Below are 1138109 nucleotides of genomic sequence, written 5' to 3' on the forward strand. Positions count from 1 at the left end.
CCGCCTGCCGATGCAGGGGACACAGGTTCGTGCCCCGGTCCGGGAGGATCCCACATGCCGCGGAGCGGCTGGGCCTGTGAGCCATGGCCGCTGAGTCTGCGCATCCGGAGCCTGTGCTCCACAACAGGAGAGGCCACAACAGTGAGAGGCCCCCATACCGCAAAAAAAAAAAAAAAAAAAAGTAACAAAATTGGGTCATTTTTAGAGATGTGGATGGACCTAGAGTCTGTCATACAGAATGAAGTAAGTCAAAAAGAAAAAAACAAATATATATTAACACATATATATATGTGGAATCTAGAAAAATGGTACAGATGAACCTATTTTCAGGGTAGGAACAGAAGCACAGAGGTTGAGAACGGACGTGTGGATGCAGTGGGGGAAGGGGAGGGTGGGAAGAATTGGGAGATTAGGTTTGACATAAACACACTACCATGTGTAAAATAGATAGCTAGTGGGAACCTGCTGTATAGCACAGGGAGCTCAGCTCAGTGTTCTGTGATGACCTAGATGGGTGGGATGGGGCAGGGGGAGGGAGGTCAAAGATGGAGGGAATATATTTATACATATAGCTGATTCACTTGGCTGTACACCAGAAACTAACAAAACACTGTAAAGCAAGTATACTCCAATAAAAAAATTATTTGATTAAAAAAAATGTTAATCCCATCCCCCCCCCAAAACAGTTTAAAGACATAAATATAAGACATGAAAGCATAAAACTCCTAGATGAGAACACAGGCAAAACATAGTCTGACATGAAATGTAGCAATGTTTTCTTAGGTCAATCTTCCAAGGCAGAAGAAATAAAAGCAATAAACAAATGGCACCTAATCAAACTTACAAGCTTTTGCACAGCAAAGGAAACCATAAGCAAAACGAAAAGACAACCTATATACTGGGAGAAAATATTCGCAAACAATGCAACTGACAAGGGCTTAATTTCCAAAATACACCAACAGCTCATACAACTCAATATCAAAAAGCCAAACAACCCAATCAAAAACTGAGAAGACCTAAATAGTCATTTCTCCAAAGAAGACATACACATGGCAAACAGGCACATGAAAAGAAGCTCAACATCACTAATTATTAGAGAAACGCAAATCAAAACTACAATGAGGTACCACCTCACACCAGTCAGGATGGCCATCATCATTTACAAATAATAAATGCTGGAGACTTCAATTAAAAAAAAAAAAAAAGAACTCCAATAAATGCTGGAGAGGTGTGTGGATAAAAGGGAACGCTCCTACACTATTGGTAGGAATATCAATTGGTGCAGCCACTATGGAGAACAGCATGGAAGTTCCTTAAAAAACTAAAAGTAGAGTTAGCATATGATTCAGCATCCCACTCCTGGGCATATATCCAGGGGAAATTCTAATTTGGAAAGATACATGCACCCCTATGTTCAAAGCAGCACTATTCACAACAGACAAGACGTGGAAGCAACCTAAACGTCCATCAACAGAGGAATGGATAAAGAAGATGTAGTGTATATATACAATGGAATATTACTCAGTCATAAAAGAGAATGAGATAATGCCATTTGCAGAAACATGGATGGACCTAGAGATTATCATACTAAGTGAAGTAAGTCAGAGAAAGACAAATATATGATATCACTCATTTGTGGAATCTAAAAAAAAAAAGATACAAATGAACTTATTTACAAAACAGAAACACATTCACTAACATAGAAAACAAACTTATGGTTACCAAAGGGGAAAGGGTGAAGGGATAAATTAGGAGTTTGTGATGAACAGATACACATACATTATATATATATAATAATATACATTATTATATAGTAATATATAAAATAGATAAACAACAAGGTCCTACTGTATAGCACACGGAGCTATATTCAATATCTTGTAATAACCTATAATGGAAAAAAATCTAAAAAAGTATATATATGTAAAACTGAATCACTTTGCTGTATATATGAAACTAACATGACATTATAGATCAACTACACTTCAATAAAACAAAACAAATAACAGAAAAAAATGTTTAGAGCAACAACCTACAAAATATAAAAAACGTAGGATTTAAATTCGTGTGTAAGACCTATATGAAAAAAAATGCAAATATTTACTAAAAAAAGAAAAGCTATAATTTAAGCTGACCTTGTTCCTGAATTGGAAGAATCAGTTTTGCAGAGATATAACTTCTTTCTCAATTTGAAAACTACTTAAGTGTAATTCCAATCAAAATGATCATAAAACTAATCTGGGGGCTTCCCTGGTGGCACAGTGGTTAAGAATCCCCCTGACAATGCAGGGGACACGGGTTCGAGCCCTTGTCCCGGAAGATACCTCGTGCCGCGGAGCAACTAAGCCCTTGCGCCACAACTACTGAGCCTGCGTGCCACAACTACTAAAGCCCATGTGCCTAGAGCCCGTGCTCTGCAACAAGAGAAGCCACTGCAATGAGAAGCCCGCACCACAACAAGAGTAGCCCCCACTCATCACAACTAGAGAAAGCCCGCACACAGCAACGAAGACCCAACGCAGCCAAAAATAAATTAAAAAACAAAACCTCATCTGGACTAATAAACTTATAAAAATAGTCAAAATATTCTTAAAAAACAAAGAATTTTGAGTTATAATTATCAGGTGTTATAACCTCTAGTAATTAAGACATTAAAATGGCAAATTAAAGTACGATTTCATTTCATTTCTCCCGCAATTTTTTTTTCAAGATGAATATAAAAATTAAATAAGTCCACAAAGACAGCAACAGAGATTTTTCTTTTGTCTTCATCATCTTGGGAAGTAATCTGGGATTTTGAGAGGTCATTTTACATGTATAACTACCATTTATAGAATGATTACTCCATGCCAGGTGCTGTATTTTGCATCTTACACATATAACTTCATTTGATCCATACAACCTTAACAGTGTATTATCTGGTACTATCTGCATCAGCCATTTGAAAAAAATTTGTGAGAAATTAAATAGAGTAGTAACTGATTTCACAGGGCAGAGGAAGCAAACCAGTTTGCCCCAGAAAACCCAGGAGGGGCTCAGAACTGACCTGGTATAATGGATGATGTAGATAAGGTTCCATATAACAAAGAGAGGTTGAAAGACTGCATGCAGGAGCCATAAATCCCTCCTCCTACACATCTCCACATCTCTACTCCCAAGACATTCTCTGCATTAAGTTAAAAGGAGACATCCAGGGCCCAGGAAACCAGGTGCAGTTGTGAGCATGAGTGAGAGCTGAAAAAAGAATTCACTGAAAGTCTGTTTTGGGAACACGGTCACTTCCAGCCCCTTTTCGCTGTCACATGTGCAAAGTATTAACAGCAGCACCAAACAAAGGACTCAGTCTCAAGACTGATACGTAGGATAACTACCCAAACAGACAGCTTTCTACCCAGCGATTCAAGAGTGAAGTTCCCCATAACATTTAAATATGAAAGAACATCCAAGGATCAAATGGAAAGGCCCTGGGGAGAAAAAGTAAATCTAAGGTAACGAGAAAAAGAGATCTTGGTTCCGTGAAACAGATACTGCCCAGAAAATAATATTTAAAAGAATTTTTTTCTAGAGGGATAAAGGGCATCCAGAAATAAACATAGTATTTTAATGAAAAAGAAATAATCAGGGAACAAGAAATAGGTCTTGGAAATTAGAGTTCTGACAGTTGAAATTAAAAATTCAATAGATGGCTGGAATTTACATAGGCAAGGAAATGTCCCAGAAACAGAAAAAGCAGCTTGGGAGACTCACAAAAATTTGCAGAAAAAGATATAAGACAAAGAGATTCAGTTCAAGGTAACTGGATTTCCAGGATAATTGGACTTCCAGAAAGAGATAAACTGAAGGGTGGGAGAACATTATAATTTGTATAAAAAGTAATAAAATAAATTTTCCCAGATTTGAGAGATCCATCATGTACCCAGTACAATAAATTTAAAAAGCTAAACAACAGGCACATGTTCTTCCAATTCCAGTATATCAGAGACAAAGATTACAAGAGCCCCAAGGAGTATGAGGACACAGGTTCTGAGTAAAAGAAGGAGAATCAAAGTTGCACTGGGCATCCAAATAGCAACAGTAGATGTAACTCTGGTATAAACGCTGGTAACCTTGCTACCTCTTTACTCCTCCTCTGAGAAAGCAAACAAAACAATGAGGAAAAATAACAAATAAGTAACCAAATAAAGATTCTTTTTAAATGCCCCACTTTTTCAGCAAACAGGTGACAGAAAAAATCTGCAAAACTCTAAAGAAACATGGACTTGCCTGGTGGCAACAGTGGTTAAGAATCCGCCTGCCAATGTAGGGGACACAGGTTCAAGCCCTGGCCCAGGAAGATCCCACATGCCACGAAGCAACTAAGCCCGTGCACCACAACTACTAAGCCTGCGCTCTAGAGCCTGCGAGACACAACTGCTGAGCCCGCGTGCCTAGAGCCCGTGCTCTGCAACAAGAGAAGCGACTGCAATAAGAAGCCTGCACACCACAACAAAGAGTAGGCCCCCTGCTCGCTGCAACTAGAGGAAGCCTGCGTATAGCAACGAGGACCCAACACAGCCAAAAAGAAATATAAATAAATAAAATAAAAACTGTAAAGAAACGCAATTAAAATTAAACAGAAAATGCAAAGGAAATGTCAAGGGGCCTCATGAGTGGCAGATCTCAGAAACTACCAGGCAAGTATACTTCCTGAAAGGCAGAAACTCCTCCAGAAATGCAAAATCTAGAATCTGTAAATCTAACAACTGAGGGGGGAGGTGAGCTGAGCTTCAGCAGAAGTCAGATGCAGAGAGAACAGGCACAGAGAGTATTTGGAGGGCTCCCGGCAGCAGATCTCAGAAAGGTCCAGCAAAAACATACCCCCTGAGGTGCAGGGCTCATCTGGAAGAGCAGGGGCTCTGTCCTCTGTCTGCTGTGCTGGTGAAGGACCTGGGGATGCAGGACCAGTGACAAGTCCTCTCCGACTGAGCCTGGGTCAGACGACAGAGGAAGCAGGGCTACACAAAACATTCCTCAGAAGAGCCACAGTAGCGAGTCAGTGGTCTCTGTGAAGCAAAGAGGGCCCCTCCTACCATCCACAAACCCAGATGCAAATAGCTGAGCTGGGAAAAACCAAGTCATTAAGAAACAAGTGTTCATGAAAGGCTATGGCACAGCATCGGTAAGTGATTTTGTAAGAAAAAATGTGGGAAGGAGCTGCAAAATTGTCAAACGCAAGAAAGCCATTCACAGAAAAACATTGTCATAGAACAGATGAAAACACTGAGCGCACATTCCAGCACAGGGTAGAACTCTCTGTGAGACTGTCATCTCCACGGAGGACGCAGAACACAGGGCAGGAACTCAGATGTTAATAAATTTTTCTTTGGCACTTTTGCTGCACTAACTATAGACTTAGGAAGTCCTTTTCCTTTAGAGAACATAAAAATATCCACCACTGTTTACTTTTCTGATATGGCTTCACTTTTAGCTCTTTACTCCATCTTTAATTTTTTTCTGGAATTTGGTTTGAGGCAGGAATATACTTAAATTTTTTCAGTATACCTATTTTATTTGGGGATGGGGAAATGCGTATTTCCAAGATATTGCATGCTCATGGGCCTGCTAGAAATTCTCTGGTTTGATGCGTCACTTGTACTGAGGGTGGAATCTACTTGCAGCTTCTTCATGAGTTTGTGCTCCGATCAGCACAGCCCAGCGATGTCATGGGTGTCTCCCAGCCTGTCACTGCACCTGTCCTTGTGCTCACTGCCAGGGAGGCTGCAGAGTCTCCAACAAGATCCAATGTTAAGACTTACAACTGAAGGTGCTTTTGTTTCAGGTACCTGTAAAACCCATAAAAAGCAAATTTAAAAAAACAGGGCAAATTTATGGCAGTTTTATAATACTTTTAATAGTTACATGTTATTTTTATATCTATTTTTATATTAGTAGATATCTACTATATCTACTTTTGCTCAAAAATGCAAATTATTAATAACTATTATTCATGAGGAGAATTGGGAACTGTATAATTTATTCAGAGGAATTCCACCATAGAAACTAAAGTATTTTAGATATATTTTTATCTCAAGTGACATTAAAAAAAAGTATTACAAAAGTTTTAAAACACAAAGTAAAATGAACCCCCAGTACACCCACACATAACCATCATCTTTAAAAAGTTATCAACTATTCTGTTATTCTTCAAGTCACATTTATTGATTGCTTGTTAAGTTTCTGGAAAATGTCCAAGCCTCCCTTACCTCATTTAAAGCTAACAAACCCAACGAACGAGGTTGTGGCAGAATTAGTGTAAAGCTAACAGTTTACTTGCATTGGATACCTTCCAACAAAGGGGCCCTAGAAATATGTTCACATGGTTATGTTTTTGTAAAATTTACAAAAATCACACATTTTAATCATTAAGAGCGCTGTCTCTTTCCACTTCAACTGCTCCTTTGTGCCTTCTCCTGCTCCTCCATAAAGTGGCAGTGAGCACTTCTAAGATTTTATTAAGGGTTGACTGGGACATACTTTTGTGTTTTGTAATCTCTTCCATGTGTAATTAATTACATTATTGCTGGCCATCTCAGTTTGGGATGTCTTCTAGAAATACTCTGAATGTGGTCAACCTGAAGAATATTTAAGAGCACTCATTCTGTAGAAAATTTAAAATGCACCAAAGTCTTACAGCTCAGATTTCAAAGAAACTCAATAGAAGTTTCCTCAAATTTGACAACAATCAAAAAAAATTACACCGTATTACTAAGAAATGGTTGAGAATTTGAAAGAAACCTCTGTAAACTGTCAGAAATAAAAAGCAAATTTCCATCAACTATGTAAAAGATACTCAAAATGAGCTTCCTATTACTCCTATTACTATAGAAAAGTATATTACAAAGTTGTCAAATGAAAAGACAATATGCATGCTTACCTTGGTCTAAATAATATTTCAAATTGCATCTAATACTGTATTCATAGTTTTGTGGAGGTTTTCTTAAAGAGCTTGCCAAATTCAATAAGCAATAAGCCCCACAAAACCTGGAACCATTTATGAGGTTAGTATATTATCCTTGTTGAAAGATCAGTTCTTCAAGGTCATGTAGATATTAAAAGGCAGAACATGATTTAAAATCACAGTTTCAAAATACTGTATAGTAAATACAAAAAACGATATGGTTAAGTGTTGGTTATCTGTTCATGACAAACTCTGTGATTATGGCAATTCATTTAACCTCTTGAAACTTCAGTTTCGCTGTGTACAAAAAAGAGATCCTACTAGATCATCTTTAAGTCGTCCCTTCAAGACTAGACCAATGACAGCTACCTTGAACTCAGTACTGGGTGGAGGACACAGTCTATCACAGGGCATGGGGCATGGGTTGCTAGGCTCTTGGACACGTTAAAATTTGTAGAAATTATGGTGATTTTTTGGTTTATATTCTTTCCTAATAATAACTATAGGAAAACAGCCTGCCCCCCCCACCAAAAGGAATATATAGGAGTAACGAAGTGTAATTACACTTAGGGTTCTGTTGAGTTAACCAGCCTAGAAGAGAAAAAAATACAGCCATATACTACTGGTCAGTGCTGTATTTGACTAACTCATGAAGTATGTCTAGATGAGGGCTTTTTCTTTTTTAATTGAATTTATTTTTGAGATAATTTAGATTCACATGCAGTTGTAAGGATTTCAATACCCAGAGACACCATGTATCTTCTTCTCAGTGTTCCCTTGGTGAATCTTGCAAAACTATAGTATAATATCACAACCAGGATACTGAGTGACACAGTCAAGATACAGAATATTTCCATCACCACAGATCCCTACCACTGTCCTTTTACAGTCACACTCACTTCCCTGACATCCTCGCCACCTCCTTAACCTCAACTCCTTAATCTTAAGAATTTTGTCATTTCAAGAATGTTATACAAATGGAATCATACGATACGTAATCCTTTGAGATTGACTTCTGTCACTCAGAATAATTAAGTTGCTTTAAATAACAAAAATCTGTTCCTCCTTACTGCTGAGTAGTACTCTATGCTCTGGAAGCACCACAGCACTCTTGTGCATGTGGATGTTTGGTGGTTTCAGCACCATTTGTTGAAAAGACTACCCTTTCTTTGTTGAATTGCTTTTGCTCCTGTCAAAGGTCAGCTGATTGTATGTTTGTGGATCCATTTCTGGGTCCTGTGTTCTGTTCCATTATCTATTTGCCCACTCTGTCACTACCAAACTGTCATTTTTTGGTGAGTCATGAAGCTGGGTAGTCACTCCTCCAACTTTGCTCTTTTTCTTCAATACAGTGTTGGCTATTCTGGGTCTTTGCTTTGCCATATAAACTTTAGAATCAGTTTGTTGATATCCACAAAGTAACCTGCTAGAATTCTCATCTGGATTACACTGAATCTACAAATCAAATTGGAAGAACTGATATCTTAACAATATTGAGTCTTGCTATCCATGAACCCATAATATCTCTCTACTTACTTAGATCTTCTTGGATTTCTTTCTTCAGAATTTTAGTTTTCCTCATACATTTCTGTACACAATTTTTCCTTACATATATATTTCCTAACACATATATTCCCTTACACATATTTTGTTGGATTTATACCTAAATATTTCTTGTAGAAAACACACAGCTGATTCTTACTTTTTTTAATCTACTCGACAATCTCTTTTAATTAGTATATTTTGACCATTCACATTTAAAGCGACTATTGGGGGAATTCACTGGCGGTCCAGTGGTTAGGACCCTGTACTCCCACTGCAGGGGGCCCAGGTTCAATCCCTGGTTGGGGAACTAGGATCCCGCAAGCCGTGTGGTGTGGCCAAAAATAAAAATAAGAAAACAAAGTGACTATTGGTATAGACAGATTAACATACACTACATTTGTAACTTTTCTACGTGTTACCTTGTTCTTTCTTTTTTGTTTTTTAAAAAAATATTTATTTCATTTATTTTTTTGGCTGCATTGGGTCTTCGTTGCAGCACGCAGGCTTCTCTCTAGTTGAAGTGTGCAGGGTTTCTCTCTCTAATTGTGGTGCAGGCTCCAAAGCACGTGGGCTCTGTAGTCTGCAGCTCGTAGGCTCTCTCGTTGAGGCGGGCGAGCTCAGTAGTTGTGACATGTGGGCTTAGCTGCCACACAGCACGAGGGATCTTAGTTCCCCAACCAGATATCAAAACTGTGTCCCAGTCACTGGAAGGCAGATTCTTTATCACTGGACCACCAGGAAGTCCCCTTTTTTTTGTTTTTGCTTTTGTTTTTGTTTTCCAATCTTTTCTCCCTTCTCTGGTTTTAATTGAGCATTTTATATGATCCTATTTTATCTTCTTAGCATATCAATTATACTTAAAAAAATTTTTTTTTAATTTTAGTGGTTTCTCTAGTGTTTGCAACATATATTTACAACAAATCTAAGTCCACTTTCAAACAACACAATACTGCTTCATGCTTACCCTTTTTACTTACTATATTTTCTTCCTTCCTGATGTTCCCAGATTCCTCCTTTAATGGTTTGTTTACAGAACTTCCCTTAAAGGTTCATTTTAGCATTGGTCTGTTGATGACAAATTTCCTTAGTTTTCCTTCACCTGAGAATGTTTTGATTTCTCCTTCATTCCTGAAAGATATTTTCACCAGATAATCTATGTTGACAGTTCTGTCAGTATTTGAAAAATGTTGTGCCTCTTTCTGGCCTCTTCTGTCTATTTTTCTCTATATGTAAGGTGCCTTTCTTCCTCAGTGCGGTCAAGACTTCTGTCTTTAGTTTTACAAAGTCTGACTTTGTAACTGGTGTGGATTTCTTAAATTCATTCAGCTTCTTGAATTGAGATTTGTCTTTGCTCAATGGGGAAAGTTTTCAGACAATGTATCTTACTTTTCTAGCCCTGCCCTCCTCCTTTCCTTCTGGTTCTCTGATGACATGAATATTAGCTTCTTTGTTAGAGTCCCACAGGTACCTGTGGCTAGATTCTTTTTTTCCCCAGTCTATTTCCTCTCTTGTTCAGATTGTGTAATTTCTATTGTTTACCTTCAACTTCACTGATTCCTTCCTCTGTCCCATCCATTCCTCTCTTGAGCCAATCCATTAAGTTTTTTATTTTGGTTATTGTATTTTTCATTACTAAAATTTCCATTTGGTTCTTTATATCTTCTACTTCTTTGCTGAGACTTCTTCTTTTTTGTGCAGAGACATTCTATGTTTTCATTCGTTTCAAAAACGCGTCTTAATTTCTTGTTGAAGCTTTAAAATCTGTGTCAGATAATTCTAGCATCTATGGCAGCTCAGTGTTGGTATCTACTGTCTTTTTCACTCAAGATATTCCTGGTTCTAGGAATGACATGTGACTTTTTATTGAAACAGACATAGACATATTGGTTATTATATTATGAGACTCTAGATCATAAACTTTCTGCTTCAGTTGGTTTCCGCTGACACCACTTTAGGAGCAGAAAGGGGGATGTTGTTTGTTGCCTGGTTACTACCAGGTAGTAAAGAAGTCCAAGCTCCCTAGTTAGCTTCTGTTAATACCTGAAGTTGGGGGAAGGGGCTCCTTAATGCTGACCAAAGGTAAACGTCAGGACTCTCCATGAGGCCTCCTCTGACATCAGCCCAGTGGGATGGGATTCAGGCCAGTGGTACTTCATTATAAGCTGGCAAAGGTGGAAGTCCAGGCTCCCCACTTGGCCTTTGGTGGTTTGGGTGAAGCTGCAGTGTTCTCTGTGGTATTTGGCTGAAGCAGAGAGGTTATTGTGTAAAATAATATGTCTTCTGTCTTGCTAACCTGCCCCTCCCTGATCTTTTGAAGAGAAGACAGGCTTTTTGCAGGGCTTTCTTGTCTGCATCCATTGGCATTTCCAGGTTGCTAGCTTCTTCAGCTCCAAGCCTGAGATATGAGGCAAACAGAAAACTCAGGGAACTCACTATTCTATCATTCTGTGAGTTCTAACGTTCATAGCTGGTCTGCCTTCTCTCCATCTTTCAGTCTTCTTACGTTTATAAACAACGTTCAGGGTTTCTAGTACATAGCAGGAAGAATCCCAAAGTACATTCCCCATCTATTTACCCTCAACTTTTGATTTTATATCTATCTCCTCTAGGCACACATTATTGGGTCTTGCTATTTATTCATTTTGGTTCATCTCTGCCTTATTAACTGGTGTGTTTAGACCTTTTTTTTTTTTTTATAAATTTATTTTTGGTTGCGTTGGGTCTTCGTTGCCATGTGTGGGCCTTCTCTAGTTGTGGCGACCGGGGGCTACTCTTCATTGTGGTGTGAGGGCTTTCCATTGCAGTGGCTTCTTGTGTTTCGGAGCACAGGCTCTAGGCGTGTAGGCCTCAGTAGTTGTGGCACGTGGGCTCAGCAGCTGTGGCTCACAGGCTCTAGAATGCAAGCTCAGCAGTTGTGGCACACAGGCTTAGTTGCTCTGTGGCATAAGGGATCCTCCCGGACCAGGGCTCAAACCCGTGTCCCATGCATTGGCAGGCAGATTCCTAACCACTGCACCACCAGGGACGTCCAGACCATTATTATTTAATGTAATTATTGCTATGGCTATATTTAAACATAATTGTAAGTTTTGTTTGTACGCACTGTTTTGTTCTTCTGTACCTTTTCCTGCCTTTTAAAAAAATATTTAAACATTTTTAAAACTTCCATTTTATTTATATTTTTTAGTTATACAATCTTTCCTTTTTATGTAGTTAATATTGTACCACTTCATGTAATACATAGAAACTTTGCAACCATATACTTCACTATACCTAACCCCTACTATTTTATGCTCTAGTTCAGCGGTCCCCAACCTTTTTGGCACCAGGAACCGGTTTTGTGGAAAACAATTTTTCCACGGCGGTCGGCTGGGGGGGCGGGTATTGTGTGTGTGTTGGGGGTGGTTCAGGCGGTAATGCAAGCAATGGGGAGTGGCAAATGAAGCTTTGCTCGCTCACCCGCCGCTCATGTCCTCCTGTGCGGCCCAGTTCATAACAGGCTACGGACCAGTATCAGTCCATGGCCCAGGGGTTGGGGACCCCTGCTCTAATTGTCATGTGTCTAGTACAAATGACAAAATAATGTTACAACTTTTGCTTTCTTTTAAAGAAATTAACAAGAAAAAAATGGTATTTTATATTTGCCTATTTAACCATTTCTCATGCTTTTTGGTCAAATCTGCACCACTTCTCAAAACTTGAGGATTACCAAAGTGCACCATTTTCCTCTAATGTGGATGAATATAAATTTCATATTAAGACTGTTCCTCACCTTCCTCATTAACTCATGACAAGTAAAGAAATATCACTTGGCACCAACATGCTTGTAAATTAAAACACAAACTTAAGCAATAAACCAGGTAGCAGTACTGATTATAAGGTAAGTTGGTTATAAGATGTTTTTGTTTTTCACACTATCAATTGCAATTTTTAAAAAATGCTAAATATAAAAATCTTGTTGAAAATTCTCTGTCCAAACCCTGAACATCTCTACAATATTAAAAAAACAGGAAATATTTTCAACTCATTTTTAAGAGTACCTCAATTTCTCTCCAAAGTAAACATGAAAGGTTATATAAGGCGTAACTATATACCTGAAATTTAAAACAGAAGAGTATCTTTATTTCCCTTAGAAGTTCACTGGGAAATAGGAATATTTGGAGATGTAAACGATTCATAAAAATGAACTGATATGTAGGAAATGTCCAATACTATGCAAGCATTTACTGAGCTTCTACTATGTGCTAGACATTGCTAATAACCAGGGTTATGGACTCTTTTCAAGAAACTCACTACCTAGTAGGGGAAAATGACAAAAAAAATGAACTCTTATTATAAGGAAACCAGAAAGGTTGAACTTTACTATCTTGAAGAAAGTGGGGAACTAGTGAAGGATTTTCAGTAGGGGAGAAAAATGGTAAACCTCACAGACTGGCTAAACTACCATCCACTCCCCTTGCCCCCCTTGCTTACCTTTATTATAGAAGCTAGGAAAGGTAAAAAATCACATTCCAAGCCTCTACTGCAATGAGGGATGGCCACATTGATACAGTTCTTGCCAGTAAAATGCAAATCTACTTGAAAAGGCTTCTGGCAAACCTTTTGATTTTTTGATATCCAGGGCTTGTTCCACCCCTTGCCTTCTTGCCTTAAATCCAGCATGTGTAAAACTGTGCCAGTCATGCTATAACCCTAAGGGAAAGGCCAAAATCATCCCAGGTAACACAGCAATGATACCACTGAGCTACTCAAGCAAAGCCTGCAGCCATCTCCAGATTTCTTGTTATTCAAAATGATAAGTCCATTCAAGTGATTTAGTTGGGTTTTCTGTCATGAGTCTGAATGTCTTCTTGACCAATAAAAGTTATAAGAATAAATGTCTATTTCAGAATAGCCATTTCTGAGTTACTGTGGAGGATGGATTAGGAAGGGACAAGAATGAAGGTAGTGAGACTTGTTATGAAGTTATTATTGTACTCTAAGCAAGAGAAACAAGGGCAGTGATGACAGCGAGGAAAATATAGATTCAGAGATATTTAAAAGGTGAGAGAGAAAAGGCAAGATAAAGAAAAGGTTTCAAATATCTTCTAAGTTTCAAGTTTGAGAAACTAGGTGGATAGTCATGCCATTCTCCAAAACACATATGGTGAGGCATAAGTTCAGCTTTGGACCTATTCAGCTTGGATACCTATGGGACAACACGTGAAAATGATAAGGCAGTTGACTATGGATCTTGAGGTCAAGAGTGAGGTCTGGATTAGAGAAACCCAGATTTGAGAGTACCGTCAGATACAGAGTACTGTCCAATAGAATTATAATGTAATTCTAATTACATATGTAATTGTAAAGTTAAAATAAATAGATGTATTTAATTTTAATATTTTATTTAACTCAGTTTTTCCAAAATATTATTTCAACATGTTATCAGTATAGTTATTAATGGGGATGATTTACATGCTAAGTCTTTAAAATCTGATGTGTATTTTATACTTAAAGCTCATCTCAATTAATCTGAATGCCTTTTTCATCACAAATACTTGATCTATACATAAATTTCATAAAACTTACACTTGAAAAAAGTAGATTCACATACCCATACTGTTCCAAACACATTTAAGTTTGCCAGTACCTGAAAGAAAATTTTTCCTTTACTTTTTAAATCCACACTGGAAAAATCCTGTTTATCTGTTTTAAAAAAATTGATTTGCCTTCAGAGCAAAAGCACATCAGTTTGAAAACTACATTTGTCCAAGTTAAGTAAATTCAATAAATCTTGTGTCAGCTCAGTATTGCTAACACTGAAGTCAGAGTTACTGAGTAAACTGAAAAGCAACTTTAAACTTATCAATAAGTAACATTTTTCAAATTTTTCTTGTAGTTTTTGTAGCAAATTTACCTGTCAAAAACAGTTAAAATCTTATGCATACCAATTCATATTAGAAAAATGTGTAAAGTTATTCTGACTTTTATTTTTTAAAGTTTCAATTTCAAAATAAATTCTAGAGGCTTCCCTAGTGGCGCAGTTGTTAAGAATCCGTCTGCCAATGCAGGGAACACGGGTTGGAGCCCTGGTCCGAGAAGATCCCACGTACTGCAGAGCAACAAAGCCCACGTGCCTAGAGCCCGTGCTCCCCAGCAAGAGAAGCCACCGCAATGAGAAGCCCACGCACCGCAATGAAGAGTAGCTCCTGCTCACTGCAACTAGAGAAAGCCCGCGCACAGCAATGTAGATCCAATGCAGCCAAAGATAAATAAATATTTTAAAATTTTTTCTTTAATAAATAAATAAATTCTAGTACTTGTCTAGGTAGCACAAGTAGGCTTTTTCCCTTACTTGGAGCTTCAAATTTAGATCATTCATATTCTGTGTAATACTGAGCAGAAAACAAACGGCCCAATTTTCTCTTTGATTATTTTAATATTTGGCTAGCATTTCTGTTGTTGCAAGAACATCTTGAACTGGTGTTAATGGTACAGTAAGTTTTGTAGAACTTTTCCACAATTCAACCAACTGGCAGAGTACACAAATCACTAAATTCATTGTCTTTTAATCTGTTCAGCAATCCTGTAAGCTGATGTTGACTCATAGCGCTTAACACGTAACAACTGTACCCATGACAGCATCATAGAGATCATTTCAGAAAACTGAGCACAAGTACTCTCAAACTGTATCACACAGTGGAATGAAGAAATAGGGGAAACACCAAGCTCATTTAAAAATTCCAATGAAATCTGACTTTTGACCTAACCTAGCTGGAATGCCATTTATTGTGACAAGAAGTACTTTTTTCTCATCTAGATGAAACTCTTGATAATTTAAAGATTAAAATATAGCTATACAGGCCATGAATTGAAATTATTTCTTTGTAAATTTTTAAGTCCTATGAGACAAAATGCACTCCAAGTATTACTTGGACAGCACATTTTCTATTACATAACTCAACTAAAGCTAAAGAAAAGTACTTGTAATTTTTCAGATTTTGAATCAATTAATCTTTAATATTGTTAAAAGTTCCTATATTCTACAAGCAACATTTGGTGACAACTGAAGACTCTGTACTTTTTTTATAAGATGTTTTTAGGCTTTAACTCATAAATTTCTAACAATTTCTATAACTGAAATAATGAACTTTACTTTCCATCTATATCTAAAACTAATTCTTTTTCATGCAAGAATCCAAGCTGTTTTATATCTGGCCAAACTTAACAAACTCAATCCTTTTAAAAGTTGTTCAAAAAAATTCTGTTGGACATTTCATTGTGATTTCAGGCGACTAAATTTCAATTCTTTTTTGACTTTTGAAAGGTAACTTCATTCACTCATTCATTATGCATTTGCTGGAACTGTCTCAATATTGTTACTTTACTGTCTTATTTTTTGTTAAGTTATAGCTTGTTTTTCTCTGCCACAACAAACTGCAATCGTCATTCACTGTGAAATCTGCAACATACCTTCTTCCAGTCTTTGTTTACTGTCCCAGTTGTAGGACTAGCTTCTGCAGTTCTACTTGTTGCTTTTTCAGTATGCCTTCATTTTAAAATTTAAAGTTCGTTCATATTCATGTCTAAACTAAAACAAGTATATCAATTACCAACTATGATTTACAGAAGTATCACTGTAATTCCAGTTGTCCGCATAAAATATTCAGATAAATACACTACGTTACATTGATTCACAGTAAAAAATAATTTACATTGAATCCAACACCAACTCAATCAGTGATGTTTATATATAATACCAGACATAGCACATGGAGTCTGACAAGCACATTCCAACAATCACACCTTAAGCAAGATAACAAAGTTAAATGTATTTTTAAAAAAAATAAGTTGAGTTCAACAAAAATATTTCACACTGCTTTAGTTTTTATGTTTAATTAAAATTAATTTAAAAATCTACTTTCTTAGTCCTACTGAACTCATTTCAAATGCTTAATAGCCACATGGTCCTAGTGGTTACCATATTAGATAGTGCAGATATGGAAATGAGAAAGACAAAAGTCACAAGGCTTGCAGTTTTTATTCCATTTCTCTTTTATTTGATATAACTTCCAGGGCTTAGAAGTTATTTGGGTTATATTACTCTTTCGTATCCTCACAAAAAAATTTAAAACAGCAAAAATGGAATTGTTGGATGTTCTGTACAGGATTCCCTGAAATATGTATTTGGCTCACTCTAGCAGACATGGACCAACCTCTAAAAACCCATTGCTCCTAAAAACAATCAACTTTATCTCTTTGGAGAATGCCTTTTAAACAGCAACGTGCTGAATAATGTTTAACAACTGGCTTTTGAAATAAAAATGTATGCATTTAAAAAATGTGCAGCATACAATTTACAAATGATAAAATCATATACAATACTCTTTTCTCTTTGGCCGCACCACGCGGCTTGCAGGACCTTAGTTCCTTGACCAGGCATTGAACCCAGGCCATGGCAGTGAAAGCGCCAAGACCTAACCAGGGAATTCCCACACAATACTCTTTATTGTACGTTCCATATAGCCAACTGATTCTCATAGACTTTTGTTGACTTTTGTCGAACTCTTGTATCTGTAGCTAATCTGTGATTGCAATTTGACCAGGATCTTACAAAGGGAGTTGCATCCCAATCAGCTAACTCTTTTCCCAACAAACTTATAGTCATTAAATCTGATATATGACCTACTGTTAAACTATTTCTCACCCTTGTACAAATTATGTTCATTAAATTGAAACCTCTTTCAGCTTCAGCACTATTGACTGCAATGGTGCTAACTATCTTTTTAGCTTTTTGTAGGAATTGAAACATTGTTTGACTTTACATTATTATTTACAAATTCCCAAAAATCATTCAAATCAATTTCGAATTTTAAAATTTCACACAAATGAAATAATTTTTTTCACCAGTTATCCATGGTGAAGTTATTTCTTCATAAGGCCATGTAGAAGGTTCTAGCAAATCAAAATAATTAAAAATACTTTCATCATGGTTCCTGTCAGATAAAAGATGTAAGTTCATGTGTTGAATTATATTTTCTAGTAACATGTTCCTAGGAAGGGCATTAAATTTATTATTTTTATTAAATGGAATATCTTTAAACATATCTGACTTAATCAAACCTTCAATTTGAGATTCATGCTTTCCAGCACCAATTTTTAAATTTTCCAAGGCTTTTATGGTACGTTTGATCAATTTTTGTGCTTTCTGAATGTTAGCTGAGCTTGACTGTAATGCAGTTGAAAGTAGTGAAAATTCTTCAAGAATGTCAATCATTAAAGCAAGGTCTTGCAAGAAATTAATGTTAGCTAATCTCTTTGCCAAACCAGAATGAGAATGAGAAAAATGCATATATAATACAGGATATGCACGCCATACAGCAGCAGCAGCTTGTAAACTACATGCTGCCCATTTTGGTCCCATTATCCGGCCAATTTTAACAATTTCAATTTCAAGATCTTTAGCTACATTTTCTAAAAGCTTGTTTTGATTTTTATTAGATTGATGATAATTAGAATAAATTTTATGGAGAAATATTTTTAAATTATTCACTGTTTTATTTCAGATATTGAATCATCAAGGGACAAGTGCAATCGATGGTTTAAAACAGTTCCAAATAATGATTTCAGGAAAATTTTCTAACAACTTTGTAGCTACTCCAGACTTTCTTCCCAGCACTGTATTAGCACCATCAGAACAAAATGCAATTAAATTTGCTTTCAAATATTCATTAGTGAAACCACAATCATTTAAAGTACTCAATAATGTATTGAAAATACACTCTGCTGTGGTTGACACCAATTCTTTCAAAGCAACAAATAACATAACGGGTGCAGGAACCGACTGAACTGTGCACTGGAGATAAATCACGAAGGTCCTTTTCTTTGAAACTGTGGATGACTCATCAATTACAATACAGACTTTGGCATTTTCTTCTATAATATTCTTAAATATCGTCATCTTTATTTCTTTTGCAATATGCTTTGCTATTCTTGTTGCACCGTATCGTGTATTTAAACAACTGACCTCTCCATTTTTCTCTTGTAATTCTATTGCCCCTTCAATATCAGATAAAGGTCTATTATGTTTTATTAAACTATAAACAGTATTGAAAACTTTCACAGTAGCATCAATATTTTTATTACTTTGTTTATGCACTAAATTAGAAACTGAGTCATTAATTGATTCCTTTAACAAATCCTGAATTTTACCATGGGCTTTAGAAACATCATGTTCCCTAATTTTTTTTTGCAGAGAAGCTTGTCTAGTAGTTTTATTACTGCCGTTAGGGGTTACTAAATATGCAATCCACTCCTTGGACACATGGACATGCTTTTCTGCTTTCAATCCCAAATGCCGAACTGTTGAGCAATCCTTACATCCTAATTTACTTTCTTTTATTTCAAGCCATTTGTACTGTTCTGTAAACATAAATGCTTGTTTTTCATTCCAACAATCTGCAAGCACAAGATTATCCATTTCTTCCTTTGATGAACATGATGGCTTTTCTTCAATGATTGGTTGTTCAACATATTTGAAATGTGATTCCTTAGACTTAGACAATCCACAATAGTTTACCTTTAAGTTTTTATATACTTGAATTTTTAAATTGATGTATAGTTGATTTACAACGTTATGTTAGTTTCTGGTGTACAGCAAAGTGATTCAGTTATATATATTCTTTTTCACATTCTTTTCCATTATAGGTTATTACAACATACAGTAGGACCTTGTTGTTTATCTACTTTATATACAGTAGTTTGTATCTGCAAATTCCTAACTCCTAATTCATCCCTCCCCTATCTTTCCCCTTCGGTAACCATAAATTTGTTTTCTATATCTGTGAGTCTGTTTCTGTTTTGTAAATAATTCCATTTGTATCATATTTTAGATTCCATATATAAGTGGTATCATATGGTGTTTGTCTTTCTCCTTCTGACATACTTCACTTAGTATGATAATCTCTAGGTCTATCCATGTTGCTGCAAATGGCATTATTTCATTCTTTCTTATGGCTGAGTTATACTTGAATTTTTAAGAATGGCTATGTTTAACAATCAGCTCAAATTTAACAAACAATTCTTGCAAGCCAGTTCAAGCCACCTCCAGCACACACTGCACTTAATGACACAACTGAAGAAACACAAATATAATATACTTACATCACTATGATAGGTGCTACGCTCTTTATCATCACCACAGACCAGATCAATGTATTCAAGAACAGGTCTTGATGGTCCCTCCTAAAAAGGAAGTCAGCAAATTTACAAGTCATTAACAATCATTCAAACCAAATGTGCCTTTACAATCACTAGGGGTTTTTTGGTTGGAATTAGCAAGATTTCCTGTGAAGAGGTGGCCTCACCGGTGGTGCAAAATAATCAGAAACAGAACCAGCAGTGGTAAAGATTCAGAGAAGACCAATATGCAATGACGACAAAACCCAAAAAGAGCCTAAATCTATATAGAGGGAAAAAGCCATGTACTCCTTTGGAAATGGGAAATAGACCAGGGATAATGTTAAAAACACACAGATATCACGGTACACAGTATTTTTTAACTGGGATGGTTATCAATAATCTTTTACATATCTAAGCTCAAAAGCATGGAGTTCTTTGGTATCTCTGCTTCATCCTCCATATCCTTACGCAACCAAATATCAAATCTCTTCAATCTTTTCTTTACACACATACTACCTTCAACATAGACCAGGCCATAAATACCCCAGTTGAAAACCTAGATTTTATTTTACAGGCAAAGGAATCAACTAGTAGTGTTGAGACGGGAACCACATTAAAGCTGTGCTTCAAGAAGATTAGGAGACAGGACTTCCCTAAGACTCCATGCTTCCAATGTAGGGGGCCCAGGTTCAATCCCTGGTCAGGGAGCTAGATCCCACATGCCATAACTAAAGATCCCATGTGCCTCAACTAAAGATCCTGTGTGCCACAACTAAAAAAAGATCCCGCATGCCGCAACTAAGACCCAGCACAGCCAAATAAATAAATATTTTAAAAAATAAAAAATAAACTTGAACTGCTAATTATTTTTTTTAAAAAAAAGGAGAAGAAGATTAAGAGAGTATGAAATGTGGGATGATCAGTTAAGAAGAAAACCAATGCAGACAAATGGTAATTTAATGCTAAAGTAGAGTGAGGGCAAGGAGAATAATAAGCAAGTGCCCTCTTCTGTATGCACACTGCACTTCAGGAAAATTTACTCCAAAGATAAGGGCTCTTTCTGTACTCCCCAATTTTCATCATTCCTTTCTTTCAGCATACTGTGTTTAGTTTGGGGCTTATATATATGGCAGCATACAAAGAGGATGCTGTGCCATAATGCAGACTGAGGCTGGAAAATACGATTTATACGAAAAAACTAAGAAATCCAAACCAGAATACGTCAAGTAGTAACATTCTTGATAAAAGATATAAAAAGAACACAAAAATTTTTTTGTATCTGAGAACCCTCAAGCAGAGCATTGTACCCAGTAGCATTTCATCTTTTTTGGATGGTACTATAAGAAACATAGTAATAAACACATCCTAATGGAACCCAGCATAGGATGGGGTGAGAGGAAGTAAATTCTGATCTGAATGTAGTTTAAAGGAGAATTAACTGATCATTTTTATGTGGTACCATTTAAATGCAACAGGAATATTTTTACTAGATTCTTCTCGTACTGCAATTCCACTCAGTGCATATAATTCATTTCTTATTGAGCTGTCAAATCTTCAATCCTCTAATTGTAAACAAGGCTATTTCTAAGAGGTTCTATCAAGCTGGATGTACACTACTCTGGATGCAAAGATACAAAAAATTCTCTATATTTAAAATAAAATTTAAATTAAGATTTCTAAACCTCACCTTAACACAAGCTAATATATTAACTTAGTCAGAATTTACAACATGACTATGCATTTAATCCTGAGAGTATGACACAAAATTACACCCATTTATTTCTCCAACCTTAATTTTGTAGAATCCTACTGTGTTTCTCAAAATAAAGCACACAAATCATAAACACTTGTGTCACGCCTAGCTAGAGCTGCACAAAACACCATCAAGGTCATCGTATCCTATTCATTGTCTTTATACCACGGTCAGGAAGAACCTAAATTATTTTTCCTAATGACCCCTGCAATCCTCTTTCCCAATGTTTTTCAGTACAAAAACAGACATCATGGCTCTTCAATTTCCACAGCTACATCACTTACTCCCCACCACATGGGGAGGCAAAGTCAGCATACAATCCTTCTTGGTATCCCCAAATTTATAAAAGTTCAAGTGTCAAGAAAAAAAGTACTACATGCACTATTGTGGCGAAGAATGTCAAGGAAATGATCTTGATCTTTTTAAAGAATTTCTATATAACCCTACTAGAACATAAAAACAATGTTACCACAACCTTTAGGGAGGGAATTTTGTTTGATTTAAAAACAAGTCATTTGCAAGAGGAAGGAGATATGGGGATATATGTGTATGTATAGCTGATTCACTTTGTTATAAAGCAGAAACTAACACACCATTGTAAAGCAATTATACTCCAATAAAGATGTCAAAAAAAAACTGAAAAAAAATATAAAAATAAAAACAAGTCAATTACATGGTTGCCGTAAACCTACAGTAACTAAGAAACACACAAACATTAAACACGCAAACCTTTAAAAAAGATTATACACCTTTAACAGCAAACCTCAACTAACCACAATATTCAAAAACAGTCGTTCACAGTAGAAATATTTTCTAGCTAACTAAGATACTACTTTAAGCAGAGCCTTTGTAAAACTTTAACAGTGTGGGGTGGAAATTATCCTCAAATGTATCATAGCACCCCCTTCAGTTTTTGCAACCAATGATTTATAAAGTGTGTTCACAGCTTCATACACCCCTGCATTTGCACCAACATCAAGATTCCTGGGCCCCACCTCCCATTTCTGATTCCATAAGTCTGGAGTGAGGTCCGGGAATCCACACACTTCTACTTACTAATGCTTGAAAACTACTGTCCGAAGGGAATAAAAACAGAAAGATACAGGATGCTCCTGGTGATACGGGCCCTTCATTGTGAACCTCGCCTGCTGGACTGTGCTGTAACAGGATGAGCTCGGAGCTTAGTGAAGTCTTCAAGCCACCCGCCTTCACGTTATGGAGACACACAGGCTCAGAAGTTGAGTTCCTGCAGCCCTTCTGGTTTTCTACCTCATTCCTCATCACTAGCCACCCTTCTCCCTAATCTGTGTGCTATCTTTTAGAAGTTACTCTTGTCTCATTTCAAAGCACTCTTAGGAGACCACAACCCTCTGCGTACATGAATGGCTCTAAATGCAGGGGGAGAGGCGAGATTCAGGGTACAACACGCACCGCAGGCCACAGGCTTTGTGATGCCTACTGGGGCTGCTCAGACACCTCTTCGGGCAAATTCCCTACTCCTATGCCCTACTCCACAGTGTACAGTCCCTATCAGACATTCACACACGTTTGCTGCATGAAGAACAAACAGGTGAGAGGTAATCACATCACGGCTTATCACGCATAGTCTCTGACTCGGAAAAACCCGAATATCGTCGCTACTTACACTAACAAACTGAATGTCATCTTCATTTTCCTCGGGTGTTGACTCGGACGCCTCAGGCCCAGCTGGAGGGACACATTCTATTATCTATAAAAGTAAGCCAAAACACGGTTATCTAGACAACCCCGCACTTACAGGAGATTTTTCCTAAGGGAACGAAGAAGGAAAGCTCTCGCGGAGACCTAACGGAGCCCCAGCCTCCGCGAGCCCGAGCTCGCGTCCGTGGAACCGCAGGGGCCCCTCCGCATCCCTTCTCCCCGAGGAGCAAGGAGCACGCTCCCCCAAGAGGCAGTCGGCCTCGGAACCCACGCCGCGCCCGCGCCGAGCAGCGGTCCCCGAGCCGGGCGGCCACTGTTGCTGCGGGGCCCTCTCCCCCAGGCCCACTAGGTCCCCAGGCCCCAGACTCTAGGCCCCAAACTCTAGGCCTCCAGACCCCCAGGCCCCTAGTCCGCCAGGCCCCAGATCCCAAGCCCCCCAGGCCCAGGCCCCCAGACCCCCTGGCCTCCTAGGCCCCAGACCCCCTAAGCTCCCCAGGCCCCCTAAGCCTCCCAGACCCCAGGTACGGCCCAGCACCCCCCGGACTCTTCACAAGGCCGGGCCCAGCCAGCTACTCACCTCCGACCCTGGGTCTTCCAGCTCCCCGCCGCCGCCTCCGCCACCGGCGGCAGAATGGGCTGCAAACCGCTTGCCCTGAGCAGCGGCCCAGTAGGCCCGTGGGACCTGGCCTCCCTCCCAGAGTTCCGGACACCCTCGTCCGCCGCGCGGGCCGCTGGGAACTGTAGTTCCGGCCGCGCCGAGACCGCTCCGCGCGCGGAGGGGCGCGGAAAGACTGAGCTACTGCGCATGCGCTCCTCGAGAAGCTTCTGCTGCTCAAGTGGAATCATTAGGTGACCTTTCTCTCCCAACTTCTCTGTTTTCTGTTTTAGAACAAAATTGTGGCTTATATAATAGATCGATGGTGTTAAAATGCTTACTAGTGAAATCATGACCAACCGTTTTCTTTAAAAAACACAAACGATTGTGAACAGATAAAATGTGTGAAAACAGGTATTATCTGAGGACATGTAAAGCTTTTCCTCCTTTCCCCATCAGCCTAAGATCACCTGTAGTCCGACGAACCTGTATTCCCACAGAATCACCTTTATGATTCTGACCCTGGCCTGCAGTGAGCGAGGCCATACAGCGGAATAACCTCGGGAGACAAAGGAATGGAGTTATGAGATTTTAAGGAAGGGTTTAGGTAGGTGAAATGTCAGTGAAACTGTTCTGATAGGGTCAAAGGCAATTATAGGGCCGCGTGTAAAGAGTTCAACATTAGGTCTGGACTGCAAAGGTCTTGGTAACTTGGGAACTACAAATTAAGATAGATACTAAATGATGTATCCAGAAACCCCTGTGCCAGGTGTGAGATATGAAGCTGGTTCTCTATATCAAAGAGATATACCGCAAAAAAAAAAAAACGATTTTCCTAGTCTGCTGGTAAGAGTTCAATAGAAACGCACTGTCATAGGTTGCCGTTGGGAGTTTTTCAGTTAAGTTCTTGGTAAACAGCAACACGTATGTGCCTAGAGCCCAAATGTGCTCATGCCCTTCATTTCGGTAATTGTTGAGGGGATGGTCTTTTCCATTTAAGATACTCTAATAGGTATGTAGTGATATTGCATTGTGATTTTTTTTTTTTTTTTTTTTTTTTTTTTTGCGGTACGCGGGCCTCTCACTGTTGTGGCCTCTCCCGTTGCAGAGCACAGGCTCCGGATGCGCAGGCCCAGTGGCCATGGCTCACGGGCCCAGCTGCTCCGCGGCATGTGGGATCCTCCTGGACCGGGCCACGAACCCGCATCCCCTGCATCGGCAGGCGGACTCTCAACCACTGCGTCACCAGGGAAGCCCTGCATTGTGATATTTTTCAAAAATATGTATTTATTTATTTGGTTGCACCAGATCTTAGTTGCGGCAGGTGGGTTCCTTAGTTGCAGCTTCAGGGCTCCTTAGTTGTGGCATGCATGTGGGATCTAGTTCCCTGACCAGGGATCGAACCCAGGCCCCCTGCATTCGGAGCTCGGAGTCTCTTATTCACTGCACCACCAGGGAAGTCCCCTGCGTTGTAATCTTAATTTGCATTAACCTAATGACTAATAACGTAATAATGTCGAGCATCTTTTTATGTGTTCCTTTGCCATCGGTTTGTCTTCACTGGTAGTGTCTGTTAAGACCTTCTGTCTGTTATTTAAATGAGTTATTTATTTTCTTATCGAATTTTGAAAATTGTTTATTTATTCTGGGTACAAGTCCTTAACAGATATGTGATTTGCAAATATTTTCTCCCAGTCTATGGCTTTTCTTTCCATTTTCTTAAAATTGTCTTTCAAAGGGAAGTTCTTACAGTTGATGAAGTCTAATTTATCAATTTTTTTTTTTTTGGTGGTGGAGTATCTAAGCAAGATTACAAATATTCTTCTTTGTTTTCTTCTGAAATTTTTTAAATTAGGTTTTAATTTTAGGTCTGTGGTCCATTTAGAATTCATTTTTGTATATGATGTGAGGTATGCATATGTATAATACCATTGTTCCAGGACCAGCTGCTGAAAAGAATAGTTTTCATTTGAATTGCCTTTGCACCTTTGTCAAATACCAGTTGTCCATATTCGTGTGGGTCTGTTTCTGAACTTTCAGTTATATTCTACTGATGAATTTATCTATCTTGACACCAGTACCACACCATCTTGATTACTGTAGTTTTGCAATAAGTCTTGAAATCAAATAGTGTTAGTCTTTCAGCTTTATCTTCTTGTTTATCTAATTGTTGTAGGTGTTTAACTTATCTCAACACCGTTTTGTAGTTTTCACTGTCAGATGTTATCTTGTATCTTGTATTTTGTATCTTGTTATCTTATATATCTTGTCAGATTAATTGCTAAATATTTCATATTTTTTGATGGTATTGTAATTGGTATGATTTCTCAAATTTCAATTTCTGATTGTCCATTATTATTACAGAAATAAAACAGATTTTTCTCTAGCTTTATTGAAATGTAATTGACAAATAAAAATTGTATACATTTAGGTGTGCCACATGATGTTTCGATATTATTACACATTGTGAAAAGATTACCACAATCAAACTAATTAAGATATCTGTCAACTCACATAGTTACCATTTTGGGTGTGTGCGTGGTGAGAACACTTAAGATCTACTCTCTTAGCAAATTTCAAGTATACAATACATTATTGTTAACTATAGTCACCATGCTATCTATGTTAAGTCTCCAGAACTTACTCATCGTATAACTGGAAGTTTGTACCCTTGGACCAACATCTCCTCATTTCCCCCACCCCCACAGCCCATGGTAGCCACCATTCTGCTCTCTGTTTCAATGAGTTCATCTTTTTTAGATTCCACACATGAGATCATGTGGTATTTATCCTTATGTGTTTGGCTTATTTCACTTAGCATAATGTCCTCCACGTTCATCCATATTGCTGTAAATGGCAGGATTTCCTCCTTTTCTAAGGTGGAAGAGTATTCCACTGTGTATGTGTACCATATTGTCTTTATCCAGTCATCTGTCAACAGACATTTAGGTTGTTTCCATGTCTTGGTTATCATAATAATGGTGCAATGAACACTGGAGTGCATATATCTCTTTGAGATACAGATTTTATTTCCTTTGCATATATACCCAGAAGATATATGCTAGATCGTATGGTAGTTCTATTTTTAATTTTTTGAGGAATCTCCATACTATTTTCCATAGTGACTGTATCAATTTACATTCCCACCAACAGTGCACAAGTGTTCCCTTTTCTCCGCATACTTGCCAGCCCCTATTATTTCTTATCTTTTTTATAATAGCCATCTTAACAGGGGTGAGGTGATATTTCACTGTGGTTTTGCTTTGCATTTCCCTGATGATTAATGACATTAAGCACCTTTTCATATAACTGTTGGCCATTTATATGTTTTCTTTGGAAAAATAAGGTCAGGTCCTTTGCTCATTTTTAGATTATTTGGTTTTGTGCTATTGAGTTGTATGAGGTCCTTATATATTTGTATGTTAATCTCTCTTTAAAGAGATTTGGTTTATGGTTTACAAATATTTTCTTCCCTTCTGTAGGTTGCCTTTTTGTTTTGTTGATAGTTTCCTTTGCTGTGGCAGAAACTTTTTAGTTGGATGCAGTTCACTTGTTTATTTTTGCTTTTGTTGTCTGTGCTTTTGGTGTCATATCCAAAAATATCATTGCCAAGACCAATGTCAATGAGCTTTTCCCCTACATTTTCTTCTATTAGTTTTTCAGTTTCAGGATTTACATTTAAGTCTTTAATTTAGTTTCAGTTAATTTTTGTGTATACAGTAAGATAAGGGTCCAATTTTATTTTTTGCATGTAAATATCCAGTTTTCCCAACACCATATATTGAAGAGACTATTCTTTCCCCATTGTGTGTTCTTGATGCCTATGTCAAAGATTAGTTGTTAATATATGGGTGGTTTTATTTCTAGGCTTTCAATACTGTTCTGTTGGTCTATGTGTCTGTTTTTATGCCAGTACTATATTGTTTTGATTACTATAGCTTTGTAATATAACTTTAAATCAGGAATTGTGATGTCTTCAGCTTTTGTTCTTCTTTCTCAAGATTTCTTTGGCTATTCAGTGGCTTTTGTGGTTCCATAGGAATTTTAGAATTGTTTGTTCTATTTCATGAAAATGCCATTGGGATTTTGATAGAGATTATAATTGAATCTGTAGATCATTTAAGGACATTTTAACAATATTATTCTTACAATCTATGAACAGACCAGTGGGGGTGTCCTATTTGTGGGGGTCTGCATGTGAGGTGTCCCAGGGGGCTGGTGGGCAGGCCTCCTGGTGGAGGATCCTCAACAAAGGATCCTCAGCCCTTTGTTGAGTCTGGGTCCTGGTTTCTGTAATTCCCATCTCTCTTGCCTGCACCCAGCCTCTCCCCTATCTAGCCATGTCAAATACCTTGGGATTCTGGGCAGGCAAGAAAGAAGTGGGCCTCTTAGGCAGCGTTCAGCATGGCTTGGGTGGACCAGCTCATTCACTACCTCTCACTTACCCCCATGGGAGAAATTATGGTCCAAGGGGGTTTCTCTTGGTACTAAGCTGTGCCACCTTGGGGGAGTGGTGATGTGGGTAAAGTGAAACTGTTCTTACCATCTTCAGTCCATCTATTCTTGGATTATTTTGTTCAGTGGTGTGCTGGAACCTCTCTGCTGGACCCCTGGGCTCCCACAAAGATAGTCTCATCCATGGATGAAGATGATGGTAGAAAACTCCTATTCTGCCATCTTGCTAACCCGACAGCTGAAATACAATGATTTCTGTAAATTGATCTTGTATCTTGCAACTTTGCTGAACTCATTTTTTAGTTCTTTTTTTTTTTTTACACTTTTTTTACTCTTTAGTTCTAGTACCTTTTTGGAGATTCCCTTAGATCATCTGCATAGATAAACTTGTTGTCTATGAATAAAGAGAGTTTTTTGCTTCTTTTCCAATCTGAATACTTTTTATTTATTTATTTTTAAAGACTTTGCACATTCCACTTACTCTTTTTTTTGGTTGCACCAAGTCTTAGTTGTGGCAGGCAGGCTCCTTAGCTGTGGCTCGCAGGCTCCTTCGTTGTGGCTCGTGGGCTCCTTAATTGTGGCTCATGGGCTCCTTAGTTGTGGCATGCATGTGGGATCTAGTTCCCTGACCAGGGATCAAACCCAGGCCCCCTGCGTTTGGAGTGTGGAGTCATCCACTGCACCACCAAGCAAGTCCCCTGAATACCTTTTATTTCTTTCCTTGGTTTATTGAACTAGTTAGAAGCTCCAAAATAATCTTGACTATAAGTGGTGAGAATGAACATTCTTGACTTGTTTCTGCCTTTAAAGGGAAAGTATTCAGTCTTCCATCATGAAGTATAATGTTAGCTGTAGGTTTTAACTGCTTTGTTAATTTTCAGATTTGGGACTTCCTGAGACACGTTGACTTTTTGACCCTGTATTTGACTATAACCAGGGAACAGGAGCACTGATATTTGTTACTGACCCCCAGGATGATTAGCCCTGCCCAGGCTCCACCTCACAATGACCAGAGCCCACAGAATGAACATGGACATACACTTCCAGTGGATGGTCTATCAGGTGACCACAAAATTGAAACCCAGAGAGCAGACAATGACGTTGCAGATACTGAATTAAAAAAAATTCACCTCAGCTCTTATTTGACAAGCATATATGATCGTTCAATATATGAAGCTTTTTATTTTTATATTTTTAGGTTTTTTAAAATATTTTTAATAAGTCTACAAATAATAAATGCTGGAGAGGGTGTCGAGAAAAGGGAACCCTCCTACACTGTTGGTGGGGATGTAAATGGGTGCAGCCACTATGGAGAACAGTATGGAGGTTCCTTAAGAAACTAAAAATACAGTTGCCATAGGATCCAGCAATTCCACTCCTGGGCATATACCCAGACAAAACTAATTCGAAAAGATACAGGCACCCCTGTATTATGTAAAGAAGCCATCAGCCTAGAAAATGATTTTCTCCCTGGATTTTATACATTAATAAGAAAAAAGCAAATGCTTTTTATGTTTTCAATGGGATTTATTTATATTTAAGTAAAAGTAGCAAATGTTAACATAAGTTATTTCCTTAAGAATATTTATTTTGTACAACCACATTGTTATCAAGCAACATTTATGGAATGTTCCTGGGTCCACAGTGCTGGACTTTTTAACCATCATATTCATCCTCCTTTCCAAGTTTGAACATGGCCTTGTGCACTGAAGAAGCATGGTTTGACATTGTACAGTTGTCACGTGTGACAACCTGATATCAAACGAGAAGCCTGTTGATAAAGAATGTTTTATCTTTTATTCATTTACAAAATGGTATTTGTATATATGTGTGATTACTAAACCCATATGATTTTGTTTTCAATTATTTTCTCTTCTGATACTATGAAAACAAATCAGTTAAAACTAAGCAATGTAGCAGTTTGATGTTTTGTATTACACATGCATATTTAATATACTTTGGGCAATAAAAAGTTAGAAGCATGTAAACAAACAAACATGAAAAAAGATTTTTTAAAAACTTGATGCATTGTTTTAGCAATCACGAAAACTTGGGTTTATTTCTTTTCAGGAGCACAGTGGAATAGTTTAATATTCAAATAAAAATGTCTTGCTGTTCTCATTTTTTCAGATTCTTATTTTATACAATTTTATGTAACAGAATAATCCTGTAATCTTATTGCCAAAACTCTATTACTTCATTAGATATGATTATCAGATTTTAGGCTGATTTTGCTGCTGTCATGTTTGTGAACATTGATTATTTCACTGTTTACTTTTCCAAACATGTGCGTATACTAAAGATCCAAAAGCTAAAATGGAGAGTCATTGGTAATAATAAACGTACAGGGATTCATTAGAACAATGATGAATCTTAGGGGTTAAAGTTTTTGTTGCTAGGATAAGAGCTCAGGTTGTCCTGTTAGTTTAGCTGTACAAAGGATCACTTTGGGGTGGGAAAGTGCATATTTCCAAGAAACCATATTGCATGCTCATGGGCCTGCTAGAAATTCTCTGGTTTGATGCCTCACTGGTACTGAGGGTGAAATCTACATGCAGCTTCTTCACAAGCTTGTGCTCCATCAGGGCGGCCCAACAATGTCGCAGGTTTCTCCCAGCCTGTCACTCACTGCACCTGTCCCTGTGCTCACTGCCAGGGAGGCTGCAGAGTCTCCAGCAAAATCCAATGTTAGATTTACTACTGAAGGTTCTTTTGTTTCAGGTAACTATAATACCTATAAAAAGCAAGTAAAAAAAAAAAAAAACAGAGTAAATTTATGTTAGAGTTCTTATAGTATTTTTAACAGTTTTTAGGTTATAATAATATGTTATAATAACAGTATGAGTTATTTATCTTTGTGTCAACTACAAATTTTTGCTTAAAAATACAAAATTGTTAATAAGAACAATTATTCTTGAGGTGACTTAGGAATTATTTTATGATCTATTCAGAAGAATTCCAGCATAGATAACAACTAAAATATTTAACATATATTTTTATCTCACAAAACTTAAAAAAAACTCAAACACACAAAGGAAAATTAATGATCCCCACATACCCATCTTAAAGTATTATCAACAATTCTGTTTGTCAATCTTTGGTAACACTTATTGATTGTTTAAGTATCAGGAAATTTCCCAAATCTGCCTTGCCTCTGCCATATATATATCTTCTTTATCCATTCATCTATCAATGGACACTCGGGGTGCTTCCATATATTGGCTATTATAAATTATGCTGCAATTAACATAAGGGGTGCATATATCCTTTCAAAATAGTGTTTCTGTTTTCTTTGGAAAAATATCCAGAAGTTGAATTGCTGGATTTTATGGTAGTTCTATTTTTAATTATTTCAGGACTCTCCTTACTGTTTTGCATAGTGGTTGCACCAATTTACATTCCTATTGACAGTGTATGATGGTTCCCTTTTCTCCACAATTTGTTATTTGTTGTCTTTTTTTTTTTTTTTTTTTGTAGTACGCGGGCCTCTCACTGTTGTGGCCTCTCCCACTGCGGGGCACAGGCTCCGGACGCGCAGGCTCAGCGGCCATGGCTCACGGGCCCAGCCGCTCCGCAGTATGTGGGATCTTCCTGGACTGGGGCGCGAACCCGTGTCCCCTGCATCGGCAGGCGGACTCTCAACCACTGCGCCACCAGGGAAGCCCCGTTGTTGTCTTTTTGATAACAGCTATTCTGGTAGGTGTGAGGTTATCGCTCATTGTGGTTTTGATTTGAGTTTCCCTGATGATTAGTGATGTTGAGCATCTTTTCATGTGCCTGTTGGCCATCTGTATGTCTTCTTTGGAAACGTGTGTGTTCAGGTCCTCTACCCATTTTTTTTTAACATCTTTATTGGAGTATAATTGCTTTACAATGGTGTGTTAGTTTCTGCTTTATAACAAAGTGAATCAGCTATACCTATACATATATCCCCATATCTCCTCCCTCTTGCATCTCCCTCCCACCCTCCCTATCCCACCCCTCTAGGTGGTCACAAAGCACCGAGCTGATCTCCCTGTGCTATGTGGCTGCTTCCCACTAGCTACCTGTTTTACATTTGGTAGTGTGTATATGTCCATGCCACTCTCTCACTTCGTCCCAGCTTCCCCTTCCCCTTCCCGTGTCCTCAGGTCCATTCTCTACATCTGCATCTTTGTTCCTGTCCTGCCCCTAGGTTCATCAGAACCTTTTTTTTTTTTTCAGATTCCATATATATGTGTTAGCATATGGTATTTGTTTTCCTCTTTCTGACTTACTTCACTCTGTATGACAGACTCTGGGTCCATCCACCTCACTACAAATAACTCAATTTCATTTCTTTTTATGGCTGAGTAATATTCCGTTGTATATACGTGCCACATCTTTATCCATTCATCTGTCGATAGACACTTAGGTTGCTTCCATGTCCTGGCTATTGTAAGTAGAGCTGCAATGAACATTGCGGTACATGACTCTTTTGAATTATGGTTTTCTCAGGGTATATGCCCAGTAGTGAGATTGCTGGGTCCTATGGTAGTTCTAATTTTAGTTTTTTAAGAAACCTCCATACTGTTCTCCGTAGTGGCTGTATCAATTTACATTCCCACCAACAGTGCAAGAGGGTTCCCTTTTCCCCACACCCTCTCTAGCATTTATTGCTTGTAGATTTTTTGATGATGGCCATTCTGACTGGTGTGAGGTGATATCTCATTATAGTTTTGATTTGCATTTCTCTAATGATTAGTGATGTTGAGCATTCTTTCATGTGTTTGTTGGCAATCTGTATGTCTTCTTTTGAGAAATGTCTATTTAGGTGTTCTGCCCATTTTTGGATTGGGTTGTTTGTTTCTTTGATATTGAGCTGCATGAGCTGCTTATGAATTTTAGAGATTACTCCTTTGTCAGTTGCTTCATTTGCAAATATATTCTCCCATTCTGAGGGTTGTCTTTTCATCTTGTTTATGGTTTCCTTTGCTGTGCAAAAGCTTTGAAGTTTCATTAGGTCCCATTTGTTTATTTTTATTTCCATTCCTCTAGGAGGTGGGTCAAAAAGGATCTTGCTGTGATGTATGTCATAGAGTGTTCTGCCTATGTTTTCCTCTAAGAGTTTGATAGTGTCTGGCCTTACATTTAGGTCTTTAATCCATTTTGAGTTTATTTTTGTGTATGGTGTTAGGGAGTGTTCTAATTTCATTGTTTTACATGTAGCTGTCCAGTTTTCCCAGCACCACTTATTGAACAGGCTGTCTTTTCTCCATTGTATATTCTTGCCTCCTTTATCAAAAATAAGGTGACCATATGTGTGTGGGCTTATCTCTGGGCTTGCTATCCTGTTCCACTGATCTATATTTCTGTTTTTGTGCCAGTACCATACTGTCTTGACTACTGTAGCTTTGTAGTATAGTCTGAAGTCCGGGAGCCTGATTCCTCCAGCTCCGTTTTTCTTTCTCAAGATTGCTTTGGCTATTCAGGGTCTTTTGTGTTTCCATACAAATTGTGAAATTTTTTGTTCTAGTTCTGTGAAAAATGCCATTGGTAGTTTCATAGGGATTGCATTGAATCTGTAGGTTGCTTTGGGTAGTATGGTCATTTTCACAGTGTTGATTCTTCCAGTACAGGAACATGGTATATCTTTCCATCTGCTTGTGTCATCTTTAATTTCTTTCATCAGTGTCTTATAGTTTTCTGCATACAGGTCTTTTGTCTCCTTAGGTAGGTTTATTCCTTGGTATTTTATTCTTTTTGTTGCATTGGTAAATGGGAGTGTTTCCTTGATTTCTCTTTCAGATTTTTCATCATTAGTGTATAGGAATGGAAGAGATTTCTGTGCATTAATTTTGTATTCTGCTACTTTACCAAATTCATTGATTAGCTCTAGTAGTTTTCTGGTAGCATCTTTAGGATTCTCTATGTATAGTATCATGCTCTACCCACTTTTTAATTGGGTTGTGTGTTTTTTTACTGTTTGATTGTATGAGTTCTCTGTATATTTTGGATATTAACTCCTTATTGAGTATGTCATTTACAAATATTCTTCTCCCATTCATTAGGCTGCCTTTTTGTTGATAGTTTCCTTCATTCTTCCTTTTTTTCTTTTTCTGTTCTTTTCTTTGCTCTTCTTTTGCCTCTCTTCCCATGTGATTTGCTGACTCTCTTTAGAGTTACATTTGGATTCCTTTCTCTTTTTTTGTGTGTGTATATATTATAGATTTTTGCTTTTAGTTACCATGAGGTTTATATATTTTATATATACAGGTGATTATTTTAAGTTGATAGTCTCTGAAGTTCAAACACATTCTAACAACCCTGCATTTTTACTTCCTCCTCAGCATGTGTCATGTTTCTGACATCATATTTACATCTTTTTGTTTTGTGTACCCCTTAACTACTTATTGTGGATATAGATGATTTTGTCCTTTAACTTTCCTACTAGCTTTGTAAGTGGTGGATATACTACCTTTACTGTATGTTTGCCCTTACCAGTGAGATTTTTTTTCTTTTGTAATTTTATATTTCTTGTTGTGGTCTTTCTTTTACACTTAGAGAAGTCCCTTTAACATTTCTTGTAAATGTTAGTGCAGTTTAGTGGTGCTAAACTCTTTTAGATTTTGATTGTCTGGGAAACTCTTTATCTCTCCTTCAAATCTCAATGAAAGCCTTGCTGAGTGGAGTATTCTTGATTCAGGTTTCTCTTTTCATCACTTTGACTATATCATGCCACTCCCTTCTGGCCTGCAAAGTTTCTGCTGAAAAGTTGGCTGACAGTGTTATGGAAGTTCCCTTGTGTACAACTAGTTGGTTTTCCGTAGCTGCTTTTAAGATTCTCTCCTTATCTTCAACTTTTGTCATTTCATTTATAATGTGTCCTGGTGTGGCCCTGTTTGGGGTCATCTTGTTTGGGACTTTCTATGCTACCTGGAAATGGAAGTCTGTTTCCTTTCGTAGATTAGGGAAATTTTCAGTTATTATTGCTTCAAAAAAGTTCTCTCCCTCTTTCTCTCTCTCTTCTCCTTCTGGGACCCCAACAATGTGAATGTTAGTATGTTTAATGTTGTCTCAGAAGTCTTTTAAACTGTCCTTATTTTTTTTTTTATTCCTTTTTTTTTTTTCTCTTCAGCTTGGGTGATTTCCACCTCTCTGTCTTTCAGTTTGCTGATCTGTTCCCCTGTATCACCTAATCTACTGTTGATTCCTTCTAGTGTATTTTTCATTTAAGTTATTTTATTCTTCAGCTCTGTTTGGTTCTTCTTTATATTTTCTAAGTCTTTGTTAAACTTCTCACTGTGTTCATCCATTCTTCTCCCAAGTTTGTTGAGCATCTTTATGATGATTACCTTGAACTCTTTATCAGGTAGATTGCTTATCTCCACTTCACTTAGTTCTTCTTTGGGTGTTTTATCTTGTTTCTTCCTTTGTCACCTCATTTTGCCTAATTCTCTTTGTTATTTGTGTGGTATGTAACCTAATGGTAGGTTGGTTACATTTCATAATCTTGGAGAAGTGGCCCTTTGTAGGATCATTCTGTGGGGCCCAGCAGCACACTCCCCTCTGGTCACCAGAACTATATGCTATAGGGATGCCCCCATGTGGGCTGAGTGGGCCCTCTGTTGTGTTGGGACTGACTACTGTGGGTGCCCTGGTACACAGGACTGGCCTCTGGTCCAGTTGGCTGCCAATCCCTACCTCCTACAGAAGCTACCAGCTGTTGGTGTGTGGGGCCACATCCTGGCACAGCTGGCTGCATGGCCTGGGGAGTCCTGGGGATGGTGCTGGCCCACTGTTGGGTGAGGCAGGGTCCTGGCAATTCTGGCTGCAGGCCCAGGGTGTCCCAGGTCAGCTGGCTGCAAGGCCCAGTGGGTCCTGGGGTTTGTGCCAGCCCACTGGTGTGTGGTGCAGGGACCTGGCATACTGGCTGTGGGGCTTGGGGTTCCCAGTGCTGGTTCTGGCCTGCTAGTGGGTGGGGCCAGGCCCCTGTTCAGCCTGAGGGTGTCCCAGGACTAGGGTTGACTGGCTGGTGGGCAGGTAAGCCCCAGCGCTAATAGGCTAGAGGGAGGACTCCAAAATGGTGCTTACCAGTACCAGTGTCCTCATGGTAGAATGAGCTCCCAAAAGTGGCTGCTGCCAGTGCCTATATCTCCAGGAGAGTTCCAGTTGCCTCCTGCCTATCCTGGAGGCTGTCCAAGGTTAGCAAGTGAGTCTGACCCAGGCTTCTTTCAGATTGTTGCCTCTGAGCTGGGACTTGGAGCATCTGAGATTCTGTACCTGCCCTTTAAGAACGGAGTCTCTAATTCCTACAGCCCTCTGGCTCTCCTGAACGCAAGCCCTGCCTTCAGAGCTAGATGTTCTGGGAGCTTACCTTCCTGGTGCAGGACCCTAGGGTTGGGAAGCTTGAAATGGGTCTTGGACCCCTCACTCCTTGGGAAGAACCTCTGCAATTGTGATTATCCTCCTCTTTGTGGGTCACCTACCCGGGGATGTGGGTCTTGACTGTACCACAACTCCGCCACTCCTACCCTTCTTGTTCTGGTTCCTTCATTATATCCTTAGTTGTAGAAGGTCTTTTCTGCTAGTCTTCAGGTTGTTCTCATAGACAGTTGCTCTGTAAACAGTTGTAGTTTGGTGTGCCCCGTGGGAGGAGGTGAGCTTCCTACCCTGCCATCTTCGTGACCAGGAAATCATTTAGATCAGGATTTCTAAACTTTGGCAGAACTGACATTTGAACTGGGTAATTGTTTTGTTGTGGGGGCTGTCCTATATATTGTAGGATGTATAGCAGCGTTCCGGGCTCCTGTCCACTAGATGCCAGTAGTATCGCCCAGTTGTGACAACCCAAAATATCTGTGTTTTCAAACCCCCTCTTTCAGGGGCAGAGGACAAAATCCGTCCCACTTTGTTTGAGCACTGCTGTGTTAGATCACCTTTAAGTTATGCATATGTAATATTATGGTAGAGATTATGTAAACTGGGACAGCTTTGGACATTTCAGGAGAAGGCTGTTAGAACACTTAGTGGAATGTTATAGAGGTGATCTTCTAATATTCTGTAATTCTTATAAATAAAATTTTCTTTAGCTCTCGTAAGAAAACAAGAAATGGAGAAAGGTCAGAAAGATTGGCAACATCAAGCTCTAGGCAGAGTGCGAGCTGCTAGCAAGTTGAGGGCAGTCACAGGAGTGAGAACAAACAGATGACAAAGGAGGCAGGATGGGATTTAGCTCTTGCTTTCACAGAAATGAATCTTAGCAGGGAAATGGTTGTCCTTTCAAATGCGAGCCAGTGGCAACTTTGAGCTCAGTCCTGAGTGGAGGGCACAGTCTACCAGGGCCCCTGGTGGGGTTGCTGGGCTTCCTGGATGTATTGGAATTTGTAGAAATCTACATGGTTTCACAGTACCTATTGCCTTGCTTATAGTAATGGGAGGACAGTTGTTTTTCCAAATACTTCTGAGGGCAGGGGGAGGAAGGGTATGGTTTGCCTGAATAAATGTGTTCACTTTAGGCTCCTATTAGTTAAATGAGCAAGAAGAGAAAAGTATAGCAGCATTCCACCAGGTGGTGCTATATCTGACTCATTCACCAAGCATGGCTGAATTAGGTTTTCTGTGACCCTGTCTCTCCCAGTGTATTTCCTCAGTCCTTTTGAAATAATGTGGATTGAGCTATACTTCAAATGAAAGATATCTGCTGGTTGAAAAAAAAATTCCATTCTAGTGTTAATCTCTACTTCTGACTCAAAATATATGCATTTCTATTCCAAGGATCTATCTTGACAACCAAGCTCAGGCACAGAAGGCGCTAGAACATATTGTGTTCATAACAAAAGATTTCTCCCTTTCTTCAATTTTTTTTTTTTTTTTTTTTTTTTTTTTTGCGGTACACGGGCCTCTCACTGTCGTGGCCTCTCCTGTTGCAGAGCACAGGCTCCGGACGTGCAGGCTCAGCGGCCATGACTCACAGGCCTAGCCGCTCCACGGCATGTGGGAATCTTCCCAGACCGGGGCACGAATCCGTGTCCCCTGCATCGGCAGGTGGACTCTCAACCACTGCGCCACCAGGGAAGCCCTACCTTTTTTCAATTTTATTTAATGCTATCGCCAGGTGATTTGATAACACTGCGACTGGCTGGTACAAGCAAAACTGATATAAAAACTTTTTAACTTCAATTTCTTCAATACTCTGCTGACTTATCAGAGATGAATTTCATGCCTACCCTCATCAGCCTGGGATATAAAAAAGGCAGAGGTTAGGATATTAAAATGTTTTGCAGAGCTCTGAAATACAATGTGCTCCAGAAGACAGCCCTATGACCTGGAGGTCTGGTTACATGGCATTTAAACAGGGAACTTGGCCATGATACACCAGGACAACTGGATAGCCTGGCATCAAACTGAGAAGTTCTATATATTCAGTATACTGTGATAACCCATAATAGAAATGAATATGAAAAAGAATTTTTATATATGTAAAATTGAATCACTTTGCTGTATAGTAGAAATTAACACAACATTGTAAATCAACTATACTTCAATTAAAAAAACAAAACAAAAGAGAAGTTCTAAGGGCTCATTTAAGCAATTATCTCTTAACTGGCAAGTTGTGAGATTCACCATCTACTGAAATTTTTAATCCCTTGGGGAGGAAAAGGATACAAATATGTTTATCTTTTATAAATCTTCAGGTCTGTCTACCAGTATGCATGAGCCAAGAGAAAGAATTCCCCTTCAGCTGTTATAAGTAGGTTTTTTGGTTATTTTGTTCTGTTCTTTTTAAGGAAGAGAGACTATTATTGACCCTCAGCAGAGGTAGCCTTAATTGAATAGTAACATACTAAGGGACCCTCAAGGAGGATGGGGCAGTAGTTAAAACAGTGGGTGGGGGTGGGGTGGGTCCATATCCTATTTAAAAGATGGTCAGAAGAAAAAGACAAGTGACATGGTCTCAGGCGAAGAGCAGGCAAAATGGAAATCAAAGATAGAAGTAAAGAAAATGGAAGGAAAACCTGCCCTCATGTGTTTATCATATACGTCTGTTTATCAATTAAAATATTAATAGCGCAACAATGCATATTTGTCATATATTTTCCATCAAAATAAAGGAGAGGAAGGGTGAGGACAGGTGGAATGGCCAGGACTTTGAGTTGCTAAAGCAAACACAAAGTTCCTCATCACAGGCTTGCCTAAGGCAGGGCCTGACCATAAAGTGTATTTTCTTTAGAACTCACTGAAAACAAATATTTCTTCCTTTTAGTATTTTAATACAAACATATTGGTAAAAATCCTTATCAAACAAATACAAACTATAACAACTGACTTAAAGATTTAAAGACGTTGAGAAGCAGGATGGGGATGGTAGAGTGCACTAATGTACCTCAGAGACCTCCTAAAGGTCTGTATTTCCCTTATTTTAGAGAAGCACTTCCTAAATTGCCACGTGTCCCTCCTTTGGCTGCTTTCTACCCCTCCCCACATGTTAACATGTGTTGTGTGAAGAAAAAGAAAACCTCCTTAGTGAAACACATTTGGAAAACACTATACACTATATGCCCTTCTTAGAGATTTCTGGTGCACTTGGGCATATTTAAAGGGCATCAAAATATTTGAGAGGCTCTGGGAAAGGAGAATCCGTGTAACTGACTCAGCATTTCCCAAGTTTAAATCCCCATCCCCGTCCCTACCTTCACCCCCAGGAATACTCATTAGCATCTCACAGGCCTCTAGTCTCCTCTAGTAGAGTGTTTGGGAAATGTTATTCCATAGATACAAGTATTGTGTCTTCTTGCTACATTGAAAGGATCGTGAAGATTTACAAGACTTACCGAAAGGATCTACTTAATATCCTGAGAGTTCAGATTTTTGCTCAAATATGGCTTCTTGGTACAATTGTTTAGCTTTTGCCCTATCATTCTCCTAATTGAAACATCATCTGTGTTGGGAAATAATTGTTTTGTGATTCCTGTAAAAACAACAACAAAACACAGAAAAACACTTTGTCAGAAGGATGTAAACTCACAGATGCAGAGAACAAACCAGTGGCTGCCAGTGGGAAGGGATAGGGGAGGGGTGATATTGGGTAGGGGGGTAAGAGGTACAAACTACTATGTATAAAATAAGTTATAAGGATATATTGTACAACTGGCAATATAGCCAATATTTTATAAGTATAAATGGAACATAAACATTAAAAATTGTGAAATACTATATTGTACACCTGTAACTTATATAATACTATACTTGAATAAAAATAAATTGATTAATTTTAAAAAACCACTTTATCAGGCCTTTGCATCTTAAGGTATGAACTGAAATAAAACACCAAGCAATTCACATTATAATTTTGTCTCTATTTTGAAAAAGCAGCCCAACACCCATGAGATATTTAAATAGATGAATCTGTAGGCAGATTTTTCAAAGCAAAGCAAGAGATAACAAAAGTCTATATCATAAACTGAGAGCATATGTATATGTCTTCCTATGGTACCATTCAGCTTTAACCTTGCTGCTTGCTCTGAATGCTAAGTGCCCTTGATCCAAAATGCTGGGAATTTATATTTACCCATTCCCAACATCAGTTGAAAAAAGCAGATTCTGACTGACTCTTTTCCAACTAAGAAATGATGCACTATTAAAATATAGAGAGCTGTGATTCAGTGAGTCCTTAAATTTGTTGGATATTTGCAAAAAAATTACTTGATAACCTAAATTTTTATATTTAAGGAGGTTAATCAACTTAAAAACCATAAGTAGGATGGTTAAATTAACCTCTGTTTTTTTCTGAGTAAAAGATAAGGGATATTTCTAACCAAGATAAGAAAAAGAAAATAAGACATAAACTGTTACTAAAATTTTTTTGGAAAGGATTTTGAAAATTTACTTTTCTAAAGCTATGAATTTTATGAATCCAAACTTTTCAGTGATATAAAATTCATTATTATTTTAATAACCATTTTTAATGTAAAGTTTTTATACAAAATTCCCCATATATCATAAGAGGTTTAGGCTATCCTCAGATTTTTCTTTCATAGAAAAATAAACTTGAAGAATAAAAAAGATAATGAAAGAACAACTTAAAGTTGAATGGTAAAATAATTTCAGATTCATGTGACAATATAAAACAAACACATTATCACCTATGATTTCTTGAACTTCATTCTGATTCATAGCTGGTTTCACTGCCTTGTCCCTTGAAGTAGAGGATTTTGCCCCCGTCAGGCTGTGTGTGGCCATGTATTCATTTGTGTAGAGCACTTGCATTAAATCATTAATAAACTTCTGAGGCTTGCTCTTGTTGCAACGGGCAATCTGCCATTTTTCAATCTTGAACTAAAAAATTAAAAATAATAATTGAAATAACTGAAAAAGGAAAGGAAAGGAATATCTGAGGAATATATTACTCATTGAATTAATACAGACCAGAAAACAAAACCAAGTCTTTAAGGTGATGTATGATACTTTTAATATATATTGTACATTTCAGGGGTTAGAGTTAGATGTTAACTTTGAGATAATTCCCAACATATATGAGGTATTTGTTCTAGAGTGTATACAAATTCTTGTCATGTAATCTGGATTTGGTGCTTTAAGGATTAATCCATACTTAACATTTCCTACTAAGCATGGTAGCATAATAATGGCCCACTGACAATATTCACATCGTTATCTCTGTAACCTTTGAATACGTTACCTTATATGGGAAAATCAACTTTGTACGTGTCATTAAAGTACCTTGAGATGGGGAAAATATGCTGAGTTATCCAGGTGGGTCCAGTCCAATCACATAAGCCTTTTTGTTTTTTTTTTTACACTTAAAATTTGTGTACTTTATTGCAGGTACGAATATGTATATTTACATACACATATAACTTTATGTTTATAAATATATACACACAGTATCTGGTACGTAGTAAGCACACCATAAATGTTAATAATAATAATGAAAATGGCTAACATTTATTGAGCACTCACATGAGCCCTTAACTGCAGAAGAGGGAGGCAGAAAGAAGACACAGAGGAAGGAGGAGAGAATAGAAGAGTGAGAGGGCTTTGCCTGCCCTGACTGGCTTTGAAGATGATGGAAGTGGACCGTGAACCAGGGAAGGGGGATGCCTCTAGAAGCAGGAATGGCCTTCAGTTTATAGTCGACAAGAAAACAGAAAACAGGGAACTCGGCTCTAGAACCATAAGAAACTGAGTTCTACAGCAACCCCCATGGACAGGAAACAGATTCTTCTCCAGAGCCTCCAAAAAGGAGAGTACCTGCCAACACCTTGATTTTACCGCATTTCTGACCTGTAGAACTCTGAGGTGGTAAGTTTGTATTATTATAAATCACTAAGTTTGTGGGAATCTGTTACACAGCAAAGGAAACCGGTACACTAAGATTCAAATATTCTGAATGTTAGATAGTGAGCATTTAATTACTGCTCTTGAAGGTATAATTTCCCAGACCGATTCTAACAAAACTTGTATTTTTAGCTTCTATTTCTTGATTAAGAGAAGTCGGGAAAGTAGAAGAATTGTGTTCTGCCAGCATGTACAGCCTAAAATTCACCTTGTCTCAATGATACAGTTTTATAACCTTTAATGCATAGTTGTCCTTCTGTCACTGGTTTAAGAATTTCCTAGTTTAATAACTTCATTGTTGTCCACCATTTGACTTTAATTTTCTGAACTGGATATTCATTTCACAAACATTAGATTTATTGTAAAAGACTGTTTTACGTAGTCAGAATATTATGATTGACCTAAAGTTACATAAAGTGATCTGATAAGACAGTGATTATGTTGTACAGTAATTTTAATTTTGTAAGTAACTGTATCCCAGAGAAAGATGCGATGGTCTTCCAGCTGACCTGTTTCTCGTCCACGTGATGCTCCTCCTCAGCTTTCAAGGAAATTGGTGAACTGTAATTAGAATTAGAATTACTACATGTGGAGGCAAATGAATCTGGTGAGGAGTTATCTGTTGCTCTCCAGAGGGTGGACGCAGACGTGGACAGGGTTCCTCCACCCTTGAGCAGGGCCTCCGCCATACCAACCAATTCTTCAAACTGGGTGACGGCCTGTGGTAAAACTAAAATGGCAAGAAAAAGTAGTACTTTACAAATACTTGGCATAGCAGCATAGATACATATTTTCTATGATGTGTATATGCATAGAAGTATGTAGACCAAGCTGTTAACACTTGCTATCTTTGGAAAATAAACATGGTAAGAAGAATGGTTGGAACATATTTACTTTTTTTTTTTTTTTTTGGCGGTACGCGGACCTCTCACTGTTGTGGCCTCTCCCTTTGAGGAGCACAGGCTCCGGACGCGCAGGCCCAGTGGCCATGGCTCACTGGCCCAGCCACTGCGCAGCATGTGGGATCTTCCCGGACCGGGGCACGAACCCGTGTCCCCTGCATCGGCGGGCAGACTCTCAACCACTGTGCCACCAGGGAAGCCCTAACATAATGTTTTTAAGACTTGATTCTTTTTCTAATTGCTAATGATGTTATTTGAAGGTGTTTAAGGAGACATTACTGATTCTATCACCTTCCATCAGGCCAGTTTAAGTGACAAGATAAAATAAACCGTTTCTCACAGATTGAAATAAATTTTCTATGGCCTTAGTGCGTGATTTGCCAGGGAGTCAAAGGCCATCAAATTAGTAAAAATTCATGGCCACAGTTCAAATCTATGTGTTCACATATTAAAGATGGATTTTGGTAGTCAACTGAATGTTCTCTTTGTTCCTTTTTTTAAATGGAAACTTACACATTCAAAGCTTTCATGCCTCCATGTTAAATGGTCTTCTCTTGTTATATCTAGTTTCTTTCCTAAGGACAAATAACATTTTGTTGGAGTTGGAAGACACCTTGAACCCTGTGTAATTCAACTCCTCACCCTATGGTTGCGGGTAATGCCTGCTGGAGAGGTGAAAAGACTCTGAAACTTTTTTGTACTTTTCTAAGCATATTATTGAGCTATATAATCTTTGGAATAATAGCTGATTGGAGACCTGAAAATCAGACATATTGATGACATGTCCAAATCAATACATTTAGTACTACGTTAATAGAAAAAATTTAAAATCTGCTAAAGAAGAAAATCTTATTTTATATTTTTTCAATTAATATTTGCTAAGCACCTCTCATGTGCCAGACAGTTGTTCAATCAGCAATTATTTATTGAGCACTTAATAATATTAGACATTTATCTAGCTTCTACTCTGTGCCAGGCACTATTCTGGGAACTTTACTGATGTTCATTTGTTTACTCCTTATTGCAACTCTCTGAGATAGGTATTATCATTACCCGCAATTTACAGATGAGGACAGTTAGGCAACGAGAGGTTAAATAACCCATCAGGGTCAACTCAGTGAAAAGAAGAGGCAACATTCAAATTCGGACTTTGCCAATTCCACGCTATAAACTTCTATGTCATGCCAACTCTCAACATTTGCCCACCACTCTGTTAGGTGCCAGGGATGAGACTGGGAGCAAAACCAGATGTGATCCTAGACTCTTGGAACTAGGAGAGGGTGGGGGGTATTGTTTACCTAACCATGCTGTGTGTAAAAATTTGGCCCGCTCAAAGAAGGTCTGGCCACCTGTCCTAACCGCCACCCACCACCCCCCAGTTCCTGAGAAGTAACCTCTCAACCCTTGACTTTCCCGAGCGATAGCAGGAGTGTCTTTGTTATTCATGGTGAGCCCCTTAGAACACACCTGATTTATGTTTATGCTAAGGAGTTTCTCAGGGTGGGGACAGTCACACCCAATAATCTTAGGGTAGGAGCTGGCCATAGCCAGAAAGCCAGAAAGACCATGTGGGCAATCAATCAGTGAATCAATCATGCTCACGTAATGAAGCCTCAGTAAAAACTTTGGACACCCAAGCTCAGAAAGCTTCCTGGGTGGACAATCCTCTGTGCATTTTGTTGTAACATATAAAGACTAGTATGTAATATATCCTGAGGACAGAAGTTCCTCACTTGGAAACTAACCAGACTCTGCCCTATGTGTCTCTTCCAACTTTGCCTGGTTCTAATTTTTATTCTTTCCCTGTAATAAATGTAACCATGAATATAATAGGTTTTGGTGAATTAAATTTCTCTGGCAAATTACTGGACCTGAGGGTGGTTTTGGAAAACCCCTAAACTTGCAGTCAGTATCAGAAGTCTTAGAAGACTTGGCAGTCTAGAGGACTGTGCCCTTAACCTTGCGGTTTGGCTAACTCAAGGTGCATGCAAAGAAGTAAAAATCACAGTTGTTAAGGTCACAGAGGAGAGGCAAACAGCCTAGAGAGAGAAGGGCCACAGAGGGCTTCTCTTAGGAGGTCAAGATTGATCTGAAACCTGAAGGCTGAGCAGGAATTAAATAGCCGGAGGGAATGAGGAGGTCATCAGAAGCATAGGAGACATAAGTTCTGTATTTGAGGAACTGAAAGAAGGCCAAAGCTGGAATGTAAAGAGAAAAAGGGAATTCTGCATTAAAGTGGGGTTTAAAGAATATTCACTGTTTTTTCTGATAATGAAAGTTATACATGTTCATTGGAATATATCCTTCTTGCCATTTCTATTTTTGTATATCTCTATCTATATTCATGTATTTTCTTTTGCATAATTAGGACAATGCTATATGCATAGCATTGTATCATGGTTCTTTTTTCCAATTAAGACCATAAATTGAATATTTTACCTATTTTATTAAATCTTGGAAAATATGATCTTTTGATGTCTAATTTGCTTAGAATCAAAGTCAAGATCTTATGTGAAGTCTGAGCAGAACTTAAGTAGGTAGAGGGGGATGAGTTTGACAAAAGGATATACCCAATTAGCTCACACTAATATGTTCGAGATATAGAACATTTCTGTCCACCCAGAAATTTGCCTCATGTTCCTTCCAAATCAGTCCCTGGACTCACCTCAGGGGAAACCATTAATGTGACTTCTTTAGTCAGAGACACGTTTTACCTGTTCTAGAATTCCATATGAACGGATACAAACAGTATATTCTCCTTTTTTTGGTCTGACTTTTTTGTTGTTGTTGTTCTGCATAATGTTTTGAGATTCATTCATGTTGTTGTGTCAGTCATTCTTTTTTCAGGAGGATGAATATTATTTTTATTTTTTATTGAAGTATAGTTGATTTACAATGTTTCAGGTGTAGAGCAAAGTGATTCAGGTATGTGTGTATATATATATATATATATATATATATATATTCCTTTTTGTTGCTGAGTGATATTTCATTACATGGATACTCCACAATTAAAGTATCCATTCATCTGCTGATGGGTTATTTTCCACTTGAACACACGACTTTAAGGATTTCCTAATATCTCAAGGTATTGATGTCCTCTAATTTATTCAAATGCTCCTTTTATTCTTTTTGGAATTCAGGTTGCTTCCAATTTTTCTTGATTACAGACAAAACTCTTATGAACCACCTACCACACACATCTTTATATGCATCTCTGATCGTGTCAATGCTATAAATTCCTGAAAGCGTAACAATAGGCTCAGAGGTATAAATGTTTCCAAGACTCAGTTAATGTCATTGAATGGCTCTCTAAAAAGAGTCTTCCAACTTAAATGCCCACTAGCAAGGTAAGAAGTCAGCCACATCACTGCATCATCAACAAGAAGTGTTCATTATTAACAACAATATTCACTATTTTGATAGGTTAAAATTTTAGTACAATTATTTAAATTGTAATTATTGCAATTATTTGATTATTGTGAAGTTGAATACATATTTATTTGTTTATTGATTATTTGAACTTATTCTATGAGATACCTATTAGACCAAAGAATGTTAGTACTTTTTAAATTTTATGATAGCTTAGATGGTTTTTGTAAAGTGCTTATAGGAATGCCTAGTGCATTATAAACACAACGTATTAGCTATTGTTATTAATTCCCTTATTCTTAAGCACTTTAACTTTTAATTTGTCGTAAGTTGCAATTATTTTTCTTAGAGTATTTTAATTTTAGTATGTTTTAAATGTACACATTTACAAAATAGGTAACTAATAACAACCTGCTGTATAAAATAAATAAATAAAATAAAATTTTTAAAAAAGCACACACATATTTTTAGTTTTTACTTAATTAAAAGTAGCAGTCTTATGGAAGCAAACTAAGTGTCCATCGACAGATGAATGGATAAAGAAGATGTGGCACATATATACAATGGAATATTACTCAGCCATAAAAAGAAACGAAATTGAGTTATTTGTAGTGAGGTGGATGGACCTAAAGTCTGTCATACAGAGTGAAGTAAGTCAGAAAGAGAAAAACAAATACCGTATGCTAACACATATATATGGAATCTAAAAACAAAACTGGTCATGAAGAACCTAGGGGCAGGATGGGAATAAAGACACAGACCTACTAGAGAATGGACTTGAGGACACGGGAAGGGGGAAGGGTAAGCTGGGACAAAGAGAGTGGCATGGAAATGTATACACTACCAAATGTAAAACCGATAGCTAGTGGGAAGAAACTGCATAGCACAGGGAGATCAGCTCCGTGCTTTGTGACCACCTAGAGGGGTGGGATAGGGAGGGTGGGAGGGAGGGAGATGCAAGAGGGAAGAGATAGGGGGATATATGTATATGTACAGCTCATTCACTTTGTTATAAAGCGGAAACTAACACACCATTGTAAAGCAATTATAATCCAATAAAGATGTTAAAAAAAAAAGTAGCAGTCTTTTCCTTAGTTCTTTTCCTTAGTTCATTCATTTACTTTATACTTAGCAAGTCATTCAGATCAGTTAAATATTCACTCATATATTTCATACAGCTTAAACATCTTTTCACAAGTAAGTTTTTTTTCTCCCTGGATATATTTTTTTCTAACTTTTAATGTAAAAATTTAAACACATACACAAAATAGTAAACTCCCATGTACCCCATGCCCTAGTTTCCAACTCATGGCCAATCTTGTTCCACCTGTATCCCCACCCACTTTCTTCCCACCTCCAAAATTACTTCAAGCAAATCACAGGCATCATTTCATTTTATCTGTAAATATTTCCGTGTATATCTCCAAAGGTAAGAAATTTAAATATATATATATATAATATATGGTTATATATATATATATATATATATAAAACCATAACACCATTGTCACAGCCAGAAATACTTAGCAATAGTTCTCAAATATCATTTAAAAAAAAAACCAAACTAGCAAGTGTTCAAATTTCTCTGATTGTCTCGTTTTTGTCCTTGTTTTTAGCTTGTTTGAATCAGAATCCAAATAAAGTCCATACATTACAATTAGTTGCTGTCTCTTTTACAAACTATAGGTTTCCTTTTCATCTCCTAGTTTTTTCCTTGCAGTTTATTAGTTGAAGAAACTGGGTCCTTTGTCCTGCAGTGTTTCCCACAGTCTGGATTTTGCTGATTGCACCCCTAAGGGGGTGTTTAACATATTCTTCCCTGTAGTTAGATCTAAAGGCTTGATCCGTGTTTTAACTTCCAGCAGGTGGCATTGAATGCATGGTTACCTTTTGTTGCGATATTAGCGGTCACTGATGATCACTGCCTAGATTCATCAGGGGTTGCAAAATGGTGATATCCTAATTCTTCATTTAGCTAGAATTCTACCAAGGGAAACTTTCTCTCATCAACTATTTGGCTACCCTGAGGTTCATTTCATATAATAATGGCAGGATAAATGCTTGATTTTTCAGTCTGTATTTGCCAGTTTTCAAAATAATGAGTTGGTTCTTTCAGATGGCCATTAAATTTTTTCTCTTTTGAATGAAATCATGCATGTAAATATACATGATAACCAGTTGCCCTGATCATTATTATTGATGCTCCAATAATAATGATCTTTAGCCAGTGGGAATCTCTTCCAGTTGACACATCCACATGGTCTTTGCTGACCTCCTTGCTTTCTGGTAGGACAAGATTTTCATCTATATTTCCTGTTTGAGGCTCCTGACAAATCTTGTCCATTTCCTGTGCAAGTTCTGGAATCAGCCGTTTCTCCAGGGAACCCCAGCTCCCTTTAGTGGGGACCGGTATTTCAAGGCCACACCCAAGTGCTGGGAGTGCTCTTTGCTATTGGGTTCTTGTTTCTAGGCCTCTTCGGTGAACAGTATTAGAATATACATATTATTAATTTTTAAAGATAAAAATTCATCCTGTGTCAAAACCAGTACTCATTCAAATTCAGAACATGGAGTTTTAATTTAAACTGTACAGTTATGTTTTTAGTACGTCACATGGTGTGAAATGAGAACCTAACTTAAACCTGCCCCGCCCCACCACATTGGAATATCAGTTTTCCCAGCACCATTTGTTGAATAATTCATCCTTGTCCTAAATGGCTTGCAGGCACTCGCTATGTAAATTGTCAGGCCCATTGCAAATGGAAAATGCAGGACTCCTTGTTCAAAGCTTCTTCAGAATTTTAATATGGTGACAGTATTTTTAACCAGTATGTGGGGCCTTCCTAGGAGTAGGGCCCGGTGTGACTGCACTGGTCATCCTACAGTGATAAGCAGACACTATATGGCACTCACCTTACCAGGTTCTGCTCTGAATACTTTACATGTCACCCAGGGAAGTACTTTTATCATTTCCATTCATCTCACACTCAGTTACACAGCTAGTAGGTGGCAGAGCCAGGATTTGAACCCAAGTGACTTGGCCCCTGTAAACCCATGCTCTTGTCCTCTGTGCCACAGGGGCTCCAGGACATTTCTTCCCTGTATGGGAGGTATTATCCAGGGATGTGTGTTCTGTTCCATCGACCTGCTGGCTCTTATCCTAGTAAGTTGCTTTTAATTATCAGAACTTTATATGATTTCATGTTGACAGTTATGCCCTCAGATTCTTTTTCAGAATGTTCTTAATTGATTTTGCCTATTTATTCTTTCAGGTTAACTTTAATATAATTATTGTCAAATTACCACAAAAATAAAAATCAAAACAAAACAATTATGGGCATTTGATTGGGATTCTAGTCAAACTGTGAGTTATTTTGAGATGAATTGGCATCTTCTCATCTATGAATTTGACGTCTCTCTATTTAGATTTGTGTATTTCTCCATTGACTTTTTAATTTTTCATCATAGATCCTACACATTTCTTGTTAGGGTAACTAGTAGATATTTTATAGTTATTTGTAATTAATGTGTAGATTCTTTTTAATTATTTTTTTTAGGAATAAAACCAGGAATTTCTGATCTATAAGGAAATTACTGATTTTTTTTTTAAAAAAATGGTAGCTATTAGATTTGGGGCACCTATTATGTACTAGGCATTTATTATTTTTTAAATACAATAAGGCTTATAATGAAAAATAGCAGTCCTCTGCCCACCGCTCACCACCCTGGATTACCTACTACTCCTAGAGGGAGAACTTCTGATCCACTTACCTGTTTCTCTGGTAGTTACCTTCATAGTGTTAAATAATAATAAGCATATACAACTATTCTTTTATTTTTTCAGATTCATATAATTATTTATTGACTTTCAACTACGTAACATGACAAGGCAGCCCTCTTTCAACTCCTCCCTCAGCCACACAGAAACACACACACGTGGTACCCACATGTGCAAACACATACACACTCTTCTTCTCTCCATCATCCCAGGATAGTTGTAACACAACTGCTACTTCAATAAATACTGTGCTTACATTATTATAGTGATGTAATTCTCAATTCCTTTCCTTTAAAACATGACGTTTTTCCTAGAGTTAAAATGATCTCATTTTTGAAAGCTTGCTTATTATTATTTAACTGTTTCTCTGACTTAAACATCTCAAAACTTCCTACCAGAGGTGTAAAATCTCCTTGCAGTATGTTTGATAGATGACATCATGTCATCTATCAATTTCATGTTTTTTTCAGTGATCTCTCTCCTGTAACCCCTGTACCTGTCCACCTCTAGACCAGCTGCTTCCAGGCTACTGTGGACCTGTCACCCTGGAGTATCCCGTCACTATTATTCTGTGGCTACATCCTGTCCCTCTCCTGTACCGGACTACCTGTTTTCTGATTGACTTTCTAGATTCACTCTCTCATTTTGAAGGAGCACACCCTCCCTCAGCTTTTGAAAAAGAAAGCACAGGAAGTACATTGAGACTTCATAAGTAGGAAAATATTATCATTCTGCCCTCACACTTGGTTGATGGTTTCACTGGGTATAGAAGTCTAGGTTTAAATCATTTCCCTTTAGAATTTTAAAGGCATTGCTCAATTATCTTAGAGCTTCCAGTGTTGCTGGTGAAAAGTCTGATGTCATCTGACTCCCATTCCTTAGCGGATAACATTGCTTGTTCTCTCTGAAAGCTTCTAGATTTTCCCTTCCTGGTGTTCTGAAATTTCACACTGTCATGGCTTAGATAAGCCTTTTTGCTTTTGGTGGTATCTTTTTGATGTGCACACAATAAACTTTTACTAATTACTACTTCAGTGATTCACTGGTTTTACTTTGGCTATTTCTGAAACTTTGACAGCTTTCTACTATATTTAAATGAACCTGGGCAAAACTTAATTGATTTTTCCTTCTTTACTGAAATCTCATTAGTTAATAGAGTGGAGTTTTCGGCTGAGGCATTGTTTTCCCTGGGTGTACATTCATTCTTTACAAATAGTGATAATTTAATACCCTTTTGTACAATAGACATACCACTTTTTTCCTTTTATATCTTATTGTGCTGGTCAGTTGTGGTCCACAAGATATGTTTCAAATGTTTAACACATGCACGTAGAGCACACACATGTCTGTCATTCTGAATGTCTAGAATGGCATATACATTCTGCTATTTTTCTTAGTTAGCAGGCTTTATAGACAGATAAACAGCTTTGCTTCATAGTTCAAAGAGGAATATTGCTGAGGAAAAGTTAACTAACCACTCTGCACTCTTCTCTCAGACCCCTTTCTTATTTGGATTATACATTAAATTTCAACTTTCTGACATCTTCCTAGTTCCCAACTGTAGCTTCACAAGGAGGCCTACTATGGCCATGTTATTTTAAACTGTAAAACACCCCCTCTCCCTCAAATCCCCATCCTCCTTTACCGCTCCTATTTTTTCCATAGCATTTATCACTAGCTAACATATTGTATAATTTACTTAATTTTACTTAATTGTTATGTTTCATGATTTTGACTGCTTGCCTCACTGGAATGTGAGCTCTGTGAGAGTGGCGATCCTTGTTTTGTTCACTGGGTTTTCCTAGGTACTTAGAGCAGTGCCTGACATATAGAGGACCTTGTAAATATTGACTGAAAGAAGAAATGCATGCATGAATACTGCAGTGGCAGTTGGCAGTTCCTGACTCTTCTTGTTGCTTGAAGTCTAACCAATAGCCAACTTTACTTTGGTTTCTAAGGGTACATACTAGTGTGTGTGCATGCAGGGGGGCAGACGATATTAAATACAGAATTGAGGATGTAGACTTTTAAGTGCCAAAGAGGAAACAAAACGGGAAGGGATAAAAAAATGTTGCAGGGGGAGAGAGGTTGAAAGTTTAGATGGAGGGAGGAGGTCAGGGCAAAGATGAATTTACAGTGAAGATTTGAAGTACGTAGGGTGCAAACTATGTGGATATCTGGGGAAAGAACATCCCAGGCCAAGGGAACAGCCGGTACAGAGATGCCGACATCAGGTCACGTCTGATGTCTTTGGAGGGAAAGCAAGTGGTCTGGTGTGGCTGGATCACAGAGAAGGATGGGGAGAGAGTAGAAAACAAGGCCAGAAACGTATGTGGAGGGGAGGTGGCCGGATCATGTAAGGACTCAAAGATCATAAAGCCGACTTCAGTTTTACCCCATGTGAGGTAGACGTGCACTGGAAGGGTCTGCAGAGAGGAGTGATGTGAGCTGGCCTACATTTAGCAGGATGTTCTTGCTGCTGTGTTGAGAGTGGACCACACAGTAGCATGAGCAGAAGTGGCAACACCAGTGAGGAAGCCACCATGATAACCTGGGTGAGAGATGCTGGTGGTTTGGACCAGAGTGGCTGTAGTGGGGGTGGTACAAAGAACTGTATTCCAGAGATATTTTGAAGGTGAAGCCAGTAGGATTTGCCAATGGACTGAGTGTAAGGTGTAAAAGAAATACAGAAATACAAGACAGCATCGTGGTTTTTGAGTTGAGAAACTGGAACAATGACGTTAGCATTAACCGAGGCGAGGAAGAAAGAGAGGAGCAGGTGGCAGGGGAAGGGTGGGAATGTGGTCGTGGGTAGTGGTGTTTGTCTGAGATGCCTGCCAGTCTTGTCAATACACAGTTAGCCCATGACTCTGGAACTAAAGGGAGAAGTCCAGGTTGGAGATAAGTCATAGTTATTGATGGATTTAGCACCATAGAATTGGATACGATCCCCTATGGAGTGAAAGCAGATAGAAAAGAAAGAAGTCCAAGGACTGAGCCTGGGGCATCAATCAAATATTTAGAGGATAAGATGATGAAATGAGGCAGCCATATAAACTGAGATGGAAAGCTCAGCAGTGGAGGAGGAATGTGGTGCCCTAGAAGCCAAGGAAGGAGAGGTAGCCAAGGTGTCAGATGTAACAGGACACTTAATGTGATCCTTGAGAAATGACCTTCGGGGTTAGCAACATGAAATGTTATGGGCTGAATTGTGTCCCCCCCAAAAAGAGGTGTTGAAGTCTAACCCCCAGGACCTTAGAATGAGACCTTATTTGGAAATAGGGTCTTTATAGATGTAATCAAGTTAAAATGAGGTCATTAGAGTGGACCTTAATCCAAAATGACTGACATCCTTATAAAAAGAGGGAAGTCTGGACACAGAGACAGACAAGCACACAGTGAGGTCATCACATGAAGACTGGTCTTAATGCTGCCTCAGGCCAAGGATCAAGCAGAAGCTAGGAGAGAGGCCTTCCCCAGCGCCATCAGAGGAAGCGTGGCCCTGCTGACACCTTGATTTTGGAATTCTGCTGTTTAAGCCACCCAGTCTGTGATACTTTATCACTGCAGCCCTAGGAAACTAATACATGGAGGTCATTGGTGATCATGAAAAGAGATGTTACAATGGAATGACAAGGACCTAATTGAAGTGGGATCCAAAGGGAATAAGAGGGGGAAAATTGAAAACAGTGTATAGGGTCAACATGTAAGGAGTTTTCCTACAAAGGGAAGGAGAGAAACAGGGTGGAAGGCAGAAAAGCAAATGGCCTGAGAAAGGTGGTGTTTTTTTTGGTTTGTTTGGTTTTTTTAATGGGAGAAATAATTGTATGTCTGATGCTAATGGGATGATTCATTAGAGAGAGTGGGGAGGATCTCTGGAGTTCTGTCCTTGATTAGCAGAAAGAGGACGCATAGATGGACATACTGTCTTTGGCTGGACAAGAGGACAGGTCACTCATGGGTGACAGGAGAGGAAGTGGAGGTTAATACAAGCACAGGTGCAGGGAGCTGATAATCTTTTCACATCCTCCAAGTTCTCCGTGAAGCAAAGGCATCAGCTGAGAGTGAGGATATGGAAGGTGTGGGAAGCTGGCAGAGAGAGGAGAAAATGAAACAGCAACTCCAGAGTGAGGGACAGAGAGAAACTGTTCATAGTGATGATTCTTTTCATATACTATTTTTTTAATTTTATTTTTTGTCTGTGCTGTGCGGCATGTGGGATCTTAGTTCCCGACCAGGGATGGAGCCCGCATCCCCTTAACTGGAAGCATGGAGTCTTAACCACTGGACTGTCAGAGAAGTCCCCTTCATATACTATTGAAACTGATTTGCTCCTCTTGCATTTAGAATTTTCTCATCTAAATTTATGGAAAAAATAGATCTAATTTTCTTTTGGGGGGGGTCCATGTGTCAAGTTCTGGTGTTAATAAAAACAGAGACAGAATCAATAACGATGATTACTGAGCACCTATCATGTATCAGGCCCTGGTAAAGCATTTCTTCCAATTATCTAATTTAATCATCTTGGCAAGAAGGACATGAGAGATTGGCTCCACTGTGTAGATGAGGAAAGTGAAGCTGGGGCTGAGGGCAGGACAGTGACGGGGCCAAGGCTTACAGCTAGTAAGCAGGGTTGGGATTCAAACCAAAGTCGGTGACTTCAAGATCAATACTCGAACCAGCAATGTATGCTAACTTTATCAACTAGCTTTTCATCTTACTCTACGTTCTGGAACAGATGATATAAAAATAAGAACAATCTGTTCTTCGAAAATTGCAAAAACCTCACCAGGAAAAACCATCAGTTATAAAGATGCAATATTTAAAGCGTAAAAAATAAGGAGAGAGTGGCTTGTTGGTGGAATAAACATCTTATTTCCATTCATGTGTGCCTGTTTCTACTTAAAACTAGGAAGCCTTCAATTTAATCAATATCTGTAGGAACTCATCTGAGCCATTACTCTGTCAATCTAGCTCACCACAGTGTTCTGTCTCCTACCATTTCTGCCTCCCCAAATATTGTGGAATTGTCTTCTTTATTTCCACAGCCATTGCCCTAGGCAAGGCTGCCATCCTGTTAGTCCAATGACTGTAATACCTTTCAAAAGTGGTTCTCCCCGGCTCTCCTTTCTGTGCCCCTTGTACTCATTTTGTACACAGAAGCCAGAGGGATTTATTTTTAAAATACTCTGTGTATTCACTGTTTTATAACAGAATGCTGCCCCACATAGGATATATTGCCAAATATTCAGCAGTACAAAATAGTGCATGATGCCTAACTACAAATGGAAAACATAATTTAAAAAAAATAAACAAACACAATATAGGATTCTGCAAAAAGGTATTATTCCAGGTTGTTTTTAATTTTCTTGGGCCTGTCTTTCCCCTTTATGTCTTCAGTGGAATGTGATTATTTTCCAAACCACTGCTCCCAACCCCAAACCTGAAATTTAATATGTGGAATCTTTAATTCCAGTAAGTCTATAAGAGATCACAACAGGCCCCATTTTCTAGTGCTTTCCTTAGCAGAGGAGAATGAGATAAGTACATCATGAACCCCTTGACATATTTGTTGTCTTACTGATCTTTTCTCTCTAAGCCTATATTAAACACTCAATAAATATTTGTTGGACAGTATTAAATGAATATGACATTTGGTATTTTGTAGGAATGATCTAAAATTTTTTAATCAATAAACTAGAGGCTTCAAAAGAGTACATCCATATTAAATTATGTAATCATAGATTTTCTTAAAATGTGGTTTTTGATTTTTTTTCTCTAAGGTACTGAGTTTTTCATTCTTGACAGCTGATTTCAATACTTTCCCTCATCAAGTATTTTTCCTTTCATCTAAAAATGTCAATTTTCTCTAAGTTTACCTTGAAGCATGACCAAAGACTGTCGAAGGCGGCTGTTTTCTTTCCGGATGTTTGTTAGTTTTTGTTTCAGGCCTCTTATTTTTGTGCACAATTCCTCCTTCGACAATTCTGCTAGAGGCTCTTCATCCTCACTGGAGCTCTCACCGGGCAGAAAGGCATTTCCCGAATATGGGTCTCTCTAAAATACAAGGCAGGCACAACAAAAGCATCAGGGCAGCTCCCGTGGTTTATCCTGTGTTCTGGATGCTGCTGGGACTTAATTAGACCTACAGGCTCCTGCTTTTCCAGGAGGGGAGCTGGGCCCTTGCGAGTGATCTAGCCTCAGCTTGGTCCTCCACTATACAGAAGAACTCAGAATAAAAGAGGACATCAAAGTTTCACGCACACGTCTCTTTCAAAACAGTGATCAGGAGCTTCCCTGGTGGCATAGTGGTTGAGAGTCTGCCTGCCGATGCAGGGGACACGGGTTCGTGCCCCGGTCCGGGAAGGTCCCACATGCCGCGGAGCAGCTGGGCCCATGAGCCATGGCCGCTGAGCCTGCGCGTCCGGAGACTGTGCTCCGCAACGGGAGAGGCCACAACAGTGAGAGGCCCGCGTATCGCGAAAAAAACAAACAAAAACAAAAACAAAAAACAGTAATCAGGATTCTGACTTTCAGCCTAACTTCAATGAAAAACACAAAGTAGAAAAATAGTATAACAGAGTAGAATCAACCAGACCACCATTCAGATCTTTGTAACTCATCTACGTCCTCCATTTCTCTACCGACACCTCATCCACAGCCTCTTTGTTGAGACTATGCCATGAGGCTAATTTGGGGGTTTATTCCATCAGAGAAAGGAGAAAGATTTACCCAGAACAAAGCACTGACGTCTACCTTTTAGTTTCAAAAATATTTTTTAAGGACAGCAGGACAATAGTCCAAAAACGTATGCCTTTGAGTCATAAAACCCAGGCTTTGTTGAGGCAGAAAAGAATTTTCTCAAATTACTAAGCTGGCCTTTATATTAATCCAAATCTGGAAAATTGGAGCACAGAAGGAAATTTATAAAGATCCAAATCTAGAAGCCTGGAGTATCATGCTTATAAAAATAAACTTTAGGGCTTCCCTGGTGGCGCAGTGGTTGGGAGTCCGCCTGCCGATGCAGGGGACACGGGTTTGTGCCCCGGTCCGGGAAGATCCCACATGCCATGGAGCGGCTGGGCCCGTGAGCCATGGCCGCTGAGCCTGTGCGTCCAGAGACTGTGCTCCGTAACGGGAGAGGCCGTGGCGGTGAGAGGCCCGCGTACCACAAAAAAATAAAAATAAAAAAATAAACTTTAGAAGAGATAAAGGCACATGTACACCAGAACACAACATTGTGAATCAACTACACTCCAATAAAAATTTTGAAAATAGAGAGAGATCAAGAAAGTTCCTGCTGAATAGGAAGCGAAGAGACCTCCTGGGGCCAGGCTGAGGAGCAGGAAGGACAGAAAGTCAGATTCCAGTGTCTGCTCTTCCTGCCCCGACCTTTGTGGGGAAGAGAGGTGGATCAACAGGGTCAGGGTAGATGATAGAAACATCCAGATGAATGAGGGGCAGTCCCAGGGCAGCAGGGCCGGCTCCGTGCTTCTCAGCACATCATAAATGCCCTAAAGGGGCCCCATGTCCAGCAACATCAGGGCAACACGGCGCCTTCTGGGCCATGGATCAGAAATGGACAAAATTGGTGTCTGAACAAATGGACCAGAGACAGTGTCCAGACTCCCCAGAGCTCATGCAAAGCAGCTGGAGAATCCAGAGGATCCCTGTGTCCCGGTCAGGAACTGGGTAAGTGCTGGGGGAACTGGTGAACAGAGAGGCTACAGGGTGCCAAAACCTTACAGAAGATGGCAGCGGGTCCCAGCACAGCAAACATCAGCAGATGGTGCCAACAGAACCCCCTGGGAGCTGGAGGGAATGCTGTGCCTCAGCAGTAACGGTACTGGACACTAAGGAAACAGGCAGAAGACTTAGAGCCTGGGCAGAAGACCAGCAGTCCCTCCCCAGATGCTGGATGATATGTAAGACTCCTCAAAACTTGAAACACTTCCCAGGAAGAAAACAGGAAGTGGAGGAGAGTGAGAATCTAGTCTCCATTGAGACTTAAACCCTGAAGTGACTGAAACTATACTAACACCTCAAAGGGATTTTAAACACCAGAACACTCTAACTGGGCTTCCCTGGTGGCCCAGTGGTTAAGAATCCTCCTGCCAATGCAGGATACACGGGTTCGAGCCCTGGTCTGGGAAGATCCCACATGCCGCAGAGCAACTAAGTCCCTGCGCCACAACTACTGAGCCTGTGCTCTAGAGCCCGCGAGAGACAGCTACTGAAGCCCGTGCACTTCTCCTGTGCTCTGCAACAAGAGAAGCCACCACCATGAGAAGCCCGTGTGCCGCGACAAAGAGTAGCCCCCTCTCCCAGCAACCAGAGATAAGCCCATGCGCAGCAACGAAGACCCAATGCAGCCAAAAATAAAATTAAAATTAAAAAAAGAAAGAACACTCTGTAATTCACTGTCAATGGACAAGTTCAAGCTTTCCCCCCTCCCCCTTTTCTTATCTAGCAGGGATGGAGAATTGAAAGCCAGATGAGATCAGTTATAGAAAATACAATTATATTTTTGTGTGATCAGTAATGTATATATTCAACCTCACTCCTTATTTTACAAGTATACAAATCTATGTATGTATACATATTTCATTATTCCACGTGTGTGTGACATATATAATATATATAATGGTAATGAAAATTACTATTGTTCTATGTTGGCAAGTAGCTAAAGTACTCATGCTAGATATATAAATCTTTAATAAAAAAACATGCATTTGGTTAAGTAGAAACAAAATATTTATTTAAAAAAACTGAAGGATGCCTATTGAGATCATAGTTCTATGCAGAGTAATTGGGAAAAATAGAATATATGGTCTAGTTCTTGCAGCAATTTCCCACAAGAGAGAAATGAAATCAAGCATAAATCCATTTATAAGCATCATTGGAAGACAAAGTTAATAGACAACAGATTGGGATAAGATATTTGCAAAATCTAAAACCACACGAAACTAATTTCTACAGTAGATATGGTATATGCACCAATCAATAAGAATGGAACAGGAACCCACCAGAATCGACTAAGAAACCCAACAGAAACTATAAAAACTCAATAGAGAAGTGAACAGTGGCAGAGACTGCTGGCTATCACCAGGTATTTGTTCTCCCATTCTTCTACAGTAATAGGTTTTTAGCTCAGCAGATAGGTGTCAGCTAGATTACATTTCCCAGACTTCCGGACAGCTCAGTGTGGCTATGTGACTAAGCTTCCGCCAATCAAATAGGAGTAGAAACAATGTGTACCACTACTGGGTCATGACCTTAGGAGGAATGGGCTGGCCTTCTCCTGCCTGAATTCTATTTTTGTTGGCAGAGACGAAGGCATGCAGGTGGGAGCTGGAGTAGTCACCTTGACCCAGAGACAGAGGCTGTGTGTTCAGGAAGGTAAATGAACAAGATAAGAGGGATCCTCAACATTTTGGCACTGCTACAGCAATCAGGACTGCTCTTGCTATTATGTGAAAGGGAAATAAACTTCCATCTTTATACGCCACTGTGATATTTGGGTCTTTGTTACAGCCTTTACAACATGCATCTTAACTAATGCAGATTTTGGTACCTAGAAGCCGGATACCCAAAACTTGACATATGTTTGAATTACTTAGAGGTCAGGTTATGGTCAAAAAGAGCAAAGGTATAACATGCTGGAAGATTGTTGACTCTTGTTAGACCTTGGTGATGACACATTTGGTAAAACCGTCACGGGCAATGCCTTGGAAGGCACACCATGTGCTTACTGAGACTGGAAAAAGAATGTCTGTGTGTATCAGTGATTTCTTGTCAGTGCTAGCTAGTTTGCAGAAATGGAAGGCTTTCTCCTTCCATCTGCATTTAGAATGTAGCATGCAATTTAAACTGAGTCCAGTAATGTTAAATCTTCAAGGTTTGAAAAAAATGAATGACGTCTACATCTAAATTGTAAGAGATAAGAAAAAAAGCCTGTGAACTCAAGGCTTTCGCAAGAGCTTCTCTTTAAGTGTTCTCTGCCAGACACTGAAATCCATCCCAACGGTAAGCCTCAGCTTCAGTGCATTACCTTCAAGCTTTTTGTTTCATATGGCAATTAAGTCACTGCCAAAAGTTGGAGAGAAAAGAGGCTGAGCAGCCGTAATAAAAGAGGAGAGGTTTCAGGCTTATTTATGACCAAATAAGATCTCTGGCTGTAGCTACTTGCAATGAAACCAAACAGAAAGAAATAGTCTGGAAAGTTATTAAGTTTTTGAGAAACACAAGTTGCAGAAGAAACCATACTACTGGCCTGCTAGAGCAGGTGACTATTTTGCCCTCAAGGAACCACCGGACAACCCTCCCCCTCCAAAACCTGCACCAGCAAATTGAAACAAGATATCATTTTCTCCCATCAATTGCCAAATATATGAAATAAGGACATAAATGCTAAGTGTTGGCAGGGAAGCACAACATGGAATCCCTTATGCACTGCTGCTGGGCATGTGGACTGATATGGACATTCTGGAAAGCAATTTCATTGCCATATGAAAGCCATTACTCACCCTTCTAAGTGTTTATTCCAGAGACATTCTCACGCTGTTTCTTAAATGGACATGTATGCGGACATTTATTTTGTCATTGTTTGTAGTACCAAGATGCTGGAGGAAATCTAGGTTTTCATCATTGGAGGAAAGGATAAGTAAAATGATGCTATGCTTTGTTAGACACAACGTATCATATATAATAGCAATATAAATGTTAAAAACAGTGCTGATTGAAAAATCAAACAGATTGAGCTATATATTATGATACCAATGTACTACTAAATGATGTGTGAAATGATGGAGCCATAAAGTTGTACAGGGCAGCGTGATTTGTAAACAGAAAAAGATTGGAAACAAGCCATATCCATGCTAGGGGACAGTGGGTGATGATGTACAAAAGAGAAAATTCTTTGTATACTAACGGAAAGATTGTCAGAATGCATTAAGTATAAAAGCAATGTACAAAGCAGCCTATCTAGCAAGTTACTTTTTGTGCAAAAGAGGGAATAAGAATATCTATATTCATATTTGCTTTATTTGAACAAAGAAACAGTGGGAGGATAAACAAGAAAGCCATAAATGTGGTTACATGTGGTAGGGGGCCAGGAGTCAGGAACAGGGCGGGTGGGGACAGCTGTGTGGGAGACTTTTCACACACACGCTATGTAGATATACAGATATATAATTTTTAGGCTTTTGATTTTTTTATTACTCAAAACTTCATTTTAAATTTAGCTTTCTGACTCTGTGCTTGTGCCTTCAACACTTTCACAAGGATTTTCTGCCCCTCCGTAGGAAAGCATATGTGACCGGTCATGGATGTGCTTAGCAGACATGGACCCACCATGGGCCCGGCTGACATGTTTCGTTTCAGGAAACCTCATAAGAACGTTAGGTCTCACAGCAACAACTTCTCAAAGTCGGCCTGGGCACATTCCACATGCAGATTTTGGTGCTTTCCCAACCTTCTGGGTTTAAGAGTAAACAATTCTATTGCCAGGGGTTCGGGACAGCCTCATTTTGTCAGAGGCCGTGTTGTGGGGCAGCCTAGGATGTGCGGCATGCCAGATGCTGGACCGTTCTCAGTGCCTCCAGACACTATCCCAGGAGAGTAAAATATATTCTAAACCATGAGAATGTACAGTATGTATTTTAAAAATTAAACGAAAATACATGCACGTAAGCACTCCATGTATTACAAAGACACACAAATAAAAAATAAAGGATAAACAGGTGGATAGTTTGTCCAAAGTGTAAGAGGAGAATGGGAGTGGGGAATTCAGATCAAAAAGGAATAAATGAATAAATACAAATAAGAAAGGGGCCCTGGCCAAACCTGTGATGAGGATGGGCTGCAAACCGGAGTCAAAAAAAAAAAAAGCAGTAAATTCTAGAAGAGGTGTTCCAATTTCTCCAGTGGTTTTGGGAGGAAAAGAATATTTTCTGACAGTTTGCTGATCTTTAATGTCCCAGGATATCAAAGAAAGTTTGGACAATGTATAATTGGCCACACTTCAATAGAAGCTGGTAAAATGGCTTGTGAATATGTTTCTAATTCAACTTGCTTAACGTTAGAAAGAGAACATGAAATTTTATTCCTTCAGTTGAATAAAGAATTAAAGGGAAGAATCTATGAATACAAGAGGGGGAAATGCACTAATAAATTGTGAAAAGAATTATGGAATTATGGCAGAGCAAGGGAAGAAAGTACCACCACAACAACAGCACACCAACCTGCCCTTTATCCAGGTCACTGTTCGCATTCTCTGAGTCCATCGTCTCCGTCCTTTTCCTCTTTCCTTTTCTAAGAGCTTGGGTATTGGTAATTTCCTCTGTTTGCAAGATCTTCTGCATTTTCTTAGTTAGTTACCAAAGGTTTTCTGAAATTGTAGGAGGAGGGAATGCCCATGAGATGGTGCTACTCTGGACGTAGTCCAAAAGTTAATGTTTTTCCTTAAAATGAAAAACAAACAAAAGGATCCATAATATGTTTACAACTGTATGTTTCATAAAGGGACTAGCCACTCAAGTAAATTATTTTACTCAATACTTCCTGTCATTCTTTCTCCCACTGGCTAATTCAGGACACACTTTCACTTGGTTCAAAATCATGAGGATAACATGTTTCCAGAACGTGGGATACAGGAAGTTGTCATTTATAAAATCAAATAGTATACACTTTTTCCATCTTTTCAAGTTTTTTCTTGTCAATCAGTTATGAGGAGTCTAAAAAACAAAGTAGAAACCTTGTAAAATTATGCAAATGATTTGAGGACTGAAGTTATATAACTTTAGGAAAAAGACATTAATAATAGCAGATCTAGGGTCTTCCCTGGTGGTCCAGTGGTAAAGAATCCACCTTTCAATGCAGGGGATGTGGGTTCGATCCCTGGTCAGGGAACTAAGATCCCACAGGCCGCGCGGCAACTAAGCCCACACACCACAACTACTGAGCTCACGCACCTCAACTAGAGAGCCTGCGTGCCACAAACTACAGAGCCCACGAGCCCTGGAGCCTGTGCACCACAACTAGAGAAGAGAAAACCTGGTCGCCACAACTAGAGAGAAGCCCACGTGCCTCAACGAAGAGCCTGGGCACCTCAACGGAGATCCCGCAGGCCTCATTGAAGATCCTGCGTGCCGCAACTAAGAGCCGAAGCAGCCAAAGATAAATAAAATAAATAAATGAAAATAATAAATAAATCTTTAAAAAAAAAATAGCAGATCTCATCAGGACAAAAAATATTCCAAGGGAGATCAATAAGAATGGCCTAGAAATTTGTTCTGTTTTTTTTCTGAAAACTCTAAAGTTTTGAGATGGAAGATTTTCTTTGGTGTAAACTTAAGAGTAGCACCATAAAGAATGAAAAAAAATCTCAAAGGCAACAATGCATTTCATTAAAATTTTAAGGTAGAATCATTTTTTCAAAACCTGATAAAACAGATGATAGTTTTTAGGTTTAATAGTTTTGAAATGATCAAATCTAGCTTTTGCTGTGTATGGATGATTCAACACTTTTGGTCATAGCATCTTTTTTTTTTTTTTTTTAATATTTATTTATCTGCCTGTGCTGGGTCTTAGTTGCGGCACGCAGGATCTTTCTTGCTGCGTGCGGGATCTTCATTGTGGCATGTGGGATCTAGTTCCCTGACCAGGGATTGAACCCAGGCCCACTGCATTGGGAGCATGGAGTCTTAGCTACGGGACCACGAGGGAAGTCCCTGTAGCATCCTTATTACTTGCATATGTTGGTTTGTTTTCATGAAAAGATATTTAATTGTAAATAATAAAACTTTACAGAAGAGACTAGCTTAAAGGGAGTTCGACAAATATGTGGATTGTTGAGTAGAAGGTAACTATACTCTTTACCAAATTACACCAAGTAATCCTTTTAGAAAATATGGTTCTTTTACCTATTTTAAGAGAAATTCATTATTCTCTACTCCAAGCATAAAATTATATTTAGTCTTTCCAAGATTGCTTGTTGTGACTTTTGGAAAACTTACTTTATGTTTTCAAATACATGAATAGTGCTTCAGCTAACACACGGGACTGGACTGTAATATCTAACTCACAAATATCAGAGGTCTTACTTAGTATCAAGCTTTATTAATAATTTCAAAGATACAAGCAATCAAAAGCACAGGCAGAATGGGGAGGTCTAGGACATCCTGGCTTTGTAGGTTCTTCCTTCTAAAATAAGAGGTGAGGCCTCTAACTGAGGTTTGGGGGTCACCTCACACAGTGGGTGTGTTTAAGTCATGACACTTCTCCATTTTATACCTCAGAGTTGTACAGCTTGCATGACCTTCTCTAGGGAGTTATAAATCCATAGATCCTAGGTATGTTTGCCATAGGCAATTTTAAATCAGGGATACACAGTTAAGAGCATTCCATAGACAAAAACTCCACTTGTAGCAAATATCATTCATCTGTTTACTCAGAGCAAGGTCAACACACATTTTCTGTGAAGCGTCAGATAGTACATATTTTAGGCTTTGCAGGCCAAGGGGCAAAATCAAGGATATTATGTAGGTACTTATAAGCAAGAAGAAAATAAATCTTCACAAAATTTTTATTCATAAAATTGAAACTATACTACTAATAATTGAGTATAACTTTTTGTCAGACAGGCCTACAAATGAGACTGGAATTTAAAAAAAAATCTTGTTTAATTAGGGTTCAAAGTGTTCCCTACCATCAGAATTAATGGCAAATTCTCACTTGCCAATGCTGACCCATTATGAGATTTTATGAATTTTGTGACCTTGGGTTAGGCAATGATTTCATAGATATGACAACAAAAATGTTATTTTCACAAATGATACCATCAAGAAAGTAAATACAACTTACACAATGGAAGGAAATATATGAAAATAGATCTTACAAGGGACATGAATACAAGATATATAAAGAACTCTTACAACACAATAATAAAAAGACAAATGCTCCAGTTTTTTTAATGGACAAAGGATTTAAACAGACATCACTTCAAAGAAGATATATAAATAGCAAATAAGCACAGGAAATGAGGCTTAGTATCATTAATCACTACATAAATGTTCATAAAAACTGCAATGAGAGGCCCCTTCATATGCACTAAGATGACTATAATAAAAAAAGACACAAAACAAAAAGTTTTGGTAAAGATGTGGAGAAATTGGAACCCTTATATCTTGCTGGTGGGATTGTAAAATAGTGCAGGCATTTTGGAAAATTCTGGCAGCTCTAAAAGTTAAATATTATGTCATCATATTACACATCAATTTCATTCCTACGTATATACCCAAGAGAAGTGAAAGCATACATCCATACAAAAACTTGTACACAAACCTTCATAGCAGTATTAGCCATAATAGCTAAGAAGTGGAAAAAAAACAAATGTCTATCAACTCATGAATAGATAAATAAAATGTGGTGCATCCTTACAGTGAAACGTGATTCAGCAATAAGAAGAAATGAAGTTCTGATACATGCCACTACATAAATGAGCCCTGGGAATTTTATGCTAAGTGTAAAACATCAGTCCCCAAAGATCACACATTGTATGATTCCATTTATGTGAAATGTCAAGAATTGTCAAACTTATAGAGACAGAAAACAGATTAGTGGTTTCTTAGGAGTGAGAGATTGGGGGATTGGGGGAGGAATGCCTGCTAATGGGTTTCTTTCAATGGGGACAAAAACGTTTTTTAAAAATTGGATTGTGGTGTTTGTTGCACAAACCCTGTGAATAAACAAACAAACAAACGAAAAACCATTGAAATATGTACTTCAAATGGGTGAATTGCATGTGAATAATATTTCAATACAACTATTTAAAAAATACATAATAGGTTCAAATATTTTCTGCAAAGTACCTTCTGATGAATAATAAAATGAATAACTGTAGGCTTTAAGGACCTTACATTTTCTCAAGTTTTGTAAAATTTTCCAGCAAACATTTCTCCTGCTCCACACACATTTTTATCCACCATCAATTGTATCAAGTCTTAGCAGATTCCACCCAGGTTGTACTGAATTAGTGTTTTCTCAACCGTTTTGGAAATATTCTCTCCCACAGTTGTTTCACAGGCTATTTATAATGGCTAATTTGTGAGTCACTCTAAATTAATCAGCAATTACTTCTCAAATAAATAAGAACTGAGCAATATCAGTAACACCTGTTGATTTGTCAAGCGCCAAGAAAAACTCAGTCATTTGCCATGTGTTTTAATTATGTTGCTCCTGATGTCCTCATTCCTTTGAATAACTGTTTTTGCTGAAAGGCAAATAGTCTTAAGTAAGTTTATTTTTCTCTGGGCAGGCACATGCCTTAAGCTACTGCAATAAAACACGATTTAATTAACTCACTATTGGTAAATGGCTTTCCTTAATTGGCTAACAAACAAACCACCCAGAAACTTATTTTGGTTACAGACTCATTTTTGTGAAGAAACTCTGCTGTGATATTTCATTTAAAAATTTCTAATTGTTGTGACTTGTCCTGTGAGTTGGATGAATGCTGAGTTTGGTAATGTGACATATATATGTTTTTTTTTTTAAGCACAGCTATAGTGTCAGTGTATAATACACACAATGCTTTGCCATCTAGTTTGGTGACAAAATAATCCACATGCCACTCTGCTTTAAAAGCACTAAGTCAAATTTTCTCTTTCTTTTCTTGCTTTGGCATGACTGGCATACACTGGTAGTAAAAAAATAAAATGCAGTGTCATACAATGGTATGACGATATGCACGACACTAAAACAATGTCAAATTATTACAATGGCATCACTGTGGTTTGTGCTGCACTGAGCGGGCTACCCCGTGTGGTCTCTGTCACAACTACTCAGCTCTGCCCTTGCACCATGAAAGCATACAGGCAATCTGTAAACACAGCAGTGTGGATGTGCTCCAATAAAACTTTACCTGTGGACACTGAAACTTGAATTTTATACAGTTTTCACATATCATGATTATGCTATTCTTATATTGGTTTTTTTCAACTATTTAAAACTATAAAAAACATTCTTAGCTTACAGGTTGTACAGAAACAGGAGGCAGGCAGAAGGGCAGCAGCTTGCTGAACCCTGACCTAGGGGCTCAGTTATCACATTGAAAAGGAATTCAGATGTGTCACATGCTTCCTTTTCTGTCATCCTCATTTCTCTTCCTGGCAAGCTTCTGTACAACCGCTTTAACTTCTTTCTCCCCAGTGCCTTACTTCACTGCACATTGTTACTAAACATTTAGAGCAGTACTTGAGAGACACAATATATAGCCAGTTAGATCCTACAGCAAATTGTTATTATTTGATAAAAGTGGATTTTGCCAGATTTAACTGGTCACCATCACTAAATAATAAGTATTATTTAGTGATGGTAACAGAGCCAGAGTCCTGGTTCACAGGGGTTGCTGATAAGCCCAGGGTGGGAGAGGGGAGACTGGGAAGTTACTGATTAATGGGTATAGAGTTCAGTTTTGCAAGATGAAAAGCGGTCTGGAGACGGATGATGGTGATGGTGACGGTTGCACAACAATGTGAATGTACTTTAGGCCCTTGAAGTATACACTTAAAATGGTTAAGATGTAAATTTGATGTTATGTGTTTTTACCACAATAAAAAAGTTTGCAAAAATACAGATTTTGTAATATCCTAACTGTACTAAAATTTTCTCCTGCTGATATGATTTCATTAAAGAGCAAATCCTCAAGTTTCTTCACAAACACACAATTCATTCAAGACCAACCAGAATGGACATATCAGACCTCTTTTAGAAGCTCTACTTTTCAGTAGATTTCAGGTCACTGTTCTTACATCCACAGACAGGTGGGTCAAAGTTTGTAATACCTGCCAATTAGCAAATTCAGAATGGGTATTATGAATATGGCTCTATAATAAACACTACTAGTTCCTATAGCTGGTAAAAAAATTTACCATGGAGTTATCTGCCACTCTTTATTTATTTTTTTAAATAAATTTATTTATTTATTTTTGGCAGTTTTGGGTCTTCACTGCTGCACGCGGGCTTTCTCTAGTTGAGACGATCTCATTGCGGTGGCTTCTCTTGTTGCAGAGTACGGGCTCTAGGTGCCTGGGCTTCAGTAGCTGTGGCACGCAGGCTCAGTAGTTGTGGCTTGTGTGCTGTAGAGCACAGGCTCAATAGTTGAGGCACACGGGCTTAGTTGCTCCACAGCATGTGGTTTCTTCCCGGACCAGGGCTGGAACCCGTGTCCCCTGCATTGGCAGGCGGATTCTTAACCACTGTGCCACCAGGGAAGTCCCTGCCCTGTTTTATATTTTATTTATTTATTTATTTATTTTGCTAACAGAAACCATTTGATTAATTCCCAGGTAGTTGTAAGGGGCAAGATTAAATATAACCACAGCCATGAGACTCTCCCAAGATATGTGGTTGGATGAATAACATGTCAATGACTTTCAATTTTTTTCCAATCTTTTGCAGCTCATGGCAAAATATACATTCTACATTTTGATCCAGAAAACACACATACACACATACACCCACACACACAAAACTAAAACAAAATTTCAGAAAACATACTCACTTTTACTGCATGTGATGTATTCTTTCAGTTTCTATTCTATCTACTGTATTTTATTTCATTTTAATAAGTGCTGACTGATCACAGCATGTTAAGTTGATTTCACAGCTCACTAATGGGTTATAACCCATAGCTTGAAAAATGTTCTAACCAGCCTCCAAGTTATGAAAAACATGTATGAGAAATAAGACATAGAGAACAGAGAACTTTGTAACTAATGAAAGCAAATGAAATTAATAAAAATATAAATTATTAATGCATTTAGGTTTACTTTTAATGTGTCAATACTACAATTAATGCAGGAGTTCAAAAATACAAAAGCCGCCTCTGAAATTCTAAGAAACAAAAGGCACCATATATATTTTTTTAAATAAATATTCAGCACTTTTTTTTTTTTTAGATGTTGGGGGTAGGAGTTTAGTAATTTATTTATTTATTTTTGCTGTGTTGGGTCTTCGTTTCAGTGCGAGGGCTTTCTCTAGTTGTGGCAAGCAGGGGCTGCTCTTCATCACGCTGTGCGGGCCTCTCACTATCGCGGCCTCTCTTGTTGCGGAGCACAAGCTCCAGATGCGCAGGCTCAGTAGTTGTGGCTCACGGGCCTAGTTGCTCCACGGCATGTGGGATCTTCCCAGACCAGGGCTCGAACCCGTGTCCCCTGCATTACCAGGCAGATTCTCAACCACTGCACCACCAGGGAAGCCCGAGGCACCATATTTTTTAAAAATAAATTTATTTATTTTATTTTTGGCTGCGTTGGGTCTTCATTGCTGTGCGCGGGCTTTCTCTAGCTGTGGTGAGCAGGGGCTACTTTTTTTTGTTTGTTTGTTTTGGTGTGTGGACCTCATCACTGTTGTGGTCTCTCCCGATGTGGAGCACAGGCTCTGGACGCATAGGCTCAGCGGCCATGGCTCACGGGCCCAGCCGCTCCGCGGCATGTGGGATCTTTCCCAACCAAGGCACGAACCCGTGTCCCCTACATCGGCAGGCAGACTCTCAACCACTGAGCCACCAGGGAAGGGGCTACTCTTCCTTGTGGTACGCGGGCTTCTCTTGTTGATGAGCAAGGGCTCTAGGCGCGCAGGCTTCAGTAGTTTTGGTGCACTGGCTTAGTTGCTCCGCGGCATGTGGGATCTTCCCAGACCAGGGCTCGAACCCATGTCTCCTGCATTGGCAGGCGGATTCTTAACCACTGTGACACCTGGGGAAACCCAAGGAACCACATTTAAGGAAACTAAATGAACATCAAAATATCATTCAAGTATCTCACCTCCTTTTGTATTTAAATAAAAATTCTCTGTTATGAATTAAATAAAAATCATGAAAGGCAAGTACGGCAGTACAATAAAACTTAAGTACCCTTTCAAATTGCCAAAAGTTTTGGATTGTTTTCGATGCATATCGGTTTTGGAATATACAGACATAGAAGGTCCTCTTCAGTACTCCAGTCCGAGTATGAACTGAAGACTCCCCTCTAAATGAGTTCCAAAGTGCCAGAAAAAAAGTGCCAACATATTTCTAAATATCCAGTGGCTGGTTTAATGTTCTCTGTAAAATGGGCTACTAGTTTCAGCTCAGCCTTTGGCAAGGCATGGAGGAGGGACATGTCCATGTTATTATTTTTTAATTATATATACACTAGAAGAAGGCAAATCAGGATTGGAATGGCTCTGAATCAACTACACTTCAATTTTTTAAAAAATTGAAACTCTGCAAAAAAAAAAAAAAAAAACCACCAAAGATCAGAATGGCTGTGAGGGGTTGAGCGCCCTCTCCTGCAGCAAGCACAGCGCTCTGCTGAGCAAAGCAAGTGCTTCCTCATCCAAGTGTTCTTGACTTCTGGAGAGAAATTACAGGGTTTTACTAATATCTATTAGGGAGCATTTCAACTCACTCTTTTTCCTCGCACCATTTCCAAATGCCGTCTAACGTGTTTTCAATTTCCAAGTTGTTCCAGAAATACCCCAACTAAAAAGGTGATCAATATACTTTAGGATGATTCGTCAATGCTGCCAACCTATGATTGCATGGCTTAGACTGATTGGAGACTGTGTGTGAACCTCAGAAACACTAAATACGTGTGAGGGACTCTAGACCTGAATCATTTTCAACTTCCCATGATGAGAAAGGAAAGAAAAACAGTCTCATCAGGCCAGAGTTTGTGGATGCACTTTTACTAAAGCTAATTTAACCAATGAGCTGTGATGTCATGCACTGTCATGCATGTAACCATTATCTAGGAAAGGAATTCATTTAGCTCCCCATCCTGCCCTACCTGACATCCTTAGATCTTTCCAATCCTGTCTCCTTCATTTAATAACAATAAAAATATAGTTAATATTTACTGAGTACTTACTATACCATTCAAAGCATTTAACCTGTACTACCTCATTTAATTCTCACCGTCGTGCTCCAGGGTAGGTCCAAGGATTATTCACACTTAACAGATGAGGAAACTGGGGCCCCAGTGGACCCTGGCAACCAATCCCAGTTGCTAACCCATAAGAAGGACTCGAGCCAGAAGTTAGAAACTAATCATCAAGTCAGCTTTTCAGCAAATTCTATCATCTCCAGTAACTAGCTTTTGCTTTCTTTGCTTGATGAAGCTCTTACAGGGCCCTCCTTGCCAAGTTCTGCCTCGTAGTCCCATTTCCCCAGAGACTGGAGTCTTGACAGGATCATCAGAGCTTCTCAGGACTCTCATCCTGCTCAGCCACCAGGGCTGGAGACCCTCTCTTTGCCCCTCTGATCCCTTCTCCCCCTAATCTTTAAGCTTCTCTCTAAGCCTGGAGGTTGACACGCTTGGGCTCCCTTGCCCCCGTCCCAGCTGGGTTCAGCCAACAGCATGTCCAAGCAGGAGATCAGAGGGAAGGAGAACAGGGAGTTAGGAGGATGTATCCTCCTGCCTCCCTTCCTGTGGGGTTGCCTTGTCTATGTGACCCTCTCGTGTCAGGTTGCGATAACCACTTCCTTCCCTTCCCTATAAGCCTACAGCTGGTGACATTTCCATTATGACGAGCCCTGAGGTACAGCACTGTTCCTCCTGGTTTGCCTACACCCAGCTGCTATGGTCAGAATGGGTTCTCCCAAAATCCATATGTTGAAATCCTAACCCTCATAGGTGATGGTATCAGGTGATGGGGCCTTCGGGAGGTGATTAGGTTATGATGGGGGGAGCTGTCATGAATGGGATTAGTGTCCTTATTAAACAGTCTCCAGAGGGATCCTCGGCCCCTTCTGCCAGGTGAGGACACAGTGAGAAGTCAGCAGTCTGCAGCACGGAAAAGGGGCTTCGCCAGAACCCAACCATGCTGGCACCTGATTTAGGACTGCCAGCCTCCAGAATTGTGAGAAATACATTACTGTTGTTTATAAGCTACCCATTCTCTGGTATTTTGTTACAGCAGTTTGAACAGAGAAAGACACGAACTTCATCATGTGAACCAGAGTCTCTCTGCTGCTCCTGACTTGGCAGGAAAGCCAGATGCCAAATGGCTCAGCCTCTGTCTCATCTGTAATGAGACAGTGAGACCAGCTCATTTTCATCTCGATGTGGTCAGGAACAAGACACCTACAGCAGAGAGATAATAGTGCAGAAATCAGAGGCTGAGAGCGTTGGAAGATAATCTTCACCTGCTCCACAATGTCACCTGTCCCCTCAAATGTCTACAAAAAGCCTGTAGCCACATAGAGAACAGACTTGCAGTTGCCAAGGGGGAGGGGAGTTGGGGGAGGGATGGATTCGGAGGTTGGGGCTGGCAGATGCAAACTAGTATATATAAGAATGGATAAACAACAAGGTCCTACTGTAGAGCACAGGGAACTATATTCAATATCCTGTGATAAACTATAATGGAAAAGAATATGAAAAAGAATATATATATGTATAACTGAGTCACTTTGCTGTATAGCAGAAATTAACACAACATTGTAAATCAACTATACTTCAATTAAAAAATAAAAAAGCCTGTAGCTGTGTGTGTGTGTGGGACCACCTGCAAGTCTGCACAAAAAAGTATATGCAAAACTCAGAGGGACTCTGGATAAGTTTTCCTATGGTTCTAGGGCCTCCGAAACCTTTTCTGAGGAATATCAATTTTTGTGAGTATTTTTCTCCTTGGCTATTCTTATGCTATTACCTGTCCCCATCCTTGATATTTATGTGCCCTTTCCCCATTTATCAGAAACACAAGTGCAGTGTTATGTCTAAAGAAGAGTAAGAACAATGAAAAGTTCTATTTTAGGATGACTGTTAAGTCATGTAAACCAGCTTCCATTTCACATTTTTTTGATTAATGTAGAACATTCTATCCATCTTGAAAGTTGAGTGCAAGATGAGATCATTAAGATTTTTGCTTTAAGGAACCATATTCTAGAAAATTAATAAGTTTCAGACCAATTTTTAAAATTCACAAAATGTAATAATTTTGATGCAGGAATCAATGCCTATGCATAAAAATCAGGAGTGATGCAACTTTCAAATATTAATTTATCTTATCAGTTATAACATGAAAGGACAACCTAATTTCTCTTTGAAATATCTGCCATGTTAATATCGTATACTAATGAAATTAAGTGTATACCATTTACCAATGTGTCTATTAATTTTGTACTTTAATAATCTTGAAAGTTTAGGTCAACATAATCTGCTGAGTCACATATTTCAGATAATTTACTTAATCAATCATCTTAACTGCTTTGCCCCCTCATCTACTACCAATATTAGATACTAATATTATTTCAATACAATATTATTACTACCAATTTCTTGCTCTAATATTCTTTTGTATCCTGTTGAAGCAACATTACATTCCCTGATGAGGAAACCCAGGACATGGTCCTGTACCCTGTGAGTGAGGAGAAGTAAACAGGGACCATACCAGCCGACTCCCGGGGTGCTGGTGGCCCTTAATCCAGGCACCTAGACCCAGACTCCATCAGCTCACCTGGGGCAGACCGCCAGGACATGGGGGACACTAAATGTGACCCTGCAGTGTCTGCCCAAGGTGGGTTCCTGCCTTCACTGCGGGTGGCCCCAAAATGAAACTGCAAAGAATAGACCCAGAGGGATCTGAGACGCTCAGGAAATTGTGGTTCAAAGGCTGTCTCTGGGTGGAATGCATGAATATTGTACGAAACCCTTCACAGCCTACGGGGTCAGCAGGGAACCTGGAGGAGATAGAACCACCAGACAGAGAGAGTAGGACACCCTGGAAACTGGACTTGCCCACTGGAGTGAGGAAGTCCCATGATGAAATAACCAGTCTTGTAATGTGATGGAATGTGATCACAATGACAGGACATGGGGACCTAGTGTCCTGGGAATATGGGGGGCGGGGTTCACAGGCACGGCAAGCGTGGGAAGCCAGAGACAGTGGGTGGATGGAGCTCAGCCACTAGGATGGGTGGGCGGTCTTCCACACCACAGGCAGGGTTATCCTGGTAGGATCCAGGGCCCCAGCTCCCAGGTGTCCGGGGAAGGCTGGATGTTGAAAAGCCTCACAGCCGAGGCTTAGGCAGGATGTAGGAGGAGTGGCTGCTACATTCACCAGGATATCCAGGAGTAGTTTCTGGGAGCCTGATACTAAGTCCTTGCCTCTCTTTTAGCCTTAAGACTATGGAGATCCTTGCAGACTCAGCTGAAGACTGAATTCTAGGACCAGTGTTTTTCTCTCAGAATGGGCTTATGCATTCCAACATCTGGATGGTTGTGGAGTGGCCCTAGATAGTTAATACTTGGCTTCCCTTCTCAGGGCTGAAACTGACATTCCAATGAAAGTTACAAAGTGAACTCTCTTGCCCCTCTCCCAATCTGTTTAAAGTCTCAGGAAGACAAGGAAACTCAGAGAACACTGTCTCCACTTAGCCGTAGGGTGGGCGGTGTTCGCCTGCATTGGGGAAATGTCCCTGAACTTGTATAGGTTAGAGCTGAGTGCTTCCTCAGCTCATCCCAGGCTGATGGTGCTCCAGACCCTTCTCCTAGTCTCAGGGGAGGCACTTAGGTGATGTGATGCCGATGGATGAGAGAATGATTTGATGCTGCAGAAGCCTTGGTATCTGTGTGGATTTGTATGGTTTTGAGGATTCTCTTTTTCTTTTTGGTAACAACTCCTTAAGAACCTGGTGAAAACTATGGACCATGTCCCTCTAAAGAGACTCACACTTTTACATATAATTTCAGGTCCCTAGAATCCTGTTCGTGAATTCCAGGCTAAAAGCTCCTACAGCAGAGATAAGACCAAGAACAGGCTTTAGGTTTTTGGCTTTCTTCTTTGACATGTAAACTTTACTGTATTCTAATTCAGTGAGTTTGCTATTTGTTTCCCTGTCTTACTCCATAAAGTATTTTGGAACCACAAAGACATTTTAAGACATATTTTTCTTTCTGTTCCTAAATCCATGAGATGTCATTACACTGGGATAATTTCAATACTCTCTGGAACTGTGTGTGTTTGAAACATCTTTTACTAATTTTCGGTTACTCATCCCATTTTCCTTGATACACTTGCTATCTCTGTTCTCTTAGTGACATTCTCACAGGCCATCAGCATGCTGATGCATTAGCATACAAAGCTACTACCACAAAATATTTAACGCAAAAGTCCTACAAAAAATTATTGTAAGAAATGGAGATAATTTAGCTATTAAATGTTGCTGTTGTTTTATTAAGACAATCTGGAATTTAATTCATAAACATCAGTTAATCAAGAATTTATTCATCTCATAACATATTTACTATGTAACTTATAAACCTCTTACCTTTTTTCCATTTTTTCACTTAAGAATGTTGAAATGCTTGTAATGAACATGGCAACTCTTATCTTGGATCTAGAAGGCAATGACTTCTGCTTTCAAACTGGCTTTGTAAGTTGCCCATTCTTAGAAATGGTGGAAATATTTCACACTATCTGAATAATAATGAACAAGACTGCACAGTGATTTATAACTCTGAGAGCTCTATAATTTGATTTATGAACAGCTCTCAAATTTTCCATTGGCAGTTCATACAACTCTGAGTAAACTTTCTGGCCAAATGACTTAGTATTTTGCTGTATGACTAATCCCACACTCATTGTGGAAACTGGAAATGAATTCTATTTGCTTGTGGATAATAAATGATTACTTTACAAAAACTGTCTGCAAAGCATTATAGAGTAGATGAATTCAATTATACTGATGTTTTTAAAGTCTCAAACTCAGCAGACTTTTTTGAGAAGTCTGTAATGTTCACAAAAAAGAACAACCCCTCCCTCCAAGCATTATCATGGATTTTGCCACCCATAGGATAACAAATCCTAATTAGGCTCTAAAATTTCTAAAACATTAAAAGAACAATTTGGGATGATGTCATTTGAAATATTTTCTCTTACAATGATGCCTTTAAGTTATTTTCCAAGTTTTTATTATTGTAAAATAAAGTCCTTTCCTGGGATATATTTGCTGCAAATATTTGATATTATTGCAAATAACAATTGTTTCTCCTTCATAAATGCAAAATTTAAAAAGACAATAGTGATGCATCTATATGATGGCTCCCCTGATTCTGGTGGCGGGAAATTGCCTCCAAGATTATGTTAGTTGCTGTAGGTGCTCCCAAATGATGTAGCTCCTTGAACTTTCAATACAAGAACATGTATGTGGTTGGCATAGGCCCTGGTCTCAGACTGCCATGAAAACTATTTGGGAATAAACAGGTATACAACATGTTTCCTCAGATTCCTCCCAATTCCTTTCATGCCATTGATTTCTGAGAGTAAAAAACTTCACTTAGGATCAAGAAGGTTGCCGGTCCAAAATCAGTATGGTTTACTTCAAATCATTTATTGCTAGAGCCATTCTTACCCAAACTTTTTGTTTTCAAGGGGGTAACATTCCAATGGAATGTCTCTGTGTGACTACCAGTTGGGTCATCTACTACCTTCTATCGAGGTTTGTAATAAACGCTTACAAACAGCCAGAGCTACATTCCAAGGCATTCGTTCTCTTTCCCTAAAAATCCTTCTTCTAGTCAGCATGAGTAGTCAGGGCTGGTGGGGAGGGGCCCAGGGGCAGGGAGCCATCACAACCAGTCAGGGTCAGTTTTAATTCTGCAGAGTCAAAGGCAGTCTGAGAGCAGAAAGAACTGGTCTGGGGTACCCAGGGAGCATGAGGACAAGTATCTAAACCACAAACGCATTGGAGAGGTCACCTTCTCCCCTCCCTTCAACTCTCAGTTTCTCTCCCACTGCTGGCTCCATCTCCCAAGTTGTACCTCTGTCCTGACAAAAGCCCATGTGTTGCCCTTTACTCAGGCTTTACTTTCATTTCTACTCATGCATTCTAGAGTTAAATTTCTCCAAAGACTGTAGACAGCGCTCTTGCCTCTTTCCCACGTCCTCGTCCCTCTCCAATCCACTCCCGTCCAGGTTCAGCCTCTCCCACTGCGATGAGCCAGTTCCCCGGAAGGTGTGCAGAGGGCTCATCATCACTGGTCCTCAGTCCTCAGGCTCCTTACCCCAGATGTGCATCTGTCCTGGGAACCCCTGAACTGGAAGCACTTCCCATGTGTCATCTGCTCTCCTTCTCCAGTCCACAAGGGGAAGATATCTCCAAAGCTCTGATTCCAGTTTATGGTTTTTTTTTTTTTTACTTTCTGCACAAAGTGTAAAGGTTTTTTTCTTTTTATTAAATTATGTGTAACATAGGCAAACTTATTTCAGTCAATAAATTTTTAAGGAATTTCACATGTTCTGATTTTTTCCACTGCCAATCACCTTTGTTTCACCAAAGCCAGAACCTTCAAGATAAGGTAGCCCTTGCTAAAAGAAGTTATGCTCAATCCACAGTTGTCATGTCAGTCCGTCCACAATCCTTTTAGTTGGGCTTCTTTGATCTCCAATGGCATATGGACAAACTTCAAAATTCCCCACTTGTAATCTTTGGGATCCAATTTCCTCAAGCAGTTTTCTTTAGGACCATGTTTAGGGTCAGGAGATGGATCTGCCTGGTTCTGAATTTTAGATACCCTTTAAAAATGCATTAAGTTCAAATCATATTCACTCCTAAGCTGTCACACCCTAGAACAGTAGAGATCATTGGGATGTGCCAAATACCTAAGATAAAAAAAGTTTGACTGTTTGGCTTTTCACAGTTCACTTGGCAGCTCTGTCTTGTAGTTCTTCCCCACAGATCTAACACGTAGTTCTATGAGTAAAGGAAACCACATAGTTACTCTACGAGGCGTTTTCAGCGATGTAGGTTTATAGAAAAAGCCCCATCAGGACAGACCTCAACTGATACCAGTTCTTTCTACACTTTCTCTTCCATAGTCATTTCGTCCACATCAGTGACTTCAACTATAATTGATGTGGGTGATTCCCGACTGTCTCTGGTTCTCAGTCTCCAGCCGTGTTTTCATGGTAATTTCACACGGATGACCTTCTGACACCTCTGCCCCTCAATGGGTCTGAAACTCAGTTTGTCACCTCTGCCTTCACAACTCTTCCTTCACCCGAGCCCAAAACTTGAGTCCTCTGCAATCCCTGCCTTTCCCTCAATTGGTCACCACACAGCTTAGATGGACCCTTCTCTTCTTTTCTATATTTCTCCCTGACCCAAACATCAGGAATTTGTGCCATAACTTCCTACCTCTAGGGAGGTACTGCAGAAGATGTTTCTGTCATGTTATTAAAGCCCCTTACTCTTATCTTTGGGAGCAGAATGACTCAGTGATGAGGGGCCTTGGGGAGGGCCTGGGGCCACCAATGGGCAGGGCTGGTATATGAAAGGTCCCTCCTCACACACGGTCCTGCCTCTTGCTCACTTGTGCTGCAGGCCTCGTGGATTGGAGAGTGTCAGGCTCTTTTTAGCCTCTGGTCTTCAGGTGAGAAGTCGTACAGGTAGGGTTCTTTCCTGCTTTACTGATGGGAAGGACTGTAATTCTTTAGCTGTGACTGGGCGGGGGTGAAGAGTTAGTGGAAAAGGAATAAGATGCCCCATTTTGGCTTTGAGCCTAAGCTATGGTCTTCAATCTGACTTCACCCTGAATAGGGTTAACATTTTAATTTCCTTTCGGTTCCTCGTGTGTGTTCTCAATTTGGTTGAGCATCTAAAGGGAAAAAGGGCTGCAGGGTGGACCATCTTCTACATACCAGATACCAAACTCTCTTAACTAATTTCCCCAACTCATTTGTCTTCTGTTGTGTGACAGTGCTAGCTCACTATCATAAAAAGTCAAAAAATTATATATACTTTTCCATTTTCATTTTTTCATTCTTTAGTATGAAAGATTCGGCCATGGACTTTCCTCCTCCACCCCTACCTCCAAACTTTAAATTTGTGAATTTGATATAATGTCAATTATTCTTTTTTAATGAAAATCTATCAGAAAGAAAAGGTATGAATTTTACTAAATTAACTTCCAAAAAGGATTGATTGGTTGATTTAATATTTATTGAATTCCACAACGCATTAGCATCACACAAACACACAGAAAGAAGCAATGAGTAACATGCCATTTGGAGAAGGGAGTGATAAATTAGCAACAAACAAAGCAGAAAACAATGAAACCTAAATACTAAATTTTTTCAACAATTTGGTTTGCTTATTATTATTATTAGTATCCTTGAGATAACCGATGCAAAGAACAGAAATGAACGCATCTAAAAAGAAATATCTATAATCCTACTGCAGGGCAGTTAAGTATTTGCCTGCCAAAAGAGATAAATGATGTTCTTGTGTGCACTTCAAACTTACAAACGGCTGCAGCAAGACTCAGAGTGATAACAGTTGTGCTAAAGTCGTAACTCAAAATCATAATTGCTATTTAGTTGCTTTCTGTTGTTATAAATGCACAGTTTGGGGCAAAATGGTTACTATGCTGTATTTGCGGTCTTCGGCATGTTTCAAGGATATTTAGGGCCATTTCAGCTCACTCACAAATTTTCCTCAATAAGTATAAAGCAACGATGACCTTCCTCATTAGTTATTTCTCCCAATGTTTGCAAAAGGTTAATTCAGTTTTGTTGTTGTTTTAAATTACTCCACCAGGCCACTGTGAGGCAATGCGGTACAGAATTCTTCCTTTCCTGTTGTGCCCCACACAGCAGGCTCCCAGGCTTCTCCTCAATAACCCCTGCACAGTGGATGGGAATGTGGTCTCCCACTGCAGTGGCTGCGGTATCAGGAAACCTTTGAGCTACCTGCACAAATGCAGTGCTACCTGTCAGCCCCAGAGCCAGGGACCTTGTAAGCCCATCCTGCAGGCACTCTGATTCACCATTCTCACTTTATACAGCATATGCAAGCAAGGTCCACCTTCAAACCAGTACAACTGAATGAGATAACGCTTATTTTATCGTAGGAAACAAGATGTACATAAGAAAGCTCAATCCATTGTTTCCCATGGTGATGAATCTGGCATTTAAGACGTGCATTAGTCAATGCCTTTTTGAGTGTCCTTTAATGCTTACACGTGGTAATACATTAAAGGCCTTAAGAACATCAATGGTAAGCCTTTATGCAGAGCTGAATAGTGTATTTTGTATAGTTAGAAAACCACACTGATCTTGAGATCCTACAAACAAATAACAAAATTAAGTATTGTCATCGATTTTTGAACTGCTTTCCGGAATTTTACAAAATACTTTATTAAGACACAATTTCTTCAGTCTCCGAAATATTCCAGAGTCCACCCTAGTAGTTACTAGCAACTCCACAAATGCAGTAATGGGTTACCTTGTCGCTATAATTGCAGTTTCTCTACGCGAGCAAACAAAATAAGCAAAACCCAGCCCCGCACGGGAAAAGCCAGCACTGGCTCAGGAGCAGCAGAAGGCGACAGAGCACCGGCCGGCTGAGGTCACTGTCGCAATTGGTCCGGGCCAGGTGGCCCGGCGGCCGCAGGGACAGAGGCCACTGCAGCGCCCCCGCCGCGCCTCCCGCGTCCGCACTGCGCCAGCGGCCCCGGGAAAATCTCCAACTGCAGGATTCCTTTTGCTGATTCCGAAGAAAGGGGAGGGGGCAAGAGGGAGAAAGGGAGTGTGGGCGTTTTGAGTGTGATAGATCACTACTTCCTCACTCGCCCTACAAAATCTCTCCTCAAAATATTTACAAGCCAATCTCCAACTTCCTCCATCTGCTGGTTCCTCAATCTGAAATTGCCTCTCCCTCCAATTGCACTAAAGGAGGCAAGGTTTTAGGGTCAACATGGATATAAGAGGATGCAAAGTGCCCCCTTCTCGGCTGAGTGACAGAGTTCAAGTCTGCAGACCCGAGCGCTCCGCCGGGGAGCGCGCCCAGTTCAGGGGGGACGGACGGGACGGGCCCCCCGTTCCGGGGGACCCCGATTCCCAGGAAAGGCCCTGCCCGGGGCTCACGCTTCGGCGTGCAGGAACCCCCCCGCAAGCAATAGCTCACCCAGCTGCATCCTCCGAAGCCCCAGCCTCGGGGTGGGGCGCGGGGAGGTGGGAGGCAGGGGCAGCACCGCCTGCAGGCTCCAGTCGGCGCCTCGCGGTCTCCCCGTGGCTCCGGGGCGCCCCCTGTCGCCGGGCTTCCAGCGATCTGGGCACCGGAGGCTGGAGAGGTGGCAGCCCGGGCGTCCGGGAACGGAGGGGCGCCCGGCCCGTGCCCCCCGGACGGTGCGGACCGGCGGGCGGCCCCGCGGGATGGCGCTGGGCGCTCAGGCCCGGGCGCAGCCCGCGGCTGCCGCCGGAGCCGTAGCAGCCATGTCCGCGCGCCCGCGCTGCCGCAGCTCGGCCGTGATGTCATCCGCTGAGCCCCCGCCGCGACGCCCCACGCCCGCCCCCCGCGGGCCGCCGCGTCCCCGCCCCGCCCCACGTGCTCCCGGCTTCGGGGATGCAGAGGCCGGCGGTGGCCGTGGGACGATGCGCAGAGTCCGGGTGGCCCCGTTGCCGGCGGCGCTGCCCCTCCCCGTCCGCCGCGTCTCCGGCGGGGCTGCGCCCGGGGGCTGCGCACGGGTGGGGGCGGGGGCGCCCGGGGAGGGCGGGGTGGGCTACCCGCGGCCAAGTCCGTGCCAGGTCGCCGTCTGCTGAGTCATGGCCAGCGCTGCCCGCAGCCCGGGCTCACTCGCGTAGCGCGGCGGACGCGAGTGCGCAGCCATTGGGCCGGGCGCGGGGCCGCAAGCGTCGGGCATGACGCGCTGAGCTGCGCTCGCCCGTGCCCGCAGCTCAGCGTGCGCCCGGCGCGGGTGCTTGTGCCGCCGCCCTCCAGCCCCGCCGGCAGCCGCCGCCGCTTCGCCCCGCACCATGATTGCCGCCGCTTTCCTCGTCTTGCTGAGACCCTACAGCATCCAATGTGCCCTTTTCCTCTTGTTGCTTCTGCTGGGCACCATCGCCACCATCATCTTCTTCTGCTGCTGGCACCGCAGGCTCCAGAAGGGGAGGCATCCGATGAAATCGGTCTTTTCGGGTCGTTCAAGGAGCCGAGGTAAGACACCCCGCGACGGGCTTACTCGGGCCGGAAGGAACCTTTAAGCCGATTTGAAGAGGGAAGCGCGCTCTCTGGCTTCCGCGCTGCTCCCTCTACCCTATCCGCGCCCGCTCCCCTAGCCCAGTGCGTTTCTGTGTTTAGCGTCCCTGTCCCCCTCCTCGGGTCGGCCGGATTGGGGTGACCGCGGGAAGCAGAGCGCCGGGAGGTTGGGGGAACGCACCAGATGCTTGGTGTCAGTGTGCTTAAGCCCTGGGGATGACTGGAGCGGAGTCCGGGCTGCGGCAGCCTCGTCCACCCCCACCCTCCGGCCGGCGCTGGACCGTGGGGCATGGAGAGTTCGGGGCTCCCCAACTCCCCCAGAACTTTCCCTGAAACTTCTCGCGGAGAAATCACCTAGAGACCGATGGCCTAGTAAACAGCCCTCCCAGCAGGCTGTCCCCACTGCGTTAGAGGCGTCCGGAACGCGCCTCCCCGACCCTCGTCTCTCGGGTAAGTCGTCCGTGACTCGGCAGGTGAAGAACAAGGAGTTAATTGACGTCTCGTTTTTCTTTTTTTTTCCCGCAGATGCTGTTTTGAGATCACACCACTTTCGTTCCGAGGTAATTTATTTAGCGCGCACGCTCAAGGTCAGAAGAAGTTCTCTTTGCTGGGTACCAATATTAATCATATGGGTGTTCAGAAGCCAGTAGGGCGTTGAATGGCCAGCATGCTACCCCCAAGCCGAAAGGGACGTGTTTCCTTTTAAGTGACTCCCCAGCATGAGTGCCTAGTGAACGGTATTGGCAGATCTCTTGTGTCCTGGAGCCGCTGTACTGGAAGGGGTGAGACAGCCCTTAAAAGCGGCCAGACCTTATGAACTGAGCCTCGGGATGGATCTCAGTTTCCTTGACAATCTATAAATCGCCCGAAGCTTTCTGGGTGCAGGCAGCTGGCTGCGGCTGTTCACTTGGGTATCTAACCTCAGCTGGGAGCTTTTAGGGAGCTGGTGCAGAGCAGTTTGATCCATGTGAATTTCCCTTTAGACTTTCAAGTTTATATTCCTATTCACCCAGAAAGAGCTCCATGTTTTACTGGGGATGTCTGATGATTTTTGCAGAGCGATGGTGGTAGTGATCTGGCTTTACTAACAAGATGTGGACCATCCCTCCATAAACAGGTGACCTGGCCTCGCAGCAATTCAGTGGAACTGTTGTAGGACTAGTTCCGCTGGAGATAGACCAAAATGAGAAACACAAGCTCTCCCTGACCCAGCATTTCTTGATGAATTTCCAGGCCAACCCCCCGCTTAATGCGAGATGATTGTCCCTCTTTTCCCACGAGTTTCACACAGCCAGGAGGGTGCTGGTAGCAATGCTTGATGCCCTTTGCTCATTTTAGCGAAGACTTCATAGTTAGAAACGCTCCATTGACTTGCCATTTACCTGAGAAGTTATTTTACATTTCATTTCACTAGTTAATCCAATGTTTTATTCCACCCTAGATGTTTGATTGGACTCTGGTTGCTTGAAAGCTTTTACTGCATTACTATAACATCGTTATAATGTGGCACAATGAATAATTCTACATAGAACCCCAGTGGGTGAGAACTATTAACTCAATATAGGACTGTAAAGAGAATAAAATAACCAGTCAGATAATCAGAGGTTCCATTGCTGCCTTTACACTAACTAGCTGTGTGGTGCTGGGAAACTCTCTCAACTTCTCAGCCCTTCAACTATAAAATAGGGCCAATAGTACCTTATAGGGCTGTAGGGGGAGGGCAGGTTTACCAGTAATCATGTTAACAAAACCCCACTTAGTTCATAGTAGCTATTCAGTACTGGATAGGTATCATTACATTTTGTAAAAGTGAATTAAAAATGTGTAAAAATAAAAGATCTGTCCAGAAATCTTAAAGTCTTTATTAGATTAATTAATTCAAAGTTATGTGAAACAACATAAGCTGTGCCTGTTATGAACCAACACTTTTTGAATACCTGATTAATTTAATAGAATAACCCATTTAGAGGTGACAAAAAATAAATCACAGTCAGGGTGCGAACACCAAAATTTAGGATTTTCATTTTAAAAGGAGATCACCAGTCCAGTACGTGTAAATGATAGAACCAGAATAAGAATCCTGTTATGGGTTGTTAGATTAGTCATCAAGTGATTCAACTAAAGCATAGGCAGAAAAAATGAGATAGGTCTATGTTTTGTTTAGTTATCTGTCAGTTAAGCATTTGTCCTGAGCTTGCATTTGGTTAGGAAAGCTGGGAGTGATTGTTTAATGCCATAGCTCATTTCACAAGATTCCTGGTACAGGTTGACATCCTGTGTGTGCTTCGTATTTGCCTTGTCTGCTGGGCTGGGAACATCTTGACGGCATGGACCAAGTCTCTCTTGTTTAGGGCTATATCCCCACTGCCTGGTGTATAATGGGCTCTTAATAAGTATTTATCAAATGAGTGAAAAATTCTCTGTGAGTGCCAGTTCTTGTAACTGGGCAAATACAACTCAGAATTGGGCCAAAAAGAAAAATGCACATTCTCAGGACGTTGCTCAGAATTCAGCATTTGCTGAATCCCAACTCTTATTTTATCTTTCTAGACTTTAAAACATTGCCCTTGAGTTTGTGTTAAAAAATGTAAATCACTAATTATAACAAAATGTATTTGGTTAGATTTTTTTTCTCAGAAAGTTCAATGCAGTATTAGCTTCATTTGTTGATAGGCCCCCCCATGTTCCTTTTCATACCAAGTCCCTGTGTTAAACTACTCAAAGAATGTCATTTTATAAGTAAAAATCGTGAGACTGTTCCATGAGAATGTCATATTTCATCATTGTTTCATGTTCGCCACAAATAAGACATTTTCCTCTACGGAAAACAGAGGGGATTTTTTTCCCTTCTCCGTTTCTACCAAAATGCCATTTCCAGCAGGATTTTCTCCTTGAGAAATACCTATGAAGTTTTCGGATTCTAGCGTGTTAGAAAATTAGAACTTGTGTCACATAATGGCTATTCTTGTTGCTTTGTAGCAGTAGCTGCTGCAAAATAAGTATCAAAGAAAATGTTTTGATTTTCCTACAAGTTATAGTCCTGTCGAGTATTCTATTCCTCATCCCAATCTCAGTCAGTAGATAATTCACTCTCAGTATTTCCGTAGCTGTCAAATGAGGAAAATGGGTTTAGGATCTGCGGACTTATTTTGAAATGTGAAAGAGCTTTGGGAAAGCCCTGGAACACGTGAGGAAGTTCAGTTAGCTCTTGGCTGCTTTACTTGGCGGAGGATATTGCTTCTGCTTTCCACACGTCCAGGAAAGTCCAATTGGAGAGGAAATTTCAGGATGTTTCTTCCCAGGTAGAGAGAGAAATAGTTCTCCACGGGGGAAACCATGGCATCAGGACTCAGTGTGCTTTGGGGAGGTTCTGCAGCAGGAAAAAAAGCTACGTATCTCTTGTGAGGGGCTGCAGCTTTTCCCCCCTCACTAAGTGGATAATAAACACCTTGCTTCAACTCAGTTTCTTCCTCATGAAGCTAGAAATAAATGATTCAGAGATTTATGAGATGTTTGGGAACCATAACCACCAACAGCCCCTTTTTATTTTCATATACTTGCAAACTCATCTCTACTGGCTTAAGAGTTCTCTAAATTTTAATAATAGCATATGAGAATGTAAAATTATTAATCTGCTCACCAAGGGCTCAATCTCCAATTCTCAGACAGATAAAAGGCCCAGTTAGATAGCTAGAAATATGTGCTTTGTATATGAAAATAAAATACTTGTACCATATATATAGTAATAAACAATACATATAGTGATGAGAGGTGATTTCACATTGAGATGGGATGCAGTCTGGAAACCAAGTGTTCATTCTGGGTCTCTAAGAAGGATATTTTTCCTGGGGACTTAATAATGTTTGATGCTGTGACTTTACACAATGCTTAACTGTTTCCCTAGATGCCTGTGGTGAAGATCAGACAGTGACAGTCCTGATTTTAAGGAAATCTCGGAAAGTGATATGGGTAATTGAGGTACCATTAGATTACAAGAAAGAACCTTGTGAGCCCTTCAGTAGAGTGAAGACAATTACATATAATGCCCTTGGAGAATACCCAGCATGAACAGTGGTACATGATCCCTATTCATCAGCTCGGTGGAATAAGGGCAGCCTTGTTTGATATCAGTAGAGGCAGGAGGGTGTTTTGTGTCCATCAGGACTGAGTAAATATCTTCACTTCCTGTTTAAGGGAAAGGAACCAAAAGAGTTAACTAAGTCAACTCAAGTGAGATAAGGACTCAGTAAGACAGGAACCCCCCAGCTACATTTTGTCTGCTGTGTGGTGTTTAACTGTGTCACTCACAGCTCAAAGAATCATATGCCCAAAATTCTCAATGAAAGAGAGAGGCTAAGTGGAGTGAATTTTTAGTGGTGATTTCTTACAAAGCTGAATGGGCAAATCCTTTGGGTTTTTCCAGTAATTTTCCACGTTATCGTAGATGAAAGGATGGTCCACACTGACCCTCTTGGCCTCATCATGTTTCCAGAGAATCCCTGCACCAAACCATGGAAAAATGGTCAGTGGAATACCCATAGTTCACAGCTTGTTGTGGAATTTGCATCTTTCATTAAGGGTTACTCAGTGGATTAGAGAAACTGATAGTTTATTATTTAGCTCTCTTTTACAATTAGGTTATCTTTATAAATAAATTCTTTGCCTAGAGTTAAATTCTAGGTCTAAGTTAGTTTATGCTAATTAAATCAGTCTTAAGTTGAATTCCACACATGATACAGGGTTCATTTTGTTTCACACAATTATTTTAAAAACAAACATTTACTTTTTCATCCTTTATGAGGTATGGTATTAGAGGATAGGAATAAAAATGGGTCTGAGGTGTAGTCCCTGCCTTGACAATGACTTCCAGGTCACTCCCAATATCAGTGCTGAAATTTTATAGTTACTGGTTTCTTCTGCTCCAGTAACTGAACTGACATCCAACTATGAATCACAAATCTGATGGGAGCATCAGAGGCCAAGCTGTGCAAGTAAAGCCAGTACATTTGTGAAAAAGACAAATTCATCCCATTCACCAAAGTCACTACCACCATATAATTTACCCTTACTTCAGCTACGTGGCAACAAAGCAGAATGCTAAAAGCAAAAGAAGAAGAAGAAGAAAGAAAAAAACCCACTTTTTTTTTCATGCATCCAAACCTTTTAAATCCAGTCTAGATGAAAGTGGAAACAAAAGCTTTTTTGGAGAAGTCTGAAATCTTTGTCTAACCTCAAGGGTTAGGAATGACTCTTTTTGAGACTGCAGTTACAACATAGAAACAGGCTAATAACAAGTATTTGTTTAATGAAAGGATTACAGGAGTAAGAGTTCAAAGTCCTGGCTTTGGGTTCCAGCTCTGCCACTAACAAACTGTGCCATCTTGGTCTAGTCTTTTAGGGTCTCTGAGATTCAGACTTTCTGTTTTCACTGGTAACATGAAGATGATCTCTGAATCTCCTTCAGAGTAAACAGGCCCTGTTTCTGCTATGTGCAAAAAAGCATCCTGCTAAAAAAAGGCATCATGTAAAACGTGATTCCTTCTAGGAACTGAAGGCAGGTAAAGATAAAGATATAATTAGCATAAACACAAAGTAACAAATTATGTATAGAAAAGGAATGGTTGGAATACTTTTGATGACATGATTGCTTCTGGCTGGGGTGATCAGAGAAGCCTTCCAGGAGGAGGTGATATTTCTGCTGCAGCATGCAGGCTGAGTAGTACCTGGCTAGACAGACAGGGGCTCAGAGCAAACCCCCAGGCCAGCAGAACCGCTTAAGAATAGGCAACGATTAAGGAAACACACCTGTTTTCAGAGCTCAGAACACGCCAATATAATTAGAAGAAAGGGGTCTTGAGATCACATCAAGATGGAAATATAAATAGGTGCCAGCTATAATAAAAAGTAATTTTTGTGTACCACTTGACAGCTGACACAGGCTTTGACAGAACATTATTTTATTTGAATGCCTTAGGAGGGCACCTGCTGTGAGCCCTCTCAAGAGAAGGAAAGACTTTTGATTTCTTTTCTAGTAACTACGGCCAAACAGCCTGATCACTCTTTTTTCTCTGTTACGGAGAGTGGAGAGTTGTGGCCTCAGCTGCGGAGGCCTGGGACCATGATTGGCTAGGGGCCTTTCTGGTCACGCCGAAGCTGTACTCTTGCAGGGCATTGCATGTTTCAGGTCTAGTGCTCAAGCATCACTGGGTTATATTTGACTGCAGACACCATATGTCCAGGGGTTTGTGACAGCCTGCTCCTGTGGTCATTACAACTCCTAATGCAAAGCATAATAAATTTGCAGGCAATTTATTATGTACAAGGCTATGTAATATATTACAGTTTTTAAAAGTATTTGAAATGTGTCTCTGCTTTTAAACTTCTTCCTTGAAGAAAATCCCTCTCCCATAATAATCTGAATGTCTATTTCCTCCTCAAATCCTCAAGCCTAGCCCTTCGCCCTCAGCCAGTGACTTTTGTCTCCTAACTCACAGAGAACAACTTCTTGCCCCTACAAACTAAGTGGCATCTTAATCTTCCCTCCCAGCCCAAAGAAAACTTCATCTGTCCTCCCTATGGGTATTTTATGCTTACGCCATGAATTCCTTGTCTTCCTGTGTCTTGGGGGCTGCTCTGTGAGTCGTCCCCTCCTTTCTCTTCTGATGCTCCCTCTCTCCCGGCCCCTGTTTCTAACACATAAACATCATAGGTGCGTCCTTTTGAAAACAACGTAAACCTCCCTATACCACCAGCTCTTCTCTTAAGAAAAGTTCTCTGAAATCTGCCACCTCCTATTCCTCGCCTCTCATTTACTCCTCAATTTAGTAAAATCTGGCTTCTGCTGCTACGACTTGAAACCACTCACCCTTAGCTCAACATTGAGTTCTAAATTGTTACATCACATATTTCCATCTTAGGTTTAATCGACTTACCTTGCATTGGACTTTGTTGGCCACTGATCCCTTCTTGAAACTCTCCCCCACCCCCAACCTTTTTTCTCTGGCCACAGCTCCCTCTGTTCCTGCACTGGACCCTCTTCCTACTTAGATGTTGACATTCCCAACGTATTCCCTTGCTCATAATTTTTCAAATAGCTTTATTGAGATATAATTCACATACTATACAGTTCACCCATTAAAAATGTACCATTCAATGATTTTTAGTGTGTTTACAACGTTGTGCAGCCATCACACAATTTAAGGAGATGATGCAACAATGCAGTCATGCATTGTTGGTCAGCTTCTGGCTGACTCACAGTCTGCCTCTACATGATCTGTCCTCTTCCATCAAGCCAACCCAGGTTGGTTCACATGCAGTTAGATTCAGGTTCCAATAGCAGCAAGACTGGAAGTGCACTAGGCCTCCTGAGGTCTAGGCTCTCAGCTCATAGACGGCCTCTGCTCACACATTGTTTTTGGGAGTAGGGGAAATAGAGGGCTGATGGGAGAAGTTAAATAGTGTTGTGGCCACGTTTGCAATTTTGTAGCTAATCTTTTGATTTATGTCTAGTTTGCTGCTGTCTACTATCTCTAAAACACTCATTTTAAGCTTTTTCTGTCATTTTCCCTGGGCAGTCTTTTCTAATACCTTCGCTTACATCTGTATAAAAATTACTTCCACCTGAAATTTTTAAGCCTAACCATTTCAACAATTTTGGGGGCTATACTTTCCAGTTTTAGAATATTTTCCATCACCCCAGAAAGATTTCTCATGCCTGTTTTCCACTGATCCCTGTTCCTACCCCTAACCTGCAAAACCATCAATCTGCTTTTGGTATCTGTGGATTTGCCTTTTCTGGACATTGTATGTAAGTGGAATCATATAATAGGTAGTCTTTTGCATCTCTGGCTTCTTTCACGCATGTTAATGTTTTCTAGGTTCAACCATGTTGTAGCATGTATCAATAGTTAGTTCATTTTTATTGCTAAATAGTACTTTATTCTATGACTATACCACACTTCATTTATCCATTCACCAGTTGATGGACATTGGATTTCCCCCCAAATTTTAGCTATTATAAATAATGCTGCTGTGAATATTTGCTTGAAATCTTTGTGTGGACGTATGTTTCTATTTATCTTGGGCAGATACCTAGGAGTAGAATTCCTAGCTTGTATGGTAAGTATGTGTTTACTTTTTAGGGGAAATTGTCAAACTGTTTTCCAAAGTGGCTGTTCAGTGTAACATTCTCAACAGCAGGGTATGAGGGTTCCAGTTTCTCCACATCCTTGACAATACTTGTTATTGTCTTTTTGATCATAGCTCTTCTAGTGGGTCTGAAGTGGTATTGCTTTAGTTTTCATTTGCATTTCCCTAATGACTAACGATTTTGAGCATTTTTTTCGTGTGCTTGTTAGCAGTTCAGAGATCTTCCTTAGTGAAATGTTCAAATCTTTGCCCATTTTTATTTTATTTTATTTTTTACTTTATTGAAATACTGAGTTTCGAGTTCCATCTTTAAAAACGAAATGGGCATTTTGGACAATACATTCGTTACAGAAACGAAATAAAATGGAAAGTTCTAGCAAACTAAATCATCTTCTTAAAGAAATTTCCTCCACTGCAGGAAATCTTGAATAGTCTCCTGGCCAGTCATCTGGAGCAATTCTTCACAAAACTGATGATTTTAATTTAAAATTTAAGTATTCAAATTCTTTATATATACCTCTTTAAGATTTTCTATTTTTTCTTGAGTCAGTCTGATAATTTGTGTCTTTCTAGAAATTTGTTCATTTTATCTAAATTGTCTAATTTGTTGGCCTAATAGTGTTCTCTTTTGCTCCTTTTAATTTCTGTAGGGTTGGTATTACTTTTGTTGGTTCCTTTTGTGTTCATCCAGCCAGAAAGTTGGGGTTTGCTCTCCTGTTCGTTGCACACTTCTGTGACTATGCTTGTGTCCAGGGCCACGTGGCAGGAAGAGAGGGAAAGAATACAATGGGAGTTTGTCCTAGTTTCTTGGGATCAGAAAGGAAGGTTTCCTTCCTAAGAGTTTTATTTTCTCCTCCTTTGGGATTTCTAATGTCACTGCTCGTGGGATTGCTTGAAAGCTGAGGCTTAAGAGAACTCAGAGAAGAAAAAGATGGGGGATTTCTGCACTTTGAGTCTTAAGAATTCTCTTCTTCACTCCTCAAGCCAGAATGAGGGGACTTTTCCTGGAGCTGTCTCTGCCTCAGCTCAGTACCCAGCTCTGGGTTTCAGGCTGCGCTGCTTGCTTGCATTCAGTCTGGGGGATACTGGAGAGCAAACATGGCAAACTCATCACTGGTTTGGTGGTACTTCGAATTCTGGCCTTTTTACTTCAAGCCTCTCGCTACTCTTTGCTTTTCAGGATCCTCAGAAGCTACTCAGTGCATTCTGTCCAGGTGTACAGCCATGCTCAGTGGGAGGCATGTGCTTGTTCTAATTTATTGTAACCAGAACCAGTCTGTTTAAAAAATATTTATTTATTTATTTATTTATTGTTGGCTGCACTGGGTGTTATGGCACATGGGATCTTTGTTGAGGCATGTGGGATCTTTTTTAATTGTGGCATGTGGGCTCATAGTTGCGGCATGCCGGCTCATAGTTGCGGCATGTGGGATGTAGTTCCCCGACCAGGGATCGAACCTGGGCCCCCTGCATTGGGAGTGCGGAGTCTTACCCACTGGACCACCAGGGAAGTCCCAGAACCAGTCCGTTTTTAATTAGTCTATCCACCCTCCACCTTAAGCCCATTGCTTTCCTTCTTTTATTATTTAGTTTTTGGAAAATCTCATAGCATTTTGCCATCTAGTTAAGATGAGGTTGGCAGAAATGTGTATTGCTACATATAACTCATGCAGTACTGAAGAGTCCCCCTATTTCATTATTATGCAGAAGTTTTAGAAATCTAACTTCAATACATTGTCATTTGAAAAAAATTTCTTTTCTTTTTGTTCAGTCTTGTCATTCTCCAGATTTTCTGGATTTTCCACTAATTCTTGAAAACCAAATAGATTGCAATACCTGCAGATTTTATTTACAAAGAGAATAGAACTCTCACATTAAGAAGTAATTTATCAGGGGCTTCCCTGGTGGCGCAGTGGTTAAGAATCCACCTGCCAATGCAGGGGACACGGGTTCAAGCCCTGGTCCGGGAAGATCCCACATGCCACGGAGCAACTAAGTCCATGCACCGTGACTACTGAGCCTGTGCTCTTGAGCCCACGTGCCACAACTACTGAAGCCTGTGTGCCTGGTGCCTGTGCTCTGCAAGAAGAGAAACCACTGCAATGAGAAGCCCATGCACGGCAACGAAGAGCAACCCTCACTCGCCGCAACTAGAGAAAGCCCACGTGCAGCGAGGAAGACCCAATGCAGCCAAAAATAAATAAATAAATTTATATATTAAAAAAGGAAGTAATTTAGCAATAGACTGTTAGGTTTCAATAACTAACTGACCAGCTCTGGAGAATCAAATCCCTGACCTGACCCAGCCTGTAGTGGCTGCAGCGAGGAGGCAGCAGGCCTCTGCGAGCATTTCCAGCAGATCTAGATTGTAACTCTCTTGTTTTGAAAGCTGCTGTAGGGCGTCCCGAAGGAATTACAGATATATTTGGGAAGATTTGGTGAGATGGTCCAACTTTTTTTTTTTAAGTGAGTAGTCACAAATAGAAACAAAATTTTTAAAAATAAAATAATAATAATGAGGTCTAATTAATTTCTGTTGTTCTGAAGTCCTTCTACAGGATTTTAACTCTTGGTGAGCATTCTGAGAATCTCGTGAAAGCTCTGGTCCACATCTCCAGAAAAATTAGAGCGACATAGACGTATACTTTCTCACATACTTTCAGGTGCCTTCAGGGGCCCTCTTCATGCTCATCTGTGGATCCTGGGGCAGAGGCAGACCCCAGTTAAGAACTCCTGCAGTGAACTGACCAGATATCCTGCCTAGTTAGGGTCGCCCTGGGCAGTGCCTTGGCAGGGCGGATTGAGCTCAGGTGTGAGATGTGGTAGAAAACCTCCTGTAAGTTACCCGTGATACTTGGAGAAATAGTAATTCACAAAGTTGTCCCCAGTCTACAACTTGAAATGCCAGCTCAGATCTTTTTCCTGCAGCCAGGAGGTAGGAGGTACCCTTCAGGCTGATGCGATTGCTCCAAGTTTGTTTGTTTGTTTGTTTGAACTGAAGAAGTGTGTGTTCAGGAATATATGGGGCTACAGAAGCTCCCTGGGGAGATGTTTCTCAGCCCCCCTTCATCATGCTGCAGTGATAGGGCCGCGTGAGAGGTGTAGTGGGGAGGGTCCTGACCACACAGAGAGGTGGTAGGGAGGGTCCTGACTTAGGCATTGAAGACCTGTGGTCAAGCCTGTTCCTTAGCTCACCTTGAGGGTAAGTCACTTATTATTGCTGAGATTCCCTTTCTCTTTGGGTAAACTAGAAATAGCAATGCCTGTTCTTTTTTTTTTTTTTTTTACAATTTTATTTGTTTATTTATTTCGGGCCACGCCTTGTAGCATGTGGGATCTTAGTTCCCCAACCAGGGATCAAATCCGTACCCCCTGCATTGGAAGCGTGGAGTCTTAACCACTGGACCACCAGGGAAGTCCCTCTGTCTTTTATCAGGACCTGTGAGAATCAGTGACAGTAATATATGTGATTTTTAAAATACCTAAGCCACTCAGATGGAAAGATAAAGGGATGCATAGCATAATAGCTATGACAGAATGGCACCTTCATTCACCACGCATTTATTCACCACATTAGATGATGGTAAATACCTGTCATCTAATACCACAGGACATATTTAATTTCCCTGTGCTCCGGTTGGGAAAATGGCCTTTCTATCTCTCAAATACTTTTTAGAATCTCTTCATTGTATATAGAAGAGAGAATAAAAGGAAGTTTGGTGATACAGAATGAGAAAGTCAAATGATTTATATGACATTTAGGTTGGAAAGATCAGTAATTGAGTAGTTTATATTAGTTTTTTTTTAACATCTTTATTGGAGTATAATTGCTCTACAATGGTGTGTTAGTTTCCACTAACACACATATGTATACATATGTATACATATACATATGTATACATATGTATACATATACATATGTTCCCATATCTCTTCCCTCTTGCGTCTCCCTCCCTCCCACCCTCCCTATCCCACTCCTATATTAGTTTGTAAAATGATAGTCAAGGGGAGCAGGATGCTTTTAGGCTCTTCTGAAAATAGTGAGATCTTACCCTGCTCTACATCCTGTGCTGGAGATGACCTACTTATGGGGAATGATAATAGCTGCCATTTTCTGAGAGTGTGCCTGTCTTTATAGATGTTCTATCTCATTTAATCAGCCCTTGCCCAGTGACTCCCAAAGCTGAAATCCCAGCCCTGGCTCTTTTACCTGCAGAGCCCATGCTCATAGCTACCGAGAAACAGGAAAGTGGGGCTGAATTACAATGAGCTGAACTGGCATTTGCCCTTCCTAAGGTTCATAGAGATCAGTGTTAATTCACAGCCTTTAACCTTGAAAACTGAGAATAACCTTTGAGCTTGCTCTTCAGGACTTAGAGATAGTGGTAATTGCCATCTGAAAGCAGGGTGGGGACCCAGAAGCAAGTTTTCTTTTTTTATTAAAATTAATTAATTAAATTTTGGCTGCATTGGGTCTTCATTGCTGCGTGTGGGCTTCTCATTGCGGTGGCTTCTCTTGTTGTGGAGCACGGGCTGTAGGTGCGTGGGCTTTGGTAGTTGCAGTACACAGGCTCAGTAGTTACGGCTCACGGGCTCTAGAGCGCAGGCTCAGTAGTTGTGGCTCACGGGCTTAGTTGCTCTGTGGCATGTGGGATCTTCCTGGACCAGGGCTCGAAAGCGTGTCCCCTGCATTGGAACGTGGATTCTTAACCACTGTGCCACCAGGGAAGTCCCGGAAGCAAGTTTTAACTTAAAGAAGTAAGGTTCTCTGAGCTCCACTTGTTAATTTTTGAAATCCTCAAAGAAATGAATTTCCATTATTTAATCTATTTTCTGAGAGCTTTTTTTCCAACATATTGGAATTTACATTTCTGAGTTATAAGATACAGAGCAATAAGATTATAACAACATGCAAATACAGTGCATTTTCTCCATTATTGTTAGAAAGAAAATGTGCTGGTGTTTCCACAGATGCAGTCAGTGTATTTGTTAGGCTGAATTCCCCCTCATTCTGGGTCTGCTGGTTACATTACCGACGTGGCAGAACAGAAGAAAGCAAAGGCTGAATTTTAAGTAACATTCCTAGTTGTTTAGACTCTCTTAAAAATATTCGGAATACCTAGCTACATGTCTGAGTCATCTGCTGTACTGGGTGGGAGGTAAAATTGGGAAATTTTGGCTGGCTACTGCTATGTTACAATTTCTCTAGAAACCTCAAGAAAATAATGGACTCAAGAATGCCTTGAGCTTTTCTCTGAGAAACTATGGCAACGGGCCTTTTAATTAAAGCTGAAGTAGTGTGTGTGGCTTAGGAAAACAGAGAGATGCTGCCAACTGATAGGGAGAGTGTACAAGAATAATCCAGACAACTAAAAAAAAATTCATCTTAAATCTGTTTGGTAATTCTTTGTTCTCTATATTGTTCAAAGAAATGGTAGGAAACTTTTTTTACTGGATATCAGTATTTGACTTTGGAAATGTTATATATATATATATATTTAAGAGAATATAGTTTCCTGATCATGTTTTTTAAGATTATTGTTCAAATGAATTTATATTTCCTGAGTACACGTTAACTGACAGATGGAAGGCCAGCCCGGAGGGCAGCCAACCTAGGGTGGTCACAGAATGGATGCTATTTCCATTTTGATAATGGAGGTTGTTTACATTCCCCAGTGGAATGCACTGGTGGGTTAAATATCAGCGAATTAGTAAACTGTTCCCCTCTTGAGCTGAACCGTTGACAGCCTACATGCTAGAATTTATAAACTCAGAGCATACCAAACAGTAATTTAAAAAACAGAAACTAAATGGAAAAGCAAGAGTTGCCATTTTTCTCAGATCAAAATCTGTGTTGTGCTAACATGCCCCCCTGCCCCAGTGATGGAAAGATTTTATCACCCTCTTTGCCAGAAAGAATTTGAGTTTATGCCTATTGTTTTGGTGCTTCCACTCACTCTTAAGAATGTACCTGTTTGGAAGATGAATTGTGTAGTCACCTGATAAGGGCAGTAGCTGGAGAGGGGAGGGGCATCTGATGAAATACAATGTCGTGGTGACAAACATAAAGCTGGGGACAGGGAAGGAACCGGCTCTTACAATAGTCTGTTATCTGGTCTCCTTGCCTCTGGTTCCAGTCCGCCTCTTGCTATACTGTTGGCAGAATTAGTTACCTGTAGTCAGATCTGACTTCCCACACTGTCTGCCTGCGAGATTAGTAATTTTTTTGCAGCCTCAGCTCCAACCACCTCCAACGGGTGCATACCCTAAACTCAGACAAGGCTCAGCTGCCTCATGTTCACTGTCCTGTGTTTTCATACTGTTGCCAGTGCTGGAATTCTACTCTTTTTTTGTGTGTGTGTGTGTGGTAATTCCTACTCCTACTTCAAAAGGAGGATTAAACATTGCCTCTTTCCTCCGTTTATCTCACAATCCTCCTTTAATCCTCCTGAACATCTCCCTCCAGGACCAGATGAGGACCCCAGGTGTGGGGACTGACACATCTGTCTTCTCAAAGCAGGTACTGTGTACTTTTCATCTTGTTTCTCCATAGCCTTGTGTGGCATTTGGCGTGTGATGGGTCCTTACTCACTGTGTGTTGAATATTTGATGTTCGGTAAATGTTTGATGAAACAATGAATGGGATTAAGTGCGTAAAATAGTTGGAGTCACTAGGGCACATGTGAGAAAACACAAAGTATTTGAAATTTGGTTCTGCTGTTTTCCCTCCTCTTTCTCAGCCTCCTTCTCCTCTGGGTACCACTGCTCTCAGGCTGTTTTTTGGTTTCCCAGAGCACTTTTCTCCACATCTAATAGGCTTGCCCTACCCCAAGTGCCCCTGATCTCCTGCAACACCCTTTCCTCCCCAGACTTCTACCGTCAACTCCAGTCAGAATGCCATTTCCGTACTGAAGAATGCAGCTAGACATAATTAGAGGATAATCACGTCAACCTGATTCATTCCACGTTATAAAAGACTGACAGGGAGGCCCCAGGAAGTGTCTGAAATTTGGATTTAACAATACACGGGGTTGCTTGTCTGTTCAAATTTCTGACTGAGTATATTACCTTCCCTTTCATGCAGTATATTAATGCCCTCTCTACACAGGTTTTTATGCCAGGATTTTGGATTATGTCACTCAGTCATGACAAAGGAATATTTTGAGAGCTGCCTTGCCTGTGACCCATTTCAGTAAAATTGCTGCCTTTGTTCAGCAGCATTTGTCAATAATTTGAATACTTTTTTGCATCTTTTTTTTTTACATAAATGACTGAACATTGGAAAAATGACTGCTGATGCTGGTGTTGGGATATTAAATCTCATACAGCTGATGCACTTCGGACAGAGATGTACAAAATCATCAGGTGAGGCAAGAGAGTCAATTCTTAGCCTCAAATGTCTGCTCATGGAATTGAAGACCATCTACAGTCATTTATTACATAGGAAAAAAAAGCCAAAGCAAGGGACCTGTCTGGAATTCTGGAACTCTGTCCTTGAAGGGTGTGTGTAAAAGGGGAGCTATTACTAAGGATTTTTTATCTTATATTTTAGTTTCTGGGCCTCCAACCTAAATATCTCTTGTGTGACTTCCTCACATTTCATTTCTTCTGTGCTTTCACAAACACATTTTGTACAGAGGAGGGGCTGCCTGTAAAAGGTAAGGAAGATGTGCCCGGGTTTCCTTTAAGCTGCCCCCTCTTGGATGTTATTTACTCTTGGTTTAAACCCTTCTAACAGCTGGAATCTCGCCAATACCTTTGCTACAACTAATTTAGTAGATCCCAACATCAGGGCCCTGTAAGCCAGGCTGTGGCATATGCCCTGGGTTGGGTACTGGCACCCACAAGAGGAGGCCAGAGGCTCTGCAAACCGTCACCACTTTCCTTACCTGTTTTCCTTATCCATCTGGGAACCACCAGAGCCTAGAGGACAGCTTACTCTGGACCATTGGCTCTGAAGGGCTCAGTCTAACCAGAAGAGTGAACCCAGCTGACTGAGAGAGGCCTTCCATCAGAAACCTTGGAATAAAATCAAGTTGAATAAGACCTGCCCCTACCTTTGAAGAGCTCTCTTTTTCTTCTTCTTCTTTTTTTTAATCTCACAGTGATGTGTAAGCCGATGAGAAATTTGTCATTCATTGAAGTTAGTGTGAATGCTTCCTTTCTTCTCTTCTTTGGCTGTACCTGTATTTCCCCAAGTTTCTGTGTCTTGGGTGCAGAGTCAGGGTGTAAACTGGGATTATTGTGTGTGTGTTTTTTCTGACTCTACATGTAAGATTTTCATAATGGGATTGGGGGAGTGGAGAAAGGTAACAGGAAAAACTTTTTGTGTGCTGGTGTCTCTTCCCTGTGGGATTAAAGATTTAGTTTGGTAGCATTTGCGGTTACTGTTTATTTTAATTTTTGCATAGGTATTCAAATATTCAATAGTCAAAAATTAGAACATATAAAAATATATCAGTGAGAATTCTTTATCCCATTCTTGTTCCTCACTTTTTAGGAAATTTAGATAACCACTCTTCTTAGTTTCTTGTGAATCTTCTCATTATTTATTTTTCTATATATGAGGAAGTAGAAATTCATTTTATTTTTCTCTTATATGAATAGTAACTGTGTATGCTATTTGCATCTTGTTTTACTCAATGCACCTAGCTGAACTTTCCATTAGGAGTATTCTATTTCTTTTTATGGCAACATAGTATTCCATTAGATGCAAGCATATAAGGCAATTAACCATCCTCCTGTTACTGACACTTGGGAATTTTCTAATCTTTCGTTGTTATAAACAATGCTTAAATGTAAAACCTTAGTCATTTCACATGTGTGCAAATATTATCTGTAGGATGAACTCTCAGAAGGAGAATTATGGGGTCAAAAGTTAATATATTTCCCTTTTGATAAATGTTACCATATGGCCCTCCATAATGGTCTGTTTTAATTATTGAGGCTTCATAACACATTGTAGTCCTCTCTTATTAAAATACACTTTTGCTTTGCTATTCTTTTGAATGATTTCTTTCTTGCAGGTTTTCTAATTCTAAGGAAAAATACAGTATTTTTATTTGAGACCACATTAAATGGGAATTTTGCTAAAGGAGAATGGAATCTTTATCATTTTGAGTTTTCCTATCTAAAAACTGGTATCCTTTTCTATTCAATTCTTCTTTTGTGGAGGAGTGTTTTTCATGTAGTTCTTTCACGTTTTTGGTTAAGAGTATTTCTAGTATTTTATCTTTTTGGTTGTGATTAAAAGTGAGTCTTTCTTTTCCATTATATCTTCTATTTGTAGTTCTGTACAAACTGTTGGTTTCATTATCTTAATCTTGTAATCTTCTAACGTACTTCATTATTTCATGGTTTGTAGTACTTCTCCGTGGAGTCCCTTTGGGGTTTCCAGGTATAAAACACATCATCTGAGACTAGAGATTATTGTACATCCTCCTTTCCAACTTTCACATTTCTTATTCATTTCACTTGTATGTTTGCATTGGCTAGGACATCCCACAAAATGTTAAGTAATAGTAATAAGAGTAGGTATCCTTTTCCTGTTCCTGACTTTATAAGAATGTTCCTGGGGTTTCCCTGTGAAGCTTTTGGGTTGAGATAAATACATTTTATCATGCTTCAGAAGTATCCCTCTGTGCTGGTTTACCCTTGGCCTCCTGGCTTCACCTCGCCCTTGTATACTGTACTCCGGTGTGGAGCTGGGGCTCTGTAGACCACATTTTCCAGATGCCTGTGATAGCTGCTTCCTGATGGGATCTGTCATTAGGAGGGAGGAACACTTCCTGTCTCCTCTGCTCCTAGCAGAGGTGCCCAGTAGAGGCTCTCAGCACAGCCTCCAGCTTTTTCTCTAGATTTTGAGAACCAGGCTCACCTCTGCTCATAGGTACAGCAGCCAGGCTGTGTCCCTCCCTGGAGGTGTGAGCCCTCCTCTGAGCCCCTGAGGGGCTGACGGCACCTGAGCAGTGGGCTCTTCTCACAGGTCCGAGCTCCAGCTTTGTGGGGCCTCTCCTCTGAGCCCCGACATTCTTGTAACCTGATTGCTTCCCCTCCCTCCAGCTCAATGGGTGTTAGCGGCTTCCTGCATTTGTTATCGCTAGGTTAACATTCTACCGTTCCAGTCCTCTAGCACCTGTTTCACCAATTCCCTTTATTTAATCCCCTCTTTTGAAATACTTTCTGCTTTCCTGAAAGCACCCAATCTGATGACTCATCTGTTCCTGTTTTATTGAATGTTTTTATCAAGATTGTTTCCTGAAATTTTTTCCCCAATGCTTTTTCTGTGCCAATGGAGGTGATTGTGTGTGTGTGGTTTTTTCTTTAGACCCGTGAAATATAATAATGGATTTTCTAATGCTGGACTTTTCTTGAATTACTGTAATAAATCTCCCTTCGTCATGTTGTATTTGTCTCATGGGCTGCTGATTCTACTAGCTGATATTTTCATTAATATTTTTGCATTAATATTTGCATATGAGACTGGTCTGAAGTTTTCTCTTTTTGGGTGATCTGTGTCAGGTTTTCATTTCAATGCTGTTAGTTGCTTTGTAAACATTTGGGGTTTCCCATGTTTTTTCTAAGCTCTGGAACCATTCAAATAACATTTAACATTAACCATTCCTGGTTTCTGTTACTGTATCTCGTTTTATTTCTTAAAGTTTGATGGCATTCCTTTATGAGATTCTCTGGGATTGGTGCTTGTTTGTTATCATATAATGGGAGATCTATGATGTCTGATGCTGCATTAGCTGAGCTAGTTGAGAAAAGGTTTTGTGGGTGCCAGAGCTGGTCCAAACCAAGCTGTGAAACCCATAGTGTGTCTTTGGTGCCCTTTTAATCCCATTATCATTGTACTCATGTCTCTAAGTAATTCTCCCTCTTACCTGCTCCTCTTTTCTGTCCTATTCTGATGCCAGTCCCTGCTGAGGTTTCCTGCTACTAACTGGTACAGTTTTGGGGATATGACCCAAATGCTTACATTTTTTTAATTTTTAAATTTATTTTATTGAAGTATAGTTGATTTGCAATGTGTTAGTTTGTGGTGTAGAGCAAAGTGACTCATATATATATATATATATTTTTTTTTATATATATTCTTTTTCATTATGGTTTATCACAGGATATTGAATATAGTTCCCTGTGCTATACAGTAGGACCTTGTTGTTTATCCATTCTGTATATAATAGTTTGCATCTGCTAATCCCAAACTCCCAGTACTTCCCTCCCTGCCACCCCACCCTTGGCAACCACAAATCTGTTCTCTATGTCTGTGAGTCTGTTTCTGTTTTGTAGGTAAGTTCATTTGTGTCATATTTTAGATTCCACATATAAGTGATATCATGTGGTATTTGTCTTTCTCTTTCTGACTTCACTTAGTATGATAATCTCTAAGGCCATCCAGATTGCTGTAAATGGCATTATTTCATTTTTTTTTTTTTTTTGCGGTACGCCGGCCTCTCACTGTTGTGGCCTCTCCCGCTGCGGAACACAGGCTCCGGATGCGCAGGCTCGGCAGCCATGGCTCATGGGCCCAGCCGCTCTGCGGCATGTGGGATCCTCCTGGACTGGGGCACGAACCCATGTCCCCTGCATCGGCAGGCGGACTTCCAACCACTGCGCCACCAGGGAAGCCCTATTTCATTCTTTTTTATGGCTGAGTAATGTTCTATGGTATATATATGCCACATTTTCTTTACCCATTCATCTGTTGAGGGACATTTAGGTTGTATCCATGTCTTGGCTATTGTAAATAGTGCTGCTATGAACATAAGATTGCATACATCTTTTTGAATTATAGTTTTGTCTGGATATATGCCCAGGAGTGGGATTTCTGGATCATATGGTAGCTCTATATTTAGTTTTTTAAACTGTACTGTTCTCCATAGTGGCTGCACCAATTTACATTCCCACCAGCAGTGTAGGAGGGATCCCTTTTCTCCACACCCTCTCCAGCATTTATTATTTGTAGACTTTAAAAAAAAATTATTATTTATTTTCTTTATTCTTTTTGGCTGCGTCGGGTCTTAGTTGCAGCACATGGGATCTTTTTTGAGGCATGTGGGATCTTCCGTGTGACGCTCGGGCTTCTCTCTAATTGTAGCCCTCAGGCTTCTCTCTAGTTGTGGCGTGCGGGTTTTCTTTCTCTGGTTGTGGCATGTGGGCTCCAGGGCGCATGGTCTCTGTAGCTGTGGCTCACGGGCTCCAGAGCGTGTGGGCTCTGTAGTTATGGTGTGTAGGCCCCAGAGCGTGTGGGCTCTGTAGTTTGCGGCACGCGGGCTCTCTCATTGAGACTCACGAGCTCAATAGTTGTGGCACGCGGGCTTAGTTGTCCCGCAGCATGTGGGATCTTAGTTCCCAAGCACGCATCGAACCTGCGTCCCCTGCGTTGGAAGGCAGATTCATTACCACTGGACCACCAGGGAAGTCCTTATTTGTAGACTTTGTGATGATGGCCATTCTGACTGGTGTGAGGTGTATACCTCGTTGTAGTTTTGATTTGCATTTCTCTAGTGATTAGCGATGTTGAGCATCTTTTCATGTGCCTGCTGGCCATCTGTATGTCTTCTTTGGAGAAATGTCTATTTAGATCTTCTGCTCAGTTTTTGATTGGGCTGTTTGTCTTTTTGTTATTGAGTTGTATAAGCTTTTTGTGTATTTTGGAAATAAAGTCCTTGTTGGTTGAGAAATGCTTGCATTTTAATAGCAGAATCATGAATGTGGTCATGACAGATTCTTGGGTCCTAGTACTTCATTTTCTGTGTCCCTTCTGTCTTCTCTTTTAGGTTCTCCAAAAGTCTGAGGTGAGGCATAAGTGTACCAGGTTGGGGAGAGTGCATCTTCCCATGGACTCAGTTAATAAGCTTTCCACTCAGGAACGTTAGCCTTCTTTAAAAAACCCATCAGGGTCACCACGTAGCTACCTTGGAGTAAGTAAAGGAAAAGATGGAAAATAACACCTTGTCAAGTTTCTGATCTCAACTCTAGCCTCCTATCTCATCAATTATTTTCACCCTTTCTCTGGCCAGCAGGCCTTTCCTTGCCCTTGACTCATTTTTGAAGCTGTGACCCTGGCTTCTCACCCAGTGCTTCCCTCCTCCATGAACTGACCATCTCCTCAATTGCTGTGCAGTGTCTCCTGAGCACGCTTCGTGTTACCTTCATTGCATCCCTTGCTTTACGTCTCCATTCCCCTCTGGACTGGCCACTCCTGAGCTGCGTTCTGTGTCTCTTTACTTTTGTTTCCAGGGCTTACAGTGCTGCACATAGGAGGCCTCAAATATCTTAGTTGAATTATTGAATAAATGAAACCCAAGTAAATGTGGACACAAAGAAAGATGGATAGCAAATGGATAAATGGACCCTGAAGGGGCTTCAATACCATGTGCCAGAAACTAAAAGGATTTTTAAAAATAGTTCACTTGCAACTGTATGAAAGCAAACATGGTGTTTTCATTCAGAGGGAATTTAATTCATATTTGATGTGTTTACATTGCAGATGCTTTCCTGGCAATACACGTTTTAAATCTGCTTACTCAGAAGATGTACATCAGAATAAGTCAGAAAGACAGTTTTCAAAATCTAAAAGCCTCCAGCGGCTTTATAATAATTCACCTTTTGTATCAGGAAATTTGTGTTTTTCCTTCCTGCTTCAGGAAATGATGATAGGAGAGGTAAGGGACACAAAGGGAGTAATATGGGGGCTAAGTATAGATCTTTGGGGAGATGGGCTGACCTGAGAGTGGAGGATTAAATTGAGGGGTTTGCGGGAAATCAAAGCTCTTTCCATGATGCTTCCACCTGCAAAGTGTAAATATAAATAGAACATGGGATTAGGTTTTGCTTGAATGTGTTCCCATCTTGAGCTGCTGCAAAAATTTTATCTTATTTTATTTTTTATAAATTTATTTATTTATTTTTGGCTGTGCTGGGTCTTTGTTGCTGCGCGCAGGCCTTCTCTAGTTGCAGCGAGCAAGGGCTATTCTTCCTTGCGGTGCGCGGGCTTCTCATTGCGGTGGCTTCTCGTTGCGGAACATGGGCTCTAGGTGCGCGGGCTTCAGTAGTTGTGGCACGAGGGTTCAGTAGTTGTGGCTCACGGGCTCTAGAGCGCAGGCTCGTTAGCTGTGGCGCACGGGCTTAGTTGTTCCGTGGCATGTGGGATCTTCCTGGACCAGGGCTTGAACCCGTGTCCCCTGAATTGGTAGGGAGATTCTTAACCACTGCACCACCAGGGAAGTTCTGGAAAATTTTTAATTGGCAAGTGCTGTTTGGATAACAAAGGGAGGAATTTCAAATTCCTTGGACCCACTTTAGCCACAGAAATTATTCCAGACCATCAGAACACTTATCCTTATCTTACGGCTCCACTAATGCTACCTGCCCAGAGTACATCCCAGTGTATTCGTGTGTTCTTTATTCTTACTCTCTAGGTAGATATTTTACTTGCCAGTTTTTCTTATCGACGTACTAAATTATGTTTAGTCATGCTGAATCGTGTAGGGACAGTTTTGGAAGAGATTTGCACCTGTGTCTATGCTTATTATTGAATTGCATAAGTGGTCAAAATTAATCTTTATAAAGAGTTTAGCATCACTCCAAAATGAAGGAAAATTATTCGATGGTGACAGTATGAATTTGCTGATTTTATAACTTGGCTTCACAGGTGTTTTTCTTTTTCACTTTATCCACTGTGATAGAAGAAGGTTAATTCTTTTAAAATATTTTATTTATTTATTTATTTTTGGTTGCATCAGGTCTTTTCGTTGCACAGGATATTCGTTGAAGCATGTGGGATTTTTCGTTGCAGTGTGCAGGCTTCTCTCTAGTTGTGGCCTGCGGGTTTTCTCTTCTCTAGTGGTGCTTGGGCTCCAGGGCATGTGGGCTCTGTAGTTGTGGCGCGCAGGTTCCTGAGAGTTTGGGCTCTGTAGTTTGCTGCACGCAGGCTCTCTGGTTGAGGTGCGTGAGCTCAGTAGTTGTGGCACGCGGGCTTAGTTGCCCCGTGGTATGTGAGATCTTAGTTCCCTGACCAGGGATTGAACCCTCGTCCCCTGCATTAGAAGGCAGATTCTTTACCACTGGACCACCTGGGAAGTCCCAAAGAAGGTTAATTCTTACCTGTAAATCAATATGAGTGCTTCATTCTACCCACCAGAGCTTGTTTCTGTCTTCTCTTGGTGGGGGATGAGGGCTGTGGGTGCAGGATGGAGCCTGTAGGGGGTTGATCTTGTGGTTTCTTCAGACAAAGTGTCCTCCCCTCGTCCCCAGGGAGACGCTTCTCCTCTCCAAGGGCACACAATGTGGCCACCCCTGCTGCCTCCTGTTCTTGAAATCCATGCACACTGGATCCCAGTAAGATCCAATAAGGCTTTAGCTGAATGCTCCAAAACGCGGGGGGTGGGAGGAGAGAGGGTCAAGGCTCTGTCAAGGGCCAGCCCAGGCCTTGCTGCCCAGACCTTTGGATCTCTTTTACCCTTTAACTCTCGTTGCTTTTTGGTCTCTCTACATCCTAAGCACAGGTGTTTTCTCTTCTTGTCTTTGTCCTAGACTTTGTATCCCCCCTCCCGCCCTCACCCCTAGCATCAGGCATCCTGTGAAGGTCAGTGCTTTCTCCTTTTCTCATTCTCTGAGAAGGGCAGGGTGAGCTCTGGCTCACGACTGCTGGCTTTGACAGTCTCTGCAGGGTCTAGATGAGAAAGTCACACTCTTCCTGCTTAATGCTGCTTTGACTGTATATTTTTGTGACCAGTTGGCCTCACATTACTATGCTAAGAAAGCTTTTTAAATTAGCCAACCATAAGGGTACCCAAATGAATTATCCTTAATCCCTATAAAAAAAAGTACATACAAATACAGTGTCAACCAATTCAATCAAAGTTTGGCATGAGGGGGAATGTTGTGGTCCCCCTTCTCCTTCCTCATAAGATTAAGGGAATAATTTTTTTTAAAGCAATCATTTGAATTTTGGGTTTTTCTTTAAACGCAAATGGCCACATATAGAACTCGGTAACCCTCACAGTGCCCACAGAAGTGTGATGCTCACTGTTCTGTCAGAGGTGTTCTAACCATACAGGTGAGAGAATCAGCCCATTCCCATCGTATAAGAGCAGAGCCTCTCATTTTAGCCTCCCTTGATTTAATTTTTTTTTTTACTGCAATGAGAAGTTATTTAGGAACATTTTAGGGCACAGAAGACACGGTGAAGTGAGAGACCGTTTCTCTACTGTGGAGGTAGCCCATACTTTTGATGATTACATTAAAATAAGTGAGATACGTGTTCAAAAACAAGAAAAGATCACTTTTCTAGTTTGGACATTTTCAGTGATAAAAAAAAAGTCTGGCTTTCTAGATATGTTTATTGCCTTTGTCACATTTCCTTTGTTTTTTTTCTTAACATCTTTATTGTGGTATAATTGCTTTACAATGGTGTGTTAGTTTCTGCTTTATAACAAAGTGAATCAGTTATACATATACATATGTTCCCATATCTCTTCCCTCTTGTGTCTCCCTCCCTCCCACCCTCCCTATCCTACCCCTCCAGGCGGTCACAAAGCAGTGAGCTGATCTCCCTGTGCTATGCGGCTGCTTCCCACTAGCTATCTACCTTACGTTTGGTAGTGTATATATGTCTATGCCTCTCTTTCGCTTTGTCACAGCTCACCCTTCCCCCTCCCCATATCTTCAAGCCCGTTCTCTAGTAGGTCTGTGTCTTTATTCCTGTCTTACCCCTAGGTTCTTCATGACATTTTTTTCCCTTAAATTCCATATATATGTGTTAGCATATGGTATTTGTCCTCCACCAAAAAGAATATTAGTAGAAACCTAAGATGACCAAAGCTGAGAAGAAACAATATAAATTGTGTCAGCAAGACACTGTCCTCTCAGATCTTCTTGTTTAAGCATATTAAGAATGCTGTCAGGTCGTCCTTGAACACAGGAAAACCGGAACTCTTTGTGTGTGTGTGTGTGTGTGTATATATAAATATATATCCGTATCAGTATAAAAAAAGTTAGAATTAGTCTCCATCCAGTGGTGGTCTGGAGCCGGCTTCTATCAGAAAGGGAGCCACTTGTATGCATCTCTTTTCCATTGTGTGTTCAACGTTCAGAGCCATCATGGCCGCGATGGGAATATTTACACCATGGAAATTGGCAAACACTCCATCATAGCCTCCCCCCCCACCCCCGCAACCAGTGAGCCCGTTTACCAGCAGCCACTGTCTCCATCTAATCTAGGGAAAAAATCAGATATTCCCAAATAAGCACCTGCTAGTTACAAGATTGGTTATTGGAAAACAGAACTGTAACAATAAGCCAGTTAATATTTCAGTGAAATGCTTATTGAATTTTCTATATTTATTTTTATCCCTTTATCTTACGCAACTCAATGATTTCTGATTTTTTAATTGATTGCTTAGATTTTTCTGCTACTCAGACACATTCGTAAATGATAACTTTGACTTTTTTTTTTTTTAACTAATGCTCACACTACTTATTTTTTCTGTCTTATTTCATTAGCTATTGTCTCCTAAAATTTTTAAAATAATTGTGATAGTGAGTACCCTTGGCTTGGGTTTACTTTAAGGTAATGCCTTTACTATTTCACATTTATCATAATGTTTGCTGTTGATTCCTGATAGGTAATCCTTTTAAAATTTAGGAAGTTTCCTTCTATTTCCATTTCACTCAGTTTTTCATCAACAGTTGCTCTTGAATTTATTTGCAATTTTGGTGTACCTATTGAATCATTATTTTTTCTATAACTTATAACTGTAATAAATTATGATGATGGGTTCCCTTTTGTTGAATCAGCCTTTAATCATTGGAATAAACTATTTCATCTTGGAATGTTATTGTTTTCACTCACTGCTTTAGTTTTGGTAAGATTTCATTCAGGATCTTTCTATTTAGCTCCCTGTGTTAGATTGGTGTAGTTGTTTCTTTTCTTGAATTTATCAAGTTTTGTTTTTACTGTGTTAGCATCTTGAAATTAAGAAAACATTTCATATTTTTCTATTCCTTGGAGTAATTTGAATGATAAAGTAATTATCTGTTTTAAGGTTAGATAGAACTTGAAGGTGCCCCTTTTAGCATAAAGTATATGAGAGTGTGAACTGAGTCAGTGCTGTTGGGATGTGTTTCCTGCCTCTGTAAGTTGACAGTCATTCTCCCGTTCTCCTCAGATTCTGTGGAATAAATAATGTTTTGTAGCCATTCTTCTCTCTGTGGTTCATCAAGTTATTGGTTAGTCCTTCCATCAAGGATATCCATCAGGTTGCAGTTAGTTTCACATCTCTGTTCTCTGTTTCTTAAGTTGTTTCTTTCAAGGTGTCTTGAGTCTTTGTGACACTTCTACTTTGTTATTCAATGTATCCTATTTTGTTTATCTTGGCACACAGGTCTAGAATTTTCACTGGCACACTTCTTGGTCAGTAATTGTGGGTCAAAACTTTTAGCCAGAACACAAAATAAAGACAGACCAGAGTGGGATAACTGTTATATGTTGTAGTAGCATATGCTTAATATGCTACAAAACCCTCTGTGACTGGGAGAGCCTATGGCAAAGTGCACGGGTGCTTATCAGCTTGAAGTGTATGTACTGCCTGGGAGCTACACTGGCATATAGCATACGGGAAACACAGAAATTTTAATTGTTAATGGCAGTAGGAATTTAGAGTATATATATATATATTTTTTAAATATTTATTTTTAATTTATTTATTTTTGGCTGAGTTGCGTCTTTGTTGCTGTGAGGGCTTTCTCTAGTTGTGGCAAGCGGGGGCTACTCTTCGTTGCAGTACATTGGCTTCTCATTGCGGTCGCTTCTCTTGTTGCAGAGCACAGACTCTAGGCATGTGGGCTGCAGTAGTTGTGGCACATGGGCTCAGTAGTTGTGGCTCATGGACTCTAGAGCACAGGCTCAGTAGTTGTGTTGCTCTGCAGCACGTGGGATCTTCCCAGACCAGGGCTGTAACCCACGTCCCCTTCATTGGCAGGCGGATTCTTAACCATTGAGCCACCAGGGAAGCCCTAGAGTGTATTTTAAAAGGGATATATATGTATATATATCAGGGGTCCCCAACCCCTGGGCCATGGACTGGTACCAGTCCGGGGCCTGTTAGGAACTGGGCCTCACAGCAGGTGGTGAGCGGTGGGTGAGTGAGCGAAGCTTCATCTGCTGCTCCCCATTGCTCGCATTACCTCCTGAACCATCGCTGCCCTCCCCTGCACCCTGTCCATGGAAAAATTGTCTTCCACGAAACCAGTCCCTGGTGCCAAAATGGTTGGGAACTGCTGATATATATAATCTATTATTTTAATTAATATTATAATTAATATTAATTTCCTTAAATACATACATACTCATAGATTTATATCCATATATATCCCTTTACATAAAGGAAATTATTTTAGAAACAAACTATAGTATAATAATTCAGTGCTCTGTGGGTGGAATTGAATGGGGGCCATGTGAATAAGTCTTTCTGCCTAGAACTTTATTTCATGTTATAGTGTCTATCCTTTTTAGTATATTCTATGATTATTGGTCCATTTAGATTTTTCTTCCTCTTTTATATGTTGGTTTTTTTTTTTGTTCGTTTTTTTGCAGTATGCGGGCCTCTCACTGTTGTGGCCTCTCCCGTTGCGGAGCACAGGCTCCGGACGCGCAGGCTCAGCGGCCATGGCTCACGGGCCTAGCCGCTCCATAGCACGTGGGATCTTCCCAGACCCGGGCACGAACCCGTGTCCCCTACATCGGCAGGTGGACTCTCAACCACTGCGCCACCAGGGAAGCCCCCTCTTTTATATGTTAAAGATAAATATACAAGATAATGAAGGTGTCCTTTTCTACCAGTAGTCCTCACAAATTTGCCTATATACTCCCCAGTAAGATATAAGTATGTACACTCAATATATATATGTATTCTTTTATAAATTATATACACATACCTCTATGTTAATGTATTATGTATATTATATATTATAACAAACTTCATTTGGAGAAAAATGTAAACACTCTTAATTTAAAAAAAATCTTTGCTTAATACTGTGTAATTCAGCAATTCAAATGTCAGTTATTTTAAGCTCAATTTATTTTAATATTTGGTTTTAGCCATTGTTATAGTTGAAAAAGATAACCGGAAAAATAGATTCAAATGGAAAAAGTGCACTGGTAACTGCTCTTACTAAAGATGACATTCATTTTTCAATTTCATTAGCTGATTATGCAAAAGTATTTTAAAATAAAATTTACTAGTAAATTTTCATTTTCCTGATGTCAGTTTGTTTTCTTATAAATGAATCTGATGGAACTGATTTTTGTGTTTTTAACAAATGATGCCAAAACTCACTGAAAATCTTCATTTGGGTGGTTTTAAGCAGATTGAAGAACTCTCTTGAAAAATTAAAAAATCTGTAAAATTAGAGCTTTTCTAGGTAGTAAACTTACATTTTTTAGGGGAGCAAAGTCCTGTGTTAGTAGAATTGTGTTCAAATATCTATTTTCAAAACACTCATTCTAGTCTACAAACTTAAAACAGCAGTTAATTTCTCATTTGTTATTCAAACATCACCTTTATTTGTCTGATTTGTTTGGAAATATCTGCTACTCATGGCTTCCTGTCATTACTTGGAGTTAGAAATTTTGGAATTCTTGTCTTTCTATGATATGAAACAGCATAATTTGCTTTTAAATTTGATGACTCTTTTAAGTGCCTTTAAAGATAATCAATGCAGGTCTATGGTACACAATTTTTACACTAAGAACTGTGACTTTTCCTCAAAGTTCATCCTTCCCTTATTTTTGTAATATAAATGCTGCGGTTATAACTGGGCATATGGTGAACTAGCGACAGCCTCCATCTCTCAGCCTCTCCTGCAGTTTTGTTCAGTTGGATGTTAGCAGAAGTGATGCACGCACGTTGCAGGTTGAGTTCTTCAGAGAGAGTTGCTTGTCTCCTGTGGTACCTTCCTTTCCTCTGTTTGGAAAGGAATTGTGGTGGTGGGTGACCAAGTTCAACCATGTGGACAAGGCATGCCTTTGGGGAAGGCACAGCAGCAATGGAGTCGGATCCTGGTCCTTGGCTGATCTCATGGGTTAGAGGCACCTGGCAGCCGCAAGAATTAGCCGCGAGGAAGGTGAATTTCTATCTTATTTATATCACCGTAGTTTTGGATTTATTTGTTACAGTAATGGGCTTGTATTTTACTATATTTTTCAGCTCATTATAATGTAGTATAAAGAGTATATTCCTATTGTTTTTACAAAAATTTTTATGTGTTTCTATATTTTTATAAAAATAACCATGTTGATTAAAGCGGAACAGAGCAGATTGTTCAGCTGTATGTCCAAGTATATGTAGAGGTTTAATAAATGATAAAAACGGCATTTTGAATCAAAAGGGATGGATTGATAGTTGCTGAGGCTAGGTGGTGGGTACTTAGAGTTCTTTATACTCTTTTGTTATCAACCTGGGTCGTTGGACCCTTTAATCAATAGAAATTGATAAGAGGCCAGACAAGAAATTCAGGCAAGGCCTTATTGGAGTTCGAGCAGCAGCAGGAGGGAGGGAAAACAAGTAACAGGTGCCCTTGCTCACTCCCTGAGGTGTGGAGCAAGCTGGTCCCTTAAATAAGGTTTGGGTGGGGGCAGTTGGATGGCTGGGGCCAGAGGGTTGGCTTAGGTGGGCTGCCCACCCCCTTGGTGGTACCCCCTCTTGGTGATGCAGGGATCATGTGCAGTACCCTGCTTTTGCTCCCGGCGCTTCAGAAGTTGATTCTTGGCCGTTTTGTTTCTTATTGTTCATAATTTGCCCCAACTGGGCATGGGTGTAGTTATTTTTAGTCCCTTATATAAGTTTCTTTGTATCTGTTGCAGGAGGAGACGTTTGTCCGGGTGCATGTGCAAGTGTTCAGGTAGAGGGCCCCAGGTCCCAGCTTACCTGACTTCTACTTTGTTTTATATATTTTGAAATTTTCTATAATAAAAAATAAACATTTAAAAAATTAAAAATAAAATAAACTCTGGAGAAAGAATAGATAATTCAATGGGTGATATTACCCATTGGAAGTAAAATTAGTCTATACTTCACACTATACTCAAAAATTAATTTCAGATGGATTAAAAATATGCATGTAATTAATTCCAGATGGATTATAAATGTGCACGTAAAGGAGGTAAGGAATCGAAGAAGATATAGGAGAACATTTTGTAATCTTGCAAGCTGGGAGAAACTTCCTAGGAAAAAAACAAAATTTACAAGTCATAAGGGAGGTGGGGGATGGTTAAATTAGGAGTTTGGGATTAAAATATACACACTACTATATATAAAATAGATAACCAACAAGGACCTACTGTTTAGCACAGGGAACTCTATTCAAGGAACTATACTCAATATCTTGTAATGACCTATAATGGAAGAGAATGTAAAAAAGAATATATATTCATATGTATATGTAAAACTGAATCACTTTGCTGTTAGCTCCTGAAACTAACACAACATTGTAGATCAACTTATTATTTCAATAAAAATTAAAAAAAAAGAAATCATAAAGGAAAAGATGGGCAGGTTTGAGTAAAAGAATTGTAGACTTATGTACTGTAAGATTAAAAGGCAGGTTGTAACCTAGGCAAACATACTTGCTGCATATATAGCAAATAATTGTATTCGTATTATATAAAAAGCTTCTACAAAAAAAAAAAAAAAAGCGGGCTTCCCTGGTGGCGCTGTGGTTGGGAGTCTGCCTGCCGATGCAGGGGACACGGGTTCGTGCCCTGGTCTGGGAAGATCCCACATGCCGCGTAGCGGCTGGGCCCGTGAGCCATGGCCGCTGAGCCTGCGCGTCCGGAGACTGTGCTCTGCAACGGGAGAGGCCACAACACAACAGTGAGAGGCCCGCGTACGGCAAAAAAAAAAAAAAAAAAGCTTCCACAAAAGCAATATGGCACATACATACAATTTGTAGAAAAATGAGTAAAGGATGTGAATGGACAATTCAAAGAAGAAAACAAAAAAAAAGGCCATAAAAATATGAAAAGATTTCCATATTTTTTTACTAATAAAAAATACAAATTAAGACTTGTTTTTTACCCATCAGACTGGCAAGAAATAAAACGATTGATACTCTCCAGTGTTGATGGGGATAGGAAACAGGGCTTTCAGAGCATTGCTAGAAATGTGGTTGGTTCAGCATTTTTAGAGACACATTTGGTGGTGTCTTTACAATGTAATTTTTCTGTGGCCTGGTAATTCCATTTCAAAGTAAAGATTTAGTTAAAGATATATATATATACCTCTTGTTTATTGCACTGTTTATAAAAGAGAAAACCTGAAATATCCCATATTTTAAACAATAGGAGTATAGCTAACTAAAGTATGGCATACCAGTATACTGGAAAATTATTCAGCTGTTAAAAATAATGTAAATCTGAAATGCTATCTCTATCATTGTTAGATAAAAAGAGCAAACTGCAACCCAATATGTATAGCAAGATGTTATTTTTGTGAAAAATTATTGTTTGTCTGTAAATATCTGGGTAAGCATAGGAAAAAAATCAGGATGCTATTTACTAACTTCCCAGGTATTACTCTGGAGAGATGTGTTTCGAGGTACAAAGCAGGGACATCCATTGATTTATATACTTTGAAAAGAGTGTGGTATACTTGTTTGGGAGGGTTTAACTTTCTAATTTGTTCTTGTCTGCAATTTTTAGACAACTAGATCTTTAAAAAAGAAAATCAAACCCCAAACTTAATGAGAATGGACTTTGTGCCATGTACAGGTAGGAACAATGAAGGACAAAGGAAAAAGAAGCCTGTTTCTGGCTTCATATCCACAAATACATTTTAAATGAGTCAAACTGTGGTAAATGCTGGGTTGTTTTTTTTTTTTAAAAAGCCACATTGAAATAAACACCACTTTAATCAGTCTACTGGGAAAGTCAACAGGATCATATGATCTAGGTTAAAAAGTTCCTAGCTCTTGCCCAAATAACTGCAAGAGCGAGTAACCAAATCTCTTTAAAGCTTTTAGCTACTATTCAATAACATCATCTCAGGAAAAACAGTCAGTACAAGGTGACTTCTAATGCAGAGATTTTGCTGATGTCCGTGTGATATAGGTCAAAGACAGAGCAGAAATGCACCGTAAGTGATGCCGCAGCTACCCTCAGACTGGACTAGCTCGCGTTTCTCAGTGTCTGATTAGCTGTTTTTGTTTGGCCCTTGGTCCTTTTAGCTCTCTGCTCCTTCTCTCTCTCTCTTAGTATCAGTTATCAGAAGATATTAGGTTGTGAAAACAATTTTTTTCTTCTTGCTGATGAGTCGGTCTTCAGGGTAAGCAGACTTTGAGAGTAAATGTGCTGCCAGAAAAGCATTAAAGACTTGGAACACAGACCAAGTACACATTCAGTTAGTTTCTTTGGGGGCAAAGGTTCAACCTTCAGTGTGATTGGGAGCGCCCTGCTCATCCCCAGTGGGGACTGGTGATACTTCGGAGACATTTCTGATCGTCGCCTTGTGTGCTGGGAGCTTGTACCCATCGAGTCTCTGGCTTGCTTCCCAGGCATGTGCCTGGGGCTTGGTGCTGAGCTTGGCAAGCATCCATCCCCTACTCCTGGCCCAGGGCTCAGTAAATGCCTCCTCCACTTCCCTGTGCTAGTGCTGTAGCTCACCTTTGGGACTTGAAATCCTGCCCTGAGCAGTGGGCACTGATCAATCAGAACAGGTGCCGACCGAAGGGCTGATGCCTTTTAGCTGCTAGACCCTGGGGGAAGTTTGGGAGCTCAGAGTGGGAAGGAGGTGGGCAACGGAGAGGACACCCAGGGGTCTTGGGGCTTCTACCCCACTCTGCCTGAGCTAATCAGCCGGTGCCCTAATACTCTTGCACACCCGACTGGAGACTCCCACGGCTGTGCCCACCCATGGGATCTTTGCCTGTATAGACTCGTGACCCTTGGCAGGCCTGGTTGCTACACCATCTGTCTCATGCCTGAGTTGTCCTGAGTCATATCAGCCTCAATTTAGGAATTTCTCACGAAACAATATCATATTGGGATTAAGTTGGACCTTAAGACTGAGCTGTTAATTGAGAATAGCTTGTTGGGGACGCTGTTGATATAACTGTACTTGTAAGGTTAATTTAACCACCGTTCTTTCTTTGTGTAGAGTGTTAGTTATTCAATTTGCATACACATTTAGGTGTTTTCTTTTGTCTTGGTCACACGTAGGCCGCTGCCCTCACCTGTGTCTTGAGTGGTTTCTGCCGCACTGTCTGATAAATGGACTTTAGTCTCTTAAAGACTCTGATTTTGTAACAGGTATTGAAGATGCTTACGGATGCCCTTGAAAAGACTGAGTGACCACTTGCTAGGACTTTGCTGTGACTTGTTGCAAATGAGCACAAGTTGGATTCTTCCTCCCTTTCCTATTTTCCTTCTTTCCTTTCACATCTTCGTTTCCTCCTGCACACTCAGTGAGCACACGGCGTCACGTCTCCTCTGCCTTTCCTCCCTGTGCCCTTTTGTTGTTCCTTTGGGCTGCCTCTGGGCTGCCTTCTTTCTTAGGACTGATGTTTATGACCTCTGCTTTGTGTGACTGTTCACCACTTTGTCATCTCGCTGTTTGGGTGCTGTTTGGCATCTTAGCAACTGGCGAGTTGTAAACACTCCACAAAACACGCTTCCTGTTTTATATTATCTAGCTTTTTATCTTGAAAAGGACGGTGTTTCTGGCATATTCCTATTTTAAACTGACAATGTAGTAGACACAGTGGCTGGTTACTGTCTGTGAGTGGGTAGCTTAGAAAAGGCTGCCTGCAAGCCGACCCTGCTCATATCTAAAGAATCATCTGTGAGACTCCCTCAGTGTGCAATTACAAAGGCTGGGTTATGATTTGCTGGTTGCTTTGCTATTTATAGAGACTGCTACTGCACATGACTGTCTGCTCCCGGGAGCTCCGGCTGCAGGAGAGCAGATGGCAATGACTCTCCTGTTTTGCCCTCCTTAGCCTTGCTCTAGACCTCCATCTACTCCCCACCTCACTTCCCAGATGCCTGCTCCTTCTCTATCCTGATGCTACCTGTGTTCGATGTACATACTGCCCAATGTTTTGCTGTTGCTGTCATTTTTGTACTGATGGATTTGCTGTCCCCAGAATCTCTTTACTGTTGATTCTTTGCTGTCATTGGATGTTAAATATGGTGCATCAGTTGTTGATGGCACTGCTTAGGAAATCAGACTTCATGTTTGTTGCAGGTCAGTTTCCCAGGGAAATAGGCTTTGAGATGAAAATTAGGTGCACTTCCGGGGAGGGTGCCCTCAGGAAGAACACTTAAAGGGAACAGGGAAGCAGGATCCGGCAGAGGAGGAAGTTGAATTGTGATGCATTATGCACCAGAGGCCTCAGCTGATCCCACAGAGTGTTCTGGAGCTGAGGGGCCCTTCAGAGTTGTTTCTAACTGAGGCAACGATGACTCGCCATTTCCCCTGACCAGCGTTCGCCCTGGAAGGGGGGGTGATGGTGGCCAGGCAGCTAGCGCTCAGGCTGAGGGTAATTCCCACATAGGGGTTCAGCTAAAAGTCAGGGGCTGCCAGCAGTCTTAGCATCTGGCTCATGAAGCTGGAGTTTGGGTGGTGCCCCACAGCATCCACTAAAATGCCCTTTTTCTAGTTTTGAGTAAGTAGATGCAGTTTCTACCCTACTTTGAACTTGATTTTAATGTGAACGTAATGTAGGTTCCATATTCTGAGTCTTTTAAAAGCCAAGCATACTTATATTCTTTTTATGGTTCATTTTGATAAAAAAAAAAAATGATGATGAATTCCATCAACAAGGCCAGTTTCAACAGAATAAGCCTTGCCTTACTGGACAGCCACTGCCCATAAAATTCAATGTCGCTCTGTGCTGATGGCTTTATCTCGAAAAACCAAAGCAGGAGGTGGGAATGGTGAAGGCGTGAAAGCTGTCGTATCAAAAGCTGTAGGGTTGATAAATTTGTGCAAACCTTTGGCTTGGTGGTTACAGTCCAAATATAAAAAAATCGTTGGGGAATAGGCATAATCCTTATAAGAAAATAATGCAGGTGCATCCTTTGATAATATCATCTATGTGTTTGATGAAACAGTGTAACAGATGTTGTTAAATCTGCCTGTGAAACCACAAACAGACGGAGTAGACCAGGCTGCCAGAGGGATATTAGACTGACGTGTATATTTCACAGACCCACAGGTTGTTGGGGCAGAGCACAGATTAGCTGACCCAAATGGCCGAGTCAGAGTTACTTCTCAGTCTATGAAAGAGGCAGAGTGCTCCAGGCCCTACAGGATACTGCAGAGCAGGGGCTAGCAAAGATTTTCTGTAATGGACCCCCTGCTAGAGATTTTTGACTTTGCAGGGCATGTGAACTCTCCTTTCTAGCGCGGAAGTAGCCATGGGCAATAAATGGGAGTGGGCATGGCTATATGCCAATATAACTTTGCAAAAATAGATAGTGGGTCAGACCTGGCCTGAGGGCTGTAGTTTGCTGACCCCTTATGGCGAGGGCAGGTCTGGTTGCCTGAAGGCTCAGTTGTAGAGCAGATACTTGCTAAGACTTAGGCAAACTTCTAAGTGTATATTTTTCTTTAATCTGTAAAATGGCATTAAAATATTTACCTCCTAAGAATACTACAAGAAATAATGAAATAATGCGTGCTCGGTCTTTGGCACATGGGAAATGCTTGATAACTGGAAATTATTATTATTTACACAACTCTAAAGAGTTAGAGTTGGGTGAAGTTAACCAGCTGAACAGTGTTGGGAAAATGTTCGATAAATGAGGCTCAAATTATGTTTGGCTGTGTAACAAGACGTGTGTAGGGAACTCTTTTTGTCTTAGTTTGTCTGAGGCCCCAGGAGTTGTAGTTGGTGAGGCTCACACTGCCAGAGAGAAGAGGACTAACAGAGGAGGTGGCTAGCTGGGGAATTGGTTTTGCGACCAGCTCTATGGCAGAGTCTGCTGCACTCACTGACACCAGTGTGTTCTCTTTGTTCTGGGCATGTGGCCTAACCACGTTTTTCAGCTTCCCTCGCAGTTCATTGATTGCCCACATAAATAGGTTCTGGTTAATGAAGTGCGAGAAGTCATGGTTGCTGTTTGCAGGCCTGGCCGATGGACACATCTGCACACAATCCTGGCTTTTTCTCCATAAACTGGCAATGTGGAGAGGACATTGGGCACCTCACGAGCCACAAGGTGGAAGGTTCCTGGTGCCCTGAATGACTGTGTGAAGCAGAGTGGCTGTCCCACTGGCTAATCCTGTGTGACTGTATCTTTTTTTTTTTCTGAAAAAGAATATATATTGGACTGGCCACAAAGTTTGTTCAGGCTTTTACGTAAGATGGTTAAGGAAAACCTGAACGAAATTTTTGGCCAACCCAATGTATGTATAAGTATAATTGAATCATTTTGCTGTACACCTGAAACTAACACAACATTGTAAATCAACTATACTTCAATTAAAAAGTTTTGTCTGATATGAGAATTGCTACTCCAGCTTTCTTTTGATTTCCATTTGCATGGAATATCTTTTTCCATCCCCTCACCTTCAGTCTGTATGTGTCCCTAGGTCTGAAGTGGGCCTCTTGTAGACAGCATATATATGGGTCTTGTTTTTGTATCCATTCAGCGAGCCTGTGTCTTTTGGTTGGATAATTTAATCCATTTACATTTAAGGTAATTATCCATATGTATGTTCCTGTGACCATTTTCTTTATTGTTTTGGGTTTGTTTTTGTAGGTCCTTTTCTTCTCTTGTGTTTCCCACTTAGAGAAATTCCTTTAGCATTTGTTGTAGAGCTGGTTTGGTGGTGCTGAATTCTCTTAGCTTTTGCTTGTCTGTAAAGCTTTTGATTTCTCCATCGAATTTGAATGAGATCCTTGCCAGGTAGAGTAATCTTGATTGTAGGTTCTTCCCTTTCATCACTTTAAATATGTCATGCCACTCCCTTCTGTCTTGTAGAGTTTCTGTTGAGAAATCAGCTGTTAACCTTATTGGAGTTCCCTTGTATGTTATTTGTCGCTTTTCCCTTGCTGCTTTCAATAATTTTTCTTTGTCTTTAATTTTTGCCAGTTTAATTACTATGTGTCTCGGCATGTTTCTCCTTGGGTTTATCCTGTATGGGACTCTCTGCACTTCCTGGACTTGGGTGGCTATTTCCTTTCCTATGTTAGGGAAGTTTTCGACTATAATCTCTTTAAATATTTTCTCAGGTCCTTTCTCTCTCTTCTCCTTCTGGGACCCCTGTAATGTGAATGTTGTTACGTTTAATGTTGTCCCAGAGGTCTCTTAGGCTGTCTTCATTTCTTTTCATTCTTTTTTTTTTATTCTGTTCCACAGCAGTGAATTCTACCATTCTGTCTTCCAGGTCACTTATCCGTTCTTCTGCCTCAGTTATCCTGCTATTGATTCCTTCTAGAGTATTTTTCATTTCAGTTATTGTGTTGTTCATCTCTGCTTGTTTGTTCTTTAATTCTTCTAGGTCTTTGTTAAACATTTCTTGCATCTTCTTGATCTTTGCCTCCATTCTTTTTCTGGAAGGTTGTCTATCTCCACTTCATTTAGTTGTTTTTCTGGGGTTTTATCTTGTTCCTTCATCTGGTGCATAGCCTTCTGTCTTTTCATCTTGTCTGTCTTTCGGTGAATGTGGTTTTTGTTCCACAGGCTGCAGGATTGTAGTTCTTCTTGCTTCTGCTGTCTGCTGTCTGGTGGATGAGGCTATCTAAGAGGCTTGAGCAAGTTTCCCAATGGGAGGGACTGGTGGTGGGTAGAGCTTGCTGTTGCTCTGGTGGGCAGAGCTCAGTAAAACTTTAATCCCCTTGTCTGCTGATGGGTGAGGCTGGGTTCCCTCCCTGTTGGCTGTTTGGCCTGAGACGACCCAACACTGGAGCCTACCTGGGCTCTTTGGTGGGGCTAATGGTGGACTCCGGGAGGACTCACGCCAAGGAGTACTTCCAGAACTTCTGCTGCCAGTGTCCTCGTCCTCACGATGAGACACACCGCTCCTCTCTAGTTGTGGCATGTGGGTTTTCTCTCTCTAGTTGTGGTGCGCAGGCTCCAGGGTGCATGAGCTCTGTAGTTTGTGACACGTGGGCTCTCTCGTTGAGGTGCATGAGCTCAGTAGTTGTGGTGCGTAGGCTTAGTTACCCCACGGCATGTGGGATCTTAGTTCCCTGACCAGGAATCAAACCCATGTTCCCTGCATTGGAAGGCAGATACTTTACCACTGGACCACCAGGGAAGTCCCAGCAATCTGTGTTTTAATCAGCTTTCCTGGAGGATCTGACACTTGATAAAGTTTGAGAACCACTGATTAGGTCATGGAAATTCCTTTGGCAAATGCACACTTCAATGTACAATGTTCAATGGCTCAAACAAAATAGATGTATATTTGTTGCTCATTTAGAGGTGCAGGTGGTTGAACAGGTTGGCAGAGTGGCTTCCTCCAGGCAGTTATGCAGGGACCCAGGATGATGAAGTCACTGCCGTCTTTAATACGTGACTTTCAAGCTTTCTCTGAAGGTCATCCCAGCCCAAAGAGAAGAGCCATTGGAGAAATGGCTGTAGGATTTGTTTATGGGCTGGGTCCAGAAGTGGCATACATGTCCGTATTCCATTGGCTAGAACTCAGTCACATGACCCTGCCTACCTGCAAGGGAGGCTGGGAAATGTAGTCTAGCTTGTGCCCAAGGAAAAGAGGCAAACACAGATTTTGGTGAGCAGCTAGGAGTCTCTTTATGGACATTTCTGAGGTTCTCTGTATTCTGGACCTCTTTTATGTCACAAACCCCTTTGACAGTCAGGTTGAGCTCATGGACTCATTCTCAGAATGTTTTTAAATGCATAAAATAATAAACAATTACAGAGGAAACCATTTAAATTGAAATATAATTATAAATTGTTAAAAAAAATTTTCACCTAGAATTGCCAAATCAATCTTGAGGAAAAAGAACAAAGCTGGAGGCATAACCCATCTAGGCTTCAGACAATACTACAAAGCTACAGTAATCAAAACAGTGTGCTATTGTTATAAAAACAGACATACAGATCAATGGAACAGAATAGAGAGCCCAGAAATAAACCCACACACCTACTGTCAATTAATCTTCGACAAAGGAGGAAAGAATATACAATGAAGAAAAGACAGTCTCTTCAGCAAGTGGTGTTGGGAAAACTGTACAGCCTCATGTAAATCAATGAAGTTAGAACACACTCTCACACCATACACAAAAATAAGCTCAAAATGGCTTAAAGGTGTAAACATAAGATATGGCACCATAAAACTCCTAGAAGAGAACATAGGCTAGACATTATCTGACATAAATTGTACCAATGTTTTTTTAGGTCAGTCTCCCAAAGCATTGGAAATAAAAGCAAAAATAAACAAATGGGACCTAATCAAACTTATAAGCTTTTGCACAGCAAAGGAAACCATAAACAAAATGAAAAGACAACCTATGGAATGGGAGAAAATATTTGCAAATGATGCGACTGACTGACAAGTGCTTAATTTCCAAAATATACAAGCAGCTCATACAACTTAATAACAAAAAACCAAACAACAAAATCAAAATATGGGTAGAAGAGTCCAAAGAAAATATACAGATTGCCAACAGGCACATGAAAAGATGCTCAACATCGCTAATTATTAGAGAAATGCAAATCAAAACTATAATGAGGTATCACCTTGCACTGTTCAGAATGGCCATCATCAAAAAGTCTACCAATGATAAAATGCTGGAGAAGGTGTGGAGGAAAGGGAACCCTCCTACACTGTTGTTGGGAAAGTAAATTGGTGCAGCCACTATGGAAAACAGTATGGAGGTTTCTCAAAAAACTAAAAATAGAGTTGCCATGTGATCCAGCAATCCCACTCCTATGCATGTATCTGGAAAAGACAAAAGCTCTAATTTGAAAAGATACATGCACCCAGTTTTCATTGCAGCACTATTTACAGTAGCCAAGACATGGAAACAGTCTAAATGTCCATTAACAGATGAATGGATAAAGAAGATGTGGTATATATATACAATGGAAAATTACTCAGCCATAAAAAAGAGTGAAATAATGCCATTTGCAGCAACATGGATGGATCTAGGGATTATCTTTAACTAAGTGAAGTAAGTCAGAGAAAGACAAATATATGATATTACTCGTTTGTGGAATCTAAAAAATAGTACAAATGAACTTATTTATGAAATAGAAACAGACTCACAGACATAGAAAACAAATTTATGGTTTCCAAAGGTGAAGGGAGGGAGGGATAAATTAGGAGTATGGGATGAACAGATACACACTACTCTGTATAAAATAGATAACCAACAAGGACCTAGTGTACCCCACAGGGTACTATACTCAATATCTTATAATAACCTATAACGGAAAAGAATCTGAAAAAGAATATATATATGTATAACTGAATCATCTTGCTGTACACCTGAAACTAACACAACAGTGTAAATCAACCTTACTTCAATTAAAATTACAATTAAAATTTTTTAACATAGCAATATATGTATTTATTAATGCATTAAATAACAAGATCTAGTGACAGATTTAATAACTATTTTGATTTTGAAGTAACAATGAATATAAGTGGTATTTCAAGATATCTTCAGCCACTATAATTTAATAGTTAAATATCTGTGATTTCTTTTAGGGGCAAAAGTCAGATATTGCTAATAATACCAGGTTTATGGCCCGCATTTATAATTGAGGGATATGCTAAGTTTGTTTGTTTTTTGAAATTAATTTATTTTTGGCTGCATTGGATCTTTGTTGCTGCGTGCAGGCTTTCTCTAGTTGTGGTGAGCCAGGGCTACTCTTTGTTGCGGTGCATGGGCTTCTCATTGAGGTGGCTTCTCTGTTGCGTAGCATGGGCTCTAGGCACGTGGACTTCACTAGTTGTGGCACGTGGGCTCAGTAGTTGTGGCTCACGGGCTCTAGAGCACAGGCTGAGTAGTTGTGGCACATGGGCTTTGTTGCTCCGCGGCATGTAGGATCTTCCCGGACAAGGGCTCGAACCCATGTCCCCTGTATTGGCAGGCAGATTCTTAACCACTGAGCCACTAGAGAAGCCCTATGCTAGGTTTTAATTAGAGTTTAGTGAAAATAAAGACATATTTTTCCCCATCCGAGTTCATTGATTGCCTGCTCCATCTCTCTTGAATTTTATCCATGGATTCAAGAACTTCTGCTCTGTACTTTATTTCTAGCCTTGGATGAGGAGAATTGTAGGGTTTTTATGGGGCATTACATGCTTTATAAACATCAGCTTATTGAGCTTCATAATATTTGAATATGGTAAATCTATGTCTTTACCTATAAACCTTAGCTTTTCAGGTACACCAATAACACAAAAACAATTCTATATAAAATACTCATTGCATTAAGTTTCCATTTGTTCAGATGCTTCATCAGTAAACTGGATGGTGCTTTGATCTTATATAACAATAATTCTTACTTGAAAATGTTAACTTTTTCAATTTCTGCCTGACTTATCTAAAATGTTTATAGACATTTCTTGTTTTAATCAGTCAACATATGTTCTGAGTATATGTAGAAGATTAGCTCTGAATGCATTACTGCCTTATAACCTCACTACCTAAGAGCAAAGTGGAGAGGGCACGGGTTTGGAGTTAGAAAGACGAGCTTTTCTATTTGTGAGTTTTGGCCTTAGGTAGGTTACTTACTCCTGGTAAGCCTCAGTTTGGTTGTCTATGAAGTGGATATAATAGGCTTAGCACCTAAATGGTGCTTAGTAAATTATTGCTATTAATATCTTCTCCCTTTTTTGACAGTCTAAACAAACGCCTGGTTAAGTCTCAGTATTTGATGTGTGAGGAAAATAGCTAGCCACGTGAAACCTAACAGAAAGAGTATGCATCAGGGGTTTTGTTTGCAGGCAATGGAATTTGACTCTGACTTAAACCAAAAGAGAATTTATTACAAATGTATGGTAGAATTTACAACCCAAACTGAATTGTTATAACAGAAATAGGCAGCTTCAAAAGGTCTTTGGTGCATCCACTAGACTGATGAATTCCTTCTGCTATTTTCAGTCTTTACATCCCTCTGCTTAACATTCAGTGTCCAAGCAGAGAGACTGCAATGGGTTGATCCTTGACCGTGAGCCTCCTTGGGAACTATACCAGGTTATTGAGAGGGAAGATGTAGAGTGGGCTGTGGAGAACCCGAACTTAGCTGTGTATCAGGACTGTGCATCTGAGAAGTTACTGCCCAAAGGGTGCTGATAAAACAGGGTGACCTAAAGACATGAAAGCAACCTAAATGTCCATTGACAGATGAATGGATAAAGATGTGGTAAATATGTACAATGGAATACTACTCAGCCATAAAAAAAATGAAATAATGCCATCTGCAGCTACATGGATGGACCTAGAGATTATCATACTAAGTGAAGTAAGTCAAAAAGAGAAAGAAAAATATCATGTGATATCACTTATTTGTGGAATCTAAAAGATGGTACAAATGAATTTATTTACAAAACAGAAATAGACTCACAGACATAGAAAATAAACTTATGGTTACCAAAGGGAAAAGGGAGGGAGGGATAAATTAGGAGTTTGGGATTAACAGATAACATACTACTATATATAAAATAGATCATCTATAAGGACAAGTATACGAGTATAGCACAGGGAACTATACTCAATATTTTGTAATAACCTATATGGGAGAAGAATCTGGAAAAGAATATCTATATCTATGTCTATATCTGTATCTATGTATATATATCTGAATCACTTTGCTGTATACCAGAAATGAACACAACATTGTAAGTCAACTATACATCAATAAATAAATAAATTTAAAAACAGTGTGGCCTAAAAATGGCAGAAGTCCACTACCAAGAGACTGCCAAGTTCCCATCACCTACTGGTTGAAGGGCATCCGGGCAAGATCAAATGGCTAGAGGGAGAAATGGACTTTATACTGACTCCATCAAATCCCGTTAACACCTGTGAGAGCTTATAGCACCACCTACTGTTTTAAAAGAAAATTTCCTTCTGTTAAAAGTCATGGCTTATTTTTTATAATACTTAGGACAAGCAAGTGTAATAAACCCCAAACCAATAATTCTCTGCAGTGGTTTAGGGAGATTAAAAAAATGCCTGCTCAGCAATGACTGTGTGCTGTTTGCAGTGTTTGTGATCATAGCTCTGAACTGCTGGCAGGTGAGTTGCTGCTGTAGCATCCAGGAAGTGAAACCGTAATAATAAGGGGGTCCATTGACTACTTACTGTCATCTGTGTACTGTTCTAAGAGGCTATCTCATCTAAATACCATGTAACTCTACTAAAGGGGGAATACTGTATGCATTTGGCAGAGGAAGAATCTGAGGCTCAGAGAAGTAACTTGGCCAAGATCGTACACCTAGTAAGTGGGAGAGCTGGGGTTCTAGCCCAGACAGTTGGACTCTCAGGACAAGAAGTGCCTGGGATTCTCTAGAGCAGGGAACTCTCTCCTGATGACCAGGGTGGTTGGTACCTCATGTGTCTATCAGCAGGGCACACCTGCAGTGTGATTCATTTTCCTGTTTACATCTGATTAATAACACACTTTTGTCTTTAAGAATATCTTTTATTCACACAAGCAATATACCTAATAATCATAGCCAACCCTTATATATTGCTGTGTGCCAGGCACTTTTCTAAGTACTTTACATTTATTAATTAATTTATGCTTCTCAACATCCCTGTGAATTAAGTACTGTTTTGAATCTCCATTTTACAGATGAGGATATGGTTCAGTAACTCTTCAAGGTCACACAACTAGGAAGTGACAGAGGCTGTGTGTCAACCCAGATAGCCTGGCTGCTTGCTGTCTGTGTACTGCCCTGTAGTGTTTGTAAGAAGTTATTTTAAAATAGTCCATGTGTATTTGGATACAAGATAAATCACAGAGGTGTGTATGATGGTGCTCAAATCTTAGAAAAATGTGAAGGTGGAGTGAAAGTGACAGAAGTTTAGGAAAGACTGATTTAAACAGTTTCTAATTTTTATTGTAAGCAATGCTTGAATATCTACTTGGGCCTGCTTGCCAGAGTTTCTCCAGAGTAGATACAGGGGTGTGGATTTACTGGGTTATTGTTCTCCAGAATGACTGTACCAACATGTTTTACTTTTTTTTTTTTTTTGGTCACTATAAGTGAGTTTTATGTAGTTTTCCTAAGAGTTTCTAGAATTTGTAGGCCCTCGAGGACTATTGGTAATAATAGAAATTAAGTAGAATTTTGTTGTTTGTTACTCCTAAGAGCATAAGAGAAGGAGAGTCTGCATATTTACCGAAGAAATATGCTTAGCTCACCCCACTGGGACAGAAGCTAGTGTATCATCAGAACACTCAGTTCATTCCACCAGAGCACATGTTTCTGGAAATCAGTGCCACCTAGTGGTGACTAAACCCCTCAGTAGCTATCAGAGTGTGGTGTATGTGTGCGTGAGTGTGTGTGGGGAGGGAGGGCATAGGGGGAGGACATCCAGGAACCTGCATATTTAAAAAGCAGCCCGGCTTAGCCATTGGCCCAGTTTCCCCTTCTCCATCCTTTTCACGGCACCTGCTGCACAGCCCTGGGATTACATGGGAGTCTGGACATGTTCTGGGCCTGTTTGGGGTTGAGGACCACCTTCCTCCCAGGCCTGCACACAGAGGAGACATGGAAACAGGCTCATGTGTTTGGGGTAAGAAGAAAGTGCCCAAACTGTGACCTCAGTTCTGCCAATTCCATTTGCATTTCCTCCCTTGTTGATTTCTGTTGACCTCTGCCCTCCTTTGACTTTGTGGCTCACCTGGAACTTCTGTCTTTTTCTCCTTCATCCTCAGCCTGGTGTCTAGGGCCCCATCATCACACCGCAGATTCTCCCCTCGTCCGTTTGTGTGCTCCCCTGCATCTGGGTGTGCACATCATCAAACAATGTTTCTTATTGCTACATAAACATCCCATCCATCCATCCATCCATCCATCCATCCATCACTTTACTTCTTCTTTCTTGACTTACGTTGTTTCCTTACCTGGAACATAAATTCTATCCCTTCTTCACATTCCACTGGTCCGATGAGCTCAGCTTCATCGATTGATTCCCCCTGTAGGGTCTGTCTGCACCTCACGCCCTCCACTGCCCCTCACCCCACGTCGCCCATCCCAGTCTGCTCGTATACTCTGCAGCAGACTTCTGCTCTGAAGCAAATCGTCAGCTACTCCAGGACAGAGGTTATTTTATGTAATTCTTTGGTATTTTCCAAAACCATGTGCACATTCCCAGATGCACAGCTGAACTTGTTTCCTTGCCCAGCGAGTCATCCTTATACTCACCATACTGTAAAAAAGAAGGAAAGTTAACATTTCATTGAGCACCTGGTATCTGCCAGATACTATTCTTAGAATTTTATGTCTAAGCATAGTATCTGCTTATGTTTGCTTTTACATCTGTTACGTTATTTAAAACCTAAAAACCCTGTGAGGAGAATGTTATCCATTCCTTAGGCTGGAAAAATTAGATCATCAATGTTTAATAAATGTGTAGCTATAATGAACAGGTCAGCATTTAGACCCAAGCCCATCTGACCCCCCAAACCCATACCGTTTGCTGCAGTGTCCTGTGCCATTTGGTGTTAGAGCCTCCCTTTAAGGTGTTTCATGATGATGCCTTGCATTCCTGACTTCCTTCCTGCACAGTCCACTTCCAGGGGAGCAGAGCATCCTTTTCCCTGGGGTAATACTGGGTCCTTTCCCTGTACCATCCTGACGCCCACCTGGAGCCCCCCTTCTTCACACTTAGTTTGACTTATATCCACATAAGTAAAGCAGTGTGCCTGCCTACTTTTTTTTTAAACTAGCATTTCTGGATTAAAACATCTCTTAAGGTAGAATAACTCTGGGTCCCGGAACACGAGATACTTTGCAGGACACACAAACCTTGCTACACTTTGAGCTCACTTTTTGGGTGGTCAGAGAGCTCACAGAGCTGGTGTCTTTGGACGTCTCTGTACAACTAGCCCCAGAGAACTGCCCAACTGACTCAGGACCAATCTGCATCTGTTCGCTTGTGTTTCCTGCCCCAGGGATTCCGAGCCAGCCCTCGGCACCTTAGGAGACGGGCCGCAGCGGCTGCAGCTGCCCGGCTGGAAGAAGCCAAGCCTGCCGTGGAGGTTCACCACCAGAGCGAGCAGGAGATCTCAGTGAGGAAACGAAGAATCAAGAAAAGCAGCCGCGTCCAGCCAGAATTCTACCACTCCGTCCAAGGCGCTTCCACCAGAAGACCTGTAAGTAGGGAATTGTCTTTTCAAAGAATATTAAATACGTTGTCACATGGGGTGGTCCTTCTTTTAGTCTTCAAAAATGATCAGATTGACTTTAAGTAATTCGGTTATTCTCTTATTGTCCCAGCAAGTAGTCGGGAACTCACATGAGTGCCAGCGAGGAATGTGGTTTCCCAGGAAGCGCTGGTCAGCAGTGGGCGGGGGTATTGAAATCTGGTGAATCCTGACCACATGAGAGTGGGGTCTAGAGCCCGGATGGGGCCATGGAGTAACCCAGCTGAGGCCTGCAGTGGTGAGAGCTGAGTTGGCGGAGGCGGGTGACAACAAAGCAGCATCGGGATGGTGAGGTGTGGAGGGAGGGGCCGATCCCCTCATCTGCAGCTGTCCTCCAGGTGATGCTGAGGGAGCTGGCCCCTCCGGGTGGCTTTTATGTTGCTCCCAGGCGGCACTGCTGTCCTCTTCTAGCAAGTGCCCTGGGTCTCTGTCAGCCGAGCTGCCTTACCAGTTACCAGGGAAGTTACCTGAATAGTTACCTGGGAAGCTTGGTGCCCACCTGGTCTTCACCCCTTCTCGTCTCCTGAGCACACTGTTCCATGTGCTCTGACCTTCTGTCTTGGTTGGGGCTCTTACACAGGGACTTGTTGCCGGGGCTGTGACAGTTAAGGATTTGGGGCTTAGACACTGACATTTAAAAAACTTTCAAGGAGTATTTCATGACTGCAGTAATCTTGCATTGCTTCAGCATTAAAAAAAAGTTTCCCTATGAGTCCTTCCTGTGCTGTGGAGAACCCATGATTGTCGTGACTCATGCCAGCTGAGGGGAGCCAGCAAGATTTGACGTGATAATATGTCTCTGTACATTATTAAAACAGACCTGCCCTTCTGTGGGGTAACTGTGTAGCAGACGCATGTGGAGTTTGCGGCCAGGCCAGCAACAATGGGAAGAAACTGAATTCCTTTACAGAAAAGGTCCTGTTTAGCCAATGGTAAAATAAGCACATACTTAGGGATGAGAGCCTTCCTTTCATGATTGAATAAAACAAAGGCTAAGTAGAATTTGGTGTCTACGTGGAGCAACAGGAAATTGTAGGAAAATTTATTCATTCAACAAATGTAAGCTTTTTTATACAGGAAATAAGAGATGCACAGGTATGTATTAATAACTAACGGTTATTGAGGGCTTACTTGTATAACTGGAATTATTCACCTTCTGAATGATGAAACTGAGGCCCAGAGAGGTAAATAACTTGCCTAAGTTGACCCAGTTGTTTGGGGGTAGAGTCTAGGCTTTGGGTCTAGGCGGCGGACTCCAGGGCCCCAGCACTTCCTCTGCAACCTTCTGCCTTCCTGCGCCCCAGCACCTCACCGCTGAGTCCATGGACAGACACGCACACGAGTAAACGGAGTGCAGGCCTGTGTTAGGGAAGTGCTGCCGTGGACTGTGCACCCGGCATTAGGGAACATGGCGCATGGCCAGAAATACTTGCAGAGAAGTAGACGCCTGAGGCGCGTCCTGAAAGAGGAGGAGTTGATCCGGTGGGAAGTGGAGGGAGGCGTCTCTGACGAGGAGAACGTGTGCAAGAGCACAGAGGCATGACCGCGTGGCAGGCCTGGGGGACAGCTTGAGGTGGTGCTGGTAGATGAGACCAGGGTCATTAAGGGATACATTATGCTGAATCGTTGGGTTTATCTTCTGTGACAGGGCTCTGTTGAAGGTAGGGCATAGGCACATTGTTTCTCCTGCTCAGAATCTAGCTAATTCTTTCTTCTAATCTCCCCATGTGGATGGAGAAGTACGTGATCATCATCAAAGTTTAGGAGCCCTCCACCCCCCCTTATTCCCTCCTGAGCACTGTACCTAACTGCCTTGGTAATAAGACATAGTTCCCATGCCTGGTGACTCTGCCCTGGAACACCTCTCCTTGCTCTCTGTTTACCTGGAGAATTCCAGTTCACCACTGAACACTGACTCGAGATCAGGCGGCCTGTTCAGGAAAGTCTTTTCTGATCCTTCCCATCAGAGTGAGGTGCGTTCTGCTTTGGTCCTCGGCCCTTTGTATAGATCTCCAGCAGCGCAGTTACTCAAGTGAAAAAGGCAGGCTCAGTAGTGAGATGGACACGGGTTCGACTCCCGCTCTATGTATCCGGCAGGAAAACAGCGGGCACCATAAGAGTTTAATGGAAGGACTGTTTCCAGAAGCATGGGCAGGGCTGAGATTCTCCAGCAGCCTTCAGGTGGAACCTACCTACCTACCTACCTACCTACCTTCCACCCCTCGCCTGCAGGGGTGGCAGATGGCAGGGGCCTTGCTGGGTCCTGGTCAGAGGGCTGGAACCAAGGAAGCAGCCTTCCCCAGGAGCTGTGGCCGAGGCATGCAGCCCGGCAAGAACCCAGTGAGTCAGGAAGGGGGCAGGGCAGAGTCACCAAGGATGGGCAGAGTCTGAGGGGACAGACAGGGACCCTGGCAAGTAAAAAACATACTGGTCATCTTTGCCGAGCTGTTCAACTCCTCGAGACTCAGCTTTCTTACTGTGAAGTGATAATAACAACGGCGACCTCACTGAGGGGTGAGGATGAACTGACGTGTGGAATTAGGTGGCCTGCTTGGCATAAATACTCAGTACATGATAATTCCTTCCTCTCCTTCCCCCCCAGACCTTGACTTCCTTGGGGTCCATATCGTCTGGCCTAGCATATTTCCTGGCATATGACATCTGATGCATTTTATTGAACAAATGAATGAATGATATTTATACATGACGTGTAGGTTAGGCACTATAGGAATTCAGAGAATGGAGAGGTTTTTTTCTTTTACCCCCGAAATAAGGTGGTTAGGGGGTAACTACTTCACGGAAGAGACAGGATTGAGTTGGGCTTAATTATGGGTAGGAATTGGAGAGCCAGCAGACGTCAGCTCTGGGAAATAGAGTAAGCAGAAGTGCTGAGAACCGTTTGGCTGGATGTGGGGGATTATGAGAAATGTACAAGATAAAGCTGGAAAAAGATGGGGCCGGACTACCACTGTGTTTAAACTTCATTTTCTGTGCTTCATGGAGACCCTGGAAGAGATGAGTAGCATCATCATAGCAGGATTTTAGGAATTAAACCTGAGCAGGCTGGGTCAGAGGGGAGCAGGACAGGGCCGGGTCAGTGTCTGGGTGTCCGGTGATTAGGACCTGAGCTTGGACATTGCCTGTAGCTCTCTGCCGGCATCTGGTGGTCACTGCTGGTAGGGAACCTGAGGAAAGCCTTTGCCCTCTCCTCTTCGGAAGGATCATTTGGAAGGGAGCAGGGTTAGAGGACAGGAAATAGCAGTGGAGGCTGCCTTGTTGCTAGGGGCAATAAAAACATTCCAGGAGCTTCTTTGGGGTGGGTAAAGCTCACTTCCTCCGTCTGTGTGCTTCTCCTAGGGTCATTGTTTTGTAGACTGGAAATCGTCAGAGTTGGTAGGAGGCTGTTGCCTTCGTATGTCATGTGATTCCTGCTTAGCCTCTGCTGACATTTCCCTGTTTTCATGCTGTAGGTGGACTTGAGCGCCAGCCTTGGGTCCTCTTCTGGGTTTGGTTAGGTGCAGCCAGTAGGGCCAACACATGAGCCCGGAGCCTGTGCCTTTTCCAGCTTACACAGTGGGAGGGAGAGGGGGGACGAGTCAGTGTCAACTCTGATGGTGGCCTGGAGATGAAATAAAAATAAATCAGCTGTGGTGACTCAGGATTATTTGAATGACTTTATGTGAAGCACTCCAGGCGTTTCTAGCAGCAGTCTGAGTAAGAAACAGGCCCACGAGTCAAAAGACTGACACAGGACGTAGCAGTGAAGGAGATGACTCAGAAGCTGTGACAGTGCACTTTCAGCCAGGAAGCGGGCCCCGAGCCACATGGAATGCATTATACTTTAGCATCTCCGGCTGCTCCAACCTATTTACTTTTTCTGAATTCATCATTTATACTCCAACCTGGCTATAAGAATTAGTGACGGAGATCACTAATATAAACATAATTAGTAATATATGTGTTTTCTTTCCCCCTCTTTTGAAAAATGAGATGTTTCTAAGAGTGAGTAAGCCAAACATTTATCCTGATTTTCTCTTTTAGGTCTTGGGACTTATCCTATATATTGAGACATGTCACTGGAACATTTAGGAATTTTTACCACCTTGGAGCAGAAAAGATAATTAGGTCCACATTTCCCTTGGTTCTTTAGTATTTTGACATTGCAGTTGGGTCTGAATCCTAGAGCTTGAAACATCCATCATCACCACCATCACCGGAGCGCTCACATCACTGCACACTCGCTACCTCGGCAGCCCACAGGCAGCAGGTGTCTCTGTGCTTCCCTGTTTCCCAGCAGTTCTCTGGGGCAGGTGCTCACTCTCTGGAGGAGGAGGAAACCTGTCAAGGTCACACAGCTGGTGGATGATGGAACGAAGATATAAACCCGTGTTCCAACCGGAGCAGTTGGAATAGATTCAAATGATCATGTTTCTAGGCCTAGAGGTTTATCCTAATGAACCCTCCTAAAGTACTTTCATCAGTTTGAGTCTTAGGTTTCCTAGCTGCAAAGAAGTTTTTTAACTTTTGCATCAATCAAAACCTATTTTTAAATGGTACTGGAAAGCATAGATAAGCCCCAAACCTCACTCTTGCCATGCTTTTCGTTCAGCCTCTCCTCCTGGGGCAGAGGACCTGGGAGGCAGCAAGAGTCTTTCTACCTAGTGCCCTCACTTGAGCCTGTTAATGTAGAACAAAAAGGGGAAGTCAAAACTTTAGAGCACCTGAAAATAACCAGGCACCCTGACTCTGTCCCTGTTACATTTCACTGATTCCAGTTTTGTGCACATTTCAACCCCATCGCCTGCATTTCCTGGACTTAGAGTCTCTGACACTAGCTCATAGAGGTGAAGGACTCTCTGATTAAAAACTGCCAGCGCCCCCAGGTACCGGCCAAGCGGTAGCCCTCTCCCCGTGCTGCCAAAACTGAGGCCCACGAGCTTCTGTCCTTCACTCTGGGGCTCCTGCCCCAAGTAACTGGATTATCAAGCCTGATACTTAAAAAAAAAATTTTATTGAAGTGTAGTTGATTTAATGTTGTGTTAATTTCTGCTGTACAGCAAAATGATTCAGTTACACACATATATATATATATATATATTCTTTTTCATATTCTTTTCCACTCTGGTTTATCACAGGATATTGCATATAGTTCCCTGGGCTATACATTAGGACCTTGTTGTTTATCCATCCTTATATAATAGTTTGCATTTGCTAATCCCAAACTCCCAATCCTTCCCTCTCCCACCAACCTCCCCCTTGGCAGCCACAAGTCTGTTCTCTATGTCTGTGAGTCTGTTTCTGTTTTGTAGATAGGTTCATTTGTGTCATATTTTAGATTCCACATAGAAGTGATATCATATATTTGTCTTTCTCTGACTTACGTCATTTATGATAATCTCTAGGTCCATCCATGTTGCTGCAAATGGCATTATTTCATTCTTTTTTTATGGCCAGTATTCCATTGCATCTATGTACCACATCTTCTTTATCCATTTATCTGTCAGTGGACACTTAGCTTGTTTCCATGTCTTGAGCTTGGTACTTCTGACTCAGGCAGGCTTAATGCAGACGATTGGTGGTCCTGCTTTCTGAAAGGTGAACACTGGGGAAGAAGCTGGTGTGGCCTGAGGAGTGGAAAGCAAATTTCCAGTTTGGATATGTTAAGTCTGAAATATCTACGAGATTTCCTAGGGTCTGGATTTCATGGGGTTCTCAGTACATGGATATTATCAAATCCAGGAGACTGATCAGGATAACCCAGGAAGTGGATACTGATAGAGAAGGGCATTGAGGGCTCAGTTGGGGTCCTCCAGAGCCAAGAGGTTAGGAAGAGGACGGAGGTTCCCTTTAACTTCTGACGCCTTCCTTCAGAAAGACGGACGCAGAGAGCAGATTGGTGGTCGCCGGAGGTAGGGGGTGGGAGTAGGGGAAAAACACAGTTTAAAAAAGTACACACAGCTGAATACATCTGTTGTTTTCAGTGACACAGAAAAACAAACCCTTGAATACACCAAAAAAAAAAAAAAAAAAAGAATGAAAGAAAAAAGGAAAAAAAATTACAGGTGCCTTAGGCAGAGGTGGGTCCAGGGCTCTTGACTTTCACTGAAGGATGTTCGCCTTCCTCCAAGAAAGGGCAGCATCGCAGGTAGAAACTTTAAAGAGCAGCAGGAAAGGATTTCCTATGCAAATGCATTACTCCTCCCCAGCCTTGCCCTTTCTCCTACTAGACCACTTCCTTGACCTCACCTTCCTTTTCCTTCTGTTGTTGGATTTTGTTTTCGAGTCTTGGGGAAATTTTCTGTTTTTCTCTTTGCAGCTTAAGGTCATTGTAAGGCTGCAAGATACTTTGGAACATTGCACAGTTATTTATTTATTTATTTATTTATGTATTTATTTATTTATTTATTTATTTGGCTGTGCCAGATCTTCGCTGCGGAATGCGGGATCATTAGTTGCGGCATGTGGGATCTAATTCCCCGACCAGGGATCAAACCCAGGCCCCCTGCATTGGGAGTGCGGAGTCTTACCCACTGGACCACCATGGAAGTCCCTTTTGCATAGTTTTTCTTTGCTTTAAATTAATATTAACAGGTTTCAGGTCATCTTTGTAGTCGGCGGCCTGCTGCTGTGTAGAAAAGACTAGCCAGACATCCTCGATCTTGTTGAGAATGTAGGATGTTTCTCTGTCCCTTTCCTGCTTAGGTTGTTCAGTGGTCTTCCCTTTCCCTTTCCTTTTCCGGTGTGTAGCCCCATGCGGCTTTATTTGCATAACCTCAGGACACTTCCCTTTCTGGGGAAGGCTTGCTTACAGCTCACACCTTCCTTTGGGTTAATTAATTGGCGAATACAAAGCTCCTAAAGGAAATGTTTGTTTCCTTTTCCCTTTGGAGTTCTAGATAATGAACTGAATGAATAAAGTCAAATTTCTTTTGCTAACTGCTTCAGAAGGATTTTGTGGAATAATGCCCATTCAGCTTACTGAGTCTGTGCTCATTGCTACACCTCCCTTACAGGACCTTACCAAAGGTTTCATTTATTATAAAACTGCTATCAGTAGCTATAAGAATAATTGGTGCACAGGATCATGCAGCGTACGTGGTCTATATTAAATGAATGGTGCTAATATAGATAGAGTTTAGTTTCTCAAACAACTCATGAAACCAAAATGAACTTGGTGAAGGGGTTCATGTGCTCTGCTTGGAGAAAAATAAACACATTCTTCTAACTGATGATTCTTTTCGAAGCCAGCATTTGACTGAAGCAAGGCCTGTTGCCATTGTTTCTGTCTTCCTTGTACTCAGCACCACTTGCTGTCTTGAAAACCTTAAATTCTTTAAGCTCCAAGCAAATAAAACTTACAGAAAAAAAATTTAATTAATTTTTTATCTTTTTATTTTTGGCTGCGTTGGGTCTTCATTGCTGTGCACGGGCTCCCTCCAGCTACGGTGAGCAGGGGCCACCCCTTGCCGCGGCCTGCGGGCCCCTCACCACGGTGACCTCTCCTGCTGTGGAGCATGGGCTCCAGGTGCGCTTTAGTCCTTTTTTTTTTTTTTCCAGAAAATTTTTAGATAGCCACTTGTGCCTTCAAAATTTCCATGGATGGGGTGGATGAAAGAGCTGAAAAGATAGCTCCTCTAGAGATGGTCTAGTTTATTTCTTTACTTCTAACCAGAACAGTCTTTACTTTATTTCTAACCTAACCAGAATGTTAAAATGTTCCGGGAAGATGGGTATAAATTTCTTTATTTTAAAGGACACAGCTCTTCCCTTGGAATTCTGTTTGATGTTTAACAGCAGTGTTTGCCTGGGGTGACTCCTTGACCTTTGCCTAAATCCTGTGGTTTACAACTTAAAACCATTTCCTATTGTACCACCTGTGAAGAGGTACTGTGAAAGATCTAGAGCTTGTCTCACTTCTCTTCATCCAGTGCTTTCAATGATGAGGTCTCCCCTTGTCTGATGGCTTGTATTCATAGCCAGTTCATTGTACTTAAGAATCAAAGAGCTGCTTCTTTTCTGGGCTCATGGTTCCATCTCTCTGGACTTTTTCTCCTAGACCTAATTCTCAGTTCTTCCAAATATCACTGTTGTGCTCCTCTCAGCCCCCTCCTGGTGAGTGGCAAGAATCCATCTGATTTCTCTCAATAGTGCCTCTTTTTTTTTTTCCCAGTTGTGAGGTGATGAGTGTGGTTCAAAAAAATCAAACTGTGGAAACTGAACAATCGAACATATCCAAACAGAATTTAGTTTGTGCCTTGGGAGAAAAGTGGTCAGTTCTGGAAACGACAGTGATGTTTCAGGAAAACTGCTGCTTTGCAGTAACTCTTGTGAATGAAAAATGCCACCTGCCATATTAGTAAGCAAAAGATGTTGCAGCCATCAAGCCATCACATTACAGCCACCTGACGGTGAGCCCTGGGGGAACTCAGGATGGAAACAAAGAATGCCTGCCATCTAGCTGTCAGTCACTGCAGTCTCCCCTCATTGTGCACCCCCACAAAGGGACTCAGGATGAGAAAGCACAGGATACTGGCCCCAGATAGCTGAGGTACATATCAAAGGAAGATTTCAGGTAGCCCAGACACAGGCTCTTCCCATACATAGAAAAGTGCTAAATTCCTTAACTTGAGATGTCTGGTTTTCTTTATTAACAATAATCTTTTGATGTTCTGACTACCTGGTCTTTGTTGCAAAAACTCCTGTATATCCTGGCTCCCCGCTTGCCTCTTTGGAGCCGTCCCTCAGAGCTAGCTGAGAGGCTGTGTTGCTGGATTAAGTCCTCAGTTTTGTCTGCTGAATATAACATAACTCTCAAATTTTAGGTTGTGCATTTTTTTCACACTTCATATTTTGAAAAGTGTGTTCATATTCATCATCTCATTTAATCTGCACAAGCAACTTGTACCTTGAGTGGGGCTTAATATTGTTAACCCAATCTGACAAAAGTGAGTTTCAGAGAGTAAGGACTGGCCCAGGTCATCAGTCTAGATGGAAGCAGACGTCCCTTGTCCCTGCCGTCTGTTAGGAAGAGCTTCAGCTCCAAGAGCACTTGGGGATTGGGTGGGAAATTTCAGGGACAAGAATATAGATTCCAGTAGACTGGAGGAATTATGCATGTTTTCATCCTGACTCATTCCTGAGGAGTAGCTATATACCTTTGAGAGCAGGCTCACAGCCTGCATTATCTGTACCGCCACCCCAGGGTACCAATGTATTGGCAAGTCCGCTTTGGTCTAATACTACCAAGTCCATGCCGCAGGCTCCACACTTTGTGCTCAGTTATCACATGGTAAAGTAGCTAATTAACTCTGATGCTGGGGAATATCCTTGACCTGTCAGCACTGACCCCCCCACTGCATGCAGCTCAGCATCTCTGTGGTGGATGAAGATCAGATACCTAAATTAATCTGATGTTAAGATGAGGTTTAAATACTTTTGTGTACTGTTCCTGGGAACGTGGAATGGTGCAGCTGCTCTGGAAGACAGTATGTCAGTTCCTCAAAAATTAAAAATAGAAATTGTAAGGTCCAGCAATTCTACTTCTGGATATATACCCAAAAGAATTGAAAGCAGGGTCTGGGAAAGAGATGTTTGTACACCCATGTTCATAGTAGCATTATTTGTATTAGCCAAAAGGTAGAAGCACCCCAAAAGGTGCATTGATGGATTAATTATAAACAAAATGTGATGTATCCATACAATGGAATATTATTCAGCCTTAATGAGGAAGGAAATCATGACACCTGCTGCAACATGGATGGATCTTGAAGACATTATGCTGAGTGAAATAAGATAGTCACAGAAGGACAAATACTCTGTGAGGTTCCTCGAGTAGCAAATCGTAGAGACAGAAATTGTTAGCGCAAGTTCCTGTGCCTAACGCACAGTGAGGCCAAACAAACGGAAACATCAGAGTTTGGAGCAGAGAAAGGTTTATTGCAAGGCCATACAAGGAGATGAGGTGACTTGCCCAGAAAAGCCTTGAGCTCCCCGAAGGGTTTTGGCAAAGCATTTTTAAGGACCAGGAGAGGAGGGGTCTCAGGGTATGTGATCAGCTTGTGCACAGTTCTCTGATTGGCTGATGGTGAGGCAGCAGGGTGGTGTCACAGGGGTTAACATTATCAGTCCTTAGGCTCCAGGAGGCCTGGGACTTGTGCTCATGGTCATCAAGTAGTTCTTCCATTTAGTAGTGGTGGTGGGGTTTCTCATCTGCAAAACCACTCAGGAAATTTGCATTAAATACTATTATCTAGGTACTTCAGAGAGGAGCTAAAGCGGAGGATATGGGGGAAGGCCTGTCCCAGGAAGGCCCCATAGGGTCCTGCTCTGTTACAAAAGTAGAATGTGGTGGTTACCAGGGGCGGGGGGAGGAGGGAGTGGGGAGTTGTCTGATGAGTATGGCCTTTTAGTTTTGCAAGATTAAGAGAGTTTGGGGGAAATTCCCTGGTGGTCCAGTGGTTAGGCCTGCTTTCACTGCCGTGGCCCTGGGTTCAGTCCCTGGGTGGGGAACTAAGATCCCGCAACCTGCATGGCGTGGCCAATAAATAAATAAATAAATAAATAATAAAAGAGTTCGGAGATTGGGTGCTCAACAAGGTGAATGTGCTTAATGGTACCGAACTGTACGCTTTAAAAAGGTTAAGATGGTAGGTTTTACGTTTTGTGCATTTTACTGCAATTAAAAAGAAATTGAGTTTAAACAGCAGCTGCAGGCAAGGAGGCAGAAGAATCACAGTAAAGGTTCACAGAATAAGGGCCCAAATGATAAGAACATCAGAGAAGATACATTTAGCTTCTTTTAAATAAAAAGCTCATGGAGTGTGAGAAACATAAGGTAGCAAGGTACAAGTAGCAAATGCTAAGGAAAGACTCACTTACTAATTGGAGGACGTGTTCTTATATACATGGTGCAGGCATGACTGTGGATTGAATGTCACATGGCAAGACATGCTGTTTCATATGCATGAAATGACAGTTGATATCATTCTTAGAAAAAAACTCCTTAGAATGTAAAGTCTTAGTTGAGGTTTTAAGGGCTATTGTATAATACATTTGCATGAGTTAAAATATTATACTCTGGAATAAGCAAGATTGATCTAAAACAATGTAAACTTGCATTTTAAGTCAAAAGATTGTGTTATTTTGTGATCAGTTTGTGTTCTTGTGTCAGAAAAACTTCAGAAATAAAGTAGATATGTTGATGGTGTTCAGAGCCAGGATTTTCAGTTGGGAGAGAGAAGAGATGCAGGTGTGAAATCAGGAAAGTTAAGTAAATCCTTAATTGAATTGGAAATATCAGTTTGAACACACAGTGAGGTTTTTTCATTAAAAAAATAAATTTCCTGGCTCTGACCACTGAACAGGACTAGAAACAGTGACCAATCCAGTAGAAATGCCCATACAGTATTACGGTATCCTAATGTCATTCCTTTTTAAAAATTAATTTTTTTTAAATTGAAGTATAGTTGATTTACAGTATTATGTGAGTTTCAGGTATAGTGCATAGTGATTCAGTATTTTTGCAGATTATACTCCATTGTAGGTTATTACAGGATAATGACTATAATTCCCTGTGTCATTTCCTTTTTTTCTTTTTATTGGTGAATTTTATTTATTTATTTTTAAGATTTTTTTTTTCTTTTTTTTTTTTTGGCTGCACCACGTGGCATGCGGCATCTTAGTTCCCCAACCAGGGATCGAAACTGCGCCCCCTGCCTTGGAAGCGTGGAGTCCTAACCACTGGACTGCCAGGGAATTCTCTTTCTTATGGAAACAAATTCAGGCTGTGTCTTGGGTCTGGTTCCTTAGGCACAACCTGAGAGGGGTGCTGCGGTGTAAGTGATGTATTGAGGGGGAGGGTCAGGAGAGGAACAAGGGAAGCAGGGAAGGTGGGGGCAAAGTCATATGCTGGCTTGGCAGGGGCTGGCTCTGCCTGGTCCTGCATTGGCTCCAGGGAACCAATGCACAGAGTTCATCTCAACTGGAAGCCAGCCTTTTGTCCCACCTGAGTTAGTCACAGGCTCTGGGCTCCTGGAGAGGGAGGGTGTGAGGAAGCTTGGGGTAGCCCAGGGGAATGCTGTGAAGAAGGGGCAGCTGTGAGCCATTAGGGTCAACAGCTGGATAGAGGGATGGAGGGATGGGCGGCCAGGTACTCGGCAGCCATCACAGGCTCCTTAGAGAAATGGCTGATTCCAGGTCTAGAATGAGAAAGGGAAGATGAGCCCGACACACCTTTTTTTTTTGCCTTTTATTGACAACTCTTTATTTTTTGAAATTTCAAACTTACAAGTTCAAGAGTAATAACTATGAACAGTATAATCTTCCTCTAGATCATCAGTAAGCCTTTTGCCATTTGATTTCTCTGTACACATAAACACACACACACATTTTTGGGAACAGTTTGAGGAAGTTGCACGCATTATAACTCTTCATCCCTAAATATTTAAAATATATATCACCTAAGAACAAGGACTTTCTCTATATGTTACATTTCAGTTATCAAATTCAGGAAATTTAACATTGATTCAATACTATTGTCTAACATGTATCCAGTTGTTCCAGTATTGGCCTTTGTTTTTTCTATCCAGGATCCCATTCTACATTTAATGGTCAATAAACTGACCTCTTTACTTAGTCTCCTTTAATATACACACTGGCTACCAAGTTTGGAACCATAGGAGAGTATGTAATTTGTGGTTTGTTAATATTACATTAAGATACATGTAAAGTAATAGTACCTGTTTCAAGAGTTCATAAAGCCAGGCACATCTTGTCAAACCAGAAGACAAGGAAGCATCAAAGATTACTGTGGTCTTGTCAGAAGAATCAGGAGTTAAACTTGGAGAGGCTCCTACTGCCTAGTCAATAAGAATAATGATCACAGTGGATTGAATATCACATCAGTATATTTAAAATCCGTGATATATGACATTTCAGAAAAAACCAAACTCTCATTGTTGACCTTTGGAGAATGCTAAGTGAACTAACTCACTTTTCTGGAAAATAATAAAGAGAAAGAATCAAGCATTGTCGTGTCTTTGCTGTAAGAGTTTATTCTACATGGTAAGCAAATGGTGTTGTGGAGGGAAGGAGTGATGGAATTTGATGTCACCACTTTGCAAATCCAAGTGAATAATGACCTAGACGGTGATGGTGATCGTCAGTGACGCTGACACTGCAGGAGAGACATCAGGTGCCTGCTGATGAAAGGACCGGTAACAGTATCAAACTGCTAGCACTAATTACAGAGTTACACAGAACATAGGGTGGAGCTATGTGTTAGGTGATATACTGAAGACAGAGTTAGCAAAATGCAGACTCTGGGGAACTTCGGGGCAAACGCTCCAATTTCTTTGACGAATAAATTGTAAGAAATAAAAAGCAGGAGGAGTAATCTATAGATTAAAAGAGATTGAAGGGACCTACCAACCAAATGCAATATGTAAGCCTTGTTTCAATGAGCAAACCAAATGTAAAAAGAATTCTTGAGAAAATTGGGGACTGATTGGATATTTGATGGTATTAAGAAATTTATATTAATGTTTACATTGGTAATGGTTTTGTGATTTTGTTAAAAAGTCATTATCTTTTAGAGATATGTACTACAGTATTTAGCAATGAAATAATAAGATCCTTGGAGTTTGCTTCAAAATAATCCAGTAAGGGGCGACGGAGAGAAATGTGGTTTAGGGTCTCATTCAAACAACACTGACCAGGAGATGGTAATTGTTGAAGCTGGATGTGTGTAAATGGTAGTTTAAAAAATTTTTCTATTGTTGTATAAACTTGAAATTTTTTCTAATGAAAGGTTTAAGACCTTTAAAAAAAAGAAACACATCTTCATTTAAAATTTACCTCATCAACACTTTGCTTCATCAAGTCCCTCTTCTGGCTTTTGTTTTCCATAGAGTGAGCCTAAATTTTTGTAAATATCATTTCCAGACTTCAGATATTTACTTAGAAAATTTAAAGTATAGTTGATTTACAATGTTGTGGTAGTTTCTGGTGTACAGCAAAGAATGTACATATTCTTTTTCATATTCAGATATTTACTATAAGGAGGTTTTTAGAAAGACAGAAGGGGGCAATATTCCCATGGCTATCTTTTGATGCTTTTTACTTCTTTTTTCTTTTAATGAAGGACTATTGGCTTATTTGTTGGCTTTTTACTTGGAACATTTTATAAAACCATGTTCATGAATGGTGGGAAAATGTCCTTATTATTTAAAATTTAAACAACTACTCTAAAACAGATGGGGCAATTATATAGGCATATTCTTCCATTGTAATATCTAAAAGCTGATTTTTCCCTGAGATTGCTATTTTTGTTCTTTGTAGATTTATTAATATGAGAACAATCATTACTGAAACAAAACTAACCCGAAGGCAACATGCCATCACATGGCATGACTTTATCTTGCTGAAACTCAAATAATACCTAGTCTTACAGTCTTTTCATAGTAAGTGGAATTCTTCCATCCCAGTATTACTTTACTACAGCAGATTGCACTTATGTCTTCTCACAGAGCTCATGAAATTTTGATGAGGGCTGAAATGTGAGCAATTGAGTCGCCTAATCGATTTGAGTTAATCTTTAGTATTGACATCACGTTCCATTATGTGACTCTGCTCAGGAGATGGTTTTCCGGAGGTAGATTATTGCTTTCATTTTGATGCTCATACTTGTACTTCTTTGTTGCTAAATAGGGCCATGAGCTGATCACATTTCCAGTTCTGTTCAAAGCTTACTTAAGACAGCTTGAAATTCTCATTAACTCTGTGAATTTTATTTAGCCCTATTAGAAATGGGCATGGATAATTGAGAATGGATTATAATTTTCAGCTGCTTTGCCAAATGCAAACCCCCCCCCAAAACAAACAAAAAAACCACCTCTGTTTACTTTTGCTAAACTGGACAGCTAAGCGTGGATCTTTAAGAAGCAATGGAGTTCTAACAGGATGTGTGCTTTCATGCTATTAATTTTTACAACTTGCTACTGCAGAAAAATAATTCTTTTTAAATAGGCAGCATAAGTGTTGAAAGTGAGCTCCTTTTCTATTTAGCTGTCAGAGTAACCTTTCCCTTGAACCGTGATTGTAATCAGTTGTGACAGTTCACTATCAGCCTTTCCTCCTCCTGCGTTCCAAGAAGGTTAAACATTTTTGAGCATCAACCTTTGTCCCGAGTTCAGAAGGACAAAAATTATCTATTCAACCTGAACATACACTTTTGAGTGGGGTTCCATTGAGCTCCTGGGAATTTTAAAGAAGGGAGGTCAGAAAAGTCATTCATTGTTGGCACCTTTTCCATCCTTTTGTTTGATGCTTTTTGTTTTTTGGTCTCTGTGAAACAGATTAGCCTCCCATTTATTTAATAAAGTGTGAACTAGACTTGATTTTTTCCACTGATGACAAATTAAATTTCACCAATAAAAAAAATCACATGGTTTAGATATATGATTGTTGATTGCTTTTGAGTTGTGTTATTATCTGTTCTCAGGAGTAAAAAATTGAGTATGGCTGGAGAGTTTTAGAATTCTAAACTATGGCCTGATCTTAAAAACCTGGATGCTTCCTTTTTTTAATATAAAAATAAAATGGGTCTGAAGGTGGAGGCAGAGTGGGAAGATGAGTCAGTTGGATGTCAGGCATTGTCTGATTCTTCTGAGAGTTACTTGGTGTTTGCTTTAGATTCTTAGTTATTTTCACTGGTTCTTTTTGTTTCCCTAGGTATATATAATTTGAGTAAGAGAGTATTTTATATTGCTAGGCATTGTATAAGTATCTTATTAGCTGATGTTTTAAAATCTCTCTTTCCCTAATTGTGGAGCCAAGTAAGTTGAAAAACAGGACAGTACTGCTTTCTTAGAAACATGCGAAAATTGTCTTTACAAAGCCATTGCTTCATTGTAGTCTTGTCTCTGCTCTGACTTTAATAATGAGAAGAATGGGAACTATATTCAATATCTTGTGATAAACCATAATGGAAAAGAATATGAAAAAGAATATATATATATATAAATATATGTATAACTGAGTCACTTTGCTATACAGAGGAAATTAACACAACATTGTAAATCAACTATACTTCAATAAAATTAAAAAGAAAAACCTGAGAGGAATGATGTCCCCTCAGAAGAAAAAGGCTGGACTTTGTGTTCTAAGCCTCAGACCTAGGGAATTGTGGGGTTTCAATAAATGTTTAATAATGAACCTCTGATCGCCTTCTTTTCTGAATAGTTATTGCTTAGTCATCATGGAGTAAGAGAAAGGTGAGAAATCAGGGCAAGGAGGCGTGGAGCAAAGGAAAATCATAGGCTCAGTTATCATGGCAAATAGCCAAGTTAGATTGTAGTTTATATATCCAAATGTACCTTTCCTGAGACTCTTTTGAAAGTCATCTATTCATCCTGGGACCCGAAGTTTGAACATTTGTATGTAATATGCTACAACAGCACCTGGTTTATTAGCAGGCTGGGCCTAATTTAATTCTGCTTGAGCTAAGACAAGCTTTTGAGCAGTGTAAGCAGTCTGATGGAGACGCTGAGAGTGTGTGTTCTGGAGCCACGTGGCTGTGTGAGTTTCACTTCTGGCTTTAGCACTTTGTAGCTCAGGGCTGTGGGTGCTGTGACTTCGTTTACCTCCACTGGGCCTCGATTCCTCAACAATAGAAGGGTGGCCATAACTTCAGCATGTTACTGTGAGCGTCATCTTTTCATTGTGCTCAAAAGAATACTTGGCACATAACAGTGCTGCATCTATTTACTGCTTTTCCTCATTTACATCCTGGCTTGGGATAGGGTTCCAGATGGATTGGATCCTGGAAACATGGAGGGTGAGTGACATAATGCCCCGAACTCCAGGACTTTCGAGTCTCGTGGACGTGGACAAACAGCTTTTACAATGTAGTAGGATAGGGGTGTTCTAGGAGAGTTATTAGACACTTAGCTCTAAGTAGGTCAGCAAAGGCCTCTTGGGAGAAGGGGTTGGTGAGCTGAGTAGGGAGGGACTAATTGAAGAAAGAGGGACGAGTCTTCCAAGCAGAAGGAGCTGTGTGCTTGAAGGAGCATGAAAAGGAGAGAGCTCTATCCCTTCGGGGAGCTGGGAGCAGTTCCTAGTGAAGCTGGTGTGGAGGGTGAAGCTGGGTGGGTCTGGTCATGAAGGACCCTGCTTGTCCTGCCACAGAGTTCGGGCCTTTATCCTTTGGCTCCAGGGTCCCTGAAGGGCAGTGAGGAAGGTGGGATGATGTGTTGTGATGGGAATTACAGTTTAGAAAGATTGGTGCCAGTCTGGCGATTGGATTGGAAGGGACAGGGTTAGAGTCAGGGAGACAGGTGCTTTGGTCTGAGTAAGAAATGATTAAGGCCCGAATTAAGATAGTAATAGTGTAGGTGAAAAGAGAGGAATGAATTTGAGAGCTATAAAGGAGTAGAATAAATAAAACTTGGTAACAAATAATATGAGGGGTGAGGAAAAAAGAGGAATTATATATCTATAATATATATGATGATCATATATATATATAACTCATATATACATATATCTTTTTTTATCTTTATCTCTCTCTATATATTTGGTTTCTAGCTTTAGCAAATGAATAGATTCTAGAGTTTCTCACTAAAATGGGATTAAGCGAGATGAGAGGCATAGGGTGGTGTCTGGCGGAGAGCTATGTTGGATTTTGTGTGTGTTGATCTTGAAGTGCCTGCCGGAGACCTGAGCAGTGACGTCTAGGAAGCATTTGGGTATTAGAATACGGAATTCCCGGGAAAAGAGAAAGTTGGCAAGAGAGATTACATAGTCACTTGTTGTTAAAGCTGAGAGTGAATAGATTAGTCAGGGTTGTAGAGTGAGAAAAGGAGATGAGATCCCAGATACTATGCTGAGATTCCACGTAATAATATATGAGGGTATACACGAGGGTTCAATGGTGGAAGAGAAAGTCATCAGGGTGAAACAAACAGAAGAAGCAACCAGAGAAGAAAACCAGGGAGAATGGTATCATGGGGACCAAGAGAAGAGTGAATTCCAGGAAGAAAGTGGTAATGATAGAAAATATTAAAATATTAAAATTTAATTTATATTTTAAATTAACAATAACATTATTGTGCTCTGGATTTAAGCCACAAAGAGGATTTGTGTGTTTTGCAAGGAGGAAATTTTAGTTGTATTTCAGTGGGTTAGAGTACACGGGACTTTTGATTTCAAGACAGCAAGTGAAAACCGTCTGATTCTTCTTGCAAAATCACTCCAAACAACAAGGCCAGCAAGACACTGAGACAAAGTCAGTGTTTGATGAGCCTGAGAGACACTTGTAATCTTGAACCACAACAGGTGAAGATAAAAGAGAATGGAGAAGGTGAACGACTTCTCCAAGAAGAGGACTTGTTTACAGGGAATCCAACCATCAGCCCTCCCAGCTTCCCGGACCCGTCAGGAGTAGGAATCATCATGCTTTGTTGCAGGCGGAAGTGAGGTGGGGCCTGCAGACAGGAATTGTCGAAAAGTCTCCACAAGGAACATCGTCACCAGGCACCTTCATGACTCAGTCAGACACCTTCTTCCTCATTCCCGCAGGGGACGAGAAGTGTATTCTCTGAATTGAGTCAGAGAGGCTGTGGACTCGAAAACAGGCACTGAGGAAGGCGGGAGTGAATTGTGGGCATGAGTAAATCTGATAGGGCTTCTGCTCCTTTACCCCCATCCAACTCCCACACCCCAGATGCTGGCCTCCAGGCTTATCCTTCCTAGGAGGGGACTGGAAGACACAGAGATGAGTGGGTCTCTTATGAAAAGGCCAACTGCCACCTAGTCTCCTGGTCATGAACCCCCTGGTTGACAAAAACTTCAGTCCTGAGTGTGAATGGACAGCTAAGCATCACCAGAAATTGGAGAAAGCCTCCAACATAAAGGAGAGAGAAGGGACTTCCCCGGTGGCGCAGTGGTTTTGAATCTGCCTGCCAATGCAGGGGACGTGGGTTCGAAGATCCCATATGCTGTGGAGCAACTAAACCCATGTGCCACAACTACTGAGCCTGTGCTCTAGAGCCCGTGAGCCACAACTACTGAGCCTGCGTGCCACAACTACTGAAACCCACGCGCCTAGAGCCTGTGCTCTGCAACAAGGGAAGCCACCGCAATGAGAAACCTGTGCACCGCAACGAAGAGTAGCTGTAGTTGTAGCTCGCTGCAACTAGAGAAAGACTGCGCACAGCAACGAAGACCCAATGCAGCCAAAAAAAAAAAAAAATTAAAATTAAAACTAAAATTAAAAAAAAAAGGAGAGAAGAACAACAAAAATCCCGACTTTATTAAAAGAGGAAAAAAAGAGGAACTCAAAAGAAAGAGTGATGATATGGGGAGCTGAAGGAAATTCCTAACCATTCTTAATGTCCTGAAAAGGGTAAGAGAAGATATTGCATCTATTAAAGTATAAAGTATAATTTTCATAAAATTAAAACATGACCTTTATGCAAATATAAAATGAGCATGCATTAAAGATTTTATTCCACTCATTAATTAGTGGGGGAGCCAGTCAGATAGTAAGATCAATTCAAAGGAGAATCTGAGGGACATATATAATCAGTCAAGAGTGCAGAAATGAATCTGCTAATAGATGCAAAACAGGTTGATATCCTATAGGGGGATAATGTGTAATATTGAGGTTATCATTTTTATAGGGTAGAAATTAAGTCCATTAGATAGATACTGGACAAAACTCATTTGCATTGCTTTGGACAAGAATCCTTTGCTTTACTTCAGTCCTTTATGCTTACAGGGATGTAATAGCCTGGTCTTGTGCTTCTCAAAATGTGGTTCCTAGTCCAGCAGCCTCAGAATCACCTGGGAGCTTGTTCTTTGTTCTTATCTATGCATTAAGAAATTCTGGGAGTGGAGTCCAGCAGTCTGTGTTTTGGCAAGCCCTCCAGGTGATACTGATGCATGACGAAGTGGGACAACCACTGGTTTAGTCAACAGAAAGTCAATCAGAGGTGCCCATTCCAGAAAAAGGAACCCTCCTACACTGTTGGTGGGAATGTAAATTGGTGCAGCCACTGTGGAGAACAGTATGGAGGTTCCTCAAAAAACTAAAAATAGAGTTGCCATATGATCCAGCAGTCCCACTCCTGGACATTTATCTGGACAAAACTATAATTCAAAAAGATACATACACCCCTATGTTCATAGCAGCACTATTTACAGTAGCCAAGACATGGAAGCAACCTAAATGTTCATCAGCAGATGAATGGATAAAGAAGATGTGGTACATATATACAGTGGAATTCTACTAAGCCATAAGAATGAAATAATGCCATTTGCAGCAACATGGATGCAACTAGAGATTATCATACTAAGTGAAGTAAGTCAGACAGAGAAAGACAAATCCATATAGTATCACTTATATGTGGAATCTAAAATATGACACAAATGAACCTATCTATGAAACAGAAACATACAGACACAGAGAACAGACTTGTGGTTGCCAAGGGGGAAGGGGGTGGGGGAGGGATAGACTGGGAGTTTGGGATTAGCAGATGCAAACTATTATATATAGGATGGATAAACAACAAGCTCTTACTGTGTAGCACAGGGAACTCTATTCAGTATCCTGTGATAAACCATAATGGAAAAGAATATGAAAAGAATGTGTGTGTACATGTGCAGAAAAGATCCTCAGGGGTCAGGGAAGGGAGGGGGCACCAACCCATAATATGTCCTGCCAACCTCCCAGAGACTCTTGTGCTGGAATCCATCTTGGCTAAAAGATGCATGTGCACATCAGATAGCGCCCTGAGTCAGACCAGATATGAGCAATGAGCGAGATGATTGGCTAGAGGAAACCTGGAAAACTGGAAAACTGCCCCCATATAAGCAATTTAAGCCACCCCAAAGCACAACTCTCTCTCCGAGCCCACTCATGTGTCCTTTTCATATGTACTCTGCTTCTAATAAATGCTTTACCCACTTAAAAAAAAATGTGTGTGTGTGTGTGTGTGTACATAGTTTCTTGCTGTATAGCAGAAACTAACACATTGTAAATCAGCTATATGCCAATAAAAAAAACCAAAAGAAATCATTAAAAAAAGGTGCCTATCCCTACAGAATTAGATAATCCCCAGAGTGTTCATTGGACAGTGCTCCACACTCCATTGAAAGAACAGCTAACAGGCTTTTTTGCTTATTTCCAAGTCTTGGGCACATTTTCCTGACACATCCATGAAGGAAAAACAATATGGAATTAAAAATAATAAGGAGCCATCAAAAAAGAAAAAAAAAAGAACTTCTGGAAATTAAAAATGATAGTATCCCCTCCCCAGGTGATAGTTGAGGAAATCTTCCAGAAAGTAGAAAAACAGACAATAGGAGAGAAGAGATAAGAACATTATAGAATGGCCCCAGGAGAGCCCATATCTGAAAAAAAGGAAGAGAGAAGAGAAAAATACGAGAAAATTATCAAAGAAAGAAAACAACAACAAAAGTTCCCAGAGCTGTAGGATATGCATCTTTAGATTAAATAGATTTACTGACTAAGGGAGGAGGGGGAGGGACAATTACAAAGTACTATACGTAAAATAGATAAGCAACAAGGATTTAGTGTATAACACAGGGAATTATACCCAATATCTTGTAATAACCTATAATGGAATATAATCTGCAAAAAAACTGAATCCGTATGCTGTATACCTGAAACTAACACAATATTGTAAATCAATTATACTTCAATTTAAAAAAAAGAAAGACTTATTGAGTGCCTAAAACAATGAATGAAACAAAGACCTATGCCAAGGCACGTTAATATAATTACTGGATGCTAGGGGTAATAAAAAGATCCAAGAAACTTAGCGAAAAAGACAGAGGATGAGGAAGGATAGATAAAGCAGGGCACAGTAAGGGAGGAAGGGGGAGGGAAGAGGACATCAGATACAAAGAATGACTTGAAATCAGTGCACTTATTGTGTATAAACTATTCCTCAGCAGAGTTGATTTAGAAGAGGACACCAAGGATGAGAGAATAGTTTCCTTGGACTTAAGAACAATACTGGAAGCTTTAAGATGATGGAGAATTGCCCTTGAAATTCTGAGGGAAAATGATTTCCAACCCAGAATGTTATATCCAAGCTGTCAATAAAGTGTGAGGATAAACATCTTCATTCAGGCTTGTAATTCACCAAATTCCTGTCAAGTGAACCCTTTCTCACAAGATTAATGGATGATGTGTTCTCTCAAATGGTAAAATAATACAAGAAAGAGAAAGACACGGGATCCAAGGAATATTGCATTGCTGATACCCACCCATACTGTTGTGTATCACTGTGGAGTTGAGGTCAGAGGTAGATGGGCCTGTGGGCTGAGCATCTGGAGTTCGTCAAGCAGAATAAATTGGAGCTTTGTTTTCCCTGGACACTCCAAGGACAAAGCTAGTGGCAGGAGCTGAGCTCTGAGGGGGAGTAAAGAGATAAAACGACCACAGCTATCACTACTGAAGTCAAGGAAACCTCCCCAACTGCACATGCACAAGAAGGCTCCTCGGGGGTCGAAAAGGGAGGGAACATCATCCCATAATACGTGTTGTCAATTTCCCATAGGCCTCTGCGCTGGAATCCATCTTGGCAAAAAGAAGCGCACACATAGCTGAGAGGGCCCTAGGACAGGTCAGGTGTGGGAAAGAAGTGAGATAATTGGTCAGAGGAGAACAAAGAACCAGAAGAACTGCCCCATATAAATGATTTAACCGCCTCTTTATTGCACTCCTCATTCAGGAGGATGCCCGCACTCTTCTTTGGGTGTGTATCTCTGCCTTGCTTCTGTTTTAAGTAAACTGTTTCTCTGTGTGCTCTCCCACATGTTGTGCTGTGTCTCTAATAATAAAGTTTGTACCTGTTTTTACAGTTTTTGCCTCCTTGAAACATTCTTGCTTTCAAACGGGTGTAGGAGCCAGGGCCCCTTTGCTTCTAACCTTTAGCCCCTGGTGGCCTAGCAGCTAGGATTCTTAGTTTTCACCCATGCTACCCAGGTTCAGTTCCTGGGCAGGGAGCTAAGATCCTGCTTCAGGACTGTTCACTGCTGTCTCTCTGAGAACAGTGTCTTCATTTCTACTTTTGTGTGCAAGTCCCACAGTTTGTTCACACTGTCTTGTGAATGGGTGTTGGTTTCCAGGCCTTTACTCATTTGAGCACTACTTTGAGTTTTCTTGTACGTGCCTCTTAACTCTCCCTGTGCAAGAGTTTTTCTTGGGTTTGTGCTTAAGGGAATTGCTGGATCCTAGAGGAAACATGGAAATAATGCCAAGTTTCTCAGAGCACTTACCCCACTTAATACTTCATCAGCCACATATCGGCAAGCAGGAAGAGCCATGTTCTTTTCAGCACATCATTATGTAATATTTCAAAAGTTTTTGCCAGTTGGATACAGGTACTATGTTATCTCATCGTGGGTTTGATTTGCTTTATTCTGGTCACTAATGATGCCTTTTTTTTTTTTTTTTTTTGCGGTACACGGGCCTCTCACTGTTGTGGCCTCTCCCGTTGCGGAGCACAGGCTCCGGACGCGCAGGCTCAGCGGCCATGGCTCACGGGCCCAGCCGCTCCACGGCATGTGGGATCTTCCGGGACAGGGGCACGAACCCGTGTCCCCTGCATCGGCAGGCGGACCCTCAACCACTGCACCACCAGGGAAGCCCCATGATGCCATTTTTTAGTAGGTTCATTAGCCATATGTGTTTTCTCTCCTGCAATATGTCTGTCCATTTCACTTGTCCTTTTCCTCGTTTGGTGTTTGTGCTTCTCTTATTGGTGTGTAGGAGTTCTTTATTTCTGTTCACTGGGTTTGAATTTCAATTATACTTTTCATTGCTTGGTTATTTTTGATAATCTCATTTTCTTAACTCCTACTTTTGATACACCTTTCTTTAAAAATATAAAATACATTTATTTTATATTTAATATCTGGTAATTAATCTACAGATGCTTGTGTCTGTTGTTTCTGTAGTCCCACCAGTTGTGTCCTTATCTGTTCTGCAACTTTGTAAAAAATGAGGTATAATTGATATCCAATATCTTAGTTTCAGGCATATGACATAATGACTCATATTTGTGTATATTGCAGAATAATCACCACAGTGATCTAGTTGACATCTGTCACCATGCACAGTTAAAGAATTTTTTCTCTCTGAAGCTGTATTCTTAGCAACTTGCAGATCTACACTACAGTATCATTAACTATAGTCCCCATGCTCTGCATGACACCCCCATGGCTTATTTCTTCTTCTTTTCTTTTTTTTAATTGGAGTATAATTGCTTTACAATGTTGTGTTAGTTTCTGCTCTACAATGAAGTGAATCAGCTATATGTATACATATATTCTCTCTCTCTTGGACCTCCCTCCCACCCCTATCATCCCACCCATCTAGGTCATCACAGAGCACCAAGCTGAGCTTCCTGTGCTTTATAACAGGTTCCCACTAGCTGTCTTTTACACATGGTAGTATATGTATGTTGATCCTAGTCTCCCAATTAGTCCCATCCTCCCCTCCCCTCACATGTCCACATGTCCGTTCTCTACATTTGCGTCTCTATTCCTGCTCTGCAAATAGGTTCATCTGTACCATTTTTCTAGATTCCATGTATATGCGTTAATATACGATATTTGTATGACAGACTCTAGGTCCATCCACATCTCTACAAATGACCCAGTTTCGTTCCTTTTTATGGCTGAGTAGTATTCCGTCTTTATCCATTCATCTGTCATTGGACATTTAGGTTGTTTCCATGTCCTGGCTATTGTAAATAGTGCTGCAATGAACATTGGGGTACCTGTGTCCTTTTGAATTATGGTTTTCTCAGGGTATATGCCCAGTAGTGGGATTGCTGGGTCGTGTGGTAGTTCTATTTTTAGTGTTTTAAGGAACCTCCATACTGTTCTCCACAGTGGCTGTATCAATTTACATTCCCACCAACAGTGCAAGCGTGTTCCCTTTTCTCCACACCCTCTCCAGCATTTACTGTTTGTAGATTTTTTTTTTTAAGGATGGCCATTCTGACTGATGTGAGTTGATACCTTATTGTAGTTTTGATTTGCATTTCTCTAATAATTAGTGATGTTGAGCATCTTTTCATGTGCCTCTTGGCCATCAGTGTGTCTTCTTTGAAGAGATGTCTATTTAAGCTTTTGCACAACAAAGGAAACCATAAACAAGATGAAAAGACAACCCTCAGAATGGGAGAAAATATTTGCAAATGAAGCAATGGACAAAGGATTAATCTCCAAAATATACGAACAGCTCATGGAGCTCAATATCAAAGAAACAAACAACCCAATCAAAAAATGGGCGGAAGACCTAAATAGGCTTATTTCTTTTGTAACGGGAAGTTTGTACTTGTGGATACCCTCACTCACTTTGCCCACCCCCACCTTTGTTTTGCAACTTTTTATCACGAGCTTTCCTTGGCTGCAACTTTGTGGTCAATTTTGAGGCTTGGATTGAAGGTACATTTTTCCAGAGAGGATTTTATTTAATTTCTGCCAAGCTTTATTAACCCCAAGAAATGTAAAAATAAATTCCCAGCATCAAAGCCCTTCATCCTGCGGAGGTGTGTAATTGGCCACAAAACACACCTGAGAACCAGCCTGTGCTTTCCTACTCTGTCCAGTCTCAGGCTTGAGACAGCCCACTGTCTGGCTATCTCAGGGTGCTTTGTTTTGTTTTCCGAATGCGTGCTTTCCCTGGCTTTATTTGCGAGTGTTCCAGCCAGACTTCCTTGCTTTTGTCTCCTGCCCCTGCCCAGGGGCTTGGCCATCAAAGAGAGGCTTTAGGTCACAGGAATTAGCGAATCATCTCTGTGATTGTGCTTTTGCTTCATCTCTCTGGTTTTGAGTATTGACCTTACTTTCCTGCCACCTCACTGATGCATTAAAATAACCATAATATTATGGTTATTTTATCCATAATTTTTAGGTATTGTGTAGTGGGAAGGCTTGTTAGGATGTCATATCTGCAATAAATCTGAGAAACCCTTGTCTTATTTTTGTGTGACTAGAGAGGTGTCCCCAAATGGGTCTCTTAGATCAGAGCTACATGTCCCCAAAGTTCTACCCTCCATCCCTATAGCTGGGTTGTGCCATCCTTATATGTCCAAGTATGCCCTGCCCCCCATCCAGGAGCCAGGGCATGACTTTTAATTCTCATTTCCAGTATAGCTTCATTTCCCTTCCAGCTGGGCAGTATGTTGAGGCAGTTGCTGCTTCTCTCATCTTGAAGCAGATGACACAGTACCTTCATTTCCCGCAGCTGAATTCATGCTTACAGAGGGTACTGAGAAGGACTTTAGTGACTTAACTTATTTTCAAGCCTCAAATCTCAGTACAGATTTGTCATTTCAGTGGGGCCAAATCGACTTCCTAACGGCACAGTGTTTGTTATATTTTAGAGTTGAACATAAAAACCTCAAGTGGAGAAAATATTGATGTAATATTTTTATGACCAAAAAAATGTAGATAAATCATGAAATAGTAATTGTGGTTGTGAAGCTATTTTATTTCTTAATTTTTATTAATTGTTTTTGGTAATGAACAACTTTGTGAAAAAAATGTTGTAGTCAAAAGGCACTTGTTTTCAGAGGGGAGGATGATTTATGGGATTAGGAGAGGGTATTTTTCGTTTTCTTACGTGTGATACTCAGTACCTGATAACTCTGATTCATTAGCTTTAAAATTTGGTTCAGGATAAGTATATACTTAGGCTCTGTTTGAGGACAAAACATTAAAATGACTGGAATTTGGGCAGCAAATAAACTTTAGAGATGATGGACTCGTGGACAATTTAGGGACCTCAAAAATCATCCAGCCCGGGTTGCCCCTTTGAGGAAATGAGGCCCAGAAAAGTGATCTGAGATGCCAGACATCATATATTCTGTGACTTTTCAGACTCACAACTGGAAACAGAAACCCTCTTTGAACTCACTCTCTTGTGTGTTGGATTGTTTCTCGGTTTATATGCCCAGTTTAGCTAAACATTTCAAATTCTTTATATCTATAAATTTAAAAAAATGTATATTTATGTTTTGTAAAATAAACTAACCCCCCCACTCCACATTTGAAATTAATTTAGAAAACCCAGACATCTTACATTAAAAGATGTCTACAGTAATCTTTGGTATTTATGAGAGTATTATGCAGACAACACAGATGCCTTAAGTTTATTTCTAGAATACATGTAATCACCATGACTCCGGGCAAATTCATCTTGTTATTAGAGCCTATGAATCAGGAAGTCTGAGATGTAGACGTTTCAGGATCCTGGGGAAGTGAAAAGTGGCTTCTGAAGTGAGAATGCTGCTTTTTATGAACAAAGGACTATCATTATTTCCCGTTTTTAGATCCTCTTAAAAACTGTTTTGGGACATCATTAGCTCCAGAGATAACCATAAATAAGTGAAACCGTCCAAGAAAAGAGGCTGCAAAGACACGCAGACCTTTCATGTCGACAGCATTTTTATTGGTGGTAGTTAATGATAACAGTAGCTGGCATTTCTCAAACACTTCCTGGGAGCCAGGAGCTGGGCTCACTTAATCCCAACCGCAACCCTAGGAAGTCGATTCTCTTTGTAGATTAGGAAACCAAAGCTCAGAGCAGGTCAGTGGCTGGTCCACAGTTGTGTGGCAGGTGAATGGTGAGGCGGGCGTGGGGCCAGTGCCCTGCGTCCCCCAGGGCTGTGTCTGACCTCGGGTCTCTGATCCTCCTCTGTGAGCTTGCTAAGAGTGGTTTCACTTCTGCTGTGTGGTTAGAAAGTTTACTGTGGGTTGTGACACTAGGTGATGCTTTGAACCTCTTTTTCCAAGACAAGCTTCAGGGCAACTATGACAGGCAATGATTGTGGGAATCATGAAGAAGGGACTGATATTTAGTGAAGGAAATCAGTATTTACTGAGCACGTACTGTGTGCTGGGCAGGACAGATGCTTTTGCAAATTCCACTTATTATTTATTTTTCCATTCCACAAATACTGACTAAGCGCCTGCTATCGGTTTGTCACTGGGCCAAGAACTGGTGACCAAACCAGGAAGAAAACAAAGTCCCTGTACTCCTGGAGCACATTTTCCAGCGGGGGGAGACAGACAGCACACAGATTACCATGGATGTGTACAATGTGTCAGGTAACAGGTGCTGTGGGGAAATTGAAGGAGGTTGAGGGGTGTGGAGTGATGGGGGGGTGGGTAATGTTATTGTATCAGATTGTTCGCAAAGAACTTTCTTTAAAAAGTTGACATTTGAGGGCTTCCCTGGTGGCGCAGTGGTTGAGAGTCCGCCTGCCGATGCAGGGGACACAGGTTTGTGCCCCGGTCTGGGAAGATCCCACATGCCGCGGAGCGGCTGGGTCCGTGAGCCATGGCCGCTGAGCCTGCGCGTCAGTAGCCTGTGCTCCGCAATGGGAGAGGCCACAGCAGTGAGAGGCCCGTATACCGCAAAAAAAAAAAAAAAAAGAAAAAAAAATGACATTTGAGTAGAAAGCTAAAGACAGACTATGAGGCCTTGTGGGCCAGGGCACAGGCTTTGGGGTTCACCCTGAGCTCAGTGGGACATCGCTGGAGGGTTTGAGGACAGGCCTGGTATACTCTGACTGGTGCTTTTAAAGACTCAGTCTAGCTTCTGTGTGGGGAATATACTGTTGAGGGACCTGGGGTAAGAACAGCATGGCTCTCATTTCTTCATTGCCTACTATGTGCTTTACATCACTTCTGATCTTTTCAGTAAATCCCGTTGAATTAAGTTATTAACTAAGATAGGAGTGAAGAGCTCCCAGTGGCTTAGAAGTTTGCTTAAGGCTGCACAGCTGTCTGTGACTGTAGGACTCTCTATCCAATGGTTTTGGTGTAGCTCTTTAAAATGACAGCCGTCATTTGGAGTGTCCTCCTGTGCACTAGATTTGGTCCTCAGTACCTTGGGTATATTCCTTTTCTGTAACAACTCTGAGAGGTATGTGTTATTCCCAATTGTAGATGAGGAATCCAGGGTTCACAGAAGGTGTGACTTAAGACTTCCTACAAGGCCACGTAACTAGTTAAGTGGCCGAACTGGGACTCGAAGCCCTGATCTGTAGGCCTTCTACTTCATAATGGTAAGGCAGAGAATTTACAAAATTGTAAACAATTTTACTCTTTTCACCCTTCTACCTTTTCCCTGTGGCTTTGATTGCTTTCAGGTGATCCGTACCATTCTTTTTGGGGGGAAATTGCCTACGGTACTAATAGCTTAGGGAGCCTTTATGTGTTTTATTAACCCCCCTGTAAGCATGTGCAGTTTACAAGCCTATCACAAGGAGAGGAACACTGAAGAATGAGTTCCTAATAGAAGGATTTCAGACACTGTGGCACCAGGTTTGGTAGCAGATCTTCTGACTCCATCAGATCGCATGAGAGATTGTGTTCTCCCTGGACAGTCAGAAGGCAGGACAGAAGACGAGTCCGTCTGTCTGTATGGCTCAACAGAGTGGGCGCGAGAGTCTGAACTCTGAGCCAGGGAAGCAGAGGAGAGGATGGTCACATCTGAATTAAAAGCATGTACCTCAGGCAGTGTTTCTCTTAAGCTGCGATCTGAATTAGGACCAGGCTGTGGTTCTGTTAGGACAGAGACTCCTTCCGCTCCTTGAATCTCTGTGAGTCAGCACTGGCTCTAGGGGAAACGGTGAGGCAGACAGAGTTTATCTTGCTTTACATCTAAGAGCTTCCGTGTTCCCTCTTCCTTTTATCAAAATATCCTTCAGGATGTACTCTGATGACCTTATTCACACTAAAAGGTAAATGACTGATATCACTTACTGTTTCCTGTCTATGAGAAGCTGGATTAGAAATAAAAAACTTTAAACTAAAAGAATGAATCTTTATTTTAACAGTCTTTAGAGTTACTATATGATCATGCAATCCCACTCCTGGGCATATATTTGGAGAAAACTATAATTCGAAAAGATACATGCACCCCAATATTCATTGCAGCACTATTCACAATAGCCAAGACATGGAAACAACCTAAATGTCCATTGACAGATGAATGGATAAAGAAGATGTGGTATATATACAGTGGAATATTACCCAGCCATAAAAAAGAATGAAATAATGCCATTTGCAGCTACATGGATGGACCTAGAGATTATCATACTAAGTGAAGTAAGCCAGACAGAGAAAGACAAATATCCCATGATATCACTTATTTGTGGAATCTAAAAAAATGATACGAATGAATTTATTTACAAAACAGGAATAGAATTACAGACAGAGAAAACAAACTTATGGTTATCAAAGGGGAAGGGGGGAAGGAATAAATTAGGAGTTTGGGGTTAGCAGATACACACTACTATATATAAAATAGGTAACCAACAATAGCTTGGAGAACTATACTCAGTATCTTGTAAAAATCTATAAGGGAAAAGAATCTGAAAAAGAATATGTATGTATAACTGAATCACTTTGCTGTATACCTGAACCTAACACAACATTGTAAATCAACTACATTTCAATTAAAAAAAAAAGAATGAATCTTTATTGCTGGAATTTTAGGCTTCAGTATGCAGGTGATGTGAAGGGAGGTGAACAAATTCTTCAGGTCCTCAAAATGATATACTTTATATAACTGTCTATGATCATTGCTATTCTAAGTACTTTCTACCTGGCTTTCATTTTATCGTTTCACTGTAGGATGAAATGCTGTAAAAATGTAATGAGGATCATGTGCAGGGCAGGCATTGTATTAGATGCTCTACATGCATTATCTCATTTTAATGCTGTCTAACATCCAAGGAGGTGGGTTTGATTCACCGCGTTTAGAATATGGGCAAGTAAGAGAGACTAAGTGACTTTCTTATGGTAGTTTGGGTGGTGAGCATGGGGCTGGAGGAAACACCTTCTACCTCAGCCTGGTTTGGGTCCTACCTCGTCTTCCTTCCCGGGAAATGTGAATTATATGAGGTGTGAATCAGGTTAGTGTTCTCTAGAGAAACAGAACCCATGGGACACACACACACACACACACACACACACACACATTTATTTTGAAGAATTGTCTCACCTGATTGTGGGGCTGGAAAATCCAACATGTGTAGGACAGGTTGGCAGCCTAGAAATTCAGATAAGAGTTGATACTGCAGCCTTGAGTCCGAATTCCGCAGAACATCAGGCTGGCCACTCAGGTAGGGTTTCTGTGTTGCATTCTTGAGGAAAATTCCTTCTTTTTCAAGAAACCTTAGTCTTTGCTCTTAAGGCCTTCAACTGCTTGGATGAGGCCCACCCACACTATGGAGGGGCTTTGCTTGAAATCACCTTTAAAAAATACCTTTACAGCAACATCTAGACTGGTGTTTTGCCAAAAACTGTGCCGTGGCCTAGCCAAGTTGACACAGAAGGTTAACCATCACATTAATAAACAGTGGTTTTCACTGAATAGATTTTTTTTCAAGTTACATGGATTCTTTACCGGCTAACCTTCCAGCTGGTTCTTGTTGTGCTGTGGATACAGACACAGGACCAGTTCAGGAGGAAGTGCAGTGGGGCCACCAGGGAACAACTCTTCATTTCTTCCATGGCGTGTATGTGTTTCTGATAGGAGTCATCATATTGTTTTGTGGACACAGATGTCAACTTAAAAAACTTCTTGATCTTAGTTATTGTTGGAGGGAGCTCTCAGACTGGCTGGGAAAGCACCAGTTGAGGAGAAGGGAGAAAAACCCTCAAGCAATATTTCAGAGTCAGAAGTGCAGCTGGGAAGGGGAGGAAGGTGGGGTTGGAATTCACAGAAATCCCAAGTGTACAGTATGACTCATGGTGTGGGGACACAGGATTTGATAAGAGCACCGTGTGGTCGGCTCTGTGAAAGAGGGAATGAATTTGCTTTATAAGTGCAGGGGAAAGAGTTTGCCTGTTTTCTTGTTACAGACAATAGATATCAGAAAAATTATGGGTATTGTTACTATTTTTAAAATGTTATTGAAGTCTAATTGATTTACAATGTTGTGTTAATTTCTGCTGTACAGCAAAGTGATTAAGTTACATATATATATATATATACACACACACACACACACACACATTCTTTTTCATATTCTTTTCCATATGGTTTATCACAGGATATTGAATATAGTTCCCTGTGCTATACAGTAGGACCTTGTTGTTTATCCATCCTATATATACTAGTTTGCATCTACCAACCCCAAACTCCCACTCCATCCCTCCCCCACCCCTCCTCCAATATTGTTATTTCTGTGTTTTTAAGTCGTGTAATATCATGATTCATAAAATGTTACAAGAAATATGTGCGAACGGCACATCCATTAGCTTCTCCAGTACCATCTCCGTGTGAAAGGGGACAGTGAGTCCGAGGGCAGCACACACCTGCTCTTCGTGTGTGGGAGGAGGGGACGAATGCAGGATGCTTTGGTGCACGTGATGCCATCTCAGCAAAGCCTTGCAGCATCCCTAAGGACCGGGGGCGGGGGGGGGCCAGGGCCTGAGTGGGAGGGAAATGCAGGTGAGTTGGAGGGTGGTGACCAACCAGCCTTCTGCTCAAGCCAGTCTGGGTCAGCATGCACTTGGTGGTTCATTGGAGAGTTGGCCATCTCGTGCCTCCTTGTATGACAGGCCTGTGGGACCCTCTCATTTCTCCTCGGCCCGCCTCTGGCTCCCCACTGGTGACACTGAGGCTTGACTCCTGACCTTCCTGCTTCTTCCAGGTGACTGCCTTAACCTCTTCCCCATCGGCAGCAGCCCAGCCTACTCTCTCCTTCCCTTTTTCCCCGTCTCTAAATACTTTTTGTTTTTTAACATCTTTATTGGAGTATAATTGCTTTACAATGCTGTGTTAGTTGCTGCTTTACAACAAAGTGAATCAGCTATACATATACACATATCCCCATATCTCCTCCCTCTTGCATCTCCCTCCAACCCTCCCTATCCACCTACACCCTCTAGGTGATCACAAAGCACAAAGCTGATCTCCCTGTGCTATGCAGCTGCTTCCCACTAGCTATCTATTTTACATTTGGTAGTGTATATATGTCCATGCCACTCTCTCACTTTGTCCCAGCTTACCCTTCTCCCTCCCCGTGTCCTCAAGTCCATTCTCTACATCTGTGTCTTTATTCGTGTCCTGCCCCTAGGTTCTTCATAAACATTTTTTTTTAAGATTCCATATATATGTTAGCATACGGTATTTGTCTTTCTCTTTGTGACTTCATTCTGCATGACAGACTCTAGGTCCATCCACCTCACTACAAATAGTTCAAATTCATTTCTTTTTATAGCTGAGTAATATTCCATTGTATATATGTGCCACATCTTCTTTATCCATTCATCTGTCAGTGGACACTCGGGTTGCTTCCATGTCCTGGTTATTGTAAATAGAGATGCAGTGAACATTGTGGTACATGACTCTTTTTGAATTATGGTTTTCTCAGGGTATATGCCCAGTAGTGGGATTGCTGAGTGGTATGGTAGTTCTATTTTTATTTTTTTAAGGAACCTCCGTACTGTTCTCCATAGTGGCTGTATCAATTTATACTCCCACCAACAGTGCAGGAGGGTTCCCTTTTGTCCACATCCTCTACAGCATTTATTGTTTGTAGATTTTTTGATGATGGCCATTCTGCCTGGTGTGAGGTGATACCTCATTGTAGTTCTGATATGCATTTCTCTAATGATTAGTGACGTTGAGCATTCTTTCATGTGTTTGTTGGCAATCTGTAAATCTTCTTTGGAGAAATGTCTATTTAGGTCTTCTGTGCGTTTTTGGATTGGGTTGTTTGTTGTTTTGATATTGAGCTGCATGAGCTGCTTGTAAATTTTGGAGATTAATCCTTTGTCAGTTGCTTCATTTGCAAATATTTTCTCCCATTCTGAGGGTTGTCTTATCGACTTGTTTATGGTTTCCTTTGCTGTGCAAAAGCTTTGAAGTTTCATTAGGTCCCATTTGTTTACTTTTGTTTTTATTTCCATTTCTCTAGGAGGTGGGTCAAAAAGGGTCTTGCAGTGATATATGTCATAGAGTGTTCTGCCTATGTTTTCCTCTAAGAGTTTTATAGTGTCTGGCCTTAACATTAAGGGCTTTAATCCATTTTGAGTTTATTTTTGTGTATGGTGTTAGGGAGTGTTCTAGTTTCATTCTTTTACATGTAGCTGTTCAGTTTTCCCAGCACCACTTATTGAAGAGGCTGTCTTTTCTCCATTGTATAGTCTTGCCTCCTTTATCAAAAAAAAAGTGACCATATGTGCGTGGGGTTATCTCTGGGCTTTCTATCCCGTTCCATTGATCTATATTTCTGTTTTTGTGCCAGTACCATACTGTGTTGATTACTGTAGCTTTGTGGTATAGTCTGAAGTCAGGGAGCCTGCTTCCTCCAGCTTCGTTTTTCTTTCTCAAGATTGCTTTGGCTCTTTGGGGTCTTTTGTGTTTCCATACAAATTGTGAAATTTTTTGTTCTAGTTCTGTGAAAAATGCCAGTGGTAGTTTGATAGGGATTGCATTGAATCTGTAGATTGTTGGAGGTAGCAGAGTCATTTTCACAATGTTGATTCTTCCAATCCAAGGACATGATATATCTCTCCATCTGTTTGTATCATCTTTCATTTCTTTCATCAGTGTCTTATGGTTTTCTGCATACAGGTCTTTTGTCTCCTTCAGTAGGTTTATTCCTAGATATTTCATTCTTTTTGTTGCAATGGTAAATGGGAGTTTCCTTAATTTCTCTTTCAGATTTTTCATCATTAGTGTATAGGAATACAAGAGATTTCTGTGCATTAATTTTGTATCCTGCTACTTTACCAAATTCCTTAATTAGCTCAAGTAGTTTTCTGGTAGCATCTTTGGATTCTCTGTGTATAGTGTCATGTCATCTGCACACAGTGACAGCTTTACTTTTTCTTATCTGATTTGGATTCCTTTTATTTCTTTTTCTGCTCTGATTGCTGTGGCTAAAACTTGCAAAACTATGTTGACTAATGGTGGTGAGAGTGGGCAACCTTGTCTTGTTCCTGATCTTAGTGGAAATGGTTTCAGTTTTTCACCATTGAGAATGATGTTGGCTGTGGTTTTGTCATATATGGCCTTTATTATGTTTAGGTGAGTGCTCTCTATGCCTACTTTCTGCAGGGTTTTTATCATAAATTGGTGTTGAATTTTGTTGAAAGCTTTTTCTGCATCTTTTGAGATGATCATATGGCTTTAATCCTTCAATTTGTTAATATGGTGTATCACATTGATTGATTTGCATATATTGAAGAATCCTTGCATTCCTGGGATAAACCCCACTTGATCATGGTGTCTGATCCTTTTAATGTGCTGTTGGATTCTGTTTGCTACTATTTTGTTGAGGATTTTTGCATCTATGTTCATCAGTGATATTGGCCTGTAGTTTTCTTTCTTTGTGACATCTTTGTCTGATTTTGGTATCAGGGTGATGGTGGCCTCGTAGAATGAGTTTGGGAATGTTCCTCCCTCTGCTCTATTTTGGAAGAGTTTGAGAAGGATAGGTGTTAGCTCTTCTCTAAACGTTTGATAGAATTCGCCTGTGAAGCCATCTAGTCCTGAGGTTTTACTTGTTGGAAGATTTTTAATCACAGTTTCAATTTCAGTGCTTGTGATTGGTCTGTTTATATTTTCTACTTCTTCCTGATTCAATGTTGGAAGTTTGTGCTTTTCTAAGAATTTGTCCATTTCTTCCAGGTTGTCCATTGTATTGGCATATAGTTACTTGTAGTAATCTCTCATGATCTTCTGTATTTCTGCAGTGTCAGTTGTTACTTCTCCTTTTTCATTCCTAATTCTATTGAGTTGAGTCTTCTCCCTTTATTTCTTGATGAGTCTGGCTAATGGTTTATCAATTTTGTTTATCTTCTCAAAAAACCAGCTTTTAGTTTTATTGATCTTTGCTATTGTTTCCTTCATTTCTTTTTCATTTATTTCTGATCTGATCTTTATGATTTCTTTCCTTCTGCTAACTTTGGGGTTTTTTTGTTCTTCTTTCTCTAATTGCTTTAGGTGTAAGGTTAGGTTGTTTATTTGAGATGTTTCTTGTTTCTTGAGGTAGGATTGTATTGCTATAAACTTCCCTCTTAGAACTGCTTTTGCTACATCCCATAGGTTTTAGATCATCGTGTTTTCATTGTCATTTGTTTCTAGGTATTTTTTGATTTCCTCTTTGATTTCTTCAGTGATCTCTCGGTTATTAAGTTTTGTATTGTTTAGCCTCCATGTGTTTCTATGTTTTACAGATCTTTTCCTGTAATTGATATCTAGTCTCATAGTGTTGTGGTCAGAAAAGGTACTTGATATGATTTCAGTTTTGTTAAATTTACCAAGGCTTGATTTGTGACCCAACATATGATCTGTCCTGGAGAATGTTCCATGAGCACTTGAGAAGAAAGTGTATTCTGTTGTTTTTGGATGGAACGTCCTATAAATATCAATTAAGTCCATCTTGTTTAATGTATCATTTAAAGCTTGTGTTTCCTTATTTATTTTCATTTTGTATGATCTGTCCATTGGTGAAAGTGGGGTGTTAAAGTCCCCTACTATGATTGTGTTACTGTTGATTTCCCCTTTTATGGCTGTTAGCATTTGCCTTATGTATTGAGGTGCTCCTATGTTGGGTGCATAAATATTTAGAATTGTTATATCTTCCTCTTGGATTGATCCCTTGATCATTATGTAGTGTCCTTCTTTGTCTCTTGTAACATTCTTTATTTTAAAGTCTGTTTTGTCTGATATGAGAATTGCTACTCCAGCTTTCTTTTGATTTCCATTTGCATTGAATATCTTTTTCCATCCTCTCACTTTCAGTTCTAAATACTTCTCAAACCATCCTCTCCTCTCCATCCCCTAGAACAGTGGTTTAGCTCAGGTGTCATCATTTGCTGGACATAAGGCCCTCATCTGCCACCTGCTTCCCCAGCCTCACCTGTGGCCACTTTTACTGGATCTTCCTAAGCACCCCATGCTTTCCCCATGTCTGGTTCTGGGGTACTGGCTGGAGAACTCGTGGGTCTCAACCACTTTCTCCCCTCTTCCCACTGTCTCCTTATTAGTTACCTTAACATCGTTTTGGAATAAGGTGGCAACAGCAAGCAGGTAAGTTCCCTTCTTCTCTGGTTCTAGAGTCATTCAAACAGCCTTAAAATGAAAACTGGTGCTGGAAAGGAGGAGATCGAGCAGGAGGTGATTTTGTTGGTGGACTGTGTGTGTGTGTGAGGGAGAGACAGACAGACAGACAGACCCTCAAGGTATTTCTAGCCCTCCTTGGCAGGGCTTCCTCCTGAGTCTCTCCTCCCTTGGGACCTGCTGCTGAGGGCAGGCTGCTGAGCCAGTGGCTCCACTTGGCAGACAGTTGTGGGGTCCACTCCTGAGACTGGGGTTCTGACGTCAGGAAACAGGCAGTGTCCACAGAGTGAGTTTGAAGCTTAGTCTACAAGATAGACCCCTTTTTTTCTCATCTCAGCTTAGTTTCTGACTCTCAGTCTCCCCTCTAGCTGCACCTGGTGGTCCTCACTTCTTCCACCTCCACCTTGGTGTTGTGTTAAGGTTCTGGGGTCTTAGAAAGATGCCAGAGTGGCAGTGGATAGGAGGGAACATGTGTGTCTCCAGGTTAGGGTGCCCCCCGCCCCCGCCCCCCGTAGCTGCTCCCCAGGCCCAGGAGGCCACTCCAGGTCACTCTCAGGACAGCATTCTTTTGGAAGGTTGACCAGTAGTCTGCCCCCTGGACACACCAGGCACCACCCGTCTCTGGGGCGTCTTCTGGGATTCAGGAAGCTCCCGTCTCCAGGATCCACAGATGCTCCCTCTAGCCTAAGGGCACAGTTTTTAGGCTGGGAAAATCTTCTGCTCCAGAGCACTCTGCCTTTTTCTTTTTTAGGAAGTAAGAACTTTATTACTAAGGAGAACTTTTTTTTTTTTTGCCTTAGGCATTATTTTTTTTAATTGAAATATAGTTGATTTACAATGTTGTGTTAATTTCTGGTGTACAGCAAAATAACTCAGTTATACATATGTATATTCTTTTTCATATTCTTTTCCATTATGGTTTATGACAGGATACTGAATATAGTTCCCTGTGCTATACATTAGGACCTTGTTGTTTATCTGTTCTGTATGTAATAGTTTGCATCTACTAACCCCAAACTCCCAGTCCACCCCTCTCCCACCCCCTCCCCCTTGGCAACCACAAGTCTGTTCTCTATGTCTGTGAGTCTGTTTCTGTTTCATAGGTAAGTTCATTTGTGTCATATTTTAGATTCCACATATAAGTGATATCATGTGGTATTTGTCTTTCTCTTTCTGACTTCACTTAGTATAATAATCCCTAGTTCCATCCATGTTGCTGCAAATGTCATTATTTCATTCTTTTTTATAACTGAGTAATATTCCATTGTGTATATATACCACATCTTCTTTATCCGTTCTTATGTCGATGGGTATTTAGGTTGTTTCCATGTCTTGGCTATTGTGAATAGCGCTGCTATCTGCCTTTTTCTGTAACCTTAGCCTCAACACGTTTAGGTTTGTGGAAAATAAAAGCCAGGTATGCATGCAGGCTGTTTCTGCTTCCTGCCTGGACACCTAGAGTTCCCTAAAAGTGAGGAAGATTTTCAGATTACCTTCAGATAGAGAGATCTGTTACAAAGACCAGAGGACACCTGGGCAGCCCTTATTGTAGATGTAGGGTCTTTGGACTACATGGTTGTTCTGCCTGGATCTGAAGTGTTCTGGGGTTGGGATCTTTGGGAAAACTCAAATATCAGTGAAGGGCATTTGGAATGCATGTAGCACTGTGATTGGACTGGGTTGCCACCCTCCAGGTTGAAGCATCCTGGTTGGGCAGAGTTTCCCATTCAGCCAGCTCTGCGGCAGTGGCTCTCCTTGTGTCAGGCCCTGCTCCCTGGTCCCACTTAGGTGTAGCTCATGGCACAGGGTTATTTTCACTGAAAGCACATGGAGCCATGGAGCCAGCCCTGTCTTCCTCAGGTGGTGGAAGCCAGGTACTTAAAGTTTCATGGACTTGGCTTCGGTTCAATAATAAAAGCTTTTTTTTTTCATGAAAAAGTAATTCTTCCACTTCATTGCAGTAGTAACTGAAGTGAGAGAATGGCTGTGTATAAGCTGTTATCCGGAGTCTCATTAATGAAGACATGTAATGAACATGAAGGTGTAAAGACATAGCCTTGCTTATGTTTCAACAGGGAAGAATTGAATAGAATTGCTTTTTTTATAGATTGTGTTTGTCTAAGTTTTTGTTGTTGTCTCCAACAATGGAGACAATGAATTTAAAAGAAAAAAAATTGAATTTAAAAGAAAAAAAAAAAAAAGGGAATTCCGTGGCTGCCCAGTGGTTAGGACTCCACACTTTCATTGCTGAGGGCCCGGGTTCAATCCCTGGTCAGGGAACTAAGATCCCAAAAGTTGTGTGGCGTGGCCTAAAAAAAAGAAAAAAAAGAGGAATGCATTGGAAAGATACAAGGGCATCCCAAAGGGCTGAAGGCTCAGTAACCAAGGTTGGGAAGGACAGATGTGGGGACGACATGGGTCTGCCTCCTGAGAGCGGCTGTTAATGTGACCTAGTTTGAGTCACTTCCAGTCTCCGTGTCTGTTTGTTGTTTCCAGTTTCCTGGAGTGACAGTCGTATAGGCTTAACTGGACTTAGTGCTCTGCTCCTGGATCACACAGCCTTCTCCCCACTCCCCACCATCTTCTTATTAGTTACCTTAATACTACCCATTGTGGATAAGGTATGTTAGGGTAAGGATGTGAATAGGTAACATCACGTGATGCTCAGGTTTGCTGAATGGTCTCTATGTGTTGGGCGCTTTTCAAGTATTGCTTATTCTGCCACCCCCACAGCCCTGTGTCTTATGTACTGTTGCATCTCCTATTTCTCGGATGAGCAAAGCAAAGCCCAGAAAGGCCAAGCAGTTTCCCAAGGTTGTAAAGCTTTTCCCCGACATTCAATACTTGGCAGGTCATGCACATATCTTTAACTTTATGGCTAACAGTGTGGATGGTAGTTGAGGTTTGGTCTCTGCAAACATCCTGTGCTAACACCTTAGGGTTCCGGGCGTGATCATAGCCCACGTCTTCTTACCAGTGGAAGTCAGAGCCGTGTCCTGGCTGTCTGAAGAGCTTGGCATCCAAGCCTCCCTCTGACCTAGATCAGGGTGGGAAGAACATGTGGGGAGCAGGCTTGTGCATGGGGAGGGGCAGGAACAAAACCAGAGGGCTCAGCAGTAGTTGGGGGCGGGGTGGTCCAGCTAGATTCACAGAGCTCATGGGCCAGCACTTCCAGAGTCATACAGTGGGTCCTGTTTCCAGGGTTACTGGGGATGGAGCAGAATGAGATCAGCACAGGGGCGTCAGTAGGAATGGCATCACCCATTTCTGTTTGACACTAATTTAACTGAGATCTTTGGTAGCCTTCTTCTTTTGGTTTTGTTTTGTAGCCTCCTCTTCAGTTCTCTTCTCCTTTATTTGTAAACTGCCGGCCCCTTTTTATTGATTACCATTATACCCACATTCCACCCCCCAGCCCCGTCATTTTGTAATCTCTGAGTGCAGCAATGTCACCCCTGCCTTAATTTATGGCAGGGGCCCAAAGTCAGCTGCCTGCAGGGGCAGGTGTCATAAATGGATAAAGAAGCTGGTAAGCTCTGTATCAGCCTGGAAAGCATGCATTCCTTCTAAAAAGGGGAAACTACCTCTAGGATCTGTATTTTCATGTAAAATTCCCAATTTTTAAATTTTGCCAATAGTTAGTTTTTAAAAGTGGGCAGGCCAAAGACATGGAAACAACCTAAATGTCCGTGGACAGATGAATGGATAAAGAAGCTGTGGGACATATATACAGTGGAATATTAGTCATAAAAAGGAATGAGATAATGCCATTTGCAGCAACGTGGATGCAACTAGAGATTATCATACTAAGTGAAGGAAGTCAGAAAGAGAAAGACAATACCATATGATATCACTTAAATGTGGAATCCAAGATATGACACAAATGAACTTATTTATGAAAGAGACTCACAGACATAGAGAACAGACTTGTGATTGCCAAGGATTGGGAGTTTGGGATTAGCAGATTCAGACTATTATATATGGAATGAATAAACAACAAGGTCCTACTGTAGAGCACAGGGAACTATATTCAATATCCTGTGATAAACCAAAATGGAAAATAATATGAAAAAGAATGCATATGTATGTATAACTGAGTCAGTGTGCTGTACAGCAGAAGTTAACACAACTTTGTAAATCAACTATACTTCAATAAAATAAATTCTAAAAATTAAAATAAGGGACTTCCCTGGCGGTCCAGTGGTTAAGACCTCACATTTCCACTGCAGGGGGCACAGGTTCAAGCCCTGGTTGGGGAACTAAGATCCCGCATGCTGTGCTGTGTAGCCAGTAAATATAAAATAAGGTAAAATAAAATAAAATGGCAGGCCAATACAACACATCTCTCAGCATTGCCAGTTTTGGATGATACTGTTGGAGGCAGGCAGGTGGCAGGGAACACCTGCATCTCCATCCTGGCTTCCAAAGGGACCAGAGATGCTCCAGACTGTTCCTGAATCAGCCCCTCTCTCCTAATTGACTTTAGGCTATAAACCATATTTTTATGTATGTGTTTATGTTACTCAGCTGGAAGACTTATTTTTTCAGCCTAATACGTGAAGATAAAATGAAAATATTCAGTTATAAGTTGGCTCTCTTATCACCTTTACTCTCCCAATTGGATGTTAAACTCCTCCAAGGCAGAAGCTTATGGGTGCTTAAGATATATTTTTAATTGATTGATGTAAATAAACATGTTTGAAATATAACATTAAGTATTCTCTAGGTAAAGAGATGTTTTCAGTGTTTGTTGGTCTTCTTAATGTGTTTCTGTGTTGTGGGACGATTTTCAGAGTTATGTTTTGCTTTTCTTTTAGGCATATTATTTAAAATGTCCTTCCTCAGGAGTTTTCCTTAGGTCATTTTGTCTTCAAGGGGTTAAACACATTTTCTTACATTTTCCTTAACTCTTCTTCTATACCTGTATCTTTGTGGTAGAGATGGTTTTCCTTGGGATTTCTAAAATCAGATAATGTGCTCTTGCTTTTGGACTTATTTCCAAATAAAAAACTAGTATAGAATAATAGTCTTGGGCCAGATTGCATATTTTTATGCAATTTGCAGGTGCTCAAATGCAAACTATTATTTTCTTTTTCATATTCTTTTCCATTATGATTTATCACAGGATATTGAATATATTAGTTCTGTGTGCTATACAATAAGACTTTGTTGTTTATCCATTCTATATATAATGGTTTGCATCTGCTGATCCCAAACTCCCATTCCATCCCTCCCCTATCCCCCTTCCTCTTGGCAACCACAAGTCTGTTCTCTGTTTGTGAGTCTGTTTCTGCTTCATAGATATCTGTGTCATATTTTAGATTCCTCAAACTAGTTCTTGATGTCTCTATTTATATAATTTTAATATAATTTCATTAAGGTGGACTTGCAAAAAAATTTTGAAATATTTTTACAATTTTCATACAGTTTCATGTTTTGATACTTAACATGGTCTTTGTTTTATTTGTCCTGTTTGGAGAGAGGATTTGTGGAAGTGTGAGAGCACCCAGGACCAGAGAATCTTGGTGTTGAAAGAACAGGGAGTCAGTGTGACGTTCTCCTCAGTGAAGGCTTTGGTCCCTTGGGTAGGAGGGAGCTCCCTGCCCCCCACAGCTGTCCTTTCCTCTTCTGAGAAGTTGTATCTTTTTGGATGGTTTTTCCTCATTGTGAACTGACACCTATCTCCTGGTCATTTCCATGCTTTGAACTGAATTAAACACAGAGCAAGTCTAACCCTTTTGGGCTCTCCACATCCATGGTAAGATCGTTGAGGGCTGTGAGCATGTTGTGTATTCCTCTGAGGGCCTGGGACCACATTCTAGGGCACTTGGGGGTCCAAAGGACCCAGATGGAAATCCAGGCTCCACCTCGGACTGACAGAATGGCTGTGGACAAGTGACTTAACCTCCCTTTAAGGGAGGTTTCCTTATCGGGTTATGGTGAGTATCAAATAAGATAGTGAAAATACCCAGTACAGCCCCTTGACTGCAGTCACTCAATAAGTGATGCGGGGAGTTAGAACTTGCTGGTTAAACTGAAAGGAAGGAAGTCTTGCAGAATGCCTTAGAGCTGAGCCAAGACAGCCTAGAATCCAAGGCCAGGCTCCTCGGGAAATGAGTCTTTGGTGCTTACCTTGTAGAGCGTCCCACACAGCTGCCGGAGAGTGATGAGGAGCACTTCCTCCTGCCTGGATCCCATCAGTGAGCCCGGATGCCCCGGAAACCTAACACCAAGGAACACTCTAATCAATGCACAGTCTTACACCCTAGAGAGTGTAAGAGAGAGAGAGTTTGTGTCCTGAATCCCAGCGCTCTTCATTCAGAGGCTGATGAACTGGGCTTCTCTGTCCAGAAGGAAACCTTGGTTTTCATTCACTCTCTCCCCCCAAACTCCTCCCTGATTCAGATGCAAGAACCTTCCAGCTTCCCCTCCCTTTGACCACTACCTCCATCGTCTTCTGTAGCTTCACCAGGCTCCCCTTCCTCTTTGGGGTATGGCTCCTGCAAATCTCCCCTAAAAGGAGAGAGTGAAGGCCAGCCTAGGCCCGGCCAAACCAGAGTCCCCCCTTTACTATTTCAAGGTGGCTTCCAGTTAAGAGGCTGATTAGGAGTTATTTATTTGATGAGCAAGTACCTGAATTGTTCAACTAGTTTTGAAAAAAATTTAAAACTAAAACAAGCACGCAGCCCCCAAAGTTTTCCTTAGGTCATTTTGTCTTCAAGGGGTTAAACACATTTTCTTACATTTTCCTTAACTCTTTTCTTCTACACCTATATCTTTGTGGTAGAGATGGTTTTCCTTGGGATTTCTAAAATCAGATAATGTGCTCTTGCTTTTGGACTTATTTCCAAATAAAAAACTAGTATAGAATAATAGTCTTGGGCCAGATTGCGTATTTTTATGCAATACGTAAGAACTTAGTATTTGTACTTAGCGAATCAACGGAATTTTAAACAAAATTAGATCTTCACTTTGAATTTTGGTGGTTTCTTTGGGTTTATATAAAATGTAAAAAATTATGTGATATTATACTAACTTTGTGTTCACTGGATTGTGTAGTAAGTGGATAACACAGAGGTGCTTTTTTAATATTCTTCCATCTAAAACTGTGATCCGGACAGAAGCAGGCAGATCACCTTGCTCTGGGGTCCCCTTGAAGTCGGTCCCTTGATTCCTCCAAGTTTCTATGAGGAGATGCTATGGGAAATTACTTAGCTGGGTGCTGTCACCGTGGATGTAGACCCGGGTGATGTGATCTTGTGAGAACAGGCCTAGACTAAGCAACACTTAAAAAAAAAAGACCTTGCTCTCTGTTTCCCCAACCCTTCGTTTTGAAAATATTCAAATTTATAGGAAAGTTGGGAGAGTAGTACAGTGAAGACTTACTGTTAACCTATTGCCACATGCCAATATAAACACAATTCTGTTTTCATTGAAACAACTGAGAACAAGTGCAGACAGCATGAATAAGGATGTGTTCCTACATAACTGAAATACCATTAGCACACCTTAGAAAATTAACAGTAATTTCCCAATATCAGCTGATAAACAATCCATGATCCAGGTTCAGATTCTCCCAATGGTCCCTAACATGTCTTTTCAGCTTAAAAAGAAATACAGGCTCCCATCAAGGTTCATAACTTTGTTGTTATGCTTTTGTTTTCTTTTTAAATTTAGAAGAGTCCCTGCTTTGGGGGTGTGTATGTTTTGTGACATTGACCTTTTTCCTTTTTGGAAGAGACCAGGATAATTATCTTGTAGAATGCCCCCCAATCTGGATTTGTCTAATTGATTCTTCATAGGCTTTTTATTTTTACTTTTTGGTTAAATTTTTGGAGCTATGCTTACAGCAATGTGCATAAATCTCAGGTATGCGGGTTTGTGAAATACCACGTTCCAGCCTCTGGGATTCTGGGAGCCTTATCTGGAAGCCTCCCAAGACCTTATCTCTGCACTTGTTTCTTGCAGCTTGGGGCAGAGGCAACTTCCTGGCACTTTCCTCTGGTTCATGGTACTGAGGCTGGGCAGCTTCCAGGGTAGGCAGCTCCATTGTACTTCTCAGATCCCCCACCGGGGTTTCAGTTAGAGGAGTTATTGTTTAGTTCCCCTTCTAAAAATGTCACATTATGTAATTATCCTGGCTTTAGGAGATTTGGGTTGTTTTTATACCACGTGAATGAATTGGCAATTAGGAAAGTCATTTTAAAGCTTTCGGTGATCTAATTCAATTGTTCAAACTGCCTTAATAAGTAGGTTGTAATAAGACACAATGCTTGGGTTTTTAGTTTCTCACAACCTAGTGGTTTTTTTTTGTTGTTGTTTGTAGAGATCCAATATCAGGCCAGAGGTATTTCACAGTCCTTTATTTAAAAAAAAATAAAAAGCCAAATGTTAAAAACGATGACCTGGGCCAACTTTGTCTTTACTATCCTAATTACCTTTCTCCTCTTCTGAATACTCCACATTCTTTCCCTTTTTTTTTCCATTTTCAACACACATGCCAAATGGGGTTGACAGTTCATGGTTGTAAATTGGGGGCTTAACCTGGGGCAGTGAATTCCATAAAATCACATGCAAAGTTTGTGTGTATTTGCTGATGGGCTTTGATCTGAAGAGAGGCTTCCCTAGATTTCCTCAGCTTTTCAGAGGTGTCTGTGAGCCTCAAATAGTTAAAAACACTGACTTAAATAATTATTTCCTCCTACAACCTTTGATATTTTCTCTGACCCTTGACGTAGTATCTTCTTCTTCTTAGTAATCTTTTTGTGTACTATTTGTTTTGGATTAAAAAATTATAAGGAGTACAACTAAATTCATTCATAGTAATAGTCATCACCCAGAAATAGCTGCTGTTTACACATTGGTAGATAGTTACCTATCTACCTATCATGATCTACCTATTCATCTATAAATCATCTTACTGTCTGTCTATCTACGCACACACACATACACACAGATATTTTTGAAAGGAATCATTCTATATGAACCCTTCCCACTTTGCTAAATGTAGACCAATAACATTTTTGTTTAATTGCTGCAGGGTAGTCCACTGTATGGGTATACTGTCATTTATTTAACCAATCTTCTATCATGGACATAGATATTTATATTTTAATAGGAATCAAACCTTAAGCAACAGGAGTAGAGGAAGAGACAGGAGGAACTCGGGGTTTTGCTGGTCCCAGGAGCCCACTTCCTTTGTCTTACCTTCCAAGCCCCACATCAAAGGTTAGGCTCTGGACTTTGGGTCAGAGAATATGTTTGCTTTTTCCATAAGAAAGGAGAACTGTACTTTCACACTCATTCCTCTTAACTCCCAAGGGTAGAGACGTGAATTGGCAAGTCATTTGAAATCAATAAAGAATAGTTTTAGAGGGTCAATTTACTTCAAAGCAGCTTCATTTTAATCCATTCTCAGAGAAAATAATCTGAAAAAGAATCCTCAAACTAACACAACATTGTAAATCAATTATACTTCAATAAAAAAGGAATTAACAACAACAAAAAAGAAACAAAAAAAGTCGGCTATCTGATCAGCCAGTTTGCCTGATACTAGGAAAGAACAAGTTAGTGACAGAATTTACAGCATCCCACCTGGAATGCTTGTTTTATGAAATCTACGTTATTCATTGATATGAATGCCACCGACATAACAGTAAATGAAAATTTATTAAGATTCCAAGTATAATTTCCCCAAATTTGAAGACAGAAACCACAGACAACCTTTCATTCACTGAAGTAAGCTCATGTACTGAATCACACACTTGTAGCCTAAAAGACTAAATTCAGTAGCCCTTAAAAGGTGGCCAGTTTAGTCTCTACCTCACTGGCTGCTAAAGAGCCAACTTCAAACAAACACTACCGAGAAAAAAAAGAAACTTCAAATTAAATAAAGCAACCAAATAAGCCTAAAAAAAAAAAGAAATTTCTATACCGAAGAGTGCATATGTCTAAAAATTCAAGTGAATTAAAAGGTTAGAATACAATTCTCAGAATACAAAACATATAAATGATTTAAAAAAATCGATTCTCACTTTCCAAGGTTCAAATGGGCCTGATTTTGTATAGTTTACCTTATATTTAAAAAGTCTTCATGAAAATTATTGTGGGGAAAAATTGAATACTTTAATGGTTAAAACGCTCGAGTCACGTAGCCAGGGGAGAGACTTTGTCGTGTATAAGTCAGCGTGCTTTTCCTCTGTCTGCGTGTGTCCGTATTTCCCTGTGCCATGTTGTTGAAAGAGGTATTGCCGATTTTCTTGTCTTCCTTTCTCTCTTATCCATTTACCAAGGACACGTCCAGATTAGAGGCTGCACCATTCAACACCCTTGGGTCCAGGGTAGTAACTGTTCCCATCTGGCTATGTGTGATGAGTGGTGTTTATGTCATGGCATAAATCACATTTTGCTGTTCCATCAGCTGAGATGCTAACCATTAAAAAAATTTACTCTGTCTACAAAAATCAGGAACCAGGGATTTTTGTATGGGGGCAGTCCTTTAACAGTTATTCCCCAAGTCTGTCTGTAAAGATAAACAATCAAATTACTATCCTCACTGAAAGAGTATAGGAAACAACAAGAAATACAAGCTCACAGATAAAAGATGACCTTTCATAAGGACAGGTAGGAAGCCATTTTAAGGAAGACAGAAGGCAACCAAGGAAACCCAATACCCTTTTGAAAAAGTCTTTAAGAATGTCATCCTTTTTTACCAATCCAGCCAGCAACACAGCCTCAGAGAGCTCAAGATGAATTTCCAGAAAAGCATGGAAAATAAAGTAGGTTGATAGCATCCTGTGACTGACTTAATGCTCCTCACAACTCTCTGTGGACTCCAGCGAATACAGAAAATCAATTTTATTTATTTATTTGCATAGTACATGATTGCCACTAGGAAAACACACAAAATCTAAATAAGTTAATAATTAACCAAGGTGATGACATTTCATGTAAAGTAAAATGGAAGATTGCTTTTTTGGGGAAAGAATAAAGCTAAAGGTAAATCTTAGATACTTTACAGGAAATAGTATGTGTACTTTTAAAATGATGGTGTTGGGTTCCTTAAAAAACTAAAAATAGAACTACCATATGACGAGCAATCCCACTACTGGGCATATACCCTAAGAAAACCATAATTCAAAAGGACACATGTCCCCCAGTGTTCATTGCAGCACTATTTACAATAGCCAGGACATGGAAACAACCTAAATGTCCAACGATAGATGAATGGATAAAGAAGGTGTGGTACATATATACAATGGGATATTACTCAGCCATAAAAAGGAACGGAATTGGATCATTTGTAGAGATGTGGATGGACCTAGAGTCTGCCGTACAGAGTGAAGTAAGCCAGAAAGAGAAAAACAAATATCGTATATTAAGACATATATGTGGAATGTAGAAAAATGGTACAGATGAACCTATTTGTAGGGCAGGAATAGAGACATAGACGTAGAGAATGGACATGTGGACATGGGGTGGAAGGGAAGGGTGGGGTGAATTGGGAGATTAGGTTTGGCATAAATACACTACCATGTGTAAAATAGATAGCTAGTGGGAACCTGCTGTATAGCACAGGGAGCTCAGCTTGGTACTCTGTGATGACCTAGATGGGTGGGATGGAGGGGTGGGAGGGAGGTCCAAGAGGGAGGGGATATAGGTATATATATAGCTGATTCATTTCATTGTACAGCGGAAACTAACACAACATTGTAGAGCAATTTTACTCCAAAAAAAAAAAAAGACAAAAAAAAATGATGGTGTTGGCCAGTAGAAGTGAATAAGGACTGTCATGCCTGAATAGATGGAGGCGAGGTCCTGATTCACTTCTGGTTTATTCCACACGCCTTGGGATGTTGTCACAGAGCCTGTTTTTGCTGTGTCACCACTGCTTTTGTGAGCAGCCCAGGGTTTCTACTCTGATGGGACCATGCCACTGATTCCTGCCTGCCACCGGCTTCGTAGGAGTCTGAGGCCGCAAGTTCCATTTCAGGAATTCGAGTTACACCAGTTTTGCATCTTGAGCCTCAGCAAAGTTCTAAATGGGGAAGTGAAGATTTCCCTTGGATGCTTTATCTTGTTTAGAACTCTGTTCACAGCACAGATAGTCAGCATCCTCGTTTCCATGGTAAGCTGGTGGCTCCCTGAATCATCACAAACTTAACTCAACCAAGGAGGAAGGGATAACGTCTGGTGCCTTTTCCCTGTGGGGAAGACAGACCCTTTAATGCGAGATACGCCCTGCAGACCGGCTCCTGTTCCTGGAAGGGAGACTGAGGTCAGGCCAAGCATGTGGGTCAAAGCCTCACGTTTCTCATTTCACTGTGTGATGACCAGGGGCGGAGGGGAGCTGCTGCATCATTCTCATTTCCGTCACTGGCAGCTGTTACTTTGCTAGTAGTTTAAATGATCTCAAGAACTCTAAGCTGAGTTCAGATGTTTGTTTATTGGCGCTGCCTTTGGCTTCTGAAAACAGTCTTTTGTGTCCTCCCGGTCTTCAGAAAAGGCTCTTCTCAGAATCAGCCCTTCCTCCCTCCTTGCTCTCTTCTGGGAGCCAGCTTCAAGCTCAGGAAGAAAATTAACTAAAGGGGACGAGGGGCTCAAAACTGGTTAGAGGGGAGACTCCGACTGGAAACGGAAAGGAATTGGGACTCAGCATCCTGCATTTGTGCTTTGTTTTTGCAACTTGGAGTGAGTTGCGTTAATGAATTAAGCAGCAGGCTAGTAATGGAAAATATCGGTCCTGGCCTGGTGGGGGAGCCAAATACTATAGGTTTGTAACAGGAAGGCTGTGGATTCTGGCTTCATTGTTGGGCCAGTCATTTGTGAGCTGGTGGCAGGACCGCAGGCCACACACTTGGGTGCAAATCTTCCATGAACCGGAGCTGCCCGGGGCGTGTGGCCGGTGTCGGAGCCGTGGCCGAGGGAAGATGGTGAGCCTTGGGTGTCGGTTCTGGTGTGGGTCCCACGTCCGCGCTGAAGAAGATGCAGGATGCCGGACTCCGTTTTGGGGCAGGGAGGGGGCTGCTGAGATGGACGAGCCGATGTGAGTGTTTTGCTGTTGATGCTTTTTTTCTGTGTCATCCCCTGTAGAGTTCCGGGAACGCGTCCTACCGCTGCTCGATGTCTTCCTCTGCGGATTTTTCCGATGAAGATGATTTCAGCCAGAAATCTGGCTCTGCATCTCCAGCTCCTGGAGATACCTTACCCTGGAATTTGCCTAAACATGAGAGATCGAAAAGAAAGATCCACGGGGGCTCGGTGCTGGACCCTGCGGAGAGGGCAGTGCTTAGGATAGCAGGTAAGAGCAAGTGGGGGCGGGGGCAGGGGATAGAGGGAGGTGCGAGGAGAGTTGCGGAAATTCACCCATGGAGTCCCCGGGGGCCCTGTCTGGCTGGGAGCTGATGCGCTGGGCAGAGATCTGCGCTCAAGGTGGAGAAGGAGGATGACCATGTTTACTTTCTGTCCTGATTTATCAAAAGAGCGATTGGCCCTGCCTGCTGGTGACTAAGCTGTTTGGCCCTGTCTTCTAGTTGGAGGAATCGATACCTTTGAAACCAAGGGGATATTTACAGGCATCTGCATTGAAGTTTCCTATTTATGTGCAGTCGCCACCGTGCCAATCTGAAAGTATTAACTCAGTGATTCCCGGTGTGTTTGCTGGAAGCTTCGTTTCCATGTTTGCATGGGAGCTCTGAGCGACCACATTTAACGGGGGTGGTGGGGTAGATTCCTGGGTTCTGGTACCCAGAATTGCGGAGGGTATTTTAGCAACCTGGATGCGGTTTTGTGTGTGTGTGTGTGTTTTTTTTTTTTTTTTTTTTTTAAGTGTAGCATCTCTGTCAGCATCATGTGTTTGTAGCAGCTTCTGCCCCTGGTGCTCTTGAGGGTTTAGCCATCATGCATCCCTGATTAATTAATACCTGGGAGGGGCCAGTGTTTCTGTTACCCAGGGTTCCCTTGCACTGCCTTTAGGTCCCAGAAGTGATGGCTTGTTTTACTTGGCTGAAAGCTGAGCCTGCTGTGGAAATCTATCCCCCCGCCTGCAATGCCTGTGTGGTTTGTGTGTATGTGAGCTGTGCTTTCTGGGGTGGTTGTTCCTCAATTTTTTTTTTCTCGGAAATGGTAATGGGGTAGATTGGGGTGTGTCTTCGGGAGCTCTCTTGCAAAGGCCAAAGGCCAGGTGTTTATTGGAGTTGGTTTCTGCAGTGGATCGGGCCTCTCTCCCCTCCCCCACTCTCTCCCCCAGGCCCCTTCCCACTCAGTTTCTTTTGCCTCCCACCATCATGCAAAGTTGGTACTTGTACTCCTTTGGGGGTGGGGGTGGGGGCTGGAGGGGACTAGCTCAGGTCCCAGCCATCATGGTGGCTGAGTCCCCCTAGTGTCCCCCAGTGGGATTTTCTGATTACGGGAAAAACAAACAGGGCCCAGCCAGCCATTCTCTAGTCCAGGTTTCTGGGGCAACAGCTTTGAGCTTCTTCTGGCTTCTGTTGTGAGATGCTGGCTGGTCTCACCCAGGCCTTCGAAGAGGAGGGTGGAGGGGGAGAATGGGGTGGAGGGAGGATGGAGACAGCTTGGGAGCCAAGTGAGAGTGGGCAGGGGTGGCCTGGGAGAGGTGCAGAGCTGGGCGAGTACCAAAAAGTGTTTGGCCACCGAGGCCTGATTCCTTGCCCTGTCAAGATACCGCCAAGGGAGTGGAGGAGACAGTGCCAGAACCAGGGTACCAGATATTTGGCTCAGCAGAAAGGGAAGATGGGTGAAAGGCGGGGGCGTGAGAAATTGCTGGGGCTTAGTAGAAAGCCTGGGATGCCTGTCCTTTGCGTTTTTACGGAAGGTACAAGGTCCTTCTGTCTTGAGAGTTTTGATAAAGGTGGCAGAGACGGGTATTTTGCTTTTGGTAGTGAAGGAAGGTTTATGAGAGAAGGAAGGGCATATGTTTGTCAGGGGGAATGAGGTTATATAAACTAACAGACAGGAAGTCAGGAGAGGCTGGTGGTAGTAGTGGTCAGTGTACACTGACGGTAGGGAAGGAATGGAGGACCTGGGGGTTCTGCTGGGTGCAGTGGACAAGTGGGTGCTGGGGTCAGTAGACTGTAGGCTCTGGGAGGGCAGGGGCCATGTCTTACTCGTTGTAAAAGGTTTACTATGAAGTTACTGGTAGTTGGTGCACTGGAGACCTCTGAGTTACATACTTTTAAGATTATATTAATTCTTCAAAAATATAACAAAACAAAATAAAACAACAAACAGAATACGCAGCCCTAGTATGGACATGTACTACTTACTGTGTTTAAAATAAATATTGGTAAATTGGCTGTTGCCACACAAGTCATAATCATTTCATCACTGGCCCCAGCATAGGCTCAGGGGCCAGTCTGCAAATATCTGTTTCATTGTCATGTGGCTAAACTGTGAAATCCAGATAGATTTTGTGTTAAATTTGCCACAGATCATCCAGCGTGAGGATAAGGGAACAGGGCATCTGAGGGCATTTGGTGCAGTGGAAAACATACCATTCAGATTTCAACTTCTCATTTTATTAGGCATTTTCACACTTGGCCTGAAACTCGGCCAATCGGTGAAGTTCATCCCTAGTAGGAGACGGGGCAAGGGTCAGAAATGGTGTGTGGATGTCCATCCATCATGTTCGTTATTTAGTAATAAAGGAATTGAAAGTCTCATATTTTTATTTGTTTTTAAGGTCATAAAAATAAAATAGAATGAAAATGTCTAGAGTCAAAAAGACCATATGGTCAGGGGGAATCCCTTAAGTCATTCACATTTAATACATATTTATTAAGCCTCTGGCATAAAATGAAGATAAGCACACAGTTCTGCCTTGAAAGAAATTCTAGTCTAACATGACCATGGATGTGCTGTGAGACAGTTACAACACGGGTGAGAGATTAGCTGTAATGGCTGTGAGTACCTGTATTATTTGAGGGGAGATTTAACTAGCTTGATGGACTAGAGTGAAAGGGAAGGCCACTACCGAGGGATGGAGCTACAGGAACACAGGGAGGTGGGTTCAAATGGAAACTGCAAGTCATCTGTGTAGCTAAAGCCTGGGATTTGTAGGGAAGAGCAGAAACTGTAAGGGTGCTTTTGGGCAATTCCAAGGAGATTGGACTATTTATGCTGTAACTGGTGGGGAATCACCTGAAGATTTTTAAGCAGTGCAATGACATAATCAGATGTACATTTCTGAAAGTCTTTTTGGTGATGGTGTCACATGTCTGATACTTATATTTTTAAAAGTGCTTTTGCATTTATTGTAGTATCTTCATTTTAAAATCTGAGACTATAATATACGCCCTTCTGATCTCTCAGGGTCAAGGTGAGAATGACATGGTAACATGGAAAGAAAGGGGCTTTGTACCCACTGTAAATGCCTTTAACATCATCGTAAGACAGATCTGCTGTTCTTACTTGCAGGATACTGTAAGTTGGGGTTTTCAGTCTCGAAGTGCCTGTAAAGGTACATGGTTTGTTAGTGACAGTGTTATTATTATTTTTTTTGCGGTACACGGGCCTCTCACTGTTGTGGCCTCTCCTGTTGCGGAGCACAGGCTCCGGACGTGCAGGCTCAGCAGCCATGGCTCACAGACCTAGCCGCTCCGCGGCATGTGGGATCTTCCTGGACCAGGGCACGAACTCGTGTCCCCTGCATCGGCAGGCGGACTCTCAACCACTGCGTCACCAGGGAAGCCCAGTGACAGTGTTATTTTAAAGTATGGATATTGGACCCATGTGAATTCTTTGACGTTAGAATGTAAGGACCTTGGCAGAGTCGGACTTTGGACTTTAATTCTTCCTCTATCATGAACCAGTTGTGTTTTCTTGGACAACTTACTGAACATTTCTCAGCTTCATTTTCTCTATCAAAAGATCATGGCTGTGGTGATTAAAGTAGTAAATGCAAAACATTTTGCAGATTCCCTGGCACAAGGAAAATGCTCTATAAATGATAGCTGACTGATGGCTGGATGCTCTCATAAGCACCTAATATGTTATTTCATTTAGGTTTCCCAACAATTTTATGAAGTAGGTACTATTATTTTCTCCATTTTTCAGTCCAGAAATCTGCTGAGAGAGGAGAGACTCTTCCCAAGGTCATAGGAAGTGGTTGAGCTAGGATCTGAATTCAGGCCGTCTTGACTCCAGAGGCCAAGCTCCTAACTGCTCTGCTTTTGCTGCTTCCCTATAGAATACACTATTATTATTAGCAGATTGATCCTTTATTATCTTTCCAAGAACGCATGGGATAAAGGCTGTTTTTACCAACAACCCCAAATGCTGCTTGTTCATTTTGACTGGTTCCTTCAACAGACAGTTAAAATCACTGCAGTGTGCAGTGATTGTATTCGCAAAACTGGGTGCTACTGGGTGTCAATTTCTGATGAAAGATCAGACTATGCCCTTAATGACCTTACTCACTGTGAGGGAGACAAGACAGTTTTGAGAGATCTTCATTTGTATATATGTGGTCTGTATATGGGATGACTCTTAGGGATCGAATTGCTAACCCTTTCATTTCCAGAAGGTGTCCCATATGATCCCTGTTTGTTACTTCATGAACTAATGTATACATAAATACATGACAAGTTGCAAGAAAACTCTAGTGATCCTAAAGGCTTAGTGGATCAAACTCAGATCAGTGGTCAGGACAGAGAAGAGAAGTGTAGTCTTGCTCTGTTTGGAGTAACAAAAATAGGCCAATTACTGATGAGAAGTAAAGCTTTCCAATTCTAATTCAAGTAAGTTTTATCAAGAGTATACAGTTTTCCAAGAGTACTCATTCCCATCTGACATTTCATGGAAAATGATCCAGATTCACATCATTGAAAAAGAAAAAAGAATCATCAAGGACAAAAAGTCAGTACTTATGAAAGAAGAAATAGGAAGGGGAGATGTGGGCAGAGGTGAAGCTGTCATAAATCAGAGAGTCAACAATGAGATGGTTCATCTAATAATCATAACAACAACAACTAACACTTATAAAGTTATCATAAAGTTGAGATATCACAACTTTATGATATGATGATATATGATGAACTTTATTTTATTTTTTATTTTTATTTTTTTTTTGCGGTACTCGGGCCTCTCACGGTTGTGGCCTCTCCCGCTGCGGAGCACCGGCTCCGGATGCGCAGGCCCAGCGGCCATGGCTCACGGGCCTAGCCGCTCCGCGGCATGTGGGATCTTCCCGGACCAGGGCACTAACCCGTGTCCCCTGCATCGGCAGGCGGACTCTCAACCACTGTGCCACCAGGGAAGCCCATGATGAACTTTATGATATGATTATCCTGATGAAGACAGGATAAGTAACTTGGCCACGTCACATAGTCAGGAGCCAGGATTCCTTCCAAGGCCGGCTGACTTCTGTCAGTCCTCTTAAACACACCTGTTTACGTGTCTGGGTACCAACCGGTTTCTCCAGTGGACTCTTAAATTCACCACTTTAGTATATGATACATGCCAAAGTGAAGGGAATTGTACCCATTTTACTCACATTCAGTGGAGACCAGTGCTATGTGGGGTGAATAATGGTAGGGAGAAGGAGGGAGGTGACAACGTGAGACGGGTGCTGTGAATCGACTCGGGCTGTGGCTGCGGCAGATGCGCGGGCCGGCTCTGGGGGGCGGAAGGGAGGGACCGCCGGCTGGTCCCCGGGCCGCGGGGCGGCGGGCGCGCAGGCGCAGGCTTCTCCAGGCTGTCAGGACCCCCGCCCGCCCCCAGATGCGCCAGGGGCGCGGACCCCCGGCTCTCCCCCCGCGCGCTGTCCCAGCGACCTGGTCCTTCTGTGACAGCGGCCGGATCGAAGAGTATTTCCCACTCTTCTCCCGGGAGCCGCGCGGGGGCTGCGCGCGCGGGTGGCGCGATCCGCGGCTTTGTTTCCCAGGCACCTGTTGTGGGTCCCAAATAGAAACCTCGCCCTTGGGACCCGGGCCGGCCAGCCAGCGTCCAGGGTGGGCGGGCTTGGCCGCGCGGTGGACCGGTGGGCGGGCCGGAGAGGGGCCCGGGCGCCGCGGCGCTGCCTGCGGGAGGGGCCGGGCGGCGCGGGCCGGAGCCGAGCCAGCCGGGGCGCTGACCGCCGCCTCGCCCCCTCCTTTCCGCCCTCCCTCCTCTCTTCCCCGCTGTGCCCTCCCTTCCTCTCCCAGGGGCGCGGGCGAGTGTCTGCGGCGCGGCGGCCAGGAAATGCCGCAGATGCGCCGCGCAGCATCCCGGGCGGAGGCAGCGCGCGCGTCCTCCCGGCTCCGAGCAGGCGCCCAGCGCAGAGCCAGGGTGGCGGCCGCCTCGGCCTCCGAGGGTCCCGGCTCCCGCAGCCCTCCGCCTGTCCCCGCCGGGTCCCGGGCTCCTCAGCGCGGCGTGGCGCTGCAGGTCGCCGCCCCCGGGCTCGCCGAGATTGGCCGCTGCTGAAACCTGAGAGGACTGTGGCTCCTGCGGGCCGGGCGGCCCCGCACCCGCGGCCCGCCAGGGGGCCTGGGCGTCTCCCCGGCCGGCTCTGGCTCTGCTCCCCCGGGTCTGCGTCCCCGGCTCTGCGCCCCCAGCTCTGCGCCCCGCGCTCTCCCCCAGCCTGCTCTCCTTCCGCGTTTCCATTACCAAGGCTGCATCTTGCTGACTGCGATCCTGTCCGGGGTTCGAGCGGGAGAGGGGAATTGGCCAGTCGTCGCTTAGGTAAACTTGGGCATGGCGGGGTACCTGTCCCCAGCCGCTTACCTGTACGTGGAGGAGCAGGAGTACCTCCAGGCCTACGAGGATGTCCTGGAGAGATACAAAGGTATGTGGTTCCCCGCGCCCGGGCCGCGGGGCTTGGCAGGGACCAGAGGGGTGACCGTCGCCTTTGCTTAACCCGAGCCACCACTGCTTGGGCACAAGTAAACAGGTGTCTGGACCAGTCTTGGGAATGGACCAGGTCTTTTTGAGATGGAATTCCGTACCCCAGCGCAGGGAGGGTAGTGGGGTGGGCGACGGCCCGTAGACGCCCTAGGACGAGCAGTACAGTGCGGGGGAGGGGTTTGGTTTCCAAGAAGCACGTTGCGTTTTCTCTCCCTTGCAAAAGCTTTTAAGCACTACGCATCATCATCATTCTTCCTGGGAGGGTGGAGACCGATTAATTCTCCACAGGATTACTAAGGCGTTGCTGCTCTTGCTTGGTATGGCGTATTGGTTAACCCTATCAAAAAGGTCCTTGGCTTCTTAAATAAATGGACTGTTTCACCACTGAGAGCATCACCAAATCATTTTTCTTAAAATGATCTTATATGAAAAAAGTTTATGGTTTGTGACTATATATCTATTCTTACGTATGATAAAGATTACTTGATAGTGTGATGCATGAAAGACTTTCGTCAGTGAGTCTGTGGTAAATTTAAACGTAAAGGAGTATATTTTGAGATATTTTTCTGCCTATCCTTTATGTTGGGGAAATTCTACGATAAATAGTATTGATATTTTAGTATCATGTTTATTTTGACTTTATAGTTAAATGTGACGTTAGATAAAGAGCATCTTCTCATCTTAAAGGGTATTTTTGTCTCTGGAAATTATTTTTCAGTGTGTCCAGACGGTCTCCTAACTGTGGCTTCTAAGCGCTCCACACCCAGGGTAGCTCCCAGAGCCTTAATATATTCATGGTGAATAGTGGCCTATTTCATAGGTTGCATTCAAGTGGTTTTGCATCTTTTGAATATTTGCTGTCGTCTTAAGAAACTCAATTTCTGTAAATTGAATGGGGATTATATGGTTAAAAATGCATGTATCACTAGTTTTCCATTTGTAAAAAATAGAAATATAGAATCCCGAACTGAATAATTAAATTCCCAATCCCCCCAGAGCTCAAAATCTACCCATGAATATATTTCATCTCCTTCTAGAACATGTTTTATTATTGACATTCCTTTAATCCATGTAGAATTCTGTAAACAGCACAATCAGAATTCCTTTGTGCCAAGACTCTATTGTGTATGACACTACCACTGAGCAAGTGCAATGATATTTTAGGCTAAAGCACATTTGTAGCACCTGTGTGTGTGTTCATGTGCAATACACTCACGTTTACATCTGTCCTCCCGTTTAAAAATAAGGTTCTTAATCAGTTGTTCCAGAACCTTAAAAATATTGCAATATACTAATAAACCTCATGGAAGATGTACACCTATGCTCTTTAAGGTCAGAAAGAAAAATGTCTGAAAGTTTGAAAGTATGTACCTTTTTTACTTTTGAAGAAAATGATAGCTGTATGAATTTTTGTCCCATCAAGTTTTACCTCTGTGACACACGGGTGATTGCAGGTGACTCGGAAAACAGACATAACTGAGGTGATTTGACTTGCCTTGAGGAAGTGGATGTTATTTAAAAGATGGTTTTTATTTGCGTTTGGAACTAAAGGGAAATTGAAGACCGGAGGCCACTGCAGTCGTCACTACACTTCATTTTAATTATAACCTAATGATCAGTATTGCACTTACATGTGCACTTTTTCAAACATATAGTCCCGAATTTCACCGAAAAAGTGAAGGTCGTTTCCTTCATTTTCTTTGTGGTTTTAAAATGCTTAGGTCATCAATTTGTCCCCGACTTTATAGATGTTCTGTGTTTCATCTGGTCTTGGAAAGGAGAGTAAGAGTATTGGCCAGTGTATTACGTGGAAAGCTAGAGACCTGGAAAACTCATTGTTTCCCGATGTGTTTTGAAGCCGGTTATGATTTCCCATCAGTATCCAATTCGATGACTTCATTACAGAGCTTATTATCCCGATGACTTGCTGTGGGGGCTGATCTAATCAGAAAAGAATTGTAGGCTTTGAATAGGGAGTGTCAGATCACTCAACTCTCAAAGTACAGTTGTTGCATTTTCTGAAATCATGCATTGTTCAAAACATTTTCCATTCCCATTTGAACGTAAGAGAGCTTATTTTGATTTTCATTTCTGCCCGAGTTCCTTGGTTCCAGGATGACTTTGCATTTGGCTGGAGTGTTATCAGGTTGCCAAGTGATCATATGCCCCAGCTGTTGAATGTGTAAGTGGTGGGGTCAGCTGTAACAAATTCAGAATCTGTGACAGAAACGTAGAATTACAATAACCTATAATGTTAGCAGTTATGACTGTTAGGTTTAGAAGTTGAGAGTTTAGTCCTCAGATGGCTTTGGAAGGACTTCAGACCTAGCCTTCTGGAGCAAAACAAGAATAGCGGCAAGTGAGCGAGCCCTAATTATTTATGGTGTGGTCTATTCTTGGATCTTACTTTGGTCCTTTACTTCTGAGTGAAAATAGGCAACTGTTTGCTGAATTAGAATAACACAGAAAGAGCTATTTGCTGCAGAGAAGGGTGCAGTGTCCTGATTCATATTCCAATCCCTTTGCTTATAAAAATTCAGGGCATCTGATTAAAAAAAAATCTCTACTTCAGCAGATTACCACAGACAGGGAGAATAAAGGCATTTACTTTCGAATAAAACATATTTCTTTGTTATTGTTTATGCTAGAAATTGCCCGTGTCAGTGGCTTCCTTTAATATCTATAGTGAATTATGCAGTTTATTTACCATGTAAATAGAAAACATTTTTAGTAGGTTAGCACAAAAGATGCAGAACATCCCTCTTGTCTTTCCTGTCAGTATAAGGAAACTAACCTACATACTGTTATTATAATTATTATATATTATTATATTATCAATATTAACTAGATGTCACTCTAATCTATGAAATTCTGCTGTTTGAGTCTATCATTGGAAGATTTTCTTTCCTCAACACATTGTTACTTTTTAAAATTGATACTAAGTGTGAAAATGAGATCACTAATGTGAACCCAATAAATTTTATTCTATACATTTTAGACTTAACGGACAAGGAAGGTAAATTATTTTGGTCCAAGAAAATGGATATTTTTCCATTGACCTGGAAATTAATCAGTTATCCCCAGACAGCTATAAAAAGGGTTTCATTATTATTCTCTATGAAGGCTGAGTGGCAGATTTTGTACTTATCTATATCTATATCTATCTATCTATCTATCTGTATATCACTAAAAAACCCTCTTCGATTAAGAAAAAGGCAAAATTTTCTGTTTCTCATGAAAATGTTGAGGAATTGCTAAAGCAATTGCTAAAGTCCCTTCTCTCATTAGAGCCGTGTGATTCTGCTCATGCCCATGGTGACAAAATGAACTGAGAACTACTCACAGCCAGTAGTTTTCATTTTCACTTCAGTTTTAAGTCCTTTCGTAGATATGTGAATGGTCAAAATCCTGTCTTTTACTGTGTAAATTAACTCTGGTGCCTGTTGAATTGAAGCTGGAGTGTAAAGGTTTCTTTGCTTTGCTTCCTTCATACAGTGTGGCCTCAGTGGTTTTCAGCTGGCTTTAGGATTCTGCAAAATCTTGATTTCAGATTTCATCTCCTCCTGGGGCTTCATAGTCAGTTGTGTAATAAGTGACCTTTAACAGGGTTATATCTTAATAGTGTTGCATTGTAGCTAGTTATGACAGTATTAGTCTGAACTTTTTTCTTTTAAAAAATGAAATAGGCTTAACTGGTAATGACTTAGTTAAGATTGTGTTTGGCTGTTTGTAGCAGAAACAGATGATAGTGTTTTCTTTTTCTCAGGGACTGAGAGGCCTCAGGTAGGACTGGGAGGGCTGTAGGGCACCTCTATTTGCCAGTAGGACCCAGACTCCTATGTTTCTTCTTGGCCACTTGTAGTACATCATGTGGTTGTTCTCTCATTATAAGATGGCTGCTGCTCTTCCAGCATTTGTGTCTCAATTCCAGATGGGAAGAAGGGGAAGTACAGGGACAAAGGACAAAAGATCCAGACAAGTTGATTCAGCCTCCTTTTAAAGATCTTATTTAGAAGCCCACTTAGCAGTTTTTACTTGTATTTCACTGGCCAGAACTGTTATAGGGGCCACTGCTGTATGCAAGGCAGATTAGGAAAATAGACATTTTAGCTGGTCCCACTTAGTGCCCTGAACAAAAGTGAAATTCTGTTGGTAAAGAATAAGGAGAGAATGGATATCGTGTTTGCAACCTGCAATGTCTGTCCTGAAATTGGAAACCTAAACTCTGGACGCATTAACAACCATAACACAATGTTATGCGATTTCGCTCTAGTTGGAGAGAATTTGAGAGCTCCCTTGACGTCTCTGAGGATTTTCCAGATGACACAGTTGAGTGTTTTATGATATTGCAACATGGATTTGAAAAGTAATTTCCACTAAATAATTAGGATTTAAATCGGCCAAAGATCTTGTTCATTGCCTTACACTATAAGGAACACATATCAGTTCAGGAATGGTAATGGGTTATTAGCTACTGTTAGTGAATTTAACTTTGAACCCAAAACATCACACTCATGCTCCTTTAGTTTTTTGTTGTTGTTGTTGTTGCTATTCTGATTTAGCCTTATATGGTTATCTCAACATTTATTTAGTCAGGGACTTTAAAAAAAGCTTTATGCTTTTAAAAACTTTTTATTTGAACAATTTGGAGATGCTTGTTTTTCTGGTGTAATGATGGTTTCAGGTACTAAATGATATGTAAGGAAAGGTGGTGAGAGCAATTTGTCTTAATGTTAATCTGCAGCCAGGCAGAGAAGTGTTTGTGTTTCTGTCTCTGGGTCCCGTGTGCCCAGCAGCCTGGCTTTGTGGTGAGCTGGGGGGTTTGACCAAAGCATCTCGAGACTGAGATCCTAAGAACATCAAAAGCTACAGAGGTAACACAGAGATGGAATTTCTAGGCTGTCATGTGTTCCTTTCCATTTTAGCTCCACAACGGAGTATACAAATGTATAAAACACACTGAGGCTGTCTTTTCTCCACTGTATATTCTTGCCTCCTTTATCAAAGATAAGGTGACCATATGTGTGTGGGTTTATCTCTGGGCTTTCTATCCTGTTCTTTTTGTTTTGGTGCCAGTACCATACTGTCTTGATTACTGTAGCTTTGTGGTATAGTCTGAAGTCAGGGAGCCTGTTTCCTCCAGCTCCATTTTTCTTTCTCAAGATTGCTTTGACTCTTCGGGGTCTTTTGTGTTTCCATGCAAATTGTGAAATTTTTTATTCTTGTTCTGTGAAAAATGCCATTGGTAGTTTGATAGGGTTTGCATAGAATCTGTAGATTGCTTTGGGTAGTAGAGTCATTTTCACAATGTTGATTCTTCCAATCCAAGAATATGGTATATCTCTCCATCTATTTGCATCATCTTTAATTTCTTTCATCAGTGTCTTATAATTATCTGCATACAGGTCTTTTGTCTCCTTAGGTAGGTTTATTCCTAGATATTTTATTCTTTTTGTTGCAGTGGTAAGTGGGAGTATTTTCTTAATTTCACTTTCAGATTTTTCATCATTAGTGTATAGGAATGCAAAAGATTTCTGTGCATTAATTTTGTATCCTGCTACTTTACCAAATTCATTGATTAGCTCTAGTAGTTTTCTGGTAGCATCTTTAGGATTCTCTATGTAGAGTATCATGTCATCTGCAAACAGTGACAGTTTCACTTCTTCTTTGCCAGTTTGGATTCCTTTTATTTCTTTTTCTTCTCTGACTGTTGTGGCTAAAACTTCTAAAACTGCGTTGAATAACAGTGGTGAGAGTGGGCAACCTTGTCTTGTTCCTGATCTTAGTGGAAATGGTTTCAGGTTTTCACCATTGAGGACAATGTTAGCTGTGGATTTGTCATATATGGCCTTTATTAAGTTGAGGAAAGTTCCCTCTATGCCTACTTTCTGCAGGGTTTTTATGATAAATGGGTGTTGAATTTTGTCGAAAGCTTTCTCTGCATCTATTGATGATCATATGGTTTTTCTCCTTCAGTTTGTTAATATGGTGTATCACGTTGATTTGTGTATATTGAAGAATCCTTGCATTCCTGGGATAACCCCACTTGATCACGGGGTATGATGCTTTTAACGTGCTGTTGGATTCTGTTTGCTAGTATTTTGTTGAGGATTTTTGCACTATGTTCATCAACTGACAAAGGATTAATCTCCAAGATTTACAAGCAGCTCAATAACAAAAAAACAAACAACCCAATCCAAAAATGGGCAGAAGACCTAAATAGACATTTCTCCAAACACATGAAAGAATGTTCAACATCATTAATCATTAGAGAAATGCATATCAAAACTACAATGAGATATCATCTCATGCCAGTCAGAATGGCCATCATCAAAAAATCTAGAAACAATAAATGCTGGAGAGGGTGTGGAGAAAAGGGAACACTCTTGCACTGCTGGTGGGAATGTGAATTGGTGCAGCCACTATGGAGAACAGTATGGAGGTTCCTTAAAAAACTACAGATAGAACTACCATATGACCTAGCAATCCCACTACTGGGCATATACCCTGAGAAAACCAGAATTCAAAAAGAGTCATGTACCAAAATGTTCATTGAAGCTCTATTTACAATAGCCAGGAGATGGAAACAACCTAAGTGTTCATCATCAGATGAATGGATAAAGAAGATGTGGCAGGGCTTCCCTGGTGGCGCAGTGGTTGAGAGTCCGCCTGCCGATGCAGGGGACACGGGTTTGTGCCCCGGTTCGGGAAGATCCCACATTCTGCGGAGCAGCTAGGCCTGTGAGCCATGGCCACTGAGCCTGCACTTCCAGAGCCTGTGCTCCACAGCGGGAGAGGCCACAACAGTGAGAGGCCCACGTACCGAAAGAAAAAAAAAAAATGTGGCTCATATATACAATGGAATATTACTCAGCCATAAAAAGAAACGAAATTGAGTTATTTGTAGTGAGGTGGTTGGACCTAGAGTGTGTCATACAGAGTGAAGTAAGTCCGAAAGAGAAAAACAAATATTGTATGCTAACGCATATATATGGAATCTAAGAAAAAAAAAGTCATGAAGAACCTAGGGGTAAGACGGGAATAAAGACACAGACCTACTAGAGAATGGACTTGAGGATATGGGGAGGGGGAAGGGTAAGCTGTGACAAAGTGAAAGAGTGGCATGGACATATATACACTACCAAACTTAAAATAGGTAGCTAGTGGGAAGCAGCCGCATAGCACAAGGAGATCAGCTTGGTGGTTTGTGACCACCTAGAGGGGTGGGATAGGGAGGGTGGGAGGGAGGGAGACGCAAGAGGGAAGAGATATGGGAACATATGTATATGTATAGCTGATTCACTTTGTTATAAAGCAGAGACTAACACACCATTGTAAAGCAGTTATATTCCAATAAAGATGTTAAAAAAAAAAAACAAAGAACACACTGAGATTATTTGCCTCTATAAGCCTGGTGTTTGAGTGAGAAGATTTGTAGTTTGCAGTGTTTAGTATTTCATATTAATTTAAAAGAAACTCAGGTGCTTCTGTTACATGGGGCCCCTCTCTTTACAGTGGCTTTTGAAGAAAGTCTTCTGTGTTCATTTTTCAGCTCTTACTAATTTAGAGCACATATCTGCCTTTTACCAAAGAGGAATTTCACGTAGCTATCTGCTGACGTATATCATTATTTTATAAGCAATCAAATAAGGCTTTTATATATATATATATTTGGCTTATCTCTTTTTTTATTGGAGTATGGTTGATTTACAATATTGTGTTAGTTTCAGGTGTACACCAAAGTGATTCAGTTTTATAAATATATAAAACTCTGTATATATATCTCCATTCTTTTTCAGGTTCTTTTCCCTTATAGGTTATTACAACCTATTGAGTGTAGTTCCCTATGCTATATAGTAGGTCCTTATTGTTTATCTGTTTTATATATAGTAGTGTGTATGTGTTAATCCCAAACTTCTTATTTATCCCTTCCCACTCCCCCATTTCCCCTTTGGTAACCATAAGTTTGTTTTCTATGTCTGTGAATGTGTTTCTGTTTCGTAAATAAGTTCATTTGTGTCACTTTTTTTTTTTTTAGATTCCACATATAAGACATAGAATGTGGTATTTGTCTTACTCTTTCTGACTTACTTCACTTAGTGTGATAATTTCTAGGTCCATCCTTGTTGCTGCAAATGGCATTTCACTTTTTTTATGGCTGAGTAATATTCCATTGTATAGTCTATCCCTTTAATGCAATTTTATTTGCTATAGTTTTCCACCCTACTTTCTTCTCTCTCAGAAGAGGGAGCAAATAGTTCTGCTGGGGTTGGGTGCTGGGGAAAGCTTTGTCCTTTGAGTCAAATGGGATTTTACCCTGAGAGAGGCTGAAGGCAGCAGGGCAGGAATTCTCAGGAGGAGGGGCTGGCAGGGCTATTCCATTTCATTAGCAGAACCCATTTGGAAAGTTTGGCTAAAGTGCACAGTAAGCTTTAGTAGGTTTTAGGGATGGGATTGGATGGAGGTTATGGGAAGATGGATACGGGTGAATATGGAGGGTTATGTTGGACCAGACTGAAAAGAGCCTGGGATGCCACAGCCAGCACCGAGTTTGGGGTTTCTTCTTTAGGCAGGGAGGGGAACTCTAATGATCCTTGGCAGGATGTTACCAATGAGATCAGTTTTAGGGAGATGACTCTGGTAACGGTGTGGATGGTTGAATGGGAAGGGAGACTCAGGAAGCAGGGAGACAGGGCAGGAGGCCACCATAAAATTGGGGTGGTTTGAATGGAAGGCTGGATCGAGAGAAACTTATTTCAGAAGCCGACAGCACAGCTGATGGTTGGTTTTGTGTGTGGGGACAGCATGGGGTGCAATGACTTCGTTGTTGAAGTTGTAGTCGAAGATACTTGGAGTGTGTTCTTTTTCATTTGTAAAAAATCATTTGTAGTATGTGTTCATTAGAAAATATGGTTTTGAGTTTTAAAAATTCATTTAAAGCTGCTATTAAATAGACATTAACTTAAGCCATAGATAGATGAATCCAGTAAATTCAGTAAATGCATAAATATTTCTCAGAAAAAAAGAAAATATGGTTTTGAAACAGCAGTCTTTTCTTTTTTTTTTTCCTCTTTTTTTAAATTGAAGTGTAGTTGACATAACATTAGAAACAAATTCTTAATATTAATCATTGCTAGACCTTCCTTTTTAGAGAAATGGAGTCAGTGCTGTTTGCTTGACCTTGGAAATACAGCCATAGAGTGACCTAGAAAACTGGAATGTTCTATTTAATGTAGGTTCCTGAAGAAATATCTTACCAGTCTTCTTGTTGGCAATCCTCTCAGCATGATTTATAGTATCCTAGAGCAGTGAATCCGTTTTCTAAAAGCAAATAAAATGATAGGTTTCAGAACCTTTTTAAAAGTATTAATGATTAAAAATCAATATTTTAATATATTTCAACAACTTTTTTCATTTGGTTTTATTTCAGAACGCCTTAATTTATTTGTTGTCTTTTTCTGCATAAACTTACAGCAAATTTTTAGAGTCAGTTTTGTTTGGTCTATAAGAAGGTCAATGGTTCTATGATCATTTACTATAAGGTCTAAGCCATTCTTGAATTTATTGTTAAGTGTTTAATTTTTAACTTAAAATAGTCAAAATAATAGCTACCACTTATATTCCTACCTACTTATATGACAGGCACAGTGCAGGGTCTTGCAAATGAGTTATCTATTATTTATAAATCTCGTAACTCTTTATCTTGACTACAACTACCACTGTTTTGCCAATATGGACATTGAGGCTTAGAGAAGTTAATTTTCCTGAAATCATATAGCTAAAAGCGGTAGCAGTGACATTTGAACATCAAGTGTATATTCGATATAAACTACGTATTTTGAGTTTTGCTACATTGACCAGGAAATGTTGCAGAAATAGTGTTTATAAGCATATTTTTTATTAGAATTATGATTTCGATTAATACTAAAACTTTCTGAGGTGTGTTAAATGGATACATGAACTGGACTTAGCTGGACTATAGCTGGACTATAAATTCTAATGAGTAGATACCCATGAAAAGAAAAGAAAATTTTAATATGAGCTTTTCCAGTGTGTATTTAGGTTGAGGAGATTTTTGAAAACAATTAAATTCTGTAAATGTCACTGATGAATGTGGCTGCTTTGATACATGCCTGAGATGTTTCCTGGAAAGAATCGTCAAAGGGAGTTGACAAAGTCCTGATTTTTCTCTAGTGGGTGAAAATATTTCCCAGTGAATCCTGGTATTAAAGACATTATACAAAGATATCTTTGTCCCAGTGAATTAAAGACATGCCCCTATATTCAGTGTTACAGTTCTCTCTGCTGGCTTTGCCAGTGTGACAATTTGTATTCTTGATGTCGGGCATGAAATGATACTACTTGGTGGCTTACTTCCTGCAGTGAGAGGCACATCTCCTTTACTCTCTACCTCACTGGGTTAATAAAGGTGGGATAAAATAGGGCATATGAAGTCTTTTGAGCAGTAGAGATTACATAGTCAGTCAGTGAATGAGGAAGACCTAAGAACGCAAGTTCTCTGTCTGCTCCTAGGGCAGTAGCCTTAAAAAAATAGACTTTTTAGAGCAGTTTTTAGAGCAGTTTTAGTTTTATGGAAAAATTGAGCAGAAAGTACAGAGTTCTTCAGTACTCCCTTCCTTCCCCACAATTTCCCCATTTGGTATTTTGCATTGGTGTACATTTGTTTTAATTGATGAAGCAATATTAATACACTATTATTAACTAAGATTCAATTTGCATTAGTAACATTGCACAGTTCTTTCTGGGCTCTCTATCCTGTTCCATTGATTTATGTGTCTGTGTTTGTGCCCGTATCATACTGTTTTGATTACTGTAGCTTTGTATATGGTCTGAAGTCAGGGAGCCTGATTCCTCCAGCTCTGTTCTTCCTTCTGAAGATTGTTTTGGCTATTCAGGGTCTTTTGTGTTTCCATACAAATTTTAAAATTATTTGTTCTAGTTCTGTGAAAAATGTCATCAATATTTTGATAGGAATTGCATCGAATCTATAGATTGCCTTGGGTAGTATGGTCATTTTAACAATATTAATTCTTCCAACCCCCAAACATTGTATATCTCTCCAACTGTGTCATCTTTGATTTCTTTCACCATTGTCTTATAGTTTTCTGAGTACAGGTCTTTTACCTCCTTAGGTAGGTTTATTCCTAGGTATTTTATTCTTTTTGATGCAATGGTAAGTGGGATTGTTGCCTTAATTTTTTTCTGATTGTTCATTGTTAGTGTATAGACATGCAAGAGATTTCTGTATATTAATTTTGCATCCTGCAGCTTTACTGAATTCATTGATGAGCTCTAGTAGTATTCTGGTGGTGCCTTTAGGATTTTCTATGTATAGTATCATGTCATCTGCAGACAGTGACAGTTTTACTTCTTTTTTCCCAATTTGGATTCCTTTTATTTCTTTTTCTTGTCTAATTGCTGTGGCTAGGACTTCCAAAACTATGTTGAATATGTACAGTTCTTTGGGAGTTGACAGATGCATGTCACGTGTCCACCACTGCAGTATCATATAGAATAGTTCAACAGCCCACAGATCCTGTGTTCTGCCTGTTCATCCTCCCCATGCCCATGCCTCTGGCAACCCCTGATCGTTTTTTGTCTCCATGTAGTTTTATCTTTTCCAGAATTTCCTGTGGTTGGAATTGTATAGTATGTAGCCTCTTCAGACTGGTTTCTTCCACTTAGTAACATGCATTTAAGTTTCCTCCATGACTCTTCATGACTTGATAGCTCAGTTCTTTTTATTGTTGAATAATATTCCATTGTATAGATTTACCACAGTTTGTTTATTCATTCACCTTTTGAAGGACATCTTGGTTGCTTTCAGCGTTTGTCAGTTTTGAGTAAAGATGCTTAAACGTTTGTGTGCGGGTTTTTGTGTGGACATAAGTTTCCAACTCCTTTGGGTAAATACCTGGGAGTGTGACTGCTGGATCATAGGTAAGACTGTGTTTATCTTGTAAGAAACTGCCAAACTGTCTTCCACAGTGGCTGTACCACTTTTCGTTTCCCCCAGCAGTGAGTGAGAGTTCCTGTTGCTCCACATCCTCACCACCATTTGGTGTTATCAGTGTTTTGGATTTTAGCCATTCTGATAGGTGTGTAGTAACATTGAATTGGTTTAATTTGCATTTCCCTAATGACATATGATGTGGAGCATCTTCTCGTATGTGTATTTGCATTTTTGGCGAGTTGTCTGTTCAGATCTTTTGCCCACTTTTTAATTGGGTTGTTTGTTTTCTTCCTGTTGAGTTTTAAGAGTCCTTTGTATCTTTTAGATGTCAGTCCTTTATTACATGTTTTTCAAATGGTTAGTAGTCTTTTTATTTTTTTAAAAGTTTACTTAAATGTCAATTTTATTAATTAAGTTTGAGTTTTGAAATTTTAATTCCATTTCAAAAATTTTTTAATTTTTATTTTATATTAGAGTATAGCTGATTTGCAATATTGTATTAGTTTCAGGAGTAAAGCAAAGTGATTGAGTTATACATATTCATATATCCATTCTTTTTCAGATTCTTTTCCCATATAGGTACTACAGAATATTGAGTAGAGTTCCCTGTGCTACACAGTAGGTCCTTGTCAATTATTTATCTTATATATAGTGGTGTGTATATGTTAGTAGTCTTTCTATATTCTTACCTCCTCTTGACACTTTGAACCATTGCATATTATAGATATTATTTAAATAAATAAGGCCCTGGGTATTTCCTTTCATATGGACATGTTATTTATAAGTACTGTTTTGTTTTGGGTATGTACACCCTGTGGACCTCGTAATGTGGACTTGCATGGGGTGGCTCAGAGTTCAGCAATCTGACAGTTTGCTTTGGTGTATCTACATGTGCTGCTGCTACAGTTCAGGTATCTGGCTCGCTGGCAGCTATGACGCTTTATAACACTTGAGTCTAAAATTAGTTGAACTGTTCTATTTTAAGGATAGGCTGACATTAGTAGTCCAGGTCCTGCAAAATATGGAAAGTTGAACTCTTAGGATATCAAATTACTTCCTTTAAAATGTAATCAGAAGTAGGGCTACATAGATAGTAGTTTGTATAATTTTTTAGAGGATTTTTGTGATGGTGATTTGATTATAGCCTGGGTGTCATGCCATATATATATATATATATATATATATATATATATATATATATAAAATGTCTAATAACACAAAGTTTTATGTTACCACTTAGAATTAAGCAGCAGGTAAATGATCATCTTTGAGTTTTAAAACCGTGAGTTATGAGGTACAGCAAGATTACTTGATTTTCTGTTTTGGTTGTTCATTTTGTGATCTTTGTGATAACTTTATCTGCATAACAGAAACTAGAGAATATTGAAAATACTTGGTAGATAAAAAGCCAAGTGGTTGAAATTTGATTTTGCATATAGAGTAAATTTTATAATCTTTTTAAGGGAGGGCTTATGGTTATGAAGGCATTTGTAGTATTACTTGAATGTGTCTTTCAAGCAATCTCAGAAGCTAGAACAGCTTAGTTACTACAGATATCTTAGTCTTTATACTTTTCTTTGAAGAACAGAAGAAGGATTGAAGAATTCTAAATTACAGAAAGCAAAATGCAAGGGTGCTTTATATTTCTTGTGGAAAAACAGATGTACTTAATCTCCATGCTTTCCCATTTAGAAAACTATATAGAAATTTAAATTTGTGCTTCAGTAGAATTAAAATAAACAGAATAAAATACTTTTGAAATTAGTCTTTCATTGAAAACATTCAAGCAATATTGTTCCCAACCTCATCTTTCTCATATTTCTCATCAGGAATTAATTGATTACATGCTCAGTTGCACAAATTACTGTGTCACTTACACCCTCCCCAAGCCTCTGTCACATGTTCTAATCAGCTTTCCTTAGGAAAGCTGGACAGAGAGGAAGCACTGGGACCAAGAAATTGATCTTCACCAAATTGAAATATGTGGTTTAATTCTAAATGGTTATTGATCATATACTTAAAAAATGTTCAGAGGAACTTGGGCCTGTGGAAAGAAGAGGAACCCAGGCTACAGGGCTGTAGCCTCTGGAAGAGCAGAGATGGGTGAGGATGCACGGCCAGCTCCACGCAGTGTAAGTCAGAGCCTCAGAGAGGACCTAGCCGAGCATCCAAAAGTCTAAGGAGTGGGGCTGGCATCTGAAGGGAGGCAGATACAATGGGAGGAGGCTCTGTGTTGTGCGTGAGGATGGGCAGTGTTGATGGAGGGTTTTCTGCACCTGCCTTTTCATCTGCACAGTCTGACCTTGCACTTCCTGCTTTGCATTGTGGGAAGAGTATTATCATAATGATTTAATCAATACTTTAAACCAGACAGATTTTGTTTGTAGGTAATCAGTGTTAAGCTGTAAATTTTATCCTCTGCTTTTAAGAACTCTGAATATATTATCAAATATATTATCAAATCTGAGGCTTCGGTCGTGAGAAATAACTTTTAGGCATGGCTCAACAAATGTAAAGACTGATTGAGACAGCTTGTTTTTGAGGAAGGCCTGTATTGCTATGAACTTCCCTCTAAGAACTGCTTTTGCTGCATCCCATAGATTTTGTATGGTTCTGTTTTCATTGTTGATTGAGACAATCTTAACACAGTGTAGGAAATTCTGAGTTAGATCGATGATCATAATTATAACACCTTGCATATTGTTCGTATATTTATATACATGTTACAATTTCATTCTTACGCCTCCTCTCTGAGATAGGTAACATAAGCCTCAGTTCCCTTATTTTGTAGCCAAGGAAACTAGGTTCCCATGATTGCATTGACGGGTGGCCGATTGGCATTCTGACAGCCAGTCCACAGAGCCCTCTACTTTTGGTAATTGTGGCCCATCTTTATATGCATTCACAGTTTATTATTAATGTATAGATTATAAGTAATGTATGTGATGAGAGGTGAATAGTCTCAGTTTAAGTAAACAGCTATTGAATATGTCCTGGAATTATTGGTAGAGATCTATATTTAGGAAGGAGATAAATACGGGTTCCTTTTTTGTGTAACTTTGTTTTGGACTATCCTTAATCTATAAACTTCAGTGAAAAATTCTCTTGCTGGCTATTGGGGATTTAGGTACCTGAGGGAAAAACTCTGTTATCTTTTACTTCCATTGTTAATTGAAGCAGCTCTTAAAATTATAGGGTTTTATGTTTAGACAGAAAAACTATCCCATTGACTAAAGGTATAATTTCTGTATTAGTGGAAAAGGAAGAACTATGTAAGTTTTGTGTGGAATGTGAGAAGAAAAATCTATGACACAAACTAGTCAGCATGTTTGGAAAATAAAGAAATGGACAAAATGGGAACAAAATAATCTGTAGTTCCATAATCCAGTATACTAATTAATGTTCTGATGTGTTTCCTCTCCTTTTCCATTTCTCTTTTCTCCTTAATATGTAACATTTAAAAATTTGGACCATGTGTGTAAAACTGTATCCTGCTTATCTACTTAATATATCATGGTATTTTCTAATGCTATTAAATATTGTTTCAAAATATTTTTAATGACTGATGCATGTATTCTGTTATGGATAGTGATAAATAATGTCATGACACCATTTAAGTAATTTTGTATTCTGATGGATTTGGTTAATATTACTACATTGGTATCATTGGATCTAATTACAAGCTTCAGAAATAGAAGTTTTCAAGATCAGAAAGAAATCATATGGATTATATAAGCCAGTTAACAATTAACTGTTTATAAGGTACTGCCTAATTCATGACTGAGTAGATTCTTGAGTTATAGATCCAATTAAAAATTCTAATCAGTCTGAATTCTAGAAATTCCACAATAAAGGAAGCAGTGACTAATAATGTAGAGATCTTGTTTCTATTCCTGGATCTTGATATTAACTAGCTAGTATTGGATGGGCTTATAAATTAAAGGAATGATTGCCTCCTAATCCTATAATACTTTCTTTAATGAATTAATCATTTATTCATTTAGAAAACATTCATTGAGTATTTCTTGTGTGATAGTAAGTATGCTAGATCCTTAGGGTGATAGACATAAGGAAGTCAGTGGTCTTTTATTTTTCTTGTAGAGTTGTGGATGTATCACTTTATTCTGATGTGATGATCTATCTGGTTCTCCTTGACATCACTCTCTGACATACTTTCCATTTACTGTTTTTGGCATCCACGTCATTTTTTATTTGAGATGATCACCATATTCATAGTTTTAATTTATTTATGGAATTCTTATTGATTCCTTTTGAAAACCTTTTGAAAATGCCTTCAGGACTTTTGATATAGGCTGTAATCGTTGATTGTATTTACCTTTCATTACTTGTGCTGGTCTTCAAGATTATACTCTTTGTTAATGGTACTGAATTTAGCAGTATTTGGGGGGACTAGGTTTATTGGTAACATTGATTGAAGTAGAACTTTGGAAGAAATTCATAATTTAAAACCTTTTTCTACTTTCTTCACATGCATTAATGATATGTAAACTTGGTGCCTTCGAGTGTGTGCAAATGACCTTTTTTGGGAGGTTTTAAAACTGTTCTCTGTCTTAATTGCTGTGTGCTGTACTTGTATGTCTAGCTCTGCATTTCTTCAGTGTTTGGTTAAATGATGGCCTTATACAACTTGAGAAAGGCCTAAATGTCTTCCCCTCCGAGGCTTCTTCTTCCATCTCTAGTTAAATGGAAGATTTCTATTGTACTTTTAATTCTTCACTTTGGGAATGAACGTGAACAGAAAATTCCTGGTTGCCCATTCTTTGAGCCTGAGGTGAAGCTCCCCCATCAGGACTGGTGGCTGTGGCCTTCAGTTTTGAATGCCTTCAATCTGGGGAGTTGCTTAAGCTGTTTTGATTTGTTTTTCTCTTCCCTCATTAACCGCTCCCCCCACCAGTGAACAGAACTGTACAGTAAGTCCCCCGCATACGAACCTTCAAGTTGCGAACTTTCATACGAACACACGTTTCAAAGATGCAAACGTGTGTTCATATATCCAGTCACGTAAGCTAGTTCACGTGTCTGGCATACATTGTCACGTGCATGCATCCTCTGCAGGTGGTTGTGCTTTTGTGTACTTTACTGTACAGTAGTGTATAGAGTACAGTATCTTTATTTCAAGCCCAGGATGTCCAGAAGCAAGCGTAAAAGTAGCAGTGATGTAGCTGGTACTACTGTACTTTTCAAGGTACTGTACTGTAAGATTAAAAATGTTTTGCTTATTTTTTGTTTGTTTTCTATGTATTATTTATGTGAATAGTATTATAAACCTATTACAGTACAGTACTGTATAGCCAATTGTGTTAGTTGGGCACCTAGGCTAACTTTGTTGGACTTACAAACAAATTGGACTTAAGAATGCGCTCTTGGAGTGGCACTTGTTCCTATGTAGGGGACTTACTGCAGTTCTGCATCTAACCCTGATTCTGCTCTCTTAACGGCCCATCTTTGAGAATTACCATTGCTTGTGGTTGATACAGAGAAAAGATAGAAACGGTGAGTATGCTGATTTTCCTTCCTTTCATTTTATACTGGAGAAAGCTGAAGTCCAGGGAAGTGGGGATCAGCAGAGGGAAAAGCAAGATCTGCATTGAGGTCTCCTGATCTCTGCATCTCCACACCACTCTGTCTCCTTTTCTGCTCGCTGGTAGATAGAAGAGGTGCTTTCATTGGCTATGTCTAAGCCACTTATTGAAAAAGCCATACCTTATGAGAGAATTAGTAAGGAAATTAATGTAGAAGAAACGAGTGGAAAAAGTGAAGCACCAGGGAGCCAGAAGTAGTGTGGTAGTGTCATTCTAGACATGCAATGAAAGGGATGCTGAGTTTTCAGTGTTGCATTTGATGTTTATGGACTTCGGGGACCAGTGGGATGTCAGTGAAGATAAATTGCATGCAGCAGGCTCATCACTGTTCTGGAGCTTTAAGAAAGAGATTAGGCATAATGTAGATTGGATTCATAACATGAAGTTAAAATATTCCTCCGTTTTGAAAGGTTCAGTGACAGTTTGGCTGCAGCTTTGGGTCAGCCTGTGGATACCTGGCTGTTTCCTAGTTAGCTACAGGATTCAGGCTCCAGGCAGGCAGATCTGGGCCACCGACCACTCCCACCCACTCTTGCCCCTTCCCCATGGCCTGCCTTCTGAGAATGTGTGGGCATCTGGGGCAATCACTTCTGCTGTGGATCAGGACTGACAGAGGAGGAGGTGATGCTTTATGACCTCATTTCTAGTCTGTGTCCAGAGTGGGAGCGGCAGTGGAAGGGATGGGAAGTTTGGGTTTGCTCACACCCCAGAGGGGCATGTGGTGTGTGTGGGGGGTTGGGGGTGTGTGTGTAGAAGGGAAGGGAATGGAAAGAGGAGAGGGAGCTTATCTCTTGGTGATTCTGAGAAGTTGGAGGTGTAGGTTTTAGGTGAATGGTGGCCTGACTCCATTGCCCATCTTTGGTTCTGTGTACTTAACATTTACATCCCCCATACCCTGTATGCTCAGGTGTGCTTCTACTGGCTGGTCCAGGCTCCTCAGCCCCCCTGTGACAGCAGCAGGCAAGTATGTGGTTGGGAGGATGTGATTTGGAAAGTGTGTTTCCAATAGGAACATGTCTATTGTATGTATTTATTAAAATTTATTTTTTATAGATCCAGTGTTATATATTTTAATTATTCTAGATAATGACTCCAAAATGTCAGTGTATGTTGTACAGCAATAATGTTGTTTTACCATTTTTAAAATTAAAAATAGAGCTTTGTACTTCCAGGGTTATCTAATCTTTATTTAAACAGCATTTTTAAGAGAAAATGTGTTCTAAGTTGGTTGTTTGGAATTTACAAGTAAATTTCTATAGTAAAATTTTCACTGGCAAATTTTTGACCGGGGGTAGATCTAGGGAGAAATTAAAAGGATTTTAGAAAAAAGTTAGAAACAGTATATTTTTAAAGTTAGTAACCACTTTTATTCTTATTACCATCTTCCAAAAGCATTTAGTATGACATCCAGGACTGGCAAGGAGGGGGAGGGGCAACAGTACTCCATGCATTGCTTCTGACATGTGCTTCATTACCATCTTTGTGGAAAGGAGGTTGCTGCTGAAGTCACACCTACTGTGACCCCAAATTTCAGCATCTTCCCTACAGGTAGAATTCAGGATATTTATTGTGGCATTGTTTATGATAGCAAAATACTAGAAACAACCTGAATGACTAGGGGATAGTTGAATAAATTTAGATACTTCTGTACCTTGAAGTGTTAAGGAACTAGTAAAAAATATGAGTTAGATGTCTAATTATTGACCCATAACATTTTACCGATGTATTATTATTATTTAAAAAAATATTTATTTATTTATTTGGCCGTGCCGGGTCTTAGTTGCAGCACACGCGATCTTCGTTGCGGCATGCGAGCCCTTTAGTTGCAGCATGCAAGATCTTAGTCGCGGCATGTGGGATCTAGTACCCTAACCAGAGATTGAACCTGGGCCCCCTTCACTGGGAGCATGGAGTCTTAACCACTGGACCACCAGGGAAGTCCCCCAATGTATTATTAAGAAAAATTAAAAGGCAGAGGAATAATGTGTATGGCATTTTTATTAAAAAAAAGGAAAAAGAAAAAAATTTATACTGAAACATAGGGAGAGAGATGAAGGTTAGGAACTGAACTGTTAACAGGGTTAACTCCAGGGGGTAAGATTTTTTTTTTTTCAATCTCGGTATTTGACATTTAAAAAAAGTAGCTATTACTTCTGTAATAAATATAAATACCACCACAAATAAAGTAGAACGTTTAAAAGAAGAAAATTATTAAATATTAGCATGTATGTGATGAAACAGTGCTGGTTTTTGAGAATAGCTTCCTCCATGTGAATCGGACAGGTATAATTTATAAGCAACATTGTGGGTATTAAGTGACATTGGCTTAATAGACCATCTGGCACTTTCATGAACAATTTACAGACTTATGGTTTGTGTGGTCCTTATGGCTGAGGTGGTTCATTATGACCTCAGCTATCATTCTTAGCATCTGATTTGATCAGACACTTGCAGGCAAAGTCCAGTGGGGCGAGAAGGTGCTGACTCAAATAGTCAGGCAGATGGAACCATGGTCTCTAAGGAGTGCTGTCCTTAGCCACAGTTCTGTTTGTTTTCTTATATGGCTTCATTTTTTACTCATTTATTTAACAAATTATCTGAAAATGTATTGAGTGCCCACGACATACACAAAGATGGAAAAAAATGGTGTTGCTTTTTGTTTTAGGAGATCTCAGTCTGTTGGGGAAAACCAGCAAGATGAATTCTGGAACAATTACAATGCTGTATATGCAGTATGAATAAAGTATCCATTGAGTGACTTTCTTACACCCTTTACCTGGTGAGGCCAGCATGCCCTGTATTTCTTAGCTTCTTTCATAAGGTTTTATTTCTTTGACAAGCAGGAATACAGAAATTATAGGAGAGCCCTATAATTATAGTACAACATGTTGTACAAAATGTTGTTATAGTACAACATTTTCTTTTTCTGTGGATTGGAATATAACATAACCCCAGGGTTATAAGGGAATACCTAATACTAATAGATGATATAGATATACAGCAGGGAGACTGAGGAAAATGAATTGCATATTTGTTTATAGGATCATCACATAAGGGAATATTGAATAGTTTTGACAAGTTGGGAAACTATAGCAAATATTTTTTAAGTCTTTTAAATATTTCTAGTGCTTATCATGGTACTTGGAATATTGTAAATGCTTAATAATTATTTCATTTTTTAACTGATTGAATGAATGAATTTCTGTTGAGTGTTTGGGCTTTAAGATTTTCTGAATTCAGTTTCTTAATAAAGCTAAATAGAATTACTCTGTCTTAAGGTTCATTAATACTTTCTTTTCAGTTTCTAATCTGTTGTTAATGCTCTACAGTATATTTTTCATCTCTAGAAGGTCAGTTTGGGGTTTTTTTCACTTCTTTTGTATCTTCTGTCTCTCTCCTTAATATGCTTATGCTTTTCTCTATCTTTTTGGGCACGTGGAGTATATTAATAATAGCTGTTTTAATATCCCAGTCTACTGCTTCTACTTTTTGTGTCATTTTCTGGGTCTTTTCCTTTGATTACTGTTTCTCCACATTATGGTCACATTTTCCAGCTTCATTGCATGTCTGGTAATTTTTTGTGTAGATACCAGACATTGTTAATTTTACTTAGTTGGGTGCTGAATTTTTTAAATCTTAAGTGTTTTTGAGTTTTGTTTGTGATACAGTTAAGTATTCAGAATAGACTGACCCTTTTAAGGTTTGCTTTTTAAGCTTTGTTAGGCAGGACCAGATCTGCTTTAGCCTAGGGCTTATTTTCCCCACGACTGAGGCAGCACCCTTTTGCATTCTGCCTGCTCTTTTCTGGTGGTTCTTCACCTGGCTCTGGTAGTTTCCTTATACATATGTACACACCTCAGGTAAATGCAACCCCTTGTGTATCTCCAGACTTGGCCTTTGTGCAACTCTTTCCTGTTCTCTGCACTGAAATTTCTGATGGTCTTGACCTCCTCAGGTGAGCTGTCTCCTCCTCTGAGGGAGACCACCTTCTCCCTCCCTGACCCCAGTTCCCCCAGCGCCTGCACTGTAGCCTGGAAACTCACTCCACGCAGTTCTCTGGGGTGGGGTGTGATAAAGACTCACCTTGTTTGTTTCCCTTTTCTCAGAAATCACTGTTGACTGTTCTGTCTATTGTGTAATGTCCAAATCTGTGGTTCCATAAATTTTGTCTCTCTTTTTAGAGACAAATATAGTTGTGTCAAGTGGGAGAATGAATCCAGTTCCTATTCCTCCATCGTGCCCAGAGGTGGAAGGTCCTCCTTTTCTCTGTTTTTATTTTTTTTTAATTTATTTATTTTATCTATTTGTTTTTGACTGCATTGGGTCTTCATTGCTGCATGCAGGCTTTCTCTAGTTGTGGCAAGTGAGGGCTACTCTTCATTGCAGTGCACGACTTCTCGTTGCGGTGGCTTCTCTTGTTGCAGAGTACGGGCTCTAGGTGCAAGGGCTTCAGTAGTTGTGGCACATGGGCTCAGCAGTTGTGGCACACGGGCTTAGCAGTTTTGGCGCATGGGCTTAGTTGCTCTGTGGCATGTGGAATCTTCCTGGACCAGGGCTCAAACCCATGTCCCGTGCATTGACAGGTGGATTCTTAACCACTGTACCACCAGGAAGCCCTCCTTTTCTCTTTAAAGAAGGCTCATGTGCATATAGCTTGTGCATACATTTTCTTTTGTTACAACTAGATGGATTATAGAAATGTAGACTTAAAACCCTCAAAGTCCTGCATATACAGTTCATCTAAACGTTTATTATGTTCTTTCTGTTTGGTGGGTGCTCTGAACTTGGCTGGTGAAAGTTTGGGAAGGAAAAAGCATGGTCCCAGTTCATGTGTTGCCTTCGTGTTAGTATGACCCTGAGACGAGAGAGCATCATTATACAGCCAGAGAATGAAGACATGACACAGAGATTTCAGTATTTTCACATTAACATAAATGTTTCTATTTATGTGATATTTAAACTTGAGTCAGTTTAATAAAAGGATGTTACCACAGTCAGGTGGGGAGGAGAGAAGGATTCTTTTTTTAGCAACAGCACATTTACTCAGAAAAATAGAGCAGAATCATAGAGCTGAGATTGCATCATTTAGCATTTGCATTTTATGACTGAGAAGAATTGGACTCAGAGATATTAAGCTCTTTGAACTAGTTAGAACTAGAGTTAGAACTGGAGCCCAGGAATTCTACTTTGTAGCATTTCCCACTTAATCATGCTGTCTTTGTACTTCGAAGCACCCAGATGCATGTGCTGTACTTCTCTTCTTCCTGGGCCCGACCACGTAGTGTGAGTCTTAGGGCCCAGCAGCCTGTTTCCTTGCAGGCTTTGTTCTGTGCTGTGTAGATTCTGCCATACTTTTGGCTTGAATTGGAACATTTAGTTTGTCCCTCTGAACACATTATCCTGTATTGCATTAGGTCCTAACAGAGATAGACACTGAGCAGTTGGGAGACAGTTGAGTGCTTGACCATTATTCTGGAAGTTTATATTTGTGTTTCAGCGGAGTGACTGTTTGATATTGACTTGACTTGTGAAGTAATGTCAGAAGGTCAAAACAATTTTCAGATATGTATTGATTGTATCTGATGACGGTTTGGCACTTGACTTTTACCTCCTTAAGGTGGCCTTCGTATTGAACCATGGCAAATTAGTCCTGTTATTTTTAAAGAATATTGACTCCGTCTGGCTTTGGCAGTGCAGAAAAGGCAAGGCTGGCATAGTTATACACAAGGGTATGTGGTTCTTTGGGGACACAGTTTCGAAAAGGAACCTGAACTTGGCAGTCAGGTTTGTATACACAGTACCACGTAGGGACAAGGAGACTAGAGATAACTAACACTTTGATTTGCCACCCTTTCTTTTTTTCCTGTGAAAAGGAAAGAAATGAAAGATGATTTATTATAATAAATCTGTAATAACAGGCAGTAGTGTGCTGGTAAATTTTTGACAACCGATTCTTCCAGGATAAAGTCTTGATTTATAGCATTTGTGCTTTCCCATGGTGTAAGTATTTTCACCGTGATTGATTTCAGGGTACCAGCTTGACATCACTGAATGCAGAGTTGGAAAGAGAGGTATAGTATCTCACCATGACCTGGTGCTTCCACCAGGCAGGTGCCACAGATGTAAACAGTAAAATGTAGTGACATCATTAGTAAGTGACAAGTTGTGAATATTTATTATCTTGGTTTTAATGTAACTTGTTTAATTGTAGTTTTAGGTAATTTAATTTTTTAATGATGGCTGTAGTTAACAATTGGCTAACAAAATTCTGGAAATTCAGCAGTTCACTCAAGCTAGCCTCCTGCTGAAAATAGGTAACATTTATTGAGCACATACTATCTGCCAGGCATAGTCTAAGTGTTCTGCACGAATTATGTCATCTTCAAATTAACCCTATGAAGTAGGTGCTTAGATAATCTCCATTATGCAGTTGATAAAGTGGAGGCACATAGAAGTGTAGTAATTGCCCAGGTCACGGTTTGAGGGTAGCTGGTTCAGAACCAGACCACCTGTTCCTAGAGCCTGTCCTCTTAACCCTCTTGCAGTACTGCCTCTTGAGGTTAAAGATATTCTTGAACATGAGGCCATCGTAGCTATGATAAATTTTAAGTAAAACTACTCATTCTTCAGAGTTATTTTATGACTTGTTTCAGTAATTGTTTAGATTTGATTTGAATTTTCATTTATGACAAAGTGTTACTGTCTTTAATATATGAAGTGTTTATGTAAATCAGCAAGAAAAGCAGCACTCTCTCCAGTAGAAAAACAGTCCAGTGATTTCAATAGGCAATTCATGAGAACTGGCCATGGCCTGTGGGCAGTGAAAGCAGGGACAGTGTCCATTCTCCTCACTGTGTTATCAGTCCCAGCCTTGCAGAGTGCCTGACCCAGATCAGGGCTCCATAAAGACCATTTTATTCCTGTTAATTTTTTACATGTCTTAATGAAGCATATATAAAGATTTCTTGACCTTTTCCTTATATAAGGCTATTTTCTAATGTTGCCTTAATTAAAGAAAGGAAAATTTTCAGGAACGTGTTTCTTACTGTATTGTTAGAGACATTTTATTATTAAAAAACCCTAAGTTCAAACAAGGATGAGGAGGCCTAATCAGGTTTTTTCTTAATTATAATTAAGAATCAGTATATGCTGTTTTATGTAATTTCAGTATGTAAAATTGATATTCCTAAATTTGAGACCTAGTGGAATTATGAGAAATTGCTATGAAATGTCTAGAGCCTTTAGGTTACAGGTAGTGAAGTTTTAATGCATCGAGCTGCTTATCTACAAACCTTTTTGAGGAATGCACAGTACACCCTGGACCGTTCAGAGACTGATGTTTCACAGTGTGTCTTTCCTCAGCTTTCCATCTCTTCCTTCTCTCTGGAAGATGTAATTTTGGCCACCTCTGAGCTCACCGGGACTTCTGAAGGATGTTGTGAATTACCTCGAGATATGGTGAAACATCAGAATAATGTTTTTGGTGCTGACAGCTGAATTTTGGAGATTAGGAATTAGAGCTTTTTGAGTTGGTTTGAAAAAAGCGTTTTGGTGATGTTAATAGACTTGTCATCTCTTGGTGTGGGCAATCAGGGACTTACAGTAGTATTTCCTTCTGAAGATGGAAAAGGCAGTAAGGGGAAGAAGAAGGAAAAGGGACAAACATTGATTGAATGATGGTGACCCGGGGTCAGATCCAGCCCAAGTGTGTACATGCATTACGATTAAAATGAAAGCTGTCTTTTTCAGCACCTGGGGGAGATGGCATGGAGCGGGTTCCTTTAGAAAGTATACAATTTACTGAAAGGTAATCATATTCCCTCTGTCGGGGCTTACGTATCAGAGCACTTGAAACTCTTGGGGTCTGGACCCTTCTCTGTATTCCAGAAACCTCCCAAATAAGGTTGGTCAGATTATCAAGTTCTTTTTTTTTAAGCTGAAGTTATATTAATTTATTCTGAGTTCTGTGTTGATGAACGTATCTGATTGACTATGCAATATGTCTAATTGAAAAGAAAAATTATTACTTATTAAGTGTAATTCATTTGGGAGGTGGTGAAGGGTGGAGCACAGATAGAGTAAAAGGGGTGTTAAATCCTGCAGAGGTTAATGGCTCTTCTCCTTCGTTCTGTCCTAGTCACTCCTCCTGCCGTAGACTAGCCCATCACAGGTAAAAACACTATGCTTTACTCCGGTACCTGTTTCCTTTGCTGAGTCCTCAGGACAGGAACCTTTCCTTCCTACCCTTACTTTTCCTCCCTCCCGCCCTTCCTTTCATGATAGATAGCACTGGTTCTTGTTAAAAAGCAAAAAGGGCAATTTTCTCCAGAAGGAACTGGTGTTAGTTTCCTACTGCTGCTGTAACAAATTACCACCAACTTAGCGGCTTATATAACACACATGTATTATCAAGCAGCCTTGGTGGTCAGCAGTCCAAAGTGGGTCTTGTTAAAATCTAGGTGTCAGCAGAGCTGTCCCTTCTGAGTGTTGGAGGGGAGAAGAATCTGTTTCCTTGCCTTTTCTGGATTCTAGAAGCTGCCCTCATTACTTGGCTCATGGCCAAACCACTTCCACCTCTGTGTCTTTGTCACATCTACCCTCCCTCTGTGAGGACCCCTGGGATGACGCTGGGTCCTCCCAGGTAATTGGAGGCTGATCTCCCTGTCTCATGACCTTTAGCTTAATGATATTTGCAAATTCTCTTTTCCATGGATGGTAATGTATTTACAGGTTCTGCAGATTAGGGTGTGGATATCTTAGTTTTCTGCCTGCCACAGAGATTTTTAGAACTTTCTGATAAAATACCAGATAGCACAACTTCTTCTATATTAGTTGATCATAATGGAGACCAGAGGTGGTGTCCTCTAACCTTTAGAAAAATCATCATGATTTCTTTTAACACATAAATATGATTTAATTAAAAAAAAAGTATGACAGGGGCTTCCCCTAGTGGCGCAGTGGTTAAGAATCAGCCTGCCAATGCAGGGGACACGGGTTCAAGTCCTGGTCCAGGAAGATCCCACATGCCACGGAGCAACTAAGCCCGTGCACCACAACTACTGAGCCTGCGCTCTAGAGCCTGCGAGCTACAACTGCTGAGCCCATGCGCCACAACTACTGAAGCCTGCTCGCCTAGAGCCCGTGCTCCGCAACAAGAGAAGCCCCCGCTCACCACAACTAGAGAAAGCCCACACGCAGCAACAAAGACCCAATGCAGCCACAAATAAATAAATAAATTAATTAATTAAAAAAAATTTAAAATGTTTGACAAATATGGCTAATGTGCATTGTGCTGTTTTGAGTTAAAATGGGGGAAAATATTCAAAGGAAATATGGAGTTTGGAAATATTGGTATTTGGAGTTTAGTGATAAAATACTAAGGCTATTGAAAAAAAATGAAACATCAGTCCTGCAGTATCGCATCAGAAGTCTAATTTTCAGAAATTGCTTTTCAGTTATCCAAATACGTATATATTAAGAACATCTTTCATCTTCATCTGGAAAGCAAAATAAACCGTTTCTTCTTCTACTTATAATATATTTCTGTAAATACGACATTTGAAATTAAGGGAGACATAGACTAACAGGCGGGGAACTTCGAGGCTTGTTGAGTGTTTCCTGCTCACCGACCTGTGCGAGCCCTCACACAGGTGGGGGACTCTTTTGGCCCTTTATTTTATAGGTGAGACTCGTTGATAAACTGCCAGGAGGCCAACGAGCAACCAGCATGGTTGTTACTGGAGGCTGTTGCCACACGTCAATGTGCAGGCCTGTAATGATGCTTGTGGAACACAGGTGAGGGCTGTCACATGTGACCTAGCTCTTGGGGGCTCTGCCAGCTCACTGTGCTTGACCTGTGTAACGTGAAGGCGAGGCAGCCTCCTCTCCTTGTGAAGCAGGGTGTGTCTAAGGGGCTGTAGAGACGCGGGTCTCACTGTCCTCCTGCAGGAGTAGTGAGCTTCTTTCCGCATTCATTTGGCTTTATGGGATGCTAAAAAATATCAGGTAAGCTGTTTCCCAGGGATCATAAATTTCCATCCGTTCATTAACACCACATTCCCTGTGACTTTGTTAGAGAACTGAATTCATTAAAAGGTGATAAAAAACTGGAGCGAAGTCAGCAGGCAGTTTTAGGGAGAAAGGAGTGGGCCTGTGACATGGATGAGACCTTTTAGGGTGTTAATTTCTCTCTCCTAAAGTTACCCCTGTGATCAAAACTCAGGGATGCCCTGTACAGACATTTATTATTGGAACCATAAATTCTCATGGAAAGCAGAGGAAGAAAGAAAGATGAAGTAAACTACTCAGTCCTCATTTTGTTCAGGGTTGGGGCAGGAGGCCTTAACCTTTGGTCATTTTACTACCCAGCACCTAAATCAGATGAAGGAATTATTGTGTCCTGAATGTCTGTATCTGTTTAGATGCTAGCAAATATTTGTTAATAGGTTAAAATACATTTTATATAGTGACTTTGCAGTGCTTTTTATTTTAATATAGTTGATACTATTATTTGAGTCATTGACTAAAATATTTTTTTATTTTTTATTAGTTTTTTAATTTAATTTTTATTTTACATTGGGGTAGAGTTGATTTACAATGATGTGCTAGTTTCAGGTGTACAGCAGAGTGGTTCAGTTATACATACGTATACATATATCCATTCTTTTTCAGATTCTTTTCCCGTATAGGTTATTACAGAGTATTGAGTAGAGTTCCCTAAAGAGTGGGAAATCGGATGTTTACAATATTTTATAGTTTACTTTCAGGGTTCGCTGTTCCAGTTCAACCTCATTTGCACTCCCCTTGTCCTCAGCAGTGGCCTCAAGCCCTTAAGTTAGGAGAGGTGGAGGTGCCTGGTTTGGGGCTTCAGGGGATCTTCCATTCCTCTTTGTGGGGATCATCTTCAAAGGGCATGTGCACAGACCTTTCACCCAGTTCTAAAAGTGGAGCATTCCCACTGTGCTGTCAGAATTGCCTGAATCAGTCACACTCCTTTTTGGCAAGATGTGGCAAACGCATGTCAGCTGTAGACAGTGCTTAATTGATTTGGCCAGTCAAGACATCATATACTAAAGCTGTCTTGTCCTGTAGCAATAGGATGGGTACAAATGCCCACAGTTTTAAATTTGAATTTTTATACCTTGTTTCAATGGTAAGTATGGATAAAATAAAAATACAACTTATTACATAGCACATTAGAGAGGGCTGTGTGCGCTGGTCCTATATATGGATTGTTTTCTGTTCCTAGTCTTGTTCCCTCCCCACCTTTCCTCCCTAGGCTGATATTTCTGTAAAAGATACGACTTGCCAGGCACTGTTCTAGATGCTTTACACATGTTATTTTGCACAACGGCCCCACCAGGTACGTTTCATCCTTCCCATTTTTCAGATGAGGAAATGGGTATGCAGAGAGGGTGAGGGACCGGCCCAGCATCTCCCGAGGTCACACGGGGATGTAGCGAGTGGCAGAGTGGTGATTCCTGCCCCCGTATCTCCTGCCTACACTGCTGTCTCTACCCCAGTCCCACTTCTGTTTTATAATGTCTTGCTGTAATTTTGTAAGTAACTTTAAATCATTTTTGGAACATGGTGGGGGTATCACTAAACAAACAGATGAAACCTTGCAGTGTATATGTTGCCTCTATTTTTGTTCAGTAATATTTTGATTGAGCAACTCAGCTTCTTAGGATAGCATGAGATACCTTGACCAAAATATACCTCTAGAATCAGCCTTGGAGTCCTCTTAGATTCTGGCTGATATCAGATTGGTTTCCCGTTGTTCAGGGTTTGCTTTGGGTAGTTGTGTTGTGTGGTCAGTTAGGGTTTCTTTCTCAAAGAACACAGCTGTGAGTGTTGTTGACAAGTACTGTTGTGAGCGGGGCTGAAGGGGAGGTGGCGGTAAAGTGTTTCTCTGGTCCGTCATGGACTGAATAGGTCAGATCCTGCTTGGAAGGACTGTCAGTGGCAGGTGCCGCTTCTGTCACCAGGATGTTCTCTACTCATTTTTAATGCAGTGACAGCCCCAAATAGAAGCATTCTGTCATTCTCTCAATCCGTCCATTTGTGGAAGGATTTTGATCAAAGAGTGCTTTTTGCTTCTTGTTTATTTAGTGAGACACAGCGTCGTATTTCACATAGAAATACCCTGTGTAACAGTAAAAATAAAATTTAAAGTGAAATAGCTCATTTTCTTTGCTCATTTTTCACAGACATGAATTTTATACTTCAAAAATGAAGTCACGTAGAAGCACACTTTCCCTATATTCACTTATATTTACATAATAAATGTAATAATAAATCATAATGAGTGATTTAGTTTGTGTGTTGATATCATCACAATTATATTCATGTCCTTAATTATTTTCTCTTTGGGAACCAGCTTGAGTTAGTGATACAGAAAGCATGTTTAGTCTCAACAACTTTAAAAAATGAGTAATGAAAGATAGTGATTTCACTTATGTTATTTGAGAAAATTGGCTGTTGAGGGATAAAAGAGCTGGAATATTTTTAGTGTTTGTAGTTTGTTTAGGCAAATACATATTTAAGTAGCATAAGAATTAAATATATTAAAATAGGATTTAAAAATATTTGCTTCATAAGTGAACAGCTCAAATGAAGTGAGTATAGTTGCATCAAGAGATGTTTAAATGTATGTTATTCTGAGGTTTGAAGATACTCAGACTGTGTTGTAACTGTTTCTATTCAGTGTTTCACAGAAGAATTTGAGGTCTTCGATGATGTCCCATATTTAAAACATTAGTCAACTCTATTTAGCATAAGTGTTTTAGAAGATTAGAAGTTTTTTTTTGGCAAATAGATTTTGGTTTAGATTTGCCCTTTGAAAAATTTTGCCCCTTATCAGCCTTAGATCAGGATTTTTTCTCCTTTTGTGGAATATAGTTTATGTTTTGGGGTTACATTTTCTTCTGTTTTTAGACTTTTTTCTGAAAAAAAATTTAGACCTATTAGTAAATTCTTATCTTAATTAGAATTAGTTATGATCTTTTTTAAAGCAGGTAAAAACATTTGAGTTTCTTTTACTTATTTTTTATTATTTTATATTTAATTGAAGTATAGTTGATTTACAGTATTATATGAGGAGTTTATTTGTAAAAGTGTAATTTTAGTTTCTAAGCAATTAAAGAGAAAAGCTTAATTTAAAATTAAGTAACTGGGCTTCCCTGGTGGCGCAGTGGTTGAGGGTCCGCCTGCCAATGCAGGGGACACGGGTTCGTGCCCTGGTCTGGGAAGATCCCACATGCCGCGTAGCGGCTGGGCCCGTGAGCCATGGTCGCTGAGCCTGCGCGTCCGGAGCCTGTGCCCCGCAACGGGAGAGGCCACAACAGTGAGAGGCCCGCATACCGAAAAAAAAAAATAAGTAACTGACTCACAGATGTAGAGAACAGAATTGTGGTTGCCGAGAGGAAGGGGGCTTGGGATGGATGGATTGGGAGTTTGGGATTAGTAGATGCAAGCTATTATATATAGAATGGATAAATAACAAGGTCCTACTGTATAGCACAGGGAACTGTATTTAATATCCTGTGATAAACTATAATGGAAAAGAATATAAAAAAGAATATATATATGTATAACTGAGTCACGTTGTTGTACAGCAGAAATTAACACATTGTGAATCAACTATATTTCAATTAAAAAAAAAATGAAATTAAGTAACTGTTTAAAAGATATGCCTCCCACGTTGTATATCTGCTGAGGACTTTTCTTAGACTTGTATCCATCACCGTAATCATTAAGAAGTGCTATATTTGTTGTTTTCTTACCAAGGATCTTGTCTTCCTAATCACATTATCTATTAGAGAAGTAAGTGCTTTTGTCTGTTTGCAACACAACCTTGAACTTGATGTTTCAGATTCTGACAATGAAGGCGTCCTCTGACAGGTCACTGAGTTTACCTGGTAAAGGCGAGAATGAAGTTGACAGCTTCATTACCAGCTTGTAGACCCCCCCCCTTTTTTCTTTAAAGAACATTCAGTATCTAATTAACAGATGGGTTTGTTTCCAAGTTTCTCGTTAAATTCACTTTCTGGACCTTTGCACGGTTCCTTATTGCTGTTTAGGAAACCAGGGCAGCCTGTTGATGGTGCTACTGCCTCCTGTGTTTCTATGGAAGAAGCAGACCCTTAGTTCCATTCTTAGTCAGACACCTGGATGCATGGCCCTGCCTTGCAGCCCAGCCAGCCAGCCTGGGTCCTTCTGGAGCAGGTGGAGAAGGGCTGGCTCCTCTCTGACCCCTCCCCATGTCTGCCACCTGAGATGCCCCCCCAGGGCCCAGTGCTTCTTGCCTCCTTGGGGCTGGGAATGTGTCCCCCACCGCATCTTCTCCCTGGCAGCTGCAGGGGAGGCAGGGCTTCCTGCTGGGGAGGGTCCCTGTAAATTGGAGGTTGTCCAGCCAGACGAGGGCTGCCTCTTATTCTGCTTAATTAGACATACCATGTAGCAGGAGAAATAAACCACGTGGAGTCAGCCCTTGTTGGTCGCTGTTTGTATATTTTCCAGAATATACAAACAGCTCATACAACTCAACAACAAAAAAACAAACAACCCAATTGAAAAATGGGCAGAAGATGTAAATAGACATTTCTCCAAAGAAGAAACACAAATGGCCAATAGGCGTCACCATGGCTAATTATTAGAGAAACGCAGATCATAACTACAATGAGGTATCACCTTAACACCAGTCAGAATGGCCATCATTAAAAAGTTGGCAAACAACAAATGCTGGAGAGGGTGTGGAGAAAAGGGAACCCTCTTACACTGTTAGTGGGAATATAAATTGGTGCACCCTCTATGGAAAACAATATGGAGGTTTCTCAATAAACTAAAAATAGAGCTACTGTAAAATCCAGCAATCTCACTCATGAGCATATATTCAGACAAAACTATAATTCAAAAAGATACATGCACCCTATGTTCACAGCAGCACTATTCACCATAGCCAAAACTTGGAAACAACCTAAATGTCCATCGACAGAGGAATGAATAAAGAAGATGTGGTATATATATACAATGGAATATTACTCAGCTATAAAAAAGAATAAAAAAAACATAAAGGGGACTTCTCTGGTGGTGCAGTGGTTAAGACTCTGTGCTTCCACTGCAGGGGGCATGGGTTCGATCCCTGGTCAGGGAATTCCTGCATGGCTTGTGGTGCAGCCAAAAAACAAACCAACAAACAAAAAAACCCCAAAATAATGCCATTTGCAGCAACATGGGTGCAACTAGAGATTATCATACTAAATGCAGTAAGTCAGAAAGAGAAAGACAAATACCATATGATACCACTTATACATGGAATCTAAAATAGGGCAAAAATGAACTTATCTATGAAACAGAAACAGGGACGTGGAAAACAGACTTGTGGTTGCCAAGGCGGGTGTCTGGGGGAGAGATAGAGTGGAGTTTGGGATTAGTAGATGCAAACTATTATATAGAGAATGGGTAAGCAACAAGGTCCTAACATATAGCACAGGGAACTATATTCAGTATCCTATGATAAACCATAATGGCAAAGAATATAAAAAAAGAATGTATATATATGTATAACTGAATCACTTTGCTGTACAGCAGAAATTAATACAACGTTGTAAATCAACTATACTTCAGTTAAAAAAAACAACAACCAAAAACCCACTTGGAGTCAGGATACCTGGAATTATCCAGTTGCTGCTGTTTCCCTGCTGTGAGACCTTGGACACATCATTTAACTTTTTTTTTTGGTGGTTGTAGTTAGTGTGTCTGGTGAGTAGATTGTATTAGGTTACCTCTAATGTTCCTTCCTGCTTTAACATTGCAATGATCACATAGTTCAGATGGGAGTTTACAAATGATTTGGTTCTTAAAAGTTCGGAAAACAGGATTTTTTAAACATAGAATACACAAACGTTTACCCATCATTGAACAAGGAGCTCCTTAGAATTAGGATGTTTAGAATTGAGTATATAATGAAAAACTGACATTATAATCTCAGTGTATTACTAATGAAATGCCACGACGTCTGGTGGGGCTGATCTCATATTGTACAGAAATATTGATATTAATATATCAATAATATCTAAAATATGCTCTTTTAGCTGTTTACTGAAAGTACAGGTTGTCATTCTTTTATTTTCTGTAACCTAACATATTAAGTGCTCCTGGGAGGCAAACATGTAAGAAAGTGAAGTAATATTTATCTATAAACATGTTTAAAATTCCTAAAAGTTTGCAGAATTTAAGTGGTTCATGGAATTTCTTATGTAAACGTGAAGCAGAGAAAAGATTTTTAAAAGTTAGACTCTTGTGATTGAAAAACTATTTAAAATATGATCTCTCTCCTGGTGTTCCTTAATTCAAGGTGGTAAACATCACTGACGCTTTATGTTGGCAGAGGACGAGTTATCTCTGGAACATTCACTGTGATTTTACCAGCTGTCCATGTGCAAGGTGGGAGGTTAAACTAAATGTCTGCTGACATCCACTAACAATCAATTTGTATTTAAATCATTTGCATTTTTTCCTTTCAAGTGGAGCTGTGAGGGATGGTATACTGGAGGCTGTAGTTTGTTGGGTTTCTAATGTTTTTTTTTGCGGTACGCGGGCCTCTCACTGCTGTGGCATCTTGCGTTGCGGAGCACAGGCTCCGGACGCACAGGCTCAGCGGCCATGGCTCACGGGCCCAGCCGCTCTGCGGCATGTGGGATCTTCCCGGACCGGGGCACTAACCCGTGTCCCCTGCATTGGCAGGCGGACTCTCAACCACTGCGCCACCAGGGAAGCCCTCTAATGTTTTACTGCATAATACATTAATTATAAGGTGGCAATATTTAAAAATTTAATTTATGCTACCACCCAGATGGCTAGGCTGGGAAACAGGGTTGTTTAATGTAGTCCTGAAAGGTTTGTATATCCCCTTTCAGACAGCACCCTGACTCTGGAGAAGATGCTAGAACCCTCTAGAAGTTAGCTTTGCTCAGGGAGAGGCAGTGCAGGGCTGTGCCCTGGGGCCGCCCCATTCCTTGCATGCTTGTGACTGGGGAGACTGCCTTGAAGGGGAGAGATGGAAGGAATTTGGGGTGGGGTGGTGTCCTGGAGCCTGGAGGGAGGGCAGAAAACAGCAAGTCATGGGGGCAAAAGAGGGATTAGTGTCTCCCAAGAGAGGGATTTGGGAGGAGTGACCAACAGTGGATAGAGGTGGTCATCACACCATTCTGCGTCCCAGCTGTTGCTTTGGCCCCTAGCTGGCCTTGTAGGGCGGTGGGTGATGGGGAGGGCCATGCAGCACCAAGGGACCCACATCACACAGTCTGGCATCTGCCGCCGTGTTGGGCCTCATGTAACACATTTGCCAACCAACCATTATTCAGAAATTATTGAGATCTTCATCACTGACTAATAACCACAGACTACTAGCAGGTGGTAGAAAATGTTGTCCAGTGTCTATTATTAGATTGTGCTTCATCTGCTAATTATAAAAATATCAGTGGTTCATTGTTTTTAATCTCTCAGTTAAAGCTGACTAAGGTAGACTGTTTCTTACTGGTTATGGGAAATCATTTTAATATATAATTTGAATAGCAGTTAGTAAATAGAATGATATTTCAGGCTAAGTAGCCACATCTGTAGTTTTATTTATTAAAAAATGTTGGTTAGATTCAATTGCATATAATTTCATTATTTAATTTAGGAAATTATCACAAAGTATTATCCTTTATTTCTTTATAATTATGGAAAGCATATTTTAAGGGTTTTTTCCTCCACTGTCTTGGATTTTGTTAATTCGTGATTATGGTTTTCTTTGTTTTCATCTCAAACCATTCATTTCTCTTTGTCCTTTTTGTTCCCAGACTTGCTGGAGCATTTAGTAGCAAGTGTTAATTCTTCCAACAGACCTAAGCAAACTTTTTGTATCTTTGAAAAAAAAAAATCAGTGTGGGAAAGTTCAGTTGATTTCTTAAACAAAGTACAGATTTTCAAAAGTACTGTTTCTTATACTTAAAAAATAGATAGAGGGAGAGAGACTTTACTAGGTTTGGGTGGGTGGCCTAGGAGTAATTGGGCTGTTACTCGGATGAAGGCATCATAGCCCAGGGTCTAGGTTTAGTTTTGTGGGAGTAGAAACTGAGTCTTATTCATGCTCCCCGCCCAGGGAGAATGACTTTTTCTGGGTGAATGAACTTTCAGGACACTGATGTGTAAACCAGAATGTCAGTTTATTAATGTACAGTGAAAATAATCCAGCTGTCAGGTGGATTGGACTTTTGTGCTGGATTCTCCCCATCAGAAAAGCTATAGGAGAGCTGTGCTGTACATGGAAGTGGGAATTACATAGATCATTTTGAAGAGCAAAATTTTTTATTTTGATGACGTCCAGTTAATCAGTGTTTTCTTTTGTGGTTCATCTCTTGATGTCATATTTAAGAAGTCTTTGCCTAACCCAAGATCATAAAGATTCTCACCCATATTTTCTTCTAAAAGTTTTATAATTTTGTCTCTTCAATTTAGAACTATGGTCCATTTTGAATTAATTTTTTAAAAGTTAATTTTATTGAAGTATAGTTGATTTACAATCTTGTGTTAATTTCTGCTATACAGCAAAGTGATTCAGTTATACATATATACACATTCTTTTCATTTTGAATTAATTTTTGTATATGGTGCTGGGTACGTAATGCTAGTTGTTCCAGCACCATTTGTTGAAACGACTATCTTTCCCCCACTGGGTGACCTTGGCACCTTTGTTGAGGATGTATTGACCATGGATGGTTGGGTCTTTCTGGTCTGTTCTTTTCCAGTGATCCGTGTGCCTAATTTTATACCACTCCCACACCATTTTGATGATTCTAGGCTTATTAAGTGTTGAAATTAGGTAGCACAAGTCGTACGATTTTGTTCTTTTACAAAATTGTTTTGGCTTTTCTATTCCTTTCTATTTCCATATACATTTTTTGATCAGCTTGTTCATTTCCCTAAAGAAGTTTGCTGTGGTTTTGATTGTGATTGTATTGAGTCTCTAGGTCGCTTGGGGAAAATTGAATGTTACCAGTGTGAGCCTGCTGATCCATGAATGCAGTATTTATTTAGATCTCCTTTAATTTCTCTCAGCAATCTTTACAGGTATAGTATTTTAATGGGTAGCAGAGCATAGACTGTGAAGTGTTCAGATCATGGCTCTGCAGTGACCATGTGATGACCTTGGGCAAGTGACTGAGCTCCTGTGAGCCTTGATGTCCTCACCTGTAAAATAGGGATAGTGCCTCGTGATTTCGTGGAAGGGTTAGATGAAGTAATGTACGTAAAGGGCAGAGTCCAGTGCACAGTAAAAGTTAGTTGTCACCATCGCTGTCCCTGTTGTCCTTAATGCCCAGGCTGCCCTTGCTCAGCCCCCAGTCGGTTTGGGGCAGCTGCTCAGGCCCCCTTCCTGGTTGCATGGCTGGTGACCACTGCACCTGCCTGCTCTTCGGGCTCTCAGTGGGTTTTCTGACCTTCTCCAGTGGGTCCTGTGGCGTCTCTTTCTTTGTACTATGTTCATACCATTGATTAGACTTCAGCTTTCCTTCGCGTTCAGTCCAGTCTTTTCCCGATTTTCCAGTTTTGGTCTCTGCTTTTGCTTGGAAGATTTTGTCCTAAGTGTTTTTCTGTCCCCAGTGTGCGATGAACCCTCCTATCATGTGTTTGTTGGATGAGTTTCGCTTGTGGAGTCTGGGGGCTGCCTCACTCCCCATCACCTGAGTCTCCATTTGAATGTTTTGTAGATTGTGTAATAATTTACATTGATTAGGATAGCATATTTTAAACGTTTATGCAGGATACGTATTTGTAAATTTTGCCTCATTTTTGGGAAAGTGGGGAAAAGCAGGATGAGATTTTTATGTATTTTTCTTCTAAAATGTTTTAAAGATGTGAATGCTGTCATAGAAAATAATTTGATGTTGTCTCAGTCAGCTTGTAGTTTTCGTGTTCCTTCCAGTTGTCCGGATCCAGGAAGCCTGCTGTTTGGGAGTTAGACCCTGCCCTCTTACCCCATCCCCGGGGGGTTTACTGGTGGCACTGTCCCTCCCAGGGATGATCCCAGGGCAGGGGTCATGTCTGCCTGTGTGCACATACTCAGGAAGAGTGCTCTGCATTCAGCACTAGATATTCTACTCTTTTCTGAATCGTCAGATATTATGATGTTTATTCAGTATTGATTTTATTTATTTATTTATTTAATTGAACTATAGTTGATTTACAATGTCAGGTTAGTTTTAGGCATACAGCAAATGATTCAGTTATACACACACATATGTATATATGTGTGTGTGTGTGTGTGTGTGTGTGTGTATGTGTGTGTATTCCTTTTCAGATTCTTGTTCATTGTAGGTTATTATAAGATATTGAATATAGTTTCCTGTGCCACACAGTAGGTCCTTGTTCTTTATCTATTTTATATATAGTGTTGTGTATATGTTAATCCCAACCTCCTAATTTATCCCTCCCCCACTTCCCCTTTGGTAACCATAAGTCTGTTCTCTATGTCTCTGAGTCTGTTTCCTTTTTGTAAATTAGTTCATTTGTATCGTATTTTCTGATTCCACATATAAGTGATATCATATACTTGTCTTTCTCTGTCAGACTTTTCAGTATTGATTTTAGAACAAAATATGCTACTCCCTAACCATGTAATTCTGGGGGAGGCATGTATCTCATCTGTGCTTACTTCCTTATTTCTAAATGGGGATAAATGGGAACTCGTACCCATCTATTTTGAGGATTACATTGAGTGAAACTCTCAGAACAGCGCTGGACCACAGCAGGTTCTCAGTAAATGTTGGCAGCCTATTTTATTCCAGTTCTTTGAAGAGGGACATCCTGTATTTGCTTTGTTCAGTAAAAATCATTTAGCCAAATTGATGGTTTAACTAGTTGTTTCATTGTTTAACCATTCTGCTTACATAGGAAATGCTGAGGGTTTTTTCCATTTAAAATGTGAATGTCCTTGTTTTTACCTCTGAGCTCCTGTAGTAGCTCAGAGATAGTCTTTTGACTCCATGGTGCTATTATTTTTCAAATACTAGGTCACATCAAGTTCAGTTTTATTTTTTAAAATAACATGGAAATTTAACATTCAAATATTGAACCTGATTTTCCAAAGATCCTGTGTTTCACCTTGTGAAACAGAACTGGATTTCAAAGCCATTGCCATAACTTGTTCAAGATCAGAAATTGTCTAAATCCTGCAGATTGCCGGATTACAGATGATCTGTCTGATTACCATCCGTTCAATCCTTAAGGTCAAAGCTAGTTGTAGTTAGAGCCCCTGGCCTGCTTTGGTACTTAAGTTTTCAGTGTATATACATGAGTGTATCCTGTATCTTGATAGCTGGTTTCACGAATGAAACCTGTAGTTTAAATGATACGTTGAAATTCATGCGGTAAAGAAAATGACTAAATTGTAATAATTTGGAAGACTGACTTTGATCACATGTTCGGAGAGTCAGTGAGATGGGGTCTTGGCCTTTGACCTCTGTTCTTTGCGTTTATGTGATGAGAAAACTGTCTCCCTTTCCAGCGCCCTGATTCCCACTTTAGATAAATGGTTACAAAGAAATTGTACCTGTGCTGCCAGACTCCCCATGAACCACACAAATCCCTGTGTATTGCATCCTGGGGAATTGTCTTAAATTTTTAACAGAGGAGGGTGACGTCTTGGAATACTCTAAAGGTCTGGGTCTCCACACTGTTAGTCATTGTTTGATCTTTTGCTCTGTTAGGATGGGTGTCAACTTGCTGGCCAATTTGGCCTGCTTGTAAGATTCATATCAGGGGATGGAACAGCATTTCCTCCTAGCTTTCTCATTGAAAGAGGTCCTGTCTCTGGCAGTCAGGGAAATGTTTGGTAGACGTTCGAGAATTTTATCAAAAGAAAATAGCATGGATGAACTTCCATAGAAGATGCTTATACTCAGAGTATTTAATTTAAGACGAGCCTATAAATTCTTCCCTATTATATTTTGCAGTCTCTTGGACAAATAGAAGATGCTTGTACTCAGATTATTTGATCCTATAAATTCTTTCCTATTATATTTTTCAGTCTCCTGAACACTTAAGAGACTGAAGGTGTATTTAAGCAATAGTGTCACTATTATAGAGATTAAGGAGGGGAAAGTAAAAAACAGTTCCCCTGGAAAATAAAGGAAGGTATCAACTAAAATTGTAGCATACATTTAAAAAAGTATTTCCAAAGAATAGGCTAGTTTCAAACAGTTAATGTCATTACCCATGTTCTAGAGTTAATGGTAGATAGACCATAGTATTAGAAGAGTACCAGAGTTTTATAATCTTAGCTCTGCCAGTTTACCTCTCTAAATTTACTTTCCTCACCTGCAAAATATGGTTCATAACCACTTACAGGATTTTTGTGGGAAGGAAATGGGATGATATAATACATAGCAAACACCCCCAAATGGCCACTATTATTGCGTAGATTTTCACGTCTGCTACAGTAGAGTATTTTGGATCATTTGTCAGTATTGTACTTATACTGTGTGATATTTCTATGTTCTGGGCCTTCTTAAATATAATGATTTGCTTCTTTTCAAATAGAATTTTGACCTTTTCAAAAGTCTGGAATTCACAGAAGACAAGGAATTTTCCAGCACTTCATGAATGGTGATGTTTATATTGGATTGGCTGGAAGCCAGGTGGCAAACATCATTGAAAAGGAGACATAAATTTTTCCCTTTACAAGAGGCTGCATGGTGCCCCTTGCCTGCCCTTGCCCATGGATATCAATGGGTGTTATGTGTGTAGAGCAAGGGAAAGGTCTTGCTGCTAAACGTAGGGCCATGTGCTCTATGAGATAAATTAGTATGTTCCCATGAGCTCATGTTTGTCCTAAAAGGTGTCTTTGTCTTGAGGTCCTTAGAGTCTAGCTAGTAGTAAAGAATCAATATTTGGTACGATTTTCAGTGGTTAAATGTTACTAGGATATACTGAGTTTGTCAAAAAACTAGTGGTATTAAAGCCCAAACAAAAATATTTATTAAAATTTTACATGTTAACACTTTGTTAAAATGACCTTTGATAAGAAGTTAATTGTTGTTACCAAATTTGAAAGATTGATTTAATTAACACAACACTGCAAATCAACTTATACTTCAGTAAAATGTAAAAAAATAAAAATTAAAGGTTGAATTAAATCTTTTTCCCAAGAGTTTTAAGATAAGTGTAATTGAACCCATAAAGTTAAGGAAAATTTTTCTCATTGTCCATGGAATCAGAAAATGTAATTCTAATTATTTATAGAATTCTAAAATTTAAATATGTTCTCATTGTCATTTAATTCATGTCATAATTCATTCTACTTATAATGCTCAGTTTTCAAACCCATTTTCTGACTATTCCTTAAATATAAAAGATAAGTAGATTGATGAAAAAACAAATAATCAAGAAGTAGAAATGGGAGTAGATATTAAGAAATTAGAGATCAGCTTTAGTTTCTCCCTTAAGATTTATTATGTGACATATATTAGCAAGATTGGAACATTTGGTAAGTTTTACATCGTTGTTTCTCCAGACTAATTGTAACTTTTTCCCCTAGAGTTTCTCAAAAATTTCATTATATACAAGTCCTTTATGAACATGTCAAGAGTCTTTGATTTCTCCATGTTATTATAAAGATGAAGTTGCATGATCTAGGGAAAAAGGAGGGTTTTAATTCTTTTCTGGACATTTTATAAGATATGTCTTTTTTATATATATTTATTTATTTTTGGCTTCTTTGGGTCTTTGTTGCTGTGTGCGGGCTTTCTCTAGTTGCAGCGAGCAGGGGCTACTCTTCATTGTGGTGCGCAGGCTTCTCACTGTGGTGGCTTCTCATTGCAGAGGACAGGCTGTAGGTGCGCGGGCTTCAGTAGTTGTGGCACGCAGGCTCAGTAGTTGTGGTGCATGGGCTCAGGTGCTCCACGGCATGTGGGATCTTCCCAGAGCAGGGCTCGAACCTGTGTGCCCTGCATTGGCAGGTGGATTCTTAACACTGCGCCACCAGGGAAGTCCCAAAAGAAGATATTTCTGATCCTTGTCTAGCTTGTGAATGATATATATTAAGCAAATACATACTTCGGGTAGGGAAAACAGTTTATAGGGCTCTTCATATCATTATCTTATTAGATATTCTCAAATAATGGAATTTGCTCATTTTACAGCAAAGGACTCAGAGAGGTTAAAATGATTTGTTTTGCTTTAACAGTTGGCATTGCTTAAACAACTTTCTCCTGAGTGTAAGCAAAAACAGCCCTTGAGACTGGGAAGATGTGTAAATGCATTGTTAAATGCAGCATTGTACTCTGGATGGGATCCTGGAACAAAAAGAGGACATTAATGGGAAAAGTACTGAAATCCAAATAAAGTCTGGAGTTTCGTTTTTTAAAAAAAGTATAAGGAGTTAAAAAACTGGGGGTGGGGAAACACGAGGCAAAAAGTGTGAAGGCAACTGAACAGATGAAAATATCACATGTGTGCAAGTAGATACAAGACATTTTTATTGTACTGTTGCTTTTAATAGGGAAACTTTGGAAATAGCCTAAATGCCTGTCAACATTATAGTGAATAAATAGAGGGCGGTGTAATTGGGCAGTGAGTGCTACATATCAGTTAGGAAAATGAGCTAGAATTGTGTCAACAGAGGTAACTCTAAACTTAATGTAAGTAAATAAAGTAAGTTACCAAAACAAGCCTTCTTTTTGAATATTTTTAATACACTTTCTCTATACTATGTGTCCATCATTACAAAGTCCAACAGTACACAGCATTTATAATGAAAATGAATAGTTTCAGCTCCATTTCTTCCCTTTTTCTTTCCCTAAAAGCCATTTGGAATCATGTCTTGGTTTTTCTGGTGGTTCCTTCCAGGTCTCTAAATAGGATGTTTTTGATGCTATTTTAACAACTATACTAACTGTAGACATTTTCTGTTAATTCCTGTTATGATAGATGAAGAATTACCCTGCTTATAGAATTCTTTTTTGTAATTTAGGGTTTTTTTTAATTTAATTTTTATTTTTTTAACATCTTTATTGGAGTATAATTGCTTTACAATGGTGTGTTAGTTTCTGCTGTATAACAAAGTGAATCAGCTATACATATACACATATCCCCATATCTCTTCCCTCTTGCGTCTCCCTCCCACCCTCCCTATCCCACCCCACTAGGTGGTCACAAAGCACTGTGCTATGTGGCTGCTTCCCACTAGCTATCTATTTTACATTGGTAGTGTATATATGTCCATGCCACTCTCTTACTTCGTCCCACCTTACCCTTCCCCCTCCCTGTGTCCTCAAGTCCATTCTCTACGTCTGTGTCTTTATTTCTGGCCTGCCCCTAGGTTCATCAGAACCACTTTTTTTTTTTAGATTCCATATGTATGTGTTAGCATATGGTATTTGTTTTTCTCTTTCTAACTTACTTCACTCTGTATCACAGTCTCTAGGTCCATCCACATCACTACGAGTAACTCAATTTCGTTTCTTTTTATGGCTGAGTAATATTCTATTGTATATATGTGCCACATCTTCTTTATCCATTCATCTGTCAGTGGACACTTGGGTTGCTTCGATGTTCTGGTTATTGTAAATAGAGCTGCAATGAACATTGTGGTACATGACTCTTTGAATTATGGTTTTCTCAGGGTATATGCCCAGTAGTGGGATTGCTGAGTCGTATGGTAGTTGTATTTTAATTTTTTAAGTAACGTCCATATTGTTCTCCATAGTGGCTGTGTCAATTTATATTCCCACCAACAGTGTAAGAGTATTCCCTTTTCTCCACACCCTCTCCAGCATTTATTGTTTGTAGATTTCTTGATGATGGCCATTCTGACTGGTGTGAGGTGATACCTCATTGTAGTTTTGATTTGCATTTCTCTAATGATTAATGATGTTGAGCATTCTTTCATGTGTTTGTTGGCAATCTGTAAATCTTCTTTGGAGAAATGTCTGTTTAGGTCTTCTGCCCATTTTTGGATTGGGTTGTTTGTTTTTTTGATATTGAGCTGCATGAGCTGCTTATAAATCTTGGAGATTAATCCTTTGTCAGTTGCTTCATTTGCAAATATTTTCTCCCATTCTGAGGGTCGTCTTTTCATCTTGTTTATGGTTTCCTTTGCTATGCAAAAGCTTTTACGTTTCATTAGGTCCCATTTGTTTACTTTTGTTTTTATTTCCATTCCTCTAGGAGGTGGGTCAAAAAGGATCTAGCTGTGATCTGTGTCATAGAGTGGTCTGCCTATGTTTTCCTCTGTAGAGTTTGATAGTGTCTGGCCTTACATTTAGGTCTTTAATCCATTTTGAGTTTATTTTTGTGTATGGTATTAGTGAGTGTTCTACTTTCATTCTTTTACATGTAGCTGTCCAGTTTTCTCAGCACCACTTATTGAAGAGGCTGTCTTTTCTCCACTGTATATTCTTGCTTCCTTTATCAAAAGTAAATTGACCATATGTATGTGGGTTTACCTCTGGGCTTTCTATCCCGTTCCATTGATCTATATTTCTGTTTTTGTGCCAGTACCATACTGTCTTGATTACTGTAGCTTTATAGTATAGTCTGAAGTCAGGGAGCCTGATTCCTCCAGCTCCGTTTTTCTTTCCCAAGATTGCTTCAGCTATTCGGGGTTTTTGTGTTTCCATACAAATTGTGAAATTTTTTGTTCTAGTTCTGTGAAAAATGCCATTGGTAGTTTGATAGGGATTGCATTGAATCTGTAGATTGCTTTGGGTAGTATAGTCATTTTCACAGTGTTGGTTCTTCCAGTCCAAGAACATGGTATATCTCTCCATCTGTTTGTATCATCTTTTATGTCTTTCATCAGTGTCTTATAGTTTTCTGCATACAGGTCTTTTGTCTCCTTAGGCAGGTTTATTCCTAGTTATTTTTTTCTTTTTGTTGCAGTGGTAAATGGGAGTGTTTCCTTAATTTCTTTCAGATTTTTCATCATTAGTGTATAGCAATGCAAGAGTTTTCTGTGCATTAATTTTGTATCCTGCTACTCTACCAAATTCACTGATTAGCTCTAGTAGTTTTCTGGTAGCATCTTTAGAATTCCCTATGTATAGTATTATGTCATCTGCAAACAGTGACAGCTTTACTTCTTCTTTTCCAATTTGGATTCCTTTTATTTCTTTTTATTCTCTGATTGCTGTGGCTAAAACTTCCACAACTATGTTGAATAATAGTGGTGAGAGTGGGCAACGTTGTCTTGTTCCTGATCTTAGTGGAAATGGTTTCAGTTTTTCACCATTGAGGACGATGTTGGCTGTGGTTTTGTCATATATGGCCTGTGTTATGTTGAGGTAGTTTCCCTCTGTGCCCACTTTCTGGAGAGTTTTTATCATAAATGGGTGTTGAATTTTGTTGAAAGCTCTTTCTGCATCTGTTGAGATGATCATATGGTTCTTGTTCAGTTTGTCAGCATGGCTTATCACATTGATTGATTTGCGTTTATTGAAGAATCCTTGCATTTCTGTGATAAACCCCACTTGATCATGGTGTATGATCCTTTTAATGTGCTGTTGGATTCTGTTTGCTAGTAGTTTGCTGAAGATTTTTGCATCTATGTTTATCAGTAATATTGGCCTGTAGTTTACTTTTTCTGTGACATCTTTGTCTGGTTTTGGTGTCATGGTCATGGTGGCCTCGTAGAATGAGCTGGGGAGTGATCCTCCCTCTGCTCTATTTTGGAAGAGTTTGAGAAGGATAGGTGTTAGGTCTTCTCTAAATGTTTGATAGAATTCGCCTGTGAAGTCATCTGGTCCTGGGCTTTGGTTTGTTGGAAGATTTTTTATCACAGTCTCAATTTCAGTGCTTGTGATTGGTGTGTTTATATTTTCTATTTCTTCCTGGTTCAGTGTCAGAAGGTTGTGCTTTTCTCAGAATTTGTCCATTTCTTCCAGGTTGTCCATTTTATTGGCATATAGTTGCTTGTAGTAATCTCTCGTGATCCTTTGTATTTCTGCAGTGTCAGTTGTTGCTTCTCCTATTTCATTTCTAATTCTATTGATTTGAGTCTTCTCCCTTTTTTTCTTTATGAGTCTGGCTAATGGTTTATCAATTTTGTTTATCTTCTCAAAAAACCAGCTTTTAGTTTTATTGATCTTTGCTATCGTTTCCTTCATTTCTTTTTCATTTATCTGATTTTATGATTTCTTTCCTTCTGCTAACTTTTGGGTTTTTTTGTTCTTCCTTCTCTGATTTCTTTAGGTGTAAGGTTAGGTTGTTTATTTGAGATGTTTCTTGTTTCTTGAGGTAGGATTGTATTGCTATAAACTTCCCTCTTAGAATTGCTTTTTCTGCATCCCCTAGGTTTTGGATCATTGTGTTTTCATTGTTATTTGCTTCTAGGTATTTTTTGATTTCCTCTTTGATTTCTTCAGTGATCTCTTGGTTATTTTGGAGTGTATTGTTTAGCCTCCATGTGTTTGTATTTTTTACAGATTTTTTTTCCTGTAATTGGTATCTAGTCTCATAGCATTGTGGTCGGAAAAGATACTTAGTATGATTTCAATTTTCTTAAATTTACCAAGGTTTGATTTGTGACCCAGGATGTGATCTGTCCTGGAGAATGTTCCATGAGCACTTGAGAAGAAAGTGTATTTTGTTGTTTTTGGATGGAATGTCCTATAAATATCAATTAATTCCATCTTGTTTAATGTATCATTTAAAGTTTGTATTTCCTTATTTATTTTCATTTTGGATGATCTGTCCATTGGTGAAAGTGGGGTGTTAAAGTGCCCTACTGTGATTGTGTTACTGTTGATTTCCCCTTTTATGGCTGTTAGCATTTACCTTATGTATTGAGGTGCTCCTATGTTGGGTGCATAAATATTTAGAATTGTTATATCTTCCTCTTGGATTGATCCCTTGATCATTATGTAGTATCCTTCTTTGTGTCTTGTAACATTCTTTATTTTTTATTTATTTATTTTTTTTGTGGTATGCAGGCCTCTCACTGTTGCGGCCTCTCCTGTTGCGGGGCACAGGCTCCGGACGCGCAGGCCCAGCGGCCATGGGTCACTGGCCCAGCCGCTCCACGACATGTGGGATCCTCCCGGACCGGGGCACGAACCCGCGTCCCCTGCATCGGCAGGCGGACTCTCAACCACTGCGCCACCAGGGAAGCCCAACATTCTTTATTTTAAATTCTGTTTTGTCTGATATGAGAATTGTTACTCCTGCTTTCTTTTGATTTTCATTTGCATGGAATATCTTTTTCCATCCCCTCACTTTCAGTCTGTATGCGTACCTATGTCTGAAGTGGATCTCTTGTAGACAGCATATATACGGGTCTTGTTTTTGTATCCATTCAGCCAGTCTTTGTCTTTTGGTTGGAGCATGTAATCCATTTACATTTAAGGTAATTATCTATAGGTATGTTCCTATTACCTTTTTCTTAATTGTTTTGGGTTTTTTATTGTAGGTCTTTTCCTTCTCTTGTGTTTCCTGCCTAGAGAAGTTCCTTTAGCATTTGTTGTAAAGCTGTTTTGGTGGTGCTGAATTCTCTTAGCTTTTGCTTGTCTGTAAAGGTTTTAATTTCTCAGTTGAATCTAAATTAGATCCTTGCTGGGTAGAGTAATCTTGGTTGTACGTTTTTCCCTTTCACCACTTCAAATATGTCCTGCCACACCCTTCTGGCTTGCAGAGTTTGTGCTGAAAGATCAGCTGTGAACTGTATGCCGATTCCCTTGTATGTTATTTGTTGCTTTTCCCTTGCTGCCTTTAATATTTTTTTTGTATTTAATTTTTGATAGTTTGATTTGTATGTGTCTTGACGCGTTTCTCCTTGGATTTATCCTGTATGTGACTCTGCACTTCCTGGACTTGATTGACTATTTCCTTTGCCATATTAGGGAAGTTTTCAACTATAATCTCTTCAGATATTTTTTCAGTCCCTTTCTTTTTCTCTTCTTCTTCTGGGACCCCTATAATTCGAATGTTGGTGCCTTTAGTGTTGTCCCAGAAGTCTCTGAGACTGTCCTCAATTCTTTTCATTATTTTTTCTTTGTTTTGCTCTGTGGTAGTTATTTCCACTATTTTATCTTCCAGGTCACTTATCCGTTCTTCTGCCTCAGTTACTCTGCTATTGATTCCTTCTAGAGAATTTTTAATTTCATTTATTGTGTTGTTCATCAATGTTTGTTTGATCTTCAGTTCTTCTAGGTCTTTGTTAAACGTTTCTTGTATTTTCTCTATTCTGTTTCCAAGATTTTGAATTATCTTTACTATCATCACTCTGAATTTTTTGTCAGGTAGACTGCCTATTTCCTCTTCATTTGTTGTGTCTGGTGGGTTTTTATTTTGCTCCTTCATCTGCTGTATATTTCTCTGTCTTCTCATTTTGCTTAACTTACTGCGTTTGGGGTCTTCTTTTCGCAGGCTGCAGGTTTGTAGTTCTCGTTGTTGTTGGTGTCGGCCCCTGGTGGGTAAGGTTGGTTTAGTGGGTTGTGTAGGCTTCCTAGTGGAGGGGACTGGTACCTGTGTTCTGGTGGATGAAGCTGGATCTTGTCTTTCTGCTGGGCAGGACCGTGTCCGGTGGTGTGTTATGGGGTGTCTGTGACCTTGTTAAGATTTTTAGGCAGGCTCTGTGCTAATGGGTGGGGTTATGTTCCTGTCTTGCTAGTCGTCTGGCATGGGGTGTCTAGCACTGGAGCTTGCTGGTCATTGAGTGGAGCTGGGTCTTAGCATTGAGATGGAGGTCTCTGGGAGAGCTTTTTTTTTTTTGCGGTACGCGGGCCTCTCACTGTTGTGGCCTCTCCCGTTGCGGAGCACAGGTTCCGGACGCGCAGGCTTAGCGGCCATGGCTCATGGGTCCAGCTGCTCCGCGGCATGTGGGATCCTCCTGGACCGGGGCACGAACCCGTGTCCCCTGCATCGGCAGGCAGACTCTCAACCACTGCGCCACCAGGGAAGCCCTCTGGGAGAGCTTTTGCTGTTTGATATTATGTGGGGCTGGGACATCGCTGTTGGACCAATGTCCTGAACTTGGCTCTCCCACCTAAGAGGCTCAGGCCTGACACCCAGCTGTGGCACCAAGACCCTGTCATCCACATGGCTCCAAACTCTGGATTTCCACACTCCAGAGGCCCTCCTTTCTACGTCTGTAAATTAGTTTTCATTTTTATCAAAATTGTTCATGTTTATAGTTTAAAAGTCTACACTGCTTATTATAGAAATCAGTGCCTTCTTTAACTGCTCACCCCACTACCCCAGCCTTTTTTAGTATTTAAGTCATGTCATTAGATAACATGTTTGTGGATGGACTTTTTGAGTTTCTGTTTCATGTGTTGTCTGTTGGACTCTTTCTGTGGAAGGTGAGTGTCTGTTCCCCTCCCCACCCCCGGCCATCAGATGCATCCCGCCCCATCCTCTGTCCTCCTGGTGTGATCAAGTCATTCATTTGTCCAGATCAGTATATTCTGTGTTCACAGTGTTGTGATGTAGTAAATGCTATTCACAGCTGAGGCACGGAATAATTGTGATGACTTTTCCTTCCGTGGACAACTTTTTGAATTGCCTGGAGTTAATAATTGTCTTATTTTTTGCTTAGTTTTCTATGTACTTATCTCACGTATTGTCTCCCAGTTAGAATTTTCTCTCAGTACATTCAGATACATAGTTTTATCTGTTTGGATACTGTTCTCTGTTCTGGATCAGTTGACCTGTGTCCTGGGTTGCTCAGCCATCATTCAGGGACCGTTAGTCTGTCCCCTGGTTGGATCCCTGTTTGCAGGGTCCCATGCCTTCCTCTTTCTTGCTTTGCAGCCAGGCTTTGGTCGACTCCTTTCTCAAGAAGCACCCTGAGGAAAGTGGCAGGGAGGATAAATTTTGTGAGACCTCAGGGGTCTGGAAACTTTTATTGTGTGTTACACTTAATTGCTAATCTCTAGGTTGAAAATAAGTTTCCCTTCACAATTTTGAAAGTCTGATCTGTTGTCTTTGGGCTTTCACTATTGCTGTTAAGAAATCTCAAAATCTTTCTCCCTCCTTGTCTCTCTCCTTTTTTTTTTCTGAGCAATTTTAGGACAGTGATTCTCAACCCTGGCTCCTCGTAAAATTGTCCGCAAACTTTGACCAAATCCTAGTATGAGAGATTTTGAAATAATACTTAAGTTTGCAGCCCAAACATAAGTATTTCTGGAAAGTTCCCTGGTAGTTCTGATATGTAGCCAGGGTTGAGAACCTCTGTTTCAAGGTCTTTGTCTTGAATACACTGACTTTTCACAGTACACTGTGATGGGGGTCTCTTCATCCATCGTGCTAGGTGCTTGGTTGTCCCATCAATCTGGAAATTTATGTCCTTTAAATTCAGGAATGTTTTGATTTTCTTCCTTCAAGTTCTCCTGTTCTATTCCTCTCCTTCTATCTTCTGTTTTCTTTAACTTTTTCCTTTTTGTTTTTTTAAATGATTTCCTCAGTTTGATCTTACAACCCTTACATTGAGTTTTTCTTCTTTATTATATTTTTATTTTCCAAGAGTTTACCTTTCATGCTCTGAATATTCTATTTTTATACACTCCTATTCTTACCCACCCACCCACGTATTTATTGAGATGTATGGTAATTGATATATACCATTGTGTCAGTTTAAGGTGTACAAGGTGATGATTTGATATATGTGTATATTGTGAAAATATTATCACAATAAGATTAGTTAACACATCTGTCACCTTACATAGGTATCTTTTTTTGTGTGTGGTGACAACACTTAAGATTTACTGTCTTAGCCAGAGGGATGGATTGGGAGTTTGGGGTTAGTAGATGCAAACTATTATATATAGAATAGATAAACAACAAATCCTACTGTATAACACAGGAAACTATGTTAAATATCTTATGATAAACCGTAATGGAAAAGAATGCGGAAAAGAATGTATATATATGTATGACTGAACCACTTTGCTGTACAGCAGAGATTAACACCACAGTGTAAATCAAGTGTACTTCGATAAAGTAAATTTTAAAATAATACTCTCTTACCACCTTTCAGGTATATTATGCAGCATTGTTAACTATAGCCACTATGCTGTACATTAGATCCCCAGAACTTATTCATCTTATAACTGAAAGTTTGTACCTTTTGACCAATACCTCTCCATTTCCCCCACCCCTGGCAACCATCAGTCTACTCTCTATTTCTGTTTGTTTTTTTTTAGATTCTACATGTAAGTAAGATCATATAATATTTTTTCTCTGTCTGACTTATTTTACTTAGCATAATGCCTTCAAGGTTCATCCATGTTGTGGCATATGGTAGGCCTCCCTTCTTTTTAGGGCTGAATAATATTTCACTGTATACATCACATTTTCTTTATTTATTCATGGACACTTAGGTTGTTCCCATATCTTGGCTGCTGTGAATAATGCTGGAACAAACATGGGGGTGCAGATAGCTCTTCAAAATAGTGATTTCATTTTCTTCAGATATATACCCAGAAGTGGGATTGCAGGGTTCCATTTTATTTTTTTGAGGAACCTCCATACTCTTTTCCATAGTGACTGCACCAATGTATATTCCCACCAACTGTGCACAAGTGTTCCCCTTTCTCCACATCTACACCAACACTTGTCTTTTTGATAACAGCCATTCTGACAGGTGTGGTGATACCTCATTGTCGTTTGATTGGCATTTCTCTGAGGATTAGCAATGTTGAGTATCTTTTCATGTGCCTGTTGGCGTAGATGGCCTCCTATTCTTATTTTATGGATGCAATGCCTTCCCTCCTTTCCAAAGATGTTAATAACTTTCTGTTAAGTTTTCACGTCCCTTCCTGGCTCTTTTTCCTCTAAGTCCATTTTTAAACATCCGTCATTTGTTTCAGTGCCCTACTTTCCTGTTAGAGGCTTTCCTTAGTGCTCTTCCTTGGCTGCCTGCTTGCTCATGTTTAAAAGGTGATCGTAAAGCTCTGTCTGTGTCAATTTTAGCCTTTCCTCTGGGGTGATCTGGCTGGGCCACTGCATCAGGGTGGGGGTGGGGGAGTCCCTGCTATCAGTGTCTTAGGGTCTTTTCTCTTGGGCTGCTCAGATTCTTCAGAGAACACGGTTTTCAGCTCCAGCTGAGGGAGCCCAGTGGGTGGAAGGTGGTGGGAGGATGTCCAGTTTTTTTTTTTTTTTTTTTAATTTTAAATTGGAGTATGGTTGATTTACAGTGTTGTGTTAGTTTCAAGTGCACAACAAAGTGATTCATTTATACATATACATAGGTCTGTTCTTTTTCAGACTCTTTTCCCATTTAGGTTGTTACAGAGTATTAAGTAGAGTTCCCTGTGCTATACAGTAGGTCCTTGTTGATGATCTGTTTGTATATAGTAGTGTATACATGTTAATCGCAACCTCCTAATTTATCTCTCCCCTCCAGCCTTTTCCCTTTCATAACCATAAGTTTGTTTTTTAAGTCTGTGAGTCTGTTTCTGTTTTGTAAATAAATTCATTTGATCATTTTTTTTAGATTCTACATATAAGTGATATCGTAGGATATTTGTCTTTCTCTGACTTACTTCACTTAGTATGATCATCTTTAGATCCAAGAGGATGTCCAGTTTTTGTGTGACCTCCTTTGTCATCTGTGTCTCTCGTGCAGATGAGACCCTGTCTCTCTAACCCTCTCTCCAGGGGATGAGCCTACAGCCTTTTTGTCAGTTGGGCCATCATGGAGGGAGGGGTATCTGCTTCTGAGGCTGTCCCTTCTGTTTCAAGGCCCGCCCCCCTTCCTTCCAGAGCTACCTGGTCCATTAATTTCTGGTGGGGACCCAGCGGGGTTTATGAACCAGGCTGCTTCTGCTATTGGCTGAGGATTCAGCTCTTTGTCGGGTCGGACATCACCAGTTCTTTTGCTTTCTGGCTTCCAAATCTTGTTCTTTTTTTTTTTTTGAATTTTATTGAAGTATAGTTGATTTACAATGTTTTGTTAGTTCCTTCTGTACAACAAAGTTACTCAGTTATACATATATTCTTTTTCATATTCTTTTCCATTATGGTTTGTCACAGGATATTGAATATAGTTCCCAAATCTTGTTCTTAACAATTCTTTTTCCTTTCTCCTTGTTTGTAGGGGGATATCATAAAAGTAAATGCCCTTACTGTCAATGGTAGTGCTTTCAGGAGACGAGAGGAGAGCTGGGAGGTCAACCTGCCCTATTTAATCAGAACTGAATAATGTGATTGTGACAAGTGAAAGATAAAGAGATGGTAAAAGGCTTCAGATTGTCATAATGATTCGACTTTGCACATCAGCTCTGACCTCCAGTCAGGTTACTTGGTGTATAAGTGTCTGCAGAGACCTGGCAGGAGCTTATGTTTGGTGTTCTTTCGTGGTGGATCTAGCTGCCGTTCGTTGGACGGAAGAGTTAAATTTGGAAAAGTTATTTAAACTCTCCTGCTGCAGTGCAGGTTGACAGCCGGTATTAAAATAAAATGTTTAGTTTAGAAACCCTAAAAATGCTGTGTCGGTTTCCACCAAAAGAGCTTACATTTTCTCCTTAAATTACTTGTTGCCTGTGGCATTTTAAACATTTTTTTTCACAATATCAGGTCTACCTCACCCAGATGTCACAAAGAAAATTTAGAAATTACAACTCATGTCGATTCTTTTATTGTATATTTAAAATAGAAACTGTGTAATGTAATGTTTCATTTTAAGACCTTTTTCTTCCTTTAGGGAATTGATAACAGCATCTCAAGGAACTTTTAATAAGAATATGTTTTGGGTGTAAGTTTTTGTCATTACTTACATATCAGGGACAATGTGTACATTCTTCACTGCGTATTCTTTTAAATTGAGAAAACCAGTGTGAAATTAGGCTGTATTTGCTGAACTAAGAAAAAGCCAGATTTTTAATGTTTATACTGACCAGAAACTTCCTTTTTCTGGTAAATATTTTTCTCCTCTTCGGTGTTCTTGCCTATCTCAGAACCTCTTTTGGTTGTTAGAATTCTCTGTGGGTAGTTTGTTTTCCCTCTATTTTATTTCGCAAAACTTAAAATCTGTAGGAAAGTTGAAAGAAGAGTTAAATGAACTCTGTGTATACCCTTCACTTAGGTTCACTGGTTATTAATATTTTGGTGACTTTGTGCTCTGTCTCTATATTTTTAATTTTTATTGAACCATTAAACATTGTTTACACATCATGCCACCTTGTCCCTAAATAATTATGTATGTGCTCAGAATATGGACTTTCTCTTACATAATCAGCATACCATCTTCATCCCTAAGAAAATGTCTGTAATAGTAACTAACATATAACATACATTCTTCCCTCATTTTTCCCAACCTTTAGCTCTCCACCCTCCCCTGGCCCCCAGGACCCCAAGATCCAGACAAGGATTACATATTGCACTTGGTTGGTATATATCTTTAGTCTCATTTTATTCTAGAAAAGACCCCCTCCTCACCAGTTGTCTAAAAGAATGTTCCACATCTGTATTTTTATTATGATCCTTGCTTGATTCAATTATTGTAAAAATTATGAACATTTCTTTCTCATTGATGAGCTGGTACTCTTCTGTAAAGAAGAATTTTCTTCTCCCCACCCCCTCTCTTCTTTTTTAAACATCACTGTTGACTCATGGATTCTTTTTTTTACTCAGTGTGTTAGAATCCATTACCATTGCTATTCTTTTTGATGCTTAAATTGTCCCAGGTCTGGCTAGTGGGAGCCCCTTGCAGCCGGCTTCTGTGTCTTTTTACCACATTCTTGTTAATCTTGAAGCATCCCTTTGCTTTCTGGCACAAGATGTTTACAGCTCACCTTGTGCTTTACATGTCCCAGACCTGCAATCAGTTATCTCTCTAAGGAGTCCTGGTTTATTTCAGTGGCGATTTGTTTTCAGAAGTTGAGATCTGGGTGCTAGATGTGTTTATTGTTACCTGGTTACCACTGCTTCTAGCTCCTTTCAATGGAAAATAGCTAGGAAATAGATACCTGTTTTCAAATCGTAAGTTTATTAATGATGGTCACTATTTGAATCTGGTGTCATGGGGTTCTTCTGTGGTTCCTAACAGCATTTGTATATTTACCTAGTTGCTCTCTCACACAATAGTGCCTCTGTTGCTACATCTCATCCTTAACAGTCTTATTTGGTTTCAAGGTACAGAGACTCACCCAGGCTACCTACAGGAAAAGGATGAAAGGATAAAGGATTTAGTGTAGGGATACATGGTGGCCCGGATCTCAGGCAGCTTTTGGCATCAGCTGCTTCTGTCCACCTGCTCTCTTGGCCTTGGTTGGTATTTCTTTTTCGTTCTAGGCATCCCTGCTTCTCTTCTCCCACCTTCAGCCTTCCCAAGTGTGGAGGAATTTATCAGGTTGATTATTTACCTGCTCATCAGTAGCATCTGTTGGATGGTACCTTTGGTATTGTTGGCCGAGGGCAGGGCGGTGGGATTTCTTTTCTTGAAAGCATCTGGCTGCTTCCTCCTATTCCGGCATTGTAATCACTGGACACTTTCAGGTTTTGTGAACTGGTACAAACTGGCTTTTATTTTTCTTAGAATGGCTGTATATTCCTTCCCCCAGAAGTATGGTTAATGGTGTATTTATTATTATTTTTTTCTGCGGCATGCAGGCCTCTCACTGCCGTGGCCCCTCCCGCCACGGAGCACAGGATCCGGACGCGCAGGCCCAGTGGCCACGGCCCATGGGCCCAGCCGCTCCGCGGCATGCGGGATCCTCCCAGACCGGGGCACCCGCGTCCCCTGCATCGGCAGGTGGACTCCCAATCACTGTGCCACCAGGGAAGCCCCGGTTAATGGTGTATTTTAAGCTCATGAGTAATTTAGAAAATAAGGTAGTAAAATGTGTTTAGTTTCCAGCTTGCCAACTAGCAAACTGTAGTCTCTTTCTGAACAAATGAAAGTCAATACACAGGGCAGATATATTTAGCTACTGACGACATCTTAGAGGGATCCCAAAGGAGGAAAAGGGTGTGTTTCCTCCCTAGATTTCTGAATGAGAAGAGAAAGTAAGTGCCCAAAGTGTGTGAACTTGATGTTCTAAGAAGAGTAATTTTTAAAAAATCTATTATAGGTGTTAGTGACTGAGAATTAACAAGACAATTTGTGAAATGTAGCATAAAATAGTGAACATAAGCTTTCAACTTAACAGACTTAAGTTCCAAATTTGGCTTGGCTTATTCACACTTTGTGACATTGGGTAGTTGACTAATGCAGTCTGAGCCTCAGTTTTCCCTTTTGTAAAACAGGCATCCTAACATCTACTATCTACCATAATAGGTAGTAACCGTAAGTGAGAAATCATAGAGGATTAGACCAAAAAATTTTTATTAACCTTACTTTCTTATAAGTCAGAAATCCCAGCTCTGGAGAAATAATGGATCCCCAGTGAAAGCAAGTAAAAGCATGGCCAGGAAGGGTAGTAGAAGGACCGTCTCTAAGAGGTGTGATCTGGACACCCAAGGAGCAGCAGTGAGAGAAGTTGGGGGCAGCCCTGGCTGGAGGTGGACTTGCTGGGCTGCATGGTGGAGGCTGGAGCCAGACACCTTGTCAGGGCAGGTGAGGCGAGTTCCCATTCCCACCAGTGACTCTTTTTTTTTTTGCGGTACGGGGGCCTCTCACTGCCGTGGCCTCTCCCGTTGCGGAGCGCAGCCTCCGGACGCGCAGGCTCAGCGGCCATGGCTCACGGGCCCAGCGGCTCCACGGCATGTGGGATCTTCCCGGACCGGGGCACGAACCTGTGTCCCCTGCATCGGCAGGCGGACTCTCAACCAGTGTGCCACCAGGGAAGCCCCCACCAGTGACTCTTGAGTGACTCCTGAGTGACTCCATGCTCAGTATGGGAGCTCCAGGAGCTGAGAGGTGCGAGGGGTAGACTGTCTCATCCTCCCCTCCCCCCACCCAGGGAGATAATGTTTGTTAGTTTTTCTTGCCTAATGTGTGATTTGTTTCTAAAATGTGTTGAATGCCCTCACAAGTGGCACATTCTGGTCTAGCCAGTAAGTGGAAGTGGTAGGCCATGTCAAGTGGAATTACCCTCTGTCCTTCATGGGATAATTGGTGTTCTTTGTGCCAAGGACTTCTCCCATAAAGTTTCACTGTGTTGATGAATATTTGTAAATAAGCACAATATTTTATATGGCAGCAGCATTCACAATAGCCAAGAGGTGGAAGCAACCCAAGTGTGCATCAACAGCTAAATAAACAAAATGTCATCTATACAGGCAATGCGATATTATTCATCCTTAAGAAGGAAGGAAATTCTGACACCTGCGACAACATGGATGGACCTTGAGGACATTGTGCTGGGTAAAATACGCCAGACACAAAAAGACACATACTGTATGAGTCCACTTATATGTGGTACCTGGAATAGTCAAATTCATAGAAACAGAATTACCAGGAATGGTGGATAGAGTAGGGGCAGAAATGGAGGAGTTGTTTAATGAGTATAGAGTTTAAATTTTATGAGATGAAAAGTTCTGGAGGTTGGCTGCACAGCAATGTGAATATATTTAACACTAATGAACCATACCCTTAAAAATGGTTAAGATGGTAAATTTTATGTTATACATTTTTTAATAAAATAAAAAAGCACAGGAGTTTAAAGATACTGTTTGTATTTATATATAATAGAGATATGTGTATATGTAAACATGCACTAACATATGTATCTATATATGTATGGTTATAATACACAAATATTTAAGAACTAGTGTAGACATATGTATTTCATATTGTGCTATTTCAAACAGTATTTCTAGAAGATAAAAGGCTAAAAGATACACAGACTAAAAATGATACAATCTTTCCACAGGTTAATGTACATATTCATGTTGACTGAAATTTTACTTTTAAGAATGTATTCTAAGGGAGAAGTCGGTATGCATAAAGGTTTAATAAGGGTATTGGTTACAGCACTATTTATAATAATAATAAAAAGTTGGAAGCAATTCTAATTGCTAATTGGAGAATTGGTTAGATTATGGTGTATCCATCATTTCCTTGGAATAGATGGTTGTGGAGATATATCTTGACATTGAAGGATATCTTGATTCTGTTAATACTTGAAAAAAATGTAGGTTTCATGTATAAATGGCAGAACTCAAGATTCTTTACATACTGTGCTGTAGCCATTGTAACAGAGGGATTCTCTTGATTATGCAAATTATTCTAGCCCTTTTTTCAAAAGCTGGGCACCAACTAATAGTGTATTTTATACAATTCAGTATTTCATAAGCTTTTGCTACTCAAAATATTTGAGGAGGAAGAACTTAATAACATCTTGCTTTATGACTATATAATTAAATTAAGTGTTGTTCAGGTCTGATTTTTAAGAGAGTGTATATTTCATGAGAGTTGCCTTTCTTTCCTAATATTCATTTATCAAGTTAACATTATTCACTTGTACAGAGAAAGTTATTAAACAATTCCATGTTAGAATCTCTTCATAGACATGCTTTTTCTTTCTTTTTTTTTTAACAATGGCATTTATTTGGTCATTAATAATCAGCAAATAAGATGATCAAGAAATACTCATGATTAATTAGTGTGCTTCTCTGTAAGCTTCCAGTTTCATTCTGAAGAGATGGAAGTCTAATTTTATCTTTTGTGGTATATGTTACAGTGTTTTTATTTTTCCATGCTAACTCTGGTGAGAATTGCAGCCTGTCTTAAATAATGAAATACTTAAGCCCATAAAATACCTAAGCTATTTTGCATCATTTTGTGCAGTGTCTATGAATGCAAAGCATTTAGTCTAGTTTGTTTTAGAGAAGCCTGACCTTCCAAGTCAAGTCTTGATTTAAGTGACCTTGGTTAAATTACTGTCTCTCTCTGAGCATCAGTTTACTCATCTGAAATTTAACTTCTGTGAATAAAGTATTGTTCATCTGAGGTGCATTTATCTTAGGCAGTTCACTGTACATGCCCAGTTGCCGGGTCCATTGTGCCATCTTGTGCTCTGAGAGTTTGAACATCCTCATGCCTCACTTACAAAATGGGAGGAGTCATTGTATGCATTTCATAGAGTTATTGTGAAGTGGATGTAAGCTACTGCATGTAGATTTCTTGGAAGAGTGCCTGGTAACTCAATCATGGGATAAATGCTATTGTTATTATCTTAGTTCAGAATCTGTGATGGTACTTTACAATTTAAAACTTTTAATGTTTCAGTAAATAAGAACTTACCAATTAGTGGATATATATATATTTTTTTTACTATGCAACACATCAGGGTTTCAGGGAAATTGCGCTGTGCCTAGTCATCAATTTAGATTTCCCTTCTCCAGGGAGCTGATGTCCTATTGCAGTGGACTAAGATCAAAAAAAGGAGCAGAAGATTCCTAAAAATCAGGATTCTGTCTGACCTTGGAGTTGAGAACTTAGGCTGTTTTCTCCTGAAGATTCTGATGGCCATCAAGTCCTCCTTGAACCCATTTTCTCAGCCCTTGCTTTCTGATCCTCTAGTGCGGGAATTTTAAGAAGGCAGCACGTGGCTCACAGTCAGGCGATGGGGGATGTTCTGCCCCATCACTGATGGACCTTTGGTTTCCGTGCTTAGGACAGTTTGCTATTCTTAGGTACATCTCGGGTTAAAAATGTACTAGGACTGGGATGCTAGGAGCATGATATCAAGGGAAGGAATAATCCAGCTCTTCAAGGCTTGGTGATAAATGCAGAAGTCAGCAAGTAGGTCTTTGGCTCTTGTCTTTGGACTGATCGGGAACTCCAACACTGGAACATGGTCAGACAAAGATTAGGGTTAAATGCTGAAGAATTTAGGGTTGTTACCTGCTAGTAGAACAAACACATGTTTATCAAATGCGAGGGATCACTAAGAAATGGGTGAACCTGAAAGTTGTAAGGATTGTATCTTATCACAAGCCACATCTTGGAGGGGGGATGGGATCACATCCTGGAAGCAGCTCTTGTTGCTTTCTTTTCTTTTTACAAGATTTAAGACCCAGAGGCACTTACTTTAACTCATGTATGACAGGCACTGAGGTGAGTGGTGAGGATGAGATGATTCCCTAGAGGCTGAAGGATAATGGCACAGAATGAACATGTAGGTGTAGATGAAGAGGCTCATAGCTGCTGGGTGTCCTTCAAGTATAAGGAAACCGGGCTAAGAGCAAAATAACAAATAAGGAAGACTCCGTCAGTAGACCTCCAGATCTGTAATCCTTTTGTTATATTCCTGCCTCAGTTCTGTACAATGAGATCCTGGACAGTTTTGTTTTCTTTTTGTTCTAATTCATGGTATTGCTTAGAGGAGGCAGAGATGAAGGGAAGACTCCCAGTTCCTTGGAATCCAAGGACTTCTTAGACTGACTCAGTCTGTGATTTTACATCCATGGAAGAAATTGGCCGTCATGAAATAGGCACAAGGAATATGGATATTTAAATTGTTAGACTTTCGTTTGCATTTTTATTTTAAAGTTTTTATTTTGTATTGAAGTATAGTTGATTTACAGTGCTGTGTTAGTTTCAGGTGTAGAGCAGAGTGATTCACTTATACATGTACATATATCTATTCTTTTTCAAATTCTTTTCCCATTTAGTTGATTACAGAATATTGAGTAGATTTCCCTGTGCTATACAGTGGATCCTTGTTTGCATTTTAAAATATTCTTTAAAATATTCTAACACGATGCAGCAAAATAAATGGTGATTGTTTCCCTGTTCCCTGGTGGGGGAGATGCTTCTTCCCTATTCAAGATGTGTGCTTCACATGGTGGAGATGCTATCATGTAGCCCTCCCTGTCCGTTTCAGGGGAGTAGAGGTAGCCTAGCCTGTCTGGTGAGTTTGGGATGAAAAGGCAGGCATGTGCCCCTCCCCCCACTTTCTCCTCTGTGTGTCGCCCCCCCCCCCGCCGCCAGTGCTACAGGGCCATGCGGTCCCACCCCCAGGGCACCTACTGCCTGCAGCTGGGAGGTCAGTCTGTTCAACCAGGGGGTGGGGGTCAGTGTTTGGAAACCAACTCGCAGTGTTCTCCAGTTTAGGTTTTATGGGGAGTAAACGTGACACTTTGGTCTCCCGTTTGCCTTCTCATTTCTCTCCTCCATCTAGCTATGTTATTTCTCTTAGTGCTCATCAGGTTTATTTCTTTTCTGAATTGGTTTAGAGTTTGGACAGGAAACAGTGTTTCTCCTATTTGCTGGTTCTCCTGAAGACATAGATCCTTGCTTTCCTTATGCCTTGCATTTCTGAGTTGAATTCCATGCCATTTATGATTTGTGTAGAGAAACCACGATTCATTCAAGTAAAGTATTAGGAGCCATTGCCAAGGAAAGAACAATCAGCTGTGAAGGTGCATGTTCATCTCTGCATGAAGATGATCAAGATTCATTCTTAATTTCTAGTGAATTAATCTGTAGAGCGTAAAGGTCCCTGTGAGTGCCTGTTAGTACTGGCCCAGATGTTCCACTACCATAATTATCAGTAACATTTCAAATGAACTGTCATGGTGTCTATATCCTTGAAACTTACTTTCCTCTAGGTCTTGATTTGACTGTGATCTTTGGAGAGACAATTTGTTTTTGTAATACTATTCAGGATAAAATCTCTGGATGTGATAAAGGGGGTTTAGTGAGCAAGAAAAGTTTTTTAAAGATTTTAAAAATAAAAATGAATAACAGGTTAGTTTTTAGTATAAAGGTTTAGTATAAAGCTTAAGTTCAGAGTCCTCTTTTTCACTCAGAAAATAAAAAAATTAATCACTTAGGAGCTCCTTCAGGGTGGTTTCTTTGTGCCTTTGACATGTCCCCTATGCTTTGTGTTTTGAGTACTACCTTCCTTTTCTGACATGACCGAATGTTCTAGGCTCATTTTGTATCTTCCCTGCCCCAGCCTTGGGATCAACCATTTCTCCCAGGAGCCTTGGTTCCTTTTTTCAGAGATGGTTTGAGAAACCAATATCTCAGCACTGGGCCTTTGAAATGTTTTGTCATCTGATTTTAAGAGTACTGCTAGTATTTTGGAATCATATCTTATAAAACGTTAGACTGGTTTTCAGTTATTAACTGACATAGTTACTGGTGGGACTTCCCTGGTGGTCCAGTGGCTAGGACTCCGAGCTCCCAATGAAGGGGGTCCCAGTTCGATCCCTGGTCAGGGAACTAGATCCTGCATGCTGCAACTAAGAGTTCACATGCTGCAACTAGGACACGGTGCAGCCAAATAAATAAATAAATATTAAAAAAAATAGGTGAAATAGTTACTGGCACCCGTTATATGCATAATTATGATGGTTATATTTTCATTTAGAGGTAAGAAGGAGACATTTAAGGTTAAGCTTCAAATTATGTGAGCTGTGGGATGCTGGCTGTGCTTGCGGCTGTGACCAGACGCTCCCTCCTTGCTGAGCAGGGTTGGGGGAGGCTTCTTTATTGCGGTGAACCTTTGACTAGTCCCAGCCCCGCTCAGCTGTAACCTTTTTTTTTTTTTATTGAACTATAGTTGATTTACAATGCTATGTTACTTTTGCTGTACAGCAAAGTGATTCAGTTATACATATATATACATTCTTTTTATATTCTTTTCCATTATGGTTTATCACAGGATATTGAATGTAGTTCCCTGTGCTATACAGTAGGACCTTGTTTTTATCCATCCAATGTAAAATAGCTTACATCTGCTAATCCTAAAACTCCCAGTCCAACCCCCACCCCCCCAGCAACCACCAGTCTGTTCTCCATGTCTGTAATTCTGTTTCTGTTTTGTAGATAGGTTCATTTGTGTCATATTTTAGATTCCACATATAAGTGATATCATATGGTATTTGTCTTTCTGTTTCTGACTGACTTCACTTAGTATGATAATCTCCAGTTGCATCTATGTTGCTGCAGATGGCACTATTTCATTCTTTTTTATGGCTCAGTAATATTCCACTGTATATATGCATCTTCTTTATCCATTCCTTTGTCGATGGACATTTAGGTGGTTTCCATGTGTTGGCTATTGTAAATAGTGCTGCTATGAACATAGGGGTACATGTATCTTTTTGATTTAGCTTTGTCTGGATACATCCCCGGGAGTGGGATTGCTGGGTCATATGGTAGTTCTATTTTTAGTTTTTTAAGGAAACTCCATACTGTTCTCCATAGTGGCTGCACCAACTTACATTCCCACCAACAGTGTAGGAGGGTTCCCTTTTCTCCACACCCTCACCAGCATTTGTTATTTGTAGAGTTTTTAATGATGGCCATGCTGACCGGTGTGAGGTGGTACCTCATTGTTGTTTTGATTCAGCTGTAACCTCTTCTTTCTCTCATTCTTGAAAGAGCTCCGTTGTTGCTTCACCTGTTACCCTCAGCACTGATCACACTGTTTGCATCTGGCTTTCCCAAGAATCTGTGAGCTCCTTGAGGGCAGGGATTGTGTCTCACCTTTGTATAATCTTTAGCACAGAGTATAGTAAATGAGCACTTTTGGGTGTTATGGATTGTGAATGAACTGAATTCAGAGAATCATATATACAGTATTACAGAATCGTCCCTGAACAATATGCAAGTTTGAAAAGCTGAATAAATATACCAGGTTCAAATGAAAGTTCAAGATGGTAGTAAGAGTCACTGACCTGATCCGGGGTTAATGATTACATGAATGTCCTCACAGTTCTCTGCTGCAGGACTTGAGGAGGTGGCTGGGAGTTGGGAGACTTTGCCAGAGGAAGTGACATTTGGTTTGGTTTTATTTTTTTCCTCGTTAATGATTTTAATATGATAGTATTTAGATATATTAAATTATTTCACTTGTTTCTTTTTTAAAATTTTTTTATAATTAATTTTTATTGGAGTATAGTTGATTTACAGTGTTGTGTTAGTTTCTACTACGCAGCAAAGTGAATCAGTTATATATATATACATACATCCACCTTTTTTAGATTCTGTTTCCATATAGGTCATTACAGAGTATTGAGTAGAGTTCCCTGTGCTGTACAGTAGATTCTTATTAGTTATCTGTTTTATATATAGTAGTGTATATATGTCAATCCCAATTTCCAAATGTTGTGTTAGTTTCAGGTGTACAGCAAAGTGATTCAGTTACACATATACATATATTCATTTTTTTTAGGTTCTTTTCCTTATAGGTTATCAGAGAATATTGAGTAGAGTTCCCTGTGCTATACAGTAGGTCCTTGTTGGTTACGTATCTTATATATATGTAGTAGTGTGTGCATGTTCATTCTAAGCTCCTGATTTATCCCTCCCCCCACCATGTTTCCCCTTTGGTAACCATAGGTTTGCTTTCTATGTCTGTGAGTCTGTTTCTGTTTTGTAAGTAAGTTCATTTGTATCATTTTAAAAAATTAGATTCCACATATGAGTGATATCATATGATATTTGTCTTTTTGTGTCTGACTTACTTCACTTAGTATGATAATCTGGTTGGTTTTAAACATGGATGGGGTGTGGATGGGGCAATAGTCTGGAATGGCATGAGTGGGAAATGCAAGGCTGTTCCAGAGGGAGTTGGACAGGCCTGTCTGCTGTAATAGAACATTCCAAAGGGGGCTGGAAGGCTGGAAGGGTAAGTTGGGGTCTTGGGGTTGAGGTGTGTCAAAGTCGGGTGGAGTGGCTTGGTCTCAGTTAAGTAGCTCTTGGGTGACCGTTGAAGATTTTGAGCAGGGGAATATGGATCAGAGAGAAATTCTAGAAAGATTCATCTAGAGTAGAGGTTGGAAATTGGTAGCTCACAGGCTGAATCCAGACGGTATGTATGTTTTATCCCATATACTGTTGTAAAATTTTAAACCAATATTTAAAAATTGGGAAATCTAAAAAAAATTCAGAGTCTAGGCTCCTCTTGAAAAAACAAGCCATCTGGTAACACTGGGCCCACATGCTCCAAGGTGACAATTGGCAGAAACTGAGCAGAAGATGCCCCTTAAGAAGGTCAAACATCCTGACTGTCACCCTGGCTCCCCACATCCCTGTTACCTTGAACTTAGCCCACATCACCTAGGTAGGTCATCGACACTGCCTGTGTGTCTCCTGTGTGTATTTGAACATGGGGTCCTTGGTTCAGAGGTGTGTAGATGGCAACCTTTTGTGTGTAGGGTGTAGGCTTTTGTGGTATTTGTAATGGTGAGATACAAGGGACCAAGGTCTGGGTGGTGGGAGAGGAAGTGAAAAAAGTGTATGTATGTATGGTTATATAGGACACATGGTGAAAAAAAAGTTAACTGGTGACCGATTACTTATAAGGGCCAGGAGGCTGAGAAAAGAATGCAAAGATAACTGTATTAGTTTTCTGTTCTGTATAATAAATTTTTAAAATTGAGGTATAGTTAATTTACAATGTTGTGTTAGCTTCAGTATACAGCAAAGTGATTCAGTTATACATATATATATTTTTATATCCTTTTCCATTATAGGTTATTACAAGATATTGAATGTAGTTCCCTGTGCTATACAGTAGAACCTTGTTGTTTATCTATTTTATATAGTATTGTGTATATGTTAATCCCAAACTCCTAATTTATTCCTCCCCACCACCTTCCCCTTTGGTAACCGTAAGTTTGTTTTCTATGTCCCTGAGTCTGTTTCTCTTTTGTAAATAAGTTCATTTGTATCATTTTTTTAGATTCCACAGATAAGCAATATCATATGATATTTGTCTTTCTCTGTCTGACTTCACTTAGTATGATAATTTCTAGATCCATCCACGTTGCTGCAATGTTCTGTATAACAAATTACTCAACAACCTAGAAGCTTTACACAATCAATATTTATCATCTCACCAGGCATCTGTGGGCGACTCAGCTGGGAGTCTATGGCCCCGGGTCTCCAGCTCAGCGGGAGCCCCCGGAATCCACCTCCAGGCCCCCATGTGCTTGTCCAGGCCTCAGTCCTCGCTTGCTGTTCCCGGAAGCCACATGTGCTCACAGCAGGGCAGCGGGCTTTCCGGGGAGCCAGAGACCCAAGAGGAGGGGGAGAGAGTGGGCCCCCGGGAGGATGGCTCTGTCGTTTGTAACCTAACCTTGAAGTGATGTGTCATTTCTGCCATGTGCCGGTAGTCACACATGGGAATAGACTACAGGCAGTGTGAACTGCAGAAGGTGGGGAGTACCAGGGTGACCCTGGGGGGATTATTGGGGGCCACTGGCCACCACAGTGACTCTGACAGACCACGTACCCTTGGCTGCTGCCTTCTGAGGGCTCTGTCCCCTGTATGTGATGCCACTTTAGTCACCCTGGAACAAAATTATTTGTGATTCTAATTGTTCTGTTCTGCTAACTGACCCTGACTGTCATTGTTTACTTTTGATATACTCATAAATCTAAAATAAAAATAATTAGGAGTTTTAAAGATCATGTCATTCATTCCCTTATTTTTATAGTTTTTTAGAATTGAGAGACTGTGAGATAAAGAGTTGATCAGAGTCACGTGACTGCAAATCTAGTAACAGACAGCAGACCCTTGACTTGCAGGAGAATGTGATTTGGCCACAGCCTCATACCCTCCAGTACAGGGAGCATTATTACATAAAAACGTTACTTTAAGAAACTTCTCATGATTCAGCTAATAAATAACTTACGTCTTTTGGAAATCTTATTTTCCCTGCAGTGAAAGAATACAGATGTTATATTGAAAATTTACCTTGTGTCTCTTAATGTATACATTTGACATTTGGTTTTACCAAATGATAAAGTGCTTATAGAGCAGAAGTTGGTTAAATGTGTAAAATTATACCTACTTTAAAATTTGAGATTTGGATGGGTCAGCATTCTTTGCCTTGCCTAACACTGATGTTTAAAATAGCCTGACCCCACAGGATAAGGTGTACTTTTCCCTGCTTCCGTTGTGATTTCTCTTTCAGAGTGCATTTTATTAGTCATGCTGGTGTTCCTTTATTCTCTCACTGGAATACTAGCACTTTATGTATAAGTCACTGTCCCATGATCTTACAGACCGGAGCACTAGCCTAGTGACTCTGATGTAATTATTGCAGTGGGGTTCTTCTCCAGGTTTAAAGTTTTTAAGCTGAGGTTAAAAAGTCATGCCTTCCCTAAACTTGTAGGTAAAATTTTGTGTTTGTTAACCATGTGCTATGTGCATTTTGAAGAAAGCCCACAGGTTTCATCAGATTCTTGAAGGAACCTACGATCCCCAAACTACTAATGACTCTCAGTATTTAGTGCAGTTTTGTCCCCTAGGTGTGATTAATTTTGCTGTTATGTATGTGTAGTTTGTGCACAGATATTTCTAATTTTCGGATCGGAAAATGGAGTCTCGGCATTTTGCCCATAAATACTCAAAACCAAAACATGACTTGAATATTTTGACCCAGGGGTTTTGCACTTCTTTGATGATTACTTATATATTTAGAATGGTTAGAAATAATAATTTTTACAATTTAATGTTTTATATACATTTTAATACTCTACATTCAGTTCAGGAAATTCTAGTGTCTCCTTAAATGACACCACATTCTTTAACTATTACATTACAGACACAGCCAGAATGTCAGTTGAACAACTGCTCTTTGCAGACAATTTTAGTCACATAACCAGTGTGAGGATTAGTGTTAGTCTAAATTGGGGGCCCCATGGAAGAGAATTTCTGAGCTTCTAAAGTAGTACCCAGTTTTCTTAGGTAATGTTTATCATTCTCTTCCCTTTTAAAGAGACTTTATTATCTAACAGGAATGCTGTTAAGATGTCTCCTGGTAATTGTATAGTCAGAATCATTTTAAAAGATAAGTTATTCTGGGATGTGGTAGCTCTAAGGTTATGTGTATATTGTCCAGAAGAGATACTTTTATAAATAGAGCTCTCCTTTCTCCAGCTCCTACCTTACTCCTCAGTAATTTAGTTTCCTGGCTGGTTATTTCTTTGTTTCCATGTTTAAAGGCAGCAAGGTTTTACCAAGAGTCCCATTTTAAGGGTGCAGCCAAAACTAGTCTGGGGAACGTTTTAGTTCATCTTTTCAAACCCTTATTACCTTGCAGGACTGAGAAAATCAAGCATGGCAGAGTTATGTCCTGTCAGTAGTAGACCCAGCTCTGGGAAGATGTAGGGAATAAAATAGGGCATCTCACACTCTGGGTTTTAATTTTTTAACAGGCCTTAAAGTTAGGGGCAATTATGATCTTTTTTGATTAAATTAGGCTGGTTTCCAGCTTAACCACTAAGTTATGTTTATTTTATTTTCTAAATTTTATTGGAGTGTGATTGATACAATGTTGTTAGTTTCAGGTGTGCAGTGCAGTGGTTCAGTTACACATATATCAGTACATATATCCGTTCTTTTTCAGATTCTTTTCCCATATAGGTTATTACAGAATATTGAGTTCCCTGTGCTATACGGTAGGTCCTTGTTGGTTATCTATTTTATATATAGTAGTTATGTTTATTGTATCACTACCTCTGAGAGCTTGAAGGTAAAATATAGTACAAAAATTATATCATACTTTATGGTGCAACACCAGGACCAGGAGGCCTTGGAGTCTAACAGTCCAGGTGTGGAAATCCTGGCTGTGCCTTTTTTTTTTTTTTTTTTTTTGCGGTACGCGGGCCTCTCACTGTTGTGGCCTCTCTCGTTGCGGAGCACAGGCTCCGGACGCGCAGGCTCAGTGGCCATGGCTCACAGGCCCAGCTGCTCTGTGGCATGTGGGATCTTCCCAGACCAGGGCACGAACCCATGTCCCCTACATCGGCAGGTGGACTCTCAACCACTGCGCCACCAGGAAAGCCCTGGCTGTGCCATTTTTAAGCTGGGACTTTTTGTTATTTATTTAACTTTCCTGTACTTCACTTTGTTTACCAAATTTATGGCTTCTTGGTTACTATGGTGTCACTAAACTCCTTTATCTGCTCTTAAGGAGTCTAGTATGGGGCAGACATTGATGAAATCATCACATAACTGTAAAATTATCACTGGAGTAGGTGCTGTGAAGGGCAGATTCATGCAATGATGAGAGAATGTGATGGAGTTTGATGGAGGGAAGTCAGTGAAGGAATATTGAAAAGTAACACTTAGCTTGAATTTTTGGAGTAATTGTATTGCTTTCCTTACTCGTGGTTTTTAATTTTTTTATAGTTTTTTTTTTAATATAAATTTATTTATTTATTTTTGGCGGCATTGGGTCTTTGTTCCTGCGCGCAGGCTTTCTTTAGTTGCGGTGAGCAGGGCCACTCTTCGTTGTGGTGCTCAGGCTTCTCATTGCGGTGGCCTCTCTTGTTGTAGAGCATGGGCTCCAGTAGCTGTGGCTCGTGGGCCCTAGAGCGCAGGTTCAGTAGTTGTGGCGCATGGACGTAGTTGCTTCGCAGCATGTGGGATCCTCCTGGACCAGGGCTTGAGCCCGTGTCTCCTGTATTGGCAGGTGGACCCTTAACACCGCACCACCATATTTTCTTTTACTTTTAGTATCCTTCTTCTGTGTGTGTCATCTGAGCTCCATTTTGGAAGTGGGCAGAATATGGATAATAAAGTAATATGAGAATAAACATTTTGAGGGCAGGAATCATTTTTTAAATTGATAGACTTTTAGAGCACTTTTAAGTTTACAGAAGGGCTGGGCATAAGGTATAGAGAGTTCCCATGTACCCCATCCACCCCCACAGTTTTCCTTGTTGTTAACATTTTGTGTTAGTTATGGTACATTGATTATAATTGATGAACCAGTAAGGATATATTATTATTAACCAAAATCCACAGTTTACATTAGGGTGTTGTAAAGCTCTGTGAATAGAGATGCGTAATGTCTTACACCTACCATTACAGTATCATAGAGATGCATTTCACTGCCCTGAAAATCCTCTGTCCTCTGCCTGTTTATCCCTCTCTTCCTCCCTGCCCTCACTGATCTTTGTTGTCTTTATAGGTTTGCCTTTTCCAGAATGTTCTGTAGTTGGAATCGTGTAGCCTTTTGTCTTCATTCACTTAGCAATTTACTATTAATGTTACTCTGTATCTTCTTGTGGCTTGATAGCTCATTTTTTTTCTTTTTTAGCATTTAAAATGAAAAAGAATAAATTTAGGGCTTCCCTGGTGGCACAGTGGTTGAGAGTCCACCTGCCGATGTAGGGGACACGAGTTCGTGCCCCGGTCTGGGAAGATCCCACATGCCGCGGAGCGGCTGGGCCCGTGAGCCATGGCTGCTGAGCCTGTGTGTCTGGAGCCTGTGCTCTGCAATGGGAGAGGCCACAACAGTGAGAGGCCCACGTACCAAAAAAAAAAAAAAAAAAAAGAATAAATTTATACCCTGTTCACTCATTTTTTTCTTACTGCAGAATAATATTCCGTTAAATGGATGTTTGTTCATTCACCTATTGAAGGACATCTTGGTTGCTTTTAATTTTTGTCAATTATGAATAAAGCTGCTATAAACATTCATGTGCACATTGTGTGAGGGCATGAGTTTTCAGTTCATTTGAGTAAATACCTATGAGCATGATAAATGGTTTGTATGGTAAGCCTATGTTTAGCTTGGGAAGAAATTGCTGACCTGTCTTCCAAAGTGGCTGTACTATTTGCATTTCTGTCAACAATGAATGAGAGTTTTTGATGCTCCACATTCTTATCGGCATTTGGTGTTGTCTAGTGTTTTAAGATTTTGGCCGTTTTAGTAGGTGTGTAGTGATATTTCATTGTTGTTTTAATTTGCAGTTCCCTGATGACATATGATGTGGAGCACCTTTTCAGTGCTTATGTGCCATTTGTGAATCTCCTTTGGTGAGGTGTCTGTTCAAATCTTTTGCTGCTTTTCGGTTAGGTTGTTTGTTTTCTTGTTGAGTTTTAAGAGTTCTTTGTCTGTTTTGTATAATAGGCCTTTTATAGATATGTATTTTGCAAAATATTTGCAAAATATTTTCTCTCAGGATGTGGCTTGTCTTTTTGTTCTCTTAACAGTGTCTTCTGCTGAGCAGAAGTTTTAAATTTTAAAGAAGTCCAACTTAACGGCTTTTCTCTCTCATGAATTGTGATATTGTATTTATAAAGCCATCACCCAATCCAAGGTCACCTAGGTTTTCTTCTGTGTTATCATCTAGAAGTTTTACAGTTTTGCATTAGGTCTGTGATCCATTTCGAGTTAATTTTTGTGAGAGGTCTGAGCCTAGATTCACTTCCTTTGCATGTGAATGTCTAATTCTTCCACACCATTTGTTGAAAAGATTCTCCTTTCTCTGTTGAATTGCCTCTGCTTCTTTATCAAAGATCGGTTGACTGTATTTGTGTCGTTCTATTTCTGGGCTCCCTGTTCTGTTGCATTGACCTGTTTGCTCTCTCGCTGACACCACACCATCTTGATGACTGTAGCTTTACAGTAAGTCTTGAAGTCCGGGAGTGTCACTCCTCCGACTTTGTTCTTCAGTACTGTGTTGACTGTTCTGGGTTGGGATGGTTTTTTTTTTTTTTGGGGGGGGATGGTTTTTTTATACCTCAAGAATAAGCGCTTGGTAAATATTATTTGTCGAGAATCTTTTTTCCAATAGAGCAGCTATAGTGATCTTTTAAAAACTTAAGTCCGATCTGTTATTCTGCCAAAAATCCCTCCAGTAGTTTCGCATTTCAGTGAGGGTCAAATTGAAGGTCCTTGAAATGACTTGCTGGTCCTCCAGTTCTCGGCTCTCCTGTTCTCTCTCCAACCTCATCTCTTCCTTCTGGACACTGTGGCCTCCTTGGTCTTTCTTGAACACACCAGGCGCACCTTGTCTTAGGGCTTTAGCAGGGCTGTTGCCTCCACCTTGAATGTCTTTCCCCAGATGTCTGCATGGCTAAGTCCTTCATCTCTTTCAAGTCTTATTCATATGCAGCCTTCCCAACAATGATCTTTCTGATGATTTTATTTGAAATTCCAGCTTGCCCCTTCCTCTCCTTCAACCTCTAAACTCTCAACCAATCTTTTTATTTTTATTGGAATAAAATTACTTTACAATGTTGTGTTAGTTTTTGCTGTACAATGAAGTGAATCAGCTATATGTATACCTATATCCCTTCCCTCTTGGACCTCCCTCCCCCCCTTACCCCCCCTCCCATCTAGGTCGTCACAGAGCACTGAGCTAAGCTCCCTGTGCTATATAGCAGGTTCCCACTAGCTATTTATTTTACACATGGTAGTGTATTTATGTCAAACCTAATCTCCCAATTCGTCCCACACTCCCCTTCCCCACTGTGTCCGCATGTCCACTCTCTACGTCTACGTCTCTGTTCCTGCCCTACAAATAGGTTCATCTGTACCATTTTTCTACATTCTACATTTATGCGTTAATACACAACATTTGTTTTTCTCCTTCTGGCTTATTTTACTCTCTATGACAGATTCTAGGTCCATCCACATCTCTATAAATGACCCAATTTTTTTCCTTTTTATGTCTGAGTAATATTCCATTGTATATATGTGCCACATCTTTATACATTCATCTGTAGATGGACACTTAGGTTGCTTCCATGTTCTGGCTATTGTAAATAGTGCTGCAGTGAACATTGGGGTACATGTGTCCTTTTGAATTATGGTTTTCACAGGGTATATGCCCAGTAGTGGGATTGCTAGGTCATATGGTAGTTCTATTTTTAGTTTTTTAAGGAACCTCCATACTGTTCTTCATAGTGGCTGTATCAATTTACATTCCCACCAACAGTGCAAGAGTGTTCCCTTTTCTCCGCACCCTCTCCAGCATTTATTGTTTGTAGATTTTTTGATGATGGCCATTCTGACTGGTGTGAGTTGATACCTCATTGTAGTTTTGATTTGCATTTCTCTAATGATTAGTGATGTTGAGCATCCTTTCATGTGTTTGTTGGCAATCTGTAAATCTTCTTTGGAGAAATGTCTATTTAGGTCTTCTGCCCATTTTTGGGTTGGGTTGTTTGTTTTTTGATATTGAGCTGCATGAGCTGCTTGTACATTTTGGAAATTAATCCTTTGTCAGATGCTTCATTTGCAAATATTTTCTCCCATTCTGAGGGTTGTCTTTTTGTCTTGTTTATGGTTTCCTTTGCTGTGCAAAAGCTTTTAAGTTTCATTAGGTCCCATTTGTTTATTTTTGTTTTTATTTCCATTTCTCTAGGAGGTGGGTCAAAAAGGATCTTACTGTGATTTATGTCATAGAGTGTTCTGCCTATGTTTTCCTCTAAGAGTTTTATAGTGTCTGGCCTTACATTTAGGTCTTTAATCCATTTTGAGTTTATTTTTGTGTATGGTGTTAGGGAGTGTTCTACTTTCATTCTTTTACATGTAGCTGTCCAGTTTTCCCAGCACCACTTATTGAAGAGGCTGTCTTTTCTTCACTGTATATTCTTGCCTCCTTTATCAAAGATAAGGTGATCATATGTGTGTGGGTGTATCTCTGGGCTTTCTTTCCTGTTCCATTGATCTATATTTCTGTTTTTGTGCCAGTACCATACTGTCTTGATTACTGTAGCTTTATAGTATAGTCTGAAGTCAGGGAGCCTGATTCCTCCAGCTCCGTTTTTCATTCTCAAGATTGCTTTGGCTATTCAGGGTCTTTTGTGTTTCCATACAAATTTGCAGTGACTTCTTACCATAGTTCTAGGATGGTAATTTGAAGATAACATTTGCAAGTACTAAGTGTTGGCATTTTGGTGTTCATAACTGTTATGAAACAAAAACTATTCTTGAAAAACAAAATTGGGATGGAAATGGCATCTGCAGAGATGTGAAGTGGCAAAGGTGGTAGAGGCTTGGCTTTGGAAAATCTCACTGAAAATGGGTGTTTCCTGCCTGACCTTCACAAGCATGATGAGCATTTTTGTAAGACAGTAAGATACTGGAATGTACAGATCGGGGGTCTCTGAGATTGTGGACCACAGCCCAGTCAATCTACAGATGATGAACCCGGGCCCAGTGACTAAGCTGAAACTGCCCATCCAGCAAGCCAGTGGCCAGCGATCACGCACAGACTTGCTGAGTCTGAATTTGGTGTCTTTTGCTGCTTCCCTTGCCTGCCTCTTTCCTGACATTCTTCCTTCCTTCCTCCTTCCTGTCCTAATTTTCTTCCTTTTTTTTTTTTTTTAACCAAATATTTGAATATCTTCTCTCTGCTGGGTAGTGTGCTTGCTGGGAACATAAAGACGAATGAAACAAGATCCTTGCTCTCAAATTGTGTTGTGAGCTGTGAGGCGGCTGGGCTTCTTTGCAGAGACCTGAGCCTGCAGTTGGGGATCCCAGGACACTGGTGCTGAGGGAGCGAGGGAGGCCAAGAATGTGATGGCACCGAAGTTGGAGAAGAGTGGTAGTGACCAAAGGAGGTGGCCGAGCAGAAGAGCAAACGTTATTTGCTATTGAAGTGGTTTGACCAAAAAAAAGAAACTTCAGGCATCTGAAGATCTGCTTGTTGCTTTGCTTGTTGGTCACTTGCATTTTTCATTATAGCCACTAGGGGGCGCAGGACAATTGGGCCTTGACTTTCAGAGAGCCTCCTGTCCAGGTAGGAGTGGTCATACCAGGACAGTGTCCCTGTGTCTCTTCACAGGGCATCTGGGACTGAGTGTGTGTGTGTGTGTGTGTGTGTGTGTGTGTGTGTGTGTGTGTGTGCGTGCGCGCATGCTGGGAAAGGCTTTGCCTTTAAGGAACAGGTCGGTAGACTGGCAGGGGACTTCTTATTGACCTGTAACTACTGTTAGGTTGCATTATTATTAATATGTGTATTTAGTGCTCAGTTACATTACATTTTTGTTATAATAATAACAAAAATATTCCCAAATCTTAGGTAATTGTGTACTTACTGTAAGTACATTCTTGAATGGTAAACAATGTAGGTGTTATAGCACTAGAGTTCCTTGTTTCTTGAAGTAAATGGTAGTTTACAAGGTGAATCCTTTAGCCTTCCTTCTTTCTCTTTTTCTATCAATTAAATTGATTGTAGAGAAAATCTAGGACATGTTGACTTGATCCAGGCAGAGAGAGGAGGCACTTTGACATAATTAGACAAATGATCAGAGGGATGAGGCCTGAATTAATGCTTATGTGAATATGCCTAGAATATGTAAGGAGAAAATTAGAACACATGGCCACAGATGTCAAATTCCTAAGGATAAACAAGGAGGAACTACTTTCTGTAAAGGTATTATTTTCTCATCAATTTGTTTTATCCGTGTAATGGGATATAGTAGGTGTTAAAGTAAGTGCTTGTTAAGTGAGTACAATAATCAAGAAAAAATCGCTTTCGTTTTGTTTTTACTGTGTCTTGTTCAGCAAACATTTATTGAGTGAATGACGCTGAAAGAAAGGAGTACCAAGGAGTTAAGGCAGGATTCCTGTATTCGAAGAGGTATGCTGAAGAGAGACAGCCATGCACAGGTAGTATTAAGGGATGCAGTACGAGCTATGAGCAGAGGTAACCGTGTTTAAGGTTTGCAGATGGCAGCTTGGCATCTAGAGCCTTGAGGAGCTGTGTCTTTGCTGGGGGCGGAGGAGGTAAGCAGACCACACAAGGTGGCTTCTAAAGCTGCTTCTCACTTTCAAGTTATGTGAGTCTGTTTTAAAATTTCCACACCATTGCCTAGGGTTGACATCTGTGCCCCGAGTAGGCAGAAGACTGGGTAACAAATAGATATTGCTTTTGGGGTTTCAGATGCTCGGCTGTAAGGTGCCTTAAGTAGTCATCAATGAGTACTGAAAGCAAAAGCTGTATTCAGTTTATAAGTCCAGTTTCTGTATACAGTTATTTGGTAAAAAGTGATTGTGATATAAGATCTTATTTCTTGATTTGAAGTGTCAGTGAGTGAAAGCCTGATTAATCCTTTTCTTAGTTGTCAGAAGGAATTTAAGTGCCATTGGTGAGAGTTCAAGCTTGTTTTTTCACAGGTTTTAACCTGCAGTGAAGATGCCAGGACCCTAGCCCAGACGTCTATGAATCTTTGAAGGTGAAGCTTAGGCATCTGTATTTTTAAGAAGTTGCACAAATGACTTTCCCAGCTTTATTGAGATATAATTGACATCTACCATTGTGTGGATTGAAGGTGTACTACGTGCTGATTTGATACACTTGTATATTGCATGGTTAAAGGCATTTGGTACCAGGGTGATTTTTGACTATAAGCAAGTATTATATTTGCCCCCGGCTCTTGCCTGTAGGACAGCAGTGAGATTGAATTCCCTAGACCACAGTGCATACTTCCATGACATCTTGTGAGCAGTATCTGACAGCTACATTCGATCTACGGGTACAGCTGGAATTCCCATTTAGTAATTAGCCAGAGAGAAGCCATTAAAAGAGTATATTGTTATTAAAGGCCACGTCGACTTCTGATCTCCCCATTTCCAAGAAAAGCTTGGGATTTATGGAAATGGAGTATTTTTCTTTAATAATTTTTTGCTTCTTCTGTTACATAATTTTAGGCATTTTATGTTATTTTAGTGGGTAGCTAATATGATGGAGAAAGATCTTAACATTTGGAGCATGCAGATGAAGCGGTATGTGGGAATTTTTTGTATGACTTTTGTGACACTTTTGTAAGTCTGAACTTATTTCAGAATTGAAAGTTAAGAAAAAATTGCAAACGTAGTATCTGTAAGTAGATTTGTAATATACAGTGATTGCACATCTTCATGTATTATGATGGGTTTTACTTGAATTAAGGGAATGAGAGTCTGTCACTTTTCCTATATAAGAAACTAAGACAGAACTGGCTTTTCTCTATGTACTAAATTCATCAGTTAAGTCCTTTTTCTGTACTCTTGTTTGGAAGTATCATCTTTCTATAGTCAGAATCTCATTTTAAGCATGAATTAGTCTATATCTTTGTTTCTGTAAGGAGCATGTGTATAGAGAACTAACTACCCCCTACTTCTTTATTTTGGTAGTAGATTTACTGAGCTACAATTCGCATACTATACAATTCAACCGTTTAAAGTGTACAATTCAATGGTTTTTAGAATATTCACAGAATTGTGCAACCATCACTATAATCAAATTTAGAATATTTTTATCACCCCCAAGAGAAACCCTGCACCCTAGGAGAGTTGATCCTTCAACGAAAGACTATTGCTATGATGGGAACACCAGGGATGCAGGAAGGACGTGATTGACAGATGACATCTGAATGACGCTCGCTGTGTGTAGGAGAACCATCCTTTGATTTTATTTATTATTTTACATTATTATTTCTTTATTGGAGTATAATTGCTTTACAATGGTGTGTTAGTTTCTACTTTATAACAAAGTGAATCAGTTATACATATACATATGTTCCCATATCTCTTCCCTCTTAAGTCTCCCTCCCTCCCACCCTTCCTATCCCACCCCTCTAGGTGGTCACAAAGCACCGAGCTGATATCCCTGTGCTATGCGGCTGCTTCCCACTAGCTATCTGTTTTACATTTGGTAGTGTATATATGTCCATGCCACTCTTTCACTTTGTCACAGCTTACCCTTCCCCCTCCCCATATCCTCAAGTCCATTCTCTAGTAGGTCTGTGTCTTTATTCCTGTCTTACCCCTAGGTTCTTCATGACTTTTTTTTTCTTAGATTCCATATATATGTGTTAGCATACGGTATTTGTCTTTCTCTTTCTGACTTACTTCACTCTGTATGACAGACTCTAGGTCCATCCACCTCACTACAAATAACTCAATTTCGTTTCTTTTTATGGCTGAGTAATATTCCATTGTATATATGTGCCACATCTTTTTTTTTTTTTTTGCGGTACATGGGCCTCTCACTGTTGTGGCCTCTCCCGCTGCGGAGCACAGGCTCTGGACGCGCAGGCTCAGTGGCCATGGCTCTCAGGCCTAGCCGCTCCGCGGAATGTGGGATCTTCCCGAACCGGGGCACAAACCTGTGTCCCCTGCATCAGCAGGCGGACTCTCAGCCACTGCGCCACCAGGGAAGCCCTGCCACATCTTCTTTATCCATTCATCCGATGATGGACACTTAGGTTGTTTCCATCTCCTGGCTATTGTAAATAGAGCTGCAATGAATATTTTGGTACATGACTCTTTTTGAATTATGGTTTTCTCAGGGTATATGCCCAGTAGTGGGATTGCTAGGTCATATGGTAGTTCTATTTGTAGTTTTTTTAAGGAACCTCCATACTGTTCTCCATAGTGGCTGTACCAATTCACATTCCCAACAGCAGTGCAAGAGTGTTCCCTTTACTCCACACCCTCTCCAGCATTTATTGTTTCTAGATTTTTTGATGATGGCCATTCTGACTGGTGTGAGATTATATCTCATTGTAGTTTTGATTTGCATTTCTCTGATGATTAATGATGTTGAGCATTCTTTCATGTGTTTGTTGGCAGTCTGTATATCTTCTTCGGAGAAATGTCTATTTAGGTCTTCTGCCCATTTTTGGATTGAGTTGTTGTTTTTTTGTTATTGAGCTGCGTGAGCTGCTTGTAAATTTTGGAGATTAATCCTTTGTCAGTTGCTTCATTTGCAAATATTTTCTCCCATTCTGAGGGTTGTCTTTTGGTCTTGTTTATGGTTTCCTTTGCTCTGCAAAAGCTTTGAAGTTTCATTAGGTCCCATTTGTTTATTTTTGTTTTTATTTCCATTTCTCTAGGAGGTGGGTCAAAAAGGATCTTGCTGTGATTTATGTCATAGAGTGTTCTGCCTATGTTTTCCTCTAAGAGCTTGATAGTTTCTGGCCTTACATTTAGGTCTTTAATCCATTTTGAGCTTATTTTTGTGTATGGTGTTAGGGAGTGTTCTAATCTCATACTTTTACATGTACCTGTCCAGTTTTCCCAGTACCACTTATTGAAGAGGCTGTCCTTTTTCCACTGTACATTCCTGCCTCCTTTATCAAAGATCAGGTGACCATATGTGCATGGGTTTATCTCTGGGCTTTCTGTCCTGTTCCATTGATCTATATTTCTGTTTTTGTGCCAGTACCATCCTGACTTCAGACTATACTACAAAGCTACAGTAATCAAGACAGTATGATACTGCCATCTTTTGATTTTATCAGTCGTGTTGGAATCTTTACGATTCTTTGATTCTTTTTTCCTTAAAAAGGTAGTTATAGTTTGTGCTATATTGGTGTTTATTTACCTGGTAGGTAGATTTTGGGTTAATCTGTATCTGAATTCTGTTTCTGTAGGATATGTTTACATTTTCATTTAAAGGTTCTGAATGAATATTCCTTTGATTTTTTCTGTTAGAGTCAGGTTCCTTTTGAATTCATTCTATCACAGCTGAGAGGAATATCTTGAGTTGGTGGGCTTTAGTGACTTCCCACCTTCATCTGGACTCAGGGCCCGCAGGGTGGCAGGGGCCAGTGTGACCTGTCTGTCAGCACAGCTTCTGGCTTCCTCCTTGTCTTTTCCTCCTCTGTGACTCCTTCAGTGACTCAAAGCCAGAGGTGGTAGCTTTCTGGTCGAGCAGTTTGGATACACAGCCATAAATTGCTTTATTGCTTAATAAAGGTTTTTAAAAAACCCTTATTTAAATACCAAACAATTTTGTAATGTAAGTCATTGTTATACCATTTAAGAAAGCAAATGGGGGGCTCCCCGGTGGCGCAGTGGTTGAGAGTCCTACAGCCAATGCAGGGGACACGGGTTCGTGGCCCGGTCCGGGAAGATCTCACATGCCGCGGAGCGGCTGGGCCCGTGAGCCATGGCCGCTGAGCCTGCGCGTCCGGAGCCTGTGGTCTGCAACAGGAGAGGCCACAACAGTGAGAGGCCCGTGTACCGCAAAAAAAAAAAAAAAAAAGAGAAAGCAAATGGAAACATTTCAGAGCCGTGGTGCATACCTTTTTGACATATAGGGCCTGTTGTCTTCTTAAAAGGAGGGTTAGTTCTTCCTTTGAGGGTCTCTTACTGTGCAGAATAAAAGATGTTAGCTTATCCCTTATCCTGTCCTGCCCTGCACTGGCTTAGGAAGTGGTTTTGTAGACTTTTGTCATTTTTCAGCCATCAGCACGTCAGCAGTGCCCACAGAGGCCTTGGAAATTCTCCTTTGTCTCTTCAGTGCTGGCTTATCATGGCAGAGATGGCCTCTCAGCATCTGGAAGTAAAGGAATCCGCCATCATTCTTGGACTCTGCAAATTGCGTAGGTTGTAAATCGTTGCTCTCAGTCATCAGCTTTCAGTTTGGAAAGCAACACAAATTTGTCGCAACAAGCAGAGTCGTTTCCCTCTCTCCCCATCCTGCTTTTCCTGTGATAACTACTATAAATGTTTTATTTACATTCTCCCCTTAGTTTCTCATAAGATGTATGAAACCACGCATTCACACATTTTTATTTTACATGCACACACACACACACACAGTTTCTTTCGAGAAACAAGATCATACTCTTTTTGCAGAGTATTTTTTAAAATTAATCAATTTATTTATTTTTGGCTGTGTTGGGCCTTCGTTTCTGTGTGAGGGCTTTCTCTAGTTGCAGTGAGCGGGGGCCACTCTTCATCGCGGTGCGCGGGCCTCTCACTGTCGCGGCCTCTCTTGTTGTGGAGCACAGGCTCCAGACACGCAGGCGCAGTAGTTGTGGCTCACGGGCCCAGTTGCTCAGCAGCATGTGGGATCTTCCCAGACCAAGGCTTGAACCCATGTCCACTGCATTGGCAGGCAGATTCTCAACGACTGCGCCACCAGGGAAGCCCTTTCAGAGTATTTTTTTTAACTTACCACTTAAAGGAGGAAGGAAAAGCCAACACATTATTTTCCAAAAGGCAAAAAATCTTTTAGCTTCTTTCTAGTTTTGTCAAATTTTCCCTTAGCAATTAGCATCTGGTTTACCAGAAAGATTTACTAACTATAAACCAAAGAATATATACCAGAACCAAAAAGCTAAAATGTAAAAGAAATTTAGACCAGTGTACCCACCTGTTTAACTTACTGTGGTTGGAATGGAGTATTTTCTTCCCTGTTACACTTTTCTTCTGTTTTCTCTAACTCAAAACATGGCTTATCAAAACCTAGAACTTAGGGAATATAAAGCTCTCCCCCTTATTTCCTCCTTCTATTTGTCTGTCAGTTACCTAGTCCTAGAAGAGTCTATGGAACCAACTTATTATTCTGAAAACTTGAAATAAAGGGAAAGAATCAAGCATTTACTTGTATGAACTGTACCTATACCTCAGGGCAAAAAATTTAATGAAAGATATCTTTATAGAGATAATTTAGCTTTCAAGTGAAGAATGAGTGCAACATCTAATGCTGTCTCGGCTGCTAACTTACAAAAAAGAGATAACCAGATTTTATGTGCTTGAATCTCACCATTGGTCTCCATCCAACTTCTAATTTACAGGAAACATTAGGAATATTCTAAATGACACCATGGGGATGCAGTCACCAAAAGTCAAATTTGGAAAACCATGGGACAAATGGTCCCGTTACTTCAACAGATAAGCTGCAAGGAGATAAAGATGGAGAGAGAGGAGGGGACCCCATAGATTGGAAGAGACTGAGGACACGTATCTGGCAGCTGCAGTGTATGGACTCACCAAGACCCTGAGTCAAAGGAAGAAACGGGAAAGAAACTTACAGATGCTTGGGGAAGTTTGGACACTTTGTTTCATGATATTAATGAAGTGTACTGTTAGAGATAAATGCTGAACTATTCCTGATGAAATAACATGCTGTCTGAGATCTACTCAGACAGTTTTTGGTGGGAAGGACTAGGTGGGATATTGATGGACCAGGGTGGTCTGTGCATTGATAATGGTTGGAGCTGGTGATGGAGATCTGAGCATCCATACATGGCAGCTCATCGTACTTTACTCAGTATTTTCATTCAAATTTTTCTGTAAAGTTCTTTAAAAAAGATCTTTCCTAGGCAGCTAAATGCATAGTCATCTTGCAGGTGAGGTCTCCTTTAAACTAGGTAATAAACCTCCTTTAAATTATGTTCTACAAACCACAAACACAACTCTTTAAAAAATTTTTGTTTTATTTTTTATTTACAAATTTTTTAAATTTTATATTGAACTATAGTTGATTTACAATATTGTGTTTCAGGTGTACAGCCAAGTGATTCAGTTATACATATACCTATATCTGTTCTTTTTCAAATTCTTTTCCATTTTAGGTTATTACAATACTTTGAGCAGAGTTCCCTGTGCTATACAATAGGTTCCTGTTGTTTATCTATTTTATATATAGTAGTGTGTATATGTTAATCCCAAACTCCTGATTTATCCCTCCCCTCCACAAACACAACTCTTAAGTTCAATTGCTAAATACAGGTGGACATCTGGGAGAAAGATGAACTCCAAAGCCTCGTGGAAAAGCAGTGCTGGCCTTACTTGACCACTGTGCTGTCACTGGTCTGTTCCAGCAGAAATCACCACATGGACCCTTCGAGGACCATGTTAGTCTGCGGATGACACAGTGTTCTGCTGGCCGCTCTGTGATGGGCAGATAAAGGCAGTGGAGAGGATGCAACATGTTGGCTTTTTCTTGAGAAAAAGATAGTGTGTGCCATCCAGCAGCAGCTCACGAGATGGTCTAATTCTAGCGCCCTGCTGTCAAAGAGAATCTGTGCTTTTCTTTTTAAGTAAACATTGCCTCTATTGTCGGTTGGTTAAAACGCCAGCATAGTCGGATACAACCTTTTGGAAGTGAGGTGGGTTTTCTGTGATCTGGGAAGGAAACCGTGGAGAGGTTGTGGGGTGTGCCCGGTCATTTAGTGAGTCAGCGGTCCATGAATTGAAGAGGGTCTAATGCAGGGGTCCCCAGGTCCTGGGCCGCACAGCAGGAGGTGAGTGGTGGGCAAGCGAGTGAAGCTTCATCTGCCGTTCCCCATCGTCCGCCTTACCTCCTGAATCATTCTGGTCTTCCATGAAACCGGTCCCCGGTGCCAGAAAGGTTGGGGACCACTAGTCTAACGTACACTGTGCCAGGCATGGTATTTAGTCCTGGCATCTCTGGCGGTTGGTTCCATCTTACAGACATGGGCGAACCAGGGCTCAGGGAGGGTTGGTTGAGTCACTTCCCTCAGGTTGCACAGCTGGGAAGTTGTGGAACTTGATTTTAACTCGACCTGTTTCCGAAGCCCTTATTTTTCTGAATTCTACGTTCATAGATTTTGATATTAAAGTATTCTCCTCTAGGGACATATTTCAGAGTTGTATGTGGTTTTGCATGTATTTTGAGATGATCAGACTTTCACAATTTTCTGTGAAGCTAATGTGCTCTCAGAGGTTGGTTTCTTTTTTGTTTTGTGGGGACATAAAGGAACCAATGTTCCTTTTACACGCTTTGCTGTGTATGGGTTTGGGGAGGTAGAAATCCTATTGTCTGTTGATTTTTTAAAAAAGAATAATGGGGCTTCCCTGGTGGCGCAGTGATTGAGAGCCTGCCTGCCAATGCAGGGGACGTGGGTTCGAGCCCTGTCCGGGAAGATCCCACATGCCGCGGAGCAGCTGGTCCATGCGCCACAGCTGCTGAGCCTGCGCTCTGGAGCCTGTGAGCCACAACTACTGAGCCTGCAAGCCACAACTACTGAGCCTGCGAGCCACAACTACTGAGCCCATGAGCCACAACTACTGAAGCCCGCGCGCCTAGAGCCCGTGCTCTGCAACAAGAGAAGACACCGCAGTGAGAAGCCTGCGTGCCTCAAGGAAGAGTAGCCCCTGCTTGCCTCAACTAGAGAAAGCCCACGAGCAGCAATGAAGACCCAGTGCAGCCAAAAATAAATAAAATAAATAAATTTATTAAAAACAAAAAAGAATAATGACGTATCCAGTGTGTACTAAATGATTAGAATATGATGTGATTCTGTGAAGCTATTATATTTGTAAGGATTTGCTTTGCTTAGTTGTACGTAGATGACAAGAGAGGCAGGGGAGTGGGTGATTTCCTTGGCCTAGGGTGGGGTCTTTGAGAGACTTCAGAGTCATTTAGCACATTCGCATCTGGAACTCCTTGTTTTCAGGCTGCAGTTTCTCGGCTACATCAGCATCCTTATTGTCTGGGCTCAGAAACCCCACAGTGCCCCAAACCGGGAAGGGGAATTGGCAGCATGCAAGTGACAGAAGAATTGTACTGTGTTGGGGGTTTCTGGTATTCATGAACATTTTTTGGATGAAGAAAATATGCCAACCACTGATAATATAATATACATTATAGCTACAAAGTGATTCTAGTAGTTACAACATTAGTTTCTTGAGATAGACATTGTTGTTACTCATGTTTGATGATTTATTTTTAAATATTGGGGTACATTAGTATTTCCTAAAATTTTGCCTCAGAGACCCACAATAACAGTGGCTTAAAAGCGATCGCTTTTGTTTGCACTTAGGTAGGTGTCCAGGCTGGTGTGCTACTCAGGGTCACGTACTGTGTTAGTTTTAAAACACCTGTGCTGTTTCTTTGCTGCTTTTCCCATTGATGGGTTGGTTCTTGTCTCCTCCCCTTCAATCTGTGGGTCACCTGCTCACTTGTAACCAGTAGACAGTGGGGTCAGTGATGCTACATGACTTGTGAAGTTAGGTAGGAAAGGTGATGCCACTTCTGCCTTGTTCCCTGGAACCCTGAGGCCACCGTTCTGTCAGGCCACATGCCGCGGCCACCTGTCAGTGGTCTGCCTGGCTGCTCCCCAATTGAGGTCCCAGCTAATAGGGAGCCTCAACCACTAGACATATGAGTGAAGATGCTTCCGCGTGATTCCAGCCTCCAGCCGTCAAGCCATTCTAGCTGTTGAGTTTGACCAGCTGAGGTTCAGACATCCCAGAGCAGAGACAAGACGTCCGCCTTGTGCCTGGTTAGAATTTCTGGCCCACAGAGTCTGTGAGCATAATAAAATGGTTGTTCTACAGAGTTCAGTGTTGGAATGGTTTGTTACCAGCACCAGTGACTGGGACAGGGACCCAGGTGTCTTCTATCACCTTGCTTTGCCTTCCTAGGTTGTTACCCTTGCGTGGTTCTGAATGTTTTGGCCACCACAGCTGCTTCCCAGTCATCTGGACCAAGGATGTACAGAAAAGGCACTGCCTTTCCCCTGAAGGACACGCCCCAGAAGTAGCATAATCACTTCTGCTCACATCTTGTGGGCCAGAACTTAGCCACAGCACGGCCACATCTAACTCAGGGAAGCCTGAGAGGGGTGTATTTGTTCTTGGTGATCATGTACCTAGCTAAAAATTAGGGGAGCTGTTTCTTTCCTTGAGAGACAAGGGTACATGTAGAGTTGTGTTGGCTTGATTATACTAAATTCTTTTTTTAAAAACTGAAGTATAGTTGATTTACAATGTTGTATTAATTTTTGCTATACAGCAAAGTGATTCAGTTATACATATATATACATTTTAAAAAGTATTTTTTCCATTATGGTTTATCATAGGATATTAAATATAGTTCCCTGTGCTATACAGTAGGACCTTATTTTTTATCCATTCTCTATATTATAATAGTTTGCATCTGCTAACCCCACACTCCAAATCCATCCACCCCCTCGCCTCCCCCCGGCAACCACAAGTCTGTTCTCTATGTCTGTGTGTCTGTTTCTCTTTCATAAATAAGTTCATTTGTGTCGTATTTTAGATTCCACCTATAAGTGATATCATATGGTGTTTGTCTTTCTCTTCCTGACTTACTTCACTTATATACTAAATTCTTTACTTTGTACTTTGTAAATGGTGTCTGTTTCTTTCCTAGGAGATTTTCCATTTCAAAGAGCTCTCAGTAGCAGATATGCTGGAAAACTCTGTATTTTGGTTAGGATTAGAATCAGCTAATAATAATGGTATTTTACAAATGAAGACAAAATAACAGCGACTTAACAGGAATGAAGTTTACTTCTCTTTTATGTAGAATCCAGGGCTGGCTCAGCACAAATACTGGAAACACCACCACCGTCAGTAACCCAGGCTCCTTGAACCTTGCTCCTGCAGGAGGCTTAGGGAGCTGCCTTGTGGTCCAGGATGGCTGCTTGAACTTCATCCATCAGGTCAGCTTCCCAGCCAGTAGAAAGGAAGAAAGAGGGAAGAAGGGATAGAGGGGAACCAGGTATCTTTCAAAGAAAATTCGTAGAAGTTGCTGTATGACACTGCTACTTTCATTCCGTTGGCCAGAACTTCATCATTTGGCCATGCCTGCCGAAGGAAGGCTGGAAAACGTGGTTGCTATTTCAGGCAACAGTGCGACCCATCAAAATCAGAGTTTCTATTACTAAGGAATCAGGCTCTGCTACACTCTGTCAATTTGGGAAGAACTATCATCCATGTAATATGCTGCAACATGGACAGAAAATGGTTAGAAAATGCAGAGTAAGGGCTTCTCTGGTGCCGCAGTGGTTGAGAGTCCGCCTGCCGATGCAGGGGATGCGGGTTCGTGCCCCGGTCCGGGAAGATCCCACATGCCGCGGAGCGGCTGGGCCCGTGAGCCATGGCCGCTGAGCCTGCGCGTCCGGAGCCTGTGCTCCGCGACGGGAGAGGCCACAACAGTGAGAGGCCTGCGTACCGCAAAAAAAAGAAAAAAAAAAAAAAGAAAGAAAATGCAGCAGAGTAAGATTTTGTTGATCTACATTTGTGTTCACATGAGGCTCTCAACCGGTCCTCCCCCATCCTTTTAAACACTTGGGTTTGTAGGGACATCTGATGTTTACTGGCCGACTACACACGGCTGTGTACAGACTGTCACTGTTTTAGCTTCGACCCTCAAAGCCTTTCCTGAAAAAGAACAATCCCGTTTCTAGTATGTACATAATAGGGCTGTCTGTCACTGTCTTTCAGTGGTCCAAAGTTGCTTTGTTTGAGGTGCTGCTTTTCTAAAAGTGGACTCTTTTTTTTCTTTTTTTTTGCTCCCTGGAAAGATTTTTCCCCTTTGTTTTAGAATTGAAATAGTCTGAATGACTATTTTAGCCATTTCTGGCTCAAGACTGAACTAGCTGTGAGATACTGATTCTTCCCCGGACCACATACAGTGGCTACAGAACTTTTGTCTTAAGACCTCTCCTGAGAAAATACCATGACTCTTTGTTGTTCTCTGTAAAAAGCAACTTTCCTGCCTGTGTAGCAGGGTAGAAAGATTTGATTCACAATTAAACTTGGAAATGCAAAGAAAATATTTTCTTTCAAAAGGGAACCCTCCTACACTGTTGGTGGGAATGTAAGTTAGGGCAGCTACTATGGAAAACAGTATAGAGGTTCCTCTGAAAACTAAAAATAGAATTACCGTATGATCCAGCAATCCACTCCTGGGCATATATCCAGACAAAACTCTTGTTTTGTTTTGTTTTGTTTTGTTTTGCGGTACTCGGGCCTCTCACTGTTGTGGCCTCTCCCGTTGCGGAGCTCAGGCTCCGGATGCGCAGGCTCAGCGGCCACAGCTCACGGGCCCAGCCGCTCTGCGGCATGTGGGATTCTCCCGGACCGGGGCACGAACCCACGTCCCGCACATCGGCAGGCAGGCTCTCAACCACTGCACCACCAGGGAAGCCCCAGACAAAACTCTTAATTTAAAAAGATACATGCGCCCCTATATTCATAGCAGCACTATTCACAATAGCCAAGACATGGAAACCACCTAAATGTCCATCTACAGATGAATAGATAAAGAAGGTGTGGTGTGTATATATATATATATATATATATATATATGTACACACACATACATATACACACAATGGAATATTACTCAGCCATAAAAAAGAACAATATAATGCCATTTGCAGCAACATGGATGGACCTAGAGATTATCAAACTGAGTAAATTAAGTCAGAAAGAGAAAGACAAATACCATATGATATCAGTAACATGTGGAATCTAAAATATGACACAAATGAAGTTATCTATGAAACAGAAACAGAATCACAGACATAGAGAACAGACTTGTGGCTGCCAAGGGTGAGGGGGGTGGGGGAGGGATGGATTGGAAGTTTGGGGTTAACAGATGCAAACTGTTACATATAGCATAGATAAACAACCAGGTCCTACTGTATAGCACATGAAAGTATATTCAATATCCTGTGATAAATCATAATGGAAAAGAGTATAAAAAAACCTGAAAATATTTTCTTTCATTTTCTAGCTGCTCTGGTTGTTCTCAGTGAGTCTCATCTCCTGACTAGTAGAGAAAATGTGCAAAGTTGAACCTGTTTTGAAGCTTAGTTTGGTGTGCTCACGTGAACAGTCTCTGCGGTCCTGTGTCTCCTGGTTAGGAATGCTTGGTCTGGCGGTAGCACCCCCCCCCACCCCTTTCTTCTGGGCACCTGTGGGGCGGGAGGTGGCTTCTGCATCCTCGCCTTCCTGGGGAAGCAGTGTGCCTGCACCACCAGAGTCTTTATCCTGCCCTTTTAGTGCCTCTCCCTCCCAGTGATGCCTCTTCCCTCCCTGATGCCTGGTGCTCTGTTGGCCACTGATTCCAAGTCAGTAACCATGAACTTGGGGCCCATTGTTGTGGTTCAGGCCACATCCTTCATTTACTTGACTTCACCTGGGATCCCTTGGGGGCTGCAACCCCTGGGAGGTCTGGCTGGGAGCTCCCTTGTTCTCGTCCCATGTGAACTGCTCTGTAGCCCAGTGACAGAGCCCCTTCTCCCTGCCAGGTGACCTCTGGCCAGCGCCCCAGCCAGGCTCACAGGTTCTGCTGTGTTCAGTCTGAACCAAGTAGAACCAAGGGTCCCAAATAGGGAGGAAGGCCAGGAGCCACCTTCTGCCTCCAATGACTGCACACCCCCTCCTCCCACAGCCTGGACAGGGGAAGTTGGTCTGGCCCCTGACTTCGCCTGTCTCCCACAATCTGTCCATTTCATAGCCCACACCGTGCTCCTTTTTAGCTGGCCCTGGCTTTGCTGTCAGACTGGAAGGGTATCTTTTCTACCCTGGAGGAGACTTCTATGAAATCCTGATGCAATGCAGGCAGGGAGGAGAAAGGAATAAAGCAATTTGTAAAATTCTCTAGATAATAGCATGGCTAGCAGAGTTATGTAGTTTTGCTGAATAATCCCAGTTTGTAAATTGGAAGTGATTCTCCATCTTTTGGTAGCATTTCTATAATTTCTTTTGTTTTAGGGTAATGAACACGTTATGTCTAGAGGCAAAGGAGAACATATGAATATTTTTCAAAATATGTTATGACACTTGATTTTTTTTTAATAAGTATTAAAAAACATGTATTCTTGAACAGTGATTTGGATGGAAGTAGTGTTCTGAGAAACTTTTTTTTTTTAGGATAATGAAGCTATTTTAGTATTATTTAAAATAAGAACAACCTTTAAACCGTATGAAGTGGGCAATAGGGGAGACGCACGCCTTCCTGAGAAGGGTCCTCCGAGAAGGGTCTTCTCAGGGGCAAAGGTAGCAAGGGTGGTTGGGCAGGAGGGAGTGCAGGCCTGGATGTCAGCGGTGCTTCCTCGGGGTGGGCTCTGCAGGTAGGAGAGGTGGCTCTGGGGCTTGGCAGCTCCTGGCTGGAGTGGAGGGAGCTGGCCTGACGGTCTGTGCCAGTGACTCAGGCAGGGGTAGGGCAGGGGTCAGCTGGGTAAAAGAAATGTGGGTTTGGGTGTCAGGAGGAGGTGGCCTTGGCTCTCAGGACTCAAGGGGGACGTCAGGCTGCAGGAGGCCCAGGCCCGGGAGTGCTGATCCGCCCCCATCTCTCCAGCGAGGCTCTGTGACTGTGCCCTGGGCGGGTGGGGGGTGGGGGGGCCTCACAGCAGGGTGGGCGGCAGACAAGGAAGACTCAGGCAGAGCTGCTGGTCAGGCCGGGGCTCAGTGTCCTCTTCTCGGAGGCGCTTGCACCCGGAGCAGATGCTTCTTCTCAGAGGCCCCGGCCTGGGCACAAAGACAGGGACCACTCCATTCCTTATCACGGGCCAGAAGGCCGACAGCCTGGGCTCGGGGCTCTCAGACCTGAGAGGCCCGTCGAGCCGCCTTTGTCCTTCCTCGCATCGGCTGAGGGCCCTCAGCGCGGTCTCCTTGGTACAGGGGTCCGGGGACTCCTGGCTGGGCGGACACGTGTACAAGCTGCTTAGGCTTTCAACGGGGGCGGTACAGATGTCCACCAGGCTCTGCGTGTGGCAGGAGAGGCGGGCGTTCCACTGGGACCTCATCGTGAAACCGTTGTCATGGCTGGAAAACCCCAGCCCCAAGGAGGTGCGGAGGGGCGGCCCGCTGGGAAGGCGCCTCCAGCACTGGGGCACCGAGGACCCGCGGACCGGGTAGTACTTCTAGCTGCGCAGGGCAGTGGGGAGCGGCCGCCTGCTGCAGAACCAGAGCCCGCGATCCTGGCCGCGGCGGCGGTAGCACAGGATTTGGCACCCGTCCCGGCCATCGGGAGGCAGGTGCCGCGGGCGGGCTAGGTCCATGGGAACCACGGGGACCGGCGCTTCCGGGCGTGGGCAGGCTGCGTGGCCTTGGCCGTGCCCAGGTACATGCTCAGGTAGCTGCCCATGTTCGCGGGTCAGTGGGGTCAGACCTTCGACGGGCTTTGGCTTCTGGGCGGCCCCGAAGTCTGTAGACGCGAAGCTTACAGCAATGAGGTGACCGTTGGCATCGGGGTGTGGGACGGTTCGTGGGGCGTCGGAACCTCTGGGCAGGAGGTCCTGCGTGTGCCAGGCTGGGGCCTCGCGGACCCGGGGCCTCGCGGGGCACCCCTGTGTTCTGAGCACAGGGGATCCTTCAGCTCCCACTGCTGGCCCAGTCGCTTGGCTCTGGGTGGCGGGAGAGCCCTCCACTTTTTGCCCTTGACATTTAAAGGGAGAAAATATAATAATTTGTACCAGGTCCTGAAAATTGACTGAAGGGCACTCTCTTTCATTATTGTAAAAATGAACAAAATGCACTTGAATGCTCCTTTAAGGAAAAAGAGCAAATTTACTTGTATTTCTACAGAGGCTGTGTGCTTCTTCTAGAATGGTTGCTAATGTCACTTTTCATAATTTTATTCTTTTTTTTTTTTAACATCTTTATTGGGGTATGATTGCTTTACAATGGTGTGTTAGTTTCTGCTTTATAACAAAGTGAATCAGTTATACATACACATATGTTCCCATATCTCTTCCCTCTTGTGTCTCCCTCCCTCCCACCCTCCCTATCCCACCCCTCCAGGCAGTCACAAAGCACCGAGCCGATATCCCTGTGCCATGCGGCTGCTTCCCACTAGCTATCTACTTTACGTTTGTTAGGGTATATATGTCCATGCCTCTCTCTCGCCGTCACAGCTCACCCTTCACCCTCACCATATCCTCAAGTCCGTTCTCCAGTAGGTCTGTGTCTTCACTCCTGTCTTACTCCTAGGTTCTTCTTGACATTTTTTTTTCTTAAATTCTATATATATGTGTTAGCATATGGTATTTATCTTTCTCTTTCTGACTTACTTCACTATGTATGACAGACTCTAGGTCTATCCACCTCATTACAAATAGCTCAATTTCGTTTCTTTTTATGGCTGAGTAATATTCTATTGTATATATGTGCCACATCTTCTTTATCCATTATTCCGATGATGGGCACTTAGGTTGTTTCCATCTCCGGGCTATTGTAAATAGAGCTGCAATGAACATTTTGGTACATGACTCTTTTTGAATTTTGGTTTTCTCAGGGTATATGCCCAGTAGTGGGATTGCTGGGTCATATGGTAGTTCTATTTCTAGTTTTTTAAGAAACCTCCATACTGTTCTCCATAGTGTTTGAACCAATTAACATTCCCACCAGCAGTGCAAGAGTGTTCCCTTTTCTCCACACCCTCTCCAGCATTTATTGTTTGTAGATTTTTTGATGATGGCCATTCTGACTGGTGTGAGGTGATATCTCATTGTAGTTTTGATTTGCATTTCTCTAATTATTAATGATGTTGAGCATTCTTTCATGTGTTTTTTGGCACTCTGTATATCTTCTTTGGAGAAATGTCTATTTAGGTCTTCTGCCCATTTTTGGATTGGGTTGTTTTTTTGTTATTGAGCTGCATGAGCTGCTTGTAAATTTTGGAAATTAATCTTTTGTCAGTTGCTTCATTTGCAAATATTTTCTCCCATTCTGAGGGTTGTCATTTGGTCTTGTTTATGGTTTCCTTTGCTCTGCAAAAGCTTTCAAGTTTCATTAGGTCCCATTTGTTTATTTTTGTTTTTATTTCCATTTCTCTAGGAGGTGGGTCAAAAAGGATCTTGCTGTGATTTATGTCATAGAGTGTTCTGCCTATGTTTTCCTCTAAGAGCTTGATAGTTTCTGGCCTTACATTTAGGTCTTTAATCCATTTTGAGCTTATTTTTGTGTATGGTGTTAGGGAGTGATCTAATCTCATACTTTTACATGTACCTGTCCAGTTTTACCAGCACCACTTATTGAAGAGGCTGTCCTTTCTAAACTGTACATTCCTGCCACCTTTATCAAAAATAAGGTGTCCATATGTGCGTGGGTTTATCTCTGGGCTTTCTATCCTGTTCCATTGATCTATATTTCTGTTTTTGTGCCAGTACCATACTGTCTTGATTACTGTAGCTTTGTAGTATAGTCTGAAGTCAGGGAGCCTGATTCCTCCAGCTCCGTTTTTCATTCTCAAGGTTGCTTTGGCTATTCGGGGTCTTTTGTGTTTCCATACAAATTGTGAAATTTTTTGTTCTAGTTCTGTGAAAAATGCCAGTGGTAGTTTGATAGGGACTGCATTGAATCTATAGATTGCTTTGGGTAGTAGATTCATTTTCACAATGTTGATTCTTCCAATCCAAGAACATGGTATATCTCTCCATCTATTTGTATCATCTTTAATTTCTTTCATCAGTGTCTTATAATTTTCTGCATACAGGTCTTTTGTCTTCTTAGGTAGGTTTATTCCTAGATATTTTATTCTTTTTGTTGCAGTGGTAAATGGGAGTGTTTTCTTGATTTCACTTTCAGATTTTTCATCATTAGTATATAGGAATTCCAGAGATTTCTGTGCATTAATTTTGTATCCTGCTACTTTACCAAATTCATTGATTAGCTCTAGTAGTTTTCCGGTAGCATCTTTAGGATTCTCTATGTATAGTATCATGTTATCTGCAAACACTGACAGCTTTACTTCTTCTTTTCCGATTTGGATTCCTTTTATTTCCTTTTCTTCTCTGATTGCTGTGGCTAAAACTTCCAAAACTATGTTGAATAAGAGTGGTGAGAGTGGGCAACCTTGTCTTGTTCCTGATCTTAGTGGAAATGCTTTCAGTTTTTCACCATTGAGGAGGATGTTGGCTGTAGGCTTGTCATATATGGCCTTTATCATGTTGAGGAAAGTTCCCTCTATGCCTGCTTTCTGCAGGGTTTTTATCATAAATGGGTGTTGAATTTTGTTGAAAGCTTTCTCTGCATCTATTGAGATGATCATATGGTTTTTCTCCTTCAATTTGTTAATATGGTTTATCACATTGATAGATTTGCATATATTGAAGAATCCTTGCATTCCTGGAATAAACCCCACTTGATCATGGTGTATGATCCTTTTAATGTGATGTTGGATTCTGTTTGCTTATATTTTGTTGAGGATTTTTGCATCTATGTTCATCAGTGATATTGGCCTGTAGTTTTCTTTCTTTGTGACATCCTTGTTTGGTTTTGGTGTCAAGGTGATGGTGGCTTCTTAGAAGGAGATTGGGAGTTTTCCTCCGTCTGTTATAATTTGGAAGAGTTTGCGAAGGATAGGTGTTAGCTCTTCTCTAAATGTTTGATAGAGTTCGCCTGTGAAGCCATCTGGTCCTGGGCTTTTGTTTGTTGGAAGATTTTTAATCACAGTTTCAATTTCAGTGATTGTGATTGGTCTGTTCATATTTTCTATTTCTTCCTGATTCAGTCTTGGCAGGTTGTGCATTTCTAAGAATTTGTCCATTTCCTCCGGTTTGTCCATTTTATTGGCATAGAGTTGCTTGTAGTAATCTGTCATGATCTTTTTTATTTCTGCAGTGTCAGTTGTTACTTCTCCTTTTTCATTTCTAATTCTATTGATTTGAGTCTTCTCCCTTTTTTTCTTGATCTGTCTGGCTAATGGTTTGTCTATTTTGTTTATCTTCTCAAAGAACCAGCTTTTAGTTTTATTGATCTTTGCTATTGTTTCCTTCATTTCTTTTTCATTTATTTCTGATCTGATTTTTATGATTTCTTTCCTTCTGCTAACTTTGGGGTTTTTTTGTTCTTTTTTCTCTAATTACTTGAGGTGCAAGGTTAGGTTGTTTATTCGAGATGTTTCCTGCTTCTTAAGGTGGGCTTGTATTGCTATAAACTTCCCTCTTAGAACTGCTTTTGCTGCATCCCATAGGTTTTGGGTCGTCGTGTCTCCACTGTCATTTATTTCTAGGTATTTTTAAATTTCTGCTTTGATTTCTTCAGTGATCACTTCATCATTAAGTAGTGTATTGTTTAGCCTCCATGTGTTTGTATTTTTTACAGATCTTTTCCTGTAATTGATATCTAGTCTCATGGCGTTGTGGTCGGAAAAGATACTTGATACAATTTCAGTTTTCTTAAATTTACCAAGGCTTGATTTGTGACCCAAGATATGATCTATCCTGGAGAATGTTCCATGAGCACTTGAGAAAAATGTGTATTCTGTTGTTTTTGGATGGAGTGTCCTATACATATCAATTAAGTCCATCTTGTTTAATGTATCATTTAAAGCTTGTGTTTCCTTATTTATTTTCATTTTGTATGATCTGTCCATTGGTGAAAGTGGGGTGTTAAAGTACTCTACTATGAATGTGTTACTGTAGATTTCCTTTTATGGCTGTTAGTTTTTGCCTTATGTATAGAGGTGCTCCTATGTTGGGTGCATAAATATTTACAATTGTTATATCTTCTTCTTGGATCGATCCCTTGATCATTATGTAGTGTCCTTCTTTGTCTCTTCTAATAGTCTTTATTTTAAAGTCTATTTTGTCTGATATGAGAATTGCTATTCCAGCTTTCTTTTGGTTTCCATTTGCATGGAATATCTTTTTCCATCCCCTTACTTTCAGTGTGTATGTGTCTCTAGGTCTGAAGTGGGTCTCTTGTAGACACCATATATACGGGTCTTGTTTTTGTATGCATTCAGCCAATCTGTGTCTTTTGGTGGGAGCATTTAGTCCATTTCCATTTAAGGTAATTATCGATATGTATGTTCCTATTCCCGTTTTCTAAATTGTTTTGGGTTCGTTATTATAGGTCTTTCCCTTCTCTTGTGTTTCTTATCTAGAGACGTTCCTTTAGCATTTGTTGTAAAGCTGGTTTGGTGGTGCTGAACTCTCTCAGCTTTTGCTTGTCTGTAAAGGTTTTAATTTCTCCATCAAGTCTGAATGAGATCCTTGCTGGGTAGTAATCTTGGTTGCAGGTTTTTCTCCTTCATCACTTTCAGTATGTCCTGCCACTCCCTTCTGGCTTGCAGAGTTTCTGCTGAGAGATCAGCTGTTAACCTTATGGGGATTCCCTTGTGTGTTATTTGTTGTTTTTCTCTTGCTACATTTAATATGCTTTCTTTGTATTCAATTTTTGACAGTTTGATTAATAGGTGTCTTGGCATATTTCTACTTGGATTTATCCTGTATGGGACTCTCTGTGCTTCCTGGACTTGATTGACTATTTCCGTTCCCATATTAAGGAAGTTTTCAACTATAATATCTTCAAATATTTTCTCAGTCCCTTTCTTTTTCTCTTCTTCTTCTGGAACCCCTATAATTTGAATGTTGGTGCATTTAATGTTGTCCCAGAGGTCTCTGAGACTGTCCTCATTTCTTTTCATTCTTTTTTCTTTATTCTGCTCTGCAGTAGTTATTTCCACTAATTTATCTTCCAGGTCACTTATCCGTTCTTCTGCCTCAGTTATTTTGCTATTGATACCATCTAGAGTATTTTTAATTTCATTTATTGTGTTGTTCATCGTTGCTCGTTTCATCTTTATTTCTTCTAGGTCCTTGTTAAATGTTTCTTGCATTTTGTCTATTCTATTTCCAAGATTTTGGATCATCTTTACTATCATTATTCTGAATTCTTTTTCAGGTAGACTGCCTATTTCCTCTTCATTTGTTAGGTCTGATGCATTTTTATCTTGTTCCTTCATCTGCTGTGTGCTTTTCTGTCTTCTCATTTTGCTTATCTTACTGTGTTTGGGGTCTCCTTTTTGCATGTTGCAGGTTCATAGTTCCTGTTGTTTTTGATGTCTGTCTCCAGTGGCTAAGGTTGGTTCAGTGGGTTGTGTAGGCTTCCTGGTGGAGGGGACTATTGCCTGTGTTGTGGTGGATGAGGCTGGATCTTGTCTCTCTAGTGGGCAGGTCCAGGTCTGTTGGTGTGTTTTGGGGTGTCTGTGGACTTATTATGATTTTAGGCAGCGTCTCTGCTAATGGGTGGGGTTGTGTTCCTGTTTTGCTAGTTGTTTGGCATAGGTTGTCCAGCACTGTAGCTTGCTGGTTGTTGAGTGAAGCTGGGTGCTGGTGTTGAGATGGAGGTCTCTGGGAGATTTTCACCGTTTGATATTATGTGGAGCTGGGAGGTCTCTTGTTGACCAGTGTCCTGAAGTTGGCTCTCCCACCTCATAGGCAGAGCCCTGACTCCTGGCTGGAGCACCAAGAGCCTTTCATCCACACGGCTCAGAATAAAAGGGAGAAAAAGTAGAGAGAATTAGTAGAAGTAGGAAGAAAGAAAGAAAGAAAGAAAGGAGGGAAGGAAGGAAGGAAGGAAGAAAGAAGAAAAGAAGGAAAGAAAGGAGGGAGGGAGGAAGGAAGGAAGGAAGGAGGGAAGGAAGGAAAAAAGACAGAAAGAAAGAAAGAAGATACAGTAAAATAAAATATAATAAAGTTATTGAATTAAAAAATAATTATTTAGAAAAAAAAAAGGGACGGATAGAACCTTAGGACAAATGGTGGAAGCAAAGCTATACAGACAGTATCTCACACAGAAGCATACACATTCACAAAAAGAGGAAAAGGGGAAAAAATCATAGATCTTGCTCTCGAAGTCCACCTCCTCAATTTGGGGTGATTCGTTGTCTATTCCTGTATTTCACAGATGTAGGGTACATCAAGTTGATTGTGGAGCTTTAATCCGCTGTTCCTGAGGCTGCTGGGAGAGATTTCCCTTTCTGTTCTTTGTTCTCACAGCTCACAGGGGCTCAGCTTTGGATTCGGCCCTGCCTCTGCGTGTAGGTCGCTGGAGGGTGTCTGTTTTTTGCTCAGACTGGACGGGGGTTAAAGGAGCCGCTGATTCGGGGGCTGTGGTGCACTCAGGCCGGGGGGAGGGAGAGGTACGGCGTGCGGGGCGAGCCTGCGGCAGCAGAGGCCGGCGTGACGTTGCACCAGCCTGAGGCTCGCTGTGCGTTCTCCCGGGGAACTTGTCCCTGGATCCCGGGAACTTGGCAGTGGCGGGCTGCACAGGCTCCCCGGCAGAGGGGTGTGGATAGTGACCTGTGCTCGCACACAGGCCCCTTGGTGGCGGCAGCAGCAGCCTTAGCGTCTCCTGCCCGTCTCTGGGGTCCGCGCTTTTAGCCGCGGCTCGCGCCCGTCTCTGGGATCCGCGGTTTTAACCGCGGCTCGCGCCCGTCCCTGGGGTCCGCGCTTTTAGCCGCTGCTCGCGCCCGTCTCTGGATTTCCTTTAAGCAGCGCTCTTAAACCCCTCTCCTCGCGCACCAGGAAACAAAGAAGGAAGATAAAGTCTCTTGCCTCTTTGGCAGGTGCACACTTTTCCCCGGACTCCCTCCCGGCTAGCTGTGGTGCACTAACCCCTTCAGGCTGTGTTTAAGCCGCCAACTCCAGTCCTCTCCCTGTGCTCCGACCAAAGCCCGAGCCTCAGCTCGCAGCCCCGCCCGCCCCGGTGGGTGAGCAGACAAGCCTCTCGGGCTGGTGAGTGCCGGTCGGCACCGATCCTCTGTGCGGGATTCTCCCCGCTTTGCGCCCCGCACCCCTGTTGCTGTGCTCTCCTCCGCGGCGCCGAAGCTCCCCCCTCCGCATCCCGCAGTCTCCGCCCACGAAGGGGCTTCCTAGTGTGTGGAAACCTTTCCTCCTTCACAGCTCCCTCCCACTGGTGCAGGTGCCGTCCCTATTCTTTTGTCTCTGTTTTTTCTTTTTTTTCTTTTGCCCTACCCAGGTACGTGGGGAGTTTCTTGCCTTTTGGGAGGTCTGAGGTCTTCTGCCGGCATTCAGTAGGTGTTCTGTAGGAGTTGTTCCCCGTGTAGATGTATTTCTGGTGTATCTGTGGGGAGGAAGGTGATCTCCGCGTCTTACTCTTCCGCCATCTTCCCAGCACCCCTCGACACTTGATTTTAAGGTGTGTGGAAATTTCACTGTTCTTTTTTTTAAAAATGTATTGCAGTATAGCTGATTTACAATGTGTTAATTTCTGCTGTACAGCAAAGCGGCTCAGTTATACATACATATATTCTTTTCCACATTCTTTTCCATTATGCTTTAATACGGGATACTGAATATAGTTCCCTGTGCTATACAGTAGGACCTTGTTGTTTATCTACTCTATACATAATAGTTTGCATCTGCTAATATCATGCTCCCCATTTCCCTGGCGGTCCAGTGGTTAGGACTTGGCACTTTCACTGCTGTGGCCCCGAGTTCAATCTCTGGTCAGGGAACTGAGATCCTGCAAGCTGAATGGCATGCCCCCGCCCAAAAAATGTCCAAATCAAGCTCCCAATTCTTCCCTTTCCCACCTACCCTCCCCCTTGGCAAACACAAGTCTGTTCTTTATGTCTGTGAGTCTGTTTCTGTTTTATAGATATGTCTATATGTGTCTTATTTTAGATTCCACATATAAGTGATATCATATGGTATTTGTCTTTCTCTTTCTAACTTACTTTGCATAGTATGATAATCTCTAGGTCCATCCATGTTGCCTCAAATGGGGTTATTTTATTCTTTTTTATGGTTGAGTTGTGTTCTATTGTATATATGTACTGCACCTTCTTTATCCATTCATCTGTAGGTGGAGATTTAGGTTGCTTCCATGTCTTGTATTGTAAATAGTGCTGCTACATAGGGCTTGAATTATAGTTTTTTCTGGTACATGCCCAGCAGTGGGATTGCTGGATCATATGGTAGCTCTATTTTTAGTTTTTTAAGGAACCTGCATACTGTTCTCCAGAGTGGCTGCACCAGTTTACATTCCCACTAACAGTGTAAGAGGATTCCCTTTTCTCCACACCCTCTCCAGCATTCATTGAAATTTCAGTCTTCTTAAACTTGGCATCCTCTAAGTCAGTTTCTTTGCTGGTAGTTTAAGCAAGAATATGGGGTTTGGTGATCCAGAAACGGGGTTCAAGGCCCGGTGGCCAGGTGGTGGAGTTGGATAAATCACTCTCGTCTATTAGGGCCTCATTTTTTTGCCAGGAAGTGTAGGGTGCAGTGTGGCCTCACTCATGCTCATTCCCAGCTCACGTCTTTTTGTCCCGGGGCGACTTCTGCTGGTGGTCCTTCTACCCAGAGGGTCGCTGCTCTAGTGCCCACAAGTCTTCACAAGTGCTCAGGATGACGCTGGCCACCCCACCCTGGTTCCCCTTCCTACTTGTGGTCAGTAGGCTTCTCATTCTGTTGTCAAGTATCCTGTTTTCTGTTTTATTTCCTCTGTAGATATGAAATGCCTTGATGGCAAGAGCTATATTTTAAATACTTATGTCATACGCCACAATATTTCTGTATCATAAGCTCCTTAAGTCCTTTCCACTTCTTATATATTTCATGCTTTTTGGGGTATTTTCTGTAGTTCTGGGGCACACTTTGTAGCTGAAAAAAAATAGGCATTGGTTGGTATTACCAGAAATTAGTGAACTAGAAAGGACAATCCAATCATATTTACTTTATAATCCTATTTTCTATCTGATACCTTTTGCATTCTGAAAAGGACCCAATCTCTGAATAAGTTGTAACTAGCTGAAGTTATTCAGGACTTATAAAATAAAGAACATACATCTCAATTTAAATACTTTTACCATATGCAGTTTTGACTGAAGTATTTTTAGGTTTCAGAAATTTATCTTAGGACTCCGAAGTCATTTCTTTTATCACACTAAAATATTTATGCCTCTGAGGTATTTTTTGGCAGTTGGTTTGTGTGACTCCAGATCTAAAATATGTGACGTTTTGATTTTGGTGGCCATGTTTACATAGCTCTTGGATCTTCTCAAGGACTGTATCCTCAGTTACTGTAATTAAGCCATCTCAGATTTCACATATATTTAGCTAATAAATATTCATGAGGCTCAGGGGAGGATAGAGGAGATGGCCTATGTTCAGATTCAGTTGAGCACATTACTCTTCAGGCCCTGTGGTGGATGATGTGCTAAAGTAAAGTAAGTCTAGACCTCTCAGCAAAGAGCGCAGACTCCAGAAAGAATGAGTCCTACAGACCCCATCTGCAGAAATAGAATTTAAAAATTGTATGGATATAGAGAACGAACTAGTGGTGGAAGAGGGAAGGGGGGAGGGGCCAGAGAGGTGTAGGGGATGAAGAGGTACAAACCACTATGTATAAAATAAATAAGTTACAAGGATATATTGTACAGCACAGGGAATATTGCCAATATTTTACAATAACTATAACTGGAGTATAAACTTTAAAAATTGTAAATCACTATTTTGTACACCTGTAACTTGTTTAATACTGTACATCAACTATACCTCAAGAGAAAAAACTATCAATAAAAAGAAAGAAAAAAAATTTTATGAAGTCAGACAAAAATCTGCCTTTATTATGAACGTCAGGTTATTTATACTTTTTAAAAGGTCAGCATCTACAAATAAGCTTTATATTTCTTCTGTTGAGTTAATTTCTTTGAAAAAGTTTCACTTTATAAAAATTATAATATTTTCACTTAGAGGGCATGTATCACGATTTAATACTTTCATTTATTTTTCATTCCTATTGCTAAAAGGTACAGAAAGTTTTATTTCTTTTGTAATTGAAAATTTCATTATCAGTAGAAGTGCATTTCTGAAATGGTTCGTTTAAACAAAAAGTTCTGTTTTAAGAAGCATTACTGTGTTCTTTGATGCATTTTGGAGCTGTGGGCATTTAAGCGACTTTGCTGTTGCACTGTTCCTGGATAATCAGACTTGTTTTTCATGGCAATAGTAACCTGTGATCAGGGTCGAGTTGAATATGTAGCCCTGATTCATGTCCTATTGCTACTCCAAACTTCATTCTGTTCACTTGCGCTCACTCTTTTTGTATCTTCTTAAAAATCTTCTCCAGAGAAAATTGGTTAACTTAATTCAAAAATAGGTTCAAAAATTGGTTACTAGAGGTAAATCTGCAGTTTCTGAAGCGGTGTGAGATTAGCAGAGGCTCTCCAGGGTGCTTCTGATGGTGCTGTTGGTTAGATTCCAGCCCTGTTTGAGGTGAGTGCATTTAAATCCATCCCACAGCACTAGGAGGGGCTCCCATTTTATGCTAAGTGTTCTCTTAGCTGTGTGGCTTTCATGATTTCTTTTTAGCCTCTTTACAGGTCTTTGAAATGGGTGGCATTTTCTCCATGTTACAGATGAAGAAAATAAATCTTAGGGAGTTTTACTAACTTGCCTCAGCCCACAGAGTTAGTAGCAAGAGAGGGATTTGAGGCCAGGTCTTTCTGCCTTCAAAATAAGTGTGCTTTGAAACCACCTCTCCGAGGTTGTAAGGAAAATTGAAGTTCTGTTCACTGTTCTTGATGCCTTACTCATAGAGTCCCAGCTCCTTAGCTTGTCCTGTCTTTATAGGCCTCTGTCCTGCCCAGTCATCCAGGACTCTTTTACACACATCCTGTACTTAATCCACGCCTAACATCACACCTTTAATTCTCTCAGGATTTTGCCTTCTCCCTGATCTATCTTCTGTGCGAACCCTGTTGGTTCCAACCGTAGCACTCTCTGCCTCCTTGCCCCCTACATTAAAGACACATACAAATGTAAATCAAAGAGATGAACCAAAACAGAAGAAACTCAACCTTAATTGTAGTAGCACAAGTTGCTACAATACTGTTGGAAAGTGCCCAGCCTCCATCAGCAGGTGAGTGAATAAGCAAACTGGCAGGTCCATATGGTGAAATGCCTGTCAGCCATCACAGGGACCAAATCATGGATACACGCAGCAACACGGATTAATCTTAAAAAGCTAGAATCAAATAGGTTCTATTTATGTGAAATTTTAGAACATGAGAAACTACGGTGATAAAAATCATGTTGCCTATGGGAGGGGTGTGGGGATAGACCGCAAAGGGGCACAAGGGGGTGGAACTGTTTTCTCTCTTGTTTTGGGTGCCGGGCATAGGATGCAAACAACTGTCAAAACTCTCTGAACTGAACACTTAGTATTTACCTGTTTTATTTTGTTAGTTAAACCTCGATTTAAAAAATGAAATGAAATCAGGCTAAGGTTCTTTTGCATAATTCTGTCATAGCACTTGTCAGGCAGTTTTGCGAAGTCTTGGTTCTGGGCCTCTTTCCTGCTGGACGGTGGTAGGTGTGGGACTCTTCCCATTTTGTAGCACCAGTGCCTAGTACTTGCCTGACACCTCGTGGTATTGGGGAAGAAGAAATATTCCTCTGTTCTTCTAGGTCTGGCTGGTCTAAGAATTAAGTTGATAGGAAATAGATTAACAGGAGAAAATCAAACAAAATTTTAATAACGTGTACATGGGAGAGACCCAAGAGAAAACTTGCCTGCGTGGCTGAAGTCCTCCCCTTAAATACCATCTTCAGCTAAAGACAGAAGAGGATGTTGGGGGTAGTGGTTTGGGATTTCAGAGGGGAGGAAGGCAATTCCCATGAAGATGGAAAGGCAAAGGTTTGATAAATGTTTGCTGGGCCAGGCAGAGGCAATGGGACAGAGTGGACTCTGACCTCTAGGCCCTGTTCTCCTGACCACACGTAACCCATATTCTTTGCAGATAACTCTGGAGATTCCTCTGTTCTGGGAACAGTCCATCTATCTGAATTCTTCAGACAGTTAGAGGGAAGGTCAAAGTTTCTTCCTGAGTCTTGTTTGGGCCTTGATTGTTTTCAGCTGGAAAGAATCCACAGGCCAAAGAGACATGTTGGGTTTGCAAATTTTGTTCCTCTACTCTGGGTTCTCAAGAGATGCTTGTTGAATGCATGGAACGCTACCTTCTGAAGAAGCCTGGCTCATTAAAAAAAAAAGAGTAGGTTTGGAAATAGTGGGGGCCCCAGGAAGAGGTTTAATATGATCTTTAGGTGCCTGGAAACCTAAGCTTCATGGGAGATGTAGTTCAAGCCATTATGAATTTAAGTAGTTACAGAGATTTGCATACAAAAAAATGGAGACTGAGTTTGTATATTTTTAGTGGTTTGCTTTGAGTGTTTTAGTCTCTAAATGTCAGGTGATGCCCAAAGTTTAAACTAACATAATTTCTCTAGTCATCTCTCCATTTTTTTAAGGAATAGGTTTGGGCTGGAGCAGATCGCTGAGTCACACCTCTGGCCTTAGGGGCCTTGAAAGAACTTCATTATTGAAATAAATTTGAGTTTACAAATTTCATTTCAGCAGCCAGGCAGAGGGACTGAATGCTCAGTTGATTTCTGGCTAATGAGTCACGTGGTGGTGCTCTGCTTTCTGGGGGAACCCAGTAGCTTTAAATGGAAAAATTCCCCAGCATTTTAAGTGTCTGCCTGAGTCTGGCGTTTCAGTGTCAGCCACACGTGTTTAAGGTGACACCAGGAGGAGCCAGGAAGGGAAGGTATAAGATATTTTTTAAAAGTATTGTGCAAATTGAGAGGTTCTCAAAGCAAAACTCTCATAATAATGCCTGCTACACAACTCTTCCTTCCAGTTGTAAAAAAATAATGTATATTCCTTGAAGAAAACTGGAAAGAAAATAGTGATGTTGTAATTGGTATATTCCATGTCCTGGAAACGGTGCATTGTTTATTTAATGAAAGCACAATCATTTTGTGGCCATGCCATAACTGAGTTGCTCACTTTTCTGTCCTTGGATATTGAGATTATTTCATATTTTTCTATTAATAGGTAATAAATACCTTTATACATTTTGAGTATTTATCAAGCAAGAATTATATTTAGTGGTTTTTTTGGTCATTAGCAGCTTTTTATTGTTACCCTCAATTTATAAATGAGGCAAAGAATTTGTAATTATCTAAAACTTATATGGCCAGAAATTTGTAGAGCCACACATAATAAACAAGAGAGCATGGCATAGAAGAAAGAATGTATTCTTTTTTTTAAATTTATTTTTTATTGAAGTGTAGTTGATTTACAATGTTGTGTTAGTTTCAGGTATATTTAGTGTTGAGATGAATATTTCCTTATGTAAAACGTAGTCTGAATTTTGGATTTTCTATAGACTGTATTCTAAAAGCAGGGTGTCATCAGGGATTAAGAGTATAGATTGTGGGGCTTGATCCCAGATTCTCTACTAATCCAGTTAGTAGGAAATATAAGTATATAAATTTTATTTTATTTTATTAAAAAAAAATTTTTTTTGCAGTATGCGGGCCTCTCACTGTTGTGGCCTCTCCTGTTGCGGAGCACAGGCTCTGGACGTGCAGGCTCAGCGGCCATGGCTCACGGGCCCAGCCACTCCACGGCATGTGGGATCTTCCCGGACCGGGGCACGAACCCTTGTCCTCTGCATTGGAGGCGGACTCTCAACCACTGTGCCACCAGGGAAGCCCAAGTATATAAATTTTAGATTAAAAATCTTATATATTAGGAATATTTCTTCTCTATTGATTTTCTTATATTCTCACTTGAAATATTGAACATACTCAGGGAGAAACAGGGACAGGAGAGAAGCAGGTCCCTTACCTTTCTTGCCTTACTGTATTCCTTTTTGACCTTGACCAAATAATGTCCCGTGCCTTAGTTTCCTCCCCTGTGAAGGTGGTGGAGTAATAATAGACCTCCACGGTGAAGATATCAAATGCTTGGGGCAGGGCCTGGCACAGGAAGTGCTGTATAAATATCAGTCATTTTCCATCTGTGTCAGAATGCAAGAATATTATGAACATTCTAAAGGCTCCTTTATCACTGTTGCCAGATTCCCAAAGATCATACCAGTGGGGTCTCTCATCAGCACCACCTCAGGGTGCCTGTTTTCCCACACAGAATCAGCTATTAGCAAAACTTCCTTGTGAGCATCCATCGCCATTGGCACGTGATCATTAAGTTTCTCCTCTTTTCCCTTGGAGCCCTGACTTTCGTTGTATATCATTAATAAAAGTGTGCACTGATTAGCTTCTTATATTTTCTTCTTCTTTTTAGGGACTAGGATAGACACATTGCTTTCTCATTAAAGATGGGTGGAGGGGTCAAGGAAGTGGAAAGTTTGGGACCACTATTCTAACAGTAGATAATAAAGGTACGTAGAGTATTTAAAAATGCTTGGAAGGATCTCTGAGGATCCACTTCTTCAAAATTTGCCTTTGGTTTTCAAGGAAAAAAAGCTAGTGGACAAAGCAAGAGTTCTGCAGAAAGCAGAGGCATGGAAATGATCAACCCAAGGTGATACTCTAGTCGGTAACTTGGCGAGAAGCTCTTTGCTCCTCTGACTTCAGTCAGAGCTATTTTATGTCTGTCTGTGTCATCTGTGATGTTCTAGGTGAGCTCTGGTTGGGAGAATGCAGCCCTGGCTAACTCAGGTTTGAAGGTCTTCTCTGTGCAAGAGGAAGTAAGGCCAAGGGAGAACTCTCCTGGCACCCCAGACATTTAGTCATCTGCCTGCCTCTCCTTTTGCTCATCAGTGGTCCTGGGAGGGGTGTGGTGGTGGTGATGGGGTGGTGGCAGAGCCTTTCTGGGATGGGTTGGGTCACCTGGTGTGTGGCTCCTAAAGCCTACTAGGACATGCTTGGTGATCCTGTAACTAAGGCACGTGTCCCCACGAGCTGTAAACTACATTTAAATAAAGCGAGGGAGGGAGGCACAAGAGGGAGGGGATATGGGGATCTATGTGTACATGTAGCTGATTCACTTTGTTATACAGCAGAAACGAACACACCATTGTAAAAAAATTATACTCCAGTAAAGATGTTAAAAAAAAATAAAAAAACAGCCCTCCCAAAAACTGAGGGTGTAATTAGACTAACATTAATTCTGTTTTAACCAGCAGCCCTGCTCTGTTTTAAGTTGAGTTACTGCCATAACTTATGCAGACAAGAGAATAAGGAAGCTTTTCTTTTTAATTGTATCTTCAAGTGTTTCAGAGGCCTGGAAAAGTTTGTCCGTTTCTACAGACCTTAAAATCCTGACTTTTCTTTCCATTTAGATGAAAAAATAAATAAAAAATCAGTATGGAAAGAAAAAAAGAAAAAAAAAAAACCTTGGGCAGGAGGCAGTCTCAGTGTGAAACAAGCCTAGGTTGAAGGTTTCCCCAGGGCTTCAGAGTCTTGTCTTTGGTGATCTCCACCTTCTTATCCCTGCTGCTGACTCACTCTGTGTCTGGCCAGGCTGTTACAGGAGGGAAAGTGTTGTGCGTGTGAGTCACCCTATATTTTCATGGACTTGGGAAGTTAGTGTAGCACAGACAGAGAACTGCAGAGACTTTCTGTCCTGCACAGTGACGCAGAACGGCAGCAGTCAGCTCGAAGACAGCACTTACCTTCCAACAGTGTAGCTGTAACTGGAAGGTTCTTTATTCTCAGGTGGGAGAAAGATAAAAAGCAGATACTAGGAGTTTTATGTTCAATTCTTGGACAATCTTGAGAACAGATACCAGTAAATTCTTCTTCAGAGCAGAACCCATTAGCACCTGGTACTGTTGATCCGATTCTGTTGGTCCGCAGCCGCTGTCCTGAGAGCGGAGCATGTGATCTGATCATTGATGGGGACAGGGCAGCAGATACACAAAAGGGTGTTTGTGGGAAGGATTTATGGGGTCTATTGTTCTCCATCATCTATGCCTTAGCTTACTTATCACATTCTACCCCTGTGCTATTTCTGGATTCCTGACTATCAGCACAAAACCAGACTGCATTTTGCTCCATGGCAGTTAAACTTCGACTGAGGATGCCCTCCAAGCAGGGTAATTTCTGAGTAATTTCTCAGTTACTGATCCTTCTTTCAGAGACTCTCTAAAGACTCATCCTTTAGTATCCCAGCCTGGACAGCCATCCTCTGAAGAGGTGTCACCAGCTGCCCCTGCTGTTCTTCTCCCGGCCTCTGACTCCTCCCCTTTTCCCACCTCCTCCCCTCCCCACCCCTCCCCCTTCTCCCTGTCCCTCCCCCTTCTCCCTGTCCCTCCCCTCTCTTCTTCCTCCCCCCTCTCTTCTCTCTATCCCCTTCTCCATCCCCCTCCCTCCTCTTCTCTCTTCTGCCCCCAGCAGCCTAAGAACAAGCCTACCCACAGCTGAGGTGTTTCTCTCCATCTTCGGATCTGAGTTGGGGGTGCTCCGGCTGTCTGTCTTTTCCCTGTATCTTCCGTAGAGTCTACCGGAGTATTGAATACCTAAATGAATAAAATAACTTGAAACACTTTTTTCCTCACAGTTATTGTTAATAGTAGTACACAGATACATCTTCCTTGTAGAAGATTGAAACACTCTGTCTAGAAATATGCAGAATGAAATGTGAAATTTATGACCCCAACCCCCTCCTCTTTTAGCTTCCACTCTTACGATGAAATGGCTTTCTCAATTTGTTGTGTCTCTTTTATGTGTATTATTTTGCATTTTTTCCACTTAACTGTGTATCTTGGAATCTTTTTATGTCACTATGTACAAGTTTTCCCTTATTAATATTCTAGAAGGTAGGTGAAGTATATATAGTTCATTCATCTAGCTTCCTATTGACTGACATTTAAGTGGCTTCATATATTTTGCTACAATAAACATTCTTGTATGCTGATCATATATATGCAAGTATTTCTTTAGTTTTACTACAGGTAGAATTGTTCATACAGAAAGTTGTATGCATTTTAATTTGTAGTGGATCCTGACAAATTGCCCTCAAAATTTTTTTTGCCATTTTACACATGGGGCTGCCTGTCTCTGCATTAGTTATTGTCATTCTTATAAAACTTTTGCCAGTATGAAATCATTTGCTTCATGTGCATTTCCTGATTGGAAGGCTGGGGGAGCCTTTCCCTGAATCTTTTTCATTCCTTTGAATTGTGTAGTTGGGGAGGGGCTGCCTTTTTCTCTTACTGAATATTAATAGGACTTATTCATCTATTTTGGATATTCTTGGTGAGTATTATATATGTAGCATATATTTTCTTTGTTGCTCATGTTTTTTTTTAAACTTCATTTATAGCATCTGCTTTGTCAAATTTGTCAGCCATTATATGTCTAGTTTCTTTTGGGTTTTGTAACTTTTTTTTTTTTTTTTTTTTTTTTGCGGTACGCGGGCCTCTCACTATTGTGTCCTCTCCCATTGCGGAGCACAGGCTCCGGATGCGCAGGCTCAGCAGACGGGCCCAGCCGCTCCGCGGCATGTGGGATCTTCCTGGACCTGGGCACGAACCCGTGTCCCCTGCATCGGCAGGCAGACTCTCAACCACTGCGCCACCAGGGAAGCCCTGTAACTTGTTTTGAAACACTCTTCCTACCCAACTATTTATAAAACATAATTTTCTATACTTTCTTTTAAATGGTTTATTTAGAATTTAAAATTTTTTATTTAAAATTTTTTCTTATTCTCATTTCTAATATTGTGTAATTTCCGCATGTACTGCCAGGGAGCATAAATCTGAAGATTTTATTGTACTGTGTTTCTGAGATGTATTGTCAGTTCCATCTCCTTTTTAAGCTGCCTTCGTTTCCTTGGCAGAAGGTTTAAGGATTTCTGAAAATGTAAAGAGCTTTTCTATGAAGATTATCATTTAGATATGCAAATAACTCCTTTTTAAATTGGTTTTTAACCATGCTTAGATCTAGCACAGAAGCAGTAGGTTGATCATGCTCTGATCAAGGAGGGATGATGATAGAAAATAATGTCAATTTCATTTAGAGTCAGATCTTAACAAATAATAGTTATAAAAATTAATGCTAAGAAAATCATCAGCATGGGGAATTTAAATTGATAAAACCAGTAATGAGAAAAGGACAGCCCTAGAGTTTTTGGTGCTGTCATTTCTTGTAGAAGAGAAAAAATTCTGTTTAAGCTAAGAAGAATTGAACCTTGAGAATGAGAGAAGAGAACCTCTCTCCATCAAAGTGTTAAAGTGTGTCTTTGCATCATGCAAAAGCCCGAGGTCTGCTGTGGCCAGAAGTAAAGACAGCAGATCTGGAACAGGCCTTCTTATTGGGAGAGCGGCTATAGGCTTGAAGTATTGATATATGGGACTTTGGAGTCGTGACTAAGCTAAAGAATTACTGGGAAATAACACTGGTATACTTTCATTCATGATGTTTTGCAACCTTTTATAAAATGATGGATAGATCAATGGCATAATTTTAGTGGAATTGTCCTGAAAAGAGTCTTGCTTTTAACAAAATAAGGTAGGGGTGGGCGTGGCTATGCCTCAGAGATGTTCAGTTTCTTCCTCTATGTCCGTGGTCCCACAGACCAATGGGTGAACCGGAAATGGACATCAGCTGTATCTCTGTGCTCATGGGAACATGATGCGTTTGTGGGAATATTTGGGAAGCATTTTCAACCAAAACAGGAGCAGGGACTCCCATCTCTTATCCATTGCACTTCCAACCTCCTGTCCCAGTGATGTTGGCCGAGACCACTGTGGGTGAAAGTCCTGTCAAGTGGGCAGGGCTGTTGTTACTGGGATGAGGCCAAGGGGCCCCAGGTGATGAGGGGTGAGGCTCACGGGGGGCCTGAGGGGTGATGATGGCAGCAGGTCTGACCCCTCTCACCCAGCTCCCTGGTCACAGCTGGACATTGTCTTTCAGTTTTCAGGAGCTAGTCTTCTCACTGATCCCAACTATTTCTTCCAGCCAGTTTTCCTTCTTCTGTAATGAAAGAAATCTTACAGCTTTCCCCCTGTTGTTTTCACTGTATTGTATTACAGAGCTATTTCCCAGCAATAGCGGGGAAATTGCCTAGATCCCCTTTTTCCTTTTCCTTCCATCTTTTTTTCCCACAAAACTCTACCACTTCATCTTTTCTTTTCCCTCCCTCCTTTCCCTTCCCCCCTTCCTCCTTCCATCCTTCTGTTCCTTCCTTCCTTTCTTCTTTTTCTCTCTTTTCTTAGATAGAGCCTTTTGCCAAGTGTTTCCCAGTCTTCTTCTAAAATTCACACCTGACCTTTATTAATAAATGCAGAAGTCTCGTCCTTATCCTAAATTCTGACCTCCTTGGGAACCATCCTGAGTACCTTCCTCCACTCTCTACAATCACTGATGTGCAGAGTGTGAATTACATCTTTTGTGTATCCCCACTACTGAAGATTTGGCCAAGCCTCAGGTTTTCCTTTTTGTTAACTTATTTTTTAAAAGTTAGTACTTTGTTTTCTGAGTATGAAATTATAATATTGAACATGCTTTTGCAAACTGCATCTTCTCCCCACCCCCTGCACTTCGTAGCTCTGTGATCCCAGGCAAATGTTTTTTGGTGCGGAGCACAGGCTCCGGACGCGCAGGCTCAGCAGCCATGGCTCACGGGCCCAGCCACTCTGCGGCGTGTGGGATCCTCCCGGACCTGGGCATGAACCCGTGTCCCATGCATCGGCAGGTGGACTCTCAACCACTGCGCCACCAGGGAAGCCCCCAGGTAAATGTTTAAGCTTCAAGTGCCTCGGGTCCTTATGTGAGTGGCGTGATCCTATTATGGTTGTGAGGATGCCATGCCGTCTGTGTTACATGCGTGTGGGTGAAAACAGTACCTGGCACATAGCAAGCGCTCCGTGAGTGTTTACTATTATTATTACCCTCTTTCAGGGAGATAGGTAGGCTTAGGCTTTTTGGTAGTGGAGGTCAAGGCTCTGAAACAGACAATTGGAAAGGGAGAGAAAGGGAGAGAAAGTGAAGGATACTTTAAACTTTTGCAGAAGTTGATATAATTGTCATTTACAGTCTATTTAGAGTAGAGTTAGAAATCATACTTGAATGTTTCAAAGCACATTCAAAGCCACTGTTAATATGGCATTGTCTCTTCCCTCAGCATGATCAAATTGGCTGATTCCCTGTTGCCAAAAATAAGTAGTGATCATTTCCTGTTTGTTGTTTGTGGAGTTACTGTTTGTACAGTTTCTGTTCGGGCAGGTCTGTTTGTGTAAAGTCTCAGGCAAACAGTTGTGCTGGGGACACTTGGTCTGGTGCTTCTTTAGAGCAAGGATTCTCATTTCCTGACATTTTTCTTCATGCTCGAAAGTGAAGTCCTTATAAGCTGGAGACTCCTTGTTTTTCCTGCAGTATTAGATTGGGGGCTCTGTTATTTGATGACATAGAAAAGTTCTGTTATTTGATGACATAGAAGAGAAGTGGGTTTTAGAATCAGATTTCAGATCTCACTTAGGCTGTGAAATCTCAGGCTAGTTTCTTCATCTCCCCAAACCTTGTTTGTTACATCTTTAAAATGAAGATGTACCATCCAGGTCAAAGAATCGTTGTGAGATTCATGTGGAAATGTGTGAAGGTGCAGAAAGAAATACCTGATAGTGGTGTTTCCCCTGAAGGAGGTGTGTCTAGCCTATAAAGTTGGGCTTCCTAAACCACCTTCATAGCACACATATCAGGGATGAGTGAAACTAGTTGAGCTGGTTGTTGGTTTGTTTTTTTTATCCCAGGGGAATCCTGCCTGGGGTGTTAGAGGAGGGAATGTGATGAGCTGGTGCAGCAGTGAAATCTAACATCCGATTGGTTTGCCTCGTTGCAAAAGAGTTAGGCAATCAAAACTCTCTTTGTAAAGGATTTCATTTGAACAGCTTTAAGCGTCAAAGGAGAAAGAGATGATTTAGTTTCTTTTTAGTAAGTGTTGTCTGTGTCCCCTGCAAAGTAGTGGCGGAGGCTGGCTGGCTTTGCTCATGTTTGTTTAAAAGGGGGAGTGGACTGGTTGTCAGCTTGTGAGTGGGAGTGTCTAGTCAGTGTTTTCCTTTCTACCCAGAAACTTACCAGGACTCTGACACATGAGCTTTGGTATGGAAAGTTTAGGGAGCTGCTGGACCGATTTCCCTCGCAAGGATGGGGCAGGTCCTGAAAGATGATGGCGACTGGAACGCGAGGCTGGTGGGGCTGATGTGCTGCATGGGTCAGTAGCCTACCCATTATCTCACTTTCGTACTGCAGGATTGGAGAGGGAAGTTGCAGGACCTGAGTGGGTTCGCACAGCGGGGCTTTAACAGACTGTGGGGCACCTTCTGGAAATCTGGACAGGCTTCCGTGACAACTCCTGAGGCTCCCTGGACAGAACTTCCCCCTCTTGTTGGGCATAGGATATGCATTGAAATAATAATAGTTATTTTGTGTGTGATATGAAGTGGGTTTAGCTTTGATTGGATTTTACTGAAGACCAGTCAGTGTAAGTTGTAATAATTGGTGCTCTTTTTGTACTTTTTTATTTGTTTTTTTTCAAATTCTGTTATTGTTTGTATTCTGTGTCCTTATAGAATGTTCAGCCATGTTGTACTTTATGAGTTGATCTTACATGTATATTTTCACTTAAAACGTACTCTCTAAATGAAATAATTTTCCAAGAGAGGGATGTTATAAAGCTTCATTCAGAAAAATAGATGGATAATCTGTAAAACCAGTAGGATTAGTTAAAAACTCAGAAGTGATTTTTCCTTTTTGTTGTCTTAGCAGCGTCGCCCTAAATATAAATCTCAGTGTTAGGCAACTCTCACTGAAGTGAAATAAAGAACCATTACGAGACTTGGAAAATTAGATGGTGTCATCAGGAATATTCCCTTTTGAAATAATGTGTATGGAAAGCGGTAAATCACAGTCTCCCCAGGCTTAAAGTATTCCTGGATTGTAAGTTGCTTTCCTGAAGAAAGTTGAGCGCCTAATGTCCACATTAACTCTTTCCTCATTCTTGTAGCATCGTGGGAACCTTCACATGTTAAAGAACCTCCCTTGGCGTACTTGAAGGGGAATCATCTAGGTTTATTGAAGTTTAAAAGAAAAGATTAGGTTGTTACTGTTAGAAGACAGTATCAGAATCTATGAATCACGTGTTATTTAGTTCACTTTAGTCTTTGTACCTTAGCCAGTACTTTAGCTGTGGATCATAATCCCGAGGTATTACCTCAGTATTAACCTGCTAAACGTTTAGCTCCCACCTTACATTTTCAGCAGTGCATTTGAAAAGCTGCTAGCAACAACCACAACAAAACCTCAGTGATCAAAAAAGCCATCTTATGGTTGTATAATTTAAGTGAGTTTCTCATTATTTGATCCTTCAATTGAATCAGCTTTCTTGATCTACCACGTGGCTAAAAAATTAACCATTAAGAGATTAGTTTTTAAGAACGTGTGTTCTATTCTTCATGTTCCTTAAAATATAGGACCGTTTTTTATTAATTTAGAAAGAAGTAAATATATATATGTACATATATATATTTTTAAAGGACAAATCAGAATTTAATAATCATCAAATATTAGATAATTAGATTGCTTCTAATTTTTCCATCATAAATCATACAATTAACATATCAATGCATATGGCTTTTCACAACCCAAAGAGATATATTTTATTTTTGTAAATTTATTTTTTAATTGAAGTATAGTTGATTTACACTGTGTTAGTTTCTGCTGTACAGCAGAGTGATTCAGTTATACATATATATACATTCTTTTTTTAAAATAAATATATTTTATTAACCATTATGTACCAAGAGGAGTTTGTATAATACACATCATATGTTAAATTTAATGGGACAGAGTAAATTTGTTAGAGTTCATATTATTATGCGCTGATTCAATAAATTAATAAAATTTTGGTAGATAGTTATAGGAATGCCTTTCATCTCATATTTCATAACTTGATATGGAAGCTATCTATTCTTGAACAAGAATTTTTAATAGTACATTTTGTTTTTTACTTGACAATTTAACATTAGGGTCCTAGGTTATTAATTGGATGGTATTAATGTGAATATTGCCTAGGAAGTACTCTTTTTTTTTCCCCTCACTCTGTTTTCTTTGCTGGAGGTTAGAAAAGCACTGCCGAAATGTGATAGGAGCCCTAGACTTTGTTGAGGAGGTTCTCTTGTTTGCACTCGCTTGTCCGTCCAAAGTCCACAGCCGTCAGGAGGGCCTGGCTCCCCAGCACTGTCTGTGATTGGGGTGTGCTCAGTACTTCCTTTTGAAAGGAAAGGTGGCAGGATCTTGGGGTAGTGGAAGCAATTCTGGGGGGAATCACGACACTTGAGTTCTAACTAAGCCTCTTTCAATCTGAAATTATGAGATCAGGGTTTCTTTTTTTAAATTTATTTTTATCAAATTATAGTTGATTTACAGTGTTGGGTAATCACAACACAGTTTTTTGTGTGTAAAACTGAATCACTGTGCTGTACACCTTAAACCAACACTACATTGTAAATGTATTGGGTTGGCCAAAAGTTTGTTCGGGTTTTTCCATAACATCCTATGGAAAACCTGAACGAACTTGTTGGCCAACCCAATATTATATCTATTCTTTTTCAGATCCTTTCCTACGTAGGTTATTACAGAATATTGAGTAGAGATACAGTAGGTCCTTGTTGTTTATCTATTTTATATATAGTAGTGTGTATATGTTACTCCCAAATTCCTAGTTTATCTCGACCCCCCAACCTTTCCCCTTTGGTAACCATAAGTTTGTTTTCTATGTCTGTGAGTTTATGTCTGTTATGTAAATAAGTTCATTTGTATCATGTTTTTAGATTCCACATATAAGCTGTATATATTTGTCCTTCTCTGTCTGACTTACTGTACTTAATATGATAATCTCTAGGTCCATCCGTGTGGCTGCAAATGGCATTATTTCATTCTTTTTTATGGCTGAGTAATATTCATTGTATATGTGTATCACATCTTCTTTATCCATTCATCTGTCAATAGACATTTAGGTTGCTTCCATTGTTGGCTACTGTAAACAGTTGTGCTATGAATATAGGGGTGCATGTATCTTTTTCAGTTATGGTATTCTCTGGATATATGTCCGGGAGTGGGATTGCTCGATCATATGGTAGCTCTATTTTTAGTTTTTTAAGGAACCTCCATACTGTTCTGCATAGTGGCTGCACCAGTTTAAATTCCTTAATTATTAGGGAAATGCAAATCAAAGCTACAGTGAGGTATCATCTCACACCAGTCAGAACGGCATCATCAAAAAGTCTACAAATAATAAATGCTGGAGAGGGTGTGGAGGGTTTCTTTTTGATGGAGAAGTCTGCACCAGGGCTGGCTTCTGTCTTGCTAATTAATCTCCTTGCCCTCCTTCCAGCCCCACTTGCCTGCCCTGGACATGGGCGGCCTTTCTCTCCTTTGTACTGCTTGCGTGGTGAGTGCCACATCCTTTGCTCAGCTGGCGTGCTTGTCACACTGCCTTCCTGTCAGGTACCCTCTCTAGGTGACAGCTCCAGAGAACAAGGGCCAGTGCTCTATCTGTCCAGTCTAGGGGGCCCAGCACTACACAGCACTGGGCTCATCCAAGGATCTGATGGATGCTGGGATGAGTGAGGAAGGGAAGCTGGGACTAGTAGATTGCTTCTCTTTCTTTGTTCTTGCCTTACGTACTAATTATTTAGGTTCATTCTGACCTCTTTAGGAATAGCAAGTCTGAAAGACATTTATGACATCATTATTACTTTAAGAGATGCAGTAATATATACCACTGTGTCTAAGTATATAAGGAATTATACCTTATTATCCTGAGTAGGATTGTCCTTTGGGAAACATAATTAATTCACATCATGGGCATTTGTTTGTTGAGTGCATAGAAGCATCATGGCATCTACTGTGGGTAGACAAAGATGACTGAGGTCGAGATCATGCCCCAGAGGGGCCAACAGGGGAATTCATAAATACTTTGTGGATGATAATGTTGGTTAACAATTATTGATAAAATTGGTCTTGGCGGAGTAGTTATATGCAAAGTGCCTGGGGATTTTATGTTGGGGATCAGGCAAGTTTAATAATTTCAGCGTAAATTCTGAGCATTTATATTCAGATTTAGCAAACTTCTGTCTTCTTGGTCAGCTTTTCCAATTTTTAATACCCAAAGTGAAGTCCAGAATGAGACTAGAGGTTTGGGCACTGAAAAGGAATGTGTTATTGGCGGTACAAAATGCAAGGCCCTATTTAGGTGCCTTTTGGGTTCTCCCTGATGGTGATGGGAAGTGGGAAGGGTTTCAAGGGGATACTTTGGAGAAGAAATGCTTGTGAAATACAAGGGAAATTACAGGGTCCCTCCCCTGCACTTTCATGTTGGCATTAAAGTGTAAGAGAGCTCTAAATAATATGCCATCACTGGGTAGCTTTGCAAAGAATCGAATCTGAACAAACCTTTGGATTGCTTTACTAAAATTTATTTATCCATTTTTTAAAATCATTGAACATTTATGTTTTTTCCTAAACTTTTATTTTGAAATAATAACACTGATTTATATTCTCATAGATACATTTTGTGCACAACCATGATGATAGTTTTAAGATAAATTTTAGAAGTGGACTTACTGGGAAAGGGTATTAAATATAATAATACCCTTTATTATTATAAAGGGTATAAAATATAATTAAATATATTTTTAAGGCTTTTGATATTTATTGGCAAATTGTCGTAGAGCAGCACTGTCCAGTAGAAATTTTTGTGACAGTGGGAATGTTCTGTATCCGTACCCTGTCCAGCGTTAGTTAGTGCACACTTGAATTGTGACTGGTGTTACCAAGGAACTGAATTGTTAATTTAATTTTATTTTGATTAATTTTGGTTTGAAGTTAAATAGCCACATCTGTGACTAAGGACTGCAGTATTGACAGTGCAGGTCTAGGAGATCTCAAACAAATTACATTTCCACTAGCCATATATATATATATGTATATATGCATATGCATATCCACAGATATATATAAATATATCTGTTCCCTGTGCCCTCGTCAACATGAATTTTTTTTTCATAAAATCTTGACAACTTGATAGGTGGAAAAGCTTATTTTTATTCTATATTATTATTTGTTAGTGAGGTTGAGTACCTGTGGGCATTTACTTTTTTTCATTTTTAAAATTAATTTCATTTCATAAAGTTTTAATCATTTTCATTGTCTGCTTTTGCCCAGTTATACATTATGTTCATCTTATTCTTTTTTATTTTTATTTTGTATTAATATTAGTAATCTGTGTCTCAGTTTACAGATATTTTTCCCAGTTGACATATTTAAGTATTTTTGTTTATGTTTAAACTAGTGTAAAGCACGTAAATACTTTTCATGAATAGGACAAGCATTTTCTTTTTTTCTTCTTTTTTAAAAATTTTATTGGAGTATAGTTGATTTAGAATATTGTGTTAGTTTCAGGTGTACAGCAAAGTGATTCAGTTATACATATACATATATTCATTTTTTCTCAGATTCTTTTCCCACATAGGTTATTACAGAATATTGAGTAGAGTTCCCTTTGCTATGCAGTAGGTCCTTGCTGGTTATCTGTCTTATATATAGTAGTGTGAGTGTGTTAATCCCAAGCTCCTGATTTATCAACCCCCCCCACCCATGTTTCCCCTTTGGTAACCATAAGTTTGTTTTCAAGATCTGTAAGTCTGTTTCTGTTTTGTAAATAAGATCATTTGTATATTAAAAAATTAGATTCCACCTAAGAGTGATATCATATGGTATTTGTCTTTCTCTGTCTGACTTACTTCACTTAGTGTGATAATCTCTAGGTCCATCCATGTTGCTGCAAATGGCATCATTTCATTCTTTTTTATGGCCGAGTAGTACTGCATTGTATATATATGTACCATGTTTTCTTTATGCATTCTTCTGTTGATGGACATTTAGGTTGTTTCCATGTCTTGACTATTGTAAATAGTGCTGCTATGAACATTGGGGTGCATGTGTCTTTTCGAATTATGCTTTTCTTCGGGCATATGCCCGGGAGTGGGATTGCTGGATCATAGCATTTTCAAAGAAACTTTCGTTCCATTTAAAGTAGTTTATGGGGCTCAGGGATGAAGAATGAGAAGAGAAAGAGATGAAGAGAGCGAGGCCTATCTGCCCCTAGGGAAAGGATGGAGATATGGACCAGGGGTGGGAAAAGAAAGAGGACCACGGGGAGAAAGAAGAGCCGGCCCCAGATGTAGAGAGGAGGGAGGAGGACACAGGAGAGTGGGGTTTGCTGCCTGGGAGCAGGACGGGGAGGGAGTATGGCTTCCAGCATCCTCTCTAGATGTTGGAGATTAGGATTGTCTTTGAAATAATAACTTGATGAACCGGAACGTTCCAGTGCTCTTCGTCCTACATCATAAGACCTCCCCTCACCCTTCTCTGCACCATGTCTAGTAACCAGGACAGTATCACTATGGCAAGGATCTAGTGGGGCGTTTTGTTGTTACCAGATCGTTCAAGACAGGGAATCTAGGAGAAAAGCAGCATGGTTCGTGATTAAACCAGTGTCCACTTCCAGCCAGAAGACCTGAATTCAGTCCTGCCTTTTATCACAGCTTTAAGTCTTTTTCTGAATAATCGTCGACAAGTCCTTTGACCTCTCGACATCCTGGTTTCCTCTTATGTGAGATGGGAGTGACACTGCCTCCCTTCCCTCTTGTGGCTGTGAAGACCAGCTGGGATGTAATCTGTGGTCAGGTGCTTTGGGAAGTTCATGCAGGGGCTCAGTGGAGGCTGGTGGTGGCGGTGGAGGTGAGAGGACTTCCTGGTGGTGGCGGCGGTGGGGATGATGCAGCAGAGCATGTGGAAGGCAGTGCTGGCAAACGCCACACTGGGAAGAGGCCAATCTTTCTCACAGGTAGTGTCAAGGTGCCAAAACTTACCAAGAAAATTCAAGTGCACCAAACCGTACTTTTTGAACACCTTACTCTTCTTTATTTGCATAGTGATAATGAAAGTCTCCTATTCATAGATTTTTACCAACCTTCTTTTATATCTTTTTTCCCCCTTCCAGATGAACGGGACAAAGTTCAGAAGAAAACATTCACAAAATGGATAAATCAGCATCTCATGAAGGTCAGTGTATATTTCTTTTGCATGTTGGAATTGTTTTGCAGGTTTTAATTTATTGTGCAGTACTTGGTTGTATGGCTGTGAAGCACAGCTTTTCCGTATCAAGTGGGAAGTTTCAGTTCTAGAGCATTTCACATGCATTTCAGGCATCTGTTATTATTTGGTATATGGCCTGTGGGTCATGATTGGGGTGGTAGATGAGTGCCCAGTGATTGCAGTGTCTTCTGTGACATGAGTAAAACCTCTTATTATTGGACTCTAAAAAATCTCAGCAGGTTAAGAAATATGTAAATATTTACGTGTTAGGGCATTGAAAAACTGCAGTTCTCAGTAATGTTTTTTCCTCTCAAGATTCCAAGCAAGTTCTGGCATCAGATTTTATGCAGATGGCAGAGAGTTAGGTGGGACTAAGGATGGTTTATTTAAAAAAAAAAAGAAAAAAAAAAAAAAAAGGGACTACCCTGGTGATTCAGTGGTTGAGACTTTGCCTTCCATTGCAGGGGGCGGCGGGTTCAATTCCTGGTCAGGGAGCTAAGATCCCACATGGCTTGCGGCCAAAAAACCAAAACATAAAACAGAAGCAATATTGTAACAAATTCAATAAAAGACTTTGAAAATGGTCCACATCAAAAAAAAATCTTTTAAAAAAAGATAAAAAGGACGGATTACAGACAGAAGTCTAGACAAATCAGTTTATCTCTTGTATTTAGTATGACCCAGAGATTGGTGCTTATGTGTATGTTTCTCTGTGAAGCAGTTAATAGTTGTGGTTCTTAAATTAATATTTATTTGTGTGCCATGGGTCACTTTGAGAATCTGATGTAAGCTCTTCCAAAAAATACACATGTGCACAACGTTTGCATACAATTTCATGGAGTTATTGGGTCCCAATTCCAGTAGAATTATTGGATCGGTGGGACCCAATATACTCAGCTAAAGAGCCCATGGGATTTCACAATTAACCCTTAGTCACTTTCTTCCCCTTTTATGGACAGTCCTGAAGTCGGAGAGAAGGTAATATTTTAAATCTGTTGTTTGGGACTTGGAAAGAGTTTTCTCGCATAGAAACATTATGTTAATGTGGTTATATCCCTAAGCTATCCTACAGATCCTATTCAAACCATCATTTACCCTAGGGGGATGGTGCCAGTACTGTAATAGCATTTAATAACCTTCTCTAAAAGCGATTCTTATTTCAGGGAGCATATCAGATTACCTGAGAGAAGTTTTAGTCCCCTCTCTCTCATCACCCATGGACAGAATCCTTTTCCCAAATCTGTTACGTCCTTCTGGGGGGCCATGTCATTCACCCCCTAACCGAGACTCACTTCCGTAAGGATTTCTGTTACTACTGGGATTTCTGTTACTAATTCTCTGATGTGTTGGCTGGAGATAAAAGGTGGAGACCCTCTGCTTTATGATGCTCTCGTGAGGCAGTGTCTTGTGAATTCTGAGGAAGGTATCACACCAGCAGTTTACCTGCCCTCCCCCAATCTTTTGCACTCCGTGTAAGCAGGACTCTGCTACAGGCTAGGGCAGAGGTGGGCTGATGTGAGGGTTGCATTATGGAACGTTGGAGCTGAAGGCTCTGACAGGACTTCCCCATCTCTGAGCTGAGTCCAGGGGGAGCGAGGTTTTGGATGAAGAGATGCCCCTTTGATGGTTCCTGACCTAGCAGTCTTTGTGGCTGTGGCCATCTGGGGGTGGCACGTCGGGGACACAGAGGGCTTCCCTGTGTCTTTGGGAGTGTAAGTCACAGTGTTGGCAGTGGAGGGTAGAAACCCATGAGGATGAGGATGACTCCTGTGGGAACGCAGCACTGGTATAAGACGGATGTTCCTTGGGGACCTACTGGGTACTGGGCGTGTTGGGCCGGGCCACTCACCTTACGAGCAGCGTGTATATTGGATGAATGCGTGTAAGGAAGCTGCCTTTGCTCAAAATTCAAAACACTAGTTGAGCTTTTTGAGGACAAGTCTGCATTATCCACTCCTAGGGCACATCATGGGGCCTGGCAAGAGTGTTCTCACCATGTGTAATGCCCATGGCAAGTTTTAAATCACTTAATCCTCCAACAACCCTCCAAGGTGGTTTAATTTAGTGGTTAGGCCCACAAAGCCAGCACAGTCAGACAGCAAGTGTTCAAATCCTGATTTACTTGGAGTATGTGACCTCTTTTTTTGATAAAATGACACATCTAGGAGATTTTAGGCTTACTTCTGCTGCAACCCAGTAAGAAATAGGAAAATAAGTATTTTATGTACAACAGCCATTAGATAGATGCCAGTCTAACTAATTAGGGTTATAATCAAATTAGCTTATTTGTTTCTTGAAGTAGGGCAGAATTTAAAATTCACTCTTACTGAAAAATTGTGCACTGAAATTTCTGACCCAAAACTCACATATGTGAGAACATAGGTTTGTTTGTTTGTTTGTTTGTTTTAACATTTATTCTTTTATGTCTGGAAGCTAGAGCATTACCCTCAAGTGAAGAAAACTCATCAGATATCCCTAAACGTTTTGGGGCACCAGGCTCTTCAGGTTTGTGTTGTGAGTTGACCAGAGAAAGGCCAGATTTCGTGTCATCTTTTCCACGTTTCACCTACATGATGATAAGAGGAATGTTGGATACTGTCGCTGTTGGGGGCCATTTGGTTGTAACCCAATTAGTAGGAAATGCAAAGTAAGTAAATGGATTTTAGATTAGAAATCTCTATATTAGAAAGAAATATTTCTTCTGTGTTGATCTTCTTATACTCTTCCCTTGAAATGTTGAACATATTCAGGGAGAAACAGGGACAGGAGAGAAGCAGATCTCTTACCTTTCTTGCCTTACCTTATTCCCTTGCAACGAATGAAAGTATGTTATTTGAAGAGTTTTTCATAAAATTAGATTATGTTATATAAATGTTAAGGGAAAGGGTGACCATGAAGAACGAGTCAGCAAAATGAAGGAAAAATTGATGGGTAAAGAGAGAAAAAAAGTGGGAATAAAATCATTTAGATAATATTCGAGTAGTTTTATGTGTGTACTCACTCTGTTTTGTCATTTTAACTGTAGACCTTCCCCTTAAACAATGGGGAAGGGAGGGGGAAAGGGGGTTAGAAGAGAAAAGAGAGAAGAAGGGGTGGAGGAGGTTAAAGGGGGAAAAGAGGGGAAGGATGCCTACCTTGTGCCCTGTGCTGCCCCCCATAGCCCGGGAGTTGTATGCTGGGACCAAGTTCTGGAGACTCTGCCCTGGGCTTATTAGCTGCCTGGACTGCTGACGCAGGCCAGAGTGTGCTCCCCATCTTTTGAAATAATTCTTAAAAATTTTGACCTTTCTAAGTGATTATTTTATGTGTTTATTGTGGTTTAATATTATGTAATTATTTTACCCAAGTTGTGGCTCCAAGGAGATCTGTTGTTAGTAGTTCTGCTCCTTTGAGCAGTGAGGTAGTTGAGAGCTTAGTTCCACAACAGACCTTCTTCACTGGATTTTCCTTTTCATTTGATAAATAGTATATTTTGTCTTTGAAAGAAGACTCTCCTACAAGGTTGTCAGTCTGGGAGATGTAAGGCAAAGATGGAAGGTAGACATCTCTGCACTTTATTATTGGTGTGACCGTAACCTTTTTCTGCCTTATCTGTAAATAGTGGATTAGTGTGAGGATTTGATGAGATTGTCCATCTAAGCATAAAGTATGGTGCTTGGCAGATTGTCAGCACTCAGTCAGTGAGAGCTGGTGGAAGAGTGGGCTGATACGGATGGCTGCAAACCAAATAGTAAAGCAGGGGTGGGGTGCCTCTCATGCCCTGCTACCTGCCTTATCCAAATCTCTTCTTTACCTCAAGTACTTTCCCTCTTAGTACATCTGTTTTAGAAAAAGCTAGGGTTTGGGGGTCAGAATCTGTGGGGGAGATAGATTGGCTGTTTTGCCTTGGAGTCCTGCTGGGTCACTTGAGCCGCACCCTCTCTACACACCCCTCCCTTGTGGTCTGTGGGTTGATCTTGAGGGCCCAAAGGCCTGTTTTCCTCTTCTCCCACATACTCCCCTCACAGAAAAGGTGTCTGTGAAGACTCGGCACACTCCTGGTCCTCGGTTGTACCTTCACTTGGACTTGCGCTTGGAGGATAGCTTTCAAATTGTCCAGTTTGCTTCCCTGATTTAAGGGAGGGGGCACCCGCCACAGCCCCTCCTGGTCTAGCTGCATCAGAAGCCACATAGCGAGAGCAGGACTTGGCTGGGGGACCAGGTCAGCCCTGGGCTCCTTGGTGCACTGGGACGTTTTGCAGATGCCAGTGGGTTCCCCTTGGCTGTTAGACTGTTTACTTTTCTCCACTTTATACTTTCAGGTATTTGCTAGTTAATCCCCGTGATTTAGGAAGTTAGGATTTATGCAGCAGTAAACTAGCGTATACCCAGTGCCCAGGGGATGCTTCTAGCAAGGTCAATTTTTAAAAGTTTATGTGACTGAGAAAAGTAAACATCGTGGAGCTTTTAGATGATTGCTTAAGTTACTATTATATCCATATGTGTAAACACTGTTTCCTTAAAATACTTGGTTAGGATTTTTTAATATAGCTTTTTCTCCAGAAAAAAATTAATATAGACTTATATTTATCAGAACTAAAATTACATTTGTTTAAACAGTTTGCTTAATTAAAACTCATGTTTGTTGGTGAGCAGACGTCTTTGGCTTTTTTCCAGATGTATCTAAATTTTAGTGCTCTGGTATTTCAGTTGTATGACTAAGCCTGTCCCTATTTAAACTGATTGCTCTGGCAAGAATGTTTTCCTTTCGATTCATCATTCTGCAAAATATATTTAAGGATGAAGCCCAGTTAACACATTCACATTTGCTGCCTCTACAAGATTCTTCCCATGCTGAATATATTGGATTGTTTACCTTGCAAGTTATGATCTCTAGGTAAACTATGGTTGTCAGAAACAATTATGTATTATTCTTTAGCATAATTTAAATTATAGTACTAAAACATGAGTTGGTTGTTATTGAAAATACCTGTGACTTCAGTTAGCTAAATTTTACCCAGAGAGTTGTTCTAAAGTATAAAATTGTTGGCCTTCTTCTATTATTTACAGTATTTATTTATGCCCATTCTACCTATGGCACTTTATAAACTAGAGGGTCTTAGGTCACTATTTAATTTTTGTTATTCCTGATCACATGCAGTTCTGTCTTGCTGTCTAGAAACTGATGAGTATATATAACAGATAGCACCCAGATCTAAGTACCAATGATGTAGCTTTTGCCTTGCTCTGAGGAAACAAGAAGAAAGGAAGCTCTTTATTTTCTGAAGCACTTTAAAGATCAGAAGATTCCTTTTTAACTCATTGTTTGCCTGGGCCCAGAATTAGAACTTGAGCTGTGAATGAGAGGCTGCATTGAAGAGGAAAAAAAATTTAAAGGGATGAAAAATTTTTGCAAGATTGCGGTCTGGAGAATTCATATAATGTGCTTTACTTGTGTTGGATCCATCTAAACAACCGTTCATGGTGGAAATATATTCTTCAGCACTGGTTAGCTGTACTGTAAATGTATTAATTAACATTGTGTAATTGGATGTTTGGTCTGAGTTTTACTTCATTGATACATAAATGCATTTGGAGAGGAAGAGGCCCTGGATTCCGTATTGAACCACACCCTCTTAGTAACCTGCTTGGTTACCACCTGTGAGATACCCAACTGATGATTACACTTTTATCTCTGTTCCATCTTGTCTTTGGAAAGCTTGATTTGCTTACAGCATAGACATCCTTTGCACACATTGTAAAGGCAATGACTTCATGGCCCTGCTGAATCAATCACACTGTTCTTTGTTTTGTGATTTGGTGGCTGGGAGGAAATGTAAATCCCTAAGCTGAGAACACAGTGATAACTTTTAGGGAATAGGAAGAAATCTCTATTTGCTCTGTGTTCTCGACCACTGCATACTTCTTGAGTAATTTTACCATTTGTGGGCACAGATGAGAGAGGAAAATTTTTGAAGCATCGACTTTTAAAGGGCTAATGAAAAATACCTTTTCTGAAAGTATGATGCAGGTTGTGGTTCTTAAAATTGGCAAATAAGGTATTTTTTCAAGACCTTAGACTTATACATGTGATTCTTAAACTTTAGCTGCATCAGAGCCACTTGGAGGGCTTGTTAAAATAGATGGTTGGGCCCCAGCCCAAGGCTTCATATTCACTGGATCTGGGGTGGGGCCTGAACATTTCCCATTCTAATAAGTTCCAGGAAGTTGGGTTTCTAACAAAAAGCTGATGCTGCTTAGCTGGGGCCACACTATGAGAGCACCTGTCATAGATAAAATGATAAATATTGTAATGAACCATCAGTTTCATTTGATATAACCAACAAATATTCTGATAATGTTTAAAAAATAGTAGTAGCTATTGCACCTCTACTGTAGGCTATGTTTATTAATTAATAATAAATTTTAAAAATTAATTTATATTTACAATATTAATACTATTACTACTACTACTAATAGCTGCTAATATTATTTGAGAGCAAACCACATGCCAGGCTGTCACTTTCACGTCTTAATGTATTTCTCACAACAGTTCATATGGACAGGACCTATTTTTAAAAATTTATTTAATTGAAGTATAGTTGATTTATAATGTTATGTTAATTTTTGCTGTACAGCAAAGTGATTCAGTTTTACATATATACACACACACACAACCATACATTCTTTTCATATTCTTTTCCATTAAGGTTTATCACAGGATATTGAATATAGTTCCCTGTGCTCTACAGTAGGACCTTGTTGTTTATCCATCCTATATATAATACTTTGCATCTGCTAATCCCAAACTCCCAATCCATCCCTCCCCCACTCCTCTCCCTCTTGGCAACTGTGAGTCTGTTTCTGTTTCGTAAATAAATTTATTTGTGTCATATTTTAGATTCCACATAAAGTGATATCGTATGATATTTGTCTTTGTCTGATTCACTTAGTATGATCATCTCTAGGTCCATCCATGTAGCTGCAAATGGCATTATTTCATTTTTTTTTTTATAGTTGAGTAGTATTCCCTTGTATATATGTACCACATCTTCTTTATCTATTCATCTGGATCCTGGCTGTTCTTAATCCCCACGTTACAGATGATGAAACGGATGCCCAGAGAGGTTCCATAATTTCCCCTGGTCACGTAGCTAATAATTCTCAGGATGTGTATGGAAAATAAGGCTAAGAGAGAGTACACCTGTCTGAGGAGGAAGGGAGGATGACACCCTAGTCTGGCTGTTTCTGGATCTTGTTCTCTCTCTACTGCACTAAATTTTTAAGGATGAATTTAGTGATCAAAGCTAAAGGGGGAAGCTGAGCTTATGACGTGATGTTTAAATTATTTCTGTTGTGGTGTAAGAGATAGTGTACGTACTAGAGGAAGGGTTGAAAGCGTTTGGAGGAAATGGCTGGTTTAAAGGCTCGAAGTGTAGAATATAGAAGCAAATCAGGTTTTTGTAAATGTGAAAAAATAGTCGACTTGGTAATCTTGACAACTTCAAGATTGTAAGAGGTAACATAGAGGAGTGTGAAGTCACCTGCTAGTATGTAGGTGACTAGTAGCTTGGGATTGAGAAACTCTGAATATCTTCTCATCATGAAGAATAACAATTTCTTTGTGATAAAATTCCTCATCAATAAATAAAGGTCCAGAATAACACTCAGTTCACTTTCAGCAGGGCTGTGTTGACCTTTGGTATAAGCAGGGCTGTATCTGAAATACAGTTTAGAAAGTACTGTTTTCATGCACCTTCCTGTTTTGTTGGAGACATTAAATACATTTGTGTAAAACCATTACCAGTTATGCCAGGCAGCATAGAATGAGTAGGAGACAGTAAGCGTTTTACGAGATCAGAGCCAGGAAACTTGGGCGGCCCTTAATAGTCAGGGACTGGGACAGGGTAGGGACGTTGGCTTAAGCTGCGTGCAGAGGAGGGGATGGGTTGGGGCCATGTGCCGTGCGCCTGATGTACTGGACCACTAGGGTTTGCTGGAAGGAGACCAGGTTGGATAGAAATCGTGAAGCCACACCTGAAACTAACACAACATTGTCAGTCGACTATGTTTCAGTAAAAATTAAAAAAAAAAAAAAAAGAAAGAAAGAAAGAACTGGTGAAGCCAGGTAAGAAGCAGATGTGATGGGTTAGCCAAGGATGTCATTGGACGTTTTTGAGGACACAAGCAACGTAACTGGCATTTTAGGAAGAACTGTGAATTTCACACATAGGCATTAAGGAACTAGAAGTAACTATATTGTGAATTCTATGAAGGGACTGACTGTGTTTGCTGAATGAGGGAACCTACAGGGAGGGGACTACAGGGGCCTCTTAGTTCTTTCCTTTGTTTTGTAGCAGGTACTCAGATGGAGTTGGAGAATGCCTGCTGATCAGATTATAAGTTGGAAGGATACTTAGTGTAATAAATAGATCAAGAAAGCTGGACCTCTAGTCTCATCAAAAAGACAGAACTTAATGGTGGAAAATGTAAAGTTCTGCTCAAAGATTGAAAAATTTCCCTGTAGGACACAGAAGGTCTGGTGGGGCAGCGATTCATGCAGTCACAGCTGGGGGGTCCTGCTGACTGCAGATTGACAACAGTGATGCACCTGCATGCAGTCTCAGGCCGTCTTAGCAGAGCTGAATATGCTCTGGTCAGCCCACATCCAGGGTGTTTTGTTCAGGTCATGACAGTGAGTTTTAAGGGACAGTCAAAAGGAAAGTGACCACAGGAGGCAACCATGATGGTAAGCGTCTGGAAACCATCTCTCAGATGAGGGATGACAGAGACAAGTGGGGAAGGTGGCTTTGAGAAGAGAGGATTACAGAGAAATGTGTTTTCAGATATTGACAGGGTAGTCATATAAGAAAGAGTGCAGTTTGGGGTTTATTTGATCCAAAGATTATGAATACTTTCAAGTTTGAAGATTTAAATTCAGTATAAAACCTCTCTCTAAACATCCGCAGTGCCCAGTACTAGGCATTCAGTTAAGTGTTTTTTGATCTAAGGATATATTATTAGTTTCTGATGGCTGCTGTAACAAATTACACACACTCAGTGACTTAGAGCAATGAAACCTATGCTCTCACAGTTCTGGAGGGTAGAAGTCTGAAATCAGTTTTTCTGGGCTGAAATCAAGGTGTTAGCAAAGCCATGCTCCCCCCAGAAGCTCTCGGGGAGAATTCCATCCTTGCTTCTTTCAGGGTCTGGTGGCTCCAGCATTCCCTGACTTGTGGCCACACCATTCTAGTCTGCCTCCGTGGTCACAGCGCCTCCTCCTGGTCTATGTGTGTCAGGTTCCCAGTACCTCTCTCTTTTTTTATTTTTATTTAAAAAAATTTTTTTATTTATTTTATTTTATCTTATTTTTGGCTGCATTGGGTCTTTGTGGCTGCGCGGGCTTTCTCTAGTTGGGGCGAGCGGGGGCTACTCTTCGTTGCGGTGCGCGGGCTTCTCATTGTCGTGCGCGGGCTTCTCATTGTCGTGGCTTCTCTTGTTGCGGAGCATGGGCTCTAGGCGCATGGGCTCAGTAGTTGTGGCACGCGGGCTCTAGAGCTCAGGCTCAGTAGTTGTGGCGCATAGGCTTAGTTGCTCTGCAGCATGTGGCATCTTCCCGGACCAGGGCTTGAACCCGTGTCCCCTGCATTGGCAGGCAGATTCTTAACCACTGCACCACCAAGGAAACCCTCCAGTGCCTCTCTTTTATAAGGACGCTTGGAATTGGATTTCGGGCTCACTGGGATAATCCAGGATAATCTTCCCATTACAAAATTCTTAACACATCTGCAAAGACTCTTTTCCAAATAAGACAACATTCAGTTTCCAGGGATTAGGACCTGATATCTTTGGGGCCACAATCATCCTATTACATATGAACTATTAAAACTGCCTGGTGTGAAGTCAACCATGGCTTCATGGGACAGGCACTCCCCAGCTGTTATGAAATTTCCACCAAAATCCTGTGGAGACGTAGTTAGAGTCTATCAGAGATGGAACAGAAATGGTTCATGCATTGGTTGGAGGGTGGACTAGGTGGTGTCAAAGATGCTTTCCAAGCAGACCAAGATGATATAATCATATCATTTGTTTAGAGCAGTGGTCCCCCACCTTTTTGGCACCAGGGAAGACAAGTTTTCCACGGTTGGGGGGATGGGGGGATGTTTCAGGCCGTAATGGGGAGTGATGGGGAGAGGCAGATGGAACTTCGCTCCCTTGCCTGCCTCTCACCTCCTGCTTTGTGGCCTGGTTCCTAACAGGCCGCAGACCGGTACCCGTTGGGGATCCCTGGTTTAGAGGACAAGATGTGCGAAATACTAATTAACAGCGATAGACCAGAGATTTATTTTTCTATTTTTAAATTGTTGGAAATAATTTTATGCTTTAACAAGTTGTAAAAGTAAAAATAGTACAAGGAACCCTGCCCTGGTATGCTCTTTACCCAGATTGACTCTTGTTGACATTTACCCTGTTTTCTGTATCATGACCCCGACACGGTGTGCGTGTGTGTGTGTGTGTGTGTGTGTGTACTTTTTTATCTGAACCATGTGGGGGTAAGTTCTATACCCCATGGCCCTTCCCCCCTCAATACTTCAGCATTTCCCAAGAGTAGGGATGTTTTTTCATAACCACACATTTACCCACTTCATAAAGCTATACGCTGCTTTACAGTCTGTTTTCTATGCCCCAGTTTTGTGGTTGGTCCTTTACCAACCACATTTCCCCAGGGCAGCGTCCAGGTCATGGTCAGCGTTGTATTTAGTTGTCATGTCTCTTTATTCTGCTTTAACTGGGAACAGTTTCACAGCCCTTTTACAGACTTTTATGACATGAGAATTTTTGAAGACTACAGAGCAGGGGTTTATTTATAGAGAATGGAGGATGAGTTAATAGTAAAATATATTTTGAACTTAAATCTATTTTATGACAAGAAGACAAACCTTTTTTTCCCAGGGAGAGTCATTTAAGTAGTTACAAGTGATTTTAGTGTTTTTTGATATAGTAGTGAATTACCTTTTCAAATTAAGAACACCAAAATTTGACTAATTTCATCAGATAACTTTAGTTCCATCTTGTGGTCAATTATAATTTTTCTTCTTCTTGATTTTCTTATTGTTATTATTACTACTTGTGCTCCCAACACTGCCATTTTAAATGTTTAGGCTGTGCACGTCCTGGACGGGATGCATAACATGGGTTGTCTGGTTGAATCCTTGTTTAACCAGTGACATTTGGGAAGCTCAGGGAACACCGTTAACCTGCCCAGCGTGAAGGGGCTGGAATGTGGCAGAGCTGAGGGTCAGTCCTTGGTCCTTCTGGGGCCACAGAAAAACTCTGTCATCCTGCCCCATTTTGCCTCAGTAGAGTCACAGGGCTAAAGAATGATCAAGAAATGAAGACACAGAAGTAGGGGTAAAGCACTATGCTGAGGTACGTTGCTGCTTTCCTCAGTTCTCATCTCTCCCAGCATTACTTCAAGTCTTTGCCATGATGGTTCAGCCATAAATTTTTATTTGCATTCTTCTCTAATCAATACACTTTGCAAGAATTTAGAGATATAGATAAAAATATATGAAAAAGCCAAGCAGCATTCCTGAAGGTGACAGTTTAATCAGAGAAGGGCACTTGACTAAGGCAGTTTTCAAAGAAAAAATTACACTTTGATCAGCAGTGCTGACACCTCCTAAGTCATGTTATATAGGGCGTTAGCTCAGCGCACGCATTCTTTTTTTTTTTTTTTTTTTTGTGGTACGCGGGCCTCTCACTGTTGGGGCCTCTCGCCGTTGGGGCCTCTCCTGTTGCAGAGTACAGGCTCCGGATGCGCAGGCTCAGCGGCCATGGCTCACGGGCCTAGCCACTCCGCGGCATGTGGGATCTTCCCAGACCGGGGCACGAACCCATGTTCCCTGCATCGGCAGACGGACTCTCAACCACTGCGCCACCAGGGAAGCCCCAGTGCACGCATTCTGTAGTGGGTGGATTTAAGCAGAAGACTTGGCTTGTTGTTTATACTGGACTCCAAGCCACATGAGGACAGCCCTGTGTTTGTCTCACTAAACAGGGCCTCAGCCCCAGTGCAGTGCCTGATACACTGTTTCCCTCAGATCCCTGAGGAATTTTTTGCTGCATGAATGAATCTGAAACCAGATGAAACTTCCCCTCCCTAGTTTATAATACAGAACTATGACTACTGTGATGGGAAAGTAAAAAGTGTTGCTTTGTTGGGAGTGAGATAAAAGTTAGTCTGGAAGAAAAATAAACCTGTGATGACTTCCTTCTTTTAAAGCTGAAGATACCTATTGGGCTACAGGGACAGAAACTGAGGCCCCAAGTCAAACAGGAGTATCGTCAGCACCATGTTTTGATCATCCTTTTGAGGCCTCTGCGTGTTCTTTCCATGGCACAATTCAGTTTCTCCATTCGTGTTGGTGGTAGGAAGTTTACTCATATTAATAGATGAGATTAATGTATTTATCTAAGGTTAAATACATATAAATAAATACATATAATAAAAATATAATAAAAATAAATTAAATACATATGAATAAATAAGAATACACATAATAAAAGTATAATATAAAAATAAATTAAAGGCATATAAATAAATAAGTAAATAAATAAATTAGCTTTGCCATACTTACCCACAGTTATTTTCCTCAGTTCAGAATTTAGCAGATACTGGCTTGAGCTAGATTTTCCTCACTTGGGAATTCTCTAATAACATACTGATAATATTAGTAGATTCTCTGTAGCCTTATTGCAGGTAGGGAAGGAAGAAGAAATCTTTTCCTTCTACGCTTCTACGTTCTTGGTTGGGCTGTAGAACAAAAGACAGATTAATAAGAGAAAAGCATACAGATGTATTTCATAAGAGTTTTATGTGATCCAGGAACCTTCATGAGGATATGAAGACCCGAAGAAACCGTTAAACCTGAGTGTTTTTAACACTAGATTTGATGCAGAGTAGAGGGTCCTGGGAAAATGTGACAGGACAGAAGGGTGTGAGCTGAGAGTAATAAACTGGGGAAGCTTAGGAAGGCCTGTCTGTTCAGATTCCTGTCACCTGCAGAGATAAGGATGCTCCTTTCCTCCAGGTACAGGGAGGGCACCTCTCACATGAGGGTCTCATGACCTGCTCAGAGGAGAGGGGGGTGGGGGGAATGACAGAGCCCTGCCAGCACCTGCTGTTTCCCAGCTTAAAGAAAACATTCAGTCTGTCCAGGTGCCCTGTTTGGGGTAGTGTATCCTGAGCCCTGTCATGCAGGTGTGGCTAGGTTTCTCTGAAGGTTATCTAAGATGCTCCTTTCCATAGAATCTAACAGAAAGCCCTGTTTCCAGGCCCTGGTCAGTGTTTGCTGTGCTGCAAACCTGAGGGAAGATTCAGAAACTGGTTTAAAAGGGGCTGATAAGGAAGAGAAGTAGGAGGCAGAAACCAGTGATGAGAGAGCGCAGAGGGGCTGTGCTCTGCAGGGTAGGTGGGGGAGAACTTGACACAGAAAGTGGTCGGGGTGTCAGGGGCTGCAATGGGTCACATCGGTCTGGCCTAGGAGGTTGGAAACAGTTGCCTATATAATACAGTCATTTGATCAGAAGCCGTTGGAGCTGGGAAGACTATTGTGTACGTCTAAAAGTGCTAAACTAAATGCCAGTGGCCTGGGCTGTGGATTCACAGTGCTAACGTATTCTGACACTGATGTTGGCTTAAAGAATTTCTTTTTTTCCCTTCTTCCAGTTTTACTGAGATATAATTGACGTACAGCCCTGTAGAAGTTTAAGGTGTGCAGCATAATGATTTGACTTGCATACATCATGAAATAATGATCACAATAAGTTTAGTGAACATCCATTGTCTCACACAGATATAAAATAAAAGAAAAAGATGTTTTCTTATGATGAAAAGTCTGAGGATTCACTCTTAACAATTTTCATATATAACATACAGCAGTGTTAATTATGTTAATCATGTTGTACTTTACATGCCTAGTATTTGAGAGTTTTGTTTAATTGAGATGATTGACATGTGGTTATAGGCTCAATTCAGTGCAGGTTTTTAACTGTTCTTTTATCTGTTAAGGATTCACGTGTGTATTAAAGCTACACCACCCTAAGTGATCATGAAGGGTATAAAGCTGGTAACAGCTGTGGAATCTAACAAACCTAAGTTTAAAGATGTGCAAATTTGGTCAAGTAATATGACTTTTTTTTTTTTTGCATACGCGGGCCTCTCACTGTTGTGGCCTCTCCCGTTGCGGAGCACAGGCTCCGGACGCGCAGGCTCAGCGGCCATGGCTCACGGGCCCAGCCGCCGCGGCGTGTGGGATCTTCCCGGATCGGGGCACGAACCCGTGTCCCCTGCATCGGCAGGCAGACTCTCAACCACTGCGCCACCAGGGAAGCCCTAATATGACATTTTTAAGGCTCTGTGTCCTTAGTTGTAAATTAGTTATTTACATTTACCTGACAGGTCAACTCAATTACTTTATAATCTTGAAAGTACAAATATACGAACAAATATCTCTCTTATTGATGATTTCCCTGAGTCTTCACGTGCTCTTGTCACTTCACTTGAATAGTTACCCTCAAATGACATGTTCTAAGGAGTTTTCATATTATTGGTTCAATTTATATCACATTAGTCTAGGTTAATGTTTAATCTTTCACTTATGATGTATTCATGTAAGACGTTCAGTTTTTTAATTTTAATTTTTAAAAATTTTATTGAAATATAGTTGATTTACAGTGTTGTGTTTCTGCAGTACAGCATAGTGATTCAGTTATACATATATATATATATATTCTTTTTCATATTCTTTTCCATTATGGTTTATCCGAGGAGATTGTTTTTGGTTCCCTGTGCTGTACAGTAGGACCTAGTTGTTTACCCATCCTGTATATAATAATTTGCATAAGATGTCCACTTTTAACAACTTTTTTTTACCTATTTTATTTTCAATTAAAAGAGGGATACGGGGCTTCCCTGGTGGTGCAGTGGTTGAGAGTCCGCCTGCCAATGCAGGGGACACGGGTTCGTGCCCCGGTCTGGGAAGATCCCACATGCCGCGGAGCGGCTGGGCCCGTGAGCCATGGCCGCTGAGCCTGCGTGTCCGGAGCCTGTGCTCCGCAATGGGAGAGGCCACAACAGTGAGAGGCCCGTGTACTGCAAAAAATTAAAAAAAAAAAAAAAAGAGGGATACATTTCACAAATGAAAGTAGCAAAAGATCTACCCTTTTTTAGGATTTTCCAACGAGATGTGTATGATATGGTATACAGGAAATATAGAGCATTACTAAAATGCTGTTGCTTAATATTTACGCATGGTATTGAGATGCATTTGTGACAGAATCAATAACTGAAATAAATGTAAGAACATCTACCAACATAATATGGACAAGAATATATTTTTATTTTAATTACTTCCTCACAATGCATTTTATTCATTCATTGCCAAAATTTTCCGATTCCATTGGAATGAAAACAAAATTGATCCAGGAGTATGCCAACCTTTACGTGTCCATTATAGGGGTATGGGAAATGATATTTATTGGCAACCAATAGGTCTTTTAAATTTTTTTTTAAAAATTAAAAAATTTTTTTGACTGCGCCATATGGCATGCGGGATCTTAGTTCCCTGACCATGGATAGTTCCATGTCTCCTGCAGTGGAAGTACAGAGTCTTAACCACTGGACCACCAGGAAATTCCCCCCACATGTCTTACATTAGGAACTTTTTTTTTTTTTTTTTTTTTTTTTTTGCTGTACGCGGGCCTCTCACTGTTGTGGCCTCTCCCGTTGCGGAGCACAGGCTCCGGACGCGCAGGCTCAGCAGCCATGGCTCACGGGCCCAGCCGCTCCGCGGCACGCGGGATCCTCCCAGACCGGGGCACGAACCCGTGTTTCCTGCATCGGCAGGCGGACTCTCAACCACTGCGCCACCAGGGAAGCCCAGGAACTTTTAAATATATTATTTTGTGGCTTTCTTACCTGCTTAAAGAATTTCTTTTCAAAATTGTTCAAGTACTCTTGTTTGTGATTTAAAAAAAACTCTCACGGAAATATACTACTAGTTTTCAAATAAAGTTTAGGGACACCGTGGCATTCGTGATCAGATCGTTTTTTGATACTACGCATTTACACAGTCCTTCACATATGTCAGTCATTTTTAGAGAACTACATTTCCCCATGTGGTTGAACTAGGGTACTGGGCTGCCCTTGATGCAATCTAGTGCTTGTCCTGATTTACGGATGTTAAGAGCTTAATTAAGTCCTGAGATCAAGGAGCCATAACACACTAGAGCAGCCCCCCCACGCCCATAGAGGTTTAGGTTTCAAACATTGCTCCGTTTCTCTGTTCATTTCTTACACTCCCCCCCGCCGTTTCCCCAGAGGCCCAGTGCGTGAGTGTGTCCTCCTGACTCTCCGCGTTCCATCCTGGACTCCCAGGGTAGCTGGTCTCTGTGAGGGTCTGGGGGAAGCCCTGATGGAAAAGACTGATGGGCACCAGATTCACTGAAGTCCATAAATATGTCTATGGTGGAATCTCAGATAGGCTGGAGGAAAAAAAAATGCCTGGGGGCAGGGCGGGTAGGAAGGCAGCATAGAAATAAGCTAGTCATGCCTGTAGTCTGTCCTGGTGGGTGGTTTTTCTAAGCTAGTCCTACTTGTTGCAACATCTTCCCTCACTGTGCTGTGGAGCCCAGAGGAGGTGGTGCCGTGTGGTGGTTGAAAGCACGGGCCCTGGACTGAGCTGCTTGGGCTCACATGCTAGAGATGTGTGACCTTGAACCTTTTTTTGTGTGTGTGGATTTATAAAAGCCTCTTCCTCTTTTTATTTTAAAAATTTAAATTGAAGTATAGTTGATTTATAATGCCGTGTAAGTTTCAGGTATACAGCACAGCGATTCGGTTGTACGTGTGTGTATGTATGTGTGTGTGTGTGTGTGTGTGTGTGTGTATAAAATTAACTTTGAACCTTTCTAAGTTTCTGTTTCCTCATCTGTAAAACAGAGAATAGTGCCCTCTTTAGAGACGTTTAAGATCATCAAAGAGCTTCAGGTTTGTACTCCTCTCTTCCATAACAGTGGCACTGGTGGTCCTGATGTTTGCGTTTTTATGGGTTTGAGTCATATTATTGCCTATATATTGACAAGAGAGGACGGCCAGTATGTACATGGGCAGTGTTTTTTTTTTCTATCACGGTGTTGGATGCCAGTTAGATGGTGAACTCTAAATAAGAGAGTGTGTTTTTCATGGTCTGGCTGAGGCCCATGCTAATACCTTTTTCCTTCCTGTGGGTATGGCAGTTGAGGTGAGATGCTGTGAGTGTTGGCAGCCCACTGGATTATTTGTGTGCTATCACATCCCTGGTTGAGTTTAGCCTAGATAAAGTAATCCACAGAGCAGTGCTTTAAAATCTCCAAAAAACAGTACTACTTAATAAATTCTTAAAGAATAGTGTAAAAATTCCATTTCTTAGATTTAAGTACAGTTATACCAAAAAGATATAATATAGGTGCCCTGACAGTTTCTAAAAGTAGAAATGTTTCCTATAGATCTGTTGTCCAAGTTAATGAGTTTCAGGGTTATCCTTTTTCTAATCTCACAATATGTTATTGTTCCCAAATGTTTTAAACATCTAACTCTTATTATACATAAGCTTAAAAAACTTAAGAAGCCGTATTTGCAGACACTTTGATGTTACTGAGCTTTGTATATAACAGAACAATTTTTAAAAGTCAAGGTATAGTTGATGTACGATGTTATGTAAGTTATAGATGTACAAAATAGTGATTCACAATTTTTAAGGGTTATACTCCATTTATAGTTATCCTAAAATATTGGCTGTGTTCCCTGTGTTGTACAGTATATCCTTGTAGCTTATTTATTTTCTACATAATAGTTTGTACCTCTTAATCCCCTACCCCTATCTTGCCTTCTCCCCTTTCCTCTCCCCACTGGTAACCACTAGTTTGTTCTCTACACCTGTGAGTTTATTTTTTATTTATTTATTTTTTTTTAAATTTTATTTATTTATTTATTTTTGGCTGTGTTGGGTCTTCGTTTCTGTGCGAGGGCTTTCTCTAGTTGTGGCGAGCGGGGGCCACTCTTCATTGCGGTGCGTGGGCCTCTCACTGTCGCGGCCTCTCTTGTTGCGGAGCACAGGCTCCAGACGCGCAGGCTCAGTAGTTGTGGCTCACGGGCCTAGTTGCTCCGCGGCATGTGGGATCTTCCCGGACCAAGGCTCGAACCCGTGTCCCCTGCATTGGCAGGCGGATTCTCAACCGCTGCGCCACCAGGGAAGCCCCACCTGTGAGTTTATAATAGAGCAGTTTTAATGTTTCTTCTTGGTTGTTAAATTCCAAACTTTTGTCTTGTAAATTAATTTCTGATTAAGACTTTTCTTGCTGGATTTAAAAATTAATTTTCCAGAGTTGACAAGATCAAATAAAAACATATATATATATATTTCTTGCAAAGAGCAGCATTTTTCAAATCAGCTTCCCAGGGACACCAGTGTTGTGAGATGCCTTGTGGGGATAAAAAGGTTTCCTTTGCCAAGAGAGTTTGGAAAGCAGCCTTCCCAGATTGAAGAGATTTACGGTACATATTAGCATATTAAAGACTGAACTTTTGTGGTAAAGAACCCTGTTAAATCCAGTGTTTCACAAATTCACTTGGTCATGGATTCTTTTTATCAAAGAATATCTATTAACATCCCTTTGAGAAATCCTGCAGGAGAATTTTGGAAATGACTGCTTTTAAGCAAGTTTAATTAATTTTGTGTTAATTCGAATCCCAGATTTGGACAGGATCTAGTTAATTTGGTTGTCATTGCAGGAATGTTTTCTCACAGCCTTTCTTATGGGTCATTGGTTTTCTAATTTATAGATAACTTACACTTTTGGTCTACTTGAGTTGTAGCTGAGCTATGTCTTTCATTGCCCAGAATTTGTCTATTATAACTCTCACCCTCTTATCTTGGGACAGCCCCTCAGAATGGTATAAAACACATAGGTCAGCTCTTAAATATGTGAAGAAATTATTTTGTCCCTTTCTTAAAACTTTTCTGTCAATACTTCCATCTCCTTTATTTCATTTTTATATGATAGGATTTTTGTCATATCTTTCTTTTTCTAGCATGTTCTGTTTGAGTTTTTACTTTTGAAATTGTTAAGATCCTTGAGTTGAAGGCAGAAAATGAGTTGAAGGAAAGTCTACCCAGTAATCACAGCTGTATAACAAGAGCGTGGGCCAAAGTTATCTACTCCATGGGTCAACTCCTTTTACATTATCTGTGACCTTCCACCTCCCTACCTTAGTATGTGTTGACCTGTTTACCTGTTTACTTACCTTTACGGATTTTTTCTCCTTTGTCGAAGGATAACTCCTTTAGTCTTAACCATTTTCCAGTTTTTCTACAAAGAACAAGTATTGATTTCATTTTCAGAGAAGAGCAAGATAATGTTATTTTGTAAATCTTAGTCTTTTCCACTCTGAATTTGCTATGGGAAGGGAAGGCAATTGGATAATTCATCTCCTTTGCAGGAATGGCCTGATAATGACTAATGTGTTGCTATTCCTAAGGGTATTTGTGTTTCAAATATCTTGGTGATAGTTCCCGTGGGAGGACTGCAAATATGGCCTGAGGGCCAAACCAGGCCACAACCTGTCCTTTGGAACAGCCCATGAGCTAAGAATTATTTTTACATTTTTAAAGAATTGAAAACAAATCAAAAGAGGAATATTATTTGGGTACACATGAAAATTATATGAAATTCAAAATTCATTGTCCATAAATAATTATACTGAACCCAGCCAGAGCATTCGTTTATGTATTATTGTACCACGTGACCCTTAAATCCAAAAATTTTTAACGTCTGGCTCGTCACAGAAAATATTTGTGGAGCTCTATCTCTGGGTGAGGTTTTGTATATATTTAGGGTAAGATTTTGTGTGTATTCACTTTCCTCCAAATCCATTTGTGAAGATGGCTTTCTTTTCCTACATGTAAGGCCAGCTATGGTTCTGTGAATGAAGTTTTATACCATAGCTGCAGTGACCTGAAACAAATTAGACTGCCAGATATTTCTCCAGCAGAGATGGTTTATTCAAGATCTGCAGACAATTGCAGTTCAGGGCCTGCAGCCTTGCGGAGCAATGTGCAAGTCCCCACATGGCAAGGGAGGGAGCTGCTTTTATAGAGTGGAAAGGAAGGTGGGAGGGCTGTAATTAACAAAGAGTCCATGACTTTTCATTGGCTGAGCCTTCGCCAGCAAGGAAGATAAGCCTTCTTCCTGTTGGGCTCTGCTGTCATCACAGGGCTTGAGAGCTCCTTCTGCTGGTATCCTGACTCTATTTAGTTGAGGTTTTTGTTTATTAATTTTTTTACAGCTCCTTTGCTGAATGTGCTTCCCTCTTTGATTTACTTAACAAAATGGTATTTGAAAAGGCCAGCTCAGTACATTGCTTTATTTCTTAGGCAAAATTTTCTTTCTGTGATAATCCTCTGTGAGTCAAGATGTAGTCATGAAAGATACACCCACTTCAAATAAGAGTTTATAGTAAGTAAGCTGATGAAAAGCCGAGAAAATGTGTCCCTTGTCCCTCAAATTAGATCTGTTTCCCAACTAGATCACTGGGTAGCCCTTTAAGTTTGACTATTCCATTTACTCTTTGCTCTTCTAAGATAGATTCTCCTTTTTCGTTTAGATGAAAGGTTTTGTAGTGGTTGGCATTGCCAGCTTTTCCAGCTTTATTAGTAGTATGATTAGTCCTTTTATTTAATTAAATATTAATTATTTTTGGAACTTCTTTCAATAAATACAAATTATACATGCTTTTAAATGTATTTCTGTTGTGTGTACTTCCAGATTAGAACAGTCTGACATCCTGTCCTATATTCTGGGCACTGTTATTAATTCCTGTTGAATTGTGTTGAGTGTAAACATGTCCCATGTGCAAACATTTCTGCCACTCAGTAACTCAAAGGGAGTGTGAGTTAAATATTTTTAAGAGCAGCTTTTAGGAGATATATTTTACATACCATAAAAATCACTTTTTAAAAGTGTATATAAAATTGAATGATTTTTAGTAAATTTATAGAGTTGTGACATCAACACCAGTCTAATTTTAAAGCACTTCCATTGCCCTGAAAAGAAACATTGTGCTCATTTGCTTTGTTCTTCCCACTCCCCTCAGCCCTAGGAAACTGCTGATATCTCAAGAGATTTGCCTTTTCTGTATATTTCACATAAATAGAATCATTATGATGTGTGTTTTTTTGGCTCTGGCTTCTCCCACTTAGCATTGGGTTTTTGTTGTTGTTTTGCTGTTGTTGTTTTTCGATGTTTGTCCATGTGGTAGCAGGTATTCATTCATTTTTATTGTCAAGCAGTATTCCATTCTATTCATATATCACGTTCTGTTTTTCTGTTTAACAGTAGATTGACATTGGGTTGTTTCCACTTTTTGGCTATTATGAACAATGCTGCTATAAACATAAACATACAAGTCTTTGTATGAACACATGTTTTCATTTATCTTAGATATTCATCTAGGAGTGGAATTGCTGGGTCATTTGGTAAATCTAGTTAACAGTTTAAAAAACTGCAAAACTATTTTCCAAAGTGGTTGCACCATTTTGTATTTCTACTAGCAATGTGTGAGGGTTCTGTTTTCTCTAAATCCTTGCTAATACTTGTTCTTGTCTGTCTTTTTGATTTTAGCTATCGTGTTTCTCTAACAAGTAATGACATTTAGCCTCTTTTCATGTGCTTATTGGCCATTTGTATATCTTTGGTGAAGTATCTGTTCAGATCTTTGCCTATTTTTTAGTTGGGCTATATGCCCTCTTATTACTGAATTTTCTTTTATCACTTATGCTTTTGGTGTCATTTATAAGATATCTTTGCCTAAGCCAAGGTTGCAAAGATTTACTTGTATGTTTTCATGTAACAGTTGTATAGTTTTAGCTCTTATATTTAGGTCTCTGATCCACTTTGAGGAAAAGGTCCAAATGAATCCTTTTGCACCATAGATATTAGTTTCCCAGCGTCAGTTGTTGAAAAGATTCAACACTGAATTGCCTTTGTTCTTTCAACAAAAACCAGTTGTCCATAAATGTGTGAGTCTATTTCTGGATTGGGTTCCATTGATGTATAGATTTTTACCAAAAACATTTTTTAAAAGATTCTTTACTAAGTCTTGAAACTTGATTTATATGAACACCATTCTGTCATTGGTCATTTATCAGACCAATTTAGATGGGTCAGGGGGAACACTTAGAAGACTTGGTGTTCAGGAATGGCGGTCTCCCTCTGCGTGTTAGTCCTTCAGCAGCATTTATTTAGCTCCACCTGTGTGATAGGGCATGATGCCAGGTACTAACTCTCACAGATGCCGTGGTGGGCCTTGCAGGCAAAGACAAATCCCCTGCTGGGAAGTAGATGGTGGAGTTCATAATTTTATTTCCTGAGTTTCTCTTTTTTCCCCATCACTGGGCAGGCACTCAGGGGCCCACAGCCGAGGGCAAGGCTAAGGTCACAGGCAAAGTACAGATGACTAATCTTTTATTTATTGAACAAAACTTCTTTGACAGTCTACTGTGTGAAAGGTAATGTGCAAAGCATGAGGCATTTATAGTGAGGCCCTAAGACACAGCTCTGTCCTTTTAAGGGGCTTATGCTTGTGTATATCATATATGTAAAACTATTCTTTAAGGAAGATGATGATCGGTGTCTTGGTATAAACCAAGGAATGTGGGAGGGCAGAAGAGGGAAGCCTTCATGGTTTGGGCAATATTAGAGCTTGACCTTGAAGGAAAAGTAAGATTCAATAGCTGTAGGAGGAATGGGACAGAACAGCATTTTGGGTAGAAGGAATAACCATGAAGCAAGCAGAGAAATACCACCGACAGTGGGGGCTTTGAGAATATGACCTCAACTATTCAGCCAACATTCCTTTCAAATTCTCTTAGCTTTTGGGACTGGACATGCAGCTGTCCCGTTAAGGCATTGGGACCTACATGTCCTGCAGTGTACCCACAGCTGTGTCCTGGGTTCACCTTCGGAAATGTGGCCCCTGATTTGCTAGGTGGTACCTGGTTCCAGCCTACTCTTGGTGAAATGTGTCTGTTTAAAAGAGAGGATGCTCAGAACAGGGGCTGGAGGGGAAATAGTGTCCACTTAGATTTTAGGCTTTAGTATGAGATATACTTGGGCATCGCCTCTGATTCTGGTCGTGAACACCTGCGCGGAGTAGCCGCTGAGCATTTGTGGTCTATGAGTCTCTGTCGAGCAGGTTGGCATCTGGAAATTTGGCAAAATTGTAATGTCATTTAGGAGATTATCACTTTTTAAAAATTAAAGTATAGTTGATTTACAATGTTGTGTTAATTTCAGCTGTACAGCAAAGTGATTCAGTTTTACATACATATACCTTCTTTTTTTAATAATTCTTTTCCATTGTGGTTTATCATAGGACATTGAATATAGTTCCCTGTGCTATACAGTAGGACCTTGTTGTTTATCCATTCTATATTAATAAAAGCTTACATCTGCTAACCCCAGCCTCCCACTCCATCCCTGGGAGGTGATCACTTTGATGAAATTGATGGCATCTTTGCAAGTTTGAATTTTCCCACAAAAGATATAATTCTGTGGCAGAGATTCGTTTCAACCACAGCATATATAACATTTGTCAAAAAATTTTTTCATTAAGTAATTAATGGAATAATCCAGTATTTATGATTCCCTCCAAACATATCTGTTTCCTAGATATGTTTAGCAGTGGTTTTAGTTTGGAAAATATAAATCATGGTACTGGGGGCCTTGGAGTTTCATCTGGATTTAAGGAAGCATTTTAACAGGCAAGAGGTTTTAGGCATTAGCATGGATGAGAGCAGAGACAGAGGAATTGCATCGTCTGGGGGTGTCTTTAAAAATAGTTTCCATGTTCATCTCCCCATTGCAGTTGTCTTGGTCATAATCCCAGGTTATTTCAAAGGTTTAATGAAGAGGATGCAACCAGTTGTTCTCAATTGTTTACTTGTAAGGACTTGAGGACATGGGCTTATGTTTAAAGAAGGGTGAATTAGTTGCATGTAAAGTATCAGAGAGCATCGTGGTATGCTCAGAACTATAAAATGTGCTCCTGAGAGACCCCTGAGATTTTCCATTCCTTGAGACTTCAAAAGACGTGAAGCAACCATTTGTGTCATCCCCCTTTGGAAGTCTCTTGGCCAGTGTTCTGAAAGCGGCGAGGGAAGTGCCCGTGTTGGTGTGACCAGAAGGCAGCCCTGCTCACCGGCTCCCCCGCCCTGGCGCCTTACCCACAGTATCTGCCCCACTCTCTCCACGAGGGTCCCGCTTCCTCCCCAGCCTGCAGCCTGACTCATGTTATAACCATTCCAGCAAGTGGCACACAAGTGGCTAGTCATCCTCCGTGAAGGAGAAGAAGTTAGTCCTTGAGGGCTCAGTTGGTTCTTGGCTTTTCTGTGTGCCCTGTGATTGTGCTTCTTTTTGCTATAAACAGCTATGTTGTAAAAGGTATTTTATTCATTTTAAAAAAATTTTAAATTGAAGTATAGTTGATTTACAATATCATGTTAGTTTCAGGCGTACAGCACAGTGATTCAGTTTATATATATCTATATATATATATGTAGATATGTATATTCCTTTTCAGATTCTTTTCCCTTATAGGTTATTACAAAATATTGAGTAAAGTTCCCTGTGCTATACAGTAGGACCTTGTTGGCTATCTATTTTATATATAGTAGTGTGTACATGTTAATCCCAACCTCCTAATTTATCCCTCCCCCACACCCTTTTCCCCTTTGGTAACTGTAAGTTTGTTTTCTATGTCTGTGAGCCTTTTTCTGTTTTGTAAATAAGTTCATTTGTATCATTTTTTTAGATTCCATATTAAAGCAATATTGTATAGTATTTGTCCTTCTCTATCTGGCTTACTTAGTATGATAATCTCTAGGTTGCTGCAGGTGGCATTATTCCATCCTCTTATATACACACACACACACACAAAAACACACAACACCCCCCCCCCCCATATCTTCTTTATCCATTTATCTGTTGATGGACATTTAGGTTGCTTCCATGTCTTGGCTACTGTGAATAGTGCTTCAATGAACATTAGGGTGCATGTATCTTTTTGAATGATGGTTTTCTCTGGATACATGCCCAGGAGTGGGATTGCAGGATCATATGGTAGCTCTATTTTTAATTTTTTAAGGAACCTCCATAGTGGCTGTTACCAACTTACATTCCCAGCAGCAGTGTAGGAGGGTTCCTGTAAAAGGTATTTTACATGGTGCCAAAAGGAAAGAGGACAGTTCCTATTTGGGGCAAGTGTCTACTTCATTGTTGAATTACTGTGGAACAGGTTTGGCATTGACAGCCTGTAGGGCATTTGAAACAAGCCCCAAGGAGATGATTCAGCTCAAAAGTGTTCAGTAAGCAAAGTTTTTGTCACTCCTCTCTGTCCCTCTCCTGGACTCTTCTCTCTCCACTCAGCAGCTGCTGAGGGTCCTCCTGCCCCCTCCTCAGTGTTCAAAGCTCTTACTCTGGACTCCTGGGTGCCCTGCGGTGCCTCCCTCCCCCTCCTCCAACCCCCAAAGTTATTCCTTCTTATCGCCAACCATGGTGGAGGCTTCTTTGAAATGGATAATAGACAGGTGTTAAGAAGAAAATCAGTCTGCTAAAGTGACTTGGCGTTAAGGGACAATGACTGGTATGTTTCTCTATTCCAGGAGCTATCTTTATTTTCATCTGGGAACTGGATATATTTACCTGAATGCATCTCCAGTTTCTAATAATTAATCTGAACCTAACTTACGATGTTGGAGTCATTAAGTGGGGGTTTATTGAGGATATACACATTTTTTGAACTAGTTGTAAATTTTGGTCATGTCTGTAACTTAAATGAAAGTTTAAGAAAATAATTTTACATGATTTTTCTTGAAAAATATGCACAATTCTGTTTCAAAACTTTTCCAGTAAAAGCTAGAATTTGACAATACAGTGGAATCTGTTTAAAATGTTGGTGATAACAGAGCAGGACTTTGATACTGTAGCTATGGGTTACCTGTGTCAAACAGGCTCATTTTACATCCAGTTCTGTTTTTAGGACTTGACACATATGAGCTCATGTAGTGCATCACTGGTTTAAAAGTATTCAGCAGAGTTGTCATCATTTGTCTTGTTACATCACGGCAGTCACACATTTACATTTATTTCAAAATTTAGTTTCATTGACTAGCTTATTAACTATTCATTAGAAGTTAGTGATTCTGATTCCCATTCTCCCAGCTTTTTCTTCCTTTTGCCCAAATTGTGAGAAGGTGAATGGGAAAGAGGTGAGTATAAAAATGCCAGTGATTGGTACCTTTCCTTTTCCTTGTGTTATCATTGAAAACTGTTCTGATAGATTAGGACTTGCTGTGATTTCTTGAAGTGATAAATAGTTTAAAGAAAGGTTTATGTAAGTAGTGAGCTAGGAAGATATTTTATAAACTTTTAAAAGGAGAGGCCCACATCCTCCTGCCAAAACATCGCAGTATTTGACCCTTAGGACAGTCTTGGGCAGAAACATCCTTTAGTCTCATCTGAAAAAGCCCCCTCCTACCTTTTAAAGCCTACATGGAATGGATGACGCTGTTGTCTTTGTGAACCCATGTTCCTTTGTTTGACATTGTAGTATAGAGGTTGTTTAGACCACATCTTTTTTTTTTTTTTCAATAAATTTATTTATTTATGGCTCTGTTGGGTCTTTGTTGGTGCATGTGGGCTTTCTCTAGTTGCGGCGAGCGGGGGCGATTCTCGTTGTGGTGCGCAGGCTTCTCATTGGGGTGGCTTCTCTTGTTGCAGAGCATGAGCTCTAGGCGCACTGGCTTCAGTAGCTGTGGCTCATGGGCTCAGTAGGTGTGGCTCGCGGGCTCTAGAGCGCAGGATCAGTAGTTATGGTGCACGGGCTTAGTTGCTCCGCAGCATGTGGGATCTTCCCAGACCAGGGCTCAAACCCGTGTCCCCTGCATTGGCAGGCGGATTCTTCACCACTGTGCCAGGAGGGAGGTCCCTAGACCACATCTTTAATGAAAATTAACTTCAAAAACAGTGGGCAGATACAAAATAATTAATATGCAGAGTAATTGATTTCTAAGTTCATTTTCCCCTTTCAATTACATTATTTATAAGTGTTTAGCACCAAGGCCTATACAGGTCTGCAGGCGATGAAAGATCCACAGGATAATGGGGAGACACATGCAAAAATAGATTTTTGTCTGTTTTCCTGTGGACTAAAGGGAAGACCTGGAAGGAAAGGTAGACCCAAATCAGACCAAACCAAACCAGAACCAGCCACCAAACCCCAAACAAATTGTTACAGAAAAGAGCTTCTTGCTTTAAACTTTCTAAAAATCGGAATCGCCTTTTGTAAAGGTTCCTACGACAATGGTGAAGCTGTACAGAAGAGAATATAAGAAGTACCTGGGTGAAACCGTGACTAAAATGCCCCCAAATCATAAAGTGTTTATCAGTAAGAAAGATGCTCTTATTTTATTTAACAACCTATAGTTCTACCTTGTAGTGAAAGACTAGAGAAGACCTTGTTGTTTTTTGCTTGTTTTTTTTTTTTTTTTGATTTTTTTTTTTTTAAACATCTCTTTTGCTTGTTTTTTAATTGATTGTAGATCGTCAGCCTGAAAGCTTAAAAGAGAAATCTTCTTTATCCGAGAACTAATCAGGTCCAATATAGAGTAGACAGATTATTTGTACTACTTAGGGCCAACACTGATTTGTTTAAAACTCTTCATTATTTTATTCATTCATACCCTATGATGTATGACGAATATCTTTATTTTATGGTTAAAAAAAAACAGTGAAGGAGATAAGTTATGTATGGCCTTAATGCTGACCTAATATACTGCCTAGGAAAAAGCATGATCACCTTTTTATTACATCAGATAAGGATATTTCCCTTTTATATTTACCTGCACCAATTTAGAATTTATGGTAATTTAGGAAGTGTCTGAGCTGCGTTTTATTTTTTCACCATTCTTAAAGAAATAGTACTGAAATAAGTTTGTAATAACTGTTCAGATAAGGCACCTAAGCGAATACATTGTTTTGAAGCATTTCTGTGTATTTTTAAAGCATCAGTTTACTTATCAATAATTTATATGGTAACATATTAATAGAGTAGGACTTGTAAGGAGCTCTCCCAGGAGAATGTGGTTGCTTATTTTTCCTGAGTGTGTTTGTTTGAAGTCAAAAAATTACATTGAAAAACGTTTTCACTTATAGTTTTCCCTGAAGCTGACTGTCCCCTTTCTCTCCACCTAAGGCAGTGAGGCGCTCTCACTTGGGACAAGTCTTCTTTTATTATTTATGTGGCTTTCTAAAGATAGGGGTTGTTTTCCAGAATACTGTGTCCTTCAGATGTAGGACTGCTTTAAGAGAGGCCTGGCAGTCCTTTCTGGCATTTTGCTCCTTGCTGCTGGGTTGGGAGAGGTGCATTTTACCAAGTGACCTCTGTTTGTTCCCCCCCGCCCCTCCTCCAGCCGATATACCTTTCCTCCATCCTTGCCTACAGATTGGACCTTTGGGGGCTTTATCTGTGCTTCAGGTTTGCTCAAGATAGTTAGAAGGTTTATATTGGTCAGATACTCTGTCCTCATTCTGCGTGGAAGCCTTCAGTGGCTGTCTTTGCTTTGCTCTGGGAAGGTCTGTCCTTGTTCAAGTGGCAGGTCAAGCCCCCTCCACTCCCTGGCCCCCTTCCACCCTCATCCCCTACCTCACGTTTCCTTGGTTCACGGGCGCTTTCCTTCCCTGAAACTCACCCTACAGCTGCATGCACCCTCACCTGGCTCTTTGTTCTGGTTCTTTCTTCCGCCTGGAACACTCCCATCTTTGTGGGGGGACTTCTCAGACTCCAGACCCCTCTGTAAATTTCTGTCATCCTAGCCTGTGGGCCTCAAGAGGTGGCATGCTCTTACTCAACTTTGCACCCTTAGAAGTCAATTGATACCCTGGATGGATGCTTACTAAATATTTGGTGACTTGAACTGAACTGCAGCTCCACTGTGGCAGCAAGTTTAGGTATGGGAAGTAAAATTTTTGTGGAATTTGTCTAGATTGACATCAACCACTGCAGAGTCAGACTTTTGAAAAAGGTATCCTTGAACATTACATAAGCAGCTATATGATGATCTGATCTTCAAAGTTGAATTTGATTTAGCCCACGTAAAATCAGACAATTACAAGTTAACAAAATAAAAATTTTGAGTGGTATTTTGAACAGTTAAACCATTTAGATGATACAGACCTGGCATGATCTACTCTGTTCTCTATCAAAAATAAAACGGAAGTATTTAGTATGTCATTACCAGGACCTTGTTTGGAATCTCAGCCTAACCTCCTACTTTTATTTCCCTTCCTTAGGAAACTTTTCTTAAGCAAAAGATGAGCGCCCTCTAGGGGTGAACTGTAGGTGCAATGCTGTACACATGTTTTAAAAAGCACTGCAAAATTCTGGGAGTATTGTATGAAATATAGAAAAGGATGCTTCATCCCTGTTATGTAATTCAAGTTATATAATTTAACCACAGAGTGTCTCAAAGTGCTTTCACGTTGCTCATCACTTCCTCGAGCACTGTTTATTCAGACAGTTTTTTGTCCCACAGGGAATATCCAAAATGGGAAGAAAGAATGTTTTATTAAAAAGTGAAAGTGGAAGGTTGAGACTGTTGGCAGTTTGCAGTCATCTGTGAAGGAAAGTTACCAGGCCAAATATCTATGACTCAGACTTTGGACAAAATAAAAGGCTTTTCTGTGTCAGCTTAATTATTTAATCCCTTCCTTTTTTCACCCCCAATTGATCACATGATCAGATATTTATCTAGGACCCCAGTTATTTCCACGCAGTTCATCCATTACCACTCCTTCCCCATAATGTTAATTTTTTATCTTTTGTTCCATAATGTTGATATTTAATTAACATTCTCTTTTACCCTATTCTTTTGTGGTGAAGAAAATGAGCCATTACTTATAAAGCACTTAAACAGGGTTGCGTGCCTAGTAATAACTCATCGTGTATATATTTTTGTTTATTTTTGTTAATACTGGTGGCATTTGTTTTATACAGAGTAATAAAGATGAGAATAATGGTATCTTACATTTATGTAGTGTTTTTCATATACAGTATTTCTCTGGACCCTCAGAATGATCTTCTGAGACAGGAAAAACAAGCAATATTCCATGATAACCAATGACTCAGGATGTTTTCAAGCATTATAGAAGCTAAATTATTCTATTTATGTATTTTTTTCTAAAATTCTTAAGAAATTAAGCCAGAAGGCTTAAGAGTAGCTTTCCGTTTTACATATTTTCTCTTTTAAGTTGACACATTGATTTTTTTAAAACAATGACAATTTTATTTTCAGATCACAGAATTTTTGTTCTCTGGTTTGAACTTGAGGCCTTCTGTTTTCAAACTTTCATTTTGCAGGTGAGAAAATTGAGGCTCAGAGAGTTTGGGCAGTTGGTACTAGTTCATGAGACCTGTGGCAGAAACATGACTAAAATCCTATTTTTTTCCCCCTTTATAACATGTTTTCTCTTTTCCTAATGTGGTTTTACTTGGCATAATCTTCTTCTTCTCTAAACATGCCTAATTTGATTTTTCTTTATTGTTGCATAAATATGATGGTGGAAAAGGACACCTTGCTGTGGAAAGTTTCCCTGATGTAGATGGTTTGGTTCAATCTGGCAAGTTGTGAAATTGCTTTCCTGTGAAATATGTGTTCAGAATCATACCCATCTTTTTTTTTCTTTTATTGAAGTATAGTTGATTATAATGTGTTAATTACTGTTGTGTATCAAAGTGATTTGGTTATACATATAAATAATTCTTTTTATATTCTTTTCTATTATGATTTATCATAGGATATTGAATATAGTTCTCTGTGCTATACTGTAGGACCTTCTTGTTTATCCATTCTATATATAAAAGCTTACATCTGCTCATCCCAAACTCCCAGTCCATCCCCCCACCAACCCTCTCCCTCTTGGCAACCACTAGTCTGTTCTCTATGTCCGTGATTCTGTTTCTGTTTTATAGATAGGCAACCACAAGTCTGTTCTGTATGTCTGTGACTCTGTTTCTGTTTCATTAGATAGGTTCATTTGTGTCCTCTTTTAGATTCCACATATAAGTGATAGCATATGGTGTTTGTTGTTGTCTTTCTGACTTACTTCACTCAGTATGACAATCTCTAGTTGCATCCATGTTGCTGCAAATGGCATTATTTTGTTCTTTTTTTATGGCTGAGTAATATTCTATTGTATATATGTACCACGTCTTCTTTATCCGTTCGTTTGTCGATAGACGTTTAGGTTGTTTCCATGTCTTGGCTATTAATTACAACCCATCTTTAACTGTCCTGAAGTGAGAAAGACAGAGGAAGTGCATGTGGATTGAAGCGTGACTCAGGCAGGCCTCGGTGGGTAAAGGGGACCAGAGCGCATGGCATACTCAGCTCTATGTGTTGGTTACTGCCCTGCGGGACCCCATCCTGACCGTGCACTTGTTTCCTACTGTACCTTCTGAAGATGTCAGACGTGCACTATGGAGTTGTCTATTTTGAGGGATTCAGCAGCTGGCCAAGGGTCAGGAGCTGCATAATATTGTTTACATATATGTGATCTCTCATGTCCCTGCTCAGGCTCTTAGAGTTAGTCTGCTTTCTGGTTACACTGGAGATACATAGAGGAGTGCATAGATTTAAATGCCTTGATGTGCATGAAATTCACAAGCTTAGCTCCTCTGCCTTGTTTTTTTAATTGAGGTATAATTGACAGATAACATTGTATTGGGTTCAGGTGTTACATCATCATGATTTGATATTTGTATACATTGCAATATGATCACCACAAAACTCTGTAGTTACCATCCATCACCAGACAAAGTTACCTTTCAGGATTTATTCTCTTGGCAGCTTTCAAGTATGTGCTACAATATCATTGACTATAGACACCATGCTGTACATTACATCCCCACGACTTACTTATTTTATAACTGGAAGTTGGTATGTTTTGATCCCCTCTGCCTGTTTCACCTACTCCCCATACCCCTTCCCCTCTGGCAACCACCATTCTTTTCTCTGTATCTATGATTTTTGTTTTGTTTCGTTTGCTCATTTGTTGTTTGTTTAGATTCCACTTATATGTGAAATCATATGGTATTTGTTCTTCTCTGACTTATTTCACTTAGTCTAATTCCCTCAAGGTCCATGTTGTTGCAAATGGCAAGATTTCATTTTACTGGCTGAGTAATATTCCACTGTGTATATATCACATCTTCTTTATTCATTCATCCATCTATGGACATCCTCTGTCTTGTTTTCAAGTAGGCCCTTAGGCTTATAAATTCAAGCTCATGGCTTGGAATGAGGCCAGGTGAATTCTTACAGTGGTCTAGTATGTGAGTAGAAAATTAAGTATTAGTGCTCATTTCATAAAGTTGCTTTTCTGCACACATGTGTGTCATGGATGTCATAGATTTGTTCCTGAAAAGATCCTTGGAAATTGGTTCATCTCTGAAATGTAATTGAGTACTTCAGGGGATTGTCATTTAATGGTATTTATTGAATGGAAGGTAAATACTGAGTTGGCCAAAAAGTTTTTTCCGTAGCATCTTACGGAAGAACCTGAACAAACTTTTTGGCCAACCCAATATTTAATGGAAGGAATAATCTCTTTGTAACTTATTTGGATATGTATTGATCTTCTAAATAAGGATTGCCTGAAATGTGTTATGATATGCTCTTTTTTTTAGAAAAATGAAGTATTTTTGAGCTTTCTATTACTGTTGTATCTTGTGACACCAAAGAGTCAGCTGATATTCCTTGGGAATTAGGAAATCAAAATAAAAATGTCAGCTTGTGAAAATGGGGACACTTGGTTAAAAGTAATTTGACTGTTTCAGTTTTCCTTGCCACTTTATAGGTACTATTGGAATTAGCAATTACTTAGAGCTGTTGGGCCTGAGTTTAATGCCTATATTTTTTGTAGTAATTATGCATAGATGGATAATTGAATATTAAATTAATGGAATATTAAAAGGTTCTGTGACTTAGGCAGAAAGTCCTAAAATACTGTTATAGGAGGTGGTAAATTTGATACGAAACTCTTAAGGGAAGTTTTTTCTTCACTAATCAAAAATATTTTCTGACGATAAAACATACTGCAAAACATGTAGATAGTCAGTTAAGATAATAAAATTTAGCTTCTTTTTTAGACCCAGAAGACTTACCCATCAAAGCCTTGCTTCTAGTTTCCATTAGGCCCTTTCTTTCTGGTTGCTCTGTAGTCAGAGAGTTTTGACTATACTTTGGATCTCTGTATTACTTTCTGCTGTATATTCACCTGACATTTTGCAAGCGCAAAGGAGTTTGACTCATGTGTATAAACCTCCAGAGTGTACCACACAGACAGGGAGCATGTAGGGCTGTGCCCAAGTGATACAGGGGGGATGCTGGTCTCTGCCTCTTTCTGGACCACTTCCTTGACTCCTTTCCTGAGAGCAGCGCAAAGTAACGCAGCCCAGAACCACCCAAAGGTGAGAACATGGAGATGAACCAGCCCACTGTGGGACAGCCATTCTCACAGCCTGCTCTGTCATTGTCTGTCTGGCAGACACCTTACAGTGGGCCAAGCATTCATTCACAGGAAGTGTCCCCGCGTGGCCAACTAGCAGAGTTTGGGGGAAATCTTTGGTGGTTTGAGCTCTAAAATCAGAAACTTAAACGAGGCCTGTAACTTGCAGCTAGTGTAAATGTGGTTATGAAAACCCTCCAATGGGAGGGATAAATTAGGAGGTTGAGATTAACATATATACACTACTATATATAAAACAGATAATCAACAAAGACCTACTGCATAGTACAGGGAACTCTGCTTAATACTCTGTAATAACCTATATGGGAAAAGAATCTGAAAAAGAATAGGTATATGTATAACTAAATCACTTTGCTGTACACCTGAAACTAACGCAACATTGTAAATCAAATTACTTCAATGTAAAGTAAAATATTAAAAAAGAAGGTATCAAAAAAAAGAAAGAAAGAAAACTCTCCACCACAGGAAGATTTACGCTGTGCGGAAGAATTTTGGACAGAGGTCTTATGTCCTCACATATATGAATTTTAAAAAATGTTTTATTTTGAAATTATCATAGACTGACAGGAATTTTCAAAAATAGTATACAGAGTCTCATGTACCCTTTCCCCAGCCTACATCTGTGGATTTTTAAAGTGTGGAGTGTGTGCCTCTGGCATCCTGGATTTTGTGGCCCAGAGATTAGGAAGACCAACCGGGGGATAAAAACTCACCTCTCTTGCTGAGGTGGCTTTGGTTGCTGTATCAGGAATCATGATTCAGGTCAGGGCACTGCCTGTATTTTGGAAATTGTAACTCTATGTAGTTGTCCAGATTTTTATATATTCTGTTGTGTTAAAAATTTAACAGTTTTACTTGTATGAATTATTAATCTGAAATTTATTCTTTTAGTTTTTAAATTTTATTTTATTTTTTTGCGGTACGTGGGCCTCTCAGTGTTGTGGCCTCTCCCGTTGCGGAGCACAGCCTCCGGATGCGCAGGCTCAGCGGCCATGGCTCACGGGCCCAGCTGCTCCGAGGCATGTGGGATCTTCCCGGACCGGGGCACGAACCTGTGTCCCCTGCATCGGCAGGCAGACTCTCAACCAGTGAGCCACCACTACTTATTTTTTAAGTAGTGAGAGAATACTAATATTTTTAAAAACACTACATGAGTGAGCACATGTACATGAAGGAATGTTTTCTCCTTGTCCCCTTTCTTGTTTGAGTCTTAAGGGTGATCTGGGTTCTAGGACCGAAAATTTTAAATTGCTTTTTTCTGTGTAGGTTCGAAAACACGTGAATGATCTCTATGAAGACTTGAGGGACGGACACAATTTGATCTCTCTTTTAGAGGTTCTTTCAGGAGACACCTTGGTAAGTTTTAAATTTCATAATTTATTTTGAAGAACATGTAATCCTTTTTGCATATGACTAATTTGTTTTCAGCACAGACTGTTCAGAGTTTTGCAGCATTCATCTTTTGAGCTGCTGTGAATTCTGCCTGGAAAAAGTTCTGGTTAGATTATGAAGCATTTTCAGACTTTAAATGCTGTGCATTTGGGAGATGGAAGTACTTTGATGACCTTGCTTACATAATCAATTCTATAATTAAAATACTACTTCTGTTCTTTTTTACCTTTGGGTTTTTTTTTTTCTTATCAGAAGTTAGATGCATAATATAACCCCCTATTAAAAGACTCACAAATAGCAAGGAAATAAGCATCACTTTCTGACAGATGGTGTAACCCCCTCCACAGGTGTCATCTCCTTTTTTGTGAACATTTCTCCCCCTTCTTGGTTACCTGGTCTCCTTCATTAAGTTCTGTTCATGCTCTTCTTTTCATTTCTGGTCTGTCTTGTGTCTTTGCTGTCCTATCTTCTGTCTGTTATATTCATTAGCCAAGGGAACGAGATTTTTTGAAGACCTTACGATTGGTGAGTGCCACAGAAGCATGCGAATATGAACAGCATGAGGATGTGGAGGATGAGGATAAGGGGGTAGGTGTCGCCCCCGTAACTCCACTAACCTAGCCTTACATGCGGTGAGCGCTAACACAATAGTGTAACCCACGGGTTTGGGCTCCTTTTTAGAAAACTGTAGAAAGGACCAAAACCTGCAGGGAGATGGATGTGTGTGTACCAGCAACTTGGACAAAGGACGTATTTTCTCTTTAAATTTATTTCTGTATTTCTGTGCACTGCATGGTATTTGAACATATGTGGTTAAATTACAGGAGGGCATTTGAGCTAAAGAAATTTATATACCTTTTGTATAAGTATGGAAATCTTACAACCAGCCCACTAATTTTAATGCAGATCTGTTCCACTTCTGAAATTAATATTTCCAACATAACTGTCTTTTGTTTTATTTAAAGGAACTTACAGACATTTATTTAATGTTTAAGATTATGCTTTAAATCATTCCTACTGGCAGTAGGTATTTGAGGGACATTCTTTACCTACCTTATATGTCTCGTTTTATTTAGGGGGAAATACTTAAAATGCTAGAATCCTGACAGGGCTCACAGAACTGTTTAATCCCGGTGACACTCAATTGACTCAGCCTACCTTTGCAAGACAGATGTGCTTCTTTTGTCATCACGTCCCTAGAGCCCCCTGATTTTATTAGAATTTGTGCTTTTGTGGATCCAGTGGGGAATTCATCACCATCATTTCTCCTGTTATATGGAACTTATTTTCCCATTCTGTGGTCTGCTGTCTGTTTTAATTCTGCTGCCTTTGGCTTCAGCAACCTATTCATGTTTGAGCAGCTCAGCTGTCAGTTTTCTTTTTTTTTTTTCCCTTTGGAAGATATTATGTGGTAAATTTAAGCTCCATTCTTTGCATTTTTGTTGAACATTTTCTCAGGTCTGTTTCCTTACGTTTTCCTTCTGCTAACTTGTGACATTTCTTAAGGGAAATGGCATCAAGGAAAAGAGTTAACGGTTTGTCAGTTTTCCTGAGACAGCAAATCATCACGTCCATCCCCAAGCAGTGTAAAACTATTAGCGAGTCCAACCGATTTTGTGCAAAACGAAAATAAAATAAAGAGGAAATATATTACATGGCCTTAATTGCTTTTCTCTCTTCCTCTATCATGGCTAAGTAAACCTCCACTGTCTTTCTCCTTCTTGGTGATTTTTATACTAACTGATGCTCCTTTACCTCATTTTCATTAACATGCCATACATATATAATTATAAAAACCTTCTTGATTTAAAGTTTATTAAGAAGGCAAAATGGGGAATGGTATTTAATTCTTTTTGTGCATCTGTAGCTAATAACTGTAGGCTAGAATTATAAGATAGTGAATATGAAAAGTGTATATGTTCCGTGGTATTTTCTCTTTTTCTTTTGTTTAAATATTTGGAATAAAGGATCTGTTTAAAATAAAAAAAAACTCAGAAAAATCCCAAGTTTAAATTCAATCTCAGATAATACAAAAAATTTTAAATATCATTAAAATATTTAATGGATCTACCCAAGCAGTAAATACTGTTTTGACATATTAAGATGAGCATACAGTATATTTATATAGGATATTCAGCATACGTGTATTTAGCATGATCAGTGGTATCAGAAAATACAGTGTTTTTTATACCCTGCATTTTTCTATTCTTAGCCCAGAGAGAAAGGTCGGATGCGTTTTCACAGACTACAGAATGTACAAATTGCACTTGACTATTTGAAAAGACGCCAGGTATGATGTTTTTCAAAGACTGTAATCATATAAACATACGTGACTGAATAAATATGCATAGGACGATGTCAGGGAATGAAAAGGTTAAAGTTGACTGTGAATTATAATCATTAAACTTGTGCTTTCATGAGACAGATGTTTTAAAATGTTTTTAAACATTTGTTCCAAAGAAAAGGAGGTTAATAGTAGGTGTAAGTGGCTACATTTCCATCTGAATAGGAGCTACTGAGTTTTCCTTCTGTTGGAACTGGAATGCTTTTGCCTAGGAATTTAATGACATTTTAGTAGCAACAGAATGTTAAGAATGTCTATGAACAGTTCTTAGTAGTGGGGAGACAATACTTTATTTTTTATTAAAATTATCTTATTTTTATAAAAGATAGTTTACATAATACTTTTTAAAAACTTGGCATATGTATTTTTTTTTTTTTTTTTTTTTTGTGTGTGTGTGTGTGTGTGGTACGCAGGGCCTCTCAGTGTTGTGGCCTCTCCCGTTGCGGGGCACAGGCCCCGGACGCGCAGGCCCAGCGGCCATGGCTCACGGGCCCAGCCGCTCCGCGGCATATGGGATCCTCCCAGACCAGGGCACGAACCCGTGTCCCCTGCATCGGCAGGCGGACTCTCAACCACTGCGCCACCAGGGAAGCCCGGCATATGTATTTTTAATACATAGTAGTGAGGAAGCAATAGTTTATTTTTTATAAGTAGATACAACTGGTAATCTAGAAGTAGTTAAAAATAAAACAGTTCTGACAACAATCCCCGACTGGCTTGAGGTTTCAGAAGAAATGATAGAAAAGAATGAACAACGTATTGGATTTGATCTTGATTTGGTAACATTGTGTATTATAGAGATATAAGGCAAATAATTGGTAATTTTCAATTAGTAGAAAAAGGAGGAATCAAAGAAACTCAGGATAATTGAAAGTTACTGAAAACAGTGAGAAATCAGAGGTGGCAACAATTTCGCTTTTTAATGGAGTAGGAGGAAGAGAAGAGAGAGGAGGCAAGGAGGAGCAGGAAACACTGTCTGTTTATTAGTTCTTCATTTAGTTTATTATGGCATCAAAGTGTTTAGTTATTAAATTCTAGCAAATACTCAGTGCTTATATTTTAAATGATATTGGTATTTGCCTTACTCTTCTTAATTCTAGTGGAAGTTTACAGAAGGATTAATGGTTAATTATGTCTCCTTGTCGAAATATTTTTGGCAGTGATTTGTCTAGGAAGTAAAATGTTAGGTATCATTGTCTTGAATTCATGATAGATATTTAATTCTTTTACCAGGAAGTAAATGTTAAATATCATCCTTACATTTATTTACCTGAATGCATAATTGGACAGTTGATAAGCTTTAAGTCTGATTATTGTATTATTTTTAAAGTTTTGAACAGTCTTCCAAATGTCCAGTGAGTTATATAGTTACTTATCTTGGTAGCAATCTATGATAGACAAATAGAATAATAGTGCTAGTTGTTTTTTTTTAAACACTCTTTATGACCGAAGTGTAAGAAAGTTGTTAAAATTATTTGATGGTTCAGAATAGTTTCCTACTTAATTGTAAAATAACGCTTGTTTTCAAAAGGCAAAATTATTTCTAATTTAAAAATCTTAAGTATATAGGACTTTTCGCTTGAATTTTGTTTTTGTTTTGACAAGTGTATTTTACTACTTGCTGTAGAAGACAAAACCAAAATAATATTGAGTTTATTTTCCTTTGTAGTTTCTCTATAATTTGCAATCTAAAATGAGTGGGGACGGGGGTAAAACAGTAATTTAAGGATTACTGTTATTTAAATTATTCAGGCTTTTTTTTTGTATCTGTAATTTTGAATCACTTTTATGTAGGTAAAAATAACTCGTGCTGGTTTGAAAAATATTTTGTTTTATCTCTTCTTCACATACAAAACAGGTGAAATTAGTGAACATTAGAAATGATGACATAACAGATGGAAATCCCAAATTGACTTTGGGATTAATATGGACAATAATTTTGCACTTTCAGGTAAGCCTGATTTTCTTAACTGTCATTTCTTTTAGCCTCATTGCTAGTTTTCAGGTGGTTCATGTGAAGGGTGAATTACACATTCACATCCAAAGGAGAAAGATAAATTTCAGGCTTTCTTTCTTTCTTTTAAAATTTAATTTTAAATTTTATATTGGAGTATGGTTGCTTTACAATGTTATGTTCGGTTTGGGTGTACAGCAAAGTGATTCAGTTATACATATATCCATTCTTTTTCAGATTCTTTTCTCATATAGATTATTACAGAATTTTGAGTAGAGTTCCCTGTGCTGTACAGTAGGTCCTTGTTGTTTATCTATTTTATATATAGTAGTGTGAATATGTTAATCCCAACCTCCTAATGTATCCCTCCCCCCACCTTCCCCTTTGGTAACCGTTTGTTTTCTAAGTTTGTGAGTCTGTTGCTGTTTTTAAATAAGTTCATTTGTATCATTTTTTTTTAGATTCCACATATAAGTGATATCATATGATGTTTAGGCTTTGTTTCTTAAACAATGTATTTGTATTCTTCCTCTCAGTAACATGCTGCTAATGAACTTGGCACCTCATTTCGTGTTGTTGAAAGCTTAAAATACTTGTAATCTCAGTGTTCGAAGACAGAGATTCCCTTTTTTTGAATGTAGCCACATTTCTTTGTTTATTGGCCAGCATTACCTGATTTAGATACATAAAAGTTTTATGATTAAATCCTTATTTAGAATGGGTTTCATTGATATTACAGTTTCTCAACTATGCCTGCTGTTTTCTCCTAGTTTTGTAGACACTAGGTGGCAGTATCGTTCTCATAAAGACATCTCTTGAACTAGAACCATCCATGTTTCCTTTAGAGCTGCACTTTCTCAAACTAGGTTTAAGGAGAGTAAAGGCAAATGTATTAACTATGAATTATTATCTAATTACCAGTGCCAGTTAAAGGCTGATCTTGATCTTTGGTTTTTAGAAAATGATGCAATTTTTTTAAAAATCATCTTCATTTGATTTAGGGTGAGTCCTAGTTTTGGAACTGGCTTTGGGTTTGTCAATCCCTTGTGTGACCACACAGCATTGTGTGTGCAGTGCGCAGAGCCTGGCCTGTAGTGGGCACACAGCAGGTCTTACTGATTGATGGCTATGTGGTGGACCTTGCAGGAGGAAGAGAGAACTTGCCAACTTCAGAAAGGAGCTGGGGTTTTGGACCAAATTTTGGGAAGAAGAAGACTTATTTCTAATCTTTAAAAAATTTGACTGGGATACAGGGTTTGTAGGAGAATGTAGGTGGAAAATAATGTAGTCAGGGCTCATTTGGGAACAGGATAAATCTGGCAGGGATGGACAGGTATAGGAAGTAGAGTCTTGTAGTTTCCAGGACCTGGACAGGCAACAGAGTTGCAGCAGTAGGAATTCGGAGGAGGAGACCCAGGTCCCAGGAGACCAGGTAACCAGGTGTCAGCCTGCCAGACGACAGGGCAGCTAATACAGGTGAATGTCCACTTAGCTGTGCTATTGATGGCTGGGAGATCCAGTATCAGGAAGTGGAAGCAGGACCCTCATTACTAGAGGACCCCATCCTTAGGGGACCTGGGGTACTGAGTACTTACCCAAGGCAGGGATTTGGTCATGGAGCCAGACCCCAGACCTTGTTACCAGCACAAGTGAAGTCTAGCTAGAACTGGCCAAAAAAGCAGATTTCACATGGTGTTTCTCAGCAGCTTTCTCAGGGATCCAGAACTTATAGGGTTGAAAATGCAAGAGCCCCATATAGGGAGGTTAGAGGCCTATTGGATGGAACCAATCCCATCGTTACTGACAGCTGGTGATACAGGCTGAGTCTGGATTTTGAAGGTCAGAGTGGGAACCCCTGTGGGGCACACCCAGGCTCTGGAGGGAGGGAGAGCTGAGTGTCATCGTTGGCTCTTTTATCTGTGGCCATGATGGCATCGAGCAAGTCACCTAACCATTCTGTGGGCTCCAGTAGAAAAAAACAGAAATGATCACAGGCCATATCAGGGGTATAAGCTGAGAGGCTGAGGTGGTGCCCTCCGAGTGGAGTGATAGAGGCCCGGCAGGACTCAGATGGGGAAGAAAAGTTGAATCCAGGGGGTGGTGTTTTGAAGAAAGAAAGGAAGGGACTTGGTGACAGGGCATGGAGGATCAAGGAGGGGGATTAAAGATGGCTCTGAACGTTAAGCCTGGGAGATAAGAACCAGTAATGGAGGTGAGGGTAAAGGGAAAAGTGACCTTCTGCGTGAGTTTGACGTTCTGGTGGGATACCCTGGGCTTCTGTCTGCTGAGCAGCTGGAAATGTGTGAGCAGAGCAGAACTGGGGAGTCAGAGGTACAGGTGATAAACCTGGGAGTTTCCAGAATACAAGTGGTCCTTGAATCTGTCAGAGAGAAGGGATCTTCAGAGGATCCAAGGGAAGAGCACGTGTGGAGAAGAGCAGAGGGCAAAGGACAGAAATTTGGGGAAGGCACATGATTAGGGGTGCAGAAGGAAGACGTTCCATCTGGGGAAACAGAAAAGGAACAGTTGGAGACCTCTGGCTGGCAGCTGGCATCCATCTGGCAAAGCCTATCTCTAATATTAGTGAGCATCTCCCTTTTTCTCTAACACCTTTCTGATCCTACAACACTCCTCTACATCCCTCTTTTTATTTATACTGAGATAGATTCATCACGGCCCTAGATGATAGTCAGTTTTACCAACATTCTCCCAATAAATAGAGCAGCATTCTTCATTTCTAATTGTAGTAACAAGAAAATGTAGTATTGACTAAACCAAGGGAACATAATTGCAAGTAGAAAGGAACGGTGAGCAGTGTGAAATGCCACCGGAGAGCCTGAAAAAGTTAAGATTGAGTACGGGTTAGTAGTTTTGTCTAGGAAAAAGAAATTGGGGACCTTGGAGAAGGTCCCCCCAAGTTCCTGGGAGCAGAAACCAGAAAGTAACAGACCAAAATGTGAGTAAATGGTTGGAAATTAAAGGCAGTATGGTTAGGCCCTAAATTGAAAGAATTGTAAAGCAAAAGATCATTCAAAAAAGAATTACATATTAAGAAAGCTCTTTGGGGTTCAGGTGTCTTTGGAGGACAGAAGAGGACTAGCCACAGAAGTACCAAAGAAGTTTTGTTTCTTTTTTTTTTTTTTTTTGTGGTACGCGGGCCTCTCATGGTTCAAGGGCCGAGCCGCTCTGTGGCATGTGGGATCTTCCCGGACCGGGGCACAAACCTGGGTCCCCTGCATCGGCAGGTGGACTCTCAACCACTGCGCCACCAGGGAAGCCCGTTTCATTTTTTTAACATTTATTTTATTGAAGTATAGTTGATTTACAGTGTTGTGTTAATTTCTGCTATACAGCAGAGTGGTTCAGTTGTACACATATATACATTCTATTTCATATTCTTTTCCATTGTGGTTTATCCCAGGATATTGAATATAGTTTCCTGTGCTATGCAGTAAGACCTTGTTGCTTATTCATCCTCTGTATAACAGTTTGCATCTGCTAATCCCAGACTCCCAAGAGTTTTGCTTCTTAATATGATCCTGTGGCATATATTATGAAATCCAGTGTATTTTAGGACCTGAGTTACAAGATATTATGACTGTTAAATTATCACCAGTATTTAAAAGTTAGACTAAGATTTATTTAAAATGAAACATAAATTTTTTGGTAAAATTAAAATGTTCCTTTTCATTTAAAGAAATACTTTTCTTAGTCCTATGATAATTTAAGATTAGAACGATTTTACTGGTTATGCCAAGACAGAGCCTTATTTATTGATTTAAAAATATTTGAGTATTGCAAATTGAATATGTTACAGAAGGTAAGCATTATCAATACAGTAATCCTGTATTATTTACCATACGCTAGATCCAGAGATACTAATTGTTACTGACCAGGGTTCTTGGCCTCCTTAATCAATAGAAATTGACTAGAGACCAAACAAGAAATTCAGGCAAGGCTTTCTTGGGGCCCCTGCAGCAGCAGGGGGAACAAGCAACAGGTTCCCTTGCTTGTTCTTGTTCCCTGAGGCGGGACGAGCTTGTTCCTTAAATGGGGTGAGGGTAGGGGTGTGTCCAGGAGTCGGGCGGAGGGGTGGCTTAGGTGATGTTGAGTGCAGGGGCACATGCCCGTATCCTGCTTTTTGCTCCGGGCTCTTCAGAAGTGGCAGTTGGGTTTTTTGGGCTCTGTATCTTTTGTCCAGAATTTGCCCCAACTGCAAAATGCACACAGTTATTTTTAGTCGCATATAGTTTCTTTGTATTTTGTTGCTGGAGGAGAGGTGTGTCCAGGTGCAAGCACTGCAGCACTGCAGCAAAGCCTGTCTCATTCAGATGATGAAGTATATTGTTCTATACTTGGGAGACTGCTTGTAAAACTGACTGTAATCTGGGGTGATGAGTCTATCACAATACAAATAAGAATAGGGATGTAGAGGGAGGGTGTGTTGTGGTAGGATTAAGAAGGTCTTAGAGAATAAAGGAAATTATCACTGATGGGCTTTGCAAGAGGAATGCCAGTTACCAGGCAGAGACTGAAGTGGGGCCATTCCTGGGGGAGGGAGCAGTGTGCAGTGGCCTGAAAATGGGCATTTGCTCTGTTTGGCAGGGCTGGAAGCAATTGCAAATCACTGGTTTCGCCTCTATCATCGTGTTAGTGCAAATACCAGCCATTATACTTTGAAATTCTCTTGAATAATGTTCCATTGCCAATGAAGACATTGAAAATCAAATTAAAAAGAAACAAACCAACAAACCTGAAGCTTTATTTTTACCAGCTTGTCTTCTACGATACTCAGTTATTTTTCTGTTGGAGATTAATTTCCCCTTGAAATGATTAAGGAAAACCTCACCATGCAGGTCTGTTATTGACAGATATCAGCCACATTGCTAACTTGACTATTTAATTGAATATTTTTATTTAGAAAAATGAGTTCCATCTTTGATCAGTCTAAAGACAACCTAGAGAAAGGCAATTATCAATTTTCTTTACATTTTTAAAGATAAATTTATTTATTTAATTAAGTTATTTTTGGCTGTGTCGGGTCTTCGTTGTTGCGCACAGGCTTTCTCTAGTTGTGGTGCGCGGGGGCTACTCTTCATTGCGGTGTGCAGGCTTCTCATTGCAGTGGCTTCTCTTGTTGCGGAGCACAGGCTCTAGGCATGCGGGCTTCAGTAGTTGTGGCTCGTGGGCTCTAGTCAGCTTATGCATAAGACTAGTCATGCAATACTAATTTCCTTTTTACCATATTGATGACTCAGTGTTAGAAATATGCACACTTTAGGTCATCGGGTTCCATACTGATTTATTATGTATACACCATGGCCCTGGTAAAACTGTGTAATATTTAACTAGGGTACAATTATAAAAGTTACAAGTAAAGTTCAACTGCCTTAATTCATGTATAAGTACACACAGATGTTTCTTCTGGCTAAGAGTTCCATGCTTTAAATCATAAAATTTATCAATTTCCTCATATGAAAATCCTAATGATCATAAAAAGAGAAATGGCTTGGAAATTTGTCATATGACAAGTATGACAAACTATTCGAAGAGATTGATTTTAGAAACAATTTGAATAGAGTGTTTTAGGCATTTAGCACGTATTATCTCTCCTTCAGCTGTTGAATCATCCTGTTCTTTTTTTATGGCTGCTGTTTTTGAATAAGATTCAGTACAGTTTATAGAGGTTTTTGAGCCCTTTTTGGGGAGGCAAGTGCCAACATTAGATTGTGTTTCTTAAGGAAAAAAATTGTATGGTGGAGAATCTCTGAAACTAAATTTGAAAGGCACTTTGAAACTAAGTTTGACTGGCATTTGCTTTCTGTTTGTGCTCATGTTTACTGAATCACCAGTGGTTCCAAAGGTTAATTCAAACTTTGGTAGTGTAACCGCATTTCAGAAAACTGAAAGTAAAGCAAGGGTCAGAATTTTTTCGTGCAATAAAGTTAAGGGTTTGCCTTGAAAGCTCACCAGTGTGTCATTTGACAGTGAGCAGTGATGTTTGTCTAAGAGGATTGGTGGCCAGAAGTAAGCCACGGGATGTCTAATGAGACCCAGGGACCGGCTGGGCAGGATGCCACGGCATTTCGTGCGGGTGCCTTTCTCATAAGCAAAATGGCCTCATGCTGAAAAGGATGGTCATGAAGTCTGAGGAATTAGACTGCATGGAGATCTGAGTGAGCCCTGGCTTTTGAAATGAGTGACACTGAGCAACTGTGATTTCCTGCAAATCACATGGGGAATGTCTGTGGATGTGTCCGAGCGGAGAAAGAAGAACAATATTTAGATCCTGCCAAAACTCCTCTGAGCCTTGAAAAATATTCTGCTGGAAGAAGAAAATACTTTAGAAGAGGACCGACCAAGAAAACTGTAGGTGACACAGAGTCAGGAGAGCCAAACCGTGAAAATGAAGGGAAGAGGAGTAGCATCCTGGTCTCCAGGGAGCAGGCAGCCCCCTGGTCCAAGGGGCTGGTGCAGGAGGGATGTGCCAGCCCCAGCCTCACTCTGGAAGCGGGTGTCCAGCATGAGATGGTGAGCGGTCGGTGTCACCCTGGGAACCCTTCTCCTCCTCAACACCAGGAAACAGAAGTCAAAGTTAGTGAACTAGAGGAAAGGATTTCAGAAAAAGACAGCACTCCCTACTGTGCAAAGAGGAAGGACCATTTCGATGATGTCAACACAAGAGAAATAACATTCCAGAGAAGAACTGATCGTTTTTCTTTCCAAAAGGCAGCCAGCTTAAATTCCATTCACTGTGGTACAGAGAGAGTGCTTGAAAAAAGTGGGTTTTCTGAAGACCCATCAAAAAATGACTGCGGTGTTCAAGAAAAGCAAAACATGGAGAGATCTTGCCCTCATGCAACACATCATTTCCAGTTTGAAAAAAAGAGATGTGCTTCCCTCTGTGATAATGTGTCCTTTCCTTCCAAGGACACAAGTGGAAAGGAGGTAAGTGCAGCACAGAGCCTGAGTTTAACGTGCAAATAAGGACTCCAGGTGCTCACACCTGGCTGAGGTTCCGTAATTTGTCCTTTGTAAACATTCTTTTCATATTCATTTATGTGAAAGCTGTAGAGTTCTTGGTGCATTTCATTTGTAGCCTTATGTTTGATTACTATGATTTTATTTTTGGTGGTACATTCTTTAATCCCACCTTTATTTCAAACCCTATACATTTTTGTTACTGTTGGAAGACTTAGTGAACCACTGCTCTAAGATAACGCACGTCTTTTGAATTTCTGTAGTTCATGTGTCTTGACTTTTCCGATGGAATAGCCTTTGGAAACAAAAGTTAAATCAAAAAGCAGTTATGACAAGACAGATGTAGGGAGGAGATACTACAATGATCAGTCAGCCCTGACCTGCTGATCTGTAAGTTTGATTGCTGATCCAAAACCCCAATTCTAGTTCTCTGTCCGTTTCCATACACAGGGACACTGACATAATTGCTTTCAGTTCCGTGTGTGTATCTGTGTATGCTTCTGTGTGTGTGTGTGTGTGTGTGTGTGTGTGTGTGTGTGCGCGCGCGCGCTTTGGGGGTGACAGGCACAGATGAAACTGCCCAAATCTATTCTGTCTCTTTGTTACGTGAGTTACTCCCCGGCCAAGTCTAAAATCAGAACTCACTTGGGCAACGGGTCATAGGAATCTGAATATGACTCAGGCTGCCAGGAAGTTGTGATCTTTATTCCTAACATGGATATTTAGCTTTAGACAAGTTGCTTCTCTGGGGTTTTTACTTGTCTTTAAAATGTAAGTGAATATTGATTTACTTGCCTGAGAAGTGCATCACCCAAGCAACGTCCAGTACATGGTACCCCTTGGCAGCTGATGGCTTTTTCATTTAAGCTGTTCCTAACTTTGCCTTTTAGGAAAAAATCTGGACGTTAAGTGGTATATGGAACATGAAACATTCATGGCAAGATCGTTGTATTGCTGGGCAGAGATCCTTGACCCAGTGGTCAGATGAGGTTTTAGTAGGGTCTAGGTGTGCAGTCATCATTGGCCTTGGCCGCTTGTCCTCCTGAAGCTGGTTCCCCTGTTTGTATCCACCAACACGCCTTGCCAATGTTATGTCGTGCATTCTATTTACATTTTACAGTGGTTACATTTAAAAAGAAAGCATCCGGTCTAGGCCTTGTCTATGTAGGTCTGGCATGAAGGTCAGTGAAAAAGAAAGCCGCTTGGCTGCTGTGTGTTTATGAATGTAACCACTTGCTTTGCTCACATATGTTTTCCATCTGTTTTTTGCATAATTTGGCTTCAAGTAAGCCTCACATGTTTTCATTAGTGGAAACTCATAAAATCTGTTTCCTAGTGGTGCATAAGCCTTTTTTCCCACTTGAATTATACTCATGCCAAGGATTTTACCCCTTCTTTCTACTTTGTGTAGCTAATGATTTTTGAAACTTCAATAGAAAATACATGTGAAAATAGGTCATAAACCTGTCAGTCAGATTTGTTAAATAATTGTGATATGGAGGTACTTTATTAAAGCCTCATATCTTCTAGGGAAATGCTGAATGAGATAATCCTTATTTTTTTCACTTTAAAAAATTTTTTTATTTTATATTGGAGTATGGTTGATTTACAATGTTGTATTAGTTTCAGGTGTACAGCAAAGTGATTCAGTTATATATTTATATATATCCATTGTTTTTCAGATTCTTTTCCCATTTAAGTTTATTATAGAATATTGAGTAGAGTTCCCTGTGCTATACCGTAGATCCTTGTCAATTATCTATTTTATATATAGTAGTGTGTATATGTTAATCCACAACTCCTAATTTATCCATTCCCCCCACTTTCCCCTTTGGCAACCATAAATTTGTTTTCTAAGTTTGTGAGTCTGTTTCTGTTTTGTAAATAAGTTCATTTGTATCATTTTTTTTAGATTCCACATGTAAGTGGTATCATATATTTGTCTTTCTCTCTCTGACTTACTTTAGTTAGTATGATAATCTCTAGGTCCATCCATGTTGCTGCACATGGCATTATTTCATTCCTTTTAATGGCTGAATAATATTCCATTGTATATATGTACCATATCTTCTTTATCCATTCCTCTGTTGATGGACATTTAGGTTGTTTCCATATCTTGGCTATTGTAAAAAGTGCTGCTATGAACATTGGGTTGCATGTATCTTTTTGAATTATGGTTTTCTCCGGATATATGCCCAGGAGTGGGATTGCTGGATCATATGGTAGCTCTGTTTTTAGTTTTTTGAGGAACCTCCATTTCTGTTCTCCTTAGTGGCTGCACCAACTTACATTCCTACCAACAGTGTAGGAGGGTTCGCTTTTCTCCACACCTCCTCCAGCATTTATTGTTTGTAGACTTTTTGATGAGGGATAGTCTGTATTTTATCTGAGGAGTTTGACATCTTAACTTCCCCGTGGTCCAGATAAAGACTGGTGGCAGAGTCAGACCAACAGCTTGGCTGCTCGTAAATGCATTCTTCCCGGTACTTTGGAGGTGGACTCTGCCTAATTATCTTTGGTTAGAACTGTGCACGGCCCTCTTTATCTTGCATTGGATTCTCCATTTTTCATTGCAGAATTGGATGCAAATGAGAGCTCTCAGCCCCTTCACTAGTATTCCATCCCAGAAATGGCCTGTTAGCCAGCATTCCTTTGCAAGACATTGTCCCTTCAGAATCTTTTCCATATCTTCTCTATTTGAGCCATTTTTACTCATTCATTTGTGTGTGCACGGTTGGGCTCAGTGATGTTTGGGTTAATCTCCAAAGTAGAATATTGCACAATTCTTTGAACTTATCTTAAGCTTAGACTTAGTTTAAGCCTCTGACTTGAACTTCCCAGGTCCTGTGATATTTGTCATTCTTAGTCTAGGTGACCAGCCCACCTCCTCTTTAATCCTTGCCATTGTAAGCCAGCCTCGGGTGGCCCTCCAGGCCCTGGGGTTCTGTGGAGCAGACTCAGCCGCCCCTTCTTGGGCATCTACTGAATGTAAATCTCATAACCTGTGATAACTTCACTAGGGTAAAGAGGTGTAAGTAAACAAAGGAAGCATCTTCGATTTGCATATTGCTTTGGAAGTGGAAAAACACTTTCAGACACATTGTGTCTTTTGATCATTCTTAACAACTGTATTAAATAGGTGAAATAGACAGTTCCTCTTTGGAAGGAAGAAATGGAAACTCAGGTTAAATAAGGTCCTTAAGGGAACACAGCAGATGGGAGTAGCTGAGTTTAAATGATGGCACAGCATCCTACTTTGATGAGCTGTCAGAGTTCTGAAGGAGATGCTGTGAACTTGGAACAGGGGTTGATGTTTATAAGAGCTGATGTTCATCTGGGGAGGATGAGTGTTGCCAACAGAGGTGGCAGAGGCAGAGCACATTTGGGGACAGGGAGTGATGAGCTCAGGGTCTGCACCTTGTGCAGGGTCCCTTCTTTGTCTGACTCACATGCTTCCCGGACTTGTGACGGGGAGTCCTGCCTTTCCCCTCAAGCTGTGCCCACAAAGCATTCTTCTTTCTTGAGTTTCACAAATCCCACCTCTTCCCAGTCTTGTGATGTTGCTCTCAGCCAAGATTGTTGTTTTCTCTATTTATAGGTCATTGGTTCTCTAACAGACCACATGTAAGTGTCACCTAAGGAGCTTTTAAAAATATAGGTCCCTGGGGACTTAGCAGTGGTAAAGAATCCACCTTCCAGTGCAGGGAACGAGGGTTCAATCCTGGTTGGGAAACTAAGAACCCACATGCTTGGTGTCACCTAAGCCCGTGTGCCACAACTACTGAGCTTGTGTGCCTCAACTAGAGAGCTCACCTGCAGCAAACTAGAGAGCCCACTTGCTCTGGAGCCCACGCACCACAACTAGAGAGAGAAAACTCGCATGCTACAACTAGAGAGAAGCCTGTGCACCACAACTAGAGAGAAGCCCATGCACCACAACTGGGAGACCTGCATGTCACAACTAGAGAGAAGCCTGTGCACCACAACTAGAGAAGCCTGTGTGCTGCAACAAAAGATCCTGCGTGCTGCAACTAAGACCCGATGCAGCCAAAAAATAAAAAACAAAAAAAAAGATAAATAAAATAAATATTAAAAGAAAAATATAGGTGCCCGGATGTCAACTCTAGTGATTCTAATATAATGGATCACCGTGGGCCAGTGATTCTGATGGTCAAGACTGTGGCTAGGGTGCTCGTTACTCTTCATATTCTCAAGTGGACCCCAGGGTCCCTGTGGTGCTAGAAGCATCTCCAGATGAAGCTTTACCCTGGATTTAACCGTATCAGAATATCTTATGACGGAATGTGAGAGCACTGCATATGTTTCAGGCGCCCTCTCACATGTTTCTTGAAAACATGCTAAGTTCTGAGAACCAGCTTCACCCTTCATTTTCTCCTCATCGTGGGTTTTCTGACAAGCAGCGTGGATCACGGGCCTGGAGACAGGAGGTGTGAGTTCTCGCCAAGCTTTGCCGCCAGAGAGCTGTGTGCCTTGGACGCCTTCTTCATTTCTCTGGGTCTCGGCTTCATTTTCCAGAAAAGGAGGATGTGGGACTGGATGACGACACGACTGTTATTAGGCATGGTATTTGTGGAGTCCTACTGCATGCCAGACACCCCCCACTGTGCTGTTTAACCATCATGAAATGGTTCTGTTGTTTGCTGCATTTACAGAGGAGGACATACAGCCTCAGGAGACGTAGTGACTTGCTCAAGTCACTCAGCCAGGACGTGGAAGGGCTTGGATCTCACCCACAATTATCTCCAAGCTGAACTTTGAATTAATGTCATTTCCCTACCTTTCCCCACATACAGCTCTTTCACTTTTAAATTCCTACAAATCCATGCATTTCATTACATACCTTTCTGTTGAGTGTTTTCACCCCTTCCTCCATCCGTCACTTCTTTGATTCCTCTACCAAACATTTATTAGGCACCTGTTATATACTGAACCAACACTAGGCACTTATATCCCATTGTTTGTTCATTATAAATGATGGGGACCGTGGCTATAAACTTAGTCACCTGAAAGGCTTTGGGGATGAGGATGCTTAATATAGTTGTTCCCCCTTTACCCGCAGGGGATACATTCCAAGGCTCCCAGTGGAGGCCTGAAACTGGATAGTACTGAACCCTCTGTGTATGTACTGTGCTTTTTCCTGTACTTACATACCTATGATAAAGTTTATACATTAGGTACATTAGGAGACTATCCAAGTTGCCAGCATCACTGCTTTTGCACTTTGTTACTAAGTTATTAAGTAAAATAAGGGTTCCTTGAACACAAGCAGTGGGATACCGCAACAGTCAGTCTGATAACCAAGACATATACGAAGTGAATAGTGAGATGGTTCCTTTTGGGGGTGGGGCAGACTGGGATGGTGCAAGATCTCATCCTGCTCCCCAGAATGTCGTACCATTTAAAACTTACGAATTGCTTATTCTGGGAATTTTCCATTGAATATTTTTGGACCGTGTTTGACTTTGGTTATTGAAACCACGGAAAGCAAAACTGTGGATAAGGGGGACTGTTGTCATTTTAACGTCCCATCCTGTCATATAGCTGTGTTAACTACTGAACACTGAACTCTTTTCATGTTCCTTTTCATCCTTTAGTGAATTGCAGTAAACAGGGCAGTGACATACAGTAGAGAAGCCAAGGAGGGAAGGGTGGCGAAGGGTGTGGATAGTGTACAAATTACATTATCAGCATCTGAGTAATGATGGGTTAGATATTTTCATTCATTGACTTTCTAAATTATAAAAACAAAATAATTGAGAGCTATCTCAAAATGTTAGAATAATACATTAATATTCAACCTCACGGAAATGTAATATTCAGTATTTTTTTCTTTAACCAAGTCTTCTGTGAATCTTAGGCTATATAATCGTGCTTAGAATTCAAGGACTAGGGTGAAATCTAAATATTTCTACTTTTCCACGGTAGCTTTGCTCTATAGATCTTGAAAGCAAAGGTCATTTGGTTTATAGTTGACTAATTAGCATTTCTTTCTGAACCATTTCATCTTTTTTAATGAAAATGAGTTTATAGATTTTTAAATTTCTAGTCTTCATTTGGATTTCATGACCCAGTTTGTGAAAGTTTAGTTATAAAATCGTTGCACAGAATTGGATCTCTATCAGCAATAGAATGCCTCTATCTTTTCAGTTAAATGAAGGACATGCCAAGTTTAAAATCCTTTACTATACAAGAAATATAGTCATATCTGTGTTAGTTTTCCCCCATAATTTGAATAAGAAATAAATGAGCATTTGCTAAAGGTAGCCATCAACATAGAGCATTAGCACTTGAACTTTATCAACGTTTTACTTTTATCCTCAATTTAACTCTTCCTTTTAGGAAGGCAGTTTTTTTAACCAGATAGCATTTTCAAAATATGTGTGCTGTCTTTACAGTTAAGAATATTTTGTGGAGCCTTTTCACACATTTTTGAAACTTGGAAGCAGACTCTAAAAATGTGTTGATTACATTGGTTTCTGCCAAAATCGTTGAAACATCGTTAAAGAGGTTATCTTTGGAAGCAAACATCTTGGCTTGGAAATATTTGAGTGTTTTGACACATTCAATGTGGAATTTGCTTTTGCCTGAATACAGTGTCAAGCAATGTGAGCAAAAAAATGTAGGGAATAATCCTCAGTCTGGTGTAGTCACTTCCACTCATGTGGGGCAGGCACCATTCTGAACCATGTGTGCGTGTCGGCATCTTGATGAGAGGAAACCAAGGCCCAGTAAGTGGTGGGGTCGGGGATGGAACACGGGTCACCACCCTCCACAGCTCTGCAACAACCTTGCTCCCAGTGATAAACTTTCACTCTTGAAATAATTATGTTAAAAGAGGTGGAAGCATCTTGAGATCACCTTTTCCAACCTGCTGCTTTCATCCTTGTTAATACCTGAACTCTCTCAATTAGAGTATAAACTGTCGTTTATTTTAACAAAACTATATGAAGGAATTGAAATTCCCTGGATGATACTCGTGACTAGCCAGTAGGGATTTGGGTTCTGCAGGGAGAACATTTGACAACTACCATTCCCATATCCACTGTGTATCCCTTAAATCAGTATTTCCTTCTGTAAAATGAGCTGGTTCATTGATAGATAAAACTCTTCCTGAAATGTTGTAGGGCGTCGCTATAGATTGGGTGTAGCAGAGGAAAGGGGACTTAGGAGCTCTTGAGTCAGAGGACTTAAAATTTTCTTTTTAAGTTTTATTTTTTTAATTGAAATATAGTTGATTTACAATGTTGTGTTAATTTCTGCTGTACAGCAAAGTGATTCAGTTATACATACATTCTTTTTTATATTCTTTTCCATTACGGTTTATCACAGGATATTGAATATAGTTCTCTGTGCTACACAGTAGGACCTTGTTGTTTATGCATTCTATACATAAAAGCTTACATCTGCTAATCCCAACCTCCCACTTCATCCCTCCCCCAACCCCCTCCCCCTTGGCAACCACCGGTCTGTTCTGCATGTCCATGAGTCTGTTTCTGTTTTGTAGATAGGTTCATTTGTGTCCTATTTCAGATTCCACATATAAGTGATATCATATGTTATTTGTCTTTCTCCTTCTGACTTACTTCACTTAGTATGATAATCACTAGTTGCATCCATGTTGCCGCAAATGGCATTATTTTGTTCTTTTTCATGGCTGAGTAGTATTCCATTGTACATATGTACCACATCTTTTTTATTCATTCATTTGTTGATGGACATTTAGGTTGTTCCCATGTCTTGGCTACTGTGAACAGTGCTGCTGTGAACATAGAGGTACATATATCTTTTTGAATTATAATTTTGTCTGGATATATGCCCAGGAGTGGGATTGCTGGATCATATGGTAATTCTATTTTAGTTTTCTGAGGAACCTCCATACTCTTTTCCACAGTGGCTGCAACAACTTACATTCCCACCAACAGTGTAGAAGGGTTCCCTTTTCTCCACACCCTCTCCAGCATTTGTTATTTGTAGACTTTATTTATTTATTTTTGGCTGCGTTGGGTCTTCGTTGCTGCACACGGACTTTCTCTAGTTGCGGTGGCTTCTCTTGTTGTGGAGCACGGGCTCTAGGCTCACGGGCTTCAGTAGTTGTGGCTCACGGGCTCTAGAGCACAGGCTCAATAGTTGTGGCACATGGGCTAAGTTGCTCTGCGACTTGTGGGATCTTCCCAGACCAGGGCTTGAACCCGTGTCCCCTGCATTGGCAGGAAGATTCTTAACCACTGTGCCACCAGGGAAGTCCCTGTAGACTTTTTAATGATGGTCATTCTGACTGGTGTGAGGTGGTGCCTCATTGTAGTTTTGATTTGCATTTCTCTAATAATTAACAATGTTGAGCATCTTTTCATGTGCCTATTGGTCATCCGTATGTCTTCTTTGGAGAAACCAGAAGACTTACATTTAATGCAGGTCATACTTCCCATGTCTGTGAACTAGGATGGTTTCTTGTTCTGAGGATTCAATGAAGTAGTATGTGGGAGAAAGACAGGAGGTTGTAGGCGCTTTATAACTTCTGTCTCACCACTGTCTTCTGCTCCTGTTAAAAAGAGGACACATGTTGTGACCATCTGTTGTGAAGAGCACTTCTTTCTTTCCTTGGACATAAGGTATCCTTCTGCACCAGCAGAGCTGCCTCTCATTCCCCTGGTCCATTCTTCTTTTGACCGTTTCTTCAGCAGATGTTTAGTGAATACCTATAACGTGTCAGAGAGTGTGTTCTCTAATTCCACCATTAGCTTAAAATTCTGTCAACCTCTTGGTTGACAGAAATAACCCCTGGGAGGGACCGAGTCGTAAAACTAATACGTTTATTTGCAGCTCAGTCCAGATGCATCCAGAGGGCCTATTGCAGCAGCTCTGGGAGAAGAGGAAGGACGTGAATCTAGGGACAGCTCTGCTGCTCTGTGGCGAGGCTGGCAGTCAAGGGCGTGTGTCTAGTCTAGTGAGGGAACCTCTGTGAACCCTGACGTTTGGTTCCTGTGAGAGATCCAGGGGTGGGTCCTCCTCTGAAAATGAGAAGTGTTCTCTGTAGCAGCTGCTTTGCCAGTGTAGAGGCTAGGAAGCTCCAGGGGAAGGGTCATGACCTTAGGGTTGAGGAGAGCTGGGGGCTACCCCTAACCCTAACCCAACCCGGGTGCAGACATCTCTCCAGCATTGAAGAGTGAGCACCCACTGGGCCTCCTGAGGAAAGATCAGTCTGAGTTGTACGGGTAGATTTCTTTTCTAAATATGAAGGAGAGATTTCACTCTCCTCTTGCAAATTCTGAGTTGGAATTTAGGAGACATAGGTCCATCCCCTCGGCCCCTTCCTGCTCGAGTGCTGAGACCCTGGGCCAGTCCCCTCACCTCCTTTGGCCTCAGCTTGTTCACCAGTGAAACCAGGGAGTTGCCAGAGGGCTTTATGACCTTCCAGTTTGAGTTCCCCGGATTCCTTAATCCTTTACTATTTTTATAGCCTCTCTAAGTTAAATTTCTCAGTTCTCTTAACCTCAGAGACATTGCCTTTCTGGTGTCACATGTCGATTATTTAAATAGTAAATTTGATTAACTTTCTAACCTTTTCAATAAATTATAGTTATTTAAAAATTTTTTTTAAGTTGCATGTTTGCCTTGTATAGAATAAAATACAATAAAAATGTGAATAGTGTCCTAGGGAGTATGTGAGTCAGCTTTGGAAGTTGGCTGTTGGTGTGCCCTCCCCCGCCGCATGCCAGAACCATGACAACATCCATAAAAATCAGGTGTGGCTGCTGCCCAGTCATCTAGTGGCATTGACTTTACTCAGAGGACTTCCAGGCTTGCAGCCTCAGCTGACCAGAATCAGGAGGCTGTCAATTCCCGCAGCAGGTAGCGGGCCAGTCCGCTGTCAGCTGGGAGTGAACTCTCAGATGGGGGGTGATGGCTTGTTTTCTTCCATTGAAAAGGCATTTCAAGGCTATGTCCTGGGTCAAGTTTATGAAACTGTTTTATAGAAATGATTTCGATGACACTTAGGTAATGTGGGGCTCTCACTTTTTTTTTTTTTTTGCGATCCTCAAACGTTTTATTGACAGCAAAACTTCCAGCAGTTGAATGCCAGCCACGTGAGGGTGGTGGGCGGGCGCTTGCGAGGCAGGGAAGGAGATGGGCAGAGGGCTCCTGGCAGGGATGCCCCTCCTCCCTTGGGACACTGTGAGGGGCATGGCGGTGGCTGTCACGGGTTGGGGGTGCATAAATAACACTGTGCAGGACTGGGGCAGCAGGAGGGGGAGTGTGGGGCAGCCACCTCAGAAAGGGTGGGCGGCCACCCAGGCCACAGAGACACCCAGGGACGTGGGGCCACGAGACACAGACATGGGGACACATGGGGCCAGAAGGACGCAAAAGGGGGTGATGGGTGGCTGGAGACACAGAGGCGGACACACCCAGAGAAATGGGGATTGGTGGGCAGGGCTCTGGAGAGTAATCTCCGGGGCTGGGCTCACCTCCCCGGGCACTCCTGGGCAATGGGCGGGGTGTTTGGTGATGCTTGCAAAGTGAGCTTAATTGGCAGCCATTTACTTTCTAAGATGACAAGGTTTACATGAGAGGCTAAAACCCATTCATACCAAATGAAAACATGACACGTTTTTCTGATCTTTCCTCCCCTCCTCTCTCCTCCCTCCTCCCTCCTTCCTCCCTCCTCCCTCCTCCCCTCCCTCCCTCCCTTCCTCCCCCTTCCCTCCCTCCCTTCCTTCCTTCCTTCCTTCCTTCCTTCCTTCCTTCCTTCCTTCCTTCCCCTTCCCTCTCTGTCTCCCACCCCTTACTCAGCAGATGGTAAGTGAGCACCTAGTCTGACCACGTTGGGCAGGGTATGGGGAGGATGTTCCAAGGGGAGAAGTAGCCTGAACAGAGGACCCGAGGAGAGAGGGAGTGTTTAGTCCACATGGTCTGACGTTCATATGGTTTGATCGTGGAATAAAAGGAGAATGGCTTGGGTCTGGGCAGACCAGCCAAGACTGACCTGGATTAATGTGCCTGCGGAGTGAGAGCAGGGCAGACGTGGTCCAGTGCAGCTGGTTAGGAGGCTGTTACTCGTCCCGACACTGAGGCTTAGTTCCAGGGGAAGGGGAAGCTCTCCTGAGCCCGGTATTGTTGGTATTGACACTGGAGACTAGAGGCGATGGTCCTGAGTAAAGATAATAGTTGCTTCCTCATCGTTGGCCATGGGGAAACAGAAGAAATGGGGCTATAAGACCCTCTTCTTCCTTGAAGACAGTCTTGGGGCAGCTCATGCACCCCTGGAATCAGGTACTTTGGTCTCCCCAGGTTCGTGGGAAATTCACGGATGAGCAGGTTTGGCAGAACTGCTGCCTCGGCAAGGTCAGGATGGGGAACTGGAGGAGAGACCGATGACCCTGTGCCGTCTCTCAGCGCCTGATCCCCTCCTGTGCCCACCACTTCCTCTGTGATGTTCCACCAACCGTCTAATTTCCTTCTTTCCTGAGAAAACAGAATCATGAGCAAGAACTCCCTCCCTTTTTATCTGGTCACCTCTCCTTACTTTTCGTGGAGTGTTTGGGGTGGAAGCCAAGTCTGGATAGGTTGAGGAGTAAAGATAATAAAGATTATAAAACACGGAATGGTTTCTTTTTCCAGTTGCTTTACTGAGAAGAGAGTTGGTGCTAAGTACAGAGGAAACTGGGTTTATGAGGGTTATTTGTTTTTATTTATTTTAGGATGGAAGAGCCTTGGGCATCTTATATACTCAGAGCAAAAGACCCAGGTGAGGGGAGGGTCACTGATAGTGAGACCACCCTCCCCCCCAGGAGGTGGAGGATTCACAGGAGGGAAGCAGGTCAGGAGGAAGCAAAGGTCAAGGGTGACAAGGTGGGACAATGAGGGGGCTCTTATGTGTGTCACTGTTTTCTCTGTAAAGAAGATGAAAAAGTGATGCCAGACGTGGAAAGAAGAGGGGGTGGGGTGCGAGTTTCAGGCATTTCGGGAAGAGTTGGCAGAGATGCTGTGAGGGATAGAAAAACCGGCTGTTTAGGACACTGAAAAGAAAAGGCAAGTTTCCTGGAGCCCCCGGCTGAGATCAGAGCTGGGATTCGTGGAGGCAGTAGTCCACGTGGTGGTATGGTTTCCTCTAGTCCAGGTGTATACTCAGGGCAGGGGCGGAGAAGACTCAGGGCAGGGGTGGAGAAGACATACTGCTGCCTGGATCAGGGTTGAGGTTTGGCTGGGTGGTTGCGAGGTGAGGACGGAGTGAGGGAGTTGAGGATGGTGGTTGAAGTGATGGATCATGTGGTGCAAACCAAATGGAGAAGGAGGTAAAGAGAGCAGAGGGCTCAGAGACGGGGCAGAATCAGGCCAGTGGAGGAATGTGAGATGTTTCTGAGCCTGGTGGTTGGTCCAGCTGGAGTTAAGGAATGAAAGTACTGGAAGAATGGACATTGCTATCAGAAGGTACAGACCTGAAGTGGACTAGGTCGGGTTCAAGGTGACAAGATCCAGGCTGTGGCCTCAGGTGTGTGTGACCGGCTGACATGAAGGGAAGACAAAGGCCTGTGAGGATGGGGCCCTGGATGCAGACGGGGACAGCCAGTCCTGTGTCAGACCGCTGGGGAGTGTGGGTCATCTTGAGGACAGCAAGAAGGTGGTGGCACAAGAGTGACCTGCTGTGTGAAGGCAAGGTCTTTGTGCCCATGGATAATGGTTTGAAAACTACTGGTTTTCACTGGGAGCATTAGAAACACATGCCCTGCCCGTCGGCCCGGTGGTGTCCAGGACTTGAGTTAACGCAGTGCAGTTGGGGGGGCCTGGGTTTCAGTAAAAAGGCAGAAGCGGGGCAGGGTAATGATGCTGAGGCGGACTTGGTTTCCCGTGGAATAGATACTTCCGGAAAGTTGGGAGTGGAGGCAGTCTGGGTCTGGGAGATGAAGCAGAGATGAAACGTGGCCGGAGAGGCTCAGTGAGAGGAAGAACTTGCACTTGGGGGGCAGCAGCAGTGACCCGGATGAGAGGCATGAGGGCTTCCAGTTTCAAAAAGGAACTTGGGTCTAAACTATCTTGTTTGTGTTAGATGCGAGCTGACAGATCGCTGGTGAGAGGCTTGAAGCAGCAAATACTGCTCATGAAGTTGTGGGAGAAGCTGACATTTGTAGAGTTTTCTATCTGCCAGGTCCTGTGCTGAGATAATGCAGATTATCTTGTCTAAACTTTAGAACTGCTCCAGGAGGAAGATGTTATTATGGCATCATGTAAGTTTTAAAAATGAGGAGAATCTTTTCTTTGTTTTAATTGAAGGATAGTTAATTTACCAAGTGGTGTTGGTTGTAGGTGTACAGCAAAGTGATTCAAGTATACATATATTTATATATATTCTTTTTTAGATTCTTTTCTATTACAGGTTATTATGAGATATTGAATAGAGTTCCCTGTGCTGTACAGTAGGTCCTTGTTGTTTATCTCTTTTATATATAGTCGTGTGTATCTGTTACTTCCAAACTCCTAATTTATCCCTCCCCCCTTTCCCCTTTGGTAACCATGTTTGTTTTCTATGCCTGCGAGTCTCTTTCTGTTTTGTAAATAAGTTGCTTTGTATCATTTTTTTTAGATTCCATAAATAAGCTATATCATATAGTTATCTTTCCCTGTCTGATTTACTTCACTTAGTATGATAATCTCTAGGTCCATCCACGTTGAGTAGCTCTGGGTCTTAATCCTCTTAGTGGTTGCAGTTGGGATTTGAACGCAGGCAGCAGGAATTGAAACCATCTCTGCTCTCTGTGTGCCTCTAGGATTCGAAGGGAGGAGCCTTGGTTACTTTCTAGAATCCCACGTGGCCTGCCCTTGATGGAAGAGTCAGGCTGTTTTGCTGAATGCACAGATTTTACATTAGGAGTCATGAGTGGCAACTGCAGACCTAACAACGTTTAGCGTTTGGTTTATTTTGCTTTTTAATTTTGTTTACACCGTATCATGAAAAGTTTGATAGACTCAGATAGGTAGTGGCTAGTGGTAACAGTATATCTAAAAATGCCTTGATTTCCCTGTGGGGTTACTACTCAGTTAATTGGAAATCCCAGGAGAAGCTGAAAGACTTAACGTGATAGTGGTCTTCGATATGTTAAAGTTTGGTTCAGAACATATTTGAAAATACCCTTTAAAACTATAGCTTTTGAATCAGTGTATGCATGTGTAATGGTCTGATACGGTGTGTGTGAGAATAACGTGCTGAAATATGATTTGGGAACTTTGGGGAACTTATTTAATAAAATATATTATTTTCTCCTGGTTGATGTTTAGCCATATTCAGACCTCTAAACTCTTCTTCCTTAATATCTTTCCCTGGGTGTGCTGGGCAGCGCTGCAACTATTAAACTTGCCGTGTGGTTGAAATGTTTTGGCAGCCCTTGTTAATAGGCAGTTACCTTTGTGACTGGACTGGCGTGGAACGTTCTTGACCCGGCAGAAACCAGTCCCCGCCTCTGCCCAGCTATTGCCCCTTTCTTCATATAACTATGAATATCACCCACGTAGCTCCTGTGTTCTTAGGGTTCCCAGAAGCAGCTGATTTTATATATATATATTTTAAATTTTATTGAAGTATAGTTGATTAACAATGTTGTGTTCATTTCTGCTGTACAGCAAAGTGACTCAGTTATACATATATACATTTTTATATACTTTTCCATTATGGTTTATCATAGGATATTGGATATAGTTCCCTGTGCTGTTTATTATACAGTAGGACCTTGTTGCTTATATCCATTATATATATTCTAATTTGCATCTGCTAATCCAAAACTCCCAGTCCATCCTTCCCCCACTCTCCTCCCCCTTGGCAACCACAAGTCCAAAAGAAGCAGATTTTATAATCTGTAAAGGCTCTTGTGAAATTTTGCATAGAGGTTCAACTTTTCATTTACAGTTTCCTAGATTCGTTTCTCTGAACCTTGTTTTCAGAGATTTCAATTGGTCTGAGGCAACAAATTTGAAAACTTCTATCTTTTACTCCTTTTCCTAAGAGAATTGGGAGAATAATAAAGCCAAGTATTTGCTTCTCCCTTTGTCAAAAAAAAAGAATAACCATAGCAATAAAATAGCCAACAAATTGAAAGTGTACTTATTGTGTGCCAGACATTACTCTGTGTCCGTGTTGTTGAATTTGCACAACACAGTGTAATGACTGTTATCATCCTTGTTTTACAAGTGAGAGAACGATCTTAAAGCAGATAAGTAACTTGAACATGTAGGTGGTAGAGGTGGGATTTGAACTCCTGGGATGTGCTGGAAAGGCTCGCCAGCATGATTTTAGGGCAGAATGTCAGTTGGAAGTTGGGCGATGTTTCTGCTCTTTTTTTTCCCCCATGTTTTAAAAAAAAATTACCAAAGGGGAGAGGCGGGGGGAAGGATAAATTAGGAATTCGGGATTAATAGATATACACTACTATATATAAAAGAGATAACCAACAAGGACCTACCGTATAGCACAGGGAACTGTACTCACTATCTTATAATAATCTATAAGGGAAAAGAATCTGGAAAAGAATATATAAATATGTAACTGAATCACTGTGCTGTACCCCTGAAACTAACACAGCCTTGTAAATCAACTATACTTCAATAAAATGAAAACAAAAACAAACAAACAAAAAGAAATCCTTCCCATATATCCTATATAACATGTTCATGCACACAGTTCTTTCCTGTGCTGTGGAGATGAGCACAGATTCCTAGGAAAGATGACTAAATTGAGATACACCTGCACTTTCAAATACTGGCCCTGTGTGGGGAGCCTTGCTCCGGCTGTGTCTGGGTGTGAGCTCCCTGGCACGGCTGCCTCACCCAGTACCGGATGGAGAAAGGCGTGTGGGCCTACATCTCTTCCACGGGGTGCTGGCAGAGCTGGTAGGCCTAGGGTGGGCTTAACTGCCACGTGTTCCTGCCCCACGTGGGGGGGCAGACCTCTAGTCCTCTGGCTCCTGGAGCAGCAGTAGGAATAAAGGGCTTTCTGTTTGCACCAAGCAATGGCCAGTGTAAAAGGCTTTCTTTGTTTTATTTTATTTTTTTAAATGTTATTGAAGTATAGTTGATTGACAATGTCATGTTAATTTCTGCTGTAGAGCAAAGTGACTCAGTTATTATACATATATATTATTTTTCATATTTTTTATTATGGTTTATCACAGGATATTGAATATAGTTCCCTGTGCTATATACAGTAGGACCTTGTTGTTTTTCCATTCTATGTATAATAGTTTGCATCTGCTAATTCCAAACTCCCAGTCCATCCCTCCCCCAGCCCCCCTCCCCTTGGTAACCACAAGTCTGTCCTCTGTGTCTTTGAGTCTGTTTCTGTTTTGTAGATAACTTCATTTGTGCCGTATTTTAGACTCCACATATAAGTGATATCATATGGTATTTGTCTTTCTGTGTCTGACTTAATTCGCTTAGTATGATAATCTCTAGGTCCATCCATATTGCTGCAAATGGCATTATTTCATTCTTTTTTACAGCTGAGTAATATTCCACTGTGTGTGTGTGTGTGTGTGTGTGTGTGTGTGTGTGCGCCACATCTTCTTTATCCATTCATCTTTCTAGGCTAAGGGCTATGTTTGGTCTGGGTTTTCTACTTTCAGTTGCCTGACTGCCTGTTTGGACCTTTGCCTTCTGTGTTGTTTTTACAGTGTCTTAGCCTCTCAGGGTTTAGACTGAAAAGAGTCTTGAACATTATCTGCTTCTGCCTCCTTCCTCCTCATAGATGAGAATGTTGACTCACAGATGTGAAATGACGTGTTCAAAGCTATGGGACTAGCTGCCAGGACTGGGGCCAGTGTCATGACTTCAGGGATTTTCTTCCTGGTGCAGGATGACTTGCCCGCCCCCCCCCACTCCATTTTGCTTCCCATCTGACCCTGGCTGGCTGCCTGTCCTCTTGATCCCCTGGCTTTGCTCCTGCACTGGCTGAGGGAACAGTTTGCCGGTGTTACTCCCAGTTTGGAAATCACTGTGTGACCCCTGCCGAAGTCACTTGGTGCCTTAATGTCATTATCAGCAGGTTAAGTAGGACCCTTATCAAAGGGCGACTTGCAGATGTAAGTCGTGTGAACTGGGGACCTGTTTTATTATCGTTTAATGGAAGAGACTTTAAAAAATTAATGAAAACAAAGTATAGGGGAAATTATTTGGTAAAAGTTTCCCATTGAGTAAGCTGAATGAGGATTCATGAGAAAATTAGAGAGACCTCAAGCCAAATTGTTATGTAATGTGGTTAATTGGAGAGGGTGCTGTTTTCCTTTTCTGTTCTTTACACAGAATACCTGTTGGATCAAGTTCTCTGCAGGTAGTAACGTAGATTAATTTGTAGGTTCTGCTTTGATCCATTTGAACTTGGAAAAACATGTGCTTAAGTTGTTTGAACAGATCTAATTAGTAAAGTGGAATGGAGAATTTTCAACACTGGGACATTTTGGAATTAAAAAAAAATGAGATGCTTGGGTTAAATCCGACTTTTCCATCTGTTAACCTCTTTGAAACTCAGTTTCCCTATATGTAAAATGGGAAAAATATACTCCTCTTACAAGTGAGAGTTAGGAGGATTAAGTGAAACAGCACTTATAAAGTGCTTGGCACATAGTAGGTTCTTAATCTGTGTTAGTTTCCTTCCTTCCTAATGGTTTAATGTTTTCTGTTCCATTTAGATATCTGATATCCATGTTACTGGTGAGTCAGAAGACATGTCTGCAAAAGAGAGATTGTTACTGTGGACACAGCAGGCCACAGAGGGTTATGTGGGGATTCAGTGTGAAAATTTCACCACCTGCTGGAGAGATGGAAAACTATTTAATGCCATCATTCATAAATACAGGTATGGAATTTGTTGGTTTTTTTCCCCCTTTGACAAATCTGAGAAGTGTTTCTTTCATTTCCAAATTTTAAAATAACCTTTTATTATTAGACAAGCACTGAATGTGTATGGCAGAACATTAGAAATACAGACAAGTGAAAAAAAGTCACATTTCCACTACCCAGAGATCGTCACTCAGATACACAGAGCTATGGTGTGTCTTTGGATTTTGTCAGTGACTTAGTGGAGAGTAAGCTCTGATACATAGAATCTGTAGGTGGAGGACCAAGATTGTGTATGTAGAGAACTGTTAATTAGTGAGGTCAAGGTTCAGACTAAGCCTCACAAGTTTCCATATCATAGCGTCCTCATCTAGTTACTCTAGTAGCTAGCTGGGTTTAACGATGGCCAACTTCGGGGTGGTAATCAGTTTCCCGGTGAGAATTGTTAACCCCAAGATCTGAGTTAACACTGACATAGCACCTACTAAGTGCCAGGTGGTGTCCTAAGCAGTTTACATATGTTCATTCACTCAGGCCACACAGCATCCCTAAGGGAATCTTGTCCTCCCTGAGTTACAGACAGAAACTGAGACCAGAGTAAATACTTGCTTCAGGTCACAAAACCATCGAGTGTCGGGCTTGGGATTCAAACCCAGGTACTTGCCTGTTGAGTCCACACTCCTATTGCCTTATGAGAAATGAAATCCCTGGAAATTCTTTACTGAAAATGATGTATTGATCTCTGTTATTTTTCTTAGTTTTGCAAGGATTATGTCATGTCGTTGAAGAACTGAATATCTTCCCAAATAGAGTAACTCACTAAACTGACAAACTTATTGGACTGCAATAAAAATGATAGGCGGAATAGGTCATATTTTGATAACTTTCTGCATGTGAGGCATTCTGTTAAATGCTTTCCTTATGTTATCTCACTCATCTCCCAGAGTCCCATAAAGCAGGAGCTGCTGTCACCCACTTTTATAGATGGGGAACTTCAGGTTAGCCAGGGTCACACTGCTACCAGCTTGCAGAGCTAGGTTCTCACCCAGTCTATTTGCCTGGAACCCCATCTCTCCCTTTCTCTTTCTTCCTTTCCTTTCTCTCCCCTTTCTCCCCACTCTTTTTTATTTTGGAGACTTTGACATCTATAGAACTGAACTGAGTCTCCCATGGGCCCACACCCAAGAGTCCCCTTTAAACACTGTCATAGTCTGCTTCCTTTACAGGACAACATTTCAGTAGAGGTAGGTGTAGATTGCTGAGTTAAAAAGAAAATCCTGTGCTTGCCCAGAGTAAAGTGCCAGCTCTCCTTGAGGGACACGGTGCCAAGAGGGCTTCATGGTCACAGACAGTGTGATGATCACACTGTGTCCCATGGGACTTAGACCACAGGCTGTCGGAAGTCTCACCTGTTCTGTACCTGGGGTGGAAAGGTCTTCTTAGCCTTTGAATGACAGTATTTGGATTGTTACACCAAAGGATGTGTGTCACGATGCATTTTGAGGGTGTGCTCTGCTCTCTGAAGTTTTTTAGCTTAGAAGCAAAACATTTAGAAGCCAGCCATTCTTCTAAAATAATTGACTTTTAAAAACAACTGATCTCCAGGCATTGTCTCTTCAATACTTAGGAAGGATTATGAGTACCAATTGGTATATACCTGCTGTGCATTTTTATACTTAAATAAGTCACTGCTGTGTCAAAGATCCTAAAATTTCCTGTTTAATGTTACAGAACTCACGTTGCTTTAGAAGATTTGGATCTTGTGAAAGTGATTTGTTTTGAACTTTTATTTTGACAGAGTGATCATTTTAGAACATTGCTTAGCTTTAACTTTTTTTTTTAATGGAAGTATAGTTGATTAACAACGTGTTAGTTTTAGGTGTACAGAAAAGTGATTCAGCTGCATATGTATCTGTTCTTTTTCAGATTCTTTTCCCTTATAGGTTATTATGAAATATTGCGTAGAGTTCTGTGTACTGTCTATTTTGTATATAGTAGTATGTTTAGCTTTAACTTTGAACTTGGATTTCCTAGTGTGCTTTGTTTTCCCTTGCTGGAGTTCATGGTAAAAATACTGAATATCAGGTTTAAATACTTCGAAGATATCTTTGTTGCTGAAGTTTTGTTAAGTTACCCTATGCCTAGAATTACTGTGGCTTCTTTTACTAGAAGAAATCTTTCATCTGTAGAACTGTATTTTTTGTAAGTTCTTGGGCCTTTCTCTTTACTTTAAAAACAAATGAGTACTTTTTTTCCTAGTATGTGTAAGAATTAAGCAGGTGGCATTGAGCTCCACATGGTTTTCTTTGGTGAGAGCCTTGATTTACTCTAGGAACAAAGGAGACAAAGTTATGAACAATTATGAAATCACTGTTAGCGGATTTTTGGCTATTGGGCAGTACTAATCACATTTAGAGAGTAGTGTTTTACTTAACAGTTGTTTTTACTTGATAATTATTCTCTTAAATTTTGTAATGTATTTATTTGGATTCGCTCTGGAAACATACCCACTTCATTGGGCTTTTTGGATTTTTTCAGATAAAACGTTTTATTATTTATATGAATTTTACTTGACTTCTGTAATAAAAATCATCTGAGGTGGCACATGGGTTTGGTTTCTACTCAGATGCCAAGTCTAACCATATAGGATACTTTGTTGAGAAGGCCCTTAAGAGGGAAGGAGGGCTTCACAGGAAACAACCTCGTGATTGAGGCAGTGGATGGAAAGAGGGTTATGGTACCCCGATGTGACAAGGTCACCTGCAGTAGATAGAATGCGAGAGATTTCTCTGGAGATGAGAAGGAAAATAGTGTTTATCATTTAAGAATAAACCAGTATTATTTGTAATAACTGATTTAGTAAGGTTTTTGTGTACAATCGTCCCCTGGTATCTGCCGGGGGTGTTGGCTTTAGGACCCCCGCAGATAACAAAATCTGTGGATGCTCAAGTCCCCTACGTAGCGTGGTGTAGTGTTTGCATATAACCTCACACATCCTCCATATACTTTAAATCATCTCTAGGTTACTTCTAATACCTAATACAATGGAAATGCTCTGTACATAGTTGCCAGCACACGGCAAATTCAAGTTTTGCTTTTTGGAACTTTCTGGAATTTTTTTTCAAATATTTTTGATCTGTGGTTAGTTGAATTTGAGGATGCAGAAACCGTAGATACAGAGGGCCAACTGCATTTAGTATCTTCTAAGATTTAGAATTAAGATCTGAAATGGGAAGGTAATAGCATCCTTCAGATTCTGTATTGATGTGAATACTGTCAACAGTTGTGAGTCAAGCACTTGATTGTCTAGCATATTTCTATTAGTGTCCCCTCATAGATTATGACTTTTGAAAGTGGAGAGCGTGTTTGTTAACCCCAGTAAACAGCACTTTACTAACAATTTACTAACTTTTATTCTAAAAGTTCCATAGAAGCTTAATTTTCTAAAATTCTGTTTTTCGAAAGAACTACTATATGAAATAAAAATGAAGAGAAATTTTCATAAGACTGATTTATAGATGTTACGCACTAAGAATGTTCCATGGAGGTGAAAAGAAAGTAACTGTCACATAGCAGGTACCCAGGAAATAGATGCAGGATGTTGACCAGGTATTAATTCCTGTCCTGCCTGTTTTTAATATATGGTAGCTTTTAAAATTATCACAGTCCTGTGAAATAGATGGCACTATTTCCATTGTTATCAATTTGTTATCAAATTGTTAAATTATTAAACTGAGGCTCCGAAGGTAACTCATGTGCTCCATATCACATACACTTTTAAATAATGGAGATGATTGCTCTGGATTCTCAAGTCCTTGTATACTTCTGTGTAAATACTTAGGTAATTTCCTGTAGGCAGACTACATATCAAGAAATGGAACTTTTGGCCAGAGAAGCTGTGGTAGTGCATCCTTGAAGACTAATGATATTCAGCAAAGACATGTGAAAATTCTTGATGGATTTAAGAAATTGCTACCTGAAAACTGGGTTTGCCTTTTGGTGGGTGTCTAGCCAAAAGACACAACCAAACCAAAGATCAGGAAGGATTTATTTTACTTGCAGCAAGTAAGGAGAACACTGGAGATCTTTCCAGAAGCAGTGTCTCCACAAACAGCAAAATTGGGGAAGTTTTAAGCTAACAGTACATGCATATTCATGAAGGGGCTTGGGTGGTGGACAGAGCCCAAGCTTTAGTTGATTGAAGTCACAAGTGTCAGAAAAGGTCACCATCGTCATCCCTTAGGTTCTAGTTTATCTGGTGATTGAGCATTTCAGGCTCATCTTCACCATTGAAACAGAACTGGGAATCTTTACAACTGATATATTATCTTTGCTATTGTTACTTCTCTTGCCTGATAACAGGCAATGTTTCTGCTTTCTTTTGTTCCATTAAGATCATTAGTTACTGAGATCTGTTCAAGGGCAAGCACTGTGGCCAGTCTTAGATCACAAAATGGCTTAGACCAAAAATGGCTCCTCTTATATAAAGAAAGCCGTGCCTGGTTCTCTTTCTCCGGGGACCCCCTACCCTATCTGCTTACAAGATGACCAAATGAGCAGTATCATATATAACTGCCAGCTAAGATCTTGGTCCCTTGTAAGAAATTAATGAGGACAGCATTAATTGTTTAACTTAGAATCAGCCATCTCTGAAAATAGCATCACCAACAACTGTAATGTAGTGAGGAAAGTTGTAGATAATAGAACATTAAAATACTTAGTACCAGTAAGAGGAAAATCACAAATGGACTATTCTGTAGTTTTAGTGTGTCATGTTATCCTACAGAGGGTGGATAGCCTGGATTGTGCAATGGATAGTGATGCTGAAAACTCAGCCTCTGTGTGCCGGTGCCAAACTGAATCTCAGAGACAGGGTTTTGGGTAGGGTAGGAAAGAATAGCTTTATTGCTCTGCCAGGTAGAGTAGGAAAGAATAGCTTTATTGCTCTGCCAGGTAAAGGGGGCCACAGCGGACTTGTGCCCCTCAAAACTGCGTGTCCCATCCCAGGAGGATTTGGTAAGGAGTTTTATAGCAGTGGTACAAGGATGGGGTTGCTGATAAGATTAGGGTGTGTGCAGGGCCTGCACTCCTTTAATCTGGTCTCAGGTGATCTCCTAATCTTGATGAGCTTCTCTGGTTCCTTTAATCTGGCCTCAGGGGGTCTTCTCTGGAATGAAGAATGCTGACACCTTCCATTTATTGGGGGTTTTAGTTCTGTAAAGAGCTCAAAGATATTGATATGTGTATCCCTTGAGGCGGAACCAGGACGCTGCCCCAGGGCTGGCCCTCTCTTGTCTCTGCATCCCCCTCCCTTCCCTGATTGACAGCTGTTCAAATCTGCCCTTTGGGACTCAGGGAAGATCATGGAGGCTGGAATCTGTTCCCTACAGACGAGAGACACGGGACAGAAAAGCTTCCTTGCCCAGGAGCCCCACAGGGTCCTGCTCGGTTTCAATAGTAAGGATGATAAAGTAATATGATTTAGTAGAAGAGATTAGAAGGAATGGTTCTGTGGGTTCTATTTAAGTAGGTCACTGATAAATACATGGTTTTTATATTACTTCTGTCTTAGGAAATTCTGTTCCTAATTCCTTCTAGGCACGTTCATTTGTTATATTCAGTTTTCCATGCAAAGAGTTCAAATAATAAAAATACCATATATCTATACTAGTTTCTGCTTATTTTATCTATATAGTTTAAATTGTCTTTAAAGCATATTAAAACCTTTTCACCAAAAACCACAACTGGTAAGACATCTTACCTTAACTTTTCATTTGAAAGAATAACAAAGCAGACTTGGATTTGATGGACTTAGATGACAAGCATGTCACAAGAGCATTTGATGAGTAAGGAGCTTAAAAGCGAGAGAGGATGAAGTAGAATTAACTGAGAACCAATAGCCAGGGGATTCTAGGAGTATCCTCTAGACACCAGATTGGTAAGTCACCAGGAGTTAAGACACACACAGAGGAGTGAAATTCCTGACAGTAGCACACGTTCTTTAGAGGCAGGTGTTAACAGTAGAGGGTTCAACTGAGACTTCTGTGCTCTCAAGTATGCTCATACACACAGGAAAATGGACTTTTTCCTTTCTGAGAAATAAAGCTCTGATTTCCAGCTTGAATTCAGCCCCCAACTTGTCTGACGTTATCAGTCCCTGCCCTGGAACACTGATGAATGCCAAGTTCCAACTCAGCAGCGCCCAGCATCACTCAGCGTGAAAACATTTCTGTCCGACAGGCAGAGGCAAGAATGGGCACCCACGGGCCAGAACAAAGAGCACAGACTGTGCAGTGGGGCCAGGCGAGCCTCAGGTGGCCACACGTCAAGATACTAATAAGTATGTCAGGACTGAAATGCTGGGGGTGTTTTGAAGAGAAATTATTTCAGCTCACTAGTTTCTACTTGTCCTCTTCTTGTTCTTAATTTATCGCATTCATTTATTTAACTCTCCTTTTCAAGCCCCTGGCATTCTTTTCACAAGCATGTTTTAAATCTATTACCAAGTAAGACAACATTTTTGGAACTGGTTGTGTTTTAGAAGCATGCCATTTAAATATTTTCTAATTAGGCAGCCAGAAAATTTTCACTTGTCTGAGTGTGCAGTTGGGTAGCAATGATTTTGTTCATCGTGTTCATTTGGAATTAGAATTTAATGGGACCATCCTATAGCATTCTATTAATTCTTTAAAGATGCTGTAATTGGGAAGGTTAGGCTGTAAGGCCGTGGTCAGAGTCATCTTCTTTAATAGGACCTGGAGGCTGTGATTCAGCCTTATACCTGGATTCAGTCACACCTTACAAGCTATACTGGATTGGACTGGTTTAATACTGGGAGGAGGCCCTTTAGGGTTTGAAATGTTCCCATAGGGAGTTGGATTAGTGTTAACTAGGGATTTTTTCTCTCTCAGAACCTGGTCTGCCCTCAGGCTACAGAACCCAGAGGTACGAGGGTGTGTGTGTGTGTGTGTACACAGGTAAGGTTTGTATGGCCATGGGCTAGACACAGACAGAGCCTTGATGGTTGTTCATTTTTAAAAAAGTCACAAACATTTCAGTTTGTGAGGCTAAATCAAATTGCTTATTTACCTTACCAAATAAACTTAAAACACTTGAACTCTGAGGGGGCGTAAGTGGGTGACTTGTAAACATTATCACATTTTAAAATCCATAGGGAGCTCACATGCATGGCTGGTAATGCATCTGTATCCACCAGAGGCCTGTGAGTTAGTGTTCATATCCGGTGACCTTTTTTAGTATTCTTCTGTGTATGTTTTCTGTGTATTTAGAATACTAGGGGGGAGGGAGGCTGGTGTCTTGAAATAACAGATGAGAATGTGCCTGTCACACCAGATTTAAGAAGCATGTAATAAATGTCAGTTTCCTTCCCTCCCTCCAGGCTGCTGCTGACCCACTAATAACAGGGCTGTGGCTAGGAGGCTCGGGAGAAGATGGGCTTTGATTAAAGCCTCCCCTTACTGCGAACCTGATGCATTCTTCCTTCATCAGCTTCCCCTCAGCATTCTCTGACCTTCTCCTACCCTGAGATTTCTCCTGCAGTGCAGGACCAGTGGCTGTGTGCTCTCCATCTCTTGTTTCCTGATAGGTCCCTCTGTTTTGTTGCAGCACCTCTTTTATTTTGACTCATTGATAGATTCATATTCTCATGTTATTCTCTGAAAGAAGTAGTTTAATATTTCCTCCCAGAGTAAATAAGCTGATTCATCCCACACACACACCCCTTTTTTTTGTGGGGGAGGGTGGTATCTAGCCCCTAGATTTACTTACAATTTACTCTCATAAGGTCACTTAAACATAGGAACTGAAGGAGTTACTCTGTCAAAATCAATACTATTCTCTATGTTTAGTAAAGTCTGTGAGGCTGTTATGGGGTTAATTGTTCTTTGTGAAGAAGTGAGAGTTATAATTCATTAGGTATCTTCTAATGTCTCACGTTAGATTCTAATCTTGAAGTCCTAACAAAGCTTGCTGTGAATTATAGTGTTTCTTTTCTTTTTTTTTATATTTCTTTTTTATACTGGACTGGAGCATAGTTGATTAACAATGTTGTGTTAGTTTCAGGTGTACAGCAAAGTGATTCAGTTACACATATACATGTTTCTGTTCTTTATAGTGTTTCTCATTCTTTGCTTTCTGCCTGGTTGGTAGGAGAGAGTCACTTTGTAGGAAAAAAAAAAAGAAGAATATTGGAAGTAAATTCATACATCTCCTTTTGAGAAAAGGGGAAGTTACTTTTATAGCTTGTTGCTACCTTGGAGCTCTTGGCTTTGTTTCTTCAACACTATGTACCCAAATATGAGCATAAAGGACTGTCTACACCCAGTTACACAACTGTGGGTGGGTCTCCTGCACATTTGTAGTTATTTGCTGGGGGAGGGGAAGGACCATATTACAGGTCTTTTTTTTTTCCCTCTTGAGGGGAAGGGGCTGAGGTAAGATGCTTTTTCCCACCAATAAGAACAGTAAGAATATGCTAAGCCTGAACACGATTTAGTCCAAACAGTCATCTTCAGGAATTTGTTACGGTGACTGTCCTGCCATCATGGACTAAGTGAGGCATCGTTAATGCATGTTTGTGTTGTGTGATGTATCTGAGAGCGGATGGAAGTGACACGGGTGGCTTCGTGCATCTGTGTGTGAGTTGGTGTGCTGTGTGCTGAGCACAGAGGTTGGGCTAAGACTGATGTCTAGGTGAATGGAGTGGGTTTCTCCCTCCTTCCCTCCCTCCCCCCTTCCTTCCTTCCTTCCCTCCCTCCCTCCCCCTTCCCTCCTTCCTTACCCCCTTCCTTACCCCCTTCCTTCCTTCCCCCTTCCTTCCTTCCCTCTTCTTTCCTTCCTTCCTTCCTTCCTTCCTTCCTTCCTTCCTTCCTTCCTTCCCTCCCCCCTTCCCCCTTCCCCCTCCCTCCCTCCTTTCCTCCCTCCCTCCCTCCCTCCCTTCTTCCTTCCTTCCTTCCTTCCCTCCCCCTTCCCCTTTCCCCCCTCCCTCCCTGCATCCCTTTCAGCTCCTTCCGTACTGCTGAGTACACACCAGTTTCCCAGCAAAGCCTGACCTGTCTGAGCCCAGCTCTCTGTTTGCTCTGTGCCTGTACCCAGCAAATGAAGCACAGTGGAGAAAGTCTGACTTCCGGGTGTATTCCCAATCTCATGGTTCTGCCCAGCCGTCTCTTCTATACATGTTAATTCACCCCTTCTCTCCCTCACACCCTCTGTCCTTCCTCACTCCTGCTTTCAGAGGATTTTGAGGCCAGAAGGTAGAAAGTCTTTCTTTTGGCTCCCAAAGGTACAAACCTACCTTCCTCTACATCCATCTCGCCATCTTTTCCCTGGTTTGATGGGCGTCCTCCCTCCACCTGTCCAGGGCTGTCCCCTCCTCCCCTGCTCTGGACCACATCCCAACTGTTGCCTCAGAAACCTTCTTTCTCCTTCTAGTAAACTTTTCTCTCTCAACAGATCTTTCTCACTGGATTTTAAGCCCACTGAAGCCTCTTCATTAATAAAACAATTAAAAAAACCTCTCTCAACCCCATGCTTTTTTCCATCTACTGCCATAGACCATTTCTTTCCTTAAAGGGGAAGACTTCTCAAAAGAATTGTCCGCACCCTCTGTTTTCATTTCTTCACCCCATACTTATTCTTCAACCCACTTGAATCTGGCTTCTGGCCCCCAAATCCACCAAAACCACTTCTTCTAGGGTCATGAGTGATTTCAGGATAAATGTGGGTATCCAGGACACATTTTCCAGGCCTCATCTTATTTGTCAGTATTTGACCCTACTGACTGCAGGTATCTTTTCTTCATGAAATGCTCTTTTTCTTTTCTGGCCCCACCCTGCCCTGGTTTTCCTCCGTTTCCTGGACCATTCCTGCTCAGGACCCTTTCCACACTCGGACTGTCTCACAGGCTGGTGGACATGGGAGTTCTTCAAGGTTGCCTGTCTGCCTTTTTCTTCTGTGTTGACTCTCGTCCGTATCTACACCCCTGGCTCTATGCATTTGACCTTCTGTCTCCCAGCCTGTCCACTTCTCCCCACTGCTGCCACGTTCTTTTGCAAGTCACCCTGACCTCTCCCTGGATTCTCTGGGAGTACTTTCACCCTTTTACATTTCTTCTCTGTCTGACCTCAGAGCTGAAAGCTTAATCTCTTAATCCTCCTTAATGCATTTTAATAGTTTTCCATAGTTCTTGGGAAAACGTTCAAAATCCCATAAGAAGTTCATGAGATTCTGCATCATCTTGGATCCTGCCATTCATCCAGCCTCGTCTCTCCCTGTGTCCCCCTGCTGCTTGCTGGCTTGTGGCCAGAGCACTGGTCCCCTTGTATGCACGCTCCCTCTAACACAGTGCACGTGTGTGCTTTTGCCTCCTGCCTGGTACTCTTCCACCAGGTTTTCTCCTGGTTTCCCCCCAGCTCCCTTCAGAGCTCTGAGCTCTCCATACACAGGGTCCAATATTCTTTAAATTTTTTTTAAATTTTGTTGAAGTATGGTTATTTGTAATGTTTTGTTAATTTCTGCTGTACAGCAAAGTGATTTAGTTATACATATATATATATTCTTTTCCATTTTGGTTTATCACAGGATATTGAATATAGTTCCCTGTGCTATACAATAGGACCTTGTTATTTATCCATCCTGTATATACTAGTTTGCGTCGAAAAACGTGCAGAAGACCTAAATAGGTATTTCTCCAAAGAAGACATACAGATGGCCAGTAGGTACATGAAGACATGTTCAAAATTGCTAATTATTAGAGAAATGAAATCAGAGTCCTGTATTCTTAAGGCCTTACTGCCAGGCACATAGTAGATGCTTATTAAATATTGAGTGAATGGATGAACACCTAGTTTGTTGCCTGGGAAGGATTATTTATAATTAGCATACCAAAGCACCACATTCTGCTTCTCTGATTACATTGTGTTACATTGTTTGTGTGCCCATAGATAACTTCTTAATAACTTCTGTACATTGCTCTGTATACTTAGTTCCCCAAGTATTTTCATATGGATCTTCTCTTGAGACTTTGAGCAAATCAGTGGGGTTTTTCAAACCATATGGTGCAGCAGCCCCCAATGCCCTCCCTCCACCCCATACACATTTTTTGTAGACGGGAAGTGTGACACAGGTGTCTGGATGTGTGTTCAAAGTCAAATTAAGTTAGGACTAAATCACAGCCCTTTGACTTTTTCCACCTCAGTATAGACTTTTTCTCTCAAATATGTAACAATTTGTCTTTAATAATTTTTGGAAACTTTAAAAAACTGTGGTAAAATATACAGTCAGACCTCAGTATCCATAGGTAATGGGATCTGCAGATTCAACCAACCAGGGATCAGAAATACTACACGATCTGGGGCTGGTTGTATCCACTTATGCAGAACTGCCTATACAAGGGGGCTTGTAAAGGACTTGAGCATCCGTGGACTTGGGTGTCCTTGTGGGTCCTGGAACTGATCCACCGTGGATACTGAGGGACCATGGTACGTAACGTAAAAGTAAAATTGGTCATCTTAACTATTTTTAGGTATACCGTTCACTGGTATTAAATACATTCACAATATTGTACAACCATCACCACCATCTGTCTCCAGAACTGTTTTCATCTTGCAAAACTGAAACTCTGTGCTCATTAAATAGGAACTCCCCCTCCCCCTCCCCCTCCCCCTAGACCCTGGCAACCACCATTCTACTTTCTATTTTTTTTCCAGCTAAGAAAGGAAATTATTGCTCAGTGTCCTTTCAGATGATCAGATATCAGATAGTAAAAGTTAAAAAATATGTTACCAAATGGTATCTTTTCCCGAAGTCATCATTTTATAGTGTCTTCCAGAGTTAGACCAGCAAGAAACACCCCCCTCCGCCACTCCAGGCCTAAGTGTGTTCTTTGCCTCTAGATTTAAACAGTAAAAATCAACACTGGAAAAGAATGAAAAGGTTTGCTGTCTCCTGGTTGAGGGTATAAGGCATGTTTGTGATTGTCCTGTTTGTCTTGTTATATCTGATATTATTGAGGATTATTTTTCCAGTACAAAATGTTAATAATTTTGAAGGAAAGATTAGAGACTAGGGGAATTCTAAGATGGTTTAGTTCCCAACTTCCCTGATAAGATTCACCTGGAGGAAGGGGAGAACCTTGTTAAAATAGAGATGACCAGGCCTTCCACAGTCTGGATCAAACCATTCCAAGTACGGGAAGCGTTCGTATATTCGATGAATACTGTTTTGTTAACAAGCTGGAACTACATCTTAATTCTTACAGTTTATTTTTCTGAGTATGCCAGTGTGCACACATAACACTTTGTGGTGTTTCTTTCTGGGAATTACCGTCATTATCATTTTCCCCAGTAGCAGAAGCATGAATTCATCTGTATTTTCTTTATCCTGATTTTTCAGCTTCATATTGGACACGACTGTTTGATGAGTTCTCAGTGTATAATGCCAGCAGAGTGCAGCATTTTGGCTCGGGCTTTGCATGGAGACAGAGCTGGGTTCAAATACTGACTGCTCCTTGTCAGATTCTGCCCTTGTCCAAGTTATGTAATGTCCTTAAGCTTCAGCTTTTCCGTCTGTAAATTCAGGATAATAACACACCCTGCTGCTCAGGGTTGTCAAGAAGATAAAGTGAAACAGTGCCTTTAAGGCCTGTAGTGCACTGCCTGCCACATAGTAGGTATCAATACATATGAATCCCTATTGTTGTTTTGTGACTGTTATTATTTTATAAGACATCCCAGCTGGGAACATGGCCAAAAGCTGAAGCTGAGTGCACATGAGAACATGAGAAGGGAGGATTCAGAGCCCAGGAGCAGTAATTAGTGCTTTTGAAAATGTTATAATTGATCCCTTGCATGTTGTTTTCACCCCACGGCCTATTTTCCAGATTGTTTTCAGTAGAGAAAAGCCCTTGGGAAACCTCAAAACCATGTGTATTTGTTTGGGTGATGGAGGAGCTGTGATATCGGATCCTGTTCCCTATGGATTTTGATGAGGATTTCAAATCCTGATTGGAAGCCTTAGATGGTGGCTTTGTCTGTAGAAATTAGTGAAAAGAAAAGGATCAAATCTAAAATGGAGACTATCTCCAGAAATTTGAATTAGTGGTACTTTTCAGTCCCCAAAGCTCATCTGTTCCTTTATTATCCATTCATTCTTCAAGTGTTCATGTGCTGGGCATTAGGCTGGATATTGAGGATAGAGATGTGGATAAAACATGGGTTCTGCCTTCAGGAAGCCCACAGTCCACTGTGAGAGATGGACAAATGCATAGTCGTAACGAACTGTGGTAACTACAGAAATAAAGGTAGCACAGAGCACTGAGAACAGAGAAGAGCATTTCCTGGAGGAGACGGTGGTGGAACCAAGTCTTGCAGGAGAATTTGAGTTGACCAGGTCGTGTCATCTCGTTGGGGTGAAGTGTGCAGTGGACATTTCCTGAGCAAAGGAGAGATAAGAAAAACTTGATGTTTTTATTTTGTATTAATGGACTCTGCTTCTCTCCCTCATGTTTGTAAAAGGGAAATTTCTCAAACATAGGCTGAGGGTTCAGATCCTGGGTAGCCAAGACTTAAGTCTATACTCACTCCATAAATGACTGCTGAGTGCCAACTGAGAGCCAATACAACCCAACGAACTCTATGAAATTTCTTTTTATATGTACCACATCTTTATCCATTCATCTGTCGTGGACATTTAGGTTGTTTCCATATCTTGGCTACTGTAAATAGTGCTGCTATGAACATAGGGGTGCATGTTTTTTTTCTTTTTCCTTTTTTTTTTTGCGGTACACGGGCCTCTCACTGTTGTGGCCTCTCCCGTTGCGGAGCGTAGGCTCAGTAGCCATGGCTCACGGGCCCAGCCGCTCCGCGGCATGTGGGATCTTCCCAGACCGGGGCACCAACCCGTGTCCCCTGCATCGGCAGGCGGACTCTCAACCACTGCGCCACCAGGGAAGCCCTTCCTTTTTTTTTAAGTGAAGTGTAGTTGATTTACAATGTTGTGTTAATTTCTGCTCTATTGCCTCTGCTAATGGCAAGCTCCCACTCCTACATTCGCCCACCCCCCACCCCCTTGGCAACCACCAGTCTGTTCTCTGTGTCTATGAGTCTGTTTCTGTTTTGTAGATAGGTACATTTGTGTCCTATTTTAGATTCCACATGTAAGTGATATCATGCGGTATTTGTCTATTTCTGACTTACTTCGCTTAGTGTGATAATCTCTAGTTGCATCCATGTTGCTGCAAATGGCATTATTTCATTTTTTTATGGCTGAGTAATATTACATTTTGTGTGTGTGTGTATATATATATATATATATATATGTCACATCTTCTTTATACATTCATCTGTCAATGGATATTTAAGTTGTAACAAACTCTATGAATTTAAATCTTTTTTTTCTATACTTTGGAAACAAATCCTGATTTGGACTTTGACTATTGATATTTCTTATATATGTCCTTTCAGCAGTTGTCACATTTTTGGTTCAGGATTTGGTAATCTTGTGTCTGCACTAATGTATTCTTTTCTTAGCTAACTTTTATCAGTGCCCTCTCTGGTATGTTCCAATGGCAATTTCTAAGGACTTTCTTTCCAGGTATTTTGACTTTGCTTCATGCTCCTTGTAGTTGGGCTCATTGGTGTTCGACATGATAAAATATGGAAGCCTAATCTTCAGCCATTTGTGACACTAAGTCACATTTTCTCTCAGAATCATATCTAATTCTTATGTGAGCTAATATGTTAATAAAGTGTTTGAGGACTGCAAAGTTACTTGGGGTGTCTATACCAAAAAATCTCATAGAATTTTAATGTTCCATTAGTTTGGCTATCAATGTGGGTGATGATATCTTTATATTTTATACACACACACACACTCTCTCTCCAAATGCCTCTATATACATAAATACCATACATATATATGTATACTTGCTTGTGGGTGTATATATATCTTATTTTGTCCAGGGAGAATGCACTTTTAAAATGGGTGTTGTATGCAAGATAAGCATTACTTTTATCCAAAATTATTTTGCATTATGACCGTTACTGTTTCATTTGATACCTTTTTGTCCTGTATTTTTGGGAATAAATCAAAGACACTAAGCATGCATAGAAGTGGTTTGCAATTTTTGGCCTTTCTTTCAACTTCATCGTATGGCCTTATCTTGGTTTTATGTTTCTAATTTAAAATGTATGTGACCGTCTCTTGTTTTTATTTCTTTGTAAGCTGTTTTTACTCACTTAATGGGAAAAAGGTGGGATATAAATATGTTTTAAAAACTGCTATCAATGATGATCGAGTCATTTAGAAAAGATTACAGTATCATAGAATAATAATACAAGTAAGAGTCACAATGGTTTTTTTTTCCATAAAAAGACTAGTATATATTATTTTAGTGGCAGAGGATTACATTATACGATTTTCAGTGGTCTTCAGTGAACAGGGAAATTACACTAGTTAACACTCAACTATCTAAACTAATACAGGAACTTCATTGCTCACAGCCTTTGCTTAGTCAAACCTCAGATGGGAATAAAATTTCCTGTAAAAGTGCCCCAAAAGGGAGATGTTACAGTGAAATGGAACCTTTAGAATGAAAATAAAAATCTTCTGTAGGTGGAAAATAGTTGAAGTTTTTAAGGGTTATATGATCCCAGTGAGGTGATGAAGGAGAAAGAAAGGTAGGTCACAGCACATGTGACTTCTGGAAGCTCCAGACAACTGAGGAAAAGCAGGATGGGAGACTGAAAAGGGACCCCAGGGGAGGGTAGAATTATGACAACTTGGAGGCTGCTACTTTTTCACAGTAGTTTTAAAAAAGCATTTTCCTTCATTAAGGTTTGTCTACTGCAGTCTTTCAGTGGAGGAAAACCATTGCAGCTTTTGTGCCATTAAAGGGTTAAATATCATGAAAAAAGAGGTGACTTACCCCAGATTGATGCATTACACAGCTGCTTTTGTGCTGAAACAACTATGTCATTCTGAAGGAGGTTTTATGTTTTGTTCTCTCAGTGGAGAACTAAATTCTTCAATGACTTTATTCATTCTCGGGGATTACTCAGTGTTTACTTTCTTTGCTAATGGCAGGCTTTGCATGGTAACGTGCCCTTTCTTGTCGGGAGATTTGGCAAACTCAGAAACGTTGGTTTTTTATTTCTTTAAAATGTCAGAACTTTGTGGACGCAAAACAATTTTTTGAACTTCAGAGGTTTGTTTTTGTCTAGACTATCATCCACACCTGTTTAGTAATCTTGAAGTTGGAAGATTCTTCAAAATACTTCTGTGTGAATAAAAAATGTTATTTTTAGGTATGTCATTTACTTATGTTGTTGTCAGTAGATTCATAGTTCGTGTAATCAATGTGGGTTCCCTTTTCAGTGATCATATTGGTGGTAATGTGAAAAGAATTTCCAAATAATTCCTGGGAAATAGGTAGGTAGGTAGTTACATTTCAAGGTTATGAACACTTCTCGACTTCCCTGGTGGTGCGGTGGTTAAGAATCTGCCTGCCAACGCAGGGGACACAGGTTCGATCCCTGGTTCTGAAAGATCCCACATGCCGCGGAGCAACTAAGCCCACGTGCCACAATTACTGAGCCTGTGCTCCAGAGCCCGCGAGCCGCAACTACTGAGCCCATGCACCACAACTACTGAAGCCTGTGTGCCTAGAGCCCATGCTCTACAACAAGAGAAACCACTGCAGTGAGAAGCCCACGCACCACAATGAAGAGTAGCTCCAGCTCGCCACAACTAGAGAAAGCCCACGTGCAGCAATGAAGACCCAATGCCACAAAAAAAAAAAAGAAATCAAGGTTATGAACACTTCAAAGGGCTATAAAACTGTGAGTAGATTTCTTTGGAGGTCTGCTTTCTCATCAGATAAAAATAAGAGTACAGATTTCTGTTTCCCTCCCTAAGATAAATGATATATTTTCCTCATGTAAACAGTCTTCTCATAGTGTTCAGAATAATTGTGTTTCATCCTCCCATACTACCTCTGAGCCCTCCCACTCTTTCTGCAGACCCTCAAAGGGTTATTTTGAGAAAAGCAGATTGCCTTTGGTGGTTGGAAAGAGAGCCTTTCCTTAGATGTTGAGAAACAGGTTCTTAGAGATTTTAGAGGTGGGTGCCACTATTTTTGAAGACTTTACTGTTTTCACATTTGTTTCTGCATTCTTTTAATGCTTTGGTTTTGAGAGGAAAGTTTCTTGACTGGCTTCTGGCCTTGAGTTAAGTTTCCAGCTACCGTGTTTTGTCACTTTGTATTCAAGGAGTATTCAGGAAGTCTTTTCTTGTCTTATATGTAGATAGAGCCAGCCTCAGTTATCCCTGTGGTTTAGAGCATCATGGAAGTCTCACAGATTAGAAAGAGGTGAAATCTGGGGTGTGTATGTGTGTAATGTGTGCTCGTGAAGATATAAGCTAATGCTTATTTTAGTCTTTCATTTATAGTTCAATTTACTAACCAACCTACTTACCAATTTATTGGTAGATATTTATTAAGTGTCTACAATGTATACGCCACTCTTTATCTCAGCAGAAGCATAAAATACAAAGGTTCATTAAAACCACATGGTTCTTGCAGTCTTAGAGTTGACCAGTCAGGAGAAACAAGATGTGCCTGCGCATTGAACAGTGAATTTAGAGGGCAAAGAAGTATGTGATTATTCCAGTTGCCAAATTAACTGACACAGGCCCAAGACTATAAAGAGTTCAGGGAACAGAGGGGAAAGGAATGAGGGCTGCAAAGATGAGTGAAGGCACCACAGAGGAGGTGGGGCTTGATATCTGCTCCCAGGATGAGAAGAAGTTGGATTAGATGGATGCTTTTGAGGTAGTGGGGTTTAAATAGATTGAATGCGACACATATTCATATATTGAGTAGACCAAAAGATTTGTTGCTTTTTTGCATTAAGATGCCTCTAGTAGCGCTTAGTTGTCTTTAACTTCATTCGAAACAATTTTGTTAGCTTGTATTGTGACAGCTATCATATCAGCGTGCATTTTAAAAAAAGAAACTTGTCAAAATTGGTGAATTTTTGTGTAGCCATTTTAATATTGAACATGGAAGAAAAAAAGCAACATTTTTGGCATATTATGCTTTATTATTTCAAGAAAGGTAAAAACGCAACTGAAACGCAACAAAAGATTTGTGTAGTATATGGAGAAGGTGCTGTGACTGATCGAATGTGTCAAAAGTGGTTTGTGAAGTTTCATGCTGGAGATTTCTCACTGGACAATGCTCCACGGTCGAGTAGACCAGTTGAAGTTGATAGTGATCAAATCGAGACATTAATTGAGAACAATCAACCTTATACCACGCGGGAGATAGCCGACATACTCAAAATATCCAAATCAGGCATTGAAAATTATTTGCACCAGCTTGGTTATGTTAATAGCTTGGATGTTTGGGTTCCATATAAGTTAAGTGAAAAAAAACTTTCTTGACTGTATTTCCGCATGCAATTCTGTACTTAAACAAAATGAAAATGTTCCGTTTTTAAAACAAATTGTGATGGGTGATGAAAAGTGGATACTGTACAATGATATGGAACGGAAGAGAAATGAACCACCACCAACCCCACCAAAGGCCGGTCTTCATGCAAAGAAGGTGATGTTGTGTATATGGTGGAATTGGAAGGGAGTTCTTTATTATGAGCTCCTTCCAGACAAACCAAACGATTAATTCCAACAAGTGCTGCTCCCAATTAGACCAACTGAAAGCAGCACTCGACAAAAAGTGTCCAGAATTAGTCAACAGAAAATGCATAATCTTCCATTAGAATAACACAGGACTGCATGTTTCATTGATGACCTGGCAAAAACTGTTACAGCTTGGCTGGGAAGTTCTGATTCATCCACCGTATTCACCAGATATTGCATCTTCGGATTTCCATTTATTTCAGTCTTTACAAAATTCTCTTAATGGAAAAAGTGTCATTTCCCTGGAAGATTGTAAAAGGCACCTGGAACAGTTCTTTGCTCAAAAAGATAAAAAGTTTTGGGAAGATGGAATTATGAAGTTGCCTGAAAAATGGCAGACGGTAGTGGAACAAAACGGTGAATACGTTGTTCAATAAAGTTCTTGTTGAAAATGAAAAAATGTATCTTCTATTTTTACTTAAAACATGAAGGAACTTTTTGGCCAACCCAATATATTCTGATCATGAGGAATTTGTAGACTTTGCTGAAAGTTTATACATTAAAATTGTTATATTTTCCTACATTTGCTTTCGGCACACAAAAGTTTATGAGAGAAGCGAATGTCGACTGAAAAATGTACAACCTAAAAGTTGAGAGTTGTGTTTTATTCGGTGGACAAGACTGAGGACTTAATCCCGGGACACAGCATCTCAGATAGCTCTGAGGGACTGCTCTGAAGAGGCAAGTGGGGAGCAACAAAGACCAGGGAGTTGGAACATCAAATGATTACTGTTAATTAAAGAAAAGCAGACATCTCAAGTTAAGGAATTTAGCGCTTTTCTATGGGAAGATGCAAGAGTCTGGGCTTACTGAAATCATTCCTTTGATATGCACCTCAGCTGTCTGGGGCCAGTATCCTGCTTTTCTCATTCTGAGTCTTCTCAGGGTGCATCATCAGGGGTGACTGCAGTGTCTAATGGTTTGATGGCGGGCATCCTGTTTCCTTCCTGAGCTCCCTTAGGACTCAAGGTCGGGGTGGCTGTAATGTGATGGCTTCAAGGCTTCAACATACTTCGTTTACTGATATGGCAGGGGTCGTTTTTAGTTCACAGACTGGTAAAGACTGGATGAAAAACTCTGTATTTCAACACAGGCTTCGTAATAATATTTGCAGGAGTTGTTCTGTCAATATGTACACATGTAAATTTCATGTTGAATTGGCAAGTGAAAAACACCATTAATATGGTGCATTTTTTCCTAGGCCGGACCTGATAGACATGAATACTGTTGCTGTTCAAAGCAACCTTGCAAATTTAGAGCACGCTTTCTATGTAGCAGAAAAAATCGGTGTTATAAGACTTCTGGATCCTGAAGGTGAGTGATTATTTTGACCAGATGTCCACGGGCTGGAAAGTCTGATACAAAGTAATTGATCAGCATTTTGAAATAATTCATGTTGCTGCTTTTAGATGTTGATGTCTCCTCACCTGATGAAAAATCAGTAATAACTTATGTATCATCTCTCTATGACGCATTTCCCAAAGTCCCTGAAGGTGGTGAAGGCATTGGTGCAAACGTGAGTATTGATTTTTCCATTCTGAAGCTGCTGACTCAGAATTGACTGAATTCTCTGACAGTGCTTTTTACAGTTTTTTTAATATGACTTTTTTTAATTGAAATATAGTCGATTTACAATGTTGTGTTAATTTCTGCTATACACAACAAAGTGATTCAGTTACACACACACACACACACACACACATTCTTTTCTTTAATGTTACTTTCCATTATGGTTTATCATAGGATATTGAAGTTCTGCTAACTTCAACCTCCCACTCCATGCCTTCCCTAACCCCCTCTCCTTTGGCAACCACAAGTCTGCTCTCTATGTCTGTGATTCTGTTTCTGTTTCATAGATAAGTTCATTTGTGCCATATTTTAGATAGCACATATAAGTGATATCATATGGTATTTGTCTTTCTCTTTCTGACTTACTTCACTCAGTATGACAATCTCTAGGTCCATCCACATTGCTGCAAATGGCATTATTTCATTCTTTCTTACAGCTGAGTAATATTCCATTGTATGTATACATGTCACATCTTCTTTATCCATTCATCTGTCAATGGAGATTTAGGTTGTTTCCATGTCTTGACTATTGTAAATAGTGCTGCTTTGAACATTGGGGTGCATGTATCTTTTTGAATTAGAGTTTTGTCTGGCTATATGCCCAGGCATGGGATACCTGGGTGTTTTTTTTTTTTTTATATATATATATAGTTTCCTTTGCTGTGCAAAAGCTTTTAAGTTTCATTAGGTCCCATTTGTTTGTTTGTTTGTTTGTTTGTTTTCATTTCCATTACTCTAGGAAATGTGTCAAAAAAGGTCTTGCTGTGATTTATGTCAAAGAGCATTCTTCCTATGTTTTCCTCTGAGAGTTTTATAGTGTTCGGTCTTACATTTAGGTCTTTAATCCACTTTAAGTTTATTTTTGTGTATGGTATTAGGGAGTGTTCTAATTTCAGTCTTTTACATGTAGCTGTCCAGTTTTCCCAGCACCACTTATTAAAGAGACTGCCTTTTCTCCATTGTATATCCTTGCCTCCTTTGTCATAGATTAGGTGACCATAGGTGTGTGGGTTTATCTCTGGGTTTTCTATCCTGTTCCATTGATGTATATTTCTGTTTTTGAGCCAATACCATATTGTCTTGAGTACTGTAGCTTTGTAGTATAGTCTGAAGTCAGGGAGCCTGATTCCTCCAGCTCCCTTTTTTTCCCTCAAGATTGCTTTGGCTATTCAGGGCCTTTTGTGTCTCCATACAAATTTTAAGATTTTTTTGTTCTAGTTCTGTAAAAAATGCCATTGGTAATTTGATAAGGATTGCACTGAATCTGTAGATTGCTTTGGGTAGTATGGTCATTTTCACAATATTGATTCTTCCAATCCAAGAACATGATATATCTCTTCAACTATTTGTGTCATCTTTGATTTCTTTCACCAGTGTCTTATAGTTTTCTGAGTACAGGTCTTTTACCTCCTTAAGTAGGTTTATTCCTAGGTATTTTATTCTTTTTGTTGCAGTGGTAAATGGGATTGTTTCCTTAATTTCTCTTTCTGATCTTTCGTTCTTAGTGTATAGGAATGCAAGAGATTTCTGTGCATTAATTTTGTATCCTGCCACTTCACCAAATGCATTGATTAGCTCTAGTAGTTTTCTGGTGGCATCTTTAGGATTATCTATGTATAGTGTCATGTCATCTGCAAACAGTGACAGTTTTACTTCTTTTTTTCCAATTTGGATTCCTTTTATTTTTCTTCTCTGATTGTATGGCTAGAACTTCCAAAACTATGTTGAATAATAGTGATGAGAGTGGACATCCTTGTCTTGTTCCTGATCTTAGAGGAAATGCTTTCAGTTTTTCACCATTGAGAATGATGTTTGCTGTGGGTTTGTCATATATGGCCTTTATTATGTCGAGGTGGGTTCCCTCTGTGCCCACTTTATGGAGAGTTTTTATCATAAATAAGTGTTGAATTTTGTCAAAAGCTTTGTCTGCATCTAATGAGATGATCATACGGTTTTTATTCTTTAGTTTGTTAATATGCTGTATCACATTGATTGATTTGCATATATTGAAGAACCCTTGCATCCCCGGGATAAATCCCACTTGATCATGGTGTATGATCCTTTTAATGTGTTGTTGGATTCTGTTGGCTAGTATTTGGTTGAGGATTTTTGCATCTATATTCATCAGTGATATTGGTCTGTAATTTTCTTTTTTTGTAGTATCTTTGTCTGCTTTTGGTATCAGGGGGACAGTGACCTCATGGAATGAGTTTGGCAGTGTTCCTTCCTCTGCAATTTTTTGGAAGAGTTTGAGAAGGATGGGTGTTACCTCTTCTCTAAATGTTTGATAGAATTCACCTGTGAAGCCATCTGATCCTGGACTTTTTGTTTGTTGGAAGATTTTTAATCACAGCTTCAATTTCATTACTTGTGATTGGTCTGTTCATATTTTCTGTTTCTTCTTGGTTCAGTCTTGGAAGGTTACACCTTTCTAAGAATTTGTCCATTTCTTCCAGGTTGTCCATTTTATTGGCACAGAGTTGCTTATGATGCTTTGTATTTCTGCGGTGTCAGTTGTAACTTCTCCTTTTTCATTTCTAATTTTATTGATTTGAGTCCTCTCCGTCTTGAGTCTGGCTAAAGGTTTATCAGTTTTATCTTCTCAGAGAACCAGCTTTTCGTTTTATTGATCTTTGCTATTGTTTTTTTTTGTTTGTTTCTATTTCATTTATTTCTGCTCTGATCTTTATGATTTCTTTCCTTCTACTAACTTTAGTTTTTGTTTGTTCTTTCTCTAGTTCCTTTAGGTGTAAGGTTAGATTGTTTATTTGAGATTTTTCTTGTTTCTTGAGGTAGGATTGTATTGCTATAAACTTCCCTCTTAGAACTGCTTTTGCTGCATCCTATAGGTTTTGGATCGTCGTGTTTTCTTTGTCATTTGTCTCTAGGTATTTTTTGATTTCCTCTTTGATTTCTTCAGTGATCTCTTGGTTATTTAGTAACGTATTGTTTAGCCTCCATGTGTTTGTGTTTTTTATGTTATTTTCCATGTAATTTATTTCTAATCTCATAGCGTTGTGGTTGGAAAAGATGCTTGATATGATTTCAATTTTCTTAAATTTACCGAGGCTTGATTTGTGACCCAAGATGTGATCTGTCCTGGAGGGTATTCCGTGTGCGCTTACACAATTCTGGTGTATTGTGTCATTTAAAGCTTGTGTTTCCTTATTAATTTTCTGTCTGGATGATCTGTCCATTGGTGTAAGTGACGTGTTAAAGTCCCCCACTACTGTGTTACTGTTGATTTCCTCTTTTATAGCTGTTAGCATTTGCCTTATGTATTGAGATGCTCCTATGTTGGGGGTGCATATATATTTATAATTGTTATATTTTCTTCTTGGATTGATCCCTTAATCATTATGTAGTGTCCTTCCTTACCTCTTTTAACATTCTTTATTTAAAGTTTCTTTTATCTGATATGAGTATTACTACTTCAGCTGTCTTTTGATTTCCATTTGCATGGAATATCTTTTTCCATCCCCTCACTTTCAGTCTGTATGTGTCCCTAGGTCTGAAGTGGGTCTCTTGTAGACAGCATATATTTGGGTTTTGTTTTGGTATCCATTCAGCGAGCCTGTGTCTTTTGGTTGAAGCATTTAATCCATTTACATTTAAGGTAATTATCAATATGTATGTTCCTATTACCACTTTCTTAATTGTTTTGGGTTTGTTTTTGTAGGTCCTTTTCTCCTCTTGTGTTTCCCACTTAGAGAAGTTCCTTCCACATTTGTTGTAGGGCTGGTTTGGTGGTGCTGAATTCTCTTAACTTTTGCTTGTCTGAAAAGCTTTTTAGTTCTCCATTGTATCTGAATGAGATCCTTGCTGAGTAGAGTAATCTTGGTTGTAGGTTCTTCCCTTTCATCACTTTAAATATATCGTGCCACTCCCTTCTGGCTTGTAGAGTTTCTGCTGAGAAATCAGCTGTAACCTTATGGGAGTTCCCTTGTATGTTGTTATTTTTCCCTTGATGCTTTTAGTAATTTTTCTTTGTCTTTAATTTTTGTCAGTTTGATTACTGCGTATCTCGGCATGTTTCTCCTTGGGTTTAATCTGCCTGGGACTCTCTGCACTTCCTGGACTTGGATGGCCATTTCATTTCCCATGTTAGGGACATTTTCAACTATAATCTCTTCAAATATTTTCTCTGGTCCTTTCTCTCTCTTTTCTCCTTCTGGGATCCCTATAATGCTAATGTTGGTGCGTTTCATGCTGTCCCAGAGGTCCCTTAGGCTGTCTTCATTTCTTTTCATTCTCTTTTCTTTATTTTGTTCCATGGCAGTGAATTCCACCATTCTGTCTTCCAGGTCACTTATCCGTTCTTCTGCCGCAGTTATTTGCTATTGATTCCTTCTAGTGTATTTTTCATTTCAGTTATTGTATTGTTCATGTCTGTTTGTTTGTTTTGTAATTCTTCTAGGTGTTTGTTCTTTAATTCTTCTAGGTCTTTGTTAAACATTTCTTGCGTCTTCTCGATCTGTGCCTCCATTCTTTTTCTGAGGTCCTGGATCATCTTCACTATCGTTATTCAGAATTCTTTTTCTGGAAGTTTGCCTGTCTCCACTTCATTTAGTTGTTTTTCTGGGGTTTTATCTTGTTCCTTCATCTGGTACATAGTCCTCTGCCTTTTCATTTTGTCTGTCTTTCTGTGAATGTGGTTTTCTTTCCACTGGCAGCAGGATTGTAGTTCTTCTTGCTTCTGCTGTCTGCCCTCTGGTAGATGAGGCTTGATTGCTGGATCTTATGGTAATTCTATTTTTAGTTTTCTGAGGAACCCCCATACTGTTCTCCATAGTGGCTGCACCAATTTACATTCCCACCAACAGTGTAGGAGGGTTCCCTTTTCTCCATACCCCCTCCAGCATTTGTTATTTGTAGACTTTTTAATGATGGCCATTATTAAAATGACCAGTGGGAAGTGGTACCTCGTTGTAGGTTTGATTTGCATTTCTGTAATAATTAGCGTGGTTGAGCATATTTTCATGTGCCTGTTGGCCATTGGTATTTCTTCTTTGGAGAAATGTCTATTTAGGTCTTCTGCCCTTTTTTCGATTGGATTATTTTTTTTGCTGTCAAGTTGTATGAGTTTATAGTTTTTAATTATCAAATATTTTTTAAAGGATTTGAGTTAATAGGTCACTTAATTTAGAGATTTTCTTTTTAAACTTACTGCTGTTTTACAGCTGCCCTACTTGGTATCCTTCTCTGCAGAGAAGGTATGCAGAGACTATCTCACTTTTGAAATCACTTTCAAGTTTTTTAACTTACATGATCCCAGGAGATAAGGTAGCTCTGAGTTGGTTTCTCATTTAAAGGTGAGGCCTGAAGGAGGGCGATTTGATTTTGCCAAATTAACGGAGCTTCTTCGTAGCAGGACATGGTCTCTGACGAGTAGCTTTGGGCTCTTTATTTAGTCCACTGCTTCCCAAAGTCTGTGCAGTTCATTTCAGCGGTGCATTTTGTGCTGGTCCTGCTGCCAAGTGCTGTGCATTTCTGGAGGACGGGACACTCTGTACATGACATGCATTTGGGGGGACCCCCCTCACCCTGACTTCTCCACTCCTCCTGCAGATTTCTCCTTTATTCTGTCTCACTTTGAAGGTTTGGGAGCTCCCCTTTCAGGTCTCTTATTTCGCCTCTGTGTGCTATTGCTTGAGGCTTGTTTCCATTCTCTCCTCATGTTCTTTCTCACAAAGGCTGGTCCCCAAGTGACTTGGTCCCATGCTCCCCCTCTGCTCCAGTGTCTGCCAGTGACTCAGGGTTGAGTGTTGCTCCAAAATGTTATTGTGGCCATTCCTTGCTTGGTCTTCTCACTGCCTGTACCCAGTTCCTCACTCTTACCCCTTCACTAGAATGAGGATGACAGCTTTCTTTTGGCTTACTTTCTCCATTGTTTTTCTCTTCCCATAACTCTGCACATTGTCGCCACATGAGCTAGAAAAACTTCCGTGTCTGCATGTGGCTTGCAAGGTTCAGCCCAGTCTGGATGTTCTGACGTCCACAATTCTGCCTTTTATCAGTTCTGCTTACCCACATCATTCCCCACATGAACTGTTTGTGGTGTCCGGGGCATTTCTGTTTCAGAGTCCTGACTCCCTTGACCCCCATCCCCCATCTTTTCTCTGCTCCTTCTGCCAGCCACCAACAATTACTGGTCATGGTACAACTGCTCAGGGATTCCCTCTCCCAGGAAACCTTCAGTGATCATTTTGAGGCACATTTATGCTCACCTGATTCTTACCTCAGCGCCTCACATGTACGTACCCGTTTCCGTTATTTCAGCACTTCTTAAATGCTGCTTTTCATTTTGCGTAACTGTTTATATTGTGACTCTCTGAGTCCTCATCTAGACAGAAAATCTTTGATAAAAGAGATCATGTCTTGAAGTATTATATTTTTATTATAATGCTTAGCACAATGCTTTGAACATCATAAGCAGTCATCAAATACTTAATTGAGTAAGGCAGTTTACAATTTTCCAGTCTCCTCCATTTTAAAAAAAGCTTGCCTAACAGTACTTGAATCATCCCACATGTACATTTCTTCTAGTTTTCACTCCTGTCTGGTTTCCTATGTATCGCATAGCTCTTTGACTTTCAGATATAAGGTGGACTTAGAAAGGTTGGCAGAGAGGGCAACTAACCTGGCTTATGCAGGCTAAGCCTTTTGAGTGCCTTTCTTGAGTGCCTGGAAAACACCCCAAATTGATCACAGTGTTCTTTTTTTTCTGCTACATTTCAATGCAGCCTCTGAAGCCTTTGTAACACAGTGCTTCAGGCAGCCTAGATCCCTGGATCAGAGCTGGCACTCCTTAGGCTAGTCTTAGTGGTCAGATGTTGATCGTGTGTTTTTAAGGCTGTTTAAGTGGAAAGGATTGGGACCGGGTGGAAAGGAAGAAAACATGGAGCTGGTCCTCTCCGTCAGGCTTAAAGCCCTGCAAATCCACAGAATGACCTCTGGCGAGATTGTGTTAGACGTGAATGTTAACAATCTGCAGATATAGACCTTCTCTGCCATCTTCTCGTTGTAGGATGTTGAAGTCAAATGGATTGAATACCAGAATATGGTCAACTACCTCGTCCAGTGGATCAGACACCATGTGACCACTATGTCCGAGAGAACATTTCCTAATAATCCTGTAGAAGTCAAGGTCTGTGTCCCTATAGAAGTTAAGTAGGATTGAGTTTATTATTAAACTTTTAAATAATGCTGAAATGGTTCTGTCATTTCAGAAATTGAAGAAAAATTGCCCTTGGCAAGGTACTAATCATCAGGCAAATTATTTATTTATTCGTCTCCTATTGTACAGAGAAAATGGAAGTCAACATTAATAATTAAAAGATAATAGTGACAACATCTTAAAGAAATTTATAGTCCCTTTGGTCTGAATTGCTGAGAGTTTTAAGGTTTAATTTGGGAAGGTTTCTGGAAGTGACGTTGCCAGATTCTTTTTGGTGCCTGGGAGATGCCTGGAGCCAGCAGATGGCTGGGGCACGATGCGGGGCGGGAGCTTGTGCAATGCAACCATGGCAGGGCCTGTGCCTGTGGTCACATCCTGTTAGAAAACGGCCTCAGAGGCTCCTGTGGTACAGCAAGAGGTACATACCGTCTTTCACCATGAATTCAAAAATACATATCTGACTCCCAGAATAAATGAGTTCCTGGTTTAGTAGAACATTTACTACTACCTAAGAACCTGGATCCATCTCTTTGAGCAGAGACATTATAGAAATATTAAAAGATAGTACAGGGGCTTCCCTGGTGGCGCAGTGGTTGGGAGTCCGCCTGCCGATGCAGGGGACGCGGGTTCGTGCCCCGGTCCGGGAGGATCCCGCATGCCGCGGAGCGGCTGGGTCCGTGGGCCGCGGCCGCTGGGCCTGCGCGTCCGGAGCCTGTGCTCCGCAATGGGAGAGGCCGCAGTGGTGAGGGGCCCGCGTACCGCAAAAAAAAAAAAAAAAAAGATAGTACAGATATAGAAACGTATTGAAAATAAGTTGTCTCATTTTGTACATTGGGATTTGTCATAGCAAAGTAGTGTACTTTATTTCAAGAAATGGGTAATGCGAATATGAAAAACAAAGTCTAATTCCTTGAATTGCAGACTTTGTTTTCTGGATCAGACTAGCATTGCAAAAAATGGTCCTAACCCAGGGTGGGCCCTGTTAACGTTAGTAATTGTGTCCATGCGTCTATACGGAACATCTGTGGAATAGCTTTTATTCACGTGGCCACGGGGAACTTGTCCTTGGCACAAAGTTCCTTGGTGTGTGTCGATGTGATGCTGTTTTAAGTTCTCTCTGAAGCTGTTTGTGTGATGTCTCCCTCTGTGGCTGGAACCTCTCCTGGCAGGAAAGCTTTCCTCCCCCTTCTATTAGCATGTCTACTGTGAACAGTGGGTAGCCCGTGATGGCATTCCGTGCTTATTCACCTATGGACATCCTGAAATGGTGCATTTTGAGTTTAAACCAATTTTCAGATTTCAAGTTCCATTTATTTCCAGATGGATTCCTTTTGTCCAGACATTTGAGTAAATTCTTGCTGGCTTCTGATTAATACAGATTCTTAAATTATTAAAGAAGTTCAAGTGACTACACAGATTACTGACTGTTGCCTGGGATAGGACGTGATACAGGAAAAAAATATATTGTGGGGAAATACCAAATAATTTTATTAGCCAGCAAAACATGAAATGGAATCCTTCAAAGAAATGTGTCTGCCTGAGTGTTTGCAGGGACTTGTCTTAAAGCAGCATGAATTAGGATGAAATAATTAGTATACACTTATTAAATGTGGAGATGCTTTATCAACATAATTTTTATAAGGTCCTTGTTAATAAATATAATAAACATATTTAAGAGATTCCCAAGTTAATATCTATAAATTAGATAGTAATTTAATTATATGGTTCAAACTTTTATAATAATAGCAGCAACCAATAGCATCTGTCTCATTTACTTATAAGATCTGCTTAATTTAGCCAATGGGATATTGAAACAAAATTTTAGTCCTATCTATCTGATGAGAATTCTGTTTTCAAGGGTAGACCATGAAATAGAGGAGAATGCTCCCCACCCCTTTTTATGGGAATTGCATCAGATAATTTTTCCAAAAACTAAAAGCTAAAGTACGGCATTTGGGAAGTGGATCTTTTAAAGTATGTATTTTCTTGTTTGGATAATGAGAGATTGTCAGTAGAGCCATAGTAGATACTGCTGTGGTTTTCACTATCCAGATGGCTGGGTAGCCTATGTTGAATCAGGGCTCATAGCCATAATTACACCCTCCTCAGATCCCATACAGCCTGGTTACCGACTGGCTGGGAATCAGCAGCGTCCTTGAGTGTCTGTTTTATAAAGGAATGCCACCGAGGGCACGCGACAGAGTAAATAGCGTTTCAAGTGGTGACATTATGTGATAATGAAAACAGGTCTTTGAAGTTTGGCCCTTCATTTATTTTCCCTTTCTTTTTAGGCACTTTATAATCAGTATTTACAGTTTAAAGAAGCAGAAATTCCACCAAAGGAGACAGAAAAATCAAAAATTAAACGCCTGTATAAATTATTAGAGGTAAGAAGAAATTTCCTTTGTATTGTCAAATGTAGTATTTTAAAAAAATTTTATTGAAGTATACTTGATTTACAGTGTTGTGTTAATTTCTCTTGTACAGCAAAATGATTCAGTTATACATATGTATATATTCTTTTTCATATTCTTTTCCATTATGGTTTATCACAGCATAATGAATATAGTTCCCTGTGCTATTATACAGTAGGACCTTGTTGTTTATCCATCCTATATATAATAGTTTGTGTCTGCTAACCCCAAACTCCCAATCCATCCCTCCCTCACCCCTCTCCCCCCTTGGCAACCACAAGTCTGTTCTCTGTGTCTGTGAGTCTGTTTCTATTCCATAAAGTTCATTTGTGTCATATTTTAGATTCCACATATAAGTGGTATCATAAGGTATCCAATGTTATCTTTAATAATATACCTTGATGTAAGAAACATAATTTTTTACATCTTTGCTTCACATTAACTTTTATGTTGTTGTTTTCTCTAGATTTGGATAGAATTTGGACGCATCAAACTCCTTCAAGGGTATCATCCCAATGACATAGAAAAGGAGTGGGGAAAGCTCATCATTGCCATGCTCGAGAGGGAGAAGGCTCTTCGTCCCGAAGTGGAAAGGTGAGTGGGGATGGCCTCTGCCCTGGGTGTCCAGTGGGAGGGGTCAGCCTGTGTTGTGGAAAGAACTTAAGCTTTGGAGACCAACATTTACCTTTTACATTCACTTGGCTGTGTGACCTTGAATAAGTCACTTAGCCTTTTCTGATTCTCCATTTTCTTATCTAGAAACTCTTCCAGGAGGTTTGAGGAGGGATTGGTGAAGTAGTGTTTGAAGAGGGCCTAGGTTGGTGTGTGAAATCTCATCTCGTACGATGGTTACGGTTTTAAAGCCAATCAGGATGACCCATGAGAATTTCTCCAACTGACTTTAAAGTTGCCAGGGCCTGGATCCAGAAGTTCATCCATACATAACATAGACTAACCATGAACTTATCTTGTTTCTTGTTGTATTTTTGGCTACGGCCCTCTTTCTACAGGGCAGTGAACCTTCTATTTGAAGGGCAGTGAGGCTGCTTCTAGAGAACACTTAGTAAGTGCTAGCTTAAGTTCCCTCTCTGCTTTTTTGCCCTGAAAACATCACTGACCTTCATCCTTTCTCTCCCGCTACACCCAGCTGCCAGGGAAGGTCCTGCTTGGTCTTCAGGACACATTTGTTGGATGGATGTGTCTCTGGGGTAGTCCTTACATCCCAGCCTGACTTGTGGTGTGTGGGGCTTGTGTGGCCTGAGTCCATGGGGCTGGCCTTACAGCCTGGGGACCGGTGGCCAGGCCAGGCATCACCCTCAGGCCCGACTGGCCCCACGCCGCCTCGCTTCTGCAGTGCGGTCACGCCGTCTGCCTCTCAGGAGCTCTGACTTGCCAAAGTCTCAGCCTCCCCCATTTATGAGATCTCTGCACTGTCTGATCCTTTGGCTGGGAAGTCTGTTTCATCCCATCTTCACTCCTCGTCTTTCTCAGATCTCGGCTTCAATGTAATTTCCTCCAGAAACTTTCCACAGTCTCCCAGGTTGATTCAGACGTCTTGGTGATAACCCTCCTGTTTATATGGATTGCTCCTTCATAGCCGTCATCTCTGTTGTAATTTTGTATTTGTGTCTGTGATTGGTTAAGGGCTGCCCATTCTACAGTTGTGAGCTCTAGTAACGTGGAGACAGATTCCTGTTTTTGTAGTTCCTCGTGGCGCCAACACTTAACACCCTGCCTGCTATCAGTATCCTGATGCTCTCTGCGCCTCCTCGTAACTTCCACATGGAAGAAATATGAACTAATGTGTTGAAGATACAGGGGCAGGTCTAACTTGTCAGGCCTTTCTTAAATCACTGATGACACTCTTGTTAAAGCAGCCTATTCTGTCTACATAACTAGATCATTAGAACCAGAACAAGCTCGAAATACCCAGGATGGACCTTTTATGGAGGAGATAATTCTGGGTGGTTCAGATGGGGCGCTCAGCATCTCATCAGAAAGAGTGGAAAAGGATGCCACAGAAAGAGTATGCGGTAGATTTTAGTCGATAGACTAGCAGCTGGATTTTAATATATGTTAATGAAAGAATGCAATGGTTAAGAGTTCGAGGTCTAGGAGCCAGTCAATCCTGGATGAATTATTTGCTCAGTGTACAAGCCCTGTAATCTTAGATTCAGTAACCTCTCTAAGCTTCAGTTTCTTCCTTTGTAAACAGGATGTAATAGTACCTACTGCATTTGGTGGTTCTAAGTATGTCTGTAAAATGATTAGTTAATTTCCTGGCATGTAACAATTGCTTCAGAAATGTTAGGTGCTGGCTGCTATTACTATTTGTGCTTTTCTTTTTACTAACTATATCTGACATGGCACTCTCAAATTTCCTTTTCTTGCCTTGTGAAAAGAACAGTATCTACCTCTAGATGGAGAAGCAACAGTTTGGCCTTGCAGTGTTAGGGACAGGAAAATATTTAGGAGCTTGGCTGATTCAATGCCTTCATTTTTCTTGATGCAGCAAGTTTTTTTTGGCATTAACTCTGTATTGCAAAATAATAGCTGTGCAGCGTGGGAGTGTGTAAAAAACAGATGCGAAAGAGCCAATGATCTTAGGCCAGGTAATAACCTATAGAAAGGAAAAATAAGCACAGACAAATTAAATTTGCAAGCATTGCACTGATATTCTTCTTAGCACCTTGGCTTTTAAAAATGTAAGGTAACTTCAGTACGATTAGACCTAACATTCCTGGGAGCTCATCCTATAAAGAAAGGTAAACGGACAATTTTCCATTAATTTAACCTAATCAACAAACACCATGGTGGTTAAAAAGGAAAAGTACTTTGCTTCTCCTCAAACTCATTTGTTTATAGGTGCTTGTAAGTATCAGTTTTTAACCCTGTGTTGTTCAGTACAGACCTGGACTTTTCCAAAAAGCTGTGATCAGGATCTGATTGACTCTTTGTGTTCTTTTAGCTGATGATTTGCCAGAATAACCTTTTCTAATCATACCTGGGCTCCTGGGAGGCATCAGAGTTGTTTTTGAGGCAGTTGCAAATGGATGACTCTTGGTGAAAATATTTGGCAAGTCTTCTCCAGTGACGCCCCAGTCAGCCTGCCTTGTCCATACTTGTAGGGCTTTAGTGCAGGCTACAAAAGGGAGACCTCAGCTAGTAAACCCATGGCTCTAGGCGAGATTCTTCTGAATGGCTATCAGTGTATTATTTGCTGTGTGTTGAATATGCACGTTGGAGCATATATAAGGAGCCATTAAAAGCTGTACCATTCAGCCGCCACTCTTCACCGTTAGAAGTAGCGCTTTTTGTAGACCTTCTACTTTTGAGTCTACTTTTAATGGTGGAGGAAAGAACATCCTTGCAAGGATAAGAATGCACAGCAGTAGTTACAGTTACCGTAGCAGTGATTCTGTGTTTAGTAACACGACTAGCACACGAACCAGTCTTGATTCAAATGAAAATTTCCTCTCAGTTCATTGTGGTCCAACGCTGATCAATTCCTGCATTAGCTTTGGCAATGAATCCTTTGATGGACACAGGTATGGAGTCATTGGTGTGGAATTGTGTTTTTTCTTTTGGTGGGCTGCATTTTTCAGGGATGGCCAACTCTATGACTTTAGAGGGAGAGGCTTTATTTTATCTCGTTCCTTCTTTTAGATTGGACATGTTGCAGCAGATTGCCAGCCGAGTTCAGAGGGGCAGTGTCATTTGTGAAGACAAACTGATGCTTGCTCGAAACGCTCTCCAGTCTGTAAGTTCATTTCAGGAGCTGGTGGGATTGCAGTAAGTGGGTCAGTGTGTTCGGATGAACTAAAACTTTGCATAACGTTGGGTAGATTGGTCTACTGAAACAAAGTTAAAGATTATGATTACTTTGCTTTCTTGAGGGAAAACATGTTTTTGAAGCAAAAGGGAAAACAGAGAAAATCCAAGTGGCTTCTGTTCTAATACTTCGAGTTTTATATTTGAGGCTAGTTTTGAAACTTGTTTAATTAATTAATTAATGTAGAATTAATATTGAGTTCTTTTAAAAATACAGGATTCTAAAAGATTAGAATCCGGGGTGCAGTTTCAGAATGAAGCAGAAATTGCCGGTTATGTCCTTGAATGTGAGAACCTTTTACGCCAGCATGTAATTGATGTACAGATTCTTATTGATGGAAAATACTACCAGGCAGACCAGTTGGTACAGAGGTAAGAGTGCTTGTTGGTCAGCCCTGTCCTTCTGGGTGACTGTTTCATGGCACCTGCATTAAGAATTTAGAGTGTGACAATTTTATGAACTATTTCTTAAGCTTTTTTTTGTTGAAAATGTGTGTCATGTTAATTCTGTCATATTTGGTTGTGTTTAGTAGGTTTTGTTCTTCAAAGGTAAGTAATAGAAAAAAATTTTATGATACATATAATATTTAACTCTGTAGTAACTAACATACAGTTGAAATATTCATGTGTGATATTTGAAAAAGGGACAGTATGTGAAAATTATCTTTTAAGTCAGCATTTCAGTTTTCTGTCTATCTTATCATGAAAATGTTCCTAATAAAGTATTGGAAGAAATATATGTGCATAAACATCTGTATCTCTGAGAAGTAGGTTTGGGAGTAGGAATGGAACCTTTCAGGTTGAATACTATATATATGTAAATATCTAAATACATGAGATATATAAAACAAAAATTATAAATGATGCTTTGACCCAGTAAGTCCACTTTTAGGAATCTATAGTAATTCTAAATATAGAAAATATCTAAATAAATATAGGGAAAAAAGCCTTTGTTCATGTCAGAAATATTTTATAGTAACAAAAATTTGGAATCCTACATGTCAAATAGTAGGAGAATGATCATATTATAGTGTAGTAATTGTGTTCATTATAAATTATAGTTATAAAAATCGTGATAATATGCAGAGTACTTATAGTACAACATTCAGTGAAAAAAATTGTGATGCAAACTTTTATCAATGTGATTACAATGACATTTTAAAATAGACTTTATTTATATGAGCAGTTTAGGTTTATAGAAAAATTGAGTGGAAAGTCCAGAGTTCCCATATCCCCCCTCAAAGCCCCTTCTCCTGTTAGTAACGTCTTGCACTAGTGTGATGCATTTGTTACAGCTGATGAGCCAATATTGATATGTTATTGTTAATTAAAGTCCCTAGTTTACATTAGAGTTCACTCTTTGAGAAAAATGCCTCTTATATTATAGCTTATCCCTTTTGATTTTCTTTCCAGGGTTGCAAAACTGCGCGATGACATCCTGGCCTTAAGGAATGAATGTTCCTCAGTGTACAGCAAAGGCCGCGTGCTGACAGCGGAGCAGACGAAGCTCATGATATCAGGAATCAGTCAGAGTTTAAACTCAGGGTTTGCACAGACCTTAAATGCCAGTCTGAACTCAGGGCTGACCCAGGGTCTAACGCCTTCCCTGACCCCGTCCAGCGTGACCTCAGGCCTGTCATCAGGGCTGACTTCCCGCCTGACCCCATCTGTCACTCCTGCATATACACCTGGCTTCCCATCAGGATTAGTTCCAAATTTCAGCTCAGGAGTGGAGACAAATTCCCTGCAAACTCTGAAGCTGATGCAGATCCGAAAGCCCCTTCTCAAGTCATCTCTACTGGATCAGAATTTAACAGAAGAGGAAATCAACATGAAATTTGTTCAGGATCTTTTGAATTGGGTTGATGAGATGCAGGTAAAAATATTTACTTTACCTGAATTTCAGGCTTTATTGCTACCAGTTTCTTTTTCAAACCTTATATCTTTCTATTTAAAGGTGCAGCTGGACCGCACTGAATGGGGATCAGATTTGCCAAGTGTTGAAAGCCATTTAGAAAATCATAAAAATGTTCACCAAGCTATTGAAGAATTTGAATCTAGCCTCAAAGAAGCTAAAATCAGTGAGGTATGTGAATTTGAAATCTGTATGTATTTCATCCCAGCTTCTGTTCTGCTCTTTCTATAAAGACCCTGTTGCAACAGGGTAAACGCCACATTGCTTGTGAATCAGAATTCCTTAAGATTCCTAACCTTGCCATCTTTTTATCCCATGTTATAGATCCAGATGACGGCACCTCTTAAACTAACTTATGCAGAAAAGTTGCACAGATTAGAAAATCAGTATGCAAAACTCTTGGTAAGTTTTTTTAACTTCCTGTTCCCCTTACCTCTATGTGGCAAAGACACGATTCTTACAATGATTCTCCTTGTAAAGAACACATCCAGGAATCAGGAACGGCACCTTGATACACTCCACAATTTTGTAACTCGTGCAACTAATGAGCTTATTTGGTTGAATGAAAAAGAAGAGGGGGAAGTTGCTTATGACTGGAGTGAAAGAAATACCAACATAGCCCGGAAAAAAGATTACCACGCTGTGAGTATGACTTCTGTAACTAGATGTTAAAAATGCATTTCAGGTTTTATCATTTTCTAACATATTTCTTGCTTGTTTCTTTAAATTAGGAATTAATGAGAGAACTTGATCAAAAGGAAGAAAATATTAAATCAGTTCAGGAGATAGCAGAGCAGCTGCTTCTGGAAAATCACCCAGCCCGATTAACCATTGAGGTAAGTCAGAAAGTGTAATAGTCACAGTGGAATACAGACATTTGATTATTACCCTTCAGATTCTTCTATTGTTGATAAATTGAAAAATGCAAACTATCAAACTTCTATTATAACCTGAATCAAAAAGAATGTTTCTGACAGATCATACTGATTTGCCTTCAGTTCTGCTGAAGTGTGTCACCCACTCATCACTTCCAATAAAGGTACTTTGTCAACCCCTGTGGCCAAAGAGATGTAGTACAGTAACTATAAAGGACCTTGACTTGACAGGCTTTGAGGCTGATATTTCTTCCTAACCATATGACACTGCCCCAGCGACGTAACCTTACTCAGTCCCATTCACTTACCTAAAATGGGGGAAATTGCTTCTAACCCAAAGAGTTGTGTGAGAAGAAGAAGAATGTACTCTTACTATTTAGTTCAGTTCTTGGTACACAGTAGGTTCTCAAGAAGTACTAGTTATTATTATTTAATTTACTAATTGTATTCATGATCTGGTTTTGTGAGGTGTTTCCTCAGGGTGTAACACACACATTTCAGACCCAGAAGGGGAGGGTTGACCTAGGGTTTATCAGGCTGCCCGTGGGGTGGTGGTGGCGTGGGGTGTGTTTACTTTTGGGGCCTGATATCTACTGGTTAGAGTTAGTGACTGTCTGAATGTGCAGGGGGTGATTTAAGAGGGCGAGAAGCATGTAACGTGGACAGATACGGTGTATTTCCAGAGGAAGAAAAATGAAGCTATGCTTACAATGGGACACGCAATTGAAGAAAGGAATCTGAGAGTCTTTGTTCACTGAAATAAGTCTTCGTGACACAAAAGATTCATAAAATTCTAGGCCTCACTTGGTGGTCTTGGGAATATTATAGGTGACCTTCTTTCATATAAAAACGTGGTTTTCATCCCCAGGAAATGCTGCATAGGAATGTTAAAGACACAGAAGGTAGGGTGGCACCAGGGAAAGGAAGTTAGAATCATGAAGGGTCTGGATATACTTTTCTATGATGATCAACTAAAGGTGGGATAGATATTCTTTGGAGTAGAGGAATGAAAGCTGTTAGGAAATACGATTGTAGGTTGAGAATTTTGATGGGAATGGAAAATGTGGATGTGAACCTGATTACTTTTAGGTAGAGCTGTTAGTCTAATTAACTGAAAGTCTCTGGAACAATAAAATTAAGCCGTAGTTGTCCTTATGATTCCATGGGCCCATCCAATGTCTTGTGGGCAATGGATAATAGTTAATTATTAACTCTTTTATATTTTATGTGAAAAAGAAACTAATAATCTGACCATGCACGATGTATCTTTTATAGCCAATTTACTCAAGTAGCTTAATTGGAGGGAGCAGGTAATGTGATCCAGATGTGTTGCCAGATTTCCAGTGCTGCCTTATGCATTCCACCCAGAAAGCTGCCTGGACAGCTCAGCAGGAGTGTTTTTTCCAGGAGGAAGGACAGGCTTACATAAGACAGTCATTAGAGCATCAAGGGCGCCCTCTTCTGGAAGCCAGTGAACTGAACCTTAAATATGAAAGGGTGTTTCTTGCGTGTTTTCTAGTAAGTAGGTGTCTTTTCTACAATATTTTTGCTCTCAGGAAAGAGACACCAAGTGGTAAATAAAAATTCAAGTAAAAACGTATGAAATAAAAATTTCTAGTACTATCTTTTCTTTTTTTAAATTTTTGGCCGTGTTGGGGTCTTCGTTGCTGCACGTCGGCTTTCTCTAGTTGCAGTGAGTGGAGGCTACTCTTCGTTGCTGTGTGCGAGCTTCTCATTGCGGTGCCTTCTCTTGTTGCTGAGCACGGGCTCCAGGCATGCGGGCTTCAGTAGTTGTGGCACATGGGCTCAGTAGTTGTGGCTCACAGGCTTAAGTTGCTCCCCAGCATGTGGGATCTTCCCCGACCAGGGCTCGAACCCGTGTCTGCTGCATTGGCAGGCAGATTCTTAACCACTGTGCCACCAGGGAAGTCCCCCTAGTATTATCTTGAATGTAATTCCAGAATTACACTAATAAGGGATTGCTTATGCCCTTTTCCACCCTCCCCAAACAGTCCCAGTAAAAACAAACAAATAAATCACCCTCACCCCTGCCAAGAGCTTCCAGACTAGTTTTGGAAGCAAAGACAGAGAAAACTACAGACCATGTATTTTTGTGTCAGGAGCGGTATTTTATGATCCAGTAATAGAAAAATTCAGAAAAAAGAAAGATGAAGGAAAATGTCATGAAAGAGGCATATCTGAAGATGCCATATAGGCAAGTGTTGGCAGGTGGAGGGTTGGTTTTCTAAAAAGCTGGGATAGCTTGCATCCATTTCTAATATTAAAGAGATTTTCATGGAAAAACAGCCAGAGCTAGCTTTTTCCATATATTTTAAGAAAAAAAGGTCAAGAAGCTAAAAATTTGAAAGAAAGTGACTGGACTGATTGAAAAATTTATATTTAAACTTTTAGGGCTGGCTTTGTACAACTGGAAACTCATAGTTTAGAGGGACATTTGACTACCCCGATTTTTCAAGTCTTACTCTGTTAAAGAATTCTCATCATCTATGTAGACACTAGAGTCTTTTATGCTTGAGAAGTAAGTCGTGTGTCTTACTGTCCAGACGGCAACAGTGGCTATGTTTTTACCTGTCAGGCCTACCGAGCGGCGATGCAGACGCAGTGGAGCTGGATCCTGCAGCTCTGCCAGTGCGTAGAGAAGCACATAAAGGATAACAGCGCTTATTTCGAGGTATGGAGGCAGAATCACCATGTCGATCGATGGTATTGCAATTTTGGCTGAGTTACAGAAAACATTTCCATAATGTACTGTTAAGATGCATGTATGTAGTGTTCAGGGGAAAGAAACCAAAATGTTTTCTTTGTAGGGTATAGGGATATATGTTCTTCAGGGTAAATGGAAGCATTCTAGTAAGGAAGAAATACTTTAAAAATGCTTAAAATGTCAGAAAATCTTAATTTTGTCCATGCTTCTCTTATTAAGGAACTGTTTCATTACAGAGAGCTTTCTTTCTGTTCTTCAGAAATTTTAAAATATTCTTGGAATTTCACCCCCGATTAACAGCTGTTTGGACCCTAAAGTGAAATAGAAGTTCAGTCAAAATAATATCGAGCCAAAACCACAGTATACAGAGAAACTTTGTTATATATATATGTATATATTATTTTTCATGTTCTTTTCCATTTTGGTTTATCACAGGATATTGGATATAGTTTTCTGTGCTATACAGTAGGACCTTGTTGTTTATCCATCCTACATATACTGGTTTGCATCTTCTAATCCTAAACTTGCAATCCATCCATCCCTCCCCCACCTTCCCTCCCCCTTGGCAGCCACCAGTCTGATCTCTATAGACATAAACTTTGGATGGACAGTTAGAATTCATTCATCATCATCCAAGTTCAAGAATTGGTGTTTGGTTAAAGGAATGATTTTGGCTAAGTTGTCTTGTGATCATATTCTGTTCCCATGTAGGAGGGGTCCACACAGGGCTCTGGTACTCGAAACTGACAACTCTGGGCTTTGCTGACATTACATACACTTTAACCGCCAGTTTTCATCTTTCCTTAGTTTTTCAATGATGCCAAAGAAGCCACGGATTACTTGAGGAATCTAAAAGATGCCATTCAGCGGAAGTACAGCTGTGACAGGTCCAGCAGCATTCACAAGCTGGAGGACCTCGTTCAGGAATCAATGGTATGAACAGGAAAACCTGCAAGTTTCATCAGTGATGTATAGTGAGGACTAGATTAGTGCTTTATTATATTTTCTATGTGCAGAACTTCATGTTTCATTAGTACTCTTGATATTTCTGCCTCAATCAAGCATTTAAACATTCAGTTTTAGTGTTTTTTGGTAACAAATACAACAAAAGTGTTTTTCATGTGATTGCCTGAATATTTTAAAATGCTTTCACTGTGTTGTGTGTGTCTGTGTTTAGTCATTCATTCCATAAATACTTGTTAGCATTTCTGTATCCCAGACACTATTTTAGGTGCTGGGGATAGAACAGTGAACAAAACAGACAAGAATCCTGCTTATATGCCAGGGATGGGGCTCAATAAACATGATAAATTAGTAAATATACATAGTATGTTAGATAGTGGTAAGTGCGAAGGAGGAAAGAAACAACCAAACAAAACAAGGGAAGAGAGATGTCAGTGGGGGTGGGGAGGGATTGAAAGCTTAGACCAGGTGGTCAGGGAAGATTCTTCTGGTGAAGTTCGTTTAGGCAAAGCCCTAAAAGAACAGAGTGCACACGTTTTTACTTTTAAAATCCATCTGATTTATTCCCTAGGAAGAGAAAGAAGAGCTTTTGCAGTATAAAAGCACAGTCGCAAGCCTGATGGGGAGAGCAAAAACAATCATTCAGCTGAAGCCAAGAAATCCTGACTGTCCACTCAAAACTTCTATTCCGATCAAAGCCATCTGTGACTACAGACAAATTGAGGTATTTTAACTCCTAGAAACAGACCAGATTCTGGCATTATTCATATATTTAAAAAATGAGGTCATATTGCTCGTTAGTGTTAAAGTTTTCCACCTCAAAAATACAAAAAAAAATCCCAAGATTGGATGTGGAAAAAGATGAGTACCACAGTGACCTCATCTTGTTATTCTGTTCTTCTTTTAAACCAGATAACCATTTTCAAAGATGATGAATGTGTTTTGGCGAACAACTCTCATCGTGCTAAGTGGAAGGTCATCAGCCCCACTGGGAACGAAGCCATGGTCCCGTCTGTCTGCTTCAGTGTCCCTCCTCCAAATAAAGAGGCGGTCGACTTTGCAAACAGGTTTGTGCGCACTAGCTCCAGTTGTAGGCCTGGCTGTGGAATTCTCTGAAGGTTAAAGAAACAATCAGTGCTTTGACAAGGCTCATAGGATCAGGAGGACCTAGAACTAGGAAACCTAGTATATGTCACAAACACAAAGAAAAATTGTAGCATGTGTTCAGAAGGAGTGGAAAGGCTGAATCTGAGTTTTCTTTCATATATTTCAGAATTGAGCAGCAGTATCAGAACGTCCTGACCCTTTGGCATGAGTCTCACATAAACATGAAGAGTGTGGTCTCCTGGCACTATCTCATCAATGAAATTGACAGAATCCGAGCTAGCAATGTGGCTTCAGTAAGTATAAATCTGCACATCCACCTAACCTGTCCAAAGATTTGGGGCCCTTTGTCTCGAGGGGTGGGTTTTGTATTTTCTCTGGGGTAAGATGGAGTCGAGCAGCTCCATGATAATAGTCATTCATTCAATGAATATCTGTCCCATGTCTGCTGTATACAAGGCATTTTCTAAGGACTGGGGAATCTGGAAATCCCATACTTCATTCAGGGCTTACATTTTCATTGGGAGACACGGTATAGTGTTTGGGCATATAGAGATGGGTGTAGTTTGATTTCATTTATTAAATTTTATAGTCTTGTTTTTTCTCATCTTTTAAAACCTAAGATTGTAAATGAAGAAAAAATTAATTTCCAGTGGTTTTCTATTTATGACTATTAACATAAACTCATGTCCCATGAGACCCACTTGAGATCTGTCCTTTTGAAATTTTACTCTTAGTTCTATAATGGATCACTGGTCTTCTTTAGATAAAGACAATGTTACCTGGTGAACATCAGCAAGTTCTGAGTAATCTACAGTCTCGTTTTGAAGATTTTCTCGAAGATAGCCAGGAATCCCAAATATTTTCAGGTTCAGATATAACACAACTGGAAAAGGAGGTTAATGTGTGTAAGCAGTATTATCAAGAACTTCTTAAATCTGCAGAAAGAGGTAAAGCATGGGAATCCTTGCCTTTTTTTCCCCATGGGTGTTTAGTCCAGGCTATTTTCTGCTATCAATGGGAATCTCAATCTTAGGTATATTTTGTCAATCCACCTGTAATAGGTAGAAACAATGATTGGAACATTAAATGCCTGTTTGAAGTAGGAAGATTCAAGGAGGGATTCAGTTATTTCCAAATGATGAATTAATAAAAAGATGTCAACCAAGTCGTATGACAATGAATTCTTAGTGTATCTACTTTTAAACATTTTCACTGTTTTGCAATGTAATGTTCAGAGTGATGATCTTTTAGTTTCAGAAAAGTTTCAATTATTTTTCCGTATACCAAACTTGGATTTTTTAAAGACTTTTTCTTAGAGGAGTTTTAGATTCACAGCAAAACTGAGAGCAAAGGGCAGAGATTTCCTATAACCAAACCTGAACTTTATACAGGGGTTGAAGGAAAAGATTTTGTCTTGTTAACTTTTGTTAGATATAAATTTTATTCCAAACACTTGATATAACTTAGAGACCAAAAAAACTTAGTAGTAATACTCTATTTAAAAAATTTTTAAACATTAACATAATCTTTACCTTTCATTGTAAAGGATTTAATTTAGTTTTTATTACTAATCTGCTACTAACATAATTCACATTTTTGTGAACACAAAACAGAGCAATATATTACTTTCCTTAGACATCATAAATCAGATATTGGTACTTTAAGTGGCGTTGGGGAAATTTTATTAAATCTTCATAAATTGTAATGTCCACGATTTCAAGCTTTATATCCTTGGGGTGGATTTGTGGTGATAATTGGTAACATTAGTTTGACTAGCTGTGTTTTAGTAGTAGTAAAACTGCCATGTTAAATCATGAATGAGAACATCCAAAAGATAGAAAATGAGGTATTTTCTAAACATTACATTTATTTTCAAAGAGGAGCAAGAGGAATCAGCTTATAATCTCTACATCTCTGAAGTCCGAAACCTCAGGCTTCGGCTTGAGAGCTGTGAAGACCGTCTCATCAGACAGATCCGCACCCCCCTGGAGAGAGACGACCTTCACGAAAGCGTGTTCAGAATCTCAGAGCAGGAGGTAAGGCTGAGAAGCGCGTGGGGACAAGAATAGCAAAGATTACTGTCTTAATGACCTTTACTGTTGACTCTGCGACCTCTCACACGCTCCCTTTGCCAGGGGTCACTTGGTGAGGTCTGCCTATGTACTTAACGCTGATGGCAGACGAGGATTCTGTAATTCAGTTCTGTCTCTCACTTGGGTAAACACGGGAACACGGGCTTTCTCACCCATTTATGTGAAGGCTGCGAGGGCTTCTCACAGTTTCTCACCTGCTCGATGCACAAGCACTGAGTTAGATGTTTAGGCCCGAGGAGATGGACAGTGAGGGAATGATTGATTATGAAACTTGACTGCTTTGGCTTCATTTCTTTGATAAAGTAAAAGTAAAGAGTATGTAAATGTCTTGCAACTAGAGATGATCATACTAAGTGAAGTAAATCAGAAAAAGACAGATACCATGTATTATCACTTATATGTGGAATCTAAAATACGACACAAATGAACATATCTACAAAACAGAACCAGACTCACAGACATAGAGAACAGACTTGTGGTTGCAAAAGGGAAGGGGGCTGGGGGAGGGAAATACTGGGAGTTTGGGATTAGCAGATGCAAGCTATTATATATAGAATGGATAAACAATAAGGTCCTAATGTATAGCACAGGGAACTATATTCAATATCCTGTGATAAACCATGATGGAAAAGAATATGAACAAAATGTATGTATGTATTTAACTGAATCACTTGGCTGTACAGCAGAAAGAGTTTGGGATTAGCAGATGCAAGCTATTATATATAGAATGGATAAACAATAAGGTCCTAATGTATAGCACAGGGAACTATATTCAATATCCTGTGATAAACCATGATGGAAAAGAATATGAACAAAATGTATGTATGTGTTTAACTGAATCACTTGGCTGTACAGCAGAAATTAACACAACATTGTAAATCAACTACACTTCAATTAAGAAAAAAGAATACGTACGTGTTTAAGTTAAGGGTCATAATGGGAAATGTGTATTTTTAAAGTGTTTGAAGAAAGAGACACCATCTGGAGTGATAGCCTAATCCTCATGTTTGTTCTCTGTTGTGTAGAAACTAAAGAAAGAGCTGGAGCGACTTAAAGGCGATTTGGCCACAATCACGAGTAAATGCGACGACTTTTTCAGTCAAGCGGCCGCCTCTTCCACGGCTCCCACCTTGCGATCCGAGCTCAGCGTGGTCGTCCAGAGCATGAACCACGTCTATTCCATGTCCTCCACCTACATAGAGAAGTATGGAACCACTGCCTTAATAGAAATCATCTAAACTGGCTTCATAAAAGTGCCACATATATATAGGCTGTTTAGCCAAATATGTTCATTTTTAAGAATACAAAATATTTTTCTTAATAACAAATATATTAAATATTTCTGTGGACTTACGATGCATCTTCATGCTGAAGGGGAATGTGAGCTTCAGAGACTAGAGCATTAATGATCTTCCCACATGTTGCCTATAGTTTTGGTAGCTCAGCTGTTGTAGCCTATAGGACTTTCCTCCCAGGCTTGGTCTAAATTAGGTTTGAAAGAAGCCCCTCTGCTGTTGGAATCTCCTGCTGAAGACCACTGTGGGGGCAGGGCATGGGTTCTGTTAGAAGACAGTTAGTGGGATGTTAATCCTTTTTTAAAAATTTTATTGAAGTATAGTTGATTTATAGTGTTGTGTTATTTACTGCCCAGTCACTGCTACAGAAAAAGTGATTCAGTTATACACATATATACATTCTTTTTCATATTCTTTTCCATTGTGGTTTATCCCAGGATATTGAATGTAGTTCCCTGTGCTCTACTGTAGGACCTTGTTGTTTATCCACTCAGTATATAACAGTTTGCATCTGCTAACCCCAAACTCCCACTCCATCCCTCCCCTAACCCCCTCCCCCTTGGCAACCACAAGTCTGATCTCTATGTCCGTGAATCTGGTTCTGTTTCATAGATAAGTTCATTTGTGTCATGTTTTAGATTCCACATATAGGTGATATCATATGGCATTTGTCTTTCTCTGTCTGACTTACTTAGTGGGATGTTAATCTTGTAATAAAAGTGTCAGTGTCTCGGGATGAAGAACATGCTGCATCATGCACCCTCATGGTGCTTTGGGACTGTATTGCGGGAAAATAAACACTTACCAAAAGGGGGTGTTGTTTAATTATCTTTTTCAGGTTGAAAATTGTCAACTTGGTGTTAAAAAACACTCATGCTGCAGAAGCCCTTGTAAAATTCTATGAAACTAAACTGTGTGAAGAGGAAGCAGTTATAGCTGACAAGAATAACATTGAGAATCTAATGAGTACTTTAAAGGTATGCATTTCACTGCTGGCTGTTTTTTAAGATTATCCTTTAAAAGTATTTCTCTAGCACTTGGTCCAGGTCTTCAGACATCAAGCATTAAATATCTGAACTTGAATACATTTCTGTCCATTCCGTGTCCTGTCTCTGTAGTACCATGGCTTACTGTAAATGAGTGTATTCATTCATTTTTAGTTTGAGGTGAGTTCTTTTCATTTGAAGTTTGGATCTTTTTGACGGTAGGTTTTTATAGTCTGTTCATGTCGGCAGCAAGAGGAGTTGAAGCTAAAAAGTAAATTATTGGTAATAGATTTTCTTGTGGAAAGAGGCAGTTATTTTAAGAAATCAAGGTGAGTAGTGTAGTTAATCTAAGAAGGAAAAAGGCTGATAGTTATACTCATCTGTTTCTTTTCCATTTATAAAGCTCTGAGTAAAGATATTGTAAACCAATTGTGAAAAGTTTTCTCTGTGATTTTTTAATGCATGTGTTCATTTTTAAACAATGAGATCAGTAGATATTTAAAAAACAAACAATGAAAAAGACTTACCGAGGTAGCAGACTTGCTTATGAATTTTATTTTTTTGATATGCAAATTTCGTTAGACTGAACTCTATAAAACTGTTGGTTTTTTTAGGTCAAATTACAGTCAAATATTGGCAATTTTATAAGGTTCAAGCTAATATAATATTTTATATATGAAAGATATTCTTTCCATTGTCTGATTTTATAGCAGTCATTTGTAAATGAATGGTAAAATTAGGTGAATAATGTGTTTACACAATGAGCGGTTGATACGTTTTTGTAACTTTATAAATTGATCTATTTTAGCAATGGAGATCTGAAGTGGATGAGAAAAGAGAAGTCTTCCATGCACTGGAGGATGAGCTACAGAGAGCAAAGACCATCAGTGATGAGATGTTTAAAACCTACAAAGAGCGTGACCTTGACTTTGACTGGCACAAAGAAAAAGCAGATCAGTTGGTTGAGAGGTGGCAGAATGTTCATGCTCAGATTGACAACAGGTTAGCACCCTTTTCATTCAATTTTAGCTCAGATTAATCTCTGCATTCTGGGTAAAGTCTAAATGTATTAGGCTTTTTACTTCCATATGTAATTCATTCCATAGAGTTAATTTCCATATGTAGTTAATTGTGTTAATTGCAAGAGCTCTGTCCAATTACATTTCTTTTTTATAGGGTGGCCTTTAGTAAGATATTTAACTTCCAAGTAAGTTATTTTTCTGTTCTGTGTTATTACAACTGTTTATGTACTCTGGCATTTATATAGTTAATCTACTTGCCTTTTCTGAAGGAAAAAACAATGTATTCTCTAATTATTAGAGAATTCTCTAATTATTACCACTGATAATATCAAAATAACCATGACTTAGTAAGAGGAAGGTGGGTCATGCATTTCCTAGGGCCGGATGTAGCATCTATACTAGACAGGAAGCGTAAAGAAACTGAAATGTCCTAATATTCATTTTAATCAAAGAGACAAGAAAGTCAAAATCATTTGCCCACTGACCGAAATAAAAAAGTGAAAAGAAATGGGATGGTTTTGGGGGCTCATCTTAAAAGAAATGGAATAGTGTTTCTTCTCATTCATTTTTTATGTTTTTATTAATGCAGCTAAAATGCATTTATTATATAGTGCCATTTGTGAGAAATAAATTATGTTTAAATATTTAGTATCTAATCTCTAAAATACATGATCTGTAGGTTTAATGTAGTGGTTTTAAAATCATAGAAACTGGGGTGTTTAATCACAGTTCCTAGAAAGTACCCTCTGAGTCCATGTTGAACCATTCATTGCTACCATGTCATTTTTTCAGACGTGAACTGCTATTGCTGCAAACTTTAGGTCTTCAAGACTTGCTGATTGATAATTATTATGGTTAACTTTCCAGTTTTCCTGCTTTTTAACTTTAGTCTCTCGGGCTTGTCCCTAGAATAATCAGTACTGATAAATTGCACAAATCCTGGAGAAAAAGAATTTGTATTCAACCCAAGGCAGTGTAGGTGCCCTTGGAGATGGGCCTGGGATGCTGTGGCCTCGAATTCTCGACACACCCCTGTTGTTGTGCTTAGTGCATCTTAAGACAGTAATACTTTGTCCCTCCCTTTTTTTCTACACCTTCCACCTTCCTATTGGTTACTCTTGGAAACCGTGACTATTCCTTTGTTAACCTCTTAGGTTACGGGACTTGGAAGTCATTGGGAAGTCGCTGAAATACTACAAAGATACCTATCACCCTTTAGATGACTGGATCCAGCAAGTTGAAACTACTCAGAGAAAGATTCAGGAAAACCAGCCTGAAAACAGTAAAACCCTAGCCACACAATTGAATCAACAGAAGGTGTGTAAACACAGTTCCTTGTGCTAGGATTGTGTCTGCATTTGGTCACTCAGACCTTGACCTTCCTTTCTCTTGTTAGTAAGATAAGTCAGCAGCTATTTCAAGGAAGGCAGGGAATAAATCAGAAATGTTAAAAATTTGCACTCAAACCTACATCCATCCCTTATTTTGATTTAAGAAAGTTGCATGTTGCGACAGTTCAAGTTTCTAATGATCCTTTAATCGTAGGTATGGAAATCTCTCTGGTACTTTGCTGGCTGCAATAGTTTCATGGGATCCTAAATTAAAAAAAAAAAATGGTTAGTCATAGAAAAACAGCCACATGTGATCAAGAGTTAAATGCTTTGAGATTTTTGTTCCATCTTGAGGGGCCAGTAATTTCTAGCTCTCTTTAGATCAGGATTAGGTAGGGGATAAGGGTTTCAAGTCTGCTTGTGGATAATTCCCATGGAGTTTAGTAATTTCTACTTTGGAAGCCTCATGAGGGGGTGTCACATAGTGGCTTAATCTTGAAAGCTTGGACTTTACCCAATGAGGCAGATGACATTAAGTGCAGTGGGGTAGAGGGAATTCCCTGGCAATCCAGTGGTTAGGACTTGGTGCTTTCACTGCCGAGGGCACAGGTTCAATCCCTGGTTGGGAAACTAAGATCCCATAAGCCATGTGGTGCAGCCAAATAAATAAATTAATTAATAAATAAAGGCTACAATTAAAAGAAAAAGTGCAGTGGGGTAGAGAGCTGTAGTCTTAAGTGATGTAGATATTTCTTAGTGCCTGAGATCTCGAGTTGTTGGATAGCATAGGGTTCCTTTCCTTTTTCTCCTAACCTGTGTGTGCTTATAGATGCTGGTGTCTGAAATAGAAATGAAACAGAGCAAAATGGATGAGTGTCAGAAATACGCAGAACAGTACTCCACTGCGGTGAAGGTGAGAAGACCAGTTCCTTGCATCAGATTTCATGTTCAGATATTCAGGGAGGTGCTTCTACGGTATACTTTTAAAGCCTTTGCAGGTCATTCAGTCTGTGTTAAAAAGTGAAACAGAGAATCTTCACTTATCTGTTAATTCTTTATGAAAGTGTGAGTCACGTGATGACTCCTGGTTCTTTCATTCTCTCTCTGTGTCACACACGTGCGCAGCCTGGCCACACCCCCATGTGCACCAGAATAAAATGTAGCTCTGTAATCTGCCTCTTACCACTTTGCTTCCCCTCTCCCCTCCTTGCTGGAGTGTTCCATGCAAGTATTGCTGGAGTACTCCATGGAAGTATTGCTGGAATATTCCATGGAAGAACGTCTACCTTGTGCTCTAAGTCACCACACCTCAGCTTCACCCATCTGGATCTGCAGTCCCATTTCCTAACTAGAGGAGAGGGAGGCTGAAAATAACTGGCACGCTGTCCCTATATGTCTCCATGAACTCCTAAAGAGACTTAGGAACTTTCCTGGCCACCCTAAATGTTTCTGATTTTTATTACCACCTTGGAAACATGTCAGGATTGGATTGATTCTTGAAAATGTAGTTTTGCAATATTTTCTTGACTTAGTCAGTGAAAGTAGATGCCCTTTCTCTGCATCAAATCACTATAGAATGAAGGGTTAGTGCTTTGCTTTAATTAATCTTACCATTTCCTTTATACAGGACTATGAATTACAAACTATGACCTACCGGGCTATGGTGGATTCACAACAAAAGTCTCCAGTGAAACGCCGGAGAATGCAGAGCTCGGCAGACCTCGTCATTCAAGAGGTGATACCCGTCCAGAGATGGGGAGGGTGTAAAAGAGAGAAGCAACACTTTAGCAATTTTACATTTATACATTTGTATTGTGGTAAAATGTCCATAATAGAAAATTCACCACTTTAGCCATTTTTAAGCATACAATTCAGTGGCGTTCAGTACATTCGTAATGTCGTACAACCTTGAACACAATCCATTTCCAGAACATTCCATCATCCCAAACAGATGCTCTCTACCTATAACAATGCATCTTATTAAGGGTTTTAAAAAAACCTTTGAAAATCTTCATTCAAGATGAGTGAATTGCAGAGAATAATAAATGTGTATCGTGATCAAATTTAGAAGAGGATTGCCATCACTGTGGTTTGCACAGCAGTAATCTCGTTCCTACTCGGTTATCATTGCTGGGGAGTCATGAACTTCCCTGTCCCATAGACTAGTTAATATTTTAATTATTACTCAGTGTTCATTCAGCTCATTTAGGGCAACTGGAGATCCTGTTTTTATTTTTATTTTTCCTTACTTGCAGTTCATGGACCTGAGGACCCGATATACGGCTCTGGTCACCCTCATGACACAATATATTAAATTTGCTGGGGACTCATTGAAGCGTCTGGAGGAGGAGGAGGTAACCATTAACCATGGGCAGGTTACTGAAAAGGAGCCACGAGACGGATTCATGATAAACTCACGTGGTTGAGAGCTGATGTATAAGTGATTAATTATAAAATTACAGTGAAAAACAGTAGAGGCGTAGGATTTTTTGGTTTGTGATTAAGATTCTCTCGAACTGAAAAACATTACCAAAAAAAAAGGAACAACCTTTTTGGAAAAAAAATTTTTTTATTTTTACTCTAGGGCTCTAGTATGAGAGCGTTAATGTCGTTAAGTGGTTCCATTTAAATTATGGAATGTTGGCAGTTTAGCAGAAAGTTTTTCAGTTTTCTCACAGTTGAGAAGTATTGTTCTTTGAAGTATAGTTACTACTGTTATGATATCTGCAGAAATATTACATAAACACATTTGTTTTATGCATTTTAAATTAATTTACATCTTCAAGGATTTAAAACATGAAAGTCATTAAGTTAGAAGTAGCAGGTGTTTATACAAAATGGTAGTACTTTTTAAGAATTGTGGGGGGGGTTATTTTGTTTTTGTTTTTAGCTTTGCCAAAAAGATATGGTGTATATTAAAAAGACTAAGTACCATTCTAATTTGGAGAACTTCAGTGCCTTTGATTATGCATTTAAAATATATTCAGAAACAGAAAGAATAAGGAGTTATTTATGGAAATATATTTTCATAAAAGGCTATTGTATCTAATTTTGAAAGTATGCTCTGCTCTATTATCTTAATATGCTTTCTGTTCCTAACCTCAGAACAGACAAAAATAGTAAACCAAATGCTGTAGTAAGTAAATTGTGGGGCATTAGTCATTTAAATTAGACCGTTGTTGAAATTCTGTAGGTGACTGTACTTAGTATAACTCCATTCATATAATGAGAGAACCAAAATGGTAGTAAATGTCTAATAGATGTTGCTTTCTTAGTTTCTAAAATTATGACCGCTTTTGTAAACTACTTTTGTCTGTTCACAGTTAATAGTTTTCGGCAACTAAATCACTAACATGGCTACTTGCAAGTCTTTATAACTAACTTCCTTTGGGTTTAGAAAGGAGAACCAGAATATTTTCACATTCAAATAATTGGCATACACTTCTCATCTATGAAGGAAAGTCCATATTTTTTTTACATTCTTAATTTTTAAGAGATATGATTCCATTTTAAGTGGTATACAGATCTTTTAAATTGTGTATTTTGTAGTTAAATGTAATATAAATAATTTAAGCCCTTCCCTTTCTTACAATGTATGTCTGCACATATATGAGCCAATTTGCTCAATGTATCTGATGAAGTAGAATAGTAGAAGTTGATAGAACCAAAAGATATTTCAAAAAGCCTGAAATATATCCAAAATTATGCTTGTCGTCCTTTGAAATATAAAAGATTATGTTGAATTTAAAGTCAAAACAATGCAGCTTATGGAAGACCATGCAAAGATTATTATAATTTAAAGCAGATTTTAAAATTCCTTGTTAAAAATTCACCACTTAAGGATATTAATAATGGAATATCTTTCAAAAGATACATATCTCAGTTTTCAGATTCCAAAGAGTAGTGTTTCTGAAACTGGGTCTATCTATACTCACATGAGAGATCTTGGTCAGAGAGCAGAATTTTCCATGGTAAATATGAAATCAAAGAGGGATTCAAGTTAATTTCAAAGATAATACCAAATTAGTTACAGAAATATTAGTAGAGTGTCTGTAATAGATAGGTGGATAAAGATATTTCTCCAGTCTTTGTTGATCGCAAAATATATTAAATGTTAGTTGCTGAGATTAAAGGACAACATGTCTCCTTGGGGAACATTTAGATAAAACTTGAAGTTATTTTTATTTGAATAAGTTTGAGATATACAAGAAAGCAAATCAGCTATAGGACTAAATTGTTTCTAGTAATTTTTCTAATATTTGCTAAAAACTTCAGAGTTATCCAGGCAACATAAGATTATTATCAGTCACTAAAATGACTCCAAAACACTGAGAGTTTAACAACAGACATTTTTTCCTGAGAGAATTTTCATTTTTTTAAACCTTAGAACATGACCAAGAAAAAAAGGGAGGGACTCACAACTTCTGAGCAACAGCTAAGTTTTAAACAGAGTTTGATGAGGAATTGAGAAAGACCCTTTTAGAAATCATCTGCTGAAAACATGTTGAACACCTAATGTGTAAGCAGATAAAATGCTTCAGTATCACTGAGAGTTGACCCTGATAAGAAAATAAAGAAAATAGAACACTAAATATTGCAGACTGTGGTGAGATTTTTTTTCATATGAATTCTTATTAAAAATCATATTTAGGTTAGCAAAGGAAACATCTAAAATTCTCATCAAGATTATTGGGGATCAAGAAATGAGAGGAAGAAAAATAAGATGCATGGTCTATAATACAAACTAAATTCTTGAGATTTACCAGGGCTTTTCAATGAAAATAAAATCTGCTATTTAGAATAATTTCCCTCCTTTTGTTTAAATTATTTCTAAATATGATGATTTTGAGCTGATGATATGACACTAATAACCTTATGGTATTAATAAAGAGAAATTAAATTGTGATTATAAACTAGCCCTGATCATGTTCTGTAGTCAAGTGTATTTCTCCCAGCTGAGATTGATTCTGTAATCAGTAGAGTAAACAGATTTTCTTAATTGGATCTGAATCCCTAAGTACACTTTTACAAGCATTTATATTTAACAAATATCTTTATGTTTATGGAGTATCTGAAGGTTCTTGTCAAAGTGGATTCATATGAGCCATGTCATTAAGGACAACAACAAAATCAGTGAGTATATGAAGCACATCTTTTCTAAAGCCACCAGGGACTATAGGTGCCTTTGCATTAGCAATTCTGACTATTTTAAGTATCATAGTAGGGCAAATATAAATTAGTGAGGCATTTGATTGTAGAAATTACAGATTTTTATATAATTTTCCTCCTTCCTTATGTTAAGTATTATTTCCTCAATTGGCTCTCTGTTCCAAAGTTCTGTATCTTGCTTCTTTCACCATTAAGACAGGAGGATGTAAATATCATTTCAAATTTCCATTGGGCTAGAAAATGACAACTAAATTCTCTAATGTCATTCAGTTCCTATGCATTGTATGTTCTTCTCAGCCCACAGGACTGAGTTGTGTGTGAGAGCAGAAAGAGGACTGTTGTGAGAATTTTGGTTCCTACTTTGTCACTTGCCTATTGTGTGAGTTTTCAAAATTATTTAACCTCCCTAGACCTCAGTGTCCTCATCTGGGGTGAGGGTCATACTGTAAGCTTCCTTCTTGCTGTAAAATTCTGAGCTAGCTAATTTTAAAAGCAGAATTATTCCTAAGAGACCAAAAAAAGAAAGAAAGAAAAGATTCCTTGATTTAGAAAACCTGACACGCAGGGTTTTTTGTCTTCTCTGACTATTGACTTTCTGAAGCTTCTTCTCTGCAGATGGTGGTGGGGTTGGTGGTGGGGTTTGTGCTACCTTTGGTTTCACTGGTCTGTGTAAGTCCTTTCATGAGCATGGCTTCAGATTCTTAAAGACAGATTGGAGTCGAATGGGTTTGACCCTTCTGAACGTCTCTCATAGATGAAAAGGTGTCAGGAGGCTTCTGAGCACGGGGTGTATTCAGATCTGCTCCAGCGGCAGGAGGCGACGATGCTGGAGAATCGCAAACTCACGGAGAAGATAACAGAGCTGGAGAGGATGCTGGCTGAGCTTGAGAAGCAGAAGTCCCGGGTTGAGGAGGAGCTTCCAAAGGTCAGGGAGGCAGCGGAGAACGAGCTGAGGAAGCAGCAGAGGGATGCAGCGGACATCACCCTGCAGAAGATGCGGGCGGAGGGCGAGGCCCAGAGGTACCGCCGGGAGCTGGAGGCCGTTGAGGGGGAGAAGGAGGCGGCGCAGCGCGAGCTGGAGCGCGTGCGGAGGCTCACGGCCGAGGCCGAGGCCCAGAGGGAGGTCGTGCAGAGGAACCTGCGTGGCTTCCGGAAACAGCTGGAGGAGCACACTGCCACCAGGAGGGCCCTGGAGAACCATCTGAAGAGGAAAGACTCCAGCCTCCACGAGGTGGAGCAACAGAAAGATAAGCTGATGGAGGAACTAAGGAGAAAGAAGGACCACGAAGAGGAGCTCCTGAAGCTGGTCGAGCAGATGGAGAAAGACCTCACGTTCCAGAAACAGGTGGCGGAGAAACAGCTGAAGGAAAAGCAGAAAATTGAATCGGAAGCCAGAAGAAAAATAATCGAGATGCAGTGTTCGTTCAAAGAAAACCCACTGCCAGCTTGTACAAGCACCCAGGCTGAGGAACTGAAGCAGCAGGTGGATGAGGTGACAGTGGCCGATAGAAAGGCTGAGAAGGACATGAGGGAGCTGAAGTATGAACTCAGTGCCCTGCAGCTCAAGAAAACTTCATCAGAGGAGAAGGCTCGCTTGCTTAAAGAAAAACTAGGTGAAACCAGCAATGCACTGAGATGCCTCAAGCTGGAGTTGGAAAGGAAGGACCAGGCGGAGGAGGGGTTCTCTCGGCAGCTCCGGGAGCTGGACAGGCAGCTGAGCCAGACCACAGGGAAGGCAGAAGAGGTCAGGCAGGAGGCCAATGACCTTAAGAGGATAAAGCACAACTATGAGCTAGAACTGGAATCTCTGCAGGAGGAGAAAGGGAAGCTGCAGAGGGAGGTGGACCGGATCACCAGGACACAGGCCGTCACCAAGAGGAGCATCCAGCATTTAAATTCACAAGTTACTTCTTTGCAGGATGACAAGGACTTCTCTGGCGAAAGAGCACGATCCTGCCAGAGAAAGTCCGATCACCTGAAAGAACAATTTGAGAAAAGCCACGTGCAGTTGCTTCAAAATATTCAAGCCGAAAAGGAGAATAATGAGAAAATCCAAAAGCTTAAAGAGGAATTGGAGAGAAGTAATGACTGTGCAGACACACTAAAGCACAAAGTGGATGAGCTCACCAGGCAGAATAACGAAACCAAGTTAATGATGGAGAGAATTCAGGCAGAATCGGCAAATGTGGTCTTAGAGAAACAAGCCATCCAGCAAAGATGTGAAGCACTGAAAATCCAGGCGGATGGTTTTAAAGACCAGCTTTGTGCCACAAACAAACACTTGCACAAACAGACGAAAACGGAACAGGATTTCCAGAGGAGGATCAAATGCCTGGAAGAAGACCTGGCCCAAAGTCAACATTTAGTAAGTGAATTTAAGCAGAAGTGTGACCAGCAGGACCTCATCATCCAGAACACGGAGAAGGAGGTGCAAAGTCTGAGTGCTGAGCTAAGTGCATCCAAAGAGGAGAAACGCCTTGGGGAGCAGGCAGTGCAGATGCAGTGGGCACAGGTGCAGGACCTGAACGACAGATTGAAAAAGGTGCAAGACGAACTGCACTTAAAGATCCTAGAGGAGCAGGTGACCCACAGGAAGATGGTTCTGTTTCAGGAGGAATCTGAGAAATTCAAACGTTCTGCAGAGGAGTTTCGGAAAAAGATGGAAAAACTGATGGACTCCAAAGTTATCACGGAACATGATATTTCGGGCATCCAGCTTGACTTTGTGTCTCTCCAGCGGGAAAAGTTCAAGGCGCAAGAGAACGCAAGGCTCTGTGAAACAAATATCCGAGAACTTGAGAGGCAGCTCCAGCAATATCGTGAGCAGATGCACCGAGGGCAGAATGGGGAGGCACATCACTACCAGAAATGTCGGAAGCTCACAGATGAGCTGGTCGCCCAGAAACAGGAGGTGGAAAACCTGAAGCAAAAGATGGATCAGCAGATAAAAGAACAGGAGCATCAGTTAGTGGTGCTCCAGTGTGAAATCCAGAAAAAGAACCCAGCCTTCAAGCCACATCTTGAGATGGCAGTGAAGGAGTATCAGCGCCCAGGGGACTTCTCCTCCTCTCCCTCCATGGCCAGGTCCCCTCTACAGAGGTGGACTCAGGAACCACAGCTTTCGGAGGAAGGATGGCAACATCGGGGTGCTGAACAGATGCAGAAGGAGGGCCAGGGCGGGCCGTCAGGGGCTCCGGTTGAGAAAGAGAAAAGTCAGCAGTGTTACTCTGAATACTTTTCTCAAACAAGCACCAAATTACAGATAACTTTTGATGAGATGAACCCTGTTGCAAGACCGTCAGAAATCGAGAAGCTAAGAAATCAAGGTCTGTACAATTCCAGACACGCTGTCAGGTGTCAAGATGACAAGTGTGAAATAGACCTGGTGACGCTTCTGGCACCCTTAGAGGTATACCCTGGATTCTGGAACCTTGTCAGCTACCCTCTGTCAGGTTTCCGCTCTTGTTTCCTTTCTCTGCTAGGCTACATTTTTTAACCGTGTTGAATGTGAGTGGCTCTTTGTAGTCTGACAGAAAATCATGCTATCATTTTCTAGTGATTTACTTGAATCTTTACTACAAACTACAGTCTTCAATTTTTAAATGTTTGAGATGAAAAACACAGAGGTCATGGCTATCCTGTCATATCTGTGGGACTCTATTCCGAAAAATTTGACCCTAAAAAAAAAAAACTAGAAAAACCAAGCAGTTAACTTTAATTTCTAACACGTTTTGTGGACAGATTTTACCTCCTGTCTTTTTTAGACATAGCATTTTAATACCTTAATTGTCATCTAAAGTTTAAACTTCAGACTGTCAAAATAATATTTCTTGTTCCTGAACCCTCTTGGGCTTGAAAGTGTTTTTCTCTTATCTCATCTTTGTTATTCTAGGAATTATATTTGGATTAAGAGTGGGTAACATGACAATGTTCTTTAGATGACTTTTAACGTCTTATAAATTCCCGTTACAGATAGCTAAGAACAAGCAGTATGCCATGCACACAGAAGTCACGGCATTAAAGCAAGAAAAGAGCCCAGTCCCCAGTGCTGATGAATGGCTGCTTGAAGGGTGCAGGGCACTGGGTGGACTCAAAAGAGATTTTCTTAAGAAGGGCTCAGAACCAGAGACCTTTCAGAACTTTGGTGGTGATCACGCATGCTCGGTCAGGGATGATGAGTTTCAGTTCCAAGGGCTCCGGCACACTGTGACGGCCAGGCAGTTGGTCGAAGCTAAGCTTCTGGACATGAAAACAGTTGAGCAGCTGCGACTTGGCCTTAAGACCGTTGAAGAAGTCCAGAAAACTCTGAGCAAGTTTTTGACAAAAGCCACCTCCATTGCAGGGCTTTACCTAGAATCCACAACAGAAAAGATTTCATTTTCCTCAGCTGCCAAGAAAATCATCATCGATAAGATGATGACTTTAGCATTTTTAGAAGCTCAGGCGGCCACGGGTTTCATAATTGACCCCCTTTCAGGGAAGACCTATTCTGTTGAGGATGCAATCCTTAAAGGTGTGGTTGACCCTGAATTCAAAATCAGGCTCCTTGAGGCAGAGAAGGCGGCCCTGGGGTATCCATGTTCTTCTAAGACACTGTCAGTGTTCCAAGCCATGGAAAATAGAATGCTTGACAGGCAAAGGGGCAAACATATATTGGAGGTGCAGATTGCCAGTGGGGGCGTCATCGACCCCGTGAGGGGCATTCGGGTTCCTCCAGAAGTTGCCCTGCAGCAGGGGCTGCTAAATAATGCCATCCTGCAGTTTTTACATGAGCCATCCAGCAACACCAGAGCCTTTCCCAATCCCAATAACAAGCGAACCCTGTATTACTCAGAGTTACTGCGCATGTGTGTCTTTGACGTAGACGGGCAGTGCTTTCTGTTTCCATTTGGGGAGAGAAACATTTCCAATCTCAATGTAGCGAAAACTCACAGGATTGCTGTCGTCAACACTAAGACAGGAGCAGAACTGACTGCCTACGAGGCTTTCCAGAGAAACCTGATTGAGAAAAGTACCTACCTTGAGCTGTCGGGGCAGCAGTATCAATGGAAGGAAGCCACGTTTTTTGAGTCCTATGGGCGTCCCTGTCGTATACTGACCGATACTAAGACAGGATTACAGTTCAGTATCAGCGAGGCCATAGAGCAGGGAACCATTGACAAAGCCTCCATCAAAAAGTATCAGGAAGGCTTCCTCACACTCACAGAACTCGCTGATTCCTTGCTGAGCAGGTTAGTCCCCAAGAAGGACTCACGCAGTCCAGTGGCAGGGTACTGGCTGACTTCCAGTGGGGAAAGGATCTCTGTGCTAAAGGCCACACGTCGGAATCTGGTTGATCGGATCACCGCCCTCCGATGCCTTGAAGCCCAAGTCAGTACCGGGGGCATCATTGACCCTCTGACCGGCAAGAGGTACCGGGTGGCCGAGGCCTTGCACAGAGGCCTGGTGGACGAGGGGTTTGCACAGCAGCTACGGCAGTGTGAGATAGTCGTCACGGGGATAAGTCACCCTATCAGTAACAAAGTGATGTCAGTGGTGGAAGCTGTGAGTGCAAATATCATAAGTAAGGACATGGGAATCCGCTGTCTGGAATTTCAGTACTTGACAGGGGGGCTGATTGAGCCCCAGACCCAGGCCCGCTTGTCGATTGAAGAAGCCCTCCAAGTAGGGATTATAGATGTCTTCATTGCTACAAAGCTCAAAGATCAAAAGTCCTATGTCAGAAACATCCTCTGTCCTCAAACAAAAAGAAAGTTGACATATAAAGAAGCCTTAGAAAAAGCTGATTTTGATTTCCACACAGGACTTAAACTCCTAGAAGTATCTGAGCCCTTGATGACAGGGATTTCCAGCCTCTACTATTCTTCACAATAGGACCTGTTTATAGAACCAGAGTCAGGGTGATGCTGTCTAGTTCATCTGCTTTGTCCACAGCTTGATGGTATGAGATCCACGGCCTAGTAATTGTGTGACATGCTTGAAGCACTGTTAATTTCTTGAGGGCTGGAAACACCTGACTGCTCAGAAGAGAATACTTCTAATTTAAAAAAATTTTTTTATTTTTTTAGATAAAGTTTTATTGGAATACAGACACGTTGTTGTGTACATATTGTCTTTGGGTACAAGGACGGAGTTGAGTAGTTCTAACAGTAACCATATGGCTCACAAAGCCAAAAATATTTGCTCTCTGGTCCTTTCCAGAATAAAGTTTGCTGTCTCCTGATCTGGAAGAATTTGCATCACTCCTTTAGACTAAACGTCAGGAGGCTTGGATTTTAGACTCCATTCTGCTCGAGAGAGAATACTTTTAAAATGGAAAATAACAAAAGATTTACTCCTCTTCATAATGGTTCCATTTAGCTTTGAGATTCGTTTTTTGACTCCTACCCAAACTAAATAAAAGTATTTTACCTGGAATATGAGATAAGCTTGAGGATCTCCCATGAGTTTACAGCATCCTTTCTTCAGAACTCTGCATCACTGCCTGGATCCAACCTGGTGTCAGGGTTCCCATTTATTAAATGATTCATTACACTCACTGAAAGAGCACTTAAAAAAGAACCGTGGAATCGCAGAGGAAAATGTAAACTTGTTCTCACATCCGTGAGGCTGTAGTGTTTCAGATTGTCTTGAAAAATGAACATTTTTAGTTTTCCTGTATGTCATAATCTTCTTTACATATTATATTTTACCACCATCTCCCATTTCTAGTTACGACTTTGTAATTAAAAGCAGCATTATGAATGGGTTATGTGTTGGAGGAGAGGGAAGGTTTTTCTTCGTTCTGTGTATTTTTTGTTTTGTGTAGACTTTATTCTTTCAGCTTTCCATTGTCTGTTACTTTTCTGTCACGACAGTTATGATTGTAATGCTAATGCAAAGGCAGCAATTCAGATTTCTTTTAGTGCTTCATGAATAAAGTTGAGTTTTTAAATGTGTCATATTAATAGACTAGCTAGGAGGTTAGGCTGATCATTCAAGACTATTTCTCACAGCTTGCTTTGCTACCATAAACATTTTGGAAGTACATCTGCTACGTGACGTGTTGAATATGGTAAAAAATGAATAAAATATCTCGATAACCTGTGTGTGATGAAAAAATATTTTTAAATCCTTGTTTTCTGCAGAGAGATCACTTTAATGGCTCAGTAATTTACTGGAATATATCTTTTTTTTTTTTAACCACTCACACCTGTCAGAAGTCACTGGAAGAAGAAAAGAAAGAGCATGTTGAAAAAGCCAGAGAATTACAAAAATGGGTATCAAATATCAGCAAGACATTGAAAGACGGAGAGAAGGCTGAAAAGTCTTCCTTCTTTAAGCAAAAGGTACTCACCGAGGTCCTGGTTTAATAATAATGATAATATCAATAATTATAGTGGGGAGAATTTACTGAGTTGATACAGTCCACCTAAAAAAAAACCCTTTAATTCTTTAGTTTCCCCCATTTCTATATGCAGTTATAATGAGGATCAGAGACGTTAAGTAACTTGCCCAAGGAGTCACAGTATGTGGCAGAAGAAGCTGTCTCTGCTTCCAAAACCTGGACTTCATCAGTATTAGTCTCACTGTTAGTCAACCAATATGTGAGACTGCTTTTCCTCACAGTGAGATCTGCTTCCTGATCGTTTTGATGAGCATTGCAGGAGAACAGAGTCACTCTGTTTGGTGCCCTGAGTACATTCATGTACTCTGTGTCATAAAGAGTTGCAAGCTCGTTCTTAGAATAGAAACAACAAGTTTCAAGAGCAACAAACTGCAGACCAAGATGTTAACATTTGAGGATCGCATTTAGTTGTGCTTTTCTGGGTCTTTTCTATTTCCGAAAGAAGTGTTCTCCCATCATCCACTGGAAATTCTAGATTCTTTCCCTTCCCTAAATGAAGTCTTTAGTTCTGTAGGCTGTGTTCTGAACCCCACTACTTGACATAAGTTGAGTGGCCGCGTTTCGTGAGATGTTACTGCTCTGAGGTGTCCTTTGGGCTGTCCCACCTGAAGCTCTGAGGGCACTGAGTTAAGCAGTTTTGCTGCTGCTACTGATAATGCTGGAATTGCTACTATATTTTAAAAAATAAATTTCCACTAAGTAAGCAGTATTTTTCTCGATTATGTTTCCTGCACTGCCCTGCTGCTCCTGCCTGACCTGTGGAAACTACAGAGGCAATCATTAGCTTTCCCTTCCAGCTCTGCATCAGTACACACTTGTCATCACTTGAAACAGACATTTTTGACATAATCCAATAACAGAAAGCTTCAACATCTTGTCTCATTTCGCCTATGGCATGAGGCAGATGAACCTTATTTGAGGTTCCCCTGGGAGAGGTTTATAGACCTGAGTATTTACTTGAATTCTCATTCAGTTGAAATAAAGCCAGCTTAGCTCATAGTCTAGCAAACTACATTTTATAGAGTGTGGGGGAAATAAGTTGGAAAGGAAAATTACATTTAGTGTTTTAAACCCAAAACCTTCAAAGCAATTTTATGCGAATATTTAGTTTAAAACATCTTCTTCATTTTCCCCCTGTCAAATAGGAAAAGAGCTAAAATAGGGACACAAACTTAGCAAGGATTTCTTGAGAGAACAAGTTTCTTTTCAGGAACGTGGTTTATAAACGCTTGGTATTTCCTCATTCTGTAGTTCTAAATTCTCCAAAATTTTACCGACCAGTGTTAGTGTTAGACCTAGCAGACATAAAAGTAGACAGATACCTTTGCAATGCAGATCATGGCCCCAGTTATAAATCTTGAATAGCACTCGATGGTCTCTCTGTTGAAGGATATTTAAGGTAATTTGATGTCAGTAATAAATGTGTCTTTCAAAAAATCAGTATTGCCTCATCATTACCTATAGCCATGAAAAATAGACTTTAGGCTGACTCTCAATAGAATACGTCTGGGGAAAATACACCTTTTCATTGTCCCATCATTTCATTTCTGCTCACTTAAAAGAATGGCATTTACTTTCTGCTATTAGGTCTTCAGAAATGATACAGAGAGGAATTAGGAGAAAGTAAACAGGTCAATTTTATTTCTCTGTCTGTCACAGGCGACTTTTGCAAGTGAAGTCCCAGTAATAGAAATTATTTAATCTTGACCTGCAAACCTAGAGAGGAATACTTCTAGAGAGGAATTTTTTTCCAGAGGAGCATTGTATCCAGGAGCTTGGGGGAAGGAAGGGAAGGTTTTTGTTCCATGTTCATGTATCTTTTTGAGGATGGCAATGTTCTTCCAGTGCTGAACGTTTGGCCACCTGGGGAATCATTAAGGCATTCTCTGTTCGTGGTTGGGCTGGGACAAATGCAAGAACCATATCATGCAGTATTATTATTTCCTCGTGGAAATGATGGCCTTAGGGTTAGAGGGAGGGACTTTCCTTCATCGTGCATTCTCAAAAGCAGTCTTCTTATCCAGGCCTGTGAACCAGTAATAAGTGATGGGTATTTACTCAGATCACCTGAAAATATCCCCATCGTGTGGGTCTTGATGAAAACTTGGAGTTTTTTTAAATGACTGTTGTGTCATCTTTGTGAAGGAAGAGCTTGAGTGTGTTTTCTTTACCTCGCAGATTTCCAGTGAGGAAATATCAGTCAAGAAGGAACAATTATCCGAAGCACTGCAAACTATGCAGCTCTTCCTGGCTAAACACGGAGACAAGTATGTTGGTTTTCATTAGGTCTTTTATTTGAAGTAGGGGAGTGGTCTTCAAAACTCTTAGCAAAGTAGAGGATGGTCAATTGCAATGTAGAGTTTAAAAATGGGACTCAATCACAAATTTACTTAGTAATATAATAACCTAAGACTATAAACTTGGCTATTTAATTGTCGCTTTTCATCACTCTTGGTCTTTACCAAAACCCTGAAATGTACTTATTACCCCCATATATTGCTGATGAGGAAACAGGCTCAGAGAGTTTAGGATCTGTAGCTAGTGAGTAAAGATGCCAAGCCAAGTCTTGATTCTGAGTAGTACTTACTCTCCAAGACCTACCTTTTGGAAAATGTGTGTAAATACGTTCTTCATTTTCTTAGCTGAGAACTGTGGCAACTTAATTTCTTGTGGTTTGGTCCTACTTTTTGCAACAAGGCACTTCATATATTTCAGCTAATGCCTCAGACAGGGAAGGAGTCTACCCTTTTCTTAAATATTGTTTGTCTGTCATCTTTAGAATTTCTAGAATGATTTTATATTGTACCTTAGCTTAAATTTATAAGGAAATTGGGTTAATTTCCTTATAAATTTCCTCTTTATTCATCCTTCTGCTTGAACAAGTTTCATCTTGAGTCATGGTACCTTACTTGTCCCTTTTCCATGTTGGAACTAACAATGGGATCTTTCCCTCTGTCAGACAACAGCAGTTGTTGTTTTAGAAATTTGTATATGCTAGAGAGGTGCTGATATATTAGTTTACACTGTTTTCCTTTAGTCCTTTTCCAGGCAAGAGAAGGATTCCTGGATGTTTTTAGGGTCATAAGGGCCATCCTTAATTTTCATATACAACCATTCTAAGACCTGAGTAATCTGTATATGAGATTATATTTTATGACCCTATGCTAATTTAGGAAAGTATTCTTTGCAAAATCATCGAGGCTAGTGTGTCATCTTTATCACTTGAAGACTTATATTCGTCTTTTCGTACTTCCTGGTTATTTTAGAATGACAGACGAAGAAAGAAATGAATTGGAAAAAGAAGTGAAAACTCTCCAAGAAAGTTATAATTTATTCTTTAGTGAATCTCTGAAACAACTACAACAATCACAAACCTTAGGAGATATAAAGGTAGAGGAGAAGGTAATGTTATTTATTTAGAACATGAGGCTGTTTTAAGACTTTTAGTTTAACTGCATGATTGTAGAAATATATGTCAATGACAAAGAAATGACCTTGAGTTGTGTACATGGAAGAAACATGGCTGGGGTTTATTTAAGTACTAGGAGATTTCAGTGTTGTTCATTAAATGCAGTCTTACACTTGCTGTCATCAATTTCTGTGACATCTTAATCTCTGCCTTGCATGGTAAAAGGAAAGAATCATTCATTTTTCTAACTCTTCTCTGTCAAAGCCATTCCTCTACTGTTATATAGATATGATAGATATTCTACTATATAAATATGATGGTATAAAATAGTCCGTGAGTCACGTCTAAACGTGACATTGGAGCATTAGGGGATTTGTCTGATTTTCAGAGATATCCATGAGATTTCTTTCAGAAATACTGGACCATATGTTTTAGCGAGGATGCTCCAGCATCTTCTTAAAATATAACAGAAATAGCTTAAAGTTTGGCCTATCCTTAAACTTTTAAAACTTGACAACACATATTCAACACAAAATCCAGTATTCAAAAAGTTATCTTTATACTCAATTCCCTCACTCCCTGGAGTACTTTACATACTATTTGTCGTATTTTGAGGGTATGTAACGATTTTTCTGGCTCATGGGTTTTGGCTATCTGTGAAGAAGTCTGTATGCTGTAAACATCAATAGCATGGGGTTTGAAACTCTCTCTTGTGTCAGGAGACTAATCTCACCCGATTGCAGAGAGCATGGTTTGCCTTCTAGGTGTGTGTCCTGTTTCCTCACCCTCATCATTTCCTGTGTCCTCACTAACCTTCTTAATGTACACGATATGAAGTTTTCAGTTCACAGATGCATGTCGTTTTCAAAGCTTTATCACATCCCGTGCTCTCGAATAGATCACTGACATAGGTCACGTGTGCATTTGAGCTGCTTAACACTCACAGCCTTGCCGCGTCTTGGTAAGTAGAGGATTTTTATGTCGAAGTGTCTTTTTTATAAGAAAATGCAAACTAAGTTTCATGACGCTCTGCCCACCCTCGTGTCACTGACTGAGACTTCATGCTTTCCTTTCAGCTGGATAAAGTCATCGCAGGCACCGTTGATCAGGGCACGGGAGAAGTCCTTTCTGTCTTTCAGGCCGTGTTAAGAGGCCTCATTGATTATGACACGGGGATCCGATTGCTTGAGACCCAGCTCATGATTTCTGGGCTTGTTTCACCAGAATTAAGAACATGCTTTGACCTCAAAGATGCCCAAAATCATGGCCTTATTGACGAGCAAGTTCTTAGCCAACTCCGAGAACTCAGTGAAACGAAGGAGATTATTTCTGCTGTGTCGTCCACCACGGTTCCAGTGCTGGATGCTCTGGCTGAAGGTGTGATCTCAGAACCCATGGCCATCAGAGTTCTTGAGATCCTGCTTTCCACGGGCTCTCTCGTTATTCCGGCCACAGGAGAACAGCTGACACTGCAGAAGGCTTTCCAGCAGCACCTGGTTTCCTCTGCCTTATTTTCTAAAATCCTGGAACGGCAGAATCTGTGTAAAGATCTTATCGACCCCACCACCTCTGAGAAGGTGTCTTTAATAGATATAATGCAAAGAAGTATTTTACAGGAAAACACAGGGGTGCGGCTTCTGCCTGTGAGGCCACAAGAAGGAGGCAGGATAACGTTAAAATGTGGGAGAAACTTAAGCATTTTAAGGGCAGCTCATGAAGGCCTCATAGACCGTGAGACCATGTTCAGGTTACTGGGTGCGCAGCTGCTTTCAGGAGGTCTGATCCATTCCAAGTCTGGTCAGAGAATGACTGTAGAAGAAGCCGTGGCAGAGGGGGTGATGGACAGAGACACTGCCAACAGTATCCTCACCTACCAGGTGGAAACAGGCGGAATCATCCAATGCAACCCCGCCAAGCGTTTAACTGTCGATGAGGCAGTCCAATGTGATCTGATAACGTCCAGCAGTGCCCTTCTGGTCCTCGAGGCTCAGCGAGGCTACGTGGGCCTCATCTGGCCTCACTCTGGGGAGATATTCCCTACATCTTCTTCCCTGCAGCAGGAGTTGATTACCAATGAATTGGCGTCTAAGATCCTGAACGGCAGGCAGAAAATCGCTGCTCTTTACATTCCAGAAACATCTCAAGTCATTGGTTTGGACGTTGCCACGCAACTCGGAATCATAGACAATCACACAGCATCGATTTTAAAAAGTATAACGCTGCCCGATAAAATGCCAGATTTGGGAGATTTCGAAGCTTGTGAAAATTCCAGAAGATGGCTCTCTTTTTGTAAATTCCAGCCATCCATGGTCCATGATTACAGGCAAGAAGAAGATGTTTTTGATGGAGAAGAGCCAGTGGTGACTCAGAGCTCAGAACAAACTAAAAAATTATTCCTGTCTTATTTGATGATAAATAGCTATATGGATGCAAACACAGGGCAGAGGCTTTTGCTGTACGATGGAGGCTTGGGTGACGCTGTTCAGATGCTCCTGGAAGGCTGTGGTGCAGAAATTGATGAGAACACGCCTGTAAAAGAATGTCTTGATGTCATAAGACTCCCTGGTGTATTTCTGAATAATGCTGCAAGTAAAGAAACGAGTGAAAGTACAGCTACACCAGGTAGTTTTGATAAATGTCATTGCAGAGAACCTAAACGTAAAGGAACCTCTGAAAATGCCATGGATGAAGAGTTTCAGGAACTGGGAACTAACGTTACCAGGAGTGAATTTCGCCAGTCAGAAAACGTGGCAGATATACTGGCAACTGATTATAAAGTTAAGGATTCATCCAGCCTGTGTGTTCCTAGTTTGATACCACATTTAACAGAGCCTGGACTTGCTGAAGTTAGCCTGCTCAGACAAGACTCTGAAAACAGACTTGAAAATGGTGAAAATCAAAGCCAAATAGAAACAAAGGAACATGCAGATGAATGTAGTCATTCTAAAAACCTTCAAAACTTTGCAAGTGATTTGATAAGTCCTATAGTAAAATCAAAAACTAGTAGAATCTGTGATTTGAATGAAACGGTGAATGAAGATAATATTAGCAGGGATTCAAGTCTCTTGGACTATTCCCCCAGGCTGAGTGCCTTGTTAAGTCATGATAAACTGAGGACCAGTCAGGGAAGTTTTCATGATGTACACACTGCAGAGAACAGTGGAAATAAACGTGAAGCCTTTACATTGCCATTCAGTGACCAAACCATGTTATCGGGTCAAAGAATAAGAGAAAAATTTCAAGACCAGTTTCTGGGAATTGCAGCTATCAACATCAGTTTACAGGGAGAAAACACTGTACAAAAATCTTTCAGTATTGGTTATAGTAACCCTCAGGTACAAGATCAGAATGATGAAAAAATGCTTGCTGCTTCTCATCAGGAACCCGAAGACGAGCAAAGTGAGTCCACGGTGGAAGGGTCCTCCTGTGCCCTGCCCCTGAGGGGTGGTAGTCATCACATCAACATGGCTCACATTCATACCCCATCATCTGAAGGGGCTGTCAGCGCCAGTGCTGGTGACTATGAAACATCACTGCTGGGTGATCAGCAGAGCGACACAGAAACAGATACAGACAGCGATGCTGACTTTTATGACACGCCCTTGTTTGAAGATGATGACCATGATTCCCTGCCTCTGGAAGGTGATGACCATGGTTGTCTGCAGCCCAAGGACTATGACACGCTGCCAGAGGAAGATGACTGGGCCGCTCCTTCTGGAGAGGCGTTTTATGATGTTTCTAAAGAGGATGAACATTCTTTGGGGACCCAAGGGGGACTGGTTGATAGCTTAGGTGTGAGGGGAGAAGCACAGTCTCTGCAGGATTTTCTCATAGTTGCTGAGAAAGCAGAATTCGATTCTGGTGAAAGAATCCACTTAAATTCACTTGCCTCCTATGAGGTGAATGGACGGTTGATGGAAATCGTATCAGAACGGGACAGCACAGATGACCTTGAAGGTGATGAGTCTGACTCATTGACTGACCATGAAATTGTAGGAAGAAAAGAGAGCTTCAGGACTCCATTAAATTCTGAGGGTGCTGGCTGTTGGAGAGGGAGAGGAGAGTATGTAACTGGGCAAGAATTTAAATCTGATCCCGATCGTTTAGATTCTGTGCAAAATGAAGAAAGTTATGGGGACTCTGAGTGTGACAGTAATGATCAGGACGACGATGATGACGATGGTGGTGGTGATGCCAAAGAAGAAGGAGCAGGAGGTGAGGATGGAAAGCCCGTGTGCCAGGACGAGGCTGAGGGTGTGGATGTCCCCGTGTGTGTCACCACTGCACCCAAACCGGGAAACAGCCATGCAAGTCAAAGTAGCAATAAAACGATTCTCCTGGATCAAAAGCACCATCATAGTTCTTTGGAAAAACAGCAAAGTGTAAATGTTTTGCAGCCAGAATCAAGTAGTAAAAGTAGCTTGGTTCCTGAAAGAAGTAACCTTCCAGAATATGCAACTGAGGTTGTTCGAAAAAGCAAAGATCTGTTGAATCATGAGATGGTCCTTAAGGATAAATTGCTGTCTGTCATGAAAGACACGGAATCGGAAAACGCTTTAAGCCCTGTTGGTGTTTTACATAATACTAGTGTCGGTTCAACTTCTGAGCTAGCGGGTGATCTAAAGAACACAGGGGTTAAGTTGATTCGAGGGCCAAAATCTATGGACTCTGTGAAAGGTGGAAATCCATATTATGAGAATGTGACACTTCAGGGTGACTCATCTTCTGATAAAGACATTTGTTCTGAGCCCAGTTTAATAGTAAAACCTGCAGAGGAAAGCCATTTGTCATCCAGAATCTCTGTAACTGACCAAGATCCTCAAGGCAATGGAAAAGATCTAATTAAAAGGAGAGCTGACAAAAACAATATACTAATAGAAGATGAAACATTGGTTCATAAAATGTGTGCAGGTAAAGGAGAAGTGCTTATAGAAGGTCCTGTAGAAGATAATAAATGTCTTCGACTTTTGCCCAGTAAAAGTACAAGGGAGAGTCTGGATTTAGTTAATAGTCTGTTTCCGTTCCCACACATCACACACAGTGAAGGACATAATCAGGAAGGAAGCCTTAAAAAAGCAACAGTAGCCCTTAAAGATGAACCAAAGAATCTGCCAACAATAGTTAGCAAAAGTCCCGTTCAATCTGAGAATCATGAAGAAATATTCGATTCCTCAGTTTCCCAAGTGATCACTGATGACATGACTTCAGACATGACCTTGTCTGAAAGGAATACAAGGATTGAGAAGGATTCAACCACCGATGGACCTGAAAAAGAGCTTGATCTGTTTACTTATTTAAAACACTGTGCTAAAAATGTGAAAGCAAAAGACATACTGAAACCAGATGAAGATACCCCAAGCTGTATTCTAGTAGCTTCCCCTCCCAGGAATGAGCACGTGCAATTAGGAGTTAATAATGTAAAAGAAAAGGCAGCTCTTGCCCAAGAAGACTTACCTCCAAAGGAGATGGTCCAACAGAAGGATCTTCCTACTAAAGAAAGTGTCTCAGAAGGAGGATCAGCAGTTCCTGAGTTCACACCAGAAGGAGATGAAAGCACACCTTCAGTCTTCCCTCTTACAGATGCAGAGGGCTTTGGGAAACATACGGATTTTGTGCAGTCAGAACTCTGTGCAGATGGAATAAGAAATAACTCCAGTAACACGTTAAACACTGACTGCTCATCCTTAGAAATTAACAGTGAGAAAGAAGTAATTGAGCAACAGGCGCGAAAAGAACCAGCCTCATCTCCAGGAGTCCAGGAAAACGAGGTTCAGATTCCTGAGTTATCTCAGGTCTCCATTGAAGATGTCAAGGACATCTTAAAAGGTAGATTGAAAGAAGGTCATATGAATCCTCAAGAGCTTGGAGAACCTTCAGCCTGTGCAGATACTAACATTGCAATTCAAAACTTAATTAAAAGAGTTAGCTCATCATCATTGGTAAGTGAAGCATCTGGTGTGTCTGGCAACTCTAAAACCAGTGACTATGGTATTTCCCCCATGAATAACTCGCCAGAACTAAAAGCAGAGGGCAGAGAGGATCCGCTCTGTACTGCAAACCTCAAGTCTGAGCTGCTTCTCGATATACTTAAGCAAAATCAGGATAGCCAGAAAATTTCGGGAGCATTTGAATTGATGAAAGAATTAACTCAGATGGAGTGTGATCTAGAGAAAAGAGGTAGGACGTCTGAAGTTCTTCCTCTGCAACTTGAAAATGTTTTCTGCAAGCTGCTTGCTGATGGATATTCAGAGAAAGGAGGACAGGGTGGAGAATTGAATCAAAAATCATCTACAGCTTCTGAGATGATGGATGAAAAGCCACACATTCTTGGTGATCATAACAGCAAGAGAGAAAAACCCCATTCCCTTAATTTACAAAATATGAAAGAAAATGGACCAGAAAACTCTCCTGTCTGTGCATCAGCATTGCCAAGAGGCGGGAGGCTGGAGGAGCTATGCGCTGAATCCCCAAACCGTTTGGAATGTATTTCAGGGTCAAAAGACATGGCTTCTGGAGACAGCTTGATGGAACAAGTAAGTAGACTTTACATTTTATAAGGAAGTAGCTTGCATTTGGGAATAATCCCATACATTTTATTTGCTTGAAAATCTGCATAAAGCCTATTGAATTAACATGTCCACATTTGTGTTTAGTTTTCCAATGAGCTACAGCAGTGTTTACAGCACAGATCAAAGATGTGCGAGTATTTGGCTTTGCTTCAAGATATGAGGCCTCCCTTAGGTAACCAGGAGTCTCTGGATAACAATCTAGAAGCTTTGAAGAACCAACTTAAACAGCTAGAGGTGAGAATTGTCTGCTGCCAGTTATGGAGGGTAGTCAGCTGATATTAATTTGGAAAATTAAAAAGAGCATTTTTATATTTTGAATATTAGTTATATTTGTGTTTCTCACTAGGTATATCTGGGATGTGTATTTTTTGCAGACATTTGAATTGGGATTGGCTCCAATTGGTGTGATTTTAAGAAAAGACATGACGCTGGCAGAAGAGTTTTTAAAGTCTCTGCCAGGTGACTTCCCCAGGGAACAGCTCGAGGACCTGAGTGTAAGCCTCCAGAGTCTGCAGACGGCCTTCTCCTCCCTCCATGCCTTGTCTTCGGAAAGAATGAACCACATCATGCTGGCTATTGACTCCGAGATGGTAGGTACCAGACCGTCTCACGTTGAGTCAGAACTAGTGTTTGGGAGAAAACTGAGGGTTTGAAAATTTAGTCATAAGATGATAAACTATTAAGCTCTTAACACAGGATCATTATTTGTAGGAATTTGAAATTTGGGGACAGACAGAAATGAACATGCAATTTTATTTTCTAGTCTAAACTAGCAGTTTCCCATGAAGAATTTCTGCACAAACTTCAGTTGTTCTCGCGTTGGATATCAGAGATGAGCACATCTGTGAAGGATGTGGAGGTCGTGATGGTTCAAGATACTGGACACGTAAAGCAAAGCTTGGAGTTTCTCAAGGCAAGTGTCAAAGTCAATAAGACCAAGTACATCAGAAAACCTGTGGATTGAATGTAACAAAGGTTTAGAAAAAATGTGACTTTGCTGAAGCTATAAAGGATTATTTCCTTTTTCGCTAAGAGGTGTTTGTTCACAGTTGACTCAGCTATAAAATAATCACAACCTTACAGGTGTCATTCTGATGAGGTCCCTGCAGACTTTATAAAACTCTTACTACCACTGCATGTTGAGGTTGGTATTTATGTATTTATGGATGTATCAGTCACATAAAGACAATCATTTAATTCAGTCCTGTAGCTGCTTCATGGTATTAATCATTTCTGTCATGCCTTTCTTCCCCAAGTTCTCAATGTGAACAGCATCCCTCATGAATGGCGGGCAGTGACACTCCTGGCCTGCGAGTCAGAAAACTGAAATTCTGGCCTACTGGATTTATGTTTTAAATTCCCATGGTCTCGTGTATGTGCTGCCACAATTACATGGATATTTATAAATATTAGCAAGGAATATATTTTTAACATCTTTATTGGAGTATAATTGCTTTACATTGTTGTGTTAGTTTCTGCTATATAACAAAGTGAATCAGCTATATGTATACATATATCCCCATATCTCCTCCCTCTTGTGTCTCCCTCCCACCCTCCCTATCCCACCCCACTAGGTGGTCACAAAGCACCGAGCTGATCTCCCTGTGCTATGTGGCTGCTTCCCGCTAGCTATCTATTTTACATTTGGTAGTGTGTATATGTCCATGCCACTCTCGCACTTCATCCCAGCTTACCCTTCCCTCTCCCTGTGTCCTCAAGTCCATTCTCTACGTCTGCATTATTATTATTTCTGTCCTGCCCCTAGGTTCTTCAGAACCGTTTTTTTTTTAGATTCCATATATATGTGTTAGCATAAGGTATTTGTTTTTCTCGTTCTGACTTACTTCACTCTGTATGATAGACTCTAGGTCCATCCACCTCATTAGAAATAACTCAATTTCATTTCTTTTTATGGCTGAGTAATATTCCATTGTATATATGTGCCACATCTTCTTTATCCATTCAGTATTTTAATGTTGTTTCCCTTCAATGTGCTAAATGTACACAAGTTAGATCTTTACCTTTTGGCGGAGTTACATTTCAAGTAACTCTGCCAGACAAGGTCAATATATTCTGAGAGGGATTGTTTTTTAATGTATTAATGACCATAGTATTGAAATAATTTCATCACTACCATTCAGTACGAATGAATGGCTTGACTCAGTGAATTGTGAAAAAAATGTCAATAAGAGCTTGAATCCCTGATAGAAGAAGCATATGTATAATAAATGTTATTGTTAATAGAAACTTTCTATTGTGGCTTAACTCGCTGTTGGTAACTCATACTACTTTTTTCACAGAATGTGTTAAAAGACCTCGGACACACCAAAACGCAGCTGGAGACCACTGCCTTTGACGTGCAGTTCTTCATCTCTGAACATGCACAAGATCTGTCTCCCACCCAAAGCAGACAACTGCTGAGGCTCTTAAATACAACTCAGAAGGGTTTCCTTGACGTGCAGGAATCAGTAACTACCCAGGTGGAACATTTAGAGGCTCAGTTACAGCTAGAACAAGATCTCGATCGTCAGAAGGTCCGCCTCTCTTTGCGGAGTGGGAATTCTTGGTATTTAGGTCTTCAGTGTGAAACCTGTAATGTAAACCCCAGGGGTTGTGGATAAGAGAAGACAGGAGAGATTTTCTGGACTGGCAATGAGTGAACAGGGTATAATATAGCGATCCTACAATATATAAAAGTACTGTGTGCCATAAGAAGGCTATAATTAGTTGCTTTTAATTTTCATGACCTCCCTCAAACTACTGTTTTCAGAGGAGAGTTTTGATTTTTTTTCTAGGAGGAGGAAATGTGGATGCATTGAGAAATTTCTGGGGATAAATTGATGAACATGTGGATAGAGAAGGTTAAGGGTATCTTTTCCCTTTGGGAGGTGGGTGGGCATGGCAGGGTAGGGCCAGGCTCTGGAGCCAGGCTGCCTGAGTTTACACCCCATTTATACCACTCACTTGCTGTGGGACCCAGGGCAAGTCACTGAACCAGTTTTCTCATTGGGAAATTGGAAATCGTAGCAGTGCTTGCCCGGTAGTATTGTGGGCACCGATGAAAGAAAGAATATAAAACCCTCAGGACCTTGCCTGGCATGTGTCAGGCTCCTAGTCAACATGATCTATGGCTATAGAATAAATAACTAGTATGTATATAAAAGGAAAACAAAAGATGCAAGTAATGGCTGAATTAATCTCTTAGGGTGATTTAACGAATTATATTGAGGTGGTCCATCCAATAGCAATAATGAGCAGAGGTGGGGATGGAATTAGCCACAGTGATTAAGGAGAGATATTGCGTGCAAGGCTCCTTTGATCACTTCTGGAAGCACAAGCATGGTCTCCAGCACGGTAACCGGTTTACACGTATCGAATATTTTAACAGACAAATCACGACTAACTTCTGTTTTGATATCCTTTTGCAGAATTAATTGTGTGTGTCGCAGGTTTCAAGAGCTTCAGAAAGTGGGATGTTTCTTCCTGTCGGTCAGAAGCTCCATCTCTTACACATATGTGTGGCCAGTGTTCTGTTGAGCTGTCATCCAAACGGGATCTCCTTCCTTGTACATGAGACATGCTCTCACTTTCTGTGTACCTTGCTCAGTGTGTACCCCACTGCTATCATGTTTACAGCATACTTAGGAGAGCTTACATAGAGGAAACTTGCAAAATGTGTTCTCGTAAAGAGCTATGACAGTAGTGAGTTGGTGGCCACATTCACGAGGCTTTGCTTTTGCTCCCTTCAGATGGTGGAGGAGCGTCATCAGGAGTACAGAGAGAAACTCCAGGGCATCTGTGACCTCCTCACCCAAACCGAGAACCGCCTCATTGGTCATCAGGAAGCCTTCATGATTGGAGATGGCACGGCTGAGTTAAAGAAGTACCAGTCCAAGCAGGAGGTAGAATCTAGCTTTGCATTAGTGGGTTGAGTTGATGTTAAGACTGATTACAAGTATTTGGAAAGCAGTTCAGGTTATTGGAAAGTAGTCATCATTTTAGCTTTTCGGAGGCAAGGTGTACCCAAGACGCCCCCAGACCTGAGCTTGAAACTTTATACTAAGAGTCATACGTCCAGCTCCAACAAGCCAGGTAATTTTCCTGGCTTTTTTTTTTTAGTGAGACATTGAGTGGAGGCGATATAAAGGAGATTTGACAGTGGAAATACCTTGTGTGATGAGTTAGAATTTGGATCTGTTGAAGCCCAACTCACTTGCACATCAGGAGACATAGCCATGAGTTTGGGTTCTTTTTCTCTCTTAGCCCCATCCTATTCCTTTCATTGTTCTCTGGAATTCGTTTTTTTTTTTTCACTGAAAGAACAAACAATAATGACAGATAAAGTTTTATTTTGGTGTCAGGAGAAAGAACATTCTCGTTGTAACGAGATCATCCAGTCCCAGACTCTGCACATTGTCAGCTTTGTACCTTAATCTCTCTGGGCCTCACTGCCTTTGCTCAAACTTCCACTGCCATGTTATTGTCAGACTCAACTAGATATTTTATGTAAAGTGACCAGCACAGTTAATGTCATATAGTAGTGGCTCAGTAAAGAGTGTCTCTTTCTTTATTAAAAAATATTTATTTATTTTAAAGTATAGTTGATTTACAATATTATATTAGTTTCAGATATACAACACAGTGATTCAACATTTAATATTGGGTTGGCCGAAAAGTTCGTTCGGGTTTTCCTGTAACATCTTACGGAAAGACCAGAACGAACTTTTTGGCCAACGCAATAGATGATACACCATTTAAAATTATTCTAACATATTGGCTTCATTCTCTGGGCTGTACAATATATCCTTGTATTTTTTGTATTCTATACATAGCATTCATGGATTAGAAGAATTGATATTGTTAAAATGTGCATACCACTCAAAGAAATCTGCAGATTCATTGTGATCCCTATCAAAATACCCATGACATGTTTCACAGAACTAGAACAAATAATCCTAAAATTTATATGGAACCACAAAAGACCCCAAATAGCCAAAGCAACTTTGAGAAAGAACAAAGCTAGAGTTATCATACTCCTGGATTTCAAACCATCCTACAATGCTATAGGAATAAAACAGTATGGTACTGGCACAAAAACAGACACAGAGATCAATGGAACAGGATAAATAGCCCAGAGATAAACTCACACAGCTATGGTCACTTAATCTACAGCACAGGAGGCAAAAATATGCAATGGGGAAAAGACAGTCTCTTCACTAAGTGGTGCTTGGAAAACTGGACAGTATCTCTTTCAATTCAAATACTTCCTAGAAAAATTTGGGGAGACTTAAAATAAAACTATGGAGAAAAACAATATGAAGAGTTAAACATAGTACTCTATAGAGAATGAAAGTGTAAAGGAGGAAAAATTACATAGAGAACTCTAGACGAAGGAAAGCTGTAACTGTTGAGGAGAGATCTTACTCTGAGCTTCCTAGCAGCTAGGGCAAAGAAGCGAACATTTTATTTTATAGAGCTCTGGTATTTAGAAGAAGTCATCATCTTAGTATAGAAATTACATTAGGAATAATTTAGCTCATAACTTTGAGAACTATTTGTTTTTATCCTGAGCAGCAGATATATGTTAAAATTAAATGTTTAAAAACAGAACATATAATATTACCATGTATTTAAAAGCTTTAATAAATGTACTCACATAATGTAAAAAAATCTGGTATGTGCAAATATGTATAGATTACATTTGTAAATACTTAATTGTTTTCAGTGTTTTACAAACCACATCCATTTGTTAAACTTGCAAATCTCATACCTTTCTTTAATGTTCTCTGAGGTTTCAAATTATATTAAATATTGTGATTTAAATAAACCAACTCAAATTAACAGAGTATTGAATATGCTTTAACAACCTGTATGTGCTAGATTCTTCTCTGCCCCCCCCCCCCGTTTTAGAATTACAATTGTGGAAGAATTAAATAAGTAGTAATTTACTAAGATTTTATTTTTCTTTTATGTTATAAGGAATTACAGAAAGATATGCAAGGAAGTGCACAGGCATTGGCAGAAATAGTGAAAAACACAGAGAACTTCTTAAAAGAGAGTGGTGAAAAACTGTCACAAGAAGATAAGGCTCTGATTGAACAGAAACTTAATGAAGCTAAGATAAAGTGTGAACAGCTTAATTTAAAGGCAGAACAGTCGAAAAGAGAGCTGGATAAAGTTGTGACGACAGCAATCAAGGAAGAAACGGAAAAGGTCCTTATTCAAATATGTGGTACCCTGTTCCTACGGCTTTGTTGAAAATGATGAGTGTAACAGCGCCTTGATTTATTACGTGGTATCAGGTGGTCGTAAGTGATGATTAGCACCAGAGACTAGAATTCTGGGTTTTCACGTAGGCAATTGACCAAATACTACAAAGTTTGAAGAATTGGCTTTGTTGAACTTTAAAAAAAAAAATTTTATCGAGGTATAGTTGATGTGCAATATTATATGTGTCAGGTGCACAACATGGTGATTCATAATTCTTAAAGGTTACACTCCATTTAGAGTTATTATAAAATATTGGCTATCTTCCCTGGGTTGTACAGTATATCTTAGTAGCTTATTTATTTTATACATAATAGATTGTAGGCTTTGTTAAACTTTTAAAAACAATTTAAGTGGGATTGTCAGGCTTCCTACTTGTGAAATGTGTGAGGTCCATTAATTACAGTTAAAACTTTGGAATGTGTTTTTAAGAACAGTGGAAACTTCAGGGTAACTGCCTGTCGCTGTAAGGCTTAATTTCAGTGTGTTCAGTTTTCATTGTGGGTCTGGTTTAATTTCCCTACTCTGATTTTCAATGATCTAAGTATTTGCTTTTGGGAAGTCTTACAACACTCTTGCCTTGGCCCACATTCAAGGTTGTCTCTTGTGACCTTTCCTGCCCAGGTTGCAGCTGTAAAGCAGCTGGAAGAGAGCAAAACCAAAATCGAAAACCTTTTAGACTGGTTGGCAAATGTTGACAGAGACTCAGGAAGGGCAGGGATGGAACAGAAACAGGTCATTGAACAGAACGGGACTCATATTCAAGAGGGTGACGGCAAGTCGGTGATGGGAGAAGAGGATGAAGTTAATGGTAACCTGTTGGATGTGGATGTTGATGGGCACGTAGCGACCACCAAGGAGAACCTGAACCAGCAGTACCAGAAGATGAAGGTGAGTGGTTTTAAACAGATGATCTTGTTAACGTCTATTTTCAGGTCTGTAAAGACAGGAAGCACTTAGCATGTGAGTTATCTTTTCAAACCTCAGGGACCCTTGAGAGTAAAGTCTTTGTTTTAGGGTCATCAGTATGTCCATGTAAGTTATGGTGAGAATTCTAAGCAAGTGAAAAACAGTGGGAAATACATCATTGGATGTGGTGTTCTTCTCTGTGAAGCAGAGTTGTAAGGAATTAATAGAAATAACAATAATAGCTAATGTTCGTAAAGCAGTGACAGTGGACCAGGCACTCTTCAGAGCTCTTCCCATCGTGACTCATTACTGTGTTCATTTAGTTCTCCCCACCACTCTGTCAAATGAGAATATCATTATTATGGTGATGAAATTATTATTATTAATGTTATTCTTATTCTCATTTTACAGATGGGGAAACTGTAACTTACAGAATGAGGTGTCTTGCCTGAGGTTACACTTCTAGTAAGGGATGGAGTTGGGATTTTAAACTAGGCTGTGAGCTCAGTCCCTCTGCTAAATTCCAGCCCGGGCTTGCTGTGCCCTCCTGAGTTTACTCAAGTTCTCTCCAGACTTCAGGTCATCTTTTTGGTGAAGGCTGTGGCTGAGAAGAGGAGTGAAAATTCACTGCATGAAAAATCTAGGGCTAACATTAATGCTGCTACAGGAGCCAAGGGAACATTTGAAAGCCATTTTTAAAGAGTCACATAGTTGGTCATTTTATTTCAGTGTGTAGCTTTTGATGGGCAGATGCCTGGGCCTGGGGAACATTTGCAATTCTGTTGTTTGCCTCCGAGTCTTTGTCTTTGGAGTCTTGGGAATAGAATGCCCTCTGTGAAGCTCTTCTAGTACAGGAAGTAGAAAGGAAACCAGAAGAGCTGGGATATTCATTACATCACAATTTCAAGGGGCTATTCCAGAACCTGACTGTAATTGTGTCTTAAAATGAAAAATCTAATGAATTCCTAAAGGAACCTGTGAGTCAGGTACAAAGGAATCAGGAAAGGTTAGTAACTTGACCAAAGGAGTGAAAAATACCAGGGTGGACCCAGACATACAGGTGCCTTACCGGAAACACTTGTTTTTAGCCACAGCATGAAGTTTGCCTTCTGAACTTTTCACTGCTAAGAGTATGAGAATCTGAAAGTGCTTCACAAATTCCTGCTCTCCTGGCAAAGTGGAGAGATGGCCCAGAGGCTCGGGAGACACGAGGGCTCTCGTACTAACTCTCTGTGCTACGTGTCCTGGGCCCAGTACTTCTCCTCCTGCAGCCTGTCTCCCCTCATCTGTAAAAGGAAGGGATGGGTCAGGTGACTTTATAGGTATTATATACATCTGTCTGACCACGGAGATGGTGTATGAATATAATTCAGATACCGAAGAGAGAGAAAAGCCTGCGGGAGAAAAGTTATTTAGACGAAAGTACTTGTCCTATGCCCACTGTGTGTCAGGTGCTGTCACAGACAAGGGGACAAGGATTGATGAGTCTGTTCTCGGCTGGCAGCTGGGATCAGACTTCGCGGGAACAGCTGTCCCACAGCAGTGCTTCTTGGCCCTTTTCACTTGATGGCATAGAATGATATTTTCTCAGCCCCTGAGTGCTCTGTTTTAGGTAGTGAGCAAAGTAAATTCCCTGTCTTGGTGCTTGCCTGCTGGGGGGTGACGATAATAGGGCAGGCAGTAAACATCCAAATTCTGTGGGATGCTGGAAGGTGGTAACTTTTTGCCAAGTTAGGTACGGGTGGGCGGATGGGGTGGGACCACCTTTCAGGGTTAATAGCCTCGTCCAAGTAGGTCCACACGGGGGGATGAGATTCCTGCAAAGACTCAGAGGAGGTAGGGGTTGCAGGCAGGTAGGTGTCTGAGGGGAGAGCTGGAACCAGACAAGAGAACAGCTGGAGAAAGAGGTCCAGATGTGTCCGCGGGTGGGGGTGGGGTAGAGGTGGGAGGCAGAGTGTGTGGTGTGGGGAAGGGGGAGGGCCAGGTCGGAGAGGGAGTTCGGAGGTGATGGGATCAGGCTGTATGGCTCCACGTCAGACATTACAAGAAATGTGGAAAATGGCCCAAAAGGATTACTATGCTTTTTTTTTTAATTGAAGTATAGTTGATTTACAATGTTGTATTAGCTTCTGCTGTACAGCAAAGTAATTCAGTTATACATATATATGCATTCTTTTCTATATTCTTTTCCATTATGCTGTTTACCACATTTTAATGGCATATTGGGGTGGATGGAAGAAACTGGTTATGGCTGGAGAGGAAGGGACTCTAGCTGCGGAGGCCCACACGGCTGAGGGCTGAGGGCGGGTAGCTGTGCACACCTATGACCTTTCTGCCCCACACCTGTGACCTGCCAGACACTCTGCTCTTGCCTCCAGGGTGGACTTTGATCCCTGACATGTGCCCGGCTCAACAGGCAGCATTCTCTGTGTGCGGTTTCCTGTGCTCCTTTCAGCAAACCTGTGATGTGTAGGGTTATTGTCCCTTTTTCCACATGCAGGAAACTGAGACCCAGTCAGCTGAGTAGCTCCAAGATGCTCCTTTATTATACGTGTTCCTTTAACTTCCTTTGGGCTTCTCCGAATGTATGTTGTTCTTGCTTACTGATGATCGTAGTGTTTTTATAGGTTTCAAATTATAGATTCTTTTTTTCCTATTAAATATCTTTTCAGGATCATTTCCTAAGAAAAAATATTGTACTTCCTTGATCAATAATTAGGTAAAGACATTGACAATCCCTTCAGGGGGCTCGTAAGGAAGGGATGAGTAAAATGAGAGCAGATTGCAGATGCTTGTTTTAAGGCTGGAACAGAAATTTGTTCCGTTTTTCCCAACCTTCTCAAAAACAGTACTTTCCAGAGAAGATTGGAAATTTTAAAATTAGATTTTAAAATGAGCTGCTCCCAAAGCAGCTTTTGCTTTTAGGATGTTCACCATTAAGAGGGAAACAGCGGGCACCCTAGACGGGTTGATGGGAAGCAGGCCTGCGGGTCCTGGGTCTGTGGGTCCTGCATCCACATGATGCTTGATCTGCTCTCCCGCAGGCCCAGCATGTGGAGCTCGCGGCCCAGCACCAGGCTGTCCTTGTGGCCACCCAGGCGGCCCAGGCCTTGCTGGAGAAGCAGGGCCACCACCTCTGCCCGGAAGAAAAGGAGAAGCTGCAGAGGAACGTCAAGGAGCTGAAAGCGCATTATGAAAGCGCGCTGGCCGAATCGGAGAAGAGGATGCGGCTGACCCACTCCCTGCAGGAGGAGCTGGAGAAGTTCGACGCCGACTACGGCGAGTTTGAGCAGTGGCTGCAGCAGTCAGAACAAGAGCTGGAGAACCTGGAAGCAGGTGCCGACGACCTCGGTGGTCTGACGGCCAAACTGAAGAGGCAGAAGAGCTTCTCGGAAGATGTCATTTCGCACAAAGGAGACTTGAGGTACATCACGATCTCTGGGAACAGAGTGTTGGAAGCAGCCAAGTCTTGCAGCAGGAGAGAGGGAGGCGGCCGGGCTGAGCGGGGCCACCTGGATACCTCTGCCACCCACAGGGAAGTCCAGGGCAGGCTAGACCGCGCCACTGACCGCTTCAGGTCCCTCTACACGAAGGTAATTTCATTTTTTTAAAATTGAAGTACAGTCCATTTACAATGTTGTGTTAATTTCTGCTGTACAGCAGAGTGTTTCAGTTATACATATATATTCTTTTTCATATTCTTTTTATTATGGTTTATCTCAGGATATTGACCAAAGTTCCCTGTGCTATACAGTAGGACCTTGTTGTTTATCCATCCTTATATAATAGTTTGCGTCTGCTCATCCCAGACTCTGAATCCTTCTCTCCCCACCCCACTCCACCTTGGCAACCACAGGTCTGTTCTCTATGTCTGTGAGTCTGTTTCTATTTCCTAGATAACTTCATTCGTGTCATATTTTAGATTCCATATATAAGTGATATCATATGGTATTTGTCTTTCTCTTTCTGACTTACTTTACTGTGATCATCTCTAGGTCCATCCATGTTGCTGCAAATGATATTACTTTGTTCATTATTATGCCTAAGCAATATTCCATTGTATATATGTACCACATCTTCTTTATCCATTCATCTGTCGGTGGACATTTAGTTTGCTTCCAAGTCTTGGCTGTTGTAAATAGTTCTGCTGTGAACACAGGGGTGCACGTATCTTTTTGAATTATAGTTTTCTCAGGGTATATGCCCAGTAGTGGGATTGTTGGGTCATATGGTAGCTCTATTTTTAGTTTTTTAAGGACCCTCCATGATGTTCTCCATAGCGGCTGTATCAATTTGCATTCCCATCAACAGTGCAGGAGGGTTCCCTTTTCTCCACGCCCTCTCCAGCATTTATTGTTTGTAGACTTTTTGATGATGGCCATTCTGACCGGTGTGAGGTGATACCTCATTGTAGCTTTGATTTGCATTTCTCTGATAATTAGCGATGTTGAGCATCTTTTCATGTGCCTCTTGGCCATCTGTGTGTCTTTGGAGAAATGTCTATATGTCTCCTTCCCATTTTTTGATTGGGTTGTTTGGTTTTTTGTTGTTGAGTTGTATGAGCTGTTTGTATATTTTGGAAATTGAGCCCTTGCCGGTTGCATCGTTTGCAAATTCCGTAGGTTATCTTTTCATTTTATTTATAGATTCCTTTTCTGTGCAATAAGGTAGTTTCATTTTAAGGCATGAGGAATCTGTGCGTGTAGTTTTCGTTCTGTCCTCTTTAGTTTTGGAATTAGAAGCAAGAAATCTGAAAACTGAAGCAGGGAAAATAAAGTATTTTCATCCTGCTTCCCTCAGTCTTATTCATCTGCTTTACTTCTGAAAAATATGTTTAAAGATTAGGAACGTAAAGTTATTTTTTAAGTTCATTTGGAGTGATTTCCAGGCAGCCCTAGCTGTAAAACTCTGTGATACCTGTTTTGCCCAGCAGGTGGCGGGTATATTTTGAGTCTAAACAGAGTGGTTTGCTGTTTGCAGCCTCTGAAGCTTGAGAACGGAAGCCTCCTCTCAGATAATTCCCTTCACAAGGAATTCGTTTTACACATATATTTGGTCTGTGTATTATTTTAATACTTAATAGCTAACAGACTGTTTCAATTTTATTATTCTCCTGGACCAGTAAGAGGGTTTTGTTTTAAAAAAAGCAAAACTGAGAAAACATGTCCCCGTTTAGAATATAAGCTGACCAGGCTGCACAAATGTCTTGAAAAGCATCGTTGGCTGTTGGCCTTGGCTTCCTTCTGGTCTAGATTATTTGCCCTCCTTGTGTTAATCAGTCTTGTGCAGCATATAGAAGTGATTTATGAAGCACCTTGAAAACCTTTCCATCTGATGCATACTATACACGTGGTGTGTAAACTCCGTGGAGACGAGCCCTCTCTGATGATTGACACCTAAACCCTTCATTCTGGATTAAGATCCAGCCCTCATGCAGATGTTTTTGAATTGGTTAGTTTTTGACTTGTTAGAGGAAGCGTCTTCCTATAAAGGAGAAAATCTTCACCCTACAGTTTTTGCTCACTTTGGTTGAAATCTGGTGTTTTACAGGTGGCGTAACCCATAGGTCCTGAAGATTATATATAAAAGTAGTGGATTTTAATCCCCACCCTTCTCTCTTTCGATTTTCAGTGCAATGTCCTTGGGAATAACCTCAAAGATCTGGTGGATAAATACCAACACTATGAAGATGCTTCATGTGGGCTTCTCTCTGGGCTCCAGGCTTGCGAGGCCACGGCGAGCAGACACTTATCTGAACCTGTTGCCGTGGACCCTAAAAATCTGCAGAGGCAGCTAGAAGAGATGAAGGTAAAAAAAAGAGGGAAAAGACAGATCCAGCCCCAAGGTAGTCCCGTGGAATGCCCTCCGCTCTCCCCCACTTTTGTGATCGTTCCCCCAAGGGCAGGGGAGGAAGGGATGGGAAGATGTGTGTCTCCCTCTGGGGGGAGTTACAACTTGACGTCTGTTCGTTTCTCTTTCTTCTACTGTGGTTTAGCTGGTCTGACATTGCTGTCATGGTTCGTATTCCCATCCTCCTCATCCCCAGACAAAGACCAGTCCTGCCTGGGCCACTTGGTGATCTTTACAAATACGAAATTATTTTTCGTATTTTATATTGGAGTCTAGCCGATTAACAATGTTGTGATAGTTTCAGGTGCACAGCAAAGCAACTCAGCCATACATATACATATACATGTACCCATTCTCCCCCAGACTCCCTTGCCATCCTTGTTCATTGTCTTCTCCTGCATTACCACCAAGCTCCACAGGGCAGATGCTTGGTCTGTTTTGTTCACTGCTGTATTCCTGGGCCCTCGTAGGTCCTTGATGAACATTTGTTCATGAATGGACCGGGGGACGGAGAGGGTGTCACTGTCACACTCCGTGTGGGTTCCTGTTGGGTTACCCCCGATTCACAGAAGTACACACTTCAGTTATCACCTTGCCCACTTCTCAGAGAGGCCACCTGCCCTTTTGAACATTCAGACTTGATGGGGGAATTGTGTAAATATCTCAGCCCCACCCACAGTGGCAGAGAGAGTCTAGCCATTTCTTACATTCCAAGCATATTTTAAAATCCTCATGTGAGGGGAGAGAAGTTTTGAAAATTTTTATTCTTCTTCCATGTGACCAATAATTTTGAGTTTGAAAGTTTCATGTCTTAAATCTTTTCTGTACTTCCTTTTAGCAGGTGGGTAGCAATAGCTCATTTCCGCCTAGATAGAAAGCAAACACTGTAATGCCAGTGAAACTACTGCCTTTCAGAATTTGGTTGCATCTGTTAGTTACAGAGTCAGAAATCATTATTGTGCGTTAACAAGGGAAACAGATACCCTACTGACTTAGCTTAATGTTAGGTACTGCCTGAGACCAGTGTCTTCTGGCTGGAAGAAAGCTGTCTTACCCTGGGGTGAACTGTGGCAGGTTAAGGCCAAGCAGAGAGAAGTGGGAGGAAGCGTGGGGTGAAAGGAGGAAGGAGGGGCTGGGGCCGAAAGGATGGAGAACTCTGTGTTTTCCTGGGCTGGAGTTTACCCAGCGCTACACAGGCACCAGGGCCATGTCCTGGGCCAGGTCAGCCCTGACGTTGATGCAGCTTCTGCACTGCAGGGGTGCATTTTCAGTCTGGAGGCTTTTTTGTTTTTTTGGTTTTTTTTGGTTTGGTTTTTTCTCTCTCTTTCCGACAAGCCCAAGAACAGATCTGTCTTAATGAAGCTTTTGGTCCGCACGGGATGACGGGTCCAAGGGCAGTATATGTTGGCAGAGGAGATGTTGTGACATAAAGGCCATTATTTTAATAGGAAATGCCTGGGAGCGGCATAATTATTAAGATTGCTTATATTACATTTAATTAGGAAGTTAGGTATTTTTAGCATCGGAAACTGTGAAATAGACATAGCACATTTTAAGTTAGGTCTGTATTAACAAACTGATTTACATCCTGTGTAAAAGTAGTTTTAATGTAACTAAGGCAAAAAAAAAACAAACAGAAATGAAATGAATGCTATGGCTTTTTAATGAAATGGAAACATGGATTAATTCTAGAACTGGAATACTACCTTGGTATGTGCTGAGGAAAAAGACTCCTCTAGTCCTCAGGCAGCCAAAGAAATAGAAAAAGAGTGCAACGTCTCAAAGGAGAATTAATTCCAATTAAGCCGCAGCATAATTTTAGAATTAAATGCGTGATTAAAGTTGTTCCTGGCATATGGATGTGTTTTCCTCAAAGATGATCTCAGCAGGTAGAGAGGATACATTTTTATGAGGATTAAGGAGTCTCCATCTCTTTCATTTTATTACCAACATCTTACAATCATTTTTCTTTTAACAGTAATACAAACACATAAGACTACTACCAAACAATCAGTCTTTTCTACATTTACAATACTCACTTCTACTTATATTCTGTTGTATGATAAATGTAATTTGGGACACCCAGTGGGTACATTTGAAATATTTTTGGCCAGTAACACATTGCTACTAGCATGATTTTTAAAGTGGCTGTTGGCTGTGTTGTCAGCAGTCTGATACCCCTGGGCTAGAATGATGCTCTTCACAATCAGTGGACAAAACTAGATTTTAGCTTCATACAAAGCACAGAAAGGCAGGATCCTGGGACCCTTCTAGAGGTCTGGGTTTGGAGCCAGGCATGGGGCCAAGTAACATTGACAACATCAACCTTCCAGGCTTGCTCTGATCTCTGGGAGGGTGATGAATGTCGGGAAACTTTTATGAGCTGGACGAGTGCCCACGGCTTTGTAAACTTCACCCTTTTCTGGTCCAGGCTGGAGACCAAGGTCATCATCTTGCAGTGTTCCCTGTCACGGATGCTTCTTTCATGTTTTGATTTCATTGAAATCCATTAAAAACAATATATGGCACCCATTTGAATACTTTAATTTGCAGTTTTGTCCCAAAGTAGTGTTATAAACCACTACCGCAGCTAAATTAAAACCTGATAACATTAGGAACTAAAAACTACTGACTCTCTTGAACATAATTATGAAGAGAAAGGGCATAGGATGTTTTGAAGAGAAGAGGTGAAGAAGAGATGCTTTTCTTGTAATCCATTTCTAAGTTTTAGGATGGTAGGCAGGGCCATCTTTGGTACTGGATGTTTTGTAAAACCATGATCACTTTTAAATAAATTTATTCATTCAAAGACATTTATGTTCTAGGCCCACTGTTAGGGTTTTAACCCCTTTGTGTCTTCAAAAAACCTATCTCTGTCCTTGGGGAACCCACATTCTAAAAAATAATTTTTGGAGGTGCCTTTAAATTTATTTCATTTCCTGTATAACTGTGTGATGCAAATAAGCTGTACGTGTGGCTTAGACTTCAGTCCGTTTATAGGTAAAGTTCCTATTTTGAGGAATTTCTTACACTTAACTGCAACTAAACTTGTGGGGAGAATTTCCCAAACTGATCACTCTGATGCAGATTCTTTGGCCTCTTAGAACAATTGTAGGATCTGGTATTCAGATCACAGATCCCATGCTGGTCATAGATTGTTGGGCCTTTGGACATATGCACAGCTGCCTGTATATTATCACAGTTTCTTGGATATGAGAATTAATTGAGGAAAATTTTGCCATTGGCTTTAGACATTTGCTTTTTTTTTGTTGTTGTTGAAGGCTGAAATGGAGGGGGATCTTTTAAAACCTTACACTTGATATCTTCATTTATTTACTTACTCATTCAGTTGTTTATTCCAGAAACTTTTGTTAATGCCATGTGCCCAGCACTGGGCTAGGCAGTGATAATAGAAAGCTGAATGCTATCAATTTCTAGTTCTCAAGGAGGTTCCAGTTTGATAGAAGAGACAAATCAGTGCAGTGTTATTCACAGGGCATGTGTGGGAACTTCTGGGGGCAGTGCTCCAACTTGGGGTGAGGAGAGACAGGGAAGAAGGCCTCCCAGCTGAATGTTACAGGTAAGAGCCAAGCTCAGGGTCGCCTCCCAAGGTCTGTGTGTAGAGATGCTAGGGCCTTGGGTCCAGCAAGAGCAAATCGCTGAGGGATAGCTGTGTCGTGGGATGCTTCTGGAACAGGAGGGGGAGAAAGATGAGATTGAAGATAGAATTAAGAAATAGATTCCCTTGGACAATTGATGGCAGGCTCCAGTATCCCCTTTATTCTGAAGCAAGAGGAAGCTATGAACGATTTTAAGAGGGGAGTGGTGCAGTCAGGTATGTGTCTTCCATAATACATATCAGGGGCTGTATGAGGGGAGAGACTGGAGGCAGGGGCACAGTTAGGAGGCTTTTTCCAGTTCAGTGAGAGATTGTCCTGTAGTGATTCAGAAATACAGAACCAGAGCCATATTTGAAAAAAATATTAAGCAGGTGAAATTTGTCAGAGCTTGCTGGTTGGTTTGCAGGTGGGAAGGAAGGAAGAGGCTCAGGTACCACCTGGGTGATGATGCAGCCCCAGGAGGATGCCCAAATCCACACCTTCCCCAGGACCTGCCCCAGGGCCACCCCATGGAGGAGGCCCCTCCTCCCTTCCCAGGTCCTCCCCCCTCAACCTTTTTCTTATTCATCTTTGGCACTTACCACTTCCTGCCTTAGACTAGAAGATCCCCATGGGTAAGCTTTGTGTCCGTTTGATTTTTGTATTTTCACAAAACGTAGCAAACTTTTTTGGAATTTGTTAGATGTTCAGTAACTTTTGTTGCATTAACAGAAATAAATATGACTCAGCATTGGGTCCGGATGTGTAAGTCCTTAATTATCTCCTTCCCTGGATTTAGAAGTGGTCTCAAAGGGGTTCTGCTGCTTGTGTGTTTTTTACTTGTCTTTGTTTTCTGGTGGTTGTGGGGGTATTGTATAGAGTCTGGGAGTGGGATTGAGGGGAACTCAGGCTGAGGGTGGAGGGTTTCAGGATCAGGAATCAGGCCGGTTATCATGAGCATATGCTGAGGGTTTATTCCAGGACTGAACTTGAATGTTCCCGACTGGCTGATGGTTTTGCTAATGTCACTTTATAACTGGCCTTATTCTAAGAATTCTGGGGTAAGCTTCTACTGATGACAAGTCTGCTCTGTCCAGTTTATCTTACTGTGAATCTTTTTTTCGTATTGGAAATCTGTTATTTAGTCCTACTGAATATAATTGAGGCATTCAATCCTCCAGGCTCTACAGGGACAGATATCAAGTCAGCAGGTGGCTGTAGAGAAACTGAAAAAAACCGCTGAAGTGTTGTTAGACGCCAGGGGATCTTTACTTCCTGCCAAGAACGACATCCAGAAAACACTGGGTGAGTGGCATTTCCTCATGTCTGGTCTTACATGTCCGTTCTAAATAGATGTCGCTCGCTAGCATATTCTGCGGCACTCTGTCCTTTCACTGTGAAGTGGCCCTTCTTGGTCAGGGCAGAGGCACGCCCTCCTTGGCAGGTGTATTAGGATCTTGGGAGTGGGGACTGGGCTGTGTGGTTTGCATACCTAAATTTTAATTTTTTATTTAGAAAATGTAGCAAAAACTCTTTTTAAAAATTTTAAATTTAATATTAGAGTATAGCTGATTTACAGTGTTGTGTTTAGTTTCACGTGTACAGCAAAGTGAGTTACACATATACATATATCCGTTCTTTTTCAGATTCTTTTCCTATATAGATTATTACAGAATATTGAGTAGAGTTCCCTGTGCTGTACAGCAGGTTCTTGTTGATTTTATCTATTTTTTATATAGTAGTGTGTAATTTGTTAATTCCAAACTCCTAACTTATCCCTCCCTGCTACTTTTCTCCTTTGGTAACCATAAGTTTGTTTTCGAAGTCTGTGAGTCTGTTTCTATTTTGTAAATAAGTTCATTTGTATCATTTTTCTTTTAGATTCTACATATAAGTGATATCACATGACATTTGTCTTTCTCTGCCTGACTTACTAAACTCAGTATGATAACCTCTAGGTCCATCCATGTTGCTGCAGATGGCATTAGTTCATTCTTTTTTATGGCTGAGTATTATTGCATTGTATATATATATATGTACCATATCTTCTTTATCCATTCATGGACATTTAGGTTGCTTCCATGTCTTGGCTGTTGTAAACAGTGCTGCATGTATCTTTTTGAATTATGGTTTTCTCTGGATATATGCCCAGGGGTGGGATTGCTGGATCATATGATAGTTTTATTTTTAGTTTTTTGAGGAACCTCCATACTGTTTTCCGTAGTGGTTGTACCAATTTACATTCCCACCAACAGTGTAGAAGGGTTCCCTGTTCTCCACACCCTCTCCAGCATTTATTGTTTGTGGACTTTTTGATGATGGCCATTCTGAGCGGTGTGTGGTGAATACCTCGTTGTAGTTTTGATGTCCATTTCTCATAACAGTTAGTGATGTTGAGCATGTTTTCATGTGCTTTTGGTTAATGTCTTCTTTGGAGAAATGTCTATTTAGATCTTCTGGCCAATTTTTGATTGGGTTGTTTGTTTTTTTGATACTGAGCTGCATGTGCTGTTTGTATATTTTGGAGATTAATCCCTTGTTGGTTGCTTCATTTGCAAATATTTTCTCCCATTCTGTGGGTTGTCTTTTCATTTTGTTTATGGTTTCCTTTGCTGTGCAAAACCTTTTAAGTTTAATTAGGTCCCATTTATTTATTTTTGTTTTTATTTTTATTACTCTAGGAGATGGATCCAAAAAGATATTGCTACTATTTATGTCAAAGACATAAATCGTTCATCCTTGCAGACATTCAGAAGACTATGTTTTCTTCTAAGTGTTTTATAATACCCAGCCTTACATTTAGGGTTTTTTTAAATTTTTTATTTTATATTATAGTTGACTTACAAAAAACTCTTTATGTATGCAGCAGTCACAGAAAGTAGAACCTAACAAGATTCTGTTGGTTGATGGGATTCGGCCGAGCTAGACTCTCAACCTAAGGCCAGAACAGACTCAACAGACTCTTGGAGGGATCTTCTTGTCAAAAGCAGGAGCAAGGGGTTAGGAGGTTGAGATGTTCCTGCTTCTCCTTTTCGTGGGGTCTTTGAGTGGCCTCACAGGGTTCTTCCGTGATCCTAGAAACCCTGTCGAGTTACAGCAGTGCTTTTGCATCCTCTCATGTTAGGTGGTGCCTTTCTTGAGGAAAGAGCTATTGTATATTACCTTTGTATCGACTCACAGTATTTAGTTTAAACTAAACGCACAGTGGATTATCAATTAACATTGTTTATTGTCTTATTATATTTTTTGTTTGGACTTTGCTACTTTTCCTATGTTTAATGTGTGGTTTCAGGTTATTAAATATTTATCAGTGTGAAATAAAAACTTTAACATAGCAAATGATTAACATACCTTTCACCCCAAGAGAGCTGGCATTAAAATCTGAGTTGAAATTGTAGGTAAAGAGAAGGATGAAGCTTTGCTCTTCTAAAACCACTCTGTAGAAGTCAAACCTTTTTCTTTCTTACATTCAGGATCTTTTTTTTAAAAATTATTTTCAGATGATTTGTTTCCAGCAGTGCTCCTTCTAACCTACAGGAAAAATATTTCATCTTATTTTGCCCAACGGGATTTCGTATTCAAAGAGGCAAAAACCCTCGAGGCGAAATATCAGTAATATGACATAAAGTCCTGCACTGTTTCAAGAAAATGTAAAAAACAACCAAAAAAATTTATACATTTTCTGTTACAGTATTTCATCATGGATTTAAACACTGATATAGTGCAATTTTTTATCAATATTTTTTAAAATAAATTTATTTTTATTTATTTTTGGCTGCATTGTGTCTTTGTTGCTGCTTATGGGCTTTCTCTAGTTGTGGCGAGCAGGGGCTACTCTTCGTTGCGGTGCGCAAACTTCTCATTGCGATGGCTTCTCTTGTTGAGGAGCACTGGCTCTAGGCACGTGGGCTTCAGAAGTTGTGGCAACGGGCTTCAGTAGTTGTGTCTTGTGGGCTCTGGAGCACAGGCTCAGTAGTTGTGGCGCATGGGCTTAGTTGCTCTGCAGCATGTGGGATCTTCCCGGACCAGGGCTCGAACCCATGTCCCTTGCATTGGCAGGCGGATTCTTAACCCCTGAGCCACCAGGGAAGTCCATATCAATATTTTTTAATTAAAGTATAGTTGATTTACAGTGTTGTGTTAATTACTGCTGTACAGCAAAGTGATTAAGTTGTATATATATATATATATATATATACATTCTTTTTTTAATATTCTTTTCCATTATGGTTTATCACAGGTTATTGAATATAGCGCCCTGTGCTATACAGTACGACCTTGTTGTTTATCCATTCTATATATAAGAGTTTACATCTGCTAACCCCAACTTCCCACTGCATCCCTCCCCTAGCCCCCTCCGCCTTGGCAACCTCCAGTCTATTCTCTAGAGACATTCAGAATCTTTCGATCGTGCACCTTGTCACGTAATTTTCAGCATGTGTATATAGATGCTCAGAGATGCACATGTATTTGTTAATTACATACACCTATTGCTATCTTAGCATATTATGTACATTATAAGACCCCAAAATATAAAATGTTAAAGTAGACGATAAAACCGCGAATCCTGTGTCCCAGAGCACTGTCTTCACCTCCCACCTTGGCAACCACTGCTCTTGGGACAGGGGCTTGGGGGAGAAAAGACGATTTTATATGTAATTCTGGTATTTGAAGAGGCATTTTGACACCTTCCCATTGTTAACTGTACACAATTTCACTTTCATTTGTTTAAAATCCACGTTACGTTATTTTAAGACTACAGCTTCTCTCTGGCATAGTTTTTTAGGAATATGTGAAAGATATTTAAGATATAGAGGAGTTTCTCTAAGATCTATTTGACTTCTAAGAAAACCAACCACTTAAAAAAGTAACATTCTTGGGCTTCCCTGGTGGCGCAGTGGTTGAGAGTCCGCCTGCCGATGCAGGGGACACGGGTTCGTGCCCTGGTCTGGGAAGATCCCACATGCCGCGGAGCGACTGGGCCCGTGAGCCATGGCCACTGGGCCTGCGCGTCCGGAGCCTGTGCTCCGCAACGGGAGAGGCCACAACAGTGAGAGGCCCGCGTACCGCAAAAAAACAAAAAAAGCCAAAAAAAGTAACATTCTTAAAGTAAATTTTGTTTGTACCTTTTTCTAAAATATTTTTTCATTACTAAAGTCAAGAATTTACTTCAGTGACAATATTTTATTACTATGGAGTCCAAAAATAAACTAATACAATGTGTTAATTAAAAAAAATTTTTTTTATTGAAGTACAGTTGATTTACAATGTTGTGTGTGTTCATTTTATTAAAATAGCTGACTTTGCTTGGGAAATCACTTACCATAGCTAAACAGATATGATGGTGCCCTGTTGAAGCACAGAGCCACCCATTTGAGAAACAGCTCACCTGCCAATCACAGCCTGCAGTTCAAATGATCTGCTCTGTGACTTTCAAATCAAGGCTGTACTTGAACCCGCTGCTTGTCTGCCCTCAGCATCTTGGTGCATATTAAATTCTGTCCCCTCCCTGTTACCCTTCTCATGGGCTTCATTGTGTTTTCGTGAAAGGAGCGTGATTGTCTCTTTCAGTCATCCAAGCTTAACCTCTCAATTCAGTGAAAACTTATCAAACTGTTTTCTCATGATATAATATTAGAACAAGCAAAAAGAAATATTGTTTGTTTATATGGATTATGTACCATGAGCCAAACATAAGCATGTAAGAGATTTCATTTTTATAGAGATGTCAATGTTTTCTTCCATTGAAACATTTTACAGTGTATCAGAAATAATTAAAGTTCTTTTCAGATTCTTGGACAGTAAGTGATAAATTGATGATTAAAAACATTGTTTTCCAGAGAGGTGGAGTCGGCGGAGGGAGAGGTGAATACATTAAAAACTACTGTTCTTTGAACTTATCATTGGTCTTGCAGCATAGAATGTAGGTTGTTAAAATATAGAGCTTTATATATGGATGAAAACTAGCCAGAAAGGTTTTTTTTTAAAAGCATCTTAAGTCTTTAGAATTGAAAGTAAAGTTAATCTTATCTGAGACAGGTCAGCCTCCTAACACTGTTTGTTTTTCCCTTTGCCTGCTATTAAACTTATCAAATACATTCTATCTGTGTTATCTTAGAAGCATCATCTCAACCTTCTGTATTTTATGTGAATTTTCATTGTGTGTTGTCTGTTTTCTCAGTACATTTGCATCTGCTAACTTCTGTGCATTTGAGTACTTTACTTAGGCTGTGAAGGATGAGAAAAACTTAAATCTTTGTGTGTGTGTGTTGTGTGTGTGTGTGTGTACGTGACGGAGAGAGCATGCGTGAGCAAGAAAGATGAAATAATTTTTTTGCATAAAGGTTAATTCTTAATAAATCTTTATAAGAGTATATTGTTTCTTGAGATTAGCTCTGTAAGACTGTCACCTTTTTTTTTTTTTCCATGTAGTTATCAAGTGTAGCTAATTTGAAAAGTCAGGTTGAGAACCAATATTTATTCCAAAGATTGGCTGTTTGGATCACATTCATTTCTCTGGACAATTCAAATGTTTATGCATCCAAAAATCTTTTTTTCAAATGAAGATTATACACACACACACACAATTATATTTACACATATATACTATGTAAAAATTTTTAGCTTTTTATTTTCCACTAGGATCTTTTCTTTCTTTTTTCAGGTTTTGGTGGTGCTCTGATGATGCATTATGAATTTATCATTTCAACCTTTTTTCCTCTTCCAATTCTAGTGTAGTAATTTTTGTGACTCTCCTTAGTGTGTTTTGCAAAGGAACGGCGCAAAGAGAACTTAGTGGTTAAAGTTTCCCGATCCTTTTGGACTAGGTGACATTGTCGGGAGATATGATGACCTGTCCAAGTCTGTCAGTGAACGAAACGAGAAGCTGCAGATAACCCTGACCCGCTCTCTGAGTGTGCAGGACGGCCTGGATGAGATGCTGGACTGGATGGCGGGTGTGGAGCGCTCGCTGGAAGAGCAGCGCCCTGTGCCCTTGAACTCCGCCGCTCTGCAGGACGTCATCAGTAGAAACATCGTAAGTGACTTCCAACAAACCACTTTTAGATGAAAATAAACCCAGCATCTCAGGTTATTCAAAAAGTGTGGATGTTTTCATGCTCTGCCCATATCAAAGCCTTTCACTGATTTTCACTACACATATTCATCCCTAAAATTCATATATCCTGGGCTTTTCCATGTGTAGACATAAACCTATATATGAAGAACTTGAATGTTCTTGTTAGTGTAACATTATTTGCTCTTTTATCTGTGTATCTTCCTCAGCATATGAATCGTGGGTTATAAAGATCATTTTAGATGGCAGGGACCAGAACCGTATAATTCTCTTTAAGAAAAAACACAGACTTATTCTTCCCAGGAACTTGAACTGTATATACTATTGGGTTCTCTTGCTAAAACAGCACTGGAAATTTGGATAAATTTAAAATAATTGTATGAACGTTACTAAGAGAGTAGAGCTTAAAAGTTTTCATCACAAGGAAAAAAATTGTAACTGTGTGTGGTGATGGAGGTTACCTAGACTTACTGTGGGGATCATTTGGCAATATTTACAATTATCGAATCATTATGTTGTACACCTGAAACTAATATAGTGTTATAACATTATTATAACAGATAGTTATACGTATGTCAATTATATCTCAATTAAAAAATTGTAATATATTGAAAAAAATATAGTAAGCTCCAAGGATGGGTAGATTTAAGAGAAATTTAAGGCGTAAAGAGATGTCTCCTGAATATAAAAACGTGGAAAGTAGCGCTTGCATAGAGACAAGTGTGCGAAGCGATTTTCTGTGGAGCAGAGAGGGACTTCCCTCTGTGTACTTTTCATGAACATCACTCATGGTACAGGGCATCCCCGCACACCGGGTCCTGTTTGTTCCTCACGGCTTCAGCCAGCTGCCCAGGAGGTTAATCAGATCAGTCTTGTTGTTGTCTAGCCTTTGAAAAATCAGGACTGTGGATAATCCCTGGGCTGCAGGAGATCCCGGGGTTGCTGAGTGGCGGCTATCTCCTGCCTCGCCAGGGCAGCCAGCCAGCTGTTCTCCAGTCTCCTTGCGGGGACTGGGGATGGGATTCCTCCAGGGACCAATCAGCTTGTCTGTCACTCCCATTAGCTTCCTTAGTCACAGGTGGCTCAAACTTGTTCTGAATAGTAATTTTTACAAGTCTGACGTTATTTGTAAATATTATGTTACGTGTGTGGTATTTGGTTCATTTCAGTTGTTGGACCAGGACATTGCAGGGCGGCAGAGCAGCATAAATGCCATGAATGAGAAAGTGAAGAGGTTCACAGAGACCACAGACCCGTCCACCGCATCCTCGCTGCAGGCCAGGATGAAGGACTTAGCCCTTCGCTTTTCAGAAGCAAGTCGCAAACACAAAGAAAAACTTGCCCAAATGGAGGAACTCAAAACCAAAGTGGAGCTGTTTGAGAACCTCTCAGAAAAACTCCAGACATTCTTAGAAACCAAAACCCGGGCTCTTACTGAGGCAGACGTGCCTGAGAAGGATGTTACTGAGTTGTCTCAGTTTATGCAGGTATGTTTCCCATGGAATTCACAAGGCTGATCAAAGATATCAACAGCTAAGACAAGCACATACATTTATTGGCAGAGTTATGATTAACAAGCATCATTTTAATTGCTGATGGATTGGTTAGATCTATGCTTTCCTCCTTTAAAAACTTCAAAGCTCATCTTCTCCTTGAAGCCTTTGGTCATTAATCAGAAGTGAGCACCATCTCTCATTTTCTGTATATCATAGGTGATACACATATCTTATTTCAGAGCCCACAGAGGCAGAATGTAAAGAGTGCATATTTAAATTAAATTAAACTGTTCTCTTTCAAACAGCCTGCCTGCATGTTTGTTTATGCTTAGACCATAGGCAGGATCATTCTGTGAAATTCTGAGTGGAGCCATTCTGGTCCCATACTTAAATCTTGATGGGATGCCCTTTGAAGATCTAGCAGCACCTTATATTTTTTTTAATTTTTGTATTGAAGTATGGTTGATTTACAGTGTTGTGTTAATTACTGCTGTCCAGCAAAGTGACTCAGTTACACACACACACACACACACACACACACACACACACACACACACACATATATATATACATTCTTTTTTAAATATTCTTTTCCATTATGTTTTTTCATAGGCTATTGAATATATTTCTCTGTGCTATACAATAGGACCTTGTTCTGTATCCATTCCATATATAAAAAGCTTACATCTGCTAACCCCAGCCTCTCCCTCCATCCCTCCCCCAAGCCCGTCCCCCTTGGCAACCACCAGTCTGTTCTTTATGTTCGTAGCAACATCTTATATTGATGGAATATCTAAATGCTTTGTAGGAATCAACTTCTGAACTGCTAGAACGCAGGAAAGATCTCGAAGTTTTGCAGAATCTCTTGAAGGAGATCTCCAGCCATGGCTTGCCAGGGGATAAAGCTCTGGTTTTTGAAAAAACAAATAATTTGTCAAAGAAATTCAAGGAAATGGAGGATACTGTCAAAGAAAAGTAAGCACCACTTAAGAAATTGGATTTTATTCTACTTGATACTAATTGGAATGCATGATTTTTATTTAGTTATGTAGCTACCTGAAACAGTTTTTGGAAACTTGAGAATAAGCTTAGGGTTACTTTATAAGTACTTTAATATTGATAAGTTTTTTGCTGTTAAAACTAAGTATAGTTTTTGTTAAAGTATTTAGGAGGGAAATTCACTACTTCTTACATGAAAGTATTTATAGAAAGCACTGTGTAAGGAAAATGGTGGTGGCAGTGTTTTACTGAAAGTAGTCTAAACTCACTGTAGTCTGAAGGCTTTGGCTATTACATTTTTATTTGCAAAGGCAGAAATAACCTTGAAAGATAGCCCATGGTTCATTGCTTTCTGGGCTCCGTTCAGAAACGATGCATCATTCCAGCATAGTTCTGGATGGCGCTTTTTTTTTTGTAAAATAGTTTCCTTTTTGAAGAGTTGTAGATCAGACATGATTCCACGAACAAACAAGGTAAGAAACAAGAGAATGAACCTAAATTAAGGTAAAAAGCTGTACAGGGGTGTGAGCCTTCTGATTGAGTTTTATATTTCTGATCTCATGCTAGTTGAGAATATACATCTGGTTTTGCCAAAGTTCATACAGAAGCCACCCAAAAGATAGAAAGTAGTCATTTCTCTTTCAGCTCTTCTTCGTCATTTCTTTGGAATTGTCTACCTAAAACTTTTGAGTGCTGTCTGGACTACTCACAGAGCTATCATTTCCATCCTATTTAATTCACATGGCGCAGAAGAAATACTCTTGGTTTCTTTGGGTAAACTCTAGGTTGTTTCTTCTGTTAGATGGGTCCAATTATAAAACCATGTGGTCATCGGTGATTAGTTTACCAACCATGTACTCTCTGCTAATAATCCACACACCTGCACACGTGCACGTGCCATCTACATGGTATCCAGTTACCAAATCTAACTGTCCTCATAGCTGTACCTGCGCCAGGCGTGTGCCCTCCCTCTGTGTAGTGTACAGAGACTGTACAGAGAGATCCGTATAGTTCACTGTGGAGCTTTCTGAGTATCCATGGGGGAGGTGCACATTAAGTTCTGCATCACTAGGTCTCACCTCCTTTTTGGAAACTCAAACCTGTCCTCTCTGTAAAGACCCAGTTTACCCATCCACTAAAGTGACTGTAGTGACACTAGGTGGCGCTGTGTTTCCCTCATGTTAGTGACTTGCGGTTCCCCTGTGGTTCTCAGCCTGCTGGTGTTTAGCACCATATAAAGCGGACAGATAAAAGCTCACTGGCTCTAAATCATGTTAAAGCTGTTTATATGGCTTTAGAGTGTACGTAGCATTATAGAATGCCGTTACACATGGGTTACAAATATCTTAACTGTTCCTATCTTGATCTACAGACTTTACTGAGGAAATAGACAAGGAGTAATTTAGCTGATTTCACTTGCCACCTATGAAACCTTTCCTCCTGTATCTGAGGATTGGAGTGTGCCTGGGGGAAGATTTTTTCTTAATGTTAAGCTTGAAATGGGCATAATAATTTACTTTTTAGTAATTAGTCCTTTGGAGTATCTCCCTTTGTGGCTTAAATTTGTCAATGATGTTTGTGATCTAGAAAAGAAGCTGTATCTTCTTGTCAAGAACAGATGGATGCCTTTCAAGTTCTGGTTAAATCATTAAAGTCGTGGATAAAAGAAACCACAGAAAGAGTTCCCATTGTGCAGCCTTCTTCTGGTGCAGAGGATTTAGGGAAATCTTTGGAAGAAACTAAGGTGAATCACTGTCCATGTCTGATAAGAATTTCTCATTTGCTTGTGTTAGGAATGAGAGGTTTCCTTTTATCTAATAGCACATAAGTTAGAGCCTCCTGTATGTACAGTGTATTTTGGTGATATTTGGAAATCATGACGGGTTTAACTGATCCTTTTGAAGAAGGACACAGACTTTCAGTTAATTTGCTTTTTTAAAGAGATGTATTTGTGAGTTGCTGACTGGTCTTTCTTTCCCCACCACATCTCTACTTAGTTTATTTTTTATACCATTTTTCATAATGTTAGTAAAAGATCCTTCTCTTCAACTCAGCATTTTGCTCTAGTTTGGATATATCACTCTAACCAGTATTTGAAGATGGAAGTTATTTGAATCTCTAGTGTGTGAGTCTTGTCATCTGACTCAGTCATAAAACTTATGACCAGTTATGGCAAGTTTTCCACTCCAAATTTGTGGAGTTGTGTGTCCTTTAAAATTCATTGAAGTTTTGATGATTAAAATTCACTATTAAATGGAATTCTGAATTTCCATTTTTTAAAATTGTTTCTACTGCCTTTTTTTTTTTGTAACTTGGCTGTTACCTAGTACAGTTTTGCAGACTTACAGTTGACAGTTACTTTGGAACCCGGGGCAGCTGGGACTAGCCTGGCTTCCACTGTGGCTGGGAGCAGAATTCAGGATGGACCCCACCCCACTCTTCACTAATAACAGAGTTAACAGTCACTTGGACCATTGGAACAAATAGAGATGCTGTCCTTTTCTTCCATCCCATAAGTCAGAACCCACAATCATCACTGTTTTAAGATATATTTAAGACATTGAATTATAATGTATAACTTGGAAAAGATTACAAAGACTGAAAAATAATGTGTTTTTGTATCTCCAGAAATTACAAGAAAGGTGGAGCTTAAAAACACCAGAGATTCAGAAAGTCAACAACAGTGGGATCTCACTATGTAACCTAATAAGTGCTGTGATGACCCCTGCAAAGGCCATAGCAGCAGTTAAGTCAGGTAAGTGCTTTATTTACATTTGTGGTAAAACCCATTGGGTTTTACCAGTGAATTGGGTCCACCCATGTTGATTTTATTTATGTATGTTATTTTTAAAAATTAATGCATAAAATAACCTCAGAAACACGAAGGGAAGGTGACAAGAAAGATGGCATCTCTAAACAACCTAAACGCTGCCACGGAAAAGTGTCTGTTCTGGTCAAATTTCAGATCTCTTAGGTTTCATCTTATTAAATACTACAATTTAAAATGTAACCAAATTCATCTGTAAGAATAAGGAACATTATATTGGGGAAGGGGAAAGATCAGATTCCAGTTTGTTTTTACCTAATTGATGGGGATGTAGAAATTCTATCTGAAATCTTTTTTTTTTTTTTTTAAACTTGTTCAAGTCAAATGATCAACGGCAATGTACATGGCTAAGCCCTTCACTCTTTTTTTTTTTTTTTTTTAAAGAAGATGTTAGGGGTAGGAGTTTATTAATTAATTAATTTGTTTTTGTTGTGTTGGGTCTTCATTTCTGTGCGAGGGCTTTCTCTAGTTGTGGCAAGCGGGGGCCACTCTTCATCGCGGTGCGCGGGCCTCTCACTATCGCGGCCTCTCTTTTTGTGGAGCACAGGCTCCAGACGCGCAGGCTCAGTAGTTGTGGCTCACAGGCCTAGTTGCTCTGCGGCATGTGGGATCCTCCCAGACCAGGGCTCGAACACGTGTCCCCTGCATTAGCAGGCAGATTCGCAACCACTGCGCCACCAGGGAAGCCCCTGAAATCTTTGATAAAGAAATGAGTCTGGTCTCCTGGGAAAGAAGGAAGTAAGGAAAGAAAACAGGTTCTTTTCTGTTGAGTGGACCTCTCTTAATTTCTTCCCATCTGCATTATTCCTTACACTATTCCCAAAGAAAACAGTTCTATACTGTGTTAGCCAGCATGTCTGAATCACAATCTTACCAGGCTTCTCAACAGAAGGGGAGAGTCATGTATAAATAATGGTTCTAAAATTAAGTTGTGGGTAGAGTTTTAAGTTTAAAACATATTTATATTTGTTGTCACTATCAGGTTTTAAATAATCCAAGAGTAGACCAAAGGCAGATCTCATATCTTTATTCTGAGGGTTTCTGACGATCCTCTGTGGTTTATCTGCCCTGCTCAGCTCCCAGCTGTTCCCATTGTGAGGCTGATGTTGAGCTGGGCCTATCTCCACCCACCGTTTATTCTGCTCTTTTAATCCCATTTCAGGCAATCCTCATAGTATAGTGTGTGATGATCTCTCCTTTCTCTCCTAATCAGATTTCCTGAAATGTCAATGTTTTTTGTTTTTTTTAAAGGTAGGGAATTCTGTGGTGTTTTACATTAGTTCTTCATGCCCATTCTATATTAGTAATAAGTAAAAAGTATTTTTTTCCTACTCTTGACACCTCCCAAGCATGGTAGGAATTAATCTCAAGTATCTAAAGGGTATTTTCACTTCCATCTGAAATGCCACGGTGTGTGTGATTTTTTTTTTTTTTTTAAGGGACAAAACTTTAAGATTCAGATATTTAAATGTTTTTGTTTAGGCTTGTTCGTGTGTGGTTAGTTTAGGGAAATGTTTTTGTGTTTTGGATAGAGAGCCAAGGCATACTAACATGAGAAGGTCTAATTGATTTTTTAATATTCTGGTTATGAAAAAGGAACCGGTGCTAAGTGTTTATGGAATTAAAGAGAAATAATTACTACGGCTCACCAAGTCGTTCCTATTTGCTAGGCAGTAGGGTAACTGTCTTTAATGCCCACAGTGGTCTCGCGAGATACTTGTTATTCTCCCCAGCAGTTTGGTGGGATGGATTCACGTGTGCAGCCTCACAGGGAGTCATTAGTGGGGCTGGGGTTTAAGTTCAGGTGAGACATATGCCAGGGCCCAAGTTCCCCAGCCACTGTACCTCCTTCCTCTATATTGATACAGTAATGGTTTCTTTTACTTTACTTTTAACTTTTCTTTCATGTCTTTTTACCTTATTCCGCCTCCATTAAACCCATGAAAACACTGTAACTACAGCAGACAATTCTCAGTTTCTTAACTTGAGACAGACATTCTTTTGTCTGTCAGGCATTTATGCTTCAAGCAACACACATATTGACCAGTTTCTGTGCTTCAGGGACTGTATCACTAAAATCAGCTTTAAAGCAACCTTATCCCCAAATTTTCTTATAAATTAATAGTTAATGATTAATGTATATAATATAAAGTTACTGAAACTCTACTGTTTAAGTTGATCATGTTATGACTTTAAAAATAAATTTTATGCAAAAGAGAGGATATAGCTTGATCTTTCAGACCTTCATTTGATTTTGAAATTGAATCATTATTTTACATTTTCAAATAGTAATAACATTTTAAAAGAATTAGTGTTTATGGCGTTTGCTTTAATGCCACCTACTATTAATATATATAAAATACAATAGAAATCTATGATGACTTCAGTTTTAATATTTTTGCAGGTGGAGTAATATTAAATGGTGAAGGAACAGCCATAGATACTCAGGATATTTTGGCAAATAAAGGTAAATGGTGACTTTAAGTGCTTATTGATTAAATTACTTGGTATGGTGTTTTTTTTTTGAGAGAGAGAGAAAATCTTTTTAGGGATGAAAAGTAGTTATATCGAAATTTCAAACTTGAATTAAAATGGTATGAGTATAGTCATGTTCTCCATAAATAACATGTTTATATAACATTCCATGCAATTTTGTTCATCTGAACTTAATGAAATCCAGTAATTCAGCTTGGCATTTGGTTTATGTTTCCTTCTTTCGGGTTAATTTGAGATATTTTCTCACTTGGGATAACATTATTTGAGCTATTTTTTTTTAATTTGATGCCTGAGGAATTAATAAGCATCATTTCATGATTTGGGGTTTTTATTCCATTTAAAATATCTATCTCATTTCACTTGTATTATGCAGTGTACCTAAAGTATTTGTCATTAAGTAGCATTGTAAGATGATGTAACATTTTAGTTCTAAAAACTCTATGACTTTATCATAGTAGACTTAATATTGACAAAATAGAAGGAAATAGCACGTGAAACAAATTTTTATTTCTAGAGCTCTAAACACCCTGAAAATGTGTCAATATAATTTTTCTTCTTACGTTTAGGATTAGCGTCCATTAAAAAGGATATGACTGACATAAGCCATGGCTATGAAGATCTTGGCCTCTTACTTAAAGACAAAATAGCCGAACTGAGTACCAAACTCTCCAGATTGCAAAAGGCTCAGGAAGAATCAAGTGCCATGATGCAGTGGTTACAGACAATGAACAACACTGCCACAAAATGGCATCAGGCACCTACACCTACGGACACTGAGGCTGTGAAGAGTCAAGTTGAACAGAACAAGGTATCTTCTGTGGGTCCATTTACCGAAGATGTGAGAGAACAGATTAGCACTCAGAACTGAGCCCTGGGGGTCAGGAGCCCCGTTCTGGTTTCTGGCTCTATAACCTTCAACACATAGTTCGCCAGCTTTGTTGAACATGACTTTTTGTAGAGATTGATGCTAATAGTCACTTATTTTTACACGCAGATGTTATAAAGATGAGTGAGCTGTTGGGTGCAAGCAACTTTGCCACCTTCAAATTAGTTTAAGTCTTGGATTTTAACCAGTACTTATTGGAAAAGATGTATTTAAGGGCTAAGTGTATTAGGAATCTGTTCTGTCCAGTATAAAATAGGGGAGCTCATGCTTTCCCTTTGTTTAATACACGGTATTTCTTGCTACAACTGTCAGGGTTGGGAAAACGGTTTTGCACTTTGGCAATGCTGGCAAAAATGTCTCCAGATGACTAACTTATCTTTGAACTCTGTAACGTGTTGTCCAGAAAAGTGCTTATTTGCTAGTAGTCTCAAATCTTGCAGCTTTTATCAAGACTGATTTTCTGATTAATTACAGTCATACTGATGTCATTTTCCTTTTTTTCCAAAGGGATTTGAGAATACCTTGAAATTCTTTCTAGGTGATGGGATGAGGGTCATTATCTCTGTAGCTCTAGCATTCCTCCTTGGGATTCTGTTATCAGCTAGTTGAGGAATAGTTATGAAGAGGAAAAGAAGATATAATTCACTGCTGAATCCGGTCCTCACTCACTTCAGCCTTTAACAGTGGATTGTTTCCCCTCTTTTGGTCATGTTGGAGAAAAAAGTGCTCTATTGAAATTGTGTTTTTGTCTTTTGATGTTGACATACTTTAATGAAGTTACTTTTTTTATTTCCTTGTTAGTCATTTGAGGCAGAACTGAAGCAAAATGTAAACAAAGTGCAGGAGTTGAAAGACAAGCTGACGGAGCTGCTGGAGGAGAACCCAGACACTCCGGAGGCCCCCAAGTGGAAGCAGATGTTGACGGAAATAGGTATGTTACCACTTACACCAGAGGCCGTGAACAGAAGCACAGTCATTTTTTAAAAATCATAATCTCTATCAGAAAACATCTATCCAGCAATCTCACTGACTTTGGGATTTGCTTTCATGTTTCAGAATCGATCTTTGCATATTCTAAAGTGTCATTTCATATTACATGGTGCTAGGCCTTGGCATATCTTGTGTTTTTCTCACTAAACACAGTAACGAAATTTATGTTTTTGAAGAAGGTAGATACCAGTTAATAGAATGCTGTGTATTGAGTCACATGTTTTCATTATGGTTTATTTTTTACTAGGTTTTGGGTGCTTCTAATTTTTTATGATTTGTTATATTTTAGTGTGGAGAGTCCTTTTTGTTTGTTTGTCTGGAAAAGCTGGGTGCCTTTCTCCACCATGGAGTTCCTGATGGGACCCCACCAGCCCCTGTTTCATGCTGCTGGTCCCTTTCCCAACCAGCCTGAGAAGGCTGCTCCCCACAGGAGTCTGGGGGTTTGCTCTTTACCCAGAGTCCTCCTCCCATCTCCATCCTGTCCCTATAGAAACTGTCCCTCGGAGATGCAGAATTGCCTTCACAAGCCCTGTTATCTTATCACCCCTTTTCCTTATTGTAATGGTATGGGAGTGAGTGTAAGACAGTGACACTCATTTTCCCTACTTCATAGTATTTGGAGAATTCAGTGAGTTAATGTGTGTGTAGCTCAGACAAACAGTATCGGGCACATACTAAGTATGTTTAACTATGACTATCACAAGAATCATTTTACTTTGAATTGTTCCATTATATTTAGCTAAATCTTGTCCTTCCTTTAGAGTCAGATATGCTGTGATAAATTTAGAAGTTTCTAAGTACGTTTTAGTTTAATAAGAGTCATCCTTATACATATAACTGCTTCACTTTGCTGTATACCTGAAACTGACACAACATTGTAAATCAACTATACTCCAGTAAAAGAAAAAGAGTCATCCTAAGAGATCTTAATGTTGAAAGGTGTATTTAATCCAACAGTAGAGACTTCTGTTGCATTATAATTAATTGGGCCCTAATTCAGTGGCTGTCAGAATATCAGAATTACTCGAAGGAATATTTTCTAGACATCTTAGAATAGCGGAGAGAGCGAGGAATGCATATTTCAGAAAAGCTTCCTGATACGATTTTGATATTTCTCCTTCTCCATTTATGGGTTGAGTTGCATTATCTCATTATCAGATTGTGATTGACTAGAACATGCCGTATAGTGTGACGTTGTTTAGGTAAACGTTTCAGGGGCTGGGCTCTATGAAAAGCAGCTCTTCAGTGCATTACACTAGGTGAAAAAAATCTGTCAGATCAGCTCTTCACACCATCAGTGTTGAGTGACTCATGTGTTGAGAGATGGTGTGTAATTCTGGGCTTCAAGGAGCATGCCATCCTCAGGGCTGGGGGAGCAGGCAGGGCATCCTAGCAGAGGGTGAGACCCAGTGGGATCGTGAAAGCGGGATGGGGCAGGGACAGAGGGGGAGGGATGGAGCATGTGAGCTGTGGGGTCCTTGTGCGCCCAATCTGTTGCGATGAGGACGTGTGATCAGCGGGCAGATGAGGGCTTCCTCTCGGAGGACAGACCTTCTCAGATGAGCACACAAGGGCCCTTTTGTGGGAGACCCTGGAGGTCAAGCAGAGGTCATCAGATTTTGCCATCTAGTTGGTGACGAGTAAATTATTGAGGGGTTTGAGCCCAGAAGTGACATATCCAGTGACGTTTAAGGGAAATTATTTTAGAACCAAATTCATTGCAGCTGAGGATCACGAATCGCAGGTAAGCTGGTTAGAAGGCTCTTGGTCTAGGTGTGCAGTTCTGGAAAGGGTGCTCCTGGCAGCAAGAGCAGAGCATCCCCTGGGGACGTGTTAGAAATGCACATTCAGACATCACTTCAGACCTGCTGATCAGTCCCTCCGGGGGTGGGCCCAGCACCTGTGTGACCAGACCCTCTAGGGGTCTCTGATGCAGCTCCAGCTTGAGAAGTACTGGTCTTGGCAAAAGATGGTGAGGACCAATGTGGAGTTGGGTATTGGGAATGGAAGGACTGGGTTTAAGGGTTCATGATTGAGGATATAGGAGAGTCATGAAAGAACATCCTGAATTATGGCATTTCATGACATGCATGAGAATAACCTTCAAAAGAAGTCTAAAAGTCGGAAAAACCTATCCATTTTGATAGGAATATTGTGAGTTTTTTCCTCCAACATTGAATTTAAGGGGTTGGTGAGATTTCCCATTGTAACTTCTGAGCAGTTGGCTGCTGATGTGTGATTTGCGTAGAAGAGCATGGTTGGGTGTAGATACACACATTTGGGAGTCACTTACCACCTTCTGGTCGTTGAAGGTTTGCTATTAAAGAAAAGGATACATGTTCATTGTTCTAGTGGGTCCGTTCTAGTTGAATAAACAGACTCTGTAGGACTTCTAGAAGGAATGAGGGTTCTCAGGAATATTCCATAATCTACAGCATCTTCCATCAGATTCAAATCTATTTTTCTTACACTTCAGTTGACACAAACCATTGGTACCATAAAATCTGTATCGTTAAATGCAATTAACGCACAGGTTAGTCTTTAATTGACTATGTAAGGAGAGCCCTGTCCTACAATCTTCATAGATACAGTTGTATTAAATGTATAACAAACATCTGGGCTTCCCTGGTGGCGCAGTGGTTGAGGGTCCGCCTGCCGATGCAGGGGACACAGGTTCGTGCCCCGGTCCGGGAAGTTCCCACATGCCGCGGAGCAGCTGGGCCCGTGAGCCATGGCAGCTGAGCCTGCACGTCCGGAGCCTGTGCTCCACAACGGGAGAGGCCACAAGAGTGAGAAGCCCGCGTACCGCAAAAAAAAAAAAAAAAAAATCTGTTTCATCCTTTATCTTTTTTTCTTCTAGATTCTAAGTGGCAAGAGCTCAATCAGTTAACAGTTGATAGACGACAGAAACTGGAAGAATCCTCAAATAATCTAACCCAATTCCAGACCGTGGAGGCTCAGTTAAAACAGTGGCTTGTGGAAAAAGAACTGATGGTCAGTGTCCTTGGGCCCTTGTCGATTGACCCAAATATGCTGAACACACAAAGGCAGCAGGTGCAGGTGAGTCCTACCTGACTTAACAAGACAGATGTTTTCATTAGAAATACATTACCTTGGATGGTATGTGCTCTGCCTGTCTCAGAGGGTTTGTAATGTGTCAGATGCCCACAAGGTACTGTCGTGAGGCTGGCGGGAAACCCCCAGAGAAGCAAAGCTCTGGAGCATCCCTGGAGCATCCCTGAGGGGTCCACCGAGCCCACGAGTATGGTCAGGTCCCTTGATCGTTTCGGTCATATTGTGGTTTGTAGAGACCCTGTTAAAGAGGACTTTCTTTGAAGTATTAAGATGATTGCATAAGTAATAACATTTTTATGAGAAACTAGTATATTGTTTAGAAATGACTCCTTTGAGGTTTTATTCATTTTGATTGTGGTAGTAGATAATGAAACTTATAAAGCTCATGCAAAACATCCCTGAGTGGGGGAGACAAAGTAAGAAGAGAAAGAAGAAGGGAAGAAGAGGAGGAACCTTGAAACCTGCAGGGTTAGTTAGACTCATCTAATTATGAGCAGATAAATCCACAGGGGGAGAAACATATGTAAATTGTAAGTCAGACGTAATCGCAGGCACTCCGCTGTGGTCTCGGTGAGCTTTCTTTCTGTGCAGGTGGTGGTTTTGGGGCATGGAAGCTGATCCGTACTCTGAAAATACACAACAGTCTGGGTAGTTGAGTCACATGCTGTCCTAGGCATGTATGTTCTTCATCTGAATAGATGGAAACAACAGATATAAAGAAACATTTGAGGAGAATTAATTATCCATAGTCTCCCAGAGATAGATAAAATATTCTACTAAAAGAAGGACATTTGGGGATCATTCGTTTTATAATGAAAGCCAGTGTGAGCCCGCACGCTCAGAGCGATATGATTTATTGGCTAAATCTTTACAAAAAAGACTGTAAACGTCGATCTTATGTTTAGAAAGAACCTTTGTAAATCAATACACCATGAGTTTGTATATCCTAACACTGTTATCACTGTGTATTTCCTTTGGTGTAAAATGCTATAGAGCATTTTAAAAAATCCTGTAAAAAGAAAAATGCAAATAGGAAGAAATCAAATTGGTGTTAGTGTGATGTAAACTTGTCTAAAAGCAGTGTTTCCCTTTGTGTATGAAAATTTGTACATGAATTTTTGTTCCTTTTCCCCACACTAGCAAAAATATTTATTCTCTTTTGTCTCCCTTGGGGGATATTATTTTAGACAAAATGTTAATCTCTGTGAAGTACCATTGCTCTTTGGATTAGTTTACGATAATTGGACTGCCTTTGAAATAAAAGCTAGGAAAGCAGTAACAAAAATAAAATAAAAACTAGATAATTAACTACCATTTCTGTCTGTTTAGAAACTTAAAGGTATGTTTTCTGTAATTAATTCTCTAGTCATTTGTGTGTTTATTTGCCCTCGTCACCTCTTTACCTTAGATTCTCCTGCAAGAATTTGATACCCGGAAACCTCAGTATGAACAGCTAACAGTGGCTGGTCAGGGCATACTGCACAGACCTGGGGAGCACCCATCCTTCCACGGGATTGTGAAGGAACAGCTAGCAGCTGTGACCCAAAAATGGGACAGCCTCACAGGACAATTGAGGGACAGATGTGACCGGATCGACCATGCCATTGTTAAAAGCACCCAGTATCAAAGCCTGCTGAGAAGCCTTTCTGATAAGCTGGCCGACTTGGATAATAAACTCAGCAGCAGTGTGGCCGGGAGCACACACTCTGACGCGATGAACCAGCAGCTGGAAACAGCCCAGAAAATGAAGCAGGAAATAGAGCAGGAAATGAAGCAGATCAAAGTGGCCCAGGCTCTGGGAGAGGATCTGGCAGCCCTGGTTAAAGAAGAGTACTTGAAAGCTGAACTTAGTCGGCAACTGGAAGGCATCTTAAAATCATTTAAGGATCTTGAACTAAAAGCAGGTTTGTGTGTCTTCTTTGAATGCATGTATTTCCTGGAAATAGGGATCAGTGAACTCCCTATTTCCAAGCTGTTGGGGAAACCAGGCCCCTAAAGTGAACCTGCCCGCAGTGAGAGGTGCATGCAAGGAGGGTAGATTTGGGTTCACATGCACACACAGTGTTGCAGGGGCGGGGAGTTCTGCACAGATGATAGGCGGACCCCCTGCCAGCAAAGTCCACTTCGCATAGGCCCATGGAAACTTCGGGTACTTCAGATTAGTTTTTACAGACTTTCAGACATAGAGAACAGACTTGTGGTTGCCAAGGGGCAGGGGAGGTAGAAGAGAGATGGAGGGGGGGGGGGTTGGGATTAGCAGATGCAAACTATTAAAAAAATTTTTTTTTATTGAAGTAGAGTTGATTTACAATCTTGTGTTAATTTCTTCTGTACAGCAAAGTGACTCAGTTATACATATATATACATTCTTTTCTAATATTCTTTTCCATTATGGCTTATCGTAGGATATTATATAGAATGGATAACCAACAGGGACCTACCGCATAGCACAGGGAACTCTATTCAGTCTCCTGTGATAAACCAAAATGGAAAAGAATATGAAAAAGAATGTGTATATATGTATAACTGAATCACTTTCCTGTACAGTAGAAAATAACACAACATTGTAAATCAACTATACTTCAATTTTAAAAAACAGTAAATAAAACAAATTGGTTTTTAAAGGTGTCAGTGTTTATGCTATGCGACAGTCTTGTTCCACCAGAAAAGGAGACGACTACAGTTATTAAAAAAGGCTTGGCATCATTTTCTTGATAACAGCTAGTTCGTCTGGCTCCATCATGGAAGCTTTTCCAGAGAAACGTGCGAGAGAGAAGCATTATGCACGATTTCCTCTCTCGCCTGCTGTAGCCATCACTCTGTGGCCGCTGAGCCCAGGATGGTCCAAGGCAGCAGCAGCAGTTCCTGGGCCCGAGAAGGGCAGGCCAGAGGAGAGCCCGTTGGTTGCTGTGTTGTCATTTGCCAAGTAACACTAGGCACTCAGTTTATGTTTTTTAATAATTGATTGGATTTGTTTACTGATCATAGCAACCGTTTCAGACTTAACTCCTTGATTTTGACGTGATATGGATAGCAAACATGAGCTATGATGATTATAGTGATGGTGACTATTGTTAGGAACCCTTTTCCGTGACAGGCATTCAGCTCAGAGCTTTACTTGCACGCACTGTCACCTCATTCCCATGACAGCTTCTATCAGTGTTGCCAGCTCACACTTGGGGAAATGAGGCCCAGAGGTTTAATCGTTCACCCTAGGTCCTCCAGCTCTTGAGAGGCTGAGTTGGGATCCAGACCCATGTTGTCTCCGTGGGCTGCCTTACATTGCCTCCGTGATGGGTAAAAATTACACAGGTGGAGACTTCCCCGGCGGTCCAGTGGTTAAGAGTCCACGCTTCCACTGCAGGGGGCACGGGTTCAGTCCCTAGTTGGGGAACTGAGACCCTGCATGCTGCAGGGCCAAAGGAAAAAAAAATCACACAGGTGGAAAAGTCACATTTAATAAGAGATTGGTTATTGATCAGCATCACCTAGAGCTTTGAACAGTTGTCACTACCTCGCCCTAGGATGGAGGTGGCTCTAGTATCCAGCCTCTGTTGTCTCTTTTCTTGCTGTAGTCCTCACCTCTTGCCCTTCTGCCACCGCCTTTGTCCATAACGTAAGCGCTTTTGTCATTCTCATAGTCAGTGCTAGTAGCCCTTGCGTTCAGATTATTCTGTGTATTTATTTGGTGGTTTTTCTCTTGGCATTTTGCAGATTTATTCAACATTTTGATGTAAAATAAACATGTCTGTGGTTTTATTTTTTAGAGAACCATGTCCAGCATCTTCAGTCAGCCTGTGCCAGCTCTCATCAATTTCAGCAAATGTCTAGAGATTTCCAGGCTTGGCTGGATACCAAGAAGGAAGAACAGAACAAATCTCCCCCGATATCAGCCAAAGTCGAGGTCTTGGAGTCATTAATGAAAGATCAGAAAGACTTCAGGAAAACTTTGACCGCCGAGTCTCACATTTATGAGAAAACCATGGCGGAAGGTGAAAACCTGTTACTAAAAACACAAGGGTCTGAGAAGGTAGCGTTACAGTTACAACTGAACACAATTAAAACCAACTGGGATGGATTTCAGAAGCAGGTGAAAGAAAGAGAAGACAGGGTGAAAGATTCACTGGAAAAAGCTCTCAAGTATAAAGAACATGTGGAGATGCTCCAGCCATGGATAGACAGGTGTCAAAACAGCCTCAAGGAAATAAAGTGTAGCTTGGATCCTGCTGAGACAGAGAAATCTCTTGCCCAGTTAAAGTCTCTGCAGAAGGAGAGGGACCAGCACTTTGGGATGGTGGAACAGCTAAACAGTGCAGCCAGCAGCCTGCTCCGTGTCTGTGAAGTGGACAAAGAGGCGGTGGCAGAGGAGAAGGAATCCCTGCTCCAGAAGATGGACATGGCCACCGAGCAAGTGCACAGGAAGAAATTCTCTCTGGAGAACATGGCCCAGAAATTTAAAGAATTTCAAGAAGTTTCCAAAGAAGCTCAGAGGCAGCTTCAGTGTGCAAAGGAACAGCTAGATATGCACGACTCTCTGGGGCCCCAGGCTCACAGCAGTAAGTCCCTGACTGTGTTGCAGACTCAGCAGAAAGCCCTTCAGACCTTGAAGCCTCAGGTGGATCTGGCCCAGGGGCTCGCCCAGGACCTTGTGGTGGGGGCCTCCGACTCCAAGGGCACCTCCGAGGTTCTCCTCCAAGCAGAAGCCTTAGTCCAGGAGCACAGTGCCCTCAGCCAGCAGGTGGATGAAAAGTGTTCCTTCTTAGAAACCAAGCTTCAGGGCATCGGCCATTTCCAGAACACCATCCGAGAGATGTTTTCTCAGTTTGCGGAGTTTGATGATGAGTTGGACAGCATGGCCCCAGTGGGGAGAGATGTGGAAACGCTGCAGAAGCAAAGGGAGGCTATTAAAGCCTTCTTGGAGAAACTGGAAGCGCTCATCGCAAGCAACACCAATGCCAATAAGACCTGCAAGATGATGCTGGCCACGGAGGAAGCCTCTCCTGACCTGGTCGGCATCAAACGGGACCTGGAGGCTTTAAGCAAACAGTGCAACAAGCTTCGGGACCGTGCACAAGACAGAGAAGAGCAGGTGGAAGGGACCATCACGCGCCTTGAAGAATTCTACAGCAAACTCAAGGAATTTTCTACTCTACTCCAGAAGGCTGAAGAGCATGAGGAGTCTCAAGGCCCTGTTGGCATGGAAACAGAGTTGATTAACCAACAGCTTGATGTGTTCAAGGTAGGGAGTGCTTCCTTTGTACTCTGCGTTTTGGTTATTCAAAGACATTACTGATAGGTATAGAAGGAGATGGCCTATTTTGTAGCATCTTCAAGTAGGATTGTCATGCAGTGTTGGAGCTTAAATGAGCATCCGTGGGCGGAGGGGATATCCAGGTACGTGGGGTGAGTCCAAGCTTCCTGGGGCTTTGGGCCCTCATGGGATAAGGCCTGTGATGAATTAGGAGGTCAAAGGGTGCTTGGAAAGCTGGTGTCTGTTTCTGATGTCACTCACAGCTGCCCTCTGGAGTGACCACGTCCGTGTTTTAAACTCAACCACGGAGGGCCATCCATCACATCAAAAGTGTGTTCTCTTCATGTTTGTGTCCCAGCATTTTCTTTCATGGTGAATTATAGTCTTTTCCTGCTCTTTCCCTTTTTATAGTCTTCTCCTCCTTCTTAATTGAATTTCTTCCCTAAGTTCCTATTTTAAAAGGCAGTGTAGAGTTCCTTGTTGTAATCCTGGCCCCAGACGATTGGGAGTAAATTATTTCTGATGGGACTCTGAGCGCCTTGGGGCTGAGAAATGTGTACCGCCTGGCAGCACCCAGTGATGCCTGATGATGGAGTCGGAGGAGAGGGTGGGCCAGGTCCAGGGTCAGCGATGTGAACCCGCTTAGGGTAGCAGGTGCAGAACTCGCATCTCGTTGGAGAGAGGGTCACCTGCACAGGGAGGGTCCTAGCTGTCCAGCCTTTGCTGCACAGGGCTGACAGGAACCTGTAGGGTTGCAGGGGATCCTGTTCTATTCATGAGGTAAGTTTTACTTTCCAGTAAAGGCTGGTGTGATGCGTGAAGCATCAAATAGGATTAAAATAGAAACAGAATTTGCAAAACAACAAATCATTTCCCAGGAGAAACGAATATAAATCAAATAGACCTCCTGACTTCTGTGCTGTTGTACTTGACAAAGTCTTTCCTTTGTTTCTCTTTCGTGGTGTTATTTTTAGGTGACTGAAGTTTGAAAATTAACTTCAAAGTAGCTTCTTTTTCTTCCTTGTTATATTATGGTTGTTTGCTGTTTATAGAGTGCCTTTGAAGCCCAGTTTCTTCAGGGCTTAAGAACCTGCGGTTCTGTATTTGGGTCTTGATTCTGGAAGGAGAAGGAAGCTGCCTGACTGTTGATTTAACTTCATTGCTCTGTCACACTTTCACACTGTGGTTTGCAAAATAAAGATTTCATATAAGAGAACTGTCTGTTAGAAAAACAAAGTTCTGTGACAGTTGCTGCTTGGAAGACAGGGGGTAGGGGGGTGCTTAGGAGTGAGTCTCTGGAATTTTCTGTGGGACCTGACAAAGCTTGAACACTTCCATGACAGTGATCAGGTGGTCTTTGTACTGATGAAAGTTGAGCATGCTTTTGTGAAACGTTATCATTTCTTTGGGTTTTCTGTGACTTTGTTTAGAAAAAGAGAGCAGGCCTTTATCTCTCTTCACTGCTTCAACTACTTATAGGAAAACGAGCAAAAGTAATAATATCGGTGCTGCTGCTTTGTCCACGCCCCCTCTTTGGGTCCCCAGGCATGAGGACAGTGAAAAACGTGGCTCTGCTTGTGGAGAGGTCTTCGGAAAGGAAGCAAAAGCAAGGGATAGGAGGGGCTCGCTCACACGTTGCTTTGAAATTATTTTGCAAACTGAAAAGCACTAAATAAGCATCGTTACTGTTCATGGTTACACAGATTGCTTTATTTGACTGTGAAGAAAAACAAAGTGATCATGTCTTCTAAAATAAGCCACTTGGCGTGCTGTGTCTATGTGTTTTCTCATTACTTTTTAAGGAGTTGACTGATTTTAATGAAATTCAGTAATAAAGAATATCATGACATACCTTCAGTGTCTTGAGACCCAGTGACTGAAATGAAAGTTTCCAAGTAGACAGTCATCTGCATTTGGTATATGCCAGTGCCATAGGTAAAAAACAATAAGAATATTATGGTAAATAAAGATGCTTACACAATCACTGATTCTGTTCTCTGTGTGTGTGTGTTTGCCAGTGTATGTTCTAAAAACTAACAGTTACAACAGTTAACATTTATTATGGGCTTAGTGTGTGTCAAGCATGACTCTAGACTGTCTTTAATTCTTTTGACAGTCCTGAGAACTGGGTACTATCATTATCCCCATCTTATTGTAAGGAAGCAGAGACCCAGGGAGGGGAAGTGACTTTCCCAAGGTCCCACGGGTAGTAAGTGTCAGAGCCTGGATGTTTTGGTGGCTATAATGCAGTGTTTTGGTCAACTTTATTCATCATGTTGTACATCTTACACTTCTCTGGGAAATTTTCAAATCATCTTTGCTGGAGACTGATTTGGGTGGCCTGAGTAACCAGCCATTGTTGTTGATTTGTTTGTTTTTCTGATTTTTTAAAATTGAAGTATAGTTGATTTACAATATTGTGTTTGTTTCAGGTGTACAGCACAGTGATTCAGTTTTATATATATATGTATATATGTGTGTGTGTGTGTGTGTGTGTGTGTGTGTGTGTGTGTATATATATATATATATATATATATATATATATATATATATATATATTCTCTTTCAGATTCTTTTCCCTTATAGGTTATTATATAATACTGAGTATAGTTCCCTGTGCTATACAGAGGTCCTTTTTGTTTATCTGTTTTATATATATTAGTGTTTATGTGTTAATCCCAAGTTCCTAATTTATCTCTCACCCCCCTCCACCTTTCCCCTTTGGTAAGCATAAATTTGTTTTCTATGTCTGTGAGTCTCTTTCTGTTTTGTAACTAAGTTCATTTGTATTTTTTTTTAGATTCTGCATAAAAGCAATACCATATGATATTTGTCTTTCTCTGTCTGACTTCACTCAATATGACAATCTCTAGGTCCATTCATGTTGCTGCAAATGGCATTATTTCCTTCTCTTTTATGGCTGAGTAATATTCCTTTGTATATATGTACCAAATCTTTTTTATCCATTCATCTGTCAATCAGCCATTGTTTATTTTAACCCAGAACACCAGGAACGCTCACTTAAGGAATGTGTTCTGTAAAGCCAGCCACTATGATAACAGGAGGTGAATGTGTGTGTGTGTGTTGTCTTAGAAATGGATCTCTAGATGTTGTGATGAGGATAATGACAGTTACCACCAGCACCAAACATTTCCTTGTCTTAGTGATTTGTCTTTCTTGATTGAAGTTGTAAATTATCTCAATTCAGATCTTCACTTAGTTTTTGTTGGAGATTAAGCTTTGGTTGGACATTTGTTTTGTTTTGTTTTGTTTTGTTTGTGGTACGAGGGCCTCTCACTGTTGTGGCCCCTCCCGTTGCGGAGCACAGGCTCCGGATGCGCAGGCTCAGCGGCCATGGCTCACGGGCCCAGCCGCTCCGCGGCATGTGGGATCTTCCCAGACCGGGGCATGAACCCGTGTCCCCTGCATCGGCAGGCGGACTCTCAACCACTGCGCCACCAGGGAAGCCCATGGACATTAGTTTTAGCATAATATTTTAGGAAGATTTTAAAATTGCTTTAAGTGGAATAATTTGTCTTGAGTAAAAAACTAGTATTTTGCTATTTTATAGTTTCTAAAAATGAAACAGAAAAGCACCGAAGTACTGGGTGTATTTTCATTACAGACTTCGAAATGCAGTTTGACATGACTCTACCTGGTAGCTTTTGTTTAACCTAATGTCATGGGTAAAATCTTATGACAGGTTTTCATACTATAGAATAAGCTGCCTTCAGAGTCTTTCTGGAGCTTCATAGCTGTTACCCAGTTACTCAGCAGGGGTACGTTATATTCACTGGGAGCATAATGGATTATTTAAACTAGGTAAGACAGACCTCTTGGGTTCCATTCTTTTTTTTTTCCCCCTTAAACTTAACCTAGGAAACAGCAGTTAATGTCCTTGACAGGATAAAATTAATTCATGTTTAATACCAACACAAACATAATGATTGAAAACAAATGCTGTTCTGAACCAAAAGTCCTAATTCACTGTCAGTGAAAGCTATTCGAAGTTTCTGAAAAGAGATTGGTACTACCCTTTATGTTACTTTAGCTAGGTTTTTAAACAATGTGGATTGTTTTCCTACTTCTAAATATTAGTCATTGGATTAAAATGTCTAAAGACTGAGGTATTTTCTATTACTGTTGATAACCCAGAGTACTGTTTTTCTACTTATACTTCCGTATTATTGCATTAAATTCTGTGTACACTGTCATAAATTCCTAGGCAGAAAGGAAAAAGTCCCCCCATCCCTACCTCCTGTTAAAGATTCCTGCTCAAGATTATCTTCAAATCTAAACTACATTATCAGGTAATATTAACGTTTCCACATTTCTATTTTATTTTTCAAAGACATCCCAACTCTGTACAAGGAATAGGTGCCACCCTTCCTATGATGTCATCAACAGCCAATTATCCCCACACTGAATTGATTTCATTTCAGTGAAGAGCACAGAAACTTGATGTTTTAGCGAACATATACAGTCACATCCCAGCTAAATATATGACCCTCCCCAGCTCCATCTAGGCCGTGGTAAAAAGTCTTACCCACAGCCTGCTTACTGTTTTTTCTGGCCACTCTGTTGCTGCTCCAGTTGTCATTTGGTTTGTTCCCACAAATGAACACATCACTGGTACAAGTCTCTCTGAACCAAAGATTTCTAAAAGCAGGGAATTTTTAAGCCGAGTTGAAACCAGAGACAGAGACCGGAACACATGTAACTGTGCTGTGATAAATGTTCTCTGGTCCAGGGGAAGGCAGTGTGGAACCCAGGCATCCTCCTGTGCATGTTGGGTGAACTAGAATGCCAGGCGCCGTGAAGCTGGGGAAGCCGGGAGGTTTGAGTCCTAATTGTAAATGTTATGGCTGAAAAAAATCAATTTCTAAGTATCCTCTTAAGATATTTATTAAATGATCCTACAACAACCTCTGTGATGTCACCATATTTTTAGAGATAAAATTAAACTGTCCAAAGAATGCTTTAATAATGATTTCTCAGTGGCCCGTATTGTTACATAGAGGTCAATGACAAATTGTTCTCTGTTTTTGTCAAAAACAGGAGCAAATTCAGTAAAGCTGTCGCAGAAGAGGTTTTTCTTGGGGAAATATTCTTACTTGACTGGATTTTTGTTAATGAGCCTGTGTTATCAGGGAGGTTTCGTAACACCTTCCTGTGGTATTTTTAAAGGTGACAATGTTTTCACTATAGAAACTGTACTTTGATGCGTGGGCTTTGCAGGAAGGTCACATTATTCAGTCAGCTATATCAGAGTGCCTTTAAGATGTTAGGAAGAAAAAAATATCACCTATGCTGGGCAACACAGAAGGCCCACCAAAGCAGAGGCTGCATGAGGCCACTACGATGGCGCTGATGTGATGGCAAGGTTCGTAAGACTCCATGGTCCCACCACACACACCAGCAGAGCCAGTGGGGCCTTCTTCCTACCCCGAAAGGCTGTCCTGGTGGAGAACGTGGCACGAGGGCTCTTTCCATGTTTGCTTCTAACTAACGCCATGCTCTTAGTGTCATGTGGCCTCTTAACTCCTATGGCTTCATTGAAGATCCAGGAGTTAGATGTAGAAAACAAACTTACGGTTACCAAAGGGGAAGAAAGGAGGGAGGGAGGGATAAGTTAGGAGTTTGGGATTAGCAGATACATACTACTATACTATATAAAATGAACAACAGGACTTACTATAGCACAGGGAACTATATTCAATATCTTGTCATAAATGGTATATATATACTATATATATTCAGTTATATGTATATAACTGAATCACTTCTTTGCTGTGTACCTAAAACTAACACAACATTGTAACTCAACTATATTCCAGTTTAAAAAAAAAAAGATCAAGGAGTTCATGTAGGTTGTTCTGAATGCAGTTCCAGCCAGAGATTTTATACCAGGAGATTTTTTGGTGGTTTTGTTGTTAACTGGATAAATTTGTATCTTCATTTTAAAGTCGTTCTCCCCGCCACCCCCAGCCCAGACACACCCACCAGCACACACAAAGCACCAGGCTGTAGCATCTCCTGTCATTATCATGGGCCTTCCTTAGATAAAAGGAGATCTACATAATTTATTTTACTCTCCTGGAAAGTTGCTTAAAGGGGTGTGTGTGTGTGTGTGTGTGTGTGTGTGTGTGTGTGTGTGTGTGAGAGAGAAATGGGAGCAGAGAGGGAGGAATTTGCTTTGTTGTTTCGAAATGATGCGTTGGTTTCTGGATAAGAAAATTTGATGGGTTAATGTTTTTTAAATGTTTCTCTAGGTCTGTAATCATTCATTAAATAATAGCTTCGGGGAGGTAAATGCTGTGATGGTAACTTCCAGGAAGAAGAGGAGTGCATATTACAGATCCTACTTAACATTCAAGATAAATTCCCATCAAGATCAGTCACCCTATTAAGTGTTTCTGAATTTGTTTGCTTTTGTCATGGGGTCTGAATATCCTATTTTCCTTCAAATATAAATTATTTTCCACTGAAATAAATAGCTACTGCATGTTCATCTGATGACTATCCTTGAAAACCCTTGACCCATTTATGTGAAGCTGTTTATCAGTTTGAAAACTAAGAACATAGGTTGCTTTCCATTTTCCTGAGCTAATGGCACATCTATTTTAGAAATAATAATAGAAATTGTTGTTTCTAAGGCCTAGTTTTGTACTCACAGCAAAAAAAACCACATCTCTTGTTTGGCTTCTAATCCATATTTCAGGAGCAACTGGGCCAGGAAGATACTTTGGTCAGTTTTTATGGATAATAGTGCATTTACTCACAAACATTGTCCATTTACTGCACTTGAATTTCCTAATATCTCTAGCCTTTCAGCTCTAAAAACTCCATGTTTCAGTTGGTAAAATTAGTCTTTTACCTTTTCTATGACGTGGATCATTGTACTTTGTGGTAAGATTTTTCAGGAACTTTTCTTTTTAAAAGATTTAATTTAATTTTAGAAATACAGAATGAGAAAATTATACTGTTTTGCTTATAATTCAATTAGTATTTGTGTACTTTTCTAAAATCATCTGCCTTTAGAAGATTTTTTAACTGAATCACATCTAGTAGGCTGTGTAAAGTTATGTTTTGAGACCAGTTTAACATTGTGATTTCTTTATGTATGAAATAATACTGTTGACTACTTTTCAGAAAAACCTTGCTCATTTTATTCATTGTGTATTTCTCTCTTACGAAAATGTGAGAGAGCTAGGTATCACGATTAGCATTTAACACAGTTCAGTACATCTCGATTTTACTAACTTTAGAGACCATAGCATTGAAAGTAGCTGCGTAAACCAAATTTAGGAAGAAAAGGTCAGCCAGTCCAGTTCTACTCTAAATGTGAGTTCTTTTATGTTATCCAGATAGATCTTTGGAATCTGATTCCAAGTCACAAAGATAAATATACAAGTTGTTGTCATCAATACCAATGTAATATTAAGAGTACAAATTTCAATTTGAATCAGAATCTATTAGGATCGTCCTTTGTAGAGTTAGTTGAAATCAGCTTAATAAAATAGGGATTCAATTATTAAATAAATGGCACATCCTTAAACATAATCAACTAGAGGACATTTTCCCATAGCACTTCCTGCTTCCCAGCTGTACTCTGCTCACTTTCTCATCCATATTCTCCACTTTACTGTAAGCCATGAAGGGGCGGGGGTGCTGCATCTCTGGGCACCAGCACTTTGCCAGGGCTCTCCATGCTGTTTGGTAATAGTGGGCACTGTTTGATGAATGGTTGAGTTTATGAATGAATTGTCTATGTAGCTTTAAAAGTGTACTATCCACCTGAAATGTGAGGTTGCTGTTCTTAGCTTTACAGAAGGTTAGAAGACTAGAATAGAATTGTGCTAATGATCCAGAGTTAGAGCCTAAGTTGGGCGGAATTAGGGCCATTTTTTCTTATGAAAAGTTCTGGGAGGATCTCTGTTTAGAGAAAGGCCCTGGTCCACATTCTGTGGAAACTTTATTATTCATGTAGCCGTGAATAAATAGCTTATATGGGAAGGTAGTGGCAACTGACAGTCAAACCCTTAGTTTCTGCTGATTCCAGCCTAGGGCACGACCCACTGTTCAAACGTGGTAACTGTGGGCACGTTTTTCTTTGTCTTATGATCCACATGTCACAACAGCCTGTGTGCTTAGACAGGATCAAGTGCTTGTTGCAGTATTTCACTTCTTGACTCTGAAGAGTGGGCATTGATATTATCATGTTGATGGGTTGTTTATTATGTATATATTCCCTTCTAGTTGGCTATAGATATTTTTTCCAACTTCATGATGGCCATATACTGAGTTGTATCTAATTGTTGAATGGGTGTGTAATTGTATCTAATTGTTGAATGGGTGTGTAACCTGTAGAGTTCCAGTTATGGTTAGATTTTGTTTTTCAAAGATTCAGTTCTTAGGTTTATAAAAATCATTTTGGAATATTTTCTTATGAAAGGTACAAAAGGTCCATCCCACATCTTTTCTGTAAAGTTATCAGAGAAAGTATAGGGTTGTTTTTAATAGAACTGTCTTCACTTGGGGCCAGCACAGTTTTACTTATGTTCAAATGATTATTTTGTGAGATTGAGGAAAGAAAATCTGCCCTCTATCTGCTACTCTGGCATGGTTGCTTATTTCATAAGATAAGGAATGGATAGATTTTACTTTATTTAAATGAATCTATGAAATTTCCCCCCACACACACCCAAAGGCTAAGGTTTGGCTTGCTGAGTTAATTTTCAAACAGTATTTTTAAAGAGTGTTTATTCAGTAGATTAAAAAAGGTGGGTGTGATTTTGTTAATGAAATATCCAGAGCCATTTAACTGCCCTTGATCTTTGCCTGAGCTTTGCATCAAATTCAAGAGGAATGCATGCTTATTAGTAACGACTAATATTCATGTCCGCTAATATTCATATTCTTCTTCTCGAAGAAGCTTAGGAATAATTGACTCTGGAGAACAGTTCTACTTGGAACTTGGGTTTTAAAAAGAATGACACAAGAGTCGACTTGAAAGTGATGCGCGCTCTGCATTTGCAGACACTAAACGTCTAAGAGTCCGCAGCTGCAGAGCACAGGAGTATGGTTTCAGCTAAAGGATGGGGACCTGTTAGCCCTTATCCCTGTTTCCTATTCCCAGGGGTGCAGTCCCGGCGGGGCTCCTGGTGTCTGTTCCGCCTCTGCTCGCCCCTCCCCCACCTCCCCAGTTACCAGATACGCGAACCCGCGCCGCCCTCCCCGCGCCTCCAGGACCGGGTCTGGTTCGCGCTGATGTCACCACCAGGCGGTTGCCTCGCAGCCGCCCGCCTCTGGGCACCTCCCCCTCAAAGGCTCGAGGGCTCCCGGCCGGACGGGGCCGGAGTCCGGGGGATATGCCCACGGAGTCCGGTCTCGGGAGCGCGTAGCGGCGGAGTGGGAGCCCGGGCCCCGCGGCGGCGAGGGGCGCGCGGCAGATGCGCCCCCGGGAGCGCCCGGGCTCGGGACGCCCGCCCGCCGCCTCCAGCTGCGCCTTTCAAGGCCGGCGGGGTCCCAGCAGCCCGAGCCTTAGAGGAAGCCCGGAGCTCTTCTCTGCTGCAGTTGCCTCAGGTGGATCCGTCGTCTTAAGGAGGATCAGATAAGAATCTTTGAAAATGGCTTTTTTTTTTTTTTTTTTTTTTTAAAGGGGAGTTTATAGTACACCGTGCTTTCTGTTTACTTTAAACGGTCGCTGGATTGTACTGGCCTGGCCGCCCAAAAGCCTATTTTTTCCTCTTTGGATAATTCTGAATAGTCTCGAAGAAGCTTAATATGGGTAGAAAGACTGCCTTTCGAATCAAGATTATTTATAGCAACTCCCAAAAAGAGTAAAAGAAAAATTGAACTTTCTTACCGCATTAGACTTAACTTATTTTTCTCTGAAGACTTGTTCTGTGCCTTCATTGGAACAGTCCATGGTCCCTGGGTTTGTCTTTTAAGTTTCTGAACCTTGGTTTATTTATAAAAGAGATGGAGTTTTGCAGGCCGTCTTTAAGTGGATTACAGTTAACCAGAGCACTGCTGAAATTAACATTCAGCCGGTTAAGATGCTGGCTCCTTTGGAAATTTTAACCTGGAAATCTCAGATGCAAAATTAGAATAAAAAGGGAAATGGACCGACAATGGAATGTTCTAAGTGTTTGAGCCACTGTTTAGTGTATTATTTGTTTTCTTTTTTCTGTGTTTTGGAGTATATGAAAGGGAACTCTGGGGGCCTTTCTGGGTAGGAGGAGGAAGGAGACTTCTGTTCTCTGCTCATGATGCACTTTATTTTTGAGAATCATTCTCAAACCACCAGGGTAAAGGGAGGGTTGCAAAGTAGACCGGTGCCCTGCTGCTGGCCTTAAACACCTCATCTATGATGACGCGTGTTATGTGAGATGCGTCCTTGGGCTGGAGACACTTTATAGTTCTGTTCAGAAGTGTGCTTTGCTGAAAGATGCGTTGCCTTATTTCCCACTTTCTGTGTCAAGAGCTGCAATATTTGTTTTAACTGTCTCCAAAATGGGCAAGCCGCTGAGCAGACCGGACTGTTTACGTCAGAATCCCCCCTGTGTAGGGAAGGGTGAGGAAGAGGAGGACCTCAACATCGAGGACTGTTACGTCCCGCAGCGCTCCATCTACGACACGGTTAGGCTGAATGAGCAGATCGACTCTGGTTCCAAGGGGAGCCTGTCTTCCAGGCATTTCACAGATCGGACTTTACCCTACAGTCACAGAACACTGGATGTCAGTTCTTTATGCTCCAATGGTGCCCTTGCTTCTTCCAGTGCATTTGAGCTGAGAGGCCGTGAAACTCACAAACTCGATGAAAAGATGATCTTTGATGCCCTCAAACTAAATAGCGATATCATCCGAAGCACAGGATTACCCAAAGCCAAATCTCACACAGAAAAGAAAGAGCATAGACGGTCATGGCGAATGTTCGTCCCAGCCAATTTTATGGATTATGCAAACAAAAGTGAAAGCTCTTTTGTTGAACCTCCTGATCTGTCAGATGCTGTTACCAAGGCTGGCAAGTGCAGAGGGGGTAGTAATTCTCTCATGTCAGAGGAGGATGACTCTGGGTTATGCAGTCCTCCAGCCGAGAGGGAAGAAAAACAGGGCATTTTACCTGGAGACCCATCCCGAATTAGAAGCTTGTCTTCTGCTGAAGATATTCACATAGCAGAGCAATATAGACCCTTTTTTTCTGTTAATTGCATCAGCGAACAGAAAATCCCCTTGCTTTCATGCAGAAGCGCCCACCTTGATGACAACTTCAAAACGATTTTACATGATGTTTCTCCACCAGAGGAAACAAAACGTGTCAACGGTCAAAGGGAAATCCGTGGTGAAAATTGCTGCCTGCAGAATGATGTCAAAGAGAGCACCCTTAAGGCTGACCCATTCATTTTGCCAAGAGAGGGAGAAAACAAGTGTATTTCTAACCCCAGAGAAGAAGGAAAAACATATGGACCAGGAGAATTACAAAGCACAGCACGAAGTAGGGAATTTATGGGAGGTTCTCCTGAGGATTTGCCTCTCCTTCACACAGATCTGGGGGGAAATGATGTAGATGGGGGTAGCGCAAGTTTAGTAGAAAACCTGACATTATTGACACAATACGATTTGGAAGAATCCAACGTAGCATCTCAAGAGGACATGGAGGCTCCCCTTTCTGCCCAGGAGATGGAGGCGATCCCTATGCAATGCTCCCCCAAATTCAGAGCAGTAAGAAATAAAGCCGCTGCCCGAAAAACAAGGGCCCGGGCAGGAACCTTGGACCCTGTCTGTAATGGCTTTCGCTCAGTTCAGGTAATTAATGGAGATGGGAAACTCTGTGATGCCCAAGGTCTGTGGTAGTGTTGTCAAGTGGCCACTGGTGTTTCCAATCATGGCAATCCGGTCTTGTCTTTGGGGGGGTTTGACTAGTACCCTACCAGATGACAGATATTGATATGATCATAACAGCAAATTAATTAGGGACCGTTTTTGAGGAGCGTGATTATCCCCAGCTGTTTGGAGTCCTGCTCCTGGTTGTAGAGACGGTGCCTCTCCCCTTTCATTTGAGTGCCTCCACTGTGAATTTATGTTAGGCTTAGGCTTTTCCACAAATTGTGGTTTAAGACCCAGCCATTTAAGGGCAGTTATATTGGATTTATTAAGCTCGAACGGGCTTAGGAAGGTACCAACACAGTATTGTTATGGTCTGAGAAGTGCTCTCCTCAAATTGAGGACTTTTTACACCTTCTGAAAATATTCTCTCAGTAGCTCTGCATGGGGGAGAGAGGTAATTGTGCTGTATTTTGCCCCTCACTTGTATAGCCCCTCACTTTTGGTAAGTGGTGAGTGAGGTAAGCAAGTAAAGCGTACTGCCTTGTAATAGGGAGAGGTTGGTTGTCAAGCCTGTAATTTTTTTCTTCCCACTTAGATTGAAGTTCAGCTATTTTGGTCCTTTTCCTAAGCTCTTCTGGTAAACTTTGCCTCAGAGGTAATTTTATTTTATTTTAAGCCTCTCTTGTGTTTGTGTACTCATGGGTTAGATTGGGAGGAGAGTCTCTCTTCCTAGGTATTTTGTTACTGAGAGATAAGGAATTTGGACACTATCAGTCTATGAAATAATTGCTCTAATCAGGGATGCCCTTTCCATGAGGTTGCATTAAATGGCATGCTCGTTTGAAAGCTTAGCAGAGTACTTTTTCTTTTTTACTGTATTTTGCAGTTTATTTGTAGAAAGTAAACTGTTAGGAGTATATAGATTCTTTAGTAGTTATCTTTTTTTAACCCTTAGTGTATTTTTGTTAGCACTTGAGAAAATTACCACAGACTCACCCAGAACTACCCTGATAGGCAACCCTGAAATTCATTTCTTTAAAGCCAAGTCCAGGGGTTAAGGCGATTTACTGGAACGTTTTTATTAGGTTTTTGTTTTGTTTTGTTTTGCCCTGAAAATTAGCTGTGAGGGAGAATAAAACTTTCCCCTGCATCCTTATGTATCAGACAAGTTCCTGGAATTAAAAATGTAGCAGTTTCCCTCCCCCCTCTTTTTTTTGGTAAGTAGTAAAACATATCTACAGCTATTAGTTCCTAGAAATAGTAACTTGGAAAGTGGTATAGAAAAGAAGTAGGATCATAGCACCAAATTCTGTTTTCACCACCTTCCTGTAAGTTTCTGTTGACTTATTGGGTAAATTAATGGCTTTTTAAAAAATCATGAAAGACATATGGTCATTTTTTCCCAAGGATTTGGGGAATTCTTATAATTCTTTGTTTATGTGTAGTTGACTCTTTATACTGAGTATTGTTATATAGAAACAATTAGCCAGTGTGGAAACTGTCTGGATTTTCTGTGGAAGAAGTTTGGGCTTTTTGCTAAGAGGGGACTTTTAGAAGAGATGATCATTTATTTGTTTGCTGTTCTTTAATTTACTCATTCATTCTATAACACAGAAGTATCCTGTGTGCTGGGCTTGCTCCAGAGTCGGCAGAGTTTGTCTCTGGCAGCCTCTACATCTTTCAAAATTATTTTCCATACTGTGCCTGTAATTTTTTCTTAAGTCCTATTTTGGTATTTGTTTTTATTGTTTTCATATATTCTGTTTAACTGTTCATTCACTTGGACTGTTGATATACTTATATAGTGGCCTGTAGTATAATGACTCAGCGCCCCAAACCTTGTCTTACCTTAATCTCTAGCTGAAGCTTTCCTTCCTTAGTTAAATTAATTTATTTGCCTTCCTAGCATCCCTCAAGCCCTATATTAAAAACATTTGTATTATCTGTGAAAGAATTGTTGTACCTCCCTCAGTATTATCTGTTGAGGGGTTATCATCATATACCCCAAGATATAAATAAAATTTTCTATACTGATATTCATTTGGCAAATCATTAACAGGTCCATATTACAAGCTAGGTACTGTGGTAGGTCCAGGGTATAGAACGACTATAAGGAAAAGAGAAATTTATGCTTTCGTGGAACTTGCATTTTACCCTAATACATTAATTAGATCTTTTGCCAGTTACAGGCAGCGGGACCTGTAAGTTGGGTGGGATGGAGAGTTGGCAGGGAGAGTGCTGGAAAACTGCTGACAGTGCAGGCAGTGATCCAAGGGTGACCAGGGTTGCTGTGCCGGCCCTGTGTGATCAGATCCGTGGGGAGAGGCCTCCGTGCATCCTGCAAGCCCGTCGGCATCTTGACAGGCGTTGAGGGGCTAGACGTGTAGGAATCCACACTATTGCAGTGCCCATCTACCTCTTTTTTCTGTTTCTTTCCCTGTATTTGCCCCTCTGGCTCACGTCATCTTCTTGTCAGTGACCTCCATTTCCAATTTGAGTCTCAAATGTCATTTGCCAGTTAGCAGCAGGCATCCTTGGAAGGGCCTATAAGGATTCTTGCCAGGAAGGCTCATCTTGGGCCCTTGTTACCATTTTGCTCCTTAGCATTTTCTATACCTTCTTTTTTTTTTTTAATTGAAGTATAATTGACTTACAATGTTGTGTTAATTTCTCCTGTACAGCAAAGTGACTCAGTTATACATATACATACATTCTTTTTTCTATTCTTTTCTATTATGGTTTATCACAGGATATTGAATATAGTTCCCTGTGCTCTACAGTAAGGGAGCTCGTTGTTTATCCATCCTATACGTAATAGTTTGCATCTACTAACTCTAAACTCCCAGTGCATCCCTCCCCCCACCTTGGCAACCACAAGTCTGTTCTCTCTCTCTTTTTTAAATTAATTAATTAATTAATTTTTGGTTGCATTGGGTATTCGTTGCTGCGCGCGGGCTTTCTCTAGTTGTGGCAAGAGGGGGCTACTCTTTGTTGCGGTGCATGAGCTTCTCTTTGCAGTGGCTTCTCTTGTTGCGGAGCATGGGCTCTAGGTGCATGGGCTTCAGTAGTTGTGGCTTGTGGGCTCTAGAGCGCAGGCTCAGTAGTTGTGGTGCACGGGCTTAGTTGCTCCACGGCATGTGGGATCTTCCCGGACCAGGGATCGAACCTGTGTCCCCTGCATTGGCAGGTGGATTCTTAACCACTGCACCACCAGGGAAGTCCCACAGGTCTGTTCTCCATGTCTGTGAGTCTGTTTCTGCTTCGTAGATGAGTTCATTTGTGTCATATTTTAGATTCCACATGTAAGTGATATCATACGGTATTTATCATTCTCTTTCTGACCTGAATGGTTTTGATAATACTGTGAATTTATATTTAGTTTACTTTCTCATTATTATTCGTAAAGCAGCTGTAACACATGAATAGGCAACAAAAATGATCTTTATTTCTAATAATCTATACCTGATGATTGGACAGATGTTTATATTTGGTGGCTGTTAGGTACTATAATTCATATAATTATTGTTCTTTCCAATGCAGGTGTTTCAAAAAGAAGAGATTGAACCCTTGCAGGTTAAACAGCAGGATGTGAACTGGCTGGGTCAAGGCCTCATTCAGAGTGCCGCTAAGGGCACCAGCACCCAGGCCTTGGAGCGGGACCTGGACAATGCCAGTGCACGATGGAAGATCCTCAACAAGAAGGTGACGTTACCACCCCCTTCGCTGTCATTTCTGTGGATTGTTCTTCTCCAGCATTTGCTGTGACCACCAGTCGTATTTCTAGTAGCCAAGCTTCCCTAAACCTGCCTGTTCCTTGACATCCCCATGAACTGATAGCCCACCCTAGATGCCCCCAGGGCTTGCTGGGCAGCACAGAAGCAGGAAGGACCTCCCCCACCCACTGCCCCCACGAGGATAGGGACCTGACCGCACAGCTGTGATGGCAGGCGGCCAGGATCCTGGCCCTGGGCTGGTGGGAGCACACGTACCTCCAAGGGCACAGGGGCTACTTGGCTCCATAATCAGTGTCCCATAGGGATCTGTGCTCCCTGTTGCCAGATCCTTTACTTATTTTGCAAAGAACTTGGAACTCTCACTTTTTATGTGAAACCTAATTTTCAGATGTCAGCAACTCACTCCATACTGTGTAATAGGTCACACAGTACAGCTCTGTGTCTGTTTGCCCTGGACTAAGGGTTTGCACCTCGCTATAGATCATTAAGTCCAAATACTATTTTACTGATAAGATGTAGATCCCACCTTTTTCTAAATGCCCATGATGGAAAACACTGGAAAATAATGCTCTGATATCTTAAGAAGGTGATGCTGACGCACAGTGGCAGCTCTTTATGTGACAGAAATGATCAGAAAAGGATTTCGGGATGGCAGTGCTCATCTAGTGGTGGTCGTGGTGGGGGATTGTTCTTGGAGTTTTCCTTGCGTTGAAATCTTAAGCAGTGGCTGGATCTCAGAATGACATTTATCCTTCTTTAGAGTTTGATTCATACCGCAGCACTCCTCAAATACAACTGGGATGCAGTGTCAGGTGTGAATACTTTCCATGGAGCTTAAAATATCTTGCCAACTACTTTTTCAGCCCAAAAAGAAAAGACCTTTGAGGGGGCAATAGGATATCTCTATGCAGAACACAGAGACTCCATTTACTGGGCGACAAAGGCCCTGGCTTGTCAAGAAAGGACTCTATAGAGCTTGGATCTAGCAGAATTTAATTGGATACTTCATAGTTATTTTGCCTAGCAGAACGTAATTCTGATTCTCCCCACAGTCATATTGTTGTTTAAATCTTAGTCTTTAAAAAAATATTCAACAGTAGGAAATAAAGAATGAATCCCAGGGGTAATGATAAAAATGAATAAGGCACTGTTTCTTTCAGTAACCTTAAAATATTTGAACCATTCATTGCTAATCATAAATGTATTGGATACTTCCAGAATCTCAAAGCCTTCCCCTTTTGCACTGACTGGTTGAGATGGCAACCTTATCTCCTTGGCTTACTTGCTAAGTTTGCGTTTGTCTCCTTTCCATCTGTATCCTGCCCACTAGCAATGCTTTGGGTGAATTTTAAGTGAGAAGGAAAAGAAAACTTGTGACCAGATGGGAAGATGAGCATGGAAAGTGTTGGCTGGTGGGCAAATTTCATTTTTCATGAACGCAGTAGATAACTGGGGATCCCTGGTGCTGTGCAGGTGGCCCAGCGAGCAGCCCAGCTGCAGGAGGCCTTGCTGCACTGCGGGAGGTTCCAGGATGCCCTGGAGTCCCTACTCAGCTGGATGGTGGATACCGAGGAGCTTGTGGCCAATCAGAAGCCCCCATCGGCAGAATTCAAGGTGGTGAAGGCCCAGATACAAGAGCAGAAGGTAAGTTAGCAGAGCTTTCGTACTGTTTCATGTTAAATCTTAACAATGAGAGTAAAAGTTCACCTTGTGACTCTCTTTATTTGTGTTAATAGGATATCCTCGTTAACTGGTAATCAATGCTCTAGACATTGTTTTGTTAGTCATTCAACAAATATTTGTGGACCATCTGCCACAGGTCAGCCATCGTTCCAGGTGCTGGAGATATATCATTGAATACAAACCATAGACGTTCCTCATCGAGTTTAAGGTTTAGTGGTAAGGGAGGAACGGGGAGAGAGAGACAATAAACAAAGTAAACACGTAAATGGTGTTACATTAGCCATCGATAAATAACACTGGGATGGGAGATAAGACTTATTAGCAAGAGACAGAGTGCGAGGGTGGGGGACAGGAAGTGCTGAGTGGAGGGGTGTGTGTGTACAATTTTAAAAAATAGTGTAGTTGAGTTCGAAGACATCACTTACCGAAAAGGTGACTTCGAACAGAAATACTGTTCTCCTGTGTATTAGGTTGATGCACATGCAATTGCCTATTTTATAGAGTCAGTATGGGCAGTTTGTTATGGTTCAGCCTGTACTGACATGGCAAAGAGTTGATTCACATACACTGAGAACCATACTGCTGTGTCTTTTGATTCAGCAAATACAGGACCCAGCTGGAAAGACACTTCTTAGAGGGATGGTGACTACTTGGGGCCACATGTACAATTTTTGTGGTCATTAGGAAGCACTTAGTGACCTGTCCAGTATTGATTTGTCAGCCATGACTTGAAATGACACGTGGGGGGTGGCACCTGGCACACAGCACACTGATAAGGCTTCTCTTTAAAAAGACAGGACCTTTAAAAGGAAGAGACTGGATTAAGAGGCTTAATTGGGTTTTGACACCCAGTACTACTCTCTCTAAAAATTCTTCGAAGACTTTAGTATCTTGGGAAATTAAATTATTAGAAATAGATTTACAGGTAGGATTAAAGAAATATAACAGGAAACACATTGCATTTGTTTGATTTTTGAAAAAATATGGTAGTATATAATGATATGTAATAAAATAATATATATGTATAATTTATATAATGTAATAAATATATAATATAATCTGGTGTTAAATATAATAATATAATTGCTACCATTCACGATTTAAACATTTATTATTTGCCCAGAGTTAATGAACTGTGCTTAGCCAACAAAACCTGTCTATTGATTTTGCTTTCTTAATTGCTAGAAGCTGTGCGTTAAAGTTTACCAAAAGTAATCCACTTAATTGTTCTCTTTACTGCCTAAACCACCTGTTGTACTTTGATTTTATGATGGCTCTGACCTGTGTCAAGAGAGGGCATCTCTTCCCCTTCTCTTTAGCCCTGTTCCCCTCCCTTCCTGATGTGGTGGCCTTGATCCCAAAGTGACAGTGAGAAAATACCCTTCCACCTTGTTACTTCTGGGTGACTGTCTGTGCCTTTGGTCCTTAGGCATCAGTCAGGGTCAGGTTAAGGAAGCAGTGCGGTACTCAGCATTCTGTACACCTGTGCCTTCCTCACTGCTCTTCACACAGGGCCTGGGGATTGCACTTATTCCTGAAATACTTGTTTTGATTCATTGGAGGAAGGGAATCCTGATTTCTGGCTACCTATGTCAAACACTCCCTTCCAGGTTTCTCAAAATGAAGCATTAAATTGAAATTTTTTCCATGGCTCAATCCTGAAATATTAGTCTTCCTTAGCCAGCTTTGGGGATTTCAGACATGTTTCCCCCTCGGTTCACTGTGGAAATGATATTTAAAGGCTCTTTTTAGTTTTCATCCTCGTAAAGAATTTTAGGAGCTATCTTACCCCCTAAAAGCAACCAAGAGCCTCTAGTTGTAGCCTCACTAGCTTGTGAACTTGGTCTGACTTTCAACTTCCCTTCTGCGTTGGATTGTTTAACATGGGGAAAGGTTTTGAAAACAGCAGTGATTTATAATGACCTTTTCTATCTCAACGGGACAGATCACTGTCGATTGTTTAGGGCATTCCCATTTCATTATAATAATTGGGATCTTGCGCTCTCAGTGCAGAGGAGTTATCCTAAGCGGCACATTCTACTCCATTACTTTATATTAACAAGTTAATAACGAATGGTTCAGTGGCCTTATCAATATTTGCTTTATTTAGTGTGAAAAGCCGCCACTGCAGCGTTTGCAACAATAGTAATGAATCGCTAAGCAAAATGAGTTTTTTTGAAAAAATCCTACTTCTCAGGTCCTTTTGTATGTGAATCCACACAAAGTTATTTTTGTTACATATCACAAGAACTTTGTGTATGTTTTCCATATGTTGATAAAATTATCACTTTGTTTCCTTTCTTTTTATTTATTGTTTTTTTAAATTTACTATTGTGTCTTAAGCTTCTCCAGAGATTGTTGGATGACCGCAAATCTACTGTGGAGGTGATCAAACGGGAAGGAGAAAAAATTGCCGCCACAGCAGAACCTGCAGATAAAGTGAAGATTTTGAAACAACTGAGTCTCTTGGATAGCAGATGGGCGGCCTTGCTTAATAAGGCTGAAACAAGGTAAATGCTTCCAGTCTTTGGAAAGAGCACCAATGGCGTTCATACTGATTTCTTGTATTTTGGTAATGCTTTTCTTCAAATTGTTATTTTCCTGTGTTTATCATGTATGTGAACATGGAGGGCAAGGGCCATGGCACCTCTGTCTTTATTCCCCCATGGGGATGTCCTGTAGTCTCCAAATCTATCCCAACTCTTAAGAGTATTTCCTTTGGGGGTCTTTCGTTCATTCGTTTATAACGTAGTTATCGCCTGCCTACTGTGCATCAGGCAGAGCTGGGCCTTCCGCAGGGGTGCGCTGGTCAGATCATCCCTGCCCTCAGACAAGGGACAGCCTAGCAGGGTTTCGTAGCCATTGAAGACTAATGACAAATGTGATGGTTCAAAGTGAAACCTGTGGAAGCAGAGAACAGGAGGAACCTGGCCTGGGGCAGGGAAGTGACAGCTAAGCTCTGTTTTAAAGGAGGAGTGGGAGTTATCTGGGAAGTGAGGCAGGTGGAGGGCGCTGTGACGTCTACCAGGGCCGGAAGCTGAAGCGTGGCTCCACCGGGCTTCATTATACTTCGTTCTTTTTCTTTTTAATTTTTTTAATTGAAGTATAGTTGATTTACAATGTTGTATGAATTTCTGCAGTACAGCAAAGTGACTCAGTTATACATACATATACATTCTTTTTTAAAATATTCTTTTCTATTATGGTTTATCATAAGATATTGAATATAGTTCTTTCTTCATTCTCTTCGCTGGCACCACATTGACCGATGTCATGTTGTAGCTATACTGAAGTATACACTGGCTGGGTTGGAAATAGATGACCCACTGAAGAGAATGAGCATCTCCATACATTCCTACCTTCTTTGGAACTAAGATGGTGCAGAGAAGGGTTTGTCCAATCTTGAATTACAGAGTAGAAGGAGTTATCATTCTAGGACCATTGAATAAGGGGCTCCGAAGGAGGCTGGAAGTTTCATGTTATTCTTTAATGTGTGTCAGTAGATTATTCCTTCTGTGTAATGCCCCAGAATTACTGCCATGGGAGAGACTCTCAATACTTTTTTTTAATAAATGAAAGTCTAGATCTCTGCTTTACTCCCATGACTGTCCTTCTTTTTTCCTAAACCTTCCTCACAGCGGTATTAAGTGGAGGGATGGTGGTGATGCTACGATTCACACACAGACTAATAGGTTCCCTTACAATTTAAATCATAGTCAATTAAACCTAGTTGCAAAATAGTTCTTTCCAGTGATTCTAGGTGATTGGATATTAGAATTTTTAAAAAAGAGTCATAAATAGTGATCATCCAGAAGTCAAAAATAATGTAGTGATTTTATTCATTTTTTTAAAAAAGATCAAATGTATTTCAACTGAAGGTTTTAAAAATATATGCATGTGTAATTTGTGATATGAAGGTATAGAAATTATGTTCGGTAGCATGTGGCAGTTGTCCATAATTCCCTTTGTCCCCATAGAAAGCTCATTTCTCAAATCATGTAATTCTCTAAGAATTAAACATGATAACAGGTTAAGACAGCTGCTCTTGGTCCCAGCAAAAATAATTCACAGGATTGGATACAGCATCAGGTCCTCTGTATACAGACCAGCACAATCACTTGCCGTAGATAAAAACCAAGGACGTGGTACCTTTTAAAGAGAGGAAACAATGGGTTTTCTAAAAGCATTCAAACTCTGTTACAAGTTGAAGTCTGAGGAATATTTCTCCTCTTTCATGATATTTTAGTCCATAAAATATTAACTGTTGCCTTGGGGAAATATACCTGACAGTGTACTTTTTAAAGGAGGACTCACTAGTAATTCCAGCACAGGGGATGCTATAGTTATTCTTCAAAATTTAAATCTAATTTTGACCATTTGATTAAAGCAATTTCAGTAACTGATGCTCCGATTGAAGTTAACTATTATATAAAGCACAGAATATATGTTCAGTAAGTATTACCTATTACTATCATTATTATGGCTACTATTGCTATTATAACATTACTATGATTATACCTATTATTATTGTAAGTATTACAACCAGGTTACTTAAGACTTTCACAAGATTCAGGCACTTGAGGTTGATGTGTTGTTCAGCTTTACTTTTATTTAATAGGAGAACTATTTTTTAAAGTTTTTCTTTTTTTTTTTTTTTGGCCATGTCATGTGGCTTGTGGGATCTTAGTTCCCTGACCAGGGATCGAACCCCAGCCCCCCGCAGTGGAAGCATGGAGAATAGGAGAAATATTTTAAAGTGTCCTCTCCGTGTGAGAGATTTTAATTTTAATGTTAGATGTTTTCTACAAAGACTGTTTGGAGTGGAACACGGGAGCATGAGTGAAGATTTCTGTTGACAGTTTCCCACGTTTCTTATCCCTGAATGACCTTCCTCTTGGCACGTTTTCAGGAATCGTCAGTTGGAAGGTATCTCAGTGGTAGCACAGCAGTTTCACGAAACCTTAGAGCCACTGAACGAGTGGCTGACAACCACAGAAAAGAGGCTGGCGAATAGCGAACCCATTGGAACCCAAGCGTCCAAGCTGGAGGAACAAATTGCCCAGCACAAAGTAAGGTTCCCATCACACGTTAGTGAGATCCAGTTTTCCGTGCCCTTTGTGGTTTTATGACATGCATTTGCGTTTTGTACTGTTGTGTGATGCATCAGTGCAACCTTAGACCCATTTCATGTGTCACCTTTTTGTTCAATTTATGTTGTCATTTTTATTTGTCCATTCTTTTTGTTTCCTTTTTTAAACTTTATTTAGGCCTTAGAAGATGACATCAACCATCATAATAAACATTTACACCAGGCCATTAGCATTGGCCAGTCCTTAAAGGTTTTGAGCTCCAGGGAGGATAAAGATATGGTGCAGAGTAAATTAGACTCCTCTCAAGTGTGGTACATTGAGATTCAAGAGAAAAGCCACGGCAGGTCTGAGCTTCTCCAGCAGGCTCTGTGTAATGCTAAGATTTTTGGGGAAGATGAAGTGGAGCTGATGAACTGGCTGAGTGAAGTGCATGACAAGCTGAGGAGGCTCTCGGTCCAGGATTCCAGCCCCGAGGGGCTGTGGACACAGCAGGCTGAGCTGCGGGTATTTTGATTTATTTTACTTTATTTTTTCATTTCAGTTGTCCTCATTTTCTCAGTCTTCGTTATTTCTGTATTATTTTATGTTCACTATGATTTAAGTGAGTTGCTGTACTCAAATAAGACATTACCTATGTATACAGTGACTTTTTTTAAATTGAAGTATAGTTGATTTACAATGTTGTGTTAGTTTCAGGTGTACAGCATAGGGATTCAGTGTATATATATATATATATATATATATATATATATATATATACACACACACACACATATATATATGTATATGTATATATATGTGTGCATATATATACACTTTTTCAGATTCTTTTCCCATATAGGTTATTACGAAGTATTGAGCAGAGTTCCCTGTGCTGTACTGTAGGTCCTTGTCATTTATCTATTTTATATATAGTAAGTAGTGTTGTATTCAGTTACTTTTAATGAAGTCACATGTAAGAAGAAATTTAATTTATCCAATAGCTAGATTGTTGACTTTTCATTTTGTTATTTCATCTTTGTATACAAAGGCCCATAATTAACCAGTACTCCAGTGTCTCCACATCGCCCATTTTTTGAAGAGGGGAGTGAATTACGATAGATGAACTGAGACATGGGCACAGTGGTGGTAAAAAGATGGATAAACATGAGAACAGTGAGGAATATTTGAAAAGGTGTTTCCTCAAATAAGATTAACTGATAATGCCAATGCTTATTTAAATTTTTTCCCCCGCATAAAAATGATACCTGTGTTTTAGGTTCTGCAAGAGGACATCCTACTCAGAAAACAAAATGTAGATCAGGCCTTACTAAATGGTTTAGAACTACTTAAGCGAACAACAGGTGAGATACCTTTCAAATCAAATCGTCATGACGTGAGCATTTTGTGTTGCTTTCAAAATATTTTAGAGATGGGGGAAAAACACAAAGCACACTCGAATTTTGGGGCCACTCCAAGATTTCATCCTGGAGAATGCTTTGAAGGCCGACCGAGGGGGTTTTAGACTATGATTTCATTGTTTTTCTCATGATCTCACTGAGTTTTTAATGGAAGTTTTGTGTATTACTCATAACACCAAGCATTGGTCAGAGAATCCCATGGCAGAGTGACATTAGTTTTCCACTTGTGGAAGGCAGTTGTTCTAGATGAGCACATAGGTTGTAGACAGCTTTTTAAATTTTTAAGGTAGACGGCATTCAGTGACACATACTGTGACTATACCCAGGTTTCATTTCTCTGTGCTTGAACTCACCAAGAAAACAGATATTACCTTGTTTTAGTAATTCGTTTGGCTGTAGGAATGTCTCATTGTATTTATATCCAATTCAGCACATGTGTGTGGTGGGGGACAGGTACCATTCATTATGAATGGGAAGAATTTGATATAGTATCTAGAGCCTTGCACTTGGACTCTGAAGCCCAGGACACAATTTCTCTGTGTGTCTGAAAATTAAATAGAGGCAGGTGAGGATCTATTGGAATAGTGCAGGTGAGTTTATTATTATTATTATTATTTTCCTTTTTTTGCGGTATGCGGGCCTCTCACTGGTGTGGCCTCTCCCGTTGCGGAGCACAGGCTCCGGACGCGCAGGCTCAGTGGCCATGGCTCACGGGCCTAGCCGTTCTGCGGCACGTGGGATCTTCCCGGACCGGGGCACGAACCCGTGTCCCCTGCATCCGCAGGTGGACTCTCAACCACTGCGCCACCAGGGAAGCCCCGAGTTTATTATTTTTAACACACACACACACACACATGCATAGATTATACATATATAACTGTATATATGTGGCAGGCACTATTCTAAACATTTTGCAAATATAAACTCATTGAATTTTTATCACAACTTTGTGAAGTAGGTTCTATTTGTAATGATAAGTAACCAGGGGCACAGAGAGAGGTGAGGTATCTTGTGCAAGCTAGTAAGCCACAAACTCAGTATGCAAACCTAGGCAGTTTTTAACCCCGATGCTTGTAAACGGAAAGACCATACAAATAGTTGCAAAGGTGGTGCATTCCACATAGCCCTTTACAGTTTTTATATTTGCATTTTCAGAACTGTTTACATTAGCCAGATATCCTCAGAAAAATTCAAACCTATGAAAGGGCTTTTCTTGGGTCAGAACTTCTTTAGCTGAAGAACTCTTCTTCCCCTTTCATGAGATATGACATGCCTTTGAAATTCTAGGTGATGAAGTTCTAATAATTCAAGATAAATTGGAAGCCATTAAAGCAAGGTACCAAGACATCACTAAACTGAGCACGGACGTTGCCAAGACCCTGGATCAGGCACTGCAGCTCGCGAGGCGACTGCACTCCACGCATGAGGAGCTGTGCGCCTGGCTGGACAAGGTGGAGGTCGAGTTGCTTTCATACGAAACGCAGGTTCTGAAGGGAGAAGCCTCCAGCCAAGCCCACGCGAGGCAAAAAGTACGCTCCGATTTATACACTCTTTGGATCCGCTTGTTATCTCTCAGGGAGCCTTATTCACACAGGGGCAAAGTGATATTTATCACGTGTCATTACTAATATACTTAAGGATGCCTTGGTGGGCGTGGACCCAACAGAAATTGGCAGCAGATCAGCTATTTAAACTTTTAGGAGCCCAGACGTGAAAACAGCATATTGTCATTTGTTTCTCGAATCTTATAGAAACAGAATGATGAAAACAGAAAAAAAAAGGAAAATGATCACTGTTTCAGAGATACACATAATTTGGTTAGAATAGTGATACCTTTATAAGATAGATGCCAAGCATGAGGTGACTTTTCTAATTATATTGCAAGAGTGGTATTCTCTCATGCTGATCATCCTTCTTAGAGTTGTCCGCCTCGGTTTTTATCATCCTGAAGTACGATCACACGTGGGTGAAGGCAGTCCGGGAGGTCAGGTCCACTGAGCCTATAATGATTCAACTGGGATGATTTAAGCGAGTGTGTCCTCGTTTTGAGGGTCACTTGATTCTGGTTTGGACTTTCCTCTTTAGTTTTCTGGTACCTGATTACTTCAAGGTTACCAACAAGCTGCATTAACTTGCTGGGTTAACTTGCCAGGTTCGGGTTCCCAATTTTTAAACGTTTATATTACATTTCAAAGCTAAAGTCTTGCCATGTTGACAAAGGAAGTGTTCTTTGGAACTTCTCAGGGGACACTTTCCTTTCTGCAAAATAGCTTTAAGTAACCAAGGGGTATAGAACTGGGGTAACTGGCACTAAGGTGATCCATGCATCACGTTGGCCTGTGAAGGGCTTTAGCCCCAAGGACAGTTAGAGGAGAACCCGTTCAGACTTGGCGTTTCCCACAGGTTTGTGTTTTCTTCCTTCTGTTTTCAGGAGCTAAAGAAGGAAGCTAAGAGCAGCAAAGCCCTGCTGGACTCCCTTAACGAAGTGAGCTCTGCTCTCCTGGAGCTGGTGCCCTGGAGGGCGAGGGAAGGGCTGGAAAAAATGGTGGCCGAGGACAACGACCGCTACCGCTTGGTGAGCGACACCATCACACAGAAGGTGGAGGAGATTGACGCGGCCATCCTGAGGTCCCAGCAGGTAGGCGAACACTTGGGCGTCTGGGCAGTTCGTTTCCTCCACTTGCTCCCAGGGCCTCCACCTGATCAGAGATGATGGTGGGCGGTATTTCCATTCATTGGTTATGCTTCCACAACGGAAGGGGTTTGAAAAGCATTTAGCTGGGGTACTTGGACATCTGAGTGCCGGGCAAGGCTCATCTCTACATTGTTGGCAGCCATCTACCTCCTGGCCTCCCAGCCTCAGCAAGTCAGCCACCGGCAGGACTAGCGCCGTTCTCCTGCCGTCCAGACAAAATGCCTTTTGTGTACATGTGTGCATGCTGCTCATGTTAATTTTATGCCCTGGCTGCGTCTAATCTGTGTGTGAGTAAATATTTTGAGTTATCGTGTAAGTCACTATTAACTGTTCCTTGATGTACATGGCAAAGAAAGTCTGAATTCTTTCTAAAAAGGAAACAGTTGTGTTGGTGATGTATTTTTTTTTCTGAAGATGACTGAAAGGGGAAAAAATGATCGTTGCTGACCTGTCTGCAATTCGTATGGTTGCTGGTTCCAGAGAGTTTTATAGACCCCACCCCTTAGCCACAGCTCTCTCAGAAGACTGTGGGCAAAAAAGGGGGGTGGGGGGTTCTGGATCTAGAAGCTTGTAATACATGTTTTGATTAACTTTTATGGAAATCTCTGAATATTTATATTAAGTCATCAGCCTCTTGTTGCAGACTTGCTCTGACAGAGTTAGTAGGGTTTTGCTGTGTACTGTGGAACAGGGCTTGGGAAGGTGGATGACTCAGCCTTTGCACATCCCAGCCAAAAGCAAGAAACACAAATCAAGCAGCTCGTGTAGAGCATCCAAAATTCATTCTCTAAGGTTGCCGTAAAAGTGTAATTTATCTAGTTCTAAAACATGGCGCCTCACTCCTCATTTCAGTGCCGTGCTCTGGAATCACAAAAGCCGATGGAATACAACGATAGGAAAAGGCCTGCCTCAGACATTTTTGTGAGGGAGGCCTTCATGCCTGAGGAATGCGTTTGCATGGCTCTGTTTTCAAAGTTTGGAGGAATTTGTATGCCTCATTATCATAGGATAATAAGCGTGTTTATTTGTGAAGTTTATTCAACTATTTGAAAAGAGTTGGATTGTTTTTCACCAAAATTTCTTTCAACCTTTCATAGTTGGCACTGAAGACTTCTCTAAATAGCACGACAAATATTCTGTCCTCTTGGGAGTAGAATTTTCTTGAGAAGCTGACTGTGGTTGGCTAGTTTGGGGAAGAAAGACAGTAATAAGGGTGTAACCAAACCGAGGTTCGGCTGCTTGCTGCTCATAAGCCAATAACTCGAGAGGCAAGTGTCAGTAGAAAGGAAAGTGCTTTAATCAGAAAAGCCAGCAGTCTGGGGAGAAGGTGGACTTGTGTCCAGAGACCAATTCTGAAGATTCTGCTCAGCCATGACAGTTTGTAAAGGGAAAAGAATCTCAGTGAATCATCGAGGCAGGAGGTTGGGTTCTGCATCCTTGTCCATTGAGGGCAGACTGGCTGACTCTCTCTTCTCATGTTATCTTGCCCCCATGATCTCCTGCAGAATTGCTAAGGGGACTGTTGGGGGTAGAGAGCTAGTCATTTTTAACTGCTTAATTCTTCATTCTTACTTCTTAAAACGTAGGAAAAGAATCCACAGGTTAGACAAGGCATGGTGCGCTTTCAGGAGAACGTAAGTCAGGAGTCAGTTTCAGTTGCTTAGTGATCGCATTCCTATAATTAGGTTCTTCTAAGGTTAGAAGGGAACAGAAGTGGGCAAACAGGAAAGGGGCAAAGGAGCTGCTTTCAAGGGCAGGTGACAGGCTGAGCACCTACCGGTTTGTAAGCTCTGCCAGGTGCCAAGGTCATTAACTGTAACCCAGTTCTAGTCAGAGTTTTGCAAATGTTTTCCACAGGTTGGTCTGTGTTTTCTCGAATCTAAAACATATACCCTGTGGGAAAATAACAATTATTGGGGTTTTTTTCCGGATAAAATCATTCCTTACTGAAAGTTTCAAGACCTTGTGAAAGAATACAGAAAAACTCGTGGAAGCAAGAACGTGCAAACACTGTGGTCTGTATCCTTCAAGCCTTCCTTGTGAGAGAGGGGGAGATTGTTTAGTAAAAGTATCTCACTACCAGTAGGTCATAACTAATATTAGTGCTATTGATATATTAATATCTTCTGGTTGTTTATATGTATTTATTCTGTACTTGTATGTGCATTCCTTTGAAATGCCTGCAAGTCAGCCCAATGGAATACCTCCAGTAATAAAGAAAACCAATAAAATTCACTTAAGCCAATTTAAAAAAAAAAGGAAAGAAGAGAATACCTTTCCATTAAGGCTGAGACGTACCATTTAGAGCTGGGAGGAGCATATGCAGTGTGTGGGGAGGTGCCCTGCCTGGGGTCCCACAGCTAGTGTGTGGTGGAGTTGTAACCAGGACTTAATCCAGATCTCATTCTACCTCCCTAAAGGGACTCTTTATAAATCAGGTAGAGAGGAAAAATCCTAAGGCAGGAGGTGATCCATTTTTTTCTAACCTCCTTCAGTAATCCGAAGGAAGGTGCCATTATTGCAGCAAAGTAGAAGTATGAGGATATTTCCAACCGTAAGGCCTGTGAGACTTGGGCAAGTAAACTGAAAGGATCAGGAAATCTCTCTCTCTCTCTCTCTCTCTCTCTCTCTCTCTCTCTCTCTCTCTCTCTCTCTCTCTCTCTCGGCAAATTTAAGAACACACTGGTACCTGTCTTTCTGGTTTGGCAGAGATTTAGTTTTGCACTCAAAAGAATAGTTTCTAAACTCATAATTAACAAGTTTAGAAAGGACCTAATATATCACTGAAAATTGTTTTATAACCTTGCCCACTTATAGATGTTTGGAATTAGGACCAGAGTACAGTTTGATACTAAAATACTTGTTTTCTCTTTATCCAGTGATAATGTATCCATGAAATACAAAAGGAATGGTGCAAAAAAAATCTTTAGACTTGGATGTGAACCACATATTTTGTATGATTTGTTTTATGTTGTATAAACAAATCATCTACCATTCTGCTTCTTCTCCACCTGAACCATGTTCGTGATCTGACAGCAGTCCATCTTTTTCTGCATACCTTAGGCACATACATCTTGTTTTATTAAGAGCTACTCCTTCCAGATCCCTCCCCTGACATACCCAACCACGAGTGATGGAGTGAGGATATGGGCCTTGCAAATGACTTGGTAGTTTTTAAATTTATAGATTTGATGCTTCGTCCCCGAATAACCAGACTAAATTCAACTAGATTGAAAATAACTGAATGTCCTGTTTTCCAAGCAGCTTTCTCTTAAGGTATTTCCATCTTTTGACATTAAGATTGTTTATGTACAGGCCTGCCTCCTTTATACTGGTATAACCTGCATTTTGGAATTCAGCAACCATGTAGGGACATTGTGAACAGTCAGGCCACCATCACAGAGGGTGTTGATTGACATGGAAGATGTCAGGCAAACATGGAAAAGGGCTGAGGTCTGAAGAGAGGAGGGAAGGGGGCGTCCAGATACCTTCTCGTTAGTGTGTGCTTCGTATCCGTCCGGTATACATTCAGTTTTCAAAAAACTTCTGATGTGAACGTGGTTAGATTTTTCATGTCAATTCTGTATCACATAGCAGTTTTGAAAAGATGTGTCACTGAATTTTGAGATCATAGGGCCAAGAGCCTTATGTAAAGTAGAGCGATGTTTATTATTATTTTGGAAATAATGGAACAGCCTCAATTATTGGCAGATGCCTGAGGACGGTGTACATTCATTGTGACCAGTTAATAAGCTCCTGAGTCTGACTCTGCAGATTTGCAGGCATCAATATTCTGAAGAGGATTTTTTTTTAATTGGGCCCATTCATAAGTTTTAAGAAAAATCTGAGTGGAATAAGGCAGCTTAGTAAATAGTGATTGTGAACTTTAGAAAAAAGCAAAACAGCTGCCTCCTTCTCACAATGCCTGCCATTATCTGAGTTAGAAACTGTGGGTATTTTTGCATGTTAAACCTACACAAAGTAACCTAGCTTTGCTGCTTTCTTTCTCTAATTGCTCACTGCACCAAATGACCCATGTGGAAATGGGGAAAGGAGCTTTTGCTTGAAAGACGTACAGACTTACAGCCTGAATTCAGATCACTGTGATTGTTTAAACCCCAGAGCATTTTGTTGTCCTTTGCCTCTTATAAATGTGCAATGATCAGAAGGTGCTAAAGTGTGTATTTCACTGGGTCTGGGCATCCCAGGCACTCTCTGGCAGTTCTAATTGCCTTCCTTATTTTATTGGGCCTTCATAACCCTCCAATATAAAGGCACATGGGTGCAATTAAAATAAACAGTTCATTGGGTCATTAGGGATCAGCCTGGGAGAAAAGTAACACCTATTAATTTCTTTTAAATAACTAGAAGGAAACCTCCCCCACGGAAGTGAGATTTGTTTACGGTGGGAAAATATGGGCTGGGTTATGAATAATGTGAAGAAAAATGGAAGGAAATTGCTAATCAAAAGAAAGCAAGCACTAAGACCCTCGCCAGGGGAAGGGAGTAAGAGGATGTCCTGGAGGTTAAAGTTTGCTTATCACTCTGTCTTTCTTAAACCTCTGCTTCCACGCAAGAGAAACTTTCTAGATAAGTACAAAAGCAGTTTGTCAGACATGGGAGAAACGTTTAAATAGTAAGTGAAAACCCACCACTTATTGACTGTTGTGGTATTTGAGCCGATATTGGTGAAATCCCATGAATATTTTGAGTGACTGAGCCCAAATTGTGTACAAGCACGAGGAATGTAACAGGGCAACCGCAAGTGTAGGCTCTGGGGTCAGACCACCATGGTTTGAATCTCAGACCCGACATTTACAAGCTGGGTAACCTCTGGTGAGTCAGTTAACCTCTCTCTGCCTTGGCTTCCTCGGCTGTAAATGGGATTAGTGGTAATACCCACATTATGCCCTTTTATCCTGACAGCAACTGTATATTCTTGCATGTTCAAGCACTTAGAACAGTGTGTTCAGTAGAATGTTGGCAGTTACTGTTTTACAGTGTGTTTTTCAGGAATATTTAGAGATTAGCCAATTAAAATGTTTTTCACCAACTTGTAGGAAGTTTCTGAAATACTAGTTCAACTATACTAGGAATTAGAGTAGCTGGGGTTGATGGTTGGACTCCAGGGGTGATGCGTATTAGAATATTTCCCAGGATGCAGTTAAGGATGCTAACACTCTCTACAATTCATTTGAAGTTATTTTTTTGCTACTTGTATGAGTAGTAAACAAATTTATTAAAATTTGGTATAGGCAGCTTGCTGTCCACGTTACTCACATGTGAAATAAGCCGTTTCATGGTCTGTTAGAAATACTCACATTAAGTAGTTGTTTGAAAGAGTCACAGACCTAAATAAAAACACCTTGCTTGACTGTAAATTGCTTCATGTAGACCCTGGGACTACTCCTTTCATTTTTGGACATTAAATATTTTCTAATTTAATAAAAAAACCTTTCAAAGGACAGAGGGAAATTTCTGCTTAAAGTCTTGTTTTCTTTTAGCAGAGCAAATATTTGCCTTGGTTCAAGAAATAGTGTTTGAGTTTCAGCTTTGAGTTTTGGCAATTTGGATGGTGTCATCATACTGGTTTTCACTGGATGCTTTTTTTTTTCTTCCAGAAAGTATCATCATACTGGTTTTCATTGGATGCTTTTTGTTTTTTTTCTTCCAGAAAGGGAGACTTATTATTAAACTAATATTAACACCAGCAATCTGCCTTTCTTTATGAGGACTGTCGTATAAATCCTAAAAATATCCTGAACACAAACAAGAGGGGTGGGGGCATCACTTTATTTTTTTCAGGGACCAGTAGAAGAAAAACAATTCCTGTTAAATTTTATTCTTGATATCTTGCAGCATTTGCACTCTGGTAGAAAGGGCTGGACTATTTTTTCTCAGTTTTGTGCTGAGTGCATCACATAGTAGAGCTTTACCGTGGAGTTCCACCATGTGCGGCTTGAAAGCGAAATGATCAGACTCTTCCACTTGTTTGTTGTGACGATTTCTTTTTCCACATCTGAAGCTGCTGAATTAGTTGATGAGGTTTTTTTTCTTTTTCACATTGATCAGCAATTGCTAATGAGTAGTTCCATTTGAAACTAAGTCATGTAACAATTATTGAACCAGATGAAGATAGAGTTTTTCAAGTGGCTTATCAAGATTCCTTCTGGAGTCCACATTGTTCTGACTTGTCCCCGTAGCAGCAAAAGTAATGAATTAGTGGCAGAATATTTATTAACACTGCTACGTGCAAATCACGAGGCGGCTTCAGAAAACAATGCATGCCGTTATGGGAAACATAGGAAAGAGAAAGACTTTTGCTTGAATATATAAACGTGCGGAGTCATTTTAGAAGTACTGCCCCTATGGGGGAGCTCGCCCACTCTGACGACTGAAGCTCTGCATTTCTGTCTGGAGCAACCTTGCCTGTCAGCGATCCTCTCAGATGTGTGACACTTGGAGGAGGTCCCATGGGATATGTGTCCAGTCCTCACACATGACAGTGTGACGGCTGCCCCAACACCAGGGGAGTCTCAGAGCAGCCTGACTTTGCATGATTTTGGGTTAGATGTTGGTTTATATTCAGATTTTGTTTGGTAGCACTTCTAGAGATTAAGTAAAGGTCTGTTACACCATATCTTCCTTTTCATATCTTTATGCCATTGGTTTTTAAAGGTAAATGTAGAAGTATTATTTTAACCCCTGTTATACTTCTGCTTTGGCCCATATTTAGATGATTATCTAAATTTTTTCTATCTAAACTTGTTGACTAAAAGAACTTGATCTGCAAATAGCTTTAGTATTCATTTACTCATTCATTACTTAGTAAAGGTGAAAGCAAGTGGGTTCATGATAGGTAGAAAAAAAATGTAAACAAATAATAATTCAGTAATATTAAGAATTTTTCACTTATATAATTGGTAATTTTTTACCTGTGAGATTGGAACCATCACAGTGACTTAATCAGTGCTGTCTTTTGTGCTAGGCTGCCCTGGCAGGTTATGCCCTTATAATTAAGAAAAGTTCACTGATAAGCTTGACAAAGATTATTAAAGAATAAATTATGTACCCCATTTTGATGAGGGGATAGCCAAACTCTGCTCGTGGGAATATGAATCAGTACATCCAGGGCAACTTGGTAGCATAGATCTAAAAGAGAAAATGCAAACAGGACTTACAGATGAGAGGTTACCCACGCAGAGTTATTTTTTTTTCAATTAACTTCTTTTAAGATAACTGTAGATTCACATGCAGCTGTAAAACAGAATACAGAGGTCCCGTTGTACCATTCACCCAGTTTCCCCAGTGGTAGCATCTCGCAAAACTATGGTACAACGTCATGAGCAGGGAATTGACACGGCTGCCATCAAGACAGGGAACGTTTCCGTCACAGGGACCCCTCATGCTGCCCTTTTATAGCCACACCCGTCCCCTCTCCCACCTCTGCCTCTTCCTCAACTCCTGGCCACAAATCTGGTCTCCATTTCTCTAACTTTATTATTTCAAGAATGTTTGAGTACTTTCCAGCCACAGCCAATTTTTCCTCTCCTTCTGGGACTCAGTTACTTGAACTTTCTTTTATTATAGTTCCTCAGGCCCTGGGCTCTGTTCACTTTTTTCAGCCTATTTTCTATTATTCAGGCTGGGTGATTTCTGTGATTCTGTTTTCTGCTTCACTCATTCTTTCCTCTGTCCTCTTCCTTGGTCTCATCCACTGAGTTTTTATTTCAGTTATTACATTTTTAAGTTCTAAAAATTTCCATTTGGTTCTTCTCCATATATTCTGTGTCTTTGCTGAGACTTGCTATTTTGTTGCTGAGGCCTTCTAATTTTTCCGTCATTTCCACTACGTTTGAAATTGCTCATGGAACATTTTTATCATGGCTGCTCTAAAATCTGCCAGATAATTCTCACATCATCTTCTAGGTATTAGCCTCTGCTGATAATCCTCTTTAATTCGGTTTGAGTTCTTCTGGGTTCTCGGTGTTGTGTGTCTTGGGTCTTCATTAAGCCTTCTGTTTTAGCCGGCTTTCCTGACACCACTCTGGCAGAGGCAGCAGGGATGCTGCCAGGTGGAGGGAGATCCCAGGTCCCCCAGGCAGCCTCGTGGGACACCTAAGGGTGGGGGGGGGGGGCGGGCGCCGCTCACTGCTGGGTGGGAGTGGGAGTTCCAGCTCCCTGACACCATGGTGAAAATCCTGACTGTCCACAGGCTTTCCCTGATGCCACCCTGAGGAGAGGGGGAGGTCCAGGCTCCCCATGTGGTCTCCACTGACCCGGGAGCAGGGGCCTGTGGTCGCCTGTGGGAGTGAAAGTTCCAGCTCCCGACTTCGCTGACATCACCCTGGCAGCGGTGTCGGGCCCAGGCTCAGGAGGGTGGAAATCTGGGCTCCGCATTCAGCCTTGCTTGGCAGCAGTGGGGGGAGGCCAAGGCTTTTTTTCTGTGTTGTTTGGTTGGAGTAGAATGGTTATTGTCTATACGTTTTCTGTCTTGCAAGGCCGACCCTTTCCTGCTCCTTTGACTGGAGACAGGTTTTCCTGGGGCTTTTTCTGCACCTCTGGGTGCTCCTGGGCAGTTTCTCCAGCATCCAGTCCAGGGTATGGGAAGCCAAAGAAAACCCAGGGAACTCACCCCCGTGCTTCTCCTCGGGTCCAAGACTCATAGCAGCTCTGCTTTCTTCTCTCTCCTCCCGGAGCCTCCTTGTATGCGTTGTGTATAATGCCCAGGGCTCTGAGATGTACTTGTGAGATAGGGTAAAAGTAGGTCTACCCCATCCTCCTGTGAGTCTGCGGAGTGTTGCCTAGTGTCTTAAAAGTATGAACTGTTTTCCAGTTTAGTTCCTTACCTCCACCCTTGTCTCTCCTCCCTTAGTTATCCCCTAACCCCAATCTGGATTTCCAAGTGCTCTTGAAACATTAGAGGTTCTGGCAGTATTGGACTTGAAAATCACAACGTCCACCCCCCTTCACTTTTCCCACTGAGGCTTTGTTAGTTACCATTTATGGTTGGTGCTGTGGTGTCACTTGCCCTCTGTACTCATTTATGGTAACTGGAAGGCATGGGGTTTATCTGATGCAAGGTATTGAAAATGTTCATGCTCTTTGACTTAGAAGTCAACTTCTAGGAATCTACCCTAAGGAACTAATTAGAGATGCCAACAGAGATTTATATACAAGGATATTCGTTACAGGCTTGTTTATATAATAGTGAAAAAATGCAGAGAACCTAAGTGAAAATATCCAGGTATGCTAGAATACAATGATGGTATTTTAAAAATCACATTTATATGACATGGGAAATGTTCATGATAAATGAAAAAGCGGGATATGAAACTGTTTATACAGTATTATCCCAGAGCTTTCTAAGTCTCAACTTCTGGAAGAAAATTCACTAAAATACCAACGGTATTAACTCCAGCTTTTAATTTTCTTCTGTATATTTTTCCATACTTCACAAATTTCTACCATGAACTATTGTTATGCTCAAGAAAAGAAAATCTTTTGAAATATTTAAGAATGCTCTTGAAAATGTTTTCTGCTATTATTAAATGAGATGTAAAAGAATGATACATGAGACATTTGGGGGTATACTCTGCATACATAGAAAGGTATTTCCCATATACACACAGAGTAAATAAATGGGAATATGTCATTCTTTTTGCTAGGGATTTTGTACTTTGATAACAGCATGCTATCTGCATATCATATTAACGTGATAAAGTGAAGGATGAAGTGATTTAAAGATGGTGTCCAGGGCTTCCCTGGTGGCACAGTGGTTGAGAGTCCGCCTGCCAATGCAGGGGACACGGGTTCGTGCCGCGGTCCGGGAAGATCCCACATGCCGTGGAGCGGCTGGGCCCGTGAGCCATGGCTGCTGAGCCTGCGCGTCCGGAGCCTGTGCTCCGCAACGGAAGAGGCCACAACAGTGAGAGGCCCGTGTACTGCAAAAAAAAAAAAAAAAAAAAAGATGGTGTCCAGCTACTGACTTTTATAGCTTCTCAATTTGTATAGTATTCTTTTTCCAGATCTCTTTCCATGTCAGAAAGATGCAGAGTTCCTCATTTTCTTCAGTTATTGCAGTACAGGATCATGAGCACACTATGATTTTTTTTGTTAATTAATTTTTATTGGAGTATAGCTGCTTTATGATGCTACGTTAGCTTCTACTGCACAGCAAAATGAATCAGCCATACATATACATATAGCCCCTCCCTTTTGGATTTCCCTCCCATTTAGGACACCACAGTGCATTAAGTAGAGTTCCCTGTGCTGCACAATTTGTACAGTATTGTTAAAGGGAAAATCCTTACCACCACCAGAGAGAAGGCAGCAGTATTAGCTGTCCTCACATCATTAATGTCGTGTTATGGATCCAGCACGTTTTAAGAGGTTGTGTTTACTTTCTCTGTGGAAAGTTCTCCTTTCTTTATAACATCAGTCACTATCATGGATTATTTCAGGTTGCCATGAAGAGACAAGCTCACATTTTCCATTTGTGTGATAAGGGTATTTGAAAGAAATGTAGATAGGTATTTCTCTGGCACCAGTTACAGGAACTTGCTGACCTGATTATTTATCTTTTGTTTAGTTTGACCAAGCGGCTGATGCAGAGTTAGCCTGGATTAGTGAAACAGACAAAAAATTGACATCTCTGGGTGACATCAGGCTTGAGCAAGACCAGACCTCCGCTCAGCTGCAGGTTCAAAAGGTGAAGACACACATTTCCAGTTGCATCTACATGGTTTGTCAGTGTGCTCCAAGGAAATGCACTTGCATGATTGAATGTAACTTGGTCATTTTAACTGCTTTGCCTAATTGTTTTTGTTTTAGTCATACACTCTTTAAAAAAAAAACTTTGTTTTGGTAAATACAGACATTCACCATGGAGATTTTGCGACACAAGGATATTATTGATGAGCTTGTTAAATCTGGACATAAAATCATGAGCACATGCAGCGAAGAGGAAAAGCAGCCGATGAAGGTATGATCTCGTCCACGTGACTGATGTGAGACTTGTGAGCAAACAGCATGTGTGGGGCTTTCACTCTGAGAAAAGCGCTTTTCCTTTATCCACAGCTGCTGTTTAAACAGCTAAGTCATTAGTTTCAAATAAGGCATTTTTCAAGCTTATAGAATGAGAGTGAAAGGAATACTCCTTAAGGGAATCACCCTGGGGGTAATCTTTTTTAATAGACAGAAAAGCAGTTAAGGTTTGAGTCCTTGAGTAACTGGGATACATTAAGCATCCAGTTAATGTTCTCTGTATTATCACTGTTATTATCAGTATAAATTGTTATTCTGTATGTCAGCTGTTGTTTATTGGCTTCAGGAACATTGGGCCGCTGGAGCTGAAATAAAACTCAAAGTATGTGGTTCTCTCTAACTGAAATTCATTCTGTATAAAGTTACAGTAATCTGTATAGGAAAAAAGGAGCGGAATCATTAAGGAAGTATTCAGTTTATGTAGTTTTAACGATCCTTTACATTGATGGAAAACCAGCCATAAATAAAAATGTTTAGTTCAATTCATATTCAGACATCTGAGAAGCCTAAAGAAATTAATATATATTAATGCTTCTGGTAGGAAAATATCCCATGGCAAAAACAATACATACAAATGTATATGCGTAAGATCACATTTAAAAGACGGTGCAGGGCTTCCCTGGTGGCGCAGAGGTTGAGAGTCCGCCTGCCGATGCAGGGTACACGGGTTCGTGCCCCGGTCCGGGAAGATCCCACGTGCCGCGGAGCGGCTGGGCCCGTGAGCCATGGCCGCTGAGCCTGCGCGTCCGGAGCCTGTGCTCCGCAACGGGAGAGGCCACAACAGTTGAGAGGCCCGCACCGCAAAAAAACAATAAAATAAAATACGGCATTGTTTCTCATCATCAAAAAAAAAAAAAAAATTTTAAAAGACGGTGCATTGTTTTCAAGGTATATATACCATAGGCAAATAGTAGAATGTGCAGTGTATTTTAATACTTAATCTTTTGTTTAAATACTCTACAGTGGCACTTCACTTGTTTATAATTTAATCTTTCCTTTATTATTTTTGTGAAGATTCTGGTGTGAAAAATACAGATGATCATGAGAGAATTTTTGTGTTATTCGGTGGCTTATTGGATTGCTGTTGTGCTTTATCTTTTGCTTTTGGATTATGAAGTGAATTTGTACCATAATCGAGATCTCTGTGACCACCCCATAACAACAGTGGATAGCATAATGTTCTATTTTGCTCCTCATCTATTTAATTAATTTTGCTGACCAGCAGCTCCTCTTAGAATTTCATTTGTGAAAGAGAGTCCTTATGTTTTAACAGAAAGTAATGTCAGTGTTGCCAGGCTCATGCCAGACCTTTCTCTTACCTAGAAGACCTAGAAGAATGGCTGGAGAATTTTGCTTATTATGTTTGGAGAGCTCAGTGTCTTAGTCATAAAAGCTTGAGGCTTTTTATTTATGTTTTTTTTTGTGGTTTTGTCACCTAATTTTTTTTTTTTTTGAGAAGTTCTCCATGTCATCAAATCCCCTGATTTTTGACAACTGCATAGAAATCCACTGCAGGAATATATCATCCTTTATCAGCCTGATCTCCAGTTGTACTTTCAAGACATTTTTTACATTTCTGCTATTTTCTACATGTGTATATGAAATTTTTTTTATTGTAGTAAGAACACACCATTAGCATACAATGGAATATTATTCAGCCTTGAAAAGGAGGGACTTCCTTATGCAACAACATGGGAGGGCCTTTCTTTAATTTAAAATGAACTTTTATACATAGAAGCAATTAAAATCGAACTAGCCTCTGTTGATTTATTCATTTACCATGCATTGTTGAGTGCTGACTCTGCACCAGGTATATTGTGCTGGACAAGCATTCTGGAGTATGTATATGTGTTCCTTGGCCTGCCTGCCCGGTTAAACACATTTTGTCATCTGATTTTCTAGAAAAAACTGGACAAGGTATTGAAGAACTATGATGCCATCTGCCAGATAAACTCAGAGAGGTATCTGCAGTTAGAACGGGCACAGTCCCTGGTTAACCAGTTCTGGGAAACATATGAAGAACTTTGGCCGTGGCTGACAGACGTACAGAGGATCATCACTCAGCTTCCTGCCCCTGCCCTGGAGTACGAAACCCTGAGGCAACAGCAGGAAGAACATCGTGTAAGCTTGGTGCCAGAGAGAGTGCTGGAGACCCCATGGAAAGAGAATCACGATTTTTAGGGTGTTTCTAATGCAGACACCTTCTGTGATGAGGAAGTTTTAGCGTTCTGGTCTGCACAGTTTGCTTACCTCTGAGTTGCTGCCCTGTTGTCCAGTTTTGCAGTGGGACGACACATGTGGGCAGGCACACTGTGTAGGTCATCATGATGTCACAGCTTTTACCCAGTAGTTTGCAGTGTAAACTGAGTACAGAAACAGAATCATTGTTTTAAAATGTTAGAGAAATAAGCTTTCGAAGTACTTTCAACTGATCATGTTGAATTGCTTTCAGTGTACACGAATTTGACTAATATATAGTGGTTAGAGCCATCCAGAATGTAAGCAAAAGGTAGCAATACATGGAAGCAACATCAAACAGACAAGGACATTGAGCTTGGAGAAAATGTACGCTATAACAAATACGTCAAAATAGCATTGTTGTAAGATCGAATTCTGTGAAAAGGAAAAAATGCTGAAGTTTAAAGACAAATTGTCCCCCCACTTTTTTTTTTCTTTTCCTTTTGTACATGGAAATATTTTGAAGTTCTCTGCTTCTATAAGTTTACATGAGTAAACAAGAGAGTATATTTCCATCTACAAATGTCATGTTTTAAACACATAAAATGGCATTATGAGGCCCTCATTTCAGTAGTCTCCGAAATGTTAATGTAGCTTAAAATTTTGCAAGGGTTTGAGTGAGAGGATTCAAGACTGTCAGAAGAAAGTCTGGAATTCTTGTTATTTATGATCTTGTGAACCTGGTTGCTCTCCCAGATCTGTACAAGATGTACCCTGAGACTAATCATTGTGTGTGTGCGTGTGTCAGGTTTAACTCAGGATATATTACATCATTGTTTGAAGTATGTAACATACTTATTAATCTTATTTGTTTACTTTTTTAGTGTATTAACATTGAAGAATATCTCTAAGTATTTGTTTAGAAGAGCTTTAGAGAACACTTTAATGCAAAATGGAAATTTTATGGCGTTCTATCTAAATAATTCAGTGGGAGACTTATAAACTATGTATAATTAAATTTAATTTTAGTAGAAAGGTTATTTTGGGGAGAAATCCTGATGCCTACCCACTGAATGATTTTTAGTATAAAATGTTTCATGGATTTCTTCTACTCTGAAGTGAGATCTGAATAGCTGTTTTCTAGCATAACATCACATAGGACGATAAGGATCATTATTGAATGGAAAATTTCAAAATTGAGTTAATTTTCTTGTTTGGCATCATCTTTCAGTTCTCAAAACAAATGTATGATCTTTATTTAGAAAGGGAGCTTCAAAACTTCGTAGCCAAGTCTTCAAATTGTTCAAGCTAAATTTTACAGAATATTTGCAGCATTTCTTCTGCAACTCTACAGCATCATCCTCTTCACTGTTCTTGGGAACATCTTCTAGTTCATTCTAGCCAGGAATGAAAAATGGCCCCGAGAGCCGTGTTATAAATAAATGGTAGATCTCTTTTAAGTTTACATTAAGTATCTCCAGCATAAGTGGACTCTTAGGATAGCTGCCAAGAATCATTTTGTTACCTATGAGGCAAAAGACATCTCCTGCTGGGCCCTTTCTCCATGTGCACACATCCCCAAGTAGGTATCCCGTGGCTTTTTTCTTGTCTGTCATGGAATGGTCTTAGGAAGGCTCATCTGGCTACCTCCCAGCAAAGGTGTCTCATGGTGATGCTGCACAGGTGAGATCTACTTAGACTCCGGGCCACTCAAGAACTTTCAGCAGAGATTCCTTACTTTACTGAGAGTCTCTTGGTAATCAAAGTGTGAGCTTGTTTTCAAACATGCCTTCGAGAATATTGAAGCCAGAGCTCGTGTGACACGTTTCTTCTCCATGAGATTGCATGGTGGCTGGTCTTACTGTCACCACCTCCATTCTGTAAAACAGCATGAAGATACCAAACAATGTAAAACACAAGTAGGAAATCACAGCCTGGACCAGGGGCTGTGAAGAGCGTGTTAGATTCAGTAGACGTTCCTCCTATTTTTTTTTTACAAATTGAATTTGTGTTTATTTAGCTCTTTTCCAAAAGAGTTTTGAGACCGTCTTCAGAAAAACTTCAAAAATAGGGATAGTACACTGGGGATTGTTCGTGATGTAATGAACCAATTTTCTCAACCACTTTGGAAATAATTTATATGACTGATTTTAGTGGCACTTTTAATAAAAATCTAGGTATGTGGCCGTCCTGGTGATTCTGCTTGATGAATGATGGAAGTTAAAATATTTACAGGGAAAGATCGCTTTCCTCTAGACTGTCTTTCCTGAATATAATTTCTCTCAGAGAGGCTTTTCTTAGGGGCCGGATAGCAAACAGTTTGGAGACACATCTTCTGGTGAGGACAAGAAACTGCTGATTAGGGAACCTCGTGAATAATGGAGTACAGTAGAGGGCACCTCAATGCTGCACGGAGGTCTGCCCCAGAGAAACCTGCAGGCAGTCACGGGAGACCCTGGATTCCGTGGAGTGTAAAGATTCCAGATTGATCCATTTCCCTAGAAGGAATGGGGCTCCACCTGGATTCCACGCCCCCTCATTAGCACCAGTATCATTGTATCTCTTGATTAGATGATACTGTATTATGCATAAATATTCATAGGTCACATATTTTTCCTTAAATACACTTTATAGAGAATGCTCAGTATACAGCTGTGTATTTGATGGATTGATTATCCTTGCAGCCATTAACATTTAAAAATAAATACAGATAGATTATGTTTATATATCATACATATCATATATGTACATAGAACAGACTCACAGATATATAATGTAATATATATGGACGTATTTTGTATTGGTTTACATATAATGTAATGACAGTCCCTTGGGGGCTTAAATCCCCCTAACTTAGCTTTATCAGTCATTGTGCTCTCTCATCATTGTGTCTACCTTCTACTGTGCTTTTTTCCTCTTCTTTTCTTCCTCTCCCTCCCTCTCCCTTCCTTCCTTTTGAATAATTCTTGTATGTATCATGAGTGTGCAGAAACGAATACAGAGAGTTATGGCTCGGTCTCTGTAGGTTGGGAGGTAGTGAGTTCATAATCCTTTCGTGTAATATGACCCTTGGCTAATACTCTCGTCAGACTGTACGCTCTCGGTAGGAAAGGCGTAATGAAACTGGGATTCATTATTTCACTCATCCAGCATTTTTGCCTGTGCCCTGAAAAGGACTTTGACATGACCAGACTGTTGTTTAATCTTTGTGTCAGGGGATCTCTCCCTGGCAGAGGGTTGTACGTTCAGTGCCTTGTGACGGGAGGGTGTTTGTGTGGAGTTTCTTGCCAGCTGGATGCGCTGCGGATGTTGACAGCTGTACTGTGGAGGTGTGCCTCTGAGAAACTGAGACGCTGTTTGCTTTGTTATAGCAACTGCGAGAGTTGATAGCCGAACACAAGCCGCATATAGATAAGATGAACAAAACTGGGCCGCAGTTACTGGAATTGAGCCCGAGGGAAGGCTTTTCTATCCAAGAGAAGTACGTGGCTGCTGACACTCTCTACAGTCAAATTAAAGAAGATGTCAAAAAGCGGGCTGTGGCGCTGGATGAAGCCATTTCTCAGTCTGCTCAGGTAATGCTTTGCGCCAGCAGGTGCGATGGTCTCCCCAACAGCAGAGTGTGGAAAGACATTTCCCGGGTCTGCTGATTCAATTCCAGCTAAAATTGTTTCACTGCATTAACTCTGAGTATTGACGTTTTGGTCTCTGAGGTGATATTTGCCAGTGTCCGATCCTTATATTTCTCCGCCTGCTTATATATAAATAAAACGTAATTTTCAATGATTTAAGAAGCATACAGCTGTCATCGTTGTCCAGATACCTAAATAAGTGCCCATCCAGAGTAGAATGCAGTGTTTGCCATTGGAAGAGATGAAAGAAAGTGTTACTATCATCATTAATGAAACATTCCCAAGACGGCAATAGAAGGAAGACTATGAATGCTAGGCTGAATAAGAAGGAAAACATTTGCAGTTGGAAATCGATTTTTTTTTTTCGTTTTGAAAATACCTTTTTCAAGAAGTTGATTTGCAGTTACCTACAGATTTTCCGTTTTGAAGGTTTTGGTTTTTATCGTTAGATACACTGGCATGAGAGCGGTCCGTTTTCTGTAATCCTGACCGATGATTCCCTTAATGTTGAGGATAGTGTGGAATCTATAAATGAACAAGTGTTCGTAACTTTGCTTCATTGTCTGTGGTGCCTTTGCAAGTGGAAATTTAAAATTCTTTCATGGATCTGACTATGTGTTTGGCCAGGAATTAAATATAAACTTCCATTACAACATCAGGAAGGTTTCTGTTTTTTTTTAATTTTTTTAACATTTTTTAGTTCAGGAAACTCGTAACTTAAGAGTTAACTTCATCTCATCAAAACTGCCCATGAATTTTACATTTAATAATATAACTTTTCGAGGATGCCAAGATAATCAGTAAAAGTGAATAAAACTATCAGTGTTGACAAACACCCAGATTATTGAACCTAATTTTCAAAGTTAATTTGAATTATGGTAAAATGAAGCACTAGTAAAATGCTGCTGTCAAGTGGTCCAATTATATATTAACATATACAGTTTCTTAATGAATTTACTCAGTTATTTGCAAGAAGCAGTCCCATCCCCATAAGCAGTGTGACACATAGAGGTGCCTATGAGTTGTGATTTTAGGAATGTCTTCACACACCAGCTGGATATAACTCTTTGGATGGATGTGTTAACAGAAAGGCCAAGGTTTCATTCTTGACTGTGACATTAGATAGGTGTGTTATCATTTTAAATCCCACCCTTGGCATCACAGGTCTTTTTCTCCATAAATGGCCCTTCTCTTTTACTCCCAGTTCCACGACAAGATTGACCAGATCCTGGAGAGCCTGGAGCGTGTGGTGGAGCGTCTGCGGCAGCCGCCTTCCATCTCAGCAGAGGTGGAAAAGATCAAGGAGCAGGTCAGTGAGAATAAGAACGTGGCGGTGGACATGGAGAAGCTGCAGCCTCTGTACGAGACCCTCAGGCAGAGGGGAGAGGAGATGATCGCTCGGTCCCAGGGCACTGACAAGGACATATCTGCCAAAGGTAATCCTTTCAGGATGAGGGAACCACTGAACTTTACTCAAAATAATTGTGAATGTTCCTTGACAGTCCAGTTGCATATCAACATGCCAGGTTTTAGAAAAGGTATTGCAGATGTGACATGTTTGGGGTGGAAGGGCTGTGCACACCAGTCCCTTGTTAATGTCTTCCTGTGTTTGTGAAATCAGTTGAGTAACTACAACATGTGCCACGATACAAAAACCATATGTTCTCCGGGCCCTTTAAATCAGTTGGTTAAGCATAATGCTAATAAGACCAAACCTAGGGGTATTTTTTCCTCTGACTACACTACTTTATGTCATGGGTACTCTGTCCCATAGCCACAGAAACGGCAACCAGGCCCCTAGCCAAGCACCTTAAATGTCTGAGCTGGGGTCAAAAGGAAGGGCCTGTGCAGAGGTCAGTGGAAATTCACGGTAAGAGGACTCTAGAAGTAAGCCCAAAATGTGTATCCTACTTTGTTGTGTTCCTGAGACTAAGCAGATATCTCTATTCTTGATTTGGAGAGCGTAAAGAATATACTAAGGCCAGCTTTGGTGAACTCAGGTCTCCCCTGAGTTCACATGCCTCTGAGCATTGTCTTTTGTCAGGAAACCTTGGTTCCGGAGGAGCAGGAAACCCTCAGGTCCTGTATTTGCCTGGAAATTTGTACCATTGGGCCCAGTGATACCCAGTAGACTAGGTTCAACCCAAATTTGGTCCAGGTTTAGATCCTTGGAAAATTGAATGATTGTTCCTGGGTGAATGAGAACGTTGTGCTTTATTGCTTAAAGGGTGTGTCTTTTTGATATTGTTCTGCTCTGTAGCTGTTCAGGATAAGCTAGACCAAATGGTTTTCATTTGGGAGAACATACACACACTGGTGGAAGAAAGGGAAGCCAAGCTACTGGATGTGATGGAATTAGCAGAGAAGTTCTGGTGTGATCACATGTCACTGGTGGTCACCACTAAAGATACTCAAGACTTCATCCGGGATCTGGAGGATCCTGGGATCGATCCCTCAGTAGTAAAACAACAGCAGGAAGCAGCAGAGGTAAGCAGAGAATCTCATTTAGAGTTTAAAAAATAGGGCTTCCCTGGTGGCGCAGTGGTTGAGAGTCCGCCTGCCGATGCAGGGGACACGGGTTCGTGCCCCGGTCCGGGAAGATCCCACATGCCGCGGAGCGGCTGGGCCCGTGAGCCATGGCCGCTGAGCCTGCGCGTCCGGAGCCTGTGCTCCGCAACGGGAGAGACCACAACAGGGACAGGCCCGCGTACCAGAAAAAAAAAAAAAAAAAGTTTAAAAAGTAAGTTGTGGTAGCATGAATGTTGGATTCCTTTGGTATAAATATTTGGAATTACGCTATTAGAATTTATATTTGGTTCTGAAAGTGGAATGCACAGAGATGTAGTAGGGGACAGAGTCCACCCACAGGTTTCCCATGGAGAATGTTTATTTAGAAAGTTTCTCTCCATCCCCATTGTTTCTGCCTCACTTCGGGGCCTCGTCATCTCTCTTTCTTGCCTAAGAAAGTAATCTGAGCGGTACCCCTGCCTGTGGAGTCTCTTTTCCCGCCAGCCTCTAACCTTTTTGCCCATTGTCCCTCTAGATCTCCTCTTGCTCTCCTGCTGGTTAAAAGCCCTCAAGGCGTCCACTGCCTACTGCCTAAAGTCCAAACTACCTGAAACACAGTATCAGCCTTTTCCATCCCAGCCTAGCCCAGGCCTGTGTTTCCAAAGTCATTTTTTTTCTACTGCTCCTTTTCCAAGCTCCTTCTCTTATGGCTTTCTCTGAAGCTGCCGTGCTCTTTCTAGCATCTGAATCTTTGCACATTTTATTTCCTTAGCCTAGAATATCTTTCCTGCCACTCTCCTTGGCAGATCCCACTCAAGCTTCAAGGTTCAGTTGGGTTGCCAGCCTCCACCCTCTTGTATACTCAGCTGAGTAAGTCCATCCGTATAACATTCTCATCACGCAAAGGACTTAACGCAGAGCATGACTTATCGTTGACTGTACCTCTGTCTTTCCCAGTGGACTCAGAGCCCCTTGAGTGGAATAGTCATGTCTAATTTTCTCTGTATCTCCGATGCCTGGTTTGGGGCATGTTCATCCTTGGTAAATAAATGCATCTTGAATGAATAAGTGTACTTAACCAAGAAAATGAAAGCAAGGTAGAATACTGCATTTCTGTCGTAGTTTTTGTTTGTTTGTTTGTTTGGTACTTTACATGTCCTGGGGTAAAAATGAAAATCTAGAGTTAGATTATCCTAAATCTACTAAGCAAATTACATTAATTTGTGTGAAGTCTCTGAACTCATATGATACTTACGTCTATTTTAAATGTGTATTGCCAAACTAGTTGGTTTAAAAAACAAAACCAAAATGGCTTTCCATGCTTTTCAGTATTGTCGATTTTTTTTTTGAAAGACTTATTCTGGTATATGTTACGTGGAATTATTTCCTAAATACTGTCTTTATAATAAGCATTTGACATTTGTTCCTCAAAGGACACTGTTTTTCCTTTAAAATGGCTCTTGTGTTCCCTTGTTGAAAAAATTTAGTGCCAAAACTTAGAAAACAGAATGAAGAAAATAAAAATTGATTACAATCCTGCCTCCTAGAAATAACTACCATCAATGTCTGTGTGCATCTTTTTAGTTTCATTGTGGTTTGGCTTAAAAGTAAGGCTGTCATTTCTTATTCTAGGTCATAAGGGAGGAGATAGACGGATTGCAGGAAGAGCTGGATATAGTTATTAACCTGGGTTCTGAACTCATTGCCGCTTGCGGGGAACCCGACAAGCCCATTGTTAAAAAGAGTATAGACGAGGTACAACCTGCATATTTTCTACTCTTATCAGAATGGTTTTTTAAAAGGATTTTTCTAACTAAAGCATATTTGATAGAAGTAGTCGGAAACTTAGCATATGATACTGAAAGAGTTCTAATATTTACATTGTAGTTAAATTCAGCCTGGGATTCTCTAAATAAAGCTTGGAAAGACCGGGTGGACAGACTTGAGGAGGCAATGCAGGCTGCTGTTCAGTACCAGGATGGACTGCAGGTAAGGCTTACCGGGTCTCCTGGAGGGAGGGATCAGGTGATAAGTGATGCTTACAAATTCACGCATCAGTATGTCCCCGGAGCTGCAAGTGTGATGCAGTTAACTAACCTGCTTCAATTCATGCTTTGCCTTTTTGAAGAGATTTCTGACACTGGAGATATGTACAGATTCATATACACCCCTAAACACATTCTTATACACACATTCAGTGAAATTTACTTTGAAAAGAAATATTTTAACTTTTTAAAGTGAAAGTCACAGTATTTTTCATAAATGGCTCAACACCAGACAGTGAAATGGAGCTGAGTCTGAGTTCTGCTGTAGAGTTGAGCAGAATAAGATGAAAGGAGTAAACACTATCTAAAAATATCACTAAGTGTAGCACAAGTCAGATGTAAAGAAATTTGATTTGAAGCCAGTGTTCCCGGTGAACTAAAATAGATTTCTATTTTATTAGGTCATAATCTGTCTTGCAAAAAGTGTTTTCTTCTTTCCCATGTATGTAATTCCTTTTAATGGTTGTTTTTCACATCCCTCAAGGGTTCTCATTCAGTTCATTAACTCGTTTTTAAGTTTATTTTTTTAATATTAAAAATTCTCCTGTCAGTTGAGGCCAACTCAGGGATATTTCTCTCCCTACTTTCCTTAACTTTATTCCATTTCCTAACAGAGTGGCAGCAGTTGAATCCTTCATCCAACCATATGGAAAAGGCCTCTCTAAGTATTTCCATAACACCAAGAGAATATTATTTTTAAAGCTCAGATGAGAACATCTTTTCCCTTTTATTAGGCCACTTCATTTCTATATTTATAAAAATAAATATCACAAGCCCAGCTTTATGCCAGCAGAGAAGTGTTTTGAACTTTGCAAATATATAAAAAATTCACTACAAGTGACACCTTATTATAACCCCCCCACTCCTTTTTTTTTTTAACCAAAGTGATAATTTATTGGTTGGATAGCAGTGGCCAGTAACCAGTCAAGCTCTGCGTCCATCTGTGAGGCCAGATCGTGATTTTCACATTCGTTTGGCGGGTCACAGAGGTTGTATCCTCTCCTGGGGCTGGAGATGGCTCTGCCACCACTGCACCCGTTAGCCCCAGGAGGTCAGGGTCACAGCTGGACACGAAGGCTTGTCTCATCACCGTTGCTAGAAAAACAAGGCCCATCACAGGTCCTGCTGTTCCTAGGTCAGTAGCATCACATGTGTGGGGATGAAAGGCAGTGAAGGATTAAAAGAGCTGTAGGTAAGTGTCCAAAGCTGCAGACACTCCAGAGGTTTCAAGGTTTGATTGTAAAGTGAAATGCATTTTATTTCCCAAGTTGCTGCCCACGTTCTTAGGGTTTATCATGATCAGTTTAAACTACCAGATATTTCCCAGGGTTTTTTTCTCAGTACTGTATGGCCTGGCAACTTCATTAAATGGCAGAATAATTTTGTATATTCAGGACCTGAAAAAAAAAATGTGAGTGGAGCCTTTTTAAAAAAGATTGTTTGTGTTGCCTAAAACGAACAAGAAGATAGGAGATTTTGAAGTTTTGTCGCAGTTCAGAATAATGGTCTTAATCATTATATGTGCAAGATTTTAATGCTAATCTCAGTAATACAGAAGAGTTTACTTGAGACAAATTGTTTCACGTGCCAAACAGTAAACTTCTTGATTATTTGAATGAACAGATGGGTTCTCAATAAATTTATACAATCTGCCTTTTAGGCAGACAGAGTACAGAGAATTTTATTTTGTGTGGTGAATTTATAAAACTTTTTTTTTTTAAATAGACTTTTCTTGAAAGTTCTCAATATTCTAAGATTCTATTCAAGATAGAATTTCTTCTACAAATTTGGATGCAAAATTGGAGGTTTCATCTGTTTCATATTTGGGATAACTGTTCCAGTATATTGCCACTTTTACCTTATTTGTAAAACAGGCTCATTGCTTAATATCTTTATAGATTTATGATTATACTTTTCTGTTGCACTTGAGGTGTTGTAGTAATTTCAAATATACTGTTATAATAACATGACCTAACGTGTTTTTCAGGCAATATTCGACTGGGTAGATATTGCAGGTGGCAAATTGGCTTCATTGTCTCCAATTGGAACAGATCTTGAAACTGTCAAGCAGCAGATTGAGGAGCTGAAGGTATGGGTTGGAGCTGAGAAATTCATCAAACGTTGCACTTTTAAGTTCTTGATTCGTGGGATGCTTTATGCAAATTTATTTTATATAATTGAAGTGTTACATTTTGATTATGGAACTGGTTTAATATAGTGCCTGCACATAATAGGTTATGTATAAGTGCTCGTTAAATAAAGGATACAAAATACTAGTAGTTTTTCTTACTAAATCAATTCCTGTTCATTATAGAAAAATCAGAAAATGCAAATTAGCAAAACAAAATGTTTTGTTAACTAACTCTGACACTAACCAGAGTCAAGCACTCGTAAGATTTGATTTATAGCCTTTCATATATCCTCATACTGGGTGTAGGATGAGGTATGGGGTCGTGTGTGTGTGTGTGTGTGTGTGTGTGTGTGTGTGTGTATGTGACATATTACATATGTATACTATACTGTAAGGATTTTTAGAACTTTATTATTCTGTAGTGTGTTATTGTCACTGATACATATACAGCAACATTTCTGTTTTCTTTGTTGTGTTCAGAGTAATTCAATTAGTCCAACAGGCTAAAGAAGGATCCCGTGGGTAGATGGGATTGGATGGGATCATAGTGTTTCCCAAAATGTTTGTTTTGTAAATGCTTGTTGTTTCCCATCTGCTTTCCTCTGTAATTTTTTTCCTTTGTGGTTCTTGATCTCCAGCTGTGAAAATGGCTGAACCGTTTCCTCTGAATTCCTCTGTGCTGATGCTCATTTATCAAAGTGGGAGCAGCTATTTCCTCCCTAATTTTAAAGTCTCTATCTACAGAGACATCACAGCCCTTTCAATGAACTCTACTAGATTTTTACATAAAATTATTATCTGGCTTTAAAAGAGTAGCATTTTTATTTCTAAGTGTGATATAGAATATTTCATTTAGAAAAAAATTGTTTCTTCTTGAGAATTTTACTGTTACCATCATTAGATGGTGATTTTTTTGTTTTACTCTGTCTGCTCATGTAGTAAACACATGATATCCTTTATGTACAATTACAGGTGTGGAGGAGGGTTTATTTTGGGTTTTACATATATCTCAGCAGTTTTCATACAGCACACTGGATGAGGTGCTTGCCCTTAAATCTGGTGTCTGAAGTTGCATCTCCCTTCATCCACTTACTAGCCAAATGGCCTCAGAAAATTTGTCTAACTGCTCTCACTTCTGTGTCCTTACCTTAATTGGGGATAAAATGATTTTCTTTATAAGTTTATTGAGAACAACTTGACTATAGCAAGTGTTCACTATGCTTTTGTTATTATTTTTAATTATTATTTTAACTTGCTTGAAAAAAATTGATACTGCTTAGCCATTAATTGTTTATTATTTAATTATTTACTATTAGAGATTAAAATCAATACTTTATGAAAAGACAGTTTCATATTACATGTAACCACTGGCTAACCTGTATTGGTTGGCAAAGCCAGGATTATTACCTACATGTCATTAAGCACCAAGTGAGAGTAATGTTATTCTGAGTCAGTGCAAAGGATAAATAAATACTAATAAACACAGCATAGCAGGGAATTCCCTGGCTGTCCATTGGTTAGGACTCAGCACTTTCACTGCCGGGGCCCGGGTTCGATCCCTGGTCAGGGAACTAAGATTCCCGCAAGCCGCATAGCATGGCCACAAAGAAAAATAATATAAATGAATAAATAGACACAGCATAGCTACAGAAAACACAGAGTGTTCAGTGACTGCAAGATGTGTGTGTGTTTTGAGCAGGAAATAATGTGAGTTTCTTAGAGATTTTTTTTTCTGGGTTTCATATATGTCAATATATAGTTTGTTTTCTTCTTTCCTATAATTTCAGAACTCATTTATTGAATATGTATAATTAGACCCTGGAAGAAGTTCATCCTTGAAATTTGTTAGTTCTTTATTGTAGAGAACAGAAGTGAAGTAGCAAAATTATAAATAAAAAATCGTTCCATCAGAAAACGTTGAATGAAAAGATTTCTTTTTTTTAATCTAATTTTTATTTTATACTGGAGCATAGTTGATCTACAATGTTGTGCTAGTTTCAGGTGTGAGAAAAGATTTCTTTTCATCATTTTTTATCTACAGTTTTTTCATCAGTAAACCCTGTGTTAGATTTTATTCCTCGTCACCCCACCCCAGTAAAAAGTGTGAATTAGAACAAACATCTAACCTGTAGAATTTTTGTTTAAAGTTACTGAAGAGAACCTGCTGTGTAAAAATATAAATAAAATAAAATTCCAAAAAAATAAAAAGATAAAGTTACTGATGTATAACAAATTTTCCTTGTATGCCTCCTTTTTTAAAAAATAGCAATTTAAGTCAGAGGCGTATCAACAACAGATAGAAATGGAGAGACTGAACCATCAGGCAGAGCTCCTGCTAAAGAAAGTAACAGAAGAAAGTGATAAACACACTGTTCAGGACCCACTGATGGAGCTGAAATTGATATGGGACAGTCTGGATGAGAGGATCATCAATAGACAGGTAAATACCAATTTCAGGTTCATATAATAATGTAAAATAACTGTTAAAGAGTAAAATTAGGGGATCCTGGACATAAACTTCAGAAGCCCCTAAATTCTTTTATTTCCTTGGAACTTTTCCTGCTTCTCACATGCTGTTTTTTTAACCACAAAGTTTCAAACTTAAAATATATGAGGATATGATGATTGGGCTTCATTGGATTTGCTTAAACACTTATGCAGCATGAGGCAATTGAACAGTTCACTCTTGTTTTATAAATGTGGGTCATCCATCCTATCAGACTCGTGGATCGATTGTCTTCCTCTCTGTCTGCAGCACAAGCTGGAGGGCGCTCTGTTAGCACTGGGGCAGTTCCAGCACGCACTGGACGAGTTGCTGGCATGGCTCACGCACACTGAGGGCTTGCTCAGCGAACAGAAGCCTGTCGGAGGAGACCCCAAGGCCATTGAAATTGAACTCGCCAAGCATCATGTACGTAGCTGTTACTGCATCCTCTCTTTCTTCTCTCTGCATTTATAGTGTCACCAGATGTTTCTGGTCTGCTGATTTTTTAGGCATTTATGGTTTTAACCCATGTTCCTATTTGACATTGGCAACATAAGGTTGAACTACTTAAAATGCACTTCTTAAAAGGTGATAATCAGGCTTCCCTGGTGGCGCAGTGGTTGAGAGTCCGCCTGCCAATGCAGGGGACACGGGTTCGTGCCCTGGTCCGGGAAGATGCCACATGCCGTGGAGCGGCTGGGCCCGTGAGCCATGGCCACTGAGCCTGCGCGTCTGGAGCCTGTGCTCTGTGACGGGAAAGTGATAATCAAAATGTTTTTCTCATTGGTCAAGGCAGTTATTGTCAAAAATAGCAAGAATGGGGAATTTTTGGCTAAACGTTAGGAGGACTGCATGATCAACACTGGAGGTTTAAATTTCTGATTATACCTGTGCTTGGATGAAGGTAACATAGTTTTAAAAGCTGTTGGGGGCAGCCTGGCAAGTCACAGTTACCCTGCAGGCTCTGTGTGTGTTTCCTCTGGTCACCCTTCCCTCCACACGTCTCTCCCTTGCTGCGTTTTGGCTTGTCATATATTTCTGTCTGTCTGTACATCTCTCATCATGTTGGGGTTTGTCCTTCTGTTTCTTTCTCTTACTTTTCACTGGCTTTTTGTGTCTTAGTCCTTTTCTTTCCGAGGTAGTTTTTTAAACTATTTATTATGTTTAGAAGAGTTTTTACATGTCATGTACTTGATTGAAAGCTTATAAGTGGAAAATTTTTATCTTGAGATATATGCAAAATAGTTTCATATGTTGTCATCTTTGTGGCACTTGGTTGATGATTATTAACAGAAAATTCCCCGTCTTAAGTCACCGAGGCTTAATGAATAGAATTTATGCCCAGTAGAGTTTATCCTGACATTCAGCAGGCTTTCATAGAACTTTTAACATACACATTATAGTGGTGTCTTACTTAAAGTTAGGTCCTTAATCCTAATCTTAAATAAGTTTTCCTTGATTATCATATAGAAACATTTGATTATTTTACATATTAACAGCATTTTAAAATAAGAGGTTTATAGCACTTTAAGATCATGATATTTTTGATTATTCTTGCTTTAGTTCTTCTTCCTTCATGTGTTTCCCCACAGTAATTGTTCCCTAATTTAAATATTTTTCCTTTTTTACCTCTTTCTGTCTGTATTTATAATCATTGCCCAGCCATATCTGATTAAGCAATTAAGACTTATTTTGCATCATTAATATCTGTCCTCATTTAATATCTATATTATACCTTTGCTAAGAGCAATAATGACCAGTCACACTGACTCTGCATGTAACCAAAATGTTTATTCTCACAGGGTGAGTTTATAGCATTTACATTTTCATAAACTCAGCCATTGTCCTAAAAGTCACATACATCAGTGACAGGAACTTTGTAGAAGATGGTAGCGGTGGGAACATGCGGCACCCTGGTCCAGTTATTTTGGCAGAGATGAGTTAGGGACCTTTAGTTTCCTTTAGTCAGGGATCTTTTCTCCTTCCATTCCTTTCTTTTTAAAAAAATTTTATTGAAGTATAGTTGATTTACAATGTTGTGTTAATTTCCACAGTACAGCAAAGTGATTCAGTTATACATATATATTCTTTTCCATTATATTTTATCACAGGATATTGAATATAGTTCCCTGTGGTATACAGTAGGACCTTGTTGTTTATCCACCCTCCATATATTACTAGTTGGCATCTGCTGGCCCGAAACTCCCAATCCTTCACTCCCCGCTCTGATTCCATTTCTGAAGGTCAAAGTTCAAGGACTCAGAATTGCCAGCACAATTGCTGGAGGAAGGGAGGGAAGATTCCCATCCCTGTCCCGCCTTCTTCTCTGGCTCCTAGGCCGTGGCTTATGTAGCAGGGCTCCGACCATTTATAAGAACGAATTTTATAGAATTATCTTTTATGTTTTGACTGTGAAAATATTTAACTCCTACCTTTTGAAAGTGGTGCCTACGTTAACATATCCAAGTACCTGCTTCTTATAAAGATCACTCCTTACTCAGTTGATTTTATAGCTTTTGAAAAACCTCCCTCACCAGATGCCTCAGAACACAAGTGGATGGAGTCAGAGAAGCAGTGATCAGGGACGGTTCGTGCCCTTGGCTGAAATCCTTCTGGTCTGGGTTTCCCAGATGTGGGTTGTCCCTCCCAGGACAACAGATGACACTCCTCGTCTCTCCTGTTGCCAACCCGAGTCTGAGTGTAGGGGGAAGGGTTATCACAGACTTTTACCAACAATAGAGGAAGGTTTCTTCTGGTTTCCAAAAGCACAGCAGTCTTCTTGAAAGGAAACTGTTACTAAGCTTATTTGTTCTTTGAGGTAATTCTTTTCAGTATAAGAAATTGATTTTTTTAGCCTGCAGTTGTTTTTTGCACTTACCACTCCTGCCCCATGTTAGTGCATTTAAGTGTTATTAATCTATTCTTATATTCCCACTGGATAATAGAATAAGAAGGCATTATTTACTGGGATCTGTCATAGGCATTTCATATCGCATTTTCTAGTAAGAGAACAGCTAAATCGTGGAATGCTGGACTCACGTATTCCCCAGTAAATGGTGAAATCTCTTTCCCTTTAATGTTAGGGCCTCCTGGGGTTCGTTCCTGTCACCTGAGCAGTTAACTGTAGCACCCTTAAAACCAGAGACGATAAAAGGGTATTCTGTGGGCTTCCCTGGTGGTGCAGTGGTTGAGAGTCCGCCTGCCGATGCAGGGGACACGGGTTCGTGCCCAGGTCTGGGAGGATCCCACATGCCACGGAGCGGCTGGGCCCGTGAGCCGTGGCCGCTGGGCCTGCGCGTCTGGAGCCTGTGCTCCGCAACAGGAGAGGCCAAAACAGTGAGAGGCCCCCATACCGCAAAAAAAAAAAAAAAGGTATTCTGTGATCATTTGTTTCCTTTTTTTTTTTTTACATCTTTATTGGAATATAATTGCTTTACAATGGTGTGTTAGTTTCTGCTTTATAACAAAGTGAATCAGTTATACATATACATATATCCCCATATCTCTTCCCTCTTGCATCTCCCTCCCACCCTCCCTTTCCCACCCCTCTAGGAGGTCACAAAGCACGGAGCTGATCTCCCTGTGCTATGTGGCTGCTTCCCACTAGCTATCTATTTTACGTTTGGTAGTGTATATATGTCCATGCCACTCTCTCACTTTGTCCCAGCTTACCCTTCCCCCTCCCCATATCCTCAAGTCCATTCTCTAGTAGGTCTGTGCCTTTATTCCCATCTTGCCCCTAGTTTCTTCATGACCACTTTTTTTTTTTTTTTTTTAGTTTCCATATATATGTGTTAGCACACGGTATTTGTTTTTCTCTTTCTGACTTACTTCACTCTGTATGACAGACTCTAGTTCCATCCACCTCACTACAAATAACCCAATTTCGTTTCTTTTTATGACTGAGTAATATTCCATTGTAGATATGTGCCACATCTTCTTTATCCATTCATCTGTCGATGGACACTTAGGTAGCTTCCATGTCCTGGCTATTATAAATAGAGCTACAGTGAACATTGTGGTACATGACTCTTTTTGAATTATGGTTTTTTCAGGGAATATGCCCAGTAGTGGGATTGCTGGGTCATATGGTAGTTCTATTTTTAGTTTTTTAAGGAACCTCCATACTGTTCTCCATAGTGGCTATGTCAATTTACATTCCCACCAACAGTGCAAGAGGGTTCCCTTTTCTCCACACCCTCTCCACCATTAATTGTTTGTAGATTTTTTGATGATGGCCATTCTGACCGGTGTGAGATGATATCTCATTGTAGTTTTGATTTGCATTTCTCTAATCATTAATGATGTTGAGCATTCTTTCATGTGTTTGTTGGCAGTCTGTATATCTTCTTTGGAGAAATGTCTATTTAGGTCTTCTGCCCGTTTTTGGATTGGGTTGTTTGTTTTTTTTGTTATTGAGCTGCATGAGCTGCTTGTATATTTTGGAGATTAATCCTTTGTCAGTTGCTTCATTTGAAAATATTTTCTCCCATTTGGAGGGTTGTCTTTTGGTCTTGTTTATGGTTTCCTTTGCTGTGCAAAAGCTTTTAAGTTTCATTAGGTCCCATTTGTTTATTTTTGTTTTTATTTCCATTTCTCTAGGAGGTGGGTCAGAAAGGATCTTGCTGTGATTTATGTCATAGAGTGTTCTGCCTGTGTTTTCCTCTAAGAGTTTGATAGTGTCTGGCCTTACATTTAGGTCTTTAATCCATTTTGAGTTTACTTTTGTGTATGGTGTTAGGGAGTGTTCTAATTTCATTCTTCTACATGTGGCTGTCCAGGTTTCCCAGCACCATTTATTGAAGAGGCTGTCTTTTCTCCATTGTATATTCTTGCCTCCTTTATCAAAGATAAGGTGACCATATGTGCGGGGGTTTATTTCTGGGCTTTCTATTCTGTTCCATTGATCTATATTTCTGTTTCTGTGCCCGTACCATACTGTCTTGATTACTGTAGCTTTGTAGTATAGTCTGAAGTCAGGGAGACTGATTCTTCCAGCTCCGTTTTTCCTTCTTAAGATTGCTTTGGCTATTCGGGGACTTTTGTGTTTCCATACAAATTGTGAAATTTTTTGTTCTAGTTCTGTGAAAAATGCCAGTGGTAGATTGATAGGGATTGCATTGAATCTGTAGATTGCTTTGGGTAGTATAGTCATTTTCACAATGTGATTCTTCCAATCCAAGAACATGGTATATCTCTCCATCTATTTGTATCATCTTTAATTTCTTTCATCAGTGTCTTATAATTTTCTGCATACAGGTCTTTTGTCTCCTTAGGTAGGTTTATTCCTAGATATTTTATTCTTTTTGTTGCAATGGTAAATGGGAGTGTTTTCTTAATATCACTTTCAGATTTATCATCATTAGTGTATAGGAATGCAAGAGATTTCTGTGCATTAATTTTGTATCCTGCTACTTTACCAAATTCATTGATTAGCTCTAGTAATTTTCTGGTAGCATCTTTAGGATTCTCTATGTATAATATCATGTCATCTGCAAACAGTGACAGACTTACCTCTTCTTTTCCTATTTGGATTCCTTTTATTTCTTTTTTTTCTCTGATTGCTGTGGCTAAAACTTCCAAAGCTATGTTGAGTAATAGTGGTGAGAGTGGGCAACGTTGTCTTGTTCCTGATCTTAGTGGAAATGGTTTCAGTTTTTCACCATTGAGGACAATGTTGGCTGTGGGTTTGTCACATATGGCCTTTATTATATTGAGGTAAGTTCCCTGTATGCCTACTTTCTGGAGGGTTTTTATCATAAATGGGTGTTGAATTTTGTTGAAAGCTTTCTCTGCATCTATTGGGATGATCATATGGTTTTTCTCCTTCAATTTCTTAATGTGGTATATCACGTTGATTGATTTGCATATATTGAAGAATCCTTGCATTCCTGGGATAAACCCCACTTGATCATGGTGTATGATCCTTTTAATGTGCTGTTGGATTCTGTTTGCTAGTATTTTGTTGAGGATTTTTGCATCTATGTTCATCAGTGATATTGGCCTGTAGTTTTCTTTCTTTGTGACATGTTTGTCTGGTTTTGGTATCAGGGTTATGGTGGCCTTGTAGAATGAGTTTGGGAGTGTTCCTCCCTCTGCTATATTTTGCAAGAGTTTGAGAAGAATAGGTGTTAGCTCTTCTCTAAATGTTTGATAGAATTCACCTGTGAAGCCATCTGGTCTTGGGCTTTTGTTTGTTGGAAGATTTTTAATCACAGTTTCAATTTCAGTGCTTGTGATTGGTCTGTTCATATTTTCTATTTCTTCCTGGTTCAGTCTCGGAAAGTTGTGCATTTCTAAGAATTTGTCCGTTTCTTCCAGGTTGTCCATTTCATTGGCATATAGTTGCTTGTCGTAATCTCTCATGTTTCCTTTTTAAGAGTGCTAATTGTAAAACATGGCAATGTATTAATTTTATATTTGAACATATAGCAATATATATCTTCGAAATTGTTTACTCAGGACATGAAAATTAAGTTCAGTTAAAGTGAGCTTGAGTCAAATGAATATTTTTAGAGCCTTTTAACTATAATCTCTATATACTTAATGTCATCAGTTTCAAAACTCTTCTAGTGGGAAGAACTAGCTATGTTCTCAACATAATCATTTCAGGGAATGTTGGTAGATTGAAGAGATACCCAATAAAGCTGCAAAGTTAAGGGAAAGGAAGTTCACCATTTTAAAAAGTTCATTAGTACTAAAATTCTATGTATCTGTTGTAGCTTCAGAACGTTTCATAACCAGGAAATAAAAGAATTGCATTAGAAGTGATGCTAGCATGTTACAAACTTGCGAACATATTAAGTGTTAATCTGAATATTTTCAGGTGCTCCAAAATGATGTATTAGCCCATCAGTCCACCGTGGAAGCCGTGAAGAAAGCAGGAAATGATCTAATCGAATCAAGTGCCGGAGAAGAAGTCAGCAACCTTCAGAACAAGCTAGAGGTTTTGAATCAACGCTGGCAAAATGTTTTGGAAAAAACAGAACAAAGGAAGCAGCAGCTGGATGGTGCCTTGCGCCAGGTGAATGAGAGAATAAATCCTGAAACTTTTTGGTGCCTTCAAGACCAAGATGACATGGCATTTTTTTTATTGGTTTTCACACCCCTGTTTAGTTTTTATACTTCAAGGAGAAGAGTAAAAAAAAGTGGGATAAAGGACAGAGCTGAGAAGAACACAGCTCTCCAGTTCTTAGCATGATAGTTTTATTGCTGGTTCTCCTGCTGAAGAAAAGCAAGTGGTCCAGAGGCCCCTGCCCTTGTTCAAAATGCATGGAGAGGCTTAGCAGGCTGGGATTGTTTAAGCTTCATTTTTGGCTTCAAAGTGACCATATCTGGGGCCCAAACTTGAACCTCTCTCTCACTCCAGGCTAAAGGGTTCCACGGCGAAATCGAGGATTTGCAACAGTGGCTGACCGACACGGAGCGCCATCTGTTAGCATCCAAGCCACTGGGAGGTTTACCGGAAACAGCCAGGGAACAGCTTAATGCCCACATGGTAACTATATTATTTCCTACAGCTCTAGCCTCAGATTAAGAAACTGACTACTTTGTGTAGGCCCTGATGATAAACAAACTGTGGGAGAAGGTTTAAGGATATCCAGTTTTGCAGCAGAAATCTCTATATGTAAGTGCTAGAAACACTGTTGATTAAATTTTTAAAGTCAGAACGTATTCTTTATTTTAAAGTTTAGTGTGTCAGTGTATGAAAAGAGGTTTTAGCAGTCTAGGCATTTTTTAGAAGCAGACCTTCCCCCATAAAATGATAAACTTGTATGGATAGTAATATAACATTGGGTAAATTATAAACTGTGGCTCCTTGAGTGGAAAGAAAAATCCCTAAAGGAATCAGAATGGACTTAACAATTACTGCTGTGAGCATGAGATTCCCACCCAGTTTCATGGAAGGCTGGAAAATATGTTCTTGTTCTGTGAAAACGAAGTTACCTATTTGCTCCTTTTAATGGTGATGGGGCCGTATCTTCAACCTCACACCCACCAGGTTTGGATAAGAGGAGGCTTCTGTTTAATTGTCTGACCGGGAGCATCACATCATGCCTGTGGGCTGTTCCCGCCCAGAGTGTGTAGCGCTGTCAACTCTTAAAGATAAGGAGGAAAAATAATGAAACTTGAGACTCTGGCTTTCTTTCCTAGAAGTATGGGCTGAGAAATTAAATTTAGACTACATTTGACCTATTGACATTTCCTATTCGTGTCCCATCATAATTTAGCTCTAAAAGTTCTAAGAGAAAACAGTCTTTTTCAAATGTTGAATGCTTCTTAGGAAATAAAAGTAGAAGTACTTAGGGATTTGGCAAAAGAAATGGGCCATTGTACGTGAAAGTCTGTACTCTTTAGTCATGCCTAGTGTTGTTGTAAGATCTTACTAATAAAACTGCACTTGTTGGGAATAATTTTGAATTTGATGATTTGGAGAGGAAGTGACCATCTTGTAGGTGGAGTGAAGAAATACAACAGAAGTAACATCTTATTCATTTCACAATTGCCATGAGCAGTTAAAATGAATCCTATTAATCCTATAGAGAATTTCCTAGAATCTCTATTCCTCTTTTAGAAAATCATTGTGTATGTGGTTTTCTTGTTGTTAATATGTTGTTTTCTTGGTGCTACAAGGGACCCATTTGTTCACTGAAAAAGTAATTGACTAAATAACTTGGGAGCACTTGTCTTTTCCATAAAATCTGGCTGTCTTCCAGATACCTCCTTACTTTCCTAGAAGTACTTGCATAGCTATTACAGTCCATTAAGTATACGTTTAATGAATTCTTGAACAAACATGCATGAGATGGTTCTCTAATAAATATTTTTAAATGGTAATTTAGAAGAATATAAGTAAAAAGTTGGAAAGCAAAGAGCTTATCTTTAGAATATTTTATTTTAGAAAAATATTACTTATCAGCATATTTGGTTTGGGTAGGATGTTTGCTGATATCATTTGCCAGATTATAGAATTCCATGATTTAAGAAATTCTAAAGAGTTACTGATACTTGTAATACTGTTTTAGTCATGTTCTTTTGATTTGGTTCTGTTAGACATGAAGGAAACTAGAAAACTTGGAGTATTACTGTTTCCTGAGATTTAGCTGTATTTAGAAGCTTTGCTTTGATTAAAAGCTTTCAGTGGGTGATATTGTAAATATGTTGAGGGAGGGATTTTTTTAAGGTTTAAGAAATTACAAAGTTTTGAGGCAATAAAAATATTCTAGAATTAGTAGTGATGGTTGCACAGTCTTATGAATATACTAAAAACACTGAATTCTAGACTTTAAAATGCTGATTTTTATGGATTATATCTCAATTTTAAAAATTAAAAAGTTGGAAGTGTTAGTATGTAATTTTTCAGTGGGAGCTATGATTTGACTCACATTGTAATTGAATCGATGGAATAGAACTGGTCTTACTTTTGACGTGAGTGTAACTGGTGTTTCATTTATCTTAAATTCTAAATTTGTTTAAGCAGTATTTTTATACTCTCTAGAAGATACACACTGCATTCTAGTTGAAAGCTTTAAAAATGTTATAACTGAGAAGAATATTCATAGGACCACAAGTTTGGCTACTGTGATTCCAAAGTCTGTGTCATCAACTTAAATGTCTTACTGTACTGGGTCTTCACCTTCTATCCGCTGTGTGTCTTCTGAGCATAGAATTACATTATACCAAAAAAACAATATTACAGTTGTTGTATTGTGTTCCGAGGAGAGACTTAGAGAACCCATTTTACAGAGAAGGAAATCGAGGCTCAGGGAAGTTACGTTACTCGCCCAAGGTCACAGAGCTGATTGGTTACTGTACATTGAAACCTTTCTTGATAACATTTAACATTACTGCTTCACGTGTGGGGTGGATTGATAACAATAGCACCATTTCTAAGACTTCTTGGTAGGCAGAGTGTGGCTATAGGTTTAGTTGTTCTTTCAGTATAGTGGAAAGTTTGAATATGTCAGGGTTATTGTGTGTGCTGGACGGTGTTGAGTATATAATTAGGGGCTTGGGATTGATGACATGGAAAAAGAGCTCTGAGATTTTGTTCTCTTAAAAATGATATGACTTGCGGGGCGGGGGGGATATCTCCATTTAGGAAATCTGTGCTGCCTTTGATGTTAAAGAAGAAACATATAAGAGTCTGATGCAGAAAGGCCAGCAGATGCTTGCAAGATGCCCCAAATCTGCAGAGACAAATATTGACCAAGACATAAATAACTTGAAAGAAAAATGGGAATCGGTGGAAACCAAGCTCAATGAAAGGAAAGTATGTGCCTTGATGAATATCATAGAATGAATGTTTTCATTGTTTCATTTCATGGGTCTTACCTTATCTCCGAGTAGAATTGTCAGTGGAACATCTAATGATTCATGTTTAAATTTTCTTTGTATACGTTGGGACATTTCATGGGCTCAGCTGAAAATAGTATTCTGTCTTAACGCAGGAGAACACAGTTGAAGAAATCTATTCAGACATAGATAAAGGTATATCACAGGTCAAGTGTTAACTAGGTATAGTTTAAATCTGTGAACCAGTGGAATTCTGGGTGGTTAAGTAATTCTAATCACACTTATTAAGCAAAAGGCAGGCTGTATGTGCAGCGGGGGTGGGGAGGGAGGGAGACCAAGAAAGTGAGATGATTGTACATATAATAAGCACTTACATAACAAAAATCCATGAGGGAGAATTAAAAATCTTGCTATTTAATGCTATAAAAATGATAGGCTAGGAATACTAGATTATATGCCCTTGCTGACAGAGCATAATGTATATATATTTCATAGTATTTTGACCTCCAAAATGAATTGTATGCATGTCAAATTTTCTTTTTCTAGATTCTATTTAGTAATTCTGTGGTTAATTGTCCCCAAACCGCAGTTTTAGTGTATATTAAAATTGTTTTAGCTGCAGTGAGATGCTTCTCACTAAACTTGAAGGGGCTTGGTTAGCCAGTATTCAAAAACTGTTTGGGGGATATAGACTATGCATAAATAAAGTATGGATGGGGAGGAAATCTGCCAGAGAGTGGTTAAACTTGCTGGGGCGGGGAAGGCGGAGGGGGAGGCGGGAAACCTTGAATACCATGAAATACTAAATAATCTGTCTTTTCAGGTTAAACTGGAAGAGGCCCTCACCTTGGCAATGGAATTCCACAGTTCCCTCCAGGACTTCATCAACTGGCTCACCCAGGCGGAGCAGACCCTAAACGTGGCTTCCAGGCCAAGCCTTATCTTGGACACCGTCTTGTTTCAAATTGATGAACACAAGGTAAGCTGCATCCCGGATGGACAGCACTCCCTTCTCAGACCTTTTTAGACATCAGGCTGTTTTAATGGCAAAAGCATAAATTTGGTAGTTTGAACACTTTCTTTTGTCCTCTGAAACCAACTTATGATCCCGGAAGTATTTTCAAGGTAGATCCATTTTTCCTTTGTTTCTGATTGTACCCACCTCCCTTTTTTTGGGAAAGGTCTTTGCCAATGAAGTAAATTCTCACCGGGAGCAGATCATAGAGCTGGACAAAACTGGAACCCACCTGAAGTATTTCAGTCAGAAACAAGATGTCGTTCTCATTAAGAATCTGCTTATCAGTGTACAGAGCCGCTGGGAGAAAGTGGTCCAGCGCTTAGTAGAAAGAGGAAGATCTTTGGACGATGCAAGGAAGAGGGCCAAGCAGGTAAACCTTTATAAAGATCCTCTGAACTTGGCAATGAATCAGGTCTATGTTATGTTATTAAATACACGTTATGTTATTAAAGTGCTTTTATGGCAGGCTGTGCTTTGTGTAACAATCATGGCGTGAAGCCAAGGTGTTTATTTCCTAAAAAGGCCATGGCCTCAGTTTGGACGATGACGTCACTTTCTGACCTGGCAGCAACTCCAGGCCCTGGGGACCAGCCTTGGAAAGACTGATCATATCTTGATATCACAGATGGACCGTTATCATTGGGGCCCAAAAAAGGGCTCCACAGTTTTGTTGTTGGGTTGGTTGGTTTTCCTTGGCCTTTAAACCTCCACTCTCATACTTAGAGTGAGGCATTCTGCTTTTTTATACTGCTACTTGTGTTTAGTTCCAAAACCAGACTTTCTCATGTGTAGCCCCCAGACAGCTTTCTGAAGGCATACTCTGGGTCTGAGCTGGTTGTTTCTCTTCACCTCTCCAAATCCGTACACTTGTTGGCAGGGCTTCCTTTCTTCTCTGATATTTGGATACAGCTTCATCCCACCTTTAAATTAACTGTTTGAATCTTGGGGGGCTGCCTTTTTTAATCTAGAGAATCTCACATGGAACTTTCCTTCCTTCCTTCCTTCATCTGTTACTCATATTCTGTTCTAGACTAAACACAGAGAAGTGCAATTATGCATCTCTGTACTCCAGGGAAGAGGAAGATGCACCCACCTTGCTTGGCATATATCTTTGATTTTTACTAGGAACTTCGTGTAATAATACTGAGGGTGAATTTTATAATGACTCTTTCTGCCCCATTCCATTGCATTTGTCCAGCATTGCTGTTGGGCGCGGTCATTTGGGGAGCTAGGCTCGGCTGGGCGATGCAGAGGATGACCTGGGAGTCCAGTGTTTCAGCATTTAAAGCTGTCCAGCATAAAATGTTTAAAGGCTGGCGAAATGACACATTGCACTGTGATTGGATTACAGGCCGCATGTCTCTTTTTGAGGGGGAGGTATGGTATGTCCCATGTAATAAATGAGTCTCTAGAATAGAATCGGTCTCGGATGTTTTTTTAAGACAGTCCTCATGCCAAGCCTGATGTTTTTCTTGCCGTGTGTGCAGCCCTGTCGTCTGTAGTGGAGGCATTTTGAGTTATGAACATCTGATTTACTCAAGTCTCATGGATACCAGTAGCCAGTCGGCCACCCTCTTCCTCCTTTCTCTGTCGAGTCAATTTTATTTTCTCAGTCTGTTGAATTGAATTCATAAGGATTCTCCACTGTTCTCGGTGCAAAAGGATGGCATTTCTTCTATTTGTACGGCTTCTAAATAGTTTTGAGAGCAGGACCAGCCTCAGAACCTGTGCGTTTGTACCATTGTACTTACCATCCAGTTGTTATAGGCTGTACTGTCTGTAGAAAGACAAGCTGACAGGGACTTCCCTGGCAGTCCAGGGGTCAGGACTCTGTGCTTCCACTGCAGGGGGCACGGGTTTGATCCCTGGTCGGGGAACTAAGATCCTGCATACCAAAAAAAAAGACAAGCTGGCATCACTAGCTGTTTATTTATTTATTTGTTCTAATACCTCAGGTTTTGGCTCAGATCTTGGCTGTAGTTCTCTGACTTGGGCAATTTATGTGCCTATTCTGGCCTCCCTGTTTTCATGTCTAAGTTGATTAGATTTGTGGGAGGGACGTGTAGGGAGAGCAGGTCTCTAACAAGACAGTCTCCAGTGGACCCTTGCAGCTTTGTGATTCTGTGCTCTCACTGTGCTTAGTATCAAATGTCTTTTTGTTATTTCACTATTAATGTTCTTTGATATAAAACAGTTTTTATTTTGATTACTTAGGTTTTTGTCATGTATCTGTTCCCTTTAATTCCTTGGAAGAAATAATTTATAACTAATTTTCTAGTTTGGTATCCAAAAATAGTACCTACTATTTCTTTATGATAAGCAGAAAAGAGACCACAGCTGAAATCAAGTATATATAGCACCAGAATAGTTGAAGGTTTTAGACGCGAAAGAGAATTCTATTTTGTGAGAACTCGAGTACTGTGGGTGCTCTTAAGTATAAAACCAGTATGTGAGGCTCAGGCATTGATGTGAGGATTTGTATAGCAGCAAGAAAGATGTTGAATTGTCTTTGCATTAAATAGGAACGTAATGCCCTCTTTTTGTTAAAGTGAATTTACAGACTTTATCCTTTCCCTTCTCCCTTTTTGTACCTGTTTCTTAGCATAAGAATTAAACACCACCTTAGAAGTAAATCCAGATCTGTCAAGAGACAACAGTGGAAGCTTACATTATTATTTTTTTAGTTTCATTGACGTATAGTTGATTTACAATGTTGTGTTTAATTTCTGCTGTACAGCAAAGTGATTCAGTTATACATCTATCTATTCTTTTTCATGTTTTTTTCCATTATGGTTTATCCCAGGATATTGAATATAGGTCCCTGTGCTGTATAGTAAGACCCTGTTATTTATCCATCCTATATATACTAGTTCGCATCTGTTAATCCCAGACTCCCACTCCATCCCTCCCCCACGCTCCCTCCCCCTTGGCAACCACAAGTCTGTTCTCTATGTCTGTGAGTCTGTTTCTGTTTTGTAGATAAGTTCATTTGTGTTGTATTTTAGATTCCAATCAGAACAGCAGACAGAAAGCCAAATGAAAAAAAATGAAAAGCAATGTAAAAGACCTATGGGATAATATAAAGCATGCCAGTCTACGCTTACATTATTTATTAAACAAAAGAAAGGGTGGGACGTTCTGCCTGATGCTCCCTAACTGCTTCTAGGCTCACTTCAATTTTTGTTAAAGCTGACATGTTTGAATGAGTTATAACAAAGTGACCGCGGGGCATGACCACAAAAGCTGAGCGTCAACAAGACATTTTGTAATCTGCTGATGAAAATATTCTTTCTTGTTCTTCTTCAGGGAGAATTTTGAATGTATAATTGTTAAAATTTTCATTAATATCGATTTCTGTTTAGAAATGTACTAGATTTCAAATCTAGTGAGTATGCCTGAAAGTTTTCTGGACGAAGATGTGAATTTCTTTTACAGTTCCATGAAGCTTGGAGTAAGCTTATGGAGTGGCTGGAAGAGTCAGAGAAGTCTTTGGATTCTGAACTGGAAATTGCCAACGACCCAGACAAAATCAAAGCACAACTGGCACAGCATAAGGTGGGTCTGCAGTTAAGAAAAGCACATTGTGTTGTTGTATATCTCAGGGTCACTTTTAAATTCCTACCTGATTGTGTATTTATTCACCACTGGAGAAAAAGGCTGTCCAACGTGGACCTATATTAAATTTAAAACCAATTGCCCTTTACATTGGTCAAGTGATCATTCCATTATGATTCCAGGGTTAATTATTAAAAGAAAACTCACTGAATTAAAACTGGAAGTCTTCCGCAGTCTAAAACACATAAAGGACTTCTAGAGGCCGAACATTGGCACTTCGGTTTATCACAACTGCCTTGTCTTGTAATTTCTTTCATAGACCAAATGCCATGCAGGACATAATTATGTACTAAAAGGAACGTAGATTTTGCCATATATATTCCTACATACAGTGCAGTGGGGAAAATTGGTTGCCACCTCCTAAATTGGTATTACTGTGTATGTGTGTGAAATTCCACCCCTCCCCTCAAAGACACATAGTCACTGGCTTCCTTGTGTAGACAAGAAGATATGGAAACACTGTGTTTTATATTTTCTGCCTTTTATATTCCTACCACATGCCATTCAAAGAACATCCCTCCCCCCATCCTCCCCAACTCTCTTGAATTTGGGTCTTTCTGTTATTCTGTTTGTAAAGTGATCATCGGCCCTCAGGGTGAGGATGTGGGTAAAAGGAGACCGTCCCTGCAAACCATTTTACAATCTTAGGCATCTACATATAAATCATTGCTTGAAACATGATAGCTTTTAAAATGCTGGAAAAGATTGAATGATATAAGTTTTATCATCATCAGAACATTCTAGCCCTCGTGTTCATCCAGGCTGGTTGCTTCCGTCAGTGGGCCTGACCAGGTGCAGGGCTCAGGATCCTAGGATGATGGGGGAACATGCTGAGGTCCTTTCTTTGGCTGGATGAGGGCTTTACGAGTGGCTTGTCCTGATGGCCCCTCTGCCTGGGAGCTGCCCCATCTAGCACTGGCAGCCCAGAGATGGTGATCAGCACCCTTTCCCGTCCCCTCCTTCTCAAAATAGAATGCCTTATGTGAACTTGAGCATAGATGTTGTGTTACATAGTCTGATGAAAGCATCCTGCATATTTAAAGTAGAGAATCCTGGAAATAAGAATGTGTGAAGAACCCTATTAGATTTCTTTTTCCTAGTGAGGCCTGTCGCCAGTCACCATTTCTCTGAGATAACAGGGTACGTTAAGCCTATCTTAAAAGAAGTCTTTTCTGTTTATCGTTTGGATACTTTTTGTCTTTAAAAAGTTTGACTCTATCCTGTATTCAGCTGTAACATTTGTTTTGTATAAGAAAATCTGTGTCAATACCATGATTCTAAAGCTAGCGTTCTGTTTCGAAAAACATGAAAAACATAATAATTACAGAAAACAGACTACAGAAATAGTGACATATTGTGATGGGATTTATTGCCAAAAAATTCCCAGATGTAGTTGCCTCCTATTATAAAAGATATATATAGTGTGGTATTAGTGAAACACTTCAAGTGTGTAACATTTTTAAGGCAATACAATTTATTAGGTAATTGTAACCTCGAGGTTATTTTGGGAAATTACATTTGCATAGCATTTTACTGCCTGGGGTGATTCTGATGTGCTACCAGGATTGAGAATCTCCATGTTTGTGTTTCCTTGATATTTTATGAGCTTTTAAGCTGCCCATGAAGTTGACCTTTTTTCTTCTCATCGCTGAGATTATGTATTCAATAGCAGTTGTCTTACTCTTTCTATTAAATGTTTACAAACACCCACAAAATGCAAGATGATGCTAAGGGTCCTACGGAGGTAATACCCCTGCTCTATGAAAGCTTATAATTGAGTTATATAGAAAGATTAGAATTCATCCCTCCCCCACATGCGTATATACACACACAAACATGAAGGGTTCACTAACACTGTAAAAGCTGAAAAATACAGGTGTCATATTAGCCATGTAGCTGTTTGGTAGTGGAAAGTCATCTATAGACCTTCGGAGACTTGAGTAGGGCGTTGTGGATGTGAGGAGGGACGTGGCCTCCCCACGTATGCCTAGAATGAGTGGGTCCAAACACAGAACCAAAGCTATGGTTCTTTTCCCCTTATCCTGGCTCACAGATAAAATACATGTAACATTACAGTGAGAATCCAAAATGTGTGACAGAAAATCTTTTTGACAATAAAAAACAACTGTAGTAAATTTATACATTACTGGGTCATTCTGTGTCCAGACTGGACCCATACTTACTCATAGAGTATTAGCTACATTTTCCTCTCTGGGCTCGTGGGTCTCTCCATAGCTTAGTAGCAATTCCATATTCCAATTTACCATAACTATTTATACTGTTTGTAGTTTATGTCTACAAGAGATTCAGGATTTGTTTTGCTTTGAAATTTTTTTTTTTTGATACTACTAGGTGCTCTTAATAATAATAGGTGCTTGATAATAGTAGGTGCTTGGCTTCTGGAAAAAGTTAATCCTTCCATTTGAAAGTTTAAAGGTTCTTCTCTACCCTGGTGTGTTCCCTGTTGAGTACTCACTACACCATGTGACTTGATGATGGCTGATGTCTCCATTTATTTAAGAGGAATGCCCTTTTCACTGTCTCTTACCTATTTGTGTATCAATCCCAAGTAGAAATGCATGCTGCTCTCTTGTTGGATGTACAGGAGTTTCAGAAATCCCTCGGAGCCAAGCATTCTGTCTACGACACCACCAACAGGACTGGGCGTTCTCTGAAGGAGAAGACCTCCCTGGCTGACGACAACCTGAAGCTGGACGACATGCTGAGTGAGCTCAGAGACAAGTGGGACACCATCTGTGGGAAGTCGGTGGAGAGGTGAGATGCGCCTGACAGCCGCTCACTCACCTTGCTGGACCCCTGGCAGCTGTCACGGTCCTGGCGCTCTGTAGGCAGGGTTTGGAACCTTGAATACATACCTCCTTTGCCTGGAGAATGTCTGCTCATCCTCGATGCCCCGCACACACAGTGCCTCCCCCGAGAGGCTTTGCTGTTCAGTATTATTTACGTTTAAGTGCTCGGTTCATTCAAAAATGACATCCTTCTCCAAGCCTCCCCGCATCTCGCATGCAACTACAGTGCCTGCCTTCGGACTGGTCCCCAGGTCTGCCATGGTCCTCCTCAGTCCCGTTTCCACATCACCAGTAGGCCTGTCTTCTTAAAGTATAAGTGGGATCTTGTCACCCCCCCTTCCCCCCCAACCCCCCTTCATACCCTTTAGGGACGAACTCTTGGGTGTGGATTAGGATACAGGCCCTGTCACTGTGGCGAGCAGGGTCCTACCAGCCTGACCTCACACACCCCTTCCCAGTCTCCCTCCTCCTCACTACACTTCAACCATGAAGACCCAAAATGTTAAAGTAGCTAAGAAAGTTAAAATAGTAGTTGAAGAGTTCACATATCTTATACATGTTTCCAAATTTTTCATTGATCCTTAGTCTCATTACTTTTGTCAGTATCCAAATTCAATAGAATATCATATTCCATTCTAGGGAACTTCATAATAAGTTTTTAGTGTTAGTCTTTTTTGTTGTTGTTGTTGTTTTGCGGTACATGGGCCTCTCACTGTTGTGGCCTCTCCTGTTGCGGAGCACAGGCTGCGGACGCGCAGGCTCAGCGGCCATGGCTCACGGGCCCAGCCGCTCCACGGCATGTGGGATCTTCCCGGACCGGGACACGAACCCATGTCCCCTGCATCGGCAGGCGGACTTTCAACCACTGTGCCACCAGGGAAGCCCTAGTGTTAGTTTTTCAGAATCAATAAAATCTTCTCTCAGAAGGTTACATACTTTTTACAGTGTCCTATAAATGATTTCACGACAATTCATATGGCATTCTTGAAAAGACAGAAAGTCACAGTGATGAACAGATCCATGAGTGGCAGGTGTCTGCCGTGGAGGCAGACTGTGACCAGGAAGAGCCAGCCTGAGGGAGATCTGGGGTTGATAGACTGTTCTGAGTCTTGACTGTGGTGTTGTTACATGAACATATACATGTTTTAAAATCCATAGAACTGTACACCCCAAAGGTCAAACTTACTGCATGATACTTTAAAACACAATTTAATTGAAAAGGCATATTTTTATGAAGAAACTAAAGGGCCCGTGAGGTGGTGATGAGGGAATTTTCCTGGAACAGGTGCCGTGGATTTAAGCAATGAAAAGAAAATTGGAGAGAAGTTTGTTATTTTCTAAGGAAAGCAGAGAAACAGCAGTGAGTCCAAATACACTGCTTTTCCTCTTGAGGTCTGCTTAGCCTTCGTGGATGTTTTTTAGATGTTTGGATATAGAGGGCAGCTTTTTTGTTGCTCAGATTGATTTTTTCCATTTTTTCCCCTAGACAAAACAAATTGGAGGAAGCCCTCTTATTTTCTGGGCAATTCACAGACGCCCTGCAGGCCCTCATTGACTGGCTGTACAGGGTTGAGCCCCAGCTGGCTGAGGACCAGCCTGTCCACGGAGACATCGATCTAGTGATGAATCTGATCGATAATCACAAGGTATCGTTATCTGGGACATTTTATTTTATCTTGCTTGATTATTCTGAATGTAGAGGGAACTGTAACCACTTAATTTAGCTTTGTAAATATCTACAGAGTATCTATCATGCTACATAATAGTTTTTAATACTGAAATATGTGACATTTGAGGAGAACAAGGAAGCCAACTTTAAAAGTGATGCAGGAAAATTACTTCAGTATCAGTGAAATACTTTGGTTTTAAATTTCCCTATCCGAAACCTTGCTAGAACTTGAAAAGTTATTTCATTGTCTGGCACTTTCAAACGTTTTTCAAGAATGTTTTAGTATCTTCTGTTATTCATTTAGGTAATTATGTGATATAATTTAAAATCGTTCATTCAGTGACCTGGAACTAGGTCATTGCTGAAGTGCTAGATGTGTGACATGATCTGTGGGGGTCATGATCAGCTGCTTCTCTTTTTCTCAAAAACAGTTTTAACCTTGCCCCTTGACCTGTAGCAGTTTAAGAGACAACAGCGTATGCCATTAGGGATTCAGTTATTACTTCAAGAAAATTGGTTTCCTTGCCGTCTCCTGATATGCATGTCAATCTGTTGTACAAATCAAAGGTGGTATTTGAGACGTCCCAGAGATATACTGAGTGTAAGGTCCTAAATTATGATCAAATACTGTTACAACTTAAAGAACCTTGAAAACAGCATGAGGCCCGGTACTAATGTAGGATGGTTGGCTTTATATATACAGTTTTCTTACAGCACTACACTTGAATTCATGTCATATTCCTCTCTATAATTTTTCAGTTCAGAAAACTTATTTCATTTTAAAATGTTCTCTTTATACCTCCCTGCTTATGCTATTTTGATCTTACCTGTTCTTTTTAAAATAATTGGTCCTTTTGCATATTTATTTCCCCTTTTCTCGTTCCATTATCTCATTATACCCATAGAAGAGAGTTTGTTATGTTTGAACATTAACAGAAAATAAGAGAATAGATGAAGAACATTGATCTGGCCTACAAACATTTTAAAAACTTTAAATTATGTTGCTTTGCCTATATTGAAACAAATGTTTTGTGCATGATTAATACAAACTTTTCCATCCCCTGGCACTCCTTCAATGACTGATGAATAATGTAATGTTACTTTGTACATAAATGCCATTTTTAGAAGCTCACTGTCTAAATATTTACTCCCCTAGGCACTTGGCTGGTTTTTTATATACTAAAGGTCAACAAGAATGAATTAATCATTCAGCATTAGTAATACAATTGGAAGCCCCAATAAGAAGTTTAAGTATACAAAGTACATTGGAAAGCCTACTCAACCGTGGGACTAGTCCTGTCACAAAAGGGAGAGTTAGACGCTGTACCTTGTATCTGTGTGTTTGTGCATGTGTGTTTATTCGTGTGTGTGTGTGTGTGTGTTTGTCTCTGCGGGCACACCTCATTTAACACTATCAGAGTGAAATCAGCAAAGAACTCATCACACTGTTTCTGGATTATTTTCGACAGTCTCACTTTTATGAATGATCCGAGTATCAGAATAGAAACTCATGGATAGAGTCAGAAGGATAAAATGTGCTTGGTAATATTCATTTGTGATGATTTCTTAGAAAAATAAGCTGATTTCAGTTTATATATGAAGTTGGTTATTTGAAAGATCTGGTTGCAGACAGACTCTTGCGTCAGAAATGGACTTAGTCTGGGACCAAAAGAAGTCACTTTAACCCTTGGCACATCAGAGTTCATCAAAATTGTGCGGGAGAGAAAAATAAAAAGCTTTTCCTCCAAGATGACAGATTAAGGAGTCAAGCCTCTAAAATTTGACGTTATGGGTTAGTGCCCAGGATCCTGTGAAAGCTACAACAAAGGATTGTTAGAGGGAAACAAAGAGGATGTGCCAGCCCTGCTGTTGTCTCCAAGGGCTGCTTAGTTACCAGTCAGTCCCTTAGGTGTGTTTGCTGATGGAGAGCAGTGTGGTGGCCAGCACACACTGGGCGCACACAGTAATGATTCCAGAGGGATTGGGACACCCTCACAAAGTATCACAGAAAAGAAGTTGTGATGCATTTTTGCATGGGATTGAAATAAAGAAGGGTGACCACCATTCTTTAAGTCCAACATGTCATTTAAAAAATAACATTCACTCAGGAAAACATTACAAGGTTGAGGAGCAAATTGATACAAGCCTAGACTTGACAGTGCCCTCACAGGAGCAGTGTGTCTTGTCTTATTTTCTGCAGATTCTGAGGAAAACGTGGGTCATTAAACTGTAGGTCTTGGAGAGCCATACATGATGTTATGTGCACATACATATTTCATATAGTATGTCTTACTATATATAAGTTATAGTATATAAGTATATAAGTTATATATAGTAAGCAAGTTACTATATATAACTTACTTTCATATAGTATGGCTTTGTAATTTAAAATTAATTTTTTAAAATTTGGTCTTAGGTCTTCCAGAAGGAGCTGGGGAAGAGGACCAGCAGCGTGCAGGCCCTGAAGCGCTCAGCCCGGGAGCTCATAGAGGGCAGCCAGGATGACTCCTCCTGGGTCAGGGTCCAGATGCAGGAGCTGAGCACACGCTGGGAGACGGTGTGTGCACTCTCCGTATCCAAGCAGACCCGCCTAGAAGCAGCTCTGCGCCAGGTAAAGCCCTGGGGTTACAGCTGCTGGGTGTGCTGACAAAGGTCCTGCACCCCCAACAGGAACTGCTGTTCTGAAGGACCACAGGGCTCCTGTGTCTCAGCCAGGATAGTCATGGGGAGGGAGTCCTTAGAGCATCATTGCGTGGGCCCGCTCCCCGCCCAACTCCTCCCCAAAGAATTTAAATGACTCAACAGAGGGAGGTTTTCTAATCTTCCCGTAAAAGTGCTGTTTGAGTCTTTTTTTCAGCTAGAATGTATAATGGGCTGCCATTCATCTCACATCAGATTGTTAAAATGGTGAATTATTCTTCATGTAGGCCTTTTTGACGGATTAGATGTTTTCTTACATTTGTAAAATGCAGCACCATGTATCTTTATCTTTTTAATGGGAATAATGGATATAATGAATCAGTTTAAATTTAAGACTTTTTTTTTTCCATTGAGAGGAAGACTTGACTCTACTAACAAGCATGTTTGGAAATCTTTTTTGGGGCGCATGTGAACCGTTAGGCAGAGGAGTTTCACTCGGTGGTCCACGCCCTCCTGGAGTGGCTGGCGGAAGCGGAGCAGACCCTTCGTTTCCATGGCGTTCTCCCAGACGATGAGGATGCTCTTCGGACTCTCATTGATCAGCATAAAGTGAGTTACATAAATGCTCAGTAAAAATAAGTGAGAAAGCCAAACAAAGTAGAGAAAATGTACTCATGATTGCAAATACCAACTGCATGAATATCTTCCTTCCTGAGAAGTAGTGAAAGATCTGGTATGTTTGAGAATTTATGTGTATCCTCCTTCCCTACATAGGTGTGTCCACATGCAACTACGCACATGTGTGTGTGGTATTCTTTTTTTTAATGTCGTCTTTATAGAAGGTGGTTATTTTAAAACTAGTCACTCTGAAGGAACCCTCCTAGACTGTTGGTGGGAATGTAAGTTGGTGCAGCCACTGTGGAGAACAGTATGGAGGTTCCACAGAAAACTAAAACTGGAGCTGCCATATGATCCAGCAATCCCACTCCTGAGCATATATCCAGACAAAACTATAATATACTTCAATTAAAAAAATAAAATAAAATAAAACTAGTCACTCTGTTTTCCTATCTCCAGGAAGCACATTTTTCTAGGGAACTCTTTGGCTCCTGAGCAAAACTGGTCAATTTTGTTGCACTTAGATGTGCATTTCAAAGATGAAACTTCCTTACTGAGCAGTATGACATTTATCAAATTATAACCATTAGAATTGTCAATTAATGATTTTTACCTTTGTAAGCAAGACAAGCAAGTAGTTTAATAACTGGTCTTCAAATTTTATTTTTAAACCTCTGCCAATTCTGTTTTTAATCAAGAGCTGCTTTAAATTCTTTTGAGAAGTAACCCATTTATAAATTATAAATAAAAAATGGATTATGTAAGTACATATACTATTAAATAATTAACCAGGGCTTCCCTGGTGGCGCAGTGGTTGAGGGTCCACCTACCGATGCAGATGACACGGGTTCGTGCCCTAGTCCGGGAAGATCCCACATGCTGCAGAGCGGCTGGGCCCGTGAGCCATGGCCGCTGAGCCTGCGCGTCCAGAGCCTGTGCTCTGCAACGGGAGAGGCCACAACAGTGAGAGGCCCACGTACCGCCAAAAAAAAAAAATAATAATTAACCAAGTAAAAATCTGGCCGTTGAATTTTCAGGTCAAAATTTTTCCTGTGACGATGCATAGGACTAGCAAAACCCTTAAGAGGGTGGTCCAGAGAGTTCTTAACAGATAATTTTTTTAACCTTTGACTCTAAAAGTCAGGAGTTAGCAATGCTAATACTCAGTGTAGTATTTTTTCCACCTGGGTTGTAGTGTTCTGAAAATTAAGTATCTTGAGGGTTTTTTTCTGTTCTTTTTTTTTTTGAAGTCTAGTTGATTTACAGTGTTGTGTTAATTTCTGCTGTACAGCAAAGTGATTCAGTTATACACATATATGCATTCTTTTTTTAAATATTCTTTTCCATTATGGTTTATCATAGGATATTGAATATAGTTCTCTATGCATTACAGTAAGACCTTGTTGCTTATCCATTCTATATATAAAAGCTTACATCTGCTAACCGCAGCCTCCCACTCCATCCCTCACCCTTGGCAACCACAAGTCTGTTCTCTATTTCCATGAGTCTGTTTCTGTTTTGTAGATCACTTATATCACATGATATTAAGTGATATCATGTGGTATTTGTCTTTCTCTTTATGACTTACTTCACTTAGTGTGATAATCTCTAGTTGTATCATGTTGCTGCATGTGGCATTATTTCATACTTTTTATGGCTAAGTAGTATTCCATTCTATATAGGTACCACCTCTTCTTTATCCATTCATCTGTCGATGGACACTTAGGTTGTTTCCATGTCTTGGCTATTGTGAACAGTCCTGCTGTGAACGTAGGGGTGCATGTATCTTTTTGAATTATAGTTTTGTCTGGATACATGCCCAGAAGTGGGATTGCTGGATCATGTGGTAGCTCTGTTTTTAGTTTTCTGAGGAACCTCCACACTATTCTCCATAGTGGCTGCACCAATTCACATTCCCACCAACAGTGTAGGAGGGTTCCCTTTTCTCTACACCCTCTTCAGCATTTGTAGACTTTTTAATGATGGCCACTCTAACCCATGTGAGGTGGTATCTCGTAGTTTTGATTCGCATTTCTCTCATAATTAGTGATGTTGAGCATCTTTTCATGTGCCTGTTGACTTCAGTGTATTTAGTATTGTTGTCAGCATTTCCTATAAACGGTAAAGGATCTTTTTAGTACCACTGAATAACCTGGTATTGCAAGGTTAAGTTGGAAATACATAATTAATTCCATTGAAGCATGGATGACATCATCTTTGGTGACTTCTTGTGTTAATTACGATGCTCTCTCCATGATGGGCTGCTTACGCTATCGCAATGAAATATTGCCTTGTTGTTAATAAAAGGGATGCGAGCTTGTATAGCATTATCAGGAGGAATGAAATGCTGCATACATTTTTTCAAGTTGAAGCTGGCCTGTAAGAGCAGGAAAATTACATCACATTTACTGTACATTTTTGATTCAGTTAAATATTTTGAAAATCTAGTTTATGTTACCATAGGCTGACCATCAGCTGCTTTGGGTTCCACTGACATACTAGGGTTTGGGTGTCAAGAGTGTCCCCTGAAGCCCAGGGTGCATATGTGCCCTACAGAACTGAGGCTACCTGTGGTATCACCGCCCTCACAGCAGGGCCAGGAAACCCCCAGAAACATCAGGAGGCAGGCATCCCGGGAAGGGGTAGTGGTGTCAAGAACAGATTATCTTTAAACATTTTAAATTAGCATACAATTGCATGCAATTTTATAAAGTGCTTCTCTGTAATAATATTTTGCAGTGATATTGTTCGTTCTGTTTCATTTCTTTTGCTTCCCTTCACACATTCTCACCAATAGAGGAAAAACAGAATATTTAATTTCTTAGACTAGAGCCCTCTCAATATAATCCAGCTTCTAAAATTGGCAGATTTTCCCATGTGAGCACAAACCACTGAGGCAACACTCAGACTGGCCTGGAGGAGCCCGGGGTGCTGTCAGGAGTTGGTACCCAGCCCACAGTGTTTCCAGTGGGAGCTGGGCGCCCATTGTGGGAGTGATTAAAAGTACATGATTGGATCAACTCTCCTCTGGAAAAGCACAGCTGTTCTTAACCTTCTGGTTTTCTCTTCCTAGTAAAGTTTGTTTCCTTTCACTTAAAAGGGGTCTGTTTTGGGGAAAATTAATATTTTTAAAGTAGGTCATGATATTTAAAAAGTAGGTCATCAAATTCTGTGAGTCTGTTTCTGTTTTGTAAATAATTTCATTTGCTTATGGTTACCAAAGGGGAAAGGTGGGGAGAGGGATAAGTTAGGAGTTTGGGAGTAACATATACACAGTACTATATACAATATAGGTAACCAACAAGGACCTACTGTAGTATGTAGCACTACTCCATACTACAGAGTAGGGAACTCTGCTCTACTCAGTGTTCTGTAATAACCTATATGGGAAAAGAGCCTAATCTGAAAAAGAATAGATATATGTATATGTATAACTGAGTCACTTTGCTGTACACCTGAAACTAACACAACATTGTAAATCAACTATACTCCAATATGAAATAAAAATTAAATTAAAATAAATACATAAATAAAAATAAAAAGTAGGTCATGTTAGCAGAGTAATTGAACCTGGACTCCCCAACAGTAAAAATGTGGAAATAAAGGTTAAAAAGCATTTATTCACTCACACAGGTACAAAATTGAATAAGACACAGTCTTTTGATCTTGTGGACCTTAACAATCTAGTAGCTGTGCATATAAACAAAATATTTTATTAGAGCGAAATGCCAGGGTAGGAGGCGTATGACAGCTGCTTCAGAGGTTTGGAAACAAAAGGTCACTAGATGTGAACACCTATACTTTCTGACCCCCTGGTTACACGGCGTGGGTAACACAAGTGCCATCCATCCCCTGGCACCCTTGTCACGTGTGGAAGGAATCCCTCTTAGTGTGGGGTCCAGGTAGATTGGAGGGGTCAGTGGATGTTTGAAATTCAGTGCAGGGTTTGGGAAGCATGTGCCCCATAAGCATGTGCCCAAATGCCTCACATTTTGGGGGGCAAAAGTCCTCATTTTTTAGCCCCGCTTTCAGAGTTCTGTGATCCATGAATCTATGGGTACAGTTCTGATGGTAGAAAGTAAAGTATGTGAGACATTTATAAAAAGGTTGATTTGACAGCCTTCCAAAGCCTGTTGAGGTGTATTCATCCTTCCAGGGCTGAGAGTGGCTCTTTTTACTGCCCTTTAATGGACATATTTCCCAGAGGCTGGCCGCTGTCAGGCCCACTTTCTCCAGACTCACTCGACTCCTTCCCCACTGGACGCTGGGCCTTCTCTCCCACAACCCAGGCCTTTCTAGTTCCCTGCCAGTCTGCTGTCTTCCTTGGCACTTTTTGGATACACATTCCTATCATCCCTGACACGGTTAATGCTACTTTGAATACTAACCTCCTCGTCGTATTTGCTAGAACATTTTTTTTTTTTGCAATCCATACTGTTTCTATCACTGGCTTAGTATCTGTCCCAATTCTTGCTTCTACGAATATAATTATAATGTATTCAAATTTAGGAGAGTGTCTTTTTTGTTTAATGTATTTTGTAAAGCATGAGATAGTATCCTGTACTTGGATCTTCTCCTCCCTTAATTCCTCACTCGGTGGATGATTTCCAGCTGTGAATAAACCGATGTAAGTTCTTGCTTATTGGTTTAGCTCTGACAGTCCAGTGGGCATTGCTGGCCTTTTAGTTTCAGCCCGTGCGTCTTTGTTTATGCTGTAGGAATTCATGAAGAGACTGGAAGAAAAGCGTGCTGCCCTCAACAAAGCCACCAGCATGGGAGACTCCATCCTGGCCATCTGCCACCCAGACTCCATCACCACAGTCAAGCACTGGATTACCATCATCCGGGCCAGATTTGAGGAGGTCCGTGCATCTCAGTCCATCTTTAGAGCAGCTGGAGCTTTGAGAGTCAGGGGAGGGGGCGTGGAAACTCAGGCAATTAATGACGCATTTATGGCTGTGGGAACCTAAGGGCTTATGTTCTTCACAAGACCATTCTTCTGTGTGTTACCTGTCTCTGCCATCCACTTTTCTTTAAAAAGTTACAGGCATTCTGCAGCCATGTCCCTGAAATTATGTGGTTCACTGTAGGATTTTTTGTCCACTTCCAGATCACGTCTGTTGAATAGGTTTTTCAGAGCCGTCTATGCTTGTGGAATGCATTGCACACACAAGTGAATTCATTCTGTATTTAAGATCTTAGCTATTTTTATTTCCACTCTGTGCTACACAGAGTGAGCATATGTGATTCTTCAGGGAATGCATGTTCGAACTTAAATTAGCAGGCAAAGGGAAGCCTGGGTGATTGACGTACATCTAAACTTCTGAGGGTGACAGCCATCACAAAGGGCTCCTGGATCCTCCACAGGCTGGGTCTTGGTACCACTGATGGGATCTAGAAAGACCAGAGAGTTATGGGTCTAGCCTGGGATGATCCTAATTTACATTTAAATGTGGTGTATGTTACATCAGTTACATCAGTCACTGAGATGGAAGAAATTCAGAACAGTTGTTTTCTCCATCAGGTACTGGCCTGGGCAAAGCAGCACCAGCAGAGACTAGCCAGTGCCCTGGCAGGACTCATCGCCAAGCAGGAGTTGCTGGAAGCCCTGCTGGCCTGGTTGCAGTGGGCTGAAACCACACTGAGCGACAGGGATAAAGAGGTCATCCCGCAGGAGATTGAAGAGGTGAAAGCCCTCATTGCAGAACACCAGGTAAATAGATGTCATCCTAACCTGCCTTCTCAGACACTGTCTTTGCTTCACACTGTACTTCTCAGAAGACTGCTCTGTGCTTCTTACCTTCACTTCCTCAGACACACTCCTCAACTCCTCCACCGAGTTTCTGACGCCACTGCTGCCCTGGAGCTTCTCTCTGGAGAGTCACTTAGTTTTGCTGGTGTCTCCTGCCCTGTGTGACCTTCCCATGATCCTCCCTTTCGGCCCCATCCATGGAGCTGTGCTCGCATCTCAGATGGGCTCCCCCCCGTCCCTGTGCTGTGCGGCTGCTTCCCACTATTGCTGTCATATTTTGATAAAAGTATAAGATATCGATGCCTGTGATGGCCCTGCAGTGTCTCTGTCAACCGAGGCATTAAAGTGATCAGTGTCCTCCAGTGTGACAGACATTCCAGAAATGTGTTTCTTCACTTCTCACTTTTTTCTGCCTTCTCCTTTTCCCATCACTTTTCACCAGTCTCTGCCCTTGCCACAGATTCCAGATACAGGGACACCTGGTCAACCATGATAAAAAGTCCAAGGAGATGAGATAAATGGCAACATAGTCAAACCTTTTAAATGTAAAATTGAACCTGAATGACTTTGACCCTCCTTGGTAGAGCAGATTTATTGATAGGGATATTTTAAATGTATCCACATTTATGTGGGTATGCTTTATGTCACTGTATATCAAAGCCATCTTAAGTATTTCAGATATGTAGATGAGATGTGTCGCAGGAAAGCCCTAGAGACACCCCAGCTAACTCGTTCCTTTGTAGACAAATGCTCACTTTAAGATTCTTCAGGGAGAGCTTGGAAGCTTGGTCCTGGCTGGTGCGCAGACAGGTTGTGTTCCTCATACAGCTGCTCCCCCTGTGGTCTTCAAATAAAACAAGTTGCTTTTGTAACACTGTAGTTACTTATCACCTATTAACATTTTGTATTCTGTAAATGCTGTATTATGATGGTTAGATTTTTTTTACCCTAGATAAAACATGTTTTATTCTTTTTTCAGAAATCATAGTATGGTCCTTTTATCTTTTCGTTTTTAGTTCATTTCTAAAGATGGTTTTCTCTGATATACTTGTATCTAGTTGACATCATTTCTTTCTTTCAGACCTTCATGGAGGAAATGACCAGAAAACAACCTGACGTGGACAGAGTCACCAAGACCTACAAGAGGAGAGTGGCAGACCCCTCCTTACATTCCCACATTCCGGTCTTGGATAAGGGGCGAGCAGGAAGTAAGCAGTGGCTAATTTCTTTAACATGAGGATGGTTAAGCAAGGAAGTTAGTTTCCTTTTATTTTGAGTTATGGTTTGACATTTTGGTGATTCTACATGAGCTCTCAATCATAAAAGGTTTTCTTTCTTTTTTTTTTTTTCATTAATTTATTTATCTTTGGCTGTGTTGGGTCTTTGTTGCTGCGTGCGGGCTTTCTCTAGTTGTGGTGAGCGGGGGCTACTCTTCGTTGCGGTGTGCAGGCTTCTCATTGCAGTGGCGTCTCTTGTTGCGGAGCATGGGCTCTAGGCATACGGGCTTCAGTAGTTGTGGCACGCGGGCTCAGTAGTTGTGGCGCATGGGCTTAGTTGTTCCACGGCATGTGGGATCTTCCTGGACCAGGGCTCGAACCCGTGTCCCCTGCATTGGCAGGCGGATTCTTAACCACTGTGCCACCAGGGAAGTCCCATAAAAGGTTTTCTTGAAAGAATATGTGGGCTAAGTATTATAGCAACTTATTTTAAAATAAAGGAAAGGATAAATCCAGGTCTCTATATGTGTAACTTTATTTGCTCAAAGTGTATCTTTCAGATTAGCCAGAAGAAATCAGGAATAACTTTCAACAAGAACAGAAGTCGTCACCCCCTTTGAATTGACTCATTCTGCTTCTCTTATATAAATAACCTTAAAGTGGAATGGAACAAGAATGACCATGACCTGCATAAAGTTCATGACCTAACTGTTCACTAGTAACCAGCAATCTGATAGATTTTCCTCATGTTCATTTGACTTGAGGCTCTATTTACTGACTTCTCAGGCTGTCTTGACCCAGCGAAGTGACATTAAATACAATAATAGCTAGCTCAGATAAGATTTAGAAGCAGCACAATTTATACCAGGCAGTTTGTATATTTCTGAATGGTGCCTTACTAAAGAAAAGTGGTATTGGATCGGTCATAGTCGTGTCTTGCACAAGGAGGCAGGGTAACAAAGTTGTTAGGAACTCTGGACACAGACTGCCTGGCTGTCCCCACCCCTCAGCATCTGGGAAACGCAACCTTGGACGTTACTTGAACCCCTTCTGAGCCTCAATTTCCTCATCTGTGGAAGGGGAGAATTATAACCTCATTAGACTATGGGGAGGACTTAATGAGCTCGTGTATGAAGTGCTTAGCATACTTCCTGGAATACTGTTAAATGCTCAATAAATATTAGCTATTGATATTTTTATGTAACTCCATGGGAGTTAGGAATTCTGGGCAAATCTCAGCTTGGATGCTAACTTCCTATGAAAGCTTCGGCCAGTGATTTATTTTTCTAGGTCACATTGAACGATTTAGTTAGATGAGGAAACTGCAGTGAGATAATTGCTCTGTGAAGTTATAGAAACTTGTGAATACTAGAAAGAGGGAGGAAACTTTAGGAAGGCAGTAAATTAGGATATGAGACGATGCACAGGAAACACACAATCTCAGTGGAAAATGGACCTGGAAGAAGGCTGGGACCGTAATCACACACTTCCGTACTTGATTGGGAATTTGTCGGGTATCTTGGTCTGACTCTGGCGAGCCGCCCAGTGCCTCCTGCCCTCCTCTCAGCTGGGTTTGCCCAAACTGATTCACACGCACTGCAGTGCCCTGGCAGTACCAAAGAGGAGGACCGCAGGGTGCTTCTTTGTCATTGAAGTGGTGCAGATTTTAGTCTGGAAAATGTTTGAAACATAAATGTATTGAGAGAACTTTCCAGTATTTCAGGGCTCCCGTCAAGAATATTTCTCTGCTGTCTCTGAATCGTGTGCGACCCTTGTTCAGTAAAACACATTTGACCCTGATATTGTGCATCACCTAAATTAGGGTGTTTCTTCACATCATAGCTAGTAATGAAGTTGATTCAGTCTGGACAAGGAATAGCAAAGGTCAAGCCTTAATGTATTTCAAAACCCTGGAGACTTTGCCATCCTAACTCAAGTTACGTTTGAACAGGAAAACGCTTCCCAGCGTCAAGCTTCTATCCCTCTGGGTCACAGACACAAATCGAAACCAAGAATCCCAGGGTCAACTTACTGGTGAGCAAGTGGCAGCAAGTCTGGCTGCTCGCCTTGGAAAGGAGGAGGAAGCTTAATGACGCCCTGGACAGGCTGGAGGAGGTGAGAAAACTCATACATTGGGTACCATCTTGTCATCTGCCCTCATTCACCGGAACACATTGCCAAGATCTTGATTTTTTTTCAACGTTTCTGATAATAGATAAGAAAACTCTTGATGTCTGAGTGCTTATTTTACTTCTAAAATTAAAGCCACAGGTACGAATGTTTTTATGGGGGGAGAAAACCCTGATATATGGGCCTTGGATTTAGGGAATCAAAGTCAAAAACAGGTATGTTGTAACATAATCAGGAGCTGACTCCTTCGGAAAAGATCTGGCTTGACGTATGTTTACTGACAGCATCTTCTGGCAACTATAATCATTTATAATGCAGATCACTTATTCATATATACTCTGTGATCTGAAGTGTAGGGTGTCAGATTCTAGAATTGGTAAATTTTTAGAAGGTGAGGAGTTAGGAGCGGCTGGTGGCAGAGACGTGAGGGGTAATAAGATAGGTAAAATCGGTCTTGTTCAGCTGGGCCTGCCCCCTGGGGTACAGATCTCCTGTCACCTTGGGCCACACCACCTTTGTGAGTTCGGCATTATCAGAAATTTTCGGTGTGACTTTTTGAGGAGTTTTGTTTCCTCTATTTGTAAAGAAAAAACAGTGACAGTAACAGAATAAACTTTAGAGAAAAAATGTTCAAGTCCCCTTTGCAAGATGATACCTTTCCTGGAGGGAATGATCTGTGTGTTATCTAGAGGATCATTAAAAACGTCATTCATATTGTATAAGATATAATTTTGGTTATCTAGTGGATCATTATAAACATTATTCATATTATATAATTTTTGTCATCTAGAGGATCATTCAAAATAACGTTATTCATATTGTGTAAGATATAATTTGAGCACAGCAGTAACTCAGGCAAAATGCCTTTTGCCCTCTTCAGCTAAGGGAATTTGCCAACTTTGATTTCGATGTCTGGCGCAAAAAGTACATGCGATGGATGAATCACAAGAAATCTCGAGTGATGGACTTCTTCAGGAGGATCGATAAAGACCAGGATGGGAAAATAACCCGACAGGAATTTATTGACGGGATTCTTTCCTCAAGTAAGTCCCAAGAGAGGTGGCCATAACAGATGTAATTTTTAAAGAAAATAAGCACAGTTTAAAATTATGGAGCCAGTAAACCTGTGTTACTAATAAAACATCACCTTTAAACTTGGCTGTGAAGTCATTGCCCTCAAAAAAAAAAATTTAAAAAAACTGTCCTTAGTTAAAATTTATGGCTTTGAAGTCAGGCACACTTACTAATTGTGTCACCACAGATAAACTCCTTTTCTCCACTGGAGCTGTGTCCCTATGTAGTGTAATCAGGTTAATAATACTTAATTCTTAGATTGTGTTGCCCGGCATAAAATGGGAAATCAATAAATGCAAGTCAGTCTCTCTCTTTTTCATTTTAGTTCACATTCTGATCTAATATTGTCATTAGCAGGAAATTAGAAGGCTATAAAACTTCTTAAGGTATGTGCCCCCTTCTTGTTTGGTAGATTTTTTTTTTTTTTTTTTTTTTTTTTTTTTTGCGGTACGTGGGCCTCTCACTGTTGTGGCCTCTCCTGTTGCGGAGCACAGGCTCCGGACGCGCAGGCTCAGCGGCCATGGCTCTCGGGCCCAGCCGCTCCACGACATGTGGGATCTTCCCGGACCGGGGCACGAACCCGTGTCCCATGTATCGGCAGGCGGACTCTCAACCACTGCGCCACCAGGGAAGCCCTGATAGATTATTTTGATCACATGTATGTGATTTCTCTGGCAGATGTTACTAGAAGCACTCTTAAAGTAAATTTCATGTAAATTATTCCTTAAGTGGTACTTGAACCATATGAAATTTGCTAATATTAAACAGTTTTTAGCCTAGAGAAACAGCCATTTCGTGAGAGTCATCCTAATAGTAGTTAAAGGTAAATTTAGGCCACATATGTAGTGGTTGTGCTTGTGTGATGTAAATCAGGTTTTTGTTTTTGTTTATTTTAAGGATTGTAATATACTTGATCATCCTAATCATTTAACTGGCCACGCTACAGTTAAAATGTGCGATCGAGAAGGTCTTACGGCAGATTTAACAAGTTAATGCTATTTACTTTTTCTTTAAGACGTAAATCTTTTTGTAAAATGTTATTGTAAGTAGCAGCTCTTACCAACTTTCATTGCGACCAGAGTATGACATATACTGAGAATATCTTAATTATCACTCATACGTGGAATCTAAACCAAAAGTGAAACTCACAGAGATAGTAGAAAAATAATTGCCAGGGGCTGGGAAGTGGAGGAGATAGGGGGAGGTTGGTACAAGGGTACAGATTTTCAGCAATAAAATGAATACGGTCTGAGTATCTACTGTACAACATGGTGACTGTGGTTGATAACACCATATTGTATAATTGGAATTAGCTGAGAGAGTAAAATTCATTCTCACTCAAAAAAAAACCAAAGAGTAAAAGATAAATATGTGAGGTGATGGATGTGTTAATTAACTAGATGGGGGGAATCCCTCTACAATGTGTGCGTGTATCAAATTATTATGATTACAGTTTAAATATCTTACAGTTTTATTTGTCAGTTATTCCTCAATAGCACTACTTACCATTGTTTTGAAAATGTTAGAGTTCCCTACCAGTCGTCTGGAGATGAGTGCAGTTGCAGACATCTTTGACAGAGACGGCGATGGATACATCGACTACTATGAATTTGTAGCTGCCCTTCACCCAAATAAAGATGCATACAAACCTATCACTGATGCTGACAAAATTGAAGATGAGGTACTCATTACCTTTCCACCGGGTAGAACAAGCACTGTGTGTTCTGCCCAGATACCGTGTACAATTCATGCAGTTGTTTTATTTCCATGTTTAGTTGTTGCGTACAGGTTTTAAGGATGCCACGACGTAATATTAATGTGAAAGTGACTGTTTTATCATTGCTTCTGGCAGGTGACAAGGCAGGTAGCTAAGTGCAAATGTGCGAAACGATTCCAAGTTGAACAGATTGGAGATAACAAATACAGGGTAAGTTTTCAAAATAGCTGTGTAGTTCTTTCAAAGGATAAAAATTAAAAACTTTGTCTGCATTGTTTCCCAGGAATGCCAGTTATTTATTTTTACCTTCTATCAAATATAATGGTATATGAAATTCCATCTTTCGTCATTTTTAATGATATAAAGATAGCTTGCATTTTGTATATTAGGACATATCTCTGACATGTATGATACATCCATTCAAGGAGAAAAATATTCACAGAAAAATACATCTCATATATTTAGGTTGCTTCGAATTACTTTATATTTTATTGTGATTAGAGGTAAGTTGTCATATTTTCAGTAACAAAGCTTTTCCAAGCCAGGAAATGAAGTTAAAGGGTTTACTTATTTTTGTAAATGTGAAAAAGAGGTAGTGTTTTCCACTGATGCAGAAATTTAAAAAAATTTACATCTCAGTAACTCAGTTCACCTTCTTTAGAACAATTACTTGAAGACCCTTGTGACTTTGTCACTCTTTCTCTTTTTTCTCTTTTTTTGGAACATCTCTTATTTGTAGTAGCTAGATAGGAAATGTGCAGAGTTTCCCTCCTACAGTATATTACTTATAAATGAAACATTATTCATTTTGCTTTTATATTTCCACATTGAAAAATATTCATCTACATATTTGAATTTTTAACTTAAATTCGAAACCCAAAGACTTTCACAAAAATTTGCAAAGAAAAATTTCTGATTATTTGGGTTGAAGTTGAGAAAAATGGGTACCTGCACATCTCTAAACTAGATACTATATCCAGAAACCCAAAGTGTGAGCGTGTGTGTGTGTATGTGTGTGTGTGTGTGTTCTAGTCATATAGAAAGTTTCCTGTTGAACTAATTATGTCTTTCTTCCATTTTTCATTTTTTATCAGTTCTTCCTGGGAAATCAGGTATAAACCAGTGGAATGTATTCTCAAGTTCCCAATAATTTTTTTTAACTTTAATTCATAGTCATTAAAGCTTGCCCTGGCCAATCTTTCCCATGCTGTCCCCCTAGCTACTACATTGTTGGTTGGCGTGGTGTTTCTGTATACGCTATAAGTGTCCTTGATCCAGGACTCTTTTTTGCCTTGTGTCTCAAATGAGGAGATTACCTTTAAGCAAACCAGATAATCAACTGTAGCTGGGCTGGGTACAGTGTTACAAATGGAATTTTCAGTTCCTGTCTTTAATGATACTATTCTCATCTATTGTATACAAGTATTCATTGCAACACAAAGTTGATTGTCCACACATCTCTGTGTGGCCTCGTTGGTGTTTGGCCATTGAAGCTGTATGCCCTGGTATAAGGTAGCTAGCGAAGGGCCAGCATCCAGCCAGTGACCTGGGAAAACAGCACAGGGGAGAGGTCACCATGGCACTTGGCCACGGTGATGTGATCTCTCCAAAGCAGCTGTTGTCCCTGTGCCCTAATTCATTGATTTAGGGCTTTGCATCCTGAGTAGAAACTTTAACTCTGGAGGTTTTAAATGATGTCATTCCTTTTGAGGAAATGTTTCTCTTATAACTTACACAAAATCTTAGTCATACTTTATGTCATTTTGACCTCACATTTAAGTCAGGATAAATTGTCCAGGGCACTGCATCATGATCAGAATTTTAGAACTGAAGACAAGAGAAATCAGATTTTGATTTAAACAAGGAGAGTTTTTTACTCTGTGCTTTTGCAAAGAACCATGCTATTTATAGTACCTGACCATATCCTATTAGCTATTATTCTGCCCCTCAGTTTCTAAGCCATATTACATCTTAAGTTTCAAATTACCTATTCTCCCCATTTATTGCAAGCAAATAATTTTTTCAAATAAAAATTTTCAGTTATTTTGAATAGATGTTTTGAAAACTTCCATTAGTTTCCATAAAAAGTTACTTTTCCGTTCTTGTTATTTTCTGAGTTAGTAATTGGGATAGCATCTTTTGTTTATGGAAAGGATGAAATATTTCAAAAGGTTTAATTCACAGCACATAGAACAACACTAGCGTCCTTTTTTTTTTTTTTTTTTTTTGGTCTCACAGTTTAGCTGTTGAGAAAATTACGGAAATTCTAAAGACAATGGTAGTTGTCAGAAAATGCCTTCTCAAAATAAAATTTAAAGTCATTCATGTTTATTATAATGGAAATAATTGAAATATCTCTATAAAATATTTTTATATTCTTTATATGACGATATAAATAAATAAATATTTATATCCTTAAAACTTGTTTTGAACATAGTCTTGGAACAAAAGCGTATCGTCTAATTATCTGGTTCCTTAAGGGTAATTTTCTTTAAATCCCCTCCTTTCCCTTTGCTTATTAGCAGCACCAAATTTTTTCTAACAAAATAAATATGCATTTTTATTTTTAAATTTTAATTTACATTTCTAGAGCAGGTACAACTACAGGAAAGTTGAAGTCTCAAGGCTTAAAAACCATTTTAGAAAAAGTGATGTGAAAAAGGTTTGATGTAAACGCCTGAGTCCCACTGGTCCCACTGGTGCATTTTACATGCTTTCCAGGTCCTTTCTGAGTTTCAGGATCTGGAATGGTTGGCTTTGTCCTAGTGTTCTCTTCCTGAAACTCAGAGTGTTAAAATTTATGAAAAGCAGCAGATTGTTTCTACTTCACGTTTTCTGTTTATCCATCATGAGCCCAGACAAGTAGTCACAATTGTATGTTACCTGCCTTAAAAAGAAGCTATTTATGTCTACTTGACTGTTCATTTTGCTATGGTATCCACCGGGTTGGCAACCATGAAATTCAGTCTGGTGGTTTTTATAAGTTGGACACGAGCTTATTAGAAATGATTTAAAAGTATAAAATCATTTCTCATGGGCTTTCGTAATAAATAAACCTTATGATCAGAAACTACCTGTAGTCTAGACGTTTATTCAAGACCTGCAGAATCTGTAGTGTATATGATTGGAGATCAAAAGACAAGTGCTTCTCAGTGTCAGCAGTTTTGGTATATAGCGCTTTAAAGAAAAGCCGTTTAGATTTGAAAGCTGTATCATTCCTAATGTGTCAGTGACTGTTCTAATATTACAGTAATCTAAAAATGGCACATGAATCCAGCCTTTAACAAATTAGCCTACCAGATCATTAGTGTTGCAGAAGTTTTATTTAACCGTGAAATTTTTATTAGTCATGATCATTTACTACCTTATCTCTCTAAGTCAGAACTGTTTAGAGAAAACAGAATGAGTTTATAAAGATTTCTCCCACGGATTTCAGTGGAAAACAGTTTCAGGTGTAAAAGGAAGTTTTCATGAAGAAGAATCAGAGTTTATTAAATTTTCTTTAGAATCATCTTACCTCCTGGAAGTCCTGGGCAAGTGGGCCAGTGCTTATTTTCATGGCTGTGTTTAATCTCTAGAAACATTTTCCATTACTGCCTTACTAATGTTGTTTCCGTCATAAGAGAGAAAAATCATTTTTAGAAGAAAGCTTCAATATTACTGTGATAACCTTTGTTATCTTTTTCCACACTATTTCCTTTGGGCTAAATCAGCATGCAGCCGCCTAACGCAGATCATGATAAACCCCTTTCTCTGAGATTTTACTAATCGCTGCGAACTAAACAAGAAGTTAGAGTTGGTTGCTTACGCAGATCGCACCTCATCCTTTGAGATTTCCTCTTGACAATTAGAGGGTCTTCTTTCTTCCTCTTCCCAGTTTGGAGACTCCCAGCAACTCCGGCTTGTCCGAATCCTGCGAAGTACTGTGATGGTTCGTGTTGGAGGTGGATGGATGGCCCTGGATGAGTTCTTAGTGAAAAATGATCCTTGCAGGGGTAAGGAGATACTTATGTCAAGATAATAACACCACGAAAGTATATCGATCTTGTATTATTTTCCAGCATCAAAAACGCAGTGGGGCTAATTTTGGTCATTTATTACAGTAAGGAATGTTTCACATTGGTCTGTCAGCCTGAAGTTCCCAAAGAACTTGTGGCAATTGTGTAAACCGTGTTCCTCTCATAGTTTTTTTTACTTCTCCTGGATAACTAGGAGACTGGGAGGCAGGAAACACTAGAATAGATTTTCCTTTATGAGGCGTTCCCATCTGCAAGTTTCAAAATGAGCAATTCTACCAACCAGGGGAAGGATTTCCTCTGTCGTTAAGTAGCAAAGTAAGGGGAAAGAAAATTGAGCGACGAAGATTGAAGATACCGTACAGTAAAAGTTTAAAAGCGGAAGTTTTTGTGAAATTAGGGGGAGGCGAGGAAAGCAGTATTGAAATTTTTTTTTTTAAATAATGAACTGCTAATTTGACTCTGAATTCTGAAGTTACAGATTAGAGCCTTACCATTTTGCACACATAATATACCATAGCTCTCAGGTATCTGGGAGTGCGTTCCCGGCAGCCAGTCAGCAGGTCTTCCTTCTATATTTTGGAAATAATGCAGCTGAAGGTAATGCAGCTCCATTTACGAAACAAAGAATTGAGAATGCAGAGTGTTCTGTGGGGTAGCCTAGGAAAGTTAGTTCAATTGGGGTGAAGTCTTCCAAATACATTTTTCATCCTGAGTCAGACCTTTGAGTGTTTCCCTTCGCAGGGCCACTTTTCTCCTAAATTGTGCGCTAAAGGCCCGATCTGAGCAACCCTTGCATAATCAACTACTGTACTTTGTTTCTTCTCCTGCTAACAGTTTTCTTGAATGTGATTGGTATCCTGTGTCATTTCTTCTAGTTCATCATCATGGGAGTAAAATGTTACGTTCGGAATCAAACTCTTCAATTACTACTACTCAGCCTACTATAGGTTGGCGACCCCTCTCTTTGCCTCTCCCCTCTGACCTCTCCTCTTTCCTACTTTGACATTCTTGCTTTAATCGTTTTGTTTTAAAATAACATGCTTCATCCATCGCGTATGGCTTAACTCACATCCAGCTGAGCTGGTGCTTCCAAATTGAAATTCTGGACTTTCAACACGCTTCGGGTGTTGCAAATGTAGGGGTTGTGTAAGTGATCAAACACAGGCTAACACCCTGCACACGGGGTTCTGGCGGCGCCTTCTCCGAGTGCACGTGTGTTGGTGTGAGTGTTGCATCACAGATGACCTCACGGATCCTGGGGTCTGCTATTTGTTATTTTGCATGCTGTAAAACCAAGTTTTTAAGGCATAAAATAAAAATACCAGCCGCCTCATTGAAAGTGCAAAACCTGAAAGTTTCTGTGTCGTCGTCATGATTAACAACGCATCTCTCATTCTGTGTAATTGTCCAATTAATCCCGATGGTGAAAGACTGGCAATTTCCTGACCTCAGTAGTACACGCAAAAGACACAGTCCCCGCCTCCCTGGCTTGTCCTCTCAGGGTGGGGATGGCATAGTGAAACCCTGCAGGCATCAGTAGTGGGTGGATTAACAATATTTGAGCATGAGCTTGTCATTTTCATGCTGACTCTCTCTTTAATAGTGGTTACTCTTGGCTGGTGTCTAGTGTTAGAATAAACACACTTTTATTTTTTTCTTTCCCCAACTGGCCTGTATCCGAAAGGAATGCATTGTAAAGGAATGCATTTGACTTTTTGTGATGCTGAGTTGGAGTTGGCATGGCAAAAAGGTGTTCTTGCAATCCTCCACGTGGTCTGTGGCGCCAGATGGCAGTTTTCCCCTCCCCCCCCCGCACTCGACTGAGCCCCTCTTTTTTTTTCCTTCCTTTCGTTTGTGTGCCTTGTGTGTTCCGTCATCCAGCTAAAGGAAGGACAAACATGGAGCTAAGGGAGAAGTTCATCTTGGCGGATGGAGCCAGTCAGGGAATGGCTGCTTTCCGGCCCCGGGGCCGGAGATCAAGGCCCTCATCCCGGGGAGCCTCACCCAACCGGTCCACATCCGTGTCCAGCCAGGCTGGCCAGGCAGCCTCCCCGCAGGTCCCTGCCACCAGCACACCCAAGGTAGGACTCGTTTCCTCTTCCTCTGCGCTCACTGTCTAGAGTATGCTTTTGAATGTTTGTGGGGGGGGTCCCTAGAATTTGTAGGACCAGCTTTCTCCAAATGTGTCCCTTCTCACAATATGGAAGATGAAGAATTAAAAATGTGTGTGTGTGTGTGTGTGTGTGTGTGTGCGCGTGTGTGCGCGCGTGCTTTTGCCCTGTGGCCCATATAAAGACGATCTGTTTAGGGGCTTTGGTTACCTTTCAGATTGTTTTTTCTTTTTAAAGCTTCATTCATGTTTTTGGTGTGTGTGATTTGCCATCAGACCTTTTCTATTTGTTTTTGTTTTTTTATTTTTAAGTTTTGAATTTTATTTTATTTATTTTTTATACAGCAGTTTCTTATTAGTTATCTATTTTATACATATTAGTGTATACATGTCAATCCCAATCTCCCCATTCATCCCACCACCACCCCCGCCACTTTTCCCCCTTGGTGTCCATCTATTTGTTTTTAATGATGATCATTCTTACTGTGAAATGAATGGCTGTGAATCTCTCTTTCCGTGGCTTTGTTTTTTTATCTGCCGTCCTTTACGTTTGATTTGCCATTGTTCCATACAGATTCTCCATCCTTTAACACGCAATTATGGTAAACCCTGGTTGACAAACAGCAAGGTGTCAACTCCTTGTAAACCAGCTGAGTGCTCAGACTTCCCCATGTCATCTCCAGAGGTATTGTAAGGCCCCAGATTCCAGCCTAACAGCCGCCTTTAACTGAAATGATCACCTACTAACACTGCTTCACCTCACTCTTAATAAATGTACTTTTGATAATACGTCGTCTTTTTACAGACTTCTATATTATAAGTCTCAACCCTAGGAACGTGAGAGTAAGGGGTGAACACAAAAGACAGTTTATAGCTCCTCGAAGGGCGTCAACCTAACCTAGTCACCTCTGCAGGCTCTCAGCCTTTTTTGTTTTTCTGTTCTCTTTCTCATACTTAATTTTGCTTTTCTCCCCTGGGAGAGTGACATACAGGAGATTATACCCAGACCTAAGTCAGGTTTCTTTTCAAGCTGATGGTATGCTTTTGCTTCTAGACATAATTTGGGCAAGAAATGCTGTAGCCCTTTTTAGGTGAGAGTGAGAGGCAGTATCATTTGCAAGAGAATCACTTAAATTGAAAGAATGTGGACTGAGTGTTCTCTCTGGGCAAGGTCCTTCTGACGGTCTGGTATGTCTGTTTCTGCCCAAGAACACTGGGTGGATGAGACCCAAGCTTTTTAGTTACCAGCGCAAGGGGCTGGGGGCTCGGATAGGCAAAAAGTTATCTGTCATTCTCAAAAGGTATGTATCTTTATTAGACTTAATGATTTTTTTCAGGACCCTCTCACTTTTTTAAATGACATGCTATATGGGGATAAGATATTTAGGTGATATAAAATTTGCCGAGATTAACTTATATATCAGATCATTTATATTCAATTGGAAGTCAACCATACGTCTTTTAAAGAAAGTTCTCTGTAAAATGATAAACATAGGCACCAAATAAATCACATATTTGATTAGAATCACCATAAGGAAGGGAGAAAAATCCCTAAAGAACTGTTATTGAAACCAAGGAGGTATTTCATATTAAAGGCAAGGACTCCTGGATAAAACTAATTTAGTACCTCTCAAAAGCCTTTTAAGCTTTTCAAAACTCTTATCTGTTACGTAACCCTCACACTCATACTGAGAGGTAGGCAGAGAAAATGTCATTGCCCTCCTGACTCAGATTGAAATGATGGAAATGGAAATTGCGGATGGTGGTATAGAGTTGGGGCAGAAGCCCATTCCTCAACTCTTCCTCATCCCCCAGCCCCTCATTTCTCCCCCTTCCCTCAAGTGAGTGATGTTAGTATCATATGTTACGTCTGAGGCGTCTGTCGCTTCTGATGGATCTCTTGTAGCCAAAACTGAGAGCAGTTGAAGGAACCTAAAGTGACATGTTTGCTTTAAATATTTAGGGCTGTGCTACTCTGTTAGTTCAAATTTTTGAAAAGTGGAAACTCCCCCCCCCGCAAATTTAAGTCTATTATTTTGGCTAATACAGAGCTAGGTTTCATTTCAAATAGCCTCATGAGGCAAAACAACAGTATCCTTCTATGGAAGGGTCTTTAAGAGCACGGGGTAGGTTTGTGACTATAAAATCAGAATATCAAGGCATCTGAAAAGAATGCTCTTGGTCCTTCATGGTAATGCACTGTCATCTTGAGTGATATATTTCCTCACCTGTGAGTCCTCACTCTCTCCTGGGTTGTTGAGAATCTGAGTTAGGAATTTAACTGGAGCAGAGCTGTCAGAGTTCGGGCAATTTACTGCCCTCTTCAGGCCCTCCTCTTTCACAATTGTGAAAAAGTGAGTAGGTAAGTGTGAGGATTAATTGTGGTTAGACTAGTGAGAGTATTTTCAATGCTTAAGCATCTTTTTTTTTTTTTTTTTTTTTTGGCCATGCTGAGTAGCATGCAGGATCTTAGTTCCCCCACCAGGGATCGAACCCCTGCCCCCTACCATGGGAGTGCAGACTCTTAACCACTGGACCACCAGGGAAGTCCCAAGTATTATATGTGTACGAATTCTATATAAATTCTATATTTAAATGTATGTAGAGAATACATATGTAAATGAATTATGAATATCATTAATATTAATAAATTGCAACCCTGATATAGCTAAAGGTCTTACATATGCTTATTAAACATTTAAAACTATTTAATAAAGGAAAATCAATTTTTCAAAAAGCATATGTAATTGTTTAGATCTGTTTCCTCCAAACAGTTCCCTGACTGTGAGTTCATTGAGGAATATGATGTCTTTATACTTCCCAGATTTGTTTTTTGGTTTTTTTTTTTAACTTTGGGAGAATTTCCAAAATGTTGTAGTGATCCAGAAAACGTGAATGATTTTAGATTTAGAATAAAATGTCATAGTTGTGATTACTTGAGACATTCTCTGCAAACTCCTGTAAGAATTTTAAGAGAATCATCCCCAAACATTGCCTAGGTATCTTGTAAGGACCGTAGACAGTGACGGAGCCAAGAGAGGAAGTGACATCTTACCAAGATACAGCACGTCGCTTTTTTCTCTTTTTGGCAGTTATGTTTGTTTAAATGGTGGCTGTCTAGGCATTCCTTATTTTCTTCCTGTTCAATTTCTGTTTATTTATTTCTGTGTAGTTCCCTAAAAGCCTTGCAGGCAGCAGAGAGTCCAAGCACGATTTTTTAGAGGCCAGTCTTCTCTCGGGACCATGCAGCCACCATCATCTTTTTGGCTCTACTCTCTCAACTCTGTGATAATTCACTGACAATCTGAAAGATACTAACATACTCAGAGTTTGTCTATGTTTCCTCGGGGAATCTCCACTTTTGTGTTTTCTCTCCAACATGAATTCATTTTCTTTAGAGGGGTCCCTCTGAATTTAGGGAGAGAATAAGAAATTAGTGGAGAAAAGCAAGTGAGAACCCCATGCCTCCTCACCTCCTGAGTGTCTAGTGGAGGGTTCCCACCCATCTGTGAAGTGGTGTCAGTGGAGAATCACGGGACAGGAGCAATATCTGAAATGTCTTTTCCCTGATTCGACACAGGGAACGCCGATACAGGGAAGCAAGCTTCGACTTCCGGGATATTTATCAGGGAAAGGCTTCCACTCCGGGGAAGACAGTGGCTTGATCACAACCGCAGCTTCCCGAGTGCGGACACAGTTTGCTGGTGAGTCTGCTGCGTTCCTTCTCTCGTGGCTTTGCAGTGTGATCTGAATATGAAAATCCCATTTCTTCCTAATCGGGGAAGACAAATCAATGCTGCTGTATTCTTCTGAAATGACAAGTGGTCCCAGTCCTCCATCAAAGGTAGGGGATCAGTGAGCCATGGGCATAAGGGACTCAAACATCCCTTTTGGAAAGTACCAGAGAAGGATGAGACAGTGACTGTGGAATTGAAGAAAAACTGTGGCAGGATCTACCCCTTCCGACCGAAAGTCTGGCCGCCTCTGCTGCTTGGAAATTGCAGTGGGTTCTGTTTGGGGTGGTTGGAAAAACCCAGATGCACTGGCCCTGACCCCGGGGATCCTAAGCACAGCAAGCCTGAAGCTTCTTTAAACTTTCAAGTCTTTTGTCTTCAATTCCTTTGTGCTTCGAATTACTTATCCTAGGCAAAACTTGTGCTGTGCGTTCGTACTGCACACGTCCCTGGGTCATACCTGCCAAACTTTGGAAAACACAATCTATCTCAAGAGATATATCTATTCCTTATGTCTGTGTGTGGTAAATGGAATTCCATTTTAAGTGGGGTAGCCCCCAACCTGCTTTTTGTTTGTAAATTGAGCTTTTTGTATATTTCATCTACTTAGAGTGGGAGCAAGGCCATGAAATCAACATGTATTTCTTGAGCGCCTACTGGGTGTCCAGAAAACTGACTGAGATTAAACGTGGCACTGAGTTTCAAGAATCGGTGGCAGCTGGATGCAGTAGGAAGGGTGACCCATCTCTGCCCTCTCTCCTCAGATCCCAAGAAGACCCACAGCCGACCAGGAAGCCGAGCTGGCAGCAAAGCTGGTAGCCGGGCCAGCAGCCGCCGAGGCAGCGACGCATCAGACTTTGACATCTCGGAAATCCAGTCCGTGTGCTCCGACGTGGAGACTGTCCCCCAGACACACAGGCCTACGCCCCGAGCAGATTCTCGGCCGTCCGCAGCCAAGCCTTCCAAAATCCCCACACCCCAGAGGAAATCACCTGCCAGCAAATTGGACAAGTCCTCCAAGAGATAGTGCAGTTGGTTCTACCACTGTCCTTCCTAAAGCCTTTACTATTTAAGTCTGAAAGATGTAACATATGATGTAGAGACTATTGTGAAATAATGCAAGAGGTGAGTTTAAAGTTCTGCAGATGGCCTTATTTGTGTATTTGTCTTTTTCTTTTATCTGTATAATTTGGGTCAGATAGTCTGGGGTTTTAGTCACATCCTCCATGAGGGGGGAGAGAGTTTGATAGGCACTAACGTTTCTGCACTGAGCGTGTGGAGCACACCTGAGATCACTATACCTGCAGGTAAGTCCACGACTTCCCGACAGCCAGCCCTCCACTGGGAGCTAACGTGAAGGATACCTCAGGACACCTTCTTGCTTCTCTGGAAACTCTGAAAAGCCAAAAGACACCCACAGCGATCTATTCCAAGATGATCTAAGTGTAAACTGCAAGATGGGGGGCAAAAAGACAAACACACCCGCCGCAGTTCTTAACCTTGTACCTGACGGAGAACTCACAGAAAGTTCCTTTCTGCACCTGCCCATGCTCTGAGATTCCCAGACTCTTGCGTGTTTCTGTGCCGTGGCTTCACCTGAGGCCAGAGGCGTCCTGGACGTGAGCCCTCTTATCCTGTAAGAATATCATCATAAAGTGCATTCATGTAAATGTGAGGTTTTCTTTTGCTTGAGTGGACAGTAGCACCTGTACCATTGAACTCATTTTGTATCAAAGCAAGTTTGCTTGCAGAAAAGCTATGAAATAAAACATGTCCCTTAACTACATTGCTATGGAATTAATTTTTTTCCCCAGGGAAAAAAGTCAGTGTATTTTTTTATGAGCAAATATCCATTTGGAGTGACCAAACGAGACTTAAAAATGGGTTTATTTTGATTTTCTCATCTGAAGTAATCACGTTCTGGTATTATATCTATATTTAATAAATATAAACCTTTTAATTTATTATGTATACTCACATACTATAGGAAGATATTAGTATGCATTTAATAAAACATATTCACTTGAACATATGGCATACCTGATTATTTAAAGTGAACTTTTTCTGTTTGCTCTAAATAAAGCTTATATGGACGATCTCTCTTTACTAACAGTGCGACAGGCTAAGTTTGGGGGACAAAAAACACAGGGATATAATACATAAGAAATGATAAAATAACATTAACCATTCTATAAATATTTTGAATATGTACCAACCATGTGCCAGCCTCTGTTGGTGACACTGAGGCACTCTTATATTCAAGGGGAAAAAGCTAATAAATAAGTCACTAAAAAACATGAACTGAAACCAGGGGATGTATGACAGGGTAATGTAGTTACATTCCCTCCTGTGTACATTTAAAAATCAAATGATAAAATTTTCTTAAATATAAAGATGGCATCAAATATAATTAGAAGAATGGCAGATGGTTCCTTTGGGTGTGACCGGTCACAGTTCTCCCTGTGACTTTGTAAATTCATTTCAGCGCACGGCATTGGTGGCATTTGGGTTCAGGAGTTAGTTAAGATAGTCTTGTGTTTTCCCCGCATGGTCTTTTTCATGGAGGCCAGCGTTGAATTGAAGGGCCTGGAGTCTCCGGAGACAGAAATTAGGTGCCGCTTTTAAGTGACTCCTTTCTCAAAGCATGGGTCTCAAGTGCGTGCCCTTGACGGGAAGGGTGATTCTAACCTACGGGACCACTTGCTGTAATTCACGCATTTGATTGTAAACACCTCATCCGAGAAGGCAGTTGAAATTGCTGTTACTCCTTTGGTGCTTTGCATAGGATCACATTTCCACTTCAAAGACAAATTTAAGGGAATAATTTTATCTGGGCTCATTTGAATGCTGCCCCTGATAAAGAGCTAGGGAATTTGCTTTTTGTAGTAGGAAGTGGTGAAAGATACTTCCAGAGTCCTAAGGAACTGCTTCCAGCTACCAGCAATTGCCCTCCTGGGGAGCTTTTCACACTTTGATGCCTGATATTTGTTTCCTCTTGAATGTTTGTTTCCCAGAGCCTCAGGCTGACTTCTGAGGCCCTCCTGGAAGTTTCCCTCCTCTTCCCTACACAGTTCCTTCTCTATTCTTTTTGTCTTTCTTTCTCTTTTTTTGTTTTCTTTCCTACTTTTTATTTTAAAAACATGACATTGGAATGAATCGCAATGCTAAACATCTTAAAGATTGGCTCTGTTTGTTAGAAGATAAACTGAGGCATATTAAGAATTTTTAGGAGATCTGCGAAACAGAAACAGACACAGACATAGAGAACAGACCCTGTGGTTGCCAAGCAGAAGGGGAGGGTGGGGTTAACTGATACAAACTATTATATATATGGTGGATAAACAAGGTTCTGTACAGCACAGGGAACTATATTTAATATCCTGTGATAAACCATAACGGAAAAGAATATGAAAAAGAATATATATATATAAAACGGAATCACTTTGCTGTATAGCAGAAATTAACACAACATTGTAAATCAACTATTCTTAAATTAAAATTTTTATTAAAGAATTTTAAGAGTTTACTTGAGCAAAATCCAGTCCCAATCAGGCAGCGCCAAACCAGAAGTGATTAGGAGTCCACCAACAGGAGAAAAAGCAGAGGCAGAGCCAGGAAATTATTGAATGGCTGTCACTTAGAGCCCAGTTGACTGTTTGTGATTGGCTGTCCTTAGGCTTTGATTTCGTACCCTCGAGGCATTTACAGAACTAGATTTTGGTTTTTGTTTTCCTAGGCCCCTGAGGCATTAGAGCCACTTGGATCTAAAGGCCTCCTTGTTTAATTAATTGAACGGTTCTTAAGTGTTAAGGCAGCTGAGTCATGGAGTCGATTTTTTTGCCTTAAAAATAAATACTAATTCTCATGAAAAAATGGAGTGCAGAAGGGGATGGGCCTGGACAAATATCAGATCTGGTTCCTTTTATGGCAAATAAGGGTGGAGGGGCTTGGAAGTGCCCTGTTGGCTGCTGGGGTTTGACCCGTAAAACAATGAAAAGGAAGAGAGGCAGGGAAAGGATCTTGTTTCCTTTTTGATCATTTTTTAAGCTTGCTTCACGTATTTGCAACAAGGGAAATCGGGATGAGGTACAGTCATTTACTCCTTTTTGGACAACGTGGTTTGAAATGCTTGTGCTTTTTTGTCAAACAAGTGATCTGATAGCACCAACCATACGTTTGCAAGTGCCCAGGCTACTGTGTGTGTCTCATGAGGTGGCCGCCTGGCCGGGAACTTACCTCTGGGGGCCCATGAAGAAGGCAAGGACACTAAACTTGTCTCTTAGTACTTTAGTAACTAGGTTTCCTTGAGTCTTGTTAGGGGTTAACTTGATGGTCACCAAAATCTACTTGGATGTGAATAGAGTCATAGATGAGTTGTATGGCTTTGTGAAGTATCTGACCTACCCTGCCCAACTGTACAACTTTGGTTGACTTCATATAATTTTGGTGCAATGGAGATGTTGAATATCTAGTCAGGATAAACGACAGCAAACATATGGAATCTTTCTGGCTTCTGCTTCCTATGTGCTAAATTAAGAACACATGCAAGGCACCCTGACTTCAGACTATACTACAAAGCTACAGTAATCAAGACAGTATGGTACTGGCACAAAAACATAAATATAGATCAAAGGAACAGGATAGAGTGAAGTAAGTCAGAAAGAGAAAAACAAATACTGTATGCTAACACATATATATGGAATCTAAAAGAAAAAAAAAAGGTTCTGAAGAACCTAGGGGCAGGACAGGATTAAAGATGCTGACGAAGAGAATGGACTTGAGGACACGGGGAGGGGGAACGGTAAGCGGGGATGAAGTGAGAGAGTGGCATGGACATACACACACTACCAAATGTAAAATAGATAGCTAGTGGGAAGCAGCCACATAGCACAGGGAGATCACCTCCATGCTTTGTGTCCACCTAGAGAGGTGGGATAGGGGAGGGTGGGAGGGAGATGCAAGAGGGAGGAGATACGGGGATATATATATATATATATATATATATATATATATATATATATATATATATATATGATTCACTTTGTTATATATATATCTGATTCACTTTGTTATACAGCAGAAACTAACACACCATTGTAAAGCAATTATAATAAGAAAGATGTAAAAAAAAAACATGCAAAGCAAAATGTGTTCAAAGCAATTTCATATTCATTTACCCGCACTTTTATTATACCCCATTATTTGAAATTAAAGACTGCATAGGAGATGAGAATAAAAAGAGATTAAAAGTTTTCAAAAGTTATCCTCAGATAAAATATTCTTTTAAAAGTTCCTCACCCTAAAAGAGCGACTTTTGCCCCAGGGCAAAGACCAGGAATTTCAGTTGCCACAGCCTTATAGACTCTTATCTTTTCTGCCAGTGGGTTCCCTACTTCCTTGACAGCATATTTCCAGCAATAAGAATTTTCTGAGCAAACTCTTCCAATGTGTTTATCAATCAGATATTTTTTGCATATATTATCATTAGCTAATTTCTCAAGGTTCAATATAATCTTAGTGTCAGATTTACACTTAACAACATTGGTGTAGGAATATATACTTATTTCAAATAGTCTTGACAAGTTTTTGGTCCAAATCTTGTCAAATCTGATGAGACCCTCCCTGGTTTTAACTCATGATGTGGCTGGGGGGCGGGGTGGCTTGTTCTAGGAGTATCTTCTCTGCTTTTTTCTTCTTTGTTTCTTGCATTCTAAGTGTCTTAAATCCATAGTTTATTTGCAGGAATCTGTTTAAGCCACATTTTGTAAAGATTGTTTTGTTAAAAAGAGATGATAAAATCTGTTCATTCACCCAGTTTGACACAGATAAAGTGCAGTCTACCACACATGCTGTGAGAACCACTGTGTCCACCTGTCACCTGGGGACACAGACACAGAGGATGCTGTGGGTGCCACCATAGGGCACATGTTACTGTTGGTCTGTAGTATGTCCATGGAGGTTGATTTCCTCCCCCTCCTCTTAGGTGAAATGTAAATATAAACAGACATCTTGTTTTCATGCCACATCCGAACTTAGAGATCACTGTTCTACACTCTTTCTTTCTCCTCTGCTCCCAGTTATGTGAGAACACAAACACACCTGTGCCAGCAGTTATATGTGATTATCTCCCTGCTTAGGTGTTCTCTGAAAATTTGAATTTAGTTCTGGCCCTTGTTACCTCTCACTTGTGCTACTACAGGACTGCCTGTTTATCGCCTCACTTTCAATGTCTTCTCCAGATGTCAGGCTGGAGGAATTGGTCCCATGGGGAGGGACAGGCCTTTTGATAATGAAGGACCAAAAGAAAGGGTGGTTAAGGTGGGAAAAGAGATACCCTTTAAACTTATACAGTTCTGTACATCAGTTATATCACAGTAAAGCTGGAAGAGAAGAAAAGATGGAAAAAGAGAAGTTAAGGGAGTTACATTACCTAACTGCACTGACTTATTTCTCTCAGCAAATTAGAAGCCAGGGTGTCCTGCCTGGAGTTAAGGAAAAGGTCATAGGTTATGGTGTTTGAGTTGAGCCGAAAAGGTTTGAAATAGCTGAGACCAGGGGTCTGTAGTTACCCTGACCTACAGAGTGCAGCTGGGTGTAGGAACAGAGGGGGCAGAAGGTTAATTGAAAGTTAAGAGCTGAAATCAAGAGGTTTACAGACAAGCAAGAACTGAAAGAATTCAGCACCACCAAACCAGCTTTACAAGGAATGCTAAAGGAACTTCTCCAGGCAGAAAAGAAAAGGCCACAACTAGAAACGAGGAAATTACAAAATGGGAAAGCTCACTGGTAAAGGCAAACATACAGTAAAGGTGGGAAATCATCCACACACAAATATATCAAAACCAGTAATTTTGAGAGTACAAATGCAGGATATTTGAAATCATTTGAAATTAAGAGATGAGCAAGTTAGGGAGCTTCCCTGGTGGTGCAGTGGTTAAGAATCTGCCTGCCAATGCAGGGGACCCAGGTTCAAGCCCTGGTCTGGGAAGATCTCACATGCTGCGGAGCAACTAAACCCATGCACCACAACTATTGAGCCTGCCCTCTAGAGCCCGTGAGCTACAACTGCTGAAGCCCGCATGCCTAGAGCCGGTGCTGTGCAACAAGAGAAAACACAGCAATGAGAAGCCCGCACACCACAATGAAGAGTAGCCGCCGCTCGCCGCAACTAGAGAAAGCCCATGCGCAGCAGCGAAGACCCAACACAGCCAAAAATAAATAACTAAAATAAATTTTTAAAAAGATGAATAAATTAAAACAGTCATATACATATAGATTGCTATACCAAAACCTCATGGTAACTGCAAGCCAAAAATCTATAACAGATATACACACAAAAAAGGAAAAGGAATCCAAACATGGCACTAATGATAGTCATCAAATCACAAGAGAACAAATGTGAAAAGGAAGAAAAAGACCTAAAAAACAAATCCAAAACAATTAATATGACAATAAGAACATAACGTATCAATAATTACCTTAAATGTAAATGGATTCAATGCTGCTAACAAAAGACAGACTGGTTAAATGGATACAAAAACAAGACCCTATATATTCTATCAAACATTTGGAAAAGAGCTAACACTTATCCTTCTGAAATTATTCCAAAAAATTGCAGAAGGAACACTTCCATACTCTTTCTAAAAGGCCACCATTACCCTGATACCAAAACCAGATAAAGATACCACAAAAAAAGAAAATTACAGGCCAATAACACTGATGAACATAGACGCAAAAATCCTCAATAAAATACTGGCAAGCCAAACCCAACAATACATTAAAAGGATCATACACCATGATCAAGTGGGATTTATCCCAGGGATGCAAAGATCTTTCAATATCCATACATCAATCAATGTGCTACACCACAATAACAAGTTGAAGTATACAAACCATATGATCATCTCAATAGATGCAGAAAAAGCTTTTGATAAAATTTGACATACATTTATGATAAAAACTCTCCAGAGAGTGGGCATAGAGAGAACATACTCAACATTATAAAGACCATATACTACAAACCCACAGCTTACATTATACTCAATGGTGAAAAGGTGAAAACATATCCTTTAAGATCAGGAACAGGACAAGACTGTCCACTCACACCACTTTTATTCAACATAGTTTTGGAAGTCCTAGCCACATCAATCAGAGAAGAAAAAGAAATAAAAGGAACCCAAATTGGAAAAGAAGAAGTAAAACTGTCACTGTCTGCAGATGACATGATACTATTTATAGAAAATCCTAAAGACACTACCAGAAAGCTACTAGAATTCATCAATGAATTTGGTAAAGTTGCAGGATACAAAATTAATACACAAATCTCTTGCAATTCTACACAATAAAAACAAAAGATCAGAAAGAGAAATTAAGGAAACAATCTCATTTACCATTTCATCAAAAAGAATAAAATGCCTAGGAGGCAAAAAATCTGCACCTACCTAAGGAGGCAAAAAATCTGTACTCTGCACACTATAAAATGCTGATGAAAGAAATCAAATGTGATACAAACAGATGGAAAGATATACTGTGTTCTTGGATTGGAAGAATCAATATTGTCAAAATATACTATCCAAGGCAATCTATAGATTCAATGCAATCTCTATCAAATTACCAATGGCATTTTTCACAGAATTAGAATAAAAAAGTTTTAGATTTATATGGAAACCCAAAAGACCTCGTATAGCCAAAGCAATCTTGAGAAAGAAAAACAGAGCTGGAGGAATCAGGCTCCCTGACTTCAGACTATACTGCAATGCTACAGTAATCAAAACAGTATAGTACTGGCACAAAAACAGAAATATAGATCAATGGAAGAGGATAGAAAGCCCAGAAATGAACCAACATACCTATGGCCAATTAATCTACAACAAAGGAGGCAATAATATACAATGGAGCAAAGACAGTCTCTTCAAAAAGTGTGCGCTGGGAAAACTGGACAGCTACATGTAAAAGAATGAAATTAGAATATTCTCTAACATAATTCACAAAAATAAACTCAAATTGGAGTAAAGATTTAAATGTAAACCTGATAGTATAAAACTCCTAGAGGAAAACATAGGCAAACACTTTTTTTTTTTCTAATAAGGAAGGTGGGGAGTTCTCCTCACCTTTTTTTAAAATAAATAAATAAATTTATTTATTTATTTTTGGCTGCATTGGGTCTTCGTTGCTGTGCACAGGCTTTCTCTAGTTGTGGTGAGTGGGGGCTACTCTTCGTTGTGGTGCATGGGCTTCTCATTGCAGTGGCCTCTCTTTGCAGAGCATGGGTTCTAGGCATGTGGGCTTCAGTAGTTGCAGCACGCAGGCTCAGTAGTTGTGGTGCACGGACTTAGTTGCTCTGCAGCATGTGGGATCTTCCCAGACCAGAGTTCAAACCCATGTCCCCTGCATTGGCAGGCAGATTCTTAACAACTGTGCCACCAGGGAAGCCCGGCAAACACTCTTTGACACAAATCGCAGCAATATCTTTTTGGATCCATCCCCCAGAGTAATGGAAACAAAAACAAAGATAAACAAATGAGACCTAATTAAACTTAAAATCTTTTGCACAGCAAAGCAAACCATAAAAAGAAAAGAAAACCTACAGAATGGGAGAAAATTTTTGCAAACGATGCAACCAACAAGGGATTAATTTCCAAAATACCTAAACAGCTCATATAGCTCAATATCAAAATAAAAAACAAAAAAAACAACCCAATAAAACAATGGGCAGAATGTCTATATAGACATTTCTCCAAAGAAGACACACAGATGGCCAACAGGCACATGAGAAAATGCTCAACATCACTAATTATTAGAGAAATGCAAATCAAAACTACAATGAGGTATCACCTCACACCAGTCAGAATGCCCATCATCAAAATGGCCACAAATAATAAATGCTGAAGAGGGTGTGGAGAAAAAGGAACCCTCCTATACTGTTAGTAGGAATGTAAATTGGTAGAGCTACTATGGATAACAGTATAGAGTATCCTTTAAAAACTAAATATAGAGCTACCATATGATCCTGCAATCCCACTCCAGGACATGTATCCAGAGAAAACCATAATTTGAAAGGATACATGCACCCCATTTTTCATTGCAGCACTATTTACAATAGCCAAGACACGGAAGCAATCTAAGTGTCCATCGACAGATGAATGGATAAGGAAGATGTGGTACATATATACAGTGGAATACTACTCAGCCATAAAAAATAATGAAATAATGCCATTTGTAGAAACATGGTTGGACCTAGAGATTATCACACTAAGTGAAGTAAGCCATACAGAGTAAGACAAATCTCATATGATATTCCTTATATGTGGAATCTAAAAAATACAAATGAACTTATTTCCAAAACAGAAAGAGACTCACAGAATAGAAAACAAAATTTTGGTTACCAAAGGGGAAGAGGGAGGGGAGGAATAAAATAGGAGGTTGGGATTAACATATACACACAACTATATATAAAATAGATAACCAACTAGGGCCTACTGTATAGCACAGAGAACTATACTCAATATTTTGTAATAACCTATGAGGGAGAAGAATCTAAAAAAGTATATATAGATATATAGATCTATATAGATATAAAGCTGAATCTCTGTACTGTACACGTGAAACATGATATTGCAAATCAATTATACTTCAATTAAAAAAAAAAACTTTACCCAAAAGAAAACTCCAGTACCAGTTGTATTCTTTGGTGAATTCTAGCATTTAAAGGAAAAAAAATTTTACAAAAATCCTTCTAGAAAATAGAAAAGGAAGAAACACTTCACAATTCATTCTATAAGGCATCACATTGATACCAAAGTCAAAGGCATTATAAGAAAAGAAAACTTTCAGTATTTCTTATGAATGTAGACACAACAATCCTTTGAAAATTAGCAAATTAAATACAGCAGTATATGATAAGAAAAATACATCATGACAGTTATGGACTGAATTGTTTTCCCCCCAAATTCATAGGTTGAAGCCCTAACCCCCAATGTAACTGTAGTTGGAGATAAGGCCTTTAAAGAGATAACTAAGGTTAAATGATATCATAAAGATGGAGCCCTAGAGACATGAAAGATCTCTCTCTCTCTCTCTCTCTCTCTCTCTCTCTCTCTCTGCACATGCACAGAGGAGAGACCATGTGAGGATTCAGCAAGAAGGACCATCTGCAAGCCAAGAAGAAAGGTCTCACCAGAAACCAACCCTACTAGCATCTTGATCTTGGACTATAGACTCCAAAATGTGAAGAAATAAATTTCTGTTCTTTAAACTGTGCTATTCTGTTATGCCAGTCCTAGAAGACTAATACAATGACCAAATAGAGTTTATCCCAGGAAAGTAAGGTTGGACTAACATTAGAAAACTAAGCACTTTTTTTTCACTATATTAACCAACTAAAAAATAAGAAAAATTGTATGATAACCTCAACAGATGCAGAAAAACCATTTGACAATCTTCAAAAATCACTCATGAGAACAAACGTTTCAGCAAAGCAGGAGTGGAAAAGAACTTTCTCAACCTGATAAAGAACACCTAACATACTTAATGGTGAAAGATTGATTGCTTTCCCTCTAAGGTCATAAATGAGGCAAAGATGTTCTCTCTCACCACTCCCATTTGACATCTTACTGGAAGCTAAGTCCAGTACAAAAGGGTAGTAAAAGAATAAAAGATGTATAGATTGGCAAAGAGGAATGAAATTATTTTAATTCTCAGGTGACAACATTGTCCACATAGAATATCCTATGGAATTTACAAAAAAGCTACAGGTGACTTTAGCAAGGTCCCTGTATATAAAGTAAATATAGAAAAATCAGTTGTATTTCTACATACTAGTAGTAGCTGTTGGAAGCTGAAAAACAATACAAATTATAATAGCAAAAAACCAAAGTACTTAGGGATACATTTAACAAAACGTACAAAAATTGTACACAAACTACAGAACATTGAGAAAAATGTAAAACAAAAAGTGGAGAGATGCTATATTTATGGATCAGAAGAGTTAATGTTGTTAAGATGTCAATTATCCTCCAATTAATCTGCAAATCTAATATAATCTCAAGCCGAATTCCAGCAAATTTTCTTTTGAGGAAATTGATAAGACTTTCTTAAAAAAAAAAAAAGAGTTAGGAGCTGGGGTTTTTTCAGTCAGGCTCAACGGGAAGAGCAAGGGATTGAAGCAGTGGGAAGAAGCAGAGGGGGTAGGATGGAATCAAGTTTTAGGGTACTCAGAGAAAAGGGTTTGGGAGGAAGGCACACTGTGGATAGGTGTTTGGATCAGGTTGGTGGAAGGCTAGAGCATTAGGGCTGAGAGCACAGGAAAAGATGTATGACCAAGAGGGACATATTTTGGGGCATTGTCTAAGGGTTGCAAGAATGTGAATTTTGGTGGCCTCAGCATTTCATTAAAAATTAGTCTCAGCTGTTCCAAGTCTGTTGATTTTTATCGTGCTTGTAGTTGAATCTCCACGAAGAAAGCAATAATAGTCATCTCATAGGGTGGGGCAGTGTGGAAGGGCCTGCATTTCAGCTGGGATTGGCTGTGCTTCAAAGCTCCAATGAGGCTGAAGTGTGTGCTTGGCTTTTCAAGAAGACAGAAATCTCGGGAAAATGGTTCGTTGATATATGCCTATTAGATCTGGCTGTGGGCATGACTTAAAAATGGATTACCATAAAAACTACATTGCTGAAAGAAGGATTAATTAGGTAGAAAAATGTACATGGTTATGTTTTTGATTCCTAGTGTAGAAAAGTTTGTTTCAAAAGTAACCAGTCAGTGGACGTGGGATCTGGTCACCAACTGAGTCACAAAATACCTGCTTGAGAGCTGACCAGTGAATTTGGAGGAACAGAATCAGTTTGAAGCAATGTCTTGAGATATAAAGCATAAATTTTACAATGCCATATCTGATCATGGATTAATTTAGAATTCTTTCTCCTGGGTAACCTTTTGCTTTTTTAGGTTCTTGATTATGCCCAGATTGATTTTTTAAAGTCGGTTTTGGTTTATAAAGCTCTTCACATGAATATATATCTTATATGAGGTTCCCAGCCAGTCACTGAAATAGTAGATAAGTACTATTTGAATTTTACGGATAATTTAAACAAAGCTAGAGAGGCTGTTATTTCTCCAGGCTCACACAGCTAAAAATGACCCAGTAGATAAATATTTTCCTGCCGAGACCAGTAATCATCCCACTACACCTCACCATTACACCAGGGCCTCTGTGCTCCTAAGGTGGTGACTTCATAAGGAAGGCATGGTCACGAGCTCTTGGGAACCACACCACATCTGCATTTTCCAGAGACACAAGCTTCACCTTGAGATAGGTTTAGACTTTTCTCTGGAGTGCTGGAAATGTCTTGGGCTCCATAGCTAGATTAATTTTCCATTGTTTCATGTCTCATCAAATTATCTCCTTCCAAAAACGTGGTGACCTTTTAAAATTGGTTCACTGAGTAAGACGGTCTGCTTCGAGGCAGCTAATATTTAACACTATTTTCTCTCTGACCATCAAAAGATGTGTCATGAGTTCCCCTGGGAAGTGGCTTCATCAGTTAGCTATCAAAGAATCCTGACTCCTCTTGCTGTCAGATAGGTAACCTGAATGACTTAATGCAAATGAAACTTTTGAATATTCTACTTTTTGCTTAAGTTCATTGGTAATATATGTGGATAAATGTTGGAACTCTTCACTGACTATGTCATGGTGTAGTGTTTTCAAAAATTTATTTTATAGGGAGGGTGGGAGGGAGGGAGACGCAAGAGGGAAGAGATATGGGAACATATGTATATGTATAACTGATTCACTTTGTTATAAAGCAGAAACTAACACACCATTGTAAAGCAATTATACCCCAATAAAGATGTTAAAAATTTTTTATTTTAGATGTGGAGGCATATATAATGTGACCTAACCAAAAAAGTTTTAATAAAAGTATACAAGGAAGGATGTACATTTTTCCTGCTTCATTTTTGGTTAGTTTGACTACAGGGCTTTATAAGGTGGTCCAAGGCATTTACCTTGATCCTATCACTCAAATATATTTCAAATCATATTAGTTCTTTTTTTTTTTTTTTTAAGATTTAATTTTATTTATTTTTGGCTGCACTGGGTCTTCATTGCTGCACTTGGGCTTTCTCTAGTTGTGGTGAGTGGGGGCTACTCTTCCTTGCGATGTCTTTTCTTGTTGCGGAGCACCGGCTCCAGGCACATGGGCTTCAGTAGTTGTGGCTCATGGACTCAGTAGTTGTGGGTCACAGTCTCTAGATCACAGGCTCAGTAGTTGTGGCTCATGGGCTTACTTGCTCCGTGGCATGTGAGATCTTCCCAGACCAGGGCTCGAGCCTGTCTCTCCTGCACTGGCAGGTGGATTCTTATCCACTGTGCCACCAGGGAAGTCCTGTTAGTACTTTCTTTAGTGTATATTCTTTTGTGTGTATTCTTTTGTTTACTCTTATTCTCACATACCTCTGAAAATGTATCTTTTAAGTATCAGTGTCAGAATAATTTGTTTTTTGTCAAACCATGTTTGAAATGTAGTTAATTCAGTGAAGAACTTTTATTTAGGACATTCCTTTGATTTATATTGACTGCATTTGGGGAGTAGGATACTTTATACATTCAATGATACATTTTATTATCAACTTCTGATTATAATTTTACACTTGTTAGTTACAGAAAGTGTAGTAAATACATAAAAGTACAAAGAGTAAATAAAATCACCTATCATCCCAATACTTGGAATAAATCACTGATAAATTTGAGGGGTGATCATTATTTTGAATTTCTGATGTCATACTGTATTTCCATTTTGGTATCTCTAATTACATATTTAAAATTAAAAAGGCCAAAGGCATTGTAAGTTATCCAGTTATTTTAGTCTTTAAAACTGGAAATAGGGTGATACTTGTATTGCTTTTTATTGCTGGACAACAGTTGCCTGAGAACTCAGTGATTTCAAACAACTTATTTTGCAGTTTGTGTGAACAAGAATTCAGGCAAACTCGTCTGTGTCCTCTGCTTCAAGGTCGCTTACAAGGCTGCAGTCAAAGTTCCAGCTGGGGCCACAGTCATCTGTGTCTCATTTCATTTGAGGCAGGATTTATTTTCCAGTTCACTCCTTGGTTGGTTGGTTGTCAAGATTCCATTCCTCGTGGGTTGTTGGACTAAGGGCCTCAGTTCCTTGCTAGCTGTTGGCTGGAGGCCACCCTCATTTCCTTGCCACATGGGCCCCTCCAGCATGGCAGCTTGCATCATCAAAGTGGGCAAACCAAGGAGGCAATAGAGTCCAAAGTCACAGTCTTCCACAACCTAAGCTTAGAAATTATGTCCTATCACTTTAGCCATATTTTCTTATTCAGGAGCAAATCACAAGGTCCAGCCTACATTCAAGGGCAGGGGCCTGAACCAGGAAGAAATAGCAAATATGAACAGACCAATCACAACTACTGAAATTGAAACTGTGATTTAAAAACTCCCACAGACTGAAGTCCAGGACCAGATGGCTTCACAGCCGAGTTCCATCACACGTTTAGAGAAGAGTTAACACCTATCCTTCTGAAACTCTTCCAAAATATTGCAGAGAAAGGAACATTCCCAAGTTCATTCTATGAGGCCACCATCACCCTAATACCAAAACCAGACAAAGATATAATGAGAAAAAGAAAATTACAGGCCAATATCACTGATGAACATAGACACAAAAGACTTCAACAAAATACTAGCAAACAAAATCCAGCAACACATTAAAAGTATCATACGCCATGATCAAGTGAGATTTTTCCCAGGGATGGAGGGATTCTTCAATATATGGAAATCAATGTGATACACCACATTAACAAACTGAAGAATAAAAACCATATGATCATCTCAATAGATCCATAAAAAGCTTCTGACAAAATTCACCATCCATTTATGATAAAAAACAAAAACAAAAAAAAACCCCAACTCTCCAGAGAGAGAGTTTGGTAAATTTGCAGGATACAAAATTAATACACATACATCTCTTGCATTCCTATACACTAACAATGAAAGATCAGAAAGAGAAATTAAGGAAACCATCCCATTTACCATCGTAACAAAAAGAATAAAATACCTAGGAATAAACCTACCTAAGGAGTCAGAAGACCTGTACTCTGAAAACTATAAGATACTGTTAAAAGAAATCAAAGATGACACAAACAGATAGAGAGATATACCATGTTCTTGGATTGAAAGAATCAATAATGTGAAAATGACTGTACTACACAAAGCAATCTACAGATTTAATGCAATCCCTATCAAAATACCAATGACATTTTTCACACAATTAGAACAAAAAACTTTACAATTTGTATGGAAACACAAAAAACCCTGAATAGCCAAAGCATTCTTGAGAAAGAAAAACAGAGCTAGAGGGATCAGGCTCCTGGACTTCAGACTATACTACAAAGTTACAGTAATCAAAACAGTATGGTACTTGCACAAAAACAGAAATGTAGATCAATGGAACAGGATAAAAAGTCCAGAGATAAACCCACACACATATGATGGCCTAATCTCTGACAAAAGAGGCAAGAATATACAATGGTGAAAAGACAGTCTCTTCAAAAACTGGTGCTGGGAAAACTGGACAGCTACATGTAAAAGAATGAAATTAGAACATCCCCTAACACCATACACAAAAATAAACTCAAAATGGATTAAAAACCTAAATGTAAGGCTGGATACTTTTAAACTCTTAGAGGAAAACATAGGCAGAACACTCTCTGACATAAATTTCAGCAAGATCATTTTTGATCCACCTCCTAGAATAATGAAAATAAAAACAAAAATAAACAAATGGGACCTAATTAAACTTAAAATCTTTTGCACAGTGAAGGAAACCATAAACAAAACAAAAAGACAAGCCTCAGGATGGGAGAAAATATTTGCAAATGAAGCAACTGACAAGGGATTAATCTTCAAAATATACATACAGCTCACTATCCAAAAAACAAAAAACAAACAAAAAAATCCAGACATAAAATGGGCAGAAGATCCAAATAGACATTTCTCCAAAGAAGACATACAGATGGGAAAAAAGTATGTGAAAAGATGTTCAACATCACTATTAGAGAAATGCAAATAAAAACTACAGTGAGGTATCACCTCACACCAGTCAGAATGGCCATCAACAAAAAAAAAATCTATAAACAATAAACGCTGGAGAGGGTGTGGAGAAAAGGGAACCCTCCTACACTGTTGGTGGAAATGTAAATTGGTACAGCCACTATGGAGAACAGTATGGAGGGTCCTTAAAAAACTAAAAATAGAGCTACCATATGATCCAGCAATCTCATTCCTAGGCATAGGCCTGGAGAAAACCATGATTCAAAAAAGATACATGCACCACAATGTTCACTGCAGCACTATTCACAATAGCCAGGACATGGATGTAACCTAAATGTCCATCAACAGAGGAATGGATAAAGAAGAGGTGGTACATATATACAATGGAATATTACTCAGACATAAAAATGAATGAAATAATGCCATTTGCAGCAACATGGATGGACCTAGAGATTGTCATACCGAGTGAAGTAAGTCAAACACAGAAAGACAAGTAGCATATGATATCATTTATATGTGGAATCTAAAAAAATTGTACAAATGAACTTATCTACAAAACAGAAGTAGAGTCACAGATGTAGAAAACAAACTTATAGTTACCAACAGGGAAGGGGGGAGGGACAAATTGGGAGATTGGCGTTGACATATATACACCACTATATATAAAATAGGTAACCAACATGGACCTACTGTATAGCACAGCGAACTCTACTCAGTACTCTGTAATGACCTATATGGGAAAAGAATCTAAAAAACAGTGGATATTTGTACATGTATAATTGATTCATTTTGCTGTACACCTGAAACTAACACAACATTATAAATCAACTATACTCCAGTAAAAATTTTTAAAATAAAAAAATAAAAATTATGGCTTTCCCATGGAAAAAGAAGTATGACACATCAAAAGTCAATGACTTGTTCAACACAATCTAGATTGGAAGAGGAATGTTTCTTCAAAACTCTACTAAAGAGTTACTCATAATAATACTGGGAAATGAGCTACACAAACACCCGAAACAGGTCAGAGTACAAAAGGGCATCAGTGACCCCCTAAAAGGACAACAGAGAGGCACAGGACTGTTAATGAACAGCATTCTCTAAATACGGTGAGAGGGTGGATGGGGGAAGTAATGAGAACCACCTCAGCCCATCTTGGTTAAATGTTGCCTTGCCTCATTCTTCTTCTCTGACTCCCCTCCCCTTGTAATGCTGGACCCTCCAAGTTGCTGTTACATGGACACATTCGATTCTCTCCACTGGGGACACCCAATTCTCATGGCTGGGGTACATGTGCTTGTGGTCATTGGCACACAAGTGTGCCTCTGCTGACCTAGGAACTCCCAGGAATTAACTAACTGGTGGGGGTTAATCTCATTCACATTTTCTTCCAAGGGATTCCACATATGCAGCACACACATTTTAAAGGCCCATACTCTTGTGAAGCAGGGGAAAAAAGTTTGGCAGCAGATAAAACATGCCTCTAGGCCCTCCCCACTTGTATCTTGTCCGTGTGTGGTTTGACATTTGATTTGTGCCAGTGAGACCACATTCATATTCAGAGGAACTGTTTCATAGGGTTTCCTAGAAAACACCTTGTGAACAGGCAGTGTTTTGCGTACTTCGAACCAAAGTTCATCCAAGAAATTTTATATATAGTGAAGCAATGCTAGTTGGAGATTTTTGCAGCAGCCATGAGCCAGCTTGCCTATGAATTACTGTTAAACAGCCCATAAACAATTGAGATAGCACTGTTCATACCATATACATACATTGGCTTTCAGAGGCCAGAGTGGTTTTTTGAGTTTTCTTTACTTCTAGAGAAAAGCTAAAAGATACTGGCGCCATTTTGGAAAGATTGACTCCTCCCATCCCCCCACGCACTGTTGACAGTCCTGAAAGGCTGGCAGGAACCGGATATTCTTGCAGGATTCTCTGTGCCAAAAACTATGTTTTCTCAATTTTCATCCAACCCTTTCAGGAAGGAGTTATCCCAAACTGCTGGTTAGGAATAACCAGCAAGATCACTAGCTAATAAGTAGAGGAATCCATGTTTACCAGCCCAGTTCTGGCTGAACCAAAGCCTATGTGGTCTTTCCATGGCAAGTACTATGTTGTGTGAGCCATTATTTTTCAGACTTATTTTTTGTGTCCTGGCCCACATCTTATTCATCAGTTTCTTGTCTTATTTGTTCCTAATTTGAGTGCTTTAGCAACTTAAAAAACCTGAGCATATATTCTCCCCCATCCTGCTTCTCCTACCACCACCACCAACAAAAATGAAACAAAACATGTATTTTAAAAAATAGAATTCACCCAGTTTATGCAAACATTCCTTCCCTGAGAGTGACATATGGGGAGAGATCAGAAAGACAAAGGCAGAAGGATTTAAGATGCCAACTGGGAAGCAACAAGAAATGTGGGTCTTTAACACTGTGAAGTCAAGTCAAACTGCAGAACTGGTCTGTGCTCAGCTTTGCAGGAAAATCCTTGGGCTTAGAGGATAATATGTAAACACTGTTTAGGATTAGGCTGAATTACTGTTCTAAGTGGGTGGAGGAGTCCATCTTCTGTGCCAAGAATCAGTGATCTTGGTTTAGAGTTCCCTCCTATCTCTTTGACATGTGGTGCTTGGGTGTCTTAAGATTGAGGATGGCTTCTGGAGTGAAGCATCTTTTTCTTGCCCACTGCCAGGTAGCTGCTTTCAACCCGGATATATGGCTATAAATGCAAGAACTACAACATGATATCATGTGAACCTACCAACAGGTTTGTGGGAAAATACTAGGGAAGAACAATCACCTGATTCTAGTATACATTCTAGAACACATATTTGAAAATGCAAAATATATCTTATCTATTTTTATACAGAACTCAGAATACTGCAAAGACCATTGATATTTGTCATTTAACTTCTGGTCATGCCTCCCTGTGAGGTAGATTAATCACTAGAGTGATTAATCACCTGGTCACCCACGTTGTCTGGTAATTGACCTGAGTGATGGTGACCAAACAATTGCTGATAAGAATGCCCCCCCCCCCCATACACACACACTCCAATATAACTCTACATAGCAGGGATCTCTTTTAGTTTTTAAACCTAAAAGTCCTTAGTCATTCTTGGGTTTCTATATCATGGAGTATTTAAAAAACAAATAGAAGGAGATGAAGCATTAGAAGAGTGCGAAAGCAATCTGGACATGCAAGATTGATGACCTACATGTAGAAGTGAAAATTTAACAAGTTTTATAAATGGGAATGAGAAAACCAAACGTAGGATATAAGATAGTTTTTTCCTCTTATTTATGCAATGGATAAATTTGATTTGACAGCTCAGTGGCAGTCGGTTAATGATGTGTAAATGACCTTGAGCTACATTAATAGAAATGCAGTGCCCAGCACAGAGGAGTTGGAGGAAGTCCTGCTCCACTGCGGTACCTCATTATAAGATGTGGGCACCCTGACGCTCTGCAGGTGGAGGGGCCAGGATGCAGTTCTGAGCCATATCAGAAACGGACATCATAATGTGAAAGAATGAGATTTTATGTGTGTTTTAACAGAAATACGTGCAAGTTGATTATTCCAAAGAAATCTATTTTTGCAAGAAAACTACACAGCTTGTATCCTGCTTACTTGAATTACAACACGTTAGTGAAATCACAGTTAACAAGTTACTTATCACAAATTTGATGACAAAATTCTCTTAAACTTTTAAGTGGAATAGCAAATCATTTTCTGACAACTAACTTTTATTCTTATAAAAAACAAACATACTCTCAAGGTTACAGTTACTGTAGTTGAGAAATAACTATTAAAATCTCTGAATATTACAGGAATACTCTTTATACTTTTAAGATGACAGACTTAGGGACCTGACTTCATGAAGACTAGAGACCGAATATATGTAGAGTAATCAGCTGGTAAACATCCTCTAACCATTCCTCTGACATTCATCCCCATCCCCTAAGAAAGGGGTAAGAGCAATCTTAGTATTTTACCCTTGTGAAAACAGTCTTCTCTAGATTTCTGTTATTATTCAGAATTGTGGAATTTTGGCCCTTTTCACTGGGCTGAATAACATTCTGAAGGACCACCAGTGCATAGAAGACAGATCTTTATTTCACCATGAGAAACAACTCTATCCATTTCAGCTGCTTTGGTGGCTGCTTTGGGAGAAGAATTGCCAGATAAAATACAGGACACCAGCTAAATTTGAATAATGATGAAAAAATTTTAGTATAAATAAGTCCCAAACATTGCATTAGACATTCTTATACTAAACATCATTCGCTGTTTATCTGAAATTCAAATTTAATCCTGTATTCTTATTTGCTATATCTAGCTACCTATTTGGAAATGGTTGTATTTCCAGGTGCTGTGATTAAAAACACTAATGATTACGTGGAGATGTGGTATCAAGATTCCAAGAGTCAGAGAGTATAGTTGGGCTAGTATGGAGAGTGGGGTCCAGATATCATCTTCATGGGTGTCTCCTTTGAGTTCAGAGCTGGGCTAGGTGTTGGGGGGAGGGACCAAATGACTCTACAGTTCATGACTTTGAGGGAACAGTGGCTTTTTATGATCTTTCCATTTTCTTTGTTTCTTGTTCCTTTGGCAGGGTCAACTCACTGCTCTCCAGCCCCTAGTAGGTTCAGAGGACAGTGGAGAGTGCAAAAGAGAATGACATTTTCCTCCTTATTAATATTTCTTGAACTGTGTTGGTGGTGGAGATCCTTGGGAACACATCTACATGGACGATTGTGTTCCTACCAGGAATTCTGGAATTTTCACAACCAAGATGCAGCGTGTCCAATAGATTTTTCTGTTTTGTTCCCAAAAGAATATGGCATAAGAAGAATTCTTTCTAGAGAAGGAGATTAGAATAAATAAATTCTGGCAGACTCTCCAAATCACATAAGAAGATAAGTTAAAAGTTGGCCCTGTTTTGAGGTTGATGAATCCATTGCTTTGGAAACATTTCTTAATGTTTCTGAAGAAAACACTTTAGAAGGATTCTTGCTTAGTGGATGCCTTACAGTATATAGTATTAACGATCTGTCACATGAAATCCTGAAGTCACTCCACGCTGATGATTGACAAACAATGAAAAGTTCAACTGAGGCCCTTTTCAAATTTGGTTCTCCCACACAGGCTGATCTGTTTACTGGAGACTGTTGTTAAGACTGTAAAAACAATTGGACTGGGTGCTGGGACAGAGTGCAGGCTGCCCAAGGCATGAAGATCCAGTTTTCATATGCTTGCTGATAGTGATGTTGCTGTAGATGTATTTTTAGGTTACAATGATGAGGAAAATGACAATGCCCCCAGAAAGTTGGGGCCACAGTCACAATGTCTTCAGGGAACCAATATACAAGAAAAATACCCAATTTATGAAATGTTTTCATTATTTTAACTGGTAGAAACCTGCTTTCCCTTAAAATAAGACTGTTAATGTTCCCTGAAGACTGAAAAATCTGACAGTACAAGAGAGAATTTAAAATATATACACTTTTAGGAGTTTAGCCAAAGATGGCGGAGTAGGAACTCGAGCTCCCCTCCTCTCACGAGCAAAACAAAATCACAATTAACTGTGGAACAACCATCAATAAAAAAGACTGGAACCTACCAAAAAAGATATTCTACATCCAAAAACATAAAGAAGAAACCACAATGTGATGGTAGGAGGGGCACACTCACAATATAATCAAATCCCATACCACCCAGGTGGGTGACCCACAAACTGGAGAATAATTATATCACAGAAGTTCTCCCACAGGAGTGAGAGTTCTGAGCCCACATCAGGCTCCCCAGCCTGGGGGTCTGGCATTGGGAGGAGGAGTCTCCAGAGCATTCAGCTTTGAAGGCCAGTGGGGCTTGATTGCAGGAACTCCACAGGACTGGGGGAAAGAGAGACTCCACTATTGGAGGACACACACAAAGTCTCATGCACACTGGGACCTAGGGAAAAAGCAGTGACTTCATAGGAGCCTGGGCCAGACCTACCTGCTGGTCTTGGAGGACCTCCTAGGGAGGCAGAGGGTGGCTGTGGCTCACTGTGGGGGCAAGAACACTGGTGGTAGAGGTATTGGGGAGTATTCATTGGCATGAGCCATCCTGGAGACCAACATTTTGGCATCAAGACCTGGCCTTACCCAACAGCCTGTAGGTTCCAGTGCTGGGATCCCTCAGGCCAAACAACCAACAGGGTGAGAGCACAGACTTACCCATCAGCAGAAAGGATGCTTAAACACTTCCTGAGCCCACAGCTGCTTCTAACCAGAGGCCTTGACATGGCCCTGCCCGCCAGAGGGACAAGACCCACCTCCTCCCACCAGGAAGCCTGAACAAGCCTCTAGACCAGCCTCACCCACTAGGGGGCAGACACCAGAAGCAAGAAAACTACAGTCCAGTAGCTTGCAGAACTGAGTCCACAAACACAGGTCAGAAACTACCCTGGGACCAGCTGGTCCCTGGCCCTTGGGTGAGGAGAGACGAGTGTACTCCTGGGACACATAGGACATCCCCTACAGAGGGCCACTTCTCCAAGGCCAAGAAACACTACTAACTTTTCACATACATAAAAATACAAATAGACATTTAGACAAAATGAGACTGCAGAAGAATATGTTCCAGATGAAGGAACAAGATATAACCCCAAAAGAACAACTAAGTGAAGGGGAGATTAATAATCTACCCTAAAAAGATTCCAGAATAATGATCATAAAGATGATCCAAGAACTCAGGAAAAGAATTGATGCACGGAGTGAGAAGTTACAAAAAGTTTTAACCAAGAGCTAAAAAATATAAAGAACAACCAAACAGAGTTGAAGAATTCAATAACTGAAATGAAAAATACACTAGAATGAATCAATAGCAGAATAAGTGAGGAAAAAGAATGGATAAGTGAGCCGAAAGACAGAGTGGTGGAAATCACTGCTGTGGAACAGAAAAAAGAAAGAAAAGAAACGAAGACAGTTTAAGGGATCTCTGGGAAAACATCAAATGAACCAACATTTACATTATAGGGGTCCCAGAAAGAGACAAAAGGCCTGAGAAAATATTGGAAGGAATAATAGCTGAAAACTCCCCTATCATGAGAAAGGAAACAGTCATCCAAGTCCAGGGCCCACTGAAGAGTCCCATACAGGATTAACCCAAGGAAGAACATGCCAAGATACAGAGTAATCAAACTGACAAAAATTAAAGATAAAAGAGAAAATATTAAAAGCAACAAGGGAAAAGCAACAAATAATATATAAAGGAATCCCCAAAAGTTTATCTGCTGATTTTTCAGCAGAAACACTATAGGCTGGAAGGGAGAGGCACGACATATTTAAAGTGATGGAAGGGAAAAACCTACAACCAAGAATACTCTATTCAGCAAGTTCAGATTTGACAGGGAAATCAAAAGCTTTGACAGACAAGCAAAAGCTAAAAGAATTCAGCACCACCAAATCAGTTTTACAACATGCTAAGGGAAATTCTCTAGGCAGAAAAGGCCACAACTAGAAACAAGAAAATTACAAAATGGAAAAGCTCACTGGTGCCAGCACATTGCCAACATGCAGAGGCAGGGCTGAAATCATAGCTGAGCCCCAGGGGATATGCAACTTAAGAAGTAGGGCTGAAGTCTCTCCTGGCAGCTGGGTGAGCTGCAAATTTACACCTCCACTGCAAGCTTTCCACCAGATTTGTAAACTCAGCACCTGTGGGACATCTGAATGGAGAAAGTGTGCTCCTGGGGCGGGGACGGGTCTGGCCTTAGCAGCTGTGGGCTTTGTAGGTGCCTGCAGATGGGCTGAGCCAGGGTCTTGTCTGCCTCCATAGCTCCCACGGTGGGTCCAGCTGCATGAATACTGCAGTCCTGGGACCTGACTTCAGTGGATCTGTGCTAGTGGCCTTGTGAAAACAATGTCTGAGTTACACCAGGGCCAATTACCAGCATTCCCACAGTTGAGGCAGGGCTGAGGGAAGTGCTAATAACAGTGTACTTTATGAGCCTGAGCAATGGGTGACAGGCAACACAACAGAGTGCACTCACCAGTGTGCAGCTCTGGTGAGGGATACTCAGTGGCTCCTCTCTCAGTGCGGGAGCTCCAATTCTGCCTACTTTGCACTGTAGCTCAGAAAAGCAGCTCAGAAACAGATCTGGGAACTTCCACTCCAAACTAGTCCCCAAAAGGGCTGTGACAACCACAGAGCAAAGAGAAGGACACACTCAACATCCAGTGCAGGTTCTGGTCACCATAACACCAGTCACACCACCTATCAAGGGGATAATGTCCAGCACACAATGAGGAAACACGTGGCAGTCATCCACACTAAAAACAGCCCTCACACCAAAAATATTAAACCCACACAAGCTGCACAGTGACACTTCCACATAAAAGTAGCTCTCTAAGACCACAGTAGATAATTGTTTTTCCTAAACTTACAGAGTAAGAGAATAATGAGTAAAATGAAGAAGCAGAGGAACCGCTCCCAGTTAAAAGATCAAGAGAATCCCCCTGAAAGAACAAAGAATGATACAGACCTCTTCAGTCTAATAGACACTGAGTTCAAAAAGGAGATAATGAAAATACTGAAGGAATTAAGAAAGGCTATCAACATAAATTCAGAGTACTGTTAAAAGGAACTAGAAACCATAAAGAGGAGCTAAGAAAAATTAGAAAACTAATTCACTGAGACAAAAGCTGAGTAAAGGCAATGAATGGCAGAATGAAAAACGCAGAAGAATGAATAAGTAATCTGGAAGATAGTATAATGGAAATCACCCCATCAGAACAGCAGATAGAAAGCCAAATAAAAAAAAAATGAAAGCAATATAAGAGACCTATGGGATAATATAAAGTGAGCCAACCTATGCATAATAGAATTCCAACAGAAAGAGAAAATGGGATCGAAAATGTATTTAAAGAAATTATGGCTGAAAACTTCCCCAAACCTAAAGAAGGAAACAGATACCCAAGTACAGGAAGGACAGAGGGTCCCAAACAAGATGAACCCAAACAGACCTATGCCAAGACATATTATAATCAAAATGGCAAAAGTTAAAGAGAGGCAGCAGGAGAAAAATAAAGAGTTAGTTACAAGGGAACCCCCCATAAGGCTATCAGCTGACTTCTCTACAGAAATACTGCAGGCCAGAAGGGAGTGGCAAGATATATTCAAAGTCCTGAAAGGGAAAAACCTGCTCTACCCAGCAAGATTACCATTTAGAATAGAAGGAGAGATAAAGAATAACTCAGATAAGAAAAAAATAAAAGAACACAGCAGTACTAAACCTATACTCAAAGAAAGGTCTTCTCTAAATAGAAAAGAAACAAGAATCTATAGGAAAGAGAAAAAATCACAATTGGAAAGTAAATCACTTAAATAAGCCAGTATACAGATTTAAAAACAATAAAAAATAAAATTTTGTGAAAGCAATAACTACAATGAACAGCAAAAGGATAAATATGAATATGTAAAAGGAGACATCAAAATCATAAAATGTAGAGGAGGAGAGTAAGAAAATGTAGATTTCTTTTTAGAATGTGTTTGAGCCTATATGACTATCAGTCTAAAGCAAGTAGATACAGTAATGGGTTAACATATTTGAAAAACAGGATAATTACAAATCAAAAACATACCAAAGAAGCCATAAAAACCAAACAGAAGAGAACACAAGCATAATACAAATGAAAACCAAGCCACAAAAGGAAAAACAAAGAGAAAAAGAAAGGAACAAAGCAGAAACACAGAATCAACTTGAAAACAAGGTTTAAAATGTCAACGAATACATATCCATCAATCATTACCTTACACGTCAATGGACTAAATGTACCAATCAAAAGACATTAGGGTAGCAGATTGGATAAAAATATGCTGACTACAAGAGACCCACTTTAGGTCAAAAGACACACATAGATTGAAAGTGAGGGGATGGGAAAAGATATTTCATGCATACAGAAATGACAAGAGAGCGGCAGTTGCAATACTCATATCTGACAAAATGGACTTTAAAACAAAGGCCATAAAGAAAAATAAAGAAGGACACTATACAATGATAAAAGGATGAACATAAGAAGTGGATACTACATTCATCAACATATATGAACCCAATATAAGAGCATCCAAAAGCATAAATCAAATACTAACAGACATAAAGGGAGAAATTGGTGGGAGTACAAAAATTGTAGGAGACTTTAACACCCCACTCACATCAGTGGACAAACCTTCTGGACAGAAAATCAATAAGGCTACAGAGATCCTAAATAATACAATAGAACAGTGAGATGTAATAGAAATTTTCAGGACATTACATCTCCCCAAACCAGAATACACATTCTTTTCAAGTGCACATGGAACATTCTCTAGGATTGACCACATACTATGGCACACAACAACTTTCAACAAATTTAAGAATATAGAAATGATTTCAAGTATCTCTTCTGACGACAATAGCATGAAACTAGAAATCAACCACAGAAAAAGAAATGAGAAAAAACCCATTACATGGAGACTAAACAACATGTTACTAAAAAACCAATGGGTCCATGATGAATCAGAGGAAAATAAAAAATACCTTGAGACAAATGAAAATGAAAACACAATCATTTAAAATCTATGGGATGCAGCAAAAGCAGTTCTTAGAAGGAAGTTCATAGCGATACAGGCCTTCCTCAGAAAACAAGAAAAATCTCAAATAAACAACCTAACCTATCACGTAGAAGAATTAAACACAGGAACAAACAAAATCTAAAATCAGCAGAAATAATAAAGATTGGAGAGGAAATAAATAAAAGAGATATTAAAAAAACAACAATAGATAAGATCAATAAAAACAAGAGCTGGTTCTTTGAAAGTGAAAAAAAATGGACAACCCTTTGCCCAGGCTTACCAAGAAGAAAAGACAGGGGACTCAAATAACATATGAAATGAAAAAGGAGAAATAACAACATATACAGCAGAAATACAAAATACCGTAAGATAATACTATGAAGAATTATATGGCAACAAACTGGAAGAAGTGGACAAGTTTCTAGAAAGATTACAGTCCACCAAAACTGAATCAAGAAGAAATAGAAATTTGTACAGACTGATGATAAGAAGTGAAAAAAGAATCTGAAATAAAAATTTTTTAAAAGCCCTACAAACAAAATTTCAGGACCAGATGGCTAAATGGGTGAATTCTACCAATCAAAGAACATATACCAATCCTTCTCAAAATCTCCCGAAAGATTTAAGAGGAGGGAACAATCCCAAAGAAATTCTATGAATTCACTATCACCATGATAACAAAACCAAAAATACTACCAAAAAATAAAATTACAGGCCAATATCTTTGATGAATATAGGTACAAAAATTCTCAGCAAAACATTAGCAAACCAGATCTAACAAAATATTAAAAAGATCATACATCATGACCATATTGGATTCATCCCAGGGTCACAAGAATGGCTCAACATACACAAATCAAACAATGTGATACATCACGTCAACAAAATAAAAGAAAAAAACCACATGATCATCTAAACAAATGCAGAAAAAGCATTTGAAAAAATTCAACATCCATTCATAATTTAAAATCTCTTACTAAAGTGAGATTGGTAACACCCTAAACCTAGGTTTTTGCATCCCAAAACCTATGGGATGCAGCAAAAGCAGTTCTAAGAGCAAAGTTTATAGCAATACAACCCTACCTCAATAAACAAGAAACACCTCAAATAAACAACCTAACCATACACCTAAAGAAATTAGAGAAAGAAGAACAAAAAAACCCCAAAGTTAGCAGAAGGAAAGAAATCATAAAGATCAGATCAGAAATAAATGAAAAAGAAATGAAGGAAACGATAGCAAAGATCAATAAAACTAAAAGCTGGTTCTTTGAGAAGATAAACAAAATTGATAAACCATTAGGCAGACTCATCAACAAAAAAAGGGAGAAGACTCAAATCAATAGAATTAGAAATGAAAAAGGAGAAGTAACAACTGACACTGTAGAAATACAAAGGATCATGAGAGATTACTATAAGCAACTATATGCCAATAAAATGGACAACCTGGAAGAAATGGACAAATTCTTAGAAAAGCATAACCTCCGAGACTGAACCAGGAAGAAAGAGAAAATATAAACAGACCAATCACAAGCACTGACATTGAGACTGTAATGAAAAACCTTCCAAGAAACAAAATCTCAGGACCAGATGGCTTCACAGGCAAACTCTATCAAACATTTAGAGAAGAGCTAACACCTATCCTTCTCAAACTCTTCCAAAATATAGCAGAGGGAGGAACACTCCCAAACTCATTCTACAAGACCACAATCACCCGATACCAAAACCAGACAAAGATGTCACAAAAAAAGAAAACTACAGGCCAATAACACTGATGAACATAGATGCAAAAATCCTCAACAAAATACTAGCAAACAGAATCCAACAGCACATTAAAAGGATCATACACCATGAAAAAGTGTGGTTTATCCCAGGAATGCAAGGATTCTTCAATAGATGCAAATCAATCAATGCGATAAACCATATTAACAAATTGAAGGAGAAAAACCATATGATCATCTCAATAGATGCAGAAAAAGCTTTTGACAGAATTCAACACCCATTTATGATAAAAACCCTGCAGAAAATAGGCATAGAGGGAACTTACCTCAACATAATATAAGCTATATATGACAAACCCACAGCCAACATCATCCTCAATGGTGAAAAACTGAAACCATTTCCACTAAGATCAGGAACAAGACAAGGCTGCCCACTCTCACCATCATTAGTCAACATAGTTTTGGAAGTTTTAGCCACAGCAATCAGAGAAGAAAAAGAAATAAAAGGAATCCAAATCGGAAAAAAGAAGCAAAGCTGTCACTGTTTGCAAATGACATGATACTATACGTAGAGAATCTTAAAGACTCTACCAGAAAACTACTAGAGCCAATGAATGAATCTGGTACAGTAGCAGGATACAAAATTAATGCACAGAAATCTCTTGCATTCCTATACACTAATGATGCAAAATCTGAAAGAGAAATTAAGGAAACACTCCCATTTACCATTGCAACAAAAAGAATAAAATGCCTAGTAATAAACCTACCAACAGAGACAAAAGACCTGTATGCAGAAAATTATAAGACACTGATGAAAGAAATTACAGATAATATAAACAGATGGAGAGATATACCATGTCTTGGACTGGAAGAATCAACATTGTGAAAATGACTATACTACTCAAAGCAATCTACAGATTCAATGCAACCCCTATCAAACTACTAATGGCATTTTTCATAGAACTAGAACAAAAAATTTCACAATTTGTACAGAAACACAAAAGACCCTGAATAGCCAAAGCAATCTTGAGAAAGAAAAATGGAGCTGGAGGAATCAGGCTCCTCGACTTCAGATTACTACAAAGCTACAGTAATCAAGACAGTATGGAACTGGCACAAAAACAGAAATATAGATCAATGGAACAGGATAGAAAGCCCAGAGATAAACCCATGCACATATGGTCACCTTATTTTTTATAAAGGAAGCAAGAGTATACAATGGAGAAGAGAGAGCCTCTTCAATAAGTGGTGCTGGGATAACTGGACAGCTACATGTAAAAGAATGCAATTAGAACACTCCCTAACACCATAAACAAAAATAAACTCAAAATGGATTAAAGACCTAAATGTAAGGCCAGACACTATCAAACTCTTAGAGGAAAACATAGGCAGAACACTTTATGATGTAAATCACATAAATCACAGCAAGATCCTTTTTGACCCACCTCCTAGAGAAATGGAAATAAAAACAAAAATAAACAAATGGGACCTAATGAAAGTTAAAAGCTTTTGCACAGCAAAGGGAAACATAAACAAGATGAAAAGACAGCCCTCAGAATGGGAGAAAATATTTGCAAATGAAGCAACTAACAAAGGATTAATCTCCAAAATTTACAAGCAGTTCAATATCAAAATAACAAAAAACCTAATCCAAAAATGGGCAGAAGACCTAAATAGACATTTCTCCAAAGAACATATACAGATTGCCAATAAATGCATGAAAGAATGCTCAACATCACTAATCATTAGTGAAATGCAAATCAAAACTACAATGAGATATCACCTCACACCAGTCAGAATGGTCATCATCAAAAACTCTACAAACAATAAATGCTGGAGAGGGTGGGGAGAAAAGGGGATCCTCTTGCCCTGTTGGTGGGAATGTAAATTGATACACCCACTATGGAGAACAGTATGGAGGTTCCTTAAAAAACTAAAAATAGAACTACCATACAACCCAGCAATCCCACTAGTGGGCATATACCCTGAGAAAACCACAATTCAAAAAGTCATGTACCACAATGTTCACTGCAGCTCTATTTATAGTAGCCAGGACATGGAAGCAACCTAAGTGTCCCTCGACAGATGAATCGATACAGAAGATGTGGCACATATATACAATGGAATATTACTCTACCATTAAAAAGAAACGAAATTGAGTTATTTGTCATGAAGTGGATGGACATAGAGTCTGTCATACAGAGTGAAGTAAGTCAGAAAGAGAAAAACAAATACCATATGCTAACACATATATGGAATCTTAAAAAAAAAAAAAGGGTTCTGAAGAACCTAAGGGTAGGACAGGAATAAAGATGCAGACATAGAGAATGGACTTGAAGACACAGGGAGGGGGAAGGGTAAGCTGGGACAAAGTGAGAGAGTGGCATGGACTTATAAATACTACCAAATGTAAAATAGATAGCTAGTGGGAAGCAGCTGCATAGCACAGGGAGATCAGTTCAGTGCTCTGTGACCACCTAGAGGGGTGGGATAGAGAGGGTGGGAGGGAGACACAAGAGGGAGGAGATATGGGGATATATGTATATGTATAGCTGATTCACTTTGTTATAAAGCATAAACTAACACACCATTGTAAAGCAATTATACTCAAGTAAACATGTTTAAAAAATAAATAAGTAAAAAATAAAAGCTATTCATGACAAACCCACTTCCAATATAAAACACAGTGGTGAAAAGCTCAAAGTCTTCCCACTAAAATATGGAATAGGACAAGAATGACCACTCTTTCCACTTCTATTCAGTATAGTATTAGAAGTCCTAGTCACAGGAATCAGACAAGGAAAAGAAATAATATGTATCCAAACTGGAAGGGAAGAGGCAAAATTGTCATTTGCAGATGACATGATACTATATATAGAAAACCTTAAAGACTCCATACAAAAACTACTAGAACTGATAAAAGAATTCAGCAGTGTAGTAGGATACAAGATTAACACACAGAAATTGTTTGCATATTTTTACACTAACAATGAAATATCAGAAATGGAATATAAAAAAAAACCTTTAAAAATCATGTTCAAAAAACTACTTAGGAATAAACTTGACCAAGGAAGTGAAAGATTTATATGTTGAGAGTTATGAAAACATTGATGAAGAAAATTGAAGATGATTTAAAGAAATGGAAAGATATCCCACACCCTTGGATTAGAAAAATTAATGTTGTTATATATATATATATACACTACCCAAAGCAGTCTACAGATTTAATGTGATCCCTATCAAATTAACCATGACAGTGTTCACAGAACTAGAACAAATAATCCTAAAATTGAGATGGAACCACAAAAGACCCAGAATTGCCAAAGCTGGAGGCATAAGCCTCCCAGACTTCAGACAATACCACAAAGCTACAGTAATCAAAACAGCATGCTATTGGCACAAAAGCAGATATGTGGGTCAATGGAACAGAATAGAGAGCCCAGAAATAAGCCCACACACCTAATCTTAATTAAAGATTAATTAAGTCAATTAATCTTTGACAAAGCAGGCAAGAATATTAACAGAGAAAAGACAGTGTCCTCAGCAAGTGGTGTGTGGAAACCCCACCCAGACAGTTGCATGTAAATCAAGGAAGTTATAACACTGCTTCACACCATATATAAAAATAAACCCAAAATATGACACCATAAAAGACACAGAGAACAACTTCTAGAAGAGAACATAGGCAAAACATTCTCCAACAGAACTCGTAGCAATATTTTCTTAGGTTAGTCTCCCAAGGCAATAGAAATAAAAGCAAAATAAACAAGTGGGACCAGTCAAACTTGCAAGCTTTTGTACAGCAAAGGAAACCATAAACAAAACAAAAAAACAACTGACAGGCTTGGAGGAAATATTTGCAAATGATGAGACCGACAAGGGCTTAATTTCCCAAATATACAAACAGCTCATACAACTCAACAACAAAAAAGAAAGCAACCCAATGGAAAAATACATAAGACCTAAACAGACATTTCTCCAATGAAGATATGCAGATGGACAATAGGCACATGAAAAGATGCTCAACATCACTAATTATTAGAGAAATGCAAATCAAAACTACAATGAGGTGCCACATCACACCGCTCAGAACGGCCATCATTTAAATTATTACAAATAACAAATGCTGGAGAGGGTGTGGAGAAAAGGGAACCCTCCTGCACTGTTGGTGGGAATGTAAGTTGGTGCAGCCACTATGGAAAAAAGTATGGAGGTTCCTCAACAAACTAAAAATAGAGTTGCCATATGATACAGCAATCCTACTCCTGTGGGTAGGTCCAGACAAAACTATAATTCAAAAAGATACATGCACCCCTATGTTTATGGCAGCACTGTTCCCAACAGCCAAGACATGGAAACAACATAAATGTCCATTGACAGATAAATGGATAAAGAAGAGGTGGTACATATATACAATGGAATACTACTAAGCCATAAAAGAGAATGAAATAATGTCATTTGCAGCAACATGGATGCAACTAGTGATTATTATACTAAGTAAGTCAAAAAGAGAAAGACAAATACCATATGACATCACCTATATGTGGAATCTAAAATATGACACAATTGAACTTATCTATAAAACAGAAACAGACTCACAGATATAGAGAACGGACTTGTGGTTGTCAAGGGAGAGACAGGGTAGGGGTGGGATGGACTGGGAGTTTGGGGTTTGTAGATGCAAACTGTTATATATATATACAATAGATAAAGTTCTACTGTATAATACAAGGAACTATATTCAATAACCTTTGATAAACTAAAATGGAATATAGAAAAGAATGTGTGTGTATATATTTGTAAAACTGAATCACTCTGCTGTACAGCAGAAATGAACACAACATTATAAATCAACTATACTTAAATAAAAATAAAATAAAATGTGCCTGCAATGCCAAAAAACAAATCAAAACAACCCAGAACCTATGGGACACAGCAAAAGCAGTTCTAAGAAGGAAGTTTATTGTGATATAAGCTTACCTCAGGAAACAAGAAAAATCTCAAATAACCCAATCTTACACCTAAAGCAACTAGAGAAAGACAAACAAATAAAGTTAGTAGAAGGAAAGAAATCATAAAGATCAGAGGAGAAACAAATGAAATAGAGACTAAGAAAACAATAGCAAATATCAATAAAACTAAAAGCTGGTTCTTTGAGAAGATAAACAAAACTGATAAAACTTTAGTCACACTCATCAAGGAAAAAAAGGGAGAGGCCCCAAATTGATAAGTTAGAAATGAGAAAGAAGTTATAACTGACATGAGAGAAATACAAAGGACAATAAGACACTACTTGAAGCAATTAAATGCCAATAAAATGGACAACCTAGAAGAAATGAACAAATTTTTAGAAAGGTACAATCTCCCAAGACTGAACCAGGAAGAAATAGAAAATATGAACAGAACAATAACAAGTACTAAAAATGCATCTGTGATTTAAAAATCCCAAACAAACAAAAGTCTAGGACAAGATGGCTTCACAGGCAAATCCTATCAAACATTTATCAAACACATATTTTTCTGAAAATATTCCAAAAAATTGCAGAAGAAGGAACACTTCCGAACTTATTCTATGAGGCCACCATCACCCTGATAACAAAACCAGACAAAGATACCATACACACATACACAAAAGAAAATTATACGCCAATATCACTGATGAACATAGACACAAAAATCCTCAATAAAACACTAACAAACCAAATCCAACAATACATTAAAAGGACCATACACAATGATCAAGTGGGATTTATCCCAGGGATGCAAGGTTTTTCCAATACTCACAACTCAATCAGTATGCTACACCATATTAACAAATTGAAGAATGAAAACCATGATCATCAATAGATGCAGAAAAATCTTTTGTTAAAATTCAACATAAATTTATGATAAAAACTATCCAGAAAGTGAGCATAGAGGGAACCTACCTCAACATAATAAAGGCCATATATGACAAACACACAGCTTACACCATTCTCAACAGTGAAAAGCTGAAAGCATTTTCCCTAAGATAAGGAACAAGATAAGGCTGTCCACACATGCCACTTTTATTCAACATAGTTTTGGAAGTCCTAGCCACAGCAATCAGAGAAGAAAAAGAAATAAAAGGAATCTAAACTGGAAAAGAAGAAGTAAAACTGTCACTGTTTGCAGATGACATGATACCACACATAGAAAATCCTAAAGATGCTACCAGAAAACTACTAGAGCTCATCAGTGAATTCAATAAATTTGCAGGGTACAAAATTAATACACAGAAAGCTGTTGTATTTCTATACAGTAGCAACAAAAGAGCAGAAAGAGAAATTAAGGAAAAATCCCATTTACCATTGCATAAAAAAGAATAAAATACCTAGGAATAAACCTACCTAAGAAAGCAAAACTCAAACCCTGAGAACTATGACACTGATGAAAGAAATCAAACATGACACAAACTGATGGAAAGATATACCATGTTCTTGGATTGGAAGAATCAATATTTTCAAAATGACTATATGACCCAAGACAGTCTACAGATTTAATGCAATTCCTATCAAATTACCAATGGCATTTTTCACAGAAATAGAACAAAACAATTTGAAATGTGTATGGAACCACAAAAGACCCCAAATAGCCAAAGCAATCTTGAGAAAGAAAAGCGCAGTGGGAGGAATTAGGCTCCTTAACTTCAGACTCTAATGTAAGGCTACAGTAATCAAAACAGTATGGTACTGGCACAAAAACAGAAATGTAGATCAATGGAACAGGATAGAAAGTCCAGAGATAAACCCACACACCTATGATGACCTAATCTCTGACAAAGGAGGCAAGAATATACAATAGAGAAAAGACAGTCTCTTCAACAAGTGGTGCTGGGAAAACTGGACAGCTTCATGTAAAAGAATGAAATTGGCACATTCTCTAACACCATACACAAAAATAAACTCAAAATGGATTAGAGACCTAAATGTAAAACTGGGTTCTATAAAACTCTTAGAGGAAAACATAGGCAGGACACACTTTGACTTAAATTGCAACAATATCTTTTCAGATCTGTCTCCTAGAGTAACAGAAATAAAAACAAAAATAAACAAATGGGACCTAATTAAGCTTAAACCATAAACAAAGGAAAGGAAACCATAAACAAAACAAGAAGACAACCTACAGAATGGGAGAAAATATTTGCAGATGATGCAATGGACAAGGGATTCATCTCCAAAATATACAAATGGCTCATATGGCTCCATTTCAGAAAAACAAAAACCCAATCAAAAATGGGCAGGAGAACTAGACATTTCTCTAAAAAATACATACAGATGGCCAACAAACACATGAGAAGATGCTCAATGTTGCTAATTATTAGAGAAACGCAAATCGAAACTACAATGAGGTGCCATCTCATGTCACTCAGAATGGCCATCATTTAAATTATCACAAATAACAAATGTTGGAGAGGGTGTCAAGAAAAGGGGACCTTCTTACACTGTTGGTGAAAATGTAAATTGATGCAGCCACTATGGAAAACAGTATGGAGTTACCTCAATGAACAAAAAATACAGTTGCCATATGATCTGGCAATCCCACTCCTGGGTATATATCTGGGTAAAACTAATTTAAAAAGATACATGCACCCCTATGTTCACAGCAGCACTATTCACAATAGCCAGGACATGGAAACAACCTAAATGTCCATCGACAGATGAATGGATAAAGAAGAGGTGGTATACATATACAATGGAATACTACTTAGCCATAAAAAGGAATGGAAAAATATCATTTGCAGCAACATGGATTTGCCTAGAGATTTTCATACTAAGTGAAGTAAATCAGAAAGGGAAAGACAAGCACCACATGATATCACTTATAGGTGGAATCTAAAATATGACACGAATGAATTTATCTCAGAAACAGACTCAGAGACATATTGGACAGACTTGTGGATGTTAAGGTTGAGGAGGGGTGAGGGAGGGATGGACTGGGAGTTTGGGATTAGTAGATGCAAACTATTATATATAGAATGGATAAACAACAAGGTCCTACTGTATAGCACAGGGAATTATATACACTATCCTGTGATAAACTAAAATGGAAAAGAATACGAATAAGAATGTATATATATGCATAACTGTATCACTCTGCTGTACAGCAGAAATGAACACAACATTGTAAATCAATACACCAATAAAATAAATTTTAACGACCTTCAAAATATCACCAAACCGAATCCCAAATCCCACAATACATAAAAAGGATTATACATCATGATCAAGTTGGATTCCTCCCAGGGTCCCAAATCTGGTTCAACATACAAAAAATCAATAAGATACACCACCTCAAACAAAGAAGAGGCAAAATCCACATGATCATTTCAATAGAGACAGAAAAAGTAAATGATAACATTCAACATCCATTCATGAGAAAAACTCTTACAAAGTGAATATAGAGGGAACATATGTGAACATAATCAAAGCTCTTTATGACAAACCCACAGCCAACATAATATTCAGCAGTGAAAAGCTGAAATCCTTCCTGCTAAAATCTGGAACAAGACAAGGATGCCCACTCTCACCACTTCTATTCAATATAGTATTCAAAGTCCTCTACACAGCATCCAACATGGAAAAGAAATAAAAGGTACCCAAATTGGAAGAGAAGTGGTAAAACTGTCACAGTGGCATGATGCTGTATAGAGAAAACCCCAAAGACTCCACACAAAAACTACTAGAACTGACAAACGAATTTAGCGATGTAGCAGGATACAGGATTAACATACAGAAATCTGTCACATTTCTTTATACTAACAATGAAATATCATAAAGGGAAAGTAAAAAAACACAACCCCTTTTAAAATTGTATCAAATAAAAATAAAATAAAATATTTAGGAAGAAACCTGACCAAGGAAGTGAAAGACTTATATGCTGAGAACCATAAAAATATTGATAAAGGAAATTAAAGATAATTTAAAGAAATGTAAAGATATCCATGCTCTAGGATTGGAAGAATTATCTATAATATTTTTTTAAATGGCCATACTTCCCAAAGCAGTCTACAGATTTAATGCAATCCCTATCAAATTACCCATGACATTTTCCACAGAACTAGAACAGATAATCCTAAAATTGATATGGAACCACAAAAGACCCAGAATTGCCAAGGCAATCCTGAGGAAAATGAACAAAGCTGGAGGCATAAGCCTTCAAGACTTCAGACAATACCACAAAGTTACAGTAATCAAAACAGCATGGTATTGGCACAAAAACAGACATGTGGATCAATGGAACAGAATAGAGAGCCCATAAATAAACCCACACACCTATGATCAATTAATATTTGACAAAGGAGGCAAGAGTATCAATGGAGAAAAGACATTCTCTTCAACAAGTGGTGTGGGGAAACTCAGAGAGGTACATGTAAATAAAGGAAGTTACAATTCTCCTTCACACCATACACAAAAACTCAAAATGGCTTAAAGACTTAAATATAAGACATGACACCATACAACTCCTAGAAGAGAACATATGCAAAACATTCTCTGACAGAATTCATAGTAAAGTTTTCTTAGGTCAGTCTCCCAAGCAATAGAAATAAAAGCAAAAATAAACATGTGGGATCTAATCAAACTTATAAGCTTTTGTACAGCAAAGATAACCATAAACAAAATGAAAAGACAACCTAAGACAAATATTTCCAAATGATGTGACTGCCAAGGGCTTGACTTCCAAAATATACAAACAGCTTATACAACTCAACAACAACAAAAAACCAAACAGCCCAATCAAAAAATGGACAGGAGACGTAAATAGATATTTCTCCAAAGAAGACATATAGATGGCCAGTAGGCACATGAAAAGATGCTCAACATCACTAATTATTAGAGAAATGCAAATCAAAACTGCAATGAGGTACCACCTCACACCAGTCTGAATGACCGTCATTAAAACGTCTACAAATAACAAATGCTGGAGAGAGTGTGGTGAAAAGGGGACCCTCCTATGCTGTTGGTGCTGCCACTTGGAGAGCAGTATGAAGGTTCCTCAGAAAACCAAACATAGAATTACCATATGATCCAGCAATCCCACTCCGGGGCATATATCTGGAAAAAACTAATTCAAAAAATATATGTGTCCCTATGTTCATGACAGCGCTATTCACAATAGCCAAGACATGGAAACCTAAATGTCCACTGACAGATGAATGGATAAAGAAGAGGTGGTACACATACTCAATAGAATACTACTCAGCCATAAAAAAGAACAAAATAATGCCATTTGCAGCAACAGGGATGGACCTAGAGATTGTCATACTAAGTCAAGTATTTTAGAAACAGAAAGACAAACACCACATGATATCACATATATGTGGAATCTAAAATATGATACAAATGAACTTTTTTACCAAACAGAAACAGACTGACTGACATATAAAACAAAACTTATGGTTATCAAAGGAAAGTGGGGGAGGGACAAACTAGGAGTTTAGAATTAGCAGATACAAACTACTATATATAAAATATATAGACTACAAGTTCCTACTGTATATCACATGGAACTACATTCAATATTCTGTAATAAACTCCAATGGAAAAGGAAGTAAGATAAAGAATATATATATTTATATATAACTAAATCAGTTTTTTGTTCATCAGAAACAGCATTGTAAATCAACTATACTTCAGTTTAAAAAAGCACACTTGTGAGTCATGGTGTCCTCATTACTTTAACTCTTCATAGTATGTGTGAGACCCTCCTCCAGTTTCTGCATTACATGGCACAATAGTGAGGGAGAGATGGAAGTTAATAAATTTGCAGTCTGCTGAAAACCTCCATTATTTAAACGCCCCTGAGCACTGAGAAATTTCTTCTTCTCAGGGCTGGATATTTTGTTACCTGCTCTTCCCAGGGGTCCACCTGGTTTCACCTGAACCTGGGTAGTTTCCCTTTTAGATGATCAATACTTCCACCCACTCTTGCACTCTGAAACTCACCTAATTATGCTTGAAATAACATGTCCTGTTCTTTTCAATCTTTCTTTCTCCAACCTGCCTACATCAGCTATTCTCAAATTTGGCTGCACTTTGGAATCAGCTGGAGAGATTTTTAAAGACTGACACCTGAGTTCCACACCCAGCGGCTTTTACTCAGTTGGTACATTTGTAGCCCGGGCAGTGGGATTCTAATGGGGAGAGGGGCCAGGCTGAGAACTACTCACCTAAATTTTTGGAACAATTCATTAATCTTATTAATGAATGGTATTAATACATCTTCTTAACTTCCCGTCTGTCAATAGTATCCTAGCGTGGGATCTCTGAGGGTTACCACAGGTGGCTCTCAGAGGTCTGGTCCTCTGCTAATTATCTTCTGCATCCCAGGTTTCTTCTATGATTTACTTACAAGTCCCTTTCTTAATTCCAGCTGTAAAAGGAGTGTGTCTCTTTTTTTTTTTTTTTTTTTGTGGCCTCTCCCGTTGCGGAGCACAAGCTCCGGACTCGCAGGCTCAGCGGCCATGGCTCACGGGCCCAGCCACTCCGCGGCATGTGGGATCTTCCTGGACCGAGGCACGAACTCGCGTTCCCTGCATCGGCAGGCGGACTTTCAACCACTGCGCCACCAGGGAAGCCCAGAGTGTTCCTCTTTTGATCTTTCATATCTCTCTAGCCTGTCAGGAACAGAGTAGAGGAAAATATCTTTCCTACCTGACCTTGAACTATTTTTACAGGCAAGAATACACACTAGCAAATATTAGGTTCAAGGCTTGTTGGAAAACCTCTGGAGCCTGATTTCTATGATTCTAAAATTCTAATAAAAGTTACCTATTTCTAAATATATCCATCTGGCAGCTGCTACATTAAAGACACATACACAGCTGGAAAGGTAAGAAACTTTGAGTCCAGCAGAAAAAATTTGGGAGAATGTTGGGCTGCACCCTGCAGGCCTGCAAACCTTGTGGCTGCCCAGCCTCAAGACCAAAGATAGGAGACCAAAGAGATAGGAGACAGTGTCAGGGACATCACTGGTTAGTACATGGAGGTGTCTTACCTGTCTGAAGCAAGGTCCTGGAGCGACACTCCATCGAGCACGGGAGCTGGTGGGCAGGGCATGGCACCCATCTTCGCTACTTGGGGGAGGAGGAGGCTTCCACGTATTGGGGGAATTGACGTCAGGTGGGCTCATCAGTTACCACAGAAACCAGTGGCTGCTGCAGGGGGCAAGCATATAGGTAGTTACTAATTGAACCCTATAATTAAGAGGATTGGATAGTCATGTGAGTGAAGCAGGGACTGGCTGAGCAGGGGGTGTACAGAGAGCAAGAGAACAGCCATCTTGAATGGCCTGACCACACAGAGGAAGACTGGCAATCTGAACACTTTGAAACTAAGTCAATTTCCCTCTTTGGAGACTTCAGAATTCTTTGTTCTTATGTCAATTCCCATGATTGGCTTCAGGTATACCATCTCTAGAATCTGTGATCCAGCACATTGAAAATTTTTTTCTTAATATTAATTAGGGTGTTTGGACTGCTTATTGATAAGAGTAGGAAGAAGGCCTTTTCTCCAATGTCTTCCGCTCCACACTTACAGGTGCTGATTTGTGGAAGTTGTCTTTGCTTTAAGTCCTAACAGCAGCCCCGGTTCATGTTGTTTGGGCCATATAAGGACAGAAGGTGTCATGATAGACATGCCTCTAGGTAACAAGCCATTAGGCCAGAGCTCTCCCATAAGTCAGAGGTTAACGTGGTTCAGCCAAAAACTGTAATTAGTCAAGATGCAATTAACCTGCTAACTGGAGCCCTTCAACCCTATTTCCCTAGAAGGAGTAAAGGGTTGTCTAGTCTCTGCCATGTCTTTGAGGCCCTTGTCAGCTCAGGCTGCTATAACAAACTACCACAGACTGAGAGGCTTAAACAACAGACCCTATGTCTCACAATTCTGAAGGCTGGGAGGTCCAAGATCAAGGTACCAGTAGGTTTAGTTCTTGGTGAGGGCTCACCTCCTGGTCTATAGATGATTTTTTTCTCCTTGTATCCTTACTTGGAGGAGGGCAGAGAAGCAAGCCCTCTCATGTTTCTTCTTCTAAGGGCACTAATCCCATTGTGAGGGCTCAACTGTCATGACCTAATCACCTCCCAAAGGCTCCACCTCCTAATACCATCACAATGGGATTAGGGTTTCAACATGTGAATTTGGGGAGGACACAATATGGTCTATAACAGTGCTTCTCTGTGCTCTGACTTCATCAGTTTCCAGGAACCCTACTGATGTTATTCATTGCTGTCCACCTGGCAGCCTTCCAGCCTACTCTGGAATCCACCATCACTGCAACTGATGGACAATCAACAGCTTGGGTTAGACCTACCCAACCACTTACCTCTGTGCCCCACACATTGAGTTCCTGCCTCCAGCTGAGCTTCTTCCCGGGTCACATTGCTGGGCATGGAGCTTCAGAATCTGTCCCATTTTAGTGACTCAGACCAGTGCCCAGCCCCACACTGGCCTCATCCTGCTGTAGGTGCACATGCCCATGCCTGGCTTTATGGTGATGAAGAGCATCACTGTGGAACAAGGCTTTAGGGTTTAAGTTCAAATTATTCTCTGTCACCTGCTGTCTGTGAGAACTTCCCAAGCCTCCTTTTCCTCAGGAGCAAAAATTGAGAAACAGAAGTTACCTCATAGGGTTGCTATGAGGTTTCAATGAGAGAGTTCATATAAAGCCATTGGCACAATGCCTGGCACATCACACGTGCTCAGTAAATGCCATAAATATTATCTGCATTATTTCATTTGCAAGAAGCATAAACTGACTCAATCTAGCTGTAGAAACAAAGGGGCTTGTTGAAAGGGTTACAGAAGAACTTCACAGAATCTAGTTTCTATCACAGGAAGGACAGACAGGTGTCTAGGAACTGGGAAGTCACAGACACCCACTCCATGGCTCTCTGATTCCATCTGTCTCTCTGTGTGTCATTTCTGCTTCTTGCTGCATGTGGATTCCTGGCTGCTGATTCTCTCTGAGCACCTCCTTTCTCAGCTTCCTCCCAGCCTGAGATAGAGATCAGTAGTTTTTCTACAATATCCATTTTTCCTTTTTGCTTTTAACAACACATGTTCTCCCAGCAAGATTGTATTTTATGGACTCTGTTACAGTCAGGTGTGGCCACGTGGCCAGGTTCTGGTTTGGTGTGGAAGCATTGTATGCAAGTTTCTGATTATAGAAAGAGGCATGCTCCTTTCTACATCCTCCTGTCTGGAGCAAGGATATGGTAGTGGTGCATATCTAAGGATGATAGGTTACAAGATCAAAGGAGCCTGGGTGCCCAGCAATGAGGAGTTGTTACATCAAGCCTGGACTATTTCTGTTCAGACTATTACTTGAGAGAGAAAATTTCTGTTACCTGGAGAGAAAAACTAAGGTCTCCTATTTTGTTTAAGCCATTTTATTTTTGTTTTTATTACAGTGATTGAATCTGTGTCCTAATAGATGAATCATTTGCTCTCATTGGCTTCTGACTTCGGCATCCCTTGGCCCAAAAGAAATATTACTTTTAAGTGCAGCTGCTCATCATTATCCAACTGACTCAAAGTTTTAGTTTCCATTTCCACATTCTGATGAAAAGAAATCTGATTGGCTAAGCTCATGTGAGCAGTCTACCCTGGTCCAATCATGTGTGCCTGGGGCTTGGGGTGGCATGTCAGAGGATGAGGGCTGTGTGGTGCAGAGAATTCCTCTATCCAAAGACTATCAATGCTGCAAGATCATTAACAATAGGATATGGATATTCAGGTAACCATTGGCATGCCTAAAATGCTGAGATGCAACACAAATGTCCAGAAAACAGGCTTTTGTTGATTTTTTAAAATACCTTCTAGGATAGGTCAGGGATCAGGAAAGAGTCAAACTAAACCCCCAGAACCCCCTACTTTTGCAGGACTGTATAATTATCACTGAATAAAGTAAATATCCTACATAAATAAAGAACTCAAATCAACAAAACACGCTCAACTATGTTTATTTATTGAATTGACAGAACCTAAAATGTATACTTACAGATTTATGCATATTATAAATATTTGTACAATAAATTAACCTGAATTAACCAGAAAACTCAATATAGTCAGGTATTTTGTACCCTGGGAAATTTAGGTTGTTCAGATTTTGCCATCTATGGCAAAATGCTTAGCTGTGACATCTATGCTTAGCTGTGACATTGTCAAAATGTTTTGATGATAATGTAATTACCTGGGTACAGTAGGCACATTTAGCTCCCATAATTTCATATTCAGGTTTACATGTCATATCGTACTTAAACTCCAGATCAATATCAAAGGAAAATGTGAGGTTATTGGGGATACAGTCCCTGAGTTGCTTTTTCTCTAGCAGTGAAGCCATTTCACTTCCACCAAGCCTATTCAGTAGCATTTCCAAAAGTGTGTTCTTCAGACCACTGGGACCTATAGATACTCCAAGAAAAGAGGCATTCCATTGTAAAATAAATTTGGAAAATACACTGCAAGTTAGAGCTCCCTCTTGGAGACTCACAATGTTATGCATAAATAAGTCTCTGAGGCATTCTGCTGAAATGAAATATTTCACAACTGTTGAACATTGTTTAATCCTGTGTTTCCCCCACAGTTCACATTTTGGAAAATGCTGTGTACATGTACCTATTAGCATCGGGAAGGACAAATTCAGTGATGAAGCTGTGGATAGAACTGTAAGAAACAGAGCTCTGAGCAGCGTGATCACAGGTGACGTTGCTCAAGAAAGACAACATTTTCATGCTTTGAAGCTGTGAAGGGCTATAGACAGGTCTAAATAGAACAAAAGTTGTGAAGAGGTGTATATTAATCTTTACCACCAGAGTTATTTCCATGCATAACAACACAGCCATTTGTATTATACTTGATCATTTATAAAGCAATTATGTATGTATATAAACTTTTACTTTATCTTCATATTAACCCCAAGATATAAAGTGTTACTCCATTATGAAAATGAGAAATATGAATGTCTGAGTGTTTAATGACTGGACCGAAAACAAGAGGACACACAGCAAGGAAAAGATGAAGGTGAGATACTCTGCAAAAGAAAAAAAACAGGTGATCTTCAAATAAGTTTGGAGAGGCACAATATACAATAGACCACTGAACATTCTAAAATATCACCAGTAGAAAAACTCACCTTTGATTTCACCTGGCATTTGCTAAACCTCTTTGCCTGCAAGACCCTTTTTAAAAGTTACTTTTTCCCATACTAATTGCCTACCAACTTTCTGTGGAATGCAACTTAGAGAATGGCTGTTCATTTTCATGAACATTGCTTTCTTACTGGCCAAAGACAAGAATCATCATGGCCACAGACCTCACATAAATCATGGCTTGTTAGCCCACACTACTACATAAAAATCTATGAGAATTCCTGGAACTGGATTAAAGTTTACCTTTGTGGTTTATATAAAGGACTTATCAGTCCTTGCTAAGTAATTAGCATCAACCCGATCTCCCTCCCAACTGCAATTTGCCCAAATTACTCGGGTGTGACTAAGCTCATAGAGGTTTCTGTTGTAAGTCCTTTCCAAGAACTGAGCCATGTTGGCAGCTACCATGGGTTGCTTCAAGTATTTGGAATCTTATATACCTTCTGAAAAATAAATGGGAAGCACGGGCCAAACCTTAAAAATGAATATTCCAAATGAAAACAAACTGATAACCATACCCAGATGTTAATTCAGTGAATGCATCTCACGTGATGCCATTGTAACAGCAAATTCCAAGATTTTGGGAGGCTTCAAGTCTTCCTGACTCCAGTTAAAAGTCATGTGCCCTTTGTTGGGGAGGAGCTGCTTCTTTCAGGTGCCATATTTCATTAGACCAGTCTCCAAGCAGACTATGAGAAGGATAATTCCACATTGAAAGATAATTCCAGGAATGGTACCCAATAGTGTACTGCGCAAAAGCAAATACAGCAAGGCATATAAGCCACAAACTAAACCCTGAAAGCATTTTTTGGGGAGAAAAAGTTAATGCTATTTCACTTCTTTTGATTCAAACTTTCCTTTAATTCATATTCATTCTAAGTGACTGAACAGAATAGCAGTAACTTGGAAGGAATATTCACATGTCTGATCTTTTAAGTACTTTTTTCAAGCTTTACTGAGATATAATTGACATATAACACTAGGTGTATAACATGTTGATTTGATACACTTATACATTATGAAATGATGACCACAGTAGCGTTAGTTAACACTTCTATCACCTCACATAATCACCATTTTTTTTCCTGTGGTGAGAACTTTTAAGATCTGCTGTCTTAGCAACTTTCAACTATATAATACAGTATTGTTAACTATAATCACCAAATTGTACATTAGATCCCTAGAACTTATTCACTGAATACAAAATTGTGTAAGTTCAAGTCGTACAATGTGATGATTTGATACACATATATATTGCAAAATGTTTTCCACAATAAGGTTGGTTAACACATCCATCACCTCACGTAATTACCATTTTCTCGTTGTTACTATGGTGATAATATTAAAGCTCTACCATCATAGCAACTTTCAAGAACCCAATCTAGTGACCATGCTTTACCCTTAGGTCTCTGGAACTTATTAATTTTATAACAAAGGGTATAAGTTTATACTTTTTGACCAACATCTCTACATTTTCCTAATCTCTCAGCCCCTGGAAACCACCATTCTGCTCTCTGTTTCTATGAGTTCAATGATTTTAGATTTCACATATAAGAGATCATACAGTATTTGTCTTTCTCTTTCTTATTTCACTTAGCATAATACCCTCTATATCCATACATATTGTCACAAATGGAAAAATTTCCTTCTTTCTCATGGCTGTGCATCTTCTTTATCCACCATTCATCCTTTGACAGACACTTGTATTGTTTTCATATCTTGACTATTGTAAATAATACTGCAATGAATGTGGGAGTGCAGATATCTCTTCAAGATAGAGATTTCACTTCCTTTCAATTTATACCTAGAAGTAGGATTGCTGGATCATATGGCAGTTCTATTTTCAATTTTTGAGGAAATGTCATACTGATTTTCATAGTGGTTGCACCAATTTACATTTCCACAAATGGTACACAAGTGTTCCCTTTTCTCCACATCTTCACCAGCATTTGTTATCTCTTCTCTTTTGGACAGTAACCATTCTAGCAGGTATGAGGTGATATCTCATTGTGGTTTTGCTCTGCATTTCCCTGATGATTCGTTATGTTCAGCACCTTTTCATGTGTCTGTTGGCCATTTGTACACCTTCTTTGGAAATATATCTACTCAAGTCCTCTGCCCATTTTTAAATTGGATTGTCTGATTTTTTTTCTCTTGAGTTGTCTGAGTTTATTATATATTTTGGATATTAACCACTTACCAGATACATGATTTACAAATATTTTCTCTCATTCTGTAGGTTGTCTTTTCATTTTATTTTTCCTTTTGCTATATGGAAGTTTTCTAGGTTGATGTAGTCTCACCTGATAATTTTTGCTTTTGTTGCTTGTACTTTTGGTGTCATATCTAAAATATCATTGCCAAGATAAATGTCAAGGCGATTTTTTCCCCATTTTTTTCTTGGAGTTTTATAGTTTGAGGTCCTATGTTTAAGTCCTTAAAATATCTTGAGATACTTTTTGTGAGTGGTGTAAGATAGAGGTCCAATTTCACTTTTTTTACATGGGAATATCCAGTTTTTCCAGCACCATCTATTGAAGAGACTGTTCTTTCCCCCATTGTATATTCTTAGCTCCCTTGTCAATTATCAGTTGTGTATATGCAAGGGAACTGTGTGTGCCAGGGTTTATTTCTAGGCTCTCTATTCTGTTCTATTGGTCTATGTTTTTATGCCAGTGACATACTGTTTTGATTAATATAGCTTTGTAGTATAGTTTGAAATTAGCAAGTGTGATGCCTCAGCTTTCTTCTTTCTCAGAATTGCTTTGGCTTTCAGATTCTTTTGTAGTTCTATATGAATTTTAGATTTTTTTTTTCTATTTATGTGAAAACTACCACTGGAATTTTGATAGGGATTGCACTGAATTTGTAGACTGCTTTTAATAGTATGGACAATTTAACATTAATTCTTCCAATTCATGAATATGGGATATCTTTCTACTTATTTGTGTCTTCTTCAATTTCTTTCACCAATGTCTTATAGCTTAGTTCTTTGGTTAAACTTATTCCTAAGTATTTTATTGTTTTTGGTGCTATTGTAAATGGAATTGTTTTCTTTCTTTTTCAGAAACTTCAGTGTTAGTGTATAAAAATGTAACTGATTTTCATGTGTTGATTTTATGCCCTGAAACTTTACTCAATTTGTTTACTGGTTTTAACAGTTTTTTGATGGAGTTGTTAGGATTTGGTATACATAAGATCATGTCATCAGCAGAGACAATTTTACTTCTTCCTTTCTGAATCTGATTTGGGTGCCCTGGAAGCTGCAGAGGTGGTGGCTGTCAGCATGCACTCCTGTGCTGGATCTCCCCGTGGGTATGGACACAGCAGTGGAGGCTGGTGTCAGGAGTCAGGCCAGGGGTGCACAGCCAGAGAGGCTAGCTTCAAGTTCACGCATGGTGGTAGAGTCATTCACAGGGTCTCTAAGCTTGCATTTTGCACTCCTAAAGCTGCAGAGGCCTGGGCATGCTGGCTGCTGGTGGGGATCCTGGGCTCTTGTTGAGGTAGAAGCCCTGGAGGGAGTGGGGAGCAATTCATTGGCTGCTGTCTGCTAAGGCAGGTATTTGGGGGGTGAAAACCCATTGAAATCTGAAGGGGGGCGCTACAGCAACTGTGCTGGGCTGCTCTGCAAAGTAGGTCACTGGGAACGACAGTTGCTCCTACTGTGTGGCTGATAATGGTAGCCCTGCTCTCTCCCTCGTTCCTATTGTTTCTATCTCAGCTTTGCTTGTCTCAGGGTGGGGTGAAACCCAAGACAGTTCCTTGAAAGGCTGGAGAAGCTACTTGATCTCCTTGCCCGCACTGTCCCCACAAGGGGAACTCTTTGCAGCTGGGGAGCTCCTTCTGGGCGCTGAGCAGTGCTGGCCTGGGGGGCGGGGTGATGCAGGCAAAATGATGCTGTTCTTCCTCACTCTTCCTTCCCTTTATGTGTGGTAATTTTCAGCTGTTTTGTTCCTCTGCGTTTCTGAGGTTTCTTAAGTGGACCCTGAGCTCTCCTGGAGCTGCTTTTGCTTGTGGACAGCTGTCTCATTGTTGATCTTTGCGGGGGCAGCTGGAGGCTGAGGTTTACTACTTTGCCATCTTGGTGATGTCACCACTTAAATATTTTAAAATAAAATCCATAGACCTATAATTTCTTCTGTTTTCTTAAATTTGTCTCCCCTATATAACTGACAAAGATAGAATGGCACTTTATTATAAAGTCCCTCAACTTTTGTGAGCCTCAGTTTTTGCAAACCTAAAATGAAAGGATTGGACCAGAAGCATTTAAAGCCCCCTTGTTTTATAATTTTAGTGTAGTACCTGGCCATGGCGGGTACTGGATAAATACTCATTGAATAATTCCAGTTATTCAATCACATATTCTGACCTCTACCAAGCACAATAGTTCTGCCATCTAGCAGACCCAGGCTAATGCCATGGCTCCACAATTTAATAGTTCTGTGAACTTGAGCAAATTATCCTCTCCAAGTCTCCGTGGATATATATGTTATACATTAACAAATGCCCACAGCATTATGTTAGTAGAGGATGAGGTGAGGCATCCTCCACAGCCTTCAGTGCAATGCTCCATCCAGAGCAAGTACACAACAAATAGTTACAGCTATTATCATGTTAATAGGTACTTATGAGAAATAATTGTCCCTAAAGGCTCTGTGGGAATTCTCTGAAAGTTTTGCAAGAATAGTTCTCTTTATGGATGCTTTTCTGCCTCACATGGCATCCATTACCCTGGGGAATGTGTTCGCGGTCAGAAACTCCTGACATCTCCATGTTCGTGGTACCTAGAAAATCATTTGCCTCATTATGAATGCTCCCAAGTTCCTCATCTCCACCTTGCCTTCTGCATCTCCACACACTGTCTCTGCCCCACTTTCACCTGGTCAACTCCTGTGCATCCCAGTCTTGACAGCTTTGTATCTTGCCCTTTCCTGACCACGGCACTTTACCTCTCTCCTGGCTCTGAGTCTGAATGCGAGCTACTTGACCATTATGATTTTGACTATATTATTTACTACCTAAGCACATAATAGGTATACAACAAATATTTGTTAAATAAACAGATTAATAGTGCATCCACTGCTATTCTTTATTTTAGGCAAGTTTGGTCCTAGACATTTTAAAATACAAAGACAGCCACCAGGTCTAAGCTCTTAGAGAAATTCATGGATGTGGATTATCCAAAGATCACAAGGTTGACTCAGAGATTAATTTTTTAATTTAGTCTTTCCATTTTCCCACTCTTTTCTCCAGCCTCTATTGGATATGGCACAGTGATAGTTCTGTCTGATTAACACACAACCTATCTGTTTTATCTTTCCATTAAAGAACCTGAGGTTGGATAAGCATGTGAGCTCCAAAGTTTGCCTTCTCTGTTGTAAAGTGACACAGAGGAAATCTAGAAGTCGTTAAGTAATCACTTAGGTGAAACTTATGTTGATTTGGTACCATTTGTACAATTTGTTAACAGTCAGGAAGACTGAATGTGCTTGTCTGCAGAAAATAGCTGAAGTAAACTGCAAGACCAATTTGTTTTAAAACACAGAATCTTCCTTTGCTTTAAGAAGAAGAGATTTCACCTGTCTTTAGGTCAGACTTTATTGGTTGTTAAGGCTGATGATTTCTGAGAAAGAGGACCATCTCTTTTAATATCTGTGTCTAATAAATCTCCATTCTTTGGAAATTACATTAGGAAGTCAATTTATCTGAAAGCTAATTCCAAAGGAACATGTTTTGGCTTGGTTCATCTTTAATATAATAAATAACCTAAAAAGAATATTACCTCTACTAATGTCTTGTTTTCAGATGCTTTTACCTGGATATATAATACACAAATAGAGTTTATCAAAACCACTAACATGGTTAAGATAATGTTTATGCAGTGGTGAAACTTAATTTAAGCTAGAGGTCTGTGCAGCAGTCTGAATGGCATTGCGAACTTAGAAATAAGAGGAGGGGTCTTGTCAAGGAACAAGGTCACTCATTCGCTCTTTGTTAAGCAGCTACCTTGTGTTGGATATGGCACTATGCTCATGATATACAATTCATTCATTCACTTATAAATTTCCTCAAAAGTTATGCATTGAGGGCTTCCCTAGTGGTGCAGTGGTTGAGAGTCCGCCTGCCAATGCAGGGGACACGGGTTTGTGCCCCCGTCCGGGAAGATCCCACATGCCGCGGAGCTGCTGAGCCCGTGAGCCATGGCTGCTGAGCCTGCGCGTCCGGAGCCTGTGCTCTGCAACGGGAGAGGCCACAACAGTGAGAGGCCTGCGTACCGCAAAAAAAAAAAAAAAAAAAAAAGTTATGCATTGAATATAGAGGTTCTATGTGCAATTCTAGATGCTGGGAATAAACAAGTCACATGTGGTCCCTGCCATCAAGAAACTTATGTGATGGAGGGAGATGGAAAATATAGATGTGTAAGAACCTATGTGCTACAGAGTAGATCGTCAAAGAGCAACATGAAGACAAAAGCTAATCTTTCAACAAAAAATATGTAAGTAGACGTCACTTAAAGCAAAAACAATAGTAATGTCTTATGGGGGGCTTATAACATTTGTAAAAATAAAATATTAGAAAACAATAGCACAAAAGCAGGAGGAAGGTAAATGAGATTAAACTGTTTTGCATTATTCATGAAGTGGTGAAAATATTAATTTAAGGTAGATTGTACTTAGTCAAGAATGAGATGCATGCTATAATCTTTAATTTAATACAAAATGCTTAACTGAAAGCTAACAGAAGAGATAAAATGGAATACCGAAAAATACTCAATTAATTAAACAGGAGTTTAGAAAGCAGGAACAAAGGAGCAACAACAAAATAAATGGTGGTTAACTGAAACAAAAAGCAATATAGTAGACTTATACTCAAATATGTTAGTAATTACATTAAACATTAGTGGACTAAATACTATGATTGAGAGACCAAGATTGCCAGACTAGATTTTAAAAATTATCCCAAATATTTCCTGTTTGTAATTTACACATTAAATATAAAGACACAGGGTGAAAGGAAAAGGATGGTAAAGATATACTATGCTGACACTGACCAGGAGAAAGCTGGTATGGCTATGCCTATCAGAGAAAGTACACTTTAAGACAAGGTATATTACTAGAGATATAAAGAAGAGCATTTCATAATGATACAAGGACCAATTCAACAGGAATGTATGTATCTAATAATATATACTTAAAATATATAAAACAAAATAAAAGAACTATACAAATCCACAATTATAGATGTAGATTTAAAAATACCTCTCTCAGTAACTGATAAAATAAGAAGACAAAAAGTCAGTATTCCAAAACTGTAGGAAACATATTCTTTATAAATGCCCATGGTGGAACAGTCACCAAAATAGACCATATGCTGGAACAAAAAGCAAGTTTAAACCAATTACAAAAAGGGGAGTAGGGTGAGGGTTGGGGGGGGGGAGGAGGAGGAGGAGGAAAGAGAAAGAAAAAGAAAGAAAACATTATTTACCAAAATTGCCCAATTAGAAAGTGCCAGTCTAAATAATCCTATGTATATTAAAGTAGTTGAATCTGTAATTTAAAATATTCTCACAAACTCCAAGTCAAAACAACTTTGCTGATGAATTCTTAAATATATTTTAGGAAGAAATAATACCAATCTTAACTGTAATCTTTTAGAAAACATAGGAAGAGGGAACACTTCCCAACTTACTTTATGAAGATAGTGTAACAATGAGACCACAAGCTGACAAGGAGACAAAAGAAAGGAAAACTATAGGCCAACATAGCTCATAAACATAGAGAAAAAATCCTAAACAGAATATATATATATATATATATATATATATATATATATATATATATATATATATATACCATGCTCATACATCAAAAGTTAAATATGGCCATTTATCCCCAATTGATATATAGATTCAATGCAATCCTAATCAAAATCCCAACAGACGTTTTTTGTTTTTGTTTTGGTAGAAATGTACAAGTTGAAGCTAAAATTTATATGGAAATGCAAAAAGACTTAGAATCCCAAGGGAGTCTGAAGAACAGAATTGGAGGACTTGTACAGTACCGAATTTTAAAACTTATGAAACTATAAAACTATTGTAATGAATTCAGTAATGTATTGACAGAGGATAATCAAATACACCGAAGGAAGAGAATAGAGAGTCCAGAAACAGACTGTCATGTAGAAGGTCAACTGATTTTTAGCAAAGGTACCTCTGTAACCAGTGGGAGAAATGATAGTCTTTTCAATAAATTGTAATGAAGCAATTATATATATATATATATATATATATATATATATATAAACTTTGACTTGTAGTTCACTCCATACACAAAAAATATACTTGAAATGGATCACAGACTTAAGCATGGAAAGTAAAACAAGAAATCTCCCAGAAAAGAAGCATAGAAAAATATCTTTATGAAGTTCAAAAATTCACAAAGTTAATTGATAGTGATAGAAGTTGGAAAGCAGTTACCTTTAAGGAGACTGTGGTTTGGGAAGGGGCAGGGGACCCTCTGGGGTGCTGGAGTGTTTGTTCCAGATTGTGATCTCATGGTTGTAATTATCTATGTGTATGTACCACTCATCACCCTGTACACTTAGATTAGGGAACTTTACTCAATAAACAAGTAGAAATAAAAATTACCAAATGCAAAAAAAAAAATCTCCATGGAAATGAGAAATTATTTTGATATGTGTTTTCCTCTTCCCACCGCCCACTCCCACACTCCCACCCAAGGTGGACCCTTGTCAGTTCCTTTTCTCTAGACTGACCAAAACACTTTTAAAAAGCATTTAAGGTACTAAGTCTAAGTTTCTGTGAGATTTCCCCTTGGTTCTAACTCTAAATAAACTCAAAAAATGTTCTCAGATAATCTAGTGACGTGGGAAAAACCCAAAATTATATCAACATTGATGAGAGAGCTCCTTGAATAAAATATTGACATCAAACCAAGGCAAAATTGCTTGGGAGTTAAGTCACCGAGACATATTCTGGGAGTTACACAGGCACTAGGCTAAGCCCAGGGAAAGCCATAAAGTTGAGCTGTGGCCTCTTCCTTGAAGGGATTCACTTTCTAAGAGCAACAACCAAGGTTTATATAGCACTTCTTGTGAGCAAGGGATTATTCTAAGTCCTTTACCTGTATTGATTTACTTCATTTTCCCAAGAACCTAATATGGTGGGTTATCAACCCCCATTTTACAGATTACAGTACTGAAGTACTGAGGGGTAAAGTAATTGATCTAAGATTCCACCACTAAAAAAGGGGTAGGGCTGGGGTTTGAACCCTGGCAGACTGGTGCTAATCCATGTTTGTTACTCTCTTTTGTCCTGTATCAGAGTGAGTGCCTCCTCTCCCTGAGGGTTGGGTAGGAGTATTTTGGGGGATAAGGACCCCTCCTTGAGCTCCTTCAACGCCCAAGAGCAGCCCACGCTGAGGGCCCTGTGTAGCCAGGAAAGTGTTGCCATCTCTCCCCTCTCTGGACTGGTCTGCAGGGTTGGGCTCTGGGTCCATATTCAACCTCTAAAATGTTGGATGTTCCTGAGCCAGGTGTCCTGTACACCTCAGGTTTAGAAGTCATGTTTTACCTCAGATGAAGCAGTTTCTCATTCTAGAACCTCAGCCCCATGGCACGCAGGATCACTGACTAACATCTTCCTAAGGGTATTTCTGGGGTAGGCTGGAAACGGAATCTTCCTCTTGCCAGCACACAGGCACTGCAGATGGCATTGGCCAAATTCCCGGTGATTAGATTATTGCCAATACTACCGATTCAAGGCTTATTTTGAACTTGATTTTATTTTGCTATATATGCTTTGCTTATTTCCTTATCAGTGCTGTAGTTTTAATTTTTCTCAAAATTACACAGGTCTTTTCCCTGAGGGGTCCGAGAGGCACCCACTAAATGTGAGCTTTTTTGTTCATCTTTGATTTTTAAAAATTGAGTTATATTTGAGACACAATACTGTGTAACTTCAAAATGTACAACATACTGATTTGCTGCATTTATATTGCAGTTGTAGCATCGCCTAACACCCCTATCATGTCATATAGTTCGCATTTCTTCTAGTGTTGGGAACAATTAAGGTCTAGTATCTTAACAAGTTTAATGTTTATAATGCAATTTTGTTGTCTGTAATCACTGTACTCAGTATTAGGTTTCCAGGATTTATTTATATACTCGATGCATCTTTGATTTTTGGCACAGGGCATTTTCTTTATATTTTTGGTACAGGGTTTCTCAACCTTGGCACTAATGACATTCGGGGCAGTCTAAGTCTTTGTCATGGGGCCTGTCCTGGGCACCGCGGGATGCTTGGCAGCATCCCTAGACTCTACCCACCTGATGCAGTATCACCCCACACCTAGTTATGACACCAAAAGTGTCAACTGGGAAGGGGAGAATCACCCTGGATTGAACCGCTGCTTCAGTCATGGTTCACTGCAGAAAGAAAGCCATGTATAAAGTCCCGATAGCACATTTCTATACAACCCTCTCCCCCAGTGCAAATGGTGGTCACCTGCAAGCTCTTCTCATTGTTGGTTGTGGGCTGTCAAGAGCAAAAACTCATGTACTTTTAGCCCTGGGCCTGGCACATAGTCTGTAGAGAATATTTGTTGGATGAATGAAAAAAGTGACTGATGAATACAAAAAAATTCTTTATAATGCCATGAATTTGAGGCAACTGGATGTCAAATAAGCCCCAAACTATGACTGGCTTGGTTAATTTCACACTGAATTTGTTGCCTTGAATTCATTTTGTTGTGTATTCATTCGTTCTTTGACTCAGAAAACACTTCCTGAGATCCTGCTATGTGTAGGCAGCCTGGCTTGTTGGTTCCTGGCCAGGCACTGGTGCTGGATTGTCTAACCCTGCCACTGCTACATGTGGGTTTTGTGACCCCAGGCAAATTTCCTGCCCTCTCTGTGCCATGGCATATACCTTATGGAGTTATTATAAGGATTCAGCTACTGAATACATGTACACTGTTTAGACTATTCTCAGACACCCAATAAGTAAGCCCTATATGTGTTTGCTGTTACTGTGCCTCATTGGGAAGGTAAAGAGGGATGAGGTACAAAGATGTGCATCAGAACTTCTCTCATTTGAGGCAGAATATAATACGTGTTATAAGAGAGGATCACACTAAATGTGAGAGAGAAGCACGATCACACCAGTGGAGGATGGAGAAAGAAGGGGTGGCTTCGTGATGTGGAGACATTTGACTTGGGCCTCTGGGGATGGGTGGGTAAGATGGGAAGCCAGGCCAGGGGTGGTCCTCAGGAGGAACAACAGCAGAGCCAAGTCGTGGGCACATGGGGAGGGAATCCTGGTGGTCCTGTTGAGTTAACTCTGGGGAGGTGACGGGAGATAAGTCTAATAACACGGGGTAGGCCTGATGGAGGGTTTTGCGTGAGATTCAGTTTGTTCTTCATGACACAGCAGTGAAAAGTCTGAAACCCAGGCCCCACTTTTGTTACTTGCAGCTTGGTCCCAGGCACATCATGAAACTTCTTCAAGATTCAGATTTCTAACCTTAAAATGGAAAAATAATGCCTACCTCACAGAATTGTTATGAGAATTAGTATAAGTAAACTATATAGGGGGAGTGATCAAGATGGTAGAGTAGTAGAACATGGAGCTCACTTCCTCCCACAAATACATAAAAAATAGACCTACTCATGGAATGGTTCTCAGAGAACATCTACTGAACGCTGGCAGAAGACCTCAGACTTCTGAAACGGCAAGAAAACCTCCATGTAACTGAGTAGGACAAAAGAAAAAAGAAAAAAAAGAGAAAGGAATCGAGATGGGACCTGAGCCCCTGGGAGGGAGCTGTGAAAAAGGAAAGGTTCCTGCACCCTGGGGAGCCCCCTCACTAGTGGGGAGATCAGCTGGGATGGAGGGGGAGATTCAGAGCCTTGGAGCAGAGTGCAGCGACTAGTTTGCTGCAGCCAGAGCAGAGGGAGAACTGCACAGTCAGTGCTGCCCAGCACTCCCAGGCCTGAGACTTGTGTCTAGTGTGGGGCAGGGCAGGGAGGAGCTGGGTGCTGAAGCTTGGGCTTGGAGGTCGGACTAAGGGAAAGGACTGGTGTTGGCTGCATGGAGACAGCCTGAAGGGCTGGAGTGTGGGTGCTGCCACAGCCAACGGTGTACGTGGAGGAAGCCCAGGCCCGCCATAGAGGTGAGACACCATTGTTGGGGGGCACACAAGGGGAGGGGTGGGAACCACCAATGCAGCCTCTTTCCCTGCATGTGTGCACTCTCAGGGGACAGTATACCGCCTACATGAGCTCTGCAGAGGTGGGATCCGGTAGTGTGAGCCAGCCACCACCACCACTGTGGGCTCTGAGGGCAGGCGTGAGCCACCGCCATCATAGGCTCTGGGGGAGGGTGCCAGCCGCCACATCTGCACAACCCCCATCAAGGGGATAATGGCCAGCACACACTGAGGAAAGAGGCGGCAGACATCCATACTAAAAACAGCCCTCACACCAAAAACATTAAACCCACACAAGCTACACAGCGATGCTCCCACATATAAATAGCCCTCCAATGCTACAGTAGATAATTGTTTCTCCTAAACTCACAGAGTAAGAGAAATATAAGCAAGATGAAGAAGCAGAGGAACCATTCCCAGTTAAAAGACCAAGAGAATTCCCCTGAAAGAACAAACAATGAAACAGACTTCTTCAGTCTAAAAGACACCAATTTCAAAAAGGAGATACTGAAAATACTGAAGGAATTAAAAAAGGTTGTCAAGGGCTTCCCTGGTGACGCAGTGGTTGAGAGTCCACCTGCCGATGCAGGGGATGTGGGTTCGTGCCCCGGTCTGAGAAGATCCCACATGCCGTGGAGCGGCTGGGCCCGTGAGCCATGGCTGCTGAGCCTGCATGTCCGGAGCTTGTGCTCTGCAATGGGAGAGGCCACAACAGTGAGAGGCCCGCGCACAGAAAAAAAAAGGGCTATCAACAGAAATGCAGAGTACTGTAAAAAGGAACTAGAAACTATAAAGAGGAGCCAAGAAAAATTAGAAAACTCATTTGCTGAGATGAAAGCAGAGCTAAAGACAATGAATAGCAGAATAAATAATGTAGAAGAACGAATAAGTGATCTGGAAGACAGAATAATGGAAATCACCCAATCAGAACAGCAGACAGAAAGACAAATGAAAAAAAAAGATGAAAGCAATAAGAGGCCTGTAGGATAATATAAAGTGTGCCAATCTACGCATAATAGGGATTCCAGAAGGAGAAGAAAGAGAAAAGGGGATTGAAAATGTATTTAAAGAAATTATGGCTGAGAAATTCCCAAACATAATGAAGGAAACAGATATCCAGGTGCAGGATGCACAGAGAGTCCCAAACAAGATGAATCCAAACAGACCTACATCAAGACATAGTATAATAAAAATGGCAAAAGTTAAAGAGAGGATTTTCAAGGCAGCAAGAGAAAAAGAGTTAATTACAAGGGAACCCCCACCAGGCTATCAGCTAATTTCTCTACAGAAACATTGCAGCAAGGTAGCAGGACACAAGATTAACATACAGAAATTGGTTGCATTTCTTTACATTAACAATAAAATATCAGAAAGGAAACCTAAAAGAACAATACCTTATAAAATCACACATACACACACACACACACAAAAAGAAAACCTCAGGAATAAACCTGACCAAGGAGGTGAAAGACATGTGCTGAGAACTATAAAATATTAATAAAGGAAACTGAAGATGACTCAAATAAATGGAAAGATATCCCCTGCTCTTGGATTGGAAGAATGCATATTTTTGAAATGGCCATACTACCCAAAGCATTCTACAGATTCAATGTGATCCCTATCAAATTACCCAAGACACTTTTCACAGAAATAGAACGAATCATCCTAAAATTGATATGCAACCATAAAAGACCCAGAATTGCCAAAGCAATCTGAGGAAAAAGAGCAAAGCAGGAGGCAGAACCCTCCCAGACTTCAGACAATACTACAAAACTGCAGTAATCAAAACAGCATGGTATTAGCATAAAAACAGACATATGGATCAATAGAACAGAATAGAGAGCCCAGAAATAAACCCATACACCTACAGTCAATTAATCTTCAACAAAGGAGTCAAGAATATACAATGGGAAAAAGATAGTCTCTTCAGCAAGTGGTGCTGGGAAAGTTGGACAGCCACATGTAAATCCTGAAGTTAGAACATGCACAAAAATAAACTCAAAATGGCTTAAAGACTTAAACATAAGACATGACACTGTAAAACTCCTAGAAGAGATCATAGGCATAACATTCTTTGACATAAATCTTACCAATGTTTTCTTAGGTCAGTCTCCCAAGGCAATAGAAATAAAAACAAAAATAAACAAATGGGACCTAATCAAACTTACAAGCTTTTGCACAGCAAAGGAAACCATAAACAAAACAAAAAGACAACCTATGGAATGGGAGAAAATATTTTCAAACAGTGCAACTGACAAGGGCTTAATTTCCAAAATATACAAACAGCTCATACAACTCAACAACAAAAAACCAAACTACCCAATTGAAAAATGGTCAGAAGACCTTAATATAAACATTTCTCCAAAGAAGACACACAGATGGCCAATAGGCATATGAGGAAATGCTTAACATGGTTAATTGTTAGAGAAATGCAAATCAAAACTACAGTGAGGTACATCCTCACACCAGTCAGAATGGCCATTACTAAAAAGTCTACAAATAAGAAATGCTGGCGAGGTTGTGGAGAAAGGGAATCTTCCAACACTGTTGGTGGGAATGTAAGTTGGTGCAGCCACTGTGGAAAACATTATGGAGGTTCCTCAAAGAACTAAAGAGAGAATTACCATATGATCTAGCAATCCTACTCCTGGGCATATATCCAGACAAAACTATAATTCAAAAAGACACATACACCCCTATGTTCATAGCAGCACTATTCACAATAGCCAAGACATGGAAACAACCTAAATGTCCATCAACAGGTGAACAGATAAAGAAGATGTGGTACATATATACAATGGAATACTACTCGGCCATAAAAAGAATGAAATAATGCCATTTGCAGCAACATGGATGGACACAGAGATTATCATACTAAGTGAAGTAAGTCAGAAAGAGAAAGACAAATACCATATGATATCACTTATATGTGGAATCTAAAGTATGACACAAATGAACATATTTACAAAACAGAAACAGACATAGAGAACAGACTTTTGGTTGCCAAGGGAGAAGGGGGCTGGGGGAGGGATGGAGTGGGAGTTTGGGATTAGCAGATGCAAATTATTACATATAGAATGGACAAACAACAAGGTCCTACTGTATAGCACAGGGAACTATATTCAATATCCTGTTATAAACCAAAATGGAAAAGAAGATAAAAAAGAATGTATAAAAAAAAGAATATAAAGGGCCTAGCACAGGGTCTGTAAGCAGCATTAATTATTACTATTCTACAATAGGGCCTGGATTGGAAAAGAAAAGAAAGAGACGAGAGAGGCAGAAGTATTCAGGAGGAGACAATGCCAGCTGACTTACGTGGGTCTCTCCCAAGCCTTGTTGCTAACAGAGCTAGTGGTGATGGCTGGAACAGGAGGCCAGATGACACTTACTTAACAAAACAAAGTACGCTGAGTGAGTACCTCATGCTAGGCACCTCTGTACACAGGGGATTAAATAAGTAGGGTCCAGGCCCTGCCCTCAAGGAACCCACATTTCAGTAGGGGAGACAGACCTGACAATTAGAAATAATGATTCTGTAGGCCATTCTGCCTCACCCTCTGTGAGTGCTATATAAACACAGGAAGGTGGGGTGGGCTCAGGAGAGGGCTGGGATGTGGGCAAAATCTAGGTACCGTTGAGCTGACTTTTTTGGCTCAGCTGTCATATGGCTCAGTCACCTGGCGGAGGGAGAACACATTGAAAAAAAGACCATCAACAAGAGAAAATGAAAAGAAATCGAAATCTTTCTCACCTTCTGTCCCCAAAGACCAAGGTAAACAGGGGAGAGAGGGTGGAGGGGCGTGTGGTACTTTTATAAAGCACAGGAAGGTTTCTTTTTTTTTTTTTTTTAATTGGAATCTAAGTGATTTACAATGTTGCGTTACTTTCTGCTGGAAAGCACAGTGAATCAGTTATACATATACATAGATCCACTCTGTTTTAGATTCTTTTCCCATATAGGTCATTATAAAGTATTGAGTAGAGTTCCCTGTGCTATACAGTAGGTCCTTATTAGTTATCTGTTTTATATATAGTAGTGAGGAACATTTCTATAAACTTCTTTTCCCTCCTCGTATCCACATCCAAGTTCTCTACTAATTCTCTTTCCTGACTCTGACCTCATCTCCAAAATGGGCCCCTCTAAACCCAGCTGATGCACTCTCTTCCCTCCTGTACTTCCCCAGCTCAGCCCTTGTCACATGGGCTGGTTTCACCTCCCATGAGTCTTTCATGTGCTTTCGTTCTCGCCACTGCCCAGATGTGATACCAGCAACGGCCCAGAGCTGATCAAGCCAGTCAGTATCATTGCTATTTGGGAAGGTGGCCAAGGAGAGTGGAAGGATGACCTAGAATTCTCCTTAGAGGTAGAGACAATGAAAGAGGCTACAAATATGTATTGACTAGTGATTTTTGATACTGTTTTAAAGAATGATTGAGTGACTCTTAAAAGAGAGAAATTTGAATTTTCCACATTAGCTACCTTTTTGGATGATATGTATTGACACAGCACAAGGGAGCTGCCTGCCTCTGATTGAACTGTAAGATGGTACCAGCACCTTCTTCTGTCATTACACTGACAATGACCTCTGGACAGAGATGGCCAGGAATCCACCTGCAGTGGAAGAAAGTTTGGGTTTATCAATGCGTTCAACAAAGGCAAATTTCACTCCATGGGGAACTGTGGGGCATCTCATTAAGTGGAGATTAGAAAGAACTTCTTACAGGGTTTGGGCTGGTGATAGGTGATTTTGGTGAGGGTTCAAGGAAGCAGGGTTTTATTCTGGATCAGATGCTGTCAGAAAGCAGAGGTAACTATGATTGGGTGGAATTTTCTCTAGAAGGCACAGAAACATACCTCCCAGGGCTTCAGTCACTCTCCTGCTAGCGCCTTGGTGCACAAAGCCAGGGTCTGAAAACAGCAGAGGAAAGAGTCTCTTAACTCGCTTATTTTTGGAGGTCCTTTAGCTAACCCTCATTTCATCTCTAGCTCTATAACTAGAAAGTTAAATGGAGCTATTTTCTTAGTCACAATGAGATTTGTCCCACAATGAAGCCTTTCCAATTTTTAATTTTTAAAAGTCATCCCAGAGGGGCTTCCCTGGTGGCCCAGTGGTTGACAGTCCGCCTGCCGATGCAGGGGACATGGGTTCGTGCCCTGGTCCGGGAAGATCCCACATGCCGCGGAGCGGCTGCTCCCGTGAGCCATGGCCGCTGAGCCTGCGCGCCCGGAGCCTGTGCTCCGCAACGGGAGAGGCCGCGGCAGTGAGAGGTCCGCGTACCGCAAAAAAAAAAAAATTCATCCCAGAAAGTGATAGATGGTCTTCCTGGGCTTGGCCACAGTTTGCCTCCAGACGCAATTTCATGGCTTACTGGGTAGGTTTGTGGTCAGCAGGACAGTAAATGAATCGCTGTAGCAGACTGTGACTGTTCTGTCACCTTGGGCACAGTCTCCTAACTTAATGTTCCATGGAAAACATTTTCCTCTGTCATCTCAGCACATCTCCCTTTGAGTTAAATATTTGTTTGTGAAATTCCCCTTTTGCACTTACAATGTTTGTGATAACTGATCCTTCTTTTTCTTTTTTTTTTTTTGGCGGGCCTCTCACTGTTGTGGCCTCTCCCGCTGCGGAGCACAGGCTCCGGACGCGCAGGCTCAGGGGCCATGGCTCACAGGCCCAGCCGCTCCGCAGCATGTGGGATTTTCCTGGACTGGGGCACGAACCCGTGTTCCCTGCATCAGCAGGCAGACTCTCAACCACTGCGCCACCAGGGAAGCCGCCATGATACCGATTCTTTAAACACCAGACTGCCAGCTTCATCTCCTCACCATACGGTCATCCTTTAAGGAAAATACACATGAGGCTTTCCACAAATAGCCTGTAATGCGTGGTGTGCACTGCACAATTCTTGACCTCCTCTTGAACTCGACGACCAGCGTGACTGTATGCCTTTGCCAAGGTTGCTGCACACAACTCTGTTATTCCATGGCTCGGGGCTGCTGGGGGACAGTGATTCTCAAGGAGAGTTCAGTGCATCTGTCACCTCGTGTCCCCAGAGGGTAAGCCAGACATAGCTCTCTCAAGGGTTCTGAGCCTTCCCTGGACTCATGAGTGGACTTACAGACAGAGGGCAACAGAATCTCTTAAACTTATTTTATGCGTTTATCATTTGAAGGACGTGAAATGCTTTCGTATCTTTTAAATAACAGACTAAGAAGATTTCATAATTCTCTTATCATTAGGCTTTTGACCAATAAATCTACCCCATGTGATACCAGATGATTCTTTCTGGCCTTGGAATGAGATTCCTTTCTAAAACTGTAAGGATTGCAGTTGCAACCAGGTCCTTGATGAAGTCTGCGGGTCCGAGCGGCTTGGCACCCGTGCTTGGCTTTCTAGCATCCTTTGGGTTTTGTAACTGAAGCCAGAGCTTATCTAGCATCCAGATTTCAGAGAAATAGAAACAGCCTCCAAGCAGCGGAAGGAGGAGAGGGGTGAGGCTTCAGTGCTCTGAGGGCTCTGACGGCCCCTCCAGAGTTAAGGCAAGAGACCGAACGGACCATGGTCAGATCACATACACAGATGGAACTTTGATCCTCAATCTGCCATTGAGGACTGGACCAATGAGGACCATTCCAGAAGGCCCGCCGATGCTCTAATGGCCCCTCCAAGGTGAAGGGATTCTATCAGCCCCAAGGAAGCAGTAGGACTTCTCAGTTTAGAGTCATTTCCAGTGGCAACCCCGGAACCTTTTACACAAGGAAGATATTCTCCCAATAGGCCTTATCGGGGCGGGGGAGGGGGATGGTCGTAGTGCAGAGGGTGTCGGCAAATGTGCGCATGCTCCGTCCTCGGAGCATCCGGTGAACACCCTAGTACTGAGCGTCGGAAAGGATACCTTTAAACGAAAATACAACGCCCCCGCACTAAAAGTTCCCTGTGTGATCTAGCAGGGTCAGTCTAAAGAAGTCGTCATGCTAACTAACCATGCCTCTATCACACTGGGTAAATGTTTTAGTAATTGAAGTGAACCTGGGAGAATGGAACTTGTACAGAATCAGCAATTTTGACAAAAGTTTCGCTGTGTGGAGGCATCCGAGGGGTAAGAACAGTCCTAAAGTAGACTAATTCTTTTAGATTACTAATTTGAACTGACGCAGAGAAGGACAGGTTTTCCCCTGAAGAGAGGACGCTTATTTTTTCTCCTTTGCCAGCTGTGCCCATCCCCACAGGACAAGCCCCTAGAGGGGTTAGGTCCCTCTTCAATCACCAACCAACTTTGCCCCTTGGGCAAGTTGCCTCTCTGGGCCTGGGTTTTCTCATCTTTAAATGTGGTGAAATAGTACTAATAGGCAACATTTATCGAATGCTTGCTCTTTGCCAGGCAGTTTTAAGCATATCATATCTATTAATTTACAGAAGCCTGACAACAAAGTTAACTTCACTTTGCTTTTCCAAGATGTATGTATGTGTGTGTTTAATCTTGAAATTTTAAATAATTTTACTAACATCGAGGAATTGATGTATGTATTCAAGTGAAAACAAATGTACTATACCCTGCACATAATGAATCTGCGTGTGATAAATGGGTGTAAGAAGTACTGTGATGTTCCTTGTTGTTCGCTGGATTTATAGTGAGTGGAAATCTTACTTGAGAGAAATACTTCAAAGAAGCCTGATTTTTTCCCATTGTGAATTAATAAACTTTCCCCATACTGTTGAGTAGTAACCTGTCTCAATGTATTAGTTTTTGGGTCTTGCTCCTTCAAAAAGTTATTTAAACTTCCTTGCATACTTAATGCAGCACAGAGAAAAACTAAGCTATTTGCTAATGATGGGCCCATAACCAGCTGAAAATATGTAAAACAGTTATATTGTGTTTATGAGGATGTTAGTGACAGGAGGACGGGGATTTTGTCCATTTCTTTTCCCACTGCTGTGCTCCCATAGTTTAGAACAGTGTCTGGCACATTGTAGGCAATGAACATTTATTGAACGAATGAATGAATGAATGGGACAGCAGACAGGAATGCACACCCTGTCTTTGTAGAATTGCTTTAAGCAGAGCTGCAAGAAGCTTAAGTCTGTTGTTTTTTATCAAATGAATTAATGCAAATGAATGAGCGAATGTTGTTTATCGAATGAATGCCCATTAAAGAATTTTGAAAATTGTGAAGCATTATAGAAATAGAGGGTGTCACTTTTATTTCCTGCTGGGTAAGTGGTTGGAAAAAAAGGTTCTATAGGGAACAGTATCTGGCTAAGTTTGTTCTGAGTTTATTTAAGGAAAATAATCAGAGCACTGTATTCTATTTGAAAATTGAAAAGGGTCCAGGAAGTAAAATGTGAGGAAAATCTGGCTTCTCTGATCGTTTGCTGAGTGTGTGGCAGATGTCTTTGTAATTCAGCATAATTGTTTTTCCACCCAAAGCCAATGCTAATCTTTTAACAGCTTCTTACCACATTAGACTCAGTCTTTCACTCTATCAATTCCATCTGAAGAGTCAGTTTCATCTGTTTGAAAGAAAGCAGAATGACATTCACCCAGATGCTCCAGGAAGTGCAGGGAAACTAGTTAGGTCACAGTCCTCTATTCCTAACTTGATGCGTTGAATGTTATCCCAGAAACTAGCTGAAACCCATGACGTCCCAATACCACCTCTGACTGTTGGGCCCCTACTCAATGGTTTTTAAAAAAATTTATTTTATTGAAGTATAGTTGATTTACAATGTTGTGTTAATTTCTGCTGTACAGCAAAGTGATTCAGTTTTTTATATATATATTTTTCATATTCTTTTCCATTATGTTTTATCAGCATATTGAATATAGTTCCCTGTGGTATACAGTAGGACCTTGTTGTTTATCCATTCTATACATAATAGTTTGTGAGCCTTGTTGCCAGTGTCAACAAGTTGATCCAGTTCTCTGTAGACACCCCGACCATGTTCAGTAGTCCACTTAAAGAAGCATAAATTGTAGATCTCAATGTTGATAATACACAACTGGTGATTAAGTTGTTTATTGCCCTTTTCCACTGGTGATTGTAAAATGTGATTTATTTAGAATTGAAATCTCTTGAGCAAACTCTGTGAAGTTCTCTTGGTTGGGGAGAACTCTATCCTTTTGTTATATTTGCTTTTTTTCTTTTTAAATTTATGCCTCCCCACTTTATCCTTAATTCTATCACTTCTGGATAGTTCTTTTTAAAAAAGTATTAATTGTCACTTTTTTTTCTTTAAGCCCTCAACATGAATGGAAGTAATTAATCAAATGGTTATTGCCCACAAGCTCACTCTGCAGGAGTGCTACTTGACATCATTGGTAATTATTATAACTTAGTTTCCCAGCTTTTCCCAAAGATATATCTTGAGATTTTTTTCAAGAAATCTGGCCCTATTTCAGATGATGTTAAGGGAAATTTTATGAGTGTTGTGGCCTAAGGATGTTTTCCCCTTTGGTTTAGCTACTTATTATACCCTGGTGGTGGGATTGTGAAAATACTAGCAAAGAACAAAGACCCAAAGAGGAATATCCCCTGGGTAAAGGTCCTCTGGATTACCCTCTGAACATGTCAGGCTGCTGTCTGCTGCAAGGATCAGAAAACCTCAACCTAATTGTCTTGAAGAATAAGGGAATTCCTTAATTCACATCACAAGGTGTCCTGAGGGAGGGCAGGTTTCAGACACTGTTTGTTAGGTTCTGTCTGTGACCCTCTTGGCCCCACCATCCATTGAGGGTAAAAAGAGCCTACAACAATCCTAGGCATCACCTCCAGACATTGCCCAGAGAAAATGTGGGCCTTTTTTTCTGTATGTCTTTTGAAGAGCACGTCTTCCCATGCAAACTCCAGCAGATGTCTCTTGGTGAGTGAGTGGCCAAAATTGCATGATAAGCCCATTCCTAAAGCAATCAATAGCAAGGGGACGGGATTGCCATGGAAGGTTGGTGAAGCCTTTGGCTTTTTGGCAGAAGCAGGTTATTCCGATAAAATTGGGGTTTAGTGTAGGCAACCAAGAGCTTCAGCTGTGCCCTTGGAGGACCATCAAGGGAAGAGAAGAAATTTAAATAGAGTTCTTGACGTGTTCCAGGTGTATGTGTGTAGGTCTGAAAGAGACAAAACAGTCTGTTAAACATTTGAAGTCGAGGAGCATTAGGCAAGACACTAAAACACTGGGATTACAGAGCTGAAGTAAATGTATATCTTGGTCCTGCCATCCAGGAGAGAGTTCTAACTCTAATTAGAACTCTAGATTTAACTCTAGAATTAATTCTAATTAGGTAGCCTCAATTCATCTTTCAGTTAGCAAACCAGTAAATAAGACAAGTAGAGAAAGAGCTTCGGGGGAAGGGAGTGCTAATGACATTAGTGTAAATAGAGCTTCTGAATGAATGGAAGATTTCATTTATTTTTCCAGTTGCCCTTCCCCACTATTTAAAAAGTATTATTAAATACCTTCTTGCAAATTATCCTGTCCTGGGTACTGAGATAGATCAGTTAAAAGATGACTGATGGAATTAAAAATGCACTTCTGATTTGCCTCTGATTAATGGCATGTTGGCTGCGAGGTGGGCTGGCTGGGTTCTGACCCATAATTCTGAAGGTCATGGTGATTACAGGTATGGGATGGCTTACAGCCCTCTCCTCTAAATGGCTGTTACAGAAGTACCTCTTAAGTGCTAAACCATTTGACATGCCTTTTATCATATCCTTATGACTCTGCATGTGACTAATATGTGCTTTTTCTGATTTTATTCTTACTTATTTTTTAATTCCTTTGGGAGTCTGTTTTTATTTAATGTGGAAAACCATTAAAGGAAACCTCTTAACTAATAGTGAAAAATAATTTCACAGTATATTCCTGCTTACAAGGGCTTTTATTGAAAAGAGCAAAGAAACTGAGAGGGCTTTGGTGAAATTCAATTGACTACAGGCTCAAGTATGGAAAACTAGTACTTTCTGAGGTAGCTTTTTACCTTTTTCAAAATATAATTGGGGAGGAGAGGGTAGTTTTTGCAATTGACCAGTTCTAGAAAGGCTGAAAAATAAAAAAAATTTCTTCTCTGTTGTGTGTCTGGCAAAATCTTACTTAATTTCTTTCTTTTAGGTAGGGATGCCTGCCAACGTGCAAAAAAGAGCACCTTAAATATTCTTCTGCATTTTATAACTAACGTGATTTGGCATCCCTTGATTTTGGCAGCAGGTTGTATGTGAATTGTAGATCACCAAAGTGAGCGATTGGTGGCTTACTCAACAGCCAGTTAATGTACAACTGTGAAAACTCACTGGTTCAAAGCCACTGCGGACTAGAACTTCACCTAATGCTTCTTAATTTAGTGGGGTTTTTTGTCTGTGTGTGTCTTTAATATGTCTCACAACCCTAACACGGACCCTTGCAAATGACTCAAAATCTGGGGAAAATGCTAAGAGCAAACATTCATGTACCAGATTCCATGGGGCCTTCATCATTTTTAATGTGAAAAGAATCTGGTTTTGGTTTCTTTCATCTTTTATGGCCAAATTGGGTCCAGAAGATGAAACCATGCACCAACACTTTCTGACTCAACAGCACTGGTAATGGAGAGGAAATGTGTAGAGATCAGATCTGTGCGATCAGATGTCCAAGGTAGAGGTGAATTGTTTTCCTTCATTCTTGAAACAAAGAGAGGAAAACTGTCTTCAGGTCTCAGAACAACTGTGGGCAGGAAATAACTTCAGAGGCTCAGAGTCTGGCTGTCTTTGAGATCTGCTTGGAAGGGTGACCTGCATGAGAAGGTGTAATGGCATACCCCATGCCCACGGTCCCCACCAAGGAAGGCCCCTTGGGGGAGCAGTAAAGCCCTTTCAGGTGTCTGCGTATTTATTACCTTTCCTTCAAAGGAAGGGTTCTTTTTCTTTTGCGGTACGTGGGCCTCTCACTGTTGTGGCCTCTCCCATTGCGGAGCACAGGCTCCGGATGTGCAGGCTCAGAGGCCATGGCTCATGGGCCCAGCCGCTCCGCGGCATGTGGGATCTTCCCGGACCGGGTCACGAACCCGTGTCCCCTGCATCAGCAGGCAGACTCTCAACCACTGCGCCACCAGGGAAGCCCAAAGGAAGGGTTCTTAAATTGTGATATGTGGATGTCCAGAAGATCCATAAATGGGCTTCAGGAAGTCTGTGGAACTCTCTGGAATCTTGAGTTCATTTTTTCTTGGTAGAGAGATCTTCATTTACATCAGATTCTGAAAGGAGTCCCTGTTCATTCTCAAAATAAAGACATAGTCAAGACATTCTGAGCTTCTGTTTTAAGGTTTCTCTCTTCTTGTGTAAAGTTGAATATTGAATAGTGGCTAGAATTAAGTGAATTCTGAATATATATATGTATACACACATACATGTGTGTATATATTTATTTATGTTTCTTTTAAAAATTTATATTTTAATCAAAGTTGTACCTATTTTCAAAGTCAAACAGCTCCACAATGTTCATTATAAAAATAAAGCACTGCCTCTCACCACCCCCATCTCTGCTTCACAGGGGCAAGCACTTTCAACTTTCTTAGCTATTTCTTTTGGAGTTTGCCTCCATATTTCTAAATAAAATGACTATACTGCGAGTCTTGGTTTTCGCAGTGTTAGCTGTTACCTATTGACGGTCCACTTACAGAAGAGGATATAGGTGTTATAGTTCTCCCCACCCCCAGATAGGCAGGGATCTTGCAGGTGTTTGCACACACAAGTATACACACACTCGCACAACCACCCACCCCCATTCCTCCGATATACTTATATAACAATATTTGGTTAGCTCAATATTCTTTGCTTCCATTATTATTCCCATGTAAATTTTATTCATACCTGGGTCACATAGTATGCTGTGATCACATTTCTTATTTTGTACAAATTTGTTTCTCTTGGAGCTAATAAACTTTTTAGTGTTCGAGAAAAAATCCTCAAAATAATTTTTTAGTGTGTCTTTTTCTAATTCATCCCCAAAACTCGCTTCCAGAGACATGGATCTTCTCTCAAAACATCCTTACCTATCAGGTCGTCCATCACGATTATCATTTCTTGGAGAAAAGCTCCCAGAGCCTCTGTCCATGGCCAATCTCTGGGTCTGTTGCCCTTGGATCTGTTTTCGTCATCACCTTGCACTCCTCTCATCTCTGTTCTGATTGGACCACCTGCTGGACGGAGTTAGGCTTTCCATTATCTTGGTTTGCTCCCTTGGTTTATTGTAACATATTTTTTGATAATGTTCCAAGAAAAGTTGCATGCATAATAAATGTTTTGAGAGTTTGCATATTTGAAAATATTTTAATCCTGCCCTCACAATTGTTTGGCTTATTTTAGAATTCCAGGTTTAAAATGATTTTCCTTCAGAACTTTTGAAAATATATAAACAACAGTACTTTATTGATTAAAAAGTTTAGTAGATATACATTTGTGTAAAATAAGTAGTTTCCAACGTACATTTTTATAGGTAGATATTAGTAATATCTTGGTAAAATAATGTAATGAACAAAATCATTTTTCTAAATCTAGGCGGCAAAACAATGACATAAAAACTGTAGGTTCCCTCACCCTCATAAACATGATTAAATGTTAACTTCTGCTGAGTAGTAATTTTACTGGAGCGTTGCAAGGCTTAGTTTATAGTGGTTATTTACAAATAGATAAAACAATTTAGTATAATTAACAAATGTCAAAATAATTTTAAAAATTGACCTATGTAATCTACTGAAGTCACAGAATACTTCCTCTTGTAAGAACATGCATAATAACTCAAATATAACATATTGATAGAGTTCCTAAAGGTAAATGCTAAAAAGTTCCTTAAAAGGAAACCATATCACATTTGACCATTCATAGTTACTCGAGGAAAAATGTGCAGTATTAATGAGAAACGTGAGTATTTTTGAAGTAGTATACCTTCAAAGCTAATATTTTTAACTTATCCTTTTTTTAGTTTTGGTTTGACCAAATATAAAACAAAACTCCCACCCTCTCCTTAAATTGAACTTCTTTTCAATCTCTATACCTCCCATTGATGAAAATGAAAATGCAAATAAACCAACACCCACTGCTGTCTTTACTCCCATTAGTTCCCTTATTATATCAATTTTGGGGGACTAACTTGAAAATATCAGTAGAAATGTTGAAAGAAAGCAAACACTTTGAATTTCAACTCACATATTAGTGTACTACACAGTAAGGTACACTAAAAAGGAAAAAGGCCACATTTTGCCCACAGTAGGTGAACATCAGTACCTTTGACCTTTGGCACCTGAAATCTACTGGCATTGATTTCAGATACATCTTATTCTTGGACAACATATGGAAAAATTTGTATTACTCAGAATGAAGGAAATAACAGCGGATGACAACGGGTGAGACCATCCAAACACGACACAGTGATCACTACTAATCTCATTCCATCAGAAAACTATCCAAAAAGAGAACAAAGTCCCTTTTTGTAAGTACCAGGGCTCCATTTGGCCAAACCCACAAGCACATCCTGGGTCTGGGATCTTGAAGACTAACCCCCAAATGAACCTAATGAATAATGCTGAGACTGATCTTTAAAATGGTTTTGCAACAGGCCTATTAAGGCTTTTAAAATTCTTTTAAAAGAGAGAACACTATATTCAAATTTAGTTAATGAAAATATAGTTTACTGACTCTCTCATTTTGTAGGTAAGAATCCTAATTTAAAATCCAATAATTGGAGCTTATAAGCTATTTTGACTTTTTTCTGTAGCACAATGTAACCAATATTAACTTTCGAGGAATAAACATTTTAGAAGATTATAAACTAAAAATGGCTTAGAATGAGTTTACTCCAATTGCGTTAACTTTTAAAATTATTTGGCATCAGAATCCAGAGTACTTTTAAAATCACCCCGTGGAAGCCTCTTTTTTTTCTCCAAAGCTATTTAAGTATGATTTTTCTCATTATATTGTTTCCCATTGTTTTACTTGGTAAGCAGATAAGTGTATAGGTAAATTATCTGTGTTGAATGGTAGCTGCAAGCTGGCTTTAAGTGTTGTGCTCAAACATACACAGTAAGAACCAAGAAAGAGACAAAGTGGGACTGTGTGCTCAGTGATGGCCTCATCCCAGGTCCCATCAGCTAGTCTTTCTGTATCAGTAGATAGACGTCTTGCCACTCAAAAACAACTTAAAATGAATTTTTTTTAATTAAAAAAATTTTTTTTAATTTTTAATTGAAGTATAGTTGATTTATAATGTATTAGTTTCAGGTGTACAGCAAAGTGATTCAGTTTTATATATATATATAGATATCTATATATATTCTTTTTTGGATTTTTTTCCATTATATTACAAAATAATGAATACAGAGCAAGAAAAAGACATTGAAGAACTAAAGAAGCAGCTAAGTCTCCTCTCTCAGGTCAAAGTGTTTAAGGATGACCTGAAAGATGGGGGTGTGCCCATCTAGCCTTAATAGGCTCTATAGATATGGAAGTGGACTTAAACTCTTTAAGCTAAATAGTAAACTGGAATGTAAATTTTCAATCTTTATTAGGGTATAGATGGTATAACTCTTAATTGTATTTAGTAAGCCTGTACAAGTCTTGTTTATCTATTTTATATACAGTAGTGTTTATATGTTAATCTCAAACTCCTAATTTATCCCTCCCCCACCCTGTTTCCCCCTTGGTAACCATAAGTTTATTTTTTATGTCTGTGAATCTATACCTGTTTTGTAAATAAGTTCATTTGTATCATTTTTTTAGATTCCACATATAAACAATGTCATATGGTATCTGTCTTTCTCTGTCTGACTTAATGAATTTCTTTTCTTGATATAAATCAATAGTTCTAATCAACGATTAGCTAGTTAGGTCTATTGACCTCAAAGAAGTTAATTATTAATGATACTGTCTGAGCAGTTATTGAAAACCAATTCCAGCATTCATGGTTAAATAGGAAGAAAAATGAAAAGAAATTTACAGCACAATTAAAAAAACATAACAATGATGAATAATGTTAAAGTACTTTTTTAGGAAAAAAAGATGCTTTTATCTTTCATCTAAAAAAGAAAGCAAAATTAAATTCCACAGGAACTGTTAAAAGGATGAACATTCTTCCAACAACTGCATGAATAACAACATTCCTGCTCTGGCGGTTCCCTTACACAGGTGCTCAGGAGCACAGCCATCTCCGTTTCCACCCTGCATTTGCTTTTGCATCTGTGTCTGCATTCATGAAATTCACTTGCATTCATCTCTTGCATGCAACTAGCATTTCCAGCAAGGTGTGGTCTTTATTCAGATCTTCGCTTTTTTGTTGTTTCTCTTAAGCCTTTCATAGTGAAATCCTGGGTTAGCCCCTTGAGGTCTGCGGGTGGGCGATGAGTTCTGTGCTCAGCTACTGTCATGTTGTCCTGGGGTCTTCATGCCCACAAAGCCCCACGGACAGCAATGACTTCTAACCCCTCGCCATTCATGTCTATCTGCAGAAATCGGAATCCGAGACTTGAGGGAGCCTAGTCTGATCTTTAAACTCTTCATCTTCATCTGATTCTTCTCCTAGGAAGTGGTAAACTTTGATGTTATGTTTTTCAATTTTATCAAGAATCTATTTCTTCAATGGCGGTCATTTTATCACTAAGGTTGTCAACTTTTGCAATTACAGATACAATAGTTCATGTGTATTATCTTCATAAATTTAGCTTCAAGTAATTTAAGTTCATGATCAAAAGATGAAAGTATAAAAACAACAATGCATCGTGTTCTCTGTGATATGACCGTCTGTTCAATACATGTTCATCACACAGATAACATTTGAACTGCTCATCAATGTAAGAGATAATATTCAACCCTGCAGTTGGCTATATCACCATATCTTGGTGTAACCACTGCTGTAAGTCACAGTTTGACCCCTTCTCTCTCTTTGATCTTAACTCTTTAAGCCTTGATTTGGAAAGTTTTTTCAATTGTCTCTGTTCCATGTAAAATTATTTTGTGTTGGAGATCAGTCAAGGGTAGTCTATGAGCATGAATTTTTAATCATCAGTATGAACTAAAAAAGCACTTTCACTGGACTTGATTGGGAAGATTTACAAATGCAAAATAGCCAAAAAATTCTGGATTAGTAAGTAAACTGAGCAGCCTGCTTGAACATCTTTTAAAAAGTTTGGTGGGTCAGCAGAGAAGTCAAAGAGTGGATGCCAACTGACTGAGCCACAGAGCCCACTGACATCTGTGGTCATGCTTTCAAAAATATTAAAATAACAGATTTATTGAGATATAACTCACACATCCATTTAAAGTACACAATCAAGTGGTTTTTAGTATATTCATAGGGTTGTGTGGTCATGACCACTATCTAATTCCTGAATATTTCCATTACCCTCAAAAGAAACCTTGAATCGTTCACAGTCATTTGCCACTTCCCCCATCCCCTAGCAAACACTAATCATCCTTACATTTGTATGAATTTGCCTATTCTGGACATTTCATGTAAATGGAATCATAAAATATGTGCTTCTTTTCTGACTGGCTTCTTTCACTTAACATATGTTAGCAAAGGTTCATTCATATTGTAGTATCAATAATTCTTTCCATTTTATGGCTAAATAATATTCCATTGTGAGGGTATTGCAATTTTGTTTACTCATTCATCATTTAATAAACATTTGAATTGTTTCCACTTTGGGGCTATTACAGATAATGCTTCTATGAACATTCAAGTACACGTTTTTATGTGGATGTATGTTTTCAGTTCTTTTGGGTCTATGCCTAGGAGTGAAATTGCAGGTCATATGGAAACTCCATGTTTAACAGTTTGAGGACCCACCAAACTGTTTTCCAAAGGGGTTGTACCATTTTACAGTCCTGCCAATAATATATGTGGGTTCCATTTTCTCCACAGCCTTGCTAACACTTGTTATGGTCTTTTTCATTATAGCTAACCTAGTGGATGTGAAGTGGTATCTCAAGTGGTTTTGATTTGCATCCCCTAATGACTAATGATGTTGGGCATCTTTTCATGTACTTATTTTCAAATTTGTACATCTTCTTTGGAGAAATGCCTATTTAAATTCTTTCCTGGTATTTTAATTGGGTTATATGTCTTTATATTGTTGAATTGTAGAAATTCTTTTTATATTTTGAGCACGTCTCTTATCAGTTATATGATTTGCAAATATTTTCTCCATTCTGTGAGTTGTTTCCTCAGAATTTTGAAGGCACTTCTTCATTGTCTTCTGGGGTCAAGTTTGCTATTGAGGAGCCCAGTGCCATTGTAATTCTTTTATTTTAATGGATTGAATTTTTTTTTAATTCTTGATTCTTTTTATGTGATCTGTTCTCTCTTTTTCTCTCCTCCCCCACCTTCTCTCTCTCTCTCTCTTCCTCTCAGCTTTTAGGACTTTCATTTTGTCTCTAGTATATACTAATTTTTGGATAATGTACATTAATGGTGGTAATAAAAAATCCATTGCGTTTGGAGATAAATATTTTTATTACAGTAATTTCCAAATATATGCAAAAGTACAGATAATAGTATAATGAATGTCTACATACAATCATGTTTAATCATATAGATTAAACAATTACAACATTTTGCCTGTCATGTTTTATCCATCCCCTTCTTTTAAAATTTTTTGTGGAATATTTTAAGGGTAATGCAAGATATCCATTATTTCACCCATAAATTCTTTAATATGCCTCTCTAAGAGATGAGTTTTCTTTTAACATATTTATGATTTCATTATTACCTGTATAAAACTAAATAATACTGCCTTAATATTATCCAATTTTCCATTCATATTTGCATTTCTTCTAATGATCAAAATTTTTACTTACAACTGGATAACATAGCTAATTCAATCATTCTCCTATTGATAAACATCTGGATTGTCATCAGTCTTTTATTACTACAAATAACTCTATAATAATTATCCATGTGCGTATGTCATTTGGCATATTTGCAAGTATCTCTTTTGGATACAGCCCTGGAGTGGGATTGCTTGGTCTAATGGTAAATGTATATATATTTTGTTGGATATAGACCAATATCTTTACATGAGTGTTGTGTAATTTTGTACTCCCTTGATGCAAAAATTATTCTGGAAACACATGTCCTTCAGTTCTGGGAAATTTATTGAATTCTTTCTTTGATCATCTTCTCCTTCTCTTCTCTTATCTCATTTTCTGGAATTCCCAGTATTGGGTATTTTCCTTTCTATCCAGCTCATTTTATTTTGTCATCTTTTCTCTCCTATTTCCTGTCTCTTTTTTTTCCCGAGTGGGAAAATTTTCTCCACTCGATCTTCAAATTTGTCTACTAGATTTTAATTCCATCAGTCATATTTTAACTTTCAACAGCATTTTGGTTCCATTTTCTAGATGTTTTCTTATGTTCTCATTTTGGTGATTCAACTTAATTTCAATCAACCATTTTCGTTCAACAAATATTAATTGAGCATCAGTTATTATGTCCTAGGTATTATTCTTGGCACTACAGAATTGGCAATGAATAAACAAACAAAATCTCTGTCTTAAGGAGCTTACAATCGAAAAGTAGCTCACAATCAAAAACATTCAATGTGTCAATCAGGTAGTGATAAGTCTCTGAAGAAAAATGCAGAGTCAAGGAAGGCTGAGAGTGACTGGCAAGAGGGGAAGTCAAGACAGGTTTCAAAGGCAAGGTGAGATTTGTGAACAGACTAGAAAGAAGTGAGGAAGTAAGATGTGATATTGGGGAAGAGTTTTTCAGGCAGAGGAAACTGAAAGTACAAATGTCTTGAGGTGGGGATATGGGAAATTTAAGGAAAGTCAAGGAGACCAGTGTGGCTGGATCAGGATGAGTAAGGGGGTGAGTGATCAGAGGTGAAGTCAGAGAGGAATCAGGGGTGTGAAATCATGGAGGATTTTGAGTACAGGGAAGGCATGGTCTGACGTTTATACTTGGAAATTATTGCTCTGAACAGACTTGTGGTTGCCAAGGGGGAGGAGAGGTAGGGGAGGGAAGGACTGGGAGTTTGCAATTAGCTGTTCAACATATTATATAAGGATGGATAAACAACAAGGTTTTATTGTATAGCACAGGGAATTATATTCAATATCCTGTGATAAACCATAATGGAAAAGAATATGAAAAAGAATGTATATACATGTGTAACTGAATCACTGTGCTGTACACCTGAAACTAACACAACATTGGAAATCAACTATACGTCAATTAAAGAAAAAACCTAAAAAAACAAAAAACTATGGCTCTGACTGCCTGGTGGAGAAGGGACAATAGGAGAGCAATGGTGAAATAGAAGGGATGCCTGGGAGGCTGTTGCAATAGTGCAGGTAAGAGTTGATGGTAAATTGGACCCGACTAATAGAGCAAGAAGTGGCCAGATTCTGAATATACTTCAAAAGAAGAGCTGACAATAGTTGCTGAGGAAATTGAGGGCTCAAGAATGGATCCAAGGTTTTAGGACCAAGCATAGGAAGGGAATTGTTGCCGTTTACTGTGACGAGGACAATATAGGAAGAGCCAGGTTGAGAGGGAGATAAAAAACTCGGTTTCAATCATGTTAAGTTTGAAATACGTATTAGAGATCCAAGTTCATTTATCAATAAGGCAGTTGGATAGATGAGTCTGTATTTCAAAGGAAAGGTCTGGACTAGAGATATAAATTAGGAGTGATCAATAGCCCATGCCATTTAGCGAGAAGGAAAGAAAAGAGCTCATGCCATTTAGAGAGAAGGAAAGAAAAGAGCTCCAAGGACTGCATCCTGGACATTCCAACATTCAGAGATTGGGAAGGTGAGGAGGAACCAGCAAAGGAGACTGATGAGGAGTGGTTGGCAAGGTAAGGAGGAAAACTAAGAGAGAGTCCTAGAAACCAAGAGAAGAATGTTCCTGGGGAGAGGCAGGGATTAACTGTGTCAATGCTGCAATTACAGGGAGTAAAATGAGGACTGAGTACTATTTCACTGACAACAGAAAAAGCTGTTCTGATTGAGTAACAAGGGCCAAAGTCTAACTGTAGTGGATTCAAGGGAGGATGAAGGAAAAGAATTGGACACAACTAGTATAGATGCTGTTTTGTGAGTTTGCTGAAAGGGTGGCAGAACGATGCAGTGACCGCTAGGGACAGATAGGAGTTCAAGCGTGTTTGTACCTCCTCTTCCTCTCCCCCTGACCCGCCCTCATTTTTAATTTGAGGGAAAATTGATGATGCAGAATAGAGAGAAGGGCAGTTGCAGCACATCTGTTCTTGAGTAGGTGGGGGTGTGGAATACGCAAATACGGAAGGAATTGGCCTTGGAGTGGAGCTAGGACCACTCATCCGTTTTTCATGAGAGTAAAAGCAGCGTGGATGGGCACAGATGCAGGTAGGCCAGGAGATTTGGTGGTAGTAGCTTGTAGACACCTTCTTCTGACTATATCTCTTTATTTGATGAAATAAGAAGCAAGGACATCAATTGAGGATAAGGATGGTGATGGAGATGTTGAAGGTTTGAGGAGAAAGGAAAACGTGTGAAAATTTTATTTATTTATTTATTGGAGTATCGTTGATTTATAATATTGTGTCACTTTCCGGTGTGCAGCAGTGATTCAGTTATACATAAATATATACACATTCTTTTATATTTTCTTTTAAATTATGGTTTATTACAAGATATTGAATACAATTCCCTGTGCTATACAGTAAGACTTTGTTGTTTATCCATTCTATATATAATAGTTTGCACCTGCTAATCAATCCCAAACTCCCAATCCATTCATCCCCCACCACCCCACCCCTCGGAAACCACAAGTCTGTTCTCTGTGTCTGTGAGTCTGTTTCTGTTTCATAGATAAGTGCATTTGTGTTGTGTTTTAGATTCCACATCTAAGCGATATCATGTGATATTTGTCTTTCTCTATCTGACTTACTTCACTTAGTATGATCATCTCTAGGTCCATCCATGTTGCCGCAAATGGCATTGTTCCATTCTTTTTAACGGTTGAGTAATATTACACTGTATATAAGTGTCATATCTTCTTTTTTATTTAACATCATTATTGGAGTATAATTGCTTTACAATGGTGTGTTAGTTTCTGCTTTATAACAAAGTGAATCAGTTATACATATACATATATCCCCATACCTCTTCCCTCTTGTGTCTCCCTCCCTCCCACCCTCTGTATCCCACCCCTCTAGGTGGTCAAAAAGCACTGAGTTAATCTCCCTGTGCTATGCGGATGCTTCCCACTAGCTATCTATTTTACATTAGGTAGTGTATATATGTCCATGCCACTCTCTCACTTTGTCCCAGCTTACACTTCCCCCTCCCCATAACTTCAAATCTGTTCTCTAGTAGGTCTGTGTCTTTATTCCCATCTTGCCCCTAGGTTCTTCAAGACCTTTTTTTTTTTTAGATTCCATATATATCTGTTAGCATATGGTATTTGTTTTTCTCTTTCTGACTTACTTCACTCTGTATGACAGAATCTAGTTCCATCCATCTCACTACAAATAACTCAATTTTGTTTCTTTTTATGACTGAGTAATATTCTATTCTATGTATATGCCACATCTTCTTTATCCATTCATCTGTTGATGGACACTTAGGTTGCTTCTGTGTCCTGGCTATTGTAAATAGAGCTGGAATGAACATTGTGGTACTGGATACTTTTTGAATTATGGTTTTCTCAGGGTATACGCCCAGTAGTGGGATTGCTGGGCCGTATGGTAGTTCTATTTTTAGTTTTTAAAGTAACCTCCGTACTGTTCTCCATCATGGTTGTATCAATTTACATTCCCACCAACAGTGCAAGAGGGTTCCCTTTTCTCCACACCCTCTCCAGTATTTATTGTTTGTAGATTTTTTTGATGATGACCATTCTGACTGGTGTGAGATGATATCTCATTGTAGTTTTGATTTGCATTTCTCTAATCATTAATGATGTTGAGCATTCTTTCATGTGTTTGTTGGCAGTCTGTATATCTTCTTTGGTGAAATGTCTATTTAGGTCTTCTGCCCATTTTTGGATTGGGTTGTTTGTTTTTTTGATATTGAACTGCACGAGCTGCTTGTAAATTTTGGAGATGAATCCTTTGTCAGTTGTTTCATTTGCAAATATTTTCTCCCATTCTCAGGGTTGTCTTTTCATCTTGTTCATGGTTTCCTTTGCTTTGCAAAAATTTTTAAGTTTCATTAGGTCCCATTTGTTTATTTGTGTTTTTATCTCCATTTCTCTAGGAGGTGGGTCAAAAAGGATCTTGCTGTGATTTATGTCATGGAGTGTTCTGCCTATGTTTTCCTCTAAGAGTTTAATAGTATCTGGCCTTACATTTAGGTCTTTAATCCATTTTGAGTTTATTTTTGTGTATGGTGTTAGGGAGTGTTCTAATTTCATTCTTTTACATGTAGCTGTCCAGTTTTCCCAGCACCACATATTGAAGAGGCTGTCTTTTCTCCACTGTATATTCTTGCCTCTTTTATCAAAGATAAGGTGACCATATGTGTGTGTGTTTATCTCTGGGCTTTCTATCCTGTTCCACTGGTCTTTAATTCTGTTTTTGTGACAGTACCATACTTTCTTGATTACTGTAGCTTTGTAGTATATTCTGAAGTCCAGGAACCTGATTCCTCCAGCTCCATTTTTCTTTCTCAAGATTGCTTTGGCTATTCAGGGTCTTTTTTGTTCCCATACAAATTGTGAAATTTTTGTTCTAGTTCTGTGAAAAATGCCAGTGGTAGTTTGATAGGGATTGCATTGAGTCTGTAGATTGCTTTAGGTAGCATAGTTATTTTCAAAATGTTGATTCTTCCAATCCAAGAACATGGTATATCTCTCCACCTATTTGTATCATCTTTAATTTGTTTAATCACTGTCTTATAATTTTCTGCATACAGGTCTTTTGTCTCCTTAGGTAGGTTTATTCCTAGATATTTTATTCTTTTTGCTGCACTGGTAAATGGGAGTGTTTCCGTAATTTCACTTTCAGATATTTCATCATTAGTGTATAGGAATGCAAGAGATTTCTGTTCATTAATTTTGTAGCCTGCTACTTTACCAAATTCATTGATTAGCTCTAGTAGTTTTCTGGTAGCATCTTTAGGATTCTGTATGTATAGTATCATGTCATCTGTAAACAGTGACAGCTTTCCTTCTTCTTTTCCGATTTGGATTCCTGTTATTTCCTTTTCTTCTCTGATTGCTGTGGCTAAAACTTCCAAAACTATGTTGAATAAGAGTGGTGAGAGTGGGCAAACTTGTCTTCTTTCTGAACTTAGTGGAAATGGTTTCAGTTTTTCACCATTGAGGACGATGTTGGCTGTGGGTTTGTCATATATCACCTTTATTATGTTGAGGTAAGTTCCCTCTATGCCTACTTTCTGGAGGGTTTTTATCATGAATGGGTGTTGAATTTTGTCGAAAGCTTTCTCTGCATCTATTTAGATGATCATATGGTTTTTCTCCTCCAATTTGTTAATATGGTTTATCACATTGATTGATTTGCATATATTGAAGAGTCCTTGCATTCCTGGGATAAACCCCACTTGATCATGGTGTATGATTCTTTTAATGTGCTGTTGGATTCTGTTTGCCAGTATTTTGTTGAGGATTTTTGCATCTATGTTCATCAGTGATATTGGCCTGTAGTTTTCTTTCTTTGTGACATCTTTGTCTGGTTTTGGTGTCAGGGTGATGGTGGCCTCATAGAATGAGTTTGGGAGTGTTCCTCCCTCTGCTATATTTTGGAAGAGTTTGAGAAGGATAGGTGTTAGCTCTTCTCCAAATGTTTGATAGAATTCACCTGTGAAGCCATCTGGTCCTGGGCTTTTGTTTGTTGGAAGATTTTTAATCACAGTTTCAATTTCAGTGCTTCTGATTGGACTGTTCATATTTTCTATTTGTTCCTGGTTCAGTCTCGGAAGGTTGTACATTTCTAAGAATTTGTCCATTTCTTCCAGGTTGTCCATTTTATTGACATATAGTTGCTTGTAGTAATCTCTCATGATCCTTTGTATTTCTGCAGTGTCAGTTGTTACTTCTCCTTTTTCATTTCCAAATCTATTGATTTGAGTCTTCTCCCTTTTTTCTTGGTGAGTCTGGCTACTGGTTTATCAATTTTGCTTATCTTCTCAAAGAACCAGCTTGTAGTTTTATTGATCTTTGCTATCGTTTCCTTCATTTCTTTTTCATTTATATCTGATCTGATCTTTATGATTTCTTTCCTTCTGCTAACTTTGGGTTTTTTTTTGTTCTTCTTTCTCTAATTGCTTTAGGTGTAAAGTTAGGTTGTTTATTTGTATGTTTCTTGTATTGCTATAAACTGCCCTCTTAGAACTGCTTTTGCTGCATCCCATAGGTTTTGGGTCATCCTGTTTTCATTGTCATTTGTTTCTACATATTTTTTGGTTTCCTCTTTGATTTCTTCAGTGATCTCTTGGTTATTAAGTAGTGTATTGTTTAGCCTCCATGTGTTTGTGTTTTTTACAGATTTTTTCCTGTGATTGATATCTGGTCTCATAGCATTGTGGTTGGAAAAGATACTTGATACGATGTCAGTTTTCTTAAATTTATCAAGACTTGATTTGTGACCCAAGGTATGATCTATCCTGGAGAATGTTCCATGAACACTTGAGAAGAAAGTGTATTCTGTTGTTTTTGGATGGAATGTCCTATAAATATCAATTAAATACATCTTGTTTAATGTATCATTTAAGGCTTGTGTGTCCTTATTTATTTTCATTCATTTAAGGCTTGTGTGTCCTTATTTATTTTCATTTTGGATGATGTGTCCATTGGTGAAAGTGGGGTGTTAAAGTACCCTACTATTGTGTTACTGTTGATTGCCCCTTTTATTGCTGTTAGTATTTGCTTTATGTATTGAGGTGCTCCTGTGTTGGGTGCATAAATATTTACAGTTGTTATATCTTCTTCTTGGATCAATCCCTTGATCATTATGTAGTGTCCTCCTTTGTTTTAAAGTCTATTTTGTCTGATATTAGAATTGCTACTCCAGCTTTCTTTTGATTTCCATTTGCATGGAATATTTTTCCATCCCCTCACTTTCAGTCTGTATGTTTCCCTAAGTCTGAAGTGGGTCTCTTGTAGACAGCATATATACGGGTCTTGTTTTTGTATCCATTCAGCCCATCTATATCTTTTGGTGGGAGCATTTAATCCATTTACATTTAAGGTAATTATTGATATGTATGTTCCTATTACCATTTTCTTAATTGTTTTGGGTTTGTTATTCTAGGTGTTTTCCTTCTCTTGTGTTTCCTGCCTAGAGAAGTTCCTTTAGTATTTGTTGTAAAGCTGGTTTGGTGGTGCTGAATTCTCTTAGCTTTTGCTTCTCTGTAAAGATTTTAATTTCTCTGTCAAATCTGAATGAGATCCTTGATGGGTAGAGTAATCTTGGTTGTAGGTTTTTCTCCTTCATCACTTTAAATATGTCCTGCCACTCCCTTCTGGCTTGGGGTGTTTCCACTGAAAGATCAGCTGTTAACCTTATGGGGATTCCCTTGTACGTTATTTGTTGTTTTTCCATTGTAGCTTTTAATATTTTTTCTTTGTACTTAATTTTTGATAGCTTGATTAATATGTGTGTTAGCATGCTTCCCCCTGGATTTACCCTGTATGGGACTCTCTGTGCTTCCTGGACCTGATTAACTATTTCCTTTCCAATATTAGGGAAGTTTTCAACTATAATCTCTTCAAATATTTTTTCAGTCCCTTTCTTTTTCTCTTCTTCTTCTGGGATGCTTATAATTCAAATGTTCGTGCATTAATTGTTGTCCCAGAGGTCTCTGAGACTGTCCTCAATTCTTTTCATTTTTTTTTTCTTTATTCTTCTCTGCAGTAGTTATTTCCACTATTTTATCTTCCAGGTCACTTATCCGTTTTTCTGCTTCAGTTATTCTGCTATTGATCCCTTCTAGAGAATTTTTAATTTCATTTATTGTGTTGTTCATCACTGTTTGTTTGCTCATTAGTTCTTCTAGGTCCTTGTTAAACATTTCCTGTATCTTCTCCATTCTATTTCCAGGATTTTGGATCCTCTTTACTATCATTATTCTGAATTCTTTTTCAGGTAGACTGCCTATTTCCTCTTCATTTGTTAGGTCTGGTCAGTTTTTCCCTTGCTCCTTCATCTGCTGTGTGTTTCTCTGTCTTCTCATTTTGCTTACCTTACTGTGTTTGGGGTCTCCTTTTCATAGGCTGCAGGTTCGTAGGTCCCGTTGTTTTCAGTGTCTGCCTCCAGTGGCTAAGGTTGGTTCAGTGGGTTGTGTAGGCTTCCTGGTGGAGGGGACTAGTGCCTGTGTTCTGGTGGATGAGGCTGGATCTTGTCTTTCTGGTGGGCAGGTCCACATCTGGTGGTGTGTTTTGGGGTGTCTCTGGCCTTATTATGATTTTAGGCAGCCTCTCTGATAATGGGTGGGATTGTGTTCCTGTCTTGCTAGTTGTTTGGCATAGGGTGTCCAGCACTGGAGCTTGCTGATCATTGAGTGGAGCTGGATCTTGGTGTTGAGATGGAGATCTCTGGGACGTTTTTGCCATTTGATATTTCGTGGAGCTGGGAGGTCTCTTGTGGATCAATTTCCTGAACTTGTCTCTCCTACCTCAGAAGCACAGCCCAGACACCTGGCTAGAGCACCAAGAGCCTTTCAGAAGCTCTGAGGTCTTCTTGTACTCACACATTTTATAATAAAGGACAGGGACTTCCCTGCAGTCCAGTGCTTTGGAATTCGCGGTTTCAGCGCAGGCAGTGTGAGTTCAATCCCTGGTTGGGGAACTAGGGTCCCCCATGCTGTGCGGTGTGGTGTGGCTGTAGGTAGGAGGCCTCAGTTCCTTGCCATATGGATGTCTCCTTAGGGCTGCTTGAGTGTCCTTATGACATGGCAGCTGGCTCACCCCAGGATGAGTGATCTGGCCTGCAGTCCCCAGAACTGTCATGGCTTCGGCTGTTTGGGCCCCTCCAGAGCCGGCAGCCTCAGTGAGGCCACCCTCCCCTTGGGCTCCGGGGCAGTTCAGTGATGGTGGAGGGAAGAGAGCCCAAGCCAAGAGTTCCAGCTCTGTGGAAATGCAGGCTCCATTCTCCATATCTTCTTTATCCATTCATCTGTTGATGGACATTTAGGTTGTTTCCATGTCTTGGCTATTATAAACAGTGCTGCTATGAACATAGGGGTGCATGTATCTTTTTGAATTAGAGTTTTATCTTGGTATATTCCCAGGAAGGGGATTGCTGGATCATATGGTAACTTTATTTTTAGTTTTTTGAGGAACCTCCTTACTATTTTCCATAGTAGGTGCACCAATTTACATTCTTACCAACAGTGTACAAGGGTTTGAAAAGGTGAAATATTAACCTAGGAAAGTAGGTGAGGAAAAGGAAGAAAGAAGGGTGTTCGTTCTGCTAATCAGCACTAAAGGCCCAAGTGTGGTTACTGATACCAAATTTAAATAAGGTCAGTCAGCCTGGTTACCTCATTTTCTTCCAGCCATGGTCAACTGCATAGGTGCACATGTGGAGTGAGTGGAAATGGGGTTTGGCTGAGAGAGCTGGCAAAGTGAGAGAGCAGGGCATGGATGCAGAGTAGTGATGAAGTGTTCTGGGAACAGGGGAGCTGAGGTAATGGTTGCTTGGAGGAGGGAAACTTAAGGAGCCAAGCAGCCAGGGTGTCGGGTAGACCATCTCCATACTGACATGCCAAATGTTACAGCTGGTTTAGTGCTGGAGAAAGGGACCACAAGCCAGGTGCTAAGATCTTCATGGAATGAGGGGAAGTGACCTTGAGATAGTCTAATAAAGGTGGTGGCTGACGGAGTGTGAACACTTGAGCTTCAGAGGAACTTCAGAGAGGTGTTAGGCAGGAGCAGACAGAAATGGAAATGGTTAGGAGGCCCGGTGGTGCAGGGGATGTGGGAGGGAAAATGGATACCACCTGCATCAGGCATGTGGAAAGCTATAGCTTTAGGAGAAGCCAGGTCTCTTTGAGGGTCAGAAAGTGAAGGGAATTTTCAGAAAAGAAATTGAGGATGTAGGGGTTTTGCTGGTGATGGAATTTGTATCTAATCCTATATTCCAGAGGTCAGAGTGGAGGTTCACAGCTAGGAAACAAAGGGTTGGAGAAGCAGTTTAGGGAATTCAATGCCATTGGGCTGAGGTTCTTGTGCTGTTCTTCTCAGTGACCGAGGGACACAGGCTCAGGCCTAACAGTAGTGGAATGTTGGTGGAGGGGGGGATAGTTTCTGCCATGAGCACAAGAGCTCCATGGGACCCCCTAAGGTGCATGGAAGGTGGTGCCAATCGTTCATGTGGGATCTCTCCAGAAGGGGATGTTCTTACAGGCAGCACAGGATGCTCTGAGGGACCTCTGTTCTCTCAAGCCAGTGGCTCTGCCCAGGCCAGGGAGAAGCAGCCACTGGAAGGGGCTCAGGCTCCTTCCACCTCTTGAACAGCATCTCTTCCTATCTCTATGAGTATGTCATTTACAGTGTGGCTTGTTGTTGTTTGTTTGTTTCTGTTCCCTACACTGTCTGTGTTCCTCAAGGTTCTTTTATCCTGTTTGTTTTGAACTCTGTTTGTAGGACCTGAGGCAAGAGTACCCATGGAAGCCCACATACTACATTTCTATCAACATAAAAAGCATAAATAGAGCTAACAAATTGCTAATAAAATATGTTCTAGACTTGTGGTTGCCAAGAGGGAGGGGGTGGAAGAAGGATGGATTAGGAGTTTGGGATTAGCGGATGCAATCTATTTTATATAGGATGGATAAACAACAAGGTCCTACTGTATAGCACAGGGAACTATCTTCAATATCCTGTGATAAACCATAATGGAAAAGAATATTAAAAAGAATATATATGTATATATATATATATATATATATATATATATATATATATATAAACTGAATCAATTTTGCTATACAGCAGAAATGAACACAACATTGTAAATCAACTATACGTCAATAAAAGAAATTTTTAAAATATTTTCTATTCTTCTACCTGACTACTATACCTTCATAATAACTTGGAAATCCAGGGTCAAATTTAGGGTGGTAGTCATATTGCAATATATGACTGTATCTAATTAACACATACACCTTAAACATACACAGTGTCAATTCTATCTCATTAAAAAAATCAAATTTAGAATTCTTGAGGAAGGATGCACCTTTCAGTACGCACCTCTCCTGAGGTCCATGTGTTTTCAGTGTCTCTCTTTCAACGCCTCCAGAGATGACACCTCCTGTCTTTTACCCGAGTGCTGTAAGGCCAGCCCCCAGGCTACTCTGGGTTGGAAGGCAGGTCTAGATGTCTATTTCTCTGCCTAACTTTTATCAGATTTTTCTTTTTTGATTCCCCACCTAAACTCCACTCGAAGCCCTTAACATTCATCCATTCTGCCTTGATTTGATTTGCTTCTGGATCCCATACCCCTTGCCAGCCCAGTTTTCACCTTTCACAAGTCTTACCCATCTGCTTCCCAGCTTCCAAGATCTTTCTGCTGTCATCTCTTCTATGATTCTCTTTGTACTACCATGTTTATTCTTAAAATTATTTTTTCTTACTGTCATTTTAGTGGGCTTTTGGAAGATAGATGAGATAAATATGTTGCCTCAATTGTGACTGGAATTATTAACCCTTCTTTTTCATTGGTGCTGACCCTCTTACTGGCATGATAACTATGGTGAGCTACTGCATTGGTATGTGTGATGACAGCATACCATTTGAAAAGAGAAATACTTGGAGTCTCTATGTTTCAACACAGTGCAAGTTTTCAAATGTTTTTCACTGACCTAATTTCTTGACTGAATCATTTCGTTTATTTAAGCACAATAGTTGAATAAGAGGGCTGAGAGTCAGATCGGGTTTGGAGGACTGCTTGATTCTCCAAACTGTCTACAGAGTTTAGTGGATATTTATTTTGTGTACCTCCCACAATATACCACCATTTTCTGACAATCAGTTTGATCTTTCCATGGGAAATACCCCTCCCAACTCTCTGTCAAAGTGTTTGGATGGGCTTGGATTCAGGAGATTTACATGACCAGACTTGTTCAATGGACAGGTTTCACACTCTGGCCACAGGGGTTGGTTCAGGGATAAGCACCTGATCCAAACCAGTCCAATGTAGTGAGAGATTGAGACTGAGGCTTGAAGATACTGCTTGTATCTATAGCCCTTATGTCATCAATACCTGAAAATCTGCCCTTGGAGTTTCTGGTTATTTGAACCAATGAATTTTCACTTGGTTAAATTTGTTTGTTTTGGGTTTCTGCTTTGTGCAACTACAGGGGTTACAACCAAAATGGAATATATACAAGGCTTTGTGAGAGAGAGAGAGAGAGAGTGTGTGTGTGTGTGTGTGTGTGAGAGAGAGAGACAGAGACAGAGAGAATTCCAAGAAATCATTGATCCTTCTCACTTTCTTAAGTATAAATATAATGCCATTGTGCTTGTAGAAATAAGTAAAGCTAAATTGTTCATGTGAATATTGACTTTTTTATGTGTGAATAAAACAAGAAAGCACAATGCTAGAGGTATGACTCTTTGATAAAGTTCTTTTCAGAGTCTTTGAGGATGATTTCATCTAACACTAATGGCTCACAGGGGGATTTCAGAGGATAGGAAAAAAATGAACCTTACATGATCCCACCAGATGTGGGATAAGGGAATAATTTTAGAATTTAAATAATAAGAAGTGCCTCTGGTGTGCTTCTAATGTTTCAGTATATGCAAATTAGATTTTATATAATGCATCTCATACTGTGGCCAACAATGGAGCAAAATTGAACTTTAATTGAAAGCAGAGCTAGAGGAAAGCTGGACTGGAAAGCACAATCTTCAGTTCCAACAAAAGCCATTTACACTGCATATCAAGACTAGGCCATACTTTCAAACAAAATAAGAAATAGATCAATAGAAAGGAATTCATTCCAAAGAATGGAAGCAGATTGAGAGGCACAGTGTAAAATCTTGTATATTTGGTAATCACTCATACATAAGAGAAATTGTTATGCACGATTTAAAAAATTGTCCACAGCAAAGCAGTTAATAGGCAAAGGAGTAAAATAATGCTATATTGAGAAGCACAACTGATATGAAATACTGTCAGAACAGACATCCTTTTGACATGGATCCTGTTATTTTTTAAATTACATTTTCTCCAGTCTTTGCATTAGATATCAGCTGGAATCATAATCCAAACAAACATAACACTGAAACCTAATTATAGGATTATAGAATGCTTCCCCTCCCCTCATACCTCACTACTATTGATACATTGCTAAATGTCTATTTACAACAGTTGCTTTTACCCAGTACATCATTCTAGGCTATCAAGGAAAAATTACAAGACATACCAAAAGGCAAAAAACACAGTTTAAAGAGACAGAACAAGCATCAGAACCAGACTCAGATAAAGGAGAGATGTTGGAATGATCACACTGGGGATTTAAAACAACTATGATTAATATACTAAGAACGCTAATGGATAAAGTAGACAGCATATAAGAACAAAAGGGCAATGTAAGAAGAAAGATGGGAATTCTAAGACAAAAACCAAAAAGAAATGATTGAGATAGAAAACGTTGTGACAGGAATGAAGAATGCCTTTAATGGGCTTTTAGTAGACTGGACATAGCTGAGGGAAGAATCTCTGAGTTTGAGGATGTCTCAATAGAATGCCCCAAAACCAAAAAGCAAAGAGAACAAAGACTGGGGATAAAACCAGAATATCCAAGAACCATGGAACAGCTACAAAAGGTTTAACATATGAGAATGGGAGTACTAGAAGGAGAAAAGGCAGGAACAGAAGAAATATTTGAAACAGTAATGACTGAGAATTTCCCCAAATTAATGTCAGACACCAAACCACAGATCTAAGAAGCTTAGAGAACACCAAGCAGGGTAAATGCAGAAACTAACAAACCCCTCAAACTCCCCAAACCTACAACTAGGTATATATTTTCAAACTACAGAAAATTGAAGATTAAGGAAAACTCCTGAAAGAAGCCAGAGGGGGAAAATATTTTATCTATAGAGCAGCAAAGATAAGAATTACATCTGACTTCTCCTCAGAAACCATGCAGGCAAGAGACTAGAATGAAATATTTAAGTTGTTGAGAGAAATCTGTCACCAACCAACCTAGAATTCAGTGCCCTGTGAAGTCATCCTTCAAAAGTGAAGGAGATATAAAGACTTTCGCAGAAAAACAAAAATTGAGGGAATTTATTGCCAGTGGACCTGTCTTGCAAGAAACGTTAAAAGTTCTTTTAGAGAGAAAGAAAACGTTATAGGTCAGAAACTTAGATCTATACAAAGAAAGAACATCAAAGAAGGAATAAGTGAAAGCAAACTATAAAACTTATTTTTCTTATTCTTAAATTATCTAACAGTTAACAGTTTTCCCCCAAATAATAACAATGAAACCAAAAGCTGGTGCTCTGAAAAGATCAATAAGATTGATAAGCCTCTAGCTTGGCTAACTAATAAAATAAAGTGAAAACTCAAATTGTCAATACCAGAAATGAAAGATGGCACATCACTACAGATACTGTGGACACTAAAATGATAATAAAGAAAGACTAGGAACAATTCTATGCCCACAATTTTGATAACCTAAATAAATCAATTCCTTGAACAACACAGTCTGCCAGAACTCACACAAGAAGAAATAAACCATCTGAGTAGACCTATATATATTAAAGAAATTGACTCAATAATTAATAACCTTCTAAAATAGAAAGCACCAGTCTCAACTGGATTAACTGGTAAATTCTACCAAACATTTAAGGAAGAAATTATACCAATTCTCTAAACTTTTTTTCAGTAGAAGCAGAAGGCATACTTCTTAATGCATTCTATGAGGGCAGCATTACCCTTCTATCAAAACCACACAAAAGCATTACAAGAAAAGAAAACTAATATCTCTCATGAACATAGATGCAAATATCCTCAATAAAATATTAACAAATCAAATCCAACAATGTATACAAAGAACTATATACAAAAACCAAGTAAGATTTATCCCAAGTATGCAAGGCTAGTTCAACACTTAAAATTAATTTAGTAATCTGTCACAGCAACAGGCTAAAGAAGAAAAATCACATGATAATATCATTAGAATTAAAAAGAGCATGTGACAAAATCCAACATCTATTCATGATTAAAAACTCTCATTAAACTAGGAACTAGAACTTCCTCAACTTGATTTAAAAATCTACAAAAAGTCTACAGCTCATGTTATAATTAAAGGAGAGAAACTCAAAGCTTTCAGCATCACATTGGAAGTGTTAGCTAATGCAATAAGAAAAGAAAAGGAAATAAAAGGTATACAAATTAGGAAGGAAGAAATGAAACTGTTTGTTTGCAGAGGACATGATTGACTATGGAGAAAATCTGAAAAAACAAAAAAAAAAAACCTCCTGGAACTAATAAGTTACTATAGCAAGTTTGTTGGATACAAGTTTAATATACAAAAGTCAATTGCTTTCCTAGATACGAGCAATGGACTAATCACAATAATGTAAAAACACAATACCATGTATATTAGCACTCCAAAATGTAAAATACTTAAGTACAAATCTAACAAGATCTATATGAGTAAAACTACAAAACCCTGATGAAAGAAATCAGAAAAACTAAATAAATGGATATAAATTCCATGTTCATGGAGAGGAAAACTCAATACTGTCAAAGTGTAAGTTCTTTCCAACTTGACGTATACATTCAATGCCTTCCCAATCAAAATTCCAGCAAGTTATAATGTGGAGATTAATAAACTGATTCTAAAGTTTATATGGACAGGCAAAAGACTCAGAATAGCCAACACAATATTGACGGACAAGAACAAAGTTGGAGGATTAACACTATCTGACTTCAAAGCTTACTATAAAGCTAAAATATAATCAAGACAGTGTAGTGTTCACAAAAGAATAGACAGATAGATTAATGGAACAGAATAGAAAGTGCAGAAGTAGACCCACATGATTATAGTCAACTTGTTTTTGGCAAAGGAATGAAGGCAATACGCTGGAGAAAAAGTAGTCTTTTCAGCAAATGGAGCTGGAACAACTGGACATCACATGAGTGTAGACACAGATGATACACCCTCCATGAAAGCTAATTCAAAATGGGTCACAGACCTAAATGTATGATGCAAAACTATAGAACAGTTAGAAGATAGCATAGAAAATCTGGATGACCTTGGATTTGACACAGACTTTTTGGATACAATACCAAAGGTATGGTCCATGAAAGAAATAATCAGTAAGCTGAATTTCATTAAAAGTAAAAACTTCTGTTTTGTAAAAGATACTGTCAAGAGAATGAAAACACAAGGCACAGACTGGGAAAAAAGACACATCTGTTAAAGAACTCTTATCCAAAATATATGAAGAACTCTTAAAAGTCAACAATTAAAAAAAAAACCTGATTAAAAAACGGGCCAAAGACCTCACCAAAGAAGATATATAAATGGCAAATAAGCATATCAAAAGATGCTTCATATCCTGTATCATTAGGGAAATGCAAATTAAAACAAAAAGCAGAGAGAACAACACACCTGTAAGAAAGGTCAAAATCCAGAACCCTGACAACATCAAATGCTGGTGAGGATGTGAAGCAACAGGGACTTTTATTCATTACTCGTGGAAATGCAAAGTGATACAGTCACTTTGGAAGACAGTTTCTCAAAAAACTAAACATTGGCTTATCATATGATCCAGCAGTCATGTTCCTTGATATACAGCCAAAGGAAGTGAGAATTTATAGTCACACAAAAACCTGCACACAGATGTTAAAACATCTTTATTCATAAATGCCAAAACTTGGAAGCAACTAAAATGTTCTTCAATTAGGTAAATGAATAAATAAACTCTGGTACATTCAGGTAATGGAATATTAATTACTGCTAAAAAGAAATGAGTTATCAGGCCAGGAAAAGACATGGAGGAAATTTTAAGAAATATTACTAAGTGAAAGAAACCATTCTGAAAAGGCTACATACTGTTTGATTTCATCTATATGATATTCTGGAAAACACAAACCCCTGGGGACAGCAAAAGGATCAGTAGTTGCCAGTGGTTGGTGGGAGGGATGGAGAAAAGGCAGAGCACAGAGGAGTTTTAAGGCAGAGAAACTATTCTGATACTATAATGGCGGATACATGTCATTACACTCTGAATATACTCTGTATGATATTATAATGATGGTTATATATTATTACACATTTGTGCAAACGTACAGAAGGTACAACACCAAGGGTGAGCCCTAGTATAAACTATAGACTCTGAGTGATTATGATGCGTCAGTGTAGGTACATCAATATAACTAATGTACCAAGTGTTGATAATGGGAGAGGCAGTGCTTGTGGGAGCACATGGGAAATCTCTGTGTCTTCTGCTTAATTTTGTAAAATTTCATAAAAACTAAAGTTTCTTTTAAAGTATCTAGGCCACTTTTGCAGTAGATAGTCTAAACCTTAAAAATACATATCCCTTTCACCCAGAAATTCTATGTTCCTGAAATTATCAAAAGAAAACAGAAAACTGTAATCATAGAGTTATCTATATAACAAAGTAAATGGTTTAAATATCTGACATTGAGTGACTGGAAATTGGTTAAATAAATTATGATAAATCCACAATGCAACTCTTAAAATCATGCTGTTAAATTATTCACTGATACAGGAAAATACTCATGACTTTTTAGGTCCATTCCAACAAATGTTTACTGCCACAGAATGTATGCATTTTCTTTAATAGGTATATTTCAAGAATGAGATGGGCTATACTGTACACAATAGAAACAGATGATTAGTGTTAAAAGATTTTCACAACCTTTCTCAGAAGTGATTCATACTTCCCTATTTATTTATTCAACTATTCATTTAGTTGCTAAATTCCCCGGGGTTTAAAAACATGCTCAGAAACTCTTTGACGTTCCTCTGAGAAGATGGATTCCAGTTTGCCCTCTCCGTGTATATGGGCTGGTTCTAGTGACTCGATTCTAAAAAGTGTAATGTGGTGGAAGTGATGATGTGTGCTTTCAAGGCCAAGTTATAAAAGTGACACAGTGTCCCCCCCAACCCCAGGCAGTACACAAGCTTTGGGAACCCTAAGTTGACATGTAAGAAGTCCAGCTCACCTGAAGCTACCATGCTGGAGACAACATGAGGGCAGAGCACATAGAAAACAAGAGGTGCCTGGGAACACCCAATTGTTCAGTCTCAGGTCTTAGTCTTCCAGCCCAGGCACCTGGCGTGCAAACCAGGTGGCCTTCAGATAATGCCACCCCAGCCTTTGAGCTGTCCCAGCTGGCGCTAAGTGGAGCACAGACAAGCTGTCCCCATCAAGCCCTGCCCAAAGTGCAGATTTGTGAGTAAAATAAATATTGATGTTTTTAAAGCTACTAAGTTTGGAGGTGGTTTGTTATGCAGACTTAGATAACTGGAACAAACCCTCACCAGCCAGGCAGGTTACAAATGTATGAACAAATGTACAAAGGTATGATCAATCTTTCTCTCATGAACGACTTTAGAAGTACACAAAACAAAAACCTGTTGCCAGGATTATATTTGGGTGGTAGAATTATGCAGAATTTTTGGCTATTTCCTTGTACTTTTCTGTGATATACAGATTATCTGAAATTAGTAATATAGTTATTACTTCTATCATTAGAGACAGTCAACAAATGAATAGATGAATAAATAAATAGGGAAGGATAAATCACTTCTGAAAAGGCTGTGATAACCTTTTAACACTAATCACCTGTTTATAGGGTGACACAGTATAGCCCATCTTATCCTTGAAATGGGCTTATTAAAAGGTACATCTTCAGTGACAGTCACAGTCTGAACTCTCTGGCTTCATAGAGCTGAATCTCAGCTTAGGAACCACGACCTGGGAGGAGAGAAACACAACTCCAGGTGGCCTCCTAGTAACTCATAGCCACAGGAACTGCCATTAAACCTATTTTCATCAATATTTGTGTGCACTGAAAAAAAAATAGCTGTTCTGACTCTGGGGGTTCTGGGTATTTATGATCATGTTATTTATCCTTCATATAATGACTCATGGAACAGAGAAGTCCACAACACTCAGATGGGTGTCTTATTTACACCAGCTTAAGCTGGTCATTGGTCTAAAGTGCATTCCCCAATGTATCAATTCCAGGAGAAGATTGTGGAAAGAGAATAATTAGTCTTATCTACACACAGTTCAGATGCTCCTCACACAGAGGAGAAAATATGAAAATAGTGTAGCTTCTTGGCTATTTGGGCTGGGATTGTGTAGAGCGTTTGGTTGGTGATGACATTTGCTTTCTATTTCCACAACAAATAAGGCAGTCAAAAGTGTTGGGGAAGCTGCTTTTAGTAAAAAGTAATTAACATTTTCATCCCCAGGGAAAGATGTCATGGTCACAAGAGGTCTAGAAGAATGGGGCAGTGTTTGTAGTAACCTGTGAAAGTGTGTTGCATATTATTACTATGTGAGGATGAGGACAAAAAGTAGACAAGAGTATGAAATTTATCCTTGCTTTCAGAACTCTGGAACACGTCCATTTTAATAATGCTTGAGGCAAGGGTGAGCTGGTTTCCCAGCACAGCTATAAATAGCTTGTTCTTTAGTCCAAGTTCAAGCTGCAAAGGTATTCTTTGGGCATTCTCTGACCAGCTGTGCCCATCCTCTCAACATTACAGCAATTTCCTCCCCTTTCATTTCCTTATATTGTGAAAATACTGGCTGTAGTGTGACACCAAGTGTTCTGGAGAATGACAGCATTCACTTTCACTTATTTAGTGACTACTATGTGCCAGATACTAAGTGTCTTGTGCATATTAAATATTTACTTAATCCTCCTGATAGCCTTGTGTGGTAGAAAACACCATTATCCCCATTTTATAGATGAAAAAACTAAAGCAAAGAGAAAACATGCCTAGGACCACCCAGCTAGTATGCAGCAGAGCTAGGATTATAAAGAATGAAATGATAAATATGCTATCATATGTTCAGCACTTATTATGTAGCAAGCTCTGTGCTAAACACTTAAGGTGTATTAAGAAAAATTATCCCAAATTTGGAAATAAGGCAAAATGATGACAGCATGTCTTTTCATGCTGGAATATTGTCTAACAGGACTACCCAAAGATTATCTAATTCTCTAGACATACATCTTTGTTTGACCTCCCATTTACTATTGATTCAGGCCCAGGAGGAATTAGATGCCAACTTGTAGCAGACTGATACATTTCAAATAATTTTTGGGTGGCAGAAATGCAAATAATTTCCATAGAAAAGATAACCCCAAATATTAAGTTTTATTACTCTATAGGCCATACCAGTCTAAAAATAATTTAGCAATCTTATTCTAGCACTCTTTTTCATTTATTATGTGTATCAGTCTCTCACATATGCTTTTGAATCAGCTTTGTGGTTTCCTCATTAGTGAGTTAAATAACTGTGTCTCCCATTTAGTATAGGTTTGAAAGATAGTCATGCTTTCAACATTTGGAGAATTATACAATTTAACTGCCACCAAATCCAGTGAAGTAGATGATGTGGTTTTCCCTGTTTTACAAAGAACCTGAGGATTGAAGAGGTCAAATAGCAGGTCTAAGGTGTTACCTTAATAAGGAAAGGAGCTGGAGCACAGATCTAGGGCTGCCTGATTCCACAGACTGGGTTTGAATCTATGTGTTCAGTTCCGTTTCTGAGATGTTGGTGGCAGGGCCTTGCTCTATCCATTTATATAAAAGAGCCTGCCATCATAGACACTTGGTAAATGTTTGTACAAAAATAAATTCCAGAAATAATCTTAAGTCTTTTTGGAACAAAATAGGGTATAAATTAAAAAAGAAAAGGAAACCATCCATCTCCAGAGGTGATCTAAAGCTACTGCTTTGAAACTCTCATTTCAGCTAATGGCTTAAAATGTTCTAATTGTCAGCTTTTCTTTAAGGTTATTTGGAGTTGGGAAAGTTAGTCATACTTAGGATAATGTTCTTACTAAGATAAGGTTCTTACTGAGTTCTTACCAAGGGTGAGAATGATCTGGTCACTAAGTCCCAGCTTGCAGTCTTTTCTCTTGACTCCAGTGTAGTAACAATCTCTCCACTGGAAAATGAGGTATTTTCTCTTCTTTTTATTTTTCAATGTTTGGACTTGCCTGTTCTCTCATAAATGCTTTTGAACCTGTAACAAGTTGCCTATCATATTACTGTTCTCAGATTTTAAAAAAATCCCTGGGTGACTCTTATACACACTCAGTAACTGGCTTGATTAAAACTCTGAAGACCTCGGCTCCAGTCCTTCATTTTCTGAACAAATTACTGCTCAATTTTGTGTTTTAATTTTCTTATTTATTTAAAACAGGAATAATGGCATTTGCCTTAAATCAAATGATGTTGACCAAACCTCCATGAAAATTGGTAAGACAGGGTCCTGAAATCTCTCAGGAGGGATGTGCCTGGGGGTCAGGCTTAGGTCACCTCTGGAAGGCAGAATTGAATTGCTGGGTTTAACAAAAGGAATTAGCAGGAAGTGATGAACTATTATTATAGGAATCCACCAAAGGGATTCAACAGTGTATTTGGCTGGTAGAAGAAAAAAATCAACAGACTTGAATCTGAATCAATAGAGACTATGCATCTGAAAAACAGGGGAAAATATGAAAAATGAACAGATTTTCAGAGAAATGTATTGCATCAAAATATGTGTAATGGGAATACCAAAAGGAGAGGACAGAGAAGAGGCAGAAAAAATATTCAAAGAAATAGTGACTGAAAATTTTCCAAATTTGATAAAAACAAAACATTAACTTACTCTTTAAAAAGTTCAATAAGCCCCAAGAAATTTAAACACAAACATATCCACACTCAGAAGCATCATAGTTAAACAAAGAGAGAGAAAATCTTGAAAGCAGCAAGAAAAAAGTGACTCTACAAATAGAAGTGAATTCCATAAGGTTAACAGCTGACTTTTTGTCAGAAACAGTGGCATCTGGAAGAAAGTGGGATAATATATTCAATGTGCTGGAAAAAAACTTGTCAACCAAGAACCTTATTTCTAGCAAAATATCTTTCAAAAATGAAGGCAAAATAAAGATTTCCAGATAAGCAAAAACTGAGAGAATTCACTGCTAGCATACTTGGCTTATAAGAAATACTAAAGGAAGTTCTTGATGCTAAAAATATTTTAAGCGAGGGAGTAGTTCAATTTCACATAGAAAAACAACATATATGGTAAAGGTAATTATGTGGGTAGCTACAAAAGAAAGTATAATTATATATTTCTTTTTTTTTTTTTTTTTTTTGCGGTATACAGGTCTCTCACTGCTGTGGCCTCTCCCGTTGTGGAGCACAGGCTCCAGACGCGCAGGCTCAGCAGCCATGGCTCACGGGCCTAGCCGCTCCGCGGCATGTGGGATCTTCCCAGACCAGGGCACGAACCCGTGTCCCCTGCATCGGCAGGCAGACTCTCAACCACTGCGCCACCAGGGAAGCCCTATATATTTCTTTTTGAAACTGGTTTAAAAATTGCACAGAACAATATCTATGAAATTATACTGTTGAACCTATAACATATAGAGGTATAATTTATTTGACAATAACAGTACAGAGGAGTGGGGGGAGAGGAAATGAAACTATATCTGAGTAAGAAAGTGAAGCCAGCCGGTAACTCAAATTCACAGAAAGAAATGAAGAGAATGAGAACTGGTAAATAAGTCAGTTAATATAAAGACACTATAAATATATTTTTTCCCTTTTATCTTTAGACATAAGATTATATAAAATAATAACTATAGCACTGTATTCTTTGCATTTGTAACATACATAGGTTTAATGTATCTGACAATAGTAACACAGCAAATTAGGGAATGGGAATGGAGCTATACTGGAGCAAAGTTTCTGTATATTATAGGAATTAAGTTAGTATAAATCTGAAGTAGATTCTAATAAGTTAAAATATTACTGACCCTTGAGCAAGCACTAATAAAATAACTCAAAAAAACCCCTTAGGGATTCCCTGGTGGTGCAGTGGTTGAGAGTCCACCTGCTGATGCAGGGGACACGGGTTTGTGCCCCAGTCTGGGAAGATCCCACATGCCGCGGAGTGGCTGGGCCCATGAGCCATGGCCGCTGAGCCTGCGCGTCCGGAACCTGTGCTCCGCAACGGGAGAGGCCACAGCAGTGAGAGACCTGCATACCGGAAAAAAAAAAAAACAAAAAAAAAACACCTTAAAAATCATTAAAGGAATTTAAATCACGTGCCAGAAAATGTCCACTTAATGCAAAAAGAACACAGTGAAGGAAAAATGGAGGAACAAAAATGACATGAGACACATAGAAACTATAAAGCAAAATGAGACATAAATCCAGCTACAGGCAGACCTTGTTTTACTGTGCTTTGCTCTATTGCACTTTACAGATGTTGCTTTTTTTTTTTTTACAAATCAAAGGTTTGAGGCAACCCTGCATTGAGCAAGCCTATTGGTGCCATTTTTCCAACAGCACTTGCTTATTTTGTGTCTCTGTGTCACATTTTGGTGATTATCACAATATTTCAAGCTTTTAAATTATTATTATATTTGCTATGGTGATCTGTGATTTTTGATGTTACTATTGTAATTGTTTTGGATGCCATGAACCACACTCTTGTAAGATCATGAACTTAATCAATGTTGTGTGTGTTCTAACTGCTCCTCTGAAGGCCATTTTCCTGTCTCTCTCCCTCTCCTTGGGCATCCCTATTGCCTGAGACACAAAAATATTGAAACCAGGCCAATTAATTGCCCTGCAATGGCTTCTAATTGTCCAAATGGAAGGAAGAGTCATGCGTCTCTCACTTTAAATCAAAGGCTAGAAGTGATTGAGCATGTCAAAAGCCGAGATAGGCAGAAAGCTCCTCCTCTTGTACCAATGAGTTAGCCAAGTTGTGAATGTAAGGGAGAAGTTCTTGAAGGAAATTAAAGGTGCTACTCCAGTGAATACACAGTTAATAAGAAAGTAAAACAAGCTTATTGCTTTTATGAAGAAAGTTTTGGTGTCTGGATAGAAGATCAAATGAGCCACAACATTCCCTTAAGCCAAATCCTAATCCACAGCAAGGCCCTAACTCTCTTCAGTTCTAAGACGATTGATAGAGGTGAGGAAGCTACAGAAGGAAAGACTGAAGCTAGCAGAAGTTGGTTCATGAGGTTTAGGGAAAAAGCCATACCCATAACATAAAAGTGCAAAGTGAAGCAACAAGTGCTGATGTAGAAGCTTCAGCAAGTTATCCAGAAGATCTAGCTAAGATAATTAATGAAGGTGACTACACTAAACAACAGGTTTTCTACGTAGATGAAATGGCCTTCTATTGGAAGAAGATGCCATCTAGGTCTTTCATAGCTGGAGAGGAGGGGTCAACGCCTGCCTTCAAAGCTTCAGAGGACCGGCTGACTCTCTTGTTAGGAGCTAATGCAAGTGGTGACTTTAAGTTGAAGCCAGTGCTCATTTACCATTCTGAAAATCCTAGGACCCGTAAGAATTATGCTAAATCTACTCTGCCTGTGCTCTCTAAATGGAACAACAAAGCCCAGATGACAGCACATCTGTTTACAACATGGTTTACTGAATATTTTAAACCCACCGTTGAGACCTACCGTTTAGAAAAAAGATTCCTTTCAAAATATTACTGTTTATTGACAATACACCTGGTTACCTAAGAGCTCTTATGGAGCTGTACAATGAGATTCATGTTGGTTTCAGGTCTGCTAATGCAACATTCATACTGCAGCCCATGAATCAAGGAGTAATTTCAACTTTCAAAGCCTTATTGCTTAAGAAATACATTGTGTAAGGCTATAGCTGCCATAGATAGTGATTCCTCTGGTGTATCTGAAGTAAATTGAAAACATTCTGGAAAGGACTCACCATTCTAGATGACATGAAGAACACTTTTGATTCATGGGAAGAGGCCAAAATATCAAAAAATCTTAACAGGAGTTTAGAAGATGCTGATTCCAATCTTCATGGATGACTGTGAGGTGTTCAAGACTTCAGTGGAAGAAGTAACTGCAGATGTGGTGGAAACAGCAAGAGAACTAGAGTTAAAAGTGGAGCCTGAAGATGTGACTGAATTGCTGCAATCCTAGGATAGAACTTGAACAGATGAGTAGTTGCTTCTTACGGATGAGCAAAGAAAGGGGTTTTCAAAAAATGGACCTATTCCTAGTGCAGATGCTGTGAGAATTGTTGAAATGACAGCAAAGGATTTAGAATATTACATAAACTTAGTTGATAAAGCAGCAGCAGGTTTTGAGAGGATTGACTCCAATATTGAAAGCAGTTCTACTGTGGGTAAAACAGCATTGCATGATACAGAGAAATCATTCATGAAAGGAAGTCAATTGATGTGGCAAACTTCATCGTTGTCTTATTTTTAAGAAATTGCCACAGTCACCCAACCTTCAGCAACCACCACCCTGACCAGTCAGCAGCCACCAACATCCAGGCAAGACCCTCTACCAGCAAAAAGATTATGACTTGCTGAAGGCTCTTGGATGATGGTTAGCAATTTTTAGCAATTAGGTATCTTTAAATTAAGCTATGTACATTGCTGTTTTAGACACAATGCATTGCACACTTAATAGACTACAGTACTGTGTAAACGTAACATTTTTATGCACTGGGAAACCAAAAAATTCCTGTGACTCTGTTTATTGTGATATTCACTTTATTGTGGTGGTCTAGAACTGGACCTGTGATATGTTTGAGGAATGCCTGTATGTCAATAATATGTGAAATATGAAGGAATAAAACAATCAAATCAAAAGGTAGTAATTATCAAACTGGTTAAAAAAAAGAAGATCCAACTATCTGCTGTCTAAAAGAGACATGCTTCAGATTCAAAGAAACAACTAGGTTGAAATAAAAGGATGGTGCATGTTTTTTGGACACCAAATACATGTTATTTCTCATACCAATTCTCCAATTCTCTCATACCAACTGGATGTCCAACAATTCAATCCTATTCTGACACTACCTGCCTGAAGTTAGCATCTTTTCCCAAAAGTTAAAGGGTTTAGTCCCCAAAGCGGCTCCCACTTCAAACACCAGCCGAAGTGGGGTTCCCAGGCAACTCACACATCTGCCCAGCTGACGACAAATTTGAAGTTTCCACTGATCAGCACCCTCACCACCCCAGTTTCAATAATTTGCTAGAACAACTCATAAAACTCAAGAAAGTGCTCTACTTACTATTATAGTTTATTATAAAGAACGTCAATGAACTGCCAGAAGAAGAGGTAGATAGAGTGGGGTCTGGAAGTGTCCCAATCACAAGAGCCTCTTGGGTGTACCACCCTCCTTGCATGTGGATGTAGTCCCCAACTCAGAGGTTCTCCAAACCCCACCATTTAGGGGTTTTATGGCCATTTCATTATGTATGCATGATTGATTAAATCATGGGCATGCGTGATTGGATCTCCAGCTCCACTCCTCTCATCAGGGTTTGGGGGTTAGGGCTGAAATTCCCAACCCTCTAATCATATGGCTGGTTTTCTGGCAACCAGCCCCCATCCTGAAGCTATTTAGGTACCACTCCCCCCTCCCTCCACCAACCTGAATCATTCCATTAGCATACAAAAGATGGTTAAGTTCCAAGTGTTTTAGGAGCTCTGTGCCAGGAACCAGGGACAAAGACCAAATATTTATATTTTTATTACACCACAGATGGAAAAAGATATTTCATGCAAGAAGCAACCATAAGAGAGCTGGCGTATCTATACTAAGATGAGACAAAATAGACTTTAAGACAAATGTGGCTAGAGACAAAGGACATTTTATCCTGCAAAGAGGAGTTGGTGGCTGGGAAGAAAGGGAGAGTCAGAAGTTAGGATGCTTGCTTCCCCTATAGGATGGTTCAGGAACTTGGCCAGCCCCAGTATGAGCAGTGCCCGTTAAGGCAAAAATGTTCCAGGTATATGATCTGGGGAAGGTCAGATCAGGAAGAAGACATTGCCTCTAATTCCTTTCCTCACCAACCTCACAGTTCAGCCTGTAACTTTAATCCTGGCCTCCCTGTGAACCCTCAGTGGAGATGATTTCCTGATCACGCTGAGTCATAAAAAAATGCAGTTTATATCTTATTAGGAATAAGATTGAGAGAATATAAACTACTTGGTCAGATGGTAGTTCAATTTAATGGTTGACTGGAATTGTGTGCCTTGAAGATGACTAAGCTGAGGAAAAGAAATGAACAATCATGAATGAATGGGAGAAAAGCACTTGAGAAAATGAAAGCTATTTTAATATAGCTTATGGAGGGCAAAATTCTTTCGTTCTTTTGCTATCTTAATGACATAGTGATAATAAAACCAAAGGATGCATCGATCTTTCAAAAAAGATGTCTTATTACGAGTGGGTGGGTTTTAGTGCATAATGTTATATAAAATATTATATCATGTGTTCACCATAGCACTGTCAAATGGTATTTATTTAGCATTAACACAGATGATAAATTTATCACTTCTGTTTTTTTAAAGTAGGTGCAGTTCTTGCTTGTTGAGATTACACCATAAAAATTTATTTTATGAATTAGATTCATTCCTAAATTGTGAAGAGAAGGTTGTATAATGAACAATTTCCTGGTGATTCATGCACAGCTTTGAAGAAGCATTCATATTGGCTCCAATCAAGTCAGGTCTAAGGTAAGTTTGGAAGAATGACAACTTTGGCATTTTTCTGTAAGAATGGAGAAAACCAGAACCCAAATCACAGAAATTGCACATTATAAAATCTGTGACTCCCAGTGTAACCTTGGCCTTTCTTATCAGGGAATTATGCTACTTTAAAAGGAAACTTTTATGTCTTTAATTGGGAAGTGGAGCATTGGCTTATTTCCATTGTGCAAACTTTAAAATAATTCCCATTAAAATCTGTATTCCTGTTTTGATAGGACAGTAGGCTTAATCAGGGTGACAAATCTTTGGCACTTGACTGGTGTAATATTATGTAAAACACGATGACTGATATTTAGAGGCTACATTGGTTTAAATTAATTACTTCAGTTAATTAGCAATTAATTTTAAATAAATTGAATTGTTTCCATTTAAAATGTGTCCTGTCTCAGCTGTCCCTGCACTGAGAAAGCCTTATTCTCAGAAGCAGTTAATATATGAGTGCAACGTCAATTTTATGGAGCTCTGAGTAAATTTCACCTCATAGGCCTCCTTGATATTTACAAGGCAGAGTCCCTCTGAGAAGGAATGTCAGTGCTGGGTGCATTCAGGGGGCCTGGCCCTGCCCTCCCATTTTACAGATGAGGATGGTGGGGCCCTTTGAGTCTCCCTTTCCTTTAACCCCCAAGTTAACTGGTCCCTAACATCTGACAATTTTGCTTTCTGAATTGTTCTCTGGTTGGTTTCCTCTTCTCTTTCCCCACTCCCATGGTTTATCCATGGCTTCATCAGATTTAATCTGTAAATCTGGTTTTCCTATTTTCTTTTCATTTCCTTTAATATTTCCTTCACATCCTCCAAATTCAGTTATTTATAAAGCAAATCTTGAAAAGAGACTCAGCATCATCGTTAATCGTTAAGGAAATGCAAAATCAAAACCACAATAAGACACCACCTGACACCCACCACATAATACACACACACCATCAAAAACAGAGAAGAACAAGTGCTGATGAGGATGTGGAGAGATTGCAGCCCTTATACATTGTTGGTAGGAATGTCAAACAGTGAAGCTATTGTGGAAAACAAGCTGGTGGATTCTTCAAATTTAAATAGAGTTACGATATAACCCAGCTATTCCGGTCCTGAGAATATACTCAAAAGAACTAAAAACAGGCACTCAAACAACACAATATTCATAGCACCACTCTTCACATTAGCTAAAAGTGGAAATAATCCAAATGCTCATCAAAGGATGAACAGTTAGACAAAATGTGGCATATCCATACAATGGGATATTTATGACTCAACCATGAAAAAGAGTGATGTACTGATATATGCAACAACATGCATGAACCTGAAAAACATGCTATGTGAAAGAAGCCACAGAAGATAACCTATTGTATGATTCCATTTATATGCACTATTTAGAATAGGTAAATCTATAGACACAGAAATAAGATTAATGGTTGCCAGAAGCTGGGGCGGGGGGAATGACTGCTTCTTGGGTACAGAGTTTTCTTTTTAGGTGATTCAAATGTTTTGGAACTTGATATACATGGTGGTTTTACAGCATTGTGAATGTACTAAATGCCAGTGAATTGTGCACTTTAAAATGGTAATTTTATGTTACAGGAATTTCACCTCAATAAAAAAATTTTTTTACGTGGATGAAGGAGGCAGAAAAGGTCAGAGTGATGCCAACGTGAGAAGGACTTGACTCGCCTTTGCTGGCTTTGAAGATGGAGGAAGGGGTCATGCGGTAAAGAAGCTGGAAAAGGCAAAGAAATGGATTCTCCTCTAGAAATTCCAGAAGGAACTCAGCCCTGCCACACCTTGACTTTAGCCCAGTAAGACCTGTGTCAGACTTGTGACCTGCAAGGTAATACATCTGTGTTGTTTAAGCTGCTAAAAAAGGCCATGTTAAATTCCCTTCCTTGGCACCCTCATAGCATCCCGGATGTGTGGCTTTCCTTGCAGTTGGCTCTGGGCTGATTATGTGTAGCTTGAGGTCAAGGCATACCTTTAATCCCCAAGGCCTATACCACACTCTCCCCAAATTCCTGCAGAGATAGTGCTTATAAAAGTTTGTTGAATGTATCAATGGACAAAATTTAGTCCAGAGAGGTGAAGTGGCTTATAGGGAATTATTAAGAGCTGGGAGTGAGTCTTCTTTCCAGGCTGGTGCTGTTATGAGCTGCCTAATGCAATTCAGCAAGAAGAACTTTCCTGCAATTGTATCACATATTTCTATTCAGGATGTGTTTTTTGTGGACCAGGACACTCTAGGAAAGTATTACCTTTTCTCTCTATTCTCCCTTTCCCCATTGTTCCACAAGTGTGGATGTTTGTTTTGGCTTAGAGAAAGTTTTTGTAATTAGGCCGGAAGCAGAAATTGCCAGTGAGATATCTCTCTCTCTGGCTTTTGTGTTTTCTAACGCCTCAGATTTGACAGGTTTATGCTGAGTTCTTTTAAGGACAATCTGAGGAAGAGAGATTTTTTTCCCTTAGATCACAGGAGAGAAATGGGGTGTGTGTGGTGGTTGCACCTTAGGCCCTGTACCTACTTCTGGTGCAGAAGAAAAGAGCAAAGAGATTCTGTTTAAGGAAGCAGGTGGCCTCACCCGTGAGGACATCAGGGTGCTGTGAGAAACTGACCACCATAAGGTCCTGACATTTTGGATCCTGGTGTGACTGCATGCTAGAGGGGTTTTGGAAGGATGGATGCCACACAGATTGGCAGAAAAGGGGTTAGGAATTGTATTTCATTTAATCTAAGGGAAAACATTTTAAAATGAATATTTCTTGCATCTTTGAATTTGTGGACTAAGATCCATACTCACATGTGGATAAATGGAATAAAAGTATCAAGCTACTCAGAGGAGGTCTAAAAGATCCTCCTACTCTCTAATAAGAAGTCCTGTTCTGGGACTTCCCTGGTGGTCCAGTGGTTAAGACTTGGCGTTTCCACTGCAGGGGGCACAGGTTTGATCCCTGGTCAGGAAACTAAGATGCCCACATGCTGAGCAGCCAAAAAACAAAACTTGCTTCAACATCTGAAATGATCCCATTGTAGCTTTTTAAAAATTATGATGATCCTAAAATTACTGAAGGAGGCAATGGTGCAACTGGAAGGACGATTAAATAGGAAGTCAAACACTTGGGCTGTTCCCAGGAACAGGACCAGATGATGAAGGCAGTAGCTGGCCTTCGAAGGTGACCCTTCGAGTGGGTGCTTCTTCAGCCCATTTCCTCTGCCAGGCTCTGAAATAAGGTCAGTGTTGGCAGGCTTGTTGGGCCCTTCTCAAAATCTGTGTGAGGACCTTGGATGGGTATCAAGAGACCTATTCTGCCTCTGGATACCTGGGTTAGAAGGGTGGGGAATGAATGTGATAATGAAGCATGGAGTAGTTGATCAAACCATCCATCACCTACAAGAACAGGGCTCCAAGGAACAGTAATGGGAGGAAGAGGAGCAGGAAGTTGCTGGAGAGGTTAGGACCATGGGTGCTATTTGAGGTGGGGCTGGGGGCCACGTGGGGAAATGTGTGGCCACACACAGGCTGTTCAGAACCAACATGGGAGCACCAGCCCCTTGAGTCAAGGAGGGGTTATGCCCTAGTCAGCTTGGGCTGCCACAGCAAAGCACTGCAGGCTAGGGGCTTCAACAATAGACATTTATGTCCTCACAGTTCTGGAAGCCTGAAGTCAAGGTCAAGGTGCCAGCATGCCAGGTACTGGTGAGAGCTCTCCTCCTAGCTGCAGATGGCCCATCTTGATGCATAATCACATGACCTTTTCTCCCTGTGTGAGTGGAGAAAGCCAGAGAGTGAGAGCAAGCCAGCTTTTCCTCTTCTTATAAAGCCACCAATCCTGTTGGATTAGGCTCCCACCCTTATGACCTTATTTAACTGTAATTCCCCCCTAAAAGCCCTAGCTCCAAATACAGTCACATTAGGGTTTAGGCCTTCAATATATGAATTTTGGGAGGACACAATTCAGTCTATAGCAGGCAGAAAGAGAAGGAGGATGGTGAAGGGGGAGCAGAGAACCTATTCTCCAACCCTTCCTCCAGTGACACCTGCTTCTTCAGAAGACTGTCTTCTTTAAGAACAAGGGCAAATCCACTTGGTTTGTCTATAGAATTACGGGAATGTGGAGAAAATACAGTGCTTTTGTTTCATGTGAAAGACAAATATTTTGTAAAAATCGATAGTGAATTAGAAGGGAGGACTTGAGCATTCCAAGGCACTGAAGTTCACAAATGTGGGATTAATCACCAACATACTGTGAATCCAGTGGTACCAAATCATACATGATAAAGCTCACAAGCCCTGAAGGCGTGGCCTGCTCATTGACCTACTGGTGGTAAACTTGACTGCTGGTCAAACCAGATGCTTTTACAGTCTCCTTTTTACAGTTCCATATCCAGGTCATCAGGAATAATTTGCAAGTAGGTCACAGATTCATATCTGTTGCTGAAGTCAAATTACTGGCCAAGAGGACTGTGGGCCAGGGGAAGTTTTGCCTAGTCCATTGTGTAAGGGTGTTGCTATCAGAGTCTGAAAATAGGCCACCAGCTGAGATTTGACAAGCTGAGGCGCTGGAACTGTGATTCCAATTTGGAGTCATTTGTCACTTGCAACTTCATTAAAATACAACTTGTGGACTCTCTTAGCTGAAAATTGACAAAATACTCCTCACTTTGCCAGAAGGTAGGTCTTCATTCTTTTGAGGGAAGATGATTACTAAAAGCAACATTTGTAGCTTATGTTGGGTGAAGGTAAATGTGACACCACAAATATGATAGTATTCCTACTGTAAATTATGTAGAAATGGAATTAAAAGCTTTTATTCATTTCATGTATGTAATTGAGGTCATAGACTCATGCTGTCCCCAAATAAATATTTCAAGGGCAAAAGTGAAATAGTACCCTGGGAGTCTAATTGCTCCTCTTTGAAGTAACTGTCATATAATCTCTCTTTACCTCTCTATTAGGTGGGCTTTATTTGAGTGGATGGAGTGATGGCTTGTTTCTGTTTGGGCAGAGGTCTGCAGACCAGATGACGAGTAATACCTGGACTCAGGTGTTTATAACTCATTCATTTTCCCCCTTTTAATTAAATCACAATAACCAGAGGCCTATAGTAACTATAACTTCATAAATTAGCCACATAAAAATAAAACAATCCTTGCCAAAAAAAATAAGAAAGATGAAAAGACAAATGACAAGCTAGACACAATTATTGCAACTTATGTCACAAAGAGCTAATTTCTTGAATGGCTACATCATTCAAGGTAGTTAATGTTCTAAAAAGTCACTGTGAACACCGTCTTAGCAAATCCTGAGCCATTGCTCCTGGGGAAACACAGGGGTCGTTTCCTGATAGCTTTTGGTCACAACATTTTTGTCAACCAATCAATATATAAGCTAACCTGTTTTATGTGTGTTTCTGTTTAAAAACACCTTATTTAATATACTCACAGCCAACAGCACTATAACTCACGCCCGAATGAAGCTTGTCAAATACACACATTTTATCCATAGGGCACTTCACAGCCGTCTTGCTCTAAGGAACACTAGACAGACCTTAGCACTGCACTTGGGGGGCCATTTTAAATAGCCAAATCACCAACTAAAAAACACAAAGATGTAAAAGTGCGGCATTAAGTAGACCATGAAAAGGACATTTTTTATTGTATGGGAGCTGAAACAAGAAGGCAGGGCACAGCCTTGCTTGACCTCAGCTGTGCACATTGGGTGACAGATTTTTCCCCTCTCTGTGCGTATCTGTGAATGAACACAAAAGCACGTTGAGTATTGATTTGGGGATTACAAAAAACTTTTAACAAGGGAGTGAATTCACCAATCTGGAATTCATAAGTGAGGTCTATTATATATATAAAGAGTTTATAAAAATCAATAAGAAAAAGACCAGCTACCCAATAGAAAATGGCAAAGGCCATGAAGAGAGTAGGAAACACAAACGACTCCTAAATTTATGAAAAGGTGCTCAATATCTCTCATATTAAAAGAAATGCAAATTAAATTTAAATTACATTGAGATGTCATATTTAAATCTGTCAGATTAGTGAGGATGGAAATTTTTGTTAAAATACTGTGTTAGAGAGGCTGTGAGGGCATAAGTACTCTCATATTCTGCCTGTGGGGGTGTAAAATGATACGATATTAAATACGAGATCACTTGTTCCTTCACCTACCAATTCCATTTCCAAGAATTCATTCCATAGATGTATTTGTATCTGTGCAAAATGACACACATACAATGCTATTCACTGCAGCATTGTTTATAAAGGGAAAAGTCTTGATAATCTAAATCAATAACTCTCTGGTTAAAGGAATGGAACTTACGTTGAAATGCTCCCTCTCTGCTGGTTTATGCCCTTCTGCATATAAAGATTCCCATATTACTCTTATAAAGGAAAATTCTCTTCCCTTTCCCTTCTTCCTTTCTGGTTACTGTCATATCTTATTATTCTACCTTCTTTTCTCACCCAAGATGCCTGAACACAGGTCTCTGCATCCTGCCTCCTTCCTCCTTTCCCTCCTTACTGGGGGATTCCCAGGCCCCTGGGATCCACAGTCCTGCTCTTTGGAAACTGCTCTGACAGAGGTCATCAATATCTCCTCTGATGTTGCAGTCAATGGATGAGTTTCAACCGTTATCTTAAAAGATTTCTTCTTAGCGTCATAGTCTTAACTAGTCCATTCTTTCCTCTTAAGGTCCCCACTTCTGCTACGTGGGCGGCATGACTCCACTGTTTCACTCCTACTTCTTGGTTACCCCTTGTCGGCCCCCATTTTTCCTTTAATCCATTGAACACTCGTGTTCTGGGGAATATACCAGCTCCCCACAGCTCTTCTCATCCTAGTTTTTTCCTTTGAAAATCAATTCAAAGAATTTTGACAAATGTCTACACTCATGAATCCACCCCTACAATCCGGAAGCAGAACCATCCAACAATGTTTCTATTGCTGCGTATTTCTCCATCTGATCCATGACTCTAGCAACCAGTGAAATTCACGTTTGGTCACTACTAATGTTTGCGATTTCTAGAACTTTATATCAGTAGAATCATACACTATGCACTCTTTTGTTTCTGTCTACTTTCACCCAGTATAATGTTTTGATTTATATTGTTTTTGTGTATCAGTAGTTGGTTTCTTTTTATGGTGGAGAACTACTTCATTGTATGGATATGCCACATTTTGTTTCTCCGTTCATCTCTTGATGGCCATTTACGTTTTCTAAAGCCTGTGAGGATATTTTTTTCAAATCTTGTTCTTAGTGCCATCTGCTAATCTTTTCATTCATCTTTTGTCATTTACTATACTACTTGGATATGTAGTTACTTTATGTGCTACAAAAAAACCAAAAATATGATTAAAAAAATATAAAGGACATGTATAATTACTTAGGATTAAATTTTTTCTAGTTTTTAATGATTTGAGGAATACCTCGTTTTATTGCACTTTGCTTTACTGGACTTCACAGATAATTGTGGTTTTTCACAAATTGAAGGTTTACGGCAACTCTGTGTTAGGCAAGTCAACCAGTGCCATATTTCCAAAAGCATTTGCTTAGTTTGTGTCTCTGTGTCACATTTTGGTAATTCTCACAATATTTCAAACTTGTTAATCATTATTATATTTGTTATGGTGATCTGTGATCAGTGATCTTTGTTGTTACTACTTCAACTCACTGAAGGCTTAGATGATGGTTAGCACTTTAAAGCAATAAAGTATTTTTTAAGTAAGCCATGTACATTGCTTTTTAGACAGAATGCTATTGCACACTTAATAGACTACAGTGTAGTGTAAACAGCTTTTATATGCACTAGGAAACCTAAAAATTCTTGTAACACGCTTTATTGTGATATTTGCTTTATTGAGGTGGTCTGGAATCTAAACCATGATATTTCCAAGGTATGCTTGTATTTCCCAAAGGAAATTGCTTCAATTAAGAATGTGTAATCTTTTCCTCCAGAGGTCACTTTTATCTCTGGGTTATTTTGTCACTTTGATGGCAGCAACAATGAAGATTTCTGTAGAAATACATGCTGACATATAAGTAAACCAGAAGCCTCTGACAAAGCTTTTCCTTGATTCAAAGAAATGGTACAAAACATTTACAGGAATTTCAGTTATAAATGTTTATAAATGAAGTGTAGGGTTGTCTGTTACCCAATTGAAATGTAAGCTCTTGGAGACTTTCATTAGTTTTTTTTAAAGTGACAATCATCTCTTCTCACCCTGTTGTTGTTTCCTAAACAACCTTGTCTACTTTCCTAGCTTTATTAACTACCAACATGTGAACAGTTCCTAAACCTCATCTCCAGTGGTGAATCCTCTACCCCATGCATATATTAATATTTTATGTCTCCACTTGGGTGCAATATAGGAACACGTCTGAACTGAATACAATGCCTCTAATATCCTCAGTTCCATTCTTGTGCTCTTCCTGTGTTTGAATTTATCCATTTGCACACACCCCCAACTCACCCTAAGCCACATGTGGTCAATCGTTAAGTCTTTCCAAGAATGTTCTGACTTTGCATCAGTCATGGTCCCAGCTGGAAACTGATGGCTTGCTCACATGGTATAATTAAAGGGTGTAAAAACCACTGTGTAAAGGAGCAGTTCCCCGTGGTTTGGGGAAACCAACAAGGATGGAGCCGTGCACAGCAGAGAGCGCCTTCCACCCTGGTCCTGAAGGGTACAGAGAATGGGCAGTGAACAGGACCCCCAGAAAGTGGTGGGACAGAGGAGACTGCCCGATAGGGGCTGTGACATCCTGGGGAGGGAAGCAGGGAAGCAAATTCTCAGACCTCACTTCATTTTCTCTCTTCTCTTGGTGCCTCCTACAGGAAGAAACCACTGGAAGCAAGCAGACAGGGGCCAGTAGATGCAGTCAGATAGCTCAGGCTTCTAGGTCAGTGAGCAAAGTGGAGTGGCCTGGAGAGCAGACCTGGAGAGCCAGACACAAAACATCCAGCACAGACTCCTTCTGCAGGGATGCAGCAGACAGCTGTTACTATTTATATTAGGGTTTTACTGACCTTGATGTAATTAGTGCATGTTGCCTTTCTCATTCTTTCTATCCTATTCCCTTTGGTTCTGGCTTTCTCCCACTTATTTTCTAAACTGGCTTTCTGCCTCCGACTGGCGCATACTTCCCAAGAGTTTTAGCATCCACTCGGCATGTGGCAGGGGTCCTGCTCTCTGGGGCACAGTGGCACTATGTGTTGGTTGAAGCTGTGTATTTCCCTCAGCAAAGGTCGGTTTCCTAGCAAACTTCCACCAGGGGAGTTATCTTCCCATAAGCTCTTGAGAATATCCCTATATTGTAGGTGACCTGAAATGGATTAGATAATCAGGAAAGGGGGAGGTGAGGATTTTGTTTAGAAGCTGTGATTTCCTAATAATGTCTCGGTGTGACTAAACATCTTTTCTACAAACTTTCATCAATTTGGAGACAAGAAAACATAATATATCTTATTTTGAGAAATTCCACACAAAAGAGCCCTTCTGCTTATCGTATTTCTTCGTTTCTTCACTTTAAGGTGTTCTATTATGTTCTTCTGAGGAGGTGGAACTAGCAAACAAGACCTCTCCTTTCAATTCTTTGCAGTCTGGTATTTGTGAGTTTTAAAAGACTGGTAAATGATTCGGGAATATTCTATAGAAAAGGAGACCGTTTATCACGAACAGCTATTTCCTTCGGGAAATGTCACCTCCTCCATCCGCAAGGTCCTTGTCAGGCCATCCTTCATGAGCTCCAAGGTCAACTTCCCCAGGCTGGGACAGTCATAAAGTCTCATTCCTCTCGTGACATGATTGGGGGAGGGGTGGCTTATGACCCCCCCCTAAGGACCAATAATATCCTTGCCTGGATTGATAGAAACTCTTAAAAGAAAGAAGTTCCTTTTCATCTGGGGTTGTTCAGCTGGGTTGGTGTGACTCTGGAGCAGCTGTTTGCAATCAGGTTCTTATCTGCAAGCAGTAGAAACCCACTCTGGATAATTTAAGCAGAAAAGACATTTAGGAAAATGTCACTGGGTATCAGAAAGAATCCCTAGGATGGCAGGAGAATCAGGTACTGTTGCCAATAACTGGGAATATGGCCCCCAATTATGCCCCAGGACAGGTCCGGTGAGGACACCATTGCCACCGCGTTGAGCCCCAACGTCTCCAGACTGCAGAGCTGACACTGAGCACAGGACCCCGAGACCACCAGAAATGTGAGCTCCTCAGGGAGAAGCCCACTCCATGTTCCTGCTCTTCTTTCTTTGCTTTTTCTGTGTCTAGTTCCAAATGTAGGACGGCTGTGTTTGGTCAGTGTCACCTGGGTTACATGCCTGAGCCCCAGCTGCAAAGGCGTTTGGGAAATGAAGCATCTGACATCGTCAGTTTCTGCAAAGGGAGGGCATGCGCCCTGCTGAGACTCAGGACGTGGGAAGGTCCCTAAAGTGAGAGGAGTTCCAGATGCTATGGAACAAAAGTCACGGGACAAGCAGTCTGCAGAGCTCAGCCTAGGTAGAGAGGGAAGAAGAGCCAAGAAATAGAGAGACAGACAAAACCCAGATGACATGATTGAAGCCTCTGAATCTAGATGTGCTTCAGCCTTTAAAAAAAAAAAAACAAAAAAACCCTGGCCTATTTATGTTAGCCGATGAATTCTTCTTTTGGCCTAAGTTACAAACTCCCTTTTGAGTTGAGCATCTGTCACTCGTCAACAAGAACCTCCTGCCGTATATGGTGCTGCTTTCTTATTAGTGTCGAAATCATATTCTTGCCTCTTTATTGGGGCATTTTTCCTGAGTTTCCTCTGCCAGCACCTTCTGAATACACTTGATTTCTTGGCCCATGGACAGGCCTGGGGGGAGAAGGAGGGAAATTACCCTGCCCGCCAGCCAGCCCCCTTGTGGGGGTGTCTGCCTCATCTGGGGACATGCTCCCTCCCATTCAATCCCCCAGCTTTTCTCTCACTTTTCTTCAGTCTCCTGGAGCTGCCGCTGGAGGCTGTCAGCTAGCTGCACTGATGGGAGACTCCTCCTTGAAGGGAGACCCAGCAGCACCTGTCCCGGTGAGGGTGCATGGAACGGTGGATGTCTTTCTTGCTGCCTCGTGAGGACACCTGACCCAGCAGTGATGCTAACGCAGAGGACAGAAGCCCTTTGGTGAGTTGAATGAAGAGCATTAAGGACAGTGTTTGAGGTCCTGGATCCAGCCATGCTTGAAATCCATTCTTGGGCTCTTCTGTTGCATTAACCAATAAAGTCTTTCCTTTTCCTTAAAAAAAAAAAAAAAGGAATATTATTCTCAGCTGGCGAGCCTGTGAGAGCCATGCTCTGTGTCCAGTTGCAGGATCAAGATGTCCAGTTTGTCTCTAAAATGTGTGGGTTTGTTCAGGGGTCTGTCTGTAAGCACAGGACCAGGAGTCAGCTCCTTCCCCTCCAGGAACTGGCATATCTGGTCCCTGTGGAACTAGTTTTTGAGTGTAGGATGCACCCCAAAGATTTATCTTCTGGAGGAGTGCATGTCTTGGAGCTGTGCCCTCAGACTCCAGGACAGACCTCTTGCTGCAGTTCCCCCTTCATCCTCTGGTCCCCCTACTTCTTGGGCTTGCCCTGGTCACAAGGGGCCTTGTAACAGGGAAGAGCTAAATCAGACTCCACGTTGGATCTGTTTCTTTGACTTTAACCTTTGCTTTTTGTTGCTTTTGTTATTATAATCATACATAATGGCCTGCCTCAGGGAACCCTGCCCACCTGTTAGTGCCTGCAAGAAAAAAGAAACTAACACATCCTCTCACAGAGGCTTGTCATTCCAGGAGATGTTTTGTTTTGCAAAAGGTCATTCCTTTTACTTTACTTCCTCACCACCTCTCCCTCTCTGATTCTATAAAAGAAACTGGCATCCAGACCCAGATAAGATCGTTTTTCAGAGACTCTAGTCTGCCATCTTCTCAGTCTGCTGGCTTTCTGAATAAAGTCGTATTCCTTGCCTCAACACCTCATCTCCGATTCACTGGCCTGTCATGCAGCAAGGGGAGCAAGCTTGGACTCGGTAACAGTGTCACCTCAGCTTCACAGAGCAGGATGGGGGTGAGGGCTGGACACTCCTTCCTGTCTGTGTGATGCCTTCCCTTCTCTGATGGCACTGGGGGTGAGGCCTTGAGACCTTTGGTCCAGGAGAAGTGGGTGAAAGGTAAAGGAATTTAGGGAACAAAACGGGGGAAGTCTAATATCTCCTTGGCCTTCCAGAATGTACACCTTCCTCCTGGATGCCTGAGACACTCTGTGGAGAGCCTGGCTCCCTCATCCCATCTACCTGGGAGGCTGGAGAGCAGATTCTGTACATATCCAGCATGTCCGGGGTTTCTGAGAACTGGCCCCTCAACCCCAACTGTCCCTTCCTGGGGAACTGTGATAAATTTCGGACTGCCAAGAGCTGGTGAACGGGAAGAAGAGGGAAGGACAGGGTAAACCTAAGCTGGGCTGGCCTCTCCTCACTCGCTGGACCCCGAGGCACCTGAGCCCTGGCACACATGTGAGCTGATGAGGCCTTTTGTCGTCAGGAAGCAGCTGGTGGGCTATGATGCTCTGTGATGCAGCCGAGCCAAAGCCAAACGACTCTTAAGACATCCCTTAGCACAGGGAACTCTGTTCAATACTCTGTAATAACCTAAATGGGAAAAGAACTTGAAAAAGAATAGGTAGATGTATATGTATAACTGAATCACTTTGCTGTACACCTGAAACTAACACAACATTGTTAATCAACTATACTCCAATATAAAATAAAAATTAAAAAATTAAATAAAATAAAAAGACATCCCTTATCTTACCCCACCTTGGCGTCCGCATTTAGACTCTAAATCCTCTCTCTGTTTTTGGATTTGCAGTGAATCTACTGAGTAGCTAGCAGATGCTAAGAACTGAGTGATGATATGTTTTTAACTCTTCAAACATGGGGATGGCATCTAACTTCTCTGGAAGCCTCCAAACTCTGGGCTATCACACGCTTTGTTGGCTGCATTTCCCTTTGAACCTGGAAAGTTTTCAGCAGAGGTCGTGGTCAGCAGGTGGTGTGGAGCCCAGAGGAAGTGAAAGCAGGTTTTGACAACGACCTTTCCATTCTTTTTCTTTTTAAAATTTTTTTTAAAATTGGGATATAGTTGTTTTACAATGTTGTGTTAGTTTCTACTGTACATCGAAGTGGAGTTCCCTGTACTACACAGCAGGTTCTTATTAGTTATATATTTTATACATATTAGTGTATATATGTCAGTCCCAATCTCCTAATTCATCCTCCCACCCCCCGCTTTCCCCCTGACCTTTCCATTCTCTAAGACTTTTCCTTTGCCCATAAAAAAATTGTAGATTAACCTGATAGCAATATGTAAATCAGCTGTCTGCTTCCTCTCATTTTCATCCATTGCTCTGCAAAACCCATCCTTCCTCTGGAAATGGAAGGAACTGATGTAATTGTTCTCTGCCGAGGACAATGTAGGGATTTGGGCTCCTTGCCAAGTATGTTTCCTGCCAGGCCCACTCCTTCACTCGGTTTAATTATGAGCGATTGTTTGGGCTGTGATGTGAAGAAATATTAGAGAATGGAACAAAAAGAAGAGCAGAGTTCAGAATATCCTGCTGTAACTGATTCATGGTTTGGCAAGAACTCTTCACTAGATTTTATGCTTCAGCCTTGTGATGGGATCCTAGGGAGCAACCTTGCCATATAAGCACATAAAGCCCAATTCTCTGGTTTATTTTGAAAAGGGCCAAGGGGAAGCATTTGAGAAATGCAGGAATAACATCAGCCAGCCACGGGGTGAAGTTCTGTGTTAGTCATGGGCAGTGCCCTCCTCCGAGGGACTGAGGATATTTCAAACTGGACATTCGCACCACCTATATTTAGCTGGTGTGTCACATTTTACTACTTAGTTTTCATATATTTGACAAATCTCCCATTTTGCAGGAAGGCTCTGATCACTTCTCATGGTTTGTGCTCAGGGAGGGATGTGGAGCTGAGCCCTGGGAGGAAGGTGGGGACAGAGGCTTTTATTCCAGATCTGGGGCTGAATCAGGCAGCCCCGAAGCAGAAGCATCAAGTGACCACTGATGGGAGAGGGGATGTGGGGTGAGACAGTCTGAGGTCAGACCACAGGGGCATTTATTGTTTCTGTTTGTCGATTAATAAAGTAAAAGACTGTGAATGAAACATGCCACCTGCCATATCAGTAAACAAAGGATGTTGCAGCCATCAAGCCATCACATTATAGCCACCCCCACAGTAAGCCCTGAGAGGGAAATCAGGATGGAAACAGGATGCCCGACATCAAACCCTCAGACACTGTAGCTGCCCCCTCCCCAAAGGTGCACCTGGGGGGACTCAGGATGAGAAGGCACAGGATACTGGTCCCAGATAGCTGAGGTACTACCAAAGGAATGATTTCAGTGAGCCCAAACTCTTGCATCTTCCCAAACATAGAAAAGCGCCAAGTTCCTTAACTTGAGATGTCTGGTTTCCTTTAATTAACAGTCATCTTTTGATGTTCCGACTACCTGATTTTTGTTGCAAAAACTCCTGTATGTTCTGGCTCATCCTACCTCTTCGGAGCCGTCCCTCAGAGCTATTGGAGAGGCTGCCTCCCAGGCTTGAGGTCCTCAGAAAGTCCTCCGAATAAAATGTAATTCTCAACTTTTAGGTTGTGCCTTCTTTTTGGTTAAGGAGGCAAATACAGAAAAGCATAAAAAGAAATTTCAAATTGCCTCGTCCCCCACCGCCTGGAGATAACACCTGCAAACTTCAAGGCTTTCTCTGTGCATAGATTTGTGAATAATTAACAAACATTTAACTAAACTGTTTTGTAAAATAGTTTTTCAATTAAAATATATCATGAGCATCTCCTTTGTTATTAATTCAAAGGAGGCAAGCTTTAGTGAGTGGAGATGATTGCATTTAACAGCTGTACAAGCACTCTGAGAGTTAGGTTTTGTGTAAATGTATATTGTATTTTTATTTATTTTTAACTTTATTTTATATTGGAGTATAGTTGATTAACAGTGTTGTGATAGTTTCAGGTTGTGGTTGTTTAAATTGTGTATTTGAAGATCACTGAGGTTGAGCAAATTTTTTTCATATTTATGGCCATTTATGTAATTCTTTGGTGAACTACCTAGTCATATCTTTGTCCATATTTCTATTGGGGGAGCTTGGATTCATCTTAATTGATTGGAAAGATCTCTCTCTGTTTAACATATTAACACATATTTTGCAGTTTTTTGCCTTCTTATTTTGTTCAGTGTTTTTATTTTTAATTAGGAAGATTTACAACTGTATGCGGTCACATACATTGGGTTTTTTTTTCCTTTATCTTTTCTTCTGCTTTTATGCCCAGAAAAGCTCTGGGCCCCGAGAGTGTGTACTTTTCACCCACTTTCTTCCAGTTTTTCCACAGACACAATTTTACATTCAACTCCCTCTTACATCTGGAATTCCTTTTGCTGTGTGATGTCAGGATGGCTTTGAATTGTCCTTACATTTGTAGAATATTCTTTTCTGTCTTGAATTGATTTACATCTGTTCTCATACCATGACCACAGTGGTTGAACTCTTATAAATTTATAACGTGCTTTCATATCTGAGGAGAAGTATTCCCTCTGTTTTACTATTGTTTTGGAATTTGCTTGGCTGTTTATGCCAGTTGAGCATCTTTTGATAAATTTTGTCATATTTCCTTTGGAAAATTTTCCTCTTCAGGAACATAATGTTTCTCTCCATTTCTTATATTCTTCCTTGATATTTTTGTAGTTTTTCTCACCCACATCTTAACACAGGTAGTCTGTGGGGCAAAAACAAACAAAAAATTAATTTAGTGTTAAAAAAACCAGCTTTGGGTACAATAGAATGCAATAGCTGATAATTTCTTATTCTACAGGCCACTTATGCACTATTGAGGTATTCTGAGCCCTCGTAGAGAAGAATGATTTCTAATATCTGAATGTGGCACAGCAGGAGTTTTAAAAGATTTTTCTTTTTACCAAATGTGTCAAACAAGATCAGGTATTTAAAGCCCTCTATACTTCATTGTGTTTACTGGAAAATTTTAATAAGCTTTCGTGTTATGATCTTACATATCCAATGAGAAAATGAAGATAATCCTTCTATTAATGGATTATCCCTTCTTTACAAAGCCATCAATGATTAAAATAATTTTTTAACTTAAATGAATGTTTCAATTGAATCAAAGTGTCTAGTAAATAAATATGACTGAAGCAACTGTTTCTTGATGTTCAGCTCAATAGATATTCTGGATTTATAATTAGTGCTTGCTTGCGTTGACTTCTAAGCGATTTGTACTCAACCTGGTTTGTTTCCAAAGATGGAAGAAAATACTGTGCTGCCCATTCTACAGCAAGGAATGTACAAGATTTGTACTAGAGGATGTTGACATGCTTCCACCCAAATAGTTACAGGTAAGTGAAATGAATGGTAAACCAGCACATATTTGAAGACTATTGTGGAGGATGAGAATCAGGTACCATTGAGAATTTGTCTTCCTCAGCACTGTTGAGAATAGGAACAGGAAATGCCCCAGGTGACACTTGCTGTTAGGGAATTGATGTTAGGAAGAGACCTTGAAGCTTTGTTCCCAAGAAATATAAACAAACTTTCCCTGGCAGGTGAAGGCAGATCATTCTGAAACAAAGGGAGGTGTGAATGAACTTTGATGGGAGTGAGAAGAGAGTATGGAGTGAGGACCTGGTTCCAAGTATGACCACTGGGACTCTTAATCATGTGACGAAGTGGTTGCTGCCCTGCATGCCCACTTCCACATCTTAACCTAGAGTCCTTTCGGCCACAGAAAAATCAGACCATTTAGTCTTTAGCTTTTTCCACTGCCATGAGTAAAGTTGTACCAATGTGCATCTCATCATCCATCTAAAATCACTGTAAAAATGACATTTTATCTCTTTGTGATGAATCTACATACCTACAGGACATCCCTTTAAAGTCTATAGATGCAGAGATTTCAAATTTGATTTTTATCTAGTCCATGAATCATAAATTATAATTAAACAAATAAGGGAATAATTGTAAAGGGTGAGCTTCTTCTAAAATAATTGATCTCAATGTTTAGAGTCATTTATAAAGTATGAAAATACAAATACTCTGCACATACCAGCCCACCCTCACCTTGTTGAGTCATAGGAGAGGTGGTTGAGCAGTTCCTGATCAGAGTACTGAGATTAGTACAAATTTGAAATGCTTGATTTCACTGAATAGTGTTTTAATTTAGCTAAAGCAATTATACTCAAATGCTCAGGGGTATTATGATACACAGTTAAGAATTATTTCACTCCCAAGTAGTAGAGAACTGGATGAATGGGCTTATATAGTGAGGACATTTATTATCTCATATAACAAGAGGTCCAGAGGAGATGCCTCAGAGCAGGCTGGTTCCCTGGCTTCATGCCCTGGAGTCTTCCTCTCTGCTCTGGCCTCAGTGTGTTGGGAGGGGTTGGACATCTCCCCTCACTGTCTCAAAGCATCATTTCCAGACACAAAATTATCCTGTGGAAGAATATGACTGTTTTCTCTTATTTCTGTTTTTTGAGAGGGTGGAAAATTTTTCCAGAAGTCCCCAGAAGACTTGCCCTCACATCGCATTGACCAGATCCAGGCCATGTACCTACCCCTAAATGAATCACTGACCAGGGAAGTAATATGACCATTGTGGGTTTAGGCTAATCAGGGTTTACACTCTGAATTACATGGGGTATGAACAAGCAGACGAAATTGGGGTTATACCAGCAAGAAGGAAGGAAGAGGCTGTTGACTGGACAACCAGCATTAGAAAGTGATTTCCCATATACCACACATGCAGGATAATCAAGGAATAAGGGCATTTTCAATCAGTTTTAAATATTTTAATATTGAATGAAGTAAAAAGGGAAAGCTACTAAAATTACATGTTTCTGATGTGCCGTTAAAACTTGTATTTATTTGGGCGCTCACAGAGACCTTACATCTTGAAATTTTAAGTTCCTAATCTAGGTGCATCTTTGAGAAATTATATTTTTTTGCTAAGTAAATTAAGGTAGAGTGTATACAAGTGCATTTTTAACAGTACAAAGAACACCCCCAGACCTTAGAAGTGCCATTAGTCTGACGTGGTTCTCCTTCTAAGCACAGTGGGAATGAAACCTCTTACAAACTATTGCTTCCTCAATTGCTAAACTCACTGCGCTCTTTTTCTTGCCATGAAACAATTTTCCACTCATGGTACTGTGGAAACACTCATCTGGAAGAAACCTGCATTTGTCCCTTTGAGAGGTGCTGGTCTTGAGTTCAAACCAATTCCCATCAACCTAATTGCTCCTGCCCCGTGGCCTCAGGAGTGAAGAATTTTCCCTTTGTTTGCAACCTGATGGAGGGGCAGGGCTCCCAAGCTGTATTGTTTACAAGAGAAGAGAGAAATGTGACTATACATGACATCCTCTTCTTGGTTTAGTTGCTTTTCTGGCACTGCCTTGGTTCTACATTTGGATGTTGCTGCATTTTACAAAACATATTTCTTTTCAAATGGGAGCAGCCCATGCTCACTCCTGAGCCTCAGCTTCTGAGCCATTGACATGATCTCAACCAGACACACGTCAGATTTTCCTGTTGTAAGACTTGGCCTTCAAAGCTAAAAGCCTGCCCCTGCGCAGGCCCAGAAGTCTCCTCGATTTGCAGAGGGAGGTGTCATGGGAGAAATGAGCCTGCACAGGCTCAGCTGTGGAAGGCTAGGCTGTACTCAGGGTTTCATCTGTGAGTCAGACTGTCCCACCTTTTAGTCCTTTTGCATTTCCACATTTCCTCCTATTGCAGTTTTCCTATCTTGCAACCTTTTAAAAAAAATCCCTTTCATTCTATCCAAATGTAATCTCAGAAAAGGAATCCAATAAACCCAATAATATACAAAGTAAATGCTACAAGGTTAGAGACACATTTGCATTCATCCTTCCCTTGAATTTTCTATTGAGACAAACCTTTAAGTCAAAGGATACATTTCCAATTGTGACATTTTTGTCTTCAAAAGAAGGCAGTAGAAAGCTTTTCTTTCTTTCCTGTTTTCTTGTTTTTCTTATTTGAGGAGTTGGAATTTTTCCTGGGCACCCTGAAATCCTCCCATATACTGAGGTGTCTTCCTAGTATGAGAGAGGGGGCTGTGAGGAAGTGAAAACAGACTGGGAAAGAAATGATTGTTAAGATGATGTAAAGGTTCAGAGTCCAATCCTCAGATCAATGAAACTGCTCTATGGCAACCCAGCTCACCACCCTCCCCACCTGTGAGGCTTTGACAAATGAGGACCATGAGAGCATTTTACTGCCACGTTGGGACTCATGGGCTTATAACTTTGGGTGATCCTTTGACTTTATTAGCAAACTAGACTATTGGGGATAAAGTTTAGATTAGGAATATCTTAGAAAATCCTAAACACTGTATTTATGTCTTACCTACAGCCAAAGTAGAGTGGTGGCAGCTTACATTAAAGAAGATGTGGTACATATATACAATGGAATATTACTCAACCATAAAGAACTATGAAACAATGCCATTTGCAGCAATGTGGATGGACTTAGAGATTATCATACTAAGTGAGGTAAGCCAGACAGAGAAAGGAAAATACCATATGATATCACTTATATGTGGAATCTAAAGTATGACACAAACGAACTTATTTACAAAACAGAAATAAACTCACAGACATAGAAAACAAACTTATGGTTACCAAAGGGGAAGGAGAGGGGAGTGATAAATTGGGAGTTTGGGATTAAAATATACACACTACTATATATAAAATAGATAACCAACAAGGACCTACTGTATAGCACAGGGAACTATACTCAATATCTTGTAATAACCTATAATGGAAGAGAATGTAAAAAAGAATATATATATTTGTATATATATGTATAACTGAATCACTTTGCTCTACACCTGAAACTAACACAACATTGTAAATCAACTATATTTCAACAAAAATTTAAAAAAATCTCAAGCAATAAAATAGCAAAACCATTAAAACAAGAGAAAAAAAAGATTCAAGAAAAAGAAGTTAAAGCGTAAGAGTTGTTTTATACCAGAAAATTATTTATATTAAACTATTCTTTGGAGCATAAAAATTAGTGCTGACCTTAGAATCAAGAAGCAGGTAAGGGGTATACAGTTCTCATGATCTTCCTTGATAATCCATCAAGAGAGAAAAAGAAAACCTAGCTCTCAACTCAGGAAGGAATCTATCCTGTAGGATTTTATATGGGGAACTGAACATACAGAAGAAAAGATGATTTATTCCTGGAGAGTCATTTTTGTCAAATGTGGATAGCTATTTAAAATATTAAGAGATTTGAGAAGTTTGGGGACAAAGAATTTTATGGTGAGCTGCAATTGGTTTTTCCTGATAGATTTGACTCCTGAGATTAAAGGAGGTAACAGAATCTTTTTTTTTTTTTTTTTTTTTTTTTTGCGATACGCGGGCCTCTCGCTGCCGTGGCCTCTCCCGCTGCGGAGCACAGGCTCCGGACGCGCAGGCTCAGCAGCCATGGCTCACGGGCCCAGCCGCTCCGCGGCATGTGGGGATCCTCCCGGACCGGGGCACAAACCCGCGTCCCCTGCATCAGCAGGCGGACTCTCAACCACTGCGATACCAGGGAAGCCCCTAACGGAATCTATTTTAAGAACCTCAAAAAATGTTTTCTGGAATGTTGCCCAGGAGCAAGGTTCTGGAGAGATGCCCCGAGCACCCCGGCATCCTCTCTTGGGGAAAAGGATTTTACACAACCCCATGGGGCTGTTCGCGTATTCAATTTCCAGCGACTCAGAAACAAAAATGGAATCAAATACTTTCTTGAAACTTATATAGTCCCTCTCGTATAAGCCTGAAAAGGTGCCCAATAATAGCTATGGTAAACAGTTGTGCCCTGGGCATGAGAGAGCAGACCGCTTGGATTACTTAATCTTTTTTTTCTGGGCTCTTGAAAGAGAGAGATAACGTCTAGCAAATTGGGTAGAATAAGTTCAGAGCTGCTTTTGCTGTGTAATCTTTACTCAGGGAAAGCAAATCGTAGCCCCAAAGCCATCCAAGAGAAACTGAGAGGCACCCAGCTCAACTGTCTGAGAACTGGGCAAGGCTTGTGATGGGAAAGCAGTGCAGCACAAAGCCCTTTCACCTGCCACCCTGTGATGTAGATGGTTTGCTATGGACTGAGATAAGTTGGATTTATGGGAGGGGTCTCCCCAAAGGGTCTAGCACACAATCCCCTCTCCTGGTCAAACAGGAAAGTCATTCATCCGTAAACAACATCCAGGAGAAAATGGCCCTTGAAGATGGTATCTGGGCAAAAGCATTGTGTGCTGGTGAAAGAAACTCCTTGTTTCCATAGAGGTGGAGGAATCATTGAGGCTTCTAATTCTCCTCTGCCTCTTTTCTAAAAGGTCACTGCCTAGATTTTCTCATTTGCAGCACCTGACACGGCTACTTCTGCCAGGATTCATTAGTACCATCTAGATGGTTCCCTTTGCCAATTAGAAAGAATTTCACCTTAATGACTCAACATTGCCAGCTCAAGTGACAACTGGGAGAGACGCGCACATCGTCAAAGACATAGATGTTTGTTTTTCCCAATCTAATGAAATCATACAGCCTCATTATGTTCATAATGCATTTATCTTGGCAGCCAGCCAAGGGAATGCTTGTTGATTACATCAGCCATCAACTGAGATGTTCAATACAAGCTCCGAGTTAGGCCAGGTCAGTACAGTTCAAAAGATCTGCACTGGCCAGTAATTACCTTCCTTTTGATCTAATTACTGTTCTGACTTGTCAACTACTAGGATATGGGCATTGCTTTTAAATCAGAGATTCTCAGATTCCTGCTATAGTTCTCATCCTGGGAGGGCATAGCCCCCCCACCCCCACCACCCCCAGGGTGTCTGGAAATGTGTATGGGGGGTGCATTTTGGATTGTCCCAATCAGATTTTAGTAGACAGGGATCAAGGATGCTAACTATCCCGGAACATGTAGGACAGACCCATCCAAGGAAGGACTGCATCACCCAAAATGTCTCAGGTGAAAAATATTGCCTGACATCTACCTCTCAGACTTGGGTTGGGTCCTCTTAGGGTCCACTATGTCCACGTGAAGCAAATCTCCTGAAATACACAACCAACTGGTAATGGCACAGGTGACCAAACTCAAAACATCTCTCACAGTGAACTATGGTACAACAGAAGTCACCTTGTATAAAGCCACAAAGACACATATTTAAGTCTCTCATATTTGCCAGTGGTGTGACTTCTGCCAAATGTCTTAACGGCAACAAGCCTTGGTTTCTAGGTCAGTAAAATGAAGGTATAAAAACCTACCTCACATGGCTGTGGGCATTAAAATAGATGATGAGTGTGTGATCACATGATATCTATCATGTCTATATGGCCTGAGGCTTCTGCTCTCTGGGACACTGACTTAGAAAAAAGAGACCTCAGCTGGTCCCCAGAAGGTCAAGGGTCTCACAAAGCACACATTCATTTATTATTTTGAGAAGACAATCTGTCCCTCCACTCAGGGCTGCACCTAACAGGGGTCGCCATTCATATCTCATGAAAGAATTCTCCAAGAAGTTACCATCAGGGCTAGTCTCCTCTGGCCTTTGGTCATGCCTGGCCCTGGTAGAGATTCAGGGCAGAGAAGTTTCAAAGAACAGGGAGAGAGGCAGAGCTGTAACAAGCCCTAAGGACTCAAGGGCAATGCGGGGCAGGTGCTTTCTGATAGGCACTGATCTGGCATCTTTGTCCAAACATACAGACATCCAGGGTCTTGCACAACCACAAGGGAAGGGCTGGGACTGAGGGGTGGATCCACGCAGATCAAGTCTAAAAGCGGCAATGGAGGGCCGGCCCCCAATGGAAAGGAGAGAAAAGTGTCTCGTTGGGGGTGAATAGGAGGAGGAACAGTTCCTTCAAGGAAAGGCCCCCATGGGCTGCAATAGAGTGGACTCCAAACCTGGCCACCATTAAACACAGGGCCGTTGCTACTTTGAATAGATTTAGTAACAATCCCAATGTTTTAAACCATTCAGTCCTTTACAGATCTGTTACTTATGTTGGTCTGTTTATACCAAAGGGGAAAGCTGGGGAGGAGGGATAAATTAGGAGTTTGGGAGTAACATATACACACTACTGTATATAAAATAATCAACAAGGACCTACTATATAGCACAGGTAATCTACTCAATATTTTGTAATAACCTATATGGGAAAAAAATCTGAAAAAGAATATATATATATATATAAAATGTGTATATATGTATATATGTATGTATAACTGAATCACTTTGCTGTACACTTGAAACTAACACAACATTTCAAGTCAACTACACTTCAGTGAAAAATAAATAAATAAAAATAAGTAAATAATTGTAGAATTCTAAATGATTGGTTAGAATAACAAAATAACTTATTATTTTATTTAAAATTACAAAACAGTACTTATTGTAGAAAATTTAGAAAACAGTTAAGCAAAAATAAGAACATTTAAAGCACTTAAAGTCCCATGGAGAGAGAACCATGATGAACATTTCGGTGAATTTCCTCCAGGTGTTATTACTGACATAGAAATAATAAAAGAAAAAAACTAACATCACACTTTAGATGCTTTCTTCTTTTTTCACTTGCAAGACCAAATCTTTCTAGTTGGGCTGGTCATCTGGTGAGTTCAGAGGGTGCTTCTGTGTGGTGTGAGATGGTGAACGGGTCAGGGGGCGGGGTGGGAGAGGGTTTCCGGGGGAAAGTGCTCATTGTGTGCCATTGACCTGGAGACCTGATTCACATCCGCCTGGTGACCAGGAGGCGGCTATTCTTGATGGGAGGCCAAGTGGCCAGGGAGCCAAATGAAAAGGTTACGTCTGCTTGAAAACAACACTCAGGGCCCTCCTGGATGAACCCTGGCCTCCAGCTTTGCTTCCTGGTTGGGGCTTCAGTAGAGCTGGGACTTTCAGAGGCTTCAAAAAGATATCAGTGGTCTTTGTGTTGTTTATGTTGGGGCAAAGCACATCCCCCACCCCCACCCCCCACCCCCGCCCCAAGCAGCTTCTTTTTCTCCCTGTAACAACCTTGTATGAACATTTTCCCCAAGCATTGGGAGATCTACATCATTTCAAATGGATGCCTGGTCGTCCACTGAATGTGTTAGAATAAGGGAAAAGAATTTCCTATTGTCGAGCATTTAGCTTGTTTCCAACTTTCAACTTGTTTTCAAATAGTGTTTGTCATGTTAAAACACAGTTTAACATGTTTGTCATGTTAAAAATAAAATTAAGCAAATAATTGTGTAACCTGAAAACAAAATTATGATTAATAAACACCCTGGTTATTCACGTATGAGACAGAGCACAAACTAGAAGAAACACCAGAGATGGACACGCCCCTGGCTGTGCTTTTGAAGGACGTAGTTTAATATCTTTTTTTTTACACTGTAGGGAATTGAGAGGTAGCAGAGCTAAACTACTTGTTCCAATCACATGACAAGCGAATGAAAACTACAGGTTTCTGACGTTCTGTCTTGTATCCTTTATCTGGTTAACGTCTAAATTCAATCGTGTTAGATGTAAAAATTAAATAAATAAGAAAAGAAGAAGATTGGAGTTGCTGCTAATAATTCCAGCATTAGGGACTTCCCTGGTGGTGCAGTGGTTAAGAATCCACCTGTCAATGCAGGGGACACGGGTTCGAGCCCTGGTCCAGGGAGATCCCACATGCCACGGAGCAACTAAGCCTGTGCACCACAACTACTGAGCCTGCGCTCTAGAGCCCGTGAGCCACAACTACTGAGCCCCCATGCCACAACTACTGAAGCCCTTGCACCTACAGCCTGTGCTCCGCAACAAGATAAGCCACTGCAAGAAGCTGGCACACCGCAATGAAGAGTAGCCCCCGCTCGCGACAGCTAGAGAAAGCTCACGTGCAGCAACAAAGACCCAGCACAGCCAAAAATAAAAAACAAATTTAAAAAAAGGTTTTAAAAAAATTCCAGCATTCTATCTACCCAAGGCCTATAGAAATATTTTTTTTGTTATTCAAATATATTTCCATTTATTTCCAAGGAATGGTGCCCTGAAAATGTACCATGGGTATTTGTTCTCTTCAACCCACACCATTTTTAAAATTAAATAAATAATTCTAACAACTTTATTGGAATATAATTGCTTTACAATGTTGTGTTAGTTCCTGCTGTATAACAAAGAGAATCAGCTATATGTATACATATATCCCCATATCCCCTCCCTCTTGCATCTCCCTCCCACCCTCCCTATCCCACCCCTCTAGGTAGTCACACAGCATGGAGCTGATCTCCCTGTGGACCCACACCATTTTAATTTTAAACCTTTTCAATGCCTTTTATATTCGTGCAGCCAACTTTTTGCCAAGACAGTTTCACCTGTCCCGTTTCCTGGTCCTGTCTCCTGTGATTTAATTTTGTTTCTGTGAACTCTGGCTGCCAGGTCACTTAGGTTAGTTGATAGACATTCTTTTATTTGTGATGATTTATTTGCAGCAAAAATAAAATTATTATTCAGTGATGTTCTGGGCACATCACATCTCTCTAGTTTTTTGTTGGTCAGTTTGCAGTGATGTTATACTCAGAGAGAACCACAGATTAGATTAAGGAAGAGTTCCATTTCCCTTGATGTTGGGACTCAGATGGGACTTCAGAGGCGCCGGTAGTTCTTGTCTTGTTTCTCAGTCTTGTCTACGTTCACATAATGGAACGTAGATCTTAGAAAGGATCCCTCTGCCCAAATCACCCGGTTTAATTTAATAGGCTGCTTCATTAGGACTGGGAGACTTTATCTTCCATCCTACATTAACACGTCCATTCCAAGCAGTATGGAAAAATGGGACATGACTCAGGAAGAAAAATTTGAGGATGTGCTCAGACATAGCTTTTAGAAAAATCAATGACACATGCTGTAATACATCATATTTTCAGGGTTTAAAAACATAACTTTATTAATTAATATAATAAAAGGCTTACAAGACATAAACAGAAAAAACAAACACCCTGATTCCGTGAGCTCAGTTGGTGAACCAAGAGCAGAAGTATTATGAGGCTCTTTGCTGCCCTCTGGCGGTTGATCATCTCCATAACATAGACCTGGCTCTGGCTATTTGAACTAGCTTTCAGAAACTATTATCAGGGAAATTCTTCTACAGAGTAATTTTGATGTGGAATGAGCTGGTACATTCTATAATAACTTTTGGCAAAAAATTATACTTTGGAATTGATAATCAATTAAACTTCTTATTAAATTCTATGAAAGTTGTAATAAAAATATTTAGTATATTATAGGTAGAAACTTAATATTGAAAGACTATAAAATGTGGTTTGCTTTAGGTAAACATCTGTTAAATAGAATTCTTCTGACATTCATAAGGGAAAATACTCCATATTGCACTGTTTGTATAAAATAGAGGTTCCACACATATTTCCATTTGGCCATAACAGGTGTTTTCCATTGGCCATAACAGGTATGCAATTTAAAATATTAATAATAAATGTCACTTCTTTTCCCAGAATATTTGGAGTTATTAGATATTTTCTTTTCTTCTTTAAATTATATTCTTTGAGTATCTTTCCTGACATGGGGCCATGTTTGGGGGAATTTCATACTCTTATGGTGTTCCTTTCTTCCAAGTTCCTTTAAATTTCAGTGAGACGATATCAAAAGTGTTAGAATCTTAATGACATACCAGGCTGAGTTATGGGCATGTAAGCCAGTGGGTTAGAGCTGTTTTGCTTTCTAGTTCTCTTGTCTTGCCTCCTAATGCTGTTGGGCTCTCTACCACAAAGACCTGATAACCTGGGAGAGAGGGTAAGGAAGGATGTGGTTCAAATCACACTTTGGGGTCATCATTATTCTAGGGTTCAAATTCACAAATGAAATCAATAACTTTAAAAGGACATTGATGTGTAAGTTATAATCTAACATCATCTGTCCCACACTTGATCTGGGGGATTTTTTACATAATAAATTTACAGATGATCTTCGAATGTTGCCTCTTGATTCAACCAGATTTCACAACCATAAAGTCCTAACAACAACTTCTACAGTTTGTTGAGAACCAACTAAATTCTGAGGTAATCTTGTGGCCTCCTCTGTACTGTATTCCCTCAAATCAAAAACAAAGGTGACATACACCATCATTTTGTGTATCACCAAGGAAGGAAAAAATGTGCAATTAAAGTATTACTAAACACGGTATTATCACATAGAGTTTTTGTTGTGTAAATGTAGAAAGAGTTGTTTTGGACTTAACTAAACGTTGGTTTACTTCATCACATATCGCTCTTGTGCTTATCTAAGAAGGAAAGTACAAACAAATTAAATGGGTTAAAGAATCCTAAAAGTTTTGTTTTCTTTGATTTTTTGCATTCAGAGTTTATTGAATCACTTCTCACTAAGAGCTGTCGAGGTTCTTGCTTCTCTAACCATTATAGTCTTCTGTACCTTTGAGAATGTAGGTGACACAGCATTTCTTCCAAGTTGCTTCCTTATGACCCCTGGGATTTCCTTCCCCAATGCTGACACCTTTTCCGCTAGGTTTGGTTTGGTATTTTCTTAAGTGTCAGCAGAAGGTTTTCAGGCAACAACCAGGACCCACACTCCTTCCTTGAACAATTCTGCAACGGTCTTTTGACTGGAAGTTAAGTTGCCAGTCGTGCGAGGAGGGTTAACAGCAAGTTTGTGCGTGGACAGACCGTGACATCAGGATTGTGACTGCTCCCTTTCTGATGGTGACCTAAGATGCTGTAGATTGAGATGCATTCCTATTCTGGAGGTGCTCAGTTGTGGGGGAAACATGCTTTTCCAAATCAGTGAAGTGTGGTGTGGTACCCTTTTATCCTGATTAAAACCCTGTGAGGTAGGGATTGTTTTCTCTGATTTACAGATGATTCTGTGAAGCTATAGCCCTGAAGGAAGATTCCAGAATACAGAGAACAGACTCTATAAGAGGGATGGTTGCCTTGAAGTAACTAGAAGAAACAAAAAGTGGTTGGACCAGTTCATGTCACCTGACATCAGGTACCCTGTTTTCAAAGAAACATGTTTATTATGAATGATGTGTTCAGAGGACCCAGAAAATAATTTCACGTGATATTGCAGAATTTGCAAAAGCTCTGATAAAATGTAAATGGCCTTTGATTGTGACTTCCGAAAAGCAAATAAAGAGATGTTCTATAACATTTTCGCATCGTATCCCGAAGCAAAATCATTGAAGCTGCAGTGACTGCTTCAGGATCATGAGACTGGGCTGTTGACGTTATATTTGTAAATGGGCAGCAAGGCTGCTCCCTGGAGACATTTTAATCATCTTCAGCAAAGATACAAAAGCCTCTTCAGAAGGGTACAATAAATGCTGGAGAGGGTGTGGAGAAAAGGGAACCCTCTTACACTGTTGGTGGGAATGTAAATTGGTATAGCCACTGTGGAAAACAGTATGGAGGTTCCTCAAAAAACTAAAAATAGGGTTGCCATATGATCCAGTAATCCCACTCCTGGGCATATATCCAGACAATAATTTGAAAAGATATGTGCACCCCTATATTCATAGCAGCACTATTCACAATAGCCAAGACATGTAAAAAACCTAAATGTCCATGGCAGATGAATGGATAAAGAAGATGTGGTACATATATACAATGGAATAAATACTACTCAGCCATAAAAAATAATGAAATAATGTCATTTGCAGCAACATGGATGAAGCTAGAGATTATCATACTAAGTGAAGTAAGTCAAAAAGAGAAAGACAAATACCATATGATATCACTCATCTGTGGAATCTAAAATATGACACAAATGAACATATCTGTGAAACAGAAACAGACTCACAGACACAGAGAGCAGACGTGTGGTTGCCAAGGGGGAAGGGGGCTGGGGGAGGGATGGAGTGGGAGTTTGGGATTAGCAGATGCAAATTATTATGTATAGAATGGATAAACAACAAGGTCCTACTGTATAGCACAGGGAACTATATTCAATATCCTGTGATAAATCATAATGGAAAAGAATATATATATATACATACACATATAAATGAATCACTTTGCTGTACAGCAGAAATGAACACATTAAAAACCAACTATACTTCAATAAAATGTTTTAAAAAGGAAAAAAAAAGTGGTTCATAGCAGGACTTGGTGGCTAAGGAAACCATCTTATTGAAACAAGAATGTGTCAATAAATTTTCTGAGGTGGCTCCAAGGCACTGCTTGAGGAATGTAAGCTGCTAGCAAGCTGTCAACATTTGGCCTCAGAAGATACCTTTTATGAAGAAATCACATCATTACTCCACAGGGCAGTCATTATTTTAAGTGGGCCACACGCCATGCAGCTCAGCCCTTTCTCGTTATTGTGAAGACATTGTGTAGAAGTGATATCTTTTTATACCCTGGGGGACATTCGGTAGTGTCTATGGACAATTTTGACTTTCACGTCTGGTGGTGGTGTCGGTGGTGCTATTGGCATCTAGTGGGTGGAAAACAGGGAGGCTGCTGACTATCCTACTGTAACCGAGCAGGACCCTATGGGGCCTTCCCAGGATAGACTGCTCTCCCCATGTCCTCTGACTGCCCCTGGTTTGTAGAAAAGCTGTAGTCTCCCAGGCTTCCTCTGAGTCACAAAAGACTGCTCAAGAATTAATGATTGAAAGGATGTGAACAGGTAGTGACCAATTAGCAGTTGGGCCAGGAGAACTGCTAAGAATTTAAACAGTAAGTCAGTCATATGACAGTCACAGAATCTTTAGTTCCTCCCTGAATTACCTAGTATGGGATGCATATTTCCTGAGCTGCTCTACAGAGGCTAAAACCCCCACCAGATGGAAGCTAACTACTTGATGATCATGAGCGCATAGCTCCCAGACCTACTGGAGCTTGAGGATTGATGATGTTAACCCCCGTGACACGGCCCTGTGACCTCACCATCAACCAATCAGAGAATTGTGCATGAGCTGATCACACATCCTGTGACTCCCCTCCCTCACCCGGCCTTTAAAAATGTTTATGTAAAACCCATTGGGGCGGGGCTTCCCTGGTGGCGCAGTGGTTAAGAATCCTCCTGCCAATTCAGGGGACACGGGTTTGAGCTCTGGTCCAGGAAGATACCACATGCTGTGGAGCAACTAAGCCCATGTGCCACAACTGCTGAGTCTGCGTGCAGCAACTACTGAAGCCCGAACGCCTAGAGCCCGTGCTCTGCAACAAGGGAAGCCACCGCAATGAGAAGCCCGCGCACAGCAACGAAGAGTAGCCCCGCTCGCCGCAACTAGAGAAAGCCTGCGTGCAGCAACGAAGACCCAACACAGTCAAAAATAAAAATAAATAAAACAAATAAATTTATATAAAAAAAAAACAACCATGGGGGAGTTCAGGTCCTTAGAGCATGAGTTGCCCCATTATCCTTGATGGGCCCTGCAAAAAACCTTCTCTGCTCACTGTGTGTCGGGCACATGAACTTGTGTTGGACAACAGTACAAGTCACAAGACAGCCTCACAACACAGAATTATCAGGTCCAAAATGTCAATGGTGCTGAGGCTGAGATTCTCTGGTCTGGCCCCTAATTGTCCGTCAGCTCCCACAATTAACACCCCTTCTGCAAAGCCCATCTGGGTGTCTCTCCTGTGGGCTGTTAGCACACTGTGCTCACTATCTTCACAGAGCTAACACAGTTCTAAACTACATTTCTTTGCCTCTCTTCACCTTATTCTTTAAGTTCCTTGAGGACAGGACTGTAATTTGGTCACTGTTGTGTCCTCAGACACTGGTACTGTGACTGAGTGTATTCAATTGTTACTAATCTATGACAGAAATCCAATTAGAGCTCTCTTGGGCAAAATAAAGAATCTCAGGAAATGAAAAACCCATCCTCAGCCAGGTCAGGGATATAGCTGGAGTTCAGGATGTGGACTGAAAAAAAATGCACAACCTCAAAGTTGAGAATTATGTTTTATTTGGGGACCTTACTGAGGACTATAGCCCAGCGTACAGCCTCTCGGATATCTGTGAGTGGTTGGTCCAAAGGGGTAAGGGAGGACCCAAGATATATAGGGATTTTTGCTGGAAAAAAAACCCCATATAGTCAAACATCAAAGATTACTGCTAATCACAGAAAAACCTCCAAGATATCTCAAGTTAATGATTTTAGTGCCTTTCTATGTATGGGAAGATGCAAGAGTCTGGGCTCATTGAAATTATTCCTTAGATATGTATCTTAACTATCTAGGGCAAGTATCTTGTTTTTCTCCATCCCGAATCAGAGGAGTTGTGTCAGGTCATGTACAGAGTGAGAGGGTCCCTCCCTCAGATTTCAGCCACATCCTCGAGTCCCCAGCTCCCCACTGACTGGTTATTCTGTCCAGAAAGATGAGCTTTTCTTAGAGTTTTATCCTCCTGTGGGTTATGCAGTTACAAGTGACTGGGCCGGCCCTTAGGAGAGGCTGCAAGAGACAAGAGGAAGGGAAGAAATAATGTGAATTTCTCCCACCCTCTTTTCACAATAGTTTTTCCTGTATCTCTCTTAGCATCGGTCACTCTGCTACAGAAATATTTGTGAAAGTGAATATATTCACTTTCTTTTGCAGTGGCCTCCAGGAGTACAATAAAAGCCCCAGAGGAATTTAGCAGAGCTGCCAAAGTTGCATAGCGCATTGGCTCTTTACATAGTACTGGGTGGCTGGTTATTTGTGTAGAATCTATGGCTCCTGCTAGGATGTCAGTTTCACTCCTGTGCTGTCACAGCTGTGTCTCTAACAGGTGGCACATGGCTGAGCGCAGGGTGGGTATTAGATAAATATTTGTTGTCATCTGTTCCAGTGACAGACTTCAGCACCCTCACCATTTAAAGTTGAACTACAGAAAATTATTATTATTTTTTTATGTGCTCTGTTTCGATGCAGTCTATTTATTATCAAAGATTGTGTAACGTGTGTTTCATGGCCAATCTCAGACTGTGTCATTCTTTTTAAAATTTTTTAAATTTTATATTGGACTATGGTTGATTTACAATGTTGTGTTAGTTTCAGGTGACAACACAGTGATTCAGTTTTATATATATATATATATATATATATATATATATATATATATATATATATTCTTTTCCAGAATTTTTTCCCATATAGTTTATTACAGAGTATTGAGTAGAGTTCCCTGTGCTATACAATAGGTCCTTAGTAGTTATCTATTTTATATAGAGTAGTGTGTATATGTTAAACCCAATCTCCTAATTTATCCCTCTCTCCCTTCCCCTGTTTTCTATGTCTGTGAGTCTGTTTCTGACTATAGAAAATTACATTTCCAAAGTTTAAAAATTTATTAATGAGCTAATATAGCATTAGGCAAGTGCCTCTGTTATCCAGGACAGAAACGGGGACCTAGGCTGGCTGGCTGGGCACCCCAGATGTGAGGACTCAATGGGAATGTCCCTTCCTTCCCCCTACCTGGCCCCATGCTGGCCTCTCTGGTCCAAAGCCCCAGGTTTGGGGCTTGTAGAAAGTAAACCCAGCTGGTGGGGACTGTTGGAATACAATTCTGGCCTATACACAGCCATGTTTACAATCTCTTCTTCTAGATTGCTAATTGAGTCATCTGGAGGACAGCAATGAAATCTTAAAGCTCTTTGAGGAAGGTCCAGAAAACAAACTAAAGTGAAACATCAGCAGTGTTCTGGTTGGGTAATATTTCCCTGAAATGTATTTAGCTTGCCTTCTGTTTTTTCATTCAGTACACATTGCTTGTGCCTATTTTGTGAGAGGCAACATGTAGCGCACTGTGAGGGATAAAAAGAAGTACTTATTTAAAAAGCTATGGCCACTGCTCCAAGGCCAGCTAGTGTTCTACCAGCTAAGTGCTCGGAGAGGCTGATAGCCCTTTCTCCACCACCGTTTCTGCCCCTTCTCAGGGCCCTTCCACCCGCCCACGTCTCCTTCTCAGGCAGTCTTATCCCTGCTAAGTCGGTGGTGGGCCATGGAACACTGGGCGTTCTGTCCCTTGCCCCCCAATTTGGAGTGGATCAGAAGTGTGTCCTGGATCCTAGCTGGACAGTTTGATTCCTTTTCCTGATGATTTTGAATTGGGAACAAGTTCTGAATTTGGCAAAGCTTACATGCCGATGTGCGCTCAGATGGGAAACTGCCTTTTTTTTTTTTTGCGGTACGCGGGCCTCTCACTGTTGTGGCCTCTCCCGTTGCGGAGCACAGGCTCCGGACGCGCAGGCTCAGCGGCCGTGGCTCACGGGCCCAGCCGCTCCGCGGCATGTGGGATCTTCGCGGACCGGGGCACGAACCCGTGTCCCTTGCATCGGCAGGCAGACTCTCAACCACTGCGCCACCAGGGAAGCCCGGAAACTGCTGTTTTGAGCAGACTTTTGGGGCCAGTGGCTAATTAGTAAAGAAAGTGTATTATCTACACAGCAGAACAAAAGGGAGAAGAGAAGGGAGAGGGGATCTGAGGAAAGAGTCCAAGTCGGCCTCTGAGAGATGGAGAGAGAATTCTGCTTGGTTCCTAATGTCCCCCACAGGCCAGTTATGCTTCTGTCCTTGGATTCCAGAAGATGCCGGATTCCTTATGGATAAAACTCCTGTTAGTGCCAACTTGAGTGGTTTTCTGGGCTGTTTGTTTTCTTTTAACAATGAAATTCTTCTTGATTAAAATGAAAAAAAAAAAAAAAAGAAATACAAGCTAAATAGAAGTATAAACAGTAATGTAAAAGAAGAACCAGCCAATCATTGTGACTGGTTAATTCAGAAGATGGGCATATTAATTTTACATCTTCTCTAAATTATCGCTCAGCTCCCCCTCCTCACATTTCTAAGAATGAAAGTTAAAAAGCAGTGTCCTGAAATGTTCAATTATTTTATCTCTGATGGATGACTTAAAAAAATTTAATCATGTAGGAATATCTTTCGCCACTTTGGTGATAGCCCTTAGCAGCTCCAATGTCCTTGGTCAAAAACCACTTGCTGGCAAGAATGCAACTTGAGATAATTATGGCTTTGTGCACTGAGTTTATTTTCTGAAGGTTATTTTGATTTATGATGACTCAGCTCCTCAGTCTATGTGGTTAACTTTTGGTGGGGTGGGCCGGGGGATTGGTCTTCATGTATTACCAAGCTCTGTCTTCAAAAAGCATGAAATTAAAGGAACCATAGTTCCTTTTCTTACCTCAATTCGTTTAACTTTCTCTGGGTGTTTAACATGAAGGTTCTCAACAAGAAAGCTCCTGTCTTACTAAACTGATAATTATCAAGGTAGTGGGTTATTGTCTAGGCTTATTTATTTATTTTTTTTAGTGCCCTAGCCAAGGATTAGAAATAGTCCTTTTAATTTGTCTTCTTCAGAATCTCTTCTTTGACTTTCTCTGCTTTAGGACATTTTTTCTCCTGAAGGAACCCTGCAGATGAAAACTCTATTTGCCCTTCCTCTCTTAGTGATAGAGGCATGTGTAGCATCTTTATCTTCTGACCTAACCAGTCTAAATTTTCATGTTGAATATTTATCTCTTACCTTGCTCCATTTTCTGAAAATTCAATGAAAACACCGGTCCCTTTTGCCTTTCTGAAATTATAGATACATTGTGTCATAATACTTGTAGTAAATTCTGGTTCAAACAAGAAAAGTCTCCAAAAGAAGAAATTACAGAGTTGTAAAAGACCACCCCCTGTCATCCCACAGCAGGAAAATTTTCCTGTTATCTAATCCCAGGGTGTTCAGAGGGCGGCTGGCCCAGCCTGTTTTGTCAGGGAGCCCACACTTCTTTTCCTCCGCCTTTCTCACTTTTCCTTTTTCTTTCCTTTTGTTTTTCCTACTTAAAAAAAAATTTTTTTTTTATATTGGAGTATAGTTCATTTACAATATTGTGTTAGTTTCAGTTACACAGCAAAGTGAATCAGTTATACGTATACATATATCTATTCTTTTCCAGAATCTTTTCCCATGTAGGTTATTACACAGTATTGAGTATATGTTAATCCCAACCTTCCTCACCTTTCTGACTGCCCTTCTTGGTCCTCTTCAATAATCAACACTTTCTGTCTCCCAGCGAGTTGTTCTTTCACACTGGCCTCTCTCACTGCCCTGGAATTCAACCCAGCTCAAACTTCCCGTGCTAAAAAATGATCTCTCCATTCTCATTTTACCAGAAATCTTAACATTGGCTGGAAAAATTTCAGATGACTGCAATGTTTCCCAGGTGATTCTGATACTGATCAGGGTTCTTGGCCTCCTTAATCAAAAGAAATTGATTACAGGCCAGACAAGAAATTCAGGCAAGGCTTTATTGGGGCCCCTGCTGCCCCAGGGGGGAGCGAGAACAAGTAACAGGTTCCCTTGCTCGTTCCCCAAGAGGGGGTGAGCTTGTTCCTTATATGGGGTGAGGGTAGGTGTGTGTCCAGGGGTTGGGCCAGAGGCATGACTTGGGTGGTTTGCCCACCCCCTGGAGGTGTTGTGTGCAGGGGGCATTCAGAGTACCCTGCTTTTGCTCCCGGCTCTTCAGAAGTGGCAGTTTGGTTTTTTGGGTCGTTTTGTATCTTGTTGTCCGTAATCCGCCCCAACTGCACATGCACGCAGTTATCTTTAGTCCCTTACAGCTTCTTTGTATTTTGTTGCTCGAAGAGACGTTTGTGAGGTGCAAGCATTGCAGCAAAGGGTCCCAGGTCCCAGGCTGTCTCACCTATGAGCAGCCCACGTTGGGAGCACTTCTGTAAACGGTAGTGTTCGAAGGCTGGACAATAGGACTTAGGGAGAGACTCCATCACACAGGAGAGGGAGATGTGGGGGGAGCAGGGCAAAGAGGTCAGACAGGAGTGATTTGACTCCCTCCCTAGGGTGCAGCCCTGGCACAGGGGTGGGCAGGGGGCAGTGGGAACACCCAGAAAGGCTGGAGGATGCCTGGTATGGGACTTAGTCATAGCTTCTCAGATGGTTCATTGGAGAATGCCAAGCCTCATAGGGGAGACTTGTACTCAAGGTGATGCTGAGCCTGGGGCTGCCTGGGTGCTATTTTAGAAATGTCCAGGAATGGGATTAAGTGGGTGGGCCAGAAGGAAACCCCGCAGAGCCCCTCACCCTTCAGTTTGGTGCAGCAAAGGCAGCTAAGAGTTCCAGGGACACAGAGGGTTACAGAGGGGGCAATAAAATAAATTGAGTGGAGAGGCCTGAAGGGACTCCCTCAACTGAGGTTGAGTGCAAGGACCCCCTGCTGGGAGCTCTGCAGGATCACTGAGCATGACAGTAGGTAGTATCATGGTCCCCAAGAGACCAAGAGGACAGGGCTCTCTCTGGGCAGCACGCCAGCAAAACCTGGAGGGTGGATCTTGTCTGAAACCTGCTACCCTGAGGATAGCAACGCCTCCCCTCCATCCAGCCACAACTCTGAGAAGCCCTCCCTGGGAGTTGGAATTGGAGTTGAATTAATATTCACCTCAAACCCATTTAGACCAGCACACTCTATTTTAAGCCTGAAGGTACTGAATTATTTTTCATTGTCATATGTATGTTTTTCTTCTGCCATCAGTGAAAGCAGGAATGAGAGGGCCAGATGAGAACAGTTATAGATAATAAAGAAAATTATGTTTCTTATATGTTTGGGCTGAGTTATGTAAATGTGTAAGATGATATTGGGTTGGTCAAAAAGTTCAATCTTACGGAAAAACCCGAACGAACTTGTTGGCCAACACAATACAAATAATATAATGAACTCAGATATTGACCAAGTCGAGCTAGATCATTTCCCAGTACTATTTCACATAAAGTAGCTTTTAGCACAAAGGAATAGTACTCAGTCATGGAAAAGAAACTGCTGATGCATGTAACAACATGAATGAAATTCAAAAACAAGAAATGAAAGAGTACATGACCCCAAAGTACATGCTGTATCAATCCCTGAATATGAATTTGAGCCACAGTTAAAACAGTAAGTGGGGACAGAATCAGAACAGTGGTGACCACTGGGGTGGGGGTGGTGATATTGACTGGAAATGCATGAGGGGGCTTTCTGTGGTGGCAGGTGTGTTCCATGTGTTGGTCATAGTGGTGGACATATAGATGAATCATATGTAAATGCCATTGAGTTGTCCATGTAAGAGCTGGGTATTTTATTGTATATAAACTATAATTCAAATAGTACTAAATGAAGTAGGAGGTAGATAAAGAAAACAGATCTACTCATTTTTCTCCCAAAGACTTGGGTTAAATTGTTGAAATCTAAAGCTAGGTGTTGAAAAGTAAATGGTGCTGGATAAAAATATATGTGGTGCTTGAATCTGCCCAGGATTGACTCAGTCAGTCAAAGAGAAGACAGGGGTTAGGCATGAGCCATCAGGAAAATGTGTTTTCACCAAAAGCCCCTGTACCTCCTCTGACATCTTCTCTCTCCCTTGGAAATTTTTAGATGCCATTATGTTACCACAGCATTTTTCCAAAACTCTCCTCCTGGAATTGATTTGTCTAAAGACACACTGGCTCCTTTAAAATCAAAACCAAGCTGTCAACACATCCTAATGGCATTTTTTGGAGGGAAGACTGGGGATATAAGTGGTCCTGGAAGATGCAGGGATCATGCCTGTGTATGTTCTGAATCCTTTGGAAATTTGCTCCTTTTCATTGTGGTGCCATGGGGACAGTATTGGATTCAACATCACAGAGATATAAGTTCAGAACCTGAATCCGCTGTTTCCTTTCATGGTGATCTTGGGAAAGTTGCTTGGTCTTTTAGCAACTTTGTTTCTTCATCTGTCAAAAGGAGGACAGATTGTGCTATGAAGATTAAACTGCGTCATATATAAGTGTTTGGCATATGACAAACCCTCCACAAATGAGTACTCATTATTATTGTTATTATAGGATTGCAAAAGACCACCTACCCAATAGCACCATCAGTCATGGACCTTAGTGCACACAGTTGGGTTCTTTTGCAGTTTTCTTCCTTTCTCTACACCCAACTCAAATGCTAGTTGCCTGATGTGAGGGCTGCATATAGCATTTTATCTCCCTTGTTACTTTATAAGGTGCTTAAAGGAAAAGTCCCTTTTCTGTTCACCTGTGCACCCCACAGAAGGTCCAGCCCAGTGATTTATATAGGTAAACAACTAATGTTTGTTAACTTGAAAGATTCTTTAAAAATACTCATGTTTTAGCAGAAAAAATATTCTATTAATATATTTGCAATGTTTTACACAGTAACCTCTATTAGTTTATCACATCAACTTCTTAACACAAGAGAGCATCTCCCGAAGTTATGAAGAAGATAACTCCAACAGAGACTTCATGGGAGGGGATGGTAGTGTCTGGGACTGATACTAACCCTGTGTCTTAGTCATCTATTGCTCTGTAAAAACCTCCCCCAAACTCAGTGGCTTAACACAGCAATAAATCATTTATTATCCTTCACAGACAGTGAGAGCTGAGAATTTGGGAGCAGCTTGGCTGCATGGTTCTGACTTGGGTTCTTCATGAAGTTACAGTTAAGTGTCAGAGGTGGGCTGCCGTCATCTGAAAGTTGGACCGGGGCTGAAGTTCCACTTTCAAGGTGCTCATGGCCATCAAGTTGCTCCTGGCTGTCAGTGGGAGCTCTTAGTTCCTCTCCACGTGGGCCTCTCCACAGGGCTGCTTGGGCATTCTCACATCATGGCCACTGGCTTCCCAGAGGGAGCATTTCAGGAAACCCAGCAGAAGCTGCAATGCTTTTATGCTCTAGCCTTGGGAGTCATGCAACATCATTTCTGCCAGATTCTATTGGTCATGGTGTGAAAGCCAGCTACCCAAGGGCTTGGATACCAGGAAGTGAGGATCAATTGAGCCAGCCTGGTGATGGGTGCCAGATTCTGGCACAGGAGTTAGGTAGCTCCTATTCCATACACTTCCTGCAGGATGGTGGGACCTTCTACGTTTGTTACCACTTGCAGGACTGCTGTGTTGTACAACTACAGGGCCTTGGTTGGCATCCGAGCATGTGTGCCCTCTTGAGCTGTGTAACAGAGCAGCCCACTGGAGAGCCCTTGTAAGGCCAGCTTTGGAGGGGCTTCTGAACTGGAATAAAGGGGCTAGATATTAAAAAAGAAAAGGGCAATATTAGAAATACCCTCCAGTGGAGTAAGCTTCCTGAGGGAGGATTTTTTTTTGTTCTCAGCTGTATCCCCAGAGTCAGAACCAGTAACTGGCATATGGTCGATTTTCAAAAATATATGTAGGATAAATGAATGAATGAGTTTGGAATTTGCTTAATAATTGATCTCTAGTACAACTTATTATAAAAAAACTATAGGAATATTAGTCTGTTATATAAATATACATACAATAACACATTCTTAATCATTAATGTTCAGAAAAGCTTGTTTTGTAGTTAGATGAATATTACTTAATTTTTTACTTAAGTATCTGAAGAATTTAGTTTTATGAATTTTTTACATAACATTTTCTTGTGAAACATTTCTTTTCTTTTCCTTATTTGTATAGCACCATAATGGAAGAAAATAGAAAAAATTGTAATTTTGTTGGAAACATTAATTCTGGAAACAGAATTTTTGTTTTCATTTTAACAGTAAGTTTTAAGAAATTATTACTATTATATGATGGCGGGCATATTGTGGGCAAAGGTGCTTGGTGACATACACAAGAAAGATAATTAACTCAGTTGCTTCATGCCAAAGACTATAGGAAAAATAATTTTTTTATCTCTATAATATTGAGTAATGTATTTTGTTTGAATAACTTGAGCCACAAAATTAAAACGTAGGAGAACTTTGACGGCAAATTTGAACTCTGAAATTGGAGTTATTCTTCACAATGAAAACTGGCTGAAATCAACAGTCCAATGTGATTGTCTCTCAACTTCTCTTTGGTTTACGATTAGTTATTATTGTGGAGGTGACTTCGCTCCTGAAGTGGACAGAAGCATCTGAGATGGGCCAGAGAAACCCCCACCTCCATCCCAGCGAAGCTGTAAAGAGCCGCGGGCAAAAGCAGGTGAAAAACACTCCCCCAATGAGAAAGAATAGAATGTGGTTAAAGGTAGAGTTAAGTTTCAGCATTTAAATTGTGATGGAAGTTGACAGTTATTGCTTCCATATGCAAGAAAAATGCTTTTTTTAAAAGCTTGGTATTAATTATTATCGGGGGGTTCTGGAGGTTATTATAACAGACTAGGAAGGCAGGGGTAAGTCTCAGGTCTTCCCTGGCACTGGTGACCTGCCACTCCTCAAGGCAGAAGGCACAATAGGACTCCCAGAATTGTGGATCTTCTCAAAGACCAGATACAGACATTTAGCGACTTACCTGCCTTGTCTCTCTGGGCGGCCCCGATGGTGATTACTTTCAAAGGAAATCCTTCCTCTCAGCCTTGGGGATGCTTCACAGGTGGGTCCACAGGAGTGCAAATGTCACTTTCCTGGGGCTGTCTTGAGAAGACATCCCAGGCTCTGTCCCTGGACAGACAAGGGAGTCCCTCCTGTGGCAATTTCTGCCTTAAAACTTCATTTGAATCGCCAGCTCTGGGTTGTCAGCAGTGGGTCCCACAGTCCCGAGCTTCAAGAGAACTTCTTTCCTGCTGAGGAACTGATTAGGGTCCCAGGAAGGTTCTAACTGGAAACGTTCTCCAGGATTCCTGGTCCACACGGGTTGAGAGCTAAGAACAGTAACCCCAGGGGTGCAGACCTCTCAGTACGATGTGTTGGCAAAATTATGCCCGTGGAAGAATGGAGATTCAGATAATGGTGCCACTAGTCTCATAAAATTGCAGGAGACTTGGCTTCACAAAATTTCTTTTTTTTAATTAAAATTTTTTTATTTACTTATTTATTACTATTCTTTTTTTTTTTTTTTTTTTTTTTTTTTGCGGTACGCGGGCCTCTCACTGCTGTGGCCCCTCCCATTGCGGAGCACAGGCTCCGGACTCCAGCGGCCATGGCTCACGGGCCCAGCAGCTCCACGGCATGTGGGATCTTCCTGGACCGGGGCACGAACCAGTGTCCCCTGCATCGGCAGGCGGACTCTCAACCACTGCGCCACCAGGGAAGCCCTGGGACTTCTTAATTTTAATACCTACAAATGATCCCAAAACAATGGGGTCTCTCCAAAATAAAGTTAGAAGTTGATAAAAGCAGCACATGGAGAAAAAGAAAACTATTTTATGTTTGTATTTCACTGAATTTAGACACATCAATAAGTTGGTTACACATGCAGCATCTCATTTTATCCTCAAAGACATTATCCTCGTGTCCATTTCACAGACATTAAATCTGAGGCATGGAGAGAGGCATGGCAGGGAATGGGATGGTGGTTGAGAACAGCAATTAGGAGTCACAAAGTTGAAGCATTTTGATACTCGTAATTCTCAGTATGGTGTAATTTTCACAGAAGCCTGAGTGATGTTTATGGGCAGGACTCCTTGAAGAAATCATTTATTTTCAGAGGAATATATTGTTAAAACCAAAATTCAACTGAGTCCATTTTAAAGATCTTATTGGCTTTGTTCAAAGCTTCATGAATCTGTCAGCCTCCAGTCCAGCAGATGGAAAAGAGCTCGGCGGAGCTCTGTACAAAATAAAAGACTTTTATAGGCCGAAGGGAGGGGGAACAAGAAACTTACACTGGACAAAAGGGCAGAGAGGTTTTGGCAACATCACTTCCCTTTAGGGGATGGCAGGGTCTGTCAGGAGGATTATGTCACTGGAGCTGATCAAGTGATGTCTGATTGGTTGGTTTAAGATTCCATTTCTGGGAGAGCCAAAATTGTAGTGAAGTCTCAGTTTGTTAGCAGGGGGCTTAGCATACAACTCTATTTTGGGCCTGTTGTCTTATTTTTAACAGTATCGTTCCACCCTCCAGCCTTGTAGGGTAGAAACGAGGGCTGGAAGATCTTGGAACATCTCAGACCTTCAATCAGTGGTTGTAGCTGTAACTGCAATTGTTATTATTATTTTTTTAATTTCAATAAATTTTACTGAAAAGTATGTGAACTATAACACATTAACTATTATAATATACATACTCATTTAGGATAAACTCGAAAGAAATACATGCTTAAAGTACATGACATGTGAGACAGTGTTACATGTACTATCAAATTTTCACATAAATGTTAATGCTATGTTATTTTTATTATTAATGTAGTAGAGCCCTCGAGAAACTCATTCTAAATAACAAAGAGGTTCACTGCCCAGGACATTTTGAAAACTGTGGACATCCAGTATTGCCATGCCCACTCATGGTTGTTATCTTGGTAGGTAAAAAAAAAAAAAATTCAGGAAAAGTGAGTTTGTCCAGCACATTTGAAAGAGAAGGTGAAATAAGATAAATCTCTTGGAAAAGCTAAGATCGAGCTCAGAACAGTCCTACCAAACAATTAAGGAAGCAGAGGAGGATGCATGTAGATTTAAATATGGAAAAAGGCATAGAAAGTATTGATATTTTCTTGGTCCAAACAAAGCAACTGAGGCCATCTTGGTTTTGCCAAAATAACTGGATGAATAATGATCCATCCATTGTTTTGGACTAGACAGAACCAAATAACTGGGTTGTCAGGCTTCTTTCTTCCATGTTGACCAAAGTACTGGCAATGAGCAGACACAACCTCAATCACAGGGAGGGCTACCAAGGAAGATCGCTTTACAGATACTTTTATTGATTCTAGCTAACGATAATGGTGGTAACTTGAATCTGTAGAGCTCCTTACAAAGTATCTTCACTTGCGTAATCTCATTTAGTTGAGACTGATCTCAATTTGTGTTTTTCAGTAATTCACTGTTACGTAGCCTTGAGGGAAAAATGGTCACTGGGAAAAGTCATTAATCTTGGAAATGTAAACAATCCCTGAGGCTTCTTCAGGGCTCTGAGGGAAAAAAAATCTTTAATAGAACATTTTCCTCTCATGTTTATCCTTCTGCCATTTTTTTTTTTTTTTTTTTTTTTTTTTTGCGGTACTCGGGTCTCTCACCGCTGTGGCCTCTCCCGTTGCGGAGCACAGGCTCCAGACGTGCAGGCTCAGCGGCCATGGCTCACAGGCCCAGCCGCTCCGCGGCATGTGGGATCTTCGCGGACCGGGGCACGAACCCGTGTCCCCTGCATCGGCAGGCGGACTCTCAACCACTGCACCACCAGGGAAGCCCCCTCCTGCCATTTTAATTTCTTTTTTTAAAACTTTTTAAATGACTTTTGCATATTATTTATTTATTATTTTTTGGCTGTGTGGCATGTGGGATCTTAGTTCTCCGACAAGAGATCAAACCCGTGCCCCTTGCAGTAGAAGCGGGGAGTCTTAAGCATTGGATCGCCAGGGAATTCCCTGACATTTTAATTTTTTAAAATCTTACAAAGTGAATAGAATCCACACAGATTAATTCAAGAAAACTGGAAACTTTTTATATCTTTCCGCATAACTAGAGAATCTGACTGCCCGGGTTGGAACCCAGTCTTTATCCTTTTCTAGATGTGGGAGTTTGAGCAAGTTACTTAGCTGCCTTGAGCCTCAGTGTTCTTATCTTAAAATGGTATAAATTAAAATGAATTCATGGCAGGGAATTCCCTGGAGGTCCAGTGATTAGGACACGGCACTTTCACTGCCGAGGGCCCAGATTCATTCCTTGGTTGGGGAAATAAGATCCTGCAAGCCTTGAGGCACAGGCAAAAACAGAAAAAAAAAAAAAAAAATTCACGGTGTATCCCAGTGGTTCTCAAACTTTGGCAGCATCAGAATCAGCTGGAGGGTGAGTCAGTCAGTAGAGGGGAGAACAGAGAATTTGCATTTCTAACATGTCCTCAGGTGAGACTGATGCACTTTGAGAACTAATTATGTAACTATAGCGCCTATCAGAGGAACTGGCACACTGCGAGCATCTGATAGATGTTAGCTGTCATCCTGTTTTCCTCCTTCTCATCATCATTGTCATCACTATCATCAAATAGATAATGAAATGAATCAATAGCAAGGCTGTCCCCAAACCCTCATGGTTAAGATAATACAATTATTATTTTATTATTAGGCCTCCGGAATGGAGTCATCTTCCAGCATTCCTGAGTGATTACCATGGAACAGACTAGACCAGGTATCCTGGCAGGCCTCTGCTGTGGGCAGCTCGCTTGGCTTATCCGTACAGCCATAGAAATAAACCAAGACCAACCAAATGAGAAAAGCAAAGGCTATTTATTCTGATCCCGTGAAAGCAAAGGAGTCAGCCATCACCACCTGCATTTTGGCAGAGACTCAAAGGCAGACAGAGGAGTGGGCAAGCTTCAGGGTGGAAAAAAAGAAAGGTTTCAGGTGTGCCCTGATTGAGGCTGGGGCATGGGGAAGCTGTAGGGGGACTCGCTAGAAGCAGGGCATCCTGTGATTGTTTAGGGTGCGTATTTGTTTTTCTCTGGTTGGTCCGGGGTTGTAAGCTGTCAGTTCTTAAACAAGTCCTGGCCATTTGGGGCTGATTGTTACAGAAGTTATTGTTTAGCTTCCTGCATTGTCCCTAGTGATAGCAGTCTGGCTTTTCCTGCAAGTCTGACTTAAAGCAGCCTGGCTTCCTGGGCTGTTGATTGTAGATAAGGGCGTGGCTTCCTGGGCAGACTGCTTCAGGTTGTGGGTCAAGATCAGTTTTATCTATGGACTGGTTATTATCCCTTTTATCTTCAGTAGAAGATGCAGAGACACTACAGGGAGAGGAAGTCTTGACTGCGCTGACTAGTGATCCAACCCATGTGGGGCTTGTAATCTTTATCACAACTCACAGAATAGCTCACTTCTGAATCAGTTACTGGAGCGCCTAATTGGCATTACTCTATCCAAGGAAATGACCCATTCCTTGCCCACTAGGCTGAACCTACCAAAACCAGGGAACAGATTCTATCATTTACTAAATTATAAGCTGATGCCACACAACAAGCTTCTCATTGGCCATGCAGCCATTCTTTCATGGGCAACAACCCAACTCCATTGTAATTTACATTTAACTTATGATTGTCTTGCTCTGTACAGCTCCTTGAAGCCACCACACCAGGGTCTAGAAGTAATAATGCCATTGTAACTCAAAATTATTGTGTTTTCCTTGTGTGCCAGGCTAATGGGTACAAAAGTGCTTTACATATGGCATTTCACTTTATCTCCATAGCAATGACATAAGGTGGTCAATGGTTCCATCACTCATTTCCGATGAGTGTGAGGGTGGGTTTCTCCACACTAACAATTCTAGGAACGACAGCTGGGTGTCCTACAATTTAACTCAATTCTGACGCGTCTACCATGTTATATCCACAGATTAAGGGCTCAGTCCTATAAGACTGCTTTTCCATACCCACTTCTATCGCCCAGGTTGTTACCTGTGTTTCTGACAGACTGACTATAAATCAGAGGTTCCCTGACCCCCTCTCTTGGGGGCAACTATTTTGCTAGAGCAACTCCCAGAACTCAGAGAAACATTTTACTTACTAGATTACTGGTTTATTGTAACAGGTTGTAACTCAGAGACAGGCAGATGGAAGAGATGCAGAGGGAAAGGTGTAGGGAAACGGTGCAGATATTCCATGCCATCTCCAGGCATCACTCTCTTCCCAAATCTTCATGTGTTCACCAACCAGAAGCTCTCCATATCCTGTCCTTTTGGGGTTTTATGGAGGCTTCATTGCATACGCATGAGTGATTAAATCATTGGCCATTGGTGATTGATTCAACCTTCTGCCCTTCTCTCCCCCCTGGAGGTCAGGGGATGGGCTGAAAGTTCCAGCCTTCTAATCACATGGTTGGTTCTTCTGGAAACCAGCCCCCATCCTTAGGTGCCTCCCCAAAGTCACCTCATTTATATAACAAAAGACATTTATATCACCCTCATCACAAGGGTTTAGGAGCTCTGTGCAAGAAACAGGGATGAAGACCAAAAATGTATTTCTTATTATTAATCACAATGTCACAGGTGGGTAGTATCTTTGTCATGCTAATGAGTTTCTGATTTAGCCAGGCTGAGATTATTTAAATTCTTAAAGTTCACAGGTGATGGCAATGCTGCTAGGGGGAAGTGGTGGGGGGAATGACAACTTTGAGACCCAGAGCAAATGGACAAGTACATAATCAGAAATTGTGATTAGGGCTTCCCTGGTGGCGCAGTGGTTGAGAATCTGCCTGCGAACGCAGGGGACGCGGGTTCGAGCCCTTGTCTGGGAAGATCCCACATGCCGCGGAGCAATTTGGCCCGTGAGCCACAACTGCTGAGCCTGCGTGTCTGGAGCCTGTGCTCGGCAACGGGAGAGGCTGCGATAGTGAGAGGCCCGTGCACTGCGATGAAGAGTGGCCCCCGCCCGCAGCAACTAGAGAAAGCCCTCACACAGAAACGAAGACTCAACACAGCCAAAATAAAAATAAATAAAAAAAAAAAAAAAAAAAAAGAAATTGTGATTAATGCTGCTAACAACAGAGAAGATCCAAACTTGACTGGGCAGTCAGAGAAAGACCTCTCTGAATAAGCGACTTTCTGTCTACTGCCTCTTTCTGCAGCCTTTTGAGATATGATGACTCTTTGCTGAAACTGAGCTCTCAGAATATAGTGATGATTCTGTGGCACTTTTAAAAAATAATTCTGAAAGGCTAACTCACAGCAGGGAATCATGACACCAGGAATTTAAAATTGGAGGCTACATCTGAATGTTCTCAGGACTCACAGACCCAAGTAGTTTCTCTTCTCCAGAGTTGTCTTTACATCCATCGTCTTAAATCTCTCTGTAGTGTTTGGCCCTGGGGACTAACCATCTGGAAGCTCTCCACCATTGGATTTCATGCACTTGGCTGGTTGTCTTTTATTTATTTTACTTTTTTCTCTCTCTTCTTTATGCCCTATTCCCTAACAGTGGATGCCCACTAAGATATGCTCTAAGTTCTCGGTTCTGGCGTACATGAACTAAACTCATTTTCCATTTGTATGATTTTAAATAAAGTCTTTCAGATCTCCATTCCCAGATCTACATTTTACATCCCATCTGCCCCACACTCCAAGCACAGGGTGTCTTCATCACCTACACCTACCATGTGGAATCTGGAAGAGGGGAAGAGGCTGGAGACCCAGGAAGCAAATCACATGATTGATAGAGGAAGATCCCTGATGAAATGAGAAGAGTTGGGATTTAAAACGTGAGTGGAGAGATTATCATTGGACAAGAGGAAGTTCAACTTTTTACTCAGATGAGGATGGAAGAAGAGAAGGCCAGGGAGAATTGAGGATACGTTTGTAAGTGTGGGGAGGGGGTTGAAGCTGTGAGATCTCATATTTTTCAGTGAATTATGACTCAAAGTCTTCTAACACTGAAGGTGAAGATGGCAGGGAATAAAGCTTGAAAAAAGAAGGAGAATTAGATCTTAATGGCAAAGTCTACAAGAATTGCTGAGCACAAATAGTTATCTAGTAAATACCTACTGATTTATTCATACCATGACTATATTTTTATGATGACGTTTTGAATTAGAATTAATGTTTAGCTTATCACCTAAAGTTGCTCTGGGAAATAGCATTTGATTTAATGTCAGTAAATTTTTTTTAAAAAAGATTCCCCTTTGATTACAGGTTACCATTTATATTTTTGTTCCAACTTATCTCTCTAACATTAATTTTGACTACTCCTCAACATGAGTCTTTTCTTTACCATAGGGTTTACTCTTTTATTTCTCCCCAGTGCCTTTCTGTCTACATAATTTATTTACATATTTTCCTGGGTGGAATTCATTAATTTATGAGCTAATTTACATCAATTTCATCCATTCAAAAATGACAATTTAGTACCTGCGATGTGCCAAACATCTGATAGGTAGGAAGACTAGAAATAATAATAGATAATTCCTGACCCCAGGGAGTTCACATTGTATCCGGGAGATGGAAGTAAAACAAATAAATAGCATGCAATAAGTACACTGAAGCACAGTAGCTGAGAGAGTGAGATTTTAATTGTGCCTTGAAGAATGAGCAGGAACTTTCCTAGCAGGGAGAGAGGGCGGTTGGGGAGGGTTGCTCAGGAAAAGGTATGTTGGTCAAAGGTCAGTAACATGAAAACATCAGCTACGTGGAGAGCACTGTGGGGCTGTGGATGGTGTGGGGAGAGGAGCAAAAGAGGAGTCATCTGATACTGGGCTGGAGAGAGAGGAAGAGGCACTGTTGTGGAGGCCCTTGTGAGAAAAGGAGCCAAATAGACACTTTAAGGAAGACAAAAGCATGACGTCCGGGCTATGTAAGTCTGGCAGGAGTGTATAAGGTGATTTAGAAGAGGAGAGCCTGAAAGCATGGCAGTTGAGTGGCTATCATAACAGTGTATGTTAGAGGTTGGCAAAGCTGCTCTGTGAAGGACCAGGCAGTAAATGTTCTTGACCCAGTGGGCCTCATGTGGGCTCTTTTACTACTCCACTCTGTTGTTGTGGGGTCAAGGAAGCTGTAGACAGTTCATAAATGAATGGGCAGGACTGTGTTAATTACAAATGGCAAGGTAGTGGGGGAGATGAGGTGTAGGAGAGAGTGTCTTAAGTTAATTCTATGAGTTCTAACTTAAGAGACTAGCTGATTATGACACCATTTACTGAAATAGAAAACACCAAGATGCAAACTAGTTTACATAGGATGGATAAACAACAAGGTCCTACTGTATAGGTCAGGGAACTGTATACAATATCCTGTGATAAACCATAATGGAAAAGAATATGAATAAGAATATATATGTGTATAACTGAGTCACTTTGTGGTACAGCAGAAATTAACAGAACGCTATAAATCAACTATACTTCAATTAAAAGAAAAAAGAAAGAAAACACCAAGGAGAAGGATCAGGTTTTTGTGGGAAACCCACCACTTGTTTTTACCAAACGGGAAAAGGGTAGGGTGGGAGGAATTGGGAGATTGAGTTTGACACATATACACTATTTATACTATGTGTAAAATAGACAACTGAGGGAAACGTAATGTATAGCACAGTGAACTCTACTTAATGCACTGTGGTGTCCTAAATGGGAGGGAAATACATTTAGGATTGAGAATGAAATAGGAGTATACTATTTTAAGATTCTTACATGATTTAAGTGGTATATCATTTGAAAGTAGATGATAATAAGTTAAAGGGGTACACTACAAACACTAGAGCAATGACTAAAGTAATTTTAAAAGCATTTAGCTAATAAACAACAAAAAGGAAAATGGAACAAAAAGAAAATACTCAATCAACTTTTTTGTTAAAGGCAGAAAAAGAGTAAGATAGGAACAAAGAATAGATGGGACAAAGAGGACATAATAATTCTAAAAGTTTATGTACCTAATAACGGAGTTTCAAAATAGAACTGATAGAACTACAAGGAGAAACAGACAAATCCACAATTATAATTGGAGAATTTAATAGCTACCTATTAATAATTGATAATACAAATAAACAGAAAGGATAGGAAAGATTTTAATAAGACTATCAACTAACTTGACCAAAATGACATGTAAAGAACACTCTATCCAACAATATCAGGATATACATTATTTTCAAGTGCATACAGAACATTTGCCAATATAGATCATATTCGGGGCCATAAAAGAAGTCTCAACAACTTTAAAAGCATTCAAAGTATGTTATCTAACCACAATGGAATTAAATTATAAATCAATAACATAATATCTCTCAAAAATCCTTAAATATTTAGAAATGAAACAACACACTTTTAAATAACCCATGGGTCAAAATAAAAATCAAAACTGTAATTAAGTAGCATTGTGAACTAAATGAAAATAAAAACATAGCATATCAAAATTCATGGGATGCTGCCAAAGCAGTACTCAGTGGTGAAATTCATAGCACTAAATGCATATACTAGAAAAGAAGGAAAGTCTGAAATCTGTGACCTCAGCTTCTACCTTAAGAGACTAAAAAAGAAGAGCAAAGCAAACCCACATTAAGTAAAACTAGGGAAATAATAAATGTCAGAGCAGAAATCAGTGAAATAGAAAACTATGAAGCAATGAAGAAAAATGAATGAAAACCAAAACTAGTTCTTTGAGAAGTTTAATAAAATTGATAAAGTTTTAGCCAGACTGATAAAGAAAAAAAGGAAAGGAGACACATATGGCCAATGTTAAGAATAAGAGATGTGACATCACTATAGATGCTACAGAGTACATATATCAAAATGATAATAAAGAGATATTATGACCAATTTTATGCTAATAAATTCAATACCTTGGATGAAATGGACAGCTTCTCTGAAACATACTACTAAAGGTCAATCAAGAAGAAACATATCCTGAATAGCCTTATATCTTCTAAAGTATTGAATTTATAGTTAAAAACCTACTTACATTGAAAACTTCAGGCCTAGGTGGTTTCACAAATAAATTATAGAAAACTTTTAAGGAAGAAATAATACCTAATTTTACTCAATTTTTTCGAGAATGCAGAAGAGGGTTAATACATCCCAATTCATCCATTCACCCAACTCACCCAGAATTACTCTGATACCAAAACCAGATGAAGATATTACAAGAAAAGAAAACTACAAACTAATATTCCTTATAGACATAGAAGTAAACATTGTATAGGAAATTTTAGCAAATTAAATGCAACAATTTACAAAAAAGATAATGCGTCATGGCTATGTGGTTCAACATTAGAAAACCAATGTAATTCACCAAATTAATAAACTAAAAAAGGAAAACCGTATTATCATCTCAGATGCAGAAAAAAGTATTTGAAAATATATAACTTCCATTCCTGATAAAAATTTTTGAAAAAATAGGACTGGAATGAAATTCTCTGAATCTGATAAGATGCGTCTATAAAAAACAGTTAACATTTCTCTACTATTAAGTAGAGAAATGTTGAATGATTTACCCCTAAGATCAGTCATAAGCCAAGGGTGTTCACTTTCACTACTTTATTCAAAATTGGACTGTTCTTGCATTGTAAGTCATCTAGATTGGAACCACAAGTCTGTTCTCTATGTCTGTGAGTCTGTTTCTGTTTTGTGGATTAGTTTACTTGGCATACGCAAAAAATTTATTAAATATTTTATTAAATATTTTTAAGGTAGTCCTTAAAGAAACTTGAAACTTGAAATGGCAGTAGATACACATCATTTAGTCATGGTAATGATGGGTAATAGCTCTCATTGTTGAGCCTGTACTATGTGCCTGATGCTATTATGAGCAATTTGTAGATGGATGTTGCTTTTCTCATTTTAAAGCAGAGATTAGAGAGGTTCCATCACTTGCTCTAGCTCACATGGCTGGGATCTGAACCCAGGCTTATTCTGGCCCTAAACCTAGGCTCTGAACTATATGACCCTTCTTTTTTGAAATTGTCTCCATGAAGCCAGACTCTTGCTGCTGCTGGGGATTTGGATTAGGCCAGCCCAGTAATCAAGGTGCAGCAGCTGTCCCCCCAACAAACACATGCTGTGGGCTCAGTGAGCAGAGTTTGTTGTTTAGTATTTTTCTCCCTACTTTACTGTTTGATAGCATGCTTTTCAGTTGTATATTTAAAAATAGTAGGTGGGAAAATGTACTTGAATAGTAGAGATCAATATTTACAAAGTAACTCCTTTCTCTCAAGAATTTTAAAACTTTTTAAGGAAATAATTCTAAACTTTTTAGAGTTGTCATCAATGCTGCAAGATGATTTTGTTAGATAGGATCGAAAACGTTTCTGCCTTTGGTATGTTTGCAAACGTACAGCTTTCATCACACTAAAGGAAGTTTGGTTGTTCTGTGACTCATATGACTTGCCATTCATTCAACAATATTTCCTGGGCTGAAGAATTTGTAAAACATGACAAGAAGAGTCTCTATGTGATTTTTTTTCAGTGCAAAAGACAGATCTATAATCAGCAAATTGTTGATGAATTGTAGCACCTGTGAGTTGTCTAGAGTAGGTAAAGTACTTCATTATGCTGTACTACTCTTGTGATTGGGAAGGTCTTAAAACTAATGGCAAATGAAAAGACAATTACACACTGACTTTGGTCATACAAAATTATTCTGTGTTGTACCTAGTGTTCAGTATGCATATTGTCATATCAAATTTGAATTGGGTTAGATCAAAAAATACTTGAGTTGGGCTTCCCTGGTGGCGCAGTTGTTGAGAGTCCGCCTGCTGATGCAGGGGACACAGGTTCGTGCCCCGGTCCGGGAAGATCCCACATGCCGTGGAGCGGCTGGGCCCGTGAGCCATGGCCGCTGAGCCTGCACGTCCGGAGCCTGTGCTCCACAACGGGAGAGGCCATAACAGTGAGAGGCCTGTATACCGCAAAAAAAAAAAAAAAAAAAAAAAAATATATATATATATATATATATATATATATATATATATATACACTTGAGTTTTTCATTGAAAATAACTCAAATTTTAAAGAATAGTTGACCTTAAAAGTATTTGCAGCTGTTACTGTGAAGACAAGTTTATATACTTGGTTTATATAACTATCAATTTTTTGGACTCATTTAATGAAATATCTAGAAATAATTCATGAATTGTTTTTGGGGGAGGTAAATCGTGAACCCTTTAAAATACGAACATTAACATGTTTGTTCCTAAAGGCAGAACATGAGCTACACTTTGAATCAGAATGCCAAGTGTCTGCAGGTACTCAATTAATTATTTTCCATATTTGATATTGAAATTGGGGGTTAGGAGAGAAAAAAGAGTTTTCACACGTAGAAGATAAAGAGGAGCATTTTGCGAAGTTTGATCCCGGGCAGAGGCTAGTCTGTGCTGAGAAAGGCATGAGACTGTCTTTTTAGATAAGAAGTCATTAAAGCTCATGGCTTAGGCTGAGCAGTTTGTAGAGGATGGAGGATCTAATGAGAAAATGTTCTGGATTTTGGTGGAAGAAGGGGTTCTGCTGTCTGGAAAACAATGGGTCTGCTTAATTTAGACAAAGCAGGACTTAAAGACATTACATGAAGTTAGTGCTGCTAGCAAAGATGACTCATACTACTTCTTCAGTCACTTTCTGAAAATCATGTGATGATTATGAGTCATAGAAAATGAATTATCAGTGTAATGATGTGACTAGAACCAGAAAGTAGGTTGGACAAATTTCTGTATTGTTAACAACCACTGTGTTGAGTTTCCAGGTGCCCGGTGGAAGTAACTTTGGGGATAGACTTAAGTGTGCTTGTCTAGTCTCTATTAGCAGTAAAACAGACCTCAGTTGCATACCATCACTTCTGATCTGGTCAGGTAGAAATGAATATGTGCTTTTAACTGAACAGATGAGTTGAATCAATAGTTATTTTATTAAGGGTTTTTCAGAATTTCTTCTCTAATTTAATCAAAGTAGTTACTTTGTTGTTAATAAATGTTTTGAAGGATTCTAAGAATTGTTTCAACTGATCATCATGTAAGATTATCAACCAGCAAGAAAAACAGGGCTGTCATTTTGATTTGTGATGCTATAATGTGATAATTGTGATGCAGTATCACTAAATTACAATTAGATTAGCTTTTAGAATCTTTCCTCTGGCAAGATTTGAGAGCCTAATTAAATTAGGAAGAAGGCAATTTTATGCAAGGGAAAAACAATGGGTATGCTAGAACTATGGATACATGGCAGCTGTTGCCGCTATGTTCTGACTTGGAGAATTGGGATTATTCTGTTGCTTCTAACTCAAGGCATTTTTATAATTTCCCAAGCTGTTTGAATTAGTATATGTGAATTACAAATTATATTTTAATATAATAAATGTAAACTAATTGAAGAATCCAATTATTCAAAGTTACTGTCATTGGTTACTTCCAGAAAGACCAAAAGGGTTTCAAGACTTAATTATCTTTTCATGTCTTATATATGCACTTAATTAAAATGTGTGAAGAACTTCGATCATGAAAGACAACATATCTAATTAAATATGATATTAAAATAGAACCATGCATTTCCCCAGATTGCTCTTGCTTTTTGTTACAGTTTTTTTTTTTTTTTTTTTTTTTTTTGTGGTACGTGGGCCTCTCACCGCTGTGGCCTCTCCCGTTGCGGAGCAGAGGCTCCGGACGTGCAGACTCAGCGGCCATGGCTCATGGGCCCAGCCGCTCCATGGCATGTGGGATCATCCTGGACCGGGGCACAAACCCCTGTCCCCTGCATTGGCAGGTGGTCTCTCAACCACTGCGCCACCAGGGAAGCCCTTGTTACAGTTTTTCATCAGTTATCACAACTAATATTCATTCGATGTCTGTTGGGAGAATGACACAGTCACATAGGGGTTCTAAATTATTGTAGCAATGTTAGAGGTGGGTGACACATAGTTCCATGGCTGTCCAGATGTGGTGGGGCGTTGGTTCTGTCTTGTTTTCCCTTTCCAGGTGTGGGGGTGGCCTCTGTTCCATGCCACTTTTCTGGCCAGGTGTCTTAGGACCCACTTGCACCTCCAGTTCAGGGCCAGTGGATGGAGAGATTGCCCTCTTAGAGGGTTGCTAAGCGATGCGTTGTTCTCACTTTGCCCCAGTCTATGGATCAGATGCTGACTGTTTGGGTTAAAGGAGAAAACCCTAATTCATGATCATTTAATCTCTGAGGGTTTCCTCCTTTAACCCAAACAATCAGTGTTCAGTTCCTGCTGCTTTGAGGAAGGTGCCAGGCCCTTGGACTAGGGCAGGAATAAAAGGGATCATGGGCTGAGACGGGGAGCAGAATGAGGACAGGAGGTTTCCAGCCACCATGGCACAAGCCCAAATCATTGTCCAGTTGCCCTTCTCCTGCAGTCGAGCGAGCAGCCCAAGGATCAGCTTGGATTGTCTGTCAGGAATTACACTCACCTGTGCCTCAATGCATTGCTGAAGGTTCACCTGGCACCTTGGCTTAAATATACACAAAGGGTCAAACCTTTCATCTATAGCCGACTACATGATTGTACAGAGAATCCAATAAGGGGAAACTAAATGGAACACCTGGTAAATTTCAGGTTTCTAAGAATCAGGGATAGAAACTGCTATGAAACAGCACCTGGGAACAGCAGTATGGTGCTTTTCAAGAACTTTGCTGGGGCTGAGATCTACTTGCAAGCTCACAAGTTAGCCTGCCACAGTTTTGGTGATGGCAGCAGGCACAACTTCCGAGTCAGAGACAAAGGACTTTATTATTCACAGCACAGCAAGCAGCAAGTTCGAGTTAGATCCCATTGCCCAAAGTTCCATGGAACCAATGTGTTGGGTCCAGATTGTGCCTATACACGTGGTAGGTCTCATTACAGGAGAGAAACCCTGAACTTAGGGAATCCAAACTTTTTCTAATAGACAACAAGCATGCCTGCCCCTTGTCATGGAAGCAGATACCATCTCTAATTCCTAGGACTGATCAGTATATAAATATCTTTGAAAATAGTCTGGGGGCTCCCCTGGTGGCGCAGTGGTTGAGAGTCCGCCTGCCGATGCAGGGGACACGGGTTCGTGCCCCGGTCCGGGAAGATCCCACATGCCGCGGAGCGGCTGGGCCCGTGAGCCATGGCCGCTGAGCCTGTGCGTCCGGAGCCTGTGCTCCGCAACGGGAGAGGCCACAACAGTGAGAGGCCCGCGTACCGCAAAAAACAAAAACAACAAACAAACAAAAAAAGAAAATAGTCTGGAACAAAGGGCGATCAATGCCTCTGCTCATAACATGCAGGCACATGAGAGACCCATGGAGAACTGAGTCCCAACTATGTCACGATGATGACCTGTGTTTAACTAGAAGTTTTGCAGTTTCTATCAGTTCTGTACTGCTAGTGGATGAGCCATTTAATGTGCAGTCTATAAAATCTGGTTTTCTCATCTGTAAAATTTAGTCTTCTTTCAGCTAATATTTATTGAATGCTCCCTGCATCAGAGCACTATTCTAGCACTTGGAATAAAGCAATAAATAAAGCAGACAAAAATCCCTGCTCTTGTGGAGGTTACATTTCACTGGGTGTATATTGATAATTCTAAAAACTCAAAAATATAGAGTGAGTCATAGATATTCACGTGCTGGAAAAAAAAATAAAACAAAGCAGAGAAGATGGAGAATCCTGGGTGGAGTGTTGGGTGAGAGTACATTGCCTTTTAGAAAAGTTAACAAACTTTTAAGGGTTTTCTAAGGTGACAATTGAGTAGAAATCTGAAAGAAATGAAGGTACAAGCCATGTGGATATTAAAGGAAAGAGATTTCCAGGTAAAGAAAACAGAAAATGTGAAACCCAGAGACAGGTTGGTGATTGGTGAGCTGTAGAAATCATAAGGCAGTAGGGAGGATGTTTGGCTGGAGTGGATGGAGTGAGGGGAAGAGAAGTACAAGAAAATGTTAGAGAGAGAGAAAAAGAGAGAGAGAGAGAGAGAGAGAAAGGGATGGGGGGAGGGAGAAAAGGGGAGAAAGAGAGAGAGAGCGAGAGCGAGAGAGGATGAACTGTTTTCATTGAAGTATTTTTGGGGCAGAAGAGAACTAGAGAGACTGAGCTGGAGAGATAAGAGGGGCTGGTCAGAAAATGCAGTGTTTGGAATTGAGATTATGGAGAGATTCATATTTGTAATGGCAAACTTGCCACTAGTGTGGCCTTGGGAGTAGAGGGCTGAGAGAGGAGGAAGGACATTGTCCACTGAGGGGAGGCGGGAGGTCAAGGAATGAAGTCTGAAGTATTGGAAGAGTCATCCACATGGATTTTGAAATTTCTCCAGGTTATGACAGGAGTAACTGGTGTGTAAGGAACTAAAATCTTCTCAAAATGAAGAGGAATTGCTGAGGGGTCTGTTGCTTACTAGTACAAGGAGGCATTGCTGTGGGACAGGGGGTTACAATAGGAAGCCAGGGTGTTTTGGGAGAATTAAAGATATGGAAGGTTAGGAAACATTTTGCCAGGCACATAGTAAGTGCTCAATAAATCACTTTTGAACTTCCAGTTCTTAGATGTAAAGAGCTTGGAACCCATTACTCCATCCTTGCAACAAAAGAAAGCTGAACAATCAGAAATCAATGGCTGGGGGACCTTGAAGATGGCGGAAGAGTAAGACGCGGAGATCGCCTTCCTCCCCACGGATACACCAGAAATACATCCACACGTGGAACAACTCCTACAGAACTCCTACTGAAGGCTGGCAGAAGACCTCAGACCTCCCAAAAGGCAAGAAACTCCCCACGTAACTGGGTAGGGCAAAAGAAAAAACAGAGACAAAAGAATAAGGACGGCACCTGCACCAGTGGGAGGGAGCTGTGAAGGAGGAAAAGTTTCCACACACTAGGAAGCCCCTCCGCGGGCGGAGACTGCGGGAGGCAGAGGGGGGAGTTTCGGGACCACGGAGTAGTGCACAGCGACGGGTGCGGAGGGCAAAGCGGGGAGATTCCTGCACAGACGATCGGTGCTGACCGGCACTCACCAGCCCGAGAGGCTTGTCTGCTCACCCGCCGGGGCGGGCGGGGCCGCGAGCTGAGGCTCGGGTTTTGGTTTTGGACGGAGCTCAGGGAGAGGACTGGGGTTGGCGGCTTGAACATAGCCTGAAGGGGTTAGTGCACCACAACTAGCCAGGAGGGAGTTCGGGGAAAAGCCTGCACCGGCCGAAGAGGCAAGAGACTTTTTCTTCCCTCTTTGTTTCCTGGTGCGCGAGGAGAGGGGTTTAAGAGCGCTGCTTAAAGGAACTCCAGAGACGGGCGCGAGCCGCGGCTAAAAGCGCGAACCCCAGAGACGGGCGCGAGCCGCGGCTGAGGGCGCGAGCCCCCGAGACGGGCGCGAGCCGCGGCTGAAAGCGCAAACCCCAGAGACGGGCGCGAGCCGCGGCTAAAACCGCGGACCCCAGAGATGGGCGGGAGACGCTAAGGCTGCTGCTGCCGCCACCAAGGGGCCTGTGTGCGAGCACAGGTCACTCTCCACACCCCTCTTCCGCGCAGCCTGTGCAGCCCGCCACTGCCAGGTTCCCGGGATCCAGGGACAACTTCCCCAGGACAACGCACGGCGGGCCTCAGGCTGGTGCAACGTCACGCCGGCCTCTGCCGCAACGTCACGCCGCCTCTGCCGCCGCAGGCCCGCCCCGCACGCAGTGCCCCTCCTTCCCCCATCCCCCAACCCCCGGCCTGAGTGAGCCGGAGGCCCCGAATCAGCGGCTCCTTTAACCCCGTCCTGTCTGAGCGAAAAAACAGACGCCCTCCAGCGACCTACACGCAGAGGCAGGGCCAAATCCAAAGCTGAGCTCCTGTGAGCTGTGAGAACAAAGAAGAGAAAGGGAAATCTCTCCCAGCAGCCACAGAAGCAGCGGATTAAAGCTCCACAATCAACTTGATATACCCTGCATCTGTGGAATACCTGAATAGACAAGGAATGATCCCAAATTGAAGAGGTGGAATTTAGGAGCGAGATCTATGATTTTTTTTCCCTTTTCCTCTTTTTGTGAATGTGTACGTGTATGCTTCTGTGTGAGATCTTGTCTGTATACTCTTGCTTCCACCATTTGTCCTAGGGCTCTATCCGTCCATGACTTTTTTTAAAAAATTCTTTTTCTTAATAATTAAGTTTAATTGTAATAACTTTATTATACTTTACCTTCGTTCATTCTTTCTTTCCTTCCTTCCTTCCCTCCTTTAGACAACGAATCACCCCAAATTGAGGAGGTGGTCTCAGGGAGCAGGATTTATGATTTTTCCCCCTTTACCTCTTTTTGTGAAGGTGTATGTGTATGCTTCTGTGTAAGATTTTCTCTGTATAGCTTTGCTTCCAACATTTGTCCTAAGGTTCTATCCGTCCCTTTTTTTTTTTCTAAATATTTTTTAATTCAATAACTATATTATACTTTATTTTATTTTTACTGTATCATCTTTCTTTCTGTCTTTTTTCCTTCTTTCCCTCCTTCCTTCCTTCCTTCCTCCCTCCCTCCCTCCCTCCTTTCTTTCCTTCTTTGCTTCTTTCTTCCTTCCTTCCTTTCCTCCTTTCCTTCTTTCTTTACTCATACTTCTACTAATTCTCCCTACATTTTCTCCCTTTTATTCTGAGCTGTGTGGATGAAAGGCTCTTGGTGCTCCAGCCAGGAGTCAGGGCTCTGCCTCTGAGGTAGGAGAGCCAACTTCAGGACACAGGTCAACAAGAGACCTCCCAGCTCCACATAATATTAAACGGTGGAAATATCCCAGAGACCTCCATCTTAACACCAGCACTCAGCTTCACTCAACGACCAGCAAGCCACAGTGCTGGACAACCTATGCCAAACAACTAGCAAAACAGGAACACAACCCCACCCATTAGCAGAGAGGCTGCCTAAAATCATAATAAGGCCACAGACACCCCAAAACACACCACCAGACGTGAACCTGCCCACTAGAGAGACAAGATCCAGCCTCATCCAGCACAACACAGGCACTAGTCCCCTCCACCAGGAAGCCTACACAACCCACGGAAACAACCTTAGCCACTGGAGACAGACATCAAAAACAACGGGAACTACGAAAGTGCAGCCTGCAAAAAGGAGACCCCAAACACAGTAAGATAAGCAAAATGAGAAGACAGAAAAACACACAGCAGATGAAGGAGCAAGATAAAAACCCACCAGACCTAACAAATGAAGAGGAAATAGGCAATCTACCTGAAAAAGAATTCAGAATAATGATAGTAAGGATGATCCAAAATCTTGGAAGTAGAATGGACAAAATGCAAGAAACAGTTAACAAGGACCTACAAGAACTAAAGATGAAACAAGCAACGATGAACAATGCAATAAATGAAATTAAAATCACTCTAGATAGGATCAATAGCAGAATAACTGAGGCAGAAGAACGGATAAGTGACCTGGAAGATAAAGTAGTGGAAATAACTACTGCAGAGCAGAATAAAGAAAAAAGAATGAAAAGAACTGAGGACAGTCTCAGAGACCTCTCGGACAACATGAAACGCACCAACATTTGAATTATAGGGGTTCCAGAAGAAGAAGAAAGAAAGAAAGGGACTGAGAAAATATTTGAAGAGATTATAGTTGAAAACTTCCCTAATATGGGAAAGGAAATAGTTAATCAAGTCCAGGAAGCACAGAGGGTCCCATACAGGATAAATACAAGGAGAAACACACCAAGACACATATTAATCAAACTGTCAAAAATTAAATACAAAGAAAGCATATTAAAAGCAGCAAGGGAAAAACAACAAATAACACACAAGGGAATCCCCATAAGGTTAACAGCTGATCTCTCAGCAGAAACCCTACAAGCCAGAAGGGAGTGGCAGGACATACTGAAAGTGATGAAGGAGAATAGCCTGCAACCAAGACTACTCTACCCAGCAAGGATCTCATTCACATTTGATGGAGAAATTAAAACCTTTACAGACAAGCAAAAGCTGAGAGAGTTCAGCACCACCAAACCAGCTTTACAACAAATGCAAAAGGAACTTCTCTAGACACGAAACACAAGAGAAGGAAATGACCTATAGTAGCGAACCCAAAACAATATATAAAATGGAAATAGGAACATACATATCGATAATTACCTTAAATGTAAATGGACTAAATGCTCCCACCAAAAGACACAGATTGGCTGAATGGATACAAAAACAAGACCCTTATATATGCTGTCTACAAGAGACCCACTTCAGAACTAGAGACACATACAGACTGAAAGTAAGGGGATGGAAAAAGATATTCCATGCAAATGGAAACCAAAAGAAAGCTGGAGTAGCAATTCTCATATCAGACAAAATAGACTTTAAAATAAGGACTATTAAAAGGGACAAAGAAGGACACTACATAATGATCAAGGGATCGATCCAAGAAGAAGATATAACAATTGTAAATATTTATGCACCCAACATAGGAGCACCTCAATACATAAGGCAAATACTAACAACCATAAAAGGGGAGATCAACAGTAACACATTCATAGTAGGGGACTTTAACACCCCACTTTCACCCATGGACAGATCATCCAAAATGAAAATAAATAAGGAAACACAAGCTTTAAATGATACATTAAACAAGATGGACTTAATTGATATTTATAGGACACTCCATCCAAAAACAACAGAATACACATTTTTCTCAAGTGCTCATGGAACATTCTCCAGGATAGATCATATCTTGGGTCACAAATCAAGCCTTGGTAAATTTAAGAAAACTGAAATTGTATCAAGTATCTTTTCCGACCACAACGCCATGAGACTAGATATCAATTACAGGAAAAGATCTGTAAAAAATACAAACACATGGAGGCTAAACAATACACTACTTAATAATGAAGTGATCACTGAAGAAATCAAAGAGGAAATAAAAAAATACCTAGAAACAAATGACAATGGAGACACAACGACCCAAAACCTATGGGATGCAGCAAAAGCAGTTCTAAGGGGGAAGTTTATAGCAATACAAGCCCACCTTAAGAAGCAGGAAACATCTCGAATAAACAACCTAACCTTGCACCTCAAGCAATTAGAGAAAGAAGAACAAAAAAACCCCAAAGCTAGCAGAAGGAAAGAAATCATAAAAATCAGATCAGAAATAAATGAAAAAGAAATGAAGGAAACAATAGCAAAGATCAATAAAACTAAAAGCTGGTTCTTTGAGAAGATAAACAAAATAGATAAACCACTAGCCAGACTCATCAAGAAAAAAAGGGAGAAGACTCAAATCAATAGAAGTAGAAATGAAAAAGGAGAAGTAACAACTGACACTGCAGAAATAAAAAAAATCATGAGAGATTACTACAAGCAACTCTATGCCAATAAAATGGACAATCTGGAAGAAATGGACAAATTCTTAGAAATGCACAACCTGCCAAGACTGAATCAGGAAGAAATAGAAAATATGAACAGACCAATCACAAGCACTGAAATTGAAACTGTGATTAAAAATCTTCCAACAAACAAAAGCCCAGGACCAGATGGCTTCACAGGTGAATTCTATCAAACGTTTAGAGAAGAGCTAACACCTATCCTTCTCAAACTCTTCCAAAATATAGCAGAGGGAGGAACACTCCCAAATTCCTTCTACGAAGCCACCATCACCTTGATACCAAAACCAGACAAGGATGTCACAAAGAAAGAAAACTACAGGCCAATATCACTGATGAACATAGATGCAAAAATCCTCAACAAAATACTAGCAAACAGAATCCAAAAGCATATTAAAAGGATCATACACCATGATCAAGTGGGGTTTATTCCAGGAATGCAAGGATTCTTCAATATACGCAAATCTATCAATGTGATAAACCATATTAACAAATTGAAGGAGAAAAACCATATGATCATCTCAATAGATGCAGAGAAAGCTTTCGACAAAATTCAATACCCATTTATGATAAAAACCCTCCAGAAAGTAGGCATAGAGGGAACTTTCCTAAACATAATAAAAGCCATATATGACAAGCCCACAGCAAACATCATCCTCAATGGTGAAAAACTGAAAGCATTTCCACTAAGATCAGGAACAAGACAAGGTTGCCCACTCTCACCACTCTTATTCAACATAGTTTTGGAAGTTTTAGCCACAGCAATCAGAGAAGAAAAGGAAATAAAAGGAATCCAAATCGGAAAAGAAGAAGTAAAGCTGTCACTGTTTGCAGATGACATGGTACTATACATAGAGAATCCTAAAGATGCTACCAGAAAACTACTAGAGCTAATCAATGAATTTGGTAAAGTAGCAGGATACAAAATTAATGCACAGAAATCTCTGGCATTCCTATATACTAATGATGAAAAATCTGAAAGTGAAATCAAGAAAACACTCCCATTTACCATTGCAACAAAAAGAATAAAATATCTAGGAATAAACCTACCTAAGGATATGAAAGACCTGTATGCAGAAAATTATAAGACACTGATGAAAGAAATTAAAGATGATACAAATAGATGGAGAGATATACCATGTTCTTGGATTGGAAGAATCAACATTGTGAAAATGACTCTACTACCCAAAGCAATCTACAGATTCAATGCAATCCCTATCAAACTACCACTGGCATTTTTCACAGAACTAGAACAAAAAATTTCGCAATTTGTATGGAAACACAAAAGACCCCGAATAGCCAAAGCAATCTTGAGAACGAAAAAAGGAGCTGGAGGAATAAGGCTCCCTGACTTCAGACTATATTACAAAGCAACAGTAATCAAGACAGTATGGTACTGGCACAAAAACAGAAAGATAGATCAGTGGAACAGGATAGAAAGCCCAGAGATAAACCCACGCACATATGGACACCTCATCTTTGATAAAGGAGGCAGGAATGTACAGTGGAGAAAGGACAGCCTCTTCAATAAATGGTGCTGGGAAAACTGGACAGGTACATGTAAAAGTATGAGATTAGATCACTCCCTAACACCATACACAAAAATAAGCTCAAAATGGATTAAAGACCTAAATGTAAGGCCAGAAACTATCAAACTCTTAGGAGAAAACATAGGAAGAACACTCTATGACATAAATCACAGCAAGATCCTTTCTGACCCACCTCCTAGAGTAATGGAAATAAAAACAAAAATAAACAAATGGGACCTAATGAAACTTCAAAGCTTTTGCACAGCAAAGGAAACCATAACCAAGACCAAAAGACAACCCTCAGAATGGGAGAAAACATTTGCAAATGAAGCAACTGACAAAGGATTAATCTCCAAAATTTACAAGCAGCTCATGCAGCTCAATAACAAAAAAACAAAGAACCCCATCCAAAAATGGGCAGAAGACCTAAATAGACATTTCTCCAAAGAAGATATACAGAATGCCAACAAACACATGAAAGAATGCTCAACATCATTAATCATTAGAGAAATGCAAATCAAAACTACAATGAGATATCATCTCACACCAGTCAGAATGGCCATCATCAAAAAATCTAGAAACAATAAATGCTGGAGAGGGTGTGGAGAAAAGGGGACACTTGCACTGCTGGTGGGAATGTGAATTGGTTCAGCCACTGTGGAGAACAGTATGGAGGTTCCTTAAAAAACTACAAATAGAATTACCATATGACCCAGCAATCCCACTACTTGGCATATACCCTGAGAAAACCAAAATTCAAAAAGAATCATGTACCAAAATGTTCATTGCAGCTCTATTTACAATAGCCAGGACATGGAAACAACCTAAGCGCCCATCATCGGATGAATGGATAAAGAAGATGTGGCACATATACACAATGGAATATTACTCAGCCTTAAAAAGAAATGAAATTGAGCTATTTGTAATGAGATGGATAGACCTAGAGTCTGTCATACAGAGTGAAGTAAGTCAGAAAGAAAAAGACAAATACCGTATGCTAACACATATATATGGAATTTAAGGGAAAAAAATGTCATGAAGAACCTAGGGGTAAGATAGGAATAAAGACGCAGACCTACTGGAGAACGGACTTGAGGGTAAGGGGAGGGGGAAGGGTGAGTTTTGACAGGGCGAGAGAGAGTCATGGACATATACACACTAACAAACGTAGTAAGGTAGATAGCTGGGGGGAAGCAGCCGCAAGGCACAGGGATATTAGCTCGGTGCTTTGTGACAGCCTGGAAGTGTGGGATGGGGAGAGTGGGAGGGAGGGAGACGCAAGAGGGAAGACATATGGGAACATATGTATATGTATAGCTGATTCACTTTGTTATAAAGCAGAAACTAACACACCATTGTAAAGCAATTATACCCCAATAAAGATGTTTAAAAAAAAAAAGAAATTAATGGCTTTTCTTGATCCATCAGATAATGGAGGTTGTGGGATGAACCACCACCCTGAGATCTGGAGAGAGATGAATTCAGACAGTCATGACTGGGATCTGCTTACCTGGAGCAGGTGCCACTAGAACCGTGAGGGTAGGAACCCTTAAATGATCATTTTGATGAGTTCCAGGAGGTGGAGTGTGGGCTAGAATAAAAGTGAGAAACATCTGGGGGCTGCTTCATCTCCTAGATGACATTCTGGAGAAGTAAATGGCCTCCGTGAATAGACTGGGCTTGAAATTTGGACAGTCAGTAACCCAGTCTGCTGCTCAGAACTCTTCATGTTAAATCTCTTGGTATTTTTATAAAACTATAATTCAGAAAAAGAATAACCTGCTTGAAAATGCAAGCATGTAATAAAGGTATCATTTGACTCCATAGTAGTTCAAGGACATGCTCATGCAGTGGCAATACGGGAGCAGGTTAGGGACCATGTGCAAAACAAAAACTGGTTCTAGCGACATGGCAATTCCTATGGGTGCGCTTTTAAGCTCTTTTTTCAGAGGGAAGGGAAAATGACTCAATTGACCTAACTCAGATAATTGACAAGATCACTGTGTAAGAACAGAAGTGAGGAGGATGGGGGGAGGGGGGAGGGAGAAGAAGAGGGAGGAAGGGGAGAAAGGGCTAGAGGGAGGGAGAGAAATCTCAAATGAAGGTAGGGACAGCTCTTCGAGGACTAAGAATGGTAGTTTGGAAGTGGGAAAGATTCAACCCAACCCAGATCTAAAGATGGGCCTTTTAAATGGCCCCTGAGGAGAAGGAATCAGAGATCATCACTCTGCATTTTCTTCTCATATCTATTCCTCCCATCAACTGGATTATGCTCTCCACAATTCTGAATTAAAATTTCAGAATGAGAGCACCTCATTGGTGCAACCATGCACCCTTGGCCACGTTTGTGTAGAGCTTTTGTATCAAGCTGTCTCCACGCTGGTTGGCCTGGCTGTGGGTTATCTGTTCTCCTGGGATACAACCAAGAAGTGGGGGGCGGGGGGGCAGGCTGAGGAGGGAGAGCTGTCATAGGTGGAGGACATAGGCTCCCTGCACAGGGAATAGCTCAGAGCCCTTTGTGAAACAATAGCCCTTAAAAAGGAATAGAATGGAGCTGTTCTGTATTGTATAATCAGACATCACGAGGAAAAGAAAATAAGTCAATTTTTCGAATTTATAATTCAGGCACTTGCCTTGTTTATAGGCAGTCAAAATGTCTACAACATTTATCATGCTAGCATTAAATAATTCCCAGCTGGGGGTTTCCCTGGTGGCACAGTGGTTGAGAGTCTGCCTGCCGATGCAGGGGACGTGGTTTGTGCCCTGGTCCGGGAGGATCCCACATGCCGCGGAGCGGCTGGGCCCGTGAGCCATGGCCGCTCAGCCTGTGCTCTGCAACGGGAGAGGCCACAGCAGTGAGAGGCCCGCGTACCGAGAAAAAAAAAAAAAAAACTTAAAAAAAAAATTCCCAGCTGCACTGATTTTTTTTTTTTTTTAGTTATATAGTCTGTGTTTTCAGTGACACCCCATAATACAGCTAGTGCTCAGATATTCCGGTGATTACATCATGTGTACAGGTGAGATGCCAAGTACCAAAAATCTCTATCACTGTACTGCCCTCTAGTGGTTTACTCTTGGGTTTACAGTTAAAGCCCTGCCCTGTTGTAGAAAGCAACCTTCTGCCCTAATTCCAAGCTATAAAGGAAACTCTGTTTTGTCCCATTTAAAGACTGAACCAAGAGCCATAACATCACAATATCTATCTAGTTCTTACCCTAAGAAAAGCACAAATTAGGTCCATCAAACTCCAGTAGAAGATCCTGCATTGGAGACCAGGGAAGCTGTGTGTTTTGAACCTTAAATGCTGGTCGATGTTGTTAGAATAAAATAACGTAAGGAATGGAACAAAGTTTAAGACCGCTGAATCCAACCCAATCATTTTACAATGAGAAAGCAAGCTCCAAGATATAAATATCTTGGTTTACTGCAGATAATTTACAATAGAATTTAGCTTAGAATCCAAGTTTCCTGCCTCCCAGGCAGGGAATCTTTCTTTTACAGAACCCACATCATACAGTCACACTTATTCAATGGGAAGACAGCTCAAGATGGAGGTTCAAGATGTTATCAAGAAAAAAGGTGTGGAGGGCTTCCAGGAAGATGGTGGAAGAGTAAGACGCGGAGATCACCTTCCTCCCCACAGATACACCAGAAATACATCTACACGTGGAACAACTCCTACAGAACACCAACTGAACGCTGGGAGAAGACCTCAGACCTCCCAAAAGCCATGTGGATGAAAGGTTCTTGGTGCTGCAACCAGGAGTCTGTGCTGTGCCTCTGAGGTGGGAGAGCCAACTTCAGGACACTGGTCAACAAGAGACCTCCCAGCTCCACATAATATAAAATGCCGAAAATCTCCCAGAGATCTCCATCTCAACACCAGAGCCCAGCTTCACTCAACGACCAGCAAGCTACAGTGCTGGACATCCTATGCCAAATAACTAGCAAGAGAGGAACACAACCCCACCCATTAGCAGAGAGGCTGCCTAAAATCATAATAAGTCCACAGACACCCCAAAACACACCACCAGACGTGGACCTGCCCACCAGAAAGACAAGATCCAGCCTTATCCACCAGAACAGAGGCACTAGTCCACTCCACCAGGAAGCCTACCCAACCCACTGAACCAACCTTAGCCACTGGGGACAGACACCAGAAACAACGGGAACTACGAACCTGCAGCCTGAAAAAAGGAAACCCCAAACACAGTAAGATAAACAAAATGAGAAGACAGAAAAACACACCGCAGATGAAGGAGCAAGATAAAAACCCATCAGACCTAACAAACGAAGAGGAAATAGGCAGTCTACCTGAAAAAGAATTCAGAATAATGAGAGTAAAGATGATCCAAAATCTTGGAAATAGTATAGACAAAATGCAAGAAACATTTAACAAGGACCTAGAAGAACTAAAGATGAAACAAACAACGATGAACAACACAAAAAATGAAATTAAAACTACTCTAGATGGGATCAATAACAGAATAACTGAGGCAGAAGAACGGATAAGTGACCTGGAAGATAAAATAGTGGAAATAACTACTGCAGAGAAGAATAAAGAAAAAAGAATGAACAGAACTGAGGATAGTCTCAGAGACCTCTGGGACAACATTAAATGCACTAACATTCAAATTATAGGGGTTGCAGAAGAAGAAGAGAAAAAGAAAGGGACTGAGAAAATATTTGAAGTGATTATAGTTGAAAACTTCCTTAATATGGGGAAGGAAATAGTTAATCAAGTCCAGGAAGCACAGAGAGTCCCATACAGGATAAATCCAAGGAGAAATATGCCAAGATACATGTTAATCAAACTGTCAAAAATTAAATACAAAGAAAGCATATTAAAAGCAGCAAGGGAAAAACAACAAATAACACACAAGGGAATCCCCATAAGGTTAACAGCTGATCTCTCAGCAGAAACCCTACAAGCCAGAAGGGAGTGGCAGGACATACTGAAAGTGATGAAGGAGAATAGCCTGCAACCAAGACTACTCTACCCAGCAAGGATCTCATTCACATTTGATGGAGAAAGTAAAACCTTTACAGACAAGCAAAAGCTGAGAGAGTTCAGCACCACCAAACCAGCTTTACAACAAATGCTAAAGGAACTTCTCTAGACACGAAACACAAGAGAAGGAAATGACCTATAGTAGCGAACCCAAAACAATATATAAAATGGAAATAGGAACATACATATCGATAATTACCTTAAATGTAAATGGACTAATTGCTCCCACCAAAAGACACAGATTGGCTGAATGGAAACAAAAACAAGACCCATATATATACTGTCTACAAGAGACCCACTTCACACCTAGAGACACATACAGACTGAAAGTAAGGGGATGGAAAAGGTATTTCATGCAAATGGAAGCCAAAAGAAAGCTGGAGTAGCAATTCTCATATCAGACAAAATAGACTTAAAAATAAAGACTATTAGAATCGACAAAGAAGGACACTACATAATGATCAAGGGATCGATCCAAGAAGAAGATATAACAATTGTAAATATTTATGCACCCAACATAGGAGCACCTCAATACATAAGGCAAATAAAAACAGCCATAAAAGGGGAAATCAACAGTAACACATTCATAGTAGGGGGCTTTAACAACCCACTTTCACCAATGGACAGATCATCCAAAATGAAAATAAGGAAAAACAAGCATTAAATGATACATTAAACAAGATGGACTTAATTGATATTAATAAGACATTCCATCCAAAAACAACAGAATACACATTTTTCTCAAGTGCTCATGGAACATTCTCCAGGATAGATCATATCTTGGGTCACAAATCAAGCCTTGGTAAATTTAAGAAAATTGAAATTGTATCAAGTATCTTTTCCGACCACAATGCTATGAGACTAGATATCAATTACAGGAAGATATCTGTAAAAAATACAAACACATGGAGCCTAAACAATACACTACTTAATAACGAAGTGATCACTGAAGAAATCAAAGAGGAAATAAAAAAATCCCTAGAAACAAATGACAATGGAGACACGCTGACCCAAAACTTATGGGATGCAGCAAAAGCAGTTCTAAGAGGGAGGTTTATAGCAATAAAATCCTATCTTAAGAAACAGAAAACATCTCAAATAAACAACCAAACCTTGCACCTAAAGCAATTAGAGAAAGAACAAAAAACCCTGAAAGTTAGAAAAAGGAAAGAAATCATAAATATCAGATCAGAAATAAATGAAAAAGAAAAGAAGGAAATGACAGCAAAGATCAATAAAATTAAAAGCTGGTTCCTTGAGAAGATAAACAAAATTGATAAACCATTAGCCAGACTCATCAAGAAAAAAAGGGAGAAGACTCAAATCAATAGAAGTAGAAATGAAAAAGGAGAAGTAACAACTGACACTGCAGAAATACAAAGGATCATGAGAGATTACTACAAGCAACTCTATGCCAATAAAATGGACAACCTGGAAGAAATGGACGAATTCTTAGAAATGCAAAACTGACAAGACTGAATCAGAAAGAAATAGAAAATATGAACAGACCAATCACAAACACTGAAATTGAAACTGTGATTAAAAATCTTCCAACAAACAAAAGCCCAGGACCAGATGGCTTCACAGGCGAATTCTATCAAACATTTAGAGAAGAGCTAACACCTATCCTTCTCAAACTCTTCCAAAATATAGCAGAGGGAGGAACACTCACAAAATCATTCTACGAGGCCACCATCACCCTGATACCAAAACCAGACAAAGATGTTCCAAAGAAAGAAAACTACAGACCAATATCACTGATGAACATAGATGCAAAAATCCTCAACAAAATACTAGCAAACAGAATCCAACAGCACATTAAACGGATCATACACCATGATCAAGTGGGGTTTATTCCAGGAATGCAAGGATTCTTCAATATATGCAAATCAATCAACGTGATACACCATATTAACAAATTGAAGAATAAAAACCATATGATCATCTCAATAGATGGAGAGAAAGCTTTCAACAAAATTCAACACCCATTTATGATAAAACTCTGCAGAAAGTAGGCATAGAGGGAAATTTCCTCAACATAATAAAGGCCATATATGATAAACCGACAGCCAATATCGTCCTCAATGGTGAAAAACTGAAAGCATTTCCACTAAGATCAGGAACAAGACAAGGTTGCCCAGTCTCACCATTCTTATTCAACATAGTTTTGGAAGTTTTAGCCACAGCAATCAGAGAAAAAAAGGAAATAAAAGGAATCCAAATTGGAAAAGAAGAAGTAAAGCTGTCACTGTTTGCAGATGACATGATATTATACATAGAGAAGCCTAAAGATGCTACCAGAAAACTACTAGAGCTAATCAATGAATTTGGTAAAGTAGCAGGATACAAAATTAATGCACAGAAATCTCTGGCATTCCTATATACTAATGATAAAAATCTGAAAGTGAAGTCAAGAAAACACTCCCATTTACCACTGCAACAAAAAGAATAAAATATCTAGGAATAAACCTACCTAAGGAGACAAAAGACCTGCAGAAAATTATAAGACAGTGATGAAAGAAATTAAAGATGATACAAATAGATGGAGAGATATACCATGTTCTTGGATTGGAAGAATCAACATTGTGAAAATGACTCTACTATCCAAAGCAATCTACAGGTTTAATGCAATCCCTATCAAACTACCACTGGTATTTTTCACATAACTAGAACAAAAATTTCACAATTTGTATGGAAACACAAAAGACCCCGAATAGCCAAAGCAATCTTGAGAATGAAAAATGGAGCTGGAGGAATCAGGCTCCCTGACTTTAGGCTATACTACAAAGCTACAGTAATCAAGACAGTATGGTACTGGCACAAAAACAGAAAGATAGATCAATGGAACAGGATAGAAAGCCCAGAGATAAACCCATGCACATATGGTCACCTTACCTTTGATAATGGAGGCAAGAATATACAGTAGAGTAAAGACTGCCTCTTCAATAAGAGGTGCTCGGAAAACTGGACAGGTACATGTAAAAGTATGAAAATAGAACACTCCCTAACACCATACACAAAAATAAACTCAAAATGGATTAAAGACCTAAATGTAAGGCCAGAAACTATCAAACTCTTAGAAGAAAACATAGGCAGAACACTCTATGACATAAATCACAGCAAGATCCTTTTTGACCCACCTCCTAGAGAAATGGAAATAAAAACAAAAGTAAACAAATGGGACCTAGTGAAACTTCAAAGCTTTTGCACAGCAAAGGAAACCGTAAACAAGACCAAAAGACAACCCTCAGAATGGGAGAATATATTTGCAAATGAAGCAACTGACAAAGGATTAATCTCCAAAATTTATAAGCAGCTCATGCAGCTTAATAACAAAATACTAACAACCCAATCCAAAAATGGGCAGAAGACCTAAATAGACATTTCTCCAAAGAAGATATACAGACTCCCAACAAACATATGAAAGAATGCTCAACATCACTAATCATTAGAGAAATGCAAATCAAAACTACAATGAGATATCATCTCACACCAGTCAGAATGGCCATCATCAAAAAATCTAGAAACAATAAATGCTGGAGAGGGTGTGGAGAAAAGGGAACCCTCTTGCACTGTTGGTGAGAATGTGAATTGGTACAGCCACTATGGAGTACACTATGGAGGTTCCTTAAAAAACTACAAATAGAACTACCATATGACCCAGCAATCCCACTACTGGGCATATACCCTGAGAAAACCATAATTCAAAAAGAGTTATGTACCAAAATGTTCATTGCAGCTCTATTTACAATAGCCAGGAGATGGAAAGAACCTAAGTGTCCATCATTGGATGAATGGATAAAGAAGATGTGGCACATATATACAATGGAATATTACTCAGCCATAAAAAGAAACGAAATTGAGCTATTTGTAATGAGGTGGATAGACCTAGAGTTTGTCATACAGAGTGAAGTAAGTCAGAAAGAGAGAGACAAATACCGTATGCTAACACATATATATGGAATTTAAGAAAAAAACATGTCATGAAGAACCTAGTGGTAAGACAGGAATAAAGACACAGACCTACTAGAGAATGGACTTGAGGATATGGGGAGGGGGAAGGGTAAGCTGTGACAAAGTGAGAGGCATGGACATATATACACTACCAAACGTAAGGTAGATAGCTAGTGGGAAGCAGCCATATAGCACAGGGAGATCAGCTCCGTGCTTTGTGACCGCCTGGAGGGGTGGGATAGGGAGGGTGGGAGGGAGGGAGACGCTAGAGGGAAGAGATATGGGAACATATGTGTATGTATAACTGATTGATTTTGTTGTAAAGCAGAAACTAACACACCATTGTAAAGCAATTATACTCCAATAAAGATGTTAAAAAAAAATTAGTGGCATAGAGCAACATCATTTATTAGCTCAACATTCTGTAGGTCAGCAAGAAAAAAAAAAGAGAAAAGGTGTGATACATCAAAAAAGAAAATCAATCCATTCGTTGTTTTAAGGGAGGGGAGGATATATGCTCTTTCTCTTTAAGGAAAATAAAGCAGTTTAAAAACATTACCTTCTTTATTGATTCCAGAGCATTTTCTGGGCAAAGCAGGAGAGGAGGAGAAAATAGACTGAATAGGGTAGAGGCAAGAGGGGAGGGTCTATAAGAATTCCCCTCTACATGTTTCTGACCTCAGGTGCTCTTTCTTAATCAATGAATAGATTACAAACGTGAGTTGGCTGGGGCAACCATTCCCTTCTATCAGGGATCTGAATGGCTATGCTATGGACTGAATTTTATCCCCTTGTCCCAATTCCTATGTAGAAGCTGTAACCCCCAGTTGACTGTATTTGGAGATAGGCCTTTAAGGAGCTAATTAAGGTTAAGTGAGGTTATAAGGATGGGTGGTCATAAGTGTGGGTTCTTAAGAGAAGAAGGAGAGAGAGAAAGAGATCTATTTCTCTGTCATGCAATGACACAGCTAGAAGGCGCCATATGCAACCCTGGAAGAGTTCTCATTGGAACTTGACCATATTGGCACCCTGTTATCATTATTTCATTAATTTTACAAATTTTGGAAACTAAGGCTCAGAAGTTAACTTACCATCCTTGTAAGGAGTGGAACCGCTAATCATACCAAGGTCTGTGTGATTCTGAAGTCCGAGATCATTCCTTCTGTGCTGTACTTTGGTCATGTTAGCTCTTTAGCAGCTGCCTCCAAGCTGCAACCTCTGCCCTGCCCCACCTTGAGTAATCCTGAGAAACCAATGGAGATTCACTAAACTTGGTGTAGTAGTCATAGCAATTAAAGACATGTGCTGTGGGGCTAGTCTTCCCAGTATTAATGGCTATGGATTCCACTCACTCATTTCTCTGATGCTTTTGCCAGTGTGGACCAAGCCTCCTTGAAAAGCTCTCTTCCTGTGGTGTCCATGATACCAATTTCTGTTGGCTGCCTTTCTTCCTGACTCTTCCTTCCTTGCCCCTTCAAGGGCGTTCTTTCCTCGACATTCACGTTAGCAACATTGATGTGCCCTAATTGTGTCTATCTATTGTTCTTTTCTTTTAACAATCTCACGTACTATGTGTTGTTGGGTTTTTACTACAACCCATATTCTCCCAAGTAGCTTTCTCTTTCTTTCTTTTCTGTATTGAAGTCTCTCCTGAGCTTCAGATCCATGTATCAAGTATATGCTGGATATTTCTATCTGAATCACTAATGGATACTTCAATACTAATTATACACCTGAACTTAGAAGTTTTCATTCATTAAGTGTTCTTACTCAAACTCATCCTTCCCTAACCCAGAAATATCAACAACTTCCCAGTCACCCCAGCAAGAAAGCTGTGACAAGTCCCAATGTTTTTCTTCTACCCACTCTTCTTTATCCAATCAATCATCAATTTCTATTTATCACCTAAATAACCGCAAACTCCGTCTCTTCTCCCCTTCCCTACTGCCATTACTCTAGTTCACAACCTCTGCATTACTGACCTGCATTAACCTTCTAACTCATATCTCTGCTTCCATTACTGATCCACTTAAATCTTTCCTACCACAGACAGACTGAATAATCTAAAATGCAAATATGACCAGTTGGAAAGGAGAACATTCAGTCTCTAAAACAAAGTGCATAGAGTCCTTATAATATAGTCGCTGCCTTTCTTTCCAGCCTCATTTCCAGTCACCTTTATATCACACACCATATTACAGGTTTGCTAAATTTTTTATAGTTCTTTGTTTACATAAGTTCTGTTAGTTCTTTATGCTCTTTTCTCTGTCCATAACTCGCTACCCCTCCAAACTCTCAGCTCTAACCCTCACTCAGCAAGAATGATGCCTATAATTACCTATCTTTTTCAATACTCTGTTGAGGTGTCATCCCCTCCAAGAAGCCTTCCTGATATCACATTAGGCTGGGTGCCCTTTCTTTGTGCTAACAGAATCCTGAACACATTCCTCTGCCCTTGGACCTATCACTTCATCTGTCTTCTCTATTCACTCCTCAAGGGGAGTGGAATCAGAATTCAGCCCAATGCTTAATGGGTCCGAATAAACATTTGTTAAACTGAAGTATTTTAAGGGCAAGGGTTTTTTTGTCAAATTTTTCAGTTTCAATATCTTCTGGGCCACTGTTTATTTTTACAGATATATGCATATAGGTATCCCCCACTTTTTTAAAAGTTCTTGTTACACCACTTCACTTTTATGAAAGCCCTATATTAGTACCTGTGTTCACCAGTCAGAGGAAATCTAAAGAGGATTTTTACTTTGGGAAAAAATGTGAAAATCGAAAATAACATTCAGCATTTGTTTTGCAGCAGCCATTATAGAGGCAGTGTGCACCCCAAACAGTCAAAGTGGTACCACCAAGCTCCTTCCTGGGGACCCACACTCAGCATCTCAGCATCAAGCTGTCAGAGCTTTGAACTGTCTGTGAGTATCTGTGCTTGATCTCGATTTATTTTGTGTATCCTTAGCAAGATGTGTCCCAAGGTATCAAAAACACCCAAGAAATCCGGTTAGTGTAAAACTAGAGATAATTACGAGTTTGGATAGTAGTAAACAAAATCAAGACATTGTACATGCTTGAAATTGCCTGCATTTACCATTCATACTATTTACACAAGAGAAGAACATTGAAAGCTGCCAAGCTTCCTATTGGTTTTGCTAGTATCAAAGTGGCCTCCTTTAATCAGCATCCAGTAATGGAAAAAATGGAAAGTCTATCGCTTAAGTGGGTTGACAGGTATCCAAAGTGTGGTGTCCTGTTATCTTATACTTAAGGAGAAGTCAATCAGTCTTTTAATAAACTGAAAAAGAAAGCCCTGGACAATGGTGGGGAAAGTGTTGTGAGTGGAAAAGGTAGTTAGGATGGTTTGATTGGTTTTTAAGGAGAGGGAAGCTTCATGGCTTAAAGCTCCCTGGAGGGAGTGTTTCAGCTGATACAGAAGCTGCCAGGAAGTCCACAGAAGAACTGAAGAAAATAATTACAGAAGGTAGTTACTCATCTAAACAAGTTTTTAAACTGTGATGGAACTGCAATTTATTGAAAAAAGTTGCCAAACAAGACATTTATTTTGATATATGAAAAGCAGTCTCTGGACACAGGCATCCAAGAACAGGTGTGAAGCTGAGTCCGGCCTCTGTACCCCAACACTGAATTAAATCTTGGAGACAGTTTTGGGTGAAGTAGAAAAGAATAGCTTTATTGCTTTGCTAGGCAAAGGGGGCCACAGAATGCTAATGCCCTCAAAAACTGTGTGTCCCAACCTAGAGTGGGTAGTGAGGAGTTTTATAGTAAGGGTCCAAAGAGGAGGGTGGGCGTGGTCAGCTCGTGGACACTCTTCTGATTGGTTGGTGGTGAGGTAATTGGGAGTCAGCATCAACAACCTTCTGGTTCCAACCAGTCTGGGGTCTACGTGCTTGTGGGCAGCATACAGTTAACTTCTCCCACCTGGTGGGGGTTTCAGTATCTGCAAAACAGCCCAAAGATATTGTTATGTGTATCCCTTGAGGGAGAACCAGGACCCTGCCCCAAGGCTGCACTATTGTTTCTTGACTGCTCCTCTCTTGTCTCCACATCCTCTCCCTTCCCTGATTAGCAACTGTTTGAACCTGCCCTTTGGGACTCAGGGAAGGTCATGGAGGCTGAATGAAGCCTATTTCCTGTAATCAAGAAAATGGGGGACACAGAAAGGCTTTTGTGGGGGGGGACCTTGAAGATGGCGGAAGAGTAAGACGCGGAGATCGCCTTCCTCCCCACGGATACACCAGAAATACATCCACACGTGGAACAACTCCTACAGAACTCCTACTGAAGGCTGGCAGAAGACCTCAGACCTCCCAAAAGGCAAGAAACTCCCCACGTAACTGGGTAGGGCAAAAGAAAAAACAGAGACAAAAGAATAAGGACGGCACCTGCACCAGTGGGAGGGAGCTGTGAAGGAGGAAAAGTTTCCACACACTAGGAAGCCCCTCCGCGGGCGGAGACTGCGGGAGGCAGAGGGGGGAGTTTCGGGACTGCGGAGTAGTGCACAGCGACGGGTGCGGAGGGCAAAGCGGGGAGATTCCTGCACAGACGATCGGTGCTGACCGGCACTCACCAACCCGAGAGGCTTGCTGCTCACCCGCCGGGGCGGGCGGGGCCGCGAGCTGAGGCTCGGGTTTTGGTTTTGGACGGAGCTCAGGGAGAGGACTGGGGTTGGCGGCTTGAACATAGCCTGAAGGGGTTAGTGCACCACGACTAGCCGGGAGGGAGTTCGGGGAAAAGCCTGCACCGGCCGAAGAGGCAAGAGACTTTTTCTTCCCTCTTTGTTTCCTGGTGCGCGAGGAGAGGGGTTTAAGAGCGCTGCTTAAAGGAGCTCCAGAGACGGGCGCGAGCCGCGGCTAAAAGCGCAAACCCCAGAGACGGGCGCGAGCCGCGGCTGAGGGCGCGAGCCCCCGAGACGGGCGCGAGCCGCGGCTGAAAGCGCAAACCCCAGAGACGGGCGCGAGCCGCGGCTAAAACCGCGGAGCCCAGAGACGGGCGGGAGACGCTGGGGCTGCTGCCGCCGCCACCAAGGGGCCTGTGTGCGAGCACAGGTCACTCTCCACACCCCTCTTCCGCAGAGCCTGTGCAGCCCGCCACTGCCAGGTTCCCGGGATCCAGGGACAACTTCCCCGGGACAGCGCACGGCGGGCCTCAGGCTGGTGCAGCGTCACGCCGGCCTCTGCCGCAACGTCACGCCGCCTCTGCCGCCGCAGGCCGGCCCCGCACGCAGTGCCCCTCCTTCCGCCATCCCCCAACCCCCGGCCTGAGTGAGCCGGAGGCCCCGAATCAGCGGCTCCTTTAACCCCGTCCTGTCTGAGCGAAAAAACAGATGCCCTCCAGCGACCTACACGCAGAGGCAGGGCCAAATCCAAAGCTGAGCTCCTGTGAGCTGTGAGAACAAAGAAGAGAAAGGGAAATCTCTCCCAGCAGCCACAGAAGCAGCGGATTAAAGCTCCACAATCAACTTGATATACCCTGCATCTGTGGAATACCTGAATAGACAAGGAATGATCCCAAATTGAAGAGGTGGAATTTAGGAGCGAGATCTATGATTTTTTTCCCTTTTCCTCTTTTTGTGAATGTGTACGTGTATACTTCTGTGTGACATCTAGTCTGTATACTCTAGCTTCCACCATTTGTCCTAGGGCTCTATCCGTCCATGACTTTTTTTTAAAAATTCCTTTTCTTAATAATTAAGTTTAATTGTAATAACTTTATTATACTTTACCTTCGTTCTTTCTTTCTTTCCTTCCTTCCCTCCCTCCTTTAGACAACGAATCACCCCAAATTGAGGAGGTGGTCTCAGGGAGCAGGATTTATGATTTTTCCCCCTTTACCTCTTTTTGTGAAGGTGTATGTGTATGCTTCTGTGTAAGATTTTCTCTGTATAGCTTTGCTTCCAACATTTGTCCTCAGGTTCTATCCATCCCTTTTTTTTTTTTTCTAAATATTTTTTAATTCAATAACTATATTATACTTTATTTTATTTTTACTGTATCATCTTTCTTTCTGTCTTTTTTTTCCTTCTTTCCCTCCTTCCTTCCTTCCTCCCTCCCTCCCTCCCTCCTTTCTTTCCTTCTTTGCTTCTTTCTTCCTTCCTTCCTTTCCTCCTTTCCCTCTTTCTTTACTCATACTTCTACTAATTCTCCCTACTTTTTCTCCCTTTTATTCTGAGCTGTGTGGATGAAAGGCTCTTGGTGCTCCAGCCAGGAGTCAGGGCTCTGCCTCTGAGGTAGGAGAGCCAACTTCAGGACACTGGTCAACAAGAGACCTCCCAGCTCCACATAATATTAAACGGTGGAAATATCCCAGAGACCTCCATCTTAACACCAGCACCCAGCTTCACTCAACGACCAGCAAGCCACAGTGCTGGACAACCTATGCCAAACAACTAGCAAAACAGGAACACAACCCCACCCATTAGCAGAGAGGCTGCCTAAAATCATAATAAGGCCACAGACACCCCAAAACACACCACCAGACGTGAACCTGCCCACTAGAGAGACAAGATCCAGCCTCATCCAGCACAACACAGGCACTAGTCCCCTCCACCAGGAAGCCTACACAACCCACTGAAACAACCTTAGCCACTGGAGACAGACATCAAAAACAACGGGAACTACGAACCTGCAGCCTGCAAAAAGGAGACCCCAAACACAGTAAGCAAAATGAGAAGACAGAAAAACACACAGCAGATGAAGGAGCAAGATAAAAACCCACCAGACCTAACAAATGAAGAGGAAATAGGCAATCTACCTGAAAAAGAATTCAGAATAATGATAGTAAGGATGATCCAAAATCTTGGAAGTAGAATGGACAAAATGCAAGAAACAGTTAACAAGGACCTACAAGAACTAAAGATGAAACAAGCAACGATGAACAATGCAATAAATGAAATTAAAATCACTCTAGATAGGATCAATAGCAGAATAACTGAGGCAGAAGAACGGATAAGTGACCTGGAAGATAAAGTAGTGGAAATAACTACTGCAGAGCAGAATAAAGAAAAAAGAATGAAAAGAACTGAGGACAGTCTCAGAGACCTCTGGGACAACATGAAACGCACCAACATTCGAATTATAGGGGTTCCAGAAGAAGAAGAAAGAAAGAAAGGGACTGAGAAAATATTTGAAGAGATTATAGTTGAAAACTTCCCTAATATGGGAAAGGAAATAGTTAATCAAGTCCAGGAAGCACAGAGGGTCCCATACAGGATAAATACAAGGAGAAACACGCCAAGACACATATTAATCAAACTGTCAAAAATTAAATACAAAGAAAGCATATTAAAAGCAGCAAGGGAAAAACAACAAATAACACACAAGGGAATCCCCATAAGGTTAACAGCTGATCTCTCAGCAGAAACCCTACAAGCCAGAAGGGAGTGGCAGGACATACTGAAAGTGATGAAGGAGAATAGCCTGAAACCAAGACTACTCTACCCAGCAAGGATCTCATTCACATTTGATGGAGAAAATAAAACCTTTACAGACAAGCAAAAGCTGAGAGAGTTCAGCACCACCAAACCAGCTTTACAACAAATGCTAAAGGAACTTCTCTAGACACGAAACACAAGAGAAGGAAATGACCTATAGTAGCGAACCCAAAACAATATATAAAATGGAAATAGGAACATACATATCGATAATTACCTTAAATGTAAATGGACTAAATGCTCCCACCAAAAGACACAGATTGGCTGAATGGATACAAAAACAAGACCCTTATATATGCTGTCTACAAGAGACCCACTTCAGAACTAGAGACACATACAGACTGAAAGTAAGGGGATGGAAAAAGATATTCCATGCAAATGGAAACCAAAAGAAAGCTGGAGTAGCAATTCTCATATCAGACAAAATAGACTTTAAAATAAGGACTATTAAAAGGGACAAAGAAGGACACTACATAATGATCAAGGGATCGATCCAAGAAGAAGATATAACAATTGTAAATATTTATGCACCCAACATAGGAGCACCTCAATACATAAGGCAAATACTAACAACCATAAAAGGGGAGATCAACAGTAACACATTCATAGTAGGGGACTTTAACACCCCACTTTCACCCATGGACAGATCATCCAAAATGAAAATAAATAAGGAAACACAAGCTTTAAATGATACATTAAACAAGATGGACTTAATTGATATTTATAGGACACTCCATCCAAAAACAACAGAATACACATTTTTCTCAAGTGCTCATGGAACATTCTCCAGGATAGATCATATCTTGGGTCACAAATCAAGCCTTGGTAAATTTAAGAAAACTGAAATTGTATCAAGTATCTTTTCCGACCACAACGCCATGAGACTAGATATCAATTACAGGAAAAGATCTGTAAAAAATACAAACACATGGAGGCTAAACAATACACTACTTAATAATGAAGTGATCACTGAAGAAATCAAAGAGGAAATAAAAAAATACCTAGAAACAAATGACAATGGAGACACAACGACCCAAAACCTATGGGATGCAGCAAAAGCAGTCCTAAGGGGGAAGTTTATAGCAATACAAGCCCACCTTAAGAAGCAGGAAACATCTCGAATAAACAACCTAACCTTGCACCTCAAGCAATTAGAGAAAGAAGAACAAAAAAACCCCAAAGCTAGCAGAAGGAAAGAAATCATAAAAATCAGATCAGAAATAAATGAAAAAGAAATGAAGGAAACAATAGCAAAGATCAATAAAACTAAAAGCTGGTTCTTTGAGAAGATAAACAAAATAGATAAACCACTAGCCAGACTCATCAAGAAAAAAAGGGAGAAGACTCAAATCAATAGAATTAGAAATGAAAAAGGAGAAGTAACAACTGACACTGCAGAAATAAAAAAAATCATGAGAGATTACTACAAGCAACTCTATGCCAATAAAATGGACAATCTGGAAGAAATGGACAAATTCTTAGAAATGCACAACCTGCCAAGACTGAATCAGGAAGAAATAGAAAATATGAACAGACCAATCACAAGCACTGAAATTGAAACTGTGATTAAAAACCTTCCAACAAACAAAAGCCCAGGACCAGATGGCTTCACAGGTGAATTCTATCAAACGTTTAGAGAAGAGCTAACACCTATCCTTCTCAAACTCTTCCAAAATATAGCAGAGGGAGGAACACTCCCAAATTCCTTCTACGAAGCCACCATCACCTTGATACCAAAACCAGACAAGGATGTCACAAAGAAAGAAAACTACAGGCCAATATCACTGATGAACATAGATGCAAAAATCCTCAACAAAATACTAGCAAACAGAATCCAACAGCACATTAAAAGGATCATACACCATGATCAAGTGGGGTTTATTCCAGGAATGCAAGGATTCTTCAATATACGCAAATCTATCAATGTGATAAACCATATTAACAAATTGAAGGAGAAAAACCATATGATCATCTCAATAGATGCAGAGAAAGCTTTCGACAAAATTCAACACCCATTTATGATAAAAACCCTCCAGAAAGTAGGCATAGAGGGAACTTTCCTAAACATAATAAAAGCCATATATGACAAGCCCACAGCAAACATCATCCTCAATGGTGAAAAACTGAAAGCATTTCCACTAAGATCAGGAACAAGACAAGGTTGCCCACTCTCACCACTCTTATTCAACATAGTTTTGGAAGTTTTAGCCACAGCAATCAGAGAAGAAAAGGAAATAAAAGGAATCCAAATCGGAAAAGAAGAAGTAAAGCTGTCACTGTTTGCAGATGACATGATACTATACATAGAGAATCCTAAAGATGCTACCAGAAAACTACTAGAGCTAATCAATGAATTTGGTAAAGTAGCAGGATACAAAATTAATGCACAGAAATCTCTGGCATTCCTATATACTAATGATGAAAAATCTGAAAGTGAAATCAAGAAAACACTCCCATTTACCATTGCAACAAAAAGAATAAAATATCTAGGAATAAACCTACCTAAGGATACGAAAGACCTGTATGCAGAAAATTATAAGACACTGATGAAAGAAATTAAAGATGATACAAATAGATGGAGAGATATACCATGTTCTTGGATGGGAAGAATCAACATTGTGAAAATGACTCTACTACCCAAAGCAATCTACAGATTCAATGCAATCCCTATCAAACTACCACTGGCATTTTTCACAGAACTAGAACAAAAAATTTCGCAATTTGTATGGAAACACAAAAGACCCCGAATAGCCAAAGCAATCTTTAGAACGAAAAAAGGAGCTGGAGGAATAAGGCTCCCTGACTTCAGACTATATTACAAAGCAACAGTAATCAAGACAGTATGGTACTGGCACAAAAACAGAAAGATAGATCAGTGGAACAGGATAGAAAGCCCAGAGATAAACCCACGCACATATGGACACCTCATCTTTGATAAAGGAGGCAGGAATGTACAGTGGAGAAAGGACAGCCTCTTCAATAAATGGTGCTGGGAAAACTGGACAGGTACATGTAAAAGTATGAGATTAGATCACTCCCTAACACCATACACAAAAATAAGCTCAAAATGGATTAAAGACCTAAATGTAAGGCCAGAAACTATCAAACTCTTAGAAGAAAACATAGGAAGAACACTCTATGACATAAATCACAGCAAGATCCTTTCTGACCCACCTCCTAGAGTAATGGAAATAAAAACAAAAATAAACAAATGGGACCTAATGAAACTTCAAAGCTTTTGCACAGCAAAGGAAACCATAACCAAGACCAAAAGACAACCCTCAGAATGGGAGAAAACATTTGCAAATGAAGCAACTGACAAAGGATTAATCTCCAAAATTTACAAGCAGCTCATGCAGCTCAATAACAAAAAAACAAAGAACCCCATCCAAAAATGGGCAGAAGACCTAAATAGACATTTCTCCAAAGAAGATATACAGAATGCCAACAAACACATGAAAGAATGCTCAACATCATTAATCATTAGAGAAATGCAAATCAAAACTACAATGAGATATCATCTCACACCAGTCAGAATGGCCATCATCAAAAAATCTAGAAACAATAAATGCTGGAGAGGGTGTGGAGAAAAGGGGACACTCTTGCACTGCTGGTGGGAATGTGAATTGGTTCAGCCACTGTGGAGAACAGTATGGAGGTTCCTTAAAAAACTACAAATAGAATTACCATATGACCCAGCAATCCCACTACTTGGCATATACCCTGAGAAAACCAAAATTCAAAGAGAGTCATGTACCAAAATGTTCATTGCAGCTCTATTTACAATAGCCAGGACATGGAAACAACCTAAGCGCCCATCATCGGATGAATGGATAAAGAAGATGTGGCACATATACACAATGGAATATTACTCAGCCTTAAAAAGAAATGAAATTGAGCTATTTGTAATGAGATGGATAGACCTAGAATCTGTCATACAGAGTGAAGTAAGTCAGAAAGAAAAAGACAAATACCGTATGCTAACACATATATATGGAATTTAAGGGAAAAAAATGTCATGAAGAACCTAGGGGTAAGATAGGAATAAAGACGCAGACCTACTGGAGAACGGACTTGAGGATATGGGGAGGGGGAAGGGTGAGTTTTGACAGGGCGAGAGAGAGTCATGGACATATACACACTAACAAACGTAGTAAGGTAGATAGCTGGGGGGAAGCAGCCGCAAGGCACAGGGATATTAGCTCGGTGCTTTGTGACAGCCTGGAAGGGTGGGATGGGGAGAGTGGGAGGGAGGGAGACGCAAGAGGGAAGACATGTGGGAACATATGTATATGTATAGCTGATTCACTTTGTTGTAAAGCAGAAACTAACACACCATTGTAAAGCAATTATACCCCAATAAAGATGTTAAAAAATAAAAAAAAAAAAAAAAAAAAAAACTACAATGAGGTATCACCTCAGACTGGTCAGAATGGCCATCATTAAAAAGTCTACAAATAACAAATGCTGGAAAGGGTGTGGAGAAAAGGGAACCCTCCTACACTGTTGGTGGGAATGTAAATTGATGCAGCCACTATGGAAAACAGTATGGAGGTTCCTCAGAAAACTAAAAATAGAATTACCATATGATCCAGCAATCCCACTCCTGGGAATATACCCAGACAAACCTACAATTCAAGAAGATACATGCACCCCTATACTCATAGCAGCACTGTTCACATAACCAAAACATGCAAACAACTTAAATGTCCATCAATAGATGAATGGATAAAGAAGATGGTGTGTGTGTGTGTGTGTGTGTGTGTGTGTGTGTCTGTGTGTGTGTGTATATATATATATATATATATATAATGGAATACTACTCAGCCATAAAAAAAGAACAAAATAGTGCCATTTGCAGCAATGTGGATGCAACTAGAGATCATCATACTAAGTGAAGTAAGTCAGAAAGAGAAAGACAAATACCATATGATATCACTTATATGTTGAATCTAAGATATGGCACAAATGAACCTATCTACAAAACACAGACTCATATACATAGAGAACAGACTTGTGGTTGCCAAGGGGGAGGGAGAGGGTTGGGCTGGGAGTTTGGGGTTGGTAGATGCAAACTATTACATTTAGAATGGATAAACAACAAGGTCCTAATGTATAGCACAGGAAACTATATTCAATATCCTGTGATAAACCATAATGGAAAAGACTATTAAAAAATGTATACATGTGTATAACTGAGTCACTTTGCTGTACAGCAGAGATTGGCACAGCATTGTAAATCAACTCTACTTAAATAAATAAAATAAAATAGATAACTAAGGAGGACCTACTGTATAGTACAGGGAATTCTGCACTCTGTAATGGCCTATATGGGAAAAGAATCTAAGAAAGAGTGGCTATATGTATAACTCATTCACTGTGCTGTACACTCTGAAACTAACACAACATTGTAAATCAATTATACTCCAATAAAAATTTTTAAAAAAAAAAAAAAAAAAAAAAAGAAAGGCTTTTGTGTCCAGGAGCCCCACAGGGTTCTGCTCAGTTTCAGGTTTACCCTGATGTCTATTATCAATGCCACTTGTGATGCTGCCCTTAGGCATTTACTAGTGTGCCATTCAGAAAATCTGAGGGCATTTAAAGACATTGGTAAGAATACACTTTTCTGTTGTGTTTTGTTCACATTCAAGCAATTGGAATATCCAAGTGATTGTTTCTGAGTACAAGTGACCCTTGAACAACATGAGATTGAACTGCGGGTGTCCACTTTTAAGCAGGTTTTTTCAATAAATACTACAGTACTATACAATACATAGTTGACTCCATGGATGCAGAACCATAGATATGAAGGGTATACTGCAAAGTTATACTTGGATTTTGACTGGGCAGGGTGGGTGTCCCCACCCCCATGGTCATTAAAGTGACCACTGTACCTGAGTGAACACACTAGCCCTTTTGTTGAAAAATACCATAGAGAAAATGACCTTGATAATAGATGTCTTCTGATTGTCAAAATTGTGCTGTTCCTCCACTTGGCATGACCAAGCATGACGATAACATTTGTGTTGTGTTCTTACTGCAGAATATGAGGTTGTTGCTGCAGCCAAGACCTAACAGCCATGATTAAGGCTCACTATTTGCAAACTGAAATGCATTTTTTTGTTAAGTGCCATTGAGAGATAGGGCAACTCTGAAACATCTTTACAAGAGATCTGAAAAGAAGACAATATAAAATGGGCAGTCACCAATCTTGGAGATGCTCTTGGTAGGCTAACAGTCTCCATGAGACATGACTTTTGGAGGAAACTATCCCAAGCAGTGAATGATTTTAAATGCTTCGAACCAGCAACATTAAATAGGACAATAGTGACTTTGGCTACTGAGGCTAGGTTTGTGGACGTCAGTGATGATGATGTTGAAGAGGTTTTGGCATCCCATGACCACGGAATGACAGAGGAAGAGTGGATAAAGTTGCAAGAGGAAAGGATACAAACTGAAACCAAAAACAATAGTGGACAGCTGGAAAGTGAAGTCTTCCAGGGGCAGAACGAGAAGCACTGCGTGCAATTTCACCAGGATCGACAGTGATGCAAGGATTGCATCCCTTTGAAAGGGTGTGCACATTCAGGGAGGTTTGCAAGATGTTTTTAGTGCATGCAAAGGATTGCGTGCTAGGAAAATGCATGGCACTAAACAGGGAAGCATTCTGTCCTGTGTCAAGCCTTCCACACCAGCCACTGCAGACAATGAACCTCGACCTTTGACATCAAGTCAAGAGACAAAGAAAGTGCAGATGTGAGTGACCTGCCTGCCCTGAGGGGTTCAGACAACGGCTGAGGTGAGATGTTAATAGATGACCCTCTTCCTGTCTTTCCTACACTCCCATCTCCTGTACCTCCCACCACCCCAACCTCTGATGAGTAAGCCTCACACACCGCTATCAGCACCGCTCAGCCTCCCAGCCTGCTAGCTGTGCTCTGGATGCTGGTGAGTGAAACCACACTGCACATACATTATTTCTACTTGGTACAGGCTGTGTCTTTATCATATCACTTCTGCTTTTACTATATGGTAGTGTTTATTTTATGTTTTATGTGCTATTTGGTATGATTCGGTAGGTTATTTTGGGGGTCTGGGAATGCTCAAACACTTTTTCATATAAATTAATAGTAGTTGCTTCTTTATTTTATACCATTTCTGCTTACAAAAGTTTTTAGGAACGTTCTACTTTTGGGAAACCAATATATATATATATACAGATATATATATTATCTGTATATGTATATATTAATTATAATTATTAATTATATAAGACAATTATATTAATTATAATGCAATTATTTTGTTATTCTATTATCAATATAATTATAATATACTAATTATATAATTATAATACAATTATTAATTATATTAATATACATACATATATATGTAGATGTACATGTAATATACATTTATAATGTATAATGTATGTATCGATAGAGCTATAACCACATTAAGTAACTTTTGTCTTCATAAACACAGTAAAACTCTTATAAATGTCCAGAGCTATACTACAGATCCAGTTGAAGGAAAATTACTTTGTCAGAGTCCAGTACACTCATGAAAACATGGATTGTAATTTTTCTTTATCCCCATTATAAGGGGTCCCAGCAGCATTCTTCTCAGTGTTCTTTATCCTTTTCATTGTTTATCTGATAAGGAACCAGAGAAGACGTTAAAATAAGGAGGGTGGCACTGCACCGGCCCAAGTGACTCCCTGCCAAGGGGCTCTGATCTGGACCACTCCCATCATTTTATCAGGAACACATGTTTTCAAACAAATGTTCTAATGTAACAACTCATATCCTGGAACGAGTTTCTACTCACTAATCCAAGAATTGTATTCTCTGGTTTATTCTTTTTACTTGCGATCTTTGTGCTTTTATCTTGGCCAGGAAAAGAGTCATTGTATTTTGTAGAACTGATGCTTGATGGGTTAGTGTTAGGAGTTTTGGAAGTTTTCTTTTTATGGAAATGGTATTTTAAAATAAATTGGCATTTCATTGTTAAATCCATGTCATGTCTTTAAAACACTGATAGCTGTTTATTATTCCTGGCTTTTGTGAGTTAAGTCTATTAATTTGTTATGTCTGTGCCAAGGTTCAAAACCCATGTTTTAAATGTCTTCTCCTAAAGTGTGCTCATGGGCCAAACAAAGAGCTTTCTGGTGAAAGGAAAAAAATTAATGTCTATACTAATATGAACGGATATTTATATGGTGTATGGTATATTTTAAATATTCTACAACAATGTAAATATTAGTAATAGTCAATCCACAAATATATTAATGAATACACATTCATTTGTTCTGGACATACCCCTTAGCATTGGATGGTAAGGTTTGTGCTGTAAGACTTAGTTAACTAGTCAAACACGTTTTTCTGGCTGCAATTACGTATTTGTAAATGGCCTCCAAGTAACTTTTATAAGAGTAAAAAGAAAGACTGTTCCAATACCGGAATACATATATTTAAATAAAATTACTGGTCAGTAATGATTCTATTAAATAATTATGGGGCACAGTTTGCACTGTGGTGAATTGATTTCTACTTTGTGAGCCTCCCTGCCTGTCAGACCTTCACATGCCTTTCTGACATCTTGGATCTTGGATGGATATTGGCATTATCTGGGGAGCATTAAAGATATTGATATTCAAACTCTTCTTCTAGAGAGTCTAACCCAGTTGATTTGGATGGGCATTAGTATTTTTAAAAACCCCCCAGTGCATTTTGATGTGCGGACAGAATTGATAATGAAAGGCTGATTGTGATTAACAAGTAATTGAAGGTTAAATGGAAGCTTCTGCATCTGCCCCACACCCCTGTCCTCTACCCTGGCTGAGATGGTAAATCAAAAGCATGTCACATCCCAGGAGCATGGTAGAAATTAATGCCACTCTTAGGGATCTAGAGCCAGGTGGCCCAAGAGAATTTTCTGTAATGATGGGAATGTTCTATACCTACTGTGAACTAAGAATGCCACCTGCCATATCAGTAACCAGAGATGTTGTGGCCATCAAGCCATCACATTACAGTCAACCCCCTCCCCACGGTGCCCCGCCCCCCACCCGGGAACTCAGGATGGAAGCAAAGAATACATGCCATCTAGCAGTCAACTGCTGCAGCCAACACCCGACGTTGCACCCTGAGGAGACTCAGAATAGGAAAACACAGGATACTGACCCCAGATAACTGAGAGGCATATCGCAGGAATGACTTCAGTGAGCCAAGACTTGCATTTTAGAAACGCGCTAAGTTCCTTAACTTGAGATGTCTGGTTTCTTTAATTAACAGTCATCTTTTGATGTTCTGACTACCTGGTCTTTGTTGCAAAAACTCCTGTACATCCTGGCTCCTCCCCTACCTCTTTGGAGCTGTCCCTTAGAGCTATCTGAGAGGCTGTGTCCTGGGCTTAAGTCCTCAGATTTATTCACCGAATAAAACATAACTCTCAACTTTTAGGTTGTGCATTTTTTTTTTCAGTCGACACTATCCTATCCAACAGAGCACCCATTAGCCACTTGTGGTTGTTGAGCTCTTGACATGTGGCTAGTGCAACTGAGAAAGTGAATTTAAAATTTTATTTTTAAAGTTTAAATTTAAATAGCCTCTTGTGGTTAGCAGCTCTGTACTGGACAGTACAGTTTCTAATGGATTCAGAAGTGGTAAACTCTGTCATATTTCCAAAAAATAGTTCCTGATGTCTCTGGTTAGAAGCAATCTTGTTCCTATCTGTACTTTTCCTATTGCTGCTGTAACAAATTTCCACCAGCATAGTAGCTTAAAAGAATGCAAATTTAGGATTCTAAGTTCTTAGGTCTGGAGTTTCTGGAGGTCAGAAGTCCAAAATGGGTCTTACTAGGCTACAAGCAAAGTGTTGTCAGGGCCGTGTGCTTTCTGGAGGCCCTAGGAGTGAATCTGCTTCCTTACCTCTTCCATCTCCTTGAGGTTATCTGCATTCCTCAACTTGTGGCCCCTTCATCCCTCTTTGGAGGCAGCAGTGTAGGGTCTTCAGATCTCTCTCTGACTCTGACATTCCCACCTCCCTCTTTCACTTAGCATGACACTTCTGATTACACTGGACCCACTTGGACAATCCAGAAAATCTCCTCATCTCAAAATCCTTCATTTAATCACAGCTTCACAGTGCCTTTTGCTGTGTAAGATAACATATTCGCAGGTTCCAGGGATTAGGCTATAGATATTTGTGGGGAGCCATTGTTTAACCTATTCCACCAGTGTTTCTTGTCCCACCTTGCCTGATATATAGTTTCTTGTGTGCTTTCCTCTCCACTTCCTTGAAAGCAGCAGGTGAGTCTCAATGATTTCAATTGCTGGGTTAAAGCTGTGGCTTTCATACCACAGGTGCTCAAAATATGTTTGCTGGAATGAATTGATTAAAGAAATAGACATATACATACTACAGTATATAAGATAGATAACTAATAAGAACCTACTGTATAGCACAGGAAACTCTTCTCAGTACTCTGCAATGACCTATATGGGAAAACAGTCTAAAAAAGAGTGGATATATGTATATGTATAACTGATACACTTTGCTGTGCAGTAGAAACTAATGCAACATTGTGAATCAACTATACTCCAATAAATTTTTTTAAAAAGAAGATGGAATAGAACAAATAAAAAAATAAAGAAAATAAAAGAACAGAGTATTTGATAGATGCTGACTGAGTGAATGAAGCAGCAAGGTGGATCTGATGCAGCAAATTGATTTTGAGAATTTCATGCATTGAAATAGTCACCAATCAATCGATCAGTGGACCCACAGAACAGATTTTGGAGCAGTATTCATCACTTGCCAATCAAATACAGACTTAAGAATTCTGCCCTGGTCTGTTCATTTCGGCTAAATATCTATCTTAGGCTAATGCAGGCATGAAAGCCACAGCCTGTTTGCCTGATTCTCTAGGAATAGTCAAGAACAAAGAGGGTGGAGGGATGTCTCCTGATGCATTTCATAATATCACCAGAACATTTATTATTATTATTATTATTATTTTTTTTTGCGGTACGCGGGCCTCTCACTGTTGTGGCCTCTCCCGTTGCGGAGCACAGGCTCCGGACGCGCAAGCTCAGCGGCCATGGCTCACGGGTCCAGCCGCTCCGCGGCATGTGGGATCTTCCTGACTGGGGCACGAACCCGTGTGCCCTGCATCAGCAGGTGGACTCTCAACCACTGTGCCACCAGGGAAGCCCTCACCAGAACATTTAAAGATTAATACCTTATTTGACAAAGGAAATTAGCATATGGAAATCTATATGATTACTTTATTAAGGCTTTATGTCTACGGGAACAATTTAGGTTTTTTAAAAAGACAGTCCAGGATAGAAAATGTCCAGTTTGATTATTATATCCACAAAATTTAAACATATACAAAAGTAGAAGGATCATATAACAGACCCCATGCTTAGACAACATCACCCCAGTTAGACAACTGTCTCCCCATGGCCCATGTTGTCCTCATCTGTGCTCATGTCACCTCCTCCAACCCAACCCTATTTTCAAGCAAATCCCAGAATCGTATTTTTTTTTTTTTTTTGCGGTACGCGGGCCTCTCACTGTTGTGGCCTCTCCCGTCGCGGAGCACAGGCTCCGGACGCGCAGGCTCAGCAGCCATGGCTCACGGGCCCAGCTGCTCCGCGGCATGTGGGATCTTCCCGGACCGCGGCACAAACCCGTGTCCCCTGCATCAGCAGGCAGACTCTCAACCACTACACCACCAGGGAAGCCCCCAGAATCGTTTCATTTTATCTATAAATTTATTCATTTATAAACACATTTGGGCAGATCTGTTAATGAATTTCCTCTTATTCATGCTGGTTTCCTGCACGTTTTGGCCACTCCATCATCTTGCTGACATTTACTGTCTTTTCTTTACCTTAGGTGGAATTTTGTACTAAAAGACAAAACATAGCAACTAAACATAGAAAAGGCTAAGTTGGCCAGCCTTGTTGAATTTTCCTATTATTTTAATTCATGTTTTAGAAAGTATCTTACAAAGTGGAAATATATGAGATTACACATGAGTTAAAACAATATTTGCATTTTTATTTAGGAGAAAGGAAAGGTCTTAACCACAGGGAAAATATGAGTGAAAAACCAAGCTCTGCTCACTTTCATTTCAGGAACATATTAAATGTTAAGGTAAAACATGTGTAATCCAGTTTGAGAAGACACATAGAGAGCTCCCAGGATTAGGGGATATTCTGAGGGAAAACTTCTCATAGGAAGAATTAAGTGAAGGCAAAACTAGAAGTGAGAAACAAGATTTTGTTGAAGATGAAAGTTTGGTCAGAAAATATAAAGCTGTATAGAATACAGTTTCATAAAATGTGAAAATACGAAATGTTTCTTTTGGGCACTACAGTCTTCTCTTTTCATATATATATCTGTATACAGTGATTGTAAATGGCCTTCCTCAATACATTAAATATGTCAGTAAAAGTGCACATGATCAGGGTTGGCTGGATTGGAGATGATGATAACACCATTGACAGTTGCCTCTGTCTTGCTGCCATTTCTTTCTGTCTTATTATCTTTAACTATCAACCAGAGCTAATTTATCCACTCAATGGACATGAGTCACAGTACTTTATTTGTAAAGATACCAATTAAATACTTGGAGAATGAAGTAAAATCAATTTCTCCTTTTTCAAATCCAAATCTAGCGTTCTAAAATTTATCAAGCTGAAATTCCCTGTTATGTCACTGTTCCAAAGCAGAAAGCGTCTATGCACCTGTTCCATTCATAGACTCATAATGATTTTTAGCTGAATAGAATATATGAGGTGATCTGATTCAGCTCCATGTTTGGACCCAGAAGTCTCTGGATTAAATGAATTGCTAAAGGTCACACAGTTAAAAAGTGTCAGTTCAGAGACAAGAAACCAACCTTCCTGCCTTCCAGTTGGTAGGCCCATCCCCAATATTATAAAAGATGAAGTGACAAATGAAGAAAATTATTTGATTCTGTTAACTATGGTGGTATACGAATCTGTGCTTTAATAAAGTGACTTTGAATAAAAGTTGTTTCAAGAAGTTATGTGAGTTTTAAGGTTCCCTTCAAGCTCTAACATGATGTATTTATAAGAAGAGGACCTAGTTTGCATTTTTTTCAAAACAAACAACTTTTTATTGAAGTATAGTTTGTTTACAATGTTAGTTTCTTGTATATAGCAAAGTGATTCGGTTATATATATATTATTTTTCAGAATCTTTTCCAAGAAAAGTTATTACGAGATATTGAATATAGTTCCCTGTGCCATACAGTAAGTCCTTGTTATTTATCTCATTTGTATATAGTAGTTTGTATCTGTTAATCCAAAACTCTTAATTTATCCCTTTCTTCCCTTCCCCTTTGGTAACCATAAGTTTGTTTTCTATGTCTGTGAATCTGTTTCTGTTTTGTAAATAAGTTCATTTGTACTGTTTTTTAGATTCCACATATAAATGATATCATATGGTATTTGTCTTTCTCTGTCTGACTTACTTCACTTAGTATGATAATCTGTAGGTCCATCCATGTTGCTGCAAATGGCATTATTTCATTCTTTTTGTATGGCTGAGTAATATTCCATCGTGTGTGTGTGTATCACATCTTTATCCATTCATCTCCTAGTTTGCATTTTTTAAAAAATTGAACACTATATTTTTGCATAAACTAACATAATAAAACTTTGCCAAATATTTCCAAAAGATAAAATACAAATAGAGGAAAGAATAGGGGGTCAGGAGTCTGCTCTGGTCTCTATTTTTTTTTTTTTTGATATTAGCGAAGGTGATGATATGTTTATACTTGTGCTAAGAACATCAATCTTCCCACATCCTCAGCTTTTACTCTGAAGACTTCCTTACCTCCTGGGCTTAATTAAAACTTGGTTCTACCTTGACTCTACTACCTGCCCATCCACCACCTAGACTCAGAGCTGAGTGTGGAGGGGGTCCCCCTTACTCCCCATGACTATGTTTAGATAATTTCTCCTCCACCCCAGACCATACATCCAGCTTCCAATCGCACATGTAGGTTTTTTACAGGTATAGCAAAATCAGCTGTTCCCAATGCCTGTCTGTCTCATCCCGCTGTGGAATCTACTTTTGTCCTATGTTCACTGTCTCAGAGGACAATGCCCCAAGTTGCAATTGCCCAAGACAAAACCTGGGAACCATACTCGGCCCCTCCCAACTCACCACATTCAGGCAAATTCAAATTCTGCTGATTCTACCAGGTAAATATACCTCCAGTCTGTTTGCTGCTCTCCAAACCGATGACTCATATTGTGTCCAGTCACTGTCATTTCTTTCATGACCTGGGGCCACAGCATCCCTCACTTTTAGACTTGGACCCTCCTAGTCTATGTATCTGCTTGGTGACAATCTCATGCAAGGGAGTTTTTTCTTTTAGCATCCATACTGCTTTCATAATAGAAATTGAACATCAGGACAACCAAAAGATCTGCTCACAGTAACACAACTCTTGGGTGTTAGAACTAGAGATTCTGACTCCTTACTAGGGTTCCATTAACTTCTGGATGGCCCTTCTGCAGGTCTCGAGATGTGTCCATCTCCTAAGGATAAACAGTGCAAAACTGAGGCCTTACCACAGGATAAAATGATAGGAGGCTCTCAACTTTTAAACACTAATATTCAGCTGCTCAAAGGACAAATTCTGAACCATAATAACAATATTTAGATGCCATTAGTCTACAGTGCTGTGACGTTTTGAGAACCATAACTTCATTGTGTATAGCTTGTTTCTACTTTCCAATATTTTATTTTATTATCATTACAAATCATGCTTGTTTTTTAAGGACTTTAATTTTCAAATTGCTACTGAGCCATTCTTTTGTCAGTTATAATAATCAGTTGCCCATGAAGTCAAATAAAAAGAAATTACAATCAGTGAAAGAACATAGTAAATATCTTCATTATTCTTGGCTACACTTTTCCCAGGTCAGAATTATTTCACATATGACAGAACATTAACCAAAGTGAAAATATGTATGTTGCCCCACATACAGGGACCTGCCCATTTTTGCAAGGGCATTGGCTACTGCTCACATTCTAAGGTCAGTGAAAAGTAATCTCATGTTTCACCTGATTTAAGCTGGAGAGAGTAAACAAAACAATGGAATGAGTAGTGGGGCATTTTGAGATATGCAGGTTTTGGAGGGGACTTATTGAACCAACTTCAAAGGGCAGAGATTACAGAAACTACTTTTTACTTATCCAGGGTTTTATTCATTCTGTGTAACTCAAGTTCATTGTAACTTGATCTTTGTTCAGTGTTTTTAAAAATCAAAGTATGTTGTCATTTTGGCCTATTTTTAACGTCCCCCTCCCTTTAAAATTTAGAAAATATCTCCATCCATATTGGATCTCTGTGCGAGGTTAGCAAATGCCGTGAGAAATTGGGCTTCATTAAAATTTAAAACTTCTGCTTTGTAAAGAACACTTTTAAAAGAATGAAAAGGTAAGTCACTGACTGGGAGAAAATCTTTGCAAAGCACATATATGATAAAGAGCTGGTATCCAAAATGTATAGACATCCCTAAAATCTCAACAGTAAGAAAAACAATTTTATTTAAAAAAATGAGCAGAAGGTCTGAACAGACACTTCACCAAAGAAGATAAACATATGAGGAGATGATCAACACCATATGTCATTTAGGGAACTGTAAATTAAAACAACGAGTTGCCACTACATAACTATTAGAAATGGCCAAAATCCAAAAACCTGACAACACCAAATGCTGGTGAGGATGTGAAGCAACAGGAACTCTAATTCATTGATGGCGGTAATGCAAAATGGTACAGCCTCTTTGGAAGACATTTTGGCAGTTTCTAACAAAGCTAAACATACTCTTACCACATGATTCAGAAATCAAGTTCCTTCGTATTTACTCAAAGGAGTTGAAAAGTTATGTCCACACAAAAACCTGTATGTAGATATTTATAGCAGCTTTATTCATAATTGCCAAAACTTGGAAGCAACCAAGATGTTCTTCAATAGGTAATTGTATAAATAAACTGTCATCTATCTGGACAATAGAATATCATTCAGTGATAAAATGAACTATCAAGCCACAAAGACAGAGGGGCCTTAAATGCATATTGCTGTTAAAGAAGCCAATCTAAAAATACTACATGACTACAACTGTATGACATTCTGGAAAAGGACAAACTATGGAAACAGAAGAAGGATCAGTGGTTGCTAGGGATTCAAGGGGAGGGAGGGAGGGATGAATAGACAGAGTACAGAGGATTTTAGGGCAGTGAAACTCATCTGTATGATACTGTAATGGTAGATACATGGTATTCATTATACATTATCAAACCCATAGACTGTACAACACAAACAATGAACCCTGTGTAAACTTTGGACTTCAGTTAGTAATGATGTGTCAGTAATGCATCAATTGTAAGAAATGTATCACATTAATGCAACATGTTAATAATAGGGGGAACTGTATGAATGTGTGTGTATGAGTGTGTGTGTGTGTGTGTGTGTATGTATGTGTAGGAGGAGGAGGAGGAGGGGGGTAGATGGAAACTCTCTGTATTTTCTATTCAATATTCTGTAAACCTAAAAAGGAAGAGTGTGAAATTACATTTCTTCAGAAGATACATTATGAAATTTTGAATATTATGTATTGTTTCCTTTGTAAAACAACTTTGCTGAGGTATAATTGGTATACAAAGAATGGCACATATTTAGTATATACAATTTTGTGAGTTTGGACCCATGCAAACACCTGCAATACCATCACACGGTCAAGATAACAGACATCAAACACTTCCCAATTTCCTTGTGTCCCATTTTTTTTCTTTGTGATTAGAACACTTAACATGAGATCTGTCTAGCGCCTTCATAAATATTGAAGTGCACAGAACTGTATAATTAACAATTATAGGCACACTGTTGTACAGCAGATCTCTAGAACTAATTCATCTAGCATGACTGAAACTTTATATCCATTGAACAACTCCTCATTTAATATCCAAAATATATAAGATGTTTAATATCTCCTCATAGAATGGGAGAAAATATTTGCAAACCATATATCTGACAGGCATTTTTTTCTAGACCCTTTAAAAGTTCTTGTTGTGTAGAGTTGATTAATTGATTGAGTAAAAAATTTGACTGAAAGGGCAAAAAAGTTAAGCCATCACACATTTCTGTAAACTCACAAAGATAGCAGAGACTTGCTACTTATTTCAATCTTGCGCTCTTGTATGATTCAATATCAAAATATAAATTGAACTGATAATTTTAGTTAGCTTAGGAAAGTGAAGATAGAAGTTTGGAATGATTATGATTGGTAGAGTAACAAAATAATTTGGGGTCCAGTTTTTGTTCAACTAAATTGCCATTTCAAATCAATTTCCTGGTTTCATTTTAATTGAGTTGATTCACGGCATGCAGTTTTCACCATATGCACTTTGCAGTGCACCAGGTAAATTCCAAAAGGAGCCAGCGCATTTCAGCTGATATAGTTCAAGTTCAGTTGAAACTTAACACAGTAGAAGCCTTTTTCCTTTTCATGAAAGTTTTTCATGCCTGAATGTACTTTGTGTAATTAGCCAACTGTTTGGAAATTGTCATGTAACTTTCACTTATTTTAATGAAATTTAAAAATCCAAAGAATCTGCTTTTGTGTGTCTTCTCAGTCTTCTTAAATTTTTCTTAATGCTTCTTAGGTTTCTCTGATAATTTTCCTTTTTAAATCCAGAGCAGGATTACTATGTTTGTTAGTAACTGAATTGGAGCTGCTTAAGGAAATGAGAATATCAGAAGAGTTTCTATGTATAACCTTGTGTTTTATTTCATTAATTATCAAAAATTAATGATAAATTTATAAGATGGTATAACACTGGGGGTTTTTTTCCTTTTAATATAGGACACCTGGTTTCTTCATAATGAACGTATGGTTATTGTGAGTTACACTTTTGTGGTTGTTGTTCTCTGAAGAATATCATAGAATATTTTTATCAGCATATTTACCCATCAATTTACTCATATAAAAGAATTCCAAAATGTCATACGTCATGTATGTCATGTAGTTTAAAGAACTTGAAGATCTCACAATCCATGCCTGATAAAACTTGTGTGGAAAAATTACCCCATACACAAACAGAAACAATCTGATAAAATCAAGTGGTTTCTGCAAGCCGTTAGCACAAATGTGAACCTTTGAATCAAAATCACTGACACTTTTTACATGACTCAATTTTTTTTTTACTTCAAGTGGAAAGAGAATTTTTAATGTTTGGAACTAAAAACGGAACACGTACACATACGTGGAACTGTTAGTGTTTCTTTAAGCTATGAAGAATCTCCCCACATTTGAAAAAGGTCATTTTGTTTTCATTCACACTTTCATTAATGTGTTCTCATTATAGAAACATCCTATGTTTCCACTCATATAAAATTAAATATGTATGCATATATAGTTATATTAACCCAGATGAGGGTTAATGTTCCATTTTAAAGGAACTTTTAATACACTTATTAGAAGGATTGGCAATTTTCAGGAACAATTACAACATAACGCAAATCAATCAGGGTGATACATCACATCAACAAAAGAAAAGACAAAAACCACATGATCATCTCAATAGATGCAGAAAAAGCCTTTGATAAAATTCAAGATCCATTCATGATAAAAGGCTTACCAAAGTTGGTACAGAGAGGACATATCTCAACATGATAAAAGCTGTTTATGACAAACCCACAGCCAACATAATACTCAACAGTGAAAAGCTGAAATGCTTAAGCTTTGAATGAATTCAAAATGCTAGACTTCACAATTCAAGTGTAAGCCTAAAAGTCAGCACATCCACTGGGGGGCAGAAGCGCACCAGGAACGCTCACAAGCAGACCAGCCCTGGAACACAGGGTGATGCCCCCAGGAGAAGATGCTGATGCTCCCAGGGAGGATATTGCTGGCCTGTGACTCTCTCCAGCTATGCCCTCTGTGGGCTCACCCACCTGCTCTCCTTTGTGGCAACAGGGCTCATCTGCAGGGTGCCTGGGAGAGGGAGGCCCTCAGCTTCCAGCCAACAGGGCTTTCTCGGAGAGAAGCTTTTGTATTGCTTCTCAGTATTTGAGTTCTTGTACCACTCAGTATTTGAGTTGCCTCAGTATTTGAGTTCTCGTACCACTAGTGCCCTGGCGAGTTAAAAGACCCTGAGTCTCCTTGAGGGTCCCTCTTTTGTTGATATTAGCTGCACAACTGAAGTGTTTGAATTTTACTCAGTCATTTAAGGAAGGCAAAGAAACAAAGGGATGACAAGTTGCTTTTGTTTGTAATACTTTGAAATAGCAGGGGAAAAACAGACAAGGACATACGTTCCTTTTAAGAGAACACAAAGACTGTATTCATCTCTTTCTCTCATTGAAAATACTCTTTACATGTAAGACAAGAAACCACACTGAAATAGTGGTTTGTATCCTTGGCATTAGGGAGAGAATGGCGATTAGTTTAAAGTCGGAGTTGCTGCCAAGCTACAGACTAACTTGGGATAACTTGTCTAGAAGTCAGCACAGATAAAAGAAGTGACCATCCCTAAAGCAGGACTCTTACTATGATGTGCATGGGGATCCCCTGGGGATCTTGCTGAAATGCAGATTCTGAATGAGTAGATGTGCCCATGATTAAGCTATATTTCAGAGCCAGGTATTCAGACAACCTCAGGAGAGAGAAAATAGTCCCATCGTGTGCTTGCTGGGTGAAGAAGCAGGCTTTGTTTTCCTTTTAGGTCCTGGAAGTTAACTGCAGAGTGTAAGGCTTGCTAGTGTATGTACAACCTGCAAGGATTCTTTCAGAATGCTACTTTGTCCCATTGTGTATTGTTGGCAAGCACTCAGGTGTCGCTCTCAAGAGTGACAGTTCAAAAAAAGCAGCAGACTCACAGATCTAGAGAACAAACTAGTGGTCACCCATGGGGAGAGGGAAGGGAGGAGGGGCAATGGAGGGGCAGGGGATGGAGAGGTACAAACTATTAGGTATAAAATAAGCTACAAGGATATTTTTGTCCAACGTGGGGAAATACAGCCAATATTTTATGATAATTATAAATTGAGTATAATATTCAAAAATTGTGAATCACTATATTGTACACTAGTAACTTATACAATATTGTACGTCAACTATACTTCAATTAAAAAAAAAGAATGACAGTTCGAAGTGGAGAGAAAGCTGATCTTTTTCTCTGAGCCTCCTTTTAGCTGCTAGCATGCTACTCAGTGCATATCCTTAAGAACTGAGGAACTGGTTAACTTCAGGGAGAGTGAATGAGGGCGTGCTAATGAAGAACAATTTCCATTGGCTGGACCTCTACTATGTGCTGGGTGCATTGTTGAGGACTCTAGATATATCATTTTTAACCCTTTGAGGGAAAATTTGTTAACTCTGTTGTAAAGTTAGTGGGACCAAGACTTGGAGACCATAACTAACATGCCAATGTTCCATAGTTTATAAGGGTCAGAGTTTGTGTCACTTCAGAAAATGATATCCTTGGATATCGTTAAGAATATTAAGGATTTCCATCCCAGCAATGATCTCGTGTCAATTGCAGTGGCACAGGCGCTGTGATGTCAATTTCGGAGCTGTAACAGGACTGCTGACAAGCAACCATAATGTCTTGCATCCCTGTACTGTATCATTGTCCCTAGCGTTGTGTTCCCCCCACAGTGTGGGAGCTTCCCCAGGCTCCCGCCGCTCTTGGCTTGCATGGTACACTGAATCCCCATGCAGAGATGGAGTGGCCGTGGCGAGCATTTGCTTCCTCAGCTGTTCTCTTGGCTCTTCCATTGCCTCTTGTCCTCTGCTGGCCCCTGGCAAGTGAGCGTGGTGTGCAGACAGGCAGTATGTCTTCAAAGGCAGCAAACACCAAGTCATTTGAAAGTTCATCTATCTCTAGAGCATGGTTGCAGCAACCATTGTGATGATTCCACCAAAATCGTAACAGAGTTTCTTCTTTCCTGTTATTTAAACTCTACCAGATCTGCCCTTACTTACACCCTAGGGCAGTGTTTTCCACACCAGAAGTGCTGTGAAAACCCTAGTGGGCCATGAAGTCACATGACCAGCATTTCCTTTTTTGAAAAACAAATGAAATGCACTGGAATAGAATTTGAGAATATCAGAGAGCATTCTGCACAGTGTTATTTCATGGAACTTTTGCTCCATGAATATGTTTCTTTGTGGGGCCTGCACTCGTTTCCTGTTGCTCCTGCAACAAATTGCCAAACTCTTTAAGGCTTAAAATAACACAGATTTATTACCTTTTAGTTCTGTAGTTAGAACTCTCATTGTGCTAAAATCAAGGTGTCTGCTGGCTTTTTCCTACTGGGGCTTCAGAGAGAGTCCAGATCCAGGCCTTTCCCAGCTCAGGAGGACACTAACTTTCCTTGGCTTAAGCCCACCCCCCCATTCAGAGCAGCAAAGGTGGATTGAGTCCCTTTCACAGCACATCACTCTGACTTTCTTGTCTGGTCTGCCTCCTTCTACTTTTAAGGCCTCTGTGATCACAATGGGCTCACGTAGCACATGGATAACCCAGAGTGGGCTCCTTGTCTCAAAGTCAATTGATTAGAACCTTATTTCCCCTTTGACCTTTAACTAACATATTCAAAGTCCTGAATATTAAGATGTAGACTTTTTTGGGGGGGCCATTATTCTACCTTCTACAGGGCTACAATGTAAAAGGGTTTGAAAAATACAGCCTGATGATCAATTATTCTGCCTCAAACATAGCAGGTGGCCTTGAAGTGCTTACCTGTAGTGGTAGATCAGGTTCAAGTTCATGTCTCCCACGTCTTTGATCCTCAATCTGAGGACTATTTTTGGTTTCTACTAACCTGGCCGTGGCCAATCCACTCAGAATCCTGACTATTGGCAGTAACTCTCCACTTTCTATCTATTCTTTTCCTAAGAACACTTAGGATGATACTGTCACATGGAACACGGAGGTCAAATCGGCATTGTCTTTAAACAAAAAGTCAAGGAGGAAATGAAACAAGGCTACTCTTTTCATAAAAGTAAATCCAAACTCTCGCTCCTGAGACCCTTCCATCTCTCTGTGAATGTTCTTTTCATCTCCATCCATGAGGTTATGGACCCTTCTCACACTTGCACACCCCTTTACATCATGCACTCAAGGGTCATCAGCTTTGAGAATCCCTGTCACTCTATGAGATAAGCAGGGGTTATCAGCCATGGATTTCAGTTGGGAAAAAACAAGATATTAAGTTATTTGAATAAGGTAGACATACCAATGTAGAAAAGTGTGTAAACATTTTGAGTTAACTTGTATTCATTGAGTACTTATTTTGGTCTCAGCTGGGTGCCAAGCGCTATGGGAATATGCAAGTAGATGCCATGGTACCAGTCTCATGGAATTTATAATCTTGTTTGGCAGGTAAGATGTGCGTCTGTGTACTCGTGCCTGTGTGCACGTGTGTGTGTATGGGTACATGGGCATGTGAAGGTGTGTGTGTACGTGTGTGGATGAGTGTGTGCATGTGTGCGTTTGCAAGTATGTGTAAGCACACGTGTATGTATTTGTGCGTGTGCATATGTTAATGTGTGCCTGTGTCAGTGTGCGTGCATACATGTAACTGAACGTCAGCGGTAGAAGCATACTCAGGCATGGACATGCAGCTTTGAATCAAACTGACTTCTCCTCAGTTTCTCTTTCAAGGATGTCCTCTTCTCTAACTTGCTGTGAACACGGCCTGTTTAAACTTTGCAGAAAATCATACCACAGCCTAGTTAGAAGCTGAAACACTAACAGGATTTCTGATTGGCCAGTTAATTAAAACTTATCAAGGGAGACTTTAAGTCCTTTGCTCTTTTTGACTTTTCTGTTTCCTCTTGGAAGAGTCAAAAAGGGAAAAATGTGGACTGCAGGAAGAAAAGAGTAAGCAAACTCTGCTTGGGATGCAAACTTTATTGCAAAGAGTGCCTGCACGATGGTGAGAAGGTGGGATGCTAGAGAGGAGGGTGGGGGGTAATGCGGCCCCCGAGGAGGGGGTGAAGGGCTGGGAAGATCACTTGGATTTGCGGGATAGAGAAACGGGAGCCGCGGGAGGTTGCTGGCTGAGAGCATTTTCATCTAAATATTACATCATATGAGCTCTTTCTCCTCCGTCTTCACGGGAGCGACTGCTGTGGTCCATGCCCTGGAGCTACACACCCTCCAGATGGTCGATTGTCTGGATCAAGGCTCAGGTAGCCTGGCTCGAGGGCATTGCTCCAAAAGATCAAGTCGTGCTCGTGGCAGATGGGCCCCTAGAGGATGAGGCTGCCCCAAGCTGGAGTGGGGTGGAGACTCTGACACCCTGGAAGTAGCCGACTGCATTGGTTAGGTCCATGGTTCCCTGGACCGGGCTGGGAAAGGAAGAGGTCAGACTCCCAGGGTGGCCAAACAGGAGAAAAGGAGAGCGTCCAGGCCAAAAGGCCAATGCAGCGCCAGCGCTTTGTCAATGTGGTGCCCACCTCTGGCAAGAAGAAAGTCCCCAATGCCAACTCTTAAGTCCTTTGTAATCCTGGCTTTCTCTAATAAAGCCACTTAGCCCCATTAAAAAAATAAAATATTACATCACATGGATACTGGAGAAGACTTTTCACTTTAATAGAATCACTTTTTTAGCATATGTTTTCTTCTTGGTGTCCTAACCAAAAAGGAATGAGAAGATTCTACTTCCTGTTTAATGTATATATAAGTACAACAATTCCTTCACAAATGAATATATGTATATAATATATGTACTTACATTTAACCAAGAAAAAAACCATTTGGAAACTAAAATTTTAAAAAATGAATTCCTTGTGTTGCCTGCAGAACAAGCTCAGAGTTCTATCCTGAGGACATGATTTTTTTTTTTTTTTTTTAAACATCTTTATTGGGGTATAATTGCTTTACAATGGTGTGTTAGTTTCTGCTTTATAACAAAGTGAATCAGCTATACATATACATATGTTCCCATATGTCTTCCCTCTTGCGTCTCCCTCCCTCCCACTCTCCCCATCCCACACTTCCAGGCTGTCACAAAGCACCGAGCTAATATCCCTGTGCCTTGCGGCTGCTTCCCCCCAGCTATCTACCTTACTACGTTTGTTAGTGTGTATATGTCCATGACTCTCTCTCGCCCTGTCAAAACTCACCCTTCCCCCTCCCCATATCCTCAAGTCCGTTCTCCAGTAGGTCTGCGTCTTTATTCCTATCTTACCCCTAGGTTCTTCATGACATTTTTTTCCCTTAAATTCCATATATATGTGTTAGCATACGGTATTTGTCTTTTTCTTTCTGACTTACTTCACTCTGTATGACAGACTCTAGGTCTATCCATCTCATTACAAATAGCTCAATTTCATTTCTTTTTAAGGCTGAGTAATATTCCATTGTGTATATGTGCCACATCTTCTTTATCCATTCATCCGATGATGGGCGCTTAGGTTGTTTCCATGTCCTGGCTATTGTAAATAGAGCTGCAATGAACATTTTGGTACATGACTCTTTTTGAATTTTGGTTTTCTCAGGGTATATGCCAAGTAGTGGGATTGCTGGGTCATATGGTAATTCTATTTGTAGTTTTTTAAGGAACCTCCATACTGTTCTCCACAGTGGCTGAACCAATTCACATTCCCACCAGCAGTGCAAGTGTCCCCTTTTCTCCACACCCTCTCCAGCATTTATTGTTTCTAGATTTTTTGATGATGGCCATTCTGACTGGTGTGAGATGATATCTCATTGTAGTTTTGATTTGCATTTCTCTAATGATTAATGATGTTGAGCATTCTTTCATGTGTTTGTTGGCATTCTGTATATCTTCTTTGGAGAAATGTCTATTTAGGTCTTCTGCCCATTTTTGGATGGGGTTGTTTGTTTTTTTGTTATTGAGCTGCATGAGCTGCTTGTAAATTTTGGAGATTAATCCTTTGTCAGTTGCTTCATTTGCAAATGTTTTCTCCCATTCTGAGGGTTGTCTTTTGGTCTTGGTTATGGTTTCCTTTGCTGTGCAAAAGCTTTGAAGTTTCATTAGGTCCCATTTGTTTATTTTTGTTTTTATTTCCATTACTCTAGGAGGTGGGTCAGAAAGGATCTTGCTGTGATTTATGTCATAGAGTGTTCTTCCTATGTTTTCTTCTAAGAGTTTGATAGTTTCTGGCCTTACATTTAGGTCTTTAATCCATTTTGAGCTTATTTTTGTGTATGGTGTTAGGGAGTGATCTAATCTCATACTTTTACATGTACCTGTCCAGTTTTCCCAGCACCATTTATTGAAGAGGCTGTCCTTTCTCCACTGTACATTCCTGCCTCCTTTATCAAAGATAAGGTGTCCATATGTGCGTGGGTTTATCTCTGGGCTTTCTATCCTGTTCCACTGATCTATCTTTCTGTTTTTGTGCCAGTACCATACTGTCTTGATTACTGTTGCTTTGTAATATAGTCTGAAGTCAGGGAGCCTTATTCCTCCAGCTCCTTTTTTCATTCTCAAGATTGCTTTGGCTATTCGGGGTCTTTTGTGTTTCCACACAAATTGCGAAATTTTTTGTTCTAGTTCTGTGAAAAATGCCAGTGGTAGTTTGATAGGGATTGCATTGAATCTGTAGATTGCTTTGGGTAGTAGAGTCATTTTCACAATGTTGATTCTTCCCATCCAAGAACATGGTATATCTCTCCATCTATTTGTATCATCTTTAATTTCTTTCATCAGTGTCTTATAATTTTCTGCATACAGGTCTTTCGTATCCTTAGGTAGGTTTATTCCTAGATATTTTATTCTTTTTGTTGCAATGGTAAATGGGAGTGTTTTCTTGATTTCACTTTCAGATTTTTCATCATTAGTATATAGGAATGCCAGAGATTTCTGTGCATTAATTTTGTATCCTGCTACTTTACCAAATTCATTGATTAGCTCTAGTAGTTTTCTGGTAGCATCTTTAGGATTCTCTATGTATAGTATCATGTCATCTGCAAACAGTGACAGCTTTACTTCTTTTCCGATTTGGATTCCTTTTATTTCCTTTTCTTCTCTGATTGCTGTGGCTAAAACTTCCAAAACTATGTTGAATAAGAGTGGTGAGAGTGGGCAACCTTGTCTTGTTCCTGATCTTAGTGGAAATGCTTTCAGTTTTTCACCATTGAGGATGATGTTTGCTGTGGGCTTGTCATATATGGCTTTTATTATGTTTAGGAAAGTTCCCTCTATGCCTACTTTCTGGAGGGTTTTTATCATAAATGGGTGTTGAATTTTGTCGAAAGCTTTCTCTGCATCTATTGAGATGATCATATGGTTTTTCTCCTTCAATTTGTTAATATGGTTTATCACATTGATAGATTTGCGTATATTGAAGAATCCTTGCATTCCTGGAATAAACCCCACTTGATCATGGTGTATGATCCTTTTAATGTGCTGTTGGATTCTGTTTGCTAGTATTTTGTTGAGGATTTTTGCATCTATGTTCATCAGTGATATTGGCCTGTAGTTTTCTTTCTTTGTGACATCCTTGTCTGGTTTTGGTATCAAGGTGATGGTGGCTTCGTAGAAGGAATTTGGGAGTGTTCCTCCCTCTGCTATATTTTGGAAGAGTTTGAGAAGGATAGGTGTTAGCTCTTCTCTAAACGTTTGATAGAATTCACCTGTGAAGCCATCTGGTCCTGGGCTTTTGTTTGTTGGAAGATTTTTAATCACAGTTTCAATTTCAGTGCTTGTGATTGGTCTGTTCATATTTTCTATTTCTTCCTGATTCAGTCTTGGCAGGTTGTGCATTTCTAAGAATTTGTCCATTTCTTCCAGATTGTCCATTTTATTGGCATAGAGTTGCTTGTAGTAATCTCTCATGATTTTTTTTATTTCTGCAGTGTCAGTTGTTACTTCTCCTTTTTCATTTCTAATTCTATTGATTTGAGTCTTCTCCCTTTTTTTCTTGATGAGTCTGGCTAGTAGTTTATCTATTTTGTTTATCTTCTCAAAGAACCAGCTTTTAGTTTTATTGATCTTTGCTATTGTTTCCTTCATTTCTTTTTCATTTATTTCTGATCTGATTTTTATGATTTCTTTCCTTCTGCTAGCTTTGGGGTTTTTTTGTTCTTCTTTCTCTAATCGCTTGAGGTGCAAGGTTAGGTTGTTTATTCGAGATGTTTCCTGCTTCTTAAGGTGGGCTTGTATTGCTATAAACTTCCCCCTTAGAACTGCTTTTGCTGCATCCCATAGGTTTTGGGTCGTTGTGTCTCCACTGTCATTTGTTTCTAGGTATTTTTTGATTTCCTCTTTGATTTCTTCAGTGATCACTTCATTATTAAGTAGTGTATTGTTTAGCCTCCATGTGTTTGTATTTTTTACAGATCTTTTCCTGTAATTGATATCTAGTCTCATGGCGTTGTGGTCGGAAAAGATACTTGATACAATTTCAGTTTTCTTAAATTTACCAAGGCTTGATTTGTGACCCAAGATATGATCTATCCTGGAGAATGTTCCATGAGCACTTGAGAAAAATGTGTATTCTGTTGTTTTTGGATGGAGTGTCCTATAAATATCAATTAAGTCCATCTTGTTTAATGTATCATTTAAAGCTTGTGTTTCCTTATTTATTTTCATTTTGGATGATCTGTCCATGGGTGAAAGTGGGGTGTTAAAGTCCCCTACTATGAATGTGTTACTGTTGATCTCCCCTTTTATGGTTGTTAGTATTTGCCTTATGTATTGAGGTGCTCCTATGTTGGGTGCATAAATATTTACAATTGTTATATCTTCTTCTTGGATCGATCCCTTGATCATTATGTAGTGTCCTTCTTTGTCCCTTTTAATAGTCCTTATTTTAAAGTCTATTTGTCTGATATGAGAATTGCTACTCCAGCTCTCTTTTGGTTTCCATTTGCATGGAATATCTTTTTCCATCCCCTTACTTTCAGTCTGTATGTGTCTCTAGTTCTGAAGTGGGTCTCTTGTAGACAGCATATATAAGGGTCTTGTTTTTGTATCCATTCAGCCAATCTGTGTCTTTTGGTGGGAGCATTTAGTCCATTTACATTTAAGGTAATTATCGATATGTATGTTCCTATTTCCATTTTATATATTGTTTTGGGTTCGCTACTATAGGTCATTTCCTTCTCTTGTATTTCGTGTCTAGAGAAGTTCCTTTAGCATTTGTTGTAAAGCTGGTTTGGTGGTGCTGAACTCTCTCAGCTTTTGCTTGTCTGTAAAGGTTTTAATTTCTCCCTCAAATGTGAATGAGATCCTTGCTGGGTAGAGTAGTCTTGGTTGCAGGCTATTCTCCTTCATCACTTTCAGTATGTCCTGCCACTCCCTTCTGGCTTGTAGGGTTTCTGCTGAGAGATCAGCTGTTAACCTTATGGGGATTCCCTTGTGTGTTATTTGTTGTTTTTCCCTTGCTGCTTTTAATATGCTTTCTTTGTATTTAATTTTTGACAGTTTGATTAATATGTGTCTTGGCGTGTTTCTCCTTGTATTTATCCTGTATGGGACCCTCTGTGCTTCCTGGACTTGATTAACTATTTCCTTTCCCATATTAGGGAAGTTTTCAACTATAATCTCTTCAAATATTTTCTCAGTCCCTTTCTTTCTTTCTTCTTCTTCTGGAACCCCTATAATTCGAATGTTGGTGCGTTTCATGTTGTCCCAGAGGTCTCTGAGACTGTCCTCAGTTCTTTTCATTCTTTTTTCTTTATTCTGCTCTGCAGTAGTTATTTCCACTACTTTATCTTCCAGGTCACTTATCCGTTCTTCTGCCTCAGTTATTCTGCTATTGATCCTATCTAGAGTGATTTTAATTTCATTTATTGCATTGTTCATCGTTGCTTGTTTCATCTTTAGTTCTTGTAGGTCCTTGTTAACTGTTTCTTGCATTTTGTCCATTCTACTTCCAAGATTTCGGATCATCCTTACTATCATTATTCTGAATTCTTTTTCAGGTAGATTGCCTATTTCCTCTTCATTTGTTAGGTCTGGTGGGTTTTTATCTTGCTCCTTCATCTGCTGTGTGTTTTTCTGTCTTCTCATTTTGCTTATGTTACTGTGTTTGGGGTCTCCTTTTTGCAGGCTGCACTTTCGTAGTTCCCGTTGTTTTTGATGTCTGTCTCCAGTGGCTAAGGTTGTTTCAGTGGGTTGTGTAGGCTTCCTGGTGGAGGGGACTAGTGCCTGTGTTGTGCTGGATGAGGCTGGATCTTGTCTCTCTAGTGGGCAGGTTCACGTCTGGTGGTGTGTTTTGGGGTGTCTGTGGCCTTATTATGATTTTAGGCAGCCTCTCTGCTAATGGGTGGGGTTGTGTTCCTGTTTTGCTAGTTGTTTGGCATAGGTTGTCCAGCACTGTGGCTTGCTGGTCGTTGAGTGAAGCTGGGTGCTGGTGTTAAGATGGAGGTCTCTGGGATATTTCCACCGTTTAATATTATGTGGAGCTGGGAGGTCTCTTGTTGACCAGTGTCCTGAAGTTGGCTCTCCTACCTCAGAGGCAGAGCCCTGACTCCTGGCTGGAGCACCAAGAGCCTTTCATCCACACAGCTCAGAATAAAAGGGAGAAAAAGTAGGGAGAATTAGTAGAAGTATGAGTAAAGAAAGAAGGAAAGGAGGAAAGGAAGGAAGGAAGAAAGAAGCAAAGAAGGAAAGAAAGGAGGGAGGGAGGGAGGGAGGGAGGAAGGAAGGAAGGAGGGAAAGAAGGAAAAAAGACAGAAAGAAAGATGATACAGTAAAAATAAAATAAAGTATAATATAGTTATTGAATTAAAAAATATTTAGAAAAAAAAAAAGGGACGGATAGAACCTTAGGACAAATGTTGGAAGCAAAGCTATACAGAGAAAATCTTACACAGAAGCATACACATACACCTTCACAAAAAGAGGTAAAGGGGGAAAAATCATAAATCCTGCTCCCTGAGACCACCTCCTCAATTTGGGGTGATTTGTTGTGTAAAGGAGGGAAGGAAGGAAGGAAAGAAAGAAAGAACGAAGGTAAAGTATAATAAAGTTATTACAATTAAACTTAATTATTAAGAAAAAGAATTAAAAAAAAAAAGTCATGGACGGATAGAGCCCTAGGACAAATGGTGGAAGCAAGAGTATACAGACAAGATCTCACACAGAAGCATACACGTACACATTCACAAAAAGAGGAAAAGGGAAAAAAAATCATAGATCTCGCTCCTAAATTCCACCTCTTCAATTTGGGATCATTCCTTGTCTATTCAGGTATTCCACAGATGCAGGGTATATCAAGTTGATTGTGGAGCTTTAATCCGCTGCTTCTGTGGCTGCTGGGAGAGATTTCCCTTTCTCTTCTTTGTTCTCACAGCTCACAGGAGCTCAGCTTTGGATTTGGCCCTGCCTCTGCGTGTAGGTCGCTGGAGGGCGTCTGTTTTTTCGCTCAGACAGGACGGGGTTAAAGGAGCCGCTGATTCGGGGCCTCCGGCTCACTCAGGCCGGGGGTTGGGGGACGGGGGAAGGAGGGGCACTGCGTGCGGGGCGGGCCTGCGGCGGCAGAGGCGGCGTGACGTTGCGGCAGAGGCCGGCGTGACGTTGCACCAGCCTGAGGCCCGCCGTGCGTTGTCCTGGGGAAGTTGTCCCTGGATCCCGGGAACCTGGCAGTGGCGGGCTGCACAGGCTCCGCGGAAGAGGGGTGTGGAGAGTGACCTGTGCTCGCACACAGGCCCCTTGGTGGCGGCAGCAGCAGCCTTAGCGTCTCCCGCCCGGCTCTTGGGTCCGCGGTTTTAGCCGCGGCTCGCGCCCGTCTCTGGGGTTTGCGCTTTCAGCCGCGGCTCGCGCCCGTCTCTGGGGTTCGCGCTTTTAGCCGCGGCTCGCGCCCGTCTCTGGAGATCCTTTAAGCAGCGCTCTTAAACCCCTCTCCTCGCGCACCAGGAAACAAAGAGGGAAGAAAAAGTCTCTTGCCTCTTCAGCCGGTGCAGGCTTTTCACCGAACTCCCTCCCGGCTAGTCGTGGTGCACTAACCCCTTCAGGCTATGTTCAAGCCGCCAACCCCAGTCCTCTCCCTGAGCTCCGTCCAAAACCAAAACCCGAGCCTCAGCTCGCAGCCCCGCCCGCCCCGGCGGGTGAGCAGACAAGCCTCTCGGGTTGGTGAGTGCTGGTCGGCACCGATCGTCTGTGCAGGAATCTCCCCGCTTTGCCCTCCGCACCCGTCGCTGTGCACTACTCCGTGGTCCCGAAACTCCCCCCTCTGCCTCCCGCAGTCTCCGCCCGCGGAGGGGCTTCCTAGTGTGTGGAAACTTTTCCTCCTTCACAGCTCCCTCCCACTGGTGCAGGTGCCGTCCTTATTCTTTTGTCTCTGTTTTTTCTTTTGCCCTACCCAGTTACGTGGGGAGTTTCTTGCCTTTTGGGAGGTCTGAGGTCTTCTGCCAGCCTTCAGTAGGAGTTCTGTAGGAGTTGTTCCACGTGTGGATGTATTTCTGGTGTATCCGTGGGGAGGAAGGCGATCTCCGCGTCTTATTCTTCCGCCATCTTCAAGGTCCCCCCGAGGACATGATATTTTAAGATCTTTTCCAGATCTAAAATATACCAAGCTCGGATAATGTTAAAAAGAGGCAAGAGCCTGACATCTTTACTGAGTGATAATACTCTTTAACAAGAGGCTATTTAAGATCATGCCTAAAAGCTGAAGGAAAATCCTCCTGGTGATTTCAACGAATTAGAACACATTAAAGAAAATTGATGTTAGTCAAGTATAGGTGATTTACAATGTTGTGTTAATTTCTGCTGTACAGCAAAGTGATTCAGTCATACACGTATATATACATTATTTTTCATATTCTTTTCCATTATGGTTTAACCACACGATATTGAATAGAGTTCTCTGTGCTATACAGGAGGATTTGTTGTTTATCCTGTATATAATAGTTTGCATCTGCTAACCCCAAACTCCCAGTTCATCCCTCCTCCACCCCGCCCTTGGCAACCACAAATCTGTTCTCTATGTCTGTGTCTGTTTCTGTTTTGTAGATAAGTAGAACACATTTTTAATTGAGCTCTTATTCTGTGCCAGGCTTTATGTTAAGAGCTGGGTGGGCAGGAAGGAGGAGGAGGAAGAGGTTAGATGTAAAGATGCAAATGCTTGGCATGTAAAAGGCACATAATAAATATCCACTGGACAAGACCCTGCAGTGGATTGACTCATTTTGTGGGGGAGAGGGAGGGGAGGCACTAGGGAGACATACACAGAAATAAGTGGAGATAGAGACTAGATCAGTGGTTCTCAACATTTGCCTGCACATTGGAATCACCTGGGAACTTAAAAACAGTACTAATGATCAGATACCACCTGAGTGAGTCTGATTTACTGGTTTGAAGGCAAAGAAAAGAGGAGGGAAAACCATGCCCGAGGTCCCAGGAACTTGGAAGAACAAGGCAGTTGGAGAAGTTGGAGAAGGATGAGTGATTTGGAGTAGGTAAAGTGCAGGGTGAGATGATCTTAGCCAGAAGATGGAACTTCTGGAAAGAAGATAGACAGGCGAGGGGCTTCCCTGGTGGTGCAGTGGTTAAGAATCTGCCTGCCAGTTCAGGGGACACGGGTTCGAGCCCTGGTCCGGGAGGATCCCACATGTCGGGGAGCAACTGAGCCTGTGTGTCACAGCTACTGAGCCTGCACTCTAGAGCCCGTGCTCCTCAAAGAGAGAGGCCACCGCAGTGAGAGGCCCGCACACCACAACGAAGGGTAGCTCCGGCTCGCCACAAGTAGAGAAAGCCCACATGCAGCAATGAAGACCCAACTCAGCCAGAAATAAATAAATTAATTAAAATTAAAAAAAAAAAGATAGGCGGATAGAGTTCAACTCCTGAATGGCCTGGGTTGCCATTGTAATGAGATGGATTTTCTTCTGCAGCCATTGGAGAGCCAAGGAAGAATTGTAAGGAAGGGACATCAGGAGATATGTACTTTGGAATGGTAGTGCTGGAATGGGTGGGGTTCATGGTTGGGGAGGGACAGACACCATTGCCAGGAGGCTATTGGATTGGTACAGGTGAATAAAAGCTTTGGCACTGGGAATGGAGATGGAAAGCCACATTCCGTAAACTCTCCTGGGACAGACTCACACTGTCCTGCTAACCAACTGGCTGCGGTTGACAAGGAAAAAAAGAGGATCCCAAGAAAGCACTAAATTTTCCAGACTATGCTTTCAAATATAAAGATTCCTTTTTAACATCAACTAAGAAACTTCAGGCATCCACATCCTAGTAATTACAGTTTTAGTATCTGTTGATTGAGAAAATCAGAATAATTGGCAAGCTTGCTCCAGCTGGGGAGGGGTGTGTGTGTGTGTGTGTGTGTGTGTGTGTGTGTGTGTGTCCTGCTCTGCCTTCTTGAGACTGGATCTTTTTTACTGGCCTTTCTGAGTTATGGCACTCTCTTCAGCAAGGTTCCTTAACAACATGGTTCCTCCTACAGAAGGCTACTCACATTTGTGTGTGGTTTTCATACGTTTGTCTCTTAGAGAGCACTTACTCCTTATTTGTGGTCCTCTCACTTATCACCAACCATTATTCCTATTTTTCTGTCACTGGGCACCAAGTGACAGAAAGGATTTGTTTTTGGTCTATGTCTTTCTTTAAAACAATAGTACGTGTTCATTGTAAACACTTATAAAAGGTAGAAGAGTTGAAGAAGAATTATTCATATCAGACCTCTCTCATACTGTTAGCATCTTAGTTTCAAGTATGCCTTTGGTTCATGCCTATATTTATTAGTAAAGTTTAGAGATGGCTTCCAAAAGGATTTTTATTCTCCCTCTCTATTTTTTCTCTTAACCTTGGATTATGATAATTTCTCCACATGATTATATTTGTTAATGAGATATTATTCCAATAAATCGATTAATAATTTTTTGACTAATGCACCTTTGTTGGACTTTATTTTTTTTCACTTTTACAAATAATGCTACACTGAGAACCTTGCATGTAAATCTTGCAAAGTCTGATTCCCTTAAGACAGCTACTTAAAAGGGGGATTACTGGGTTAAGGTATGTTTCATTTTGAAGATCTTTTATATAGATTGCTAAATTCCTTTTCAAAGATTTTGAGCACATTTACTGTTAGAATATATTTTTCTTATCTTCATAATATATTTTTAAAAATATATCTTTATTGGAGTATAATTGCTTTACAATGTTGTGTTAGTTTCTGTTGTACAACAAAGTGAATAAGCTATATGTATACATATATCCCCATATCCCCTCCCTCTTGCATCTCCCTCCCACACTCCCTGTCCCACCCCTGTAGGTGGTCACAAAGCACCGAGCTGATCTCCTTGTGCTATGCAGCTGCTTCCCACTAGCTATCTGTTTTACATTTGGTAGTGTATATATGTCAATGCTACTTTCTCACTATGTCCCATCCTCCCCTTCCCCGCCCCTGGGTCCTCAAGTCTGTTCTCTACGTCTGCTTCTTTATTCCTGCCCTCTGCCACTAAGTCCATCAGTACCATTTTTCTAGATTCCATATATATATGTGTTAGCATACTGTATTTGTTTTTCTCTTTCTGACTTACTTCATTCTGTATGACAGCCTCTAGGTCCATCACCTCACTACAAATAACTCAATTTTGTTCCTTTTTATGGCTGAGTAATATTCCATTGTATATATGTGCCACATCTTATTTATCCATTCATCTGTTGATGGACACTTAGGCTGTTTCCATGTCCTGGCTATTGTAAATAGTGCTGCAATAAACATTGTGGTACATGTATCTTTTTGAATTATGGTTTTCTCAGGGTATATGCTTAGTAGTGGGATTGCTGGGTAATATGGTAGTTCTATTTTTAGTTTTTTAAGGAATCTCCATACTGTTCCCCATAGTGGCTGTATCAATTTACATTCTGACCAACAGTGCAGGAAGGTTCCTTTTTCTCCACTCCCTCTCCAGCATTTATCATTTTAGATTTTTTGATGATGGCCATTTTGACTGGTATGACATGATACCTCATTGTGGGTTTTTTTTTTAACATCTTTATTGAAGTATAATTGATTTACAATGTTGCGTTAGTTTCTGCTGTATAACAAAGTGAATCAGCTATATGTATACATATATCCCCATATCCCCTCCCTCTTGCATCTCCCTCCTACCCTCCCTATCCCACCCCTCTAGGTGGTCACAAAGCACTGAGCTGATCTCCCTGTGCTATGCAGCTGCTTCCCACTAGCTATCTATTTTACATTTGGTAGTGTATATATGTCAATGCTACTCTCTCACTTCTTCTCAGCTTACCCTTCCTCCTCCCTGTGTCCTCAAGTACATTCTCTATGTCTGCATCTTTATTCCTGTCTTGTCCTTAGGTTCATCAGAAACAGTTCTGTTTTTTAGATTCCATATATATGTGTTAGCATATGGTATTTGTTTTTCTCTTTCTGACATACTTCACTCTGTATGATAGACTCTAGGTCCATCCACCTCACTACAAATAATTCACATTTGTTTCTTTTTATGGCTGAGTAATATTCCATTGTATATATGTGCCACATCTTCTTTGTCCATTCATCTGTTGATGGACAATTAGGTTGCTTCCATGTCCTGGCTGTTGTACATGTCTGTCTGTACCTGGCCTGGTACATGTCTCTTTTTGAATTATGGTTTTCTCAGGGTATATGCCCAGTAGTGGGATTGTTGGGTCATATGGTAGTTCTATTTGTAGTTTTTTAAGGAATCTCCATACTGTTCTCCATAGTGGCTGTATCAATTTATATTCCCACCAACAGTGCAAGAGAGTTCCCTTTTCTCCACACCCTCTCCAGCATTTATTGTTTGTAGATTTTTTGATGATGGCCATTCTGACTGGTATTAGGTGTGAGGTGATACCTCATTGTAGTTTTGATTTGCATTTCTCTAATGATTGGTGATGTTGAGCATCCTTTCATGTGTTTGTTGGCAATCTGTATATCTTCCTTGGAGAAATGTCTATTTAGATATTCTGCCCATTTTTGGATTGGGTTGTTTGTTTTTTTGATATTGAGCTGATGAGCTGCTTGTATATTTTGGAGATTAATCCTTTGTCAGTTGCTTTGTTTGTAAATATTTTCTCCTATTCTGAGGGTTGTCTTTTCATCTTGTTTATGATTTCCTTCACTGTGCAAAAGCTTTTAAGTTTCATTAGGTCCCATTTGTTTATTTTTGTTTTTATTTCCCTTACTCTAGGAGGTGGGTCAAAAATGATCTTGCTGTGATTTATGTCATAGAATGTTCTGCCTATATTTTCCTCTAAGAATTTTATAGTGTCTGGCCTTACATTTAGGTCTTAATCCATTTTGAGTTTATTTTTATGTATGGTGTTAGGGAGTGTTCTAATTTCGTTCTTTTCCATGGAGCTGTCCAGTTTTCCCAGTACCACTATTTGAAGAGGGCTGTCTTTTCTCCATTGTATATTCTTGCCTCCTTTATCAAAGATAAGGTGACCATATGTGCGTGGGTTTATCTCTGGGCTTTCTCTCCTGTTCCATTGATCTATATTTCTGTTTTTGTGCCAGTACCATACTGTCTTGATTACTGTAGTTTTGTAGTATAGTCTGAAGTCAGGGAGTCTGATTCCTCCAGCTCCATTTTTCTTTCTCAAGATTGCTTTGGCTATTCGGGGTCTTTTGTGTTTCCATACAAACTGTGCAATTTTTTGTTCTATTTCTATGTAAAATGCCATTGGTCGTTTGATAGGGATTACATTGAATCTGTAGATTGCTTTGGGTAGTAGAGTCATTTTCACAATGTTGATTCTTCCAATCCAAGAGCATGGTATATCTCTCCATATGTTTGTATTGTCTTTAATTTCTTTCATCAGTGTTTATAGTGTTCTGCATACAGGTCTTTGTCTCCTTAGGTAGGTTTATTCCTAGGTATTTTTTTCTCTTTGTTGTAATGGTAAGTGGGAGTGTTTCCTTAATTTCTCTTTTTGATTTTTTGTTTTTAGTATATAGGAATGCAAGAGATTTCTGTGCATTAACTCTGTATCCTGCTACTTTACCAAATTCATTGATTAGCTCTAGTAGTTTTCTGGTGTCATCTTTAGGATTATCTATGTATTGTATCATGTCATCTGTAAACAGTGACAGTTTTACTTCTTTTCCAGTTTGGATTCCTTTTGTTTCTTTTTCTTCTCTGATTGCTGTGGCTAAAACTCCCAAAAGTATGTTGAATAATAATGGTGAGAGTGGGCACCCTTGTGTTGTTCCTGACCTTGAAGGAAATGGTTTCAGTTTTTTACCATTGAGAATGATGTTGACTGTGGGTTTGTCATATATAGCCTTTATTATGTTGAAGTAGGTTCCCTCTAAGCCTACTTTCTGGAGAATTTTTATCATAAATGGGTGTAGAATTTTGTCAAAAGGATTTTCTGCATCTACTGAGATGACCATATGGTTTTTCACCTTCAATTTGTTAATATGGTGTATCACATTGATTGATTTACATTTATAGAAGAATCCTTGCATTCCTGGGATAAACCCCACTTGATCATGGTGTATGATCCTTTTAATGTGCTGCTGGATTCTGTTTGCTAGGATTTTGTTGAGGATTTTTGCATCTATGTTCATCAGTGATATTGGCCTGTAGTTTTTTTTCTTTGTGACATCTTTGTGTGGTTTTGGTATCAGGGTGATGATGGCCTTGTAGAATGAGTTTGCGAGTGTTCCTCCCTCTGCTATATTTTGGAAGAGTTTGAGAAGGATAGGTGTTAGCTCTTCTCTAAATGTTTGATAGAATTCGCTTATGAAGCCATCTGGTCCTGGGCTTTTGTTTGTCGGAAGATTTTTTACTCACAATTTCAACTTCAGTGTTTGTGATTGGTCTGTTCATATTTTCTATTTCTTCCTGGTTCAGTCTTGGAAGGTTGTGCTTTTCTAAGAATTTGTCCATTTCTTCCAGGTTGTCCATTTTATTGACATATAGTGGCTTGTAGTAATCTCTCATGATCCTTTGTATTTCTGCGGTGCCAGTTGTTACTTCTCCTTTTTCATTTCTAATTCTGTTGATTTGAGTCCTCTCCCTTTTTTTCCTGATGAGTCTGGTCAATGGTTTATCAATTTTGTTTATCTTCTCAAAGAACCACCTTTTAGTTTTATTGATCTTTGCTATTGTTTCCTTTATTTCTTTTTCATTTATTCCTGATCTGATCTTTATGATTTCTTTCTTTCTGCTAACTTTGGAGGCTTTTTTGTTCTTCTTTCTGTAATTGCTTTATGTGTAAGATTAGGTTGTTTATTTGAGATGTTTCTTGTTTCTGGAGGTAGGATTGTATTGCTATAAAATTCCCTCTTCGAACTGCTTTTGCTGCATCCCATAGGTTTGGGGTTGTCATGTTTTCATTGCCATTTGTTTCTAGGTATTTTTTGATTTCCTATTTGATTTCTTCAGTGATCTCTTGGTTGTTTAGAAACGTACTGTTTAGCTTTCATGTGTTTGTAATTTTTTACAGTTTTTTCCTTTAATTGATATCTAGTCTCATAATGTTGTTGCTGGAAAAGGTGCTTGATATGATTTCAATTTTCTTAAATTTACCGAGGCTTGATTTGTGAGCCAAGATGTGATCTATCCCAGAGAATATTCTGTGTGCACTTTAGAAGAAAGTGTATTATGCTGTTTTTGGATGGAATGTCTTTTAAATATCAGTTAAGTCCGTGTGGACGAATGTGTCATTTCATGCTTGTGTTTCTTTATTTTCATTTTGCGTGATCTCTTTCCATTGGTGTAAGTGGGATGTTAAATTCCCCTTCTATTATTATGTTACTGTCGATTTCCCCTTTATGGCTGTTAGCATTTGCCTTATGTATTGAGATGCTCCTATGTTGGGTGCATAAATAGTTAAAATTGTTATAGCTTCTTCTTGGACTGATCCCTTAATCATTATGTAGTGTCCTTCCTTGTCTCTTGTAATAGTCTTTATTTTAAAGTCTATTTTGTCTGATATGGGTATTGCTACTCCAGCTCTCTTTTGATTTCCATTGCATGGAATATATTTTTCCGTCCCCTCACTTTCAGTCTGTATGTGTCCCTAGGTCTGAAGTGGGTCTCTTGTAGACTGCATATGTACAGATCTTGTTTTTGCATTCATTCAGCCAGTCTGTGTCTTTTGTTTGGAGCATTTAATCCATTCACATTTAAGGTAATTATCAAAATGTATATTCTTATTTCCATTTTCTTAATTGTTTTGGGTATGTTTTTATAGGTCATTTTTTTTTCTTGTGTTTCCCACTTAGAGAAGTTCTTTTAGCATTTGTTGTAGAGCTGGTTTGGTGGGGCAGATCCATAATGTTTTATAATGGTAATCAAAGTTTCTTCTGACCTACACTGAAAATGTTTTAAGCAAGAAGGATTAATCCAAAAAAGTACATCTATGCTGAGAAAGCCATGGGAAAAAGCAACCATGGGAAGAAAACATGAATAGGTTATTATATAGCCTGGTAAATGGATACAGCAGATTCTTATTTTTTTATATTAATGAAGGGAATCACTGACAAATATTTTTTAAGAAGTAGAGTTTATTAACTCAGTGACCCTTCAGTAGGCTTGCCCCATGATTTTGGGTGGCAAGGAATCTTACCTACTGAGTAAGGAATGATCATTTTTGTTGGCAGATCATAATTGATCATCCAGATAACTTGGGCCCAGGTAATATCCTTCTTTGAAAGATAATTCAAATCAACCTATACATTTCTTGGGAAGCCTTGAAAATTTGTGAAGCTAACAAGTGTCTGGATCTGGTTTATTTAATCTAAGACACAAACAATGCATCTGGCAGATGTCCTCATGCTGTGCCTGCTGTTCTGACCACAGAGGAGCTTTCCCGTCATGAATTGTGCTGGACACACTTTGAACCATTTATATCATGTATCTGGCATCCATAATTCATCTCTCTGGCCACACATGTTTTGTAATGATAGGACAATAGAAATATGGCTCTAGTCCTTGTACCTTTGTTTGCAACCTTCTTTTCTCCCTGGGAATATTTGCTCTAAAGTCATTTTCTCTTATTATGGAAAAACCATGCATGTAGGAGAAAATGAAATCTTATTTTAAAATAAAATTTACCACCATTCCCCAACAGTCAGTTATATCTTGTTCACCCTTTCCAGCTTAAAAATTTCCCAATTTTTTAAATCTTTCTTTCAGGGTTCCAGCAAAATCCTCACTGATACCTATAATACCAAAATTCTGATGGTAAGCAAAATTTCTGAGGTGTTTCTCTAATCTGGGAACACAGAGTTTTGTGTATGGCCTCAATCAGTAGTTCCTTATTCAATATGCCTGGAACTATAATTTGAAGGCACCAGAGCTTTTAGAATATCTCCAAACTATTTAGAATGGAAACTTACCACTTAGAAAATAGCAATCCTAAAAACCCACTCTGGACATGTCATCTCCCAAAACAACAGCAATGTTATTCAATATATTGAAGAAGATTTTTCTAAGAGTTTCTAGAATTCAATATTTCTCCTTTTTGAATCTCCAGATTATTATTATTTATTTATTTATTTTGCGGTATGCGGGCCTCTCACTGTTATGGCCTCTCCCATTGCGGAGCACAGGCTCCGGATGCGCAGGCTCAGCGGCCATGGCTCATGGGCCTAGCTGCTCTGTAGCATGTGGGATCTTCCTGGACCGGGGCACGAACCCGTGTCCCCTGCAACGGTAGGTGGACTCTCAACCACTGCGCCACCAGGGAAGCCCCTCCCCAGATTATTTTTATCACATCTTTTTATGACACTTAAACTTTTCTTGAGGTATGGGAATTATTTCACTATAGGCTTTATCTCCCAAGGCCAGGCACCATCTGATTCACACCTCTGCTTAGCCTTCTGTAACTGAACACAAGTTCCTATGCCCGAGGCACAGTGAGGCTGAACAAACTGAAGCGTTGGAGTCTGGATCAGAGAAAGTTTTATTTCAGGGCCACGCAAGGAGATGGGTGGTTGTACCCCCAAAACCCCATACTCCCTGATGGGTTTCAGCAAAGCACTTTTAAATGTAAGGTGAGGGAGGGGTGTGGTTAGTTGTTGCAAAGTTCTTGGTGCAGGAATCCTTTGTTCTTGCATCTGTCCATGTAGGTCAGGTCAGAGAAGACCAGTGTTATCCTATGTTCTGCAATTTTTTATCTATATATGAATGTAAAAGTGTTAAACCTTTAAAGGTCATAGCCTTGAGAATGGGCTGGCCTGTATATTTCAGGCTATAGGCAACATTGTTTTACAAAAGGTACAAAGCCAGCATGACTAAGCACAGGCAACAGAGCACAAAGGTTAAAGCAAAAGGAACAGATCTAATATGGAGTCAGATTTGTTCTTCCCTATTACATTTCCATGTAGTCTGTGCTCAATTAGTGCAAGGATTGGGGACTTCCTTAATAATACTGATCTATCATTTCTTATCTTTTCAACCTTAAACCAAGAGACAGCCACGCAACTCACAGGTCCTGAAGGTGCTGTCCCAGGTTAACAGCAGGAGGTATTGACCAAGGATAAAGAGGACATGGATAACTTAGTACAATGATGGCAAAACATTCACTGCTTATGATGAGGAAGAAATCAGCAGAATTGGACATTTAATTTTTACAAAACTCTGAAAGTATTCTTGAAGTCTAGATCTCACATAGCATGAGTGCTTGTTTGGGTTGAAGAACCCATTGGTGGTGGTTGGGGATGAAGTTTCTTCCTTAATTTTTCTCATTACTACACTATTTAAAAAAATCTTTCTTAGTGCCCTCCCATAGTTTTTACCATGTGTGCATTAAATGTGAAATGGCTTTGTATAAAAGTAACTTTATAAGTGTTATTTGATATTGTTATCCATTTACAGGTAACTATCTTCAAAGACATATAAAGGCTCCCATTTTCTTTCTTTCTGTCAGAGCCACCATTACAGGATGTGGTCCTGCGTCTGAAGTCTTCCCAGCTGGGGACACCTGGGCTGTGAAAGCTGCAGAGAATACAGAGGGCAGGGATGCTGAGGTACGAGCATTGTAGGAGAGAGATTATGGTGTGATGGAAATATGTCTTATAGTCAGAGAGACTGGGGTAAGTTATTTCACCCCTTTGAGCCTCAGTTTTCTCCCTTGTTGAACGGTGATAACAAAATGTCTCTCATATGCAAGATCATGGGTGTTAAGTCCTGACCTGGTCATACAATGTGCAAGACACAAGGTTTACCATCCTTCTTCCTTAGATGCCTATGGCCTTTGACTGGATTTCATTCAGCATATTGCAGTCACCTCCTAAAATGCTGAGTCCTTCAAGGGTAGGGATTGTCTCTGATCTGCTTTCCATCTCCAGTGACCACTTTAGTTCCCGGCAGAAATTTGGAGGCTCTGTAAGTGGCAGTTACACTGAGATGCACTCAATTGTGTAAAAGAATCCACAATAATATCAGGCATTTGGAGGAGCTTTGGGAATCTTGGAAAGAAGAACTGAACAATAAAAACCTGGTCCTATGCCACTGATTAAAACTTATCTGGATAGTTTGGGGCTTAGTCAATACCTGTTGAATGAGTGATATTAAAAAGAACACTTGTAAGTGAGCCCCATAAGAAAGGTAAGTGGAATGGAGATTAGGGGACCTAGCTGAGTGCTTGGCATGTGTTGGACAATGAATAAACAGTCACTGAATCCATGAAAAAGTGATTAATAGAAGACATACAACTAACTCATGGATGGTAGTTAAGTAAAACATTATTTGGAAGGTAATGAGTGTAGGGCAAGGTGGTAACCATTTGTATGTCACCTGCATTGTGTGTGTGTGTGTGTGTGCGTGTATAACAGGGAGAGAGAGGTTGGGGGTGGGGAAGGAAGGAAAGAGGAGGGAAGGGATGTCCAGATGAACCATTGAGGGGATTGAGTGATTTATCAGGCTGAGTTTCCTTTCATTGCTGTTAAACATGAATTCAGGATATTGAAGGAGGTTGGTAGTCTCAGAGACAAAGGGAGAATTCTCACCTGACTCAGACAGTGAGATACAAAGCTATCTTGGTGGACAGAGGAAGGGACTGCCCCTTGTTCTTGCTAGCATCTCTTGTGAGCCCAGCTGCTTGCAGACAGTATTGCTCACCAGTGTAAATTAAGAGAAAGGAGAAAAGCTTATTTGATTTTTAAAGCAATCAAATGAACAGAGCTTTTATTTTGCACCTGAGGTTTGTGAGTCATCTGTAAGTATTTCCAGTGTTTTTCCTGCACAAGCCTGCAGTTATCAAATCTTGCAACAGGCTCTGAATGGTTCTCTTGAGGACTGCAGCAGAGAGGAGTGGCTGCTGCCTCCTGGCTAAGAGAAAGACACTCTGCGCCCTGCTGCTGCTCTAGGCGATTCCAACAACTGCCGGGGTCCGGGCAGAGTTGCCAACAGCCAGCACTGCTGCCAGTAAGCCCAGAGATACCCCTCACCCTTCTTCTACTGCCACGAATCCTTGGCTCAGGGCTAAGAACTTGATTCTCCTGTCTAAGAACTGGGAGATGAGAGCATTCTATTACTATGTCCAGGGAGGAGGTGGTTAGAGAATCGGAGGTCTTCAGGTGTTTAGGGGGGCTGTGGAGGTTCACTTGGTCCCCAGGCATTGGCATGATGTGGGGAGTCCCTTCCATTCCCCAGCCTCAATTTCTTCATCGGGATTCTTGTAAAATGTACAGCGCTTTTCATTGTTCTTGTGAAATGTACAAAGTGGTGTGCCTGCTCAGTGCATATATTTCATACTGTGCAGATTTGGGGGAAGGGGGCAACGGCATGGGAAGAGGGGAGCCTCCTGGGCTGTGATCAGGAGTTTGGCCTGTTGTGGGGACAATGGGGTGCAGAGTTTATAGGCTCCTCTGCAGGCAGCACATCCTGAAAGGAAGGGACAAGGAGGGATAAACCTACAAGAATGGACTTCTTTCTTTCTCTCTCCAACACCCACTCCCGTCACATCTCCTGTTCCCTTTTGGCTTCTACACAGGCCCGTGTCAACTCAGATGCTCATTGAGATCATGAAGTGTAACCCCCAGGCAGTTATTTCAGGGTTTTTCAAACACCACTCCATTGATTCTAGCCTATTCACATCAGCTGAGATATGGACTTAATGCCCCGGGGGAGGATGGTGGGGTCAGAATGCTAATGAAAAGGAAGATGAAAGCTGCTGGGGCTCATTTAATTTTGTGTTTGCCAGATGGAAAACATACAAAAGAAAACTGCAATCTAAGCCACACCAAATATCCATAATTGTAAAATAAAGTCCAGATTGAGGACAGAAATTGCCACTTTGAACAATATTATTCTTTCATGCTCCAACACATAAAAGATGCTCCAGAGGTCTTTCTTTTCGACCAGAATTATTTAAAGACATGAGAATTCACTTAAAATCACTTAAGTAGGATCCCTGTTGCCTTTGTTTAATTAATACAATATCATTCCCTTGTCAGGTGTATAAATATTAGTCCGTGCCTTGTTCATCACCTTCACATCTTATCTGAATTCACAAACAATTATTGGCGTTGCTGTAGTCCATGTGCTTATCTGGAACTTATTTAGTATTCTCTAGTTGTTTTTTTTTTTTTTTTTTTTGCGGTACGCGGGCCTCTCACTGTTGTGGCCTCTGCCGTTGCGGAGCACAGGCTCCGGACGCGCAGGCTCAGAGGCCATGGCTCACGGGCCCAGCCGCTCCGCGGCATGTGGGATCTTCCCAGACCGGGTCACGAACCCGTGTCCCATGCATCAGCAGGCGGACTCTCAACCACTGCACCACCAGGGAAGTCCAGAAGTCCCTAGTTTTAACAAGGATATTTAATGTCTGAAATGACTTACCCAAAATGTGATTAAAAAGTAGTAGGTGGATTTCTAAGATCAAGGAGTTTCAGGACATTTAAAAAATCTGCTACATGGTTGTAAAGTATTTACATGAATTGGCATATTTTTATAAATTATTGTTCCAATCTTAATAGAAATGACTAGTGCATATGATACACATGACGCGTACATAGTGGTGATAATAAAAACCCTCTTGATTAAACAAAATACCTGTTAAAGTTTTGCCAGTTGTGGTAACAAACAAGTCTCCAGATGTATAATGGGCCAGAGATCACAGAGGTTAAATTCTCACTCATGTAAAGTCTGAAACAGGGAATCTTGATTGGCAGGGAGCTCTCTTCCAAATTTTGATTGGGAACCCAGGTTTCTTCCGTTTGGGGGTTCTCCCCTCTTCAACAGTGGTTTCCCAGGTTGCTGGGCTCATCACCATCAAATCAGTGCAAAGGGAACTAGGAAGGATCATGCACAAGAGTTTTCTCTGGATCAGGAACAATCCATTGGCTAGAACTCAGGCTGTGTCCTTAGGACGATGAGGATGCAGGTTTGATGAAGAGCGAGACAGTTTTTGCCACCTTAGCCCATTGCTAGCACTCAATCAGTTTTGACTACTATTAGTATTATTATTTTGAATGTCAGTGTAGGCTTTCATAACACCTTTATATTTCAGGAGATATGAAGGATAAAACATCTTGTGTGTATGAACGTGTGCCAAATTGAGAACCAAGATTGGTAATCTAGATCTCTATTTGTAGGAGAAGTTGAAAAGGACACTCACGATCTGTTCTTTAGACTGAAGTCAAGCTTAAGTTAACTGGATTTTTAAAGTAACTATGAACATTCAGGCCTTGGCTGTATGTTATGGAAAGTATATAGACATGACTGTGTCGATAGGAACTATTAAAGTCAACTTCACAAAGGAAAATAATGGTGAAATTGTTTCCTTTTCTTGGACATAGTTTGATGGAGATAATCTTCAACAGATACATTCTTTAAGGAATAAAAATGATTCTTAAAATGAGTTAAATAAAGCACTGTCCTTTATTATTCATTTCCTTTAGATACTATAAAAGAAAATGTTACATGTGGGTAGAAATTCCTCATATCTATTTATCTATCTTTCTATCTGGGTATGTACGTATGATCTATGTATGTATCTATGTATCTATCCTCTATGTATGTATGGATGCATGCATATATCATCTATGCATGCATGAATGTGTATATGTATGTATGTGTGTATGTATATATATGCATGTGTGTATATATGTATCTATCATCTATGTATGTGTGTACTGTGTATCTATCTTCTAGGTATGTATGCATGTGTCTATGTATATACGCATGTATTTATGTATCTATCTGTCTAAATGAGCCTTACCCGAAAAGATTCGTGTACTCAGGTACTTTTTCTTTCAAAGGAGAGCAGCCATTTTGGCATAACTGGAGATTTTGCAATGCAGCTGGAGCAGGAGTCAGCAAACATTTTCTGTAAAATGCCAGGTAGTAACTCTTTCAGGCATAGAAGGCCATCCAGTCTCTGTCAGTTGTAACTACTCAATTGCGCTATTTTAGTGTGAAAGCATCTGTAGATAATATGTAAATAAATCCTTGGTACCATGTTCAATAAAGCTTTATTTAGAAACACAGGCAGCAGCCTGGATTTGGTCTGTGAGCCAAGTTTACAGACTTCTTGCTCCAGAAGGTCAGTACTTTTTAAAAAGTTTACATTTGCTAATTTTATGTTAGATGTTTATGGCATTTTTGAAGTTGATATTTCTCTACAGAGTTTGGAATTTTACTTCGCTTTGATTTTTCGTGGGAAACATCACCATTATCTAAGATAACATTGACTAATTCACTATGTCTTTTGTCATCAGCATTAATGAAGCTGTATGTCATCATTGTATTGGATGCTCTGTTAAACCACAGGCCTGGAAAGGCTACTGGTTACCCAGAGTCAAACTGCCCCATTAAAAGCACTGGGAGAAAGTCTTCAGTGACTGCAAGAGAAGATCCCTTTAAGCTTTTCTTATTAAATTTAGTCTTTAATGAAACTTTATTTTTTAAATTATTAAATTTAATTTTATTTAATATTATAGTTGATTTACAATGTTGTGTTAGTTTCAGGTATACAGAAAAGTGATTCAGTTCTACATATATCCATTCTTTTTCAGATTCTTTTCTCATTTAGGCTATTACAGAGTATTGAGTAGAGTTCCCTGTGCCATACAGTAGGTCCTTGTTGATTATCCATTTTATATATAGTAGTGTGTATATGTTAATCCCAAACTCCTAATTTATCCCTCCCCCTTTAATGAAACTTTAGTTGTAATATTTGCTTAACTTTCTTCTCACTGGTAGATGGAATTTAATTTTCTTACTTCAAAAGTCTTTCACTGTAAGACTCCAGGTAGCATCAATCATTTTATTTCATGTTTTCAAACTATCTATGAGGGGATTGTTTCTTAAAATATTGTCATCTGCAAGTCGAGTGAAAAAATACAAAACAACCCTGTGTACCCAGCAGAAACCTAGAAAGAGACCTAATTAAATTAAATGATACAGGTGAAAGTAGGCCTACTGCCTACTGAATTAAGGTGGTGTTATCTGTCACATATGGGAACCATCAGACATAGAGTCTTTAAATAAAGAGATTTGGAATTATGATACCTCTAGAATTCATGTATGTATCACATGTTTTGGAACTAGACCTTAGTCTTACCTTGCAGTGGGGTGGGGGCCTCCTTGTCTGTCCTTGGGTCAGGCCCTTCTCTAGGTGGGGGTGGGGAGAAAGGAAGGGAAAGAATGGTGTCTTTGTTGTAGCCCTTGAGATGCTGGTCCCTGCTTTTTCTTGGACTAACACTAACCAGCCTCTGGTGACTCATGTGTGAAAAGCAAGCACACTCTGTCTCCTCAGCAAGAACTTGCATGATTCTACGACCTCTTCCAACTCCCCATGTAGCATCTGCCCAGGGCAGGCCACCCCAGAGCCTCTGGTGCCTGGGGTTCCCATCAGGAGTTGTGGGACGTCCACTTGACCCATAGGGAACTACACATTCCTTATTTTTCCAAACAGCCTGAAGACTGTTTCATTGCCAACCCTATCTTAGCCCTATCTTGCTCCAGCTGTCTTCTCCTCCTGCTCAAATAAGTACAGTGGGGAAATTGATGAGACCTCTGTGGGAAGCAGACACCCACTGTGAAACGAGATGCCAGCCTCCTCTTCATGAGGCATCTCCAAACTCTTTCATAGTATCTCCCTCCCTGGTTGGTGAGAAGTACCTTCCCTTCCCCATGTGTAGATAAAAGAAAGATCCATCAAGAACCACTGATGACTCCTGGGCAGCACGAAAGTCCTACTCGACATCCTGTTTCAGTGTTGGATGAGGTTCATGGTGGTGGTGAAGGATCGAAGTGGATAGATTAGAAATATTTGGGACATGATATTGACAGGACTTGGTGAGTAGATTAGCAGAGTAGATTAGGTATAAGGAGTAAAGGAGATGGGGATGAGACAAGGAGAACCCAAGAGTAAGGCAGGTTGGGGGTTCATTATCACAAATTCAGGTTTTGGTATGTTGCATTCTACATGCTACCGCAGGCACTGAGATGGAAATATTACACTGGCAACTAGTTACTTGTGCTTCAGAGGCCAGGTCTTGAAGCAGATATGCATCCATGAGTCTTGTGAATAAGGTCTTCTAGGGAGACAGTCTAGGGTGAAAAGAGATGGTCTAGAATTGACCTTGGAGGGGCTCTGACAATTAATATTTGGTGGAAAGGGATAGCATTCCAAGGAGATGGAGAAGAAGCAGTCAGAGGGGTAGAAGGAAAACCACGAGATGGTTTCCAAGGTGGTCAAGATGCTTAAGTCAGAGGGAAGTGCTGGGATCGGGAGTGAGTGGTGGATGGGTGACTTGTGTTTATCCTATTTATGCCGTTTCCACAGATGCAGGAGGACATTAACTAAGTGGAAATGCAAATGCAAATGGAAGCAGTATGGAACTTGTGGATTTTTCTGGAATGTTCATGCTTCTAAATAAAAATTTATTTCAGCTGTTTGCTTCCCATGTGTGTTATAATCAATTCCAGAGAGATTTCATTTATCATAAAGACAATGATTTATGTATCACAAGGGAAACATTATAAACCGTGGGATAGTCCCATTAAGGAATATACTTTTATCCTTTATAGATTTTAAAAAATCTTTGGGTGTGTGAGTGTGTGTGTGTGTGTGTGTGTGATTCTCTTTATAAAGCTAATGTTATCATTTGATTTCTAATAGTGTCTCTTATGCTATGTGCTGGGTTAATGATCAAATATCAGGAAAATGTTTAAATAACTGGTTGAATTATATAAAGCTTATTATAAAGAGAATGGTAAGCAGCTGTTTTCCATTTATCCTGATAGAAAACAAGAACACAGCTTCATCTCAAGCCATATAAACTTGGGTAACAGAAAAAAAATGGACTTTTGCCTAGAACAGAATGAACAATGGTGGGTTCCTGGAGTGTAGAATAACACATGGTTTAATGGGACCATGATTTGGGGACTTTCTGGGGCATGTTGTTGGTTTCCATGGCTGTGGACATTGCTACAAGTGGGACTTTCTTTTGAAATACACACAGTTCTTAACTTCTCTGCTTTAAGCATCCATCCACCCTGAAGTTGGCAAAGCTTCCACAGTTTGATACCAATGTACTTTTTAAGCCTTATTTCCCATTTCTCCCCTCAGTTCCCTATTTCAAGAAAACTTCAGTCTCCAAATATGGCCTTTGTGCCACTTTCAGACTTTTCTCTAAATCTTTGGAATATCTGACTCGATGTCACTTCTACCATGGAACCTTCCAGAACACCCAAATAAAATGTGGTCTCTCCTTCTTATTGATTTCTTCAGGCTTTCTTGAAATACCATTTATTTGAAGCTTATTCATTCTTTCAATAAATGTTTATTGAGTGTCGACAGTGTCAGGCTCTATGTTTGTGATGGGTGCTGGGATAAAGCAGTCCTTGCTTTTCTGGAGTTTGCATTCCTGTGGCAGGCCAGTGGTTGACGACTCCATGCTTGGAGACCAGTTTTCCTGGTTTGCATCCTGTTACTCTCGAGCTGTGTCATCTTGTTGAAAGTTTTATATTTCTAGGCATCAGTGTCTTCATCGGAAAACTGGAAATAAATCACAACTACCTGAATTAACCAGACACATGTCTTCTTCACCTTCCTTTCTAGCTGGAGCTGTCCTGGTGACATCTTGTCTTCTTCCCCTGGGCATGGAGCCAGGCTGTGGCCACAACGATAGACCTGGGTCCTGCAGAGTGGCTGCTTCTGGTCTAATTGGAGCTGGGATGGACTTTTCAGAGATATAGCAATTAGTACTCTTCTGCCTCTCTTGAGTATCTCTTGATTTCCTGAAAGCACCCAGCTTGTTACAAAGACGTGGCCAGCTCTGTATCAACGTCCCTCTTATATGTCTCCCTTCGTCCCTGCCACCCTTGCCCTCTTCTTACCCTCCTGCTTCCCTGGCATTGCCCACCTAATACAGGGCTAGCATATATATTTTGGGCTCAGGCTGTTTTCTAAGGGAAGCTTGGATGAGGATACCACTTCAATGGCTTATTGTGAGGATTTGAAGGGAAGTGCCCAGAACAGTACCTGGCATAGAGTAGATGATAAATGCTAGCTAGTATTCTTGTGGGAAAGTAAATGAGAAAGGAAGGTCTAGGTTTAGGGAAGGAGGGTTCTCTGAGGATCTTCAGAAGAAAGGCTGTCTAAGCCAAGACCTAAAGATTGAGTGGATGGGACACATACACCAGGTGAATAGGAGATTGGATATGGAGATTGGGATTGACATATACACACTACTATATATAAAATAGATAACTAATAAGAACCTACTGTATAGTACAGGGAACTCTTCTCAATGACCTATATGGGAAAAGAGTCTAAAAAAGAGCAGATATATGTATATGTATAACTGATTCACTTTGCTGTACAGCAGAAACTAACATTTTAAATCAACTATACTCCAATAAAAATTTTTTAAAAAAAGAAAGCCTGAGGATAAGAAAGAGGCTAGGTTTGAAATGGATACATTAATAATTAAAATTCATGTCTGTTTTATTCAGTTATTGTTCCTTGTATATTTGCATTTTGCAGGACAGTAAAGTTGATCTTTCCCAGTCCTCTTGTAGTTCTGGATAATGACATGTGAGGGTTGACCTGTGTCACTTCTAGCTGAAGCAGGGTCAAGTTCAAACTCTTCCTCTGCCTCAGGGATTAGAGACCACGTGCCCCAGAGGGATGGCATATGAGCAAGAAAGAATCCTTTGTTGAGCTAAGCCCTTCAGAATTTGGGGGCCGATTTGTTATTGCAGCATCACCAAGCATATCCTGACTAATACAGCCATGAATCTTCCTGGTCAGTATGATAGCTCCTGGATCGGGGCCATGCCTGCGGTGAGACGAGAGATGTCCATGGTGCAAGATGAGAGGAGGCACTTACTCTCAGGTTTATGCAAGTAAGTGACATCATGACCCAGGCAAAGCGAGCAGGCGGGAGGTGAGGTCTGAGAGGTGTGGCTTCGAAGACCATTGGATCATCTTTGGATTTGTGGTGAAATTATAGTTTACTCCTTATTTTCTATAAAGTAAGGCAAAGAAATTTAAAAAAACAGAAGACTTCATATAGACATTGAAAACTTGCTTTCATTATTTAAAGCATGGCTGTACTCCCAAAAGTGGCTTCTTTGAGAAGAAAATTATCCTCTGCTTCCACTTTCTAAACAATCCTCACTGGAGATTCCACTTTGTCTGTCATAATATAACAGCACTTCAAACTTCCATTGAGTTATTTTCACCTAAGACTTTCTTATGAGTTAAGTCCATAGTTACAGAAGAACCACTCTACCAGGTATAGAGTCATTGCTTGAGGGAGGATGAAAAATAATTTAGCTTAAGCCTAGATTCCTGAATAATATGCTCCTGTTAAACCCTTTTCTTATTTGTTCTAACTCTCTTTTTCACTGTTGTTGAATTTGAAACAACAAATTTTACTGTGTGTGTGGTGGGGTAGTAGTGGGTCACGCCTACGCTCTGGGTTAGAATCCAAATGTTCATGTGAGAAAGTATGTCGTGCAAAATGCCCAGAACGAATCCAGGATATCGTATTGTGGCTTGGAAACTAACAAATTCCAAACTGGCCAAGCATTTCTTTAAAGTTTAGTTATTATGGGCACATATTTGCCATCTGAAATAATTTGTTTTGTGAAAGCTATCCTAAGCAGCAGCAATAGTTTCTTCTGTGTCTTTTGTAGAAACTTGCTTTTGGGGAAAGTACATATTTTTCTAAGAAGTTATTAATTGACTTAAGGATCCATGTATATCTGTCCTTGGTGATTGGATAGTTGAAAAATACTGCCAAAAAAGAAACAATAAGGGGCATTCAGACAAGACTCTATATTGGATGTGCTCAATTCTTAGAAAAATAAATGCAGGAACATCTAATCTCACCACAGTTGGATACATATGTTTTTGCAGATGGAATGTAATTTTCCAAAAATGTCAGCTGTGTATGTCTCATAAATACTAAAAACATGTGCTAATTTTTGACAGCAGCCAAGGAAAGCCACGGGGCCTTAAATTTAAATTTAAATACACACTTGGTGAGTGAGCCCCCAGCAATGATGGGAATGTACAAGAGAGATGGCACAGGTGGTGCTGAGTGGGAGATTGTGGAAGGAAAAGCAGCAGGTGGAGAAAGAGGGAGCTAAAGGCACTCAAGGTCCTGGTAGAAATGCAAATGGCAGCAGTGCTCAGGCAGCTGGGTGGATGCAGTGGACCCCAGGCCAGGACTGTGTCTGATTCATAGTCTGAGACCATCACAGTCCAATGCAGAATGACTTGAGGGATGCTAGAGAGTATTATCCCATCCCTTCTTTCCAAATCACCTCTTCTATTGGCCAGGGCAGGATATCCCCAAGAGTGTTCCTTGGGAGTGCAACTTCTGCTAGATGTATTGGATGTTTATGTGTTCCCATCAAAACAAAGGGTAATGTGTAGGGTGGGGGGAAGGGAGGCTGAAAATAAGTTTGAGATACAATGAGTTGAACAAAGTTATATGGGGATCTTTACTTTTGGACTTTGCAAAGCCATATATATATAAATTGTGAGTCTCTGAAATGGAATATTGTATGCAGCATCTCTCAAAATGATCTAAACACAGATTATTTTTTTCCCATGCAATATCTCATAGGACAAATGTTTGTGAAATATGTTTGGGGAATGTTGGCTTGAATGCCTGAAATTTGCCCGTCAGCTAATTACTCAATTGAGTTAAGATATTAAGATTCCAAACCTCCTTTTAAAATAAATATAAAGCTATTTCTGGAGGTCCTGCAGAGTGAGCCCTTATCTGGTATAAACAACACAGTACTGACAGCAAGGGAGTGGTTGCTTGTTAACTGAGTCAGTAACAGGTGAGCTGGAGGTGAGGGAATGGGGCACGCATGTGGGCTTTGAATGGCAAGCCTCTGAGGTCGGAGGGGTGCGTCTGAGATGCTGGGCTGGATGCAGGTGAGGTGAAGAAGTTGGAGGTGTTACCATGCCAGGCTGGGGAGTGAGGGCTGCGGGCACTTGCTGGGGAGAGGCGGAAGGGTGTCCCTGGCTGGGAGAGAAATGAAAAAGCGAGGGAGACAGTCTTACTTTGGGGATACGATCTAAGTATTTAAAAGGTATATGCCCCTGAAAATAAATGAATTGTCAGCTTCTGTTGAAAAAAAAATTGGTGTTGTTTAAAAGTTATTCCTAAAAAAGAGTGTGAGGTTGTCAAGAATTGCAGCATGTCCAGAGTTTCTGAGTAATGTCTGAAGAATGAGAAAAAAAAAGAATCTTCTTTTTTTTTTAAGGAGAACAAAAAAGTTCTCCTTAAAATATCATTTTTAATCATAAAATAACATGTACTCATTGTAGAAAAATCCAAAAATATAAAAAGTAAGATGAAAAGAAAAATCATCCTTATCATCCATAATCTTTCCATCTAGAAAAAACTACTATAAATCTTTTAGCATATTATATTCGTCTCCCCTCCCTCCCATCTCTTTACCTTTTTACTCTGCCCATTTCTCAATTTGTATAGTTTTGACTGATATTGAATATTGAACATAAAATTTTTATAACTTAATTGAAGGGTTGGCAAATCTGGCCTGCCACCTGTTTTTGTAAAAGCCCTGAGCTAAGAATGGTTTTTACATTTTAAAATTGTTGAAAAGAATCAATATTTCCTGATATTTGAAAATTCTATGAATTTACATTTCATTACTAAGTTTTACGGGAACCCAGCCACACCCACTTCTTTGCTGTTTCTGTGCTGTTTTCCTGCCACAAGGACAGAGAAGTAGTTGGGACAGAGACAGCAGGGTCTGCAAAGCCTAAACTATTTACTCTTTGGGCCTTTTGAGAAAAATCTTTGCTGACCTCTGGTTTAACCAATCCACAATTTGGGGGCTTCTGTTTGTTTCTTTGTTATTTTTTTTCCCATTATAAATAATATTTTAACTGATATCTTTGCACATAAGTTTTTGCCTACTTTTCTGATTATTCTTTTTTATCCTAAAAACCTGATTACTGTGTCAAGAGGTATGAATATTTTAAGGCTCCTGATGTATACATGTCGAATTTCTTTCCAGAAAGCTCAAGCTAAGTGTTACTCCCACAGGAAACATACAAAAGCTGCACAGATTTTCCTTTTGGCAATATAATCTCTGTACTACCCTGCCTTAAACTATTTTCAACTTAATAATGAAACAGTATTAGTCAAGTCCAGTCTTGCTGGTCATGGATTTGCTGGGGAGTAAGTTTCACATGCTTTATAATTTTTCTTTCTCCTTTCAATGCAGCCCTGACTGCTCTTAACACTTCCTGTCGTGAGACCTCATACAACCTGCCTGCTTCTCAGTCACTGTAAACAGGAGTGTTTAATGGAGAAAGGGAAATAGAAGGTTCACCAGAATTTATGTCTGATTCTGTGTAAATCTAGGTTAGGTCCTTTTTGCCTGTTTACATGAATGTACTTGTATGATTGATTTTAGAATCAGCCTTACAAATTCCACCTAAATATGCTCACACCCATTTCTCCTTCAACTGATAAATATGCTTGCCTCCTGCACAGGGAAACATTGTTAGTTTCACTCCCATGGGGAGCTAAAAAGTGTGTAGCTGTGCCCATGCCAAGGGCCTAGTGACCCTCATTTTCATGTTATTTGGTTGGAGAATGGATCTTTAGGCTTCAAAGTCTTAAGTTTAACTTTTACCCATCCTTAATGTGAAACTAATTTATGTTCTAGAGCATTGGTCCCCAACATTTTTGGCATCAGGGACTGGTTTCGTGGAAGACAATTTTTCCATGGATGGGAGTGGGAGATGGTTCAGGTGGTAATGCGAGCGATGGAGAGCAGCAGATGGAGCTTTGCTCGCGTGCTCACCCGCTGCTCACCTCCTGCTTTGTGGCCTGATTCCTAACAGGCCGCAGGCTGGTACTGGTCCATGGCCTGGGGGTTGGGGACCCCTGTTCTAGGGAGTACGGTTTTTTAAAATTTATTTTTTATTGAAGTATAGTTGATGTACAATGTTTCAGAAGTACAGCAAAGTGATTCAGATATATATATATATGTACATATATATGTTCCATTATATATATGGTACATATATATGTTACATTATATATGTAAGTTACATAAATAAAAGACTGTATATATATATTCTTTTTCAGATTCTTTTCCATTATAGGTTATTACAAGATATTGAATATAGTTTCCTGTGCTATACAGTAGGACTTTGTTGCTTATCTATTTGGTATATAGTATTGTATATCTGTTATTCCCAAATTCCTAATTTATCCCTCCCCACCTTTCCTCTTCGGTAACTATAAGTTTAAGTCCCAGGTCCCAGCTTGTCTTAGAGGGACTGGGGCTAAAAAGTGTTATAAGATCATTGAATTAATTGTCTCTAACCATTTTATTTTATTATTATTTTTTTACAGCACATCATATTATATCGCATTATATCATACATAATATGTACTACATACTATAATACATATATTACATTAAAAAAATTTTTTTATTACAGTATAGTTCATTTACAATGTTGTGTTAGTTTCAGGTGTACAGCAAAGTGATTCAGTTATACATACATATATACATATATATACATTACATATATATCTATTCTTTTTCAGATTCTTTTCCCATATAGGTTATTATAGTATACTGAGCAGAGTTCCCTGTGCTATACAGTAGGTCCTTGTTGATTATCCATTTTATATACAGTAGTGTGTATATGTCAATCCCAAACTCCTAAGTTATCCCTTCCCCCCATCACCTTTCCCCTTTGGTAACCATAAGTTTGTTTTCTAAGTCTGTTTCTGTTTTGTAAATAAGTTCATCTGTATCATTTTTTTCTTTTTTTAGACTCTGCATATAAGTGATATCAGTAATCATTTTAGCCTGGCTTTAAGCTAGTTGTCATCTAGAGAATCTCATTCCTTTACTCAGCAACTATTTAATGGGTTAGTCTCTACTGAAAATACTCTTGAGCCCCTTAACTTTTCCTTTTCAAAAAAATCAGAAAAAAATCCTAGGGAGACTAGAACTATCACCTTTCATCCATCCTTACATAGACTCCATCAGTGACTAGATGGGGGCCTTGGGCGAGGATCTTTCCCTCAGCTGAGCCAAGCAGATCTCCCAGGATCGTCACAGTTCAACTTTGCAGGGTGCCTGTAGAGATGGTCCTATGCCGGCCTCCTGTCTCAGGGACCAGCTGACGTGAGGGTGGGCCTGGACCTTTTGTAAACCTTATTTTTAGCAGGTGCATTGTGGCTTTCTCCAATTCAGGCTCCAAGGCATTCTCAAACTTGGACTTTCGGAAGGGCTGAGGGGGAAGCCACATCTCTCCTGTACACAGATTCTAGCAGACGACTGACTCTGCCCCAGCAAAGTAATTTTGAGTAACGGTATCTCTGAAGCTACGTGCAGCCAGCCAAGTCTTCATCCCGCCCTTAGCGCCCCAGGCGGCTTCCCAAGTATGCTTTTAGCCAGGGAGAAACCTCGGCGTCAGAGCGTGAAGAAGAGATTTCTCTCCCTGTTCCTTACAAGAGGACGTCATGCAGGCAGATTGCCTAATTTATGATGGCAAGTTCTAGAGAGAGCAGCTAATAAAGAAGGCACATACATCCTCAAAAAAAGATTAGCTTCCCAGGGCTCTGGGGCAAGATCTGCACAAACACTAAGTACACACACACACTCTCCCTTCGAAGGATAATGATGAATCTAGAAGGTTAGGAAAGAAAGATTTTATACCGAGCACTGAAAAAGGAAGTGATGAATCTAGAAGACAGTCTATTAAATTAGCTATGATTTACAGAATACGGGAAGTAGGAAAAAAAGCAGGTTATAATGTATGGTTGTAACTATGATGTGATTGTCCCCACAGAGGACACAGAGGCTCAAGTTCTTTAGATCTGGAAAGACAGAGACATCATTTCATCCATCATCCTAATTTTTTCAATGACATATGATGAAATATCTATTAAATATGGTCAAAGTGACCTTTATAAAAAACATTTGGGGGACTTACCTGGTGGTCCAGTCGTTAAGACTTCACCTTCTAATGTAGGGGTGAGGGTTTGATCCCTGGTTGGAGAGCTAATATCCCACATGCCTCAGGGCCAAAAAAAACAAAACATAAAACAGAAGCAATATTGTAACAAATTCAATAAAGACTTAAAAAACATGGTCCACATCAAAAAATCTTAAAAAAAAAAAGCATTTGGAATGAAACAGAATTAAAATTTAAGAGACTGAGTGCTGAGTCATTTACCTGGGGAAAAAATGCAAGTTGGATAATAAATGACTGATGATGACAGAAAAAATGTCTAGGGATTATTAGTATGAATTGGGAAGCTAACAGTATAGGATTGTTTTTCTTTTTGAAAGCAAGCAGCATACTGTGGGATGTCTTCTCCAAGTCATCACTGATAATTTTCTCTGTGAATTATTACTCGGGGACTTAAGCAGCACTTGAAGAAATCTCAGAGGTGTGCTAAAAAAATGACTGGAAGAATAAAAATATGACCTTTAAGAAAAGTTAAGGAGGAAAAAAGAAAGAGAAGATGGCGGAAGAGTAAGACGCGGAGATCACCTTCCTCCCCACAGATACACCAGAAATACATATATATGTGGAACAACTCCTACTGAACACCTACTGAACGCTGGCAGAAGACCTTAGACCTCCCCAAAGGCAAGAAACTCCCCACGTACCTGGGTAGGGCAAAAGAAAAAAGAATAAACAGAGACAAAAGAATAGGGACGGGACCTGCACCAGTGGGAGGGAGCTGTGAAGGAGGAAAGGTTTCCACACACTAGGAAGCACCTTCGCAGGCGGAGACTGCAGGTGGCGGCGGGGGGAAGCTTCGGAGCCACGGAGGACAGCACAGCAACAGGAGTGCGGAGGGCAAAGCAGAGAGATTCCTGCACAGAGGATCGGTGCCGACCGGCACTCACCAGGCCGAGAGGCTTGTCTGCTCACCCACCGGGGCGGGCGGGGTTGGGAGCTGAGGCTCGGGTTTCGGTTGGATGCCGGGAGAGGACTGGGGTTGGCAGCCTGAACACAGCCTGAAGGGGTTAGTGCACCACAGCTAGCCAGGAGGGAGTCCGGGAAAAAGTCTGGATCTGCCGAAGAGGCAAGAGACTTTTTCTTCCCTCTTTGTTTCCTGGTGCACGAGGAGAGGGGATTAAGAGCGCTGCTTAAAGGGGCTCCAGAGATGGACGTGTGCCGCGGCTAACAGCGCGGACCCCAGAGACGGGCATGAGATGCTAAGGCTGCTGCTGCCGCCACCAAGAAGCCTGTGTGTGAGCACAGGTCACTATCCACACCCCTCTTCCGGGGAGCCTGTGCAGCCTGCCACTGCCAGGGTCCCAGGATCCAGGGACACCTTCCCCGGGAGAACGCACGGTGCGCCTCAGGCTGGTGCAACGTAACACCGGCCTCAGCCGCTGCAGGCTCGCACTGAATCGGCATCCCTCCCTCCCCCCAGCCTGAGTGAGCCAGAGCCCCCGAATCAGCTGCTTCTTTAACCCCGTCCTGCCTGAGCGAAGAACAGACGCCCTCCGCCGACCTACATGCAGAGGCTGGGCCCAGTCTAAAGCTGAGCCCCGGGAGCTATGCGAGCAAAGAAGAGAAAGGGAAATCTCTCCCACCAGCCTCAGAAGCAGCGGATTAAAGCTCCACAATCAACTTGATGTACCCTGCATCGGTGGAATACCTGAATAGACAACGAATCATCCCAAATTGAGGAGGTGGACTTTGAGAGCAAGATTTATTATTTTTTCCCCTTTTCCTCTTTTTGTGAGTGTGTATGTGTGTGCTTCTGTGTGAGATTTTGTCTGTGTAGCTTTGCTTTCACCATTTGTCCTGGGGTTCTATCCGTCGGTTTTTTTGTTTTACTTAAAAATTTTTTTTTTCTTAATAATTATTTTTTATTTTAATAACTTTATTTTATTGTATCTTATTTTATTTTATCCTCTTTCTTTCTTTCTAATTTTTCTCCCTTTTATTCTGAGCCGTGTGGATGAAAGGCTCTTGATGATGCAGCTAGGAGTCACTGCTGTGCCTCTGATGTGGGAGAGCCAACTTCAGGACACTGGTCTACAAGAGACCTCCCAGCTCCACATAATATCAAATGGGGAAAATCTCCCAGAGATCTCCATCTCAACACCAGCACCCAGCTTCACTCAACGACCAGCAAGCTACAGTGCTGGACACCCTATGCCAAACAACTAGCAAGACAGGCACACAACACCACCCATTGGCAGAGATGCTGCCTAAAATCATAATAAGTCCACAGACACCCCAAAACACACCACCAGACGTGGACCTGCCCACCAGAAAGACAAGATCCAGCTTCATCCACCAGAACACAGGTACTAGTTCCCTCCACCAGGAAGCCTACACAACCCACTGAACCAACTTTAGCCACTGGGCACAGACACAAAAAACAACGGGAACTACGAACCTGCAGCCTGCAAAAAGGAGACCCCAAACACAGTAACATAAGCAAAATGAGAAGACAGAGAAACACACAGCAGATGAAGGACAAGATAAAAACCCACCACACCTAACAAATGAAGAGGAAATAGGCAGTCTACCTGAAAAAGAATTCAGAATAATGATAGTAAAGATGATCCAAAATCTTGGAAATAGAATAGACAAAATGCAAGAAACATTTAACAAGGACCTAGAAGAACTAAAGATGGAACAAGCAACGATGAACAACTCAAAAAATGAAATTAAAACTACTCTAGATGGGATCAATAGCAGAATAACTGAGGCAGAAGAACGGATAAGTGACCTGGAAGATAAAATAGTGCAAATAACTACTGCAGAGTAGAATGAAAAGAACTGAGGACAGTCTCAGAGACCTCTGGGACAACATTAAACGCACCAACATTCGAATTACAGGGGTTCCAGAAGAAGAAGAGAAAAAGAAAGGGACTGAAAATATTTGAAGAGATTATAGTTGAAACTTCCCTAATATGGGAAAGGAAATCAAGTCCAGGAAGCACAGAGAGTCCCATACAGGATAAATCCAAGGATAAACACTCCAAGACACCTATTAATCAAACTGTCAATATTTAAATACAAAGAAAGCATATTAAAAGCAGCAAGGGAAAAACAACAAATAACACACAAGGGAATCCCCATAAGGTTAACAGCTGATCTTTCAGCAGAAACTCTGCAAGCCAGAAGGGACTGGCAGGACATATTTAAAGTGATGAAGGAGAAAAACCTACAACCAAGGTTACTCTACCCAGCAAGGATCTCATTCAGATTTGATAGAGAAATTAAAACCTTTACAGACAAGCAAAAGCTGAGAGAGTTCAGCACCACCAAACCAGCTTTAAAACATATGCTAAAGGAACTTCTTTAGGCAAGAAACACAAGAGAAGGAAAAGACCTACAATAACGAACCCAAAACAATTAAGAAAATGGGAATAGGAATATACATATCAATAATTACCTTAAATGTAAATGGATTAAATGTTCCTACCAAAAGACACAGACTGGCTGAATGGATACAAAAACAAGACCCATATATATACTGTCTACAAGAGACCCACTTCAGACCTAGAGACACATACAGATTGAAAGTAAGGGGATGGAAAAAGATATTCCATGCAAATGGAAACCAAAAGAAAGCTGGAATAGCAATACTCATATCAGACAAAATAGATTTTAAAATAAAGACCATTAGAAGAGACAAAGAAGGACCCTACATAATGATCAAGGGATCAATACAAGAAGAAGATATAACAATTGTAAATATTTATGCACCCAACACAGGAGCACCTCAATACATAAGGCAAATACTAACAGCCATAAAAGGGGAAATCAACAGTAACACATTCATAGTAGGGGACTTTAACACCCACTTTCACCAATGGACTGATCATCCAAAATGAAAATAAATAAGGAAACACAAGCTGTAAATGATACGTTAAACAAGATGGACTTAATTGATATTTATAGGACATTCCATCCAAAAACAACAGAATACAGATTTTTCTCAAGTGCTCATGGAACATTCTCCAGGATAGATCGTATCTTGGGTCACAAATCAAGGCTTGGTAAATTTAAGAAAATTGAAATTGTATCAGGTATCTTTTCCAACCACAACGCTATGAGACTAGATATCAATTAGAGGAAAATATCTGTAAAAAATACAAACACATGGAGGCTAAACAATATGCTACTTAATAACGAAGTGATCACTGAAGAAATCAAAGAGGAAATCAAAAAATCCCTAGAAACAAATGACAATGGAGACACAACTACCCAAAACCTATGGGATGCAGCAAAAGCAGTTCTAAGGGGGAAGTTTGTAGCAATACAATCCTATCTTAAGAAACAAGAAACATCTCAAATAAACAACCTTACACCTAAAGCAATTAGAGAAAGAAGAAAAAAACCCCCAAAGTTAGCAGAAGGAAAGAAATCATAAAGACCACACCGGAAATAAATGAAAAAGAAATGAAGGAAATGATAGCAAAGATCAATAAAACTAAAAGCTGTTTTTTTGAGAAGATAAAGTTGATAAACCATTAGCCAGACTCATCAAAAAAAAAAAAAAAAGGGAGAAGACTCAAATCAATAGAATTAGAAATGAAAAAGGAGAAGTAACAACTGACACTGCGAAATACAAAAGATCATGAGAAATTACTACAATCACTCTATGCCAATAAAATGGACAAACTGGAAGAAATGGACAAATTCTTAGAAATGCACAACCTGCCAAGACTGAATCAGGAAGAAATAGAAAATATGAACAGACCAATCACAGGCACTGAAATTGAAACTGCGATTAAAAATCTTCCAACAAACAAAAGCCCAGGACCGGATGGTTTCACAGGCAAATTCTATCAAACATTTAGAGAAGAGCTAACACCTATCCTTCTCAAACTCTTCTAAAATATAGCAGAGGGAGGAACACTCCCAAACTCATTCTACGAGGCCACCATCACCCTGATACCCAAACCAGACAAAGATGTCACAAAGAAAGAAAACTACAGGCCGATATCACTGATGAACATAGATGCAAAAATCCTCAACAAAATACTAGCAAACAGAATCCAACAGCATATTAAAAGGATCATACACCATGACCAAGTGGGGTTTATTCCAGGAATGCAAGGATTCTTCAATATATGCAAATCAATCAACGTGATACACCATATTAACAAATTGAAGGAGAAAAACCATATGATCATCTCAATAGATGCAGAGAAAGCTTTCGACAAAATTCAATGCCCATTTATGATAAAAGCTCTCCAGAAAGTAGGCACAGAGGGAACTTTCCTCAACATAATAAAGGCCATATGTGACAAACCCACAGCCAACTTTCCTCAATGGTGAAAAACAGAAAGCATTTCCACTAAGATCAGGAAGAAGGCAAGGTTGCCCACTCTCCCCACTCTTATTCAACATAGTTTTGGAGGTTTTAGCCACAGCAGTCAGAGAAGAAAAGGAAATAAAAGGAATCCAAAGCGGAAAAGAAGAAGTAAAGCTGTCACTGTTTGCAGATGATATGATACTATACATAGAGAATCCTAAAGATGCTACCAGAAAACTAATAGAACTAATCAATGATTTTGGTAAAGTAGCAGGATACAAAATTAATGCACAGAAATCTCTGGCATTCCTATATACTAATGATGAAAAATCTGAAAGTGAAATCAAGAAAACACTCCCATTTACCATTGCAACAAAAAGAATAAAATATCTAGGAATAAACCTACCTAAGGAGACAAAAGACCTGTATGCAGAAAATTATAAGACACTGATAAAAGAAATTAAAGATGATACAAATAGATGGAGAGATATACCATGTTCTTGGATTGGAAGAATCAACATTTTGAAAATGACTCTACTACCCAAAGCAATCTATAGATTCAATGCAATCCCTATCAAACTACCACTGGCATTTTTCACAGAACTAGAACAAAAAATTTCACAATTTGTATGGAAACACAAAAGTCCCCGAAGAGCCAAAGCAATCTTCAGAACGACAAACGGAGGTGGAGGAATCCAGCTCCCTGACTTCAAACTATACTACAAAGCTACAGTAATCAAGACAGTATGGTACTGGCACAAAAACAGAAATATAGATCAATAGAACAGGATAGAAAGCCCAGAGATAAACCCATGCACATATGGTCAGCTTATCTTTGATAAAGGAGGTAGGAATGTACAGTGGAGAAAGGACAGCCTCTTCAATAAGTTGTGCTGGGAAAACTGGGCAGGTACATGTAAACGTATGAGATTAGAACAGTCCCTAACACCATACACAAAAATAAGCTCAAAATGGATTAAAGACCTAAATGTAAGGCCAGAAACTTTCAAACTCTTAGTGGAAAACATAGGCAGAACACTGTATGACATAAATCACAGCAAGATCCTTTTTGACCCACCCCCTAGAGAAATGGAAATAAAACCAAAAATAAACAAATGGGACCTAATGAAACTTCAAAGCTTTTGCACAGCAAAGGAAACCATAAACAAGACGAAAAGACAACCCTCAGAATGGGAGAAAATATTTGCAAATGAAGCAACTGACAAAGTATTAATCTCCAAAATTTACAGGCAGCACATGCAGCTCAATAACAAAAAAGCAAACAACCCAATCCAAAGATGGGCAGACGACGTAAATAGACATTTCTCCAAAGAAGATATACAGATTGCCAAGAAACAAATGAAAGAATGCTCAACATCATTAATCATTAGAGAAATGCAAATCAAAACTACAATGAGATATCATCTCACACTGGTGAGAATGGCCATCATCAAAAAATCTACAAACAGTAAATGCTGGAGAGGGTGTAGAGAAAAGGGAACCCTCTTGCACTTCTGGTGGGAATGTGAATTGGTACAGCCACTATGGAGAACAGTATGGAGGTTCCTTAAAAAGCTACAAATAGAACTACCATACGACCCAGCAATCCCACTACTGGGCATATACCCTGAGAAAACCATAATTCAAAAAGAGTCATGTATCAAAATGTTCATTGCAGCTCTATTTACAATAGCCAGGAGATGGAAACAAACTAAGTGTCCATCATCAGATGAATGGATAAAGAAGATGTGGCACATATATACAATGGAATATTACTCAGCCATAAAAAGAAACAAGATTGAGTTATTTGTAGTGAGGTGGATGGACCTAGAGTTTGTCATACAGAGTGAAGTAAGTCAGAAAGAGAAAGACAAATACCGTATGCTAACACATATATATGGAATCTAAGAAAAAAAAATGTCATGAAGAACCTAGGGGTAAGATGGGAATAAAGACACAGACCTACTAGAGAATGGACTTTAGGATATGGGGAGGGGGAATGGTAAGCTGTGACAAAGTGAGAGAGTGCCACGGACATATATACACTACCAAATGTAAAATAGATAGCTAGTGGGAAGCAGCCACATAGCACAGGGAGAGCAGCTCGGTGCTTTGTGACCACCTGGATGGGTGGGATAGGGAGGTTGGGAGGGAGGGAGACACAAGAGGGAGGAGATATGGGAACATACGTATATGTATTACTGATTCACTTTGTTATAAAGCAGAAACTAACACACCATTGTAAAGCAATTATCCTCCAATAAGGATGTAAAAAAGAAAAGTTAAGGAACTGGAATTATTAGAGTTTTTAGTAAAATATATTAAATAACTTCAATATTTTCAAACATTTCTCATTCTTTCTGTCTCTCTGTCTCTCTCCCCACCACCCCCCCACAGACATACACAGATACACACACAGAGAGACATACTGACACACACACCCATTGGAACTTGAAACAATTATTTTGTTATATATTGATATATTAACGTCAAAGTTAATGGAAATTGAACTCTTTATTACCTATCCCAGCCTGTTACTAACAATTTCTATTAAGAATTCAGGGACTTGTAGAATCCTATTGATCGAACTCTATTTCCAAGTTTTAATCGTAACTCAAAGGAAAACCAGTCCTGAATATGTACTTTCACTTCAGATACAAAATTTCAGTCATAGATGAATGAACCAACAAAACATTTATTTTCCTTCTACTTTTGAAGATGCCCGTGTATAAATGACTCCAACACAGAGGCCAACCACGTCTCCACTTCCTTCTTCACTGGGAGAACTAGAATGAAGCATCTTTTGAAGAGTTTCTGTGGGAAAAGACCTCACAATAAATCATTGGTTAGAAATAGGCTAGTTTCTCACTTCTATGTTAAGGTTTAAATCTGAGGAAAGTTGAATTTGCCTGTCAGCCTTAAGATAAAAATATAAGAAATGTGACCCAAACCCTGGGGAACATGAATTCATTCAGTATTCTCTTGGTCAGGAACACTTGGGACTCTGAAATTGAGGAAGAAAGAAGCTATAAAATAGAAAGATTATCTCCAAACTCTCTTGGACTGCACTTTTGTGTATACTTGTAATTTTCATTCTTGCATCTTTACCTGGCAATGTGAGGGTCTTATAGTTGGACCTAAGAACATTCCCTCAGAAATAAAACATGCAGATAATCCAACCCAACTAGAATATAAGTCAAATTTCCTTGGGTTTTTAAAGTGGCTTACAAAAATATCCATTATTGGTGCTTGGGCTTTTAAGGGGACTTATAAAAATATCCATATTGGTGCTCAGCTGTGATATTAAGCTTTGATAGTATTTAAAGTTATAACTGTAAGCAGGACTTAGACATTCTGTTTTCTTAAGGGTCTTTCATCTCCAGAATTGCTTTGGGTGTTCAATTGCTTTTGGGTGCTTAGGGCTCTTCCAGTTGACAGCAACAGAAACCCAAGCCAAATAAGCATAATGAACACAAAAAGGGTTTACCCGGAAGTAAGCCTAGTTTCAGGACCCTTGGGCTTGTTGCGTTAGGTTCATTCCTTTGTGCAGTAAATATTTGTTTGTACTTCTCATGGGAATGCATTTTGCTATCCAGTTCTTCATATTGGAAAATTATTAAATATTCATTGATATGACCCATGAAGAAACATATTTACACGACAACGGACTCTAACAGGAATGTCTGAATTAATGGATGAGGGAATGTGGGAAACGGTGAACATTCCGAGACGTTCATGTCTTACCTGAATTCAGTAGGATTCAGTTATTGAATGAAGGCATTTATTTTCTTCTGATTTGTATTTTACTTTATTAAAAAAATTTTAAATTGGAGTATAGTTGATTCACAATGTTGTGTTAGTTCCTGCTGTACAGCAAAGTGAATCAGTTATATACAGAAATATATCCACTCTTTTTTAGATTCTTTTCCCATGTAGGCCATTACACAGTACTGAGTAGAGTTCCCTGTGCTAACAGTAGGTCCTTATTACTTATTTATTTTATATATAGTGTATATATATCAATCCCAATCTCCCAATTTACTCCTACCCCTCTTACCTGCTGGTAACCATAAGTTTGTTTTCTACATCTGTAACTCTATTTCTGTTTCATAGATAAGTTCACTTTACCCTTTTTTAGATTCCTCATAGCGATATTATACAATATTTGTCTTTGCCTGACTTACTTCACTCAGTATGACAATCTCTGTTCCAATCATGTTGCTGCAAATGGCATTATTTCATTCTTTTTTATGGCTGAGTAATATATCATTGTATATATGTACCACATCTTCTTTATCCATTCAACTGTCCATGGACATTTAAGTTGCTTCCATGTCCTGGCTATTGTAAATAGTGCTGCAGTGAACATTGGGGTGCATGTATCTTTTCAAATTATGGTTTTCTCTGGATATATGCCCAGGAGTGGGATTGCTGGGTCATATGGCAGTTCTACTTTTAGTTTTTTAAGGAACCTCCATACTGTGTTCCATAGTGGCTGTACCAATATACATTCCCACTAACAGCATAGGAGGGTTCCTTTTTCTCCACACCCTCTCTAACATTTATTTTTGTAGATGTGTTTGTAGATTTTTTGATGATGGCCATTCTGACATGTGTGAGGTAATACCTACAATGAGGTATTTGATTTGCATTTCTCTAATAATTTGTGATGTTGAGCATATTTTCATGTGCTTACATAGGCAGGACATTCTTTGATATAAATTACAGCAAGATCCTTTTCAATCCACCTCCTAGTGTAATGAAAATAAAAACAAAAATAAACAAATGGGCCCCAATTAAGCTTAAAAGTTTTTGTCCAGCAAAGGAAACCATAAACAAAATGAAAAGACAACCCTCAGAATGGGAGGAAATATTTTCAGAAGAAGCAACCAATGAGGGATTAATATCCAAAATATACAAACAGCTCAATATCAAAAAAACATACAACCCAATCAAAAAATGGGTGGAAGATCTAAATAGACATTTCTCCAAAGAAGACATACTGATGGCTACAAATGAAGGCATTTCTTTGTGAAGGTTCTCCCCTGGGGAGAAATTAATTCACACATTCATTCAGCCCAGATTTATTGAGCACCTACTATATTCCAGGTATGGGTCTAGCTGCAGAGGATGAAGCTGGGAGCAAGACCAATTCCCTGTCCTCTTAGAGCTCACCTTGAGACAGATGCAAGACACAAGAATGACTTGTTAGTAAAATTTCAGATAGAGATCTGTTGAAAATAAAGTGGGGTGAGGGGATGGGAATGGTTGTGAGTGGCTCCGTCTGGAGGGGGCAGGAAGAACTTTCTGGAAGGGACATTTGAGACATGAATGAAGAGAAGCAGGCACCTGTAATAAGGTCTGGGACAGAGTTTTGGAGGCAGAAGAAATAGCAAGTGAGACTAGAACTCAGTGCTGTGGATAAGGAAGGGCAAAAAGTCCCATGGGGGGCGGGGCGGAGCAGCGTGAGAAGTGGGGCGAGTGATGGGTGAGAGCCAGCTGGGGCCAGAGCACGTTGGCGGGGAGGGGAGGGCGGCGGGTCTAAGCGCATGATTGTTAAAGAACTTTCTGGCTGCTCTGTGACCGATGGACTAAAAGGGGCAGAGCGCAGAGCATCCCCTTATCGGTCACCTTATTCCAGACCTTCCCTGTCACTCCTAAGTCCTCGAAGGTAACTGCCTATTTGAACATGAACTTCCCCTCAGGTTTTCCGGCAGCTTAGGTCAAAGGCAGGTCCACCAGTCAGCTACTGGGCGGACCAAGTGACTGACCCTGGAGTCCAGAGGCCGGGCAGGGGGCCTCCTTGGATCCACGCAGGTGATGCTCTCAAGGTCCTGCCTCCCGTCGTCGCCCTCGTTCTTTCCATCTCTGGGTGGCCTTGACCTCTCCTCCTTCCCCGGAGTGCCTCAGCCCGCTTCTCCCCAGTCCTAGCGGGAGGAGAACTGAGCTGACTTCTACCAGGGTTCCCTAGGAGCTTGCACTGAGAATCCAGATCCAAAACCCACCCTCTGGCCGCTGCCCTCGGAAAGGGGGCGGGTGGGGGCGCGAACCTTATCTCGGGCTCCGCCTCCAGGGGCCGGGAGTGTCCCTCGCGCGCTGCACCGGCCGCCGCGGGCAGACAGACTCCGGGCTCCGGGAGGGCTGCTGATCCGCTCTAGCCCAGGTCGTGTTCGGGCCGCGACCGTTCACTCCCGGGACACCCCGGGCCCACGCGGAGCGCGTAGCGGCTGCGACGGCACACCTGACAAGGGACGCGCGCCAGGTAAGGTGGCACCTCCTCCTCCAGTGTCCTCGCCCGAATAACAAACAGGGGACTCCAGGCTGGCCCTCTCGCGGCTGCAGTTTCCAGTTTGCACTCCCGAGGGTGCAGTTTCTTCCCGCGCGCGCGCGCGGAGGCGGTGGGTGAACTGCGAGGTAGAATCCGCGCCCAGGCTGGAGGCTGGGACGCAGGATTTGTCTGGCAAGGTTACTGGGTGGTCATATAATCTTGGGAGCCTGTCTGGGTTCTGATTTCTGTTTGGAGTGTTTGGACTCTGGGAATGAATAATGCGCGGTGATTTACACCCCTAAGCTCAACCCCCTGGTCCTCTGTCGGTCTTTCTGGAAGGGGCTCTGTTGTCCACACGTGGGGCGCGAGCGCACGGGGCGATGGGCTGCGCGGTGCCCCCGAGGCTCTTTGAGGCTGCTGCCCAGGAAGCTCACTCAGGGGAGCTTAAAAAAATCTGGTGCTGCGGCAGCACCCAGATCAATTAAATCAGAATCTCCAGGAGTGGGGCTCAAAACTTCCCAGGTGATTGCTAGGTGGAGTAGTTTGGGAACCAGTGAGTGAGAGCCGTGGTTTTCCAAGGAAGGAGTGGGAGGGTTTCTGGACAGCAGCGGCAGTGTCACCTGGGAACTTTTAGAAATGCAAAATCTGGGGCCCGCCAAGGAGGCCTAGACCCCCTGAATCTGAAACTATGGAGGTAGGGACCCAGACCTTTGTTTTTTCTTGGACCGTGCAGGTGATGCTAGCACTTGCTCACTTTTGAGAACTCAGGGCTGGATCTCAGTGGAGGAAAGGGCAGACACCTTCGAATTCCCCTTCAGAGGGAGGAGGGAACAGATCCGTTTTCAGAAAATCTTGGGTATTCATCAGTAGGATTTTGCCCATATTAAAAAAAAAAAATACCGTGGACTTTGGAGGATCCTATAAAGGGCAGAGACTTAGCCATCATCTTGAGCAATGTTTTGTCATAGAGAACTTTTTCTTTTTTTTTTTTTAGAGTTGAAGCCAAAGAAGAAATGTACCTAAGAATCTCCTGGCTGTAATAACATGAATGTTTGGCCCCTGATTCGATGCTCCCCATCACCCCTGTCATCAGTGCATGCTACAAGGCTCATATAAAGTATTTTTTTAAAAAGAAATTGGAGGTTTCAGGGATTCATGCCAATTCTCCAGAGTGAAAGGGAATTCGGCATTGCAGGTCTCTGTACTCTCTGAGTGGCTCCTTTTTTTTCTTTTTTTAAAGGATCTTTTTTTTTTTTTTAGATGTTGGGGGTAGGAGTTTATTAATTAATTAATTAATTTTTGCTGTGTTGGGTCTTCGTTTCTGTACGAGGGCTTTCTCTAGTTGTGGCAAGCGGGGGCCACTCTTCATCGCGGTGCGCGCGCCTCTCACTATCACGGCCTCTCTTGTTGCGGAGCACAGGCTCCAGACGCGCAGGCTCAGTAGTTGTGGCTCACGGGCCTAGTTGTTCCGCGGCATGTGGGGTCTTCCCAGACCAGGGCTCGAACCCGTGTCCCCTGCATTAGCAGGCAGATTCTCAACCACTGTGCCACCAGGGAAGCCCTCCTTTTTTTTCTTTTAACAGAGATCTGAGATTTCAAAATTTTGGCAAAAAAGAATTCCAGCTCTTCCTAAGTCATTATTACAGAAATAGAATGACTTTGCAAATAGGCTTAAATGGATTCAAAAATCTGACGTTGGATAAAAAAGCTAGAATATGCATGACTGTGGTCCTAGAACATGTGTGCTGGGTGAACACTGCTCAGTGTACAGAGACTTCCTGTGCAAAGAACATTTATTTTCCGTGCCAACTTGTAATGGGGTAGAGAGACCTTTAAGGGACAGGTCCTAAGCTTGTGTTTAGATGCTGGGGGGAAATATAGGTAGTGGTGAGGACTAGGAGCCTGGATCTGAGGCCCAAGCTGCAGGTTCAAGACCTACTCTTCTGCCTTTCTGTACTCTGGGGCAGTGGCATAACTCTGCGAGCCTCACTTTCCTCATCTGTAAAATGGGGACTGCAGTAGTACAATGCATACTTCATAATTCTCATGTTGTCAGAGTTAAAGGAAATAATGCTTCCAGCATAGTCAGTGAAATATTTATTAGCTCAAAATGTGCGCACGCACGCGCGCACACACAAAACAAAACAAAAACCTAATCCCCAAACACTTTGGAATGAAAACTGTGTTGATAACATGGTCGCATATTTTATCTACACATATTTACATACGAACCTCACCCTTAGAATTTACAGTTTTTCCTTCTTACTAGAATGTGAACATATGGATGTCCTCCAATTATCTTCCTAACTTTATGACATGTTTTATATAGAACTTTTTAGAAAAATATTTTTAGTAGATTATCTTCAAGTCAACAGCCCAGTTATGTATCTACTCATTGTCTGTGGTAAAGAATTTTACCATCTGGTGGAATTGATAATCTAGTCACATTCAGATATAAATAGTCTTAAAATCTGGCTCTCCAGAGTATCATTCCTTATAAAAGAAAATTCAAATGGTAGGCATGGCATGCAGTATCCCCCAAGAGAACCAGTTTAGAAGTACTAGCTGGTGTTTCCTAGGTAATTGAGAGGGAGAAAGAAATGAAACCTTATTCAATTACATCAAGGTTTGTTCAAGAAATGTAAAAGAAAGCAAATTGAGGACACATCAAGGGCTAAACTGGCAAAAAGGGTAGGTGAGGTAGTTCAAGTGTCCTTTTCCTCCTTAAATGCAATAATTTCAAAATGCTTCAAAACCACATACAGAAAAAGCAGTTTGATTGGAACTGATCTGGATGATCCTCTTAGGACCAAATAGTTCTAGTAAGAAAAAAAATTATGGGTATTAATTCCAAAAAAGATGCCAAATGATTCTGTACTTTGAAATGAGTCTTGATTCACCTTTAATTTCAGTTATAAATTGAATATTAGATTTCTAACTTAGGGTGCTTTTTTAGGACTCATCTCCCATCTCTAAATGTAAGAGGTTGTACCCTTGCAGTTTCCAATCTTCTGTGACTTCTAGAAGACTAAACATAATACAAGTTTCAGCATATAAACATCTTAGTAACTCCTCCATTCAGGAAATGAGGTCTTCATTAGGACACTTTTAAAATTACAATGTAATATTATTAAATTCAATATAATAAGAATGTAAGGTTATTAAATGAAATGTAATTACAATTTAATGTAAGTAGGGTTTTCTCTTAGGCTCACTATGTATGAAATGAGGAGTGCCTCTGGGCATGAAAAGGGAAGATCAGAGGCACCTCTCTTGATGGAAAAAATGAAGACTGTGGAAGCCAATTCAAAGGCTTAGTAATCAAATTATGTATCCTGGATAATTTAACTGAAGAGCTGAGCATCTGTGATGTCGCAATTCAGCGACAAGATGTGGCAGCCCAGTGAGTGGTCAATTAGGAATGATCACTACTGCAATGCCCCACAATGATTTTGTGATTCTCCACTTGAAGCCACAAATCCTGGGGCAGAGATAATCAAAAAGAAGTTAGCTAATTGCATTTATTTTTCATAATTTGGCTCACTTGGAAAGATCTTGATGGCTTTCATTTCAGTGCATTTATTTTGAGGGCCCCATTTGTTCCAAAGTTGATGGTTTTACCACTAAGGCCAATCTGGAAAGTCTTGTGAGTAAAAACAAATCACAGGAAAGGGCTATATGTTTTTATTTTGTATTTATTATCTTTGGATTATATTTCTCAGCATGCAGTAGTGATTCTTTAGTTTGATTCATTAGCATTCTTGTGGGAAACAAGTTGAAATATTTATTTCTGGCAAGTGATCCAGTGTCACGCAAAGAGAATTAGCCATGGAGGCTGAGTTCTCGAACTTTCTCCATCTCATGGTAAAGGACACTCACTCTCAATCCAAAATGCTAAGCCTTGAATCCTTACTCTGTCACTTACTAGTTGTTTGAACCCCAACAAGTTGCGTAACCTTTCTTTACTTCCGTTTCCTCATTAGTAAAATTGGGGTAATGGTACCTACATCAGTGGGATTATCATGAGGAGTCAATGAGTTAATGTCTCTAACGTTCTACCAACAGTGCCTGGCTCACAGTCAAAGCTTAATAGGAATTTGTTATTCTTTCACCTTGGACGTTAATTAATAGTTTAAGCTGAAGCTCTCTTTTCTCTTTTCACCTCCGAAAATTGGATCCTGAAAAGGCAGTCCTAATTTAGGTTATGTTCATTTGATGCTTTTTCTGTTTTAGCTAGTGGGAGAATTTGCTTCTGAATAAGTGAAGTCCTTCAAGTTTCTCAGAAAATAATACAAGCTTTTGAACAACATTCTAAAGCTTCCCAGATGCTGCTGCTGCTGGCTTGAGACCACACTTTGAGAATCACTGCTTCACTCCACAATTTCCCAAACTGGACTGCACACTGGAATTACCTGAGATCAGTGTTCTAGCATGTTGATCCTCAAACTGATTAAAAAGTTAATCAGTTGGGTTAATTTATTGTGAAAGTAGTAATCATGTGCTTTGAAAAAGAGAGGCTGTGTAACAGTACACATTAACTGTATACATGGAATTCCCGTATACTGATAGAAGTTTTAGGGATATTAGAATTTGTTTAATCTAAATGAGGAAACAGGGTCTTGGAGACCTCATTCTTGGCTAAGGGCTCAGGAATAGTCAGTGGTGGCACCAGATGACAACAGGTTTCCTGTGTTCTACTCTGTACATTTTTCATTCAACCACCTTGTCTTCTGAAAACAGGTGATGTGACAGAAGCACATAATGCAAGATAGGGTGTCCTGGGAATGCTACTCACCTGCCTGTCTCCCTTGATCCAGTTTGATTACAGGGTTATTAATTGAAAAGCTTTTCTAAATGAAAAACCACTGACACCAATATGGCCAACTTGTAAGAAAATAAACCTATAGCTATCAATTGTGAAAAGGATGATTTTTTTTCCACTAAGTTTACCATTTCTAAGGATTCAACTGAGTTTTACCTCTTTGCTGTTCCTTTAGCATTTTGGCTTTTACTAATGAAAAACTCAGAGATATCTTTGAAAATTTCAGGAAGCATTGAGAATTTTCTCAAGTCCAAGTTTGGTGACCTTCTGGGAATCCTGCCAGTTGCTTGTGTTTGATTCACTGTTTAATTTTTGTTTTGACTTGTCTTGTTTTGATCTAGGTCAATATAGCCATGATTGCAGTGTTATGTTACCCGTTAACTGTTTGATTTTACAGTTACTGGTGTCAAGAAGAAAAGATTAAGGACCAACAATATTTTCTTTTTAAATTCAAAGTGAAAAGAAGTTCTAGTGAAGTTTGAGCTTTATAGGAAGTTCTTCTAAATATATTTTTCAGAAATTTAGTCTTTTAACTTTTTATTAGGTAACTTTTTATTAGGTAAATAAAAACAAACACTCGGAATATATGTCTTATATTTTTATGTTAACTTTCAAATCCACATGTGATTCAATGATTGAAACAACTTATTGAATTACATACTTTTAGAAATGGTAAACCTTGCTGTTTATGTATTTTTCTACTTTATTAGGAAGAGAGAGTTTGATTCCACCTCGAGGGCATGTCTAGGCACATACCAGTACCCAGAATTAGATAGAATGTTAAAGATAAGGCAGGGAGGAACATTCTTTGTAAGTGTTCAGTCAATTATCACAAAGTGCTGAAGTGCCTACCCAGTGCTTGGCTATCCCAGGGGGATTCAGAGAAGTTGCTATGTTTGGTTTAGTAAGTCTATTAATAGCCAATTGGCAGTTTTCTTTTTTAAATGGAAAAATCCCTTTAATATATTATATAAAAATAACATTTTGTACATATTTTTTAGTGAAAAAATGTATAAGGCAAAAATGGTTTTGATTTAAATTTAGAAAAATCAGCAAGCATGGCATGATGTGTCACTTTGTTTCTTCTCAAATCATTTTTGATTCCCATTTAACATAATGTCCTGAAGCAATCTTTAGAAAGGGTTGAATATGAATTTTAAAAAAATCTCTTGAAATACAGTTGATTTATAATGTGTTACTTTCAGTTGTACAGCACAGTGATTCAGTTATGTATATGTTCTTTTTTAGATTCTTTTCCATTATAGGTTATTATAAGATATTGAGTATAGTTCCCTGTGCTATATAGTAAATCCTTGTTTATTTTATATATAGTAGTGTGTATCTGTTAATCCCAAACTCCTAATTTATCCCTCCCCCCTTTTCCCCTTTGGTAGTCATAAGTTTGTTTTCTATGTCTGTGGGCCTATTTCTGTTTTGTAAAATAAGTTCACTTGTATCATTTTTTTTAGATTTCACATATAAGTGATATCATATGATATTTGTCTTTTGCTGTCTTACTTCACTTAGTATGATAATCTCTAGGGCCATCCATGTTGCTGCAAATGGCATTATCACATTCTTTTTTATGGCTGAATAATACTCCATTGTGTATATACCACATCTTCCTTTCCATTGATACACGCACCCTAATGTTCAGAGTAGCACTATTTACAATAGCCAAGACATGGAAGCAACCTAAGTCTCCATCGGCAGATGAGTATGATTTGAATTTGTATCTTGGCAAGAAGTGGAGAGGTTATCCCAGAGAGAGGCACTGCAGAGAAGAGAAACACCCACGATCCTGAGAATGCAGGCAACTCTGTTACCTCCCTGTAGAAACTCCCCCTTTCCCTCGGGCAGTTTGCCTTTCCATCCTTTCACAGTTCCTTCGCTTTTCATTCCCTGTTCAAATCACTTGTTAAACAGCACCTCTGTACTAAGGTTTGAAATGCGGGAGAATGAAAGAGGCACTGTGGGGGGCAGTGATGCCACAGTAACTGTCTTAGCTAGAATGGTCTAGGCATTTCCTACTTAGGTCCCTTTGGAATGAGGAGGGAGCAGAGGTGAAAAGTAAAGGTGGGATTCAGAGCTCTTGATGGGATGTGGAGGCACATGGAACGTTATTCAAACTCCTATATATTTAGTGGCAGCAAGCATGTCAGTGTGGAGTGTGAGCAAGGAAGTACCCACAACCTAAGTTATGTGTCATTTCTGTTCTACTGTATGAGTAACGGTATGGTAGAATAGTATTTATATATGAAGTACTAAATAAATAGACACCCTCATTATTTCCAAGAAGGCTATGGACCAGGAAATGGGAAACCTGGTTTCTCATTCCAGCCCACCACCAACTTACTAAGTTGGTAGCTTATCAGAAAAACCTGCAGTAAGAGAGAGCTGAGAAGGTGTGATTGTAAAGGCTTAGTCTTATTTCATTTTGCTGTTCACATATTTTTCTTTTTCTTGGTGAAAAGCACCATTTGAGACCATCATGGAACATGTCAGGAATAGCAGATTAGAGCATCTGTGCCCAGAGTTTAAATCAATGTGCAGTAGCATCCTTTAGGGAATTAGTCTCCTGAGAAATATAGCATTCATTCCTAAAATTCTTATAACAATGTTCTTGAATGTTCACTGAAGATGGACATTACTGTGAATGAGAAATAATGAAATAACAGATCTTTTTATTTCAAGAAAATTGTATTTTCCTTTTCATGAGGCCTAAACACATTTTTTTTGGCCTCCATATGGGAATTATGTAAAAAATATTCATTGGTCTTTTCAACACTTGAAAAAAAATTTCTGATTCTTTCTTAATTATGGGCTTTGTAAGGGGAATCATGTTTATATGAGTAACCAAATTATATTTTTGAGCTCAAAATTGCATGTTTCCCAAAATGTTAACAGTTGCATTTGGGAGGTAGCATGATAGATATTTTCTTTCCTGCTTTTCTTTGTTTTCTCTATTTTTTAATACATATGTATTACACTTATAATGCAAAGATAAATGCATGACTACACGCTTTGTAGAAGGAAACATATGAAATGGTAATTTTGAATTCCCATACAAATGAGAGAGAATGATGTTACAGTGTGATTCATTTATGTTCTTATAATTCACAAAGTACCTGTTGTGCCAGATGTACTTTGAAATACCAGGCACACTAATAACAGTAAAATCTGGCTAAAATGACACAAGTAATTTTTCTTAAAATCAGGACATCACTTTATTACTCCTTGTGAATGCCAAAAGAATATTATGTACTCTAATACCTTAAAGCCATTGAAGATTATAGCTGAGATTGGGGTGGGCGTTATGTAGTTATGGCCCTGACACTTGGTACGTGTGTGACCTTGTGCATGGTTTTTAACCTTTGAGAGCTTAATTTGCCCATCTGTCAAGAGAGGATCATAGGACCTTCTTCATACTGTGGTCAGGAGGAGTAAATGGAATAATGCACATGAACCCTTTAGTATAGTGCCTGGCAGGTAAAAGTCCTCAAATTTGCTCAAATTATTTATTATCATAAGTATTCTCCCTACTTCTAAGCTTGTTCACACGTGTGATTTGGATATCTACCTTGTGGAAAAGGGATTGTTTCTTCAGATGAGGCTATCCTCTGGGCAGCCTGGGTCATGGAGGAGAGGCAAATCCAGATTTTTACCCTTCTCCACTTGTGCTGGGAGATGCAGGGGAGGGTGTCTCCTGAAGCTAGCAGTGTGCTAGGGGCGATGACAGAGGCTTTGGAGAGCAACTCCTATGACTCTAAGTGCTGATTCTGGAGTCTGGGAGTCTGGCATCCTTTGCCATATGGCACGGTCCCTGGTCACTGCGATTGTTGTGGGAGGTTGAGGGTGTCCTCAGGTCTGTCTTGCAGCTGCAGGTGGTTTTTCATGAGCTCCTGGATTTTAGCAGTTGAAGAGGTCTCTTTGGTCAGGACCCTGGATTGTCCATCTTAGGCTCTGGGAAAATCAGAAGATCGCTTTGTCTCTGGGCAGAGTTTCAGTACCCATTTCCCTCCTCAGCCAGGGGCCTTTGTGCAGCTGCAGCCCAGACTCTGGTGCATCTGTATAGGATATACATTAATTCATCTGTCTGGCAAACAGTTTCTCCAGCTCTTTGTATAGATTAATCTAGATCCTAGGGATGCAGCAAAAATGAGACATGATCCCTGTCCTCAAGGACTCACATTCTGTTTGTAAATTTCCCCATGACTGCTTGGTAGGTCAGGGTTGGTTGTTATACCCCAGAGCTCCTAACCCTAGTCCAATGTTGCTCCCAGTAGAGTGCTTCAAGGGAGGTGAAGTGGTTGACGTCATATGTTAATTGCTCCCACACCCACTAATCTGAAGGTTTATTATTAGGGTCCCTGGTTGGATCTATGTTTTCCTCAAAACTGCGATGAATTTTACATATATAACGTGCATCAGTAAGTTTCTACAAAGTGTTTAGACTAGGCACATAGTCTACCAATCCAAAAACTAAACTAAGCAAAAAACCATGATGAACTGAATTGAATTGACTGAGGTTTGACAGAAGGAAGTTATGGAGATACTGGGAAAATCAGTCTCGATTATTTTTAGACTACACATGTCAGAGCCCTGGAAAAAAGTGTAAATATTTTTGAGCTCTGATTCTTCTCTATTAGTTAATTAAATGAATGTCTGGCCAGTTACCAATATAGGATATTGAGAGCCATTTGTGCATCTGTGTTTCCTTAACTGTGCCTCGAAATAATTTTAATTTTTAGCTGGATAGTGTAATGTCACATCGGACACTTTTTGGCCAGACCTATTACTTCATTAAATGCTAAGCTTGAGTAGGGCAATGAGTTTGTGCATTTTAAATGTTTCTACGTTGTGTCGGATAAGGCTGCCAAGTTGAATTCCACATCTTCCTTCTAGTAACCTGCCATGTTTTAGATCTTTGGGCCTAAAGCAGTCTAAGTAAGACTAGTGAAGCAATTATGATTTCATATTTTCAAGCTTGATATGAATACGAATGACTTTAATTTAAAAATAAATGTGTGCACACTTTCCCCTTTATCCCCTCTTCCAGTTTTTCCCCAAAGATGAGCACATATCATAAAGGTAGCTGCAAGAAGAAACTTTTTCGTTTTTCTTTCTTTCATCGTTTTCATATTGCCAATCCTTAGGCAAGGCCAATCTACTTTACTCAAGACAGTGTCCTCAAGGAATCCGATTGTTACAGGACGGCAATCTTCCCAAAATTCAGTGAAAAGGAGACATAGCCCTGCTTCTCCAGAATGTAAGACTTTGCTACTATTACTCTAGACTCTAGAGAATTTCAAATTTTGACTTTTTTTTTCCTTCAAAATCTTTCTCCTGGGATTTCCACTTTCTCAGAGCTGTCTATTGATATGTGCTAAGGCAAAAGGGAAGACGGTGTATTTTATTTTCCGCAAAAGCAGCGAGAATGGGTTTCAGTTTCTATAACCATTGTCTTCATTAGGGAGTTGGGAAGTTTTAAATGCAAAATAAGGAATTTTGATATATCAAGAGGGCAGAGGGGAAACAAGAACTCCCAAGGAAGCTGTTACTGTGTCTTTCATCCCATCACAAGGAGCTGTTGATAACTATAAAAACGTTGATTTTGTGCTATATGGGAAAAAAGTGATGAGTCAGCAAGTTAAACTTCAGTGGCTCCCTGGGTACCGAGTAGACTGAGGTTGGCCATGGTCCCAGGCTGCTTATGATATGGTTGGGAAATGGACTATTTCAAATGTAATTTTGGGGGGCAAATAAGACTCTGTAACTGAGCTCCAAATGGTCTAATAGTGGAGGTAGGCACCTTGGAAGACATGGTCTGTTTTTGTCATGATTTGCTTCATGGAGGATGTATGGCTTGAACCTGCTCTTGAAGTGTGGTTTAGTTTACACACACACCATAGTCAACCTAAATCATAGGGTTGGAAATTATCTTACAAGTAATTGTTGTTTATAATACAAATGTTGTTTATACCAATGATGCTTGATGCGTTAACCTCTCCCTATAACAAAACTGATGAGCACATGATCTCCAGTCTTGTCGGCCCTCCCTGGACACATTGAGTTTTGATTCTTTCTGGCCATTGGTTGCTGAGTAGAAAGGGTGTAGCCCTGTTCTTTTCTCACTGTAGCCCAAACTAATTTTTGGCAGCCAGCTCACACTAATAACTTCAGTTTATCATTAGCTAAGGACTTTTTTGTCTCCTCAGCTCTCCTGCTGTTAGACCAACAGATTCCTTTTAAGCATTCCACAATCCAGATTTTGGATCCCAGAATTTTTATGTGTTTCTTTTGAATTTTGTCTTATTGCTGTTGTCCCATTATTTATCCAGGTGAGATCTTATCCACAGGCTTTCATTCAGTCAGAGATCTTTCTCAGCTTTGCTTTGTCTAGAAATTTGATTTGCAGGTCATCATTTTCCTCGCTTGAATTGTGAATAACCAATAAACTGGACAGGGCGCATGCCAGAATTCTAAAACATCCCACTAGAAACCTCCTACATCTGCTGTTACTCTCCATGGGGGAGCCATTTGATAAGTTTTATATCCAAATTACATTTATGTGCTTTTACTTTTGAAATACCATTAAGTACAGTATTCTACAGGTCATACTGTACAGCACAGAGAACTCTACTCAGTATTCTGTAATAACCTATATGGGAAAAGAATCTGAAAAGGAATGAGTATATGTATATATATATAACTGAATAACTATGCTATACACCTGAAACTAACACAACATTGTAAATCAAATGTACTCCAATAAAATTTTTAAAAAATTAAAAAAAATGAAATAAAAAAAAGTACAGGTCTGTTAGATGTGATTTATTCTTGGCACTTGACAAACATCGTGTAATGTTTAGGACTCATTCCTTTTGTAAGTTTTTGTAAGTGCGTGCTCACAAACAGGAGTGAGGCTTAGAATATCTAGCAACCAGAAAAGCCAGGGCATCAGCCTCCCAGCTTGGGCACAGAGCAGTCAGAAAAGATGGCAGGGCAGCACTGCTTCCTGCCAGCTGACACTATTTTAAACCCTCAGCCTTGGGGGTTTACCAGAGGCATATGTGCTCTTGACCTTCAGAGCTATTTCTTTTCTCCTTTCTTTAAGTTCCTGATGTTTATTAGTCAGACCCTGAGCACTGGTTTATATTTCATAAATTAAAATGTGTTGTGAAAGAGGCTTAGAACTGAGAATGGGTATGGCTTGTTTAAGGAGCTTGATGGGAAGAGAGGGCTTAGAGTGGGGAGAGTAGGAAATGAGATATTTTGGTACATGGGGCCTGAAGCCCTTCCATAGAAAGTGGTCACTGAAGCAGTGAGGGTGTCTTTATTTCTGGGCAAGGGGCAGTGGCCAATTGGCTGAGCACAGATCTGTTAATCACAGGCCAAAAAGTCCAGAAGAAGAAGACAAATCAAGACAAGGGATATCTTTCAAGAGATCACTGAAGAAAAATTGCCAAGGGCACTGTAAAAGCATTGATTATCTCAAAGTAGAATAACTCTTGTGGAGGGTATGATCTTAAACAGAGGGAGATAAAGGAGCAGGGTATGGGGTGTGGGTGAGGGAAGCCATTCATTTGGGAGATAAGGAGATCATTGATATTCAGGTGAGCATTTCCATTGGTGATGAGGATATAAGCACAATTTTACTGGCTTTTAGAAAAAAATGAATGATGAGATTTTGAAGCTGTAAGACGTGTATAATAATTGCTTGCAATGTATGGTCAATGGAAAACAGTAGGGAAGAATCTAGAAGGGGCAGATTTAAGCAGAGAAACATACCTTTCTGCCTTTCTGGTTACCATTACAGTTTCGTTGTTACAAAATATTCCTTCATTAAAGAGAATACTTAGTATGTCAGTGTGAATGCACATTTCCCCCTTAAGTACCATACCACACTTGGAAAACCTTTGTGGCTCTATTATTCAAGTGCTAATTAAGTTGCAGAATATCCTCCAAGTAAACGTACAAAGATTTGTGTTCCTCCAATTTTAGAAATATTCAGTCCTGGCCATCTCTGAATCTGTGAAGGGGAAGGGATTTTGAATATAAAGAAGAAGGAGCGTATGTATGAGGACACACTGGAGAAGCTGTGGAAAGTTTTCTGTGGGCCATTGTGAATTCCAAATATGACCTTCCAGATGGTTCTAGGCTATCATTGTACCTCACTTTAATACCTGAGCTACAAAGGGGAAAGGGGGGTGGGGAGAGGGATAAATCAGAGGTTGGGATTAACAGATACACACTACTATAAAAATAGATAACCAACAAAGACCTACTGTATAGCATGGAGAACTATACTCAGTATTTTGTAATAACCTATAATGGAAGAGAATCTGAAGTTATCTATATCTATATCTATCTATATATCTCAATCTCTGTGTTGTATGCCTGAAACTAACATGATATTGTAAATCAACTATACTTTGATAACAAAATTAAAAAAAAAACCGAAGTTAGAGAGCTCTTCTTCCATAACATTTGCCTTGTATTTATTTTATGGAGTTGGTATTCTTATTAAAAGAAATATGAGAGGGAAGACAAAGGTTTGTAACACATTATTCAGGTTATTGTCAACTCATTCACAGAGATGATACATTTAATAGGGGAGAGCAGAGTCTGGCATTAACTGTGGACTGGTTGGTGTGCATGTTGTGGTTCCAGGCTCCTCAAAAGTGTCTGCGTTGAGCTGTACAATATCAGTCAGTTCCCATGTAACCAGCATCCATTTCTCTTTCTGTCTGGTGGCCTGAGGGTCTGAGAGTCTGAGGTTCATTTGGTTGGTGGATCTGTCAGTTGGGTTATCAATTTCACTGCCTCTTTATCTTTCTTTCTTTTTTTTTTTTAGTAAAAGTATCTCTAGAAGTGTTTATTATTGTACTATTTGTATAAGATATAGAAAATATCCTAAATGTTCAGTACTAGAGAGAAGGTTGATATTTGCATTGATTATGCAACAGCATTAAAAATGATGTTTAACAGTAAACATGTCTTTAGATATAATAGGTAGGAAATAGTAAACAAATTAATATACAGAAATGTTCATGTCAAAATATTCAGAGAAAAATGGATACAGTTTTAGAACCTATTTCTTAGGAAATGGATCTTTTATAAATATGAAATATTCCTTTCTTGGCCCTGTTTAATACTTTTTTGCCTTCAATTCTATTTTACGTTGTGTACCTATTTAGTTTTATTAGCATTTGCCTAGTGAATTATTTTTCTGCCTCTTTATTGTCAACATTTTCTGTCACTGAATTTTAGGTGGGTTTCTTGTAAGAAACCCATATATAGGTGGACTTAAAAAAGCCCACAATCTGAAATATTTCTGAATTCTAAAGAGTCAAATGTAACTCATTGAATTTTGTTATGATTGCTAATATGTTTGAACTCTTTCTCTGCATCTTACTTTATGTTTTCCATGTTTAACATGCTTTCTTATTCTTTATTATGATTGTAACTCTTAGTTTTTCTGTCTTTGTTTGGAATTAATTTTACTTCATTTTCTTCCTCTACCAGTTATTTCTGGAAGTTATATTCTTATTTATATAATAGTGATTACTATTACATTTCTTTATATCAACTAAAACTTGTATTTTCCTACTAATAGCTGTTGGTATCTATCCCCCTCCCCCAAGATAACTTACTTGTTCTATTTACATGATTTTTATCATCTTCACTGCACTCCATCCCCCATTCCACAACCAGCTCCCAGTTTGAGGGCTTGTGTTTTATTTCCAGAATGTTATTAATATTTTTCTGGTAACGATTTTAGACTGAAGTTTATTTTGAAGGAATGGTTAGCAGAGGCCAGCAAATTTTGTTGATTTAAAAAACATTTCTGTCCCACAATTAGCTCTTAGTTTTATCTTCTTGTAATTTTTTTGAAGAGAGTGAATAGGCAGTAGAGTTTTGAAGAGTTCAAATGTTCAAAATATCCAAAAATGAAAGTTTCTTTGGTTAAGTCCAAACCTATTTCCTTCAGGTACAGCAGAAACCAACACAACATTGAAAGTAACTGTATTCCAATAAACAAAACAAAAACCAAACAACAACAATAACTATTTCCTTCAGAACTTTGAAGATTTTGATCCATTATCGTTTAGCTTCACTTTTGTGATAAGAAAACTCTAGAAATCTGAATTTTGTTCCTTTTAGATATCTTCCCCATTCCTGCCCCCTACCACTCAGCCTTACAGAACCTCTTAGGATGTTTTGCTTTATCCTTTGAATTATGATTTTTCACCAATATTTGTATAAAAGGTCTTTTTCCTCCCCATTCAAGAAATTTGGTGCTTGTGAGACCCTCTCAATCTGAAGATTCAAATTTTATTTAGCTCCAAAAGCTTTTATTTTACCTTTTCTTCCATTATTCCTACTTAGGTGTCATTGCATTTTTTTTACTTCTGAAAACTCTTTTTTAATATTTTGTAAGATCTGTGTCCTTTGCATTGTGGTCTGGTAGAATTCTTCAGCTTGGTTTTCCATCTAGCTACTTCCCTCTTCAATTATTTTCACATACATCTCTGAATATATTAATATTCATATTCAAATATTCTTATGCATATCTCTAAATATATGAATAACATTTAAGCTAGTCTGTCTTCTTCAGACTGTTATTAACTCTTTCTATGGGTGTTAGTTACTACACCTGCTGAGTTTGTGGGCTTCCTCCACAGTGCTGGTTTTTATTGTTCACATCTTCGTGTTTGCAGTTTTGTGTTTACTACCGTACAGGTTTTTTTTCTGTTTACTGTAGCTTACTGCTAATGATTGTGGGTTGGGCAACATACTGGTGCCATGTCATCTGGACATGGCTATTTTCTGTTCCTCCTGGGTTTGTTTGTGGCACACCTAACTGAGACCGGTTCTGCCCATCCAATCCAAGAGCCCAGACTCATGGCTTCCCAGGGATCCAAAGGAAGAGAGCTGCATAATGTCCAAGAGGCCATGTTCTTCCTCATCTGCACAAATCACTTCCTCAGTCTGAGAGGTATCCATCTCTGTCAGGGTGTTCTTCCTCCTCCTGCTCTGAGAATCCTTTTTCTTCCAGCTCTGAGCAACGCTGTTCCTCTGACCTCCCCAGCAGTATAGGCAATGGGGTTCTGAAAGGGTCACATCCAGTGTTACTCTGACAATATTTTAAAGTACCTGTAATTGTGGAAAGGAACAAAAGTCATTTTGGCACCTGCTTTATTACTTCCTCTCTGAAGTGAACATTCTGGACCAAGCAATATCTGGATAGCCATAATTGCTCCTTGGGCTCTTGGGTGATATGGCTTTAGGGATATCATTTGCAATTTCTTGTGAACAGCATTTGGATGCTATAAAAAAAGAAGAACATCTCCTTTTGAACAATGTCTGACATATTGTAATTCTGAGTCTGCACTTGGCACTTGCTAGAGAAATATCAGTTTTCCAGCAAGAACAAAGTCCAGTGCAGCTGTTTCTGCTTTCACCATGGAATTTGGAAGCCTGTATAAGAGATTTTAACCAACCAGTTTGGGAGTGAACAATGAGGTATGAGATTTTCCCACCTTATGAATTTCTTGCATTGTAGATGGCAAATTTGATAGTAATGATACTATCTTGAGTTCGAGTATTATGATACCTTTTAGGGCTCCTTTCTGCAAGAATTTTTTATAAGTATTTAATGACAATGTCACTTCCTATAATTCATCACACATAACGTTACACACACACTCGTCTCACATAACAGGGATTTAAAGACATCTTTTTAAACATTGCACACTGTTCTCGTTTGCCAAGGTGTGGACCAAAATATTTACAAAGTAGAACGTTTTCTAGTTCTCTTGGGTTGGTTTTTCCCTAGGAAAGTTTCATATTTACTCAGTTTGAGGTACAGTATTGTCACTTTCCAGAATACCAGGCATAGTTTTATTAAACTGTAAGAATAAAACACATTTCAATGTCCAATTGCACATCCTCCACCCACACCCCCCACTCTCTGCCATTTAAGAATATCCGGACTAGTTGTCTCTGCCATCCCAGTTGGCAGAAAATCAAAATTCGACTGTGGTATTTGTTTGCTAACATTTGTGTGTGTGTGTGTGTGTTGAGGAGAACAATGTAAAATAGTTTAAGAAATGCCACATTTTAGGATTCAAAACCCTACTGCAAGCATTTAGTTGGATTTGTGTAGTACTTGTCATTTGTTTAAAAGGACGACCACTTTCAAGGGATTATTTTTTGGTCTGATAACAGCAATAACAAAAAAAAAGCTTTCATGGAGAGAGAAGATCAGTGACATTGTGCATATCTTCGGAGCTCTTTAAATGTAATAGAAATAGGTATGCTAATTTTGACTACAAAATACTAACTTAGAGAAAATTCAGAGTATATTAGATCTAGTAGATTCAGTTTGGAATAATGGAAAGAAATAACTTTTTGGAGGGATTTGTTTTAAGAAGCTACTTGTTAACCTTGTATTTAATGGAATAAATAATTCGATAAATCATTTAAGAGAACAGAACCATGGCTAATTTGAAATGGAAGAGATCCTCCAGCTCACTCCTCTCTTCCCCTCTGTTTTGTTAGAGGCGATACTGAAGTCCAGCCAGCCTTGTTTTCTTGCCCAGATTCCTATGGTGTCTTCGTGGCCTTGCTGGGTCTGGGATGCAGATGGTCCAGCTGCCAGTACAATCCCCTTTTCCCCACACCTAGCTGAATAAGGCCAGGAAGGAACTGAATATTGTTGACTCCTCACTTTTAAACAAGTTATTGTTATTGAACTCAATATAATGCTTCTTTAATTGGCAAATGCAGATGTTCCTCATTTTCCATGCCAGAGCTTCCTTTTATATGGTAAAAAATTGCACACTAGTGTATTTTTGAGGATGGGCTTTTCGTTTTCCATTCTTTTAATGCAGTTAATCATGTTTTATTTGGTTCTCTTGAATGTCAGGATGGTAGATTGTTCACGTTGGCTCTTTTCTTTCCTCAGGAAACATCTCTGGCATACCTAGTGAGGTAGTGGAGCCATCTGGGAGGTAAAAGAAGATTGTACTGCATGAGATATTTATTTGTTATTCTTGGCTGTTTAGCAGTCATTTCCCCCATAGAAACAAAAGGCTGGCTTTTGGACTGGCAGTGCTGTGAAGGGTACATAGGAAAAGAGCATGACACTGTATTTGGGGAAAAGGGTAAGGAAACACTGAAATTTGTTGAAATTCTTGCATTTAAATAAGCACTTACAAACATTTCACATGGAAGATAGAAAGTAAGAATTAAGATGAATTCATTTTGGAAAGGAGAAATTTGAGACTAAATAGATAAATACTTCATTTCCCCCATAAACAAACACATAGAATGTGCATATTTCACATTTGTATTTTCTTAGTTGAAGATAAAAAGTAGAATATTGGAAATTTGGAATATTAAGTCTGTGACAAGGAGTGAGATGCAGTAGTTATTTTGCAGTTTTGAAATATGTGCTCTGCCCTTAAACATCAAAATGTAAGTAAGCCTGATAAAAATCATACATGACAATAAGGTAATAGCAATACAAAGTAAAATAATTTTTATTACCATTCATCTTGGTCAAGGGTGCCATTTAAATTAATATAAGAATTGTATATATTCCTCACCAATATAATTAAGCTCTGTAGAATTAAGGAAAATCTTTTGAAGCTTGAAATTTTTTATTTTAGGAGAAATAAAAAGTCATGGAATTCTTAAACCTTGGAAGGGGCTAAAAATATGTCACTTCATGATGGCATTTCTTTTTAAAAAGATTTTATTGAAGTATAGTTGATGTACAACTATATGTACATATATGTTGTGTTAGTTTCTGCTGTATAGAAAAGTGATTCAGTTATACATATATATACATTCTTTTTTATATTCTTTTCCATTATGGTTTATCACAGGATATTGAATATAGTTCCCTGTGCTATAAGGTAGGACCTGTTGTTTATCCATCCTATATATAATAGTTTGCATCTGCTAATCCCAAACTCCCAATCCTTTCCTCCCCCACTCTTTATGGTATTTCTTAATTGATTTATTATTGAGAGAACATTATATTAAAGAAAGAGTAAAACTTGGACTCAGTTCTTTGAGATTGATACTATGGATGTAATACCATGTTTCCCTCAGTCTTCCATGGTAGTCATAGAACACTGGATTAAAAGAGCCCAGTGTGGATATTATTTTGTTTCTATGTCTCTGGCTTAGTTGGGGCTCCGTAGAACAATGACTTTAAAACTTGTTTTTACAGGACCCATAGGAAGGTATTTTATATTGTGGCACATCTGTATTATTTGATAGATGTATACCAAATGTTTCATGATAAATATCTACCTTTTCTACATGTATGATGTTCTGACATTTTCTCTTCCATTCATTCTATTAAGAAAACACTGGTAATGACCCACTAAATTGTTTTCACAATTGACTGATGGATCATGGTTTGCAGTTTGAATAACTGCTGTAAAAGTCCTCCATAATTTTTTTTTGGAGGGGATGATGAATTTGAAGTTATATGTGATTATTATTAACTTTGTTTGCCAAATATATTTTGGGTACATGATCGGTTGACATCTCCTGACCCCATGTTAGTTCTGGTCAATGAGTTCAGTGGAAATCAACATATGTTTCTGGACTGGAACATTTAATTGCTGGTTCGAGACCCCCCAGAGCTCTTTACATCTGTCATGGAAAATGGCTATGCTCCTTAGAATGGGTCTGAAAATGAGTAATGTGGATTAGAGCCTGTAGCCAGCCCCCAGTGGACATAAAATATGAGCAAAAAATAAACCTTTGTTGTTAAAAGGCACTACAGTTTTTGGATATATTTGCTATTCAGTGTAGCTTAACCTTTCCTGTTCAGTAGATGATAATTCAATTACGTGTTGTGCCGGTGGGAAAGAACCACCATTTGAAATATTAACTTTGCCTAAAAACACATAGAAGTTTAAAAATAAGTTAATTATTTCTGATTTTAAAACAATATGTGTTCTTTATAGAAAAATTGGGAAACCATAATAAAAAAATTACATATTCATGATGCTACTACCTGGAAAACAATTTTGACATTTTTATGAAAGATATATATATATATATGTATATATTTACAAAATTAGCTTACTATGTAGTTTTGTTTTTTTCTTACTTTTTTTGTGTCATTAAATATTCTTGGAATACACAAATATCATGCCTCTGTATATATGTATATCCATCCTATAGATGAACCAGGGTTTATTAAGTTATTCTTATACAGTTAGACATTTTAGTTTGGTTTAATAGAGTTTCAATGTATTAAAATCTCAGCCCTGGGCACCCAACAGCAAATAGTAAGCCAGAGTAGGACCCGCACCCGCTAATGCTGCTTTGCGTCAATTGCATCTTCTCATAATCCCACTCCTGGCACGTAGTGGGTCTACATATTAGCTGTCAAGTAAACAGTTCCATATGTATGTACCTCATATGAAGTTTATACTTAATTTTCTAAAAATTAAGACGCTTTTTATTTCTTCTCCTCCATCTCCCAGCAAACAATTAATTTGGTTCTGCTTCTGAGTTCTTTCACTTAGGAAAGGACCAGAGGCTGGGTAATTCTCATTTCTCCCCTCCACACTGACATGATCCAGCACATGGCCTATCTCAACTCCTGAATTTCTCTCAACTCCAGTCCCACCCCATGTCCTGCCTCAGGCCCTCCTGACCGCAGAGGCCTTTCTGTTTTCTTGTACATCATTCTCTCTTTTGCTGCTACAGTGAAATTTCTAAAATGTGAATCAGACTATGTCTACTGAAAATTTCTCTGTAGAATCCCAGAAAGAGCTTTAAAGACAAAATCCATTGCTCTTCCCTTGATTTAAAAGGGCTTTCATCACTGTTATTCATTGCCCTCACTGCCTGCTGTGGACTGCATTGTGTCTTCTCCAAATTCACATGTTAAAGCCCTCACCTGTATTTGGAGGTAGGGCCACTAAGGAGAGAGAATTTAGATTAAATGAGGACATAAGGGTGAGATCATAGGATTTGTGTTCTTAAATGAAGAGACACCAGAGGGTTGGTACCCCACCACCCAACACACACACAGCAAGCAAGATGGCAGCCCACCTACAGAGGGGTCTCAATGGAACCCACCATGCTGGCACCTCATCTCGGACCTCCAGCCTCCAGAACTGTGAGGGAATGTGTCTGTTGTTTAAGCCCCCCAGTCTCTGGAATTTTGTAATAGCAGCCAGAGCTGATGAAAACACTGCCCCTCATTCCCTACAAGTACTTCACTCCAGAAATCTTAACTCTAGGAAAGCTGTTTCACTGAGCGCATCCTGCTCTTTAATTGTTTTCCGGGCATAATCAGGTACTATCTTCCTCTCCTCCTAAGGTTACCTACAAATTCCTGGTTCTCCTTCAAGTCAGAGGTCAGACTTTACCTCCTCCTGGAAGGCTTTCCCATCTCCCCTACCAGGTGGAGTTAGGTCTTCATTTCTCTGAGCTCCCCTGGTACCTTACCTATACCTCCATTAACATCTCTCCTCTTCTATGGCAACTGCATAGTTGACGTCTTTCCACTGAACCCTACGTTTTTAAAAAATTTTGTTGAAGTATAGTTGATTCACAGTGTGTTAATTTCGGCTGTACAGCAAAGTGACTCAGTTATACCATATATATGTACATTCTTTTTCATATTCTTTTCCATTATGGTTTATCGCAGGATATTGAATATAGTTCCCTATGCTATACAATACAGTAGAACCTTGTTGTTTATCCATTCTATGTATGAGAGTTTGTATCTGCTAATCCCAAACTCCCAGTGCATCTCTCCCTCCCCTCCCCTCCTCCCCCTTGGCATCCACAAGTCTGCTCTCTACATCTGTCATCTGTTTCTGTTTCGTAGATATGTTCATTTGTGTCGTATTTTAGATTCCACATATAAGTGATATCATATAGTATTTGTCTTTCTCTTTCTGATTTACTTTTTGCTTAGCATGATAATCTCTAGGTCCATCCATGTTGCTGCAAATGGCATTATTTCATTCTTTTTTATGGCTGAGTAGTATTTGGTTGTATATATGTACCACATCTTCTTTATCCATTCATCTGTTGTTGGACATTTAGGTTGTTTCCATATCTTGGCTGTTGTGAATAATGCTGCTGTGAACATAGGGGTGCATGTATCTTTTTGAATTATAGTTTTGTCTGGCTATTTGCCCAGGAGTGGGATTGCTGGATCATATGGCAACTCTATTTTTAGTTTTTTGAGGAACCTCCATACTGTTTTCCATAGTGGCTGCACCAATATACATTCCCACCAACAATGTAGGAGGTGAACCCTACATTTTTAAAGGCCATTAATTATGCTTTTCCATCTTTGTATCCCCAGTGCTTAGGATGAATGCCCCATTGCCTGAGATGGGGTGGCCATAAATATTGTTGAATGAATAGATGAATAATAGTGGTAAAAGAGTTATTCATGTATTAACTTTTATCTTCTGAAGATTTTTTTCCCTCTCTCTTACAATCCAAACAACCAGACTTCATGTGTTCTCCTTATCAAAACCAGCTGTCAAGACAGGATTTAAAATTCATTTACACTGAAGTACAAATAACTGATTAACAGTTTATGTCTCCCAAGGGAATTTCCATTTTAACAAGAATAGAATTCTTAATCTACAAAAATAAATCTTTCTTGGTGGAATTTCAAACTTAACAAGCATATGGGATTGGTTTAATTGGAGCTGGGCGTGGGGCTTAAGAAGTTCTCTCTGCTCAGAATTCAGACCTTAAATGTGAGACCAGACCTATCACCTGCTGGCTCACAGAGGAGCTGGCATGTCAGATTATGCAGCAAATTCACTTTTGTTTCTATTGCTCAGCATGGATAGGATGAGCTGCGCATCTGGTAAACGTTTGCACATGAAATGTGTATCTGCCAAACATTGTGGTTTCCTGATACATCCCCGTGGCTCTGAGTCAAGGTCACAAAACCAGCGTCGCAGAATTTTGGTGATTTGGAACTGCATTCTGCTTTTAGTTATTGAGAAATTTGCTCCCTTAGTTTCTTTGAAGACCCTCCATGTCGCCATTATAGGCTTGGAAAAGCCCTTGGGTGATTCAGAGCCCATTCAACTGTTTGAAGCCATCCCACAGGGATGAGAATCTTGTCTCCTTAAAAAAAAATCTCTCCAGAAAATGTTTCTCAATTTTTCTCAATGACCCATTTTTATGTCTGATCTCTCATCAAATTTTCATTCTCTAAGAAAGAATGGATATATGTATAACTGATTCACTTTGCTGTATAGCAGAAAGTAACACAACATTGTAAATCAACTATACTCCAATAAAATTTTTTAAAAATTTCATTCTCAATACTAACTTAAATCTTGCCTAATTTACCTTTGACACCTTGTTCTGTACTTCATGAATGTGAAGAGCATCTGATTTTCATATAAACTGCAATAGTAGAGATACCAAGCAGTAAATTATTCCATAAAAGCAAAGCAAACCAAAGAACACCATCACAAAAACAATTCAAGCTAAATTAAGTTAGGAAAATGGGGTTTTCTGAATACAATGTGACTCAAAGCAGACCTGCTAGTTAGCAAGTCTGCTGGTTAGACTGGAAGGCTAACATTTTGGTGTTGTTTATATTCTCAACATCCCCAATGAATTCTGTCCTGAAAAGCCAGATAACATCAAAATAATTGAGGAACTGGTTTATTTTATATTGCTTTAATTCAGAAAGCAGCTAAAACATTTCATAGTAGTTATCTTTTCTCCTCCAGGATTATGAAGGAGAAGGACAAATACTTATCTCTTGAAAAGTGGAATCATTTAGTAGATGCATCCATATAAATTCAAGGATGAGGGAAATTTGGTAGGAAGTTACCTTTCTCTAGTTTCTAGAAAGAAATAATATAACATTACAATTATTCCAGGTGAGGGAATCAAAGTGACTGATCTTGGTGTAGACTTGACTGAAGCTACCCAGTTGGGTATTCTGCTATGCTTGATTGTTTCAGTATTTTTCTATTTGGTCAGTGAATTAACAATTGGTAACTTTTTGGATGTTGGGTTTGAAAAGTACAAGTCAAGACATATGGCTTCTTTAAACAATTCTGTTTAGTATTTGTATTATATAAACAATTCTGTTTAGTATTTGTACTCTGTCTATTCTTGGGAAGAGTATTTAAAATATGACAGAAAAAAGCACAAAATAGCAGGCATAATACTGATGCTAACTTGTATAAGTATAACCTTGAAAAATATAAGATGTTCTGTTAAATGATTAATGTATTTGAATATTAAAAGCCATGAATATATTTAAAATTTTCAAAATTTTGCCTGTGATTCATATTGGTGATCCCTTCTTACCATCTGAAGTCCTTTTTTTAAAAAAGGTCTTTTTTTGCTGAGTCTTGACCAGATTCTTGTATAATGTAGTTGATTTTCTTTTCATTAAGTACCTGAAAACAGTACCTCCTTTGGCCAGGAAAAAGCTGAAAATTCTCCCAACTGGCAACTTGAGGCAGCCAAGTGCCAGGGCTCTGTGGTCAGAGTAGGTTTTGGTTGCCCGCATTCTACCAATTACTGTAGGTTCTCTCTGTACTTGAGCAGAGAACTTAGCTACTTAAAGCCTTCCAGTTTCCTTACTTGATGAACCAGTAGCAACCACTGAAAGTGAAGCTCTGTAAAGGGTTTCAGAAACTTTGAGTCATTGTCTCATTCAACGGCAGGTGTTCTGAACCAATAGTGATCAGTTGACCCAGTGGTGAGATAGTTTCTCGTCAGCTCAGGGTTTCAAAATGATTTAAAGAAATGGTCATTTAGTACAGAGGAAGTTGTTTGCTTGAAATAGCAGCCTTATTGTAACTTGCATAATGTTAAAGGAAAATGGAATCTTTTAAGGGTTTTCTGGGGGGAAAATTTAAATTGTGGCTTCGAAGGAGTCAGTGGTGTTTAAACAAATTTAGTGGTTAGAATGATCATTTTTGGAGTTTTGAGGAAAAAAAATCCTGGAGGGTCAGGATTTTGTCTTTTTTTCTCTGTTTATTGACTTCAGTAGTTGTGTTATGCTATAATTTACGTTGCGTGGTGTCTTACTCAAGAGCCTGCTATCCTCCATCATTGTCAGTTCTGAGAGAGTTAGGAAAAGTGGTTGGCGTGATTTGGTTCACTAGTCGTGATGTTTAAAGCAGTACTTTTTGTTAAATACATTTATTTAAATAATGGAGTTACATAGAATGGGATACTAGCTATAACATTTCAGCATAGTTGTCCAAATGAAATCTATCAATAATATGTCATTATTTTCATCAAATGGCTCATCCTGATGTGTTTTCTCCAGTAAAGGACTTGGTAAAATAGAGCAGTGTTACGAAAACAATAGCCCATAGTGTCAACTGTTTTTATGTTTTGATTTGGTCAAATCTGCTGATTTTTAGAAACAATCCTAATTTTGAGTATTAAATATGATTTTTTTTGTTTATGTCTGCCATGTTCCAAAGAGATTGAGACTTGTTAAGTACCAGTCACTTATTGAAATAAAGTGTGTAGATATCAGAATGAAAAATATTAAAATGGTCAGTATATTTTGTTTTAATTGTGCCTAAAAGTATAGACTGTAATGTATACCTTTGCTGAAGAAAATTGTAAATCTACATAATAAATAATGGAGTTCAGTTAGACACAGTAATTTGGCCTCTTTAACCAATAATTATTGTGTGTCTACTCTGCTTACATCAAAAATTGTGAAGAGTCTGAGATTTTACCCTACATGCAATCTAAGAAGTTAGTCTGCCATAGTTTCAGATTGGCAGACTGGAGACTCTTGGGTCAGAGATAAAGGACTTTATTATTTACAACACAGCAGACAGTATGAGCTTCATATTTGCATTGGTTCCTCTTGGTCCCCTGAGTCCCATGAGAGCAATGTGGAGGGATCCAGGTAGATGCTGCTTACACAGTGGTTTATGCCACAGCTGAGGAACTCTGAGCTTAAGAAATACTTTTAATAAAAAGGATGCTAGAAAACTTGCCCAACATTTGTACTGGAGGAAGAAATCATCTTTACTAAACCAGTCAGGAAACAAACCCCTCATCTCAGGAGGGAGGTACTATCTATCACCCAAGGCTATTTGAGATATTCCCAGCATCCTTGGAAATAGTCTGGACAAAAGCTGATTCAAGAGGCATAGAAACACCATGCAGAATTGTCTTTCAGTGCTTTACAGTTGAAAATTAAAATTCAAAATTTTAATATATATCAATTAATTTAGTTCTGATCAGGTGGAAATGTTTTTGGTGACTGTCCAGAGGAACCATGGTGCATTTTGTTACTCTGGCATTGGCTAATGATATCATATTCCTGAGTATCTTTGATTTAAAGGTAGTTTACCATGAATACATTATGCAACTATAGTTTTACACTGATTAAAAATGTTATAGAGTTTTTGAAATTAGAATTATTCCTTTACCTGTGAAAACCAATGTAATAACTGTACCAGAAACCATTTACTGGTGGCCTCCAGAAAATTTTACTGCACTTTGTTCACCAACATATACAGAAAATGACATAAACCTAGTACCTAAATTCCTAGAAGAATTTCATATAATTTTATATTAAAATTTAATGATTTAGTTTCTTGGAAAAGCAAATAAACCAGTATTTCTGCAAAGCATGTTATAGAATAAAGACTACTGCCTATCACATCCAAATAAAGCATGAATAAAAATATAAAATAAGAAATTACAGGCCTTTTCCTTCATATTGCCTTCATGGAGGACACATACGCTTCAGTGGAAAGGGAAAGATAAAATCAAGATGATAATTAAAGAAGCAAAGAGTACAGAAGAAAACATGTTACTGTCCTCCCTTCCACTGTGTTACTGTCACCGTCAGCCTTTCTTCAAATGAACACAGCTAATACATGGATTGATTATCATGGAAAGTAATATTGGTAGGACTACTGTTTATGCCAGAGATGACTGGCCACACCATAACTTAGCTAGGGATTGCAACAGGTTTTTAAATTCTGAATAGACCAAGGATATATCTTAACTCAATATGTACCTTCGCAGCATTTAATGAAAAATAAAGGACTTCCCTGGTGGTCCAGTGGTTAAGACTCTGCGCTTCCACTGCAGGGGGCACGGGTTCGATCCCTGGTTGGGGAAGTTCCACATGCCATGCAGTGTGGCAAAAAAACAAAAACAAAAAAGCTCTCAAAAATAAATTGTAAAAAATAAAATAGTAATAAATAAATAATAAAAATATGAGCCACTCATGTGGGATCTTTTTGGTATGAGAACAAAAATGCAAAGGATGGAAGAAGGAAAGGACATAGAATTACTGTAGTTCACTTACCTACCATTGCCAAAGTCATCAAGTAAGCTTAGTTTTTTGAAATCTGGTAACTCTAATCTGTGTGATCCACTTTGAAATTCCTCCAAAACCTCTGAAAGTCCCTTTTTTTGAAAAAAAAAAATGGGCTTAAACTGAATGAAAATATATCCAATTGACAATCACGAAAATCCTCTAGGCTCAAAGCCAGAGAATCTTTTTGTACCTGATTTCTTCTGAACCTTAAATGTAATCAGATGAATTTTTGTTTAGTACTATCCTACCCAGCTGATTTAAATGAATAATACATCTTCCAAGGAGAAATCTGCATTTCATCACAGAGATGGATCACATGCCTTAAACTTTACTCCGTAGAGAGCAGTACCTCTTTTGTATTATATTCTTTAAATATACTAAAGACTCAGATAATATAACAATTTTATTCTAGGCATGATATCTTAAAGCTTTGCAGATGTATGGATTGAGAAACATGAAAAATATAACCTCCATTATCATGTGAGTGAAGTATAAAAAAAATTCTTATAGGCAACACTATTATAATGTTTTACAATTAATTGTCTGTGAAACCAGAATAAAATAGAAGGAAAATACTTTCAATTTTAAAAGGACTCTCTTGTTCATGGTCAAAAAATGAAAAGCAAATACAAGCGATGGAACTGTGTGTGGTAGGTTTCTTTATTTCCTTTTAAATTATTATTATTTTTTGAAATATCGTATCTACTGTTTTAAGAACATTTGATTCTGAAATACAAGCAAAACCCCAGAAACCCTGATAGTAAAAGAATAGAGCTTATGACAAGTCTGAAACAGAAAGGCTAACCAACAGATTCTTTTTAATGTCTTAAACAAAGTGTTGTTTTTACCCGATTGCTTTATTTTGGGGGCAAATGATTATGAACATGGTGGTTGACTCCTAGTATGAAATCTGAGACTTACAAAGTTCAAATGCAGTTTCAATCATCAAGGTCTTCTAAGTGCCAGTCCTTGAGGCAAGCCCTGTATTGACTAAATCGGTGATTTTCAGTGGGGTTGATTTTGTCCCCTAGCCATGTCTGGGAACACCTGAAGTTGTCACATTTGGGAGGGGGTAATACTGGCATCCAGTGGGTGATAGTCCAGGGATGCTGCAAACATCTTAAATGCATAGGACAGACCCCGTGTTAAAGACTAATCTGGTCCCAAATGTCCAGTGGTTGAGAAACCCTGGACTAAATAAATAGTAGTGCATTTACTGCATAAAGAGGAACCACAGCATATCAATTAACAAGAGGCAGACTTTTGCCTCAAATGCAGCATTGATGGGTGTGGTAGAAAGCAGGGGCCATATGGCCTCAGAGGGACTTCGCTCAAACTTTTAGTTCTCCCTTTGTGTGACTAGGCTTTTAAAAATCTCTCTGAGGCACGCTGTGCTATTGTAAATGGAATCAATAGTATAGTTGCTACTTCAAGGGCTTATAGGATTAAGTGAAGTAATGTATGTAGTTGCTTAGTCCATTGCCTGGTTTTTATAGGATCTCAGTGAAGTTAGCTATTATTCAGGAACTATCAGGAAGAACCTCGTAGCAATTAGAACTGTCTAAAGATTGATGTTTAGGAGGCAGCAAGTTTTCCTGTTCTTGAATAAGTTCAAGCAGAGTGTGGACAACATCTTGTGTTCCTTCTGACTCTATAAAATGTTCCATTTTTCTTAGTATTACAAGACTATTACTAGCTAAAACATAAAATGATTGGTTTTCCTTGAGTCTTTAAGAAATTTTAGGTAAGGTTGAGTAAGCATAGACAGCACTGATATTTTTACCGAAAGTAAGTTTGTGTGCCCGACACACAGGGAGGCCTAACAATATTGAAATGTCAGAGTTTGGAGCAGAGAAAGGTTTACTGCAGGGCCATGCAAGGAGACAGGTAAATCGTATTCCCCAAAGCTCCAAACTCCCTGAAGGGTTTCAGCAAAGCACTTTTACAGGCCAGGTGAGGGAGAGGCGTGGTTGGTTGTTGCAACCTTCCTGGTATAGGAATCCTTTGTTCTTGCAGCTGTCCATATAGGTCAGGTCACAATGTTCCTGCAAACCTCCAATGAGACAAAAGTTATTCTCTCTTCTGCAACTTTTTACCTCTGTATGAATGGACCCTTAAAGGTCAGAGCCCTGAGAATAGGCTATCCTGTATATTTTGGGCTATGGGCAACATTCTTTTACCAAAGGTGCAGAGCCAGCATGACTGAGCACAAGCAGCAGAACAGATCTAATATGGAGTCAGACTTGTTCTTCCCTGTTACAGTATTACTCAGTGATATTAAACTTGCTTTGTATTTTGATACTGAGATGATGACTCTCATTCCTTGCACGTATGTTCCCTGAGTTCCCTCTGCTAACTAGTGTTAGTTATTTGCTTGGATTCCCCCAGGCTATTTTCTGTGTTTCTACATCATCACATTTCTTTGTACATCTATTGTGTGCCCCTTGCCTAGTATTGATACAAGTCATGGCTGGCTATTTATCTTACCATCTAACATGACATTTATGGAATTCCCCTGTGTGCCAGGTGCCATGTAATGCACTATACATGTGTTATATCATTAGTCAGACAGGCAATAAATGTTTGTTGAGTGAATAAATTAACAAATATTTTAACAATAAACACAATATTAATTAAGTCTTTACTATGTATTATGTAGTATTATTAAAAATAAAAAAAAATGATACATATCAGCCCATACCCTAAAAGCTCTTAATTTTATCGTAGAAACAGGATGTATTCATAATAACTTCCTCTACACAGTTAAGTGCTTTGATTAAAATGTGATTACTACATCTTCATAATACCTTAGTGCTTATCAGGCTTTCAGTAAATGTCAGGTATTAAATAAATCAGGTACTTGGTAAATGTTTTCTCAAGAAAAAAATAATAAAGTGCCATTCAGTGGATAGATCAGCAAAATATTCATTGCAATAAAGGTCAGCTGCTTGACATATATTAACTGTGTATCATAATTGTGTAATGAAATGGAATTTCTCCTGATGATATAACAAAGGATAGATATGCTTCAATAAAGCGATAGATGTTGTATTGAAATTTTTGCTAATTACATTTTTGTAAACCAAATCAGATTTCTTTATCTTAAATGATTTAAGTTTGTAACAGCTTTCACCACTTTGGCTTGCAAACTCTGCCCATGTAAGTTGACTTTTCAAAGCAAAATTATAATGGGGACAACCTCCTTCCTCTAGAATGGTTTTTCTCCAAGAGTAAAGTATCAGTTTGATGACCCTGCCATTAACCTAATCACTGATTTTAGTCAGTCACTTGGAGTACTTAAATACATACTTAAACCTAAACCAATTTAATTTTTTTCTTCCCGCTTTATGTGGACAGATAGAAATACTAAACTTATGTCTGAGATAAAGACAGCACAAGAAGGAGAATCCCTTTAGTGTTACTTCTGAAAATAACACAATTCCAAGATTTAAAAACAAGTATGAAATAGAAAATACCAGTTCAAAAGCCCCAAACAGATGTGCTCAATATTTTATACTATACGCAACATAAAGAAAGGAGACATAATACTCCAAGAATTAAAAGACATTTCAAGAAGTTATGTAACAACCTTCACTTCATACAAGGAAAAACAATTATTTTACTTTTAAAATTAATTAATTACTTAATATCCTTGGCTGCACTGGGTCTCTGTTGCTGTGCACGGGCTTTCTTTAGTTGCGGCGAGTGGGGGCTACTCCTCATTGATGTGTGCGGGCTTTTCATTGCGGTGGCTTCTCTTGTTGTGGAGCATGAGCTCTAGGTGCATGGGCTCAGTAGTTGTGGCTCACGGGCTCTAAAGCGCAGGCTCAGTAGTTGTGGTGCATAGCAGGCTTCCCAGACCAGGGCTCGAACCCGTGTCCCCTGACCTGGCAGGCAGATTCTTAACCACTGTGCCACCAGGGAAGCCCAAAACAATTATTTTAAAATGGTGATAGGAGCTACAGAGTACTATATATCTGGTGTTTTCCCTGTAATTGAAATGGATGCATTTTATTTCCGTCTAAGAGGGAGATGTTACCTTGTAGATCTATAGCAATGACAACCCATATGGTGATTTTATTGCACAGTTAATTTAAGGAAAAGCTTTTGATTTTAAGAGGTGTTGGGAAAGGTACTAAGAACAAAATAATGATACGATGAACAACTTTCATGAAGTTATTCTGATGTTTTACTTACAGTTTCTTTTTTTTTTTACAAAGAAACTGCTTTTTTTTTTTTTTTTTACTTTTATGCCTGGAAATAATATTAGAGAACAGTTAGACGTATAAAACTACTGAATATTCATCAAGTATGTTTTCTCTGTACTTTGAAAGCATGGTACCTTAGAAAAGTTTGGGTACCTTTCTAGTATTTTGTACCAAGCTAGTGTTCTATAAATATAAATATATATATATATATATTTTTTGCGGTACGCGGGCCTCTCACTGTTGTGGCCTCTCCCGTTGCGGAGCACAGGCTCCGGATGCGCAGGCTCAGCGGCCATGGCTCACGGGCCCAGCCTCTCCGTGGCATGTGGGATCTTCCCGGACTGGGGCACGAACCTGTGTCCCCTGCATAGGCAGGCAGACTCTCAACCACTGCGCCACCAGGGAAGATCCTATAAATATTTTTAATGCATTCTTCTTTAAAGAAAAAGGGACTAAATTGTATTCAGATAGTTTTATAGTACAGATCAAGGACTGGGTATATTCTCATTTGGGGATGCAGAATATTTAATACTTTGTATAGCATGTCACCATATGAGAAACTAAGATTATCACCTTTGGTCCTCATGGTCTAGGATTGCCTCCTATCTCTGGATGCACCTGTGGCCTCCAGCTCTTAGAGGGGCCCTATGACTAGGAGGATCAGGGATCTTATGCTTGGCAGAGCCTGGGCTAGAGTGCGATGTTTCTGCTCAGTCTTAAGGAATGGGTGGAGTTTTCTTGAGGTATCTTGAGATACTACAGGTGTATAAACCATAGTCTGACTCTTACAGGTTGCTTCTAGAACAAGAATATTGAACCTTTTCCCAGTTAAGGGGGGCAGTATGGTAGATTGGGGAGAACCCTATTTGGGAACACAGTTTCTGATGTTGGCTCTGTCACTGCATTTAATATTGGTTAGAATATTTAACCTCATTGAGTTCCAACTTCTTAAACCAATGAAATTGGGTATGAGGGACTTTCTAGTACCTTTCAGTCCTTTGGTTAATTTTTCTTAAGGGCCATTCCCTTTATTTTTCCCTTCCTAGGGAATTTCTTGTTCATTCAATGTATTTAATGCGTACTCTTCTGAGTGTCTGAGAAAAGTCAATCCTTGGTTGTCACTGCTGTGGTGCCTACAGTTGGACTGGATTTCTATTCTAACCTTTTGATTAAGTTAACTGAGATAAAGTCTGGACTTCACTAGTAATTTGTCTTCAGATGACCCAGCCGTGGGACCCCACCAAATTGAGTCCAGATAGAAGACACCATTCAGTGAAACTTATATAGTGTCCATTCATAGAAATCTCATATTAATTAAAAAACTAACATCATACTTTGATCACTTTTGAGACTATTCTCCAACACTAGTTCTTCTTATTTTGGAACTTAATATATTTTATAATTGACACTCAAACTCTACACCTTAAAAAACGGACTGGCCTTATTTTTATAAGAACTCACACATTTGAAGAATATGTGTACCACTGAATATGATATGTTTGATTAATATAGGAAATACTTGTAAGTTGCTTTGGAATATGTAATTAGGGCTCTTCTTCTAAATACACAAATTTATTTTCTCATGTTCTTAATTTTCAGAAGGAAATGACTGTAATTATCTTACAATTTTAAAAATAATACGAAACAGAAACAGACTCACAGACAGACTTGTGGTTGCCAAGGGGAGGGGGAGTAGGGGAGGGATGGATTGGGAGTTTGGAATTAGCAGATGCAAACTATTATATATAGGATGGATAAACAACAAGGTCCTACCTTATAGCACAGGGAGCTATATTCAATATCCTGTGATAAACCATAATGGAAAATAATATGAAAAAGACTATATTTATGGGGGCTTCCCTGGTGGTGCAGTGGTTGAGAGTCCGCCTGCCGATGTAGGGGACACGGGTTCGTGCCCCGGTCCGGGAAGATCCCACATGCCGCGGAGCGGCTGGGCCGGTGAGCCATGGCCGCTGAGCCTGCGCGTCCGGAGCCTGTGCTCCGCAATGGGAGAGGCCACAACAGTGAGAGGCCCACATACCACAAAAAAAAAGAAGAATATATTTATGTATAACTGAATCACTTTGCTGTACAGCAGAAATTAACACAACATTGTAAATCAACTATACTTCAATACAATTTTTAAAATATAAAAAATAAAAATATGAAAAATGTTGAGGCAAATGATTTCATAATTTAACAGGTTTTTTGTTTACAAATGCAAACATGTGGAAGAATGCAGCTTAGCTCTCATGTGTTAAGAAGTTTTGACAGGGCTTCCCTGGTGGCGCAGTGGTTGAGAGTCCGCCTGCCGATGCAGGGGACACGGGTTCGTGCCCCGGTCTGCCAAGATCCCACATGCTGCAGAGTGGCTGGGCCCATGAGCCATGGCTGCTGAGCCTGCACGTCCGGAGCCTGTGCTCCGCAACGGGAGAGGCCACAACAGTGAAAGGCCCGCGTACCGCAAAAAAAAAAAAAAAAAAGAAGTTTTGACAATGTCAAGAAAATATAGCTTCAAGACTCTGCAGGTGGTTAGGGATGGGACTTGAACTGGAATCTTCCTATAGTCAGAGGCAGTGAATAACGCTGACCCAGCACTGGCTATGTCCAACTGTCCACCCTCACATCTGTGTGAGGTTGACTGTGGTCAAGAGGCTCTGTGAGTATTCCAATGGGAATTATTGGGATGACAGAGCACAGAGTAGAAGGAGAGAGAATGGGATTCTCAGCATTACTTTGAGTCATCCTAGTGTGGATTGGGCTTTAAGACATCCTGGGCCAAAAAGGAAGTTTATGTGTATGTGAATAGGGAATGGATATCTTTTTTCTGTTTTTGTATTTTGTTGTATTACCTTTTGGCTCTAGTTGGTTTACAATTTCAAAGGTAAAATATACATTTTATAAAAATAAATTCTTCTCCAAATATAATAATGTTGATCTTCTCTGTGGAGTTGGATGGTATCTGGGATGGCTAGGTTGGTTGGTTGGAACATGGCCACTGGTGTGGGAAAATGTCCCATGTGCCAGTTGACTTTGTAGCCCTCCACAACTGCATTCTGTACACTCTGTCCTAGCCAATCGTTCCATAGATGTGTGACCCCAAAAGAAATCATCTCAGAAGGTGCAGGGGGATTAGCATAAATCTATCACCATTTTGAAAACAAATAAAGCTCAATACCAGTGGTGGATGAGCCATCAAAATATTAACTGATGGCCTCTAACATGTAAAGCATAGTGCGGTTTAGGGAATTAGTGGTTTTAAACCTTGCCCTCTAGGAACTCATGTTAACAAATGCAAGTTCATGTGCCCAGTGCACAGTGAGGCCAAAACGTCTGAGTTTGGAGCAGAGAAAGTTTTAACTGCAGGGCCATGCAAGGAGACAAGTGGATCATGCCCCCCAAACCCCAAACTCCTCAAAGAGTTTCAACAAAGTATTTTTAAAGGCAAGGTGAGGGAGGGGTGTGGTTGTTTGTTGCAAACTTCCTGGTGTAGGAATCCTTTGTTCTTGCAGCTGTCTGTGTAGGTCAGGTCACAATGTTCCTGCAAAACTCCAAGGAGACAAATATTATTCTCTGTTCTGCAACTTTTTATCTCTGTATGAATGGACCCTTAAAGGTCAGAGCCCTGAGAATAGGCTATCCTGTATATTTCAGGCTATTGGCAACATTCTTTTTACAAAAGGTGCAGAGCCAGCATGACTAAGCACAAGCAAGAGAACAGATCTAATGTGGAGTCAGATTTGTTCTTCCCTATTACAATCTTGAGAATTGCATTGAATTTATAGATTAATTTAATTAATTAAATTAAGTCTTGCCATATCAATGCACTTATTTTTCCATATATTTCCATTAATTAATTTAATTAATTAAATTAAGTCTTGCCATATCAATGCACTTATTTTTCCATATATTTAGAACATTTTGTCCTTCAATTATAATTTTGCCTTATTCACCTAGATGTGCCATTATTTTTACTGCTACTGTGAATAAAGTCTTCAAAAATGCATTTTTGAATTTCTTGCTGCTAGAATAAGGGATGGTATTTGATTTTAAAAAGCTCAGTTTTGTATGCAACAACTTTGATGAACTCTGTTGTTATTTTAAATTATTTTAATGAGATTTTTAAATTTAGGTAATTTCCCCTAATAATGTTGATAATTTTATTTCTTTCTCAAACCTTACACCTTATTTTTATCTTATTTTCTTAGATAGAATGTCTAAGTGCTAAACAGAGATGATTGCAGGCCTCCTTGTATTACTTCTGCCTTTATTCAAAGAGAATTCTTCTAACATTTTACCATTAATTATTATGGTTCCTCTTGGTTTTTGGCTTTGTCATATTAAAAAAAACTTGTCTTTTTATTTTAAAATAAAGAATGGGTATTGTATATTTCAATATAATTAATGTATTTAAATGCCCAAATGTTTCTTCTGCATCTATTTCAGTAGTATGGTGGATATGAAATGATAAACCCCAAGCCTACAACGGTGACAGTGGATGTAGAGTACAGAGTCTTGAGGTTTTTTTTGTTTGTTGTGAGAGAGGATGGACAGAAAATAGCTTTGGGAAGATACTCATGGTTCTGATTTAGGATAGCTGGGTAAATAGAGTCATTACTTGAATAGAGAATAGAAAGACAATAGCCATTTTTCAGGAACAGATTTTGAGCTCACTTCAAGATTTGTTGAAACTTTGAAACTGAGATGGATGTCGCTGTATAAAAGTTGATGTTCACTAGACTTTTGGATATAATTATTTAAAAATGGACTCTTGAATGAAAGAGTGAAGTGTGCTCTGGAGATAAACATTTGTGATCCAGTGGTATCAAAGTGGATGTTAAAGCTGTAGGGGAGGATACATTTCTCCAGTGAGAGTTTGCAGAATAAGAAATGTAGAGACTCTGGCTAAACTCCAGGAACCTAAAACACACAGTGGATAGTAGGAGGGACTCTCAGAGGAGTCTGGAAATAAGTCACTCCCAGGGTGAATGATGTCAGGAAGACTTAGGGAGAAAGTTAAAAAAAAAAACAAACAAAAAGCACCTGTATGAGCCTAACACAGAGAGGTTAAGAAAGATGGCGAGAGAGAGTTGATTTACTTTGGCAATTAGGAAATCACTGGTGCCCTTGACAGGAGCAGTGTAGCAGTAGCACACTGGAGTCAGACTTTGGATTGTAGTGGGTGAAGCTTTAGCAGGAGGTGGGGAAATGGAGGAAAACAGATGAAGACCTTGCTCATGACACTTGGCCATGAAGGGAAGGAGAGAAAGGAGCATGCACGCAAGACAGTCAAGGGAAGAGTGATCCTTTGAGAATTAATTGTTAGTTTCCCAGCTTTGAAATTGTTGGGTGGATAAAGCCTAGAAGGCTCAACTTTAGTTACGTATGATTGTGAGCTGGTTACTGGATGTGGTGAAGAGCTGAGCTAGGTTGTGTGACTGGACAGGTTTCTTTCCCTTTCTTTCTTTCTTTTAAATATTTTTTATAGTTGATTAGCAATGTTGTGTTCATTTCAGATGTGCAGCAAGATGGTTCAGTTATACATATACATGCATCTATTCTTTTTCAAATTCTTTTCCCATTTAGGTTATTACAGAGTATTGACCAGAGTTCACTGTGCTATACAGTAGGTCCTTGTTGGTTACCTATTTTTTATATAGCAGTGTGTACATTCAGAGTTGATTGTTTGGGTACATATTTGCCTGGGCTTTGACTCTTCTGACTTATGTCTGAAAGCATAGAGTCATGCAAAAGAAATTCATAAGAAGCAAATTCAAAGGCTGGGGCCAATCCCTGTATGACAGTGAAGTCCTTAAATAAGAGTAAAGCCTTTAATGAAAGTAAAAAAATAGGACAAAAATATTTTTAAAATCATTACTATAAACATTTTGGTGACTTATTTGTGGCTGAATATGCCCGTGATCAAATGGATCTCTAATTTGAAGAAAATAATCTAAATGAAAAAAAGTAGCCTCGCTGTTTGGGATAGGATTGTGAGTCTATTTTGGTTATCATGATTCAGTGAAAGCTGTTAAACCCACAGACTCTGCTAGTCTGTAATAGAGGAAGTCTTTGTCCTTGTTCTTGCTCTAACATTAAAATCAGAGGAGAACCATATTCTAGATTCTGTTTATTCTGGCACAAGTTAGTTCATTGGATTTGTTTCCAGTTTAAATAATATCTTTGCCAGGTGAAGTTGGTAATGATTAAAGAAATTTAAAGATATGTCTTTAATCCAGTGAGGTGATTTCTATGTGTTTAAATATTATTTGAAAATGATATTCATGATAAGATGGGGTAAATTTTTTTAAGTTGCCACATTTATTTTTATAGTTGAAATTAGCCAAAATTGCCAACTTAAGTTGGGCTGTAACAAACCATTTCAGGGTTTCTATGGAAACATGATTTCATCCCGTCTGTGAAAACCCATTTTGTTTTTTCTCCTTTATCACGGAACTTGAATTGCTGCAATGTTTTTCCTGTGAGTCCCACTCCAAGAAAAAGAAAACAGGTTTCCAATTAGACAAAAATTCACTTTTTGCTCATTAGCGTTTGACTCTAAGGGACTTTCATCTAGGGTTATAAACAATGGCTATAACCTCAAATCTTTCCTATTTAGGTATTAATATGCATTTTTGTTATTTCTGTATTGTATTTTTTTTCTGTATTGTATTTTTAAATACTCTGGTCAACCTCTAGTTAAAATTGTTCCAAGTTATGTGAAAATTACTTCATACTTCTAATATCCTTATATGGTATCTAGCTGATTTACAAATCTCCAGTGAAAGAGCTGTAACATTCTTGTTCATTTTTACTTTCTCCCCATGCCTACCCCAAAGCCTGACACAAGTTTATTCTCAATAAATTCTTAATGAGTCAATGATGCTACAAATATTTCAGTGCCTTCTGAGAACTTAGTGCTGTTGAGGGCTCTGCAGGATACAAAAGACATAAGTAAAATACTTTCTTGTTTGTAATTAGGAATCTAGGGAGGGTAAAGAGTGAAATGTAAAGTGCTTGTGACTCGCTATTTAACCTCACATGAGTGAGAGTTTTACTATCTCATTTAATCTTTACCATAGTCCTAGAAGGGGTGTTTCTGGTTTCAGATGAAGAAACTGACTAAGCAGGGTTTGAGAACATGCCCAAGCTAGTGATTGGTGGACCAGGGTTTGAATACCAGCCCTGCATTAAGTACACGTACTAGTTGGAGAGACGATTCTTCTACACAGAAAACCATTAGTGAAGTTGGAGATGTTACTGGTTGGGAGGAGCTCAGACAAGAAACGATGAGGTGGATGAGAGTAATCATGAATAATCGTAAGTGAAAGCACTATTTACTACATGGTGAACTTTAAACTGTATCTAACCAACACTGCATATTTGTATTTTATGCACTGGAATATAGTACCTTGGCTCTGATACTTGTTTCTTAAATGTCTATGATTTGTTTTTTTGTAAAGCAGCAATGCAATGGTATAATTATACTTTTGTTTAACCACATGCTGCAACTAAGGAGTCCACATGCTGCAACTTAAAGATCCTGCATGCCTCAACAAAGATCCCTCATGCTGCAACTAAGACCCAGTGCAGCCAAAATAATAAATAAATAAATAAAAATATTTAAAAAACACAAAGGAATACATGTAAATTGATTTTGATGATTATCACAGATGCATAGAATTGCAGACTGGTCAATCCTTTTCTTTTTATAGAAAAGAAACCAAGTCCCAGGGAGCAGTTCCAGCTGATTTTTTCTTTCTCTCTTGTTTAAATTCTTATGATGGCAGAATCAGGCTAAATATTGTCTTCCAACACCCAGTCTAATATTTTTAAGCCACATAATGCTTTCACTCATTGATTTGTAGCAGATAGGTATATATCATTAATGGATAAAGATAATTCTAATAATGTTTGAGTATATATCCTTTGTTTTCTCATGCTTTGATAAGCTACTGTAGAAATATCTAACTATGGAAACCATGCGTGTAACATCTTTATACAACATATTCTTAGAGATCACTAAGAACTTTAAGTACTGTATTAAATTAGATGACAATGATGCTTTGTGTTTTTCCTTTGCCTATTTTTTTGTGTGTGTGTGCCTTTTCCTTGGTGATATTTTGTTTCTTTGTCAATGACTTTAAATTTTAGTTTTTCCCTGTGTCTTCTCTTGGGTTCCATGCTAAGTGTCACGCATTTTTTTTTTCCCGTGATTAGTTGTTTTCCTTGAAAGGGAAAAATTGTAAGTTCAGAGAGGTAATTATAATCATATTCTACTTAACCGCTGTCTTTATCAACGTGTTATTTGTCTAACAAAACTAGAATTTCTTCTCTAAACCTAGAATACCTCAGAGTAGGATCAGTTATTGTATTTGTAGCAAAACTATAGTATAAAATCACTTAAGTGGTTCATATTCATTATAGAAATATTATTTTGTGAGGGGCTCTGTTTCTGACTAGCAATTAATATTAAATAATATATCAGTGGTTAACTCTCAATAGCAGTCACAGAGCCATGATAATTCAAAATAGAAGAATAATGATCTAAACCTTTAAAAATGAACCTAAGTACACAGAACATATCAATTATATGAGGCCCCAAGTTACTATAATGCATTTCCAGGAAACCCTCTAGTGTATCATAACTACAGTTTGAGTATAAGGAATGTTAATGAAATGCTTACACTAATTCTTTTAGAATTAAGAATGATTTAGGAGTAAATTATTCAGGTTAAACCAAGTCTCTTAAACTCTCCAGGAAATTTGAATTGGTGCCGCCCTTTTCTCCAGTGTTCACTTAACCATTTTACAATCTTTGAAACTCATCAAACTTAGAAAAATCAGTAAAATAACTACTCATATAGCATCATGCTTAGAATTGCTGATGTGAGCATAAACAGTCATTGAGTTTTGATAAAAGTATAGAGGTATTTTATTAATTAGGCAGCTTTAAATTAGTTTAATTTGAAACTAGTAACTGTGAGAGGGGGGCAACTTAATGAAGAAAAATAAAATTGAATTTTCAGAGAGTGACCCACTGAAATAACATTTGTTTTAAAAAAGGGAGGATAATTAGACTAATTACTATGCATATCACATATACATTTAAGCTACAGCCCTCCCAATCCCTACCCCCAATTTGGTTAATTAGTTTAGAGTAGAAACACTGCAAACTAGATGAGGGTTTTTTTCTTTTTTTGAATGGAGGTCAATACTTCAATATACTGCTTTTTTCCCTGCCATGGCTGGTGTTTGCATTACTATCACACATGCTCTGTTAGTACAATGCTGCTATTAGCCTCACCTAGGAATTTCGTGGCATATTTTTTAGTAAACTCTGGCCATTAAAAAGATTTAAGGTAAGAATAAGACGAAACAAACTGGGTTTACTATTCATCTTAGAAAACATTTAGAATAGACAATTTGTGTTCCGGATACAATTTTGTGTTGATTATATCTGTTACAAATATTTTCCCCACTGGGTGGTTTATATTGATACTTTTATTATATCTTTTTTTCTTCAAACACCTAAGAAGCTAAAGCAAAAAAACCACCATGCTACTATCACACCCAATGAATTTTTAAAATGGTGCATATCATCTAATACCCAGTCCATGTTCAATTTTGTCTCAAAAGTATCTACAGTTTGTTGTTTAAATCAGGATTCCAACAGAGTCCACAACTGCATTTAATTTAAGTCCCCTTACTTTTATTTTCTTGCCACTTATATATTAATTGCACAAGTTTTCACTTTCGCTGATTTCATTTAATAGATGCCTGAATTTCTTATAACTGGACTTATACAGAGAATTGAGTAGATTCAGGTGTTACTTTTTATTGACGAAAAATTACTCACAGGGCTTTCCTGGTGGCGCAGTGGTTGAGAGTCCGCCTGCTGATGCAGGGGACACGGGTTCGTGCCCTGGCCCAGGAAGATCCCACATGCCGTGGAGCGGCTGGGCCCGTGAGCCATGACCGCTGAGCCTGTGCATCCGGAGCCTGTGCTCTGCAACGGGAGAGGCCACAACAGTGAGAGGCCCACGTACCGCCAAAAAAAAAAAAAAAAAAAAAAATTATTCACAGATGGACATGTGCTTTTATTAGGTCATGTCTGGAGGAACATACGTCTTATTCTACTTTAATGATGCTAAGGAAGGTGAGTGGGTTCAGGTGCAGTCAAGTAATGCATCTGTCTTGATTTCCTCTCTAACCTTTCACCCAGTCATATCGGCACACTGGTGATCCTTGCCTACATCCATATTTCATTAGTGGTTGCAAAATATGATTTTCTAATTATATTCTTCTGGCATTTATCATTAACTGTTTTATTACCCTGAAGTATTATCCATGTAGGAAAAGTAGGACAAATGCTTGATTCTTTTTCTTTATTTGTACCCTAGCAACCTCCAAAGGTGACCAATGGTTGTTTTCTGTTTTTTGTATTTATCATCATGAACTCATAGGTTTAGTAAATTGTTGTACATCAATCCATTGTAGTAACTATTATTTTTAATGATCAGATGGTTTTCTCTTTAGCTCATGGGAGCCCCTCAACTTAGCTCTTGGGTCCTTTGGATCTAATTCCAGTCGCTTTTGAGACATTCCTTGTTTTTAGAATGACAAGATTTCTCTTTCTCATGTCTCATGTCCCCCAGATCTGGAATCTTCTATTCTCCCTAAACAGCCTTGTTTCTTTTGATGGGAAATGGTATTTAGAAATCATAATTGGAGTGCTAGAGTTGCTTATTGATGATTTTCTTCATATCACTTGAACATTAATTGCTTATTTCCACCCATTTTCTTTCACCCCGGCTCCTCTTTTATCTATCCATTTATTTTCCATATATTATCCTGTATTGCTATTTAGCTTTGTAAATGCTTACATTTTATTTTCTAAGCAGGTAAACAAGGCACAGCTAGGACTGGAACTCACATTGCATGACTTGTTATCCAGCATTCTTTTTTGTGTATCATAGAAGAATTGGAAGATTAGGAAGTTGGAGAACAATTTGACCTGAGTTCCAAGATCAAAATGTTATTAGCTTTCCCTTTCTGAATGATGTCTTTGCTTTCCTGATACTTTACTGTAAAAATTAGAGCTGAGTTAAGAAAAAAAAATAATAAAAATTAGGTTAATATATGTTAATATAAAAGGAATTTAGGGATAGGAAAAAGAGCTATATTTATAAGCACAGCATAAAATTACTAACAGAATCCAATGGCCTGATTTTAGTGGATTTGCTGGCATAGGCAAATAAAGTACACTGTACTCCATGTTCCTTGACTATTTTTTACTGGTCTCATTTCAAATGATTGCACAGACATGTATATTTTTTCATTGCTTGAATATTTAGAAGCTGCTATGGCTTCTAAAGAAGAGATGGGATTTTAAACCTCTCCACCAAACTACAATAACTCTACCAAGTTACTGCCATTCACTTTTTCTTGTGCAGCTTTAATGGATGCTATATGATATACTCTATAAACAGATCAAGAAAGCAGTCATCCACTCTGCAGTGTGAGAGCAAACTGTGCAAAATGTAAAATAATAGCTTCTTGGAATCCCTTAGCCTCCTGTCTATAAAATGGGGATTTATATTTACTTGTTTGGCTACCATATTAGATTTTTGTTTAGAGAAGTATGATAACAAATGTCAGTTGTTTAGTTGACCATGAATTGTTTACACAATCAAGGTGGCATTGATTAATTACATATTTTGGGGGGCATATTTTGACCTATGAAATTCCAAAAATTACGTTTAGTTCTGTTGTTTTAATGATCACTCAAACGAACCAAACTTTACATACATGCATATGTACATGAACCCATTCTTTTTTTTTTTAACATCTTTATTGGAGTATAATTGCTTTACAATGTTGTGTTAGTTTCTGCTTTACAACAAAATGAATCAGTTATATATATACATTTGTTCCCATATCACTTCTCTCTTGCATCTCCCTCCCTCCCCCCTCCCTATCCCACCCGTCCAGGCGATCACAAAGCACCGAGCTGATCTCCCTGTGCTATGCGGCTGCTTCCCACTAGCTACCTACCTTACATTTGGTAGTGTATATATGTCCATGCCTCTCTCTTGCTTTGTCACAGCTTACCCTTCCCCCTCCCCATATCCTCAAGTCCATTCTCTAGTAGGTCTGTGTCTTTATTCCTGTCTTACCCCTAGGTTCTTCATGATATATTTTTTCTTAAATTCCATATATATATGTTAGCATACGGTATTTGTCTCTCTCTTTCTGACTTACTTCATTCTGTATGACAGACTCTAGGTCTATCCACCTCATTACAAATAGCTCAATTTTGTTTCTTTTTATGGCTGAGTAATATTCCATTGTATATATGTGTCACAACTTCTTTATCCATTCATCCGATGATGGACACTTAGATTGTTTCCACCTCTGGGCTATTGTAAATAGAGCTGCAATGAACATTTTGGTACATTACTCTTTTATAATTATGGTTTTTTCAGGGTATATGCCCAGTAGTGGGATTGCTGGGTCATATGGTAGTTCTATTTGTAGTTTTTTAAGGAACCTCCATACTGTTCTCCACAGTGGCTGTATCAATTTACATCCCCACTAACAGTGCAAGAGGGTTCCCTTTTCTCCACACCCTCTCCAGCATTTATTGTTTCTAGATTTTTTGATGATGGCCATTCTGACTGGTGTGAGATGATATCTCATTGTAGTTTTGATTTGCATTTCTCTAATGATTAGTGATGTTGAGCATTCTTTCATGTGTTTGTTGGAAGTCTGTATATCTTCTTTGGAGAAATGTCTATTTAGATATTCTGCCCATTTTTGGATTGGGTTGTTTGTTTTTTTGTTATTAAGCTGCATGAGCTGCTTATAAATTTTGGAGATTAAGCCTTTGTCAGTTGCTTCATTTGCAAATATTTTCTCCCATTCTGAGGGTTGTCTTTTGGTCTTGTTAATGGTTTCCTTTGCTGTGCAAAAGCTTTGAAGTTTCGTTAGGTTCCATTTGTTTATTTTTGTTTTTATTTCCATTTCTCTAGGAGGTGGGTCAAAAAGTATCTTGCTGTGATTTATGTCATAGAGTGTCCTGCCTATGTTTTCCTCTAAGAGTTTGATAGTTTCTAGCCTTACATTTAGGTCTTTAACCCATTTTGAGCTTATTTTTGTGTATGGTGTTAGGGAGTGATCTAATTTCATACTTTTACATGTACCTGTCCAGTTTTCCCAGCACCACTTATTGAAGAGGCTGTCCTTTCTCCACTGTACATTCCTGCCTCTTTTATCAAAGATAAGCTGACCATATGTGCGTGGGTTTATCTCTGGGCTTTCTATCCTGTTCCATTGGTCTACCTTTCTGATTTTGTGCCACTACCATACTGTCTTGATTTCTGAAGTTTGGAATATAGTCTGAAGCCAGGGATCCTGATTCCTCCAGCTCTGTTTTTCGTTCTCAAGATTGCTTTGGCTATTCAGGGTCTTTTGTGTTTCCATGCAAACTGTGAAATTTTTTGTTCTAGTTCTATGAAAAATGCCAGTGGTAGATTGATGGGGATTGTATTGAATCTGTAGATTGCTTTGGGTAGTAGAGTCATTTTCACAATGCTGATTCTTCCAATCCAAGAACATGGCATATCTCTCCATCTATTTGTATCATCTTTAATTTCTTTCATCAGTGTCTTATAATTTTCTGCATACAGGTCTTTTGTCCTCTTAGGTAGGTTTGTTCCTAGATATTTTATTCTTTTTGTTGCAATGGTAAATGGGAGGGTTTTCTTGATTTCGCTTTCAGATTTTTCATCATTAGTGGATAGGAATGCAAGAGATTTCTGTGCATTAATTTTGTATCCTGCTACTTTACCAAATTCATTGATTAGCTCTAGCAGTTTTCTGGTAGCATCTTTGGGATTCTTTATGTATAGTATCATGTCATCTGCAAACAGTGACAGCTTTACTTCTTCTTTTCCAATTTGGATTTCTTTTATTTCCTTTTCTTCTCTGATTGCTGTGTCTAAAACTTCCAAAACTATGTTGAATAAGAGTGGTGAGTGGACAACCTTGCCTTGTTCCTGATCTTAGTGGAAATGCTTTCAGTTTTTCACCATTGAGGATGATGTTGGCTGTGGGTTTGTCATATATGGCCTTTATTATGTTGAGGAAAGTTCCCTCTATGCCTACTTTCTGCAGGGTTTTTATGATAAATGCGTGTTGAATTTTGTCGAAAGCTTTCTCTGCACCTATTGGGATGATCATATGGTTTTTCTCCTTCAATTTCTTAATGTGGTGTATCACGTTGATTGATTTGCGTATATTGAAGAATCCTTGCATTCCTGGAATAAACTCTACTTGATCATGGTGTATGATCTGTTTAATGTGCTGCTGGATTCTGTTTGCTAGTATTTTCTTGAGGGTTTTTGCATCTATGTTCATCAGTGATATTGGCCTGTAGTTTTCTTTCTTTGTGACATCCTTGTCTGGTTTTGGTATCAGGGTGATGATGGCCTCGTAGAATGAGTTTGGGAGTGTTCCTCCCTCTGCTATATTTTGGAAGAGTTTGAGAAGGATAGGTGTTAGCTCTTCTCTAAATGTTTGATAGAATTCACCTGTGAAGCCATCTGGTCCTGGGCTTTTGTTTGTTTGTTGGAAGATTTTTATTCAGAGTTTCAATTTCAGTGCTTGTGATTGGTCTGGTCATATTTCCTATTTCTTCCTGATTCAGTCTTGGCAGGTTGCGCATTTCTAAGAATTTGTCCATTTCTTCCAGGTTGTCCATTTTATTGGCATAGAGTTGCTTGTAGTAATCTCTCATGATCTTTTGTATTTCTGTAGTGTCAGTTGTTACTTCTCCTTTTTCATTTCTAATCCTATTGATTTGAGTCTTCTCCCTTTTTTCTTGATGAGTCTGGCTAATGGTTTATCAATTTTGTTTATCTTCTCAAAGAACCAGCTTTTAGTTTTATTGATCTTTGCTATTGTTTCCTTCATTTCTTTTCATTTATTTCTGATCTGATTTTTATGATTTCTTTCCTTCTGCTAACTTTGGGGTTTTTTTGTTCTTCTTTTTCTAATTGCTTTAGATGCAAGGTTAGGTTGTTTATTCGAGATACTTCCTGTTTCTTAAGATAGGATTGCATTGCTATAAACTTCCCTCTTAGAACTGCTTTTGCTGCATTCCATAGATTTTGGATCGTCGTGTCTCCATTGTCATTTGTTTCTAGGTATTTTTTAATTTCCTCTTTGATTTCTTCAGTGATCACTTCGTTATTAAGTAGTGTATTGTTTAGCCTCCATGTATTTGTATTTTTTACAGATCTTTTCCTGTAATTGATATCTAGTCTCATAGCGTTGTGTTCGGAAAAGATACTTGATACAATCTCGATTTTCTTAAATTTACCAAGGCTTGATTTGTGACCCAAGATATGATCTATCCTGGAGAATGTTCCATGAGCACTTGAGAAAAATGTGTATTCTGTTCTTTTTGGATGGAATGTCGTATAAAGATCAATTAAGTCCATCTTGTTTAATGTATCGTTTAAAGCTTGTGTTTCCTTATTTATTTTCATTTTGGATGATCTGTCCATTGGTGAAAGTGGGGTGTTAAAATCCCCTACTATGAATGTGTTACTGTCGATTTCCCGTTTTATGGCTGTTAGTATTTGCCTTATATATTGAGGTGCTCCTATGTTGGTTGCATAAATATTTACAATTGTTATATCTTCTTCTTGGATTGATCCCTTGATCTTTATGTCGGTTCCTTCTTTGTTTCTTGTAATAGTCTTTATTTTAAAGTCTATTTTGTCTGAAATGAGAATTGCTACTCCAGCTTTCATTTGGTTTCCATTTGCATGAAATATCTTTTTCCATCCCCTCATTTTCAGTCTGTATATGTTTCTAGGTCTGAAGTGCGTCTCTTGTAGACAGCAAATATATGGGTCTTGTTTTGTATCCATTCAACCAATCTCTGTCTTTTGGTGGAAGCATTTAGTCCATTTACATTTAAGGTAATTATCGATATGTATGTTTCTATTCCCATTTTCTTAATTGTTTTGGGTTCGTTATTGTAGGTCTTTTCCTTCTCTCATGTTTCTTGCCTAGAGAAGTTCCTTTAGCAGTTGTTGTAAAGCTGGTTTGGTGGTGCTGAACTCTCTCAGCTTTTGCTTGTCTGTAAAGGTTTTAATTTCTCCATCAAATCTGAATGAGATCCTTGCTGGGTAGAGTAATCTTGGTTGCAGGTTTTTCTCCTTCATCACTTTAAATATGTCCGGCTAGTCCCTTCTGGCTTGCAGAGTTTCTGCTGAAAGATCAGCTGTTAACCTTATGGGGATTCCCTCGTGTGTTATTTGTTGTTTTTCCCTTGCTGCTTTTAATATGCTTTCTTTGTATTTAATTTTTGACAGTTTGTTTAATATGTGTCTTGGTGTATTTCTCCTTGGATTTATCCTATATGGGGTCTCTGTGCTTCCTGGATTTGATTAACTATTTCCTTCCCCATATTAGGGAAGTTTTCAACTATAATCACTTCAAATATTTTCTCAGTCCCTTTCTTTTTCTCTTCTTCTTCTGGAACCCCTATAATTCGAATGTTGGTGCGTTTAATGTTGTCCCAGAGGTCTCTGAGACTTTCCTCCGTTCTTTTCATTCTTTTTTCTTTATTCTGCTCTGCAGTAGTTATTTGCACTATTTTACCTTCCAGGTCACTTTTCTGTTCTTCTGCCTCAGTTATTCTGCTATTGATCCCATCTAGAGTAGTTTTAATTTCATTTATTTTGTTTTTCATCATTGCTTGTTCCATCTTTAGTTTTTCTAGGTCCTTGTTAAATGTTTCTTGCATTTTGTCTATTCTATTTCCAAGATTTTGGATCATCTTTAGTATTATTATTCTGAATTATTTTTCAGGTAGACTGCCTATTTCCTCTTCATTTGTTAGGTCTGGTGGGTTTTTATCTTGCTCCTTCATCTGCTGTGTGTTTTTCTGTCTTCTCATTTTGCTTATCTTACTGTGTTTGGGGTCACCTTTTTGGAGGCTGCAGGTTCGTAGTTCCTGTTGTTTTTGGTGTCTGTCCCCAGTGGCTAAGCTTGGTTCAGTGGGTTGTGTAGGCTTCCTGCTGGAGGGGACTAGTGCCTGTGTTCTGGTGGATGAGGCTGGATCTTGTCTTTCTGGTGGGCAGGTCCACGTCTGGTGGTGTGTTTTCGGGGTCTGTGGACTTATTGTTATTTTAGGCAGCGTCTCTGCTAATGGGTGGAGTTGTGTTCCTGTCTTACTAGTTGTTTGGCATAGGATGTTCAGCACTGTAGCTTGCTGGTCGTTGAGTGAAGCTGGGCTCTGGTGTTGAGATGGAGATCTCTGGGAGATTTTTGCCGTTTGATATTCTGTGGAGCTGGGAGGTCTCTTGTGAACCAGTGTCCTGAAGTTGACTCTCCCACCTCAGCGGCAGAGCCCTGACTCCTGGCTGGAGCAGCAAGAGCCTTTCATCCACAGGGCTCAGAATAAAAGGGAGAAAAAGGAGAAAGAAAGAATTAGGAGAAAAAGAAAGAAAGAAAGAGAGAAAGAAAGAAAGAAAGGAAGGAGGGAGAGAGGGAGGGAGGAAGGAAGGAAGGATGGAGGGAAGGAAGAAAAAAAGAAAGAAGATAAAGTAAAATAAAATAAGATAAAATATAATAAAATTATTAAAATAAAAAAATAATTATTAAGAGAAAAATTAAAAAAAACGGATGTATAGAGCCCTAGGACAAACAGTGGAAGCAAAGCTCTACAGGCAAAAATCTCACATAGGAGCATGCACATACACACTCACAAAAAGAGGAAAAGGGAAAAATATCATAAATCTTGGTCTCAAAGTCCACCTCCTCAATTTGTGATGATTCATTGTCTAAAGGAGGGAAGGAAAGAAAGAACGAAGATAAAGTAAAATAAAATAAAGTTATTAAAATAAAAAGCCTCTCGGGCTGCTGAGTGCCGGTCGGCACCGATCCTCTGTGCGGGAATCTCTCCTCTTTGCCTCCCGCACCCCTGTTGCTGTGCTCTCCTCCATGGCCCCGAAGCTTTCCCCCTCCGCCACCCGCAGTCTCCGCCCGTGAAGGGGCTTCCTAGTGTATGGAAACCTTTCCTCCTTCACAGCTCCCTCCCATTGGTGCAAGTCCGGTCCCTATCCTTTTGTCTCTGTTTTTTCTTTTTTCTTTTGCCCTACCCAGGTACGTGGGGGGTTTCTTGCCTTTTGGGAGTTCTGAGGTCTTCTGCCAGTGTTCAGTAGGTGTTCTGTAGGAGCTGTTCCACGTGTAGATATATTTCTGGTGTATCTGTGGGGAGGAAGGTGATCTCCGCGTCTTACTCTTCCACCAGCTTCCTGGAAGCCTCCATGAACGCATTCTTAATTCTTTCACTGGTTTGCCAGCATTTTGCCTTTCTCAATTCTACCTGTCCCAATTGATGCTTCCTCCTACCACCTTAATGTTAAAAATATAGAACACAATAGGTGTGTGTGTGTGTGTGTGTGTGTGTGTGTGTGTAAAAATGTGAGGACCAGAATTTCAGTTTCCCCACCTTTTCCTATTTTACAGTTTAGTTCAAAGACAGAGCATATAAAGAAGCATGAGTATTAGTGTCTCAGGAGGGGACTATTTTTAGTCTTCAAATTTACTTGAAGGTTTTACAACTAAGCTCTGCAACCACATTTTGAGATGGCATTTTTCCTGACAGTCCCTCGTTTTCAAAGCTTTTATGCATTCCTGGTGGCTCCTCACGTGAATTCCCATGCCTTTCCAGCCAGTGGACCCAATGAAAGATGCATTCATTGCAAGGAGACAAGGAAGTTGCTTTCATTTGTACCCACTGTTCTCAGAAATTGACTTACAAATATTTATTTTGATTTTAATAAAATATTAGTGACAGTGGCAGTGGAATATGATATATGACAGATAAATTTAGGATATGGAAGAGAGATGAAAATTAAAAGAGGATAATTATCAATTGATCTCGTTTCTCTGAGAAACCACTAATTCTTAAATTTTAGACAGCTCTTTGATTTTGAAAGTGGGATGCTCTACTCAATGTGAAAACCTCATCATGATGCACAACTGCTTCACACCCTTCATGGATTCACTTTGCATTTAAGGGAAACAGTTCAAAATGTAACATACCTCATGGGGTCCTGCTACCTCCCTGTAGCTCCTGCTCTTCCTCCTCTTCCTCCCTCACTCCTTCACTGACCTTCCTTCTGTTCCTAGAACAAGCAAACTTGCTCCATCCACAGAGGAAAGTTTGGTTCCCAGTTACTGGCAAGGATGGCTCCTTCACATTCCTTCAAGTGTCAGCTCACAGGTCATCCTTTCAGATGCCTTCTCTGAGCTCCAAATTGAAAGCAGCTCTTCCTCTGCTCCTGGCCCAAGTTTACATTATTGTTTTCATTACTTTATAGCACCCACCACTATCTGAAATGATCTCACTCATATATTTAAAACCTGGCACATAAACTCCACAAAAGCAGATTCCTTATCTAGCTTATCTGGGTCACTTCTGAATTCCCAGCACCTAAAAGAGTATCTGTCACATAATAGGTATTTTATAAATGTTTTTCATTGAATGAATAGAGTGGAAAGAATTCTGGAGTGAGAGAACCTGAGTGTAAGTTGTGAGTCTGTTTCTTAGAGGCAAGCCGTGTTCTCTAAGTCAGCCTTATTTTCCTCGAACACTTGCTGAGATTAAATGACATAGTGTTGTCTCACACACTGTACATTGTAAACGTTCCTTATCACAATAATCCTGTGAGGCCGTAGAATATGGGTTATTGTCTCTGTAGTTGAAAGGAAGATTACAGATCACCAGTTTCATCTCCTTTTTTTTTGAACACTAGAACACTATAAGAAAGATATGAAATTATAGTGGGTTGGGAGCAGTGTTAAATCTATAATCTGGATTGCCTGGTGGATGGATAGTTAGTCTAGTATATATTCCTCATTAGCAGGTGAGCTCAGTTTAAATTCCTACATTCCTACATTTTGTTAAAAGTAATTTCCTTTTTCATTATCCACGAAGAGTTCTTTATTTAGCATTAAAAAGTTAAAATTTTCCAAAACAGAATTTTCTATGTCGAAAGATGGCATATGTTCCTATATTCCTTAGAGGCCTTCATTCAAATGAACGATCTTAGGTGGTAAACCAAACCTACTGAATCAGAATGTGCATTTTAATGAATTTCTAACAGATTTGTATGCATATTAACATTTGAAAATTGGGGATGCTAAGGTTGCCTGACTACTCTCTGAGTAGCCAATCTTTAGAAATTTTTGATTGTAGAGATTCTCTGAGTTATGCTTTCCTATTTGGGGTTGCTAACTTACTTCTCTACTGGGGGAATAGGAGTTTCTTTTTTTTTTCTTATCATTTCTGCATTGCCTTATACCAGAATTTCTAGAACTTTGGTGGACATTAGCTTATGGGAAGCTTTTTACTTTATTTATTTTAAATGTTTGGCCCTTTCCTTGCCCTGCAATCTGAAGCTAATGGGTAGGGCTAAGGCATCCATATGTTTAACAAGTTCCCCAGGTGATTAAAGTAAATGGTAAAACTTGATATGCCTCAGTTTATATGCATCGTGCATAAACATATGTACAATTAAATAGCCATAAAATATATTTATGAAGTATATGAGTTATGTTTCAGTGGTGAGGTAACATGGTGGCAATATTTATTTAATGCTCTTTTCATATGGTCTACATTAATGATATAGAATATAATACAATCTAGAATATAATGCAAGTAAACAATTCACTTTAGCCCAAGGATTCTGAAGGAATTAGATACTATATAGAAATAATGAGGATATTTTTTGTAGAGGAGCAGAATAACTTAATTTTGAGGCTTTTGGGGAGGAAATTAGTCAGTATTTATTAGTACACATAGTTGCCATAAAACAGTACATCCTGGTACTGCTTCTCACTGACATCTTTTGACCTTTATAGCTCTTTGTCCAGAGGGCCAGCCTAATTTAAAAACTGACGATGATTTTGGACTTACTGTTTTTCACTGAGATATAAATTTTATACAACAGTTTATATAGTTTTTAAGCCTTCAGCCTAAGGCCTTAGACAAATTTATGCACACCAATATCATCACTGCAAATGTAGACTATTTCTAACACCCAGTAAGTTTATTTTTGCCACATTCCAGTTGACTTCTCCCATCAAGAGCAAATGTTTCCTGATTTCTAACACTGCAGATTAGTTTTCTATCTTGGGACTCTGTATACCTGAAATCATGCTCTGTGTATTCTTTTGTGTTTGGCTCCTTTCATTAAATAGAATGTATTTAAAGTTATTCATGTTGTTGGGTATAAAGAAAGTTTATTATTTTTTTGTTGCTCTCTTCCATTATGTGAATATAACCACACAACTTGTTTATCCAATATTTTTCTGTGGATAGCATTTGAGTTATTTTTAGTTTGGAGTTATTATGAATAAAACTACTATAAACACTGTTAAAGTTTTTTTGTTGGCACATGTTTTCATTTCTCTAGGTTATATACTTAGCAGAAGGATTACTAGTCATAGTTTAATTTTGTAAGAAACTGAACCTAACACTTCTCTGAAGGGGTTACATCATTTTTCACTCTGACCAAAAATGTATGAGTTCCAATTTCTCCACATAGCCTCATAAACATTTGATACTGTTTTAGCCATTTTAATTTTAATTAATTTTGGCCATTTTAGTGGGTGTGAAATGATATCTTATTGTGGTTTTAGCATACACTTCTCTGATGACTAATGATGAGGACCATTTAATATGCTTATTGGCCATTTCTGGATTTCCTTAAGTAATAATTTAAAAAGTCTGTTGAAGACCTTTACTCATTTAAAAAATTGGATTGTTTTCTTTTTTATTGTTGATTTGTAGGAGTATTAAAAAAGATATAATCTTTATGACAGTCATTTTTATAAGTATTTTATTCTGAATATTGACTTGTTTTCTTAATGGTATCTTTTAATTTTGGTGAAATCTAATGTGTATCCATTTTTAAATTTGATAGCGTTTTTTGTGTCCTAAGAAATTTTGCCTTAATCCCAAGGTTGTGAAAATAATCTCACAACCTTGTTGTGAGATTGTGAAAATAATCTTCTAGAAGCCTTATAGTTTTAGCTTTTATACTTAGATATATGCTTCATCTAATTTTTGCATATGGAATGAGACGGGGTCAAGGTTAATTTTATTGTTTATCCTGTTGATCCAGCCCCATTTATTGAATTTCCTTTACTATTCAATTACCTTGACACTTTTATTGCAAATCAACTGACCATGTGAGTGTGGGTCTATTTCTGAACTCTATTGTGTTCCATTTAATATATTTATCCCTACACCAATACACACTTTCTTGATTCCTGTAGCTAGATGACTGTAAGTCAAAATCAGATAGTATAAAGTCTCTCACTTAGTTCTTCTCAATCATGATTGTTTTTTATGCAGATTGTTCTTCTTCATTAAGATTGTTCTTCTAATTCAAAATCATTTGCATTTTATAAGAATTTTAGAATGAGTTTGTCAGTTTCTTTTAGAAATCTGCTGGGATTTTGATTGGGATTGTGTTGAATCCTTAGATCAATTTGAGGATAAAGATGGAACCAATATTGAGTCTTTTAACCCATGAATGTAGATTTCTCCACTTATTTGCTTTCTTTAATTTCTCTCAACAATGCATTATATATTTTACTGTAGAGGTCTCTCACATTTTTCATTCACTTTATTTCTAAGTTTATGATGCTTTGATACTATTGAATATATTATATCCCCCCCACCATTTTGTTGCTATTATATAGAAACACTTAAAAAAAAAACTATTAACCTTGTGTCCTGTGACCTTGCTAAATTCACTTATTAGTTCTAATAGTGTTTTGGTAGATTTCAAAGTTCTATGTAGATAATCATGTTGTCTGTAAATAATTAAAGTTTTATTTCTTCCTTTATAGTCTTTATTTCTTACTTTGAATATGGCACTGGCTAGGACTTCCTATACATTTTTGAATAGAAGTGATGTGAGAATATATCCTTAACTTTTTACTGATTTGGGGGAAAAAGCATTCAGTCTTTTACCACTTAATGTGATCTAAGCTGTAGACTTTTCATAGCATTTTATTTTGGCCTCATACTAAAAGTTGAGAAGAGTTCCCTCTTCTATTTTCATTTAATGTTATTTCATAAAAATGTTTGATTATTATTTTTTTCCTTAAATGTTTGTAGAAATTACTGGTGAAACTATCTGGCACTGGAATTTTCTTTGTGGGAAAATTTTTGGTTAAAAATTCTATTTCTTTAATAATTTCAGTTTAGACCAGTTTCAATAAATAGTGTATCTTAAGACTTTGTCCATTTCATCTGTCTACTTATTATCCTTTTAAGGTCTGTAGGCTCTGTAGTGGAATCTCCTGTTTAAATATTGACTTAGGTAATTTACATTTTCTGTCTTATTTCTTGATTATTCTTGCTAGGATTTATAAGCATATTTATTTGTTCAAAGAATTAACTCTTTAATTTTATTGTTTTTCAATTTTCTAACTCATTGATTATAATTTTCTTTCTTTTTTTCTTCTTCTTTTTACTCTTTAGTTTTAATTTGTTGTTCTTTCTCTATTTTCTTAAGGTGGAAGCCTAGATATTGATTTTTCATTTTTCTTCTTTTCTAGTATATGGTTTTAAAGCCAAAATTTCTCTCTTAGTAGTGCTTTAGCTGTATCATAAAATTTTGATTTTTTAAAACAATTATTGATCAGTTATTTAAAAATTTCCCCTCTGATATTTTTTTAAGTCATAGATTATTTAGAAGTATATTGGTTAATTCCAAGGATTTGGGGATTTTCTTCCTTTTCTAATTAATACCATTTAGGTCAAAGAACATAATCTGCATGATTTCATTTCTTTGGAATTTGAATCTTGTTTTTTCTCCAGCATATGGTCTATTTTGATGACTTTCATATGCATTACAAAAGAATATATATTCTGCTGTTGTTAGGTGGAGCATTCTATGAATGTCAACTAGGTGAAGTTGGATGATAAAGTTTTTCAAACCTCTGCACTGTTACTAAATTTTTTTTATCTACTTCAAAAATCATTGAAAAGTGGATGTTTAAAATCTCACATTATGATTTGAATTTGTCTATTTCTTTAGTTTTTTTTCCCCACTTTTTCTTCAGGAATTCTGAAGCTTTATTATTAGATATCTACATATTTAGGATTTTTATATCTTTCTGATCCATTGCCTATTTTATTACCATGAAATTTCCATCTAAAATTCTTATTGTTGTTCCTCCATATGTCATGTGTCATTTTTCCTCTGGTTTGTTTTAAGAATTTACTCTTTTATTTTGACTTTCAACTGATTATGATATACCTAGGTATGACTTACTTTGTATTTTGCTTAGGGTGTGTTTGATCTGATTGTTGGTAGCTTTTGTCAATTTGGAAAATTCTTGGCCATTATATTTAAAAATGTTTCTTCATTCACTTTCTCCTTTCCATCTGAGAAGCTAAATCAAGACCACTTGATACAGTCCCACAGATTTCAGATGCTCTGTTCCTTTTGTTTCTCACCCCTCTTCCCCTGACTTTGGGTTTCATTTTGGATACTTTCTATTGACTTATCTTCAAGTTTACTGATCTTTCCCTCTAACGTATGCATGCTCACTGCATGATTTCTTTTTTGATATATATTTTCATTGCAAGCATTTCACTTGTATATTTTTTTAAATAGTTTCCATTCCTCTTTTGAAATTTCACATATTTTTGCAATTGTTGTCCATCTTATTCATTAGATCCTTTAACATGTTCATCATAGCCTTTTTATAAACCCTGCTTAATACTTCTGACATTTATATAATCTCTGGATCTGCTTATATTGAGTGTTTTTCTCCTGATCAGACATAAAACTTCGTTTCTTCTCATATTCTGGGAGACCCTTGGGAGATTTCTCTCAGCTTGTCAGGTTTCCAGCTTTTTGTATTTGAGTTCTGTTTTTCTCTTTTGTCCTTTCTGCTTTTTGAGATATGTCTCTCCACTGTAGTGAAGGACTGGAGTACCTTGGAGGGACTTTTCTCAGTTCTGTGGCTTCTCCCCTAACCTTCAGCAAGACAAGGATTTGTATTTGAGGAATTCCCTGGGGACTTGAACAGGGAGAGGGAAGGAGAGGATCTCTCTAGACTGTTTTATACTGCTTTCAATATTCTCTGTATTACTTGTCTATTCCGTGTACCCAGTTAAGGCTCCTGGGGAAGAATTGCTGGCTAGGGGCATCCTTGCTCTGAGGCTGGGACCCCTTGGGATTCTAATATGTTACTCCAGCTTTGACTGGTTGCTTCTGTACTGTAGCAAATTCTTCCTCCTCCTGAACAGGGTTCCCTTTCTACTAGGGACAAAAGCAGCCTTGAATCTTTTCTGTCCTATAAAGTATTAATAACTTTTGGAATTTAGCTCTTTTAGGTTTCTTAAACCCTGTCTTTTCTGCTGGGTTTTAAAAGCCTATAGTTTTATAGTTTATTTGACATGTTCTCATTGTTGAGAGTGACAGTCTTTGGCAATGTTCCACATTCTAACCAGGAATGAAGTCCTTGGACTAACTTAGAAAACATATTACTCTCATAACTGAGTGTTGATGAATTAAATAAAATAGATCTTAATGTTTATAATACAGCCCATTAAAAATTTAATCCTATTATTCAGCTTTATCCTATAGATATTTTTTACCAGATACCCTTTGAGTGTTTCTTAAATGCAAATACACATTTAAAAGAAGGATATGTGCTACCACTGAGATAATAAAAAGAATGTGATAGGCCTCTGCAGGCTATGCTAAAAGGGGAATTCTAGTAAATATTATGAGCAAAGCTTAAAGTTTTAGAAAAGTTTTTGCTTTTCCAAGATGATTATGAATTAAAAACTTATCACGTTCATCCTCAGCTCCCATTCATTGTTGTCTTGTATTATATATTTGAAATGTGGCTATTTTGGGCACATAAGTTAATTTTAAGGTAAGCAAAAATTAACTGTGCTTTGACTGGGTATTGCAATTTAAAAATTCAAACTTATGATTGTTAGGTATTTGTCTTATTTTTCTAATATATTTAACTTTCTTTTTTTTTTTTTTTCTCTCTTTCTTTTTAGGAATCCTAAAACCAAAACATTAGAACAAAAACAGAAACATGGCTCACCATATTACATTTCTTTGGATAATTTTGGTCCTGCTTCTTCAGAATTCTGTATTAGCTGAAGATGGGGAAATAAGATCAAGTAAGAACTATCAGCATTGTCTTTTTGTTATCAACAAATTGATTGTGGAAATCAAATTAGAGGAGCTCTAGCAATGGCTTTAAGGATCTTATTCTTATTGTCTTTGATGCTGTGATTACCTAAAATGAATGAATTGCTATGTTACACATTAACTAGGAGGAAAAGCTATCAGAAGTCATTTTGAGAAAATTCTATGGTAATAGTGCATTTTATTGACCCAGGCTTTGGAATAAACACTCTGGTATTGAGTCCATGTTCAGCCATTTATATAAGCTTCATAATATGGTGATAAAGAAAGTACCTCCTTCATAGGATGGCTATCAGGACCATCCTATGAGCTTATCTCATAGAGATAATAAGATAATGCATATAAATGATTTAGCATGGTGACATTCAGTAAGTGGTGACTGTTATTCTGATTGCCTGTAGGAAAGCTTGCATGAGAGAAGTAGGCCATCCTACTTTTAAAAAGATAGCCTACTTCTTTTTAAAAGTGTGCTTATATGCATATTTTAAAACTCATAAACATAAACCCCCAACTATAAATGAATTATGGTTTCTCTAACAGTTAAATCAGATGATTTGACAATTTGATTCAACTTGGTTTAAAATTAAAAAAAAATATAATGTTTGCATAACCCTTTTATAGTTTAATCCACCCAAGCACTTTATGGGGTAGATACTCTTTGTTTTTTGAGTGGGAAAAGAGATGCATAAAATGTATGGGCCTTGCATAGTGTCATACATCTGGTTGGAGCTGTAACTAGTATTTGAACACTTCTTTTCATCCTCAGTGCATTCCCTTCTTATGACACTGGTGATTCACCTCTCTGAGGAGGAGGTTTCTTGGAGTGGTATTTTGTCTGCAGTTTATAAATGGCAGTACTTGCTTTTGTGTCCATGCTCTTGGCTAACCTTGCAATTATGAAATATATGCCCCATGGCTCTGGAAAGGGGTAGAAAGGGCCAAGAACAACCCTGTAAGAATTTGTAACCACTGAATCGGGTGATACACAAACACTTGCAGGTCCAGGCAATAACGAGCCTCATAGCATCGAGGAAGGGCAACCTCGAAGAGTCCTGCAAACACAACTTTCCTGTCCTTTTGTGTCTCTCATGAAACCCCAATAAAAGCATAACCCTGTCATCCCTGTTCAGCTTCCAAAAATAACAGGAAAACTTCATTCCCTTGGGTTAAAAAATATGCATTTGGGCAGAATCCCATTTTTGCCGTCCCTACCCTGGCGTCTGGCAGTGGTCACCATGACAGAGGTTGTTGGAATAGTGTCCCTCACTCCCCCTGCACTGAGACACCATCTGTCATATAGCATCTTAAGATGGTGTCATAATCACAGTTATATTTGTGAGACAAACCCGTGTTTTGGCAATTTTTTTTCCTGGGCGGGGGTATCTTCTTGACTGTGATACGTGTTCACCTGACAATAGTGTTTACTTCAGCTAGTTACTGTGATAGGTGAGTTGAGATAATGGTGAAACTGAGGCCTCTTCATAGGAGCTTTGTCATCATCCCAAATATGCAAGCGGACAAAGATAAGGAAAAGAATGGAAAGGAAGGAGAGGAAAGGAGGAAGTGAGGAAGGTGAAGAGAGGGAGAGATTGGTTGATTGATTTACTCCAAGGAGTTGCAGAAATACTAATTGTCACCAAACATTTTTTTCTCCGATACCGATCTTTGCAATTATAATATCTTATTTGCAATATATACAGAAAATAAACCATCCTTATTATAACTTTAAATTGGGCATCCAAACACTACTTAAGGGAGACCATTAACCTGAATAAAACCACAGGATATAAAATTTGCTATCTCATTACCGTGACTCACCTCATCCTCTTCTAACTCATCATGTCCAAGGACATGGATGGGATCCTTGTCCCATGTAGTATTTTGGCTGCTTTGAGTGCAGAAGTTAGAGAAGAAGCCAGCAAGTACAGCTGTTCCTTCCTGTTGGCCACTTCAAACTGATAGAGATAGAGTAGGATAATTAAATAGTCAGTTTAGAAATCCCACTAGGGGATTAAAGACAGAAAGGGAATTTTAAGGGAGTTTGGGAGACCGTTGCAAGCTAATGACCACTCAAGAAAAGAATCCAGTAACCTAGCAACAATCTACCCTACCTTGAAGGAAGACCAGGTATATCCAAATGCCAGGCACACTCAAGCCACAAACCCTGATAGTTAAAATACAAGACAATAGATATGGGCTCTGAATCTTATTACATGAAGTCAGGGAGTTAATAGTCCTTGCAGAGTAGCGTTTCTGCGTGTAACCAAGACAGAAATAGAGGTGAAAAGGGAAAGAAACCAGGTGAAAGGGGATATTATACCCAAACCTGAGATGAATTACCATATTTTAGTATATGTCACCACCCTTTTGCTAATATACATATGATTTAAATAGTGCCATGGCAGTTAGACCTGGTTAGGCCGTATAGAGCCAAAGGAGGAACTAGTGATATGAGTCTTGACGTCTGCCCAAGGACGAGGAAGATGGTGGTCTTCTCCCCTCCCCACTTTTTCTTTGATTATAAAAATGTAGCCCTCTTTGTTCCTGGGGCTCTTTGTTCCTGGGGTTGCGCTCCCTTGCCTGCCCGCTTATCTCTCACAAGCATCCTATGCCAATAAACTCACTCTTTGCCTTCCACTTTGCCTCACGCTGAATTTCTTCTGTGAGGAGACAGAAGAACCTGAGCTTCAGTAAGTCCTGACCCCAGGTGAGTGGTTTTAATCCAAAGACAGTGGTTTCAAGTCCCCTCCTAGTCAGGGATCACGGGTTCAAGTCCCCGTCTGAGGTGTGCGTGGGTTCAAGTCCTACCCGAGAAGGAATGCAGTTTCAAAACCATTGGAATTACCCAAACAAACCAGTTTGTCTTTGGGGCTGTGTCTGTCTCTCACCTCTGGACCTTTGCACTTGCTGCTCCCTCTGCTTAGAATGTCATCCTCTTGACCTGGTTAAAACTCTGCTTTCTGATCTCAGCCTTCCAACAACACTGCCCCTGGCTTGACATAGTTAGGTTGCCACCCTCTCCTCAATGTTCTCATAATTCTTTGTACTTTCTCTAACCAGCCAGTTGTCCATCTTAACTAGGCTGGGAGCTTTTTGAGATATCTCAAGTATGTTTGAAGCCAGTACCTAGCATGATATCAAGGACAGAACAGGTATTCAATATATACATACTGAAAGAATGAGATAGGGTTAGAAGCATGTTGTGTACTGTGGAAAAGAGAGTTAAGGAAATCTTTTTTTAATTGAAGTATAGTTGATTTACAATGTTGTGATAGTTTCTGCTGTACAGCAAAGTGATTCAGCTATAAATATGTATACATTCTTTTTTATATTCTTTTCCATTATAGTTTATCATAGGATATTGAATATAGTTTTCTGTGCGATACAGTAGGACCTTGTTGTTTATCCATTCTATACATAATAGTTTGTATTTACTTATCACAAACTCCCAGCCCATCCCTCCCCCACGCCCCTTTCCCCTTGGCAACCACAGGTCTGTTCTCTATGTCTGTGAGTCTGTTTCTGTTTCATAGATAAGCTCATTTGTACCATATTTTAGATTCCACATATAACTGATATCATATGGTATTTGTCTTTCTCCTTCTGACTTACTTCACTTAGTATGATAATCTCTAGATCCATCCATGTTGCTGCAAATGGCATTATTTTATTCTTTTTAATGGCTGAGTAATATTCCATTGTATGTATGAACCACATCTTCTTTATCCATTCATCTTTTGATGGACATTTAGGTTTTTTCCATGTCTTGGCTATTGTGAATAGTGCTGCTATGAACATAGGGGTGCATGTATCTTTTTGAATTATAGTTTTGTCCAGATATATGCCCAGTGGGATTGCTAGATCATATGGCAACTCTATTTTTAGTTTTCTGAGGAACCTCCTTACTGTTTTCCATAGTGGCTGCAAAGAAGATTTTTTTTTTCTTTTCACAAGTGCTTAGAACTTGTCTGGGTATAACTTACACCACAGATAGTCTTTTTTTTTCCTGGTAGAACTCTAAGATGTGCTGATCACATGTTTCCTGGTATCTTGAAACAAGAATCTTTACAGAGAAAGGAATAGCTTTATGCCCTTGAACATAGATTCACTTCACACGAGCTATTGTTTTGGATACATTTGTGACTGAAGATGAGCATTCAGACCTTTAAACATTCATCTTGCATGTAGTGCAAGAGTGACTGCTTTCATAACCTTGGTTCATTTACATTTTCTCAACTATATCAAGAATGTGGATCTTTGCTGGCTACTTTTGTCCTGAAGATAGCAGAAAGTTTGTTTTTAATTTCTTACCCCCATTCATTGGTTTACATAAATTTGTATAAATATTTCAGGTTAGCATTAAACTAAACATGTTTCACTGATAACTTAAAGCAATGATGTTAGTCTATAGCTGAAAATCATTCATTTATTAAAATTTTTTGTGTTTTCATTTATTCAGTGGAGAAATACAATAAAATGTTGCTTTATAGTAATACCTGCCCCTACAAAGAGATATCTAGATATCATATTCATATACAGCATCCATTTTTTATTCCCTATTTTAATTTTTTTTTATTTGGCCACATGGCACAGCATGTGGGACCTTAGTTCCCGGACCAGGGATCAAACCTGTGCCCCCTGCAGTGGAAGTGCAGAGTCTTAACCACTGGACTGCCAGGGAAATCCCTATTCCCTATTTTTAAAGCTGAATTATTAATACTTAAATTAAGACAAGCTAATTAAAAAATATCAACAAAAATCATAGCCCTCATTTATAAAGAATTTTCATAAGCTAGGCAGTGTATCATAGTTAATCTTCACAAAGCTCTTATGACCTGGTTACTATTATCTTTTTAAAAAAATTCAGCATTATTGAGGTATAATTGACGTATAAAATTATAAGATAGTTAAACTATACATTGTGGCGACTTCATGTATATACATGTGAAAGGATTCCCCGTCTGGTTAATTAAAAATTCATTCATTTAAAACCTCAAATTTTTTTTTTTTTATGTAACACATATACTCTGATGGTTTTCTTTTTCACTTAGGTTGTCGTACTGCTCCAACAGATTTAGTTTTCATCTTGGATGGCTCTTACAGTGTTGGCCCAGAAAACTTTGAAATAGTGAAAAAGTGGCTTGTCAATATCACAAAAAACTTTGACATAGGACCGAAGTTTATTCAGGTTGGAGTGGTTCAGTATAGTGACTACCCTGTCCTGGAGATTCCCCTTGGGAGCCATGAATCAGGAGAGAATTTGATGGCAGCTATGGAGTCCATACACTACTTGGGAGGAAACACAAAGACTGGAAAGGCCATCCAGTTTGCCCTTGATTACCTTTTTGCCAAGTCTTCACGATTGCTGACTAAGATAGCAGTAGTCCTTACGGATGGTAAATCCCAAGATGAAGTCAAGGATGTGGCAGAAGCAGCAAGAGACAGTAAAATAACATTATTCGCCATTGGTGTTGGTTCAGAAACAGAAGACGCAGAACTTAGAGCTATTGCCAACAAGCCTTCATCTACTTACGTGTTTTATGTGGAAGACTATATTGCAATATCCAAAATAAGGGAGGTGATGAAGCAGAAACTTTGTGAAGGTAAGCCTTAATATAATGTGGAAACAGTAATAATGATGCTTTCTTACATTTTGGTATAACCTGTTCATTTGGGAACTGGGGAAGATGGTTATATTTAATGTCAAATTATTTAAGTTAGAAATGAGGTGAGCACACATTTTTGTGCTATATTTTTCTGGATAAATTTTGTTTTTAGAAACAATTGCTTTCTTATAAAATCTACAGTTGGGAAATATAATATTTTGTGTTTTCCTTTCAATTACAATATGTTTATTGTGGAGATGGTAGAAAATAAAACACCTAAATAATTAAAATATATGTAAACCACACATGATCATATCGCTCCTATTAACAAGTTTTTGTCTTTTTCATCCTAATCTTTTCTTTTTTTGATTTCAGTGTGTCTGAGAGTTTATTCATGTGCCTAAATAAGGATAATATTGTATATATAATTTCATACTCTATTTTCATATTATTTATACTCTTATTGTGTACATAATTTTAATACTCTTAATATCATAGTGGACAATCTTTTAAGATAATCTATTTAATTTCTCCATTTTTGTATGTTTGGTTTATTTCTAAGTTTTTCTAATACAAATAACAGTGAATATTCCTCTACCTAATTCTGAATGGGAATCTGTCATCATTTCTTCAGAAAACAAAGATCAAATTACTAACATTTTTAAAACTTTGGAAAAATGTTAAAAATTCCACATGAGAAAAACTTAAACTCCCACCAGCAATGAGGGAACATTTGAAAATATAGTACTTACCAGTCATTATGTTTATATCATTTCATAAAATCTGACTTCATGTGTATGATAGGTCCCCATGGGAAAGTTCCAGTTTTTGGTAAACATTAATCCTATTAGTGTATAGACATGCTTGTGTTCACATTATTTTGGGGGAAGAATAATTTATTCATATCTTTTAATTTTAATATTATAGGTATTTAATATACTGTATACCTAAAAATAATGTTCATGTAGATGGAAATACTTTTTTCCCAGTTTGCCTACAAAATAATATACAAATAGGTTGGTTCACATTTGATAGAAAAATTTCTAAATGATTGTGGCTTAGAAAACAAATTAATTCCTTCATTTTCTTCATATTTGGGAGGTATGGTAGAGAAAAACATTTTAAAGCTTTTTGGATTATTTCTTTTAAAATGCATGGAAATATTAAACAACTACTTCAAAACAAAGAGAAAAAAGCATAGAAGATTAAGCATTTTCTTTAATAAAACTTTAAAAAAGGTACTAACAAGTAAGTACAAATGGTCATTACAGTTATTCTTTTTATGAATCTAACAGTAAGACTGTGTTGACTTTTGTTGTGTTGAACAGGTCAAAGGGATTTAGATTTTTAATATGTTGTTAGAAATTTTTGGCTTTCAAGCTAGGTATATTTCATTATTAAAATAGAATTTTCATGGTGAAATTTCACTTACCATTCATCTTTTTTCTTTTTTTATAAATTTATTTATTTATTTATTTATGGCTGTGTTGAGTCTTCGTTGCTTCGTTGCACGGGCTTTCTCAAATTGCGGTGAGCTACTCTTCGTTAGGTTAGGGACTGCTCTTCGTTGCGATGCGGTAGCTTCTCTTGTTGAGAAGCACAGGCTCTAGGCACGCGGACTTCAGTAGTTGTGGCTCATGGGCTCAGTAGTTGTGGCTTGCAGGCTCTAGAGCGCAGGCTCAGTAGTGTGGTGCATGCGCTTAGTTGCTCCATGGCATGTGGGATCTTCCAGGACCAGGGCTCAAACCTGTGTCCCCTGCATTGGCAGGTGGATTCTTAACCACTGAGTCACCAGGGAAGTCCCACTTACCATTCATCTTAATCCAAAATTTAGATTTGATTAAATATGTCTGTTTAATATTTGCTTCAGAGACTTTTCCTATAGATCTGTATTTTGGTAAATGCATTCTCTCTAGATAAAAATTTTAAAATACACATGAAAGAGTTGCTGTGTGAAAACGGGTAAAAATTCTTTCAGCTGAAATGTATGATCTGTAAAGAAAAAAATCAAATGCGAAATCTTGCCAAATATTTCTTCATCTACACTCAGAAAAAGAATGTAAGTAATGTCTGTGTCTATTCAGTTCGCACGTTCACTGTACAATAGACATCTTTTAAAATGTACTTTTTGAAATTGTACTTGTGGGAGATATGGGCTTTTTTGCACTTGACTTTTTGTACTGTATTAGATTATGATTAATGCACTAAATTAATGCATTGCTGTATTGCAGCTTTTTCAAATCATGTAATTTGTGTTTGATTATTTAACAAATTCATTTTTTTTTGACGGTTGATCCATGATGTACAAAATATTATCCTCCTCTTTGTTCCCACAAAGATTATTTCATCTTCATGGACCTACTGTTTCCTCGGAGGTGTATTCTGCAATACACTGCTTATTTCAGGACCGCCTAAAAGTGACGTGCAATGATTTCTTTCTTTATCTGAGAGTCTTTCTTCTAATTTGAGCTTAGTTTGTTCTTTCTTAGTTCTTTGACTTGTAAAGTTAGGCTATCTATTTGAGATCTTTATTATTTTTTAATGTAGATTTTTATTGCTATGAATTTCCTTCTTACTGCTGCTTTTGCAGCATCCCATAAGTTTTGGTATGCTGTGTTTTAGTTTTTGTTTATCTCAAGATAATTTCTAATATCCCCTTTGACATAATGATTGTTCAAGAGCATATTGTTTAATTTCCACATATTTGTGAATTTTCCAGTTTTCTTCCTGACATTAATTTCTAGTTTCGTTCCATTTTGGTTGGAACATATACCTGGTATGGTTTCAATCTTCTTAAATTTGTTAAGACTTTTTTTTTTTTGACCTAACATGTTATCTATCCTGGAGAAGTTTCATTTGTACTTGAGAATAATATGTATTCTGCTGCTGTGGTGGTGGTGAGTGGTGGTGGGTCGCTGTTCTATATATGTCTGTTAGATCCATTTGGTCTATAGTGTTGTTCAAATTCTCTGTTTCCAGATCTGTTTGCAGACACATCTTCTGTCTGGATGTTCTATCCATTATTAAAAGTGGAGCATTCAAGTCCCTTACTGTTATTGTGTTGCTGTCTATTTATCCCTTCAGTTTTGTCAATGTTTGCCTCATATATTTGGGTGCTGTAATGTTGAGTGCATATGTATTTATAATTGTTATGTTTTGCTGGCGAATTGACCATTTTTCATTGTATAATGTCCTTCTTTGTCTCTTTTGACAGTTTTTGACTAATATAAGTGTCACCACCTTTGTTCTCTTTTGGTTAGCATTTGTATGGAGTATCTTATTCCATCCCTTTGCTCTTATCCTGTGTGTGTCCTTAATTCTCAAGTAAATTTCTTGCAGATAGTATAGATCTTGTTGTTTATTTTAAGTCCACTTAGCTACTCTATGCCTTTTATTGGGGATTTTAATCAATTCACATCTGAAGTAATTACTGATAAGGAAGGATTTAATACTGTCATTTATTGTTTTCTGACTCAGCTTTTTTTTAATCGCTCTTTTCTCTCTTGCTGTCTTCTGTGTTTCATTGATTTTTTTGTAGTGACATGCTTTGTTTCCTTTTAAATATACTTTTGCATATTTTCTATAGGTATTTTCTTTGTGGTTACCATGGGGGTTACATAAAACATCATATAGTTATATCAATCTATTTTAAGTTGATAACTTCAAATGCTCCGTATTTTTGCTTATTCCTGCCCTCTTTACACTTTTTTATTGACACCACAAATTACATCCTCTTATATTGTGTATTCATTAATACAATTTCACAGTTATAGTTTATACTTTAGTCTTTTAACTTCTGTATCAGAATTAAAAGTGATTTAAATACCACTGTTACAGTATTACAGTATTCTGAGTTTGTCTATATATTTACTTTTATCAGCAAGTTTTATACTTTCCAGTGCTTCTGTGTTGCTGTTTAATATTCTTTCCTTTCAATTTGAAGGACTTCCTTAGTATTTCTTATAAGGCAGGTCTAGTGGTAATAAACTTCCTCATCTTTTTTAAATCTGGGAAAGTATTTATTTCTCTTTCTATTTTGAAGGACAGTTTTGCCAGATATAGTATTTTTGGTTGGCAGTTTTTTTTCTTTGAGCACTTTGAATATATTATCCCTTTCCCCTGTGACCTGTGAGATTTCTACTCAGAAATCTGGTGGTTGTGTCATGGGGTGCCCTGTGCATAATGAGTTGCTTTTGTCTTGCTGCTTTCAAAGTTCTCTCTTTGTCTTTGGTTTTCGACAATTTGATTGTAATGTGTCTTGATGTGGATATCTTTGAGTTCTTTAATCTGGATGTCCATTTCCTTTCCTAAATTTGAAAAGTTTTTGGCTATTATTTCTTTAAACAAGCTTGCTTCTTTCTTTCTTCTTCTTCTGCAGCTCCCATAATCTATATATTGGTCTACTTGATGGTGGGCATAAGACATTTAGGCTTTCTTCAGTCTTTGTCATTCTTTAAAATTTTGCCTGGATAATTTCAAAGGACATGCCTTCAAGTCTGCTGATTCTTTCTTCTACTTGATCAAGGCTGATTTTGAACCCCTCTAGTCAATTTTCCAGTTCAATTATTATTTTCTGTTCCAAAAATTTCTGTTTGGTTCTCCTTTACATTTTCTGTCTTTTTTCTCACTTTGTTGATGCATCATTTTCTTGAGCTCATAGAACATCCTATGATGTCTATTTTGAATTCTTTGTCAGATAATACACCTCCCTTTCTTTAGGGTCAGTATGTGGAGAGTTATCTTGTTCCTTTGATTGGGTCATGTACCTCATAGTTTGTTTCAAGATTCACACATTTGAAAAAACCGATACCTCTCCCAGTCTTTACCAACTGGCTTTGCACAGGGGAAATCCCTCAGCAATCACTCTGGCTAGAGATTCTGAAACCTTTTTTGGAGGGATGTGATTTCTCTGGAATTGTGTGAGCAATTCATTAATTAGAGAGACTGGTTTCTTTTTCAGGAGCTCATAATCTTTCACTCCCTTTGGTATCTGTCCCTTTGGTGTCTGTCTGTAATACTTCAAGTTCTCTAGTTCTCTAACCACAAGTTTCCCACCCACTCTTTTGTTCTCAGTGGCCATCAGGTGTCCAGGTATGCTGGTTCCCTGTCAGCACCCTTAGTCAGGCAAGACCAGTATCAGTTCTTCAGGCAGCCCTTTGAAAATCTAGAATGCTGAATACATGCTCCACTCTTTTCTCTTTCTGAGGGAGAAGTGTCAGGTTGTGTGTCTTCTCCTGATCATGCTGAGCCATGCCAGCCACAACAAGCCACCCTCCCACTTTTATTTGTTCTGAGCAGTACACAGGTATCCAAATGATTCTAGCTCCTTCAGTGCTGCAAATGAGGCAAGACAAGCTGAAAGCTGGAGCATTGGATGCATGCTCCACTTTTCTTTTTCCCTCCTGAGGGAGTCATTATAAGCTAGGGCATCTCTCCTTGCACTTATTTGTGTCAGCTTGGAGAGGGACTGATGTGGGTAAGGTAAAATTATTCTTAATTACCTGTTTCATTGAGGCTGTTCTTGGCTTTGTGCTTACCTGGGGAACTTCAGCTTCCTAACCAGAATCTCACAAAGGTATTTTGGTCCAATCTGTGTTTCAGTGGGAGAATGTGGGTTGGGACTTTCTATTCTGCCATCTTGCTGACTTCACTCCTCTGTTCTTTTTATGAGTCAACCAGGCATGGGCTTGGTGCAACAGAATGAGGAGGGAAAAGAAAGTAATTTCCCCTTGTTCTCTGGAAGATACTTTCCTTAGGTGTCTTCAAGGGCTTCCAACAGCTTGTGGCTTGAATGATGTGGTTTCAAGGCCCATAGTTTGATTCAGGTGAGCTGAACTTGCCTGTGCACAGGTGTGGGTAGTTAAAAGAGCAGGTCCTGGAAAACTGCCTGTGTATTCTTACTGTTCCATTTTCCACTATCTTGACTTTTTGATGAAGCAGGAAACTTATCTATTTCTTAAAAGAGTATATGGTGTTCACTCAAGAGGGACCAGAGGTCAGAATTAGCAATTAGCTGTGCAAATGTAGCCATATCTTGAGAGACAGAGAGAAAGATAAAGAGATAGAGATAGAGAGAGAGAGATAGATAGATAGAGAGAGAGAGAGAGAGAGAGTCAGAGAGTGAGAGAGGGATACCACTTGCCCAAGTGGAACTTTGGTGTCTTTCATTCCAAAAACTTGGTGACTTTTTTTCCCTCCAGTGCTTTCCACCATGATGCACTTTAACTTGGAATGATGTTCACGACTTCTGAATTTCTTTTTCTCTCACCGAAAATTATTCGTATTTTCTATGACTCTTTGCTTGGTGATTGCTGGATAATTTGATTATCTAATTTAAGTCTTATAATACTTTATAATACTTTGTAATAATGGCCTGGTATATTACTCTACCCTACTCAGTTTAACTTCCATTTCAGTAGAAGACAAAAAAAGGTAAAGGTACACATATCAGGTGCCATGGCCAGGACAACTGAGTTGTTTTTGGAGGTAGTGAGTATTTTAGCTTACATGATTTCACAACATGTATGTGATTAACTTGTCTGCCCTCACATGAAACTCATATCCTTCCCTTCTGCCTCTCCACTATTGGTACACATATGCTTGAATTCACAACCACAGAGATGGGGCATGAAAAAATGAGAGGTGGGAGGTGGGGTGAAGTTTGGCAGATGGGATATGATGGAGTATAATATTTCATTAAACCTCATAGAATATTCAGGGGAATAACTTTGTATTCTATCTGTAGATTAAAAGAATTTAAATCTAATCTGAATTGGTGACAACCTACATTGTCAAGGGCTTGTAGTATATCCAAAAATATGAATTTTCCATTCATTTAATTAGAGAGGCTAGAGCTATGTTTCAAACAAAGGAATATGATATGTTTATATTTTATGTGCAAAGCAATGTTTGGGTATTAAATTGGAAAAGTAGGATGACTATGGCATGATTCAGAAAATATACAAATTATAGCATACAGACTTTTCTCTCAGTGTTTATGATTGGATCTAGATGCAGCTGTATAAGTTAATTATTTCTAGGAAAGGAATAAACAAGAAAACATTCACAATAAATTTCTTAGGAATATTTAAAGCTTGTATAAAATGCTCATTCTCCCATCCTTTCTCTCTCTCTAAAATATGATGTATAATAGCTATCACCTAATTACCTATTTTATGCTCATAACAGCTTCAATCTTTTTAAGTAACAGTTGGCATGCCAGTAGGAGTGAAAATTGGTACAACCACTTTGGGAAAGTCTTTGACATTATCTATTAGGACAAATGTACTGCTATCTTATGAAACAGTAATTCTATCCTAGATATTTAACTACGAGAAATAAGTTCATATGTTCACCAAAAGACTATTCAAGAATGTTCATAGCAGTTTTATTTAAAATAATCCCAAGCTGGAAACAACTCAAATGATTGCCCACAGAAAAATGGATATAAGCACATCATAGTATAATTCACATAGTAGAATACTACACAGCAATACCATCAACAAAAACCACATCACTCTTATGTGCAAAACCACGGATACATCCACAGGCATTATGTTGAGCAAGAGAAGTCAAATTTTAAAAAAAGATACTGCATTGTTCATTTATATTAAGTTCAAGAACAGACAAAACTAAATTAATCCATGGGGACAGAAATCATAACAGTGGGGGCTTCTGGTGGTGGTGGTTATCCTCTGTGAAGGATCATGAGGTTGCTTTCAAGGTGTTAGATTCTGTGTCTTGTCTGAGGCTAGCTATGTGAGTGTAGGCATGTGTGGCAATTGAACTATTGTATACTTGAGATTAAGTCATTTTACTGAATGTAGGTTGTATCTTAATAAAAAAGTTAAAAAAATTCAGTAAGCACAATGTCTATTAAAGTAAAGCACTAGAATGTTTTTTCTTTCAACCTGAGGCCGTATGAATACGGTGGTCCAGCCCAATCTCTGGAGTCAGAACGAGATCCAGGTTTGGTTCCTGACTTTGTCAACATCACTTTCTTGAAGTGAAATCTTAGGCTAAGTGGCTGACTCCAACCTTGGTGATAGAGACCTTATTTTATCTCATTTTATTTTTTTGCAGTTTAAATAATAGTAACATTTATTATCTCATACAGTTCCTGTGGATCAGGGACATGGGTGAAGCTGGGTTGAATAGTCCTGATTCAGGTTCTCCCAAGGAATTGCAGTCAAGATGTCAGTTGAGGCAGCAGACCGCTGAAGGCATGACTGGGGCTAGAGGGTCTGCTTCTAAGGTGACTCACTCACAAGATTGGTGAGTCAGTGCTGGCTATTGGCAGGAGGTTTCAGTTCCTGGTCACATGGACGTCTCCAAGTTGCTGCTGGAGCATCCTTGCAACATGGCAGCTGGTTTCCCCTGAAGTGAGTGGTCCAAGAGAGCAAGGGGGGGGGGGGCTGCAGCGTCTTTCATGGTCTAGACTTGGAAGCCACACCCCTTCATTTCTACAATATCCTACTGGTTATGAAGGCTAGCCCTGTCAGTGAGAGAGACCACATCTAATGAATGTTAATATCAGTATGCTAGATATTAGAGCATCAGAGGAACATGTTAGGATGCATCTATGTTTGTTTAAAAAAATAGAGTTTGTATGTTAAAATGATGCATAAATGTAATATCTGACAAAAGTTCTTCCAATTCAAATTAAAAATGGAAAAGAAAAGGAGTAAAGAATGAGTTACAGGAATTGGACACAGACTATTGTCTGGATACGTGTAAAGGCAAGACACACTACCTTTCTTCATCTATAGTATTTGATCAGAGGAAAAAATAACTTAGAAACATTTCAGACTTCCTTGGTGGCACAGTGGTTAAGAATCCACCTGCCAGTGCATGGGACATGGGTTCGAGCCCTAGTCTGTGAAGATCCCACATGCCACAGAGCAACTAAGCCCGTGTGCCACAACTACTGAGCCCATATGCTGCAATTACCGAAGCCCGTGTGCCTAGAGCCCGTGCTCCACAATAAGTGAAGCCACTGCAATGAGAAGCCCGCACACCACAATGAAGAGTAGCCCTCGCTCACCGCAACTAGAGAAAGCCCACGCGCAGCAACGAAGACCCAATGCAGCCAAAAAAGAAAGCATTTCATTACATAATCAATGGCTTTACAATGAAAAATGGCAAAACCAGATGAGTTATTCTGTAATTTTGTAAGCCTTTAAAATTGTATTCTCCTTAGCTATTTTTTAAGGCAAGGATGCGTTTCCATTTCTTATATTTTTTTCTTAGTGTTGAAAAATAATATCTTCTATGTTGGTGAGGCTACTTACTGGTGAAAAAGATTTTGACTTTTCTGGTTTGTGCATAAGTTGTACTTAAGGCTAATTGGAGTTTATTGATTCCATTGACTCACCACTGAAAGGAGTGTTATAAAAATCTACACTTACTATGTCCCACTGTCAGCCATGTTTGGCAGACATCTTCCTCTGATGAAGGATTCTAAATCAACCTATATTTCAGGACAGTGGGATTACTTGCTGGTAAAAGAGAATGAGATCATTCAGTCATGTGATGAGAAAAGAAACTTTGTGAACATGGGCTTTAGTAAGAGAATTTCTGCTTGGATAATTTGTTTCAGATTTGCTATTGTTATTTTAGTGTATTTCCAATATGATGGGATGGAGTCTAAGTTATCACAATCTTGGTGAATGTGCCTCCTTTTTTATAAATTTGTACATGATGTTAAAGTCCATGGTGATATAATAGACCTTCAGGAAGGCAAATGTTTTAAATTGCCACTGCATGCCATTGAGGATTGTCTATCTTTGGCACCTATACTCACGTTTGCCTTACCATTAAAACCAAGTTCAATCCAGGAAAGTTTAAAGAAGCTGGCTTGCACAGACCTAAACTGTACCAGGGGCACTGTAGACAACTATGTTTTATTGGATTATCGGGTCTGGATCACTAAAATTACTTTTGGTCTCTGACCACAAATCTCCTTATAAAATTCCCAGTTGTCAGTTAAAATATGTGACTTCTGCAGAGGGTGGACTTACAAACAATCTTGCAATTGGATTAAGTAGGCACTTATAAACTAGGCTAGGTGTGATCTGGAATAATGTGTTCATTATTAATTAATGTGATAGTCCCCCTATCATATAAACTTATAAGTAGAAAGCTGTAGCTAGACACATGTGATTTCCCTGGTTAGACTCAAGAGATACACAGTTTTTGTGTTCTTGTCCATGGCAGGATTTTAAATAAAACACATTTTTATGATCCTAATAAGACTGAATTACTTATACTACTAAGCCCTGGGATTTAACAGAAAAGCAATTATTACTGGACCCCAGTGTTTAAAATAAGTGGACTAATGTGTGCTCCACCCCAGAAAGTGTTCCTTTTCTGAATACTCTCTGAACGTATTAGAGTCAAATAAAATTGTAACTGTGTAGTCTGTGTAGGAAACCATTTGTGAACTTAAGGCTTTGAGGTTTTTCTTTTGGTTCTTGCTCCTGAATGCACTCCTTTAAACTAACTTGCTTTATCTAGATTGTTCTACTTACCTGTTGTATGTGTTATAGCAAGTCCCAACTGACTCTCTCTTAGCATTTGATTTTCCTGGTACTTAAAATGACAGCTTCCAAGTTCCAGTTTTTAATTCCAGTATCCATTCCCCTCTCTGTATGTGTTTGTATAGTTATACATAGATTTCTTTTTTCCTACACAATAAGGAAGTTAATTATTGACCTCTGTTTCCCTAGAAGTTTGTGGAAGAATTGTTGGTTGGCAATCAAAGTAGCTTTTTATATATGGAAACTTTCTTTTATCTGTTTCCTATAGCTAGGTATATGCAAACATACAAACTGTATTTGAGCATTTTAACTACATTTTACTTTTCAGCTTCCATGTGTAAGGGTATTTTATTATTCTTGTAGGTGAGCAAATTTGGAAGAAAAATTATTTCTTCAAAAAACTATGGGTGTACCAGAGGCTGAGAGGAGAGAGGAATGGGGAGTTATGGTCTAATGGGTACAAAGTTTCTGTTTCTGAATAATAAAACTTTTCTGGAAATAGTGGTGATGGTTATACAACATTTGAATGTAGTTAATGGCAATGAATTTTACACTTAAAAATAGTCAAAATGGTAAATTATGTTATGTATATTTTACAATTTAAAAAAATTGAAAGCCAAAAAAAAAAAAGGAAAATATAATTATCTAAATACATTTCTCCTAATGAGATGTACTAAGTGGTAATGAAAATGTGGCTGTAACGTGATTGTTAATTTACATTCCTGATTTCACGAACCATGCCACACTGTTTCCTATACAATTCTGGGGATTAGAATACAGTGCAAAAATTTGATTAAAGAAAAAGGATGAACACAATACTTGCTTTATCCCCCCCACTTGCATGCTATTTTGAAGTTACAAAGCATTTTTACATACTTCATCACATTTGATCCCAAAAAAATCCCTGTGAAGGAGATCATTATTCTCATGTCACAGATGAGAAGCCAGAGGTTCACGAGAGGTTAAGAGAGAGGCTGAGGTCTAAACCTCAGATTCTGGTCTTCAGTTGGAGCTCTTTGTTTACCATCTTATAACTTCTCTTTTGTAAAGCAAATCAGAGGAGCAATTCAAATCTGAATATTTATGTGATGTCATGTTTAACACATTTTCTTTTCAGCTGAACTTCTTTCTTTTGCAGTTTTAAATCAAGTGCATTTGAAGTGAGGCCTCCTATTGTTCTATATTACCCTGCCCCCTGCTAGAAACAAACCGTGCATCATAATGACAGGAAAAATTTAATTTAGTTTATTGATTTATGATTTCAACTCAGTCATACAGTATTATTGGGACACTTACTTTCTGCTTCTTATGTTTTCATGTGGAGGGACTTCAGCCGGACTGACTTTTTTTTAATAAGTCATCTTGATTTTATATTAAAAAGTTTTAAAATTATAACAAATCTCAGTTTTAAGTAGAGATGAAAAGGTTTGCTAAATAAAACACTAGTCCAGTAATGTAGTAAAGGAATAATATTTGTCAGAATAGGGATTATTTCAAAATGCAAAGATGGTTTAATAGTGAAGTCTGATTTGTCACTCTTCTGCTCAAAATTCACCTGAATTGGCTTTTTTCTTGACTCAGGCAATTTCTTTTTGGTTCTCATTCTTCAAAATTAAAACCGATGCTGCAATGAGTATATAGATTGACTTTTCTGATCTCTCCCCACCTTCTTTCACTCTTTACCACTGATGAGAAGAGGCATTTTCGGATAAGGGAGTTTGATCAAAGAAGCTGGTCCTAGCTGGCGAAGTGCCTTAGATGTTCTTCCCTTTGGATCAGCAGGTCTGTGGAGCTGGTGTTCCCTTTCCTCTTTAGATCATATGTGAACTTAACAGGCAGTCCTGCTCCTGAGGTGGGTGGGGATTGAATCAGCCCTGCTGGGCTGCCAGGTGGGAGTGGTTAATTACAGTGTACAGTCTCATCAGACTCACTGGATCACGCCTCTAACCAGCATCTTCTGTTTGCCTGGTTCCTGTATCTTCCCATCAGTTAGCTCTAAGCTTCCCAGAGGAAGAAGAATGTGATTGAATAGGTCCCTTCAAAATTCAGCATCCTCAGACCTGAAGATGAAAATACCCCTCCTTTCCCAGGAACACATCTACTTTTATTTATATCAAACCTTTATTTTATTTCCAATATTAATGTTTCAAATGTCCATCAATAAGTATACAGATAAATTGTGATATATCCATACAATGGACTTCTAATCAGCAGCAAAAAAGAATGAACTACTGAAACACACAACCAGAGTGGATCTAAAATAATCATGCTGAATGAAAGAAGCCAGACAAGAAGGAGTACATACAATATGCGTCCATTTTTTATAGAACTATACGAAATTCAAACTTATTTGTAGTGACAGAAAGCATATCAGTGGTGCCTGAGAATGGGGATGGGAGTGGGGTAGTGAATGGTGACAGACAGAGATTGCAATGAACATGAGGAAACTTTTGGGGGTGATGCATATGTTCGTTGTCTTGTCGGTGGTGATGGTTTTACAGGTGTATACATATGTCAAAACTAATCACATGGTAAACTTTATGTTTAGTTTACTGAGTATCAATTTACCTCAGTAAAGCTACTTAAAAAACAAACAAACAAAAACTCAGCATCCTCAGACCTGAAGAGGAAAAATGCCCCTCCCTTCCCAGGAATACAGCTAATTTTATTTATATCAAACCTTTATTTAATTTCTAATAGTCTATGGTACAAGTTATGACAGTATTATTGGGCTAATAAAATTCATCTCTTTACTTTTTACTGTTTTATAAGTATGATACTTTTCCCTTTTCTTAATGTTTTGTAAGAGAGTGATTATCTTAAAGTACCTTTAGTGGAGTTTGTTCTTTTAGTCTCTTAGCTGCTCTATAAAATATAAGCAGTCAGGCTCAATGTGTATGTTATACGATGGCCTTGGAAGAATCTGAAAATACTGCAACATTCCTACAGTATGACAGTTTAATAGCATTGCAACCAAACAGAATTTTCCACATAATTTGAGACACTGGTTTCCCAGAGAATTGAAAAGCGTATCACATTTTTATAATTTATATAAATGACTGTATAACTAATAAGAACCTGCTGTATAAAAATATAAAATTAAATTTTAAAAAATGACTGTATAATGCAAACCTTAATGATTCTTCTTAAGGAAAAAGTCTTTATTCATTTATAAATGTGATTAATATAATATATAATCTGATTAATCATAGATGAGATAATAGGCCCATTTGAAGAATTTCCATGAACAGAAAAAATGTACAGTTAAGTTTTTTCCAGAGTGAGAGAACCAAGATATTTGAACTGTAGGATTATAAACTGCTAGATCTGGAAAGAACATTGGGAACAACACACATTTCTTACCCCTCAAATGCTGGGAATGCAAGAAAGCAATCAGAATTCATCTCCTAGATCCAAGAAATTTAAGAGCATTATTCAAGGGTGCGTGACTACCAGCAAATCTTGGATGAGAATCACGAGTCCTGCTCCAGCCCTCTCCTACTGGCCAGGTGTTAGGTTGCCTCATATTCAAAATAGTGAAGTGTAAATTTCAGCATAGTGTTGCCCTTAAAACAATCCATGAACAAATGTGCCTTTTACATTTCTGGTTTTTTTCATCCCCTTTTAGGGAGAAAGAAGGCAATTGAGACTTCATTCTCAAATACCAAATACACTCCCACGTGTTTTCTCAGAAATGCATTTACATACATATGTGTGCATATAGAAATTTTATAATTCTATGTTCTTTAATATTCCTCCCTTGATTTTCTTTTTGTTGAAGTAACCCATGATTAATCAACTTCTACCCCTTTTGCTTTTGCTTTATAGAATCTGTCTGTCCAACACGAATTCCAGTGGCAGCTCGTGATGAGAAGGGGTTTGATATTCTTTTAGGCTTGGGTGTAAAGAAAAAGGCTAAGAAAAGAATTCAGCTTTCACCAACAAGGATAAAAGGATATGAAGTGACATCAAAAGTTGATTTATCAGAACTCACAAGGTAAACGTTATGTGTTGATACAGTGTTTTCTTGATGTTTCTGTAGACATGTTGAGAATTCTTTAAGCTCATACATGTTCTTCTTTTTCCAGCAACGTTTTCCCAGAAGGTCTTCCTCCATCATATGTATTTGTCTCCACTCAGAGATTTAAGGTCAAGAAAGTGTGGGATTTATGGAGAATTTTAACCATTGACGGAAGGCCACAAATAGCAGTTACCTTAAATGGAGTGGATAAAACTTTATTATTTACAACAACCAGCATCATTAATGGCTCACAACTGGTCAACTTTGCTGACCCTCGAGTTAAGGTAAAGATGCTTGGGTATGATTATGGTATTCACGGGGAATGACCATCAGGTTTGTGTGTTTTGGGAGAGGAGAGCCATAATTTGAACGTGACTGAAAAAATATTGATTTCATATTTTAATTTTGCTTCGTTGACTAAAAGGAACAAAGGAAGAATATTTGTTTCTTTTTTAATTGAAGTAGAGTTGAGTTACAATGTGGTGTTAATTTCTGCTGTACAGAAAACTGATTCAGTTATACATATATATACGTATTCTTTTTCATATTCTTTTCCATTGTGGTTTATCACAGGATATTGAATACAGTTCCCTGTGCTATACAGTAGGACCTTGTTGTTTATCCATTCTATACATAATAGTTTGTATTTACTAATCCCAAACTCCCAGCCCATCCCTTTCCCACCCCCCTTTCCCCTTGGCAAGCACAGTTCTGGTCTCTGTGTCTGTGAGTCTGTTTCTGTTTCGTAGATAATTTCATTTGTGTCATATTTTAGATTCCACATATGAGTGATATCGTATGATATTTGTCCTTCTCTGTCTTATTTAGTTCACTTAGTATGATAATCTCTAGGTCCATCCATGTTGCTGCAAATGGCATTATTTTGTTCTTTTTTATGGCTGAGTAATATTCTATTGTATATATGTACCACATCGTCTCTATCCATTCATCTGTCGATGGATATTTAGGTTGCATCCATGTCTTGGCTATTGTAAATAGTGCTGCTAGGAACATAGGGGTGCATGTACCTTTTTGAATTATAGTTTTGTCCAGATATATGTCCAGGAGTGGGATTTCTGGATCATATATGGCAACTCTATTTTTAGTGAAAATTTGTTTTTTAATTCATATGAGATTAAGGGGTGCAGGAACTAACATTTTTGAATACCTGCTTCTAGGTGCCAGGAACATTTAATTATAATAATCACCCAAGGAAGAAGCTATTGCCCTCACTTTAAAGATAAAATACCAAAGTTCAAGGATATTAAATTCTCTTTCCAAGTAACATGGCTAGTAAGTGGTGACATCAGGAATTTAATTTAGGTCTGGTCACTTTCAAAGTCTGTGTTTGTCTATTTTGTACTGCCATGTCCTACAGGATATTGAGATAAATTCATATTTGTCAGAACATTAACTACAGGTAGGAAATACGTACAGAATTCACACTTATTTGGATGACAGCTTATATTCCCAAGAGGAGCATATATTTAATAAAATTCATAAGCTAAAAGTGTATTTTTCAAGTCAAATGTGTTCAGAATATAGATGCCATGATAAAATCAATTACATTTTGATTATTACTGTAATTATGATAGTCAAATTGTACATTATATAATTTAGGAAATATACAAGGCTGTACATGAAATTATGCATTTATCCAATTTCTTCATTTGGTAAGCAGAATACATTTTAAAAAAAATTGTTGTCTACTATTTTCATTAAAGGCAATGTGCTAGGTTCTGTAAGAAATGACAAATGAATAAGGCATGTTTCTAATCTTCAAGGAATTTATTTATAATGGGATATTCAGTGCTTCTGGTATCTAAAAGAAGTACAAAAAGTTAGTTTACTGTGGAAGGAAATGTGGATTCTAATACAAAATGTGGGCCAGTCTTCATAAATGAGATGGTTTTTGGAATGTAGGATGAAGGATGTACAGGATTAGGTTGGAGAGAGAGAAGGACATGGAAGTCAATGTTTCATTATTGAGTAGTCATGTGTGGTGAAATGCAGGGTTTTTATTTATAGACTAGAACGTGGTGCCCCCTGTGTTTGGAGTATAAGATACATGAAAGCAAAAGCTAGAAAGGTATAAACTCAGTTTGCATGGACGTGGGAACCGTACAAAGGGTTTTGCATTTCAATCAGTGGATGACGGGATTCCATCAAAAGGTCTTGATCACAGGCGTGTCATGGTCAAAGTAGCTCTCTCCTCTCCTTCTTTCCCTTCTTCTTTTGTAACGAATACTTTTGACTCTTTCCTGGAATTGGACTAGGTCCTAGGAATACAGAAATTAATAATATTAATTCTAGTAGAGGTAAGAAGGTTGGCTTGGAGAGGGAAGGGATAGGGATTGAGATGTGTTTGAAAATTATTCAAATAAAACAAGACATCTATGAGTCTAAATTATGGCAATGGAGAAGTGAATTTGAGTCATGTTTAAGACACATCCTTGGTAGAATTTTGCATCTATTTGTTATGGCAACTGAGGGAAGGGGAAAGAGGTAAAGGCACTTGTATGGTTTAGAAACTGAGGATACTATTATCCCTGGGAAATCGGGAGAGGAAGAAAGTTTGGGGGATAGTTCAAGTTCATTTTGTTACATACTCTGTCAGACTGATTGTGAAACTCCTGGCAAAATTATTCTAGCCAATGTTAGAATTATAGGTACCATATGTGAGAAGGAGGTCCAGGCTGTCAATGTGGATATGGGAGATATTCCATAAAAGTTATAACTGAACTGTTGGAATGAATGAGATCATCAAGGGGAGAATGGAAAAGGTCAAGGACCGACCTGTGGGGAATGCCCTCATTAAAAGGCAGGTTTAGGAAAATGAACCCTCAAAGAGATAGAGAATGGACAGTTGTAGAAGAAAGAATGAAGGTGATCAAGATGGTTTGAATCACGGAAGCTGAGACCATCAATGCGGATGGACTAGTTACAGGGTCCACAGTTGCCATGAAGTAAATAAAATGAGGGAATGAAAGAAGCCACTTGGATTGGGACATTAGGAACTTATCTGTGACCTTGAGGGAGTTGTTTCAGTAAATACTTTGGTACAGCCACTTTGAGATGTGAAATGGAAATGCAGCTAGGGATTAAAATAATTGCTGGGTGGCCTTTGAGACCCAGCTTGGGTCAGGGTGAGTTAGAATATGATACGATCAATCTGGGTGGTATGGATTTACACTTGATGACAACAGAATAGAAACAAAGAAACGAAAAGATTGTTTGGAACTCTATTTATGAATCTGCTGTATTTTCTTCCTACAGACATTATTTGATGAAGGCTGGCATCAAATTCGTCTCTTAGTAACCGAACAAGATGTAACTCTGTATATTGATGATCAACAAATTGAAAACAAGCCCTTACATCCAGTTTTAGGGATGTTCATCAGTGGGCAAACCCAAATTGGAAAATACTCTGGGAAAGAAGAAACCGTTCAGGTGGATAAAAATGATCTGCTTTACGTATTATATAAAATGGAGCTCTGGTGATAGTATTTATTCCATTTAACTGTATTTAACTTAATTCCTTTAAGAGACTTAATGAAAATGTGGTCAGTTCATTAGTGAAATTGTGTGTTTGTGTGTGTGTATGAAAATGAAAAATCAAACAATATAATAATTCTTAGAAATTTGTTCCCTTAGGTGCAGGGTAGAATCTATGTTCTTATGGACCATCAATTTCATATTTCCCAGGAGAAGCACAGAATATATCATGAATTTGGGAAAGGATTACAGCTGTGATTGGGGGTTGTAAAAATTTCTTTGCAGCTGTGAGGATAAAATTAGATTAATGCATGTCAGTGTTCTTCATAAACAAAACGGTGACTATTTTGGTATCTCTTTAAACTAGAATATCTGTGTGTGGGTTGAGAAGTGTGTATGTAAAAGATAGCCATTTCTTGAAAAATCCTTTATTTGAAAAGGTATGTCTTTCCTACTCTGTTTCTATTAAGGGAAGACTGTGTCATATTCAAATGTAGGATTACACATATGGTCTCTATGTATTAATGTTACACGTCAAATTGTAGTAAATATTTAAATAGTGACAGGTGCTGGGCTTACTCATCACACAATACTCCGTGCCAAGAACTAAATCTCTGAAACTAAAGATGGTTTCTTGACCCGACTTTATGCAATCAGGGATGTGAAGAGATGTAGGGTAAACACAGAAAGCCTGGGAAAGCTTTTAAGTTGTCTAGGAAATGCTGTCTAGATGAGCTCTTAATAGAAGGATACTACAGAAGCTCCACTGGGTTTCCCAAAGAAGTCAGAGGTTTGTTCTTGGTGCTAGGGAAGTTTTTCTTAGGAGTTTTGTTGCATCACATCTTTACACTATATGTTAAGTATTTAAATTTTGTATGTATATTGCTTATTGTATTTTTATTGTTAACGAAGCTAAGTGTTTCGATCTATATTTTATATGATTGCTAACTACACTGGTTGCTTCTGTGTATGTGAGTTGCTTTTATAAAACAATTTGCTTGGGCCTCAACTTTAACTTGATTGCTTTTATGTTTCTAGTTTGATGTCCAAAAGTTACGAATCTACTGTGACCCAGAGCAGAACAACCGGGAGACAGCATGTGAGATTCCTGGATTTGTGAGTAGGATGAATTATATTTTCCTAAGTGTTGCTTCAGTACTTTCAAAGCAAGAAATAAAACGCAGATAATATACAAGCTTTAATTTAACATATAGAGTTAATTTGTTTCTTCATTGTCAATGCAAATAAAATGACACTGATTAAAACATATTTTGAGGTTCATAATTGAAATAAAATTATAATGTGTACAAGTGTAAATGGAAGACCACGGGAAATATTTTCTCATCTCAGATTGATTGTTCCACTACTCAAGTGAAGCAGGGATAGGCCTGCTCTAGAAAAATATAGAATTCATTGTCTGAATGTCCAGTAAGTAAAATACATTTCTATACTTTATTAAATGCGTGGGTGAAATACCTCACGTGGCACAATTCTGAAGAATGGAAAATTATTCATTTTCCTGTTTACTAGCATGTTTTCTCAAACCATAATGAGTATAAATTTTTCTTTTTGTTGCCACCCAAGTAGGATTTTCTTATAGTTCTAGGATATAAGCAACTTTCTATTTATTTAGCTATTTTCACTAATGCGTTAGGAAGAAAAAGATTATAAGCTAAAATGTTATAGAGTCTGATCATATATGTGTGTGAGTATGTGTGTGTGTGTGTGTGTGTGTGTGTGTGTGAGTGTGAGATCAATCCCTTTTCCCCTGGGCAAGAAACAGTATATTGTTGCTAGTGAAAATAAGGTAAAATGTCATAAAAGTTTTTGACAATGTGGATTTCCAGTCATATTTGAACCCTACGTAGTTCTTTTCATTTGTATAGTCATGCTGTCATCATTTTCTTATTTCCTATCAAACTGAATAAATTATGGATCCAAATTCTGAAAATTTGAGGACATAGAGCAGCACATTTGAAGGATCTGTAATAAAATCAAAGATGGAAGCTTCTAGAAATGATTCATTCTTGATTTTCTACTTAAGTAGTTGTTTAAACACCATAATATTTATTTTAGTTATTTATAACTTGGAATATAAATCTCTCCTAAAAGCATTAAGAAGTTATTTCATTTTGACAGCCCATTGTACATACTTGATTTATTGCTATTTCTCCACTGATGTTATGCCATGACTATGACCCCCCGTATAATAGAAGCATAGAGTGAGATTGTAGATTCTGTGTTCTCACATCCACTTTTTCTGTTTTTATGGCTCCTTCCTCACTCTCAGGTATGACTTTTTCAGGCTTGTTTACCCTTTTCATCTTCATTGCCACCTTCTCATTTTCTGATCTAATCTGTTATTGTTTGGAAAGATTATTAACCTATTTTAAAATTGTGTGTCATTCAGTAAGAAATAGATGGCTTAGTAAGAAGCTTTTCTAAAGTAAATTGCATAAAATTGAATGAATGGAGGGGCTTCCCTGGTGGCGCAGTGGTTTAGAGTCTGCCTGCCGATGCAGGGGACACGGGTTTGTGCCCCGGTCCGGGAAGATCCCACATGCCGCGGAGCGGCTGGGCCCGTGAGCCATGGCCGCTGCGCCTGCGCGTCCAGAGCCTGTGCTCCGCAACGGGAGAGGCCACAACAGTGAGAGGCCCGTGTACCGCAAAAAAAAAAAAAAAATTGAATGCATGCAGTTTGCGACTTGCTTAGGTGTTTTGGCTTTTTCTCTGGTTCTTAAGTGATTCCCAGAAAGTTCAAGAGAGCTTATAAACCCCACCTTGAGGTATTTTTGTTCCTGTGTGGCCGTTATACCAAGCACACTCTCCATCATTGCTAATTTCCTTCCTTTATCCTATTATAAATGTGGGAATAACATAAATAGGTAATGTTTTAGGATCGTTGCATGCAAATGTTTTAGCTCTTGCTTACTTACTTCATTTATCTCTACCCTGGACAAGGAAATATCTGTAAATTAGGAAGATAATTTAGAAATTTAATTAGAAACATGTCTTAAAACACATTTGTTATTGTTTTTCTTTCAGAACGGTGAGGTAGGCCTGGATACTATTATTCTCCTTAAGGTAGTATTTGCATTGTGGGACTGTTTAACTTCCTTCCAACAATTGTAAGTATGTTAGATAAATAGAACCCATTTTTATGTAGTTTGAATGTATCTAGTATTCATAGCTTTTTTGTGATTCTGAATTTCTTATTGGATTGGACTAAATAAAATTGGACAGTAAATATAAGATATCTTTACCATTTCACACACACATACAGACATACACAGGCATATGTGCACATATGTATGTCTTGCCGTGTGCCTTTATCTCCATTTTTGTCTTTTAGTGCTTCAATGGTCCCAGTGATGTTGGTTCAACGGCAGCTCCCTGTATTTGTCCTCCAGGAAAACCAGGACTACAAGGCCCCAAAGTGAGTAATACCTAACATGCTACTTTTGATAAAACACACAAATAAGAGCTGAGTAGACACCAAATTCCTAATCACCATTGACTCTGTTGTGAAATGTCTGCCTAATACCTTAGAATAGTTTAAAATGTGAATTTTAGTGATTTTTTAAAAAAGTGATTCTAATCTGTAATTGCCTTTGAACCTAAAACTGATACCACATAAAGTGAGGGAGTGTTATTTGTTTGCTTGTTTGTCTGTTTGTTTTTCCCCTAATACCACTACTGTATCCCAAGAATGATACCTCCTTACAACCTGGTAAAAAATGAAGAAAGGTCATTTGTTAAAATACGTTCTAAATTCTTAAATGTCTAAATGCTTATTCTGTCAAAATGATTTTCAGATAGAAAAATGAAGTAAAAAATTTAAAGTTGGTTGGAATGTTGTGTTTGATGTCCAATTCTAAAAAGAGAGGAAAGTGTGTATATGTGTGTGCATGTGTATTGATTTATTTATTTTACTTAATCATGTAATAATTACTTTTAGTCATAGTCATACATGCATATCTCCCAGTTACATTTACATATTTATTTGTGTGTGTATATGTGTTATTTGTGTGTGTATATATGTGAAAACTTATATATTCATCTGTGTACACATTTGTATATGATTGGAACCATGATGTGCATACTATTTTATAACTAGTCACTTTTTAACATAACAAATACTCTGAATGTGTTTCTGTGTTATTAAATATGAATGACTAAATTTTTTAAAGTAAGTTGATACTAATCGTGGCATCACTTAGACATAGCCTAAGATACTGAGATGTCAAGTGGTTTGTCCACTATAGATAAATCTTGTTTATTTAATATTATTTTAAAATATCATCTAGATAAAAATAATGTCTAACTTGAAAGCAAGTATGACTTCCTAGCCAGAAAGAATGTTTCATGTATTGCTCATCTATTACTTGAAGTGACCATAATAAATTCTGTTAAATATGAGTTGTAATGTTCATTTAGGTGGAATTTTCTGAGAGTTTTAATCATCACAACTAAAAATTTTCAGTTTTTAGACTGGTAATCTGAGAGTCGGATTCTTCCTAACTTTTGTGCATGTTTCCCCATCTATTTTCAGTTGATAGTTCATAACCTACTTCAAACCTAGTTGTTAAAATCAAGAAAGAAATGCAATTTAAGAATTAAAAGAATGGGATTTCCCTGGTGGTCCAGTGGTTGAGACTTCGCCTTCCAATATGGGGGTGTAGGTTTGATCCCTGGTCGGGGAGCTAAGATCCCACATGCCTTGGGGCCAAAAACATAAAGCAGAAACAATATTGTAACAAATTCAATAAAGACTTCCAAAAAAAATGGTCCACATCGAAAAACAAATCTTAAAAAACAAAGAATACATTCAATACTTCATTCAAAGTAAATCTGTTTGGCTTGGAACTTGACTTCATTCCATTATAATCAATTTACTATAGTGAACAATTTTTAGATTGCCTTTAGGAAAGTTAATCCAAGTGTTCTTCTATTAAAGTAACCATGTTACTTAGGATGTGTGATACAAAGGAAAAATACCTATAAGATGTTTCTGGGAGAATTTACCTTGCAAGGCAGTATGGTGTGACCTACCAGCAGACTATCTTTTAAAACATAGTTATACAGCTTATTCAACTTGGGTTGTTATACATAGAAATGATTTGATCTGCAAGAGATCAGAGTCCTATGACATCTGTCTTCTCTAAGCCCAGAGGACCTTCCAGCCCCTCAGGCCACCCCCAGGGACTCTAAGGGGCTGTCCACTTCCAGGTGTGGGGCACCTGATGCCTCTCATGTTTCCTGATTCATCATTAGTGATCCATTAGGCATCTTGAAGTGACACCAATTTTTATGCCTGTATGTTTCTATAGCAAATTTTTAGCACACCCTTTGTCTTATCTGGGAAAGCCTCTGATTTTCAGTATTTCCAAGTTTCATGTGTTCCTCATTTTCATTCTCTTTTCTTAGTCATCATCTAGCCCCACTGCCACCTACTACTTTAAGTGAAATTGCAGTTTTCCACAGATCTTCAAGCTGGCGTGCCTTCTTAATCTGCTTTCCATTTTCTTCAGAAAATCTGGCAGGAGGACAGGACACACACACACTCTTCCATCCTTTTAGGGCTCTTTCCCCTGGAGGTGGTTCCTTACCCACGTTGGAGACCTGCATGTGAAAAACAAAATCCCTAGCAACACCCTGAGTTGTTCTTCCTTTAGAGAATTTCTGCCCTGGGAAATTGATAGAGTTTTAATTAGTTCAACAGAATCAGAACTAAAACAGATGAATGGATTTTACTATAGATCCAATTGAGACGTATTGGCTGTTTTTGTGAGATGCTCTCTGGAAAGTTTTGCAGATTTCCATCAAGCAGACTTACCTGTGCAGGAGAATCTAGTCTTCCCATTAGCCAGAAATTGGGTTCTCGGAGCTGAGAGTTTGGTCATGAAACTGAAACAGAGGAGAAATTTGTGTGTGGATAGGTGGGTAAGTGCTTATTTTAAGATAAAGTCGGTCATCTGCTTCAAGTTCTCTCAATTTCCAACAAATATGACATGCCTATTGCAAAACCAGGTTAAATTAACTAAGGTATCCCATACTTGGACTTTTCATGGCATTATAACTCTTTAATATGCATAGAAAAATATATCTGTCATGGGGCTGTGAGCCCCTGTATGAGGCTGGCTTATTTATTCTGTGTCCTTAATGTCAAAGGGAGTGATTAAATTAATGACTCTCTGGGAATGATTTTTATATGCAAACACTTCACAATGAAGGTTAATACAAACTAAATTCTCCTTTGGAATTCCACTGTCTAGCACAGTGCTTAAAAATAATATATTTTTTATTTAAAAAATTATGAAATCATTGAAGAAATAAGGTTCACCCCTCCTCCTGATTAACCTATATGGAATACCTTTGTTCTATGTGAAAGATCCAGGCAATCCCCAATTTACAAACAGCTCCCTTCCAAAAGACCTATCCATGCAAATGGCAGCTTCTTCTCCCACTTCATAGCTGGAGGAACATTTATGGGGACAAACTCCCCACATTTGATCTAATCTTAAATGTTAGATCTATGAGTGCAGAAGTGGAAAGAAAGCCTTTTTTTCCCTTTTTTTAGGAAGGAGCAATTTCTTAATAACTTATTTTCTCTGAAATACCATTCTTTCTACAACTATATTGATGCCCTTTGTTTCACTCTGATAATTCTTCTGATTAGAGACTCCTTTGGATTATCAAAGTAGCCTCTGTCTAAAATACAAAAGCCTTTGGAAAATTTCAGGAGCCACTGGGCATTCACATTTTTATGTTAATTTTCCCAAACTAAGTGGATTCCTTCTAGCTGAACAGAATGTTTGAGTTTTGAGGGAGGGGAGAGGTTGGTTTTGGAGAAAGGAATAGGTCTTAGGTCAGATACTTTTGTGGAGGCCAGTAGTTAGTCTGAAGGCACAAGCATTTTGAGAAGAGAGCTTGAAAACATGGGATTTGGACCTAGGAGATATTTGTTTTAGGTGAGCAACTTAAAATATTAGCTTACTTTTGAAAGCATTACTGTTTCTCACTTTAATTATTCATATTTGCACACTTGCAAGGCCATGTGCAGGGATGTTTTAACTTAGTCCATGATGTTTCCATTCCTGTCAGCAACTCAGAAATCCTGTGGCACAAAATCAATTCATCATAAGTAAGAATTGCTTTTCAGCTGAATACTTATTTTTTTAAATTGCAAATGTTTCAACTAAATTAGAAGAAAGCAGATTGAGAATTTAGTCACAGTTATATAATTATAGGTCATATGTCTAATTTGATGTATTTGGAAAATTTTTTCCATGTTAAATTTGCTAGCTCTCCCTGGGTTGGGTTCTGATCAGTGTATGCATTTTGATGTGGGCAGAGAGAGCAGTGTTTAGGAGCATGGAGTCTGGAGCTGAATTGACTGAGTTCCCATCTCTACTGCTGCTTTGTGACCTTGGGCAAGTTACCTAACCTTCCTGGGTCTCAGTTTTCTTATATGTAAAATGGGAGCAGTAAAATTACCTGCTTCGTGGGGTTATCGTGAGGATTAAGTAATTTGATACATGTAAATCTCTTAGAGCAGTGCATAGCATATAATAAATAGTCAGTAAAAGTTGGTTTTATTACAGTAATAAAATTGAATTTTTATTCTAATTGGGCTTCTCTTCGAAAATCAGTTAGGGTTTTACTTTATTCTTCCAACAACAGCAAACCTACCTGAGTTTTTGCAAATAAACCAGTAGGACAATAGTCAAAATAACCAGTAAAACCTACTAGAAATAATAGAACCTGCAAAAGAGATTATTTTCCATCTTGGGGCTGTTGACCTGTGCCTTAAGAAGTCACACTGGATTTATCCTGTGGGTGATTTTTTTCCCTTGGAAACTTAGTTTTGATTCATTTAAAATATTATTGTTAAGTATATTTTGTACTTTTATGCAGCATAAAAACACAAATCCTGTTTCTTCTCATGCCAAAGTTTTATTTCAGCCTCATCATTGTAGAAGTTAAAGCCTCTCAGATCCTTTTGATGTCCTAGATTTTGCTGATAATTAATGTTCTGCAAGTAAAGAGGTCATTAACAGGAGATTGGATCTGATTGGAAATAGTCAGCAAATAGTTATTAAACTTCTACTTGGTACCCAGCATTGTCCAAAAAAGGAGAAAATGTTGACCATGTTTTCAAGGAGTCTCAATCCAAATGATAAATGAAGACCCATCAAGGGAAAATTTTGAGAAAACTCTTGTTATGAATAAATGATCAGTGATATGGGAGCTGCTGTAGCATTTCAGTAGAAAAAGACATCAGGAGAAAATGCAGTAACAAGGAAGGTGCAGTGATTGGAAATTTTGTTATATTAACTCAAATGGAAAAGGAAGAGTCTTCCCAGAAGTTAAAAAAAAGATCGAATCTGTTAAAAGGCAGTGAGGCCAATCTGAACATGGTTAAATAAAAATGGCAGGGAGGCCAGAGATTAGTGTGGAACCTCTCAAAATAAGAAGAAAAAAATCTAACACCCTAGGGGCTTCCCTGGTGGTGCAGTGGTTGAGAGTCCGCCTGCCGATGCAGGGGACACGGGTTTGTGCCCTGGTCTGGGAAGATCCCACATGCCGCGGAGCGGCTGGGCCCGTGAGCCATGGCCGCTGAGCCTGCGCATCCGGAGCCTGTGCTCCGCAACGGGAGAGGCCACAACAGTGAGAGGCCCGCGTACCGCAAAAAAAAAAAAAAAAAAAAAATTCTAACACCCTAGAGAACAGGAATGCTGCTCCCTTAATGTCCAGCTGACACTGGGTGTCTTTGGATTAGAATTACAAATTGTACCTCTTCAGCAAGAAATTACACGTTCCTGTGTTATTTTTCTCCCTGGATTTACAGCTATTCTTTTTCGATCTCTTTTAAAAATGGCATTTCCCTTCTTCTCAGCCTTTCCACAAACTAAACCTCTTGGGCAATCGTAGGTGAAAAACCCATCCTTTCTTCATTGGTTCCTTGATAGAGTTCACACAGTTCTTTCCATTTTTCCTGTTATGTTTCAGGAACAAACCTCCCTCGCCAGTAGCCTGAAGTAGAATTTCAGATCAGCATATTTGGCTCTGTGCAAGTACCCTTAGCACTGGTGTTTAGTTAATGTATAATCACTGTGGTATGTGTGAATGATTTCTTGATGTAGATATGAAGCACTGAATTGAAATCAGTTGTCTGTCTGTAGTAGTTTACCAATACTGATGGCCGAGACGTGATGTTTTTAGGGGAGATACCGCATGTGGACCTCATGGACTCCATAATACATGGATATGATATTATTATTATTACTACAACTATTATTATTATTATTATTTTGGCTACACCCCTCAGCTTGTGGGATCTTAGTTCCCCGACCAGGGATCGAACCTGCACCCTCGGCAGTGAAAGCACAGAATCCTAATCATTGGACCACCAGGGAATTCCCTCATATTATTTTTTAATTTCTTAGAATTAAATTATAAAACATCCTCACTTCACAAAAAATGTTGCTTTCATCGCCTTTTTTCATGGGTGGTGACCATCTGATTGGTCAGTACTGACCGTTGGGCCTGGGCTCGTTGCTAGGCTGTATGGAATAATGTTCCTTGAAGGTCTCTGGTTTGTGAGGACAAAGGTCCGTTTTTAGGTGTGAAATGTACTCAGGGAATCTGGGGGTTGGGCAGAGTTCTTTGGCTTGGGCCTCACTTTCATGAAAATATTCAAATCTAGAAGTTTATCATTATGTTAAAATGAGATTATAAATATAGGCAGAGACACACTGACTGGACTGAAAGAAATAACTGTTGTGCAGCTGTAAACTTGAGTCCCACATGGAAGATCACATAGCCTATGGGCTGTTTTCTAAAAAAAATACTTTTTTTTAAGGTAGAAATGATTCTTGTTTTTTATTGAAGCATAGCTGATTTATAATTTTGTGTTAATTACTGCTATACAGCAAACTTATTCAATGAAACATATATATATATATATATATATATATATATATATATACACACACACACATATATATACACATTCTTATTCATAGTCTTTTCCATTATGGTTTATCACAGGATATTGAATACAGTTCCCTGTGCTATACAGTAGGACCTTGTCGTTTATCCATTCTATATCTAATAGTTTGCTCCTGCTAATTCCAAACTCCCAATCCATCCCTCCCCCACCCCCGTTCCCCTTGGCAACCACAAGTCTGTCCTCTATCTATATCTGTGAGTCTGTTCCTGTTTCATAGATAAGTTCATTGGTGTCATATTTTAGATTCTACCTGTAAGTGATATCATATTAAAAAATAATTATCAATTGAATTATTATATCATAGGTCATGGATATCTGTAGTGTAACATCTAGAATAGAATTAAATCTATAGATTTCTGCGTGAAATACTACTGTCGTTGAAACCATAGTTGTTCTGACATTGCACAGTTTGTTCAGAATTCTAAAAATGTCTCTTGCTATAAATACTGATGTTTTACATCGGTGAAAAGTACTTTCCTTGTTATACCTGTTGTGCTCACAGAATTAAATCCCTGAAAGTTTTACATAATAAAAAGCCTTTAATTTTTAAGGTAGATATGATAGCATTTTTCTAACCCTATTTTGGGATTTCCATCTTTGTTTGCTTGTTTTTCAATATACAAAAAGCTGCAAATAATGGAATTGGCTTTGAACCTTGATGGACTCTGGCTGAATCAGTGTGGTTGGTTGTTTTGGACTGAGAACTTTTTTTCCTCTCTAGGGTGACCCTGGACAACCTGGGAACCCTGGATACCCTGGACAACCTGGTCAAGATGGTAAGCCTGTGAGTACTGAAAGCTTAGTCATCTCCAGTACTGGGATTATAGGGTCAATGTAACATTGCACTGGGCGAAATTCAACAGGCAGGGAAGACTTTACTCAAGACTATTGTCATAGGGGAGAGAGGCTCAACTCTACACAGCTGAAACAGGGGGCGGGAGGCCTCCTGAGGGCTGGGTGAGCTGGGAGAAAAGTACTGGAGGACTTTAAGGGGAGATTGATCAATGGGAGGAGCAAATGGAGTTATTCCTGAGCATGGCAAACGTCTTCCTCAAGGTTAGAACATCTGTGTTTGCTACTTGGCACCTGTCCAAGTTAGGGTCATCTCCTCTGTTTCCTTAATGGGTTTTGGGCTGCTGTTTCCTTAATGGTTCCATTTCAAGGGGATGGCTCTCAGGTCCTGGGGAAAGACCTGGCTTGTAAAACTGGCAAGAAGCTTTTAAAAAGATTTACATCTCAAAGGGGCAGATAAAAAATTTACGGTTGATTTTCAGTTTTCTAAAGTAAATGCTGTAGGAAAAGGGAAATCAGGGGTGTAGACTTGGGAGGAAGGCTGCTAAAGTTTAGTCAAGCTGAGGGCCACATTAAGGCTAGCTTGGTCAATAGAAGTAGTGTTCTAGTCTCCTTTTAGGTATCTTCACAACTGCATACATCTTTGCTACATTAAAAAATTGCCCAGTGAGTTCTCAATATCAATGAATATATGGGCTCAGAACTCCTTTTATCCCCTTCGTGCCTTAAAGTTTTCAAGTTAAAGATCTTTCTAAAGGTGATGTTATTTTCCTCAGAATATATGCACTGGAGTATACTTATAAGCTGACTTAAACAAATATCCTCTAAGCTTCAAGAGAATTTTAGGGATATTTATGAATTAAGGAAACATAAAGCAAAACCACTTTAAAGCAACTTAGGCAAATTTTTACAGATAAGTCAGCATATTTGTCACAGTAAATAAACATGCGTTAATAGCTTTTGAATGTTAAATAATTGTCGCCAAAAAAACGTATCTCCTGGGAGACTTTATCACAAGATGTTAACTCTTTCCACGAAGCATGGGAAGGTTTATACTGTGCGTCAATAATTTTCAAGGCAAGAAAGAACCATAGGCCTCATGTTAAACCACCAACACCCCAACCATCAGGATAGAAGGGAGCTTGTTCAGTCCCTGAGAGAGGTTTGCTGACAAATTTAATAAAAAAATGCAGCCAACTTTCAAAGTGGCAGTGTGCTGGCACCTTTCACACCCGTGTTGCATGGAAAAGGGATTAATATACAGGTGAGCATCTCTGAGAGAGATGTCAAAGAAAGGAGTCTGAAGAGGTGACAAAGTGGTGGCCAGCTTGGAGCTGAAGCACTGCCAGGAGATGGGGGTGGTGCTGTTGAGCCGACTCAGTGGGATTCACTCCAAGTGTGATGCATCCATGAGGGGGCCTGCAGAAAGAAGTGACATGGTCTGACTTACTATTTAGAAAGATAAATATGAATGTTCTGTGGACAGCAGATTATATGTGTCAGCTGAAAAAATGCACAGCCTAAAAGTTGAGAATTATGTTTTATTCGGCGGACTTTCTGAGGACTTCAAGCCTGGAAGGCAGTGTCTCAGAGAGCTCTGAGGGACTGCTCGGAAGAGGTGAGGGAGGGGCCAGGATATAGAGGGATTTTTGCAACAAAGGTCAGGGAGTCCAAACATCAAAAGATTACCGTTCATTAAAGAAAACCAGACATCTCAAGTTAAGGGATTTAGTGCTTTTCTTATGTATGGGAAGATGCAAGAGTCCAGGCTCATAGAAATCATTCCTTTGATATGCACCTCAGCTATCTGGGGCCAGTGTCCTGTGTTTTCTCATCCTGAGTCCCCTCAGGGTACATCATTGGGGGCGGCTGCAGTGGCTGAGGGCTTGATGGTGGGCATCCTGTTTCCATCCTGAGTTGCTTCAGGGATTACAGTCTGGGTGGTTGTAATGTGACGGCTTGATGGCTGCAATATCCTTTGTTTACTGACATGGCAGGTGGCATTTTTCATTCACATGGGGCAAGAGTGGGGGCAGGAGGCCATGGAGGAGGTTATTTCAACATTCTGAGTGAGAAGTAAGGGTGGCCTGGATTAGGGCTATGTGCTGGAAGAGAGAAGAAGTGGTCAGAGTCTGGAGTATTTTTTAATGTGAAGCTGAGAAGAATCCCTGTCAAGTTAGATGTGAGGGCATGAGAGAAATTGCCAAGGAAGCCTCAGAGGATCTTAGCTTGGGCAGCCGGGTGAATTGTGGTGCCATTTCCTGAGCTGGGCGACACTGGCAGAGATGTAAGTTTTGGGGGGAGACATCGAGAATGCATTTGTGGACCTGCTGAAGGTGTCTCCTAGGATATTAGAAACAGGAATCTTGAGTCGGGAATGTGTTGGAGAATGAAAACACACAGTTAGGACTCTGTAGCATGTGGATGTATCTAAGCCTGCCAGAGCCGATGAGATCATTCAGGGAGTAAGTACAGATAATGGGAGAAGAGAAGGGGGCAGGGAGTTGAGCTTAGGGCTCTGTTACAGAGCAAAATAGGAGGAGGATCCAGTTGAGGAAATTGGGAAAGAATAGTCAGTGAAGTAGGAGGACCACAGGGAGGGTGTGGAATCCCAGAAGCCAAGTGCAGAACGCATTTGAAGAAGGGAGCCATTCATTGTGTCACTGCTGCCATGAGGTTGATAAAAATGAGCTCTGTGCCTAGACCATTAGATTTGCTTGATAGAGGTCATTAGGGACCTTGATAAATGGGGTTTCAGGGAAAAGCAGGATTAAACAATGGGTTCAAGAGAGACAGTTGGAGATAAAATGGTAACAGTGAACATAGATACTTCTGAGGGGTGTAATGGGGAACAGAGAACTGGAGCAGTAGCATGGGGAGGATGTGGGATAAAGGGGTTTTTGAAACAATAGGAGATGTTAGAACATGTTTATATGATGATGAAAATGAGGCAGAAGGGGAAAATTCGGTAATTTGGGAGATAAGGGATATTTACAGGAAGAAAATCCTTGGGTAGGTAAGAGGGCATTGGTTCCAGTCACAAGAGGAAAAGTGTGGCCTGGATAAGAGTCTAGGCAGTTAAAGCTTCAAATGGGGGTTAGAGGGCCAAGCCAAAAAGTACAGAAATTGCTAGGTGCAAGGATAAGAAGTTTATCATCAGACTGATTCTATTTGAGTTGAATGAAATGAATGGATTCCAAACCTAGCATCTCCCCCTTTTGCCTTTATCTTCAACTCCCGTTATGTGCCAACACTTGCCTTGTCGTTTCTCTTATAACTCCTCCCTTTCTTGCGATAACTGCAGGTGTCATGTGACCTTGGTGAATTCCCTCACTGCAACCCCTTCATCCCGCTGAAGATACTGCCCGAGGGCCTGGGGGAGTTCTGCCCTGATCATACTGAGGGGGATGGGTTTTATGAAGATGAGCCCTCTGCCTGGAGACCCCTTCCATGGGACATGCTCTCTCTGTTGCTGGCAGCTGCAGTGCTGTCTCAACTCCAAAGCAGAGACACCTCACATGTCGACTTGTCACCTGCTGGCCTCTTGTGATGACACGGAGCTCCCCTGACAGCATTGCCAAATTATTAGGCTTTTGTCTTTCTAGTGGTGCAAAGTCCTAGGCAATATTGAGAGGTGAGTGCCTTCCACAGGCTATCAGCTCTAGTTTGCCCTTTTTGCCATGAATGAAGTACTGGAAATTAGTTATAATTAGCTTGATACAATAATCATGGATATTATACTCTGTGACTCTCATTTAAGCTATAGTAGGCTTATTGTCTCATCTCATTCAGTACATGTATATTTGTGTTTGTGTGTGTGTGTGTATGTATAGATATAGCTCTGTAGTATCTGACATTAGATGTTAGATGCTATTAGGTAATATCTGATGTTAGAGAAAGAAGAAACCTACTGTAGTAGACAGAATAAAGTCCACATCCTAACTCCAAACCCTGTGAATATGTATGGTACCTTACATGGCAAAAGGGACTTTGAGATGAAGACATTTTCTTGGTTAATCTGAGTGGCCCAGTGTCATCACAAGGGTTCTTATAAGAGGGAGGCAGGAGTATCAGTCAGAGAAGGAGATGTGGTGGGTGATGGAAGCAGAGATCAGAGGGAAGCAGCTGTGAGCCAAGGAATGCAGGCAGCATCTAGAAGCTGGGAAAGGGAAGGGACAGATTCTCCCCTGGAGCCTCTGGATGGAATTCAACCTCCCAGTGACACCAAGCATTTAGCTCCCTAAGACCCATTATGAACTTCTGACCTCCGGAAACATAAGTATGTGCTGTGTTAAGCCACTCTGTTTGGGGTAATTTGTTACATCAGCAGTGGGAAACTGATACACTACCCCAATACTGTTTACCTAAAGGGATGACTTTTTTCTTAAATATCTCCCTTTTCCCTTGTCTTTTTCCCTCTGCAGGAGATAAGAGGTTAGGTGACCAGGCAGGAAGAGAAAGTGAGCCTGGGAGCCAGAACAGCTGAGGGTCATTAGTGTGTGTCGAGGGCCAGCGCAGCGGGAGTGGGGCAGTGTGGGTGGGGCCTCTGGCTGGTGATTGAAGCCATCTGGCCAAGGAAACTTGGATGGAACAATTCTAAGGGAATTCTGCTTTGTTTGGATTTGGCTCTGTGCAACCCCCCTCAATCAGTAATTTGAATCTTTTTCACATAACCAGGCCAAGTCAACTGAAGCTTTAAATAGGAAATTATTCCACTCTGGAGAAATACTAATTTTCATAAGGAAAATGCCTTCAACCAAAATTAAAGAACTATTTTCAAATCCTTCCACTGCTTTCTAATTTCTCTATCAGTTAAATAGCTTCTCTCAGCACAGTATCTGAACATATTACTATTTTACTATTTTATCATTATCAAAAAAGAGGCAGAGGAAATATTTATATATCCTGTTAGGTACTTCAGAGTAGTACAGCTATGAAAGGCACTGCACTGCTATGACATTGATTTTTATTTTTAAAGAAGGCCATTTATGGAAACATAATAGGACTATTTTATGATTTTATAGAAGTTTGTATTTTTATGGTGCTCATTTCCATCTCTTTTCTGTCGTCATTAATTACTATTCATGAAGGGAAGTACTTCCCTGAACCCAAAGCCCCAGCTAGTTGTTGGAGAGATCTGGGGCTGTTTTGCCTTCTTCTTTGCCTTTGAAAGTTGGTTTGCTTTTATGGGCCTCAGTCTTTTCATCTGGAAAATAAGAAGGTTCTCTCCAATGCTGATTTTCTAAGATTTCAGTAAAGTCATATTTGCTAAGAGAGAAAGGTGGGCTAGACCAAGCTTCAGCATTTTGGAGATGATTTTCCATATTGGCCTTAAGAACTGACTCAGGAAGCCTGACCATGCACTACTTCCAATAGACAAGAGTGCACTGGTCAACAGGTCAACCTCAGTGATGCAGTGCCCCTCTCCATCCCCACACCCATCAACGTGCCCCTGGATGGTCCAGAGATGCCAGAAGGGGCCCGCTTTCTCTGGGGGATTAAACCTTGTAGAAGTGGTAGTCAGCACAGGTGGGGGGAATTTCAAAGTTACAGGGCCTTCTCAAACCACACATAGAGGGGTGGGGCACATACTCAAGATGAAGGTGTAAGGTAGGTGGGAGGAAGGAGGGGCCTCCTAGAGCCTTCAGGCCCTTGTGACCACTTGACTTTGGTTTCAGTTGGAATGAACTCAGGAGCCATGGGAGGGTCTTGAATAAAGCTGTAATGTGACATAACTTATTTGTAAAAGAAATGACTCTGACTTCTGAGTTGAAAACAGATGTTAGGGCGATGAGGGCAAAAACAGGGAGATGAGGACAGGAGACTCTTGAAATAATCCAGGAATGAGATGAGGGCGACTGGCGTCATGATGGTAGGAGCGAGGGGAAGGGAATTGCCTACACTCTAGGGATATTTTGAAGTTAGAGCCCCCAGGATTTACTGAGGTATCAGATGTGAGTTTGCAAGAGAGCAGTCAAGGGTGACTCCAATGAGATGTGGTAGAGAAAATCGGGGAAGGGGAGTCAGGAGTTTGCCTTTGGGTAGATCAGATTTTTGTGTTAGACGTTCAAGTAGAAATTGTAAGTGGGTGATTGAGGATAGAAGTCTGGCATTCAGAGGGAGTTCTCTTTGCGAACTGTCCTTTCTTGTATTTTGCATCTCAATTAATGCACTTCTTATACATGAAGATAATGAATCCTTTGCTATAGATGTTGTCAATAGTTCTTCTCTTTATTTGGTTTTAATTTTTAGAAAGGTAAAATTCCCCCACAATTAAATATTTTCTCTTGCTGTTTCTTCCAGTGTTCTTTTTTTGAGCATTCGATACTCTATGTTCATTGATTTAATATGACTTTCAAGAATTTTTGATTCTTGATTTCATTTTGGGAATTTATTTTGGCATTTGGGGTGACATGACGATCCAAAAAGCTCTGGTCAACTTGGAGGATGGCCATTCTAACAAACTGAAATTCAACCAGAATATCTGCCTGTGAGACGGTATTTAAATTTAACCTTGTCGAAAGAGGAATTAACATATGTAATGTGTGGCCTCAAAGGCTGATGCAGTTTTTGGTCTTGTTAGTAATATGTGATGTATGTATTATGGAAGACTACAATCCTGCTTTTGGAGTGTTGGATTTGGTTTGGGATACTACACTTTAGGAGTACGTAGGATCTGGAATTCATTCTGAAGAAGAGAGTAAACTCAGAAGACAGCCGGCGGGGGGTGGGGGGGGCAGTTACTGAGCTTCAGGTGTTATCCCAGCAAAGATGCTCTTCTCAAATTCTAAAATCCTCCAGAATGGTGGTAGAGAGAAGGAGGAAAGGGAGGAGAACTAGGCTTGTAGAGTAAGTTTGTTGGGGGGTGGATAATTGGTAATAGAACAATAGGACCCAGCAGACAAGATTTTTATGCTTTCCTCTTTCCCGACTCTGAACTGAATATGGTACCAACTGTGGACTCAGTCTTTTAAGAGCTGTGGGGGTTTGGGGTCCAAGTGCCATGAAGATGAAGGACGTGGAAAATGAGATACATTAGGATACAGGCCAAAGAAATGGCTATGATGTAGCTTGGAAAAAAGAATAACACGAAGCAGCCTCATTATGAAGTATATGAAACATCCTTCTAGAGAGAACAGTTTCCACCTGAACTCACTTCCCTTCAGTCTTGGTTCCTTACCAAAAATGCTTATGGTCTCCCTGTCTCCCGCTGCCATTAAACAACCCCCACCCCACACACACCTATGAACGTCTCACTGATAGATTAAAATGTGGACCATTGGGCTTCCCTGGTGGCGCAGTGGTTGAGAGTTCGCCTGCCGATGCAGGGGACACGGGTTCGTGCCCCGGTCCGGGAAGATCCCACATGCCGCGGAGCAGCTGGGCCCGTGAGCCATGGCCACTGAGCCTGCACGTCTGGAGCCTGTGCTCCGCAACGGGAGAGGCCACAGCGGTGAGAGGCCTGCGTACCGCAAAAAAAAAAAAAAAAAATGTGGACCATTTGTGTCAAATGAAGTATCCACTGCTTTGGCAGTTTATCTTCCTTTTCTCTAATAAAACGTTATTTAAAACTCATCTCTTCTATAAAGTTTTCCTAGACAAAGCTTAGTGGATTAGCTACTTCATTTTTCTTCAACACACCCCTTATGTAAATCTCATATATGGATCTTTCCATGTTTATGTCATGCGTCTCTTAAATAGATTACATTATATTTTATATAGGCAGTATAAACAATAATAATAATATGTGCATAATCATTACATGTATATGAATGCTATCTGTATATTTAATTAAATTATTCAAGGAATTGTTTGGTGGCACACCTAGCACTTGTGATTTTAAAGGTCAGTTCATGCTGACATTGTGTCTTCTTTTGATTGTAATCTTTATGAATGCAGGGCTGTTTCTACTATTATTTTTAGAGTCCTAGGTACTGGTGACTGGTTGGACTCAATATTTATATATTTGCTTATTTATTTATTCTTTCATTCATCCACTCACATTCTAGATATTTGTTGGGTGTTCTTCTAGGCTAAGGGAATATAGCAGTGAAGAAAACAGAAAAAAATATCCTCTTTTGAATATCACATTCCACTGGGGAGAGAGAGGTAATAAATTCATAATTATAAAATAATAAATACGTAAATAATATCAGATGGTGGGAAGTACTATGAAAAAAGATAGGACAGCAAGAGAGGGAATGAGGTTTAGCTATTGGTCATCGTCCTTTAAACATAAAGCATAACTATAGAGATTTAGGGTGGGAAATAAGAATTACTAAGAAGGTATCAGTTAACTTAAAAAGCTGTGCATTCTCCTTTTGAAATAAGCTTAGTATAACTTTAAGTGTTGCCTCACTCAGGGAATGGGGCACTTTAGCTAAGTTTAATTGCATCTGTGAATCTGAGAACAGAACTGTATCTGCAGAGATTATTTGTCAAAGGCAGGCAGTGTTTTCCTTTCATGTGCAAAGCTCAAGTCTGATTGTGTGAGCCCCTGATTGAGTGGCTTGGATAGAGATCAAAGTCCTTCATCAGACCCACAATGCTGTGTGCATAGCCTCCATCCTCCCATTTTGGTCCTGTTTTGCAGGCTGCTTCCTCATGCTCTCTCTCTTCTTTCTTCTCTGTGGATGTGTCTCATCCCGTCACACCGCAGGACACGTTGAAGGGCTCCCTCTGCTGCACTGTGCTTCCTTGACTGTTCCTTTGAGCCTGTGTCTTCCGGAAGCTTCCCCTGACTGCTACCCTTTGACCCTTATGGCATCACAGTTCTTTCTTAGATCTCAGCGCAGGTGAAATTTTACAGATATTCATGTGATCTGTTACTCAAATAATTTGAGCAATCAGTTAAAGCCTATAAACTCCTTGACTCATAGTTGGCTTAGGTGACAAATAAACTAGTTTCTGTAGTAGATATACCTGGAAAGACAGATTTATGAATATTCTTAGAATTTAGTTGTGTAGAGTTATAAACTCTGCCAGTGCCTAGAGGAATCCACAGTGCACATTAAAAGTATACACTTAATTTTGGTTACCTAGTTACCCTGGCTGGGTACATAAGAGACTCTGTTGGAACTCTGGGAAACATTGAAGAAAATTATGTAATAGTATAAAATTTAAATCACCTTCTTATATTTTAAAAAGGAGAGTGACATCCAAAGAGATTTCTCTAGATTTCATTCTCTTTTTTAAGTTTAGAATATTTAAAGGAAATCAATGACTCTATCCTCACTACTGAAACAAATCTGTACATTTAGATTGGCAGAATATTTTATGGTATGGTTAGAACTGGGCTCAGAAGAGACTGTGACCCTTGCACATTTGATGATTTTATTTTCTTAATTTCCTTTTCAAAGCTATACATCTTTCCTGGAGCATCGGAACTCTGAATCATGGAAGAAAGTAAATTGATTCTGTATTCTTCAACCCTACAATTTGGCAGCGAGAATATTTTTTTCCTAAAAATGACTCATTTACAAAGAGACTTTGTGTGAACATGGAAAAGACTTACATACTCTCAGAAATCTTGCAGTTGGGGGTAGGGTGGGTATCTGGGCCTGCTAATAATTGCGAAATGGCAAAATTAATGTTGAACAGGATTAGTTGGTCAATGATCATGTGAAAGTTACAGTTCTACAAGAAAAGACAGACACTTTTATATTCAGAAAAAGAAAAACTCAGTAAGCTATGTAAAAAGCTTATCATTTTTCCTGATTTAGGGCATTTTTCTTGTTTTAATGTACCCTGCTATGAGTCAACCAATGTTTTATTTTTTGCTCCTCTCGGAAAGTGTTCTGTGTTGTAATATTCCTGCCCGTTAACCTTTATTTTCCTGATTTTTAGTCCAAAATTTGTTGTTCTGAATTTCATCCAATTTCTTCTGGTGATTTGCCCTGGGATCTCCCAGCTTGAATGTGGTTTTGGTTTTTCTTTATTTTGTTGCTAATCACGCTTCCTCTAGCTTCTAAAATAATCATTGAATATCTTGATACAACTAAGTTTTCAAGAATGCATCTCATTGTACGTTAAGAAAACAACAACAAGCTGGTTCTTATAGTGTGGGAAGCATTGATTATTCCTGTATTGCAGTTCTTCTAAAGACAAAGCAAACAGGGCCATTAAAAAATACACAGAGACCTTGTTCACACGTTCAGCAGTAGATCTGTATGCATTCTGAAGAAAGGTTGTCATGATGTGATGCCCAGCCATGCCATTTTTCATGCTCTAACGGTGGCCATTAAGACTACAAAATAACATTCTGCAGAAGTGTTCTCATGGCTTTGCACAATAGTCACTGAGTCTGAAGACAAGAAAGAAGCTCACCTTTACTGAATTCCTTATGCCTGCAAGACTTTTTCACCTGTGAGTCCATTTGTTTCTTTTCAGAAGCAAAGTAGGTATTATTATCCTAGTTTATGGTGAGAAACTGAGGCTTAGCTAGGCAAAATGACTTAGCCGAAGTCCCACAGAAAGTCAAGGGAGGAGGAAAAATTCAGCCCCAGGTCTCTTCCAATTTCAAACTTCATTGCCTTTCCACTTCACTGTGCTGCCTCCCAGGATTTGGGGATGTGATGAGTCTGCCTGAGGTCACATTATAAGTCAGAGGTGAGCTGGGAACATTGTTTGGGGCATCTCCACATTGCTTTAATCCATTAAAATATGATGTGCCCTCTCTAACAAATGCAATACGTTCACTTATTTCTTCTTCGAAGGGGAGAGATGGCATGGCAGCTTTTTTTTTTTTTTTTTTGCGGTACGCGGGCCTCTCACTGCCGCGGCCTCTCCTGTCGCGGAGCACAGGCTCTGGACGCGCAGGCTCAGCAGCCGTGGCTCACGGGCCCAGCCGCTCCGCGGCATGTGGGATCCTCCCGGACCGGGGCACGAACCCGTGTCCCCTGCATCGGCAGGCGGACTCTCAACCACTGCGCCACCAGGGAAGCCTGGTATGGCAGCTTTTGATCTTCTACAAAAGATTAACTTTCTGAAAAGAAAAGTAATAAAGCAGATATGACATTTGGCTTAACTTTTGAAAAATATGTGAAAGAAAATAATTCATTAAATGTGAACTTTGCTGATGACCAACCATTTTGATACATAGTAACTTTCTTTTGAGGAATTTTATGAACATTCCTTTCCTCTGGGTCTTCAGAATTCTAACCAACTTAAAACCAGTCTGGCAAATGGACTCCCTTGAATCCGATGAATTGTTCTAGAATCCTAAGATTGGATGCACCATGATGCATTTTCTGATAAGAAGGTATTTCCACCTGCTCTGTCAACTTACTAGTTATGCAACTTTTGGCAAGTTCTCAGTTTCCTCATCTGCAAATGGGGATAATGTAGAACCTACATTAAAGAGTGGCTATGAGGATTAAGTGAATTAACATATATGAAATACATAGTCTGGAACATGATAAATACTATATAAATCATTGTTACTATTATTTATTCCAGTTACAGTAGCATGTTTCAAGTCATGTCAGACTATCCAGAGGGTGCACATGGGTTTTGAAGGATCTAAAGAACATCCTAGGAGGTGGCATTTATAAGTAACCTGGTTCTGTGTAGACATCTGCTAGCAGTGACAGCTGAAATACAATTCTAGGCCCATCTGATTCCAGAGTGAAGGAGATTCAGTGATAACTAGACTGACAGAGGTACCAGGCTGAACAAACTGTGTAGCTTGACTTTCTTCTTTCTCCTCACTGATCTTGAGAACGTGAGCCATGCAGTATTACTAACAGTTTCAATTTGCCACCGGAAGCAGCTCAAGCAAACGTGATTCCTTGGGGAAAGAGAGTTTTTTCACACTTGCGTGCAGCATGGATGACTTGGAAGTGAATTCTTCCAACGTTTGATTAACAGAATATTTAGCAGATGCTCTGTTCAATGCTTGAGATATAGAAATAAATGATACCTGGTCCCTAATCTCAAGAGAGCATAATCCAGTGACACAGAGACAGTGCCAGCCCAGAGAGCAGGTGATGAGTTTGAAAATTGCAGGTTGTTTTTGTATGGAGTATGGAGGTTGGTTATGAGACTTGTTCACAGTGAAGTAAAATGTTTAAGGATGGGGCCAATGGACTCGAGAAATATTTGAGTTTGAGGAATACAGGAGAAAACATAATTATGTGAACAACTGAATGGGGAAAGGCTGATGGTTGGTTATGGAAATTATATAGTCATCCTCATTCTGGGAGTAGCTGAGAGCATTTTATAAAATGAGAACTTCAAGTGCATATAAAAGGAGAAAAACAATAATCTAAGACTGATCTTTCTGGGACAACCATTAGTATTGCTATTATTGTTAGTATAGCTAGCAAAGAATAGTAAGAGGAATATTTGAAAATGGGACTGGAAAAGCAGGGAATTCTGATGTTTCTGAAATTACAGCTAAAAATGTACTGACAAGTGAGTGGGTGAATACAAAGATCCATGTAGACATCCATGAATAGCCACATGGAAATGAAGGTTTTAGATTCAAGAATGAAGATGTTATTGGAAACATTAATGAGATTTGTGTAAGTAACTCTTGACAACAGAATACTGTACCGAAACGTAAGATCCGAGGAAGATGGGATGTGAATAAGAGAAGTAAATGTTTGCAGGTGCCAAGTGGTCCAAGTCAACCCGACATTGACCCTGGTAAACCTAGATAAATGTTGAGGGACTGCAAGTTTGTTTTGGAGTTTAGTTGCCGTGTGCTGAGTGAAGATTGAACACTTTGCCTCTGTCTGAAAAAGTTGTGCTGTTTTACCAAAGCTCCAGATTCTGGAGGGATGTGTAGGAAGAAGTGGAGATGAAAGTGACCTCAGCAGATGGCTCAGCCTTGGAAGGTGTGGGGACATGTCACAGCCATGTTCGGGGGGTAAACGTTCTAAAATGGGCAAACCAAAGGCTGTTATAGACTTACCTTGAAGAATAATATTCATCCAGGTGTAGTTTATTCCAGAGGTTAACTCAGATGGCCATAATCAGGTAGTTTAAAAATGTATTACATTTGTTTAATCCTCCAATCCTAGATGTTTTTCTTTTGAATACATTGAATATGTTTCTAATGTGCAGAACATTTCTCCAGCAACTGTGAACATTGTCTCTCTATTTCCCTCCCAGAGCCTTCCTTTTAATCAAAGCATTTCTGGATAATTTTACTGAGTTAGAGATATTTCAGACCTTTTTTCCTAAAGACTGAAGGATGTGAATTCCTTATTAAGCATTTTGCCACTTTGTTATTTTGGTTTCTTAAACAGCCACGAAGTGAAGTTATAAGGTGTGAGAAATGTGAGAAGGAATGAATTCTGAAATGGAGGGCTGCTCTGTGTAAATATGATGAAATATTAATTACTTCTTGTTTCCTCTTCTTCAGGGATATCAGGGAATGGCAGGATCACCAGGTGTTCCAGGATCCCCAGGAATACAAGTATGTGATCTGTATATACATATTTTAGAAATACCATTTCTAGTGAACCAAAACACATAACTAACAGAATTTTATTTTGTGGTTAATTTAGGGAGCACGAGGGCTACCAGGTTATAAAGGAGAACTGGGGAGAGATGGAGAAAAGGTAAATATGTACAAGCAAAGGTGTGTTCAGTTGTTTTAGTCACTCAAAGACAAAGGATGCAATCTGTGATGACTCCCATTCAATAATGTTCGTCTTGGTGAATTCCAAGATGTCAGCTCAGAAATGTGTCAGTGGCCGTTGGCTGATCAAGCTCACAGGAGGTTTTTATCACTAGATCAAAGTGGTTATCACTAGATGACCACTGTCAGATGGCACAGGTATTGGCATTGCCCTGGTACCATGTTCCTTCTCTGTGATTAAGCTCTGTAAGGAGCTACCTTCTTAGAGGGAAGAGCGTCATGTGAATGGAATGTGTTCCCGTGTTAGCTGCAGACAGCCATATGTCCATCTCCACAGCAGAAATCTATCTTAGCCTTACTGGACTTCTCTCTCTTGTAAGGATTCAGTGGGTACAGACAACATTTGTCTGATTTCCTTTTTTACAGCTCTGAGATTTGCCATGTTCTTTAAATATGTTCAATATTTTAGTACCTCCCCAGGGATCTAGTCCTGCATCCAGGTAGCTGGTCCACATCCAAGATGCCCATTGGAATTTGCTCGAATCCCCATGATGATTTGTTAGCTTAATTCCTAAAGCACAGTCTTATTTCTACGTTCTTTGAAGGCCTTCTGTTTGCTCTTGATAAAAACCTGAACTAATTTTCTAGCTCCAATTCTTGCAAAATGATTGCCTTTTAAAAATAGTGTGCACAGCATTCACACTTGAGAAACACTGATCTGGGCTCTGTCTATTTTATGCTTTTATGGTTGCTTATGCTGGTTATAGAAAATTGTAGCTGCTCAAGTACCATCTCTGGATGGACCCCTGGAAGGTCTCATGATGGGTCTACTGCTTTCAAACTGTTTGATCTTGGCACGTGACTTGATGTCTTTGAATCTTATTTTCTACATCGACTCAGTGGGGATTTCTTTATAGATTTGTTGTAAGGATTAAATGCGATAATATATGAAAAATACTTAGTGTGGTCCCTGGAACAGGATTTTCCTTAAATAATTGCCTGTTGTTTTGTTGTTCTGTTTTGCTTATCAAGGAGCGAGGTTGTGGTTGGGATGTCACATGGGGTGGGCTGGCATGTGTCATGGGCAAGAAATGTTAGAGCAAACAGAAGGGTTAGTGTCTGGAAAAGAAACAGAGAAGATGGAATAGGTCAGGACAGCTCTATAATGTGGGGAGAGCCAGGCAAGGCAGAATAACAGCAATAATTGATAGAACTCTGGAGGAAGTGGTACAAAATCCTCTTTTCTCCTCAATGGCCCTGGGCCTCTATGAATCTTTTTAGCCACTGGCAATCTCTGCCTATTTAAAATGATGGAGGTGCATCTTAAGAGGTGCTGGAGAGCAGGCCAGGCCCACAGGAATGGAGATGTCTTATATTTGTATGTTCTGGAGGTATCATGAGAGACCTCCAACCTCCTCTAGGAGAATGGGGGATTCCACTAGGAAGGTGTGGATACCTGTTCCTAGGAGACCACATACCAGGCACCTCACCCACATTCAGTCTACAAGATTGTTGCTGTTTCTTTAACATTCTCACAAGTAGCCTGATTTGGGGATGTGGGGAATATATAAAAGTATGCATGTATGAATAAGTGTATTTAGGAATGGATGGATGAATACATTTATTTGTTTTTGTGTTGACTTGGGTTTTAGAGACCCAAAATAAAAAGGAGGCTTTTTATTTATTTATCTTAAAAGAATTGGAGTAAAATCTATTACATATAGGATGGATAAACAACAAGGTCCTACTGAATAGCACAGGGAACTATATTCAATATCCTGTGATAAACCAAACTGAAAAGAATATGAAAAAGAAGTATATATATATATATATATATATATATATATATATATATATATATATATATAAAATCACTTTGACATACACCAGAAACTAACACAACATTGTAAATCAACTATACTTCAATAAAACAAAAATTTTTTAAAAAGAACAATACTTCTATTAGTCACATCTTAAGGTAACTGCTCTATTGCTTTGGGTCATTGCACTGTGTTTAAAATAGAAGTGGATGACTTTTAAAAAGCCACACATTCTATTAAAGAAGATAAGGTGAATAAGATGTATGTTTATGTAAAGTTCTTTGTTTTCAGACCAGTAGTGATTTCAGTCAGTAGTGATTTCAGTCAGTGTCGCTTTCTGAAGTTCATTGTTTGGGTGTCAGCTCTGATTGACACAGTCATTGTGGGCCTAAAATCACCACATGCTGCCTCTAAATTCCCTCCTTACATTCCTTCTGGCTGCAGGGATTTCTTTATTTAGAGATACAATAATTTAGTGAGTTAGTTAAAGGCGTTTCCTTGGGTGTTCCTCTAGAATACAATTTGTTAATTTTCAGAAATGGGAAGGTTGAAAACATACCCTGGAGATGGCCTTGACTTGTGATTGCTCAGGGCATTTTTTCCAGGCATAACCCATGGCCTTTAGGGGATTGTTCCACACCATAATGTTCTCTGTTAGGATATTTTCCCAGAATAATTTCCATTTTGTGGATTTCCACTGAAACTCCCATAGGAGTTTCCACTTAAGATAATTAAAATTATATTCACTTTCTTACTGACTGTAACCTTTGTTCCTCACATATCAGAAAATAGAATGTGTATAGATTTTGCATGGGTTTTTTTTCCCCTGAATTTACAAAATTAAAAGGACCCTTTATCCACCAAATTGTCTTCAATTGGTAACTCATTTTATAACATGCTTTAAACATATTCCTTGGGCTCTAAGAAATACTTTAAGTACTTCAAAGAACTTCCTCAGCTTTAAGGAAACCTAATATATTTAAATAGTGTGGAGAAATATATTTTGTTAAAACTTACATTAAGCTGGGTTGGTTTTTATGGGTTTTCTAATTGAGTATTTCTAATTGGTTATATGGGTTTTGTAATTGAGTATGAAACTTTCTATGGCAATGCAATTCTGGAGACACAGGAAGTATTAATTTTTTTAATCTAGCCAGATTTGTACCAACTCATCACTTGGTTTCTCTGGGTTTAAGAAATAAAATATATTAATTCTATCTAAGGTATCCTTATGCAACCAATTATACATTTTTTTTAGTTTCTTCATTAGAGTGTTAAACATTTGAATTGTCCTTTCAAGATCTCACTGTCCCGTTGCTCTCAGCATCCAGAACAGGGTATCATGTAATGAGCGAGCCTTTCTTACATGAATAAACCCCATTATCTGCACTTTGAAAGGCAGAAGCTGAAGTGATGTTATAGCGATAGCTATTACATAGTTGGTCATAATCAAGGAACTCCAATATATATGCTGAGAGAACAGTAATAAAGGACCAAGCTGAAAAGTGTTATTAGGGAATAATATGTAAAAAATTTAACATGCTAGTGGCTTTATTTCTTGCGGAGTTCCTGAAGACAAAAAAAATAAAACAAAGCCAGTAATGACATAAGAGGGAGAAATAGAACTAACTTAGGAAAGTGGCCATCTTTCTCTTATTTCTCGAATAGAGAGAGTAATCTACCCGTGTATCTTTCTGATAGCACCATGACCCAAACACGGGGTTATGTGTGTGTGTTTTGCAGGAGGGGGAGGCTTAATGCAGTCACAGGTTCCAGGCTGTGGTCTGATTTCAGACTGCTTAACCTTCCTAGTCATACTTCTTAATCTCTTTAAACCTGGTTTCCCAAATCTAGAAAGTGGGACTATAAGTATTTCTTCATAGCCTTGCTGTAAAGTCTAAATAAAATCATGCATGTACCTGGCCAAAATTAAACACTGTAAGTTAGTGATGATGATGATGATGATGATGATGGCGATTTGTAAATGTTTCCGAAAATATCTTTCGTTTATCCCTTATTGTTTCTCACAGTGTTGAAGTGCCCCTTATGAAGCAATCAGACAGGAATTCCCTAAACCTCTTCCCACCCCACTTACCCTCTTTGCTGTGTGTGTACCTATATTCTACCCTCTCTTCTGTTAATATGGATGAACTGTCCATGTATAATGTCCAGCCCTCCTCTGTGCTCTGGGTCTCATCCTTCTCCATTACTTTGTGTTATTCGTTAGCCCCTCTCTTCTGTGTCACTAGTTTTTTCTTTCTTTTTTATTTTATTCCTGTCCTAAAGATGCAGATGTAGAGAATGGACTTGAGGACACGGGGAGGGGGAAGGGTAAGCTGGGAAGAAGTGAGAGAGTGGCATGGACATATATATTAGATAGCTAGTGGGAAGCATCCACATAGAACAGGGAGATCAGCTCGGTGCTTTGTGACCACCTAGAGGGGTGGGGTAGGGAGGGTAGGAGGGAGACACAAGAGGGAGGAGATATGGGGATATATGTATATGTATAGCTGATTCACTTTGTTATACAGCAGAAACTAACACACCATTGTAAAGCAATTATACTCCAATAAAGATGTTAAAAAATTTATTGAAACAGAGTTGATTTACAATGTTGTGTTAATTTTTGCTGTACAGCAAAGTGACTCAGTTATACATACACACACACACACATACATATATATATACACACATACAGTCTTTCTCATATTCTTTTCCATTATGATTTATCACAAGGTATTCAATATAGTTCCCTATGCTCCGCAGTAGGACCTTGCTGTTTATCCATTCTCTGTATAATAGTTTGCATCTGCTACTCCCAAACTCCCAACCCCTTCCTGCCCCACGCCCCTTGGCAACCACAAGTCTGCTCTCTATGTCTGTGAGTCTGTTTCTGTTTCACAGATAAGTTCATTTGTGTCATATTTTAGATTCCATGTATAAGTGATATCATACGATATCTGTCTTTCTCTTTCTTACTTCACTTAGTATGATCATCTCTAGTGTTGCTACAAATGGCATTATCTCATTCTTTTTTATGGCTAAGTAGTATTCCATTGTATATGTACCACATCTTCCTCTCCTCCCTTGAGTTTTTTATTGTAATATTATTAAATATAAATGTATATGAGTTTAAATGTATGTGTCAAATATATATACATATTTGTGATAAGCATAGCAATAATTGATATATTGGTATAATTAATGGTATAATTCACATAATAAATAATAAAATATTATTAAATACATTTCTACACACTCTTTTTTTTCTAATAAATATTTTGTCTCATCTGAATCTGGAGAAATTGTGAAATTGTTACAAGCAGGGATTTTTCAGAAAACTTTCCCTCCTTCCCACATTTTCCTTCTTTCCTACCTCCTTTCCTCAGAGGCTTTTCTTCCAAAGCAGCAGGGCCTCCCAAAATGTTTTCTAAAGTCAGGCTTGGTTGAGCGTCCCTCTGTCTGTCCATGTGGTGCTGACCTGTGTGTGCTCAGGTCTTCACTACTTCTGTGGATGTTTTTGCAAAGTTTTGATTGTTTTCTGATCTTTCAGCCTCTTTTCTTTTAGGGTCCTATAATGGATTCAACATCTCAGTTTATGATGATGAACCATTCATTCTATGTCCTACCTTATTTCTTGGCTGCTCTGCTGCTTTCTGTCCTGTTTCCTTTTTCTCTACTGGCATCATTGGGAAACTTACAACTTTTATTGAATTTTTACAGGATGCTTCATCTTGGTTCTAAACTCTTATTTCTCATCTTCATTTTGGGTGTGCTCTGTTTTATGGTCATTGATAAACTGTGGCAGGGACTGTATATTAGGAGCTTAGGAATCTACTTTTTTCCTAGACCTGAGTAGTCCAATGGTGATGCCCAAACCCAAGGGGTTAGAGAGGGAACATTTTAGTAGATTTAAACACTTCCCAGGAAATCATTATTTGTCCTGGTCCTGTGTGACACTTAGTGGTTTTTAAATGAGAAGAGAAGGAACAGGAAGATGTGTAAGGCTTTTGACATGTTGGGTGCTGAAGGTGTTTCCTGTTGTGTGTACGTTTTTCTGTTTTATTTTAGACATGTCTTGTGTGGATATTATCCACATGCATTGCCTATCACATGCCATCCTCGCAAAAAGTCCTATGAGGTTAGTAGAGTAAGTCATGGTCTGCCCGTTTTACATTAATTGTAAAGTAAATGAACCCTATTGTACAGTTTCGAAACCGAGAAATGAGGAACTTCAGTCATCTGTCTGAAGTTACTCAAGGATCAGGGGTTGAAATAAAATGTCTGGATCTCAGTCTGGCTTTCTTTTCCTTTCTTTTCACCATATTTTTCTGCTTTGGCCATAATTGTTTTTAATAGTGTGATTTCTTCCTCTTTTGCTCTATGCCTGCACCATGAGAAGGCCCAATGCCTGTGAGCAGCTGAGGGGGAGGGGGAGGGGAGGGGGAGGGAAGAGGGAGAGGAGGGGGAGGAGAGGGGGGAAGAAGGCGGGGGAGGAGGGGAGGGAGGAGGAGGTTGGCTAGATGAGTGATGGTTTGAACTGATTGTGCCGTGATAGCGGATTCATAGTCTTACTTTTGCATGTGTACCTGTGAGATGTTTCCTCCGTGTCTCAAAAATAAAGCCTTTAAGAAAGAAAAAAAAAAACTCTCTCAAGGGAGGAGGGATAGTTCCCTGTAGATTGTAGATCATCAAACTTTTAAACTGCAAAATCTTTGCAGTGAAAGTCTTTGGGGCATGTAGTCCCATATATATGTATGAATTATATGCTGTGCTACTGAATAAAGGATTATGTGCATTGAAAACACAGACACACTGAGAAATTTTGAAAGAATGAGATTTTTAAAATAGTAGTTTTCATATTCTCTTGCTACTCAAATAAATAATCTTGATGTAACTTTGGAGACTGAGACTCTAGATCAACCTGTGAGATTGGCAGGCTCATCAAAGTCTTGTTATCAGTCAGGAAGCTTCGAGGCAACCTGGGGAAAATGGAACCAACTTACTGCAAATCTTGGATTCTCTTTTATTCTAATTTATTGTAAACTCAGTGGGAATCAAGAGTGTGACTCCTCAAAATAATTTTTTTATTGGAATTTTCTTGGAGGACTCAAGAGTGTGTACTATATTTTAGAAAATGAAAGTATTTGCATATTCAGTAAATTATCATTAATCACAAGTGAGACATCAGCTAGGATAGAGTAGGTTATGTTGCAATAACACACAAATGCCAAATGCCAATGCCTTAAAACAAAAAAGGTTTATTGCTCATCAAACTGCACACCTATTAGCAGACTCAGGCTAACAAAAGTTTCACCCTCTAGATTTTAACTAATTATAGTAGCAGGTCCCTAGAGAATCAAAGAGTGGCTCATAAACCACTTCCATTCATCTTTAATTAGCTAGAGCAAATTTTGTAAACCACACCAACTTCAGGAGTCAGGGAAGCATGATTCCCTCCGCCTCCCCATATGCTTAGAAGTAGAGAGAATCTGAATATTGATAAATAATAATCATGTCCACTAAGACGAAATAAGAATGCATCAAGAATGGATTTTTTTCAAAGAGATTGGTGTCTAATAAAGCACAAAACATATACAAAGTAACTATTTTAAGAGAGTAAATGTTAAGTGCCAAAGATGAGAGTTGAATAAAACTCTAGGAGTTGAGAGGAAAGTTGAAAATTCAAAAAGGCTTCATGAAAGAAATTGTAAACCGAAGGTTAAACATAGATACAGACTTATAGGGGCTGTTCTTACCCAGTTTAAGAAACCTCTAACTTAGGGAGGCTGTGGTTCCTTACTGTACTCTGTGTGTGTGTGTGTGTGTGTGCGTGTGTGCGTGCGCGTGTGCGTGTGTGTGTATTATCAACAAGACTGTATGAACATCTTTGTATATATTTCTTAGTAACTTTTTCTGAGTATATCCAAGGAAAATTTCCCAGAAGTGGAACTGAGAATCAAAGTGTTAAGTTCATAATTAAATTTTGAGGCAAATTGCCTATTTACCTTCCAGAAAGTGTGTATTCCCCCAACAAGTGTGTGAAATATCTTTCTTCACACCCTTATCAGCACTGAATTTCATTAAATTTCTGATTTTCATCAATATATGTTAAAAATGGTACTGGTTTGATTTGCAATCCTTTATTAGTGAATAAGGTATAAAGTACCTGTCATATGATTTTTGGAAATATTGTTGCTTCTCTGTAATTTGCTTTTTATTTATATCCTTTATTTTTTCCTACTGGGCTGTTCATCTTTTTAAAAATTGATTTTTATGTGCATGTCATAAATTGTGTGAAAATATTTTTTTCTGGCTTATGTGTTTTGATTTGGGTTTTGGAATTTTAGACATACAGAAATTTTAACTATTATATATATATATATATATATATATATATATATATATATATATATATATATATATATAAAGTGTTACTTCTTTTCTCCTATGTTTGTATCTGTATAGAAAGGTTCAACATTCTAACATTTTGAATATAATTACTCCTCCTTTGAGTTTTGGAATTTTTATTATTTTATATTTTAATCTTAAAATTTTTGATATTTGGAGTAAAGTTAGATGAGTATTCATATTTTCCCCTTTCCTCTCCTAAAAGGATAGCCAGTTGCTAAACAGTATTTTTGAAATTTCACTTTTTTTCTCATTTATTTGAAAAACCATCATTATCACTAAATTTCCATTCTCATTTGGGTCTGCTGTTTTTGGCTTTCCCTTCTGTTCCATTTACCTGTCTATATCTTCTCCACTGCCAGTTTTAATTATTGTCACTTCATAATATGATTTAATACTGGCAGGCCTAGTTCTTCCTTATTATTCTTTATGATCAAAATTTTCTTGGCTATTCTTACATGTTTATTTTTGCAGATAAAGCTCAGTATCTTTTCTTCAAATTTTTTTGGGAATTCCTATTTATGTTTTAATTAGGATTCCTTTGAATTTATGGATTAGTTTTAGAAGCACTGACAATTTCAATACTGAATTTTCCTATTCAAGATTATGATTTATCTTTCTTTTTATTTCAAACTTAAAACTCAATGGAATAATATTAAAATTTTATTTTTTATTGGTTCTCAACATTACCTAAGTTTATAGGTAGGAATTTTTATCTCTTTTGGTCCTGTTATAAGTGTAACTTTTACTTTAATCTATTTTTATATTGCTTATTGTTTATACATATAAAAACTATTTTGTATATTAATTTTTAAGACAGCAATTAACTGATATCTCATACTAATTATTTCAGGGTATTAGGTATGTTGGCATATTAGACATGTGATCATAAATAAAGATAATTTGTTTTCTTCCTTCTAGGCTTTACCTCTCTTATTTTTATATTTTGTCTAAACTCATAGGCTAGTCAAAACTGGCTAGAAAAACATTAAAAATAGTGGTAATACTGGGCAACATTGTTTTTAAATTTCAAACAGTCACAATCTCTTTTAGTCCAGGTTTGTGGCTCTTTTGGAAGAATAATTCTCTCAACAGCAAAATACATATTTGTAATTTTGTATCTTTGACTTTTGATTCCAGCCAGTAACATCATCCACAGTCCTGTTTTAGTCATGGCCCTTTCTACATTAATTAATTAGTGATTAATAATTAATAATTTCTTTTTCTTGAGCCACTATGTCCATCTTGAGAGAATGTTTTGGACCCACCTTAACTGATTTAGAGAATTGAGAATGGTGTTTATGGCCACACTCTTGACTGGTCCTTTGACTGAACTTCTTTTAAAGGCCTTCTCCAGTTTCATTATTTACCTGTCAGAGATGAGAAAAAAAAGGTGTATCCTCCCAATCCCAGTATTTGGGGACTTGGTCTATGCCTTCTAACTATGACTTGCAAACTGGCCGATTCTTTTCTGAGCTCATCTCTTTTATAGTTACCTTGTCAAATACAGCCAACACTAATTGATTCATGATACCAACATTCTTTTTTTCTCAGTTCTTTAGCTATGTTTATTGGATGTATTATTTGCCTTTGCAGTTTATTAAAAGCAAAGTTTTTTAAAATCAATTGTTCACCACTGCATTCCATGAATCATTGTATTTCCAACCTCCAAAAATTATTTTTCACTGCCCACTACCTAGTCCCAAAGCCATTGCCAAATGTATTTTTTAATGTTATTGTTTGGCAGCCTCTTTTTTCCTAGTATACCAATTTTTATATTAATTAACTTAGGCTAAGTTTTACTGCAGTAACTGATGATCCAATGGCTCAATGGCCAACACAAGAGCATTTTTTTGTCTTTCATGTTACGTGCCTATTGTAGATAGATGTTGGCTAAAATTTACCACTTATTTGCTACCCATTACTTTTAAACCTTGGACACAACTTGACTGAGTATATTGTGTTTGGGTCACACTTTCTTGTGTTTTGTATTTTGTAGGTATTGCCTTAGTATTCCCCAAGCATTTTGCTAAATTTCTCTGCCCCTCCCCCGTTTCATTGCTGTATGTTAACATGGATGCTGTGCCTTTTATTTTACTTAAAAATCTTGCTTATGACTATGTGGGTAGCTTTGTCCAGATTATATATTTTTTTGTTTCCAATGTGGGTTAATGCTCCTGGTCTTTTCAGTTCATCTGAGATGAGTTTATCTTATCTCCAGGAAAATAAAGTTTGAAGATGGTGTCTTCTATAAACTGTAGCCAGAGAAGGGAAGTCTCAGCTGGGACTTGGTTCATCCTTAAAGGGAATCCTGCTTTGCCCCTTTCTTCTGTACTTTTATTAAGTACTCACTGCCCAGCTAAGTTCCATCTTATCAAGGTGTATCTTAGTCTACCTGGCCTTCAACTGCTCATCTCAATTCAGCCTGAGTTAGCGCAGGTGGTTCTTTCACCATTAATTTATTGGATAGTGCTGGAAACTGAAAATGGAGTAGTAATGTTGCCTTTGAAGGGTTCTATACCTTGAATAACTGTGTCACTCTTTAAAACATGTGGATAAATAACCCTCATTAAATTAAGATTTCTAAGAATTACATCCATCATAAATAACTGGTCACATCCTCTTCTCTACCTACCAGACAAGCTAAGAAGATCATGAATTGTTTGTAGGTAATGTCTTAATTTGCCTAAATAAAAGTGAACTGACCCAAATCTTGCTGTGCCAGCCATTGGGCTTCTCTTAACTGTGTCTTGACAAGATTTTTGAATCTAAGGCAATAGCACCCAGTATGTCCCACAGAAATAAGTCTTAAAACGATGTCCACTAAATATCAAGCTGTTGTGATTTTCTCCGTCTCTCTTCCTTTGGAGAGATGGCCTTTCCTCTTCATAAACTCATCTGGATAGATACCTACTATGAACAATTTCCTAAATCAGCAATTGGAAGAAAATTCCACAGAATCCTAGAGTATTTTGAGGCCTTCAGCTCAGGGTTTGTCCTCACTGAGCTGGGACCTCAGAAGATGGCTCTCTCCAACAGAGTCTTGGCACTTGATCATTTCTGTTAACTCCTAGGCCTTGCCACTGTAAGAGCCTAAATATTTTTAGAATAGGTGGCTACTCTCTAAGGGTGGAGTCAGCATTGCTGATGAGATTCCCCTGGCCCCAAATACTTTCCTTCTCTGATTATAAATGAAACCCTGATAAATGAGGATTGGTCTTTCATAGGGATAGGGTTTTAATGTAGATGTGCACTGAACAGTTTGCAGATTTATTTCCAATGAATTTTGACAAGAATGAGATGGAAGAATATATGTTGATTTTTTTTAGACTGAAATGTGTTTTCTTTAATTAATTTGTTTTATTTTCAGGGTGACCGTGGACTTCCTGGTTTTCCTGGGCTTCATGGAATGCCAGGATCAAAGGTTGAAGAAATCTGTTCTTCTTAAAATTAAGCAATGCCATATTTTATTTCAAATTGAAAGTACTTTATGTTATAAATGGGTTATAAATAAGTGTTGATATATAAATTAAAGTATATTAAAGTAAATGACTGGGTTAAGATTAATAATCATAGTTTACATAAAGCTTTTGTAAATTTCCTTTAAAATTTTCAGCCATAAATCTTATAGTATTTAAAAATTGATGAGTAGTTTTCATTATATAGAAATTCTCTTAACTATAAACCTTTTACTATAAGGCCCTGTTATAGTAACAAATGCCCTGATTTTTCCTTGCTTTTGGTTATAAAGCCTGGGAAATAGGATTTTTTTAAACAAACTTTAAATAATTTATTTCTATTTTATTTTGATGTGGGCATATTAAACTCTGTTGTTTATAATTGGAATTGTTTTTGTTTAATATATAAGCAAAATATTAATTTTAGAGAAATTAGAATATTAATTTCTCTAAAATTCAGGATTTATATTTTTATCTTTTAGGGTGAAATGGGTCCCAAGGGAGATAAAGGATCACCTGGATTTTATGGCAAAAAGGGAAGTATAGATCCCAAAACAAAGTATCCATATTGAACTTTCAATACAATGGAAATAGAAAATTTGAATTTCAGTCCCAGCCCACTGTTGTAGCAATTAGCTTTGTTCACCTTTCTCAGGGGATTTATCCAGAATAATGGAAAAATAACTGTTGACTGTTATGCATAGTATTCTATAAGAATACTTTGTGTTATTGAGCCTTCTGAACTTTAAAAATATTTACAGAGAGATTCCTTGGAAGTGATAGCTGTTTAACAGTGTCCATTGAGAATCCTATTTTTTCACATTGAAGGAAATGTTTAATCTCTTTATATTTAAGATGCTCATTGCTTTTTACTTTTGCCAAGTAGTGGTTTCTGTGTTTAGATGCTTGTAATTCTGCATCCATCTTATCCTCAATGTCATGTTGTGTCCTGGTAAAATAATGCTTTGCTGAAAGCTGCAGGGTCAACGCAAGCTGTGGTTCTATGAATTCTGTCACTCCATAAGGAAGTTAGCTTACTTTCCTATTTAAGTTCGAGTTGGAATTTTAACTCCAGGGTTAAAATTTTTATTTTTAATACAGGGTGCAAAAGGTGAAAAGGGGAATGCTGGTTTTCCTGGCCTTCCTGGACGTGCTGTGAGTTTGACAGAAAAAGTTCTTAAGTATTTTACTTTAAATAAAATGTAACCTCTACTATCTTCTTTTAAAAAGAAAAATTAGTGCAAAAAATATATTAAAATACTTGTATTTATTTTTTCAGGGAGAACCAGGAAGACATGGAAAGGATGGATTAATGGGTAGCCCTGGTTACAAGGTATTTACAAAAAAAAAAAAGATTTCTGTAACTTGTGAGTGAATATGAGAAAAATGTACAGATATTAGACTTTTTTAATGTATGACATTGGTATAAAATGAATGAACTAAAAGTTGTTTTAGTGTAATTTTAAAATGATTCTAAATTTATTTTGAGTCTATCATGAATTCTTCTGTGTTGGAAATAAAATCCCAGGATATTAGAAGGTTGAGCTTCTTTGATGAGCCATTCAGATGGGTTTGTTTGGTGGATTAGAGGCAGAAGTACTTAGCTGTGTCTCCCAAGGGATTACATTCTTTTTCAGAGAGTAGGGACAGAACCCTTAACCCTAACAATTTCAACTTTAACCCTGACAACTTGTGTGGTGTGAATATGGGAGAATTAGAGCAAGAAGAACAGCAAAAGTGCCAATTACTCACCAGTCCTGAAAAAACTCAAAGGCACATGCCCTTACAATGGTGGGTTAACATCATCTTATTCTTACATAAAGAAACTTTTTTGGGTCAATTATCAAATAGAAACAGGCTTTCTATAGTGTGGCTTATTAAATAAAAAGACATCAGGTAGGTATATGTATTCAAGTCAGTGTATCTAGAATGAGCCAACAATCCACATCATTGTCCTATTGTACGTTGTTTTGTTTTTGTTTTTTTTGATCCCTAAGGAGAGAATTTGTGTAAATCCATCAACCACCGAGACCACTTGATCAAGCATTGGATTTAGAGATGTCATCATTTTTCCTAATGGTCAGCACTTTGAAGGCCAAACTTGCTAAGAAATTCAGTCCAAATTTTCTTGGTCTATAGATGTTTTCCCTTTCTTTGGAAACATTGTCCATTTTTTCACTTAAAGGTTATGAAAGTTCTCCAAATATCAATGATTCCTTAAAGATTATAGATAGTACTTCCTGAATGTAAAATATGGGGGCCCATTTTCAAGAGCTTAGTCATGTGTTGTTGTTAATTATGTTTCACTGGTTTTGTATTTTATTTCCCATTTGTTTGTTGATTAAACAGATATTTATTGATATTTATTAGGTGCTGGACATATAGAAGAAAGCAAACTCTCATGGAGCTTATAATATAGTTTCTCTATGTTAGAGAACACAGATTCTTCTCCTTACCTGCAGATTAGGGATTCATCTAATTTAATTTTTCTTTGTCTTCTGTTGTCAAAAGGCCCTGTGCCCCAAGAAATGAGATTATACATTTTTTGGGGTGGTAGAGTTTAGAGAATAGAAGCGAGTTGGAGTTCCACCTCTCAATGACTTTTTCTAACTAGCTGTATGTCGTATGTCAAATTCTTTGACCTTCAGTTTTCTCCATTTCAAAAATGGAGTAAATGTTACCTACTTAGAATGGTATGGTAGAGACAGAGTAAGATAAAGGAATAAGTGTTCAATAAGGAATTCGTTTACTGCCTATTTTTTGATTTGAACATAGACTTAAGGTGCCTTTTTGAGCTTTTTTTAAAAAAACACTTTATTGAGGTATGATTGACATACAAAAACCTGTACATATTTAATGTAGGAATTTTGGTTAGTTTGTATGTAAGTATATGCAGTGAGCCATTACTGCAATCAATGCCATAAACGTATCTGTCACCTCCAAAAATTTCCTTCCTCCCTCTTATTATTATTATATTAAAAAAAATAAATTTATTTATTTATTTATTTTTGGCTGCGTTGGGTCTTTGTTGCTGTGTGTGGGCTCCCTCTAGTTGCGTCGAGTGGGGGCTACTCTTCGTTGCGGTGCACTGGCTTCTCAATGCGGTAGCTTCTCTTGTCGTGGAGCATGGGCTCTAGGTGTGCAGGCTTCAGTAGTTGTGGCACGTGGGCTCAGTAGTTGTGGCTCGTGGGCTCTAGAGCGCAGGCTCAGCAGTTGTGGCACACGGGCTTAGTTGCTCTGCTGCATGTGGGATCTTCCCGGATCAGGGCTTGAACCCGTGTCCCCTGTGTTGGCAGGCGGATTCTTAACCACTGTGCCACCAGGGATGCCTTCTCCATGTCTTTTCATGACTTGATAGCTCATTTCTTCTTAGTACTGAATAATATTCTTATCTGGATAGTCCACAGTTTATATTTCCTTTTTGGAATCTTTGGATAATGAATCATACCTAATTTTCTCTGACCGTATTAAAATCTATTTTCTTCCTCCCACCCAGATTTTTGTTTTGGAATTTTTCAGTCCTACAGAAAATTGAACCTCATAAATATATGAACATTTATTTCTATAATTTTTTTTGTTGAGCCACTGGAAAGTAAATGAGACACCGTGCATTTCTCTCCTAAACACTTTAGCTTATATCTCCTAAGAATACTTTAATTCCATCATGATGCCCAAGAGATTTAATATCAATACAACACTATTTTCTAATATAAGCCCATATTCAAGTTTTTCTAATTGTTTAAAAATTGTTCTAAATAGCTATTTTTTCACCTGATACAATCAAGATTTGTGCACTGCATTTGGTTGTGTATTCGTCAGGGTTGCTCCAGAGAAACAAAACTAATAGGATGTGTGTGTGTATTTACATTATTTGTAATGTATTTGTCAATATATAAATGTATATTTATATACCATATATATCAAAATAAATATTTATATTTTCATGTGTGTATATATATATATTTTTTATATATAGAGGGGTAAGGGGGTGTTGGTGAGGGAAAGGGTGAGGGACAGGGAGGGATGGGGATTGATTAATTGATTCATTCATTCAAAGGAATTGTCTCATGCAATTTTGGGGACTCTGCTTTCTGTCACTATAGTTTTACCATTCTCACAATGTCAATTAAATATAATCATACTGTATTTAGTTGTATGGATATATGACAGTTGGTTTCTTCATCTATCAGCTGATGAACATTTGAATTCCTATATTTGGCATTTATGAATAATGTTGATATGAATATTCTTACGCACATCTGAGTTGAACAAGTTTTCATTTCTCTTGGGTTGATACCTAGTAGAATTGCTGGATTGTATGGTTAGTGTATGCATATTTAACTTCCTAAGAAATTTCCTATTTTCCAAAGTGGTTTCATTCTTCTCTATTGCCATCAGCAATTCAAGAGAATTCCAGTTTTACCACAGCCTTCCAACACTTAATATTTTGTATTTTAGCTATTTTAGTTGGTACATAATGGCATCTCATGTGGTTTCAGTTTGCATTTTTCTGAAGACTGACAGTGTTGACATCTTTTTATGGGCTTGTTGGCCATTTGTATATCTTCTTTTGTGAATTATCTATTCAAAACACTTGACCATTTTAAAAAACTTTGGGTGGTCTGTCTTCTTATTGACGAATTGTAAGAGTTCTTTGTATATTCTGGATATTGGTCCTTTATCAGATATGTATTTGTGAATATTATCTCCTGACCTTTGGATTGCCTTTCTTTCTTAATGGTGTCTTTTGATGGGAAGAAGTTTTTACTCTGGATGAAGTCTAACTTCTTAAAATATTTTTTGGTTCATGCCTTTTGTGTTCTATTTAATCTTTACCTAACTTAGGGGCAGAGATTTTCTTGTATCTTTTCTTCTAAAAGAAAATATTTTCAAATTTTCTAAACACACATATAGAACATCATCTTAGCTTACAAATTTAGCTCTATGATCCATTTTGATGATTTTAATTTCTATGTATGGTGTGAGGTAAAAGTTAAGGTTCTTTTTTTTCCCCTTTTGGAGACCTGGTTTTTCCAGCACAAATTATTGAAGAGACTATCATTTCCCATTGAATTACGTGAGCCTTTTTGCCAAGTATCAATTAATCAATATACGTGTGAACCTATTTTTGGACTCTTGGTTTTGTTCTACTCATCTATACCTCTATCGTTTTGTCAACAACACACTGTCTTGATTATCATAACTTTAAATTAAGTCTGGGAATCAGTTAGTATAAGCATCTAAATTTGTTTTACTTTTTAAAATTGTAATAGTCTAGGTCGATATAAATTTCATATAAGCATTAGTATCAGCTTGAAAGTTTCTTACCAAAAACGCCTTCTGAAACTTGTTAAAGAAACTTTTTAGTGTGGAATACTTTTAGATTTACTGAAAAGTTGTAGATAAATAGTACAGAGACGTTTCCTTATACACCTTACCCAGTTTCTCCTGATGTTAACATCTTATATTACTATGATGCATTTGTCAAAAGTAAGAAATCAATATTGTCAAATTTCTGTAAATGGAACTCCATACTTTATTTGGATTTCATCAGTTTTGCCTCTAATGCCCTTTTGCAGTTCCAGGATCCAATCCAGGATATACCACATCGCATTTTTTTTTTTGTCGTGCCTCCTTAGTCTCCTCTAATCTGTGATGATCAGTCTTTTCTTACTTTTTATGACTTTGATAGTTTTGCAGGGTGTTAGGTTTTCTGTAGAATGTCACTCAATTTGGGTTTGTCTGATTAGACTGGCATTATTTTGGGAGTGGCAGAGAAGGATAACACAAAGGTCAGTGCCCTTCTCATCATATTAGAGAGTAAATACTATCCACATATCTGATCATTGGTATGTTAACCTTGGTCCCTTGGCTATGGTATTATCCATGTTCAGTTTACCCATGAACAACGTGGGGGTCAGGGCCACTGACCCTCCCCACAGTTGAAAATCCTAGTATAATTTAAAGTTGGCCCTCTGTATATGTGGTTCCTCTGTATCCATGGATCCGAATCCGTGGATTCAACCAACCAGGGATCACGCGGTACTATACTATTTATGGTTGGAAAAAAAACGCATATAAGTGGACCCCTGTAGTTCAAACCTGTGTTGTTCAAGGGCCAAATATATTTGTCACATTTCTCCACTGTGAAGTTACTGCTTTTTCCTTTCCACATTCCATTTGGAATCGAGTCCACAAATCCAGCCCCTATTCAAGATGGGGAAGTATCAACACAGCATATCATTCCACTTATGTTGGTTTTCTTTTACCTCAGCAATGTTATGTGGTTTTCGGTGTACATGTCTTGTATGTCTTTTGTTAAATTAATACCCGAGTATTTTATTTTTTATACTCTTACGAATAGCTTATTTTTAATTTATTTTTGTTTGTTGCTAGCATATGAAAATACAATTTGTTTTGGCATATTGATCATATATCCTGCAATGTTGCTAAATCTGTTTATCAGTTCCTGCAACTTTCTTTATAAATTCCTTAGGCTTTTCTGCATAGATGATCATACTGTTTGCAAGTCAAGACAGTTTTCTTCTACTATACCAATTTATATTGATATGACTTTATTTTAATAGTTTTATTACACGGACCCAGCCCTCCAATACAATATTGAGTAGAAGTGGTGAGAATGTACTTTCTTCCCTTGGTTTCTGACAAGGTGGAGAACATTCAGTCTTTCAGCAGTGTTACTTGCTGGTTTTACATAGAAACCCTACATCAAGTTGAGGAAATTCCTTTTTATTACTACTCTCTTGAGCGTTTTTTTCTTTTTAATTATGACTAGGTGTTGAAATTCATCAAAAACCTTGTTTACATTTATTGAGTTGATTATATTGTTTTCCTCCCTTATTTCCTTAATATGATGTATAACATTGATTTTTGTATGTTATGTCAAACTTGCATTATTGGGATAAACCCCAATTGTTCATCTTATATTATTAATCTTACATATTGTTGGATTCAATTTAGAAATATTTTTTTAAAAGACTTTTGTTTCTATGTTCATGAGATATATGGTCAGTAGTTTTCTTGTGATATTTTTGTACGGCTTTGATATCAAAATAATACTGTCTTCTATTTTCTGAAAGAATTTTTATAGAATTGGTATCATTTCTTCCTTATACGGTACAATTCATTAGTGAAGCCATTTGGACCTGGGCTTTGTGGGTGTGAGGAAGATTTTAATTACTAATTCAATTCCATTGCTAAATATTGGTCTATTTAGAGTTTCTCTTTCTTCTCAATTAAGTTTTGGTAATTTGTACCTTTCAAGGATATAGTCCATTTCATTCAATTTTCAAATTTGTTGCCATATTTTGTTTATAACGTTGCATTATTCTTGTCCTTTTGATGTAGGATTTGTAATGTCCTATCTTTCATTCCTGATATTATATATTTTGTAATAATGACTTATTATTGGTAGTTACAGTTGAAATCAAACACTACAGGGTTTTTCCTTCATCTGGGCCTGGTGCATTTTTGTTGAGTTTTTTCCTTGATAACTTCCTCTTATTCCTTACATGAAAATTTCTTGGCTTAAGCAATGATAATAAACTTCATATTCTTAGAAAATTAGCCATTCCATCCAGATTTTTCAAGTGATTTCTCAAATTATGCAAATTCCTCTCATGATTTTTTAAAAAGTTTTCTGTTTCAATGATTATTCTGTTGTTTCTTTGAATATTTATACTTTCCCTTTCTACTCTTTTTTGTGTGATTATTTAAGCTTTTGGTTTCTCTACTATGTTGGTTTTTATTTAAAGATCAAACATTGTAATTTAATTATTAACTTCATTGATATTTCCAGTTTTTTAAACTTGTTAATCTATATTCTTTCTATCTTTTTTCTTATATTTTTTCTATATTTCATAATTGGGAATTAAATTTATTTATTATCATTCTTTCACTATTTTTTGCTCTTAGTATTTAAATTATAAATTTTTTTCTGATCATTACTCCAGTTATACCCCCTTGATTTTAATGTGTAATGTTTCCATTAATATTATTTTTTAGAATTTTTGCAAGTTTGGTTTTATCTTTGTTTTTCCAAGAGTTATTTAAAAGTTAAAAAAAAGTTTTTTTTAGGTTGAGAGGCATTTAATTTTGATTCTGTTATCAATTTCTGGTCTTCTTACACTGCCTCAGAGAATATTATTTGTATAATTTCTTCTTCATGGGATTTATTGAATTTTAGTCTTTGAACTATTATAACTATTATAACTACTATAACTAATTATTATAGCTATAATTTTAGTCTTTGAACTATAACTTAAAACTATCAGTTTTCAGGAGTGTTCCCTGTGCATATGAGAAGGTGAATCTCTATTTTGAGATGTGAAACTCAGTATCCATTCATTAGACCTATTTCACTAACTATCTTTTTGAGATCATCTGTATACTTAATTTCTGGTTTGTTTGACATACTTTAGACAGAGTGTGATTTGTTAGTGTCCCTCTTAGTGCATTTCTATCTACTTCTCCTTCCATCTTCCGTTTCATGACGGATTTTATGTTGTTTGTTGCATAGTTATTTGCAACTGTTATAACTTCATTTTGAATTGTGGCTTTAGCATTATAAAATGTCATTTTTGTCTCCTTTAATAATTTTTAGCTTGAATTCTGCCTTGTCTTTACCAGGGTTACATTCCTCCTTTCTGATTATTTGTATTGTTTGCAGAAACAATGCCCATCCTGCTGTTGTGTAGCTTTAAGCTTTTTGAATCACTTTGTTGTAGTTTTTTCTCTTCTATCAAGCATAGAATTGGTCTTTCCATTCTAAAGCAATCTGAAATATTTTTATTATTGACTGATAGGATTGGTCTTAGGTCTGCATAATGATTATGTTATAATTTCATTATACTTACTATGTGCATTATGCTGTATTTACTATACTTCTTAATGTGATCTGTTATTTTTTCCTTTTATTTTCTTTGGGATTTAGGAAAATTTGTATATTTTTCTCAGTGGTCTTTTTTTTCTTGCAGTTTTATTGAGATAATTGACACAGCACTAAGTTTCATATTGTTAGATGTTTACCACAATGTTCGGTGAACATGCATCAACTCATATAGATACAAAAATATAGAAAAAATTTTTTTTCTTGTGATGAGAACTCTTGATCTACTCTCAACAACTTTCAAGTATACTATACAGCAGTGTTAACTACTAATGGTCTTTATACTAATACCTTTAGTAGTCTATAAAGAACACATTTTAGAGTTCCTTTATGCCCCTTTGCCTTACTTAGGCATATATAATTTGTTTTGTTACCTTTAAATGATACCCTATCATCTATGTGACAATTAATCAATTTATTCTATTTTCTTCTTAATTGTTTAATCATACTTTTACTTTGTCAGATCATATAATATTTATAAACTATTTTTCCACTCTTTCCTCACCTTTGTTTCAAATTTGCAATTAATATATTCAGTGTTCATCACCAGCCCCTTCACCAATATCCCATAGTCATCATTTGGGCTGGATGAAACTTCTCCTCTGGTATATTCCTTAGGAAGGGCTTGTGAATACAGTATTCTCTGATTTCTTATATTTTAACATGTTTTTCTATATTCTTGTTACTTTAAAAGCAGCCTGACTGTCACTATTTTGCCATTGCCATTATCCCTTTAAACCCTTATCTGCTGCTTTTTACTGCTTTTCTCTGAATTTCTTTGAAATGTTGCTTCACTGCTGTCCTGTATGTTTCTGAGACCAACGTAATTGTCTTTCCCTTGTAAGTGGCTATGTCTTTTTGTATGAAAGCCCACAGTGTTAAAAAAATACTTTATGTTTAAAGTTTAATAGTATAAGTTGTGTCTCAGAATTAAGAATTTCACTTATCCCAAATCCTGTAGATTTGGATAAGTAGATTCAGGACTATTAATTCTGGACTATTCTCTTGGATTATAGTTTTAAATAGACATTCTATTACATTGTTTTTGTTTACATCTAAAGACTCCAATTATAGACATGTCAAGACTTCTTTGAATGTCTTCTACCACTATCACTTTCTGAATCTTTATATCCTTCTTAGATGGAAATATTAAGAGAGATAAAGGGAGAAAGTGACAATAATACAACAATATTAGGGGACTTTAACTCACCAATTGCATCAATGTAAGATCATTCAGACAGAAAATCAATAAAACAACACTGGTCTTAAAAGACACCATAAACCACTTATACGTAATAGATATCTATGGGACATTCCATCTAAAAACATCTGAATACACAGTGTTTTCAAGTGCACATGGAATGTTCTCTAAGGTAGATCACATGCTAGGCCACAAAGCAAATATCAACAAATTTAAGAGGATAGAAATTGCATCAAGCAATTTTTCTGTCCACAATAGTATGAAACAAAAAATCAATTACAGAAAGAAAATGAGAAAAACACAAACACAGAGAGACTAAACTTTCTACTAAAAAACCAACGGATCAATGAATAAATCAAAGAGAAAATCAGAAAATATTTACCTTGAGACAAATGAAAATGGAAACAAAACTTTCCAAAAGATATGGGATGCAACAAAAGCAGCTGAGAGGGAAATTCATAGCTATATAGGCCTTCCTCAATAAGCAAGAAAAATCTCAAATAAGCAACCTAATCTACCACCTAGAAGGATAAGAAAAAGAAGGACAAATAAAGCCCAAAGTCAGCAAAAAGAAGGAAATAAAAAAGATCAAGAGGAAACAAATAAAATAGAGAAAAAAAAAGAAGAAAGAAAGAGAAAATCCCAGAAAACATCAATGGAAACAAGATAAAGAAAACTGATAAATCTTTAGCCAGGCTCACCAACAAGGAGAGGATCCAAATAAAATAAGAAAGGAAAGGAGAAATAACAACTCACAGAGAGAGAAAACTCATAAGACAATACTATGAACAATTATACACCAATAAATTGGACAACGTAGAAGAAATGGATAAATTTCTAAAACGTACAGTCTCTCAAGACTGAGTCAGAAGAAGCAGATGATTTGAACAGACTGATCACTAGAAGTGTAATTGAATCTGTAATAAAAAAAAAAGAAACTTCCAGTAGACAAAAGCCTAGGACTGGATGACTTCCCTAGGGAATTTTGGCAAACATATACAGAAGAATTTATACCTATCCTTCTCAAACTATTCCAGAAATTTGAAGAGGAGGTAACACTCCCAAATTCATTCTATGAGGCCACCATTACCCTGATGCTAAAATCAGACAAAGTCACTGCAAAAAAAAAAAAAAATTTACAGGCTAATATCTTTGATGAATGTAGATGCATATATCCTCAACAAAATATTAGTAAACTGTATTCAACAATACATAAAAATGATCATACACTGTGATCAAGTTGGATGTATTCCAGGGTCACAGGAAGCTTCAACATATACATATCATTCAATATAATACACCACCTTAACAAAAGGAAAGACAAAAATCATATGATCATCTCAATAGATGCAGAAAAAGCATTTGACAAAATTCAACATCCATTCATAATAAAAAACCCTCTCATCAACGTAAATATATAGGGAATATATCTCAACATAATAAAGGACATTTATGACAAACCCACAGCCAAAACAATACTAACAGTGAAAAGCTGAAAGCCTTCCTGCTAAAATCAGGAACAAGACAAGGATACCCACTCACACCACTTCTATTCAACATAGTATTGGAAGTCCTAGCCATAGCAATCAGAAAAAAAAAGAAAAGAAAAGAAATAAAAGGCATCCAAATTGGAAGGGAAGAAGTAAAACTCACTATTTCCAGATGACATGATACTATATAGAGAAAACCCACAAGTCTCCACCAAAAAGCTATTAGAACTAATAAATAAATTCAGTACAGTTGCAGGATTCAGGATTGATGCATAAAAAGTCTGTTGCTTTTCTGTGTACTAATAATGAACTAGCAGAAAGAGGAACCAAACAAAAATCCCATTTAAAGTTATACCAAACAGAATAAAATGCCTAGGACTAAACTTATCCAAGGAGGTGAAAGAACTATACTCCAAAAGCTATAAAACACTGATGAAAGAAATTGAAGATGACACAAAGAAATGGAAAGATATTCCATGTTCTTGGATTGGAAGTGTGAATATTGTTAAAATATCTATACTGCCCAAAGCAATCTGCAAGTATAATGCAATCGCTATCAAAATACCCATGAGATTTTCCACAGAAGTAGCACAAATAATCCTAAAATTTATATGGAACCACAAAGTTCCTTGAATTGCCAATATTACCTTGAGAAAAAAGAACAAAGCTGGAGGTATCACACTCCCTGACTTCAGACTACACTACAAAGTTACAGTAATCAAAACTGCATGGCACTGCCACAAAAACAGACATACCGATAAGTGGAACAGAACTGAGAGCCCATAAATAAACCCACACTCCTATAGTCAAAGGACTCAAGAATTTACAATGGAGAAAAGAGAGTCTCTTCAATAAATGGTGCTGGGAAAACTAGACAGCTACATGTAAAAGAATATAATTAGACCACTCTCTAACACCATATACAAAATTAACTCAGAATGAATTAAAGACCTAAATGTAAGACCTGAAACCACAAAACTTCTAGAAGAGAGTGTAGGCAGAACTCTCTTTGACATAAATCATAGCAATATTTTTTGGATCTGTCTTCTAAGGCAAAAAAAAAAAAAAAAGCAAAAATAAACAAATGGGAACTAATTAAACTTAAAAGCTATTGCACAGCACAGGAAACCCTCAACAAAGTGAAAAGGCAACCTATTGAGTGAGAGAAAATATTTACAAATGATATGATGTACAAGGGATAAATATCTCAAATATATAAACAGCTCATACAACTCAATATAAAAAAATACCCAATTAAAAAATGGACAGAAGATCTGAATAGACATTTTTCCAAAGAAGACATACAGATGGACAACAGGCACATGAAAAATGCTCAACATCACTGTTAGACTAATGCAGATCAAAATCACAATGAGATATCACCTCATATCTGTCAGAACGGCTATCATCAAAAAGAACATAAATAACAAATGTTGGAGAATATGTGGAGAAAAAGGAACACTTGTACACTGTTGGTGGGAATGTAAACTGATGCAGCTACTTTGGAAAACAGTGTGGAGGCTTCTCAAAAAACTAAAAATAAAATTACCATGTGACCCAGCAGTTCCACTCCTGGGTATATATCTGAATAAGTTAAAACACTAATTCAAAAAGATATATGCACCCTGGTGTTCATAGCAGCACTATTTACAATAGCTAAGATATAGAAGCAACCCAAGTGTCCATCAACAGATGAATGGATAAAGAAGATGTGGTGTATATACACAATGGAATATTAGTCATAAAAAAGAATGAAATTCTGCCATTTGCAACAATGTAGATGGACCTAGAGTGTATTATGCTTAGGGAAATAAGGCAGAGGAAGACAAACAGTATATGTTATCACTTTTATGTGGAATCTAAAAAAAATAAAATAAAAGAATTTATATAACAAAACAGAAACAGACTCACAGACATAGAGAACAAACTAGTGGTTACCAGTGGAAAGAAGGAAGAGAGGAGGGGCAAGATATGGGTAAGGGATTAATAGATGCAAAATACTCTGTGTAAAGTAGACAAGCAACAAGGATATATTGTACAGCACTGGAAATATAGCTGTTATTTTGTAATAACTTTAAAGAGAGTATAAACTGTAAAAATATTGAATCACTATGCTGTACACTTGAAACTAATATAATATTGTAAATCAACTATATTTCAATAAAAATAAATACATAGATGAGAGGGAAAAAGACATGAATATATAATTCTCAAAACCAAAAAGATGTAAAATGGCTCTTGAATGTATGAAGATGTTCAACTTCACTCATAATAAGACAAATTGAAACCATGCTAAGATACAATAACCCACCCATTAGGTTGGCAAAAGTTCAAAAGCTTGATAGTACAGTCTGCTTGGCAAGGCTGTGAGTAAACAGGCATTTTCATACATTGCTGGAAGCAAAGCAAAATAGTACAACCCTTACAGGGATATGTGACAATAATTGTGCCAGGCAGAATTGAAAGTGGCCACCACCTCCTGGTGCTCCAGCCTTTTCATAAACCCCTACCTTTGAGTGTGCCCAGGACCTATGACTTGCTTCTAATCAACAGACGTCACTCCTGTAATGATGCTACATTATGAAAAGCTCCACTTAGAGCCTGCTTGCTCTGGGGAATTTCCTTGCTGGTTTGATGAAGTAAGTAGCCATTGGTGGCAATGAAACAAATTCTGCCAACAAAGTGAGTGAATGTGGACGAAGATACTTCTGCAATCAAGCCTCTAGATCAGAACACAGCCCAGCAGACCTCCCAATTAGCACCTTATAAGACCCTACACAGGGGCTTCCCTGGTGGTGCAGTGGTTGAGAGTCTGCCCGCCAATGCAGGGGACACGGGTTCGTGCCCCGGTCCGGAAAGATCCTACATGCCGCAGAGCGGCTGGGCTCGTGAGCCATGGCCGCTGAGCCTGCACGTCCAGAGCCTGTGCTCCGCAATGGGAGAGGCCACAACAGTGAGAGGCCCACGTACAGCAAAAAAAAAAAAAGACCCTACACAGAGAACTCAATAAAGCCATGTCCAGACTTCTGGCCCCAGAAATTATGAAATAATCAATATGTGTTTCAAGCAGTTAAAAAATAATTCACTCTGCCTAAATTATAATGCCAAACCATAGTGGTACAAATTAAAAAATAACATTATTTGAAAATAGTGTATCCTGAAACAAATCGTACGAGTAAAGAACCGTTAAAACTCCCATTCTTTGGTGGCAGCAGACTAGCTAACTTTTCTGGATCTCTCCTTCTGTTTCTAGAGCTGTGCAAGGCACTTTCACAAAGGCTCTTATTTTAATGGTCACACATCTTCCACCAGATTTTGAGGATTGCAATGGCCACAAACTAAATTAGTCCCCATTCTTTTATTTTTTTTCTGGGTGAGTACCAAAGACCACCACATGAAAGGAAATACACAAGCAATGCAAGTTTCACATCTGTTTTGGGTTAAATTTCCTTTTTAAAAATAACTGGTTTCTTGTGGAATAGATCATCTTTGACATTAGCTGCAGAGACTGGATTGAGGAATAATGTTAGCATGACACTTTCTCAATTATCTTATATCAAGAAGGAATTAATAATAGAATAGCAAAATGATAAATTAGAGGTAAGGACATGCTATATGCCTTTTTCTGCACCAGCCAAACATATTGGTTTATACCAGGATCTCCAGGTCATAAAAGCAATCAAGTGATCTGATTAAGTTCTGGTGACAGTATTGAATTTCATATACTAGTTGTGTATCACACTGGATAATTGTATGGAAAATGACTAAGCAGAAATCATCCTTTCATATCCCAATGAAACATTATTAAAAGAATGAAGAAAGAAAAAAAAAAGAATGAAGAGAACATTCCTACGTAAAGATTACTGGCCATCATCTTGTCGTAATTACACCGCATAATCATCCAAGAGCATATGCGATAGCCCTACCTGCAAATGTTTTTCCCATTTCCTTTATCTTCTCAAAATCGAGTATTTAAGAATAAATCATCCATTCCTCCTTCCTTGATGTGCTCCAATGGTTGTAAAGCAGGGAACATATAGTCTTACATATATTCGTATATTGTGTTCAGCACTATTCTAAGTATTCTGGGTGATTAAACAAAAAACAAACAAAAAAACCTCATATAGGATGTGTTTCTTGCCTTTAAAGAGTGTGCAAGCCAGGAAAACAGTTCCTACATAGAGACACCTGCTGAACAATGATCTAAACTACAGATTTGCTTAAGTATGACGGTCACATATGACAGTACCTGGAGGTGAGAGAAGTTAAGCGACCTAATGACTTACAACTCTGCCATCGTTCTCAAATCATCAGAATTAGCTGTTCACATGAATTTCTGGGCCCTGCCATGCAGAGTTTCTGACTCAGTAGGTCTGCAGCAAGGCCTGAAAGTTTGCATTTTGAAGTTCCCAAGTGAGGCGAAGCTGATCTGGCTGGGTTGGGGACCATCCTTGAGAACCACTGACACGGGTGATTCCACCTGATGTTATCAAATTGGTCCTGCTGTTCACCACTTACAAAATCAATACTCATAAAATGTTGGTAGAGAGGAAAGTTGTCTTTAATCAGAATGCCAGCAATCTGGGGAGATGATGGACTCAGTGTCCTCCCAAACACCACCTCCAAAGATTCTGCTCAGCCATGAAAGCTTTTAAAGGGAAACAGGAAGTAATCTCAGTTAATCATTGGGCTAGGGGGTCAGAGTGGTTGCCATCCCCCACTGTATGCCAGCTTGAGTGCATACTTGTCAACTCCTCGTGATCTTTCTTTAGATCCTATCTCGTTCACACAGTTTGCAAGATTACTGATTGGGAAGCTAGGGAAAAGTTCTGGTCATCTGGTAATTACTTATTCTTCATTTCTACTTCTTTGATCTACGGAAAGAACCAACAAGTTAGGCAAAGTATTATGTGATCAAAAGTTTTGAAAGGTGTGCTAGGGCCAGAGATGAGTAGAGCACAGGGGTGCCTGGTGTAAGTTTAGTGTCAGACAAAGGGGTGCCCCCTGCAGAAAGCTCTTTCCTGCAAAGAGTTTTTTCCTGCCCAAAGCTGCTTACACTGACTACTGCTGTGAGTGTCGAGTTCAGGATTGTTATTGTATAATTTCCCTCTGGCATTAGGACCTGCCATAGCCCTTTTCTCTAATCGTTTAGGCTTTTTAACTTGTGGCTTTTGTGAATCTAACATCCATCTCTGTTTCTATGATATTTTCATAAGATTTTCTGTAGAACCGTTGGGTAGGCAGGACCTCCCTGCCCTCTAGTTTGGTTAATTTACAGGAAAACATTATCCTTTTCCCCTTCTATCCTCAACTGTCATCTAGTGTTTGTAAATAAAATTGGAACAGATGAAATATTTCGCTTTAGCTGGTATTTCCCTGTGCTAATAAATTGCAAGGATTCATAAAAGTGGGGGAAGCAGTGTTTATATAATGTGATAAGGCTGGATTTTTTTCCCTAAGGGCTGATTGTGTTAGCCAAGTATTATTGGTCCTTCCCTCTGTGGTTCATTTTGTACAATTTGGGGAGTTCATTAGAATATGAAACTATAGAAAATGGTGTTGGCATATGCTTCAGCACATGTATTCTGAGACCTTTTCCCCCTTAAACTTATTTTGACTCAGGTATTTGAGTTATTTACAAGAAAAATATTTTCATTTTTGTTTTACTTTCTCTCTTGCTCTCATGTAGGATGAAATGTTCTCTCTGGTACAATGCCAAGTGTGGCACAATTGTTTGCAGAGAACTTTGCTTGTTAAGATGTAATACTTTGCTGGGCAGACACACAGTATCAAGGCTCTTGATGACTCATAGGTTTCAAAAAGTCTAAATGTTTGAGGGTGTGTGTGTGGTGTGTGTCTGTGTCTATTTCAAGGGACTCTCCCCAACCGCTGTTTATTTTCGTCCAGGCACTTTAATAGCTGTATTGATCTGTGGATATTATACATTTTAGGATTAGATTCATCTAGTACTTATTGTTTTAGTAGGCATAGTGTCAGATACGTTTTTACATGCTAGCAATTGATTCATTTGGGAAAAACTTATAGAGTTCCAGAAAGTGGGTGTAAAATAAGGTGCGTAAATAATTCGAGCAGAGTAATTTAAAGATATGTAACTGAAAACTATTGTAATTTGAACAGCTACTTAAAATGCACATTATAGATGTTTATTTTAAATAGATACTGGATTAAAGTGCTAAATAATTTCAAGTAATAACCTATAAATAGCTGCATTCTTAATGAAAGTTTTCTTCTGATTTTAAAATGCAACTCTTGAGAGGCAAGGTCACATTATGTCTGACAGGTGAAAAATTTTAAAGTAAAAATAAAAATAGATATAAAAAAGACTGATATAAATGTGATATAAGTCACATTTACTTTGAAGGGAAGAATAATCCTATTCTCATAAGAAGTATACAAGTACCCCAGTTATTTTATAACAACTCAATTATCTGCTGTCATGTATAGATTTGATATTTATATAGTCACCTTATGAATTTCAGAATGAGTTATCTGATGTCAGGAAAAGTTGATCTCAATAATCCAGACAACAAGGACCTACTGTATAGCACAGGGAACTATATTCAATATCTTGTAATAAACTATAATGGAAAAGAACCTGAAAAATGTATACATAAAACTGAATATATATGTATAACTGAATCACTTTGCTGTACACCTGAAACTAACACAGCATTGTAAATCAACTATACTTCAATTTTTTTAAAGGAAAGGAAAGGAAAAAAAATAATGCAGAAGTAATTTTTGGTTTTGTCTATATTTAACATGCTTTAGTATGTAATGTCACATATTATTATTTTAGTGAGCATATGTGCAAACGGAATTCTCTATTTCTTTTTATCATTAAAAGGGAGAAGCAGGACCTCCAGGTGCTCCAGGGCAGGATGGATCACGGGGTGAGCCTGTGAGTACCTTCTCGATTCAGTTCTAAAGGATGACGTCCTTCTCCTGTCATGAAATCCTTTGACTATTTAAGTTCTCCTCCCAGATGCCCTATGCTTGTTCAGCGACTTCCAGACTAGGATTGCAGAAGCTCTTTGTGGAATACTGTAAAATATTAAAATATTCAATCCTCTTTTACAAACTGAGAAGAGTTTTGCTAGCAGGAAATTTATGTGAGGAGTCTAAATCACCAAGTTCTAAAAAAAGACAAGCACGGTGCTGAAACAAGGAATTATGGCGGTGAGATAGTGGAGGTTATTTAGATACAATCTCTCCTCCTAAACCAGCAGATAGAAAACTGGGAGTTACTGAGTGAGACTTTATCCCCTCTCCCGCCCCACCCCATCAGCTCAGAGAAGGCAAGAAAAGATCCCTTATTCCTTTTTCTCTGACTCCTCTGTCTTTCCTGCTGAATGGTGGAGAGGAAGCCAGGTTTGCTGTGCCAGGAGATGTATTCTGTTAGGAAAGTAATCAGTAGATTATGTGTCTAAAGTTTGCCCATGTTATCTGTATATAATTCTTCTGGGCTGTACTCTCTTCCAACTAAGAACATATAGCATTATGTTATTCTGTTATTTTGACAATTAATGAAAACTTGGTTGTTAGTAATATATCTCATGAAGATTGATCTTTACCATTTATGAAAAAGCTTTGAAAACAGGAAAAAAGAAAAAGAAAGTTTATATATTTGGTGATGCAAAGAAATGAAGACTCTTGGGTTGGGTGTGGATGCTGGTTTTAAGTATTTGTAATGAATGTTTTGGCCCCACTAAAAAGGATATGTTTACTTTATTTGTTCTATAATGTGGCAGCCAAGAAAATTAGTGGTGCTTAAGTTGGAAGGACGGACACTCTTAGAAAAAATGTTTTAAAGCTAATTAAACACAGCTTATAGTAGCCAGATGGTAATTCATTCCTGCATGCAGATTGGTAAATATGAATACTAACTCTTATAATTAAAATTGAGGACAAAGGATGTATTTCATTGGGAAATGATTACATTGCTTTAAATCACAATTACATGTACATGCCTGTGCTTTGAAATTTAAAGGTTGCTATCGATCAATCCAAGAGTAATTTAGTCCTTAGGGTAATTTACATTCTAAGTGACAAATGATACCCAGTTGACTTCAATCCAGGTGATAAACTCAGTTCTAACACTTGCTGGATTTATTAGAATTTGTTTCAACTGTGTATCACTGTGTTTAAGGATTATAATCTTTTAGTCATTCATTCAATAAGCATTTACTGTCTGCTTTGTGCCAGACATTATATTAATTGAGGAGAAAATGAAGATGAATTTGTCAGGGTCCTGCCCTCAGGAGTCAGATGTGCCAATAGATGCAAATATCGTATAAATGTTATAGAGGGAGGTGCGGGAGGCTTGCAAAGTTGTAGGAGATGTATATGATGCTAAATGAGTTTTGGTACATCATTGAAAAGGATGCATTCTTCTTGTTTAATAACCATTTATTGAGATATGATTCACATACTACTGTATAAAATTTACCTATTCAAAAAGTATAAGGATACATTCTTAAACAAGATGTTCTCTTAACCAAATTGTGGAGTATAAATAGGAGTTGTCTTCTTGTTTGCCCCCTAAGGCAGAAACCTGTAACATGTTCCAAAATATAGAAATGAAAGAAATCGTGATACTTTGGGAAAACTGAAATTACGTCAAATTGCTTAGGATTAGATGGAGGGGGTGGGGTAGAAATACTAGATGAGGTTGCAGGGGTAGGGAGAGGCCAAATCAAGAAAGGCCTTGTATGTCTGTGCTATTTGGACTTAAATCTGAGAGTAATCGGAGGCATTCAAAGGTTCTAAGTAGGGAAGCGAGGTGTTCAGATTTAGAAAGTTTTAGGTCACTTGACAGCAGAAAAGAGAATGGGTAAAGGGGGGCAGATGTGGAGGGCAGAGCCCAGCAGCAGGCCAGCTGAGCCCTGCCACCTCCACCTCCAGCTAAGGCAAGAATATTCAGAGTTGGGAGAGGGAGAGTGGGACTGATCTGAAATGAACTAAAAAAGCATCAGCAGAGCTCAGGGATCGATTGGATGTGGGTAACATGAAAAAAGATGACTCTCAAAGTCTTGCTGTGTGGATGGAGGCACAGGAAGACCAAGCGATAAACAAGAAATAGAGCAAGAGGAATTAATTTCGTCTGGGGAGGTGATCCTATGATATTTTCACGTGGGACAATAGCAAAGGCATTCAAATACGAGGCCTATACTTTATGTAATGAATCTATGTAAAAAGCCTCTGAGTCCTACTGATACATATCAAACTCTTTGTAGCACATGTGTTGATCGAAAATATTTGGACTTAAAGCAAGTAGATAAGCAGGTTTACATGACAATTTTGTTAAATGTGAGACTCCTCAATCACTAATATTTTCTGATTCTTCAGTTTGTTAAACTGTCATATATTTTGCAAAACTTCTTTTGTCCACTTGATATTTTTCTACATCTTTGCATTATTCTATTTAGTAACTTTAGCCCATATGTCTTCTCTGTACTATTATTCATCATATTGCAAAATTGGAACAACTTAAATGTCTGATACTTAATGTATTAGGCATGTAAACTGTCATGTAAAAATATAATACTCTATGAATATGTATGCATAAGGAAGGATCTACATGGCAAACATGTGGTTTAATCATGTTTTGGTTACTTGGCTTATTTCCAGCCATATTGCTTTTTGATGTCTGTTATGTTCCATTTTTTGCTTGTCTGTGTTTTATTTTCTCCTGTGAGCATGCTATTGTTTTTGTAATACATTATTTAAAAATTAAGGCATGGCTTTTGAGTGTTGGGCAGTGTTTCTTTGTTTTTCAAACATATTAAGCTTGTCAGACTGCATTTCCATTTTTGTGCCAAGGAATGGAGAACCATCAGATTGCTTCAAGGAATGCTCAGTTGTTGGAAATGTGTCTTCGTAACTTGCAAAACCATTCTGATTTTACCTTGTGCAGTTAGGTGGATGGGGAGACAGGGCAATACAGGAGCAGCAGCACACCAAATTTACTCATAGTTGAAAAACAATAACTGCACACATTCAGTTTTGATCAAATTCGCTTATCGACCAAATTATCACATTGAACAGCTACTTGGCTTTGGCCAGTGGTTGTTGACCAAGTTACCTGAACTGTCATCATTTCCCCTGATGTTCATCATAGCTGTTCTATGCTGGTCCAAGCCCAATGACGTCCTGTGTTTAGTGTAGCATTTCTTCTTAGGTGTCTGATCCATCAGATCCCTAGTTTTCTTTTTTTTGTGTGGTACGCGGGCCTCTCACTGTTGTGGCCTCCCCCGTTGCGGAGCACAGGCTCTGGACACGCAGGCTCAGTGGCCATGGCTCACGGGCCCAGCCACTCTGCGGCATGTGGGATCTTCCCGGACCAGGGCACGAACCCGTGTCCCCTGCATCCACAGGCAGACTCTCAACCACTGCACCACCAGGAAAGCCCAATCCCTAGTTTTCTGATCACCAGCCCGCCCACTGTGCACAGGGCATGATGACTCATGGTGAAGACTTGTAGGCAGGATTTGTGTTCTACTTTTGGAGCTGAGATCCCTGGAGCCCCATGAAGAGAGAAAGGATGCCACATTTCCTGGACTTACAGAGGTGAGCACATCTTTCTTAGTTAAGGATGCCTTAAGTCATTTTATTTTGGACACTTTTGCTGTATCATTTTTCCAGGGATGCAGATGTGGGGATCACTGTACTGTATTTGAGGACATTGGCTCATAGAGGCTTTTGTTTCCTTCTGCTCATGCCTTTCAAATTCTTTCAAATTCTTTAGAAAGGCATGCCTTTCTAAACCATAGCTTACGCTTGTCTTTTTGGTGTGTGTCAACTACTGAGGCAGTTCAAGTCGTCATTTAGTTAAGAGACAAGTAGATCTTTTGTTTAATCACCTTTTCTATGGTGCAATTATGTGATATGCCATGTTATGCATAGAGGTCAAAGGTATAAAATCCTTGGGGGAAATGAATGTTGACTTGCTGTGGTGGTTTCCCACGTGGAATAATCCACTTTGTTATACTAGCTTTGTGGAGGTGTCTTTATTTACCCACTTCACTGTATTTTTTTATTTCGAATGAGGAGAAAGGTAGGAGGAAGAAGCCCCACTAGTTGTGATGCTGTTCTTATTTGATTTGCAATTGTATGGCAAGCTTTTTAAAGTTGGTACATGTTTGTAAGATTTTTTTTCCCACTCCTCTTTCAGGAACCAGGAGGGGCACATCCTCCGTATGTGTTGAGTAAAAGAATCTTAACCTGATATCTGCCATTAGGAATTTCATATGGCACTTAGTGTGAAGGCAGCCCACATTTAACAACTAAGAAAATTTGGAAAATTCAATTGTATTTATTATTGTAATAATGCTAGTTCCAGGGTTATGTTTTAAAACCTGATTGAGAATAACTCTTAGAATGCATTTTGAATTAAACAATGTAAATGTCCAGTTTATCTACAGGAGTGACTACATTTGTAAGCAATATCTACAACTTTTTGGTCTCCCAAAGCATGGCATTTGGCATTGTCATGACTGCAAAAATATTATATGTTTTTCTTTAACCTTACTAAGCAACTGTTGGCCCATTATCTGTACAAATTAATCAAGTCCCACTAGGTTTACTTATGGATCTGTTTCTTTTCTACCATGAATGATTTTGTTGATATAGTAAAAACAGACCACCATCAAATGACTTTAAAAAGCAACGTCATGGATTTTAAATTTAGAAGCTCAGTGCCTATGGTACTGATCATTGTTTTACTGTTGCTCTGAAGAAATCTTTTTAATTGTGATCATTGTAAAACCATTAATAAGCATTAAAAGAATACTTATATGAATCTTCTTTATTCATTTCTTTGTAATTTGAAAGAGGCTTTATTGAACCTTGAAATGACAAGAGGAATTAATTCAATCGAACGTATAAAATGATGCATGATTAATTCTAACAGGTGACATATCCTCTGAGTCAACAGAATGTTATTGCTGCTTCCAGGGGCTCTGTATTCCCGTTGGCATGGGGGTTGATGATGCCCATCTCTGTTTTGAAGAGTGAGTGAGAGGAAAATTGGTACAAGATATTGAGTCTAGATTTCAAGCTTTTAGGACTTCGACTTTAAAATTATGTTCTGTAGTCATATGGGGGCCGGGGGTGGTTTTGCACACTTTCATTAAAAACCTTTGGTATAAGGTCCTTATACGATATTCTTGAATTAGTCCAAATACGTTCTCCATTTTCAAAACATGAAAATACAGAATTAACAAAACAGTGTTGTTCAAGACAAGGCATATTTTATTTTAATACTCGGTTCATGATCCATATAGATGGCTATGTTAGCAGATGAAATTAGAAAGTTTTGCACTCAGTCTACTTTCATGAGTGTGGAAATCATGTTTTTTTATATGATTTGATTAATGTACCCTTTGGTAACTAGATTGTTTCATTCTAAAGATCTCTTTCTTGGTTTTTATGTTTAAAAAATATTTTCAAAATGCTTCAGTGTGTATCACACTGAACACTACACAAATGTTTGATGCCTTTGATGCGCTACACTACCAGAAAATCACTGATGTTCTAGGTGTGTTTAAGTGATGTAAAAACACAGATGGGGAATTTCTGGGAAAGAGCACTTGAAAATTTTTGCTTATATCAAAATACATTTTTATTTCTGAGAATCAGGGAAGCATCTAATAATTAGGTAACTGATTGCCAATAGTTCTAGATACTTAGATATCTATAAAATGACTTTTGTAAATTTGAATACTGAACTGAAGTGTTCCATTTTTTGAAGTAGAAATAGTTAAGTCATAGTTAGGTGTGTTACTCGGTTTTAATTTTGCTTCTTTAAAAGATTATGGCTTTGAAATGCTTTTGGCAAAGATACACACTTTGGGGGTTGTAGAAAAACAAACAAACATGGTATGTTTTAAAAAAAGATTATATTAATCATGAGTAAACTAGTATTTATGAATACATTCCAGAAGTCCTGTAGTACTCTAATGGTTCACAATGAATTTAATCCAATGGAAATTATCAACACGAGATATTAGAATATAAATTTCTTTTAGTAAGTAATTAGAACATAGGCACTAGACTTTTTCAATGAAAATATTTCTTGCAAATGAAATGTAAAGAGTAATTTGATGAACTAGAATTAAACCAGGGGAAAGGAGTTGAATGATGATTTATTTGTTCTAAGAACTACGAATAATTTCTTTGTTGTGATAGAATTTTCTTCCTTTCTGCTGTCTACATAAAAAGAAGGCACTTACTTGGTGGATTTAGGTGAAATGTGAAGAACTTCTGAACAATGTATCTCAAAAAGGGACTGAAACTGCCAGTAGAGAGCTTTAAAATTGTTGCAGATTCTTATTGAGACGTTTAGTCAGGTGCTAATATTTGCTGAACAATCACAGAATGTACAACATTGTACCAGGTAGTTTTGGATGGGACATTTATTCTCCAGTTAGGGAAGTAGAAAATTCACTCAAGAAACATACTGTACAGAGGTGTATATCAAAATCCTACAGTGGATTAAGACTCTTAAAAGCCATTAAAGACAAGTGAAGTTAAGGGCTTCCTGGTGGCACAGTGGTTGGGAGTCCACCTGCCGATGCAGGGGACACGGGTTCGTGCCCCGGTCCGGGAAGATCCCACATGCCGCGGAGCGGCTGGGCCCGTAAGCCATAGCCGCTGAGGCTGCGCGTCTGGAGCCTGTACTCTGCAATGGGAGAGACCACAACAGTGAGAGGCCCACGTACCGCAAAAAAAAAAAAAAAAAAAGACAAGTGAAGTTAATCATGAAAGGCAGACTATTAAAATTTTTGATGAAGGTTTAAAGACTGGTAGGAAAATGAACTGTAGTAGTTTTTAACCAGAGGCATATGTAAATTATAAGAAAATTCAATTGGTAGAAAATTATAAATCAAACAAGAAAACACCTTGATAACTATCCTAGCTTAGCCCTCAACACAAATAATTTTCAAGAGAGTCTTAAAAAAAATTGAGAGCACTGTGATTCAGAGAACTTTAGCCAGAATCACCAGAGGTGGCTATTAAAATTCAGTTTCCTGGGCCCATCCCCATCCTAATGATTCAGAATCAGGGACTGAATCACAGGAAAATGCATTTTTTTTTGTTTTTTGTTTTTTTAACATCTTTATTGCCGTATAATTGCTTTACAATGGTGTGTTAGTTTCTGCTTTAAAACAAAGTGAATCAGTTATACGTATACATATGTTCCCATATCTCTTCCCTCTTGCGTCTCCCTCCCTCCCACGCTCCATATCCCACCCCTCTACGTGGTCACAAAGCACGGAGCTGATCTCCCTGAGCTATGCTGCTGCTTCCCACTTGCTATCTACTTTACGTTTGGTAGTGTATATATGTCCATGCCACTCTCTCACTTTGTCACAGCTTACCCTTCCCCCTCCCCATATCCTCAAGTCCATTCTCTAGTAGGTCTGTGTCTTTATTCCCATCTTGCCCCTAGGTTCTTCATGACCTTTTTTTTTTCCCTTAGATTCCATATATATATGTTAGCATACGGTATTTGTTTTTCTCTTTCTGATTTACTTCACTCTTTATGACAGATTATAGGTCCATCCACCTCACTACAAATAACTCAATTTCGTTTCTTTTTTGGCTGAGTAATATTCTACTGTATATATGTGCCACATCTTCTTTATCCATTCATCTGTTGATGGACACTTAGGTGGCTTCCATGTCCTGGATATTGTAAATAGAGATGCAATGAACTTTTTGTACATGACTCTTTTTGAATTATGGTTTTCTCAGGGTATATGCCCAGTAGTGGGATTGCTAGGTCATATGGTAGCTCTATTTTTACTTTTTAAAGTTTTTTTACATACTGTTCTCCATCATGGCTGTATCAATTTACATTCCCACCAACAGTGCAAGAGGGTTCCCTTTTCTCCACACCCTGTACAGCATTTATTGTTTGTAGATTTTTTGATGATGGCCATTCTGACTGGTGTGAGATGATATCTCATTGTAGTTTTGATTTGTATTTCTCTAATGATTAATGATGTTGAGCATTCTTTCATGTGTTTGTTGGGAATCTGTATATCTTCTTTGGAGAAATGTCTGTTTAGGTCTTCTGCCCATTTTTGGATTGGGTTTTTTTTTTTTTTTTTTTGATACTGATCTGCATGAGCTGCTTGTAAATTTTGGAGATTAATCCTTTGTCAGTTGCTTCATTTGCAAATACTTTCTCCCATTCTGAGGGTTGTCTTTTCATCTTGTTTGTGGTTTCCTTTGCTGTGCAAAAGCTTTGAAGTTTCATTAGGTCCCATTTGTTTACTTTTGTTTTTATTTCCATTTCTCTAGGGGGTGGGTCAAAAAGGATCTTACTGTGACTTATGTCATAGAGTGTTCTGCCTATGTTTTCCTCTAAGAGTTTGATACTGTCTGGCCTTACATTTAGGTCTTTAATCCATTTTGAGTTTATTTTTGTGTATGGTGTTAGGGAGTGTTCTAATTTCATTGTTTTACATGTAGCTGTACAGTTTCCCCACCACCACTTATTGAAGAGGCTGTCTTTTCTCCACTGTATATTCTTGCCTCCTTTATCAAAGATAAGGTGACCATATGTGCATGGGTTTATCTCTGGGCTTTCTATCCTGTTCCATTGATCTATATTTCTGTTTTTGTGCTAGTACCATACTGTCTTGATTACTGTAGCTTTGTAGTATAGTCTAAAGTCAGGGAGCCGGATTCCTCCAGCTCCGTTTTTCTTTCTCAAGATTGCTTTGGCTATTCAGGGTCTTTTGTGTTCCCATACAAATTGTGAAATTTTTTGTTTTAGTTCTGTGAAAAATGCCAGAGGTAGTTTGATAGGGATTGCATTGAATCTGTAGATTGCTTTGGGCACTATACTCATTTTCACAATGTTGATTCTTCCAATCCAAGAACATGGCATATCTCTCCATCTATTTGTAACATCCTTAATTTCTTTCATCAGTGTCTTATAATTTTCTGCATACAGGTCTTTTGTCTCCTTGGGTAGGTCTATTTCTAGATATTTTATTCTTTTTGTTGCAATGGTAAATGGGAGTGTTTCCTTAATTTTACTTTCAGTTTTTTCATCATTAGTATATAGGAATGCTAGAGATTTCTGTACATTAATTTTGTATCCTGCTACTTTACCAAATTCATTGATTAGCTCTAGTAGTTTTCTGGTAGCATCTTTAGGGTTCTCTATGTATAGCATCATGTCATCTGCAAACAGTGACAGACTTACCTCTTCTTTTCCTATTTGGATTCCTTTTATTTCTTTTTCTTCTCTGATTGCTGTGGATGAAACTTCCAAAACTATGTTGAATAATAGTGGTGAGAATAGGCAACCTTGTCTTGTTCCTGATCTTAGTGTAAATGGTTTCAGTTTTTCACCATTGAGGACGATGTTGGCTGTGGGTATATCGTATATAGCCTTTATTATGTTGAAGAAAGTTCCCTCTATGCCTACTTTCTGGAGGGCTTTTATCATAAATGGGTGTTGAATTTTGTTGAATGCTTTCTCTGCATCTATTGAGATGATCATATGGATTTTTCTCCTTCAATTTGTTAATATGGGGTATCAGATTGATTGATTTGCGTATATTGAATAACCCTTGCATTGCTGGGATAAACCCCACTTGATCACAGTGTATGATCCTTTTAATATGCTGTTAGATTCTGTTTGCTAGTATTTTGTTGAGGATTTTTGCATGTGTGTTCATCAGCGATATTGGCCTGTAGTTCTCTTTCTTTGTGACATCTTTGTCTGGTTTTAGTATCAGGGTGATGGTGGCCTCATCGAATGAGTTTGGGAGTGTTCCTCCCTCTGCTATATTTTGGAAGAGTTTCAGAAGGATAGGTGTTAGCTCTTCTCTAAATATTTGATAGAGTTCACCTGTGAAGCCATCTGGTCCTGGGCTTTTTTTGTTGGAAGATTTTTAATCAGTTTCAATTTCAGTGCTTCTGACTGGACTGTTCATATTTTCTATTTCTTCCTGGTTCAGTCTCGGCAGGTTGTCCATTTCTAAGAATTTGTCCATTTCTTCCAGGTTGTCCATTTTATTGGCATACAGTTGCTTGTAGTAATCTCTCATGATCCTTTGTATTTCTGCAGTGTCAGTTGTTACTTCTCCTTTTTCATTTCTAATTCTATTGATTTGAGTCTTCTCCCTTTTTCTCTTGATGAGTCTGGCTAATGGTTTATCAATTTTGTTTATCTTCTCAAAGGACCAGCTTTTAGTTTTATTGATTTTCGCTATCATTTCCTTCATTTCTTTTTCATTTATTTCTGATCTAATCTTTATGATTTCTTTCCTTCTGCTGACTTTGGGGTTTTTTTTGTTCTTCTTTCTCTAATTGCTTTAGGTGTAAGGTTAGGTTGTTTATTTGAGATGTTTCTTGTTTCTTAAGGTAGGATTGTATTACTATAAACTTCTTAGAACTGCTTTTGGTGCATCCCATAGGTTTGGGGTTGTCATGTTTTCATTGTCATTTGTTTCTAGGTTTGTTTTTGTTTTTTTTTTTAAAGAAGATGTTGGGGGTAGGAGTTTGTTAATTAATTATTTTTGCTGTGTTGGGTCTTTGTTTCTGTGCGAGGACTTTCTCAAGTTGTTGCAAGCGGGGGCCACTCTTCATCGCGGTGTGTGGGCCTCTCACTATTGCAGCTTCTCTTGTTGCGGAGCACAAGCTCCAGACGCGCAGGCTCAGTAGTTGTGGCTCACGGGCCCAGCTGCTCTGCGGCATGTGGGATCCTCCCAGACCAGGGCTCGAACCTGTGTGCCCTGCATTAGCAGGCATATTCTAAACCACTGCACCACCATGAAAGCCTTGTTTCTAGGTATTTTTTGGTTTCCTCTTTGATTTCTTCCGTGATCTCTTGGTTATTAAGTAGTGTATTGTTTAGCCTCCTTGTGTTTGTATTTTTTACAGATTTTTTCCTGTAATTGATATCTAGTCTCATAGCGTCGTGGTCAGAAAAAAAAAAAAAAATATATATATAATTTTTTATTTGCGGTATGTGGGCCTCTCACTGTTGTAGCCTCTCCCTTTGCGGAGCACAGGCTCAGATGCGCAGGCTCAGCAGCCATGGCTCACGGGTCCAGCCGCTCTGTGGCATGTGGGATCTTCCCGGACTGGGGCACAAACCCGTGTCCCCTGCATCGGCAGGCAGACTCTCAACCACTGCATCACCGCGGAAGCCCTGGAAAAGATAGTTGATATGATTTCAGTTTTCTTAAATTTACCAAGGCTTGATTTGTGGCCCAAGATATGATCTATCCTGGAGAATGTTCCATGCGCACCTGAGAAGAATGTTTATTCTGTTGTTTTTAGATGGAATGTCCTATAAATATCAATTAAGTCCATCTTGTTTAATATATCATTTAAAGCTTGTGTTTCCTTATTTATTTTCATTTTGGATGATCTGTCCATTGGTGAATGTGGGGTGTTAAAGTTCCCTACTATGATTGTGTTACTGTTGACTTCCCCTTTTATGGCTGTTATTATTGGCCTTATATATTGAGGTGCTCCTATGTTGGGTGCATAAATATTTACAATTGTTATATCTTCTTCTTGTATTGATCCCTTGATCATTTTGTAGTGTCCTTCTTTGTCTCTTGTAATATAAAGTCTATTTTGTCTGATTTAAGAATTGCTACTCCAGCTTTCTTTTTATTTCCATTAGCATGGAATATCTTTTTCCATCCCCTCACTTTCAGTCTGTATGTGTCCCTAGGTCTGAAGTGGGTCTCTTGTAGGCAGCCTATATATGGTTCTTGTTTTTGTATCCATTCAGCCAGTCGATGTCTTTTGGTTCGAGCATTTAATCCATTTACATTTAAGGTAATTAGTGATATGTATGTTCCTATTACCATTTTCTCAATTGTTTTGGGTTTGTTATTGTAGGTCTTTTCCTTCTCTTGTGTTTCCTGCCTAGAGAAGTTCTTTAACATTTGTTGTAAAGCTGGTTTGGTGGTGCTGAATTCTTAGCTTTTGCTTGTCTATAAAGATTTTTATTTCTCCATGTAATCTGAATCAGATCCTTGCTGGGTAGAGTAATCTTGATTGTAGGTTTTTCTCCTTTGTCACTGTAAATATGTCCTGCCAGTCCCTTCTGGCTTGCAGAGTTTCTGCTGGAATATCAGCTCTTAACCTTATGGGGATTTCCTTGTGTGTTATTTGTTGTTTTTCCCTTGCTGCTTTTAATATATTTTCTTTGTATTTAATTTTTGATAGGTTGATTAGTATGTATCTTGGCATGTTTCTCCTTGGATTTATCCTCTATGGGACTCTCTGTGCTTCCTGGACTTGATTAACTATTTCCTTCCCATATTAGGGAAATTTTCAACTATAATCTCTTCAAATATTTTCTCAGTCCCTTTCTTTTTCTCTTCTTCTTCTGGGACCCATATAATTCGAATGTTGGTGCATTTAATGTTGTCCCAGAAGTCTCTGAGACTGTCCTCAATTCTTTTCATTCTTTTTTCTGCTGTTCAGTAGTTATTTCCACTATTTTATCTTCCACATCACTTATTCATTCTTCTGCCTCAGTTATTCTGCTATTGATCCCTTCTAGAGAATTTTAAATTTCATTTACTGTGTTTTTCCTGTTTGTTTTCTCTTTAGTTCTTCTATGTCCTTGTTAAATGTTTCTTGTATTTTCTGTATTCTATTTCCAAGATTTTGTATTATCTTTACTATCATTATTCTGAATTCTTTTTGAGGTAGACTGCCTATTTCCTCTTCATTTGTTAGGTCTGGTGGGTTTTGGCCTTGCTCCTTCATCTGCTGTGTGTTTCTCTGTTTTCTCATTTTGCTTAACTTTCTGTGTTTGGGGTCTCCTTTTCTCAGGCTGCTGGCTCGTAGTTCCCATTGATTTTGGTGTCTGTCCCCAGTGGCTAAGGTTGGTTCAGTGGGTTGTGTAAGCTTCCTGGTGGAGGGGGCTAGTGCCTGTGTTCTGGTGGATGAGGCTGGATCTTGTCTTTCTGGTGGGCAGGTCCATGTCTGGTGGTGTGTTTTGGGGTGTCTCTGGCTTTGTTATGAGTTTAGGCAGCCTCTCTGCTAATGGATGGGGTTGTTTTCCTATCTTGCTAGTTGTTTGGCATAGGATGTCTAGCACTGTACCTTGATGGTCCTTGAGTGAAGCTGGGTCTTGGTGTTGAGATGGAGATCTCTGGGAGATTTTTGCCGTTTGATATTACGTGGAGCTGGGAGGTCTCTTGTGTACGAACTTGGCTCTCCCACATCAGAGGCACAGCCCTAACGCCTGGCTGGAGCACCAAGAGCCTTTAATCCACACGGCTCAGAATAAAAGGGAGAAAAACAAAGAAAGAAAGAAGATAAAATTAAATAAAAAAGTAAATTAACATAAAATAAAATTATTAAAATAAAAATAATTATTAAAAAAATTTTTTAAAAGTAATTAAAAAAACAAACACAGAGAGAACCCTAGGACAAATGGTAAAAGCAAAGCTATAAATACAAAATCACACACAGAAGCATACACATTCACACTCAGAAAAAGAGAAAAGTGGGGAAAAAAATATATATATCTTTGCTCCCAAAGTCCACCTCCTCAATTTGGGATGATTCATTGTCTATTCAGGTATTCCACAGATGCAGGGTACATGAAGTTGAGTGTGGAGATTTAATCCTCTGCTCCTGAGGCTGCTAGGAGAGATTTCCCTCTCTCTCCTTTGTTCGCACAGCTCCCGGGGTACAGCTTTGGATTTGGACCCGCCTCTGCGTGTAGGTCGGCGGAGGGCGTCTGTTCTTCTCTCAGACAGGACTGGGTTAAAGGAGCAGCTGATTCGGTGGCTCCGCCTCACTCAGGCCGGGGGATGGATGGGTACAGATGCGGGGAAAGCCTGCATCGGCAAAGGCCAGCATGATGTTGCACCCGCCTGAGGCACACCACACGTTCTCCTGGGGAAGTTGGCCCTGGATCACGGGACCCTGGCAGTGGCATGCTGCACAGCCTCCCGGGAGGGGAGGTGTGGATAGTGAGCTGTGCTTGCATACAGGCTTCTTGGTGGCGGCAGCAGCAGCCTTAGCGTCCCATGCCCGTCTCTGGGATCCGCGCTGATAGCCGCGTCTCGCACCTGTCTCTGGAGCTCCTTTAAGCGGCACTCTGAATCCCCTCTCCTCGCCCACCAGGTAACAAAGAGGCAAGAAAAAGTCTCTTGCCTCTTCGGCAGGTCCAGAGTTTTTCCCGGACTCCCTCCCGGGTAGCCGTGGTGCACTAACCCCTTCAGGCTGTGTTCACGCTTCCAGTCCTCTCCCAGCCCTCCGACCGAAGCTCGAGCCTCAGCTCCCAGCCCCGCCTGCCCCGGCGGGTGAGCAGACACGCCTCTCGGCCTGGTGAGTGCCGGTCGACACCTATCCTCTGTGCAGGAACCTCCCTGCTTTGCCCTCCGCACCCCTGTTGCTGTGCTCTCCTCCGCGGCTCCGAAGCTTCCCCCCCCGCCACCCGCAGTCTCCTTCCACGAAGGGGCTTCCTAGTGTATGGAAACCTTTACTCCTTCACAGCTCCCTCCCACTGGTGCAGGTGCCATCCCTATCCTTTTGTCTCTGTTTATTTTTTCTTTTGCCCTACCCAGGTACGTGGGGAGTTTCTTGCCTTTTGGGAGGTCTGAGGTCTTCTGCTAGCGTTCAGTGGATGTTCTATAGGAGCAGTTCCATGTGTAGATGTATTTCTGATGTATTTGTGGAGAGTAATGTGATCTCTGCGTCTTACTCTTCCGCCATCTTGAAACTCCTGCTCGGCAACTGCATTGTTAATGGCTTCCCTATGTGGGTCTGATGTAAAGTTTAATAACGAGTGAAATAGAGGCTATTTTACAGAATGATCCAAAAAGAGGAATATGAAGGTAGTAGAAAGACAAAAGTCACCTACTTGAGTAGGTTAATTAATGTCACTAAATTTAATTTTAGTGACATTGGTAGAGGAAAATGGAATCATGATACCTTATTATCCTTTTAGGCCATATGTGCTTTAATATCTTTCTGTGGCTAAATAAACTTTAATATTGCCATAAATGAGACTCTGAAATTATATTTCCAAATAGATTCAGTTCTCTTGGTATGTTTAAAGTACCTTATTCATTTTTGACAAAATCACAATTCTGTGTTGTACAACAAAGATGCATCTATATGCAATTGAACAAGACTAAACTTGTTTATATGAGGATAGATAAAGATAGGAATTTGGTCATTTAAATTTGTTTTATATCTTCAATTTTACATGAATTTTTAGGCTATCAATTTTCCTGGAAATTTACTTTAAATATTATGTAGTATTTAAAGATATAACAATCTTTAGATCTGATGTATTAACATTTTTATTTGGGTAAAGTTAACCACTCTTACTGTAGGGAAATAGGTACATGCTCCCTGGTAAGGCTAATCTTGTCAAATGCTAAATTCCTAGCCTTTTTTTTTTTTTTTAATGAAAGAAGTTGCTTCTTAAACACAGTGTTGTCCTTTCCTAAGAAATGTTGATGCCTTTGTCTAACAGTGTATACTTAGCAATGTGTGAAAAATTGTCTGTAGAAATAACCTCCCGAGGTTATATCATGAAAACTAAGCAAATGTGTTATTAGTCTCTGAGGTCACAAGTGTGAGTCATGTTAAGAGGCTTCCAGCATTGATCTTCCAGCTTGCAGTATACTTCTTGCTCGTTGTTTTAGATTTTTTGTTATTTTTCTTTTAAGCAAATGATAGCCACAATCATGAAAAGACTTGAAAGACTGATGTTTAACAATAGTTTCTTGGATGACTTAAGTGTGAGGAAAAAAAATCTTAGAATTTTTTCTGAGAATTTTTTGAAAGATAAAAATTTTACAGGTTAACTGTTATTTATTGTACATTTTAATTATATTTTATTCTATAGTTATATTTATTCTTTTTATTTATTATTTATATTATTTATTATACATTCTTATTTAACTGCTCTTAAATGGGTCAAAAATAAAGAAGTTGTGTGGTAAGTTTGAAAATCTGCCTTCACTTACCCAAATCCTATTCCCATCACCAAAGATAACTGTTACTCATTCAAAGAGATTCTTTCTAAACTTTTTCTTTGCATATGCAATGAAAGAAGATTAGAAGTAAAGTTGAAAATATTTTTAAAAAATACATAAACAAAGCACACATTTTTAAAATAAAAATTGTGTCCACTGAAACTTTAACTTCACAATATTATGGGCATTCTACCCTATCTGGTTATAAAAGAGAATATAAAATCAATCTCATGTCATTTTGTTTAAGCATGGATGCATTTCATTCAACTTCTATTGATGTCACGTATGTTTTCCTTGCCTGAGGCCACAGTCAGCCCCCAAATTTTTCTTCTTTTAGGATTAGGGTTAGGGTTTTATTGCATAAAAAAGTTTATGCAATATTTTGGGGAAGGAAGTATTCCTGTAAGTCGAATTTATGACTTCAAAATATAGCCTATGCTTTATTCCTGATTTTAAGCAGGAATATCTAGTGTTTCATCAAGTATGATGTTTACAATTGGTTTCTGATTGATTCAGATTCAGGTTTACAAAGTTCTAATGTTATATTAGTAAGAGTTTTCACTAAATAATGCATGATAAATTTTACAAAATGCATTTTTAGTATCTTTTGAGAAGATTGTGTATTGTTCTTCCTCTAAATTATTAATATAGTAACTTGCATGAACATAACATATTAATTGGATATACTTCTTGATATTCAACACTCATTGCATTCTGAAACAAGCCCTATTTAATCATGCTTTACTTTTGTTCATGTGCTGCTATATTTGATTTACTAACATCATAGTAACTCCATTTGCACTTGTATTAACAAATTAGTTTAGCTTGTAGATTTCTTTTTTAGGTATTATTCTTGACTGGTTTTGTTATTAGGGTTATGATGGCCTCATGATTTGAATTTCGATGAGCTCCATCTTTTTTAATGCCCTGGATAAGTTTAAATAACATGGAAACTATCTGGTCCTAGGATATCAGATAATATTTCTGTGGTAGGGAAAATAATGACTCCCCTTTCCCCCCAAAAAATCCATATCATAATCCCTGGAACCCTGGAGCATGTGAATATGTTACCCTATATGGTAAATGAACATTGCAGATATAATTAAGGTTAATGACCTTGAGAGGAGGATATTATCTTGGATTATCTATGGGCCCAAACTATTCATGACTAATTAAATGTGGAAGAAGCTGAATGAGGAATGGGTCAAAAACATTCAACTTGAGAAGGACCTGACCGGCCATTGCTGGTGTTGAAGATGGAGGAAGGGGCCATGAACCAAAGAATGTGGATGCCTCCAGAAGCTGGGAATGGCACTCTGCTTGCAGCCTTCAAGAAAACGGAGACTTTGGTCCCTTCAACTGCAAGGAATTAAATTCTGCCAGTAACCTGAATGGACAGGAAATAGATTCTTCCCTAGAGACTTCAGAAAGCTGTGCAGCCTTGCCAACTCCTTGAATTTAGCTCCATGCTGAATTTGTGACCTACAGAACTGTAAGATAATAAATGTGTGTTGTTGTAATTTTCATGGGTTAATAGAAAAGTAATATAAGTTCCTTAATTTTTTTTCCTTAAGTGAATCTATCATCTCATTATTTTTCAGTAGGAAAAATGGAGATATGTATTACATAAACATAAAAAGATTCACAATGGGCTGAGTTACACAATGAAAAATACAGTGATTTAGATGTAACAGTATAGATAGACATAATATTTCAACAATATGAGGTTATAGAAGATAGCAAATTAGATACAATTTTCAAATAATTGGTTATTTACTTTTTACCATATAAATTAACTAAGGTTAAAAATTCATTTGTTTGTTTTCTTCATCAAACTAGCTTCACCTTTGATTTGGTGTTTTAAAATATTTTTGTTTGGTGCCTTCTATCATATGTGAAATTGCAAAAAACTTAAAACAATTTGCAGATTTCTCTGAAAAATGGTGTACAACTTCTACTTAGTTACTGAGTCAGCTAGAAAGGTCTTTGAAACATCCATTTTCAGTTTTCTCAAGAAGAAATTCACCATGATTTGTTTTGAGTTATACAGTAACATTCCATGGACCCAAAAGTATACTCTGCACTTTTCAGGTTTTCAGAGGGTCAAAGTTAACTTTAGAGCAACTCTGGTATGATTTTGGAGTTTTTTTTCAAGTGGAATTGTTTTTCAGTTTTACATACATCTACATGCATATGTTCCTTTAACTCACTAAAGTACTTTACGTGCTTGATCTCAGTTGACTGATGTATAGGGGTAAGTTACTTTCCCAGATTTGGGGGTTCAGGGCAGTTATGTGACTTTCCCACTATATGTCAGTGCAGATTCTGTCCCTGGCACTCTCAGTCCTCTTCCCCGCATCCTCTGGGTTTTCAGGTATGTTATTTTAATTTGCTAAACATTTTCCTTTTTTTTCTTGACTTGAAAAATGATATTTTTACAACAGCAAAATTGGTTAGAATATCTTCTTGGCTTTAATAAAAAATAGGAGATTGGGATTAACATATACACACTACTATATATAAAATAGATAACTAACAAGGACCTACTGTATAGCACAGGGAACTCTACTCAATATACTGTAATAACCTGTATGGGAAAAGAATCTGAAAAAGAATATATATATATATATATATATATATATATATATACACACACACACACACATATATATGTATACACACACACACACACACACATATATATATATACACACACACACACATATGTGTATCTTCACTTTGCTGTACACCTGAAATTAACACAACATTGTAAGTCAACTACATTCCAACAAAAATTTAAAAAGAAAAAAAATGTAGAGATGACTTTAAGTGCAAAAGAGAAATGCAAGCAACCTGAAGCAACTTTGCATGGGCTACCAGGTAGTCTTCCTTCCTATGATAGCCCTGGTCTCATTCTGTAACTTACTATGTCAAACTGGTGGTACCTCTGTTGTCTATAAACACAAGTAGATCAAAAATATTTACCAAGGCATTTTCTATTAAAGTTATTTATCTTTGGGTAATTTGGGCCCAGTCCCATGTGAGTCCTTGTCTGTAGGCTGGAGAGAATAAATTCACCCATTATTACTTAGGTTATTTTTTTCCCCTTAAAGATGAAAGGGAGTAGTAAAACTGTATTAAAATATTAAAGGGAGTAGTAAAACTGGTAATTTCCTTATTAAGGGTTTATTGCAAGTACTTGTATATTGGTTTCTTTTTGGTCTGGCAGCTATGATTTTGAATTACTTCTCTTTAGAGTTATCTTACCACAAAATAATCTTTTGTACATCATTCATGATGATCTCTCAGTTAGTGTGGAATTTAAAAAAATTGGAAAACATTGTGGACTTACATGTTTGAAGCTTTTAGCCATACTTCTTTCAGAAAAAATAGTAATGAAATATACTTACTATGTTTAAAAAGCAAAAGTTATTATAGTATTTTTTCCCTTTTAAAAATGAAGTATAGTTGACATGGCATATTACATTAGTTTCAGGTGTACAATATCAATATACTATATTACTATTAGACATTTATGTACATTATGAGTTGATAAACACAATAAGTCTAATAACCATTCATCACCATACCAAGTTATTACAACATTATTGACTATATTCCCTGTGCTGTACAATACATCCCCACATCCCTGTGGTTTATTTATTTTATAACTCAAAGTTTGGGACCCTTAATCCCCTTCACCTATTTTGCTCAGCACCCCACCTCTCCCCTCTGCTGACCATGATTTGTTTTGAGTTACACAGTAACATTCCATGGACCCAAAAGTATACTCTGCACTTTTCAGGTTTTCAGAGGGTCAAAGTTAACTTTAGAACAACTCTGGTATGATTTTGGAGTTTTTTTTCAAGTGGAATTGTTTTTCAGTTTGTTTTTTGTATCTATGTTTTACATAGATATTTGTTTTTTGTATCTATGAGAATTTTTATGTTTAGTTTGTTCATTTGTTTTGTTTTAAGTTTCCTTGTATAAGTGAAATCATATGATATTTGTCTTTCCCTGTCTGACTTATTTCACTTTAGCATAATACTCTCCAGGTCCATCTATGGACCTGGAGAGTATCTTTGTTTTTTGTATCTATGAGAATTTTTATGTTTGTTTTTTGTATCTATGAGAATTTTTATGTTTAGTTTGTTCATTTGTTTTGTTTTAAGTTTCCTTGTATAAGTGAAATCATATGATATTTGTCTTTCTCTGTCTGACTTATTTCACTTTAGCATAATACTCTCCAGGTCCATCCATGTTGTTGCAAATGGCAAGATTCCATTCTTTGCTTGTAGCTGAGTAATATTCCATTGTGTACACATACCACAACTTCTTTATCCATTCATCTATTTATGGGCACTTAGGTTGCTTCCACATCTTGGCTGTTGTAAATAATGCTGCTGTGAACAAAGGGATGCATATATCTTTCCAAATTAGTGTTTTTGTTTTCTTTGGATAAATACCCAGATATGGAAGTGCTAGATCATATGGTAATGTATTTTTAATTTTTTGAGGAACCTCCATACTCTTCTCCATGGTGAGTGCACCAATTTACGTTCCTACCAACAGTGCACAAGTGTTCCCTTTTCTCCACATCCTTACCAACAGTTATTTTTTGTCTTTTTTGTAATAACCATTCTGACAGGTGTGAAGTGATATCTCATTATGATTTTGATTTGCATTTCCCTGATGTTTAGCGATGTTGAGCATCTTTTTATGTGTCTGTTGGTCTTTCTTGGGAAAATGTCTATTCAGGTCCTCTTCCAATTTTTTAAATGCATTATTTACTTCTTTTGGTGTTGAGTTGTATGAGTCCTTTGCATATTTTGGATTTTAACCCCTTATCACATATATAATTTGCAAATATCTTCTCCCATTCAGTAGGTGACATTGTCAATTTGTTGATGGTTTCCTTCTGTGCAAAAGCTTTTTAGTTTGATGTAGTCTCATTTGTTTATTTTTGCTTTTGTTGCCCTTACTTGAGGAGACAGGTCCAAACAAATATTGCCAGGACCAGTGTCAAAGAGCTTACTGCCTTTGTTTTCTTCTAGGAGTTTTATGGTTTCAGGTCTTACATTTAAGTCTTTAATCCATTTCCAATTCATGGTGTAAGAAAGTGGTCCACTTTGATTATTTTTCATGTAGCTGTACAGTTTTCCCAATATCAATTATTGAAGAGGCTTTCTTTTCCCCACTATATTCTTGACTCCTTAGTTGTAAATTAATTGACCATGTAAGTGTGGGTTTCTTTCTGGGCTCTTTTGTGCCAGTAGCACACTGTTATGATTACCATAGCTTTCCAGTACAGTTTGAAATCAGGGAGCATGATACCTCCAGCTTTGTTCTTCTTTCTTAAGATTGCTTCAGCTATTCGGGGTCTTTTGTGGTTCCATGTAAATTTTGTTTGTCATATATGGCCTTTCTTACGTTAAGATATGTTCCCTCTATAACCACTTTTTAGAGATAGGAACATTTGTTCATTTACATTTTTGTGTGTGTGTGTGGTACGCGGGCCTCTCACTGTTGTGGCCTCTCCCGTTGCGGAGCACAGGCTCTGGATGCGCAGGCTCAGCGGCCATGGCTCACGGGCCCAGCCGCTCCACGGCATGTGGGATCTTCCTGGACCAGGGCACGAACCCATGTCCCCTGCATCAGCAGGCGGACTCTCAACCACTGCGCCACCAGGGAAGCCCCTTTGTTCATTTACATTTAAAGTAATTATTGATAGGTATACTTATTGCCATTTGGTTAATTGTTTTCTGGTTGTTTTTATAGTTCTCTGTTTCTTCCTCTCTTGTCTCTTCCCTTTTGATTTGATGGCTTTCTTTAGTGTTATGTTTGCATTTCTTTTTATTTTCTGTGTATCTCTTACAGGTTTTTGGTTTGTATTTACCATTAAGTTCATATATAACAACGTATGTATATAGCAGTCTATTTTAAGTTGATGGTTGCTTAAATTGGAGCACATTCAAAAAGCACTACATTTTTACTCCCCCAACCATGTTTTATGTTTTTGATGTCATATTTTACATCTTTTTATTTTGTGTATCACTTAACTATTTTAGATATTATGATTTCACTGCTTTTGTCTTTAAAATTCATACTAGCTTTATAGTGGGTTGATCTACTACCTTTACTATGTTTGCCTTTAACAGTGAGATTTTCTTTCATAATTTTCTTGTTTCTAGTGATGACCTTTTTTTTTCTATTTAAAGAAGTCCCTTTAGCATTTCTTGTAAGGTTGATTTAGTGGTGATGAACTCCGTTAGCTTTCACTTATCTGGAAACTCTTTATCTCGCCTTCATTTCTGAATGATAACTTGGCAGGGTAGAGTATTCTTGGTAGTAAGTTTTTTTCCTTTCAGTACTTTGAATATATTGTGCCAGTCCTTTCTGACCCGTAAAGTTTCTGTTGTAAAAGCTGATAGTATTATGGAGATCCCCTTGTGTGTAACTATTTGCTTTTCTCTTGCTGCTTTTAAGATGCTCTGTTTAATTTTTGATATCTTAATTATAATGTGTCTTTGGATTCATCTTATTTGTGACTCTCTGTGTTTCCTGGACTTGGTGTCTCTTTCCTTTGACAGATTAGGGAAATTTTCAGCCATTATTTTTTTTGAATATATTCTCTATCCATTTCTCTCTCTCTTCTCCTTCTGGAACCCCTATAATGCAAATGCTAGTATGCTTGATGTTGTCCCAGAGATCCCTTAAACTATCCTCATTTGTGTGTGTGTTTGTGTGTGTGTTTTGCTGTTCCTATTGGGTGATTTCCACTGCCTAGTCTTCCAGATCACTGATTCTTCTGCATCCTCTAATCTGCTGTTGATTCCCTCTAGTATATTTTTCACTTCAGTTATTGTATTATTCTATTCTGATTGGTTCTTTCTTATATTTTCTGTCTCTTTATTGAAGGTGTCACTGAGTTCAACCATTCTTCTCCAGAGTTCAATGAGCAGCTTTAAGACTGTTACTTTGAACACTTTATCTGGTAAATTGCTTATCTCCATTTCATTTAGTTCTTTTTCTGAGGTTATGTCTTCTTCTTTCACATGGAAGGTATTCCTTCATCTCTTCATTTTGCCTAAATCTCGATGTCTGTTTCTATGTATTAGGTATAACAGCTACATCTCCTGGTCTTGAAAGAGTGGTCTTATGTACAAGATGTCCCATGGGGCCCAGCAGTGCAGTCCCCTCTGTTCACCAGAGCCAGGTGCTCCTGGAGTATCCCCTGTGTGGGTCACATGTGCCCTCTTGTTGTGATTGGGCTGTGATTGCTGCAGGCACCCTGGTGTGCATGGCTGGCCCCCTGGAGTAGGAGCTGCTTTGGAGGGGAGCTGGGGCAGTCTGCTGGGTATGATGGGGTGGGAGCTGCTTTAAAGGAGCTAGCCTGGGCAGGTCCTCTGGGGAATGCTGGGCTGGGATGCATGGTGTTAGCTAGGTTGATGGAGAATGACAGAAGTGGTGCCCACCTGCCCCCCCAGGCCAGCTAGGTAGAAGGAGAGTAAAAAAGAATGATGCCTGTCAGTGCTTCTGTCCCCAGAGGAAGTTCGACCAGATCCCTGTCCTTCCAGCACCTGCCATAAAATTAGTCAGTGAATCTCCTTCTCCTATGACCCAGATACTTTTTAAGCTGCTGTGTCTGTGCTGGGATTTGGAGTGAGTGTAACCCCGCTGGTTTTCCAAGCCAGACATTATGGAGTTCATCTTCCCAGCGCAGGGCCTCAGGCTGGGAAGCCTGACATGGGACTCACACCCCTCACTCGCCAGGGGCACCTCTCCAGCTGTGATACCCCTCCTGCTTGTGGGTCTTCACAATGGAGATGTGGGTTCTAACTAGACTGCTTCTCTGCCTCTCGATGTGTGGCCTTTTCTTTTTGTTCTTAGTTGTAGAAGGTCTGTCCAGCTAGTCTTCAGGTTGTTCTCAGAGATGGTTGTTCCATATGTAGTTGTGGTTTTGGTGTGTCCATGAGAGGAGGTGAGCTCAGGATCTTTCTAATTTTCCATCTTGATCCTGGAACCCCACAGTAGTATTTTTCTATAATCAAAGTCAGCCAAACATGAAGAGGCAAGGATAATGAATGAGGGGCAATGAAAACCTGTTGGTGTCTCCCAGTGGGAAGCCTTAGATTGCCAAAGTCATCTTGAATATAGTGTAAACTTTGGGGAATGAGGTAGACATAGGCAAGGTGGACAGACATGTTAAAAAAAAAAAAAAAAGATATCCTCAAAATGGAGGAGGACAAATTTTAAGACATGGAAAAGAATTGACTTCATCTATTTTGTAACTTTCAAAGGTCAGGGAAGAGCTGTGAAAAGTCATGAAAATTTGTTCATTTTAGTCCCAGCATTGAGCTAAGTGCTTGTGAGAGCTAATTCATATAATGTAACAACCCTAGAACTAAGTTCTGTTATTTTTTCCCCATGTATAAGATGGGGACACTGAGATTCCAATTTAAATAACTGGCCTGGAGTCAATCAGCATGAGATAATTGGCTAGCTGACTCCAGCATCTAAACTTTTAACTGCCTCTTCTATGCTCTTTATTAATAATGAGTGTAATCTTTGTAGCTAATAAGAATGATACTTTCAACATATGTGTTTTGTATTCATTGCATCTTTAATAATGAACAAGTCACTTCTTGATATAATAGAAGAAAACATAATATGCTTCTAATATTTTGACAACTGCATGATATTAAATATCTCTACAAGTGTGTAGAAAGATTGAAATTTTTGATTTAAAAATACCATTAGTTGATTAGATTTGTTTTAAGCACATTGAAATTATTGCGTTACTTAACAGCAGATTTGATCCACGATGCTCTAATTTCAGGAGTAAAGTATTCCATTGCATGTGGAAAAGTATAGAGTGATATCCTGTCTTTTCTAAGTAATGCATCATAGACACATTTCCTTCATTATAAAGTGGTCTCTAGGAAATAGGGGCCAAACCCTTTATTCTAAATTATGCATTTCTGTTTTTAATGACTCCTTTGTGATACAACAATGGTTTAGTGGTTACAGAGAAGCTTCTAGAACATTTTTTCATGCCAGCATTCTTTCACCACAACATTACACAGGATTTTCCATTTGACTTTCTGCTCTTCCTCAAATCCAAACTGAAATCACAGAAATGGAGGAAATATGTCCCTTTATTCTCACCAGATGAAATTCTTGCTTCTGTCTTTATTTACACATGTTCACAGTTGCCTGAACCCAAAACCACACAGGCCGAAAATGAAATATAAAATAGTTTACTTGGAAAAACATTTACCCTATGAAGTAACTGTTGCTAAATACTTTTGGATCAACAAACTGGTAACTTTCAAATGGTTTTGAATAATATTTCTACTAATGTAAAATTGGCAAAGTTTAGTCAATTTCAATGAATGTATTGGGAACCCAGGAAAATATTTTCTAGGAGAATTTTATTAACTAATATAGCTCTGAGTGATTTCAGTTCTTCTGGTGAACCTCTCTCTCAACAGTTTTTTATTCCATGCATGCTCATGGCATTATATTAGTTTTGCCAGAAATTGCTTTTATAAATCAGTTTTACATTTTGTTTTTCAATATTATATAGTTTTATGTATTTTTTGCTTGGTATTTATAAAATATTTAGTAGTTCTTGGTATAGTTGGACCTAGAAGACATTATGACTTTTTTTCATGTCTATGACATCTATTCATGTTTTATTAACTTAGGAACACAGGCAGTAGGAAAAGGAATCTATTTTTCTCCTAATCTGAGATCCCCCCAAATACTCTCAATATCGGATATGTTGAAATAATGTAAGATTTGTGGCTATGTCCTAATGAAGACCATGCTCAGAGTTAGAATTATTCAGATAAAAGGTGTTAAATCAAATTTAGGGAGTGACCCGGGTGAGGGGTGCTCTCAAGATCTCCTGGGAAGTGAGGCCAGGGCACTGCTTGGGCATAATTTTATTTTTCCCCAGAGTGAGAATATAGTGGGATTGGCTGCAAAAACAGGAGTAACTAATTCCTACTAATATAGATCGTGTAAGAGCATAGAAACTTGAATAGGGTTGAAACCTTAAGTACAAAGAGTTCTGTGCAGCACGAAATTCAGCTTCTCAGGTCTGAGAAGTAGCGGGGAAATTGCAGGATCACTTTAGAGATTCTTGGAGCCAAGCAACACGGCATTGACACAGCTGCAGAACCATGTATGGCCACCTTGTGTCTGATAAGATTCTATAGACAGATTTTATTTGAATTTTATTTAAATTCAGAACTTAATCATTATGGTGAGTTGGTATGAGTGTGTATTTGAATGGGAGTTGGTTCTGCGTGGTTTCATGCCAAATCATGGTCTATTGAAATGGAAGCCTTTATTTTGAACAATATTGACTTTGATTGTGTTGACAGTATGCATTTTCTGCCTTAGAAAGGATACAATTCGTTTCACTCTGTTTTCTTTGTACTCGTAACTCAATTATTTACTCTCGCTTTATGTTTAGAGTGCTGATAGGGTATTCTGTGCTCATGTTTTATAATGTTACTTTAAATATTTATATCGTTTTATGTTATTCTCTAGTTAGTATGTTTATAAAGCAACCAGAATGCTAGTCCCTTGTTGATGGGCTTTGCTCTCATACAACTTTTCTCTGCAAAGGAGGTAATGCCATGGAGAACTAATTGAGACAAATAGGATCAAACTGAATTCCAATTTATCATTTAAGTTTGGATCTTAAAACTAGAACTGTGTGCCATATCTTGCACCGTAATTGTGGCTACCACATGGACCAGTATTGTATTAATAGTCAAGATTTGCAAATCAAAACAATGGCAGACTTTCCCTGTTGTTGAAGATACTTGATCTAGTTGCCCTGATTTACTGAGTACCACTGCTGTTCTTCGAAAGCCCTGAAGATGCAGAGAGCTTTCAAAGAAATACTGATGGTGCCCAATTTCCCTGTCATTTGAATTTCCTTTTCTGCCAAAGTCAATACATATATATATACATAAACAAATGTTATTCATTATTTCAATTGAAGTATCATCAAGAAAGGAGCTAAGAAAAATGAATAGGAAATAAAAATTAATTAGTACCATCTCTGTTTGTTTGGGGTGATAAATGATCATTTTGGAAAATGCAGTGAATGACAATAGAACTGCTTTCCCATTATTAAATGTGCTCATGTTATTCTCAAATTCAGACAATTAGCATTAATTTTCTCTGAATCTTGCTAGAGAACTCATACATTTGGGCTCAGCCATGTGAAAGAGTTCTCTATTTCTTTCTTTCTGTCTCTCTACAAACGGGTCTGCATATGCTCCACAATTTTATCAGCAAGGGAATCATTAGGAGAAAGATTGCCATATCTTATACAAGGAGTTAGGTTCCTGGGTGTTTCAAGGCTCAATTTGGAGGAAATTATTTAGTTTCATTAGTTTTCAGTTATGGTGGTGAGACTATGAGGGCCTTTGGAACTGTTGTACTGAATCTGAACTCCTATGATTTGACAGTCTTTTTGCATTAATCATTATAAGTAACATAAGAAAGTGTTCAAATGAAATATCCTTCTTATTTTATCACTTATGTTGGTCTGAAAGAAGAGCCAAGATTAATATCTTCATAGCTTCTTTTTTTTAAAGCCAGTATTTAAAATTTTAAATATCAGATGTATAATAATAAATCTCATAATTTTTTCTTTTCCAAAATTTGATTAATATAAGTAGTGGTTTCATGTAGTCAAGAGATATGTTTGATGATTTGCATTATTTACAAGTTAAAACTCCAATTATGGCCTATTCTTCTTTAATGATACAGTCTAAATTTTTTAAATTAAAAATCTACTTTATTTCTTTTTAGGGAATCCCAGGATTTCCTGGAAACCAAGGATTAATGGGACAAAAAGTAAGTACTAATGAAAGTTGAAAGATTTGGGCCTGGAATCTGATTATGAAAAGGGCAAAGTGGTGATGTCTCTTCACATAGAATACATTTTACCACATTCATGGCAACAGTTAATGGTTCAAACATGATATAATTTCAGAAGCTATTATTTTGACCTTACAATTCGTTTTTGTTGTTGTTTTATACAGATATGAATTTGGATTTACATACATGCTGTCTATTTTACTTAGTTACTTTCTATCTTGTGCTCTTAGACCATACTTTTGGGAAAATTGTACTACTTACTAAACTGTATTTTTAGAAATTCTTTTAGTACAAATACTTTGGTTATAAACTGTCAGTTTTTATTCAATTACCAGTATGTTTTTGAGAGAGGATTTTGTAGAGTATACAATTCAAGATTGATGATTATTTCCTCTTAATACACTGAAATTTTTCTACTGTCATCTCCTGGCTTCCATGGTTCACTATGAAAAATCTGCTCTTGTTCTAATCATCATTCTTTTGTAAGTGACCTGTCCCTTCTTTGGGGATTCTTTTAAGGTATTTTATTTGTTTTTAGTGTTCTTAAAACTCACTGCAATGTATCTAGATATGGAATTCTCTTTATTCATCCGGGTGGGAATTTAGTTTGCTTCTTGGCTCTGTAGAATTATTTCCATTATCTCTGGAAGACATGAGCTGTTAATCTCCATGCTAATTCTCTTCATCTTCTGCTCTTCCCTCTTTCTGGAATTCTAGTTAGACATATTTTATTCCTTTTAATTTTGTCCTCTACATCTCTAAATTGCTTACTTCCATATCCTTGATTCTTAAATTCTGGTTAAATTTTTGGGATATATTTTCCAGTCTATTTATTCTCCCTTTACTGTGTCTAATCTGCTGTTTAAGCCATCAATTGATTTTTTTAAAAATCTAAACAATCATATTTTTCATTTCTAGAATTTCAAATTTTAATAACATCTTTTTATTCTTTTTTTATGGAAGTATAGTTGATTTACACCGTTGTGTTAGTTTCAAGGGACAGCAAAATGATTCATTTATATATATATATATATATATATATATATATATATATATACACATCCCTGTGCTATAACATCTTTTTATTCTTGATAGTCTAGTCTCTTGTTCTATCTTCAGTCCTAGTAGTCTTTCATGATTCCATTCTTTTCATTTGTAAAGATTTCACATGTAGTTCTGAATTCTCTTTCTAGCCATTCTGACAGCTGAAGTTCATTGTTATTCCTCTTGATTCTCAGTCTTGTGGTTTTCTGCCTCTCCTGTCTTAATTGTTGATACTGAGCTCATTGCTTCATCCTAGTTAGTGGGCGTCCTGTCAGCCTAACTGGGTCATGGAGAGCCTCCTGCTGGTAACCACGGGTACGATTTCAGTGCCCTTTGAGGGTCCTGAGCCATTGTAGGTACTAAAGATTCCTGCCCTCTCCCCATAGCTGGCCCAGTGTTCAGTTTCTTAAAAGCTGAGCATGTCCCCTCAGACACCTCCAGCCCTCTTGTTTCCTGCTGCTCAACTTCTAGCGAGGTTTCTGCACAGTTCTAAATCCTCATAATCACAATCATAACCGGGAGTATATTTTATTAAAGTGAGGGATCTTTGAAGACTTCTCCTGCTTCTCAAAGAAGATATTCTTTCCAGGGTTGTTGTTCTGGAATCAGAAAATCCCTTGGAGCATCAGGTCAGCCACAATCCCAAAATCTGAAGTCTAAATGCTATTAAACTGTGTCCTAATTTTTCTTAATCTGTACTTACTATCATAGCTCTTAAATTATGGTAAATAAGAAATTTTTTCACTTGATTTTTTTCCCCTCTGTTGTTTCACCTCACCAACAGTGTGTGAACTGTTAGGTCTTCCTTTGAAAGAATAAGAGTGCCGCTCCTGATTTCCTAATGAAAATATTTTCCTTAATAATTCCACAGACCCTAGGCCTACGTCTTTAAGATGTTAGATTCCTGATTTTTTACCTTGCATTGCTTCGTCTTACAATATAGGAAGGAAAGGCAGACACATTGGGCTGATTGATATTGAGTTTTCATTTCATAATGCTTTCGTAGGAAATTTCTAAAGATGAATTGATGCTCTGCAATTTTAAACTTGATCTGTATTTGATTTTTAGGGAGAAATTGGGCCTCCAGGACCACTAGGAAAAAAAGGAGCTCCGGGGATACCTGTATGTTAATGTCATTATTATTACTGGGGTGTTTGAAATATTCTCATTATGTACCAGAGGTTCTTATTCTGAAATTCACAAAACTGGTGGGAGGATTCAGCAATGAGAATTTTGGGATCCACAAATTCCATGCATTTGTATGAAAAAGATTATGTTCATTTTTCTAGAGGAGTCTAGATTTCTTCAGATTCTCAAAAAGTTGGCTACCCAAGTAAGGATTAAGAACACTTACTGTAGCTATACCAGAAAACAAATATCCTAGCTAAAAAAAATACTGAGTACCATGGGAAGATCTAAAACTCAATAAATATTCTTTGTTATTTTTTAGAAAATTTACAAATTTATTACACTAATGAGGGAGAATATATTCAGAACAGGTAGTATAGGAAGATCCTAAATTAGTGAACAAGTAATTTTGGAAGTTTGGGGAGTAAAGGGACATATGAGTATGATATTAGAAATTATGATAATCCTATGGTGTATAGGACTCCATAAAAAATTTCTAAAAGTAAATTGTTAGAAGCAATGTGTATTTTAATCTATGAATCAAATTGCCTGTAATAGCTTTTTTTTAAGTAAAAAAAATGGACAGTTTATGACCTTTCATTTAATTATGTAAGTTAAAAAAGCAGATATTTTACTCAGTGAAAAGATTTGATAAGATTTTGGTGAAAGATTTGAATGGAATATTCTTCCTCTACCTCCATCATCAAGACCAAATTATTTTTTCATTGAAATATTAAATGAAACTTGATTATTTACCAGTATTTAAGTTAGCCTCCAGAAAATGAAGGCATTGACTAGAACTTCATTGAACTTCAAGAATATCTATATTTAATATTTCCAATATTTCAAACACTATGTTATGACTAGTGTATTTTACATTTTATAGTTGTAATAAATCCTGAATTGATAGCAAACCATAGTAGTGATGACATGCTGTTTTCAATGTGACTATACTGAGATTCTGTTTTCTGATAATACTAATTGAATATTTTTTTGCTCATCACATTTCCTTTGCTGTGATTAAGAGAAAGCAGATGTTTTTTATATATGTAATAGTATTTAAATGGAATCTAAATTAAATTAGTTCCTTGTTGCTAGAATAGTTATCAGTGTCTTATTTTGAATTATATGGTTACTAAAAATATGGCCATTTGTAACTTGAATAGACATTCTTACATTCAGAGAAATTATTAGATTTTAATTCTTTAAAATCATTATTCAAGAAAATAGAAAATGTAAGTAAAATTGACCAAAATAACATCTATGAAGTAATCTAATTGTTGGCCATCATGAGAAAGGAAGAAAGTAGAGTATAGAAAAAAGAAACTTTTCTTTACATTTGTCTCTTACTAGCTCTCCAGTCATTTTTGCTATTTGTAGATGATTTAAGCAACCAAATTACAAGGGCTTTGCCAGCCTTCATGTTATCTTGCATAGTTTGATTCTTTATTATCCTTTATTTGGATGTGTGTAGGGATGTTTCCCATATCTTGCATTATATTTTAGTGGATTGATTATGATGGTAATGTATAACTTGAAAACTGATTGAATATTTTAAAAATATTATTCTCTAAATTGCTCTTGCAATTTCCATTTAAAATGTAGGGTTTGATGGGAAGCGACGGCTCACCAGGTCAGCCTGGAGCCCCAGGATCTAAGGTAAAGAAAATTAACTTAACAAGATTGAGGGCTTTGTGCAAAATGACCATTTAGGTACTTCAGTCAAAGTTTTAACTACATTGATTTTATTTTGAATGTGGTTTGAAGTCTATGAACAAGCACTTGTAGGAATGAAGTCTTAGGCAAAAACTAAGCATATAAAACATGCTAACGTAAAGCAGGCCTAGTTTAAGCTGGAAAAGTTCCAAGATCCTGCATGACTCAGCCCTCTTCCCTTACTGGCAGCTCAGGGGACTGAGGAATGCCCAGAGCTCTATGGGGCTCTGTACCCAGCCCACCATCTAGAGTATCTGTAGTGACCACTGAGGGTAACTTTACCAACTTCCAAGTCCTCTTCTTGGTTTTTTATTTAGTGGAATGTATGTGGAATTTTTATTTGTAAAATGCCTTGTAGTGAGTTTTATCCTCCCTTGGGACTGTGGATAAGATGGCACATTATCTTAACTTTCACATTTAAAAAGTAAGGCACGCTTGACAATATATTTAGGTGTCAGGTGAGGTTATTCTTAAGCTAGAACTGGCACTCTGAGTACCATGATTCGATCATTTTCTAGGTGTACAGAATCATGTGTAAGAGAATTTCTTTTTATTAGAGGATCAGACCGGGTACCTTCTGGCTCAACGCAAGAAACTATTCTTGACTACTTAATAAGTAGATTCTAGGATAGCCTTCTGAAAGGAAGTGACGGAATTGCTGTTTTGGAAGCATTCAACCTTTAACTGGACCAGGGAAATAGATCCTGGCATACAAAATGAGTACATGGCCTAATCTACTTTACTTTTAACTCTAAAGTACCTAGAAAGAGATAGGATAAAATGTCATTGGGAGCCCAGTGATTAGGGAAAAGTAGCTGCCCTCTCACCAGAGGTGGACCCTGTGGGTGCTTGGAACACTGTGAGTCCTAGCAGTAGTAAGTGTGCACTTGCCAAGTGGAGGTTCTCCATCATGTTGCAAGGTCATGTTGTAAGAAAAAATAGAGTAGTTGTATATTCCTTAAATAACTGGGTACAATGGACTCTCCCATGATGTTCTGGATCCTCTAATTCTTAAGAACGCAGCCTAAGATTTTGTCAGCATTTTTAATTAGCCACTTAGCATCGTTGGCTCACACTGAGCTGGAGGTCAACTAAACCTCCTAGATTTTCCATAAAAGACGTTAGAACAATGTATTTGTGGCATCCACCACTTGGGTAGGTCTGCTGTTTTGGCTGGGGAGTCAAGTGGCTGATTCTAACATCACAGTTTGTTTTTACATAAATTACTATAAAGTTTGATTTCCCTCATCTTGTCCTTCTACGATTATTTTGTTAAAAATAGATTCAAGATGTTAAAATTATACATCTTAAATGTAATCTTTTCAGTGAAACATTTCAACTTGTTTTCATGCAGTATATTACCTCAGGTCTTAGAAAGTTTTTCTGCCAAGGGCCAGATAGGACATGTTTTAGTCTTTGAGGGCCATATAATTTCTGTTGCAGCCACTCAACTCTGCTATTGAAATGTAAAAGCAGCTACCACGGTGTGGATGTGCCTGTGTTTCGTACAAGTTTATTTACAAAAGGAGGCATTGGGCTGACTTAGCCCACAGGCCATAGTTTACTTGCCTCTATGTTACCTTACCCCTCTGGTTTTGTCAACTAATATATTTGTGAACTATGCCTTCAGTAACAATTGATATAAGTTCAAGAGTAAGACAAAAAAAGCTGTGTTAAGCAAGGCAGGGATGAGGCTGAAATTCTGTGGCAGATCTTTAGAAAACTTCCAATTTAGATTATAATACCTCTTTGTAAAATAGCCATTGAACCATTCGTAAGTCTATTTTACCCTATCATATTCCAGTTTTATAAAATATTATCTAAATGACATCAGGGTATATTAACATAATCAGGTCATGTAGCTTTTGGCAAGTCCTGTCACCTCTGAGTTTCAGCTTAATCATTTGTAAAATCAGAAAATTTAAGGAACCATTGTTCTATGGTATAATCATGCTTTTATGTGCTAAATGCTTTAATTAAGTCCAAATAGTATGCTCATGTGGTTCTCAACATAAGCTGAGAATGAAAGTGGTTCCCTTTACTGATCAGTGAGCCTGACCTGGCTCTGGGTGATCATCACCCCCCACTTCTAGGTGTCACACCAACCTCTTTAATTATAGGTTTTTGCCAGACATTGATTGGGTTGTGATTTCAGGTGTCCAAGTATATTTGAAAGCCAGAACCACCACTGACAATCTCTCCTGATGATCCAGGAGGCAGGTTGTCTTTTATAACCAATCCTCTTTTCCTATCTTACACTTTTTGCTCTGACAACTTGGTCTTGCTTTCCAAATGTCTGTTAGCAAGGACTGCACTGGAATCCTGAAAAAGAACGCAAACTAAAAGTTTTCTGATTCATGCTTCTTCCAAAAGCCACTCAAAAGTGCATTTGAGGCTAATTTTCTTTTTTTCAGTTGCATACTGAAAATGAGTCACACAGAGAAAGCAAAACAGAGAAAGATGAAGATTTCCAGCCTAGAAGATGCTATTAAGATACATGGGTCTGGCTTGTGCAGCACGAAGACCTAGCTAATTAGTGCCAGTCCCTAAAGATTGGAATCTCTCTTTTTACTTCGAGCTGCCAGCATCAAACAGGCTGGTAGAAAGCTTTATAAATATGCGGACTCACTTCCCTGCTTAAAAGGGTTTTTCTTAATAAGTAGGCTTCACATATAGATTCTATATTTCAAACAATTGGAAAGTTGAAAATGCAAAAGTTGTTTAAAATGTATTCCCTTAAGTGTCTGTATCAGATATATGGTGACTAAATTCAAAAAATTTCAAATGGCTTTGATGCATTGACAGGGAAATAAAGGTGAACCTGGACTTCAAGGGCTGCCTGGGGCTTCTGGGCTCAAGGTAATTAATTTGTTTTGAAGCATTTGGAAATGTTTTCAAAGAAGTATGAGTTCCTCTCATTATTTGATGAGATTAACATTTGTATCCCTTAAGAAAAGATAGAGGAAATGAAGGATTACCTTTTAACATAAAATTAGGGTACCTGAAAGCCAGTGGTGAATGTGGGCCAATTTCATTTCTGTTTTTTGGATATTTTATCAAAGTTTGGGTAATAAAGGCATGAAATATGCTTTAGTTTGGTTTTTCTAGAATTGGTAAAATTTGGATGCTAATATGAACATCTTCTCTGGTCCAGAGAATATCACGCTCTTTTATGTGGCTGAATGAGTGTGTGTCTCCCCTGGTGGTGCCATTTCTTTGTTTGCTGATTGATGGGACTTTATTTTCAGTCTGGGAGTCACAGTTGCCTTTACCAGTTTCCTCCAAACCAAATAGTTGATGTTTATTTCAATCAGATTTTCAATTCTCTTCTAGCCTTTAAAAATCTAGAGTAATATTCAACAGCGCACAGTGAGCAAAGAGAACAGAACTTAGTTTCCACAGAAAAGAGTTGTTTTTATTTAATATGACAGAGTTTGGGACTAATGGTAAAGCAAATAAAGCAAAACCAAAACTCCATGAAGCATATTCAGGAGCATGTCCTATCTCTTACAATTTTAACCTAAATATTGTTGATACATCATCATTATATACTCTCACATTGTAAGTCTTTTTTTAAAAAAGGAAATAATCCCTATGACATGATAGGGAGTAGAAAAATTGAGTTAAGATAACTTATGGACTATTCCTTGTTCTGAAAACAGCTCAAGAATTTATGTCTAAGAAAATAATATTCCATATATATAAAGTAAAAATCATAAATTTGCATATCTAACTACAAGGGTGTTCACCCCAATATTGTTTATAAAAATAAAAACTGTGAAAGTGAATGTTTAACAATAGAAATTTTATTAAATATGGTAAATCAATATAGTTGAATACTATTCTGTAATTTAAAATTTAAAAAAACATAATGGCATATAAAGAACTCAAAATATTAATATATTTTGAAGTAAATGATTATGTTTACTTAAGTTATGCATACACAGCACATTTTAGTATCTAAGTTGTGTATGTGTTTGTGAGAGGTAGAGGGAAAAATATATAACCAAATAAAAATAGTTGGTAATGAGATTTTCAATAATTTTATTACTTCTATTTATTACCAGTTTTGTAACAATAAAATAAGTTTTTTTAAAGGAGGATTATGAGAAAAAGCAATTTCAAGAGGATGGGAAAGTATTAGTAAATACAAAGAGAGATACCTGTGTTTATTATTTTCACTGCTTTATTATTTATTGTTGACATTATAAATATAATAAAAATACCAAATGTTTATAAAATTTTAAAATATGATATGGTCTCAGGATTTCTTAACTAGCAAAGATAGGAAAAAATATAAGAAGTTTTATTGGGACTTCAGTGAACTTTACTATTCTTTACTATTTCTATAGTAATAACTCTAACAAAAATTTTTAACTATCAGTTTTAAATTTGAGATGTATATAGAGATAAAAACAGTGGGGTTTTTCACAAGCAGTAAGCCTGTGATCTTCATGTGAATTCTGTGTTATTTAGGGAGAACCAGGAGCAGTGGGTCTGCCAGGAGAACCAGGATACCTGGGTTTACCTGGAATTCAAGGGAAAAAGGTATGATATTTAGGACATATAATTCAATGTTAATCAGCTATTACCACGTAAGTTTTCTTTTTGTGCATGTAGTGTAGAAGGGCCAATTATGCATTCAATGATGAGCTGACCTATGTATTTGGTGTACATATAATGTGTTCGACCTCATGCTAAGAGCTGTGGCACCTTTCATGTCCCTGCATAGGTACTGTCTCCTAGATGAGGATCTTCGAAGAGACAGATCAAAAAATATAAACGTACAATTAAATATTATCTTGTAAATTCAGATTGTTCTGTGGTCAATCCAGATGTGTCAAGAACTTTTTAGGGAAAGTATTCCATGTGAGGCACTCTTACCAAAATGTGAATATCACTCTTACCAAAACTGGGGCAAAAGTCTGAAACAATAAAAATTACAGCCAGAATGCTTGACCATGGCATTCCTATCTGTGAAACAATTATATTACATAATAGTTCACTTAAAATTAATTTAAGGAGTTTAAAATACAAAACATATATATTCATATAAAATGTTTTGGTGAGATAAAACAGCATCACTTTGGGTTCTCTCTCTCTCCTGTTAAGTAAAGGAACTCTGAGCTGTATCTATACAAATATTATTGTTGGCTTGAAGTCTTTGAGCAAGAACTGCCTGCCCACCTGTCAGAGAAGTCCATGCCCCTGCAGATATATACAGTTCAGGTTAAAAGTGGATGTGTTGGCTTTTGTTCTGCAAAGGATACAAACTGTTATGTCTCCATCTTTGTATTCCTTGCTCTTTCAGTTTTTCTACCATTTCATTTTTTCTATCCCTCATGTATTATCTGCTCAGCCCCTAGATTACTGTACCTAGTGTGATCCCTTTTGCTCTGATGAGCGGCAGGCAGTACTTGCTGACACAGGAATGACCCTCATAGCAGCAATTAAGTGTTAGACCATCAGTGAATATTAAGTAAACTACTGTGAATATGTTTGGATTTAGAGAATTTCCTTGTTCAGAAACCTACCAGTTAAAAGAAAATCTGTATTTTATTCACTGTAAACACAAAACTCTAGTCTTTATGTTTGGATAGCATGGTAGAAAGGAAATTTGGAAAGAGCGTCCAAGTTCAGCCTTGGGCAAATGCTTACCTTTCCTGATCTGTGGGTACATTATAAGAACAAAGACACTGAACTAGTTGGTTTCAAACATCTCTTCTAGCTGAGAAATTCCAGGAAACAATATTATGGAATATGAATTTCCCCCCAAAAGTTAATTTTTGAAGCATATGTTTTCTAAAATACTTTTTCAACATTGTTTTATTTCATTTTTTCCTATAAATTTGTGGCCATTATTAGCTTAATAGTAGAAGACTTTTCAGTTTGATTTAAAAAACGAGATTTGTCAAAATATAGTCCTCTCTTTGTTTAACTTCAGATTGTGATCAATATAGAAAAGTTTTCTTCTTCCTTATAAAATAGAAATTGTAGTTAATTTTCTTTTGAATGTAAGAGCACAAGATAGTATTCATTTAGAACATCATCTTGACATAATGTGTTTTTACTCTCTTCTCAAATATCATGTTGGAGTCAACTTTTGTTTATAAGGCACTTGTCGAATTTGCATGAGACCATATATTTTTCTTGGCAGAAGAAAAGCATGCTAATTTGAAAGGATACAGAATATATGACATTATGATATATATTAAACGGCCTTTTGCAGGGGGACAAAGGAAATCAAGGCGAAAAGGGCATTCAGGTATGTTACTGGCTTATTTTATTTTTTTGGCTTGGCAAAAAAACTCAGGCCTTCATTCTTTTTAATTCTTACATGGCTTTTCCAGCTCCTTCCTGTTTTACTGTCAATATCTGTTAAATCCCAGCTTTCTCATTTTACTAAATTTCTCAAAACACATCAAATCTAACTTTAACATTTGTCACTACACCACTATTGTAGGAAACTTGGGAACCAAGCGATTCAACAAAATAACATACGGATTTTATCACATGCTTGTAATATATATTTATTTACATATTTTATGGTGTGTTGGTTTCCACAAATGATTTGACATGGCTTATGGCATAAATAAATTTGATAAGAAACTGTTAACACCGTATATAAAACATATTCAAACTAATAAACAGGAGAATTATACCAGAAAATTAGATCAGTCTGAGGAAATCTAGGGAGATTTAGAAGGACGTTTGGTTTTGGGTGGCTTAGCAACAAAGGCAAAGAGGAGAAATATGCTACAGCTTTGGGAGATAGGACAGTTTCACCTCAGTCCGAGTGCCCCTCAGACGGTTTTTTCATTAACTGAACCCTGACCCGTGAGTAGGACGCCGCTGGCTGAATCAGTGACACATTGATCAGGAATAAACTATATCTGTTGGTCTTTCGGTCTTTTAAGTTCTAGAAATGTAAGACTTTTCCAATCATCAATTACAAATCAAGTGTCCAGACAGTACTTTAATGATGTTTTTAAGATTACAAAGCTCAGCTATAGGGCCTTCCCTGATGGTCCAGTGGTTAAGAATCTGTGCTCCCAATGCAGGGAGCACAGGTTTTATCCCTGGTAGGGAACTAAGATCCCCACATGCTGTGCGGTGTGGCCAAAAAAAAAAAAAAGTTCAGCTATAGTGGCTGAGTCTTGCTACGTAAAACACTTTGCAAAATTCGCAGAACTTTGAAAGCTCCAGAATACCTGGTGGCATACAAGGAAATTTCAAATTTAGGTAATAATAGCATCAAAATCTGCTAAGGTCACAGTCTGAACACTGTTTCAGACAATGAAACTTGAACTAAGCCCCTTCCCCCCATCCCACTGTCCTGACCATTCATTTCTTGTCATGGGTCCTGGGTGACTGTAATATCCTAACTGTTCTCTTTGAGTTCAGTCCACACCTTCCCCCCACACTTTTACCAGCATCAATAACTAAGTTACACAACTGCTTAGGAGTCCTTCAGTGATGCTCCACACACATTTCAAGATAAAGTCCAGCCCATAAAGTGCCTCCTTGTTGGACTGAATCTTCTTTAGTCTTATCTCTTTGCCAGTCTACCCACTATTATCTGCTCCTGCCCTGCTGCTTTAGCTGGAAGAAATTATACACCTCTGTCCTGTGTCTTCTCTCCCTGCCACACCCCCGTCTTCTCCAGTTGGGTACCACTTACACATCCCTGAGGGCTGCACTCAAGGTGGAGTCATTTTTCCTACCCTCTTTATCAGATGCCCCACCGTATGTCCCAATAGTATCCGTTCCAGATATATAATTATACACTGCATCCTTATCGACAGTATTTTCATTATTCTTTTTTAAATAGAATTCCAATAGAATTTAGCTGTATATATTTTTATTGATATAATTAACATATACCATTGTATAAGTTTAAGGTATACAGGGCACAATGTTAGTATATAATAATGTATAAGTTTAAGGTGTACAAGGTGTAAGTTTAAGGTGTACGAGTTTAAGGTGTGCAAGTTTAAGGTGATATAATTAACATATACCATTGTGTAAGTTTAAGGTGTACAAGGTGCAATTTATATATTGCAATATGATTACTACTGTAAGGTTAGCTAACACCTTTATCATGTCACGTTAGTTTGTCCATGTGTTGAGAACAGTTAAGGTTTAGTATCTCAGCACTGTGAAATTTAGAATTTAACTGCTTATTAAAGAGATTAATTGCTTAGCTTTTGCACCACATAGTAAAGCAACTTGAAGGCAACATGGGGACACTGCAACAGTGTCCCTACAGCAAATAGGGCCCCTGGGAATTCACTGATGTAAGTAAGTAAATGAAAAAACCTCTATGCAGGAGTGATTTACAATTTCGGTCACTAGATCTTTAATTGATTGTATATCTAGGTGTATGTTTTGCTAGAAACTGCTAATTATCCTGTTTAACATAGGGATGAAATACTAGAGTTTCAGGGTCTCGCCCAATGTCTGATACAAGGAGGATGTCCCAAAATATTAATTGAATGGACAAATGTGTTTATATCTTTATTAATTTTTTCTCTATTTGTCCTAATTTAAAGATCTTCATTCAAAATGTATTTTACAGTATATTTTTAATTTAAAAATGTCCTTCAAGTGATCTTCTTGCCCTCACATGTGCATAATCAACACCGAACATGAATAATGTCATTGAAATTAAGAAAATGACCACAGCCACTGGATTTTTAAATTATTTTCATGCTGTGAACATGGACTCAGCTGAACATCCTCAACTGTCTAACATTATTTACATGTTCCCCAAAGTCAGTAGTTCGTTCCTTGTCTTTATCCATTTTAGCTGTAAGATTAGGTTGACGTTCCTCTCACTTCTTTTTTCTTCTCTTACATCATTTTACATATTTGCATCACTGCTCTTGTGACCTTTCTTCTAGATGACAGCACAGTACATAGTTTGTGTTGTATATGTGATTGCATCATATGTGTGCAAACTAATGAATAACATTTATTCAATTTTAAAGGGTCAAAAGGGAGAGAATGGAAGACCAGGGATTCCAGGGCCACAGGTATTTTTTTTTATGGAAAATGAAATAATGACTCACATAATGAACAATACTGAGAGAGGGTTACTTGCAAATAAAAATGGGTGGGGAGAAGGGGAGATGTAGCCTGCATTCTAAGTGCCCAAGGATGAGAATTCTAGTGGTGATGGTGATCACAACTTTAATCTTTTGATTTATATTTTCATTTTCCCATGCTGATACTCTCAGTGGCTGTGAAACTTGATTTTCAATGCTTTCTTCTGACCAAATAAATGACTAAAGGTAGACAGTTCCACCCATTTCTTGGAGTAGTATTGGCCCAAGGCAGCCATACATGGCAGCATCTCTGTACCTACTGTTGAGTTTTGATTTTCTCCTTGAAATGTGAGTAGTTGAGGCCATACATAGTGAAGGAATGTCCTTGTTTCCCTCTAGTTTGTTCAAAGATATAATTTACTATACTAGAGATGAATTAAAATGCCATCTTGAGGAACTGTGTTGTGCAGTAGATACATAATAAGATTGCCTTGCTTCTTCCTTGACTAAACTCTCCTCATGAAGCCATGTTTCGGTGAGATTGCCAAGTGGCATGTAGGTTCAGTCAGAGCCGTATTGGACAAATAAAAGCATCCAGCTGGGCTTCCCTGGTGGCGCAGTGGTTGAGAGTCTGCCTGCCAATGCAGGGGACACGGGTTCGTGCCCCGGTCCGGGAAGATCCCACATGCCGTGGAGCGGCTGGGCCTGTGAGCCATGGCTGATGAGCCTGCGCGTCCGGAGCCTGTGCTCCGCAACGGGAGAGGCCACAGCAGTGGGAGGCCCGCGTACCACAAAAAAAAGAAAAAAAAAAGAAAAGCATCCAACTGATTAGGGAGTGTGGGTGGGAGAAAGATTCAGTGATTACACTGACTCTGGAGGTAGGGGGATAAAACTGTGAGGTGATGTCTCCAAGGACAGGGGTCTCTGGGTCCCTCACTTGGAGGAATGGGGGAGACCATTGGTGTGGGGGGCAGTCTTTGAAAGCATATGGCCCCAAGGTTGTGTAAGATGGAGGGTGAGTGTTACATGTCAAAAAGTTGAGAACTTAGAAGTGAACTTCAGAGCAAGAATCACTGAAAGGAGAAATGGACAGAGTTTGCCTACGTACAGTTATGTGCAATACAAAAGGTCTTCATTTTCCTGTCCCTTCACTCCACTCACACCACTGGGTGACAATCAGCCTTGTCCCTATTCCCCTCTGACCTGCTCTGTTTCCCTGAGTTAATCACACCATCTTTAAACAGCTCTACTCATAGGAGGACCCTCACCCCTTCATCCATCACCCTCCGCAACCCAGGCCTTTTACCCCAAATTGTTATTCACAGTAACTCTCTGATAGAAGGATATTTTCTTTGGATTTTGAGTTCACAACTTGGTTAGCTCACTGATTGACAGATGACACTCTCTGCAAGTTTCCCCTAACTTGTTTTCTTTTATCTCACTTCTCAAGGAAAAGAGGAAGTCTGCTCCCCCAAGGCAGGATTTGGGTTCCCTAGAAAGCTTCTGTCCTGGGTGTGTTGGAAGCTGCGTTTTCCACCACCAGGAACTGAGTCTACAGGGAGAATGGCAGGGGGCAGGGTGGGGGTGGGGGAGCAGAACAGCCATTGCCTCTCAACAGCTGAATAGTTGTCCCAATCTCTCAAAGTAAACAAAGTCCTAGTTAACTGTCATCCTACCAAGGGCTGCACGTGTGTGATTTTTCTGGCGTTCACATTGTGAATGGGGTCCAAGCGAATGTTTCCCTCATGAAATCATCCTAGTGGATTCTCAGATGACAGCTGTTTTCAGTTTTAGCTCTCATTTGGTTCTAGTCCAGAGAGCTTACTATTTTATCTTTCCTCTTACTCTGGCTCCATTTGTAATATTATGTCTGGTAGAAACCCCTGCATTTCTTCAGAAACTTCCATATTTAAAGAATGGCCTTACAGAGAGTGTTTTACTTGCTGATCGATTTTTTTTATACATCTTTATTGGAGTATAATTGCTTTACAATGGTGTGTTAGTTTCTGCTTTACAGCAAAGTGAGTCAGCTAAACGTACACATATATCCCCATATCTCCTCCCTCTTGTTTCCCCCTCCCACCCTCCCTATCCCACCCCTCTAGGTGGTCACAAAGCACCGAGCTGATCTCCCTGTGCTATGTGGCTGCTTCCCACTATCTATCTATCTTACATTTGGTAATGTATATATGTCCATGCCACTCTCTCACTTTGTCCCAGCTTACCCTTCCCCCTCCCCATATACTCAAGTCCATTCTCTAGTAGGTCTGCATCTTCATTCCTGTCTTGCCCCTAGGTTCTTCATGAGCATTTCCTTTTTCTTAGATTCCGTATATATGTGTTAGCATACGGTATTTGTTTTTCTCTTTCTGACTTACTTCACTCTGTATGACAGACTCTAGGTCCATCCACCTCACTACAAATATAGCAGAGGGAGGAACACTCCCAAACTCACTCTACGAGGCCACCATCACCCTGATACCACAACCAGATAAAGATGTTACAAAGAAAGAAAACTACATGCCAATATCACTGATGAGCATAGATCCAAACTGAAAATTAAAGTTTGATTAAATGTGTGGTAAAGGGTGCATGCCACATTGCTAGTACTGTAGCTTGCACATTTACTTATTTATTTATTTTTTCCCTATTAATTTTCAAAGGGAATTCAAGGCCATCATGGTACAAAAGGAGAGGTATGTTTCTTCATGTATTATGCTGTCTGTTCAGTCCTCATGGCTTGATTTTTAATACTGTATAAATCTAGCTATTGACATCACAAACAGAAAATATCTTTCATGTTCTTTAGTAGTTCCTAAATAGAGATTTTCAGAATATGTAGATTCACTGAATTAGGTATGAAATGTTACATATTTGCCAGTAATATTGATTCTTCTTCTAAATTAGGAGCTAATTTTTTTCTGCATGTTTCTCAATGAAGAATAGTGTGTATTTCTACATCTGTCTCTCTAGGATTTAAACTCCTTGGGGACAAGACTGTGTCACGTTCATCATTGCATCTCTGGCACTATGCATATTGCTTAATCAATATATGTACTAGGTAGTGGTTATTTGTAGGGTTGGATGGATGGATAAATGACAGTTTAATATAATATGAAATTTCCTTCCTGATCAATTACGGTGTTTCCCAACAATTTCCTATATAACTTAGTTACATGTTTATATATTTTCATATCCATATCCTTAAGAATTTTATGATGCATTTATACCTCCTGAAATATTTAAATAGAACTTTTGAAGATTTCTTTTGTTTTTAGAGAGGTGAAAAGGGAGAGCCTGGTGCCAGAGGTGCCACTGGACCCAAAGGAGAATCTGGAGTGAATGGTCTGATGGGGCCTACGGGTCCCCAGGGGCAACCCGGGGAAGCAGGTCCTCAGGGACCCCCAGGACTAGATGGGAAGCCCGTATGTATTCTGCTTCTTTCACAGTTTTCATATTTCTGTTGCTTTTTACTTGGTATGTCAATGTTATAACCCTTAATAATTTGATGCAGGGGAGAGAATTTTCAGAACAGTTTATTCGACAAGTTTGCACTGATGTATTAAGAGGTAAGTCTCCAACATAGAGATTTTAATAACTTTCAAATTTCAAAAGTAATACAAATTCTTTGTAGAAATTATAAAAGATATAAGTAAGATGAAGAAAATAAAGGACATTTATCAACCTCTCGTTTTTATTTTCCAGATAAGTATTTTTATAAAGGTAAAATATTATATGTACCCTTTGTAACCTTTTTAATAAAGCAATTTATCATTATTTCACCATTGATTAAATTTTCTTCCCTGACATAATTCTGGTAATTTTATTCATAATATTATGTCTATAATTTAATTTACCAGTTTCTTTTAGAGGGGCACTTCCTTTTTTCCCTTACTTGAAGCAATTGCCACAATAAAATTATTGCACAGAGCAATGGATATTTCCATAGTTAAATTTCTAGGAGTGAAATTATTGGCCAAGAGATATGTATCTGTAAATTTAGAAAAAATATGAGTGATATTATTAATGCCCATTCACCATTTAAACATAAGGGGTGGGGTTTCTTTGCTTTTAAGCCCAGCTACCTGTCTTACTTCAAAGTGGAAGAATTCAGAGTTGTGATCACTGCCAGTCCCAGCATGGCTCTCCTGGTATTCCTGGGCCACCTGGTCCCATGGGCCCAGAAGGTCCCCAGGGATTCCCTGGTTTGCCAGGAAGAGATGGTGTTCCTGGATTAATGGGAGCTCCAGGACGCCCAGGTGCCAAAGGATTAAAAGGTACTTAGTTTGTATGTGTAAGCAAATAAATAACAGAAAAGGGTATTTTTTGTATTCACATCCTAAACTTATTTAACAGGCAAGAGTTCCTGTTTGTTTTCTTGAAGACAAAAAATTTTTCTATCCCTAAGTCTTTAAATAATTTGTCAACTGAGTTAAAGAACAGTCATTCTATTTCATGAAAGAATATCCTAAAGTCAAGAGAGAGGTCAACGTTATGAAGCATGTGAACCTGTAAATCAGAAAATGTTGACAATGTACTTAGAAATTTTGCTTGAGTCTGATTAGGTCTTTAAATAGAACATCACAGACACCATTTCCTTTATTTTGACTTTGGTAACTTCTGTAACCATATCCAAAATTGTTTTCTATAAATTTCTATAAGAAAAATGATGTTTTGCGACCAAACTTCCTAATAGCCCACAACTTGCTGCTCTTTGTTTTTGAATATTTATGTGAAATGTTGGTTGATAATTCTTTCCTTTTAATTTAATATTATAGGAACAATTTAGGAACAATTTAATTTAATTTAATATTATAGGAACAATTTAGATGTTTCATCAAAGTAATAAAAGAACAACTATGAGTAACAAAAAGAGCTAAACCATTTTCCTTTCTTAATATTTAATCTTCATTAAGTTTTTCTTAATATTTAATCTTCATTAAGTTTTTCTAGACCACTGATCATTTTATAAAGTTTCGCTTCAAAAATTCTGTGTCCTGTTAATAATAATAAATAGGTGCCTGGCTAATTTTTAAAGATTTATTTTTCTTTTAATGTGTGTATTAACAGCTTTGAAAGAAACAATCTAGGAGGAAATGATTTTATGGGAAAAGTAAGCTTACTCCCCTCTCTGACACTCTGCAGGCTTACCAGGACGAAATGGGGCAAAGGGGAGCCAAGGGCTTGGGTACCCTGGAGTACAAGGTCCTCCTGGTCCCCCAGGTATGAACTGATGATGCTCATGAGTGTTGCTGCACATTTTACGTTAAGAAAATCATCATAAATCTCTGTCCAAAGATTTGAAACCAAGACTTTCGTTTCCTTTTTTGAGTGATTCACATTCAACACATTGAGCTCTAACTGCTAGAAGTTTTATCCTATATTATATCCATTAATCATTCAGGATTCTCTCTCACTTATCATTTAGACTCCTTAGAATACCACTCCTTAGAATAGTTCTCAGATGGTTCCAAGTCGCCCAGACTTACCTAGTGTATATCACCTTTAATCTTTATGATTCTCAGGGAAGTAGAATAATGCTGAGATGGACTTCTAAGCCAGCCTCTGCTAGCTGCATTATTTAACTTCTCTGTGTGTCAGTTTCCTCATTTGTAAAATAGTGATGAGATGTCTTTTGCCTCATGACATTGGTGGAAGGTTAAATGAATTAATACATGTCATGCTATCAGAACGGTGCATGAAAAAGTTATGTTTTCAATAAATGTGTACTATCATTATTATTTTAGATGTTATTACTGCTCAAGGCTTTTGGGTGGATCAAATGATTTAATACTTTGTATGTAAAGCATTTTGAACAATACCTACAATTGTAGTTTAGTGCTGAATAAATGTTTATTAGTAGTAGTAGCAGGAAGTATTAGTGGTAGAAAGTGCCCAGTCCACTCTGCTCCATCCCTAAACCTAAATATTTTGTTTTTGTTATTTTGGGTCATCAACTTTAAAAGGCTAATATCTTGAGTTAATTTTTCTTTTTTTGAACATGCTAATTGAACTAAGTTATGGTTCACAAATTAGTGTTATAATACCTCTGTGTATTGATTACTAGTATACTATGGTAATGACAATGTATTTCATTGTGGAAACTAAAAAATATATATATATATGTATATAATGGAAATAGTCATTTTGACTACAAATATGGCACAAAAGTGGCTTTATTAGAGTTTTAGCTTACTGATATATTACCTACTAATTTATAATAATATTGGCAAAAGATAAGCTGAGAGGAAGAAATAGTTTGGACAATCCACAAATTGAAATATTAGAATGTTAGCTCTGTGTCTTCAGCAGCAGCATGATTGCATATTAACATAGCTTGGCCTAGTTTTACAAAAATTACTTTTGGATAGTTCTTTTCAAAATGGAAAGTGTATAGAATTAGCAAGAGGATACCTCCTCTTTTCACCTTAGTGCAAATACGTAAAAGTTTCAAGGGAGTCTTTTTACCAGTTTACATGTTTTGCAGATTCAGCTGTGTCAGCAACAAAACCAAACTCATTTGTTCATGTATTGCTAATGTCCCATCCTAGGTCCAGAGGGCCCCCCTGGAATAAGCAAAGAAGGTCCTCCAGGAGACCCAGGTCTCCCCGGCAAAGACGGAGACCACGGAAAACCTGGAATCCAAGGGCAGCCAGGACCCCCGGGCATCTGTGATCCATCACTGTGTTTTAGTGTCATTGTCAGAAGAGATCCCTTTAGAAAAGGACCAAACTATTAGTGTCTGATGCCTCATTCAGCAGCCTAGGCATGGTGCTCTTCTTTTGTGGTCTTTGCATCTCAGGAAGATAACAACAGTAATCCCTTGAAAAGAAACTCATGTACCTCGGTGTTTTTATTATTGTTTCTTTCCCTAAGGAAGAATATAGAAAAGGTCACATATACCGATTTTAAAGGCTCCTCAGTTCTTCAGAGCCTTTAGATTAGTAGCATTAACTAAATCTCAAGGGTTTCTTGTAAGTCCATTCATTTTAGTCAAAGTCAAATATAAAAAAACACCATTGCCTGTCAGCCAGTCAGTTTCAGTCACTGTGAAAAATTTCACATTCAGCCTCCATGCAGCACAGTATTTGAGTTCAACTTCCTGTCTGTGTGAATTGCATGTTTCATAGCTCATAGCTCACACTTCTACATTAGTCCAAACGTGCATCTGGACATGGGAGATGAGATCAGGGCTGACATTCAGTTTGGGAACAGACTGTATTGCCATATCAGCCCTTACTCCAGTGTCTGTGCTTACCAGACAGTGGTGATGGACTATTGGGGTTGTTCAGTGTTTTGAATATCACCTCTGAACATTCTGGAAAAAAAGTTTCACTGGACCTGGTCGATATGTTCAAAGGAATTGTAAGTTCAGAAATACCAAAAAGACTTTCTTCTTCATACTTGCTTAGTAATTGGAATGTTTGTTGCATGCCTTCATTTTCCATTTCAGTTATTATATGTGTACATTCATATAAGTTAACTTTTATTATAGCAAAGCTAGTGGGAATCAATGCTCTAGTTGACAGGAAAGGTAACTCCACAAATCCTAGGATGTCTTGATATTTTTAGCAGACTTTAAAATATTATAAACAGTCTTTGTGTACTGTACTTAATGCTTTTGTAAGGAACATAATTTGAGATATTCCATTTTTATCATGCTCTAAATTTTGTTACTTTGCTTATTATTCAAAGTACAATAAAGTTTTGTACAGGCCTGAATGCCGTGTCTTTTTTTATACTTAATTTTAACTGATTCTTGAGTATATTATCCATTTGACATGGTCATTTATTCAATGGGTATAAGTTATTAAATTATTTACCTTATTTTTAAATCACTGATTCATATGAAATAAGAACTTAGAAATTGGGTTGGGTGCTCCTCACCTGGATGGGTACAGCATCTGCTCCCTGGCCCAGGAATGGCTGGTAATCAGAGTTTAGCTTAACTGATGACGTGTCCTTCTGTGACTTTGATGAGAACCTTGGAGGCGACTGAAGCCCATACATTAAGCAGCTGAATTAGCTTAAGGCTTGTTTTGATGTTCTGTCTCCAGCAAAGTCCCAGATATTTGTTAGACCTGACCAACTTACTCCTGGTAATTACAGCATTTCCTGGTAGACCTGGTGAAGGGGCAGAATAGGAACTTCCTTCTGCCCCTTGTTCATTCGACCACCTTTGAGCACATGTGATGCTGAAAACTTGGTCTCTATGCACTGGTGCCAAATCGAATCTCAGAGACAGAGTTTTGGATGAAGTAGAAAAAAATAGCTTTATTGCTTTGCCAGGGAAAGGCGGACACAACAGGCTCATGCCCTGAAAAACTATGTGTCCCAACTTGGGAGGATTTAGTGAGGAGTTTTATAGCAATGATTCAAAGGTGGGGTTGCTGATAAGATTAGGGTGTGTGCAGGGCCTACACTCCTTTAATCTGGCCTCTTGATGAGCTTCTCTGGTTCCTTTAATCTGGCCTTAGGGGGTCTTCTCTGGAATGAAGAATGCTGACATATCCCATTTATTGGGAGTTTTAGTTCTGTAAAGAGCTCAAAGACATTATTATGTGTATCTCTTAAGGTGACCCTGCCCCAAGGCTGCACTATTGTTTCTTGACTGCTCCTCCCTTGTCTCTGCATCCCCCTCCCTTCCCTGATTAGCAACTGTTTGAACCTGTCCTTTGGAACTCAGGGAAGGTCATGGAGGCTGGAGTCTATTCCCTACAAACAAGAGATGGGGGACAGAAAGCCTTCCATGCCCAGGAGCCCCACAGGGTCCTGCTCTGTTTCACATGGCCATGTAATGCCTGGGACTGGGCCAGGGATACAATGGTACCATAGTCATGTGGTCTGGTCTGAGGACACTCATGTCTAATGAGGCACAGGTAGGAAAACAGGTGATTGCTATACATTCTAAGAAAGGAGGAAGTGCTATAGAAATGTATAGGGTGATGCTATGGACTAAATTGTGTTCCTCCCAAATTCATATATTGAAGCCTTAACCCTCATGGGATCCTGTTTGGAGGTAGGGCTTTTAGACTGTGATTAAGGTTAAATAGGTCATAAGGATGGCGTACTAATCCTATATGATTGGTGGCTTTATAAAAGGAGGAAGAGGGAAATCCCTCTTTCTCCACATGCACACATATGACAAAAGACCATGTGAGCACACAGTGATAAGGCGATGATTTAAGAGCCAGGAATTACCATACTAAGTAAAGTAAGCCAGACACAGAAAGACAAAAATGATAGAAATGAACTTATTTCAAAAGAGAAATAGAGGGCTTCCCTGGTGGCGCAGTGGTTGGGAGTCCGCCTGCTGAAGCGGTGGATGCAGGTTTGTGCCCTGGTCCAGGAGGATCCCACATGCCGCGGAGCGGCTGCGCCTGTGAGTCCGGAGCCTGTGCTCCGCAACGGGGGAGGCCACAACAGTGAGAGGCCCATGTACAGCAAAAAAAAAAAAAAAAAAGAAAAAAATAGATTCACAGACATAGAAAACAAACTTATAGTTACCAAAGTGGAAAGGTTGGGGGAGGGATAAATTAGGAGTTTGGGAGTAACATATACACATACGACTGTATATAAAATAGATAACAAACAAGGCCGTCCTGTATCGTACAGGGAACTATATTCAATATCCTGTAATAACCTATAATGGAAAAGAATCTGAAAAAGAATAGATTCATACGTATAGCTGAATCACTTTGCTGTACACCTGAAACTAACACAACATTGCAAATCAACTATACTTCAATTTTTAAAAATTGCATTAAAAAAAAAAGAGCCAGGAAGATCACCCACCCTGATGTTGCACTTTTGGCCTCTAGAACTAAAAGCAAATCCATTTCTATTGTGTAGGCTACCCCATGTGTGGTGTTTTGTGTGGGAGCCCAAGTCATAAAACAGATGAGTGTGGGGAAAGCTTCCCTAAAGCAATAGTTATAAACTGAGATTTGAAAGGCCAGGAGACATTAGCAGCCCACCAAGTCATGTCAAGTGAATAAAAATGAGCAAAGTCTAGGGGATTAGAAAAGGCCTAGAGAACTGAGAACAAAAACTAGTGAAACCGAGTGGGACCCTGTGGGGCTTCTGGGCACGGAAGCCTTTCCGTGTTCCTTACTTCTTATTTGTAGGGAACAGCTTCCAGCCTCCACAACCTTCCCTGTGTCTCAAAGGGCAGATTTGAGCAGTTGCTAATCAGGGAAGGGAGGGGGATACAGAGACAAGGGAAGAGCAGCCAAGAAGCCACCTGAGGCCAGATGAAAGGAACCAGAGAAGCTTATCAAGATTAGGAGATCACCTGGCCAGTTTAAAGGCGTGCAGGGCCTGCACACACCCTAATCTTACCAGCAACCCCACCTTTGAATCATTGCTATAAAACTCCTCACCAAATCCTCCCAGGTTGGAACACCTGGTTTTTCAGAGCATGAGCCTGTTGTGTCCCCCTTTGCCTGGCGAAGCAATAAAGCGATTCTTTTCTACTTCACCCAAAACTCTGTCTCCGAGATTCGATTAGTCACTAATGCACAGAGGAATCACTAGGGAATATAAATCGTATTTACTTTCAGTATCTGCTTTTAAAATTGGTAACTCAAGATGAAATATTTCTGTAATTTATCATGGTATATGTGTCCTAACATATTTTTGCCTTGTACAAATTCGAGACTAACTCATAAAACACTGATGTTTAAGAATGAAAAGGTGAATGGTTTTGTCCTGCAAACACATTTTCACCATAATGGTGTACCAGCATCTTACATGCAAGGCCTTTTAGCGTAGTTAAAAGGGCATAGCTTCCGTAGTGAGGTTGCCTGTGTTCAAATTCCCACTGTTTTTTTCCAGTAGGAGCCTTCAGAAAATGTATTTATCTTTTTGTGCCTAAGTCTCTTCATATATTAAATAAGGAATATTAATAATACTTACCTAATAGTAAGGATTAGGATTATGAGGATTCAATGAGATAAAACAAAAATATTAATCCATAGAATAAAGTCTGACCATCTACCAGAGCCACACAGAAAATGTGAGATTAGCAAATTTTGAGATGAAATATTTAAAAAACTTATTCAAAACATTTTATATCTGTACAACTAACACTGATAAAGTTAATTTGATTCAATGCCATTAAGAATGAAACTCTCAGTCTTAAGGGTAACAATTCTCAGTAAAGGCTCTCTTGAAAAGATTTTGATTCATCCTGGTCTAAAACGTAAAGTGGGAACAATTTAGGTGGGAAAAAAATCAGCAAACCCCTGGGGTTTATAGTCTTTAGTTATTTTATCTGTATTTTATTCTATTAGCTATATTTATATCAACTGTATTTTATCCTTGGTTCTTAGAACTTTACCGGGTAATTGTTTCATTTCCATCATGAACAGATTTTCAATTGAGATGGAGCTGCATATCATTCTTTTTATCCCCAGTAGAGGGCAGCAAAATACATATATACCCACATACACAGAAATAAGCTATGATAACTTCCTCTCATTATATTAATCATATAAACTATCACTGTGTATATTTAGCCTGAACATTTTCTCAGTTTTCTATGCATAGTTAGATTTATATCCTTAAAACCTTAATTATTCCAAAGGAGAAAAAAAATCACAAGGGTTTTATACATTGAACACCTAAGCCAGAGTTGATGAAGCCATTTATATTTTGATATCTTGCCTATCTGCTTTACCTTGGTATGATTTAGTTTATTGACTTAAAGTGCTCTGGCTAGGACCTTTGATTATAGCTTCAGAGTGGTAACTTTATTGTCAGGGAGCTGTTCTGAAGCTCGCTCCTGGGATTCCTCAGTTGTCAATCCAGCCCCTTAGCTGCTATTCAGCTGTGTTGTGTCTGAGGCAGGTAGAAAACTGTCCTTATTGTTATTACAGTGAAGAGTCAAACCACACATCATATGGTCTGGTACAGCACATGGTGTAAGCTGTCAACACAGCGAAGTACCCACTCTGTGGCTGAGACACTGAGAGCCTAATCTTTGAAGGCTCTGAGGCATGATGGGGAGACAGAGGGAAATTCAAATGAACAGTCTGTCTGTAGTTTACAAAGACCAGGAATAAACCTGTACTTTAGTAAAATGGAGCTGCAAAGGTTTTAACAAAATTTTATCTTAAAAGCTACATATAGAATCTTATTTTGCCCCGCATAACACATTTGAAATAAGGAACGTTACTGTTCCTACTCACTAAATTATGTCTGGGTTCTGCCTTCCCCAAGGTAGGTTTCACAGAGAAATTTTGAGTAAATAGATTTCAAAAGGACAACTTAAAGTAGCTGACTGGAGTGTCATTCTGAATAAGCGAGAATGACAAGCAGCAACGAGGTTTTTCTGTCATGTCCCCAGTTCAGTTGCCATTTCAAAATAATATTAAATCAAATTTGAAAAGTATCTATAGATCTTATACAGTGAAATTTAAAGTGAAATTTTGAAATAAGTCATTTTGACAAAAGAAAAAAAAGTTAAGGAGTGGTCTGTGATCTTGGATAAATCTGATAATTTCCCTGAATTTGTTTTTTTAATCTTTAAAACAAAGGGTTTAAGTTACTGTGTTTTTTAACCCTGGCTGTACATTAGAATCACCAGGAGAGCTTTAAAAAATTCCCTTGCTGAGGTTCCACCAGACGTTTTGGGATCACTGCCTTGCCTTCGAGGCTTCCAACCAGAGAACACAGCTCCATGGGAGTGATAGTCATTCTATATTTTTAGGTTTTGGATAGCTGGTGTTGAGGGTGGCAAAAGATAAGAGTAGAGATATAGGGAATGGGAAAAGGGCTGGGGAAGGAGAAAGCAGATACCAAAGAATCTTTCAAGATTGTAATGAGGAAATAGCAGGAAGAGGCGTGCATTGCAGATAAAACACTCAGGCAGCACTGAGACTAGATGAAACCAGACAAGATTGGAAGTGGAAAAGCTAATTAAATGTCATTCCAGTGGCCCTGAGGATAAAAGGATAAGACAGAGGCAGAGGGGATAGGGGAAAAGAACATCAACATATTGATGCCCAAAACTTGGCCTCTGTGCACCAGTGCTGAATTGAAATCAGAGTTTTGGGTGAAGTAGGAAAGAATAGCTTTATTGATTTGCCAGGCAAAGGAGGACACAACGGTCTGGTGCCCTCAGAAACTGTGTCCCAACCTGGGGGGGATTTGGTGAGGAGTTCAATAGCAATGGTTCAAGGGCAAGGTTGCTAATAAGGATCAGGGTGTGTGCAGGGCTTGTATTCCTTAAATCTGGCCTCAGGTGGTCTCCTGATGAGCTGTGGTCCTTGAGGTTATCAAACTGTGACCTTCTTTCTGGAATCAAGTAGTTAACATCTTCCATTTGGTAGGGGCTTTAGTTCTGCATAAGAGCTCAAAGATATTATTATGTGTATCCCTTAAGGTGGAACCAGGACCCTGCTCCAAGGCTGCACTATTGTTTCTTGACTGCTCCTCCCTTGTCTCTGCAAACCCCTCCCTTCCCTGATTAGCAACTGTTTGAATCTGCCCTTTGGAACTCAGGGAAGGTCATGGAGGCTGAAGCCTATTCTCCGCAAACACCAAACAGGGGACACAGAAAGGCTTCAGTGCCCAGGAGCCCCAGAGGGTCCTGCTTGGTTTCAGTATTAGTCCTACTAAAATCATGGAAAACTCCCAGAATCTACCCACCATGTCCTCGGTGACCCCAAGAAGGTGAGGGCTTATGAAACAGGCTTCCTAGGAATAACCTGCCATCATGCAACTGTGAATGTGTAGAACAGAATTCCTGTTTTTCACCCTTGCTACTTTAATGCCAGCAAAACCATTGGTAACACCCCTGTTGCCCTAGCCAGCTAGGGAACTGCTCTCTTTTACACTAACTAAACAGGTTGCCTGCAGTCCAGATTGTGGCTTCTGTGGTCCCTTGTCAGCTGTGCCAATGGGCAATGCTGCACAGTTCCTGGAAGAGGTGGTAACATTTTTTCCTGAATAAATGCATCTGACATAACTAAGATTGTGTGGAATCAAACCTCATTGTTGTTGATAATTGCCACTATTTCTCCTATTTCATCTATTTACTCATTCAATTCATTCATTAAATAACTCCTTGGAAGTAGAGTACTTACTTTCTTCTGTGCTTCTGGTGAAACTGGTTTTTATTATTTGAGTGAAACGTGCTGTATCTAGATAACAAAAAATGTACTTGAACATATTTTTTTCCATTTTAAATTTTGTGAAAAGCAAAAAGCACTGTGATGTCTTTGTTAACATACCCAAATCCCATACTGTTTTAAAGTCAATAGGAAAATAAGGCTCTGAAGAATTTTAAGCATTCAAGCTAATTAAATGCCTTGAAAACATTGAACACTAGATAGAAAATTAGTCAGCTTGGGGAAAAGGAGGGGATGGTGGATAATAGGAAAAAAATACACATGCTGTTAAGGAAAATCATAATTTCTAGTTTCATTTTTTCTGAAGTTTAATGTTGCTGCTTTCTAAGAACGTGACCACGTTATCTAATTGTCAGTGGAATAATGTGGTTTTCTGGTGCCAAATTCTGAATTCCACAAGACTAACTGCTGATGAAATTAGAAGAGCTTGTTGAATTTAGAGATTCTGGTCTTTAGGCATGGAATTTAAAATAAGTATTTAACCACATAACTTTTTATGCCTAGTATTATGTAATTTCTGTGTTAGAAATTGGCAAAGAAACATTATTTCTCCAATATATGTATTTATATGAAAATCTGCATGAAAGCCTATGAAATGAAATTTGTGCATAATATTACTCAGGGGAAAGAAATTTCTGAGGGCAAAAATAATTGCAATGGTTTTGTATTTCTGAGTACACAAAAGACCCTCAAATAAAAATAAACAAATCAAATAACTATTTCACTCTCCCCTCATTTCACAATTTCAAACCTGCCTGAAATTGATCTGTATTCTATTTTTTTATCTCCTGCCTTTCTCTTTTCTCTTCTTTTCTTCTTAAAGTCCAAAATATAAACTAAAACTTGATTTTGTTTACTGTATGTATTTAATAAATATAATAGGCTAACTTTAAAAACAACTTGATTGAGGGATAATTTACATACAATAACATACATCTGTTTTTAAGTCTATATTTTGATAGGTTTTGACAAACGTATGTGCTTGTGAAACCATCACCACAGTTAAACTATAGAACATTTGCATCACCCCCAGAACATTTTCTTGAGCCTTTCTCTAGATAATTTACCCCTCTTCTGGCTGCATTAACCCCTGATCTGCTTTCTGACACTATTGATTGAGAATTTTACTTTCTAGAGTTCCATATACACAGAATCATACACTACATATTCTTTTGTTTCTGGCTTCTTTCATTAAGCATAACATTTTTGAGATTCATCCATGATGCTGTATCTACCAATAGTTTATTCCCTTTTTTGTTGCTGAATACTATTCCTTTGTATGATTACATTTCAATTATTCATTCACCTGTTTATAGAAAGTTGGGTTATTTCCAGTGTGGGACTCTTCTGAGTCACACTGCTATGAATATTCATTTATAAGTCTGGATGGAGATGCTTTCATTTCTCTTAGGTATTAGAAGAAGAGAGAAAATTGACTGTGAAAGAAAGAAGGGAGAGAGAAACATTTATATGGAAGTACTTTCAAAAGTCAAGTGAAGTACCATCCTGTTTGTGGATTTCAGTGGAGCTGGCTGAACTTTGAAATGAGGACACTGGGTGTCTCTAAAGTTGCTGCAACTTCACAACACTGTATTTCAATTGGTGTGTGGAGAGAATGGTGAAATCCACTTGGATGTGGCCGCAGCTGGGAAGAAAGACCTTACTCCAATGTGGAAGGCCATGTTTCCCTCAATGTTTATATCCACCAAACGCACCATGTACTGAAAACTCAACATTACGAGATTTTCTTTTCAATTCAAAATTAAATGTGCGTATCTATAGTTTTTGCAAAGAAAAGGAAAGAAAAGGAGTAAGTTAGAAAACACTTGTATTTGTTGAAAACAGCTTGTCAAAAAAATGATATGTTTGGAAGGAGAATGTTACTGGTATCTTTAGAGAAGTTTTCTTTACAAAGAAAGCTTACCCCCTATGAAAACAATAGGGTGAGGATTTTAAACTCATTTTAGAGAAGGATGCTGAGGCAAATAATTGTTGACATCATGAATATAAAGTATCTGGTTAAAAATAGAGAATATGCCAATGCTTTAATCTCTTAATTCTCAGTGTAATGTATTTTCTTTCTTCTCATCTCTGCTGCTTTACTCTGTGCCCATATCAAAATAATCTTTAAAAATCTTGTGTGAATCTATGTCTAAGGCAGTCTAAGGCAATATCAATAAACATTTTATTAGTTTTAATAGCCTTTGAATAGCTGCACATAATGTAGACCTTGGATTTGAACAATAAGAATTTAATACATATCTTTTAATGCATGCAAGTTAATTTCTTGAAATAGTCATGTTTCCCAATTGTGAACTTCATTACACTGTTCTTTCTTAATATGAAGATTAGAGCATATTTGATTATTTTTATTGACATATTTTTCACACTATAGCAGATTTGTATGAACTTTGAAGCTATCCACTCTGGGGATTACAATTATTTTTTCACTTGGATTTTCAAGAATTGAGAATCTTGGCACATCATCTGTAGCTCTGCATTCCAATAAATAGTCTGGATAATCATGATATTGAAGAAAGATCATATTTGGAACTAATTTTTACTTTGGCTTCTGCTTTTCCAGAACATATACTCACAATTCCTCTGAAAAGCATATAATCTCTCAGGTTTTTGAAATAAAATTAAAAGATACAATGAATAGATCTTGAAGCCTAGAATAAATGGTAAAAAAAGTAGTCATTGATTAGTTTTTCAAACCTTGTTTGGACCTTTATTCAAACATAACTGAAACAAAATGTCTTTGAGACAACTGGTAAATTTGAATACAGACTGGTATTACACAATACTGTTGATGTGTTAAATTTGGCGATGTCCTGGTGTCTGTGATTTTTTAAAAGTACTTATTTAAAAATGCAAACTGAAGTATTTATGGATAAATAAAAAAGAATTATAAGAGTTGGTAATTATTGATGTTGGATAACAGATGCATGAGGGAGAGTATTTATACTATTCCTTCTCATTTTGCATATGTTTGAAAATTTCTATAATACAAAGCTTTTTTAAAAAGTAAAAGGCAATGAATGGGGGTGATGGGATGGGTAAGAGGTGTTCCAAGACCAAGTAGGGAGATCAGGGAGGCCTCACTAAGGTGACCTTGAAGCAAAGATTTGAAGAAGGGAGCTGTGTGGATTTCTGGGGGAGGACGCTCTGGGCAGAAGGAGGGGTTAGTGCAGAGCCCTGAGGTGGAGGTGGGCCTGTCATATTCCAGAAACAGGAAGTCCAGTGGCTGGACAGGAGCAAGTAACAGGTAAATTAGTAGGAGGTGGCATTGAAGAGTCACCAGGGGTGGGTGGGGAGGAGAGGAAATGCATGCAAGATTACATCTGACAAAGAGTGCATATCCAATGCATATAAAGAACATTTCCAACCAAGAGGGAAAAAAAGGCAGGCAACCCAACACAAAAATGGGCAAAAGATTTGAACAGGCCCTTCACAGAGAGGAAATGGCCAATTGGAACATGCAAAGATGCTCTGCTTCATTAGACATCAGAGAAATGCAAATTAAAACCACAATGCTACATCAGGACACATACACAGAAAGGTTAAAATTAGAAAGGCAGGCAATACTAGGTATTAGAGTGGAAACAACTCTCACACACTGGTGTTGGGTGTTTAAATTGGTATAAACTGTGGTATCTATTAAAAGTAAAAATATGCATCCTTATAAACTAGCAATTCCATTGCTAGGTATATATCCAACAAAAAAGAACAGCTGTGCAAACTGAAAAAGCTGGACAAGAATATTTAGAGCAGTATTATTCTTAATATCCTCAAACTGAGAACCACTCAAATGCCCAGGAACAGTTGAATAGATAAACAAATTGCATTACAGTCACAAAATGGGCTACTACACAGCATTTAGAATAGCCAAGTAAACAGTATAGCTAAATCTCACAAAAATATTGAGCAAAAGAAACAGACATAAAGGACTTAATGCTGTGTGATTCTATTTGTGTAAAGTTTAAAAATTAATCATCTATTCTGTTAACAGCATGGTGGATACTCTTGGGTAGGATGTGACTGAGAAGGAGGCTGGGGGAAGCTGGGGAGCTGGTATCATTCTATTTCTATTTCTTGACCTGGATGCTGGTTGAATAGGGAGTACTATGTGTGAACAGCTATCAAGCTGTACTGATGATTTGTGCACCTTTCTGAATCTAGATTATATGTCAATAAACAGTTGTAAAAAAAATCATATAGGAGAATCTTGGTTCCCTCCCTTGAGGTACCGGTGCCATGTCCATGACCCTGCTACCCATGCTGAATAAAAGGGATGTGGGGCATGATGGATTGTCCATTTAAAGAAGAAAGTGTAGAAGACTTGCTTTCCCAACCTACAGCTGTAAACTCTATATTTAAAGATACTAAAATGTACATACATAGCAAGCGCTTTGGCTCTTGGAAAGGAGTAATCTATTCCAAATCAACTGGCAAATCGGTAAATAAAAAATGAAACTATGATGAAAGCTGTCTTTCCTTCAGCTTTATGGATGTCAGGCATGCACCTTCTGCAACACAACATTCTCATATGGCATCATGATGCCAGTTAAATGTTGGCATCATTTTGACACCAATCACTCAGAGTTTACAGAGAAAAAAATGGAAAATTTTAAGTATAGATATCATGAGCTCTTTGAGAGCCAAAAATTATTACAGATTTTCAATCTAGAAATGAAAATACCACTGAAGCATCCTATAGGTTTTAATTTCCAATAAAGGAGATACTGATATCTACAACCCACATAAACCAAAAAATCTTTGAGATCCTTGATTTTTTAAGAGCAAAGTGTCCTTGAGACCAAAATATGAGAAAACCATTGTGGATTATCCCAGGCTTGAAAGGCCCATTCCCTGCTCCTTTCTAGACCATTGTTATGGAATTCCAAGCCCCTGTTTTAAGGCTGTGGTTAGGCCTAGGTGTGTTATCCTTCTAACTGGTTTTTGATGATCTGAGGGACTTTGATTCAAGTCAGGTTGTCTCCTCCTTGGCATAGTGGGTTTCTTGTCTGTTTTTTTTTTTTTCTCCCGGTACGCGGGCCTCTCACTGTTGTGGCCTCTCCCGTTATGGAGCACAGGCTCCGGACGCGCAGGCGCAGTGGCCATGGCTCACGGGCCCAGCCGCTCCGTGGCATGTGGGATCTTCCCGGACCAGGGCACGAACCCATGTCCCCTGCATCGGCAGGCGGACTCTCAACCACTGCGCCACCAGGGAAGCCCCTCTTGTCTGTTTTATTATTATTAGTTTGTGGTTTTCCTTTACTCTTTTTTCTCCTCTCTTTATTCTTCTATTCTTAATTTAAAAATTTTTATCTTTATTCTTTTTCTCACTTTTTCCTTTATCTTTTATTTTCATTTTTCTCATTTTTAAAATTTAGTTTGCTATTACATTGTTTTGACTCATCAAGTGGGCTTTGGAAGTGATTTTCTTTTAAGGTGATTTGGACCAAGTTTTTTTACCAGTTTTTTCAAATTTTAAGATGACCCTGGGACACGACTCCAAGGTCAACATTAAGTCCAACATGCTGCAGTGCCTCTCAGCTACCCTATCTGCTGAAGAGGACACCCATGTGGGCAGCCCTTGATTTCTCAAGAACATTAGTAAGGGTAACCTCACTGAGGTAACCTCACCAAGGGCAGCTGAGACAGGTGAGTGACCAGCAGGATTTGCCCTGTGGTGTGACCCCACCCTCTCCCTCTGACAACAGCCAAGTCTGGCAGGGGGCTGTTGGGAGCTTCTTCAACAAGTTCAGCTTCAAGTTTAAACCCAGAAATCTATGTATCAGGTTTGCCAGAAGGAACCTGAATGAACCTGAAACCACAGACCAATTAGAGATGCTCCAAACTCAGGGGGTGGATGCCAAGACAATGATTGGGGTGGGGGGGAAGAAGGAAGGAAGGAGAAAGGAAGGAAGGAAGGAAGGAAGGGAGGGAAGGAGGAAGAGCGGAAGGAAAGGAGTTTTCAGAGGGTACCTGTGTTCACTGCACTTTACACGTAATATGAAAATCCCCAGCCCATGGAGCCCAACGAGATGACTGGGGAGATGAGCCAGGGTTGCCAGCTCAGCTGAGATAGAAATCCCCGCTGCTGCGCGGGCATGGTGCAGAGCCCAGAGGATTTCCTGCCACAGAAGACAGATGTGCAAACAGCGTGGGAGGTCTCTCAACGACGTTCACTTTGAGTATCCGCATCGCCATGGCCTTCAAAAGCATTGCCTCCAAAATAACCAAGAACTTAAGCTTTTTAAGGCTGCCAGGAGTTGCCTGTGAGAACAGAGGAGGGGCCAGCTGGCCCTGGCTGCCCTCTGGCCACTCCACCCCTACCTGGGCCAGGTGGCAGAGACTAACCAGGTGTGTTTCCCCTGAGACAGCCCTGCCCCCACGGCTTCCTTCCCACCCCCTTCTCCCTCTTTTTTTGTGTTTGTCCGGGAGGGGAGATGTTTCTTCCAGACAAAATGATTCATCTAGTCATTGACAGAGAAGGGGGTCTCCTATTTCCTAAAAAGAAAGGAAGCACTGGAATAAGAAACATCTCGATAATGTCACAGCATCTCAGCTTCAGCCACTTCACCCTTTGCCCACACAGCTGCTCTCCACTGAAGAGCTTTTGGGGTGGAAGGATGGGATGAAGATCATGTCCGTCCTCTGAAGATGAATTCTGAACTTACGTTTTACCTCAAAATGTAAAACCACAGTAGGCAAAGATTTTTGTGTAGTCATTTGTGTATCTGAAGATTTCCAGTGTGCTTTACTCATGACAAAATCATCCAATTTTTCCCCCTCTTAAAAACACTTTTGGATCTGTGTTAGAGACCACAAAATCTCCTCAGTCTATTTCTGCATCTTGCATGAGAGGCCAGTAAACTCAGAGGAGCCAGGGGGCATGAGATGTTCCATGGTTTTGTGCTCAGATCAAGCCCTTCGTGTCCCTGGTAGAATTTCTAATCCCTGTGCTCGGCCCCGGGCGTCCCCGGGAGTCCCGACCAGCAGGACAAATCCTTGTGAGTCCGAGGAGGAACCTGTAGGGGTTGAAAAGAGAAGAAGGGGCAGGAGACGCGAAAGAATGGAGGCAAGACAAAATCCTGATCAAGCCTCAAACTTTTATTGCTGCAGTAGCTGTATTTATACAGTACAGAGAAAGGGGGGCGGGATCCAGAATAAGGGAAGTACTTGGCAAATTATCATTGGTGCTGCGTGCGCGGGCTTTCGTTTTAGGCGCGGGCTTTTATCTCATTAAGCAGGAAGAGAAGCAGGATGTCGGCCATCTTCTAATGGCGAAAACTTCTTGGCTCCCAACAAATCCCGCTCACCACTTTTGATAATTGCTACTTGAGGGGAAAGGGTTGCAAAAGAAGAAATTGCTCCCATGAAGTGGAATGATGAGTAGCTACAGCAGGAGAAATCTTGTCTTTGCTTCTAGTTACGTACATTCCCTTCTGCCATGAGAGTTAAGGGCCATCCAAGTGCAATGAGATGTCAGAGGAGACAGTTCCTTCCCTGGAAAGGAATTTGTCCCAGCTTGCTAGCACTTTGCCACTCCCTTCTCTCTTCTCTTTTTCAAAGTAGAGAAAGGAGCCACTGGGAAGTATGATGCATTTCTACATCTGAAGGCACCTAAGATGATAGAGCTCTGTCACCTGGACTATTTGCTTCTGAACGTGTTTGTAACATCACCTTTCCTACTCAGAGCCATGAGCTTTCCATTTCTCTTTTACCAACCTTTCCCAGGTGAGTTTTTGACCCTTGATGTTTGGCTAAATTTTCTGTCCTTATGAAAGATGCAAGCTTAGTAAACTGCTGTTGCTCAAGGCTTTTTTTTTTTTAAAGATATTTAAAATCCAACATCACTTTTATAAACTGCCATCTTTGTCCCAAATCAACTCCTAAGCTGCACCATGCTCCCCAAAAATGACTCTCTGGACCATTGTTCTTTCTGTATCATGATGCTAATAAAGTATTTGTTGCCGTTGTTAAACATCCCACTAATCAACAATGGAAAGAGCTGCTTAAAGGGAAACTTAATTTGCACCGAGGAGGGAAATCTTTGGGATCAAGGATCTCAGCAGGAATTTTGTTAAAGGGTCTTGTGTTGTAGAGAAAGCCCAAGACAAAGACTGAAAATGCACAATTTCATTTTCATGATGATTTAGTTGGCATCATCCAGTCAGCAGCTGGTTCTGAAACTTAGAGAAGCTCATTCCCTCGTGTGGAATTTAGTTGCAAAAATCTTCAGGTTAAACACCATTTGTGGATCAAGGGGCCTTCCATTTTTATTATTCTTCTCAAGGGAATAGTCTAAAGACATCTCAAATGGTGTTCTAATTTCATGTTGGATTTCCTGGAACTTGAGATTACACTGTAGTGTGTGTATACACCTCTTCTGCCCTAGGCTCCAAAATCATCACATTGCCACCAATGTGGGCTAGAGCAAAAAGAGAAAAGAACCAGGAATCAGGGAACTTGAGTGCTCGTACTAATTTTTCAACTTTGTGACTCCAGACAAACCAATTGTTATATGGACCTTCCTTGTGACGATTAAAAGAAAAGAAACAAAACTCCACATCAAAGGCTTATATAGTAACTAAGTAGGTGCTTCATAAATGCAGGTCTTACTGTCTACTTATACCCCACAGCCTTTCTTGTGGTTCTGTGTGGCCATGTGACCAAGCTCTGCCCCCTGGGATGTGCTCAGAAGTGACCAGGGGCTATTTGTAGGTTGTGCTCACACAGGGGAAGAACTTGCCCTCTCTGTCACCTTCCTCTATCCTGTTTCTTGGAATGTGGACATAATCGCAAGTCCTCAGACTATGTAGATCAGGCCAATATGCTAGAGACAGCAGACCAACAGATGACTTGGTGAAACAGATTTTTCATACCGGCTTTGGACCATTCATGGCCAGACTGTTACAAGACGACAGAGAAATAAATTTCTTGCTTAGTTTAGAAATCTACTGTATACTCCTGAATGTATATTCTAATAAACATTAACTTAACTACCAAAATATTTGGTTTGTCAATATACAAATAATACCAATTGTTCTTTCATGTGAACCATACTACCTTTTTACATGACTTTATTCACTTTGCATATGACACTAAACACATTTTCTGTGTCCTTTGTCGTACCTGTTGCTTGTTATTCCTATATTAACACACACATGTACACACACACATACACACCATATAGTATTATATATATATATATATTCACCAAATTTTAAATAGCTTACAGTCTTATCTTTCTGTATTTGATACCATACAGCCCTCATGTAAGACAAAGTTTGCAACTCACTTAAATTACTACAAATTGTAAACATTTTAAGGTATTGCTTTATTACAGGAAACTGATGTTTTAAAACCTTATTAGAATTAGAGATTTGTTTTAGCCAAGTTTATATTGTGCTACTTTCCAATAATCTAACTCAATTTAGCCACATAATGTAGGCTTGACATCTTACCAGTTTCCCAACCCATAGTTAGTTCAAAAACCCAGAGCTTCTGTAATGAAAAAAGATCAGTCATCCTTGAGAAAGTACACTGTGATACCACCACAAGAGGATGACAGGAGAGGGCTGCTTCAGAGGGGGCGTCAGAGAGAGTCAAAGTATAAGAAGTGTTGATTGGCCATTTCTGGCTTTGAAAATGAAGGGGGTCATGAGCCAGAGAGTGCAGGTGGCCTCTAGAAGGTGGGAGTGACCCCTGCATGAAAGCCAGCAAGGACCTGGAGACCTCAGTTCAATAAGGACCTGGGGACCTCAGTTCAATAAGTGCATGGAACTCAACTCTGCCAACAACTGAATGGAGTCTGGAAGTGACATCTTGATTTTAACCTGTTGAGACCTCTGTCATAATTCTGCCCTACTAAACTGAGAGATTATAAATTTGCACTGTTTTAGGCATCTAAATATGTGATCATTTTTTACATCAACAAAAGAAAACTGACACCGATACCCAGAACATCTTTTTGGTTCACCAGTCATGATGGGCTAAAAGGGAGCAGAGGTTAGGTGATAAGTGGAATTTTGGCTCAGGACCATCACTGTGGGCCAGTCAGATGTGAAAACACAGCTTTCCATTATTCATTCTATTTCCTAAGTATATTGTATTAGACATACTCAGCCAATTTCCAAAATGGCTTGAAGACTGTTATGGAGTCAAGTGGTAAATACTGGAATATTAGTTCCCCGCCAAAATATAAGCTGAAGAAATATTGTGTCCCTGGGGAATCCCAGAGATTAGATGCTCTATCAAAACTTGAAAGATGTAGGTGTGATTATCCTTGTTGTACTTGGGCCTTGGAGAATAAGGGTTTGAATATAAGCTTAATCAAGTGGGGATTCCACCGAAGATGTAGTCGTTTTATCAGAGTAAATTGACAGAGCCCCTGGTACTTGATATGCAGCTATTGATCTGGAAAATACATCTTCCTCACCCTCATTTCAATAATTGAACCAGAAAGAGTTGCCTTTTCCCCTGCAGAGACAGCCGTACCACTTCAAGTTCAACAGGAGTAGGATCTGGTACCATGACACCCAGACGTAATCCTTGCTTCTTAATAATAATCATTGTTTCTTAGCTCTCATTTTGGGAGAGAACCAGGGAGGCCAAAGGTGATGAGTGAAAAAGGTGACAATGAACCCTCTGATTGAACTCTGCTCTATTCTATGATCTTGTTTTATACTGTGTAGCACCCACACTAGTGAAGTCTGACTGGCTCAGATGATGCAGTTCCTGGTACATATCCAGACTAGCCTATGTGAAGAGCTTTTCCAGGTTTAAATATATGACATTGGGATAAAGGGGAGCATTTGAGCTTTCAGGAAGTTTGACTCAACTATCAATCAGACTTTTCACCTGCAATTATTCCCGTTTTTAGGAGATCATGCAAATTCATACTGAAATCTGTTAAAAGATGATGTTACTGATTTCTTGGCAATATTCTGATGGCACTAACTTCTTTCTATGGCAAGATGAGTAAACTTTACTAGATAAGTAAACCTTATTTTATTTCTCTATGTCATGTCTGTGTCTGCTCTCATCATCCATCTGAAATTATTATTAATATTTTTTAACATGGTGATCTCATTGTTCAGTGCAGATGTTCCTCCATAAAAGCTGGCCAGACCACTGGCACTGCTAAGTGCCTAGGTTTCCAGCAGCAGCACCCAACCCTGACGCCAACCCTCTCCTTCCTGTCCCTGCCACCTCCACCCTGCCCTACGCAAAACATGGAGGACTGGCTGTCAACTGAGGGCAGGCTGAGTATAATGACACCTTCTATCAGGGACAGGAAAGCACTTTGTCTTTAATGGAATACACATTTGGATTTAGGTATGCCTTTCCTGACTACCATACTTCTGAAAATTTCCTCCCATCAGACATGCGCATGTGGACCTTGGATTCAGAAGTGAGCAATGAGAAGAAGAAGTGATCAGATCCCACCCTTGAAGACTAAGTCTCCAAGTGTAACAGGGACAGACAAATCTGACTCCATACTGGATCCCTTTCTTTTACTTTAAGATTTGTATACTATTGCTTTTGCTACAATTTAATCACTAAAGGGATGTTGCCTATAGCTTGAAGTATACATAATGTCCCATCTCAGGGAACCCTGTCTCCCATGCCTGAGTATTAAGCTAAAATACCTTTGTTTAGCTCACAGGAAGCATCCTGACCAACCCTCCTGTGAATGGCTGCAGGAAAGAAGAAATTAACACATCCCCTCCAGAGTCTGGTTGGAACCAGAAAATGTTTGCAACAACTTATTGCCTTTTCTACTTTACCTCCTCACCTCCCCCTCTTTGTTCTATAAAAGAGACTAGAATCCAAACCTGGGCAAGATGGGTCTTTGGGACACTAGTCCCCCATCTTCTCGGTCTGCTGGCTTTCCAAATAAAGTCACTATTCCTTGCCCCAACAACTCACCTCTTGATTTATTGGCTTCTCGTGCAGCCAGCAGTATGAGCTTGGACTCAGTAATAACACAAGTGGCCAGGATGTTGCTGCTGATGGCTGTCAGCTGACTCTGTCTCCAGGAATTACCCACAGTGGGCAGCCAAATCCCCCTCCTGAGAGACAGCTTTGTATGTGATGACTGGTTGATTCTAAAGGTCTAATCTCTTGGTCTGAATCTGGGACAGTTCAGAATGTCCAGAGCTCCCTAAGGGATGGAGTGAGGTTTCTGCTGCTACTTTATTACAGTTCAACTTCTCTGCTCAGTATGACTGCCCTCACTCTCTCATAGGGGCTGTTCCCTAGTGTATTTCCCAATAAACTTCCTGCACCAAAATCTTTGACCAAGGGTTTTCCCCAATAACTGGACCTAAGGCATCAGATTAGTACAGCATCTATGTACAGTGTTCTGTGGGAAGTAGTGCTGGACTTTCCAGAATCTAGTCTCAGGCACTTGTTGAGATTTTTAATAGTCATCTTTATTAATTCTGAATGTGTACATGAGGTATTTTTGATCAGAGACAGATTTCATGTTTATTACCTTACCATTAATACAAGTGTGATTCTCTCTCACTTCAGTCCTTACCCATGAGGGGATGTGATGGGAGCCAGATGGAAAATCCTCCTCCATAAGCAGCTGGACACTCCATTGGTGAGTGGAGTGGACTCTCTCCTTATACACAGGGCAGCTGCCTTCCCTGAAAGGAGGGAGAGAAACCTCTGTTCTGTGGAGATGGGATGGGGAGGACCCTAGGTTCTCACTGTAACCTTCTGGAATGTACACACATCTCTCCAGGGGGCCACATGAGCCTTGTGTATCTCTCTCTCTGACTTTTAACGACCTACAGATGCCTCCAAGGTCCTGAGCCTCATTTTCTCTTGAAATGTAAACATATACCTTCGGGGTTAGGTCAATCTTTGAGGAAGTCTCTCACCATAATATCCCAGGATGCCAAGTTTTCAGCAAAATGTATTCAGGAAGCCCAAAAGATGCAGAAACACAAAAAGTATTTTCTCTAGATCCCACAGTAACACAGGTGTTGCTTAGAAACATTGATGTTTCATTAAAGCAAGTTTTGTGATGTGGTTGGATTGTGTAGTTTCACAATGTAGTTTCTGCATTTTTGAGAATTCTGGAGGATTCTATGAACTACTTAATTTTCAACCTTAATTCCTTTCTGCTTAAATGAACCTAAGTAGATTCTTTTGCGTTTGAAACTAAGATTCTCAGCTGATGAGGATACTATTTATATAATATTATAAAATGCAAATAAATCTATATACTGTTTAATTTAACAGACATGTTTAGTAAAACTATAAAGACATATCTAGGAATAATAAACATCAAATTCAGGATTACTTGATAGTTACTTCAGAGGTTGGGTAAAGGAAGAATTTTGACTGGTAAAGAGCACAAAGGAACCATAACCATATTGGTAATGTTTCATTGATTATAAGAATGAAGGGTATGGGGGTGGTCACTGTTTTATCATATATATGATATTGCTCAATACGTATAAAAATACCTGCAGAAAATCTTGTAATGTAAAACTTCAGTTGCTAGAACAAAGAGCTAGAACAAAATGCCACAGCTTAAAGAAAAATTAATTTATTCCTCTCACACAAGAATCCTTAGAGAAACAGTCCAGGTTGTTGGGGAAGCTCTGCTCCACAGAATCACACAGGGCCTTATTCCTACAAGGCTCTGTCTTCATTGGCACAGTGCACACTGGATCACAGGTGTGTCCACTCCAGCTCACAGGAGGGAAGAAAAGACCATGAACTTGCAAGGTTAAAACAAGACCCAGACCAGAAAGAATGGATGCCCATTGCTAGAGAAGACTGGAATGGCATCTGGGAAGTGTCTTTCCCGCCCAGCAATGAGCCCAGCTTCAACTTTCTTGCTGAGGAATAAAGAAGGAATAGATTTTGATGAAAACCAGCCGTTTTTTCTGAAGGGACTTTTTGAAAACTGCGTACAAAGAATGATTTAATAAGACATTAATACCTATGTACAGTTTTCTTCATTGCTCAAAAATCTACAAATACTATCGGTTACCATTTAATCTTCCTTGAGAGGAGAAATTCTGCATTTTAGAGTCAGAATAACTACAGAGAATATGCCTTGTCTGGCTGTGTGGGCTCAAGGACTTTATCTGAGAAACAACCTATTTAAGACTTAAGAGAAAAATAAGTTACAGATTTTATAACCCTCCTCACTGGATCTCTTGCCATTATTTACTAACTCTCTTTGTGAGAAAACTTAGCTGTCTGCCACATGTCTTTTTCTGGTCTATGTGGTTGGTTTTAAATTCACCTTTCAATTGCATGTTCTCACTTATCTTTTCACAACAAAGAATGAAGAGAGGGGAAGATTGTTTCCTTCTTACATGTTAGAACTTGTAAACATCTTGCCCAAATGAGAAAAAGTTATCTTGGCGACGGTATGTCTAAATTATTTTCTCCAACTAACTAATCCAGATTGCCATCTATGCTTAAATAAAAACAATCGTTTGCTGGAGCAGAATTACAGCTGCTTTACAAATCATTTCGTGCATTTAGCACAGATTCTCTCTTTCAATATTTCTGGTTTTCTTTCTGAATCTTAGAACCATTTTTGAATAAAACAGTTTCTAGGTAGAAAAATGTGGTTTTTTCCACATCTTCTACTCCTTTCCTCTGTAAAAGAACTAGAAAAAAGAAGATCAAAGTAATAGAGGCAACCACCCCCATCACCTCCATTTTACCAGTAAGGTTTCAATAGGTTGGGGCTTAAGTTGGAGTCATAATTTCAGGTATGGGTTAACACAGATCAAGATACCAAGGATTCAGGTTTGATTTAAAACACTCCATATTAAGACGTCTTACCATAATCACTACAGCCTTTCTTTCCTGTCATATCTTTTTTTTTTTTTTTTGCAGTACATGGGCCCCTCACTGTTGTGGCCTCTCCTGTTGCGGAGCACAGGCTCCGGACGCACAGGCTCAGCGGCCATGGCTCACGGGCCCAGCCGCTCTGCGGCATGTGGGATCTTCCCGGACTGGGGCATGAACCCGTGCCCCCTGCATTGGCAGGCGGACTCTCAACCACTGCGCCACCAGGGAAGCCCCCTCCTGTCATATCTTGACAGCATGTTTTTCCTCCTTTTTAAAATTGTACATAAACAGAATATTAATGGATCTGTACCTGTGGTTAATAATGTCTTCCGAACATGTTACACGTGGCATATAATCCTTAATAGCTGGAGGAGTAGGTAAACACTTAGGCAGATCTCTAAACTGTGCTCAACCTTTCATGTTGTTAAGTCATGAGACTTCTTTATGGAATTATTCTAGCTACTGATGTGAAAACAATAAACAATGATTTCTTCTTGAAACACGTTGACATTTTGTTTTTGTACACCCATATATGGAGGATGATTGTAATGTTCCCAGTAAGCAAAACTCTTAACAGGCTTTTCAATCAGATTTTATGACAATCCTGAATTATGTCTTCTCACTCAATTTTTCGAAGAAAAAACATCATGTTGGGTTATATATTTACAATGTTTTCATGTTCTTAATACTCTTAAGTGTTGATTCCTTAAAATGCATGGGTATACTTTGCACAGACTTAAAATGATAAAACTGAAAAAAAATTTAGATATAAGATCATCCAACACTGTTGTTTTACAGCTAGTGAAACTGAAAAAAAGACATGGGGAAAATCACAGAGCTGATCACCTGTGGGCAATGTTGCTTAGGATAGAGATGCCACACATTCAGGACTCCCTCCCTCCACCCATAAACATACTTCTTCCGATACCTATCTGTGGTAAAACTTGCTAATTAGTTTGAAACCAAGCAGGACCCTGTGGGGTTCCTAGGCACAAAATTCTTTCTGTGTCCCTCGTTTCTTATTTGTAGGAGATAGGCTTCATTCAGCCTCCATGATCTTCCCTGAGTTCCAAAGGGCAGATTCAAACAGTTGCTAATCAGGGAAGGGAGGGGATACAGAAACAAGGGAGGAGCAGTCAAGAAACAATAGTGCGGCCTTGGGGCAGGGTCCTGGTTCCCCCTTAAGGGATACAGATAACAATATCTTTGAGTTATTTTGCAAATTCATTAAGTCCCCTACATACGAACAAGTTCCATTCGGAGAGTGCATTTGTAAGTCCAATTTGTTCATAAGTCCAGCAAAGTTAGTCTATGTACCCAACTTTTACAGATAATGCCAGACACATTAACTAACTTATGTGGTTGGACATGCAAACACACATTAGCATCTTTGAAAGTTCTCAACTTGAAGGTTTGTATGTAGGGGACCTACTCTACTGAAACCCTCAGCAGGTGGGAGAAGTTAACTGTATGCATCCAACAAGCATGTAGACCCCAGACCAGCTGGAACCAGAAGGTTGATGATGCTGACTCCCACATACCTCACCACCAACCAATCAGAAGAATGACAAGCTGACCACACCCTCTTTGAACCATTACTCTAAAATGCCTCAATTCCCCCTCCAGGTTGGGCCACACAGTTTTGAGGGCATTAGCCTGCTGTGGCCCCCTTTGCCTGGAAAAGCAATAAAACTATTCTTTTCTACTTCACCCAAAACTCTGTCTCCAAGATTTGATTTGGTGTCATTGTACAGAGGCTGGATTCAGCATCAGTATTTGTCTTACTGAACCCAGCTATGGTCCATAACTCATTCTCAACAAAATGTTCCAAGTGGTTCCTGTTATTTGGAATTAATACTTGAGCTGAAGCCAGATCTAGTCTAATTCCTTGTCTTTTGTACTGTAGTCCAGTACCTTTATATTTACTACACTGCAATTTTCACTGTTATACAAATGATTTAGATGTTTTATTTCAGGCTCTATGAATGTTTTCTATAAATCAAACTACCTTTGTTGTATCACATTATTCTTAAGCACAATTATTTCATTGATAAAAAATAAAGTTTAGAATTCTGCCTCCCAGATTTTACACTTGAATTATATGACACTTGAATAATTTTGTTCTTGAATTATGTTTCTCTTCTTGAGTTATTTTAACAACAGATCCCTTAAATAACTGGGTACCCTATGACCTTTACTGACAGGCAAAATGTTTTTGCATAAACATGAGCTAGTGATGATTAAAATATATACATGCCCATACACTATAGAAAAATATGTCTGAACTGAATAAATTCTTAATATCTCCTATTTTCAAAATGTGTTGCATAATTCTAGCTTTTTTTCCAGAATATACTAACAGATATGCCAACAAATGACAGTTAAGGCAATGGTTGTTGAACCAGAAAAATGTGACAAACAAACAAAACTGGGTCCACCTAAGATAGGATATTGGGTCAAATTCTACCATAAATCCACACATGAGACTTTTTGTAAGGCATCCTTTCCACAATTAAGGGCACAATTTAGATTTTGGTGGTTATGTCTGTGTACAGCCTGAGGGGTAAAAACAGAAGAGGTTAAAATAATTTAATTCCACCATTGTTCTTGTCTATGTTTTTGGTAGACTTTGCAAATAGTTTGAATTAGACTTCAAGAAGAAAGACCACACAGAAAAACAATCTTGCATCTTATTTCAACTTTACAAGTCAGTTTCTCCAACTCTTGTGATAATGCGTACACATTTAAGACAAGGAAAGTGGCTATTCAAATTTCCATGCTCTCATCACCCAGCCAGGAATGCCATGCTGCTCAGATTACAGCCTCCAGAGTCAGAGAGACTGCTACCTCCTTGTGCCTTGAATTAACATTGACGTTTTGAGTATCATTTTATGCCTCCCTGTGAACCAAGAATACTGCTTCTTTTAGAAAGGAAACTGATATTAATTTAAGGCCTCATTAGATTGTTGGTGATTTTCATGTATTAGTAACTGTGTTGATGGATGATGCAGGATTAATTATAAATCATAGTAAATAATAATCCAAACTTATACCTTTGCATTATGCCCACAAATAACGTTCTAAATGTTTTAGCTGAGTTTTTCTTGGATCCAAGCATCTTTCTTTTAACCTGGTTTATTTATGGTATTCAGTGAGAAGGCTTACTGTGTTGCATCTTCCATCCTGTTCCTTAGTGCTGCCCTCTTCTGGTGGAGGATGGAGTGGCAGCAGTATAGATAAGGGAGTTTTCTCACTTTCATTTTTTCAGTTTTGTTATTTTTCCTTATAGTGAGTTCTTCGTAGGGTCCTAAACAGTTATAACTTCAAAAGAGGTTAGGAATACATTCTGTCTAATCTATTTATTTTACAAATAGAACAATGGATTTTTATCACACTTTATCCTTCCTTTAGTTTCCATTTCCTGAAAGAAGATACCTCTGCATTTTCCATATTATTCTTTCAAAATTACAAGTAATTTTAATCTTCCTCCACTTCCAGCTTAAATTCTTAACACTTATTGTTTTCTTTAACCACAGTTCCATGATTAAGGATGGAATCCTGTATTCCCGTTTCCACAATGAAGATTGTTGACAAAAAAATAATATTGTCTACAAATCTAACTCAGTTCCCTTCATATAAAATGAAGGGCTATGTTTATGGGACTAAAAATTTTTAACATTATATTTTCACATCTGAATTATGATTTAAAAGGTTGTGTAAATTCAAGTTTTTTGTCTAAGTCTGTAGGACATTCTTTGAAATTCACCCACCTTGCCATTACCATTGACAGAAATATAATATATTGACTTGTACCTTCAGCAATTAATATCTTATTTCAACCTTTACTCTAGAGTGGCAGTGGTAATGTGCCATTATCTCTCTTTTCCAACTGTCAAATTCTTGGGAGACAGATTCCAAATGGCCCAGTTCAGCTCAGGAAATGACCCATGGATTAACTAATATTGTGGCCAGAGTGCCTGGTGTCTTAGCCCAAATACAGCCCCTGAACACCCACACCTGCATGGAAAAGACATCTTCAGAGCCGAATGAATTAATGTGAATTGAGTGCCCCCTCCTTGTGGTACTATGTATCTATTGTCCTATAATAAATTGCTACAAATGTATAGGCTTAAAACAATATACATGTATTATTGTACAGTTTCTGTGGGGTCAGGAGTCTGGGCAAGGTTTCACTGGGTTCTTTGCTTCAGAGTCTGTCATGAGGCTGCAGTCAAGATGTCAGCCAGGGCTGGGGTCTCATCCAAAGGCTTGACTGAGGAAGGAGAAACTGACAGATTAAGGGCTGTTGGGTTGAAGGTCTCAGTACCTAGCTGGCTGTTGGTGATACCTTGTCATGTGGATCTCTCCAACATAACATCTTGCTCCACCAAAGTAGACAGAAAAGCTACATAGTCCGCTAGCAAGATGGAACTTGCTAACTTAAGCATGGAAATGAGTTTCCACCTCAAATGGAAATTTTGTTGGTTAGAAACAAGTCACAGGCTCTGTCTACACTCAAATGAAGAGGATTACAGAGGGTATGAGCACCAGGAGGCAGAGATCATGGGGGGTTGTGTCTACCACATGCCCCATAAGTACTATCAATCAACCACAAAAGTATTTAGTTACCTCAGCAAGTCCTATATATCAGGCATTATTTTAGATGATTGGGGATTAAAAAAAAAAAAACAAGGATGACGTTCCTTCCACTGCCCTTAGAAAATCTGTAGTTTAGCACATGAACCAGTAGACTGTGAAAACAATATAGAAATAATAATTCAGGCCATATATCCCTCTGCTTTAAACTTTTTAATTGCTTCATGTTGCTCTGAGACTAAAATACAATTTCTTACCATGGCTCAGCAGAATCTGTGTTATCTAGTTCTTTTTCTACTTTGACATTCTCATTTTCCTACTAGGTTCTACCCATCTTAGCATCTGACAAATCCCAAGACATTTGCATGTTTGAAAACATTAAAAAAATAAAGTTAAAAAAGTTATGTCATTAAATTCCCACCATTAAAGCCTCAATCATCCAACGAATGTCTAGCTTTAAACCTTATAATTTCATGTTGTGACCACTAAGAAAAACTAGTTGCCAGAATGTACCCTTTGATAATGAACTGTACCGAAATGCTTTGTAAGACTGTTAGCTGTATGCTGGCTGATTGTTGAAAGCAGCCTTCCAAAGATGAATGCTTTGATTTAAAGAAGTAACCCAATAGATCTCAGAGTTCTTGGAACACTCTGGAGGAGTTGGAAATATTCTTATGGGTTATATCTACCAATGCCTCCTATTTATTGTTTAGTTTTTCTTCCTCTGCATCACATAATATCTTCTTACTGAGCAACCACAGAAGAAATTCTCTCCGTTGCAAGAGAAGTTTCTTCTCAGTAACTGTTTTTAGTTCATCTTATGGATACTTAATTGTGTAACTGATCAGAACCATGTTTTTCTTTGTCAAAAGACAAACTTGGAGTCATAGCCACAAACGAAACCTACATAGTGACTCCAAAACCTGTGACCTTTCTTTATATGGAGGTCACAACTTTTCCCTAAATTGCTTTATCTTCATCTTAAACTTCACCCAAGTCAATACAATGTTCCTGTATTATAAAAGCCCCTTTTCCTTTCTAGTCCTTTTCCTCTGTAGTATAAAGTCCATCAAAGTATGACCATGATCTATCTAAGGTTCTGGAAGATTTGGAGTGACACACAATGTCTCTCTTACACATTTTCTCTATTTTTTCTTTTTCACTTTGATGTAAAGAGTTTGACTCAAGAATTACGAATGGATAAGTAGAAGAAAAGTCTCTCTCTCTCTCTCCCTCCCCTCTTCCCTCCATTCTTTTCTCTGTTCTCCTCCTCTTTCTTCAATTTCTTCCTCCACAATCTACTAGATTTTTGATATTTTTGTGGTGCCTACATTCAAGGTAGAATGCATAAACTTTGAACAAAAACCCCTCGGGTTCCATCAGAAAGTCTATAAATTGGCAAATTGTATGTTTACATCTTGCCCTCCTTCCTTCTTTGTATAATTATCTATGTCACTTGGGGACATCTATGAAACATTATAGATGTCTCCTGGTGTAATAGAGAAGAACAAATCTGACTCCATGTTGGATCTGTTTCTTTTACTTTAACCTTTGTCCTCTGTTGCCTATCATGCTGGCTCAGCACCTTTTATAAAAGAATGTTGCCTATAGCCTGAAATATACAGGATAGCCCATTCTCAAGACTCTGACCTTTAAAGGTAACAATTTTCCATTCATATAGAGATAAAAAGTTGCAGATCAGAGAATAACATTTGTCTTGTTAGAGGTTTACAGGAAAATCATGACCTGACCTATGGGGACAGATGCAAGAACAAGGGATTCTGACACCAGAAGTTTGCAACAACCAGCCACACTCCCTCCCCTTTTAGTATAAAAGAAGCCTGAATTCTAACTCCTGGAAGATGGTTCTCTAGGACATTAGTCTGCCATCTTCTTGGTCACTGGCTTTCCATATAAAGTCCCTATTCATTGCTACAACAACTTGTCTCCCGGTTTATTGGCCTGTTGTGCAGTGAGCAGAAAGAGTTTAAACTTGGTAACACTGGTATAGGAGAAAAAAGGAGGAAAAGGGAAGGACAGAGAAGAATGACTTCATAATTAGCCTGAGGATATGGGCTTTCTGAGAGTGAGTTACACAGGCAGTAGCATTTCCAGTCAAGTGAGAACTGATTTGGAAATGGATTTGGCTATACATTTTAGGTCTCTATGGGACTTTGATTTTAGTTTTGCTGTTTAAAGAGGATCACTCTGGGTGAGCCTAGTTGAGACCAAAAGAAAAATGCTCCCCTGGCTCTCCTAAAAGTGTTGAGATTTATTTCTCGGGGGTGGCCTAAGTGTGTCCAGATTCATTCCAACAAATCATCCTGTTTTCAGTTAGAGATGAATATGTTACCATATATCACCCAAAGAAAACTGGCAGAATTTGTAATGATATATTTGAGAGCCATCTCACCATAAAATAAATTGGAAACATAGGGCCTTTTGTATGAGTAGATATACAGAGAATTGCATGGGATTACCTAAAGGAATCATTGTGAAACATAGGTCAGAGTGTCACAGAATTAAAATATCTCAGTTTCACGTAAGTTTATGAGAAACCACCCGAGGAGTTGCATTTTAGGACTAACAATCTGTGTTATATAGATTTCCACTTTCACAGTTGGGATTTATTTACATCAATCCCTTCCCACTTAAACATGATTTGCTCACTTATTCAGTCAACTAATTTAGTAAATATTTATTGTGTGCTAAATACATGCTGTAGCTTAGGATAGAAAGATTTATAAGATGTGATACCTGCCTCAAGGAGTTTGTAGACTGTTGAGACTCTGTGGAAGCCTGTTCTTCCTCACCACCCCCATGGGAGGAGTGGAGGAAAATAATGATGAAGCAAGATTTAATGCTATTTTCAATTAAAAGACTGATCTAGAGTGTAATCCACTCATATGATCATAATATTTAATTTTCTCAAAACTGTCCAATTCTGTACTTACATACTTTAGGGCAGATTCCTCCCCTTTCCTCCTTTTTTTTTTTTTTTTTTTGTGGTACACGGGCCTCTCACTGTTGTGGTCTCCCCCGTTGCGGAGCACAGGCTCCAGACGTGCAGGCTCAGCAACCATGGCTCACGGGCACAGCTGCTCCGTGGCATGTGGGATCCTCCCGGACCGGGGCCCAAACCCACATCCCCTGCATCAGCAGGCGGACTCCCAACCACTGCGCCACCAGGGAAGCCCCTTATCCTCCTTGAGATCTACTCCCAGCGTCAATGGTTTCTTGACTTCTGGCTTCTTTGAGCTGGTTTTACCAACAGGAGCCCCAGCAGATCAGAGGGAGGCAGGCAGTGAGGTAGGCATTGACCCCTTCCTCCCTGGGGGTTCATCTTGAGATGATGGTGACTTTCCACCAAAGGTCATTTCCCTTCCCCAGGTAGATTTCCCTACAAGACTCTGGTCCTGGGCTCCATGTCCTCTCACTGCTGTATTTGAGCTTCTTTTTAGTAAACTCTAAGTGCTGTAATGTTCCTGTGCTTCCTTTACCCTCTGCCTGCCCTTTTGAAAATAGTTCCTTTGTAACTCAACACCCCTAGAATTTTTCTATTTTGAATGTTGGGATTGATTATTACAGTGGTCTTTCAGTCTTCTTACTGTATCTTATTTGAGTCTTGCCTTATGCTAAAAATAACCCTAAGAAAATCTATGTGGTTTTAATTGTTTTTAAATACAAAATTATAATTTTTAAACTACCTGAATCTAGCTAAATATTACAAATATAAAAATAATATTCTTTTCTTAAACCAAAGTATTTTCTTACACATTTTTATGTACTTTATCATGATTATCAGTATAAACAACAAAAATACAGATCTTAAATACCAAATTAGATGGATAAAATTGTGTCCTAAACAGAAATCATTTACTCTTTGGGCTTTCTTGGTGTTTCTTCTTCTTGGTTTATTCTCTTCTGTTCTTCAAAAGAGAAATGAAATAATACTTCTTTGAGTTCTTCTCTGACTTTTAATGGAGCAAGTGTAGGCTCACAGCCTGACAAATCTGGCCAGATTTCTTAAAAGAAACAGAAGTAACACTGCTTGACCAACAGGTGTTTTGTTATTCTCACAGCCCTGATCAAATGACTGAGTTAAAAGTTCAGATGAAGTTTAGCAGACTGGTTTCAGTCTAAAGAACAGTTTTGTTAAAATGACTCAACTAAGATTTCTGAAAGTGGAGTATAAATCATGGTAGATTCAAAGACTTTGTAATTTTCATGTATTACAAATGTTTAATACATTCATGTATATTCACTCTATGGAATATTTTGATATGTTTACAAACAGATTTGTGTTTATAGTCAACAGAATTAAAGTACATTCTGGTTTTCTCAAAATATGAACTTTAATTCTATAAAATTTATGGTAAACTGACTAAGATTTCTCCTTGCCCTAAAGCTATAGACATCAAAGCTATGTAATCAGGGGCTCTTAACCTAGAGTCTCTGGCCTCTGGTCCTTGGGGACAGTTCAGGGATTTCACAAGGCCTAGGATATTATATGAAAAGTATTCATGTTTGTTACATATATATATATTTTTTTTTCTGGGAAGATGTCATCAGAATTCAAAGGACATTGAGAACAACTAGTTTAATTTTTATTGAGCATGGTAGATTTTACAATTGTTGAAAATATTCAGGAAACTTACAAGTGGGGCCGCTCTTTACAGGGACCTATATCCAGACATGGGACTAGTTTTGGTCAATGAAATATGGATAAATATCCTGTGAGCCATATCTGAGCAGAAGCTATAAAACATTTTGCTCTTTCAGTGCCTTCAGATTTACCTCTGCCATCAGACTAGCTATGTCCCAGATGGAGGGCGCTCAGTCAGCCTGGGTCTTGTCATGGAGCAGTAAGTGGACTTTGAGGGTTTTCTTTGTTTCTGCTGAAAAAATTACCCTAAGCTGTCTGATAAGTAAGATGGTCAATTTCCCCATTTGTAGAGCAGACTAAATCCATTTTCCTGTGCTTGGGTTAAACAGTAAATCAGTTAAATTTTATTCATTATTTTCCATGCTATTCCACAAAGCCTGGAGTGCCAGCATCTACAATTATCTCAACATAAGGCTTTCCTTCTTCCAAAAATATTTCATGAATCCTTCCTTGTTAAAATCAGTTCAATCACTTTGCTTCTAGCAGAGAATGAATAATAGGGACCATATTTATCGCCCCCTCCCCAAAACAACAATAAGAAAAATATAGACAAAATGTATGAAACAAGTTTTCAAGATACTGCATATCAGACAAGAAAAGACAGTGGTCCCTGAGAGACCAGGGAAACAAAAGGGGTGAGTCCTATCTGATAAAAATCTTTCAACTGATCTATTAAACTACTAATATTTGATGTTGCAAATTAATTTAGCCCATGAAATAGTAAGTTTAAACCCAGAAACATTCATTTCTTTCATATTGAAGGTATTTCCATTGCTTGGCTAGCCTCATCAACAGAATCTTGAAAATGATTTAAACATATGTTGATTTAATACTAAAATAGGTGAAGTCATTTATTCTGCAGCCAAACAATTTGCAGTTTATTGAACTTAGGAAAATTATATTCAGATGACAATTATACAGCTTCTGAGTGTGAGTGAGATTTGAGGATTCTAACTTGAAACTCTCATCAAAAAGGACTTCCACAAGAGTTGGCTTGCAAAATCCAGCTTGTTTCTTGTTCATTTGGAAACTCACATTTCATCCTAATATTAAATTATGACACTTTTTACAATAAAAAGAGTAAGAACAACCAGAAACCTCTTCATTGAAATTAAAGATTTTATATACTCTGGGATTCTATTAGGAAATGAGACAGAGTTTTCTATAAGAATATGTTTAAGGGAATTCTTATTTGATATTTTTATTTAGAAAATCACAAAAGTAGAAAACATACAAGGTATTTTGATGCTGGAAAGTTGTTCTCAAACATGAAAATTATGTACATATAAGTTTCAAAAAGCAGAACACAAAATTATTTTAAAATTTTTTAGATTTATTTCAGAATAAGAAGATCTTTATAATGAGACATAAAGCAGGAGAGAAATGGAGAAGCAAGAATTAAAGTCTGTTTTCAGATTTGCCACCAGCTTCTCTAAGGCTGTGCGCAAGGCAATTAATTTAGCTGTGCTTTGTTTCTGCAGCCATTTATTAATTTATTTAGTTTTCTAAAGTATAGCTGATTTACAATGTTGTGTTAATTTCAGGTGTACAGCAAAGTGATTCAGCTGTACATATGAATGTATTCTTTTTCGGATTCTTTTCCACTGTAGCTTATTACAGGTATTGAATATAGTTCCCTCTGCTATACAGTAGGTCCTTGTTGATTATCTGTTTTATATATAGTAGTATGTATCTGTTAACCCAAACTCCTGATTTATCCCTCCCCTCTTTCTCCTTTGTTTCTGCATTCTTTAAATTCCCTCCTAATTAGAAAATCCTCTTACTTTATTAAATAACCTTATGAAAGCTTTGCAAAAGAATAAAATACAACTGTCAGCAATGTCAAGATGTGACATAGCTTCCAACAACTGCCATGTCCTCATGATACATGAGAACAACTAAATGAGGTTTGTAGTTTGTATTTGGAATTCTAACTCATTCTTATCCATAAATAGATTTTTCCAGAGCTAATTAATTCTAGATATTATAATATATGAGCATGTTATGAAGGGTGAATTCAATTTTAAACATTTTGGTTTTGTTAAAAACATACACATATATGTACCTTCATAGACAATAAGCATTTGTTAGAAACATTAGTCTGACACAGACCTTGGTTGTATGCATCTGACAGCATTTTCTAGAAAATACAGAGAGGCCTCCCCACAGCCATACACTTTGGCCAGCCTAAAACCCAGGTGGGTTGGGGTTCCCTTCTCTGCTTTCTCTGGTATTGACTCAGGTTTGTAGCGTTTCATTTAGATTCCAGGAAGCCATCATTATTTTTTATAAATGAACATTTTGGGGGTTGCTATTGCATAAATAAATGTACAGCTACCAGGAATATTATCATCAATATTTTGATGTGTTGCTTGAAATAAACAATCAGGCAATTCAAACTTATACCTAAACTTACAGATAAGACTCTACAAATGCATTTTTCAGTTTAATCATGAACATAACTGTGACTCTAATGAGTCACAATTTTTGGACTTACCAACGTCACTTTTTGGACTTACCGAATATTTGAGCATTTCAGCTTAAAATGATGTTTCAGATAACTGTGATGGGAACATACTGGCCTGGATAATTAAAGCCAACAACCCCCCAAACTCAGTTACTTAGCACAATAAAAGTTCATTCTTTGCCAACATCCAATCTCACGAGGGTGACGCAGCGCTTTTGTGGCTTTCCTGCCGTCACTAACTCAGGGGTTCAGGTTTCTTCCGCTGGGAAGCGCCAACATCCACAAAAAGAGGAGCAGGGTGTGGGGTACATCACTGGAAGATTGCACTGCAGGCCTGAGGGTGTGGTCCTCCTCCTCCTTCCACATCCCATTGGCCGGAAACTACCCGGATGGTCGGTCTCCGCTTAAAGCAAAAGATGACTGGGAAGTTTCACCTTCGTGACCGCCCAGGAAGAGGAAGCAGGTCCAGACAGCATTTAGTTAGCCTCCACCACAAGAGATACAATTTTAACATTTCAAAATCGATATTTTTCCATTCTTCTCTCCCCAAATTCATGTTCCCCGTCAGCCATTCTGCCTTTCCTCAGGAAAGGAGAAAAACAAATGCCTCTGTCTGGGAAAGGGTGAGTGAGATGCGGGGATGCCCTGAAAGCGTAGGAGAGGAGGTACCACGTCTCTTGTAGGGACCCCGTGGATGACAGGGAGATGAAGGGACACACAAGTGGGGGGTTTCTCACAAGTTTTTGAATAGAAAGCCTGAAAATCCTCCTAGTAAGACACCTAGAAATGCTAGAAACAGAATTTTTTTCATGGGGCTAGAGGCGCTCAAAAGAAAGTAAGGGAAGTACGGAGGAGCCAGAAACAAAGGCAGAGCGTGATGCTCCGGGCACGGATGTTGGTCTCAATATTCCGGCATCTTGAGTGTTATATCCGAGTGGGGATAGGAGACTGGGTCCATGAAAAGAATGGAGTGTAAACTAAAGTCTTAAGATAAAGCATGTCCCTTGGAAGGCTAGAAGAAATTTACCCACATGGGGAAGGAAGATGGTAAAGGAATTTGTCCGTATCAGCCTGGACTCTGGGTGATCTAATCTTTTTAAATTAAAACTTCCTTTTCATCGTCAGAATACTTTTTACTGATTTCATCACTTGTCATTATTACTTTTGTTTCTTGTTCCAGAAGGTGAAAAGTGCTATGGGAGGAGATGGGGGACAGGAAAGGGGAAGGTTAATACTAGTAAGGAAAGGAGTTGTGTTCAAATTCGGTTCCATCTTGGACTAGCCGTGTGCTCCCAAGCAAGGCAAGGTACTCAGTTTCCTCTTCTGTAAAATGGGACAATAATACCCCCTCATAGCTTTGCTTTGAGAATTAGTCTTTACATGTAAAGTGCTTAGAACACTGCCTGGAATAATATAAATGTTAGCTAGAAATGTTAACACACGGTGTGCTTTATAACCATATAAGTTAAGATATTGAGGTAATATATTTTAAACATTAAAAAAATTTACTAATATCAAAAACATTTTCAGACATCTTCAGAGACATCTTCACAGTAGTTTTATCTTCTTATTCTGTATGTTTGCTTTTAAGTGTCTTGTTGTGAAGAATGTCTTCTTATTATCACTAGTTAATATCTTAAGGCATAACATACCTTTAGGACAAGGATGTAAACCTACATTTCAATATTCCTCTTGTGCAGTAAAAATAATTTACAGTAGCTTCTTGGCACATAATCGTTAGATCACCATTATTTTACCTTTTAATGAGACAGACTATACATTCATACTAGGAACAGAACTCTAAGCCTTCCTTTTTCTCTTGAGTGTGTGTTATTAAGATGATATGCTTTGAAAATTTTTTATGGGAATAATTTAAAATGGAGTGCCGTTTAATTAGATTATGCGTGAATTGATTTGAAATCCACTTATCAGATCACAGAGGAGCTGAATCATTTTGTTTCTCCTCTGTTACCCACATATTTCCAGTGCCAGATGCCATAGGACATTTTTGTATCCTTTTGTGTCTTTCACCCTTGTGCTTTGATGCTGGGTGAGTTGGAGGAGGGGGTCAGTTCCTGGACACCATTCATACACTGAGATGGTTAACGAGTATTTAACTCTACATGAGAGTGACTGCAACCCACATGAAGATAACCCATCAAACCAAAACTAAAGGGACACCCAGCTGTACATCCTCTCAGCCAGATTCTCAGAATGTACATGCCCCTGCAACACGACGCAGTGTAAGGAGAGGTGTGATGGGGAAGAGGTCTGTGTGACTAGAGAACCTTCAAGGGCCTTGAAAAAGGACACTGCACATTAAAGATACTGAAGTTTTTTCCCCACGGCATATGGAATCTTAGTTCCCCCACCAGGGATTGAACCCGAGCCCCCTGCAGTGGAAACACAGAGTCTTAGCCACTGGACTGCCACGGAAGTCCCAAAAGATGCTGAAGTGTTTAGTTTACTAGTGTTACAGTAAATATATTTTAGTGTAGAAGACTATAAATAACAGAATTTGCTAATTCCAGGCTCAAAGTCCAGATTAACTTCAACTGTCTCAGAGTGTAAATTCCTGAAGATTAAGGCCAGGACAGGACTGACATTCATCCTAGTGGATTGTTAGCAATTAGTTACCTGATTTTTAGCTTGTTAGTTTATTCTATTCCGTGATCTTAAATGGTAATTTTTATAATGCCAAGCAGTTGTACATTTTGTTGGCAAATAGAATATTGTGTTACAGCAGTAAAGGAGACTTTGTGATTTTGGGCTGCCAGAGTGAAACTTTTTTTCAGTTTTAATTTCCACTTGGGCACTGTGATTGGTATTGGGCATTAGAAGATCTTCAAAACCTTCTGCTCATTGAATTTCTTAGTACTGAGCCATGAGTGTCAACTCTATATACCTATGTTTAACCTGAGCAGTATTGATAGGATATTTTGCAGAAGAATTTAAAAACAATACTGAAGACATTTTACTGCCATTTTTCTATGGACCTTGGTTTTGGAGAGTGTTTCAGAGTCTTTAAAAAATAAAAACATTTATGTTTATTCTCCAAATCTTCTTTGAGATTACAGCTTAATAAAAGTTTCAAAATTTGAGAAAGTCATAAAAGATATTAATAATAAAACATAAAAGAATCTGGTTAGGAATTTTAACATGTTTATGCATGACATTATTTCTAATTACTTTCCTTTTTTGTAGAAAATACCTGCAGTCAAGCATTGGGCTGTCATTGGCCTCTGTCATGTAATAGTCCCTTGCTCCAAAAGTAATTAAATCACTCATGGGAAGACTGGGCTGCCTTGATGCCTTGTAAGTGAAGGCTGCACCCCTCTGGAAGTGATGGGTTCAGTTCATGGATTTTTAGCAGTCAACCATACTGAATGATTATGGATTTTTATACAGCAAAAAGTCCTTTAAGTAGTGCATTGTAACTTATATAGCAAACATACTATTGCTGTGAATTTAGATTGTTTTGAGTTTTTTATGCATAAAATTACCAGAACATCTCTTGTGCATGATTCCTTTTTTTTGTACAAATTTGATTACCGGAAATAAATTAAAAAGTTGGATTGGTTTGAAATTCCTTATTTTAAAAAGGCTTCCATAAAAATGAAATTAATGGATACTCTACCCTCATGGAAATTGTATTGTCCATTTCCTTTGATGGACCTTCCCTCTGGTATCCTCATCCAGCAGGTTTGGAAAGATTGGCTCCATCTGTGAAGCCATCCTTCTGGCCAGAGTGAATGGCTCAGGGATGGACCTGAGACTTAACTCAGGGCATTGAGATGAGAAATATGTACTTTCTCAGGACTATTGGGAAAACCATTCTCTTTGTTCCTTGATGGAAAGGAGGAAGAATACAGCTGTGGGAATTGCTGGAAGTCTTGTGGTATATGGGGAGTCAACTTTGGGTAAAGTGGACATCACAGAAAGCAGAGAGGAGAGGCAGAAAGAAGGCAAATTTTTATTCATTGGAGCCAGGCCTTCCTTGACGCTTGACCTAACTTTGGACTTTCAGACACCTGAGCCAAAATATTCCTTCTTGTCTCAGTTGAGATGAGTTTTCTATTAGCTGCCATAAAAAGAGTGTGTTACAATGAATATCCCTCACAGTGCATAAAGGATCATTTTCCCCAAATCTACTCAATATTGGTTATCTTTATATCAGCTGATTTCATAGGAAACACACTTTATCTCCTGTTGATTTGTGTTTCTTTAATTGCTGGTGAGGTGAACATTTTGTGTATGACCATCTCTATTTAATTCTTCTTTTATGGTTCCAGTTCCTTGGGAGGCATTTCAACCACTTGGGTCCGTGAGATACATCAGTATCCTTTTGTTGTTTTTATATAACTTATCATTTTGGAATAATGTCAGATTTACACAAAAGTTGCAAAGGTATTTCAGCAAGTTCCTGCATGTTCTTCACTCTCCTTCCCTAACATCCTACACAACCATGGTGCATTCATCAGAATGAAGAAATAAACATTGGGGTAATGCTGATAACTAAACTACAGGCTCTATTTGGGTTTCAGCAGTTGTTCTGTTAATGTCCTTTTTCTGTTCTAGGACCCAATCTAAGTTATATTTAGACCAGTTACCCTTGTTAGTGAATTCCCCCCTGAAGACACACAAATTCTCGCACCACAATTCCACTTGACTGAGTCAATCGTGAACTTAGAAAGTACTAAGTGACCCTTAACATTAGGCAAATTTGAGAAAGATTTCCATTTGATCATGCTTTAATTGTTTTTGCTTTTATTGTTGGTAATACTGCTCTTCAAATATCCAGAATGATACAGAGAAGATTGAATCTGTCTTTGGCAATGAGTAGGCTAATTCTCTGGTATGGATACAAGATGAATAAGATAATTTCTGAAGTCCTCTCCAAATTCACTTTGGAAAAAGTACTGAACTTCAAATACTAGAATATGTACCAGCTGTGTACGATCCTGGGCGAGTTACCTGAATAATTATCTTTGGGTTCCTTGCTTGTAGACAATCACTTTATTAGGCCTTCCACATTTAACATGTGGAACTAGGAACACTTGATTCCTTCTCCCTTTCCCCTTATGCTTCAAATTGTCCATTCTCTCCCCTTAGTAAACAGCATCCTTTCCTGTCCCACTGGATGCCCAGCCCAAAACAGAGGTGTCATCTCTCAAGTTACACTGCTGCAATCTTGAAGATCCCAGATGGTGGCTGAATCAAGTCAAGTCAAAGGACAAATCCGGCATCTGCCATGGTCTTCCCATCTCCCTTCCTCCCTCTATCAGAGATGTAGTGAGTGTCCACCGTTCCTGCAAGGCACTGACGACATTGGGTGAAGAAAACAGACATATTTTCGGCCCTCTCTCATGTAGCTTACAGGAGGGAGTAAGCATGAATCACAGAATTGCAGGGTGCCTGATCGCAATCGGAGACAGATGCTGTGAACAGCTCAAGCTGCTCTAAGAGTCAAAGGATCTGGCTTTCTGAGAGCCAGGCTCTGGCCAGAGGTGGCAGATGGTCTTCTCGAGGAAGTTGACATTTGCTGGAGGCCTGAAGAATGAATGGGAGGTACGTACAGGTAAATGGGGTGTGGAATGGGGTCAGGTGGGCTTCAAGGGTTCTGGGATGTGTTGTGAGAAATCTCCAGGCAGAGAATGGCAGGTGTGACAGCTCTGGAGTCTAGGATCTGAAGGTGAGCCAGTGAGCCTGGATGCACAGAGTGAGAGGGAGAGCGGGAGGCAGCGGAAGCGTCCCTCGGAGAAGAATGTGAGAGGCATGCAAAGCGGGTGGAGCCAGCTCTGGGTTCTCATGCTGGAAAGTGGGGGAGGTGTGTGTGGATTTTGAGAAGGGTGAAGTGAGGGTGATTCTATGAAGTGAGAAAACAGGGATTCTACTCACTCTCCAACTTTGCCCAAGACCAGCTTGCCCTTCCGTCCACGAGATTTTGTATTGAAAACTTTATATCTCCTCCTAAAACCCATAACCTCAGTCTCATCATGAGAACAACATCAGACAAACCCAAACTGAGTGACATTTTACAGAGTAGCTGACAAGTGCTACTCACAACTGTCATCAAACACAAGGACAGAGAAACTGTCAGAGCCTCCAGGAGCCTGAGGGGACATAAATATTTGTCACATGGTATCCTGGATGGGGCCCTGGGACAGAAAAATGACATCCGGTAACAACTAAGGAAGTATGAATAAAGTATAAATTTTAGCTAGTAATAATGTATCAATGTAACCTTATTAATTATAACAATTATATCACACTGATCTTAAGATATTTAAAAATAGAGAAAATTGGGTGCGGATGGTATGAGATCTCTCCGTACTAGCTTACATTTTTTTCTTGTAAATCCAAAACTCTTCTAAAATGAAAAGTGCAGGGCCCAGGACAGGAGACTGAGGAGAGTACCAACTGAGTAGGGCTGAAACTATGATCATTTAATTTTTTTCTTCATCAAACATTTATTGAATTGTCACTATAAACTGGACCCTAATGCATGTACAGAAGAAACAGCTGGGTGGACAGGACAGTTTCTGTATCCACGTGGCTTTCATGCATACACAGCCACTTCCCGTTTCACAGAGGTTTTCCAGTTTCATGGAGGTCTTCCCCAATATGTCTATGAAGGAGCATCTCACCAATTAATATGAATAATTCACTGGTGACTATACTTCTTTAAATATGCTAAATAAAAGTTATGCTGCTAATATCAGGAGTAGGTTTTGTAATTATTACCGAGTTTCAAGTAAACTTGTAGTCTAATGTTATTCTTATGTAAATTTGATCTTCAAGATAAATGGAATAGGACTTCATCTTAAGAGCGCTAGGGTCCATTACTTAGAGTGCACTGCCCTCTGGTGGTTACAATGCAGTGTTTGTTTGGTTTTTTTTTTTTTTTGGTTTTTCAGTTTACCCCAAGGCTCCCTAGTAAAGAAAGTTCTGTGTATCTTTGTTGACGAGATGTTTGACGTTCTGAATTTTCTCATTATGCTTATCTTTCCATTTATTGCTGTTTTCTTGCAAAAAAATCTCATAGTTATTGAAATTGTGTTAAAATAAAATCAGACAAAATAACTAACTGGTGGAGTTGTTTAAACAATATTCAGAGAATCCCAGAACCAATTCCAAGAGATTAGGGGAGAAAACCATTTTCAGTTTTAAGATTTATCAGAAAAAATAAACATGAAAGAATGGTCGAGAAACTGGAATGCTACACCTAAAAAACAGGAACCTCTTAAAATATGAATACAAGATATTATAATACAAAAGTCATTATCTGGCATGGTAATTTTAAAAAGGTCAAAATAGATAAATGACACAGGACACCTCCTCCCCAAATCTAGAGACAGTCACTATAATTTTTTTTGGGTATTAAAAATGTAGCATTTCAAGGCTATTGGTCTATTTATTAACCATTATCACCATTATTGTTTTGCCCAGAGATTCTATATAGGAATTGCTTAGTAGATATATGCTTTGGGGGTGAGAGAAAAACTGGAAAAAGAATTTTTTAACAAAATTTCTGAGACAAGGAATCTTGACAAATAGTAGTTCAGATTTTACTCTAGTGTTACCTTAGCTCCAAATACATTCCTATCAACTAGAAATCCTGTACCCTGGATTTTACTGTCAACTAGTTTTCTGTCTAAAAAATCATTCATTAACCTTATCTTGTATCTTGTGGCTAAAGTTATAGTTTATGGTCTGGGATGGCCTACATTTCTCATTTTCCAGGCTCTGTTGGTCATCTTATACAGGGGTCATATTTTCAGTTGACTTCTTGCTTCTGAGAACATATTAGTAAGGCAGAAAGACCTCCACCTTTTCTAATATGCTTACTTAGAGAATAGTTTTTATTAAGTCATTTCTATTGAAGATCTGGTTTCCATTCTTTCTTCTCTGCACACTGCTGGTGGACAGTTTCACTATGTAAAGAGAATAAGACTTTTGTAATAACTTTAAATGGAGTATAATTTATACAAATATTGAATCACTATGTTGTACACCTGAAACTAATATAATATTGTAAATCAACTCTATGTAATTTAAGAAAATAAATAAATACATAAATAGAATAAGGCAGTGTTGCTCCAAGGTATGGGCATTTGGCCTCTGGTCTTCATCCTTTCCTTCATGGCCAAGGGCCCCTGCATTTGGACGTGATGGAGAAGTACTTAAAAGCTCTTGAGAAGTTGGGATGTAACCTAACAAGGACCTCGTGGTGGGGGGCACCACCTTCACACTTCCTTTGGATTATGATTATAATATACCCCTCTGGCAGCAGCAAGGGGGTATATGGTTGACTGTTTCATGCCAATATTCATAGAGATGCTATATCTATGTTTGTATATCAGTGCTTTAGGAATATACAAACTTGAGTGATCATTTATTTAGAGAAGTACTCATTGAGTATATGGTTCTAACCAGTTTGCATGTGTTTCTGCTTGCCAAACACGTGCTACCCTTTCTGAGACCTAGTAAACCACATTCCTCTGGGGATCCGTAAGCAAAAATGTCAAAGCTTCACAGCATGTATAATTGATTGATTGATTGAACAAACCATGGTAAATCCTCTTAGTTCCTCTCTGTTATTTGTGGTTAAAATTGTCTGGGGAAGGAAGATGCTTCCCCCAGGAGTTCTGCTGGATGTCTACACTTAGCCCCAAGTTAATCTGACAATCACAAGAGGAGTCTTGCTGCTTTATTGGAAAGGAACTCTTTTTATCAAAGTTAAAGGACCATTATGAGGAACTGTTGGTTGTTTTGTTTTTCATCTTTAATAAATCTAGCTTTTTTTTTGATGATGGAAAAATATGGACCCTTTGGAGGGGCAATTTTGTGGCATTTGATAAATTTTAGATAAATATACACTATAACCAGCCAATTCTGTTTTTAAGATTCTTTGAACCTGTGTGAGTAGTTAGAGGTATGATGAAGAGTTTTCATTTCAGTATTTTTATGATAGTTAAACAAAAAAGGAAAACTCAATATAAGTGCCTACCAATAGGGAGATGAATACATGCATTTTGTTATATCATAATGTGGAATACTAGGCCACTCTTAAAATGGGAATTAAAAAGGTATATATGAACTAACTTGAAAAGCTAACCACATCGATATGTTGTGAAGTGAAAATAAACAAGTTCAGCAGGATTGTAGGATACAAGATCAATATGTAAAAATCAATTGCATGTCTATACATTATCAATGAACAATTTGAAAATGAAATTAAGAAAGCAATTCCAATTTTATTCAAAAAGAATAAAATTACATGGGAATAAATTTATCAAAAGAAGTTTGAGACTTGTACACTAAAGAACTACAAAATATAATGGAAAAACTAAAGAAGATCTAAATAAATGGGAAAGCATCTGTGTTCATAGATCAGAAGACTCAATATTGTTAAAATGGACATGCAGATCAATAAAATATAATTGAAAGCCCAGAAATACACCCTTACATTAGTAGTCAATTGATTTTCAACAAAGTACCTAGACAATTCACAGGGGAAAATACTCTTTTCCACAAATGGTGCTGGAATTAGATATCCACATTCAGAAGAATTCATTTGGACCCTATATTCACACCAGATGCAAAACAACTCGGAATGAATCAACGAACAAAGTGCAAGAGTTAAAACATAAAACTCATAGAAGAAAACACAGACACAAATCTTCATGATCTTGGATTAGTCAATGATGTCTTAGAAACCAAAAGTATAAGCCATAAAAGAAAAACAGGTTGGACTTCATCAAAATTAGAAATTTGTGCTTCACACTATATACAAAGTGGAAAGACAACCCACAGACTGGGAGAAAATATTTGCAAATCATATATCATATATCTAATGAAGGACTTCTCAGTGATGCTCAACATCATTAATCATCAGGGAAATGCAAATCGAAACCACAATGAGATATTACCTCACACCTGTCAGAATGGCCATCATCAAAAAGAGCACAAATAACACATGTTGGCAAGGATGTGGAGAAAAGGGAACCCTTGTACATTGTTGGTGGGAATGTAGGTTGGTGCAGCCACTGTGGAAAACGGTATGAAGTTTTCTCAAAAAACTAAAAGTAGAACTACCATATGACCCTCCCGGGTATATGTCTGAAAAAAAGCAACAACACTAGTTTGAAAAGATATATGCACCCCAATGTTCATAGCAGCATTATTTATAATTGCCAAGGATGGAAGCAACCTAAGTGTCCATCAACAGATGAATGGATAAAGAAGATGTGGTATATATATATATATATATATACACAAACATATTACTCAGCCATAAAAAAGAACAAAATTTTGCTATTTGCAGCAACATGGATGGACTTGGAGGACATTATGCTAAGTGAAGTAAGTCAGACAGAGAAAAACAAATACTGTATATTATCGCTTATAGGTAGAATCTAAAAAATACAACAAACTAGTGAATATTAAAAAAAAAAGAGACTCACAGATACAGAGAATAAACTAGTGGTTTGTTACCAGTGGGAGGAGGAATATAGCAGTGGGGAGGAGGGAGGTACAAACTATTGGGTGTAAGATAGGCTACAAGGATGTATTGTAAAACATGGGGAATATAGACAATAGTTTGTAATAACTGTAAATGCAGTGTAACTTCTAAAAATTGTATAAAAAAAGATATGTCACTGATATCATATACACAAAAGCATAACATGGTTCCAGTATAGCTATGCTTAGAAAAATATTGACAGAAAAGATGACAAAATTTTTAAAAAGTGGTGACCTAGCATAATAGCAATATGAATGATTAAACATATGCACAGTACCTCATTTATCCTTTGTCTTTTGAAATTTTGTAAGAAGTTTTCCAAGTCTCTGTTCTAGTAGAAGTCTGTGTTCTACTGTCTTCTCTGGTGGGAAGGGAAGGTCTGGTCGTCGCCTTGTGGCTCAGGTCCTTTAGATCTGGTGATAAAAGCAAGAGCTACAATCAGATCTCCTCTTACCCCTTCAGAGAGATATTTTCTTCTCACTAAATCTAAATTTATTTCCTTCTCTACTTCTCTCCTTTTTACTCCCTTCCTTCCTATTGGGGACTTTTCTATTATTATCATCAAGTTTTTGTTTTCTTTTAAGAATTATCATTATTTATGCCTCTTGTGAATAAATATGATAGATTTAGATATTGGTTCAAATACTTATTTTAAAATAAATATTTATTTTTAAATCTATCAGATTTATTCACAAGGTCTTTCTTTATATCAGCCGTCCTTAATAATTGGCTAATAACAGGTAAGTAAACAGTTTGGTGTGGGGGATTTCTTTTGTTTTTGCTTAAAATTTATTGAAAAGCATTATATTTTCATGGCACTTAGTTTTATATCATTTGGCAATTAAGGTACATGAGCTGGAATGGAAATTCACAGGCTTCCTTCCTTAAAGGCCCCCCACTTTAAGAGCTGTGAGAAGCACTGAGCCATGGTCATTGATTGTCTTCAGAGGGGAGCGATACAGTTTCATTAGGATCGCTTCATCTTCTGCAATTCACCCTCTATTTCTTAAATTCTTAGCTTTTAAGTCTGCTCTTCTCTGTATCTTACAACCTGCCACCTCCCGTCTAGCATATCCTCTTCTTAATTCAGTTTATTTCACACGTCATTTTGTTCCTGGGTTTCCTGTAAGGATCTCCACTTCCCATGGCAAGCTTTTATATTTATTTTTTCATCAAACTTTGCTCATCTTCAGGGAAAAATGTCATTTGCCAAATTATCTGTTTTTCAGTTCACCCCTACATGACAGCTCATCATTCAGCTGGGGTTGTCAATAGCCTCTATCTTCAACTCTTGTTACTACAGTGTTTATCTGTGAGGCATCCATCATTTTCAATTTCCTCACACCACTGGTCTGCTAGTTGGCTGAATTTATTTCATCTCCATCCATTTCCTTTCTTATCAGATATGTCTTGAGATTCAGAATCAGTAACAAGCTCCATCGTCAGTAAAATGCAATTATTCAGATTAATTTCACTCATATTGTGTGCTAGAAGTTAGATGTCTGAGATTTCTGATTTAATTTGGTTTGTTCACTGAACTCAGTATGTGGGTCATTCCAGCTGGCTGCCTCCCGCTCTATGTTCTTCTTAAGCCCGACATTTTCTTCTTAAACACAAGGAGTTTGTACTTGATTTTTCCTCATTTAGTTTAGTTTCATTAAGGAAAACTTTGAAAATTTTATTGACTTCCTTACAAGAGTAGATGAGCTGAAATAATAAACAATAAAATACAATATAATATGATATAACACTGGTTCTATTATTTCCTAGTTAGAGTACATTTAAGAGATTTAAGAAAATATTCTAGTTTCATAAAAACTTCATGACATCAATTATAAATATTCACTTTTCAACTCCCACCTGTAAGTAATATCAAATGCATCAGTCATTACCATGTGACCATATAAGGTTTTGACATCTTTTACTCTAAATTCCCAACATCTGTTTATTACATCAACTGTGAATGAGATTCTTTAAAAAATGGCTTGGAGGTTAATATATTTCTTTATAGTCTATCCCAGTGGCTCTCAAACATCAGTGTTTATCAGAATCACCTGGAGGGCTTGTGACCCTTATTGCCACCCCCTCTCCCAGCAGACTTTCTAATTCAGCAGGTCTGGGGTATAGAAGAAGAATTGGCATTTCTCAAAGATTCCCTGGTGATACCAATGTTGCTGGTGTAGGGATCACATCGATTGTGCTAATGTAAAAGTTAGTAAAAAAATTAGTTTGTATTTATATTTTGCTGAATTTTTAATTTGTATCAATGTTCTCCATTTTCTAAGTTTTAAAATCCGCTGTTTTATGTAGAAAAGCTATAGCTAAAATCTCGTTACAACACACACACATGCAAGACAGGTTCCTGACCTTCCTTACACTTTCCAAGAAGCAAGCACTGTCAACTCTAAGGCCTCTTCACAGAAATGTGGTCAGGCTGATGTTAGTCAGCCAGGGCAGCCAGGGGTGTCTGGAAAATCTCCACTATCAAAGGCTCTAAGACCTGGTGGATCTACTTTGTAGCCAATCCTCTAAGTCTGTAGGGGTATCTTTGTTGATACTTATGGCTGAACCTTCCTCAGTACTCAGTTCCTGGGTGGCTTCCTAGATTACTAGGATGGATTCTCTGATCTCACAAAGTGAAAATGACCAGCGTCTCTAAACATGTCCTTATTCTCTTTGGCATTTTCATTCTAATGCCTACTTTTGTGTTTATCCTACGTTGGCTTCTTTTTGTTCCATAGTAGGAAACTATTCTCACCTTTTCTAGGCTACTGGTTTGGTTTCCTGACATCCGTTGGGTCTGTCTTATAGTCTTAGGTGGGTCTTACACAGCATTTGTCTACAGGGTCACCTGTGGTCAGTGAGATACCTCCTTCTATTACAGAACAAAACTTGGGTCCACTTGCCCATGCACAGTAAAGCCAACCTACTGACACATGGTTGTGGTGGAGGAAAGTGCAGCATTTATTGCAGGGTACCAAGCAAGGATTATGGGCCACTGATGCTCAAAAGACCCGACTCCCCATTGGCTTTCAGGAAAAGTTCTTAAAGACGGGGTGAGGGAGAGGGTTGCAGGGTGTGTGCATTATCAGCTTGTGCATAATTCTCTGATTGGTTGGTGGTGAGGTAATTGGAAGTCAACAATATCAACCGTCTGGTTCCAACCAGTCTGGGGTCTGCATGTTTGTGGTCAGCATGCATTTAATTTCTTCCACCTGGTGGGGGTTTTGGTACCTGCAAAACAGCTTGGAATATTATCTCAGAATATATGGCTCAAAATATTATCTACAGCCCTTGAGGAGGAACTAAATGTCCTTGACTTTGTTTTATGTCTTCCTTGACTGTTTTCCTTTGTTTCTGCATTTTCTCACTTCTCTGATTAAATTTTCTCTTTGGAACTCAGGGAAGGCACAGAAGGCTAAAGTCTTCCTAGCGAAAAGAGGCAGGGGAAATGGCAGGGTGCTGCTGAAGAATTATGGTAATTGACAAAAAGAGTCAGAGTTGGATCAGGACCCAAAGAGGGGCCTCTTTAGCTAACTGATGGATGAGCTCCTTAATTCTCAGGTTTTGATTCCCAGTCACTCTAGCATCTAGTGTTTTCTCTATTAAATCCACAATAGGTGGATTGAAAGAGAAAAGGGTCTTGTCTGGGCTCACCTACTGAATCAGTATTAAGTCTGATTCTATGGCACGAGGATGTCTTCTGTCTGGAGAACACTTGGCTACCAGAGGTAATCTTTGTACTGTCCTACAAGCCTGTGTTCATCCAAGAAGCCTTGAGGTAATGGCTTGACTGAGCAATTCGTTCTGGAGTCTGAATTGCCAGGTATAATTTAATGTTTTTAGAATCTGGTGATTCATTAAATCCATGAATTCTTCCATGTTCTCAGGGTCCTCTTGAGAGAATTCTTTTATCTCAGGTTTTTCTGAAAGAGAAAGGTCTTTTTCTTTTTAATGTGTTCACTCTCATATTATTATGACTCCTTTTACTTAAGTATTATGTATGAATCTTTTAAAAAATTACCTTTAATCACTTTCATATAATTATTTTAAATGTGTTGCTTACAAACAAACAAACTTTGTGAGTCTTCTTATTTCCGTATTACAGTTGTCCCTCAATATCTGTACGGGAATTGGTTCCAGGACCCCCCAAGACACCAAAATCCTCAGACACCCAATCCTTTGTATAAAATGGTGTGATATTTGCATATAACCTATGCGTATCCTCCCATATACTCTAAATCATCTCTAGATTACTTATAATACCTAATACAATGTAAACAGTTGAAAATACAATGTAAATATTATGTAAGTAGTTGTAAATACAGTGTAAATGTTACGTAAATAGTTGCTTGCTCAGCAAACTCTAAGTTTTGCTTTTCGGAACTTTTAAAAAAACCTATTTTGGGGAATCCTCTGGTGGTCCAGTGGTTAGGACTCAGTGCTTCCACTGCCAGGGGCCTGGGTTCAATCCCTGGTCGGGGAGCTAAGATCCTGCAAGCTGTGTGGTGCAGCAACAAAACAAAACAAAACAAAACAAAACAAAATATTTTTGATCCACATTTGGTTGAATCTGCAGACACAGAAACTGTAGGTGCAGAAGGCTGACTGTATTTGCTGATTGGTTCTTTTTACAACTTTTCAAGCTTTTTCTATTGAAGATCCTAATGTAGGCAGTGTATTTCACAGATCAGGTACCTCATGAAAATTATGAAGAGAAAAGCTAGGTCAGTAGCAATAGTTGAAAAAAGAAAGCATAATTAACAATATATATTGGCATCTGAGGGGTTTAATAATGTTACACCATTTACCTTTAAATTTCAGAATTAATTGAGAACTAAGACACAAGTATCCAGCAAATGCCTATCACTATATCCGCTTATTACAGACAAAATTTAATTTAGATCCCAACTATGGCTGGGACCTGGGGCCAAGTGGCATTTTTGAGTATTTCATTCTAAATTTAAGTTATTATGCATAGCCAGAGTTGGATGACTGCAGCTCCATTCCCCACCCACCCCGGTTTCGGTGACGATGGAGTGGACCCTACAACATCACTGCTTGATGGAGCAGAAATGTGTGTTTCTTGAGGAAAAACCATTGTCAAAGAGAAGGAGAAGGAGAGAGGCCCCAGAAGGGGAAAAATGTGCTTAATTCCTTCTCCCGAGCTCACCAGTCAAGATACGCTGATGGGACTCTGAACAGGAAGATTACTTCTATCATCTCTAAATTTTCTGAGACAAAGAGCTGTCCAAGAGACAGTAGGTTTGGAAAATATATATTGTAGAGATCAGGCATAAATTTTACAATTGGCTAAGTTTCTTAAGAGAAATAGTGCTTTTCTTCTCTTTCTGCAGCTTTCATACCACAAGATAGGGGATCATGCACTGTGAAATACACAAATACAGTTAATGATCCCCCCAAAGTACTCAGGTTTGTTTTTAAAAAGCAGAGGTGCTAAAATGAAAAGAAAAATGCAAAGGAATGCTGCCCAAAGGAATAGAAGTTGGTAACAACACTTTCAAAAAACCACAAAAATAGATGGGGCCCTTATCTGAACTCCTTAGAATTAGCTTGGCTAGAGTAAAGTTAGAGGTTAGACATGTAGATGGATTCAGAGGACTTGCAACTAATGCACGTTACTAATATCAACTAAATTCTTAGGACAAACTTCATAATTTTGAGGTTTCATCCATGGTCATCCATAACGCAATGAAATACTCTCTTGGGAACCATTTCAGCTGACAATCCAAGATAGCTCAAGTTTATACATTCTGCTGGCATATAATCATGCAGAATAAAGATATCCATAAGGCATACTCCCTTTGGGAGCATTTCAGCATCCAACTTCAAAAGTGGACCACAGAAAGCTGCCAAGGGAAAGAAGTTGACAAGCCTGGAAATATTGCCATGACCTATGAGAACAAATTTCAAAGGAGGATTTTTGTCTGCCTACATACAATAAGTCTAATGAGTGTACATCTATATTTTAGTGCACCACAGGTACTTGGACAATATGTCCAGTCTGACTCTTCTAGGCTTCATGAAGGAAGCTGAGTGCAGTGATTGCTTATTTTAAATTACATATTAATATAATTTGAATTAAAATTAATGAAACTTCAAACATTTGCCATTAATTCTTTCAATCATTTCAAATCATTCATTCATTAATGTTTATTGAAAACTGATAGGTACTATATACATCATAAGAGTTAGACGGGATATGAAACTGTATATGACATTGTTCAATCAAGAAATTGAAAGGTCCTTTGGGGAGATAGGCTTTCAAAAAACAATTAAAATATATATATGTATAAAGTTTGATAAGTAATATGTATTAGCAATCAACAAAACAAGCAATCAACTCAGGAGAAATCAGGGAAGTTTTCATAAAAATATAGAGGAAACAAATTTTTCATAAAATACTTCTATAACATTCAAATACAATCTATAACGTGTCACATAGGGTAATTTTTCAGATGATAAATTTTTTAAAAATTTTAATTAATTTATTTATATTTTTTGGCTGCGTTGGATCTTTGTTGCTGCATGCTGGCTTTCTCTAGTTGTGGTAAGCGGGGGCTACTCTGTTGCGGTGTGCGGGCTTTTCATTGCAGTGGTTTCTCTTGTTGCGGAGCACGGACTGTAGGGGCACGGGCTTCAGTTATTGTGGCTTCCAGGCTCTAGAGCGCAGACTCAGTAGTTCTGGCACATGGGCTTAGTTGCTCCGCGGCATGTGGGATCTTCCCGGGCCAGGGATCAAACACGTGTCCCTTGCAATGGCAGGCAGATTCTTAACCACTGTGACACCAGGGACGTCTCACAGATGATAAAGTTTTGATAATATTATTAAGCATAGTTCAAGGAATGGATGAAAATTGCCTACTTAAGTATATTTATTACAAAGAAGAAAGTTGCTAATGAGTAAAGGTTTGTTTTATTTTTGTGCTTTTGTTGTCATTTTTCTACATGGAAGGAGACAGCATAATGTAGAGGAAATTCATAATAACTTCCTCCCTGACTTTAATGAAACTCATTTTCAAGATGAGCCCAAGGTCAAAACTTGGGATTAAGCTGATAGGTTCTATGCTTTCATTCTTTCCTCTATGTTTAAGAATTTAATAATTATGAGATTAGATTTTGCCAAAAATGTGAGGCATTTTCAGCTTATTTTTCTATGATGTGGAAACTGAAAAGATGCATGATGAGAAGGCATAAAATTCCAGTTTCTTTGTTCTGAAGGAGCAGTTTACAGGCCAAGTTGCACCAGTGATTGATATTTACTAGATAGCAGAATACTCAAAGAATGTTCTGGCATGGTACAGTTGGTTTTACAAATGTGCTAGGTAATTTGATATAAGGGTCTTCATATCTCTGCAAAATTCAATGATTCGTTAAGTGACATCAAATATATATGAATATTCTAAAATAGTCCCTGCAACAGATGAAGGTAGTTTCTCTAAGTAAATAATAGAATCTTTAATTTGTAAGGGACCTTTTGTCATCCCATTTCCTCTGGCAAGCCCCCAAATCTTTGTGTTCTTCTGTGTTTCCTAGAACAGCTGTTTTCTTAAATAACTGTTATTTAAGAAATAACATTCTTAAATCCTTCCTCTTTCTCGCCCATTTTAACACAATATTAAATATGATGAACTAAGGTCTGTTGATCTACTTCAGCAGCTGGCCTTTCTGATAGGGCCTTTCCTCTTGTTTATTCCTCCCAGTACATTCATGGCAGTGCCCTGTGTAAGTCATGCTCGTCTCTTACACAGTTTGTTGTCATTGTCTCCTATCTGTCCTTTCTGTCTTGAATCTTGGTGCGACCAAGCTAACCTCTGTGCTGCCTCATCACGATCTTTCTCAAACACATGTTTCATCACATCACGCTATTTTAAAAATACTGTAGGGATCACTTTTTACTTATCAGATGGGCAGAAAATTTAAAAACAAAATTTGATGAAAACTCACCACTGACGGGAATGTGGGGTTAACAGGTACAGATGGGAGGGCTGTTGAACTTCTCTATTTATAAACAGGCGATTGTGCCATATTTTGAATATTAAAGATAAATATTTCCTTTGAACAATTCGTCTGCTATTATTTTTGTTGCAGCATTATTTCTGAGATGCAAACCTGTAAGGAATGTTAATATTAATCAATATAGATATGTTTAAGTATAGTTTGGAATGTTAACATAATGGAATACTGTGAGTCCTTAAGAATAAAGTGGATCAAAATGTGTTGACAAGGAACTACCTTCAAGGTATGTTACTAATTCAAAGAACAAGGTTCAGAGTAAAATGTAGAGTATGAGTCAGTTGTGTTAGAATATTTATTTCATGTTTTTTGCATGCATACATGCAAACTCATGTAAGCATTGGAGACAATGTAGCCTAGTGGTTAACAGCATAGATCGTGGAGCTGTACTGGCTGGGTTCAAAGCCTAACTCTACCCCTTACTAGTTCTATGACTCTGGGCGAATTGGTTAGTCTTTCTGGGCCTCAGTTTCTTCTTTGTAAAATGGAAATGATAATAGTAACTTCCTAATAAGGCTGTTGTAAGAATTATGTGGGTTAATAAATATACCTTACTTTGAACAGCATCTGGTATATAACAAGATCTATATTAGCGTTTACTCCAAAATTCTGCTTAACTCAATCTCTTTATGGATGGATGTGTAAGAAACATTTCTGGGGAATTCCCTGGCAGTCCAGTGGTTAGGACTCCACACTTCCACTGCAGGGGGCACGGATTTGATCCCTGGTCTGGGAACTAAGATCCACCTGCCATAGGGCGCGGCCAAAAAAAAAAAAAACCATACCTGGAAGGTGGGTCTAGGTGCTGAAGGATGTATTTTTATACATATATATTGCATAAGTAATATTCAAAAGGGGTATTAAAAAGGGAATATCTTTTTGTTGTTGTTGTTGGTACGCGGGCCTCTCACTGTTGTGGCCTCTCCCGTCGCGGAGCACAGGTTCCGGACGCGCAGGCTCTGCGGCCATGGCTCACGGGCCCAGCCACTCTGCGGCATGTGGGATCTTCCCGGACCAGGGCACGAACCCGTGTCCCCTGCATCAGCAGGCGGACGCTCAACCACTGCGCCACCAGGGAAGCCCAAAAGGGAATACCTTTTAAAGATCCTTTAGTGGTTCTCCATCATTTTAGGGTGAATATGAAATTAACTGGGATGCCATGTCTTCTGCTTGAAGCATTTAGTCTATTTAAAGTGATTGTAGCTAGGTAAGTATGTACCTACTGCCATTTCTTTACGTGTTTTCTGGTTGTTTTTGTAGTTCTCATCTGTTCTTTTCTTCTTTTAGTTTATTCCCTTGTTGTTTGGTGAGGGCCAGAGCCAGGTGTGAGCTGGGCTCACTCCTCTGCTCAATGGCCATCACTGCCATAACGAGGGAGGGTCAGGTCCCATGTTGCTGGAGCAGAAACCCTGAGGGTCAGGTCTGAGCCAGATCCATTCCCTTGTGTGCTCTCCCTGCTCCCAGAACCGGTACCCTGGCCCCAGAGGAGAGCAGTGCTGGAGCAAGTGGGGCTGGTGTGGGTACTCAGTGGGGGTCTGGGCACGGGCTGTGTTGGACCAGCTGCAGTTAGCCACCCGGAGTGCTTCTGAGGTGCTGCATGTTTTAGCAGCAGTAATGTTCCCCCCAACCCCAGGTCTGAGTCCCCTTTGTGCCTCACAGCCGTTCTCTCTCCTTGGCCACTGCAACCCTTGCCCCAGTGTGAAGCTGCATCGTGAATCTCGTGGGATCCGAGCAGTTGCTAGGTTCAGGCTGGGGTGTCTGCCAGGACAGTCGTGGGACTGCCAGTGACTTTTTTTTTGTCAGTTTCATTCCACCCTTTCTGCCCTGTTTTGGGAGTAAGCAAACCTGTGCACATTCTTCCTGAGAGGAATCCAGACTTCCCACAACCCTCTTGTTAGTCCCGTTGGCCCTCCCACCAGCCAAGAGGACTCATCTTCCCAGTGTTGGACCCCAGGGCTGGGGTCTCCAATATGCAGCTTGAACTGTTTATGCCCTGGGGCTGGTCTCTGCCCATGTAATCTTCCTCTTCTCTGTCCCCTCCCCCACCTGATTGCTTCTTTTCCTTTCCTATCAGATTGTGTGTGGATCCTTCTTACAGCCTTGGTTGTATGAGTCTTTCTGCCAGTCTCCAGGTAGTTTCCAGTGAGAATTGCTCCACATGTATGCTTGATGTGGTTTTGATGTGTTCGCCGTGGGAGGTGAGCTCCACAACCTCCTACGCTGCCATCTTGATCTCCTCCCTTGTTTCTGTTTTCTCAATTTCTGTGTGGAAGGACCTGTGCTTGGAAATGTAAATATTCAATGCAATTGGCCCAAGCTTCTAACCCTCATCCTATCAAATACACAATGATTTTCCTGTGACTTCTCAGATTACTAAAAATGTCTTAGCCCAAGTTGAGTCAGCCACATCCAATCTGAGAAGCAATACAAATATTGGGAGAATTTCTTTTCTTGTGTCCAGAAGTGAACTGTTAGGGAGTGAGACAACTTGTCCCATTTACTTTTCTTTACTTTCAACTGCATCCAAATAGATGGACTTACTCCACACCCTCTTCTTCATAGTCCCCCGTGGTGAGATTGTTTATATTGTTCAAAACATGCAGATGGACTGTGGAAAACTGAAGCAGACTAGATTTAATCACAAAAACTATCTCAGAAGCCAATTCTACAACATATGTCTATTGAAATGATAAAAGTATTTTTTTTAACATTTAGAAAGTAGTTTTTAAAGAATGTACAGAGTTGAAAAAAAGAGCAAGAATTTTAGAAGACACTTTGGTTTGAAATTGTATGTATTAAAGTTCCTAATTTAGTAATTAAATTGTATGACTTTATAAATTAGTGAGCTTTATAAACTAGTGAGCTTAGCTTTAATTATAATATTTAGATGAAATCTGAAACCAATAATAAATCACCCAAGGGCATGGAAGGTATCCTAGGAAATTAATTAAACCTACATTCAAAAGATTTAATTAAGTCATTTGAGAATATCATCCTTTTTTTTGGTTATCAAGGTAAGAGATAGTGGTAGTCTCCTTATATAACACCTTTCCTGAGTCCTAATATACAATATGAATGTTTGCATGTAGGTCTGATTCATTTGGGATTAGTTCTAAATGAAGGGAAAAAATCGGCAGCTTAAATTAATAAGGCACTTAAAATGTATTATCAAATAAATCAACATGCCCTGAAGTCTTATGTTTACATAGGAGAACAAAGCAAGTAAAGACAATACCTAAGCCTATTAGATTATCAGTACAATATTGAGTAGATATGGTGAATGGAATGAAAATCGTTTAAAATCTCCTTTGAAGAAGAATAAATCAGTAGCATCCTGAGAAAATGCAAAATAAAAATGAGTAATTGGTAAGTCTGTTGAAGCTGAGAGTTTAAGCTGAATGTTAATAGTGACTTCATCTATGATTGTGTAATGGAAATTTAACAGCTCAGTGCATCTTCAGTAGCAATGGTGCAATTTTATAATATAATTCAAAGATAAAATGCATGAAAAATGACTGAAATAAAGACTCTATACCTTATTTTATAAGGAAAATTAACTTCTGGGTAAATATGCCAAATTTATAATTTGGAATGTTTAACTGGGCATTCATCAAGTATAACATAACACATTAGCTCTTGTACACTTTAAATAAATACTCTGAAAGGGAACATTTAAGCAAATCATCTAAAGTTTATTTGGATGGTTCATGGGATTTGGAAACTAAGAACTAAAATTTATTATATAGGATCTATAAACCTAATGCCTGTTTTGAATTGTGTTTGTAGAACCATGTAAGCTTTAGTCAGAGAAGGGTTATTGAATTCCCAGTTTCCAGATGAATCAGAGAGAGGAAGTGGAGTGAACTCTATCTCCACATAAACAAATCATACCCCTTACTAATAATGCTTCAGCTCTACAGGATAAACCAGTAGGATTTGTAATACCTCAATTCTATTATTCAGTAAAAACAAGGAAAATGCAAATCATGATCCAGGATTTTTCTTGACTAAATGAGAGATTATTTGGTTAAAGCGACCATTGTGTGGAAGATGAGGAGGAGAAATAGAATTAGAACTAAGTAGAAATAGAGATAAAGCAAGAACTCCAGGAGAAGGTGAAGGAGGGGAGGAGGGAGGTATATTTTTACCTTATCACAGTCAATCTACGAAGACACAGGAAAAATGGAGAACGCAAACCAAGTGATGGTATTTTTTTGTCAACCTTGCAGACATCTCATGTACATTTCATTAGGATGAGGGCTAGTTGGCATGTTGGTCTTTGGAAATTTCCCAGTGGTTATTTCATTACCTTATTTTCTAGAAATTCTTGGAACTTATCAGGCTATCAAAGATTTTAAAGAACTGAGCTATTTTCTGATGATTTGGTCTCTGCTGACACAAGTCTGTGGCTTGAACATTTGCTAGTTCTAGGTGATGGACAGGAACATTAGGGAATCACTCAGCTGCTGTAGAATCATCGAAGCCTATAGGTATACATCATATGACGTCAGCGCTTCCCAGAAAACCTAATTTGATCTAAAGCGCAGACCAAATATCCAACCCATAGACATTTAGAATTTTATCATAGAATTCCCTGACTTTCAAAATCATATAAACCTTCTCATTTTCGGCTCTTTACACTTCACTAGTCACCCCCTTCTTTTTCCACTTCAGAAATGATCAGAAAACTGCAGAGTTTGCTGCCAGAGAGTTGAGAAAGTAAGCAGAGGAGATTCATGTCTTCAACAAATATTTACTGAGAACCTATGCAGCAGAAGATGGGATGATGCTGAAATATTGTTTTAATTCTTCAGAAAACTTCTAGAAGCCATGCCTCAAAGATTTGTGACAGAGGGAGAAATCCTGTGCAAAAAATCATGAAATCCACACCCAATCAGGCTAATTCTGCTTGGGGGGAAAAACAGGGACAATGCACATAAAACTAAAGCAAACTTATCAGATGTCCAACAGAAAGGGGATTTTTGCTCTGTTTTCCAATATTCCAATATTGGAATTCAAATATTGGAATTTTCCAATATTCCAAATGTGTAGTCAGTGCACATTTGAAATAAATCTCTGTCAGCCTTTCTTTCTTTTTATTTTTTTTTGGCTATTAAGCACATTTTAATTTTTTTATTTAAAAAGTATTTCTTTTTACTGAAGTATAGTTGATTTACAATGTTGTGTTAATTTCTGCTGTATAACAAAGTAATTCAGTTATACATATTTATATATACATTCCTTTTAAAATATTCTTTTCCACTGTGGTTTATCATAGGATATTGAATATAGTTTTCTGTGCTATACAGTAGGACCTTGTTATTTATCCATTCTATATATAAAAGCTTTTTAAAAAATATTTTTAAACACCTTTACTGAGATAATTTATGTACTGTAAAATTTACCTATTTTAAGTGCACAACGATTTTTAGTAAAATTACAGCACAGCCATCAGCACAATTCAGTTTGGGAGCATTTCCATCACACCAAAGAGATCCCTACTGTTTGTTTGCGGTTGACCCCGGCCTGCTCTTACCCACAGCCCCAGGTCTGCCTAATTAGTGTATTTTACTGAGTAGAGATGACATTACAGACCCCAGATAACTCTTAAAAGGAAGCCAGGACGGGACTCCCAACGAATGTGAAGATGGGGCATATATGGATGTTTTATCAGTGCACCAACTATTATCCAGGCTGGATCTGTATGTGAGAAATTCTGTCATTCATCTACTGAGCAAAACACAGTTGGCTGCCCTACTTGGGGCTTATTATCTAAAGGAGGCAAAAGCAGAAAGCGGGCGCCTCTAGAGGTGGCACGCGTGCATCTGTGTAGGAGGCGAGCGCACACCCTGTGCCAGGACGTGATGGGTAACGTGACACCCAAGACCGAGGACCAGCCTGTGCCTTGTGCGCCTGCGCAGTTCCGCGATCGCCTACAAACGGGTCGCTGAAACTCCCTGCTCCAGACCTGTCAGTTCTGCTCTTGGGGCACTTCCGTCTCAGACCCAAGCGTCCACCCGTGACACCCAGCGAACCCAGGTTTGGTAGGTAACCCCCTCACCCCCTGGCTTCCCCAACCCAGAGCTCACAAGGAGCACCAAGGTTGCCATGCCGCGAACCCTGAAGTTTTCTGTCAGTTTTTTTTTGGAAAGAAAAAGAATGTTCACACTTTAAGAATTTTTATGCAGTTCAGCTTCCCCATCAAATCATTGTTTATGAATGAAACTTGAGTTTCTTCAGTGTTTCTGGCACTTTCTATTACTGACAAATTTTCCCGCCACTTTGATAATATATCCTTTGCTAAATTACTTGACTACATTAACCCTTCACAGCCATCTGACAGAGAGAGTCAGGATTGGTCCTTTTATACTTTTTGTATTCTCAGGTTGTTTTAATATTCTGGTGCTGACAGCTATTTGTTCATTCATTCATTCATTCATTCTTCTACAGAATGGACTCCAATGGGAAAGTCTGCTCTTCATTTTCTTCTGAGGCTTGCAGCTTCCTCTGCTTAAACCCCAATAGAGAATCTGGACCAGGTACCAATCAAAGCAGGCTTTCCAAACAGAGTGAAAAACTGCAACATTTAAAACGTTTCTGCTGGTCTCCCTGTAGTTTTTTGTATGGACTGGAGAAGTGAATAGAGAGGGAAGAAATGAAAGAGATGACCAGAGAGGAACCAAGCAGAGAGATGGACAGAGAGTCCTGACTGCATTCAGATGCCAGTTTCCATTTGTATCTAAGACCCAACTCTGGTCCCACTCTTGGAATTGTGAGAGTTTCCCCTATCCTTTCTATAAATTCCCTTGCATTTAACCTCTTCTCAGTGGGGAGCCTCTTACTTGTAAACAGTTCACTTCTAGCCAGTCCAACTCAATATTGCTAAATGGATATTATTGGGCTGCTAATAGTTACTGGGCTCTGTAGTAGTCACTAGGAAACAAAGATAAATCAGACACGACCACTGATCTCAAGATCTCAAGTGCCCTTGATTTATATAAACACTCACAAGCACCAGGACATGCAGAGAAGGGTTAGTCTAGTGATGGATTTCTCATAATACCTGAAAAGGTCAGTAGGGGTCTCTCATGATTCACTGAACCACTTTTCACTATAACTTACAAAGCACTAAGTATTTATGGATTTACACACTTTCTTTTCATGATCTTGGGAATAGATTATACTAAGCAACTGTAGATGGGTAAATGAGACAGATTTGACTTCACAGTGCTAAAACAGCCTTTACAATCCCATGCAATTCTGAAGATATTTTCTTAGTAATTGAAGAGTTGAAGTTTCTTTTTCAAAGAGAGTTATTAGAACAAGCATCTTAGCTGTTACTGATGGGATTGCAGTAGACATATGAGGTGCAAGAAGGCACAATTAAGACAAGAGACTCTCCCACACAAGGTACTCATCAAGACTAGAGAACAAATAATCTTTAAGAAATAGAAAACAGAGATGAAAATGAAAATGTTACCAGTATTACTGCTGACAATATGTTCACTGGAAATAAGATGAATTCTTTTTCTTGTTTTCCCCTTCATGTGGTTTTTAACCAGGGTGATGTGAAATTCTTAACTACTGAAGAGAGAACTTAGCCTTTGATTTTCAAAAATAGTTTTGTGATTCCTCTTAATCAATTAGTTCCTGTTGTCTGAAGCCAAGTGTATGCTAAGGGCTCAAAGCTAGCTTAACTGTGTTGCCTTCTACAGATGACTAGCTGGGTAGGTGATTAAAGAAAATAGGGAATGAGACTGGTTATGTGATGCTTTGGGCTTGGAATCCAGGGAAGCAGACCTACATCTTTAACAAAGTACCACAAACTGGGTAGTTTACACAACAGAAATGGATTTTCTCACGGTTCTGGGGGCTGGAAGTCTGAGATCAAGGTGTTGGCAGGGTTGGTTTCTTCTGAGGCCTCTCTCCTTGGCTTGGAGATGACCATCTTCTTCCTGTGTCCTCACACGGTCTTCCCTCTGTGCTCTCTGATATCTGTACCCTAATCTCTTCATACAAAGATGCCGATCATATTGGATTAGGGCCCCCTGGAGGGACCTCATTTTCTCTTAATTACTTCCAAATCCAGTCACATTCTGAGGTCCTGCGTGGGTAGGACTTCCACATATGAATTTTGGGGGGACACAATTCAGTCCATGATGGGCACTTAGCTATACTGCCATCTACGGATGATGACAGGTAGGTGATTAAAGAAAACAGGTTACTGATGCTGGTTATGTGATATGCCCTGGGACAAGAATCCTGTACACCAGCCCAGTCCTGTTGCCACGTTAAAAAGAGAGTCAGTGACTGGACCCGTGGTTACCTAGGCCTGGGCTGAGGCTTTGAAGCTGTTTGAGAATATTGGTTTTGCTAAGATCTGGCCCTGTTTTAACTCACAGTTTAAAATGTATTTCTTAACCTCTTCCATATGTAAAAAATTATTGACAAATCTAATTAATGTCATGGATTAAAGTGTGGGTGTGGGTGTGGGTGTGTACAGCTTCTAAACTGAGTATTCCTTGGATGTTCATTAATAAACACTCTTCAGACTTCAGCTAATACAGAATTTACCACTAAAATACACATAGGTAGCTATTATGTTTCTCTTTAAGCATGGATCCTTGGAGAATTATATTCTCAAACACCAAAAACAGTCCGCTCAGTAGAGGAACTGCTAACCATCTGCTATTAAGTAGTACTGCCTCGGGGATTCCCTGGTGGCTCAGTGGTGGAGAATCCGCCTGCCAGTGCAGGGGACACGGGTTCGAGCCCTGGTCCGGGAAGATCCCACATGCCGCGGAGCAACTAGGCCCGTGCACCACAACCGCTGAGCCTGCACTCTAGAGTCTGTGAGCCACAACTACTGAGCTCACACGCCTAGAGCCCGTGCTCCGCGACAGGTGAGGCCACTGCAATGAGAAGCCCGCGCACCGCAACAAAGAGTAGCCCCTGCTCACCGCAACTAGAGAGAGCCCGTGCGCAGCAGCGAAGACCCAACACAGCCAAAAATAAAATAAATAAGTTTATAAAAGTAAATAAATAAAGCCATGAAAATGGTTGAAATAACCTAGGGAGCTAGTAGACAAATAAAATTAAAAAAAAAAAGTAGTACTGCCTCTAAAAAATGAAAAAAAAAAAAGAGGGCCATCTGGGGTACAAGAACATGTTTTTATGGGTCTCCACAGGATCCTTGTGAGAGTGCACATGGTAAGAGAGAAGTCCAAAGTTTTGGAAACTAAAAAAAGATTTAGAAAAAAAGAAAAATATTTTCTGAAAAGAAGGCAGACAAAAATCATGCAATACTCCCTATGTGATAGATATTTTAAAGTTACAAATCAGTTATGTTTTTCATCTCTTCGTGTATTTAATGTTTTTTTCACTAGAGAAGTATTTATTTTTAAAGATCTATTTTCAGCTTTCCAGTGCTTTCTCAAAAATTATTCGATGCAATATGCCATGGATGTCACTATTAAATTTGTGAATAGTCAGGCAGTGGGTAAGTTTATACTGACTGAGCCACAGGCTGTGTAAAGTGACCCTGAGAAGTTATAAGAAGTGCTTTATAATCTCCAAAATCTTTAGAAGTTTTGCTACAAAACTGTAGCGCATCAACAAGCATTTGAAGAACAGAATATCTTCCATTAACTCCAGAAAGACAATTTAAAGGCAATTATGAATGCAATACAGATTTTACAAATCTGCTATAAATATGGAGCATCTTCCATTTAATCAGTCATTAAATGTGGGTCTGGAAAAAAAATTGGATGAGCTTTCTAAAAATTCAAAGGTAGAAATTTGGTCAAATGCCATTTCTTTGAAATAGTACCTCTACATCATTTGTAGCAATACAGAGAGAGATTTGAACTGAAGAAAAAGTAATGTAGAATCTTACAAGTTGGACTAGTTGCTTGGAAAGACTGTGTACTTGTTGGCTTTCTAAGAGTACTCATGTCTCATGCCTTGGCTCACAAGCAGGGAGGAGAGAAGGGTCGAGTGTGCATCTGAGCACAGCTCTTAGAGGGCTCTAAATATTAATAATACCATATACTTAGTATGTTACCTGCTAGGAAAGTAAGTGACCAGCCCCAGCTCCCTGCTGAATACTTCATCCTTGTTCTTAGACACTCCTTACTTTAACTCCTGGCTGCTCTGAGTATGAAATATGATGCTTTCACCACCATTGCAGTTCTAAGCTGGTTCTTGATTTGTGTGTGTGTGTGTGTGTGTGTGTGTGTGTGTGTGTGTGTGTTTGTGTGTGTTTTGTTCAGCTCATGTTATAAACAAATACGAAATAAAAAACAATTTCTACACAGAGCTGTGGAAATCAGTAATGGATAGTGATTCTATGTGAATGGATGTCCTTAAAAGAGACATATGGGCACAGCAGCGAGGAGCATGGGCTGCAGAGTCAGACCGCCTAGATTCAAACCCTCCCCCTGCCAGTGTGATCTGAGCAGGTTATGTCATCTCCCTTTGCCTTCAGTTCTTCTCAGCAAAATGAGTATCATATGAGTATGGTTGCCTTGTATGGTTGTAAGAATCGAATTGATTAATACATGTAAGAAACTTGGAGTAGCATTTATCACACTGTGAGCATGATAAAAGTGATACCACTGTTTGCCAAATAAAGTACCTATAATTAACTATCCTAATAGACTTTTTTTTGGTTCATATCCTAAATCTTTACAGTGTTGCTGATCTCTCCTGCTGGGTTTGATCAAGGCCTGTGCAGGTCTGATACGTTTTCAAAGACCTCTGGGAATATCTCCAGACCCCAGCTGCTCCAGAGAGCCAGGCTTCTCGCTCCTTCCTTTCCTTTTTTTCCTTCTCACATTTACAGTGTGGCGAACTCTGCACTTTGAAGGTAGGAAGGAAGGAGTACTAGGAGTTTGATGGCAAAATATCTGGGAGAATTTGGGACCAGGAATCAGATGACCGGGAAAGGAGCCGTAAGCTTCATAGGAGCAGAGATTTGTAGGTGAACAGGGAGCAGCGAAGGATTAGGGTGTGGAAAGGAAGTCACCCCCCAGGGAGGCTGTGGCAGGAACTATGTCTGGGGAGAGCCAGGTTTTCCTTAAAGAATGCAGGTGCAGAGCATGGTGGGGAGGGCTGTTGGTGAAGATGCGTTTGGTTTAAATAGAATGAAGGTCTCCAGTAAACAAATACGGTTGACCCTTGAACAACAGGGGGGTTAGGGGTGCCAACCCCAGCACATTCCAAAATCCACATGTAACTTTACAGTTGGCCCTCCATATGAACTCCTTCTACATCCTCAGATTCAACCAACTGTGGAAGGTGTAGTCCTATAGTATGTATTTAGTCAAAAAAAAAAAAAAAAGTGTGTATCACTGGATCCGGTGCAGTTCAAACCTGTGTTGTTCAAGGATCGACTGTAGTTGATTGTGAAGAGGATGGTGGAAAATGGATTGTACCTAACAGTGTAGAAGTGACCATACAGGAAGAGAAAAGATGGTCAGAGAGGTGGGCGTTTAGCAGTGACCCAGGATCAGCAGAGGTCTGACATGAAGATGCTCCCAGGCAGCCCAGGCTGAGAAGGAGGTGGGTGCATTGCTTTTTTTAAAAAAATTTAAACTTTTATTATTTTTGCTATTGCACATTCATCACTGACTATAGTCCATGCATTTAAAAATCTTTTTAATTAGAATTTTAAAAAATTTTATATTGTGGTATATTTGATTAACAGTGTCGTGTTAGTTTCAGGTGTACAGCAAAGTGATTCAGTTATACATGTATCTATTCTTTTTCAAGTTCTTTCCCCATTTAGGTTGTTACAGAATGTTGAGTAGAGTTCCCCGTGCTATACAGTAGGTCCTTGTTGGTTATCTATTTTAAATATAATAGTGTGAGGTGGGTGCGTTTTGGCAACTGCAGTGTGAGCCTTGGCATCCTGGCACTGAAGACATCCCTCTTGGCACTGGAGGCTTGGTTTAATCAAGTGTTCTTGTGACTGGATTGAATTAGACACTTTTCCCTTGTCTCACAGTTGAGAAGCTTGACAGAGTGTGACTGTAACAGATCCATTCTGCCTCTGCCTGGTCCCTACCTGTTTAGGGATGAGAGTTATTAATTTCTATGGTGGAATTAAAAGAAGTAAACAGACTTTTCTTGAGCACCCACTATAATCCCAGCACTTTGAATCTCTGGTATTACCTCCATTATTTTACATGTAAGGAAACAGATTCATCGGGTGTAAGATCTTCAGACCCACCCAGCTATGAGGTCACAGAGCAGGAATGGCGCCCTGAGTAGGTCCTTTACTAAATCTTGCTAATTCTCAATTGCATTCTGAGCAAGCACACAGTATTCAAGTATCACCTGAGTTTCCTGGATGCCTTGAGAATCACTGAAACCATCTTAGAACACACGTGTACAGAACTAAAAACTGATTTGCTAAAACTCGACCTCTAGATGGTCAGAGTTCTGCACCAATCTGGGGCCCATCCTGACACTCTTGGGAATTATCATTATTTTTTTTATTGGGATATAGTTGCTTTACAATGTTGTATTAGTTTCTGCTGTACAACGAAGTGAATCAGCTATAAATATACATTTATCCCCTCCTTCCCCCCATCCCACCCATCTAGGTCACCACAGATCACCGAGCTGAGATCCCTGTGCTATACAGCAGATTCCCACTAGCTATCTGTTTTACACATGGTAGTGTATATATGTCAATCCCAATCTCCCAGTTCATCCCACCCCCCACCCGCCGTGTCCATACATTCGTTCTCTATGTCTGTGTAAGGGACGAAACTGGGTCATTTGTAGAGACGTGGATGGACCTAGAGTCTGTCATACAGAGTAAAGTAAGTCAGAAAGAGAAAAACAAATATCATATATTAACACATATATGTGAAATCTAGAAAAATGGTACAGATGAACCTATCTGCAGGGCAGAATAGGGAATTATCATCATTAATAAAGAACCAAATGGCTCATGACCAGCCCAGTTTTCATTCAATGGTGAATTTACTGAACGTTTCTTAAGTGCCTATTTTGTTCAGGAACCATCTTAGGTACTCCAGATGTAATGATGTTAACAGTAATATTAACAATATTTATGACAATTAACATTTATTGAACAATTATTAAACTCTAGACACTGTTGAAAGTGCTTTATATGTTTTAACTCACTGAATCCTCTCAGCTACCTTTGAAGCAGGTCCCATAACAACCTCTATTTTAGAGATGAGGATATTCATCTTTTAATATTGTATTGATATGCAATACTTTTGATATAATTTGCCTTTTCTACAATAAGCATGTGCTAACTTTGTAAAGAGAAAAAATAACAAGCAAAAGATAAATTGATCATTTAGTAAAATAATATTAGATCCAAATGCATGAGCTCAAGGCTTGTGTGTCTGCCTGGGAGGAAGGAGGGTCTGGAGAAGCTTTTCCACCAGGTGCATTTTATCACATAATTGGCACTTCACTAAGCCCATTAAACACCTTGTTGATTGGCCCAATAGTCCCTAACTAGAATACCAGGTAGTGGTTGTAAAAACAATGCTAGGACAAAATATTCACTTTTTATTTTAGATCATTGGCATCCATTATCACAGGTTGTGCTACTCATACTACCTTTTTGTATGAGTAAGCCTGTATTTCTAAGAAATAATAGTCTACTTTTAGGTTTCTTGGCTTTATGGGCTTGAATTCAAAGCCATAAATGATACTAGAATGGATTTTACAGCTGTTAGTTACATATTCTGGGAAGAGGCCAGTGTGTTCAAAAGATAGGAAGACCAGAGAAGGAAAAATGTTTACGTAAATATAAAATAAGAAGTGTTAAGGGTGATGTGAAGATGCAGAAAAGTTTAGAAAAGTTATTCAAGTTTTAGGGGTTGCTTCCAACCCTGGGGAGTCACCTATGAAGTCATGTATGAGGTAGAGTGTTTCTCACTTTAATGTGTTGTCATATCTGATATTTTAGTCTATTCTTTCTTTCATTGCACTAGAGTTCAATATCATTGTTAATATTTTGAGCATTTCTTTGTCATTAGTTATAAGTAGGTGTTTTTTTTAACATCTTTATTGGAGTATAATTGCTTTACAATGTTTTGTTAGTTTCTGCTGTATAACAAAGTGAATCAGCTATATGTATATATATATATATCCCCATATCCTCTCCTGGTTGTGCCTCCCTCCCACCCTCCCTATCCCACCCTTCTAGGTGGTCACAAAGCACCGAGCTGATCTCCCTGTGCTATGGCAGCTGCTTCTCACTAGCTATCCATTTTACATTTGGTAGTGTATATATGTCCATGACACTCTCTCACTTCGTTCCAGCTTACCCTTTCCCCTCCTCATGTTCTCAAGTCCATTCTGTACATCTGCGTCTTCATTCCTGTCCTTCCCCTAAGTTCATCAGAACCATTTTTTTCTTTTTTTAGATTCCATATATATATGTTAGCATACTGTATTTGCTTTCTCTTTCTGACTTACTTCACTCTGTATGACAGACTCTAGGTCCATCCATCTCACTACAAATAATTCAATTTCGTTTCTTTGTATGGCTAAGTAATAATCCATTATATATACATGCCATATCTTCTTTATCCATTCATTGGTCAATGGACACTTAGGTTGATTCCATGTCCTGGCTATTGTAAATAGTGCTGCAGTTGAACTTGTGGTACATGTCTCTTTTTGATTTATGGTTTTCTCAGGGTATATGCCAAGTAATGGGATTGCTGGATCGTATGGTAGTTCTATTTTTTAGTTTTTTGAGGAACTTCCATACTGTTCTCCCTAGTGGCTGTATCAATTTACATTCCCACCAACAGTGCGAGAGGGTTCCCTTTTCTCCACACCCTCTCCAGCATTTATTGTTTGTAGATTTTTTAATGATGGCCATTCTGCCTGGTGTGAGGTGATACCTCATTGTAGTTTTGATTTGCATTTCTCTAATGATTAGTGATGTTGAGTATCCTTTCATGTGTTGGCAATCTGTATGTCTTCTTTGGAGAAATGTCTATTTAGGTCTTCTGCCCATTTTTGGATTGCATTGGTTTTTTTTTTTTTTTTTTTGATGTAGAGCTGCATGAGCTACTTGTAAATTTTGGAGATTAATCCTTTGTCAGTTGCTTCATTTGAAAATATTTTCTCCCATTCTGAGGGTTGTCTTTTTGTCTTGTTTATGGTTTCCTTTGCTGTGCAAAAGTTTTAAGTCTCATTAGGTCCCATTTTTTAATTTTTGTTTTTACTTCCATTTCTCTAGGAGGTGGGTCAAAAAAGATCATGCTGTGATTTGTGTCATAATGTGTTCTGCCTATCTTTTCCTCTGAGAGTTTTATAGTGTCTGGCCTTACATTCAGGTCTCTAATCCATTTTGAGTTTATTTTTGTGTATGATGTTAAGAAGTGTTCTAATTTCATTCTTTTACATGTAGCGGTCCAGTTTTCCCAGCACCACTTATTGAAGAGGCTGCCTTTTCTCCATTGTATATTCTTGCCTCCTTTATTAAAGATAAGGTGACCATATGTGTGTAGGATTATCTTTGGGCTTTCTATCCTGTTCCATTGATCTATCTGTCTGTTTTTGTACTGCTACCATACTGTCTTGATTACTGCAGCTTTGTAGTATAGTCTGAAGTCAGGGAGCCTGATTCCTCCAGCTCCATTTTTCTTTCTGAAGACTGTTTTGGATATTCAGAGTCTTTCGTGTTTCCATACAAATTGTGAAATTTTTTGTTCTAGTTCTGTGAAAAATACTATTGGCAGTTTGATAGGGATTATATTGAATCTGTAGATTGCTTTGGGTAGTATAGTCATTTTCACAATATTGATTCTTCCAATCCAAGAACATGGTATATCTCGCCATCTGTTTGTATCATATTTAATTTCTTTCATCAGTGTCTTATAGTTTTCTTCATACAGGTCTTTTGTCTCCTTAGGTAGGTTTATTCCTAGGTATTTTACTCTTTTTGTTGCAGTGGTAAATGGGAGTGGTTCCTTAATTTCTCTTTCAGATTTTTCATCGTTAGTATATAGGAATGCAAGAGATTTCTATGCATTAAATTTGTACCCTGCTACTTTACCAAATTCACTCTAGTAATTTTCTGGTAGCATCTTTAGGGTTCTCTATGTATAGTATCATGTCATCTGCAAAGAGTGATAGTTTTAATTCTTCTTTTCCGATTTGGATTCCTTTTATTTCTTTTTCTTCTCTTATTTCTGGCTAAAACTTTCAAAACTATGTTGAATAATAGTGCTAAGAGTGGCACCCTTGTCTTGTTCCTGATCCTAGAGGAAATGGTTTCAGGTTTTCACCATTGAGAAGGATGTTGGCAGTGGGTTTGTCATATATGGCCTTTATTATGTTGAGGTAGGTTCCCTCTATGTGCACTTTCTGGAGAGTTTTTATCATAAATGCCTGTTGAATTTTGTTGAAAGCTTTTTCTGCATCTATTGAAATTATCATATGGTTTTTCTCCTTCAATTTGTTAATATGGTGTATCACATTGATTGATTTGCATATATTGAAGAACCACTGCATTCCGGGGATAAACCCCACTTAATCATGGTGTATGATCCTTTTAATGTGCTCTTGGATTCTGTTTGCTAGTATTTTATTGAGAATTTTTGCATCTATTTTCCTCAGTGATATTGGCCTGCAGGTTTCTTTTTTGTGACATATTTGTCTAGTTTTCATATCAGGGTGAAGGTGGCCTTGTAGAATGAGTTTGGGAGTGTTCCTTCCTCTGCTATATTTTGGAAGAGTTTGAGAAGGATAGGTGTTAACTCTTCTCTAAAAGTTTGGTAGAATTCACCTGTGAAACCATCTGGTCCTGGGCTTTTGTGTGTTGGAAGATTTTTAATCACAGTCTCAATTTCAGTGCTTGTGATTGGTCTGTTCATATTTTCTATTTCTTCCTGGTTCAGTCTTGGAAGGTTATACTGTTCTAAGAATGTGTCCATTTCTTCCAGGTTGTCCATTTTATTGGCATAGAGTTGCTTGTAGTAATCTCTCATGATCTTTTGTATTTCTGCAGTGTCAGTTGTTACTTCTCCTTTTTCATTTCTAATTCTGTTAATGTGAGTCCTCTCCCTTTTATTCTTGGTGAGTCTGGCTAATGGTTTATCAATATTTTTTTATCTTCTCAAAGAATCAGCCTTTAGTTTTATTGATCTTTACAATTGTTTCCATCATTTCTTTTTCATTTATTTCTGATCTGATCTTTATGATTTCTTTCCTTCTGCTAACTTTGGATTTTTTTTTTGTTCTCCTTTCTCTAATTGCTTTAGGTGTGAAATTAGGTTGTTTGTTTGAGATTTTTTTTGTTTCCTGAGGTAAGATTGTATTGCTCTAAACTTTTCTCTTAGAACTACTTTTGCTACATCCCATATGTTTTTCTTTTTTTTTTTAACATCTTTATTGGAGTATAATTGCTTTACAATGGTGTGTTAGTTTCTGCTTTATAACAAAGTGAATCAGTTATACATATACATATGTTCCCATATCTCTTCCCACTTGTGTCTCCCTCCCTCCCACCCTCCCTATCCCACCCCTCTGGGTGGTCACAAACCACTGAGCTTATCTCCCTGTGCTATGTGGCTGCTTCCCACTAGCTATTTACTTTACGTTTGGTAGTGTATATATGTCCATGCCACTCTCTCACTTTGTCACAGCTTACCCCTCCCCCTCCCCATAGCCTCAAGTCCATTCTCTAGTAGGTCTGTGTCTTTATTCCCATCTTACCCCTAGGTTCTTCATGACCTTTTTTTCCCCTTAGATTCCATATATATGTATTAGCATACAGTATTTGTTTTTCTCTTTCTGACTTACTTCACTCTATGACAGACTCTAGGTCCATCCACCTCACTACAAATAACTCAATTTCGTTTCCTTTTATGGCTGAGTAATATTCCATTGTATATATGTGCCACATCTTCTGTATCCATTCATCCAGTGATGGACACTTAGGTTGCTTCCATGTCCTGGCTATTGTAAATAGAGCTGCAATAAACTTTTTGGTACATGACTCTTTTTGAATTATGGCATTCTTAGGGTATATGCCCAGTAGTGGGATTGCTCGGTCATATGGTAGTTCGTTTTTTAGTGTTTTAAGGAACCTCCATACTGGTCTCCATATGAAAAATGGAGCTGGAGGAATCAGGCTATACTACAAAGCTACAGTAATCAAGACAGTATGGTACGGGCACAGAAACAGAAATATAGATCAATGGAACAGGATAGAAATCCCAGAGATAAACCCACACACATATGGTCACCTCATCTTTGATAAAGGAGGCAAGAATATACAGTGGAGAAAAGACAGCCTCTTCAATAAGTGGTGCTGGGAAAACTGAACAGGTACCTGTAAAAGTATGAAAATTAGAACACTCCCTAACACCATACACAAAAATAAACTCAAAATGGATTAAAGACCTAAATGTAAGGCCAGACAGTATCAAACTCTTAGAGGGAAACATAGGCAGAACACTCTATGACATAAATCACAGCATGATCCTTTTTGACCCACCTCCTAGAGAAATGGAAATAAAAACAAAAATAAATAAATGGGACCTAATGAAACTTAAAAGCTTTTGCACAACAAAGGAAACCATAAACAAGACCAAAAGACAACCCTCAGAATGGGAGAAAATATTTTCAAATGAAGCAACTGACAAAGGATTAATCTCCAAGATTTACAAGCAGTTCATGCAGCTCAATAACAAAAAAACAAACAACCCAATCCAAAAGTGGGCAGAAGACCTAAATAGACATTTCTCCAAAGAAGATATACAGATTGCCAACAAACACATGAAAGGATGCTCAACATCATTAATCATTAGAGAAATGCAAATCAAAACTACAATGAGATATCATCTCACACCAGTCAGGATGGCCATCATCAAAAAATCTGGAAACAAATGCTGGAGAGGGTGTGGAGAAAAGGGAACACTCTTGCAGTATTTGTGGGAATGTAAATTGATCCCATATGTTTTGTGTCATCGTGTTTTCATTGTCATTTGTTTCTAGGTATTTTTCAATTTCCTCTTTGATTTATTCAGTGATCTCTTGGTTATTTAGTAGCATATTGTTTAGCCTCCATGTGTTTGTATTTTTTACAGTTTTTTTCCTGTAAATGATATCTAGTCTCATAGTATTGTGGTCAGAAAAGATACTTGATTCGATTCCAATTTTATTAAATTTACCAAGGCTTGATTTGTGACCCAAGATATGATCTATCCTGGAGAATGTTCCATGAGCCCTTGAGAAGAAAATGTATTCTGTTGTTTTTGGATGGAATGTCCTATAAATATCAATTAAATCCATGTGGTTGAATGTGTCATTGTGTTTCCTTATTTATTTTCTTTTTGGATGATTTGTCCATTGGTGAAAGTGTGGTGTTAAAGTTCCCTACTATGATTGTGTTACTGTCAATTTCCCCTTTTATGGCTGTTAACATTTGCCTTATGTATTGAGATGCTCCTATGTTGGGTGCATAAATATTTACAATTGTTATATCTTCTTCTTCGATTGATCCCTTCATCATTATGTAGTGTCCTTCTTTGTCTCTTGGAATAGTCGTTTATTTTAAAGTCTATTTTGTCTGATATGAGTATTGCTACTCCAGCTTTCTTTTGATTTCCATTTGCATGGAATATTTTCTTCCATCCCCTCACTCTCAACCTGTATGTGTCCCTAGTTCTGAAGTGAGTCTCTTGTAGACACCATATATACGGGTCTTGTTTTTGTATCCATTCAGCCAGTCTGTGTCTTTTGGTTGGAGCATTTAATCGATTTACATTTAAGGTGATTATTGATATGTATGTTCCTATTACCATTTGCTTAATTGTTTTTGTTTTTTTATACTAATTATTTTTTATTATTTATTTATTTACTTTTGGCTATATTGGGTCTTCATTGCTGCACGTGGGCTTTCTCTAGTTGCAGTGAGCAGGGGCTGCTCTTCATTGCAGTGTGTGGGCTTCTCATTGCGGTGGCTTTTCTTGCTGTGGAGCATGGGCTCTAGGCTTGTGGGATTCAGTAGTTGTCACACATGGGCTCAGTAGTTGTGGCTCATGGGCTCTACTGCAGAGGCTCAGTAGTTGTGGCACACGGGCTTAGCTGCTCTGCTGCCTGTGGGATCTTCCTTCACTTAGGCTCAAACCCATGTCCGCTGCATTGGCAGGCAGATTCTTACCAACTGCACCACTGGGGAAGTCCCATTTGGGTGTGTTTTTGTAGGTTTTTTCCTCCTTTTATGTATCCTGGCTAGGGAAGTTCCTTTAGCATTTGTTGTAAAGCTGGATTGGTGGTGCTGAATTCTCTTAACTCTTGCTTGTCTGTAAAGGTTTTAATATCTCTGTTGAATCTGAATGAGATCCTTGCTGGGTAGAGTAACCTTGGTTGTAGGATTTTCCCTTTCATCACTTTAAATATGTCTTGCCACTCCCTTCTGGCTTGCAGTTTCTGCTGAAAGATCAGCTGGTAACCTTATGGGGATTCCCTTGTATGTTATCTGTTGCTTTTCCCTTGCTGCTTTTAATATTTTTTCTTTGTATTTTATTTTTGATAGTTTGATTAATATGTGTCTTGGTGTGTTTCTCCTTGGATTTATCCTGTATGGGACTCTCTGTGCTTCCTGGACTTGACTGACTATTTCCTTTCCCATGTTAGGGAGGTTTTCAACTATAATCTCTTCAAATATTTTCTCAGACCCTTCTCTTTCTCTTCTTCTTCTGGGACCCCTATTATTTGAATGTTGGCTCATTGACTGTAGTCCCAGAGGTCTCTGAGACTGTTCTCAATTCTTTTCATTCTTTTTTCTTTATTCTGCTCTGTGGCAGTTATTTCTGCTATTCTATCTTCCATGTCAGTTATCAATTCTTCTGCCTCAGTTATTCTGCTATTGATTCTGTCTAGAGAATTTTTAATTTCACTTATTGTGTTGTTCATCACTGTTTGTTTACTGTTTAGTTCTTCTAGGTCCTTGTTAAACATTTCTTGAATTTTCTCCGCTCTATTTCTGAGATTTTTGGATCATCTTTACTATCATTACTCTGAATTACTTTTCAGGTAGACTGCCTATTTCCTCTTCATTTGTTTGGTCTGCTCGGTTTTTACCTTGTTCCTTCATCTGCTGCATATTTCTCTGTCTTCTCATTTTGTTTAACTTACTGTGTTTGGGGGTCTCCTTTTTGCAGGCTGCAGGTTCATAGTTCCTCTTATTTCTGGTGTCTTCCCCCAGTGGGTAAGTTTGGTTCAGTGGCTTGTTTAGGATTCCTGGTGGGGGGGCTGGTGCCTGTGTTCTGGTGGGTGGGGCTGGATCTTTTCCCTCTGGTGGGCAGGACTTCATCCAATGGTGTGTTTTGGTGTGTCTGTGAACTTAGTATGACTTTAGGCAGCCTCTCTGCTAGTGGGTGGGGTTGTGTTCCTTGCTAGTTGTTTGGCGTGGAGCATCTAGTACTGGAGCTTGCTGGCCTTGGGGTGGAGCTGGGTCTTAGTGTTGAGACGGAGATCTCTGGGAGAGCTGTTGCTGATTGATTTTATGTGGGCCTGGAAGGTCTCTCGTGGTCCAATGTCCTGGATTTGGCTCTACCACCTTGAAGGCTCAGGCCTGACACTTGGCTGGAACACCAAGACCCTGCCAGTCAGACAGTTTTCTATCTTGTCAGACTGGCTTCTGTTCAGGATTTCCAAGCTGCTATAACTATGAGAGTCATTCTCATCTTTACTCTGCTCCAGTCCTTCTGAAAATTATGAACCAGGAACTAATCTAGGGCCATGAATTTCAGTAGTAAAAAACAGTCAAAAATGTCTGGCTTCATGGAGCTTATATATTTCCTCACAAACCAGAAGGGAAGATCCTTGAGGACAGGGAATATCCTTGTTTCTCTATTGCCTATTACAATGCCTGGTCCATTGCAGAAACTCAATGTGTAATTGGGAAGAACAAATCTGACTCCATACTGGATCAGTTTCTTTTACTTTTACTTTGTATTCAATTGCTTTTGCTTAGTTTTACTAATTCAAGGAGGCATGAGACCGAGCAGGACCCTTTGGGGCCTTCCCAAGTACAAAACCTTCCTGTGTCCCTCCATAAATAGGGTTTTTGTTTCCTCTTAAAATTTGTGATCTAAAAAGATTTCCTATGTTCTCCAACATGGTTTAATTAAATTTAGAAGTCATAATATTTAGTAGAATATATTTCCGGTTTTGCTTTTACATATGAGACACATTTTTATGGAAGTGGTTTGGGGAATATATAATCTAGGAAATAATTCAAAGTCTACCTGTCATACTGAGAAAGAGAAGAAAGTAGAAGGAGATGTTAATGAAGGTTGTATCCTGATAAGTAAAGGAAAAGGATAGATAATCCGGTAAGTGCTGATACATAATATGGATTATTCAGGGACTCCCAAATCTGTTTGTATTCTATATCATTTATTAGCTGTTATTTATCTTACTAAGTCACTTTTACCATATATCCTTAACCTAAATAATATTACATTTATGCAATATTTTCCACTAACCAAAATAACATTTTCAGAAAAACTTAACATTTATTACCTTATTTGATCCTCACAAAAACACTTTTGGAAACTGAGAAAGTACTATTAGTCCCTAGTTATGATATGCAGGTAATTACCATTATTTACAATTCTAGAATTCTAAGTTTATTTCTGGACTCTCTATTCTGTTCCATTGACCTATGTGTCTGTTTTTATGCCAGTAGCATACTGTTTTGATCTCTGTAGCTTTGTAATATAGTTGGCAATTAGGGAGCCCCCATACTTTCAAATTTTTTCTTCTTTCTCAAGACTGCTGTGGCTATTTGAGGTCTTTCATTGTTCCATACACATTTTAAGATTGTTTGTTCTATTTCTGTGAAAAACTACATTCAGATTTTGATAGAGATTGCATTAAATTTATAGATTTCTTTGGGTAGTATGGACATTTTAACAATATTAATTCTTCCAATCTATGAGCATGGAACACCTTTCTATTGATTTCTGTCTTCTTCAATTTCTTTCATCAAAGTCATACAGTTTTTGGTTGTACAGATTCTAATTCTATTAGGTAAAATAGTATGCAGATACATACATATCTATTACATTAGGTAATGATAGAAGCTTTGAAGAAAAATAAAGGAGGCAAGAAGGTAAAGACTGAAAGAAGGTACTATTTTTATAAAATTTGGTCCAAAAATGCTTTTCTAATGGGCTAACATTTGAGCAGAAACCTGAGTGAATGGAGCATGGGAACTCTGTGATACATGAGGTGGAGGACTTTTTCAGTCAAAGGGAACAGGATGTGCAAAGACCCTGAGGCAGGTTTTTTTTTTTTTTTTTAGAAAAATTGAGGTCCAAATGGTTGGAGAGAACTGAGGGTTAAGACAGTTATAGGGGGTACTATTTACCTGGTTTTGGTCCACTGGCTACCAGAATTTTGACTCTCATTTTCAGATATACTTACCCAATTCAAGTATTTATCTATAAAAATATTTATAGAGGAGATTTACCTTATATTTTCAAAGGCTTCTAGATACACTGAGAATTACTGAACCCATGCCCTCTATTTATATAATTTTTATTAAATCCTCCAAAATTATAAAAGTGTGTATAGTGGGTTCTTTTTCCTCATAAAGGATTTATTACCGTTAGATATCATGTGTAAGAAAATAATTTCTTTGACAATTTAGTCAGGTGTTTCTTCCAGCTGTCCCACTTTCATTTGTCTTAACGCTGTAGACTCTGCATCTGACCTCTTTTACTGAGTCTTCTTATAAGCTGCTCAGAGTAGTCTCTCAGTTTGGGACTTTACAATTCGTTCACTCCACCTCTATGAACGTGGGAAAGTAGGTATCCATTTTCCTTGGAAAGATACTACCAGTGTTTGGCTTGCTCCCCAAATTCACTATGGAACCATGAAGTCCCTTCCTCCAGGGAGGGTGAGCCCTCAGCTTTCCTTATCTTGTTTCTTCTGCAACCCCTCAAGCTATTCTGCACTGAGGCTTTTTTGCATCTAAGAAGAATATATCATCAGGTAAATTCTTATCTTACAGGCATGGAAAATGGAAATCCTGTCCCCCGCTGGGTGGTGGAGCTGGAGAGAAAGAGAGGGAGGGTGGGGATTAAGTCAGGGACTAGAATTGAGGGTCTGAGCTTCCTCTCCCTGGGGGAGGAGACAAGGTAGAGGACAATGCTGGTGAAGCAAGGTTGCTGCTCATCTCTGGATAGACCTTGGGTAATTCCAAGCTCTCTACTCAGTATGGCTTGAGAATGATGAGGCAGGACAATATATTGGAACTGGTTGAGGCAGATGTCTAGGTTCAGGCTGAGATGGTAGTCTCACAGCCTCACAAACTGAACATGGTGTCCCAGCCACCCAGAAGTTCCCTGTGTGTTCTGCCAGCTGACACAGAAGTGCTTAGAAGAACCAGATTATATAAGGGGGCTGCCGAAAATTTGTCTTCATTCTATGGCAGCTCAGCTGATGCTAGCACAGAGACCAAATAAAGCAGGTGGGACCAAGCACCTCTCAGCAGATACTGGCAGAAAATTCTCAGTGACTCATTGGGTTAAGCGTGATTGCAGGGGAAGGTAACTTAATCCCCTGAAACCATAGGTTCTCTTGGGAGGGAAATAGGAAGAATGAGGAAGGGAATAATTAAAAACTCAATGAGTTTGTATAATGAAAAAATCTGAGTTACTAATACCCCAAAGAGTCTGTTGAACCTAAAAGGACCAAGGTCCCTTGAAAATATTTGAAAGAGTTTTTTAATCCACTGAGTAGAAATGGAAACTTGAGAAAGATGACATCATCTTTGAATTTTAAAAGTGCATTTTTTTTTTGTATATCTGCGTTAGTGTGTACAAATTTCAGCTCTTGCCAGATTAGGGTATTTGGCATACCACACAGTAAAGGACTTATTATAAGGCATATGAGCTGCCATGAGTCCAAATGGATACATTTGTAACTTTGAAACCACAAGCCATCCTCAAGAGAGGAGACTTAGGAAGTTTCCACAGCTCTTCTTTATTTTTATGTCTCCAAAACTTTCCATTTTCACCATCGTGTGGTCAAATTATGGTGCAGATGCCTCCCGGGGCACCCCACATAGGTCTTTGTAAATCCTGAAGTTTCCAGAATGTAGCAGCATCTACACTGGTTGCCTTGTTTCTCTAATGTCTGCTCCAGCTCAGAAGTTCCTGGATGTTGAGGTGGCCTCCTACATACCATTAGCCTGTCCCAGCCAGTATCAATATATCATCCATGGACCTGCCTTTCCTCTCAAAGCATGAGCTGACTTTTAGAAAAAAAGAGCGCCTATTCCATGTTAAGTCCAGGACAGCCATCCTGTGTTCCATGGCTGCCCCCACGTTCCCCACCTTGCTTTTCCTACTCTAGGGCTGATACATCATTTGCGTTTAACATGCAAATGATGGGAGGAAGTTGTAAGTCCATTACTGCCTTTTTTGCATTCACTTTTGCCCCCCAGAAACATTCTTCTAAAAGTTTAGTGTCTACAGTAGATCGCACTTCATTGGTTCAGTTATAGGGTATGACCTGGTTTGGGAGCTGCCAAACAATCTGCTTTGTGTTATTCAGAGTAAATAACATCCTCACCTATGCCAAATCTTAGTGGTTTATTTCTCGTTGCGGTCTGAGGCCGGTTGAGTGGCTGTCTTCACAACGGTCACTCAGGGACTGGGCCTCCATCCAGCAGTGACTCCATCCTAGAAGCCTTTGGTCCAGACATGAAGATAAAGGCGAGGAGGTTCAAGAGACACTTGGGATTAGGCTTAGAAGCAACATACATCAATTCCACATACATGGGCAAGGGTGTGCCTTCTCTCTCAAGAGGTGATAAAACTTTTTCACAAAAGTCCCTCTCTGAAGAAAGGCTGAGGAGTAGATAGCAATGCATGCATATGGGCTAGGCTGCCACTGTCTGTCCTCTGGACACCAAAGCTCAGGCAGGTTCCCCTCTGCCACGAAGACCACACTCACCCCCTCCTCCAGGGGGACAGTGTGGAATCCCAGGCAGTCACTGCATCAGCCCAGGTCCATGAGGCTCTGTGGTCCTTTCCATCAAGACCACACCTGCCTCCTCTTGATCCTTTAATCTACAGGCTAACATAGCAAGTCATCCCTCCCTCTCTTAACTCCCCACACCTGATGAACAGTAGTGATCAAGAAAGGATAAACTCAGTAAGGCTCTTACTTGAAAAAGGGGAGGAAGGAAGTCCTCCGGAAGTCACTGGTCCACAGCAGTACTGAAATCCTGTGTAGAAAGCTCTCTTTGTAAAGTGGGTTGATCTCCTATTCTGTTCTGTAGGATAGAATCTCTTATCCAGTATTTTTGGTGCCTCTTTCCTTTGCCCTCTGTATTGATTTTCCTTATCCACATCCTCTGTGCCAATGTCTGAAATGGCTGTTTTAAATGTGGCCATATACCTTTATAACCTGCCCTAGTTTTTAAAGGCAGTGAAAGTTTAGTGTCCCTTAGGAACCTTTAAGTATCGATCAATCACTTTTTTTTTCATCATCTGGACTCTTGGTTGTTTAGATAGCACATTTTGCTCAAAAACTCTGTGGGCTTCTGAGCTCTTTGCTTCCAGCTCTTTCCATCTGCCCATCACCACACTCAGAGTTCTCTTTTATACCTAATTCTCAAGCTGGTTTAATTCTTTGCTCCCTTACCCACCTTCTTCATCACTTAATGGGTGCTCAGAAGTCACGCTTTTAATAGGATCATTGCACCAGGTCTAAAGAGTAATTGGTTAAGACTTGTTTCTCAAAACCTCTGTCAATTTTATCTCTTACTGTTTGAAGTCCAAAAAACAGAGGGTTTTCCAACCCTTAGTTTGAATGGTTTTCCAACTAATTCAGAGTCGGGGGAAAATTTGGAGGCATGAATCCTGAAATTATATGGTGGGTTCACAGACTTAAGAAAAATACTGATGAAATTATTGTGAGTTGACATGCAGGCATTGACTTTGCCCTGAGGAAACATGCCTGATAAGTTTATAGAAATTTCTAGAATCTGGAAATGGAGAGGAGGCAGTGTCTTGAGGAGCGTGGCAGGGGCACAGGGTACCTCATCAGGGGCCTGGGGTACCAGCATCCGTAGTCACTTCCATTCACAAACCTGCTGAGGGAGATTCTCCATTTGAAACAAAGGAAGAGCAGTGAGCGCTTCTCTAAGTTACATAAATTCAGACAATTCCTAACAAAAAGAAGTGACAAATTGTGTCTTGTCGTTTATTACAAAATGCCCATTTTCTTCCTTCCTCCCTGAATTCAAGCTCTTTTTGCATCAAGAGAAGCTCACATTCAAAAGAAACCAAATGTAAAATGAAACAAACTACTGACACAGAAAGTAAGGGGCAGCAACAGCAATTTCTATTGTTGAGGACCTAATAATCTAAATTATGAACTATTTGAAGAAAGCAAAGATAAAATAGAAAATCAGGAAGGAAAGAAATAAAATAACCAGCAAGAATAAAAAAGCATTAAAGGAACATCTATAACATGAAATTTTTGAAGGTGAAAATTTAATGAATGGGTTAAACAGCATATGAGGCATAGCTAAGGCAACAATGATTGAACTTACAACTTTACCAATAGTTGGTGATGTTGGCACTGAATATTATCACCATTAAAAATATTTACCTTATGTAGACAAAGGATGTTAATTAGCAATTTAGAAAGGAAGAATACATATGACCATTAAAAGGAGTTAAAATATTACAATCTCATTTGTTTTTAAAGAAACGCAAATTAAATAACAGCATATTTTGTTTATTAGCTTGGCAAGGATTAAAGGACCATATCCAGTACTGGCATGGATGTAGGGAAATGAAGAACTCCACTCACTGCTCTTAGGGCAGAAACTGTCATAACTTTTCTGGACGATACTTGTTTCAAAGGGTTTAATGGGCAAAATCATTGACTTAGAAATTTCACTTAAAAATTTTTTTCCCTTAGGAAATAATTACACAGATGCGCCAAGATGTTATGTAGGAAACTGTTCCTTGAAGGATTCTTTGTAATAGGAATGAATTGTAACAATTAAAATATCCAAAAGAGGTTTTGTTAAATAGATTTTGTTTTTACATTGTGATAATAAATGGCTATTAACAATAATTGTGTGAATATTTATTAACATGAAAAGATATTTGTGGTACATTAAGTGAAAGAAGCAAGTTTTGGGAAAATATATGTGATACTTCTGTATATTTCTAAATGTGGGCACACATTTATATATGTGTGTGCACAGGAAAAATTTGAAAGCAGATATAGCAAAATTTAAACAGTGAATATCTCCCTATGTTTGAATTTCAAGTGATTTTGAATTGATTTTTCTTCAGGGTCTTTCCATTATTAACTTTTTAAATTAGATGAACATATATCACTCATGTGGTACATTTTATAGAAGAAAACCACTTGCTGATTTGAAAGACAGAAATGGTGACATTTGATTCTTGACATATATTATTTGATTTCGCAGTATTTGTTTCCATTTTTTCTTTTATGATTTGTATACTCACAGGTTTTACAAATTTACTATTTTAGTTTTTTTTCCTTTCTTGTACAATTTAGAAGTCTTCATGTATTTAAATTAATAAACTTGGTTTCTCATTTCAGATACATTTATATTATGTCGTGTGACCACATTTACATATATAGTATTAAGAGCCTAAATTAGCACATGTCTCTGGCTTCTTTTTTTTAAAGATTATTTTTCTGATGTAGACCATTTTTAAAGTCTTTATTGAATTTGTTGCAATATTGCTTTTGTTTTATGTTTTGGTTTTTTGGCCATAAGGCACGGGGAAGCTTAGCTCCCTGACCAGGGATCGAACCCGCACCCCCTGCATTGGAAGGCAAAGTCTTAACCACTGGACCACCAGGAAAATCCCTCTCTGGCTTCTTAATGTAGAAGGTCCTTTCACTTCCTGATCTCAAACAGTTTATCACCCTCAACAACTATTCCAAGCCATTGAAGCTCCACTGGAGTCAGACTGTGCCCCTTCCTCCTCTCACACTCAGCAGATAAGCTGCCTACTTCATGGACTTAAACTCCTTCAAATTCCTTCCTGTCACCCTCCTCCACTCTTCCCACTCAGTCACAGAGACCCTTGTCTGCAACTGCGTACATTCTTATCTCCATCACCGCCGTCCCCTTCTGTGAAAAGAATTCTTCTTCTCTCTGGGTCCCAGATCCCATCCTCTGTCACCTCTTTGGTGATCTTTAGTCTGTCAGCAATCTCTCCCTTTCTTCTGTATGTTTCCCTTGGTTGTTTCATTTTCACATTTCTCTTTGTTGTTTCATTGCTGTACATAAGCAAGTTAAATTGCCATCTTCCTAAAATAAAAACAAAATAAACAACCTCCAAACCCTTCTTTGAGCTTTTCTAAGCACAGTGACATAAAGGATCTTCAATGATGCTGAGCCCTAAGCATTTGCTGGTGCCAAAAATGGCACTATAATAGTTTCTGGAGCTGCAGAGATGAATAAGTCACATACCTTTGAGGAGTTTACTATCATCCTTTATGTACTTAGAGCTCTGAGTGTGATTGACATAACTGTTTAACAATGGAGCTTCATGCAAGTTGGTGCAATTTCTATGAATTCTGTTGGGAAATATTTGAATAAAGGAGGAAATGACTAATAAATTATGTGAAGATCCCAGATCCCCTTCCACTCGTCAGAAGAAAACTATAGATTTCAGTTGGCTAACAGACACCATCCCTTTTCTTTCCTTCACTTTCAAGATTCTGAAAAGAGTTGTGTATGATTGCCACCTCCGCTGCCATCAAGCTTCTCTCTTGACTAAACTAAAATGACAACAGATGATTTTCTGTGTTCTCATTCCTGACTTCTCTGAGACATCCTCTCTCCTTCCTGAAACCCTTTTCTCCCTCCACTTCAGGGTCGCCTCCACCATCTCTCTGGCTACATTTCCCCAGAGATCATTTGTGGACTTGTATCTGTTTACCCTCTGCCCATTCCAAGCTTCATTCTTTTCCTGGCCTGTTTTGTCTCCATCAATGAATTCTATTCTCACATGCATTTTTAAAGTATTGAGGAAGGAGTGGATTAAAGACTGATTTAATCCACAAAAAAGTCTTAAGGAAACAGAGGAAAGGAGAACCTAAGTGTCATTTCCAAGATCTTATGTCCATTAAGAGCTGGAAAGATCCTGACCTCACCCTGGATTTCCTAACTCCAAATTCCAACAGGTGTTCCTGTGCAATCCTTTTGGAAATAGTTTTGCAACCATTCTGCCCCACCATGTCCTAGGATGTTACATCAGGAATATTTAGGTGGGCACTTTCATCTCCCTCCAGTAGCTCTCCTGGCTTTTTAAAGATGTGATTTTTTCCTTTTCACCTGTAGGAATAAAATTCCCCCTGGATGCCATGATGCAAAGATAAAAAAAATTTTTAATTGAAGTATATTTGATTTACAATGTTGTGTTAGTTTCTGGTATACAGCAAAGTGATTCAGTTTATATATATATATATATATATATATATATCTACACATATGTGTGTGTGTGTGTGTATATTCATATATATATATTCTTTTTCACATTCTTTTCCATCACGGTTTATTACAAGATACTGAATATAGTTCCCTGTGCTATACAGTAGGACCTTGTTGTTTATCTATTTTACATATAGTAATGTGTATATGTTAATCCAAAACTCTTAATTTTTCCACCTCCTTTCTCCTTTGGTAACCATAAATTTGTTTTCCATGTCTGTAAGTCTGTTTCTGTTTTATAAATAAGTTCATTTGTATCATATTTTAGGTTCCACTTATACATGATATCATATGGTATTTGTCTTTCTCTGTCTGACTTCACTTAGTATGATAATCTCTAGGTCTATCCATGTTGCTGCAAATGGCATTATTTCATTCTTTTTATGACTGAGTAATATTCCATTGTATATATGTACCACATCTTCTTTATCCATTCATCTGTCAATGGACATTTAGGTTGTTTCCATGTCTTGGCTACTGTAAATAGTGCTGGTATGAACATTGAGGTGCATGTATCTTTTCGAATTAGAGTTTTCTCTGATATATGCCCAGGAGTATGATTGTAGGATCATATGGTAGTTCTACTTTTAGTTTTTTAAGGAACCTAAATACTGTTCTCTGTAGTGGCTGCACCGATTTACAGTCCCACCAACAATGTAGGAGGGTTCCCTTTTCTCCACACCCTGCAAAGATAAAATTCTTAATGTAAGTGAGAATAACAATACAATGAGCAACATGGGGAAACAAATATTAAAAAAAAGTAAGCTCACATAGTCCAGTGTTATCATTTAACATATGCATACATATATATGTATATATATGTATAAATATATCAGTATACAAACCTATTATATGACATTTCTACAGCATACAAGTTCATATGATTAATGTACACGTAATTACATTACGAGTAATGTACAGAGTTGATTTTTGCAGAATGTTTTCGAGTTCTTCCATAGTAGGGTGCCAGGAAAGGGCAGATTGCCACAGCATTGATAGTATGTTTTGGCTGGTCTGTGGTCCTGCTATCCCCATGTCTTGCAGAAGAACCCTGACCCAGCCTTCTGGGCTGCCCTTATCTTTGACACTCCCATCTTGTTTGCTAAGGGAGCTCCATGAAGCTCATGACTATCTGAAGAGATGACTCAAATTTTGCTCCTACTGTACATGATTCCTGTATGGTGGAGTCAGGGCAGGATGAGGGTAGACTGAGTGGCAGATGGCCTTGGGTTTTTTGCATACAGGCAGCCCAGTTGGGACACTCATGTTGACGGTCACAGCGTGCAGGGCTGGCTGAGACTCATCAGGTCAGACTGTGTGCAAGGGAAGACCAGCCCCTTCTCCCCACCACCCATCCAGGCACTCAGCTTACCCAGGCTGGGAGGTTGAGGAGTTCCTGCTTCTGGCCCTGCTGAAGGATTGAGGGAGGGAAGAGGCCAGCTCTGGACAAGAGGGCATGGGTCTTCCTGGAGATCTCTGTGTGCTGTGATCTTCTCGTCTACCTGTGCCCACCTGAACTGTAATAAGGAGGCTTTGTGATGTGTGTGGCATACACTTGTGCATGTGTGAATTTAATTCTTTGTGAATATAACCTGATTTATTTACATGTACTATTTTAAAATTTGATTATTTTAGACCTTTAACTTTTAAATACATTTCCAGGAAAGAAACATATGTAAATAGAGGGCTTCCTGGACATGCATAGAAAAAAATCTTGAAAGGATATATAGTAAAAATATAACAGTTTGTTTTGGAACATTATGCATGCTTATTATATTCTTTTACTCTTTCTGTTTTTCTGAATTTTAAAAATCATCATCAAGTTATTATTTTTTAAAATATTTTTTTGATGTGGACCATTTTTAAAGTCTTTATTGAATTTGTTACAATATTGCTTCTGTTTTATGTTTTAGTTTTTTGGCCCCGTGACATGTGGGATCTTAGCTCCCTGACCAGGAATTGAACCCACAACCCCTGCATTGGAAGGTGAAGTCTTAACCACTGGACCACCAGGGAAGTACCCATCAAGTATTATTTTTATAGTCAGGAAACATGTCTTGAATATGAAACTTCAGTCTATTTGTTCTCAGATCAGTAGCCTTGTGTCTGTAATACTTAGTAATTAAGTATTGATCTGTGGTGTCAGTTATTCTTACTAGAAGGATTAGATCTTTAAGCATTACTAAGATTGGTTTTGCTGGTCTTCTTTAGTAATTTTGCTGAATTTCTGCAGGATTTGTTTTTAAAATAAAAATTTTATGGGCAAATACTTTGGGTATTGCCTAATCAGAATACTTTATTTCATTAAATTCTCAAGCTCTTAACCAAAGGATGAAATCATGATGAGATCATTAAAAAGGCAATTTGGCACTTGAGAAACCATTCCACATGCTATTGAAGAAATACTTTTATCTATGCCAATGAAATGACTAAGAGTTTCAACATTGATATTATTGTGATACATTAAAGTCCTGATCTAATTATATCAACATTTGAGCATAATTTACAAATTCTATCTTATCAGAGAATTTATTATCTTCATTTATCAGAAAGGGAAAAATAAAGAATGAAAGTTTAATGATTTACCCAAGGACACACATCAATATTTTAAATATCTGGAAACAAAATCTGGTCCCTAACTTCAAATTAAGTGCTCTGTTCATTAGAGCATATTTCCCATCAACTATGCCATTTTGATTAAATAATCCTTATAGAATTAATTTAAAAATATGCCCTGTGAACAGTAATCATAATTTGGCTTTTTTTTTAAGGTTTAGTTTGAATTTTAAAAATTACCCGAATTTTCTTTTTTTGGAGAGGTCATGATAAGGAAAATTCAGGGTATCGACAGATATCACATAATACTAATAAATAAATTTGAATCTCTTTGGAATAAAAATTCCATTATAAGATTCTTTTTTTCAGATTTTAATTCTATCAAATTCCGGTTTCTAAAGTTTTGTAGCAAGTGAGACAGATACAGAGGAACTTTCTCCTAGGCTTTCAACATTTGCTTCCGATTTGAGCCATTGATTTTGCAAACTTTCTTCCTTACAATATTTTTGTTCCATTTTATTTTACTTTGCTTGAAACCATGAAAGAAGTAAAAAATAGGATATTTTAATATTTTAAAATTTGTGGGTAAAGTTTGGGATACATGGAGGTCTCATTTTATATTTGGTTTGAGTTACTTTATTCACTTTTAGTTTTAATAAAATGTGAAACAAAATGAAACCCTCTAGTGTGTATGACTGTTTATTTTATTGTGCTCTGTTTAGTTATTCAAGAAAAAAAGTTGCAGAAATGTAATCGTTGCCATCTGTTGTATTTGAAGTAAAATCTAGCCCCAAAGTCAAAAAAGTCATGGCAACAACTTATAAAAACAACGGCAATAATATCAACTCACTATGGTTACTGGTGAAACTTTATTTTTCTCCCAAATGGAGTAAGTTTCCTTAGAGGATTATTTTTACATTTGATTTATGTCATTATTAAATTTTCCTCCCAAATCATCAGAGTCTCTAGTAACACTGTTATTTAACTCTGCCTGATAGGAGATTAGCAGATTTTTCTGTTCCTGTGACTCAAACCTCATCAGAAGTCCATCTGTGGTGAATATTATTTTTAAGAATTTCATAGGATGTGATTTTAAGGAGAAATGTGTGTATATATGTGTGTATACATTTTCCCATAGTATTAAATGGCTACTGTTACTGGCAAATATAGAAAGCATGCAAATTTGGTCAAGTGTAGGATATGCGTTGTGATTTAGGGACATTTTTTCAAAAAGTGGTACTGCCTCAGGCCATGTTTTTGTCATGTTTTTCTTTCGACACCGTAGCTGTAAAACATTAGGTGGTCTTCAAGGTAGACAGGTCTTATATGAGATTGCTCTCTCTTGAGAGCATAAAGGCAAAATATGGTACCATTTTCTTCTTTTGAAATCAGCAGAGCTAGTATTTAAAGACACGCATTGGAATTGCTGATGCATTTACTCACCTTTTTATTTTCCAAAAACGAACTCTAATTACTCTACCAAAGGAAAAAAGAACTTTCTGCTACATCCATAATTACACATTTTAAAATCATTTTAACCCCTCTAAATATTTTTCAAAAGAAACCATAATCAGAAGTATTGTGGACATTCAAGAACATACCATATTTTAGAGAAATTAGCACAAAACTTATTGTCAAGTTATTTAATTTAATTTTTTTCTCTAGTTCTATTCCAGGGTGAAATAACTAAATAAACTGAGAAAAAATAAATGATTGATACCAAATTTTCATTTATAATGTGAAACTAACAATCACTACTTTTACTACCTGAGAAAAGTATTGTGATTTTAAATAAGAAAATAAATTTGAAAGTTCTATGGGTTTGTTCAGGACAAATATTAAATCCTGTTCTTACAATTTCTACATTAGTCGAATTTGAATTAATGTAAGTTATAGTGTTGGAAAGGTTTATGTATGTTTGTGAGTGTTTGGTAGAAAAGAAAATGTGTAAAAGTAAAAGGTATTCACTCATTTACCACACATCTTTCTTACCTGTGTTGTATGAGGCACTGTGCTAGGTACTGAGTGGAATTTATAACTAAGCCTGAAGGAGTTTATAGGCTCAATTAGATAGGAAGATAACAGACATTCATGTCACCACAGGATACCCATTACTTTTTTAATCTTAATGCCAAGTCACAAAAAACTGGAAGTAAATACAGGATCATATTTTTCAAAAACATTATTTCTTAGACTATATTCTCCAACACTAAAACTATTTATAGGACTCCTTAGGGGGCTAAACACCATCTAAGAATAGGGTGTTTTGGGTACAGTAACCATCTGCCATTTTTTTTTTCTCCTGAAATGATTTGGTTACATGTGCTCAAAAAAACTATTGGTGAACCACTAGAGCTACTGAATGCCAACAAAAGCTTCATTTGTGTGTGCGTGTGTACACCTTGTTGCCTCTTCTTTTTTTTTTTCTTATTTTCTTTTTAAAATTTTAATTTTATATCACAGTATAGTTGATTTACAATATATTGTGTTAGTTTCAGGTGTACAGCAAAGTGAATCAGTTATACATATACATATATCCATTCTTTTTCAGATTCTTTTCCTGTATAGGTTATTACAGAATATTGAGTAGAGCTCCCTGTGCTATACAATAGGTACTTGTCGATGATCTATTTTATCCTTGTTGCCTCTTTTCATCCTAAAAGATATGAGACTCATTTTCTGCCTTGGGATGGCTTTGCTCCCCTCACCGCCCAAACTAGAAGAGTAGCAAAGACATTGATACCACCTACAGGATTTTCATGGGTCTGCCAACCCCGCTGTTTAACCTCCCTACTGAAAATTCAGTGATGAAGAGCTGGCACAGCGGCAGTTTCTCTGTGAGCTGTGGAAACCCTTCCCGTGCTGGGAGAGCTGATGGTCCTCAGGCTCTACAGCTATGGTGTGTTACCAAAAATATGGAAAATTCTTTCTCTCTACCTTTATGGTGTGTACACCAATAATACTCAGAATTTCAGTGATGCAGTAATTTATCTTTGCTTTCTGGTAGCTCCCTCTCTCCCTGGGATCAGACATAAATCCTCAGGGGTAGGGAAGGAAGTCTGTATCAGAAATCACTGGGATCCTCTAATAATGAGTGTGTTGATATTGGCCCAATCTTGTGTGCCACCCTCACTTCCCTTAGATTAATGTCCTTCCCACAGATTATTGTCTTTATGCAGATGTATTATTGTGCCTACCTCATCTGTCCTGAACTTCTCTAAATCCTAAAATGAGAAGGATTTATACCTAGCTGGGATTCCTGTAACATAAGAGCAAACAGACAGGAAGTAATGGAACTTTAGAGAAGGGAAAGGAAACCTTTGTCTAAGCAGACTTCACAAATGAATATTGGAGTTGCCATCAAGAGAATTGAGGAGAGGATATGGCCAGATCTGCGGAGTTAAGAATTTCAAGTTCTAAATGGGATCCTACAAGAAATCTAGTTTGTGTGGCAAAAAAAAAAAAAAAAAATTATATTAAAAAAAATTTATTTATTTGGCTGCACTGGGTCTTAGTTGTGACATGTAGGATATTTAGTTGTGGCATGCAGACTCTTAGTTGCAGCATGCGGCATCTAGTTCCCTGATCAGAGTTCGAACCCAGGCCCCCTGAACTGGGAGCACAGAGTCTTAACCTGGACTACCAGGGAAGTCCTGTGTGGCAAATTTTAAGCATAAAGAGCTTAACAGAGAGAATTAAGGATTCACACAATGCATGGAAGGGCTGAAGGGTTGGACCCTACGCTGGTCCTTCAGGAAAAACTCTCACAGCATCACAGAATTGACTCACCAGAATCTTCTCCTGCTTCCTCTAAGATTTCTGTGGGCACTACAAAGCTCCTGAAGACCTCAAGGGAACTGGGATCCTGGGATTAGGGAGCTGCCACCACAGTAGACTGTGGGCTCCCAGCAACTGGAGAGGGAACAGTGGCATCATTTACAGGAACTTCTCACGTCCTTACAACATAGATTTCCAGTGGAGGAAATTGGCCTCTGGCTCATATTTCCCATTCCAAATATTTAATCTAATTGTTGGTATCTATTTTTCATCCAGAACCCTAGCTGAAAGATAGATCTGGAAATATTTACACCATAACAATTGGCAGACAATACACATCAGAGCTTCCCTCCCCTCCTCTCCCCAGAAAACTGGTTTTGAACATTTCTTAGCATATCACTGGCCTATTAACTCTGTCCATGGTGTCTTCCATATTTTGCACAGGATACGTAATATGTAAATGAAACTGTAAAATAAGATTAGAATTTTATGATAGTATAAGATTAGAACTTTCATGAAAGATTTGATTCTGACAGATTCAAAGCTAGTCCTTTCATGACTTTTTGGTAAAGTTTCTTCAAAATGAAAGCACAAGACTTCAAAACACCATTCTGGCATGAGATACTAAGGGACTAAAGTGGAAAATAAAGTAACTGCTGGTACTGCGAGTCTACTTATAAACTTGTAAACCTGTTTATATATCCCTGTTCAAGAATACTGTGCTTGTTAATAACTTATTTTCTCTGTCCTGACCCAGTTTTACAGTTTGAGGCTATATAGAAATAAAGATTCTGTGTACATATAATATGATACAATGACTAATTTTTTTCCACCATCCAAGCCTCATAGATATTATCATGTTCAGTTGGAATTAAAACTATCATTAATGGCTAATGCAGTTTATTTGCATGAATATAAACATTTTCAGTTTATAACACAATGGGAAGTATTCTAAAATTAGTCTTTTTACACAAATGAATTTATCTATGAAACAGAAACAGACTCACAGACATAAGAAACAGAGCTGTGGTTACCAAGGGGGGAGTGGGGGAGAGAAGGATTGGGAGTTTGGGATTAGCAGATGCAAACTATTATATATAGCGTGGATAAACAACAAGGTCTTACTGTATGACACAGGGAACTATATTCAATAACCTGTGAAAGACCATAAAGGAAAAGAAAAAAATTAAATTAAATTAGTCTTTTAAAAAAGTTGTTTGTAGGTTGGGAGAAAGGATTTCAATAGGTCCTTGACTTTTTCTTTATAGTTAATGATCGTTAAGTTCATTTTCATTCAAACTAAAGTTATCCCCCTTTTTTTCTTTTAAAATTTAAAAATGTTCCTAAGCACCATATGGGTATAAACTAAAGAAAAAACAAAATGACTGTTTTTGTGGAATCACGGTTAGACCTTGGGTGGGAAACTTTTCCTCCCTCTCTTAAACTGCGTTTGAAGACACTGAGGAGGTAGAACTTTCAAGAAGAATGGAATTGACTATGTCTTTGGTACAGTTAATGTTGGGAAGCAACTGTGGCCATGTAGATTCTGGGTAGTTACAGAGCATTCGAAAGGAGTCTGATGTTACACTTGATTCTAGAGCTGCACAGATGAAAAAGTCACATAATTTGAGGTCATTACAGTTATCACTTTGTTTTCTTTGTGTCCGAAGGTGTATGACACACTACTGAAAACTGAGATTCATTCAGGCAGAGGCAGCTTCTATGAATTATGTTGGGAAATGTTTGAATGAAGGAAAAAATGGCTAATTAATCAAGTAAAGATCTTAGATTATCGTGAGTCTATAGCAGAGAACAATGGAAGTAGGCAATGATCCTACTTGACTTTGAGGAGGTTAATTCCCTTGTCATCAGTGAAAGCAGCCAGACTTGCCTGTCAACTATTAATAAATATTTGTGGGGCTCATTCTTAATATCATCATGACAAGCAGGAGAGCTTAAGCTTATTTAGATGGGCTGATTTCCCAAATTTTATGAGTGAAAAATTTAGCCAAGAGGGGGCCAATACCACTAAATATAACTAATTTGTGATGACACTGGTCTTTTTTGATGCTGGAGTTATAAGGTAAGAGAAAAAGACCAATGTCAATGACATGAACTCCCTGTAAATTTAACTTTACTCTTCCCTGCTCTGCAAAACATTTAAGTGAAAACCTATTTGAAGGACTTTCAGATAAAATGATTCTCTGAACACTGATTTCTAGTTTCACCTCTTACATTTTGATTGTAATGACAGAATAATAGAGGAATCCAGAATTAATGCTGGCAGCTAGGAAAAAATACTGTAAGTTTGTCCATAACATTTCAGGAATTTATGCTTGATATGGTATAGATTGATGGGATCTCTAAAAGCCAAATTTGAAATTTTCCCTTTTGATGAAGTAGGTTAGCATAGAGAATTCTGGAAAACTCCTTCAGAAGGTGAGAGCACCCTTAGGAGAGAAAGATACACTCCACTTGGACTCTCACCACTGAAATTTAAGGCATTTAAAAGGACCTGCAGCTAAGGACCCACAGACCCCAGGTAACTGTAGATCTGCCACTAAGATAGGAACCTTATTTACAGATTTACGCTGATAACATAACTTTCAAAGTAATGAAAGACAAAAAGCTAATAAAATGAATGGAGAAAGCATGAGAACCTGCTTAGAAACAGGTAGAAATACAAAGGGAATTATCTGTGTGATCTAAGAAAATCAAGCATGCAATAACCTAATTAAAACCTGCATTAAAAACTATAAAGATTATAGTCTGAGATCAATCTAATGAAGGCAATTAAATTTCCATGAAAGATCTGGCAGGTAGGGATTAAAACTATGAACCGAGAGCCAAACTTTAATATAGATTGTTGCTCTCATAAAAAATAATATTAAAAAAAAGGTAATAAACAATAGAGAAATAAGGAAGATCATATTGTGAGCCAAAGATGGACTTGAATCTATACATTGACAAGTCTTTCCCGGAACAAGAAAAATATTAATGAAAAGGGGCTAACATCAAGGCAAAATCTAGTGAAATATTTGAATTTGGAAATCAGAGAAACAGTCCTATAGCATTTGGTCAGGGGATGAAATAAAACTATCAGCTTCAAAGAAAGTTAAGCCAGCTCAACCCAAAATTTACAACACTTTAAATACAAGGAGATAGTGGAACAATATATTTTTAAGGGAAAACTTGTGATCTAGGATTTCTCTACCAGGTGAGCTGGTATTTATTTAAATTATAGATACATCTTTTTGTAAAAAGTAAGCAGTGAAAATTGAAAGAAAAAAGTAAAATGAAGTTTAAATCATTGTAATTATCTTTTCCCAAAGATGTACAGATGGCCACAGACACATGAAAAAAATGCTGAACATCACTAATCATCAGGGAAATTCAAATCAAAATTACAGTGAGATATCACATCACACCAGGATGGCTGTTATCAAAAAGACAACAAATAACGTGTTAGCAAGGATTTGGAGAAAAGAGAACCCTTGTGTACTGTTGGTGGGAATGCAAATTGAGCCACTATGGAAAACAGCATGGAGAGTCCATAAAAAATTAAAAATAAACCTGCCATATGATCCAACAATTCCACTTCTGGGTGTTTTTCCAAAGAAAACAAAAACACTAATTTGAAAATATATATGAACCCAGCATTCATTGCAGCATTAGTTACAATAGCCAAGATGTGGATGTAACCTAAGTTCCCACCCATAGCTGAATGGATAAAGATGTGGAACATTACTCAGCCATAAATAAGATTGACATCTTGCCATTTGGACAACATGTATGGACCTAGAGGATATTATGCTAAGTGAAATAAGTCAAACAGAGAAAGACAAATACTGTATTATTTCACTTACCTGTTCAATCTATAAAGCAAAACAAATGAACAAAGATAACAAAACAGAAACACACTCATAAATACAGAGAACTAACAGGTGGTTGCCAGATGGGAGAGGGTGGGGGAGGTGAGAATAGGTGAGGGAGATTAAGAGATACAAGGTTACAAAATAATTGAGTCATGGGAATGAAATATACAGCAGTAGGAATATATTCAATTGCAGTATCTTTCTATAGTGATGGATGGCAACTAGACTTATCATGGTGACCATTTTGTAATATTTTGAAATATCAAATTGCTATGTTGTGCACCTGGAAATAATATAGGTGTAGGTCAATTATACTTCAATCAAAAATAATATTTAGACACCAGGAAGAAATGCATCAAAATGTTAATGGTTGTTATCTCTAGGGGGTGGGGATTATGGGTGACTCTTTTTATTTTATGTTTTTTTTATATTGCTAGTTGTCTACAATGAACATGCATTGCTAGTAAAATTAGAAAGAAGACAATAAATGTTATTAAAAATGAAAATTATTGTGATTATGTACAAAATGCAAATGTTGTGAGAATGCTAAAAATGTGAAATACACTGAAAAATAACAATAATAAACTGAGTCTAAAATATCCGACGATATTGTTGATAGCATATCAGGGATTGAGAAAGAGTAATGGATGGAGGAATTATACAAGAATGAAAATAAGTGACTAACAGATAATTAAATACTGAAATAAAAACTTAGAAAACATTAAAAAATAAGAAAATACGATGGTAATTTTCAGAAGCATAAAAGCAGAAATGAGTAAGCAGAAATCATTAAAAAATGAGAAATAATAAGTAAAGAGAATTGTTTTCCATAGGAAAAAATATATAAAATTTTAAATAGTTATGTTTAAAAGATCACACCTCTGAGGGCTTCCCTGGTGGCGCAGTGGTTGAGAGTCCACCTGCCGGTGCAGGGGACACGGGTTCGTGCCCTGGTCCGGGAAGATTCCACATGCCGCGGAGCGGCTGGGCCTGTGAACCATGACCGCTGAGCCTGCACGTCCGGAGCCTGTGCTCTGCAACGGGAGAGGCCACAATAGTGAGAGGCCCGCGTACTGCACACACACACACAAAAATAAATAAAAAAATAAAAGATCACACCTCTGAGAACTGACATATAGGAGCTTAAGCTTAAAATCAAAGATGATAACCTTGAGATCATAACCATTTTTATAATACTTATTGCAAACTAGTTACTGAGTACCTATTCTGTGCCAAGCACTGTTCTAGAAGATACACCAGGGACTTCCCTGGGGGTCCAGTGGTTAAGACTTCACCTTCCAATGCAGGGGTTGCAGGTTCAATCCCTGGTCGGGGAGCTAAGATCCCACATGCCTCGTTGCCAAAAAACCAAAACATAAAACAGAAGCAATATTGCAACAAATTCAATAAAGACTTTACAAATGGTCCACAACAACAAAAAAAGAAGGTATGTCAAAGTACTAAACATACACAGATCTATGCCCTGGTGGAGATTATATCATATGTTGTCATGCAGTGACTGTAATAAGTAGGTAAATTGTATTAGGAAATGATATACATATATGCTTTGGAAAAATGAAAAAGTAAAGTAGGGAAAAGGTGATTGGAATAACAGGTTGCAACTATAAATTGGATGGTCTGAAAGCTCTTGGTAAGAAGGTGACATTTGGGCAAACACTTGAAGAAGATGAAAAATTTCATCATCTTGATATTTTGAGGAACAGTGATCCAGGCAGAGGAAAGAGCTGGTGCCCCATCCCCATGGACACATAGCTAGATTATTTTTCCCTGTAGCCTGGGAGGGGACACAAAATGAATTCTTACCAACAGAATGTGGGCAGAAGTGACTTACACCTCTTCTAAAAGTGGCCCTTAAACCCTACAGTCATATTCTCAGCAAGTTCACTCTCACCTCCTCTAACTGACTCTGTCTCTGTCTGTGTGTCTTACTGGCCAGTTGGGTGGAGGAGATCCAGCAGAGTGCTCCAAGATGGCCTTAGGGAACAGCAGAGTCACATGATGGAAGGAGACTAGGTTCCTGAGTCACCCTTGGGAGGAGAGACATCTAGGAGAGCCAACCAACCTACATCACATTGTGACACTTATGCCCTCAAGATTTCTTTTTTAAACAGGAAACTATCATTACTTACTCTGACTAATACAAAAGCAATTATAAGGACTTTGCTTTTGAATGTGAGTGAAATGGGGAGCCAGGGAAGGGTTTTGAGCAGAAGAGTGATTTGATCTGACTTACATTTTAAGAATTTCACTCTGGCTGCTTTGTTGGTACCAGGCTGCAGAGGTACAAGAGTAGAACAGAGAGACCAGATAAGAGGCTACTGCAATTATACTAACGAGAAATAATAGTGACTTGGAACATCCCACCAGCAGTGAAGGTGATGAGAAATTGTCAGTCCAAGATAGATTTTGAAGGGAGAGCCAACAGAATTTCTTTTCATTTTGGATAAGGGAGTGAAATAAAGAATGATGGGAAGGTTTTTGACCAAAGAACTGGGAGGATAGCGTATCTATCAACTGAGATGGAGAAAGTGGTGGGTAGAGACTACTTGGTGGAAAGATGAATTTAGTTTTCCACATGTAGAGTTTCAGGTGTTGAAGAGTAAGCAATTGGAAATGAGCTTAGTTTCAAAGAGATTTCATAAACTAAAAATGTTAAATAAATCATAATTCAATCATATTTATTTTAATCACATAAAACACCCTTATATATGATAAACTGTAATTATGAGAAATAGTAGCTGGATAATATTGTATATTTCTATTAATCAAATGTGATCCTTGAGAGTGATATCCCATTTTAGTCTGCATTTCAGTTACTAATGAAAATAACATTTTATAATGTTTAGTGCCCATCTATATTTCTGTAATGAATTACTTACTCATATCATTTATACATTCTCCTATAGGGTATATTTGTATCTTTATCAATTTATAAAGCCTTAATATTTTATGATATCTGATCATTTGTCTCTGATATATTTTGCTAATATATTCTCTCCTTTTTTTCATACAATTACAAAAGCTCAGAATTTGACCCCAAATTATAACTAAAAATGTTAATCATTTGTCTCTCTTCAATATAGAAAAGAGAAAAGAAGAAAAGAGAATAATTCTTTTCCAGTTTCATTCACTTGTCTAATTTGGAACCTTCTAAAAATATGTTTTCCTTAAAAATATTTCAAGAAATTGCCTCCCATTTTTCAAAATAATCTTCTGATTTTAAATCCCATGTAATGCAAGTGTTGGGGCTGGTGGAAACTGAGGTCTGTAGAGTTATTATCTGGTTGATAGCTTCAATTTACGATCTGAGATTTTGTTGGATAGGATGTCTCATACATCAATGGGTGACCATGAAGGGACCACGAGAAACTTCCAAGGATACTTTGAAAACCGTGACACCAGGGTGACTCTGAGGTCGAGCACTGTCAGTAATTAGGAGACTGGAACGTGAATTAGTAGCAGAGGAGACTCAAGGAATTTTTGGTGAACACCGTTCTTTTTCCTGACCTGTTTCTATTGTGACATCTTCACCACAGTAGCTCTTGCCTCCTTGTGAAGCCAACACTTGGTATCTGCCAGTTGAAATTTTTTTTGTCTCTGACTTTCAATCCAGAGTGGTTTCTGAATTCCAGCACATCTCCTCTGTGACCTGTATGGCCTGTCCTTGAACAGCTCCCTCCCTCCCTTCTTCTTTCATTTCCTTCCTTTCTTCTCTCTTTCTTCCCTTTTCTCTATCGCTCTCTCTTTTTCACTTCTATTTTTCTTCTTCTTTCTTGTGATCTTTTAGATTAAATTTTCTTTTTGGCCCCCCTATTTCACCTTTTTCTCTTTCTAGTTTAGAGCTGATTTATTTGCTCTCTATTCTTTTAATTAGTATCCTAGAAATTATAACATGCAGCCTAAAATAATGAATTTTAAAGTGAATCAACATCTTTACTCTCTCAGGATATTATCTAATGTTAGTTTCTTTCTTTCCTTCTCTTTCTTTCTTTCTTTCTTTCTTTCTTTCTTTCTTTCTTTCTTTTCTTTTCTTTTCTTTCTTTCTCATAGGTAAGGCTTATTTGTATATATTCACACTTTTACCAGATTCTCTGCTCATTCCTCCCTGTATCTCAACCCTTCCTGCTGAAATCCTTTCTTTTCTTTTTGAATCACTCTTAAGAATTTTTTTTCATAAAACTCTGTTTCTGTATGAAAAGTCTTCTTTTCATTGTTCTTGAAAAACAGTTTTGTTGGAAACACAATTGTGCACTGAGATATGAGAGACATTTCTCCCGAAATTTGAAGGGATTCCACTATTTTATTATTTCCTGTGTTGCTGTTGAGCAGTTCAGCTGCAAGTTTAGTTTTTTTTTTTTCCTTTGTAAGTAATCTTTCATTTCCTTCTCAATGCTTTTAAGTTTGGTTTATTTTGACCACAATGTTTCTAATAGTGGGTTTTCTTTCCTTTTTTTTTTTTAAATTCTGCTTGGGATTTATTCAGTTTCCTAAATCTGAGAATTTTTATAAATTCTATTTCTCTTAATTCCCAGCACAAAAGGAAAAACCTATTTGTGGTGGTTTTATACTGTTTATGTTGCATTATCTGGTATATTTCTGTTGAGAGATGACTTCTGTTTTGACTAGACATCACTGAGAAATAAATTCTCTGCCTATAATTTTATACATCATGATTGGAAGAGTTTCCCTGGACTAAATTCTGGCTCTGTTCATTTTACCTTGTTTCTTCTCCGTTACTCAAATATTTCCAGACCCTAGTACTGTAGGATACACTTATATTGTCATATGACCTCTGGCTCTACACCGTTAGGTCACAAAGCTAAGGAGTCAACATGTTGAGTGATAGAAGTATTCCTGGAAGCCAGTCCTGCACGGGAATGGTAGCAATAACTTAACTGTACACAGAAGTAATTGTGAACTAAATAAATATACTAGACACTAGGCAGTTGAGTTTGACACTAGTGTCAAACTAAATGAATAGCCAACTCAACCTCCTTTTAGACGGATCCCTGAATGCCCATTACCTCTCTTAAGGCATCCAATAAAAGGGGAAATGTGACAGACTGGAATTTGGACAGGAATGAGCCATCAGTCTTAACCAACTGCAGTTAAGTGTGCTTCTTTTAAACATTTTACAAAAACATATGATCACGTGAGCACATTGATCAGGTTTCCTTAGGACCTTGAAAGGGGCCCATGCAAGTGAGGGGCCTGAAGCTTATCTCATTGCAAATCTACTTCTGTTCAATCTCTACTCTCCTCCTCAAAGGTAACTATTATTCTGAATTCTAACTTCATAGGTTAACTTTGCTTAATTATATTTTTTGACTTTATATAAATGGAATTACACAATATATATTTTGTTTTTGTCTTCTCTCACTGAACATTGTTTTGGTGAGATTCACCTATAGTGTTGGACATAACTACAATTGCTAATTTTTGGTATAGCATGACATCATGTGAGTAAGCCACATTCTTTCATTGATGGAAATTTGAGTCATTATTAGTTTAAAGCTATTGCAAATAACGCTACTATCAACATTTCCATCTTGTCTCTCAGTGTATGTGTGTAGGCATTTCTTTTCGGTCTATACCTAGTAGTGAAATTCATAGATTATAATCCTCTTCAACTTTAGTAGATAATGTGAAACTCTTTTCCAAAGTATTATATCGACTACACTTTCACAATCAATCTATGAGAGTTCCTGTAGTCAACACTAGTAATTCTGGAAAGTGGGAAGTGGAATCTCATTCAAGTTATAATTTTTATTCCCTTGATGATTGTCATATGGTTACTAATCATTTGCTTGTCCCGTTTTGCAAAATGTCTGTTGAAGTCACTTACTGACTTGTTTGCCTTTCTCTTATTGATTTGAGGAAATATTCATATATTTTGGATATAAGGTCTTTGTAAGTAATATAAGTTGCAAATATTTACTTTCACACACTGAAAGTAAATAATTGTAATTAATTTGTAAGTAAATAACTATGTGTAATTTTAATGACTGTATGTTTTTATATTTCTAAAAAATTTATTTATTTATTTGCAAATATACTTGGTCCATTTTTAGTAGACTTTTAATTTTTCACCTTTTTAATTTATTCTTTTTCTTTAAACATTCAAAATGTTAATATTTTGTATTCAAAACTTCAATATCTCAGGTGTTGTGAGATCAAATCTGTTTGTTTTTTTCCACTCATTGCTGATTCTCTCCCATGGTTTCTGCATGTATCTGTGTTTGGAAGGTCAAGGGTGGGAGTCAGAGTGGGATGAGACCTTGGTTGAGGTTATCCTTTGCTCTTGAGGATTGATTTTTTTTTTTCTGCCATTTGTCTATGTGTGTCAACAATCTTAGGGTCTCATAAATTCATTTCTTTTTTTTTTTTTTGTGGTACGTGGGCCTCTCACTGTTGTGGCCTCTCACATTGTGGAGCACAGGCCCCGGACGCACAGGCTCAGTGGCCATGGCTCATGGGCCCAGCTGCTCTGCGGCATGTGGGATCTTCCTGGACCGGGGCACGAACCCATGTCCCCTGCATCGGCAGGCAGACTCTCAACCACTGTGCCACCAGGGGAGCCCAATTCATTCCTTATGAATGGCGTGATACACTGGAGTTTGTACTTAATTTGCCAAACAAAAGGAGGCAACGAGAAGTTTAAATGTGAGAACAACATGGTTAGAATTCTAATATTAAAAAGGAAAAAAGAGGGAGAAAAAGAGCATGTAAAATGATTTGGGGGTAAATAGTTGGTAGTTGGGGATGGGTTAGGATGCTATGCAATCATCCTGGTGGGGATAAGGCAGACACGTACAATAGTGGTGGTGGTAAGATTGGTTACAGTGACTCATTGAGACAATATGTATTTGCAATTCACACAATGTAAGTAGAAACAAAAAGAATAAAAATACTATTGGTCAAAGACCCACATTTTAGAAAAGAAGAACTTTCGTTCATTGCTGATGGAAATATAAATTGGCCAAATCTCTAAGTGGTGAATTTGGTAATATCTACTAGAACTGTAAAAACAAAAGTACAATATCTTTTTCGAGCAATTCCACCATTATTAATAATTAAGGGACTATTCAGACAAGCATGTTAAAGTGTATGAGCAAAGGTTTTTCTTGTTTAGCTCTAAGGTAGCAAATTAGAACAAATCTATATAATTCAGCAAAATATTGGGTTGGCCAAAAAGTTCCGAATGAAATTTTTGGCCAACCCAATAGAATAGAGTAACCAAAAATGGAGAGATAAATCCATATATTTGAACATGGAAAAATTCACAATCTAAGTAATAAAGTAGGTCACAGAATAATATGTAAAATATTATATCATTAAAAAATAATATGTACGCATGTATAGAACATATTTGAAAATGTGTATACAATTTTAACAATGCTTATGTCAGTGTGTTTTTCTCTATTGCCTTATATTTTGATAATGCATATGGATTACTACGTTTTGAAAAAGTGATGATGTCATTAATAGGCACTTCAGAGAAGCCAGTATGGGCTACTGGTTTACTGGGGAATGTGATGATTTAGATGCTGCTTGAGAGTCTGTTTGAAAATCTAACTGGATATATCTAAATATCAGTTTGAAAGAGTCTGACTATAGAGAATTTAAAGTGAAATGACTGATGACAGAATTTTTGAGAATTTAAGATGAAATGGTTGATGCAGAATTTTCCCCAATATTAAAAAATGATTAATGCTTCCAGGAAGTTTGGTATTAAATTTTAAATGCTTAGTTGAAAGAATGATATAAGCTCATATTTCAGTAGTATTTATAGCTGCTTTCCTTTATGGCATTTAACTTTCTGGGGTTTAACTTCCCCCCATTCTATTATATATAATTACATTTATCAGATATTTGAAATCCCTTATAGATTGGGTGAGCTATACATTTTAAAGAAATATATTGTATAATTAAGTAACGATTCTATTGGTCACTATTTAAGGAGGTGCTTTAATTAAATTCAACAGTTGAATAAAATTTCCAACACTATTACTTCCTCAAATATCACTTTGTAAGGAAAACTTTGAATAATTTATTCATTAGTTTGCCAATTTAAAGTTTTGACTTTTTTTTTTTAACTCCCAACATTTTGCTTGTTTTTTAAAGATTAAAAGCCTTTTATTTATGACTGGTATAAAAATTTGGTAAATCCTATTGACTAAGGTGCTTCAATTTTACAGGTAGGAAAATTGTTCACAAATCTAAACGAAGCAAAAGGGAGATATAAAATAAAAAACTGTTTATTTCTAAAATTGTTTTAATCCATCTCTGCAATTCAGTTAAAAACCATCTACTCTTCTCCATTCTCCTTCTACTTCAAGTTCTAACTTTTCCCCTGGAAAATTACCTTCACCCGGTCTCCCTCCTCTCAATGTTCCCCTATTTCAACCTCTTCCACATTGGTAGTTGATTATGAAAATTCTCTCCTTTTTAAAAATTTTATTTTATATTGGACTGTAGTTGATTTACAATGTTGTGTTAGTTTCAGGTGTACAACAAAGTGATTCAATTAAACATATACATATATCTACTCTTTTTCAAATTCTTTTCCTATTTAGGTTATTATAGAATATTGAGCAGAGTTCCCCTGTTATACAGTAGGTCCTTGTTGGTTATCTATTTTATATATAGTAGTATGTATATGTCAATCCCAAACTCCCAGTTTATCCCTTCCCCATTTCCCCATTGGTAACCATAAGTTTGTTTTCTATGTCTGTGAGTCTGTTTCTGTTTTGTAAATAAGTTCATTTGTATCATTTTTTTAGTAGATTCCACATATGAGTGATATCATATGATACTTGTTTTTCTCTGTCTGACTTACTTCACTTAGTATGATAATCTCCATGTCCATCCATGCTGTTGCAAATGGCATTATTTCATTCTTTTTTATGGCTGAGTAATATTCCTTTTTATATATGTACCACATCTTCTTTATCCATTCCTCTGTTGATGGACATTTAGGTTGCTTCCATGTCCTGGCTATTGTAAATAGTGCTGCTGTGGACATTGGGGTGCATGTATCATTTTGACCCATGGTTTTCCTCAGGATATATGCCCAGGAGTGGGATTGCTGGATCATATGGTAGCTCTATTTTTAGTTTTTAAAGGAACCTCCATACTGTTCTCCACAGTGGCTGCACTAATTTGCATTCCCACCAACAGCATAGGAGGGTTCGCTTTTGTAAATTCTCTCCTAAAAAACTTCACTTCCCTCTCTTGACAGACTAAATGTTCTTGCATGGAAAGCAGGATCATCTACACGTTGGCCCCATCCCACTTTCCTGACTTCATTTCCTTCTATGCTTAGAAACATGACCTACAGTTTAGCTACTTAAAGGTCTTGGGGGCACGAAGTGAATTTTCTTGTCTTAAACTTTTTTGTGTAAGTGCCAGGAGATTCTTTCCCTTCTCAAATTCTTATGGGTCAGTTTTGATAGGCAGGAAAACTAGTCTACAAAATCCGTTGTGAGAATTCATTTATCTAATGGCTAAGGAGATTTACTGTTTCTCCTCCCTGTCCAATTCTGGCTCAAGCACAAGGTTGTGAAAAGAGTGACCTTCTCAGGTAAAGAAAGGCCTTTCTGTAATAAAGAGTAAAGTCTTCTTGAGGACTCAGATCAAATTAGGAAAAATTATTGATGATACATATGAACTCCAACAATGATTAGTGTGGTATTGGTTTCATTAAGTTAATACATGTACAAAACACCACTGCAAAAACAAAAAACTAAAACAGAATGGAAACAGAGTGTCTAGAAAAAAGTTTAAATGTACCCGCTTCCTCCTATTGGTCAGGACCTTGGAAGCTTGGGTTGAACTTAGGGTCATTACCCTTCATTACTCCCTGGAGACTGAGCCTAGTGCCTGGGTGTTTCCTAAGTGGGAAAAAAATAAATAGGTGTCTTACATTTGTAAGACAATTTTTTTTTTTTTTAGGAATGGATTATTTCTACGTCTGAGGGAAATGTTCTATTTCAAATTTCAGTTGGAGCAAGATTAACTAAATTAGGAGATCTCTTCCTTGGGTCCCTTAATAAATTGTTTTTAGAAAATAGTTCTCTTTAGATACTTTGTTACTTAATAGTTCTTTACTACTAAATGCTTTTCTTTTTTTGTTTAAACGGCTTCCTTTTATTTTTGTAATTTATTTAGTTTTTTGGCTGCGTTGGGTCTTTGTTGCTGCGTGTGGGCCTTCTCTAGTTGCAGCAAGTGGGGGCTACTTTTTATTGTGGTGCACGGGCTTCTCATTACAGTGGCTTCTCTTGTTGTGGAGCACAGGCTCTAGACACATGGGCTCAGTAGTTGTGGCTCACTGGCTCTAGAGCATAGGCTCAGTAGTTGTGACCACAGGTTTAGTTGCTCAGCAGCATGTGGGATCTTCCCAGACCAGGGGTCAAACCCGTGTCTCCTGCATTGGCAGGCAGACTCTTAACCACTGTACCACCAGAGAAGTCCCTACTAAATTTTGTTTTGTTTTGTTTTGTTTTTTGTTTTTTGTTTTTTGCGGTGCGTGGGCCTTTCACTGTTGTGGCCTCTCCCGCCGCGGAGCACAGGCGCTGGACGCGCAGACTCAGCAGCCATGGCTCACGGGCCCAGCCGCTCTGTGGCAATGTGGGATCTTCCCGGACCGGGACACGAACCCGTGTCCCCTGTATCGGCAGGCGGACTCTCAACCACTGCGTCACCTGGGAAGCCCCCTACTAAATGTTTTTAACAGGAATAATTTTCTTCTGGGTAAAATGTTTTCGTTGCTTGTATTTACCACCATTCCTTTTGAATTAGGCATTGAAGTAACTTTTTCTAAAGTCAGAGGTCTTGGCATCATTACTCTTTACTAATTATATTTATTTTCTGCCTCTCATTTGCTTGTTCTTCTGCTGATAGAGAGTAGTGCCAAGATATAGCTTTGCTTCTGTCCTTTGTTTTCCCCTGTTCTTAAACATCACCTCCTAAGACCACAAGGATTTTTATCTTAAATACTGTTTATTTTAGTTTGTGTACTTTTAAAAACATCTATCTTGGTATCTTTTGGCCAAACGTTGAATACTCAAGCTTGGCTACTGTCTAGTTGGGAAATGAGACTGTATCATTCTCTGCTGTCATGGGTTCCCTAACCAATTCTGAACTATTTCTTGGTTTATAAGCTCTCCCTGCCATCGAAATCTCTATTTGGCTTTTCTGCTATAATAGACACTTGCTTCCATGGCTTTTCAAAACCCAGACACAGCCCGGCCCTTCTCTGACAGCCTTGGTTCTCAGGGCTGCTTCTTTCCCATTATCTCTTTGGAATTCAGCCTCTTTCTCTGAACAAATGAGTCACATTTATCTAAACCTTACCTTTCAACTCTTTAGTTTTTTTTTCTTCTTCTTTTGCTTATGTTTGGGCCCTCTGGAAATCTGAGACTGGGGAAAAGAAAAACAAATACTATGAACTTTTCCGAAGAATGCCTGGCTCCTACCCTTACTGCATTTCTGCAGCAGACACAAAGCCTCCGTATCCATTTCACATAGAGCCTTCTCCCCAGAGCTCTTTTATTCCAAAGTGCAGCGAAGAATTTATAGTCATCTGGTGAATTCCAACACAGTAATTCAATTTTTTAAATAGAAATTTTACTGCTTAATATTTTGACTAGGCTTGTCTTAATATTATTAATTATATTAGTAATAATGACCACTATCAACTGATTGTTTTTTTTAATGTGTCTAGAGCTGAATTAAGTAGTTTACAGACATATAAGAAAACTAGATTTATCAAATAACAATTAGCCTTTCATTTTAGTTAATATTGTATTTTATAAACCATGCTGCAATGTTTTGGATTGTGGTCCTTGGATTCAAAACCTGGGTTCAATTCTGTGTCTGCTAAGTAGTACATGTATGACCTTCCATATATTATTAAATATTTTTTATGCAACAACTAATTTTGAGACCATACATGCCATTTATTTATTTTTGAATTCATCATAAAATTTACAATTATTCATTGAATGTGTACATTTCAGAACTGAAGCTACATCATTAGCCTAAGGAAATGATATATCTAACTCATAAAGTTATCATCGGGAGTGAATAAGGTTATATATGCAAAACACTTAGCTTAGTGCTTGGCACATACCAGTGGTCAATAAACTGTAGCTCTATCCCTTCCCCCAGCAGTTATCAAGCTGCTAAATTCTTAGGGCCAGGAATCTGCTAGAAGCTCATTCTTTACATATCATAATAGTTCATAGCAATTTCTAATATTAAACAGGCTAGGATAGAAATAATCTAAAGTCATAATAAAATAAAAAATGATAATTTAGATATATATTCAATCAGTTTTGAAGCAACTTCTATGTTTTTCCACTTTTCCACTTTTTTATTTCCCAGATAAAATTATTATTTTCCAAATAAAATAATTATCTTATCCCAGAAAATAAGTGCTTAATTGTGGGCCTAATTCTCTCCTTTCAGATAAAATTTAAAAGGCAAAGCCACTCAAGATGTGGTATAACTATTGGCTAGTCCCTCAGAGAGTTACCTTCTTAGAACACAATGGAAGAGGGGAGTTGTTAGCTTTGACAAATTTTGAGAAAAGTAGCCTAGAAAAGTGTAGTACATGCTGATTCATAATGTCATTAGGCAATTCTAATCTGCCAAAGAACAAAGATAAGGAAGCGATTGTATTTTTTTGACATCCTACATATAATTATCAAGATCAGGTCCAAACACTTAAGCCCTGAATTCAAATCTTCAGCCTGCCTTTCGTCTTGCTCTATATTTTCCTGCATAGCATGCCCAGGCTGGACCACTTGCTCCTCCATGAATAGATTACATAAATTGAAGGTGATGCTTTGGAAACTTTGCTCATGTGATACACTGTGTAAGATCTCTGCCCCTTCTCCTGCCCCACCTGGGAGAACCACTAGGGATAGTTCTCTATCACATCTCACTCCTCTTTCAAACCATACGTCAGGGCTGCAACCACTTTTCCATTTCTCCTTAGTGATCTTCATCCTGATGTTTCCACAGCAGTTAGGTCTGCATCTCTAGTAAAGCATTTATTTCAGTTGGTCTTTTCTTATGGTTTTTTAAAAATAGAAAACCTGAGTAGCTTATAATTTTTAAAGAAATGGAATCATTAGTTAATCTTTCCACAAAAGAAAACTTCAGATCTAGGCAATTTTATAAAGTGAGTTCTACAAACTTTTAAGTGACTATATCATTTCAGTCATACAAATATTTCCCCACAATAAAAAATCAGGAAATATTCCCCTCCACATTTTATAATGCTATAATAGTCTTGACATCAATATTCAATAAAGACAATAAAAGAAAAGTTAATTACAGGCCAATCTACTACTAAACATATATGCTAAAAATCCCAAGCTAAATATTGCCAAACTGAATTTAGATGATATACAAAAACCAAAAAAAAAAAAAAAAAAAAGAAAGAAAGAAAAAAACCCAACAAAAACCAACCCCCCCAAAAAAACACCCCAAAACCCACTGAAATTCTAATATTCCAGAAATTCAAGTTTGCTTAACATTATACAGTCTATTAATGAATTAAGAAAAGGAAAAAAAATCTATGTACTTTTCTTAATAGAAGTACATAAATTATTTGATAAAATTCAAAACCCACTGACACACTGATGATTAAAAAAAAAAAAGACCTTAACAGGTTAAAAATAGAAGACAGTATATACTGGTAATCTAAAGCAATTGTGCTTAATGGGGAGAGTTAGATACACTCCTTTTTGAATCAGGAATAAGAGGAATGTTCTGTATCACTGTTTATATTCAACATTGTTTAGGATGTCCAGGTCCTAAAGATAAGTGTATGCATGATAATTCCCACTGTCAGGGCTCAGAGGACCACATGCCCCTGCCAGAATCCAGTTACTGGGCTAGTCTAAGGTGGCCAAGGCAGACATCCACTGTGTTGAGTATCTTTTCCTACCTCAGTCTCCCCATGGATATCAAATGTCTACAGCTGAACTCTGCAACATGGTGGTTACTATGTACATGTAGCTAAAATGTAGTTAGTCTGCAATGAAATGTACTATAAGCATAAAATACAACACTGTATTTCAAAGACTTAGTATAAAAAGAGCAAAATACCTCATCAATAAATTTTTGATAACATGTTGAAATGCTAATATGTTGGACACATTGGATTAAATGAATATATTATTAAAACAAGTTTCACTATACCTTTTAAAGTTGTAGCTCATAGAAAATTAAAAATTATATATGTGGGTCACTGAGTTGCATTCTGTTTCTACTGGAGAGCTCTGGTCTACAATAAATCTGAGTTAAAGGGCATTAGACCAGGATGAGAGGGGAAGAGATAGCATAAATGTTGGCAGGATGCAGGAAGAGTCCGGCTTATCCTCTGCACTAGGCGGCAGCCATCACCCCTGTGATGTAGCTGTCACCCCTGGGTTGCAGCTATCACACCTGGGAGGCCCTAGCTCCACAGGATGAGAAGCCACAACTGGAGCCGCAGGAGGTGTCCAGTGGGGGATTTCCGGTTCTGGTCTGTGTAGGTCAAGGTGTTGCTGCCATGGCTACCTCAGATGGCAGCCAATTGGGGACCACAGTGGGGCCATGATTGGGATCCCTGGTGACCACCATGGACATCTTAAATTTGGTGCTGGGCCTTCGAGGCTGGAGCAAGAAACTCCTGCTGTTAACAGCTTCCTGTCTGTCTTATTAGACTATAAGATTCTTGGGGACGTCCTGTATCTTACCATCTTTCTATTACACACTATGTTAACACAAAGTGTTTTGGACATAAAATATGCTACAAACTTATTTTCTGAATCAAACGGGAATTATATCTTAGTTCAACAAATTTCCACGGGACCATCTTTTTTTTTTTTTTTTTTTGCGGTACATGGGCCTCTCACTGTTGTGGCCTCTCCCGTTGCGGAGCACAGGCTCCGGACGCGTAGGCCCAAGGGCCATGGCTCATGGGCCCAGCCGCTCTGCGGCATGTGGGATCTTCCCGGACCGGGACACGAACCCGTGTCCCCTGCATCGGCGGGCAGACTCTCAACCACTGCGTCACCAGGGAAGCCCTGGACCATCATTCTTAATGTCCTCATTCACTACCACACTCCTTCAGGATAAAAACCCAGCACTTCCCAGAAGGCATAGAATCCCTTCACAGTGCACAGTTCCATGGTGTGTTTAATGTATATTGGAGATCCTACTATTAGTATCATTATTATTTGTGTATATGGAATTTATTTTTAAACTTATTTTTCACAGCCTTAATTAAGAAGTCTTTGTACATATAGAGGTATTTGAATACTGCAATTACTAAATAGATAGTAAAATTTTTTTATTCCACTCTTCTGCACCTGACCTTTCTGACCTTTTTCCTCATTCTTATTGCATTAATATTGCTGACAAACAGATCCACATATTTACTGGTGCTATTGAAAATCTACTGTATAAAGCTCTGTGAGGGCTGAGAAATACACAAACTCTCAATCTTTAAGCTCCTTCTGTCTGATAGGAGAGTTAAACACAACAATCACTTTAGCACACATGGTGTGTGAAAACTGTGATAGAAACTGTCAAAATTTAAGACTGCCAGATTGCCTGGGAAAGAGGGTTCACTTCCACTTGAGGAGATCAAAGGCAATATCCTTGTTGAGATGACATCTGGCCTGAGCCTTAGATGGTGAGTGGAATTTGGATAAGTGGAGAAAAAAGAGAGCACGTTATCTCTAGTTGGATGAAATGGCATGAAAAGTGGTAACATCTTGTAGAAATGTTTAATTGTATGAACTGAGCAACAATTTTGAGTTTTTTTCTCTCCATAAATAAAAGTAGTGTTTGCTTTATTTAATAGGCAATAGGAAAGCACTGAAAAAAAAAAAAAAAGGTTTTGGAGGTGTGTGATTTGACCAAAGCAAGACTTCAGTAAGATCAAGTTCAGTTGTTGTAAAAGGTGGCTAAGGAAGACAGTGACGCCTTCATGCTTTAGAGAAGTGTTTATAGGAGAATGAAATAAGCGAATGTGGAAACTGCTACCCAGAAAGAACTCAGAGAATTTAGCAAGTGATTTTGATAAAGGTGATAGATAGATAATGAAGAAAAGATTATCACCCAAGATCTGAGACTAATTAAACTGACTAGTGAAAAAAATATGTTCTGCAATTCTAAAGGCAGGCAAATGACCAATTTTCTTTTACTTTAACTTTCCTTTAGTACAACTATCTCTCCCCTTCTTTCTCCTTTCAGATCTTTCATAAAATCGTTGTTTTCATTTATTATTTCCATTATTTCATTTTCCATACACTTTGAAATCTGGTTTCCATCAAGGTCACACCACTGAAAATTTTTAGGTAAATGTCTTTGATGATCGATCTGTGGCTTAAAGTGACAGATTTCTATTCCTTATCTTACTTGACCTCACTAAACTATTTGAGAATTGTATCTAACCCACCCTTTTGCATGCTCTGCTATCTTGGGTTCTGTGACATCACTATTTCTTTGTTTCTTTTCCTACATAGCTGCTCTTTAAAGAACAATGAATGCATCCTTAACCTGTTTCATGTATACTGGTGTTTCCTAACCTTCTGTTTTCAGCCATTATATCTTATTATTCTATATTTGCACTGGCATTGTTTCAACAGTCACTTCTAATGCTTTTTAGACAAGTGTTTATTGAGCATCTACCTTTCCCAGGCATGGCATTGATTAATCCCAAATCACCAACCTGGCTCTTTCTCCTGAGCTCCAGACCCCAGATGCCCACCTACCTGCTTGAGTTAATCTCTTGATTGTCTCTCAGGCTCTGCAAAGATAGCATTCTCCATTCTGATCCCTCCTCAGACCTGCTCTTATTTGTCTATCCTCTTTCTTGGCAAATGGTAATATCATTCATCCAATTGACCCAATTAGGACCCCAGGAGCCATGCTTGACTCTGCATTTCAGTAGATGACAGCATGAACAGATACCAATGGCCAGGGACCAGATGCCTTCTTTTCATTACATAAAATTAAATACCCCTGAAGAGAAAGGAAAGTGGAAGGAAAATTTGGGGTAGAAAGCATTTAAATTAGAACTAATCATGTTTCCATAGAATTCACTACAGTATGATAATGTAGATTAAAAATTGAGTTTGAAGTGAAATTATAGAAAAATGATGTTAGAATTTTGCCTACCTGAGTATGTGACTTTAAATTATGACTTAAATTTGTTTAATTTCAATGTACTTATAAACATTTTACAGAGGGTCCTCATAACCTTTAGGATAAAGTCCCAAAACTATTGCATGGGATCCAAGACCCTTTACAACCTGGGTCATGCTGACCTCCCCAGCCTTATCCCTGGCCACAGCCATCCTTACACCTTACCCTTGAATGCACATGCTCTTTCTGATCTTTAGAGCTCTGCATATTTGCTCTTACATTTTCCTAGAATATTTCTTAGACAGTGTTCATTTGGTTAATTCCCATTTATTAATTAATTTATAAACATTTCAGGAAAAAGCAAAAATCCCTGCTTTCAAGGAGCTCATTATCTATTGAAGGAGACAGGCGTAAGAGATAAGACAACTCTTACTCATGTTGATAGAAATACATTACAAGTGGTATCCCGATAATTGAGGGAAAGGTACTGGAAGGTTCATCTAAGGGTGAACATCTGAGAGCAGCCCAGGGCATTCTTCCAGTTTTTGTGATCAAGAAGTGCTTTCCCACGTTCAGAGGAAATCTTTCCCTTTGTGGTTGATCCTGGTTCTTTCCAATGAGGGAGGAATCGGTGATATTCTAAATGAGTACGAAGGTTTAAAGTCAGGGACTTTGGAAAAATAAAATGGTTTTAACATCACTCTGACCTGCTGAACAGGATTTTCAGTTGTGGTCCAGGCATTTCAATTTTGAAAAATAGTTCTACAGGTGGTTGTGATGCACACACAAGGTTGAGTACTGTTGTTAAATAATCTCAAAGAAAAAAGGAACAAGAGCTCTTTTAGTGATTTACATTTTGTTCAGGACATAGCTTAGAGACCATCCTTTCAGAAGTTCTTCTAGAATCATCTGAAGTCTGAGATAGGCACCTACAGCAATCTGGGCTTAGCTCTCTGAAAATACACCAAATGGTATACTTCTGTCTTCTCCACTAGACCTAAGGTAGAAACTATGTTACTTGTTAAGGATAGAAACTGTATCTATATCCAAGGCCTTGTATAGTATCAGAGTAGAGAGCACTTAGCAGGCAGTGACCATAGGGTATGAGTGTCTTTATGGGATAAAGGGGACTCTAGTTTTAAAGGAGAACAAATAAATTTCATTTTTTATATATTGAGACCAAGGTGCCATTGGCTTATTCAGTTTTAAGTACCCAATGGACAACTGAGGATGTGGAACTTGAAGTTGAGAAATAAGTCAGGACTGAAAATATTGGTTTGGTCATAACCTTCAGGATGGTGTTAGCTAACACATGAAAAGTAGACTTTATCTCTTTGGGCAAAGTGAGGCTGAAAGAGGCCAAATCACAGAAGTTTGAGATTAAAAAAAAAAAAAAAATATATATATATATACACGCACATACACATGTATATATAAAACATATTACATTATTAAATTATAAAAATTATACATAACACACTATATTATTATATTATAAAATTATATATAACATATTATGCTATATTATAAAATATATATAATTGCATACATGTAAAATTACATATATTATATTAATATGTTATAAAATTATATATAATTGCATATATATATGTGTGTGTGTTTAGAGGAGCAGTGGAAAACAAAGAGCTAGTGAAAAAGGTGCATCAGAAACTTCCCTAGAATACAAAGAGGAGAATCAGTCCCATATAATTCAGCAGAAGAAAAAATTTCATGGTGAAATAATGAGTCAACATTGTTAAATATTGTAATTACAGTAAGTCCCCTACATACAAACGAGTTCCATTCTGAGAGGGTGTTTATAAGTCCAATTTGTTCGCAAGTCCAACAAAGTTATCCTAGGTACCCAACTAACACAATCAGCTATACAGTACTGTACTTTTCACACAAATAATACATAACAAACAAACACAAAAATAAAGAAAACACTTTTAATCTTACAGTACAGTACCTTGAAAAGTACAGTAGTACAGTATAACAGCTGGCATACAGGGGCTGGCATCGAGTGAACAGGCAAGAAGAGGAGGTGGGATATGGTAGAGTTGAAGGATCATCAGCAATAGGAGATGAAAGGCAAGCTGCAATTTCACTCATGCCTGATGTTGATGGCAAAAGTTCCTTGCTGGATTCAATTCTATCTACCCTCTTGAAAAAATGATCCAGTGATGTCTAGGTAGTAGCTCTTCTTTTCGCATCATAGATAACACGCTAGCACTGGATTGCATTCTGAATGGCTGCTGCAAACTTCGTGTACATACTGTTCAATATTCGGGTCCTGTGCCTCAAAAACTAACAGTGCTTCCTCAAATAAAGAAAATCCCCTTGCCATTTTCTGCGTCATGAATCTCTTTGGTTCTTCAGTTATTTTCAATTTTGTTTCCACCATTTCACTTGGCACTTCTTAGCAGTAGCAGCTACATCACCATTGCTTTTACGCTTGCTTCCGGACATCCTGGGCTTGAAATAAAGATACTGTACTACCGTACTCTATACAGTACTGTACGGTAAAGTACACAAAAGCACAACCACTTGAAGAGGATGCATGCACGTGACAACGTACTCCAGACATGTGAACTAACTTATGTGATTGGACATGCGAATGAATGTTCATATCTTTGAAAGTTTGTAACTTGAAGGTTCATATGTAGGAGACTTACTGTACAGTGTCAAAATGCTGTTGAGATCTATCAGAGAAGTCCAGAATGGAGAAAACCCATTTTCTAGTATAATTAGGATATCGCAGTTGACATGTAAGGGAACAGTTTCAGCTAAGTGGTGGAGAAAAAGTCTTAATACTATAGTTGACAAAATGCATAGTGATAGAATTGTGGAAGTCTGGATAGGAGAGGGATTGAATGATAATTTGCAGGACTGGCAAGTGAAAGCAAAGAGTTTGTGTTATATTGAGACCAATGTGTATTTGTAAGGAGCGTGTGTTTGTCCAATGACTGACAATGGCTGATGGTGGAAAACATCCAAAAGGGAATGAGTGGTAGAGGATGATCTTGGGCAAAGTAAGACGTATGGATCCTTGCAAGTGGAGGAGATGGGAGAGGTCAAGGCATCTTTTCACAGAATATGGAAAAGAAAAAGAAAGTAGGTGGAGGCATGGAATCATCTTGAGGTAAAATGGAGATTCATTTCAGGTTTGTTAAAAGTTCTCAGTAAGTTATGACAATCAGCTGAAGATGGTAAGGTGAGTGTAGAATTGGGGTGGGAGGTTGAGAAGACTAGGCTAGTGGAGGAGCCACTGGGAACACATTAAACACAGAGTCAGCAATCTGGTAATAAATGACTTGTGGTGCAATGGTAAGGACTCAGCTGATAGAGTATGGTGCTGTGAACAGAAGCAGCAATCTGGTTAATAAATGACTTGTGGTGCAATAGTGAGGACCCAGCTGATGGAGCATGGTGCTGTGAACAGAAGCAGAGAATACAGTCAGTAGGCATGACCTGAGGAATTAGTTCTGTTAGATGGGAATGTTAATAATTTAAGGAGATGTTCCATTGGTCTCTGTGTCTGTTTTTGTGTGAGTACCTTACTGTTTTGATTACTGTAGCTTTGTAGTACAGTCTGAAGTCAGGGAGTGTGATTCCTCCACCCACTGTGGAAAACAGTATGGAGGTTTCTCAAAAATCTAAAAATAGGACTACCATATAACCCAGCAATTCCACTCCTGGGCATATATCTGGAAAAGAGGAAAACTCTAATTTGAAAAGATGCATGCACCCCACTATTCATAGAGCACTATTTACAATTGCCAAGGCATAGAAGCAATCTAAGTATCCATCAACAGATGAATGGATAAAGAAGATGTGGTATACACACACACACACACACACACACACACACACACACACACAATGGCGTATTACTCAGCCATAAAAAAGAATGAAATTTTGCCATTTGCAGGAACATGGGTTCCCTTGGAGGGCACTATGCTTAGTAAAATAAGTGAGGCAGAGAAAGACAAATACTGTATGATATTACTTATATGTGGAATCTAAAAAGAGATAGATATAGAGAACACAGATGTAGAGAACAAACTTGTGTTTACCAGTGGGGAGAGGGTAGAGAGGAGGGGCAATTTGGGATGGGGGAAAAAGGGTTAGTATGGGATTATATGAAATCATGTGTGTGAAACTTTTGAAAATTGTGAAGCACTATCATAGAATTGAAAGAATTTTTCATTCAATAATAGAAAGTAAGAAGATGAGGAATTCAGAGACCTTGTGAATGGTCACACTGAAGTAAGTGATCATTTTAACTATGATGAGTAAGACAATGAAGAGTGAATGGCTTGAGAAATATGGTGTAGAGATCAGAGGTAAAAATAGGAATAAAAACAATTTTAGCAGCTGTGAGGGCAACAGAGTAAAAAGCAGGAAAACAGGCAATTGTATTAGTGGAAGGAGAGTACCTTTGTTATTTTATTTATTTTTTTGTGGTAAGCGGGCCTCTCACTGTTGTGGCCTCTCCCGTTGCGGAGCACAGGCTCCGGACGCGCAGGCTCAGCGGCCATGGCCCCCAGGCCCAGCCGCTCCGCGGCATGTGGGAACCTCCCGGACCGAGGCACGAACCCACGTCCCCTGCATCGGCAGGCAGACTCTCAACCACTGCGCCACCAGGGAAGCCCTACCTTTGTTATTTGATGAGTATTTTTCTGCGTTTTTGCTCCTCTAGCAGCCCATATGAAAGTGTTATCCTTAGATTCTGTGTGACCCCCAGACTTTTAGATTTCATAAGCCAATAAAATTTCAAATTTTAGTGACATAAAGTTGCTAGATTTTAAATTTATTTTTGACAATTAAGGACAATGAAAAAAGAACTGCCATCTGCTCTCACTATAATGTACTAAACATAAAAACACATTTTAATATAAAAAATAAGAAAAGGCAAAATCTCAGAAAAAGAAAATACATTTTTTTCCCAAGAAAGTACATTTTGCAATTATATTAATGCCTGAGCTTAAATTTATATGCACATGCATATGCACCTATCTATCTTCTGTCTTTAGTGTTGTATCATCATTAATGTAAATTATTTTTTGTTTATTTTGTCATAAAAGCTTACGCGTCCACCTGGAACCTCAGAATACCTCTTTGTTTGGAAATGTAATTTCCTTTGTAGATGTAGCTAGTTAAGATGAGGTCATACAGGATTATGGCTTCTAAGGTCTGTCTGCTATAGCCAGGTCACTCTCGAGGTAGCCTTTGTGGGCTGGATCCTAACAGAATTCAACACATTGACTCTCCACCATCTGTGGCCCAAATCTGGTCTATAGAAAATCCTCAAATAACTTTTGCTTTATTGAATTCTTGGAATAGGAGCCCATCTCAACTCAGCCACTGTCCTTTACCCACCATTGGAACAATTAACAAATGATTTCTTGCCTCTAATATTTTCTAAGTGGGAGTAAAACACCATCCATTGCAACTCTCAACTCTAAGGCACACATGTTAAGTCCTCTGAAGGACTCATTGAAATCCTTGTAATTCAGTTTGTTGTTAGAAGCAGACACCCTCCCCTAAAAAGGAAGAGGGACCCTCAACACACTAGCTGTTTTCTCTACTTTTGACCACTGGCTACTCTTGAGGTGAAGGACTTATGGAATGCTTAACTGGTTTTTATAAACCTCCCTTGAACAATTTGATGTTTGATGTTTGATATTTGTCATCTTAAAGTGTTAGTTAAATCTTCCACCTTATCATCTTTTTACTTATGATCAGCTGTTTAATGTTTCCTTCTTCCTTAGACTTTTACTTCTATGAGAGTAGAGACACCTTTTTTTTCCCTAACAAATGTATTCCCAGTACCAATCTAAATGACTAACTTATGGTAAGACAATAAATACAATATTTATTGAGTGAAAGAATGAATGAATGAAATTACAGAAGAAACATTTTTCCCCTGGTACTAAACTTTAAAACAAATTTTCCATGTGATGTTTTAAGAGGAATATATTTAGAGATGGACAGTGTCCTCAACATCAATATTATAGTTGTTCTAAGCTAATATAGCTTATTTTACACTTCACCCTTAGATCAAGTTTTCTCAAGGAGTGGATGGATGACATGCCCATTAGATTATCTTTTCTAAATAGATTGTTTCTTAGCAGTTTTTAAAAATCAGAAGTCAGAGTTTGATATTAATTTCTTTGATGAGTTGATATTTGTAAAGTTGATTGATGGTTGACCCATATTCTTCAGAAACTGGACCCTCAGGTGATATAATTTCACATTCCATTATGCTTGGTGAAATACTGGTACAAATACTTTTCCTAAGTTAAGGGACATCTCACTCATGTAAGAAACATTGCTGCATAACAAATAACCCCCAAACTTAGAAGCTTAAAACAAAAAACATTTATTATTTCATAGTTTCTGTGGGTCAGGAATCTGACCCCAGCCTAAGTTGATGCCTATGGCTCAAGACCTCTAATGATGCTGCAGTTCAGCTGGTGGTGGTGGCTATGGTATCCTCTGATGGTTTGATGGCAGTGGATGAGGGGAGAGATCTGCTTCCATGCTCACTCGTGTGGTTGCTAGAAGCCCTCCGTTCCTCACTTCACTGGCCTCCGCATAGGCTGATGGAATGCGCTCATGACAGGACAGCTGGTGGTTCGGGAGAGAGAGCCAGAGAGGAAGAGAGAGCACCTGCGATGGAGCCACAGTTTTATCTTTTTGTTTTTGTTTTTTTACAGTACGCGGGCCTCTCACCGCTGCGTCCCTCCCACCACGGAGCACAGGCTCCGGACGCACAGGCCCAGCGGCCACGGCTCACGGGCCCAGTTGCTCCGCGGCACGCGGGATCTTCCCGGACCAGGGCACGAACCTGTGTCCCCTGCATCGGCAGGCAGACTCTCAACCACTGCGCCACCAGGGAAACCCCACAGATTTTTTATTACCTAATCTTGGAAGTAAGATCCCATTACTTCTTCTTCTTTTTTTTTTTTAAAATATTTTATTTAGGGACTTCCCTGGTGGTGCAGCGGTTAAGAATCCACCTGCCAGTGCAGGGGACATGGGTTTGATCCCTGGTCTGGGAAGATCCCACATGCCGTGGAGCAACTTAGCCTGTGCACCACAACTACTGAGCCCATGTGCTACAACTACCGAAGCCCGTGCACCCTAGAGCCAGTGTGCCCCAACTACTGAGCCCATGCGCCACAGCTACTGAAGCCCGCACACCCTAGGGTCCACGTGCTGCAACTATTGAGGCCTGTGCACCTAGAGTCCAAGTGCTCCAAAACAAGAGAAGCCACCACAATGAGAAGCCCGAGCACCACAATGAGAAGCCTGTGTACCACAATGAAGAGTAATCCCTGCTCACCACAACTAGAGAAAGCCTGTGCGCAGCAACGAAGACCCAAAGCAGCCAAAAAATAAATTAAAAAAATATATATTTTATTTATTTGGCTGCTCCGGGTCTTAGTCACAGCACGTGGGATCTAGTTCCTTGATCACAGATCCAACCCGGGCCCTCTGCATTGGGAGCATGGAGTCTTAACCACTGGACCACCAGGGAAGTACCCTCATTACTTCTTTTACTCATAGAAGCAAGCAAGTCAATAAATTCAACCCACATTCGAGGGGAGGCAATTACACTAGGGCACAAATACCAGGAAGCTATTTTAGAGGCTGCCTGTCGTACTCAAGAAGACCTATCTGCAAAGCTAGAATTGTCTTGAAGAATTCAAATTTCTGCATTGTAGATCATGTGAAAATTCTTCACTTCAATAGTTTTAAAAACACATACTATTTGGCAACTTGCACATAGAATCCTTTTCTGATTATTTCAAGCAATATTTGATAGTACAGCAGTGGTGATCATCTGGGTAGAAGTTCCTAAAATCTGTTTAAAAATATTACATTGAGACCAAGACCCTAAGTTTCTTGAAGAGAAACCTGCCATAATGTTTTGCAGAGATTTCCAACACTTCCTTTTCATGTCTTTCACTTTATATTTTGTAGTGCATTTGGGTAAACTTCCCAGATAGATCTTCTAGTTCATTAAGTTTTCTTTCAGTTGTATCTTGTTGGTTGTTTAAATCATTCATTGACTTAAAAAAAATTTTTGGTAATCATTTAAAAAATTTTCGATTAAATTTTTTCTCCAAATCATCCTATTCTTTTTTAAAATGTCTTGCTTTTTTTTTTAAAAAAAAATATATGGTTTCAATTTCTTCTGTTGTCTCTTTCCCCATTTTAAGCATATTTTAAAATAGTCTACTTCAGTTGGCTTCACTGCCTCTAGGCTGGCATGGGCAACACCTCTTGCTGTTTTATTTGATGACTCCTGCTATTGTTAGATTGTTTCTTTGTGCAGTTTGTAATTTGTGATTTTGAACTTCTCTTCAGTAAGGATATCCTCTGTTGGAATACTGTGCACCCTAAGAAGTGATGCTATGTACTCATGTTTGTTCAGTTGGTTTAGGACTAGTTTTTTTGCTTTTTGTTTTTAATTTCTAAGCTTGAGGATTCTACTATCATCCTTGAAGACTAGTATCGTGAAGTCTTTTGTTTTAATTTTTAAAGGGGAATTTTGTTTTTCCTACTAAGATCCTCAAGCCAAATCAAATATCCTTGTTACTTCCCCAGTGATTTTATCCCTTTCCTCTATCACTCAGGAGTCACTTTTTCATTTTCCTAGCTTTTTATAGGGATCTCAGGTCCTGCACCTAAATTCACATGTGCCAAGGTAATGTTCTTATCCCAAATAGGCATGTAATCTGTGGCCTCTAGTAATGAGGCCTTCCTTGAGTCTAATAACCCCCTGAACATCTACTGAGTCACTTTACAAAGCTTTTGTTTTTCATTTCTTCTTTGTTGCTGGCTCCCAGGAATTTCTCTTTCTTTTCTTTAAATTCATATGTATACTTTTATTATTATTTTGATTATATGTTATTTACTGTTTTTCTACTTTTATAGCCAGAGGGCCATGTTTTAGGAACTGGACTAAAAAAATAATATAAAATGTTGTTCAACCATTTCCTTTATTTATTTTATTTATAAAGTCTGTCTACTCTTCCATTCTTTATTTTCCTTGTTTTGTCCCCATGCTCAGAAAAACATCATAATTTCAGATCCTGCCCTAAATAAAATCTATGTCTATATATAGGCCTTTATTTCTTCTCACCCACCAATTAGTCCCTATATGTACCTAGGCACCTACTGTATCATTTCTTTTACCCTATAATTTAAAACTGTATACGTAAAATACTTATGGGTGAGAAGGCATAAATCCCTCTAGCTGAAAGAAATGCAATATGTGATTCAGGGAATTTGAGTGTGTCATTGCAAAATCCTGTTCTGTCGGGTAGCGGTGTGGTTTGGTATAAAGAGAAGTAATAGAAATATTCACAACAGAGCCCTAGGATATAAAAGTCCCTTTGTGTTTTTCATTACTGGGTCATTACTTGCCATTCTTTACAAAATAAACAGGAAGAATTGTTTCCAGGTTCTAAAGTTCAAGAGTTTGGGGACAAACCCCTTGCAAAATACTTAAAAATAAAGGACCACAACTGAGGAACAAAAAACGAAAGATGGATATTTTCATACCAACAGAGATAGGATTATTATTTCTAAAAGCTGAAAGTATGTCTACACATTTTCATTAAAAAAACCTACAGTGAACATCTGCAGCTTTACAATTTGTATAACCAAAAGGTGGCAGTGTTCCATTTGGTTTCCTCTGGAACCTCATTTTCTAGAGGTATAATTTTCAGATGTATTCTGTCTTTAATTTACACTTAAAACAAACATTAAGCAATATTACTATTATCACATGTGCCAAAAGATAACTATGATTGAGAAGAAAAAAAATTATTTTGACAACAGGAACTTTAAAGGATTTATTGTATAGAATGCACTAACCTGAACAGCCAAAAAAACAACAAAAATAACAGGACATTTTAAAAATCAGCATATGGGTGATTCACATATAAGATATTTCATTTGTTATTCAATTATCTCTTTGGTCTACTCTGTCTTGAATATTAATTGATTCATTTTATAACACTATGCAAGCATAGGTTCATTTTCAGGTCTAACTAGTTAATGAGGAAAACAATTTGGCTTTTGTGTTCATAGCAGACAAAATATTTTCATCACTATGATTAAAATTTTTCTTCAACAAGCGAATAATAAATATTTAAGGCCACTGATGAGTAGGTTGAAAATATATGCAAATATATTCTTAAGCTATTAATATTACAATGAAAGCAACTAAAATAAGTAATTGAAAACGATTTCAATCCCAAATCCTAAATCTGCTACAAAATCTTAAGTGAAAGCTTACATGAGGCAAAAATTCTTTTATGAGTGTATCCTGGCAAGAATTGACCTAACAGTCAATTATTATAAACAAAGTCCAGATTTCTTAATTAAAATACAAAATATTGGCTCTCCTTCTTAGACTGAAATAAGTTATGTCTTAAGGAGACTGCAATTACGGTGGCGCCTTCTATTGCCTCTGGTGGTCAGAGCCTGTCAGTATTTGCATAAAACTCTCTTTCTTAGAGGTTCGCAACAGTGCTGTGGATTGTTACTTCCTTAGCTAAAGCTTGGCATCAAAATTTTAAAACAGAAGTTGAGGAATTTTGTTTTGAGTTTGGTCTGAACACCAGAAAACTTTCATTTTTATTCTCATAAATGTGGGGGAAAAATAAACTCTTCCATTTATTATGTTTACATTTTTGGACTTGGGGATTTTATCTCTGTCCACCTACTATATATAAAAATTATAATTGGCTATATTTGGCAAATAATACTGACTACAAATTAATGAACCATCCATAGTACTTTTCACTTTAAAATGAGTTTCAAAGACAGCCTTTATGTACTTAAATGATAGCTGTTTTTAGTTGGTGAGCCAAAATTAGTTTTTATACCTGATTTTATCAAAATGAGTAAACATTTTTTTCAGTTATCTGTGTTAGTGGCAAAGTCTTTTTAAATGACTTTACTTATTCCTTTAAAGCTCCTTTACCATCTAACCTAAGAAAAATTTCTAGGACAGAACAGGTTTGACTAGTTTTTATTTCATCTTTCTTCTGTGTCCTTTCCTGTCAATTGAAAGAATGCAAGTGACAATAAAATTGTCTCCAGTTGGTCAAGGAGAGGAAGAGGAGAGAAAGTCATGAACTGATTTTGGTCTTGTATTACGATTGGTTTTGTTCATGGAGTATTTCTCAAGGTATTTATACAATCTGAAAAAGTGAAACTGTCTTTTCAGCTAAAGAAAACTACCGTTAAAAGCACCTATTTCTAGATTCCTTTATTATAGCTCATCTGCTGCCCTTGGCTCGTGATGGTAAAGGTCACATTGGCACAAGAAAACGTCCTTTAGGAGTTTAGCATTTGGACCTTTTGTGTATTTAACTGGATGAATTTTGTTGTGCTGCATTATCAACGTGAAAACACTTTTGCGGACCAGTCACAATCATGGCCTACCTTCCATAGACTTTGATGCTGCATGAGTCAGGTAATTAGATGTGTAAATACTTATTGATTTGTTTAATGGTTGCTGTTGTTTAGCTACAGATATATGCTTAGTAAACATTTTTGAAACAGATGAATGAACATTCATTCTATTGGGTATTTAGGTGCCAAATTCTGTGTGCAGGCATGCGGGGGTTGGGGAGGGGTGAAGGGTAGGTCTAGTGAGACATCTGAAGGAAATCCTGTCCTCCAGGAATTGGTCACTAAGCAGTGAAATCTAATGGTAACTGACATTTATTATTTATTATGTGCCAGGCCCAGTGCTAAGTTTTTTTTACACTTATTAACTCATTTAATCCTTATAAAACCCTATGTGGGAGGAACTGCAATTAACCCCATTTTACAGATCAGGAAACTGAGGCAAAGCCTGGTTACACAGCTAGAAAATAGTGGAGCCAGGATTCAAATTCATTCTGGTTTCTGAGCCTAGGCTCTTAATCACTGTTTTATCTTGCCTTTCCAATGATAACAAGACACAGATTAATTCTTTCCCAAAATGTGCTGGTTGCAGATTAGTCCTAGGGTATGTTTTGCAAAACAGCAGTCAGCTCATTAAATTTGCTTGGAAAATACTGCATACTATAACTTCTCTGCATCACCAAGGCCATTCAAATATCTTTGCTTATTCTATTGCTAAATGCTTTGGATCACCGCTCTGTAAAGGTGTTAGAATTGTTCAGTACATTTCTCAAAGACAGCATTCTGAGTAACAAATGCAGTGCCATTTTTTTTTAAGATGAAGTAACTGAAGCAGAGGTGTTAAGTAACCTTTCTTACCTGGAACAAAGTGGGCAGTACTGGGACAACTGCTTGAATCAATTCTGATCTGAAACCTAGTGCTCTAAATTGTGTAGAGCAAACTTCTCCTTTGTCTTTGCCCATATGTTTGGACAATCCTTTTTCCCAGTCCTTGGTCATGTGTGGCTTACTTGAGTCAAAGCTAAGCAAGCTAACTCTTCCCCTCTTTTCACTCACCAAGTTTCCATTAACACTAATGGAAAATCTCGGGGTAGATGTGCATTTTACATTTTCTTTCTTGTAAGGTGGAGGAGCAGTTAGCCAATCAAGGCTCTTTTTTTTTTTTTTTTTGGCCACTGCACTGGGATACCCCAGGACCAGAATGGAGATGGGCTGATAAAACAGGGAGGGTATATCACCAAGGAGAGAGAGGCTTTGTGTCCTTTGAGCTGTTAGGAAATTGTATGTAAAGATAACCATAAAATTCCTGGCTTTGTCTACCTTTTTCTATTTGTAGACATCACAACCTTCTTTGGGAGAATGATCTTTTCATAGTAATTCTTAAGTGTTTTTCTCCCCATCCAGTGATTAAACAGTGGTACAAACATTGTCTCCAATTATCAGTATCAACCAATGGAAAAGCTTACACAAATTGAATTCTACTGGGCCACGTGCCCATGATGAGTTATGAAATACATCAACTTTTACAAAGCATTTATTCATGTATTCTCTCCTTTAATGGGCTCAATCTTATGCATGCTGAGGTCTTGTTTTTTTTCTGATTTCACAGGTAAAGAAACTTAGATTCCAAAAATTACTCCTTCCTATTTATTCTCTAGTTGGATGATTCCAAAATGACTTTTCCAAGGTCATTCAGATAGTTAAGTGGCAAAACCAAGGTATAAATCTAGT

The 1138109-nt window shown here is 39.4% G+C and overlaps 5 protein-coding genes, 1 non-coding gene and 1 pseudogene across 15 annotated transcripts; 3 read left to right on the forward strand and 4 right to left on the reverse strand.

Moving 5' to 3' along the window:
- Positions 1 to 16967: 16967 nt before the first annotated feature.
- Positions 16968 to 24216, reverse strand: KIAA1586 (KIAA1586 ortholog). Its single transcript, XM_065885941.1, is given in 10 exon segments — positions 16968 to 17256; positions 17258 to 17360; positions 17363 to 18013; positions 18016 to 18067; positions 18069 to 19057; positions 19180 to 19203; positions 19606 to 19705; positions 23041 to 23124; positions 23653 to 23871; positions 24157 to 24216. Coding segments are annotated over 10 exon segments (2571 nt in total).
- A 15710-nt stretch (positions 24217 to 39926) lies between these two features.
- Positions 39927 to 62855, reverse strand: BEND6 (BEN domain containing 6). Its single transcript, XM_065886193.1, has 5 exons — positions 62736 to 62855; positions 56373 to 56550; positions 42951 to 43171; positions 41229 to 41421; positions 39927 to 40054 (listed from the first exon to the last, which is right to left on the reverse strand). Exons 1-5 carry the CDS (start codon positions 62853 to 62855, stop codon positions 39927 to 39929), a joined length of 840 nt encoding a protein of 279 aa, XP_065742265.1.
- A 15336-nt stretch (positions 62856 to 78191) lies between these two features.
- Positions 78192 to 78322, reverse strand: LOC136130099 (small nucleolar RNA SNORA18). The gene has a single exon (XR_010656299.1). It is a non-coding gene; the product is annotated as a small nucleolar RNA SNORA18 (small nucleolar RNA).
- A 3971-nt stretch (positions 78323 to 82293) lies between these two features.
- DST (dystonin) lies at positions 82294 to 578874 on the forward strand. Of its 9 annotated transcripts, XM_065886377.1 has the most exons (104): positions 82294 to 82474; positions 83042 to 83076; positions 128784 to 128984; positions 179263 to 179470; positions 304303 to 304364; positions 339330 to 339419; positions 339945 to 340043; positions 341668 to 341745; positions 343658 to 343750; positions 368425 to 368591; positions 388491 to 388603; positions 388699 to 388805; positions 395886 to 396005; positions 398327 to 398422; positions 398916 to 399043; positions 402116 to 402209; positions 402498 to 402652; positions 403694 to 404156; positions 404238 to 404366; positions 404520 to 404597; positions 404676 to 404837; positions 404927 to 405031; positions 407667 to 407762; positions 408603 to 408728; positions 409330 to 409482; positions 409671 to 409825; positions 410032 to 410158; positions 410629 to 410812; positions 411744 to 411901; positions 412984 to 413162; positions 414092 to 414230; positions 415048 to 415241; positions 416416 to 416578; positions 417422 to 417505; positions 418220 to 418327; positions 418848 to 418946; positions 428961 to 429089; positions 431327 to 431415; positions 432415 to 432550; positions 433634 to 439090; positions 439211 to 439360; positions 439501 to 439716; positions 439890 to 440039; positions 441427 to 441660; positions 442876 to 443028; positions 445106 to 445339; positions 446018 to 446284; positions 449347 to 449895; positions 451934 to 452110; positions 456933 to 457056; positions 462579 to 462787; positions 463996 to 464313; positions 465131 to 465297; positions 466909 to 467065; positions 467950 to 468076; positions 470553 to 470615; positions 471211 to 471452; positions 472332 to 472461; positions 475381 to 475580; positions 477004 to 477499; positions 479363 to 480834; positions 496219 to 496380; positions 497886 to 498056; positions 500439 to 500605; positions 503005 to 503164; positions 503363 to 503689; positions 504444 to 504528; positions 505873 to 506114; positions 507017 to 507223; positions 517872 to 517991; positions 518157 to 518264; positions 520229 to 520447; positions 523876 to 524079; positions 525341 to 525572; positions 526397 to 526623; positions 528277 to 528399; positions 528532 to 528633; positions 530677 to 530778; positions 533087 to 533260; positions 533576 to 533731; positions 540132 to 540329; positions 540675 to 540803; positions 543408 to 543578; positions 544425 to 544580; positions 544783 to 544989; positions 548055 to 548174; positions 550840 to 551009; positions 552531 to 552690; positions 555130 to 555324; positions 555834 to 555962; positions 560690 to 560833; positions 561496 to 561684; positions 562805 to 562931; positions 564892 to 565055; positions 565951 to 566113; positions 567671 to 567825; positions 567997 to 568071; positions 568956 to 568973; positions 571739 to 571856; positions 572756 to 572827; positions 573762 to 573961; positions 574565 to 574675; positions 577571 to 577694; positions 578489 to 578751. In XM_065886377.1, exons 1-104 carry the CDS (start codon positions 82294 to 82296, stop codon positions 578749 to 578751), a joined length of 23421 nt encoding a protein of 7806 aa, XP_065742449.1. The 9 variants fall into 9 exon arrangements, with proteins under 9 accessions (XP_065742449.1, XP_065742450.1, XP_065742451.1 ...); XM_065886378.1 differs by lacking the exon at positions 572756 to 572827 and having other exon boundaries at positions 83042 to 83103; positions 578489 to 578874; XM_065886379.1 differs by lacking the exon at positions 572756 to 572827 and having other exon boundaries at positions 578489 to 578874.
- Positions 491365 to 492705, forward strand: LOC136128945 (uncharacterized). The gene has a single exon (XM_065885000.1). It carries the CDS (start codon positions 491365 to 491367, stop codon positions 492703 to 492705), a length of 1341 nt encoding a protein of 446 aa, XP_065741072.1.
- Positions 578875 to 651895: 73021 nt separating the features above from the next.
- LOC136129600 (septin-2 pseudogene) lies at positions 651896 to 693418 on the reverse strand (annotated as a pseudogene).
- Positions 693419 to 888426: 195008 nt separating this feature from the next.
- COL21A1 (collagen type XXI alpha 1 chain) lies at positions 888427 to 1014487 on the forward strand. Of its 2 annotated transcripts, XM_065885361.1 has the most exons (29): positions 888427 to 888514; positions 893594 to 894145; positions 908515 to 908683; positions 908775 to 908991; positions 911984 to 912157; positions 913241 to 913318; positions 915248 to 915256; positions 915555 to 915638; positions 922939 to 923001; positions 936379 to 936432; positions 936524 to 936577; positions 948199 to 948252; positions 948769 to 948820; positions 949386 to 949441; positions 949566 to 949619; positions 966754 to 966807; positions 994745 to 994789; positions 996926 to 996979; positions 998591 to 998644; positions 1001507 to 1001560; positions 1003178 to 1003249; positions 1004931 to 1004966; positions 1007692 to 1007736; positions 1010412 to 1010444; positions 1011027 to 1011173; positions 1011263 to 1011317; positions 1011825 to 1012025; positions 1012894 to 1012971; positions 1014300 to 1014487. In XM_065885361.1, the coding sequence occupies exons 1-29, from the start codon at positions 888427 to 888429 to the stop codon at positions 1014485 to 1014487; spliced, it is 2874 nt and encodes a 957-aa protein (XP_065741433.1). The 2 variants fall into 2 exon arrangements, with proteins under 2 accessions (XP_065741433.1, XP_065741435.1); XM_065885363.1 differs by lacking the exon at positions 915248 to 915256.
- Positions 1014488 to 1138109: the final 123622 nt, after the last annotated feature.

Source organism: Phocoena phocoena, chromosome 10 (assembly GCF_963924675.1).
Source record: "Phocoena phocoena chromosome 10, mPhoPho1.1, whole genome shotgun sequence".
NCBI classification, from domain to species: Eukaryota; Metazoa; Chordata; class Mammalia; order Artiodactyla; family Phocoenidae; genus Phocoena; species Phocoena phocoena.

Bases quoted from the DNA above. Each gene is read 5' to 3' on its own strand.
- BEND6 (XM_065886193.1), bottom strand. From the start codon at position 62,855: ATGCAGAAGATCTTGCAAACAGAGGAAATTACCAATACCCAAGCTCTT. The intron at 43,172-56,372 runs GTAAACTTAGAG...TTGCCATTTTAG, and splicing joins GTCTTTGGTCATGCTTCAAG to TTTTACCACAGGCCGTCACC. The intron at 41,422-42,950 runs GTCAGCTGGAAG...TTAATTTTTTAG, and splicing joins ATCACGTGGACGAGAAACAG to TTCAAGATTGAAAAATGGCA.
- LOC136128945 (XM_065885000.1), top strand. From the start codon at position 491,365: ATGGGCAAGCCGCTGAGCAGACCGGACTGTTTACGTCAGAATCCCCCC.
- DST (XM_065886377.1), top strand. From the start codon at position 82,294: ATGATTGCCGCCGCTTTCCTCGTCTTGCTGAGACCCTACAGCATCCAA. The intron at 409,483-409,670 runs GTATTTTAACTC...CTTTTAAACCAG, and splicing joins GTGACTACAGACAAATTGAG to ATAACCATTTTCAAAGATGA. The intron at 507,224-517,871 runs GTAGGCGAACAC...TCTTTTGTTTAG, and splicing joins CCATCCTGAGGTCCCAGCAG to TTTGACCAAGCGGCTGATGC.
- COL21A1 (XM_065885361.1), top strand. From the start codon at position 888,427: ATGGCTCACCATATTACATTTCTTTGGATAATTTTGGTCCTGCTTCTT. The intron at 949,620-966,753 runs GTATTTACAAAA...TATCATTAAAAG, and splicing joins TGGGTAGCCCTGGTTACAAG to GGAGAAGCAGGACCTCCAGG. The intron at 1,007,737-1,010,411 runs GTATTTTTTTTT...TAATTTTCAAAG, and splicing joins CAGGGATTCCAGGGCCACAG to GGAATTCAAGGCCATCATGG.